The sequence below is a fragment of the Bombus vancouverensis genome, chromosome 18, assembly GCF_051014615.1.
Source record: "Bombus vancouverensis nearcticus chromosome 18, iyBomVanc1_principal, whole genome shotgun sequence".
Classification (NCBI taxonomy): domain Eukaryota; kingdom Metazoa; phylum Arthropoda; class Insecta; order Hymenoptera; family Apidae; genus Bombus; species Bombus vancouverensis.
Window position 1 is genome coordinate 3,403,422 of NC_134928.1, and position 1,081,579 is coordinate 4,485,000.

Here is a 1,081,579-nt window from a genome sequence, read left to right on the forward strand (position 1 = left end):
AGCAACAATTTTTGTTTTATATTTGTTGAGAGTTTTGGATCTTAATAGCCGAAATAATGGTATAGGAACACTAAATTTACACTTAGAATTCATATTAGAATAATTATGTATTTATTTGATAAGCGATTTCAAAGATACTCATCGATACACACTTGCACGCGTCTCAGTACTTTCTTCCATATCCGACTGTTAACCGACTGAACAGTTTACATTACAATATTTATGGAAAAATGTCTATGAACAATTGTCTGTGAGTTTTGACAAGCCTAAAACATATACTTACAAACATTAATTAACAGACACGTAAATACACATATACACATAAGATCTACAAATATGTAGTTCTACAACATGTACAGTGCTCAAAATAATTATTCGCTGGGATGAACAGTCTTATTGTAAACACAAGTGAAAGAGGCGTATAGAGGACGATCCTTATGGACTTGATAGATTGACATGCTATTCACAAGATACTGCTATAAAAGTTATCTCTAAGGCAATCGTTAAAGACGATGAACAAACACAATGAACAAACATAAAAATCAAATTGACATGGAAAGCGATCTTCCAATTGTTTCTACCGTAGAAACACGATATGCACGATACGACTATACAACAATCTGCACATCAATCTACCATTTATCAACAATATCTACAACCATACGCATATTATTTACATATTATTTACGTGTTTTATAATTCACCTATTCAACTGTTCTCTCGAAAAATATACACAAACATGATCCTCTGGCAATTCCTCTTGGAATTCAACGAAAACAACGATGCAGTTAAAGCAAGCTGAGCTTCGAGATCCCGTTTGAAGCAAATCGGGCTGATAGTTGTGCGTACGCTTCTCCACTCGAGCGAGGTTCAGTTTCGCGGGAAATCAGAGCTGGAGGAAGCCGGTTGACGATGCGAGAGGGAAGGAGAGGATCTCTCGAATCGAGAGAGTCCCGTATGCGCGTTCGTAGACCGGACGAACGGCTGTGTCAGTGAAGAGACTGACAATGATGGATGACTGCGCGTGATGCGTGTGAGTCAAGCCCATACGATGCCAGCGAGCTCATATGTGGCCTCCTGTCCGAACGAGCCGACCGAACTGTTGCTATCGTTGCATCTGTGCAGAACACCCCAGCGAAACGCAACCCCCGATCAACGATCACCCTTGGCTCTCCCCTTGCTCCCTCCCCCCCACTCTCTGCCGCTGAAACCATGGATCCTCTACGGTTCACCTCTCCCCTGCTCCCTGCCACCTCTCTCTGTCGGGCTAATTTCTCCACGCTATTAACTTTTTCTCAGCGATGGAAACGCCGCCCTTCCGCCGGCTGGCCGGCCCTAGAAAAAACTGGAAAACCGGGGAATCGCACTTTCGACGAATCCTTAGATATCACGGTTTTTGCCAGCATACTGGCCTTCCTGCTCTTTCCATGCTTCTTCCTTTGCTTTTTGTGTTTCTTTGCTTTTGTTTTTGTTTTTTTTTTTTTGGAGAGATCTTGCATGAGATGGGAAAAAGTTCGCGAGGCAATTGTTTCGGTGGAGCTTGAAATTGAGCGAGGAACTGTTGTAGATGGCGATACTGAGCAAGTGTTAGTTAATGGAATTTCACAGTTGAAGTTCTCCAATTGGAATTTTTATGTTTGTAGACGATTATTTTAAAGATCGGAGTCACACGAAGATCGTATAACACGATGCAGTAGCTTGTCCGGAAAGTTGCTTTCGTTTCATAAAGTGGTAATAGACGAACAACAATTTCTCTTTTGCATTGTTTGTTTCTTGTTGGCATTGTTATTTCTATTATTATGTTCGTGCATAATTAGAATGGTTTATGGAACTTTTTAAAATTAGAAAAAATTGATAAATTTTATAAATTAAAAAAAACATTTTATAAATTTAAAAACATAAAAAGTTCTATTATATACATATAATTATTAATTATTAATGTATATATTTATAAATTTAAACAATAAAAAAATATATCGTTTGCAAAAAAATATGGACAAATAAAAAATACCATGTAAACGATGCAGGTACAAACACAGTTTATCTTCTAGAAAATGATTATAGCTCATACAAGCAGTCAATGTCTCCTTCAACTACATTAAAAGTAAAGCTTCGTGGTAAGAAAATATCTTATCGTACAAAGTAGTCATATTTTTATCACGAGTCATACGACTACTATCACAACCGCATGGAATCGCAGGGGGTGGACCACGAGAAGTCAAGGGTTACTAGCCCCAAGTCGAGCAATGTTTGGCCTCCCTGTCCAACCGTCGCGACCATAAATCTTACGATCGTCAAGGGACGACTCATTCACGCCACTTTGCTTTCCGACCGATATAGCTGAACACCGGAAAACTCCTGAATTCCAGCGACTTTTGCTTCGAACAAGCTGTCAACCGACTTACTTTTTCATCAATTTTTCTTTTCCCTATCTACAGTGCAGAATTTTTCAATCGAAAAAATAAAAATATTATGCGTTTCTTACACTGAATTATATTCTATACAATTTCACTCGTTAATCCTTCGAGGTCATCGTGGATGAAAAAGTTCAACGCAGCAGGTGTTTTCTAAATTTAAAAAATAATAAAGTTATTATTCACACGGTTATTATTCAATAGCAGCTGAAGAGTAGACAAATTATTACTCGTAGTGGTTATGAATAATGACATTAAGATGATAATGATACAAATAATAATACATCACTAATAAAATAATAAACAAAATAAATAATAACTGTTGTTACGTCTTTATTCAGAGGTAGGATCACAATAGCTATTATTTTATTCTATGGATAAATCTATCACACCGTTCTCAGCCAAAATAACCTTTACTGCACTTTCTAACCTGGACTAGGAATAAAAACAAAAGAACATCTTAAACCTATCGATTAAATCTATCGATTGTATCTAGGACTATCTTCTAGTTACTTTTCTTGTAACTAACGGATCTGCACATGGATGGCGAGCACGAACTCACGTTGTCATTTTCAACGATAATAAAACATAATAATGATGATAAAACAAAAACACTCACGACAGTCTTCATGGATCAATCGAATCTTATGGTGAATTATAAAATATAAAGCAAGTAACCCTGAAAGTTGCTAAAAAAAATCTCTTGAAATTTTATTTCAAAAATGTTCTAGCTGAAATTTTTAGTACTTCGGAGAGTCTAAATCGGAGAGAAGCTAAGGTACGTTGAAGAGGAGAATGCGACGCGAACGAAGAAGCGAGATTGACGAAAAGCAAATGTCGGCCGGGAGAAAACGGCCGGCTCTCGGTTCGACGTTTAGTGTCGCGTAATTGTAGGCTGGCGCAAAAACGTAAATAACGAGGAACTCATTTCACAGAGAGGTGAAATCTCGCGGCGCAGTGGCGCGGTGATGAAACGCCGGGGATTTCATGTAATGTAGAAAGTTAAACTGCAAAAGACATAATGCGGCCCCTGCAAAAACTCGCTGCTCGCAAAAACCGCCTCGTGACCAATTCGATCGCGCGCTCCGTAGTCTCGATATTTCGATGATGAAGCATCGCGCGATTGCTATACTTGGAAAGCACAGATCATAAACCACCTTTAACGTCAAACTATCCGAAAACAGCGAAATAGTAATCAATAAAACGAAATCAATAAATCTATCGACAAAAATGACATAGGAAGACGATTTGGAAAATTGCCGCCCGATAATGTAGTTACCTTTATTATCTAACATGGCCTCCCTCCACTTCGACACGCTTCATTCTAACGTACAATGACACTCGAATGATGATGATGACAATGATACTCCATAAAGTGCTTTTATGTCATCCAGGAAATCAGTTTCTTCGAGTTCTATAAAATAACTGTTTATTGTATTTTAGCTGGCAGTTTGCAGTCTGATCAAAATTATCGATCGACAAGAAACTTTTTCAATTTTACGTAGTAGCAAATGGAAGTGTCAGAGCGCTGAATCTACAGAACACGTGGAATTAGAAAGCAAGTGGAACATCGAATGCAGCAACTTGAATATGCAGCCTTATTCCTTTTCACTGCTCGTGTAAATAGTACGATACTTCATTCAGATTAATTTCTGCAGCAAACTAATCAACGAATCAGCTTCGAACTTAGACCCTTTAACGGTACAGCCCTAAAGAGACTACTACGAATTTTATGATGCAATTATTGCTATTTATTTGCTGCAAAGGATTGAAAGTACGCATGTTCCACGTCTTTATATAAGAAATACAGAACATAGAAAAAGATGATGAATTCGACATTTTTCATTTAAACTGTTTATCAAATAGGAGGTTGGCAACTAAGTGATTGCGGGTTTTGTCAATACCACGTAATGGCAAAACCCGCAATCACTTAGTTGCCAACCTAACATCAAGTGTTTCCTGATCGAAGAAACTTGAAGTTGTAAAAATATCGAATTGCGCATGATGTGCAAAGAAACGTATAAAATATCTAAAGTGAATTTAGGTTAATTTAGGTTGCATTTGTTAAAATATGAGATTGCATAAAGATCAACAGTCCATTCATAATTCCGCGTTAATTTATTAATTAAAATACTTTACTGATATTACTTTAGTACTTCAAAGTACACGAAGTAGTATAAAAGGACAATTGCAAGATCTTTTTCCTACAATTATAATTAACGATACAAGATTTGAAACTATTGGGTTGGCAACTAAGTGATTTTGTCAATACCACGTAATGACAAAATCCGCAATCACGTAGTTGCCAAGTCAATATACATATCAGTAACATTTCAAACTGTACAGTTGCAGCATCTACATTTTATATACTTCATGAACTTTCGCGAATTACAGCGCGATCTCTAACCTCGTAAATTTTGAAACGGTGCCCCGAGAGAAAGAGAAGGTGCAGGTTAAATTAAAAGCCATTCGATTTATTTCCAAAGGCGGGAGATCGCCGCAGGCAAAAACATCGTGACAGAGTTGCTCAAAGACGAGTCGAATTTCGTGTTGGAGAAGCTGTCGCCCGAAACGAAAGGAATCTCGAATCCGGGTGAGGTGGCGGCTGGGGGCGAGCAGCCAGCAACGGACGGTTCCGGTTTCTTCGATGCCCCGTGAACGCCAGAGAAATGTCGTTAACGCTTAAATGTTAATAAATGTGGAGGGAGCAGGAGAGAAGAGCAGATCCCACGTAGCGGACAGGTAGAGAGTCTCAGCTGAGACTAAGCGTAGAAGGCAAGAAGTCGCTGCCACGCTGGCGGCTGCTTTTGAGCCTCGGTTTGTCATGGTTCGCATGATAGATGAAGGAAGCGGCAGCCTCCACGCTCTACACAACCTCTACACCCTATATATACGGTGTTAAGTTTTCACCGCGGGAACACCTTGCGCATTCGACTCTCCGCTTTCGAGGTTAGCTGTAGCTGGTTCTCGTTCCTTCGTTAATTCCCGCCGTGGTTACACCGCAAATAGAATCTTACACGCCACGCGACCGTGCACTGGCACATGGAAAATTATGGATCTCGCTTCTACTCCGTTTCTTTCACGAGGAACACGCGAACCACCATTGCAAGCAGACGACAGAACTGTGTCGAGTTTTCTATGGTGGGCGGTAGATCTTGGCTATTGGTTGCCACGGTCGTAAAGGTTGACATATAGTTACGGTAGCTGGCAAAAAGATTTGCACACTTACCATCAGACGCTTTTATATATATCATGCGTGTTACACATATCATACATTTCGACATTTCATTAGTACTGTTATGACACACGTCTGTCGCCATCATATTGCTTTCACGAAGATGTATATATTCGGTTGGTAACTAAGTGATTGGGGATTTTGTCATTAGCTGGTATTGACAAAATCCGCAATCACTTTACTGACAGATAGCGGTTCAACAGCATACGCACGTCCGACCGACAGCTCAGGTCCAGATTCTCCATGGCGCCGGCTCTGTTTCGATCTCGACTCTCCAATACCATTCTTTTCGTTCATCGCGAACGGTAAGTTTTTCAGATTGGTATAAAACTGTGGCAGCTTACAAAGCAACGCAACTGACGCAACTGAGCAAGATATCTTAGTACTAAATAACAAATTACTGCTCAAATAATGAGAAAGATTGTCGGCGACAAAAAGCCGATTAATAGGCTATCAGTCGATAAGCGTGGGCGACAAAAAGCCGATTAATAGGCTATCGGTCGGTAAGCGTGGGCGATAAATAAATAAATATCGGTCGGTAAAGTGTTAATATATGTAATGAATAATGATGTTAAATATATAAATAGGTGAGTAATTAGTGCTACAGATGCAGTCTCGCTAGATATCGTAGTTCACTGGTATACTGAATAATTGACCAATTCAAATACTTTGATGACTCCTATAAAGCAGAAGAAACGAACGATATTAGTACTAACCTGCATAGCTACTGTCGTTAACATGTCTTAAACGTTGAGAGAGACGACAAAGAGAAACTATTGAAATCGAGATCAACAGAAAAGACAATATATTAAATTTTCAAATTGCTCGAATGTAATAGGCGAGAAATACGATGTATCAAGTTTTAGTGGTACTTCGTAGCCTTTAACGGATACAATTTAAGGAAGGATGATGCAGCGTACACTTTTTTTCATCGAGGTAGTAGCAGTACATAATAGCAGTTGCAGTCGTTAACATTGTACTACGTGGTGTTGACGGAACAAAACAGCGTAAGTTGTAACGTTTTCTTCAACAGATACGTATAGAAAATGCGGTATCGATAAAATCTCTTTCATGAAATGTCAGTGTATAGAATCATTAACGTAGTACCAGGCTTACAGACCAGTGGAATACCATTAACGGCCGGTAACAGAAGTTGAAAGTCGACGTAGTACTACGTGCAAACACCTTTCATACATCTTATCTTGCGACACAAGGATCGTGCAGAGTCACTTAATGCACCGATCAAACCTCATTAACTCGACGATACCTGTGCTTGCAATGAAAATCACAGAATTCTATTACAACGAAATATTTTCTATTTATCCTTTCCGTTATCACAATTCACTGGCAACTGTTTCCTAGCAACTCGAGAAGTCCTTTTAAGTCTCGACTCGAACCATTTGTCGCAGTACAACGTCCACAGACTTAACTAAGAACTCAAGGGTTAGCCGTTCGATTTGACACGTTCCATAAATCTCGATAGGGTAGGCTGGAGAGCACTAAAGAACGAACGGGCCAGGCCAAGCTTCCCGGAGGGTGATAGATCCGAAAATCGAGCGGTAAGCGTGCAAAACCATTGGACGTTTGTTCGTGGAGAGGCAGCCGGGACCAGAGTCCACGATCCACGCACACCGCCCTCTAACAACACGTATACGTGCATACACGGCATCGTTATAATGATTAGTTGGGCCGTGTCACGCCAGAATTCGAATATTAGTCGGGCCGCATCTTCTACGCCTAGACACTCCCCGATACATTTTATTAATTGTTGCGCATCTGGTTTCATCTATAGGTCGGCCGCGGTAACGCTACATTGCGATTCATTGCTCAAGGATTTTTCTGTGTAACGTGAAACTTATGGTGGGGGGAGGGGGGGGGGAAGTTCGATCGATATGTGACGCATATGAGTTGCGTGGAATGGAAAATGATTTAAAACACGGAGAATCGGAAAATGAGAAACTGTGTAAAGTTAATGTGGAAAATTTGGCAATTTCGACATTTGAAGATTAAGCGTTATGATATTTTTAGATTTGAATAATTGAAGGTTCGTGTATTTGGATGTCTGAAAATTTGGAAACTTGAGTATTTCAAAATTTTTAATTGAAATATTTGAAGAGGTGGGCATTTAAATTTGAATATTTGAAAATTAAGTGAACAAATATTTTTAGGTTTGAATAATTGAAGGTTCGTATACTTGGCTGTCTGAAAATTTGGCAACTTGAGTATTTCAAAATTTTTAATTGAAATATTTGAAGAGGTGGGCATTTAAATTTGAATATTTGAAGATTAAGTGAACAAATATTTTTAGATTTGAATAATTGAAGGTTCGTGTATTTGGATATCCGAAAATTTGGAAACTTGAGTATTTCACAATTTTTAATTTAAATATTTGAAAAGGTGGGCATTTAAATTTGAATATTTGAAGATTAAGTGAACAAATATTTTTAGATTTGAATAATTGAAGGTTCGTGTATTTGGCTGTCTGAAAATTTGGAAACTTGAGTATTTGACAATTTTTAATTTAAATATTTGAAAAGGTGGGCATTTAAATTTGAATATTTGAAGATTGAGTGAACAAATATTTTTAGATTTGAATAATTGAAGGTTCGTGTATTTGGATGTCTGAAAATTTGAAAACTTGAGTATTTCACAATTTTTAATTGAAATATTTGAAAAGGTGGGCATTTAAATTTGAATATTTGAAGATTAACTGAACAAATATTTTTAGATTTGAATAATTGAAGATTCGTATACTTGGCTGTCTGAAAATTTGGAAACTTGAGTATTTGACAATTTTTAATTGAAATATTATACCTTTAAATATCAAACCTCCAGAAAAGTTTCGTTCCTACAGCCTAAAATTGTTGGAAAGCACAAACTGCGATGCAAATTGAGGTTAGGTTGGAGTTAGCTTAGAATAGAATATAAAAGAAAACTATCTTTGAGCGTCGCCATAAATTTTGCGAAAGAAATTATTTTCCTTCTTACATAACGATAATTGGTTACAACATATGTAAATAACCAGTTAAGAAACGCATAGGTATCGGAATTAAAAAATTGTAGAAAATCAAGAGAAAGAAGGGAAAAGCATGAGGTAGATAACAAAAGCGGTTGGTAGGTGAGTTTCTAATAAAGGAAAGGAAGAGGAGGGCGTACGAGGGGATTCCCCTGCGCATGTAAACAGGGCACACTGTATAACGGCCCTATAAAATGACTAATGATGTAAGGTGGGTGTAAAGTGAAGCGGCTATTGATTCGTAGACGCGTAAATGACACGTCTATCGGCTACCGAGGCCACCAGTCATGCTGAGGTTTTAACTCTTAGCACGGTGAACCCCCGAATCTCACTCAGCAACCTATAGAGATGATGATAAACGGTCGACGCCACCGGGAGGCTGCGGTTTACAATTACCCGGCAATATTTTTTCCACGGACCGCATTAAGAATGCTGACGGTCCGTTGATTTCGCTGTCGCAAGAAACTGCACGGACCCGTTCTATCCGCACTGCAAAACACTACGCTGTGATTCTGCAGAAAGAAACGATTTCTCCGTGGATAATGAGATCGCTACGATTTTTTTATTAAAAACGGAGCCCTAGAAATTTTGATTAAAAACGAAGATCATTCAAGGGAAGTTGAAATTAGCGAAATTTCAATTATTCCCAAGATAAATCTTGATTAATTTGAAATGAAAATTGAATTAGACGGCGTTTAAATCGTGGAACAAATTGAGAAGTAACGATGGTTCATTTAGATTAAGTTGAAATTAGTGAGTTATCGGGGGACGATAAAGAAGATTGTTTCTATTATTGGCTAAACGATGGTTTCGATAAAAGAAAAGAAGATACGATAGAACGCGAAAGAACGGAAAAGATGTTTACTTCTGGTCTGACGTGGAATCCAATCAACGTCTCCATTGCGACTTGACCTTACGAAAATTGGGTCGAGGATCCACGGGGATGATTAATGCTCGCGCTGATTAGTCTCGGGTCTTCGAGACGAACGAGTCTTCCACCATTAGCCGTCCTATGATCTTTGTCCATCGGTCGGGTAACATTAGATTGTTCATAAGACAGGCATAAAATCATTTTAGCTGGTACCTTTCCACCGACACCTTCGATTCCACGGAACTGATTGACATTTATTAATTATTCCTGCCAGCCCGTACAATTTTTCTTCGTCCAACATCGAACCAATACACACTTTATATTTCATATTCTTGTCCTCTTCTTTTTTTACCAAATACTCGATAGACCGAAAATTTTATTCAGGAAATTTATTTTTATACCTGAATCACTTTCGAGTACTTTTTAAATTAATACGTTTTTTTTTTATTTTACGTATACTATGGCGTCATTGAATATCGTAAAAAAAGTACACGATACTTAGTTCGCGTACGATCGCTTGTTGCACGTAGCTTTCGCCGTTTATCAGTTAGGGCGCGCGAGGTTTGTTTATGTATGTTAACATGGCGTCGGCCTGTCTCTCCCATGAGCTCGGTTGATTTATAGGCGGAGCATCTGACAGTAGATACCACCCCCAAACTCGACACAACAGCTGTTTCGTTCTGCGGCACAACGTGAAGGTAATCTTGTCAAACACCATCTACGTTATTCAGTTCTCACTAAACTTCGCGTACAATGAGTTAGGAACTTTGATTTCTCAGTCATTTTCCCTACTTTACCAACAGTAAATCAATTCGTCAAATATTCTATTTTACCAACTTCTAGTGAGAAAGTTCTACTTTATCCACAGAAATACAGATATCCTGTGTTGGTAAGAAGATTGCTTCTTTATCAACAGTTAGTAAGCATATACCTTTCCGTGGTAAAACATAGAAATAACATAGTTTCCGTCACAGAATAAAACAACTTTTACCTTCAAACATTGACTAATAGAAATTATGAAGTTTAAAACGATAATTGTTACACCAGATGGGCTTGTTTCACTATTGGAAGCTTGTAATACTTAATTGTTTCAAAAATTGATAAACTTTCTTTATTGCTAAATTCCGTTACTATACCGATCATTTTGTCATCAACGAATGTCCCTAATTAATACTTACATAGTTATATGTCAGATATCCATAATCTCGATAATTGTAAAATGTTGTCACCAACTAGAAACATTTGCCACTCAACGAAGCGGATCTCAAACGAGGAAATAAAACAAGTATCTAAATTTCACTTGTAGTCAATTAAAGTACAAGTTACACGAACTGACCTCAAATTCTTCTTTTTTTTTCTTCTTCTTCTTCTTTTCGTTTCAAGCTCGAAATCAAGGCGCCATTGTGCCATTGTGCCATTCTCCTCGCGTTAACGCCTGAACCCTGGACGCGTTTTCATTAAATGGAATTTCTTAATAGAAACTTTAGCCAGGATTGGCAGCATCTGCGAGAGAGTGACGTCGGATCCGACCTTAGTGGGATTGAACAGGGGAACCGACGATCCCGTGTGTTGACGCCCGAAATGCTGTCCGATCGATCTTCGTCAGACTTGATTTCGCAGCGGTACAATCATCCAACAAATAGAATTGTACGTTACCCTAGCCGTTCCCCGAAAAACTTCACAACTGCCGTTCCTTGTCAACAGCCCCTTTCCCGACTTACACCTAAATCCTTCGTCTTCTCTCACCCCTATCCACTCGTAACCCTTAAAAATTCTCTCAACTTCCTTCACCCTGAACAAACTATAATTTTTGTCGTCTTTATCTCTCAACGCTACAATTACCACTGTTGAAACTAACCTGTAGAAATCATATGAACGAAATGAAAAGTGGTAGGTGTAATGCAATGAAAAAGATAAGATGTTACACGTATATCTGTTTTACAAAGGAATCATTCAAATCCTCGCGAATACTACGTCCATTAGAATGCAGAAAATTTCAATGGATTGCAAATTATGTGATAAACTTATATGAAAAATTACGAATTTATTCATTTGTCGTTGGTTTGGTACTTGCAGTTTTTAGGTTGGCAACTAAGTGATTGCGGATTTTGTCATTAGGTAGTATTGCCAACCCAATAGTTAAACGTAGCAAAGATTTTGAAAGAAAATGAAGCTGTGCGAAATGAATACAAAATTAGGGAAAATAATTTCACCAATGTTTACTTTTGTTCTCCTTTTATAGCAAACTTGCCCAAGTTTAATCGCAATGGAGAAGTAGAGAAGAAATGAATAACTATATGTTAGATCAATGAGATAAATTTATAGGTTATACGTTTAATAAAAATGTGTTCGTGAAACGTATGGTAAACGTAATGGCCGAGAAAATTCCAACGCCAGTGAAGGAATAACGAGCAAGAGTTTTCGTTGCAGGCGCAACGTGCTGGTCGTAGCCACGCGTTTTATCGCCTGGCGATCAACCGACACGCGTAAGTGGCATGATTGATTCTCATTGTCGGACAGCAGTCGTTACCATATTTACTAACGACCGCGTTTGTCTTAATTAAAACATTACCGTACCAACCCTCGAGCAAAGAAACGCTACTGGCGTGCCGGTAGCTCGCGACCTTCCATCTTTTTTCCTCACGTGGTAGCCATTTTGGTCTTCGCTTGTTAACAAGATAAAAAAAGCAGCAGATAAGAATCTAAATAAAACGGTGTTGTAAAATAAGTGTTTGATAGAAACAGCATGCTACGAAGAAAATTTCAATATTTAAACGTTTATACGATAGCGAATTTGCGAATTTGAAACATTAATTACAGCAGAAACTCGGTTATCGAAACGTCAATTGACGAGGAAATTGAGTCTCTTGACTTTGAGAGACTGAAAAATAGGAATAGCAAGAGAAAATCTTTTTTTCATTTTTATCCCAAAGATTTTGTCCAACAAAGTCATTCGGTTAGCTGGACAATTCGATTACTCCGACAGTACGTGTTATGATTAATTTTGATAAGATAGTTTCCATTCTGTGGAAATCGTACGAAATTTATGCGACTAAAAATTTGTTATGGAGAAAGTTTTTTAACGAATCGTTTAAACTGTATTTATTTCTTCATAAAAGTGGAAGGAATCTAGTTTCGCTTATTAATTTAAAATAAAATAGAAATAAAAATTAAGAATTTTCTTAATGAAAATAAAATACAAATTTTTAAATAAAAATTAAGAATTCTCTTTGTGTGTAATTTTCCACAAACATTGCTCTCTGGCTGTCTTGTCAGAAAATTTCAATTAAATCTTTTGATCTTCCACTCCGAACAAGAATTTCAACATTCTCCTTTCTCCATCTCGCTTTCCAGAAGAAGGAAAAGCTTCGTGGTAGAATATCGGAGAAAAGCAAAAAAAAAAAAAAGAAAGGAAAAGAGGGAACGAACGGATAGACGTACAGAGTGGTAAAGGCAAAAGGAAGCAGTGGCAGCGCGAAGAATGTCATAGCTAGTTGTTTCTGACCGAGGGGGGAGGCTGACACCTTCGTGATGGATGATCGTCGACCGTCCGCTAAAGCTGCCGTTGCTGCTGCTGACGCGGCCGCCGTCGGAATGGCTGTTGCTGCTATTGCTTCTGTTGCTGTAAGTACGAAACACATGGCCACGGAACTCTTCGGTCGCCAATGCCGCGCTATTTCATCGTTATTTCTCGCTACGCTAAATAGGTCAACTAGATCTAACCTATAATGTGAACATTGTTGCTGATTATCCGATTATTCTTGCTTTTATTATTATTAAAAGTAATAAACATTGGTCCGAGTATTAAAATACATGACATTCGCGTGGCGATTGTTATTTAACTTTTGACAAATTATCTCGCTACGCTAAATAGGTTAACTAGGTCTAACCTATAATGTGAACATTGTTGCTGACTAACCGATTATTCTTGCTTTTGTTATTATTAAAAGTAGTAAACATTGGTCCGAGTATTAAAATACATGACATTCGCGTGGCTGATTGTTATTTAGCTTTTGACAAATTAACCTTAGTTATCTTTGGAAAATTAATTCGCTCGGACGTTGTTTCCAGTTTTATAAAGAAATAAATGTAGTTTAAACGATTGCTTAAGAAACTTTGTCCATAGAGAACTGTCTATACGAAAACGAAATTTTCCACTGGGAATTTTATTTCAATTTTTCTAATTTTTAGGCGTATGATATATCTTGAAACAATTTCCAGGATGCAATGCTGGTTTCACAAAAAAAGATGAGACTGAAAGAATGTCGACAGGGACTCGATAAAGGAGTGTAAAGGGTTAAATAATATCTGCAGTCGCTGGTCCGTGAGAAACCTGGTGGAAAATAGTTGAAATTCCAGAGAAAACAATTGAAACGAAGGTAATATTTCTATCGCAACAGACGCTACACAAGAAAATCTCCAGCCTCTGAGAAGTCGTCTTATATCTTGGAAAGCACCCCGGTTTCCTCCACAATTTCTCCATTATGGAGGATGGCTTTGGTACACCATCAGCTTGGTAACTTAATCCCGGAGAAGTTAGAAGAAAGATGACAGTACGATGGAGCTGAAGAGGAGAGAAATTGGCCCGAGGGTCTCCCGCTGAGAAACAAATTTTTCCGCGAGCAAGTAGGTGCAAAGTACAGTAAGCTCGGCAGCATTCAGCGGACCCGGGGATGTAGAGGCGGTAGCACTCGATGCTGTGCCGCTGGGAGCGTGCTAATGGCTACTGACACACAGTTTTGATGGATCGGCCACGGCTCTTCCTCCTATCCCGCACTCCGCCGCAACGAAATATGCGAGTCTAGCGATACGCCGACGTTTCACGATGAGAGGAAATGCACTGACAAACAGGAAGACGAGCTGGAAATGTTATTGCGTTTCGTACGAACCGCAATCCTGCTGATGATCAATATCTGGGTCAGCTAACGAAAAACATTCGTTGAGATACTATTTTCATGAAATCCTTTGCGTTACACTGTGTTTCTTCAGTTACATTTTTGGTGAAAGTTGTAGTCCAATATCCTGTGTGACAGACGTTGATCTCGTTTCACAAACTGTACAACGCTTGTTACGCTTGCATTTTGTACACAAATTTTCCTGAGAAACACATTGAGAATATATATATGTGAATTGAAATGTATGAATAGGTTAGGAGAAATATAAATGAACAAATATTATACAAACTACATTACCGCTAAGTGATTTTCTTCATTCCAACGATTGGTCACATTGCAATGATAGTAGAACTGCATTTATCTGAACTGATCGAAACAGTATATTTGTATACCTCACACATACAGTTCACATGTAAAATATAGCATTGGCTATGGTTGGCAGCTAAGTGATTGTCAATTCTGTCAATAGATGGTCTTAGCACAGTCTTTTGTTTTGTAAACGTGTTCAAAGCACCTAACCTATATTGTTTTCTTGATGTTTGGACTGCCACCTTTAATTTAGCAAAAAAATTGTATCGATTAGTTGTTTGGTTTCGTTTTTATCCCAATTTAAATATGCAAGAACAAGACGAGCATTTCAGACATATTTTATTGTATTATTTCCGAAAAAGTAAGAACGCATCGCAAGCACACAACGAGTTACGTGCCGTATATGGGAATGAAGCGTTGAAAGCGTTGGTTTGCCAAATTATCAGATATTCAGATTCAGATCGTCATAGCGCCACGCGTGAGATTGCAGTGAAGCTCAATGTATCGCGTACATGCATTAAAAAAAAAATTAAAACAGCTTGGCTATGTCAAGAAACTCGATTTATGGTTCCCTCATCAGCTTAAGGATATTCATTTGACGCAACGCATTAGCATCTGCGATTCGCTTTTGAAACGCAACGAAATTGATCCGTTTCTGAAACGACTGACCAAAGTGGATTGTTTATGACAACGCTAATCGGAAAAGATCGTGGCTGATGCAAGATGAACCAGCCCAGACGACACCAAAAGTTGAGATTCACGAAAAAAAGGTTATGCTGTTAGTTTGGTGGGGTTATAAAGGAATTCTGTACTTTGAACTTTTATCAAGAAACCAAACGATTAATTGAAACGTGTACGTTCAACGACTCGTCAAACTGAGCGACGCAGTTCGAGAAAAGCGGCCGGAATTGGCAAATCGTAAGGGTATTGTTTTCCATCATGATAATGCAACGTCTCACACGTCTTTGGTCACTCGCTAAAAATTATTGGAACTAGATTGGTATGTGTTGTCACATCCACATAATTCAGTTGTTTGCTGGCAAAAATCAAAAGTTTTATGGACATGGAATTACGACACTGCCTGAAAGATGGCAAAAGATGATCGACAAAAACGGACAATACCTAATTGAATAAAGTTATGTTTTTAAGCAGAAATTTGTAATTTTCCTTCTTATTTAAAATACGCAATCACTTAGTTGCCAACCATACATGCTAGGCACGTTCACATAAGTAGATTCAGTCAGTAGAAATCCATGTAATCAGATACTAACTAAAATTCCCTAGGTATAAATAGACTGCAGATAAACGAACTGTACATTATCATGAATAAACGTTTTATGGATCATTAGTCTTCTCGGAAATATCATTACGTTGCTAGAAAAACACCTGACGAGACAAGCATAGCAGATCACTTTTCTCAAACAAATTACTGAAAGAACGTCAATGGCCAACGAGTAGGTCCAGCGTATCAACGATCGTTTATAGTTTCCAACGAACGACACGAGCATCGGGACTGGCTATCGTGAGCTAGTGATGCATAAAAATAATAAGAAGAGAAGGAGCGTGACGATTTCTCGACGAGAAGAAGAAGGAGCGAAGCGACGGGTCTCGGAACCGCGATACGTAGATACGCGAGGAAACGGATAGATACTAATTGGGCAAAGGAAACGAGACGAAAGTACTCGAGAGGAACAGAGAGGGGGCGAGAAAAAGAAAATGAAAGAGGAGGAGACAGCGACGGCGGCAGACGCGACGGCGACACGGGCATCCGCTCGCGTTGTTCGCGGTGACGCATCTGTCCCCAAGGATACACCCCTGGTCCCGAGGCCTACAGACGTCCAACGTTCAGAAATTCCCATTGACAACCTGTTCACCTCCGCTCGACGACGTGTTCACCGCCACAAAGTATTCCATAGAACTGCCACGACACCGATACCTTCAGTCGAGGACTTCCTGGGACCATCTTCGGTGCTCACTTTGCCTTCGAGGTTAGAAAACGAGAGCAACAACTGTAGGACCTTGGTACGGTATACGAGAATAGGATAAAGATTTCTGAGAATTCTGCCGAGGCTTTTCTTGGCTTCTGTGCGATGCGTTAAATTCTGTAGAATTCTACCGAAGGCATCGATGCAGGAACACGTTTCTAATTTGCACAGTATTACGTGGACTTGTCTACTAGTTGATTTGGCGAGAGCATGTGCGATTGTGTTAGACTTTGAAGTATTTAAAAGAAAGTCATTGGAAGTTTGTTTGATTCCAAATAGGAAAGTTTTATAGTGTTTGCTGAAGTTTCAGTTACATTATATTTATCGAGACTAATTTTAAGAAAAGAATCAGATGAACAATCCCAATTTTTCTTTTTTTTTGCTGATATACAGAGTGGGTTACAAAGTATTATCAAATTACGATTTTAGTAAAATATTCCTCTTTTACGTTACTCGTCCCATTAAATTAGGTGTTTAGTAAGTCTCATACATATCAATTTGTCGATATTTACAATTTGAGGACTAAAATTAATTTTCAAACATTGTAATACTATCAGCATCGTGTTCTTCGCTTATTCTTCTTTCGTATCGTACTTTTAATACTTAGCCAACCGAACAAGGAAACCTCCACTCTGTGAAGAACATCCTGACCGAACGAGATCTCCCTTTTTCACTTTAGCAACGCGTTTTCTTTTTCCTTGTTGTTATTATTAGTTATTGTTTACCTGAAATTGTTGCCAATTAATCGCGTCACTTTTTCTACTTTCATAAAGTACAGTATATAACAAAATACACCAATTTAGTGATGTTAAAATTAATGAAAAAATTAAACTGTCAGTTATGACTAAATAAGGTTATAATCGAACGATACCACGCTGTAAGAAAATATTTAAATGCATTATGAATTTTTAATTTCACGTTCAAGTCGTGTTATTTATCTTCAGTCATCTTTAATTTTTTCTAATTTTATCTGTATTTTTTTATACTTTTAATTTGATGTTTTGCATGTATCTTACATTTTTCCAACATCCTCGTACAATCATGCATCCTCATGGAGTTCATACGAAAACTACATAACTTGAATTTACCATGACCAACATCTATACCGTGAATTTTTTTTCCTTTGCCCATTTTTACTCTCACAACACGTACAAATATTCCTAGCAAACTTTGGTCCCAAAGCATCAAACCACTGCAAGACGGTTGCATGTTTCGAGAGATTAAACGCGTGACTAGGAATACGAATCCTTAGGGACGTGACAAGAGGTCGCACAAAGTGTAGGATCATGTAGGTACGTCCGGCCGCATCTCTCCAGAGAGTTCCCGTGTACCTGGCCTAACATGCCCACAGACTGAAGAATTTTCGACAGGACTACAGCATTAAGAATCCGTATCTCAAAACCGTAGCTTTTTTAGCTACGAAACTTGCCTTCTGTCTTCCTCAAACTTTTCTGCGTAGATAATATAACATTTTTAACTCGTAACTGATATAGTAATGATTTTATCATATAGGCAGATATGTATAGCAATTAACGAAAGGTGACATTGTGAGTTTCACATACACTGGTAGTCGTCAAATTATAATTATATTGATTGACAATAAAATATCTTATGAATAATATTTTCCAAATTAATTGTGAAAATAAAAATTCCTAGGTCTGCATAGATTTTACCTTATCAATTGTGGGTGAATTTGAAAAAATTATGAAATCCGAATAATTAGACTGTGAATAAGCAGAGATTTTCTGCATCCACTAAATACCATAATGAATACTATACATATATTAGATATTTAATATACCATTTCATATTGTTTATATTTTTTGCATTTTTGCGGTTTTATATTGGGTTGGCAACTAAGTGATTGTCAATGCCACCTAATGACAAAATTCGTAATCACTTAGTTGCCAACCCAATAACACGGTCTTGACAGTGAATTCTCCTTTCATAATTGTTGTGACAAATGAAATTGTTTCAATAATTGTTGTGAAAAAAGTAATATTGATTTTGTCATTAGGTGGTAGTGACAAAATTCGCAATAATTAATTATTTGCCAATCCAATATTTCCCACAGACGCTTAAACATCCTGTTGATAATGTTGAATAAAAAATGACAGAAGCAATGAGCATCGTGTTGTTCGATAATAATTATCTAGATTTTCTATTAAACGAATTTCAAGCGATTCACGATCGATATTAGGACAAAGTAATTCGACCAACTTGGACGCTGATAAGATTCGAGGAACGCCAGGCACGCTAGAAAGCGAGTGTGTCGCGATCGTGACGATGACGGTGGAGAATCACCAGGTTAGAGCTTCGAAACCGGATCATTATCTTCCACTGATGGCATGCTCACTTTCTCATGCATCCTCGAGTGGGATTAATTAACATCTCAGATAAACATCTGAAAGAGAAACCGAGGTCAGTTCGAGCTGTCTTTCGATTTTCGAAACGTCTATTTCCAATATGATTCTCGTTCTATGCGTCAAATACACGCGTGATCGCCGCACATTGCGAAAATAAACTCTCGATATCGTGGAATCGTATCGTTGCTCGATCGATTATCCAATTCCACTCGATGTCGAAAACAACATACGATAGAATAATGTTCGAACAATACTCGCTGATCGAAATTTATCAGAATTCTGTCTATATCTATTCTTTGTGCTCGAGGAACAATGAAGTGGCGATAATGGACACCGATTACAGAGATTCCAAACTCATTGATAAAGGAATACTGGGACAAAGATGATAAAGAAGAGTTATAAGGTACCTGGCATCCCATATTCCATACAAATTTCATACGATTGATTCTATAATACTTTTCTATACGTTGTTTCAGATATAGTATGCTCTTAAAATTCATCGTACTTACGATATAACACGTCATGAAATTCCAAATTTAAAATATTCCTTCGGAAATGTCAGATTTAAACACAACCCTCTCCAATATCCGTACGATTAAAGATAACAAGTATATGTCGGTTAAAAAATATTTAGAAATATATGAATGGATTAATGTCTTCCAAGAAGACGATATTATACTCAGGGCCGAAGCAAAGCAGGTACAGCGCGTTCGCCGGAACCCGGCCCTGCGTTTTGAGAGGCCCCGCGGTCTACGAAAATTACCCAATTAAAAAACACTGATTTTGATTAACTTTTTACAGAATGACGATACCTTTAACAGATGCAAGACATTTTTGCAGTAGCGATGAAAATCATGAAAATTCAGTGTCGTCATATCCTGGAAACTACTTCAGATAAAAAAAAAAATTCAGGCGCTTTCAGAGAAGTGTACTTTTTAGAGAAATTAAGCTACATCAATAGTTTTTTGCAAAAAGCATACATGATTGCAGATTTTCTACTTTCATTGAATTTTTTCCCCCTTGAAAGCGAATTATGCATGCGAAAAAATATTACTTGGATTTGTTTAAAAATGCTGCTTTTAAAAAGTATATAATCTGTAGCATCATTTGTAAGTAAATAATTCCTCGTTGTAAAATTCAAGTGTAAAATTTGAATGTGTATTCAGGCCCCTCGAAAGGTCACGCCGGCCCTGATTATACCAACTTTCAAAATTCTAATTTTCATATACAGTATTTTTCCAATTTTTCCAATGAACTTAAATGCGCTTATTCTAGTTCCTCACTTCTTTCAAACTCCAATTTCCAAATTCAGAATCTGTGAAATATTCAACTTCCAGCAACTTGGATCAATTCATCCTGAATCAAGCCAGATATACCTATCATTCTTTGAAAAGAATGATCGCAAGATAATTCTATTATACTGTGCGATTGCCATGGAAAATGGATTGCCATTGTTTGAAGCCTAACATGAATACAACAATATGATTCATGTCATATTCGATGCAGACAAACAAAGGTTAACAACATGCTTCTGGAAAACATCAGATTTGGCATACAACAAGCTCGCACCAATGTCAGGTAAGCGCCATCAAACCAATTCCAAGTTGTCATTCAAATTTTCATTGTAGATCTTTGTAAGCATCAACGCATATCACGTCAGCCTGCGCTCCAAAGAAAGAATCAAAAACAAACAATGAGAAGACGGCTGTGATTCGATTCTTATAGCAGCGTGTATCATTGGCATATACAGTTGGACCGAGTTCAGGTATCTTCGCGTTATCTCGGATGCGGGTCTAGGCTGGGTATATCGGTGGAACGCGTCCCGGTATCGGCGATCCCGTTGCCGACTGCGCTGGCTAGTTAGAAGAAAGGGATCCGTGAAAAGGAAGAACGGACTGAATGACACGGTCACCGAAAATGACAGGTACACGACTTGGAAGAGCCGTGGACGTGGGACCGATATCGCAACCGCATCTGACACAAACCTTGGTCAGCCAACTCCGTCTCGTCTTCTTTCTCCGTCCTTTTCTTCTTCCTCTCGTTCTCTCTCGTGTCTGCCTGCCAATATGCCTACCTGTCAACACACGCTGCATTCAATTAACTCGGGGACCAGTTTCACGCCTGTGTAATGACGCGGAAATCAAACTTTGCCCACCCCCGTGCCCCTCACCGACCCTCAAGACGGACGCGATCCTGTAGGACGCCAGGGAACGACGACCTCGATCTCGTGAGCAGCTCTCGTTCTGACAGCCACGGGAACATCCTTGAATCGGGCCCGGTGCGTATCTAGCGGTTGAAAGGAAGAGAATTTGAGGAAAAGAGAGTTGGAAAGTAAGAGAATCTGAGAGGAATTAGGATGTTTGTGTTACATACAGTATATGTACAGTATAGCGTGGATTTAGTTTTAGGAATTATTTGTTTTCAGATTATTTGAAGAACAGAGAGGATTTAGTCGGAGGAAAACCCAATTTACATTGTGAAATTTCTAGCAAAAGAAGTTTAGGATTATTTGAAGAAGGAAAGAAGATTATTTGGAAAAAAAAACTAATCACCACATGTGATAAGTATATTGCAAATATTCTTGCAAAAACTCCTATTTTTGTGAATTCATGACACCTACAAGGAAATTGTTTTATCCGCTAGATATTGTACCTACGTAACGAGTTTTGTACTGTGGATATTCTACATACGTTTGTATACTACGTACATTCTGTACATTCTTGCACCTACAAATTTGCCTTAAATGCAGAACAATCGGCAGTCTGGTGATGGATCTGTAAACCAAGGTCACTGAAAGCTTACCAAAATTGTTTCGTCGTTGGTCTTGGCGTTTGTACATAAGAATTTCATATGATTAATAAACTTAATAGAATGAGACAGTGACAAGGCTGAAATAGAAAAGTAAACAACTCGAGGAAGTCTAATCTTGCAATCTATGCGGCAACCGCGAGCAACACGAAATCAGCAGATCAGCGACGATTACAAGAGGATAGAGATAGCGTTATCTCTTATCTACGAGCAGTCCGGGATCTCAGCATCCGCTATCTATCGATGGAATTAAGAAAGCTTAACCTGGCTAGATTAAATTAAAATCGGACTTTATCAGGGCCACTGCGCATTTCCTCTTATCTCGACGATGACCGATAATGCGTTTACACCTTATGAGAATCCGCGATCTCTAATAGGACACTGGTATCTTAGACCGATAGATCGATAGATCGATAAGCTTGTTGCTTTTATTTAGAAACTTTTTCATTTTTACATTCCCTGTATATTGTTTCATAATTTGGCAAACTGTTCTGAGTATATTAAGCATATTTGTGTAATTATAATTAGGTATATTATATATTGTATATTTAATTATTAGACTGTTGTATTAAATCGTTCGAAAAGCTTCTTTCGTTTTTTAACTTTAATTTAATTTTATATTATTTTATCGAATTACGTATGATCCATTTTGCTCTATCAGAGATTTAGGTTTCAGATTAGGTTTCATGTTTGTATAAAGATGCGTCGTTGTAAAAGACGTGTCTGTAAAGGAAACACACTTTTCGCACAACCTAATATTATAATTATTGAACCGTGCGCGTTTCTGCACTTACAGAAAATTTAAGTACGTACATAATAGACAAAATATAGAAAAACATGTTAAATATTCAAAAGTATTCGTTACGATACTTGGTAGATGAGACAAATCTCTGCTTATATTCCATTTCTTGAAATCATGTTGAAAAATTTCCATAAAACACGGTAATAAGTTCAATTAAGCACATTTGAAGAAATAAAATGAATTTCTATAAAATATGTTGTATAAAATAATTTCTAATAATTTCTGTAAAACTTGAAAGATTTACCAATTTTTTGTATACTTTGGAATATTTAAAAAATAAATTATGATCATCGTCAACACATCTTTAAAATAAACATGATAGAAAGAAAAAAGACATTGACACGAAAAATAGATTAAAATGTAAGTACAAACAACGGTACTGAAAATTGAACAGGAAGAGCGAGTTGCTGTGTTCGAGGCTTGTTTACGGGCGAATGAAAATTACACGACGGTACCAGCCACCCCTTGGTTCGACGCGTCCATTCATTAACACTTCATATCCCGTTGCGACGTGCTGGTAACGAGCCTGTCATAATTACCGCGCTAACTTTATTACTGCGGATACACGCTCTCCTTGCCCGGGCTATGATACTCGTGCGTCATAGGGCAAATCGAGCGCGCACCCTTCGTTCCACAAGGAAACACGAGCCCCCCGCGGCTCTGAATTTAGAACTCTCAACATATTAAGTGCTGTTTGTGTTTCCTATAAAAGTTCAGACATATAGCATTTTTTATGTACTTTGGAACATTTAAAAAATAAATCATAACCATATCTTGATGATAGCTTTAACACCAGAACTATCACACCAGTCAAATTGACTGGTTTTATAATTTCATTTTAAAATTCCTACTTCCTGTTATATTTTTTCCGCAATAATGTAATGACTTTCGCGTAACTAAAAGAATAATATAATGAATTTTATATTGTTTTTTATATATATTCAAACTGAAAATAATTTTGTACCAAGGCTACCTATATCAATACCAGTCGATATAATTGGTTCTTGTCAAAGTGTAAGAGGGTGCTGCAATCTGTTTATCGACCCCCAATTAACCAGTTTCCTCGTTTTGTACAACCTGCCACACGTTTTTACCATTTTTACTGCGTATCATTCGACATGACGATATCAATTATCAGGAAAATTCCGGATCGATCGCTAGATCGCTAGATGCTAAGACTAGCAATACCACAGCAGTCGAAATGACTGGTTCTACAATTTTATAAATGTGTCGACTCTCGTTTAGGGATGATGGCCCCGGATGGATTAATAATACGAAAGATATACTACATAACATGAAATTCCTTCTGTAAGAAAGTAATAAATCAATAAATATAAAAATATTCTATTATTAGCTTATTATTGCTTGATTTGTCAAACACGATAATTTTCTCCACGATACTTGTTTTGTTGCATGGATTCGTTTTACACATGTTTTACATCCTGTACATACAAATACAGAGAAAAAGTAAATTATCTGAAATTAGATGATCAGAAATTTCAATTCCCCGTGATACTTTCAAAGCACACGATCATTCTAAATAGATCGAGTGACATTTCCAACCTAACCCCATCGATTGTACATAGAAAAACGCACACTGGCGCACAAACGTATCCAGCAGCCATCAAAGTCGACACGCGAGAGCGTAACCCGCGCGAAGTCAGCTTTTGCCTGGAAAAAACTGCTTAAGCTGCTATCTTCGATCTGAAAAAGGGCAATTTACGAAACCGAAAGCATTGGACCGCGTAGAAATTTTAATCCGATCGGAATCGTGCCAGCTCGAACATTCGCCACCGTTTGCACGCACCATTCCGCCCACCGATGGCTAATTACATTTATTCAATATTTACGATGATACGATCTAGCGCGTAGTTCGAGCCTGCGAGTGAGTCAGGTCAAATGAAAGGGCAGATCGAGCCCAGTGCACAGTCATTCTACGATCGAAGCTTTCCTTAATGCCGACATGTCCATTTCGCCTTTCCTTTCTACGTCTGGCAACACTGCTTTATTACATTTCCCTATTTAATCATTTTTAGGACTTTTTATTGCAGGACTTTCATAGACTTTCTGGTATTAATTTATAAGAGATAACAAAGCGAACAATAGACAAAAATGAGTTATTTTATAGGTTTTCCTCGTTTCTGCCTCAGTTGCTTCTTTTGGAATTTTTCCTTTTAGAATTAGCAAAGAGATATTGAATTTTTCATGTTACATACAAAAGTTTGCTATGGTGAGATCCATATTGCAGAGAATTATAGGAACAGCGAAAATTAACTAATAATTCAATATGTTGTAATACGGTCCATGTTGTATCATTTACAGTAGCAATGGCTAATTCAGAATTAAAAATTAAATGTGTTTATGGTTCTTAATCATTCTAAATTTATCTATGCTACTCTATCTATACTACTATAGTACTATATACTACTATGTACTAATCTATACTAATCTACACTACTCTATACAATTAAGAACCATAAAAAACATTTAATTTTTAATTGCGAATTAGCCATTGCTACTGTAAATAATACAACATGGATCGTTCCAACATATTGAATTATTAATCAATTTTCGCTGTTTGTGTAATTTAGATGTCCATCCTAAATTTATCTACTTAGAAAGTGAAAGGTTAAAGTTCCATTGAAAATGCGCCCTTCTGTTTCATTCTCTTCCCTGAAAATTTTTATTCGACCAGATATTAACTAAATCCCATTTTGCCATTTTTCAATACCAAATACCCGAGTACAAGAGTAACACTGAATAATCAAAACGAATTAGATGCACTTAGCATCTGATTTTCAGCAAGAATCTTGGAAACTCAGTGTCGCGTTCCCAACAAGACCTTTCATTTCGAGCGTGACGCCTTTAGAGTCGATCCTCTTGTCAGTCAAACATCCAGTCACAACAATTCAGCGGGTGGTTGCCGATGGACAGACAGCTGTCTATTCAGACACGAAAAACGTTGCCATTCTGCGAGAAGTTTATCTTCATAAAAGCGAGATAACTGCCTATTATTCGGTCGATCGTCTCTATTCTAACCAGCACGAAGGCAAAAGTCAGGAAGCCACGTGAAATAAAAGGAGGAGAGCTTAGCTCTGGATGGGCGGAATTTTGACGAGAAAATAGTTCCCTCGAGGAACAAAAATCTCGCGCCTCTTCCTACTCCGCCTGGATTCTCCAACGAACAAATTTCCAGCTGAACCCATTTCTCCTTTCGTATTTTACACGCGAATTTCGTCAAAGCGACTATCAACGTTGTTTGTGGATTATTGAACAACATTTCTGAATCTGGAAGATTCAAACTGCGAATAAAATACAAATTATTTTGATTTTTGATGATTGAATAGTGCCACGTTAAGAGGGAACTTTTGCGCCTTGTGTTTTGGTGGAATTCTTATCAGTTGTTAGATAACAGATTTATTTAGTGATGTTAACAAAAGGGAGGTTCTAAGCATCGAGGAGAATAAATTTCAATTATTTAATTCTGAAGTTTCAAAATAGACAGAATATAATAATATTATATAATAATATAATAATAATAAGAGCAGATATATAATTCATAGTTTATTGATAACTGAAGCTTAAAACTTCCAATAAAATTTTTTCAAGGTTAGGTATCATTCGTAAATCTTGTGCCACTATTTTCATTGAACTAAATTAAAATTTCAATATACTTTTCAATAATATCACCTTTAAAAGTACGATAATAAGTGCGATAATAAACGTACCAATAACAGAACAAGACGTCCTTGTCAAAGTCCATTATTTTTCTTGAATCATTCGGTGCAAATTCGCATCGATCGTCGCATCTAAAGGACACTTTAGACGAAATACGATTCTCCACTTAGAACATTATCCTTTCTGTTCAGTTCTAGCACCATTTCGGTACTCAGCCTCTTCAACAAAATTCTCATTTTGAGTGCGTAAATCGGCAAACGTAACGGTTATCTCAAATCATCGCACTTTTCGAATTCATCGTACAACTTTTTCTATTGTCCAAATCTATAACATCTTCCTTTGACGTTTGAACGTGATGCAGATGTCGTTTTCCCGAAACGATCTCGAAAACTGTCATCGGAGCACAACTCGGCACGGAAATCGAAAATTCAACGCACAAATATCGGATTGCACGAGACACGGGGTGAAATCACGGGGTGCGAATGCCATCGGTCGATCGATCTTCCAGCTCGAATTTTCCATAATTCTGGCCATTTTCGGAATGGCGGCGGCTTTTTGTATGCCGCTCGCACGAAATCGTAGCAGGGACATGGGAAAGCCCGCACAATGGAGTCATCGATCATTCGGTATGAGAGTTGCTCGATTGCTGGTCTAACCGTGCGGCCTCTCGTCGGCCCACGAATGCGAGCGTAATCGAGTGTATTTACTGAATGTTTCGTCGAGTGCACGCGAATCCACGCGTTTCGTGCGCTTCTCTTCCGTTTGTTTCTATTGTTCCACGAAATTCCGAACAATAAGAGAAATCGCGAGTGCGAACATTTTTATCTGATTGTGGTTGCTTGTGTATTATTTTTCATATAAACTGAAAGTTTTAATTGCATACGATTTTGCTAATTGATGTGGGATTCGATTTTCTCCATATATTTCTCTGCCTCGTACAACACGTCTTAACACACAGAATACACTCGGTCAATTAACACGTGGTCGACTTCTAAGACAAAAGAGCGTCGTTAGAAGTCCTACCAACTTAGCTTGCAGTAACAAGCGATCATACCAACCTAACATTTCTCAACAGATTTGTTGTTTAATCTGCACAAAAATTAAATTGTCTGTGATAGGTTTAGGTGTCTTTCTTGTACAGGCTGCTCCATATTATTTTTAATTGTTATATATTATGGTTTAATTTTTAATTATGAATTAGGCCATTGTTACTGTAAATGGTACAACATGGATCGTTTAAACATATTGAAATTAATTTTAGTTGGTCGTATAATTTCCAAACAAAACGGACATTTTTTAAAAATGTTACGAATATTTAATAATCAAAGTGTGAAATTGTTAGGTTAGGTGTAGGTTAACATTTGAAAATTAAGAAGATGGTCGATCTTTATCGATATTCGAATAAGGAACTGATTACGTACGAAAAACAATCGATCATTTTCATAACCTCGAATCGAACAGACACAAAGTTATTCCAAACGAATATTCGAAACTTATTTTCCATTTTAAGGTATGTTTTATAGCAAATAAATTTATAGTACAGTAAATAAAGTATCATGCAAGAGGACTTTCGTAGATTTTGTAAGAATATGTAATAAAAAAAAAACAGATCTCTTATTGTCTTTCTTACAAAAATCTTCTTCCTCGTGAAATTCTGTTATCTAAACCATTTCCAATTGCAGGCAAATTCCACACAGTAAAAAATGCAGACTTCGAATCAGCAAGTTTGGCGCATCCTGCGAAAGTTCGGCACAGACCAAGTTCAGCATAGTAAGGCGAAGACGAAGCGAGGGAAGAGGACAAGATGTTGTTGGTCGCAGATAAAAGGGAACTGCAGCAAGGCGACTGCGGCTTAGCATGACAATGCAGGTGCCTCATCCCACGTCAAAACGCAGCGTGGCGCCACGACGAGATAGGTACCAGACCGATCGACTGGTTTGTAATTGTTTAAGAGGATTAGCCAGAGTAAAGTTTACGCGTGTCCAGGCCGCAGAGGGAGAATAAAGAAGCCCAGTTGCTGATATTTATCCGAACATTAGACTCGGCTAAACTCGAATTTACCAGCCTGATCCCGGAAAATAACATTAAAAGTGACTGGAATCGTTTGAACGTCGAATTACACGCCTCATCAACCAACAGTCGCCTCTTTCAGACGAATTCTTGTGGTTCGTCGCTTTGCAGATATCTGAAGAATTTCTATATCGATTCTAACTTCTGAACAGGTTAGCTGTTTTCTTTCCTTTTTTTTCTTTTTGGAGATCATAGTGTACCGGTTTGATTTTAGTAAGAATTCTTTAGGTAATTAGGAAGCAAGACTCAAGTTCGAGAAGCAGCTTGGTTTAATTTCAGTAACAGCCGCTTAAATTACGAAGGGCAAAGTTGCAGAGTCGAATCTCGACGCAAGATTAGCAAACGCTGCCAAGAAATTTGCAGAGTTTTATTATGAGAAGCCATTTTCTTATGAAGATTTGTTTAAATCAATAGGATAAAGGTTAAATCAATTTTACGCTATAATATACTTTAATTTCTAAAAAATGAAACTCTAACCTCGAAATAACAAACTCTGTGTAGCCTAACCTTAACAATTTACAAAAACGCGACGTAAGAGATAACGCAAACACACAAACATACGTAAACCCAAAGTGAAAGATACCAAAAAGGACAGCGACAGCTAACATACTGGACCCAATTCGCAGGCAACATTATCATCAAACCCGAATTAACGAATATCGACGTACGAGGAGAGCGAGAGGACCGATGCACGAGGGCGTTCAGGTGAAAAAGATCGGCCGACAGTGAGAATCAGAACTATGAGACGTGAGGGAAGTTCGATCAAGATGAAGATTTCCTGATCTGATGCACGGCACAGAACGGATGTCGCGGGTGGCCGCAGGTGGCGCCCTCGATATAAGCTCTTCTGACTGAACCGCTGATACAGGACCGCTCTCCTAAAACTTTCACGGCGGAATGTGTCATCCTGTCACTGAACCCACATGGGGTAAGAGACGTCCCATGGGCCCGTCAACCGCGTCCCTCCAACTCCTATACCTTTCTCCGTCTTTTTCTCTCGCTTCCTCCGAATTTACTTCATCCAAGTTAAACGCTGTTTCGTACACTGTTATTACGTAACTGTGTGGGAACTTCATTGACAACGATCACATTTATATCTGCTATTTGTAGCTATTAATCCACTGAAATGCACAGTCGTCTAGCAGGCAAGTCGTCTAACATGCAAGGAATGTTCAAGATATAAGTGTAGAACCGAATCTTAGCACTTTGACTGCCACTTGGGTCATATGTGACCCACCACGGTTTCTCCTGTGACGCCACTGTGGTCATTGGTGACCGGAGCGCTTCAACTTCTTACAATTGTAAAAATTGTATGAAAATTCACAGTTAGGGCACTGTGAATATAACCGATAAATAGAAGATACTTTGAAATAAAAAGTGCCCATTGAACAATTAAACATCTTTATTAGAACATCAATAAAAAAAAATGAGGACAAATGTTGCATCTAACGGTGCACTGTGTTTGCATTCATATCTTTAAGGGGAAATCTACGAATAATATTATAAACACACCATAGAAAATAATCGTAACTGCTGCTTTATAGTCATATAATTGAGGTTAGAAGTGTAAACATACCTTACTGTTATATATAGAATGAGCAAATACTGTTTACTAATATCTCTACACGTTCAACAATATATTCTGCACGTTTTGCCTGCGACGAAATAACGAAAGCGAATGGTTTGTTGAAATAAACGAAGCCTTCTTATAATATGTTGCTATCAACTGTAAGCAAGGCGCCACGGTGATCCCCCGTGACCACCAATAAGATAAACGGTCCATTGGGGAAGAATGTTGTCTTACATCATCAATTTATTATTATTTTGCCATTATGTGCTTTGAGTAATAAAATACTACCGTGGCGCCCTCTACGAAACATGTGATTTCAGCGTGGCAGTCAAAGTGTTAGAAGAAAGTCTGTTCTAAAATGAAAATTTATAAAATTTCTGAACATATCAGAGAATTCTATGTAGCATTTTCCATATACGTAGACGAGAAAGAAAGCTGAATTTGTGATGGGAATATTTAGACATTTGATATGGAACAATTAGTATAACAATGAGTTAAGGGTTGAAACACAAGAAAATGCGAAGCAGAGTGCAAAGTTATTTTGTAATAAACATTCGTCAAATCTGTGAATACACATACATTCATATACACAAAGAGAAAACTTAAATGCGTTGTAGGATGACTAGGATGATTTCGCGTGAAGAAATTAGTGGCCCACTGGATTGAGGTCACTCGCTTAAAATAAATTCATATTTGAACAGTATCTTTGTTTTGGTAAGAACTCCCTCAACAACAAAGCGATTGAAAAGTTGCTATAGCGCCTACGCAAAGATTAATTAATTAAATAGATGTTGCAAAACGTAGAGAATACTAACCCGATTCCGCTTGGAAATCGGAGCAAGCTCGGTGGAACCCGGTTAGGATGGTTCTCCGTGTAGCTTTCACGACGTAGATCTAGCGGTTCCTAATTAACCCATCAGGAAGTCAGGCGTTAATGAAAGCGCAGGAGACAGTGTGCCCTGTCAGGGACAGGTGAGACACGCGTGTGTACACAGAAGAGCGACCAGTCGCGTTAAAGCAAAAAAAAAGGCGCAAAGGGGCGGGGGGGGGGAAGAGAAACGAAAAGAACTCGCGGAAGAAGGGAAAAAAGAAGGAGCGATGCTGGGTCGGAGCGTGGAAGGGAACACCGACTAGGAGGCGAGACCCCGGCTATCCTGGAAGGTGGGCACCGAGATATAATACTCGACTACCTCTACCAGCCGCGATAAGTGTCAACTGCAGCGTGCCAGATAAAAAGAACGTAGGAAAAATAAAATTTAGCTCGGTGATCCATCATGAGGCTACGGACGCCGGACGCGCAGGCTCGTTCAGGATTGGCTGACTCCTCCCAAAGACGGTCACGTGACCGGCGTCGTGAACACGCCCAGTTTTGAAAAGGCAGCACCCTGACTATACCTTGATGTACGTACCGCGACTCGTTTGCCGGAGAACCAAAGGGGAGGGAGGAAGAGAGAGACAGGAAGGGAGAGAGAGACAGAGAGAGCAAGAGAGAGAGAAAGAGAAAAGGAGCCTAGGGTGAAAGAGAGAGGCGAGAACTGGACACACCAGACCCTTGTGGCTCGCAATCTCACCTGCGTGCAGCGTTCGACCGTGCCGCCTTCCGCCAGACCAGTCCACCTAGCCAGTCCACTTCAGCGACTCTCGCCGACCGGATCGACGTCTACGCGTTCGCTGTTTCTCCGCTTACTTGCGCCAGCGACGACGCAATACCGCGTGCTCTGGCGGATTCCGGCAATCTGCCTCGGGATTTCTCGCGTATTCGCGATTTTCTAGATATTTTTGTCTACTACGACCAACTTGTTGACGTTGATCAGGATTTGAACCACGCCGAGGATGTTAAAGTAAGGGAAGGAAGCTATGATGAAGTTGACTAACGTCTGAAAGCAAGTGAAACACTGTCGGAAGGAATATCGTACGCCTGGACTGTTAGTAAAAAAAAGTGTGTCAACCAGTGATATTTCTGTGTTATAATCACAGCAAGCTCTTGAGTTAAAGCTTTCCATTGATCATTACACAATTATCAAGCATCGTGGATACAGAAAAGTGTAGATGGAAGTCAACGTGTTAGCCGTTGGTCGAAATGTAAGCTAATCGCTGGAACGCTCCTTTCTCCGCAAATTGCTCTCTCCCTTCCTCAGTGAAAGAGTGCGCGCACCGAAGGACACGCTGGTAGCCCGGCAGCAGGTGGCCAATTGATGTATTCGCCTCCACGCCACGAGGATGATGATGATGGACATGGGCATGTACGGAACTTACGGCAAGCCTGACTCATACCCCAACTACGTGTGCACGGGTCAAGGAAATCATCATCATCATCAACCCGTGTCCGTCGGGGGACACGTGCCTGTGCCAGCTTCGCCGGAACTCGCTCCAGCACACTACTTCCCTCAGACTGCGGTCTCACCTTACTCGTCCTCTTCCTCGGAGAGCTTCCTGGCGTCAGAGTCAGCCACATCTTCCGGTACGCCTCCACAGGGCTTCTACTCGCCGTCGGCGGGTGTTCTGCACGAGGATGGTTCCACGACCGCGATAATCTCCTCGGAGAACGGTCTGAGTTATACTAATTTGGACTACGCTTCCTCGTCGTCATCGTACGGTCAGCAGCACCAGCACGCGAACGGCTCCCATGGATCGGTAGATCCTCACCAGAGTTACCACGTTCAGCAAGCGGCGTACAGAGACGACCATCATCATCATCACCATCCCGCTTCTTCCTCGGGCAACGGTCTTCATCAAGGTCCCATGATGACCGCTGGCCACTCGAGAACGGAGCACGACCAACAGTTGCACCATCAGTCTTCTAGTCATCACCATCATCACCACCATCATCATCACGAGCCCGACTATCAGCTCGCTGGTACCACCAACTATCTACATCAGCTGCCCACCACTGAAGACTCGCTTCACTATCATTCGCAAATCCGACAAAACGACTACAGTGCACATTCCGCTGGCCACTACAAAGAGGAAAATCCGGATCCATCGTGTTATCACGTGTTGCAACAGTCGGGCCATCCTCAACACCCGCACCAACATAGTCACGGACATCATCATCAACAGCATCCCCATAGTCACCATCCTCCGCAGCAGCAACAGCCGCAACAGCCACACGTACCCACTTACAAATGGATGCAAGTGAAGAGGAACGTGCCCAAACCAGCTGGTACGTATTTTGATATTCGATGATTTGGGAGGAGGTTTGACTGGCGTGAAATTACTGGTCCGTGGGGCGATCCGGAGGCAGCTCGTTATTCAGCTTCTGTTTATCCAACGAGATGACTATTTTAAGTGTCACTAGTGGGAGAATCGTGCCTGTCCACTCTATTGATTCCTATCTCATGGAAAATTAATGGTCAATCGAGAAGACGGTCCGATAGAGTTACTTTTGAATCTTGTATCTTCCACGATGGTTTCATTCGGGTTATCGTTGATTAATGCGGATGAAAAGTAGGTTCAGGTACCTTTTCGATATTTGATGCGTTTGATCTACGTACTTCGTCGACTTTAGTCATAAAGTCGTATATGGTTTGCAAATGGAGGTTATTTTCACTTCTTTCAATTTGTAAAATCCAGGAAGAAGAATTGTCGTATTTAAATTTTTGAGTGATATGGACACAATTTACGAAATCTTAAAAAGTAGACAAAATTGTTTGTAATTTTAGAAAATATAGTGTCTAGAAAAAATGGCATTGTACGTACCAAGTACTTAAGTCCACATATATCAAAAATATGAGTACAAAAATGTACCGTAAAAGTGAAATATATAGAACGCTTCGTTGAAAAATCAGGATATTTGGCTGCACTTTTTGTAGCCTCTGTATGTTCCTATCGTTCACATCCGACGTGTTAAAAACACGCAGCATTGGGGTTAGGTGTTAAAAAGAAAAAACAGGGAAATAGGTATTTTCCTTTCAACAGACTTCTCCATCGCTGCTTTCCACGTTACTCACCCCGAGTTCTTGGAACAACAATTTGTAACGTTTAAGTGTCGCGACACGACCCAATTGTCGCTCGTTGACGACACTTTACACAAGTTCGTGCATCTCGAATGGCCGCCGCTGGTGAAATCGTGACGCGGTCCATTCGAAGCATCGAAGTCGAGAGGTTTTTCGCCTGGGTGGTGAATTCAATTAAGATTGACGGACAACTAAAATGTGACGTACTTGTTGGCCGACGACCTAGTGCCTTTCAAACGCAAACTACACGTAACGAGATTAATAAAACGTGACACGTAATTCCGGTTCGACAGACATCATTAATCTTGCACATGCTTCTCAGCCGATCGCGATTAGCCACATTCCTGTCTTCGCGGAGCTAGCTATCATTATTATTCTACAATTTATCATTACGATTAATTAAAAGTGAATGATTGGGTACACAGAATTTACCAAAGATCGGGTTGTTCGAAAAACGTCTTTATTAAAAATTTCCATTATGAAACTGCAATAAATTATTACCTTCGTTGAATATTAAAGCAAATTGCCGAGAAACATAAAAAAGTCATTGATACGAGAGGTAGAAGTTCGTAGAGAAAGAGAAGAATTTTTTCAGTCAGCTGGAATATTCGCTTCTATATTTCTCATTGGTTAAATGTATTGGCAACTAAGTGATTACGGATTTCGTCATTAGGTGGTAATGGCAAAATCCGTAATCACTTAGTTGCCAACCTAAAAGTAAAATCTCATTATTATTTGTTGTGGTTTCTATAAAACTTATTCGAAAGACATAGATGAAATGCTTTAAAAGTTTGTAAAAGCTATTCGGAGAAATTCATTGTCAAAAGGGACGAAAGATTTTTCAAGAGAGGATTCGTAAAATTGCAGATGGCAGGAAATCTGATTCTAATTAGACGTTTCATAACTCTCGCTACAAACTTCCCGAACAAGCTAATATTTTTCAACTCGGAATTGTTCTTATTTCACGCAATCAAATGAATCAAATACCAGACGCTTCAACGATGATTTGCAACATCGTAAAATCAAGATGTAGATATCGATTTCTACGTGACAAATTAAGAAGCACCGCTGATAATTACCGAGCCATGGTAACTAACTGTAATTATCTCGCGTGAAAATTACAAAGATACCGAAAGGAAGCGAAGAATGTTAGGTTAGACGAAACGTCGAAGTATAACAAACACGTATATGTTTAACGTTTCTGTAGAAAGAAGACATCCACGCGGTTATTCGTGAGCCAGGTAGAAATCAAAATTCGATACAGCAAATGATAAGAGGGCTTACTGAGATAGAACGAAAATTTATCGGTATTTATACTGTCTTCGGCTGAGTTATTTAGCCGCTGTTTACGCCCGTGCGACAGTCGTAAACGAGCTTGATAAGATTATGCACACGAATGCAACGCGTAACAGAAGATACCCCAAGCTTTTACGAGAATACCGTAGCTCCACAACCATAAATCTACCACTTGCGAATCGCTCGTCGGCTATCTTTCTTCCCTACAAACTACTCTCCATTACTTCGCCACGATAGATCTCTGATGCTTTGATTCGTGGCGTCAAGCATTTGAACAAGTTATCATCGGAGTTATGACGTTAAAACTATGTTCTAATATTGGGTTGGCAACTAAGTGATTGCGGAATTTTTCATTAGATGGTATTGGCAAAATCTGCAATCACTTAATTACCAACCCAATAGTTGGTCAGTTTTCTGATAATTGGACCTTTTGAATTTCAACATTTTCCGATATTTCTTGGCATTTAGAGGATTTTGTATCTCAATAGCGGGAATTTTTACAGCATCTGAAGAATCTTCAAGATCATTGACGCGCTATGTAGAAACGTTGGCATTTCGAAAATGTAAATTTAGAACACTTGGACGATTTGCAAAATGATCGTCGTGCTACGTGCGACAGTGATATCTGAAAAATCTGAAATCGAATATTCGGAATGATTGTCATATTACGTAACATACGATACTTGGAAGGTGTAAATTTCTTACTGAAAACTAATAAATTGTTACTTGTTTCTTGTTTGAAAATTGATTGCTACTTTGTCTTATTCCTTTACATAGAACTGTAGATAGAAAATTGTAATGGCTATTTATCATTTCCTGAATCTTTTCTCTTTTTCCTTTTACAACATAAACGATCCTACTACAGCGTGTTTATACACGGAAAAAGATATTTCGTGCATACCAAACGCGATTTATCACGCACGTTGGGTTCGATAGTGATCACGATAGATATCGAAAAGCCCTGATAAGATTCGCGCTTAAGAACGAAATTCTTGCACTCGAGTTATCTGATCATTTCGAAAGAAACGCCGCGGCGATAACAGGTATCGCGCCTGTAAAGCTTTAATTAAAAAGCGATATATTTTCGTAGCGCGTACGATCGTTTTGAGGCAAAAAGAAAAAAAAATAATGCTAACAACCCATTGAAATGACCAAACGCTTAAAAAAAGGCAAAAAGAAAGGAAGGAAGGAAGAAAAAAAAATGAAAAATCATATAAAATGCTAATAATACAGAACTGAACGCGATAACCTAAAGATTGCACGAAAGACACGGTAATCACATTACGCAAAACGGCAATTGAATGTGACGGACGAACAATTTATCTCAGATAGATCGAGTGAAAAGTACCGAGTGGTTAAACGCCTAACGATTTGCATAAGTGCGTGTAATTATAAACGTGGAAACGAAAATAGGGGAGAAAAAAAAACACCAGGCGATTTCATCGAGCGCAGGACTCAGGTCGTGGCTAGTTCAGTTGTCAAACTGTTAAAAACTTCATGAATAAGCAACGCGCAACAACGCCTGTTATCGAGCAAAGATCAGTCGAATTCCGGCGATTTAAAGTCGATTTCCCCGCCCCATTCAACCAGCCGTATACGCAGAAAGGTATTTTCCATCAGACATTGCACCAGTTTCGTTATTACATAAACGAGAATATATAGAAGAAGGAATTTCAATTTTAACGACTAGCAGCTAATCGACCAATGAATAGGTACCAGGGAATAATCTAACGTGACTAGTTCGATTACTTGTTTTTTTTTTTAGAAAACCAAGGCATAAAAGTGATTAATAACAGGTAGTTAGAGGCATTGGAATGGAATTCGAAGGAGAATTACATTATGTAGTTTTCAGATGTTAAATCGATATTCGATGATAATATCGTTCTTGTTTTCAATAATTAACGTACTGCTTTTTCATTCACTCGGAGATTTAAGTCAGCTGATTTGACTCTTTGTAACAATACTTAATCGCCTAATTGTTTCTTCTATCTTATTATATACTAAGTTAACCTATCAACAATTCTTATTTTGTTTTAAATAAAGGAAAGGAATAATGCAATATCTTAGAAAGAAAATTGTAACAAATAAAACCTTCAAATAGGATATTTCTTCTTCTTGTTATCTCTTTATTCAGAGGTAGGATCACAATAGCTATTATTTTATTCTATGGATAAATCTATCATACCGTTCTGAGCCAGGAAAACCTTTATTGCACATTCTTACATGGACTAGGGATAAAAAACAAAGAACATCTTAACTATCGATTAAATCTATCGATTGTAACTAGTACTATTTTCTAGTTACTATTTCTTGTAATTAACGCATCTGCATATGAATGACGAGTACGAACTCACGTTATCATTTTCAACACATCTCATAGAAAGAAAACATCCCACTGACCTCACTAAAGAAATAAAATAGTCAATTCTGCACGTTTTGTTTACGACGAAACAACGAATGCTAATAGTTTGTTGAAAGAAACGAAGCATTGTTATTATATGTCGCTATCAACTGTTAGCAAGGCGCCACGGTGCTCACCCGTGACCACCAATAAGATAAACGGTCCATTGGGGAAGAATGTTGTCTTACATCATCAATTTATTATTATTTTGCCATTATATGCTTTGAATAATAAAAATATACCCGTGGTATCCTCAGCGAAACATGCGATTTCGGCGTGGCAGTCAAAGTGTTAAACTACACATTTACTCAGCATCAATTTTCCCCGCTATATACATTAATATAATATTTTCTGTATCGTACCAATAATAAATACCAATGCCTAGTAACGAAATACTTTATACTCTTATAATTGAGAAATTATCTGAGAAAAAGTCCTACCTATATAAATTACTATAAATAACTACATAGATATATAAATTTTCTAATGGAATAGTTGAACTATTATACAAATTTGTATTCATTTTATAAATATGAAAAGAACATCTTTAAGGGCCATTACACTTATCAGTTGAAAGGTATCTAATATTAAAAACCCAGTTTAATTAATATTTCAAACGCAACCTAGATATATACATTTTCTAATGGAATAGTTGAATTATTATACAAATTTGTATTCATTTTATAAATATGAAAAGAACATCTTTAAGGGCCATTACACTTATCAATTGAAAGGTATCTAATATTAAAAAGCCAGATTAATTAATATTTCAAACGCAACCTAGATATATACATTTTCTAATGGAATAGTTGAATTATTATACAAATTTGTATTCATTTTATAAATATGAAAAGAACATCTTTAAGAGTCATTACACTTATCAATTGAAAGGTATCTAATATTAAAAACGTGAATTAATTAATATTTCAAACGCAATTTACTCAGTTCACGAAAAAAGTCTTTCAATTATTTATTAAGCAGAAAAACGATCCTGTCAGCCATCCTTAACATCCTAAATCCGTCGTCGAGGAATTACTTTACCCTGAACGGAGACATTGTGGAAACGATTTAAAAATTGAAATCAAGGTGTCGTAAAAATACGATAAGAAGGCAGTAGGAGGCTCGAAGCGTTCCCCTCTCTGATAATTTGCTTAACAGCGAACAGGGTTGCAAGCAATCGCCGGGTTCGAGCAGCTAAGCCTAGCCCGTTGAATGGAGCTTGTCAGGATTACCAGCGTTTCGCTTAATAGCTCATTATAATCGAATTAATAACGCCGGCCGAGAAGTCACCGGGGGTGACGCTTATTACACCGGGACATGCAAACGAAACGTTGAGCCGCCCTCGCCGCGCTCACCCCTTTACCCTTCGCCGCCACGAGCTTCCGGTCCCGCGTTCCTTATCCGCGATTTCCACGCGGCAATAGAATCTAACGATCTCCGGCCGAAGGTTTTAGATTAAGGAACCGTGACTGCCATCGACGTTATCGATACGACGTTATCCCACCTGATACCATTCGAAAAACATTGCGTATCTTTTTATCTTTTTACTTATTTTACTGAATTCTCTCCAGCGACAGGTATCTTCAAGTACATTGTGTTTTTATGTAAAGTAGCTCAGAACCTTTGTTCAGTTCCTCTTGACATTCTTTCAGTCCCAGCTTTTTTTGTGAAACGTGTGAAAGAAAAGCAGGATCCTGAAAATTGTTTCAAGATATATCATACACTTAAAAATTAGTAAATACAACGATAGTGTGAATGGTACTTAAGTGAATTTACTTCCTTTGTTTATTTAAATTGTCTTATCTTTTAGTTAAAGTAAATTTCAAACAAACCTCTTGAAAGTGTTGGCAGCTGCTGGTAACGAAACTGAAATAAAATTCCGAGTGCAAAGGGTTAATACGCTCGATGTTGTGTATGTTCAACGTTATATTTTGACAAATTATTGTATATTATATATATTATAGTCTCACCTTGCAAGAATATTCGATATGTTACTTGACATACTGTACAATTAATTCAACGACAAATGGATTTGTTTTTAGTGAATCCCTTTCTGGTGTATATCTGCATTACGTTGTCTTGTCTCACAATCCTGAAACATTACATAACAACCATAAGAAAAACAACAGAAGATGAAGCTTCTGAAGCTCATTGGTTTTATAACATTTTATACTTTGAATAAAAGAATTACCTACAAATGATACACGTTATTATCTAAATAAAATCTACATTAATAGAAGATCTTAAAAGGTCTTTTATGCAAATAAAAAACGATACAGAAAATTAGAAAATTATTTAATAAAACTTACTATCAATCTACGTTCGTCGAATAAAACTTTCGTCCAACGGATGTAACGCAATTCCAGAGGAGAGGCAGCTTCTTAACCGAAATAACGAGATGGGCGGAGCAAAATGGAGGGGGATTTCGAGAGATTTTGGTTGGTGAAGTTTTTTGGTTGGCCAGCAGAGCACAATAGCTGTGCTTTTTCCCTCGATGCTTCCATAATGCGTTCCGGGGGTCCATGGAATCTCTATGGGGACGCCCGGTGTGGACCACCACCCTTCTTCATGAGAAAAGCAGGAGAAAAAGGCCAACAGAAAAGGGAGAAAGAGAGAAGAAACAAGCGTCACGGGGCTGTCAGCTCTCCCGATTTATCATACACCACTCGATTTCTTCTCTCTTGTAATCAATAGCAGGATTGGCCAACACGCTCGAGGAAAAAACGACGCAACAAATAAGCAAGCCCCTGCACGAGACAGTAGTAATTCCCTGTATTCGTGCTGGTTTTAGAAACTAACACGTTACCTCGTCATGTATGTATATGTACTCACTTTTTCCCTCTTCTAATAACAGAGAATGCTTGAATAGGTAGAATTATTCGAATTTTTCTGCAATCACTGCCTTTTATTAAAAGGAACTTGTTTGGTAACAGAATATAATTTTCTAGATAGCCACAGGTTATAAAAGCGACATAGATTCAATGGTAAAAATTTCTTTACAACTTATTTCATAGAAAGTAAGAATAGATGGAACTATTGGAGTTTCTCTAGAATTACTATTTTATACTACAGGAATCTTCTTTAACAACAGAATACATATGTATATATGATCTTTTGATAATTGCCTCATCTCACAGAATTGTTCTATTCTATAGAATGGGTTCTATTGGGTTGGCGGATTTTGTCATTAGGTGGTAATGCTTCACTTAGCAATCACTTAGTTGCCAATCCAATATATTTATTGAACATGTTGTTATTTCTGTATTTAGAGGTAGGATCGCAATAGCTATTATTTTATTCTTTGGATAATCACACCGTTCTGAGTCGAAAAACCTTTATTACACTTTCTTACATGGGCTAGGGATAAAAACAAAAGAATATCTTAAACCTATCGATTAAATCCATCGATTATATCTAGAAGTATCTTCTAGTTACTAATTATTGTAATTAGCGCATCTGCATATGGATGGCGGGCGCGAACTCGCGTTGTCATTTTCAATAGAAAATTTCGTTACGATTTAAGTCATAAAAAAGTAATGAAACTTTAGATATCAAAAAATCTTGGAACTATTGGAACTTCTCTCGAATCACTATTTTATACTACAAAATCTTCTCTAACAACAGAATACATATATATATATGATCTTTTAACAATTGCCTTATCTCACAGAATTGTCATGGCTTCTGTACCTATTGAAAATTTCATTACGATTTAAGTTATAGAAAAGTAATAAAACCATAGATATGAACAAATCTTGAAAAATCGAGAAAATGAGGACAAATAACTAAAGAAGAAAATTGAGATCATCTGATGTTGGAACTTTTAAAAATTAGACACAGTGATGAAATAGTATTATAAATAAGAAATCGGACGTACCACAAAGTCTGTTACAATAAAATGAAGTCTGAATAATGCCCCGAAATATTACAAATTAGGTAATTTAGCATAAATCAGGGCTAATGCAAAAAAGTGCAGAAGCAATTGCAAGGAATCGCTGCTAGTCGAATTGGTTGCCGTGTTTTCGCCATTTCGCCAGTTTTACGGCACATTTCGCGTTACTTACGAAGAGAGTAGGCGGCCAGTTTCATTGCACGCTTTCGTTCGTCCACGAACGTCGGCCCTTTACGTTCCACCGTGTATACACACCAGCTTTCTTGTGCTGCTGCTTTACGACGTCACGTCACGTATCGAGCTAACCTTCAAATCGACTTCATCAATCGCAATGCTGCTGACGAGAGCGTGCCAGTAAAAACCTTATCTCAAGAATCGTGTCGTTTATCGAGTAAATTGAACACGTTTTGAATATATTCTAAGACAGATAAAGGAAAGACTGAATTTTTATTTTTTTCCAAAATTTGGATTGTTTTAAAATGCAGATAAATCTATCTGTGATTAGTTAAAAGACTTTGTGACTATGAAATTACAATATTAGACATTTTGATTATTAATTCATTGTTATGTTTTAATTCGCCATTATGTTATTTTGTTAAACAATAATGAAGTGGAAATTTACTGACATGGTAAAATAGCCAGACTTAACAAATATATGTTAAAATTCTTCATTGTTTGGAGAATCAGAATAAAATACAATACTAATAACTGGACAATGGTTTTTTATACTTGTCTATTGATTGTTATCTGCACTATGTTCAAGGATAATTCCAAAACATTGAACACGAAGCAGTTCTTCCTGAATTTCCTGCTGCTACGTTTTCCTCGTGGACTTCGTAACACACAGCTACAGTTACCATAACACTTCAAACAAGAAAACGAAAAACCTGTGATCGAGCTAGAGAAATCAGCGTCGAGCGATTTTGAAAAAGGAAAAGCTCATAGAAACAATAACAAATTCTGTAAAAAGTGGGAAGCAAAGAGAATTGCAAAAATACAAATAACACGATCGACGAACGTTTAACGTCAGCGAAATCGTCTAACTTGATAAGAAGCAGGAGAAACAAAAGTGGAAAAAGGATGTGAACGAAATAACACGGCACGGATGCAACTGACGTGTTCCTCATGCGCAAAAAGACCAAATTATCGCAAACCTAAACCGTCCGTGATCATAAGCCAGCGATTAGATTGAACAGGAAGAGGATAAGAAAAATGGAAAACGCGAGCGATATAAGTGGAGTGCAAAATAGAAAGAATGAGACGTCGTGAAGTAATGGTAAAAGGAAAATTCTTAAAGAAGAACGAGGTGTACCATTAAAACGTGTGTGAAAGTCAACTAAAACAACGAGAGCAAGATATTAAAAGATCTGAAAATTGCAACAATAGAAAGCAGTTTGTAAAAGTAGAAAACACGTAATTCCCAAATACTTACAATAAGGAACACATAAACAATGTTATTTGTTGCAAACTATTCTTATCACACACTGTGTATCTCACATCCTGTTTCACCCACGCTACCTTCTCCTTAACTTAATTTTCAGCGAGCAATAAATACCCAAATACTAAACTCACCATAGAAAATTCAACTCTGGATAAAATCAAGAAATCAAACCAATGAAACTGAATTGCAGTAAAAAGCTGCGTAAACCATTTCCAAATACTACAATTATTCTACAAAATTCCTTCCACGAAAATATAAAATAAAACCAACTGAAGCCAAATGGAACTATTGGGTTGGCAACTAAGTGACTGCGGCTTTTGTCGATACCACCTAATGACAAAATCCGCAATCACTTAGTTGCTAACCTAATAAACTGTCTAAAAAGTTGAATAAACTATTTCTCCTCTTGTTTCACCAAACAAAAAGACTTTTAACATTTCCAGCAAAAATTTACAGCATCGTTCTTTCATTGCCAATGTTAAGAAATATTTGAACAATAGAAAAACACGATTAGATGAAAAATAAGCGCAAGAACGTGGCAGAATTAAAGAACAGCTTCTCTCTTTCTCTGTGGCCGGAAAGGCTCAAGTACTTGGTACACGAAGAGCGGAAGAAAACAGAACGAAGAAGCAAGAGGTAGGTCGGTCAGTTTGCGAGCGAAGGTAGAGTGGAGCGGCTGACCAAGCAAGCAAGGAAGCAAGCAAGCAAGCAGTCAAGCAGGCAGGGCAGCGTGTTGCGGCGCGGCTGGGGCCGTCGGCGGACGCGTGAGTGAGTGGCCGATATCTCGCGAGGGGATCAGAGGATCGTTCGCGTGTTTCCACCCGGGCTGCCACCCGCCGAACCTGGCAACCCCGGATCCCGCAAGTCCCGCAACAACCCTGGCCGGCTGCCTAAGTAACTGACTCCCCTTTGCTCCCTCGTCACTCGCCCCTTCTCTCTCTCTCCTTCTGTTTCTCTCTTGCTAGCTCGCTCGCGCCCGCGTTGCAACGCGCTGACAATCAACGACCACCCTGTCCACGTGTCTCGCGCAACGGTGATTTTCATTTCCGCGGCACTTCACCGACGATATATCGCGACGACGCGAGCGTGGCTCGAGTGCTGAAAAAACCTCGAGTTCAATGCTGCGACCATGTCGGAGTTTGGGGTTGCGAAAAGGTGTTGCTTTGAGAAGATCGAACGTGTGTGTGTGTGTATGTGTGTGTGTGTGTATGAGGGATGGAAGTGGAGGTGGTTGATGTTAGAGTTGGAAGAAAGGAAAGAAGGTGAATGGAAGGCGAACGTGTTGGGGCTTGTAAAATTAAACTCGGTGTATAGTAGGTGTTTCTCTTTCAAAAATAATTACATTGCTTTGGATTTATGAGTTTGGTTTACGAATCACGTTGGTGATAAGAAAAAAGGAAATTAATAAGATTCAAAGGCTACTACCATGCTATTATATTTTAATGACTTCCTACATTTAAATGGTTGAGGTTAACTACAGAGAGATTATATCGGATAAGTAGCAAAATCTTGTAGTAATTCGTTGTAATGATACGTCTTTCTACACTGCGTTATCTGTTAATGAATTTTTAGTTGCAAGAAGAACAGATCACAACTCCTATAATCTCGTTTTATTCTTCCAAATTAAAAATCGTCTGGAAATTTATCAGTTCCATGGCAAAGCCCTCCATTAAAGTTCTTCAAAGAACGAAGACTTCTTTATGCCTTAAATATCTCCATTAATTTTGATAACGATCATTTTGGTTTTTAGAAATTGAAAATAACCCTTATAGAAATCAGTATATCTTTAAATCAGACTTTGTACATCGAACTTTTAACATTTTACCGACCGCTAGTGATTCAACAGCATACGCACGTCCGACCGGCATCTCAGGCGCAGATTCTCCCTAGCACCGGCTCTGTTTCGGTTTGAACTCTCCAATACCATTCTTTTTGTTCATCGCGAACGGTACGTTTTTCAAATTGATATAAAACTGTGGCAGCTTACAAAGCAACGCAACTGACGCAACTAAGCAAGGTACCTTAGTCCTAAATAACAAATTACTGCTCAAATAATGAGAAAGATTGTCGGCGATAAAAAGCCGATTAATAGATTATCGGTCGGTGAGCGTCGGAGACAAAAACCCGATTAATAGGCTATCGGTCGGTAGACATCGGTGACAAGAACCGATTAATCGACTATCGGTCGGTAAAGTGTTAAAAGAATCAGATGTGATGTAATTTAGATCAAAGAAAGTTTAAAGACCTAACCTTACATGTTAAATACAGATATTTGTAATCAATTAATTTATCCTTAAATACATAGAAGTGATTTCACGAGGATTAAATTTAAGAATCAAATGGAACTTTTATTTAGCTAGGATTGCGGTTAGATTAAAGTTATCTTAAAACGATCGGATAAGTGAAACTTATATTTCACCGTGCGACGATAAGCAGCATCATAAATCGATTGGAGAGGAGCAAGAAAGTCTAGGCAACAAGGCCAATAAAAATGTTAATCTTAATACGCGAAATCGACTGACCTCGAGGCCATAAATAAAGCTGACTGCACGCAATCGTTCGGCACTATGGATCATGCCAAGAAATTCAGATTTCGGCCTTAACTAAAAAGCAAACACTTCTTACCAAAAAAGAGAAAGGCAAAAACGGAATTCATTACCATGCTCAGACTTTGCTCGTTGAGTACGTACATATACTATTAACCTTATTCCAATGGTTTAGCTAGATTTTTTATTTTTACAAAGTAAGGTAATTGTTTATTCAGATCATTGATAGTACACAGTCGATTTTATATAATTGGCCAAGTAGTTTCGATCGAAATCTCGTTTGCAAAAGCCCACCGTTTATAGTGACTCAGGACATTGGTTATCGCGATGCTGAAATCAAAGTAGCCATCGTGACACCCGATGACAAGGGGTCGAACAGAAGGAAATTGTGTCAGTAAAATTGTTTTGTTGCTTCTTATATACATCGACAAGATCCAATTGATACATATTCTGTATAACAATTTTCGAAAAAACGATTTATCTATTAGCTAATTACAGATCAGAAATTAGTTTCTATACCGTACAAGTTCATGTAACGATGCTTAGAAAGCTCGTAGAAAACCTTTGTTCCTACCGAATCTTAAGAATTCTCTAAATTCTAAACGATCTTATATTTAATCCTAATTGTGTTATTAAGTATTCAATGAAAAAGACATGACTGCCTTCGCTATGGGAGTCATCAAAAATTGAAGAAAACAGAAAGTTAATATACCAACCATCTGTTATCTATGATCTAGAGTAACGTGCGTTATCGTTCAGTCGGTACAATCGTGAGAAAATATTTGCTCGGACAGATGCAAAGAGAGTACGCGTGCAATAGTTACATTCGTTTGTACGTACGTATGTAAGTAGATCCATTCTTTTGCAAGCTCTCATAACAGCACGTGATACAGATAAATGGCGAGATCGGATTTCCCCTTCATTCGTATTCTTTATTTAAATGGTCGGTTTATTAGAAGGATGATACAATTAAAAAGTAATATAATAATATTTAATAATAGTAATAAATAATATAAATTTTGAGATACCTGCGAACAATATGTTGTTAAAGATCCTCGGTATTCAAAGAATATTAACCCTTTACACTGCTATGTCGAGTGTGACTCGACATCAGTTTTTATCTCAGCAGCTCCCTTGTCGATCCAAATTAATAGATTCTAACCTGGAAATTGTTTCAAGATATATCATACACTTAAAAATTACAAAATACAACAATAGTGTGAATAAAACTATATTTAAGTGAATTTCTTTCTTCCTTTATTTATTTAAATTGTCTTATTCATTAGTTAAAGTAAATTTCAAATAAAACACTTAAAAGCGTTGGCAGCTGCTGGTAACGAAACTGAAATAAAATTCCGAGTGCAAAGGGTTAAGGAAATTCACTGATTGTTAAATTCACTGTTTGTGAAATTCCGGAAGCGAGTGATTCCTTTCTTTATTTAATCAATATCCCGAATGTGGATAGAATCCATAACGTGCCATGTTATGGCTATCAAATACGAAGAACAATATATTATAAATACATTCAATCGCACGCGCATAAATTTTTATCCGCCGCAAATATGTGAGATCGTATTTCCCCTTTCAATTCAGTGTACAATAGAACTCCATTTATTGGAACGATTACGCGATTAATTGAGAAATATTTGGTCAATTAAAAAATAATATTGGATTAGCAACTAACCTAACATTACCACCTAATGACAAACTCCGCAATCACTTAGTTGCCAACCCAATAAGATGTTGTATTCTTCGATTACTTTCATCCTACGAAATAGACGATTCGCTAGAAACAAAAAGCAGCTGTTGTCGAATTTTCTGATCTTCACTAACGCGTAATAACGCAACATAGTGGAATCAATAAAAAATCATCTGTGTCATGACTTATTATATTATTGAGTAAGAATTATCTATTGGGTTGGCAGCTAGTTAGTTTAGTTAGTTATTTGCCAGCCCAATAGATAGCGGAGAAAGCTGGTAAACTCCTATTACATGAATATATATGCATATATATTCATATGCATTGTCATTGTTATATCCATTGTCTCTCGACGAGTTCAGGTGTTCAGATACGCTCGCCATAATAAGTATTTACGCGCCGTTATATCTATTACAGCATTTTGGTACTAATTCTATACATATATAGTCAATTTTGCATCATTTACTAATATTATAGTACACTACAAAAATTTGATACCATAAAAATGAAACGTAGAACTTGATGAAAAATACACTTCGCTGAAGAGGAAGACATACGAATATGTTTTTTAAACTAACAGGAATTTGATGTTTTGGCCAGTGAAATAAAATGTTGCCGTAGAAATGCATATGGAATCGTGACGCGACAAAACTCGTGCACATCAAATCCTGGAGCGATTCTTGAGGAACGTTTGGCGAACGAGCGTTGTAACAAAGCACGCGCACAAACGTAAAACACGATCGCGCTATTGACGTCGTTCAAGCAACAATAACGACTTTACGAGGCTCGTTAAACGTCTCGATATCCCTTATTGCCGTTCAACGAGCTTCGTTACAACCGACGAACGAACAATTCGCGTTTCGCGAAAGGCTTCTGCGTAGCAGACTCGATATTTATTGGTAAAACGCGACATAACTCCGCAAATTGCTTTTGAAACTTGGGAAAAAATGAACGATGACATTTTACAACGTCCATTATGGACCGAGATAAGGCGGTGAGTATAAACGCGGAATATTTAAAGGTAATAAATTAAACAAGTTATTACGGAATGTCAAACAGCAACAAGATGTTCCGAGGATGTATACCGGTTGATGGCTACTATATGCTACTTGTTCCATAATAACACGTTCTAATGGCTTTATTTTTGTTATAAATATTGAAAGAGATTGTTTCCTAAGTTTATGTTTAACGACCAACCTTGGAAAATTACTCGAGGTCCGTGCAGGCTTCAAGCTTGGTCTTTGTAAAGAAACATTCAATTATACGGGGATATGAGTGGAATGTTTGCTTAAAAGAAGTTAGGATGGCGTTGTAGCATGTAATCGGATGTGGAAATCAGATAGTTTCAAATACAGCTGGATCCTGACGAGTGGATCCTTTTTTTTTTTTTTTTTGACCTACGGCCTACCCTGTTCGGATTTCTAGAAACGCAAGCAATACTATCGTAATAAGAAAATGATTAAAATACTCGAATTAATGACTGCGAAATGACTAGACCAATTTTAATGTTATCGGTACAGTTGGAATATTGAAACACGCTATTACAGCAAAACAGTCAAATTAATCTTCTAAGAATTCTAATAATTTATTTCAATGATTATCAACTTTTACTATGGTCAGGTGCAAATTTATTTAATTTCCAATAAGCAATATAATTTCCAAATAAATAATACTCTTAACAGATAATATATAATGGAAACTAAAAATCGATATGAAGTTAATGAATCGCCGATCACCAAGCACAGCCGATCAAAATTTTATCCTCGATTTACAGTGAAATTTTCTCGAAAACAGAAGAAAACCATTGCTCGACAACGAAGAAAATCCGAAGAGGAAGGAAACTGGTGCCCTTATCCAGGTCCATCTTTCCGGTAACATAATACCCTATGGCTGCTCGCACGCACACATTTCATCCCCTCTAGTTCCTTTCTACGTCATCTGCGCCCTGCCCCCCTAGCTTTTAGCCTTTGAATAATATTTGAATTGCGTAATGCTCGTCTAACAGGGGCACGTTCCCTACCACAAGGCCAAATGATCCCGTATAATCAACGGATTAACGTCTTACGATTTTATCGGCACCATTAAAGAAGCTTGTTCGGTGTACCAAATCGTCGTACATATTATCCTGGAATTTATTAAATTTAATTAGGAGAATAGCACGATTTAGAAACAATCAGAATGCAGTGAAAATAGATAAAAATTGATTGCCATTAATCGACTTTCTTTTTAGTAACCACAACAAGAAATAATATTTTCTAACCTCCTTTCATCCTTTCCCTCGATTGTATATTTATTGTACATAATTTAATATTAGAAGGTTACATAATTTAATATTAGGTTAGAAGAAAATTTTCTTGAATTTTGTATCTGAAGAATCGAAGACTATCGTGACTAGAGTTCCTGCGTTAAATTTATTGTGTAGGTATCACAGAATACGATACTTTATGCTATTATAGGTGGCATAATTATTTAACAATTGATAAATTATAACGATGAAAACCGAATGGCTACATATTACATAGCTATATTTTCCCTATCGACACGCAGGATCGCAATTCTGCGATTAATAAACGCATCCTCGAAGAACCGGATCGAGAGTAGGAACTCTAAACCAGATTGATCTTAATGTTTTCGCAGAGACTCGATCTCAATTCGTTTTACCTCTCCTGTTTTATTTTCGATTCGATCTTCTCCTTTTTCCCCTGCTTTCAGAACGAATTATCAACGTACATATAATGAAACGAACCGATTAAAGCTTGTAATTAACACATTCACTACACATGACCAGTCGACACGTACTTTCAAGATATGTGTATGATACCAACTTAGATGCGTGATACAAACCGAGTGTCCATTTCTATCAGATATACAATAACGCACATATTTTCGTAGCACTTGAATAATCGATGAATATTTAACTTTAAGACATGTACAATTTACCAACAATATTTGAACACTCGCCGTAAAAAACTAAACCTTTTGTGCAACCAATACAATCATAATAGTCATATCTTTACTCGTGATATTTCAAAATGTCTCGTGTAACATGTATAATATAATACATTATGTATATATAATAATACTTCCACGTAAACCACTGTATACATAGTGTGATAGATGTAATAGATATAATGGACGTAATAGATGTTCGAATGATTACAATTTATGTACATATAAAGATTAACTGCATAGATACAGGTGTGGCGCAGAACTATTTGTTAACAAGGCAATTTATATGTAACAAAAATCTGATTCACAATGAACGGGTAAAAACCATGCAACATCTCGATTCTGTAAAAGCTTCATTTAATTCCTACCTCCTTACTCTATACATTCCTCCACCGACCTCAAAAAAATCAAATATTGGATTGGCAACTAAGTGGTTGCGGATTTTGTCATTAGATGACATTGACAAAATCCGCAATTACTTAGTTGCGAACCCAATAAATTGCAAACAACAATCGAACGACTCCTTAATGACGAAAGCATCTTTTTGAACAGTTCTTGGATAGTTTTGAGTAGTAATAGACCTGGAAACACCTAGTCAGAACAATGTTTCTACTCACGAATAACCGGCGAGGTCGGAGGAGAGGCTAAATAACTGGAATTACGGTTGCATAGACGGTACAAAGATCGTTCACGTGAACGATATTCGGCCAGTGTTTCCTGCACTGTTCCATTTGCTTTTATCCACTGGCATTATCCAACCTTCCCTGCCCGCCCCTCGCACTCTCTCTAATTTCCTCGCCCTCTCGTCGGGTCGCTCGTTTTCACTCGCAGGCGCCACGTAAAATAATAATATTAAGCCAGGTGAGATTTAATCGGGGGCCTTTGAACGAAGCCTGACTGGCATGCATGCTTCGAAACCGCGGCCACGCTGCTGTTTCCCTGTGTTTTACCTCGTGTATACGTGTTTCGCATGTGTGACGATAGGCTCGCGCGAGCGTGCGAGAATTACATTCATGTTCGAGCTTAAGTGCACTTGGTCGACTGACGTTGCGCCACTCGAGGGATATAATAATTCGTCGTTCTTCTACTAGCAACTTTCGCTGGGAACCATGACCACGCCGAACATTATTGACGAGAGAAATTTTAATCTGAAAGAAATTTTATCATGAGGAAATTTTACGCGAAACGTATTTCATTTAAAGTAAACTCTATGGAAGTGAGATTTGGGGGAACTCTATCGAAGCAGAGATGGATAATTGTAAGGCATTTTGTGATCGAGGAGTATGGACTGAAATCTCTGAAGAATTTTCTGCGATCTCACTGAAACATACATGATATATACATACGAGTAGAATAGGTAATCTTATGATTTTTCTAGTAATTTATATTTAATAATACTTTACCTGAAAAATAGAAACTAAAGCCAAGATTTGTAACAGATATAGAATTTTGCTTTATTCAATTGGACACGTGATCTATGTTATGAATGTGACTATAAGAGAGTTAACAGAAAGTTAAGAAGTGAAGAAAACTCCTGAAAATAATTTATGGTTCCCTTGGGCTATGGCCAATTGTAATCCTTAACCCATGCCAATTTGTCTATTCTTTAACCTGTGCTGTCCCTTGTGCCTTGTTCTCTTCTCATTTGCACCTCAGCAATATAATTTTAAGTTAATCTTAGCATTATTTAAAAACTACCTGAGAGTCTAATTAACTCGAGCGATCATTACAAAACATCCTCTCGTACATCGCATAAATTACACCAATGTATACTAATATCGACAATAGTCCAATTCCTTACACACAATGTTTGGAATTTCTTTGCAAGAGCAAACCTGCATTCCCGATCTTCCAACCGTAATAACTATTTCGCCCGTCTGAAAATTAACAAAAGCATTCCTTCGTTAAAATAATGTTATCGGATGAAAACGCGGCAAAGAAGTATTATGAATATTACTTGAGGAGGTAACGCGATCTAATAATTGTACTACTAAACAATTTTAATCGATACTAATATTAATGTTCGTCGCAGAGTAAGTAGCAGTTGCCAGGATATCACGCTAACGCTTAATCGAAAGTGATTCCTTCATTCCACCTGAGCGAGCGTTTCTCGGGGATTTGCCTTTTTGAGAAATGAAATCAGACGTGGCTACCGACTGCCATTGCAAAGCCGCCTGGTACACGATACACTGTAAGCAAGAATTTTATCGATTGAACGATGGTCAAACAGTAATACGGATTACCAAGAATTCTTGCATCTAGTTGACAAAGTAACTCCTTGCTGGAAGATCCACCTTTTCTGTTAAAAGTGACGCGAAGAGACTTCTGTTTTATACAGGGTGTTTCTACAATCTTAGATGCGATTAGAAAAGTGGTGATTCCTCATTCAAAAAGTTAACATTAGTAAACGTATACGTGATGAATTTTCAAAGTTATCTTCCTCGAAAAGGAAGCTTCGTATGTAAAAATTTTATTTCATACTCTTCATTCATACCTTCGCGAAGAATTACACTGTTCTCTGTTGTACTACGATTGCAGAGATGCCTCGTATTTTGTATGACTATGTACATTTTATTTTATTGGTTCGAAATGTGTTCATACCAGTGTGTACAATGAAAACGAAGCTTTATATATAAAAGTCTTTTCAATTTATAATTTCACAAAGAAGTAACCTCTTCTCTGGTGTACGACGAGTAGAGAAAACTATCAACAAGTGCCCGAACTGTCTACAAAAGTAAGAGATACTACAATTGAAGGGACACGTATTTTCTATAAATATATCATCTTTTTCTACTGATTCAAAAAGTATGTGAACTGCAATGTTTACGATACGATTGTCAGCTAGTCTGTTACCTTTACGTCTCTATCTACACCATTCTGTATCCACATTCTTATGAGATAGTAATATACAAACCCCAGGCAACGAAAGAAACGCATAATTCCATTGCCACGAACATTTCATGTTCTATAAAAATATAATTTTAAAAGATCCAAGAAAAACTTGGATGCAGCACTAATGATCACTGATGTATAGAGACGTTCGCCGGCCTGGCTAGGAGAAAATCAGCGGCAGCGCACGCTCTGTCCTTCCGTTAAGGTGCTAAATTGATGAATGAGTGGCGAAAACGGAAAACATTCCATTGTTCCACGCCGGCTCGTGGACTAATAGAACTTGTCCAACTCGATTATTCAGCTTGAAGATGCGTGAGCTTAATGGCCGCCGGCTAAGTTCCGAGCGCGATGTTTAAGTGACTGATGTTATCAGATTATTTGAAAAATCTGTGAAATAAAATCCGTACAAAATAAGTTGATTTTCGTTTGAGTTAGATTTAATATACGTTTGAGTCTCAATTAAATACTTCTAATATTCGGTAAAATACAAAAAGGTGATAAGGGGAATGGAGCAATACAGGCAAACACGGGTGAAAAAGAAGATGTGACTCTAAGGCGGTGGCTTGACAGTTTCGTCCGCCCTCTGCCATTAAGTAAATTGACTTCCACATACCGGTAGGCTAAATAACAATCTAATTTCCATAATGCGTAAGTGACGCCACCTTTTTTCATCAGAACGCATTTCTCCCTAGTTAGAATAAGTTTAGTTGCATTGCTTTATATCCAAAAATTCCCTGCTAATGAACACGCGTGTAAACAATTTGCAACTTCGTATCGAGTTTCCGAGTGAGCTTCATTGACGGTGTGTTACGATTCGATTGATATAAAAAATTGTACTCCGTAAAATTATTATCGAAATTGTTAGACGAAATTATGTGAAACATGGTTCGTGTGGCTATATTATGTTTGTTTCGTTTGCCTGTCAGTCCAACACGACAGCTGACTATAGGCACTCGTCAACATAACTTGACTCGAGATCGTAATTACGAAACTTAATTTCTGTCTGTGGTCATATACATATTGTCAGACAGCTCGATACGATTATTATTTTTGAAGTAAAATATTTGAACGATCTCGTGATTACATACACGTATAGGGAAAGGTGGTTAACATGATCCAAGTCGAGTATGCTTTTAGAGTGACCACCAATCGGTTGATAAATACGGGCTAAATAAAATGACGTAACAACTTACCCTTGACATTCGACAACAGCTGATGCAATTTGATCCAGATTTAGGGCTTAACCCTATCGGTCTTCGGTAAAGGGTGGACAGGTTCGCTCCTTAGAACACTGACCAGCTGTGTTGGGCAACAAACGGCTGTCGCTCGATGGACCAGAGTTAAGCTTAATTCGGTATATATTACTTTTAACCTCTTCCGTTAACGCATCGGTCACGTACGAAGGGCATTGACATCTATAATTAAGATGGAAAGGAATTTGAGTCACAACATGTGCCCTTCTGAATCACACAAATATTGATAATAAATCTTAATGACTAGAATCTCGTAATTGTAATTGATATATAAAATTACACAGATGTTTTACTTTTCTAAAGCTTTACGTCAAAATAGTTCTTTCGCATTGTTACTGCTAGTGCTAACATTTTTATGAATAGTAAATATAAAGCAAAGAATTTCAATATATATAAACGCGCTTGTAAATTTTATATAAAAAGTTCCTAAATAAAAAGAAAGATCAAAATTTGTTGCAGCAGCAAAGACAAATCTAAATGTGGGAGAATATGGCGGTAGCACAGTTGGAGGTGGAAACGGATCCCCGTACGCAACTACGACGAGCGGTCCTGTGAACTGTCTTACCGGCGGACCTATGGCCGGTATTGCAGGTAGCTTCAACAATACCGGCCGAACCAACTTCACGAACAAACAACTAACAGAGCTCGAAAAAGAATTTCACTTCAACAAGTACCTGACCAGAGCAAGGCGTATTGAAATCGCATCAGCGTTGCAGTTAAACGAAACGCAAGTAAAAATTTGGTTCCAAAACAGAAGAATGAAGCAGAAGAAGAGAATGAAAGAAGGTTTAATACCGGTTGATAATACAACTGTGACACCACTCAGTGGCGCCAGGAGTTCGAGTAATTCACCAACTAGTTCCTCGAGTCATGAAACTAGTGGTCTCGGATTATCTAGTTTTACGAACGATAATAGTCGGGAATCCCCACCCTCGTCTTCGAAAGATTGACGCGTTCCTTACTGCAGCAACGAACGTATCTATGGCCTACGACTTAACGATGATTGGTGAAAATTGAAAAAAAAGCGTTATTTTAAATCATGTGATTTGAATTTACATGAATTTCCTTGCTGCAGCAGCAACAATATCTATAATAGTATTTCCAATTTTAATAGAACGGAATTATTGTAACGATATATGATACACTCTTTCGACGATTTTGAAAATTATCAAAATTAACCGAATATAGTATAGAAATTGAACGATGTATGTACCAATTAAGCGAACTATTTATTTTCGTTTGAGTTATATATGCCGTAAAGGCAATACGAACAGAATTCCTGAAAAGTTACCATATACCTCAGTTTGTGTAAATGGTATAATGATATTTATATATAATTATAAATACCAATGATTGATCACAGCATATTATGTAAAAACAATTGTGAAAATATTCTCAGATGCTAATTGATTACATCTAGAGACCAACTTTCTTTTTGGTGAGGACAATTATTGTTTGATGTTATCATCTTTACTATATGGTAATATTTTAATTACTTTTTTACTCGTCTTTTCTCATTTTGTTTATTGCGAGACATTCCAACATTGATAAATTTACATACCAATGAATATTGTTAACTATTCAATACTTACGAATTATTGTAAAATTTTACAGTTGTATAAATTTTACATTCTCAAAGAAATTATTAGATACTGATAAAGATAATAAAAATGATCTTCATAAATGTAACAGTGTACTAGTAGATTATAAACATTCTATAATGATAGCATGATAACAGTAGTTGTGCTCCCAATTTGAATATCTTCTGTATGTATATGTACATATAATCTAATGCAAATCTTGTGTGAGCAGCAATGTACGTCATTATACAGTAAAACATTACCAGAGTATTAAAAAAATACAAGAAGATCATTGCACAGACGCTATAGCTAATAATTGAAATGTATAAATAAGAAATTACACTGTATGATGAATTTATTTTAAAATGATTGCAAGATTTGCATTGATTCTATTTAACTTAATTTGATCACTTAAAAGTTAACAAATTAATGTAATCGTATAGTTATATAGATTATATTGTGATCTAATAAGAAATTCTGTACCTAAATGAATTTGGATATAATAAATTGTGATTATTCTGTAGTATTACTTAGAATTCTGTAGAGAGAATAAAATATTAATACACTACGAAAGAAAACTTATAAAATCCACTGAAACTCCGAAATAAAATGATTTACCTAATTATAACTTCGTATTTTACGACTTATTCTCTGTCAGGAACCAAATTAAAGTTTTTAGCACGCACTATATTTTCTTAACAATTCCTCCATGCATGGTTACCTTTTTTCCATATTTTCAACAAATTTAAAACATTATCTGACCAATTTTATGAACGCATATACTGAATTCAAAATACTCACAGACAGTATACAATAGCCAGCATTTACTCACACGTCAAGTTGGTAACATTGAAGCCCATTCTGAAAACCTTCATACATTTATACATTCATACATTCATACATAACCTTCAAACATTAAGTTACAGGTTATTAGTTACATAGAATGAATTTTTAAAATTATGTGAACTTGATACTTTAGCGTATCTTGTTACTATAAAGTTTGCATTTTATTATTGATTTCGTTAAAAATAAAAATAATTAAATAACACTACCAAAAATGGCGACTATCGATGATTTTAGCAATATAAAAATAAGTACCAGCGATTTACTCGTTTTTCAAAGAGAATTAATACAAGAAAAAGAACTTCTTCAAAATATATTAACAAAAATTGATGATCAAATAAGTAGACTGCAGGTAAATATAATATTTACAATCCCTTTTTTATCTGTTTTAATATTGAAAAACATTTCATATGACAAGATGTTTAGGTGGAGCAACTTCATTTATTGGGATTAGTGAACAAATCATTAAAAGGTACAAAAACCAAGTCTCCTTCACAAAGTATCAAGTATCAGTCAACAAATGATAATCAACAAGATTTTACAAGCAAATCGTTAGACTTGGCTGTGCCCTCAACTTCCAGGTATTACGAGGAAGAAATGGAAGATGAAGATGATTAGAATAAGATTTTAACTTAAGAAGACTATGTTACATTAAACTATAATGATAATTTAATCTAAAAATAAATTCAAATAATGAAAATAAATAGTAATTCAATTTATTTTATAAATATGTTTCTCATTAATAAATTTCTACTATATTTATGTGAAGTGCTTTATCTTATTAACAATTCAATAAAAGTACAAAATCAGAATTAAATACAAACCAAACTATTATTATATTTCTTAAATCAAAAGACTGAATTGTCTATACAAATTTGATGTACTGGCAATATGATAGCTGTCAACTACTATTGTTTCAAAGAATATGAAACATTTGTACTTAATTAGTTGAGTGTAATTTAAAATATATCTAGATATTTATACGTTTTACGATGGATGACTTTGTCTCAGATGGCTTGGATCTTCAGTGAATGATGGAGGTTTGAATTGTTCCGCAGATAAACGGGTAATAAATATTCCTACACCTTCTATTAAAGCCAATAACACTCCTCCAATAATTGCACTACCAGCCATGGCTGGTAAACCATTTCTTGCTGCTAATATTCCACCAGTAGCTGCTCCACTGATAATAGAGTTCCATGGGTCTTCTTTCTTCCTAAGATGAACCAAAGTACAATCTATTGTAGAAAACATACCACCCCATAACGCAAAATTTCCAGCAATAATAGGAGACTTTTGCTTAATAGCTATAAGGCTTCCTAGGACTCTTTTGTTTATTCCACTGGGTGCATTACGAAATCCTTTAATACTTTGAAATACTGCACCACCAATAGCACCCATGGTAAATGCACCACCACAGTCATCTATTATACGCCATGGGCATGGTTCTCTTGCGTATTCTTCCATTCCTTAGTTGATATTCTGTAAGAAGATTTATTTATTTATTTAATACACATATTTTTTTTGTACTAACAGTTGCAAATAATGATAATAACTATCATATTATTATGGTTTTACCACATTTTATACATTATTAAATAAATGATGCATGTATGTATGATCATTGTTATCAAGGAAAAAAAGAAAAAAAGGCAAGTACTTAATACATCGTAACAATCATGTATAAATGTTTAATGTGTTTTTGATTTCATGTAAAATGTATGAAAAAGACTCACTAAAAGTAACCTTTACTGCTAATTCTTTTGAATTTTATACTGACAGTAATGTTTCTGGAGCATTCTTCTTACATTCAATTTTCCTATAGAAACATGTTACGTAAAAGCAATATATCTATATGTATTTAAATAGGAGAGATGAAAAAACGTGAGAAAAGTAATATATGATATAAGTGAGGTTATGGGACTAGATCTCGTGCACACCCAATTAACATGTACATAACAATACGAAAGATTGCAGTTCATTTATAAAAAATCTTAGTCTTATCATAAAAATAAAATCTTTTTACATATTTACCATAAAATTTGTTTCAAATAATTAGAATGCCGAGGAAGAAGATGCCTCGAGCGCGACACTGTGGTGAATGTAACTATGTTAATGAACCTTCATACAAATAAAAGCTTTTTTTTTTGATTATGTAAGAATAACGAGATGTCTATCAATTTAGTGTAATAAATGACTTTTCGAAAACAATTGAGATATATTTTATCATTTCGTTAAATTATTTTTCGTTTACACTTTTCATAATTACGTTCGAATTCATTTGTACAAATAATGCATTAATTCTGCCTCACAGTGCATGATATTTCGTAATGAAACTACTATAGCAATATCTTCTTGTATAGATATATTTTGTTCCCATAAATAATCGTACAATCCAGAACATCCTTATAATTCGAACGAATAATCAATGACAAGTTTTATGTCATGTACTTGCTTTAAATACAATACGATTAGCAGTTTGTTGAATGCTAGACTGGCACACGTTTACGATAGTTTAAAATAGAACTAGCAGACAATGTCCAAAAATACATCATACTTTTCATTAGTCCTGGATATCCAGTCGCTTTTGTGTGACAAGAAGTTTCGTATTTAAAGGGAAAACATCATTTTTTAACACGTATTCCATTGTATTTTAAGTTCCCGGTAATTAATAAAATCGATCTTATAACATAACTGACGATCCAAAGCTACGACTCATATACTAGAACTAAATTTAAGTAAAACAGATTATACGTAACATTTTAGAATTTCGATCGTCACCCAAACAGTCAATAGACTATAATACTATAAGAATAAGAAATTATTTCGTGCCTAACGATAAAAATTATTTGACCAGTTAGATAATAACGAACACAGTGAAAATACATCAGAAACAAATTCGTTTTTCCTCTGTTTCGTATGCTTCGTGTACAACATATAAAAGTGACGTTTCTTGCAGATAAAAATGTCAGACAACGAGACTCTTAAATCAACCACTGATCCAGACTCTTGTCTGTCTGAAATGGCAAAGTCAGGTCAACAAGACAATGTAGAAGATACATCAGTCGCCACGGTAGAAAATCAAAATGCACCCATGCAAGATATTGACTGTAAGATTTCGTATGGCATAGAAAATCAAACAATAGAGATGTCCGCAAAGGAAGTAAACGCGACTAGCATTGAAGATATGAAAATTATCTGTGAAACTGTGAATAAGTCTCTAGAAAAAAAAGTGGAGGACAGCACAACATCTGAAGCAAAGCAAAATGTGTCATCTGTGAGTTAAATATATTTACATACGGATAATAATGGAACTTAAAATAATCGAGTGTTAGTTTCGTAAAATTGTGAATTCTTTTGTAGCCAAATATTCCGGAAATTCAGCAAGAAACGGCCATAGGCGCCGGAGATATTTTTTCCGTGACAAAACAAGACGGAAATGCTGATGTTGAGAAACCAGAAGAGCAAATTGCACTTACTGGCATGGTCGATCCGATTAAACCGGAAAACGATAAATCAGTGATAGGAGACGATAACAATGTAACTGAACACGAACATTTAATATCGAAATTAAAAGAAGAAGTGCAGGTAAAATTTGATATACAAACACAGAAAAGATTAATAATAGGTAATAAGTTTTATGAAATCTTAATTTCTATGAACGATAATAAAGCTATGATAAATTCTTTTCTATGTACAGAAAGCGGCTAACGAACGAGACTCTTATCAAAAGAAGTTGGAAAGCGCAGAAAAAAAACTGACGGAGTTGCAGACGACGTACGATGCCCTGCTGAAGGGTGAAGGTAACGAGGTCATGCTTCGTCGAATGGTGGATCAGTTAAAGGGCAAACTTATTCAGACTTCGCTGCAATTGGAAGATCGAATTCGTACCGTGTCTAATCAGGAGAAGCAAATTAGCGCATTGAATAATCAGGTGGCTTCACTGAAGGAAGTAGAGTCTCTCACCAGAAGTCTGTTGCAAATTCGTAATATGGAAGTAAAGCATTTGCAGGTAAAATATAATAAGTAGTATGTAATCAGTAAAATATGATCAGTATCATCATAAGGTCTGTCAATCGAATGATTACAGACCTTACAGGGGGGGGGGGGTTAAGGTTAATTCGTACAAAATAAGGCATGTTTTCGTGAATTATTTGTGACGACACAGTTAAAATCTCTTTATTAAAACCAATAGTACATTAAAGTATGACATTCGAAGAATATTGTATAAAATTTTCACGGAGAAATATTAAAAAATACGGCAATGGCAGCAATTATTCGGACGTGTCTCGGAAAAAAAGGTAGAATCGCGGTGCCCCTGATAACTTGGTGCTGGATCATCCGAAATCAAAAAATCAAAGTTCATTCGTTAGGTAACAGTTTTCCCCAGGTAACGCTGGGAGGGTTTTTCGAAATTTCAATTTTTCACTTTTTTGGAACACTTTGAAGAGAAAATTAGCCGATTTTGCGAAAATTTGCGGCTAGGTAGAATTGCGGTGCCCCTGATAACTTGGTGCTCAATCATCTGAAATAAAAAAATTGAAGTTCATTCGTTAGGTAACAGTTTTCCCCAGGTAACGCTGGGAGGGTTTTTCGAAATTTCAATTTTTCACTTTTTTGGAACACTTTGAAGGGAAAATTAATCAATTTTGCGAAAATTTGCGGCTAATTTTCCATTCAAAATGTTCCAAAAAAGTGAAAAATTGAAATTTCGAAAAACCCTCCCAGCTTTACCTGGGAAAAACTGTTACCTAATGAATGAACTTTAATTTTTTGATTTCAGATGATCCAGCACCAAGTTATGAGCAATTCTACTTTTTTCCGAGACACGTCCGAATAATTGCTGCCATTGCCGTATTTTTTAATATTTCTCCGTGAAAATTTTATACAATATTCTTCGAATGTCATACTTTAATGTACTATTGGTTTTAATAAAGAGATTTTAACTGTGTTGTCACAAATAATTCACAAAAACATGCTTTATTTTTGTACGAATTAACCTTACCCCCCCCCCTTAACCTACGATTTACGTTCGAGAATTTTGGGCCGATTTACGTTTGGTCCGATCATCTACTACGGGCTATGCCCGTAGTTATAGGTTAAAGGGTTAAAACAATTTGGTTAAATTATTTAAAGAATTATATTTTTAGAAACGACAAAGAAAATGAAGTGAATATTTATTGCCATTGTTATAGGCAGAGGTTGATGACATGGAAGTCCGAATTTCTGAGGAACGTGAACGATATAATACGATGATTAACAAAATGGATGCCGCGGTCAAATTAAATGCAGATTTGAAAAAGGAATACGAGACGCAGCTTTGTCTTTTCCGAGATTTACGAGAAAAATATGAAGAAAAGGTTTCATTATTATCAGAAGAGAAACGAGCCCTTGAGGCTAACGTACAGTCTCCTAAATAAGGAAGTACCTTAAACTCGCTGAATTGTTTTGTAATTATTATAATTTGTATAAAATAGAAACTTTGTTCGGAAATAATTTACGGCTACATATTTTTATACCTCTTAACCTACTCCTTTGCTGAGAATGAGTGAAATTATAGATATAGATATATTTGATATGTGTTTTAGTAGAGAATGTTTAATATATACATGCATAAAGATTAATTAAAAAATACGTTGTAAAAATTATCAATAAATTAAAATTATAAAAAACACCTTCCATCTGTTTCCGTGGTGTAGTGGTTATCACATCCGCCTAACACGCGGAAGGTCCCCGGTTCGATCCCGGGCGGAAACATTTTTTTTGCAGAAAAGCAAGAGGGAATTAAACAATTCACAAGATCAGTAGAGATTCCTGTCACATAAATTTGACTTATCAAAATATTATTTTGGTTGTAATTTATAAAAATGTTTAAGCCCTGAGGAAATTTAAAACTTAAAATACTAGAAAATCCCAGAACGAATAACATAAATAATTATAACAGATTAGAAAAAATAAATCATTTGTAAAAGTAAAATGGATTTTCCAAGAACACAAGGAAAAGAAACTTATATTTATTCTTATTATCATTCGCGGTAATTCCCTCTTGCACTAGGCTGTATGTATACATGTGTACTTTCACAAATGAATAAGAATATATTTGGTGCGCCTTAACCAAACAGTGCACTTCGACTTATGATATGATACAATGATTTAAACAATTTTATGTAGTAAAGACTTTCTTTTCAAAAAATGCTAAATAATCTGTGATAATATGTTGTAATAGCCAATATAAATACCTAAAATGTAGTAAATATAAATATGTGCTACTGTTTTAATCTAATGGAGAAACATGATTGGACTATAAACTTGACTTATATAGTGACAGTAAATAGGTTGTGAAAGAATAAGAAAGAATGGAAAAAAAATTCATAACTTTGTTGAAACAACAACATGACTAAAGGAAAACTAGAATAAAAAGAGATTTTCGTTATCATGCGTGTGTTGTGCGCAGTCGGTGATTCCCAAAGTACTATGAACTTTCACACAGACAAAGACTGATACGTCTAACAGTTTGTATAAATACGGTGCAACTCAGGACATTCGATATCAGTGACTTCTCATTCAGAGGTCTGACCACCGGTTAATCAGGTAAGATACACACCATATATATACCAGTAATTATTTTATTAAAAAATATTTCTAAAAATATTCAAAGATGTACACGCAACTAAATTACATTATTTTCATATAGAAAATCATGAAGAACTTTATCTTCGCCATTCTGGCTATTACCTTTGTGGTAGCCGCATCTACCACCACAATCCCAAATACACGTAAAACTGAGGTAACATTAGAGAATATGTGCATAGTTAATTAGAGCAGATATACTTAAGCTAAAAATTATATGATAAAAAAATAATTGAGTCAAGTATGAGAACCAATATTAAATCGTTTTTGTTACCACAGCTCCGTCGTCGTCGGGAAGCTGGACCGGAACCAGAACCAAGTAATCGACCACCCCGACCTATAAGTCTCCCACCAATTAATCCTGTAAGTATTTATATATCAATATTTAAATATTGATGCACAATGACAGTGTTCTATACTAAATTTTTTGGTAATTTTTATCTAGCGCCTTTCTCGTGAAGCTGATCCAGAACCGGAACCAGGCAACCGACCAGTGTACATTCCACCACCACGTCCACCACATCCGGTAAATATTAATTAGATATCAATCGTTTATATGATAACTGTCGATAGTAAGGTTGTTTGATTAAACTTGATTTTAACTCTCCTCAGCGCCTTCGTCGCGAAGCTGATCCAGAACCGGAACCAGGCAACCGACCAGTGTACATTCCACCACCACGTCCACCACATCCGGTAAATATTAATTAGATATCAATCGTTTATATGATAACTGTCGATAGTAGGGTTGTTTAATTAAACTTGATTTTAACTCTCCTCAGCGCCTTCGTCGCGAAGCTGATCCAGAACCGGAACCAGGCAACCGACCAGTGTACATTCCACCACCACGTCCACCACATCCGGTAAATATTAATTAGATATCAATCGTTTATATGATAACTGTCGATAGTAAGGTTGTTTGATTAAACTTGATTTTAACTCTCCTCAGCGCCTTCGTCGTGAAGCTGATGCAGATCCGGAACCAAATAACTGACCAGTGCGAATACATCACCCAAACATCATATCCGGTACATATTAATTAAATATCAATCGGTTATGTCATAACTGGCAATATATTTCCTACTGAAAGTTTTTATATATAGTATTATATAATATAATATAATGATATCAAACGCGATGTAATGTCTTCAATTTACTTTTCAGCCAGGCTGAATATTCATTAAATACTTGAAGAAGTATTCATTATTTCCTTAATATACCCGAGGCGAATTGAAATATTTTAACCTAATACTCTGTAAGATGTACTTAACTTCACAATAAAATTGGTTGTTATTTTAAAATATAGGAAAATTTGTATTTATCAATCCTTATTTATATATATAAACATTACCTATATATACAAGAAGTAAGAATATACATTTTATATTATACATTTTACAACTATTCTAACGAAACAACAACCGGCGCTTCATCTTCAGTTCCTTCCTGCAAATTAGAAAAATCCCACAAAAATTTTATGGATAATCGTTCGCTAAATCTCGTTGTATAAGATTTTAAACGTCCATCTAATTCAGAATTCATTTCAATATTTGCGAACAATTTGCGTAAATTATGATAAACAAAATTATTATTGGCTACAATGTCACAAAGTATGTCTTCAGGTACGTGCATCAGTTGAACTTCTAATGCTTTCATAAATTCAATGTAAATTGCGCGACGTTGTGATATCGCACAATCGGCTCCACAAATAAGAGATACAAGTTTCTTCCAATGTTCAAAGGCATCGAAACTTTGTCCAACAAGAAAACAGACAAATGTCAACTCCATTTCACCAATTATTTCTATGGGACTGTAAAGATATTAATTGTAGGTTATAAAATTCTGGAACAAATATTTAACTAATTACTTACAGTGTCAATTTCTTAAGAACAGTATCCAATGCATAACTCGTATCCAAAGAGTACTTTGTAATCTCAGTTGGTGATGCTCCATCTGGATATTGCTTACAAGGTATTTTTGAAAGTCGAAGTTCTGTTCCAGGCTTAGGTTTCATATCAGGAAGAAGCTCATCTTCCTTCTCTTCTATGGTAATTCCACTCCTCCTTCTTCTTTTCGAACTTGATTCTCCACCTCTTGGTCTTGCAGCATCAGTGCAATATTCTAATTCTAATGCTGACCTTACAAAACTGAAATACAGAAATTTGTTAATAAAAGAATAAATATAGCAAAGACAATTAATAATTTATAAAATTTATTAACATACCCACATATGGGTGAACAACGTTCAACAAGAGGAGGGGTAATATGATTTGTTAATTCCTTCCATTGTTTCCATATATCATAAGGGTAACATCCTAGAAATCTATCTAAATCTTTCAAATTGCTCTTGTACCTTTCAACTGTTTCTTCTTCTATAGCTTTGTATGAAAAATTAGATTTTATTAATAATGAAGTTTTTTAACAATTTTTTAGTACATTAAGTGCTATCGTACTTTCTGAACTTAAATCTTCTTCTTTTGCGTCCCAACGTTTCACTAGAAATTCAGACTTTTTAAATATATGAAAAAAGCCAACTTTAGGTGTTGCTTCTCCAAATTCATCTACAGCACTTAAAGAATATAAATATATAAATATTATGTTATAAATAAGGAAAACATAACTACAACAAATTTACCTATAATGTACATAATGAAATCCTGGTGGGATCATTTTAATCCCTTTAAAACTATCTAATGTATTCCAGGATTTTAAATCAATGCCAAACTCTGTGCCAACAGGTACATCCAGCATAACTAATGTAGCACCTTCAACGAGAAGCCTCTGGGCTAGAATTTGATCCATTTCTATTCCTTTGCTTCCCATGATTAATTAATAAAACTGTAAAATCTGAGTAATAAATGGTTTTCTTCATATATAAATCGTATGGAAATTCATATATTTGTATAAATCGTTTACATTTGTCTATTACTACTTTAGCACCAAGCATTTACCTAAACAATTGGAAAATAAGTTTATATTTATTTACTGGAGTAACAAGATATAATATATATGAACGTTGTTGAATAAAAGGTGCTAGAAAGATATTTTATGTCCATCTTTAAATTAATAGTTTACAACACTGTTACTTTCAAATTAATACAAAAATTTTGCAGTTTACCCAAAATATTCTTGTAAACGTTTAGTATACACAAACGGTCAGTCTGTCATCCTATTTTCTATCACGCATGAACAATGTATTATAGAGTAGGGAACCACTCTATACGTATACATACAATGTACAACGTAGATTATTCCCTTGTTAATTGGCCATCGCTGCCCCCACCATTTCTAGGAAATACATATGTACATACTTTTATTTCGCTTGTACCGAGCTCCAAACCTGTTTTATATAAAAACTATAAACTTTAGATTAGTTTAATTCTATTTCTTTATCAATTCTATATCGAAGTAGAATTTTTGACATAAAGCTTTCCTTACTAAGGGAAATTGAACTAGGAATGCTACATGTATACAGGACCATCAATAATGTTTATTAATTTCAATAACAAATCACACTGACTCAATTCGGCAGTTACCATACGAATTGATTAATTCTATGTAGTGTACTAATTAGTAGAATATGGAAGGAGAGAAAAGAACGGCATCGTAAATGAACGGAGTGAGGCAATGCGCAGAATTTAACAAGAAAGCGCGCGGCATATTTCGAGTGTATTGAAAAATCATAATTGTCATATTGTATCTTGAAAAAGGAAATATGTATGTATCTATATTAAAATGTATGCCTGATATAATGTAATACTATTAAAAGTTTACTATTATAAAAACATACAAAACTGCGGTGCATACAAAAACAGTTAAAGGTAATACTTTTAAAAGAATACTTATTAATATTATTAATTTATATATATATTATATTTATATATATATATATAACGTACGTATAAAAATCTTTTACGCACCTGTATATAATGTCGTTATATAGAAATTTTAACATAATTTTTATCATAAATATTAGGGTCGCTAGCCGGAATTGTAAACATCAAACTGAACGCCGCATAAACGTGTTTCTTGATCGGCATTCAAAAATACAAATAATTTTAAAACAAATAGTACTAATTGTCATTTTAATTACCATGGACGATAATCTTTCGGATTTGAAAACAGATGAAACCGCTCAAGTGAGTATTTTATTATCAGAAGTTTTTACTTTAAATCGAATTTAATAGTATCGACTATTTAGGTTAGTTTGAGGTTATAATACCGTTTAATTCTATGTTATTAGTTAATAAAAATTTAATCTGAATTCTAATCAACCTTAATCTAAGACTCTAGTCAAATGAAATGCATCACTTTAATACGAGTTTAATATGAAATATTTACTAATAAAATTTATAGTTATTGTTATGCCATTTTAAAATTCTGATTCTTAATAATTTTAATTGTCGATTGTTATTTATTTCATTTAAGGAGGATATTTCCAATCTAGACAAATTAACGCAGTCCTATTTATTGTTAAAAAAGAAAATTGCTGGAACTCAGTAAGCAAATTAACATATTAATCATGTATTTTTATATTTGCATCTGTCATAATTTTTAATTAATATTAACGAAATGCTTATTTTTAGTGAATTAATTAAAAAATATAATGATAAAACAAAAAAATGTGAACGATTAAAGCAAGAGCTAGATACAGCAAGTAAAGCTATAAAGGAAACAACATGTAATTATAATTCTACTTTAGCAAAAATTATTAAATTGGAACTTGTAAGTAAAAGAATATATGTAAATTATCCTGCAAAATATTACCTTTCTTCCTCTTAGTCATGTATTATTAATATATAATTCTTAGCAAAATACAGAATATAAAAAGAGCATTGAAACTCTGACTACACAAGTTAATGAAGCTAATATCAAGGCAGCAGCTGATCAGCAGCATATACAACAATTAATATGTAAAATAAAGGACACAGAAGAAGATCAAAATCACAAGATAATACAATATGATTTAGAAAAATCCTCACTTCAAGGTAATTTTATAAAGTGGATTAAAATTTTCTATGTAGCTTAGTAATTTGATTATCTCTTGCAGTAAGAATCAAGGAATTGGAACAGGAGTTAAAAAATGTAAAAAAATCCTATGATACAAAAATTAAAAAGATGGAAAAGAAAATTTCTGTAAAAAATGAAGATAGTAAGTTAATTTAATTGAAGAATTAATATAATTGATTTAAAAGTATTTTTTAATAATAATTCAATATTTTATATCTAATTTATTTTATAGAAGCAAAGTTACAGGATGTTGGAACTAATACATCGACTAGAAAGACAATAATGCAAAATCCGGAAGTCACAGATAAAAGCGTATTAACGGATGATTTTTATAATGTCAAGGATGTCTTATATCCTATATTTTGTGACAACTGCGATGTTCTATTAGATCCACCTCCCCTTGAGAAAATATGCACAATTATGATCAATTCATGTCCAAAACTTATTGAAAAGATTCAATCTCCACCAAAAAGATTTCCATCTCCACCAAAAAGATTTCCATCTCCACCAAAAAGATCTCCATCTCCACCAAAAAGATCTCCATCTCCACCAAAAAGATCTCCATCTCCACCAAAAAGATCTCCATCTCCACCAAAAAGATCTCCATCTCCACCAAAAAGATCTCCATCTCCACCAAAAAGATCTCCATCTCCACCAAAAAGATCTCCATCTCCATTACAATCATCAATAGGTACACATTGAAATATTTACAGTATTCGTTTATATGAAATATATTTTAATAATTTCATATATTTTTAGATATAAGGGATGGACAACGGTGTAAGACTGAAACTTTGTTAACATTATCAGACACTTCTTCGCAGCATTTACCGAATCAGAACAATCGTGTAGAGTTTATTCCAACAAGTCTGTTAACGCCCCATACGATTTCGTTAGGTCGCTCGGATTATTGTAATACTTTTCCTCCGACATCGAATTTAATAGATCCAAGTACATACTATATCGGATCGACGCCACTTAATCCGTTATCAAGGACAGATTCGAATACAACTAATCAGAATAATCATTGTGAGAATATGGTAACGCCTACGTTATCGATTATTTTGTCGTTACAAAAAAGAATCGATGTGTTGGAAATGAAAATGAAAATGAAGGAGAAATTAAATAAAAAGGGCTTAAATCAAAACAATAGCTGTTGTCAGCATCATCATCTAAATGCTTGTAGTATGTACGATATAAATAACTCTATGCGATTTAATTTCAATGAATTGAGAAAACTGATGGACGCTTACAGAAGAAAAGAAACAAAAAAATTTAATGGGCATAAAACGTTGAGGAAATTATCTCGATTAAAATGCAAAAGACTACAAAATGTGTATACTGGTTTTTGGAAAGTTGAATCAATTGTTAACAAAACTGAACGAACTTCTCTTAAGAAAAAGCTTAAGAAGAGCAAGTATCGAAATTCGTTTCTCAGAAAATCTGATAATTTGTTACATAGTACAGAAGACATAGAAGAGTTAACTGGTGACAGTAAAACAAATATTAATGTAGAATCTAAAAGCGTATTACGTATAAGAAGATCTAGCTTGTCTTCGAATTCTGATCATACAAATAGAAATGAAGCTGAAGCAAAAATAGTACGAAATTTGGTTGAATGTAGTAAGTCAGTAGGAGGTGAAACCGATTCAGGAATATTATCGGATTCTATTGAATCTGGTAAACTGATCCGATCTGAAGCAAATACGGACATATATTCGGCACTAACAGAGCATAAAAGCGCGATAGAAATAAAATCTTCTATGGAAAATGAATCATGTTCTATTGAGCATATTAAACAGGTAAACGAATCCCCGATAAAAGTAGTACACGTATCACATTTAGTAAAATTGGATAAATCAATTGAAAAAACTAATACTTTAAATACAGACATGTCAGAAACGCCACAATCTGATAGGAAAAGGAAGATAAGTGAAAGCGAAATTAAAAAATCCGTTATTCGACCAAAGTTGCTGGAAAAAATAAAAAATTTAAAGAAGAATAGTAAAATCATGAAAACATGTCAAAATGTGTTGGAACATCAAGATATGCAGAATTATGAGCATGAAAATGGTAATATATCTAAAAAACAAGAAGGTTTAGACAATAATTCTCAAGTAGTCAAAAAGGATGATTATATACCTAAAAAGAAATCTCGTATTGCACACGTACCTAAGAACACAATGATTAAACAAAAGAAATTAAACAATGTTCCAGAGTTCAAGAAACAATTAATAAAAGATTTAGAAAATGCCAACTGTACTGATTTAAATGAATTGAAAGGAGATAATAATGAGTTGCAAAAACTTTGTGGTAATAATATACAAGAAACTCAATTAATTTCTTCAAAGGTACATTCTAGCAGTACTGAAAATATTGTAGGAGATGCTGTTCACGAAATACCAATTACCGATATTAAAAATTTATCAAGTAATGTAAGAAACAAGACATGCGGACAAGATACAAACATAACATTCAAAACAAATAGTAGGTATAGTCTATTTGATACTACACTCAATACTAATTCTTTGGAAGGGCTAATCAAATTGAATGAGAAAAAGACTGATTCGAATAAGAATGACGAGCATTTGAAACATGTATGTGAAATTAATTCTCTAGATGTAAGAGAAATCAAAAAAACAAATAGTACGAGCAAACAAGAATTACTAAATTTCAATGACAAGTCTTCCACTGATACTTCAGAGATAAATGATATAAGTGAAAGGAATTTATGTACTAAAGAAATAACACGCACGAATGTTTGTATTACACAGGAAGATTCTGCTATAGAACACGAACTAAAATCATACTGTCTACTTAAAATATTGCAAAAACATATTAATAATAATCCATCTAAGAAGAATAAGAAAATGTGTAATAAAAAATTTTTACATATCGGTCTAATGGCAGGTAAGATAATTTCTGCTAACAGATTTTTTAAAACATGGGATTATCTAAAATATGCTTTATTTATTTTAGATGAATTCGTGAGTAAACAATTGCAAAGGCTGATAGATAATGATTGGCAGAATTCCATACATTGGGATGTGATTGAAAAACTGAAATTTACCTGTAGTTCTCGTATTATAGCAAAGTTAGTATCACATCATATTTGTAATTAATTTTTAACATGACTAATTACTAACATATACCATATGATTTTAGAGGAATTATAGAATTCTTAAGCACAGAACAGGAACATAACAGAAATTTAGATAATAGTTATACACCGCCTGCACCATTAATGACGAAAGCACAACAAAGAATATCAGCATTATTAATTGACCTAGAAAAATCAATGCCCACTGTATTTCAATTTGTTCAAGTTGGCATAGAGTACAAACTTTTTAGACTTAATCAAGGAATAGAGGTTTGACTTCTCCCTACTATTTTTTTACGTAATGCAAAACTAACGAATGCAATTAACGATTAATTAATTTTATGTTTAGAGATATGCAATAGAATCTCTTGCTAGAATGTATACGGTTTTAGCACGAATTAAGAAGGATCGAGAAAAAGTGAGGATATTTTGTTGCGATGCTTTGTATTGTTTGGGAGTTCATGCAATACTTATTTTATATACAGTACTCACTTCTTGGCCAGAAGTATTTCCAAATAACGAAACAAGTACTAATAGTATGTGTAATTTTTTAAATCATTTCAAAATCAAATTTTTATTTCGTTATTGTAAATATTTATTATATATACAGGGTTATTGCCAAAATGTATGGCACATTTAATTATGGCGCAGCAAGCTACGGACTATCCCAAACTTTATGCCTTAAAAAATTTAGTGTCAATGTTCTACAAATATCCAATGGGAACATTATCGAAAGATTTGCTCAAAGAACTTTTGACTGCACTTCAAGGTAAGAAACAATTATAATACTTTTGGTTTATTGCCTAAATATAATTTGATCAATTTGTAGAAAGAAATGATAGTGAAGCAGAAATCGCTATTATACTTCTTGCAAAAAGAGAAGGAACTAAATGGACGCACACGAACATTATTAAGGGTGCACTGTTATCTATGATAATTAACGAGAAATTTCCGAGCACATATCGAGCGTTTTCTTTATTAGGTAAATTTAAAATTTAATAAACTCCATTTAAATATTTAAATTATAACTTCCACTACATACTCGTAAATGCAGGTAATTTGATGCGTGTATTCCCAATAGAAGATAAAGATAATTTAGTTGGTCAAATTGTAGAACAACTGTGCGATTTAATCAATTCCGATAAAGGTATACTGTTGTTATTTATTTTATTCGTGTTTTAAATGTAATAGGAAATTTAGTTATTAACAAACAATTAATATTTTTAACTAGGATCAGATGAGCAAAAAGAAGGAGTTTTCTCGGCATTGTTGAGTTTATCGAGGCATAAATTTGATGAAGTGATACAGAATACGTTAAAGTGGACTCCATCTGTGCCATTGCATGATCGAACCATGGAACAGATCAGTGGATTATTTAATACGCGTGACCCAGATTTTTGGAGGGCTTATTTAAGAAAAAACAGACAACTGTTCGTTACTTTGGAAGAAAATAAAACGTAATGCATAGTTTTTTTAACCTCTTAACCTACGATTTACGTTCGAGAATTTTATTATATATTATTATTATACATATACAATAGTATATATTATTATATATACTATTATATATTATATTTGGCCCGATCATCGTACTACGGACTATGCCCGTAATTGTAGGTTACGGGGTTAATATGAACAAATTGGGAAATTATGTGATATTTATTGTAAGATAATTTAAATTATTCAAAACTCTGAATTTTTCCATTATTCTTAAACATATTTAGGTTTTTCCATTAAGGTTACGTTAATCTCGAATTTATTTAATTTTTCTTTTAATCAAAGATCGTGTTATTCTATTAATCACGGCAATTATTATCAGTTCTTTTTATGACATTTTATTACATGATCCTATAAAACAGAAATAATGTTTCCTTTGTTATTTCTGCATGCATAGTTTAAAATTGTAACAAATTACTGACTCTTTTAACTAATTCTGAAATTCCCTTTTTTTATTTGTCAAATTGTATGATACTTTAAGTGACAATTTTTTTAAGTATTGTAATATGTATGTATATATTATATGTAACATATAGAAGACTATGTGAAAGAGAACTCCAACTGATAACATAATTTTGATAAGCCAAAGAAGCCATTTCGTACGTGAAATAAACATGCTTCCATAAACTGATTAATGAAGCTTTGTTTGCACTTAACGTTTCATGTAAATGTCTTTACTTTCTATTTCCTTTTATTTTACCTACAGGTAGAATCAGAGAATAAAAAAAAAATCATTTTGTTATGACATAATGAAATAAAAAATTGATTTTCTACATTTTGTCGTTCGAATGATAGTTCCCTTAAAATATTTTAATTAAAATTCAGATAAAGGATTTAAGCTGTTTCATATCGAGTAAATTTCAATTATTATTAAATTTTTATTATGTCATATTTTTCAAACACAGGAGATACTAGCAAAGATGTAATAAGATGAAATATTAATTAGATCAAATGAATATTTATAAATAAATTATAATTAGAAGGTGTATGTATTTATGTAGGTCGATGGTTCTTGGTCTGCATAGCCTTAATGTTTCTTTGAAATTCCATCTTGCCAGTCATGTATGGATGTTACAAATTCAGCTTTTAATAACTCCAACTGTTATCATTATTGTTCCACTATTTCACTAACATTTACAGTAGTATCACTATAGCATATCTGACACCACACAAACGCATTGCATTGAAGATAAGAATGCCATTAAAGTGAGATAGATGCTGAAACATCAGACCAGTTTCCACAAAAAATTTGTAGGTTCGCGAATTGCTTAATGTTATTCCAAATTTAATGATTCTTTGAACAATTTGTCATTGAATTAATATACACAGACACTAATTCAAACACGAAATATTTTAAATATAACACTTTTCGATGCGTAGATTACACGTATCACGGTGATCAAATCTACGCTGCAACTACTGCGTGATCAAATTCGAAAAATAAGGTTTAAATATTGTGCTCTCTTTGGTGAAACTTAGTACGTCATGTTTATATATATTATTTATATATATTATATTATATATATATGTCATTCTTCAATTCTTTTCCTTCTTTTAAATACAAGGATAAACGTTCTAGAATTTTTTAAACAACTATAATCACGTATTTGCCTGACGTATTATCATCTAATTGTAAGGGAAGGGACGCGAAGGACAGTGGCGCAGCCTATGGAACAATCAGTGAAGAATGGCGGGAAAGTGTTTAAAGTTTAAAGGATGATTGCAGCAACATGTACGATCTCGCTTATTTATACTACTTAACCATTTCGGGAAACAAGAGTACAAGTTTTTATTCCTTTCAATATAATAATAATCGTAATAATAATAGATAATAATAAAAATAGATAATAATAGCAATAATAATAATAATAATAATAGAAATAATAATAGAAATAATAATAGCAATAATAATAATAATAATAGTAATAATAATCAACATATCGTAAGCTTCCATACGCAGAGCACGCTAAGTTAATACATGTACATAGTTTCTTTACAAAAATAATAACAATGTTTCGATGCAACATTGCGAATCCAATGATCAATCTCTTCTAGCTAAATGACACTTTAGCAGCATTTTTCCTTTGGATAGATAACTCTTGTTAACTATATTATCCTCGTTATATTCGTTCATTGTTCTTACCGTCCGATTTTTTCGAAGCAGATCATACACGCGTTATCCGCGTGCACACCGCTCCTTTCTCTCTATCATTTTCTTTCTTTCTTTTTTTTTTTTCATTCTTCTTCAAACATTTTTATAAATAAACTACCTTTATTTTGTCAGTTAATCGACATTGTCTTTGGTACATTTACAACGAACAGCATATATCGCGACAGAAAGTACGGATTTGGTATGTCGGACGGGGTACCTACCATCCGCCGTCATAAAGCGCACGCAATTCACGAAAAAAAGAAACAAATTTCACTTGGAGACCTTTCGCGTGTCGTCTGAGCGCGAAGATTTCCGTCCGGAAATTAAAAATTAAAACAAATAAAGGAAAACAGAAAGAAAAAAGAAAGGAAAACAGAATATTAAGAAGAAACGGAAACGGAAAAGCAAGAAGCAAACAAGAGAAAACAAAGGAAAGAAGAGGATACGAACGGGCTGAGCGACGGTCGCCGACGGTAGAGTTGACCAGTTATCGATCGGAATGATCGCACTCCACTAAGAATTTCGTGATTCCAGTGTCCTCGAGTCGATTCCGATCGACCGGTCAGTGGAACAAACCATTCCCCGTCGGGTCTCTCTCCTAGGATAAGACCTCTCTGACCACGCTGACCCAAAAGAAAAATTCACCGAAATTTCTTCGCGTCGTTTAGCTGTTTCTCTTTCTCTGTTTCTTTCCCTTTCTTCCGACCGAATGCAACGTAACCTTCTCGTGTCTGTTTTTTTCCTATTCTTTCCCTCCCTTCGGTTCTCTTCTTCGTCTTGATCTTCGCGATACACGGCTACGGCGCTGTCTGATGTACTAAAATGCTACCACTGTCTACGCTTAAACGATCGCTAAGTCACAAGCCCAAGTCATTGCTCCCGACGATGATTCTCTCTCTGGTTTATTTATCTTTTCTCTCGACAAAAATTAAAGTTATGTTTTCCCTCGATGACTGATAGGGTGTAAATTAAAAAGAAAAAAAGAGAAAGATCGTGGTCAAGCAATCACTCGGTCGTGACGATATTTTAACGTTTAGAAGCTGACAATCGAAGTCTACCTACGAATCTTTTCTCTTGCGATCGTTCCCGTATGAAACGTTTCAAAGGTCCTACGTGTTCAACAATCTGCCATTCGTTGCTCAATTTTTCGGTATCGACGGGTTCGAGTAATCGCTCTCACGATGCACGTTGATGCGTTTCGAAACGCGATACGATCAGTTAGAAGAATTACGAGGAACCGGCCATGATCGTTAGAAGCGATTACTCGAACATTCGGTGGAACAGTGTTTAGAAGTTGATTCAACGATTGCTGGTTCTATTTACTACGTTGCATTTATGGAAAGAAACCTGTGTGCTGGCTGACTGAATTGTAGGAAAATGGCGTTCTCGATTGAAGAACAACGCAGATACTACGATATTCAACGAATGCCTGTGCGATGTCGGAACGCAAACTTTTTATCGAGTCTTATGCGGTTTTCACAGGCGCACTTGCGTCGGAAATTGCGTGCTTTTTCACTTCGTTCTTTTCCTTTTTTTACATAACTTTTTTCTCTCTCTCTCTCCCCCTCTCTCTCGTTCGTTCGTTTATAAATAATAAGTGCGTGTCCTTAAAAAATATCGTGTTAACCAAATAATACGCGGTAGTATTAGGAATAAATTGATTAATCGTGGTTCGGTAATAATAATAAAAGGAGAATAATTAAATGATCGCAACTAATGATTGTAAATTAGTAAGTTAATAATAATAATCGTGGTAATTAATAATTAGAGGAAAGAAAATAATATAAGAATAAATTAGGAACCAAGTACAAAGTTACGAGAGAAGTAAGATTGGGGAATAATTAAATTAGAGTTTTTCCATATTCACGCTACGATTTCTTCACGATAATTACGACTATTTATAATAAATTACAGCGTACGGTTACGATTCGAATTCGTGCCCGTAACAGAAAATAAAAAAAAGAAAAGAAATACACATTAGGCCACCTAGCTTCACGCGTTTCTCGTCTCGGAACCTATCTCGTTTTCTAATTCTACGTACGTATGCGTATTCTTCGGTTTTCTCCTTCGTTTCTTTCTTTCGACTCTTCTTCCCGATTTTCGTTGTCCAGGAAGATTACCAGCTCTTACTGCATCTCTACGACGTTTTGTAAGTCATTCAAGCTTTGAAACTTCATAACGAAAGAGAAAACACGAGGCTCGTGGCCGAGCAAAGAAACGAAAGCGTCGTCGGGTCATGATCGCGCGACACATTATTTATACACGTTACACAAAAGTATACTAGACGTTTCATTTTCTGTTTCTTCAAAGCGTTTGGAAGCTTCTTCACTCCACGGCACAGTATCTACAAATGTACAAATCATCATCGAATACAGGATTGATCCTTGCAGGGTGTTAGGTTATGATCGACCAAACAAATAACATATCGTGCTTCTTCGTGAACTTTATAAGATGGCGTCGCGGTAGCGTTCGACAACGATCGTTTTAAACGAATCCTCGACTCCTTTCAAAATTCAAAAGAAGAATGGAGATAGTTCTATTGGTTATATTGAGAGGAGCACGCCGCGCGAACAATCGACTCTGTCATCCGGCCGACTCGTTGCCCGATAAATTTATTTGTCAATAGTCACCGTAAAGAAATGGGAACTCGCTGTCGACCAGCGTCGTCATAATTGTAGTTTGTCCGCTACAACGGCCCAATCTTTCTTGGGATAAATTTAACGGAAAACGAATCGGCTGGCCCTATGTGGATAATTTACTATTTACAAGAAGAGAGGCGAGAAACAGAGATTTGCTCTGCAGCGCGCTCGATTCCGATCTTAATCGATAGATGGACACGATCGCTATCGACGCCACCGCGACTCGTGCATTCGTCTTCGAGAATTCAATCGATTTTTATCGACGATCTAACGAATATTACAACGAGGCTTACTTTCCTTTCGCTAGGTTTTAACACCGCACAGAGACACCATCCTCGAGTTCGTTTTCTTTTCTTTTCTCACCATGTTAAGGCGTTCACAATCGCCAACGCCTACCACCCGAATTTAAATTATATTACGAATTTAAATGAAGTTACACGTACGGCATTGTGCGGACAAAAAATACATATACTTAACGAAAACTTTCCAATAAATAATTACGTCTGTATTGAACGAACATTTTACAGTGAAACACACTTATAGGATCGAGTTTTGGCCCGTCACGCAAATCAACGTTGTATTATCGCTGTGACGCATAACTTTCGTGACGATTCGGCACATTGAAAGAAAGAAAACTGAACGACAGAAACGGTTAGAATTTTCGAATTTCTTGCCTTCTGGATCAGCCAGTGTAGAAGAAGAGAAATTGTCTGACATTCAACGATTTAGAACTTCGAATGCTTTGCATCTGCTAACGCTTCTGATACGTAATTCGTTCTATTTTCCGCGTTTCAGTGGTATTGATTTATAAGAAACTTGTGCTGAACATGGAACTTGCATCGAAGGATCGATTTCTGCGTGAGGATACGGAAAAAAGAAGCGAACGAAATCGGACATACAGGAAACAGGAGTTTGTGGAGAAGGAGAATAAAATAAAACAGTGAAATCTGAGGGAGGGGACTTATTTCTGCGCGTTTTCTCGATTAAAATCGAGCAAATATATTCTACGACGAGCAACGTTTCTACTTAGCAGAGGATTATTCGTCGAAACTTAACTGGTACATTTATCTTAACCGATACTAATAACGTTATGTAATTATTCTCCGGTTATTATTGTCTGCTCTAAACTATCTCGTATCTCCGATAGGAACAAATTACTTATGCTTCTTCTCCGTTACGTTCGCGCTAAATGCTTCTTTTCTCTTCTCCTCTCTCTCTCTCTCTCTCTTCCCTACTTTTTCTTTCTATTAAGAGAGTCACCTATTCAGCAGAGGCTTTATTTTTAAGCTTGCCTTCTTGTCTACTTTCTTGTCCTTTGTTCTTCCAGCTGTTCAGGTCCAGCTATTTAAAGTTACCGGCTACGTATTTCCTTTTTAATCCTACGCTTTTCTAGATCTCGCGCGAATCATCGATCCCGAGGATCCCGGTCCGCGTATCGATTTTTTCAGCTGCCAACGAGGAGATCGTCTCTTGCTGTCTTGCCAACGAGATCTTCCATTGTGAAGAAACGCACCGCTCGAACTCGAGCTAAACGATCTTCCTCTTCAAACGATCCTTAACGATGCAAGAAACTCGTCGACCGGATAATTCAGGCACAAATAAACATTGAATTACGACGAAGCTAGGCTCTTCAAAGTTGCACACGATCGTCGAGCAATACGTTCACAATGGATTTTTTTTTTCTCTCTTCCTTCCTCTCTGATACGTCACCGCGAGAACGTAGTCCATGGACGGAGACAGAAAGCAGCTGGGTGAAAGTGATTCCCTTCCGTCGACGTGGTGTCGGTGATTTCTACGCTGGACGCCTTGGTTCGTGTAGTGGAATTAGGCACCGGACTGACTCTATCATTGATTGGAACGCTTGCCTTCGTTGATGGACGCCATTCTCATTGACTCCGCTTCCGGGCAGTTCCATCCGGGCATTCTCGTCTGCTCTATCGCCGCCTGAGAACACCACGAACGAAAGGTTCTTAGCGAACAAGTTTTTACTTTCTCTGATCAATCATTCTCTCTATGTAATATTATATATTTATATATATTAATTAATTAATTGCAACATTGATTATGATTATTATATTGGTTATTTAATTTTATAAAATTTTATGAATAATTTATTAATTTTTATAGTCTTTAAAATTTTAATAATTTGATAAATTTTTTTTTTTAAATTTGATAAAATTGGCAAATTTTTATAAAGAGTGAAAAAACTGGGAGATTTAGTTCAAAAATTGGGAAAAATAGATCTTATTATATATACGTATATATATATATTAATTAATTAATTACAAAATTGATTATGATTATTATATTGATAATTTCCATCTTTTTTAAATAAAAATATAATGGAAATTACTATTTAATTTTACAAAATTTTATGAATAATTTCCATTTTTTTTAATAAAAAATGGAAATTACTATTTAATTTTATAAAATTTTATGAATAGTTTATTAATTTTTATAGTTTCTAAAATTTAAATAATTTGATAAATTTTGTCAAAAAATTAGATAAAATTGGCAAATTTTTATAAAGATTGAAAAACCTGGGAAATTTAGTTAAAAAATTGGGAAAAATAGATCTTATTATATAGGTATATATATATTAATTAATTATTTTATTATAATATTGATTATGATTATTATATTGGTAATTTCAATTTTTTTAAAATAAAAATATAATGGAAATTACTATTTAATTTTATATAACTTTATTAATCATTTATTAATTTTTATAGTTTTTAAAGATTTAAATAATTTGATAAATTTTTTTAAAAAATTTGATAAAATTGGCAAATTTTTATAAAGATTGAAAAAAACTAGGAAATTTAGTTAAAAAATTGGGAAAAATAGAACTTATTATATATAGGTATATATATATTAATTAATTATTTTATTATAATATTGATTATGATTATTATATTGGTAATTTCCATTTTTTTAAATAAAAATATAATGGAAATTACTATTTAATTTTATATAACTTTATTAATCATTTATTAATTTTTATAGTTTTTAAAAATTTAAATAATTTGATAAATTTTTTTAAGAAATTGGATAAAATTGGCAAATTTTTATAAAGATTGAAAATCCATTTTTTTTAAATAAAAATATAATGGAAATTACTATTTAATTTTATATACTTTTATTAATGATTTATTAATTTTTATGGTTTTTAAAAATTTAAATAATTTGATAAATGTTTTTAAAAAATTTGATAAATTTGGGAAATTTTCATAAAGACTGGAAAAATTGAGAAAAAGTGATTTTATTATATTTAAGTATATATATATAAATTTATATGTTTATAAATCTAAATATATGTATTTAAATAATAAATTGAAGAAAGTAATTAAAATATAACTAATTATACATATACAATAATTTATATAAAATATTATTATTTTTAAATCTTCAGACATATATTTATATATAAATATATCCTGTGAAATATTTATATATATATATTTATCTGTTAATTAAATACATAGATAATTATATTATATAAAACATAATATAGTATAATATATATATATATATATAATTTATTTTTATAGATGGAAATATTATTAAACGACCCAAGCATCAGATCTTTGGTACTTTGTACGACACGGCAATTGTAAAGAAATCGTGTCCAAAGTATAGCTGATACAGATTCGCAAATAATAATATGCGAGCTATGGAAAATGGGTATAGACAAATTTCACTGAGGAAAAGTTCATGCCAGGAGATATCCTCAGGCCATGTGAAGCGTGAAAAGATACGAAATCATAGGAGTATCGATACAGGTGCACGCGTGCTTCACTTACCGAGCTATTAGGATTCTTGGTCATGAAGATCATGAGGGAGCGGCTGCGGTTGCTAAACGGCCTTAACTCCGGATCTCGGCCAGGACCATCCACCGTGTCGACGCAATTACTGTTGGCACAGAAATAACGTCGAATGTGAAATTTGCGCATTCATCAACCACCATGCAAGATTTATGAAATGAACGAGAATTAGCTTTTTTATAATTCATCTAAATATCAACCATGTCTAAGTCATCAATCTGCTTTAATTATCACTTTCATCATTCCAGGCGAGAGGAAGATAAGAAAGGAAGGCTATAAATAAATAGACGAAGAAAAATTCATAATGATAAAAGAGGAAACTACATACCTCGACCGTAATTCCTTTTGCTTTCGCTTACAGTGGATGTAAGCCGCTATGCAAATGATAACGACCAGGAATACTGCTATCGTGGCACCACCGGCGATGCTGGCTGTCTCCAACATTACACGTTGCCGGGAAGCTGTAACAAAAACGTCACTTTCCTAGTCACCGGACACAGCTTCTTGTCCCTTTGGACTGCCTGTAACACGCGTTGCAGATTGAACAAGCCAGTTCGTTGAATTTACATTGTACCCAGTGCATTATAGTCGGCTCTTGCTATGTAGCATGACTCTAGAATGGAATAAAACTATCTGGTCGCGGCGACCAGGAATACAACAGGAGAATCGAGAACGGCAGATACTTACGTAAATAGGAACCATCTAAATCCTTAAACTCGCATCTCTGCCCGATATAACCGTTGGCGCATCTGCAAGAAAAGAAAGCGAACCTGGTTAGATACGGTGTTGTACATCGGCCGGATAAAAGAGCGGTAGAACGCACGTCGGTACTTTATTGTTCGTACGCGGCACTTCCGTAAAACGCGGCAAGAAATCCAGGAAGCTATAAAACGTACTCTTTAGGCACGAACCGCTTTTAGTATCGGGCATTAATCAGATAGGTAGGCGATGGCTCGAACCACCCAATTAGTACACTTAATTATTAACAGAAAAGCGCGAAAGGAGATAGGAGAACTGTGTGGAAAGAGGAGAGGGGAGCAAAATCAAGACGGATAGAAAAAATAAAGAAAGAAGATCAAGGAAAATAAGAGAAAAGAACATAAGGAACAGGTAAAAACTGTAGAGAGGAACGATTGTTTCTAGAACGTATCGATACGCAAGGCTCGTAATAACCCGGTAATTAAAAGGATTCTCACGGTCGATTTCATGGAACGGTACCGCCGAATCATGATTCGCCCTTGGAGCGGAATAATTAGCCGAATGCTGGCTCGTTTCATCCAGATTAACCCGAACAACATTTACAATTAATTGAGACCTGTGATCGTTGAATTAACGTCAGATCCTGGTCACGCACAATAGTCTTTCAGACACACTCGCTGATAACGATGCACGATAAACGCAGATCATACGCCAGCTACCATAGTTTTCGTTTCATCAAAGCGTTCGCTTCTTTTGCTTCCCGGTACCGACCACTTAACTGTTGGCAACTAAGTGGTTGCAGATTTCTTCATTACCACCAAATGAGAAAGTCCGCGATCACTTAGTTACCAAGCCAATAGCTCGTCGCCGGTCATATCAGAGTCATAATTGCTTTTCTTTTTTCGAATAATCGTAAGCTGCCTGCATAAACGAAAATAAAAGAGCAGCGTGATCGCGTCGATCGGCATTTCTCGCGAATAAATGAACGGAGTGCTATCCCGCTGCATGGCACAATCCGACACGGATTCTTAAAAACCGCTGCCACTAAAACGGTTAAGCAACGCTTCCGTTACTCCCACGCAACGAAACATTACATGGTCGCTTCTACCGAGAGACACAGATCCCGCCCTTCCCTCTTTTACCATAGTTTCGGCTGGAAACGCGGCTAATTCGCTGTGCGAGGTGTCTATCATCGATAACGTAACACGTCGATACTCGCCGTGCAAGTTGAAGCGTATCAAGGCCTCGATACTTCCTCATGCGAGCAAGCGCAATAAATAATTACTCGTTCTCAGAGCAGGGCCGGCGTGACCTTTTGCGGGCCCTGAGTGCACATTGAAATCCTACACTTAAATTTTACAACGAGCAATTACAAATTTATTTACAAATGCTGTTACGTATTGTATATTGTTTATAAGCAGTTTTTTAAACAAATCCAAGCAATGTTTCTTCGCATGCATAATTCGCTTTCAAGGGGCAAATGATTCAATGAAAGTAGAAAATCTGTAATCATTGTATGACTTTTGCAAAAAACTATTGATGTAGTTTAACTTGTCTGAAAAGTACATTTCTCTGAAAGCGTCTGGATTTGTTTTTTTCTAAAGTAGTTTGCAGGATATGACGACACTGACTTTTCATGATTTTCATCGCTACTACAAAAATGTCTTGCATCTGTTAATGGTATCGTCATTCTGTAAAAAGTTAATCAAAATCGGTGTTTTTTTAATTGAGTAATTTCCGTAGACCGCGGGGCCGGGTTCCGGCGAACCCGCTCAACAACCTGCCTTGCGCCGGCCCTGAAATATGAAATTTGTAATGATCGAGCAATATCGAATATTCCAATGTTTACAAAGTAAAAAGATAGTCAGAGTAATATTACTGTAACATTAGTAATTATTAATAATTATTGTAACTTTAGACACAAGACTAACTGAATTGCCCTATTATCAATGGCAACGGTTTACGAGTCTTACATCTTGTAGTTACATCGATATTACGCTTATTATTAAACACCTTACACAACGAAAATAAGTGCACACAAATGCAATTAAACCGCTATATGCAGCAGCAAGATCGCGTATACGCGATTACATGGCGTAATAATTTACACTGTGGCTTACTTTCAGAGCACCGCTTATCGATTTAATCAATGGCCTTCCAGTAGATTTCTCAAGTGTGCGCTTAATTATAACCGGTGTCGACGATGAAAAGAGATTTGCGCGCGTCCGGATCACGTAAATCTAGTAGTTTCCTCCGCGTTTCTCGTATTTGACGTCATAGTGGGCGCTGGAACGCGCCAACACGTGACCGCCTGAACGTGAACAAATCTCTAACACACGTTACAAATGGCGCAGAAAATTGCGCAGAATTATATTTTTCATAGCTGTCAGGTAGGTTGGTCGATCCACAGATCAACGTAGATCGAGAGACAAGAGCGAATAGTGGAACGTCGAGTGCCGGGTCACTGGTCTCGTTAGCAAATGTCCTCTTCGTCTTCGTAACGCGCGCGCACATGCCGGCAAGAAAGTGGAAACGTTTATTATCCAGCACTTTCCACCGCAGGAATTTTCTCCGTCCGTTTCACGGAATCCTGTTGTTCGTTCCGCGGAAATTATGGGAGCGCGAACGAGGAAAAAGTAGCACGTACGATGCTCGCGAGAGCAATCGGCCTCCGACGCGATTATTTATTCGTTTCGCCATGTATTCGGTCGTTTGCATGGAAACTGATGAATTGGAGTTATTCGCGGTGTAAAAAGTTCGCCAGTTAGCCAAGTGCATGGACGGTGAAACGCTGATTGAGATACTGTCCACGATTTCATGGCGCGCGTGTATGAATAATGTTTATTCTTGTATTAGAAACTTCGTCATTAAAGCCTGATATTATCAGAAGATTCTTCGATCATGGTTAGGAATAACTTTTTATTGCAAGCAATTTGCATTTAGCATGTTTTCTGTAGAATGACACCGATATTCCAGGGCTGATAAAATACACTGCAAAAGTGAGGTTATTTGACACGGTAGAATCTTCATTATCGGAATATCGATTAACCTTTTGCACTGGAAATTTTATTTCAATTTCTTTTTAACTTTTAAGTGTTTTATTTAAAATTTACTTTAACTAGAAAATAAGAGAAGAAAGACCTTAAATACCAGTTTTCTTCACACTATTGTTGTATTTTCTAATTTGTAAGTGTATGATATATCTTGAAACAATTTCCAGCATGCAATCCTGCTTTCCTTTCGCACGTTTCTTAAAAGAAGGTGGACACGAAAGAATGTCGAGTGGGACTCGACAAAGGAGCTGCTGAGTTAAAAACTGATATCGAGCCACGCTCGACATAGCAGTGCAAAGGGTTAAATATGAAAATGGCCCTTTATTAGGAAGATTGTAAAGCATGGACAGAAAATTATAAGAGATGGAAATGTGTAAAATGAAATCAATATTAACACTTTACCGACCGCTAGCGGTTCAATAGCATACGCACGTCCGACCGGCAGCTCAGACGCAGATTCTCCCTGGCGCTGGCTTCGTTTCGGTTTAGATTCGCCAATACCATTTTTTTCGTTCATCGCGAACGATAAGTTTTTCAAATTGGTATAAAACTGTGCGAGCTTACAAAGCAACGCAACTGACGCAACTGAGCAAGGTACTTTAGTACCAAATAATAAATACTACTCAAATAATGAGAAAGATTGTTGGCGACAAAAAGCCGATTAATAGGCAATCGGTCGGTAAGTATCGGCGGAAAAACCGATTAATCGGCTATCGGTCAGTAAGCATCGACGACAAAAAGCCGATTAATAGACTATCGGTCGGTAAACGTCGGTGACAAAAAGACCTATTAGTAGGCTATCGGTCGGTAAGCGTCGGCGGCAAAAAACCGATTAATCAGCTATCGGTCGATAAAATGTCAATATATATTTATAAAATAATTCTAGATAAATGATGTTCTTTCGTAGGAAAACAAAGTAATTCGATCATCTTTGTATTTGTCGTTTAACAAACAAATCCTCTAATAGATTCTATGCCAAACTATTGCAGGTGCAAGCTTAACTTGTCTAAAAACAGGCTATTACCCGATGGACTATTTTGCTAGCTTTCACAGGAATCGGTCGGCAACGAAACTTTCAAATTGAGCAAGTTTTCTATAGAATGACACTGACATTCCAAGGCTGATAAAGTACAGTGCAAAAGTGAGGTTATTTGACACGGTCGAATCTTCATTATCGGAATATCGATTAAATATGAAAATGATCTTTTATTAGGAAGATTGTAAGGCAAGGACAGGAAAATTATAAGAACTGGACATATGTAAAATGAAATCAATATTTTATATATTTAAAAAATAATTCAGGATAAATGATGTTCTTTCATACGTATCTCTGTGCTTGTCGTTTAGCAAATACATCTTCTAAAAGATTCTATGCCAAACTATCGCTCGTGTAACCTTAACTTGTCTAAAAAAAAAACAGGCCATTAACCGATGGACTATTTTGCTAGTTTTCACAGGAATCGGTCGGCAACAAAACTTTCAAGCCGGGCGGTCTATTCGAAGGCCAAGAGAAAAGAGATCTGTTAAAGAACGTGTCGGTTTATGACCATCGCAATGGCCACAAAGAAAGGAGTCGATTCGTACGATTGATGGCATTCCATAGGATTTCCACAGGAATTCCTCGGTACGTGTCATCGGCACGTAACCAGGGATTAACGTCGACGATGGCGAAAGAAGAACGCGGTGATCCTTTTTTCCACCTTTTCCCATTTCAGTTCCGTTGCAATTGTTCCAGCCATGCTGATGTCAATGCGATTCTCAAACCTGGAGGGTGTGCGTGAGCGAGAAAAAAGTCGGTTGCCGTGTAATGTTCACGGGGATCCGATGATTCCTTTCATTCGAAAGTATACGCGTGGTCGGGCATTCGTCCAGAACATTTCGAGATTCTGGGAATTGGTGCTAGTCGCCTCAGGGAATCTCGTTGCAAAGAATTTTTGAAATTGCTGTGAAATAAGTTGCGCATCTATTGTCAGTGGCGCCACAGGTGTAAACCAAGGTAATGCAGATGTAATCGTGTCGAGTCGGTAATCAAATTGGAACTTTTAACACATTGTCACCGGCTATTATTTCGTAATTCGTGCAAGTAAAGTAATATAAATAAACTTTAATAAATTTGATTTATTATTCAACTTTGAATATTTCTTTCTTCTATGATAAACAGTGTAACAATCTCCTACGTGTAATGGTACACAACAGCTTTTGCAAATATATCTAGTTTCGCTGTGTTCTCCTTTTGAACAGCGCACTCTACACGCTCTAGTCGGATTTGTTTTTCTGCCAGTGACTATTTTATCTAACACGTGGTCTCTTAGTTGTCCGGAAAGCCTGAAGGGTGCATCATTATAACAAGGAGCTGTTTTAGAAATTCGAGAAGTGTCAGGTGCAATGCTGCGTTCTTTGGAATCCATAGTTTTCCATTCTCTAGCTACTTGCAGTAGAAATTTGTTGTATCTTGTTTTATTTTCTGGCAGATAGGTACAGTACATTTTATATGCATCGAGCAAGGTGCAGTTTATCGGAAAAAGTGCTAATTTTTTGGACCACTTTAAAGTTTTTCCTAAAATACTGCTGTTCGCAAAATACTGATCTGCATCTTTCATGTGCTTATTGCATTGTAATATGCACGTAGGTTTAATGATATTTTGGTGACCTAATATCAGATTCGCTATCTTCTGATGCAGTATCATTTTCCAAGTCACCACAATCTGATTCACAATCACTCAGACAAACATCCGCGTATAATTCATTGAAAGATTCTTCATTGGTAGGTTCCGCCATCGTTGACATTTTTTTTTTTACAACAAAGGACTCAACTTGACTGGTCTTATAAACGAGAGACACAGCTTGAGATATGCTGACCAATAATTGCGCTGCATCATCTCCAACAGCGCACTGATACGGAAGTAAAGCGCATCACGAGTTTACTCGTGGTCGGCAACAATGTTTAAGATTTACATCGCGGAATTAGGAATCAACGTTGAATTTTTTTTGTTTCTTTCGCAGCAGATTCTCTTTCGATAATCGATAGATCTAATGGCGAGGAACCATGGCGTTCGACCGTATTTTCGACGATCATTCCAAGTGGCTGCTATTTACCAAGGGTGTGCCTGATTACGTAATATTCCAAAGCGTCTTCGCGGCTGAAATTCCACGCGTGATACGGCCGTGTCGCAATCATTCCACCGTGAGATAGTTCTGCTTCCTCTTGGAAAGCGATCGTTCCACGAGACCCTCCGGTAAATGGGACGTCGGTTTCCAACTCGGCTACACAAGGCGGATTGTTTGCAAACCGATCGATAAGTCGAAGAAATCTTGATCGAGCGTTGGCAAAGTGAATTTCTATGTCGTTTATAGAAAGCTTCGAAAGGATATACTGGGAACAGGCTAATCGGGGAAAAGTAGACGCAAATGGTCACTGTGTTACACAGTCGTAAATCATCCCGAGTAGTTACTTTAAACGTAAGCAATCTCGGGACAGGCACGCAGAAATACCTGAAACTAGGTAACGTTGATTACAGGAATGGACGATCGATGGTTATCAGCGAAAACGACGCTAAACGGTGCTGCAAACGAAACGCTATGTGTTTTCTTTATATTCTATGAAGTAACGTTTTCCCAGGCGGACTACGATCGCGTTAAACAAAGTATAAATTAAGGCTCGATGGGATAGACGGCGTTCGAATCTGCAACGTAACCTGCCATTGTCATAGTTTACGGTAGATTTGTAAAATGAACGGTAACCACGGCGCTATAGTCGATAGATACGATACGTAATAATCGGTTAACGGCTGTTCTATCGGATACGAAAAGCATGCGAATCGAATGAAACGGTGATTCGAATATCTGCCATTAAACTAAGTCTCGTTCGCAGAATGCTGCGGCTGCATTCTCATGCGCGTGTGGTCTTTCATCACGATTACATTTCGAGGTGAAGATCGTGTGTGGTTCCTTCGGAAAGGTCTTGTAGAATGTTGTACAGAAGGTTAATAGCGGATTCGATTGTGAAAGGTCTGTTGGTATGGTATTGGCTTGGCAACTAAATGATTGCGCATTTTATCGTTAGGTGGTATTGACAAAATCCGCAATCACTTAATTGCCAAGCCGAACAAAAGCGTGCGATAATTTGTATCGTTAATTGCAATTGTAGGAAAAAGATCTTGCAATTGTTCTTTTATACTACTTCGTGTTCTTTGAAGCACTATTGTAATATCGACACAGTATCTCAATTAGTAAATTAACGCGGAATTATGAATGGACTGTTGACCTTTATGCAATCTCATATTTTAACAAATGAAACCTAAATTACATTTCACTATTTTATATGTTTTTTTACATATTACGTGCAATCCTATATTTTTACAACCTCGAATTTTTTCAGCATTTTGTCAATATTTACACCAATAAATAGCAATAGTCGCTTAAGCACAGTAGAACTCCTAACCTCAATTTATTAGGAGGAGAATTAAGCGATTCATATATTAGGTTGGCAACTAAGTGATTGCGGGTTTTGTCATTACTACCTAACGACAAAACCCGCAATCACTTAGTTTGCTAATCCAATACTTTGAACTCCTACCGTCTTGCAGAACAAGTGCAAAAGTTTTTCTCTTTTTTATTATTTAATATGCACTTTACAATTTGGTAAATATTTCTCTAACTTAATTGCTAAATAACATGTGGATAGCTAACCCCAGAAGGATATCATCCTCGAATTTGACTATTTTATTTTTTTTTAGTGAAATGCAAAATTGTTCTCTGATAAAAATGAAAGAAGAGAAATGAACCAGCGGCGTACTTACAGACAATTGTAAAGGAGGGAATCGACGATTTTGACAGTGAAACATGTGGCACCGTTCAAGCAGTACCATTCCGCATAATCCGGTGGACACGTGTACATGTGGAATGTGATGTTCGGTCGAGGCGTCGGCGTCGGTGGCCGTGGTTTCGGCGTCGACCGCGATGAACAGGCGTCTGTCAACAGAAATCATTCAAAATTAATCATCCATAGAATCACCAGCGCATACTTTCTCAAGTTTCTTGTTTCAGTCACTTCAAACGTCTCTGCTAAATTACTTTCACTAAAAATATTTCCACGTCGATTCCATCGAAATATACTGTGAAATTTACTGTAAAAAAGGTCGCCTTTTCAAAGCAGCCATTGTCCATTGAGGAAATCACGATGGCGGACGAATGAAAGCACAGCCAGAAAGCTGAGAACATGTTGGCGGCAAATTTGCACGATTAAGTTGTGTAACGACCAAAAGCCAACCATCGTTTATCCCATTATTGGGCACAAGGGAGAGACGAATTGTCGAATAGCCGCTTTAGAAATTCCTTCGGCTTCCAGGTTTGGCAAACACAAAGGGTGGTCCGGTATTTTAGAGCCGGTCTAAGTGATCGTCTCCTCCCTCCTTGTGCCTCGTAAAAGCTAAACTGGAAAACCTTCTTCCCATTCTGTTATCCTCCATCGGCATCTTCTTTTGTCACGTTACCGATTCCTATCAGTATCATTAAATCGCAATTAGCACTTTGACTGCCACTTGGGTCATATATGACCCACCACGGTTTCTCCTGCGACGCCGCCACTGTGTGGTCGTCGGTTCGACTTTTTACAATTGCAAAAATTGAATGAAAATTTACAGTTGGGGCATTTTCAATATAACCGGTAAATAGAAGATACTTTGAAATAAAAAGTGCCCATTGAACGATTAAACATTTTTATTGGGACATCAATAGAAAAAAAAAAATGAGAACAAATCTACGAATATTATTATAAACACACCTTAGAAAATAATTGTAAATGATGATAATTGTAAATAAATAATTGTAATTGTAAATAATTGTAAAATTATTTACAAAATATTTGTAAATTATATGATTAAATAATCATATAATTGAAATTAGAAGTGTGCACATACTTTACTATTATATACAGAATGAGCAAATACTGTTTACTAATATCTTCTGCACGTTTTAACAATATATTCTGCACGTTTTACTTACGACGAAACAACGAAAGCAAATGGTTTGTTGAAATAAACGAAGCCTTGTTATAATATGTCGCTATTAACTATTACCAAGGCGCCACCTGTGACCACCAATAAGATAAACGGTCCATTGGGGAAGAACGTTGTCTTGCGTCATCAATTTACTATTATTGCGCCATTATATGCTTTGAATAATAAAATACTCCCGTGGCGCCCTCTGCGAAACGTGTGATTTCGGCGTGGCAGTCAAAGTGTTAGGGTAACCTGATTATCGCGATATTTAGTCGAAAGTTTCGCCTCAACCATCGTAAATATTTCGCAAGTTTTTCATTTCGATTAATCTAGCAGAAAGATTGCTCGCCCTCTGAGGTTTAAAAATTTGAAATATTCCATTTTGTCGCATTTTCCATAGCTAATGGATCGTATATGCTTTTTACAGGAGACACGATGCCACCTTACGGACAAGGAGGATCGAATGGAACGTCAGGCACTCGATACTCGGCGCATTAATCTGCCATACCATCGAACAATTCGAAAGTTAGAAAATATTCGCGCACGCCACGTGAAACTTGGCCGCCGGGTAATAAGAGAGACGCGCCAGGAGCCACGAGCTTCGCAGCAACATCGACGTTCTTACGCAGAACCGCAGCGCACGTTGCATCCGGCCATGCGAGCCTCGCTCTATCTGTCACCTGTTATAATTTTGCAATACGTCGAACACGGTCGATGCCACACGATTCTGCGCGTGTTTCTACTTTAAAAACGCGTACATCGAATTTACAGTGGAATTTACCGTCTGTTATTTGTATAAACATCACATAGAATATCAAGGTTCGTTGAAACACGTTCAATAGATTTAAAATAGGTTCAAATTTCTAGATTATCTGGTCAAGTACACCGCACCTGGTAGCTGTCGAGATTTCCATCTTTTGAAACGAGGATATTTGGTAATCGTTTAGGCGAAAACTATTTTCCGGGCAATTTCGGAAATTGTTTGAAATGGACAAAAAAGAATGAAATTTTTGGAAGCTTGTAAAGAACATAATAAACGACAAAATCGTTTTACTAAATTACTTGATTACATTTTAGTGTTCATATACGGTAAATTGCTAAATTACTTGCCACTTGACTAAACTACTACCACGTTTTACTAAACTAACCGACTAAATTTTGGCACACGCCAAGTTGCTAAAATTAGTTGCCACTTGACTAAACGTGTCTGAATGATCTTTTATTCGCGACAAGAACAATACATAATCGTAAATTTTATATGGGTACTATGGTTTCAAAAAGGAACCATTTATTGGACACAGTTAGTTGAAGATTGCAAAGTTTAACAGAGAGAAATGCCCGGTTATTTGGGGAAATATTTGGTTTCTTGCAAACTTCCACTTTCTGTTGCAATTTCCTTCAATTACTTCCATTTTTTGTCCAGTTTCCTTTTATGCGCTTCAGAAAGATTAGAGGGCCATTTACAGGGCCATATGTGTACAAATTCGCCGGAATAATTCACGCGGTATGTACGTAATTGTTACGAGCGATTAGGGTCTCGGGAAGCATCGCACGTGTCGCGTTCTCGCAATCTGTCGCTGCCACGCGTCCACTCGAGTTCGCCTTCTCTAAATACGGACAATGGGATCGCTTTGTATACGCTAACTTATCGACTGTGTACGTCGTAATTTGTTGACCTTATAATTCAGCGTTATCGAATTATATCAACACACGGTAATACCTTCCTTTGCAATTTTACGTGACACGCGTTTCAAACTTGTATATTTCCATGGCAACTAAGTGATTGCGGACCTTGTCAATACCATCTAACGACAAAATCCGCAATCGCTTAGTTGTCAACCCAATAGATTGCGATCTGACAGTATCTTAGTCGGCCGAATTTGAATAAAATTTGCAAAAACGTTCAAACTTTCCAAAAGTTTCTTAGATCGATGTTGCGAACGAACAGAGTTGATCTACACGATTACAATCTTATCGTTTTCACAGATACAATTCTCGACAACACTGGCTCATTCTCGAGATCATTTCATCACTTCACTGGTCCACCACTGTGTTTCACGTTATCGTCTCGCGATAACGATCAACCGGACGTAAAAATGGACAAACTTAAGAGAAAAAAGGCTCGTGCACTAACCTGCTATACCGAAGAGGGTATAAGAGAGGATGAGTAGAGTAGCGAGGTAGGGCGGGATCCTGCATCCTCTCGTCATGGCAGTGACGGTGGCAGGGTTGTCGGTGGCGGTGGTACCATCCGCGTGGCGATTGCTGGTGGTCCGGACGATGCGATCGGCGTTTTCGTCCCGATCGCAAGGCGGTCTGTCGTCCCGCAGTCGCTGATGGATATGATGCAGATGATGATGATGGTGATGGTGAGGGTGGTGATGGTGGTGATGGTGATGATGCAGATGATGATGATGTTGTAGGTGGTGGAGTTCGTGACGGATGTCCCGATGAGGAGGAGCAGCGGTAGCCTGGTCCTGATACGTAGCCTCATCGTCGGCTTCCTCGTCGACGACCAGCTCGTTGCTAGCCACGCTGTCCCTTCGTTGGTGACATCGTTGACGCTGTAGTTGTTGTTGTTGCTGATGACGATGACTATAGCGACGATGTATATGATGCAGGTGATGACGACGGTGGCTGTAGTTGGTGGTGGTACTGCTGTCGCCGCAGCAGACCTCGCCATCGGCCACCGGTGAGCAACTAACCTCCTCGAGCACGCTCGCTCCTACCGCATCGCATCCTCCCCTTCCTTCGTCCAGGCCGTCCACGTAGCCTCCCACCCCCGCTGCTGCTGCCTCTTCTGTTTCTTCAACGGCACGAGCTCCACCACCTGGCCCGGAGCTGCGGCGCACGTGCCGCCGCCTCCCTGTAACCAAATATCCGACCGGCCGGCCGTTTACAGTGTGTTTTATCTCGGCCCGGCTCCGCTTCATCTAGCCGGCTGATCCACGCACACCCGGGGGTAGTTAAACACGCCGTGCCAACCGAACACAAGCAACCGAATAATATATCCTTACTTGGAGAGGATCGACGCGTGTATGTGCGGGTGGTTTCTCGTCTGGCCACATGCAGGGGCCTCTATATCGTGGTAAGTGCATATCGAGGGAGGGAGGGAGGGGATTTCACCGGAGAAATTTAGGCGATTTAGTTTAGCGGAAGGGATCGAGGAATACTGAATTTTTGGGTAAAAATAGCGGCTGGATTTTTTATTTTAGACTCTTCTAAATATTCGGCTGGCGACTAAGTGATTGCGGATTTTGTCAATAGATGGTATTGTCGGATTTTGTCAATAGATGGTATTGTCTGATTTTGTCAATCCGCAATCACTTAGTTACCGAAGAGAAGCGTGCGATAGCTTGTATCGATGGTTAATTGCAATTGTAGGAAAACGATCTTGCAATTGTACTTTTATACTATAAAAGTGTACTAGTTCAATTAGTAAATTAACGCGGAATTATGAATGGACTGTCGATCTTTATGCAGTATCACATTTTAACAAATGCAACCTAAATAACATTTCACTTTGGATATTTTATGTGTTTCTTTGCACATTACGTGCCATTCGATATCTTCATAATCTCGAATTGCTTCGATCATGAAACACTTGATATTTACATCGACAGAAATTAATATCACGGATTTATACAGAAAAGTGATTGTATTCGTGTGAGATTAATTTAAATGTAGCTTCAGTTCGAAATAGCAGCAGTCGCTTAAGCACAGTAGAATTTCTAACCTCAATCTATTCGAAGGAGGATTACGCGATTCATATATTAGGTTGGCAACTAAGTAATTGCGGATTTTGTCATTACTATCTAATGACAAAACCCGCAATCACTTGATTGCCGATTTAATAGGTTAGAAAATGTTGCGATAGGTGGCTGTGTAGTTTATCGAAGTTAAAGTGGTCGTTGTTAGTAGTTATAAATGAAATTTAGGTTGCATCTAGAGAATCTAGTTGCGTGATTCATGCAGTCTTTTGCTCTACGTTCCTTTTATCATGGAAATAGCTGCAATTAACCCTTGCTGACGTCCGACGGTCCTAATTTGAAGCAGTGATCTACTAGAAGCCCAATACATATGTATACACTGAAAATTGTACGACAATGTAACGTTCACATCGCACGCGACTAACCTCTTCAATTTTCGCCGACCTCGATTTACTATCTTTAACCCTTTGCACTGGGAATTTTATTTAAACTTTATTTAAATTTACTTTAACTAAAAAATAAGAGAATTTAAATAAACAAAGGAGGAAAGAAATTCATTTAAATATCAGTTTTATTCACACTATTGTTGTACTTTCTAATTTTTAAATGTATGATATATGTTGAAACAATTTCCAGGATGCAATCTATTGATTTGGACGTGAAACAATGTCGACTGGGACTCGACAAAGGAGCTGCTGAGATAAAAGCTGATGTCCACTGGTCACACTCGACATAGCAGTACAAAGGGTTGAAGAATATCTGGCAATTCGATATTTCAGAATGTGATCAAAAAACACGAGATTTTCATCGATATATGTCACACGTCTCCTTGAGAAAAGTTTTTCGAAAATGGAAAATCGTCGAGGAACGTGGTATATAAATGTCCATGGGTAAATATTTTTCGATGGATAGCACGCGGTTTCGAGGGTTGGCGCCTCTTGAAAAAATCGAGGTGGTGTGTAAACCAGAGAACACGGCCACGTGAACGGGATACTTTTGTGAAAAGGCCACTTCCACAAAATGCAAGGCTTTTCCTTGTTAAACCCACGAAACCATTGTGTCGCTATTCGACCATAGGCTGTCATTGTGCTCTGTTTGGAAGTAAAATATTTGCCACGAAAAGAAATTGTTTTCCGCGTTTGGGTCCCTTAAAACCATCTGCCGCCCTCGCGTCGATTATTCCCAACGATTGGATCAGGTTGCACCCTATCCATCGTTCGTATCCGTTTTTCGCGACAGTGAGATTTCCATCGTCTGAATTCTATGAAACCATCTATTTTCTTACGAGATTGCGGTATTTGTAAATTATCGATGTAAGTGGTTCTCTCTGTGTATTGAAATCGAAGGTCTTATCAACAGAAAATCACAAGTCTTAATTGTGCTTTTCCAGGAAAACAAAGGAATGCAATAACATTCTTAATTGCTGCTCAATACATTGTTTTCGAGACATTCAACGATATATTCCTCCCAATCTTTCGAAACAAAATATTTATCATCTTACACGATCACTATGCGCGTATTTATATCGTACAATTATTTCTAATTACATCGCAAACTTGTAACTCTCGCGACAGATTGTTTTTATAGAAGTAATAGGTTGGCAACTAAGTGGTTGCGGATTTTGTCATTAGGTAGTATTGACAAAACCCGCAATCACTTAGTTGCCAACTCAATAGATAATTCTCACTCAATAATATAATAAGTCATGACACAAATGATTTTTTATACCATTGATTCCACTGTTGTGTTGTTACGTGTTAGTGAAAATCAGAAAACTCGACAATAGCTGCTTTTTGTTTCTAGCGAATCGTCTATTTCGTAGGATGAAAGTAATCGAAGAATACAACATCTTATTGGGTTGGCAACTAAGTGATTGCGGCTTTTGTCATTACCATCTAATGACAAACTCCGCAATCACTTAGTTGCCAACCTAATATTCAAGAAATGGCATTGCTCCAGAAAAACGCTACATCAGTGTTCCTATTTCTTCCTATCGCTTCATTAACACTTTACCGACTGCTAGCGGATCAACAGCATATGATGCATGTCCGACCAACAGCTCAGGCGCAGATTCTCCCTGGCGCTGGCTCTGTTTCGGTTTAGACTCTCCAATACCATTCTTTTCGTTCATCGCGAACGGTATGTTTTTCAAATTGGTATAAAACTGTGGAAGCTTATAAAGCAACGCAACTGACGCAACTGAGCAAGGTACTTTAATAATAAATAACAAATTACTGTTCAAATAATGGGAAAAATTGTCGGCGACAAAAAGCCGGTCGGTAAATGTCAACGACGAAAAACCGATTAATCTGCTATCGGTCGGTAAAATGTTAATTAATCAACGTGATGAATCCTCGTTTATCCATCGATTGTACATACAGTACACGAACGCGATCTATTGAGCACGAACTCGATCGTAGCCGATCCGATCTTAACCGGAATCGTTTTTCAGAGGACATTGCAGATTTCACGACGACCTTGTCCCAGTAATAGACGTGTCGTAAGTTATACGCGATATTGCTCGCGATAATGAACGGTTTAACTCTAGTCTATGTATTAGGTTAGCAACTAAGTGATTGCTGATTTTCTCGTTAGACGGTATTGACAAAACCCGCAACCACTTAGTTGCCAATCCAATATATTTCCTGCCAGTGTTTCTGTAAAAACCGCGACCTCGTAATAGCGCTGCTAACTATAATAGCATCGTGAATTTATTAAGAGTTGGTGGATGGCGGAGTCGAAGGTGATTTGCCACAAGTCACGTAGAAAGATAGCAACCGGTTAACATGTAATCGTCGTTGCCATGATTCATTCGATAGATACGTGCCGGGGAAATTAGGCGTGTTAACACTAGAACTACCACACCAGTCGAATTGACTGGTTTTACAATTTCATTTTAAAATTCCTACTTCGCGTTATATCTTTTTCCGCAATGACGTAACGACTTTCGCAACGATAGCTAAAAGAATAATATAATGAATTCTATTTTGTTTTTTATGTATTCAAACTAAAAATAATTTTGTATCAAGGCTACTTATATTAATACCAGTCGATATAACTGGTTCTTGTCAAAGTGTAAGAGGGTGCTGCAATCTGTTTATCGACCCCCAATTAACCAGTTTCCTCGTTTTGTACAACTTGCCACACGTTTTCAAAATTTTTACCGCGTGTCATTCGATATGACGATATCAGTTATCAAGAAAATTCCGGATCGATCGCTAAATCGCTAGATGCTAACACTAGAAATACCACAGCAGTCAAAATGACTGGTTCTACAATTTTATAAATGTGTCAATCCTCGTTTAGAGACGATGGTCCCAGATGGATTAATAATACGAAAAGTCTACTACATAACATGGAATTGCTTCTGTAAGAAAGTAATAAATCAACAAATATAAAAATATTCTATTATTAGGTATTTCTAAAAGACCAGTTATTTTGACTGGTTTTCGTAGAAATGGCTTCGTGTAGCTATCGCCTAAGGCGTATAGCTAAATAGCTATCGATAGTTCTAGTGTTACAGTATCGCAACGATTTCACGGAACTCGAACGTTGTCGATTCCGTTCGATTTAACACGCTAGATGTGACACACAAAACTGCCACCTTGCGTCGAGTTGCGTGACGTCAATCGTTATTGGAACGTTCGCACTTGCCTATGGCGATCTACGGAACTGTTCGATGATAAAAAAGGAAAAAAAAGGATGGTGAAAAACATGGAGATGTCGTTTGACTATCGAAGCTGAAAGAGACGTTGCTGAAAGGAATCGTGTTCCATTTGCATGATAAGAAACTTTGATTCGCCTTTCAAACGATATTCTATGAAAGATAAAAACGAGTTCCTCCATAGGTGTGTCGTGTGAATCGTGCTTTGTCTTTGAATACAGATCGGAAACTTCGATTTTATTGTTATAGCTGCCTTTACAATGGGAACTGTCACGGAGAATGAATTTTTCGATAGAATAATGTAATTCTACTTTCAACAAAAAGACTTCGAAGAAACTCGGAGACAAAGCAGTTGGTCGTTGATCAAATATTTTTCGAACAATTCGTTAGAAACGATTACCTCGTTTTAAACAGCTTCTATCAAGAAGGAAATAACAGATAAACATAGAGAACGAGATTATCTTGGCGGTGAATCTTGTCAAAAAATGGTAAAAAACGCAGTGAACGTGCAGAGGAGCGTGATGCACGGCACCGCGAGACCGGAAGTTACGGTAAAGTGCGTGCAATTAGAAAATAACCTAAATTCAAGACGGTTCGCGATTCGTGTTGAGAACGATCTCGCCGGGCAGAAGCGTTTAACGGCGCGTCGACGAGGGAAATGATCAATTATCAAGAGCAGACCACGTGGGCCGTACTTTAACTTACGATGCAGCTCCTCTCTTGTGTCACCTAGTTAGATCCACGAATTCCTCTATCTTTCTACCAAAAGCTTCTTAAAATCTTGCAATTTTTTTCTCTACGTTATTCCATGGAAAAAGTGTGGAACAAAATCGAACTATAGATCGCAAACACGTGAGAGAAGGCGCGCTGACAATTAGAGACTTGAACGCCCGCAAAGGACGCAAACCAGTAGCAACGTTTCCATAGGCGACACTCTTAACACTTTACTGACCGCTAGCGGTTCAACAGTATACGCACGTCTGACCGGCAGCTCAGGCGCAGATTCTACTTGGCGCCGGCTCTGTTTCTGTTTAGACTCTCCAATACCATTCTTTTCGTTCATCGCGAACGGTATGTTTTTCAAATTGGAATAAAACTGTGGGAGCTTAGAAAGCAACGCAACTGACACAACCGAGCAAGGTACCTTAGTAGTAAATAACAAATTACTGCTCAAATAATGAGAAAGATTGTCGGCGATAAAAAGGCGATTAATAAGCTATTGGTCGGTAAGCGTCGGCGACAATAAGCCAATTAATAGGGTATCGGTCGGTAAGCATCGGCGATAAAAATTCGATTAATCTGCTATCGGTCGGTAAAGTGTTAAAATCTGTTGGCAGAGAAATGAGATCGAACATTTATCTTAACACGATGAAAGTTGCGAATAGTCCGCACGATGTCGTTCCACAGATTTTTCTGTAAATATGGTTCCTTACGCTCCAATGTAGTAATTGTTTCATAATGCTGTTGATTTAGCGTCTAATTTATGTCATAGACTGGTAATCTTATCAGAACAAACGATAATATCTACGCATTGTGTAATCTTCGTTGTGAATTTGTAGTAACACGAATAAGTCGATGGTCTTGTAATCTCGTGCTGAGAGTAGAGAATTTTTATTTGAAGATTCTATTAGGTTGGCAACTAAGTGATTGCGGGTTTTGTTATTACCACCCAATGATAAAATCCGCAATCACTTAGTTGCCAAGCCAATATTTCAGAGAAGAGGTAGCTATTAGGTCGTCCAAAAAGTTTCTTTCGTTTTATAAAGAAATAATAGACACACAGTGTTTTTTATTTTATATTACTTTATTGAATTATGCACTAACATGGATCATACCTGATTCAATAAAATAATATAAAACAGAAATTGTCGTTCATCTATTATCACCTTATGAAACGAAAGGAACTTTTCGGAAGACCTAATATCGTTGGTAGTCTGGAAAGAAAGCAAACAACGATTCGAATGATCCACTCGGAAAATCCATTTATTTGGGCTGCCAAGAAGCAGCGATGTGTCAATAAACGCGACAACTTCGTGCTGTCAGAGGTCTGCAATTCGTTAACGTCTGCGACGAGTCGAGGACAGGTCCGAGTACACGCGCACTCGCAACCACACGAAACCATCTCGTCGCGAGTTCTAACGTCTTCCCTGCGAGTCTCGCGAAGTTTAACACTGTGATTGCCGCGTGGATCATATATGACCCACCACGGTTTCTCCTGTGACGCCGCCATTGATTTTGCAACTTTTTACAATTGCAAAAATTGAATGAAAATCGACAGTTCGATCCTAATTTTTTAATATAACCGATAAATAGAAGATACTTTGAAATAAAAAGTGCCCATTGAACGATTAAACATTTTTATTGGAACCTCAATTAAAAAAAAAATGAGAACAAATGTTGCATCTAACGGTGCACTGTGTTTGCATCCATATCTTTGAGGGGTGATCTACGAATATTATTATAAACACACCTTAGAAAATAATCGCATATGCTGCTTTATAATCATATAATTGAGGTTAGAAGTGTGAACATACCTTACTATTATATATAGAACGAGCAAATACTGTTTACTAATATCTTCTACACGTTTCAACAATATATTCTGCACGTTTTGCTTGCGACGAAACAACGAAAGCGAATGGTTTGTTGAAATAAGCGAAGCCTTGTTATAATATGTCGCTATCAGCTGTTACCACGGCGCCATTGTCGTCACCCGTGACCACCAATAAGACAAACGGCCCATTGGGGAAGAATGTTGTCTTACATCATCGATTTATTATTACTTTGCCATTATATGCTTTGAATAGTAAAAATACTCCCGTGGCGTCCTCAGCGGAACATGTGATTTCGGCGTGGCAGTCAAAGTGTTAAGCGAGTATAAATAGCATAATATCGGTGGAATATTGATTGGTCCATACCGCGGACGTTACATAAGAACATCTATGCACCGGGTAATTAAGATTCTTTCTACAAGTGTGCTCGCGTCACAGTAAGTCCGATCGACGAATATTTACATAAGCAAAAACGAAAAATTAGCGTGATGCATTGTTTGTGGAGCACGGCAGCCGTTGCGTAAAGGCATATCCGCTTTCGTTGATGGAAAGGAAAGGTGGACGCGTGTTACGCGTAGTAGAAAAATTGAAACGCGATCTAGAAAATGTAAATGGCCGGCAAACGAACGTGGAAAATCTGAAACGCATGGAAGATCGTTGTTTGCCTTGATCCAAATGCGAACACACTCCCCGAACCGGATAGACGTTATTGACCGATTCTACTGAACAGCATCATCTTGAACCTTGGCATGAGAAGAGGAGAAGAAAAAGAAAGAAAGGGGAGAGCAGATTCTTGTATGCTTTTCGACTCGACTGTCAATTTGTTAAGCGATTCACAGTAACAGAGGCGCGGTCTTCCCTCAGAGAAAAGACATCAATCGAAAGGACAGGCCAACCCCTCGTACGACCGGGATGAACGTATCCAGACAGGCACCGACAGCGATTCTCGAATTATACGAGAAATTTTGGGCGTGTCTCTGGTCACGTGTCTCTTAAAAGCTGCTGCAGCCTCTACGAGAGATGGAGAGAAACAGGGCGCGAGAATAGGGGAAGAGGGGGGTGATTTTCCAATGTGACCAAAGAAAGAGAGAGAGGGAAGAGCCCCCTGCTGGTCCTTCCGGGACCGGTCTGGTATCAGCTGCGCCTCGTTTAAACACGGAAATTCATAAGTCCTAAGATATGTTATGCTCAGCTTGGAAAGAAATCTCCTGTCTGCGAAAGAGAAGCGAGGGGAGAGATATAGGTGCGGGCCAGTCTCGGACTCCTCCGGCTCCGTAATCTCCACCCCCGATAGCTACCAACCAGCTGAACTGGAGCCAAGATCGACGAGTTGAAGCTGCTCCTTTGACCGATCCCCTGATTTTTTTCTCTTTATCTGATCGAAAGAGATTAACCGGTGCGAAAGGTTAATTCGGTTTGCGGTACGTTTCATCGATATAGACGCCGAGGATTGGTTGGTTTCTTATGCCATCGCAATCGGAAAAGGAATCAAATGGTACCGAAAACTTGGCGTTCGAGTCCTTCTGCGAATTTCTGTTGTAAACGCTTTGACGGTTTGCAAAATTGCAACAAGAAAGAATGTAATTATTAGAAGATTTACAATACAAAAAATCCTTGTCTTCGACGGAGTCAGCGCAATATCGCCGTTCGGAAAAATGATTCCGGAAGAAGCATAAGACACGCGCAAACTATGTTATGCGGATAAAAAACGTCGAACGGGCCGATCAAAGATACGGTAGAATTTAAAGAAAACAACAACTTATTGTCCAAATTGTCCGGACCAAACTCAGCTTTGTATAGAACGCTTTAAAGTTTCACATTCTAAACAATTTTCTTAATAAACCATTTTCGTATTGCTTTTATAACGATTCAATAGTTTTATTACTTCCTGTGGAAAATACTTTTCAAATACCTTCGCAAGTAGTCAAAGAAGTGCCACCCGTATTCGGGTGACGCGGCCCGGCCGGAAACATTGCTGTCACCCAAATGTGGGTGACACTGTTCGATCGGAGACTACTGTCGCCCGAACACGGCGATGCGACCTGACCAGAAACTTTGCTGTCACCCAAATGTGGGTGACACTGTTCGATCGGAGACTACTGTCGCCCGAACACGGCGATGCGACCTGACCAAAAATTTCGCTGTCACCCGAATATGGGTGACGCCGCTCGACCGGAGACTACCGTCGCCCGAACACGGCGATGCGACCTGACCAAAAATTTCGCTGTCACCCGAATATGGGTGACGCCGCTCGGCCGGAGACTACCGTCGCCCGAACACGGCGATGCGACCTGACCAAAAATTTCGCTGTCACCCGAATATGGGTGACGCCGCTCGACCGGAGACTACCGTCGCTCGAACACGGCGATGCGACCTGACCAAAAATTTCGCTGTCACCCGAATATGGGTGACGCGACTGTCAACACGTTGAAGATCGTAAGAATGTATACGAGTATATACGTCAAGGCGATTCGTCGTTAGGTGAAAATCGACGAACTCGCTCCGTTATTACGTTCGATATGGAGCAATGGAAATGGAATGGTTTTCTGCTATGGAGTGGAATTATTTCGTTCACCACGGGACACACGGCGCAGTAGTCATCCCCGACAGATCCCAATTTCGATTGCTTTATATCCACTTTAGGAGCAGAGGCAGACGTTAAAACCATATACAGGAACGAGATGCAACCCGAAGATCTCGGAAACTCCAAGCCTCGCCACCCCCGTCTGTGGCTATCAGCTGCCCCGAACAGTTAGGCGCTAAGCCAGCGTATAACAGTCAGGACAGAGTCTAGGGAAGGCAGCGTAGTAATAGTAGAAACGCCAACGACCAAAAGCCGAAGAAGGGGAATAAGACGGTGAAAAGGTGGAAGAACAGTGGGAGGTGCAGATTTCATAACGTGCTAGAGCTCCAGATACGACAATATGTGAAGTGTAGATATAAAATGTGCACTGAAACCCCGGGTACATTGAAAGAGAGGGTGGAGCAGACAGAAGAGAGTTTCTAAGGAGAAAGAGCAGAGAAAGAGGGGTATATGAATCGTGTATATTTTCATAATCTTTCGTAGACGATTTGGCAGTGGTGGCTCGAGCCAGCGGTTCACGAACCGTACACGCATATGCCTCCGTCGAAAAGCGTGGATCGCACATGCTCGGGGCACTTCCCATTCAGACGAGCGCAGCTGCCGAACTCGTGGGACACGTCGGCAGGCACGCGCCTCTTGCCTCCATAACCTGTTTTCAAAATTCCGCTCCCCTCGGAACCAAGGCTCAAGGAGAGACCCATTTCTTCCTTCTCTCCTCCCCACCTACTATACGCACGCTGCTCTCCCCGTATTCCTCCTCTTTCTTTCTGCTCTCTTTTCTTTATTTCAACCACCTCTATAGCATGCATACACTCCTATTCACAAGTATTATGACATTTATAGAAACTCAGATAAAGCTTAGAATGTTAATACAAATTTGAAGAGTTGTTATTATTCGGTTTGAAACTATATGAAGATAAGCGGGAATTCAAGAATCTTATAGCAATAAATAAAATTAAATAACGAAAGGAAACGTGGGCAATCCTCGTCACGTCGTGCTAAGCCCTCGGCTTACTTGGGACGTCACCACATTAGCCAAAAGGATTTGCTTCCTGATAAGAAAAAATCCTGAACTCAACTTCCCTCGATATAACTTCAATTAGTTCAACAATTTTTCAATGAGACTGGAAGATCAGCATATGATTGTTAATTTTCTAACTCTTATAAAATATATATTTTGCAAGTTCTTGAATTTTTATTTTGTACGAATGCAATGATTTGGTACTCTAATATTTATAAACAAACGTGTATATGTATCTAGTCGTTTCTTGCCGCGTCCATCTGTCGTCGCTTCATCGGCTTGCAAATTGCTCGAAATTTCGACGTTGGCGGCAATTAAGCCCAACCCGTGTCTCAACTACGGCCGATGATGCGGTACACCGCGCGAAGAGCGTTTCAAGTGGCACAAGAGCACCTCTTGCCGAAGACGCCCTCAGCTGCGGAGTCCCGTCGACGCTTAAATACCTTCGAGTGCTGCTTTTTAATTGCTTTCCCTACCCAAGAGACGTGTTCGTCTCTTAATCGTTGCATTATACGTATTCACGGACGCGCAAGGACGAATGCAGCTCCCCGAGGGGAATACTTGGATGATTTGCATACGTCGTCGGGGGTGACCGCCCTGGCAGACGGCAGCTGCCGCCTGTGTCGCTGCCTCCGAAATCTCATCGACCATCGTCGTCACCCTCCAGATTCTATGTCTTCGATTTCCAGCATTTGTCTTTCACGGTTTCAAACCAACAGTTTTCATAGAATTTTGTAAAACAGCAAATCAATTTTTCTCTTTGAAGCCAGACTCACCTCTTAAAAACGATCAACTATACTTCTATACATTTTTATACGAACATTTCTCAGTTTCATTAAATAGCTGCACAATAAAGAAATGGATTACTAATTTCCATAAAAGCATTTACCACAAGGAGATAACACAGGTAACGATAAATTGAAAAAGATGTTTGCAATGTATCAAACTGAAATCAAATTTCATTACATAGCTGCACAATCAAGAAACGGATTACTAATTTCCATAAAAGCATTTACCACAAGGAGATACACAGGTAACGATAAATTGAAAAAGATGTTTACAATGTATCATATCTTTCTTTATTCTCCCATTATGATTAGAAAAGTATGGATTTGCGTAAACATCCGCAATCTAATTGTTTTTTAGTAGGCGATTATTATACTATAACTTTTAGTAGGCGAAACAAATTTTTGTGTTCATAAAAATATGAATTTGCTTGAACATTTGCAATCTATTTATTAGGTTGGCAACTAAGTGATTGCGGATCTTGTCAATACCACCTAATGGCAAAATCTGCAACCACTTAGTTGCCAACCTAATACGACTCTCGATCATGTTTTCATTTTTCTAGTTTGTCAAATAAATTTCGCAGATATTAACATCTCACTATCCTCTAAATTGAGAGATTTCGTTGCCTTCAAATTTGCCACCCTAGCGCCACATATTTTTAAGAAAGGATAGTAACGAAATTATCAGGATGAAAGGGAAATTGACCGCTGCCAACTGCGCATCGCGATTCCTCGTACACGAAAACGGAGAGAACAGCCGGTTCGACCAGATGGCGGGCGGATCGATGGCACGACGATACGATCGATAGAAATCGATGACTGGTTAATCAGCATCGCCGGTTATGTTGCCGCGTTTCACGCGGCGGTGTAACCTGTCGACACGTCTGCTCGTAACTCTCGTTTAAAACGATTCGGATCATCGAGGTCGTTCAGAAACGATAAAATGAAATATAAGCCGACTCTAAAGATCGATTTCCATCGTTTCATTGTCTGTGTTTCGCTCTGAACTTCCTGACCAAATCTTAACAAAATATTGTTGTAACAATAAGAATAATTAAGCCTTTGATAAATGACGTAATGTAAAATAATAAAGAATTTAAAATGACCGATTTAAGAAATGAAATATTTATTCTATTTCTGGTATTAAAATTATAAAAAATACCTTGGACTTTTTGTAAGCAATAAATATTAATAATTATGTTACTTATAATAATTTAAAACATGGAATTTCTAGTACTATACTTATTGTTCAAGTTTTCCCTATGTTACACTATCAACAATAAAAAAACAATAAAAAAGTTGCGAAACATTGTGTGGATTTTATTGTAACGAAACTACTACAATAATTTAACAAATAAGAAATTAAACTGTCACCGTAATAATAAACGTTGGAAGAATATTGAAAATGCTGCGACCACCAACGAACATAGTAGATAGCCTCATCCTCAAGGACTTCGATGAGGTGGCCTGCTAGGCTCAAGGTAGGTGCGTATCGAATGAAGAAAAGAAGAACGAAGTGTCTCACAGAGTTAAATACGCAATAAAAAATTTGTCAAATTATTCGCAATTAAAACTTGATCGTGTATTTAATTATAATGGAAGATCGACACGTATTACGTAGTTAGTGTCATATTATATGGAGTAGTGTCTTAATAATAGGATAATCTCGATACATCGTTCAGATTATCCTCAAGAGAGATACTTTACACGCCTCTTCACCGGAGGAAGATCAACGAGGTGGCCCACTACACAGATATAAAGAAGAAAAAGGGACGCGTCGAGAGAGGGTTGAAGAAGGGTTCGTGCCACGACGATATAAAAAACCAACGCGGCCAACGAACCGACAGGGGTATTTATCCTCCTATTAAGATCTGTTTCTGTTTCCCTCGCGTAACACCATGTTCTACCCCAACGCCCACCACGTGCAATATAACACGTTAGAAAAAAGAAATATTCCCCTCAAAACGGTGTAACAAATAAAGCACCAACTCCACTGTTATACATCCTCAATAATATACATTAGAACTCTATTTATTGGAATAAAATTTCACTTAACGTCCAATTAATGATCCGATTAACGTCGATTAATGAGCTTCTGCTGATTAGATTTACTTATCTAAACGTGATCTGCTATTACTGGCTTGGCAACTATACCAACCTTGTTAATATCACGTACTGACAAAATCCGCGATCACTTAGTTGCCAACACAATATATAAACTCTAATTATTAAACGGATTGTCCCTCGATAAACTCAGATACTCGCAATGCCGCCATATTTTTCTCTGCGTCTACGCCTACAGAGAAGCGAGATGCATCGGGACGGGCGAACGAACGCCACGTAATTGAAGCGTGTCCGCGAATGGAATTAAACGAGAAACCGAACGGTGGCGCTCATATTCGAAAGTTTGCATGCGCGTGTTCCGCACGAAAGCAGGAAACATTATACGGCTCTTGAACAGACGAAGATGCAGCTCGCCAGCAAGGATGAAGGGTCGCAAGCGCGCGACCAGCCAGCGAGCGAGATAGAAACAACACGCGTCTGTAAACAAGGAAGGCTCTCGGCTAGCTTGTAGAAGAGAAAGAGATAGGTAGAGACGTGTGTCGAACGTAGGTCGATCGGTGAAGAAGATAAAAAAACGTGCAGCTCTCGATAGCGTATAATACTTTGGGGCCGGATAGACGAGCAGGACGTATCTTTTCCACTTGATAGGGCTCGAGGAGACCTACGAGCGCGCAACCATCATCGTCGGCTATCGTGAGCCATAGTGTGTGCGGGCCATGGGTCCAAAAGAAGACATGGGCTCGCACATGTTCTTCACCTCGTGCAGGGTATTCATGCCCGGTATTCATAGCGTGCAGCTGCCGAATGCACTTCAACGCCATTACCTGTTTTTCGCAACGTTCGCTCGTTTGCGCCTGGGCACGCGCCCGCCGCTACGAAACGTACCCCGAAATCGAGGCGGGTCTAATATTTCTTTCTTTTTTTCTCTTTATCGTCTTGTTCTTGGTGGAAGCAAGAGCCGTGGTCTTCGTCTTTCTCGTCAATGGAATAATAAGGCTTCCGGGTGTTCGTGCCTTTGGCCACCTTTGCCCACGGACCTAATTTCTGATTTACACGATTTCGTTGTAGCCATCGACCGGTTTACGCGGACTGACAATGTTAGATGAGACAAGTTCGGATACGAACCACTTTCTCAGCAGTTTCGACTGCTTGTATACGTGTGACCGAGAATGTATACGTAGGATATGGTTTCATTTGGAGTTTAGATAAGAAGATTTGGAGTTCTGTGTTTATAGATTTCGAGGTTAGGTTGCAATGTAATGGTAGTATAATTTTAGAGATAAATAACACGGATGATAAACGACAAAGGATACCAACGGTGTGTCGTGAAATAGAAACGAGACTAATGCGCGCATCGCCCTTCTCGAGTTTTAAGGGAGAAAATAAGGCTTCCAGACGTAGGTACAGTATCGTAGCGGTGGCTCGAATGAGACGAAAAAAGGGACTCGTTATGACAGGACAATTGTGCTGTTGCGCGAAAGAAAACAGGTGGCAAAAACTTTTCCGTCTTCAAAGTGTTTGGTTTCTAAATATTTGAATTGCAATGCGTAATATTTGTTAACTATTCAAAAATACAAGAGCGTACGTTTGATCTCAAAATCGAATGAAAAGATAATTTCGATTGGAAAGTGATCGACGGTACATTGAACGTAAACATTGCCCTTTCTATTGGTTGGTAACTACGTCAGTACCACCTAGTGACAAAATCCGCAATCACTTAGTTGCCAACCTATAAAACACGTGAAATGTATATAAAACATGTGACTCATCACGTCCTTCTCCTGTGATCTTGAGACGAATTCAGCAACACAGGTTCATTCGATAGAGCACGAAGAAAATAAATGGGGTCTGTATAAACGTCGTGCTACCGTAATTATTCCCAACGAGTATGACGCAACCGAAACCGATGACACATAAAAACGCTTCTTTCTCTAGGAATACCGCGTCAGTGCACAAAAATAGTTGCGCAGGCGGTTACAAAACTTCGTCGATCGTCTTCCGGGAAAGTAGGGCGACGAAACGCGTTCCACGTATTGTTGCTGACTTTTAAACGATCGCTGTTGACACGGAACCGCAAGTGCTTGTTAAATTCTCTTAACAAGCTGTGTACGGCACGACCACCAGTCGTTAAATACGCAAAAACCATGAAAAGGAAAAAAAATCTGCGGTTATTGTCCGAGTACAGATGGAAACGTAATGAATAGCCAGTTCGGATTCCTTGTCGACAATGAGTTTCTAAAAAAGCGAAAGAATCCTCGCGCGCCCACGGAAACAATGGCGGCGATGCTGATTGTACGCGATCTCCTTTCACCCCCTTTTACGCCGTATTAATTTCTCTGGCCTCTTTCAAATTGCGACATAATAAACGGCTACGAACAGAACAACAATCGGCACTTTTATCTCCGAAAAGAAGTTTGCTTCGATCTAAGATATACGTTCGGTATGCAGCGTCGCGAGAAACAGGCGAACAGGTGGCAACTTGTACGTCTCGCCTCGCCGAGATCCCGTCGAATATTATGTAACACGTAATACTTCGTCATCCGTCTCGAGCATCGACGCGCGTTTGATGAAGTTGCACCGTTCGAATCTACCTTGGTATTTCGAGTCTCACAGGTTTTAAGTATCGTAATAGAACACAGAGTATTTCTAAAAAAAAAAAAGCAATTCGATAAGAAAACATATTTCAAAGATAACATGGTTTAAAGTTTCACGTTATCGCAGAGATCTCACGTAACCGTAAAGGTCTAAAGCCAGAGTTCTAAAGTTTAGATTTAACAGTTTCACTAATACGATAATAGAGAAAATTAGTTGCCTAAATCGGGGTTAGGTTAGAAACGATTTCGTGTTCAGATCGGATCTTTTTACGTTCCATTCCACGGATTCCCTGAATGCCCTACAAATCCTTGACCAAACAGGTCGGAAACAAGCGACCACTCTCTGACGATAGCTATGTAGCATTGATCCCGGCGGCAACAAAACTTTCATCGTCGACTTCGAAGCGGACGGAAAGAAACCTCGTAAAAAGTCGCAGCTTATCGTGGCGACGAGGCCGGTTTCGTGCCGCGTTTTGCCTCCAATTGACTCGTAATTAAGGGTATCACCGAGCCGACCCGTGTTCCTGCCTAAAATGTGTACACAGTGTCGCACGCTAAATTGCCCAGTGACATGCAGAACCGAGCCGAGAATATCGCACTCGCCGCGCCTCTCTAAATTAATGAAAAAGGACGCAGATCGGTTAATTAGCAGGGATTACACGCTAAGCGATATCGAACGGCGGGGAGAGGCGAGAAGAAGGTAGCGCCAGGCGTTTTAGAGCGGCGATTTGGAATCGGGTGCCGAGCTACTTGCGTTATCCGCGCCATCTACCTTATCTTGTTTGCCGTTTCTACGCTGTATTCGCAGCGTGAAATCTCGCAGATACGGTTATCGGCTTATCTGCACGAGCTCAAGGATATAGAAAAGCGCCGCCACCTGTCGCACACACAGCCGCTATTGAAGCCGATCTGGGACAACGGGAACGTTGTCCTGACAAGAATTATGGCCGAAGGACTCTGTAAATCTCGTGCAAGTGGATTTCCGCATGAACCGTACGCAACCTGGACAATAGCGTTTGTAGAATGGTTGACTATGGCAAGCACTATTTACCGAGGATTTTCTGTTGTAGTTTAATAGGGATCAATTGTTGGGAATTATTTAACATTTTGGCTGCCACGAGGGTCATATATGACCACGGTTTCTCCTGTGACGCTACGGTGTGGTCATTTGTGCGCTTCAACTTCTTACAATTGTAAAAATTGAATGAAAATTGACAGTTAGGGCATTTTCAATACAACCGATAAATAGAAGATACTTTGAGATAAAAAGTGCCCCATTGAACAATTAAACATTTTTATTGGAACATCAATAAAACAAAATGAGAACAAATCTACGAATATTATTATAAACACACCTTAGAAAATAATTGTAAATGCTGCTTTATAATTATATCATTGAAATTAGAAGTGTGCACATACTTTACTATTATATACAGAATGAGCAAATACTGTTTACTAATATCTTCTACGCGTTTCAACAATATATTCTGCATGTTTTGTTTACGACGAAATAACGAATGCGAATGGTTTGTTGAAATAAACGAAGCCTTGTTATAATATGTCGCTATTAACTATTACCACGGCGCCACCTGTGACCACCAATAAGATAAACGGTCCATTAGCGAAGAATGTTGTCTTACATCATCAATTTATTATTATTTTGCCATTATATGCTTTGAATAATAAAAATACTCCCGTTGTGTCCTGAGAGAAACATGTGATTTCGGTGTGACAAACAAAGTGTGAACTAGAAATACGTAGGTCATGTAACTAGAGAAGAATTTCATTAGAACTTACAGCGGCTACAAAGAATATTTTTCAATCAATCGTATTTTTATCAGATTCAATATTTCATTTTTATAGTACTAAATTTTTCATATACTTGGATTCAAATGTGTAAATGTTATAATAAATACAACGGTGTGTAAATATTGCTTGCAGCCACTGCAATTGGTTAAAAGATCCTTTGTAATATGCCTTATATGTTACAATTGATTTGAAACATAGAACAACACCAACTTTTTCATCTTCGATTCAGGATATTGTTGAGTATATCATAAACGTATCATATACATCCCTCAGGGTATTGTTGAGATACACACGAACATAACGCATCATTTTATTTAACCTTCAATACTTAATATGACGAACGTCATTAATAATCAACATCAGCTAACTCGTGGAATACAAAACAGGATGGAATATTCCAAAATGAAGTAATTTACCCAACTGCGGTCGATTCTAACCCAACGACACCAGCTGCGACTTAATCCTGTAAGTCGAAGCTAAGCTCACAGATTGCCAACTAAGTGATTGCAGATTTTGTCGTTAGATGGTATTGACAAAATCCGCAATCACTTAGTTGCCAAGCCAATATATATTCGAAGTAAACATCGCGGCTCTTACACGCGAACCATAGCTCTCGCCATCGTTGTAACCCGATACTACAAAACATAGAGCATAAACGGACGAACGGACGAATGAACAAAAAAAGAAACGAAATAGGATTATCGGCAATTTCTCGTCGCGGTTTCGAACGCGCTAAACTGATCCATTCTGCTGACGCGGGCAAACACGTACACACAGGAGAACATAGGTGCGCGCGTTTTACGGTGTGTCGAATATACAGCAGAGAAAGAGGGGGAGATGAGAGAGAGAGAAAGAGGAGGTAAGTTACGGAGGAGCCCTTGCGTTGCAAGGGTATCGTTGGCAGGCGGCACATGGTCCGCATCATGATTTTCGAAGCCGCAGATGGTTCCTCCTGCGGCACACGATTATGGTTTTTTGTCAAGCATGCTGGGAGCAGGCGGTAGGGCACACCGCCGCTTGTATTTCTCGATCAATTTTCGCCGCAAAATTGACTGGCCAAGCCGATCGAACGATGCCAGCGCATACACTCTAGGAATTATTCTCGATAGCTGGATATCTTATTGAGGAATTAACCGCCCGCTTTATACAAAGATCGATATCGATACTCGTGATGGAACTGAAGGGTGAACTCGTTATAAATTGATTCGACGAAGCTAGAAGTGCACTTGCAACAGAATTTAGATGAATTATTGAGACTGAGAAGCGAGCCTCTTAGAAGCCTAAATTAATCCACAACTCTACTTTCTATTAATTTCGTCGTTCAAGAAACGAATGATTTAGTAGCCATTGGGTTGGCAACAAAGTGACTGCGGATCTTGCCATTAAGTAGTATTGACAAAACCCGCAATCATTTAGTTGCCAACCAATAGAATGATCCATAAATTGATCCGTCGTAAGGTAACATAAATAATAGTAAAATTCTATAGTACAAAGACTTGCCTGATACCAGACATATTGATCAAATATAAGAGAAAATTCGAACGGTTTCTCGTACTGCGAACAAGTACTGGGTTGGCAACTAAGTAATTGCGGACTTTGTCATTACAACCTATGACAAAGTCCGCAATGACTTAGTTGCCAAGTCAATAAAACACGAATTGAAATCGTAAAATAACCGAACCTGATTCTTTTCAAACAAGTTTATACAGCACACAATCGCAAACAATAAATGGTGCCCTCGACGATCCAATTACCCGAAATGCCCCATCCCTTCTCCAATATTACCGGATTTACCATCCCTCTGTAAAGAAAGATGAGCGTTGACTGGAATGAAAAGGCGAGAGGAGCGCGTCGCGACGCGTAGAAAGCCTCGTAAATCACGGCAAGTGGGTTAAGGGTGACGAGGCCGGTTCCGAACGGCGCGCTGCGCCGGTTCAAAGCGTCGATAATAATTGGCGCTGCGGAGGCCGGGGCGGCGTTGTTTGTGCGCATTTCAATGGTCGCTCTGGAAGGCACGGCTAATCACGTGGCCAAGAGAGCCGGACAAACGGAGCGAACTGACAAACGACGGCATTATGTCCGCCATTCTGGTCGTCGCTGGTGGTGGGCCGGCGACAATGCCACAGCCAGCAGGACACACAGCTCGAGGAAAAAGAGAGTAGAGACGAGGAGGGGAAAAAGAGCGAGAGAGAGAGGAAATGGAAGAGAGAAGGAGAAATATAAAACGAGGAGAGGAGAAAAAGGGAAGCAATCTTCCTTATTTCTTCCCATCTCATCTCGTTTCGGCGGCTACCCTCGTGTCCCCACCGCCACCCCCTACGGTCCGGCCAATCTCGTTCAGGATGACTGCCGACCAGCCAATCCTCTTATTCCGTTTCATTTGTCGATCGCAAATGTGCGCAGTGTGCCTGCGTGTACGCTTCATTATTATTTCGTATTGTGCGTGTAACCCAATTCAATAGCCTAATCTACTTTCCCTGCTTTTCTCTTGCTAATCGTGGGCACCCAGCCGATCACGATCCACCGATCGACTCTCATGGCTCTTTCTTTCGTTCCTTTCTCCCCGTTTCTTCCTTTTTTTTTTTTCACTTAAGCTCGTTTTCCTTACCAGTTTTATCCATCGAGAAACTCGCCGGTATAATGTACGCGCATGGGAAAATTCGACGACAATCGGTTGCTATTTTTTGAAGCAAAGAATTCGCTCGGAGGGTGGAAACTTTGGGAAAGTAGGTTTCCACGATTCTCGTCGAAACGATCAGGTGCACTACGGTAATAACGTAATCTGGCTTATGGTGCTGCGATTAATTGAAAAATGCTGGCAGAGAAACAACGCACGCCAGTGTATACTTAGGTGCATAGATTCATCTTGATTTAAGCGTAGAAAAAGGAGCACACCGGCGGGATAGGGGAGGAGTCGTTAAAACGTTCGATCAGTCGCTGTGTATGTCCGTCGATGGATATTACCACGAGGCAGCCATGCCAAGATAATTGGACGGCGGGAAAATTAAAGGGAGCCACCGCGACTCTTGACTCTTCGCAGCGAGCGGAACGAGGCGGAATAATCTGCCTTGTCTTTAAGAGATTAGGTCCTTAAGGAAGCACTGCCTTCCTTCTCCCCGTCTCTCATCCCTCTCCCCTTTATATACCGCTCCTTCCCACCCCAAAAAAACACTTTTCATACCTTTCAGTCGAAACCTACCGCGATCATGCGGCTTCGACCAACCGCCAGATCCAACGTCAAACGAGAGCAAACTCGAGGTTCTCCTCCCTTCGAACAGAACGGAACAAGACCAAAGTAAATTACCGTGGACCGAGAAGCTTGGCCTGCAAGCCCAACCGTTTCTCGGAAGTCCAATTAAAAGTACTGTCTACGATGAGAGAGCAATTAGCGCGCGACTCAGGACGAAATAATTTTCTGGAATCCTACGCTTGTTTGTTGATCTTCTCTTCTTAGTTTCATTGAGCGAGTTTGATAGGGCGTCTGGAGGGGAATTGGCACGCTTACGTGCAAATCTAGGGATTTTGTTGTTCCAGTTTTTTTTAAGAATCATAGCTATGATTTGTTGGTTGTACTATGTGGTATTTTTTGAGTATTTATTGATTATCTAAATGTGTCGGTAAATTTGAAATTACAACATTTAACCTTATACAGAACATTTTTAGTGTGGAGACATCTATTGGTTGGCAACTAAGTGATTGCGGATTTTGCTAGTACAATCTAATGACAAAATCCGCAATCACTTAGTTGCCAAGTCGAACAAAAGCGTGCGATAATTAGTATCGTTAATTGCAATTGTAGGAAAAAGATCTTGCAATTGTCCTTTTGTACTGTATCGTATTCTTTGAAGCACTATAGTAGTATCAATACAGTATAATACTAGTTCAATTAGTAAATTAACGCGGAATTATGAATGGACTGTTGATTTTTATGTAATCTCATATTTCAACAAATGCAACATAAATTGCATTTCACTGTGGATATTTTATATGTTTTTTTGCATATTACGTGCAATTCAATATTTTTACAACTACGAATTTCTTCGATCATGAAATACTTGATACTCGGTTGGCAACTATTAGGTAACCAATTAACTTAGGTTAGGGATATTAGGTTCCGCCATTAGGTGGCACTGACAAAACCCGCAATCACTTAGTTGCCAATGTAATATTATAGGACATGAGATTACACTTTTGTGATACAGCTTTCAGAAAATATAAAATTGTTCAAGGAAACGCTAAAATGAATATTTAGGTAGCTGATTGCCACGCTAGGACTAAGTCAAATACCAGTTCCACTGAAAGATACTCAGGAGTATCTTGTCAAAGCTTTCCTGAATTTTCACTTGCATGAAGATAGCTTAACGTTATCACAGACAGACCTGTACCTTCAAAAGATTAAAAACCTTGCCAAATAATTCACCAGAAATCTTGTGAAGACTTTCCTGAATTTTTACTTGGAAAAAGATAGCGCTAACGTTATCAGAAACAGGCGTGTACTGTCGCAAAGTGTAATTAGATGAAACCTGGGATTCTCATACGAAGAAAATTCTTTTCCACATGGATTAATACTAATCGGTGGCACACGTACCAAAGAAGACGTTTTAACAAGCCCATCCTCAGTGAGTCATTGTTAGTTACAGCATACAAAGTATCCCTTGGTCACGTCGAGCAAAGAAGGGTCCTCTTTCTCTCTATGAATCGACCGGTTTATCATCGATCGGGCAAAGATTAAGCTCCATACGGAGGTGGAACCTGGCCTCATGAATATTAACCCGAGAAAGCATAAGCCGAGGAATCCTTATCGATGTAGATCTTATAATTCGTCGGCAATGACCGTCCCGACGGACGATGATGTTAATCACACGGCCGACCAAATTATGGTTTCACCTCTTGTTTTTCGGTTGTCGCAAACGAGAAAAATTGCGTTCCGTAGTCCAACGATCATGCGAATATGTATACGATATACACATAGGTCTTGCATTAATTTAGCATAAATTACGGAATACGCACGGTGCCGTTAAACGACAGAAAAGACTGGCGGCGAGGTGAGCTGGTTTTTTCGAGTTTTACCTCGCCGATGATTACGTAGCTGTGGAAACATGCGACACATCCGTCACGTTTTTGTGCCAATGACGTGTCTACTTGGACAATCCGACGAGATAAGTTGAAACGTTGCTCCCACGAGCTTTCAGAACGAAACATTCCGAGCATACGATAACAAATTCTGTAATTCACTTACATGTAGATTTTATCTAACCTCAAAGAGATGTTACGCTCCAGTGGACACCAGTTCTTATAACTAAGATTCTATGGAACATTGTAATCTGCTAAGATGTACAGTACGTTCACAAAAATACATAAAATATTCGTTAGAGAATTGAAACAGCGAAACAAATGTTTACCCAAATTCCATGTTTCCTTCCGTTGTGTTCATAAAAATATAAGTTTGCAGAAAAATGCAGAGTTTAGTTGCATCGAAACATTTTCTAATACTTGCATGAACAAGAAAATGGAAATTTATATTATGTTAATAATTACGTACAAAATTCTAATGCGAAGATCAAAATATCTTTCTGCACGAGAAAAAAAGTAATTAAAATTGGTCTATTCTTCTGAAATTATTAGGTTGGCAACTAAGTGATTGCGGGTTTTGTCGGTACCACCTAATGGCAAAATCCGCAATCACTTAGTTGCCAACCTAATATTCAAGAAATAACATTGCTGCAGAAAACGTTTCTATTGAATTCTAATGAATAAATATATGAACATATTGAGATATATATAATTTTGTATGCTAGGCTAGGTTAGAAGCGTAATAGAAATACTTGTATGTGAGTATCAGTATGTGGAGGTATGTGTGTGCGTAGCGTCTCGAAAACAGATGAATGCAAACAGTTCAGTTGGTTAACAGTCGGATATGGAAGAAAGTGGTGAGACGCGTGCAAGTGGGCATCGATGAATATCTTAGAAATCGCTCATCAAATAAATATATAATTATTCTAATATTAATTCCAAGTGTATATTTAGTGTTCCTATACCATTATTTCTGCTATCAAGATCCACAATTCTCAACAGGACTAACTATGATCTCGTCAAATATATTATTCACTTTTCCTCATTTCAAAACGAACGTTCTTCCAATCGTCTGCGCTAAAAATTCCGCGGAATATTGGCTTGGCAACTAAGTGATTGCGGGTTTTGTCAGTACCACCTAATGGCAAAATCCGCAATCACTTAGTTGCCAACCTAGTATTCAAGAAATGGCATTGCTGCAGAAAACGTTACGTTTATATTGAATTCTAATGAATAAATATATGAACATATTGAGATATGTATAATTTTGTATGCTAGGCTAGGTTAGATGCGTAGTAGAAATACTTGTATGTGAGTATCAGTATGTGGAGGTATGTGTGTGCGTAGGGTCTCGAAAACAGATGAATGCAAACAGTTCAGTCGGTTAACAGTCGGATATGGAAGAAAGTGGTGAGACGCGTGCAAGTGGGTATCGATGAATATCTTAGAAATCGCTCATCAAATAAATATATAATTATTCTAATATTAATTCCAAGTGTATATTTAGTGTTCCTATACCATTATTTCGGCTATCAAGATCCACAATTCTCAACAGGACTAACTATGATCTCGTCAAATATATTATTCACTTTTCCTCATTTTAAAACGAACGTTCTTCCAATCGTCTGCGCTAAAAATTCCGCGGAATATTGGCTTGGCAACTAAGTGATTGCGGGTTTTGTCAGTACCACCTAATGGCAAAATCCGCAATCACTTAGTTGCCAACCTAAAAGAAAAATATTGCTGTATAGTCTGTAGAACCTAATCGTTGACAAAGCAACGTGACCGTATGAAAAACCTATCACCCTCGCGCTGCAGCTGGGTGGTCAGCTCCGGTGTGTCCCCGATCGGAAGGCGGAGGATCATAAATCAGAACGTGGCAGAACACCGCCATTGACCTAGTTGCGTGGCAGAGGCGCGTGCAATAGGCGCTCGTCTACCTGTCGCGAAATGCCACCGGTTTCCTTAGCATCGACGTTATCCATCTAATCGCTTTATTTCCTCGTCACTGGATTCCTCGTATTTTTGTGTTTCGTCGACTGTGCTGCACTCGCGGAGATACCGAGTCGTTTCGTTAATCGGAAATATGGATGACTAATATGAGAGCCGCGTGGCGAACGCGAGCGAGACACGTCTCGAGTCGCTCGTGTCTCGAAGTCTTCTCTGTAAGTCTATAAATGTAACGAGATGAAGGAGCGGCCGCAGTCTGCCTCGTAGAATGTACAGTGCACACGATCGATGCTGGTCGAAATCCGAGCATTTTTACCGCCAGACGCCAAAACAAACAGCAAGGAACCGTTGGACGCCGCCTACCCGATGCAAAACTGTCCCCGCGTGCCTGCATCTGTACCTGAATTTTCAAAAGAAAGATCGAAAGGCGCGTCGACATCTTTTATTCATTCTTTCGGAGAAATGGCTGGGAAAAGTTTGACAAATCTTCAGAAAATATGACCAATTTGCTGCAGACAAGAATGGTGAAGAATTTTCCTCCTACCGTTAGGGTTGTCCAGGATTTCGTGAATTTGGATGTTGTAGGTGGGAGGTAAATATAGAAGGTAAATATAGATGGTGGGAAAACGAAGTAAAGATTGGATTAAAGAGAACAGACGACTGAAGACACGTCTGCAGTAAGGTAGCAACTGACAGGATTAAGGAGATTCTACTTGTCTGTACAGATACCTTTAATATTATGCTTGTCTAAGCTTTTCTACTGAATATCTCACGGATCTTGTAATACACTGATATTAGTTAAATATAGAATCCCCGTGGTGATTTTCATTCTTTACCTGAAAATAAATATGGTTTCTTGATAAAACTCAGACACTGAGTTTTAACTAAATTGAAATACAGCAAAACTCTATTAACATGATGAAGTATCCACTAGAAGAAAATCCTAGTTAGCGGGAGATTAAACAAACTGCAGAATCTATTTATTCGGGTCAGGAAGGTTATCTATTTTCAAGTTTCTAATATATGAACTTCAGCTATATGAATCGCTTAATCCCCCCTCCCTAATTCACATAAACGGAATTCTACTGTGCTTAAGCGACTATTGCCATTTATTGCTGTAACACCGTATCATATGGAAATATTATAATAATCTAACATCGAGGAATTGGAATTACATTTTAACCTAATCAATTTTCTATATAAATCTGTGCCTCGAGTTGCACTCGATAACGTAAAACAAACGATTAAAAGTCGCGAGTTCCACGAAAATATTAGGTTGGCAACTGAGTGATTGCGGATCTTGTCAATACCACCTAACGACAAAACCCGCAATCACTTAGTTGCCAACCGAACCTAACCTTAAACTAACCTCAATAGAATGGTTTATCACCTGTCAGTTATTTCTTCCACGACAAAACTGCAGTTCTGCTTGATAGCAGAAGGACCTGCATAAAAAGTAGCGTTTCAATTTTAAATAAAAACATAGTCACGAAAGTAGATTCGCGGAAAACGTGGAAGGGGCAAATGTTTTATTGCCCGATGAAAAATTTAATTCGACGACGCCCCCCCGAGGTTGAAGAAACAATCGCCGGATCTGATCTAGGAGCTCATAAATCCGGCGCATTCTCATGCTCTGAACGGACGCCACTGTATCGCTTGCCTCTTTTAAATTTCGAAATTATCGATCGCCAAAATCTATGAGCGCCGTTCCTTCCAGCCTCGACGTTCACGCAAGCACAGTAAAAGCGCCGCTGCGTCAACGTTGCTCACTGTGCATAATAATAAAAAAGAGAGAAAGAAAAAGGAATGTCTACATTAGCCATCGGCACGACAGATCTTCGCCCGGAGATAAGAGAAATTTACGATCCAGCTAAGCTATCGTTACACGCACACTCTTATCGATTTGTAACGGAAATGAAAGCGAATCGTTGTCGAAAACGATCGTTTTGCCCTTAAAAATTGTTTACACAACAATCTGATAAATATTTCTGTGTTTTTACACCTTGCGAAGAACCTCTGTTACTTGTGACGATTATATGACATTCTGACAGCTGAACTATGAAAACAAATTCTAGAATAGGACTAAAGCATAGGACTTTCAAAAAAACATAGCGCTACAGGCATTGCACGGTTTTTAGAAAGCAAACAGGACTATGAATCTTCTAACACAAAGATGATATCTAGTGTATAATATGTAAGTATATTATATGACATATAGGTTAGGAAAATAATGTTCCGTTAATGAATATTTTTCGACCACTGAAATATCGTACGATTGGATTCTACGAGTGAAACACGAGCGCCCACTTCAATGGGAAAGCGACGTTATATAATTCAACGAATCCTTGTCCAACAGAAGTTTAAGCATTGTTATCATGATCGTTCAATATCTATTTTGTAGTGATAGAATGAAGAGTGGACGTGATAACTAAATTTACTTAAAACATACGATCGTATAATGTTTCATAGAATAATAATAAATAAAAGTAAATGTAAGTTTAATAATAAATATTAATAATCAGTTATTACCGACATTTATACAAATTCATATTTTTATCATACAATGGAAAAAAGGGAAATCTATAGAGAATTTTTTTATATAATATTTTTCATATTTTGTGAGTTACGTGCATTTAAATTTAAGTCTAATAGTCTGATAGTTACGCACGACGCCAAACGGTAACAAGGTATCCGCTACATCGTACATCGTAACATCGTATTGGAAGAAAGAAAAACCACAGAGTATGGCAACGCGGGTGTAACCTCATGCGTACCTACACCCGGACCGGACCACGAAGGCCACGCCAAATATCGATTCTCGCTAAACTCGAAATGGATATGGAAGCCCGAAGAATGTTGGAATTTTCTAGCGGGTTGCGAAGAGTTGGCATCGATAGTTCCCTACGTACCTCGCCTCTTATCTTTCCCGATCTGTCCAACCATCGTAACTTTCTTCTCCTCCAAGAGATCTCGGCCAATCGAACACTTTGAATCGCATCCCCGCGAGACAGACGAAAGAATTCGAAGTGTGGAAATGAGCGTTGCCACAATTGCAGTTTGCGTTTAACAGGAATAGCACCGGCTGATATTTATACTCGCTAGGAACGTTTCTCTGTGTTTCCTGCGAGCTCTAAAGAGAACACTGCGAGCCCCAGCCTGGAATTCGTAGGTTCCACGGAAAGTAGAATTATTGCACATCGGAGACCGACTAGTACGAAACAAGTACGAAACGACTGGCGATAACGACTGGTTTCCTCGATCGGTAAAAAACCACGTGATAAAGAAGGAATGAAGCAGAGAGGTCGCTGCAAAATGGGGCATCGCGATCGACAGCGTTCACGCGATAACGAAACGTCCTCCATTAAACGACGAACATAGCACGCGCACGTAATCGCAAAATAAGTTGCCACACGTTTTAACGACTTGGTTCGCTCTACTTCGCGTTTGTTTACAACTTTTCGTTGATCTAACGATTAAGTATTCGAGAACAGGGATTCGAGGACGTTCGATACGAGATAACGTTTATCCTGAGCTGTGAATGGCAAAGAAGAAACTAAGAGAGGGGGCAAGCTACGTTTGATGGCAAAGGCGTCAACTCGAAAGCACGTGAATGGCTTCTTCGCGTGATGCAATAAAACCTTATCATTCGCACCAGGAAACGTTCGATCGGTGGAACTTCGATCGAGATTATAAGTGGAAAGAAGGCGCGATTTCTTTTAATCGATTTCATTTGATACCACACAGATGGGTGCCGATTGAACGACGAAAGATCCATGCAAGACTGAAGGAACAACGCGAATTTAATCCGCTTACTCGTGTAAGCGATGAACGTGCTTGATAATTACGTTAAACGGTGGACGGAGGCGCGAATCGTCGCGGGGAGACATCAACGCCCGATAATTGTACACGCTGGCCCCGAAGAACGCCGGGTCAAGAAGAAAGCCTATCGTATTTTGCTGAGCGAAGTAGGTGCCAATTGTAGCGGCTTTAATAAACTCTGTAAGAGACAATGACGGCTTTACGAGGTGCAATAGGTCGATTGTGCCTGCGATCTAAGTGATGAGATCATCGGCGATCGCACGCTCGCCGTTACTCTCGCAATGCCAATTTCATAAATAATCTATTTGGTATTTTGGTGTTTCCTTTACTAGGGAAAAATATTTTTTCGGCCGTCGGACACCTTACGAAGTTAATTCAAATGCGATATATCTGTATACTAATCGACAATAGAAATAACATTATCTAATTAACTTACGTGTAATATAATTTAGTATCTACATTTGGAAGAAATAATTGCTCAGTGTTTGAGGACGTACAGTTGGTCACAAAATGTCCGGTCATGTTCGATATGTGGTATATTTTGTATGAAATTATAGGATTATTGGGAAGACCCAATTAAATATAAAACAATATACAGTGAATAATTATATTTTCAAAATGAAATACTAAATAACCAGACAAACATTTGTATAAGCAACTATAGGGTTGGCAACCAAGTGATTGCGGCTTGTGTCATTAGGTGGTAACGACAACCTAACCTAACCTAATATATATCGTAACACAAAAGAATTAATCTTATCTTTTCCTTTATCTATTTACGAGCATTGTCACCTATAGCGCAATAAAAACAAAAGGGTAACAATAATATTGACTATAATCATATCAACAATATTCTCTATCATATACATTAATCAATTAATTAAATAAAATTTCGAAAACTACAGTCTCGAACCAAAGCAGAAAACCAACATGGAGCGGACGATCAAAGAGAAACGACACACCGTCGGCTCGAGTCATTATTCAGATTCAAAGAAGAATCGACGAGGCGAGAGACGAAGCTGGACGACGACAGACCGCGACGAAGACGAGGCACGACGCGACCAAGTCAACGTCCATGACGACGACGACTACTACGACTACTACGACGACGATGACGACGATGACGTCGAGAAAGAGGCACGACAACACGGGTGGCGTCTCTCACGCACGCAGAAACGCAAACCTGAGTACATGAGAGTTCGCCGGTATAATATTACAGGCCTCGAGGCACTAGGACTCTACTCCTGGGTGTTCGTTACCCGTTTCTATACCGGGTGGCTTGGATCGATCGCGCGAGCCAACGCCGCAGCGAATATCGATTTCTCGCCCTCTTTCCAGCCGTTCGAGCGCAATGTTCCGCAGCTTCGATCGCGTTCGAGCTATCCGCTGGTCAATAAACAAGCAGCCAGTGCTGCACAACTTCGTGATATGCTATATACTATGATACTTTTTTCCCTCGACTCATAGCGTACGTACGGCTCATAACGACTCTTCGTTGTAAACCTCTAAAAGAATATTAAATGGTCGTTAAGGAGTTCCATTATTCCCCTTTTCTTTCCATCGAGATTTCTCGTAGAGGTTAATTTAGGTTAACCCAAGTCGGAATTGCGAAAAATTAGACGACAGAGGGACTCGCATATCTCGACATACCGATGGTCTCAGGTTGGGTTAAGTCGGACGACTTTCACGACAAAAGTCACAATTTTTAGGATTTCTCCAGCTTCTCGGAAGGTACCCACCCACCAGCAGCAAATTCACGGTTCCCATGAAACCGCACGAACGTTCTAGCCCACCAATGAACTCGCCAAAGAGTCTGGACTAAAAACTCGACCACCTAGATCGAAGGTGAACAACGACAACGTGCGCGACGAAACGGTCGGCAAACAATATAATCCTATCTTGTTTACCGCTTGGAATGCCCCGATTCGCCACGCGACACCCGGTATAACGAGGAGACCAGTCGAAACTAGAGAGTAAAAGAAGGAAGGGTGGAAGGTTGTGGTAGGACTGAGCGAAAGAGAGAGAAAGAGGGAAATACAGATGGTGAAAGGAGAAGGAAGACGGAAGAGGGAGAAGGAAGGGAAAAGGGTGCGTCGAGGAAGCAGACGTAGGAGTTAGAGGGAAACGTGTGGTCTCTCTCCGCAAGGAGGGAACGTTGGTAGGGGGTGGTTCGGTTCTATGGTACCCCATGAAACACCTGGCTCCCCTCTCTCTCTCTCTCTCTGTCTCCAGCTTTCCGACTGTTCCATACATTGCCGCCTGCCTCATGCTACCGATCTTCGTCATATTATCCTAAACTGCATTGGCATCCCTTGGACCTTAGAGTTAAGGGCCATCTTTGCACGTCAAGCGGCTTGTTATGTGCTGGACAAAATATCTATATCCGACAACGGGAGATGGATTGGACGTACTCGGTTCATCCAGGTGTTGCTAAATATCGTTCCAACACTCTTATCGCTCGTCCAATCGATTCAGACGCGGGAAAGTTCAACAACAGAGGGCTTAATGGCCGTGAAGATTCAATCGACTACTCTGATATACACATACACGCTCGTCCATAAGTATTAGGAAATGAGATGAAATAAAAGAATCATTAGGGACTAATTGAAACATATGTGTGGCATATGGTCCGTGAACAATCTATATGTTTACCTATTCTATGGCGTAATAAAAATCCTGTAAATAATAAGAATAATTTTACCATTGGTATTGTATTATACAATTTTTAGATGCACAACATTTTTTGTTTGAATGCAAACGAAACGTGTCCTACGGCAGCTAGAGGACGATAGAAGATAAAGACCACAACATTAGACAGATTAGGTTTCATGTTTGTATCAACATAGCCAGATAAAGCAGCTGCGTGCAGATAGCGAAATGCATTTTTGGGACAACCTAATATATTTGTTATTCTTTGACTCTATGCATTCTGTACACGATTCCACAGAGTCAGCTTCAAAGTTTTGCAAACTTGTAGCTCGTGACTTGTAAGACGTACCGATGATACGAGTTCAATTTTCAATTCTACAAGAGGCAGACCCGACGCTTGCAAGAAAATCCAATATTTACTTGATACAATAGAACCATTCATTGTGACAGTCCCGCAACTCCTTATGCGTAATACATGCGTGCGTTACGTATATAACATACTTTACATTTCACCATTGATCAACGACGCCATTTCAATTCAGGAAGTTTCTTCCACTCTGAACGTCTAACCTTTGGATTCGATTACACCATTCCTGTTTTTGGAAGACGGTATAAAATCTGCGTAGATGTCGAATGGATGTAGGTGTCCAAGAAATAGATCGCAATAGACTCTATGAATGGATTGCCAGGGTTCACTGGACGTAGGTGTCCAACGTTCTGTTCTAGTCGAATCGCAGGGATTCGATGAACGTAGGTGTCCAACGAGCAGATCGTTCTGATCTCCGATTAGGATCTAAAAAGGCCTCGTCTAGGCGTCCAACGTTCCGATTTTCGAGCCGGAAGGTTCGTCGATACGCCACAGGATCGCTAATTACGCTCGGGCCACAGTTTCTCGTGCCTGGCGTAAGCGCTCGAAGGCGTAGGCGTGACTCGCGAACGACAACCTCTGGCGCGGCGAGAACAATAAATTCACCAACGATATTCTCCTTTAATCCAGGGAGCAGTGAATTTTGGCTAATTTTTCGACGAGTTTTGCGTTTTACCAAATTGCAAATTATCTTTGTATCGGAGATAATTTTCAGATTCGGAGATGATCGCGCTACAGAGGAACGAGACGAGGAGTCGGTGTGTTCCGGTAGTAGTGACGGTCCTAAAATAGCGACAGCAACAGGATGATCGCGAGACGCCGTCAAGTTTAAGGTATTGTTCATTGGAACGCTACGTGGGTGAGGACAGTCATCGAACGTCGAAGCACTCGGTCCTCGACCGGTCATTTGCGATGCAAAATCTTTTCTTGGAAGCTGCTCGGCCTGATTCTATCGATGTAGGTTATTCTAACGGGAATCTTAGACAATGCAACAGTTTTTCCAGCTGCTTTCGACACCATACTCCCCGTGTGTCTCTTCTAAAACGAGCCTGTCATTCAGCATCAAGAAATTATGTAATCAATGGTTGAAAAATAACGGAATAAAAGATGGCGGCGAGAGTTGGAGAGATAGAGAAGTGAGCGCCACAGGCGAATACAATCGTCGGATCTATCGACACGCTGAGACAAGAACCGCACAAAGCATTTAGTAGCGTATGAACACTTTTTGCCGTGTGTAGGCGGTATTAGGATTGCGCAACTGCGCGCAGGATTAGGATCTGTGCGCGAGACCGGGAGAAAGGGGTAGGTGGGAGGCTTGATTTCCGCAAATTAATTCATAAGAACGTCGTCGGCTGACGTCACTTCCTGGATACGCGCCGGCAAGGCGGGATACGCTCGTAGACGCGAGACGATCGTTGCAAGAGAGCTCCTCTTTCTTATTCTCTGTCTTTCTTACGTTCTCTTCCGCGCAGCGTGTCGCGCATCTCCGTCCTTCTTTCTCGGCCATCGTTCCTTCGAGCCTCCTCGTTCATCCTTCTGTTTCACGCGGCTCACCTATAGAGGGATACACGTGCCAACTAAAAACCGCCTGGCTGGGCGTAAATAGAATGCTGCTACTTCAAAACCGCGAAAATAAGGGCACTGACATTCACCGGGTTCATCGCGATCGTCTTCAAAAAAAGAAATAACGCATCGATCGCCCATCTTAATCTCTGTATTCACGATCTATAGATCAAAGAGATAGCGTTTTCTTCGAACAAAGTTAAGAACACGTTACGTGTACAGGTTAATTACTAATGGGATGAATCGACTGCTCCAGCAACGTACGAGGAAGAAGGTCGATTATCTTCGTTTCTGTGCGTGATCGTCAGATTAAACAAAGTTTCTTTGGCAGTTGAAATTACGACTTAATTACTAGCACGGTAACTTAATTGCCCGACGAATGTATCGTCGATCGAAGATGCAACGCCGAATCTAATTTTACCTCTAACTTCGTCACTCTTTTACAATAGACACTTCTCGATATAAACTACATCCTAAATATGTAGTTGGCCGTTTGGAAAGTCAACAAAGGAGCCGCCACGGGGCAATTATCCCGTCCCCGAGGATATCCCAACCTGTTTCCTTCGAAATCCTTCCGATCGCGATCATCTTTCGATCTTTGCTCGGCTACGCGGTAATCTCATTAAACCGGGGAAACGTATCGATGCCAGAGCTGATTAATTTCCGCACGAAACGAACAGGCCGGCCGGTTAGCGGCTCATTAAATCCACCTCTGTGAACCGTGCAGCGTTATTACGCCTTTGTCTTTATCATTTTGCCCGATAATTGCTGCTCCCTGGCCATCCTGTACGTACATTTCGATTCTTCCACGGTTTGTCCGGTTTCGACGTCTTATATTCGCTTGGCAACTAAGTGACTGCGGATTTTGTCATTACCACCCAATGGCAAAATCCGCAGTCACTTAGTTGCCAACTAATACTTCTCTCGATCGAAGTACGTACGTTTAGAGAGAGACTCGTTCGGCGACGAAACCAAGGAAAATCATCGTCTCGGTTTCTGAACGAGGTTAAAAGCAGAAATCGAATCCTTTTTTGAGATGGTTATTTGAGGGGATTTGCGGTTTTATGAGACTATTGTGATCGTCTTAACGCTCTTCTTAGGTACTTTGCTACCGGTTAACCGTTCACACCGATTTGGATTTATATTTTCAGAAAAAAGGTCGCCGCAAGTGTCAGGAAACCCTTTTGAGAAAAGGAACAGTTTCTAGTAAACTATGGGCTTGTATCGCAAAGCTGTATCAAGAAGAATGAGCAAATATTGTTTGGAAAAAAATTACTTGCATCTAGACTTTTCCTAATATCTGCTAGGGAATGCTTGTATCTACAATAATTAAGCTTTACTATTTGGTTATTACCTTTTATTATAGTTTTCAGAAACTACAATTTATTGCTCAGCTAACTTTCTTAACTTACGAGCTATTCAATTGTTTGGTGAGTTTGGATTATTTAATCGCTCTATCAGTAGGTAAATAGAACACTAAACCTCGTTTAAAAATGTACAAAAATAGTCCAGTCCGGATTTACAGTTTTTAATAGTTTCATTAGCTGAAATGTTATCCCCAGAAAAATATCTACTATATCATAACATCTAATTTTTGCCAAATATTATATTATTTTTAGTCTATTATATTTTAATTATTATTTACTTACTACTAATTACTATTTAGTCTTTTGGTTTATGAAGTTTACCTTGCTTTAATTAGTCTACAAAATTTAGTAACGTGGGACACTGATGACCACCGTGGCAGTCGACGTGTTAATCTACAAACAATCATAGTTTCCTACACAAACAACAGCAACAAACAAGAACAAATAAATCAATCGCGTTTTGCCCGTTACTCCGGTTCCCGGTCCCACGAGAATCAGCCCATCGGCAACGGTTGAAATTCACCGGCCGTGTAACAGATCTCAGTAACAGAGGGGAATCGGCTAATTGGCCGGTGAAAATCGGCCCACGTTGTTTGCCGACTTTTCAGACCAAAATTTCGCCGCCAGGTAAACCACCGACTCATTAGCCGGCTACGGTGCAATTAGACGTGCCGGCAACAGCTTAATTAGCATACTTTCGTTGCCACGAACGCACCCTCAATGGCGGACGTGTATCCGCGATACATGGCAAATCCAACGATGCGCATGCGCAAACCTTTTCACACAAGATAATTCAGTTGGGACCAGGAAACAGAGAAACGTTACTCGCTGGATAATTTCACTTTAATTAGTGTGAACGTGATGGTTTAACTCGAGTAGTGAGTTGCACGTGAAACTGGTTAATTAGTAAGCTATTGATTTCAACGGAAAAGTATGAAACTACTTGGTAGAAATAGTTTAGTCAGATTATTTAACAATTGTTTGTTTGTTGTCACAGGGGTTAACCTCTAACGCTCCGACTTTTAACTGTGAATATCGACCGGCAACTTCAACTTATTCTCATCGCACTTCAACTTGCAAGTTTTTAAGTGTCAGATTTGAAATGAATATTAAAGTCATTCAAAACAATCTTTATTCATCTGAGAAGTAATACAATTTTGATTCCAATATTTATATTAATTATAATCGAGTAATGTGTGCAATTTTTTAAAACATTCATTAGGATGCAAACCGGGTTTGTGTTCACAGGTCTAACGGTACTCGCTGTCGAGTATTATTTTTTATTTGTAAACAATTACCGATAATGACCGAAAAATACATTTGGAGTAAAGCGCCGCACATCGGTGGTGCTTGAGAAGCACACTTGGAACGTTAAGTGTTAATCCTTGAATGATGGCGGCTGAGTGAATTCTAACGCGGTTATCTCAGGTTTATTATTTTCTAAGCTACTCTTTATATTCACCATGTTCTGCATACTTCTATATATTTAATAAAAATCAACTTATCAGTATAAAATAAAACATTCCACTGAACCAATAATAACCTACTCTCCGCTAGACGAGGACTAAATCAACTAGAGTATCGCTACTATGAATCAACGAAAACCGCTACTGCCGCGCCGCGATTAGCGCCGTCTAAATATTTTTCAAGTCAACCGCTGTCGTTCGAACGTAACGCGCGCGATATATAAATGCAATTTTATGTCTCCCTTTTTTCGTGCCACATGCATTCGTGCACGGTAGCAAAAGCGGTTATTCCAGCGTTAAATTTAATTTATTCCCAATGCTGACGTATCACGAGGTATTCGCGTGATCGCCTCTCGACAGCACAGCGAAAAAGCTTTCTCATTCGAGGAGAGTAGATCTGCGGATAAAAAGGGGTACACATTTTTTCGTGGAATTCCTTCGACACCTTTTTTCTCCCTTAAATCTCCGGTCTTTCAGCATTTTTTCGTTCACATAAACGGGAGAGAAAACGGTTTTCGAGCAGAGAACAGTTTAGATGCATTGAAAAGATCGGCACACGAATTTGAAATTCGCCGCAGTGGCGCAGTTCGGCCGGTAAATTACGCCAAATTTTCACGTGCTCAGAGGCATAATTTTCTGAACGATTTATCACCTTGGTAATGACGGCCGGGACCCACCTCGCAGTCAAAGAGATCGTATGTAAGCCGGAGAACGTTCGATAATGGCGTGGCCGGTCGGACACACCAGCCTTTCGTGATCGCGAGATGTAATTTGATATTAGCGGACCGTTTCGGTGGAAAAAAGTGGCGCGTTCCTACCTAGCCTTTACTTTCTTTCTCTACCTCTTTAGCGTTCTTCACCGCGTAGCATGGCCTGATCTAATGGACAATGGAAGGTCCACTCTGGCATCGAACCAAAGACACACCGACGTGAACACTGACGCGACGCCACGAATTTGCATAACTTCACGCTGCAGGTGTTCGTATTGCAGCTTCGTATGTGTAATGGTACGTGCATTCGTGTGCAAAATGACACGAAAGTAACGTAAACCATGGCTTTCGACGGTTGATGAGCAACGGTAATATGGGTTAGTAACTAAGTGATCGCGGATTTTGTCAATACCACCTAGCGACAAAATCTGCAATCACTTAATTGCCAACCTCCAATAGATGGTGTTAAAAGAACATATTTTTCGTGTATATAATTACATACAATTATATACAATTTCAGACAATTTTTTATATACAGTATAAATTATTAACCGTAAGTTCGTATATGAGTACATTATTGTCAACGAGTCTTGCTAATTTTTCTATCTCGCTAATTTAATATAAAATCTTCAAAAGATGGTACAATTGTACCGTTTGTATTTTAGAAGATTATCTAAATGATATTTCTCGAACGATAAAAGAAATATTGGATTGGCAACATTGGGTGGTGTTACAAAGGAGTTTATTGAGTCCAGAAAATACAGATTTTAAATGCATTATTCACAATAAACATGAATTTTTGTAATGGTATGTTGGGCAAAGGTACCGATACGCGGCGGTACGACGTAGCCATGCTGTATTATGTGTCGGTGCTTTACATTTTTTGTTGTATGATGCAGTTTTTGGGTTTAAGCCTCTGGGCTTTTTTTTTTATTTCTTTTTTTCTGTCCTGAAAAACTTGGTCGCAAAATAGGAGCAACATTGGGTGGTCATTGGGTGGTAATGACAAAATCCGCAATCATTTAGTTGCCAACCCAATATATTAAAGTTTTCAAAATCTCAGTAATTTCGTTAAATAGATACAATCGAGATTTAGTTTGTATTTTAAGAATTTGAAATAGTGGTTAAAATGGCAGTGGAAGGCAGTTCTATTTACGGTAGATTAGCAGGTGTAACGATGATCGATCACCCGGTTGAAAGCAAGCTGCTGCTAATGATTATCAATTAGGTATCGATAATTTATGGTTGACTCGTAGAGATAATAGCTTCGAGATATGTATGTAGGTCCCTACAAGCGTTGCAACAAATTTCATTTTCTAAATAAAAATATTTTCGCTGTACTTTAAAGGAATAGACTTTTGCAATTGTTTAAATTGTTTAATCCTACTTTGTAGAATTGGCACGAGTGATAGACATTACGATTGAATATACATTTGACAAATAACATTACGGTTGAATGATATACGATTGGAGATCGATTAAATATTTATGGTTAGAGTATCGGCAGCGAGTGAAGAGCGATTCGTAGAATGCACGTGAAGAAATGGGCATACGTGGTGACATCTGAAGAATGAATTGCACGTGGCAAAAATCACCTATGCTTTACTTATTCGGTTAAATATTTTACTTATTTACTAGTATAACTTGCCTACTACTTAATTACTTTACCAACCTAACCCCAATCTATTAATTTTACACGTCTCTTTAACCTTTTTCACTCCAATGTCGAGTGTAACTCGATATCAGTTTTTATCTCAACAGCTCCTTTGTCGAGTCCCATTCGACATTCTTTCAGTCCCACCTTTTTTTCTGATTGCATACTGGACATTGTTTCAAGATATATCATACACTTAAAAATTAGAAAATACAACAATAGTGTGAATAAAACTAGTATTTAAGTGAATTTCTTTCTTCCTTTATTTGCTTAAATTGTCTTATTTTTTAGTTAAAGTAAATTTCAAATAAAACATTTAAAAGTGTTGGGAGCTGCTGCTAACAAAATTGAAACAAAATTCCCAGTGCAGTTCCCAGTACATACATACAATCCTTTTTCCATTTTCCTCTTACGAATTCATCCGTAGCTTTTATTATACATTTTCAAGTATTTACCAGCAATCGTTAAATTCTCCACAATTGCCCTGTTTTCTGTTTTAATTCCATGTTGCAGCTAAATATCCAACCTAACCTCAATCCGAAAGCTGTTGAACCAAAAGAAATTCGCTTACAAGAAGAAATTATCTGCAAAATTGCTTTCGATGCTAAATAACCGCATTTATTTCGATGAAATTTCGTAATATCGTTATCGCTTCCATATTTATAGCCTATCGTCTCTTTCTTTTGCCCAAAAGAAGGAAGTCGTCGATGCTGATCGATACGACGTTAACATCTACAGAACAATCGGTGAGCCTGCAGCTCTCCAAGCAGTTTTGGTGCATCAGGAGCAGTGGGCCGCTGCACTGCGACCAACTGCAGCACTCCCCGAGGGTATAAAAGCGGCGGGTGGTTGCGGAAGTCGTGGCTCGATGGAAATAAAGTTTCGTGCAGCAGGGCATCGCGAGGTTAAGAGCGGCGATATATCGCTGCGGCCTGATTTCAGTCCGGCACGAAAACCACCGTTTCCTAAGTCAGTCTTTGTACGCGGTCCCGTTTCTTACGTTTCTTCTGTCACCCTTTCTAACGTATCCCTATGTATTGTGTTTAGGTTATGTGTCATTAGGTGGTAATGACAAAACCCGCAATCACTTAGTTGCCAACCCAATAGTACTGTACAGTAATCGTTAATAACTAACAAACAATTAAAAATTAATAAGGAATAATCGTTTTCGATAAAATTCAATGACTATGGGGGAAAATAAAGAAGAAATAAAAGTGACGTGATTGGTCGACTTTGTTCCGATCGAGGACCGACGCAGAGTGGCGCGTAATGCACCGAATAACATTTGTGTCGCGCGCCCGAATAATTGATCGTCCTTTCACGTGCCACACCGGACGTAAATCGAAGAGCCGTGGTAAAATCGTTCGTCGAAGAGGATACGTTAATATTCATGATCGAGATTGTCCGAGCTTGTCGTGTCGACGTGAAGGATTATTTTCTCTTTTGGTCCAACGAATTGCTTTTTTTAATTTCAGCTATTGGCTTGGCAACTAAGTGATTGCGGATTTCGCCGTTAGGTGGTATTGACGAAACCCGCAATCACTTAGTTGCCAACCATCCAAATTGTAAACCATTGTGGAACAAAGAAAATTATACCGAAATATTTATTGTAAAATCTAACAGCATAAAGAATCTCTAAAGAACTAATGCTTCAAGGAATTCTAACATCGATAAAAAAGAAAGATAAACGAGTAAATTAATAAACGTAACGATACAGATTTAAATAATCTCTATAAAAAAATCATAAATCAATCATGTTGACAAAAGTGTCGGTTCTTCAGTTAACATTGTTTTGCTAAATCCTATCAACCCACGAACTTACTTCAATAGAAACTTGGTAAGCAGTTGTTCAATAGGATTACAAGTCCTAAAACAACACGTGAGAAAACATTCCACCCAGCATTATACAAAGACGTTCGTGAAATTCATCCGGACAAACTTTTCACGGCAAACTGAGCACGTTTTCCACTAGATTTTACGACCTGGTATTTAGCAAGCAGGTAGAGACAGTCGCGTATCCGACGCAGTCCACCGTTAACACCGACGATTTTCACCATCCGAGATCGGACACGATACGAAACGTGCACCGCTCGCATAGTCATACGAGCATCCTCCTCGTTAGCCGAAATCGCCCTTTCACCTAGTCGATTCCGGAATAATGGGAAACTGGCAGAAAACTCTGGAAAAATGCAGAACAATAGGATTTGCCTAATGAAATAAACAAAAGTTCCATTTCCCTCCGAGATCCATTATTACGATAACATAGTTTAGAATACCGTAACGTCGTTCCATTCACCTAAACGCTACGAAACCCCATTCAATGCAATTCTAAAAATCTAATTCATTCGATTCACTCGCCAATTTTCGCCAGATATTGTTATATTCTTATAATATAAAATATTACTGTAATATTAATATTTGTAATAAGATAATCGTCGTAATAATTCGACCGAAAAATATACAGTGGCTGACGAAGGTATTCGAACGCTTACATATGCAAACTTGAATGATAGAAATAATGTACATTAAAGTAATGGTGCTTAGACAAGCAGATGTCAGTAGGAAGATGGAAGTTTTGAGGTTATGTCGGTAGAATTTGAAAAGGATTCGACAACGTACGTAGGAGTTGATACATTTATTAAAAACACGCATTGTAAGTGACTGACAAAAGTATTTGAACGCTACGTATGTTATTAAATTATTTAATATTAATATTTTGTTGGACTACCTTTAGCAGCGATACTGTGTCTCAATCGACGTTCCATACAGTAAACCAATGATTTTGTAAAAGTACACTTAACGGAGTTCCATATTTCTATAATTTTATCTTTCAATACTTACTTTGGGGTTATCTGAAATTTATTTCATCTTTTTCCGATTTCAGCCCATAAATTTTCAATCGGATTTATGTCTGAACTTTGCGGTGGAGTAATTGACGTGTGTGGTGTGTTTATACGATCCATTCTTTCACAATTCTAGCAGTATGCTTAGGATCATTATCTTCTTGGAAGTGGAAATCTTTCAATAATCCTAATTTACGGACACTTTCTTTAAGATTACTTTTTGAAATATTTGGACACTTATATCTATCAAGTATTCCATCAATAAGTATCAAATTTCCGGTGCCACTGGCGGCCATGCGCCTCCCCACCATGACCGATCCAACTCCGTGTTTCACTGTTTCATGTAAACGTCGATTCCAATTCCGTATTTAGTTTTCTCCGCACATAATTTTGACCACCCGGCCATAAATGTTAAACTTTGACTCGTCCGAAAAGATGACTTTGTCCCAAAAACAATTATCTTTATTAATATAGGTTTTTGCAAATGTCAATCTTTTTTTATGATTTACCGCACTAATATATGGCTTGTTTCGCGGTACTCTGCCATGAAAATCATCGTTTCGTAAGATTCGTCGACATAATTCCGGGTGAACTTCTTTATGAAACATATCAGCTACCATACTTGCGAGTCGAGGAGCGGATGCAGTAGGATTTTTTTTAACTCGCGAATAACAACTTTCTCCTCTCTTCCAGTCAATTTCCTTGGTCGACCTGATCGACCTTTGTTTACAAGTGTTCCCTCGTTCTTTGACTTTTTTATCATATAATGTATCTTGGACTTCTGTTCACGATTCTGGCAATCTCGTTATATGATCTGCGGTCCTCGTGTAATCGGATATTATTTCTCTTTCACAATTTTTTGTTTCACACTTTTTGGTATTCGTGTAAGTGTTAGTATGCACACTTTTACGTTACTGTTACCGAAACGATATCCTAACGTCAAGTGAACGTAGCAATATTTTCATTTAGCAATGATGTTTACATTCGCTGCAAAGGAAGATGAAAAACTATCAACAGTGTTACAGCGTTCGAATAATTTTCTGAGACACTCATCATGAATGTTTCTAATAAAATTATCACAACTCCTCTCTATATTATTGAATGGTTTTCAAATTTTACTGATGTAATCTTGACACTTTCCCGTCGCTACACATACCAAATTGTTTTAACAAATTAATTTAGTACACCTTATTTTATTAATTGAATTTTATAAGTGTAAGTGTTCATACACCCAATATCCAGATGGTATTTTTGCACAGTTGCTATTTTTGTAAATATTTTCCAAGAGAATCCCATGACAAATTTGATAAAAAGGCAGTTTCTTTTTAACTCTGGAATTTGCCGATCTTCCGTGTCGTTTCTACAGTGAATGAACGACTCCGAAATAAAAAAGAAAAACGCCGAGATAGACGAAACGGTAATCCTTTGACGAAAACAGCAAAATCGAATATGATTTACACGGACGTTTGGATGTTTGTCCAGGCAGCCTAATAATAACGGTGTTCATTGTTGTATCGTCAATCCCACGGCTGGACTCTTTCGTCTATTTAGAAATAGGCGTTACACGGGCATTGTGCGCGGGCTTCCAGGAGAGAAGCAGAAAACATCATTGTCCGAGAAATGGTCGAGTCCGAGTCGCCCTTGGATGCTCTCCTCCGCGTACGATACCCTCGTTGTTGCGATCAGAAACGAGGCCGAGCCGTTCGTGCGGAATACAAGTACCGAACACACGTACGCCATCTGAATAGTGCAGCATTACCGGATACCGCTCGTACACACAGGATGACTTTTATTATTAAACGATGAAATTCCACGATCTGGCTGCTTTGTAATCGTTTCAGATTTTTGTCAATAGAGTGGAGATTTTAAGCGCGATATAATCGAGCATTCTTTCCAGATGAATTTTTTCGGTGACGTCGGTGACGTCGGTAAAATTCTATTAGATTTACCTTCTAATTAATCTTTCTAATAAAAAAAAATTTTTTCTAAAAATCTTGCAAATAGAATATTTCATTGCTATTTATAATAGAATCCTATATTCCAATGGATTTTCGAATTATATCAAAAGAATTACAACAATCTAGCAGTGTTTCTAAAAATTATCTTGTATTATCCTATTATGGTAAAAGTGGCATGATATGGTTCTAGTAATAATTACGAAACGCTAGAATTAAAGAAAACAGATACGATACCGCTTTTTTGTAGACAGTTTCACAACTTCTAATAATCCGAGAGTACTGTAATATGTATAAATATAGTTGAATAAAAATATTATACGTACCGATATTAGAACCCGTTTCATGATCGTTTTATTTCTACCATTCGTTCAACACCTGCGTTTAATTACGACTTGCGTTAAGCAAGTTGTAGGTAAAAGGACGTTTCCAGGACCACGTGATAAATTCGACACCGACAATCCTCTCTATCCACGAACACGTATCCAACCGTTTAATTTTCCAACTCGATAAGCCCGACACATAACACATCGCCGTTAATTAACAGACAGCCATGTATAATTCATGTGCTATTTGCTAATGGGGACAGAAATAGTTACTCTCGAATGGTTGGCACCGCGAAATTTCATACACCATACGCGACTCTGGGGAAATAAGAGCTCGGTGTATTAGATGTTTTATCGACGGAGTCGATTAACCGGAACCGTGAATCATATCGAAACGAATGGGCAAACCTTTTCGAGATTTCACGGTAATCGACCATTGATTCAACGCGCCGACTCTCGATTACATCTATCGATATACGCGTTCCTCATTGCAACAGGAGACATGGCGATATTTTTCACTTTATATTAGATTGTCCAAAAAGGTGATAATAGATGAACAACAATTTTTGTTTTATATTATTTTATCGAATTAGATATGATTCATTTCGTTCTATTTCTATTATTATGTTCGCGCATAATTCAATAAAGTAATATAAAACAAAAAATATTGTGCGTCTTACGTTACACTTTATTTGTCCTCTTTTCAATATTATTCTTGACAACTAAGTGATTGCGGTTTTTGTCATTAGATGGTATTGACAAAAGCCACAATCACTTAATTGCCAATTCAATATTTCTCATTATATGCTTATATGTATTTATTCATGTTCTACTTATAGGAGAAAATATTTTCAGATATCATTATCTCTTATCTATATACTTTGTTATCTTCTAATGGATAAAACCACGAACGAAGAAAGAAAGATATCTCGCTCGATGGAAAGTGTGGAGTTCTAAAGAGAAGCTGTTAGGCGAATCGTGAAAGTAAACAACTTCTTTTTTGGAAGTATATACATGTAGTTACTTACCGGCGAACCGGCACCAAAGTGAAATTATGAAACTGTTTGGCAGTCTGCTGAGACTTATCTGATCTTTATTATCCTAAATTAGAATACTTTTCTTGCGATAGAGAAACTCCAGGTTTGATGAATACGTCTTTTGCAAAGAATAAATTTCCATTTCACTTTGCAAAGAAGAAGAGTCATAGAGTGTATAGCTAATAGATTATCTCAGACATTATTTTCTATTCTTTTCATAATATTTTAACACTCGAACTACCGATAGTTAACAATTTGACTGTCACGTGGGTCATATATGACCCGCCACGGTTTCTCCTGTGACGCCACTGTGTGGTCATTGGTGATCGGAGCGCTTCAACTTCTTACAATTGTAAAAATTGTATGAAAATTGACAGCTAGGGCATTTTCAACATAACCAATGAATAGAAGATACTTTGAAATAAAAAGTGCCCCATTGAACAATTAAACATTTTTATTGAAACATCAATGAAAAAAAAAATGAGAACAAATGTTGCATCTAACGGTGCACTGTGTTTGCATCCATATCGTTGAGAGGTAATCTACGAATATTATTATAAACACACCTTAGAAAATAATCGTAAATACTGCTTTATAATCATATAATTGAGGTTAGAATTGTGAACATACCTTACTATTATATATAGAATGAGCAAATACTGTTTACTAATATCTTCTACACGTTTCAACAATATATTCTGCACGCTTTGCTTACGACGAAACAACGAATGCGAATGGTTTGTCGAAATAAACGAAGCCATGTTATAATATGTCGCTGTCAACTGTTACCACGGCGCCACGGTGGTCACCCGTGGCCACCAATAAGATAAACGGTCCATTGGGGAAGAATGTTGTCTTACATCATCAATTTATTATTATTTTGCCATTGTATGCTTTGAATAATAAAAATACTCCCGTGGCTTTCAGCGTGGCAGTCAAAGTGTTAACGCGAAGCTATTTCTACGAAAACCAGTGAAAATGGCTGGTCTTTAAAAAATAGAATATTTTTATATTTATTGATTTATTGCATTTTTACGGAAGGAATTCCACGTTATGTAGTACATTTTTGGTATTATTAATCCATCATCCCTAAACGAGGGTTGACACATTTTGTAAAATTGTAGAACTAGTCATTTTGACTGCTATTGGTATAAGTAGCTTTGATAGAAAATTATTTTCAGTTTGAATATATAAAAAAACAAAATAAAATTCATTAAATTATTCTTTCAGTTATTGTTGCGAAAGTTACAACATTACGGAAAAAATATATCACGAAGTAGAAATTTTCAAATAATATTGTAAAATCAATCAATTTGACTGGTAATGGTCCACCTGCGAAGATCAGCGTTTTTTCATTGTTATATCTTTCGAATGGCGGACCGGTGTTGTGGAAGCATTAGAAACCATATTGGACGCGACAGACGCGCCACACCAGACGACGGAATGTCTATTCGACGATTCGAACGGCATCGAAATTTAGCGAATTTTCCGGTTTCTTGCCCCCTTTGATGATCCCCCGGCCGATATTCCGACCAGACGGCGGATACGTAAACCTACACGTCGAAAATAAATTTTGCCGAGTATTGCCGGTTCATTCTAAGGCGTATAGAATGATAGCTATTTCCGTTAAGGAGAAAAAAACCGGTGCCACTGTCTGTCCGTGGCTTCTAAAGATAAAGCGTCTGCAAGCGATTTAACAAGAAAATCACTCTGCTCCTGTCTGCATCCTGCCCTATCGAATTCGTTTCCCCTTTTTCACAACCCTTTTCCTCATTCCAAAAAAACGACCACCAAAAGACAACCCCTGGAAAAGGAAAAAGTAGGAGAGAAACGAAGAAACTAGCGATGAAATGGAAAATAAAAATATCAGTACGAAAGCGAACTATTCGCCTTTCGAAATTTATCGATGGCTAGAAAACAGCAGACGCGGATGTTGACTCATTGCCACTCTCACTTTTCCTGCGATTTGCATCGAATCTCTTCCACATATTTATGCGCTCGATGCGAGCGCACAAAATCCGACCACTCGTTTCCAATATTACCGATACGACACCGCCTCTCTATTATATTCTTTCTCTATGACTGTTTCACACTTTCGTTTCCTTTACATCAGAACGTTCCCTCCTTATGGATCAGACCTCACTGTAGGTAAATTCTCGAATAGTACTGACTCGGTACCCGAGGCCGACACACACAGCAGCGGTCCTCAGACACGTTTCTATTTATATTTTGATGTATTCGCGGCCGATTTTTGCCTAGAGGTTACTCATTCACTCGTCGATGAATTAATGTATAACGGATAGTAGCAGGAGGGGGCAGAGGTTTGCAAATGTATCGTATGCTCGTCTATTCGATCGAATAAATACCAATCTGTTTGGTTTGGAAATTTGATGAACGTACTCTCTTAACGACGATGAAACGGTGTTTATTTCATGATCGATAGATTGGGCGATGACGAGTCAGATATGAGATAAACAAACCTATCGAAACGAGACACGCTACGGTCTCCTTCTGAGCAACGATAACACGTACTGATCGAAATGATTCTGATTTATTTTGCTTCTGCGAAAAGATTCTTTACGCTGAGTTTTGATCAAAACCTTGCTGATACAAGTAATGAAATTTTTAATTTGAGAAAATTAAAAGTCGATAAAGTTGAACATCAATAGAATCATTTATATGATACCGGATATTAAAGTATTGCTATAGTATTTACAAAATGTGTATAGTAATATAATATCATAATATATATGAAAGTTTAAACGTTTAATAAAATTCTTTAATAAATACTGATCTTATCTATCTTTCCTATATAAGATTCCAAAGAAAAATGCACTTTTATCATTTTTCCATTGAATTGGTCGATTATTAAGGCTGGATAGTATTGCCGACGTCTTGAAATTATCACAACGCTCGTATCAGTTGAAATACTTTAGGACCTTACGTTAACAGTTAATCCATGCGTTTAAATTTATCAGAGGACTGAAGAAATATGCAAGGTTGTTTACGTACATATGTACTACTTTCGGTTATCTACTATTATTACACACGACAAAGTGCTTCGATGACTGTAAGACCAAGGTTTTTCAGTTCCTCGACTTTTAAAGCTACAGAAAAGATTTATACTTTTCCTTTCAAAAACTACATATAATTTCGCGACAGTCTGAAAATAGATTTCGTTTCGACGTTAGGTTTCGCGTGCACGTAAAAAGATTTACAAAAAAAAATGGTTGTTGTATAAAAAAAAAATAGTTACAGCAAGTTTGAAAAATTCTTTTGGAACAAGAGAAAATATTTTTTTGTTTGCATACAAGGAGAGGCAACTTTAGAAATAAAAGTTAGTTGGTTTATTCACTCATTAGACAAGAGTTGGTTTCGCGACGCTGATCGTTGCGACACTGGCGACAATAGCGATCATTTGGCCGCTAATTAACACCGATATGAGAAGAATCGGTGTTGCCGTGTCGCTGCGGCGTGTCAAGAGGACACAGATTCTCACAACGCGGCCACGGATTGCCGTAATCCAAATAATTACCACCGCCATTCTCTTTCTCTCCGTGACAAAATTCTTTATTTACCACAGAATTCCTATATTATCATCATTCGGCTCTTACTCCCGGTCTAATTCAACGATAAATCGCTTGAACGATGCTCGATCAATCGAACAGTGAATTGCAGAGTGCAATTTGCTATTTAAGAGCAAATTACGAACGTAGAATAATTCGGGTAAAACGGACCACGATAAAGAAACGCATGAATTCATGGGTTTTCACGCGTGTAGTCTATGACTGATCTTTTTCATTGAACAGTATGCGTAATCGATACAAATAACCGATTGATCAGGTAAAGCAGAACTACGAAATGCTTCCTTCCTGTTTACATAAGCATTTTATAGATAAGATTTAATAAAATATCAAAAGTGTGATCAATGAGCAATATAGACGAATTAAAAATAATTTCGACTATTATTTCCACTATTTTTGTCTTTCTTATTTCCTTATTTATTTCTACCGTGTTCCGGAAGTGTATACGTCGACGAGAGACGCTTGAAGGGAGCCCTAATGCTACGAAAGAAAGTCATAGAAATTGGTAGCGGGGGAATAGTTAATGAAATTCAAGGTAGGAAGAGAAACACGTTGACACGTATTAAACCGATGACAGCGATCGACGATTTGGATTTGAGAGGAAAAGGGGTTGGTAGTGAGAAGCGGGGAAGGTTAATTTTACGCGACGCTATGGAAATCCGAGTCGATACGTCAAATCCTCTCTGCACGGAATACACGCGAACTCGTATAATACCGCGGTTACACGGGGCCGTCTCTCGTTTTTGTTCCTCTTATTCTGTCTACGTCGTCCGCTGTACGCTTCCATTTAACAGCTAGCAGTAGCGGTGCACTGACTCGAAAGTCTGGGAATCGAAACCGCACGGATTCCCCGGCGGCGAGCCGCCTACCCGACTAGACAAGGACCGAGAAAATAGCGAAATTTTTACCGAGATGCAGAGAGAGTGTGACTAAAGCACGCGTCGTCGATGCTGGAAAAGAGACATGGGCATGCACACGCGCAGGGGAAAAGACGAAATACGAATACATACGTACATACGTAATAATACGCTATACACTATAATATTTATAGCGTGAAACAGCCGAGAAACGAGAACGACATTTTCTCGATTCGAGATGCGTCAAAAGTTCGCAACGATTGATTTAACATTATGTATACAACTTATAAACGCGAGAATTCTTATTGGTAATTGTTATCGATGATTCTTATTGGCGAATGCCAATGATTCGTAGGCAACGATACCACGACGACGATCGTCGTTAGTTTTTCTCTGTCGCGATTCCCCTGGCGTGCGCGGCGTGACTTTTTCCTTGTTGAAACGAGAAATAATCGACAAGGCGGCCGTCAAACGTTTCCGACGTTCCGTCCAGCGGATAGAAGAGATGGATTGCGTGCTAACCTGAGAGTCTAGCGAGGAATCGAAGCATGCCAGCGGCGGAAGACCAGCAATGAGCCGCGGTTCCAGCGACTAGAATTCCACCAGCGATCGGCATTTGTGTTTTCCTCCTCTTTCCCCAATTGTCCTGGCTATGTGTGAATGTGTGTACGTAGTCGGTTTGGCCTCTCGTGTCTGCGCGTTCCTCTTCGGCCGTATGCCAGAAAAAGAGAGGTAGGAGAATCGCACGAAAGAGCGAGAAGGACGGAGTGTGGCCAAGGGTGACGCGGAGTCCTAGCCTAACCTAACCTCTCTTCCTCCTTTGGTGTAAAGGGATACACAAGCACGCACCGGATGAAATGCAAGATCCTCTTTCGACGGGGCCAAGCACGAGACAACCGGTCGCGCACTGTTTTTTCAGTTCATGGCACACACTGTTCCCATAGCCCGTGATTTTTCCTCGGATGTTTGACACTCCCGTTTCGGCTGGACAGCAGCCGGTTTCGTTTCGTTTTTCGTTTACGTGTCGGTAGCGTGTGTGCGCGCGTGCCGTGCCGTGCCGTGTCGTGTCGCGCCAGTGAAAACTCTGCCAGCGCACAGACAGGAATGGTATAGACTCAGACAGAGACGGGATAGATAAATTGGCCTTCAGCGAGAGAGAGGGAGAAAGAAACAGTCCATTACGGGGAGAGGGGAGAAGCGCGTACGACGGCGTAAAGTCCGACCACGGCCTCTATGGGATGTGAGAGAAAGAGAGACGGTTTCTATCTCGTTCTCTCTAAGGATACTCCTCTCCGTACACTTCGACACGATGTTGTCACGATTCACGCACTCATTCGTTTCTCGACATTCGAGTGGCAGACGCGTAAAACCCCGCGCGCGCACTTCAGGAACTTCTATAAAGGTTCGGAACCAAAACCTGCTGCTGCTGCTGCTGCTGCTGCTCGTTGCTGCGACTCGACCAACGAAACTTGTATGTACGACGAAAAAGCGCGTTACGCCGTGATCGTACGCTTCGAAACACTGTTACTTAAAGCACGAGTCACGGAAACTCTCTCCTCTTTCATCGGCTGTTTTTCAACGACGATAACCAACAAACGCGAACATGCGCTATCGTAGCAATGTTAGATGTATCTGTACGATTGTCCCGTCGATGATGGTGGTGTTACTACTGGTTGCTGCTCCTGTTAGATATGTCATCGTGACCGCGGTGAGAATCGCGGTGATATTCGCGGTGTTCGTGGGCCCTGACGGGCCCTCGCGGTTCTATTGGTAACGACACTGCACTGTCATACACAGACTACGATAGAACAGCCGAACGACGACTGACTCCTCCACTCGCAAGCCACCAGCAACGTTGCCACATCACTCCCGAGTTTCAATCGGACAAGTCTTCGGCCACCGACGTACAGGTACGACGATCACTGCGTTCTTGGTGCTGGCGCGCGACCGACTGTTCCATTCGATTTGTTCTCTCCTCTTCTTTCTACCTCGCGATTCTTCCTCGATACACAGTTGTCGTTGCTCTCGTTGTTGTTTGTTCTGTTCTCTCCTGTCCTGTCCTGTCTTGCTCGTCTTGTTCCGTTCCTTTCTATCCTCTGTACACGTCGAAATCGTATCCGCTGAATCAAGTCGTTTTTCGCCTTGCCACGACTTGTCACCGATTCTCCAAGCCTTTTACAGTGCCTTCACTCTTACATGGTTCTCTCGAACACGGCGTGTTGTGTCGCGACGACGAGGGTCACACTCGGCAACTGATCGCTGGCTATTGTCGCTACTATCGACTGCGGATTCGGTCGGTGCATCGAAATCCACAGAAACACTGTGATCCGAACGAGCACACAGCACCGAACTAACTGACCACATCTGCTGCCGATTTGCTGGCAGCTCTGTTAACTACAGCGCACGGCCGGCCAGTCTGCCTCTGCCTCTGCCAGCCAGTATGCTCCCTCGCTTTCTTACTCTCACCTACCAGCAGCCTGCCAGCCTTCTCGAATCAGCCGAGCCTACCTCTCTCGTGTATTCTCCTTCCCTTCCCTATCCCCTGCTCAACCGCTTTCCTTCTCCTTTCCTCTTGCCCTCCTCACTACTCGCCTCTCATTCACTCGCTCGCTTGCTTTCTCCATCCTTCTTCCACCGTCGATTCTCGCTTCCACCTACCACCTTCCTATCCCCTTCTTCGTTCAATTCTTCGTCTCTCGCTCTCCATCGAATGAATGGTTTTAGTTCGGGAGGGCGTCCGTACCGGAAACAACCGATTGCATCCGGAAATCACCGAGCCTGTACTTCCCGCATTAGAGCGCTTCTTGAATAAAATTCTATTCTTTCCTCCTTTCTTTCCTCACCGTTTGATATCTTCACCGCGTAACTTCCTTCCGAATTCGTCATTCTCACACGTACGTATCCGGGGAAAAACAGTTGATAATATAACTCGTTTATCGACCGTTTCCCTTACAGCGAAATCGTCTATGACACTACCGCGACTCACCTTTCTCCGTATGGGATGTAATCCGTTGTACAGGATCGCGTTCCACGAACCTTTTCGTGTAACTTTTCGTGCGTAAAATTGTAATACGTTTTGACGCGTGCGTTTCGTTTCTAATGCACGCGCTTCTGCGCGTGTTTTCCTTCGTCGCTTCCTCTCTTTTCCACATTCCCTTCCTTCGTTCGATCGACACCGCTTCTCTTCACGGAGTGTCCCGTAACGGTAGTTAAATTGTGTATCAGTCGCTCGTATGAACGCATTTGCATCATTGTACTATTTATGCAAATACTCTTTCTATTACAATGGAGTCACACATTTTAACTTATCGTGTCCCAATTTTCTCGTAAAGTCTACAACCATAGTTCTACTTTCTACGAAAGTCCTATTCGAATTTCAATTTTATAAAATTTTAACTTTTTGAGCGGCTAAAAAAAATAATCTTTATGGACAATAATAATATGCATTTATTACAAAATGGTTATCGCGTGATTTTTTCGTATAGAAATTTTGCGTCTGCAGAGCACGCGTGCAGAAGTACAAAAATCGTGAACGGATTACATGTTCCATATTTCGTGTAACTGGAGCAGTATTTTAGGCCGAAAATTGGCGCCGATTAAAAGAACTGCAGCGTCTGGTGAACTAAATTATGCAAGAAAAATATACCGAACCTCTTCGGCAAGATACGTCAGTGAAGGAAATGCTGCCGCTACGATTGCCATTCTGTTCGCATTTTTTAAACATTTCTTTAAGATCCGCTCGAGCATGGAATGTTGAAAGCAGGCGTAATTCGTGGATACAGTTATGATGGTTCAAATTAAACATCTTGATCTAACTTCTTTCCTGTTTGGTCGTACAACTTTCTGCGAAGAAAGTTTCTTTTGCAATTAAGTATATTTTATAGTACAACGAAGAAATAATAAAGAAAATAGTAATAATACAATTTGTTAGTAACGAATGATGATCATCATGAAATATGTACAACTTTCTATGTTTGACGACAAACTAACGTTTATTTACATAGAAGGATGATATCGTTTCCTGTTTTATCTGCCCTTCTCATCAGATTTCTCAGTTGGTTGTATTAATTTTAATGTAGCTATACAAATCTCGCATTCCATTGTGCAAGCTAGTATATAAGATAATAAAATACGCCAATTCATAAAGTTCAAAGGGACACATTGAACGATAATCGGAATTATGTTTTAATATATGTATTGTGTGTATATGAAGCGACATCTAACAACGATATGTGCACAACTGCGACAAGAGAGTTCAGCCATTAGACGCGATGTGGCGCTTTCTTCTTCTTTTAATCCATAATACGTAATAAACAAATTTTCAGGGAAAAGAATTAATGTATGTATATAATGTACTCTTAATTACAAAAAACATTCTTCTATAGCTTCGAATATGCCTAATTGCTTATTGTATTCTAACAATAAAAAATGATTATTAAAACTCTTAGTTGCTTGAAATTCAACAGCCTTGTCTTATAATTTCTATGACATCATTTTGTAAAATTTAATTGAATAATAAATTTGTAAGGAAGTAGATTGTCGGTTTTATTTCTATTTCAGAGTTTTTAAACAAATCTTTATACCATAAGATTAAACCTCCACTTTTCAAACGTTATGGAGAGAAAAATGGAAACGATGAGAAACAATAGGCCGCAGGGGCAGGTTCTTTGAGATTGCGTTCGTATAAACGACATCTGAAATATATTTAAAAATAGTGCGAGACTATTGAAGCATTTCGCCCCAGCTGGCCTCTCGCCTCAGTCAGGGAACATCTGCGGAGCAATCTCGATCCTTGCGTCATTATTCTTTGTGACCGCGCACCATCGATTCACAGGTTTCCTCAACCATGGAAATTAATCAACCTTAGACCATGATCAGAGCTGATAGATAATGGGAAAACGTGACGTTCGTCGTGGCAAGATTCACCGATCGAGAAACTCGATTCTATCATCTGCTCTGTTTTCTTTTTTTTCTTCATTCTCATCTTCCTTCTCTTCTTCATTTCTTTCTTTCTTTCTTTTTTCCTTCTTTTGGATCGGCGATTCAATCGAAGAATTGTTCGATGAAGCGATTTGTCGGCACGCGGTTAAAGGGAACTTTATCGTTCAGCGGTCGCGAAAATAGCGAGACGGGAATGTTCGCCGATCGAATTTCGCTAGTCCAGGTGCTGAGGAACGGGGTAGTGTATGCACGCGATACAATCAATTATCGATTAGGAAACTGCAGTTTTTAGCGTAAACGATTCCTGATTGCGAGCTTTTCCTACATAAATGTTACTGGACGAAGCAACTGTTACGTGTACGTTGAATCAATAATATGCGTATCGATCATTTATTCTCTATTCTCCTATTCTAAAAACGGTTCACGCGCACGGAAACCAAACCAACGAATGTACTCGGTGCTTTTAATGCACCGTTGATTCTATCATTTCGTAATTATAAGCTGTTTTATACATAAAATAACTTTGTACATTTGCCTTGAATTTATTGGGTTGGCAACTAAGTGATTGCGGATTTTGTCAATACCACCTAATGACAGAAACCGCAATCACTTAGTTGCTAACCTAACATTTATCCTTTCAATGCATTCTTTGACGTAGACTATTGTACACTAAGACGTTCTATAATTTTATTTACTTATTTAAGTACCATTTATTCAATTATAGTTTTTGAATTTCCATCGGTAGGTTTATTCGACATTCCTCAGAATCATTTTTGAAGAAATATTTGGTCCTAAATATCTCAAAAATCACCTAATTCCTACATCTTCTAATTCATCATTTTCCCCGTCTATTAAGTAGCAATAAGTTTCAAAATCGGATTTCTCCAATAATCGTACCGAAAGAAATATTAGGTTGGCAACTAAGTGATTGCGGATTTTGTCATTACCACCTAATGATAAAATCCGTAATCACTTAGTTGCCAACCTAATACATCTCCCAAATATTCTCCAGGAAATTAAGTAAAAAAGAGAATATTGTTAAATAACCCAATTGTCGAGTAGCATTCAACGTCATGCATCGATCGCCAATGTTCAGGTTAGTAATCCTTGGCAGTCGTCAACTTGAGCGATAAATCGATGACTAAGGTGGAAGAAACGAGTGTCAGGATATGACATCGTGCTTCCACGTAACGAAAGTGAATTTACGGAAAACAAGGACCACAGTTTGATAGTCGACGGTGTAATATTCATAAGCGGGTGTCGTAGAGAGCGAGCGCAGGCGTCGTTGTCGTCTTCCACGGTATCCTCCTGTTTGCCTACGCGGAAGACAACGGTTGTTCGTTCATCCGGCACCAAGTCGGTTCTCCTGAGCCATGTCGACCACTGTGGTAGCAGCGAGTGTGTTCCTGCTTGCCTCGTTCCTCGGTCCTGCCATCTCTCTAACACCTATGAACATGTGTAAGTTTTGTCTACGATGGCTTTGGAAAATTTTCTTTGCAATTTTCAAACGGATTGAAACGTTCGAACGACGTATGGGTTTCGTGGAGTTATTTTGGAAAAAGATTCACAAGTTGATTCGAGATGTCATTTTTTGAAAGGAATATCAGATGAAACTCTTTTACTTTTGTTTTACAGAGCTTTAGAAATTGGTAGTAGATGATTTGAAACTGTTTTGACTTTTTTTATTATGACTATTCTTTAGTCGTTTTCATTTCCTTAAAACAATATTCTCAAATGCTATAGTTCGTTACTTCTTAGTGAAATGCCGGTCCTGCACAGTGTTAGTCATAATTATTCTGCTAGAGTTAATTATTGTCAAATGCAATGTTATGAAATATTAACGAAAATTAGATACATCGGTTGCACTGGTTAAACATTGATTGGGTCGCATGAAACTTTGCTTCGTTCTCGATACATCGATAGTAGTTGTACCATTGTTGAATTATTCACGCGATAAACGTTTGACTAATACCTTCCGTATCTTCTGTGCCAACTCGAACGGTTGGTCCCTGGTCCTTGACATAGAAAGAAGTTCGACGAAAGCTATTACCGATGATTGAGACCGAAAAAGTAACAAAACGACACAGATGGCGATATCGTCGCACGATCATTGCTTCAGATGACACAAACGCGGTGTAACTTTTCGCTCCTTTTTCCAAACAACGAGGGAAGAAATTATATTAGCTTAATGAAACTTTTCCTACATGAAGAATAGCAACTTACAGCATAATAGATGATTATTGCACGATTAGATTCTATCTACTGAAACGAAACCATATGAAGCAATACAATAATGAATATCAATAGCGAGGTAAATATGTCACGTGAAACGATGACATTATATATGTACTCTTTTAAAAACAGCTCCTTTCCTTGTATATGTAAAAATATATGTAGGATATCTTACTACGAATTAATGTAGCTAACTTAATTAAAAAAAAAAAATAGCGAATGTGAAAAGTCTTTGAGAGATTTCTTGTTTAAATTAATTTACACTGTAGTGATCTTCTTATTGTTTTGTACAGTGATAGTAATAGAGGAACCAGATAAGGCGATACTAAGCATCCTGAACGATGCTGTACCTCAAGCAGAAAAGAATTTTGGTGAAAACATCATCGCCGTCCATATTTCCACAGTGCAAGTGGATCGTGCCAACGTAGACAGCAGTTACGAGAGAGGTTAAGAAGCAAAATGTGTCGTGCAGTTTTCACAGCTTTCACGACCACAGTTCCAATCGATAGCGATCTCTGCAAGTTGTAATGAGCGATTTCAAAGCTTAATTGCTAATTTTATCGCAAATATTCATATAAGGAATTTAACGAAAATTCCAATTTGCTTAAAAATAGATTTATCCCTCAATATTGCAAAACTTAATTGTTCCAGACATACTGTATTTCGCTATAAAAATTTATTATTGTTAATTTAATTTCCGGCTAATTTTCAAGCAATTTACAAATAGCTTACAAATTTCTTCACTCTTCAATGCTTTAAAATTAACGATATTAGACATGTAATACTCCACGATGAAAATTGTTGTCTTGAAAGAAAATAAGAAACAATGGAAGATAATTTTATTCGTGACTAATTCTCATACGCTTTGCACCCTTTTGATCGATCTATCGATGATAGCTGTGCAACATCGACGAGCTTCTCCGACATGATCGCGCTTCATTCTTATTTTCGTTTCGTTAAAATCAACTTGCAGTATGTGCTGCCTTATTTAAGGGAATCAGTATCATACTCGACATGACCTGGACTGGTTGGGATCGCCTACGAAACTTGGCCGACGAGAACGGAATAATATACAAACGGGGCGATAGCAATATAAACCCGTACATCCAAGCAATCGACGATCTTTTGATGTTGAAAAACGCCACGGACGTGAGCCTGATCTTCGAAGATGAAAGGGGTACCTTCATATCAACCTTCGATCGTTTTCCATTTCGTGTCAGATGTTTGAAAACTGATTCATACCCCTTTGCAGAATTGAATCAGAGTCTCTACTATTTAATTGGGAATTCGATCATAAGACTGGTGGTGATCGACGAGTTCACGGAGAAGACAGTGTCAAAGATTAGGAGCATGAGACCATCGCCATCTTATTACGCGATCTACGCGAGCACAGCCAAGATGGAGGATTTCTTCAGAACGGTGATTCCTAGAAAATCTTTTAACCTGTTAATCGGAGAAAACACGCTAACCTGTCTATTGAATCTTTAGTAGTTTTAATTCAATTTACTAATTCTATTTAAAGATCGCTCAGTTTCCTTTAGTTGTTGTTTTATTTTTCGTATACTTGTAAGGATTAAAATCGAATTAAGATTTTAAAGATTGATTGGACAAGGAATGAGCAGGTTAACAGGTTGAACGATTCAGTATAAAAACTTAGCTTGTAAATTTACTTTGCTTATGAAATTTAGGCCATGCAAGGAGGACTGGTCACGAGAAATGGAGTATGGAACCTGGTGTTCACTGACAATAATTACGAGACCTTTAAATATATCAACGGAGAACACCAGTTGGATGTTTCAATTACTATTCTATCGATGAAGAAGGATATTTGCTGCAGACTAATCGGTGAACCGGCTTGCACTTGTCCCTCTGATGTTCAAGTATCTAGACATTTTTTATCGTGTATAGTATTTCTCGATTCAAACGATTCACGTGCTCTTTTCGTACCTTCCCATGTTTCTAGATGTTTTCACATTACTTTAAAAGATTAGTAGGCCTGATAGTGAGTTTAATGAGCGACCTGCAGGCGTCTGGCATCAGCGTGGAACCAAAAACTGGCCGATGCCCTTCGCCAAACACGAGTCAAGCTTCGAATCTCACGTCTGAGGCATTTAACAATAATATACTAGCGGTAAGTTGAATTTCAGTTGTTCGATGATTCTCAGAAGGAACTGAAGGTTGACGGAAAAATGTTGTGACAGAAATTAGGAGGTAACGACACGTTCGAGTACTGGTCAGAGAAAGGAATGATCACTTACAAAGCCGAAATTGAGTTGGAGGAGTTTAATGGGATTTTGGAGCCGCTGGCCACTTGGACGAGGCATGGTAAAATCAAAGAAGCTGAGAAAAACAAGATAAAGCCCGCTAGAAGATTCTTCCGAATCGGAACTGCTCCTGTAATTGACACTCATTACGATGTTTGCATCACCATAATTTTGACAACTTTAATTAATGCAAATATTACAATTGCATTAGTCAGTGCCTTGGACCGTTCCCAGATTGGATCCAGTAACTGGAAAGATCATGAAGGATGAGAACGGAAATGATATGTGGGACGGCTATTGCGTGGATTTTGTAAAGAAATTATCCGAAGAGATGGAATTCGATTATGATCTCGTTGTACCGCAGGATCATCAATTTGGGAAGAAATTATCTAATGGACAATGGGATGGCTTGATTGGTGACCTTGCTAAAGGGGTAAGAAGTATGCAAGAAGGATGTTAAACTCTGTTGAAGTACTTGTATACTAAACTTGATAGTGCCTGTAATTATGCAACCATTTAATCTTGCTTGTAGAAAATTTTATCTGTTTAGACCTTTCTAATGATACAAACTGTGTGATTCCTCTTGGTGACATTTGATTTTACTTTTTATTATTCAACAAACTTATTGCTAGAAACTTGTTCTTATTACAGACATTTATTTTGTTTTCCAGGAAACAGACATGGTAGTTGCATCATTGACAATGACTTCAGAACGTGAGGAAGTGATCGATTTCGTCGCCCCATACTTTGAACAATCTGGCATATTAATTGGTAAAAAGTTTCTATTTAAAATATTTAAAAAAAGTTTTATATTTTACACTCATGTTATTATGTTACACTATACTATTTTGTGTTATGTATAGACACGATGTGCTATACTATTACGTTCACTATTATTATACTTCAACTCACATTATGTTTTTAATCTACGTAAATACATATTATGTAATAATTTTTCATTCCAAGTGATGAGGAAACCTGTGCGCAAGCCGTCTCTCTTCAAATTCATGACAGTACTGAAAGTCGAGGTATGGTTAAGCATCGTCGGGGCACTAACGTTAACTGGCATCATGATTTGGATACTCGACAAGTATTCTCCGTACAGTGCCAGAAATAATAAACAACTCTATCCATATCCTTGTCGGTAAGAACTGTACTGCAAGCCTAGTTTCGAAGACTCATTAAGGGACATTTAGATTTAGATTTCGGGAAATTGCCCTTAACGATTCTTATATTGTATGCTGTTATAATACGTCAATACGTCTCGGGAAGGTAAAGAAATTATGTCGTCAAAAATAGTGCTTCAATAGGATCAATGTCCTGTATTTAGGGAATTCACGTTGAAAGAAAGTTTCTGGTTCGCTTTGACGTCTTTTACACCCCAGGGTGGCGGCGAAGCTCCTAAAGCATTATCGAGCAGAACATTAGTGGCCGCTTACTGGCTGTTTGTTGTCCTAATGCTCGCCACGTTCACCGCTAATCTGGCTGCTTTCCTTACTGTGGAAAGAATGCAGGTGCATAAGTTTTGTAAATGGATTTAGAAAATTTCGCACATACTTTAGAAGATGATAGTTAAATACGCATTTTGTTCCAGTCTCCTGTGCAATCTTTGGAGCAATTAGCGAGGCAGTCAAGAATCAATTACACCGTGGTGGCTAATTCTGCGGTACATCAGTACTTCATGAATATGAAAAATGCAGAGGATAAGCTGTACACGTGAGTCTGAACTTTGGATCCCTGTGTTGCGAATTCTCAACTAAATGGCGATCGGTTGATATAGGTAACCTTGGACGAGATTATCGTTCAAGGTGGAGGTAAATTAAATATATCGAGTATTAGTATGGTTTACTTGTTTATTTGCACTTATTAGTATACAGTCAGCAGAAGCTTTGTCTCGTCCTTATGTATTGACTTTCCGCCCCCGGGTTTACCACTGTTTATTGTGGACTCTCGTAGCCGTATATCATCTGGTATTGTCAGCTGTTTACCCTAGACCTGACCCCATCGGGCACTGAAGGTGTTTTTAGCCTCTTAATGAGGTCCGCATCCGTAAGATTTACAGCTCAGGTAGGTAGGCAATTCGGACTTTTCCAAACAAGGTAGGTGTATTGTCGAGTCATAAACAGACGGCCACTCGAAATCCCAAACATACCGCCTCCTTTAAACGGGCACGTTCAAAAGTTGTCTGTAATGATGAAGTGTGTAATTACACACATTCGGAAAAGATGTAGATTTAGCAGAATGCAATTGTGTACAAACTATCTTATTTTCTAATTGCTCTGTGTATTCTACTGGTATGTTCTGGTTTGTTGTATTTCTAAAGGTTCTGATTTCCTCGAGTAGACCGTCTCGTGCATATTTACACTTATCAATTTCAATGTTGACCTTCTTTAAAATCCAATCCAATATTGCAAGTTGTTTCAAATGCTAGTTAGATTTTATTGCTTTCCCTTGAGATAAAGTACTAATGATAAGTGCTAAATTTTGTAGATCCCATGTGCAGTCGCTTTAAATCAACGTTCAATTCAATGATTTTCTGTATGTATTTTAAGCAATCCGGATAGCAGTCATTCTCTTCGTTGCTAATAAATTCACCGCTGGAGTCCACTGCCCAGGAAGTGTCGTTGGGCACCTTGGTTCTGAGCTGTGGTAATTGTACTGGCTTGGCATGTGTCCCTTGGCGCCAGATTATCCACGGAAGACGAGACCTGAGCCGTCTTTCTGTTTCTTCCTATTCTTCCCAGTCGATTGGACGCAGTTCATTGGAATTTATACCTACTGACGTTTGTAGCCATCCTGGTTCACTGTATCGATATTTATTCGTTGTTGGATTGTTCCTACTAATTAAGAAAACGGACTACCCTGCTTTAACTCGGGTGTCAGGGGATTGTTGCTCTCTGATTTGACCAGCATTAATTTTATTTTGTTCCCGTGAAGTGTCACCGTGCTGGAACTGTTCAAGGAGCATGCTGCCCCATCATTCTTGTCGAGTTTGTCGTTGGGAGACAAGGAATGATTCTACTGATCGGTAGTCTTCAAAATATCTTCGTAATCCGATCTTCAGGCGAACTTCGATCGTACGCCTCTAAAATGTCCTTGATAGTGTTGCGAGTTCTTTCGAGCTTCTAGGACTCGTTCTAGTTTCCAATTGCTCATGCAGGATGACGTAGTTTGTGAAAGGACGTTGAGCGTTGAGTCTAACAAGACTCTGCACTGTTGCATTTTTCCGGTTTGATCACTGATGTTTATAAGGTCCGTAGACAAAACGACGTTTGGAAATATCTTAGATGCGTGACCTGTTATATTAATTTAAGTTGGCCGCCATGATTTATCTATATCCGAATGTAGGAGAGTGTGGTGCCATTTACGGCATAACTTGCAACTACCAGATGTACATTCTGTCACGGAATGTGTGCTACGTAAACAACAAACAGAGATTTTTCTACTGACATAGACAACAATTTTTTGCGATTTCGTGTTGTGTGAGATCCGTTAAAAAATTTCACGTGATCGGAGATTTTGGCATCCGTTTGCACATACCGCTTTGGCTCATGATACGTAAACTATACGGACGGGTAGTAGGGCGTGATGGTGTTTGATATGTTGAGCCTATAGCTTCTAACAGGTTGCAGCGACTGTGTAAAAAGTCGAACAGTTGTCCGACGTTTGGAAAGGTTGTGTGGTCTGTCCGTGTGATGTGTTCCTTCCATCGTAACTGTGTGTCGTGATCTAGCTTCGATGTAAACAAATATAGTAACACGGTATCCACGGTTGGCTGATTGAGTGATTGCAATGCTTTATAATTTGTTTAAATAGAATTGTATACCTTGGTAAGATGGCCGCTGTAAAGAAGAGACGTCGAACAATGCTTTCAAATGGTTGGCCACGATTTTTCCAAGTTGATTGTATTGTTTCTCCAAAATTTCCCATACTATAGGATAATTCATGGCTGTATTTTCCAACGACGCTATGGCAATAGCCGCTTCCTGTGTTAAGCAAAAGCGGAGATATATTAATCTTTTACAGTCGTCAATACGCGAATTCTCGTGTACTATGATCCCGAAAAAGAAGGTAGTTGAATTTTAGGCAACTTTATTGAATTTAATGCAACTTCATTGTCGATCCGCCGTTTAGCGATCTCAATTATATCAGTAGCGCGTGTTTTACTTTCCAGGAATTTATATTTTAGGGCAAGGCGTTCATCTTGTGTTTGGTCCTCGTCTATCTCGTTTAATTCGCTTTGATTTTTCCTAAACGTAGCATATTCTGCCTCTAAATACCTGGTATTGAATGACGGTTACTGATCCTCCTTCCTCATATTTATCAAGTACCTCTTGAAATGCTTCTAATTCTTCCTTGTATAATTTTCGTTCCATTTACAATTTTCTTATGCGTCCTTCTTGATTGGAGGCCATGGTGTACGCGCGTGAGTTTCGATATCATAACTTTAAGCAGTTTGCAAGGGAGAGGTGACTCAACAAACATATGACTTATGTTTATGTTTCGAACGAATTGATACTTCGTCTGCTGTGCAGCGAGATATTGACGGTATATTTCGCGATAAAGGTATAATATTTCCTTCCCGAAGGTGACTCTTGTATTGACTGTGATCGGTGTATTCCGATGGAGAGCTGTCCCTGTTTGTTTGTGTAGTGATAAATAGAGTGTGGCGATAAATAGACGCCGAGGAAAGCACCTGTAACCAAAGATTGACAATACTTGTCCCGACTGTTTGTTGACGTAGGTTATCTTGCATGGGGATGTTGTGTGCGGTGTATTTTGCGATGAAGCTAGTTCTTTCCCCAAGATGACACTCACGTTGATGTTATTTGTCTAACGATCTTGTTTTCCTCCGAACTGTTGCTTCCTCCAACGACACAGATATCCGGCTCGAAGTTAAATGGCGGTCGGTTGATATCACCTTCAACGAGATTAACGCTCAAGGTGGAGGTAAATTAACTATATCGAGTATTAGAATGGTTTGCTTGTTTACTTGTACTTTTTAGTATGCACGAAGAGGTTAACGTTCTCATGGCGATGGATGCCAGCAGAAGTTTCGTCTCGTCCTTATATACTAATTTTCCCCCAGTTTTCCATGGTTCATTGTGGATTTTCGTGGCTGTATATGGTGTTGTCAGCTGTTTACTTTTGACCTGACCTACCCAACCTACATCATCGAGGACTATTATTCACTATTTGAAAAAGAAGCCTAAAAATGATTTAAGTGGTTAATTATATTTGCGGTAATGACTTTATTTAACGATTTTACATATTGTTTTTACAAAACATCAAATTAAAAGTATAAAAAATATAGGTAAAATTAAAAACATTAAAGATGACTAAAGATAAGTAACACGACTTGAACGTTTTAAATTAATGATGCATTTTAATATTTTTTTATAGTGTGGTATCGTTCGATTATAACTTTATTTAGTCACAATTGATAGTGTAACTTTTTCATTCATTTTAACACCACTAAATTCGTGTATTTTATTACATACTGTACTTTATAAAAACAAAAAAAGTGATTATTTGTCCTTCATAAAATCTCCCTATTCAGTTGGCTAAATGTTAAGGTGTTCTTAACCTCTTAATGAGGTCCGCATTGTAAGGTTCACAGCTTGGCAAACAGGTGGGCAATTTGGACTTTTCCAAACAAGGTGGATTAGACAATCAGTAGATTAGTAAATTGACAATACGTACGATTATGCTGAAACAGTATTATTGTCTGCAATGGCCGAGTGGACTCTGTTATTGAAGGTTATGTTACATGTATTATATTCCAGGACAGGGCTACAATACTACAATACTTATTATTTATGTTATTCATTTTTTAGTTGATTTTACAATCAACGACCATTTCATGCTTTAGACACTTTGTTCTGAATAGATTCCATTCCGATGACTTCTTTAGTCACAAATCGGTGAATCGACTGACGACATAAATTTTTACAAACGATACAGACGGTGAGTTCTCGGCCATTGGAAACAATCCTATGACAAAGAATGTTACAAGAAAGATTCTATTAATCTTTCGTGATTTAATGTTTGGATCACTGGTGTCGAACGAATTAATAACATTTCAAATATTGAAATTTACAAATTAATCATATTTATTCCTCCCATAAATCTGCTCTAATTTTTCCCAATTTTATTTCACAATTAGGGTATGGAAAGAAATCACGTTAAACAGTACCAGCGACCAAGTAGAGTATCGAGTTTGGGACTATCCAATCAAGGAACAATACGGCCACATATTGCAAGCTATTACGCAGGTCGGCCCTGTTGTAAATTCCAGAGAGGGTTTTCAAAAGGTATGCGTTGACGATCAGTTGCTCGTGCCAGGCAAATCGGTGAACAAAGCCATCGTCTTTTGCGCCGTTTCAGGTGATAGAAAGCGAAAATGCAGAATTCGCTTTCATCCACGATTCATCGGAGATAAAGTATGAGGTAACGAGGAATTGCAACCTGACTGAGGTTGGGGAAGTGTTTGCGGAACAGCCTTATGCAATTGCTGTTCAACAGGGAAGCCATTTGCAGGAAGAAATAAGCAGAAAGTATGTTTTTGTATCAATGAGTTTGTAATAACCCATCCTGATGAGTTTGTACTAATCTATGCTGATGAGTTTGTACTAACCTTACCTATCCTAACTAATTTTATAATTTATTATATGTTTCTATCCTATTTATATCAATTGACTTGTTGTAGAATTCTAGATTTGCAAAAGGACAGATACTTTGAAATGTTGGCATCTAAGTATTGGAATCAATCGTTGAAGGCTCAGTGTCAGAATTCTGATGACAACGAGGGAATAACATTGGAGAGTTTGGGTGAGTTGTTATGAACTAAAATATTTTAATAATTCAAAATGTTGAATACTTGAAATGTGAAGATAGCTTAATATTTACTAAATAGCAATTTTCTGAATAAATAAAACAGAAAGGTTGAATATTTTATATCCAAACTTCAAAGAATTTTATCTAAAAAATATAATAATAGTAATGTATAATATAATTAAATGTACATGATAATTTAATCAAACAATTCCACGTGTTTTCAGGTGGAGTGTTCATCGCAACTCTTTTTGGTCTCGCTCTAGCGATGATCACGTTAGCAGGAGAAGTGTTTTACTATCGAAAACGAAACACACAAGACAAACAAAAAGATAAAAAGAAAGTGAAAACCATCGACAACGAGAAGCTGATTATGCAGAAGTTGGCCTCGAAATTGCAAATGAAACCTGCGCCGACCAATGCGTTTTTCGAGAAAACGATGAATCCTCCCCGCGTGTCTCACATTTCCGTGTACCCTCGCAATTTCACTTTCAAAGAATGAAAAACTTCATAGAGTAAATTAACATGATTTAGAATAGAGCTTATAATGTACGGAAATCTTCTTGTACACACGGTCAAATCGTTCTGTACTCGAATGACAATTTAGATTCGATAATAATTTGAATAAGAAACGATGGCAACGTAAAACGAGAGTGAAAATAAAGTTTCTAGCTAGAAAACGTAGTTTTACAAGAACCAGTATCCTTCACTGTTTTGCAATATTTGTCGATTCTTTACGCCTCTCGCGAGCCCCGGAAACAATCGTAAATCGATCGATTGTATTAAAAGATATTTCACTTTCGTTTTAATTAACTCTGTACTAGCAGCTTGTAGTCACGTGAATAAACAATTAAGAATATTTTTTATATGTTTTGAAAATTTTTCATTTTCCAAATTCTCCTTCATGCACCAAGTGCATCAATTACGAGAGAAAGAATCGGCGATTTCCCGGTAAAAATATACCAATACCTGAGGATGTTTTTCCCAACGATGCCTCTTAAATCGATACCACTTGCAGGTTATTGTCCATCGCGACATTTTTTACCAACTGCGGTAACGGAATTGCATAAATGAAAGTGAGCAGTTAGCGATCGGTCGGCTGTGTCGCTTCGATTCGTAACATTCTACCGCTGTGACAGATATATTCCTTGAATTGGTCTACGAGATAAATCTAAACATATCCAATTTATGAATGCATTCAGCAGATAAACCGCGACAATTAAAATAATATTTAGTTATATGATAAACGATATTATCTATGATTATAAACATGGTGTATGTATATTACTGTCCTTGTTAATTAAAATGGTATCGTATTTGGTATATTTCATTTTCCAAATATATTGAAATATTTGAAGCTTTTCTAACCTTTTAAGTTAAGTTATAAATTTATAATAAAATATCTATAAAACATCTTAATAAATATTTAATATCATTCTACTGTAAGAATAATACTAAGATATTATTAAACGTAGAATAGTTTAAGAACAATAGTTTAACAAAAAATACAACAGAAAAACAGCAAAAAATATTAATAGCCTTTGTAAAACTTAATCGTCGACACAATTTCGAGCATCTTCCTGGTGAGAAATAAAAACTAACGCATTCGTGTGCCTCGCTACGATTTTTCTTGCTTTTAACGAGACAAAAATGATCAACCAGTGGCCACGGACGAGCAAACAGCGTCCGCCACTGCTTTACGCTCGCTGATTCAAATCATTCTGGTCGACAAGCAACGTTCACCGAGTCCGGAGATAGTTTGTGTTTCGCGAAATCAAAAGGTGGGGTGCTGATCTTTTGGATCAGCAAGTCGATATAAAGGCTTTCCACGCGCAGGCGAGATCATTTCATGGGAAAGTGATGTGGCTCGCCGAACCGGAACCGGAAACGCAATAAGTGTCCACGATCGGCGATATCTCGCACCATGCCCTTCTACAAGTTCAATTCTCCACGCCTTGGTGGAATGTTTCTGGTAACATCGCCTTTATAGTTATTTATTCGCAATGGAGTAGTCGCATCTTATTATTGTTCAAGATTATCTGAATGAGTCGTACATTGAAATTTTGTTAGTCAATATTTAATTGTTTACTTCATTGTTTCAGATTTCGAAGCCTTTTAATATCTCTTAATAAATACATTCTCTGTTCTTTACATTTTTTATTGGATTTTTTATTAATAGCATAAATAGTCAAATTCTATTATTGGGTTACCAACCAAATAATATTATCATTAGGTGGTAATGACAAAATCCGCAATCACCGAGTTGCCAACCCAATAGACATGATTTTTCGAATAACTTTGTTTCAATGTTTCATAGAATTGACCGCTGTTAATCGGTATTTAGTCAAACTTTGAAATTTTTAAATATCTTTTAATAAAAAAAATTCCGGTTACCTATACTTTTTATTGTATGTTTCGTTAACATTTTTACTAGTAATATTTATCGTGGTTTCTATCATTTTTCGGAAAATGAATATGATTTATTAAAGAAAAAAACAAACACATGCTTTTATATAAGAAGATTGAAATAGATTGAAATTAATCTTTTCTGATGCAGATGTATCTTACGCTGACGATCTTCTGCGTGTTAGCAAATGCCGAATTCTACAAAGCCTTATACGTCGACGATTACCCATGGATTCGCGCAAATCGCGAGATTCCTAGCGAATCCGCCTCTTCAGACCACTCGTCATCTTACAGTCGTTTCTTAGAGTCCAGAAAAAAGCACCGTTCGTTGGATTCTGCCGAGTCCTTCGACAAGCCTAGAGAATGGTACTCGAGTTCCGCCACTAAGAAAGTCCCCACGGAGAACAAGAACTTCAAGAAAGTGATATCACCGTTTTACACCATAACGAACAAAGATTCGCAAAAGTACAAGGACATGGTGATGAAATCCGGTGTTCCGTATTGTCAAGAGATCAGGAAGAAACGAGTTAATAAGAACAGCGACGCGAAGAATAGCATGGTCTGTTACAAATGTAAGAATCCGAAAAGTGGCGCCACTTACGAGCAATGCTCCTATCATTCTCAACCATTGACCGATTCTAGCAACGTGGAAAAGATAGCAGTGCCACCTTCAGTGTTCAGAAGTAGGAGATCCAACTCTGAAGAAGCTTTTTCTGGTTTTAAAAATTCCGGTGATTACGGAAGACACGATAATCCGTACAGATTTAACGAGAAGATTTTCTCCGACGCCACGGATGATGTTCCGGCAGAGTATAAAAATAAAGATGAAAAATGCGAGAAAGTGGTGAAGGATTCCATGGTGTGCATGGTGTGTAAGGATACCAAGAGCAATGCAAAGTACGAACAATGTTCGTATGTTCGACAGCCTAATGAGAAGAGATACGCTTATAGTAAATCTAGCTCACATAAGAATCCCGAGACATTTAAGAACACTGAAGCTGAGAAGAATGATAATAAGGACGGAAAGAGATATGACAAAGAATATTCGGCAAATAAACCGGTTAAGGAACGTTTCGGTTACGTCGATAAGGAAGAACCAGAGGGAAAATCTCTCGAAGAAGCCAAGGACTCGTCTGATAATTGCAAGAAGGTGCAAAAGGGCACGAAGACTTGTACTATCTGTAAAGATCCCAAAACAGGTGGAAATTACGAGAGATGCTCGTATACTTATGAGCCAGATGACAAGGTCTATAAATATAGTAAATCAAGAAGCTTTGGATACCCTGACAGTTCTTCCGGAAATAACGATAAGAGAGATGCTAGTGACAAAGAAGACAAGTCGTCTGAGGAATCACGAAGTGAACCTGAGGAATCACGAAGCGAACCTGAGGATTACAGCAAAGACTATACTATTCCTGAAAGTTACTACGAGAAAAGTCATTCCGCTCCATCGAGTTCTTACTTCAAAGGCGACGAATCCAAGTCGAATTATAGCCAGGGTGGTTCTCAGGAAGCTAAGTCCGCCTCTGACGAGGATGAATCTTTATCTGGCTATGAAAGATCTAAATCAGAGTCAGAAAGAGTGGCTGAAAGCATCGAACCAAGTCATTGCAAAGAGGTTCAAAAGGATTCTATGACTTGCAAGGTCTGTAAAGACCCAAAGACCGGAAGTAACTCTGAACAATGTTCGTACAAGTATCTACCAAATGACAAGAGTTATTCGTATTCGAAATCTAAATCATTTGGTAGCCCAACTGAATCGAAAGACAAATCTTACGACGAATCCGAGAAGAAAGAATCGAAGGAGCCTTACGAAAGTCCAGGCTATGATTATTCTTCTAAGAAGATGCCCTACGTTACCGACAGCGATATCAAAGACGAATTTTCGGTTTCTGATCAGACAAGGCAATCGGAAGCAAAAGAGGAATCAGCGAAATCTGCTTTAAAGAAAAGCGACGTAGGCTTCTACGATGCGTTCAAGAAGAAGGCAGAGATTCAGAAGGTTCTTCAGGAGTTCCAGAAGGAAGATCGTTCCAACTGTAAGAAGTTGATGCGTAACAAAATGACTTGCTACCAATGTGTCGACGAAAAAGGTTTCCAAAAGGAAGAGTGCGCTTTTGTAACTTCTGAAGAACCATCTGTCGATAAATCGGATTATCGAGAAGGGAAAGAATACCATGTAGAGCCTACCAAAAAGGTTCCCAGGTCAATCATCGCCCAACATCTTCTGCATGATCTTCCTATCGAACCAGAAGCTGCCGCAAGTGAAGGAGCATACGTAAAACGAGAACAAGCAGACAAGGAGAAGGATTCTGGAGAGGTTGAAAGATCCAAGGAGGTTGAACCTTACGAATTCGCAGCAGAGACTAAACCTGTGTTTGATAAGGTTCTTGGATTCACACTTCCGGCGTACATGCTGAGTACTTCCGAACACGAAGAAGAGTTTGATAAGATCGTAGCGAGTAAGGGGATTTAAAGATGTTTTTGTATCTTCTTGATAGATTTGACGATGCTTAATCGCTTGTAGAACTCTTCGATTAAAAATAGAATTAATGTTCATATACGAAACTCGGATCTAAAGGTCGCTAGGGGTATTTTAATTGATAAAAATATAATATATTTTAATCGTTTATATTTTACTTCCATCGTAAAGTTATTTAGTATATAAGTGGTACTGAATTGTTATATGGTTTGTAATTAAATTTCTTCTTGTTTAAGCGCTGGTGAAATTAATGTTTGCCCGATTACGTGGAATTGCGTTACGGTTACGCTCGATCGGACAAGAAATTAGAAACTTCGCTTGCTGCATTTATTGCCACCGACTTTTTATTAAACGCTATTTCGTTTTTTTTATTTTTTATTCTGTATATGTAGGGGAAAGAGAATAGAAGATTTCTTCTATTCATATTTCGTGAGAAGAAAGTGAGAATACGAGAGTGATATCTACTGTCGTTCTATTTCGTCATGGATGACTGGCTGTGGATAAAGAAACCACCTCGACAAAATCTAACAGATTACGAAATATCGTTTTTCATTATAGCTTTATTCGTCAACCGAGAAACCTTTCGTCGTTTTAATACAACTCATTATTCCCTTGGACTATCCATCTAGAAAACCATTTCTTTTTTCATATACAATTTTATCATTTAATAGTTCAATCTCCAATTCAGAGAGACATAAATTTTTCTCAAAAATAATTTTAGTTTCCAATTAACTTTCAATGCATTTCACTTTTACATTCCCATCAACATTCGCTTATTTCTTATTCATTGCACAAGATCCTCCGTGCTTTTCTTCAAATTTCAATTTCCCAAATTTTCTAACCTATATCTCTTACACCTTATAGTACCTGAATTCTATCTTTTTCAAACTTAATCCATTTCTCCTTCGCACCTAAGTAAAATTCACAAAGTTAGTTGCAACAGATCCTTCTAATCATTATTTTCCAGCCTGCAACGTCAAAAATCTTTTCAAACAAAATCTACTTTTTTCTGCGAAACTCCCGAAGCTTCATCATTTCCCATCTGACAATAACGAAAGCCATCCGTTGGTCGTCGATTGAAAAATACAAAATCCACCAAATTCAACGCAGCAGATCCTCAAATCCTTCGTCTTTATTATTTACATTCGGAATATTAAAAATTAGCCCCTTTCGATCTCAAGCCGCCCCTGTTCACCTGCAACCGATCTTTCACGTCGACTATGCGTGAATATCTCGGTTTGTCCGATCGCGCCACAGCGTGTAGCGTATCGCGGCGACAAAGAGGAATGGCGGCGGAATCCGAGCGTGGTCCACGATCCGGGTGATCGTGGTCAGCCAGCAGTAGCAGCGGGCGCGTGCTAGTGTCGACATCGGTGCTGCTCGTCCCTTTCCAGATCCGTTACCTTCCACCTCCTCGTACGCTCACGGACCTCCGTGGAACAGGTACGGCCAGCCAGAAAGAGAACCGGTTCCTGTCGGCTGGTGGAAAGCGGCACGAGGCGGCGCGAGCTTAACCCGGCACACCGGATTTCGTATCGTCTGCGGCGGATATCGAACCCTATCCGAGTATGAGCACCTCGACGTTCGTGGGGTAAGCGTGGATTTTCCTTTTCCTCCTATCTCGTAAAACAGACAAAGAAAAATAGGCAGATGAAGTAGATAAAGCGTCGAAGGGTTCTCGATCGTTGATATTTCATTTCGCTGACACGAGGCTCTAGGGAGTTTTTTCTTTGATTGTGGCTGTTCCGCTAATCCTCGGATACCTAACATAGATCTTTTTGTCCTGAAACAGCAAATTGCTATAGTTAAACGATAGATATCTTGAATCTACCGCTTGTTGCTTTCATGTAAACTTTGCTATAGTCTAGCGTGTTGTTCGAAGATCCTGAAAAAATAATTAAACAGCTTTCTGGAAAGGGAACTCGTAAGACATAACGGTGAATTAGAAAATTGTATCGCAAGCCTTGGTTCTTGTTTTCCAATATTAGCTACTGCTTTAAATAAACGCGTGATCGTCGAGCTAACGAGGATCTTAGAAAGATGCCACGAATGCTATCGTGATAATCGTAATAAAAATTCTTAAACCGTCTTGTTCCTTTTGCGTTTACAAATTTCATAATAATCCGACTCTTTCATCATAAAATACATTAACTGGCCATGTATTTATCGTAGATGTGTATCCCATTTTTTTCTGAAAACTACTCAATTATGTAAGTATAATAAAATCTAAAAACGTATATCCTGGTTGATTTTCGTGTTTCCGTTCTAGAGATACCAGTTCTCGAGGATTTTGTGATTTGTATATAAAAAGGAAAGTTTCTGGTGACCAGAAATGGTAGGATAGGTGAAACTGGTTTCTAGTTTGGCGTTCGGAAGGACTCGTCCGGTGAGAAGGACCTGCTTGCTCTTTTTGCTGTTTCGATTCGGCTTCCTCAGCTTCGTTGTTGGGGTTGCTTGAGGATACTTCTGTGGACAGAGTAGCTTTGTTACAAGCGACTGAAGAGGTTTAAAAGCTATCGGAGTGCGCAATGGTTGTGCGCAATTTGTTTAAATATGTTTGCGAAGATTCTGAGGTAGATTCGTGTAAGAGGATGGCTATCACGATTTTGCTAATCTGCGCAGTTGATTCTCACTTCCAGCTTGTACAGAAATAGCGGCGACGTTTTGGAACGCGTTAGGGGATTGAGAAAGGTCGGGATCTTCCCGGTTTCACGTTCATGGGGTCCGAGTTTCACGTTTGAGAAAATTCACATAACCTCTTACGAAATTCCTACTCTAAGTTGCAACTTGATTTTGTTACGTTCGATAGAATTCATCAAGCAATATATTATTATAACATTATTACGTGTTAAATTTTTGAAATTTCATAGAAATGTAGAATTCTTTTTTACCGCGGCAATTGCTAAAAAGCAGAATTTGATAACGTAAATTGTTTGAAAAACATGGCGGATGAAATGTATTAACGCAACGTTGGTTTATGTGACAAACTTTCTACCGTAGAAAATTCTTAATTTATTTCTCTTTTTTCGTATAATTTGCAGCATTAACAAATGCTAAATTTTAAAATCATCATTCATGGTATTTTTTCTAGCACCACGATCGTGCGTTTATTTAAAGCAGTTCAAAATTGCAGAAATAGTAAATCGGTAAACAAAATCGTCTGCCAAGAACAATTATTAGAAGCAATAAATCCGACACATCGGTCTGAGCTTTGTATCTTTCCAAAATATTACAATTTCGAGTATTTCAATTCCGTTACTGGATACCTTTTCGTTCTTAAATAATATGGCGGCAAAAGCGACAAAGAATAGTAAATCTCGAGCAACTAGTTCGTTGAAGATGGCAGTTCGAACGACGGGCTTTGCGACGATTCTAAGAAAGAGCTGTTCGACCTATATTTCGTCGTTGAAAAGGAAAACACCGAGGAGCATTCATCGAAAGATTCTCTGTTCAGTGATTCGTGACTGTTCGATATTGCTTTTGATTAATTGCTTCCTTCGCATGGGTTTCTCTCGCACGATCGATCAACCATTTCTCGATCCTAACCTTGCTTCGCCATTCCAATAAAAATCTACACGCGTGAAAGTATGTACAGTGGCTAGAAAGAATATTTCTACGTACCCTTAGTCTGCAAAGAAGCGTTTTGTAATTTTATTTTAAGGTTCTACGTTTTATTTTCATAGTATCAGATTTTCGTAATGAAAGTATATATTTCCAAATGACTATACTACAAATGGAATAATAAATACAATGGCATACAAATACTTGTTATAGCCACCGTGTATGAAATAGAATTGGAAGAAACAAAGAAACGTATCGAAAGTCTAAAATTCTTCTCTGAGATTGAAATTTGTATTAGATCAGGTTAGGTTACGTAAGGCGTTTGGAACGTGCATATTTCGGAAAAGAGGAACTTTGGCCTATTTATAACGAGTACAATTACACAAAGTGAAAATCATTATGCACCTGAGCACAACAATTTCCAATTTGGCAACACCAAACTAAGTCGAGCAGAATAAGTTATAAATAAATGGAAAATTGCATGAAACCATCCGAGATTCGAAGTGGTGTATTTACTTCAGATCGTATGAACGAATTCGAATTAAATAGAAAAATGACATTTTATAAAATAGAAAAGGAGAAATTTTGAAATAAGAAGAAAATCAGACGTTTTAAAGGAAATAAGAAGCTAAGACGATGCATCGAACGAAGGGAAGCTCGCGGAACGTGTTTATAGTTACCACCCACGACGAGATTCTATATCTACGTGGATGAGTAATCTCAGCAGGCAGCTCGATGAAATAATCGATGCATCGGGACCGTTCGATTACCCCTAGTCTTTTATTTCTTCACGAAAATTCAATTCTCACGAGATACAGGTTCATGTTACAAATTCAAATTTCCCGCCATTCTTCATTCGTTACGTTACACATCTCATATTGCAGATTTACATCGTTGGCGTAGCGCACAATGCACGATAAACAAAGCTTGCTTTGTAGCTTCAGATGACGTCCATTTTTCCGCAAAAACATAAACCTCGTGTTGGCTACGTTCATCTAGAGTCAGACGCACGCCAACGCTTCATCCAGTGTTGCACATGCCGCTTGCAACCGATTCTTGCCACTGTCGCAAAAAATATTGCTTGGACGTCAGTCAACGGCGAAATTTTCGTTCGCATGAGTGTTCGTCTTTAGACGTTTTGTTAGACACAGAGTAGTCTTCAATACGCGTCCGGTATCCCAAGGCTAAACATCGATGAGATATGAACTTTGAAAAAACTCCACTGTACATAGAATATTACAAAGACCAATTATGACATAACCTAGAGCCTTTGAAATATGCAAACTTTCTTTCTCCCAAGCAATGAATATCTCATGGAAACTCCTGCAATGTAGCTCGATATAAATTTGCTCCCCGGTATATGATTTTGTGATAGCAACTCTAACCTATTTGCACAGTGAAACTTTTCCTAAAAAGAAAGAAGGTCATAAATTCGTGTAAAGCTTACGTAGACGCCATCTTTTTCTCGTTCTTCATCGGTGAAAAGAAAATAAGTAACAAACCTTGTATTATTTAATATCGTTATAACGGAACCAGAGCTTTACCAGCAGAATTCCAAATTTTAATTACATTCCTATTCACAAAGATGTACCCTAATTTACCTGATCACCCTGATCTACTTAAGCTATGGTTTAAACAGTAGATGTTTGTTCTAGCCAACTGTCGTTGGAATAAAACATTTCAAGAACGATATAGCTACTCTCAGAAGGATCTATATATCTGTTCGAACGAATCCATAACCGTAGCCTTAACCACTCGACCCACGAGACCCACTCGACATTCTTTCATGTCCACCATTTTTCGTGAAATGTGAGAAAGAAAAGCAGGATTGCATGCTGGAAATTGTTTCAAGATATATCATACACTTAAAAATCACAAAATACTACAATAGTGTGAATAAAACTGGTATTTAAGTGAATTTCTTTCTTCCTTTATTTATTTAAATTCTCTTATTTTTTAGTTAAAGTAAATTTCAAACAAAACACTTAAAAGCGTTGGCAGCTGCTGCTAACGAAATTGAAATAAAATTCCCAGTGTAAAGTGGTTAACCTGACAATGATATTTCATCTTGACAAAGGTGATCGCGTTCGATGGTCTCCATTGGGACAGGGTGGATCGACGAACGTTTGTCGCGATGGAAATACACCGACGGGTTTCTAGGTCCACGCCTACGAATCATCCAATTTTGAACGTCTCGGAACCTTGCTCGAGCCCCGCAGTTTAAGCTCCAACCGATTCCATTCTTGTCTGATCAGCTACGTGACTAGGCGCGCCGCATTCTCTCTCCCTCTATTGGTCTTAGCCGATCCGCCTCGTCATCAGGAAAATTCGCAGGTGTGAACGACCCTTCGATCAAGAGGGTACGGGAAAATTGTTCATTGCCACGTGCCGTGCCCGACTGGCCGCCACGGTGTATTTTTAAACGCATCGTGTTTTCGACGTCGATCACTCCGCTCTTCATCGCGAGAGCTATTCTTCGTCTTCTCGCCATACTTCCCATGTGTATAAAGTTTCGTCGATCGACAATCGATCCGTTCACCGATGTACACTGAGCCAACGCGCCGCTAGACTGTGTGCGTCTCGTTTTTGCCGGACCATTGCTTTCTCCTTCCAGGATAATCGCCTCGTGCCTTTTTTTCTCAGACCATCGAGCGAGGATCGTATTTCGTTTCTTTTTTCACGGATGAACGAACGATTTGTGGTCGATGAAATATTTTGCAGTCATTCTTTCTGTTTGGCTACTGCTCTTTGTTTTCTCTGTTTTTTTTTTTTTTGGTTAATCGTCGTCGTTGAGGCGATTTAGTTATAATTTTGTATCAAACTGGAATAATTGAGTAGAAAAACTTGGATCGGATACCTTTTAGTTTGTTCGGTTTCTGGCGCAAGGCAAACAGCGTTTGACAAATTAATTCGCCGATCGGCTCGGTATCGGACACCTGACGTGTGCTCGCCTTGCTCGCGGAGGAGCCACGACGCGTCGAAGCCCTAAAAATAAAATAATCGGAAGCATTTTGTGCGGCGCGGTAACGCGCAGGTCGAACCGCGCTAAATTTAACTACGCCTCGCGTATCTACCTAAATACATTGGTACAAGCCACGGCCTGTTGTTGGCTGGGTTCCGAGCATCGCGACACCGCGCCACCACCGCTCGCCCTCACCGAGCTTTTCCGAGAAAGTTCGTCTTTTGCGAGAACCTGCATCCTTTAATCGGAATAATCGCAGAAAACACATTTCCGTGTTTTCATTTTATACTTTGATATTATATTTACAACGAGGTTTTTTGTCACGGAGAACCATCAAATTTGTAGAACGTAGGTTAACTCTTAACGACCGACGACAACTGCTGAACCGCAAATGAGTGCCAATTGGGTTCTAAAGATTTATGTAAATCACGAATTCCACGGATGAATCATAAACAAAAGATTAGATGAGTGAAATACGAGAAACTCATCTTCGTTTAACAAGTAAGAGAATTTTCATTTGTTTCGAGGGAAACTTCGGTGTAAAATTGAAAACCATGAGCCATAAACCATATTTATGGGACATTTCAATGGAACAGTCTGCAGAATGCACGTAACGTGGAAACATATATAAAACATCTAAGGAAAAGTACAAGTTATGATATCTAATAGACGAAACGAATTTAGTTTAATTTGTTTGATTATTCGCATAAACATTCGCATAATTGAGAAAGTACAGCAGAAATAACAATCGATTTTACGCCACCTAGAATCGACTAAAAGCTGAGGCAAACTATTCGATCGCCCTCGGTGTTTATTATTTTTTTCAGTTGGTTCGTCGTTCCAGTCTCGTTTCTCCTGCAAAATTTTGCAGCGTGGAAACGATCAACGCGTTTTCCGAGAAAGTCGACCGCGTGAATTACGATTCCAGTCATGATAACAATGACGTCATCTGTCTGATTCAATGTTAAAATTAGTCAAGGGCGGGTTCACGGTTGATGATTTTGATAGCGTTTTTCTTGCAAATATTACGATCTCGTTTTAGGGTTAGGTTGGAATGGGTTAATCGAACAATTTTTTTGAATTTTCTACCGGTTCGATTGTTTTGGTAGTGGCAATATATGTAATTGAATCGAGAACAAGAAGACACGTGGCACCGATTAGCATGCCAAAAAAGCGACGTCGTGTCGAAGCCATATCTCCAAAATTCTATTATTAAAAGAGACTTTCGCACGCCATCGAGAGTTTGCCATGGGTCGAACATTGTTTTGCGAAACACGTTTCTGTATCTTGAGACTAGACTGTTCTTAGATGCTTGTAAATGTGCCACAAAATTAGTATTTGTTTTTATACATAATATAGAAAGAGAACGATGATACTTGGACGGTTAGTTGGAAACCTAACCCCAAATAATCGGAGGTTATGAAATGGTAAAGTTTCTCAATGAGATGCTATAATTTTGAATTACATTCAAACATTATCTGGAAAGAAATTTACCTTATTTCGCGAATTTTAGAAATCGTAAATCTTCCTTGATAAACGACTAGACAGATCTTTTGTTATTGATCAACGAGCTTTCGCAACTGCTAAAACGAATTTTTATAAAAAGTTCAATCACCTTGTTGAAAGAAAATGGACAATATAGTGGATCAAGTACACTGACAACGGGACCAGCAAAAATAGAGAACTATCAATATCGAGCAGATAGTTGGTCGATCGCTGCTTGAAACTGTACTGTAAAAATAACGACTCTTTAAATAGCGGATCATCATAAGCTACACGCAATTTCGTCAGTGAAATGACTGCTGGCCATTTTTCGTGCCACGAACGTTTCGCGCGTCGTCAAAACTAACCATTAATAGCTCCTATTATCTAAAGATTATTTCACGTCCAGTTATACTGATTTTCGAGTAGAATGTCTTGTGGTAAAATAAATGTAGATGTAATATTACATTCATATGAATATACATGTATTAGGTTGTCCGAAAAGTTCCTTTCGTTTTATAAGGAAATAATAAATGCACAATGTTTTTTGTTTTGTATTAGTTTATTGAATTATGCACAAACGTAATAATAGAAATAGAACGAAATGAATCATACCTAATTCAATAAAATAATATAAAACAGAAATTCTTGTTCGTCTATTATGACCTTGTGAAACGAAAGAAGCTGTTCGGACAACCTAATATATATCGACTATGATTCTCTGCAGCAAAAAATGTAACGTGTTAGAGTGAAATATTGCATTTAGACGTGGATAGTTTGAACCAGGGCTGGCGTGACTTTTTGAGGGCCCGGGTCCAAAAATTTGGGGGTCCTGAATACACATTGAAATCCTACATTTAAATTTTACAACGAGGAATTATTAATTTACAAATGCTGTTACGTATTATACAGGGTGGTTGGTAACTGGTGGTACAAGCGGAAAGGGGGTGATTCTACGCGAAAAAAAGAAGTCGAAATATAGAATAAAAATTTTTTTTTATTTTTCCATCGAGACAACGATCTACAGTGAGGTCCGTTATAACGAGACGTGATAAAGTGCACGCGTACCGAGAGACAATTCAAAGTCGATTTTCTCGAAAACAAAGCCTCGAACGAAAAATTTTTATTCTATATTTTCGACTTCTTTTTTCGCGTAGAATCACCCCCTTCCCGCTTGTACCATCAGTTACCAACCACCCTGTATATCGACTATGATTCTCTGCAGCAAAAAATGTAACGTGTTAGGGTGAAATATTGCATTTAGACGTGGATAGTTTGAACCAGGGCTGGCGTGACTTTTTGAGGGCCCGGGTCCAAAAATTTGGGGGTCCTGAATACACATTGAAATCCTACATTTAAATTTTACAACGAGGAATTATTAATTTACAAATGCTGTTACGTATTATATATTGTTTATAAGCAGTTTTTTAAACAAATTCAAGTAATATTTTTTCGCATGCATAATTCGCTTTCAAGGGGCAAAAAGTTCAATGAAAGTAGAAAATTTGTAATCATTGTATGACTTTTGCGAAAAAAGTGTTGATGTAGTTTAATTTCTCTAAAAAGTGCATTTCTCTGAAAGCGCCTGGATTTTTTTTTATCTAAAGTAGTTTCCAGGATTTACGGAATTACACTGAACTTTCATGATTTTTTCACTCCTTTAAACTAAATCATCGCTACTAAAAATATGTCTTGCATCTGGTAATGGTATCGTCATTCTGTAAAAAGTTAATCAAAATTTGTACTTTTTAATTGGGTAATTTTCGTAGACCGCGGAGCCTCTCAAAACGCGTGGCCGGGTTCCGGCGAACGCGCTGAACCTGTTGCGCCGGCCCTGGTTCAAACCTACCATAAATTGATTATAAAGCATCAGAGTATTCTGAAAATTATAAGCTTATTTATCGACCTGCATCGATACCATTTTATTTCTATTTTAAGTTACATTTGTCAATTTTAACGAAAGATCAATATAGTACCACGATAATACATTCAAAACAGGCCATATTCCCCCAGAAACGTTCTTATACCTAGATGAAAAAAATTACCTCCAAGATGAAAACAATATACCCAATATGGCTCATACAATATGGGGATACAATATGGCTCTAACGCAGAATGACACAAAAGGCAAACACAGAAAAAACATAAAAAAGTATTGGTGGATATTGAAATCATAAAAAAAAAGAAAAAAAAGAGAGAGGACCAGTAGCGTCCAATCTCTCTGCCTGTACGATAAATGTAAATATTGTAAATAAATCTAAATGACATCCCCTACCCACTCCACTCCTCCTTCCCCCACCCTTCCCGCAGTCACTTAACCTCGCAGGAACTAAAAGTAGGCTACCGATCTGTCCTATTTTGCGACCTAGTTTTCAGGACAGGAGAAGAAAGAAAAGATAATATCGTATAAAAATACCGCTTTTGAGCAGCTTAAATTAAATTATAAATGTTAAAAATGTAAACCCAACACAAAATATGGTATGGCTACGTCGTACCGTCGCGTAATGGTACTTTTGCCAAAACCAATTTCAAATAGAAATGTTTATTGTGAATGCACATGTAATTTATATCTTTCTTAAGCAATACACGTTATATAATATATACAGGGTGGTTGGTAACTGGTGGTACAAGCGGAAAGGGGGTGATTCTAGGCGAAAAAAGAAGTCGAAAATATAGAATAAAAATTTTTCGTTTGGGGCTTTGTTTTCGAGAAAATCGACTTTGAATTTTCGCTCGGTACGCGTGCGGTACGTTATAACGGATCTTACTGTAGATCGTTGTCCCGATGGAAAAAATTAAAAAAAATTTTTTAAAATTTTATTCTATATTTTCGACTTCTTTTTTCGCGTAGAATCATCCCCTTTCCGCTTGTACCACCAGTTGCCAACCACCCTGTATATATATATACATATAAATTATGTTTATTGCATAATAACATTATATATGTATATATGTAACTTGAGCCACAAAGTGTTCAGAGTAACATTTAACAAGATTTTAAAGAAAATATTAAAATGCAATAATTTTTAGGACATTTGTGTGATTTATAACAGACAGATTTATTAAAGAGAATGGTCGCGGGTTTCTCAAACTAATTAAACGAAGCAACCTTCCTACGCGCGATGACTTCCTTAAAAGGATTAGGCGATGAAACATAGTCGAGTCATCGAAAGATAAGTTGCGGTCGCGACGATACATATTTAGGTTACCGTTTCTCATTCTTTCCTTGATAATTCCAAAAGCAATTCAGTTGAACCGACGGCAAACACACGACAGCAGCGGCTACCGTGTCGCCCAGGAAATAAATCTTCTTGCTCTCGACTACTTTGCACACTTGAAAATAGAAAGATGCTTCGATTCGAGTATTTTAGAACTTCTTGCTTTACCAGGTCACCTAGTGCTTTCGCTAAATCAGTTAAACGGCAATTGTCTTGCTCGATAAAATATATTCTTCAAGAAATGTATCCTCCTTCGTGTCTTAAACAATAAAATCGCATCTTAAAATAAGAATTCTGCTAAACTTTACATAATGAAAATATTGATAAAGACTTAAGTCGTTAAACATAGTCGTGATGACTGGAAGTCTCGTCTACTGGAAGAAGTCGTTTTAAAGTAGTTTCTTAAAACAAGAACCCGAAATTTGAAATTGGATTGGAAAGTATATACTGGAGATAAATAAAATGGTAATTTTATTAAAGTTGAGAAGAAGAATAAAATTATATGTTGTTATTTGTTTATTTAGAGGTAGAATCACAATAGTTATTAGTTTATTCTCCGTTCTGAGCTGAACAACCTTTATTGCACTTTCTTACATGGACTGACTAAACAGTAAAACAAACACCTATCGATTAAACCTATCGATTATATCTAGAACTATTTTCTAGTTACTATTTCTTGTAACTAGCGCATCTGCATATAGATGGCGAGCGCGAACTCACGTTGTCATTTTCAACATTATACATTGAACAAAACTAACGACAATTTTACCAAGGAAAAATACAAACTTCTTTTTTTATTTTCTAGATATTGAAATGGGAAAAATGAAATGGAAATGAATAAAATTAATGAAATTGATAATTCTATGAAAAAGTTGATGAAAGTCACTTTCCAACCAGACGATGATTCAAGTAAAAAATTTCCAAGCTTCCATCGGCAACCATAACCTCTTTCATTCAATGTTACTTTGAACTGCGCCCTCGAAACGGTAATTGGAACGCGACCACCGACGCAATCCTAAAGCTATCGAAACAAGTCGTTTTGACAGCAGCTCTCGGTGTGCGCGAATGTCATGTAGTGCACGTAGGTGAACCAAAATACCGATACCACGCGATATGACTCAACGTTTCGAATAACTGCGTTCCACAGATAACGCAGGAATGTATCCAACTAACATTAAAGAAAATCCTCCATATACGTATCTCTACACGTATTATCGCGATGATCGTTACTGATGATCATTTGCTTAATAGTTTCCCGAGAATTCAACCTTTTGATATCTTCAATGGCATATTGGAATATAAACACTTTTAGTGACTTTTGACGTAGACAAATTGAATCGATCACCTAAATGAAATTTTACCATGGAAATATTTCGAAAGAAATATTTTATTGCCAGAAAGGGAAGAATTCGAATGTTTAACATCGTGAACGATTTTGTAACTAATTGTTAGTAGAAAGTTTGATAAGCGTGTTAGAATTTTTCTAAATCTTTTTAAAGTCTGGAATAAGAATTAATTAATTCGCTTGAATATAAACAGTGCAATTTTCCTATGTAGTATGAAAAAAATATGCGTCTGCCTATGGATGATTGAAATTATTCAACATGAACATTTTTTACTTCAATACATTCTTTAACCTTCTCATTCCTAACATTGACTTTAATTGCGATCCGCGAATTAATTTGTGAGTGTCAATGTCAAATGAAATCGTCTTTGAAAACAACTTCTAAATATGTAGCACTGTCGTCTTAATTGCGTATATAAACATATCTCTGATACTCATCATCTAAATTAAGTCATTACACGTACAATGAACATATATACATATATCTAATCATTACTTTATCAACACGCATGTCATACCTATTTATTTCTATATGTTATCACAATTCTATTGCTCAGACACGTGACGTTAGTGATTTTACAATAAACTGAACAGCCGTTTTCTCTAAGCGTTAACTTCATTGCCTTCGCTAGAATAAAATTGCCTTCGATGTCTTGATATGGTGGTCAGGTTTATGGCCTGTCATTGCTGTACATGTTGACGAATCGATGAATAGATGTTTCTGTCAGCTTTAGAAATTTCATGAAATTTCAGTATTATTAGGTTGGCAACTAAGCGATTGCGAATTTTGTCAATATCGCCTAATGACAAAATCACTTAGTTGCCAACCTAATATTATTATCGGTTTGCATAACCTCATATACCTAACACAATGATTTTGTTTCAAAGAATAAAATTATGTTTACGTAGATGGATATCGAGTGATTCCTGGACAAATGGACATATTTTTTTAAATAACTAGAAAATTTGTAGTATTTATAATCGTTAAGAAATAATTCAATACCGTACGTTAATTTAAGAGTAAATAGGAAAAAGTGTTGCAATTTTAAAATATCTATGTTATCCATAACATTTTTAATCTCGTTAATCCTTTGCAATTATACACGAATATTTTATTAAAGAATTTATATAAAATACGTATATAGATTTTGTTTCATAAAATAAATTGTTTATATGAGATAAAATATTATCAGTTGCAAAGGGTTAATACTTCGACGACTGTATCCTCCTAAGTGATCAAATGTTTCTCGTTTCAGGAATTCAGACGGCCTAGTGACAGGTACGTGTATCCACGTTCAAGCAAAATAATTCGCGGGCTTGGTTGCTCGTAAAACGTAGCAACGAAGATATGCGACGTATGCAAATAATAACTGCTGCCTCGTGATAACCAGCAAACGGAAAGTTCGAGCTATGCAGTTAGTTAGATTCGTCGTTTCAACGTTTACAAACATTTCTGGCAGTCCATCGATAAAACAATATTACAGATTCCTTACCCAATATGAATTCCTATAAAAACCAGTTAAAAAACATACATATACAATTTTTTCCAAATATCGTCAATATTTTCGATTTTTTAAATATCTAAAAAAGTATTTCCTCCGAAAAAAATTCTTATGCAACATAGAAACAGTGTTTACTTTGGCATCACGCAAGCTACACGAGATTTCCGTATCTCTGGAAACAAGAGAAACAGCCGGCAGCTTCGCTCCGTGTGTACACAAAACGTCTCTAAATACACAAATTCCAAATGAACCCACAATATCTTCGAGATCCACATCGAGCCCACTTGCACAGGAGGGCCGAGTACGAATCAAAAGTTCAACAAAAGATCGAATTTACCGTTTACTGACGATCATCGTATTACGATTTTACGATTCACGCATTGGTCACGGCGAAACTTAATCCCATATAAGGTTACATTCCAAACTTCCCGCTGTAAATAGACTTTCGTTCGTTCACACTTGCAGATTTAACTGTAAAATATAGAAAAATAACTTCTCGCGAATGGTAACTGTTTTCTTAAGTAACATTAATTTTTCTTAACTTTTATCGTATAAACAATTTTATCAATACTGTGTATCTACCGTTTTAATACCACTGTAAACTGTAAACTCGTCGAATTCCTGAGAGATGAGTTCAAAGAGGAGGTTACAACGATAATAAATCTGTCCAATATCTAACACGTCGACCGCTACGCGAATTTTATATATTTTGCCGCTGGAGTCGCCACAGATTGAAATACGCTACACTATAACATTTTATTCTTGCGAAATATTACATTACATTTGTGCACTTTTTATACGGATTTTGGAAAGGAGAGAAGAAGGAAGGTATCTCAATTCGACGAGTATATTTTTCCCTGTGACAATATTATCTGTCATTCGCATCGTTGAAAATTTGTTAATTTATGAAATTCATCTTACTTCGATCGTTCTATTAGGTTGGCAACTAAGTGATTGCGGATGTTGTTATTACCACCTAATGACAAAATCCCCAATTAGTTGCCAACCCAATAAAAAATTTCACAACCTGTGTCACTGATGGCCACCGTCACGGTCAACCTGTCAACTTCCATGATGGTAAACAATAACCATGTTTTATATCACTCCAAACCATAAACGTTAGCTGGTAAATCTGCCTAATTTCGTTTTTTAGCTTCTATCATATAAACAATTTTGTCAATACTTTTACGAATTACCTTTAATACCGCTATAAACTGTAAACTGCTGGAATTCTTGGCAGACGAAGCAGAGGTTACGACGGCGGTAAATCTGACGAGTAGAGTCGGCCACGGGGTTTCTGGTGAGGCATATAGAGAACGTGTGAAAGTGCAGCGAAAACGATGCGCACACATCCCGCATAGCTGGCCACTCGTTAGCATTCCACTAAATCGCTAATCGTTTCAGGACTTTGTCCCGTGCCTCCTCCACCGCCACCACCACCTCCAGTGCCTGGTCAGGTGCCGGCCATGAGGATCAACACCATCGAGGTAAGTGGAAGATCGTATTCAGTCGGCGTTTATCGCTCGTTGCGAGCGATCCTCGCGGGTTTTAGTGGCATGACGTAGGAAGCTTTAACTGACCCAAACGAAAGGAAGGACAAAAAGGAAAATATTATGTGCGTTGATTGGACCAATTGTTCAACTTCAAGTGTAATATTTTATTTGTGAATCGTTCGTAATATTGTTTGAAAAAGAATTCTTCTTAGTGTCAGAGTGTTTCTCCTTCTGCTTGTGTTTCAGTTTATTCAGTTGGGTAACTAAGAATGGTGAGTGTTCAGATGAAAGGATTTCTTGGGTCAAGTTGAAGCGTATAGCCTGAAGAAAACGAGGGCATATACATATACATATATATATGAGGATTTATGGAAAGAATGCGAGGTCGCGATGAAAGGGTAGATTTAAGATAAAAGATGTTTCACGAGGAATTATAGTTGGTCCAAAATTAAAGAGATCTCAAGGCTGTTGTATCTTCTCTTTGTTCCACGTGTATTCTATTTCAGTGTTTGTTTTCCACATGTACAGTTCTTTGTTCCAGTATATTTAAAAATAATTTAAACGCGTAACAAAAGGAAAAGACGAAGAAGAATAGCCTTGTATGAAGTATAACATCTTCGACTGTGCAATTGACAAATTTGATATCTTCAAAATCAACTTAATATACTATTCTCACTATATTCGTATTTTTGAAGGTGAAAAATTGGAAAAATTTGCCAAACGCGAGGCTTCTATTTTAATATCACGTAATGCGACTGTGTAATTAACATTTAACGATCACAAAGATGCTAAGGGAGACGTTGAATCGTAGGCACCGGTGACAAGAAGGCCGCAGATGGCTAACAACGATGTTTACGAACCACCAGCGGCTATTCAGAACGCAATGCTGACCAAGGATAAGAAACCATTCACGTATACACCGGGAATGGGTGGAAAATTGGACCTTTCTCAAATTCGAAGCCCACGAATGGCACGCAGAGTGGCGAAGAATGCGAACGACGAGGGAATCGAGGGTCCGCCAAAATCGGCGCTTGAACCGAAGCCGACACCAGCACAAAACACCGGGGCTAATCTGTTTGTTCAGCCTCAAGTGGCGATCCCTGTCTTTCCGACCAATGTTCCGGTTCAACCGTCTGTCAATAGAACGCCATCTACACCTCCTGCCAATAAGATTCAACCTGCTAGTAAGTATACTTGATGGTAAAAATGTGAGAGCGTAGTTGAGAAAATGATGAAGAAAAAGTAGAACTTTTAGAAAACAAGTTAAATACTTTCAGATATAATAATAATTATAATGATAGTCGCTAAACACTTGACCTCGAACAGAATACTGATGATGTTGTCTCTACTCAGTCATGTAGATTGGATGAAAGCAATTTATTAAAAAAAAATCTCTCCAAATCCACTTATGTCCACCTGGTAAACATTTCTTAATAGATTTTCTAGAGACTGTGCATATGAATTGTGAAGTCTAAATTTCCTCAGAATTTTAAATCTATTTGCAAGAAGTCAAGTCTTCTTCTATGATGTTTCTGCACCACTACAGAACTTTCTAATAATTAAAACTCACAAATACAGTGGCTCACGAAAGTATTCGAACGCTTACATATACGAACTTGAATGGCCGAAATAATGTACATTAAAGCAATTTGCTTAGACAAGCAGATGTCAATAGGAAGAAGGAAGTCTTATGATTATGTCAGTAAAATTTGAGAAGGATTCAACAACATAGGTAGAAATTGATATATTTATTAGAAACACGCATGGCATAGAAACATGACTGGCTAATAAAAGTATTTGAACGCTACGTATGTTATTAAATTATTTAATATTAATATTTTGTTGGACTACCTTTTGCAGCAGTAGTGTGTCTCAATCGACGTTCTATACTGTAAACCAATGATTTTGTAAAACTACACTCAACGGAGTTCCATATTTCTATAATTTTATCTTTCAATACTTGCTTTGAGATTATTTGTAGTATATAGGATTTTTTTTAATTCGCGAATGATAACTTTCTCCTCTCTTCCAGTCAATTTCTTTAGTCGACCTGGTCGAGCTTTGTTTTCAAGTGTTTTCAAGTGCACCAATATTTTCATTTAGCAATGATGTTTACATTCGTTGCAAAAGAAGATGAACAGTTATCAACAGTGTTACAGCGTTCGAATAATTTTCTGAGACACTCATCATGAATGTTTCTAATAAAAATATCATAATTCCTGTCTGTATTATTGAATCGTTTTCAAATTTTACTGATGTAATTTTGACACTTTCCCGTCGCTATAGATACCAAATTGTCTTAACAAATTAGTTTAGTACAGCTCGTTTTATTAATTGAAATTTGTAAGTGTAAGCGTTCGAATACTTCCGTAAGCCACTGCATGACTCGCTATACTAACTGTCCTAGAGAGCACGTTCGTCTACATGTATCGACCGATGGTAAAAAGTTCGAACTGCGGTTTATGTTTACAAATAATGGCGGTAATGTTTTGTCCGGAGTTCGTTTACCTTTGAACCTAGCAATCCAAAACAACGTTGGTATTCCAAGGCACAGCAATATGTGTCTCCCTCGATTCAAATCTTCCGTTGATTTTTGTACCGCTATACCATTATCATCGAGCAAAAATCTAAAGTAACCGGACAACGGAAAAAATTGAATGCCATAATTTTGTCATTTCAGCTCCAGAGAAGCAACCAGAATCACCGAAACACGTGACCAAAGCAGAGACCAAAGTAACGCCCACGATCGCAGTTCAGCCGAACACACCCGAGAGTCCGAGCACTCCGACTCAAGTGACTTTGACAAAGGCGCCAACTCCGTGGCTGCAGAATAAGAACAAGCCACAGGAAGAATTACCAGAGTGGGCGAAACGTTCGAGCGTGAACAAACAGCAGAGCACGTCATCGTCTTCGCCGGATAGTCCAACGTCACCACCGGTTTACGCGCCTTCGATTCAGCAAACACAGCAACAATCACCACAATGGCAACAAACCCAACAAAGACAGCAATCGATTCAACAGAGGCCGCAGTCTCAGCCGCTTCAACCAACACAACAGAGACCATCGCAAATTCAGCAACCGCAACAATACCAATACCAGCAGCCTCAGCAATTCAATCAACAACAGAAACGTCCGTTCTCTAGTCCTTCTGCAACGCAACAGATTCATCCAACGCAGACGCAAGAACGCATGATACCAATTCGCGTAAGTGTTTATTATCATGCGAGGCAGATGTTCGAAAGTAGTTTCACGATCTTGCTGACTACTGTAACTCACGTCAATCCATTTGTTTGATAAATTCAACGATCAGTGGATCAGATCTTTAGTTGGACTGTGCTATTTCTTGGTGGTTAAAGATTTAACGTTTCAGTTACCTACAAAACTATTTCTGTTATTTTATTTAAGAAATGCAAGTAAAAGAGTTGTTAGAATAGAAAAATAGAATAGAAGAACACGCAGTAACAAAAAGGCAGCTCCAATATTTAAGTCCAGTTTATTGGAAGAAAAAGAGAGGCGTAGGTTTCATATTCGAAAATACAAAAATTTATTATTATGAATATTAGTTGAATATTTATTTCACACATTTTCAAGATGATTCGATTTTCAATTGGTTTTTGTTGGTTTATTCGAATTATCAGAAAGTGGAGCTGCATTCTTGCTGCAACAGACCTTTCAACCCTCGAATTGCTTAAAACTTTGAGTTTAAAGAATAATTAGAGAAGAAAGAATTGTAAAATGAAGTATGGAAATCATAGTATATTAACATACAATAATCATTTGTGTCCAGATTGAGGATAGGCCGTCTGTGTTCGATGTAAAACCAGAGCCTGGTCACCATCAATTCAAGCAAGCGAGTCCACATCATCAGCAGCGCTGGGGACAACCAACTCAGAATCAGGTTCAGAATCAGGTTCAGAACCAGGTGCAGAATCAAGTTCAGAGTCAAGTTCAGAATCAGATGCAGAATCAAGTTCAGAATCAGATCCAGAATCAGGTGCCTCAACAATCGACAGGTGGCGCGTACATTATACCAATTATGATCGAGGGAAGTGATAAGAAGCCTGCTGGTGTAGCTACTTCGAATACCTCGTACTCGCAACCGATTCTTAGGAATAACGCGTCTAATGCTGAGAATCAGAACCAGAAAGTGTAAGCTTATTTTCAGAAATGTGACAATTATCTTATAAGTAGACTTGTAAGTAGAAGAAATATTATAAAGATTGAATAATATTGTAAGAATTTATAAAAATTCATAATCTAGTAAGAAGCTAATATAAATTTATATCTTAGTCAAAATATAAATTTGAATTAATTGTTGTGTTATTGCTATTAGGATGGCGCAACGTATTATACCTGTGCAAGTTCAGCAATCAGATTCTGGTCCAGTTCAATCTCGATCGTTCAGAGTTCTTCAGAAGATCACAGACACGGATTCAACGAACGACGTGGACACTGAACAGATGCGTAAACTTCAATTGTCAGAGGACGATAGGATTCTGATGAATAAATTCAAGGAACAAAGTAAAGATCGTATTTTACCAGAATGATCTGTTTTTTTTATCGTTTGATTATTCTGTTATTACTACGTGTTCTTCTTTCTATAGTCGACAATGAATCTTCTCTTCATCACGAGGAAGATCCGAGATATCGTGGTGGTGCTATACCCTCTCGAGCTTTCCGCTTCCTACAGACTATGACGGAGTCCGGTGATGCTCCTGCTGTGAACACGAGTAAGTTTTTTACGTTTCAATCGATTGACAGGCTCAGAGAGAAAGTGGTACAAATAGTTAAAACAAAACATGACTTTGAAAATTGTAGATAAAATGAAATGTCAGTAGAAAATTCTGTATCTTTCTAAACATTAAATTTATTACTATAACGTTATGGAAGCTTGGAAATTTGTAACAAAATTCTATAGATAAATATCAATTTTATATATATATATCGTTTCATATGTGTCCATCTTGTTTTTAAAAAACGTATACTTTTACCACTTTTCCATGGAATCCATCGACCATAAAGGTACAACTCTGTATTATTAGTATTTGTAAAAAACATATCGTGTGCACGTAACGAATGTACTGATAGTACAACAAAATTTTACTTATAAAAGAATCTACTTATAAAATTATAAAATAAAATCGTACGTTGCAGCGTCACGGCCACCATCCGCCATAAACAAGAAGCAGAACAGGAATTCAAAGACGTTTGGTAAGTAAACTTGTTAGTCATTTTTCTCTGATTAGCTCTCCATTACATTGAAGCAAGATTAGCTTCTCATTAATCCTAAAAGATGTATATGATAAATATAATATTTGCAGAAGAAACGCAAGCGAACTTACCACCAAGCGAGCAACAGGTTCCAGAGCCAAAGAAATACATGGGCAGCGCGATTCCCTCCAGATCGTTCAGGATATTACAAGCGATGACAGCGCCGGAGAGCGTCGGTGAGTGTCGATCGGCGAACATTTATCGTCGAGACCAACAAGCGTAAAAAATCTGTCATCCTTCTGAATGAAAAGAAGAAGAAAGGAAACGCGTACAACATGTTCATAATTCATGCAGGAACACGCTACTCGTCCATGATGAATTAATAATCGCAACAAGCTTCTATTGACCCTTGTACATTAATGTTCAATGACAAGCGTCTTTACTATTCTAATGGATGATTAAAACTTGAAGTAACGATTGCGTGCCGTCGCTGGAACATTCCCGAATCCTGTGTTCACAGGAATAACGAAAATTCCTTGGTATCGTTCAGCTCGATTAAGCCCTCACCCCGTTCCACTCAAATTTCGTTCAAATAATTTCTTTTCTCTCCCGACAAACTCGTTGCAACAGAAGTTACATTAGAAAAATTGTCACGCAATGCCCATTCTGGACGTTCCTGTGTATTTTAACGATTGACACACCGATCATCGAGCAACGATCAATATAACGAACTTTTCTTTCGCCGAATAAAAACTTATGATTGCTGTTGAGATGGTCTTTTAAAACACCAGTCACTCGATATGTCGTACATATACAAGTGCATGGTAGGTGAATTATTCGTCTATTTCCATCGATCGAGTAGTATCGTGGTAAACTATGTTGCTTGTAAAATCGTTCGATCATCGTCGTAACAAACGTGTCGATTCGTCAACGGTGACATAGCCGTTCCTCGTTTAGAAATGAATACACGAGAAAGTATGGCAAGCTACGATATATGGATTTTGGGTAATTTAACCGGGAATGTTGCATGTTCTTATTAATTGATTTCACACGTGTTTAATCATCGCTGGGATTTTAATACGATTGCAAGTGATCGATTTGCATGTAAAACCGTACTACGATTATTTTGGACACTTACGATCCATCTGTCCAGAATATCGTACGAGCATGTTCTTCCTACTCGAACGTAATGATCGCTTGTGTCCCGTCGAAGATCATCGACGAGCTGGTTTTGCGTTCACAATTTTCGATCGTTTCCTTTGAACACAGGATCACACGTCTCGTTTTTTTTCTCTCTCTCTCTCTTTCTCTCTCTCTCTCATTCTTTCGTAGTCGTCCGCGACTATACTCGTTGCTTATCCTCGTGGCATCTCGCTTGTCCATCGATTTTTCACAGCCAACGGAGGATCGTTCATGGTAGACATTTATTTCGTTTTCTGTAATATTGGCTTGGCAACTAAGTGATTGCGGATTTTGTCATTAGACGCTATTGGCAAGGTCTGCAACCACTTAGTTGCCAAGTCAATATTTCAACATAATAGAGTGGAACATTTTTGCCTAGAAGAAATAAAAATTCCTGAATATCCCATGAATACTGACGTTAGTGAAATTTAAATACACACAGATGTTCTTTAAAAACAGTTGTTCTGCTAGTAAAAGATAATCTTCTTATATTCTATGTATATTCTTTTTGGTAAATAATAGTACAAGTTGTGTACATACTGTGCGCAAGACACTGCTTCTTTGATAATTAGTTCACCAAACATGTTGTGTATTCAAAGAACTGTATTTCTTATCTAATCTTTTATCTTTTGGAATTTTCCTGTAGCCTTTAGTTGGGTAAGGTTTTTTCAGCCACCAAGTCATTTCTTATCAGAATTAACAATATTCCATGATATCTATAATAACGAGATTGTGAATTTGAAATGAGCCTCAAGCTTAAACAGAACATGAAATGAATGTCTATCGCTCGTTCTTCCATCGCCTAATATGAAAAAGAAAGAATATCGCGTGTAATATAAGAGAAAGGGAAGTGTGCGGGTGAAAAGAAGGGGATAAAAGCAGAGAAGCAAAAATAGAAAAGGGAGAAACGCAAGACCACATCACACCCCAATAGGAACAGTTGAACTTCTTGTCTGAATGCATTGTGCTGTTTGTTGTAGCCACGCAAGAAAATCGTCAAGCAGATTACCACTGCCAAACAGAGAATAACGTGCCGGGCAATCAGCAGGGTGTCTTCCTCTCTCCCTGTCCTCCTCCATTTTGGACCCCCGACAGTGGTTGGTGGGGTTACTACCCTCTTCCATATCCTGGTGTCGCGAACGAATCTTACCCTTATCATCCTGATAACACTGCCTACGTATACTTTCCTATTTACAATCAAAATTACCCACTTTATTCACCTTATCCACAGTATGATCCGATGAATAATAAAAACGCATATTCTGGTGTTTACCCACCTTACATCGTCCCAGTTGCTCCACAGAACAATAACAATTGCAATAACAATTGTGAACAAGTCTGTGGTGATGTGATAGTAGCAAAAATTCACTCAACGAATATTACAGATATTGCAGATATTGCAGAGAATATTCAGGAAAATAATGGAGGAAATAATGCACTGGAAAGTAAAATTGCCAGGGAGAACGATGATAGTACAAATGGTGTTCTGCAATGGGAGAAGGTGAACAGCGTGTCACGAACTGCCAGCAACAATAGCAAAGACAGTGACTGTACTACTGCGATGAATATCACCGATGAAGAGGAGATTCCTGGTGAGATAATCGTGTCAGAAGTAGACGAGGATAACAAGAATTCTAACAGACCAGAGACGAAATCTTGCCCCAATGGAAGTCTCAATGTCAACGTTCCAAACTATACCTACATCGACACGAGTGACTCCAGCGACTCCACCGACACGGAATCGCAATCTGACAACGAGTCCATCATCGAATCGTCTAAAGGTAGCAGTGATTCTGATGATTCTTCTTCCGATAGCGACGACTCTGATTCTTATTTAGCGTACTCTACGGGACTGAATGCTCATGGCAGGTTAGAAAATGACGATGAGAGGAATCCGACTAAAAATAGCTCGAGCAAGGAATCTTGCAACGAGGACGAAAATTCTGAATCATCCTGTAAGAACAATGTCGATTCTGGAGCAGATGTTGAGCAACAAGTGGAGGACAACGTGGAGAAAACGCAGACCAGCACGTTTCCTCATCAACTGAGCGTGATTTACGAGGACGTCGAGCGTCCAGATTCCGAGAGTCCTAGAGCCCGAGGGCCTAGAAGTGTGAAAGACTGGAACGAGACGCCTCTCGAAGCCATTGACGACCCTCCTGATGATACTGACGCGCCAACAGTCAGCGTGAGTCTGCCATTGAGATTTAAATTTTCTGTATCTGAAAATAACGAAGATGTGACCACAGTGATCGTTGGAGACAGCACCATCAAGCCTGAGAGAGGTTATAGCAAGGAAGAAAGCAGAAAGTCGAAGGTCCAAAACAGTAGAAGTCAGATGGAGAAGGCTAATGAGGTTTCCGCGGATTTTGTAGTGAAGAATGACACTACTGTGGATTTTGTAGTTAAAAAGAAGAGCTTCGACAGCAAACAAAAGGACAGGGATCATTCTAATGAAAGGACGAAGGAGGAAACGACGGAAAGTAAGGTGAAAGAGGACGAAGATCCTGTAGTACCCCATGTGAATTTTACTTTGAGGAAGATTCCTACTAGGTTTGGTAAAATCAATTGCGAAGAGACTGTGGAGACAGAGTTCACGATTAGGCGAAAGACGAGCGTGAAAAAGGAAGAGGATAGGACGAACAAGGGTCAAGAAGAACGCGCTAATATGAAGAGTAACGATGATTCTGTGACCAGAGAGAATAAAGAAAATAATCGCACTCACGTTGCGACAGCGAAGGACATTGGTTCAGAGACGCGCGACTTCAACAGAAACATCCTGAAACCTGAAGTGATCGTCTCTGAGTTTAACTTGGCAGAGGAATCTTCGCAACACAACAAGGAGTCTTCTGACAAGTTACAAAGTACAGACTCGAAGATGAAACGAGTGGATAAGTCTGAAGGAAACAGTGACCTGTTAAAAAAAGGCAAAGACGAGGTAGGTATTGAAGAGAAAAGAAGCAAAGAGTCGAAGCACCTGTTGAGCGTGCAGAATTCCCGAGAAGAGACGGACGACGAAGACAGTGGCGTCACTTCGGACATGAGTCGCATGATCTCCGAAGTGGATACAGATTCGGAATGCACCTCGTCGAAAAACATGAGAAAGTATCAGAGGACTCAGACTCACTCGAGATTGTTCAGGCTTCTAAACGACGACTCGATCCTTCTAGAAGATACAGAGAAAACCAATGAATCTTCTTCAACTGAAGAATACCTTAATCTACCTCTGAAGAGCAACGCCTTCAATTACGACGAGAATTATTGTTCCAATTACTCTAGCGGCGTGACATCTCCAGAATATTCGCCAATTTGCGAACAATCGTGGAAGAGACTTCACGACGCGGACAATTCCAGGTTACCGGACCAAAATAGCGACGTGTTTCGTCAAGGTCGACAAGATCGAATTTCCTGCAAGGAAGACCCGTACTATCAAGCTTGGAAAACTCCTAAACCTCCGGCACCATCGGTGGATCACGACGTGGTACCATCGTTGGCTTTCAAGGTCCTGGAAAGTAGAAGGCCATTATGGTCGTACAAGGTGAACGTGCTTTGTCCACGGATTAAAAGTACGAAAAGCGTGCCACAGACGTTGCGAACGAACAAACAGACCAACTCGATGGTGTCATCCTGTCCAAATTCCTCGCCCTTCCAAGCTAACCTAAAAAGTGACCATTGCTGATGGCCCGGGGCAGAATGAGGCCGCGTTTGGCCGCGAGCAACCGGTCCACGGACGAGCCTCGCGCAACTTTTCTCTAGATTCGCAAGACTGGGCTGACTATGCCCGGGGGGCTACAGGCTACGTGGTTTTTTTTTCTATCGGTACATATCGTTTGCATATATTTATCTATTCGCATTTTCTTCCTGATTTTTTTTTGTATATTTTGTTTATTTTATTTTATTATTTTTTTTTTGTTTATATTCTCTTCTATCGTTCTAGTGTTTTTTTCTACTTTTTTTTTTTGTCTTTGTTTCTTCTTCTTTTTCTATTCTACTCATGTGTTTCGTTTGTTATCGAACGGGCACCGATCTTCTACACGGGTGTAATTGTTTTTATTCATTAATTTTTTTATTTGTTTATTTCCTTGTCAATTTTCTTCACTTCGCGAACGAATCGATCCTGTCAGCCGTGATTCGGAGTTTTCTTTTTATTTATTTTTCTCTTTGTTTGCTCTTTGCTGAGATTTGTCACTAACCAGCCGCCTCTGGTCCAAACGATGCGATTCTAGTTTGTCTTCTCTCCTGGATCAATATTAACGCTTTGTATGTCTTGTTTTTATCGTATTTCTGTTATCCTTTTGCAAGCCAGTTGGCAGCACCTTCGCACTGCTCCGTCTTCTTCGTTCTTTTTTACCATCGGTGGGTATCAATGATCTATAAAGAACGAGACCAGCGATAAATCATTATCTACAAAGATGTTCTCGCGGTATTTTTGCATAGCGAAAACGTTAAGATAAACAAACAAAATTCATTGTCAGTGTTTCATTTCAGAGTGCAAAAGAACGATTGCCAAAAGGAAGATGATGTGATTTATTATGTTCGTAATCTTTGCAGAGTGTGATTTCACGCAGGATTGCCTCTTGATTCGACCCACAACTGCATTATGTTGCGAATAAAAATATTTCATGCATGCTTGATTGTGTAATCGACCGTATCCTGTGAATAACGCGAATCGTTTTCCTGTTTTAATAATCCTGAACGGGGTGTCCTGAAGTAGAATGTTCTAAAACAGCGTTTTTTGTGATTTTTTTTAGAAGGGAATGAAAGAAATGAAATTATTGAATTTTGAGGTATGTTTTTTATATATATTTAACGAATACAAAATAATTTTTTTTTAAGTAAAAAGATAAATTGTAACAGATTTCTAAGCCTATTTCAGGGGCTGCATTTTTCAATCGGCGTGAAAGATCCACTTCGTAATTCTTGACTGAAACGAAAAACCAAAAAAGGATTAAATTATTATACATTTTTCTTCTAGGTGAACTAAATGAACGCAGAAAAAAGCTTATTTAAATAATTGTTATAGCACCTTAAAGTTTATATCTCTTTTTTAAAAACACATTTTTTTTTAAATCCACCAAAATTTTTAATTTCACATTTTTTTCTGTCGTCGTTTAGTTCACCCAGAAGAAAAATATATAATAATTTAATCCTTTTTTGGTTTTTTGTTTCAATCAAGAATTACGAGGCAGATCTTTCACGGCGATTGAAAACTGCAGCCCCTGAAACAGGCTTAGAAATCTGTTACAATTTATTTTTTTTACTTAAAAAAAATTATTTTGTATTCGTTAAATATATATAAAACCATACCTCAAAATTCAATAACTTCATTTCTTTCTTTCCCTTCTAAAAAAAATCACAAAAAACGCTGCTGTAGAACATTCTAATTCAGGACAGCCCCTGAATACGCACGCCATGCATGCACGATGCATTTGTTCTGTTGTATATTGTGCCATGAGTTCGAAGCGCGACGATTATATCGCGATTTATCGGATCGATACGATTGTTTGGATTTATCAAATCCAGAGGCAGAACGAGTCGTAAGTAAATTAACGCCTCGATGATCGATAATAATCGATCGATCGTTAATAGAGCTACTTACTGAAATAATCCATGCTTTGAACAAATAATAATTAGTGTCATTCGTTGCTTTTGATTAGCATTTTACCGTAATCACAACTATTGATATTGTCATTTTACTATATTGCTCAAATTGTAACTATTACAGTCTGTTAAATCGTAACTGGTTACTCAACATTTTCCCAATTTTCCCCATTTTATGGTTAATAGTTTCTAGTAAACCAATAGTAGACGACTATTTTTCAATCGTATCTTGAGTAGCCAACAAATTTTGAACGAATTATAAACTATAATAAGAATCAATTATTTCATGGAATTCAACGACGCTGAATCCTTTCTACATAAAAAATAATTAGAATAATTATTAGAAAAAAATAATTATTCTCTATAAAAATCGTAGCGCGGCAGAGTTCCAAGTTCTTTTATTATTTTTTTCTTTTCTTTTTTAACCAAAGCATAGGATAATTATAGGACGTTAATAATCTAGTCTGTCTGAATTTTTAGGTCCCGATGCAACGGATTACTGAGCAAGGACGAGTGCCTCCATCAGAAACATGGCATTGCTAGTGTGTTTTCTTTTCTTTCTTTTTTTTATTTTTTATTTTGTTTACGACGACTCGTCGCGGTTCGTTTTAACACGACAACCATCGATACCACAGGACTGCTGCTGAGATCTTCCCAAGTCACCTCACTGTATTTGTTGCCCCGTATAGGTTTCGTCTTGTCCCTTCCGCCATTCTCTTTATTTTACTCCTTCTTCTCCCTTAATCCCACGGTGTGCGCATATTGTTAGAAGACGAAGAACTTTCGAGAGATCGATCGGTCGTTCGAACGATCGACAACTAACGACATTCACTGAAACGAATCACGTGACTGGTTTTTCGATTTCAAAATTGAAAATAATCGTCACCTGGTCGCGGTGATTTCCTGTTTCGCCATCTTCGATAAAAAGGAATCAACGCGAAGTGTATTCGTGTCGAATACCATCACGTTACCTCGATCAATCATTGTGCTATATTTATGTAAGTTGTGTAAAATAAATTATTTGTAAAGTTCACTTTAAACCTTATTTCGAGTCAGTCTATCCCTTTATGCCTTTTCTAACAACTTTCTATCACCTTTCATTCAATAGAAGTAAATAAATGGGATAGCAACCTTTGATCTTCTTTTTTAGTATTGTGTACAAAATTTCTGCTATATATGTAGAAGGTTGCTGTTAGTATATTAGCATAGGCTGATGTAATTATGTTTGCAATAATTGCTCATAACTCAGTGCTCCAAATGGCTTGCCATAAACGCAGTGCTAACTCACATGTTACCTGTAGTACAGTGGAAAGGGAAATTCTAATAGCACATGTAGATGTGACAACGACCTAACCAAATCCACGTCATTCCATACCATCTACTTACTTATAAATTATACTTATCTATAATAAGTATTAACTTATTATAAATAATCAGCCATGTCACTGCGCCACGCCAGAAAAATTACTGAAAATTCTCAACGCGAGAATTGATTGTAATTTTAATAAATAAAATAAAAAAAAAAATTCCATACCATCTTACAGCGAACCGTTAGGTTTTGACTTGACCTTTAGGATTCGCCCCTTGCTCCTCAACACCTACAAACGCAACATACTACAACTGCAAGTATTCGGCCAAGAAAAGTCTTTTTAGGCTTGAGTCTAGTCTTGTGTACAGTTTGGCCGTGAGTTGAACTTCATTGTAATGTTATACTTAATCATTTTCGTGAATAAAAGCCTACAAAATTATAAAAACACGGTCAACTTGTTACTCCTTTTTTATCATAAATTTTACGTGACATAGACAAGGTAGAGCAGTAAATGATTCATACTTACGGATTAGAAAGGATATAACCTAACAAACACGAAGATGGTACCCCGCTGGGGGGAGCCACCCACATGTTATATTATTGTACCACTAAGCTATAATATTGTACCAAATGTCCTACTGGACAACTTGTAAAATTTAAATAAATAAATATAAAAAAAAACTTACGGATAGTCGAATATAATTGGTCTTACATTTATCGCAAAAGAGTGTTGAAACAGTAAAAAGGTTGCGCGTCAACCTGATTTTTCTTAATGATACCTTTAACAATCGAATAAAACAATCATTGCCGCTGTTAAATTTATATGTTGGAGATGAAAGGACATCGGCGCCTTTCTTTTAGAATTTTTGGGAAGATCTAGTCTACCTGTACTTAAATAATAAAACTTTTTTTTTTGGTAGACTTTTTACAATCAATTCTCATTGAGAATTATAAGTAAATTATTGTTGCGTGGTACTGTAATTTGGATTATAAGAGTTTATAATGCTTGATTCAAAAAATCAAAGTTCATTCGTTAGGTAACAGTTTCCCCAGGTAACGCTGGGAGGGTTTTTCGAAATTTCAATTTTTCACTTTTTTGGAACACTTTGAAGGGAAAATTAGCCGATTTTGCGAAAATTTGCGGCTAGGTAGAATTGCGGTGCCCCTGATAACTTGGTGCTGGATCATCTGAAATCAAAAGATCAAAGTTCATTCGTTAGGTAACAGTTTTTCCTAGGTAACGCTGGAGGGTTTTTCGAAATTTTTCGGAACTTTTTTGGAAAACTTTGAAGGGAAAATTAGCCGATTTTGAGAAAATTTACGGAGTATTTTTTAATATTTCTCCGTGAAAATTTTATACAATATTCTTCGAATGTCATACTTTAATGTACTATTGGTTTTAATAAAGAGATTTTAACTGTTTCGTCACAAATAATTCACAAAAACATGCCTTATTTTTGTACGAATTAACCTTAGCCCCCCTCCCCCCCCCCCCACCCCCTTAAATCTAAAAGGTATTATCTCTTCAGTCTGCAGATTTGAACTGTCATGTCAAGTAATAGGGAAACTAATGAGTTTTGGTGGTTGTTGACTCGCATTATATCTGTAAATAATAAAACTTAGAAGTAGCTGTTTCTGATTATGTCTGCCCGAGATTTATGACAATGAACTTAGGCTCAAAGTGATACTTTCACCAGTGAGACTGGTCACTAAACGTAGCCGCGGTCACGGGACAATCGGTTTTACCTAGCAGAGGTATGGAGTAATTGCATAGCTCTCCTTAAAAGAAATATTTGTGGAGGCGCGCGACAATAAACATTCCAACGGTTTCTCCCTTTAGCTAGCTTAAGGACCTGCTATAAATCTTAGGATTTCTCTAGCTAAGGTTCTTCAAACGAACAAATAGTCTTTACCTTAACAGTCCCTAAATCTATTATTTAGTATGGGAAGATACTACTAGCTTTCTCTTAATCGCGGATACCACCCTTCTTCAACCACCACCGTAGAAAGTAACCAATTAACAGCAACGTCCATTTCCCTCACTTTTCGAACGAAGGCTTTCCTCGACGAATCCGATGATCTCGTATCCTTAGACACACCCCTTCATAGTTTCCTCTGGAGCGTCTTTATGGCGGAAAGTCAGTCGTTAGACAGCAGTCAGAGCCGGTAGTTGGTAGTTAGCAGTAATAGTTGATCCAAGTTTCTTGACATCTTAAGCGATCATCAGCAACTATCATCTACTAAAAAATGGATAGTCCAAGTGAAAGTTCGCCCAGCACCCCTGAGCCCAATGTTAACTCGACAATACATGGGAAATTAACAGTGCAAGATTCTTTAATTATCATACAAGAGTTAATTCAGTCGTACACGCAAAACTCGAATGCAGAACCTAAAAATGTGTGGCTACCGCGTTTTAATCCAGAAGTCGCGGGCTCCGATCCAGCTGTATGGTGCGCAGCTGCCAATCGGATCATGGAGAAAAATCCTTTAGAAAACGGCGCGTTGTACTCTGTTTTAATTAATGCTCTAGAGGGTTCTGCAATGCTATGGCTTAAGAAAGTAATGGTCAATGAATTGGATATTACCTGGCCAAAATTTAAAGAACTTTTCATTAAACGTTTTGGTGGAAACGAGTCAACAACTTGGGTACTTATGAAGATAATGAAGGAACAACCAACGAAGGACGAACACTTGGGAGCGTTCGGCCTCCGTCTCCATTGCTTCTTGAAGACGAGATGGGAAAATTTGACTCCTGCTGAAATAATCAACGCCTGTGTTCTTGCTCGACTGAGTTCAGAAGATGAGCGTATTAAAGACATTGCACTTGCAGGGAATGTAACGAATGAGGAAGAATTTCGAAGTCTAATGAGAGATTTCTCTTACCCGTGGTCGGTGCCTCTTTCAAATAATTTATCAGCAAGCCCTGAAGTTAAACGACGCAAGTTATCTCGCTCCCGGATTAAGTGCTTCTACTGTGGTGTCCTTGGACATAAAATGGCAGTGTGCCGTAAGAGAATAAGGTTTGCGAAACTGAAGAATATACAAACTCGAAAAGAAAATCAACCAAGCACGTCAAAGGCGTCGTATTTCAAGTGTCATGAGGAGGACCATGCCGCGGCTGATCGTCCGTTGTTGTGGAAAAGAACCTACAATTCCGGCAGCGAACACCGAGTCGACGCCTGCGTGGTGGAACCTGCCACAGTCAGTTATATAGGTAAGTCGTTTCCATTTTACTTCGATTCTGGAGCCGAGTGTTCCCTAATTAAAGAATCCGTAGCCTTGAAATTTTCTGGTAAAAGAATGACTGATATAGTAGTAATAGGAAATACCTGTATTAAATGTACATCACAAATTTTGTCAGTTGTACGTATTAATGATTTTACATTGGAGATAACTTTCCATGTCCTTGTTGATAATTATTTAAAATACAGGGTGGTTTTATTTTTATTCTATATTTTCGACTTCTTTTTTCGCTTAGAATCGCCCCCTTTCCACTTGTACCACCAGTTACCAACCACCCTGTATATCATGATTGGTCGTGAAATTTTAAGCCAAAGTTTTGACGTAAATATTACACAAAATAGTCTCGCTATCTGTAAAATAAAAATAATTAATGTGTAATAAAACCGCTGAAAACCCGTACTCGTGTAAATACGGGCTTTACCTCTTATTGCGGATCAAATCGCAGGATTGCAAAAAAGCGAGATACTTTATTAGCCTAGACATAGCCAGCGGGTTTCACATAATCCCTATTCATCCTAATTGTACTGAGTATACAGCATTTGTTACCCTCGATGGATAATAAGAGTATATAAGAATGCCGTTTGGGTTGAAAAATGCACCATCCGTTCTTCAAAGGGTCATTCTCAAGGCCTTAGGTGACCTCACTCAGTCGTACGTTGTTGTTTATTTGGACGATGTTTTAATTATTGCTGACTCGGTAGACCAAGCTCTAAAAAGATTATACATTGTATTAAATACTCTCATAAAAGTTGAATTTTCTTTCAATTTCTCTAAATGTTCTTTTCTAAAAATATCGATACTTTATTTTGGGTATGTAATTCATAATGGAGAAGTTCGCCCCAACCCGGGTAAAACACAAGCTTTGAGCTTACCTGCAGTGACAATTAGGACCGCACGATGATAGCGCAGTGATTAGCGCCTTTGGTTACAAACGGCCAGGACTCAGGTTCAAATCCCAGCATGCGTAGTCCGATTTTTCCTTTCCACAACGTGCTTTACAAAATGCAGAAAAAACAAAAGAAGGAAATAATTCAATTCGTCCAAGTTTCCGAATGCAAAAAGAAAGAAAATAAACATACCTCCTAGCGACATCTTACACCAGCAGCAGCACTATCAACATGGTGGCATATCCACCTCAGGCAGTTCATAGGTCTAGCTTCTTACTTCCGAAAATTCACAATTTTCACAAGTAATGGAACCTCTGTATAATACCTACTTTAGGTAACAAAAACATAACTTGGACAGATAAACATGAAAAGATAATTTCTGTCCTAACTGATGCTCTTGGCTTTGAATTGCACCACCAATCGTGTGACTAAATCGAGTCCATTAGAGAATTATTAATCGGTAGGACAGCAGCAAGACCTTATGGCTTGTTGCTACCCGATAATATTGAAGAAAGAGAAGTAGATATCTCCGATGTACGACAGCAGGCAATAAATAATATTGAAATTAGTGCTAAATATGATAAAGATAGATTTGACAAAAGTACAGCTAAAGTAGTTAGATTTAATCTTGATGATTTTGTATTACGTAAAAATGAGAAAAGAAATAATCAAACTAAATTAGATCCAAAATTTAATGGTCCATTTGTAATAGCAGAGATTTTGGAAGGAGATAGGTATGTTTTAAAAACATTAGATAGTAAACAATCATATAAATACAATCATGATAAATTGAGAAAAATGCCAGAGAATTGCATTTCTGTTGGGTTGGATGTCTGCAGTGATGACAATGGCAGTGACAATGACGATATCAGTACACCGATCCCTGAGGATCATTAGCACTATTGCCATAACATCTAGCATAGTGTTTTCACATACGCCCAGTGTGGTAATGTGATCTAGAAAAAGTGAGATTTATTGAGGTACGAGATCGAGAATGGTCTGTCATGTCATTACAGTCTGACTGGTAATTCACAGGATGCAACTAGCACTTTAAATACTAATCATAATGTTATTGATTTTTGTTTTTTTATTTTTGTTATTGAACATTCGATCAAAATTTTTGTTGTTGAACTGGACCCTTGGCTTATTTGGACATTTAGTTAAATTGTAAATAATGTCAGTTGTATTGAGTTTAATGTCGAAAAAATTCAATATTTTAGATATATCCGAGGATTCTGATTGACAGGATGGCCAAAACCATTGTCAAAACCAGTGACGAGAGCATACTCTACTCGTGCCAATTTCACCGGTGATTTTTCAAATCAGATTTCCAGAAACAAGTTGGTCACACGAAAGCGCGTCTACCCGACCAGAGACTGTGCCAACCTGCCCGGCCCTACCTACTTGTAATTAACAGACACACCAGAAAATATGCTATGGAAAGTACGTCGTGCATGATACGCTAATTCATCGTCAGTCGCTTGCAAATTATTATAAAATCAATGATCATCGTACTCATTGCCTTTCTCTCACCCAAGTAATATCTTGAGCACGTGAGTGAGATCCTGGCATTAAATAGGGAAGGGGTTAAACCTTAAAATCCTAACTAAAAAACGTATCAGTGCATCTAATTTGTATTTAACGGACTAATCTTTCTTCACTTTGCATTTTCGAACTTTATCTCTATTACTATCACTGTATAATCTAGGTTATTAAATTTATAATTTACCGAAATGCTAATATTGAACTTATTTAAAGAAAACAGCATAAATAAGATCAATACAATATAATGATTCATTCAAATAATTGACTCTATGAACTATTGAAATTCCATTACAAAAGAAACAAATAGACAATGAATAAGAAATTATTTAACAATTGATTCAAAGTTAGACATTATTGCAAACAACCTCAGGCAATCCCTTCGTCAAAGCACATTTTCGAAAATACAAAAAGCAGTGTTCAAAACTTGTTGCTTTGATTCCAAAATTTATCTGTCGCGAAGTTTCTCCTTGCACATAAGATTCTATGCATATTTGTACGGCAGGACTGAATTCTACTATCACTATATGTATATTTTAAATTAATACTCAAATTCAAAAATGAATGGCAAACAATTAACTTCATCGTAATAGTGCCATGAGAGAATAGAAGGTGAAATAAAAAATTATTTATTATCGTTATTATTAAATATGTAATCGCAATTTTTAATGCAACAAAGTCGGCGGGCGTCCGACTTTGTCACTGCGAAATATTTAATTAAATCATTGCAACTCTCTGTACATATACGTTTTTAATACATTCCAATTTTAAAAGTGATTATTATAGTGAAGATACATGTATATTTTCAATCACAAATATTCAAATTAATTGTTAATATAATGTCGTTTTTATCAGTTAGTAGAATTATTAATATTGTTAATATAAAATTTCTCAGTATCATGTAATTAACATAAACAAAAACGCGATGTGCAAGAAGACCTATCCTAAAAAAGAAAATGTTAGTACTCACGGGTATAATAAATACCCGCGGTCACTGTGCTCGTAAAAAATTCTACGTAGTACAACCAGTCACCCGTATCCATTCGGACCTTTCGTCCTACGACATCATTGAGTGACCAGAGAGACAAAAATGCATACGATTCACGATAAGATGCGAGGAACATAGTCATCGATGCTATGGTAGCCCAGGAAAGTCGTCGTGAAGACCGTCATCAAAGACGAGTCATGCAATCCCATCATAGAAAAAACTGTTAACAATACATGGAATATTATAATTTTCTCTTAAATATGACGTTAATTAATTGGAAAATTTAAAGCAGTGGAAGATTAATGTCTATTAATATCTATTAAAATTATACTGACAATATTCAAATTAGGAGTAGCAAATTGATATATAAGCAATAGAATTAGATAATTTACATATTACTTACATTCTTGGCTTGTGAAGCACCACTAGGTCCTTTTCAGGAAGCAGGAGGAAGAGGAAGGAGTGATAAACCTTTAACAAAGCATGTCTTCGTATAGATATATAAATAATACATGCGTGAATAATTTATTTTGGAAATTAAGTAATGATACAGCAAAAAATTTTAAATTGTTAGTGTACTCTAATTACTATAACAACTGAAACTCTGATATTAAAGTATAAAATTAGACCTTTTTTATTTTGAATAATTAAAGCAAAACACAAGGAATAAAATTAATTGGAGTGCGATATGCAAAGATTCTTACATGCTTAGGTTTGAAGCATCACTGCGTCCTCCTCGAAGCACAAGAAAAGGTAGAAATTATGAAAAACTGAAACAAAACAAATGAAATATTATAATTTGTTCTTAAAAATATATCGTTCATTGTTAAAGAAGTCTAAGGTAATGAAAAATAAAACTCTATTCAAATTTGAAATATTAATAATAACAAAATTGTGTTAAAATCTAATTACTATAAAAATTTTTCTCGTTATATTATATTATATTAATATTTTCTCATTTCAATATACAAAAATATAATAATTTCGTACTAGATTGTTTTCTAATAACAATTAAATGATTTGCATAATTTGCTATATATTAAGATAAAAACATTAATTAATTACTTAATAGTATATCCGATTATTAACGATAATCTATATACCCGAAATATTTTTATATGTGAACAATTTCAAATGTGATTTCTTTAATCTATTTTTCTTTCATCTTAATATTTTCAACAAATTATGCAATTATTTATAAAATGATGTTACTATATACCAATTGTAAGCTGTATAGCAATTATGTAGCAAATATCGATTACTATTGATCCAATAAAAAGAGAAAATAGTCGAGCACGTACCTCTGTTTTGTTATAATACCTCAATCGTTACCAAATTTACATGAGAAATCAACGACTAGATTTATTAATAATCATCTATGACATCCATCTTGTTTTAGTTCGAATTATCGATCGTTAATCGCTTGTGGCGTTTGTGATGTGAACGCCTTTTCTATTTCAGTCATGTGACCAGCCAATAATCTATACAAAAGAAAACCAATAATTTGCAATAACAGATCAGATTATGGTAAAGGTCGGTGTAATGTGAATTATCGATAATTTTAACCATCACAATTACAGTCAATAATAAATGTATAATAAACCAATAATTTACAACAGTGTAAGCAATTATAGTGAAATAAAGTAATAATAGAATCCAAATTCTACCTCAAAGATCTTCAATATGAACGATCAATAACTATAACTTGTCAAATACGCAGTCAACGATAAAGGTAAAAGAAAATTTCGGGATACTATTTAATTTTACTAATATTATAATCAATAACTGATTAAATACGAACGTACTATGTGCATGAACCAGATAGAAGTGTAGAATCGTTGATAAGGTCGAAATGAAGGTACTAACAACAGGATAACGTTCGACGAGGCGAATTTTCGCTCCACGACTTTCAGGAGTATGTCACCTCTCGGCCCGGTTTAAACTACGATTTTCCAATATTCTGAACCAATAGGAGCGCTTGATATGACGTCACAATATAATGCGCCAATAGGAACACTCAATTTCATTTGACAATATTCTGCGCCAATAGGCACGCTAAATTTGACTTCACAATATATTCCGCCAATAGGAACACTCGATTTTCGTATACACGAGCGCGCGCAAATTTATTGTATTCAAACAGTCAAATTGATGAGATTGAGAAATAGAAAACGTATTTAAGACAATGTTCAGTAACAATTACGAATAAGATTATGTTCTTAATGAAAAGCTTTTACATTACATGAGTGTAGCTGCTACTATTAAACAAAATATTGTATTAGTAAGAATATCATTACGGTATATTACTTAATTATTCATACAATTGTTAATAAATATATTTCAATGATTCAAACATTGTAATAAATAGAAAAACGTGACAAAAATGTTAGCAATTTACAATGGTCTTTGAGAATTAATAGCGGAACTATCATGGAAAGAGAAATTTCTTTAACTGAATATAATTTATTATCATTATTTACTTTGCTATTAATTGATGTATAAATTCCAAAATTTTTATTACTATAGCATGATCTTACATTTGAAAGCAAAACAAACTTGTGCGTGTAAGAACATATTAGATTTATATATTTAATAATTAATTATTAAATAATAGTATATGCTTATAATTAAGTTATGAAAATTGATAAATTGTTGAAGCAGAGAAACAGAGGGCGTTATCGTGCTGCACTATCCCAGCGAATATCATCAGGGAGACTAACATTAGGCAGGAACCGTTGAAAGGCCAATGGTAGAAACGGAGGCTGCAAAAAATCTGTTACAGAACAAAACATGATGCGCGATTGCTACTTCAAAAGTTAGAGATAATGAAAAATGTAGGTGAACAGTGTCCCATGGTGTCCCACGGTGCAGTCCAGTCTAGATCATCCAAAATTCTCTTAGTAGCTCTTGGTGATCCAAATTGGACTGTAGCGTAGTTCTTGGCTTGGTATCGTTTTCCAAAGATTAATCAACTGATTAATTTTTGATCGCGAACCGATAAATCGCGAGAACAATTTTTTCTGTGTGGTAAGCGAGGGAATGAAGAGAGAAGAGATTTTTATTTTTCGTTTCAAGACGGATAAGTATCATTGTACAGAATGGGATCGCAATGCACTTAACATATGTATTTACCTCATGAATAATTAAGGCGAAGCGCACGCATCCCACGGTGGCCCATGACGTTTTACGGTGCCCCCTATGGAGGTATTAGTCCAGTCCAGATCAACAAAACTGTTTTGGATGATCTAGACTAGACTATATTAAAACAGTTTTTAGCATGATATCGTTGTTCAAATGTTATAAATTAGTGGTTTAAATATTATAAATTAATGCTTCAATTGCTACTAAGTAATGGTTTAAAAGTTGTTAATTAATGGTTTGATTTTTACAAATTAATGATATAATTGCTGTTGCGTCGCATGGAGCAGCGGAACCCCAGCCAACGCTACCTGGCGGCCAGCGGCCCACCTACCTGCTTCCAGACCCCCAATAAACTCAATGACCGGCCATAAAACGTCACCTTCTAGCTAAATTGTTTCCAGATGTGTGTCGAGCAATCTAGTTGTCTAGAAGCATTTCGGTTTATGTCCGGATTAGCAAAATCCTTGAGTTTGTTATGCTATTAAAAAGGCTCGGAAAAGGCAGGTAGTCACCGAACGAGAAAACCCAACACATAAACATAGGATAGAAACGACTGGTTTTCCCCAGCAATAAAATCACCCCGGACACTGGTGAGAAATTCCTCATGTCCTACTTCTTTAGCGGGGTCACGACCAATCGGCATCAAGCTTTCCTTCGGGGAAAACTAAGAGTGAGTCAGTCAGGGAGTCAGTCAGCAGTCAGTCAGCAACCTCGGGAAGTCTCAGTTCGCAGCAACGATTCGCGCTTACGCTCTCGCCCTCTCATCCCCTGATCTTACGTTCTAACCGAGTCCAACCGTACCCCGGTTTCGGTTAATTCACCACTCAGTGTATACACAGTATCTCAATAAAACACAACTGAAAACCCGTTACAGCAGTGTGCACTTCAATTAACCACCTCTATTAGCCTAAACGCAATAGGGGATCGATCATCTCGCGGCGTCGATTGAACAATCGTAACAGGAATTTACGACTCCTGTTGATGCGCTTCTACACGATCGTGTCTCCCCGCGAGTGAAAGAACAATTGCTATTAAGTAATGGCTTAAATATTACAAATTAATGCTTCAATTCTTCTTAAGTAATGTTTAAAATGTCGTTAATTAATGGTTTGATTGTTATTAATTAATAGGTTAAATGTTATAAATTTATAGGTTAAATGTTATAAATTAATGTTTTGAACGTTGTTAATTAATAGTTTAGATGTTATAAATATATCTTTTGAATGTTGTTACTTAATTGTTTCATTGTCGTAAATTAATGTTTTAAATGTATTAAATTAATAGCTTAAATTTTATAAATTAATAGTTTGACTGTTACAAATGAATGGTTTAAATGTATAAAGTAATAGTTTAAATGTTATAAATTAATGGTCTGAATGTTATAAACTAATAGCTTAAATGTTATAAATTAATGACTTAAATGTTATAAATGAATAACTTAAGTGTTGTAAATTAATGGCTTAGATGTCATAAATTACTAGTTTCAATGTTATTATTTGATATTTTTTTTTTATTTACCTCATATTGCAATTCTTCTTCGATGTTCACTCTCCGGCAGTTCAGGCACAAAAGAGCTCGTGCGCGACTTGTGTGTTCCTTATATAACCTGACAAGGTGTCGAGATATCAATCAAACGGTAACGGTTTTCTGACATAGCAAACGACGGTTTTTCCATTATAACAAAATCAAATTGAACGATTTCTTAATTTTTATCGTAAATTGGCATCTTTAACGATTCAATACGATATCTATTTTTATTATTTTGATAGTTTCTACAAACTAAGACTAAATTCACACTTGTTTGATACTAGTTTTCGACTATCAATTAGTTTGGACAAAAAGAGAAAAAAGCCTAACGGTAGTTGATGACGTTACTGTGGAATAAGTTAAGGTATTAAATAATTAGACAGATAAAATTCATATTAAGCATTATATTATGTTATCGATATTCGTTCATTTACTCGTGCTAATTATAAAATAAAATGTTCTTTTTTCTTGAATAATACCTACATCACTGTTCGCGATATTTAAAATTCTTATTTAATGCTTACTTAAAAGTCAGGTGCCTTTTTAATTCTTTTCAAGTTAAACGAGTAAATTTACTCGTTATAGTTGTAACATAAAATGGCTTTTTTTCTTCAATACCGCCTGCATCGCTGTACGTGATACAGATATTAATTACGTAGCGAATAGTATGAACTAATTGACTGTAAAATTAACTAAATGATTCTATTCGATTAGTATTCGACAATGTCTATCATATTCATCAACCTTCTTTTATAATAAATTCTGTTCGGATCAATTATTTTATAATAAATTGCAGATTATGTCACTGCATATTGTAAGATATTTGCCTATAGCCCTTTTTTTTTAATTCATTGATTTTATTATTTTAGATGTATTATTTACTGTTGTACGTACATCCCATGCGCAGAGCCACGTGGATATTTGTCTGCGCGTGGCGAGAATGCGCAACGAGAGCTCTCAGCATTTCGTGCAGCAAGCTATTTTTTGAAACGTATTATACGTGTCCGTTTGAAGTTTGTTCGACAAGACGGAAGGGAGCTTCCTAGGAAAAAAGCGTTAGATTGTTCATTTTGCGTGTAATAATAATTGTTTGTCATATGAAATTATACCAAGTTTACGATATGAACAGCGCATTAGCTATTTTTTAGAAGTTAGAGTCTTTCCACGTTGCACGTTATAAAGTTTGCAATTCGAACCACGTGGACAACTTAATTGGCATTTTAGGCGTTCGACAAAGTGAACAAAAATTGTCGAAACTTTACAGCAAATCGCTCAACTATTCGTTAGTATGTCAATGCTATCGTTTCGTGTCGATTATGCAAACGTTTGACAAATAGAAAATATGACGTGGAATTTTAGGTTCTAATGGCTTGTTGCCAACTCCGAATATCGGCGGAAAACCTGCCGAGAAGGATGCTTCCTGCCTTTTCTGCCGATTACAGCGAAAGTAATAGAAGAGAAGAGCAGACGCGGCGTGTTTCGTGTGTGAAATGTGAATACGTTATGAATGTGTTGTAAGACACAGAATCGATATTTAGCATGATTGTTCCTATGCTGCGATTTTTTCTGCCTGACTAAATCGTACGAGGAAATAATTTTATCTACATGTTCTTTAATCTTATACAACGAAGATAGATTGGAATACCGCGAATTATCTGTAGCGGCATTCGACGACGAAACTTTCCGACGGCTTCGCGACACAAAACGCTATACCATCAAAACATGGCGGACGTCTAACAAACGCGTGCGTAGTGGAGATATCGATGGGCAACAAAGAAAAGAATCCGTTTGATTTTGAACAAAAGATTCATTCCGTTTCGAACAGCGAAGTGCGAAGGCTCACTTCGCGTAACCACGAAGCAAACACATTCGAGAAGCGTGATTGTTGATTGTTGACTGTTAATTGTTTAATAAACCATTTTGTTTGAATATCGAGAGTATTACTTGGGCACTTACATCTAACACCATCTCATTTCAAATCACCTGCATCGTAACAAAATTGTTACTTTATGCCATTTTTCAATTAAACCAAAGTTTCAGGTGCTTGTCATATTTCACTATTACCGAAAGTTTGAAATATAAAAATTTATTAGTTTCTCTGTCGGTATAAATTTTAGAAATGTTAAGTTCGATAATATCAGCGAAGGAATTTCTAAGAAAACGCAATAAATAAAGACAGTGAATGGACAGATGTTTGCAAAATGACAGACAGAAAATCTTCGTGTGAAAGTTTCCTATATTAAAATCAACGTCGATTATGCAAGTTTTGGAAGCTCGCAGCCACAACTTGTAGAATTAAAAATCACCCGAAACAAGCTTGAAATCGATTAACCGGCGACAAATTTATCCGAAAAATTCAGCCAGAAATTCAGAAAAATTGTTGAAATTTCAAACACCGCGGAAGAACTGTCCAACACCGCGAGAAATTTTCATGGAATTTAGTTTGAAATTTTGACGAGTGTCCGCGCGTAGTGGAGATCGAACAAAGCAACGGTGAACAATCAAATTGATAAAGACTTGTTTAGCAGCCACGAATTCGATCCTTGCGCGACGAACGAGATATTTGGATAGTTGCGGTTGCCAGCGAGGACTTTGTTTACTTAAAATGGCAACAGCGCGAGACGCGGCGTGATTATCGCTGTGTGCCTTCGTTCCAAGTATTTCAGAAACCTGTAGGTTGAAATTAAATACTGCGTGAACGATGGTTATGCGAACTGGCGACGCAAGTGTATGGCTAATTGTGTGGTCAAAAAATCATAGAATATCGAGGTAAGTGGTGAAACAGGGATGGTGGTTGTGCTAAAAAATTACGAGGAAAGTTACGAACGAACAAAACTATTTAAAGCGCATTTTTGTTTGTTGTTACTTGAAAATGACAATTACTTTCCTGCGCGACCTTCTTTCGATACCTTTCGCGAGTATATTTTGTGCGTTGTACGTTGGAACGTTTTAAAATTTCTACAGCAAATGGATTATAAAATACGAATTTACCGTTTAAGATATTCGTTCTAAAAGAGAATTTATAGAGAGAAGGCGCAGTTTCTTCTTCGCAGGATTCTCTGCCGAAAAAGCCGAAATTTTTATTACTTACGTGGCACAGAGGCCGCGAAAGGGGGCAAATAGAACAATTTAACGAACCGCTGTTGATTCTATGATCCTTTGCCGGCAATAAGGTCCCTTCCCGAATGAATTAGCAGCAGTAAGATAGTAAAGTCTTCGTTGTCCGTCGCATGATACAATCCGCACGCCATCCCTCGTTATCCTAAACCTAAGGACTAAACCTAAGGACTCGCCATAAAATTAATTTTTTAACTTGAAAGTATCTCTAATCCTGTAAGTGTTTTGTTTTATGGATGGTCCTTAGAATAATCCTTAGATTTATTGCGCGCTCTTACAAATTATGGAGAAGGCAGATATTTATCTAACGGGAAAAGCGGATTTTTCCCACGGTCAGTGTCACCCTCGAGCCACGTTGCTAGGAGGCTTGCTACATTCATTAACGTTGGCTCTAACCAATGGGCATCGCGAATCGTTACCCCCACTTCCCTAACGAAAAGTGTGAGCACAACGAATCCGCTTTCTTCATACAACAAACGCACCCACACCGAGCTTTTCTCCGTAATGACATGAGAGCGGACAAGCTAGTAAACAATTAAATCTCAGCTAGGCAACATCTCAGCTCGAAAATAGTGAACAGTCTAAATCTCAGTTACACAACCATCAAATCACAAACGGTAACACGAAATCAGTCTCACTCGTAATTTGACAGTCGACATACACATATTACGTTGTGTTGGAAGTGTACGTAGTTGTTGGAAGTATATATACTATAACCTGTTCAAATTAGCTATATACTTCGTTTATACTACTTATATTCGTGGCGTCGATTATTCAAATCGTAACTCCCGTTGACGCGCTTCTTCGAGGTTGCGTCTCCCCGTGAGTGGTCGAAACAATGTTTCATTGAATTTGTTAACATCATAGAGAACTATCCTAAATGTGGAAGTATATAGGTCTTACCTCTATAGAGGTATAGAGATCTAACCTCTATAGAGGTTTATAAACCTCTGTCGTACGTTATACTATCAAGCTTTCTTTCCTACGTGGTTTCTGTTTTTTCTAAAGATGCCCCTTTCGTTCAAAACATCTAGACTGTCGGAACAAAAGTTGTATCTTTACACGTGTCTCGTTACATGGCTGCTAATTACTATAACCGCCTCTCTGCATTGCTCGATAGGTGTTCGCCTAAATCCTAACATCTAAATGCAAACACTGTGAACGATGGCTGACTACTACAATGTACTAGGCGTGCAACAAACCGCCACGAGCGAGGACATCAAAAAGGCGTAAGTAATGGCTCAATAAGAGCAGAGCAGCCCGTTATCAACGGAGAAGAATGTACAAGAATACTCGAACGTTTAACTTGCATTTAATATTCTATGATATGATTGAATTAGTATTTAAAAAAAAATTATAAAGAAAAAGCCAAGTTCAACGAGGATATGTGTTATAAAGATATATATACAGGGTGGTTGGTAACTGGTGGTACAAGCGGAAGGGGGATGATTCTACGCGAAAAAAGAAGTCGAAAATATAGAATAAAAATTTTTCGTTCGAGGCTTTGTTTTCGAGAAAATCCACTTTGGATTTTCGTTGGGTACGAGTGCACTTTATCGCGTCTCGTTAGAACGGATCTCATTGTAGAAATTTTTTTTTAATTTTTTTATTCTATATTTTCGCCCCCCCCTTTCCGTTTGTACCACCAGTTACCAACCACCCTGTATATACAGTCGAAAATATAGAATAAAAATTTTTTTAAATTTTTTTTTTAATTTTTTTAAAAATCTACAGTGAGATCCGTTATAACGAGACGCGATAAAGTGCACGCGTACCGAGCGACAATTCAAAGTCGATTTTCTCGAAAACAAAGCCTCAAACGAAAAATTTTTATTCTATATTTTCGACTTCTTTTTTCGCGTAGAATCATCCCCTTTCCGCTTGTACCACCAGTTACCAACCACCCTGTATATATATGTTCAAATGAATTACCTTATCATAAATGTGATTACTTGTCTGTCATTGGTGCTATTTTATTAGACGAATGGTAAATACGATGGATGAGAAAAGACTGAATGGCTTTTTATTTCAACTCCGTTGAGGCAGCTGGCTCTGATCTAGAAGTCGATCAGCAATCTTGGTTAGAGGGAGTCAAGAGACTTCTTAACTTCTACTATAAAGAAGCATCGCTGGTCGGTTGATTAAACAAAGCATTGCCTTACAGATATAGAAAATTGGCATTGAGATGGCATCCAGACAAAAACCCTGAAAACCTGGAAGAAGCGAACAAGAGATTCAAAGAAATATCCGAGGCGTATGAAGTCTTAATTGACGGTAAGTTTCTGTATTTATTCGTCACTGTATTTGATCTCTTAAAGTTTTCACAAATTCTTCGAGGGCTGTCTACGACTTCGACGATTCCCGAGATCGTTTTCTCTTTAATGATGTTGCTCTTGCGGTGGACGACCTCAGATTGATGTTATCAATCATTCAGCGTATTCTACTAACCTGACAAGCCTTAGAATTTGGAACAAATAAAACTAAGCAATCTGCCTTCAACTTTTATTTTACAATTAGTAATGATCGCTTATTGTTTTATATGCTTTTCAGAAAGGAAAAGAAGCATCTACGATCAATATGGAAAGGGAGGACTTCAAACGCGAAATGTTGAGAGGCAATGCAGGAACGACATTAATGCACACTTCAATATTCCACCTTTCATGTTTAGATCCCCTGAGGAAGTATTTAGAGAATTCTTTGATGCTCCTCTCGAGAACCTGATCTCTAGTAAGTAAACCCATTCTGCTAGTCTTTAATCGGTGATTCTGTGTAGCACCAACTACCTGTTACCCTGAGACACATAGAATGAAATATTGGAGCACGCAAATAAATATGCAGTTACCTTATCCACTTAAAAAAACGTATTCAAGTAATTAACCGAATAATAGATGTGTGGCGGATGAAAAGAGAGGTTGCGTTTCCGTGCCCGGTAGTCCCTGCCTTAGACGTAGAGGGAGTCTCGCTAGGTGCGGTATTTGTATCGTTCGCCAGTATATTCGACCGCTAGCGAGATAGACAGACTCATTGTCGTCGTAGCCCTCTGGTGTTGGCGGTTGGTATCCGCGGATTGCCCGGGAGGTGTTGCGCCGCGTTGATGCCTCGACCTGTCGGCGTCCTGTTGGTACCGATCCGCCACAGATGTTTAAATAGTAGTAAGAACCATGTGATTAATTAGTGTTTTAATTGTTCCAAAGACCTTATTAGAGTCAGTGTACCCAGCGGACTCAACAGACATAGTCATTCATGCAGAAGCAGGACGCCGGGATTATTTGGCCCGTTAGGAGCTGCTTCTCGCTTTGCTTTCCCATCATCATTGCGGCCACATACCCACAACTTGTTTCGACGTCTGCCAGGAAACTTGACCTGGTGCAATGCGAATTTGAGTAGAGGCCGCGTTCCTTATTGTATGAGACAGATAAGTGTTTCAACTAAATTTGTCAACGGCAAAAAGATCACCATCAAAAGGTAAGAACAATGAACAAAGAATTTATCATAGATAATAAATCGTATGTAGGTGATCCTATAAGACATGAGACGTCACTTATATTTGTAAAACATGAGATCTTCGATAGAATTTTCATGTACTATCTGCAAGATGTACAGAAACGATAACGATTTGTATCTGTGATTGTTTCAGGATTCGCGACAGTAAAAGGGAAACAATATTGACGTACGAGAATGATGTGCTAAAGTCGAGTACGGTGAACAGCGTGCAACACCCAACAAGATAAAATTAAATCACTTCTCTATCAAGAACGTTCGCCTGATCAGCTTGGATTCAGCTTGGAAATTGAGAAATTCCTGTCATCGTGTCACGTTTGCGAGTAATATTTCTGCACTCTACCTGCTGTGTTTCTCCTACCTATCTACCTGATATTAATATAAAAAAAAGGAAAGAAAAGAGAGTGTAATCGTCACCGCGGCTAATTTAACAATTCAAAATATCCTTTGTATGACAAAATATCCTTTGTTTGACAAAATATGTCTCTTATTTATATCGTCTTTTCATCAATTTACTTCGTTTTATCTATTTTACTTATTTTATCGTTGAAATATTATGTTAGAAAATTTAAAAATTTAAATGTAATAGTGTCGCTGATCGACGCACTTCTCCACACATTGTACAAGAGAACAATAAAATACATGTCGGATTAGAATTGGAATTTTGGGGCGTTCGATGACCCTTAACTCAATTTATATAGCTAATGTTTATTGGTATGTCACGTCCCGCGCTGCGCACGCGCCGTAACGTAGACTAAAACTACCAATAGCGCGAGTGAGCGTTCCAATTTGAAATTTAAATAAATTTTAACAATTTGTATAGAAACCAAATTCGAGCCTCACAACCCCTGACAAATAACAGACAACACTACAATTTAATCTGAATTCAAAAATTAACGCCAGCACAACCAAAACGAGCCAAACAAAACGTAACTGTACAAATATGCACGCTACAAGAGGCTATGAGTAATAGCGGCGATAGGATGGTCGAGATGATGGTAACAACGAATTCAGGCTCGATAACGAATCCACGGTCCACGGGATGACGAGTGCCAACGTAATACACGATTCGGATAACTCTCTCGATAACTCAATCAGCAATTCGCCCAACGACTAACCAACTAACTCGTAATCCAAATGAAACTGCCCTGTTATATGAATATACAAATATTCTATAAATATGAATATATAAATAATACTATTATAATAATATATACTATTATAATAATATATAAATATTCCTGTGCCCACTTCTCGGGTCAGTCTTTGTTTTTAAGGAGAGCCATATAATCATTCCATACTTGTGTCAGGTACACGTCCCTCCCGTGACCGTGGCTACGTCCAGTGACGCGCTATGTCACTTCGAACCCGAACCCATCGTCATAAAGCCAGGTTGGAACATTAAAACTATTTCTTATTTTTATTACTTAAGTGTAGCTATAAGCCTGGACTAAGTGTAGTAAAAGTCTGGACTAAGATATTGGGGTTTTCCCAACATTCCAGATGGGAAATCCCGATGTTCTTCCATCTCCGGCATATATATTTATTTATCACTTTAAAAGAGAAAAAGAAAGCAGTGAGATTTTGAGAAACAGCGATTACTCGACGAAATTCGATGACAGTGATTGGATCTCTAAGCTCGAGCGATAGAGCCCGTTTAAAACGAAGAAAGCAGGAAAACTTGCATAATTTGGAAAAACTAACACAAACAAAACACAGCCGCGACAAATGCTACTTGAGCTTTTGTTCCCGTTACTAAGATTAGTCGCCAGCTGACCGAATAAAGACGCATCATCATCCACTTCTCACTAAGAAGTATCTTTCTCATTTTAGTCTCTTCGTTTTATTCTTTTTTTCGAATTAAACGCATACATACATAAACATACATTATATACGTACGCACGTGTATCATTAAAAAAATGAAGAAAAACTCTTCATGAATTAGCACTGATCACAAATGTTCGATTTGATCAATACATAAAAAAAACACCGAGCTTTCTGTTGAGAAATGTTAGGTTGGCATGATCGCTAATTACTACAAGCCAAGTTGGTACGACTTCTAACGACGCTCTTTTGCTTAGAAGTCGACCACGTGTTAATTGACCGAGTATATTCTGTGTGTTAAGACGTGTTGTACGAGGCGATAAAATATATTGGAGAAAATCGAATCTGCGTGAATCGATTAATTAATAAACCCAAACCTATATCCTTTTAACACTTTCGTCCGTAATAAAACGAGAACGAACTTCACTTGATCTCTGGACTTGAGCTACAACTACAGAACAGTCACCACATCTCTAGACTTGTTTCTCGCGATCACGTCTCCCCGCCACTGGTCGATCAAACAGTCTCCTTACAGTGAATTCGGGCTGGCAATTTAGCGGAGAATAAATCCCCTTCCATAGGATAACTTTCAGTCCGTCCCTTATAACATTTTATAGGATACTTTTGTAAGATAAGTTTAACGAGCTAAATCGTGGCGCTTCTATCATAACGCTAATTTCGAACTAATAACAAAGCTACTAAAACATTCAATATAACTGTAACGGCATACGAGTCATAGGACGATTTGAATGGAGGATGACTCATGTTGTTGTTTTGCCTCGGAGTATTAACACCGTTACAACTCTGTACAAAACAATATGGCCGCTACGCGCAACCGTCAACCGAAGTCGAATTTAAGATCGTTAGAAGAGTATTGCCGATAGTTTTAAACACATTTTACTATACCAAATATCAACTCGTCTCATCACTATATACACCAACACGTTTAATCAACTTCCACATAACCGAGAAGTGATTTCAAATTTGACCCACAATTCCATTTACTTCGCTATCTTTTTTATTTTGGAAGAAATGCACTTTCACTATTTATCAGCTAAGCGAACGAAAATTCAAAACGAATGAAAATTCCCAACCACCACGTAGACCAAAGCCTATCAGCTTTTTCGAACCTGTAGGTTACAACGAGATTCTCATCTCGACCCGAAGCTCATAGTTAGAACTCGAACTGGGGTATAAAGTGACACGAGAAGAAGCAGCACGTAAAAACAGTCCGTAAAAATAGAGAACAGGAACAAGCGGTGCATCGGTATCGTTTATACGTACAATATTTCGTGGCACGTACGTCACGAGCGCGAGCTCGAGCTCGCGGACTCGTTCGTTACGTAACAGCTACAGTCTGACAATGAATGTGAAATATAGGCGAACAGAGTTACGAGCCGTTATTGCAGGGCCCGCAAAACGTCAGCCGAACTTTGAGTCTGTTCAACGAAGCGCTTCACGCGAGAAACATCGAGACGACTGAAAATAATGTATAGGCAAACCATAAAATGTAATGTGATCGATATAGTATATCGATGCCGAGGAGGGAAACATAGCTTCGTTATTTATTTGAACGCCAATTTCCAAGCGCGCGAAGATCAAATTTCAGAATCGCAGAATTTGAAGACAACGGGAAGAACGTAATTTAATCTTCGCCTATCCAAACGTACGACACGGGACATTCCGACTCACGCGCCAAGTAACGTCCAAAATGCAACAAAATGAACTTGTTATGTTCCCTTGTGATCTTCGAATTCTATTCTTCTTGAGTGGATCGTTGGATATAAAGAAACCATCGATGCTCGAGGAAATAACGAGCCGCGTTCGTTTTGTCGAATTTATTAAATTACCAATTACGAGAAGTTTAAATTATTGCGTTTAACGCATTTATACAACGGTCTTCTCATTTATTTTTCAAGTATTTAAATCGAGCATTTTTATTACTAAGAATAATTACACAAAGACATCAAAGAATAATTGTGCAAAACACAAAACGTGTGAGTCAGAGAGGAAACCTGGGACTGTCGGTGCAGGCGGTACCCGTAGAAATAGGTGCCGAGACGGTACAGGGATAATCGGCTGGAGAGCCAACCAGCTGAGACCGAGCTATGTGCTGGTAGCTCCGCCTCCTTGTGGCCCCCGCTGGTAACGACGCGGCGCGATGCACGCATCGTGTGGCATCGCCTAAGCGAGCTGCCGCCCGAAAGGCTAGGCGCAACTTGTCCAATGAGCCGCTAGGTGAGGGCAGGGGTTTTTCAAATCGCGCACCGCCTATGTATGCGCGGTGTTGCTAGGACAGAGGGCGCTAGAGAGTAGACGAGAATGAAAACGAACACCTAGATGCGAAGCTAGTATGAGTTCTTACTCGGGATATAGCACGGTCGATGAAAAGGTCGGGCACTCGATAATTGCAATAACCCCTAATAAATAATCTCTGATTTTCTCGTTTTCGTATGAGCGGGTTTGAAAAGGCGATTTATGAGGAAAATGCTAACCAGGCTTTTGTTACTCCTGCATTGTTCCTGCTGACCGTTAAGACAGGTAGTCAGGTTCGTCATAAGGCTAAAACGTGCCTGCGATTCTTTTAATTAACGCTACCGCCTTCTAATTCTCTCGCGCGACTCCCTTAATTAACTCGCGTGCCCACTTTTCGAGAGGCCGAGTACTTTGCACGGAATAAAACTCGAAAATATAATCCACTGACGAATTTATTTACGTCGCGTGTCGTTGCCACGAGCATCAGCCTTTTAGGAAACAAACCCCTGACAGAGTTATTACGCTATTTCACAGCTTTACAATATGAGAAATTTTAATTAATTAACCTCCCTGTTCTTCTTTACGTTAATGTTAATGTTAATGTTAATGTTAATGATGAATTAATGCGAGTATTACTCCCGAAACTCGTGTCGAATTCAGAATGACAATTCCATTGTTTTCATAAATTGAAACAGTTGTAACGATATTATCGTGATTATTGAATTCCTCAAAACGTCGAGTTCAATTTTTCTCAAATTATTATAAAAGGCAGTTAACGTAACGCGATTGCCTGATTGCGTCGTAAAGCAACTCGAGAAATTTTCCAAATAATTTCAAGATTTCATTAAATTATCGTAATCATTAGAACCAATCTCGATTGCAAGGATAATCAATATTGACTGTATCCCTAATTTTAATATGAAAAATGACTACAGATTCTACCCGATAAATATCTCTCTTCAATAACTGGAGAAACGCGTCAAAGAAAATTCCCAACTTTGACGCTTGTTTCTAAAAAGGAGGTTGCAACTGACATTGGTCGAATCGCGTCGCGAAAATAGCAGCAAGCTGTGAGACGGTGAGAAAGAGGTTATGGCTATGGTTATAAGGTATATTAATTCAAACCTATTTTTACAAGTGCTAGAAATTAATATACACATCATTGGTATTAATATATGTACCCGATTTTCATTAAAATTTCCTAAACGCTACTGCTTGAATTAATATAATGCTAGTCCTTGTATAAGTATAGAAGAAACTTGTTTATGTAATTCGTTTCGTACAGAGTCTGAGAATAAAGAATTTTTCCTGACCTTAGTTTTGTTACGACCTTTGTTAAAACCACATCATAGGAATAAGATAATAATACAGATCGCAATCATTATACAGGGTGGTTGGTAACTGGTGGTACAAGCGAAAAGGGGGTGATTCTACGCGAAAAAAGAAGTCGAAAATATAGAATACAAATTTTTCGTTCGAGGCTTTGTTTTCGAGAAAATCGACTTTGAATTTTCGCTCGGTACGCGTACACTTTATCACGTCTCGTTATAACGGATCTCACTGTAGATTTTTTAAAAAATTTAAAAAAAAAAATTAAAAAAAGATTTTTATTCTATATTTCCGACTTCTTTTTTCGTGTAGAATCACCCCGTTTCCGCTTGTACCACCAGTTACCAACCACCCTCTATATCGTCATATACTATCAATTTGATTGCGCAATTAAATAACATAATATCAAAAGTAACCAAATGTTGGGATACTTTTGAGCGATAGTGTATATGTATAAAACAATATGGTTGTATAAATTCATTAACAATAAATCAAAAACAGTGTTGTGTTATTTATTCTAATAAATAATCCAACCATTTAACTGTAAGATATTTGGAAAGTTCATGTAACAAGCATACAATATGGCGCCCGGAAGGTACCAACTACGTTCCTCTATGAGATTAGTGCAAATGTTTCAAGACATATACGATTAACATTTCGCGCAACGCTTTTATAAGACACGTTAATCCGTAAAAACGACCCGTCGCGGTAAATTTATACATAGAATAGAGTTAGAAAATACAAAAGAACGATATTTTCTCTGAGTATACGAAGTTAAAATGGTGTTAAACGCAAATTAATTGGTTGGAAAGAGGCGCCTTGAAGCGTACTAAAAGAGTTAGCTTACCCCGTTGAGATACCATGAAACAAAACCCTGTTGGACAATGGGCATTCTGCTGCAGCCTGGAATTCCTTCTGCTCCCATATTCTTCTTCTGTTTTGCGTGGTTTTTGTTGCAACACTCGCGACATTTTCATTCAAACGAACACACAACGCATAAACAGAGAAAAAAAAAACAAGCGCTGAAAGTTACGTCGCGTCACGCGAATCACTGCCGCTACACTCATACGTCGGAAACAGGAACGAAACCAACGCGGGTGCAACACGGGGCCCGTGAAATGTAATCTATTGAACTACGTATAATAGCACATGAAAGTATTTCTATTGTATTGCATATATATGTGTGTATATTCATATGTATATATATGTGTGTATATATATTCATATGTATATATATGTGTGTATATATATATTTATATGTATGTATATATAATATATGATTTATAAAATAAATACTTGGTAAAATGTCTGTATTTTGATAAATAATTCCAATTAAAATAGAAACATTTTTAATTGCATTGCTTCGACCATACATATACATATACTTAATGTGACTTACTTTATATGAGAAAAATTCTGTTTGTCAATTCGATACCGAGAGCCGATAATGCTAATACACGATGAAACGAAAACCGAAGAATCCGAATATTCAGAACTTTTCACGATATATAATAAATAACATTATGAAATAAGTTAAATAATTGCCTTGCATTGCTTCCGACGTACGTTTGCGATTCTCGGCGAGACTAAATATGGCAGCAGGAAATTAACCAATCACAGCTCCGGAAAGGTGTAAAGCGCAGGAAAAAATCGTGGCATCTAGCTTCCTGCGAATCTATTCTCGATCTCGATATAAGCAGTAATCTTGTGATAATCGTTTTGCAAAATGGCGTACCTTAAACGAGGTGTATAGTAAAATTCGCATTTGAGAGACGCATAAATAAACGATATCGAGGTATTTCCCGCGAGAAATTCACGTTCGGTTGCAACATAACATGTCACGTATGTATTATCGTCGTAAACTGATTTCGAGGGACGTATATATGTACGTATCAAGTTACTTGGCGAAAGTTCGACGACAGACTGTGACTTTAAAACAGTGAGTGTGTAAGCCTGTGTTTGTTGTCCGAAGAATATTTGAAGAATATTCTATCTATTTATTTTATGAAGTTTCGTATTACATATACTATATTTTTTAATATATTCTGTATATCTCATTTTATGACAACAGACAAGCAAACTATGTTCCCATTATAAGCTTCGCTCTAATTTCGCATCGTTTCACCTGAATTTATCGTGAAGTTTCATTCTGTCAAAATTTTACGTCAATCTTTTTTATCTTAAAGGATTAACGACAGTTGCAGAACGCCATGTTGTTTCGGGTTTTGTTTAAATTTCCGCCAAACGAAATTCGTTTTGGAAACGAAACGCTATTCGTTCGCAGAATCTCGGTCAAAAGGTGTCTCGTTATCGTTTCGTGATTACGGCAATAATGCCGAAATTTCGCTCTGCGGCATGGAATTTGTACGGCAAAATTACAGGCCCGATTTGCGGTTTAATTCCAGAGAAAGTGAGAGTCTAACGAGGCCTTTGACTATCACCGGGGAAGGGCTGCGTCGATTCGGGATCGTCGTTAGGTCGCGTCTTAATTAAAGCGTTATCGTAACAAGATTTGAAAGAACGGACGCCATGTTAATTGCCTCGCGCCCCTTGAATCCTGGTCAGATTTTCCAAAATGCAAAAGACAAAGCTCCTCCTCATTGTGATATCGCTATTGACCTCTTAACGGGTTATAGTCTCTCACGAAAGTATTTCGACATTATGGAAAATTCTAACGTAAATAGTAACGAAAAATAGTGTGTCGCGTTATTAACATAAGTATGTGGCGGATCGGTATCGACAGGACGCCGACAGGTCGAGGCATCAACGCGGCGCAACACCTCCCGGGCGATCCGCTGGTACCAACCGCCAACACTAGAGGGCTACGACGACAACGAGTCTGTCTAACTCGCTAGCGGTCGAATATACGAGCGATTGATACAAATACCGCACCCAGCGAGGCTCCCTCTACGTCTAAGGCAGGGACTACCGGGCATAGCCTTACTGACGAGTCCACCGGTAGTGCCGGGACGAAACGCACAACTCTCTTTTCATCCGCCACAAGTATTTTTTGAATACAATATACTTTCTATCTATAATAGTTCTTAAAATTAGGTCATTAGTGTCTCTAGAATTCGAAGATGGTATCCCACTGGGGGGTAGCCATCCACATGTTATATTATTATACCACTAAGCTATAATATTTTACCAAATGTCCTACTGGACAAATTGTAAGATGTAAATAAATAAATAAAAAAAAAAAAATTAGTGTCTCTAGTGATGCGATGCAATATGTTTGGTTTCCTGATCCCTCGATTTCCTTGTTGGAACGGAAAAATTTGCCAGAACTGGTCGTTAATGTTAGGAACGAAACGGTGAAACGGTGAAACAAGAAGCGAGCGCGCAGGGGGGACACTGAAGTTGGCGAAAAATGGTAGTTCTCGAGTGACTACTAACGGCACGTCTGGTTACAACTTTCGTTTGTAATACTTTTTGCGAGTAATTATGACGTACTGGGTCGAGCATAGTCGATCGTCCCTGAAATTTGAACCGTCGAGAAGGAGGCAATAACAGGACAACTGGTTCGTTGCTGTGTGTATACGTTTCTGAATAGTTTTCTACTTTAAATGAAATTAACTGCTACCCGACGGAGTTTCGACGTAGCGAATGCGAATGGAAAATACGTAAAGGTTTTTTTGACAAAATAAAAAATCATTTTGTCAGATTTCAAGAAGAGTTTGGGTAAATTCAATTTATGCTATTTGCTACTTGACTTATGTTTATGATACTAAAAGTTATTTTTACAAGCAGCGAAGTGATTCAGTTTTATTCGTAGTTCGGTTGCTTCCAATTTTTTCATTTTCACATTGCGTATTACAATATTGATGTTAAAATACTATTATAGAAGAACATGTTAGCAGTTTAATTTTCTGTTTGCCCTTTTCTCTCTTTTCCTTATTCTATTTTTAAATTTGTGGTGGATGATTTAAATAATGACGAGACGAGTTGATACTTAATATTGTCAAATGTATTTAAAATTATTCTAAGTACAGAATTAATCGCGCAGGAGTCAAGGATTTTGTAACAAATCCTAGCGGTTGCCATTTGTCATTCACGCGCTGTTGCCGATACTGGATGCGGCAACATCGTGGCGTTAGAGAGGACGCGTTTCGACTCGCGAAAGGCGTTTTCGGTTTGCTCCGGCCACTCGATTGGCCGCGAACAGCTTGTACGCATCTTTGTTCGCGAGTCTGCGTAGTTTGTTGCGCGGATATACGCTTATATCGACACCAGTGTTCACGAGGAAAGAGATCCTCGATGCCTTGTCCGTCACGAAAATGCGGCGGGATACCAAAGCCATCACCGCATGCCGCGTTTACGGACGGCTGATCCCGTTTCGCTGGGTTCAGTTGCAAGGGGCCCGGCACTCCCTTGCGCGGTCTCGGAAGGCCTCGTGATAATAACAGACGATCTGTCTTTCGAACTCGATTTGCGATGTTTCAAACTTGATCGCCGACAATGACGAATGTCGAGCCTCAGCGCGTTGATTTGTGCCTCTATTCGGCACAACCTGTCATTCATCGTGTCCGAAGTGCGGCGTTGCCGTTTGTCTTCCGTTCTTTCTGTTTCGATGGCGACAATTCGTCCTTTCTCTGGACATGATTCCTTTATCCGGTCGGCTATTCGTATTAAATTTTCCACTTCCAGGTATCTTTCAAAACCTCCAGGACGTACTGGACGTGAGCTGGTAGTCGATTTCTCGAAAGCGTGAGGATAGAATCATCTGGCGTGGAGGGGCTGGCGAGTTTTTTTAAATCTCGATAAAATTGGGACGGCTTTCTGTCACCCATTTCTTCACATTCCGGTAACTTTCACACTCTCGTACTGTCTAAATCTGCCTGTTTGCGGATAAGTTTCTTTAATTTCTTATATCGTCCCGTGACCGGGAGACTTATCACTATGTCCTCGACTTGGTTCAAGTGCCGAACCTCGAGACATCTGGCGTGGTTCACGAATTTTATTTTGTTACACGTAATATCCGCTGCCTCGAATTGCGCCTCCAATAATGCAAATCATAGCGTCATACTCTGGGGCTGCAGTGGACGCATGCTGACCAACTGATTGGCTGTGCTTCTGCTGTTCGCAGCCTCGTTAGTATTTACCATCTTAAATACCTCCCTTCGCTTTCTCTCGTGTCGGGATCACCAGTTTGTGGTGAATGACTTGAGGTGGTTTTAAGTGTAAGTGCCCAAGAAATACTCTCAATGTTCAACGATTAACAATCAATAATCAACAATCCACGCTTCTCGACTATGTTTGCTTCGTGTTACGCTTGACCTCTCGCACTTCGGTGTTTAAAACTGAATGAATCTTTTGTTCAAAACTGATTTTCTTTTGTTGCCCCTCGATATCCTCACTACGCACGCGTTCGTTAGACTTTCGCGACGGGAGGACATTAGGCATGTCGGCCTTACGCTTTGATGCTGTTACGCTTTGTGTCGCAAAGCCGTCGGAAAGTTCTGTCGTCGAGTGCCGCCACAGACTAAACGTGTTGTTTTATATAATAACGAGACAAGTTATTATATAATCGAGAATACTCGATACTACTCGCTATAAGAATGATCGATACTCACTTTCTGGAGAGCATGATCGTTTATTTATACTGGTCGGAGAAGTACCGGAAAATTTGAATTTGATTCCGGTTGACGATTGCACGTAGCGGCGATATTGTTTTGTACGGAGTTTTTGTACATCACATACTACAGTGTACACACTTACAGCACACATACACTTGTGATTATATGTTTCACCATTCCAACAATAAACAACGAAACTACTCAATGGCTAAAGACATCTCTTGGCTAGTGTCTAGTAAACTGGCTCTTATTTTCACCACTGCCACTTTCAGGAATGGTTCCAATTAATAAAAAAATTCTGTGAAGTTTGGATTCCATTGGATAAAGGAAAATGGCCCTTCAACGTTAAAATAATTATTTAAACGAGCATAAAGCCGATTTTATTCGGTTATATTCTAAATTATTAATTACATCAAAAACTGGACTGGAGAAAAACAACATTTTCAAAATGTTTCAACTTCGCATTCTCAATTTTACATGAATAATTGGCAATAGAAAATAGTGCGATTTCGGGCCGTTTTTATTAATGTTGAGAATTGTGGATCTTTGAAGCCGAAATAATGTTATAGGAACACTAAATTTATACTGAGGATTAATATTACAATAGCAATATATTTATTTCATGGACGATTTCAAAGATATTCATCGATACACACTCGCACGCGTCTCAGCACTTTCTTCTATACCCGACTGTTAACCGACTGAACAGTTTACATTCCTTTGTTTTCGAGACGCTGCGCACACACATACCTCCACACACTGATATTCACATACAAGTATCTCTACTACGCATTTAACTCAGTCCAGCACAGAAAATTATACATATCTCAACAATTAATTTACGGCTTAACGAACTAACACATTTTAACAATTTTTATTTGAAACTTTTTGTAATCCGATTATTAGAGTTGTTGTTATATGCAAAAAAACCTGTTTTTTACAACTTTGGAGATTTTTTGCAAAGTCTGTGCAAGAAATTTTGAGTGGCAAACATATAGGATTCATTCCCGAGAATAATTTGCATAAGTTCGCGCAAGAAAATTTAATACTGAATTTGTCCTCTTCTTAGGCTAATTTGACTGGACTATATCGTGTCATCCTGCTCTTCGGCCGTGAACCTGCAGAAGAACGACTCACTTGTTTTGTTTCTCTACCACTTTGTTACATTGTCCTTCTGTATGTCCACGAGCTTTTGTAACAACAAAAAACAAACACATGGCCGATCAGTTCGTTCTGTATCTGTGGACCATGTTTTGATATGTACGCAACGATGCTTTTGCCCATCCAAATTGATGTGCAACGCCGACACGCAACGGATTCGAACGCTCATTTGTAGACTTTTTTGTGCCGTCACATCAAAAAAATGATACGCATGTATGCAGCGGTGATTCGCAACAATGATACACAACGGGTTCGATGATATGATAGGTTACTATTAGAAATATACATATTTAGGATTAAGGTATAAAAAAATGGAGGTATGAAGGGACAAAAGACAGGATCACAAAGACAGGTATGACAATGAGAAATATGTGGAGCATTGAGAAAAGAATTGGTTTGAAAGGAAGATTTGACTAGTTTGCGTGATTGAAAACGAAATGAAACGAAGAATTGGTTTCAAGAGAGGGATTTGACTAGTTAACGTAATTAAAAACGAAACGAAACAAAACGACTGTCAACGAGTAGTGTACCATTGCGTGCTACCTATTCCATTGCTAAGTTTTAGATTTTTGAACACGTAATGGTCTAAACTATCGAGATAATCGATTATCTCGCGAAGCGCCGAAATTTGCCGAAGTTGGCCGATGTGCAGCCGACAGCTCGAGGTCGTTAGATAAACAGATGCGTTGCATCTTAAGTAATGTTTACGTCTAAGTATGTAACTAGACGTTGAGTTACATTGTATTCGAGGAGCTGAGGAAAGAGAAAAAAGAGTAAATGCGGGGTAAAGGACAGAGAAATACGAGGAGAAAATCAGGAAAATGCAACGAGGTGAGATTAGTGAAAAAATACCTGAGAGAAAAGTATTTAAAAGAGGAAGAATAGAGTTTCGGTAAAGAAAGATTAGAGTATATACAAAAAATACCATAGTAAAACAATGATGGAAAATATATGCAATAAAAAAGTGCAGGTTAGTATCATATTGAAAACAAGACATTATTATAATCAAAGATAAAGGCAATTTAATAAAATATAAGGCTCAAGGTATAATAGTAGGTATGAAGATATATAGTTTTATAGGTTACTAGAGTATTTGTAGCAAGGACAAGCGAAAGTAGCCAAAAGCTAATTATTAGAGCAAGATGAGGCAATCCAGAAAGCAATAATATACAGGTTAGAGGAGCTCATTAATTATTAATACAGCTAATTGACTAACCTGTACGAATTTAAATTATTATATTCGTCCTCAATATATCTTGTTTGTTTGTTTCATATGTACGTTTTTCTCCCTTTAGGCGAAGTTTTTGTAACCAGTGTCAAGAACTCTTTCGATAAAACGCTTTGATTCTAGTAGACTACAATTTTTCAACAATTCTATTTTCATTGCAACGGCTTCTTTTACAGTTATGTTGTAATATGTGTTCTATCTGACGGAACAAAAACGTGAGGATTTTCGTGAATAATTTATGACATACGAAGACAAAAGACTATTTTTGAATGAGGGCAGCAAAACATCAATAATTTGCATGATCTCCATCTAACACAAGTAACATATCGACGTATTCATGAAATTATGGCATTTTGAACGTTTCCTCATTTTAAGGTACTAGACTTTAAAATAACGCTTCAGAATTGTTATATTAGTGAAAGAAATTGAATAATAATATTATTAACAACAAATTAGCAGATAACTGAGGAAAAGAAATGAAGCAGTGCTTTCCAGACTGGTAATTGCTACCTTCAGCATTAACGTATGTGTATATATCTACCAAAGATTAATTTGCGACTTAAATATAATAAGGCAACATATATTTTGATTTATGTCGTTGTTATATTTTTAGCTGCTGCTACTTTCATCCAGTTAAAATAATTAGAAAACAAAATCTGTTTCTATAGTCGCTATCCGAAATAATAATTAAATAATTATAAATAATTATAAATAATCTATACGTCACATGAAAGTAGAAAGAAATTTCTAAGTTACAGTGCTATTTAATATCTATTTATTTGCTCAATTTTGTTCAAACATTGTAGTTGTTAAACAGTTTGAGATGGATAGGTCGTGATAGGTGCTGAAGAAATATATATAAATACTCGGATATATTTAACCAATATATTTATTAACAATTCTCGTTATGGACACTGTACGTAGAGCTTGCGATTACACTTGGCGGTACAACTCGACTTCTAGACGATGAGCTAATGAGTTAAGATAAGGTCTGCTCAAGAGGAACTCTCTTTCTGTCACGATGATGCTGCAGAGGAGGAAAACTATGATGTCTAAGGGCACGAGATCATCCTCTATATACGAGATTATATACGAGATTAGTCCTATAGAAATTAAAAATTTTTTATTACTGATTTCATTACGTTTTGATGATAGTACAGGACAAGAATTTTGGAATCTGGAATCTTCTTTGTTGGTTTCATACATCTGGTTTCCTACTGTTGGTGAGTGATTTTTGGACTTTTCAGACTTTTCGATTTTCATCACTTGCTCTGAATCCTTTAATAACTCATCATAAACCGGAAATTTCAAGGAATTAGTTAATAACAATCTACCAACCGGACAGTATACCTTGGGGGACTTCCCTGTTGGAGACTGTCCTCCTCCACCTTTTCCTAGATGAAAACATACAGGCAGGAAGATGATGATCAGTACAAAACACGCTGATTGTTAACTCAAACTGGTAAAAACTTAACCATGACGTGTCAAATGAGAACTCGGTGAGCAAAAAGAAACAAATAGAGGGGAATGTTTCTGAGGATTGCTACAACGGTCGCTCAACCGGTCAGCCTACAACGGAGGCTCAACAACATCGGTCGACTAAAGCTGGACAACTCGACTGCGAAATTTTGCTTTCACTGAACAATTGTCCGGGCTTTTCGGGATCGAGTTGACTTGGTAATGGACGAGCCTCTTGACGTCTGGACCCAAGATGCCCGTTTGCGCCTGGATGGACCTTGATGACTCGGTCCAAAGGCCATTGCATTGGGGGCACATTATCCTCCTTGATGCTGAAGATCGTGCCTTCCTTGATGCCGTGGTCGGCCTTGCTCAATTTATTGTGACTGGTCAACTCATTCAGGTATTCCCGATGCCAGCGATTCTAGAAATGCTGTTTCAGTTGGTAAATGTGTTATCGTCTGAAGAGCCGGTTGAGTGGACTGTCCCTGAAATCTCGCTCTCGCAGGTTCATTAATGAATCGCCAATGAGGAAGTGGCTGAGAATGAGGATCAGGAGGTCACTTGGACCAGAGGATTTTGGAGTCAGCGGTTTTGAATGCAGAATGGCTACAATTTCAACGATGAGTACTTTATTTTGCCAGTTTTCCTGTTATGAAGTTCATGCTAGAGCACTGCTCCACGATATAGCGCTGTATAATGAGTTGGATGCTAATGGCTTAATTGGTTCAGTTGTCATTGGAATCGTCGATCGTCGACATCACTATTTACGCGTTCGTCGATGGCTGGAGGATGGTCCTGTAGACAAGCCCCTTCGTGACGTCTTCGACCTGTGTTTCGTTGTAGATTTCCGATGACCAGTCGGTGATGAGGATGTCGAAGAGGGTCTCGAGGATCGACTGTTCGACGAAGAGAAGGTTTGGCTGGATGTAACGGAACGAGACTTTGAGTGGCGTTTGTCCTTATGCAGCATCGTGTTATGCCATTGTCCACACGTACGACATGGTCCTGCGTAACAATCTACCATAGAGTGCCCCTCTCTCAGGCAATTGGTGCATAAGGATGCCGCTTTGACGTCTTTAAGGCGCTCGCTAACGGATTTCGCCTTGAAAGTATCACATCCCCAAATCTTGTGCGGTCCTCGGCAGATGGGGCATGTCTGTCTTGTCACTCTGTATGTAGAGACCAATTTCAAGTTGTATACCCGTTTCCGAAGGAAGTTCAGTAGATGAGCATAGTGAGGCACTTCCTTGTCAGGTAACGTGAGTTGCCACTTTTGCACGGTCTTTGCTGGTAATTTTGAACTGATCAGACTGATAATTATCGTATTTAAATTGATTGGCTCTCCTAAATTGTTCAATGAGTGGAGATTTTGTTCGACCGTGTCAACTAACTGCCTCAAGGCCGTTGGAGATGGTTCAGTTATTTTTGGAAAATTAACGATTGCGAGGCTGTAGCGAAAAGCGATGTGTTGTGGACACTCGAACCTCTTCTTGCAAGGGTCAGTAACGTCGCTGTTATTTGCGTTGACAAGATGGTCACTGTTATCTGCTATCGAGGAGAGAGTGTTATTGGACGAACATTTCGCAGGAAATCCGCTGCCTGTGGGTGTCGATGGGGTTGATGGTTTCCTGCTTTCTATGAGATTCCTTATTCGAGCAGCCAGGGATATGTAATAGCCAAACGCTTCGCGCTCCTCAGTATTATCTTCTTCGTCGAGGTCGTATAATTCCTCCTGGACGAGTCGGAATTGTTTCCACTCGTACTCGAGTTGGGCTTTATATCTTTTTAAAGCACCAACGTTATAATTGTTGGACTGTTGGTAATCGTCAATGTCTTTCGTTATGAACTTGATGTTGTCGAGATGCTGATTGCGTTTTTGTTGCAGGCAGTCGATGTTTGATGCGGTCGCCATGCTTTTGACGGATGTTGTGCAAGGAACAGGAATTGGCGAAACACTTTAAAGAGCTTAGCTTGCTGCGAGATTTCGTCGTTCTTGAAACTTGCTATCTTGAAGACTGTGCACGTGTATCTGAAGGACCAAAAATGTTCGATCGATCGCGAAGAAGCTCGCCAACGAAACACGTCAAAGATGTGGTTGTACCGACGATAACACTTGGTTAACAAATTAAAATATGCACTTTAGTCCAACAATCTCTTCTCGTAGAACATAAGTTTTAGTGATAATAGTTAAAACGTCGACTGATGGTCAACAAATTGAGATGCTGATTGGTCAAGAAACCTGAAGCAACTAAATTCCTGTGACGACGGTCACGACTAGTTATGGATGTGTCTAAGACCACCGGATAAGCGGATTTGTCAATGGCAATTTTCAGGAGGAAAGCGAGGGCAACGGTTATCCTTGCTAATTGGCTAGGAAAAAAAGGTAAGTTGGTAAGGAAGGGTGCTACATGCCTCACAAAGAAGGTCGCTAATGGAAGGCATCATACGTGAGAGAAACCAAATTTCCCGTACTTTACATTTGTACTTTACAATTTGTCCAGCTGGACATTTGGTAAATTTTTCTAACTTAATTGCTAGATAACATGTGGATGATGGCTACCCCCAGCGGGATATCATTTTCGAGTTTGGCTATTTTATTTCTTTAGTGGGATCAGTGGGGTAGGGTTTTCTTTTTAGTCTTCTTTCTATGGGAGACTTTCCTTGAGACATGCTTTGTATCTTAGATTTTTAAAATAGTGGAAAAGAAATCTGAGAAAATGATCAATTCAGAGTGAAAGGAACTACCAATATAATTTTTTTTTTATTATTTAATTTGTACTTTACAATTTGTCCAGCTGGACATTTGGTAAATTTTTCTAGCTTTATTGCTAAATAATAAAAAGTGAATGTCTACCCCTAGTGGAATACCATCTTCGAATTTGTCTATTTTATTTCTTTAGTGAGGTCAGTGAGGTGTTTTATTTTTAATCTTCTTTCTATGAGAGTTTCTATGCGATGTATTTTTCTGCGTAGTTGCCAATTTCTTCTTTAACCGTTGACTATTGTTCTTAGTATCTTCGATTGTAGCGAGTCTAGTTTATTTATGTGCCTCATTGCTGCTGTCCCCCATAATGGTATTCCGTACGTCCAAATTTGTTTTATTATCGTTTTGTATATTTGTAATTTATTTCCTATGCTAAGTTTAGTATTTCGACTAGTTAGCCAGTACATCTGTCTTCTTGTTATCCATATTTTGTCTATAATTGATTTACTATGTTGTTCCCATGTAAGTTGTATGTTAAGTGAAGTACTCGGTATTTAACTTGCCTTGTTTGTGTTATGTGAGTACCGCTCAATTGGATATTTTCAATTTTCTTTCCCTATTGTTGGTTTTAGACGGTCGTATATTATTTTCTCTAGAATTTTGGAAAACGCAGGAAGTAATGGCATTGGCCTGTAAGATGCTATAGTATAATATACAGATCTACAGTACTATATTGGAGTACCTGAGAAGTGAGAACAAAAGCAGTCAGAAGTTAATTGCTAGGACCAGATGTAGGAATTTAAGAAACTTTAACAGGTATTGACTAGGAAATTGCTAGCAGAGGTACGTATTATCTGAGAACAGTAAGATTATAAATAGAAAGAGGAAAGAGAAGTGTAATATAGAAAACGTATTATGTGACAGGAATGACGAGAAGATAGTTGACTGGATAGTTGACTGGACATTCCGTGACCTTGACACTGTAACTAATAAATACATACATATATATGTCGGAGATGAAAGGAAAACCGGAGCCTTCCCTATGCAATTTTGAAGAAGCCTTCTAATGCTTTAGCCTAGATTTTATCATAACTGTAATTAAGCAATTGTTATCTGTAATTGTTTGACATTTGTGAAAAGCAAAAATGGGTTCGAGGTGACAACTGGTCGCTGAACGTAGCCACGGTCGCGGGATAAACGTTTTGCCTGATGAAGGTGTGGATCGGTTGTATTGTTCTCCCTAGAAATCACATAGAATTGTACTTTAGAGATGCTGATATAATGGGACACGTTGTATTTGGAATCAATCTCCAGACAGAAATTGCCTAGTATCGGCGTTTGGATCTTTCTCGATGTTTCCAAAGAGTATACAACAAACTTTTGACAGATATTGCCTAGCAACAACGATTGGAACCTTCTCGATGTTTCCAGCGAGAATATAACAAACAAATGCAGTCGTATAGCGAAAAAGATTTTCATCAGATTCGTGCGATCGCCTTGGAAAGTGATACATCAAGTAATTTACCGAGTGATTCAGCAAACGTATTTTTGTGTTATAAAATTATTTAAAGTTATCCCGTTGACCGTGGATTCGTTTGAACCCCGGAACATTGTTAATAGCGTAAATTAAATTCATTATTTGTAAAATCTATCAATCGTTAATTTCATTATTCGTTAAATTTATTACTCGTAAGATATATTATTCGTTTCTCTTATTGTTCGATAAAACTTATTATTCTTTAATCTAATTATTAATTTAACTTATCATTTGTTAATCAATCATATCATTTATAAAATTCATTATTCATAATATTTTGTAAAATCTTGTTTATTCGTGTAAATATATTCTCTGTTTTGTAAAACAATGGCTAATTCAAATGAAGAAACATTACGCGACTTAAATCCTAATGATAACCCGACATATATATACATATATAAAAGATTCACGTCTGAGATGGCACATTGTGCACTTCTACATTATTATAACAATAATAAACGTTCTGCAACACTATATTTTGTTATTATTAAACACAACATGCCTAGTCTATGGAAACGTTAATATTACTCGACGTAAATGAAATTTTGTAAAATGTGAATGTGAATAACTTTAAGCGAATCTTTTATTGAACTATTACGTTTTAAATTCTGGAATATAGAATTATATATTGTGTCAATTTATTATTCATAATATTATAGCATCATTTTATAGTTATTCACCCAACAGATCTCACAAAGGACATAACCTAACAAACACGATGATGGTACCCCGCTGGGGGTAGCCACCCACATGATATATTAGTATACCGCTATAATACTTTACCAAATGTCCTACTAGACAAATTGTAAAATTTAAATAAATAAATAATAAAAAAAAAATTTTATAGTTATTCGCCCAACAGATCTCACAAAGGACATAACCTAACAAACACGATGATGGTACCCCGCTGGGGGTAGCCACCCACATGATATATTAGTATACCGCTATAATACTTTACCAAATGTCTGGACAAATTGTAAAATTTAAATAAATAAATAAAAAAAAAATTTATAGCTATTGTATAGTTAATGTCGATTCACAGTTTGTAGTATTCAAAATCGTGAAGAACTCGGTATTTGGCTATCACGTTTAATTGGTGAATCTGTCAATGTAACGCCCTTTACAATTTTAATGTTAAATATGTAGTATCTTGTAAGTCTCAACATTTTGAACAATTTTTTCCTGAGCATATAACCGGCGGTCGGTCTTAGTTTACGAGTTATATGAAAAACTATCTCGCGACTTAGTTTTTAAGCTGAGTTGAAGCGATTAAGCAAACAAATGCTGACCTTGCGAGGTGACGTGTTAAGGCTACTTCGTAATTGCTGTGCTAAGCCGTGTCTTGTTTTGCTCTGTGTATTCTACTGTTACCAACCTAGTTTTCTCGGACTGTTTTATATTCTTGTGAATAAGTGTCCTATTGAACTCTATTACACCTATAACGATTGCTGTATTAGATTGTGGATTAGTGATAGTGACAAACCTGTGACTTGTGTATCTTGTGGAATTAGTTTCTATCCAGGCTCTTTATGCTTGATGAGATCTGGTCACTCTTAGTCCACCGACACACTCATAAACTGCTCTGATTCAACCTCAACATCCTCAGATTTGCACGGATCGGATGACAATTCTTTATCATCATTATTCGATCGTCTACAGGCCTCTCCTCATGCTGCTTTATCCGAGATTAATACTAAACTTGATCTCTTCACCATAAGAATGAATCAAGGAAATCAAAGACTCAGCAGTCGCAAAATTAGATAATATTTCTATTTACTGAACTGTTCTGAGAGTTCCGATACTGGAATTTAAACTATTGTCGGCTTCGTCCTTTGTGGAGACATGTAAATACGAAAAACTGTATATGAAAATTCAGAAGAGAAAAAGGTTCAACAAGTTCAACCTTCTTCTATTTAACATTAACGAACCTGTTTTGCCTATGCCAGATGCGAATCTGAAGGTGGTGGAAGTTTTCAAAGTGGAATTGGTAAGTTCTTCTTTCATGGCTTCACATGGCCAATTCTGTTAATATTACCAAGTACGTATGTTTGTTATAATTATCTATTATTATTGTTTTTATCATTCTATATGTACGTATAGTGGTAATGGAATTAACATGAAAGAAAGACATTTAAAATGTCCTCTTTCTATATTAATAACAATCATAGCTACTTGTTTGTAGGTTTGTAGTCCATCTAGCTGAAAGTAAACTACCATGATTAAATTAACTGAGAAAAATAACGATATAAGAAATTAGGGAAAGATTGCCAAATTTTCTTCTATGACAAAATTATAAACAAATATATTTCCATAAAAAAAATCTACCTGATTTTGTAAAACTACATATTTATATATCCAAACATTATTACGATTTAAGATAAAAATAAAATCACTATAATGCAACATGAAAACATGTGTAACAATTACAGAAATCTTCTTTATCGATATATGCCTCATGTGAATTATTAAACTCTGATTTTTTTGTAAACAGCGAGATGCAACGCAAGTTATAAACATGTGGTCGATAAACTTACTTTGTTGAAATACATATATGCATGGTGTATCTGTAAAAGAAACTTTTAAAGATATTTTATGATTTTGAAATTATTTAGTTTACTAGTAAAAACCGCTGTAGCTTTGTTCACTCGTCTATTTCTTTATTTGTATGTGTCTTACCTCTTAAGCCTCCGAGAAATATTTGCGCGATACATATCGTGACTCCATCTAGCACGCAATTGCCTATCAAACGTCTCCCCTCTCTATCGGCACACATGCATTTACACATGACTGTTGTTTAGTTCTCACTAATACTTCTTTCATAAATACTTTATCAAATGGCCGCCGTTTGTGAATAAAAGACGCTAAAATTAGTATCAAATTCCTAAGTTGGTATGACATTCGCGTTGGGCTACGAAGGTCCATAAGGTAATTTGTCTATTCTCATATTTCGTCTGTCGATAATATAGTAGTATTATAGGTTGCAGATTCAAGATCATACTGCGTTACAAATCCTAATAAATAGATCAAAGTGGTATGGTAACAACCGATTTATAAAACACAACTTCCGACATTAACCTCTTAGGCATTATGCGCCATCTTATATTACGACGCGCTACTATAATAACTCACTCTATTGACTTATATGCTCACCGTTTTTTAAACTAAATGATCATTTTCATTTGTTTTGCTTCATACTTCTTTTGCCCTCACATCGTTCTATAACAGTGTTAACAATATACAGACAGAATATATAATCTTCGTTTTTGATACACCAACGTCAGGTATCAATCGTTGCTTTTCGTTAATATAAATATACCATTACTAGATGCGCTTTCTAACATGCCGATCCGTATCTTTATGATTTTTTAGAATCTTCAACCTCAAATTGTCGCTTCAAAATAGGAAACGAAGAGCAATTTGAAAAACTATCGCGCTATGAGTGTAAAAATTGTGACGTGGGTCCATGTGTTCATGATAAGTAAGGTACGTTGCAATTAAAATAAATTTTAACGAAAATCATGCTTGAGGTCAATTTTACACGAACTTTCTTTACAAATCTCCATCGATCCAGAGGTGTAAAATCGCCATACAGTGGTTTTGTACTTACTTCTTACAAGCCTTGTAAATATTTAATTTGGAAATTGTGATTTTGTTAAATTCTTTTGTTTGAAATAGTAATACATATTTAATAATACTTCATAATTAATATTCTTTCTTTAGTCACTGAGTAATAATAATGGTTTAGATCATATTCTTTACCACAGACGAATATATCCCATTCTTAATGCATGTTCTTTAGCTTCAATGCTTTCACCGAAGGATAGCATTAAATACAAAATCTTAACTTATCGGTCGCAGCGTTCTATGGTCGTCACTTTGTAAACCTCAACTCCCGACATTAAGGGTCTTACCCGCTTCAGGAAGGAGATTTCCTCTTTGACTTACCAGTGATACAAAATTTTACAAATAGATAGTTGTTCCCAGACTAGTGCTGCGCCATGCGGCTAAGTGGTGAGCTTAACAAACATTAGCATATACAAGAACCTACAAAATTAGGGATCTGCTCTGTAATGATAACAATATAATACAATATTATAAGGTAAGATAAGAATATAATATTAATAAGTTTCTCCCCGCTGTAATTCTAATCTAATCCTTCGCTTTTATACATCATTCGAATTTTGTATTGAACATAATTTTAAATAATTATGCATAATATTTGCTATATTTCATAAAATGTTTAGAAAAATATTGTAAAGGGGAGTGTTAAATTTCTTAATTTTTAATTTTTATTATTATGCAAAATTCTCGTTAAGCTTTGTGTGATGGAATAGGTTCTTTTCTAATAATCTGACGTTGATCGATAAAAATAGCGGTTTATTGTGTACTATCATTTTGAACAGCATTCATCAGTACAGTTAAAATGTTATTCATTATTGTACGTACACTGAATAGTATATAAATATCGATTTATACCAATAATTTTAAAAGACTAATTTATATGAGTCAATCTTTATAAACATTTAATATCGTTAACATAAGATTTGGCACATTGAACATTTACCTAATATGATTTTTCTAAACAAATAGTGAGACCTTTCACGCTTGTGTAAGTATAATTATCTATTTTGCTCCATATTTCGTAATACTTTATATTTCATACTTTATAATAATGTGCTATTAATAATTTAAATATATTTGATTCCTCGAATCTAGATTTTAATAATATAAACAAAATAGAAAGAATAATTATTGCATTATATAACACAAAAGTTTTGAGCTAATATATCACATATCAAAATCCATATATAAATTATTTTCTCTCTATCCATTCTCTTTTTCTTCCACGCACGCTCACGCACGCACGCAAAACACGCACACACACACGCATTTTTTTCATTGAGATGATCGAGTCACATATTCTTGATTAATAATTTTAATATTTCATGACAATTAATGTTATTAAGAATATAAAAATATGTTAATATAATATTGTTATAATTTCATAGTATTGTTGTACTATCAAGTAATACCTGTTATTACTTACAAAACCTTGGTTATGAAAATTATTTAATTCAAGAAAACTTAACATTTTTGCAAAAGCTTGCAAAGAATTTTTTTTAAATAAAATACTAAATAATAAGTAACAAAATTTACCAGTCTCTTATTTCATAAGTAGTTTGTTACATTGTTATATGACACTTACATAAGCGTAAAATGGCCTCCTATTCTAGACACGATTGTATATCACATGTAGGATCACAACACTGTTACGATTTGCATTTGCAGATAGATTGATTATATATCAGTTACAAAGAGTTTTTGTTAAACATTCAATAGTAGGGCACTTTAAACTTGAATTGTTATTACTATTAATTATCAATTGGTGCAATAGATGTAGAATAAAATCTTCTTATTTATGAGTAATTTGTCTACTAATACAATATTTTTTTATATACAGATATCAGGTATTTCTTTTAGGAAGCAGTAGCTCTTTTCTAGAGATTCATTATTCCATTAAATTGTAAAATATTTTGCTTACGATTAAAATAAAAGGAACTGAAACATTATCAAAATAGTGTGTTTAAAAACTAATCTAATCTGAAAAATAGAAACATTTTTCAATCAAGATATATTCTTTAGAAGAATATTTCCTGTGTAAAATTTCTCTTTAGAAATGTAGTATATGTACTTTTATATATAAGTTATTAGAACACACATTCATGTTTGAGACAACATACTGATCTATTGCTATATTCATTTAAAGAATATTTTAACTGTCTTTTATCTCTTTTTGCTTTTGCTATCAATTACATTTAAATTTATATTATATTTTTGTGATTATTTGTTCTTTTCTTCTTCATTATAATATTATGAACAAATAAGATTTCCTTATTTGAATTTTGAATAATTGTAAAACTGTAAATATATTTCTATAAGATTTAGAATATAAACTCAAATAAAATATAATGTTTTAAAAATATTCATTTTGGCATTTCAATTCATAATTCTCAACTTAACAGTATATTGCTTTATATATAAGGATTATTACCTCTTTTCACATGTATGTTATAATTAGGATAACTGCCTAGATATTGATGTCGTGGGCTTACTGATGGTTGTTTTGTAATACTCGCCATTGCCCAACCCATGATTAGTTCCAAACCTCTGCACAAAGTTTGATATATAAACCACGGCCATGGTCTGGGATATTGTGTGACGATTAGTTGCATACCATGTTTTGTAGTCTCGGCTAAGAGACCTATATTAAAAAAAAGATTTGTAGTTTTTTACAAAAATTTTCCTTTTCTCAAAAATCAAATTTGTTATTTAGCATTTAATACATTTATGCTAGTAATCTTGTATTTTATATTAAATTACCGTATGGCCCAAAAATACGTGCTACATCTGTAATGCATAAAATGATTCCTAAAACCGCAGTTACATATGTTACATTTAATACTTTTCGAATTTGCGATCTCCTAACTGCCGCTGTATTTTCTTCCAACATATGTAAAGGCGTATCGGATTTAGTCCTATTGACATACGCAATATGATTTAATATTGAATGAAGCGTAAAATCGCTATTCTGAAAAAAAAGTATTCAACCTTGTAAAATGATATAACAAAAGTTAATTTTTGAGGCAAACATTAAAGTGAAATAAAAATACCCCAACTTTTCCGTCGACTTTAGTATTTTCGGGAAGCAAATTAGTTTCGACCGTTATATCTTCAACATCTTCTTTCTCCTTTTCATTTTTCCAAGATAAATTTTTCTTCCGTAATTTTCCATCATCATCTTTATCTTTACTTTTTTCTGTCATTAGAGCTGCTTTTTCACTACAATCTGGTTGATCCGAATCAGATTCAGATTTTTCTTGTATCTCTATTTTTTCAGGAACTATGCTACGGCCGTGAGTTGGACTTCTGCTCAAGCTTCTAATACTAATATCACTACTTCGGCGATTTAAATCCAGTGGTTTGACTTGAACAAATTCCGAATTACGTCGAAAGGAAATATCTGAATTTCTACGTATCTCAGTTCGGGGAGTAAAACCGCTAACATCAGAATTACGTCTTGAACCTAAAATATAAATGAAATATAATTGAAATAAAAGAGTATTTATACTAGGATTGATAACCAATGTGTGTACGTGTGTTATTGTTAGGTTTTATTTACCTGTAGGACTTAGGTCCACGACTTTTGGCAATTTATGAAGATCGGTCGGAGGTAACATTCGCCTAGGTGTTCTATTCCCAAAATCGCTATTCCTTTTTAATTTAGCAGCAAATTGAGAACTTCTATTCTTTTCATGTGAAAAATCAGAACATCGTCTTAAATCTCTAATATTTCCTAAAGGTGTCACATTTTCAGAATATCTTCGAGACATCTTGTCCGGAGATCGTCTTCTATCAATCTCGGGTGAATGTTTAGGACTAAAGTCAGAATTGCGTCGACATTCCGATGTGAAACCATCCTCTTCATTTATAAATCTAACACTACACTCTGAATTTCTACGAGAGGATCTAGACGCGTCACTGTTTCGTCTACTAGCTACTGAACTTCTACGGCTTGGACTAGATACTGTTATTATAGGTAAATTTGTCGCTGATGGCGTAGGTGTCGGGGGTCTAACATATACTTCTGGTACAGTCGACTTGGGAATTGTTTTGTCATCTTGGGATGGCATACTTTTACAAGGTGATTTGTCACATTCTTTTTGAACCTGTTCCTCTTTTTCTGTTATTTTCATAGGTTGATCTATGATATTAAAATAAAAGAAGTTTAAATATTAAATATTAAATATTAAAAATATATTGCTTCTATACCTATACTTTTTCATTTCTCTTTTACCTTTAGGATTTTTGTCCAAATCATTTGTAAGGGTTGCAGGTTCTGTTATTTCAGCATCTTTAATTTTGGGATTGAGCAAAGTAGGTACTAAGGCAGTGGCAACAGATGATGCCAAGTTATTATAAGGAGCTAACATTGCCAGTTGCATAATACCTAAAACAACACTTAATATGAAATATTTAAATAGTTGTTTAATACCTATATTATCAATATAAGGTACTAAAAAAAGTTCGTGCGAATTCCTAGAACAAAATACAAATATTCTGTGTCTTTTGTAACATAATTTTATTTAACAATATAATCACCATTTATCACTTTTGTGCATTTCTTCGTTGTAAAAGCTTCGATTTCTATTTGCAAAAAATGAACTAATTACTGATTTGACCACGGCATCATTTTTAAAATTACTATTTGCAAATTTAACATTGATCAAAATAGATGATACAGGAGACAGATCTGGCTTGTAAGGAGGATGCGGTAGAAACTTCTATCCATTCCTTATTTTTTGGTGAGTTGAAAGAAGAACGAGGTCATGCGTTATTGTGTACATCTTCCCTGTTTCCGAATGTCGGATGAATTTTTTTTAATTGTATACCAACTACATAGATCAAACTTTTTGCTGATACGAACTTTATGCATTATATTATACAAATTACTGACCGAAATTTAATATCAATTCATTGGTAACCGAAAAAACTACACGAACCTTTTCGGGTATCTAATAATAACATTACATCTTATAATATAATATAATATCTACTGTAATATATATATTACAATAGATACATATTATTAATACTTATTAATTAATTATATAAAGTCTTATTTTTTACGATAATTTTAAATAAACTGAAGTTAGCTTATAGAAACAAACCTTTTTGATGTGTATTAGAATTGTCTCTCATTAACATACTACTTGGCACAGATTGCAGTAAATGAATTATCTTATATCCTGCATGTAGAAATGTTAAGTACAATAAAATACTCCAGATAAGGAACACTGTTTGGACCACATATTTTGCTATATAACAATTATGGGAGGTAAGAGCAACGTCACTAGCAATTACAAAAAAAAAGTGTCCTGTTATGATTAAACTGAGACAAGATTCTTTTTGAATCTTCTCTGGTCCAAATTTAAGCTGGAAATATATTTTACTATATATTAAATCAGTTTTGTTTAATGTTCAATTTTTTCTAGAACACTAAAATTACCTGAGTTAATTGCAGAAAAGCCAGTTGTATGAGACTAAAGGCAGATGTTACACATGGAAATCCAACATCCCAAATAATGGAACCAATTATTTTGGGCATAATATTTTTAAAATTATATGGATCTATGAAGAGGCATGCTGCTCTTGATGCTCCAAGTATACATAAAAACATATTAATTGTGGACATAAAAGGCCGACTTGATATAAGAGACCTAAAAGAAAATACAATATTTTTCAATACATTTGTAGTTCTGTATATCTGGAATAAGATATAATTTCATACCTTAAGTGTAGAATAGATAAAAATGTGTAAAATGCAAGTACAAAGAAGAGGCAGGCAAAACCATATGTATGTAAAAGAAAAATCCATTTTAGCTCTTGATGTATTGATGTGATTGATGGAGTAATGATTAGTAATTTGTCTAAAATTGAAGGTGTTGACAAATTTGAAACACAATTTTGCCCAGGTATTGGTGTTGATAATGATATATTTATACCTATAGGTAAAGTAAAAGTGATTAAACAATTATAAGATATAAGTTGAGGGATAATTATAAAATTGATCCTTTTTTTCTTATTATGTCCCAGTGTTTAATTACATCTGTTATGGAGAATTACTTTCACATATACGTATTTTTTATCATAATGTGAAACAATTAATAACAGTAATAAAAAAAACAAAGGGAAAAAATATCAAAATATAAGAAGCAACTGACCACGGGTCCAATTAGTCAGCTTATCCATAATCTTTGGATTGAAATTCACAGCACATCACTAACTTTTTTCTAATACTTAAATCCTGTTAACACACAATCGAATTTTTTTTTATTTGAACGAGCAACTTATCGCAACAACGGATTTTGAAATGTGACTGCAGCAACAGGCTTTGCTTATAGTGTAGTCCGATTAGCACCCCTTCTCCAATTCGCGGATACCTACAGTCCCATCCGTTTCTCTCACCCTCTTGCTAGAAATATTGATTTTGCACAAAGGATGATTGGAGGGAGAATTCAGACTATCCTGAGCTTTACGCTTGTCCATTGTTCTTTAGAATATAAATAGAACATTACTAAATTTATCAAATTAATTCTGTTTTATTATTTATTATTATCTCTTGTTGCAATCATGCATATAGCATTTCGATACCTAAAAACTTCGCATTTTTCAATTATAAATTGTCCTAAAACGTAAAATTGTCCTTTTCCTTCTTAAAAATTTTTTTGACTTAAGTTGATCGGAAATTCTATAAAATAAAAATTTGGTCCTTGCTTTTAGGATATCTTAAAACTTTCACAATTGTTTATTATTAACAATTGTAATTATGATATCAATTTTTGATTTTTATATACATATTCCTATATTACACATATCTAATATAACGATACATCGTTAATGAAAATTTATTTGAATCTAATATTACAAATTATCCATAGTAGAATCTATACTATTGTACATAATGGACAATGATGCAAGCTAACTGTATATGTATTTAGATTCAAATGTCCTACACTTGATTAAACGAATCTTTCCGATTATTGCTATTATAAAATGCTTATGAAACACATTAACAAACGCGTGACAAACAGGTAATCGTAAATTTATTATTTTGTACACATATAAATACATACATTGAAATATTGTAATATCTGATGCGGACCATTCATTAATGTTTAGAAGTATTGATTTAAAACAAATTTACCAAAGGTATTAACTATTATGAAAGAATTTTAGCTTAAATTTTTCTAGTAGTATAAAAAAACTTAGTAATATAAAGTTAATGATTAAATTAAAAAATAGCATTAAGCATTAAACAATTCTTTATTAGAATATTACATTTACATTGTATTTTCTTCAACTGAATTTATTTCTTAGATATTTTATTACACATTATAAGCTTATTTACTTTAATAATAAACTTTTAGATATAGTAAAACGGTAAATACATTTTCTGCCTGTGTACATATGGTAATGGATTATGATGAAAAGTATGTTATGACCTTATGTATGTAATAATATGTTATAGAAGTTAATGAAGTTGACATGCTCTAACTGCAATTAATTGCAAAAGAATAAATAGGGGGCTCAAAACTTCTGAATATTCTAAAGGACTTTGTCCTGATAGCTTTCTACACAGGAGATATTTAAAAACAAATATTAAGATCAACAATATGAGACTCCATAATCCTCTTAAAACAGCAGCTTTGACCATTCCTTCCATATGCATTCTTATGAAAATAATTGCACAAAAATAAGCATTCAGACCATCAGCAACAAAAAGTGGTGAGAATACTATCCACCATCCTGTATTGCCCAGGAAATAATTTTCGTCCAATCTGAGAGCTAGTAACACTGAGAAAATTGTTAATGAAACTAAATTTATCCACATTTCAAAAATGGTCAGTCCCAACCAATGTTCTAATTCATTTAAAGTAAATATCATTTTAAAGCAATGAAAAATATCTAATTATAGTATCTAAAAATTATGAAATATCTAATTATCAATTTGATCTTATGTTTTCATTTATTATATTATCAGTTGTCTTTTGTTACTTATTGTAAATTGTTTTTACTAAAGAATCTTGAGTATTTTTTAGAAAGTTATATTTTATTCTTTATATTTAAGGGTACGTAGTGAAAATTTTCGAAACACTCGAATATGTACTGCTGAGTTTTTTCGATTAATTATTTCATAACCTGCGTTATCATTAACAGGTTCAAAATCATCTGGAATAAATAAAAAATTATTTTAATATAATGTGTAATATTATAAATATGGTTTATATCTTTTATATGTAATATTTATATACCAATAATAGATATCGTAGAAGTCTTGACTTCTAATTCTATGCTATCATAATGATTCTTCTTTAATTGTAGAGCCAAGCTACATGCTCTTTGTACAGCAGCACCAAGACCATGAATAATCACTTCGGAGGTACCATTATTTAAGTGTTTTTCACATCTTTTTAATTGAGCCTTATATTATGGAAATATAAAAAAACAATTAAAATTAAAGAAAATGATTGTCTTACAATTATTATTTCACTGATGATTTACATAACTGTATAAGGAACTATATGCACTTGTATTTAATATAAAACTTCAGATGTATAAATTCAACAAATGGAATAAATTCTATAATTGCATATTTATGTTTTGGTCAGTAGATAACATAATAAGAAATTTCGTGATAAAATCTGTAGGAATGAGACTTTATTCTTGTACTTATTAACAATTAACAATTAACAGTGTTAAAAGTAAAGGTTATACGTTCATGCTAAAAATTACCTTAAAGTTTGTGCTATTAGTAATATATATATCGTTATTCCTCCGTTTCTTCTTTGTATCAAAAGGTTGTCTCTTCTTAATAATATAATCAGAAGATAATAATTTTTTACGTTTCACTGTAGGATTATTTCTCTTTCTTGGAAAGTTCACTTTTAACTTGGAACATTCGTGTATATCGGCCATTCTGATAAATACTACACGCGACTTTCTGTTGATTTTTTATTTGTAAAAGAAGAATTCAATTAATAAAAATCTTTTTTTGATTAAATAAGAAAAGACTATTAAACTGACTATGTAGACATTCAGGAGTAATTTTACTTATTAGATCAGTTATGAAAAAGAATTATAACCTTGAAAAGCAACGGCATCGATTGATGGGCGTTTTGAGTGCGATTTAGTGCATCGTACCGGAAAGAAGTGACAGTCTTTAACCTAACGTGAAATACGAGATTTATACACTATGAAAGAACCAGAAGTGGACCCGAAAAATATTATAAAAAGCAGAGAACTCCTTTACAGGCTTATGATCAGGTTACGTATTTCTGCTTTTGCACATATATAAATTATTTTTTAGTCATCTGAAGTAGTGAAAGTAATAGTTTTCTAAAATTACTTTATTAAACTTATTTGCGATTTGCAAGTACTTCAATATAATTCTTTTTAAATAAATTGAAATTTATTAATAATGTATAATAAATATTTTAGCCAACTGTTCTATGATGGACACCAGACATTGGCGGTACAGCTGTCAAATATAATTCAAGCAGAACCTCCATGCCCTCCATCCGATCGTTTACTTCATTTAATGTTGATTGGTCTAGCTCATGAACCTGATCGTTCTAAAAAGGACACGAGTAACTTATCTTCTTTCACATCGACTTTTGATAACACTTTGGGACCTGGTCTAGATTTAGAATTTGAAACAGAAGCTCAAACTCAAGCACCAGAACCTGCACAATATGAGACTGCCTATGTAACTTCCCACAAAGGAAACTGCAGAGCTGGAGCATTTTCTGCAGATGGTCAGTTGATAGCAACTGGATCAGTCGATGCATCAATTAAAATTTTAGATGTGGATAGAATGCTAGCTAAATCTGCACCAGATGAAATGGCACCTGGTGATCAAACAGGTGGTCATCCAGTTATAAGGACATTGTATGATCATTTAGAAGAAGTGACATGTCTGGAATTTCACCCAAGAGAGCCTATTCTTGTATCTGGGAGCAGAGACTTTTCTATTAAGCTGTTTGATTTCAGCAAAGCCAGTGTTAAAAAGGCATTCAGAACTATTACAGATGCAGATCAGATACGATGTTTATCTTTTCATCCTACTGGCGATTTTTTAGTTGTTGGAACCAATCATCCAGTAGTCAGGTTATACGATGTTAATACAGCACAGTGCTTTGTCTGTAGCATACCAAGTCATCAACATACTGCTGGAATAACTAGTATTAAGTATTCTCCCGATGCAAAAACTTATGCATCAGCTGGTAAAGATGGAAGTATCAAATTATGGGATGGTGTATCAAACCGATGTATAAATACTTTTGTGAAAGCACATGATGGCTATGAAGTATGTTCAGTGACTTTTACGAGAAATGGAAAGGTTCGTATTAAAAATGTATACTTGTTATGTAATAAATTTGTGCATTAATACATAATCTTATAATTCTGAATTTCAGTATTTACTGTCATCAGGGAAAGATTCTTTGATAAAATTATGGGAACTGTCTACTAGCAGATGTCTAATAGCATATACAGGTGCTGGAACTACAGGTAAAATACCAAAACATTAAGTGCATCCAAAGTATATACAAAAAAGTTAAATTAATTCTTTCTTTGTTGTGTAAAATTATATTGTATATGTATTGTGATTAATTGATGGTTTTTAATAGGCAAACAAGAACATAAAGCTCAAGCTATTTTTAATCACACTGAAGACTATGTAATGTTTCCCGATGAAGCGACAACATCATTATGTGCATGGAATTCTCGAAATGCATCTAGGAAACAGTTACTATCATTAGGACATAATGGTCCAGTAAGACTGATTGTCCATTCTCCAACCGCTCCAGCATTCTTAACATGCAGTGATGATTTTAGAGCAAGATTTTGGTTTAGAAGAATGCCCACTCATTAGATTGGAATTTAAAGAATCAATACCCATCTTGAACATAACAAATTTAAGTTTGGTAACATTTACTGTAGCTTTTGATATGATTAGCAGAATAATAATCGTTGAAACGTTGAGAAAGAAGTATCGGATTGCGAATGATATCCAAAAAATTTTGTACAAACAATCTTAAATGATCAAATGATTACTTGCTGCGCCCTGAAGCGACAAACGTTTATTCATTTAGCGTATGTTATACCTAATTTTATATCAAATGTACTTATTCATTTCATTTTGCTCTTTTGAAGTAAAAAAGACGACAATTTTCACCGATGTCAGTGTTACGAATAGACGAATTCACATAAATGACGCAATAGTTTATGCGTCTATTAAATTATCGATTATAAAAATTGAAAATTCTTTATTTTTCATGTTTACAGATAAGTAGTGCATCAAAAAGAAATGTATTACGTTATACGAGCAAATGTATTCCGGTAAAATATTCGGAAGTATGCATATGGAATGCATGCTAGCAGTGCATTTTGTATTACCTTTCGCTTTTCGATAATAACGCCGGAAATTCAGTAACCAAGTATTTTCGTCGTGTTAAAAAAAAAAGTTATATAATGGATTTTATCGATAAGATCGAAAAGAATATCAGCAGATAAATTAACAGTTACGGATGATGAAGAATAACAAAGTAAAAGTTACATGAATGAATTTAAAATGTTCCATGCGTTATGCGTCGCTACGTGTCAAATTACTCGGTTAATCGCAAGGCGGCGCTCTGAACTCCCGCTCTGCGTTTGACGATGTATCACGTGACCCACGCTAACCGCCATCTTTGCTTATCGTATAAACAGTGCGACCGGGTCCAGCACGAATTCTTGTTGAGAAATTGTGGTTTTTCCAGTGTTTTTGAGTGATTCAGTTGCGAAGAAATGTCGGAGATCAAGGCGGAGAGCAAGAACGATAACAATATCGAGGATGTGTCAAAGGTAAGCAGAGGGAAGCACGAGAAATATCTTCATCAAGCCGAGTTTTCATGCTAAGGCGGCGTGTTGCGCCCCTGAAATACGAAGAGACGCTCGTTCTCTCGAAAATTCGATAGAATAGCTTGTGCTACGATAAAGAAATGTCGTTTGAAAAGTGATTACGTGAGACACGAAGCTATACAGCTAAAATGCACGGACGCTTTATACCGCGTAGCTACAGGCTCAGTGATTTTTCAAAGCTGCGCCGTTTGTCCTTCATTAGCAAAGATGGTGGATGTTTTTTATTTGTAACTCTCGTGACGAAGGGAGTCGCTGGTTAATGGCAATAAGCCTGTACAAAAAAAGGCGGGAAATAGATTTTGATTCTAAGACTGTCTGTCATACAGCTTTCTACGAAAACTCGCTCTCATTTAGGAACATTGTTCGAGACTACGACACTAGAAATACATATCGACTTGGCAAAATGGCGGGAAACTTAAATAAACCTGCTATGTATTCTCATATAGTTCAACGGTTCTTGATAATCTTATCACGGGTGTAATTATCATCACGTTTATGCGTTTTTCTGTTAGTTCGACATAATCCTTAAATCGTTTACCATTTAATTTGTTTTCACTATTTTATGTTAAGTTATGATTACAATTATGAGACGATGAATTTTTATATATTTCATCGAATCTTCTTAAAATGCAGCAATTATTTATTTTCAGGATCATTCAGCAGAGGAGAAACCCAGCCCAACGAAAAATAAACGAGGAGGCACGAAAAGACTCTCTACACTAGAAAGATTGGCTCAAGAAGGAGAGCGAGTCACAAAGGTGCGTTCTGTCTTTTTTTCTTCGTTTATACCTTCCTTTCTTTATTCTTTTCTATTTATGTATTTTCCTTATTTTCTTAAAATTAGATTACACGATGAGAATTAGGTTTGACCAAAAATTTGTAAATGTTCCCAAAATTCAAAGAATCAAGATTTCATCCCTTTATTACTTCCCTCTATTTAGTCTGCCCGTAAATATTGTTTGCCTACGTGAGGAAAAGGGTGTTAAGAGTGGGGATACAAAGGGCTGGAGTAGGGGCAAGGGGAATTCTCTCAGGTGGGGGAGGGAGACAGAATTTCCCGCTAATACACGTCGTAACCGCCAATTATGAAGTCATTCATATTTTTCAGATTGAATAGTTGATTCTTTGTTGTTACTTTAATTATTGATATACAGGGTGGTTGGTAACTGGTGGTACAAGCGGAAAGGGGGTGATTGATTTCTAAAAAGAAGTCGAAAATATAGAATAAAAATTTTTCGTTTGAGGCTTTGTTTTCGAGAAAATCGCCTTTGAATTTTCGCTCGGTACGTGTGCACTTTATCACGTCTCGTTATAACGAATCTCACTGTAGATCGTTGTCTTGATTTACGTTATGTTGATAAACATTTCCAATGTGACCGAAGTGTTTTCCTACCTATTAACTTACTATCCGACTTTTATCACTATCCACTATCAGTACCTATTAGTCTACCATCATGTCTACATACAGCAATCAGGAATATACGGACATGATACTTTCGTTAGGTGCGTGTGGTGTTAACGCATCAGCCGCAGCTGATCATTACAGACACCGGTATCCCAATCGTCGACATCCTGACAGACGTGTTATTCAAAGAGCAGAACAAACCCTCAGCGAATATGGTTCTTTTGAAAAACTTAGACGACATGTATATGTAGTATTATGTCTTTTCACATTTCTGTGTTTGATCTCACTTTTACGTTATAGTTGTAGTAAGGATATGTACAAATAACATGAATTTTTATATTATTTCGCTAGAGTAAAAATTAATAGGTATAGACTAAATTACAAAAAGAAATCATGTTATTGTTTAATTGTGCGGGTAGTAGAGTACGCTGTGCATTTTACTCATATTTTAAAATTTTCGTTATTGTTGTAAGAAGCAGATTTGTTGTAAGATACTATTTGGACTATGCTGCATTCAGAGTTATGATTAATAGTGGGTGATCTCCTATTGCAGGATTTGAATGCATCTGTTGGAGAAGTTGAAGGGAGGAGACGCACACGTAGTTCAGCACGAGGCCTAACCTCATCAACACCTGTGCCATCTCCACCTAAAAAAGAGAAGAGGGATACATCAACAAAAGGTACTGGTCGTGGGCGCGGGCGTCCTAAACGGCAAGAGAAAAATAATGACAATAATACAGATGAAGAAGCAGCTAACAATAAAAGCGAAAAGCATTCTGAGGAAGAATCTATGAAAATGGACGTGGATGAACACAAAGAGGAAACAGAAAAATTGGCGGACAGCGAGGATAAGAGTGTTGCGAAAACTGAAAGTAAAGAGGCTTCTGAAAAGACGCTTGACTCTAATTTCAAGGAGGAAAAAGTTACAGAAGAATCGGAAAGCTTCGCAGAAGAAAGCAAGAGTTCTAGTGTCAGTGAAGAGAAAAAGGAGGAAGACATAAAGGATAGCTCGGATTCGAGTCAAGATGCAACAGACACAACAACAGAGGCACCACCTTCATCTTCATCAGAGTCTCAAAATCCTTCTAATGCTACTACTACAGAAGAAAATAAGGAATAACCTCCTTTCGTCTGTTTACCAACTTCATGTAAGCACTTTTTTTTACAATTGATTCTTTGACTCGTCATTAGAATTGGTTAGACTTTGGTTGAATAAAGTGGAAAGGAATGAGAATGTATGAGTGTTACAAGAAAAATATATAACTATTTTCATGTATTTACACTCCTGAACTTTTATGGATGTGCAAATAACTGTAATTATTGCTAACGAATATAAAAATGTGCATTAATTATAAGTATATAATTTCATAAGTATATGTGTTATCGTTAATCATGACATATGAGACAGGAGATATATTGTTTTTCCATGCATTCTCAGTCTTTTCGATTAGTATAAGAGTACATAGTATAAAATTATTTAACAACACGAAGTATGAATGGTATAAAACTTGTATAGATTTTTATAAATTTTAATAATGTCAGTACATGATTAGAAAGCAAATTGAATCATAGAGAGCATTGTCAAAACGTAATTATAGCTTGTTTAAAAGCAAAGAATTTGTTATAAAATATTGCTTTTACTGTAGCAGGTACCAGGGCGGCGCACACATTGGGGTTACAAAGCCAGTCCCCTCGTCTATTTTAACAAATTGACACCTTCTTGCCGATCGTTATTCTAATCAGCGTACACGAGTATTATTTTCCTTTTTAATTCGCAGACGAAATATTGAGATATGTTTTTGCTATACATTCATTGCCAGGATAAATATATGTTTAATTAATGTATTAAATGGTATTGAGTGTACCATAGAGTAGTTGTTCTAATGTACTTTTACTTCGGTAAAGAGTAAAATTACTCGTGCACTGATTAGTTTACGATGCAAAAACAAGGTGTAGAGCGTACGTTGTTCATGTACAATGATAATATTATTGTAAAATATATTTAATATGGACTTACATAGACAAGTTGTTTTCAAATCAGAGCTGAGGCCGGAGTCTTTAAACACCAGTCTTCAATTCAGATCTGATATGGAAGTAGCTAAAATTAATTCGTACATAGTAAATTACTGTAATACCTTATCTTATATAAATAATGACTGAATGAAATGGAATATATGAGAATTATGGTGAAACGATTTCTCTTTTTTCATGGTATGCAGAAATAAATTTTCTGAGAAACGCGTCGTGACGTGATATCAATTCTCCTTCCTCGTACATTGTTACTAATAACAACCGGTTTTTCGATTTTTCATATTTTCAGTTTCCTTTGTATTTGGCAACTAACACTTTAATAGGATATGCTTTCTTTCTATCGTTCAAATTGAAAAAGGAAGAAAATGAAAAGCAACAAAAATATTGTATAATAAATTTATGCATATGTATTTTTTATAGTAGAATTTCTGTAATGAATGTAAATCTTTTTATTAAGCACCGTTTTCTTTTCATTTAATGGTCCAATATTAAATATGTTGATATTATTGTGTATTTGAACGGTTGTGAATGTACAGATAGATTATATAATTCATTGAACTATATATAATTAAAAGGTCTACAGGTTTTAACGAAATACAGAAATGGAATGATAAATCTAATCGTTAAACGCTCGAACGTTCGAACATGTGTGCAATTAAAGAAGCAGTTTGTTTTGATCGCGCTTACATATCTTTTAGATCACGCGAATGTAAAATAAGTTTATCCTTCTCCTTTTCCTTGATATTTGTTGCAAAATTTTCGGATAAATTCTGAAATAGTTTATCGAGTTTATTTCTAACTCAAGCGTTATTCAGATAATTGACAGAGTTTGTAAACAAAGAAAGAAAAAGAAAAAAGGTAGAAAAGAAAATGGTTTTAGCTAAGTTGCTTGCTTCTGATAATTGTATTGTAAGGGAAAATAGGATTTGCCATTCCATGTATTTTTTCTTTTTCTTGTAAGTAGCACGACGAGACAAAGCGTCGCTTTTCGCGAGAGATTAAAATCAAATGCGATACGCGTGTATATAGTTAAGGTTAAGCTTCGTGTGTGGCAATTGATCTTATCTTCGACGTGGTAGCGTGAAGGATTGGAACGACATGTGTCAGCGTGAACATCTGTTATAGAAAATATAGAAAGTCTAGCTGAAACATATTTTTTACTAATTCAGTTAAACACTAATCTTTATGATACATATTACGTTATAAATTAGAACATTTAGTCCTTTTTACGAGAGAGAGAGAGTAAACGGTACATTTATTTTATCTATACATAAGTATGTAAATGATTAGCATTTATGAGAAAAAGTGTCTACGAGGTTCGATATTAGAATTTTTACGATACGTATGTGTATATATACATAAACATATACATACGCATATATATATTATATATATTTACTATTTTAGCTGTGTATTATTCTTGTTATAAATTAGAGAATTCTTATCAGCCTGAACCTTATACTTCAACTCTTATAAAGAATAGCTAAAGGAAGTTCTTTTTCGGTTTGAGAAATTCAAGAGAATCATATTTTTACATGAATAACTCGCGGTGAACGATAATCAGTTGAGAAAAATAGATTATTGAAAACTTAAGTTTAATATTTGTCATTCTCGGTAGTCGACACCAATAGACGTTTTCATATTACTGTACATTTATTGTGCTTTGATCATATTTGGGTAGTTCAATTCGAAACGATGTGCGCGAGTATGTGTAAAATTTAATCGTTTGATACAATCTGTACTACAATTTGACGAACACTTAACAAATTTGCAATTCGAAAAGAAAGAAAAACCATCAAAAATATATCCATCGAAATGTGATGTGTCAGATCTTGCAGATATCTTAGAGAAGCTAAGAGAAGAAGAGAAATAATTAAAAAAGTCGTTATCGATAAATCTATTTGTGAACAGATATAAGATGAGATATAAAAACGGAATATGCTTTGCTTAATAGACGTGGTATACAAGTTAGACGAACAATATGTTCGTCTTCGTCGTGGAGAAGTTTATAGCGTCTCTATAAATGGAATTTAGAGATTTTCGTAGATAAATTATATTTAAATTGAACAATCGTTTCAAAGCTGGATCTGTAAATATTAATAGAAATCAGGATGGAAAGACAATGATTTTGTACAATCAGTATATTAGTTTTGATAAAATTCGATATCTTTTTTAAAAGTATTTTACGAGTGTATAAATATTTCTCACAAACGTTAAATATTGCCTATAAAAACGGAGAAAAGATTATCATGACAAATAAACAAATTTTAAGCATACTCACGTTATCGTATCGTTCGATGTTGAATACAGTTCTTGCTACCGTAATTATCAACAGTCAACAATGTCGATTTCGCTATTTAATCGATTGCGTTTAGTCAGCAGATGGCGAGATCGCAGCGCTTTACAAATACCGCGAATTTAAAAGCGAAAGAAAGAAAAATGCGTGCAGAACCAATAATTCGGATTATTCACAGAATTTGTTTAAAAAGAATAAACTCTAAAACAGATTGTAATAACGGAAAAGAAAAATTGAATATATCTTAAAAGGAAACGAAGCAAAAAAAGAAAGAGGAAAGAGTTATCATGCTTGTTTTCGTTTAATAGTAAAAATTCTATTTATATCCAAACAAGAACTACAAAAACATGATTGTTATCATCAGTTACTATAGAGAAATTTACACGAACAACAATTTTTTAACCATTGTTATTTTTTTAATTAAGTTGCAAAATCATTTAAAAAGTTCTACAAGAAGAGAATTGGTATCGGGTGTTCATGGCAAGTAATCTACGATTCGACGAAACGAAGGAAATCTTTTGTTGTTTTGTTATCTCTTTATTCGTTGTGCTTATTCCCAAGTGTAATACGAATTTCGTGTTTAACCGGATTATTCATCGTTCGTACTCCATTTTTTTGGTACATACATACATACAGTATTGGCACAGCCTTTAAACAGAATTACTTTTTAAAGATTAGACTTAAACGACTTGAATCTTTTTAAGAAGTTAAAAGGATTAGTTTATTAGAAGATGCGTAAATTTTTTTTTTCTAAATTGCAGTTGATTGGAAGTGCGAAGAAAATAATAGAGATCACTTTTTACTAACATTCTTATTTGGGCCTGTAATGAAAATTTAAGTGACATATTATGAAAGGTTACGCCATCTATACATACACATGTTGAAAATTTCATCGAAATCGGTTAATATAGAAATAAGCAATAGGCATCAAAAAATGAACAACAATGTAGATTTATTTCAGATATAGGCTTAAAGTCGCAGTTTTAACCGTTTGCAGGTTATAGCAACGTTAACCGATTTCGATGACATTTTTAGCACATATATAATTAACATAAATCTATAAAGTATACTTTTTAAATTTTCATTACAGACTCAGATAAACAAGTTGCAAAAAGTGACCTTTACTATTTTTTTCAAAAATTTTTTATGCATCATCTAGTAAACTAGTCCTTTTACTTCTAAAAAAGATTCAAATGGTTTGGCCTAATTTTTAGAAAGTTATTTTGTTTTAAACAGTGTTTCGATGTTTTCGTTCGTGACCGTATGTATACATGTATAGGTGTTTCAGATTAATGCGCTCGCCGTCTTTCTAATGAAAATCCACTTCTTTCTTGTTCGACGTCTACGTTGTCTTTGCATCAAAATCAATTAACCTTTAGTTCGTGCAACATTGTTGATCTGCGCGTTTTTCGATGATCCATAGACCTAACTATATATATAACAGATATCTACTTAGGTTGGCCTTGACTTCGATGGACGAGCGCATGATTGTTAGGCCTCGTTTTCACTGAAGCAACAACGATCAACTTTCTGCTGTCTCTCGTCGCTACATTCCAATACATTTCCAAAAAACAGCAACTTATAGAAACATTCTATCCACACTGAAGCATTATGCGACAACTTTTTCAAGAAACATGGAATATTAATAAAAAGTTGTTCGAAGTTGTTTCAGTGGAAACGAAGCCTCCCGCTCGCTATTACGAACAATCGTTGACCGATATTTTAATGTCTTTTCATTTCTTCTATATTTCCTCTACTATGAGTCATCTTTGCTTCTTATCTGTATGAATTCTGTTTCAGCTTTTTGCAAGAAATGTGTTTTTCATTTCGTCCTTTTACTACATTTGCCATCGTTATTCGAAATACAAAAAAAAACCGATAGAAAGACGTGTCGATAAACTAGAAAGATAGTTGCAAAATCGTTCCGACATTCAAATACTTTGAAGTAGTAAAAAAATTATTCTATAGCAGATATGTACTTGTACGTATCTTGGAACAGGTGTACGGAATGGCAACGTTTGTACAATGAATCGAATAGGAGCGTTTGACACGAGTCGCATCGTGTCGCGTTGACGACAAGATAAAAAGAAACTGTTTACGAGCGAACGAGCGAAAAGGGGTGCGGCTCGCTGCATCGGCCATCGCGCTGCTTCTCGATAATTAAATGTCAGATAGCTAGGCGAGACAGCGAGACATGACACGTTGTTTTCATCGGTCGGTCGTGGCACGTTTACATCGGTTATATAGTTTCCTTTTCTAATCATAAAGATATGTCCTTAGAGAGGCTTTTAAAATATTTTACGCTTTTGGTTTAAACTTCTGAACGCACGAATCCTATGAAATCGCATAGTTGAGTCAAACGCGAGTGGTTATCGACATGGCGATCAACGCGACGGAGTTCTTTCGCGAGTTTGACATTTTCTCGTTGAATATTTTGTGTGAAATTGAGAAAATTAAGAGCAAAGGAAGTGACACAAATTTGGACCCAATAACACGACTTTCGTTAACGATAAGAGCGCGTAGTTAATGAAAGTTACAACGTTTGATTTAATCGATAACGCCAACGCGAATGAGAAGAATGATGCCATCCTCTGCGAACTTTTCACATAAAGTTGTTAATATTTGAGCGAAAGTTGAGTCGTTGTTCGTTGGTTGGCAGAAGCACAAGATACAAGCGTACCAAGTATGTATATGTGTAATTAGAATCTTTGGTATTACTATTTCACTGGTGACAGTGTTCGTGTTTATTCACTGATCGGTACAGATCGGTACAGATCGGATGCGTTCGTTGTAGATAGAATTTGGCTTTTCAGTGTTTACAGTTTACAAACAGTTACGTATTAGATGCTTACCATCTCCGAGAATTTCCTGTTCTGTGTAATTCATGCAATTATCGAGATAACGATAACGGATTGCGGCGAGCTCACGTAAATTAATTGTCCCTGCAATTAGAGCGGTGACAGCATTGATTTCGAGATGGAATAGGGAGGAAACTGGACGAAGGGGGCCGTGGCGTGGTCGCAACGAAATCGGTAATTAGTTTAACAAACGGATCTTGTTTCTCGACTAGCCACGACTAGCAGACGAAGCGGTCGATTAAGTAGGGAAATAGTTCACGAATCGATGTGCCTCGGTATTCCACAGTTTCTATTGGATTTCAAAATATTTATTTCCTCATAACTACATGCGTTTACATTTACAGAGTGCTGGTGGTTAGGTGTACTAATGCGATCGCATAGGTGATTACCAAGTGTTAATTACATCGCAGGGAAATGACAGCCGCAAAACCGCCGGGAACGTGTTCCTGAACGCGCTTCCGAATGCACCGCGCCTCCGTTCCGTTCATATTGGATCAATCTTTTTTCATCTTTTGTTCCTCTTTCGTTCCGATTTTCTCCGTAACGAGCAAATACTCATATTACCGAAATGCATCGTCCGGAATGCCGCATGACTTACTCTCTGTTCGTTGGCGCTAGTTGGCGTTCGTTGCTGGTTCTATGCGATTTACTCTTTCTTACGAAGATCGAGAAAATAAAGTAGTTTCGTAAAATGGCTCGAAAAATAAGGCAAAAAAAGAGGCATTCGTGTATGCGACGAGAGACGACATCGCGGATATGTTAAAAGTTACTCGTACGTCTACTTCCAATTCGATCGAATGGTAAAATGGTAAAATTGTGCGGAGTAGTGCGGAGCGACGCCGTTTACAGCGTGGCATTCGACGTGCACGGAATGCAAGGCTTGTGAAATCAACAACGACGCGATACATTGACGCGCGACTATCTTCACATAATCTCTTTGCGTCCGGTGGTCGTCTTTATGGCCACTGACGCGATAGACTCGTGAAATTTGATCTTTCCAGTTCCGCTGGTTTGGAACGGCGCGCGATATTCACTACCGCTTCCTGCCACGAAAAGCCTCTATACTCAAGCGCGTTCAGCTCGCAGGCTTTGAACGCGGCCACCGGAAAGCGGAAAACGTAATTTAAAGTAAATTACGACTGTTCTCTCGCCGTTTCTTTTTCTTCACGTCCGAGGTTGTTTCTCCTGAACTCTCTCCTTGTCCGTGCTTTTTTTCTCCTATAATCGAATAAATCTTTGACCCAAGAAAACAGCACAGCAGAAAATCGTCAAAGTTCACGGTGATATTTAGCTTTAAACGTTTGATATCTTTGCAGTGTTTTCAACCGTTCTCGAGCAGCAAATGAAAATCGATTTTGTTCGAAATACGTCTCAGTTTCGTAAATGTAATAGAAGAAGAAGAATATCTCTCTATCACTAGAGAATCATTTCGGAGAGAGCGAGAGATACGTTTGGATGGAAAATGTAATGGAAATCCTTTGTTTCGATGGCCCTTTATTTTCATCTTCGTTGGTGGCTTCGTCCGCAAAAGTAGCCGAAAATTCGTGGATCTAGACCGGATCTGGCGCAGGTGCGAGCAGTTGCATGCTGCTGCTACTAGAATGCGCAATCTGTAAAAATAAACGGTGTTGCGATACGTTTGTTACATTTCCACGCTTAACACGATTCGTTCGCTGGATACGTTCGAATCGCGCGTGAAATCACTGTGAAAGATTAATATCGATTAACGACGATATAGCAGTGGCTGGATAAAATTCGTTTGATTCTGCGCGGCAATGTAATGTTACCAGCCAGATACCGAAACGAAATAAACACACGATGAAATCTATTTTTGAACATCGAATAATTCAAGTCAACCGAAAATCTCGCGTCGACAAGTTATGACGCCACAGTCCGAGGCTACTTGTTGGTAATTTCAGCTTGTTTAAATTGAAGTATTTTCCTTAACAATTATCGTATCGAAATAATTCGGAAGCCAGCGACAGAAATTTTAAACCGATTTTATTAACATTTTTTTTAACGTTATTCTATTATTTTGGTGCTATATATAAATAAAGAAAATGACAGTTTTCTAATACACGCGAAACAAAGCTCAACAGGAGCGTCTTAACTATGTGAAAAAGGATAGTGTCGTTGACTAAGATCATTAGCGACGCCGAAATAACTTTTCTCAACTATGAACATCATGAAATAAATGTTCAGATAAAGTCGCTCTACTACATTATCTACAAGACAAAGTCTATCAGCCACTTGAGGAGATGAGGCACGCCACAAGCCACGAAGGCTACGAAGAGCACGACAAACTTTTTCTAGACTAAAATCAGGAGTTACTTCAATGAATCAGCTCGAAATCGTTTTGTCACTCGCACGGCGGACGCCAACTAATAAAGCATATTCACTATGAAAAATATTTTTACAAAGTTAAGAAAGTAAGTCGGACAAATCTGTCGCTAGCTGTCGGACTATAACAAACTAAACACAGATCGGAACGAGCGGTTTTCAAAAATTAAACACCTTTTGGGGAATAGAGAAAAGAAAAACAGAGAGGATAGAGATTTACCTGTTGTTTTGGTTGCTTGTACGATTTCCTGGTGTAGATTTTCAAAACTTTGCAGTTGCACGCGACGGATAGCGCTACAACTAGTCCCTGCCGTATCGATCGGTCGATGGATCATCCATGCAAAGAAAAGAAAGCAGAAATGGCATACATGTGTGATATTTAACGTTACCGATAGATGTTGCGAATCCCAAGCGAACCGGAAAAAGTTTAGGTGCTGTGTTTGAACTTAGTCTATGGACAGACCGAACACGAAGACAAATCGATCCTACTAGCAATTAGTGGTGACGTATACTTACGTGTATCGCCCACGCTTTCCAGGAAAACGTTAAAACAGCTAAAAACCAAAAGTGGAATATCGTCCGGGAAGTTTGCTGAGAATTGAAGGACGAACGTTTCATTCGATATGCGTTTGAATCGTTCGTTTGAATAACTTTATTGTTCGTCTAAGCAGCATATAGCTGGAAAGATTTTAATTCCGTCGGATCGCTCGATAAAGTTTGCAAGAGTTTCATTCGATGAACGAACGTCCAATTCCAGTGGAATGTTAAATACACGTACAATTTTTTAATCTGCGTGATAATTACCTTTTATTGTCAAAACTAATTCAAAAATATTCGAGTTACCGTGCAATATCAAAAACAATTCGTAGAAATCTATTTTTTCAACGACGTATTTGCGTTTCGCTTTCATTCCCTTGCTGCTACTGTCACGCGATACTTGCAAATAAAAAATGTTGTTACCAGCCAGAGGCGATATTTGGTTCGCTATGAAAATTTTACGACTTTTCTTTCACGGGGTATCCTCTGACACCGAAAACGCTAACTCCAATTGCAACTACAACTACATATCTCTTTTGCGCATGAGATCAAGTAGAGGCATTCGCTTCGTTTCATATGAATAATTCGCTTTCGTATGGTACGGACGTTTCCGCGTTTACCGAGCGTTTGCCCTGAAGCTCACATAGCCCGATTTTCAACCATCCTTTGCTGATATTTCAAAGCATTCTCTCTGAGAAATTACCTTAAGTAAATGCGTTTCGAACTGTCTAATAATACACGCTTTCATTTTGTTGAAGCGCGTGAATCTTTGACGAAGGAATACCAACTATCGCACTTGCACAGAAATTATTAACAAACGTTCTCAAACTTTTTTTGATTGAAATTTATTCGACATACGTATACGTATGTATTAAATCGCTGAAGCTAATTGTAAAGCGGTCACTTACCGAATACCGATAAACGCGTCGTAATGCGGCGCGAGGGAATTTTTAGTTATAAGTCCATGCAAAAAGACAGTGGAAGGGCAAAAAGCGTAAGATAAAATGGCGGAACGTAGATAAGAAAAGAATAATCGAGGTGAAGGGAATTGAATATTCGATTAGAGAAAAGTATGTGCAAGGGAGGCAAGGGTCGTCTTCCATTGTTCGATCGTTCTTCCATATGGAAAAGTCTCTAAGTGGAAAACATTTGATACTCGGGCCGCATACGAAGAAAACGTCGTTGAATAACCGTTTAAGACCCGACTCGACTCGACTAGAGTCTCGAATGGCTATTGATGGAAACTTCCAACGTGACTTTTGTAGAGAGAACTTCCGCCTGCTGTTTATCGCACGGTTACGCGCTTTTTTACCTTCCAATCGTTCGGTCGGTTTTGTTTTATTCAAACCATATAAATCTCGATAATCGCGAAATCGGACTTGATCGTATAGAAAAGAAGAAACTTGGCAGCCAGAAACCGATAAGAAGATTGCTTTTCCAACAAAACTAATCGTAGGTCAAAGCCGCACGTTCTGTTTTATCGAATTCTAGTAGAAGACTGTAGCCAGAACTTTCCAGTTAGATATTCCAGTTAGATAGCAAGATCGTAAATATATCTTTCCACAAGTTGTAGTATTTATTAGACAATTATTATTTTACCTGCAAAGAATGTCCAGTACAGAATACAGCCCAGAGGAAAGGGACTTTCCACACCCTGGACGCGACTCCACACCCAGCTATGAGACCCACTATTATACACACTTTTAAAAACAGAATAATTTGCAACGCTCTCCTTCTCTTCATCTTCTCGCGTTGCTTAATTTCCAGTTGCATGCTGCACGTGTATCTGCACAAAAGAAATTCGCTAAAATATTCGGTAATCGTTTTATTCGAATAACAGATAATAAATAAATACAAGGAATAAAATTTTATTAATAAACAAATTATTTATTTTACTAATGAACAAATATCCAGTCGAATAAGTATTTGTCTAAATGAGAATTTATTCGAACAAGCGATTATTCGTATAAAAATTGAATTGGATAACATACTCAAATAAGAATTTATTCGAATGAAATTATATATTGTAATATAAATATTTATATATCATACGTATTTTATATGTATGGACAAAATACTGAAAGTGAAATATATTTTTCAGCTTCATTGTCCAATTGTTGTAGTATTGGCTCTTATAATTCATTTTTCTCAAATGTCATAATAGAATATTGTTTCACGGTTAACTAGTGATTTGGTAAATTAATAGTAAAAATTGTACTAGTATCTCCATCAAATTAAGTACACGCAAACAATTATTCGTATTATTATTCGAATAATTTTGTAATCATTATTCGAATATATATAGAAAACAATTACCCAGATAAAATATTCGATTAATATAGAATTTGTTTGGATAATTATCTTAGACAAATATCTATTCGAGACAATGCGAACGTCGCTCAACTCTGGTTCGATCAAAATGGCCGCGAGTGAGCGTTGTAAATTACGACGAGATTTCTCGTTGCTAAGGACAATACGTTTACACGTCACACACAGGTCTCTACGCTCTCTACGCTTGGAGAGGAGTGCCACATTTTTCGTGTCGATCCGTAGATCGATACGTATTGTACTAGTGCGAAGGATGCGCTGTTGACCGTTGAAAGATTAATAGTAAATAAACTTGAGAGAAGACTGGATTTGCTCCACTGAATTATACATGGCCGCTAAATGGAAATCAGCCCGAACAAGCACTCGGACACATCGTAACCAGTGAATACACCATACGTTTCTTTCTTACTGTCCACTTTTCAATACAATTTTTCCTAAACCGCAGATTTATTTCGAGACGACGCATACTTTTGGTGAAAAGCAGTTTACCTGGATACAATCGCAGCTTTGATTAGATAGTAGCCGGCGGAAAGAAGCAGAAGGGCCACTGGCAAGCCGTACGCATAAATCGTTGCCTTCGTTCCTAGAAACCTGTAACAGATTATATTGTGTTTGTAACGTCCAAATTATAATATGCAACGCGTCGAAGTATGAACGCTCAAAATATAATATTGTAAGGCATCTGGCATCCAAATTTTAGTATTGCAGCCTGTTTATTTGGAACCGTGTCACACTCAGTGGAGTACGTACGAAAATTCAATAGTTACGAGACGGAAAATCGAGTAAAATCACATTTCCATTGCTCTTTTCCAGTTGCCTTTCGGTAGCTGAAAATAGGAAACGATGGAACAATAGCAGAGAAGATACAATGAAAATACGATTGTTCAAACTGGAGAATTTCGTTCTTAAAATTTCGCGACGCTCTGCGACGGAAGAGGGAAATAGGAAAACGAGTTTTGAATATTTAGTCGAAAATCGGAACGAGATCAGGGACGAGATAAAACGATATCACGTCGTTCCTATATCGTGACGTTTTTAATTCGTTTCAAAACCATAGCTAACGCTTTATTGGGGAAATTAAATTTCAAAGAGTATTCGCGCAGGGTTCGACGTAGCACGACAAACCGATAATTAACATGATGGAAAGTTTTGTTAAATCTAAAAAAGTTTCTCTTGAACTTGTTAAAATAAAGCATGAATTTTTAAGATGGTAATAGCCATGAAGGCGTAAAATGTTTGCCACCGAAACGAGGTGTAAGATGGCCGACGTGAAGTTTCAGCGAGCAAACCATGCCAAATTTTAGTTGGCCTCGATGATCATTTTATTTCGAAAAATGCTATTCGCGTGCACGTTCGACCGCCATTTCGCTATCGTTTCTGTGTCGATTTCTCCTCGTAAAACGGTAAATCGTAATTCCAGTATGGGGACGTGTAATAACTTTTACAAGTTTTATTTTACAACTTTTACAAGTATCAGCAATCGTCGGGTCACGTCGCGCCAACTCGTCATATTTGAAACCCCGTAACGCAACTTCTTGGAATTACGTGCAAATAACTTCCGATAAATGTTCGAGGTTTCTGTTTTAGACGAAAACATGAAAGAAGGTAGGAAAAAGAGAAAGAGAAAAAAAGTAGGATGGGTAGAAGAAAATATACCAGCAATTGAAAGGTGTAAGATCCGCTATGTTCCAAATGACAGTCGCCTCACGTATCTGTAGGAAAGTGGCGATGGCCAGATCGAGCAATGGTGTACCCCAGGCGAACAGACTGTATTTCAGATAAGATGGTGGATCGTCGCGACGCGGGATCGAAGCAACGGTTGCGTAAAGATGATGACACATCGCAGCCAGCCAACAAACCACCGTCATCCGAAGGTACTGCAAGCTCAACTCCAGAGAAATGCATAGCTCCCAATCCTGCGAACACCGAGATCTTATTTTCTTCTATTTTCGTTATTCTTACAATTAATTTCGTGCAAAGAGCGACAAGAATTTTACAATCTATTAGGAAGAGGATCCAATTCGTTTAGCCGTCGGTTCGGAATGATCGCGAGAAACAGATTGCAAAGCTGTTGGTTTATAATCCAATAGGCAGTGAACGTTTCCTGCGTGACACTTTAGTAAACTTGATTTACTTCACTTTTATCCTTATTTTTATGTTTGAGAATGCTAAAATGGATGTTTGTTGCCAACCTACCGGGACAGAGGCCGACTGGAAACATTTTACATTGCCAAAAAGATTCGTGTCATAGCGACAAGGCTGATGTTCTGTTTGTTCGTAATTTATTATATAAAAAGTGATAAAATGACAATTTGCCAGTTTCTCATTGGGGCAACAGCTTGGCGGACGTAATAAAAGTGTCGATTGCTCGAGCGTGTAGGCCGTCGTCCAAGACGCCCACTTGCTAAGCCCGTATATTATTATTATACGTTTTATTATTACACGCATATTATTACAAGTTTGACTAATATTGTCCCAATAACACACTTGCAAATTGCCACTTTATCACTTTTTATATACCTAATTGCCCCAATAATACACTTGCAAATTGCCACTTTATCACTTTTTATATACCTAATACATTATAAACAAACGAAAAATCAGCTTTGCTGATATGACAAGAAGTTTCTTTCTTAACAAAATGTCAAACTCTCAAGCATCAAAATAATAACGAAGTCGATGAAACATGCTTACTGAAATTAGATGACAAAATGTTCACTACGTCGTGGATGTGAGGTGGTTTCTGTAGGACGTGAGGGCGCCAAAGAAATACTCGGCGTTTTGCTTCACAGTATATTATTAACACGTTTAATGACTTCGTTACAAGTCTCGACTCGCGACTTGTGCGGGCGACAATTTATTCACAATTCTTGTTTTCGACTGACCAGTCTTGCTTCCCGGTCACAACTGAACTGTTCCGTTGATCCGATTCGTTCCTTTTTTGTCACCTCTCAATATCCCCACACACACGCGTTCGTTCCAACTATTCGTGAAAGGACCGTAGAATTATTGATGGCTCATTAGGCCTGTCGACACTTACGCTTCGTCGTGACCTTACTTATGTTTCGTCGGTCTTTCGAAAACAGTCTGTCGACGATGGTATACTTTGACCGACGGAACCGTTGGAAAGTTCTTTGTTGTCGAGTGCCACTACAGATTATTAGAGCGCGGACGGAGAATCAGCCGAATATACGCGTATACTTTTCTGCAAAAATCCGACAAGACTAACTTCAATCAGAAACGTGACATTGTCGGAACGAGATTGCGTCTCCTCTTTCGGCGTGTCCGTTTTCGGTCTCGGGGATTCTCCTAACGATCAGTTTTCGAGCTTTCCGCTTCCAACAGATTGGCCCGCTTCTGATTCGCAATAAAGTACCAGTGGAATCTTATTTTTCGCGATCCTGCATTATCGATGGAGCGATCAACTGTCTTTCGAGAGACCGAATCGGTTCGACATTCTCGCGATGCGCCATTACATTGTCTACGTCCCTCGCGAAACATTCGTCGAAAGCATCTCGTAAAATTAACTGGATCACTGAATATTCTTCAGCCGGAGATCGGGACGATATTCTTTAGTAATTTTTATTGGAACGATCGGCACGATGTGACGTAGCTTGGCGCGGTGCGGCCTATCGATTGAAAGCAACCGCGCGGAGAGGATCGATCACGCGGAACCTCCGACATAGTACATAGTAGGTGGAAGCAAACAGGAATACCGAAGGAGACACGACTCACGGTATCGGTGGTTCATCTGTCTCAGATTAAACCAGCTGCTACGTTGCCGAGCTACCGTCGCTCGAATACCATTGGTTACAGTTATATACAACCTGTAATCGAATATATCGGAGATACCGAGATTGTCGTTGCTGTTAGTTCTATAAACAGCAGGCTAACATGTTTTCGCTTTCCCGCGATAAAGAAGAAGATTCGGTAATTTATGTTGAAGTTTTTACGTATTTCGGAATAGAAAGAGCAAATGCGTGGATGAATGTGTCATAGAAATTCTTTATTCAGGAACGTTAGAAATTAGGATTTCCAGTGGTTTCTATCCTATGTGATAATGTATTGATAGATGGATCTATTACAGTGGATTAAACAGAAAACGATGATTATTTAACGTGAATGCAGTAGTGTGATATCATAACCCTCGATTAACGACTATTCACTCTTGACTCTCCGACGGCTAACTGAACATCAACTGCTGCGGTGCCGAAATATATTGATGGCCGTTAGGCCTGTTGAAGTTTTCCGATCCTTTCGGCTTGTCGACATTTGCGCTTTATCGTCGACATTGTCTGTATGTCGGCGATCTTTTCGCGGTACTATAATACAGAGGAAAGAAGTCGCTGTAATGAGAATCGTTGTGCCAAAACATTAGAGTTTTCCTAGAAGTGAGATCCACAACAATTTATAAAAGAGCACGAACAGATAAAAGATAGCGAAGACAATGATGGCGGAGGGGAAAGTTGATGGAGTTAGGTAGTTGTCGGATAGTACGGAGGAAAGTGGAAACTAAATTGGGTATTACGCATAGCGGCTACGTTATCACGGAAGGCTGGCAGTCGGCCGGATATCGAGTGTCAATATCCAAAGGATGTTGGCGCAATATCGGATGAACGGTTCTGAAACACGGCCACCCTATCTCGGACATGCCACGGCATTAATATTCCGAGCAAGTTACGATGCAACCATCTTCTTGTTTTCATCGTTGATAGGAATACTCGCGCTACGCGACACGAACTTGCGCCATTTTCTCCACCAAAATCACGTTCTCAATTCAATTCCACATTGTTGAAGTTGACTGACAGAGGATGAACTTGTAATAGGAAAATATATTGAAGTAAGTATAAGTACAGGTATAGTGTATGAGGTTAAAATCAATTAAATTGTTATCATTATTTATTAATTTAATGTATGATATTGTTGAGGTTAACTGATAGAGGAACGAGTGGATAAATTTATTATTAGAAAAATATATTGAAATTAAAAAAGCTATACATGTAAGTACAGGTATAGTGTATGAGGTCAAAATCAAATAAATTGTTATCATTATTTATTAATTTAATGTATGATATTGTTGAGGTTAACTGATACAGGAACGAATGGATGAATTTATTATTAGAAAAATATATTGAAATTAAAAAAGCTATACGTGTAAGTACAGGTATAGTGTATGAGGTGAAAATCAAATAAATTGTTATCATTATTTATTAATTTAATGTATGATATTGTTGAGGTTAACTGATACAGGAACGAATGGATGAATTTATTATTAGAAAAATATATTGAAGTAAGTATAAGTACAGCTACAGTGTATGAGGTGAAAATCAAATAAATTGTTATCATTATTTATTAATTTAATATACGATATTGTTGAGGTTAACTGATAGAGGAACGAGTGGATGAATTTATTATTAGAAAAATATATTGAAATAAATAAAGCTATACGTGTAAGTACAAGTATAGTGTATGAGGTGAAAATCAAATAAATTGTTATTATTATTTATTAATTTAATGTATGATATTGTTGAGGTTAACTGATAGAGGAACGAGTGGATGAATTTGTAATAGAAAATATATTGAAATAAGTATAGTTATAAGTATAAGCATAGTGTATGCTGATCCATAACCTCACTCTTTCAGTGTTACAATACAGAATATGATAGGGAGCACGTTCATATATTTATAGCAAAGGACATTACCAAAAAGTTAACCTTGAAGCTCTGGCTGAAGGCTACAAGAAACAGCAATAGAAATCTGCTTATAGCTCTTTTGTTTCTAGACCTTATAACCTAAAACAAAATTCATATTCAAGGGCACAAATATATGCACCTCTCCTTATTTAGAATATCTTTTATTTCACTAAATTCTATTCTCTTTGTAACAGCGGTGTTCAGGTCTATACAAAAGGAAAGGTGTAGAGTTTTTCTGTAAGTAATTACTTTAACATAAATTAAATTCACGTTGTTATCAGCTTGCAAGTTGGTTAAGGAATATTTCATCGCCGATTTACAAACCATTTGCGCATTTATTTAAAGTATAACATCAAAAGGCAAAATGAGCATATTTCAAATTTGAAAGTTCGTCGAAGCTTACACCATTGGCTTATCTCGACTATTTATTCGGCGATAACGATGATATTCGCAAAATACCAATTGGCGATTGGCGAGTAATACTTGAAAGATCATAAGAAAAAAAAAACTGGACCTATAGGAAGACAACACGGGAGAAACAGGATCATGCAAAGCGATGGGTGCTGAAATCAACGATAAAAAATGCCAGGAAGTGGTGAGTAGGAAAGCTACTCTCCTCGGGTTCGCAAAATTCTACCAGAAAATACGCGTCAATTACAGTAATTAGTATTTTGTGTAGAGGAAACATTTTCGTTGCGCTCAGTCTGCCTGCATCGCGCAAATTCACCGCGAAAATCGTTTAAACAGATCCATTAAATTTTTTCGGCCACGTTGCTTTCACCGTCCGACTGTAAATGAAAATTTCACCAACGCGACGAGCTTGTAAACCAACCATGCGACATTTCGAATTCTGACTTTGTAATTACACTAGCCGATAAATCGCATCGTTTCATATTTATATACGTATTGGTTCACCGACTATCAGTGTTCTTTATCTAATCGAACGTTTATATATATATATATAATTGGTAGATTATTAATAAGCAATATATATATTATATATCAATATATTTAATTAACCTATATATATAACATATATAATTAACCAATGTATATAAAATCCAATGAATTATATATATATGTAATTGGTAGATAATAATATATATTGATTAACAATAGATATATTATATATCAATATATTTAATTAATCTATATACATATGTGATATATATAATTAATCAACGTATATGAATACTAATGAATTATATATAATATATATAGATAATAATAAGCAATATATATATGTATTGATTAACAATAGATATATTATATATCAATATATTTAATTAATCTATATACATATGTGATATATATAATTAATCAATGTATATGAATACTAATGAATTATATATAATATATATAGATAATAATAAGCAATATATATATGTATTGATTAACAATAGATATATTGTATATCAATATATTTAATTAATCAATGTATATGAATAGCAATGAATTAATCTCGAGATATGTATTTAACGTAAATTACGTTCGTAACAACGAGGATGTTCATTTATTATCGAGAGTAGATACACAGATGCAACTTAATAATTCATTGTAATTAATGCAGTCGGAACATGCAATTTTAGGTCGATTCCGTAATTTTCGTAATATTCATGTACGTTACATATAAATGCATTTTTAGCTGAAATTTTCATACCGTTCCTGTTTTCTCGGATCCTGTATAAATCTGTGCATAAAGGTTTATGCAAAAGAAAACGGTTTTTCAGGTATACCGGGACGAATATATCTTAAAGATGCAACAGTCGAGAATGGAAGCGTTCGAAAGAGTAGATTCTTTTGAAGCATCGAACGAAAGCGAAGTAGAATAGCGTAAAGCCGAGAGAACTCGAACCTCTCGATATGTACGGTCGAGGTCTAAGCTCGGGATTATCCCTTGACTACGAGTATTAAGGAACAGGATCGGAAATTTGAATCGACATCGTGAATTTGAGATTTCGAATGAACGAATTTGAAGCCAAGATGTTCTTGTATCGAGAAAGTTCAAAGATAATGTTCCTTCTCCAACCTTCGGTGAAAGATTTCACGTGATCTTTCGACACCAAATTACAGGAAAATCGAGAATTGTCAATTTGAAATACGAATCGATTAAAGCTAGTGAAAAAAAGATTCGATTGTTATATCGAAGCGATTACTAGTAATCGCCTTTGCCGTGGAGAAATATGATTGCCCTGAAGGTAGCTAATTTTCTTTCTCTCAATATTTTAGTACCTCTTTTACGTCTCTATCGATAATCTAATCGATAATGGTCTCGAATCGCAAACAATTTCAGACGAGAAGCTGAAATATCGAGCTTGTTAGTCTATCAAATTGTTTAATCGTTCTGTAAATTTGATGCGTCGCTATGAGGTAAATATAATCAAGTGTATCAAATGTGCACAAGTTAATTGCTTTGCTGCAGCTCCCATAATGTATAATATTTACTTGTATTAGTGTTTCGATCGATAACCGACGTTCAATCCAATTTTTAGTTTTTGTTACGTAATTACCATTTCAAGAGAGTAATAAAAGTAGTCTATAACGTAGTTTTACGATGCAAATCAATAATATCAGAATGTGAACGTGATATAGACTTGCGAAGATTTACATGACATACATAGTTATAACAAATTGGAAACACGATCTTAATTTGCGATTGCAATGAGTAATAAATTATAATTGTAAGCTATTATCATGGAACCATAAATTATAGGTTAAGATTGGATAAAGTATCAAAATCTATCGATTCTTATAATAAAACTCTTTATAGACACGATATATATTTCTATAAGCACTGAATTACTATTTTTGATTCATTGGACAGGTGAAATTTGGAATGCGAGATGTAATGCGAAAGAATTAGAAGCTTCTTCTTGTTCTTATCTTTGGCTAAAGGGATCGACTTTATCGAGTTTTCCATAGTACTCGATTAAGCTTGATTTTGATTGCGTTTTCTTTTCGTGCATTCTCGTCAATATTTCTTGGTTTCCTACCGACTACTTTTTCTTATTATTATCGATTTCTTGTCGTTTCAGTATCGTTCTACCTTCGCGAATAACTTGTTTTTCGATCGAGTTCGTTCTACGTTTGAATATTCGATGATCGTTCTTGTTTATCGATCGTCTGGTAAATTAAGCTACAATTAGATAACGTACAGTTGAGAGGACTTTGTTAACTGTACAAGTTCGGTCACGACGTGCTCACGGTTTCGACAAATAACGCAGTTCGTTGTAACCCTATCGACGCTATGGATCGTGACTGGAACTACTAACGGTTTACTCCGCTTAACGAGCACTGAATAACATCGTGAGACGATATGTCTCCTTTTATATTATTTTATTAAAACAAATAGTTAAAATTACGCTAGACTTGGACAATTTTACGTACTGGTCTGTGTACACGCAATGAGGAAATTGAGTCTAATGAGATAGCCTCTTTAGACTATGGATCTTCCAAAGAATAGAAATTAGAATGCATTTAAAAAAGAAATTTCTGATAAATGTTGGAAATGGGCTGCACACATTAATATTGAGAAAAACGAGGATTGTATCGGCAGAGCGCCATCTAAGGAGTTTGAAAGTTGACGGTGAAAATTTAACTGTACGGTTGCGACTACCGCGACACCTATATATTTGATGGATTACGATACAAATCTGTCGTTCGTTTGCTTCGATGCGCGACAAACTTGGAAAGCAACTACATATTTGTTTCTACTTCTTACTTGAACTTCTTGATTCTATAAAAATTTTCAATATCTTTGCTACACGTCGGAGATGGAAGTTTACCCGTTTCAAAACAAACGTGTTGAAAAGTTGCACGTAATATAAAACGTGTCTAGGAAAGATAAACGCAAGTTGTTCGATCCAACGTTAACCTAAAAGCAGTGTTATCGATATATGTAGGTTCTGTCGTTTCAGTCTTAAAAATTATATTCAGTCTTTCTAATTACATACCAATGAAAGCGTCGATTCAATTTTAGTAAAAACAGTGCTTCTCTTTTTATTTTCTTTCCTTTCACGTCCACATATCTACGATCTTACGTTTTTCGATATAAGAAAATTCGGGTTTCTACTAAACCCGGTGGATAGGAAATTGTTGTCGAAAAAGTTTAACAAACAGTATCATTAAATGTTAGAAAGCTATTAAAAACGCATAAAAGCTTCAGATATAAAAAAATGTTGTAATTTGATAAGAGTCAAAATTTGTTCATTCTTTGAGAAGCTTGGTTAGCTGCAATTTTTATCACATAATATATTTTGCAAATGGATGTCGTAGCTATGGTTAAAGATAAAATTCGGTTTACGCCAAGAGATTCTGAGAAATTATGTAATTTAAATTGCAGCTGGTAGATATTTGGAAAAATGAAAATCTTAGTTCTAACTTTTTAAAACTAAGCAACTGCGTATTTTGCAAACTTCTTATCCAGAACTAAATGGAGAATACAGCTATATATATTCAGGCAACTTTTAAGCAAATATCGTTGATAAAACAAGGCAAATTTCACCTCAGTTCTACGTAAATAATGCATGCTTCCTGGACAAAGTTTTCTCTGCTGAACTGAGAAAACTTTATAGATTTATATTCCCGTTACCACGACTGCAGTTTTTGAAACTTTCTCGCGCATACGCTTTGCGATTTTTTCTTTCCCTTTGCTCCTTTTAAACCGTGGAATCGAAAATGATTCGTATCGAACTACGTGAGTCTAATTTTTAAATTGATCACTCGTATATCGCACGTTTAGCGCATAATTTCTCTTACAACGACGACTAATCGATTATTAATCCCTAAGTGGGAAATACATTCGTCGTTGATTCTCCTCGTTGGACCGTGCACTTATTGCGATGCGTGTAATTGTGTGTGGTACACTTGATCAGCCGAGTAGTAGTGTCACACATATATGAGTATGAGTGTGTGTGGTAGTACGTGCGTGCGCAGCGTCTCGTAAAACAGAAGAATGCAACTGTTCCGTACGCACGGTGTTAAGGAAGATGGTGAGACAAGAAGAGTGCTGAGACGTGTGCAATCTGTATCTACGAATATCTCGTAAATCTCATATTAAATAAATCTGAAACTATTTTAAAACCATTTCTACATGTAATGTGAGTGTTCCTATACATTTATTTCGGCGACTAAGACCCACAATTCTCAACAGTACTAAAATTAAATCTCGCTAGATTACAAGTGAAAGATAAAGGCTTTTAAAATCTTTTCGAAAACCGAACAACTTACAAGGCAGAACATTCATGATTCAACGATGCACGAGTTCGATTTTCGCTACTTTCTTCAACTATGGGAAAACTTTGTAATTGAAAGAACCTCCACTGTAATTCTGAATCTCAAATGTTCTCCCACAGTTCGCTTCAAACAGCGACTTTTGTGGACTTTGAGAAGTATACTGCATTGCAGGTATTGGTATCCTCCTCGCGGTTTCATTTTCAATCTTTCTTTGCGAAAACAACGAGAATTTGATCGGCATTACTCTAACTTTACACATCCGCGTTTCTTCCTTTCGACATTTATTCCAGCTACATGGATTTTTATATAAATCACGAAAATCTTCTTACACGTTTCGAACGCATCGACGCGTAATCGATTGTAAGGACGTATCGTTTTTATCGCAAAGTATGTATTTTATAACAATGGCTTATTAGAATTTGGCTACATCGTTATCGTAACGTAACTGCAAAATGTTGAACCGAAAAGGTGATTTAAATCGTTTAGCTAATTTAACAGTATCATTTCGGTACGAAATGATTTACTAACGATGAATGAAAAGTAATGTAAAATGTGAGTGTCTAAAAGTTGTTAAGAAGAATAAGCTGCGCGAGAAAGAAAGTAGATAAATGCTAAAAGTCACTTACTGAAGTATGGACGTCAATGAACATGGTTAATATCATGGGGGTCGCGGCGAAAAATTACTGGGTACTGAACTTGTGACGTAGATTAACTAACATCCATCGATCGTCATAAATGCCTTATCTTTATGTCGATCCATACGTCGATTTTCAGACAATATATATCCATTGTAGGAGCTCATAAAACGCAATTTTCTTAATATGCGTTTCGATATATCATATTCCAACTAAGGTCCCATCCGGCTTTATACGGAAATTATGTGGGAATTGAGAACGCGCGCGTGAAACGAAGGATACGACAGACAATCGACACACTTCACACAGTTAGGAAAATCGTAGATTTCGATTGTTTACAGGTATGTAATTACTGCTTCGATATCCATCGATCTGCACTTTCTTTAAAGATCATCGACATCAAATTGAAATCGATGAGACGTAACGCCATCAGTCTGCTATATCTCTTACTACTCATATTATGGCTGCCACTATATACAGTGTTTTCCAATAGTTGGATGCATGCACACAGTAAGAAAATTTTCGGTGCTCGCGATAATACAATCAAAGAAAAGAGAAATGTTAGAAATCTTAGAAATCATATTGAAAGAATTGATAAATTCGTTTATTCAGCTGGTGATAATTGTTTCCTTCGAATGAAACGTAGTTAATCTCCTTTAACTATGGTTAAGTACCTTCGTTTGCGTTTTATACCGACCGAGTTTGTTATTCGAAGTAAGGATGAAAGAATAATTGAAGTTTTTATCTGCTCTCTTTGCAATTTAAGGGTCGAGCCCGAAAGGATTATGCTCTTTGCAACATCCATGAAAAAAGTACACGGAAAACCACGCGCGCAATTAAATTTTTATAATCAGTTTTCGTCGCGACCTTTATCTTTCCATAAGACAAAAAGTAGTTGATTCGCGTCATCCAGCTAACTTCATTCCGAACACTGCGCTAGTTTTCATCCACGTCGATTTGTACGTTCGGATAATTAAACGACATGACCCGAGCGAATTAGCTGGAAATATCTCTATGCGGGATCCTAGTTTATTTGCGAGATGATAGTTAATTAGAAACTTTAGATACAACCTTGTACTTTGACTTACTTAGTTAATCGTCGTCTCGATGCAGGAAAAAGAGCGCAAAAGTGGTAAATGTTGATATAATTTTGGTATTTTTTCATAGCCTAGAAAATTTGCAACATTTACGACAATACTTTCTAACAACTTTGTGTGAAACAGCAGCAACTCGATTTTAATGTTCGCTCCTTTTCGGCGAATAACTACGATATTGCTCGAAAGTTGTCGTTCGGAAATGTGATTCGAAACACAGGTAAATCCGCTTTGCTTGCTTCGGATTAAATTCAACGAATTTCGTTTGCATTAGCTTCGAGTTAGATTGGACTCAACTTTGACCTGAATCACGATTGGATCTGGGCTCGTTTCCCGTGTCCATATCCGAAAGAATGGACATTTTCCAGAGGCGTGACGTCGTGGAAATCTGAAGCGAAAGCTAACCTTTACGGACGGGGCCTCTCGATGAGCGAGCGTCGCTGTGAACGAGAGGTATCGGCGCGCGCAGTTGAGAAAGTATACACGTTGAACGATTGCGTTATTCATTGTTGAAGCTTGTATCATTTTCTTCAATATTTAGTTCATCATCACTGTCACTATCTGAAGCACTGTTGTCGTCTTCTATCTTGTCAGGTTCAAAATAACATTCGTCATCACTACTATCACTATCGAACATGTTCTTTCTGGAACTTTTAGGCAGCGTGTATAAAGTATTATAAAAAATATATAAAATATATAAAAAGCTGGCTGATTCGTCTGGTAGTGCCATTGAAAGATTGAAATTCGTTCTGAGTCGACCATCATCCTGCATCGCGATAAGATTTCTAAAGATCTGAAATTTTCTTTCACCAAAAACATAATACTGTTTAGTTCACTATACCCATGCATAAATACGCGTAAGATTATTGCTCAGAAAAATAGACATACAATAGACATTTTTATATATCTCGAAATAGAAAGAGCAAACGTGTGGACAAATGTGTTATAGAAATTCTTTATTCAAAAATGTTAAAAATTAGGATTTCCAATGGCTTCTATTCTATATGATAATGTATTGATGGATGGATTTATTACAGTGAATTAAACAGAAAACGATGATTATTTAACGTGAACTTAATGCAGTAGTGTGATATCACAACTCTCAATTAACGATTCTTCACTCTTGACGCACCGGTGACTAACTGAACACTGCTGCGGTGCCGGAATATACTGATGGCCGTTAGGCCTACTTACGCTTTATCGTCAACATTGTCTGTATGTCGGCGATCTTTTCGCGGTGCTATAACAGAGACGAAAGAAGCCGCTGTAAAGAGAATCGTTGTGCCAAAAACTAAACACTAGTGAAAATGTAGAATTTTCCTAGAAGTGAGACCCATTTCAACAGATAACACCCATCCGAGGGAGGAAAAGTTGCAAAACACTTGTTAACCTCTCACATTGTTGCATTACTCGTACGACCGTTTTTCATTTGAAGTCAGGTTTGCAAGACGAGGTCATTAAGTTTCTTATAGGTGCGCTAAGTGCTCTTCGACGATCGCGACACGTTGTATACACGGCCAATATAGCTCCTGGTGCACATTTGTAACATCACGCCTTGGAAATGTCATTCCCATTTTCTTCGACGTACAGATCTTCCGTCGCGTGTACGCTATCGATCGAATTTCACGCAATGAAACGCCCAAATGGCTCTCTATTCTAAAACGAGTCTAACCTACGGAAAATGAATCTTTAAAAATTTTCAATTCGTGCTAATTCGAAACTTCTTTCGTTCGGATAAAATTTTGGAAAAAGTTTTGTAGCGGCACATAAGTCAACGGAAGATTCGAATCGGAAGAGACTCGTATTATTGTGCCGTGGAATACCAACGTTGTTTTAGTTTGCTAGTTTCAAAGGTAAACGAACTCCGGACAAAATAATATCGCCGTTATTTGTAATCGTGAGGTAAATTGGGTGTAGGACGTGTAGAGTGCCAAAGAAATACTCGGCGGTGTTTAACAGTATGTATTTATTAACATTTCTTACTTTCGACTCTTTATGTACCACTCTCGATTTCGACTGACCTTTCTCGCTTCTCAGTCACCACTCAACTGTTTTCTTGATCCGATTCGTTTCTTTTTGTCGTCCCTCGATATCCCCACTACGCACGCGTTCGTTAGGCGTCCGCGACCGTTGCCGCGTACGCCTTCTTCCAAGTATTCGGCGGAAGGACCGTAGAAATATCGATGGCGCATTAGGCCTGTCGGCATTTCGGTGATATACTTGTACCGACGAAACTGTTGGAAAGTTTTGTTGTCGAGTGCTGCTACAATCGTCAACCGGAGTTACATATGAACTCTAACTAACTTTTTATAATAACACCGGTCGATACAAATAGACGAACGTGCCCTCTAGTTCGTTCAGTATAGCGAATGATATACAGTCGAATAGCGAGCGTAGAGATGAACAGTAGCATCGAGCGAGCAACGATTACGACCGGCATAAACTATCTCTGTACTTCTACTTGAAGTTATTTTAATACACACCGACTATTACAATTTTATTACTGGTTTCTTTTGTAAACAAACAAACACGTGTAACAGAGCACCTCAGTTTAAATAAAACAAACACTTGCAAGAATCGATCGGGATCTTTATCAGAAACAAATCGTGCTGTCACGGTTTGAACGAGAATTGTTCACTTAAAACGTTTGCAATGAACATGGTGAAAAGTACAGAGATTTTAATCCAAAATAAATATCTATACCTTTGCTCGAGCACTGATTGCAATGTGAAATCGTGCCGCTGAATAAGTACGTGCCGTTAAAAAACTCATTACGTAGAAAATTTATCGTATCGAATATCCCGAAACAGTTTGTTTCACATCTTCCTTCCATTTAACGGATCCAACACGTTGGATGCTACGCCAGCTTTACAAGGTTTGGCCGTGTCACCACGATGAATTTTTTTATTATGCGGTACATATCATGTTGAAATATTACCTACAAAAGATATGTTACGGTGTATAATCATTAATGAATTTATCTCACTGAGGTCACCGGTGTCCCCCGGGGCCATCGGTAGTGCAATTTCGCTCGATTCACTTATTTTTTGCGATTATCAATTATTTCATATTGTTTCTTCGCGTTGCTAAATAATTGTTCTATGTTGTTGCGTCCCTGGGCCTACCACAAATCATAATCCATCCCTCGGTCATACTTATTCGGACCCGCAACAATCCTAAAGAACCGTCACAAGATTTAGCATTTTTTATTTTACTGTCAAGGCCCTTAAACATCATCAAACATCTTTCAAGTCGAAACGTTCCATACGGTTATTGTCCGTTAAGGAAAAACACGGAAAAAGCGTGTTTTTCACATGTTCGACAGCCACTGGTGGGGGACGCACATAATAGATGTATATTCCATGTATAAATAAAACTATTTTTCTATGTTTTATACTGCATTAATTTTGTCACACCGTTGTAGTAACAATAATAATAATAACAAATTTATAACTATTGATATTTGTTCAAATTATGTATTTCTATTAATCTTGATGCGTCGGTCATCGGTGACCACCACGGCCAAGTTGAGTGCCGGTCACCGGTGACCTCCACGACGCCACGACCAAGTTGAGTGTCGGTCACCGGTGACCTCCACGACGCCACGACCAAGTTGAGTGTCGGTCACCGGTGACCTCCACGACGCCACGACCAAGTTGAGTGTCGGTCACCGGTGACCTCCACGGCGCCACGACCAAGTTGAGTGTCGGTCACCGGTGACCTCCACGGCGCCACGACCAAGTTGAGTGTCGGTCACCGGTGACCTCCACGGCGCCACGACCAAGTTGAGTGTCGGTCACCGGTGACCTCCACGGCGCCACGACCAAGTTGAGTGTCGGTCACCGGTGACCTCCACGGCGCCACGACCAAGTTGAGTGTCGGTCACCGGTGACCTCCACGGCGCCACGACCAAGTTGAGTGTCGGTCACCGGTGACCTCCACGGCGCCATGACCAAGTTGAGTGTCGGTCACCGGTGACTCCCATGGCATTCAACGTGTTATAACGTTGTGCTCTTAAGAAGTAGAAACAACATTCATGAGGTCTGGCGTACAGGCAGTGGCGTAATTACAAAAAGAAAGACGTTAATGGAGGCAGGTGGGAAGAGAAATACGCTCCCAACAGATATACACACTCTTAATGTCCTCCTCGACAGCACGTCGAGACGATATACGCCACTAACCCCTTTTATGCTACACGTACGAGCCCCCTAATGACTTGGGGATGTTTTTTCAGCCATGAGGGAGAAAACTTGTTAAAGAATGTGCGAATGAGCGAGAGAGAGAAAGAGAGAGAGAGAAAGAAACACGCAGCAGTTGTTTCTAGCAGAAACCGCTTATCTTTTGCTCTGGTGTTTCGAGCACGTCGCGGTATGCCGCGGCAGCTGAGTGCTAGCGCGTTGAACAAAATTCCCTGGCTTTTGTTCAGCTCTGGCGTATCGCCGTGATGATTCCGCCTACATGCACTCGTGAGATCGCCAAGGACAAAAGCGCGCTGGAAATGCTGGTTCTCGTCCGATCGCCAGAGTTAAGCAGCGCGTGTCGCGGAGAGTACTAAGATAGGTGATATCGCTCCTTGGGAATTCCGTGTTATCGTTGATTATAATCTTTTATTTACCGAATGTCCAGCTGGTACAAATTGTACAGTACAAATTAAATAATAAAAAAAAATCGTGAGATCTGCCAGCTATTCAAAATCCCCACTCCCGCAGCGACATTCTTCGTATGGCTAGTTCGATTTTCTGATTTCTATTCGATTTTCCTTCGATCGTGCAATGGGTACGAGCTTGTCAGACGTTACGTGTAAACGTCGTTTTTATTTTTCTTTCCTTTCAGAAAAAAGTTTCGTACTCTTGTTAATCTATTCCGTCGCTTCCAATCATTTTCGATTCTTCGATTTCTTTTTCGGGGAACGCTACGTCTCTGCTAAATAGCTTGCTACGTAATGAACCTCCACGATTTATACGAGCACAGTTTCAAATGATATTTAGATAAGGATCCGTAGAAACTTTTGACCGTTTTATCAGTTGAAATATCAATCGGATTACCCTACTCGGCGAGCTTACGATCTTGGAAAGGTAATTCCTTTATTAAATCGAGTAAAAGTCTTTCAAATGCTAGAGCAGCACGGTATCATGAAAATACACGTACACGTAAAGAAATTTCTTTCCAGTTCGTTGTTTATTTGATCGTATATTTTCGTCTACTAACGCAAGAAGCAAAAAGTTTGCAATAGGAAAAGGAAGGTTTCTCCTTCCGAAAAAACTGTCGAAACTTACCTGAACGCCACCTACTCCAACTATGAAGAGCAGTTGAACCATAAAAAGAGCTGCCAAGAGATTCATAAGGATCGTACCCGCCAGGCTTCTTAAGTCCGAGAATAGGCTGCAACATAACGAATGTTCTGACTTCCATCTCTTCTAGAAATCAGATAACTCCGTATAACTAACTTCGAAGTAGCGCTTTTCAGCAGCTTAAATGTAATTATACACTGTAATGTTAAAAATGTAAATCCAACAGAAAATATTTTCCTTGTTTATTCCTTGAAAATTCCTTCTTTATTCAGAATATACATATATAATATATATTTTCTTGGGCAATAAACGTTATATGTATATATATAAAAAAAAAACACTAATTTGGAAGAAAAATCGGTAGAGTTCCAGCACGAAGACGACAAATGGGTATGCAACGCGCGAAACCAAATAAAAGATACTCGAACCGAATAGTACGCGGTAGGATATCGTTGCATTCTCACGTACAGACAATTTGCATTGCTGTATGTTGAAGAGTAGCAGACAGAAGAATACAAAATAAAATTTACGTCGTGATTCGCGTCAAAGGAGAACTGCCTCCTTTTCTTCGTCTCTCTGTTTCAGTAATATTTTATTCGACTGCTAGATGAGAAAGGAAATATTCGCACGAAGGAAAAATTACAAATTGCTCGGAATGAAAATTCTGGGAATTATTTATGGCCTTGCGCGAACGATACGTGTTGAAAGGTATCGCGCGATACAGATGGCACAAGGAAACAGACAAAGGGTCCGCACGAGTGGCTTCGCGAGCAATCCGTCGGCTGTGAATAATTCATAAATCAAACAAGCTGGTCGAGGTTGGTCAAGGTGAAACTGGCCTCGCTGCTTATCTGTGTTTCGTCCCTTTTTTATTTTCTAGAACGACCAAACCGTCGGCGTGCGACGAAATGGAACACCGCGTTAATAGTTTCTGAAATATTATTATTTCTTTCTTAGTAGAAACGTAAGATGATACGTCCAAAGATGGCGAGTTAAAACATACACGTAATAGCGATGTTGCACGCTATTGGTCATTTTGAAAGAAACTCTCACGATTGCTTTCAAGCGTGCGGCTACTTGCGTTACCGTCGGAAAGCGCAGTAACGAAAATCTTAGAAATGGTCGTACTTTCTTCGAGTGGTACGTCTGAAAGACACACGGAATTAGATTTCTGCTAAACTGAAAAGTTTCGACGCAGATCTTGTTCCCGATATATCAACGGAGACTGCAGCAAATAAATAATACACGGTGTCATGCGTTGTATCGATTTCATACGTGCGCGAGAAATAAAGTAACGCGAGTGGTTTCCAAGATTTTAATATACGTTACGTGCAAAGTTTGGTGTTTGTGAATGTTCGTTCGTGAAAGAAAGGAAAAGTAACGAAATTGAATTCTAGAGGCAGAGGATGAAGTAAAAAGGAAACAACGGAGCTTATTTCAGAAGAAAGTTTATCGGAAACTAGAAATACGGTTTCCTTCTGCTTCACTCAAATTTGGAATCAAACCGATCCTATCGTAATCTGACCAAGATTTTTTTTATTGAATTTCCGATTCGAATCTTGAGAGCTTCCTGCTTTAAAAAATTTCCATCGTTTTCTTTAGTTACAGTTCGGAAGAATTTTTGTTCAAACGTTGTATTTAACGGTCACTGATCCAAAATTATTTGCATCTTCTGCGAGCTTTTGCTTTTCAACGCAAATACTGGCTTTGCTAGATGCTCGCGCAACCGCTAAAATGAAAGCTCTGTTTCATTTTCTATTTCGATGACCACGATACTCCGCTCAAAGGGTAAACTATGTAACTGCAATGAGAGCGAGAGCGAGAAAAGAGAGAGAGGGGGGGAGGGATACAAAGAGCGAAAACGAAGCAAAAGAAAAGGAGAGATAAAAGGAGAAAATAGAAATACGCGGTTTACCGTCTCTATGCGCCGATAAGCAACGAACCGCGCACTTTATTAAAATTCCTTCGATACGAAAGTCATGTATACCTGCAATTCGAATTGATATCGAGTTTCACGATATTTCTAGCGACCGCGACTAGTCGGATTTCGCAAACAGACCGCGTTTCGAAATAACGTACGGAAAGGAAAATATCCCACGAGCGAATTTTCGACAAATACACTGTACGTATACCGAGCTGATGCTCGGATCCTCGTCGCAACGAACAAAGTATGTATTCTGTCGCATCTCGTTTTCCATTTGCAAGATGTACTTAGCGAGAAATTACATATATATATATATTCGATATATATATATCGAATCGAGAATCGATTTTCTAAATTACCGTCCTTCTCTCGTGATCTAACCTATTCAGTAAAATGGCTGCCGGTGAAACAAAGCAAAAATGAATATGTCGATTAGCAGGTAGTTTGAATTCTATAGAATTTACACCTACCCTCCTTGTGTTGACAATTCCAGTGGAAAAATGTAATTCACTTCGTCTTCTGGTTTTATTATAAATTCTACACATTCTATTCTTTCACCTTTTGTGTTTTCGTTCATGGAGGATAACTTTCAACGGCATGGCGTAGAGAAAATCGATTTGTAATAACCTAAATCCTTGAGGTAATTAAGACGATCGATTCTGGAAAATCGAGTTTATTTTGGGAATAAATTGAATTATATACAACAACAATTCATATCAAATCTATTAGAAATTTGGTGTGTTCTACCAACCAAGAGATGGATACTCCTACGCGTGGCGAAGTGTCTGAAAGCAGTAAGAATCGGGTAAGGGTTTGCGACTGCAGAAATCTTTAAATTCTTGCTAGTCGAGGGGTTGGTCTTTCTAAAATCCTATCGACGACTTCTCATTCGACCCGTGAATAATTCATCCTGAGCCGAACTTCCAATGGTAACCCAGTGGGGAGAGGAATCATGGATGAAATCGAAGGAAAGGATTAACCTGCTGTTCTTTTGTTCGATTTTGCGAGAGAAATTCGTCTCTCGTCGTACAAAACGACTACGAGAACGAATATAAAGTAGTTGCCTGAATATCGTGCATTTTTAACTTACCGTTTGAAACATTAAATTCTCTTCGTTAATCGACAGCGATGCTACTCGTGCTTCAACTCGTTACTGCGAGGTAATTGTATCGAAGCTTTTGTTCGTTTACTACATCGTTAGGGTCGGTTTGAAAGATGGTGGAAGGAAAAGGAAAGGTGATTAAACTTCGAAGCTTTGTCAAGTTCGATCGATTTATCGATCGGTATGTCAGAAGTCGGCCAAGCAGAGCACTTCCATTAAATTTCGTTTCCTCTTTCTTTTCCAGCTATTCATCCGGATGATAAAGTTTTTAAGCGTTCCGAAAGCCTTGAAATACTAGCGGTGAAAAAAGGGATTGATCGTTCGAGATTTATGAATCGCGTCCCCCCGAGACTACTTTCAACTTCGATGAGACGAACAATCGTAATATAAGTCGTTAACAAGTCGAGCACAAGACCGAAGAAGATTGGTTGCAAGAGAAACGTTATCTTGTTTTTCCATTGCTTAAAGGTTTCGAAGAAAAGGAATAATTAGTTTTCGATCATTCTGTACAGAAGTATCGAGTATTGAAAGGGCAAAGAAAATTACATTGGCTGATTGCACGCGATTCGAGCGGTGTAGCAAAGTTTTTGCGGTCAGAGACTCGGTTGAAATTGATTTGAGGTCGAATCTCACTACTATATCTAAAGTTTGTCGCTCGAAAAGCACACAAGCTCGAAGTTCAGCGGCATCGACAGACCTCTGTTGCTCTATTTACATCTACAAAGTTTTAGAGTTGCCGGTTCAACAGTAGCCAACCGATTTATCAATATCCGATACAAATCGGAGATGCTGAATTGCGTTAAAGCCTCGACCAAATCGACTGGCCATTTCAGGAATCAAAATTTCGATCAACAAAAACAAACAAAAAATTTTGTCTAAAGCTTATGCAAATTGCTGAAATTTATTATCAAATTACCATTTAATAAAAGCTTCATTTCACCAAGAACAGACATCAAGTGACCAACAAGATTATGTGATTTAATATGTTATACTCATTTTTAGGAGGATTTTTGGAAAGTAAGTCAATAGCCCAGTGACGGTTGAAAAACAATCTAAGCCACTCTATTGATATAGAAAATGTAGAAAATTGAGTCAAACGAGACAGACGATAGAATGATATCACGTTGCATAATTAGTGTCATGAAGTAAATCTTATGTTAAAATAAACAAACCAGATAAATTTCAAGTAATTTATATTTTATTTCAATCCTTTATATCCTACTTATTCTTAAGAAATGTGTAAATAGAAATTTCAACTGTGGCAGCTTCAACGTTACATTTCACGTTTTCTTTTTCTTTCTTTCATTTCTTTTCGTTTCTTTTGTTCTCATTTTCTGTGAAATCTGATAGTTCTTTTTAATTGCCCAACTTTTTGTCTGCTCGGAATTGCACCGACAAAGGATGAAAAGAATTTATGAAAATCCGTAGAAATTCAGAGGACCTGCCCATCTTAATCCTCTGTCGCGTTTGAAACAGTCACCATCTTTGTTGTCTCGTTATCATAACCTCTCAGGGCTATACACAGCTCTTCAGCAAAACGGTTTGCCGTTAAACCGAAGAGAAGATATACAATGAAATATGCATAGCACTTTGCACGAGGAAAGAAAAAAGCAGGGAGAACGAGGTGCAATTACGATTTCTTAAAAATGTAGGGCAGGACTGTCCTTTATCAGGATAGAAGTTTGCTCGGACAATAGAGCCACGTTGAATTCTATCCTACCTTGGTCTCTGTACCCGTCTATTCACCGAGGATACCTACCGTGGTAATTAACAGTCACAAAAAACGTGGCGAACAGGACTAATTTATTTTTTAGAATGCAACGAATTTCAGCACTCCCCTTTCGACTAATCCAACTGTAGCGGCACTCGAGAACAAAACTTTCCAACGGTTTCGTCGGTACAAAGTATATCACCGAAGCGTACGGCTGGCAGTCCTAATGCGCCATCGATATTTCTACGGTCCTTCCGTCGAATATTTCGAAGAAGGCAACATGGCAACGGTCGCGGACGCCTAACGAACGCGTGCGTAGTGGGGATATTGGGCGATAAAAACAAACGAATCGGATTAAGAAAACAGTCGAGTTGTAATCGAGAAGCGAGAAATGTCAGTTGGAATCGAGAATTGTACGAAAACAGTCGAAAACGAGGATTGTTAATAAATATACTGTTGAACACTAAACGGAAAGAGGTGAACGTGTTTGTGCCACATAAAGACATCGTGTCCGTAAAATCAAGAGTGTTCGTAATGGCTAACCACACGAGAAAAGGCGCGCAACGAACGCCACAGACCGCGGAGACATAACCTTTTGTTGACAATTTCTACGAAAAATTCGATGCTCCATGGTACGAAGCTGTTTTATTGTCTCTCATATAATGATCGCGTAACGCGTAACTCTTTTCTTTCCGCTCGAAAGCTGGATGAATTGAAAGAATAAAAAATTTATTAAAATTCCAACGATTTGAATTGCAACAAAAGGCAAAAATACGTAACCTGCGTAGATCGTTTTCGATGCAAACGCAATTTCGATTCCAGCAATTTCCCAAGCTATCCAACCTGGATCATAGCCACTGGAAAAATATATTTACCATAAACTACACATCTGCAATGTAGATAAGGGGACAAGCATAGAAAATCCCTCGTTATTTTACAAAATAACCTTACCTTCCTTTATACGATATATGCTAACGATGAAGGATAAAAACTGACAAGTCGATTATGCGAGATGTTCAATTTAAAAAGAAATTTTTGGTATTAAAAAGTAACCGATTATTAAGGTTAATTTTTACTTGTACCTCTGTTCAAATTTTTCGATGAATGTGGCGTAGAACATGGTGATAGGACAAGTTAGGATTTTTTTCATTGATCACCTCTCGTTTTATCCGCTTACACGATATACGTATTTTCCAATTCCCCGGTCAATCGTTGCAAAGAGAGTTTTTTCGATTGGCAAAGTTGCAAAATGTTCGTCGCTGTATAAACTAATATCGTATCGAATTTCCTAATCGCTATAAACAACATTATCATCGTCAACATTCTTTTGCCATCTCGTATACCGTTTGATTTCAAATTCGTATAGTAAAGGATTTTCGTCTGCTTGCTTTTGCTCGACAACTACTACTATGCTACAAATACCATCTACTTTGAGAAACTTTGATTGTGCGCGAAAAAGGGGAGTAAACGAGAGAAGCACGAACTCAGTAAGCTGCGTAACGTTTGAAAAGAGCACGTTGGTGAAAAGCTGATTCACGGAAAAGAGCAATCGTAGGTTGCGGAATATCGGGTTTGAGGAAAAAGCCCGACGTTTTCCACTTATCGTACGTGACCGCGTTGATAAGCGGACAAAGAGTGCAATTAACCAGGCATAGTCGGAATAACGATAAGCCGTCGGAAGCGGTTCTCGAAAGAGCCGAAGAAGGTGCGAACGAGCGAACCACGCGAAAGGAACGGTCATAAAGTAACAACGTGACACGACAGCGAAACGCATAAAAAGGAGAGTAAAGTGACCGCGCTTGCTTGAATTTAGAACGAGTTTAGAACGAGTCGGAAAGCTTGCAGTTATTTATATTTCTCCACTTCTCGGTCCTTGCTGATTTCATCGGATGCATCACGATGCGAATCGTTTCTCTGGCTCGTCTTGTCTACCCTCCATTAAAATGATTATTATTATACGATATTATTTTTATATTATTTTATATATTATACGATATTATTATTTAACGAGTTACGACTTGTTTGAGATACAATTTATATATTTTGGTTCAATTTTTCAGTGTGATTCGGTAAACTAAAACAAAATAAATATGGAGAATTCCTATAAAAATATACACGCGTCGAGATACAAACTGAACAAAAATTTGTATATTGTACGAGACGTGAATTTAGGATGTCCAAAATGGCGGTGCACGAAAGTATTCCGTTTCTATTCCAACATATCCGATCGAAAGCGCGCCAACGCAGAAATTACAGAGCTAATCGTGTGAAACGTTGGCACATGGTGTCGTTCCGGAATCGTTACTAATCGTACCACCCAGAAAATTAGAACGGCTCCGCTAATTCACCAAGGAATTCCTCTTTTCAGCGTACCTATACCATCTTTCCCTTCTATAGACACTATAATACTTCGTTCAGTAATTGAATCGCGTGACACGCGTCGTTTACGTCTACGGCGAATAAAATTACGGAATACCCTCGATCGTATCAAATAATTGGGTACCGCGTCGGATTGCCAATTTCTCTCTCGGATAATGAATCCTCTTTTTCATCTGCTTTTCGACACTTTGTGCTTTCTCGTTCATAGCTATATCTTATGGGTACCAACGTGGCATCTTTTTATTCGAATTATCGATCGAAGCTATCTTTCTCGAGGGAATATTGTGACTAATCGGCTATTTTTCACATACGTTCTCAATTAGAGTTAAGCATTTTTCAAATTGTTTCGAACAAATATTTATCGAAAATAATTATCCGAATAAATTTATATTAGCCGAATATTTTATTTGAGTAATAATTATTTGTTATTCGAATAATGATTGCAGAAATATTTGAAAAATAATACGAATAATTGTTCGTCTCTGTTTAATTCTGTACAGGCACGTGCGAATACTAGTACATTTCTTACTATTAATTTGCCGGATGATTAATTAGTCAAGAAAAGATAAATTTTCTAACCTGACATTGAAACATATTAATTATAAAAGTAAATGCTACAACAGTTGGGCAATGAATCTTGAAAATATCCTTCATCTATGCATAATAATGATTTATACATAATATATTAAAGATTCCAAGGGATAAAAGCTAGATAGAAAGAATAATGGAAGAGAAAGATGAAGAAGAAATGGCGAAAGAAACAGCACAGATTAAATGGTGCACACGATTAGCAAAAGGAGTGGCTGGTGGAAATAATTTTAGAATAACACGAATTTCTAGCATAGACTCTTAGTACAGTGACAAGTAGTTAGTATAGCGTAAGAATAAAGTATGAAAAGATGCGTGCGAAGGTAGGATAAGAAAGTGTGGTTAGAAAAATTGTAACTATCATTTTTTTGCCGGGAGGTCAAAATAAAATAAATTGTTATCATTATTTATTAATTTAATGTATGATGTTGTTGAGGTTAACTGATAGAGGAACGAGCGGATGAATTTATTATTAGAAAAATATATTGAAATAAATAAAGTTATATGTGTAAGTACAGGTATAGTGTATGAGGTGAAAATCAAATAAACTGTTATCATTATTTATTAATTTAATGTATGATATTGTTGAGGTTAACTGATAGAGGAACGAGTGGATGAACTTGTAATAGAAAAATATATTGAAGTAAGTATAAGTACAGGTATTTGTGTATGAGGTGAAAATCAAATAAATTGTTATCATTATTTATTAATTTAATGTATGATATTGTAGAGGTTAACTGATAGAGGAACGAGTGGATGAATTTGTAATAGAAAAATATGTTGAAATAAATCAAGGTATAAATATAAGTATAATGTATGCTGATCCATAACCTCACTCTTTCAGTGTTACAATATAATAGAATATGATAGGGAGCACGTTCATATATTTCTAGCAAAGGACATTGCCAAAAAGTTAAACTTGTAGCTGTCGCTGAAGGCTACAAGAAACAGCAATAGAAATCTACTTATAGCTCTTTTGTTTATAGACTTTGTAACCCAAAACAAAATTAATATTCAAGGGTACAATAATATGCACCTCTCCTTCTTCAGTATATCTTTTGTTTCACTAAATTCTATCCTCTTTGTAACAGCGGTGTTCAGGTCACGGATATACAAAAGAAAAGGTGTAGAGTTTCTCTTGAAATAATTACTTCAACAAATATTATCTGAATAAATTCTCATCTGAATAAGTTATTCGATTTAATTTTCATACAGATAAATTCTTACACAAATAATTCCTCATTCAAATAAATATTTATTCAATTGGATATCTATACATTAGTGATGAACAAAATTTTATTTCTTATATTTATTCATTATAAATTATACGAATAAAATTTTGCATTGTTTTGAATAACGTTATCGAATTCGCACCAACTTCACTCATATCGGTTATATTAAAACGTATTTAGCATCTCGTTCTACAATATATATAGTTTATGTATGGCGACTAATTTGATCGTTTCGATGCTCAAGCGACACTCCCCACTTATAATTAAAGGCTTGAACCGAACGCTCAATAATAACGGCTGTGAAACCACTTGTAGCGCGTCGTTTTCGCAATATGGATTTATGCCGGAATAAAATAGAATTTACTTTTGCAACTCGTTATCACGCGAGAAAAAGGCGGATGGATAAAGAAACATGTATTTATACGGTTCGAGGTTTTGCACCATTGAAACATATTTTTCACTCTATTCATTGCGTTTCACACCCCATACTCGTTTATGTCGATCGAAGGTCTCGTGCACTCGTTTCAACTGTGTCACACTGAAACAATTTATTGCTTTTATGAAAATAATGAGCACTACCAAGGTACACTTTTAACGCGCGTTTCTTTAAAACCATAGCCCATGTAATTCATTTAGAGCAGTTACATGTTATTCGCACAAATTGTATTCTTAATCTGCCACAGTTTCGTGCTGCTCTGCTATAATGTCACCGTAGCTACGATGAAATTAAAAAAAAAAAAAAAAAGAAAGGATCTCCCGGAAAATAGTTTAATAATAAAATAATCATGTGACGAGGTCGATGTCTGGGGGAAAAAATCATTTCTACCCCGAATGAGAAATAAATAAATAATATCTTACGCAACAGAAATTCTGTAATTTTACTGAAGATAAAACGCGATAGTTGAAGAAATATTTTGAATAAAATTTTTAATCAAATTTGAATAATTCGCATGTAACCAATCGCAATTCGTCTCTCTCAATTTTTGAAGATTCTGTTTTACGATTTTATTTGTAACATTCTTCGAAAATTTTGCAATTATTTCCTTACGCCTCAAAGTTATCGTAGATTTATCGATGCGATTCCTAACCTAAAAAAGTATTTGATAATCCACGGTCTTTAAGAAAATTCGAGATTTCCTTGAAGCTGAGAGTGACGCCTACGATCGTGAATTTAATAAAATCGATCTACCCAAGATTGAAAGAACCAGAATAATCGTGGCATTCTGGAATTCTCCGGTTTTCTCTTATATTTTCTGCTGTCGATGCCGTCTTTGCCGGATATTGCGAGTCCACGGTTGGCCAGCCATTGAGGTTGAAGGACGTTCCACGTACATCGAAATGGACAGCTTTTCAAGCAACCAAAACTTAGAACCCTTCGCAAATTCCCGACCACCGAAAAGCATACAATTTTTTTTTATCGCTGTATTCGGTTCAATAAAATCCGTCACGAGTTTCTTCTTTCTGTTGGTTTCAAATGTACCTTGTACAAAATTGAACGAAACTAAGCATACATTATGGAGTAACGTGGAAAAAGGAAAAGATAACAAGAAACTAGAACTTGAGCATGAAGATATTAATATAAGAAAGGATCTCGTTGTTCGTGCCTGAAATGAATTAATAAAGCGAACGTGAAAAATAATATATAGAACTTCGAAACTTCAACTCTCCTCTGGCACAGATAACACAGTTAGGTTTCGAGTTCACTCACACATTTTAGGATTAGTGAAACAAGATATCTTTCTATTTTGAAGTTTCAAATTTCTTTCTCGCTACAGAACCTTCGTTAAAACAATATATTCTATAGTTTAGGAATCGATTTGCAATTGATACTGTGTGTAGTTATTTATTTATTTTACTCGAACGTTTAATTGTGATGTATTGGGTTGGCAATACCACCTATTGACAAAATTCGCAATCACTTAGTTGCCAACCCAATAGTTATCGATCAGATTCCTATAACTTGAGCTTAAAAGCTGCTCTGGAAATTGAAGTATGTCGACAATTCGATCTATGTATACACGTACGATATAAATCGAAAGACAGGGACGTGGTAAGTTGTTGGACCTGTTCACGACCGACCTGTATCATTCTCAGCCAATATGGCGAAACTTCTTGTATTAACGAGTTCTTCGGTTTCATTCCGCCCCACAAAATTGCCAATAATCGAAGTCGCTCGTTATATAACTATTTTCTCGTAACTATTTTCTAACGACGAAAAAATTCCTTCTACTTTGAAATTTTCTTTATTGCGCTGGTAGTTGGTGAAAAAAGAATAAAAAGAAAACGACTAAACCCAAATAATTTGACGTAAACGAGATCGAAGCAGTTTCAAGTTACTGACAACTTCAGAGGAACGAAATGCAATTATTGCTGCGAATCAGACGTAATTTTATCGAGTCACGATGTTTTTTTAACACTTTACAAATTCTTAATTGCTGTGGATGCTTCAACGCAAGATTCCGCTCTTTCGCAGATATTATGTTATTGGTTGGCAACTAAGTGATTGCGGGTTTTATCATTAGGTGGTATTGACAAAATCCGCAATCACTTAGTTGCCAACCTAACAGTTTTCTTAATTTCTTTCGTGCCTTCACGCCAGTTGACAGTCGTATTCTTAATAAATGTGAATAGAACGCTTGTGATAGCGGGAATTTAACAGAATAAATTTTAATTGAAAAGCAGCTAAACCGCATATTATCATCAATAGATCTTTCATGCAAGCTGCTACATTCGCCAGCTATTCTCGCTCGTTATCGCCGTATTTCTACGCTTCACAAATGAACGTGTAGCAGCAAAATGGATTTGGTGAAACGGCACTGAGAACGGCAGTTTGCATTCACATCGCGAAAAGTTTGTTTCGTAACATTCACGCGGGTGAAGGCGTGACAATGAGACGTTTCTCCTATAGCTGCGATTATGAACCATCCTACCAACTTTATTTTCAGCCAGGAGGATACTCTCGTTATCCGATCAATGTTTTCCAAAAATTTATATTCATCTCACAGATACCATACATATTTACGCAATTACCTTTGAATATTGAATGCTAAAACGCGAATCTATAATCTTCCCCAATTTTGTTAATAATATTAAAATAATTTTATTAATATTTATAAAAGTATCAATTTTTCTGACGCATGTAAGAGATGGTACTAATACATGAGTACATACATGTAGTATCGTGGACGAATAACCTAAAAGATATCAGGCGAACCATAAACGATGTCGCGAGAAAGCCGAAGTACCAACAGCCTATGTGTCGTCGGTCCTTCAATCGAATATTTACGCGGAAGAAAGACCTACGTGATTCTGGCCACGAACGGTTGCGGAATACGTGCGTGGTGGGGCTATGAGAAAAAACAGAGATGCTAAGGGAGAAAGACGAAATAACAGTCAGTGTGAGTTGAGAAGTCAGAGAGCGCGAATTGCGTTGTCGAGAGAGTGTTGCTAGTGTCACTTAAAATTCGTGATAAAAAAAATCGATTTGCAATTGCTACTGTGTGTAGTTATTTATTTATTTTACTCGAACATTTAATTGTGATGTATTGGGTTGGCAACTAAGTGACCAAGTTGACTGTCCTTTAATATTTTTATATACTTTTGTTCACCAAAGTGGTTAAGTTCAATATTACAATGAAGTAGCGAAGTTACAAAGTGTTAAAATAGTTGTTCAAATCACAGCCAAGACTGTACCCAAGACTAGTCTCGTGGTCGAATGCTCGCAGTTTTTATATGTTGAGTTTGTAGGAGTTGAGGGGCAAAGAGAGGATCCTGAGTGCCCTACGTAATAGGAAAAATTTAGTGTTGGGCCATATGCGAAAGTCAGGTCAAAATCAACGATTCATTGTCAAGTAGTGTGGAATGACGTAAACTTGGCTATGGTCGCTGTCACATACCCCCTTCCTTAGATTGTTTTTGGTTCTCCAAAGTTAACGTTTTTTTTGCTGTTGTTGATCCTCGTTCTCGTCTTGTTCCGATCTGGTTTACTCGTGGAGATGGTATGTTGACATTGCGGTGCAACGTGTGCCAATTTACCACAATTGAAACATTTTACTTGTTGTCGCTCAGCAAGTGGTACACGTTTCGTTTTAGAAAATGGTGAAATATTTTTGTTGATTGGATTATTACGTGTGGCAGGTAATGATCGGTTGCTTGTCTGCATCGGTCTGTTACTAAGTTGGTTATACGTTGCTGTTGGTCGAGTATCTGCCCTTCTCCATTCCTTCTGTTTTCGTAGGTATCTTTCAACGTCGACGGCTTTCTTCTCTGTTTCGCTCAATGAATATAGTTCGCTTGCTAACAGTGTGCGTTCTATATCGCGTCGAAGTCCTCTTAAATAAATTCGACTTACTTTTCTCATGGTGGCTTCAATCATTATTCGTCGTGTAATTGGTTGTGGATTTTCATTAGTTATTGCATACGTAAATTTATTTAATATACGGCGGAATCGAATATTGAAACTTTGAACAGATTCGTAGCGTCCCTGTTTCAAATCGCGTAATTGTTCTTCGTATTCGTCAGATGTCACTTCAACTGCTACGTTGGATCTCAAAGCGTCATGTAAATCTGCATAATTTTCAATAGGTATGTTTTGAATACTTTGCGCAGCTTTACCAACTATCTTATCGATTTTAATGGCTTTCAATAATAAATCTTTTTGTGAACAACGCATTCGCATAGCACGTACTTCTTTTATAAAATCTCCCACTCCGACATCGTCGTTACCGTTTAAAATTGGAATGTATTTTATTGCGTCTTTCGCTGATAACATAGTCAGGTGGCGTGGTTCACTGTAGTCTTGGAATTCGTCATCGTTGTCGCTTTCAGGGTCAAATATAGTTTCGGGTGCGCTCGCTACAAGTACACGATCCCTGTTTTTCGATTTCGCCGTTTTTTTTATAATGTTATTTACAGATTCAAAACCTTTGCTTATAATTGTTTCTTGACTTTCAATGCCTAGCTTCAATTCGGCAACTGTTTTTCTCAGCAGTTCGATTTCTTTAGTGAGGCGTTGATTCTTCTCGCTTGCTTGTTTGGTTATTATTTGAATTTGTTGTTGAATTTCGGCGGTAGTTCTCGCGTGAATTTCGTTCTGTTCCTGTATCGCGTCTAGTACTTGCTTTAAACTAATTTCACTGTCTTTACTTGTTGATATTTTAGACATTTCTTTTTCCCCGAAAATTGCTACTTCGTCTGAGTCTTGACTGTCAAAGCTAAAACGTCTAGTTTTATATTGAACAAAAGAATCAAGCTTTACCTTGATATCCGTAGAAATGGAACTTCCATAGAATGTCCGTTATCACGTTATAGGCTTCGGATTCGTGGATTGTGAGTTTGTTGTTGAGGATGACCCGTAGCCCAAGAGAGTTTCCTTTTCCATGTAGGTAGGATATCTTGTTTTCCCAACGAGCACTTTTCACGATCCTGGCCAATCATGGATCGCCAAAATGTCACGTAAAATTCGGGATAAAAACGGGAGAGCTGAGCAATAGCTGAGCTTAGATTGTCCTTTAATATTTTTATATGCTTTTATTCACCAAAATGATTAAGTTCGATATTACAATGAAGTAGCGAAGTTACAAAGTATTAAAATAATTGTTCAAATCACAGTTAAGACTGTACCCAAGACTAGTCTCGCGGTCGAATGCTCGCAGTTTTTATATGTTGAGTTTGTAGGAGTTGAGGGGCAAGGAGAGGATCCTGAGTGCCCTACGTAATGGGGAATATTTGGTGTTGGGCCATGTGCGAAGGTAAGGTCAAAGTCTAAAGGGTCATTGTCATGTAGGCTGGTTGGTAGCAAGTAGGTTATCGAATCAATGGCACCTGCATTTCCTATCTTACTAGTCGGATTGTATCTTTTTTTTTTTTTTTTTTTGGTTATTTGCATTGTTCGCTAAACCGAGTTGCTCGTAACGGCTTTAGACGTATCGTATAGCAAAGAAAACGACAGTTTTTACAAATCACTTTCGCTTAATTCGTTGCTCTATCAAATTCCAGAAACGGAAATTACACGAGAATTAGGTTTGCAAGTTGATGGCAGCGCTATAGATAGTAACGATAAAGGGAGTTTAATTTTAATAATGGAAGAAAAAGCGGTACGAAGTTGTCGTACGCAACAAATAACATTACACACTAACATAATAATGGATTTTATTATCAGCCAGATCTATTGGGTTGGCAACTAAGTGATTGCGAATTTTGTCAATAGGTGGCATTGACAAAATCTGCAATCACTTAGATGCCAACCTAATATATCTCGACGTTGTTACATACTCACGAAAGATGACGAATGTATTTCAGTTTTTTCACGAAATAAGTTACCGACAATACCAGAACACAGTCGCATAGTCGGAAAATTACGCGGCGGATTCGAGGATCTTGGGATTAATTAAGGTCAGGAGGCAGTCAGTTTAACGATTCGCTCGAATGGGGCCAGATATCGAGTGCTTTCAAGAGTATACCGGTAAAATCTTAGAGCAAGTTTCGATCGATCGAAGAGAGTTACTAGTAATCATATATGGCTGAGTACATTCTCGTGTTATCTTCTTTCACCATGAGCGTATTCTGACAGAACAGCCAACTAGCAAACTGTGTGAGTTTCAAACGGAACGAGAAGGGGGGGGGGGCAAAGAATGGAGGAAAATGTTTGTTCGGTGAATTTATCACGCGTGCATCTATATATTTACATATACGTATTACAAACAGAGATTATTCTTTCAATTTTCTAGGAATATCGATTTCATACGTAAACATCCATGTAAACAAGCATACCGATTGCTAGTATACATAGTGTTAAATTTTAGTCCGATAATAAATAACAACGAGCCATTTCGCAATATTTTTTTTAGAATCTCTAGAGGACAGGTATGAAAGATGTTTGACCATGAGATTAATTGGTTGGTTTATCGTTATCGTTTGTTGTCGTAACCGTCGAATATATTTAAAAACAATAAATTAATGTACAGCCTATAATCGCTGAGTCGTTAGTACAGAGTATAAATCGCAAAGTAAAATCGCGGTTGAATACTCGATAAATGCTCGTCGAATAACTCGGTAGATAACACTTAGATCGCTCGTAGATACAGAAAGATGCTCGTAGATACTCGGAGATACTAAACTCTCTTCGGTTGCGTCCGTTTATTTATACTGGTGGTGGTGGGGAGGGGAGGGGGAGTCAGAAGATTCAAATTCGTCTTTATTCGACGGTTATGCGTAGCGGCAACATTGTTTTGCCCGGAGTCTATTTGTTTTTATATTACTTGTATCCTAACGATCTTGATACTCCGAGGCAAAACAACAACACGATTTGAACTGTCCTCTGACTCATATGCCGCTACAAATCCTATTTTCTCGCAAACTAAGAAGATTATTTTCACCTTTTAATGTTAACCTCTTGACATAGGATAACGAAAATCGTGCGTCGATTCTGTTTTATTTAAAATGTTCTTTTATCTGCTTTACATAGCTATTTATAACGCTTATGTGCTGTATTCTAAGTTGCCTAATTCAACAAAACAACCGATTGTAAATTTTCAATTTGTTCAGGTTAACTGATAGAAAGAGAGAAAAAGAGTGGATGAACTTGTAAAAGAAAAATATATTGAAGTAAGTATAAGTACAGGTACAGTGTATGAGGTTAAAATGAAATAAATTGTTATCATTATTTATTAATTTAATGTATGATATTGTCGAGGTTAACTGATAGAGGAACGAGTGGATGAATTTATTATTAGAAAAATATATTGAAATAAATAAAGGTATAAATATAGGTATAATGTATGCTGATCCATAACCTCACTCTTTCAGTGTTACAATACAATAGAAGCTATGATAGGGAGCACGTTCATATATCATATATACAAAAGACATTAGCAAAAAGATAAACTTGTAGCTATAGTTGAAGGCTACAAGAAACAGCAATAGAAACCTACTTATAGCTCTTTTGTTTCTACACCTTGTAACCCAAAACACAATTTATATTCAAGGGCACAATAATATGCACCTCTCCTTATTTAGAGTATCTTTTGTTTCACTAAATTCTATTCTCTTCGTAACAGCGGTCTCCAGGTGACGGGTATACAAAAGGAAAATTGTAGAGTTTTTCTTGAAGTAATTACTACAACACTATTGAATATCGCAGGAGATATGCTACACAATTTGTCTCTTCCCAATTATTCGACACGCGGCAGACCGTCGCAAAGTGAGTGGCCAACTCGGCTACAGGCAAAACATTGGATACATTTTCCTGAACACGTACCTTCGACTAATAAAAAGGAACATCTTGCAAAGAGATGCCACGTGTGCGTAAAAAATAGTATAAGAAGCGAAACAACTTGGCAGTGTAAAAAATGTCTAGTTCCTCTACATATTCGAAAATGTTTTCAAACGTATCATACTTCACAGAATTATTCATTTATTATTTTATAATGTTACTTAACTACTGTCCATTAACGTTATATATCAACCTGATTAAATATTATACAACGATGTAAATTTCGAAATAAAATATCCTGTTTCTAAGCTTGCATTATAACTGTTCAGTTGAGCCAAATTAAATAGTATTCTTCGCACGTATCTAATTCTATTTTATTTGTACGTCAAGGGGTCAATATATTCGCATAACGTTTAACATATTTAACTCTACCGAACAACACCTGATAAAAGAAATAATCAACGTCTAAAGATCCTGTAGCGACACATGAGCCAACGGAAGATTAGAATCGACAGAGACTCATATTCTTGTGTTTTGGAACACCAACGTTGTTTTGGTTCGTTAGTTTCGAAAGTAAATAAACTCCGGGCAGAATATTATCGCCGTTATTTCTAACCGTCAACCGGAGTCACATTCAAACTTTTTATAACACCATCGGTCGATACAAATAGACGAACGTGCCCTCTAGGACGTTCACACAGTCACACAGTCGAATAGCGAGCGTAGAGTCGAACAGTAGCGTCGAGCGAGCGACGATTGCAACTGGTATACACTATCCTTGTACTTGTATTTAAAGTAATTTTAATATACACTGATTATTACAATTTGATCACTCGCGTCTCTTTAATAAAGCAACACGTATAATAATCCACCTCAATCCTAGCGATCATTAACGTTTGCAGACGCGAAGAAGAATTAGAAAAAGTGAAATAGCTTTGATACAAAGTGAGTAAGAACAGTTTGTAATGTTTCACGACGATACATACGATGCATACGTCGATATGAATTGGCATATGTTATTTTGCATGTAGTATACAAAATGCTCGATTATGCACGGTGTTTCCAGAACTTTTGCACGCTTGAAAATATGAAAATTTCAAGGTACGTATAACTATGAGCCGAGCGAAACTGTCGTAAATCTTGCAGCCAACCATTATTTTAGCCCAATTTCCATAAAAAATACTTATCTCGTGGCGACCTTCTGTCGCTGCCGCTTTAGTTCTGCCGCTCACGTACGTATGTATATATTATATATGCGAATAATCATTAAGGAAAGTAAAATATGCCAAGCTAAAAAGCGCTTAAACGCTGGCGTTGAGTTTTAATGAGAAAATCTCGTGAAAAATGAGAACTGTCTTTTGCAAGGATCGTGTCGTAAATATCCGCCCGGCGATGCTACGGTGTTCTTCCGCTCTCATTAATGTTGAAGAAATTCCGTGCAACTTGCGATTTTCAGTTGACATACAGAGACGCGAATAAATGTTTAAAGTGAAATCTTTGAGCAGCTTCGTTCGACGTTTGCATCGCCAACTGGATACACGCGATCGTAGGAATCTGGATGAGCGCTTCGATTTAACGAGGACCTGTTTCTCCAATTTCTGTCAACTACCTCAGGCTGGTCGCTTAACTTACCTCGATTAAAAGTTTTTCGAGGGAAAATTTCCGAATTACGTATTTTTTGGAAATAAAAAAAAGCATAATCAAAACGCGTGTTTTCTTTCGTCTTCGTTTCGGGAAATACATATTCGATGGTCAAATTGTCACGATGAAATAATTCTGCGACATTGTGTGCGTTGAAGCGGAGGAAAGGGAAAGTTGGAAATAAAATTATGCGAGAAGCGTGGGAAATTTTACGAGAATATTTCAAGTTATGGCCTGGATTCCCAAAACGTTTTCGATAAGATTTAGTGTGCTTTTCAAGCGAAATTTAACATCGAGGAGAAAAGCAAGCGTGTGTTTTTCTTCCACCGTGTTTATCATGACTATGGAAAATCGATAAAAAAGAAGAATAACCTATTATCCTTGACCCGTGATCGATCGCAGCTCGCATAGATGAAAATTAGACGAGTTCGATACGCAGTACATTATCACAGTGACATGTTGAAACAACGAAGAAGGCCGTTATCGATCTTTCCGCGAAAGGTCAGCGAATCCCTTCTTCGTCTACGAACAGACATCCAAATTTCCCCCAACGCAACATCTATTTGTCATCGGCGGAGCTTATACCAACCATATGCTTCGCCGTTTCAACATTAAATTCTCATTACGATCTAGTTGATTCACGTTCTGCAACTACACGAATAACGCACGATTGTTACTTTACCGACGGTGAACGATGATGGTTATTAAGCGCAAAAGGCAATATAGAAGACATCAACTATTCTTCCTCGTCCTTTTGTATTATTCATCTTGTACATAATTCAATGAAAATAGAGAACTTTCCTTCACGCGTCGTGGCCTTCGACGCACCTGAATTATTCAACATTTTTGCATGAATAAACAAACGCATTGTGAAAATATCTTCTAATTTACTGAACGTGGCGGATTAATTGTTGAATATATACAGCGAATGACGTGAAGTTAGAGACGCGAGATGTGCAATATTATGCAAATTAGGTTATGCGAGACAACCAATCCGTATCAATGTACGTAGATACAGGGTGGTTGGTAACTGGTGGTACAAACGGAAAGGGGGTGATTTTACGCGAAAAAAGAAGTCAAAAATATAAAATAAAAAAAATTTTTTTTTTTTTAATTTTTCCATCGAGACAACGATCTACAGTGGGATACGTTACAACGAGACGCGATAAAGTGACGCGTACCGAGCGGAAATTCAAAGTCGATTTTCTCGAAAACAAAGCCTCAAATGGAAAATTTTTATTCTATATTTTCGACTTCTTTTTTCGCGTAGAATCACCCCCTTTCCGCTTGTACCACCAGTTGCCAACTCAATAAATGCGTATTATTCGATGTAAATGGGAACGAGTATCGTTTAGTGATTCCGGTAATTTGTGTGCTGAGTTCGACGATCGCGCGTATCGTCTTTCGTGATTTCAAAGCACGGCATTGATAAGTCGATAATGCTCGATACATCGAACGGATCGTGTAACTTTTCAAAGTTTCGGAGAAACTTGAAACTGATCATCTCGAGCGCTTCTTACGGAAAAGGAAGGAACGAAAGAAGAAAGAAGAGCAGTGTCATACAAGAACAACTGCAACTGGAAAACGACGTCAAAGGGGAGGGAAGTTCTGCGAATTATTTTCTCTCTTTTTTTTTTTTATTTTTGTACGTCGGATCCACTCGCGAGGTGGTACAGGCTCGTTGACGCGTAACCTATACATTTCAGTAAGCTGGAAAATCGCGAGAAAATGGCCGGTTAAATTTAAAGGAAAACTCAACTTTTGTATGTTTTTGTTAGAACGGTAACGTTAAAAACAGCTGGTTTTGGGAAACGTTCGACGAAAGTGACGGAGAAGAATAATTGAAGCGGTGGTTGGAGAAGGTGCTCCAAATGTTTCGAATAAATATTGAACGAAAAAAGTATTTCATTTACACAGAACGTATCTTTCGATATACAATCGGTAGCGGATTTATCAAAGTTTAGCTATTGACACGGTTTTTTTAACGATCCACTGTACGCGAGAATAACCAGACAGGAAAAAGCATTGTAAACGGAAGTGAAATAAAACTATACAAATATGTGTACGTGTCTCGTCCGCGCAATATAAATCCGTCGCATGAAAACCGCGACACTTGGCCAAACGTTAGGCGATCAATCTCTACTATTACATTTGTATCGATAAGAAATAACGAGCGATCGTAATCTCTCAAATTCTTAGACTGTATATCTCGTAAATGAACGCGACTAGAAAGAAGAAACATTTTCTCTGAGAAAACTTTTTTTGGATCGCACTTGAAAGCAACCAATTCTAAACATTCGTATTATGGAAAGGATGCAATGCTTCCAGGTACTGAAGCTTTTATCGAAAAAATTGATCTATCATATTCTACATACGTCAGCCTACAAAAGACGTCTTTCAAGGATAAAACGTACGTGTTGAGAATTGTGGATCCTAATCGCCGAAATAATTGTATAGGAACACTTAGATTACACTTAGAATTAATATCAAAATAGTTTCAGACTTATTTGATGTGTGATTGACAAGATATTCGTCGATACACATTTGCACGCGTTTCACCGCTCTCTTTGTCTCGCCATCTTCTATACCACACTACCAATGAAATAGTTGCATTCATCTGTTTTACGAGACGCTGTGTATCATACTCATATATGTGTGTCACTACTACGGCTAATCTAGCGTAGCACACAAAATTACACATATCTCAATAATAACTTTAAAATTTGAGAGTTTTCATATAAACAAAGACGAACAAAATTTCTAACACGATAAAACGAAATATTGGGTTGGCAACTAATTGATTGCGGATTTTGCCAATACCACCTAATGACAAAATCCGTAAACATTTAGTTGCCAACCCAATAGCCGCAGCGACAGAAGGAACCAACTTTGCTCCAGCTATTCAAATATTTCTTTTTAAGATTCATAAATGTTGAGAATTGTGGATCTTAATCGCCGAAATAAATGTATAAGAACACTTGGATTACACTTAGAATTAATATCAAAATAGTTTCAGACTTATTTGATGTGTGATTGACAAGATATTCGTCGATACACATTTGCACGCATTTCACCGCTCTCTTTGTCTCGCCATCTTGTATACCACACTACCAACGGAACAGTTGCATTCATCTGTTTTACGAGACGCCGTGCACTCATACTCATATATGTGTGTCACTACTACGCGGCTGAGCTAGCGTAGCACACAAAATTACACATATCTCAATAGTATCTCAATAGTATAATAGTAATTGGAAGAACAAACAATTGCTCGGTTGTATAATTAATTACTTTTTAATTCGCAGGTATAACGTAGAGACGCGCCATTTGAAGAAATATTCGAAAAGTAAATGAAAGTAAATTTATCGTTCTCATGCAACGCAAATAGATACATATGTACGTGTATGTAAGCGAAACACGCGATTGCTTTGTATCAGAGATGCATATGTATATCGATGTATTGGGTTGGAAACTAAGTGATTGCGGATTTTATCATTAGGTGGTAATGACAAAATCTGCAATCACTTAGTTGTCAACCCAATATCTTAAGGAATTGAATAGATCTACGAGAAGGATGGCCTTGCGATTAAATTCACAATTGGAATGTTTATGAAGGGGCGCGAAGGATATAAAAGGACTTGAGAGAATGGAAAGAGAACGAGACACAGAAGCTAGTAAGATATTCCGTGGCATTTTGAATCATTTTATTAGAAGAAGCACAGCTAGGAAATAAGGTTGGCGAGAGTGCAATCTTATATGCTATTTCGAATATGCAATGCAACTCTCGTGCCGTACATTTTCCATCGTATGCAGTATGCAGAATGCAATATGCAGTATGCAGGCAATTTTCGCGGCGAAATTCCCAAGCTTATTGCTACAAAATACTTATCGTGCAAAAACTTATCGCGGTAGTTTCGTAAATTTTCACATCAAAAGAAACGGATAAAATGGATGTTAAAATACCGGCAACAACTTTCGACGTTGTGAGCCACTAGCTAACATCAATTTAAACCTAGCAACATAACAGCAAAGGAGAACTTAAAAAGGAAGAGTTTGCAAAGAGTTTAGAGTATAAAACGACGCATAGAGGTCATTGAGATGCGAGCACCTGCGAGTTTAAAATAAAAGCAGCCAGAGATTAGAAGCAACTCCTGTTTCTCAGGCGAAATTTTCTACGTTACTAGATACGTGTCAAAAGGCTGCTTAAAGCAAAACAACTTTTGCAACTGTATCAGTGTGTTCATGAAAAGCATTGAAAGGACTGTAAAAAGTCGCTTTGATACTTTACGTTGAAAAAAGAGATCAACAAAATATGTTGTCGCTCCACAAGGAGTAATTTGAAACCACGGAGTATAATAGTAGAAAAGGACACCCAATAGTGTATGCTCGTCAGCCTAGTCCTTCAAAGGGCGTTTTCGTCCAGATATCGATGCATACTAGCTAATTCAATCGTGAAACACTTTACGAGCTGTACAAAGTGTTCTCAGGACGCTACAACACCATCTATTATCTATCAGTGGTTCTTCCATTACAAATACAATACCTCCATTAAATAATTCTAACATTATGCGAAATATACTTTAGAAAATATATATATGTCCATATACACAAATAAGTTACTTTTCATAAATATTTGAATCGTGTATAATAAGTATGTTCTATGTATAAATGTTACATAACGAAATGTGTTTTATATGTGAAAGGAATTACAAGATATAACGGAACAATATAAAAGCAAATAAATAATACAAGGGACCATTAATTTGTTGTTTAATTCCGATAAATACCGCAAGCAATCGAATGCAATATCGTGCCAATGTCAATACGATTAAGAACCACTGGTCTACATAGGAGCTGCGTCGAACTGAACATAAAGAGGCAGACAGACAGAGACAGAGACAGAGAGAGAGAGAGAACGCGATCGATAAGAAGTCGATGGCAAGTACAGCTTTCCTTTGGGAAATCAAAGTCGAAATTTAGGGAAGCTCGATTTATTAGTTTTTTAAGGCACAACACAACGGTTTATGTTTCCTTGCCGATTTATTGGGCTGGAAACTAAGTGATTGCGGATTTTGTCAATGGGTGGTATTGACAAACCCGCAATCATTTAGTTGCCAACCTAATATTTGCACGAGTGTGAATTGTCACGAGCCGGTGAAAGTACACGATAGCCTTGTAAAAATCAAAATATGACGATTCTAAATTGAAATAGAATATTACAATGCTGATCAAAATAGTGGTTTGTTGTTTCTAGTGTTACAGAGCCATAAAATAGCGATAGAAAAACAAAGGGCGTCTAACGAACGTCCCGCAGGCCATCGAAACAACAACATAGAGAGAGTGTTCCAGTGTGAGAAAACAGTAACAGTGGCCATCTTTGATCTAGGCCCCGGCGACACCCCCTCCATAGGAGCCAAACCTATAGTATATAAACATTCCTAAAATCAGCTCTCGACATTCTCTGTTCTAATACTCTGAACGAAGACTAAAAAGAAAACACCTCACTGACTTCACTAAAGAAATAAAATAGTCAAACTCGAAGATGGCATCCCGCTGGAGGTAACCACCCAAATGTTATTTAGCAATTAGGTTAGAAAAATTTACCAAATGGACAAATTTAATAATAATAAAAAAAAAACACTGAGCCGTCACTCTGTTGGATTCGTACAATAAATTTTACTACTAAATATATTTAGTTCAATTCTTTACTTTATTTGTGAAACGTTCGAACTGCCACGCGAGGAGATCACCGGTGATCTGTCAATTTCGTGATTTCTTGTGTCTCCTACGTGACACTAGCGTAGACCTTCCGAAAGATTCTTCTCCGATATCAACTATTTCTGCGTGTAACGTATATCTCGGTTCAGTAGTGAAAGATAATTCACTATTCTACGAGCTTTCTTGGGCAATACTTTCCTCCTGTGGTGAAATTTCGAGACAGAAATAATGCTACGTTTGAAAAAGCATTTTACTACAAGGAGGGAGAAGAAAATTTGATCAACCAATGAGAATCTTAATGTACCCAAGAGAGGGAAAGTTGATAGTAATAAAAAAATGAGGCGAAGAAGCCAAAAAAGAATTACAGCAAGAAAATATAATATTAGGACAAAGATTGAAATATTTCCTTAGTAGGAGTATAAATATTGAGATATGTATACTTTTGTGTGCTAGACGAGATTGGCCGCGTAGTAGTGACACACGTATATGAATATGAGTGTGTGAAGTATGTGTGTGCGCGGCGTCTCGAAAAACAGCTGAATATAACTGTTACGTTGGCAGTGTGGTATGGAAGATGGTGAAACAAAGAGAGTGCTGAGACGCGTGCAAATGTTATCGACGAAGATCCTGGCAATCCTTTATTAAATAAATCTAGAACTATTTTAATATGAATTCTAAGTGTAACCCTAATGTTCTTTTACTTTTATTTCGGCAATTAAGATCCACAGTTCTTAACAATAAATATATACTATGAACAAATTCTAAGATATCCTCGAATGAAAGTCATCTTGAAATATATAACATGTCCTAAGCTAGGATTCTAAGAATGGTAATTTTAGAACAGATAAAGTAGAAATATAAGCTGCCCAACATACACATTTGTGACGTGAACCGTTGTATTGTATACATCATAGGTACATGTACGTATGCTTAGAGAGATCCAGAGGTGGTCTCAGTTTTATTTAGGGCCAACTGTCACCGCTCCTTCGAGATCTCTTTTTGAACGTCAACAGCGGTTACCCTGCTTTCAGCGTACTTGCTCGATCCATCAAAATCAATTCCTGACAGCTTATCGAACCGAATCGAAAAAATTCATCACTTGTCTCTGCCTTCTCGTTTTCTCTTTTTCAGCTTGCGTGGCACGGAGTTTCAACTCCTAAATCGAGTGTAAATGACATTTGCTTCCACTCAATGGAAAACCTTCCATAAGCTTTTCTGCGATTCCTTTAATTCAACAAAGAACAGCAATTCTTGTGATATTAGGTTGTCAATTAAGTGATTGCGGATTTTGTCAATACCGCCTAATGACAAAACCCGCAATCACTTAGTTGCCAAGCGAATAGAAAGTTCTTGCCAAGTAAAACATTGAGGAACATGTTAAACTCTGAAGATTTGCCAATCTAATTGATCCTTTATCTTGTAGGATACAGTAGATAGGATGGAAATCTAATAAACAAAGCAGAAAAAAGCAATGTAAGTTTTGTTGATGTTTGAAGTAATAATACGCAGAATGGTAAATGAGGAGGAATATTTCAGATAACCGTTTTCGCTATCAACGGAATTTCATTGCTAAATTAAGGATCTCTTAATTAGGGAAGAATGGAAGGCAACGGAGCATAAAGCTGTCGAGCAAGCACAATTTCTCTGGGCGATATTAAAACGACGCCTAATATCCTGGACGGCTTGATATTAAGAGGATGACGAAGGTGAATCCCAAAGGAAAGCTGAAATGGGGTGAAGAAAGGGATCGTAAGCCGCTTACGGTTTCACGATGTCACGAAACGAACGAGCCACCAACTGCTTGTCGTTTTAGTAGCACGCATAAACCGCACTCTACGTGGCTAGGATTTACAGACCTAGAAGGTTCCTGAAATTAGACCAACTCGCGTATATGCCTTCCATGATGCACGGATTAACTTGTTTTCCTACAAACATAAAGTCCCTTCAAATTGCCAAAGTTGGCAACTAAGTGATTGCGGATTTTGTCAATATCACCTAATGACAAAATCCGCAATTACTTAGTTGCCAACCCAATATATGCATATTACTCTGTTGCTTAAATAATTATCAGTTTCACTGTAATTTCAGTATGGTATATGGTTAATTGAATTACAATTCAATTGATCTAACTAAAACGCTAAAACGGCTTGATTATATAAAATAAATGCGATCTTTTTTTGCAAAACTTTGCACTTGTTCTACGGTAGATCTTTTTCAGATTTTTCATCAGCGATGTTTCAACGTTTGGCTGTTACGTAAACTTGTTGCTGTTGCTTCATCGTTCGTTGCAAATTCTCCAACTCGTTAACTTTGGCACAAAATTCTTGGCATTTTGTCGAAAAGTTTCCAACTAAATTTCACCTTACTACGAGCTAATTTACAAAGGATTTAACGAGGATATCTGAGTGCATATCCTTGTAAAAAGACAAGTGCCTTTCCATTAAATTGAAATGGTTAAATTTATATAATAAATCGTATAATGTGAACGTATATGTGTTATGGCATGTACATAAATATTAAATTCATTCAAAATTCACAGGTTCCAGTTCCAACTCAGATCTTAGAATCCCTTCAGTTGTTCTGCTTATGGGAATTTATTTGCACCCGCCCAGCCGTCTCGCTATGTAAGGATAACATGGGGCTTATTCTTTTAAACCTAACCTGTAAATCGGCTTACTTTAACGACTATCCTTTCACGATCTTATACATGGCGAAAGGAAGTTTTAACAAAATTGGAAGGGGAAAAGACAGACGATGAAGACGGTTTTCATTATACTCGTGGATATCCTTGATCCTTAATCCTTGTGGAAATTTCACGCGATCTGCTACCTTGTGCGCTACAACATGTCAAATGTAATCAGACACCACCTCCAACTAGTAGGGGGATTCCGACGCGACGAGAAGCATTAAGCTCAACAGTATGCGCATGGCTGACTAATAAAGATAGACTAATCGCGTTAAAATAGGTTATTATCTAGTAATCTAATCTATTATAAACTAATCGAAGCTTTTTCAATTTCAGCAATGAATTTATTCGTCGGACTCGATTTTGTTTATGTAAATAAAATAAAAACGTCCAGTAACAATCATTGTCTCGCCAATCTTTTTAGCATCTAATATTCAACACCACGTTAATTTAAACCATTTATTTATCGTATTTTTATAAATTTTCGATAGATTCTACAAGTATTGGGTTGACCTTGGGGCCAACCCAATGGACGTTTGCATGGATACAGGAAAATAAGGATGTGCAAAATTTTGTATCGGTGCGTGTCTTTTCTGGAATATTTTAGCTAAACCAAAAATGAGCCATTTTTCGCGAAAATGAACGGTTTTGAAAATTCTGCTTTATGGACATTTGACAGACCAAGGTCTGAACTGTAGAAATCTGCTTGAGACCGTGATCAGGTGATGGCATTGGCAATGCCAATTTTCCTGCTTACCGCTTACTGGTCTGTTGAGAATTTTGGATCTTAATGGCCGAAATAATGGTATAAGAATACTAAATTTACACTTGGAATTTATATTAGGATAATTATATACTTATTTGATGGACGATTTCAAAGATATTCATCGATACACACTTGCACGCGTCTCGGTACTTTCTTCCATATCCGACTGCTAACCGACTGAAGAGTTTACATTTCTTTGTTTTCGAGATGCGTATATATACTTCCACACACTGATATTCACATACAAGTATTACTACTACGCAGCTAACCTAGTCTAGCACATACAATTATACATATCTCAATAGCGGTACAATGTCTTCTGTTTGTAATATCAACTTTTAGAGAATGTTGAAATAAAGATTGGTATAAATTTCATTCTGTGTCTTGCATTTTACGATATTTTCACTTGTGTTATGTTATATTCATTGTTTCAATATTATTAAGTTATCCGAAAAGTTTCGTTCCTTTCATAAGGTGATAGATGAGCAACAATTTTTGTTTTATATTTGTTGAGAGTTTTGGATCTTAATAGCCGAAATAATGGTATAGGAACACTAAATTTACACTTAGAATTCATATTAGAATAGTTATGTATTTATTTGATAAGCGATTTCAAAGATATTCATCGATATACACTTGCACGCGTCTCAGTACTTTCCTCCATATCCGACTGCTAACCGACTGAAGAGTTTACATTTCTTTGTTTTGGAGATGCGTATATATACTTACACACACTGATATTCACATACAAGTATTACTACTACGCAGCTAACCTAGTCTAGCACATACAATTATACATATCTCAATATGGTTTTTGTATGATTACGGTGAGACGATCGGAAAAACAGAAAATAAGTAAAAGTTAATTCAGTAATCATGATTCAGATGCATATAAAACAAGCCACATAGTAAGTTAAGAGTAGCGTGTTTTGAAAAAGGTATCTTTCAAATTCATGAGGATGTCACACATCAACAGTTTTCACGTCCCATTTTCGTAAAACACGACCCTCATTTTTGGCTTCAGTGACCTGAAAAACGCCTAATAAGAGTCAAATATTTTGCAATCCGGATACTATACTGAGTCCGGAAATAATAATAGAACGAGATAATAGGTAGTTTCAAGGGAATAACCATAAAACATTTTATTCGCTAAAACAAGCAGCAAACGAAAAAAAAAATGCGAGCGATTAGTTGTATTAATTTTGAATAAAAGAAGATTTTCAATAATAATCGAGAACATTCTACTTGTACAAAATCATGTTCAAAAGCATTCTTACTCGGCAAAAATATCTATTTTCTTCCATCTGTGAAGCATAACTCAAAATATTATTAGGTTGGTAACTAAGTAATTGCTGATTTTGTCATTAGGTGGCATTAACAAAACCCGCAATCACTTAGTTACCAACCCAATATATCGGTCTGCTTTTCTTCCAGCATCCGTTACAAGTGAAAGTGAAAGTTGACGAATCTATGGCATTAAATTGTTAATAATATTTGTTAGACGATAAATAAAGACAATATAAACGTGCGAACGAGAGAGATTTTGTTCGAGGAAAATCGGAATTAATTGCAGGATTTGACATTACCATCGAGTTATTCGAAGGAAAAATGTTTCTTGTCGAAGGACTCTGCGTACCTACTAGATCATGTTACTTTGAATAATGCCTCTACTTTGTTTATAGTCTTATCAGCTTATCTTTAGCTTGCTTCATAAGCTCCTTTTCTTCTCCCATTTTTCAATAACAATTTCCTATCAGATAGATTCCAAGATACCTATATAACTATGTTTGTATAGAGGAACCGATTGAATTAATTAAATTAATATAATAATATATAATAATATATAACATAATATAATTAAACATTATATTATAAATAGACATTATATCGGATAGAATGGAGTGGAAACTTTTTGGCAAAACATCTTTTTCCATTGTTTGGCGCTACTTTTACTCCTCGTATAGGACTAACAAAGGTTACAGTTGGTGGTAGCTATATCCAGGGACGAATGCATGAAACAGATCCAGAGGGAATATGAAGTTCCTAAGATTCAATCTGCGAGGCTTCCAAGGGATCATTAAGATCCCACGCGTATGACAAAATGGAGCAAGGATTCTCGCTAGTAAGCCTCTTACTTTATTCGGGAATAAAAATCGCGGTGGCATTTCAAGGGAGAAGATAGCGAAGAAGCAGGATCTCTCCTTCTCGGGTTTTTAAAGCCATTACTCTGCCTTTATTCGTGGCGGTTTCGCGGGGAACTCGCTGCTACCAAAGGAAAGTGCTTCCTTCGACTAGCAGGGAATTAGGGCTTTCAAGAAGCAAAAAGAAAGCATATCCTAGATCAGAGAATGAAAGAGGAGTTTTTGTGATCGTGGTTACGCTTTTGTTGCCACTTTTCAAATACCACATCAGGAAATTGCCTCTTAACCTCCACTTCCAAGTAAGTTAAACTTAATTTAGCTAAAGCTTCAATGTTTCAGCATATGACTGTAGCTCGAACCGCACCTAATTCTCTTCGACAACTAGCACAGTTATTAACGTGTGGTGGATGGTTAAATGTGTTGCTTTAAATGACGACACGAGCGAATACTTGTAATGGTCAAATATATTTAAAATCGTTCTAAGTACAGAACTTCAGTCGGTTAAGAGTCGATTAACAGTCGGGTATAGAAAAAAGTGCTGAGACGCGTGCAAGTGTGTATCGATGAATATATAAGGAATCGTTCATGAAATAAATATTTCATTATTTTAATATTAACCGTCAGTATAAATTTTGTGTTTCTATAACATTATTTCGGCTTCAAAGATCCACAATTTTCAACAGAGTTAATCGTCGTTCGCTTACTGAATGTTCGATACCAACTGTCCTAGAGAGCGTGTTCGTTTGTTTATACTGCTCGGGGAGTAACGGAAAGTTTGAATTCGACACCGGTCGACGGTTGCACGTAACGGCGATACTGTTTTGTCTGTGTTTGTTTACTTTTAAATCTTGGACATGGGAACGGTGCTAATACTCCGAGGCAAAACAACATGAGTCACTCTCGATTCGAAGCGTTCTATGACTCATATGTGGCTATAAACGTATCAAGTTTTCAAGAGCGAGGAGCTGGTTAGCACGCGATACAAGATGACGAGGAATTTCATAATAAAATAAGGGAGGAATGGCATGACCGCATTACGAACTCGTTAAAATAATTTAAGTGCCTCGAGATCAGAAGATTTAACTGGCAATTCCTCGAAACTTCGATTATTAGCCTATATTCCTTGTGACATAAGTTGACTCGAAGCAAGAGAACAGCGGACTGCGTTTAATTAGAGCAATTAAATTGAAATAGGAATTTCCAGTAAATTATACTGCGACGCGTCTCTGTAGTCTCACTGACGCGCTATTATTATGCGAAAGCAGCCTGGCGACCCGTCTTCTGCCGGAATTGAATTATTGATTTCGGCCAACGAATCGCGAACAAAACATGATGAGAGAATAATACGAGCTGATAAATATTCATAGGTTACAAAGAGAAAAAAATGGAATATCATGAAATAAATTCGCGTATCAGTGAGAAATAGAAATTTAAACGAATGAGCTGGCAACCATTCGATTACAATTCTCTGGTTTTATCGAATTAATTCCCAGTTGCAACTGTTAATCCTTGCGTAGCAAAACACGTACAAAATATGTTGTGAAAATAAAGATTACAGAAATTAACTGAAACAAAATGATGGAAAAAGCAGGACGAATAAATGTATTGGGTTGGCAACTAAGTGATTGCGGATTTTGTCATCAGATGGTAATGACAAAATCCGCAATCACTTAGTTGCCAACCCAATATATCAAAGAAGAATCATATAATTGTTATTAACAAAAAAACAAAAAAAAAAAAGATAAAAACGAGCATACTTTTTGAAAAAGATGCAATTAAATGCTTTGTAACAGATGTTTTTTAATGGGAAAAAGGAAAGGGTAGATGATCGATGGTTGATGTCGCACTTGACTCAAGGTAATTCGGAAAAGCAAAGTAATCGCTGAATGCCGTGCTCAAACGAAGTTATTTGCACTCTCTACAAACGTACCGGTGCTTATACCAGAGACCATTTCGAAAAGGTAGTTAATGCTAGTTTCATATTTCACAGGTACGACCATATGTTCATTTTCTGGTATACATTTTAAAATAAACATTAGCTTACCACAGTACAGGAAGTTTACTTGCTATTAATTATTTGCAATGCGGTTACGACATTCGTAAAATTATCACGACGCAGGTGTACTATGTAGGTTTATTCAAGTATTGGGTTGGCTACTAAATGATTGTGGATTTTGTCAATAGGTGGCCTTAGCACATTCTTTTGTTTTGTCAACGTGTTCAAAGCACCTAACCTATATTGTTTTCTTGTTGTTTGGACTTCCACCTTTAATTCAGTGGAAAAATTGTATCGATTAGTCATTTAGTTTCGTTTTTATCCCAATTTGAAAATGGAAGACCAAGACGCGGATTTCAGGCATATTTTATTGTATTATTTCCGAAAAGACAAGAACGCATCCCAAGCACACAACAAGTTATGTGCCAAAAATTATTAGGACTAGATTGGGATGTGTTGTCACAACCCAAGTAAAATTAGGTTAAGTAGATAAGTATAATTAATCGATGTGAAGAACGAATCGTTAGATGGGAGATTTACATAGATCAAAGAATCTCGATGAAAATTATTGCAATCTCGCATTATCATTCATATAATTACGATAAGAATTTAATTAACTCGTGAAGCATCCGCTCGTGAATGAGTAATATATTACGGAATAACGAAGCGGGATTAATCCGCGAACATGACAAGCATAATTATTCATTATTGGATAGCATAGCGTTGATCGATCGCTAGATTCTAATTTTTAATTCGAGTTATGCAAATGTTTGGTTAATTAACCGTGTCTATCGCGACACCTTCGTTCTTTCGTCAAACTAAAATAAAAACCTCTACAAAAACTACTTACAGAACGCGGATAGACTTTACGAATCCTCACCAACGTTTTCATAGTTTTAATATTTTTATATTGGGTTGGCAACTATATTAGGTTGGGTTTTATATTGGGTTAGGTTGGCAACGGATTTTATCATTAAGCGGTAATGACAAAATCCGCAATCACTTAGTTGCCAACCCAATATTTAAAACCGCGAATTATCATTTTCTCGGTTTCTTTTCTACAACTCATTCTTAGGCAAAGGCTGCAACAATAATTATTAAGCAATTCGAAGCTTAGTCAATTACTAAACTAAATTAAAACGCAAACGTATTATTCACGTTGATAGTTCTAAATAGTTCACAGTGTCCCTAAGACGATTGTCTATCGGAACTAGACGTACAACAGGTTGCAGGGTTATTTCCATTTCTGTTGTAGCTTGTATTTATTCGGCCTGTATTTCAACATAGACGTCCTCAGAGACATTATCGTTAAAACCGGAATTTATTTTCCATTGTATTTTGCGTTAAAAAATGATCGCTGTAATTCTAACTGTAATCCTTACCTTGCTATGCCATTTCACAATCGCCGATAATGATAAATGATAAATTGATGGATACTTCTTCAACGACCTACCCTATGAAAGAAGAAACTCGCATAGGCGTCAGCGTAAATGACCCCGCGCTTGACAAATGGCGAGAGCAGAACTGCCACGTGATTATCAAATTGCTTGCTCGCGTGCTGCCAACTATCGATCAATTTCTATATTGCCAGGTATCAAGATCAATTGTACGATGGATTGTGAACATGCTACCTCGATAGATCGGAATATATGTTCGGGCAGTCTCGCTTCGCCAAATTAATACAAAGTAGATAACGGAATTTCATTTCATTCTGGTTAACACATTGTTGACCGGTCATGAGTTAACTCGTGTTTTCATGGCTAAATGTTACCGACCGGCCACGAATAAACTCGTAATGCGATTTATTTCCGTATCAGCGTCGTTTTCTCAGTGCGCTGTTGGAGATGATACGGAGCAATTGTTGGTCAGCATACCTCAAGCTGTGTCTCTCGCTTACAAGACCAGTCAAGTTGCATCCTCTGTTGTAAAAAAAATGTCAACGATGACGGAACGTACCAATGAAGAATCTTTCAATGAATTATACGCCGATGCTTTATCAGATTGTCCGAGTGATTTGAATCAAATTGTAGTGACTTGGAAAATGATACCGTATCAGAAGATAGTGAATCTGATATTAGGCCACCAAAATATTATTAAACCTACGTGAATATTACAATACAATAAGCACATGAAAAGGGGTAGATCGTGCAAATCAGTATTTAGCGAACAGCAGTATTTTAAGAAAAACTTTAAAGTGGTCTAAAAAGTTAACATCTTTTCCGATAAACTGCGCCTTGCTCGATGCATATAAAATGTACTGCACCTATCTGCCAGAAAATAAAATAAGATACAACAAATTTCTACTGCAAGTAGCTTTTTTTTATGTTTACGTGGAGGAAATCTGCACGGACGCCAGGCCGCTTCTGGGGTAAGCGGCGTGGTAGTGTCGGACTCCAACCGACTAAAACCTCCACGATAACCGTCCCGGCTGCGATCGCGAGAGGTCCGGGAACCGGTGTGAGCGTCGCAACGGGACCTCCCCCGCGCACCTAATACCGCCGCTGATGGAGCGGTGTGTGACCATTGTCACACCGCGTCTCGTCGCCGGAGCCGCCATACCAGGCAGCCCGGTTCCCCTACCGGACTGCTTGGCGGCCCCGTGGCGCTGAGCCGCCAGCGCCCAAGCCCGAACCCCACGGGGGGGGGGGGGGGGCCAGCGCGCTTCACCAACGCCACACGGAGTTCACAGACGATACCCATCCAAATATTATCCGTGCCCGGCGCTGCTTAACTTTCGTGACCGATACGCGGCGGTACGACGTAGCTTTTTTTTTTTTTTTTTAAATGTTTATTTAAACCCAATATACAATTATAAATACATTATGGTGTTTACAATAAACGGTGAATTTATATAATGGTATCTTAGGCAAAGGTACCGATACGCAACGGTACGACATAGCCATGCTGTATTATGTGTCGGCGCCTTACATTTTTCGTTGTGTAATACAATTTTTGGGTTTAAGCCGTTGGGGAGCGGAGCTTTTTTATGAATTTTTTTTATTTTTTTCTGTCCTGAAAACTGACGGGAACGAGTGCACTCAGCGCGGCTAGGGCGTTGGTTGCAAAAAAAAATTTTTTTTTTTTTTTTGCGTGGGGAAATCTTCATAGACACCTTATCTCATCGCACGGGGCGGGGACAAGGGTGCCGGATTTTTACCGGCTAAAACCCCACGGGCGGGGCTGGGGTTAGTCAGCGCAAGTGACTCAAAACTGGGGGTACTTGCCAAGCACTCTAGGAAGTACTACTAACATGATAGGCAGGGGGGAACCCACTTGCCCGTTGTTGTATATTACTTCTAGAAGATATTTGGCTTTCCACCGTTGCGAATATGCCCAGGAATGGTTTCGAACTCGCGACACGCTACTACCGCATACGCCCTTTACGAGCGTAGCTAGCGAACCCGCCGTCTACTACAAGTCTCTAGAGAATATATAACTGTGGATTCCAAAGAACGCAGCATTGCACTGACACTTATCGAATTTCAAAAACAGCTCCTTATTATAATAATGCACCCCTCAGGCTTTCCAGACAACTAAGAGACCACGTGTTAGAAAAAATAATCACTGGCAGAGAAACAAATCCGACTAGAGCGTGTAGTGTATGCTGTTCAAAAGGAAAACGCAACGAAACTAGATATATTTGCAAAAGCTATTGTGTACCATTACATGTAGGTGATTGTTACACTGTATATCATAGGAAAAAGAAATATTAAAAGTTGAATAACAAATAAAATTTATTAAAGTTTATTTACATTGTTTTACTTGCACATCCAATTATGAAATAATATCTGTTGACATGAGATAAATTCTCAGTACAATTGCCGGTCAACAATGTGTTAAATATAGTTATATTGTACACAAATTGGCAAATTGAAAGGCAACATATGGCAACGCTGTAGTATCGTTACCGTAATATCGTATGATAGCTAGCTTTAATTATCCTACTTCCAGATAGATAATTGCATAAATGAAATTATATTTACACAACGCGACATAAACCAATACGTACGCCGATCGATCCCATTTTTCTAGTCTTCCATTTTTCATCTTCTATAGCCGATTTCATGGTTCCACCCTTGGAAAATATAACCTCCTTTTTTTTAGGATATAGGATACGCGTAATATGGGGTTGGCAACTAAATGATTGCGGATTTTGTCAATAGGTGGTATTTCTTATCGTTGCTCTATCAAATTGCAGAAATGGAAATTACACGAGAATTAGGTTTGCAAGTTGACGGCAGCACTATAGATAGTAACGATAAATGGAATTTAATTTTAATAATGGAAGAAAAAGCGGTACGAAGTTATCGTACGCAACAATTAACATTACATACTAACATAATAAAGGATTTTATTGTCAACCAGATCTATTGAGTTGACAACTAAGTGATTCCGGATTTTGTCAATAGGTGGCATTGACAAAATCCGCAATCACTTAGTTGTCGACCCAATACATCACAATTAAATGTACCAGCAAATTAAATAAATAACCACACCAGTAACTATTGTAAATCGATTCCTAAACGATAGAAAATATTGTCTTAACGAAGATACTGTAGCGAGAAAGAAATTTGAAACTTCAAAATAGAAACATATCATGTTTCACTAATCCTAAAATGTGTAAGTGAACTCGAAACCTAACTGTGTTATCTGAGCCAAACGAAAGTTGACGTTTCGACGCTCTGTATACTGTTTTTCACGTTGTTTTTATTAATTCATTTCAGGCACGAACAACGAGATCCTTTCTTATATTAATATCTTCATGCTCAAGTTCTAATTTCTTTTCCTTTCTCCACGTTACTCCATAATGTACGGATTTTGTAATACCACCTATTGACAAAATCCGCAAACACTTAGTTGCCAACCCAATAGTAAGAACCTGGCATTCGTGTAAAATTCCAATTGACATCCTTGGAACAAAGAAATGGAATTTTGCGCAGGTCAGACAACCGATTCTATCGCGTATAGGTAACGAGAGCGGACCATAGAACGTGAGAGCGACTTTAACTTCGTTAAGGATAACGCGAAAATCAAGTTAAACGATCCTCGCTATTTACCCCTTCTCACCCGCTGTCTCACACTACAGGATCCACTTAATTACAGGCCACTCTAGCAATTCACTCTAACGCCAATACTGTTTAACGTAATTTTTTGTTTAATGTAACCCAATTTTCGCGATATCAAGATTCTGTTGAAAAAAATGAAACTAATTATTATACTATTATATCGATATGTGTGTGCACACGCATACGAATGCAGTATTATACATATACATGGTGAGAAAGCAACTGCGCGAACAGTTAAGACCCAAATGAAAGAATGATCGAACGAATTAAAGAACAGAATGGTTGTAGAGAATGAAGGAAACCAAGGCTGTTGATTCCGAGGATGAAGAACCTAACCGACATTTCTTTTCACTCCGCTGCACTCTGCGACTGCGTTCCAGATTTTTATGACGTATGCAGCGTGATAAAGTACACTTAACCCGAGCTCTTTTTGTTCCCACGGGTATTTCAAGTAACACACCGGAACGCTTTTTCTTTGAATTTTAAAATAACCCAGCTAACACGACCCATATACGACACAGCTCATATGCATTGTGTTCACACTAATTGAAATGTAATGCAAAGATAATCCAAACTCGATCCACGCTTTTTATAAAAATCTAATCGAACTCCTTTACTGGTTCTCCCAGTGTGCTACTATTCTACACATTCCCAAGAAATCACGTGGCACTAATTATGAGGAAAATATTGGGTTGGCAACTGAGCGATTACGGATTTCGTCAGTACCACCTATGGACAAAATCCGAAATTACTTAGTTGTCAAGACAATACGATCGCCACGAAGGTAACAAGGCTGACGAAGAACTGAGATAAGTAATTTGAACGAGTCTTGGCTCGGTTCGACCAAATAGATGGAGACGTAAACGAAAATGGACGTTCTTTCGCATTGAACGTGGCAAATAAACGAACAATCGAGGGGATTGGGGGTAGCTGCGCGGAACAATGTCCTAGTATGAATTATATGGCCGCTCGTTTGGAAATTTGCCGGATTATCAACATCGTCTGGCGTTCAATCGCGATTATACGGAAGGGGAAGCGTGAATAATAGGCATCAAATGGCATCGGCTGTGCATTAACGTCGCAATACGACAAAGCTAGAAGCCATCATCTATCATAAATTACACGCAACAAGACTTTCGACTAGATATTGCCAATCGTCTACTCGCCGAATTGATCAATTTAAATACACGTGTTTTAGACTACTGTTACACATACTCGTCTCTTACGAACGATTTTTATTTTTATTTTCACATTTTTCATCCGTGCTCCTATTACTTACTTATTACGTTATTATATATATTATTTTTATTAAGCATTATATATATTATATATCACGTATTAAGAGACATCACGTACGTTAATTAACTGGAAAAATTTACAAGATATCGATTGGAAAAGCGATCGTTCCTAGTTTGCAAGTTACCTTGACACTTCCCCAGCGATAAGAAGTTTCTCCGGCTTCCCCAAATTTACGTAGCTCGCTTCATGGTGCCATTAGTCGATTATATTATTCATGATAGATTACTTTAGACACGAAGGGAGTACTGAGTATGTGTACTCGTTACTCAAGCTTGTCTGCATTTTCTTTACATTGAAGTCGGTAATACCATCTCGCAGTACATGATAGAGAAACTACAGCAGTCCTGTGCTTGTACACCCTCAACGCAAACTTACATGTGCGATTTTTTGCCTACATTCGTGTTTGTAAATTTGAAGGTTGTTATAAATGATCCTACTTAAAAAATTGCAGCAGACTTCTAATTAGAATTCTCGCACGAAAATCGCTACTCTTAGCGATTGTAGTAGCGTGGACAAATGGCCTAAGAAATATCGGGTGAAACAAACAATACAGCGGGAAAGGGCCTGGGAGTTGTTACCGGGTGATCGTTATCTGGCAGTCGTTATCTGGAGAATCGAGTTGTAAGGAGTTAAGTCGCAAGTGGGGAGTCATGTTGTCCGAGTCGTGAATGGAGAGTCAAATTGTGAGGAGTCAAGTTGTGAGTGGAGAGTCGAGTGGAATAGTCGTGAGTGGGGAGGCGAGTGGTGGAGAGTCGAGTTGTGAGAGTGGTGATTGGAGAGTCGAGTTGTGAGAGTGGTGATTGGAGAGTCGAGTTGTGAGGAGTCAAGTTGTAAGTGGAGAGTCGAGTGGAATAGTCGTGAATGGGGAGTCGAGTGGTGAGAAGTGGAGTTGCGAGATTGGAGTGGAATAGTCGTGAGTGGGGAGTCGAATGAGAGAAGTCGAGTTGAATAGTCGTATTATACACGTTGATAGTTCTACATAGCTCACAGTGTCCCTAAGACGATTGTCTATCGAAACTAGACGTACAACAGGTTGCAGGGTTATTTCCATTTCTGTTGTAGCTTGCATTTATTCGGACTGTATTTCAACATAGACGTCCTCAGAGACATTATCGTTAAAACCGGAATTTATTTTCCATTGTATTTTGCGTTAAAAAATGATCGCTGTAATTCTAACTGTAATCCTTACCTTGCTATGCCATCTCACAATCGCTGATAATGATAAATGATAAATTGATGGATACTTCTTCAACGACCTACCCTATGAAAGAAGAAACTCGCATAGGCGTCAGCGTAAATGACCCCGCGCTTGACAAATGGCGAGAGCAGAACTGCCACGTGATTATCAAATTGCTTGCTCGCGTGCTGCCAACTATCGATCAATTTCTATATTGCCAGGTATCAAGATCAATTGTACGATGGATTGTGAACATGCTACCTCGATAGATCGGAATATATGTTCGGGCAGTCTCGCTTCGCCAAATTAATACAAAGTAGATAACGGAATTTCATTTCATTCTGGTTAACACATTGTTGACCGGTCATGAGTTAACTCGTGTTTGCATGGCCAAATGTTACCGACCGGCCACGAATAAACTCGTAATGCGCTTTTTTTCCGTGTCAGCGTCGTTTTCTCAGTGCGCTGTTGGAGATGATACGGAGCAATTGTTGATCAGCATACCTCAAGCTGTGTCTCTCGCTTACAAGACCAGTCAAGTTGCATCCTCTGTTGTAAAAAAAATGTCAACGATGACGGAACGTACCAATGAAGAATCTTTCAATGAATTATACGCCGATGCTTTATCAGATTGTCCGAGTGATTTGAATCAAATTGTAGTGACTTGGAAAATGATACCGTATCAGAAGATAGTGAATCTGATATTAGGCCACCAAAATATTATTAAACCTACGTGAATATTACAATACAATAAGCACATGAAAAGGGGTAGATCGTGCAAATCAGTATTTAGCGAACAGCAGTATTTTAAGAAAAACTTTAAAGTGGTCTAAAAAGTTAACATCTTTTCCGATAAACTGCACCTTGCTCGATGCATATAAAATGTACTGCACCTATCTGCCAGAAAATAAAATAAGATACAACAAATTTCTACTGCAAGTAGCTTTTTTTTATGTTTACGTGGAGGAAATCTGCACGGACGCCAGGCCGCTTCTGGGGTAAGCGGCGTGGTAGTGTCGGACTCCAACCAACTAAAACCTCCACGATAACCGTCCCGGCTGCGATCGCGAGAGGTCCGGGAACCGGTGTGAGCGTCGCAACGGGACCTCCCCCGTGCACCTAATACCGCCGCTGATGGAGCGGTGTGTGACCATTGTCACACCGCGTCTCGTCGCCGGAGCCGCCATACCAGGCAGCCCGGTTCCCCTACCGGACTGCTTGGCGGCCCCGTGGCGCTGAGCCGCCAGCGCCCAAGCCCGAACCCCACGGGGGGGGGGGGCCCAGCGCGCTTCACCAACGCCACACGGAGTTCACAGACGATACCCATCCACATATTATCCGTGCCCGGCGCTGCTTAACTTTCGTGACCGATACGCGGCGGTACGACGTAGCTTTTTTTTTTTTTTTTTAAATGTTTATTTAAACCCAATATACAATTATAAATACATTATGGTGTTTACAATAAACGGTGAATTTATATAATGGTATCTTAGGCAAAGGTACCGATACGCAACGGTACGACATAGCCATGCTGTATTATGTGTCGGCGCCTTACATTTTTCGTTGTGTAATACAATTTTTGGGTTTAAGCCGTTGGGGAGCGGAGCTTTTTTATGAATTTTTTTTATTTTTTTCTGTCCTGAAAACTGACGGGAACGAGTGCACTCAGCGCGGCTAGGGCGTTGGTTGCAAAAAAAAATTTTTTTTTTTTTTTTGCGTGGGGAAATCTTCATAGACACCTTATCTCATCGCACGGGGCGGGGACAAGGGTGCCGGATTTTTACCGGCTAAAACCCCACGGGCGGGGCTGGGGTTAGTCAGCGCAAGTGACTCAAAACTGGGGGTACTTGCCAAGCACTCTAGGAAGTACTACTAACATGATAGGCAGGGGGGAACCCACTTGCCCGTTGTTGTATATTACTTCTAGAAGATATTTGGCTTTCCACCGTTGCGAATATGCCCAGGAATGGTTTCGAACTCGCGACACGCTACTACCGCATACGCCCTTTACGAGCGTAGCTAGCGAACCCGCCGTCTACTACAAGTCTCTAGAGAATATATAACTGTGGATTCCAAAGAACGCAGCATTGCACTGACACTTATCGAATTTCAAAAACAGCTCCTTATTATAATAATGCACCCCTCAGGCTTTCCAGACAACTAAGAGACCACGTGTTAGAAAAAATAATCACTGGCAGAGAAACAAATCCGACTAGAGCGTGTAGTGTATGCTGTTCAAAAGGAAAACGCAACGAAACTAGATATATTTGCAAAAGCTATTGTGTACCATTACACGTAGGTGATTGTTACACTGTATATCATAGGAAAAAGAAATATTAAAAGTTGAGTAATAAATAAGATTTATTAAAGTTTATTTACATTGTTTTACTTGAACATCCAATTATGAAATTTTCCACCTTTGCAAATATGCCCAGGAATGGTTTCGAACTCGCGACAGGTTACTACCGCATACGCCCTTTACCAGCGTAGCTAGCGAACCCGCCATCTACTGTAAGTAGAGAATAGATAACTGTGGATTCCAAAGAACGCAACATTGCACCTGACACTTCTCGAATTTCTAAAACAGCTCCTTATTATAGAGAGTCAAGTGGAATAGTCGTGAGTGGGGAGTCGAGTGGTGGGGAGTCGAGTGGTGGGGAGTCGAGTGGTGGGGAGTCGAGTGGTGAGGAGTGGAGTTGCGAGATTGGAGTGGAATAGTAGTGAGTTGAATTGCCGAGTTATTACGAGTTATAAACTATTAACTGTGAGTCGTGAATTAACTATTTAGTTGTTTTAGTTATAGCACATTACTGTACTTAGTTCACGTTAAATAACCACCGTTTCCTGTTTAATCCATTGTAAATAGATCTATCGATCAATAAACTTATCATATAGGATAGAAATCATTGGAAACCCTAATTTCCAATATTTCTAAATAAATAAAAAATTCCTATACTATCGATCTTTTTAATTGTTATAACCATTAACCCTTTACACTCGAAAGGCTATTTTCCTCAGATGAGAGCGCAGTATTGGTTCGTAAATAGATTCCTTAGCTCTTTATTTGGATTTGGAAATTTGTTTAATTAATTCATACACTCTGTAAAAAAGCAAAAGAACGAAAGGCCACTTAACCACCTGCGATTTATAAAAACTTCAGTAGACCAGTTGGGAGGAAATATTTGACAGCCACAAGCTCGCGCTTCCACATCGACTGCTAATTGTGTTGAAATTCGGTTAAATGGAAAGCTGCATGTAATTTTAACAGGAAGAAAAAAGTACTGTAAGGTGTTTTCTTACCGAAAAAAGCAGGAGAAAGACACGAAACAACTTATGTAGATGTTTTATAAATTATCATAAAAAAAATACAGAAAAAATATTAAAAAGTGATATGTTCAAAGATGCAAATATATATAGATTATTAAAATACAATGTTTCTTTAAATTAATTTTTGTATAAAATCATTTTATATTACCCACAAGACGCTCATCACATATCACATTGCAAATCACCTCGAGTTACACGCAACCGAAAGGGCTGTCGAGTGCAAACGGTTAATTCTTCCATGCAATTTACGATAAAATAAAAAATCAGGCGAAACAGTTATCAAATGTGTTGCGATTGTTCGAAAACAATCGAGCTGCTGCAGTTTGTTACAGTTCAACATATATGTAATTCAATGACAGGCAACAACGTACCCAACGAAACTTATTGAATCGCAATTGCTTCGCCAGAATGCAGTGCCTCGTTTTCCACGTTTAACACATCAATGGGTTTGCTTTCGTTGATTCTTTTTTCTCATTGTACGACCTTTGCATCGTATGCACGTTCTTGTTAAAGGTTACGCTCGAAACGCTTTGCTACTAATTGCGATTGATACTTCGGAGAAAATGTCTGAATCGATCCCCATACCGTCAGATGATTAAGCGTCGAAGTGACATTGCGGTTTGCCGCGAATTTCTCCGATATCTAACCAACTCTCGTTCCCTTGCGATTAATTACAAGTCAATTGCGTTATCATGCAATACTCAACGAAGATGAAATATTTCGCAACTTACGTGAAAATCTATCGCCCTAGCTGTCAATTTAGCTAAAATTTCTTTCACTCTACTTTCTTCGCGGGTAAAAACTCAGTTATTTTCGCTTATAGTATTGGTGTCAATCACCAATCACTTAGTTGCCACACCAATATACCACCTAATGACAAAATCCGCAATCACTTAGTTGACAAACTAGTATATTCTATGTAATTTACTTCAAGTTTCTAACGAAAATCTCAGGACAATCTCTTAAATGCCTCTTAACACGAACAGCGAAAAAACCGCTACTCACAAGAACAAACTTCTGTATTCTTCCAGATAATTCCCTTTCTTAACACACTGCGTACAGCGCTCTGCGCGCTCAACGCGTTCCCAGGGCCTGCAGATTTTTTAACGCATGCGCAGCAAGCAATAGGATGCATATATGCACGTTTTTAATTTGCGTTTGGTATTATATTTTTTATTCAGTCTTCTTCTACGTCTAATCACATCAATTAGTTCAGGAATATTGCTGCTATCAGTGAATTCATTTTCGTCGCAAGTGTTATTTGCTGCATCAGATAAATCATCAAACAATAATTCACTTTGACTTCCATTTTCTTTACACCTATGTGTCATTTTGCTACTTTTATAGAGTTACGGCCTATTTCATGAAATAATTTTTGTTATAAATTGTCAGTAACAGATTGAAAATGTAAATGATTTTTAAAAAGCATACTTCCATATAACAAAGCAATTTTGTGAAAACAATTTGCAAAAGAGAAATACAAAAAGAAAAAGTACTTTCGATCAGATTCATTATCGATCGCACATAGATTGTGTATTTCGTGTAACGTTTTCGTTAAACGTGCACTCGTTTTTAACTTAACCTATTGAATTGGCAACTAAGTGATTGCGGAATTTGTCATTACAACCTAATGACCAAATCCGCAATCACTTAGTTGCCAACTCAATATTTTCAATACATCGCAATGATCGTTTTATTTTAAACGCGCGATCAAAGTTGAAATGAAATTAATGATATACAGGGTGGTTGGTAACTGGTGGTACAAGCGGAGAGGGGGTGATTCTACGCGAAAAAAGAAGTCGAAAATATAGAATAAAATTTTTTTTTTTTTTCAAATTTTTCCTTCGAGACAACGATCTACAGTGAGATATGTTATAACGTATCGCGCGCGTACCGAACGAAAATTCAAAGTCGATTTTCTCGAAAACAAAGCCTCGAACGAAAAATTTTTATTCTATATTTTCGACTTCTTTTTTCGCGTAGAATCACCCCCTTTCCGCTTGCACCACCAGTTACCAACCACTTTGTATATTTGAAATAATCTTGTGCGAAATTGTTGGTTTTGAGCGTCGACAAAATTCTAATACAAAGAATAACAGACAAGACAAAATTCAACGTACAACGGTCCGAAAAATTTCGCAATACATAGCCTGAGGAATCGATGCCGATGGTTTTTGACTGCTGTGAGATAAATTCGCTGGATCGAAATAAATACGTGATATCGAGGGAGGGAAATATGGAAACTAACAGAGTTGAAACAAAACCGATGTTTTTGATACATTCGACAGGAGCGAACGATTTTTAGAAAGAAAGGCGATTGGTGTTATTTCGAAAGGGTTTTGAAATTTATCGGACTATCGAAACACAATGGAAAGTAGATTGAAAGAGGGAGTGAAATAGAACAAAGGCGGTTTTATATTACCGTAACTATCTGTAATTGGATTTCAAACCGACTGGACGCGCTTCTTCTTCGTTTTACGATCATTAAATAACTTTGTCTGTTTCTTCGTTCGCTACTGTAGGATCTTATTATTATTTGATTTAAACATGGATTAAACAGGTGTTGGTTAAACAGGAAACGATGGTTATTTAATGTGAACTAAATACAATAACGTGCCACAACTAAGACAACTAAATAGTTAATCTACAACTCTCGTTATTACGGTTCCAACGCTCTCTCTCGCGCAGACCGCACTCTCTCGACAACACTAGCAACACTCTCTTGACAACACTAGCAACACTCTCTCGATAACACAATGCACGCTCTCTGACTTCTCAACTCACACTGACTGTTAATTCGTCTTTTTCCCTTAGCATCTCTTCGTTTTTTCTCATAGCTCCACCACGCACGTGTTCCGCAACCGTTCGTGGCCAGAGTCACGTAGGCCTTTTTTCCGCGTAACTGTTAGATTGAAGAACCGACGATACATAGATGGCACTTCGGCTTTCTTGTGACATTGTTTATGGTTCACGCGATATCTCATAGGCTATTCGACCACGATACTAGACTACTTTATACGTAATGGCTAAACGAGTGATAAATTAGAGGGAATAAATAACGTGGAAAGATTTTCAAAAAGAACTTCGATTCTTTTCGTTTGTTAAATTTTATCTGTCTGATAATTGGAATTTCAGTGGCGCGGAAACAGCATTGCATTTAAATTGTTAAAGCATCCCGTGCAATTTAACAACACAGTACGATTCTTGAATAATAAGCATGTTCGCTTATAGGAAAAAAACTACTTTCTAATAAATAGTAATCTGGTTTTATTTTTCATGCGCTGTTATAGTGCAAACGTCGATTTATTAAAATCAAATCGATTACGATACTTCAACATGATCAACATTTTCTCAAGTTTTTATTTTATCTCATCGGGTTTCAGGATATCGATAACCAACATCGAAAAAGAAAGAAAGAAAGAAAGAAACTGCGCCTTTTCATTTCCATCCAATTTCCGATAGCGAATACCTGATTATAAAGTTTATATCAGCTTCCCTAATCTTATTGTTAACTGTTCACAAAGCCAAATACGCTTCAAGCATGTTAATCCGATTGGAAAATGATAATTTGGTATAACTTCTTGTATTATATTATTTATATTATATTATAATATATGTTATATTATTAATTATCTTGTATTATAGTGTAATTTATTAGTATAAGAAAATAATAACTTGGATTTGTCGAAATCTTCCTTTAACACTTAGCCAACCGCGCATTTTTCCAAGTATCGAGGACTAATATTCGCTACTTAAAAAATAAACAAGTGTAAAAATGATTTAAGTGGTTAATTATATTTGCGGTAATGATTTTATTTAACGATTTCACATATCGTTTATACAAAACATCAAATTAAAAGTATATATTAAAAGTATACAAAAATATAGGCAAAATTGAAAACATTAAAGATGACCAAAGATAAATAACGCGATTTGAACGTAAAAATTCATAATGCATTTTAATATTTTTTTACAGTGTCGTATCGTTCGATTATAACTTTATTTAGTCATAACTGATAGTGTAGCTTTTTAATTCATTTTAACACCACTAAAGTGGCGCAATTATTTGGGAACAATTCCAGGTAAACAATAACTAATAACAACAACAAAAAGAAAAGAAAACGCGTTGCTAAAGCCAAAAAGGGAGATCTCCCAGTTCGGTCACGCAGCGATGTTCTTCACAGAGGGCAGATTTCCCTATTCGGTTGGCTAAGTGTTAAGATATGAACAATGTACAGTATCCATTGTTACCAATCGACAACAATGACAATCAATTATTTGACTCTTTTTGAAAAATCTGTTATGTCGCTGACTATTTATTGGCAATAGCAATATCAATTGACTTACCTATAGGTAATGAAGGCAAAGACTAGAGCAACCAGAGACAAGCTTCCGCCCAAAACGACGATGAGACTCAACACGCCGTCTTGATCGAACGAGCTGGCAATTCCCGTAGATATTCCATTAGACAGTCCACCGTTCGATTGGGGAAACCCGTGGATTGCTCCCGTGTAAAGTGTCTCCATTTCTTCGTTACTCTCGCATCTATTCAAGAACACTATATATTTATTGATGCTATTTTTCACTTTCTTCAGAGTAACTTACGATACAAGTAACTAGTTATTCCAACTCTTTCTTAACACGTTGAATGCCATGGGGTCACCGGTGACCGGCATTCAACTTGTCCGTGGCGCCGTGGAGGTCACCGGTGACCGGCACTCAACTTGGTCGTGGCGCCGTGAAGATAACCGGTAACCGGCATTCAACTCGGTCGTGGTGCCGTCGAGGTCACCGGTGACCGGCACTCAACTTGGCCGTCGAGGTCACCGGTGACCGACACTCAACTTGGCCGTAGAAGTCGCCGGTGACCGGCACCCAACTTGGCCGTGGCGCCGTGGAGGTCACCGGTGACCGGCACTCAACTTGGCCGTGGCGCCGTGGTGGTCACCGGTGACCGGCGCATCAAGATTAGTAGAAATACATAATTTGAACAAATATCAATAGTTACAAATTTGTTATTGTTACCATTGTTACTACAATGGTGTGACGAAATTAATGCAATATAAAACTTATAAAAATAGTTTTATTTATACATGAAACATACATCTATTATGTGCGTCCCCTACCAGTGGCTGTCGAATATGGGAAAAACACGCTTTTTCCGTGTTTTACCTTAACGAACAATAACAGTAAGGAACGTTTCGACTTGAAAGATGTCTGATGGTAATTAAGGGCCTTGACAGTAAAGTAAAAAATGCTAAATCTTGTGACGGTTCTTTAGGATTGTTGCGGGTCCGAATAAGTATGACCGAGGGATGGATTATGATTTGTGGTAGGCCCCGGGACGCAACAACATAGAACAATTATTTAGCAACGCGAAGAAACAGTATGAGATATTTGATAATCGCAAAAAATAATTGAATCGAGCGAAATTGCACTACAGCGCCCTGGGGGTCACTGGTGACCTCAGTGAGATAAATTCATTAATGATGATTATACTCCGTAACATATTTCTTGTGGGTAATATTTCAACATCATATGTATCGCATAATAACGAAATTCATCGTGGCGCCACGTTCAAACCTTGTAAAACTGGTGTGACATTCAACGTGTTAAAGATACAGTACAATATATCTAGGTAGACAACCATGCATTAACATTTGGACACTTCCGCGTTATTGCAGATGTATAAAATACGCCTTGGATATTAATTAGTGATTTCAAGTGTATCTGTTCGATGTTAAGATTTTTAAATGGTTAGAATATCTACTTCCAAACACATTCTAAAAATTTTAATACAATTCAGCCCATTTATTCCAAGAAGTAAAGAATTAACAGTTAAGAAACATTCTTCTATCATAATGTTAGAAATACAGTGAAAATATCAATGTTTCGACTAGATTGCATCAAATGTCCAAATACTTACGCACAGCATTATTGTACATATAAGTTTAAGAACACTGAAACGTTGCCATACTACACAAAGGGCAACGATATAATTTTTATGCGTTTGAACATACAGTTTTTATTTGAAACATAACATAAAGTGTTTATTCGATTACTTAAATTCTGAATCTTTGAAGTAATCTACGTGTCATCTATTGGGTTGGCAACTAAGTTATTACTGATTTTGTCAATAGGTGGCCTTAGCACATTCTTTTATTCTGTCAACGTGTTCAAAGCACCTAACCTATATTGTTTTCTTGTTGTTTGGGCTTCCACCTTTAATTCAGTAGAAAAATTGTATCGATTAGTCATTTAGTTTCCTTTTTATCCCAATTTGAAAATGGAAGAGCAAGACGCGGATTTCAGGCATATTTTATTGTATTATTTCCGAAAAGACAAGAACGCATCCCAAGCACACAACAAGTTATGTGCCGTATATGGGAATGAAGTCTTGAAAGAAAGGCACTGTCAAAATTGGTTTGCCAAATTTCGTTCTGGTGATGTTTCAATGAAAAATGTTCAACGATCTGCTCGTCCAGTTGAAGTTGGCGAGACCCATATCAAGGTCATTATCGATTCAGATCGTCATAGCACAATGCGTGAGATTGCAATGAAGCTCAATGTATAGCATACATGCATTAAAAAAAAATTAAAACAGCTCGGCTATGTCAAGAAACTCGATTTGTGGCTCCCTCATCAACTTAAAGAAATTCATTTGACGCAACGCATTAGCATCTGCGGTTCGCTTCTGAAACGCAACGAAATTAATCCATTTCTGAAACGACTGATTACCGGCGACCAAAAGTGGATAGTTTATAACGACGTTAATGGGAAAAGATCGTGGGTGATGCAAGATGAGCCAGCCCAGACGACACCAAAAGCTGAGATTCACCAAAAAAAAATTATGCTGTCAGTTTGATGGAATTATGAAGGAATTCTGTACTTTGAAATTTGACCAAGAAACCAAATGATTAATTGAAACGTGTACTTTGGTCACTCATCAAAAATTATTGGAACTAGATTGGGATGTGTTGTCACCACCACCATATAGCCCTGACCTTGCGTCTTCAGATTACCGTTTATTACGTTCCATGCAGAACTCCTTAAATGGTAAAATTTTTAATGACGCTGATGATGTGATATCAAGGTCATCGACAAAAACGGACAATACCTAATTGAATAAAGTTATAAGCAAATATTAGTTAATATAAGTTTTAATTAGCAAATATAAGTTTTAAGCAAAAATGTTGAATTTTCCTTCTTATTTAAAATACGCAATCACTTAGTTGCCAACCCAATACATAATAACAGCATAAGAAGCTTTGATTTATGATTTCTATAGGAAGCGCGAGGGAGCGCGGAACGCCGATTGAGATTTATGACCCTCGATATCTTGTACACGCGTAAATTAGATATTAATCATATAACGTTTTATACCACGGATCTAAGGAATTACCATGGCTTTGATTACAACAAGTCTCGTATATTTGCATAAAAATAATGAAATAAAATGTTATACGAGTGGTTTTAGATCGAAGTAGAACCAGACTAATATTCTTTTCAACTGGTTCTGCTGAGGAAAATTGAATTTGTGATGGAGCCTCGCGTGTCGCGGGAGGGGTAAATTGAAACAGGCCTGGTAATTTCCTGTAAAGAGGTGAATCAAAATGGCGCTCGACACCACCAGCCACAAATTGCGGCCGTCCCTTACAAAAGTTGCCAGTAATAGCGAGCATTTATAACTACGCGTAACCGTTACTAATCAACCAAGCTAATCTATCAAGTATAACAGGCGAAAAGGCAACATTTTCGCCCGACTTCGATCTTTATCTTTAAAAACCAAAAATGAGAGAAAAAATTTCTCTCGAATGGTGTGAAGTTGTCAAAAGAACGTAAACAGATTCCATTCTCCATTCCTTGGAGAAGCATGCTGTTAAAGGCTCGCAGACAAAGTCGTTTGATGTTTGAAAAAACTGCTCGTTAATAACCGCAACGATAGCAAAACTGTGTCTCGCGTGTATTTTTCTATCCGGTTTCCGAGCGGATTCGATATTTAAATGTAGTGACCTTATCGTTTTGATTTGCAGTTCGATTCACAAGAACGCTTGTTACAGTTTACAAACAAGCCTGCAATATCACCAATGCACACTTTTTTCTGGTACTTAACGCATTCGCAAAAATTTATCTTTATATTTACTCTTCATTATTTCCGCTAATGTAATAATAAATAATATCGGATAATAAACTATTCGATTAGATAGTCGCTCTCGACGCAGTATCCGCTTGTGAGAAATTACTTGTGAGAAAGCAATTCACGGTAATTTTACACTCAAGTGAACGTGTTCCTTTAATTAGTATTATATAGAAAAGGCTAGATGTTACTTTCATTGATACGTATTAAGAATTACGTGATCAAAACAATTGAAGAACAAACACTCGGTGAGGAAACTTACCTTACGAGATGGAGAAATAGTTGGTTCGATGAAAAAGTATGGGCAAACGTTGCGCGATTCCATGGATCGTTTGACAGCCTCTCGAGCGAGCCACGTGTCAGTAAACACGTGCTACAAGAATGTAGATCGCGTGTTCCTTCGAATTAACGGGTGCTCTTGGAGGAAAGAAAGTTACTGGAGTAGGCCGCATTGTTCGACACTCGTCCGTTGCGCCGCGTGTGCAGCAGCATCCTCGAGAACGTGTTCGCGCTCAGACACCGGTCGATCAATCTCTTTTCGCTTGCGAGAGCTGGATGCACAGGATCGCCTTTCTTTACCCACCGAGCGACCCACCGAATGAGTAAATACACGCGATCGAAATATACACGCGAACGCAGCTACTCCGATGCTACCACCTGTCAACATCACCGTTTTATCGTCTTCCCTTTCTCCCTCTTTTCTTATCGACATCTTAGATTCTTAGTACAACGAAGAAAAATCCCGCGAAACACTAGATATTTACCTGTTATTAAAAAAGATGCGACTTCTGTTGCAAAATATCACGTTCGTTTTGTTTAGCTACCGACCGACATTCATGTGTCATAGTGGTCTTATCTATCATAGAGAAATATTAACAAATATAAGATTTCGTTTCTCAGTGTCATCGATTACTCTTCTTAATTATTTGCACATTAACGCGTCTAAAATAATACAATGTAAGTCGACAAATGATAATGCATTACTAAATCATTGCAATATATCACCTGTTATTTGAAATGAATGAAAATAAATAGTTATATTCGTTTGAAGTATGACCGAATTTGTATAAAGAAAACACATCTTTTTTGTTCTACAGAATAATTAACAAACGTATAAAAAATGACAGGTTCACTCGAAAAAACACGTTGCTGATTGACGCAACGTGATCATCGATACTAGTATTTAATGAAAAATTACGAAGCAACAAGATACGTACAAACTCCTCGAGCAACGGCGGAGAACTGCAACAAAATTTGTTCGCGCTCAACTCGTTCGCGCATCCTACGTTGCGCATACACTCGAAGAAATAGTGGGGAATAAAAGTATTTGGAAAAAAAGGGACTCGTAGCTCGATACGCGATTAATTGTAACTAAGATCAATTATCAAAAGTATGGAGAATGGAAGGTGGCAATGCAAGGATTATAATCAAAAAATAAAAATATAAAAAACAATTTTTTCTTTATTTTACGTTTCGTACATACGAAAAGTTAATATTTCGTCGTTAACTACAAAATACGCATTTATCCATTAAAATGCAACAGTTGATGTCAAACATAGAAACGAGTATGTAACGTAACATTTAAAAGTAAAGATTGAAATCCGTGCATATGTACATGTACAATGCATATGTACAATCAACGATCAACTAATGTACGATCAACAATAAGTAGTGCTGCTAAATAAAAAATCAATCAAATCCCAGATTTCAAATTTATGGTATTGTTTTACAAGTTCAGCAATTTATGTACTTTAAAATAAACTGAAATTCGTTATATCGATTTACAACCATATCGTAATAACAATTTCCGAAATTACTGTATATCGTAAATATACATTTCTTTCACCTACTAAATTGATTAATTAATGTACAATAATTTACATTCATATATGCACAAGAATTGTAGAATTTATACAGTATATCAGCCCACGAAGAAGCTATAAGTATAAAGGATCAAAAGAACATCAGTCTATGGGATTATAATCACTGCAAAACTCTATCTCGTTATACGTTTCAGCTATCCAACCAAGTAGATATTTTACTTTCTCTGTTGTTTCATCTGATGCTTTGAAATCTGTTATAACTTCCATTAAACATTTTGATAGATGCTTCAATATAGGCTATAAATAAAAATACAGAAACTGATAGCTTGATATAAATGATAATTGTCACAATCTATTTTAATAAGTAATAGAAAAATAAAATATTTACCACAGGCCAGTTCTGCCTAAATAAAGCTACACATTGATCGCTAAAACTGTTAATATCTAAAACATTTTTCTCTATTAATTTATTAATAAATTTTCCAAACACTGTCCAAACTTCTTCTTTTTCTGGTTGAGCTAAGAGCATAACGTTTCTAGAACTAAGTATTCTATGTATAGGCGAATCTGATTCCAAAGTTTTACAACGATTCATTGCCCATACTGTTATAAATTTTTCTTGAACTTTTGGAACAAACAGATCACTTCGATAAGCAACTGCAAATATAAAAGTTCAGGATTTTTTTCGTAGTATGACAATAATTAATAATGAATCATATATATTATTAATAACTTAATATTTACTTACCTAAAAATAACGCAAAATCTGTACTAAGAGAATATAAAACTTTCTCTGGCCCCACAACTAAATCAGCTCTTTCATTTAAAGTCTGATATAAATTATCTAATATAGTCGAAACAATCATTATTGTTAAAGAATCACCACCATTATCAAGTATAACCCATATAAGTTCCTATAAAAGTTATAATACAAAAACTAATAAGTTTTAATGTTACTCTATTAAACGAAATATCAAGCATGTAAATAATTACTCTCAAGTTATCAGTGATAGTTGTTGGGCTCATAACATTTGGATTATGTTTCTTTTCTTCAATAGGATGAAGTGGTGCATTATTCCTTAAAAATCTATTTAATTCAACTTCCATATCTTTTATAAATAATGAGCCACCCACTATGTGAGATTGTATCCATTGATATATACGTTCCATAGCTAATCTCGTAGCAATTTTAGCACACATTTCTTTCACAGGTGTCAACGAATCTTCCGCTAAAAGAGATTCTATACATTTAGTTACCCGTAATTCACAAATTCCTGGTATAGATATTTCGCACTGCTCTTTCAGTTCTTTAGACATATTCGTAGCCAATGTATTCATATCAGTTGTTACAATTGCCTAAATGGAATAATATATGAATTAGCTAGGTAATTTAAAAATATATTTAAACATCATAGTATTTCGTAGTATTACGATGAATATAAAAAATTCGAAAATCTACCTTAAAATCTGTAACGTTACGTTGTTCCCCGAATTTCTCAGGTTGTCTTTCGATTTGCTTTTTTTTCAGAATCTCCCTAAAAATATTCAGATTTGTTTCTCTAGAGGCCATTAACAAAGTGTTACATATATGTTTCACACAAGTTGACGCAACTCGCTCTGATACAAAATCAACAGTTTTTCGAGTAGATGCTGGTTGTCCGCCAAAAAATGCCTCTTCCAATTGCAACTATTGAAATTTATATATTAAAATTTTTCTTATGAAACAAGTCTAACCGATAAACTTACCTCTAAATGCTTTATATCTGCACTCTTAGCAGATTTGTGAAGTTGACTAGAAACTGGTGTAATGTGTTTATTTGAGTTATAATTATTTAGATTTGTATTAGAATTTGATACAGATACGTTTAATCCAACCAATGGACAACATATGCGCAACGTTCTTTCATTAATTATGTCCAATTTGTCTAAACTACATTTAGTTGATGTAACAGACACAGTCGGCTCTCCTAATAGCATATATTTTTGCTCATGATATTTATCAGGTTGTTTCAAACTTCGCAATTCTCTAACTTTATATATCTTTTGCCACATAGAATACAAATCCTTTGGAACATTTGGTAATTCAAATAACCAACTTAAAGTAGATTTAAGAAGAACTGCTGTTTGTTGAGAAATAAAACTGTCAGATGTTGAAAAATCAAAATGATTTACAGCTTTATAAATATAATATAAAAGTTCCAAAATTTGCTTATAATATGGTAAACGAAGACACACAGTATCCATCATAGCCAAGTATTTTGCAATCCAAGGTACAGTTAATGATAATTTTCCTAATGCTATTGCATTATGTAGACAAACATGTAAATTTATTGCTGGTACAACCTAAATAAAAATCTTAAGGTTAATTTCGTTTATTAATAATAAAAGAGTATATAAAGCAGGAAGTTTATTATTTACTTTGCTTCTAATTTCTACTTGAGTTGCTATCAACTCTTTAAAATTGTTTGATTCTGATCTATATGGTAATGATATAAGAAAACCTAAAACTTTTGCAAGGAGCCTTAAGCTGGATACACAAGTAATAAAATTTTGTTGTGTTTGCTCATCAACTATTGTTTCTGTTACAAAAGAAAATAATATAGTTATATCAATAATAAATGAAAATACATAACTTACATTAATGCTATATGTATATATTAATACCTGAATCTTCTATTTCACTATTGTTAAACTGAGTATCGTTCAATTCCATTATCTCGTGGATTAAACAATTTTCTAGATGAACATAAAAGATTGGATTAAAAGCAAATAATATAAAGTCTTTGAAAAATTCTTGTACTCCAGGGAAAGATGGTTCTGTAATTTGGTTTTTGGAAGGCTGTGGAGTTACTAATCTCTTTTGAAGCTGATCCAATTTTTTCGGATTTACATTTTTCAATGTCTTTAAAACACTTATACTTTCATCATCTTCTACCTCTGTCTGAAAATAATAAAAACAAACTAAAAACTAGTATCTAAGCAAAATAAAGAATATTTAAACATATAATTTTATTAATCTAGCTTACCTGTTGCCTATTTTGTATACATGAAATCAAAAGTTGCGACTTAAATAATCTTGCAAAATGATAATAATTTATAGCATCATTGTGTAATGTCAACATAGTTCTTATTTTACTTCCTAAAGCTATTTGAAATATCCATCCAGGCACCAAATGGTTTTTTTCCCATATCCTAAATATCTCATAAAAACTATCTCTTTGATTTTTAAATGTCTGAAAAGCAGCTGCAGATGGAAAATTTTCACGATTGTCTGTATCTATTTGAAAACATACATTTAATTCACCCATTATGTATAAGTAGCTGCAAAAAAGAAAATAATGTATATATTTAAAAAATTGAATTTTTACTTGTAAGAAATGATAATTGTTTACATATATCGTTTCTTAATTTTTTCAATTATATTCAAGAATTTATATTGAAATAAAAATATTTGCCTCAACATTAATTGATACATTTTAGAAACATATAACAATTAGAATAAATAAATGTTATATAACAACTAATGAAAAAACTATTAGATAAAGTATTTTATATATAAACTTCATAAATAATATAAAATTGTTAACATATTTTATTTATACAAGTATAAAATAATTTTCAAAAACAGTTCTTTAAGTAAACATACAATCGCATGTACAATTATAAATATCGTGTGAACAGTTTAAGAGAAAATATATTTATATTGTATTTAAAATACATATTTCTATACAAATCTTTTAAACGTACTCATTTATTTAAATCACCGAATATGTACATGGAATAAACGTCGACCAATTTTGAAATCTAATAGGTTATGTTTAAACTGTAAATATGCTTCAATATAATATACTAACACAACTAAAACTCGCACAATATCGATTCATGCATTCATAATTTGTTAGTTGATAAAAATTTTACAATTTTTACATAAGGCTATATTTTACAACATGCATATATTAATGCCGTAGCACTCCACATTGTGACCGCTGATGGTAACAGCTTATGCATACGCCTCGACAGTCTCGGCACAAACTAATTCAATGGCATCCATCTTGCGTTTAAAGATTCAACACATCAATTTAGTGTTCAAGACACTTCATAGATATACAGGATGGATGGTAACTGGTGGTACAAGCGGAAAGGGGGTGATTCTACGCGAAAAAAGAAGTCGAAAATATAGAATAAAAATTTCTCTTATTTTTTTTCCAAATTTTTCCATCGAGACAACGATCTACAGTGAGATCCGTTATAACGTACCGCACGCGTACCGAACGAAAATTCAAAGTCGATTTTCTCGAAAACAAAGCCTCAAACGAAAAATGTTTATTCTATATTTTCGACTTCTTTTCTCACGTAGGATCACCCCCTTTCCGCTTGTACCACCAGTTACCAACCACCCTGTATATGTATATGTATATATAAAAATTTTAAAAGGTAATATTAAAACAATGTAATATTAATAAACATTCCTTTTATTCAATTAATAAAAAAAATATATTTGCTTTTGTGATGTACAAACAGAAACTTAGATATGTTCAAATACTTATTATTAATTTTCGTTTTTTCACTTTTTGTTTGCATCTTAGAATTATTCATAAAATCCTTAACAAACTATCCTTGAGACCCAACAAGAGGATAACTAGCAGTGGAAGCAATACCACAATGGTTCAATTTATTCCTAGCCATTTTAATATATCCATTATCACCCCATGTTTCACCCCAACTATTTTTTACTAGCCAGTAATCCTGACCATTTTCATCAGTTCCATATCCTACTGCTAATACTCCGTGATCCAAGTTTTCTGAAGAACATTCTGGTTCATAATAGACTCCTATAATTTAGATATAACATTTATTTTATTAGAAACTAACAATTGGTTTAAATTCATAGTTTAGCATCAAATTATATAATGAACAAACAAACCTTCGGAATAAAATTGGAAAGACTGATGAGAAGCATCAATAGCAACAGAGACTGGGCCTATAGTAGCAACTGCTGCTTTAAGCTTTTTCTCATTACCTTGAGGAATGTCTACATAGCCAACATCACGGGCACCACTATTTGCTGCGTTATATCTACACATTATGAAATAATTAATCATAGTAACTAGGAAAAAATCTTTTCTTATAATACTTACCTGCATTTATCATTTTCAGCTTCATATGGATAAGTAACTTCTGTATCTAAACCTTTATTATCTTTAATATATTGAAAAGCTTGATCCATCAGTCCTCCATTGCACCCATTATTGCCATATTTTCCAGAGCAATCAATTAAATTTTGCTCACTTAAAGGGATTAAAATTCCTGTTCGTCGAAAATGTTGTCCTTCTAATGCGCCAGTCTATATAATGATTTTGATTGATTCATTTCATTAAAACTTAATTACAATATATTACAATCCTAATTATAATTTTTTAATAAATAATTCACTAAGTAAATTTATTAAAAACATTAAATATATCTTATAATTTAATTTTTTTATTTGAATTATTATTGATATCTAAACTATTGTATACTGTTAGTCACAAAACTTACTGCAGAAAATGACCAGCATGATCCACAATGTCCCTGATCCTTGACAGGAGTTACAGCACCATGTTCTCTCCAATCAACTGTCTTTGGTAACACTACATTCGCTGGTTCAATAAATGAAGCTCCTATAGGTAATCTCTCAGATCTCAACTGAGTATTTATGGATTTATTAAAACCATTTAACGTATTCACAAATTCATGATGAAGCTAAAAATCAAATTATACAATTTTCAATATATATACGTAATATGAAGCTATTTAAATTTTGCAATTTATTTACCATGTCACCATATTTATTCATCTTTAATTTATATGAAACCTTTTTCATTTCGTAATTCCCATTATGTTTAGCTATTTTATGTTTATTGTCCATAAATATCTTCATCCTGAATCTTTCCTCTATATCATTTTTATATACCTTATTATGTTCCATCTAAAAATGAATAATACAAGGTATATCTCTTTATTTTATTGTAATTTATAATCATTTATGTTATTGTTATTATAAAGGTTGTTCTATACTCTAAAATATTTTAGAATATTATATAAATATTATGCTATAAAAATAAACAAATGATCATATTTATTTCTAGGAAAATACTTTATCTGCACATAAAGATATATATACTGATAAAGGTCAACTGCAGGCCAGATACATTTCATATACAAGGGGACATTTCTTATTTAAACAATATAACTGATTCAATTTAAGACAAAATTTTTAATGTGTTACACAAGATATATCAAAATTATTACAGCATTATTAACCTTTTTCATAAAAGCAATATATTTAATTACCTTAAATGTTGTCCATTCTTGATTAACCAATTCAAAAAAAGAAATAGCTTGTGCCGTAGCAAGTATTGCTACAATTAAAAGTAGAAACAGCTTCATGATTTTGCAATTATATCTGAAAAAAATATATACAAATTAATTTTTTTATTAAAATATATTATCTTCTATACATTTTATTTCCTGATCGTTTTTAAATTTGTATCAAATGTTTTCTACCATTATATTGTTTATAAAAAGAAAGTCGAAATTTGAAAATCTAGATAGCGCCATATTTGTATCAATCACTAATTTCATTTTATAAAATGACGTCTTTGTACTGTCTGTTATCGAAAATATGTAAATATTAAAAGGAATATTTATACGGATAATAGTGCAAAGTGAAAATATAAATCAATTTTACGTAATGAAATTATTAATAAAAATTTAGATAATGACAATAAGAAAGGAAATTTTTAAATCATATAAAAATCCTACGCTTAAAATCCGTATTATTTATAAAAAAATATGTAATTACATATTTTGTTGACCTATGTATTTCCACGATATCTACCATTACTTGTATACAAAAATTTCTACTACGCATAAAATTGTACATTACATCTATCATTGTCATCATACGAACAAAGACATAATATGATAGTCATCAATTGGAATTCTGTGTAACAGGAGCATACATATCAAGTATTTTATCGATACATTTATATCGATATCACAAGTAAATGAGTATTGGTTAATCTTCTCAAATTAATCATATGACAAAGAACAAAAAGAAATAATTCTCTAACTCTTAATATATGCCGAACAAAGCACGATCTTTCTCCGACATATAAATGGATTTCCGCAATCAGTATAATTTTATAATACTCGGATTAAAATGAAATATTTAATTGTCCAAAAAAGGATAAGGTTACATATTAAAAAAAAAAAGAAAAAACTATCAATGAAAGAAAAGTCAAATATTATCGTAAAATATAATTCCTGAAAAGTATAACAATAATGTATAACTTATATACATTTATATTTATGTTTAATTACGATTCAATATTAATGACATAAACGATGAAACAAGTTTTAAATGCCTTACCAAGAATAATTTAATTGCTGAGAGGATTTGACGCAAAACAATTGATACACACAACGTAGGTATGACCCGTTATTTCAGACTGCCCACTAACCAATAGTAACCACGACCTTTCAGACTTCAGATTTTTAGCTAGACTACTGTCAAAGTGTAAAGCGCTCTCTCTTCTCTATATTCTATAGCTTCCCCTTCTACTACGTGATTCATCATTGGTTCTGTAGTGTGATAGCGTCTCCCAACTTCCAACTTCCGCATCCATCACGATATTATATGACTCATAAGAAAAATAAGAACATTATTAAACTATATGATAAATATGAATATATTGGATTTAAAATTTTATACATATACAAAAATATTTTTAAAAACTGCGATAATAAAATATAATGGAAACATAAAATGGTTTAAGATATAGAAACTACTCTTAACACTTATAGCTCTTGAATATGTTGTACACAGAGCTAAGAATATGAATTTTATCGTATACATACATTACACTTAGTTGAACTGTTTTTGAATTGTTTAAAATTATATTATCTTGTTAGAAATGTTTGAATCTCAATTAGCTATATGTACTGAGCAATTTTTCATAGAACTACAACTTTTTGTGTTTTAAACTAAAATCTTTTAACGTTTCAAATCTTTCGTCTTTTATTTATTGAGCTTTCCGAAATGCCAAATAACAATATTAACAAATATTTTTTATAATATTATACATATATTATGTAATAACTAAATTAATAACACAGTTTTAATAAAATTTCAATCCATTAGGAAATACAGGAATATAGAGTATCGGATAATCTTTATCTATTCACATGCGTCCGGATATTTTACGTAAATCGATTTGAATATCATCCTCCACAATACATTGCAGTTGTCATTTGTCATGTGATTCTGATAAGTGTGAGCAACCCACATTTCAAACATATGTGTCTATATGTGAGTGATGTATTTTATCGCAAACAATGTTTACGCATTCTTTTCATTCAAACTTTATAATCTGTCGACACTATTTAAGCTGTTTATTTAACTATTTAAACTATTCTAACAAACAATAGTAATGTAGATCTAACTAGTAATTCTAAGTAAATAATATGTCAATAAGCAATAATGTAAAACAGACATAAAGTATAATTATCGCTAAATGTATATTTAATTTTAAGATTATCATGGACGAAAGTCCAATACAATAAAAGAAACTACTAATGCTACTACTACTACTATTTATTGTTACTTTTTATTTCATACATATAACAATTAATAATTATTTTATTTATTTTCATTAATCATTCTTGTACAAATCAGATATATACGTAGTTTATCATAAATATTATGTAGTTATATATGTTTATGATGAACTTTCCATTTTTACTTACGTGTTATTACTTAAATTGAATTCTAGATATTAAATTTGACATAATCTCTAAATTTGATTAAAATAGTACGTATCAGAAAATTAAAAAGTATTATTATATATTATTATGTTTATATATCACATGTATGTATATATAATATTATATATATTATATATATTAACAACTAAATGTTCATCAAAGATTTCCTTAAACAAATTCTAGATATAGATTCTACGCATATATATGTATGCATATACATATTTATCAAAAGTATAGGTAGCCTATATCGCTATTCCAGGTTGCAGTTACAAAGAGTTCCATGCAGTTTTTGCGATTTGTCACGTATTCCTTCTGAACAGTGCAAATTTTCTGCTGGAAAAGATGTGTGCACAGAAAATAGAATCCTACGATGTATCACAAAAACAACGAGCAATACTAGAATGGAAATACACGAGAAGAGCTCAATTACGTCACAAATATTTAAAAGAAGTTCTCAACCCATCGATGCAAGTAATGCCCGTATGTAGTGATAATTTTTTAACCTTACTTATATAGATTTAATAATAATTTCCGTTGTATCTGAAAAAATGTAACTCATTTAGATTCATTTCTAATTATGTAATGTATGCTTAGTTATTTAAGGTAATTATTAATTTAATTATGGAACAGTCTCATAATTTTATGCAAAAAATGTAATTATGTAACAAGTATTTTTCTCATTGATATAAATTACACGAAAATATCGTTAAAAATTACTTTAATATTAATTTTGTTAATTGTTAAAAGACCTTATGATATTTGTATTAAATACGTAATTAATTAATATAGGTGGATGGTGCAGTTCAACGACTAGTTGCATTGAGACATAACCATGATTATGTTTCACATGTAAAGTTTGTACCACATTTACTATTTGGTTTGTTATGGTTTGGAGGCATATATCTTGGTTCAAGATTTCTCGAGAAAGTGAAGGTATATTATTAAATGTTTGTTTAATGAGTATACCATGAACATAAAATTTGTTTTATTTTATAGGATAATGAAGATTATTTGTATCGTACTGGTCAAGTAGCATATGTTGATAGAGAATTTAAATTTACAGAATAACATTTCTTTTTCCAATTGTATATTTGTAGATCTTAAACTTACAATATATATGTCAGCATCTGTACTCTAATACAATAAAATATAAAATAAATACTTCATTAGTAAATATAAAATGCTATAACTATACATGTCATTTTATTTACTGGCATTTCATTTTCGCACATATGATTCCATTTTCAATAAACAAAGGAAAATTATTATGAAATGCTGAAATGTTTATCTGTGAAAATAATTTAAATCGACCACAAACAAAACCAAGGAATTCTTTTTTTATATTTTTAATTCAAAGATATTCATTCCTTAATTGTATTGGAATATAAAATTTTATCTTATTACTTTTAATTTCTTTCCTATGTCTTTAATTATCGATCTTCGAGTTGTTTATCACGAGCAACAACTGCATCATCAAATTTAACCATATATGTTGTTCCTTTATGCCAATGTGCAGTGACTTTTGCTTGCTACAAATGCAAATATTTCCAATTAATTCATTACCTAAATAATTTTATAATTTAAATAGTGATATTGACAAAAATTTAATACTCACAAAACCACAATCACAAAGAATAGCTTCAACTATACCAGCAATAAAAGAAGCACAGTTTAGACTTCCTTTATCTTTTGGAACTGATATAAATTTATTTACTAGTGCTTCTTTTTCTATGATATAGTAAGTCCGTTCGTCATCATTTGCATGTTCTAATTTATCAGCTTCACGACCAAACAATGACTTCCATACCGTACTTTTAATAAATAATAAAATATTTAATAATTTTATCTCGCGCTTTCCACCTTTTTCCCGTACAACGAGTAAATCTGTTACTTTATGACCAACCTCTGTACCTATCTCTGCCAATCTAACCAATAAATAGAAAACATTTGTATATAAGAATTTTTAATGAACTTGATTATTTACATACTTATTTTGTAATTCTGGTACGGTGTAAACTCGATTTTGGCAGTATTGCACAAGTTCTGAAAACAGAAGTGCGAAACAACTCAAGCTAACCTCTCCCTTTCCCTTACTTAATGATTTATCAAGTATACTTGTTCGTGTTCGAACTGCTGATATTGTAATACTTGTCATTTCTATAAAATATTTAATATCTAAAGTAATATTTCACTTTCTTATAAACATTAACAAACTCAACACGACAATCGAATTAATAGCAACACTAAGTTTATCTGATAGGTTCGCCATCTGGTGATAGTAAACAGAATTGTTTATTATTCAAGCGAAAATGATAAAACTAAATAAATATATGTCGGAGATGAAAGGACATCGGAGCCTTCCCTTTGGAACTTCGGGAAAATCTCTTAACACCGTAATCTAGATTCTATCATAGGCGTAATTAAACAATTGTCGTCCTTCGACCCGATTGTATTTGTTCGAGATTTGTGATAATGAGCTTGGGCTCGAGGCGACAGCCAGTCGCCGAACGTAGCCGCGGTCGCGGGATGAACGCTTTGTCTAACAAAGGCATGGAGCAATTCTATAGCTCTCCTTAAAAGGGAAATAGTTGTAACACTCGACAATAAACATTCCAACGGTCTCTGTCCCGTAGCTCGCCACACGCAGACCCTATTCTTCGAGTAAGATGATTGCCAGATGTCGATGCGTCTCCGCAGTACATGTTCATATAACCGTTACAAATCTTAAGATTTAGCTAACTAAAGTCCTTCAAACAAACAGTCTTTGTCCCAGCTACGGGAAGATAGGAGAGACCTATTTTTCAACGAACGGCGTCTCCCACTAGCAACTTTCCCTCGAGGGCGACTAGCATCTTTTTTTAACCACCGATATGGAGATTGACCAATTAGCAGCAACGCCAATTTCCCTCACCTTCTGAACGAAGGCTATCCTCGACGAATCCGATGATCTCGTGTTCTCAGACACACCCCATCATAGTTTTCTTCTGCAGCATCATCACGACGGAAAGTCATCCCTCTCGTGAGGTCGTATTAGCGAGTTACTTAGTGTCTGTACGCTCGGTGGATATTCCATGTTTTAACAAAGAGTCCGACTTAGATATTGTGAGCATATTCATCTATCATCCCGTTGACCGCGGATTCGTTATTGAACCTAGGATCATTGTCATTAGTTTCTCGAGTATCTAATTACCACGGTTACTTGTCCAATTCTATAATAATCGTATTTGCACTAGTCAATGTCTTCTCTATTGCATAACGACAATGTGTAATCCAAACGAAGTTTCGTTTCACGCCCCTAACTCTAGTTCTAATGTAAACCCGACAATTGTTTAATTACGCCTATGATAGAATCTAGATTACGGTGTTAAGGGATTTAAGTTCCAAAGGGAAGGCTCCAATGTCCTTTCATCTCCGACATATATATATGCTATTTTATTAATAAATTTTCAAGAAACGATATTACCTGACATTATAGTTTTTTATAATATATATTTCACCTTAGACGGTTAATATCTCAAATCCTCTACCGTACACACATATGACTGATTCATCACTAAAACAATTAAATTTTAATGCCAATTTAGTCAAACATTAATCCGTTAAAACATAATAATGCAGATTATCATAATTAAATATCATAGAAGCAATAAACATACTTTGAATTATACCATGAAGTTAAGCCTTTTACATCCGTTACAAATGTAAAGATTTTCTTCAAAAATGTTACAGATAAAGTGCTATTGTTATAATCATAATGATACATATTTACTTGCTGATCCACTCCAACGCTAAAAATTGTATTTCTTTCGTGAAATATTACTCCTGGAAAATATCTTTTCAAATTAATTGAATACTTTTATCAATAAATTATTTATATTTCTAGCTTACTTTATTTTATTTTTATTCGTTTATATTTTCTAATTGTAATTTAACAAATACAGAATAAATATAAATAATGTTAAGCATTATTTAAAAATATATACTGACATAAAAATTGTAAACGTACCTGTAATTTGAGCAGCATGTGCAGTCGCAGTACTCCATTTTGATAACAATGAAATATGTAATTCTTCCTTCTTACCTTCTAACTGAACTTTAAAACAAATAACATTAAACAAATTATCATCACCACCAGTTGCTAACAAATATTCGCTTTTTTCAATCACTTTTATGTCATATGAGTTAATTCCAGATTGATGTAAATCAAACTTTGCAATGAATACATTTTTGCAGTTGTGAAATTCTTGTTCTTCAATTTGTGGACATATTATAATCTTTGAAATAATATCAGTGAAATCAATAAATCGACCGATTCCATCAGTGGACATTGTTAAGACAATTATTTTTTTATCATATGTCAAAACAGTTATTTTTGTTATACAACGATCCACACACTTTACATGTGCTTTGAGTGAAATATTTTTCACAGTAATATCATACAAAAATACTCTGCAAATAATATTTAAGTAAATATTTGAATAGAAAAATACCTTGATTTTCAAAAATTCATTTTAGATTACAAAAAATAAAGATTATACATATTTCTATGAATAATACAATAATTTCTATGAATATTAATTTAAAATTATATTTCTATGAATATAGAATATCCACAAGTATATTTGTATAAGATACTACATTGTAAATTCATAAATATCAAGCAAAAAATGTACCTTACAAATCCATCTGCACAAGCAACAAAGAGCAATATATAATGTAAATTTATAGAGCAACGATAAACTTCAATATCCATATATCGACTCTCAGGTTGCATATTATAAGAATATTTAGATTCTTGCCACTGCTTTTTATGATAACGATCAAATCCATACAACATGTGAGATGTAATGTCATGACAAGAAATATCTGTACTTTGTAAGGATGTTTTATTATCTTTTATATCAATTTCCCAAACTTTTAATTGTGCTCTTCCACCTCCCGAAAAAATGAGATATTTATTGTAAAAAAGATTAGTTTGTAAATTTAAACAATTTATAAATTTAACACTAGAGATGTGACCATCAAAAATACTCAATGTTTGAAAAGTGAGATTGTTTTTCATCAGTGTACTTGAGATGTAACTAATGCGAAGAGTACTATCTTCACCTCCAGATATGAAAATATTATACTGACCAATTTTAGATATTGGATTGATGCAGTATATTTCCTTTGTATGGAAACCATTCTAAAAATTTAAAAGAATATGCTTTTAATTCCTCTGGGAAAGTATAAAATTTTCAGTATGAAGAAATTACTCACCAATAAAACCGGCAACATGAAAGAAGTTAATGAAAAATTAGATACATATACTTGCTTATTACGAATATATACAAATGTAATAAGTTCATTTTGTAACATACAATCCCATGATCTATGCCCACCACCACAAGGAACTCTTATCAAAGTTCGATGGTGGAGCAGACTATATATTATAAATTCTACCTATAAATAATAACGATGAAAGATAAAAAATGTAAAAAAAAATATGTATATACATATATATGTATAACATCTGTTTAAATACATATGTATGTACCTCTTTAAATCCTAGTATAAGAACATCATCAGAGGATTTTAAATGGCTGCTAATCCAATCCATTGGCATCTTTTGTTTATGTAAAGCGCATAATAACTTTGCACTTTTATATTTATTTAATTCATAAAACTTTAACATTCCATCACGACCAGTTGATATTAATTTTGAATTCAAAACTATGAAATTTTGAATACCAATTTTTCCATGAACTTTAACAAAAGTTTGGATAGGTTTGTTTTTTGCTTCAGGTACATTTGCTCCATTATATGATACAGATTTTTCAAGCTCAAAAACATGCATATTTCCAGTTCTATCTCCACACACTAATAGTCCTTCATATAAAGCAGCCGCTGTTAACCAACGTTCTCGACTATATGGTAACAAACATATTGATTCTATATTAATTAATCCTGTATAAAATAAAAAATGTAAAAATTAAATGGAAATTTAAATTTTACTAAACAACAGATTATTCTATATTTTATAAAATATACCTCCTTCTGTAAAATTAAATATTTTTAAAATTCCATTTAGGCCACAAATTACTAATTTATTATCTCCTAGCCACTGTACAGAAAATATTTGTGATTCCATTATCTTTGTTTCTATAATCTGTTGTAATTCTCTATTAGCTGCAACTTCTAAAATCATTATGTACAATATTCTTAACAATTAATGCAATTTTATCAATCTTTATTATTACTTTACCTTTGTATATTGTTATATATCCATCTCTTGATGCAAAAGAAACATAGGTGTGGCATAAAGAAACCTCCATAACACAATATGTACTATATTTCTTTAAATACAATGACCCTAGCAGACTATTATAATAATTGTTAAATATAAATAAAGTAGCATTTTCATCAAAAATTAAAAGGTTACCACTTCTTAAGTAACAAACATATTTTGGCACAGTGCATGTATGTATTTTTGGTATTAATACAGCTTTTTGAACATAACCATTAACAAAAGGCCATGCATAAACTGCACCATCAGCACCACCAGTGAAAACACTTTTATTATCATTTGATATGTCAATACTCCATATAGCAGCACCATGGTGAGCACAAACTTTGTTAAGTAGTTTACCATCCAATGACCAGATGCATATAAGAGAATCCTTCGATTATGAACATGAAAATAAATTATTTTTATTATCAATTGTTTACTATGTATACATAATGATATATACCTCTCCTATTGTAAATAAAATTTCATTTTTAATGATAGATTTCCACACTCTAGCTGTATGACCAAACATTGTTCGCATTAGTTTTATATTAATTTCTTTCCAATTTGTGTTCACTGATTTTCTTTCCAATGTAAGCTTACAGTCTTTACTTTTGTTGTTACTTATTTTCCATAATCTGACTGTTCTGTCATCTGAGGTAGAACAAATAATTTGTGTAGCTATATCATATGTGATTGAAAAGATTACACCCTAGAATTGAGTTCATTTGCATTCTTAAACTTTAACATAATGCATAAAAAAGGACATTGCTTTAGGTAATATATTACGAACATTGTGCCCCTGTAAACGATGTAAAACTGGAGATATTCTAGAATGACAATTATAATTTATTTGCCATATCAATATTTCCTGATATACAGTTCCACTAAAAATAATTAGATCTCTATTACTGTTATTTAACATGGAGCCAGCGTATCTAATAATAAAGTTAAGATTAATGTTAAAATATTTTGTTTAAATATATAAATATAAGGATACAGAATACATCTTTCTTCGCAACATATGCTTTGATAGCATTCACTAGATACGTTATAAATACAAACATTATTGTGTGCTAAAAGAACACATAGATAATCGAATTCATCAAATATCACCCATTCTGCTGCCACAATCCAATCATTAAGTCTTTTTTTATTAGAATCTTCTTCAATCCTAAAATATATACTTTCTTATGAATATATAGATAAATAAAGTATAATACTTAATAAAACAAATATTATATGTATATTACTTAAACATACATCAATGTTTCTTGTTTATGGTAAATTTTATATGTAGAAAAATAGTTAGCACCAAATACAGTTAATTTGTTATTAGGGCCCTCAACAATTCCATGTATATTATATGGATAAAGACAATTTATTTTTTTTTCCAATTTGTATGTTTTGGCATTAAAAATATATAGTACACATCCCATACCTATGTATAATTTGAAAAGGAAATTATAAAAATTACAAAATATAAATATGTATTACTATTTAAATGGAGAAATGAAGATTTGGTTATAACTTTTATTTATTGTGAAAAAATTACATATATGATACTAACCTACAAAAATGAAATTATCAACACAGCGAATGGCAAGTACATCGGTACATAGAAATTTTGAAAACATTTTAAATATTAAGTTTTACTACCAAACACTTTTAATAACCGTATATCAAAATAAAATCATCTGATCGTCAATAGACATTAAAACTTACACATTTAAATCAATATGAAAATTCATTCTCTCTTCACACACGAAAATTTGAACATTCGCGTGATTATCTGACGTACTTTTCATTAAATATGTATATGCACTGTATACTATGTACATATGTGATGTTCATAATTTCTCTCAATATACATACTAATGTAAAATTATTTTGGACAAAAGATTAGGAAAAGGTATATTTTAAATAATAAAAATAGCGTAATGTCGAAGGAACAATAAATTTGTTCGAAATAATTATATTTCATAAACCATTATTCAAAATTTTAGTGTAAAGTATATTTTGATTGTTTTAAAACTTTTACTAAATAGTCTATGTATCTGTCGTCTTAATAATTTAATGTGAATTCAACATTAAATATGTTTTAGGAGAATAGGAAATACTGTCTTACTCGGAATTTATATATTTTTACAAAAAAATATAATTTTAAATGAAAAGTTCAAACAATCATTAAGGCAATTACTATTTAACAAGAAAAGTAATAATGTGGGTGTTTGGTTATGGTTCACTGATATGGAAAGCGGACTTTCCTTACGAAGAAATTCTCGTTGGATACATCAAAGGATATATCAGAAGATTTTACCAGAAAAGTATAGATCATAGAGGAATACCTAGTAGAGTACGTATTATAATTATTGTGTGTTAAACTTCTTTAAGTAATTTTTTTCACTTAAAACATCTTTTAACATTTGCGATTAAATTATGTACGTTTTTTAAATTTCAAATTTCAAATTAATTTGGGATTTTCTTTTTTTTGTGTTTTGCAAATAATGTTTTGCAATTAAAGGATTAATTAGTTTTCTTTAAGAAAAGTAAAAATCAATTTTTGTAATTATTTCTTCATTAATAGAATTTGATATGTGTATGGTTATGTTATGGTCTAAAAATTTAGATATTACATTAAGTGTAAATTATTTTATTACTTATTAACAATTCATATTATGTTGACTTTTATGTAATGTATAATACATAGTTTTTAAGTATACAAACAATGGTATTTTGTTATAGCCTGGTCGTGTTGTAACATTACTTAATTCTGATAATCCTAATGATGAAGTATGGGGTGTTGCTTATAGAATATCACCCCAAAATATAGATAAAGTAGTAAAACACTTGGATTACAGAGAAAAAGGAGGTTATGAAAGAAAAAGTGTTCTCTTTTATCCATCTTATTCCATTAAAAATACTGCACCATATTCTTTAACAGATAATACTTTTCCAAATGATCTTAAAAATAAAAAACTATTATCATCAGTTTCAGAAAATATGCGATTTTATATCACAATTTACATAGGTGGTGAAGATAATCCAAATTATGCAGGTGTAGAGGACATATATACAATAGCAAAACAGATACTAGTGTCTCATGGTCCTAGTGGAACAAATACAGAATATTTATATAATTTGGCATCTGCAATGCGAGTAATAGCACCAGGTATAAATGATGAACATTTATATACACTCGAGGCAACTGTGAAAATGTTAGAGCAAGAAAAAAATATGGAAATGAAATTGGATAAAAATTTATGTGATAGTGAGAATGGATAAGAAATGTGTTTCTTTAATAATATATTTCAGAGCTGAATAATGTAACCAAAAGTTTGTACTTAAAACATTGGAAAATAGGCAAATTATTTGTATTATCTGTGTAATTAGAAAAAATAAATAAAACCTTTGTATAGTATGAAATTTTATATCTTCACATAATATAAATAAAAGTAATTTATAATTGACAATAGAAATGTATAATAAGAAAGGGATGTTATTTTTATTATAATATATTACCATATAGTACTCTTATTTAAATATCTATCAATTTGTACATAATAAGAATGAATGAATGTAAAAAGCTTCAGTTTATAAAATGTAAAGATGTATTCAAAAATCATTCTTGTTTACTATTTATACATGTATAAATATATATTATGTTAACCAATGAAGTGGCATAACAAATGTAAAAATTAAAAGCTAGCTCATAAACTACATCTATGGAATACTAATAGTTCAAAAAATTTTTTCTATATTATATTAAATCATCTGATATTACAAAAGTGATCACATACTTATAACTTATGTATACTTAAGGTTCCTTCCTAACTGTAATATTGAGAAAGAAAATGTCAAGAATAAAATGATTATATCAGTAGATTTTAACAAAAATATTCCACATATTGCTGAAATACATATATGTGCATCATTTCAAATTTTTAGTATTGCAATAAAATTAAGATCATTAATCTACATTATTATTACTATTATTTATTTATTATTTATCTTGTTCATCCTTTCAGACTTTGTGGAGCTTTGGTCTTTACATCTAATCATCTATTTTTTTCTAATATTTAGCAGCACAATGATATTGATACAATAAGATAAGTAAAATACTAATAAATTTAACATATAAATTTAAGATCCAGTAGCAAGTTAATAGTGCTACAACAAAATAAAATAACATATACATAGATATAAATATTTGGGGGAAAAGGGTGAGTGATATTTGGACGAAACATGAGGCTTCCAGGTGATTAGATAAAGGTCACGGAAGTTCCTCAGAGTGATCTTTGACCAATCGGGTCATTACAATTAGCTAAATTACCCATCGGAAATAATTGCATTTATTGCACGCTCGACTATTGAGAACATGATGATCATAAAAAATTACAGGCATTGTTACCATTGCTGAACAAAATCATGCTAAGTGCTAGTGTCCCAACTTAAAAATAGCCTCTTGTCTTCGAAAGCGGGTGTCAAAAAGTTATCTACGGAAATCCTCACGTTTTTTGTTCCTATGCTACGTATCTGTGCTGTCTTCTGCTCCTATATCACGGCACAATCATTAACCTACATGTTAATACTATTTAATACCAATATAAAATTTAAAATTATGAAATAATGCTATATTCAAACTAGATTTATAAATAGAACATTCAATTCTAAAATTAATGAAAATTATTTGAAATAATATAACTGCAGTGAAGATAATAAATTATCTAAATATAGTGACATCATATTTAAAATTTTTCGCAGAGAGATTTACGCTTATGGAAGGACTATTACGCATGAGCGTATGGAAGCTCGTAATGATCAGCTGAACGTTCATGACTTCGCCATTTCTTATTGTTAAAACAACTGTCAAACGGAATAGTTCGTTCGTGAATCTGTTTCCTATCCGTATCGACAAATACGATAAAAAAGCCAAGATTGGGTGATATATCGACGTAACAGCGTTTCGGACGCATCCGGGTAAATCTTTGCTTTTTTTTGTAAATATCATTGTAGTGCATAAAGTGTTTATAAAATATATGTTCAAATGTCTAACTAAAACAAAATGGTGGTAATGAGAATAGAGAAAGAGTTCGACGAATATACATACTGTATATATGTACTTCTAATTATTTGATTATTTATGATATGTCTTTTATATGATATAATATAAATTAGTTAAGATAATAATGATAAAGCTTTTGACAATACTACAAAATTGGAACTTTATATATAATGAATAATCGCGATAAAAATCTAATTTTTCTTTCTACAAATTAAATGACAGGAGTAAATGAGATCTCTATAGTTCTTGGCATTTGAGAGTAAATAGCATAATATTTATTTACGATTAGATAAAGAAAATGTGGATCGCTATGAAATTTATTTAATAATGAAGTATGATAAATTGTATAAACTCGTGTCAAATATAACAAAAATAAGATGAGATACTCTCTCTCTCTCTCTCTCTGTGTGTGTGTGTGTGTGTGTGTGTGCGCGCGTGTGTGCGTGCGCGTGCGTGCGCGCGCGCGTGTATATATATAAATATAAAAGATAAGAACTATATTCCATAGACTCGCATTCAACATTTTAAAGTTTATGTTTTCATAAAGTTATTTTTTATTGCTCATTATTTACAATACATACATTTTTATTTTTGTTGAAATAATTTGTTAATTCTTATTTAAATGATCATTGAAATTCTATCATTTGCAAATAAATGATTAAATTCGTTTATTAACCAAAGATTTCATATATTATTTGATCTTAATACTACTTTACAGTTAACTTCGTCCAAATTCGTGCATATTCGTAGTAATTCGGATATTGCTCATCCGTGACGATTCGCATAGCAGATGCGAATTAACAGTATCATTCGAGTACGCGTTTATATAGAGTGTATACTTTGCTCTTCGTAGGAGCTCGTTGCTCTTACGTAAAGAAAAAAACAATATATACCTATAGATTTCGATGATTCTGTGATTTCATAATACCACATTGTCTAAAATAAATGATAAGTGTGTACATTAATTTGCTTTTATATATGGGAAAATATTATAGGTATGAATCTTGTTACTAACAACGAATTGATCGTTGATCAACATAAACATTTCTTTCGTTAAGTGATACATTAGTTCTTCATAAATTGCGAGGATCAATTTCTTTATAAACAATTTCCTTTGTTTTATATCTTTCATTACATCATTCATTATTGTTTTATATCTTGTCATTACCTATAATGTAATTCAAATTAAGCATCTCGTAGTAAGTTATAATATTATGAACTAAACCATTATTTCATATATTGTTTTATGATTTGTTTGCATATTTTCATTGCTATCACCAATACAGTAATTTTTAAACAGCTTTTCGGGTCAGTGAAATTTATAAACATATATATGTAAATATGTGATTTTAGTTTTTATACATATATCTTTCCAAAACTAATAGTTTTTATTAAATCTTTTTATTTTATCCATGTTTCAGGACAAATTTGCATTGAACTTTTAATTTCAGTTAAATACTCTTCCTTATATTTAACATATTTAATTGAAAATATTTTTATTTGGACATTTTTGGCTCGTTTTGAATTGACGTATGATACAAATAATGGAAGACTTAGACGCACTTAAGTTCTTTCAATTCTGACAGTACATTGCATCAGCTGGTTATATATCTTTTCGTTTTGTCGTTTTGATAATATATGACAATAATACGACTTAAGTATTACCAAATAAATAAATTACACATTTCTATTCGATATTTCGCATTAGAATATTCTCGAAAATCATTTTACAGTAGCCTATTATTACATTATAAACTATCGTTATATTATTTTGTCTTATTTTGCAAAATTTATTAACTATTTCCTTATTATATTGATGACTTATATTTTTACAATATTCGATTTTTTTTGTAATTCTATACCTTTATTACGTTATCATTTTATTTACATGATTTTGGAAGCGCTATTTATAAAATAGGACACTATTCTAAATTGAATTCTTTTAAATTAAACCAAAAATAATAAATTCAGCTCGTTTGTAATAATATATTTAAACATTTTATAATGACTGTAGTTCTACAAAAATATTATCACGGCAAAGAATTTTGACTCAATTTATTTTAAAAAAGGAATCATATAAAAGAAAAAGATACAAAATCGAAAGCGCTCGAAGTTATTTCGAATTATATATAGATGATTTTCTAGTACATTCCTGAAACTTTCAAGTATATAAATCTATTGATGGCGCGTGGATGCAAACTCGCACACCTTACACAATAGCAAAGAACAGAAGTAAAAATAAGAAGCTGGAATAAAATTGTTACAAGATTTAGTATTAAAATAACATAGGAACAATTGTCACGAAGAAAATATGGTCTTCTTATAGTGTATTAAAGAAAAAAATTATTCTGATATTTGTTATTTCTCTGTAATTTATTAAAATAGTTAAACAACTTATACAATTTTTCGACTATATTTATGTTATTAAAGAATAAGTTATTTATCACAAACTGTTATGTTAAATTAAACATTCTAGAAACAGATATATTTATTATCTTTAACATAATAATTTAGACAATAATAGATCTTTTAAATAATAATTTTAATATAAATATTTTCTGTTTATAGATACAAGGCTAGCCAGCTGCGCCATTCTTGTTGTGTGACATTCATATCATCAGCTACACTACGCATATTTTGCATTGCTTTATCTTTTAATTATTGCCGTAGTGAGCTGTCAGTCACACATTGCAGGAATGGACACATCGGGCTTGCCTGTACCGGATGCAATCCACCCGCTACTTGAACAACTGCAAGAAGCTTTGGTTCTTGAAGTAAAGTATCAACCTAACCTTCCGTTACCTAATATATCACAAGTATGTATATAAATCATATAGAATAATAGAACAATTGGGTATCTGTAAAATATCATAAGTAATTTTATTTTATATGAAATATTTTTTCTCCTTTCAGAATGATGACATAACAATTGGAGCTCGTGATGGATCAGCCCATGTTTTAAGGTGTTTGAAAGTATGGTATGATCTACCATCGGATGTATTTTTTGTTGCCATCAATTTAATGGACCGTTTTTTAACAAAAATGAAAGCAAGACCAAAATATATGGCATGTATCAGTGTATCTGCTTTTCACATAGCTACTGTTCAGTTAGCTCAGTCACTGGATGCTGACCACTTAGTCTCAATTTCTCAGTGCAAATGCACTGGAGGTGATCTTAAACGTATGTCAGAAGTAATACGGAATAAGTTAGAATGGGCACCTGGTACTCAACCTGTTACATCTTTAACTTTTCTTCGTTTATTCAATGCAATGTTTCTTGCAATTGCATCACAACTAGGGCTAGGAGACATGTATACCAGTATTGTAACGGTAATAATTTTTATTTATGTAAAAATAGAAGACTTGGTTATATTACTATAATGATATATCAATTTGATTGCTTTATTTTAGGAATCTGAGCTTCTACTTAGGTTAGAAATGGTTGCATGTGATGGTAACTGTGCAAGTTTGAAGTCGTCGGAAGTAGCACTTGTTCTACTCTGCACATACTTAGATGGTGCAGTGAACCGATTAGATACTAATACAGATATTCCCATATCTACTACTGCTATTCCTAGTTCCTCTACTATCAATACATCTGTAACATCAAGGCATCAAATGCTTAGACTTTTGGACTTTGCTATAGAACTTCAGAAAATATGTAAGGTAACGTTATAATAATTTAATGAATTTTAAATCTTGTAAATATAACAGGTAAAACAATAAATGATTGGTATATTACGTTTATAGATTTCAGACACAAGCTTCTTTTCCACACATGAAGCTGTGGGTGCTGTATTGAGCAAATACAATGCTCAGGAGCAAACCCCTCACAGGCAAAGACTGATATGGAGATTATCTTCTCGTACAGCACGTCTTTTACGTCCAACTGATAAATTTACTTCTGTATTACCTGTTATCGCCGAACATACTCCGGTTCCTTCGCCGAGTAAAATTAGGTATACTTTCTATGCTCGTATGTTTGCATAACATTAAGTTTAGGAATTAAATTGAATATAAATATTAAGCATTTTGACAATTTGAACAAATATTTTTTATATATATTAATAGATTTACAACTTCCTTTTTGTAGAAAAAATCGTAAGTTCGGTCGACGTCATGGGAATAAGAGACGTTAAATGGCAGTATTGAGGCCTTAAAGTGAGTTACTATATTATCATACCAACTATAACTATAAATATTAGTAAAGTACGCAGAATATATTACAACTATATGTGATGGTGGATTATTTTTAAGGTGCTGAATCAGATGTTTAATATTTATTCAACATACCGAACAAGAGAAGAAATTAGACTTTAGTTTAAAAATAAAAATAAATTTTGTTAAAAGTTAAATAGAAAGTACAAATATTAATGTATTTATGTCGAATAGGAACAATTTGAAGTACCTCTTTTTATATCAAAATTTGGTTTTCCATATATGAAATGTATTGAAAGACACACACACACACACACACACACACACACACACACACACACACACACACACACACACACACACACACATATTTTCTACTTGTATCATACATTTTATAAACGAACGAGGAATTTCGTTCTCAAATTTATCAGTTATTGCTATTATATGAAATACGTGAGAGAGAGTGCCGTAAAAAGAAAATGAACAAGTCATATGGTAGTAACATTAATGTGATATAATGTCCTTTATAATTCGTATATTATGAATAGAATATTATAAATATATGCATACACTTGCAAAACGTTAAAAACACAAAGAAATTAATTATATGTGAGTATAAATATAAAGTTAAAAAATTATTTTAAAAATGGTGAATTATAAAAGATGAATAAAATTATTTAGGATGATCAAAATGTTTAATAAATTTTAATGCTGAAAATTATGCAAAATTTAAATTACTATTTAATGTTTTGTCGCGAGATTGTATTTATGTATCTAAGAAGCATACGAATGAATGTAAATAAGAAATTTTTTATTAAATGAGTTTCGAATATCTTCGTTAAGAAAAAGAAACGTAACTGCATATTTACATTAAATGATTTAACCTTTTGTGATCAAATTGTGATCTTTACATCTCTTATCACACATTTTTTTCAGTGGATATATTATTTCAATGTTAATAATTAATTATTAATCTTGTTATATGTTAATTGGCTATCAATATTTAATAAATTGCAATTAAAAGAATCTTAAAAAGGAACAATTGCCTTTAATATATGTATGTAGGTCATACTTAATTTAAAAATTAGATAATGTTTTTGTACAAAATTCTTACACGGTATTTCAAGAATATTATGTATATATTACATGTTGTGAATAAATACAATGAAGAGCACAAAAGGTTAGTAACAATCTTGAAAGCTTTGAGCGAACATTTTTGAAAATCAACAGAAAAAATATTAGCTGTGAAAGTATAATTACATGTAAAATTAATTTAACATATATAGTATTATAAACTAAGAATAAGAATATTTCAAAGCCACAATTTGTGATAGGATTTTTTACTGACATAGATTTTAAATGTGGCAAATTACTGAAATCTAACCACAATAGTCTTAAGCATTTAATAATTAAATTTTTCGTCTATAATAATTCATTATCTTGTCTTTTACATTTTGTATCACTCTTATGGCATTACAATGAATACAGAAAACATAAAATAAACGAAACTTCAAATGAAGTATAAATGACTTATATATTAGTAATATTTCATTCAATTGTTAGATAATAAAACAAAAAATTAGTTCCAGGAAAATAAAACAATTATGTTTTCATTGCTTATAAACTGTTTTACTCCTTAATTGCATATATATAAATGTTATTTATAACGTATCTCACAATGTTAATATTACAAATTAATGTCATATTTAGAGACAAAAAGGATCAATTTTTACTTTAATTATTTATATTTTCAAGTAGTTTATGTTAGCCATAAGTAATATTTATATGCTCTCAAAACTTTCATTATTAAAGTATTTCATGGCAACAAATTATTAGATGTTAAATAGTTGAAATATGAGTCTTGCATTTTATTATTAATTGTCAGCCAATATCGTTAATACTAAAATTTGTCAAAAATAAAAATTCTGGTAAATATATCTTTCTATATTATGTTACCTAAATAAATGTATAATATAAAAAGTTTTTTATAAAATAATCTTCTATAAAATACAATTTTTTTCTTTCATATTGAAAGAATTATGTTTAAATATGAGGTTAATAAACATTTAAGAGAAATATGAAATATTTTATGAACTACTTATTTTTTATATATAATTATTGTATAATAATTATTATAAGAAACATAATACAAGATAAATAATGTCATAAATTTATTTGAATAATTTCATGATCCATAGATCACAACTTATTATATTTTTATTAATTATGTTGCTTCAAAATATTAAGAAGTTATTATTCCAGAAAAGACAAATATTTTTATTTTAATTTTAAAAAGTTCATTATAAAGAAACCTAAAATGTCATATATTATATACATAAAATTCAAATATATCTAAGATTAAAAGATCTTCCTCAAAGTATAATTAAGAAGATAAAATATAAAGTGCGCATGTTTACACTTTGTTTCTAAAGTAACTTTTACGCGATATACTATTTTGAAAATAAAAATATAATTGATAACATACAGGATGATTTTCTCACTAACTTAAAGGCAGTGCTGCCAATTACATTACGGTAACAATAATAACAATGTCGTAGATATGTGTGATTTGTTTTGTATCATTTTCATTAGTCATTAGTTCCTAGTCATTAGTTTCATTAGACCCATTAGACCGATATCATGTTTTTATATTAAGGGGCAGGCAGTTTGTGTGTGTATGTTGTATGTATCCATAATGAAAACGAGAGTGTGATCAAGTAATCAGCAGTAATAACGGTAAGTGGCGCATCTACCTTTGAATTAATTAGGGAATAGTATTACCAAAGAGGGAACGAATGCTACATTTATAAGGTTATTCTCAGATTAGTACTGCCCCAGTGACCAAGAACTGAAGGCGTTCCACGTTATCATACAAAAATCTATTTAGTTCCACCGCAAATGAAATATACTCGCTGTGATTCTATGCTGCAAGAGCTTATTTCATTGTACGGTTCTACGAAAATGTTCATACTTTTCTGTCCGAGCACAATAATTAATCTTAGTTGCCTTAGGAAGAAAAGTTAATTGTTTATTCTATTCTTTTTAGAAAAAAAGAAAAATTAATTAATATATTCTTTATATACAATAACTTTTTGCTTGTTTACTTTCTTCGCGATAATATTTTGTTATAATAAAACCTAAATTTCACTTTTATAGTAATTTCAGTAGTTGATAGGCTGCGAATAATATTTTTGGCGTAATATATCTGTTTTGCATGCGTATTCGTTTTTACAAAAACGTTAAAAATAGAAGTAGAAATTAACTACAAATAAGATTTCACGTTTCTATCCATTTTACTTTTGTTACTGAGTAAAAATATTAACAATCTAATTAAAATATACAGGGTGGTTGGTAACTGGTGGTACAAGCGGAAATATCGAGACAACGATCTACAGTAAGATCCGTTATAACGTACCGCACGCGTACCGAGCGAAAATTCAAAGTCGATTTTCTCGAAAATAAAGCCTCAAACGAAAAATTTTTATTCTATATTTTCGATTTCTTTTTTCGCATAGAATAACTCCCTTTCCGCTTGTACCACCAGTTTTTACCACCCTGTATATAACTCGATATAGAGAGAGCAAATTATAGAAATTCTTTATTCAGAAATGTTAGAAATTAGGATTTCCAATGGTTTCTATTCTATATGATAATGTCAGTTCTGCCTGACCAGCCGAGCTAGACAGACGTGAGAAACTGTGCTTCGATGAAAGTGCGACAATTTAGGTGAACGAAAAGACAACAAACATTGTCAAATGGTAAAGCACCAAAATGCAACAGCAAATACCACCAATCAAAATAACAAACAAAGGTGAAATATATTACATAAATAAAGCTACAAATACATTAAGTAGAAAACAACCAATAAACAAAGAACAGGAAAACTCATCTACAAAAGAAATGGGAACGATGAACACTGGAAGATGACAGCAGCGCACAAAAAGCGCAAAATAATACCAGGCACAAGCGCCATCAAAACTTCAGATGCAGAAAAGCAACAATGGCTACAAGACATCCCACTTCGAAATTCATTCGATTTACTAATAGAAGAAATAGATATGGACCCAAAAGGAAATGTTATAACTCATATCGTTAAATCACCACCGATCTACATAAATGCTCAAATAATAGATGCCCTAATCGAATTGTTCTATAAGAACAACATTGCTGGAAAAGAAAACAAAAGTAAAACCAAATATCAGTCCGACGAAGATGCGCAATATGCTAGTATCCTAACTAACAAGCACTACACCATACCTAATACAACAGCACAAGAAATTAGAATCATAGTCAAGAAAACAAAAGACAATAAAGCAACAGAAACGCTAATCAATGGTAAAATCTTGAAAAACTTTCCCCCAAAAGCACTACGTTTAATCACAATGATATTCAATGCAATTTTAAGAATCCAATACTTTCCTAATCTATGGAAGCTAGCACAGATCATAATGTTACCTAAGCCAGGTAAAGACCCACGCCAAACTGCATCTTACCTACCAATATCTACTTCCTGTGTTTTCCAAAGTACTAGAGAAAATAATATACGATCGCCTAAAACCAACAATAGAGAAAGAAAAATTAATACCAGATTACTAATTTGGATTCAGAAACAAACACATCCACATGTTAGTTAGCAATTAAGCTAAAAAAATTTACCGAATGCCCAGCTGGACAAATTGTAAAGTATAAATTAAATAATAAAAGAAAATATGATAATGCAGAGATAGATGGATTTATTACAGTGGAGTAAACAGAAAACGATGATTATTTAGCGTAAACTTAATGCAGTAATGTGATACGACAACTTTCGATTAACGACTCTTGACTCTAGACTCTCCGGCGGCTAACTGAACATCAACGGCTGTGGTGCCGAAGTATATTGATGACCGTTAGGCCTATTGAAGTTTTCCGACCCTTTCGGCTTGTCGGCCATTTGCACTTTATCGTCGACATTGTTTGTATGCCGGCGATATTTCCGCGGTACTATAATAGAGACGAAAGAAGTCGCTGTAAAGAGAATCGTTGTGTCAAAAACTAAACACTAGAGAAGATGTAGAGTTCCTAGAAGTGAGATCCATTTCAACGTGAACAAAAAGTCAAAAATAATAAAGCTTCATTGTTGCATTAATATTGTTAGATGACCAACTCCTTATTCGTACTGTAACAAATATCACAAACTCATTCTGCAACAAACACCTGTATGGTTGTCCTGGCCATATTATTCATCCTCGCCACTAGGCTATAAGAATCACTTCTCCATAATAGATGTTGAAGTAATTACTTCAAGAAAAACTCTACATCTTTACTTTTGTATATCCGTGACCTGGAGACCTCAATTACGCAGAGGATAGAATTTAGTGAAACAAAAACTATTCTAAATAAGGAGAGATCCATATTATTGTGCCCTTGAATATAAATTATGTTCCCTGTAGCCTCTAGCCAAAGCCATAAGCTTAACTTTTTTTGGTAATGTTCTTTTGCTATAAATATATGAACGTGCTCCCTATCATTCCATTGTCTAGTAACACTAAGAGAGTAAGGATCTGAATCAGCATAAACGTATACTTATACCTTTAATTATTTCAATATACTTGTCGGAGATGAAAGGAAAGCCGAAGCCCTTCCTTGGAAATTTTGGGAACATCCTCTAGTACCTTAGCCTAGATTTTATTATAGTTGTAATTGTTTAAGATTTGTAATAAGCGAGATTGGGTTCGAGGTGACAATCGGTCGCTGAACGTAGCCACGGTCACGGGATGGATGTTTTATCTAACGGAGGTCTGGAGTGGTTGTATGTGTTTTCCGAGAAATGTGGTTGTGGCGGCATGCGGCCTCGAGAGCGGGCCGAGCCACGTGTGATGTTGCCTCGGAGGTGCCGATGCAATGGGACATACATTGTATTTAGTAACCAAAACTCCAGGCAGAAACTGCCTAGCAACGGCGTTTGGAACTTTCTCGATGCTTCCAACGAGTGTGCCTAGCAACGGCGTTTGGAACCTTCTCGATGCTTCCAAACGGGTATAGAAAACAAAATGCAATCGTACAGGGAGAAAAATCTCCACGAGGCTGGCATTCTTGCGATTGCCTTGGAGAGTGATACATCGAGCTTTTTCGACGATCGCATTTGCGTCTAAGTTAGTTTCGCTTAGTAAGGAGTTATCCCGGTGACCGTGGATTCATTTGAACTCAAACATTGCTAATAGTATTATTTAATTTAATTATTCGTAGATCGTATTATTCATTAGGCTTAGTGTTTGTTAGACTTATTATTAGTTGTACTTATTATTTGTTAAGCTTAGTGATAGACCTGTATATACGTGTAAATAAAATCTCGGCTTTGTGAGACGATGGCTAGTCCACATGAAGAGTCGTCGCGCGCCCAAAATTCGAATCCTGATCCGACATCAGAAGTGGGATCAGAACCGTTTAAAGTGCTACAAGAGCAAATGGACCTTATGCGCGAGTTAATTCAGACGCTAGCGCACAAACCGGGGGAGCAACGACCGAGTACGGAATCTAAGGATGCAACGTTACCACGTTTTGACCCTGAAGGCGCGGGCGCCGATCCATCCGCGTGGTGCTCTCATGCTGATCTGATTTTGAAAGACCACCCGATGCAAGAGAGTGCGTTACTTTCCGCTCTAAATCGCGCCCTAAGGGGTTCTGCTGCGCATTATAGCGAAGAATAGTACGCGAGAGGATAGACGAATTAATTAAAGCACAAATTGTAAAACCTAGTAATTCGCCGTTCGCGAGCCCTATAATACTCGTGAAGAAGAAGGACGGCTCAGACAGATTGTGCGTAGACTTTCGAGCGCTGAATAAAAATACGGTCGCGGATCGGTATCCCTTACCCCTTATTGCTGACCAAATCGCGAGATTGCAGAGTGCGAGATACTTCATTAGCCTGGACATGGCTAGCGGATTTCACCAGATTCCCATTCACCCTAACTCGACGGAATATACTGCGTTCGTTACCCCCGACGGTCAATACGAATACGTGACGATGCCGTTTGGGTTGAAAAATGCACCAGCCGTTTTCCAGAGAGCCATTTTCAAGGCCTTAGGCGACCTCGCTTATTCGTATGTCGTTGTTTATTTGGACGACGTTCCAATAATCGCCGACTCAATAGATCAAGCTCTAGAAAGGTTGCACACTGTACTAAACACTCTCGTAAACGCCGGATTTTCTTTCAATTTCGCTAAATGTTCTTTTCTGAAGACGTCGGTACTTTATTTGGGATATGTAATTCGTAACGGAGAAGTTCGTCCAAACCCGGGAAAAATACAAGCTTTGAATTCTTTACCTGCACCGTCGACCGTCACACAGCTTAGGCAGTTTATAGGTTTGGCCTCTTACTTCCGAAAATTTATTCCTAAATTTTCGCAAGTGATGAAACCCTTGTACGCACTCACTTCTAGTAACAAGCACATAACTTGGACGGACAGGCACGAAAAGATAAGACAACAGATAATTTCCGTTCTGACCGACGCGCCGGTGTTAATGATATTTGATCCCAATCGGCCCATAGAGCTACATACCGACGCTAGTTCGGAGGGGTATGGAGCTATTTTAATGCATAGAGTCGAAAAGGAAAACAGAGTCATCGAATATTATAGTAAAAGGACCAGTCCCGCGGAATCTAGGTATCATTCGTACGAACTGGAGACACTAGCAGTAGTAAGCGCCGTTAAGCATTTCCGACACTACTTACATGGACGGAAATTCTTAGTAGTTACGGACTGTAATTCTTTGAAAGCCTCCAGCAACAAAGTAAACTTAAACGACCGGGTTTATAGGTGGTGGGCTTATTTGCAAACATTCGATTTTGACATCATGTATCGAGAGGGTAAACGAATGGCCCACGTAGATTTCTTTTCGCGAAACCCCGTAGACTTGAATCGCCGTATGATAGACAAGGTCGCAGAGAAAGAGATTAATCTGGCCGAGATCTCCGAAGACTGGCTATTAGCGGAACAACGTCGCGATCCGCAAATCTCCGAAATCGTTAATAAATTACAGAACGAAGAGCTCGCGGAAGATATCGCGAATACCTACGAACTGCGATCCGGTACACTTTACCGTAAAGTACAACGAAAGGGCAGAACCCTTTGCTTACCCATTGTTCCGAGAGGTTTTAGATGGTCCGTCATCAACCATGTGCATCAGTCAATTATGCACTTAGGATGGGATAAAACGCTCGAGAAGCTCTATGAGTATTATTGGTTCGAGGGAATGGCGAAGTATGTTCGCAAGTTTGTCGAGAACTGCCATGCTTGTAGAGTTTCGAAGGCTAGTTCAGGTAAAATACAGGCTGAACTGCATCCTATACCTAAGACCGGCATACCGTGGCATACGGTGCATATGGACATAACGGGCAAGCTGAGTGGCAAGAATGACTCGAAAGAGTATGTCGTCGTCTTGATCGATGCCTTTACGAAATTCGTGCACTTATATCACACACGCAAATTGGATTCGCTCAGCGTTATCAAGGCACTTAAGTCCGCCGTGTTTTTGTTCGGTAGTCCCTGTCGGATAATAGCAGATCAGGGTAGATGTTTCACGGGCCGGGAATTTCAAGAATTCTGTGCAAGCAAACAAATCAAAGTTCATTTGATCGCGACCGGTGCAAGTAGGGCCAATGGGCAAGTAGAACGTGTTATGAGCACGTTAAAAAATATGTTCACAACGGTAGAAACGACCGGGCGTTCATGGCAAGACGCGATCGGGGAGATGCAATTGGCTTTGAATTGCACCATCAACCGCGTAACCAAATCGAGTCCTTTAGAGTTATTGATTGGTAGAGCAGCAAGACCGTATGACTTATTACTACCTGATAACATCGAGGAAAAAGAAATAGATATCTCCAGTGTAAGACAACAGGCAATAAAAGAGATGGAAACTAGTGCTAGGTATGACAAAGAGAGATTCGATAAAACCAAAGCTAAAGTAGTTAGGTTTAATCCTGGTGATTTGGTACTACGCCAAAATGAAGAAAGGAACCAGACAAAATTGGATCCAAAATTCAGGGGTCCGTTTGTGATATCGGAGGTCCTGGAAGGAGACCGATATACCTTGAAAACACTGGATGGGAAAAGGTCATACAAGTACAGTCATGACAGGTTAAGGAAAATGCCGGATAGTCGCATTCCTGCGGAGTTGGATGTCTGTTGTGATGACGAGAACAGTGACCATGGCGATGTGAGTACCTCGATCCCAGAGGATCGTAGAATTATATGAGCCCAGGTGCGGCCATGGGACGGAGTTCAGTGCGGTCAGGCACTGGGAGTGACGATGTCACGAAGCTGGGAGCCGGTTTAGTACCGACAGCGACGATGTCACGAAGCTGGGAGCCGGTTTAGTACCGACAGCGACAATGTCACGAGGTTGGAGCTGGTTTAGTACCGATAGCGACAATGTCACGAGGTTGGAGCTGGTCTAGTACCGACAGCGACAATGTCACGGATTTGGAGCTGGTCTAGTACCGACAGCGACGATGTCACGAAGCTGGAGCTGGTCTAGTACCGACAGTGACAATGTCACGAGGCTGGAGGCGGTCTAGTGTTGACAGCGATCGTGTTACGAAGCTGGTTATGTAACGAACTTTGAGAGTATGTGCGATTCGAAGGATGAGACCCATTTGGGTGTGAAATCGAGAATGGTCCGTCATGTCATTACGACCCGACTGAAAGCACGCAGAATGCAACTGGCACTTTGAATGCTAATCACAATGACACTAATCTTGTTTCCTTTTGTTTTGTTAACGAAGGTACACCCGAGGACGTGTGATAGTCAGGATGGCCGTGTCGGAGATGAAAGGAAAGCCGAAGCCCTTCCTTGGAAATTTTGGGAACATCCTCTAGTACCTTAGCCTAGATTTTATTATAGTTGTAATTGTTTAAGATTTGTAATAAGCGAGATTGGGTTCGAGGTGACAATCGGTCGCTGAACGTAGCCACGGTCACGGGATGGATGTTTTATCTAACGGAGGTCTGGAGTGGTTGTATGTGTTTTCCGAGAAATGTGGTTGTGGCGGCATGCGGCCTCGAGAGCGGGCCGAGCCACGTGTGATGTTGCCTCGGAGGTGCCGATGCAATGGGACATACATTGTATTTAGTAACCAAAACTCCAGGCAGAAACTGCCTAGCAACGGCGTTTGGAACTTTCTCGATGCTTCCAACGAGTGTGCCTAGCAACGGCGTTTGGAACCTTCTCGATGCTTCCAAACGGGTATAGAAAACAAAATGCAATCGTACAGGGAGAAAAATCTCCACGAGGCTGGCATTCTTGCGATTGCCTTGGAGAGTGATACATCGAGCTTTTTCGACGATCGCATTTGCGTCTAAGTTAGTTTCGCTTAGTAAGGAGTTATCCCGGTGACCGTGGATTCGTTTGAACTCAAACATTGCTAATAGTATTATTTAATTTAATTATTCGTAGATCGTATTATTCATTAGGCTTAGTGTTTGTTAGACTTATTATTAGTTGTACTTATTATTTGTTAAGCTTAGTGATAGACCTGTATATACGTGTAAATAAAATCTCGGCTTTGTGAGACGATGGCTAGTCCACATGAAGAGTCGTCGCGCGCCCAAAATTCGAATCCTGATCCGACATCAGAAGTGGGATCAGAACCGTTTAAAGTGCTACAAGAGCAAATGGACCTTATGCGCGAGTTAATTCAGACGCTAGCGCACAAACCGGGGGAGCAACGACCGAGTACGGAATCTAAGGATGCAACGTTACCACGTTTTGACCCTGAAGGCGCGGGCGCCGATCCATCCGCGTGGTGCTCTCATGCTGATCTGATTTTGAAAGACCACCCGATGCAAGAGAGTGCGTTACTTTCCGCTCTAAATCGCGCCCTAAGGGGTTCTGCTGCGCATTGGCTTTCACAAATGGTGCGCGGTGGAAAGCTTACCTGGCCAACGTTTAAGGAACAATTTCTTTCGCGTTTTGGTGGCAGAGAGACAGCCGCTTCGGCGTTAATAAGGATATCCAGAGAACGACCGTCGGAGACTGAATCTCCGGGAGCGTACGGTAGTCGCCTCCGCTCCATGCTGCAGATGAAGTTGCAAGATCTAACGATGCCCGAAGTGATCAATGCCCTCGCCCTTTATATGCTGAGTTCACAAGATCGACGGTTTCGGCGACTAACGCTCGCGAATAATATCAGGACGGAGGACCAATTTCATGATGAAATGAGGATTCTCCCTTACAACGATCAGCCGACATTTTCGCCAAGAAATTCACTAACGGAACCTGAAGCTAAACGCAGCAGGCTATCAGTTCCTCGGATTAAGTGCTACCGCTGTGGTGCTCACGGACATAGGAGAACGGAGTGTCGCCTGCAAACACAAACGGGGAAGGAGCAGGATATACGAAACCCGAAGGAAAAACGACCAGCCGCATCGTCGAAGGTGACCTGCTTCAAATGCCACGAGGAGGGACATATCGCGCCTAATTGCCCATCATCGCGGAAAAGAAACTACGATTCCATTGACGAACGCCGGATCGACTCCTGTGTAGTAGAAGCTCCGGCTGGTAGATTAAGCCATCTGGGTGAGTCGTATCCATTTTACTTTGATTCTGGGGCCGAGTGTTCGTTAATCAAAGAGTCCCTAGCCTCGAAATTTTCGGGTAAAAGAATAACCGATGTGGTAGTGATGCGGGGGATCGGGAATACTTGTACTAAGAGTACACTTCAGATTTTGTCCACTGTTCGTATTAACGATCTTACATTGGAGATAGTTTTTCATGTCCTTGCTGACGATTACCTAAAATACGACATCATGATTGGTCGCGAGATTTTGAGCCAGGGATTCGACGTAAATATCGCGCAAGATAGCCTCGTTATTTGTAAAACAAAGGTCGTTAACGCTTGTGGTAAAGTCGCGGAAGATGCGGTCAACATTAACGAGGTTGACACTGATGTGATCGGTAACTATAAAGATCGATTAATCTCTGTTCTCGAAAAATTTAAAGAATCATTCATTACGGGTTTCCCGCGCACTCGCGTCAGTACGGGCCAGTTGGAAATACGGCTAATCGATCCCAACGTCACCGTGCAGAGAAGCCCTTACAGGCTTAGCGTGGAAGAGCGAAGAATAGTACGCGAGAGGATAGACGAATTAATTAAAGCACAAATTGTAAAACCTAGTAATTCGCCGTTCGCGAGCCCTATAATACTCGTGAAGAAGAAGGACGGCTCAGACAGATTGTGCGTAGACTTTCGAGCGCTGAATAAAAATACGGTCGCGGATCGGTATCCCTTACCCCTTATTGCTGACCAAATCGCGAGATTGCAGAGTGCGAGATACTTCATTAGCCTGGACATGGCTAGCGGATTTCACCAGATTCCCATTCACCCTAACTCGACGGAATATACTGCGTTCGTTACCCCCGACGGTCAATACGAATACGTGACGATGCCGTTTGGGTTGAAAAATGCACCAGCCGTTTTCCAGAGAGCCATTTTCAAGGCCTTAGGCGACCTCGCTTATTCGTATGTCGTTGTTTATTTGGACGACGTTCCAATAATCGCCGACTCAATAGATCAAGCTCTAGAAAGGTTGCACACTGTACTAAACACTCTCGTAAACGCCGGATTTTCTTTCAATTTCGCTAAATGTTCTTTTCTGAAGACGTCGGTACTTTATTTGGGATATGTAATTCGTAACGGAGAAGTTCGTCCAAACCCGGGAAAAATACAAGCTTTGAATTCTTTACCTGCACCGTCGACCGTCACACAGCTTAGGCAGTTTATAGGTTTGGCCTCTTACTTCCGAAAATTTATTCCTAAATTTTCGCAAGTGATGAAACCCTTGTACGCACTCACTTCTAGTAACAAGCACATAACTTGGACGGACAGGCACGAAAAGATAAGACAACAGATAATTTCCGTTCTGACCGACGCGCCGGTGTTAATGATATTTGATCCCAATCGGCCCATAGAGCTACATACCGACGCTAGTTCGGAGGGGTATGGAGCTATTTTAATGCATAGAGTCGAAAAGGAAAACAGAGTCATCGAATATTATAGTAAAAGGACCAGTCCCGCGGAATCTAGGTATCATTCGTACGAACTGGAGACACTAGCAGTAGTAAGCGCCGTTAAGCATTTCCGACACTACTTACATGGACGGAAATTCTTAGTAGTTACGGACTGTAATTCTTTGAAAGCCTCCAGCAACAAAGTAAACTTAAACGACCGGGTTTATAGGTGGTGGGCTTATTTGCAAACATTCGATTTTGACATCATGTATCGAGAGGGTAAACGAATGGCCCACGTAGATTTCTTTTCGCGAAACCCCGTAGACTTGAATCGCCGTATGATAGACAAGGTCGCAGAGAAAGAGATTAATCTGGCCGAGATCTCCGAAGACTGGCTATTAGCGGAACAACGTCGCGATCCGCAAATCTCCGAAATCGTTAATAAATTACAGAACGAAGAGCTCGCGGAAGATATCGCGAATACCTACGAACTGCGATCCGGTACACTTTACCGTAAAGTACAACGAAAGGGCAGAACCCTTTGCTTACCCATTGTTCCGAGAGGTTTTAGATGGTCCGTCATCAACCATGTGCATCAGTCAATTATGCACTTAGGATGGGATAAAACGCTCGAGAAGCTCTATGAGTATTATTGGTTCGAGGGAATGGCGAAGTATGTTCGCAAGTTTGTCGAGAACTGCCATGCTTGTAGAGTTTCGAAGGCTAGTTCAGGTAAAATACAGGCTGAACTGCATCCTATACCTAAGACCGGCATACCGTGGCATACGGTGCATATGGACATAACGGGCAAGCTGAGTGGCAAGAATGACTCGAAAGAGTATGTCGTCGTCTTGATCGATGCCTTTACGAAATTCGTGCACTTATATCACACACGCAAATTGGATTCGCTCAGCGTTATCAAGGCACTTAAGTCCGCCGTGTTTTTGTTCGGTAGTCCCTGTCGGATAATAGCAGATCAGGGTAGATGTTTCACGGGCCGGGAATTTCAAGAATTCTGTGCAAGCAAACAAATCAAAGTTCATTTGATCGCGACCGGTGCAAGTAGGGCCAATGGGCAAGTAGAACGTGTTATGAGCACGTTAAAAAATATGTTCACAACGGTAGAAACGACCGGGCGTTCATGGCAAGACGCGATCGGGGAGATGCAATTGGCTTTGAATTGCACCATCAACCGCGTAACCAAATCGAGTCCTTTAGAGTTATTGATTGGTAGAGCAGCAAGACCGTATGACTTATTACTACCTGATAACATCGAGGAAAAAGAAATAGATATCTCCAGTGTAAGACAACAGGCAATAAAAGAGATGGAAACTAGTGCTAGGTATGACAAAGAGAGATTCGATAAAACCAAAGCTAAAGTAGTTAGGTTTAATCCTGGTGATTTGGTACTACGCCAAAATGAAGAAAGGAACCAGACAAAATTGGATCCAAAATTCAGGGGTCCGTTTGTGATATCGGAGGTCCTGGAAGGAGACCGATATACCTTGAAAACACTGGATGGGAAAAGGTCATACAAGTACAGTCATGACAGGTTAAGGAAAATGCCGGATAGTCGCATTCCTGCGGAGTTGGATGTCTGTTGTGATGACGAGAACAGTGACCATGGCGATGTGAGTACCTCGATCCCAGAGGATCGTAGAATTATATGAGCCCAGGTGCGGCCATGGGACGGAGTTCAGTGCGGTCAGGCACTGGGAGTGACGATGTCACGAAGCTGGGAGCCGGTTTAGTACCGACAGCGACGATGTCACGAAGCTGGGAGCCGGTTTAGTACCGACAGCGACAATGTCACGAGGTTGGAGCTGGTTTAGTACCGATAGCGACAATGTCACGAGGTTGGAGCTGGTCTAGTACCGACAGCGACAATGTCACGGATTTGGAGCTGGTCTAGTACCGACAGCGACGATGTCACGAAGCTGGAGCTGGTCTAGTACCGACAGTGACAATGTCACGAGGCTGGAGGCGGTCTAGTGTTGACAGCGATCGTGTTACGAAGCTGGTTATGTAACGAACTTTGAGAGTATGTGCGATTCGAAGGATGAGACCCATTTGGGTGTGAAATCGAGAATGGTCCGTCATGTCATTACGACCCGACTGAAAGCACGCAGAATGCAACTGGCACTTTGAATGCTAATCACAATGACACTAATCTTGTTTCCTTTTGTTTTGTTAACGAAGGTACACCCGAGGACGTGTGATAGTCAGGATGGCCGTGTCGGAGATGAAAGGAAAGCCGAAGCCCTTCCTTGGAAATTTTGGGAACATCCTCTAGTACCTTAGCCTAGATTTTATTATAGTTGTAATTGTTTAAGATTTGTAATAAGCGAGATTGGGTTCGAGGTGACAATCGGTCGCTGAACGTAGCCACGGTCACGGGATGGATGTTTTATCTAACGGAGGTCTGGAGTGGTTGTATGTGTTTTCCGAGAAATGTGGTTGTGGCGGCATGCGGCCTCGAGAGCGGGCCGAGCCACGTGTGATGTTGCCTCGGAGGTGCCGATGCAATGGGACATACATTGTATTTAGTAACCAAAACTCCAGGCAGAAACTGCCTAGCAACGGCGTTTGGAACTTTCTCGATGCTTCCAACGAGTGTGCCTAGCAACGGCGTTTGGAACCTTCTCGATGCTTCCAAACGGGTATAGAAAACAAAATGCAATCGTACAGGGAGAAAAATCTCCACGAGGCTGGCATTCTTGCGATTGCCTTGGAGAGTGATACATCGAGCTTTTTCGACGATCGCATTTGCGTCTAAGTTAGTTTCGCTTAGTAAGGAGTTATCCCGGTGACCGTGGATTCGTTTGAACTCAAACATTGCTAATAGTATTATTTAATTTAATTATTCGTAGATCGTATTATTCATTAGGCTTAGTGTTTGTTAGACTTATTATTAGTTGTACTTATTATTTGTTAAGCTTAGTGATAGACCTGTATATACGTGTAAATAAAATCTCGGCTTTGTGAGACGATGGCTAGTCCACATGAAGAGTCGTCGCGCGCCCAAAATTCGAATCCTGATCCGACATACTTTTCTATTAGAAATTCATCCACTCGTTCTTCAATCAGTCAACCTTAACCTCAACATGAATGATACACGAATCTATAATATTTAAAGTCATTTCATTAAACATTGCTACACGCCCTGTTAACGTATTATCTTCACTATCTGCTGAATGAATTGTACCTAGGATTCTAGATTGAAGTTCTTCCAACTATTGATAAAATTATGAAATACTTTCGTTACGTATTTGTCTGATAGAATTTAATTCCTCCATTAATTGATCTAACGATTTTTTATCTTGATACAAATTTAATAATAAGTCGGAAATTTCCTCCCACGTCGTAAGGTTACAATGAATATCAATTTGGCCTCTAGCTTTTCCTACCATTTTATTTTTCACAAATGGTAACAATACTGGCTTTTGCCAATTCGAATACAGAATCTACTTGTTTGATAAACGATCGTAACTTCGTCCTATCTCAAAAGCAAAAGTTTAATTAAATGATCTAAAGATACCTCTACGGAGCTGCGTCCGTAAATAAATAAATAAAATTATAAGTAGTATCGTCGATAATTAATCGATAAATTTGCGATAGTATCGTCGTTTTCTGACATTTCGGAATAGGAATTTTTTGAAATTGAGTCAAGTATTATGAATGTTTCCTCTCCCAGAAGAAAAGCTACAAGTATTAAGCTGTCGCGTATTATTCTCGCACTTTGAACGACTCGAAACGTAATTATTCTACAACAAAGAAAGAGCTTCTAGCAATCGTCAACTCGGCAGAGCATAACCTTAACCTAATCTAACCTCAACCTAACCCCAATCTAGGTATACAAATCATCGAGCACTACAGTGGTTATTTAATTGCAAAAAACCCTCTTCGAAACTAGTGAGATGGCGATTGAGATTAGAAGAATACAGTTATGAAATTAAATATAAAGCTGGATGTATAAATTCAAACGCAGATGGACTTTCACGACTTTTTACGATAAATCAAAGCCAGTTCGCTGACGCATAACCTCAAACGTATCAAGATTTTATAATTCCATTACACATAATTAGAACCGATAGAATTTTCGAAAAAAGCTCGGTGTGTTGCAAAAATTAACGCACCAATTATTCTTATCTGGTCCTTAGATTTAGAGGAAAGAAACCGATATTCTGAATATATATAATCAAATCTTGGCATAACTGACTTACAGGCAATATTACATGGTTTTTTTTTTTATTTAGTTGTTTACATTCATAATTTGTCCGATTTGGACATTATATTACACGGTGTCAACAGTTTGAAGAACAACAAGCAAATAGTTTATCTGCTATTCCCATAGAATCTACACTTCGATAAGATAAAGTATAAACATTTGTTCAAGTGCTTCCAATCCTAAAATACACAGTGATAATTTTGTCTTTATTTATCCTCATAAAAATAATAATGTAAAACGTAACTTATTATACGAAATGCTAACGCAAATGATTTAAAGATATCTCATAACAATAAAATAACGCCAAAAACACAAGGCGAAATAAATAAAATTTTACAAGAAAATCACAACAATAAACTAGCGGGTTATTATAGATTTAATAAAACATATAATGAAATTAAGGAACATTATTATTGGCCCACAATTAAGATGGATATTCAGGATTATATAAAGTCGTGACATTCCTGCCACATTAAAAAACGAACTTCAAACCGACTAAGCAACCTATGGAAACTAGCTCAACATTTGATCTTCCATTTGATAGACTAGCCATGGACATAGTAGGCCCATTGTCTTTAACCGCACAGTAAGATCTACTGTTACCAGACCACGAACAGTAACTGTAAGTAAAACCCTAGTCGAACTATTTATGCGCTTTGGAATTCCCAAATCAATCCTTTCTGGTCAAGGACCTGAGTTTATGTCGGACTTAATACAAATTTTCTGTAATTTGTTTAAAATTAAACATATCACCACAACTCCATACCACCCACAAACCAATGGATCTCTTGAACGCTATCATTTAACACTCAAAGACTACCTAAAGCATTTATATTAAACCAAATCAAACAGACTGGGTTCTACTACAGTTCACTAATCGTACTCCTTACGAATTACTCTTTGGTCGTAACGCAGATTTAGTTGTTCCTCTCTCAATCCAAGTCTTATTATACCATCCTACCGGAATTGAAGAGCTGTAACGACTACTAGAAGTAAGTCTAGAAGGTGACTCTAGAAGGTAAGTTCATATGCACCGATATACACACGGCAAAGACCACCGAAGGTTCTTCACATGTGAAAAAGTGCAGTACTACTGTACTACACGATAAAGAACCACCTACCGCAGGAGTGCTCAGCGAAAACGATAAACGCCGACATTGAAACATGAAAATATGTCGGAAACAATCAATGGCTATACGTTTTGCAATATCCAACAACCCTGACGATCATCTGTGAGAAGACAAGGACCACATGAAGGAGATCTCGAAAACGTACAAGGCTCTCTTAACTATGTATTTTAATTATTAATAACTGTCCAACGAATAACAATACTCATAGATTACTTTAATTTCAATCATATATATATGTCGGAGATGAAAGAACACCGGAGCCTTTGAAATTTTGGATAATCCCGCAACATTGTAACCTAGAGTCTACTATAGCTGTAATTGAACAATTGTAGTTATTCAACCCGATTGTAATTATTCGAGAATTGTGATAATGAGCTTGGGCTCGAGGCGACAGCCAGTCGCCGAACGTAGCCGCGGTCGCGGGATGAACGCTTTGTCTAACAAAGGCATGGAGCAATTCTATAGCTCTCCTTAAAAGGGAAATAGTTGTAACACTCGACAATAAACATTCCAACGGTCTCTGTCCCGTAGCTCGCCACACGCAGACCCTATTCTTCGAGTAAGATGATTGCCAGATGTCGATGCGTCTCCGCAGTACATGTTCGGCTAGCCCGAGGGCCCGTTATAAATCTTAAGGTTTAGTTAACTAAAGTCCTTCAAACAGACAAACAGTCTTTGTCCCAACTACGAGAAGATAGGGGAGACATATTTTTCAACGAGCGACGTCTCCCACTAGCAACTTTCCCTCGAGGGCGGCTAGCATCCTTTTCTAACCACCGATATGGAGATTGACCAATTAGCAGCAACGTCAATTTCCCTTACTTTCTGAACGAAGGCTTTTCTCGACGAATCCGATGATCTCGTATCCTTAGACACACCCCGTTATAGTTTTCCTCTGTGGCATCATCGGGACGGGAAAGGCATTCTCGCTCGCGATCTCATCGATTAAGGAGTAACGCCTTCGCGAGGTGATTATTTTCAGACTTAGACTTTGTGAGTATGTTCTATTGTCATCCCGTTGGCCGCGGATTCGTTATCGAGCCCGAGAGCATCGTCACTAGTGTCGCGAGTGCTGAACCGCCGTGATCAATTGTCAAGACTGTAATAATTCTATCATTGCAATAAACTACGCCTGTGTGTACCGTATCAATGGCTAATCCTCGAGAAGATTCATTTGACGCCCACAACCCCATTCCCAGTGACGATCCGACATATATAACTGCGAATTATATGTAATTAATACTCATAGATTTAAGCCTATAAGACAACAGTGTCAAATCTTCTACCATAGGTTCTGTATAAGACAAACCTACATTGATAACAATAACTGTTAGATTAATGATAAGATAAATTTTAGAATGTATGCAGATTCAGAAACTATGATCACCAAAAAATGGGGGAAGTTGGATGACCAATTCCTTATTTATACTGCAACAAACATCATAGATTCGTCCTACAACAAACACCCTAATCTCTGTTTCTCTTCCTGAATCATCCCAAACTTCGACTCTTTTTTCTCATCATTCCTCCTTGGTCGTTGTTGTAGCCATATTGCTCATCCTCGCCACTAGGGTATAACCACTTCTCCATAATAGACAAGGAGAATTTTGCAGTCGCCACTAGCGTACAGTTACCCGTTACGAATAAAACCTCTAACTTTTCAGAGCCTATTGCCAAATTTCCATCATCCGGAATTCAACAACATTGTCTCGACGATACAAAGGCGATACAGATCTTGAAAGAAAAGTCGCTACCGTGTCACATTACCACATTGGTTTAGGGGGTATCATCCAAGTAGTTAAGGGGATAAAGCATGAACAGTCATTGAAGAGATCCAGCAGCATCCATGAACAGATAAAGTATAAACAGATCAATATTGGAAGATAGTTATAGGTAAAATATTATTTGCTGGTTGGTATTCAAAATGTTTTTGCCCATAGCATTTACATGCTAATTAGTTAAGTCCAAGTATATCAAATTTTGTATCATTTGATAGTACATACTTTCATACGACTGTGGACTCCCACAGTTGAGTCCCAACTGCAGTAAAAAAATATTTTCCGACTGAAATTATCTATGTATTTACAAGAAAACGTAAAGCTTTGAACGCTCGGAGTGGTCGCCTGGACTTCGGCATCTCTATCTTCCATACGGGTCGAACACTAGCCATAGAAACGCCAACGACGCCACAGAAATCAAGGAACTGCTCAAGCAATCCAGCCAAAACACTGAAATGCTAACAAAAGTGATAAATGAGCAAAATGCAGTACTCAGACAACAAACGCAACAAATTACAATGATGCTACAATGACTTACAAACACGTTAAGTAAAAAATAGAAATGGACACGCTGAAAATAGCAGCTTGGAACTCCGGTAGTCTACAACAACGGGCCCTCGAAACTAAAACATTTCTGTATAACAATAATATTGACATATTACTTGTTTCAGAAACACATTTCACACCGAGAAGCTACATGAAAATACCATATTACACTATCTATGGCTTAAAACCAATAATAGAGAAGGAAAAATTAATACCAGATCAGCAATTTGGTTTCAGAAACAAACACTCCACGATAGAGCAAATGCACAGACTTACAAATGAAATAATTCTAGCATTAGAAAACAAACAATACTGCAGAGTCCTCTTTATGGACATCGAGAAAGCATTTGACAAAATAAACCACGAAAGTCTACTTCAATCAATGAGAAAACAATTCCCGGATCAGATATACCATTTAATTAAATCTTACTTAAGCAGCAGAACCTTCGTAGTAAAAATTAAAGACACATACTCTGAAGTTAAAGACATCAAGGCAGGGGTTCCGCAAGGAAGCGTCTTAGGACCAATTCTATACACACTATACACGGCCAACATACCAACAACTACTAATAGCAAGATACTGACATTCGCGGACGACACAGCGGTACTAGTCAGGCACAGTGACCCTGCAACAGCAGTCACATCACTACAAGAACATATCACAAAAATAGAAAAGTGGCTTCAAGTTAAACAAATTAAAGCAAACCCCGATAAATGCAACCACATTACATTCACACTGCGAACACAGATACCTCCAAACATTACACTGAACGGCACGCACATAATACAAACAAGGCAAGTCAAATACCTAGGACTCCACTTAGATACACGATTCACATGGAAACAGCATATTAAATCTATAATAGACAAAATACAATTAGCAGGGAGACAAATGTATTGGTTAACAAGTCGAAAATCCAAACTAAGCATAGAAAACAAACTAAAAATATACAGAACGATCATAAAATCAATTTGGACGTACGGAATACCACTTTGGGGAACAGCAGCAATGAGCCATGTAAGCAAAATAGAGACAATCCAAGCTAAAATTCTTAGATCAATTGTAAACGCCCCATGGTACGTTAGAAACGAGGACATAAGGAAAGACCTCGGAATACCAACGGTCAAGGAAGAGATTAGCAGATTCGCAAGAAGCTACAGAGAAAGAATAGCAACGGACCCGAACTGGCTGGCAGCGGAAACGGTCGACACATCAAGCATAAAAAGAAGATTAAAAAGGAAACACCCAACAGATCTCACAAAGGACATAACCTAACAAACACGATGATGGTACCCCGCTGGAGGTAGCCACCCACATGATATATTAGTATACTGCTATAATACTTTACCAAATGTCCTACTGGACAAATTGTAAAATTTAAATAAATAAATAAATAAAAAACAAAAAAAAAAGATTGTAAACGCCCCATGGTACGTTAGAAACCATAGAAAGAAGACTAAAAAGGAAACACCCAGCAGATCTCACAAAAGATATATCTTAACAAACACGAAGATGGTACCCCATTGGGGGTAGCCACCCATGATAATCAAACAGATAAAAAATTCTACCAAATATTCAAATTGGACAAATTGTGAATGTGAAATTTTAAATAAAAAAAAAACTATCTATGATAGGAAACACCCCTCAGAAAAAGCATACAAAGAGGCCAATATTTTTCAATATTGAAAATAAATGAAAAATATACAGAACGATAATAAAATCAATTTAGACGTACGGAATAGCGCTATAAGGGACAGCAGCAATGAGCCACATAAATAAACTGCAGTGGTTACAAGTGAAAATACTCAGAACAATAATCAACGCCCCATGGTATATCAGGAACGAGGATAGACGTAAAGATTTAAAGATACCAGCGGTCAAAGAAGAAATCGGCAGGTATGCAGAAAAATACAAGGAAAGAAAGGCAACACATCCAAACCAGCTGGCTGCTGAAGCGAGCAAAACTCTATAGAAAGAGGACAAAAAAGAGAATACCCCACTGACCTGACTAAAAAAATAAGAAAGTCAGACTCGAAAGTGGTATCCCGCTGGGGGTAGCCATCCACATGTTATTTAGCAATTAAGCTAGAAAAATTTACCGAATGCCCAGCTGGACAAATTGTGAAGCACAAATTAAAAAAAAAAAAATTATCTTCCGCTATTAATTCCTGTAAGGAAGATTTCTACTCCGAGTCACCGTGATAGCCGCTCTGATCACTGTGTCCTTTTAGAATTTTCACGATGCATTGAGAATTGATATTTCGCACATTAAATAAATACTCACACTACTAGAACTTCGACGTTAGCATACGAGTCCGTTGATGCGTCAAATTTTTGTAAATACAAATAATCGTACTACGTGGTTACTCCTCGTCAAACTTTCCGTTACACGAGAATATTCATCCCCTCCAATAGGTCTCCGTTTTGGTCGACGTTCGGCAGCGATTTTCAAGTTTCTTCGCGTTTTGATTACAGATTCACATGAGCGAGCCTTTTTCTTGCACCCATTGTATGAACTATATTTGTGTCACACTAGATCATTGTTCATTTGTATATATGCTTCGTGCGTGTAAATATCACAATGTCATATATAATAAAATTACGCCACTTGACTGAATTAAGCACATTGTAATGAATTCTCCCGGAATCGGAAATCAGCTCCCCGTTCGCAATTAGTATTTAACGAAACAATTCCATCCGTCTTACGCATACAAACACACACGAAATGAAAAGAAATACCTTTCTCGATAATTGATATTTTTTTCAACCAGAAAAACACGTTGTTCTAATTCCACATCTGATATGTGGAATATTATGTGTAGAAATATAATTTATTATTTGTATAAACATATCCCGATTTATGGGATTTACTCAGAATGGTAGAAAACGCACAGAATAGTCGATTCCGTCCGCCCTTGTTGACGATTCTATGAAGAATACTCGAATATCTTCGGCGTTGTAGTCGCAAAACCCTTGAAGCCTGCGAACCCCTGAAACAGCAAGGCGCATAATTTACGGCACCCTCAAATGTCTCAGCTACCTCTTCCTGGAACCGGGGATGGCGAAAATCAAGACTACAAGTGTTCAAAGCCTCGTGCTTCTGAATAAACTGCTGGAATTATTATTAAAATAAAATTTAGGTTTTATTATGATAAAAACATTATCGCAAGGAAAGTAAATTTAATTTTATGTCTACAACGCTATTGCGCATGGAAAATATATTAAAATTATTGTATCACTCCACTGATCCATTATCGTTTAAAAGGGAAGATTTTCTTTTCATCTCTAAAAAGAATATAATAGACAGTTAGTTTCTCTTTCTAAGGCAACTAAATTTAATTAGTACAGAAAAGTATGAACATTTTCGTAGGACCACACAATGAAATGGACTGTTGTAGCGTGGAACCAAAGCGAATATACTTCATTTATAGTGGAACTAAATAGATTCTTTTATACGATAGCGTGGAACATCTTCAGCACTTGACCGCTGAGGGCAGCACTAATCTGAGAATAACCGGAACGATAAGAGTGAGCACTTTCATTTCTGGGATTACCCTGTAGAATTCATTCATAACGCACTACTTAACAGAACATTAAAGATTGCAAAGTTAACGTACATTAATTTTTATAAACAATATAATACTAAGTATGTACGTACTTACATATTTGAATTATATGATTCAATGATCCCTATATAATATCAGAGATTTCCTCTCTAGTAGTACTAGAGAGTAATATGTTTATTATATAGTTATATGCTCTTTGAAAATACATATGAAATGAATTTTTTGTACAGTTTATACATATTAGATTTTTTAATATTTAGGTAAACAACTTCAGTTTCGTTTATAAAGATTCCGAAAAAAGCAACATTTTAGTAAAAAATATATTTTCCTCAGTGTTGCGTACATTTCGTACACTTGATTGTATTATCCGTACTATGTCTTCGATACAAATTGATGGAAGCCTAGGCGAAGGTGTATGTATTTAAAAATTGTTTATTTTATAAATCATATAAGATTAGATAATTTAAGTGCTTTAATTAGAATTTATAGAAGTATATGTATGTAAAAATTATTGAATGCACAAATGAAATATGTTATTTTTAATATTCCTAACTAAAATTTAAAAAGTTATGCTTATGTTTAGGGTGGTCAGGTATTAAGAATTGCACTTTGCCTGAGTGCATTATATAAAATTCCAATAAAAATTAATAATATACGAGCAGGTCGTCCTAAGCCTGGCCTTGCTGCACAACATTTAAAAGGTATGTTCTTGTTAAAATATAACTTTTGATTATTGTTAATCTTGTTTTTTTTTTTAATTGAACATTATTACAGGAGTAGAACTGTTAAAAGATATGTGTAATGCAGAAGTTTATGGAGCTCATATAGGATCAACAACTTTAGAGTTTGAACCTGGTCAGTTAAACACGGATAAAAAACACACATTCTTTGTGGATACAGGAACTGCTGGCTGTATTTGTTTGTTAGCTCAAGTAGCTTTACCTTGTGCCCTTTTTCTTCCAAAAAAGGATACAGTTACATTGATTCTTAAAGGTGGCACAAACGTTCCTATGGGACCACATATAGAATATTTTACAGAAATATTCAGACCATTACTTAATAAATTTGGAGCTGATTTTGATTTTAGAGTTATAACAAGGTATACGTTGATGTGATGATACGAATTTAGCCATTTTGTTCTTAATATTTTGCTGTAAACTATAGATATTTATAGAATATTAATTTTTTAACAATTTATGTAGGGGTTATTATCCAAAGGGAGGTGGAGAGGTACATTTGTACATTAAACCTGTACATACTTTGAAAGCTATTACTTTAACTGATCCAGGAATTCCACATGAAATAGTAGGATGGTCATATGTTGCAGGTGTTGTTCACATTAGGGTATGTATCATATAGTTGTATAATTGTAATATTATATTTCTTTGATACATATCTTGTTTGTTTTAAAGGAAGCACATAGAATGGCAAATGATGTAAAATCAGTTTTAACAAAAGGTTTAAATAAATCTAATATTCCATTGCCACCTATAAATATCGAAGCTTATAAAGAGAATAGATCTGTAACTATTAGTAATGGGTCTGGCATCAAGTAAGATTTAGATACAGCCAAAAATTATGAATTTTATACATTATGTTTTTAATTAAATATGAACGATATCATCAGTGTAATGTGCGCTACGACTAGTGGATGTGTTTTTGGTGGATCAGGATTGGGTTCTGGACGTCAAGAGCTAGTAGCACCAGGTATACAGGCAGCTAATGAAATATTGGACACAATTTTAGCAAAATCCTGCGTTGACGAACACGCACAAGATCAAGTATGTATATTTTTATAAAATAATTAAAAATAATTTGTTATTTTTATCATAAATTATAATTACTTGTATATTTTAGTTAATCATTTTGATGGCTTTAGCTAAAGGTACTTCTAAAATTAATCTTGGAAGTAAAAAACTTACTTGTCATACTCAAACAGCTATAAAAGTGGCAGAATTGGTCTTACAACAGTTTAATCTTCAATTTAAGTTAGGCGAAAATAGAAATGATGGAAGTAATAATTCCTATACCTTAGAATGTGAAGGTTGTGGGTACGAAAATAAAGATATAAAATAAGTAACAGTTGTATATTCAGAATAAGTATAATGCAAAATGCATAGTACATGTATTAGTTGCTTTCTCTCATTGTTACCTTATTTATTTTATCAAGAATAATTATAACACATAAAACAAAGAACTTGTATAACATCTGTTCCTTTTCTTATTTGCAATATTCCTTTTCTATTTCTTTTTTGCAATATTTATGTACATAATTTTTTATTCAATCAGTAGATGAATAACTTTATGATGTTTTCTGTTTTATAGAAGAAGCAAAAATATGTTAAAAAAGTATACATCTAATCATAATAAATATTTTAATAAGAATTATCATTCCTGTTTTTGTCTAAAAAATGGTTCTATAGTTCGTAAGAATTCTCTTTCAAACATTTCGTCTGAAAACCGATCCACAGATGCTCTAAAAAAATAATTTATTTCTGATCATTTGTAAATTTATCTTTCATATTAATCAATATGATTTATTATTAAAAAATAATAACGCAAAAAGTAATAATACCTAGCAACTGTCCTAATGGCATTTCTATCTTCTGGATGCATGTTGATAATATGTGCCATAATCTTTGCATATTCTTCAGCTTCTGTAGCTAAAAATCCATTTTGAGACCCTGGTTGTGTTTCTATTATATCAGCCCTATAATTATTCATATATTACAATTATGTATTAATTTGTGTATTTTTATTTTTATAAAAGAATATTTTTAGCAATAAATTTTATTGACTATATCAATGGTTCTCAGCCAAGTAATATTTTTCTTCAATTCTTCTTTAACTTTAATTTTGCTGGTATATATTTCTGAAAAAGCTGAGGATCCTTTGACTATTACATTTCTATATTTTTGATTACACTTTACCTTGGTCCACCAGAACCATGAGCTACTACAATTAATCCAGCTGCCATACATTCAACAATGCTTATACCAAAATGTTCATTCCACATTGTATGTAAACCTATCATTGCTCGTTGAAGTTCCGATAGAAGTTCCGAGTATGGTATATTTAGTTTAAATTCTACATTTTCATCTAATGCAAAATGTTTTGATAAATCCTTCATATCTTTCATGCGTACTTCATCTTCAAAATTTCGACAAGAACCAATAAGAATTAAACGAATCTGGCAAGATCATGTAATATTGCAATAAAAGCTGCTAATATGAAACCTTTTATTATTTATATCATTATATTATATTAAACTTACTTTTTCCCAAATCTCTTCTTTAACGATTGATCTAAGTTCATACATGGCTCTCAACATTAATGGATGATTCTTTTCTGGTCTAAATTGTGCGACTGATATTATACGAATATTATTACATTTTTCATCATCATTGAGAAGTGGCAGTGATGTTAAGTGCTTTACATTGCAAGGTGGATAAATTTTATGAGTTTTCAATGGACATTTCCAAATTGTATTAATATGTTCTTCGGTCCATGAGGAATTAACCATTACAATTTCTGCCCTACTGCCAACCCAACCATATATCTGAAGTAATTGTTGTAAATTATATCATCAAAGCATAATCAATTAATAATCTTTATATACATACAAGTCCAAATAATTTATAATAAACAAGTTTAGCTGCCGATAAAAATGGATTTCTAGCTATAACTCTTTTATTAGTATGAGAGATAACTCTTCTATAAACATGTCTCAACATATCAGTTGAAATTGTGGGGTAGTGAGTATATGTTGCTACTCTACACCCACCAATATATTTAAATAATGGATATGTAAATGCATAACCCATGGTATCGATGTAAATGTCTAAAACAATATTTTATATGTCATGTAACATAATATATGGTATTTATAAAACAATTATTAAAACAGATATGAAATAAAATTTTACCTGGTACAAAACTATTTAAAGCTTCAATACCTAACCAAATTGATCCCAAACTCTGTCCTAAAAGTGTAAAATATGGATACATTGAAGGTTCCACCCATTTGCGCCTATGTAAGTATACAAATTCAATTTTATGCTCAATTTTATAATTAAATACTTTTTCTGCTTTATTTAAAATTTGTTCTGGATGTGCATCAAGATCCCCAGTATAAATAACTATGCATACATTAGGATATCTGATAAAAATAATAATTTAAACATATGATAATTAATTAAAGTTATCGTAAATAACATAATTATTATTTAATTTATTAATTTATTTAAAATAGTTATACCTGGTTTGTATAGCACTCACAGCAGCCCAAAGTACTCTTTCACCTCCTCCACCTGAATTACAATACGGATGAAAGAAACCTACAACTGTTTCCTTGTGTGATCTTTTCATTCGACTTTTGGAATATTGCTTTCTCCATGTTATTAATAAAATAGGTAAGATAATAAATATACATAATATTTTACATATGACTATTACAAGCAACATATTTAATGAGAATACCATACGCATCCTGAAAGAATACAAAATTGTTAGACATACACATAACATTTGCTAGAAAAGATTTTAAACTAAAATATAATATTCTCACAAGAAAGAGATACAAATCTTACATGAGAAAATAAAAATTCATTTTTTGGTTTTTAAAACACTATAAAATTTAACGAATTGATTTGCCACGTGCTTTTTTACAATGTTTTATATCAATTAATGTAACAAAATATTTTCAACCAAACCATCGCTTAATTTGATCACACACATCTTAATTTACTAACATTTTTTTTTCAGTGTAATTACTATTGTGCTTATTGTCTCGTATATTATTTAATATACACAAATATATATTGGCTTTCATATAATTAATGTGATAATTAATGCAATTCAATGCTCCTTTGAAGTAATGTATATCAATTATTTATTCGCAACATACGAATTTCTAATTTTATTTTTTAATTTATATCGATTTTGTCTCTACTTTTTAATTATAGGCTAGACTAACAGCTGTTAAGAGTAGACGACATTTAAATTCAATATTATTCACACGTGTTACGTTAAATTTAGTAAAATATCATCTAAAAGCGTAGGAGTTTTAATATTCATTCTGCATATATATTAAAGGTTCTTTACAATAATAAATAATTACACAAAAATTTAGTTTTTTAAATTAAACACAGACTTCATTTCGAATTTTTAATTATGCCGCTTAAATTCTATTTTACCACTTTTATTTTATAGCTTTATATACGAGAAAGAAATGAAATTAAAAAATAAAATAAATTGGATCTTTTCTTAATCAGAGAGGAAATTTCCTTTCTGTTTTAATCTTTAATCTAGGCGTCAATTTCAATTCATGTATCTCTGAGACTAACCAAACCCTTTTCAAATGTCATTAGTGGAAGTTTGCCATGGATATAGAAATATGTTATTGTATATTGTAGAGGAGTGCGTAAACGAGTTGAAAAGGCGAAAAATATAGGAATAGAAAAAGATCGCTGCAAAAAGCCTCCTGTATTCTTGCTTATAATAATGCAAGCACATTCGTACAGTATGTAACTATGTATGCAAGCGTAACACCGATCAACAAGCAGCGTCAGTGAGCTTGTCTAATTAGACAAAGAGAGAAGGGAGATAAATTCAAGGTTCTGTTTCTATTCCCATATCGCACTCATTTACGCGGTAACACATGTCCAGCTTGTATGTATGGACGTATATGTAAATATTCAAATGCATTTGATGAAACATCAAATGAAATGCGTAAAGCAACAACTATATATATATGTATTTAATTTATATCAGCTTGTATGTATATATATATACGTATTTTCACCACATTGCTAAAAGCAGAGGAAATCCGCCATATTTTCCTGTGTCTTCCAATATTTTCTGAGTGAAGCTACATTGGACAGGCAGTTTTTGTTTCATTGGTAGCAAAATTACGTGATTAGAATTTTTCAACGGTACATTAATAATCCATTTTAATATTATTTCTTTATGTAACTCGTGCATTATTCATGTCCTTTTTTCAGCTTAGAAATGCGTTGTTCACCGCGTAGTGCATTCTATGTGTTATGATTTGTTTATTGATTACGACGCATTCATAATGTTTACTTACTGAAAACGCCTTTCGATCTAAGTCATATTGTCATTTATTTGAAATCCAATTGATTTACTTAATTTGTGTATTAAAGAAACTATGAAATTCAATTGATCGCTGTACGATATTTCTTTCTGAAGAAAAAAGAGTTCCAATTTGTACCAAAATAGATTAGCTTGTAAATACATGGATTATTTTAGGAAACTGTACGAATCGAAATGTATGTTATTTAGAAAAATTCATTTTACGTTATAATTTTTGTATACTTTATAATGAAAATATTAATTTGTATATTTATTTTAATATCATTGTGTATTTAATTTCAGACATAATTTCACGTTATATTTGGTACATTATACATGGATCAAATTAAGCAAGAATTTGTAAAAGTATCATTTCTTGTGCGGATGTGAATAAGTTTGGGACAAGTTTAAGTTTTCCAAAATGATAGACACATCTATAAGTTCTTGTGCTAATTCAAATGCTTCGCTTGGAATAGATCAAGCATGTTTCAGTATTTTGAATTTATATATTAATCCTGTCATCTTTTATGCAATAGCATGGGAAGCTTACACAGTATGTATTCATATATACACAATTTTGAAATCAATTTATATATATCAAACACATGTGTAATATTTAAATTATATATAAATTATTGACTTGTAGGGTACTGGTGTCCCGTTGGCTACTTTAACACCAAAAAGTAATACAAGTTTGATAATAAGCACAAAATACCCATTACACATATATTATCAAACTGTTGAACCACATAAAAATTATGAATATTGTCAGTAAGTATCCTTTCTTCTTATAGGAACAGAAAAAGTGTTACAAGCCATTTTCTTAGAAACCATAGCTAATATTTACTAATTTTTTTTTTTAATTTCAATGGTACAAGGGGGCTGATTATTTTTGGAGCAAGAGATTTTTCTAAGATGACTGCTAGGGGGTCAATGGAAGTCCCCCTCATTTTTTTAAAATTGAATGCATATTAATTTCTGTTCATTTGGATAGCTGTTCTGAGACTGCAAAACATTTGCTTAAAGCATTTTTTATTATTCTGCGTAATTAAAGAGTTATAACGAGAAAAAGATCTAAAGGGAGACTATGCAGAGACATCAAAGGATAATTAAAATAGATATATCCTAAGGTGCAATTCATTTTATTAAATGTCCAAAGTGGAAACTGTTGACATCTAAACATTTATTTATTTTTTGTATGATATTATTTCGTACATTTGATAATATTGTTGCAGTTATAGATTTACAGGAATTTAGTATTCTTCTCTTTATATCTTCTTTTGTTATAAGTGTTGTACTCATAACTTATAGATGTTTAGAAGTGAACATCATCATTTTAAATACTTCTAGAAAATTTTGTTTCAGAAAAATCTTTTGTACCATAAATAAACAGTCCCCTTGTATCGTGATATTTAAAAAAAAATTAATATCTGCTATGGTTTTCAAGAAAACAGGTTGTAACACTTTATTTGTATATATCTGATATGCACTTCCATCCAACTATGTATTTATTTCCAACCATCTTTGTAGCACAACTTACACCTTCAAGGAATATGGTAGTTATGGATGGAATATATCAAGTGCTGATATATGTTCTAATATTTATGTAATACATGAACCAAGAAATAGCTACTTTCGTAAGTAATATTTAATAATACATTTTCATAATCGTGATTCATCATAAAATACTAACAACTCTAATACTAACAAATTTCTTTTACAGCAATTTTGACAGCATTTATGATATATATGTTATTAGCAGTCACATGGACAACATCTAAAGTTATTATACGAGTAATAAGAGGAAAATTGTCCCCCAATAATGTATATGATGTAGGCATAGTTTGATATATTATTGTACATTTCATTTCATTTCATTTCATTTAATTTAATATTATTCTAGGATTTGAATAGACTTCAAGAAGAGAATACAACACATCCAGTAATTAGAGTTACGAAATTCAGCAGTAGAATACAATCAGTAGACGCGTTTAGAGGGTATTTTTATATTTTTGCTTGTTTCTCGCGTATTTGCCAATTTAGATATCATATTACTTATATTATTACAGAATTGCAATATTACTGATGATATTTGTCAATAATGGAGGAGGAAAGTACGTTTTCTTCAATCATAGTGCATGGTTTGGACTTTCCGTAGCTGATTTAATACTTCCTTGGTAAGTAATTATTTATATTATGCTTAATCTTTCAAAAAGTACAATAAATAACTTGTAGGTTTGCATGGATTATGGGTATGTCGATAACAATCTCAAAACGGGCAGAACTTCGTTTAACAACATCACGTGTGAAAATAACTTTATGTTGCCTTCGACGATCAGCGATATTGATTCTTCTCGGATTAATGTTAAATTCAATTGATAGTAAATCTTTAAACGATCTTCGTTTTCCTGGTATTCTTCAGTTACTAGCTGTGTCGTATTTCATATGCGCCATATTGGAAACAATCTTCATGAAACCCCATTCTCAGGTTTGAATATAATCATTTTTGTTACGTATAGCTTTTACATTTATCTAATTGGTATCTACAAAAATTACTCATTAGGATATCTTACTCCAGTTTGGCCGTTTCGCTATATTCCGAGACATCTTAGATAGCTGGCCTCAATGGTTAATTATGGCAGGCATTATGACTACACACACATTAATTACATTTTTCCTTCATATACCGAATTGCCCGACGGGTTACTTTGGACCAGGTGGAAAATATCATTATCGTGGAAAATACATGAATTGCACCGCTGGCGCAGCTGGCTACATAGATAGATTGATCTTTGGAAATCACACGTATTCTAAAATAAAAGACTCTATTTATGGTCAAATCTTACGTTATGACCCTGAAGGTATATTGTTTATATATGTCTATAGAAAAATAGTTTGTATATAATTTAATATCCATGACGACAATTAAATTGCAGGATTGATGAACACTATATCGGCCATATTTATTGTTTATTTGGGAGTTCATGCTGGCAAAATTTTATTGCTGTATTATCAGGGTAATGCTAGGCTGATTAGGTGGTTCTTATGGGCAATATTTACAGTGAGTTGATAGAAATAAATTTTTTCGAAAGGCAATGTAATTCCTACTAACAAAAAATATTATTTTCTAGGGTATTATTGCTGGAATTTTATGCAATTTCGAAAGCGAAGGAGGAGTGATTCCAGTTAGCAAAAGGATGATGACATTATCGTACGTTCTGACTTGTTCTAGTTTTGCTTTTTTGTTGTATGCAATTTTATACTTTCTTATTGATTATAAACAATTCTGGAGTGGAGCTCCTTTCATTTATGCTGGTATGTATTAATGCAAAAAGAAACTGTTATATAAATAAATATTCTTTTTTATATGAAACTATATAATTATTGTTTTTCATAGGGATAAATCCAATTTTTCTGTACGTTGGTCACGTTTTGACAAAAGATTTATTCCCATGGGCGTGGAATATCGCTCATCCTTCCCATGCTTCTCTTCTGGCTATGAATTTATGGACAACAACTTTATGGGCAATAATTGCATATCTTCTTTATAGGAAAGATATTATCATAACTATTTAAAAGTATATCTATCAGCGTAATAATATCTACCATTGCCTTAACATGAATGAAACATTTCTTTTTTGTTCTATAAAACGTAAAGAAGACTTTCTATCTTTTAAATTAAAATTCATATTCAAATATTCTTTTATTAAAAAAGACTTTCTTTTTCTTTTACGTTTTATAGAACAAAAAAGAAATGTTAGATAACTGTATTATAGGCAAAGAAATACAATACTGTAAGAAAAGAATTAATGACACATTTACATTTGAGAACATTGTTAACATTGATTAATAAATATTAGGGAAAAAGGTAATTATTCTAGTTTTAAATAATTATTTTAAGTTTATTAAAGTTATATTAAATTTTTATAAATAAAGACAGTGAACGAATCCTTGTTTCATTATTTTAATAATTAAATTTTAATAATTTACTTGATAAATAATCAAAATATTATACAAATAACTAATATATTATAATTCTTCGTATACAATAAATATTACTTATGAATTTCGATCTTTTGGTTCTTTATATGGAAATTTGAGAATTCGAAAAATGTCTTCTTCACATGCGATTTTTTCTGCCTCCCCTGGAGTTCCTACATTATATATAATATAAATATGTAGATTTACTCATACTGAAAAAATTTTCGCTTTTAATTATATACCTTCAGGTGTTAGACGTTTTAGCGTATATTCATTTAAAGTATAGTTTTTCTCCAAAGCATGCGCCCTCATACTCTTATTAAAAAGATCGTTTCCGGTAAAATAAAGTACAGCGCAATAGTATTGATCATAAGGTGTAAGTCTGATATCAAGTCTCCTAAATGGTTTTTTATTATTACTGGGAATTTGACAGACACCCTAAAATTAAAGATGTTTTTAAACATAATTTCTTTGTCTAAATTGAATTAAATGATTAATGTACCATGAATTTTGTTTGCCCAAGAGATATTGTATTTACAATTAATTTTCTTTTTTCAAGACATTCCACAACATCTTTAAGTGAAGTCTTTTTCTTTGATTCTTTCTCTTTGGATGTATATGTAGGGTGTGTTAACAAAACATCAATATCCCCACTTTCTTCTTTTCCACGTCTGTAACTTCCACAAATAGTTATAATATATTCTTTGTTTAACTTTACAATAGAATCTTTTATAATTTTTTCAATCTGCTCAATCTCCTTTCTAGGAATTCCTTTTTCAAAATCTTCAAAATATCTAAAAAGAAACATGATTATTATGGGAAGAAATAATAAGTACTATGCATCTGATTATTCTATACTTGAGCCCAATTTTTTGGTGATGATTTAATTTTTCTTGATGCTTCTTCAAATCATCTAAAGTCTTAATGCCACTATCCACTAATTCTTTGGCTTTTGTAGGTCCAATGCCAGATACACGAGTCAATAAATTAATTGCAACATTGCTCTCATCTTTGTTAATCTGTAAAAATAACAACTTTAAGAATCAATACAAAAAGAAAAACTAAAGTATATTTTGTTATTAAAAAATAAATTAAAATAAATACATCTTCCAACTTTTGTAACTTTCCAGTATTAAGAAACTCGTCAATTTTTTTAGCAATTTTTTCTCCAATTCCTGGTAATTTTCTTGCTTCTTGTCCACTTTTTACTCTCTCTGATAATGTACTTAAGGTACTTGCAGCTTTACGATAGGCATTATACTTGTAAATATTGTTACTAACATTCCGCTCATAATTTGCTAACTCTGTAATTTCATTATGTAAATTTATACATCAATTACTAATTGTATGTGATAGTTATAAATATTTAAATAACAATTCTAAATTTTTTATGATACAAACTCTAAGATTACAAATAATGGCAAATAAAAGTATGCCTTTATTAAATGATTGAAACTCTGTAATTTCATTATGTAAATTTATACATCAATTACTAATTGTATGTGATAGTTATAAATATTTAAATAACAATTCTAAATTTTTTATGATACAAACTTTAAGGTTACAAATAATGGCAAATAAAAGTATGCCTTTATTAAATGATTGAAACTTTTACTTCTATTATTTTCTTTTATTTATATAAAATATATATATACAGAATATATAACAAATAATTTACCCATAAGAAAATCACATAAATCTTGATTCGGACTTCCTGCACTATCACTGGCCTTTCGTTTCCCCATCTTATTGAATAAAATTGTGTATACAAACAAGTTTAATTTATTAACTTTTTTATCAAGTAGCTTTTTTTTCAAAAGAACGTAAAAAGGAACTGACGTATGTAATGTTTCTCGTTTACGTATACATCTATATAAATACTACTTCACAATTGACATCTATATGGATGTTGACCAATGACTGAACGTTTATTTTATGTTTCTATTTCAAATGTTCTGGCTAAATTTTTCGAAAATCGATTAAAGATTCAAGAAATATAACAACATTAAATTAACCATTTCGCAATTAATAAATTCTTTTCCGAGTATTAAAACTTAATATTACGTTACTTTTATATAATCTACATAATTGTACGAATAAAATAATAGTTGGATATTATTAAAATGAAAAATAATAAGTCAAGTTTTAACATGTTATATTTATATATTTTGGACGAACGTATATACATTTTCACACACAAATATAAACCATCTCTTCTAAAAGAATTAACAATGTTCTGCTATATTAATACAGCAATCATAATCTCTTTTAATTTATTTAAACAGGAGAAATATAGATGACTTTCAATATAGATGACTTTCAATATAGATGACTTTCAATATAGATGATTTTTAATATATATAATTTTCAATATAGATGACACTTTATGTACTTACGTTTACATTTGATATTGTACTATAGATTATAATGGGTAAAAAAGGGATTTACACACTATACAGAAGATATATTACTTCAGCCTTGTAATTTACAACTACGAACTTATTTAAACGAAAAACAAATAAATATAGCATCGTGTTAAAATACTATTCCTAAATACTAAATTTAACAAATAGTTGGTTTATGTAAGCCATGAACATACCATGAATGAAGTTGTTCGTTTTTAAGTGTTAACCATATTTAGATGTTAGGAACATATTTTAAGAATTACGTTATTGATATTTGATAATAAGTAAATCTTCCTTGTTAAACATCAAATTACCATTCCATTCAAAACTTGACATGGATAGTAATAGAATCACTTACATTGGACGGATCTTTATACCCCATCTCTGATGTCAAGTTATCATATTTCAGATTTTCAATATTTAAGTATTTTTTATGTATTTTTGATTATATGCTGCTTTATATTGAAGACATACGACTATATGCTGCACGACTCTTTACACAATAACTAGAAATACACGTGCAAACGCTAAAAGCTAAAATAAATATTCCAACGAAAACGTAAATCCATAATTGAGGAAATCTTCCTGGGAGCCATAAAATTGTAAAATTTATCATTTTCTCTTGTGTATCTAAAAATGAAAAAGAAGAAATATAATTAAAAAGAAAAAAAAACTGTCAATTTCATAAATGAACACGATGTTATATTTTCTCTACCGATGTAAACAAGTCCGTAACCCGTATGAGGAGTACCCATTCTGTATGAACATGTGGGTATTTGCAACTCGTGAATATCACCTACGTCCATTCTTAATGAATGTACTAGAGTTTCATAAGGAGATAAAACCCAAATGTCACTTAATTGATCTGTTACTGGATCTAAACTGATATGCATGGCCTTATGTTCATGTGCAGTAAAAATAATTTGGGGAGACAATTCTTTCAGTACCTAATATCGTAATGCAATTATTAACAAGAACTAAAAATAACATCACTGTCTAATAAATGAACAAATATCACATACATTTTGGACGAAGGTACCAGGCATAAATAATAAAGGCATATGACTAAGTACTACGTTTGTTGTGTTTCTTTCTGCATAATCATTAAGGAAGGCATCTTTTGGTGCTTCTGGCATTGTATGGGTTAATCTATTCACCTAGAACAAGAAATATGCATATTACTACATATAATATAATCCAAAATATATTTACATATATATATATATATGTACATTCTCCTATAAACTAATATATGCTTGTCATTACCTTAAAAAATGTTACTGTCTTATAAACTAAAGTGTCAGGTTGACTATATGCAAAATTAAATCTGTTATAAATATTGGATGAAACTACATCCTCTTCACCTCCAATATCATTATCTCCTGGTAGATAAATTTTCTGGTAAAACAAAAAAATGTTTAAATATATCTTGGACAATGGTATTCACCTGATTACTTATATGTAATTATACCATTATATGATCAGGCATTTCAAAGATAGAATCTAATCTCCTTTTGTAATCCTTAAAACTTTCTGCATTGGCAATATGTCCTTCATCCATAAGATCCCCAAGAAATATAACAACATGAGGATTAGAGTGGTCTAAGGCTCTAGAAAATGTTTTCTTCAAGTACCTGCAAATAAAACACTGTGGAACAAAATTCAGGTCAATATTTACATTTGAAAAGAACCATCAAATTTGTATAAGGCTCATGATTCGATAAACAAATTAATCATTATTCGTACTTGTCACTATCCCATTGTGCTATCCATGAGCCAAAATAATTTTCATTCTTTTGACCTAATATCTGAGAATCAGCAACGAGCAGCACCTTGACACATTCTGAACACTCTCGTACTGACCATTTTAACTTTTGTATATCATACACTGAAAATTCATTGTAAATTACAACAGCCAGCACCAGAAGACCAATTGCAATCGCTTTATTCTTCAATCTATATAGTACAATTTGTTAAACAAACGTTTTATTAAAATTTTCAAAATAAACAAAAGAATATTAATAATATAAAAATAATAAAGCATCATTTTACGATTCTAATATTCTGTCAGAATGTTAGTTAAATATAATGTACATCGTTGATATCGACTACATCATAATGAACGCATTTTACCTGTTTCGTCGTAACATTTCTAAGATTTCTAATGTTTGATAGCATTGATAATCTTAAGACCAAAGCAAATTAGTACATTTTTTACTATATCCTTTGAAGTGCAGAAAATCTTTGACATGGTTTTGTTTTTCTACAAAATACGGTAATCTAATTAACTAAAGGGTTATACAATTATAGAAAATATATAAGTATATTTGTTACTGTTTCATGCGCATAACTACCTCGTTAAACAGTATGGATAACCACCCGATAGTCTACTATTCGATTGTAAAATTGATTTAACCGTACAAAAAATGGAACGATACACATTGATACCTTTTGAATCATGCTTGATTCAAATAAAAATCGATATTTACAAAACAGTATATAATTCACTATAGATGGAAATAGTCATATGATTATATGCATAGACGTAGAGATATAAAGATAGAGTACACTATACGAGTCATATACTTGTGCAAGTATGCGATAAAAAATAGAAAGAAAACACTGCATAGAGGCTCCTTATATTTTTGTCTAATCAGGCATATATGCTGACGTAGCTCATTCATCGGTGTTACATATTTACTGTACGAATATACATGTGTTATTCTATAAGGCCTTGTAGAACAACGCCCCTATGCAGCGTTTTCTTCCTATTTCTATATTGCTTTTTCAGCTCGCTTACGCACTCTATATGGTGTAGTCATGTAATAGCCATTATATTTTTTCTATACTCGTCATTCATAATTTCATAACAATCATGCGATTTTATTATGTTCGTTTTCAGTGGGAGTATCTTAATGGTTTAATATTAAATATTGTAAGTATTAAATATAATAAAAAATTAAATTATTAATAAAATTATATATTAATATTAAGTATACAATGTAGATAACATTAATAAAATAATAATAGGTATTATATCTTTAGTTTGTCATAATTAAATGTTTCTAATAAGAAAATAAATGAACAAGTAGGAAATTTTACACATGATAACACATGATACAAAATTAAGTATCTTTTACTCATTGTTTAAAATATTACTAATAATCTTATGGACATATTTTTTGATTCCCCTTTAGAAAAATCATAGACACAATAATTTTTTATCTTTAATATATAATTTACGCATATTAGATTTCTTGCTTCAATCGGAATATATTGCTTTTGTTATCCGACTCAGAAGAAAAAAGCTTCCGATAATGATCATCTACGATGGCTTTGTTTAACGAGAAACATAAACATAACATCGGTTACGTGGTATTTCAATTACTCGCTAGTAGTCTCTAGTAAATTACAAATAGAGATAACCCTATTATTGTAGAAAATATTTAGACAAAGTTGCCAAATGCGATATACTTTAGTAATCGACAAGTAATATGTCTTTTTAATCCAACTCGCTGAATGTATCTAGTTTTCCTATTTAAAAGGTTAATGTTTGAAACATAATATCGCAAGCACCATGATTACAAGATCGTGAATAACGAAAGTAAATACGAAATTTGAGAGTGACCACAGATTGATAAATAATTTTGACATTTAATCAATAAATTTGTTAAATAACTATTGTTCGTGACTTCGGCTACGTTATTGTACAGTTAAATACGCGGCGCTAGAATTTACCCTATTATCATACAAGATATTCTTTATGCTAGAGGGAGCCACAGGCCTACTTCAGTTCACAATACATACAGTTCACATAATATACATAATAAAGATATACGCTGCGAAGAATTTTATGACCATATTCGCGTTGCGTCAGCAAGTGCAATGTTCATCTATTTTCGGTTATTTCACAGCGACGTGTATCATTTCAACAATCAGTGATCTTTTAATTTGGAAAATGGCCGAATCGGAACAAAGAAATAAAGAGAACTGTATCGTAGGACCGAAGGAAACAATGGTGAAGCAAGAAAAGCGTGAGAACACGTTGACGAATGGCGGGAAGGGATCTGGCGATGACGCGGATAGTCTCGAAGAATTGCCTCTTGATATAGGCGAACACTACCTGGTTCGAAGATCCGACAACTCCTGGCGTAAATATATTATCAGACGATTATAATCTTTTTATCTATTATTACGTATGAAGAAACATCTAGTGTTAACGGATGATTATCTGCGCGCTTTCCTCGCCGCTTCGTATTTGTGTTTGTATTACCGGCTTCACCCGAATAAACTATACTTGTTTTGAAAACATTACGGACGATGTATGTATAGGAAGAGGACAAGAAAGAAATACGACAAATGTACTTTTGTTGAATTTTTGATTTTGATATCATTTTATGATTAAAAAGAAATGCTTTATTATAAAATAGCTAAAACTGAAATATTTTTAAAATTATGCATACAAAAATACATATTTAGCTTTAAAATCCTCCTGTAAAAAATGGAGTATGTAATTTATTGTATTATTTTCTTGTAGTCTTCATATGATACTTGAAATATTTGGCTTGTTATTTTGCAAGTTGTAAATTATTTAAGGTTAATGAGTTATGTGTATAATATCAAAGAAAAGATTTTTTAATTGTATTTAGATCCAGCAGAGATTATACAAACCAGATATAATGAGAGTGAAAGTCATTATGAATATTATGTACATTATGAAGGACACAATAGGAGATTGGATGAATGGGTGCCCAGAGACAGAATTATGTCAAGCAGGTTTGACATGAGTGATAGAACTTGGAAAAGTGGAGATAGAAACTCTAGTACCGACTTGCTAGCAGATTCTTCAGATCGTAAAATTACAAGAAATCAGAAAAGGAGACATGATGAAATTAATCATATTCAAAAGGCACATATTTATGAGTGTATCTATCAAATTTTGGATGTGTGTTTATAACAAATTTTGTTATTTTCAATTACAGACATATGCTGAAATGGATCCTACAACTGCCGCTTTAGAAAAGGAACACGAAGCAATAACAAAAGTCAAATACATTGACAAAATTCAAATCGGTAAGCATCAATACATATCTTACAGTATTATACCCAATATGTGAAAAAGGTTTCATTATTTTCAAAAGTTTACTTTTAGGAAAATATGAAATTGATACATGGTACTTTAGTCCATATCCAGAAGAGTATGGCAAGCAACCAAAGCTATGGATTTGTGAATACTGCCTTAAATACATGCGCCTTGAAAAGACTTATAGATACCATATGGTAAAAAATGTTAATACTAAGTTATTTAATTTTTTATGAAAATAAATAAATTAGAAGCTGAAATTTTTTATTTTCAGAGTGAATGTACACACAGGCAACCAGTTGGCAAAGAAATATATCGTAAAGGCACATTAAGCATTTGGGAAGTGGATGGTAGAGAGCATAAAATTTATTGTCAAAATTTATGTTTGCTCGCAAAACTTTTTTTGGATCACAAAACCCTTTACTTTGATGTAGAACCATTTCTTTTTTATATCCTGTGTGAAGTTGATAAACATGGAGCTCATTTAGTTGGTTATTTTTCAAAGGTATTTTCCTCTTTCTATATATGATTACATCTATAACCTGCAAATTATTTTTTTTTTTTACCATGTTTTATCTGCTTTCAGGAAAAAGAATCACCCGATGGTAATAATGTTGCTTGCATTTTAACTTTACCGCCTTTTCAAAGGCAAGGATATGGAAAACTTTTAATCGCTTTTAGCTACGAATTAAGCAGAATAGAACAAACAGTTGGTAGTCCCGAAAAGCCGTTGAGTGACTTAGGAAAATTATCATACAGGAGTTACTGGAGCTGGATTCTTTTGGAAATTCTGCGGGATTTCCGAGGTACTCTTAGTATTAAAGATCTGAGGTAACTTTCGATAAAATTGTATAGGAAAGTCGGTTAAATTACGTACATAACAAAGTTAAAAAATATACAATATAATATACAGTCAGATGACAAGTATATCGCAGACGGATATAATATCGACATTGCAAAGTATGAACATGGTCAAATATTGGAAGGGACAACATGTAATCTGCGTAACACCTAAATTAGTCGAGGAACATATTAAAAGCAGCCAGTACAAGAGACCTCGTTTAACAGTGGACAGCAGTGCACTTCGATGGGGAGCTCCACCACGAAAGAACGTGAAATCTGGCAAGAAATAGTAGAAAGAAAATGGGAATTCGACGGCTTTCATTACCGTGAGATTCACGATTTAATGTGTTTAGCAAACACTTGATAAAACAGCGACAAAACGATGTTTCCAAGTTTGTTAAACAACTTTTATACGATGCATTACAGTCTCCACTAATATGCATTGTACACGTGCAAGGTTTTTTGATGGGAAGATAACGCGAATGAACACACTTTATAGAGCTTCGCTATTCTTCAGAGCGTAGAAATGTTGATAGGTGGTTTAAGATAATGTTCTTTATATAGTTTTCTGCTTAGCAGTACACTATGAAAAGAGAAATGAAGATAATATACTGATAGTGACTCCAAATGTCATGTATTTATAATGGAAAGATTATTTATTTTTGTTCGAGATTTATCAGTTCGAAAATTAACATTGACGATACCACGCAGTATTAGATTGTATTAATGATTTTTTATGTAAATTCATTAATAATAAACTATGTATTCGTGAGTAATTATGGTAAAATTTCAACGAATATAATTACGAGAGATTAATGTCGTATCAATATTAACACGTTGATGCCGGCGCGACCCATCGGCGTGTCGCGCGTGTCTGTTCCGTGAGGCGGCGTGCCCCATCGGCGAGTCATACGTGTCTGTCCCGAGGGGCGGCGATGACACATGTATTTCACAAAATAGGTAGTGACCCAGCGCCGCCCCACGAAGCAGACAGTGAATTCGAGCGCCGCCCCACGGAGAAAACCATAAATATCGGCGCCGGCGTCAGCGTGTTGAGGTAAAGTAATATTCGTCGATCATAATTTTGCAGTAGAAGATTTATGCATTTCTTTTGCCAACTTAATGGCATACTTAGCAGTTCCAGGTGCAGTACATACTCCGTAACCTCCATGACCGTAATTATGCACTACCTATAATACAGGGCGTTTCATTAATGATAACGAAACGCAATTCATTGAAATAAACAATATTTCATTAAAACTAACAATAGCTTTAGAAAACCCATTTACGATGTGTTCAACTTCCACTCTGACGTTATTTGCTCTATATGGTCTCAAGCCAACTTCTTCTTTTATAACTTCTGCTTTCTTAAGGCCTGGAAGGAGGTTTTCGCATCTCTCGCGTATCGCTGCAGATTCATGCGGACAAAGTTTCACATTTTCGGAATCAAAATTTCGTGAACCACCTAGAGTAACTGTGCCATTAAAACCAGGTATAACGTAAGTGTCCAACTCGCCATAGAAGAACGTTTTTATCCATGGTGCCTTTACCTATTTTTTTTTAATTTGTAAATTGGACTTTGTTCTTTCATGAAATAAATTCTACATTAAAAAGAACATACTTTAAGTACTTGACCACGCATAGAAACGAGACGTCTATCGTTGCATAAAGATCGTGCGCCCAGACCTGTACAATTCATAATTAAATTCCAATCGGGAACAAGTTCCCTCAGAGAATTAAATTTTTTTACTGCTAAACTGATTCCATTTTCTTCTAATCTAGAAAATAAGTATTTCTTTAATAACAATCGTGAAAGATTATAATCAATACAGTAAATTTGTTACTTCTTGCGTGCCCATGGGAGATGTAATTTGCATTCGGTGAGAAGAGTACTAAAAAATGACCCATATTTCCAGTTACCCTCGACTAGCTGAAATTCTTCATCCGTGACTCTCCTATATATTGGTACTAAATTTTCCATCCACTGACTCTATTAAGAAAAAGAAAAAATTAACAAATACTAGTATATAATACAATACAAATACTATTTCTTTTCTAATAAAAACTATTTTTTATTTATTGTCATCATTTGTTTTAAAATGTAATCGTAATAAAAAGATACATTTTAAAGTATAGAATAAACCTTTACGGTTTCCGGAGAGGAATTTGCGAATAAGTAACCGGAAATAGCGGTTACACCGGCGAAAGAAGCTTCATGAGATTTTCGGATATCATCATAATATGCGTACGAGTCTCGCAGCCAGTTTCTAAAAGAAGCACTTAATTACACAATATAAAAACTTAGGTAGAAACAAGTACAAGATTTGTCTTTCATATGAACCTTGTTATTTCTTCAGTTGGTCCAGAATATGATGAACCAACTCTAAATATTCCAGCAGCCACATGACTGACAGTATTATTAAAATCAGAAGCGAAAACTGTGATTTCAGAGTTACGTAATTCACGAGTTAATTGTAAGGCTGTTGTCAAACCAATTATTCCGCCTCCAATTACGGCCACTTTCATTTTTTTTCTTTTATATAAATCACAATATAAATCACAAAGTTTTCTCCTTAAAAAATTTCAGTAGAACACCTCAGTAGTTGATCATCGAAAGACTTGAGAATAATCAATGTACTTTGACGCGATTCTAAAAATTGTACAACATTTATCTATTCTTCTTGTTTTGACATGTTTCAGTTCTACTGAATGTATCTATTGTAACCGCAGTCGATAACGTATGTATTTTGAAATGAACGCACAAGCCTTATTAAAAGAATTACGTTTATTTGTTACAAATCGATACTTTTCCAAAAGTTATTGTAGTAATTCAGATATTACGGGCAGTTAACATTTCCTTATTAAAGATGAGAAACATCATTTAATCCAAAAAGGGAAAGATTTGTTTACAGCATAAAAAGAAATTACGATCTTCGCACGCTAAACAATGATCTACCGAGATATGTACAATAAATGTTAGAAATTCAGAGAGAATAGTTAACCAAGTTCAGCTTAATTTTCTTGTTTATTTACCTTATTCGTCGGTTAATATGAAATTTGGTCTAATTACATCTATTTCCTCGCGTATATATGTACAAATTTCATTATCTCATTAATAAAATGAGCTCGAATAATTAAAAGTAATTAACTCAAAAAAGAAAGAAGAAACTGCACAAGACCCCTTTTTTTGTTAAAATTATGCCTAAATCAAAAATAACCGATACACTATAGAAATAAAATATACAATGATAAATTCATATCTTATGTTACCTTACATCTTCAATAATATAATTGTTGTTAACAATTGATCTTTAAAGTGTTTCGGATAAATTGTACTTGTCTCATGTGTTACAATTTTCCACTGTATCTCACTCTTCTTTTTTCCTCGACTATTTCTTTCTTCGTATCGAAAAATATATAAACGCAACGCGTTGCAGGGACGTGGACGCAATGGAACACTAGTCGTACGCGAATTCTTTTCATTTCGAGAGCGACTAATAATTGTGTCACGAAAAATGAAGCTATTTACAAAAAACAAACTGTTGATGAATTTGTTACTAATAATAATACATTATTTTTTGCGTCTAAGTCCTGTGCAAAATTTCAACGATCTCACAAAGCCTCTATATCAAGGCCACGCACATTCTTCTCTTTCTCATTCTTTGTGACTTCACTGAGAAGTAAGAGTTCATATAACGTTCACTTTACAAGTTTAACACCTACGATTGTTACACTTTAGCATAGAATAATGTTATCTAAAATACATAAAAGCCTTACGCCTTGCTGCAAGGTTGTATCGTGTAATTCAAAGGAGGAGGAGGAACTAAGAGAGGCAGCGGTGTAGGTGGTGGAGGAGCTTGAACATTGTTCGAAATTGCAGCAGCTGTTGTTTGAGCTTCACTAGTACGGTTGTTAGCGTTGTAAGCGGAAAGATAACTTGGCCAAAGATGTGGCGGTGGAGGAGACCCCGGAGGTGGCGGTGGCGGAGAACGATCATCTAATTCGTCCGAATCATTCATCATCATCGCCGTTAATGGAGTGACACGGGGCTTCTTCAGTTTTATGATTTTCACCTAATAAACACAATTAAAGAAACGTTGATTTGTTACATTAGAATGAAAAGCTCACGGTTTAATTCTTTCTTCGTCTCTTATAGATAACAAAGAAATTAAATTTATAAGCTAAGAAATGGCTAACCTTCACTTTTTTCTTTGCTTTTGGAGGTCGTGTTCTTTTCTCTTGTTTTCTACTCTTTCTAGAACTGGACCTTCGAACGTCACGAATTCCACCTCGAGTGACAGTAGTGGGTGGTGGAGGGGAAGGCATATCCCCTTCACCGCCACTAGGACTAGTACCTTCTCCAGGTTTGATTCCATCCGCGAATTGGACAGATTTTTTACTCCTCTGTTTCCGTTTTCCTAATTTCGCTAATTTAGTTTTCTTCATTTGATTTTTCAATTTGCTTAACTTGTTCTCACCAGCTTCGTCTTTGCTGGACTCATTTTTATCTATTTCTATATCCTCTTTGTCCGTGTTGTTTCCGTTATCATTTTCAGGAGTAGAAAGGTCATCCAAATTGCCATTAGGAACCGAGGTCCTTCTAAAATATATTTAGATTTATGTACATTTATACTTGAAAAATGAAGTAAACTGTGTTATTTACCTTGTCAAATAGAGATATGAACAACTGCATACCTGAAACCTGATGCGACTAAAATTCCTTTCAAAGGCGGCGGGGGTAACTCCGGCCATCCTTTAGATTCTGTTTCGATTTGGACCTTAGTTGTTTCATCTATCGCTGTTACCGTTGTAGTTTCATCGATTTCGCTTTTCAATTTATTTAACCGTGACTTTTCATCGTCCTCTTCTTCTTCCTCTTCGTCGTCATCCGCCTCTTCTTCTTCTTCTTCGTCATATTCCACCTCAGCCTCCTCCTCTTCCTCTTCTTCCTCGTCCTCCTCAACAGGTACCTCCTCTTCTTCTGTGGAAGCAGAAGATGCGACTACCGGCATTTCTTCCTCCTTCTCAAAAATAGTAGAGGAAGTTTGTTGTTCCTCTGCATCGCCTTGCTCTTCACTTTCCCGAAGAGCTTTTAAAACAGATGGATCCAGGTTTGAATTCTTCTGCTGATTTGCGTTTTCTGACTGACGCATGTTACTCTTCTCTAACAATTGAAGAGCGCGACGATTAATTCGTTCGATTCGCCTACGTTCTTTTTCCTTTCTCCTAATCTCACGCAGTCGCTTACGCTCCTCTTGTTCTTTTCTACGAGTCTCCAAGATAACTTCGTAATTATAAACCGGCAGAACAGGTACTTCTACAAATTTTGATCATTTAAATAATTATTTACATTATTTAATGACGTTTGTAATAAAAAATTTGAAAAAGTAAATTCTCATATATTTACTCTGCGGTGTCACTTCTGCTCTGGGGAACGTCGTTTGCGTCACAGGAAGTGGCACAGGAGCAGGGCCAGGGACAGGAACAGGAACGGGAACGGGAACGGAAAGAGGCAATGAAACTGGGGACAAAGTGGAAACTGGTGTCGATGAGTTCATAGCGGATGGAACAGCCGGTACAGGCATGGGGACAGGAACTGGAACAGGTACAGATATAGGTACTGAGGGAACCGGAGAAGATTGAGGGACTGTCGTGGAATACATCATCCCTCCTGATTGATCAACTGAAGAAGGCTGTCCACCGCTCCAATCCAAGGACGTCGGCACAACCTGAAGAACATTACCTACGCGAACTACTTGACTGGAACCTCGTACAATTGGTGCTGAGGAGGAGTTGGTCGGCTCTCTGTGTGTTGCTGGGACACCATTGAAATCTGCAGGTACTACTTGCAACACATTGCCCACCTGTTTGATACATTTACGTTAAAATACACTATTTATTCCTTTTTAACATCTTTACGATATCATTAAATAAAAGGAAAGATAAATGAGCCAAAAATATAAAGAAATGAAAATGAAGCAATATTATACCAATTATAATACTGAAGAAGACAAACATAACCTGTAAAACTTGTTAAGCTAAAGATTATCATTGTCATAGATTAATTTAAATGTCACATACTTGTAAAACAGTAGGTTGTTGACGGTATAACATTTGCTGCTGTTGTCCAGGTGGTGATGGATAACATACATTCGAATTAAAGTTTTCTCCGTAATCATTTGATATTCCTGCTCCATCCTGTTGCTTCTTAATTCCCAATTCAAGTTCTAGTCTAAAATTAACCAAAAGATCTAAATATGTACATAATATTACATAAAATATAAATATTTATAAATAGTGGGATCAGTCAATCTATAATGGTTCAGGAAACAGTGGAAAGGAAGGGTAGGTGGGGTTGGGATTCCGAACACGATTTCTATAGGTATTACCTATCGTCGAGGGATAGGCGTTTCGGAGAACTCGCCGTTGAGTCATCAATGCACGGTGGATAAGTCAAGTTATTCTCTGTATAGTAATATTCGTTTCCAACTTCGTTTTCAGCCGAATATTGGAAACTTGTTGCAACTGTCTCCATATTGTCACCGATGTGCATTTCCGAGTCTAACACAGTCGAGTCCCTAGGTAGTCCGGATACGGACTGCACGATCGTTTCTATTCGTCTACCTCTTTCGGTGCAGCTATCTAATAGTTTCATATTATCGTGTTCATCCTTCCTTTCCCTTGAACTTTCGCTCACTCTACCTCGTCCCACGGAAGGTGATCTGAATCGATAGTAAGATAAACTTACCAACAATCCGACAATAACTAATTACTATAAATTATTTTTAGAAATTCACCTGGAAGATCGTAATCGTTCCGTCATTCGTAAATGATCCGGACTTCTCATTCTGGACCCCGAGGTAGACCTAGTTCTTGATCGAGAAGCTGATCTAGATCTCGATCTTGAATGCATCATCGACCGGGACCTGGATGTTGATCGAGATCGCGATCTGGATCTAGATCTTGACCTAGATCGTGATCTTGATCTTGACCATGATTTCGATCGTGATCTAGATTCACGTCTAAAGCGGTCGTGTGATGATCTACGTGGTGATCTTCGCGACCGTAATGGAGAACGACCTCTAGGTGGAGGTAATTTATCCGTTCTTCGAACGTGTCCATGTCTATCTAGATCCAAAGGTTCTCTTTCCTTTTCCCATTGTCTGTCTCTTCTTGTACTGAGCCTACTTTTTCTTTTGAAATAATATAATTCGTTTAGTGCGCATTGTTAACGTCAATACTACTTTTATTAATAATGTTAATATTAATGCTACCTATGCTTGAATTTTGATGAAGGACGAAAAGGACCTTCCATGATATCCCTCTCAATACTGTCATCCCTGTAGTACGTTTTCTCTTCATAATCAAGATCTAAATCTTGACTATTGGGATAGGAATCTAAGGACTCATTTCCATCCCGAAGCATGTTCTCTGCTTCGTACGGCCATAGTGACCGATCTGCTTCATCTCCGCGAAATCTACTCTCTCTATGTCTATCAATATCCACGTTTCTCTCTCGTAGTACTTCCATTGATTCGTACGACCTACCTTCCTTTTCTCTTTCCATACAGTCGTACTTCTTTCTATTCCAGTCATCTCGATCTCCTTTAATAGGTCCATGTTTTTTAAAATGATCTGTAGACAATTACCAATAATACTAAATCATAAAAAATTGAAGGTAAAAAAAGGGAAAATATTAAAGAAAGAAAAAAACATTACCTTTATTATGTGGGGCAGTGTTAGATCTAGGAGAACCTCTTATAGATCTTTCTCTCCTATCATCTATTCTTGCTCTACTGGATCTATCCTCATCGATTCTATTTGATCGTTTTTCTTTACTAGAAAAGCCTGCAAACGACTCTTCCTTTCTCTTTGGACTTTTGCTTCTACTTCTACTCCAACTGCGGCTATGGCTTTCGCTACGACTTCCTTCCCGTTCCCAGGAAGTACGTTTTTTATTGCGACTAGTAGAAGGACTGAACCTCCTTCTACATTCATTGTACTCCTGTTTCGAACTCCTACTATCTCTCCTATCTACTCTTTCTCTATCATCAAATTTCTTATCTCTTCTTTCTTTGCTACGATCACTAATTCGTTTATCTTCCCTATTCCCCTTTCTACTAGGACTTTTCTTTTTCTGCTCTCTGCCCGGTGATCTTACTTGACATTCCGTGTCACTAATATCTTTACTATTACGTGGTCTAGACTTTTTAAGTTCTTCCAACTTAGTTCCTTTGTTCCCAGACCTGTACTCATTGAAATCGAGCTTCACCGCCCCTGGTGATTCCGATTTTGTGGTAATCGAGGTTTTCACTGTTATCGACAAGTCTTTTGAGTCCACCTTAACATCCGTAATAGTAGTCTGTTCCGTAGGAATAACTTCAGCAACAGGTGCATGTATATTGGATGTCTTTTCACACTCGATCCTAAATTCATTAGGTTCTTCGCAATATGTGTTTGTTATATCGTTTTTCACAGAGTGCGACTCTCGAAGTTTCTTCTGAATGGTCAATAGAGCCGCAGCGTGTTGCATGGGATCGTCTGAAATCATTTTTGTCTTCACGCGTTCATTGTTTCGTCGGACTAACAGTTGTTTAGGAATCAACTTGAGTGCTGCTTTTCCTTCATTAGTCTCCTCTGTTCCTTTTGCGCTAGCAGATGAAGATATTGCCTCAGAACTCTTGTTGCTTAATTTTCCATGTGATTCATCAGATTCATACCCTGCGAATATGTCCATTCGTAATGATTTATAGTTCGTGTCTGGGTATGGTTCGTTGATTGGAAATTCAGACGAACTTTCAGATACTTTCACATCGAATTTCTTTCGAAGAGTCTGATCCTCTATCTTCTGCACTCCTAAAATTTCTTCAAATTCTTCCTTCATCACTGCAGCTTTTGCATATTTACCATCGCGATACTTTATTTGAAGAGGTATATTGGGAACTGATTCATCATCAGACATAACCAGAATTTCATTCTTTAGTTTATCGTGTAGGAGACTCTCCTTTAGATTTACCTGATTATCCTTAAAAATTTCCATATCCTAAAAGAAGAAACAAATAATTAATATACTTAATTAATATAGACTTAAAAAATGTATCTTATATATAAACATACTTCAGACTTCTGGGATCCAGCTGGAGAACTGGGACTATACAATTCTGTATTTTTTTTCGTTAATTTCACATCTATCTCAAAGATATCCTTTAATTGTCCTGCAGTACATTGTTCTTTCGAAGGCGTCAATTCTTTGGTCTTATCAAAGAGCACATTTTCCTGTGAACTGTTGCCCAAACTTCTTATTCGCGACTTACATCTAGTATGTTCTTCCGGAGTCCAGGATGATTCTAACAAATCTATATCCTGACATTTTCTAGGAAACAAATCGATAATATCTGCACTTGTTGAATTCTTAGATGTAGACTTTCTCAACTGCTGTTCAACCATACAAACGTCCTCGTCTTTTATCTTCGTTTTAGCTAATATCGGGTCACAGCATTCCAAAGATACTCTCTCAATATCGTGGTCGAATTTATTCACTTTCGTCCATTCTGCACACTCTTCCTCCCACATAACAGGAGCTTTAAGCTTTATTTTTTCTTCAGACTGTGATTCCATATCCCAACGACTTTTCTTGCTCTTTTTGCTAGTAACAACATCATGCTTCATAGATGCATCCACATTTTTACTGACTGCATTTACCTCCTTATGGATGCTCTCGATTATAGTAATGCTGTCTTCTACGTTTTCTTTTCTGTCACTTTTTTCTCGTAAGAATGATTCTTCTTCAATGTCCCAATCATCTCTCTTCCTCTTACTCTTCTGTTCCAGGAGCATCAAAGCTTCTTTCTCTCCTTCTTCTTGTTCTTCTTCCCAAATTCTCATTGCAGACAATCTATCTTGCCTCTTTTTACATTCCTTTACAGTTTCCTTTTCTATAGCGATATATGTATCTGTTTTCTTATCATATCGAACCTCTTTTTCTAATTTCTTTGAAATACGAGAGGTTTTCTTTTTATTAATCATTAAATCAGACACAGCTTCTAAGCTGTCAACTTCCCATTCGTCCGCTAGTAATTGTCTCTTATTTACTTCCTTTTCAAGTTGTGTTAACGATGGGACATTCAGGGTATCAAATTCAGTCTCTCCCCATTTGTCTCTTTTTTGTTTGTCTAACTTTTTAGAAAGCTTTATTTCGTCTTGCATTATTTGCTGAGATATACGCTCACTCTCCTTCTTCCAGTCAGCTAAAAATTCACTGCTGTCCTTTTTCTCTTTATCTCTTTTCCTCTTTTTCTTTCCATCTACATCTTCTTCTATCTTTAAACTCCCTGGGATGATCTCCTTGCTTATGCTTGAACATTTTTCTTCCAAACGTTCGTCATTTTTATTCTTGTCATCTTTCTTGCATCGTTCCTCCTTTCTTTCTATTTTTCGAATGTTTTGTATATCAGTATTTTCTACTTTTTCAACATTACTCTTTGACAGTTTTTCTCCTTTCTGCGGCATGATCACGGAATCCATTTCCCACTCTTCCAAGTATCGCTCTTCGACTTTGTTTCTTTTTTCTTCATCTTTGTGGGTTTTATTGTGGATGTCGCTATCGGAAATCACCTTTCTGACCAATTCCTGATCCTTGTTCCAAACGTCGTGTTTATCTGAGGATCTTTTCCTATTTTCGACTTTTACTTCCTCTTTAATTTTCTTTAATGGAACTTGAGAACGTACCAATTTCGCATTTTCTAATGAAGAAGATTCCAAAGGCGACTTTTGTATCGTCTTTATTATATCTTCTCTGTTATCTTGTTTATCGTTATATTCTTTCTTCTGCTTAGACTTTCTAGTCGCTACCCTTTTTTTCCTCCTATCTTCAGACGAATCGCTACTACTTGAATCCGAACTGACTTTCCTTCTTCTCTTCTTCTTCGTCTTTGCAATTCGTTTCGCTTTTTTCTTTCTTTTTTCAGCTTTTCGTTTCTTCTTCTTTCTTTTCTTCCGTTTATCATCGGAACTAGAAGAATCACTGCTGCTACTACTACTATCGCTGCTATCTGAATCCGATAATGAGTCCGAATCGTTCGATATTTTTCGTTTTCTTTTCCTTCTTTTTACTTCTTCCTCAGAGTCGGAAGAACTCGACGAACTGGATGATTCACTACTGCTAGAAGTCACTTTCTTTCGTCTTTTTTTCTTTCTTGTTTCTTTAGAATCAGAATTTTCGTCGCTCATACGTTCTACTTTAATTCGAACGTTTTCCCAATCGCTGGGTATTGATTTAGAATCTTCCGATTCACTTTTATCATGTATATTTTTACTCTCTACTCTTACGCGTTTTTGAACCTGAATATGAGAACTGCTTGATGGTATCTGATCGTCCTCAATCTTCGAAATATTTTCCAAGTTCTGTCGGCTTTCATTGGATTTGAATTTTTCCTCAATTTTACTTGAATTACTTTTATCCGACTTTCCGGATATACTATGCTCTACAAACGAAAAATTATTGTCATTCGGCAAATTAGTTTCTATATTAAATTCATGATAGCTTAACGTCGAGGCAGAAGCTTTGTTCGGTTTTGGGGAGAATTCTTTCGACATTGGAATATCACTGCAAACCATCTTCATGAACTGTTCATACTCCGATGCTAATTTTTCGTTGCCTGCAGACTGTAACAAAGGAGATGTTGATTGTCTATTGTCGTCTATTTTTTTAACACTAGAAGCCTCATCTTCGTTGATCATTTTCTGGTCTTTATTAATGTCTTCTTCTATCGTACTTAATCGTGGAGAAAATTCCTCAGGTTCTAAAATAAATTTTATACAAACTTTTCTAATTTATAAATAAAGTAAACAAAATATTTACCTTGCTTCGAAGTCATGCCGCTCGATTTCACTACATTTCTTTGTTCCTTTTCAGTGTCGGATAATCTGTCTTCATCTTCACTATCCCATTTTGACCTAGGCAGTTGTACATTAATTGGTACATGCCACTTGTCATTTCCTTCAGATTTACATATGCCTGTCTTTGGATACCAGTTACGTGTACATTGAGATTTTTCCGCTGCTTCCGTATCGTTTCTAGAATTGTTAAGATCTGAATGGGTAAAGGAAAATTAGTGAGACAAAAGACATTTTAGTATACCGTATAAAGTCTGTCTCGCATATGTTCCGCATTTTATCACGATGATCGGCAGTAACTGCTTGAAGAATTTGCTGATGATTGATGAAAAGCGACATACGAGGATTTTCAGAATAAAATAATTGAGGCCTTCCTCGTTTAGTTGCTCTTACTGATTCAGGAGGGTACTCTTTAGGACCTTCCAGTCCTTCGGCAATAAAAGCGTAACGTTTCAAACGACAATCGTTTATCATTAACATTTGCTCAAAGTGACGTAAATAATCCTCGGCTGTTCTGTAATATATATATATATATATATATATATATGCCAAATATCTACATAATATATAAAAAAGATATAAAAAATAATGTAAATATTTTGAGTCACAAGCAAACCTGTTCTTTATTGATCGTTCCGAGTAATCACGTCTTTTAATCTCAATGATGTCGTCCATCATTATACCACACTTTTTTAACTCCACCCACGAAGAAAAATTCATTATGTCTTTCTCCTTTCCTTTGTCTTTATCTTTCTCCTTTTCTTTTCTATCTTTAATTTCAGGTTTCTCCTGTGAATCACTTCTTTTTTCTTTAAGACTCTCCTTCTTCTCTTTTATTCCTTTCTTTTCTCGTACATCTTCCCATTTATCATTATCCTTTTTATCTTTTTCTTCATCTTTCCTATCTCGGTTCTCTTCGTATTTATTACTACCCTCTCGCTTATCTTTATCATCTTTCTTATCTTTATCTTTTCTACGTTGTTCTTTATCACGCGGGACTTTATAATATCGTTCTTTGCTACCATTATAATCTTTTGACTCTTTACTCGCGCTATCTCTTCGTTCTTCTCTTCCATATCGCCTTCTTAAAATAGTTTTTGCACATTACTTATACATATAAAAATGCAAGAATTAACTGTTTATTATACAAAAACGATAAATATTTTTATACCTCTCTGAATATTTATTTTCTATTGCAGACTTTGAAGCACTTTTATAAGAGACATTAACATCATCTTGTCTACTTCTTTCTCTCAAAATCTTTACATTATCTAATAAATTTTGTCCATTCCTATTTGCATAATTTTCCTCTTCTAAACTAGCTGTAAGATAATATAGTTAGTGTAATATAGTTATAATTAAGTTTTATCTAAAATTTCATATTATAAGTACCTGCAGCCATAGCTTCGGCCAGTAACATTTTACTTTTAGATTCTTCTCGTCTAATCTCTTCAATAGCCAATATTTTTTCTTCTATATGATGGAAATGTTTCCATATTGAAATTAGTTACAAATTATACATTTTTTAAATATAAAAAGATCTATAAATTAAGCTTATTGAACATTACCTGTTTTCTTTTTTGATTTACCACCACTTGAATGACGATTATGAAATTGTACAGAGTCTGAGTCAACATTTACAATTGTGCTTGAATCATTTTTTGAAGATTTACTATTATCACTTGGCATAGTTTTAGATTTAGAAACTTTGGTAGAATGTGCTTGAAGTAGATTGGATTTATTTTGGAGTTTTGGTGGAACATTAAATTTGTTGGCAAATGCCATCAATCTCTTCTTAGCTTGTAATTTTCCTAGCACAGGCTTGAGCATCTTGGGACTCTCCAACCTAGGTGTGTCTCCATCGCTAGTTTGGCCTTTTGTACTATCTGGTGTTTCTGGCATTTGTATATCAAGTAAAGATATTGGAATGTCTGGTGTTGGTTCCTCTGGAGCATAAGCATCTTCTGATTGTGACATTGTGTTAACACTTTTATTTTCTGGTTCTTCTATATATAAAATTATATCACAATAAAAGAAAAGAATACAACATAATTAATTTATTGCAGAAAAAAACAAACAAGTATGAAAATTTACCTTCAAGGAGATCAGCTACATTGTTTTTGTCATTGACAATGCCTTACTTTATCATGCATATGATTATTCTTTAAATTAGTATTACAAGCATCAACAAAAACTTTATTTTTCATGCTTAATATATATATATCAGATTCTATAAAATAAAACATATATAATTCATATCTATGTACAAAAAATTATAATCTTCCTGCGTGAAACAATTATAACTTATTCTTTTATGTATTTTTGTTTTTTAAATAAGAATATTATTAACATTTTTTTAAATCTAATAAGCAAGGTATTATAAAAAAAAGATTATAACACTTTGTAACCTAGTATTCAGAAGACTAAAAAGATATGTGGTCAACATAAATGATCAAAAGATACAAAAATTATCTTAGGTCTCTTTTTTGTAACATTCCATATAATATGTTTCACAAAAAAAGAACACACTTTGATATAAAATATAATCAAAATTTTACAAAAATACAAGCATTTACACATATCCCCACAAGAACCTTATTAAATAGTACTACAAGTACAATTACGCCATATACATCATCATCGATAATAATTTTAAATTGATACTTCACAAAATAAAAAGCAATTACGAAACCGATTCGACAGATAGGTAAAACATTAAAACATTGACTGGTTTAAATCATTGATGTATGTTTTTATAGAGGAAATCGTAAGTAAAGTAAAATAGGTTCGACTATCCAATTTTTAAATATACTTTATAAGGTTATGATGAACACACTTATTTTCAGTAAAATTTTACAAAACTGTCACCATCCAGTCAAACAGATCGAAATTCGAAAAAAAATGTTAATAGAGGACTAAATATTACTGGATATAGTTTTGTTGGTTGTTACAAAAACTTACTCCATGCTGAGTGCTAAGTAACCGATGGGTACATGTTGCTGACGATAAAAATGATGAAATATTATCAATGTTACACGCCTGATTTTTTTGTTCTACCAATATTTTTAATTTCACTATCCTATGTTCGTCCAAATCAAACGGAGCCACTGCGAGAAAAGCGTCAGACATTTTAGTCAAACGGCAGGCCGGCAACTATAAACGCTCACCAATTCGGGAGAAACAAGGGATGCCAATGTTTGAGGAATAAACAAAGAACAACCACTAAATACAATAATGCCACGTTAACTGACCAGGAATTTGATTCATTGACCATTTCTACCCCCGCCAGTTCTTGGAAGTGAATTTTCAACGTTCTGGACTTTGAACATTTATGCATCTTTATGTATTAAGTAGAATTTAAATGCAAAAATCTATATAATGCACGTAATATATAAAAATATTCGAAATAAAATACTAGAAATATAATACTACTCGTTACAATATTTAAATGGTGAAACAAATTTATATTCAAATTCTATTTTTTTAGTTATAATCATAAAAATATAAACTTGTATAAATATCCACAGTTCACTGATATTACGCATACAAAATAAACAAATGTATCAAGTATCTATATCTCACTCACATTCATTGACAAAAAGAAATACTTGGAATGTCTTAAAATACTTCTCTTGATAATTGGCCAGATACAGTCCAGATCCGTGGTCAATTAGCGAAACATTACTGTATATATATTTCGATTTGATCGATGATTATTTGAATTAATTTAATTGTATCTATAATGAAATTATACAAAGTTTCAATGGAAATATTCATGTGTAAAAGAGAATCTTTTACAAACAATACTTTTAATCAAATCTTTTGATTTTATACTTATGTTTATTATAATTTAACATTGTTACGTTACATCTGATTTTTATTTAAACGACTTCAAATATTTCACAATTAACTATTGTAACGACCGTCATGTTCTCTCCTTAAAAATTAATATATCAAAAAGATGTCAAGATAAAGATACGCGTTCCTAATATGAATTTAAGTGCATTATACAATTAATACATATATTAATCTTCCATTTCTGATGGATCACCACCCATCGCTTTCCAAAAAGCAGTAACTAATTGTTCAGCGGCTATTCGTCTTTGATCAGTTGGCAGCAATGCTGCATGTTCTTTCATAGCTCTCAATTGACTAAACAATTCTCCAAAATCTACATTCTCTTCACCCATAATTCCATCTGAAAAAAATAGTATATAGGAGCTGCAAAAAAATCTCATAATGAATTATTCTTCAACTTACCTAGCATGTTTTCTATTGGTAATGTTTTTGTAGAATCTTGACTTAATTCAATGTTTTCAAACTGTTCTTCAACTTCAGCCATATCAGGATTTTGTTCTCCTACATCCAATGGTTTTCCTGTAAAGTTACAATAAGTTACAAATTTTAAACAATTAGTGAATAAGCATTTCCACTTATGAAGCAATATTTTTTAAACTTAGGCAATTTAGTTTAAGTGTATATATAGGTCTTTATTAGAAACCTTTAAGTATCATGTTTGGCCACATATGAGCATGTAAAGCTTCAATAATCCTCTCAATACCATATTTGTTATTTTCTGAATCAGCTTCTGAAGCACCTACATCCGGTCTATTTAATTCAATTAGCTCAAATCTGTTTTGCAGACACCATTTTATCACTGAAATACACTAATTACATGTCTAATGTTCCTCAAGTTAATATAACAATTGTTATTTGTATATACCTTCATTCCTAATTATGGTGTCTGTTATAAAATTACAAGAAAACAGTAGCACCTCAGCTTCTGCCAAAGAATCAATTAGAGATGACCATTTCTTTAAATTCTGATCTGCATCTTCCTAGGAAAATCAGTGCTGAAGATCATTCGTTCTGTCAAAGATTCTGTTTAGAAGTTAAATATCTTACTGCCTGTGGATTATGATGTACAATTAATGCTTCTACATTATCAATTGAAATATCTTCAGAAGGATTTTCTATTACACATATTAACACTTGTGTTTTGTAATATTTGTTTTGAATATCCCATAAATGATATTCAAAATGATCTTGTTTAGACAATTTTTCTCCACCTATATCTATAAAATAAAATAACATATAAAAATAAAAAATTATTGCAACAAATAATACTCATCCAAACATTTATATAAAAAAGATTAATTTACCAAATTTTTAATATCGAAATTAAAAAGATATTAAAGTTTCAACTTACACGCTGCAATTTCATTAGCTTTCCCTTTTTCGGTGCTTATTATTAATATTCGTGGTAGATTCATTTCGTAATAAAGTTTTATCGTACTATTAAAGTTCAATAATCTCAAGATATATTGAAAAATTTAAAAGATATTTTTTAAACTACTAACTACTAACTGACGGTTAGGTTAGGATTGCGATCTTTACGTTAATTGATATAAAAATGTAATATTAAATAAATAAAATTAATCACTTTCGTTCGATATACAACGATATTTTTGTTGTTATATACTTTGAACAATGAATTAGTTGAATTATTTTACATATCGATGTTGTATCATGTCATAACATTTCGTGATGGACGATCACAATGACGTTTGTCATCACTTGACCTTTAAAGAAACTAGAATAATTCTGACTTATTTCATATATTTTAGTATTTCGATAAATTTTGATAAAACGAAAGTATAAGTATTTTCTTTAATACATTTCATAAATTTAGTAATAATAATCAATATTAAAAAATGATTTGTTTCATAATTTTAAATAGATCAATTACACGCGATAAACTTCCTTACAATACCACTAGTGTTCATATATTTCTAAATAACTGAAAATTCGTGAACTGAGACAGATAACTAATAATGTGTGTAACTGATAAGGCAAAAATTGTATAAACGTATATTGATTATTGGATTTATAGCAATACATAAATTTGCAAATACATATGTGATCATAAAATGTAAATGGCGCATAGTATTACTATTAGGGTTTCTCCCTAATTATTTATAGAATTCGTGTTCAGATTCATCCTTTTTAATATTATTTTTATAGCCCTTCTCGAAATCTTTCGCCAAGACTATATATCGATTCTCACGAACTGCGTGCATTCCTGCTTCTTGGCAAATTGCGTTAATATCTGCACCAGAAATTCTATCTGGTCGTGCTACATAATCTTCAAGATCTACTTCTTCGCTCAGATTCATTTTCGCCGTAATTGTCGAAAAAATCAAACGTTTTTGACGACGATCAGGTAGAGGAAATTCGATTTTTCGATCTAACCTGCCAGGACGCAACAATGCAGGATCTAATGTATCAGCCCTAAAAAGAAGATGGATCATTGCATTTATATCAATTACTTTTTGTAAAGATCACAATAAAGATCAAAATCGTACCTATTTGTAGCCATAATAACTTTAACATTAGTAGTTTGATCAAAACCATCCATCTGATTAAGCAGTTCCAAAAGAATACGTTGAACTTCGCGGTCAGCACCAGTCTGTGCGTCGAACCTTTTTGTGGCTATAGCATCGATTTCATCAACGAAAATTATAGCTGGCGAATTTTCTTTGGCTAGACGGAAGACATCTCTGACCATCCTTGGTCCTTCACCTAAGTATTTCTGTACGAATTCTGATCCTACTACGCGAATAAATGCAGCTAAAAAATATTAATTGTACTAAGTTAGAAGAAGTTAAGTATACTGTTTGTTCAAATGTTCTTAAAATATATAACACTGAAAATGATACATACCAGTAGTATGTCTAGCTACAGCTTTTGCAAGCATAGTTTTACCACATCCAGGGGGACCATACATTAACACACCTCTTGGTGGATCGATTCCAATTTGTTTATACAATTCAAAATGAGTTAAAGGTAGTTCTACTGCTTCTCTAATCTCTTGTTTTTGCATGTCCATGCCTCCAATGTCACTATATTGAATATCAGGTTTCTCATCTATAAAATAAAATAATACATGAAACACTATTCTTTCTACAATTTTTTAAATTGCTAACAATAACAATAAAGTACCTGCTTGCAACATTGAAATACTTGAGTCAGCTTCTGGTGGTAGAACATCTACTAAAGCATTGCTATGTTTATGAAGAGCTACACTTGCAGAAGGCTTTAACAGTTCTCTATCAATTGTAGATAAAATCCGTACATAATAATTAGAACCTGTAGTAGAACCTACAATACCAGTGTTTTGGTCTACAGCTTCTAAGAATTGTCCAATAACCAAAGGCACACTTTGTATGCGCTTTACTTCTTCTTGAGCATGTAAATATTCTTTTTTCAAATTACGTTGTTCATCTTTAATATATTCTTCTTGAACCTCGAGAAATTCTAGCATTCTTTGTAGTTTCTATAAATATAAAATTATTATTATGTTCTTATATTAATTAAATATATATACATAAGCAAAGAAGTATATAGAGGAATAGAATATCAAATTTTCCTACCTTGTACTTTGTATAAAGATCTTCAACATCTAGTTCATCACCAGCACCAGTATAGTGTCCACTTACAGGTTTGCAATCCATCTCTCCAATATCCTAAAATTTAACAAAAGAAATATTACTTACGTCACAACAAAAGTACGAGGAATTTTTATTATAAATAACAATACATAACAATTAAATAGAATACAAATTGAGGTTACAGTGAATAATTTTAAGTTCAACAATAACTCTTGACCGTTCATTTCTCTGTTTTGTAATTTTGGAAGAAAATCTGAACAGAAATATATATACCTTATCAGGCAGAATAATACCCATTTCATCCATTGTTTTAAATAGAATTTCTTTAATTAATTGCACCCAACATACGAATCAACGAATGACTTGAGGTTCTTGAACAGTTCAGTTCAATGATTATACATATATGTCAGGAGTGGCTACCATTAACTACTTAATCGACTACAGAAAGGAAGTCAAATAAAGACATATGTCTAAAATATTATGAATTTTATTGGTACAGATAATAAAACATTCGTTGAATATTGTTTTTAAATCATATATGTTAATCTACTTTTTACAGCAATATATATTTTTGTTTAACTAAATAATTGTAATATCTGACGATTAATGTTTTAAAGGTCCCTAAAATGACAAAATAAAATCCCTATAAATTTGTGATTTTTAAACATTTTAGCATCTTTAAAATAATCCTATATAGTTCCTCAGATATTCTGACTGCAATTTGCGTGATTTCAGGCTTGGCTTTATGTTTACAAGGTTTCTCAACCGGTAAACGTTTACAATTTGGATTGTATGCGTAACAAATTTCATTTTTTTCAAGTGCTATATACGTATTGTAAGATATTGAATATTCTTAGCATCATTCTAGTTTTATAAGGTGTCTGAAATAAGTACGAAACATTTGCTTAAGTTTGAAATTTACATTTTCGTTATTTTTTACAGATACTTGGTAATAGGAGAAATTATACGTAGTTGTTCATCGTCAGTTATACAAATTTTTAGATAACAATGGTGATGGAAGAACAACAGTCTGATATGGAGTTAGATTCAGAGAGAGTTCCTGTACCGCAAGTGCAAAAATCAGTGGAAGACTCGCGTATAGAAACAGTTAATAAAGTTACAAGCATTTCTAGAGGGAAACCCAGACTTAGAAAAAAGGCACTGCACGCTGCGATACTAAAACAAATGGAATTTTACTTTAGTGATGCAAATCTAAGTAAAGATAGATTTTTAAGTAATTTAGTTAAAGAAGATCCATGTAAGAATTATAATGTTAACATTATGACATTATTAATTGTCATTTGACATTTTAAAATTTTATCTTTGAATATTTCAGATGTGGACCTCAGTGTTTTTCTAAAATTTAATAAAATAAGAGAATTGACTACTGATATAAACAGGATATCTAAAGGTGTACAAGCATCTACAATATTATCGTTATCTGAAGATGGTATGAAAGTACGACGTATAACACCAATAGCACAAAAAGAAAACACCGATGAATGTACAGTTTACGTACAAAATTTACCTCCAGATACAGATCATGAAACACTGAGTTCAATATTTTCTCAATATGGTCAAGTTGTATATGTTTCTATTCCACGATTTAAAAATAATAAAAAGATAAAAGGATTTGCATTTGTAGAGTTCGATACAATTGAAAGTGCTAAAAACTGTTTAAAGGTAAGTGGAACATATATAACAATGGAAAATTTTTAATTACTTTATACTATTGAATTAATATATTTTAGGCATTTGAAAAAAAAGGCTGTGTTTTACCATCATATACAGCTCCTGATAAACTTTTAAGCATTACTACATTTGATAATGCAGAAAAAGATGTGACATTAGGAAATGAGAAAAGTATCTGTTCTGAAAATACTGCTGCTAATGAAAAATTGGAAGACACTGAAACAGACAAAAGTAATGAGCAGCAGATGCACACAAACATCAATAATACTTCAGAAAATCATGATAATAACAATAAAAAGAAAGCAAAAAAAAGAAAACACTCAGATACAGAATCTGCAGAACCAGGAGAAACAGAAGAGCAAATGGACAGTGAACTGATAAAAAGTAAAAAGAAAAAGCTAAAAAATCCCAGTGATTTACACAGTGGGGAAATAGAATCAAGTAATGAAAAACAAAGTGATGTTTTTTTGGAAGGTACACAAAGAAAATTAAATAAATGTGAGAGGAATGTGCCTTTAAAGGAAGAACAAGTATCAGATAATTGTGATGAAAATGAACAAATGGTAATTGATGACAGTACTATTCTAAATAATAAAGAACAAGAAAATACAAATGAAAAAAAAAAGAAAAGGAAAAAGCGGAAGAAGCAAAGTAAACTGGAAGATTTTAGTTATAGTATAGGATTACAAGTTATGGCTAAGAAGGACTGGAAATGTCTTAGGAATAAATACTTAGAATTACAGAGAAGTAAGATGAAACAACTCAAACAACATTTAAGAAAAACAAGATGGACTCAGTGGTCGAATTATGAAAAAAATAAACCTGAAAGGGTAGAAAATGATGAGAAGGACAAAACGGGGAAACAAAATAGTATATCTGCATGTCGTTTCTCATTTACATCAGGAGTTATAGTTAAAATTGAAATGGATAAACCATGTACAGATCCAAAAAGTTTAAAGGTATATATATATATATGTCGAACATGAAGATATAATGCGAGTAAAAAATAAATAAATAAATATATATAATTTTGATATATTTTAATATTTTCAGATGGAATTAAAAAATAATAGTTCTGTAAAATATATAGATGTTGAAGATGGTTCTTGTTTTGCTTATGTAAGATGTGATACAAGTGAAGCTGCACAAGCATTTATACAAAAGTCTGATGAGGAAAGAAATATGAGAATATTAGAAGGTAAGAGAACGTTGTAAATATTTTAGTAGGAAGTAATTTCATTTATGTCCTCTTGTGTAGGTGAAGAGGAAAAAATGTATTGGGATAAAATCTTGCATGACAGAGAAGAAAAATTGAGTAAAAAAGTAAAAATCAAACAGAGAGGAAGGAATAAATTACTAAAAAAGGCAGAAAAAGAACTTGGGAAGCACATCAAATTCGATGAAGTGTAAACTTAGAGTACTCTTTCCTGTCAAATATACTTAACAATTATATATAAAACAGGTGGTTTTATATCATGAACTTATAAAAACAGAAATGATAAATAATATCCAACAGCATTGTTACAAATAAATCATATATTGTTTTCATTATGATTCTTTCAGCTATGTATTTTAAAAATTACCTATATTTAAGTCTCTTTAATGAAATTAAGAAATTTTTATCATTTAATATGTCTTTATATAAAAATCCATCTGCAGTTTTAATTTTCTACCATCTTCCCCTTCCACGACTTCTGCCAGAATCATTACGTCCAAATCCTCCTCCTCCACGTCCTTTAAAACCACCGCCACCACCTCCTCTTCCAAAACCTCCACCACGTCCAAATGATGGTCTGCCACCACCTCGTCCACCACCATGTCCTCCACCACCTCTTTTTGCTCCACGTCCACCTCCACCTCCTCTCTTTTGTACAGAACCAGGAGGTTTAGGCAAAAACCTTTGTAAAGGTAACAACTTAGCTGGATCTATGAATAGCTGTAATGGAATACAGTAGTAATAATTAATGGAAAGAAGTTGTCAAGTTTGATTCATATATATAAAACAAAATATACCTGTGCATCCTTTTGAAAACTGGATGCCTTTATATTTTCGGATAATTTTATAGACACATAGTAATCTCTAATGTTGCCAAATATTTCATCTATTTTTCCAATTTGTTGTTTGTTTTCTGTATAAATTGGAGCATTAAAGAAGGGTACTTGTTCTATATCTACTTTAGCAACTAAGTCATCTTGAACCGTCCATGTAAAATGTCCTAATGGAGTCACTTGTTCTGGTGGACCTTGATCATATCTATAATATATGAATCATTATTATATATCAAGTGAGAAAGTATGAAATGTAATAATTACCCTCTTCCACCTCTATCACCACCACGGCCTCCTCGGAATCCTCCTCCACCTCTTCCACCACGACCTCCTCCTTTACCAAATCCGCCGCCACCACCGCGACCTCGGAATGACATCTTTTTATTTTATAAATACTGAAAATAATTCATTCTATAGTTAACTTAAAAATACATATAAGGTTATGTACGAAAAATACATAACTTCACAAAAGTAAGAATGTAGAGTAAAACCACGTGTCTAACCTGTAAAAATTATGGTCAATAAAATGATAATATTTCTATCTCTATGCAGTTATACGATATTTTTTATGATTCAAGTTATTAACTGCACAACATATCAGAATTAACTTTGTCACTATGTTTATATAACTGTAACTACACTCTGTTATTACAAAATAGCGGCATTTCCTTCCGTGAGCTACAGTTTACACTTATGATTACAGTCTGCGCATGCGCGTTATGAGCATGTAGTGATCTAACACGGCATATAGTACTTGAATGAAATGATTTAAAAGAGTTTAAGGTATTAATTACATAAATAGAATAATATTGTGGACTATTTTGTTTATAAAATTAACGTAACTTTATCATATCTTGTATTTTTAAATTCAAGTTTGATATCAATTTTCATTACACTTAACTTTCTTGTATACTATTTTTTTTATGTATACTGTAATCTGCTATTTATATCGCCATTTTGTAAATAAGTATTAGTAAATACACAATATACATTCAAAATGTTTAGCTTTTTTTACTATAATATATGTATTTGTCATTTTTTTTTTATTTAATATTTCACATTCACAATTTTTCCAATTTGGACATTTGGTAGAATTTTTTAGCTATTTGATTATCATGTGGATGGCTACCCCCAGCGGGGTACCATCTTCGCGTTTGTTAGGTTATATCCTTTATGGTATTTGTAATTTGAAAACAAATACTAATGAATTAAACATAACCTGAAAAATAAAAATAGTTACGACGTAATAACTAACATTTTAATATTTGAATATTTAACATGTCAAATTTTTCTACTTAGTATTTCCGATTTATTACAGATACAGTTCAATAAAGATCAGCTCAGTATCCAACTATCTTTTAGCCGTAATTTTATAACACTCCTTTGAGTACATTAAATCAATACAAATAACATCACCTAAACGACATCAGGCATACATTTTTTCATTCGTTCCTGTGATGGTATGACCATTACTACCATTTATTTAATTTGCAAATATACTATGCCATCATTTATATTGGAAATTCGTATCATCTAATATCCTAACCTCTTACACATTGTAACTAGCAGTAAAAATGAACTATACGCCATCTTCACTTTTACTTCAAATAGTGCAATTATATGTAGTGCAGTTTAGCTGTTGTTTAGATAAGATAGGGAAGGGTTATTACAGATCATTTAAAAATATATCCCATTGTCATAATTCGTTACTTAATGAAAATATATAAAGTAACTAGGCGACAAAAATGTGCTCATACTCTATGTGACTTGGCGGCCAACATGATATGTTTTAATGCTTCTTGTCGACAGAAGGGTGCGTTTATCATTTGGCGTAAGCAGGTGCACGTGAGGTGACGGTAACCGTCTGCTAGACGGGTCAGTGTCAGTGGCTACGTGCATAATTTTCCTCGTGACCATCCCCGGGTAGTTTTGAAAAAGTTTGTTTCAACATTAAAATCACAACCAGTCTTGTGTGATTATGTTACATAGACTAGACGATCATCGGACGTTATAATGTTCACAGTATTTCGCATGTTACTAACACTAATCCACTTTTCATGTGACTTATTTGCCGGGTTTTATAATTGCTGTATGATCGTTCATCGCAAGTGTACCGAAATCTGGTACCGTGAGAACCTAAGGACAGAAACTGAAATGCTGACGCGTGTCGCGAACGAAATGAAAAAGCTACCAAGGCATTTAGTGATCATTTTCGGCGCGAAGGAGGACACTGTTTTTGACTGTATACGAATTATTGGATGGTGTATTACCCTTGGTATACCTTACATCAGTTTCTTTGACATCAGTGGTAATTTTCATTTTTGTTTATTGCTTTACAATGTCATCGTTCCTATCATTATATCTTTTTACTTTTTTAAATAAGAAGATACATGAATCTATATGAATCTCATCTTTTTATGCCAGTCATTCTATCTAAATTCCAAGAGATAAATATTCTGTTGATTATTTTAGATTTGTCAATGTCATATCTGGTTTCAGAAAAATTTAAATGCAAAGAAGATAGAAGCGGAACATGTAATTAAGGTACTCCTTTTTGATAAAAGAATGTAGAAACAATGGTTCTGTCAACTTAAATTTGGAGTACTTCATGACTTAAATCTTATCTTAAACTTAACTATTATTTAAATTTTTAGTAGAACTAATGTTTTCAGTTAGTTGATCTTATAAAGTTTTTCACGTAACTAATTGAGAATATCTTTGTATTGTTAATATTTCTCTGCATACATATTTATTTCATAGAGTATTTATTCTAACCTCAAAATCGAAACATATCTTGCCATTAACTTAAAGTTCCCTTCCTAGGATTAATTTTCTTTATTTTCTTTAATTTCGTATCAATTCTTTTTGATATGTGGGTTTAAAAAAAATCATAAAATGTTTATTGTAAAATGCTTTATTCTAATGTTAAATGTAGTAATAATGCAACTTTTTTGTAAACTTCTATCATGATTTACATATATCCTTAGTTTATTTAAATAATTTTTTACAAACATTATGTTTCCATACAAAAATTTTTTTTGAAAACATACTACAAATCTTATCATAAGCTGTTGATTATATTATCTACTAGCTAAAGTTCCATTATTACTACTATTATCTACTAATAGTTTGGACAAAAGTATATTTAAAAATTGTATAATTTTTTAACAAAAATTCAATAATAAAATAATAATAATGCATTAAATGGATTTGATTTTCTAGGATTTTTAGTAGAAATTATATAGCAAATATTCAATTGTAGCAATGTGAACTTATTTTATAAGTTAAAAATGTAATTATTTGAAAAAATGTAGTTATGTCAAATAATTTTCGCATCTTTAGAACTGAATACAAAGTTTACTTAGTCTTATCTAGTCTCAAGGATAAATCAAGTGTGCGTGCGATAGTATATTCGAATTCGATTAATCTTGCTATTAAAAAGATACATAATTATATGATATATTATTCAACTATTGCTTTGTTACTAAATCAATAAAAAGAACTTATAAAATGTTTTACAATTAGAAAATTATTAGAAAATGAATTTTATAATTAAATTTCATTGCTAATTACATCATGTTTATAATTAATAGTATACTTATAATGATTTTTGTTGTTATAGGTTACTTAGTCCGAAATGAGAATTTATTGAAATACGAACTCGCAAAGAGACGGCCCGATTTACTGGATCGCATCAGTTGGAGTAAACCAAATGCAGGATTCACACAAAATGGAATAACCGGTGCGTTTCCTATACAAATAATGTCTTATAATTAATAATATATTGAATAGGATCTAATTCTATAATGCTGGTGAACATGGTAATGTATATATGTATCGTTCTTCTAATTTATAGACTTCAAATTGAAAACGCGGATATCTTTGTTGTGCGCATCAGATGGAAAAAAAGAAATAGTATCGTTAACAAAAACATTAGCTGAAGCTGTCGTCACAGGGACGATTAAGCCGGAAGAAATAAATATCGATTTACTTAATGAGAAATTAAATTCACGGGGAATTCCGGACCCTGATATGGGACTAATATATGGTCGCCTTTGTTCCACGTACGGTGTCTTGCCATGGCAAACACGAATAACAGAATTCTAGTAAGTTTATTTCGATCATATATAGTTTTCGTATTCTTCAACATTTTTTACATTCAATTTGTAATAATATGTATTTTTTATTTCAGCACGTTACCTTTACACGTTAGTTTATCTGCAAAGGATTTCACGTGTCTGTTAGAAAAATATAGTAAATCCGAACAACGATTCGGAAAATAACTGGAATTGTTGTTCATTTGCGAAAAGTTTTTGTATCCAAAAACAAGAAGAAACAAACAAATGTGAAACAAAATATAGCTTCTAAGGACATTTTTTACAAAGACTGAATTTAAAATAATTTACAGATACTATTTTATAAGTGGTTGCGTGCTAAATAAACTTATAATGGCTACATGTGTGGCACAAGTGTCGTTTCATGAACCGATTTTAACGTTTGCCGATAAGAAGGAATTTAGGTAGCTTAACTTGAAGAGTTTCTCATAAATAAGAAAAGAAGATTCCACAAAATGCTGTAGAAGCGAAACATTTTAATTATGCAAAATAATTGTCCTGCCATAAGTTAATACCATAAAAAATGGAGAGAAACATAAGGAATGTGATATTTCGTTTTTCTCCTCAATTAATTAAAGATTTCGGTTTATTTAGTTTTAATATACTATATCAATAGTGTGTTAATGCTAAGTAAAATATAATTTAAAAAAATACAAAGAGGAGTGATAAGTAGACTATTAAAAAGTGATAACATTTTAAAGAGGAAAGTATATTGATTTAAACTCAAGTACAAATAAATTTAGGTAGTTAAGGTAAAATTTTAGTACATCACGTTGATCAATTTTTTAAAGTTTAACTAATATATCACTCTTCTTTCAACTTTATATTTTCTAAACAAAAACCAGGAGCACTCACGCTTTATGAATAAACATATTATGAAATTAAAATCTTGGCAGCTGTTGCATTTTATTTATTAAGACGGTAACATTCCACATATACATGTATAATTATTTATTTCTAAAATGGCCATGCACACAAATATTTTGATATTAAAATGATGACAAGATTTTTACTTTTGTCTGTGGTATTTATCTCGTAAAAAATCGCCTATTGTGGAATCAAATTCCTAAAATATAAAGATAATTCGTTTTTGTATAAGCCTTGTATTACTTATTTAACAATCCTTTCTATAACTTAATGGTTTTAGAAACTTTAATCGAATTATATGTGATTATAATCGGGTCATTTCTATCATTTAGGTACTCTTAAGTGAGCATTATTGTTTGTTTGTTATTATTTGCTTGTAAATTAAGAACATAAGATCAATAACCATGTAAATTCTATATGTATATTCTACTAAATGATCAATTTGCTGTTAGTTTTGATCATTTAATTGTTAACTTCTCTTTCATAGTTACTTCTCTAAATATTACATATTATATCTATGATAAGATCTTTTTTAAAGAACACTAATAATATTAGGATCAGGAATGGTATTCATCAATTTGCTTCTACATTAAACATATCATTAGAGATTTAGCAACTATCCGACTAACCGATTAACCGGTTCTCAAGAAGCTGACGTCTTTGCCGATGATTTTCAAAAGCCTTTACAAAACGCGTCAAATTTATGATTGTTTAATATTACAAACTCGAAAGTAAATTTTTTAACATTGTTATATTTATTGAAGTCTTTGCTCTGATAAAATTAAGATATAATTACCAAAGTTTATAGTTTATTAATAGGTATTTATAGTATATTAATTGGTGTTTATTTAGTTTATTTTATACTAACTTATTACTAATTAAATACTAATTATTATTTTTAATTTTTTATATAACAATTATGATACATACAAATATATACATATAAGTAAGTATACTATATTACTACATATTAAAAAATATTAAAATCATACTAAAGACAGTAAAGGAAGTACATTGTACTTCTATTTGTATATCTTATCGAGTTATTAATAATACTACAAATTTAAGGCTGATCAATCGGCTTTTTTTGCCTACTAGTTATTGACTACAAAAGTGGCCGGATAATCGGCTTAACTAGTCGTTCACTAGTCGGTACATTTCTACCAATTCATTATGTTTTACATTGGAAAACGAAAATAAAAATCAAATTAGTCGAATTACGGCCAAACGTAACTTTCTAACTTAACCTAACTTTCTAACTTAAAAGATTAAAATGACCAATTAAATAGTAAGTATCTAAACCATTTCTTTAATTGATCTGTATCTTCACCATCGATGTCATCCAAATATAAAATTCTCAGCAGACTGTCTAGGATACCTTCCACTGGTACGTAGGCTTAACATCGGATTATATACTTTTAAAGATGTCAGTCCGGCTTTTTCGTCCACACAGCAAGTATGTATATACAATGGTTGTTGGCGAGCAGGGAAACAACCATTTTTCAAGATAAACTGTGCTATATTGTACTTATATACGCTGTACATCTACGTGGGAGAGAAAGGAGAGGAGGGAAAGGAAGGAAGAGGAAGAGGACATAAGAAAGAACGACAGGAATAAAAGCCAGCTAACTTTTCTGGAGACGCAATCACGTCTTCAAGAATTGCGTCTGAATACTTTAAAGTTTATCCTCAAGTCAGATTGGGGAATACTTGCGCACTGCCGGAAGTTCCGATGTTGTTATGCTTGTGTCCTTAAAAAGTTAAAGCAGAAATCATTAATTCGATAATCCGTAAAGTTTATAATCCGTAAACTTCGTTCAATATCAACTGTTATTAATATAATTTGTAAGAATTCGATTTGTATTCCAAATAGGTCGTTATTTTTCTTCTACACCTTTCTCCTACTCTATGGAATTTGTGCGCACTCGTTTATTAGGTTCATTTTATCCGGAAGTAGATAAAGAAGGATTGATCTTGTAGAAGTTATACACATTTTGATGCACGCATAGGGCATATTGTTAGATTTATCTTTTTGTTTCAATGTTTTTATTCGAATTTAAAAGATACTTAGTAATTGTTTTAACAAAATTAAATATAGGTTAAATTGGAAAGATGACGAATGAATTTTTATTGTTACAGATTTATTGCACTTAAGATTTGCGCAAAGTTAAATGCCCCTTCCTTGTGCCACTCCCGCGACTAGTGGAAGACGATCCAAAACATTTAAGAAATACATATATCAAATAAGAAGGAAACATTCGCACCTGTGTCGCGATTGTTGTGTCATGATGGAAAACAAGTGACCCAGATTCGCCCCTAGAAAACAAGTGCCTCTACCTGTTGCACTTCATCCCCGATGCATGAAAGCCTTTATCTACTAAAGAAATATGTAGACATATTTCTGTAGAAATATTCTATAGAAATATTTCGCCTTTTATAATATTTCTTCCTTTGAATTTTTTTATATCTTTCTCGTCTACTTGATAATTATAATAAAGCATTTAAGAATATTAGAATTAGTGTTAGCATTAGAAAAGAATAAAAGAAAGAAAATGCTTTTTCGTAAAAAGAATAGGAATGAAAAAAATTAATAATTAATATTCCTTGCAATTTTACTAATTTGGCTTTCATCGCTTTTTATCGACGAGAATAATTCTCTGAATCATTTTTAGGTCGAGAAATCGGTAAAAAAAAAGAAATATTTAAAAATGAAAAATCGATCTAAATCAACAGGAAGTAAAATCAAAGCGTGTTTAGGAGAAGGAATCCTTCTTTCTAGGTGCTACACTAAAATATCACGGAAGTGATAGTAATCGGTGGAAAGGGTAGCACGAATGAAAAACAAATACAAAACAAACGATGAAAAATAAATACGTGAATATTCACTTAAATCTTTATGCAAACTTCCAGTAGCTTTTTGTATAACCATTTATTATAGAAGCACAAATCCCGAATATGAAATATTCTTCTATCCAAACTGAATATGGAATGAATAAAAAACAATTATATAAATTATTACAATATTTCAATAACATAGAAATTCCCGTAGAGTATAAATATTTATTCAAATTTCCGATATTTCTCCAAAGATCCACCCACCAAACAGAGCGAATGAAATCAAATACCACATAAATGGGAAACAATTCTAGAAGAAAATATTAGACATAAATTACAACCGTTCACCTTTAAATTAAACACAAATATTTACTCAAATATTCAAAAATTAATCTTTACCAAACAGAGTATGTATGTAATATATATGTATTATAATATCTATGTATATGTTACGCCATGCGGCTTGCCATAGGTCATATTCTTAACCGTCGATCGTGGCACTACAATGTCGCAGACGAATCGTCGCGTCTGCCCGGCAAATAAACATTGTAGTGGCAAGCGCATGGTTCATTAAGCAGGGCGACTTCCAGAAACGTCGACTCGCGGTCGTTATTTTACCTCGCGTAAAAGAATGTGGCGTGATCCGAACGTAGTGGGGTTAGGTTGGTCGTCTTCCAGAAAAGACGAAAAAGATCGAAGGGCGATCAGAACTTTTCGAGAAGTCGAACCGTCCACACATATCATACGTCGCGCATTATTTATCAACCAAAACGCAGTTATATTTTGATTTTGTTCCATTTATATCTCTCTAGTTAATAAGTTGTTGAAATAAACATTAATTTATTTGTGTTAATTCTGTGCAATTTCATTGAACTACCCTTATTATCATAATAGAAATAAGGGGATCGATCAGTTTGTGGCGTCGATTATTTAATCGTAACGGGAACTGACAACTCTCGTTGACGTGCTATCTCGCGATCGCGTCTCTCCGCGAACGGTCGAAACAGTATATTTTCAGATTTTTTTCAAATTTTACAATCAAAATAGTCACGTCTTATTATAGTGCTATTGTATAACCAGGCTTGAATTTACTTTCACGCTAATGATACTATAAGCGTGGGGCTGCAAAAATACTTATCAACAAAATTAGTGAACAATTATCACAGAAAATATGTCTGTTAGTATGCAAAGACTGGGATACAAATTTTAACTTTGCTAAAATGACGTCTGTTAAATCAAAACGTTATTGAATCCTTCAACGAGTCTCGCTTATCATGGCTGTTTTAAAAACACTTTTGTCCATTGCATCGTGCGTATTCTAATTAATAATAATGTATATATAATAGTAATAGTAATAATCCAAGTGAATTGTGACAGATTAACCAAAGAATCTTTAAATATTAATTTCCTATTGGTTTAACAAGCATCGATCTAGCCAGGTTAAACTTTTTTAAATTTGATTTACTTGTAGGGGCCCCAAAATGACTATTAGCTTCAAATCCCCTATATACGACTCAGCAAATCATTCCTATTCCACTAAACCTCTCGAACAGGAAACTTTAAACCGTTTGTACTATTATATGGAGCGATAGTCAGAGCAGTCGTGCAACCATGGAGAGAAACAGTTACAGATCGATCAGTGTAATCCATGTCAGCATTCTTACTTGGCCAAATCACTCAGATAGAAAATCTGAGACTATTATATTGAAAAATCGTGAAAATAATCGTGCCAGTGTGAAAAGAAGCAGTTACTGATAGATCAATCCGTGTTCCATCTCAGAAGTCTTGGTACAGGGATCATCGATTCTGTTCGGTGATGATTATTATTTGCCAAGACTCATAAATAATAAAGGAGATAGCCGGTGGTGTAATTGAATCAAAATAATGTAGAGGTATCGTGTTATACGCCTCGGGCAATCATAACTCAGGCTATCTCGTCTATGTGTCGGCCCATGTCGGCCCGAGGTGACTACGGGGGATGCGCCGAGGGTGTCTCTATATAAAGGGTGTCATCTCTAACCCCGGGCACTCATTCCACCGCAGCAACAGGCCGCAAACGTCGCGTATCCCTTCTGCGAACGCGATAGTTTCCTTTCTATTTCCCTACCTTTCTTCTTCTTCTTCATTTTGTGCAACAAATTCACCGCGATCCACCCACCAAGGGGAGGAACTTGACATATTCGGAGACCATCGAGAAAAATTTTCGATAGTCATAGCAACTACACTTGCGACATGGTGAGTGATTCAATCTTCTTGTGAATTTTTGGTGCACCGGTGGATCTCTCTGTTTGGACCTTTTTCTTGCTATTATACTTTCTCTTGGCTTTTCATTTATTTATGTTCCTTCTTTTTGCAATAGGTCTAGATTAGGTAAAAGGTGCTTTGTGTATTAAAATCACGGTGAAAATGTTACTGATCTTCAGCTTCTGCATTCTTATGTAATTTGAAGTTTTCTTTTTTTAATAGAATGTATTAACCTTTTGTGTTGTTGTGACTGTTTTGTGTCAAAGGAAATGGTACCACAATTAAAGGCATACTTTGATCTTGATTTTGTTAACAATTTTAGATAGTTTTGCGTCAGAAGTCTTATTGTTAGTAAGTGAAGTTTGTTGTCAATTCTATTAAAAATTGCTTGCATTGTCTTGTGAATTGATAATAGATTTGATAATAAATGAGACTTATTGCATTTGTGGCAAATATGCCTGATATAATATTATTTCGTTTGTAATTATTCTACAGCTTCCACTGTTGTTTTTCTGTTTCCATGTAATTCAATCAAAACAGCAGTTAATTTGAGTACTAATCGATCTTCTTCCATTGAATTGATTAATTAGATTAATTTTAAGTATTTTACAAATTATGAATGTTTGCAGTTATGGACAAATAGTTACAATTTCTTGTAGGCCATTGCAAATGAAACTATAAAAAAGTTTAAAAGTTACATGCAGCTTAACTTTCTTTTTCAATTTGGAATATTAAATAGATGCAAATATGATGTTTTGAAATGAACTTTATAATTTATATATTTCTATTAATGGAATGGAAAGACCATAGAATTACAGTAACTAGTTTGAAATTTCTTTTGAACTTGTTTTGAAAAAGCTTACTTTCTTCTATAGAATTGAAAATTATTTTAATTAATTTACAAAACAACATATAGTTATATTAAGGAAGATGAAGGTAACTTTGAAACGTTTAAAAAGTCTCCAACCTGAAACAGGCACTCGTACCGCGTAATGTACCATTTGAAATCATTTAAGCTCGACCATACGCGTACAAAATGAAATCCGAATGAAGTCCGAATTACACTAGAACTTTATTTCCATGGACAAATCGCAGATAGTGAAGAAAATTAATGAATTTTAGCCGCATAAACAGTTAGTTCTCTGAAAAGTTTAAATAAATAAGATAAATAAGAGTTCATTGATTATTTACATAATTATATTATGTATCTTCTTCGATTACCTATGATATCATCTCATTAATTAATGAAGGAAACAAAATGGAACAATGATAGGAACTTACTAATTTTCTCTATCTACAATTTTTCATCCAATTAATAATAGATTATATTCAGACAAGAGGATTTAAATATTAACCAACATTTCATTCCAATAAATGTGGTTCAAGAAAATGAGAATCTATTGTAATTCGTTTCAAACATTTGATAATTCTCCCACGTATTATACACACGAAATGATAATAATATAATAATTTATTTTCCACGCATTGCATATTTTAGTATTTTCTGTTTCTTCTGCTTTGCGTTTTTATTGCTTTTGCACAATATCCATTTTTTATCTCAACAATAACATCGAAAATAGCAGAATTGTTCTTGTACAAATTAGTATTTTGTTACACATACAGCTCATCAGATCATTTCCGGTCAAGTAATTCTAAATGTTCTCTATGTAGAATCACTTTGATTTTCATTCAATGTATCTATATTTAATACTTACAATTAGTTGCATAAAGCTAATTTGTAGGATTTCATTCTATAAATAATTAATTATATTTTTATTATATTTTATTATATTTACTAAAGTTTAGTACTCCTTTCGCATTTTGGACGAAGCAAATTCTTCCGTATATTTTTCTGACAGAAAAGAACATTATGAATAAAGTATTGATTTATTTAAGGATGTCATTATTTCTTTTGGAATTTTAATATACTCCAAACATAGCGAAAGGATTGTAATGTATTAAAATACATATCTCTCCTCCCCTGAAAACAGATCCATTCATTAACCACGATGCTAGAGTGAACAAATGTATGCTGTTACATTTCTCCTTCTATATATATAATTACGCTTAATCGAATTATAATCAAGTTATTACACGCTCGCTTCACGAACCAAAACCTCTTTAACTTTTCGTTGCGCAACTCACTGCTAGGACAAAAATTCCATATTATTTCAATTAGACACAATTTTCAAGCCAATTTGTTTATAATAAAGAGTAGATCTCGTTACCTTTTTCTGACACGTATCATAAGTTATCGATATCATTATACATATATTTTATTATAAAATTCCCTTCGTCAAACAAATCCCTTAAAAGCAAAGAGAAATGAGATATATTTATATATATGTAATGATTATATATATGTAATGGATATATGTATATGATTTTATAAATATATTTGTATTTGTATATAAATATATTTGTATATATATTGTATTTGTATATTTGATTTTATATATATATTTAACATTATATAATATATATATAATTCAACTGATAAATATTAAATTAATAAAAGAAATGTATTATAGTACGTGCAGACAGCATATAGGTTAGAGAGTCGTTCATTGCATTTCTCCTTCCGTTATTTTCGATAGCTCTGACGAGGTATTTCTTTTGCCAGTGACATATATTTAAAATTCCTCATGGTTACACCCATCTTGTTTCGCCACTTTTCTTACGACTTGCTCGTACAAATTGCTATCAAAAGAGCGGTAGGTGTATCGAGGACGATGGATAACATAATTTGCGAAGTCGATCTTCTTCCGTAGCGGACAACGAATACGATATCAGACGGAGAACGAATTTTAATTTCACATTCATCCAACTTCTTCGTCTTATTCTTTACCCTTCTTTGACGGTATTCTGGTAGTTTTTGAGGAAATGCTTTTGAAATTTATAAAGTAACAGTGATCATCATTGCTGGAGTCAAAGTTAAGGAGACTGGAAGAAATTTATGAATAATTCTCTGATTGTGGAACAACCTAACCTCAATCCATGATGGAGATGAAATTTGGAATATTTCTTCAGTGGTGTTATTTAACGATGATTTTATTTCAACGTGTTTCGAGAAGCTTTTTATTTCTATCGACTTATACGTCTACATGACGGATTGAAAATCATAGTGACGTAATCACGATATTGAAAATTTGCATTCACACGCAATTTTTTCTTATCTTCAATATTCCCCATCAAATTCAATTTTCCATTATAATCACAAACGTAATCAGGAGAAAGAAATTTCTTACAATTTCAGTCTTGATAAAAAAATCATTCTTATTCTCCCTTTCTTTTCCTCTGTTCTCCCACGAATCTTACTTTCGAATCACCATTGTAATTTTTCGGATCTTCATATTCTTTTCCTTTGTTGCCTGTGTAAACATTCCTCATTCGTCGTTAAAGAAGCCTTGAAGCTTTGGGCCAGGCCAAACGAAGAATAATAACATTGATAATGATCCAGTAGAGCATCGATATTATTCTTGGTCTTGGTTTATGTCGGTTATTCCTCTGGTTATTCTTCCTCGTAAATCCGTACGTTTTTAGTAGAAAACGTAGGCGACGTGGTCATTATGAAGGGCGACCGTGTACAGGGTTAATTAAAGTAACGTAAGACGTCGTATTAATCTGGCTCGGTATACCGCGTTATTACTAAACATCCTGTTAAGACATCTAATAACAAGCCGATATTATTTATCACCGGCTTCCGACGCGGTCACCAACAACGCATATCAAATAATCTGGAGGAATCTGTAACAGAATCTTTCGACCAATTCTCCGCTATCTCGTGGTAATTGTACCATGTGGTATTTCGTGGGCTGAAAATCATAGCAGTGGAAGTTAAGATTTTGAGAATTTAGACTTACTATGTACTAACATTACTGTACAAAAGTATTCGGATATTTACTTATTTTTGAAAATATCTATTTTAATTATAGAATTATGGATAAGTTCCGGAGTACAATGAGATATGTGATCGAAATACTGTGATTCGGTTATATTGGTTTCCAAAATTAAATATATTATAATAAAGCTGGTGTTTGTAATTGTCAAATAACCCTAACCTAACCCCAACTTAACCCTAAATCTTGTAGAATATATATTTCGTTAGTTGACAAACTTTTCATCTTTACCTTCTTTTTCTGTTGAAATCTAATTAACGAAATTATACATTTTATCTGCAAATTCCAGTTTTACATTAAAAAAAAAAATACGTTTGATATTTCTTTTCATTCCTATTTTCCTACATTCTGATATTTTAATAATTCTATGGAAAGTAGTTTGTGCAATTTTTAAGAGCTTTTAAGAGCTTCTTAAGAACTTTTAAACAATCATTATGCTCAGGAGAGTGTACACGCGAATAAAACGGAAAGAAATACAGGGAAAAGGAAATGTATGAAATTATACACGAAACATCGTTACGCGGCGATTCTTTGGATCTTCATAACTACTCCTTATTGTGTGTCTTGTTCAATAGGGATTTCAGCGTTCTCGAATGTTATGCAAATGATATTATCGTTCGTCCATCTTGTTACGTAAAGTAAATAATCAGTTCTTTCTATAAATATTCCTATGTATTCTCTATGTTACACTTTATTTTATCTTTTTTGTATGACTTGCTATTATTATTAATATACATATTTATAAATATCTGTGAATTCATAACATTGTATATCATTTTCTGTATTTTACTATATACTTTTTGAGAAAGAGTGCTCTCGGAGATAACTTAAAAGTACAGATTTAAATCTTTTATTGGTGTACTTGAGAGTTCACCAGCAAATTATTAGCACATTTCCATTTCATAGATCTTTCATACGCAACTAATGCCCAAAGGATTTTAATATTCTTTCAGAAGAGCTCGTTAACATCGTTGTATGTGCTGTCCTTCATCTGCAACTGGGCGCTGGTTTCTTCCTCCATATTAACCCCCATGAAGGCTGATGGAAGTTTGAGGATCTTCAAGGATGGGCCCAATGACTTCGAATACGTGCTGAAGAGGCATGACGTCGATAGGAACTCGGAAGATCCTGATTCAAAAGAACGACGAAGCAGCATGGGGTCCTCTTTCATTAGATACGGCCGCAGCGATCTGGACGGAAATATAGAGAGAGTTTCCAGCAGCGATGGCGATGGTAGCTCAAAGGTGAACAGGTATCCTCGTTTCAAGTCACCAGATATCATCATTAGGTTTGGCCGATCGGGCTTCAAGAACCTGAACGATGACACACATTACAGACACGGAAGAAATAACTTGAATTTTCTCAGGTAAGTGAAAGTGAATTAGATTTTCCAAGATTTTATTTAAATTAAAAATTTGTCAAATACCTATCGAAGTAAAGGAAATTACTGCTTATGCCTGCTAATTGTTAATTAGTAGCGAAAGTTAACTGTCTGAACTTTAAAATGTCTTCTGAAGCTTCTGTTGAGAAAACCGGTTACATTTAATTTCGTTCCTCTGGCCACAATTCATCCGTTGATCCATTGATCCACACAGTTATGTGCTTTAATTAGATCTAGAAATAGTACTAGTAGTAGTATTTTCATATGACTACAAAAATTTGGTACAATGAAAATGAAATGAAAACCTACTAAAAAAAAAGTTTTTTTGGAAAATAAGAATGTGTGCTAATACTTTTTGTAGTCACTATACCTGATAATAATAATGTTCATAACGTTCTTCGTAATATTCATTTTCCATACTAGATACGGCCGGAACGTGCAGGTTTATCCTCTAGAAATCGACATGACTGCGATGTGCTCCGATCTACTATCAAATGACGAGATTAACGATCTTCATCCGTACGAGGCGAGATTGCTTCGTCTGTGTAACATTTTGAACAACAGCGATATAGAACATAGAAACAGTCCGGACTTCTTAGAAGACCGGCTCGGTTCGAAACACAATTAAATATGCTCTTGTAATCGATCCATCGCGCCTATTCATCGGAATTCGTGCCAAGACCCGCCGTCAACAGCTCACTTTCGGGACACTGCACCGCAATCGATCTCGAAATTTCGATGGACAACGTTGTTACCGGCCGATCCATACTCAGTTATGACTTGACGAAGACCTGTTACACCTTTCTTCGAGCTTTTAGCCTTGCAAATGATTTTATGGAGCCGGTTGATGCTTTCGTCTTGGTCTTTCAGGTAAAACTGCGCTTAATAGTATTAGACAATTACAAATACATCGGCAACGAATTCTACGTCACATTATTCGTTTGTTAGAACACAATTTATGGATATTTATTACTTACTTTGCAAAATCTTATATTTTCAAGTCTGTAAGATTATTCTCTTCCTCAACTGTATCATATTAAAACATTTTTCTTCAGACATCAAGTGACATAATTGTCAGAAACAAAAAATGGATTTATCATATTTTTCAATTTTTCTCATGGATCGATTTTAACATTTTTACTGCGCTATTTGGTTTTCACGGAGATATTTCAGTAAGTTCCTTGAATTTTGTAAAGATTCGAGAAGATTTGTGGATCGTTGTGCGATCATATGTAAATAATGCTGTTTGATATTATTTCTGTTAACGCATTATTAAATTTTTTGATGGCCATAATATGGCCCCTTTTGCATAATTTATTAATTAGTAATAGTGAACTGACGAATGACAAGTTGTGAGTTATAGATTTCTTCTTTATAAATGTACAATTTTACATTAAATAGATTAATCGAATGATTTACATGTTATTTGTTATATATGTTTTTTATATAAATTCATTTGTAAAATTCCATTTGCTTTGCTATCAAACTTGGCCCAATTATGTAAGAAAGTCAATTGCTAACCTGTATTGATAATCTGTAACTTGTGAATTATAAAATTTCATTAATAATATTATTCAATTGCGCACAAGAGAGTTCAGATAGATGAATGGTCAATAATTCTAAAAAAAGAAGAACTGTTTGTATCGAGGTTATGTAACCACTTCAACAGTTTGTATTCACTTAAATCGATAATATTTAATTATGAATGATACGAAACATGATACATGGAAGCAGTGATTATTACAAGTAACAATTTTATAATTCATTTTTAATGAATAAATTTTGCCGTCTGAAGAGATAAGCGTGATAATAAACGGAAGGTAAACACAGTTATATGAATCACTATAGTAGAAACTTGGTGTATCAATTTATGCGATAATCTATAATGATCTACCTCACTAATTACTTTTCACAAATTAATTTCTATTTTATCAGTAGTAAAAAATACTTTCCTACGATCTTTTCAAAATTTTATGTCGTCGCTAATTAGTCTAATTATTGATTTATGCCTTCGTAGATAATTGTATAACCTTAAATGATTTCTGTTCATAAAGATGTATTTGTTCGATTAACAAAAAGGCCGACGAATAACGTTGTACCATAACGTTCCTTCTGGGTACTTTAATGTACATCCACCTGCGTATTCAGTGTAAATAAAGAAAATTTCATTGGCTTCGTATACGTGAATCGAGAGTCCACGAGATTAGTCCAAAGAGAAAAGAGATGAAATAAAACTTGAATGTTTCTGCGTTGCAACAATCGTCTTCATTGTCTATAACAAAACTAAATCGTCATTCCATTGTTAGATTGTCGAGTACCTGAAAAAATTTTGGCTAAGTCCTAACAACCTAGCAACAGAGATTTATTTTAAAATAATATATTCGTTTCTTGCACAGAGTAAAGTGCAACAAACCGAACTTTTTTAATATAGTTAAATTTAATTTTCTAAAATTATTTTAAATTGATTTAAATCATTATTTATAAATTTTCGAAAAACCAATCGAGTTTACTTATTGCTAGCAAACTTTTCATTTATTTTTTCAACATAAATACATAAAAAACGCATTACCTATGGGATGACCTAATAATATTTACAAATTAATTTCGTATTTGAGATGAAATGGAAAGTTGCCAAATTGAAATAGAGAATTCTTACCTTGTGAAACTAGAAATAATTGTGTCGCGACTGTAATAATTTTCCTTTTTCTTTTTTTATTAGCAGAACATATTTTGCTATCTCTTTTTAAAGTTTTATGGACCTAGTTATTATTTTCTGGAGTATTCCACAATTTGAATAGGAACTAGTATTATGTTACTGTACATTGTCTGTAACCTGAACGTTATTCTTAAAGTGAATGTAAATTTAATACACGCGTATAATTAAATAATTAAAGGGACAAAAAAAGTGACTGGAAATATGGTTTACGTTTCTGATTCATTCACCCCTCTCCATAATATGCGTTTCCTCTGACCCGAGAAAAATCAAGACTTATCACTACTATTTCCAGTGGAATCTTCAAATTTGTACGTATTGCTTCGAATTTACCTCACGTACAGTTCGACTCGCGATTACCATAGAAAATTTTTATTAACATATGATACATGCTATACAAATCTTTTTGAAACATCAACAGTTAATTATATTAATTTTGGATGACTAATACAATCGTAATTTCTTTTCGAAGGGCTTGATAAAATTGCACAGAATATTGTTCAGTCCTATTAAAAACGAGGAAAATATTATTAGAAAGAAGGAAACACCCTTATTGAAAAAATGAGAAGGTTCCACTTACACAAGCTAATTACCTGCACAATATGCTTCATATATGCAAAATAATGCTGATAAAGCTTGAACTCTTCCAACGATAGTATCTCCAATTCCCAAGCCGATTTTTCTCGAAGCTTCATTCAAGCAATCAGCATTCACCTTTTCGTACAAATAACAGTGGATAACATGGAAATAATAATGAGAATAGAATCGATTTACTCTTTCCATAAAGAACAACCATCATGAAAAAATCCATCTACCACTAAAACGGAAATAAGCCAAAATAACCAAGCGAAACTTCATAGGGAAAGAAAGAAGGAAACCATCCAAACTACTAACCCTCCTAAATGTCGCTATTTCTCCCAATCAACCCGGAGGAAATTCGTTGAAGCTGTTTACACGTACACCATACGATACAAACACATCCTCATAAATGACGACAAAAATTCTGCGGGTTTCATTGAGCTCCGGTAGTCCTCCTTTGCCATATTAACTCGTGTCCAGAAGCAAACGAAGAAGAACGACCGGGGCTGAACTGCCTCTGAACATCCCTTCGCTTCTTCCGTGCTTTTTCTTTGTCGTGGTCCATTAATCCGAAAAATTATGATAGACTCGAGAGATTCTTCGGATCTCGTGCACGTGGATACACAATGTGATCACTAGGCGTTCCTCTTTCGATGCGATCCACGCGTTTGTGCCTAATCCATGCCCCAGCTGACCGACGTCCTATGGCTTCGACCAACTATCCAGAGCTTTGGTGAACGCACGGCTTTATTCCGCTGTCACTTGTGACCAAGTTTCGAAACGATTGCAGCTATCGAGTGAGAGGCCAGTAGACCAGAGTAGAGTAGGAGTTCGTTGAGTCGATCGAAGATTGAGTTGACGAAGATCGCGATGGTCGACATCGGTTCACGTTGATCTAGAGAAACTACGAGGTACGACTCACTACGTGTGTGTATAGTGTGTAGATGTAGTGAGGATTCGTTTAGAATAGTTTAAAATGATCGATAAATCCGTGGTGTAAGTTGAGTCCAGTTAAACTTGTGAAAATTTGTTGTTATTTCTATATTTAGAGGTAGGATCACAATAGCTATTAGTTTATTCTTTGAATAAATCTATCACACCGTTCTGAGCTGAATAATCTTTATTGCACTTTCTTACATTAGCTAGGGATAAAAACAAAAGAATATCTTAAAATTATCGATTAAATCTATCGATTATATCTAGAACTATCTTCTAGTTACTATTTATTGTAACTAGCGCATCTGCATATGGATGGCGATTCTTGGATGACTGCATCTATGTTGATTGGTCAATGGAATTGTTTCACTGATGTGACCGTATTTCGTGTAATCGAACACACAATTTCAGAAGCTTCTCCACGAAAAAAAAACTCTAGTTGAAATTTGAATCTGCATTGAACGAATTACACGTCAGTAAAACTCAATGTTATCAGTAATTTATATTAACAAAACTTAAAGATAAACAAAAGAAAAAGTAATATACGTGATAATAGTACGAAAAAAAAGAAATATTTAGATTTACGATTATCTTGCATTTATTTAGCGATTCAATTTATCTTTTCGCTATTGAACATTTCATTGTTACTTTTACAATGTTCTTTCAATGCCTCTGATCTTCAGTATTGAACATTTTTCTTATCAAAATAATCTTGTAAAAGCCGTAATCTAAAAAAGCTTTCTAAAGAAGCTCGTGAAAGCTGTGTTACAAATTTTTCTAAGGTAACTTTTACGAAACATCTTGCTCTGAAATAATTTATCGATCAAGGTTTTTAACAGCAATGAAAGTTTCTTAGTATTTTTCATAATCTTCTTGATGAACCTAATACTGCGAAACTGCTCTACTATAGGAGAATATAGCTATATTACTTTCATATTGTTCACGCAGTTGCATATGCAGCGAAAAAGTCGCAAGACAAAGGGATCGTGACAAAAGGGAAAGTAGTTTCTCGGATTGAGCAGAGAATACAGGATTCCTTTGTAATGATCCGAAGATAATCTTATGAACGTGGATATACGTCATACCTATCGATTGCTCCGCATTTCCTCCGTGAAATCCATAATTCAATTTCGATATTTAATCTAAGGGAACTTAATCTGGATACCGCGATCCGTCAAGTTAATTTTCGATTCACTTTCCAGCTGCCTGTACATTTCAAATCTCAATGCTACACTTTTAGATGAATTTTCTTTATTACACTTTTTATTTAATTTGAGGTGCATGTTAGATGTAAGTGCCCAAGAAATACTCTCGATGTCCAACAATAAAGTTTATTTAATAATAAACAGTCAACAATCAACAATCACGCTTCTCGAATGCGTCTGTTTCGCTATTACACTAGACCCTTCGCACTTCGCTGTTCGAAACGAAATGAATCTTTTGTTCAAAACCAAACGGATTCTTTTCTCTGTTTCTCCTCGATATCCCCACTACGCTCGCATTTGTTAGACGTCCGCGACCGTTGCCGTGTATGCATTCTTCCGAATATTCGGCGAAAGTACCGTAGGGATATCGATGTAGCGCTTTGTGTCGCGAAGCCGTCGGAAAGTTCCGTCGCTAAGTGTCGCCACAAATTGCAAACGTTTCTTCGTCCATCATATTGTGTATGATATACTATATACAATTTTTTAAACATACTACGAAGGAAGTCGTATCACAAATCGAGATCGCATTCGCCCACGTACTGCTGTAACTTACGTACTTACTTGTAATCTATTGTAGCACCGAGATAGTATCCATATACTGTTTCAGCTTTTGAAACGTATAACGTCGTTTCCATGGCATTTTGTGAATAATGTTCTGCTGATTATGATTATGCTATCAGAGCTTAAGCTTAAGATTTAATTCATAATTACTAATCTGTTCAAACATTGTTCACCATACATCTTTTCAAACATACTCCAAAAGAAAGGCAATTCTAAATTGAGATTATACAATTGTAAATGAATCTTCAAGCTCTTTGTCTCAAATATGTCTCACATTTTATGAATAATATATATGATCTCATCTGTTCATCTAATCTTCCATACTGCTACACGATTCTCTGTCAATATCCTCCAGGAGGTCGGGCAAGGAATTTCAAAATCCATGCAACTTTCATTATACAATTTCTATCTGCCGTTATCTCTTCACCCGACCTGGAAACATCCACCCAAATAACAATAAACATTTGAAAATGTGAACCTTCCTGGATTTAACAAACATTCAACGTTCGTAGGTTGTTCCTGTGTGATCGATGAACCAGTGCACGTGAGTATCGCGGGAGACACGAGTCTTGCAAGATGAATCCATCAGAGTCGCAGCAGAATCTTCTCGCGAACGAGGCGAGAGCGCCATCGGTGCAATCTTTAAACCCGCCCTCGGACTATAGTCTTGGCCCAGTTGAGAAGCACTTCCTGCTCAGCGCGGAACGAGGTGATTGTGCCACTGTCAAAAGGTAATCCTTCGTGTCTGTCCGGAAGATAAATCGTCAGGGATGGCAACGAGAATGATGGAGGGGGGAAGGGTGCATCGATCTCGAAGCTGAGAGAATCGTAGTATCATAGAGCGAGGATCGTTGCTTGATTTCTTGTTTCGTTACTTCTGCTACTTAGCATTCGTTTCTCGAAGGATGGTATTCGAGACGACAAAGGGACAAAAGGATTATTCCTCCTACGCGACACAATGTGATTTCGTGCATACATGTCGGTAGTAATTATGCGGAATAGGGTATATTTCACCGATTTCGATAGCCTTGAAACATGTTATCAAGGTTTTATTAAATTTAGGATTTATTAAAAAAGTGTGACGAGTACGAGTTATTTGTTGAATTTTATATTTTTGCAAGCTTCGTTCTTCTTAGAGAATATTTCATGATTTTAAGTTTCTATTTGTTGAATTTGAAGTTTGTGCAGCCTTCAGGGGGACATCGTTAGAGAATATTTTATGTTTTCGAGATTTTTGCATATATAGGTGATAAATATATATTAATGTAGATTAAGTAGCTATAAGTAGAAAATAGAGCTGACGATCTAAAATTATAAGATTATGAAATAGTTGATAATGTGAAGCTAGAGATCCATAACCTATACTTAAACATTTAAAATTAAAACTTTATTATGATCGTCTCCAAAAGAAAGCAAAATTGGAAATGTAAAAATTCTATAGAAAAAATTAAACATTATGAATCAGACTATTGGAAGAGAACAAGGATCATCCAGAGATCCTCAACATCAACTGCGTGGATCCTCTTAACCGATCCGCTCTGATCGCCGCCATTGAGAACGAGAATGTTGAACTCATCAGACTACTTCTCGACTTAGGCATTCAAGTGAAGGTAACATTTTCCATTATAATTAACAATTAAACTTTACAACGAGTTTTCTTGCTCTTTTATTATGCTTGTTAATAAATCATCGATCTTTTCTCGGATACTTTTTTCTTTAAGTTACGTAATAGATAATATTACATTGTGTTGTAAATTGGCTATACAATACACGGATGATACAACAAAAATGGTGGCATATAACGCACAATATCGATAAAGTTTCTACCGGTGGGTCCATACGTTTAAAAGCATAGTACACGACCAACATAATTTCTGCTTCTTCCTTCAGGATGCACTCTTACACGCCATAAAAGAAGAGTACGTGGAAGCTGTGGAGATCCTTCTCGAATGGGAGGAAAAAATACACGAGCCTGGTCAACCTTACGTAAGATTAATTTTTTTAGATAAAATATTCTCTCTTTCGTCAATTAATCCGAGGAAGACAAGCTAACTCGTCTCACTTGATAAATTCGTAGTCTTCCTATGTAAAGGAGTTAAGAGTTGACTTTTTCTGTATCTCCTATGTTACAATGGACCAATTCATTTCTACTGAAAATAAATTCTATAATATTTATATTTTAAAAACTTGAGATCGATATATCAGAGATTGATTTGTCGTTATTAAATTTTAGTTCTAAGATTATATGTAGATATTTTTTATCTATAGATAAAGAGCTAATGGTCTTCGTCATTCCTTTCAATTATGTTTGTGAATCTCATTAGAGATTTATTTATACAAAATGGTACTAAAATTTTGAAATTCTTCGAAGACGAGTTTGCAGAGTTTTATGAAATTTTGTGAATTTCGTAATTTTCCTAATTTAATATTATAAATTTCAAGAAAACAGATATGAAAATTTCGCTATTATAAAGCACACAAATTCATTTATTTTTCTTACCATTTTATGGATTTTTCTGCAGAGTTGGGAAGCTGTAGACAGATCATCGTCGAACTTTACACCAGATATAACTCCACTGATTTTGGCAGCACATAAGAACAATTACGAAATTCTAAAAATCCTCCTAGATCGCGGTGCCACGCTTCCCACTCCTCATGATGCCAGGTATCGTTCTACAATGAAATAGATGCATTCACAAAGCATCGTCGTTATTAATTCGTTTCATTACATGCATACACTTAGACCAAGAGTTCTGAACTTTAAACGAAAATAAATTTCTTTAATTTTCAGATTTTGCTATCTATCTATGAACAATTGTCTAAAATCGGCCAAAACAGTGTTAATTTGAATATTTTAAATCGAACTAGACCAGTTATTCTATGTTTTTTGGCTTCATGCCAATACTCATCTGCCGCTTACGGTGCAGTTATTCGATTAAACGTGCTAATTATGTTATTGTAGAAGTGGCACGTGCTGATCTCAAAACGTGCCGAGCAGTAACGTGCTTGCATTAGATTCTATTAAAAAATATGACAGCCCGAATTTGAGGTTAGATTTTTGCCTTCACTGTAATACTAATAGTATTACGCTCGTTTTAGTTACCTTCAACCACCCTATAGACAAATTTATTCTAACTTTAAATTAATTTTCCTTTCATTCATCATTTAACTTTTATGAAAAATATCATGTTTTCAAAATTCTTTCAAAGTTTTCAAACATCTCACTCTTCTGTTTACTAACAATTTTCTACTATTTTTATTCAATTTTTAATACTCTTTATTCAATAATGTTTCGTTATCAACATCTTTCATTCGTTTCATTTTTCCCTAAGATGTGGTTGCGACGAGTGCGTGACATCCAGCGAACAGGATTCTTTGAGACATTCTCAGGCGCGAATAAACGCGTATCGCGCGCTTACATCGCCATCTTTAATCGCCTTATCATCGAGGGACCCTCTTCTGACCGCATTCGAACTCTCCTGGGAACTTCGTCGATTGAGTCATATGGAACAAGAGTTTCGTTTCGAGTATAATGTAATAATAAATTAATTTACGACCCCTTAGCATTGTTATTACAACAGCTTTGGATAAATAGTTGTATATTAAAGATCAGTTACCAATTAATTCGTATATTAATTTTCTATCATAGGAGATGCGGGAGCAAACACAAAATTTTGCTACAGCCCTGTTGGATCACGCTCGTACCTCTCTGGAATTGGAGGTAATGTTGAATTATAATCCGCATGGCGAAAACTGGGAACCTGGAGAAAGACAAACCCTGGATCGACTCAAGCTTGCTATTAAATACAAACAGAAACAGGTGAAATAAGTTATATTTTTATACAAAGTAAATCTACAAATTCGATTTACAACATTTTCTTATTATAATATTATTGTATTTGTTACAACTTTGATATCAAACAACTAATGCAATATCTGCAAGATTGACAAATGAGTAACTAACGATGAATTGATAGAATTTCAGTTTCCAAATGATTAATAGTAAGTATTTTTAACGATATCTTTAATTTTTTCTTAATTTTTTGACCAAAGTTCGTGGCTCACCCAAACGTTCAACAATTACTGGCTGCTATATGGTACGACGGTTTGCCTGGCTTTCGAAGAAAAAGTATGATCGGACAGTTCATAGAGATCGGGAAGCTTGGAGCGATGTTTCCAGTGTACAGCACAATCTACATGCTCTCGCCAACGTCACCAATGGGTCTGTTCATGAAGAAACCTTTCGTCAAATTCATCTGTCACTCCTCTTCCTATGCGTTCTTCTTAAGTAAGTCTCTCTATCTTATGATCAATTTTATCTACAAAAAAGTTATCAATTTGCCTTCATTACGATTTCAGAATATTTACAACTTGTTACAAAAGTTTTATATTAATTTTATATATAAAATCCTTTTCTATTATTTTTATACATAAAATCTATTAATCTTTATATATAAAATTCTGCAATTCTGAAATTTGTTACTGAATTTCCACAGACCTAAATCTTCCTCCTTTCCAAATTCTCTCAATGATTGCATAATTTGGTACTACTAAACACTATTAAATAATTCAATAAATAACAATAATGTAATAGTTAAAATAATAGCGAGATGAACAACCTTTATGAGACAACAAATTCTACAATTCAAACTCAATAGAATGGAAAACAAATTTATCGTTGTTCTAAAAATAAGAAATCAAATTAACATTCGACTTCTAATTACGCGTTGGAAAAGAACAAAGTTTTCGCTCAGCTTCTCCGCCAAACCTTTCAATGAAGGGATGGCGGTTAAAAGAATTAATTATTAGAAATTTAGTTATAATGAGCAACGAGGACTCGAGCTGATTGGAATTTGCGTTAGTGCTTCTCGGGATGGCGTCACAACGTATCGAGTACCTGGTAATCGAATTATTTGGGAACGCCTGGATGCACGAGATACTGGCCGGATGGAAGAGACGGGAACGTGGCTGCATTCCTGGTTTCGTCGAATCCGGTGTCATCATCTACGTAATCAGTAAACAGACCTTGATGAACGCTTGCTTAAAACAAGAGAAAGAATCAATATTTCCTCCCTTACGTTATTTTATTTTACTTTAAAAATTGTTTATGTGCAGTTTGGTTTATTGTCGTTTATTTTAGGGTAATTAACGAGTGAGATAACTAGCTTAAATTTTTTAGGTCTGGTAATAGGCGAAATGAGATCATTATGGTCGGATGGGCTGCTGGAGTACATATCAGACCTTTGGAACATAGTGGATTTCATTCAAAATATGTTTTACGTGATTTGGGTGATGTTACGAATAACCGCATGGATTGTAGTTCAGGTAATATATCTTTTTCTACTTTCTAATTGTTAATGTGTCCATGAAAAGAAAGTTACTCTTATTACGTACCTTATAGCGTCTTTTTTAATATCACGTTCTACAAACATGAACTAATAGTACCATTTAATTTAATCGAAGATATAATGATTATTCTATATCATTTGTGTAATAGAGGGAATACTGGAATGGCCTAGATCCTTGGTATCCCAGAGACCAATGGCACGCCTTCGACCCTATGCTTCTTTCTGAGGGAGCCTTCGCAGCTGGTATGATTTTCAGGTAACACAGTATTATCCAGATTTACTCATTTACGATAATTTACTAAAAAAATGAAATTCTGAAAAGAATGATTACCTGAAACGATTGACTTAAAGGACATTCTTTTCGGTTTTACTAGAAAAGATCATTTCTTCTTAATTTAGTGATTGCTGTGACACTGCAAACCAAATAATAAAATATTTGGTTGAACGAAAGTGAGGTTAATTTTGAAATGAAAACTATAGCCTGTTTTCAGTTTTTTGAAGCTAGTTCACATATTCAGCGTGAACCCTCACCTCGGGCCACTTCAAATTTCCCTGGGGAGGATGATAATAGACATTATCAAGTTCTTCTTCATTTATACTCTGGTGCTGTTCGCCTTTGGCTGCGGTAAGCTGCTTTCTCACGTTCATTTATTCACTGTCCTTGAAACTCATTAATCTATTTCCAAACTAAAGATATCACCTTGCTTTAAAAATTCTAAAGTTCAAATGTTTTTATCATTATTAATGATAAAAGGATTAAAAAATGGAAGGTCTTGCTTAATTTAGGAATGAATCAACTAATGTGGTATTATGCGGATTTGGAGAAACAGAAGTGTTATCATATGAAGGATTTTCCGGATCTACCTGATTTTGATAATCAGGAGAAGGCTTGTTCAATTTGGAGACGTTTCGCCAAGTATGTAACGACTATAACAACCACGTTAAAAAAGCAGAAAAGATTATCTGACAATTTTACTAAATTCCTTGTGGCTTTTGTAACTAATATAATCACAAATTTTTATTTTCTCAACAACTATTTTCAGTTTGTTCGAGACATCGCAGTCGCTGTTTTGGGCCAGTTTCGGTATGGTAGATCTGATGTCGTTTGATCTAACTGGAATAAAAAGCTTCACCAGATTCTGGGCGCTTCTTATGTTCGGTTCTTACTCCGTTATAAACGTCATCGTGTTACTGAACATGCTTATTGCCATGATGTCTAATTCCTATCAAATCATCTCGGTACAATATATTATAAGATATTTTTATTCAGAGTTTATTCTTATTAAATAATCAATGAATCATTCGGCTAATGTAATTCGTAGGAAAGAGCTGACACTGAATGGAAATTCGCCAGGAGTCACTTATGGATGAGTTACTTCGAAGACGGTGACACTGTGCCCCCTCCATTTAATATGGTTCCAACCGGCAAAACGTTCAGTAGGATCATCAAGTGCGGGAAGACCGGGCGGCAAACCAGATCTTTGATTGTGTGTACATACTTCAATTATTACTGTTCTAATTTAAATGATAAAATGAAAGATAATTATTATAATATTACGATTGTTAAATGTAACAAGAATATTACGGAAAGTGAAAGGAATAAGAAAAGTGGAATGTAGATACAAAAGAAACTTATATTTAGAAGTAAAGTAGTTTAATAAAGTAGTAACATGAAATAATGGAACTTTGGACTTAATAACAAAAGATGTAAGAATGAAGAGACTTAAAGGATAAAGAAAATTAAAAATGTGAAACGATTAGGAGCAAAGAAATTCGAAGAAGAAGAAGAGATATAAGGAAAACAGATGAAGAGTCATAAAAAGAGAAGAAACGGTTAAGATTTCAAGGACGAAATATTTAAGTATAAAGGAACTTAAGGATGGAAACTCTTGAATACAGTTGAATTTATTGTTAAAGACAGACAAGATTTTTTTTTTATTTGGAAGTAGTTTACAATCAATTCTCATTGAGTATTATAAGTAAATTATTCTGGCGTAGTACTATATCATGAATAATAAATGATTATCATTTGTTTGGTTCTAGCTGAATCTAATGTTTAAATCTGAAGGGTAATGTTTAACATAAGAATTTAGAATTGTAATATTAATGTAGTATCGTGAACGAAAGGCTTAAGAGATATCGGGCGAACTATAAACAATGTCGCGAGAAAGCCGAAGTGCCGACAGGCCCAACAATGTATCGTCGGTCCTTCAATGGAATAGTTTCGCGGAAAAGGCTTGCGTGACTCTTGTTGCGGTGAGCGGTTGTAAAGCACGTGCGTGGTGGGGCCAAAACAAAAGACATGAGACTAAGACAAAAGACAAGGGGTTACTAAGGAACAAAGACGAATTAACAGTCAGTGTGAGTTGAGAAGTCAGAGAGTGCAAACTGCATTGTCGAGAGAGAGCGTTTGATCCGTGGTGATCTAGTTGTCTTAATTATAATACGTTATTGTGATTAGTTCACGTTAAACAACCATCGTTTCCTGTTTAACCAACATCTGTTAATCCGTTTATTAAATAAACGTTTATTAGATAAACTGAATGTAGTAAAGATCATACAATTTTGGGGACTCGTCCGGGGTTGGACAAGACAGAAAACGAAACGTTTAACAGAACTATTCGTACTAGTTTTGGATTTGCCTGTAAGCGGTGCGATAGGAGACGATATCGTTGACCGTTGAAATTAGTGTAGTGTTGAAAAAATAAAAAATGGCAAACGTTGAAGACGAACAATTATCAAGTGAAGAAAGTTTGACGCTGGAAGAATTAAAGAGTGAACTCGCATACCAATATCCCGTGCAAAGTCAGCATTGATCAGCAGGCTGAATCGAGCGTGTAAGGCTGGACAATCGAATCTTAAGGGATCAACAAACGGTGAAGGGTCAACAAACCAGCGAGGCTCAGGAAACGTGCAGAAAGCTGAGCGCGATTGAGATGAAGACGAAAACCTCGAGAAGCTGAGGACGAAAGAGTTCAGAGCGCGTCTCGCTAGTTTTAGGTTAAAAACAACGGGCAGAAAAATTGAACTACGCGCACGGCTGCAAGCGGCCATGAATGAAAACGATACATCGTCGGAAGAAGAAAGTGACGACAAAGGTGAGAATGAAGGCAATAAAAAAGACGTAAGAGAATGCAGGATAGGCACGCGGGGGTGCACCAGAACTGTGACAAATGCTATCGAAAGGCATGTGTTGGTTCGACATTGAGCTTCAAAGACGACGAAGACGTATTAGAGTCGTTCAGTGGTGATAACAGTTGAGCGACAAATGTCGAGCGATGGTTCGAGTCGTTCGAGGAAACTGCAGACATGTGCATGTGGTCAGAAGAACAAAAGGCGATTTACGTGAGGAGACTGCTGAAAGGATCAGCAAAAACATTTGCGAGTTTCGAGTGCCATGCTAGAACTTCACAAAGGATATAACCTAACAAACGCAAATATGGTACCCCGCTGGGAGTAGCCACCAACATGTTATATTATTATACCACTAAGCTATAATATTTTACCAAATGTCCTACTGGACAAATTGTAAAATTTAAATAAATAAATAAATAAAAAAATGCTCGGCAAAAAAGTGACTTGGCATGAGCTGAAGAGAGGGCTGATTAAAAAATTTTCGAAAAATAATAGTCGACAAGTGCATCAGAGGCTCAGAGAAACGAAAAAGAAGTGATGAAGCATGTTTGGCTTATATGTACCGCATGCTTGAAATAGCCAGCCTTGTGGATATGGAAGAGGAAGCAAAAATGGAATACATTATAGACGGAATAGTAGACGAAGAAAGCAACAAGTGTACACTGTACGGTGCTATGTCAATCTGTGGCGGATCGGTATCAACAGGACGCCGACAGGTCGAGGCATCAACGCGGCGCAACACCTCCCGGGCGATCCGCGGGTACCAACCGCCAACACTAGAGGGCTACGACGACAACGAGTCTGTCTGTCTAACTCGCTAGCGGTCGAATATACGAGCGACTGATATAAATACCGCACCTAGCGAGACTCCCTCTACGTCTAAGGCAGGGACTACCGGGCACAGCTTTACTGACGAGTCCACCAGTAGTCCCGGGACGAAACATTCTCTCTCTCTTTTCATCCACCTCATTGGTGACCACCGACAACGAACACGCACCTTTGGAGAAGGAGTCAGGAAAGGAGCCAACCACCGACGACGACCAAGCCAGGAAGTGATGTAGCCATTGCAATAGTTCATGGGCATCACCTCCAGCAGCATGTCAGAGGAAGAGACAACCACCTCGTCCCCACGACGATCAGCCTTCCATCATCGACGACGAGCCATTCCCTCTAACTTGTATAGCGCTATATAGCTTTGGGGTCACGCTATAGCGCTAGGGGGAGGCTGTGTGGCGGATCGGTATCAACAGGACGCCGACAGGTCGAAGCATCAACGCGGCGCAACACCTCCCGGGCGATCCGCGGGTACCAACCGCCAACACTAGAGGGCTACGACGACAACGAGTCTGTCTGTCTAACTCGCTAGCGGTCGAATATACGAGCGATTGATATAAATACCGCACCTAGCGAGACTCCCTCTACGTCTAAGGCAGGGACTACCGGGCACAACCGTACTGACGAGTCCACCGGTAGTCCCGGGACGAAACACTCTCTCTCTCTTTTCATCCGCCTCAAATCAAAGCGTTAAGGAAAAGGTTAATTATGTTCGAGGAACAGAAGTGTTGCAGAGCAAAGTCGATCAAAATTGAAAACAAGAAGCCCAGTCAATCTGGAGATGCAGTGAAGAAGACAAGATGTTACAATTGCGGTGACAAAGAGCATATGAGTGTAAATTGTCCAAACAAGTCGAGAGGCCCTAAGTGCTTTAAGTGTATAGAGGGTACGGACACATCGCATCGAAGTGCGACAACCTAAGCGAGTCCCCTAAAGAGGTCTGTAGTGCATGGCGATTGTTACAGATGAAGTGTGGTAAAGGCATTAAGATCGCCTTCCTCGAAATTTCGAATTGACCGTGCTGATAGACACCGACAGCGAATTAATTTTAATATGAGCGAGTGGAGACGACACGGTCGGTTGCGATGAAGTTTTCGTAGAATGTACAGAGTATCGTGCGAATTGTACAGTCGAATAAATAAAGCCTAGCGCTAGTTTTAAGCGGCGAATGAAAAGCGAGCATGAGGCGGTTACGAGAAAATTTCAGGTAGTGCGAAGGCGAGCTATCAATTCGACCTCTTGTCGGTGAAGGGCGTTTAACAAGAGATGCAAGAAGGCGACAACATACAAGACGGGGGCGCAGTGAAAGTTTTGCGAAATGACTTCTACGGCGGTTGATCATATGAAATGGTGGGACATTGTTGAAATTAGTGGTGCGAGTGAAACTAGCGAAGATGAGAACATCTGAGGGCAGATGTAATTGTCAAAATGGTCGAGTGTAATATCGTAAACGAAAGGCTTAAGAGATATCGGGCGAACTATAAACAATGTCGCGAGAAAGCCGAAGTGTCGACAGGCTCAACAACGTATCGTCGATTCTTCGATCGAATAGTTTCGCGGAAAAGGTCTACGTGACCATAGCCACGAGTGGTTGCGGAACACGTGCGTGGTAAGGCTAAGACAAAAGACAAGGAGTTGCTAAGGGACAAAGGACAAAGACGAAAGGACAAAGTCAGTGTGGGTTGAGAAACCAGAGAGTGCGAATTGTGTTGTCGTGAGGGCGTTGGATCCGTGGTGGCGAGAGTTGCGAATTAACTATCTAGTTGTCTTAATTATAATACGTTATAATTAATTATAATATGTCTTAATTATAATTATAATACGTTATGATTAGTTCACGTTAAACAACCATCGTTTCCTGTTTAACCAACATCTGTTTAATCCCTTTCTTGTAAATAAACTAATTGTAGTAAAGATTCTACGTTAATGTTCGCGAAATCGCCACTGCTGAACTAAAAGAAATCTTTACAAATAACTTCCAGAAAAAGTCCAGAGAAAAAGCGTTGGCAAGACATGACACGGTGATGCGATTGCTCATCAGACGTTATGTTACTGCGGAACAAAGGAAACGGGACGAGTTCGGTATCACCGAAGACGACGTAATGGAGATCAGACAGGACATTTCCACGTTACGATACGAGCTTATTGATATACTTCGACAAAATGGAATGAGAACACCAACACTCGACAAACAGGATGCCGCACGTAAGATCCAAATTGCTTCCGCCATATTGTACCTTCAACCATTCCTGTTTCATTATTTTATTATGCAATCCATGAATATTATTTGATATCTATGATTCATATCTTAGATTACAGCGATAAAATATCGAAAAATTAGTTATACTCGGTTGTGCTTTTAAATTTACGATTGACAATAATAGAATGAGTTCATGTGATTATTGCTTGTTGTTGTTCGAGATATGATAGCTATTTACGTTATATCTCACAAAAAAAAAGTTCTGAAACATGAATGGTTTATCTTTAATTGAAAACGAACATTATGTTTGCAGTAGTTGATATTACATTATCCAGGTGTATGTATATACTATGAAGCTTTGATATGAGTAATTTCTTCAAAGAAATATAGAAATATGTACTCACTCATCTCCTCTTTCAAGATATAAAAGATATAGAAATATTCACGTTAATATTAACACTTTGTGGACTGCAGACGCGAATTCGCGTCTTACATACTTCATGCGGCATAAATATAAAATGTAGATGTTATATAAATGTTAATGCTATAAAAATGTTAAGTACCGTTAAATAAAACAGTAAAGAAAGCAATTTGTGCTATAAACAAAATGTTACTATAGTGTTTGTAATTCCTTGATTAACGTAAAAAGTCGTATTGAAAAGTTTTTCGCCAAAAAATCAGAGAGGTTCTGGAAGAATGGAATATTCAAGTTGCGTGAAAGATGGAGAAAGATTGTGAAACAAAATACCACGTATACATATTAAAATTCAATAAATGTATATCGAATCGAAATGTAAATCAGAACGAACTCTGCGACGGACCATTTGAATCTTTTTAACCACTTCGAAAATACACAGGAATTCAAACTGTATGCTTGTCAGAGCATAAGTGTAAAGAACTTGAGAAAGATTATAATTGTAATATCGAAAAATAAGGATAGAAATTTTTTTTTCGATTACTTACAATTTATTAATATTAAATTGAATATACAGATATAAATTGGACAGAGAACGATATTTATTTAACGGAACTAAATGCACTACTCGTATCTATATCAAATAACTTTACAGTTATTTGATCACTCTCGTCACAACGAATCTAACACACACACTCTCTCTCTCTAACAACTCTATCAATTCTCACGACTCTACTCTTCGACCACTCGAAACCTCTAACGACTCTACTCTTCGACAACTCGAAACCTCTAACGACTCTACTCTTCAACGACTCAATTAGCTCTGCTCTTCGCCAATACAATCCTGCCCGGTCGTGCTCGCTCTTGCTCTCGTCCTCTCACACACACACACTTTTCGGCTCACATACTTTGGCCTCTCGATTCCTTGAAATATGAAACCGTACCTCTGTTTTGACACTGCTTATCCTTTCTCGCGTCACTGTTACTAGGCGCTCTTGGATGTAAACAAACCACGAAAGACGACGTACACGGTGCTTTCTAATTTCAACCGATCTCTAATTCAAATCTATTCTACGATATTACATAATTTACCTAAAAGACAAATCTTTTCTGTCGCATAAGAAAGTAAATCAACTAAAATGATACAAGTAATATGGCTAATAAAGTGCGGATATTTATGCAAAATGATATTTTTTATAAACACGTCTAAAAATATCTAATGTAAACAGAAACACTGAATATTGTTGCAAACATATGTGCATTTTGTATTTGTAGATGTAAAAAATCCGCAACCTGCTATTAATAATAAATGACAATCAATAATAATTGTTTTCATTAGTATCTGGCAAGAAAGGTCGTGTGATGGAACGTCGATTGCAAAAGGACTTCCAGATCGGTATAGTGGAGGGTATCGTGAACGCCGTGATCCAGAGTGAGAAGGAACCTAAAGATGTGTTCAGTCAAATCGCGAAGGCTATTGGTCGTAAGAGTAGCGGAAGCAAGAAGAAAGACTGGAACGCCATGGTCCGGAAGAACACTTTCGTAAAGGATCCTATTGGTAGCACGACCGAGGCCACTATGAAACAAACGCGACGCAGTATACGTAGGCACTTACAAACTCAGAATTCGGACTTGGCCTCGTTAGATCCTAATCGTTTGGTTGATTACAATCCTAATCTATTGGAAGTATCACCGACCACGAGGATCGCCTACGCGAAATTCATGATAGGTCGGGCAAGACCTATTCCAGAGCAAAAGGAGGAGGGGGGTAAGTGTATCTCTTTTTCTATACTAATGTCCACCTTATTATTATTATTCATAGAAATAATATTTATAGTAATAAAGTTGAAGCTTCCTAAATTCTAAAGCTTAACTTGGACACAGCTCCTTCGTGCAGAGAAGCGATCCATGTCCTTTAGCTGACCTTGTAAAATCAGCTCACTACAGTTGACGCAAAATTAATTATTTAAAAAATTAGGTATGAAGGAAAATCATTCTTCTCTGACTGTCTCGGACATTTTTATATTTTTCTTATTCCTCCCTTTTTTTCTTTTTTTTTTTAATAAGATGTTAGCTTCTTCTTATATCTTGGGACTAAAACATAAAGCTTTTATCAAATAAGTGGAAATACAAAGATTCTTTACATAACATATTTGGAAAAAAATTATTCAAATGAACATTATTCAAGCATGCACCGTTGTAACCCTAAAATATTAATTAATTTGGATTTTAATTCGAATAGTTCTTAGTATTAATTGCATACAATAAAGTACATTTGTAATTTTATTTTTTGTTGACTGTAGAAAGTAAGAGTGATGTTGAAGGATCGCAAAAATCCGTTCGAATTGTAACCGAGCCTGTCCATGCAACGCCGATCTTGAAAAAGACTCTACTGAAATCTTTGAGCAGTGGTAGCTTGGAGAAAGGTGGAGAGAAAGCAGTTTCAATAGAAGTTAGGGCACCGTCGCCGATTCCCGAGGATCCGAAGGAAGGAGAGGTTGGAAATTCACCTCAGGGCAAAGCTGGTTTAGCGAAAAACTCAACAGATACAAAACCATTGCCGGAAAAAGAGAAAGGAGATAGGAAGAACACCGAAGACGAGGAGAAAAAGAAAAGGGAAGAAGAAGAAAAGAAGAAAAAGGAAATGGAAGAGGAGAAGAAGAAGAGAGAGGAAGAAAAGAAGAAGGATGAAGGAGAAAAGAAAAAGGAATCGAGCAGCGAGCCATCAAAACCTGCGGCGCCGGAGGATAATGTTCCGGTAGCTACGACAAAATTGAGGGGAAAATCGAAGGCAACTGGCCAGATAATGGGTGGATGGATTTAAATTTCCTTATTTAGCAGGAAATTTGTTTAACGAGTGAAGACATTGGTAATTTAATTGTCTTATAGTTATGAGTTCCAGTTATAATAATTTACAATGATCGAGAAAAGAGACACCGTTTTTATTCTCGTATCTATCTTTTTCTTCGTGTATTATTACTTTTTTCTGAGAAAACGACATATAAGTAATTGTCATTCAACGTCGACAAGACAATTAATTTAATTCTTTGACACTAATTAATTTATTAAGAAATTTAGATTTATCTCGATGATTAGATATTTATTTGTAGGCTATATGTGATTTTATCTTTTACATTTTTTCTTCTTTAGTATTGTCTGATTTGTTATAAGTTTTAGTTATTATCGAGAATTAATGTAGGCGTGAGATAAAATGAACGACAGACAGCAAAACGAACAATATTGTAGAACAGTTTTAGAAACAAATGAACATTCATTCACGAAATTCATTGATTGATTCATGTTTTTTATTCGTATACACTTAGCATGCTGCCAACGTATGTACTTTCGATTCTCTCGACTTTCGCATCGAATAGAAGCTTTAAGAGGCGATTTTTTTAAACAAACTTGTACGTGATAATTAAAAAAAATAATAATTCTTTCTCTACATAGCAATTTATAATTAGCTCTATATGTATATTGGTAGTATAAAAAGGAATAAAATAAATTAATGTAATTTAATCAGGAATGGATTTTTCCAGTTATTTCCTTGTGTCACGTTATACATTTGAAACATAATACTGATAAAAACCTGCAAATGAAAATTATTTTGTTGTTAATATTTATATGTAAAAAATACTTCCCTCTCTCTCTCTCTCTCTCTCTCTCTCTTTCTCATACCCTCTCCTGTTTCTCTGCGTTTCCATTTTAGTGGAGATCTTATTCCCTTTCCTTCTATTACTTATTTTATCTTCCTATAACGCAAAATAAATATTTCGACGATTGTAACTACTTATATAAAAGGTATAAAAAGATAATACGAAAATATAAATTATATATTTTTACCTCCACTAATTCACCCACAAGCAACGTCTTCAACATACGTTTTGCATCTAAAGAATGTCCAAATTCGTCGAATGCACATGTTGCATCTTGTCCTGCATACTCTTCCAATAACTCTTTACCGCCAGGATGCTGAAATCAATTTTAAAACTTTGATTAAGATTTCCAGCATGAAGAATTACTCCTAACGTGTTGAAAAATATTTTCAATTTTAATGCTACAAGTTTCTCAATGTCCCCTAAATACCATATTGCAAAAAAAATTATTCAAAGATATCTTCTCCTTTTCCCTACCTGATAATTTATAATTAAATAAATGTAATTACGATTTACTTTATTTTTCATTTATTTTGAAGATATTTTACAATCGCTTTTGCAATCTTTTATAATTCTCTTTATATCTTTGCTCGCTTACCTTATGTTTGTAATCGGTCACGTCATATACCATATCGTTAATGACGATCCAGAGGCTCCCTTCGTTTTTTCCATCGTGTTTCGCCACTTCTTTCAACGAATATCTTGGTAATTCGTTCATTTTTTATAAGAAATAAAGAAATAGGTTTCAAAGTTTTCTTGTCTAATGAATTTAATTAAACAATTTCAGAGAGATCCATCCTCTTCCAACCTCGACTGTTGAATGGAGGAATATCAGTTAGCGCGATTTATTTTGAATGAAACAAGGAAAAGGTACACAGACGTGATCAACTTCGCATATACGATAAACCAAGATAACACATGTCACGTCTGAGAGATTGGGAATTTCAAGAGGAAAACTATTATATTTTCAGCTTTATCTGTGTTGTGTGCTAGGAAATTCGATTAACTAATCTGACTCTTTCGATGATTTTGTAACATTTTTTTTTTATTAACTGGGGAATTCCTGTACTATTTTTTATACTTCTTTAATTTTTTGCTTATTTTATCCTCCTCTAATAATTTTGTTAACATTACGCCTTTAATATTTCGTTCTTCTTCTCATTAACACGATTAATAAATTAACCAAAATTTTAATTATTATTTATTTATTTTATTTATTAAACTTAGTCCCTGCCTTTCGGCTTTGGACGACTTCCGGTTTACATACTTTCTTACATTACTACTTAAGTCACCTTGCAGTACACTTATGCTACCTTGTAATACAACATATGTTACATTGCACTTTGTTATACTGCCCTAACCCTTCTGCCTGTCGTTCTTAACCAAAATTTTAATTAATCGCACAGTGAAAAGTTCTTTAATCAAAGAAAGGTAAAACGATATTCCGAATATCGATATTCAAATTTAATGTACGTTTATAAATAATAATACAGTATAAGATTTCGAAAATTGGAAAAAATTATTAAGAAATGAAAAAGATGTAAATTATGATACTCTGATGCAGCGATGATTGTATGTTCTATTTAAGTCGTGATAAAATAAGATTACATCTGGATTTTGTTATTGAAACAGCAAATATATATAATCGACGAATATACTTAATAGATAACAGAGGAATGTTACTGATGACTAAAATCAGTCGAATTTTATACGATCTATTCTTAAGTAATATTTCTTGTTGATAATTTACTCTTATATAACTACTATTGATGTGAAATAATTATTCTGAAGAATCGGAGGTCATTATGAAGATTTACGTCATACATATATGTATAATCGTTACAATAAGAAATACGACACGAAACACAGCGAAATATTTGCATTAAAAACCTGATAAAAGATCAGTTACTTCGTTTATAAATTTTTGGTTCTTCAAAAAAGTTAAATATTTGAGAAATAACATATTCATGATATTTTTTTCGTTGTAGGTTTATTCTTAAGGTAATTCAATATTTTAGAATTTCGAGTGATTCTTGAGAATTTAAAATATTCTATTTATCATAATTATATCATAAAAATATACAAGAGTAGAAGATCTAAATAGAATTATTTATTTATTATTGTTAAGGTATGGAGAGAATTTGAAGAGGTATTACAAAGAACTTTATTCGAATATTCACATAACGTTGCTCGCCACGTGAGTTACTCGCCGGAGGCCTAGAGCACAAGATTTCACACTGCGCATTGCTCTCTTTCCTCAACGGTGGCCTAGACTATTGTGCGACGCTCACGCACATACTAGGGAGAGGATACATACTTGTGTGTGTTTTCGCTCTACGTTCCCTCACTCTCACTACAATACAAATGTACTATATATTCAACAATTACAATTAAATTGTATTTTATAATGATAATTCAATTATTATTTAATAATTATGATTTATCGATAGTAATAATTATTTAAATAATAATAATTTTGTTTAGATATTCTACTCCTGTATCAGGTAACTTTTCATGGTAATTAATATTTGTAGATGAGCTACAATTTGCAAATATTCCTTTAAAAAGTCGGCTGATTTTCAAAGATGAATTTACTTCTGTTAATTAATGAAATTTTTTATTCAAAGAAAAATTCAATGTAAAGAAGTTGCAATAATATTTGATCAAGAAACTTATTGAACCCTATGCTATTTTAAAAGTAATGTCCCAAGAAATTTGCAAACTGAGTGCAAACTAAAAGATTGTGATAACGAATGTTATTAGTATCCTTATTCAATGATCTTGATCATTCTTACTGACTAAATTCCGAAAGAATTTACTATCAATAAGAAATACTATCAATTTACAATATGATTAAATGATATACAGATGTAAATTTCCAAGCCAAGATAATTGTGTTCATAATATAATATATTAAATAATTTTTGGATATAAATAATCAGTAATAAATAAAAACGATTTTTTATTTAAATAATCTTCAAATAATTAACATAAATATTCGTTTAAAAATATCGAAGCAGATGAAATTACGAATATACATATATCATACTACAACACAATTAAATAGTAAGAATAAAAAAGTTCTAAAAACTAAAGATGATAGTAGTAAGATAAGATAACAATAGTTGGAGATTAAATAGATAAAATATTAATTAATCATGTAAGACTGCCCTAATTGGGATATGGCTAACCTGTACCATATTACCCTTTTTTTTAGCTTTATCATTAATTTCTGTTAACGTACCCAGGGACGGACTGGAACTTAAATTTTTACTGGGAGATTATCGATATGATCGATTTTTACTGGTCCTGCACTTTTAGTTCATTAATTAAATTTTATGTACAGCGATTACCAATCCCTACCGACTGACCTGAAGTTTTCCAAGCTCTCCAATGGGCATCTCGGTCCTGATGTCTAGCATACATGTTTTCTTATTGTTTACGACAATTAGAAAGAATTTACTGCTATAACTTTATCCACATTGTTCTTGGTACAAAGATTAAATTCTACGTAAAACGGCCTCAAATCTCTACCAGCCCACCGAGAATTTGCCCTAACTCACGAAACTTCGCTTCTGATAGTGCCATATAATTTATTCTTTAAAAATTAATTTTTACATATTTTTCCACTGAAAATATCAAGATCATCTTAACTCAAAAAATTTAATTTGTTCCGAATCTTATTAAAATTCTTTTAATAAAACTCTATTTTTTTGCTAAGTTTAAGATAATATACATACATACATTTTATATGATTTATTAATCTCTAACATTTTTGCATTGATTGTGCTACTACTGCACTGAATCGATAATGTCACATGCGATACAAAAATGGTATGGAGGATCAGGTAAACGTGACACGAAAAAGCATTGGATATCACGATGTCATCACAGATGTCACGTCTATTCCGTACCTCATTGATGATCATATACGAATATGAATATATTCTATAATACCAACTATTCAGAGGATTTATTACCCCCTCTATAAATTATAACGTCGTATGAAGCGTAATGTGGAATAAATTATAACCATAAACAAGACATAAAATTTATGTCTTGTCTGTGATTCCAGCCATACCACTTACCTTTCATTTATATAAATACATCAAAGTTATGTGCATCCTTTGTGTCTATATACATATATTTTCTCCGCACGATGATTGCATGATAAAATGTATAGATTGTGATATTGGGTTAATTATAGGACGAATTGTAAAAGGAAGGATCGGAATGTAAACAAGCATACTAGAAGAAGAGAAAAAAAGAATAAAAAAACGGAAAGTTATAAACTAAAAAGAATATAAAAAACAAAAGTATTATTTCAGGAAAATTAATAAATACATATTTCAGATAAAGTATTACTAACAACGTTTTTAAAATATATGTTTAAAATGAACGATTTACACAACTTTCATTGCATATAAAAAGTTAGGAAACGGCGTAAGAACAAACAGAATACTTTCTGACTTTTGATCGCATACTATGTAAAATGCATAATTTTCATGTATGTGTATATATGGATATATATATATATATATATTCGTATATTATTTGATTATTTAGATACAAATGAATAACAAACAATAAATGTTCGTCATATCATAAATATTTATTATATTCATTTAATCAAATATTTTGATTTCATACAATTTATTTATTATATAGCTAATGAATGTTACATTTTACAATAATTATTCCGCTTTTTTTATCTATAATTATATAAATAAAATTATTATACAAATAAAATCGCGGTCCTATACACGACGTGTATATGACCATAGCCATGTACATATCTATGTATGTATACAACTGTGAGTAAAACTTTACAACGTAACCTAATCTTACTCGAATTTAATACACCTAACCTGTTTAATGTAAGATACTTTTCACGTGTACCACAATGTGGCGCTGTAATACGCTCTATTTAACATATTTGACTACTATTCAGTATCATTTCAAATAAAGTAATTAAAATGCGCTAAAAAAATTACAACTTTACATAAAAGGATACCTCTAACCACAAAAATACGTCCAAATTGACATTAAAAACTGCTTAGAACAATGATAAAATTGTATTAGGAATGGCGCCAAGGTGTCGCCATTTTCATAAAACTTTACCAAGACGGTAAATCGAGAAGGCTGAGGGGAGGAACAATTCCTCAAAGTGAGTGTGTGCGCTCGAAAATTGTTGGAAAAATTGCTAAAAAGCAAGAATAATGTACTGGTCGTAAGTATAACTTTCTTCAATGTTATTTACAATCGACTTGAATCGCTTTTGGGCACAAAACACGGGGCCTATGGCATGGGACTTCCGTTTAATGAACAGGAACAGGAAGTTCCTCACAATCTGAAATGGCAAAATAAAAACATCCTGTACTGAAGAAAATTTTGAAAAATATACATGCTACGTTTCCGAACAAGTAGGCAAAAATAAATAAATCGTGTTAATTTTATCGAATTGATCTTCAAATTTTAATTTGTCGACCTACTTTCGATCCCGGCACTTCAAGGTCGAACAACACTGACGAATTACTGAGTGAAAAATGGAATGGTCACAACTAGCCCTTTTTATATTAAAACAAGTCCCAATGATATCAATTATTATGGATCGTTTGATTTTAGCGTGCATCAGAAAGAAGGGGATTGAGTTAAATATACAAAAATGCAAGCAGAAAGTATTTGCACTAATGATATTGAGGGTCTGGACTCAGACACCCTTATTCCTGTATGTATAATTTCATATAAATCTGTTTCATATAATCATTCTTTAGGCATATTGTTTCATCTGTACATACTTCATAGGTTGAAATCCTTTCCTGTGATGTATCTCATCGAGCACGTTCTCAAGATGCCTTATCAATAGTGGAATTAGGAAAGCAGTTACTTTTTAGTGCAAAATATGGGGATACTGACAGTGTCCGTGATCTAATGTGCAGAGGTGCACCATTTACTACGGATTGGGTATATATTTTCATAATAAACTTCTACAGTTATATAGTAATTCATAATGAAATAATATTTTTTGACAGTTGGGTACAAGTGCATTACATTTTGCTGCACAAAATAATCATACAGAAACTGCTGAGGTTTTACTTAGAGCAGGAATTTCAAGAGATGCAAGAACAAAAGTGGATAGAACGCCTTTACATATGGCTGCATATGAAGGCCATCATCAGATGACACAGTTACTTCTTAATTATGGTGCAGATGTCGATAGCAGAGATATGGTAATTAACATAAAATCGTAAAAATAAACTTCGTGTATCATATATTTAATGCAAAAAACATTTGCAGTTAAAAATGACGCCTTTACATTGGGCGGTAGAAAGGGAACATGTAGAAGTAATGCATGTTTTATTAGAACATGGAGCAGATGCAAATGCAACTAGTAAATTTGACAAAACACCAATTAGTCTTGCATTAGAACATGATAGGCTAGACTTAGTAGACATATTGCAACAAGAAAGAGAAATTATAGGTATTAGAGCACATCAACAAAATCAAGCAAATTCAGCAGAACTTGAAGTAGCAACTCATAATTTAATACAGTTAGAATCTGAAAGAGAGGAAGAACAACAAAAGTTTGAACTTCCACAGCAAGATTCACAACAAAAAAAAAAGATTACACAAGGTATATCACTTGATATTTTAATCAGTAAGATTTTGAATGTCAAACTTGATTAATAGTACTACTACTTTTTATTAAATATCTAGTGCAAATGGGAAAAAAGCCACGAATGATCTTTCAACAAATTCATGTTGGACCAAATGTTGATGTTGATCGAGACAAAGAAATCGAAGGTGTGGATGAAATTACTGATACAAATAATATTAATAATAGCAAGAAACGCAAAGATATTACAACTATTGGGGGAATCAACAAAAAATTTAGGTTATTAGAAGCACATGGAATCACAATGATACCTGTAGATAATGATTCATCTATTGTTGAAAATGCAATGGAAAGTGGAAGAACAGTTGTTTTAACTGGTACAAAATACTTTAATGAGATATACATTTTGCTATACATATTTATATTTATCGACATCGATAATTTATTCTTACAGAAGCAGGTAAACTTGCTCTAAACTTAACAAGAAATTCTTCAATAGGAATGAAACGACTTCACGTAGCTGGAAAGAAAGGAACTCCTAGGAAAGTGATAGCAATTAGAGCAGATCAAATTTTAAGTCATAATACACCCACCCTTACATCCAGAGGACCCAATATATTGAAAAGATCTTCTGTGGATAATAAAGCTGGAAAATTGTTTATTTCTTCAATTTCTAATACTACGCCTGTATCAACACTTACACAATCGAAAAACTTAATATCTCCATCAGAGGTGTGAAATCAGATATTAAATGAAAACAATCAGATTAATGCATGTTTATAACTTTTATTATATTTATGTTTAATGATTTTAACAGAGTAAAATCATTAATTCGCCCGCAAAAATGACGGAACCAATAATTTTACAATTAGACGATGATATAGAAGAAATTGTCGAAGATGATCCAACGCATAATAATGAACCAGTTATGGATATTGCGTTACTGAATAGACAATTGGCAGAAGCACGAAGACAAGCAGCTGAGTATCGTAAACGGCTTCAAAAAAAAGAGGAAGAAGCTGAAATATATAAACAGCAACTTAAAACTATTACAGCGCAAAGGGCATCCAAGTGATTTTGTATAAGTAAATATTTTATCTTAAGTTTCATTTCTTGAGCCCTCTTTTATATACAAAAAATATCTTCCTTGGCTTTTCAGCTTGGTACAAGATTTCATTTGAAAACTATACTCTAATAGTTTAATATACAGAGTGGTTGGTAATAAAGCTTCTTTTTTTTTTTTAATTTTTCCATCGAGACAACGATCTACAGTGAGGTCCATTATAACGTACCATACGCGAATCGAGCGAAAATTCAAAGTCGATTTTCTCGAAAACAAAGCCTCAAACGAAAAATTTTTATTCTATATTTTCGACTTCTTTTTTCGCGTAGAATCACCTCCTTTCCACTTGTACCACCAGTTACCAACCACCCTGTATTTTCTCATTGTCTTATCTCAAAGCATTATAGTAGTATTTATACGAGCTTCTCGTTACTAACTACTTACTTTCGTATAGATTATTTTACGGATCTACAAGATTCCTTAAATCGGTATTATTAATACTCTTGATTTATATCAGAAAACTGAGTTGGTCGTATTACAGGGCATAATCATATATTATTTAATATATGCATACTTCCTAAAAGCTGCATATTATATGTGTGCGTACGGGCCTGTGTGTGCTTGCGCACGCATGTGTGTATGTGAATGCGTGATTAAGTCTGATTTATACAGTACACAAATGTTTTTTAAAAATAAATGTAAATATATACAAAGCATCAATTTGCTTTCCACATAATATCTTGCAATTGATTATAATCTCTTTCATAATATAATATTACTATCTTCAAAATATTTTTTTACATTAAATTATACATTCATGACACTAATAAAAGAAACACTTTATTTATTGTTTTAGCTACATTTATTACAAATTACTATCAGTAAACAGTATTTTCTTCATTCTCGAGATTACATCATTTTCCCACTAAACACACATTTCTAAGCAATATTAGGAAAATAGTATAAAAATAAATAATACTACAATAAAATACGTTTTTAAATTGTACATGATCTATTTTATATATAGTGAATTTTTATATATATTTTAAGGTTACATAATAATTATGAAATTATTCTATAATGTCGTTAAATAATTAGAACTATATGAAAAATAAAACAAATAGGAGATTTCTATCAAAATAAAAAGTTTTATGAACAAAATTTGATATAATGAATATTACCTGTCTCTTTATATTTTCTAAAACAAAAATGCTATAAATGTTTAGTAGACAAGAAACATCGTATATATCACTTACATATATATGTAAATCAGAGATACATAATGATTCAAAATTGTAGTATATTGTATTGATTAATTATAATTAATTTTCAATCAGAAAAAGCTATATTTTTTATGAACAGTTTATCGAAAGCATAAAATGTGGAAAGCAAATATAAATATAAAATAGAGTCTGATTAACAAATGTATTTACATATTATTTCGATAACTACTGTTATCGTTCTGTATATTTTCATACAAATAAGATTTCATTTCAAGTATTTTATCAGTAATTCCCAATTAAAACATAATTCAAAATTATAAATAGTTACTTTGTTTATTTAACAGTCTATATGGTGCTATGTATTCGAATGAAATCCTAAATAATTGAAACTTCTAGCTTAAGAATGGCAAATAGAAAAATGTACAGCAGACAAAAAGAAAGTAGTCCACTCAGGTACAAATGACGAAGTGTAGAATGTATGAAAGAGAATTAACAAGTGTCAAATATTATTGAATCCAACAAATTACATAATATTATGACTTTTTAATATATGTTGTAAATATAAACGTTTATATAATACAATAATGATAATAGAAGTTGTTGATGCAAAGTTGTAAACTTTCACTCGAAAATAAACATTTTATATTTCACGAATTATTCGTATTGTTATGCTATTCAATACCGAATAGATACAGTAAAAATAGTTTTATAAAACGTGATTCAATTTTTTTAACGATTCAATAAACATGGTGAATAAACATAGACGTATATATAATATACACCGAATAATTATTCAAGATATATTATACTATGCTTGTACGAATTTGATACAATTAAATTATATAAAATACGAAATGCACGTGATAACTTTGCAAAATTGTTAATCGAAGTTTATAATTTCACAAAACAAGCATATAATCGATAATCTTGTGAAAATGTCTCCCGCGCTATCGATTTGAAAGTACTCGTGGCAGCACCGTCTACCACAAAGTTTCATATTTTAAAAACTTTGTTTATCGATCTGTTCAATGGATTTCCGTTTCACCTCCTGTTGAAAGGAACAAAACTATTGCTCGGAAATATTCTTTCATCTACAATTGGAAAAATACAATTTAAAAATAGTCGTTACGACTAAAAGGACATTTTTACCATTTACTTGTAACATAATGGTGTCGACAAGGAGTCTTGTCTCTACGCTGCATATAGGTATACATCGCTCGTGTTTCTGACTCTCGCGATCGATCGCAGCAGTCGCACAATCTCAGCTTGCTATGAAACGTCGGCGTGTTTACTGTGTTTGATGTATAGCACTATAGAGTATAAGGCCATGTAAAAATTACAATAAACGGTGTGACAGAATCTAAATGGAGTAGAGTACACATGTTCGTGTGCAATTCATTAAGAATCGGGTTTGTTTTTATAATTCGTTAAATTCGCGAGTGTTCACGAGAGGAACGTAATAGATAAAAAACAAAAATTCCATTTCCTTTGGTTAGCCCTAATTAATCGAATCGTTACTCCCGCTGTTCGAAATTATACGAAACTACGCAGAACTACGTCATTGAGCGACAGCGTCGGTCGGGGAAACCTTGAAATGTGCGTTTGACGTTCTACCGTAAACTTTTCGCGCTCTTTCAATATAATCGAATTTCAATGGTACCACCGAACAAATGGACTGTATAAATAGACAACTTATGCTTATTGGAACGGTAATCCGATACTAGACGACACGACAAGCAAATCTAATGGAGATAGAATATAAAAAAGTTTAGTTAAAGGATATAATTCCGTAGAGATGGCTTAAAGCTTGGCAGGTACTCGAGTACCGCGCCATACGCAGGTTGAGAACCCTCCAAATGTTTCGTAGCCCGGACCTGAAGGCGATGTCCAGTGCGCCGTGGTGCAAGGAAGGGGGCTGTTTTCATTGTCATTGTGGTGGTTATTATTTCTGCGCTGCTAATATACCCTGTGATTCGACAGTAACAAGTCTCGCTGATAGAACAGCGAGGTACGAATAACGTTCGTCCAGGAAAGGCGATACCCCCACGATTACGTGCATCGTTATTATTGCGCCCGAAGGTGCGCGCGCGCGCGCGCGCGTGCACACATTACACATCTTGTATATACTCGGGAGACGCAACGATCTTCTTACTTGTATGTATGAGTGTGTTTGTGGTAAGCATCGTGATATGTGGAAAAGTGTAAAGTGAACGAAGAAGAGAAGGCGCGTGAGAAAGTATTCGTTTTCTTGAATGTCTGAACGATACGAAAATAGAGTGGGAGTTTAAGACAACAATACAAGTACGTGCGCGTGTGTTTTTTCTCGCTTCTGTCCTTTATCGTTTTCATTTGTCTCTGTTGGACGCGCGTGTTCGTTTGTGGTTTTGATGCGGGTGTGAGTAGAGCAGGTAGAGAACAATCAAGGTAACGAAAGCAACGAAGCGGGAAGCGGTGTTCGAACGTTCTAAAACATTGATTTTCTGTCGTTTTTCTTTTTTTTTAACTACGTTAACAGGTTTTTTTTCATAAACGTGCTGTGAAACAGCAGTGACGATCGAAAGTAATTTGACGAAAATGCGATACGAGTTGTTAGGTCGCCTAGCGTAGTATATCGCCTAGCGGCGACGGGCCCAGAGAGAAGCGGCGGAAAAATGGCGTCCGATAACGAAGCCTCTTGCGCGAGTGACCCAAATTTCGCGGTGATTTGTTCGTTTCTCGAGTGCTTCGGCAAGTCCTGTGGTATCGTTTATCCTGATATTGCGCGCCTTCAAGAGATGCTTGAAAACACACAGGAGGGTGAGTAACACCTGCATGCATACGTGTATGTGCAGAAAAGAGAGAGAGAATGATTGACCCGCCCCCGCGGGGCCAAAAGTCTCGCGTGTGCTATTAGTTATCTTTCGCGATTTCGCGTTTTCTTCTCAAATTTTATGCTATTCCGTATTTTTTTATAATTCTAATATTACTTTCAAATAATTATTTTATACTGAACAACCACGAGCACTAAATTTATAGTTGTTTTCATCCCCTTTTTTTCATCGGAATTCTACACATCATTCTTAAAGATCTTTGTCTTCCTATTTGTTTACTTTGTGTAGCAACAGTTAACAATAAGAGAATTTACTAATTAATTAGTAATATGCGATTGATAATTATTTACATCAAATTCATCATTTCATTTAAATAATGCTATTATTGACAGTTTAGTTCAATTTACTATCTACTGTTGTTATTTTCTCATGTGCTGCCACCTCCCCTGTTGTCAACCTCAGTTACACGTGATTACGAGTTATGAATCGTGTGTCAAATTAATGATTTAAAAATACACATTTTAATGACTCTAATACTATATAACAAAAATGATTTATGAATTACTGTTAGCCTCTTATTGGCTATGCATTTGTAAATAAAAATTTTAGGTTACTACATACAATTTTGTAATTTTATAATAATATATCTCTAATGAAAATATTTCAAAGATATTTCTTAATTTTATTTGTGCAAAAATATAAATATTTAATACTTTTTATACATGTTTTTATTTCTATTTACAATCAATTGTTTTTTTTTTTAGTACCACAACAATTGATAGATCTCCACATCAAATTATTACGAAAAACACGTAAAACAGTATCACCAGAAAAATGGGAACGTGCACTGGTTAAATTCTGTCATACATATTCTAATCAAGATGGATGGGAACTTGAACGTTTTGGTTACAAAAAAGCCCGTATTGCTGTTAAACTACGACTACTTAAAGTATAAATATAATTATTCTATTATATATTGTAAAATATTAGATAAAGAATGCTTATGTTCATGTTTCCAATGTTATATTTATATGATCATATATGCCAATTTTTTTTACATAAGTTTTTTTCATTGCAGGTTCTTTTAGAAACACAGTTTGACCTAAATCAAAAGTTTAAAAATGAAGTAAATAAATTAGCAGCTAAGGAATTACGGGTAGAACCTTTAGGAAGAGATAAATCTGGTTTAGCTTATTGGTGTCAACTTGATGAAGAGTGCAATATAAGGGTTTATAAAGAAGATATAGATGAAGAAAATTGGGAACTTGTAGCTAAGTATGTGTTCAATATAAATGTGAATTTCTTTTTATTTACATTTTAAATTCTTATTTTAAAATCTTTAAATATATTGTTAGGGATCGAGAAGGAGTAGTTAATCTTATAAATACCTTATCAAATGGAGAAATTGGAGCTATTCCAATTAATGAAGATAGTAATAGTTTAGAAATTTCTGAGAAACCTATTATTGATACGGGACAAATAACTACATCACCAAGTTTGGAGGATGAAGTTGTACAGGAAAATGGCATTCACATGGAAGGATCTGATGAAAAAGAATTAGATAAGAGCGGAGGTGAAGATTTTGAGGATGAAAGAGAACAAGATGACATTAATGAGGCTGGTAATGCTGAGGAAGATGTGGATGGTGAAGATGAATTAACAAATGATGAAAGTTTTAAACAAAATACAGAGGAAGATGATTCTCAGCAGACAATACAAAATGAAATGGTAGAATCAAATCCTGTTGAAACACCCCCTTTATTATCATCATGTCCCCTTAAAATTTTAAATGCTAAGGTTGATACATTATCAGAAAAAGAAACAGTTTCATCACAAGAGAAAGAATTAAGCACTATTCAGAAAACGATGGTTACTACTATTGTATCTAATGATACTAAACCTGTAGAAACATACAAATCTGAAGAGCATACAATAGTGAGTAATTCAAAAATTGATTCTGAAGAATCAGTGCCTCTTAAATCAATTGAAACACCTGTTATTACATCTCCTCTTAAGTTAGTAAATGTTTCCGAAATGAAACAATTACATGAAGAAAAAGTAATTACTGGAATAACACATACATTGAATATAACAAAGAAATATGAAGATTCAGCAGATCAAGTTATGAAATCACTAGACAAGTTATCTAATAAAAATAGTTTTCTTTTTACTTCTGCTGACATGCCAACAACTCATAATAAATTGTCTGTGAAGCCAATAGATCAACTGGCTGCGAACCTTGTGAGGATGCAATCTGAAAAACTTGAAAAGCCAAGTGGAGCAAAATCATTAGAGAAAATTGCTGAAAACCTAGCGCGATCGGGAAGTATTGTGGGAAATATAATAAATGGAGATGATGATAGAATACCACAAGATTTTTGTGCAAGAAAGATAGATAAAGTGAATTCGCTTAGAGAACATAGAGGTATGGATTTATCGACATCACCAAGAGGATGGGAGAACACAAATGAGCAAAACAGGCCAATGGATTTCTCCGGAATCGATTTATCTAGTCGAAAATTTAACAAAACTATCGATTTACCTTCTGCCGGATATAGGGCGCAAGATTTTCAACATAGAGAAATGGACCTCAGTACGAAGAAGATAAACAAACCGGAAGTTACAAATTTACCATATGATGCTCGGGCTGTGATGATGCGTAATCATAGCATGGTAACAGATTTAAGTAAACGACAAATGTCATTTCCTGGTTACGATATGCCTCCTGCTTCATATCATAATGCTTCGAGAATATCTAATAAAGAAGATCACAGATTACCAAATTATACCATACTTCCAGATCCGAGTAAAATTACGGCTCTAAGAATGAATCCAACACCGATAAAACGTCCATTAGAAGGAGATGATATGCAACAAGACATATTAAAGAGAATAAGAGCAGATGTAATACCAATTAGAAGTTCCATGGATAAGAGATCAATAATGAGTAGTAATTGGAGAGATGAAGTTGGTGAAACCATTGAGGAACCAATGATAATGATTCAAGGTGAAGGATCTGGTAGTGATTGTGATGCAGTTAATCCTGCTCTTGGAGAAGCTGTAGAAGAGCCCATAATTTTTTTTTATGGAGAAGGATCTGGTGAAGAGTGTCAGACAGGTAATCCTGGTGAGGATACATCAACTGACAATAAAGAAAGCAACGAATCAAAAAATGAAGCTGATTCTGCTACTTCTTCTCTATTGCCGAGTAAAAATTTAGGCGAAGATAGCCTTATACATGAAGTGTCTACCGGATCTTTAATAACAAGTAAAAATACCATAAAATTAAACAGAAATTATCCGCAATCAAGTATTAATGTAAGAAGTAATCGGCAAACTGTAGGCTCAACACAAGAAAAGTCCAAGTTCAAACCATCATTGGGCATTCAAATAATACCAAAAAATTCTAACAGTTCTGTAAAAAGGATATCGAGATGGGATGTTGGAAAACCAGAAGAAAAACCAGAATGTGACAGTAGTATCATATCAAATGAAGAAGACATATCACAGAAAAGAAATGAAATTGAATGTGAAAATTCCTCTAATAAAAATCAAAATGTTAAGATAGATGGAAATTCTGTAAGTAATGAAAATTCAACTTCACAAAAAAGAAATGTAGAAGCCGAAAATTCACAGGACACAGAAGGAAATTCCTTGAGGCAAAAACTAAGTCCTGTTTCTCAAGATTCCATGCAGTGTGATTCGTCTATTTCCTTATGTCAAGCAGATACGTCAGAAACGCTTGAATTTTATCCAGAAATTACACCCACAACTCAGTCAATAAGTAATAAAGATGCTGCTGAGAATGTTTGTGATTCCGACAGTATAACTTCACACGAGACAAATACTGCAGAAAAAGTAGATAATGAATGCAAACCAGCAGCTGCATCACCACCAAGATTTTTTTTTGGTCCTAATTGTATTTCATACACTTCCAGAGCAGAAGTATTTGAGTCATCATCTGATCATACAGTTTCAACAACTATAGAATCTAAATCTGATACACTGCAATATGAATGTGTTTCTTCTTCCAAACCAGCGGAAGATATTACTTCTTATACGTCAGACGATTTTGGCGTAACTCAAATGAATAATAACTCGTTAAAAATAAATTCGTATGCACCTACAAGTAATAGTCCACTTCATGAAGATGATAATAAGAATAAAATAGAAAAGGTTGGAGAATCAACTAATATATGGGAAGAAACAGTTCCTTTGAAATATTCTGTAGATGGAGGACGTTGTGCAATGCAAAAGACAGAAATAGATTTGTCTAGTTCTGAATCAAAAGAAGAAAATTTTAAATCTACTGTACAGGATTCTATTACTAGTAGTGAAAATACAAAAAACGAGTATACAAAATCTGAAGAAACAGAAATATCAGGCATAATTTCACAACCTCACAGTACGAATGATACAAATATGCAAGATGCAAATATAAAGCTTGAGAATGCAATTGTAACACCATCTACAGTACAGTTCGACTCAAATATTGAATCTATGCAACCTGAGATATCAACAGCAGAAAGTAATACATTAGAAGAACAAGTAAGAAGTCAAAATAAAATATCAGATTTACAAAATGACACTGATGAAACTGTAAAAACTCCAATTCTTTGTTCTAAAGATGAAGCTGATTGCAAATCATCTGATATATCAACACTTAAAAAAAGCGAGTTAGAAATAGATACAACATCTGTTAATAATTCATGTTCATCTTTTGCTCAAAATTCAGAATTAGGTTGTACAAGTAAGGAAGAATTTTCCACTTATCAAGAAGTAGATAGTTTAGCAGAAAAAGAAATGGAACATGTATCTGAGAAAGAATTTGACTTATCTGTTGAAAGTTCTAAACAAAATGACAAAAATGATAATATTCCAGAATTTCATAATCAAGAAAAGCAATTAATAAACCCTGATAATGAGAACATGAAAATTTTGACTGATTCTGATGTACATTTGGCACATAATTGCATTAAAAATAGTAAAAAAATAGAAATTTCAGAACAAAATGAAATTTCAGTTAATTCATTTATCAAAAATTCTGTGCCTGATGTTAATACCAAATTAGATTTAACAGACAATTTTACTGTTACTAGTTCGGAATTAATTGAACAATGTAAAGATTCACTAGTTCCTACAATAAGTAGCTCAGATGGTAATTGCACTCACAAGACTTCGATTCACGAAAGCGCTAAAGTGCATTCAGATGCTGAGAAATTTTCCTTTAAAGATGAATGTTCTATTTACAATGTATTAGCAGAGACAGTACCTGACACAAATAATTTTAAACCATCTAAATCTGATGCAATTGAAGCTGAAGGTGAAATGATTGTATCTAATATAATTGACATTGAAACATTAGAAAACCGAAGTTCCTGTGTTGATCAAGATTCAAATAAAGATATGTCTATTGATGATAAATTGTCAAAGTCTGATAACGAACCTTTTAAACTAAATGAAGAAAAAGAATGTTTTGATGACAACTTATCATATGGAGATACACGTAGTATTTCGTTGGAATTATGTTCATCTTCTGATGAAACAAATAAATTTGGTACTGTTGTTGAAAGGAAAAAAACAGAGGACGTCAATGATGTAGACATTCAGCAAAAATCTGATACCATGATAGAGCCTATAATTTCAGAAGATAAAAAGATGATTGAACAGGATGAAAAAAGTAATATAAATCAATGTGATTATATTATAAAACATATTGAAGACAGTAATGTAAAAAATGAAGAGTTAAATTCTACAAATAATACTGTAGAAAATGCAAATAATACTCAGCAAGAATATATTATTGAAAAATCAAAGACAGAGGAACCAAAATTGAATCAAATAGACATAAATCCTGTGAATTTGCAAGAACCAGACAAAATAAAACAGTCTTTAGTCGCAAATTATGAGAGCAGTGACTCCAATGATGACAGTAATGATGCTTTTGAGAGCCCTCAAAGAGAAACAATTGAAAATAAAAATAACTTGTTTACAGATTTAGAAGAAGAAACAATGATTAGTAACGAACAAAAAATAAAACAAACAATTCAAAAATTAATTACAAAGGATGAAGAATTGTCTGAAGAATTACAGAATGCAGTTACTAATAAAAAAGGAAGAGAATTAGTGTCAGAAAATAGTTTTAAGAAAATGGAAAACGAAGAAGCTGAATATAAAGAAGTGAAGATAACTAACAATGAAATAATTGAAGAAGAATATAACTGTATTGTTAGTCAATTTCATTTAAATGAAAAATTAATTATAAATGAGAAAAAAGATATTAATATTTCAGAAAGTAATAGTGCAGAAGTAATAAAAGCGGAGGTTTCATCAATCGTTTCTGAAACTGAGCCAGTGAATAAAGAAAATATAAATTCAGCATTAACTAAAACAAACAATGTAATAGGCGAAATAAGTGAAAATGATGGTTTAGTTCAAGTTTCAGACAAAATCACGAATACGATTTCTGAAGGAAGAAATGATTCTGAAACAATAAATTCTATAAACATAATTAAAACCCAAAAACAAACAAATGAAGACATTGAATTTAATGATGTTGAAAAAGAAATATCATGCGAGGGCTTGAAAGAGCAATGTGTAAAACCTATAGAAGAAAAATTAATAACGAGTTTTGATAATGATATCAAATTTATAAAAAATAAAGAAGTTGAACATGTTACAGAAGAATTTTCAATCATAGAATCATATAATAAATTGACAGAATTTTCAGGATTTAGTAATAAAGACAATAAATTTGCTGCACATTTACATGATGAAGGAGATTTTAATAAAGATATGTCTGAAAATGATATAACCATACATTCTGTACAAAATATTTTACCACTTGATAAATTTGACAATACATCCTCAGGTATAGATAAATCAGAAATATATGAAAATAATATTTCAACTATACCAGAAGATTTCAAATCTACAGATAACTTACAATTTGTAAATTTTATATCTGAAAAATCAGAGAATTTGAGTGCTACAGATAACCATGAGAAGCATAGCGAATCATTTCATGTTATAAATAAAAGTACAGAATCCCTTCTTGAAAATACTGTCTCTAGTTTAAATGATAAATCAGCAGTATTTAATATCCAAGAAACTACATCAGAATCAGCGACGATCATAAACGATGCTAAGAAGGCAACTAGTAAGAGATTGAGCGATGTTTCTAATATTCAAGATGTTCCTCCATTAAAATCTAAATCTCCATATATAGAATCCAGTGAACAAATATTAGAAGACTTAACAAATTCTAAAGTACAATTGGGTCAAAATTTGGATAATTTTAAACAAGTAGAAATTGATGAAAATAAAATAAGTGGGGATGTAGTATCTAATAGTACCACGAAACATTTAGCAAAACATGAATACAGCACAATATCTAATACAGCGGACATTGTGTTGAACAAAGTTGAGCAGGAACATAACGACGAAAATGACGAGAAAAAAGGAAGCTCAGAAATTCAAAGTATCGAAGTGAAAACAGTCTCTGTATCATCTGACGATTCAATGGAAGTAGACAATGAAAATTTATTCAGTACAGTTCCCGAGGAAATGGATCCTTTAGCATGTACTGACGATGATACATTTAAAAAATTAGACGATAACGAACAGAGTGATATCTCTGCTCCAAAAATAGGCTTACGGGTTAAACCCGTATCTGAACTCGTTTATGATGGATGGAAACTGGATTCCACTGAATTACCGAGAGTATCCCGTAAGCGACGTAATAGTTCCCATGAATCAAATTCTGAAGATATAATTGCAAAACAAAATGATGAAGAAATAATAGGAGGTAAAAGAATAAAATTACGTGCGGAACGAATACCTGATAAGCAATTGCGAAAGTCTGTGGAGGAAAATCGCGTTGTAACAATAAGTTCAGAAGACGAGGTTGTAAAATGTAGCCCTGAAAAGTCAGAAGATCAAGAAGTTAAGGATGTTAGCGATGACCAAAGTACTACTCATTCGGTTGCAATTGGAAGGAAAACAAGGGGACGTCCTAGAGGAAGACGAAGGCGTTATAGAGGAAGTGGACGTTCAGCTCGACCAAAACATTCTGAATTTCAGAATATTCAAACTTCTGAGGTATCATCTGAGATCCACCTTGATGAAACACCAAGCAATAATGATTCTTTAAATATGACACCAATTTCACAGAAAAAACGAAAGAAAAGTAAGTTTTTATTTCTCCTTTCATATGTTTATATATTTCGCAGATAACATACAATTTACTATCTAGAAAAATATTGTTCATAGGAAAAATGGTGTTGGGCCTAGAGGTAGGTAGAGATATTGTTCCTGAAACACAAACAGGATTAACTCAAGATGAAACACCTGTAAGGCAATCTAGAAGAATAGCACAATTAAAAATTAAAGAAGAAGCAGATAGACGAAGGATTGAGGAAGAGACTTCAAATGAAAGAAAAGACAAAAAAGATTCAGTGGAAAGAAAGAAGCGGAAGAAACCAAAGGTATATTTTTTTATTTTGCTCAATTGTACAGTTGATATTAACATATCATATAATTATCGTAATTTTAGCCTGAAAGCGAAGAGGAAATCGCAATAAAAGAAGTAGAGAAAGAAAAGAAATCTAAAAAGAAACGTAGAAAAAGGAAAAAGAAGAAAATGTCTGCTAAATTTAATGAAGCAAATCCATGGCAGAGTTCTTCAGGTTCTAGTAGTGATGATGAAAATGAGAATGATGAAGAAGAGGATGAAGAAGAAGAAATAGAAAGTGAAGGATCTCTGCTTTTTAAAAGCGATCATGAGTTTTCGCCTGAAAGTGATCTTGAAAAAGATCAAGAATCAGAGCCATTAAGAAGAGCAAGGACTGCACAAAAAGGTATTACATGATTATTTACAAACTTAAAAAAACACTAAATTGTACTCCAATATATCAACATTGTTTAATTATAGCTCAAAGTGATGTTGAAGAAGCAGATGATGAGTATGCTTGTCAAAAATGTGGTAAGGCAGATCATCCAGAATGGATACTTTTATGTGATTCTTGTGATAAAGGGTGGCACTGTTCTTGCTTGAGACCTGCTCTCATGTTAATACCAGAGGGTGATTGGTTCTGTCCTCCATGTCAGCACGTAAGCTTTTAATCTCAGCATACTTGTTGAATAAGCTATTTACTTAAAAAAAAATTGTGTCATAAATTAATACTTTATTTTAGAACTTGCTAGTGATTAAATTAAGAGAAAGCTTAAAAATGTACGATCAATTGACAAAAAGACATGAAAATGAAGTTTTAAGAAAGAAGAGACTAGCATTTGTTGGTATAAGTCTAGATAATGTTCTTCACAAAAATGAATCACAACGTCATCAGAAAGGATCAAAAGCCTCTAGCCAAGAATCTGATAATGGTAATCTTTTGCCTTTTTACTACTCATTTTTGTTATCTTGAATTAATATCTTGTATCTTTTATAGAATCTTCATCAGCATCATCTTCGACAAGTACAGAAACATCTAGTAGTGAAGAAAGTGAACCTGTATATCAGTTACGTGAAAGACGATCCGCTAACAAATATAAATTTAATGACTATGATGCCATGATCAATGCTGCAATTCAAGACGAAGTAGAAGCAGTTCAGGGAGCTGGAAATCAAGGAAGAGGAAAAGACATTGCAACTATAGTGAATGCGGAAAAAGAAGAAGCGCAAGTAAAAAAAAACTATTATTACATATTTTTGCTTAATTTTATGTTATGTTAAATTTTTCAATAAAAATTTTCTTCTAGCTGCATTTTAAGAATGAAGTATTAAACATTGAAGAAGCTCCAGAAGGTAAAGATGACATTGACAAAAAATCAGAAAAAGAGAGCGACGAAGAATATAAGATGGAATGTGAGGATGGTATTGACGAGGAAGAAGAAGAACAAGACAAAGGAGCAGTAAAGAAATTCTTGTCGCGTAAGAAACATCGTAAGCTGAATAGTCTTGATATAAGCAGCGAAGATGATCCTGAAAGTGACGAAGATTTTAAAGGTACGAGTTCTGAAGAGGAAGAAGATTTTGATGACCATATAACATCTTCTGATGAAAGCACTTTTGCTGACGTAAAACGACGTAGTAGAAAAGGAGATTCGCGGTCCGTACGACGAAGCACTAGAGCCAGAACTACGCGTTACGAAGACTTTAGTAAGTATACGAAATCAATTCTTTGACTAGTATTAGAATGGATATTATTATATGAGGTAAGAAAAAATTGTAATAATAAACCTTTTATAGTAAATGACGACAGTGAAGAAAGCGATAGACCAAAAAGAAAAAAATCTCGGTCTACATGGGATTCAGATAACGAAGATAGCGATAATTCATGGCGACAGAGGAAAAAAAGGTAAGATACTATTGTTCTATCCTATATTATTATTACTAAATAGTTAATTTATGATTAGTTCATTCTTTGTTCAATTCTTAAATTGTTTTACTTTTAAATTTTCTTTTAGAAGTAGGAACGTATCGACATCTAGGTATAAAACATTGCCGAAGACGAAAAATAGAAAGAAAAAGAAGAGAAAACGTATAATCGAATCTGACAACCAAAGCGAAACGGAAGAGTCAAATGACGAATCAAAAATTGAAATGTCGTGTGAGATACAACCACAATTAGAAAACAACGAATCTATAATGTCTGATGTATTAGATGTCAAACTTGATAACTTAAATGAAAATAATGAAGACAAACATATTAACCAGATAAAAGATATAAAACCACCAGAAATAAACTCGGAAATATCTGGTACACCTGCCACTCTACCACTCGAAGAAATAACGCAACAAAAAAAGAAGAAGGTAAGATTATAGATATAATCTGTTTGAAATAATTGTATTTCATCGTTTTTTTAATATACACGTTCTTCCTCGATTTATCACAGGATAATGTAATAAGAACAAAGAAGACGCCAACAATTCGGAGAAAAGTATGTTAAATTTATCTTATTCTACTTACTTTAATATATAATAACAAACTTTTGATTGAAACTTAATTATATTTTCAGATTATATACGGTGGTCTTCCGGATGAAAATAAACCAGAAGAAGAAGAAATATTAAGTAGGCGAACTCGCGGTAAAAAGATTAATTATCAAGAAGAAATTGCATCAGATAGCGAAGAGGTAATACATAATGTTATATAACATAGGAGTTTAGAAATAAAAGAATGTAATATTATAGGAGCTAAAAAAGGCATTAAGAAAAACGGGAGAAAGTGAAGATGAATTTGTTGTAAATGAGGGCGAAGATTTAAATGAAGATGCTGAGAAAGATTCAGATTCAGGTAAATTGAGAAAAAAGCATATTAATGTTAAGAATATAAACGTAGAAATATTATGAATTAACATATAATATCACCTTATAGGTGATATTTATAATCCAAAAAAAGATGGTCATAAATTTAAAACTAAATCGCCAAAAAATAGAAAACCTAGGAAAAGCAAGAGTCCCGGTGGTAAACGGAAAATGTTAAACGATGGAACACCAAAACAAAGAAAAAAGCCTGGTCCGAAACCTGGAAGTAAAAACAAGTCACGTAAACAAAACTTTTTGCTTAGTTCTGTTATCCAAAGAAGAGATGATCAAGATGGCGAGAAAGATATCATGGCGAATGTCATAGATAATCCTATGGGAGAGATAGATACGAAACTTGATGATAATCTTTCAGAGAATGTAGGTCTAACCAGTACGGCTATGTCGGTAGCAGGTTCTTTCACCGGAGATGTGCCAGAAGGTTCCTTAACGGGACTTGGAGCAGGTGAACTAGCTGACTTAGATGACGAACAATTAGAACAAATGATGATGGAGGATGAAGAATACGCCAGACGACAGTTAGAACTTGCAGCTATCGAAATAAAAAAGAAGAAGAAAGAAGAACGAGAAGCAAAAAAATTAGAAAAGGCGCGTTTAAAAGCATTAGAGATATTGGCAGCTGAGAGGCAACGAGACCCTAACGCGCCAGAGGGAACTGATGGAGATGTACCAAAGAAGAAAAAGAGAGGCCGTCGGAGTAAAGCCGAAATTCTTGCAGAACAAATGCGCAGAGATGGGGCTCCGAATTTAAACACCACTGTTTTATCTGCCAGCGTGCCACAAAACTTGGTAACTACCATACCATCTAATATCACTCCCAATATGTCAGCGATTATGACTCCTGATGCGGAAAGAACCGGCGAAGGACACATTCCTATGATGACGGGACCAGATGGACAACTTTTTAATCCCGATGGATCGCCTATGAAACCTAAAAGAAGGGGACGTGGTAAGGGTAAAAAGACTCTTGCCCTGGAAGCAGCTAGAGCTGCTGAAGCAGCGGCAAAAGCTGCTGCTGAGGCTGGTTTAATTGGAATGGGCACTGATTCTAATTCGGAGATGAAACCTGGTGAAATCCCGAATGTACTTCCTACACCAGGTAGTAGCACCTCTGGTTCCGCTCCGTCCACACCACCTGCTGGCGTTGTTACAACACAAGGACCACCTTCTTCGCAAACTCCGACTTCACAGTCTGTTTATCCGTCGTTACCACCTAATCAACAGTCTTCCGTTATCACCAGGATGCTTCAATCTCAACCTGTATCGAGTAGTCCACAATCGTTCTCCGCTGCAGCTGCAGCAATGGGACACAAATACTTCGGTGGACCAAACGCTGGAGGCCAAATAATGGGCGGACCTAGGACAGGCTACGAAATGCAACCACGTGGAAGAATACCTTCTCCATATAGACAAGCGGGACAATCTTCTATACCACCTCATTTTGCTGCTGTAAGATCAGGAACTCCGCCAATGAGAATGAGGGTACCTGGTCCACAAATATATCATACGCCGCATCATCCAATGGATCCTTCTCCATCAGGTGGTGGACCGATATCGATCAACAATCGAGATCGTAGTTCTCCACTTGGCCCTGGACCTGCAATGATTCCACCAGCTGCTGGAAGTCCTCTAGCAAAAGGTGGTCCTACACCTCCTCCACCTCCTCCTTATGTCAGAGGGGCACCTCCCATGTCCAGGTTTGCAGATAATCCAATGGGTCCTAGACATCAAATGCCTCCTTTCACCAATGCATCACCGGTTAATCATAATATGCAACAACCATCACCGCCTCCTAATCGACCACCTGGTAATTTTTCACCGTATCATCCTCCCCCTCCTCCTAATTATCATTATGGTGCCTATCCACCACCACCGCCGATGTCCACAGCAGATGATGCAGCCGCATATCAAGGATCTCCGTATCCCGCGGATCACTTTTCATCTCCTGCGGATAATCAACCACCCATTCAAGCCCCGCCTCCCCCTCAGCCTCCACCACAACAGCAAGCGCATGCAAACGATGCTGGTACTGGAAACAAACAGTACGATGAAGAAGGTTCTGGAGAATTTGGCGGTTTAGTATCATACTTCAGTAGCCAGAGAGAAGATGATCTTGATTCGTAGCATGAGTGAGATCTTGGCCAACCCTAAAACTTTATATAGGGTGCATTAAACAATGGTGTTTTAACGGTCAGGTAAGATTGCAACTTTTGCTCGAGAGGGACAAGTACAAGAGAAACATAAAAAAAGCTAGCAAGATGTAATGTAATCGTAAATACAAAAAAAAAGTAGATATACATTTATATCTACTTTATATATATTATACATATATGTGTTGGGGCATTGGAATGTTTGAAATAATGATGAAAGAAAGAGTATTTGCATAACATATGATGATGTACGTTCTAACATTATTTTATACACATATTGTACTGTTTTAAAACGTAAGGAAAAAGGCGTAGAATTAGAATTGTCTTCCTCTTTGACCTCTTAAGCAAACAGTTGTTCAAAACATTTATACTTTCGAAATAGAAAGAAAAAAAGAAAGCCACCAAAACCAAATCCGAGGTTGGCCAAGCGAGAATAAGGAAAAAAATATTAATCACTAACAATGGAGCCTATTTCCTAAAAGTTGTAAGCTTTTTGTAATTAGTTCAAGTTTGATTAAATTTATATGAAGCAAACGAGACCAGTCGCTAGTAGCAACGGAAGTTGCGTGTTGCTAGAGAAAGGATTATACAAAGATCTGACCAGAATTTTAACTAAACATCCATTAGTATTTACACATGAAATTTGTGCACAGTTACTTCCGAATCCATTGTAGATGTGTAGATGTCCTCTCCCAGATAAACGTTTGCTGTTGAAAAAGTCGATCTTAGTAGCAATCAGGAGAAAAATTAACAAATTCGGACTATGCGCCGTTGTTACATGTATATATGTAAATACAATAAGTCCTTTAGATTATATTATATGTATTATATATACACAGTCACGCAGAATACTATAAAATGAATTAGTGCAAAGGGCACAAATGTAATATTTAAATTAAAACGAAAGGAACGGCATCCGATTATAATAAATTAACAAATGGTGTGAAGACTACTACTATAATTATTTATAAAGAAAAATTAAGAATTTATGATAGGTAGTATGTATATTGTATTTTACAAATTTTACTTGATAATTATAATAAAAGAATAAAACATTTGGATATAGTTATATTAGAGAACAGGAGGCTGCTAAGTCCAACTCTAAGAAAGTCAGAGAAAAGAAATTTAACAAAACTGACGTTAAGCGTGTGTAGATAATCGGGGAAATAACTTAACGGAAGAAATTTTTATTTTATTATGGAGTGCAATTAAAAGTACATATAAATACGTTTATATGTAGCTATATATGTGTGAATATGACTTTTTTTTTTAATACGTTCAACATTGTCGACAAAGACTAAAATGGTTTTCTTGTTTCTTATTTTTTCTACATCCGCTCTTTTTCCCGAAAATCTTTTTAAGACATATTTCAAGCTTTTTAAAAAAAAGAAAATATATATATATATACATAAATAAAGATATATATATACACACAATAATAACAACATGTAAAGAACTAATAAAAAAAAAAGGAATGTTTCGTACTATTAGAAATCATTATGAACTAGACCCAAGTTCAAAGCTGTTCGTAGCTGCAGTGCAGCTTTGAGAAAACTACTCCTTGAATTCACTTCTTGGATAAATATTCGAAGAATATTGCTTTGATCACGAAATGAATACAAACGAAATTAATTGGATTAAGTGATTCACTGAACAGATACGATTACGTGCAAAAAAAAGATAATAAAAATAATAATCAGGATATAAAATAATTTTTAACATTCATTTTTCATTTTACATATAACAGCCTCCTGCTCTTTGATCGATACGCAAAGCTGATAGTGTCTTTGCGTCACAAAGAATCATCATGTATCTGTTTAGTTATCACAAGTACGTGCATACCTAATATAAATAGAAGTTATATAAATAAAAAAAGGAAATCATTATCTTAGGATTAGCTGCTTGGGATAGTTTCCTTTACTTCGTCGAACGTTTAACAACCGAATTTGAACGATTATATACACACATTACAACACGCCGTATATTGTAATAGAGAGTTTACTACCGATAATTTTATGATTTTTACATCTATACGATATATTTCAGTTGTATATTGTTTAATGTACAATCTACTGTCTTCTTTAAATATAACATGTGTCTTCGGACCATTCGTTCTTAGGGTGCGCTTCAAGGAAAATGCGAATATGTAATGTAAGTTCTTTCACAAATGCTCGAATGGTTATTGATACCATATAAAGCATTCATTGTATTGTAAAGTATTATTGGAGATTTAATTTTTCATAATACAATGATCATGCGAATTTATATTAAAGAAAAAGAAAAAAGTTTGAAACTTTTCAATATGTCCGAAGATTTGTTTTTTATCCTTTAAACAAAAAATTGAAACACAGGGAAAGTGAAATGAATTTTTTTAAAAGATATGTATATATATATTCATGTACATTTGTATTGCTTTTATGCATGGCATGTCCGCATTTAGAAAAATTCGTATAGCTCGTACAAGATATATTTATGATAACACAATGATTCGATCTCAAAACTGGATAAACGTATTAAACGTGGTTCTTATAACTTATAAAGAGATACTTCATTTTCATACATGTACCAAACTTTTTCGCATTTATAAATGTTTCCTTGAAACGTAAACGAACGAAGTGTCTTAGCAAGATAACAGTAAATGTGGTGCAGTTTAGCTTTTCTTTTTCGTAAGGGTCTAGACCAAACGCAATTATTATATTACATGTTGTAGCCTAAATACATTTTGTAATAAAATTCAATATATTGAATATCAGAAAATGTTTTTATTTTTTTTCCGTGCGCTAAATTTTAATGCATTTTATAGAAAAACAATTTATTTACTTGTTTCTAATCATATTGTTCTATAATAATACAAAATTTTAATATTATAAATATACACATATTACAAGTTAATTATTTATTTTAATACAAAAACCAAGATGTGTGTTATATACTAATTTAATATGTCAATAATTCCTTCATTTAAAATGGAAACAATAATATTACAACATTGCATATAATCTCTATTTCATACAATACCCTGAAATATATATATATATATATACACACAATTTATGTATATGATATATATACATATATTTTGTTCTTTTTATAATTATTTTAATTGAATAGAAATATAAGTGTAAAGTGCATGTGTGTAATTTTCGTACAGTTCTTAAAAAAAATAAAAGATTACTCGAAAAAAATCTTTTTGTCATGCATTTTATAACAAATACAATGAGTTTTTATTTTGTATACAATAGTCTTATTAGAAGTAAGAAAACTTAATGTAAAATTTGCAATCTAAATTGCTATTTGGTATATAACACTGAATATCATTTAACAATTTTAACTTTATTATAAAATACTTTCTTATTTGTAGGTTTCACTTCGCCAAATCTGACTTTTCTTTTCTCTATTCTGGCTTCTAATTCAGCCTGAAATATGCAAATATAAAAGAATTATAAAATATGTAATAGAATTAGTATTTACATTTAATATAGTAAACTTTTTATTAACATAATTAATTACCTTTTCCATTAAACTAGAAACAGACGTACCAAACCTTTCTGCTCGCTTCTTTAGAACTTCGTAAGTTGTATGCTGCAAATGCACACAATAGATAATATTAGAAAACAAACAAAGATATTACACTTGTAGTTGCGTAAATATATATACCACAGGTGTTTTTACAGATGCAGCTGACTTATTATTCTGATTATTAATACTGAATCTTGCAGATCTAGCTTCTTTCTTAGCAGCTTCTGATAATGGTAATCCAAATTTCTTAGCTCTCATTTCTAATCTCTATTAATACGATAAATTTATTAGCATTTTATATTTGATCTCTATAATTCTGCAAGATATAGTAAAAAGAAAATATTACCTCTTTGATACCAAGCTCTGATAATTTAATTATCTTTTTTTCTGGTGGTGCAGTCTCAATAGTTTTTGTATCAATTTCAATCTTTTCTGTTTGTTCATTCTTAATTTCTTCAATTACTGGTTTTCGATTTAGAACTATCTTTTTAGCACTTACATTACTTTCAGTAGACAATTTTCTTTTTTCATTACCTTCTTGTGAGTCAGGTTTATTTGATAGCTCTTCTATTTCTTCATCCTATTTAAACAGGTATATTGTCAATATCATATTAAAATCAAATAATATACAAAACATATTTTTTTAATTACGCCAAGAACTGCATCTTCATCTAAAATTTCCTCTGTAGTTTCATCTAAAGATAGTGCAGAATCTAGACATTCAATGAAAACATTATTTTATCAATAGGTAGCTCTCACAAAACAAAACAGTTCAAAAGTCATTCGAAAGCATATACCACCATGAATTGCTAATTGAAGTCTTTCAACCAATTCATTTTTATTGCCAGTAGTAGGTAGTCCTCTTTGTTTTAACTCAATTTTCAGATCTGCAACCTGTTCAATAATATTTATCTATAATTATATATAATTCCCTTTAATAATCTTAAGATGTATATAAATTTTTTATATTCAACAAATATAATTTTTAAATATTAATAAAGCGAAATTGTATCTGTCTAAAACAATTATACAAGCTAAACAGAAATTAATGTAAAAAAGATTGTTTTACATTACATAAAAAATTTCTTCTAATTTTAAGGTTAGCTTCCCGGGTGTAGACACATATCAGCAAGATACATTTGCATTACCTTCATTTTTGAAAGTTCTGTAAGTCCTTTCTCATAAGATGAATCAGCCATGGTACATCAGTATTATTTTCTTTCAATTGATATCCCTTTTCGAATCCTGATTAACATGACACAATTTATCACACAATACTTTCAACAGCCCAGGGAGCAAATCAAATTGAAATGCATGCAACACGAAAAATTTTAATGTCACTATCTTTGCGAATATGGATAGTATGTTGTGAACTGGTGTAGTTCTGTGGCCCCCTCTAGTGTGAATATCTTATATGATAATAGGGTAACTTCTAGCGCTGCGAATTTAACTGTACAGCAGCTTAGCCAAGCAAACAAGTTTATTAATTAAATGTCAAAATTATTTATTAGTAACAACTGCAATCACTCTCAAATTTTGTATTTACTTTTATTGCCATAAGAAGATATTGCCAAGACATAAATTGCTCGTTTTCTAATACTGTAAATTCCAATCAAATTAATGTTTATTAGCATTAATTAATAAAAATTTGTCTTACTAGATAACAAATAAATCGTAGATTGCTACGTAAATCTGAGCAGATACACCACTCTGCGATCTGAAAGAAAGGGAATCGTTAAAATCGTTGCACCTTTAGAGTTGTCACACAGCTCAGAGTCTAAATAAATTTCAGTAAAGCGCAAATCTTTGTTAAAGTAGCCAATCTATTATAAATATTTAGTTTTAAATATAAATTATTGTTCAAGTTAATCTTTCTCGTTGTATATTTCTTCATTTAAATGTCGAGTTAGTTTTCTGAATTGTTTGAAATTGTAACGCGAGTAGAGTACTTCAGCACGCCACTGGCTGCAACCGCGTGATTAGCGTTTACTGATCACTAATAGATATTATCTCTCAACTTATCGAGTTTACTTTCTAATGAATAAAAATGAATGTAATATGTAATGAAATTAAAATATTTACATTGAAAAAGATGTAACTTTTTAAACTTCCTCTAACCTATGTGTTTATTTATAACTAAATTTTTCAAATATCCCTATCTGTCTTTCTATATATGAATTTTTTCGATATATCGATTGCTCTTAATCGCACTGTTGCACTTTCTACGCGATGTAAAAGAGATGCAATACTTGAATTGTAACACATTTGTCATTTCTATATCTACATAGAAGTCATAGCCATAGACTTGTGTTGTTGTAATAATAATTAAGATGGTAGATGAGTCTACAAAGAAGACATTAAGTAATATTCCATTATTACAAACAAAAGCTGGACCTAGGGATAAAGAGTTATGGGTGCAGAGATTGAAAGAAGAATACCAAGCTTTAATTAAAGTATGTTCTATATTTAATATTTAGTTTACCATATGGTTATTTAAAATCCCAAAAAGAAGAACTTAGAATTGTTTTTATTATACTAATTGTACTTAAAGTATAATACATTTTCAATGTACTTAGTATTGATTTCAAGAAATTCTTATTTGTTTTTTAGTATGTGAGAAATAATAAAGAATCAGACAATGATTGGTTTCGTCTGGAATCAAATAAAGAGGGTACAAAATGGTTTGGTAAATGTTGGTATATACATAACTTTTCAAAATATGAATTTGAAATTGAGTTTGATGTAAGTAATTTTTCTTTTTTGTATATTTATTAAATGTATAGACTTCACTAAGCTTTTTCATTTTCTGATAAAATATAATTTTTTATTCAGATACCTGTTACATATCCTATAACAGCACCTGAAATTGCTTTACCAGAATTAGATGGTAAAACAGCAAAAATGTACAGAGGTGGAAAGATTTGTCTTACAGATCATTTTAAACCCTTATGGGCACGTAATGTACCAAAATTTGGAATTGCACATGCCATGGCACTAGGAGTAAGTTTGTTCTATTTATAAATAAGTCTTTACAAATCATCAATTTTGTTATTAGACATATTTAAAGATTTCTTATATTTTTAGCTTGGACCTTGGTTAGCAGTTGAAATTCCTGATCTTATAGAAAAAGGTGCTTTAGCTCATAAAGATAAAATTGATGAACATAAATCGTAACTTTAAAAGAAAATATTGTATAATATAAATGAAAATATGTTAATTATGAGATGAATTACTGATTAACCTATTTTAATAAGTTATAAAAAGATTTCTATAATAAATACATTGAATTTTGTATTTAATACAAATATTTACAGTTCTTCATATACTATGTACAACGATTATTTATCTTCGTCCATTTTAATATCTTTTGTTTCTTTTACAATTTCGTCTAATTTATATAAATTTTTAAGTGATACTTCCCCACTACCTCTTTCTAAGGGTTTTGGTTGTGATGGATCTGGCTTCCAACCTAATAGATAAATTACTTGAAATGTTGCAGGTACATATGGAGTACCATCTTCTTTAATTTTTCCATATAGTTCTTTATATATTGATGCAGCAGCAAGAACAGTATCTTTATTTAAACGTAATTTTCGGTTCTTTATTGCATTATTCTCTGCCATTCCTGCAAAATTATGTAAACAATTAAACAAACTTCAAGTAAGATACAAATAAGAATTATAAAGATTTTAAATATCACCTTTTAAATCCCACATTAATTCAAACATGCTTGGATATCCAATAACAATTTCATCCACATCAATGGTTAACATAGTAAAATTAGCTCTTGTCAATAAACCTCCAATATCTCTAATATCTGCAAATGGTGAAATATGTGCTGAAATTCCACCATCTCTTTCTAATTCTGCCAATTGTAAGGAACTCCTGTAAAAACAAAAACCTAAACTTGTAGATTTAACATATGCTTAATTTATCCTTAAAATTACCTTAATTCAAACAACGTTTCTCCTCCAAACAAAGCTCCTATAAAGACTCCATCATTTTTTAAACTTTTATTAATATTCCTAAAGCATCCTGGTAAATCATTTATCCAGTGCAGACTTAATGAACTTATTACTAAATCTAAACTATTTGGTTCAACTGAAAAATTTTCTTCATCCATAGTTATCCGTGATACTTTAACTCCTTCAGTGATTTCTGCTTGATGTACAAAGCTAGTTGACATGTCAACTAAGATTAATTCTTCCACACATTCTGCCAAAATGTGTTTTGATACATAACCACGACCACATCCTAAATCAAGTGCTTTTTTGAAATTTCTTTTTATGTCAAATATTCTATCTGCAAGTCTGTAGCCTACTTCATCTTTGATGTAATCATACAGTTTTACATCAACAGATTGTGCAGCACGTTCCCTCTGTAGCAGCTTTGTATTTCTATCAAAAATATACATTACATTATCTGTCGGTAACGCATATTTTATTGCACTATAACTTATGTTACGAATACATCGAATATTAGATGTAAATGGGGCCAAACACCGCTCGAGCAAAACATGCATTTTTCACCATTGAAAATTCTCGTATGAATTTTATCTGAATTATTTATTATTGAAATTATATTATTGAAATATTATTATCAGTAATAATACGTATATCATATATGTTTTCACAATATTTTATAAGCTTACTTTTTTGCTTTCGATGATTTTAATATGTGTTGTACAAGCCTGTACAATATAACCTACCTATTCTATGTAGTTCTAATTTTATTAAGTCTACTCTTAGTAAAATTTTTACTACATAATTTTAACTTACAAGTTTTATAAGATGTAAACAGATCGAAAATATTCTACATTTCTTTCCTGTATTAGATTATGTATTATATTAATAATGAAATAAAAAAGAAATTGTATTTAATTACAATTACCATTTTATTCCAATGTATATGAACATTAAAAAAGCTATAAAGATAGTTCGTAATATTTTTTGGAATTAATTAAAATCTATTTTTTTGGCAACATTTTATTCTTACATTACATTCTTATTATGAAAAAGCCTTTAAACTGCAATGAAACATGTTTCACAAAGAACAATTTTTTAAATGTAGTAGTTTCTTGTTTCTTCTTTTCTCACATTTAAGCATCATTTTATATACTTAATAGTAAGTTTATTATACGTTTATTTAACACTATACAATGTACATTTGTCTGTTATTATTCATAAGAACCCAAATTATTTACATTTAAACATAACTCTGATATTTATTGCATTGCAATTTAAACTATGCATAATTATTAGAATCTTTTTAATTCAATATTAATATAATATTTATATGATGCCCTACATACAGAATTTTATAACATAAATTCTTTAATGCCATAGTTAGTATCACATACAGTATGTCTTTGATAGCAATAAGATACAATAATATTTAGAAGTATAATATATAACATTTCTCCAAAACCAAGGTACATTAAATAAGATAAAAATTAATAAAAAATACAACTGTTTCCTTTTTGAAAACATACATACCAAAAAATTATAGAATTATTGTTATTTAAATAAGTATAAAAATGATTATATTTTATTGTTATATAAATATAAACAAATATAATACTTGCATTATGGCATACTAGATAAATAAAACTTTATTGTAAATAAACAAATCAATATTTAAATCTTGAAATTTTATAAAATATGTAAAAAGAATTTAGTACAGATCTCAGATTTTTTAAATATATATTTAAAGTAGTTATTATTGATTTGGTTTTGGAATAATGTAACAATATACTTTTAAGAATATCAAATTTGTGACTCAATTTGTAAGGCAGGACTCACTCAGATGCATACTTCACCAGCACTGCTCTAATGTAAACATATATATTTCAAGTATTAGAAACAAATACAAAAAATATATAAAATAGGCATTAATAATATTGAAGCACATATAATTTAATATATATGTTATGTACGTTTTTATAAAAATTTCAGGAGATACATACAAACTGTAAGCATTATAGTAACTTTTGCTATAACAAAACTTCTACTTACATACTTCTATAGTTCTACCTAATTTTCAGAGTGAAGATAATGAAATTCGTGTCAGAATGATAAAAATGATAAAATTTATGCGCAGATGATTAAAAAAAATTTTAACGAATATTTGTTAAAGTATAAAAATTTTAACTTTGATTTTCATATTTATCATCTCCATCTCTTTTAATATTAATATTTAATATAAAACTTTTTTACAATTTGATGAATAAAGTTCGATACTAATATTTATGATATAATTAAGTACAACCGAAATATTAAAAGTAACAAATGTGAATTGTAAGAAAAAAAGAATCGCCATATTATTTATTGTACATGAAACTGAATGTATCACATCTATGCGCGTTCTGCCTTGTAATATAATGAAATTTATAAAGAATAAAGGTTTCTTATTTGTGATCTTTGAAAAAATATTAAAAAGAAAATTCTATATAAAAAAGTCAGTCCTAAATATTACTAGATAATTTGTACAGTTATATAATCACAATAAAAACAATTATTAATGTGTTTTGAGGCACAATATATAATACTACACCTGAAACTTAGAAAAATGTTCAAATTTTCGTTGTTTATTCGAAGAAATATTGAAATTTTAAGAAAGGATTTGGTAATATATTTTATAGAAGATAAGTAGCATGAAAAATGATAACTATAACTAGATAAATCTGTTATCCAATTAATAGTTGATGAAATACAGATAGCGAAATAATATGAAAAGCAATTATATACTTTGATTACACTTAACATAATTACTATTGAGACTTTGTATTCTAAGTTTTTTTATAATTCAGTACTGCGATTAAGTTGCAAAAAATATTATTTTTCTCTAATGTAATGTTCTAATATATTGCCGATTACTTTTAAGTAATCAACAATTCAAGTGCAAAGTGGTGATATTATAATTTCTACATATCGTTTACGTTCATGTGCATACGCACTAATTAAATACATGTATTGTACGAAAATTCATTATGATGACACATATTTTGAAAAATATTTGGAATAATCAATTAATTTGAAAATTAAGCTTTTATAGAGTATGTTACGATAATATCGAAAGCTCAAAACCACATATGGTAAGAGTAACAAAGCCTCTTCTTTGCTTTTTAAAAATCTCGTTATTTGATGACATTAATGTTAATTACTTTGGCCTCAAACTATTAATAGGAGTGGGTAATGTAAAATGTGTTGACGTTGAAAGAGTTGTTGCAGTACATGTGGGGACCGGAATATCGCCTATAGTTGTAGTATTCGTTTCGCTTTTATATCGGATATTAGTATATTCTCGACCTAAATGAAGAGATTTCTGTAAAAACAATAATAGATACAACATAAATCGATATATAGAAGCTAAGAAAATATAATCAATTAGTTTCATAATTATTATAATTACTTGCTCTGCTTGCATCCGTTGAGATACAGTTTCAATATAGTGTAATACAGCCAGATAAACAAACTTATATTGCGCTTCTGTTTGAACCATTCCTGACCTTTGTGAACGTACTCTTTGAATAGTTCTCTGAATATCAATTTCACAATCCAATCCTACAAATATAATATATAGAAAATCTTGGACAATTAGTGAAATAAAAATTTTATTACCATGCCGCTTGATTTGATCAAGAATCATGTCGATAACAATAAATGTTCCGGTTCTACCAATTCCTGCGCTACAATGTACAAGAATTGGCCCTATACATGATGCAGTTTGACCGCTTGAAGCAAGAGAAGCAGCAATTGATTCTTGTCTCGCATTAACATCGTGAAGAAAGTTCAACACGCATCCGGGATCTGACGGAACACCATGATCAGGCCATGCCTAAAATGTTAATATAATGCAATCAATTTATTTTTTTTAAATATGTGTGAGCGTTTCATAAATAACAATAGCTATAATAGGTACTTGAAAATGATAATGGTAAATCCGTCTGGATTCTGTGAAACCGGATCTATTTCCATGTAATAAGAATTCTCGTAATGTATAATCTGCTGTTGAAGTACGAGATAAAGCACGCACTTTCCATTCACCTCCATATTCGGTAACTTCACCTTCCTCTGGCCAATATCGAGCACATTTATTCTAAAAAAATATACATATTTTTAAAATAAAATTTCAATTAAGAATGAATAGTTTTAAATAGCATACCTTTCCTCTTTCCATTTCTTTAGTCGTCATAACTATCACTCGTGTATTTTCTTGATATACCATATGCCAGAAATCTTGAATTGTATTTAGAAGGCAACCTTGTGTTGCAATATAACACTTATTAAATGAACCACCATCACCACACGTATTAATTCCACTAGCTTGTCCATCTCCTTCTTCATTCTATAAATATATATACATATGCACCCACATATACAAATAGATTTTAATATTTATATAAAATACTACAAATATTAAATAAATTTACCCTAATATAGTTAGCATTAATATAGTCAGATCCAGGAATATTTGGATCAACGTCCTTCAAACGTACTCTTGTATGATCAACTATAGAACAGTTATTAAAGTTTATGTACAAACACAATTAAATTAAAAAAATAAAGAAAGAAAAAGATCATACATGGTAAGATGTTTTTATATCGATTTTTCGCTCGATTTTCAGAACGTAATCCTTCTTTCCTGGAAAATAAGTGACGACATTCTAACTGTTGCAACGACTCAAATTCTTCCCAGAACCCGGCTTTTCCTTTACCACGCCCTGCTCCGCCTTCATTGCTACCTGTGGCACCATTCCACAACCATCCATTTGAACAACCATTTTCTTTATGTAACTGTCTTACTCTACTTTCAATACCACTGGCATTTATACGTGTAGCATTGAAAGGTTGTCTAGAAAATAATAAATATATTATGACAATATATATATTCTATCGCATATATATATAAATTAATAAGTTTTTATATTACCGTAAATGGACAACACTTCCACTTGTTTCAACCATTGGATTGCGTTTATAATGTTCTATCAGATCACTTAAGCTATCAAACTTATCACCTCCTCCAACATCATATTTATTATCCTGCAATATACATTATTACAGATAATGAAATGTCAAAGATTTGATATTTATAAAAATATTAAATATAATGAAGATATGCAGTAAAAAATACAAAATGTAATTAACCTGAGATCGTATTATAACGTGTGTAACACGATCATCTGTACGAACAGATAATACAAAGTCACCAGGTTTACTTTGGGATTCACGAACCAGAAAAGATCCATTTTTACCTCGCTCCAGCATTAAACGTTCTGCTTCTTTAGCTGATAAATGGCCATGGAACCACCTTTACCCATATTTTACTATTAACACATACCATGCTATATGCGTGCATTTGAAGTAACAATAACAAGAAAATATTCCAATACATAACAAACTTTGCTGTAATGTTTATTATGCAAGATATTATGTATATATTCTGTTTTTATTGTACAAATACCTTTCAGTTGTTGGATCTGCACAATTCAATGGATACTTCAATTCAATAATTTCTCCATTCTTTTCACGCAGTTGTCCTCCATTTTCCATATAAAATTGTACAAGTTCTGATAATGTTGCAAACTTTTCACCACCGTAAAGATCGTAAAAGTCCCCTGTATTTTGTATTTTAATATGAGTCACTTCACCATTCCGTCTAAGGATAATATAAAGATATCAAATGTCTTATAACTATATAAACAGATAATCTATGTGATATATTATGTACATACCTAACAGATAATGTAAAGTCACCAGGATTAGATGAACTTGGTCGTGCCAAAAATGAACTATCATAACCCCGTTCCATTAATAAACGTTCTGCTTCTAAACCCGATATATTCGGATGAAACCATCTGCAATAAAAATGTTTATATTTCCGTAGGATAAAAACATTTTTCCAAAAAATTATAATAAGCAGAATTTTTATTTCAAAACAATATATTGTAAGTTTAATTTAATTTTAAAAACCTATAATCTATTCAAATTACTTCTTTTTATATCTAATATTTTATAGATCTATTCTAATATATTCAACCTTTATTCGTTATTTATTATTAATAACGGTGACAAAAACGAATAATGATGCTACAATAATATGATTAAGCACGCTGTATGTAAATAATTGGAAAGTTTCATTTTATAATGACAAAATATAGGACATAAAATAACTATACAGAGTATAAATATGTGTAATCAATGTATACATAAAACGAAATTATTGTATCCATTTTTGGACATGAAGAATTCAACGATGTTAATTAATTTAAGTGCGCATAATTTACCTCTGAATCTATTTAGCTAATCTACGGTTAGCACCGAAAAATAAGTAGGCTTGTTCACAAATCGTTCGTGAATTATGATAATTATATATTTTTTATGCAAGTATAAAAACGTGCCTCACCTGCGAGATGCCATGTCGTGATTCCAACTATGACCAGCTGGTAATTAATAATTCATAACGCTTCATCGATGTTCGCACTTATAATATGTAATTATAATTAGTTTCAACTTAATCTTAATGCTAACTATACATCGCTACAATCTTTGACATATTCACTTCACATAAAAACAAAAAAATACCGAAATCACTAAAAGATTCTGCCATCGATCCGCAGTATTTAGAACGGACACTTGCAAAGCAAACCTAATGGTTGTACTTAATGCCGATTTCATAAAATTCCTTATATTATAAACAAATAACTTTATTTTTAATAACAATATATGCCGTTTAACTGTTTTTTAAAATTGTTTTAATAATTGCAAGTTAAGAAACTGAATCAATTTATAATTCCCTAAGTATGATAATATGCGAGTTATTAAATTAATTTTTTGATATTGTCGTGTGACTTGGGGAATTTCAGTTTGAATTGTTGCCTGTAAAGTGTTAAAGCACTCTGCACATATTTAGGTGTTTTGGATTAAATAAAGTTGATGATTAACGAGTGGTTTAGAAAAAACACAGAAGGAAACACAAACTTAAATGAGTTAAGCTTCAAATAGATAACTATATTTTGATCAACTAATTACAGATTGAGAAATTTTTAATCTGTTATGATTTTCACGTTTTTACTGTTTTCACTGTCTTTTCTATCATTGTTCAATCTATTTATGCTTGGAATTTTACCTAACGTAAACGTAATTTGTTTATGATCCAATAAGAAAAATTGTTATTGGCTAATATCAATAACAATTGTTCCCATTGGAATTTATCACATAATAGAGCGAGGATTTATGTCCTTGCAATGTTCTTTTCCATGATAACTTCTATGATAACTAACTAGGCAAATGTACAAATTGGAGAGTGATTATAATTACCACTGATAATTTGACAGTTAATCAATATTTACTTAGATAAATTCTTTCTGTTCGTTGCTCCGGCTGCGGTACCTTACAATTTGAATTTGGCGCGAGTTAGTTCACGCAGTGTTCAGTAGAGGGCATACACGATAATATAAATTCAATAACGATATTCTTAATTTTAAACATTATATTTAATATTTTTAATAAATACTTTCTATATTTATAAAAGGAATTCTGTACTACCACTATATGTTATATATTAATAATCTAATAGTATAAAAAATTTAATTTCATATACATTACATTATTTTTAGCATTTCATATACGAATTTTAACAGTTTTATATAAAAATGATTAATTATTTCAGACAATATTAATATAAAACATATGTTATTTAACAAATAACTATAATTTATTATAAGAATAAATTCACAGATAGATAGAATTGTACAGATATAACAATAGATATGATAGAAATATATAATTATACCTATCTCATTTAAAGATAATCATATGGTATAACTGTTATATAATTTAGAAAAGAAATACCAATATAAAATTATCTTCACAATGTAATAAAAAGAGCAAAGTAATTTAAAATACAATAAGAAAATTGGTTTTTAATCAAAATTAGAGACTATATAGTGCAATGAACAATCATTTATATTAAAGTATATGTTTTGTTGAGCGTTGAAAAATGTATTCTCTAATCTTATTATATGATGCCTCGTTCTTGCAGGTTATTGTGGTAACTGTAAAAATTTGTATACTCCATTGAATATAAATTTTTATTTCACTTGCATGTTTGGTTTTCTTACATTGATAGATTGCGCTGTAATCAGTACTTAAGTGATTAACTCAGTCGATTGTAGATAATGCCGGGTATGAAATATCCGTATGTTTTGTATTTATCTTAAAGCATACATTTAACGTTTGTCGTATGTTGTTTGATTGCAAATTACTAAATATTTAGTTAATAAAAATAGTTGAAAATTTTTTAAATGTAAAGATGGGTCAACACGTTTCGAGAACTGATTTTGAGTGGGTTTACACAGAAGAACCTCATGCATCACGACGAAAAATAATCTTAGGTATGAATGCAATGTATTATAAACGGTTAAAACTTTATCAGCTTTTTTAATTTACATTTGAAATAAAAGTTCGATTTGTTAATGTTTAACGAAATATAATAAATAAAATTAACAAATACCGAATGATATTAACGTTCCAAAATACAATTAATACGTAGTTATATTTTCATGCTCAGTGAATTAAATTTTATACATTGATAATTTTTTACAATACATGCTGTATATTTTTATTTATGAGATATTTTGAAATGTTTTTCTTGCTTTTCAGAAAAATATCCACAAATAAAAAAATTATTTGGATATGACCCAAAGTTTAAATGGGTGGTAACAGGGATGGTCTTAACTCAGTTTATCTCCATATATTTTGTAAAAAATTTAAGTTATCCAATGTTGTTCCTTCTAGCATATTGTTTTGGAGGTGTAATTAATCATTCTCTTATGTTAGGTAAGTAGAAAATGTTTTTTAATTAGTTTGTGTAAAATATTTAATATCTCTTGAAATATTGTGATTATTGCCAAATTTATATGAAACAAAAAGATTATCTAATTATATACATATTATAGTAAAAAAAAAAGAAATTTCCTATATATAAAGACACTCATTAAAGCTTTTATGACTGTAATTGAAGAGAATTATTTTTTAAGAGAAATGACTCATTAATTCTTATCTGATAGATCTATTATATTGTTATGATATAACTAAATCATCTAATTTCATTATTTTTGCTCAAACATATATCTATATGACTTTTTTATTCAATATTAAATATAAAATTTAATTATTATTTAATTAAATATAAAATTTAATTATTAATAAATAATTTAAGTATTTTGTCATTTTATTTGTAGCAATACATGAAATAGCACATAATCTTGCTTTTGGACATGCTAGACCCAGAGCTAATAGATTATTTGGATATTTTGCTAATTTACCTATAGGTATACCAGTATCAGTCAGCTTTAAAAAATATCATCTTATACACCACCGTGTAGGTAAAAATAAAATATATTTTATAAATATAAATATAAACGGAATAAAACAGTATTATAAATATTATAAATATATATAATACATATTAATAAATAAATTGCAGTATCAAGGTGATGAAAAATTAGATACAGATTTACCAACACTACTAGAAGCAAAATTATTTTGCACAACATTTGGAAAATTCTGTTGGTTGTATCTACAGCCATTTTTTTATGCATTTAGACCTCTTGTTGTTTATCCAATGGCACCTACATTAATGGAATATATAAATTTAGTAATACAACTTACTTTTGATAGTTTGATATGGTATTTTTTTGGTAAGAGTTTGGTAATAATAATAATATCACATTAGTATGTTATTACACAAATATTATATTATAGGTGGAAAAGCCTTACTCTATTTACTTTCTGGATCAGTAATGGCAATGGGATTACACCCTGTTGCTGGACATTTTATATCAGAACATTATATGTATAAAAAGGGTTTTGAAACTTATAGTTATTATGGTCCACTAAATTGGATTACATTTAATGTTGGATACCATAATGAACATCATGATTTTCCTGCTGTTCCTGGTTCGAGACTACCAGAAGTGAGTGCAATCCATTTTAACAAAAAAGAGCATTTATATTATTGGGTATCTATTTTTATGAAAAGTATGTGTTATAAAAATATTTTACTTTTTTCTAGGTAAAACGAATTGCTTCCGAGTTTTACGATAACTTACCACAGCATAACTCTTGGGTTTCTGTTTTATATGATTTCATTATGGATCCTGATATAGGTCCATATGCAAGAATGAAGCGAAAACATAAAGGACTTACTTCATAAAAAATTAAAAATTATTTAATTTTTTAATAAGTAATCTTGTGATTAGCATCTGAAGCTTAATATTGCACAAAGTAACAATTCTCTTTAATTTATTGTGTTATATACATATATTCAGTATTAATAAAAAGCATACTCATTCAATGCTATTAGTAATCCATTTTAAAGAGGCAAAGTTTTTTGCCTTTTTTGTATTTTTGAAATATTTATGAAATCATATAATTATGTAAGTAAAAGATGCTAAATCGTGAACGATTTTCTATATCCCAGTGTCTGTAAATAACTATAATAAAGTTGTAATAAAGAATACCGAATGTGTGACAAATGATTAAGAATATTACATATATTTTTTTAGGCAAATGTCTATATAAATAGAATTTCGTAATTTTGTAATCTAGCCATAATGAAGTAAATTCTTTGTTGTAGACAATAATATTTTAATTATATAAAATGTAATATAAATATATATATATTGTAAATTTATGTTCAAATAATTATAAATAGATAATTTATAATTATTGTGTGAAGCTGTTTGATTAATTATATCTTAAAATATAATTATAATCATATTTTAATCAATTTTTGAATTCCTTACAGTTACTCGCCAAAATGAAATTTTTAAATTGTGCGCAATTTCCAATTTGCCAACTTATATATCTTAAGATTCCTGTTTAGTATTAATGGTAGTTCATATCTACTTTTCTATCGCAAATTATATTCTCATACAATTAATATATTTCTTATATATTGATTATGCACATATGATTGTTGAACTTGAAAATTGGTAATTTTAGGAAACTTAATTTTACTGACCTTTATGTACAATAATGACAAGAGATAAAAGTATGGTATCAATCATATCATGTAATTAAATTTTGTTGAAAAAAATCGTCGACATTTACTGGCCACTTTTTCGAAACGCCATAGCTTGATGAAAAGCAGTGAAATTATATTTTGTATATCTTTAAATATAATTGTAAAGTATACATTTAATAACTAAAACCCAAAACAAACATGCCCTCATATATCTGTTTTATCTAAGGATGTTATGGAATAGACAACAAAAGTAAAATATCATTTCAGTTCGAAAAAATAACTCTTATTTTGTATAATTTAATACATATTGGTATACGTAATGTTGATGACAGAAGATAAATAATAAAAACAAAATAATATTTGACTATTTATCGTAATATGATTCCTTGTAATAAAGGAAGTGTCGGCCTCGTATGTACACTTTGTGTGCAAAGTGTCTGCAATGGTGCATCGGTTTGATAATGGTAAAAATAATGTTTACCTGAATGATATAATTGTGCACACATGTATAACTATAATACAGTGAATAGAATGGGAAAGCAAAACGGATCTTGTTGGTGGTTTGTAAAAGCCGCAAAATGGATACCAGTTATTTTTATTTTGACGATTGTCTTATGGTCGTATTATGCTTATGTGGTGCAGTTATGTTTTTGTAAGTGTTTTCATAGATTTTTTCTTCTTAATAGCAAACATTTTGTAACAAAAATAAAATTTCGTTATTATTTTCAATCTGTAATACACGTAAAAAATTTGTATGATATCATGTATACTAATTTTGTCTCCTTTTCCATTTTAGATACTGTAGATAATTATGTTCAAAAAGGTTTGTACAATTACTAATAGAGTATTGTTAATAAAAATATACTTCTATTAAAAATTTACTGACTTTATTGTCTTTATTTTCTTTTCCAACAGCTTTTTATTTGTTTTTTTACCACATCCTGTTTCTATTATTTTTATGGTCTTATTGGCAAACTGTATTTACGGACCTAATAGAAATACCATACAAGGTAAAATTTGATCTATATAACAATTACAATATAAAAGTAACATATGTATATAAAATATTAATAAAATGATGTTTTGTGCCAAATGATGTTTTAGTTTAAAATACCGGATGCGGAAATGGAAAAATTTCATCAAGCTGGAACGGAAGAAGCACAGAGGCAAATCTTAGAGAGATTTGCACAAGGTCTTCCAGTTACAAATCGCACTATAAAAGGAGGTATAATGTTTACTTTTTCATATTTGTATATTAAGGGAATGTATTGTATGTAAAATATATATTTTAGTCATACGTTTCTGTGAGAAATGTCAATTAATCAAGCCAGATCGAGCACACCATTGTAGTGTATGTAGTACATGTGTTTTAAAAATGGATCATCACTGTCCATGGGTGAACAATTGTGTAGGTTTCCACAATTATAAATTTTTCATGTTGTTCCTGGCATATGCCCTTCTTTATTGCATATTCATTACTGCTACATCTTTACAATATCTTATACGTTTTTGGAAAGTAAGTATACAATTTTTTTAGATATTTCTGCTAAATTACCTGTTTTAATAAATTATAAAAATTATAAGAATATAATTTAATTAAATTTTTTTAATGTTTTAATGTTTTATTGTTTCTTTTTTAATCTTTAAATATAATTGAAATGTATATAAAAAACTTTGTACATTGTTTTTTAATCTTATAATAATGCAAATATTTTCTTCATAGGGGGAATTGGATGGAATGGGTAGATTCCATCTATTGTTCTTATTCTTTGTCGCATTGATGTTTGCAGTTAGTTTAACTTCCCTTTTCTTTTATCATTGCTACCTTGTTTTACATAATAGATCTACATTAGGTAATTAAAAGCATGTTATACAAAAATTATTTAATGTTTTATAAAATACTTGTAATATGCACTAAATGTTATGAATTATTTGTAGAGGCATTTACACCACCTATGTTCCGCACAGGGAAGGATAAGGATGGTTTTAGTCTTGGAAAATACAATAACTTCCAAGAAGTTTTTGGTGATAATCGTAAACTATGGTTCCTTCCTATTTTTACTAGGTAAGTTTAACAAGTATTTAGCAATTCACATTTCAATATGGTATTCCTATCATAATAATATAATAAATATAAGTTTATCATAAGACTATGAACCATTTGCACAATATACAGATGTGATGAATTTAGTACACTTGTTGTATTTATGTAGTAATTACAATTTATACTTATGAATCATGTAAAAGAGCATGTGTATCCTAATATACATACATGAATATATATATAATATAATACTGCAAATTTATAAATGTTATTGTCTCATATGTATATTTCAGGAAATTTAATTCTTTCTATTATTAAATATAATGATAGTAAATAGTACTTAGATATACAGATGTTTTCACCTATAGCACTATCTGTTGTACTGTATGCTTTTTTGTTAAGTGGTAGTATAGTTTCATGGAAAAGTAATATTATCTTCTAGATAAAAGTGAAGAAAATGGTAAAAATGTAAATAATGGGGTGTTTCACACAACTGTCCCATGGAATAAGTCACAGCATTAAAACAGTAGAAGATAGAAGAAAATTTCATTAGGCAAAATTGAAAGGTTTTGAGTGATACGTTATGTGATGCATGCGTCTTCTCCAAAAGTAGTAATGTTCCAAAAATTTCAATATTACCTTTATTACCTTTACATTACCTTATATTTTTTTATACACCATTCAATGCATTTTTTAATTCTCTACAAGAAGATATTAACCTTTTTGAGTTGAAAAATCATTAGTTTAAAAATATTTTAACTTTAATCTTGTAAAATTTATCGTATAGAAGATAAGGAAAATATTAACAAAAAAAATACTGTGTTGTCTTTCCTTACAATGAGTTGAAATCTTTGAAATGTCACTACTTCCGGGAAAGATACATACACAACGTAATACATCTCTCAAAATCATTTAATTTTTCTAATAAATATTTTTTCTATCTCCTGGCGTTTTAATGCTATGACTTGTCCCGTAAGACAGTTGTGTAAAACACCTTGTATAATATAGATTATATAAACTGCCTTAAAAATCAAATTATATAAATTAATTTTGTACTGCATTCAACATTAAATATCAAAGAAAAGTCAAGAATGATTTTAATCTTTATTCATAATACATATTACATTTTAATAATACATATCATTTATTTTCTCAATAATTCTATATTAATTTATGTTTGTCATAAGTACATAAATACAATAGTAATTGCCGTTAAAACGCGATGGATACGTTGAATGTGTTTTAGTCTTGGAAATGGTGTCGCCTATCCAGTACGTGCGCAACATCAAGGCACATCCAATACTTATGACTCCATGGGCAGTACCCGAAACAGGTCAGCATTATAGAAATCTACAGTGCCAATATAATGATAGTTATATATAAACCTTACTATGGAACTCCTTAATATTGTTGATTAAAAGGCAGTTAATATTAAAATAAATAATATATATTGTTATACATTTGAAAAATGTTTAAATACTTTATAGGAGAAGAAGTGGGAAACATTTTCTTCATATCTTTTTGTTAAATTTATGCACTTCCTTTTTTACGGAACCATTTTTTTTCAGTTATTATTTATTTTATACAGAGTTCCAGAGTAACAAAGTTACATATATATATTTGCTTCACAAATGCATGCAAGTACTTATTTTATTTATGCTTTTATTCAACTCTATTTTAAAGGCCAATGTTATATTTAAAAAATTTATTGAATTATTATTAACATTGAGAGTAACATAAAATTGATAAAATTACAATTTTGATGTTATAGCTATATGTATCTAATGCTCTTATTAATTGTTGATTAATGAGGTGCGTGTTCTGTTATTTGTTGAAATGTGTTCTGCAATAATGAATTTTAGTCAATACAATATTAATTTTCTATGTTGAAAAATGGAATTTTTACAATATTAGCGAATAATATTACATTTATACTACAATGATAAAGTATGTTAAAATTTATTTATATATTTATAATAAGATTAAGGTTTTATTTTATATATAATCCACAGACAATTATTGTGATGGATTGTAAAATAGGTGCTATGTTTATTTTTATGCAAAAATGTATATTTTTTGTAGATGCATTATATTGTGTGTTAATAGAGATTATCAGTATAATTATTTTACTATCATCAAAAATATTGTGCATCTGGTTCTTGCAAATTGATATTTATTTGATTCTTAGAAGTGGCGTAACTATATTTAACATTATTTTTTCTGTATGTATACAGTCTTTATTTATGAATAATAAATCACAAATAAACACGAAGAAAAGCAGAAATATATTGAAAATATTAGAAGCTATATAAAATTCTAAAATCAAAATATTGCATAATTTTTACATGTTTATCAGAGATAAATAGATACGCTACCTCTAAAAATAGATGGGATTACATGAAGTAGAAGGTAGGGTGTGGGTTACAGTTTTGGCGATGGGGTAAACTTTCCTGAACGGCTGTGCAATGAAGACACACATACTCTGTTGGGACATACTACCCAACAGTGGGGTGATGAGACTGAACTTGACTCTCCACCTCCCTATGGGTCACAATCAGGTATTGTGTAGTCTGGAATCCCTATTTTGAGGCAGCGCATTAATTTATATGCATTATCCAAGTATATGATACTTTTAGTACAAAACTCATATTAGCCACAAGAGTTCTGCAATCATCTAAGTAATAGTACATACTAATGTCAGCTTACATATTTAATCTTTTTGTTTATCACAAATAAGTTACTATCATTGCCTCATAGAAGGAAAGATATAACATTTATTCTGAAATATTTTAAATATAAAATATAGGGATTAACTCTAGAAAATTATCGTATTACATTCTTTTTATTTTTATCAATAAAAATAAAATAAACAGTACTATAAAGATAAATTGGCTTAAAAAATTATAAAAATTATGAAAACTTACAGTTTAACTCTTCTTCTCTTATCAAAATCAAACCATTATAGTATCAACTAATAAAGAGTTTATATGAGCTCATATTTTATGTATGTACATTATATATTGTGTAATTTTTTCTAAAGGAAACTTAGATAATAATTTAATTTAGTAGTCAATATGACTACATACTTAAAAAATAAGAAAGTGTGTAGTAAATATGTAATATATACATTTTTTATAATAATTAATGTAAACATAATAAGTAAAACAAAGAGGTATGCCTAAAAAATATATAAAGGTATGAATTATATATTAATTTTATGTTATTACATTCGTTATTTACGAATTTATTAATTTGTAGGATATGTGTAAAATACTATTTATGAGATAAATATGTAGATAAACTTTATTGTCCATTACTGATTTAAAAATGCTGTAATAAAAAGGAGATAAATAAATTGATAAATTTGAAACATTCAACGTATTTATACATAAAAGATTTTATATTTAATTAACTTTCTTCTTATATATAATTAATTTTGATTTAATACAATCTATCATTTTTGTTCCACTAAAGTTGGTTACTGTGCATGAACGTAGAATTATATCTATAGACATGCATGTTATAATACATAACTTTAGGACTTATATATATATAAAATACTATATATTATTGTATAATATGTGTATACATATAATACTATATTAATATATAATATAATATAAATATATCATAATATTTAAAAAGTATATATATATATGTATATTAATATATTGCATAAAAGTTCACTTTTGTCATTATGTAATTGTACTATGTATTTTCATTGTAAGCTATACTAACACTGCTTACTTATTGTGTACTTAGAAGAGATGTACGTCACGTTAACATATATAAAGTTTGTGTACTATTTTAAAAAATACATTTACATTTTCTTGCTGTAATTAAAATATAACACACTTATTTTTATTAATACTATAGAAATTCTCTTTAATTGATTCATATTACTAAAATTTACATAGTTATGCAAATATATCTCCATATCAATGTGTGTGTATTTAATATAGTAATTAGATTGAGTTTTTGACCACAGGCCTACCATTGATCAAATGACATTGCTAGAAGAAGCTACACTTTTGGCACTTGGCACTGGGTAATATCAAATTGTTTGGTCCAAAGTGTATTCATTTTTTAAAATGTTGTAATTGATAAATATTGTTTTTTAACGTAATATGTATATGTTTGAAAACATATTGTTTGACATATGAAACAATATGTTTATTGTAACTATACAAATATCAACTATTGTTTTTGTGAATAATAATTACTGGAAACATTTTTTAATTATCTTAATAAGTGTATTTTATGATGTGAACTATATTTGTAACATAAATTGTCATAAATAACACAGAAAGTTAGCTTTTTATATAATAAAATTTATTGTAAAATATGTTGAGCAGAGAATTTATATATATATATATACATATATATTTACTTCATTTTAAATTCATCTATGGCAAAATTGAGTTTTGTATTATTGCATGTTTTTTGTTTACAAACACTAACATTTAATGCTTTTTTTGAAAGTGTAATTTGAAACATTATCTTGTATAGTAATTTTTATATATAATTATGTGTCACAGCTTTCTTTATATTTGATATTGTACTTTTAGTAAACTCTTTTAATATAACTGCTAATATAAATTTATTTGCATAACAAATATTTTTAGTCAATCTGTATATGTGATAAGTAAATTTATTGAATATTCTTTAAAATATTTTACAGCTCTGCTATGATAACTCGTGCAACAGATGCCAATCAACCATTGGTGGACGCAACTGAAGTTGTTTGAAGCAGCATTTAAAATTTATTATTCATCTTTTTATTATTAACAAATATTTCTTGTTAACACAACCTAATTTTAAAGTCTTTATATAAATCCTTTGCACTTGCTATCTTTTTTAATTAGTCCTTCTGTTAAATGTGATTCTATTGATCTTAGTAAAGCCTCCTTAGTCTTAAGTTTGAAGTTAAATATTTTTCAGTAAATTTTTTTTCTGTAGGTATTTTTATGGACTATTTTTTATTTTGCTAATTTGATAATTTTCTTGCAGTATTTTGATATACAAATGCAAAGGATTAATAGCTAGATTATATTTATTACTATAGATTAGAACATTTATAGTTCTGTATACATTAACACATATTATAAAAATTATTGACAGAAATTAGAACATAAAATCTGCAGAAAATTTTTAAGATTTTAGGTATGTATAAGTAACATTCTCATTATTTACAGATATTATTGCATATAGCAATATATGTAATTCTGATCATAATTTACAATGTTTTATAGATATTAAATTGCTGTTAATAATTGATGCCATTGAAATGTGAAGAATATAAAAATGATTTGGTGATATATATAAATAGTTATGACTAAACAAAAGAAATGTTGCCATTGAATTTAATGATTTTATAAAGAAATTATGAATTAAAGTTACTATAAGGTAATAAATCTGTTATCATTTTCAAATTAAAAATATTTAATAATCATTAAAATGAAATATCAAAATGAATTTTATTTATATTGTACAAAATATGTTTTAATCACATTTGATGTAAATTCTATAACATTCTCTATTTATATTTGTTAGAGATAGTTATGTTACATAACTAAAAAACTAATACAATTACATACTTTTAAAAATATTATTTAATATTAAAAAGAATAAAAACAATTTTAAGGATATTTCTTCGTTTTCTCATATTCGAAAATATTTCGTTATAATAATGATTTTTTCATGTATTTTATTTAATGCAACTAATTATAAAATTAATTAATTAAAAATTAACGAATATATAATTATTAATAAATTAATAAATATAAATATATAATTAAAGATTAATAAAAAAAATTAACTGAGTTTTGAATAAATTTATTTTTTACTTACAACAATAATATTTTTATTAAAATAAGATTAACAATAAAGTTGGTATCTTTTAATATAACATATACTTTATAATTGACAAATAATACATTTACATTACTAGAACAAATTTATGGTTTATAATTTATATTCTTTATATTGTTTACAGATTTTATTGAAATATAATGTATCATGTAACATCAGTAAGATATATAAAAGTACTGGATAACAGTACTAAATAAAAAAGTATTATTAGCGAATCTTATCTTGTATACAAAAGCAGTGATAGCACTGATGACACAATTGTGTAAATTTAGTAGATGGTAATTAAACACTAAAAATTTACATTTATATTAGTAATAATGGTTATGTTCAACTTAATCATAAGTGAAAAAAATAAGACTAATGTGCAAAGAAGTAACTTTAGTAGGAAGTATTAACATAAGTTTGACTTATTCATCAATCTTGTTGTGTGTATATAAAGTACATAATAAAGTTATATTGTAATAGAAACGTGACAAGTATATTGTAACACAAAATGTATTTGACTGTTATAAGAAGAGGTACTTAAGATTTCTTTAAACAATGATAAGAAATAAATGATTGTTATATTATAAATGAAGATTTTCAATATATAATTACAAAATGAATCTTATAATTCATAACCATATTTTTGTATCCAACTTAATCCATCTACTGATGACGATTTTGGACAATATTCTAAACCTACATACCCATCATATCCTTCTTTTTCTAAGATCGAAAGAACATATTTATAATCTATTTCCCCAGAAGTATCAGGTTCATGTCTATCTGGTACTTGAGCAATTTGTACATGACCTATAATGACAAGAAAATATATAAATTTCACATGTATATAAATATATGTATATATGTATATGTAATTTAGATAAATCACATACCAACGTATGGTAGAAGTTCCTTGATGTTTTTTGTAATATTGCCACAAATATGTTGTAAGTGAAAGATATCAAGTTGTAATTTTAAATTTGGCTTATTTATCTTCTTCACTACATCTAAACCTATAAAAAATGTCATATTAATGACTTATTCAAGTCTTTCATTAAATCTTTTGTATTAAAAGGTTACCTTTCTGGAAACTATTCATATAATAATTTGGTACGGTGATATTATTAATAGGTTCTATAAGGCCTAGTATTCCCTCTTTTTCAAATTTTTGCAATGCATATAAAAGATTTTTTACATACACATCATCATTGACAGTTGTTACTTTATTTACTTTGCCTGACATAATATGAATTCTAAAAAGAGATTGTATAAAAAATAAAACGAAAAATTCTTTATTAGAAAAAACAATCATTAATGATATCAATCAATTTAAACAATTTCTTTTACCGTTTACAATTTAATGCTTTTGCATATTCTATTGTTAAATCAATGCTTTTTTTAAAGTTTTCTTCTTCTCCAGGTATCGCTGCAAATCCTAACTCTCCTTTTGAAACATCACCTACATATATATAATAAAACGAAAGTTATACCTTAATATAAGACTATTTTTCTTGCCATTATTTGTATAATGCTTCACATTAGTTGTAATTGTCAAATACATACCTGTAAACACGTTTATAAGAATTTGTTCAACATGTGCATTTTTTTGGGCTTCTGATACATCTTTAATGGAAAAACCAAAAGGAAATCCACTTTCTACTGCTCTAAAACCAGCTTCTTTTGCCAATTTATATCTTTCAATGATAGATGGTGCCTCTGTGAACATAAAGGATAAGTTGGAAGCAAATTTAAGGCTCATATTGCTTATTTTTCTTTTGTAAAGGTTCTGGAGTATCTAACTATAATTACTGATAGAATGACTACTGTTTATTGCTTAATATTTGAGACATTATATAACTTCTTATCTTTTTATCAAAAAACTAATATCCTAACAATGTGTAGAGTCAAGAAATATTTTTTATACATATGTATATATGGTATATATGGTTCAAATTTTGATTAAACAGACCTATTTATATCCGATAAAAATCTATTTTTCTGTTTTGTATTATTTCACCAGAAAATTTGTTGTTTTTTATTGGTTAGTCATAATTAATCACTATACTAACTACACACTAACCTTAATAACACATCATTTAATAAACAATTAAATTTAAAAAGATTTATATTTAACTAAATATAATAAATTAAAAAATAATAAATAATATAAAAATATTTAATCCTAATTAACATTCATTTAGCCTTTTATACATATTACACAATAATTCGAATTTTAAGTGCTATATTCATAACATTTAAAGGAAATTATAAAATACTATTTTATTATAAATCATGTTTTCATTAGAAAAAGCAGCGTAATATTACATACAGATGTATTAACAAGTATGTAGTGTGTAAATAAATAGTCAATATTCTTTTATAAATATTTTTCTTGTTTGACATGAAGTTTAATGAAAAAGCAATGTAATATAACACTATAAGCTAACAACATAAGAATTAATGAATAATTAAATGTTATATGTATGTATATGATGCTTTATGTATTATCACTCGTCATCGTCGCGAATACCACCGCCTGGTACTTTTGGTCCTCCTGCACGTTTTGCCATTATAATCTGATTGACTTTAAGTACAGTACACGCAACGCCAACAGCATATTTTAAACCCCATTGTTTTGTTAAGAACAAATCCAAGATTCCAGCTTCCAGTGTATCTATAAGACCTGCTTTTTGCTATAAACAAATATATTTTTCTTTAATATTCACTATTTACATGAAATTATTGAAATTTTACAAAAATTTTAAGCAGATACATAGCAGAATACGTACATCAATGTCAAAACCATAATTCTTTTTGTCTTCCTTATGTGCAGCATAAAGCTTAGATAGAAGTTCAGATGCATGACTTCCACTATTTTCCGCTAAGGTTTTTGGGAAAATTTCCAAAGCTGTTGCAAATTTACGTACTGCGTACTGTTCTAAACCTGGTAAAGTATCTGCATATGTACTGAGTTGTGCGGCAAGTTCAATTTCTGTAGCACCTGCTCCTGGAACAAATCTCCCATCTCTTGTTATTCCTTTAAATGTATTGACTCCATCATCAATAGCCCGTTCAATATCATCCATATAATTTTCCGTAGATCCCCGAATAAGTATAGTACTAACTCTACTATCTTTGCCATTTATTGCAAACTTTACTACTATAGTGTCTCCAACTTCGTCGATATATACTGAATCTGCATACCCTAACTCTTCTTTCGATGGTGGAATCTTAAAGCAGAAATGATTAGTTAATTCTTTGTGATATGTTTAAAAAATAACCATTATAAGAAAATTATTTACCAATTTTGGAAGTGCAGTAGCACCAACAGTTTTACATAATCTCCTAACATCAAATTTGCTAGGTATACGAACAGCCATTATGTTATATTTGTTCATGTAGTGTAAAGCCATATCTCCAAACTTTCCTCCTGAAACAATCACAGTAGCTCCACTATCAGCAATTGCTTTTATTTGAGATTCTAATAAGGATTCCTCTCCTCTAGAGAATTTCATCAGTTCATCTGCTGTTTTTATCAATACTGTTCCTTTCGTTTCAGTTTGTATAACGTCTATAGCACAAGTATAGACAGCAATTTTGGCATTATCTTTTCTTGTAACGTCTCCTTCAACTTGCCTCTTAAATACCATTCCCTGTACAACCTCAGAACTAGATATGCCACTTCCCAGTATTTTACAAACACGTACATTATCCACATTAAAAGTATATTTTTTTGGTAAAATAGAAACACAAGCTTGTGCAACAAGAGAAGTAAGAGATTCTTCATTTCCATATTGCTTACTCATAATAGCTGTCTTAATTCCCAGTTTTATTTGTTTTTCATCTTGATAATCTTTTACTTCATAGCAGACTAATGTTGGTAATATTTGCAAAGCTTTTTCCAAGGAAGCTTCATATCCTTCAACTATTTCAGATGTAGTAATTCCCTAGTATACAAAATGTTTATACCCTTTTAGTATGTTTGTGATTTGTAAAATTAGCAAATAATATCAGCATTTATAATTTTGAAATTTTACCAAACGAAGTAGTTCTTCTGCAGCTTCAAGAAGTGCTCCAGCAAAAATGATTACAAAATTGGTACCATCGCCAACTTCTGCTTCTTGCATTTTTGATGCTAGAACTAACAATTTAGCAGCTGGATGTTCAACTTCCAATTCATTAATAATTGTTGCAGCATCATTTGTGATAAACAATTTCTCTATATGATTAATTATCATTTTATTCATGCCATTTGGACCATAAGCAGTCCTTACAGTTTGTGCAAACTGCTTACATGCTGTTATATTTCCATATACTGCTTCTTCCAAACCTGAGAAATACTGATTAAAGAGAAAATGCATATCAATTATGGTTATGAATATTATATTTAATTACTTAGCTGTACTTTAATATTAACCAAAATAAATTAAAAATAAAAACTTTTGGTTCTACTTGGTCTTTGGTATTGCTTAAAATTATTACTTAGAAATTATTAATCACATTTAAAACATAAAAACATTTAGAAGTTTATCATGTAATGATTCCAAACTTATTCATAAATTTATTATTGAAGTTCACATACAATTATATTAACAATCTATAGGCTATAAACCGACTATAAATAATATAAAAAATAAATTTAAAAATATCGAAATTTTTTAATTTTTTGAGAATATTACATTTTTAAGCATATTATAGAAATATGTACGTCAAACGAATATAATATGTCTATAAAAGGTAATGTTTGATGAAACATTGTGTCATATTCCAAAGAAGACATCTTCTGAGATAATTTCATATTAGCTTAATAATATACACGTAATTTTTAAAAAGTATTTTATACTTACGCGGGCACCTTCTTTAAGCATTTGGGCCATGCCCGGTGCTTTTGGTACATGCAAAGCCATGATTATTTTTATAAAAATTAGAATTAAATCTAATATAATAACTTCACGTGCAATTCACAATTAATACCCTAATTTAACTTTCCGTCATAAATGATGAAGAATCCAGATCTTTCCTTCGAGGTTTCTACTATAACGACATCTCTCAGTGCTAATTCTAATTTTATAACTAGACAAATTTTAGATGTTAGATAAATTATTTTTTAAATAAATAGTTACGATTTATTTAAATTTAAAGAAATATTTGTGTAAAAATTGGGATTATATATGTCATATAGGTTCTAAAGCTCCTATCAATCCAAATATACATCTTTACGAAAACTAGCCTTAAGGGATAGGCTTAAAGTTGGAAACTGATAAAATTTATTAAGACGTAGGAAAAGTATAATAATTTATTTGAAGTATTACTAAGCGTATCGCACTGACGGAGGTTATTATCAAAAATTGGTAATTTGATTTCATAGCTTTAATACTTTTAAATATTGCTATTAAATAATAGAAGAAAGAAATGTTGTGCATTTTAGTATTTTATTTTAGTATTCCATACAAAATTCTGTTGCCTTCGTCTGTTATGGATATGGTGACCACCAATTTACAACAACAACGGCAAATTACGGAGCAGCTACGACGTGAAGCTGCTTTAAAACGAATTACAGTTAGCAAAGCTGTTGAAGATATCATGAAATATATTACAGAACACGAGCAAGAAGATTATCTTTTGGTTGGTTTTTCATCACAGAAATCGAATCCCTTTCGTGAAAGAAGTTACTGTACCATTTTTTAAACTTGCATGTTTAAAGTAAAAAGCGAATCATTTCAATTTTTTTCCTCTAAGTATTTGTATTTTGATATGTTTAATTTATTATATGATTAGAATGAAATATCGAGTCTATTTGTATCATCAATATTCAAACATTCATTTAATTACCTTAAGTTGATTAATTTGGGCCATCATTATTATTGTTTCTATGCATATTTTGATATTTATTTCATGTAAACGTTAAACTTTAGAATTATGCATTAATAGTTTATATTTGAAGAATTTCTAATATAATTTGCTAATGCTTTATTATAATTCTATTGGCCTATAAATTACCATGAAATACATACGCACAAAATATTTCTAATATGTATCAATATTATCTGCATATGGATAAGTATATACGCGATACAAAAGTGAAATGTTATTTTGTATAATGTTGATCTTATGAAATGTAATATCTTTTAAATATGAGAACCTGTTACTCTACAAAGTATATTATAGTCTATTTTTCATTCAGTCTACATAATCAAAGTTGAAATTAAATACTTCAAATGCCTAATGTATGTTTAATGTACTTTTGTACAATTTATTTTGCTAATTACATATGCTTATATAACAATGAACTTGTAAAATTTAAATTGTAATACAAAATAAAAACATGTTATAAAAAATATAAATTCTAATTTTTATTATATTATTATTATATACCTATTTTAGTGTTATTTAATGAAATTAACAGTTACTTACTTTTTTAGTTAAAAGTATACCTGATGTTGTGACTTTTGCATCATATTAGCAGAAACATCAGTTGTGTGGCTATGTAAAAATTAATTGGAATTTCTAAAAACAATATTAATAGTTTAATATATGTATAAAAATGATAGTAAAATAACATTTACAAAACATCTTTACTTCAAGAAACATTGTGAGCATAATAACTTTGAGATTTAATATCAGTGGACGAACAAATATAAGCATAACCTGTAATTCCATATTTCTCACTTTACATGAATTATTAGTATCAATAATTGTGTAAAAAGAAAATTTTTCTAACCTGCAATTCTTCAGGTAAGTACTTAAAAAACGGATTTATTTATTTAAGTAAGTAATATAAAAGATACAATGCTTTATTTATAGATAAGAAATATGTTTTCAATCAATTTGGTAACTTTAGATAGTTATCAGTCAATTCCACTATTAGGAGTAGATGTAACATTTTCAGACTTTCGAGGAAATGAAATTAGGCAAGTCCCAGTTATCAGGATATTTGGATCTACTCCTTCTGGTATATCGTAGTTTATTAATATGTAATATTTACTAATAAATACTTAAATAATAATTATTTATCTTTTATTTTTAATTGTATTAAGGAACAAAAACATGTTTACATATACATGGAGTATTTCCATATATGTACATACCATGTACAATAAATGATAATGTTAATAGTTACATGTACAAATTGGCAGCAGCAATAGATTCTGCAATAAATGTATCTTTGGGATCTGCAATATCTAATACTCAGCATGTTTATAAAATTCAACAAGTTTCTGGAATGTAAGAATATTAAATATATTGCATATTATTAGTATATATATATGAATTTGATTACATAAAATCTTTTTTCTAGTCCTTTTTACGGATATCATGAAAAGGAACATTTGTTTCTAAAAATTTACTTTTACAATCCAGCTATGATCAAACGAGCAGCTGATTTATTACAAGTATATAGTATCTGTGCTTGTAATTATCTTTTTATATTTATTAAAGAATGCAGAAATAATAGCAAATATTCTTTTTTAGAATGGAGTAATATTTGGTCAAAGTTTACAACCACATGAAGCACATATACCTTTTATTTTGCAATTTATGATTGATTATAATCTATATGGTATGAGTTTAATAAACTTAAAAGATGTTAAATTTAGACAATGCATACATACAAAATTAGAAGAAAACTCAGAAAATGAGAGTCCATTAAATTTATTTGATTCACAAAAATACCTCCCAGCATTTATTGTTAAACAAAGCACCTGCAAATTAGAAGTAGATGCACAAGCATGTGAAATACTCAATAGACAAGAAATTCAGAATGATTTGGATTTAAATCCTGGTATTGCAGCCATTTGGAATGAAGAAAGACATAGAAGAGAAGCAAAAGATTTAGAGAATGTTGAATCACAATTTTTGTATTCTAATACTAGTAACAGAATTTATGATTTAACAGAGAATGATATTTATCAAGAAGAAAGATTAAGGAAAAAATTGCAGTCTATATCACAGGTATAGTATTAACTTATTTTTAAAATTTTCACATTGAAAAATATAAGTCTAATTCATTTGTACTCTTAGATTAGTGAAGATATAACTTCAAAAACATCAAAAATACACAGTTATCCTTTAGAAGTGGATGATGAAAATAACTCATTTAGTGCTTCATATGTTCCAAATCATTTTAAATCACTAATGCTAAATAAAGAAACTAAAGATGAAACGTTTTTAAATAATAGTTTATTAGAATTTGATAACTTTGAGATAAACGAAAATTTACCTCAAGATAAAACAATAGAAAATACTATTTGTAAGTAATTATACAATAAGTAGGATTTTTTACTAAACATTTTCTTGTTAAAATTATATATTGGAGTTTTTATTTGTAAATATATGTCGGAGAGGGAAGAACACCGGAACACCTAGAACTTGGGATAGTCCAGCAACAGGGTACTCCAGGGTCTACTATAGCTGTAGGCAAACAATGACAGTTAGCTAATCCGATCGTAATCGTTCGAGACTGGTGATGGTGAGCTTTGGCTCGGGGCGACGGCCCGTCGCCCAACGTAGCCGCGGTCGATGGGATGGGCGCTTTGTCTAGCAAAGGTATAGAGCGATAGTATGACCTCCAGTACAGGAAGTACCGGGCAGTAAAACATTCCAACGGGCCCCTCAGACAATGAATACCCAAAGTTGAGGCACTTGCGCGACACGAGTACCGTTAGCCCGAGGACCCGCCATAAAACCTAGGTCACGTCCGGCAATTAAGAGTTTCCTAATGGACAGGCAGGTTGGTCCCAAAAGCGACCGATGGAGACACGAGGGTCGGGCATCCTCGGGACGGGCACTGGGGCATTCTTGCTAGAGATCTGAGCGAGGAAGCACGGAGCGTCTTACGATCAGGAGCAGTGCACGTTTGAGTTCTACTAAGCATATCTATCACCCCGTCGGCCGCGTATTCGTAACCGAACCTGAGACCATCGTCGCCAGTACCGCGAGCATCTAATCCCCGGGTTGATCGCCGGTTCTGTACTCTCGATATTTGTGTTAATAAACGGTGTTTGCGTGATATCGCAACGATGGCTGCCCCTCAGGGCAACTCGCCGAACGCCCCCAACCTGATCCTCAATGCAACCCCGACATATATATACTTGTACGTACATGTACATATATACTTATTTGTTTTAGTGGACTCTGAAGATATGTATTTGGTTGAAATATTGGCTGATTTAAGAGAAGAAAATGAAGAAGAGAAAATTATAGATAACGATAGCATGTTAGGTTCTCAATTTTCTATGTTGAATAATGAAATTAAAGTGGATAATGAAGATGATGAAATTGAAGATTTGAACATTACAAGTTTGGATTTGAGCCTTAGTTCGTGGAACTCAGTTATCACTGAAATTGAAAGTAAGATGACAGAATATAACAAACAAACAAATGATATAACTGAACATAATACTGAAAGTACTTCTTCAAGAGATGTTCCTCAGTATGATGGTTCAAGCGATTTAGTTTTAAAAAATGAAGAGCAATTAATATGGCAGCTTACTAGAAATAAAATAAAGGAGGAAAAAAAAGCATGTACAAAATTGGATAAATTTGCACTACATTTCAATAGTAATATGATATTAAATGAATTAAAATTTATAAATATTCCAATAAATCTTAATCTTTTACAAAATCAGTTAATGATTCCGCAAGGAACTATATTTGATATTAAATTATCTAAACATTTTACATTTTATCAGGAACAAAATCAAGAATTTGAAAGTAAACGTAGAAAAACGTCACAAACTACTGAAAAAAAGTTGTCGTATTATAAAGATACAAATATTTATAAATTAGATCACAAAGATTTAGATGTTTATGATATAGATGAGATCGAATATACATTACATAAGTGTAAACATTTAAAAAATTCAATAGATTTTGAAAACAATCCTAATGAATTGTATATCAGGAATAGTGTTTCAAATAAATTAAACATACCTGCACTTGATGGTAATGCTGATAATAGCTCCAGTGATTCTGAGGTAGATCAGGATACTACCATTAACAAGGAAGAAAAGCGCATTTGTGTTTATAAGCCAAATACAAAATTTAAAAGTGACAAGGGTGTGGTTAATATTTCACTGATAAAACGAAGGATTGAATTGGAAGATTCTAATTTGCAATCTCCTTATAAGCGACGTAATACCATTGGAAATTATTTACCAAATGAACCATATCCTATCCCAACTAAAGCAAAATTGGTACATAGTCCATGTTCTGTCTCAAAAAAATATTCTTCGCTTGATATAAGAATAGTGTCTCCAAAAATAGATAAAAATATTAGAAATAATGAATCTTGTAGTTCAGAATCTAGTTATGATACTTTGAAACGAAATAATCAACATTTATTTCGTGATAAAATAGATAATTTAGCTTTAGAGGAAAATCAAAGTAAGTAGTATATTATTGTTATATATCATTTCAAATATATCAAACTATGTTTTAGATAAATTATTTTATATTTTTTTCAGCATTCTTTACACATAATGAAACTTCAAATATTAGCAAAACAGGCTCAGTTATTCTTAAACACAAAGACAGGTAAATGTTACAAATATGACTATATTTTTATTTTACAAGAATGTTTTATATAAAATTTGATTTTTAATGTTAGTAGTTCAAATGTACATGAAGAGTCAATTAATTTTGATAAAGAAGATAATGTATCAAAAACAAATTTTGAAACACAAATTATTCTTAAAAATAACAAACAGATTTGTAAAAAATTAAGTTTTATGAATATTAATAATAAAGAAATTAGTTCTGTAAAGGATAATATATATTTCGAAAACTTATCTCTAACAAAAGAAATCATAGAGAATATACATAAAAGCAATAATTCCATTAGCATTTCCACAATGAATTCTAAATGTCATGGAAATTCTATAAAACTACACACAAGAGAGAATGAGAAAGTCAATTATGAATATAATTTACCAAGTACATCCAGAGATAATGTCAATTTGTACTTAGACAATACTTCAGACCAAATGTCATTAATACATAAAAATATAGATGAAGATGAAGATGAAGAAGACGTTTGTAATATGACATATACACAATACCTTAATGGAAAATTAGAATCAGAATCAAATACCCCAAATATCATGGCACTAAAAGATATAAGTGGTATAGAAACTAAGTTGATTACTATTACAAGTAAATTTAATTCACCAAGCAGAGAAAGAATCATAAACTCTATGAAGATGTATAATATTTTAGAATCAAAATTCAATTCATTATTTTTCAGCAACAAAATTGATTTGATAAAATTTAAGCAAAGAAAAAATTTAAGTAATAATGGTATTTACAAAGTAATTCCATTTAAATGTAGTTTAGATAGAGTTACGGGTATTAAACTCTGGCGTCGAGTGCGAATAAATGAGTTTTATCCTTCTGGATCAAGTATAAAATCTTGCAATATAAAGAGAGTTCTTGCAGGGTACAATACGTTAATAATTCATCCTCTTATTCAGCCACCAACATCGAAAAATGTTAAAACTTGGTTACAAGCTAAAAAGTATTTATCAAAGAAGAACAATAATAATGAAGTAAAAGATAATATTGATGTTCCAAGAGATATAAAAGAAAGCAATATTCTCAACAAAATACTTGCTAATAATCTATATATGAAATCACAATGTTCTAGCAGTTCAGAGCATTCAAGCAAATCTAATAATAGTTTTAATTCTTCTTTACAAAAAATGCTTGAAAATCCATTATTATACAAGAATAATGATACACCACAATATCTAGGTATTTCATATGGACAAATTGAATATACTCTAAAAGGCCATAGTAATAATATTGAAAATGAAAATCGTCAAAATGCCAAAGGCCTAACTGTGGTAATACTATCATATCAAATGCAATTATAAGATAATATCATCATATCAGATGTTATTAAAATTTTCTTTAACTATTGTAGCATCAATATCTGACAATATTAGCAGTAGAAATACACGTTATTACACGTGATAAATTTCTCCCTGATCCAAATCATGATCCAATTGGAGCAATATTCTATGCTATTCATAATGATGTTCCATTATCTTCAAAAATTGAACAAATAGAGCATGGTATATATTAGAATTAGTGTATTTCTTTTTTAATTATTTTTTATAATCATGAATAAAACTAACTATAATACTATTTTAGGTGCTATTCTTGTAAGTTCATTAACCCAAAATACAAAAGTAAAAAATATACATTCAGCTAATACATGTACTACATCATATGTATCTACTGAAGAGGATTTACTAAATAGTCTTATAATATTAGTTAGGCACTGTGATCCAGATATTTTAATTGGTTGGGAGGTTGAGTCTCTTTCATGGGGATATATCTTTCATAGAGCTTCTCATATTGGTCTAAAAGATTTTATGTGGCAAATTTCAAGAATTCCAACTGCCCCTCCAATATCTAAAGGACAAGCATCTGATAAAGATAATTTCAGTGATGCAAAAATCTCAGGTCGAATTATCCTTGATGTTTGGAGAATAATAAGACATGAAATAGCATTATTAAATTATACATTTGAGAACGTTATGTATCATGTAATGCGTGAAAGAGTGTCATGTCCTACTTTTCAGATTTTAACTAATTGGTGGAACCATAAAAGTGTAACAATACGATGGAGAGTTATTACTCATTATGTCATACGAATTGTGGGTACATTGAGAATATTAATCCATCTTGATATTATTGGTTTGTATCAGCCATTACTGTTTCATTCTATTTTATAATGTAATGTTCTGTTTCTTATATAATATCTCAACAATATCTTAGGTCGAACTTGTGAACATGCACGACTTTTCGGAATACAATTTTATGAAGTTTTTTCAAGAGGTTCTCAGTTTCGAGTTGAATCAATGATGTTGAGGCTTGCAAAACCTTTGAATTATATTTCAGTTTCACCCTCTATACAACAAAGAGCCCGAATGCGCGCACCTGAATCTCTACCACTTATTATGGAACCACAGTCCACATTATACACTGATCCGTTAATTGTCCTGGATTTTCAAAGTTTATATCCAAGCATTATTATTGCTTATAACTATTGCTTCTCTACATGTTTAGGTCGTGTAGAGCACATTGGCCAGTAAGTATAATATCAATATTCCTATATGTTTATGATAAAAAGAGTAGTATAAAAATATAATACCATTTTTATTTCTTCTAGTTATGAACCATATGAGTTTGGTGCAACTACATTAAAAATAAAAAAAGATACTGCTAAGAAACTATTTGGAAAAATAAATTTTGCACCCTGTGGTGTAGCTTTTGTAAAACCAGAAATAAGAATGGGAATATTACCGCGTATGCTTACAGAAATTTTAAATACTCGATTAATGGTAAAAAAGTCTATGAAACTTCATGGGAATGAAAATCACGCATTACAACGTATTCTTCATTCACAACAATTAGGGCTTAAGTTAATTGCAAATGTTACTTATGGTTATACAGCTGCTAATTTTAGTGGCAGAATGCCTTGTATTGAAGTATGTCAGACATATGTTACATAATATTTTTATGAATTTTTTGCAAAGTTAATTATAATTATTATTAACTAAGATAGGGGACAGTGTGGTTAGTAAAGGAAGGGAAACATTAGAACGAGCGATTAAAATAGTAGAATCTACACCTAAATGGGGAGCTGAAGTTGTTTATGGTGATACAGATTCGTTATTTATTCTTTTACGTAGAAAATCAAAAGAAGAGGCGTTTTCAATAGGAGCTGAAATTGCTGATACTGTTACTGCAGCTAATCCTCCTCCTGTAAAACTTAAATTTGAGAAAGTTTTGCAACCATCAATATTACAAGTAAAGTTTTATTAATATTATTAATAAATAATATATTAATAACAAAAATAAATTAATAATAATAAATAAATTAATTAATTAATACGTATAACATTCTACAATATTTTTTCATATTCAGACTAAAAAAAGATACTGTGGTTATATGTATGAGTCTCCAGGACAGAAAGAACCTGAATATTTAGCAAAAGGTATTGAAACTGTTCGTAGAGATGGTTGTCCAGCTGTAACTAAGGTAAGTAAATGAAATAAAATAAGATAAATAAATGAAGAAATGATAATATGAAAATATCAATATTAAATTTTGATTAATTAAATTATTATTTTATTATTAATTATTAAACATTTTAGAATTAAAATAAATTTTTAATTTCAGATACTTGAAAAAACATTGAAAATCCTATTTGATACAAAGGATCTCTCTTTAGTAAAACAATATGTTACTAGACAATTTGATAAAATTTTACGTAAAAGAATATCAATTCAAGATTTAACATTTGCAAAGGAATTTCGTGGTTTGAATGGTTACAAAATCAGTGCTTGTGTACCTGCATTGGAGTTAACACGAAGATTGATGCGCAAAGATCCACGGGCGATACCTCGTACTGGTGAAAGAGTACGATATATTATAGTAGCTGGAGCCCCAAATCAGCCACTAATTCAGTGTGTACGAACTCCAACAGAAGTAATTTTAGATGAAAGTTTAAGTCCAAATTCGATATACTACATAACAAAAGTTATTATACCACCACTTAATCGGTGTTTAAATTTAGTCAGCGTTGATGCTAATACATGGTACAATGAATATTATATAATATGCTTTTATGCTATGTTTATTTGTAATATTTGTTCTGAAATATTACCTTTTAACTTTCCTCTATCATTAGGTATACAGAAATGATCCATCGCCAAACACCTGATAAAATAGTTAATTTATGTGCGAACAATCAAAAGCTAACTATTCGACAATTTTTTAATACTGTTATATGTGCTGTTTGTGAAAATCAAACGCAAAAAGATATTTGTATGAATTGCATGTCAAAGCCAAGTCAAACAATTACTATTCTACATGAAAAGTTAAGGTGGTTAGAACGTACTCATCACGAACTTACTATGGTACATATAATTTTTATATTTTATTTTTTTGTATGAATATAAAGGGCATTGATATAAAAATCTTTATTTTTTTTAGATATGTCAGTCTTGTACTGGCTACTTGGATGACCCGAAATGTGAATCTTTAGATTGCCCGGTTTTATATCGATTGATGCAAGCTCGAAGAGATCTCGTCCAAATACCTTATTTAAATAATATTATTCGCAATATGTAATGGTATTTTCTATATAAAAAGAAAAATCATGAAATAGTGATTTTTATCCAATACATTATATCTTCATATTTTTATAAAAGAGATTATAAATTAAATACCATTTTTTTAATATTATAATCACATTGTATGTTATAATTGTTATAATATATTAAAAAATAATAAGAGTAAAAATATGTAATCTGTACCCAAATATTTGTAAAAAATTAACTTGAGTATTTGAATAGTTTACCTATTGCGTCACCAGAGAGCGCAGCATCTGGATAAATATCGTTACACGTGCAACTGGGGCTATATCGTGCATGTGTGTATATATATTCAATGGTTTGTAATTTCTTCTAAAAGAAAGTGTGTGTAGTGCATATTTTGTTGATAATAAATAATAATTAGTAATTTGAATTAAATAAAGCTTCATTTATCAATTTTTTGACATATATACGAATATAGAATTTATACAGTTATTGGCATGTGAATCTTTATTAAAAGTTTGGTGTAGTATCACATTAATTATATGGAGTTTCCCCGCGTAGTATTATTTTGAAAATAAGCTGCTTGTGATCGAGCAATAACCTGTCGAAGTTTAAAAATTTGTTATTTCTTTATGTACTCTTGTCTGTATTGTGCGGAGAAAGATATTAATCGGGTTATTGAAATGGAATGTTTCATTTATATTATCATGCATTAATATCACGATTTCACATTCTGTCGATCGTTTTCATTGTAAGAATGACTTATATGTACATTGTACATACATAATACAAGTGTTTTCCAAATATGTATTTATAAAGAAAGTTCATATGATACTTTTAATTTTGATGTATATTTTATCTGCATATATGCATCTGAAGTTATGTCTTTAGAAAAGAAATTAATTTATACGTATTGCACTGGTTTTATTTTACATACCACTTATTTGCTATAACAATGACAATGACAATTAAAAATTTGTCGTTTTTGACTTATTAATGTAAGAAGAATGATTCCTACTTATATAAAATATTCAAACTTTTTTTTTTAAGCACATCATTTTATAGTAAATAAACAATATATTTATTATATTTGTTTAATAGATATTTATTGTGTTAAATATATAGTAATTATATATATTTTTTGTATTAGTTATATAAAAAATATCATATATTAATCTCTTATGTGTTATACATTCTAAATCTGTTTATTAAATTTTATAGCAAATACCATGTCAAAGCGCAATAAACCATCTAAACATAGAATTTGCTGCTTCTGTAGATTATCAGAGAATAATGAATTGGAATTTGGAAAATTTTATGAAGATGGTGAAATTGTTACACATTATTATTGTTTGGTACATGATTTTATAAGTATCATATTTTAAGCAGTTTTAATATCATAATATATATTTAACATTTCAACACAATATCCTCTTTAGCTTTTATCATCAAACATGCAACAGAGAGGAAAGGATGATGAAGGTATTTTAGGATTTTTGAAAACAGATATAAAGAAGGAAATTAGCAGGGGCAAAAGATTGGTAAGTATACATATATAAACAAAAAAAAGAAATATATATTTGAAAATTATAATATGATTTTAATTTAAAGGTATGTTCATACTGCAAAAAAGCTGGTGCCACTTTGGGATGTTGTAATGTAAAATGTAAAAAAATATTTCATTATCCTTGTGGGCTAAGGGCTGGAACCCTAAATCAATTTTTTGATGAATTTAGGTACATTATGTTTATATTGACTTTATAATTTTGGCCTTTTTATAAAAATAAATATATTATATTTTAGATCATATTGTATAAAGCATAGACCAAAACAGAAAATAGATGCTCGAGTCAAAATTGAGTTGTCAAAAACCAATAAAGTAGTATGTTGCATATGTTATGATGAAGTAGATCCTTATGATACAGTTGGTACAATGTGGGCTCCATGTTGCAAAAAAAATGCATGGTTTCATAGAAAATGTGTTCAGGTAAAATAACAGTTTATTTAAAAATATTTGAATTTTTAAGTATATCAAAATATATATTAGTTTCCGAAAAAATTGTTTTAGCAACTGGCTATGAGTGCTGGATATTTTTTTAAGTGTCCTTTATGCAATAATAAAAATTTATTTCAAAAGGCAATGTCAGAATTTGGTATTTTTATTCCAAGTCAGTAAGTAAAAAATAAAGTTTGTGTATTTTGTAATAAAATGCCAAATCAGAAGAATTTTTCATTTTAATGGTTTTGCTGTAGAGATGCTTCTTGGGAACTCGTACCCAATGCATTTGAAGAACTTTTATATAGACATGATCAATGTAATGCTCCAATATGCTTATGTCCCAAAGGTAGAAAATATACAAGTTGTAACGCGTAAGTAAAGAAAAATTTTAGTTATTACATATTAATGTGACTGAAGATTTTAATTTCTCATTTTTTATATGTTGTAATTGTGATTTTGCAGGAAATGGGAATTAGCTCTTTGTCGAACTTGTGGTTCACAAGGAACTCACATGGCTTGTGGACAGCTTAAATGGGCTAATCCTGTTTGGGAATGTAGAGAGTGTATTTCTATTCTAGGTAAACAATTAAGAACTTTTTAACTAAAGTTTTTGAAGAAATAATCTTTTACCTAATCTTGATTTATTCTTTTATATAGGCAAATCTAAGGTGACTGCTAGTTCAAGCACAACAAAAGATACATTACAGTATGTATTAGTCCGTTTCTAGGAATTAAATAAGTATTACTACTTAATAAATATATGAATTATTAGTATATTATTTATAAATTTAAATTATTACGTATATTATATTTAGTATATATATAATATATATTATTATGTACATAATTATTTCTCCAGGAATGTTTCTGATTTCAAAGATTCTGACAGTGATATTTCTGTTGGTAAAGACTCGCCTATACCATTTACATCAAGTTCACCACTTATAAGTTCTGCATCACAATCACCAATAGTTAAACAACGCCCTGGCCCTCGGAGTTTTAAATTAAGACAGCTTAAACTAATTGAAGAAATGCAAAAGTTAGTATTAAAATAATATAAGGTATTAAGAGCATAAATTTCTAAGTACGTTAAACTTAATATTAAAAGCTATTTTAATATTCAATAGCAATAATAAGTATCAAACTAATGAAAATATAAATACCATGTTGGATCCAACGAATGTGGAAAAGCACAGCCTGCAGTCTACAAGTACTAAGGAAAGTTTTATGAGTGTGTCAAATTCAGTAACAGCTTCAATGTTTCATAATTATGAAGATAGTTCCAATTCTTCAATTTGGCATTCCAAATCACAACTGGACAAACAAGTTGATATTGTTACACTCGATAGTGATGATGACATTATAGAGGCAAATATTAAAACTTATAAACACGAATTAACTGAAAATATAAATTATTTCAATATTAAAAATATAAATTAAATAATCATTTATAAAATACAATTTACACAGATGTTTGTATATATTTTACAGGCCAGTAATTTTATTTCATTAAATAACGTGTTTACTGAAGCTAATGAAAGTGAAAATTGTTTATCTTCATTTAAAAGAAATAAAGTCGAATCTAATAAAAGTGATACTATATACGATTCTAGTCTATTAAAAATAGAAAAATTGTTACAAGAAAACAATCAAAATCAAACAGATACTAATAATTCCTTGATAAGTAATTTAAATGTAACTGAATTTGATAATTTAAAGAAATTCAGTCCACAGAATAAAACAAATTTTAACATTTTGGATAATGTAGAACAATTAAACGATGAAAATGAACACAATTGTACTGATTTTACTTCAAATATCAAAATTACAAATGTAGTTTCATTGGCACCCAAAGAATTTGAGAATCTATCATCTATTGAAGTAGAACAAAAGATCAATAATCCAACAACACAAAATAGGGATGGATCGATAAGTAATAATTCACTGCTACAACCTTCATGTTATCACAGTAATATTTTAAAATTAAATTTAAAAAGAAAACGTGATAAAAGTATATCGTTCCCAATAGCTTCATGCATAAGTGAACCTAAAAAGTTGCGGGAAACTAATAGTGTAATGGAAGAAACATCACGAGCATCACACATACCTTTACATGCTTTTACATATGCTGCATCCAATAAAAATAATCTAAAAATTAGTAATCATAATGAGGATAGCACTTCGATAGATGAATTTCATTTGCAAAACAAAAAACAACATATTCAAATTAAACAAAATTGTAATAAGAATCAAGATATTCCACATACGTCTAGTGCAAAATGTTCATTAAAAATGAATGTATCAAATAATATATTCACTAGTAATACTGATACAAACAAAGAAAAATTTCACATGTCTGTAGATACTGTAAATGAAATGAATAAAATATCTAAAAATATTAAAGTTAATAATAACATAAAAGATGTAAGTAAAATATCTTTTAAATTGTATATTTTCTACAAAAGAGATGTATAATAAAATAACTGTGTCTATATATTGTACAATATATTTCATGTTAACATTATTTATTAAAGAATATTTTTATTTAAAAATAGTTTGAAAGAGAAAATATATAAATTCTTTAAATTGTTTTATTGAATGTATCGTTTGTAATATTAACAGTGTGATGAGGATGGAGGTATCAGCCCTGTTGTTGAATCAAGTAACAGAAGTTTCACAAATGATACAAGAATTAATTGCATTGACAAATCTATTACATTAGACCATTCAAAATCAAAAAGATCACAAATAGCCGAACAATGGAAACCTCAGAACGATGTTGAAATGTAAGCATTATATATCTCCATTAATATTTTTACATTATAACAATTTACCGAAATTAAATTTTACATATTTATACTTCCAAATGGATAAAATGTTTGGTAAGTAATATCACTGCACTTGTATATAAAATATTATGATATTTCATGAATTATAGGCTTATGCTAAAACAACACAGGACATCAAATAATAAATTTCACAATATGTATTGGCAAGGGAAAAGTGAATCCACAGACAGTAATTATTCTCAATTAATACCAGAATATGTGTGTTTACGTGATCTTAAGTTTCGTGTATCTAATATAAATAATCTGCAGGTGAATATATTTTAATTAGTATCTGTCTATTATATCATTAAAAATATGTATGAACTTTATGGATTACCTACGTGATTATAATTCTTTTTGCATAGATGATCTTATATGATAAATATTCTGTAAATATTAATATGGAATGTGTAACTACTACAAGGAAGAACACTACATTTGATGTACCAATAAAGAAGGTTGCTCCACAATGTATTTTTAAAACACAAAATGATACTTTACTAAATTTTAGATCTGGAAATATTTATAGCAATAAAGACAAAAACACAAACATATTTGTTAATGAATACTCTGAACATGATCAAGATGATATAAAGGAAAATCTGGATCCAGTAATAACAATTCCTTGCAAAAATACAAAAGATGATTTACTAATTAATGCAACATTAGTTACAAATAATCCAAATATTTTTACAAATAACAATAATCAAAGTGAGAATAAAACAGTTGAGCATAACGATGGAGGACGAAATCATGAAACTATTAAATTAAGTGACGACATTAAAAATAACTTCGATGCCATTACAAGTTGTAACCATAATTATGCTAAAAGTATTATTGATGTAGAACAAAATATTCAAAATTTAAACTTTGATGATATTATAGACAAAACATATGAAATACACCATATGAAAAAAGGTTTGAAAACAGATTTTAAAGTAAGTATTGATTTAAAAAAGATTAAATGTTTTGTCGATGATAATCCAAACTTGTTCTCAAGATATAAAAAAGAGGATAGTAAAAGGTGCATTCAACAAGCAAATTTTTTAAAAGAACAAAATAATATACAAACAAATTTTAACTCATCAGAACATGTAAAAAATTCAAGCATAGATGAATCAAAACACGATGAAAATTTTACATTATCTACATCTAAATATGTAATAAAAGAATTGACAAGTCACAACACTGAAACTGAAAAAGATTGAAGATTTCATTACTGAAATGAAATCGTTGCAATAAACAATACATATTGGTATTTTGTACAATAGTTAGAAGTGTGATTTAAGAAGTAGTAGTAAGAAATTGTTTGAAATAATATATTTTCGATGTTATAATATAAATATGTACATAGAAAACTCGTATTTTAAAACTTAAGAAGGTATTTATTTACAAAATGTTAAAAGCACGTTCATACATGATACATTCATTAATAATATAATTTCATAAAATAAATATATCACTTTTGTATGCAACATTTAAAAATTTAAAGATAATACAAGAATAATTTGTAAATTTTGTAAAATTACATATGTACGTACATATAAATACTCTTACATAAAAAATGTATCAGGGTAGGTAATATATGTAACTGGACAGAAGATGAGTTTATAAACAAAGGCAAATTGAAAAAAAGGATAACATCTTTTCATTTCAGATTCTTTTCAACAAAAAGTCGAGTTTGAAAATTTACACTACTCAGCTCATTCCCGATCGAATTGATTGTATCTGTCAATGACTATTATTTCAAATTTGAAGTACCGAAAAAGAAGTTTCAAACGAAAAGTTTTATTTTACACTTTTGATTTACCTTTATTTGTAGAATAACTTCTTACCTGCTTGTACCATCCTTATTATAAAATTATCTACGTGCATACGTAATAGAAAAATTTTCAAATATGATTTTTTTCAAAATAAAATCTCAACCAAGAATCTTCATCTTACTCGACTTACTTTTGTATATAAAATAACTTCTTGCCTGATTACCATCTCTCCTGATATATTCTACAAGATGTTAAAAATATACATATTTGAAAGAATACTATTGTTTTGTTTCAATTATGAATTAAAAGTACTGTACATATATGCTGGTAAATACATTTCAATTCTGTATACAATACATTATTTTAGCTTCTAATGTATTTGCAATAAGTATTATTTATACTTATAAAATTTATAATATTTAAGTATCTTTTATAATTAAATTTTATAGTTTATGAAATGCTTTCAAAACCTAAATGGCATATGTCTTCTCCTTTATTATTCCTTTATTATTATTATGTGTCTTACTATATTTAAAATCATTTTAAAATTTGTTATAGTTTATTTTGTTTTAAGTAATATAACAGACAATTTTTTCCAACAGTTTGCTTATAATTTAACTATAAATAAGAATACATAAAATTAAGTAAAATTTAGTTAAATAGAGGTTTAAGCAATATAATAAATTTTAGATACAATTAAAACAATTGTAAGTAAATACAATGATAAATAAAATAATGATAAAATGAAGTTGATTATTTCTTTCGTTTTTTTCGAAGTTTCTTTCGTTTTATAAGGAAATAATGGATGCACAACATTTTCCGTTTTATATTATTTTATCGAATTACGTACGATCCATTTTGTTCTATCAAAATAAAGATCACAACGTTCGACAGATTAGGTTTCATGTTTGTATAAAGATGCGTCGTTGTTAAAGATGTGTCTGTAAAAGAAAGACACTTTTAGGACAATCTAATACAAATACCAATTCATATGGATTATAATACTAATATTAAAGTTATATGTAGAAAAACTGTTGTTTAAAGAAATTTTTATTGTAATAATTGTCTCATTTTTGTATACATATTACATTACTTTAATAGCTACGGCCGAAAAGTGTATAAAATTGCGGTTTGTTCTGACAATCGGGGTGGATACATGTTTGTTTATCAAAAGATGCTGATGAAGGTGGTTGTTCAAATGGTATGCATAGACTTTTTGCACCCATTGATAATGTTCCAATTTCTCCTCCCGTATCCTCTCTATGAAAAGAAATAAAATGTATCTACTTTATATTCTACAGACAAGTGTCAATCATAGAAAAGATTTTAACCATATTTACCGTGCACTGTCGCGTTTAATTTTATCTTCACAAGATGATTCTCCACAAAATGGTGATAATAATATGTTTTTTTCGTTGAGATAAGAACAAAATTCATTCCAATTATCTGCACGCTTAATATGCTCATTTAAGTTTTTTTTTGCTCTGTGAGGGAAAAAGTCCATTTATAAAATAATAGTATTTACAATATTATACAAAGATCTTATTTTTTAATAGCTTACTTGGAAAGCATATCTGCTTGTATATTAGTCAGTAATGTATGCAAAGCTGTGACTACATCAGGTCTTTTTGCAAATACTCTTTCAGAATTATCTCTACGTACAAAAGTGACCTGATTTTTGTTTAAGTCTTTAGGACCTACTTCAATTCTTACAGGTACACCTTTTAATTCCCAATGATTAAATTTCCAACCTGGTGTGCGATTACTCCTATAATCTGCTTTAACTCTAAGCGAATCTTTCGAAAGTTCATCCAATAATTTATTACATTCAGAGAACAATAATTCTCTTTGTTGAGGCGTTGTACTTGCTGTAATACCGCAAGGAACTATAATGGCTTGAATACAAGCTACATTTGGTGGTAATACTAAACCTTTATCATCTCCATGGACCTACAAATGAAGTATGAAATTATTTCCCTAAAAAGTATCCTTCTACTAAAGCAAAGGTATATATACCATTATCATAACTCCAATCGTGCGAGTCGTTAGGCCCCATGAATTCTGATAGACAAATGTTTTTTCATTCCCTTCTACGGCATTCTCTACTTGAATATTAAACATTTTAGAAAAATTTTGTCCGAGATGGTGACTTGTCGCTCCTTGTATTGCACGGCCACTTGTTGAAATAAAAGCTTCAACGGTGGTAGTGTAGTCACCACCAGCAAATTTCTCTTTTTCCGTTTTACGGCCTTTAACAACAGGTATTGCTAACAAGTCTTCATACACTCTTGCATATAGATCTAAAATGATCATGACTTCTTCATCAGCCTCAGCTTTAGTAGCAAAAGCAGAATGACCTTCTTGCCACAAAAATTCTCTTGTACGTAAGAAAGGTTTAGGATCTTTAAATTCCCATCTCTGTGATAAAGAAACATTTGATTACAATAACATTTTAAATAAAAAAGTAATTATTTTATTCGTAATAGCTAATAATTTACATATGTATTTGATACTTACTACAACATTATTCCATTGATTAAGTTTTAAAGGAAGTTCAGTATCAGATTTTAACCATTTGGCATAAGCAGGATACATTACAGTCTCTGATGTTGGTCTTATAGCAATAGGTTCTGCTAAGTCTGATTCTCCACATTTTGTTACCCATGCAACTTCAGGAGCAAAATCTGCTATGTGCTTTTTTTCTTTTTCTAATACTGTTCGTGTAACGAACATAGGAAAATAACATTCTTGTACGCCCATTTGTGTTATTTCTTTGTCAATATATTCTTTTATCATTTTCCACACAGCAAAACTCCACGGGCGGTAAACATAACAACCGGATACATCGTAATATTCAATCATACCACTTTTAGTAATAATTTGAGAATACCACTCAAAGAAATTTTCTTCTTTTCTTGCTTCTAATCCCAATCTTGTTTTACCTATATCTACATCTTTCATGCTTTCATTTTTATTTATTTCTTTATTAGATGTATTCTGTTTTTCGCGTTTAGAAATATCTTCTTTTTTCTTCTTAGACATATCAGGTATTGACTTCCATTCTTGTCCTGTTAATGCCTTATAATTATTTTTCAAATCTAATAGAATTTTTATTTCTTGGTCAATAATACTTTTATCTGTTTTAATTTCCTTTAATTTTTTTACTTTATCTCCTTGTTTTTGTATACTTTCTGATATTTTGTCAGCAGAATTTTCGTCTTTATTCGTTACATCAGTTGTTGGAATAATAGATGGTTTCCAATCTTGACCAGTAACAGATTTGTAATCTGACTTCAAAGACAAAAGTTTTTTTACCTCTTCATCGATAACACTTTTCTCTGCTTTCGAACTTTTTAATTGTCTTACGTTATCTCCTTGTTTTTGTATACTTTCTGATATTTTGTCAGCAGAATTTTCTTCTTTATTCGTTATATCAATTGTTGGAATAGTAGATGGTTTCCAATCTTGACCAGTAACAGATTTGTAATCCGACTTCAAAGCCAAAAGTTTTTTTACCTCTTCATCAATAACACCTTTTTCTGCTTTCGAACTTTTTAATTGCCTTACTTTATCTCCCTGTTTTTGTATACTTTCTGATATTTTGTCAGCAGAATTTTCTTCTTTATTCGTTACATCAGTTGTTGGAATAATAGATGGTTTCCAATCTTGACCAGTAACAGATTTGTAATCTGACTTCAAAGACAAAAGTTTTTTTACCTCTTCATCGATAACACCTTTTTCTGCTTTCGAACTTTTTAATTGCCTTACTTTATCTCCCTGTTTTTGTATACTTTCTGATATTTTGTCAGCAGAATTTTCTTCTTTATTCGTTACATCAGTTGTTGGAATAATAGATGGTTTCCAATCTTGACCAGTAACAGATTTGTAATCTGACTTCAAAGACAAAAGTTTTTTTACCTCTTCATCGATAATACTTTTCTCTGCTTTCGAACTTTTTAATTGTCTTACGTTATCTCCTTGTTTTTGTATACTTTCTGATATTTTGTCAGCAGAATTTTCTTCTTTATTCGTTATATCAGTTGTTGGAATAGTAGATGGTTTCCAATCTTGACCAGTAACAGATTTGTAATCCGACTTCAAAGCCAAAAGTTTTTTTACCTCTTCATCGATAACACCTTTTTCTGCTTTCAAACTTTTTAATTGTCTTACTTTATCTCCTTGTTTTTGAATTTCATTATATAATCTTACAGCATGCGATTCTGTTAATATATCTTTTGTTATATTTTGATTTTTGACTCCAGTCCACTCATTACCAGTTTTATTTTTATATTCTGTTTTTAAATTCAAAAGTTGTTGCATTTCTTGATTTATCTTCAATTGTAATTTTTTAATTCTGCTTTCTTGTTGTATAATATTTTCAGACAATGTATTTTCAGACAATTTATTTTCATCAGATATTATTTGCGATTTATTTAAAGTTGTACCTGGTGTCCCAATTTCTTCTAATTGTACAACAATTTTTTCGTTAATTAAGTTCGCATCTAGTGTTTGTTTCTAAAATAATAACAATAACAAAAGAATTTACATAAATGTAAATCGTATTACATGTACATTATTAACATATAATTGTAGAAAAAATGATACATACATTTTTTTGAGAAATTTCTTTAACAGATGCTAGTGTACTACCAGTAGGTATGGATTTTGTTATATTTGTAGTATGGCCATCTGGAATTTGAAATAATATTAAAGGCTGTTCTCTAGAAGAAAATGGGCTAACAGGAGCATAAGATACATCGCATCTAAAAAATCCTTTTCTTTGTAATTGAATTATTTCTCCTTTTTCCACATGTTTTAATGCTACTTCTCCAAGCATTTGTATCTCTGTCTGAAATATTTACTACATATATTTTTGTTCTGTTTCTTAAATTTATAATTAGTAAAAACGATAAAACTCACTCTTGTATTTTTTGCAATGAAATCTTTGTAATCATCATCCTTTCCCAATATTGATTTACTTATAATATGATCAAAATAAACAGCGTAGCATGGAATTAGATTAACTTTACTAACATCATGATTTTTATCAGACGGTATCGATAACCATGTAATTTTTAATGTATTTTTATAATCTTTGTTTTCTAAATTTAATTGTGCTACAACTCGTTTAATAACATCATTCTCTCTTTCAATTTTTTTTATTAAAATGTTACCCCAATTAATGAAGGTAGCATTTTGACCTTCAGTTAGCAAATTTGCATCATCTCTTTCTATATATACCTGTGATCCTACTAATACTTGTTTAGTGCCTTTTGATATATCTTTTGGATGATTTTGAACGGTTAACCATTCTTCCTTCGCATCATCTATATGCACTGGTACAATTTTATTATATTCCAAAGCAGTATATCTAAAAATCGATATTATGTGAATTAGCTTTATGAATATTTTTTATAAAAACGTTTTTTGTGTAGTATACCTAGTAGCAACTGGATCAATAACTTTTTTGTTAAATGCCCATATTTTATCCCACTCCATGAAAACGACAGATTTTGAACTACCTTGAGCAATAATAAACTGTTTCAATCCTTCAACTGTCATCCCTCTTCTCAGAATACCCCTTACTGTTGGAAAGCGTGGATCATCCCAACCATCAACTAAACCTTGATCAACGAACCAAGTTAATTTTCTTTTTGATAAAACTGTGTGCGTCATATTCAAACGTGAATATTCCCATATATAAGGACGTCTCAATCCCAGGGCATCAATTATCCAATAAAATTGAACGTCTCTGTCATGATATTCTGTTGTACGTAAAGTATGAGTAACGTTTTCGACAGCATCAACAATAGGACAAGCAAAATCATATATTGGGTAAACCCTATATGAAAAATTGTTACTGAATTAAATATACAAAAAATGAAGCATTTGTTAAGTCCTTTAGATTTTTAATATTCATACATACTTATATTTTGTTCCAGTACGAGGATGTGGTTCTGGTTTGCATCTATAAATTGTTGGATCTCGTAAACATCCATTCGTAGATTGATAATCAATCTTTGCTCTAACACAACATTCCTGACCTTTAACTGTACCCTGCTGCATCTCATTCCATAATTCAAGATTCTGTTCAATAGCTAAGAATATGAATATAATGATGTTCTTAATAATTTTTTTTCCTTTAGATTATTTTGAAAACATTGTACTATTTTTATTTTAATTTTTAATGTTTTATACTTACAATTATTTCTGTTTGATGACATTAATTTCTGATCACGCTGTTCTTTCATTATATCAGCTGGTGTATTATCTACATATGCCTTACCATCTTTTATCAGTTTAGTACAGTACTCCAACATTAAGTCAAAGTAATCAGAAGAATGAGTAAATCGATCTGGTTTAATTTGCAGTAACTCTAAATCTTCTAGAATAGCTTTTTCAAACTCTACATTCTCTTTTGCAGGATTTGTATCGTCGAATCTCATAATGAATTGTCCTTGAAATGTTTGTGCATAATATTGATTTAACAAGGCAGCCTTAGCATGACCAATATGTAAATAGCCACTTGCTTCTGGTGGGAAACGTACTATGACCTATTATAGGAATAAATAAATTTATACAGATTTATGTACCTTATAAAATAAACAGTTTGTTATAAATATAAATTACTTACTCTACCCATTTCTGCTCCAGGCAAATCAATAAATTTACCTTCTTGCTTTCTTTGCCCTGTTTGTTTATTAATAGTTTTCTCAGATTGTACATTATTATGAAGAGATAATTTAGCATTCTTTTTAACTAAAAGTAATGCTTTTGTCACAGCTGATAATGAAAGCACCTGTTTATACCATCTGGTTATATTAATAAATTTTTTTTCGAATTGTGTCAAGAATTTCTTATCTACAAGAGTACAAAATACATGGATGTCAGCAATTGTTAATTTTTTGGAGACCAACCAAGTGTTTGTCAACAATATGTTATCTAAATAAGAGAGTGCATCTTCCTTTAATGGATAAAATTCAAGAGGTCCGATTGCAAATGATAACCAATGATCAACTTCAGTCTTTTCACGAGGATTGACACCACCTAAATTAAACATATAACAAAAGTAAGTAAAAAAATAAAATCTATTTATATATTATAAAAGAAATAATACATATATGATATACACTTACCATAAAGATCTGTACATGTAGTTCTAGCAAAATAGCGACTAACATCACTGCTTCTTTTTCCCAATACTTTGTTTTGACTATCAGTTAGTCGTATATTTCCATCATCCTTCCAATCATTGCACCAAATTATTTCAATTTTTTCCTTATTTTGGGAATTGATTACCTCTAATACTATCAATGCATCTATATACATTACAAAACATCAATTGTCAAATTAACACAATTTTATTTTTAAAAAATACATAATAGTATTACTTTATTAAACACTACACTAGGAAGATATTTTCTAACATTAAGTTATATATTATCAAATAAAACACATTTTTTCACTAATATTATTTAAAAATAAAGAAAAAATAAGGGTTCATTTAGCGAACATTTTTGACATCTGTTTTCTACATTATTTTTTATGTATGTACTTGAACTTACTATATTTAACAAAATTGTGTTGTACAACATACCTGTTGGAGGATTTTTAGAATCAACTATAACTTTATAAGTCATTTTTATATGTGGAAATTATGCTTAAATAGAAATTACATTCATAAATATATCCGCTTAGGTTAGAACCTCTCCACGTGTGCAATGGTGCTCACTTATGGTTAATTTACACGATCTGTGTCTATACTACTTTCTCTAAATTTATACATATACATATACACACAACCATAGTGTTCTCAGAAGTACATACTACAAATCAGATATAAATCTAACGCGATAAATTGATCTCTTATGATGCAGTTAAAATTTGAATTTCATCCGAAAATTATTTTACATATAAGTCATTTATCAATATAGATAGTATTAAGGTATAGAACTAAAATGTGTAATCTCAAATATGCGTTTATACTATTCTAAACAATAGATGGTAGTAAGGATTATTTCTTATTCGAAAATTATAACATCTTTTATACATAAATTATTTATCAATGTAAATAGTACTAAGCTATAGAACTAAAATGTGTAATTTCAAATATGCGCTCATATTATTCTAAACAATAGATAGAAATAAGGATTATTTTTTATTCGAAGATATTATAAAGAAAATTAACGAAAGTAAATTGTATTTTTTCCTTAAAAATGTGTTAGATGTTTAAATTTCTATTTTTTCTTTGTCATTTTACTCCAACTTCTTCTAAACAGCTATCTTCCTTCGTCTTTAATCGGATTAATAGCAACAGAATGTTGATCCTGTTCTTAATAATCTTTGGTAACAACTATATGGCACTAGATTTTTACGTATGTATAATGCGTAAATATGTATATAAAAGAATAGATTCATTGATTCGTTCAAAATTTCTCTACAATATTATCGTAGCTTTTAATCAATTTTCAGCAATATTTTCGATATTCTGATAGTTTTTAAGTTGCTTATTAACTTGAATTTACGTAAGTACCCGATCCAACGTACAACAATATATAACAGGTAGAGGCATACGCGAAGGTGGGTCGGTCACCTGGAGATAACTGTAAAATGTCATCAACGAATGTGTGTCAGGCATGGATTTGATGCTGTTTGGTGACACTCATGGGATCTGTTGTCACAATAATTATGTTTCATCGATGTTAATTTGATCGGGGAATAAATAGCTACCTTGGTACAGAATCTTCCGTTGATTAATTTAAACGTGTACGTAAGATAATTCTTGTTTAAATAAAACATTTATATACTTCATTATTCAGAGTAGATATTTCACCTTTTTTTCATATGTTGTAAATTCATATGGTCGGAACATATTTTAAATTTAAAAACTACTTGTTAAAAATAATTCAATGATATCAAATATTAATTAATGATTTCCTAAATGCCTTAATTCAATATGTGTTATTTGATGTCTGTTATGTGATAATTTTTTAATCGTTTAAAATAAAAGAAAGATATATTTTACACATATATTTGATTTTTAGTAGATATCATGAAAATATTTACAAATATTATACAAAAATATGAAGATTAATATTAAGTATTGATTTGTATATTCTTATCTTAATTTATAATAGTTTATATGCATTTAATATTATATGGTCCAAATGCATTCAGATATTAAAGATTAAGCAATTCACCTTTTTCTTACAGATAAAACAGTTAATATGGAGGGACCAGAAGTAACATTTTTATTCCAGTTTGGTTTAACTCGCGATACTGTTACAGTTGAAAGCAGCACATTGACTCTCAAGACACTTAAAGAATTTGCTTGTGACTTTATAAATACAAAGTGTCCGGAACATGGATTAAATCATTTATTTGAGCGATTGCTTTTATTTAAACATGATTATAATTCCACTAATATTTTACAACTTATTACAAATGCCACTGAAGTTGTAGATGAAACATTAGTGGAAATTGTTCTGACTGGTAAATTTTGAATTTATATATTTCATCGTGTATATGATGACAAATAAAATATAGAAATAGAAGAATTAAACAAAAATAATCATTTAATCTTTTCTAGCACAAGTGCCAAATGAAGAAATTCCCATTCGTCCCCATGCTTTAACTGTTCATTCATATAAAGTTCCAACATTTTGTGATTTTTGCGGAGAAATGTTATTTGGCCTTGTTCGACAAGGATTAAAATGTGAAGGTAAATGTCATATTTTGTTATTATTATTTTATTTATTTGAAGTAATGCAATCAATTATCATATTTTGTAGGTTGTGGAATGAATTATCATAAAAGATGTGTTATAAAAGTACCTAATAATTGCTCACATGATGCCAGTCAAAGACGGCGTAGTTCTGCAATGTTAAATGTACCAAGGTCTCCAAGTCAAGGATCTACTAGTAGTTTGACCAGCATTAGTGATGATAATCATAGTACAAATAATACACCGAATGCAAGTCAAAATAATAGTACTTTGGTAAGATTCTATCGATAATGCGATTTATAGCTTATATAATCAATTTATTGTTTATATTATTGTGTTTTATTGTATTATAAATTTAGACAATACCGAGTATAATGGCACCAAAACAGTCTCGCTCTCCTTCATTGGGAGGAAGACCAGTATGGGTTGAACGAGAACTTGCAACACGTATAAAAATTCCACATACATTTGTGGTACATACTTATACCAGACCAACTGTATGTGGATATTGTAAAAAATTATTACGAGGTTTATTTAAGCAAGGCCTACAGTGCAAAGATTGTCAATATAATGCACACAAGAAATGTATAGAAAAAATACCTAAAGACTGTACTGGAGAAAATCCACGTGACAATACAGGTTCCTTTTATTTGTATTTTATTGCTTAATTTTTTCATGAACGTTATTTCAATAAAAATGTTTATTTAGGTAACGAATATCCCGATAGTGGTGTCGGTAGTGAGCCGGAAGGAAAATGTGACGGTAGAAACGAAGAAGGCGATGGTGATAGTGATGCTGAATCTCCTTCACCTCCTCAACATTCGTCTTTTGTAGTAGATGAAACAAAAGGATCTGACGAATACACTGTAAACATACTTTTATAATAGAAAATATGTAACAGAAATATTTTTTTAAATGTTGTAACTAATATTATTACTTCGTAAAATATTCAATAATAAATATAATATTTATTTAGATTATTTTTATAGGACCAAGTCCCAAGCAATGATGACATTATTTACGATGAATTTCAAAAATCTAGACCATCAAGGTAAAGTATATTTTTTGTTTAGTTACTATCTATGTATATATATGTAAACTTATGTTTTATTATGTAACTTACTAGTTGCAGTTCTACACCAAGCAATAATATTCCTTTAATGCGCATAGTGCAAAGTGTTAAACATACAAAACGGCGTGGTTCGAAAGTTTTAAAAGAGGGCTGGATGGTACACTTTACAAATCGTGATCCATTGGTAAATAATTAGCATATATAAATGTTCTTATATGTATACACATGTAAGAAAGAATGTATACACATGTAAACACATGTAAAGTTATATTTGGAAATATTCACAGCGGAAGAAACATTATTGGCGTCTTGATACAAAAGCTATAACGTTATTTCAAAATGAAAATAGCTCCAAATATTATAAAGAAATTCCATTAGTTGAAATATTGTCTATTGAAACTGCTGAGACATCCCGTTCACGTATGTATTTAATACTATATCAACTTTGTTTTATTAAAATCGTATTTATCATATTAGTGATATAAAGAACATGAATTGTATTTTAGATACAATGCATTGCTTTGAGTTAAAAACTGCCAATATTGATTATTATGTTGGAGAAGATCCTTCATATGGAGATAACTGTAGCCAAGTTCCTCCACCAGAAAGTGGTATTGGAGCACATATAGCTAGGTCATGGGAAACTGGTATTAGACAAGCACTGATGCCTGTAACTATATCAGCCAGTACGTAATTTTTCCTTTTATTATATTTTATATTAAAAAGTGCTTCTTTTATTTAATAGATGTAGTTTCAATGTTTAGAAAAAGTATATCTATGTAAGATATTCTGATTTTAGGTCAAGAAGAATCTACAGAACCTGAAGAAAATATCACTGATATGTCTCAATTATATGAAATTTTTCCAGATGAAGTTCTAGGTTCTGGACAATTTGGTACAGTGTATGGAGGTGTTCATCGTAAAAGTGGTCGAGCAGTTGCCATCAAAGTTATTGATAAATTACGTTTTCCTACAAAGCAAGAAGCACAACTTAAAAATGAGGTTGCTATTTTGCAGAATCTTTCGCATAGCGGAGTTGTTAATCTAGAACGGATGTTCGAAACTCCTGAACGAATATTTGTAGTGATGGAAAAATTAAAAGGCGATATGCTAGAAATGATACTAAGTTCAGAACGTGGCCGTCTTAGCGAAAGAGTAACTAAATTCCTAATTACACAGATATTAATAGCATTAAAACATCTACATAGCAAGAATATAGTACATTGTGATTTAAAACCTGAAAACGTATTGTTAAGCAGCGATAGCGAATTTACACAAGTAAAACTATGTGACTTTGGTTTTGCAAGAATCATAGGAGAAAAAAGTTTCAGAAGAAGTGTTGTTGGTACCCCAGCATATCTAGCACCAGAAGTTTTAAGAAACAAAGGTTATAATCGTTCTTTAGATATGTGGAGTGTTGGTGTAATTATTTACGTATCTTTAAGTGGCACATTTCCATTCAATGAAGAAGAAGATATTAATGAACAAATTCAAAATGCTGCTTTTATGTATCCACCTATTCCTTGGCAGGAAATTTCATCTGATGGTATGCAAATCACTGAAATAAAATAATAGTCATCTAACAATAAAAATTAATAAAACTTATCGTCTTTTTTAGCAATTGATTTAATTAATAATTTGTTACAAGTGAAACAAAGAAAACGTTATACAGTAGATAAGAGTTTACAACACGTATGGCTGCAGGTAAGCATTTTTATAATCTTAGATACTTGTTTTTAATGTTATAAAATACAAGCTTATTATAAATTATATTTTTCTTAAGGATTATCAAACATGGTGTGATTTACGAGAATTAGAAACAAAAGTAGGGTATCGCTATTTAACTCATGAAAGTGATGATGCCCGGTGGTCAGCATACAGTAATCAGCGTACATGACAGAACTCTCTGCCTACGTTAAACATCGAAACATTGCCAAATAACTTGTCTATACACAAAGGCTGGGCTCGTAGTGCTCGAGCTACGTTACGACGTTTCATTCGTGCCTGACTTGGATACATTCATGAAAGGGAGTACAACTATATTTCTTTTTAAATATCAGTATACTGATATTAAATATAACTTTATTATATATCTTCCAAAACATTTTACGTAAAAGCTAAGGATAATTACATAGAAAATGACTTAGACTGCATCGTGTAAGATAAAACATTCAAACATAGAGAAAACAACAGCAATGTTTTTATGAGAATTCTAGAGGAATTTTAATAATAAATTTGAACGTGTTTCAATATTGTAAAGTACTGGATATGAAAATTTTCCATAGCTAGTAAAATATAAAAGATTCTCTAAAAAATAATATATATAATGTTATCATAATATCTTAAACAATTATTTATCTTATGATACGGTAAATAATTGTCTCATACAGTTTTATTAATGTAACACACTCAATACATAATACCATTTTACAAGTAATATATAAGTGCTAACTTCATAATATAAATATATTTTCCAGCTTAAAATAGAATGTTTTATAACTGCACACAAAAAATGCTTAAAATAGAGTAATTAGATATGAAATAATACATAGCAGTATATATAAATTATAGAACACATGTATATTTCATATACATAAATCCTTTGACATTCTTTGAAGTATGATGGAGAGGAAGGAGAGAAAAAAAGAAAGATAGATAGATAGATAGATAGATAGATAGATAGATAGATAGAGAGAGAGAGAGAGAGAGAGAATGAGTTAAGAATATTATTATATTACTTCTTAAGAACTCACAGAATTTTTTATGGATTAAATTAATATACACGCGACGTTGTGCTACATGTAATAAATTTACTAATTCGTATTTTTGCTTCAAAGCATCTAAATTTAGACATTAGAAGCTTTAACGTTTATAATTTGTATCAAACCTTTCGAGAACTAATATAAAAAAAACTAAAAATGATCAAGACACGCATAAAGTGATAAAAAGTAAGATTATTGCAAATGTAGTCTCCACTTTTAATCTTCTTCTCTATTAATCATAAAGACAAGAAAAAATTTATAATTAAATAAGTACATTCCAAATAATTACATATTCTGAAACATTTTCTATATAATATTATAACTATAATTATTATTGTGATAAATTTCATACTAGAAAGTAGTGAACAAAATTTTTTAGAACCAGTCGATAATTAACATATACATAATAGAGAAAATTGTAAATTCCAAGTTTTTAATATATTTATTATTTTATTTTATTAATATACAAAGTTGTTTTATATTCTTCTTTGTTTCATTGAAAGTAAAGTACATTCCAAATAGAAAGAGATCTAAATTATATACATACATCTTTTTCGTTTTCAAGCACTGTGTTCATTCCGTTTTTGTTTCATACATGATCAACATAAAAAATGTATAATTTTTAAAAAGTAATTAATTCAAATAGATATAGATTTATTATAAATTTTAAATATTCATTTTGTAGTGGCATATTATTCATTACATTACTAATACAACAACTTTCTTTTTTATTATTTTTTATCATAATATTTCTGCAATTTTTCTAATTATTAATAACAATATAGTAATAAAACAAGCATGATGAAGAATTAGATAAGAAATCATTAAAAGAAATCACGAAAGAAATAATTTTCTTTAACTCTAGAAATCAAATGTGAAGAAATGTAATCTCTTATTTCTTAGTCAAATATTTTGTGAAGACTGAGTTGCTTTTGGATAAAAATATTTGAAATTTGTCTAAAAATGTTGTTTTTACTCGATGTTGCAGTAATATCTTAAATGAAATGTTATTATATATAAAATATTATATTTAAGCGAACCATTTTTTACAGTACTTTTATATTACATTTTATTATGATATAATATATAAATATTACTTTAATCATATGTTAGTTAATTAACAGAATCTCATATGTATAATTTATTTGCAAAATACTTAATTATTTTATATTTCAAGTTATATTTTTCTATATTAATATGACATTAAATGCATTATTGTACATGATATATGGCCTATATTTCTGAAAATTTATTTAAAAATCACTTTAATTACATAATGAGTGGAATATGTTTATTGCTATGTCCATCTTTTTATTATAAAACATTTATTATAATTTTAATAAAATTCTACATTAAATTAATCAATATTGAAATAATGAGTCTAAATCTAGATATAAACACAGCAGTTATTATAATCTTAATTACATACAAAGATTTGTGCAATATCAGTAGATGTTGCTATACCTAAAACAATCTGTATATGATTTGTTAGATTGGTAATTGTTTCATATATAATATCATGTATTTATAACACGTTTCTAAATTAATTGTTTGTACATATTAAATCTATTTGAATTTTTTTATTACTTAAAGTTTTATAAAAACATTAAATTTTATAATAACTAACAACTTGTATTTTGTTCAAGCTATGTTTATAATATTATTTACAATTACATAATTAACAAACAAAAGTACTTAAAAGACAGCAACATTATAATAAATAGATTTTAAGAAAAATTAACAAATTTTCATAAAAAAGTATAAAATGTTGTCATTATTGTACTTACCATGATAATGAGAATAAATAAATTATTAATGGTAACAGATTTTTAATGTTTTGTATATATTTTCATTAAACAATTTTTTCAAACAAAAACTTTATATATGAGAATTTGTAAGAATACTTTAAATAATTGATGTCATTACGTCGTAAATCTAATCTTTGTCCTCGTTAAATCTAACAGAACTCCTAGCTGAAATAATAACATCCTGATTCCTGTCACACCATGTATGCAAGTATATCTTCAGTTAGTTCTTGTATCACTTGAAGAAACAACATGATATCTGTTTATTCATTTTATTTAGTGAATATGAATATGTGCGATAAATTAATTATTATTGTGTGATATTGTTAAACATATATATGTATAAATATTATTGTAAAGGTTGCATACTTTAATCAATTACAATGTTCGTAACTAGTATATTAATACTGAAAATATTATTATTGAACAGTAGTTTGGCAGAATGGATAGATATGCCTCAATTTTCTAGTGAAAAAAAGATATATAGGTATGTATAACATCATATTAAATAGCATCAATTTTACTTTATCAGATATTTTTACATTTCTTATTCATAGAACACCTACAATAAAACAAGATTATTTTTATAAATTTGCTCAAAAAAATGTGGAAAATCAGTTCCATTATACATATGAAGATATTACTTATAAGGATGCAAAAACAAAACAAACAGCAGTTAATGAAAGTGGAAAATACAATTTCCATAATATGGAAAATAATATCAAAAAAGAATCAACTGTTTTTGATCAAGAAAATGTGTTTGTATCTAATCCAAAAAAATACAATGATACAGCAGTTCCTTCAATGACCAAGGTAATTACACTATTACATTTGAAGCTTTCTGTATAATGTTTGATTTTGAGAAACAATTAGTAATCGAAAGTTTTATTTTTACGATATAGGAACGGGAAAGAAATAAGCAGTACCTAAATGAATCTTTTACTTTTAATGATGCAGGACTATTGAACTACCTTCCAGTAGATATACTTAGAAGTGTTCATTATACTTTAAAATCTCAACCAACATCAATTGATGGAAAAATTCAATTTTTAAGAACATTCGAAAATACATTAATGGTTGAAATAGGTAACAATAAATAACGATAACAATGACACAATAACTGAGATCAAAAAATTAATTGATGTATATGACATGTCAATGAGTAATTTTTAAAATATTTTCCAAAAAAGTATATTTAATAATGTTTTCAGAATCCCAACTTGCAGGAAGTATAACGGTTGCTCGCAAAAGAAGGGGTACTGAACATTATGATCACAGTTATGATCATGAGCATGCAGCTGGATTTCCCTCCATAGAAGGTGCACTTATGGCTATTTCATTTCTCACGTTTGCTGTGTATCTGGTTAGATTAGTCATGGTAATTAGTTATTTGTAATATCTATTATGTTATATACATATAACTAATGATTCATATAATAATTTTTTTCAGCTTTTATTCAGAAATATGAATAATTCTGCATCAACTACTACAGCTACCTTACTTCTTGGCAGAAGAAAAAAATCGATAGACAAATTTGACGATGATGCGATAATTATTCTTAAAAATTTATATAACTTTTCTTCTAAATTTTAATATAAAAAGAAAGTTACATACTAATTAAACAAATATCTTTAGCATTAACTATATTAAAATCTTCATAATCAAATCTCTATGTAACGTAAGCTGCTTTAATACATACCTTCTCAACTTTCTTCTGTATACTCTGTTTTACAATTTAGCAGAAACAGGTGGTGGTAATATAGGCAGTAATACTGCATTAAGATATGAACCTAATGGTCGTTTTAATGAAAGATTTTGCAACTGTGCAAGAATTTGTGTTATTTTGACTTTATCTACTTGGTATGCATTTCGTTTCTCATGAGGTACTAAAATATCTTGTGTTATGAGATTAGATATTGTACTATTAATTAAGTCGATTGATAAAGAATAGGGATGTTGTCCCCATTGCCGCTCTTCAAGAAATGCTTTTTCTATTTCTTTCTGTGCTTCAGTCAAAACTGCTTGTATCGTTATACAATTTGATTTTGATTCATCCCACTGTAAATGAAAACAGATTTTCTTCGTATATATATTAAAAAGATAACAAATGTAAAATAGTACGCAAATATTATTGAATTTTACCTCAAATAGGACAAGACATGTAACATATATTGTATCTATAAATGGTAGTATTACATTATAAAGGAGAGAGCATACTTTGGTATCTTCTCTTTGTATATATGTATTGTTCTGAATACTTATATAATTTTGTTTTAATAGCGAATTTAATGTTTCCTCCCATTCAGATTTTATTATAGATTCATCTTCTATTAAAGGCATTACAAATTCCGTAGTCAGTAGCCTTCTTAATAATACGTATCGTTTAAATGCATTTCCTACAAATAATGCAATAACATACCAATTTTGTTTGGTTTTTATATGTAACATGCTGTATGTATAAAATAATATTACCAAGTTCACTTCCTTCTATTCCCATTGCAACAGTAATAATAGCTGGTTTTATTAGAAAAGATAAAGCTGGATTTAGATAAATTGAAATATTAATGACAGGCACAGCTATTCTCATAGTTCTTTCTAATAAGGTATGGCTTTTAACACGAATATTACTTCCCAGTTTTGCTGTTCTGTGTCTCTCTTTGAGTCTCAAAATTTGTGATGCATCAAATATAAGTAATTCTTCATGGCACTTTAAACTATTTAATATTTCTTGCTCCACGTTGCTTACATTTTGATTATTTGTATCAAATGATCTGTACGAACTTTTTTCTATAATACTAATATCTACATACTATATTAAGTCCTATTAGTATTTTTTGAAACTTACCTTCCTATATATATTGTAGCATTGAATACTTGTAAAAGCTTTTTACACCATAGATAATCACTGATTAAATAATTTAATGTATATGGATTATCTGGATGTACTTGACTTCTTTCATTAAATAATAAAGTAATTAAATTAAAAGGCATGAGTATTGTATTTTTTTTATGTGAATCTATTATACAATAGGCTAAGTTTTTAACAACAGATATCGGTAATTTTGCATAAGGTGATAATACTTTTGCTTTGCGGTGTTCCATAGTTAAAAATTGGCATGCAGAAATAGGTTCACCAACATTAAAAACAACAGATCCATAAGCATATGATTTTTGTAAAATAAATAGAGATTGAAATAAACCAGCAGTAGATTCTTTTGGTTTTGGCACTCCCAAAAGCTCATATGCAAATAACAATTCTTCTAGTGGTCGTTCATAGTTAATACTAATAGGTATAAAATATATATCAGGTACACTGCCTTCTAATAAACTCTCCAAAATAGTTGACAAAAGACCTTGAAATGAAACCATCTTTATATTATGTTTTCATTAAATATTAATTATATCAAAAAGTCATATTAGAATTAGTCATATTAATTTTAACACACCGAACTTTGGTACGATGCTTTTTAAACTTCTACTTCGAGTGCCTTCAATGAAAAATTCAATTGCTCTGTCACTATGTTTTACTAGGGACATTACATACGCATTAAATATTCTTTTATATAATAAATCATTAGAAAAACTGCGCCGCATATAAAAAGCTCCCGATTTTCTTAATAATTCTCCTATTATGTACATGTGATAAAAATCCATTCCACTTGCAATGTTTGGAAGGGCCATATCGTAGGAGAATAAAATATATGATAATAATACAAAATCTAAGTAACTTCTATGAGAAGGTGCATAAACATATTGTACTTGAGAAATTTGCATTTCTTTTTTCATCTTATATATTGATTTCTCATTAATATAAATGCTCATAAAAATTCTTTTAAGAACTTTTGTAATAATTAAACCTGAAATTGAAGCATTACTTATAATTCCAGAAAATAAAGATATTATAATTTAAAATAAAAGACTTTAATTTTACCCATGAAACGAACACTGGGCAAATGTGCTTTATTAGCCATTTCATTTATTATTTTATAAGCTTCTTGGTTAACTTTTTTGATATCTGTTTCGAGTATTGCAGCCAAAGAAATAATTGCTAGCTTAACTTTTTCATCATTTAAAACTGCCTGTATTATTTCATTTCTGGAGTATTTAGATTCTAATGGAAGTTTGTGTGGTGATAATGGATCCATTGACCGAGAAACCCACAAAATATCATAATCTTTTCGTCTTGCAAGCAATAAATCCACAAATTCTGGATATTGTTCCATTTTGAACATGAAATATCTGCAACAAATTTATTCTTTTTTAAATTCGTTTACCACGTTAGGAATATTTTATCAGGAGGATGACCAGTATTTAATTCAATAATGAATAATTAATATGCATTGATTCTCAATTTAAGTGACATTTAATTATTTAAATTTTATTCGTACGTACATGCACTATGTACTATCGATCGTATTATGATTTGTTCGATTAATTACACCTCTTCTTCAAACATTCTACTTCTTTCTCTTAAACTTTCATGATAAAATTCTGCATTTTTTAATTAATATTTTTATTTACAATTATGGTGTACTAAAAGCTATTATTCGAAATACAAGTTTAATTGTTATTTGTATTATTTCACCGGTCGTAACTGAACTAATAACTTTATTTTATATACTTTTTAAAAGGTCCTAATTATTCCTTGTTGCTCAAAAAGATAACGTATTTTTTATTTTTTTTTCTTTTAATAAGTAAAATAGTTCAAAATCAACATGACAAAAATGATTAAAACTTTTATATTTCTCATATTATTATTTTAAGTATTTTATACATTCAATAATTATATTATATTTTAACACTGCAAGTAAATATTATGAAATGTAACATTTTATATATTCTAAATTTAATATTTAAAAATTAATGTACATAATATAAGAGAGATAATATAAAATCGACAAGCCGAGGAAATCTATGTTCCACGTTAATTCGAAGTATTTCCACTTGGCGTTGCTTCCGCTCTCTTGGCATTTTTACTTTTACCGACTAGTAGTCTATGTATATTCTTGATTTTAAATGAGCTATTGCCTTTTTTGAAGTGTCCCTCGCGTGGTTTACGTGTTAATAAAGGTGATTCAGTGATTATGGGTGGTGAAGAAGGTTTAGGAGTGACTACAGGTCAACCAAATCTTTATAAACAAGATCTCTCGAAGCTTGTGAGTAATAAATATATAATTATATCTTCATAATCTAACAAGCTTTCATTATGTTATATATAACCTTAATTCATATATTGTTAGCATACTATAATAATCTCTTTTTCCGTTGCATTAAATAAAAATGTTCACTGACAAAAATGTTGAGAAATACAATATTAATTTTTAAAAACTACATATTATTTGAAAAATTTCTTTTATTATTGAAATATTTTGTTTTATCAATCGTTGATGACATCTAGGATTTATATACATCATATTATCACATAACAATTTATAAATATATTGTTTTTTGCTGAATTATATGCTTTTATATTTATATTAACAATGTCAACATATGATTTTGTTACTAATAAGAATTTATCATCAGTTTTTGTTTTGCATTTTCATAAAAATTAATGTTTGTAATATAAGTTTTATAGACTACAAAAACATAGTACGTTTACAATTTTGTAAAAGTACATTTTTATAAATTTATTTCATAGAAATAAAATGTAACATACATTTTTTTGTTCTAATTTGTTGCCTTCTTTATAAGTAAGTTCTTACATTGGCAATATTTTACTATCTTAATATCAAAGTGTATAAAATTCTTGTTATTTAGGATGTCAGCAAATTAACTGCACTATCTCGCGAGGTTATTAGTAGACAAGCAACAATTAATATTGGTAAATATAATCTTTCTATGGCTATAAAGATACATATAAAACATACTGCACAAAAACAATTTTTTAGACATATATAAATTTGAAATCTTATGTGTAGGTACCATTGGTCATGTAGCACATGGAAAGTCTACAATTGTAAAAGCTATATCGGGAGTGCAGACTGTTCGTTTTAAAAATGAATTAGAAAGGAACATTACTATTAAACTTGGTAAGTAGATGCAAGTCTTATATAAAATTGACACATTGTTGTGAGATATGTATGTCCTCCACTAGCTAAGTTATTATAATATTTTTTACATAAAACCAACATTAATTCAGATCAATACTGAAACAGAATTGTTTTTAACAATATATTTCTTATTTATGTTTAAAAAATATTATATATTGCTTTTAATATAACAATGAAAAGTGTAATACATATGTACAAAGTAAAAGAAAATAATTTTTTTTATAAATATAAAAGACATTAATTTTAAGAAAATTAAAATATCATATACTATATTATTTATTTATTTATTATTACTTAGTCTGTGCCTTTCAGCTTTGGACAAGCTTTCGGTTTTACATCTCGTTTACCTATTTCGCTTCTTATATATCTACCTCCCTTCTTATCCACTCTATTATATTGCACTCCCTTAATTATTCTGTCTCTAAAACTGCAGCAACTTTTGGGCTTTTGCCTCCTTGCTGTGCTTCCTTATTGTCGTTCCTCCCCATCTTGTATTGCCCTTCTCTTCTCCATTATTGTTTTTAGTTCTGTTAGTCCTTCTCCAGTCTCATTTAGTATTTTTTCTGTGTCCTTTGGTCCTCCCATTATTTCACATTCTTCTATTACATGTCTCAGGTCTTCTTCTTTTCTTCTACATAGCCTGCATCTCTTTTCTCCCTCTTCTTTCCAGTCCCCTGCTTTGGTCTCATTTCCATATTTGAATCTTGCCAATATTTTTCTGTCCTTCCACTTCATCCTCCCTTCTAAGTACTTTGGTAATTCTTCTTTGGCGATATTTCTGTAATGTATATTATATTTGATTCCCTTATCCTTTTCTCCCTCTCTTCTGCTTCTCTCTTTCTTCTTTCTTCTATAATTTGGTCTACTGTCATCCTTCCTTGCTCTTCTCTTGCTTCCATCTGTGTCCCTTCATTTTTCACATCTTCTAGTCTCTTCTTTCTCCTTCTTGCTCTTTTCCCTTCTTGACCATTTCCCCAGTTTCTCTCTCTTTCCTTTATGCACTCCTTTACTAGTTCCTTTTTTGATTCTATGGCTTTCCCTTCATACCTTGCTGCTCTTCTTAATGCTTTTTCTTTGATTTCTGTTAGCTTCCATTCTTCTACCAATATATAATTTGGTGTTGTCATATCTAAACCTAAGATCAATTTCACATATCTTCTTTGTATTCTATCCAGTCTTTCTTCCATGTTCCAGCCCCATACCTCTGTTCCAAACAGTGCCACGCTCTCTACCAGTGCTCTAACCATCTTCATTCTCCTCTTGTAGTCCTGTTTGAAAATCCGTTCTCCCACGCTCCATGTTTTCTTCGTTGCTATTGTTGCTCTCTTTTTCCTGTCTTGTATGTGTTTCTCATGACTGCCGTTTTTCTGTAGTATGTACCCTAAGTATCTTAACTCGTCCACTTTTTCTAATTCTCGCTCTCCCCATTTCCATTTTCTTTGTCTTCTCTTGTTCTTTCTTTTTTCAAAAACTACTATGTCTACTTGGTCTTTTCCGTGCTCAGTTCCAATTCGGTTTCCTTTAAAATTTTTTTGAATCTCTTTAGCATTTCCTTTAGCTCCTCTTCTTTATCCGCCATCAGCACAATATTGTCTGCATATGTCAATGACCATACCTTTCTTTCTCCTTCCACTATTCCCCTGGCTTGTCCTTTCCTTATCTCTTCTTCCAGTCCTGTCACATAGATTTTGAATAATGTTGGGCTCAACGGGCACCCTTGTTTGACTCCCCTCACTGTCCAAAATTCTTTTCTCACCACATTCTTTGTTTCTGCGTACAGCTCTTTTATCCTTCAAATTAGTTTTTCACTAATCCCCATTTTTCTCATTTTCTCCTCCAATTTCTCTCTATTTAGCCTTGAATGCTGCTTTTAAGTCCGCAAAGCAGGTATATAGTTTCCCTTTTTCTCTACTCAACTGTAAAATATCATACACATTACTAACTATATAATTGATTTTTAAATGATTAATACAAGAAAAAGATAGATTATTACTAATGCCAAAAATATTCAAAATTATCAATATTTACATTTCAATATATATATTGGAGATGTAGGAATAATGGGCCTTTCTTTTGGAATTTTGGGAAGATTCCCAATACTTTGGTCTAAACTGTTTGTTATAGCTGTTCATTATAGAATTATGACAGTGGGCTTGTGGTTGAGGTGACACAACTAGTCACTGAACGTAGCCACGGTCACGGGATGAACGTTTTACTTAACAGTAGAAGTACCAATATTGAGGGACACACGTTGTATTAACAAACAAGTCCCGAGGCAGGAGCAATGACGACTCTACGCGAGTCTGCCTAGTAACGGCGCCTGGAATTTTGTTGATAACCCTGATCAATACGCAATTGACAAGTGTGATCGTGTCAGTCTTTTATTCTTATGATCATCTTGGAGAATTTACACACGTCAGTCTGTCAGCCTGAAAGATACCGTATGTCACAGCTAACATCATTTTGAGTATCAACACATATCCAATTGTATAAAGAGTTATCCCATTGACCGTGGATTCGTTTAAACCTAAGAACATTATCTTTACTTTAAGAGTGTCTTATAATCACGTTTAATTGTTAAACCCTGTTAAATCAACTCTTGTACATATCACTGTAAATATAAACCTCTTTGAACAATTACAATGACTCGTCCTAATGAAGATACGCAACGTGCCCCAAGAACCAATGCCAACCCGACAAACCCGACATATATAATAAAAACTGTGTAAAGTCAAAACATAGATTTAATACAGTGACTCCCAAAAATATTTGGATGATTACTATGATAATATTACAATATGACTAACTTCATGGCTTGATATTTAAGTTATTTATAAGGCAATCGCCCTGGTTAGTTTTTTAATAACAGATCATTTATTATTATTAATAAGAATTATTTTTATCATTTATTTAATATAATTCACTATCACAAAATAATTTTAATACCTCATGATGAGAAACCACTTTATTTTAGAACACGTTTTAATCTGTTTGACATATTATTTACACTTTTTTTTAAATATTCTACAGTTACATATGACCATTCATTTTCGAGTCATTGTTCTAATTCGACTATTGAAAAAATTGGAGTTTTCCAAATTATTCTATGTAATTCACCTTATGAATGTACTATATATGCATGCTTTAGTCATTGTCCTGATAAAACTTAAAGCTATTATGAATTCCTATTTATTTTCTCTGTCTTTTTTTTTTTTGACATTTTGAACTAAATTGTTTTTACATATGCTTAAGTAAAGATTTTTATCCATAATGTTGTCATCAAGTTTTCAACTTCGTATGATGAAATACAGCCCTGGACTATTACACTAGCTTCCCTATGTTTCACTGTACCTCTTGTATTTTTAAAGTAGAATTTTTTAATCAGTTTTTGCCATACCAAAGTTCTTCCATCAGAATTATAAAGGTTGAATTTGCTTTTGTTAATAAATACTACATCTTTCCACCATGAATCATTCTTAGAAATTAGCTCTTTTATAAAATTGACTTGTTTCTCCCTATTCTCATTCATAAAAAATTGTTTTCTGGCTACTGTTCCATTGTTTCCAGCTTGTCTGATAATTCTTTGAACTGTTCCAATCGAAACGTTTTCGTAGCTTGCTTCTAATACCTCACTAACTATTTTTGGGGCATTTATTTGCGGATTTTCTTTCCCTTTTGAATAATTCTGTTTTTCTCCTTTGTACTTAAGAGACTTAGTCTTCCAGTTTGTGGAATATATTCAATGCGATCCTCGAAATAAAATCGTTGAATGATATCTGCAACAATATTTTTGCTTATATGGAGCATAGCATCAGTTTCACGATAGGTTCTTCCCTTTTTCTGGTGGAAAATTATAAATTGCAGCATGTTGAATGCTGTATTATTTCTTTTGCGACTCATTTTGGACGAGGTCATTTTTACTATTGAGAAATAGAGATTTTTCTGCTTTCTTGGAATATTGGGTTGCCAGAAGGAGATAAACAGATAAATATAAAATATGTCCGAATATTTTTGTGAACTGAAAGTACGGCGTTATTTTCTTCGGCAACTTTTACTATGCAATGTATGTGAATTTACCAAATAAATTATGTTTTCATATTATTAAAAAAATAACCAGGGCGATTGCTTTATAAACAACATAGAACCATAAAATTAGTCATTCTGTAGTGTGTAGTGTACGAATGTTTTTGTGAGTCACTGTATATTATATACATTACTTACTTTAACAATTAGAATAGATAAATTATTAATAAAGGCATATCAATTACAGTTTGTATGAGTGATAGGTTTGAGTTTTTTTTGAGGGAAAAATAAAGTTTAAACAAAATTGTTAACTAGAAAAATATTAATATATTTATACTTAATAATTTTGTAAAAGAACGAATTCTATCTAAAATTATTTTAGGCGTTATTTCCGCTATATTTAAAGAAAATGTTTATATTTAGAAAGAATTACTTCTTGTTCTTCATTGTATTATATTCTTTATCATTATATTATATTCTTTATCATTTCCTACATAGATGGCGCTAATCGTCAAAAAATGTCGCCATTTCATTAAATGTACTTCCGAGTAGCTGAATCAAAAATGTTTTACAACTGATATATTTGAAAATTTAATTCTATTTCTAGTATTATGTAATTATTTAAAATATTATATATTATAATTTGTTTAATTATACGTAATAATAGTAATACTATTTCTTTTATTTCTTCCAAGTTATGTCATTTTTCGTATTTATATTTTATTTAAATTGCTTAGTAAACATATTAAATGAAATATAATTAATTTATTCTCGTAATGATTTTAAAATGCACAATTATCTACATATATTAGCATATAAATGAATTATTTTATTAATAAAGTAAGGTTAAATTTAAGTACAAATACAAAGGATAATAGAACATACTAAAATATTGATATAGCAACATAATTATAATATTCAGTTTGCAATAAAAATTTCACATATAATTTAATACACAAGTAAGTTTTTAATGCACTCTTCATGCATGATTATTTTTAATTGTAATAAATTAAATGTGTGCACTAGTTAGTATATTTCATGCATTACAAAATAAATGATCATATACAATTGAAAGATTTAAATAATTATCGATTAAAGCATACCTTAATAAATTGACTTAAAGTGCCAAAAATTTGTTGATAAAACCAAATTATTTCTGTGATTCAATTTGATATAATAGACAATGTGTGAGTGTGAACATATCTTTGTAATATAATGTATAACTTTAAGGTAAGTATAATTACATTTATTAATCAAATTTTTTATATAAATTTTTAAATTTATACATATATAATTATTATAATATACAATGTACAAATTTATTTATAGTGTAAAGAAATATAATAAAGAGCTAATAATTTCTGTTATATGAAGTTAGTGTTTTATTTATGAAAATCTTAGAAATTGGCTTAAGGTGTTTTAAAACATATTATTATTGTTTTATAATAATTACACCTTACAGTGTAATTGTAAATATAAATACAAAATTAATATTAAGGTGTGCTTTAGTCATTAAGTATATATATTATCTCAGAAAATCAGCTGATTTACCATATTCATATTATAAGATTTAAACATGAATCTTTTTATGTAACCAAGTAATTTAATGGAAACTTGAAGTAATAATTTATAACATTCAAAAATGCTACTATATAATGTGTACATTCTTTTGCATAAACATTGTATAAGTTATATTAATTTTCTTATAATGGCACCAAACATTTTCCTCAATAAATGACAGAGAAGAGCGAAGAGGATTCAAGGGATTCTTGATGTTCAAGGTGATAACGTTAATACTAAGAGAAAGGGGAGAAACAATTATACAAGTTAAACACAAAATATGGGAAAGTGTGACTGGAGAGAATGACATCCTTTAAATGTTTGGCATTACAGACGCTCATGCAGAGGGCAATACCAGAGGGGAACAAGAAGAAAGTCTTGGTTACGCAAGCGAAATGTCTTCTACACCAGAAAAAAGACCAGCTTCTCCAGGATTAGTTCAACCATTGGCCAAACATCGAAAGCTTGATCAAAGATTTGTTTCTTCTGAAAAAAATAATTACAATGATAACTCTTACCATGATGATAAATCAAAGAGCAACAACTTAAACAGTAATAATGTCCATTTAAAAAAAAACCAAGAAGAGAAACAAGTAATCAACGATAGAAGAGATCTGAATTTTTCTGATAATCAAGAAATTAGTACAGAAAATATAAGACTAAGCAAATTAAATGCCAATACCAATATTGAAATGTATCAAATAGACTACAAAAAAAATTTACAAAATATTAGACTGAAGGAGCTCAGAGTTATATTGGAAGATGTAAGATATATGGATATAAAACATGAAAATAAGAAGAGAATGAAAAAGTTACTAATGGAGACTACCCTTTGGGAAGTAGAAAAGATTCTTGCAAAGAAAGAATTAAAAGGAGTGCCAACTTATTTAATCAAATGGAAGAATTGGAATTCACAGTATAACACATGGGAACCGGCGTCGAATTTAGTAAACTGCCCAGATGTTCTAGAAGAGTTTGAAAAGAGTAGATTACAATTGATCGATCGTTTCAAGAAGAAAACAAATTTTTATCCGAACGATAGGGATATTGGAGAATTTTTAAATTATCTTAAGTGTAGAGGAGAGATGATAACATCAATTTCGGTAGAACCAAATACAGTATATATTAATATAACCAAATATTTACATCTAAAGTATGTCAAAAATAGTAAATTGGAGAAAGTTATAAAACATGATATTCTCTGTATGTTAGTCATTGATTTAAGGAAAAAACAGTTAGAATCTTTAGAAGAGTGGGAAAATGAAATGAATACTATCACTAAAGGTAAACCATTAATACGGGTGGAGAATGTAATAGACTTGGAAACAGCACCTCGAGACTTCTATTATATAGAAGATTATCTACCTGGTAATGGAGTCATAATACCTGATGATCCACCTATTGGTTGCGAATGCAAGTCTTGTAATTCTAAGACAAACTGTTGCTTTGCCCAGGATAACGGACTATGTCCGTACACCCCGTCATGTAAGATTCGAGTTCCACCTGGAACACCGATATACGAATGTAACAAACGATGCAACTGCGACATGAACTGCTTCAATCGAGTAGTGCAACGTGGCAGCAAGATGAAGTTTTGCATTTTTAGAACTGCCAATGGACGGGGTTGGGGTGTGAAAACATTACAAGCGATTAAAAAAGGTTGTTTTGTCACACAATATGTGGGCGAAGTCATAACAAATGAGGAGGCCGAAAAGCGTGGCAAAGAATACGATGCCGCTGGTAGAACATACTTATTTGATCTTGACTATAATGAGTCTGAAGAAGAATGTCCATATACTGTAGATGCTGCCGTATATGGCAACGTTTCGCATTTCATCAATCATTCCTGCGATCCAAATCTCGCTGTCTATGGTGTTTGGATCAATTGTCTTGATCCGAATCTTCCTAAGCTTGCATTGTTTGCATTGAGAGATATTAAACAAAACGAAGAAATTACCTTCGATTACATGTGTCAATCATCAAAGAATAGTGAAAATTCTATAAAGCAAAATATGTCGATGAAAGAGAATTTAAATATATATATGAACACAGAATTTCAAGAGGAGTTAGAACTACGTCCAGAGACACCAGAATCAGACTTGTCGAACATTAGAACCTTATGCAAATGTGGCGCTCAAAGTTGTAGACGATACTTGTTTTGAATAACTGTTCACAAATTTATTATACTAACAGCATTATAAACATGTAGTTTTTATCAGTTTGATAATCGTGCGAGAAACTAAATAGATTAAATACTATGTTACTAGAATCGAATTGAATTTCAGCTATTTCTCTATTCATTTAATTATTAAACAATAGATTATATACTTACTTACAAAATAGTTAAAATACTTAGGAAACGTTTGATAAAGTTTTTACAATTTTATATAATTTGTTAGAAATAATTATAGTTGAATTGTATTACATGTTACAGTTAATATCTTTCTCTTTACTGTCACAAATTATTCAAAATGACAAAACGGGAGTGACAAATTTTACTGTTTTCGATTATTTATATGAATGTTATCATAAACTTAATATCACAATATGTAATGCATTATATCACATAATATAAAATGTTTATGATTAAATGCTCGTAATTTTAATATAAATAATCATTAGAAACCTCTATATATAATAATATTCACATAAAAAGAATCGTTTCATGTTAAGAATGTTATGTAGTATAGTTTAAAAATAAGAAGTTATTTTTGGTAAACAAATGAAATATTACCAGTAAAAGTAACTTGAAGTGGTATAATAATAAAATAAATTACTTTAGACACATAGACACTTAGTCATAGGATTGCAAATCATGAATATCAAAAACTTAACATTTATTTTTCATATATGATCTATTGTATGTGTATAGAATACATACAATATATTTTCATTTGATGTTTCTATGAAACTATAATATTATATTAAAATCATTTTGCTAAAAGTGCACCATTTAAGTTGAAATTATAAAAAATATTTGTAGTAAAAATAAACTTTCAATGTGTAAATTATTGTAATACAATTTCATGTATGTCAAATTCTTACAATAATTTTAAATTCTAATTAATAGTAATATAATAACATTCCCACGTATACAAACATTGATTGTTAAATATATTAACAATTAAAATAATTTATATAACTCAAAAAAATGAAATAAAGAATTAAATAAAAACTTATATTTCGTTATAAAAAAATAATTTTATTGAATTTTGAAATTATTATAAGACTATTGGCTTTTGTTTAATTGTCGTATTAATATTTTGAATTCATATAAAATAAATATTCTCGCAACAATTTTAAAATTATTTAAAAGTATATATAAAAAAATGTTTCGTTGAATGTAAACAAATAAATTCATATTATTATATTAGTAATTTATCTATTTTTATATCCTATAATTAATTTTGATTTTACCTATTCATTAATCAGGACAAAATTTATAGGAATATAGAATTAGAGCAAATCTATTTAAATAAAATAATATCACGAATATTTTTAATTGGCTCATTTCAGGATACGCGAATGCAAAGATTTATAAGTGTGATAATGAAAAATGTCCAAGACCAGGATGTTACATATCCGGAGGTTCAAGCAAAGACGATTCATTCCCTTGTTTACGTCCAGTTTGTTCTGGACGATTTCAACTTGTACGTCATGTATCCTTCGTTGACTGTCCAGGACACGATATCCTTATGGCAACTATGCTGAACGGTGCTGCTGTCATGGATGCAGCTTTGCTCTTAATTGGTACATAGTTAAATTCTTTTATATTATTGTATCTGGAATGATAGTTATTTGAAATATTGAAATTAATAAATATTTATTTTGTAGCCGGTAATGAGTCGTGTCCCCAGCCTCAAACATCAGAACATTTGGCTGCCATTGAAATTATGAAATTGAAACATATTGTAATTCTGCAAAATAAGATAGATTTAGTAAAGGAAGCACAAGCAAAGGAACAGTATGAGCAAATTTTGAAATTCGTACAGGGTATTTTAATCTTGATAACAATTCTATAATGAATTTACACGAATTGTTATTGATATGCATATATAATATTAAAAACATGATCTTTTCTCTAAATTAGGTACAGTAGCTGAAGGAGCGCCCGTAATACCAATTTCTGCACAACTCAAGTATAATATTGAAGTCTTGTGCGAATATATTACGAAAAAAATTCCAGTACCTTTAAGAGATTTCACTTCGGAACCGAGATTAATTGTAATTCGGTCGTTTGACGTAAATAAACCTGGTTGTGAAGTAGATGATCTGAAAGGCGGCGTTGCTGGTGGAAGTATTTTAAGAGGAGTATTAAAAGTACGCTAAAAATACACTTTTGTTATTATGCTTATGTGAATGTAATTTTACGTATTTATTGTTTCCCAGGTGGGTATGGAAATTGAAGTTCGTCCTGGACTGGTTTCTAAAGACAGTGAAGGAAAACTGACCTGTCGACCCATATTTTCGCGGATAGTATCATTATTTGCTGAGCAGAATGAACTTCAATTTGCTGTTCCAGGTGGTCTCATAGGTAAGTAAGAGCAAATACCATAAAAGAAAAAAAAACAAATTGGACAAAATATAAATCATAAAAGAAATTTGGTAATATTTGAAAAATAAATTTTAAGGTGTCGGAACAAAAATCGAACCAACATTATGCCGTGCTGATCGTTTAGTGGGGCAAATTTTAGGAGCTGTAGGAGCTCTACCTAAAATATTTATCGAACTCGAAATATCATATTATCTTCTTAAGCGATTGTTAGGTGTGAGAACTGAGGGTGATAAGAAAGGTGCAAGGGTAAATATATTATGTGGAGATGTTATAATCAGATTTTTTTTAGTATATTTCTATTGTAATTATAAAGTATTTTTTTATAATAGGTACCAAAATTATCGAGAAATGAGGTGCTATTAGTAAATATTGGGTCATTAAGCACTGGAGGTCGTGTATTAGCCACTCGTGCTGATTTAGCTAAAATCAGCTTAACAAATCCTGTATGTACAGAAATTGACGAAAAAATTGCGTTGTCGCGTCGTGTTGAAAAACATTGGCGTTTGATTGGTTGGGGTCAAATTTGTGGCGGACAAACAATAGAACCAGTTATAGACCGAAAATAATTCCACGAATATCACAAGATAACAAAAATTTAATATAAAAAACAAATTGAAAATAATTTCTACAACATAGTGTTGTTCGAAATGTTTATAATAAAGTACGAAGTACATATAATTTGTGTGTTATTTAATGCATTTTGCTTACTATTCTTATCCTGAACATAAGTAATATATAAAATCGATAGAAATGTTTTATAAAGCTTTTATAAAGCTTAAATAAATGTTTTATAAAGTTTTTATAAAGCATTTTCTTTATCACAAATTTTATTTGTTTATTTTGTTCATTTGTTTATTTGTTTATTTGTTTATTTATATTTATCTTTCAACCAATTTTTGGATGTCATAAATAGATACTTGATAGTTAATTGAGTTTTTTTGTGTTCAACTATTCTTTATTGTACATAAAAATAAATAGAAAAGAATTAAATATTGCGTATGAAATATTGTATTTGAATTATGTTAGATTAGGTATAGATATAAATCCTGGTTGAATATATGAAATTGACATTGAAACACAGGCTAATAGTATTGGTGAAGTGCCTGCATCTTGCATTAAACGGTGCAATTCAATTGGTTGTATAAATGAATCATCTTGTCTGAAATAAAAAAAAAACATTATTGTATAAGTTCTACAAAATAAATATAACTAATAAAAATAAATTACTTTATCACAACTACTCTGTAGAATGGAAGACCAGGATCTGCTTTTCTATAGTTTTGTGTATTGGAATAAACATTGTATGATATTTTGTACTTATTCTTTTTTCTTCTTACAATTTTCTCGGATGCAGACTTAATTATTTTAAGTTTACTGAAGACTTCTTCAAGACTATTTGCATTCTTTGATCCAACAAGAGGAGTGCGTAATTGTCCAACTACTTGTACTTCATTACAATCTTCAATTCCCGTATCTTCATCATCGATAGTGATCGTTTTTACTTCGCGCCATTTAGTCTTTAATTCCGACCATGATGACGCTCCTGGCAGTATTTTAAATGAACACTGATAAACTTCATCGTTATGATTTGATGTCATATTTGTGTTTTTATGATAATTTCGTGGCCAATATCTCTGACGAGGTTCTGTAGGTAATACACTTCCAGCTATGCTACAATGTATTGATGTATTTTCCACGATTCTTTGATGACATAATTTTCTTAATGGAAAGAAATTTTGATGAAAATTATGATAAAGCTGGTTTCGAGTAAAAGAATGCCTAGTCACATTGTTACTTATATTTGGCATTGTCAAATTGTTCATTGGCAAAGATGTGAATCTGTTTTGATGAACAGTAGCACTATGATTATCAAGAGCAACAAATACATTTTGAAATGTAGTATTTCTATGATGCCAATATAGATTTTGGCTGTATGTATAAGGTGGTTTATTACTATATACATAGTTGGGACTAAAGTTCCCATGTTGTCTATGTTGCATGGAAAAATAATCTTGCATGAAAACATTGTGCGCATTTGTTGCTAAATTTTGATTAAATGGAGCAATGTTTGTATTTTTTCTAACGTTATTGTTACTTATAGAGATATTATTGCACTGATACATATTTTGACTTTCATTACTTTTTGCATGTTCTAGATTTTGACTAGATCGCAATCTTTTATCTGTTTGCTGTAATTTTTTTAATTTTGCACTTTCATAATGATAGATCGTTTTAACAGGTTTTATACTATGTGGTATGTATGCTCTTGAAACTTTTATTGTAATTGTGGATTGAAATGCAATGTTTGGAATTGAATCTAATAAATCTATTCGTGTTACTGGTTTTGGTATCTCTTGAATTTCATCATCAGAAAGTTCTATCACCTAATTGAAGGAAGAATATAAAAGAGGGAGAAACATTAATATTTTAACACTGTGAATATAACTATTATAAATATCATTATACAATACCTCATGTTTTGATTTCTTTAATTGTGAATTCTTTCTAGGTGGCGAAGATAATGTAGGTTTTCTTGAATTGCACTCAGAATTTTTATAATTAGAATCTAAAATATCAGTAGCTGATAATAGTTTATCTGTTCTTCTAGGTACTAATTTAACGTTGCGTTGTATGCGAGATGCTCGCCAATTTGCTGGTATATTACTTCCTTTGGTACAATCATTCATATTATCTTTGACAACTTTAATACTTCCTAATAAAGTCTCATCTGATATAATTTGCACCTTAGAATTCCGTCTTTTTTTATTTTCATCTATATTTACAGTTTGCAAAGTAATATCCGATCTTTTCCCGTTTTTCATATCCTTTTCGCATTCAACATTTGTAGATTGAGCTTCGATATTTTCTACTGCACAAAGAAGATCATTTATGATTTCAAAGACATTATTTGATATATCTTCATCTTCTGCTAGATCTTGAAAAATCCCTGTAGGAAAATTATTAATATTTGCATCAGTTCTTTTTGGACAACTAGCAGATTTTCCATTCTGTACATCTATATAATCTTTATCTTGTTGTTGAGTATCAGTTCTCCAAAGGCCATTTTCTGGCTCAACAATAACTTTACGTTTTATATTAGAATTTTTATCACTTTTTGTCTTTCTTTCTGAATCATAAACAAAACGTTGTATGCGATAACCATATCGTACTAACTGACTATAAACTCTATATTCCTCTAATGAGCATTCAACATTATCAATTAGAAGTTCATAAGCTTGTTGGATGGACAATGCTACATCATTCCATGTAAGTTCTAAACAATTCTAAAACAGAAAATGTTTTATATTTTCTCTACCATATCAGGAAATAATTTCTGTAAATACATTAGTATTGTATTATAACATACAGCTTCTAGAAGAAACAATGCTTCTTCTGGTATTAAATACAAGGTGCCACTTTTCTCCAAACCAAAACTACTCCAATCTTGACCAGAGTATTTTGTTACTTTAGCTCTTTTCTGTTCAGGCAACCATTCTGCACTAGCTAACTGTGAAATACGATCTACTCTTTCTATAGCTATTAAATTTTTTCTAGTTATAATACCTTTTTCAATTTGCATATTTTGGAGCCAGGAATCATTTGGTTCAAATTGTTTCATTCCAGTTTTTGGAAGAGTTTTAACTGACTTCTCGTATTCATTCCATGCATTAAACTTCAAACCTTTATTTTCTATCAGTTCTTCTGCCCTGAAAAATATTAATGTTTTAAATATATGATATTAATTTCACACGAAAGAAATAAATAAGAGACATTGAAATATTTGTTATAAGATACTCACGTTAACATATTAACAGGTATCTCTGTTATTTCATTTGCCATGATTTTCTGCAACTTCAAAAGAATACTTATATTCAATCAGTCAGTCATATTCTTGGTAAAATTCATTATAATTTATTGCCCGTACATAGAATTATCAAATCTTTAAGTTATCCATGGAACTTCAAAATGGGAAGCTCCGTAAGCAATTCATTATTTAATATTTAAATTTAGAGACATATATATATAAATACTGTTACATATCAATTGTTATTATTCATTCTATTCATGTTTTTGAGTTAAAGCTTAGAAAGCGCATAACAAAACTTAAAATATGCCGGTAAGTTACATTTAATAAAATAAATAAACCATTGGCATATAATGAATTAAGTGCATTTACGTAGTAACGAATAACAAGAGATATATATATCTATATATATATATATACAGACTACGTAAATGCACAATATATGTATATATGTATATATTGCTAGAATAGTTTTCTAGTCAAATTTTATTCTGTGACGATTAAACGAATAAACGATTTATGTAAGGTTACAAAAAATAGGTATTTATATAGGTACTTACGTGTCACACATATGTAACTCTAAGTAGAAAGCAGTCTTTCCTATTGAGGAAGATATTACATTATCTCGTTACTATTGTAAAATTATTTCAGTTTCAATTGTATTACGTTTCATTTTCTAATGTACTTATTTTCACTTTTTCTTAAATACGAAATTAGATTTGAATTACATAGCTGTATAGTTACATCGATTACGCTGTTAAGCATAGTTATCTTTACTTTTAATCCTTTCTTACTATTGGATAACAGTAAATGAATCAACGGAACTGTCCAATTAACGTAGAGTACCTGATAGTTCCATTTCGAGATAAAAATCTCCGCTACATTTTGTTGTAATATATCAATTAATTTAAATTCATATATTTATTATAATTGACGCGTGTGATAAAAGCAAAATATCGATACTCTAAAGCAATGCATAGTATATTCTTTTGGAATTTCATAAATCAGATTTTTGCGGATCATCGATGGTAAGTCTAATGTTAATTCACACGGTGTGCCCACTCATTGTTAATGTGATAATGTGAAAGTAAATAATGTGTGAATATGTATATAGTAACGCGCTTATGTTAGTTATCAAGCTGAGACAAGATACTTTGACACGTACAAATGATTGTAATTCGTTGCACGAACTTTTTGGGCGTTACAAAACAGTGCCTTATCGTGCGATATATGAAGTATTGATATCTTAAATTATGATCTTGTTATCATATTATTTATTCGAAATTTATTGGCATGTATCTGTCAACTGTCAATTATAAAACGCGTTCAGATATTCTCTTCTTTATTCCGTTTTAATGTTGTAAGTGAAACAAATTTGTAATCATAAAGTGCGCCGATTAACGTTTATTTTGTGTAAAAATGTTGTCAATGCAATCGAGATAGATATAAAATACAGAGTTTATAAAACGTCAGAATACTTGGTAACATGTTCATATTAAATTTGAAAATTGTTAGATCCTTCGTATGATTATTTTTTATTGTTATTTATTATTTTTAGAACTAAAATTTATATTGATATTAGTAAAAATATTTAAACGATGTCCAATATAATAAACAAAACTTTTTTGATCAAAATATTATTTTTCCAAGGAAGTAGTACAGTATATATATATATATATATATATATATATATAATAATTTTATATTTTATTCTAGACAATTAGAAAAATGCTATGGCGTCCTCAGGATCATATAATGGGGATGCAGAGACAGAGAGTGATAAGTTTGAAGGTTCTAAAATTGATCGACATGGTTTCCTTCAAGATTCCAATTGTAGCTCTGACAGGTAATATAATAATTATATATTAATGTAACAGTTATGATGGTAAAATATACATTTTTATATTAATATTTATGTGTAAAATACTAGCCTTGTTAAACAAGGATTACCACCAGAGGTAATGCTTAGAAGGGAACGAAAATGGATACAGATGTTGAACAATTGGAGTTATTTCATGAATACAAATTACCGTAAAGTTAGAGAAAGATGTAGAAAGGGTATTCCACCTTCAGTAAGACTTCGTGCATGGCTAAATCTTTGCGGAGGTCAATTGCTAATGGATACAAACCCAAATTTATTTGAAGAGTTGGTGGAGCGATCTGGTGATCCAAAGTATATAGATGATATCAAAAAAGATCTTCATCGTCAATTTCCACATCATATAATGTTTATTGGAGAAGCTCCTGGACAGGAGGAACTGTTCAAAGTATTGAAAGCTTATTCTATTTTAAATAGTAAAGTTGGTTATTGTCAAGCTCAAGCACCTATTGCTGCATTTTTACTGATGCATATGCCAGCAGTACAAGCATTTTGGTGCCTTGTTGCAATATGTGACAAGTATTTAATTGGATATTATAGTCAAGGAATGGAAACATTATTACGCGATGGAGATATTTTATTTGCTCTTTTGAAAAGAGTGTCTCCCATTGCTTACAAACATTTGGTTAGTATTAATTAATTAAAATCCGCATGTAAATGAGAATTAATTATTGCCATTAATTTCTCAGAAAAAACAAAAGATGGAACCAATCTTATATATGACCGAATGGTTCTTATGTGTTTATACGCGAACACTGCCATGGGAAAGTATTCTACGAGTGTGGGATATGTTCCTTTGTGAAGGTGTTAAAATTATTTTTAAAGTTGGACTAGTTTTGTTAAAAGGCAGCTTAGGACGCACATCTCTTACTAAGCGCTGTCCGACAGTTTATGAAACGCTTCAAGTATTAAGAAATCCTCCTCAGGATATTATGGAAGAAGAAGCTTTAGTTTATCAGGTAGGATACTTGATTTTCGTGTCTCGTTTCTTGCAAACAAGTACATTTTGTTAAATAAATGCAATATCGCAGATTCGAAAATTAAATCTAACCGAAGAAGATTTCGAATACGAACATCAACGTCAAGTATTAAAACGGAAAGCTGCAGAGCAAGCATCTCTTTCCACTGCCAATCGGACAGACTGATTACAAAAGAATAGATAGCATGTAAAGTGAATAATGAGCTTACAGGTATTATTCCAAAGTGTGCCTTCCTTTATATACGTCATATTGTACAGGTCGTAAAATATAAGCAAGTATAGTTTTACAAGACATAGAAGTACATATAGAAAAGTTTGAAAAGTACCTAACTTCTTTATTATAAATTTAGATAGTTCTTGAATGTAATCACAGATACATATACATTCCCCAAATAGATCACAGAAAATAATTTATCCCTATTTTCTCTACCATAACTATGATTATAAAAATACACAATGCACAATACTTGTAGATGTTTCTAGTATCGTTTAATGTTGTATTATTTGGAGCATATCTCTAGTTGTACAATTTCATACAATTTTATTAATACATATTTATGTACAAAAAAGGAATTGTAAAACATTACATTTTTTAAGGAACAAAATTTAGAAATACTATATACTGTTATCAAATAAGAATTGTTTTGTTTAGCTCACTGTTGTTTTTGTTAAAATTTATCTAACTATAGTGACAAATGATGTAATTAAATAGATGTTATGAATATATTTTGACAAATTATCTAATTTTATTTCGGCCTTACATCAGCCTTATACATTTTAATCCAAGTTATAATCTATAAAATCGCTTACATTTCTTTTCCCTATGTTAATTATTCACCTAGGTATATACATTATTTATCTCGTTATATTATAAACTACCTGATAGTATTTACATGATGATCTCTAAATTTCTCCAACAAATTATAACGTTCAATAGCGTTCGTAACTATATTCGTTAGATAAAAGAAATCATCTTGAATACTTCGCGCTGGAAATATCTCGAGTTGAGTAATCTTTGGCAAGAATAAAACACTCATCATGAATACAATTGCCATAGTGACAAAAGTACTTATGGCTACAAAAATAGGATTTGATAACTGCGTTTGAGTAGTTTGTGCAGCTTCCGTCTTGTCATATGCATGGGCAGGCTACAAAGAATGACAGGAACGTAATAATGAGAAGATTAAACTAATAATTTTCATTTCTTTTTTTTCTAAATTAGACGAATTTTCTTCAATTTCAAATTAGAATATGTACTTACAATCGTTTTATAACCGCGATCTTTTTTAAATTCTGACATAAAAGTTTTTAGTGGAAAGAAGTAATATTGATAGAGAGGCTGCTTAATCGGAAATTCCACGTGAGTTTGTGTAATCTGAGGTACTTCGCCGGAAGAGAGTGCATTGGTTAATGAAGACAAACTGATCGTCGATCCCTTTTCTAATGCGCTTTTATACATGGCCGCCAATTCTGCCCTGGTAAATCCAAGTACTTCTGGATTTTTTACTTTGGTAACGATCGGAATGTGAGGCTGAAAAATCAAAGGTAATTTCTTAATAGCTCTTTTTGGAACTCTTTAGATATATAACAAATTATATGAAACAAAAATAATAAAATATTTATTTAAAATGTATGAATAAAAATGTCATTTATTTACCTCGTGATATTGTGAAAAACTTAAATCAGTTGGATGTAAATCAACCTTTTCATTAAGTATAGTATTATGATGTTGGAAGCTGTGGTTTTGGTATTTTTGTGTATTTCGTTGCGTATTCATATTAATCTTTTGAACCTGATAATTTTGTCGATCTTTGTTCATATAGATTACATTTTTATAGCCGTTATTTGACAACCTCCTATCATAAATGTTAGTAGGGGAGGGAACATTGAATTCTTGAAGTTGGAACATCACCTTTTGAAGATATTCTCCGCTCGATTCACCGTTCATTCTAACGTTCCTAACAGAGTTTAAAACTACTAAAACAAGATAAATTAATTTCATCCTTTTCGATGTATTCATTTCACGTATAAATATATAACTTTTTTTTATTCTATATGAAACATATCTGTTGATTAACTATAGAAGTGTTTTTCTTTGTTAATCATTTTTCCATATTTTTATAGCGGGATGTTTTCAATTATCCATAAGATTTAATTAAAACGAAATAACATACATTTTTACCGGTATCACATTGGTTCTATAATAATTAACGATCTTCACGTTATTGCTGTAATATTAATTTTCTGCTTAGCGAGCTATGTCGCGTATCGTTGTACCTTATTATCGTAACTTCACTAGCAATTAATCGCCAGCGATTCGTTACTCTCTTGTGTTCATTGAATTTCCGATTACACAATGATTTTTCCTTTTTTAGGTTCACGCTCGTAATGGAAATACCATGTTACGGATGTGCGTAACAAACACTCGCGGTCAGTATGTTCGCAATTGTACTAGCAGGGATGGACTGCACGAATATCCTCGGCCAACTCGTTCCCCACCAGGTATTCGAGGAATTCATGATTGTACGTATTAGAACATCCATTAAGAGATGTACAAACTTGCTGTATGTTAAATGCATGTTTAAAGTTAACATTTTTTTTAATGGGTTTCTGGTTATTGGGTTATGATCAGTTCTGCGATTACTGACGTAGTTTTAAGCAATGATTATATTTATAATCTTATTTCTAAGAAATATTAAAATATTTATAATTAACAATTTATATTACTTTTTATCTACTTTTTTAAAATATATACTTAGAAATATAATAGATAAAAGTTAATGAGATATCATTTTTACTAAATAATTCTTTTTAATTAATAAACTCATAGGTACAATTATCCAATTACCTACTACTACTACTATGCAAGGTAATAGAAAATCTTATCGGTGTAGAAATATAAAGATGATGTTTGAAATATGTTCATTTCTATTATACTGTTACGAAATTTTATTCTTTTAAGATTGCTGATTCCATAGACATGCGATAGAATATAGCGGATGTGCTCGAAACCACATACGTATTTGACGAATACCCCATGATCAAGTTTCCGAATACACATGTACGTAATACTTTGGAGATTTCAACGTGTGTTTGACAATATCATCTCATCGCTCGTTTCGTATTCTTATCGGTTTATCCATGTCTTGTGCAGAAATTGGGCAACACGAATGATTATTAAATGACTCGTAAGAAAAATGGGAACAGTACAGTAAACCAGTTCAGAGGAAACAAGCGACAAGATTAAGTGCAATTGTGATCTGGTCTTTTGCTTTTTGACGCAAATCGTAGGATGGCATCAAGGTAAATGAAGTTAGATTATAATCGAAATGTTGTGCCAGAAAACTGGTTTTCTTTTGTTCTGCTAACTACATAAGATTGTTTCACTCCGTAGTTCGTTAAAAGGAAACTTGCATGGATGCCTGAACACAGGCAAAAGCGAGAATCGTATACATAATAGATATATATTTCCTCAGTGTGGTAATACTTTTTGTTTTAAGCGAGAGGCAATTGGTATATCAGTATTAGTATTTTAATTGAGAAAGTTGTTTTAATATTTGATTTATTCTAAAAATGCCATATGAGATGGTAATAATGTATATGGAACAATATAATAATGGGATAGTAATTTTCTAGAAAATATAGTTTATAACATCCTGCTCGTATAAAATCTATGTCGTGATTATAATTGTCATTAGTTTATTATGCAAATCATAGTGTAAGTTCTCGATGTAGACCGTGTACAATAAACGATGAAGGAATTGCGGTTCACTGAGTGGACCCGCGAGGAGCCGTTAGATGGTAACCAATGATTTTCTTTAATTATATTCGTCCACCGTAATTACTCGTCTAGATTACAATACTGATATTTCCCACTTTCTACATTATATACTTTTTGTTACAAAATTAAATTGCTCTAATTTCTTATAATGATAAATATTGATAATATTACAATAAAAACGATTAAATAGTTATGTATACCAATACTAATGATGTTTGTAGCTTAAAATTTACATAGCGGTACATTAACTCGTGGAATTGAAAATTACTAGATCCGCGAATAGATAGAAAATAATAATCAAATATTATATATGCATACATTCGGAATGGAATTTTGTGAATCTATAAATTACACGAAGGAATTTATATAAAAGTAGTTTTAGATTTTCGTTGGACGAATGTTAAAAGAATGTACCGTAATGTTTCGTGTCCTGTTATGTTAGTAAAAGAAGGGGGAGGAAAGGAAAACGAAAATTGCTCGTATAGTTCGTTATTGTGTCATGTATTTCCTTTCACATCGAGTGCACCGTTACCGATATCGCTTTACAATTTTTTTTTCTTTTCATACAAAAAGATGATTCGATAATCAGCGCCGCTACATCGTTTTTGTGGTTCGTCTATTATCGGCGAACGATCAATTGTCGTTACACATATTTCATAGATATAATATATATAATATATATATATATCTTTATCTTTAGCATAACCTCCCTCTTATAAAGTGAATATCATACAAAATCTAAGGCTATACGTAATTTAACTTTTAATCCTCCATTACATACGAACATAATGCTCTAATACAATTGAATTTCAATTTTATTTCTCTTACACGGTTTCATTTACAAAAAAAAAAGATTCTACTTATTATGGGTTAACGAACCGGATTGGAGACGACGGTGGTAGGCCCTCTTTTTAGAGCGTTTACATTTTTCTTTACGAAATATACGAAGCACAGAAACTGTTCTTTTCTTGTGAATTAGACCTGGTGCAGACGAGCCATTGCGATGTTATTGCGATTACGCAGTAGTGTACAAAGTTATTGTTGCGATTCAATTATGTATATATATTTTCAATAATGCAATGCACATAAGTGTGCGTTCCCGCTATTAATTTTTTCATTTCTAACGTTGGCTGTAGTCAGCATCCATGCGAGGAACTGTGGATACGAATGCCGTCCATAGTCGGCACGTATGTAATGAACCATACTAACGCCGATTATAGTAATGATTTATTCGGTAACAATTGTGTTACGTTCTGTAGTTATTGTTTTGATTCTGTTCGGAAGAATTCGGAAGCAATCCGTTAATGGTATATATATGTTAATTTCTTCAATGTTGAAAGTTACAGTTTTATTTAACTCTTTTTTTCTATGCAAATATTAATGCAAATGAATATTCGCGGCGCACGTTCCTCTACTATAGAAGAACAATATTCGCAGTTATATGGATTGTAAAGACAGGGTTAAAAATATAATGTTACTGAGAATCGCACATAGAGTTACCGCTACGAAATCTCAACAATATTGAGTAGCTTATTTGCACGTGGTCTTACACCCGTCAATTATAGACGGAATGTCGATTGCCGCTAAATCGACTTGAACTTTGTCACGTAGTTTGTTCACGTGCGCGCGCACTTACGGTTACTACGCGCATCAGTTCCGGCTGTTCAGCACCGTTCGATATTGAACACGAAAATTTAAAGAGCCGTTCGTGTATTATAATTTCTGATATTTGACGGTGAACTTAACGTGGTTAGTTAAAAATATGCCTTAAAAGGATACGTTATATACAGAACGAAAGAATACCGTTACAAAAGATTAGTGCCCAAGTTGATTGAAAGTGATACTCGATAAAGATTTACGTTTTTTTTCAGAATCACGATATACGATCCTATGATGAAAGACTATTCTTTGAAAAGATCTGGTTTCGGCTCGTTCGCACATTGAATTCAGATCACGAATTGAGTAATTAATAATTTGCATTCATTTTTGAGAATTGTTTGTGCGATTATTATAAACAACGATGGAGATTATATCGCTAGTAATTTCGCTAAAAATAGGCCGAGATAGGCTTTTTCTCTTTCTTTTCTTGCTTCTATCCTTATCGTTTAAATTGAGTATCGGTATACAAAAAGTTGTAAATGTAATTTTATAGTAAGCTTCGATTAACATAAAGAAATACGTACATATTGAATGTACATTACAGATCGCTCTTAGAATTAATTGCTAGTCGTGTAAGTAGATGAACATAAATGTACGCTATACTGTATACTAAAAATGAAACAACGACGATTCATAGCACATCTTTACGTACACAATTCGAGCGGAAACTTATATATATGTATTTGTACATGGCAGCACGATATTTTTAAACGAACGTCGCAAGTATACTTATCCTTAATTATCAGAATCCTCTACTTGACAGTACAGTCATTGAATAAATAAAAATTACAGAGTTCGATATAAGCTACGCATCGGAGAAAATCAAATTTAACAATATATTTATACATGTCGCTAATCAATTAAATCGTGTAAAATATTTTATTGCTATGTTTACAGAATAAGCAGTACCTCGTTAAAATCTCGACGCAAAGGTTGTAACGATAATACCTAATTATAAAGAATACTTTTGATAATACTTTTTTGTATTATCTGTCTACGATATTTCCTCCGCCATTAAGATTTTATAACGAGAGAAAATAATCGGAAATATAAAACGAAGTATACATATATAGGGTAATGTATCTTGATCCATTAATGAATACGTATTGGACAAAATCATTAATTCGACATATGTATATTTTTTAAATACCCTATATATATAAGCTTAATACTCAGATGTAACGTCTTTTTGCTTCGAGTATTACATAGTTTCGAAAAAATCACTACGCAGTTTTTGTAATTTCAGCAGCTATTTACAATGAAAGATTATTCCATACACATCGTGTCGGACCATTGGCTGTAAGATACCGATATTTTTACATCATGCCAATATTTGAGCACAAGTTGAACCGATGCTACATCGAATGATTGTATAAAAAAAAAGAAAAAAGATCAGTAACATTTTAATTGTCAGATTACTTTCATCTTAACAGCGAGTATTAAAAAAATTTCAAATATGTATATCCGTATCAAATGTAAAATGTCGTCGGAAGTTCATTGAAGAATTAGATAAAAGTAACTCGAAATTACAAGTTATAAAAGTACAAGATTGATGCTATAGAAACTAATTTCTATTGCCAGTTATACAAAAAGGATTGTGATTCATCACATCTTAAACTCATCAGTCGCATAGAATATCACAGGAACGTTAGTAGGTGCCATTGGATTTATGTATATCAAATAGATAGTACATTGCTCGTGCACGTATTAAGAAAGTATAAAGATGTATAGAAAAAGAACAAATCTTAAAGTTATCCTGTTTCAATTTAAAATCCAAAGTCTGTTAGTATACCCTTGTTACTAAGGCAATAATTCGCCGCTACATTGCATATTTAAGAAGCTTTCTCAATGTACTTTAGTGAATCGTCAAACACAAGCAATGAATAAATCACAATGAAGAAATGAAGTATAAGCATAGAAAATGCCCTTGACAATTATCTTACTTGGTATCATTGCAAATTTCAATTTATGTATCAAAATCGTAAAAAAGCTTTTGCTTCAAGCACTTTGATCTCCAAGCAAAATAGTTTTTCTTATTGTGCTTTGTAAAAGTCTTCTCCCTTCCTTTTAATTGTAATAAGCTTGTGCTGCCACAACTGACATCTGTGCTGTAATAGCAACAGAAAAATTTCAAATTTGTTTGCATCGAATCAAAGGTATTTCCTTCAAAGAAGTAAACTCCTTTGGTAAACGATTTTATTTTAATTCCAATATTTTAAAGATATTTGTCAAATGCAGCACAATCATATTCACAATATACCATACTTCACTGCTATGGCAATAGCACAATGTACAAAGATCTACGCTAGCTGATTCGAGTACTATTACTTAACACAGTTATTTCATTCGGATAATAGAGTGAATTCATCATGAATGGCATCTTTAACGCGTAAGTTGACACATAGTTGGTCAATCACCTTTGTCTGGACACAGGAGAATATTTAATATATATCCTACATGAATTATATATTATCCACAAAAAAGACCGCCGTCTCCTCTTTTTCTTACACGTACTGCCTAATCATACCAACAAACCTCACGCACACGTTCCTATAGGGCACGGTGTATCATTAATCGCGTTACATGTTCCTAGCCAATTACATAGAGCCATTTACTTCGAGATGAATTAAAGTTAATATCAGATCGATAACCAATTTAACTCCAATCGACCGCATCTAGTTTGATTTAAATAAAGAACTAATGTATCAACACACAGCCTGATGTAATTAATAATGCGCGTCATTATCAAGATATACCTTTTGAGAGAAAATGGCAAGCTGTGCAGCTGCCGTTAACTTTAACTTATATCTAAGGTATATCTGTATTATAATACATTGCATTTTTCTTATGCGCATTTTACAAAATAAGAAGTTAAAAGATTGTAATACACTTGCTATTTGGCCAAAACATATCCTTTTTTTTTCTTATTGGACTGTATCAGTATCTTTGTTATGATAAAAATAAAAAATTGTATACATTAATTTACAACAATGCTTTTAATGCTTCTAATTCATACACTGGCTGTAAAAATGTCGATGTTTTTTTTTTACACATGAGGTGAAAATATGTAATAAGAACATACATGTAACTAATTACGAAATTGTCATTACAATTTTGCAATTACATATTGTATCAAATATTAACAATGTTATTACTGTTATTACTGTCCTAAATTACGCATTTTCGCGTGCACGTAAAGTGCGTTTCAGTTTTATGCAATAAAAGTTGAAAACAACCGCTAATTCTGCACAAAATTCTTATTAAATAATAGAAACGCAATTAATCATTATATATATATTATATATATGTATAATATATATAATATAATATAATATATATATATATATATATATTGCATATCTTATAAATATCCTATAAATAAATGAACATTACTTATTTTCTCACTGATATTAACGTAATATAAATTAAAAGAGATATATTCATTACAAGTGAGATGCTGTGCTTGTAAATTTTACATTAAAAAATATCAAAAGTCCATGAGATTATATTTTTACATGCATATTGTGCGTGTCGATTTGCCTTTAAAAAAAATCTTTCCATTATATTTCAATATAAAAATCATTCTAGACTACAGCTACTATACAAAATGTTTAAGAATTTCCACCATACAATATTCCTTTGCACTGACCAAAAAAGGCATACATAAAATCTATGCAAATTAAGGAGTATTGAGTTGTCAAACAAAATAAAAGTTCTCATAAAATTATAATGAAGGTTAGAAAAGTGTAAATATTCAGGTAGTGTAAAAATCCCATCATTTATAAAGTATATACAAACTATTGATGTAAACATGTATATAAATAATACATACAAAATAGTACAGAATATCTTTAAATATTTTATATCTTAGAAATGTCCAATACGATGCCTAATCAAATGATTTGTAATCAATTAATTACACAAAACTCACGTGAAAAAGACAAATATCATTAACGATGTTACATTGTGTAAAAAATGGGACTAGGTGGAAATTCGTAGGCACTTTGCACCTTCGTAAATACTCCTATGCATTAGTCTGTCTGAGTATAAAAACAAATACGTCACACTGTTTGTCAATGCAATAAAGCAACAGTAGTGATAGTAGCGATTCTAATTCCAGGCTGAACATAATCGTCTCTTAGATCTCTATCAATTACAACATAATCGAAGCGCAAACTAGCAACTAATTGCTTCTCAGTTAATGAGTAGGTTATACACACATATACATCGATTAGGGACGTGCATTGTATGCACGCGAATGGAATGAAACTGACACGAAGGAAAGGAAAGAAAAATAAATCCTGCCGATCGATGCGATGTAAATCAAGAATTTAAAATGTGATTGTCCCCTGCCATAAATGAATGGCTTAGCAGCGCACGTGTCGGAGTTAAAAACTTGACTAGAAAAGAACGAGCGTGCGAAGAAATAACATATATAGTGCATAATTCCGCAATTTTTTCACTTCAATGATTCCATTTTTTTTCTTTCCTTATTTATAGTAATCTCATCGACCTGTTTTCATATTTCGCATTATCCACTGTGAGGTAGAACACTAGCGGCTATAGGTAGTTCCTGTTATTAATATAAAAATTCAATTTTATTCTGGTATAATGTCTTTCCGATGATTTTATTTTTTAATTAATTATGAATTAAGAGGACCCTCCTAGATTAGGTTCGTTTCACAGTCATTCAAGTAATTTAATTAGTAAATTTTCTTTTAAAAACTACCTATGTCTTTAGTATTCTCAAGTAAAAACCTAACTCCTATTGTGCCGCGTAAGCCCTCCAATTATGCGTAACACTTCGTCGGTGACTTACAAAGCACATTTGCGGACATGCCACACACATAGATATATTCCTAATTATTTCATGTATGAAAAAGTAAAAAATGATTCTTCTCCTCGTGTTACAATTCACAGCAATTTTGCATGCCGTTCTTCGCGAATTTCGAACTGAATAAGAAGATCAGTCTTTATTTAGAAGAAAAATTAGCGTACGCACGTTTTATATTGTATATGACTCCTATGTTACAAATAATCCTGCACTAATAAACACACAGTGCGTGCGTAGTATCATTAATAATCGTAAATCGTAAGGAAGATCAAATTAGTGTTTGATCTTTCCTTGTCATCGAACGGTAGATTAACAATGCATGCCAGCAAAAACGTTTGGAAGAATACAACCCAGTTCTTAATTCAGCTTTAATCCATATAAACTATGCCATCTATATGTGATCGTGTATGAAAAGGAATATACACATATCTATAATATAACGCGCTAAAAATACATAAAAGTTATGTTTAAGATATACATAGAAGTTTTTTATTTTTCGTGAAACATAATTTTAATGTTGCAATGTATTTTACATTTCACATTGAGCTTGAACATTCTAACGGTATAAACGCACGATCAAATATTAGATTGGTAAGTTATATGGTCCACTTGTCAGAATATTCGTACGTCTTATAAATATGCTTAGTTCTTTCATAAGTCCACCAAATAGTCGTATTTATTAATAAAAACGCACTTACTTTGTTGCATCAATGCTTTCCTCGTATCCCATTTTCAATCACAAAAGTGTTAACTGTTACACTATTTCAGGTTTTTCTTTCTAGATTCCATCAATAAAAATAAATTATTGAGATTGATTCACAACGTTGTCAAGAACGTGATACCACGAGCGTTTTCACTGTATTACACTTTTTAACGATTAACCAATAATTGGTTAATTTTATTTCTGTATCGTATCAAACGAATCGTATGTTTAGTTTAATCCTATGAATTTTTCAATGTGAAATGTTTACTGCTTACTTCTTGTAGTACGAATAAATGTCTAATACACATAATTCGATAGTCTGTGCATAAAATATGAAAATTGTCAAAGATCGATAGTTGCTTATGCTTATGCATATTTCAGTCTAACTTCATGATGTATTTGTTTCACCAATATATTAGTAATTTCTTTGGTTGGCCCAATATACGTTTCTTTGAGCATTCGTACATTTTCAAACATTTTTTGTACGTGAATTGTCTTTATGCACATATTCACCGAACATTACCGAGATGTTCCATTGTTACATTCCATGGTATTAAGAAGCTGGTTCGTCGTCGGCCAAATTATGAAGATCTGAATAATTCACGATAGCACGATGTAGAAATTCGTATTGTGCCTGAAAATGTCAATATATGCATTAATATAAAATATTTCTTATATATTAAAACAAATAATTCTTTAATATTAAATTCAAATTACGTACAAAAGTGCTAATCATGCCGTGTCTTTGCGATCGTAACTTCTTCGTCGTTGTAAATATATCTACGCGTTTTTCAGTCCTTAGTTGTTGAACCAATATACTAAGAGCGACGAACATAGAACTCCTATCGGATCCATAACTGCAGTGTACGACTAGCGAGCCGCTTGATTCTGTGTCATTCGTAAGTGTTTGGTTTACGAGTTCAATGAGACCACGAGTTACTTCAGGTACTTCTCCCTCTACCGTTGGCCACCCATGATATTGGTATTGTGTTACAACAACGCTTTCGTCAGTTTTAGTGTTAGAAACACAGAATTCACGGCGAGTGTAATATGGACAGCTCTCGCTTTGAATATATCTAACTCTTATGTGATCGTATGCTGCATCGTCATCAGGCCAATAACGTGGACATTTTCGTGGACCCTCATTTAACTGAAATAAATGTTTATATTATAATCTGTATAATATTCTAAAAGGGCATATCTGGCATATGACTTTATGCAATATAATATATGTACTTATGAAAGAAGTTGGAGACACAACAATATTTTTCGTCCAACTGTATTTATTATGTATAAAATATGAGTTGCGTACCACGTACGATATTTACGCAAGGACTTTAAAGCTTTTAAACATTTATAAAAACTTACAACAATTAGAAAAAAGAAAAAAGAGTGCTTACATCGGATAACATTACTATCGTAGAGATGCATTGTTCTGAAATCATTCGCCAGAAGTCTGCTATCGTAGTGTCCAACGGATCTTGGGTGATAACAAACGACTCGGAATTGTCATAGCCTTCAATAAATGATGCATTTATATACGTTGAATGTTCTCTACCTGGAACGGGCGTAAGAATTACTCGATTTCTGTCATATGGTATTATTAATTCACTTCTATTCTTGCTCTTATTTTCTTCTCCTCCACCAACAGAAAATGATTTTCTGTCTTCTAATACAGAATTGATTTTCTACAAGTAACAAAAGCAAAATAAATAACTTTTATCAACTAATATAATTTTGTCATGTAAATCCAAGTTTTTTTACTTACATCATACTCTTCCTCCATTCTACATTTTTCTTTACCGTTATCTCGTTGTCTTAATCTTGTAACTGTAGTTTTAAGCTGAGATGCTGGAATTTCCGTATCCCCGTATTGTGCCATTTCCATTAACGCACGATAAGTGAAAATATACTGTTTTAACGATTGCACTAAAAAGTTTCTTTGATGTCTTAGATCACATACTGTATTGAAAATCGAAACTTGACCTTCTTCTGCAAGTTGTTGCAGCAAAGAATCTAATGCGACCAATGTTCCTGTTCGTCCGACACCTGCACTGCAATGTACCAATATCGGCCCCTTTTCCAGCGAATAAGCTTCATTCACTCTTTTGATAAACCTCAGTATCGCATGAGGATGTTCTGGTGCCATAAAGTCTTTCCAAACTAAGAAATGATACTGAACGATGGTGCGTGAATCTCGTTCTCCTAATCGTGTCATTTTTAATTCACGAACAACGTAATCTGAGTAAGCTCTTTCTCGAACATGTTCAACAGTAATGTCGCCAAAATTTTTAGTTTCACCTTTGTCTGGCCAGTATTTTGCGCATTTCGTTTTTGAGTATTCTTCGAGATTTGTTAACATAAGTATCAGCTCAAGATGTTGTTCCCAAATCATTCTCCAATAATCGCAAACGGTATTTTCCATTGGACCTTGAGCGCATATAAATTTTTTACGTTCTTTGTATCCTAACACAAAGTTCGCATTTATGTAATCAGATCCGCAAATTCCATCCATTTGTGCAAGTCTTACTCTAGTCTGATCGTAACACTTTATATCTGGATAACGATTTTTGTATAGATTTTCACGTGCCTCCGAAGCTCTTGTTGTACGATCTGTGAACCTATCTGGTAGCAATTCGAATTCGTGTTGAAAACCATAATCAGAATCCCGATGCCGTTCGAGATATGCCTGGAGCAGTTCACCTTTAGGAATGGGAGGCATGTCTGGAGGGCTTGCTGCTACCAATTGATGTCTACCTCTAAGACTCCTGCATAAATGCCTATCAAGATAAAAATATTTATTAAATTTTAAGCTCATATTTTTTTCTAGCAAAAATATATAATGGCTATAATTATAAAATATTCTTTTACCTGAAACTATTTCTCAAAGTTATTATTTCTTCTCCTCTCTGTTGAGCACGCTTTGTATATCTGTGCAATACACAAAGTGCAATGAGAAGAATGATGATGATCAGTATAAGAGCAATAGAAATTTGCAGAATTACGCTGAGTGTAGTCACTTCCACTGACACTACGGCTACGGGATCTAACCCTCCATAAAGAGGATTAAAGTAATTACTATAGGCTGGTAAAAGCTGGTCTTGATTTCCAAATACTATAAGAAAGTATATTATTATAAATCATTTTAAGTGTAAATTACATAAGCTTATTTATACATATATTAGTCATACCAATAACTTCGATAAAACCCGTGTAGTTTGAGTTTTCATCTAAGAAACCATCTTGTGCGGTAAATGATGGTAGTTCAGAAGATCCATCATTACCCTTTGTTTTCTGGGTAGCCATATTTTCTCTTTTTCTTCTTTCCACAGTCTCTGTATGATTATTGTCTATTAGATTTGCAATGGTTGTTTCGATCTTTTGAGTAGTAGGTGACGATGTTGTTGGAGCGGGAGTTGTAGTCCACGTTACTGACGTTGTAGTAGTGGCAGGTGTTGTATTAAGTGCTGAGATGGTTGTTGAAACTTCGGGAACAAAATGTAATACTGGTGGAGCGGCTTTTGGCCTAAGTCCAATACATTTGTTGCACATACTACTACTGTTGAATGATTCGCCATCGCCAAGAAAGATCTCGGGTATCAATCGATCACTATCGAATGTTTCGGCAACGTAAGCACCACCGGAAGGTGAATTATGGGCATATTGATAGGAATACACATTAATTTCTTCAGGTGGTGGTAAATCAGTGACGCTCTTTCGTGGTGCTAATTTTACTAAATAAACTCTATAACAACATATAGGACCATTTCTTTCTGTGATACGCGGAAGATATAACTTAAACAATTGTTTACCCTGATTCTCGATTTTTCGCCACGATCGCATGTTTAAGCTATCTCTATCTGGTATGGTAATTGGTGTGGTACAGTTACCGACAGCATCCTTTCCTGGTGTACGAGATCTAGTTACACCGTTCACACGAACCGTGTAATTCGTATTAGCCGGTATTTGATTAAAATGCGTGCTATTTTTTTTAACACTCCAATTCTGTGGTCCCCAAGTATCGATATCTAAACGACCCATACCATTTTTAAATCTGGCGATGCCGATTAATTGTATATTATAACGAGTAATAACGCCGTTAGATTTCTCTGGATGATCCCATGTAATAGAGATAAAACTGGAGCTACTTATATTATCGAATCGACAATTAACAGATAAATTCTGAGGAGGACTGGCCACTAAAATTAAGATTATATGATTAATTTTAAATTTCTAAAGTTTAGAAAATACAGAGTTTGCAAATTCAATAATATCTTACCTCCATCTAAAGTAGTACCATTCACTTCAATGCTCCAGTTTCCACATTCCTTTGTATATTCACTACACGCGGCAATTTTAAACTTATACGTTGTATCGGGATCAAGATCGACAAATGCGTAGACGGTAAATGGTTGCGCTGGATATACTGCTTCTCTTTTCTGATCTCCATGTGTAACCATTAAATTATAATAATGAACGTGTTCTTTTAAATCTGGTGGCGGTACTGTCCATCCTATTGTAATAGAATTTTCAGTGACTCCGTTAACGGAAACTTTTGGCACAAATATAGGATCTGTAATAAATTGAATTGATCTATTATTTCGTAATTCGGGAAACGAAGATACACGATCAGGATTATTCCTTATTTCAATACCTTTTTCAAGCGTAGTAATCCAACGTGGATCAAGTCGTACGTGTGATGTACCCACGGTATTTGTAGCGCTAATTCCAATCTGATACGCCGTACCACTTTCAAAACCTCTTAAAACATAACTCGAATTACCACCTCCAATTTGTTTAGAATAATATTGATATTGATTAGTTCCGTTTTTCATATGTTGGATAACATATTCTTTAATCGGTTCGTTGCCATCATTTACAGTCCAGTTTAAGAATATACTTCCAGCACCAACAGCTTTCATAAAGTCGATGCTCACTTTCGGTACATCAATCACAAAGAGATGTCTATAAGCGCTAATTTCGCCGCTGTAATCGCGTGCTTTGCAAATATACGTTCCGTTATCTTTCCGAGTTAAGCTCTCAAATTCTAAAGTCAGTAGAGTGAGAGTTTCGTTTATTTGCGTGATAGTGGTGAAATCCTTCCAGTGGTCGGTACTTTCTGAATCATTCCCTTTTAACCAAGTAAATTGAGATAATGGATAACCATGCATGAGGCATGTCAAGTTAGCTGATTCCATCACTTTTGCCCTAATATCTTCCCCAGCTGTTATTCTACCTGGTTCTAGAATGAAAATAATTTGTGATTACGAATATGAACGATAGTATATAAACATAAATTTTGCAAATTATATTTCATATTAATAAATAAATTATAGCTAATTAATAATTGATATTTACCAATAACTCTAATATGAACATCCTTTTTTAACAATTCTCCATCTACAGTTTGCGCCATACACTTATAATCTCCTGTATCATTTCTACTAGCCTGTTTAATATCCAAACGTCCTCCAGAATCAAAATCTTTAATAGTGGTGAGATTCTTTCCATTGCTGGTCCACCATATTTGACCAGGTACATTGAGTTTACATATAAGTGATGGAGTACTACCAGCCTCAATACCTTCTAAGTCTTGAGATGCTGTAATTTCTAACACTGCTGGATTCTCATTTTTTGACTCAGTGGTTTCTATTTTTTCAACAGCTGCACAGGGATATATAAAGATATAAGTATGTTTCTATTGTATATCTAATATTAATCTAATACATCAATATAGTCAAATGAAAATATGTGAAATTAACATGATATTTTTGCTAACTTAAACATAATAGTAATAAACAAAGGTAAATTGACATGCTAACTAATAACATTCATATTATTTGAAAAACTGCAATTGTGTCTAATTAAAGAACTTTTAGTAAAGTAGTATATGAACGAACCAAGTAATTGGCTAATTAATTCATTAAAATCATAATAGCGGAGTCATACAAACAGACCAAGTTTTGCCTTAATAGCTCAAATTATCAAAGATCCGAAGTATATCTTACTAAAACTTTTGTTACGATGTTTTATGAGCCTTGAGATTAAATAATATATTCTACTAAACCTTCTGATATACACAAACATAGAAAATGTAAATATTGAGCGTAAAATTTTAATAAAATAAGAATAAGTTATCAATTGATCAAAACTATTCCTGATTTATGTTTGTTGTTTTGTAAATAAGCAATTAGGATGTTTTTATTTTGTACATGATAATGACTATGATTATGTAAACTGTTCATTTTATAATCTGGAATAACATGAATTTCAAATAATGTTATCTTATATTGCGTTCTAATCTTTTTTGTGCTAAGTGTAAGACTGTGTAAGTGTATGTGCATATATATATGTCGCGCATGTTCTTCATTTTATGAATTCAACGGTTATTATCGATATGGCATCAGTAACTCAATAATGGCGTTTTCTCATGTTAAGTGTCTTTAGATTATATTCCATATTACGCGATTAGATTACGTATATTATGCGACGAAATATAATCGTTGTATTGAAAACAAACAAATAAAACAAAATGTTTTTAATTTTTATTTAAATCAAAGTTAAATGTTAGTTAAATGTAAGGTTAAACTATAGTTAAATGTTCAAAGTGTTTAACCTATAATTACCCTTCCGATTATGTATGAAATAACACCTTACATGGTTTTTGATTTTTTGCAGCTTCACTTGTTTCGATTTTTATAAAATCGTTTTCATACCAAATCGAAGTTATTCTCCGCGAAAAATGTAACTTGATATTATAAGAGGATGTTATGTATAAACTATAAACACAACAGTATCATTTAGGTATTTAATATACCACATTGAAACGGCTTGACAATTAGGAAATAATTGCAGAAAAGAATTTCCACAGCATATATTTTAACAAGATGGAAGGTTTGATAGCTATTTTGTAAGTAATATTTCTTTTATTACTTAATAAGCGAATTGTTTATTACTAGAATTATTGATGATTAAAATATAAAGCTTGTACCAAAGAAATCAAAATGAGAATTATATGAAGAAATATATAATGCAAGAGAAGGAACAAGTCTCTATCCAAATATTTTTCAAAAAATCACTAAAATCTCAAAAGATAAATTGTCATAAATTTATCAAATTTCTATGAAAAATTACGTACAATGTTGGTCGTTTTGATCATTCTGGTAATTCCATTAATAAATAAATTATCATATTCAAGAGTAAATGTAAGATCTATAATCACGATTGCGGTTTGCGCATATGTAATCATTTTACGACTTCAATTCCGTGCTATTGAAATATTTTTATTTACTCCAATAGTATATATGTAACATGTAACAAGGTGGTTAAATGAAATAGGAATCGATCGAGCGATAACATACCGCTGATTATACCGTAAGTAAATTTCAATTGTAGCATAAACATTTTAATATACAAATTAAATAAATAAATTAATATCCTTTAATTTTAATTCTAATTTATAAAAAAAAGAATAGAATGCAAATAAATTATATGTCTCTATTAATAAATTCATATCTTTTAATGTATAAATCTTTCAAAGCTGAACACATTCGATTCTACAATTTCGAAGTATGCGTGTACACAATATTTTATGTATTTTCACGAGTATTATGCATCTTTCAGTAATCAATGTATCACGAGAATTGAATCTTCCAGCATAAACACGGCTCACATAACAGAAAAGATAAAAGGCAAGAGTGTATCGAATGATAAATAATTGAAACGATCAAGATACGCCAATGACATTCGATATCTTTTTATGTTGTTAATCAATCGTGCATGACGGTATGCAATTTTATGCACGCCTGTACAACCAACAATTCATTTAACATGGCTTAAAATCATTGCCATGATATTTGTTCAGGATACAAATATTAAAAACTATTTGTTACGAAGGATAACAATCGTGAGGATTACGATGACAGCGGTGCATCATGCATCCGCTAAATAGTAGATACACTGCTCATAAATGTTCGTCATTGTATCCTCTCGTGGACGATCGACGAGAATAGCGGAAGAAGCTGTCGTCGCGTTGAAATCGTTCGCGAGTCAGTTTGTTAAATAATTTCTACAACTTACCAGATTCGTCAAGGCCGGCAACGGTAAGTACGAAAAAGCAGAGTATCATCAAAGGGATACTCGACATCGGTAGGCCACTTCGGGGAAACATGGCGTCGTGACAACCGGGCGTGAGCGTTGTATCCCTGGCCCTTTTCCCACTTCCTGCCACCTTCTTATACGTTCTCGATTCCTTTCACAATCCCATGACGCGAGGTTAGTATCGCCTGTCCATTTGAATCACAATCCAATTCACTATTTCATATCACGCTTCGCACTTACGTGCGACGCACTTTTCGAGAGAGAGATGTTCAGACACACTTTGCAAATCTCACCCCGTAATAGCGCTGGCGAAACTGAATCACATTATACGAATGTAATGTAGGTGTCCCGACGAACATCACGCCGCCAAATGCGAGCGATTGACACTGCCCTCCGTCGGGATTCTGCTCCACGTTCCTGGCTTACACGTCGATAACGAAGTTGATTCTTCCAAGAGCGGGAAATTGCATCGAATATAACTTATTATACTAAGTACTTACATATTGTTCTGCTCTTCTTTTATTGTTATCAGCGAAATATAGTTTTGTATTATTAATTACAAAAGTGAGAATTGAGTTTTTAATGTACTATTCAGAGATAAAATTTTAGAATATCAGTAAAATGCATACATAAATACAAATACGCGAGTGGATAATAAGCACTTTTATATGTTACAAGTATTTATATATGTAGAATTAATGTATTCTAACTTTTTCATGGACATTAAAAATTTATTTCTTATATGTGCATAATGTATACGTAATCCTGAAGGAATTTTATTTAATTTAGTTGCTTTATATGCTGCAAAAAATACATTAAATACACTTTATTATCGGTGAGGTATGAATCATTATTTCTATATCGTGTCGTCTAGGGGGCTCCTGCTATGTATAACTGGCAACTGGTATTAACATGCACATATTCTTGCCTTTGTAAAATGTTCTTCAATCTATTTAGTTTTCTTACTTTTCTTCTTTCTTCCGCGTAAATTTCGGTGTAGCGACAAGTGGTATGGCTGAGTTGATTTTAGATCCAAACATTCGAGGATGGGTGTTCTTACCTATCGTTGTGATTACGTTTCTCGTAGGTATTATTCGACATTATGTTTCGATATTACTTGCCTCACAGAAAAAGGTTGAGCTTCATCAAGTACAAGACAGGTGATTACGTGAATCTATAAATTGTATATGTGAATATATAAATATAGTGTATTTCCAACCTGTCGAAACATTTCATTATTATATACTTTGATGTTTTCTAGTCAAGTGATGATACGCTCTAGGCTGCTAAGAGAAAATGGTCAATATATTCCAAAAATGGCATTTATTAGCAGAAGGCATTTCTTTAATAATGAAGAGACAGGATATTTTAAAACACAAAAACGTGCCCCAGTATCGCAGAACCCAATGACAGATCCTAATATGATGACAGATATGTTAAAGGGAAATGTAACTAATGTTTTACCAATGGTATTAATAGGTGGCTGGATTAACTGGATGTTTTCTGGCTTTGTAACAAGTACGTTCAAAGGGTTATATGTATGATCTAGAGCATAAATTCAGTCTTTTCAAATTAACAGTAATAATTATATTTTAGCTAAAGTACCATTTCCTTTGACATTACGTTTCAAACCAATGTTGCAACGTGGTATAGAATTAGCTACACTTGATGCTGCATGGGTTTCATCTGCATCTTGGTATTTCCTTAATGTGTTTGGATTACGTTCCATTTATACACTTGTCCTTGGAGAAAGCAATGCTGCTGATACCTCCAGACTTTTACAGGATCAAGTATCAGGTGCTGCAATGTCTATGCCACCAGATCCAAAAGCTGCTTTCAAATCAGAATGGGAAGCATTGGAAATATATGAACATAATTGGGCGCTGCAAGGAGTTGAAGCAGATCTTATAGGATCCCAAAGAATAGATACAAGTGAAGGTATGTGGATATGACTAATGATAAATTTTATATTAGCCTCTTATTTTAATAATACTTTGTATCTTATAGGTAGCAAATAATAAATATTACATCTATATCCATAGATATAGCATGTGCCATTTTTGGATAAATAATTGAAGTTTTAATAAAATTACTAAATGAATTAATAACTTGAATTATCATAATAAATGATGTATAATTTATTGCATTCTTTATAACATTCTACAAAATATTATTTTACATTTTATTAGAATATCTGCATTACAATTTCTTAGTAGTTTGTTATACTTTCAGTTTCATATGTACAAAAATTGTCCACAATTACAATTGTAGCAATATATTTTCACCTACTTTACATCTTTACGGTACAAATATTTATAAGTTAATATTTATAAGTTATATTAGACAGTATGTACAATACAATTCATCATAATAAATGTTTGTTTTATATATGTATATTAAGAAAATATAATGTTTATTACATTTCAATCCCTAGTTACTTTACATAAAATATCGGGCTTAGCACGAGCATTTGCTCCTTTCCTTTCTTTTTGCTAATTATGTAGATATATACGCATATATACATCATTTAAATTAAAGATTACAGGGTTCTATTTTAGGATATACATCTGTTCGACGATGATTTTCGCACGGCATATTTTGCCGAATTTGTTTTAATAAGTTTAAATCAATTTCTGCTAAAACCATATCAGTTTTTTCACTACACTGCGCTACTATAGTTCCCCATGGATCAATAATCTGACAAAATTTTATACATATAGCATCATATTTAATGTAATAAAACTAGCATAAACTATAAAATTATTTACCATTGCATGACCCCAGCTCACTCTCTTTTTGTTATGTGTACCAGTTTGAGCTGCAGCTATAACATAACATTGTGTTTCTATAGCCCTTGCACGCAATAATACCTCCCAATGAGCAGCACCTGTTTGATATGTAAATGCTGATGGATATGTGAGAATTTCTGCTCCCATATTTCTTAATGAAAGAGATAATTCGGGAAAACGCATATCATAACACTAATATTACTGTTAAGTAAATACAATTTCTTAGACTTGAAGAACAAGATTATAAAATTTAGAAAGGATACAATACTGAGGCCTAATTTACCAGCTGGTGTTGATATAGGTGGTTCAATCTTTTGCCCTGCTAAGACATAATCTGATTCCATCAATCTCACGCCAGTAGTTTTATTGTCCATATCAAATAAATGGATTTTACGATAAATACTGGCTATTTCCCCTTCACTGTTTATTACAACATGTGTATTACTTATACGATTTTTATCGTCATTTAACTATAGATATGTAATTAGAATATATGGATTAATAAAAAACAATTGTAATATTTTTTTGTAAAGAAATAAAAAGAAATTTAAGCTTACTGCTTCATGTAATCCACCTAACGATAACCAAATTTTATTTGCTTTAGCAATTTCTTTGTAGCTTGATATTATTGATCCATTCAAAGGTTGAGCCATGGCTATTATATCTTTTTTATTATCGGCTAAATAATCACAGGCTTCAGGAAAGAAAGCAATCTATCAAAGTATTGTAAAAATTTATGTAAATATAAATAATATTAAAAAAATGAAATTAAAGTTTTATTATATGTGCTTACACAAGCTGTCCTAGATTTAGCCCTCTCAGCTAGTTCTCGTACAGTTTGTAAATTTTTTTCTTTATCATTTGTTGATGTCATTTGACATACTGCAACTAATGGGTGTGCCATAGTACTAAATTTAGCGATAAGATGTCCTAAAAACTGTTTTCTAAAAGATCAAGTTATAAGATGATTAAAAATAAGCGATAAGAAAGTTCTTTGTGTTTTATGTTTGGATCAATATAAAATTTTTTATAGACAAAGTTAAGTTACATTTACTACAAATAACTTACTAGATACTTATACATTTTCTTATTACATTTTCTTTCCAATTATTACCTGTGATATTTAATAATAGAAAAACTGCTTAGAAAATGCATGCTCATCGCTTATTTACGTTACACGACATAGGAACATTTAATAATACAGAAATGTCGATGCTGAAATGGGATACATTAATAGATATATACTAATAATTATATATTTTATAATGACGTTTTGTTTAAAGAAGAAAATAATTTCTATAAATCGTAAAATATGCTTATATAAGAATTATACATATATAACAAGTTTTTACAAATTTATAAAATAAATTATCAAAATTTTATAGGTTAACGAAAAGTAAGTATTGAATGTCGCGCACTCGAATTGTGCTCGCGTAGTCATGAGCCATCTACCGGTTACTGCAGACCCTCTGAAACAAAGTTTCAATCAGTTTGAATTCTGTGACTGCTGTGTTATGTTTAATTTGTAATCGTGTTAATACTTAAAAAAAAGTTTTGGTGCATGTTTATAACGTTGGTGTTTGATATTTATGCTTCATGCCAATATAGTGCGGTATAAAAGTAACAATAATAGTGGTAAAGTACTTTTATGAATATGATAAAAATCGTCCTCGAAATCAATGGATTGTGGAATGTGTAGTAAACGTGAATTTGTAATGAAATAAACTTCTATCGGTGAGTCAACTTTATTTTTTTATGTCATCGTTCATATAATTTTTAGAATTACTAGCTCCATATATATACTGATAAGATCCTTTATCAACAAAGAGGTATTAATAGTGCAATTGAGTTTTTGAAGGTTACGGATTATTGTATATTCAACAAATGTCTAATATTCTAATTTCCCTAATGATGTATCATAAACTTAAATTCACGTGACTACAATTGCAATTTTAGTGAAGATTGTGTTGATTATTAAGGTAACTTATTTTTGTTAAACTCTTTTTATATTATGCCGATTTTTATGTTAAATTTCTTTCGAATGGCTGGATGTTCTGCTTTTTATGGAGGATGGTGCTTGTATTTTGTCACTCACCTTTATATGTTGCTGAATTGTTTAAAATTCCCGCTTCGTGATGTGCTCCTACATGCATATATTCACCCATACTATCATTAAGCACGCCAATTCTAATTACAATTATGTTTTTCGAACATATTGAAGCGTAATATAACGTATCCTCGCGAAGAATATTTATTCTCATATGTAGGGATTTTTCATACATGCTATATAATCTACACCTACATGATACCTTTGGTAAAGATACAAATTCTCGTGCAGACGTTTAGAACTTCACGTGATCCTTCCTGTGGCGCATGTTACTTCCGGTAAAGTACTTCACGATGGACGGGAGTTGCCCAAAAAGACAGCCTATGAAATTTTCGACCTCAATTAGACAATAATATCTTTGAACAACATAAATATTTAACTGTTACGGCTTGAGCACGACGCGAATTAACACTATTGTGCAATATTCTGAATTATCAATACGACTTTTGCAGTCGCGTGAACAGACATTGACAGACGCTTGATATAATTCAAACAATTAAAACGAAATTTTTCTCTAATGTACATATATGTATACAGTATCTCTTGCTAAAATATCCTGATAATTATGAATTAAAGAATATAAGAGTTTTTTTTAAAGGGCTTTTTACTCTAAGATTAAAAGTATAAAGTTCTATATTTGAACTTTCGACCGTTCGTGGGGAGACGCGATCTCGAAGAAGCGCGCCAACGGGGGTCGTAAATTCTCGTTACAATTTGAATAATTGGCGCCACGAATCGTTCCATCCCTTATTTCGGTTAAGATAATAAGGGTGGTTGAATAAATATACCGCTGATATTAACAGGTCAATATATATTTCCAAAGATCCAACAATTTCAAAGTGGTACAATGTTGCATATGTGGAATGCCAAACTACGAATGAATACGACCTGAGACTCGTTTTATGTTGGCGACTGTGATGATGTATCTTCTGTCGATTGACTGTCTTCGACTTGGAAATTCTGCTGACTGACTTCAGACTCCTTCTATTCCTCAAACTGTGTTTTATCTCCAGCTGGTTTTAACTGACTTTTCGCTCTTATGTTATTATGGAGGAAAGCTCGGTAAGCGTGTGCTCTTTGAACGAAGAACGCGGATTCGTTGTTTACACTTTTCGTCAGGAAAGTGAGGATAACGATCCGCAATGTCCATTGGTTATGACCCACGTTAATGAATGCAGATAGAAGGAGGAAGCTTCCTACCAACGTGGATCGTGAGTGATCTTGTTCATGGGAAACACCAGCTTTTCCGTTAGACAATATTCGTTTTTCGCGTTAGGTAACTACCCGCTTCCTCCGTGATTTTTACCTAAACCTAACAAATAACACCTAACCTAACAACAAACCTAATAACAAACCTAAGGACTGTTCTAAGGACCAGCCATACGCAGAAAATACAGCATTGAAGATTCAGTTAAAAAGATTCTGTTTATGGTGGTTCCTTAGGTTTATTGAGGGTCTGAATTACTGTGCGTGGGCCTTTGACGATCAGACCATGAAGGACGGCGCACGGACTGCCCCACGCGACGTAACAATATTCTTAAAGTTGCATGCTCTAAAATAATCTACTTTCATTTAAATTTGTATTATTAAGATATCGTCAAGCTAAGCAGAGCTCGCTCTATGAAAGATACAATAACAATTGGTGAAAATGCGTCTGTTAGGCGAGTAATATTGTTATTAATGATTCTAAATCTACAAATAATACCGGTAATACAACAGGACATGTTATTTTTCTTTATTCTATTTTATTAAATTGTCATAGTATATAATACACAAGTGAGACATTCATTTATTAAATTCACTTATCAAGCAGAAATAATGTTCTCATTCGTGGAGTTATGTTTAGTGTTCTCGTTAAAAAGTCGATAACAAAAGGACAGTACACGTTTCTACGGCAAAATCACAACTTACTAATATATCCTGTTCGAAGGACAATCAATAAATACTACTGTTCTATTTGTAAATGCATTCGTATCGTTGCGTGGAACAGATACTCTGAAACTCATGATGGACAAGGCAGGGGGTTGGAGAGTTGAAGATTAGGATAGATTGAAAAAACCTGATATATCCGAGAAACACATAATAATATCACGCACTCGGATCGTTTTCGTTCGACGAGAAAAAACAACATCTAAAATGTCTATAGTAAAGAGGAAATTTTTGAAAGTTGATTTAGATCATAGAAGGAAAGAGAAAGAAAAGAGAGAGAAAGACAGAGAAGGGGAGCGAAGGGTACGAGGGTAAAGGGTCGCGATGCTGCAGGGTCAAATAATGTCGTATTAATATTGTTCTTCTTCTTTCTTTTTTTTTTGTTCGCTTTTCTCGTTTCTTTTCTGTTGTTTTGTAAGCTGCGTTAATACAATCGTTGAAATCGACACACATACTTTCGGGACACACACACAACTTTTATTTGCCTTTAGTGGCTCGTATCGCCTTGCAAATTTCAATCCACGGGTGTCCGTAGGAACTGCAAATGTCACAGACGTTCGACGAGCTTGATGATGGTTGACTAGGTTGGTGGCCGGGTGTACTTGGTGAGGATGACCCTTCTTTCTTTAATTTACACGTGGATGACGAGAGATGTAGAAAATCAACCGAGGGTGGTAGAGTGGCGGGTGCACGTGTTTTACGTGATGACGGTAATGTTGCTGAGTTGTACGACGATGACGAGTTAGACGATGGTAGTATTGAGGGCGATCGCTCGAGCGATGGAGATTTTGCCGCCTGTATTGACCGGCTCGAAGGCGACGATAGGCGCATACACCGTAGAAGGTTGAGTCAATCATTGAGCAGACCTTGAGACACACTGATTAGCTGCTCCTTCAGTACGCGGAAGGAGGGTCGTACTTCCGGGCAATGGGCCCAGCATTTTCGCATTACCTAAAACACAAATAATCAATTAATATACAAATAGAGTTCCTGTTAAAGTCTTGGGGTTGTTGTAGGATGATCTTATTAGAAGAATTCCTTGAAAATAATCATGTTTATTTCTTTACATATTATGTATACTGAGTGATTCAGGTAACTGTTTCATGTTATAATTCCGTTAGCAGTGCAGTTACAGAAAAATGTCAAAGGAGGAACATGAATGATCCAAAAAGTACTATATCCGTAGGACCATGTCTTTTTTGGAAGTACAGTGGTGTATGTGCAATCAATAATTGCATTATCTTTTTAAAATGGAAATGCATACTTTTTATTACATAGATAGATTTCTCTCGTCATTCTATGTAAAAGAGCCATCCATCATCATCCATCTTTCTCCTTCGACATTTTTCTCTAACTGTACTGGTAACAGAGTTATAACATGAAGCAGTTGTGTGGACCACCTTGTACATCATAGCGTAAATAATTTGGAATACGATATGGCTATGGCAAACCTCGTAGACTTCTTTGAAGCAGGCTTTAGGTCTTTCCAATATGATTCCGCGTTGCACTCTTTCCACAACTTCGGTGTTTTTTAGGCGACCATAAGGCATCTTTCCGCATGTGAATACTTCCCACATAAGCACTCCATAGGCCCAGACGTCTGATTTTGAGCTGAAGCGAGTGTAGTTCAGCACTTCTGGGGGCGCCCATTTGATTGGAAATTTGGTGCCTCCGCTACTAGTATACTGGTCATCCAGTACATACCTACAACGAAATTAAAAGATTTCTAATTAGTAACTATGAACAAGGAGTACAAGAAGCTGCATAATGTAGAAAAGGTTTTCACCTTGCTAATCCAAAATCTGCAACTTTTACCACATTTTCTGAGCCCACTAAACAATTGCGTGCAGCAAGATCTCTATGAATGTAGTTATGCCTTTCTAAATAAGCCATGCCTTTGCAAACCTGTAATTCAGAGTATTTCAATTAGCATTAATAATTAAAATGATTAAGAAATGAAGGAATGACATTTAGCAATTTTGAATTTACCTGTATGCACATGTCTAAAAGGAGACCAACATTTACTCCTAGAGTTGCTTCATGACGACGGAGGTAGTTGAGCAGAGATCCATGTCGCATGTATTCAGTGACAATATATATTGGTCTGTCCTTACTGCAAACGCCATATAGTTGGACCAAATTCTGATGTTGAAGTTTCCTATACCCAATAATTTAACATTTGTCATTCTCTAAATTTATTTCTTAACACTACAATTATTAACACGTTGACTGCCACGACACCCGTATTCGGGTGTCAGCAAAGTTTCTGGTCAGGCCGCGTAATCCATATTCGGGTGTCGCTTATTTGACTACTTGCGAAGGATCGTCGTAGGTATTTGAAAAGATATTCCATAATAATAAAACTGTCCAATTGTTATACAAGTAATACGAAAATGGTTTATTAAAAAAATTATTTAGGATGTAAAACTTATTTCTAAGTTTTTAATTTTTCTTTTCGACGTTGTAACGAATTAGGGCAGAGATTTTAAGTTATACCGTTCCTTGCTCGGCCAAGATTCAAACTGAATTTGCAGAAACTGAAGAGATGCAAAGAGAAACAAATGCGAAGGAATGGAAACAAAAAAAACGAGAGATCATTCTTGAGACCATTCTTGAGACCATCACTTGAGCGACTCGCATTACTAAAATATTGATGGGAGTACCTAGCAGAGAACGCTCGGTACTGCTGCACGCGTGGCCTGACGGAGATTTCTTTGAAAACACGCGTGGCAATCAACGTGTTAAAAGATTGATTTAATTATCGGCTTACGTCATCACTTTAGCTTCCTCTATAAAATCATCTTCAGACATCGTGCCTTCCTTCATCATTTTTACTGCAACATCTATAGAACCGCGCCATTTTCCTCTTCGCACTACGCCAAATTGTCCAGAGCCAAGTTCTTCCAACAAGTGCAATTCTGCTGGATCAATCTCCCACTTATCTGTAAATCAAAGACTTGCTACAGTATTCTGCAGAAAATGGTTTACTTCTTAACGCCTTTGTAATTCCCTTTTTTCTTTTGGAAATTACTAGACTATGGATATTTATGCAGATTCATATTTTCATGAGCAGAATTAAAGAAATAAGATTTAGATTTTTGAAAGCAGAAGATTTGTTTTGCCTCCTGAATATTATAACGTGTATTCTATCTTAGATATTTTATACATTTTTACGTATTATGTGACCAGCATACATTTTTGCTTTATAATTCCCATAAATATATAAGAATCTACAGTCTCGAAATTACAAACCATGACTGAGGCCAGCAGTTGGTGGCACAGGGCGATCACAAGGACTGGTTTTTAGTCTGCTGGCTAGTCCACCGCTATTGTGCCTGTGATAGTTAACCAAGTCTGGTATTGAGCCACAGCAATGTTTTTCGGACAGATAAAACTCTCCTCTAGTGTTTTGTTTGATGTGATAGTGCTTTACGTGAGGATGTGGGCTATAATGATATGAATATCTTCTTATTAATTTTTTCTACAATTGTTATCGTATAAAGTAGTGTCGTATGTGAAAACACTTACACTTTAGTGTAGAGAGAAAGCGTGTACAGCCCTTTGGTAGACGAATTACGTACGACGAAGCAACCTTCCTTATCCTCCTGTTTGAGCAATGATTCTGCACGTTGTCTGGACATATCACCCACGTACCACCTACAATTCCAATCATTATATTTCAATCATCATTACATATAGCGTTCGTTCATTATTTAGTTCCTTATTTATTATAATCTATAGTTTCCGGCTTACATGATATTTACATTTACATTCTGAAATCTTATCTTACTAATTACTCAATTCAATACATTTTATCACTACCTCACAACATTACATAACATTAAAAAAGCATAAATTATGTATGAACTCCCTGCAGGTACGTACTCATATTTCTGAAGACCCAGGAGTTCCTTTTCCTTCACGTAGTTGCTAGGAATATAACCGATGGATCTGAAAGGAGAATCAGAGGTTACAATTAATTGTTCTACGTTATTCTCTGCCCAAACTATTCTATAAATATTGTACAAACATTGTGCAATTATTAACAAACCGATGTCACGGAAATTTGATGAAACTTCGCAAACGAACATTATGCTTAAGTTTTGATAAAATCCAATTACGAATTTATAGCAGACAAAGTAACATCATATCGTGTAATGGACGTCATTTTATCATTATCCTGCTTCGTTTCCACGCACATATTCGGTGTTCAAATATGCAAAACGAATAGGCAATTTTGATTGTGTCAATATCATTTGTGTGTACGTCGATTGCTCTACATATTTCAAAATTTCAAAAGTGACGTAACTCAAACAAGTATGCTTTTGGGAAGAGCAAAGAACTATTTCTGAGCTTGAACAGTAGATAATTGTTTACCAAACCGGCAAAATGTTGGTCAAATTGGTAACATAGTTCATAACGGTTAAGAGTATCATCCCCTTAATCTCATTATCAATAAAATTAGGTTTAAATTGTAACATTATTGTTAATGAAAAATGTAAGCTATTTTTTATAGCAATAAATGCAGAATAATATTTTATAAAAGCTAGTTAGTGGACTGACTTACATCACTACGTTTATCAGTCCTTTACACATGCAGCACGCTAATATACATATTTTACATGCCAAGTACAGTTTCCCTTGGCTCGTGTTTACTTGCTACACGTCTTATTATAACGTTCGCCAGTCGAATCGTCTAGCAATGAATGCATAGCCCTAATCTGCTTTTGGTTGCGTTAAGTAGTCATCAGGGAGTACGAAGAGAGGAACCTAAGCCATTAAAAGCACTCGATTGCCGAGCATGCAAATTGCTACGAAGATATGGGTATCGAGCGAAACGTCGTTAATCCTAATTACCGCTTGCAGCAAGGGTTTGCATAATTGGCTGAATCTAATTAAATTGAAGCTTGATCTCGATCGAAATCTTTCGATCGATGTGTGGTTTTACTCGCTTGAATTAATGTTTGCTAAAATGGTAATAAGTTTTCAAGGAAATTTTAGAGAAAGTTTTAGGACAAAAGACGTAAATAAATAAATTAGAAGCGAGGCAACATATTAAAAATAAATGTAGCAAAAATGATTCTACGTAGAATTAAAATTACGCTTCTTTTGCTTTGCTCTTCTTTTGTTGAATATGATGCAGCCTTTACATACCCGTGTTCATCTTTGACTTTCCACCAATGTTCCTGAGAGTCATCCAGCACCTCGTACTCTGCACCCTGCAATACGAAACAATTTATTATTATTCTTTCATCATACTTGAATAATTTAAATTCCGTATACGATACGACGTTGACAAGTATCAATCAATGACTTTTAATTCTAACCGCGAATAATACAACCTTCGATGTGACTCTCGATGACAATGTATCTCCAAATAATCTTAAACTTGAACGAAACAACTTCGACTAATGTTAAAAACCAACCATAACTTCGACAACCATCCATGATTTTCACCTTGATTGAAAATGCTATGACTTTGAGAATCGTCGATCATTTCCAAGTAATTCTGAGCGTCGATTATTCGACCTCGATCATTACGCGTCATGATTGTCAAATAACCTCAACCGGAAGTTACACTGAATCGTATGACTAGTGAATCGTATTTAGTGAATTGTTGAACACCACAAAATATAATACGTTAAATTTCGCGAGTAACAAACGTGTCTATCGTCGATCTATTTATTGTATGTATTAAGCTCGTTAATTCAATTTTTTTCTTTTTTTTATTTTATTTAGTTGTTTACATTCACAATTTGTCCGATTTAGACATTTGGTAGAATTTTTTGGCTATTTGATTATCATGTGGGTGGCTACTCCCAGCGGGATACCATCTTCGTGTTTGTTAGGTTATATCCTTTGTGTTAATTCAATTTATTCACATATTTTGGTCCTTATTGGTACAGCGAGGATTTAGAAAACTATTCTGGAACGTCTAGTAAATTTTCGAAAGCCATAAAATATCTCTTTGTTAATTTAATGTCTGATGGAACGTGGTGCGCCGTACGTGTTCAAGTGTTAATGGGACCCAAGGTTTCTCTGCATATTAGAGGATAACCAGAGAGCCCGTGGAATGCCAGAGATGCTGCTGTTTACGTCGACAATAACATGATCGACGCAGGACATTACGCGGACCGTTATTTAACCGCAGGATCCAGTTGTATCCAGATTATAACTTGGAAATGTAACGCTGGTTTCGAATCTTCCCATAACGCCATGTGTTTTGAATTAAAACGGTCGCACGATCGACCAATAGTTTTAGAAAGGAAATTGCTGACGATGATCCTTGATCGAACTTTGTTTCCTCGTTAGAAGCATGTGGTGGTTTTAGGTGCGCCATCTATTGTCGAAAAGTTCCCAAACAGTTATATCTTTTGGTGAACTAAATATTGCTTGGTTGTTAGGTTAAAAGTAACCGTAATATTTTAACCAGACAGATTCTGTAGAAAGAAAAATTACATTTCTAACGACATATACATTTTTCAAAAATTCCTTATTTTCTCCGATTTTGCTTGCAACCTGTACTTTTATATTCTTTCTTTTGTAATATAATATATTAACACGCTGAATGTCACGACAGTTTTACAAGGTTTGGCCGTGGCGCCACGGTGAACTTTTTATTATGACATACATATAATATTGAAATATTACCTACAACAGATATGCTACGGTGTATAATCATCGCTAATGAATTTATCTCACTGAGGTCACCGGTAACCTCCGCTGCGCTATAGTGCAATTTCACCCGATTCACTTACTTTTTGCGATTATCAATTATCTCATATTGTTTCTTCGCGTTGCTAAATAATTGTTCTACGTTATTGGATTCCGGGACCTATCATAAACCATAATCCATCCCTCGGTCATATTTATTCGGACCAGCAATAATCCTAAAGAATCGTCACAAGATGTGGCAGTTTTTACTTTATTGTCAATACCCTTAATTGCCATCAAACATCTTTCAAGTCGAAACGTTTTTTAGGGTTACTGTTCATTAAGGTAAAACACGGACATAGCGGGTTTTCCCATGTTCGACAGCTACTGGTGGAGGACGCACATAATATATTTCATGTATAAATAAAACTATTTTTATATGTTTTACACTGTCACCGATGACCGGCTCTCAACTTGGCCGTGGGGCACCGTGGAGGTTAAGTTAACCTAACCCATGGCATTGAACGTGTTAAGTAATGTAATATAATAAGAATATAATAAGAAAAAGCTCGTCAGTAAATAGGGTTCTATGGAACATTGTATCCGTATTTGTTACCGTTCTATTGCTTGTTTTCAAGTACTTACAAATTAGAATAGCTAGAATTAGACAAAAAATCGCGCGCAAATCATTTTTAATGATTCTTGCATATTTTCTTAAAATCGAAGAAGCTTTTCTGCAACAGAAAACATGATCACGCGAAATGTGACCTATCGAAGCTAACAGAATTATTTAATCCATTTATCCACCTAAACTAGACGGTCTACTGTGTCCAGCCAGAACCAGGTCATTTTGGAACAAAAAATACTATCTGTATTTTCCGCAAGGAATGATCGAAAAAATTCAAGATTTTACTTAACTCCTTCGAAAGCTTTGGACAGCGGTGTAAAGTTTCTATATCCTCGTAATTCAATTTGCCTGTTCGATTCTGTATGATATAGCGCATGAATCAAATCGATTTATAGTGGCGCGGTTATTAACGTAATATGTACGCGTGTTTGGATTCGATAGGACGAACAAGTGTTCGACGCGATTAAATCGTGGTTGGTCAAGTTCCATTTGAACCGATACAAACGGCGTAATTTACGTAGTTCAGTTTGCTACCATACCTTTTAGTTTGCATCGCGGTATAACACAGATTCTTAGGATAACATTTACCCTCATATGATATGATACGCTTTACTTTATCGACGTATGATTTTCATCTCTACGACGCGATCTGATTTGATTTCGTTTGGTACAGTTTGACATAACTGGCTACGATACGTACCATGTAATGCTAGTTTGCTTTTTTCCTTCTTTCACGTTGTACATAACACGATTCCAATCGATTCAGCTCGAGTGCACGCGCTACGATTTAATTCGATTTGATAGGAAACAATGCAGTTTCCTACCATAGACCGCGGTAACGTTCGGTTTAACGTCGGATCGTAAACTATATTCGCTACGTAGCTACTCTAGCTGAATGCGATTTCGTACCATTCGAACGCATAATTATTGGAATCTTCGCAAAGCACGAAAAGATATGGAAGGCCCATTCACAATCGAATATCGACTGTCGTTTGCTTTTATGTGATTCGGATTTCCGTTTCAATGGGCAATTATTGTGGCTTCGGGTTCTCCCCGATGTAATTAAAACTGCATTACAGAACCGTCCGTTAAACGATCCCGTGCATCGATCCTTTCTATCGCCATTTAATCGCGTATTACATATTTTATAACCTATCGATACTCGTGAACGTCGTACCACGCGGATAAGTCGACTCATGATACGGTTTATTGTGAGTGTTGTTTTTTTTCATTCTTTCAATAAAAAAGCGAAAAACCGAATTTCCCTTACCTTTTCGAGGGACAAATCGCCACCCTCGATCGCTCGAAAAGGGTACAGAGCTACCACGACCTTCGTTCTCATCATTATCTTGTCCTGCAACATGTATTGATTGTTACTCAATTTATCATTTTTACGTTGTTCAATTAAATCAAAAAATTAGGTTACTTAATTATTTAATTACGGAGAATGTTTTCTTTTTTGAGAAGTATATTATTACAATGTGGTAAATAATGTTTTATGGAAAATAGTGATATTTATCTGTCACCTTGTTTTCTTGTGGCGGAAGGATATGTAGCTCGTTGAAATATGAAAGGAGGATTTGTTACTTTACCTTGGTTTTAGAAGATGGCGTCCCAGGTGTGCCCCCTGGCATTATTGGAGTCGAGGGGGTCCCTGTAACATAAACATTACAAGTTTTCCTTAGCGATTGATTTGTTAAAATAAAAGATAAGTTTATTTTAAAATCGATGTATTTCATATACAGTCGTTTACGATCAAGAGTATTAAATATATTTCCGTATTGGACATATTGTACCAAGTTAAAACTGCAAAATGTAGACGCTTTATGTGGGGCAGTAACTTAAAAAAAAAACGGAAATGTATTCTTATATTTTCTGACTTGAGTTTGTAGAAAAACTAATTTCCATCGTTCATGGAAGAGTTAATTTTAGTTACAAGTATATAATATAAAAAAAGGATATAATGAAGAAACACTTGTACGGTCTGTTGAAGTAATTACTTCAAGAAAAACTCTACATCTTTGCTTTTGTATATCCGTAAACTGCAAACCGCTGTTACAAAGAGAATAGGATTTAGTGAAAAAAATTCCAAACACGGAGAGGTGCATATTATTGTGCCCTTGAATATAAATTTTGTGTTAGATTACAAGGTCTAGAGACAAAAGAGCTATGAGTAGATTTCTATCGCTGTTTCTTGTAGCTTTCAGCTACAGCTACACACCAAGGTTAACTTTTTGATAATGTCCTTTGCTGTAAATATATGAACATGCTCTCTATCCTTTTTCTTCCTAGTGTATTGTATCACTGTAAGAGTGAGCATCTGGATCAGCATACACTATACTTATACTTGTTTCAATATATTTTTCTATTACAAATTCATCCACTCGTTCCTCTATCAGTCAACCTGAACAATATCGTGTATTAAATTAATAAATAATGATAACAATTTACTTGATTTGATCTCATACACTATACCTGTACTTATAGTTGTTTCAATATATTTTTCTGTTACAAATTCATCCAGTCGTTTCTCTATCACTTAACCTCAATAATATCACACATTAAATTAATAAATAACGATAACAATTTACTTGATTTTGATCTCACTATACCCGTACTTATATTTCTATATATTTTTCTATTACAAATTCATCCACTCGTTTCTCTATCACTTAACCTCAACAATACTACACATTAAATTAATAAATAACGATAACAATTTACTTGATTTTGATCTCAATATACCTGTACTTATATTTCTATATATTCTTCTATTACAAATTCATCCAGTCGTTTCTCTATCACTTAACCTCAACAATATCATATATTAAATCAGTAAATAATGATAAATAAATTGTTAATTTTTACCTCATACATTGTACTTGTATTTATACTTGTTTCAATATATTTTTCTATTACAAATTCATCCAGTCGTTCCTCTATCAGTCAACCTGAACAATATCATACATTAAATTAATAAATAATGATAACAATTTATTTGATCTTGACCTCATACACTATAACTACACTTATTGTTGTGGTTATTAAATGTATGAACAGAGGAACGCGTGGATGAATTGTAACATAGAAAATATATTTTAATACAGAAGTGTAAGTACAAGTAGGAATATAATTTGAGCTGGTCCTGATCCGCACGCTAGCAGTGTTACCCTATATCTGAAACCCCCAAAGCCGTCGTCGCCATTTTACTGTCTATGGTCTGCCTTCGTCCCAGTCTATTGTCTGTACGTTGTCGATGGTTTCAGTGCTTGAGAAGACCAGATGTAGAGTTTTCTTAGAAGTGGTGACCACTTCGACCACTCTCCCTAAAAACTCTACATCCCTACAAACAATTACCTCTTAATATCTTTTTTATTTCTCAAACCTAAATATTCATTTGTCTTAAATATTCAAATCTTGGTTTTGGCAACGCTTTTGTACATATATCTGCCAGTTGCTTTTCGCTTGTTACATACATTACATCAATTTCGCCCCTATTGTATAAATCTCGCAAGAAATGATATCTTACATCAATAATCAAAAATTACAAAATAATAATGATATCTTACATCTTCTTTGATGGAATTCTGCATTCTCAATTAATTCCACGGCAATAGTATTGTCTACACATAGCATATGCTTAAAGATCTCTATCTTCACCGTGTTGTCGAATGTTTCGAGGACGTCGAACCATTCTTGTTGTACTGTCATATGATCCGTAGCTCCTGAGTCGAATGTCCAAACATCATGGTTTGCCGCTTGTATCGTTGAGGTGCTTTCTAATAGACCAATTCCGCTGTGATCTCGATTTTGATTTCTGGTTTCTTGGTTGTCTCTACTGTCGTTTCCTTTATTATTTTTAAAGCAATTTTTACTGGTGTGGCCTTTCCTTTTGCATATAAAGCATCTAAAGCAATCCTTCTTTAGATGGCCAACTTTTCCACAGTTAAAGCAACTTGGTCCTTGTTTCTCGTATTCACGTTTACTTGACTGCTTCTGCTGTTCCCTTTTATAATTATTACCTTTTGTTACCAGTGCCACCGATGTTTCCTGGTCGTCTTTCTTCCATCTAATTTCTTCCGTCATCAGCCTGGTACTAAGCCTGTCTAAGGTCTTCTTTTCTTCTTCCACGGAATCCCACGCACTGTGAAAATGATCGAATTTGTTTGGTAACACCGATAAAATGCGTGTTATCAGCATTTCCTCGCCAATTTCACTCCCAAGGGCTTTCATCTTCGCCGCTATGAGTTCCAACTTTGATAGGTTGTAAGAGACATTTTCAGATTCTTCCCATTTAAAATCGAAGAATTGCTTCTGGACCATATTTAAATTCTCATCCGACTTCATGTCATATATTGTATTCAGCTTTTTCCACATTTCATGTGCTGTCGTGCAACATAAAAGAAGATCCAACGGTTTCTTTCCTACTGAGGTCACGATTAATTTTCTCGCTAATCGATCTGCTTTCAAAAATCTTCCACGAGCGATTTCTTTCTCCGCGCTGTTACCTGGATGACACAAATTCCCTTCACACACGTTGATCAGGTCGTCATCTTCCTCCAAAAGTGTACGCATAACAAAACGCCACTGGAGCCAATTTTCTTCGCCACGTAACATCCCGATCTTCGCACTTGCTAATTCCATTTTAACACTACCACTTACTTTACTAAGCACAACACTAACAATTTATTCACTTCGCGTTGCTACCTTACAATTTACAGCTCTGGGCCCATAACCTGTTGAGGTTATTAGATGTACGAACAGAGGAACGCGTGGATAAATTGTAAAGCATAAAATATATTTTAATACAGATGTGTAAGTATAAGTAGGAATATAATCTGAGCTAGTCCAAATCCGCACGCTAGCAGTGTTGTCCTATAACTGAAAACCCCGAAGCCATTGTCACGAAAACTTGAGGGTTGGATGATAAAATAAAATAGCTGAGTCGTAACACAACTATTAATTTTGTTTTAATTAAACTTTATTATGAATTCAGCAATCACAATGGAATACACACTGAATTAACACACATAAATCACAATTCAGTCCAACCAGGTTATGTAAAACCCAGTTACACCGATACGTTAAGTACGCGACTGTTATAAGGGTAGACACCGGTAAAGATACGTTGACTATTCTAAGGATACCGAATAAGTGAGTTTTACTGACGATACTGTGTCTGAGCAAAGCTAGGAGCTACGGAACTATCGGATTTGTTGATGACAATTTTGGTTAGGGAAGTGAGGGCAGTAGACACCGTTTCCGATTGGATAATAAGAAGGTTGGTGGTCCAGGAAGGGTTTTAACCGCCCTCGCGAGAAAGTTGCTAACGGAACGTACCAGACGCGAGGAAAATTAACTTTCCGTGTTAACCCGTAGTAAACAATAAACGTAAAAGGAAACCTAAGACAAGAGATACTCGCTTGGTCTGAAGGACCGTAACTAAGAAAATTCCAAGACCCCTGGTGGGTACTTAAGACTATTGAGGGTACGCTCCAAGGATGTGCAAACATCTGGGAGGGCACCACCCTGCCTGCGGTGCGTGGCCTGATCTCTGATGTGTCTACTGTCTATGGCCTGCTTTCCTCTCAGTCTATTGTCTATACGCTATCGATGGCTTCAGTGTTTGGGAAAACTAAAAAGACCAGATGTAGAGTTTTCTTAGAAATGGTGACCACTTCAACGTAAATAATAATAACAATTTATCTGATTTTAACCTCATACACTATATCTGTACTTATACTTATACCTATACTTATGCTTGTTTCAATATATTTTTCTATTACAAATTCATCCACTCGTTCCTCTATCAGTCAACCTGAACAATATCATGTATTAAATTAATAAATAATGATAACAATTTACTTGATTTGATCTCATACAATATACCTGTACTTATAGTTGTTTCAATATATTTTTCTGTTACAAATTCATCCACTCGTTTCTCTATCAGTCAACCTGAACAATATCATGTATTAAATTAATAAATAACGATAACAATTTTCTTGATTTTGGATCTCACTATACCTGTACTTATATTTCTATATATTTTTCTATTACAAATTCATCCACTCGTTTCTCTATCAGTCAACCTGAACAATATCGTGTATTAAATTAATAAATAATGATAACAATTTACTTGATTTGATCTCATACACTATACCTGTACTTATAGTTGTTTCAATATATTTTTCTGTTACAAATTCATCCAGTCGTTTCTCTATCACTTAACCTCAATAATATCACACATTAAATTAATAAATAACGATAACAATTTACTTGATTTTGATCTCACTATACCTATACTTATATTTCTATATATTTTTCTATTAAAAATTCATCCAGTCGTTTCTCTATCACTTAACCTCAACAATATCACACATTAAATTAATAAATAACGATAACAATTTACTTGCTTTTGATCTCACTATACCTATACTTATATTTCTATATATTTTTCTATTAAAAATTCATCCAGTCGTTTCTCTATCACTTAACCTCAATAATATCACACATTAAATTAATAAATAACGATAACAATTTACTTGCTTTTGATCTCACTATACCTATACTTATATTTCTATATATTTTTCTATGAAAAATTCATCCAGTCGTTTCTCTATCACTTAACCTCAACAATATCACACATTAAATTAATAAATAACGATAACAATTTACTTGCTTTTGATCTCACTATACCTATACTTATATTTCTATATATTTTTCTATGAAAAATTCATCCAGTCGTTTCTCTATCACTTAACCTCAACAATATCACACATTAAATTAATAAATAACGATAACAATTTACTTGCTTTTGATCTCACTATACCTATACTTATATTTCTATATATTTTTTTATTGAAAATTCATCCAGTCGTTTCTCTATCACTTAACCTCAACAATATCACACATTAAATTAACAAATAACGATAACAATTTACTTGCTTTTGATCTCACTATACCTATACTTATATTTCTGTATATTTTTCTATTGAAAATTCATCCAGTCGTTTCTCTATCACTTAACCTCAACAATATCACACATTAAATTAATAAACAACGATAACAATTTACTTGTTTTTGATCTCACTATACCTATACTTATATTTCTATATATTTTTTTATTGAAAATTCATCCAGTCGTTTCTCTATCACTTAACCTCAACAATATCACACATTAAATTAATAAATAACGATAACAATTTACTTGCATTTGATCTCACTATACCTATACTTATATTTCTATATATTTTTCTATTAAAAATTCATCCAGTCGTTTTTCTATCACTTAACCTCAACAATATCACACATTAAATTAATAAATAACGATAACAATTTACTTGCTTTTGATCTCACTATACCTATACTTATATTTCTATATATTTTTCTATTACAAATTCATCCAGTCGTTCTTCTATCAGTCAACCTAAACAGGGTCTGCAATTTAGAACTAGATTTCATTTTTCGAAACATTCGCCATTAGTCTGAGTTTTTCACGGCAGCGAAGCTGCTTGGTTCGTTTCCTGGGATAATTATCGAATGTAGCATGGAGAAGACTTTGGAGAAGAGATCTCATAACTTACATCTAATGAGCTTACGTTGCTTGCGATGTTTTTAATGAATACTAATGAACTCTAAAATTTCGTTCTCCTTTCCTCCAAAGGAAAAGTCCGGTCTGCGAAGCGAGCTTTTTTAACCGAGAATAATTGCACTCATTCTCGTAGGAACGGTCTATGAATGAGAAAGAAAAGGACAACTTTTTTTTCTTTAATCTAACAAACAAATTCTACGATGTTCGCTTCTTTTCTCATCGTCTTAAATCGCCTTAATTAACAACGAATTATGAAATGGAAAGATTGCAACTTTTTGACGAAATATTTATTGGCAGAATAACCGATGCTGTTACGTAGGTAAGTTGTAAAGTAGAATTCAACTGGAATTATAGTGGATTTTATTATTGAGCCAATTAATCAACTCTTTCTCTCTCTCTCTTCTCGTTGGTAATTAAGCAGAGATTAAAAGTTTTCGTTCTATTTATTTCTCCGTTACGAGTTCAGACAATAATCGTAACGAACGTCCACAGAATATTATTCATTTATGAAACAGGATGTTGAAAAATTCGTTTAATTCGGTCGACTAATAATGACATCTTTGTTTGCATCAGACGTTTGAGAAATGTTGCAGTTAAACTTTGAACAGCGATTTGTCGATCTATAATATAATAATTTATGGTACAGAGAACTATAGTTAAAGTACAGTTCTCGAGAAGACTACAGAAAATGCTTTCGTTCAACGAATATCTGTAAAAATATCATTATATCAGATATTCGAACGTCTACGTTTCTAAATATCCAAATTTATTTTAAATAAAATGCAAATCATTTTGAGAAATAAAAAAAAATTCAAATTACATAAACGATGAAATACAAATATTGACGAGATGAAATTCCTTTTTTTTTGTACCTGACCGAAGCGTCGAGCGTTAAAACAGCTACTCGTTTCGTAGAATCTCGCTCGAAGGTTTCAAACATTCGTCGCAAGCAAAGCAGACGAGCCACTCTATCGGGTGTTCTAATAACGCACGCGAACATCCAGTGAACACGCTAATAGACAACAATATATCCATTCGTGTTTTATGATACATCCTCTGTATCTCGTAATATTCGTTCCAAGCTAGGAAAGAATCATAACGAATCGTAAAAAAAAAGAAAATAAAAAAAAACGGATATGAGAGGAAAAAGAAATGACGAGAACAAACGATGGGTAGGTCATCGGCTAAACATTTTCGTTTGCTGTGAATCGACCGATTTACTTCGATGTCAGCGGTATCGAGCCTGATGTTTCGTTAATATTTTGCGAACAGCACGTCGGGCATCGTTTCGATATTCGCACAGCTTTTCCTCTTTTATAGTTTTCATTTCTATCTAGATATGTCGCAACAATAGAGTTGCAGCTTCGTTCTGCATATTTCCTTTCCTATCTTTTTTTCGTCTGTATATCTTTTTTTACCTCGAAGCGAACTCAGCTTCAAACGTAACCTTTATACGAGAATATGGCTGTGTTGCCAATTGTTCACTTGCCTGGCAACGAGACGGATGAATGAACATTTACAAAATTAAACGGATCAAGTTATCTTATCGAGAAATTCAATCCTCCGCGGCATCTCGTCGAATTTTATTTACTTTTAACGTCTCGTCGCCGATCTACGTTTCATATTTCTCCACGAGGAACGCTCGTCCAGTCGATCTATCCGACTTTCTTTCCAAATTACTGTTTTCTGTCTTCGTTATTCAATATGTACAGTACATCCTTCCATGGAACGCTAGAAGGAAACTGTTAGCTCAGTTTAACAAAATTGTTGCTAGTACTTCACACTCTGACAGTCGTAGCAAAAAAATTCTTTTTATTATTTAATTTGTACTTTACAATTTGTCCAGCTGGACATTCGGTAAATTCGGGGAGTTCTCTGGAAGAAAGATTCTCTATAGGTCTATTAGAGATATATACGGACTTTCTTTCATTTCATAAATATAAAGAAGAGAAAATTTCTTTAAGACCAATTGTAATCATAAGACTGCGAATTTGTATATTACATTTGTGGAAAATTTGAAGATGCAAAAATGCACTTAATGTATATGAAAATATAGAAATTTATCCAACGTATAATCCTCTCTATAACGTTCGGTAGGTAAAGTAATTCTCTATTTGGGTTTCAGTTTTTTAATTGTATTTATGGAAGTATCGTTTTGTATAAATATTCACGGTTTGATAATTATCAATTCGAATGTACCTAATATTAAAAGACTACAACTAATACTTTCGACGCAGTCTTATGAGTCTCCTTTCTCAGAAGTATAGTATACAATAAGTATAGGCAGCAATAACGAGATATAATAACATTAAAAATATGAGCTATATAGTATATCATATCATAAGTCTCGTGTTATACTATTTGCAATAGGTTTGAAGGTATTACGTATTGTTCGAGAACATTGAGTTTGAGGATGTTTTCGAAACGAGCAATTTGCATCGATACCCAGCTTTCTCTACGGATCATATTTCTGTTTTCTCTTGGTTTCAGGCAGCGACTCTTTGTTGGTCTCAATTAGCGTGACGCGTAACGAGCTGCAGCTCGTTAGCTGACCGATTCGTTGATAAAATACACGATTCCATGATCCCTGTACAACCAACTGGATTTTTCGTTTTAATTACTCTTTCCTCTTAAAACTTTCAAACCTTTAGATCAACCGGATTCTAGTTGCCTGAATGATAACCATAATAGCACTTTCTTAACTGGCAAAGATTTTGCTTCGTTCACTGTTACGATCCCCACCAGTTCTAGTAACTGATTGATGGTGCTTCAAAAGCTTCTTGCACGATCGAGTTAACCCTTTGCACGTCTATATCGAGTGTGATTCGACATCAATTTTTATCTCAGGAGTTCCTTTGTCGAGTCCCACTCGACATTCTTTCATGTCCAAATCAATAGATGTCGCGCACAGGTTATCGATGCTCTTACCGAACTGGCTTACTTACCTAACTTATATCAATCTGCTCAGAGTTTGAAAATTGTATACCTGTCACCCTCTAAATATTTACAACGAGTGAAAGGCGCGAAATAAATAAGGACTTTGACAGTAGTGGTAGTGATGACTATATGCGAGAAGTAGATCTTGAGTACAATATAGTCGCTAAGCGTTAGGAGCTGCTGGTAACGAAATTGAAATAAAATTCCGAGTGCAAATGGTTAATACTATGGAGGAAATTTTGGCGAAATTAGCAATGTTAATCAATTCCCTCGTATGACAGTAACAGGCTTGACAATAAGACGAAGATTTACAAGTGAATTGTACGAATTACAATTCGATCGATGGTATTTACGATACAAAATTGTAAGAATATGAAAACTGTTTGTGTAATAAATGTTTATAACCTATGCTTTGTCACTTGGTAATTTACTATCGTGTAAAAAGGTTTCAGTTTTACGTTCGTTAAATAAATAATTATGCCAGATGTTCGTGTCTCGTTCGTATTCGACGAAGAAAAGAGAAATATACTTTCTTCGATAATTGATCAATAAAGAGGTAAGATCGCGACTAGTGGCCAATTAGCAAACTAATCGTAGCAATCGGCTACTCTAGCACGCAACTTCGTGCTATCCTTCTGGTCGTCAGCTTTTATTTTATTTTTTTATTTTTTCTATTATTTAATTTGTACTTTACAATTTGTCCAGCTGGACATTCGGTAAATTTTTCTAGTGCTTTTATTTGAAAACATACCACGACGCCAGAAATTGCAACGGATCCATGATCCAGCCAAAGCGAGCCATCGAGCCTCTCCTATGCCTCCTTCCACACCACTTTTCTGAAGATGCTATCGTCGAACGTTTAAGTGAAAGCTCTAGAACCACACAGACTACGCGTGAACGCGCGTTTTACACAGGTATTTTTACCTCACCAACTACCCTCGAATTTCGTATGTTTTCACGCCGAATAAACAGAGAAAATAAATAAACAGAGAAAATAAATAAATAAATAATATAGAAAAACGGAGAAATACGGAGCAACTACGCGCGACGAAGAGACGTGGATTTTAAAGGGAATAATAGATATATATATAGTTAGGTTATCACTCGCGAACTGTAACCGAACTTCACGTGTTCCCGACGCGTCCCAAGAAACAGCCGAAGAAGAAAGATTTAATCGAGAGAAGAAATATTTTATTGCAAAGAAATATGAAAACTTGTAGGAACCACGTACAACGAAGAGACGTGAATTCTACAGGTAATGATACCTAGATGGTTAAGCTTTCACTCGCGAACTGTGATCTAACTTCACGTGTTTTTCAGATAAGTCGAGATCGAGAGGAATAACACACGCCGTACGAGAAAAAGATACGGAGATATAGAGAATGAAAACACCACACGATGAAGAAACGTGGCTTTTAAGGAGAATATGGTATATGGTTAGTACGATGACTAAGAGAAACGCGGTTGCAAGCAAGAGTGCAGGTGCGTGCACCGGCAGCACTGAATGCCGGAATATCAACGGTGAGCGAAGGACGATACCACAGCTAGTCTCCACCCTGTCTAGACAAAATCAATGCGACCTCAACCTCCTGCATCCCCTCCAGCATCCCTTAGACCGTTCAACGTCCCCACGTGCGTGCGTGCCTGCCTGCCTGCCTGCCCTGCGTCCCTCTCTCTTTCGAACTTCCTCTTCATGTCTAGTTTCATTACCGGAAGCAGTCTGCCGCTGCTCCACTCTATGGAGTGTGTACTACGTTCACCGACTACGGATACAAGTTGCTACTTCTTCCTTTCTCTTGCTCCTCTTCTACCTTCGCCATTTCTTTTTCTCTTCCTTGTCTATCTCTTTTGTTCTTTCCTTGGTCTTATCTCTTTTCTATTTTTGTAGGGAACATGCTGTTTCATTCGACCGGCACGATGGTCCTCGTCACACGTAGCGACGTGGATATTTGTGAGTGCTACACACGCACGAAGAGACAAGAGCGAACGGATCGAGGGAAAATGGAACGAGGGAATGCAATTTGAGACTGTTAAAATGTCAGCGATTTTTGCGACCGGACAGGAAATGTTTATTAACGGCCGTTGCCGGCACCAGGTTTTACACAGCCGGATTTCGTTTCGCTGAAATACGGCTGTTTGGAAAACCGATAATGCGTGTAAAAATGTTCGTGTCACCGAGAGGCGGTGCGAAAGAAGCTGCCGGGATTCGATACGGGCGTAGTGTGCGACACGCCAGCTCCGGACTTACGAATAGCAAGTCCCCGTTGAGTCTCACTAACGAACAGTTAATTTCGCGTAGTATCACGCTCTTTCCTTTATTCATCGTGACAGCGTCAGTTCGTAATAGCGTGAGCAATTTTATAATACGTTTTTGTGCTACTTGATCGAAACGATGCCCAATCAATACTCCAGTCAAAGGGCAGAGTAGCTCCTGACAATTTTCACAAGTGGCGATACTATAGGAAAGTAAACTTGACAATGAAAAACGTAATATTAGATCGTCTAAGCAATGCATTCGACAGATGAAACTAAGTGAAAATTGTTTAAAAGCAATAGGATATTATAGAAAACCAGCATGATCGCATGAAGTCCTACTATTCTGCTCTATAGTTAAATCTATTCTGATACTTTTATTAGTGTGAAACGTAGTTTTGCAGAACATATCAAAACATTTTCACGGAAGAGCAGAATATTGTAAAAGTCGTACACGATCATAAAAAACGTCTGTCGTGATAAATGCGTAAATATTGAATAATACAGCAGACATACGTACTACTTTTTTTTTATTTATTTATTAAAATTACAATCAATTCTCGCGTTGAGAATTTTCAGTAATTTTTCTGGCATGGCGCAGTGACATGGCTGATTATTTATAATAAATTAATACTTATTATAGATAAGTATAATTTATATGTAAGTATTATAAATAAGTGAATATTACTTAATTTAGATAACTAATTGAATCTAGCGTTTAGGTCTAGCGGGTAGTGCCCCCATACGTATTACATGAAAACTAAACCAAATCACAAAGACTACACTACCACATAGTCAGTCCGGCTATGTTACCATCGATATACCATCGTGCAGCTCTTTCCGTATCATCGGACAGTAAAAACGTATCGGCACGCTCTATTTGTTTGTTCGTTTCAGTCAAGTATTTGCACCCATATCTCGCCTTGAGACGAGAGTAGACGTTCTTAAAGCATTCGAGGGCGAGACACGATCGCGATGCATTAATCTAAAAAATTGATGAACCGCGATACAACAGTCTGTCTTTCTCCTCTCATTTCACCTCCTGTGAACTGTGCGATGGAAACAAAAGAATTAACCTCGACCGATAGAATCGTCCGCGGTAATTGCTCGTTGGGGCGACAAAATGTTCGCTAGAAACACGAATACTTCTATCGATGGAGAAGAGAACGCTGGAACAGTTGACCTGTTTCGAGTAGTTGCTCTGTATACGATACACGACACACGCGTCGCCCATTGTACGGTTAGCGAGCGCGAATACGTTATTACTTGCTATTATCGCCGCTACCGAATGTTTCATATTGTTTTCCATTCTTCAACGATTTCTCAACATCGTTCGAATGCAGTCGAGGTGGAAAAATATTCAGCCGAGAACGTTTTACGGTTTCTACAAATTTATTACCGCGGCTTTATTATCTTTCGTTTGACAAATTGCGTTGATAAGTGTACTTCGCAGCGTGGCTCGAACAATTCTCTTGATTCTTTGAAAGGTTTACGATACTTCCATCGCGCCTTGATTTTCTCGAACGTGTATAGATTTTTATATTTTACGTCCAGTAGTTTACGATCTGCGTTCTGCTGTTCTTATCATCTGAGTTATTCAGCAACCAATGTTTCTGGTAACAATGAAATGCTTCTTACGAGATTTTGTATATTATTGTTATTTGATAACTATCGTATTATTTCTCTCTTTTTTCGGTTATCTTTATGATATAGATTAAAAAGGAAACACCCAACAGATCTCACAAAGGACATAACCTAACAAACAAACACTCACCAAACTAAAGAAATAAATCAATCAAATTCGAAGATGATATCCCACTGGGGGTAGCCATCCACATGTTATATTATTATACCACTAAGCTATAATATTTTACCAAATGCCCTACTGGACAAATTGTAAAATGTAAATAAATAAATAAAAAAAAAAATCTTTATGATATATAAACTTCGTGAAACTGTCCTGAAACAGCCAAGATTTTTATCACCAGGTTTACATCAATTAATTTATATATAGTATAATTTATATATATAGATCTGGCTCTCGTAATTGTATAAATATTGTATAGCAATGTTCAAATTATATATATATATATAGATCCAGATAGTTTTTAATTTGAAAATTGCTGTTTACCCTGATCTAATTTAAATTTGTATAATTGCAAGGGGAAACATATCATTTCAGTTAATCATCAACGAAGGTTCGATTAACGATCTTCATTTCAAAATGTTATTTATTTCGAAATAACATTTATTAAGTAATAATCTAATGGTAAAGCGGGTTATATCTGAAATTCTGCAAAGGTTTTAATTAAAAAGATTATTGAATTCCTGTCGAGTAAGATCTGTCTCATTACGAGAGTATTTAATCTACCGAAATTTCAGATTCCTCAATGAGAGAGAGAGAAATTTCGATAGACATGTTCCACGAGTAGAAAGTTCTTGGAAAAAAAGGAGAAACATGTTCGTTTCGATTGAAACCGAGACTGTTCGTCCTCGGAACTAGGACACGATTCTTCTGCTAATTTGAAAGCAGTTTATTAATTTATCAGCGGCTGAATTTTTTCGAAAAACCGGGCGATACTTCGTTCAAGCGAATTTTTTTTAGAATTTTTCATTTTAATTACAGAGACGCAGGCGATTTCGGATAAAATGTTTTTGTTTAAAAGTTTCCCTTTGCCCACTTAACCCCGTTCACCACGTTCGTGAAATTCTGTTTCGCATTGTAAATTGCTTGCAGATAATTATCTTAGAATATTCGCGCGGTCGAACGTGTCCTGTAAATTAACGAGAAGAGAGACAGCGATGGAAAAGAAAGAGAAATTTGAAGTGTATAGGCCGTGATAGTTGTAGTTGCGGATGTAGATGTCACTGCTGGAGTACTGCTGCTTTTCTACTAATTTAGATGCGTGGAAAGAAAAATGGGACCATGGGATTTGAACCTGGGTCCCGAACGTTCATAACCTAAGGCGCTAACCACTGCGCTGCCGTCGTCCGACACTAGTTGGCGTCGTCCGGTGGTATTTGCTATCGAGTGTCGCCACAAATTAAATGATTTTTCATTAACCACCATTTTAAACCTTCAAATGATCAACATTTGTTTGGGCGAAATGTTTTAATGGAAATGCTTCCAAAATGTGGGATATTTTGAATGTACAGAAATTCTTGACAAATGTTATTACCAAAGCGAGTTATATATTGAGTTGGCAACTAAGTGATTGCGAATTTTGGATTGGAACAAAGGAATCTACAGGAATTCTACGATATTTTCAAATCACCACCTTATTCCATTTCTCATAATCCCAAAATACCAAAATTGCAAAAAAGTCTCGCCTCTAGAAATTATGCAAAATTTTCTTTACATCTAATATATTTCAATCTTCTCTCACTTTGAAAATTCCCAAACTTCTATTAACGGAGTTATGCTAATGGGAATTGCACAAAAACTTTTCACTGTCTCTCATTTTGCTTCTTTGGTATCTTGGGAAATTTTGAAATTTTCGCTATTGAATGGAAAGTATATTTAACAGTATATCTGCAGCTGATTTAGATTTACAAATTGTTGATTGCATTAAAAGGTAGCAAGTGTTGCTTTGTATATATGTAAGATCGTTAATCACGTGGTAATTCAGGTGATCGATTCTGAAGTCTGAAAATCGAGTTTATTGTGAAAATACTTAAATGAAATACAGGACTAAATAACAACAATTAATAACAGCAATAATTAAATAACAACCAATTAATAACAGTAAACAATAAATAACAAGTTTTGTGCAGTGTCTACCTGAAAATCGAGAATCGATTTTCAACGTCCTGAGCTATCGATCTTTCTCCGTCAATCTTCAATGTTTTAAATAATTACTCTTTCTTCTATGGTCTTGTCTATCTCTGATGTTGCTCTCTGTCCGTCCGTTTGGGAAATGAGCGTCTCTCAAGATGGCTGTCCGTAAACAAAGAAAGTCGTTCTGTTCGTGAAACAAAGAAAGTCCCTAGCACCCTTGATCTCTAGGGAGTTTACATATATGTATATACTTAATATAATAATTTTATTAATATCAATTTTTATTTCATGAAAGAAATTATATTATAAACAACACTTATATAAATATAATATTCATAAATTAAAAAATTAAACTTTTTTATATATATACATATATAAATAAATATAAAAAAGTTAATTAAATAATTCTACAATTTAAATATTAAAAATAATTAATTATTAATATTAATTTTTATTTAGTTAACTAATTCGTTAATTCCTACACTGTGGTACAATTTACCGAATGTCCAGCTGGACAAATTGTAAAGCACAAATTAAATAAGAAAAAAAAAAGAAAAACTTTGGTACAATTCATGCAGATATACTGTTGCTATAAATAGACCTAAGAGTACTCATGAGCTGCAGCGCACGTAAGATCGTCTACAGGAAGGAAATTCCCTGTTATCGGTTCCAGTTTACCCTGGATCTATCTTTTCCACCATAGAGATATCCCTTCTCTTCCCCCATGAATCGCTTCGATCTATTGTGGATCTGCGCAACCAGAAATACCTCAATCTCCCAAAAGTTCGCGGAAATGGAAGAGGAAGATTAGGGAAGACGGAAGGTTCTCTCTCGATCAAAATTCAGAATCCGGCTGCGATCGTTGATAGAGGAGGAAACTCTGGTTCCTGTGCACCGACGATGATCAATATTCGTCACATGGAGAGATGGGTAGGGGTCGACATTGTCAGGGTTGGTTGGACGATTCTTCATACCATATCGTGCAACTGTTGCCTCCACGAGAAATGATCTTTCACGCATTGAGAGCTAAGCGCTGGAACGTCATCAGGGAAATCTTTCCACGCTCGTTTTCGTTTCCGTGTTGAAAGCTTTATTGCCGCGTGATTCTCGATATTATTATTGCACAGCCAGGTCCCTCGAGCTTCTCTATCTTCCCCTGTTTTATACTGTGTATTTACAATGGAACCTACTAGACGCTCGCATCATTATTTTTATTTCATTGTTCCTTTTTTAAATTCGTCCAGTGGAAAAATATTAAAGTTAATGCATTTGTATATGTATACATCCAGGTAGTTTTTAATTTGAAAATTGCTGTTTACACTGATCTAATTTAAATTTGTATAATTGCAAGGGGAAAAATATTAGAGTTAATGCATTTTTATGTGTACAGATCCAGACAGTTTTTAATTTGAAAATTGCTGTTTACACTGATCTAATTTAAATTTGTATAATTGCAAGGGGAAAAATATTAGAGTTAATGCATTTTTATGTGTACAGATCCAGACAGTTTTTAATTTGAAAATTGCTGTTTACACTGATCTAATTTAAATTTGTATAATTGCAAGAGGAAATAGAATATCTATGTAGAAATCATGGGTTTCAGGGGTATATTATTTTTTAGAAAATTAGTCAAATATGTTATTGCTACCTGTAATTCGCAGATTTATCAAACCATTATTTTGGTAAATATTGGATTGACAACTAGGTGATTGCGGGTTTTATTATGAGGTGGTATTGACAAAATCCGCAATCACTTAGTTGCCAACCCAATACATTTAAATATTTAGATACGCGTATAACAATAATTGTACGGATTAAAATACGAAAACGTTAATTACCGTTAATTAATACGACAGCCGTATATTAATGTTAAGGTTTTATCTCGTAACAGAGAGAGAGAGAGGAAATGCGTGGATGAATGTATAATAGAAAAATATATTTAAGCAGGTTTAATTATAATGTAATTAAGTACAATGTGTATGTTAGTTCAGATTCGCACACTGGCAACGTTACTTTATGAAAGAGCTTCGAAGCCATGAGTCTATGAGTATTTATACAATTATGGAAAACTGGTCTGTCTGTACACCATTGCATTATCTATGCATGTTCCTAGAAAACTATGAGGCTGAGAGGCCCTTTAAATTGATTTAGTGCTAAACAATGCTCAATGGCTTCGAGGGCAAAGAAAACTAAACTTTAGAAAAGATATGGAGTTTTCCTTGAAGTTTTTTTTTTTATTATTATTTAATTTGTACTTTGTAATTTATCCAGCTGAACATTCGCTAAATTTCCTTGAAGTGGGGCCTACTTCAATAATGAAAAATCACATGGATTGAATATACGTGCATTTCAAACAGATTCGAATCTGTTACTGGTCTTCATATTTTTGTACTGTAGAGCCCTCTTCATGGACATTGAGAAAGCATTTGACAAAGCGAACCTTGGAAGATGCCCCAGAAATATTCGGAGTGTTCAACGATATCATTTGTTTAACAATCAACAATCAACAATCCTCGCCTTCAACTGGTTTCGTACAATTCTCCATTACCACTGACTTTCTCGCTTCTCCACTCGACTTGCTTCGACGTTGAAACTTGATCCTTCGCACTTCGCTGTTCAAACTCGAATACCTCTGTTTACAGATTTGTTTCTTTTGTTGCCCTTCGATATCCCCACCACGCGCGCGTTCGTTAGACGCCCGCGACCGTTGCCACGTACGCTTTCTTCCAAATATTCGGCGAAAAGACCGTAGGGATATCGATGGCTCATTAGGCATATCAGCCTTACGCTTCGATGATGTGTTTTGTGTCGCGAAGCCGTCGGAAAGTTCCGTCGTCGAGTGCCGCCACAAATATTTTCACAGCGCAGCGGGAGACTTCAATGCAAAGCACTAAGCCAGGCAAAACACAGACACGGCTGTACTAGTCAGGCGCACTAATGCAGAAACAGCAGCCACATTACTGCAAGAGCACATCAGAAAATAGAAAAATGGCTACCAGATAAACAAATAAAAGCAAACCCCAGTAAATGTAACGATATTACATTTACATTAAGAAAACGGTAATCACCAAATATCCAATTAAATGGCACGCGTATAACACAAACAAGGCAAGTTAAATACCTGGAACTTCACTTAGACACACAACTTACATGGAAGCATACTAAATCAATTATAGACAAAATACGGATAAAAAGAAGACAAATGTACTGGTTAACTAGTCGAAGTTCTAAACTCAGCATAGAAAATAAACTAAAAATCTACAAAACGATAGTAAAACCAATTTGGACGTACGGAATACCACTACGGGGGACAGCAGCAATGCGCCACATAAATAAACTAGAGTCGCTACAATCGAAGATACTGAGAACAATAGCGAACGCCCTCTGGTATGTCAGAAACGAGGATATACGTAAAGACTTGAAAATACCAACGGTGAAAGAAGAAATCGGCAGGTACGCAAAAATATACAAGGAAAGAACGGCAACACAGCCAAACCAGCTGGCTGCCGAAGCGAGCAGAACTCTGATAGAAAAAAGACTAAAAAGAGAACAGCCCACTGACCTCGCTAAGGAAATAAAATGGTCAAAATCGAAGATGATATCCCGCTGGGGGTAGCCATCCACATGTTATTTAGTAATTAAGTTAGAAAAATTTACCAAATGTCCAGTTGGACAAATTGTAAAGTACAAATTAAATAATAAAAAAAAATATTTTTGTAATGTCTAAATATTACCACGAGTCGTGTAAATTCTAAAAAGCAATTTCAGAAAGATTGCATGGGTATTATCGTGTCTCTTATAGTTCAATGTACGTAAAATAAGGATTCTTGAGAGGATTCTAAGAAAATCTTTCGTTAATAGAGTTGGTGAGAGTGAAATTGATCGGGTATATACTGGAAATGAAAAGAAAACTTGAAAAGAGTTTCGTTCGCGAATCTGGCAATGGTTCCATTATGATCTATCCTGTTGGAACCGTGGCGTGTTTATAGAGCGATAAAGAGCCGCTCGCTTTTGCACATCTGGGGCGTACAAATCAAGCCATAATGATCCGCGAGGTTTGACTTGAACGCGAAAGGCACAGGGCTTCTGTAGGAGAATCGTTATTTTCCTCAAGGAACAGTATGGTCGTATTCACCTTACCTTTTACAAAGATTTGTTGCATAATATATTTATATATATTGATATATAGATAATATAGAGAGAAACACAACAATAGAAATATACAGTAGGAAGATAGCAACGTTGTTTTTGTAGTTTATAAAAGAAATTCTTACAGTCTGTGAGAAATCATCTCTGATGAATTTTTATCAGCCGTAGAGAATCACAGGTAAGACTAGCAAATTATACCATTGGGTTGGCAACTAAGTAATTGCGGATTTTGCCATTAGGTGGCCATTGGTAAAATCCACAATCACTTAGTTACCAACCCAATAGAAGAGAAATTTAATTTTTATAGTATACGTTTCACTGTTACCATCACCGTTACTATACTGCGCAGTTTTACACATTTATGCGAGCTTGACAGATGCAAAAATATAACAGAATGCATATAACAAATAGAAATATACAAAATATTCAATGTAGAATATTTGTTATAATTTTTAATGGATAAAACGAATCTCCATCTAAGTTCCATTCTTTTAGTTGTGCACATAAAAATATTGCATAAAAATTCACAGTTTAAGTGGATAAACGAATAATTTTATTTCAGCCTGCCGGGCTTACCAATAACTATTTAAAATTGTATAAAAATAGTATGTGAATGAGAGATACGAAGGTATTAGTATTCGACAAGAGTATTAGGGAACATCAATTTTGGAGGCGAAATTTGCGCGAGCGAAGTTTAAATCAGGACACCTATTTCCTCCTCATGAAATACCTCCATTCCGTCTCATTCTCTCATAATTACGCTTAAATACTGTCGGGATAGTTATGTCCTTGCCGTGGAAAATTGGATTTCAAAGGATGCTGATTGCGTTCTGTCCCTAGAAACTGCTACAAACTTGGACAATTCACATTCTGCCGGACACGTGCAAAAATATAATTATCCCCTGTCGCTCATGTGTCATCGCGTGGGCGCATAATTTTCTATAACATAAATATTGTATTATTTTAATCAGGATAACCATACGGCTATGATTAAACCGGTTGAGATAATTAAACCAATATCGCTGACTGATATCGATCTTCCTTCAATTTGATTAGGACGATGCCACGAGAAATTAAAGGCTCGTTCAAATTATTCGACATCTGAATTCTAGTACTTTCACTTCAAATTACTTGAGAAATTTGTCTTTAGATTACTCGAAAGTTGACTTCATATTTTCTTCTCATTTTGCATTTTCAAGTATATCTCCATAGCTTGAAAAGCTTTTGAGGTGGATAATATATATCGTGATAGATACTGCTGCTTTCTCTCAGTTAGGGGATCGTGGAGAAAAAACCGGACTATGAGTGCCGGGATTCGAACCTGGGTCTGGAGCGTTCGTAACCAATTACGCTAACCACAGCGCTGCCGTCGTCCGGCAGCTATAAAGTCTTTGTGTAGCAAGCCACGGGACAGAAACCGTTGGAAAGTTTTGCTGTCGAGTGCAACAGATGTCTTTTGTTTTCATGTGTTCTATGTTTTTGCCATTTTGCTTTCGTTTTCTTTTTTTCTTTGATTTTGTCAAGGATGGCTGTTGGAATTATATTGAATGAATCGACATTACATTTACATCGTCTGAGGTACTAGGATTCTAGCAGAATACTGCGATATCTACGGAGTAAAACAAAATCTCTTTAACCATCTTGACAAAAATAAGAAATTTCACGAACATTCTCAGTCTATCCGTTATCGTTTCATTCCTAGTTCTTATCATTCGGCAATTGCAAGTTATCTACGCTGTCTGTATTTCCTCTGGGATACTACAAAAATATGATTGTGTGCGCGAAGCGTTCGTTTCGTAATCAGCAAAAATAATGAAAATTTCAACAATTAGCGAGGACACGATACGATTGCATAATAGATACCGACGCGCCAGCAGCCGGGAAGTCTAGTTGCTTTGTGTAATAACCGGTAAATAATTAGCCGGTGCGGCGTCCCGATGTCTTCCGTGACCAATGCGCTGAGATAGCTGTCTCGTCTTATGGCCAACCGCTGTTCATGTACGGTCCGCGCTCGTGATTACCAGTACAAAGCAATAATTAAAAGCAATGATTAACTCTTTGATTGCAACTTATTATTTTTATTATTCAAGTATTTTTATTATTCAAAGCATATAATGGCAAAATAATAATAAATTGATGATGTAAGACAACATTCTTCTCTAATGGACCGTTTATCTTATTGGTGGTCACTGGTGACACCGTGGCGCCTTGGTAACAGTTGATAGCGACATATTATAACAACGCTTCGTTTATTTCAACGAACCATTCGCATTCGTTATTTCGTCGTAGGCAAAACGTGCAGAATATATTGTTGAAACGTGTAGAAGATATTAGTGAACAATATTATGATTATTTTTATGATTTCGACGAAACATTCGGCTGAAATGGTAGAGGTCCGGAAAAAAATTATGTTTGTGATAAAGCAATGGTAGTGGTAGATTACAAGAGAGGAAAATGTGCTGTAGATTTATCAGATCAAATGATAGTATATTCTACACCACATAGAAGAACCCTCAAGTGGTATATAAAATTAGCTTCAGAGTTATTGTTAAATGCACCAATTTCAAACGCCATGATACTCTATAAACAAGCAAGAAAAACAAAAATTAAGGTATCAGATTTTAGAATGGCACTCGCGATGCACCTTACACAGTGCCATTCACCAGAGCCGTGAAATATACTTATTCGACAAAGATTGCGACACGAAATGCAGAAGAAAGAAGGGCAAGCGTATCTGGCACGAAAATTTTGCAAAGAGTGGTATAAAAAAAATGTTAAACAGTTAGGATCAAAAATTGGTAAGAATCGGACCAAAAAGGTGGCCACCTATTGTCCAGATTGTATCGATGAGCCACATTTATGTTTAAAGTGTTCCAACACAGTGCACCGTTAGATGCAACATTTGTTCTCTTTTTTTTTTATTGATGTTCTAATAAAAATGCTTAATTGTTCAATGGGGCACCTTTTATTTCAAAGTATCTTTTATTCATTGGTTATATTCAAAATCCCCTAACTGTCAATTTCGTTCAATTTTTACCGATAGCCGATTAATCGGTTTTTTGTCGCTGACGCTTACCGACCGATAGCCTATTGAAATAGTCAAACTCGAAGATGGTATCCCACTAGGGGTAGCCAACTACATGTTACTTAGCAACTAAGTTAGAAAAATTTGCCAAATGTCCAGCTGGACAAATTATAAAGTACAAATTAAATAATAATAATAAAAAAAATCATCTACGCGTATCCATCGACTTACACACACGACCTTATTTTAACCAGTTTTACTATTACACATTTGTATTATTCATTTATCCAGCGTTTACTATCGGCGGTTTAGAAATGAATAAATAAATAAAAAAAGTAAATACAAATGTTGGTTAGCGATGATAAAATTCGAATAGTAGAAGCGTAGAGTAGAAAAATATTCCGTTACGTAAATTATTGTACAATGCAAATTTACTCTATGCTGTCCTATAGTTGTATAGCCAGAACAGCCACAATATCGCATGGTTGCACGTCGTCTTTCGTATCCAGGGCCCTCGGTTCGCCGTTTAATTTAACCAAAAATAATTTCTCCCGTTCACCTGCCACCCATCGCGCATCTGACTACCTAAGTTCTTAATTAGTGCACGGATAGACGTGTTGGCCGTAGATCGGGCCGGTGCTACCTCGGTTACGAGTAATTACTGTCGGAATATTTGGAGCGGCGCGGAGGTGGTTCCACCGTAGAATTTACTAGGATAGCCGAAATTGTCGGCGTATTTCATGAGATCGTAATATAATCGGTTGCTCGCAGCCTGCATGAAATTTGAATCTCGGCCCGACCTATTATTACGTCGCTTTTACCTTTTAACACTTTTAAAAGTAGCTCAATTTTACATATTTGAATATTCACTATAGAATATTTTTATGTGTATTATATCATCGTACGTATTATATAAAACATTTTGAAATTTCATTAGCACTGTAATGAAACACGACTGTCATGATTATTTTGGTAAAGTAACAAACCGATTTGAAAATGTATGTACATAGAAATTACAAGATATTTATTGCAAATTATATATATGTTACATTTAGTAGAAAATTCCCATTGAATATTCTAAACAATTTTTATAATTGTAATTTAGTAAAATAGTTTCATTAAAAATTACAGTTTATCAATATGACATATATAATTAACTGCTTAAATATCTTGCAGTTCCTATTCGGTTGGTAACTAAGTGATTGCAGATTTAGTCATTAGGTGGTATTGAGGGAATCCGCAATCACTTAGTTACCAACCCAATAGTACACGTTTATTCCAAACAAAAGCCTCTGTCCACGCACTATGCACGAAGATATTAGACCCTATTAGACGTGACGATACTAATACCCTGGTGTTCAATCTACGAAGCATATAGTACGATACAACATGTTGTCTGATTATTAAAATGTCGAGCGACGAGGAAAGACGTCTTCATCTTACGATCACTACGTTCTATATTTATAGAATGCCTGGCTACTGTCAATGTTAACGCCAGTCGTGACGACGAAAACGGTTGTTTCATGGACAGGTGCGCATTACTTTAGAATGACCGCTGCATGAAAGCGTACTGTTACCATCAACGTGTCTAATACGCTCCTATGGAACGACGCTTCGTGGTCAGTGGATCAATATAATTATGATAATCGAGTCTCGATGCAAAGTTAATGAAATTGCAAATTATAATACACACAATATATTTATAATAGTCAAACTGGAAGATGGTATCCCGCTGAGGTAGCCATCCACATGTTATTTAGCAATTAAATTAGAAAAATTTACCGAATGTCCAGCTGGATAAATTGTAAAGTACAAATTAAATAATAAAAAAATATATATATTTGTGGCGGCACTCGACGACGGAACTTTCCGACGGCTTCGCGACACAAAGCGCAAGGCTGACATGCCTAACGTACCATCAATATCCCTACGGTTCTTTCGCTGAATTTTCGGAAGAATGCGTACGTGACAACCGTCGCGGACGTCTAACGAACGCGTGTGTAGTGGGGATATCGAGGGGCAACAAAGGAAAGAATCCGTTTGGTTTCGAACAGAAGATTCATTCGGTTTCGAACAGCGAAGTGCGAAGGGTCCAGCGTAACAACGAAGCAAACATATTCGAGAAGCGTGATTGTTGATTGTTAATTGTTAAGTAAACTTTATTGTTGTACATCGAGAGTATTTCTTGGGCACTTACACCTTAAATCACCTCATATTTATGAAAGGTATATATGTACGAGTGTGTGAATACTTTCACGAGCTGCCAATGAAAAGAGGATTTTTCTTCGCTGCATTTACGAAGGAGTGATCGTGTAATTGGGTCATTTCTTCTGTTAAATTCAGTCATAATTTCCCGGATTGCCGCTAATTATTATCGACGTTGGTGCTTGGCCCCTTAGGCTCTTTGTTATTAATTATCTGGTAACGACGTTCTTTCATGCGATGCTCCTCGTTGTTAACCGGTTACTTCCGTTCCACTGCATTTTCATTCGTGCGGTAAGAAAATAATTATTACGCTTAAGAATACTTCGCGGCCTTTAGTTGCATGTTCTTTTCAAGCAACGAAATTTTTTTTTTATTATTTAATTTGTACTTTACAATTTGTCCAGCTAGACATTTTTCTAGTTTAATTTCTAAATAACATTGGTAACCAAAATAATGAAGATTTGACTTTCGTTTTGTTATATTAAGAAGCTTTGTATTTTGTACGCGAATTTGTGATTGTGATATTTTATAAACGTTTATAAACGAACAGAACAGAGGAACGATTGATAAATTTAACAAAAATATTCTTCTCTTGTTATTTCTTAAAAATTATTTCATTCGAGAAACAGCGACTCATTTCAACTAATTAACATTTCGCATATTCTACTTTTTTCTTCGTAAATTCTGTCCAACAATTGTTTAATAACCATGTTTTCTACTAACATATTCAGAGTTTGTGTACCACTCGACGAAGCAACTGTTACGGTTGGAATACACACATGCAAGTATGAAATAAATACATAGTGAATTACAGAGGTATTTATCTTCTAGTAATTATTGACTTCCACGATTTATTTAAATTTCCATTTGTATATAATCAATCGATATTTTCCAATGAACAGCTTGAGGTGGTTTATTATACGTGTTGGTTTATTAAACAGACGAGCGATAAAATTGTAATATAAAAGTGTATATTAAAATCACTTTAAAATACCATTACAAAGATAATGCCGGTCGTATCGTCGCTCGCTATACGACTGCGTGACTCGCTATACTGAACGTCCTAGAGGGCACGTTCGTCTATTTGTATCGACTGGTGGTGTTACAAGAAGTTCTATAACTCCATGTAACTCCAGTTGACGATTAGAAATAACAGCGATAATGTTCCTCCTCAATTCTTCTGATTCTATCCAATAATTCTTTCTTTTCTCTTTCCCTCTCTCCTTTCTCTCTGTCTGTCTCTCTTTCCCATCTTTTCTATCTTTCCCTTTCCTCTTTCATTTCTCTCTTCATCTCCTCCATTTGCTTTTCGGATTTGCCTCGAAACCACTTTCCAATTTCTTTTCCTCTATTTTTTCCATCACTGCCTCCATTCCTTTCTCCCTGGCTGCTGTCTCTTTTTCTGTCGAGCTGTATTTGTCCAGTGTATTTTTGAAGATTTCTCACTTTACCAGTGCTCCTTGGTCTTCCCTTGTTTGTCGCCATCTGCCGTTTCCCTACTTTACTTTGTTTTGCCGCGCTTCTGGCTTCCTAACCTCTTCTTTTCTAGTTTTTCTTATTTGTAGCTATTTCTCGTTCTTGTTTTCTTTTTCGCTTTTCTTTTGCTTTCTCCTCGTATGCTCACTCTTTATTTTCCCTTCTTCGTGCCTCTTTATGCTTCCTTTTCCCTTTTCCCTCCACACTTCACTTTTTCCACAGAGCTCTCCGTTCGCGCGTTATTCTCGCCCCGAACCGAAAAGACCTTTTCGGTATTCGTTTTAAATACTATTGTGCACACTTTTACGTTACTGTTTGTTACGCCCCGAGGTTTACTATAGGTCGTGTTCCTAACCGTCTCCCTTGGTACTACAGTGTCGCAGATAGATCGTCTTACATGACGAGATATATACAATGTAGCGATAAGCGCATAGTTGTCGTCAAGCAGCGAGTTCTAAAAACATCGATTCGCCTTCGGTCTGTTATTTTACCTACGCAAAAAAGATGGCATACGTGATCATAGGCGCGAACGGTTGCGAGACCCGAACGTGGTGGGGGTCGTCTTCAAGAGAAGACAAAGGAAAAAGTCGAAGGGCAGTCAGTGGTATACGAGGATTCAAACCGAATGCATCGAAAGGTTTAGAGAAATAAAATCAAGGTCGCTTAGTCAAGCGAATACGTCAAGAAATATTATAAAGTCGAGTCGAATTGTAATAATAAACTAGTTGTATCATTGTTAAATCATTTGTAACGTGTTAATTATAATTTTAAATATTGTTGAAAATAGAAGCTTATATTAACCCTGTTAATTCTGTGTTACAGTCATTTGAACTACCTCTGTTATCCTAATCGAAACAGGGGAACGACTGGTTGGCGGCGTCGACTATCAAAATCGTAGCGAGAATTTACGCCCCTCGCGATCGCGTCTCTCCGCGAACGGTCGTAACACTGTTACTGAAACGACATCCTAACACCAAGTGAACGTACCAATATTTTTATTTAGTAATGATGTTTACATTGGGTGCAAACGAAGATGAAAAACTATCAACAGTGTTACAGCGTTCGAATACTTTTGTGTGAAGATACCAAATTGTTTTAACAAATTAGTTTAGTGCACCTCATTTTATTAATTGAAATTTGTAAGTGTAAGCGTCCGAATACTTTCGTCAGTCACTGTAGATAATTCAAAGGCATTTTTCAATGAAGATAATAAACTCGTCCTTGTACCGTATATTGAAATTCATTGCCGAAGACAAATAAAAGAGAAGAATATTTTTTTATGACTCAATACTTTTCATGTAATCGAGAAGCATTTTGTTACACGGTTTAATAAATCCTAACACGACACCGACATCACGTTTTCTTCGCGATAGCCTTCTCTATCGTGCGAAATATAATGAAACGAAGAATAATGTAGCAAAGAATAATCCATTTTGCTACGTGTACTTCTCTCCCTGTGGACGTTGCAAAATACCGTGTAATGAATACTTTCTTATAGCAGCTGTTCCATTCGGCCGTATCGAGCCGACAGAAATTGTTTAATAACGATCGACTAAAATGAACACGCCATGAATTTAAATAAAGCTGCTGTTAAATCATATTTTTCATAATTCCATGAATTTACGTTCGACAGAAAATGTTCAAATTACGAGTATCGTGAATTCATTTGATACAACGGTATGTTCGTAGCAACCCATTAAATGTTCAGTATTTTCGATTTTAATAATTTTCGTATTTATTGCGGATCGCGGAGATGAGAAAGAATCATCGTAAAAACGGAATGGTGAAATTATCAATATCATTTCTGTTATTTCAAAATTATGAATATACATGTAAACTCCCTAGAGTTCAAGGGTGATAGGGACTTTCTCTGTTTCACAGACAGCACGACTTTCTTTGTTTCACGGATAGAACGACTTTCTTTGTTTTACGGACAGCCATTTTGAGAGACGCTCATTTCCCAAACGGACGGCAGAGAGCAACATCAGAGATAGACTAGACCATAGAAGAAAGAGTAATTATTTAAAACATTGAAGATTGACGGAGAAAGATCGATAGCTCAGGACGTTGAAAATCGATTCTCGATTTTTAGGTGGACACTGCACAAAAGTTGTTATTTATTGTTTACTGTTATTAATTGGTTGATGTTTATTTAATTATTACTGTTATTAATTGTTGTTAATTATTAATTGTTATTTACTCCTGTATTTCATTTAAGTATTTTCACAATAAACTCGATTTTCAGACTTCAAAACCGATCACCTGAATTACCACGTGATTAACGATCTTACATACATATTTTGAAATTTTGCCGTCAGAAAGTGCACTGTCAATGTCTTTTTTCTTTGTCTTTAATTGGACGTAGAAATTGGAACGGCGAATGTGGCATAACAAACTTGGTATAATTTTCCACTCGTGTCGTATGGGTTGGCAACTAAGCAACTGGGTTGCAAATGTTCTCATTAGATGGTAATGACAAAATCTGCAATCACTTAGTTGTCAATCCAGTAATTTCTATAATTCATCAAACCAATGTTAGTTAAAAATGGATTTTCATGAACGAAACAAGTTACATTGGAAGTCAGTGTAGGTCTTACAATACGTAATGCTTATCCCAAGGTTTAATTAAATTCAATAAATAATTATATTAAATTCGATAAATTATCTTAACCAGATTACCGACATTACATTGAATCATTGATAACATGATTGACGAGTAAATTTTGCTTGTTTATGCATCTATAGACAATGTAAAATTGCAAAAATGTACAGAACATACATAACGTGTATATTCAATCATCGAAACATTCAAAATATAGTATTTGTCATAATATTCACTGGATGAAATTTTCTGCTTAGATTCCATTTCTCCAATCAGATCTATAAAAACACGCGTTCGTATGAACATCCCCAACCGACACGAACAACAGCAAAAAGGTTATAAATTCGCACTTGAATATTGTCGACTTCCGAATTCGACTTTAGAATAGTCACAACTGATGGGACAATGACCACAGTGAAGTTAGAGAAACGATCAAGGGTTAAGCCATGCCCGATGCGCTTCACGTATCCCGAAGAAGAGATGAAGAAGGTTAAAATGTGGCGTGAATGCATCGCTATTATGCGCCAACCAGATATTATGCCAGTTGGATCGATCTTACAGACTCCAATTTCATTCGCAGACAATACACCATCAAGTCACGCTCTTTCTCTTTTTCTTTTCACTCTCCCCACTTATTTTCCTTGTCCCTCCAATAGAAAGAAAGATCAGCCCTCGTCTTCCACACGGCTGCAGGCACCAACTCGTCGCAACGACGACGAACGCTGTAATTTAACCCGCGTATTTGATGAAACCGCTTAAAACCTTTTAAACGAGGTTTAAATCATTTGAGGTTGAAATGCAGAATTTCGCACGCGACTGCCCCTCCCTCTCGGCGGCGTTATCAGTAGTCAGCTTAATCGGCGACCACTTTTTCCTTCTCCGTGCGCCATTGTCTTGCTGTGGCATTCACAGAACGAGTCCGCTCCCGCATTCGTTTCGTATTTTATTAATTTCTTTCGCCGAGCCGAGCTTCTCCGGCCTAATTTCTTCCTTTTCACCTCCTTTCCTCTCGTCTTTCTTATTTCTTCGTTCTTCATATTTTACTTTTATCTGTTCTCGTCAATTAATTCGAAGCGAATGAAGAAATATCAATGGACTTCATTGAAGGAGTATCGGTATTGTACATTATTATTTAGTTATTAATGTATATATTATTATATTATCGCGGAGGACATAATTTAGATTTTATTCTTTTAGCTAAACAATACTCGTGACTCTATGTATTTTCTTATTAAAACTGACCTAGATGCAATAAATTCATTTTTATTAATATTTTATTTTCTAATTACAGCAGTTTCTAGCTGAATTGGGGCAACTTGGTCCTAAATGCGAGTAAGTTAGGAGCATTAATATTTATTTTGCATTATATTCGAACGAATACAAAAGTATCAAAAGATATTTAGAAACAGAATAAAAAATAAATATACGAAACACTACGGTTAGCCTGCGTATAACGGAATATTTTATTTTAGAGCGATAAGCGAAACGAAATAATTTGTACTACCACGTGATAGTAAAGTTCAGATAGTAAAAATTCAAATTGTTTACGTAGACTTATAAAGCGACGATAAAACCACCAGCAAAGCTCACAGGACGCGATAAACACTCCGTACAAAGCGTTAGATAACACTCTGATTTAACATTATAACACTTTGCAACTTTTTGTTTTAAAAGATATCATTACACACGCGAGGAACATATCCCCAATATTACACAAGGAGGCACTGTATTCACGCGTGTCAGAATTAATCCAATACTCGCCATTCTATGATTTATACCTATTCTTTCACAATGAAACTTTTCAGTTGTCATTGCATTCTTAAGGGATGCTCGTATATTATCAACGAAGTATCATGTTTCTCACAACACAGGTTATCTCGACGACCAAATTACCAGCACGCGTTACTCATGTTTTATTAGGCTGGCAACTAAGTGATTGCGGATTTTGTCGATACCACCTAATGACAAACTCCGCAATCAGTTAGTTGCCAATCCAATACAATTTGTTTCTGTCTAAACCTTTTGATATCTGCACCAAGGATCACGTAGCTGGTGTTCATTTTATCAGAGACGTTTATTCAAACTCGACGCGATAATAACTTAGCTAAATAAGTTGCTAAACGAGGGTACATTTGTCTCGGAGGAAGCGCTTTCATTTGCAGATGGCGCTAGACTCTCTCGAGTGTCGATATCGGCAGGTACTTCGCCGATACGTAACTTCTGACCGAACAAAAACTTGTCTTTTTCTCCGCGAGCACGAATAGCTCCAAGTCTTTCGATTATTTACCGATAAAAACGCGACTTTCTGTATCGATTGAAAATTGTTTACAATGGTAGTTATCAGCTTAAGTGGATACGAATAATAATAACGAAAAACTGGAAGAGCGACTGCAGCAATTAATTAATTCGCAAACTAAGTTTTCATTCATTAATTCTTTCATCGATCGATCTTTTCTACGCTGGTAAATTTCTAGCGTGGAAAGATCATATTTCTGCATTATTTTAATCGATTGATGGAATCGATGGGAAATTTCTTCGTAAGACATTTATTATTATTATTATTTAATTATTTTATTCGAATTCGCATCGATTACTTCGGTCATCAGCGACTATTTTTATATTCAACGGCTTATTGAATTTTGTTCAACATCTTAAACTTTGACTGCCACGCCAAAATCACATGTTTCGCTGAGGGCGCCATAGTGTTTTAACACAGTGTACCGTTAGATGCAAGATTTGTTCTAATAAAAATGTTTAATTGTTCAATGTGGCACTTTTTATTTCGAAGTATCTTCTATTTATCGGTTATATCCAAAATGCCCTAACTGTCAATTTTCATTCAATTTTTACAATTGTAAGAAGTTGAGGCGCTCCGGTCACCAATGGCCAACGTGGTAGTCAAAGTGTTAATTTCTTTACAGAAGTTGATGATCTTTTGTTAGAACGGGGTCGATGTTAGGGTGTTCTTAAGATTATTGTATTGTATTTCATAAAATCATTTGAAGAATACCATTAAATTCTCAACTTATTGAAACCATTGTTACAAGATTTAATGCTATTGGGTTGGCAACTAAGTAATTGCGGGTTTTGTCAATAGGTGGTATTGCTCGTCCTATTGACAAAATCCGCAATCACTTAGTTGCCAACCCAATAGTTTACTTGTGTGCGCGTATGCGGCTACGCTCGTACATGCACATGTTGCATTATTTTAATTCGACTGAAATCAAACGTTTCCTCTTCCGTATAAGTATATTCTTAAAGTATTAATTCATTATTTAGATACATATAGTTAGAAATCATAATTATGGCATTAAAAGTACCACCAACAAAAATCATACCTACGTGGACCTAACTAATTAATATATTAATACTGCAACAAATACAATGGTGTGAAAATACTTCTTATAGTCGCTGTTTCTATTTTGAAAGTGATTTTATTCTCTGTGATTCTATTATTAGTATTTTCTTCAAAAAGTAAGAGGTCTAACTAACTACATTAAATTTTGTAACGAAGGTTTCAATAAGTCGAGAATTTAATGGTATTCTTCAACTGATTTTATGAAATAAATGTAAATGAATCGTAATTTCTGCGTTCAGATAGCAAACGTTGTTACGTCGAGTTTTATACCAGCATTTGCAATTCTATTTCTATTGGCAACTAAGTGATTGCAGAGTTTGTCGTTAGGTGGCATTGACAAACTCCGCAATCACTTCGTTGCCAACTTAATATTTTCATCGCCAATAACAAAATCGAAAATTACTTTCAAGCGTCCTTCAGTTTTAAAAGAAGAATTCTGCAAAAACTTTACTCGACAAACCTTTCTCGTTAAAACCATTGTTTACATTGCGGCTATTCACGCACACAAACCAGCTTCCCGAAATTTGATACTCGAATAACCTCCGCGAGCAAACGTTCCTCTTACCGCGCGCATTCCTGATAAGTCGAGCTCGCGTGAGATTTGTTGCGAAATTCAAGCTGAAGAAGAAGAAGAATTGCACGCCGGTAGATTGTCGGATATTGGCGAAAGAAAAACAGACGAAAGGATCTGGAACAAGGAGGACACGCTCGGCATCGTGCCCACCAAGGAAATTGCAGTGTCACGTTTTGCAAAAATGTCACGCGGAATCCAGTCCCCTGGATTAGTTCCAGATTCGTTGAATATTAAATTGGCGCTGCGAGAGCTGGTCGATCGTCCCTGAAAACTATTGTACTTCGCTTTTGTAGTCCGTATGGATTCGAGTGGACACTTGACGACAGAAGAGAAAAGAATGAAAGAGTGGCGAATCTCTTTTACTTTTCTCCGAAGGAAGAAAAGAAACTGCGGAATTATTAGTAGGATTTATTGAATGGAATTAACATGAATTAACATAACGTCGAGCGGATGTTAAAAGATATTCCATTCGTGTGTCTGTTTGAATGGCAAAGGTAGCAGACGGGACAGAGCAGAGAGAAAATTACACAGCGCCACGTTTAATAATAATAATTCCAGCAGGCGCCTTTAATCTGGATTGGTTCCAACTTCTTCGAATATTAAGCCGTGCGAATGAAACACGAGATCACTTTTCACTCGCGCCAACTTCTCGCCATACTCCTCTGAGCTTCCTTCTCTCCTGCTGTCTTTTTCTTTCCTTCAGTTTGTGTGAACTCACGTGAGACTGCGCGTTAAGAGAGATTAAAATTTCTTGCCTTTCTTTCCTCGTGGATGCCTCTTCACCTGCACAGTTCCACGATTCCCATTCACTTTCGTTTAATTTTAATGCTCGCGTCGTTAATTTGGAAAATTTTACAAATATTAGGTTAGGTCCGAAAAGTTTCTTTCGTTTCATAAGGCGATAACAGATGAATAACAACTTCTGTTTTATATTATTTTATTGAATTAGGTACGATCCATTTCGTTCTATTTCTATTATTATGTTCGTGGATAATTCAATAAACTAATATAAAACGAGAAACATTGTGCGTCTATTATTTCCTTATAAAACGAAAAAGACTTTTCGGATAACCTAATATTTCTTTTCCAATCCATTTTTTTCTTATCTCGTTTTCTTGCTGTTGAGCAATCTGAGCCGAGGAAATGTTTTTTAATGAGAGAGGAGTTAATCAAACTCTATTTTCTATCCTGTCTTTTTCCATCGAAAGTTTAGCCGAGAACATTGAACTTGCAACGAAGGATAGCTCGGAGCTGCTGTTTAATTGGGTCTCGAGAAACCTGTTTTCTCCTTTAGTCCACTCCACGCCCGAAGAATTCGAGTGCTACTCTTGAAAGTGGCGTGCCAGTCGTTCGTTCGAAGAATGCTGTTCATTGAATTTCGTATGGAACATAAATTCCGCGCGATATCGCGCATTACTTTTCCTCCTTCGCGCGATTGAAATTTCAATCGCGAATGAAGATTAGCTTTATTACTAGACAAAGCATTATATTATATTAATGCAAATTCATATTTTTATGAACATAATTGGAAAAGTAGATGTTGGATAAAAATCGTTTTATTTGTTAAATACTGTAAAAAAATAAGATACTATGCTATGGATATTTTCCAGATTTTTACAAACGCGTAAGTAAGTACGTAAGTAGCGTTGATGATTTCAAAATGAAAAAAAGAAGATTCACAAGTGGTACACGATTGTTTGGGTTAATTGAACAAATTAATTGAGCCGGATAATTCAGATCAGCTTAATGTTGAAATTTCAAGATGGAGAAATTGAACTCAAATAGGTAGGTTATTCGAGTAAGGTTAGTTCACTTTGCATGTATTTAATTTCCACAAAAATCTAATTGTGATCGATACTCAACTTTATACACGATTTTTTCGGTTGATTGAACAAATTAATTCAGCTCGATAATTCAGCTCGATAATTCAGATCAGCTTAATATTGAAATTAAACACAAGTAGGTAGTAGGTTATACGAGTTAGGTTAGTTCACTTTGCATGTGTTTAATTTCCACAAAAATCTAATTATCTTCGATACTCAATTTTATACGATTGTTTGGATTAATTGAACAAATTAATTGAGCTGGATAATTCAGATCAGCTTAATGTTGAAATTTCAAGGTGGAGAAACTGAACTCAAGTAGGTAGGTTATACGAGTAAGGTTAGTTCACTTTGTATGTGTTTAATTTCCACAAAAATCTAATTGTGATCGATACTCAACTTTATACACGATTTTTTCGGTTGATTGAACAAATTAATTCAGCTCGATAATTCAGCTCGATAATTCAGATCAGCTTAATATTGAAATTAAACACAAGTAGGTAGTAGGTTATACGAGTTAGGTTAGTTCACTTTGCATGTGTTTAATTTCCACAAAAATCTAATTATCTTCGATACTCAATTTTATACGATTGTTTGGATTAATTGAACAAATTAATTGAGCTGGATAATTCAGATCAGCTTAATGTTGAAATTTCAAGGTGGAGAAACTGAACTCAAGTAGGTAGGTTATACGAGTAAGGTTAGTTCACTTTGTATGTGTTTAATTTCCACAAAAATCTAATTGTGATCGATACTCAACTTTATACACGATTTTTTCGGTTGATTGAACAAATTAATTCAGCTCGATAATTCAGCTCGATAATTCAGATCAGCTTAATATTGAAATTAAACACAAGTAGGTAGTAGGTTATACGAGTTAGGTTAGTTCACTTTGCATGTGTTTAATTTCCACAAAAATCTAATACTTCGATACTCAATTTTATACGATTGTTTGGATTAATTGAACAAATTAATTGAGCTGGATAATTCAGATCAGCTTAATGTTGAAATTTCAAGGCGGAGAAACTGAACTCAAGTAGGTAGGTTATACGAGTAAGGTTAGTTCACTTTGTATGTGTTTAATTTCCACAAAAATCTAATTGTGATCGATACTCAACTTTCTACACGATTTTTTGGGTTAATTAAACAAATTAATTGAGCTAGATAATTCAGATCAGTTTAATATTGAAATTAAACACAAGTAGGTACGTTATTCCAGTAAGGTTGGTTCACTTTGCATGTATTTAATTTCCACAAAAATCTAATTGTGATCGATACTCAACTTTATACACGATTTTTTGGGTTACTTAAACAAATTAATTGAGCTGGATAATTCAGATCAGCTTAATGTTGAAATTTCAAGATGGAGGAATTGAACACAAATAGGTAGCTCATTCGAATAAGGTTAGTTCACTTTGTATGTGTTTAATTTCCACAAAAATTTAATTGTGATCGATAGTCAACTTTCTACACAATTTTTTGGGTTAATTAAACAAATTAATTGAGCTAGATAATTCAGATCAGTTTAATATTGAAATTAAACACAAGTAGGTAGGTTATTCGAGTAAGGTTAGTTCACTTTGCATGTGTTTAATTTCCACAAAATTTTAATAGTCTTCGATACTCAAGTTCAACTTGAGTTGATTTTTAGGACGATTTAATCATTTTTGGGTCACTTTGGTTAAAGGAACACCTTTGTGGAACATTAATGTCGCCCGCGGTAATTAGATGCAACTAATTAATTATCGTAATTAACGACGCTGGGAGAATAGCAGGAAAAATTGCCATTCTACTAATTGATTCATTTCCGATATTCGACTCTTTAATGTCTCGTGATTAAAGACGCGAGCGTCATAAATTACGATCTGTAGTATCTTAAATTTACACATCTTTTGTTAATTAGCTTTTTACTCACTTCCATGCGTTATTAACATTATTTGTCGTTAAAATTTGGGAACCATATTTTTTTGATGTGTCTTACTTAAAATAATTAGAGAAAACTGTTTTCTATGTCCTTTGATTCTTATTTTTATTTTTTTTACATTTTTTCATTATCATTATTTTAATGTCAATCTTTACAAAAACAAATAAAATATCAGTTTAGCTTACAGAATTTCCATTTGTTTGGTTGTTGCAATGAAATCGTTCACAGTAATTTTAAAAAATTTTATATTTCAATAAATTCATCCCCATGGAGAGATTTCAAATATACCCAAAAAAAAAGTTTAATTCATTTAACCAGTTAGCTGCATTCGACGCGTATACACGTCGATGGAAAACCCCTTATTTCGATGCAGTTGACGTGTATACTCGTCGTGTGAAATAAAAAATTACCATTTACCGTAAAAACTCGAAATTTTAGTAAAAAGTAATATAAATGATATTTAGCGATATGTTTCGCTTATATTTCCAGCAAACCTATTATGTTTTTTATAAAAAAAAGATTGATTATTTAAAAATTTTGATGTGTTTTAAAAAGCAAATATCCACTTCAAAGATATGCTGTCCGCTGAAAAATGAAATGCGTAACAAAAAGGCAGGACCTGCGAAATGCCATTTTGTTTTTAAAAATACCACACTGAGATCACTTGAATTTTTTCAATTTTTTTTCCTTTAATTTTTCTACTTTATGAATTTTATTATTTTTGGTAATTTATTTTATTATTTATTATTTCCAATTTTTCAATAACAACGCCATCTTCAACAACGAATCGTTAATTTCTTATCGAATAAAAACGTAATACCTTTTCATTTCATAAACTCCGCAGTTAACAGATTGAAACACCGTTTGTATAATTGGCAACTAAGTGATTGCGGATTTTGTCAAGACCACCTAACGACAAAACCCGCACTCACTTAGTTGCCAACCCAATAATTCCCACCAAAGGATCGACGAAATAGCGCGCTCTCGTGTCTGACCATCGAATTACCAGAACCACTTGATCTCTGATCTCTGGCGAGACGGTTGCATCGAGCAGAAAGTACGAGGCGTTAAAGCCTCGATTAGCGATCTTGTAGTGTACAAATTAGTACTATAAGAGTCTACAGTCACGTGGAAATGCAGAAACGGTCTAGTGGATAGGTTAGTTGGAGAGCAGGCCAGAAGCTTCGTAAATATTAGCACTGCTCTTCACATCGAGTGTCTAATAATATGTACGTATATAGTATGAAATTCCGGGTCTCCGATAACTCTAATTTCTCAAAGCGTTTGCGCATCCACTTCAAAAGCTTATTTAGGTTACAGTCGTACGGTCCGATGGTAATAACGAAACAGCGATTTTTTATTTACGCGATCAGCCACGGAAACGGCATCATTAGTTTTCATTAATTAGTCGTCTTTTCGACGATTAACCTTTTCACTGTGCACTTCTGTACGGAAAAGCAGTTACACGACGATGCTGTATGAAAATCCAGCTTTATACCGATTCAGTGGTTTTCGTGGCTTGTATAGGTACTTATATACATTGGTTTACAGGATACAATGATAGTAAATCCGGAATACGGGGAATTGGTCGACAAAATTCCTTAATCTTGTTGTAATATTCCAATCTTTATTCGAGTCGATAACGTAAAGTGGATATATCGAGTATCAGTTTTGTAGAAAAAGCGAAGATAACATTTATTACTATATATTTTAGTTCTCCTATATTTATTCAGTTTTCTGTATTTTTATTCCAATATAAAATATCGTTTCTTACGGTTATATTATCAGTTATATTCAAAATGCCCTAACCGCCAATTTTCATTCAATGTTTGCAATTGTAAAAAGTTCAAATGCTCTGGTCACCAATGGCCAACATGGCGTCACAGGACAAACCGTGGCCGGTCATATAGGACCAACGTGGCAGTAAAGATGTTTTAACCGTTTTAGTACCAGGGGTTTTTAACACTTTACCGACCGATATAGCCAATTAATCGGTTTTTGTCGCCGACGCTTACCGACAGATAGCCAATTAATCGGTTTTTGTCGCCGACGCTTACCGACCTATAGCCTACCTATATTTAATCGGTTGCCATGGTGACAAACAATCTTTCTCATTATATGAGCAATAATTTGTTATTTAGTATTAAGGTACCTTGCTCAGTTGCGTCAGTTGCGTTGCTTTGTAAGCTCCCACAGTTTTACACCAATTTGAAGAACTTACCGTTCGCGATGAACGAAAAGAATGGTATTGCAAAGTCTAAACCGAAACAGAGCCGGCGCCAGGGAGAATCTGCGTCTGAGCTGCCGGTCGGACGTGCGTATGTTGTCGAACCACTAGCGGTCAGTAAAGTGTTAAAAATCCGTGTCGGATCGTGCCATGCAGCGCGATAGCGTTTCGTTCATTTATTTGCGATCGCACTGATCTTTTTTTTCGTTTATGCAGATGGTTTACGATTATTTGAAAAAAAAGTAATTACGAGAGGAAACTCTGATATGACTCGCGACGTGCTACATTCGGAACCGAGCGCGTTGCGAATTGACGATCGTGACGAAACATCGCGACACAGTTCACCACAATACGCAAACAGTGCGATGGCGCTGCGTGGCGCTAAAACGGTTAAAAGCCTCTCTTCTCTTCTGAAATGCAATTAGCAGCATCGAGTTTGCCAGTATGCTGTACTTCGCGTCGGACAAACTGTTAACACTCATCGCCGCAATCTTAACGCAGTATCTACCAATTACCCTTCTCGTTCTTGTTTTCCCCGGCCCCATCAGGTCGTTTTATTATCGCGAAACGACGCAAGATTCGGTCGAGTGTTGGGAGACAAACGGCGCGCCAGAAACCAAGAGAGAAACAGCGGAAAAGAAAAAGATTGAGGGCGAGATGGGAATGGCGAAGCACAGCGGAATTGCGGCCGGCGAAAACATTTAATTGCGGGGAAACAGAGTAGCTGGAGTGTGCTAAAAGGCTTGTGAAGTGCGCGTAACTACGCTAAACAAGCGCCAACCCCGCCATCTTCCTTTTATTTCCGTCATAAACCGGCTCCGGCTATAAAAAGCTTTGTGCTCCGCTCGAGACAATGGCCGACCGGAAACGAACGACCGGTCGAGATTGACCAGCTCCGGTTCGTTGTGCGATGCGTCGGTCAGCTACCGATCTATTGGGCTGGCAACTAAGTGATTGCGGATTTTGTCATTACCACCGAATGATAAAATCCGCAATTATTTAATTGCCAACGTAATAATCCCCTCAACGACGATGTATAGTTTCTACGAAGGTGTAGATTGGGTTATTGTTGATAATTAAATTGCGGATTTTTGTGCAGAAACTTAGATTATTTAAAAATGTATGAAATATCCAAAGTATAGTAGAATATGATATTTAATAAAGGAAACAATTTCTTATAGCTACGTTACATTTTTCAAGTTATACATATTTATATGAATATGAATTTTTGCATAAATATTCGCAGTCTATTGATAACAAATTGCTTCCAATATCATTGATTTTTATGGAAATTTTTGCAGCAATAAATATATACCGTGGATGGTTATACAAATTCGGATTACGAATCGAAGTAGAGGTTCCATTCACACAGATATTGTACACAGAAATTTCATTTTCAGTATCTCGTATATTTTTCTATATTCTATACATTTTGTTTAATTTTCCATCAAATAAAAATGGTTCGTAAATGCACGAACATTCGTAGTATAATAATAAGTATTTGAATAATCGGTCGTTGATTTACTTCAATTTTTCGGAGGGTTCTTTTTTTTTTTTAGGAAATCAAAATGAAACAATACATTCGGGTTTCTTATAAAAAAATTATATACTTTGCTTCTGACTATATTGTAAATGAAAATAAAATTCTTTGGCCATAATATTGCGGTATAAACGACGTCCACATAAAACAGATGACTCAGAAGCGGGAATTGAAAATGTATGAACAAGGTAATGGCGAATGCAAATAATTATATAAACAATTCACGTTTTTTCACAGCTAAAGAATTTATAAGACTTATAGATTTGTTTGATAACGTAGACAATGGCGGAATGAAATTAATGTTCATGACGTTAATTGGCGGATTTATGAAATATTGTTTTCTATTCTTAACAGAGACTTCTTTAAGACTCTGCTTCTTTTATCAAAAATACTCAAGTTACGTCGTTTACGTATTCTACGATATACGACGTTACTTTTAACCGTTTGAGCACTATGGTCGCATATATGCGTTCTCAGATAACAATTCAATTTAGGTTATGTACGCATATATGCTTTCTCACATAACGCATAAATTCAGGTTAAAAGTAGCGTTAAAGTGGCGTGATTGAAAAAACGTATGGATGTTATCCACCTGACATTCTGATAATTTCGTTGAAACAAAGAAAGTTAATTATCAAACTGGCAGAGCAAAGCGAAAACAAAGTGTGTAACAGACTACAATGCCTTGATGGGCGCAGTCGATAAAATCGATATGAGCTCACTTCGCTGCGTTCGAAAAGCACAAAATGGTATAAACAATTTTTTCCACCTCTTAGACCTCGCTATATATAACGCATATATTCTTCACAATAGTGCTAATAATAAAACTAGAACATTTGAAAATTTTTATCTGCTTCTCATAAAAGATATTTTGCAAAAATACCCGCCACGCAGAGTAGAGGCTAAAGGAGGAAGAGTTCGTTCGAACGACAGTTCATTTCGGTTAACGGAGAGACATCTCTCTACATCCTGCGTAACTAAAGAAAATAATAAACAGTCTCCGCGACGAAGATGCGCTGTTTGCACTGAACATAATCGCAGGACTGACTCGCGTTAAGAATGCAAAAGATGTAACATTGGCTTACGTATAGAACCCTGCTTTCAGATCTACCATACAATACAAAATTATTAAATTTTCAATTTAAAAGATATAATTCCAAACTTTGATATTGCTCATGTTATTATTGCTTAATGAAATAAATGGTTATTAAGGCTTTTCATGCCATTACATAATTTATTTTAGTTACAATTGATATATTTTGCAATGAAAATTCAGTCTGCTCAACTTGCGCTCTTTCTTCCAAAGTACGCAGCCCACGGTGTGCTTCTTCGTAAAGAGTGGGCCGTCCATGACGCACGCCTAACGTCGGACAACGCAGCGCTCAAAAGGTTAAGTATTAAACTTGTCGCAAAATCAGTAGCAACGAATTAAAAGAAATATCCATCCGCGATTAAATTAGCAGCTCATGTAATTGAAGCGTTTTAGGTGATTTGGACAGCTCTAATTCCAGAAACTAAATGCTACCATTAATTATTATACCGTGGCAACGAGGCGCCACTTGTTCACTTAGGAATTTCTAGAGAGTCTCAATTTCCACTCTGTCAGCAGATGAACAGGTTTCACTCGATTATATCTGAATTTTCAGGCGTCAATCGTCCAAATCTTCTGAGAAATCATTCTTTTAAAATTAAAAGAAAAAAAAAAAGAAAATCGAGAAAGTAGAGAAAAGAAGAATAAATCTACCAACGACACGAAATTCCATCTTAGAGGACCCATAGATCTTCTATCAACGAGATTAAAGTAAAATTCCCATTTCGATATCTGCATTTATATTGGGTTGGCAACTAAGTGATTGCGGATTTTGTCATTAGGTGGTAATGGTAAAATCCGCAATCACTTAGTTGCCGACCCAGTAGTACCTAAAGCAAACTGAGAATCGTGTCTCCAGCCAGGGACTCAGTCGAGGAGAGCGAAATTCGAATGCCATTTAGAGGATATGATTTTAAGACTTTGGCAAATTTGGCGACAGGAGCCTTCTCTTTGCTTCACAAACATTTGATCTTCGTTCGAAAGGGATTTACACGAGCCACGAAATTCACGAACGTTCTGCACCCTCTTACAAACTGAAGAACCACGATGAACACCAATTCAACGATGTTTCTTCCACTTTGTCCAATCTATTTTCTCAATCTCATCGAATAGAATTCTCAAGAACGTGGTTGCACGTAGAACCGTTAGCTTTCCTGATATTGTCCAATTAAATGGTAGCGTGAAATCGACAGGGAATTCAGTCCAAGTTCCAGCGATGTTCCAACCAGTCAGTGACAGAAGCCTACTGGTAAATTCTTAGTTCAGCCGACATCCACACTCTTGATGATCGTTTAGCCATCCAAGTGACGTAAGATAACTGAAAGTGCACTGGATTTGCCAAACTTGGAACCTGCAGGCCTTCCATTCGGTCGCTTCTGTAATGTGGTTAACTGCAAGGTCGATCCTGATCTTTCGAATGTCAACTTGCTGCTTCACTTGTTTATGCTTTTCTAGGAACGTTTAGAACGGTTATCATCGCCTGAATTTCCATTCGAGTTCGTCTGGATCACGTTCCACTGAATTAAACGACCCGCACACATTTATTGATTTGTTTATAGTGTCAGGTTTATGAGTATATTATGGTGGAAGAAGACAATCCAACGACGTTTTCGTTGATGTCACTGAGATTGTTATGAATGAAATGGAACGACTCTATATTGCCACTGCTGAAAGCTGCAGGATCCACGATGTCAATGAAATTGTAAGACAAATCTAGATCGTACAATTTCGCCAGTTTGTCAAAGATTCCGACGGTAATATGAGTCAGTTTGTTCCTCCTCAAGTTCAATTTTCTCAAGCTAGACAGATTGTCGAAGGACCCAGGTTCTATATCAGCAATCTCGTTAAACTGAAGGTTCAGCATCTGCAACGAGTCAAGGTCGTCGAAATCTCCTTTGAAAATGTTCGTCAGTGAATTGTAATCGAGAAACAGAGCGGTCAATGCTTTCAGTCCACGAAACGTGCCAGGTAGGATCTTGCTTATAAGGTTATATTCCAAATGCAAATGAGTGAGTTCGTGTAGCTTCTCGAAGCTGCCGGGCACAATCTTGCCGATCCTGTTGTTATCCAACCTAAGAAACTGCAACAGATCGGTCAGGTCAACGAAAGTGTCTTGCTCGATGGATGTTAAGCGATTGTATCTGAGGAACAACCACTTCAGATAGGGCAATCCATCAAATGCATGTTTTGGTAGGTGATCGATCCGATTGAAGCTCAGATAGAGAGCCTTCAGCTTCTTCAGCTCGGAGAACAGATAAGGTTTCAGGCTGACTCGGTTGTTGTCCAGGTGCAGCTCCTCCAAATCCGCCAATCCACGAAACGACAGCTTCGTTAGTGTGGAAATTCGGTTGCCGTGACCCAGGCTCAAGCTGGTTGCCGTCAAGTTCTCGAACGCGTCCTCACGCACCTCGATTAGACTTAGATCGTGGATGCTCAAGCTGTTCGCTTCCCCGTGTTGGCTGACGTTCACGAGAACGTCATCCTCACGGCAGATCGTGTAGTCGTTGCTCTGCCTACACGTCACTACGTCTGGCGACGACGACAAGGATGTTGGTATGACCAGCGAGAGAACAAGCAGCCACGACATCACGATGCAAACCTTCTGACCAGACACCGGGTTAAGCCACTGTCTGCCATCGTATCGCTCTGTTATATGCATTATGCATTGACGAGTGCGCGCGCACATGTGCCATGTACACGGTGTCTAGGGCTATTACTTGTCGGCCGACGATAAGCAGGAAGCGGTAGCTTCGATGCTGTAATTGGGATCGTTGACTTGGGGTGTCTTGATTGCTACGGATGGCATTTCGGTAATTCGTTTGATAGTCTTAGCTTTTATTGCCGAAATATAAATAGTTTGATTGGTATATTGCAGAGGGAACGATGAACTGATTCTCGTTTTGTCAAGGGAGCTCATAAAGGCTTTTACTTTCTATTGGGTTGGAAACTAAGTGATTGCGGACTTTGCCATAGATGGTATTGAGAGAATCCGCAATCACTTAGTTGCCAACCTAATAGAAAGTAAAAGCCACGCTTTATGAGCGCCCTTGACAAAGCAAGAATCAGTTCAATGCTCCCTCAGGAATATGCCAACCCAATATTGAGCTGTCTTGGTTCCTATGGATGGCATTTCGGTAATTCATTTGATATTCTTAGCTTTTATTGCTGAAATATACATAGTTTGATTGGTATATTGCTGAGGGAACGATGAACTGATTCTTGTTTTGTCAAGGGTGCTCATAAAGCCTGGATTTTATTTTCTATTGGGACTTTCCATGGCAACTAAGTGATTGCGGACTTTGCTATTAGGTGGTATTGAGAGAATCCACAATCAATTAGTTGTCAACCCAATATTTCGCTTTCTGATGCTGGGTATATGTATATGTATATGTGGACGTTGCAAGCGTGTTTTACTTTTTATTGGGCAGTTATATCATTTGATTAGTGCACGATTGGAGGAAGAATGAATTGGCTGTTCTTTTTCGTCGAAAACGTTTCATGCTTCGATTCGTGAAATTGGATTCAATTGATTCATGGAAGCCATCTTTCAAGAGAAGTCACTCTGTAGATGAATCTGGCAGATAAAGTCAGCTTGTTTTCCACCTTAAACAATTGGTCTGCAAAGCAGCAAGTGCTTCGATATCTGTGTTCTGAGAAAGATCTTCAGCGAATCAGATCATTCGACGGATATAAAGGATAGATGAACCTTTGTACATTTTGTCTATTGATTACTTCTATCCTCATATGTGACAAACAAGTTTAGGTTCCAACTGTGGCAATTTACAAGAAAAGTTCTCTGTTGCTTCTTTTTCATTGGCAACTAAGTGGTTGCGGCTTTTGTCATTTGGTGGTATTGACAAATCCGCAATCACTTAGTTGCCAACCCAATAATTAGATTCAGAAGCAATTGCGACCAATTTACTCGTAACGTGTACCATTTTTTAGACTAACGTGGGGTCCTTAACCCTTTGCACTGCGAATTTTATTTCAATTTCGTTAGCAGCATCTCCCAACGCTTTTAAGTGTTTTACATGAAATTTACTTTAACTAAAAAGTAAGACAATTTAAATAAATAAAATGAAGAAACAAATTCACTTAAATACCAGTTTTATTCACACTATTGTTGTATTTTGTAATTTTTAAAGTATGATATATCTTGAAACAATTTCTGGGATGCAATGCAGCTTTTCTTTTGCAGGTTTCACAAAAAAGGCTGGGACTCGACAAAGGAGCTGCTGAGATAAAAACTGACGTCGAGTCACACTCGACATAGAAGTGCAAAGGTTATTAATCGTAACGTGTACCATTTTTTAGACTAACGAGGGGTTCAGAGTATTCGAATCGCCTAATCAGCCGACGATTAATGCGGCCGTGTTAAATCAGATCATTTGTATCGTTCTGTGTGTAGTTAGTTTCACTAAAAGCATCACGTGTCCACGCTGCAAATGCCTTTCAAACTCGGTGTTGTCCAGCCATCCGGTCGGCACCGCAAACGATATGAAACTCTTCCATCGATTTGTTTATAAATTCGAGACACGCGCTCGCGATTGCATGAAATTAGAACGTAATTAAACCTATTGAGAGCGTAATTATGCTCGATGGAAGGTATTTTCAAATATATTGGGCTGGGAACTAAGTGATTGCGGGTTTTGTCAATACCACCTACTGATAAAATCCGCAATCACTTAGTTACCAAGCCAATAAACACAACGACAGAAGAAACCAACTTTGCCCCAACTTTTGAAATATTTCTTTTTAAGATTCATAATAAATAAATGTATAGCAACACTTATATTACACTTAGAATTGATATCAAAATAGTTTCAGATTCATTTGATATGTGATTGAGAAGATATCCGTGGATACACATTTGCACGCGTCTTAGCACCCTCTTTGTCTCGCCATCTTCTATTGAGTTGGCTACTAAGTAATTGCGGATTTTGTCTGTAGGTGGTATCGACAAAATCCGCAATCACTTACTTGCCAACCCAATAGATGAAAAGTGTAGAATACGATTTTCTCATGTAAAGCTTAATTTTGAAGAAAACTGTTTCTGAAAAATTGTTCACTTACATAGATAAGATACTTAATTGATAACCTTTTTCCTCCTGTTTTCTTCAATTCAATTATTTCTTTTAAAATTATATACACACTTTCGAAATTAATTTCCCTGAAAACTAAATCGTAGATTACAAACATTTAAATGAACTATGAATTTTAATATGATTTCCTTTCGCTTAAGAAATCAATCCTTGTTCGCCCTATGATATCCCAATATTAAGATAACATCAGTTTGAAATTGCACCATAACCTTACTTTTAAAACTGCTTTATCGACTTTCCCTTACGACTTTGGAAATCGATGGTCATTTTATCAGAACTTTGGCGATTATTTCGACCGATATACGATGAAAAATCGACGTGATTCGCTGATAGGACTTTTTATGAAAGTTGGTGTTGGCGAATGGAAAATTAATTATCTGAAAGTCGAAGTTATCGCGTCGTGTCGACAGAATATACACTTCGCGCTCTATCGAAGCTTCTCTGAAACTAATTATTTTGCAGCCACGTCGAGTTTTCGTGCTGCGCTCCGGCAATGTTTGGCATTCATATTTGCGTATCGTAGCTGTACGTTGCTTTCATTTTCCTTTATTTATACTCGACGCTTTGGTTTTTGCGCATGGCCACCCATTTTCAAGCGCGATTCTCACTGCATCGATGCTCTCGATCTTCCACCTGCTATTGGTTTTCGCTTGATCGTGGAAAATTGTTACTATGATATCGATAACGACAAACCACCAAAATTTCACACGAAACACTTGATGTATTTTTTTTATCGAAATTTTACCGATATTAAAAGATCGCACTATTTTGTTTGGTCTGCAGACAAAATAACAAATTGGAGGTTTACGCGGAACGGTCTTAACCTCTTCCTGTGCTTTAACACTACAATTACCGATAGTTAACACGAAGCTATTTCTACCAAAACCAGTGAAAATGACTGGTCTTTAAAAAATACGTAATAATAGAATATTTTTATATTTATTGATTTATTACTTTCTAACAGACGGAATTCCATGTTATGTTGTTGAGAATTGCGAACTTTAATTGCCGAAATAAATGTAGAGGAATACTGAGGTTACACTTAGAATTCAAATTAAAATAGTTGTAGATTTATTTAATAAACGATTTCCAGGATTTTCGTCGATATACATTTGCACGCGTCTCGGCACTTTCTTTGTCTCGCCATCTTCCGTACCACACTACCAACGGAACAGTTGCATTCATCTGTTTTTCGAGACGCCGCGACACACATACTTCCACACACTCATTCGCATACGTGTGTCACTACTACGCGGCCAATCTAGTCTAGCACACAAAATTATACGTATCTCAATATATGTGGTACATTTTTGGTATTATTAATCCATCTGGGACCATCATCCCTAAACGAGAGTTAACACATTTATAAAATTGTAGAGCCAGTCATTTTGATTGGTATTGGTACAAGTAGCCTCGATACAAAATTATTTTAAGTTTGAATAAATAAAAAACAAAATAAAATTCATTATATTATTCTTTTAGTTATCGTTGCGAAAGTCATTACATCATTGGGGGAAAAAATATATCATGAAGTAGGAATTTTAAAATAAAATTGTAAAATCAATCAATTGGATTGGTGTGGTAGTTCCAGTGTTAACAAGTTTGACTCGTGATGAAAATCTTGGCCCAAACACGAATATCACGAGCCAGGCTCGTGAACAGATGGTTTTACATCTGCCAGAGTGTTTTAGGAAGCATCATGGAGGTTTTTTAGAGTTGTAAATATTTTCTTATTAGATATTGATATAAGGTGAACATTCCTTATTGTAGTATCATAAAGTAATTTGAATTAGAGATCGGTTAGAATTAGAAAAAACCATGTACGTCGTCTTTCTGTGGTTCGTTTACATTTAAGAGCGCCTATGTGACTAAAGTCACCTTGTTCTTACAGAGATATGAGAAAAACAACAAACAGCGTTAGAGCAGAAGGATGGTTTCGTGTTTCAAGGGGGGATGACCGAGAGGTCCGAGTATGCGAGTCGAAAAGTGTATGTGTGTTGCGAGAGTCAGAGTTGATCGAGACATCGAAGAGTAGAGTCGAGAGAATTGATCGAGTTGCTAGTCGAGAGAGAGAGAGAGATAGAGAGAGTGTGTTAGATTCGTTGTGACGAGAGTTGCCAAATAACTGTAAAGTTATTTGATATAGATACGAGTATCGCATTTAGTTTCAGTTAAACAAACATTGTTTTCTGTCCAATTTATACTTGTATATTTAATTCACTATTAATAAATTGTAAGTAATCAGGAAAAAATTTATATCTTAATTTTCACAATACTACATTATAATTGAATTTTAGTATGATGAAAGATGAAAGATGAAAGATGGTTGAAGTAAAAGAAATAGAATAAAAGAGGTGAAACAATATACAGTGACTGACGAAAATATTCAAAAGCTTACACTTATACAAATTTCAATTAATAAAATAAGGTGTACTAAACTAATTTGTTAAAACAATTTGGTATCCATAGTGATGGAAAAGTGTCAAGATTACATCAGTAAAATTTGAAAACGATTCAATAATATGGATAGGAGTTATGATACATTTATTAGAAACATTCATGATAAATGTCTCACAGAAGAATTCGAACGCTGTAACACTGCTGATAGTTTCTCATCTTGCTTTGCACCGAATGTAAACATTATTGCTAAATGAAAATATTGGTACGTTCACTTGATGTTATGATGTCGCTTCAGTAACAGTAACGTAAAAGTGTGCACAATAGTATTTAAAAAGAATACCAAAAAGTCTGAAACAAAAAAGTGTGAAAGAGAAATAATATCCGATTACAGGAGGACGGCAGATCATATAACGAGATTGTCAGAATTGTGAACAGAAGTATGTCCACGATATATTATATCATAAAAAAGTGAAAGAATGAGAAAACACTTGCAAACAAAGCTCGATCAGGTCGACCAAAGAAATTGTCTGGAACAGAGGAGAAAGTTATCATTCGCGAATTAAAAAAATCCTACTGCATCCGCTCCTCGACTCGCAATTATGGTAGCTGATATGTTTCATAAAGAACTTCACCCGGAATTATGTCGACGAATCTGACGAAACAATGATTTCCAAGGCAGAGTACTGCGAAACAAGCCATACATTAATGCGGTAAATCATAAAAAAGATTGATTTTTAAATATTTTTAAATATTTTAAAAAATAACCTTAAAGAAAGTGTCCGTAAATTAGGATTATTGGAAGATTTCCACTTCCAACAAGATAATGATCCTAAGCATACTGCTAGAATTGCGAAAGAATGAATCGTATATAACACACCACGCATGCTAATTACTCCACCGCAAAGTCCAGACATAAATCCGATTGAAAATTTATGGGCTGAAATCGGAAAAAGATTAAATAAATTTCAGATAACCTCAAAGCAAGTATTGAAAGATAAAATTATAGAAATATGGAACTCCGTTGAGTGTAGTTTTACAAAATCATTGGTTTACAATATGGAACGTCGATTGAGACACACTATCGCTGCTAAAGGTGGTCCAACAAAACATTAATATTAAATAATTTAATAATATATGTAGCGTTCAAATACTTCTGTCAGTCACTTACAATGTGTGTTTCTAATAAATGTATCAACTCCTACCTACGTTGTTGAATCCTTTTCAAATTTTACTGACATAACCTCAAAACTTCCATCTTCCTACTGACATCTGCTTGTCTAAGCAAATTACTTTAATGTACATTATTTCGGTCATTCAAGTTTGCATATGTAAGCGTTCGAATACTTTCGTGTGCCACTGTATATCGAGAATATAGTTGAAACTTGATCGTTTTGCTCGTAAAAATAACACTCGACCGCTATCAGTCATTGCACCCTTACCATACTGCAATCAATTAAATTGTAATTTACTAAATCTACTGAATGATAAACAATTATCGTTACGATGAATTACAGTACGGAGCACCTATCTATCAGTGGGAATAAAAATTCAGTAAAATCGAAATTCCGTTGCAGAGAAACCTTATATAATTTCCCTTCTTTTTTCTTACGGTGATTTATCGTTACCGAACACCAGACACGTCCCCCCCCCCCTCTGTTTTACATTTTCCATTCTTTCCTTAAAAAAGATATTTCACGCGCGTGCTCTGACGCGCTAAGGGAACAAATGTCAGCAGAGAAAAATGCGGCACGAAATTTGACGCGACACCCATCGTGAAACAAGAGAAAGGACAAAAAGCCATTTCAGCTGTGAAACATTTGTGTAATTCCATAGGAATTTCGTTTTGTTCGTCCAATTATAAGGACTATGGGGGGGTTTGTCTAACTTGGCGTTGCTCTCCATCTACGGACAAGTTTCCACGATTTTCCACCGTTTGAACTTGACTATTTTACGCGTGTCGTAACGTCGCGTCGTCTGATCGATTCCTTGCTGCAGCAATGGCATAGTCCTTTACGACATTTGTCCAATTCGACCTGTTTGCTCCACTGCAAATGGAAACCCATAATTTACCAATATTATGTTCAATGGATTTCATAATAGCGCTTTGCTTGCTTCCGCGCCTATGTGTATTTACGTGTGTGCGTGTGTTTGCCTATTTACCCTTCGGCCTTTCTGTGTCTATACATGTGTGTTCGCGCACGTATTTATCGTCCTGCTTTCTGCACACGCACACACGTCAATGTATTCCATTCGTTTTCTATAGTTTTTTGTACATGTGTATGTCAGTGTAACCGGATATCTTTTATATTCGTGTCTCGTATACATACGTTTTTCCTTTCTTTGAATATTGTCTGTTCACCTGATTATATCTAATTTAGTATAACGGCGGCCCCTAAGCATCGGACTACTTGATATGACATTTTTTTTTAACATTAAATATCAGGTTCCATGGATTTCCATTTATCTTCAACTTTCTATTGGAAAAATTAAAATTCTTCTTTCCCATTATCTTCCTATCCTTTCGCCTTTTGCTTCGTTTTCAGCTGGAACACCTTCACGAGTGGGAATTTCAATGAAACGCAGTGGAACGAAGCAACATGGCCGACTTTCGCGATGTAGTACACATATCGTATGAAAATGTAACCCGATACGCGGACTTGTTTCACTTTTTTACCAAGCGAACAGTGAACTTTCTAGTCGAGTGATCGTAGTGTATTATTGGGTTGGCAAGTAAGTGATTGCGGTTTATGTCATTAGGTGGTAATGACAAATTCCGCAATCACTTAGTTGCCAACTCAATAATAACCAGATAACTAACCTCGAATCGATACCGGTTTTGTTACCTTCCTGTTAATCCAGATCGGGCAACTGGTTTATTTCCTGGTTTACTAATTTAGTTAATCAAACATTCATAGATACAAAATACTGTACGACCTCAAGATAGTAAATTTTAGAATTTTTGTAATATCTTTCTTTCTTCTTTCTTCCTTTAACAGATTTCACACTTTATAGTACTATGTTCTACTTCGTTAAAATCACTGTAACCTTCATTTCTCGTTTCTTTGATAGATACACATTTCATACTTTAGCTTTCAGTGGTTCTGCTATTCATTCTTTGCGATTCCAGTTACATTTAACATTTGCTTATGACCGATTCATACTTTGCCATTATAGTTTTATACTTGACTAATTTTCAACCAGATTCAGAATCTCTACAGACTTATTTGAACTTTCTATGCGTCTCATTAAAAATTTCCTCAGTGAGGTTTCAAAACCGAAACTCAAAGGAGATAGTAGATATCACTAATACAATTATATATAAATATTATTTAATATAATAGCGATATTATAATATAATTAATAATATAATATAATATTAAGTATTATGTCTGTGTAATATTACGAACCTTTTTGCGTATTTTAAATCGTAATCTTTCATGGAAATATAATTCCAACCAATTCAACGTTTCCTTCATAATCTGTATGAAACGATCATGTATTACACTTTATATGAGATCAGCAAATGTTCCAATATTTACAAACAGGAATGTATGCTCTTGACGACGTCAACGTTATCGGCTAAGTCAATTAAATCAAACCCGTGCTTCACCGGCCAATCCCGTGGATATCGTGAACGATACTTTTTAGCCGGCTTAGAGGACCTGAATCGACCGATAAAATCAATCGATTGACGTTTCAAGTCGCATCCCCTGTTCGTTAGAGAAATCCTTCAATCAATTTAAGTTTCCCCGAGAGCTGCTTCATTTCAATCCAGTGTCTAATAAAAATAACCAAGGAAAAATAATACACACGGCGACAGAAGGATCCAACTTTACCCAACCTAACCCTCACTTTCCAAATATTTCTTTCTAAGATTTATAACTGTTGAGAACTGTGGGTATTGATCACCGAAATAAATGTATAGCTACACTTACATTACACTTAGAATTGATATCAAAGTAATTTCAGATTCATTTGATATGTGATTGACAAGATATTCGTCGATACACATTTACACGCGTCTCACCACTCTCTCTGTCTTAAACTGAGCGAGATCAGCTATTCTTTGTGTACACGAAATCCCAATTCTCTGTTCACTATATACATGTCATAGTTAATGCAATGAGACTATATTTAATACAACTAAAAACAGACATTCGTTCCATCCGATAAATATTTACAATATATATACTACCTTTCTTTAGGTACTTCGTATGTATATGTAATGGGTTGATAAGAAAATTCGTAGTGTTTTTCACAATTGACATGTTCCGTGGTAGATTTTGAAAAGATTGCAAAAGGACTTCCCTTTGCACAAATTTTATCCATATTTAAAAGAAATACTACGTATATTTCGGTCGATAAAATGTGTATGCGATAAAAATACATTTGCTTCAAATTGTGCTCAAAGTTCGTTACTAACTTTTTGAATAATCTCATATCTTGTACTTGGATTCTGTAGCTTCACTACATAACGCTAAACTAGTAAGTAATAATTTCTCCGTCGATAATGACGAATCTGAATTTTATTTGCCAGAAGCTAATACAAACTCTCTTCTTTACGTGAAGCTATTAAAATCCTTCGCTAGAACAGAACCATCGATACGATAGCTTGCCGATATTCGTCCTGAAATACTATAACGTTTTCTCAGGAGTACAGCGATATGACAGGACAATAAAACCTGAAAAATTGCGGTGTAATCTCTGCAACGGAATGAATACACATATAGGTAGATACACGCAGGTTTTTATGGATGTACCGTTGGTAGGTAAGAATGGTCGCAAATTAGAAAATGAAGAAGATTTGGGAAAAAACGTAGAAGCGGGATTTCTATCTCCTATGATCTCTCCCTGTTAAACCTTCTTTCATCTAAAATTCATCTGGACGAGCCCAGGAGTAATATAAAAGGGAGATTCTTAAGCAGCCTCGTTAAATACACAGCGACGGTATCGTCACTTTTATGTCACAAAATGTAAACGTACACTTTATACGAACATCGATAGTCTATGTCGTTTGAACAGATATTAGGCGACTTGTTAACATTCTAATATAACTTCTAACTTTTCCTGATTAAAGAAGCTTAAAACGGAAGTAGGGGGTGAGATTGTAAGAGGCTAAAAACAGAAATTGTTATAAAAAAGAACGAGAGTCAGATTTGACTAGCTGAAGCGAGTTAAGCTGTGCAGGAGTTGAACTACCTTAGCATTTAATGACTTATCGTTTGCGATAGTACTATATATAATATTTCTGCCATGCTTGAGCGGAGGTTGAAGGCTTTCGAGCCTGGAAGTTCAGCCAGCTCATTTCTAAGAACTATAAAAAGAACTTCTAACTACCCGATGTAAACTTCTTATGGCCTGAGCAATCGCATCATTATATAGCTTTTTTACGCTCGACGTATTTATACGTCACATTTCTTTATTGCACCAATTTCTACATTCTACAAAGTCTATACATAACACATGATACCAAAAATTATTTTAGCTGCACATCCACATAATGGTCAAATTCGAAGACCTTTGTATCCATGCCAGTTAATATATTGTTCGCAAGGTTTAAGATTTTCAATGCTGGAATTCCTCCAAATCCATTATGTTTCATTACAGTGATCATTGTTATGAGAGAGATCAAGATGGATAGTCCATTGAACTTCCATTTTCTTTCCTCAGAATGAAATATTTTGCAGACTTTTCTGAATATTCTATACAATTCATCAAAGTTTTTCTCAATAAGCTTCGAAAAACAAAACTCAAAACAGGTAATAGATATCAATAACAAAACTAATTTCAATTTCAATATCATGTTTCTATAACATTATGAACATCGTTGTATATTCCACAATAAATCGTTACCTTTCGTAAATGTATTCAACTGATTAATCGTTTTCTTATAAATCTCTACAAATATCACAATTTGTATAAGATCAGCAAGGCTACTACGAGCAGGAATGTATGCTTCTTGCTGCCTGTTGATCACAGACAATTCCTTGTCTCGACGACGACAACTTTATTCCCATGCTAGTGCTTCGTAAATTACGACGCCAAAAAGAAATATCCGACGGTGCTGCTCGGTGTCCAAGCTCACTATTAGGATGTCGATAGTAATGATCGATCGCCGGTAAAAGAGAAACAAATCGACTATGTTTTTTATCTTTCTCGGCCACGAATTCATCGCCAGCTTGTCTTTTCGTGCGTCAACATCGAAAACCAACGATATCTTCTCTGTGCAATTGTTCGTTTGCCTGGCAAATTCTTGTGACTGTCCTGTCTCGCGCGTACAATCGTGTTTACCGAAACCATTCGTTCGAACGATCAGGAGGCTGAATAGTTTTGCGTTTAGTCGTTCGATTAATTGAACGCGTTAATTGGACTATTTGGCCGCGTTTTGTTCCGCGATTAATTGGACGCGATCGCTGCACAGGATGGTGAAGAGAGATGACCATGTAGTTGTCTGTTAACGTGGCTTGTCCGGCTACCGATTACTTGTACCATGTGTAATTCCATCGATGTTTCAAATTTTTTATTGGCAATGATATATGGAAGCTCCCCTTCTATTTATAATTTTTAGAACGAACTAATCTTTTGCGATGTAGTTTAAAGATTAGACTCAAATTTTTTGTTAGTTATGAGTCTTAGGATGCATTAATATTTTATAACATTATGGAATGCAATAACTTGAAGATTCGATATCCATGCGTTCATATTTTATTTTAACTGTTTATACTCGAAACTATTTTATTTCATTGATACATTTCAACATCGATGTCAAATGGTTTATTTATAACAATTACTATCTTTCTTTCTATTGAATATACAAAATTCTGGGTTATAGAGGATTAAACTAAATTTTCCAGGTTTGCAAGTGTGATATATATTAGGACATTGCAGGTATAACAATGCTGATGAATGTTGCAAGGATATTCAGTGGATAGTTTAGTATCCTAGTGAGGTTAATCCTTAATCTTCGTTTAAGAATCGAAGCAAAAAGTGAAAGATACAATAACGATACTAGAAGAATCAGCTTGAAATTATTACTTCAATATATACAGGGTGGTTGGTAACTGGTGGTACAAGCGGAAAGGGGGTGATTCTACGCGAAAAAAGAAGTCGAAAATATAGAATAAAAATTTTTCGTTCGAGGCTTTGTTTTCGAGAAAATCGACTTTGAATTTTCGCTCGGAACGCGTGCGGTACGTTATAACCGATCTCACTGTAGATCGTCGTTTCGATGAAAAAATTTCAAAAAAAAAAAACAAATTTAAAAAAAAATTTTTATTGTATATAATTGAATTGTTACTTTACATTTTACGGCTGCAGTATATCTTTCACAATAGATTTTTATTTTTCTCCCGTAAATATAATACATAACTATTATTCGCGAATGTAATGTATTTAAGGAATACATTTTCGAAAGCCTTTCGGCGCGTAGAAAATATTTACAAATTAGGAGAATATTTCGTAAGCGAATAATATTTCGAAAAAGAAATTTCTCAAATTCAATAGCTTATTTTATCCGTCACGTTTATATCACGAACATATTGCGATCGTATAGAACATAATACTTCCGTTTAACGTATATCGTATTAACACTCTCGCGCGATCCCCTCTAAATCCTGACGCTTTTTTTCCTCGAGGTCGCTTCAACCTGAATTTTACATGTTTCAAGGGATTAACGACCAAACGAAAGTTTCGGCTTGGCACAGAGGTTGCACGCCTCAATATCTTCAGCGTCGTGAATTTTTCTGGAGAATTACGGAAGAACTTTAATTATAAAGAAGATAACGACAAGTGCCCGTGATATCGGTGCTTTTATAGAAAACTCTTAATAGAAGAGGGGAAAAGAAAAAGGGGAAGCAGGAAACCTGATATTCTGCTCGATGGAACAACACTTCAAGCCTTACAACAGAGTAAAAATGAGACGAACTTCCCAATCGTCCATAGTTACGTAAGAAATGCTTAACTGCGTGTATGCACACAAATAGACATATATATTAGCGTTAAATATGGATGTGTATCGCGCCAATATGTTCCAAGTGCTAAATTCAAAGCACAAAGTCATTTGCTTGGAGAAATTGTAATGGCCAAATATCGGTGAATCTGAATCTACCATAAAATGCATATAATACGCGATGCTTCTTTAACAACTGGCATCTTAATATCTTCGTACATATGCATATGAACGTATGAAAGACGACGAAGGGAAAAAGTTGCATGGGAAGATTCTCTTTGTACATTTCTCTGAAGGGATTCGATAAAACGGAACGTCGTCTTTAACTCTTTAGATGGAACGATACGTCAAGCTGAGATGTATTCTTCGTTAGAATATTGCAACATTTTCTCGTGAAATTGTATTCAAAGCTTCCGAGAAATGTTAATTCGACGAGACGTCGAGTTTCGATTGGCACGGCGAGGTGTTTGACGAATACTCGACGAACGTGCTTGAGGAAGTCTCGTAATTTAGTTAAGAATTAATTTGGTTCGCTTTAGATTATCAGTCTTGTCCAATTTTGTTTCTTTTTCATATAATAGAAAATTGTAAGTAGAGTACAGTAATTTACTTGTATGTAGTATGGCAACACAGTCACATTACTAAAAATTTCTGACTAAATATAACTGCGTGGACTCTCGAGGAAGCATTGCTATCTCTAAGGAAGATTAGATGTAAGAGAAAACGATGGAGGACAAGGTGCTAAGAACTAAGAAGTAAATTCGTAGCCAATTCTCTTTCACAATATAATGGAACGTTAAAAACGGAATTTCATAATATCATGTATATTAATTGAAACAAAGATTGCAAATAAATTGTCGTATTAACACAAACGTAGCCTTTAAAAAATTAAATTCAAAATACAACTTATTTGGATGACACATTGTCTTTCTCAATTGCACGATTTGCTGTATATATCGACGCTATAGGTCCGATGTGTGGGACTGGAAACAGTAAACTGTGCCGCGAAGGGGCTACGTTTCGAGTCGAAGTTTTGGACGTATTATCGTCGAGATTGAATCTGTGCAGATTACTCGGGCATCTTCGGACGAAATGTGGCAACGGTGTCGCAGCGTGTGCTCGATCGAAAAGCGCTCGGTACCATCGACCGCAAAGAAGGAAAGGGAATTGTTCGGATTTCTGCCCAGAGCTGTGTGTCTTCGCGTGTTTCATAATACAATTCGTGCCATGAGACAGGCACAGGAAATGATACGAAGAGAAAGAGACATATATATTTGAAACGACGAATGAAGACGCTCTCGAGCATCGCGACACCTCCTTCGCGAGATTACTACTACGCTTTATTATAGTTTTGTGAGAAATTGAACGCACGAAATGTTCGAGATATTACTTGGACTGGCAGCACTGATTCTTGAGAGGAATTCTTACTTTGGTGCATTATATTGATTAAAGTTTCGAGTATCGATATCGACGAGATTGTGTATAGTATCATAGTATACTTTCCAGTTATTTTTAGCAGTTTCTTATTGTTATTTTTTTGTTTTTTTTTTATTAATGTCCTAAGATATGCCAAGATTTAAGATTATTGGTGTAGAATATATTGTAGTATTTTTTACTTTATTTTTATCCGCTTCTTGGGATTAAATTGTAATCATTTCGTTCGTTAGCGAAAATCGGCCATTTGATTTAAGACCAAGGTCTAATATCAGCAAATTCATACGTATCAATTAAAGAATATGACAAAGATAGAAACAAGATACATACGATCTTCTACCAACGACAGCAACTAATTACGGGAATAAGAAAAAACGGAATGAACAGGATTTTTAAAAAAATATAGAGATTAAAATAACGCCATTGCGTCTGGTCGAGGCAACTGTTTAACTCGGCTAGTCAATACGAGCGGATGAAGCAATTGTCGTACGAGAGAGTGTCAAAGTGAAAGGACCGTGCGTTATTATTATGATATCATTGCAAGCGATCCAATCTACTTAATATTGTAATGGCGGTGTAAGCTTGATTAAATCAGAGTTAGGACAAGCGAGAAGAACCGGTTACAAGGTCGTCGAGCTTTTCACTAATTTCCCACGCTGAAGAAAGTACGTACTTATCTGAAAATAGTACTGGAGCTCGATAATTGGAAATTTTTTTACAGCACCTGAGATGCTTATGGAGTACGTAAAAATTGTTAAAATTACGTCTTTGTGTACATTTTCGAGATATCGATGGAAATTTTGTTTTCTTGGCAATTTTTGTTAGAAGCCATTCGAATTCTATGTGTAGGGCATTTATGCTATTTCTTCTCAGCGTTTTTCTCGTAAACGATAAGCGTAAGGAAAAAAATGAAACAGGAAGACGATGAATGGTCCAAGATGAACTACATATCCACGATAATATTCTTGCATGGGGCAAGTAGAATAGAACAGCTGCAAATTACAGAACGAAGGAGACAAAAGAAAAGAGGGTGATTTTTATTTCCTGTGTGAAACTCCCTTTTTATCCAACATTCATCTCGACAAGCAGAGGAATAATATGAAAGAGAGTTTCTTAAGTAGCGTCGTTAAATATAAGACTCTATCGCCATTTTTATGTCACAAAATGTAAATCACATTTTACACGGCATTCACAGCCTGTATAGCTTCAACAGATATTAAACGACATATTAAAAAACGAAAATATTTAATCGAAACAAGAACTATTAGAGTAACTGTATACATTACCTTCCCCAATTCCACAAATTTGTTGATTAGAATTTTGTAACAACATGATACCCTCGTTGCTTCTAGGTAGAACAATTTTACATGCATAAAAAGAAATATCTCGACAGCTATAATTCTGCACATTGCACATTGGAAGGAGTAGAATATGATTGTTTTGCTAATATCATCAAGCTGCTGAAGAGAGTTAGATAAACTGTAGTATCTTCAACGACATGAGCGAACGTTTTCCAATTTAAAAATATCAGAATGAGATGTTACTAGATATCGAGAGATGTTGATATTCTAGTATGACTTGTAACTTTTCTTGCTCAATGAGGGTTAAAACGAAGGTATGAAATGAGATTGTCAGATCCTAAAAACAGAGATTGTTGTAAAAAGGTACGAGGGTCAGATTTGTCTAGCTGAAGCGAATTAAGCTGTGTGAAAATTCAACTAGCTTAGCATGTAGATCTAACGATTCATCATCTGCGATAGCACCATGTGCCTCTGCGATGCTTTTGCGGAAGCCTAAGACTTGCGAGCCTGAAAGCTCCGCTCTGGCTCACTAGTAAGAAGCGTAAAAAGAACCTCTAACTCCGCTATCTTAGGTACTCGATGTAGACTTGTCACACTTTGGCCAAACTCATTGATTTTTGCGCTCGACATGTTTATGCGTCACATTTTTTTATTTCACCAATTTGTACATTCTGCAATCTTCGCATAACACATTATACCAAGAATTATTTTAGCTGTATATTTATAAATATAATGGTAAAATGGAAACTCATTTACTTTTATGCCAGTTAATTTATTGTTTGTAAGGTTTACGAATGCCAGCACTGGAAGGTCTTCAAACACACCAGGTTGCATTGTAACGATTTTATTATTAGCGAGATCCAACACGTTTAAATCCGTTAGTCCATGAAACATTGCAAAGATAATTGCAATTAGTTGATTCGTGCTCAGGTGCAGCTGCTTCAAGTAATTCATGTCTGGAAACGATGCTACCTCGATATTTGCTATTTGATTGTAGTCTAAGTTCAAATCATATAAACCAATTAGTTGTTTGTAATCGATGTAAGACACTCTGCTTAACTGATTTCCTTCCAATATGAGATAGCCTAACCTAACCCCAATCCTTGTAGGATTCCTGGCTGGATGATGGTTAATTTATCGTTTCCCAATTCCAGAAGGTTCCATCCTACAATATATCTACAAACTGCAGGCTCTACGCTAATAACCTTATTATCGTTTAACCGGAGGCGAATATACTGCTGTAACCGAGCTCCTGTCGATCGGTTCGATGTCGTTCAATCCGAAATTCAGCCCCAACAAATGCGGCACGTCCGCGAATGAGGTCTGGGGATATCTCGTTAATCTTATTGTACATCAAATACAGGAAACTCAATTGCTTTGGTTCTGAGAATAGATTTGGCAACACTGGTATGACATTGTACGTTAGGTTTAGCTAGAATACATTTTCCAATCCTTTAAACGATTCCTTCTTCATTTCTCAGGTTTTCTTACCTTGACGAAAGTTCAGTCTCGCAGGTGTTAAATTTTTGAAACCGTTTCCCCCGATGGCCCACACGTTCAAGTGGAGGATCTTTGATCCTAAGTCAGATTCTTGTACGATGACGTCCGCCATGTTTTCCATTTTGTCACGCACCTCGTACTTTCCTATCTGTCTGTACGTCTGTTCTTGCACCGATCGACCGATAGGCGAAATCAGTAAGACGAGCATCGAAGAAAGTCAGACGGCCAGGAAAGATATTAAGAAGAATAAAATGGATAAAATTAAACATCTTGAGATCGAGTTTTCGCGCCCCAGGCTAAGCGATTGACGATCGGACCGTGACTGACGTGTCACTCTGAATATTTGTTGGTTTAGCAGCTCTGTTAGATGGAAGCAACGACCTCTATACCGTTTAGGTTGAATGGGAATTCGCTAGGTGCCACTTACGTGCTAAAATGATGTTCAAGCGGTGATATAATGGACATAAACGAGGTGGAATTTTTATAATGAAATTTTTGTTGAAATATCGAATATATCAATTTTTTATCCATTTTAAAATTCTATGGTATACATTTACCTTTGCATAAGTTTTGAAGCAAATAGTAGTTGCTAAAGGATTTAAGAAGTTAGGGTTTAAATATATTGTGAATTAATCGTTTTTCGAGCACTTTAGCTGAATATTTTGTTCGTAGGATGACGAGAAGATTTGATGTGTGAAAAAAAGGGGAAGGTTTCCATTAAAAAAAGAAAATAGATGTGCTTTTTGCACTTGGGAAAAAAATATCATCGTCAATACGTAGTTCACTTTGAACAATACACCTTTTTAGCTTTATCACTACGTTTGCAGGAATAACGCTGGAAATTAGTAGCATGAGCAGTCTGCATATACAGTTAGATTCTTCAAATAATTTAAAAATCTTGTGAACTTTAAAAGAGAGGTTACGTGGAAATATTTTCGATGAACTTCAGGTATTGTTAGATTTCTTTTTCTAATGATATTTTACGAAATAGTGTTACGTCAAATGTTTATGTTACAGTTTGTTATTAATTTGTTACACTAGTTCGTCCTACAACACCAAAAGCCCTATAACACAATATAGAAATTATCTTGCAATTATGATATCAATTCTTTTGCAAAGATGATAGTAGTATCAACGTGGTTTGATCGTAACAAAGTTCACGTGATGCATATAAATCGTACGAATAATAATAAATAATAAAGTACGAATTAATTTATAGGAAATGTTCAATTATACTTTTCGCTTATGTTCAAACCTCGGGATGAAAAATGTTGAAAGTGGCGGATTTCCCCATTGAAATCATGCTAAAGTGCTTTCGATCGCCGTAAAGGAACGAATCTTCTGGCAGATTCTTGTAAAACTATTCAAACATTTTTTGCGTGGATAACGGAATAGGAGCGACGGCGATCTAAAATGGATAAAAATCGAACAAAGCGTCTGAAATCAGTTAGGATAGACTCTAACGATGCAAGAACGCCATCGTCTCATTTTCCGTGACACTTTAAGCACTTAAGTAACAGCAATTATTTCCAGATGTCAGCAGTACATGCACCACCGCGACATAAAATGACATTACAAAAATGAAAACAATGAGCTGGTGTTTGGTGTAAGATGCCCAAGAAATACTCGACGGTGTTCAACAATATAATTTGTTTAACAATCAACAATTAACAATCCTCGCCTTCAAGTGGTTTCGTATAATTCTCCATTACCACTGATTTTCTCGCTTCTCCACGAGACTTGCTTCGACGTTGAAACTTGATCCTTCGCACTTGGCTATTCAAACTCGAATGCCTCTGTTTACAGATTCGTTTCTTTTGTTGCCCTTCGATATCCCCACTACGCGCGCGTTCGTTAGACGTACACGACCGTTGCCAAGTACGCTTTCTTCCAAATATTCGGCGAAAGGACCGTAGGGATATCGATGGCTCGTTATGCATATCGGCCTTACGCTTCGATGATGTGTTTTGTGTCGCGAAGCCGTCGGAAAGTTTTATCGTCGAATGCCGTCGGAAAGTTTCGCCGTCGAGTGCCGCCACAAATATTTTCAATCCTTAGGTGACATCGCAGCGGGAGACTTCAATGCAAAGCACTAAGCCAGGCAAAGCACAGACACGGCTGTACTAGTCAGGCGCACTAATGCAGAAACATCTACCACATTACTGCAAGAGCACATCAGAAAATAGAAAAATGGCTACCAGACAAACAAATAAAAGCAAACCCCAGTAAATGCAACGATATTATATTTACACTAAGAAAACGGGAATCACCAAATATCCAATTAAATGGCACGCGTATAACACAAACAAGGCAAGTTAAATACCTGGAACTTCACTTAGACACACAACTTACATGGAAGCATACTAAATCAATTATAGACAAAATACAGATAAAAAGAAGACAAATGTACTGGTTAACTAATCGAAGTTCTAAACTCAGCATAGAAAATAAACTAAAAATCTACAAAACGATAGTAAAACCAATTTGGACGTACGGAATACCACTACGGGGGGCAGCAGCAATGAGTCACATAGATAAACTAGAGTCGCTGCAATCGAAGATATTGAGAACAATAGCGAACGCCCTCTGGTATGTCAGAAACGAGGATATACGTAAAGACTTGAAAATACCAACGGTGAAAGAAGAAATCGGCAGGTACGCAAAAATATACAAGGAAAGAACGGCAACACAGCCAAACCAGCTGGCTGCCGAAGCGAGCAGAACTCTGATAGAAAAAAGACTAAAAAGGGAACAGCCCACTGACCTCGCTAAGGAAATAAAATGGTCAAAATCGAAGATGATATCCCGTTGGGGGTAGCCATCCACCTTTTATTATTTAGCAATAAAGTTAGAAAAATTTACCAAATGTCCAGTTAAACAAATTGTAAAGTACAAATTAAATAACAAAAAAAAAAAGAAAAAATAAAAAACTAAGCACTTGGCACGTCGAATCGGATCCCTTGCGATTTCACCTTTTTCCTTAGCTTTGTTTCACACGCTATAGTGTGAAACGCACACATGGAAGGTGTGGAAAATTGTTGAATTTATCGTCGCTTAAATCGAATATTATCAGTTCAGTAAGCTAAAAGGCTCTAAGACGATTTATTTCTTGTTGTATAATGGTCGACGAGTAGAGGGGAGAAAGTCGTGGAAAAATAGTTGCCGAACGAATTAATCGTTCTTTTGTCCTGTGTTAGTGAATGCACGATCGAGATTCGTGAAAATTGTTACCACTTTTGGAGGGGAAAGAGAGATTTTTCACACGGATTACCGACAATAAGCGAATTCCTCGGTTCAACGAGCAAACCACTGGCTGATCGATTATTACACCGTTTTACTTCTTTGTTGCTATCCTTGTCGAACGTGTGTTAAAAACCGAAAGTGAAACTGTCTATTAATAACGTTCAAACTGGGATACGTTGGTACAGATTTTTTAAAAAATTGCTTCAAAAAGATTGTAACTTTCTTGATAGTTTTTACAACAGTATCATTAGAGAATGAAAATGGACGAATACGGAAAGACTTTATAGGATGAAATAATAAGATTACGACGAAGAAAGTAGAAGTAAATTAGGAAGATCTTCTTAAACTTGCCAGGATTGAACACTGTAAAGTAGATTAATGAATTTTATTATGCCCTTACCGTAGTCAACCCTTGCGTATTGCTTTAGGTATATAGAAAAAGAGATAAAAATGCTAAATGATTATGCTTGAAATCCAAAGAATACAAATTCTCTAAAATTTTCTCGAATTTGTCAAGAGCGAAAAGTTGAACATTTTGTGGCCTTGAGAGTCTCCAAGTCTTGTGGCATTATAGACAAACGCGCGAATCTCGTGACAAATATGAGCATAAAAGGCGATGAAAGGTGATGCTAACGTTTAGTTTCCAAAGATCTGTAGCGGCACTTGGCAACAATGTATATCGCCGAAGCGAAGTGCCATCAATATCCCAACAGTCCTTCCACCAATTGTTCGAGAAGAAGGAGTGCGTGGCAACGGTCGCGGACACCAAACAAACGCGTGGATAGTGGGGATGGATATTGAGGGGCGACAAAAAGAAAAGAAACGAATCCGATCGACAGTTAAGTTTGAACCGGCAAGCAATAAAGTTGAGTTGTAACCGCGCAGCGAGATTGACTAGCGAAACCGAGAACGATACGCGACGCGTACAAAAGAAGACACTTGTTAATAAACATATTGTTGACCTAAACACCGAGTGATTATTTAACGCACTACACCCAATGTTACTTCACATTAAACCAAAGTTGAGAAAACACTGTGTTAAAAACACGTGTCAACCGTGAAAAGGCAAATCAATTTCGCAAATTCTTAGCATTCCGTTGATGTTATACATTCAGTTCCATATTCAGCGTTATTCAGTTAGTGCGACATTCGGGTCTTGAATAACCTGAAACTCGTTTCAAATCTCGTCCAGCAACTTCTATGTACTATGGATAATAAAACAAAGTAAAAAGAAAAACGACTAGAAAATAAAACGCCTCTATTAGAGCCATTAGAAATGACTCATTGCAGATTGCAGGACACGCTTCACCAACCATACGACAAATAGTATATGTATAATGATTGAACACGGTCAGGACCACGAACCTTATATTTTATAGGATGGAACACGCGTTTTAATTCGGGAAAAAATTTTTTTATCGCTACAGAGTGGACTGTGCATCGCTCCGAAGTTCTGGCTATCGTTGTTCGTTCGACTGTTACTTTCTACGATTTATTACAGGTCATCTGGCTGGCCAAGCCAATTAAATCGAATCCCTGCTCCATCGGTGAATCCCGTCGATACCGTGGAAGATACTTTTTAGCCGGTTCACAGGATTCTGGATCGGCGATTTCCAGAGAATAGACCGATAAAATCAGTTGACTGACATTCCACGCCGCATCCTTTGTTTGTTAGAGAATTTCTCGGATCAATTATTCCTCGCAGAATTGATAGGTTTGCTTCGTTTCTGTGCAGTTTTTAAAAAAATAATAGCGAAAAGCAAAAATAAAAAACATAGCGACAAAAGGAAACAGAAATATTTCCTCAATATTTGTAATATTCCTTTTCAAGATTTGTAACTGTAAAATTTCACATTTTCTCATATAAACAGCTCAAGAACTCTCATCACCTGTTTTTCTATGCACAAAATCCCAATTCTCTGTTCACTATATACATGTCATAGTTAATGCAATGAGACTATATTTAATACAACTAAAAACAGACATTCGTTCCATCCGATAAATATTTACAATATATATACTACCTTTCTTTAGGTACTTCGTATGTATATGTAATGGGTTGATAAGAAAATTCGTAGTGTTTTTCACAATTGACATGTTCCGTGGTAGATTTTGAAAAGATTGCAAAAGGACTTCCCTTTGCACAAATTTTATCCATATTTAAAAGAAATACTACGTATATTTCGGTCGATAAAATGTGTATGCGATAAAAATACATTTGCTTCAAATTGTGCTCAAAGTTCGTTACTAACTTTTTGAATAATCTCATATCTTGTACTTGGATTCTGTAGCTTCACTACATAACGCTAAACTAGTAAGTAATAATTTCTCCGTCGATAATGACGAATCTGAATTTTATTTGCCAGAAGCTAATACAAACTCTCTTCTTTACGTGAAGCTATTAAAATCCTTCGCTAGAACAGAACCATCGATACGATAGCTTGCCGATATTCGTCCTGAAATACTATAACGTTTTCTCAGGAGTACAGCGATATGACAGGACAATAAAACCTGAAAAATTGCGGTGTAATCTCTGCAACGGAATGAATACACATATAGGTAGATACACGCAGGTTTTTATGGATGTACCGTTGGTAGGTAAGAATGGTCGCAAATTAGAAAATGAAGAAGATTTGGGAAGAAACGTAGAAGCGGGTAATCCTGGAAACGATCCTGTTGATCGATTCGATATCGTCGAATGCCAAACCAAACCACAACAAATGTGACACGACAGCGGACGAGTCTTGGGATATCTCGTTGATCTTATTGGAGGTCAGACATGGCGAAATGCAATTGCTTCAGCTCTCAGAACAGATTCGGTGACAGAGGTATAACGTTACTGTCTAGGTCTAGCCGTTCCAATCTTTCCAGTCCATTAAACGATTATTTTACTTCACAAACTTCTTTCCCACGGAGATCATGTTACCCAGACCAACGATCAGCCCCATGGCCGATATATTTTTGAAAGTGTTTTCTCGAATAGCCAGCAGGTTGAAACCGCAAAACTCTTATTCTGGGACAAATTCTTTTTGGATAACGTCTACCAGAGTTCCCCTTTTTATCACATACTTTGAGCGTATCTGTTTGTCTGCACGTCGATCGTCCACCGATCGAACGATCGGCGAAAACAGTAACACGATCGATAAAACGGATAGAAGGAATTGAAACATCGTAAGACCGAGTTTTTGTGCGACAGACGAAGCGATTGACGATTGAATCGTGACTGACATTTCTCCCTGTCACATCATATTTTTATATTGTTCACGATCACGAGGAATCCGTTAGGAAAATATATTTTCTAGCCGCGTAAATTAAGATGGCGCGTAAATTAAGATGGCGCGTAAATTAGGATGGCGCGTAAATTAGGATGGCGCGTAAATTAGGATGGCGCGTAAATTAAGATGACGCGTAAGTTGAGGCACGATTGTTCGTATTAAAATGATATTCATGCGATGAGAATTTTGCAGTAACGTTGAATATATGAATTCTTCACGTTCGCATAAATTTTCAACCAGATTCAGATATTTAGCCGACATTTCTTAATTTTCTATACAATTTGTCTAAAATTTTCTCAATCACCTTACAAAAACAAAACTCAAAACAGCTGTTGGAGATCAATAATACAACTTTAATAATTTAATATCATGTTTCTGTAACATTACAAACGTTTCTGTGTATTCTAAATAGTAATCTCTCATAAATTATATCATTCCAACTAATTAATTTATCTGTATAACCTGATCATGTATCAAATTTTAAACGAGATCAGCAAGGATACTACAAACAGAGATGTATGCTCCATGCTGTTAGTTGACCATAGACGAATCTTCATCTTGATGATGTCAATCTTATCCCTATCCGCTTGGTTCGTAAATTACAACGCCAAAAAGAATGTCGTTCGGTGTCTGGCTTAGTATGACGATGTCGATCATAATGATTGATCGCTGATGAAAAAGCAGCAGAAAAGTTGACTGTGTTTTATTTTACTCGGCCTCGACATCGTCGCTCGTTTGTCTCTCCGTGCATTAGCATGGAAAACTGACGACGACCCCTTCTGTGCAACTGTTTGTTTGCCTGGCAAATTCTGTCGTCGACAGGTGCTGCTACGTAGTACCCACGCGACTGCCGCAATAGACAGTCCAGTCCCGTCCTGTCTCGCGCGTGCGGCCATATTTACACAAGCGATTCGTTCATAACATCAGGACAACGAATAATTTTGCGCTATGTCGGTCGATTATTTGAACGCGTTAATTGGTCTACTTGGGCGCGTTCTGTTCGACGATTAATTGGGTGCGATTGTTGCACAGGGAGGTCAAATGGAGTGACTGTGTTGTTGTTTGTTAACGTGGCTTGTCCGGCTACCGATTACTTGTACCATGTGTAATTCCATCGATGTTTCAAATCTTTTATTGGCAATGATATATGGAAGCTTCTCTTCTATTTATAATTTTTAGAACGAACTAATCTTTTGCGATGTAGTTTAAAGATTAGACTCAAATTTTTTGTTAGTTATGAGTCTTAGGATGCATTAATATTTTATAACATTATGGAATACAATAACTTGAAGATTCGATATCCATGCGTTCATATTTTATTTTAACTGTTTATACTCGAAACTATTTTATTTCATTGATATAGTTCAACATCGATGTCAAATGGTTTATTTATAACAATTACTATCTTTCTTTCCATTGAATATACAAAATTCTGGGTTATAGAAGATTAAACTAAATTTTCCAGGTTTGCAAGTGTGATATATTAGGGCATTGCAGGTATAACAATGCTGATGAATGTTGCAAGGATATTCAGTGGACAGTGTAGTATCCTAGTGAGTTTAATCTATAATCTTCGTTTACGAATCGAAGCAAAAAGCGGAAGATACAATAACGATACTAGAAGAATCAGCTTGAAATTATTACTTCAATATATACAAGGTGGTTGGTAACTGGTGGTACAAGCGAAAAGGAGGTGATTCTACGCGAAAAAAGAAGTCGAAAATATAGAATAAAAATTTTTCGTTCGAGGCTTTGTTTTCGAGAAAATCGACTTTGAATTTTCGCTCGGTACGCGTGCGGTACGTTATAACCGATCTCACTGTAGATCGTTGTCTCGATGAAAAAATTTCAAAAAAAAAAAAAATTTTTATTGTATATAATTGAATTGTTACTTTACATTTTACGGCTGCAGTATATCTTTCACAATGGATTTTTATTTTTCTCCCGTAAATATAATACATAACTATTATTCGCGAATGTAATGTATTTAAGGAATACATTTTCGAAAGCCTTTCGGCGCGTAGAAAATATTTACAAATTAGGAGAATATTTCGTAAGCGAATAATATTTCGAAAAAGAAATTTCTCAAATTCAATAGCTTATTTTATCCGTCACGTTTATATCACGAACATATTGCGATCGTATAGAACATAATACTTCCGTTTAACGTATATCGTATTACCACTCTCGCGCGATCCCCTCTAAATCCTGGCGCTTTTTTTCCTCGAGGTCGCTTCAACCTGAATTTTACATGTTTCAAGGGATTAACGACCAAACGAAAGTTTCGGCTTGGCACAGAGGTTGCACGCCTCAATATCTTCAGCGTCGTGAATTTTTCTGGAGAATTACGGAAGAACTTTAATTATAAAGAAGATAACGACAAGTGCCCGTGATATCGGTGCTTTTATAGAAAACTCTTAATAGAAGAGGGGAAAAGAAAAAGGGGAAGCAGGAAACCTGATATTCTGCTCGATGGAACAACACTTCAAGCCTTACAACAGAGTAAAAATGAGACGAACTTCCCAATCGTCCATAGTTACGTAAGAAATGCTTAACTGCGTGTATGCACACAAATAGACATATATATTAGCGTTAAATATGGATGTGTATCGCGCCAATATGTTCCAAGTGCTAAATTCAAAGCACAAAGTCATTTGCTTGGAGAAATTGTAATGGCCAAATATCGGTGAATCTGAATCTACCATAAAATGCATATAATACGCGATGCTTCTTTAACAACTGGCATCTTAATATCTTCGTACATATGCATATGAACGTATGAAAGACGACGAAGGGAAAAAGTTGCATGGGAAGATTCTCTTTGTACATTTCTCTGAAGGGATTCGATAAAACGGAACGTCGTCTTTAACTCTTTAGATGGAACGATACGTCAAGCTGAGATGTATTCTTCGTTAGAATATTGCAACATTTTCTCGTGAAATTGTATTCAAAGCTTCCGAGAAATGTTAATTCGACGAGACGTCGAGTTTCGATTGGCACGGCGAGGTGTTTGACGAATACTCGACGAACGTGCTTGAGGAAGTCTCGTAATTTAGTTAAGAATTAATTTGGTTCGCTTTAGATTATCAGTCTTGTCCAATTTTGTTTCTTTTTCATATAATAGAAAATTGTAAGTAGAGTACAGTAATTTACTTGTATGTAGTATGGCAACACAGTCACATTACTAAAAATTTCTGACTAAATATAACTGCGTGGACTCTCGAGGAAGCATTGCTATCTCTAAGGAAGATTAGATGTAAGAGAAAACGATGGAGGACAAGGTGCTAAGAACTAAGAAGTAAATTCGTAGCCAATTCTCTTTCACAATATAATGGAACGTTAAAAACGGAATTTCATAATATCATGTATATTAATTGAAACAAAGATTGCAAATAAATTGTCGTATTAACACAAACGTAGCCTTTAAAAAATTAAATTCAAAATACAACTTATTTGGATGACACATTGTCTTTCTCAATTGCACGATTTGCTGTATATATCGACGCTATAGGTCCGATGTGTGGGACTGGAAACAGTAAACTGTGCCGCGAAGGGGCTACGTTTCGAGTCGAAGTTTTGGACGTATTATCGTCGAGATTGAATCTGTGCAGATTACTCGGGCATCTTCGGACGAAATGTGGCAACGGTGTCGCAGCGTGTGCTCGATCGAAAAGCGCTCGGTACCATCGACCGCAAAGAAGGAAAGGGAATTGTTCGGATTTCTGCCCAGAGCTGTGTGTCTTCGCGTGTTTCATAATACAATTCGTGCCATGAGACAGGCACAGGAAATGATACGAAGAGAAAGAGACATATATATTTGAAACGACGAATGAAGACGCTCTCGAGCATCGCGACACCTCCTTCGCGAGATTACTACTACGCTTTATTATAGTTTTGTGAGAAATTGAACGCACGAAATGTTCGAGATATTACTTGGACTGGCAGCACTGATTCTTGAGAGGAATTCTTACTTTGGTGCATTATATTGATTAAAGTTTCGAGTATCGATATCGACGAGATTGTGTATAGTATCATAGTATACTTTCCAGTTATTTTTAGCAGTTTCTTATTGTTATTTTTTTGTTTTTTTTTTATTAATGTCCTAAGATATGCCAAGATTTAAGATTATTGGTGTAGAATATATTGTAGTATTTTTTACTTTATTTTTATCCGCTTCTTGGGATTAAATTGTAATCATTTCGTTCGTTAGCGAAAATCGGCCATTTGATTTAAGACCAAGGTCTAATATCAGCAAATTCATACGTATCAATTAAAGAATATGACAAAGATAGAAACAAGATACATACGATCTTCTACCAACGACAGCAACTAATTACGGGAATAAGAAAAAACGGAATGAACAGGATTTTTAAAAAAATATAGAGATTAAAATAACGCCATTGCGTCTGGTCGAGGCAACTGTTTAACTCGGCTAGTCAATACGAGCGGATGAAGCAATTGTCGTACGAGAGAGTGTCAAAGTGAAAGGACCGTGCGTTATTATTATGATATCATTGCAAGCGATCCAATCTACTTAATATTGTAATGGCGGTGTAAGCTTGATTAAATCAGAGTTAGGACAAGCGAGATGAACCGGTTACAAGGTCGTCGAGCTTTTCACTAATTTCCCACGCTGAAGAAAGTACGTACTTATCTGAAAATAGTACTGGAGCTCGATAATTGGAAATTTTTTTACAGCACCTGAGATGCTTATGGAGTACGTAAAAATTGTTAAAATTACGTCTTTGTGTACATTTTCGAGATATCGATGGAAATTTTGGTTTCTTGGCAATTTTTGTTAAAAGCCATTCGAATTCTATGTGTAGGGCATTTATGCTATTTCTTCCCAACGTTTTTCTCGTAAACGATAAGCGTAAGGAAAAAAAGGAAACAGGAAAACGATGAATGGTCCAAGATGAACTACATATCCACGATAATATTCTTGCATGGGGCAAGTAGAATAGAACAGCTGCAAATTACAGAACGAAGGAGACTTGGAACAAAAGAAAAGAGGGTGATTTTTATTTCCTGTGTGAAACTCCCTTTTTATCCAACATTCATCTCGACAAGCAGAGGAATAATATGAAAGAGAGTTTCTTAAGTAGCGTCGTTAAATATAAGACTCTATCGCCATTTTTATGTCACAAAATGTAAATCACATTTTGCACGACATTCACAGCCTGTATAGTTTCAACAGATATTAAACGACGTATTAAAAAACGTAGTTATCAAAATCTAAGTGTTTATCAACATTCTAGCGATAATGATCGAAGATAAGACAAAACTGAATTCATAGTATCGGCCCGCCAAATTCAAGCGTCGTAGAAATGGCATCTCGTATGCAGCAACCTAATAATTTCACGCTTTTCAAACGGTCTAACGTACGACCACGCTCGGTGTTCCTGTCACGTTCCATAGCTGTTCTCAGATGCGTCGTGAGTGCGTTTTTGCCGCCACTGAATGGCCGTTGTAAATCAAACCCGAGGTGTCTCTGCCGCTCCTCCTGTCGTTCTAGGTATACCGTATACCCAGATAGAGACGGGACTCGCACAAGTATCTGTTTCTTGAAACGATACACACGAGTGTAATGTCACACGACCGCTCAAAAACCGCACTTTTACCGACGCCATTTGTATCGATTCAATGGCCGCTGCTAACCGCTACGATTCTAACGCGAGTCCCTGTGATGAATATCGCGTCTCGTGCTAAAGATGACATGTCGTTCGAGCAGTTGACAAGTACAAACGCGGCTCATACTAACTTTTGTGCTGATACGAATGGATTTCTCAATCGTAATCGAGCAGCTTTCTGAAAAAGATAAGACGATAAGTAAATCTACCTAACCTAAAATTAGCTACGTTTCGATCGTTTCTAACAGGATCCTAAAGAACCTTTACAAAACAAATTAAAATTTTATAATAATTCAACCAGTTGAGTGGAAAATGTATGTAGTACACGTATGTATGTACGTATTGTACGTTTATTTCTAGAGAAAACTTTTCAAATAACGACGAGAAGAATTAATATCAAAATTAATGTAACACAATTGGAAGTGAAACTTGTATGAAAAAAATCAGATTAGAAGCAATGGAGAAAGCAAGCCTCTAACCACATCTGAACAATTTCTACAAAATTTCTGTAAGACTTCATGAATTTAAATTAGTCGTTTTGACTAGTGGATAATTTCTAATGTAACCTTTCTGCATAGTTGAGATTATTTGCATTATTTGGGTAATCTTAAGAATGATTGAACAAAGGATTGAATATTGAATTAGTAAGCAGAGTTAGGATATTGAGATGATTTCGTTAATCATTGTTGTTTAATTTAAGGAATTTTGCTTTTAGAATCTACAAACAATGCTTCATTGTTCATTGTTCTGACGCTTTATAAATTTCCGGTATGTGTATTATTTTAGTTGAAAATTGTGGATCTTTGAAGCCGAAATAATGTTATAGGAACACTAAATTTATACTGAGGATTAATATTAAAATAATGATATATTTATTTCATGGACGATTCCTTATATATTCATCGATACACACTTGCACGCGTCTCAGCACTTTCTTCCAGTTAACCGACTGAACAGTTTACATTCCTTTGTTTTCGAGACGCTGCGCACACACATACTTCCACACACTGATATTCACATACAAGTATCTCTACTACGCATTTAACCCAGCCCAGCACAGAAAATTACACATATCTCAACAATTTCTAAAGAATCATGTGTCTATCGTCCAAGAAACGTTCAGTGAAATGTCAACCTTCGACGCGTACGTACTACGAGTTTAGCCTGCTGAATGATTGATTCCATTGCGCCAGGATCGATCAGAGTTTATGTGCGAAGGTCGCAATCTTGACAAATTGCCTGTCCTTGATACGAAGGTAGCTACTGAAGCGAACTTTCTTCCAGATTTTTACGATAAGCACTCGCCAAAATTTTTTTACGCATCACGTAAAGCAGTGAAGATCCAGATTGACGTTGGTATCATTTGAAAATTTCCCTGTTATGTATCTCGATTGTTTCTTTCTATTGCAGCTAAGTGATTGCGGATTTTGTCACTAGGTGGTATTGCCAACCCAACATTTCAATATTCTCACGTATTTTTCCTTTTGTTTCTTTAAATATCTTTATCCAATTCAAGTTCTAGCCAATTTTAGTGTTTCCCATACACACTTACATTTTAATACTTTTATACAAACTTTTATTTGCAGCATTGCTTTTAGTTCAACATTTTCCAAACTACTTCTCTTTCCAAATAAACCTATCTTACACTTTTTTCTCTATGGAGGATTGCAAATATTTTTCTGTAGAATTATTCTATTCCCTTAACTACCGATACTGTATTTTTTTAAACATGTACATTCTATTGGGTTGGCAACTAAGTGATTGTGGATTTTGTCAATTTAACTCCAACCTAACCTCAACCTAACGCCACCTAATGACAAAATCCGCAATCACTTAGTTGCCAATCCAATATCAGAAGATGTAAATCCTATGTCTTCAAATCCTGCACGAATGTTTTACGTACTAAAATATTCAAGGAAAAGTGGATGAAGGCTGAGAATACGAAGTTGGATCAATTTGGTAGAAAGTCGTTCTCGTCCAGCCATTAACTCTTTTCGACAGCCTTTTCCATTTCCACCTACTTTCCCAGCTTCGATTTGGAATTCCTACAAGGGAGCGCTTCCACAGCTACTTCGCTATTCTGATTCCAATATTTTTCTCGAAAGCTTCCACCCATCTCATTATCTCTTGCTTTTCCTAACAAGAGTACAATTTTTTCTTAATCTGCAATGCACGTAACACAAACGTAACACAAAGCTCGGATCTTTAGATTTTAGTGTAACGAACAGCAATCGCCTTCCAGTTTGTAATTTCGTATTTTTCTATGATTCTAAGCATTAACAAAAATAATTAAAAAAAAATTCATTATTTTTGGAATACGGAAGAAATTTCGAAATTTGCAGGAAATGGAAGTTGTTTGAAAAGTGTGGCGTGCATTTCGGCTAACAAAATGGCGACGCTATTTCTCGCGCTCATTTCACGTTGAACAACGTGCGCGTTTAAAACGCAACACTTGACTCGCGCGTGCCGCACTCTCTTGTTGCACGCTGATAACGCCAGAAAGAACAACGACCGACAGAAGTTTCCACTTATCTAATGTCGGCCAGCGAGATTAACGAGAATCGCGTACATCTGACACCACATAACACGAATTCCCCTTAAAAACCGAGTAAATAAAAATAAGATTTCTTTGAACTGAAATGAATCTGGATTAGATAACTGAAAAAAAATCTGCAATCGCTTTTAACTTTGTTCAGATCATGTTGCTACTAGATCAGAATACTACGAATACGTGATTTGATAGGTTTTAAAAATACACCATTGAATTTGAAATAATTGTAAGAATTGAAAATAATTCTGCAAACAATATCCTGAATTAAGTTTAGTTTAATTTTTTTCTGGCAGTGAGAAAATTTTGCCTATTATTGCTTGGCAACTAAGTGATTGCGGATTTTGTCATTACCACCTAATGACAAAATCCGCAATCACTTAGTTTCCAACCTAATAGTTCCAGAACTCTCATTAGGTTAGGTTTTACAAACATAATTTAATTGCAAGCTAAATCAGTGTAGACTTGAATTTTTCTTTCAGCTGACTGAGAAGTTTTGAGGCCTAAAACTCTATGGAAAAATCAATGCAATGTACGTATTGGCATTTTACTATAACAGTAATAATTGAAGAAATAGAGCCAGGACAAAGACAAGTTGGTCATTGATTTAACATGTACAACGTCACACTCCTTTATTACACCGATCTCTACATTCTGCAAACTGTGTATAACACTCCGTATAGCAGAGAATAGCCTCGCCTTACGTATACAGAATAGTCAAACTGGTCAGTCCAAAGTCCTTTCTATCTACGTCAGTTAATTTATTGTTCGCCAGGATTAAGGTTTTCAGCGCTGAAAGGCCTGCAAACGCACCAGATTGCACTACAGCGATCTTGTTATCAGAGAGATCCAACCTTTTCAAGTTGGACAGTCCATTGAACACTCCGGAGTCAACTCGGGTCAGTTGGTTCTTCCTCAGGTCCAATTGTTCCAACTGACTGAGATCTGAGAATGCTCCTGACTCGATACTTGCTATCTGATTGTGATGCAGGTTCAAAATCCTTAAACCAATCAGTCCTTTGAAATCGTTCTTGGACACGCTGGTCAATTCATTCTCTTCGAGAAAGAGACCGTCCAACTTGTGCAATCCTCGCAGCACCCCTGGCTGAATTGAGGTTAGTTTATTGTTCTCCAAGTGAAGACGGGTCAATTCTGGCATCTGACTGAACGCTCCAGTCTCTATGCTGGTGATTTTATTGTCGTTTAACCAGAGGAACGTCAGCGACGAAGATAATCCTGAGAACGAGTCCTTGTTCACCGATTCGATGTCGTTGTGTCCCAAGTACAGCCACATCAAGTTGGACAGATCAGCGAAAGTGTCTTTGGGTATCTCGCTGATCTTATTGAAGATCAGAGATAGCGAATGCAATTGCTTCAGTTCTGAGAACAGATTCGGTGACAGAGATATAACGTTGCTGTCTAGGTCCAGCCGTTCCAGTTTCTCCAATCCTTTGAACGACTTCTTTTTCACCGCGGAGATTTTGTTACCCAGACCGAAGCTCAGCTTCGTGGTCGTTAGATTCTTGAAGGTGTTTTCTCGAATAGCCAGCAGGTTCAAGTCGTGAATCTCTAACGTTTCCTCGAATTCTTGTTGGCTGACGTCCACCAGGGTTCCCTTTTTGTCGCACACCTTGTACCCTTTTATCTGCCTGCAGGTCTGTTGTTCCTGCGATCGAACGATCGTGGAAAACAGTAAAACGATCGATAGAACGGACAGATACGATTTCAGCATTTTCAGATCGAGTTTTCACGCACCAGGTTAAGTTATTAACGATCGGATCGTGACTGACCATCCGTTCTCAGCTCTCGTATACGTTGTTCGGTGCATAACGTTTGCAGAGCCTCGATTAGATAGGGGCCACGACCTCTGACACGCTTCTCGCGAAAATCTGACTTTCAACCTTATTTACGCATCCAATACCTTATCAACATTACGATTTCGTCCCACTTCCGCGCATCTTGCCACCACGCATCGTTTCTTCCACGCTACGTTATCGCTTGTTTTCCAATGAAATTCTTTTCCACACTGCAGTTGACGAATTGTTGAGAATCGCGCGTAATATCGTGACCGTTTGATTTTTCTGCCATCCACGACTGCCTCAGAAGTTGTATGAGAATATGAACGGGGAGCGTACGGTTGAATAATCTGGATAGCAAGCGATAAGCACTGTTGCAGGCTGATTGTGTAGCAAGATACTGTAAATAGGTGTCAAGCGGTGGAAGACTGATTGCACGAGGGAAAATGGTGTAAATATTAGAAGACGAGGTGAAATCCTATATCATCCTCAGAAACAGAGACAAATCCTCTTGAATCCTTAACGGTCGACGATCAATTGCTGAATTGCAAGCGAATACAGATCAGATTCTAAAGATTAACTTCTTAGTAGTGAAAGTAACACCTAATTTGATGTAGTATCGTGGACAGATTGCCTAAGGAATATCTGCTGAACCATAAACAATGTTGCGAGAAAGTCTAAGTGCCGACAGCATAGACCTAACCTCAACCTAACCTCAACCTAACCCCAAAAGAGTCTGGAAACTTCAATGGGCCGAGTGGCCCATCAATGTGTCGTTGGTCCTTCAGTCGAATAGTTACGCGGTGGAAGGTCTACGTGACTGTTAGGTTGAAGACACGGGCAGTGGTGCAATTAAGAAAATCACTGGTCGTCCGAATGGTTTCGCGTAAATTGAAACGTTCCACGAGCAAGGTAAGTCAAAATTCAGACTTTAGATGTACTGACAGAATTTGTTACGTGAATCCAACAGAGTGACAGTTAAGAATGTTAGAACAGAGTGTCTGGAGAGCTGATTTTGGGAAGGTTTATATATACTATGGGTTTGGCTCTTATGGAGAGGGCGTTGCCGGGGCCCAAGGTCACAGGTGGCCATACTGTTACTGTTTTCTCACACTGCAACACCCTCTACGTTGTTGTTTCGATGGCCAGCAAGATGTTCGTTAGATATTCTTGGTTTTTCTATTGCTAATTTATGGCTCTGTGACATGACCATGATCGCGGCGGTTACGGAACACGTATGTGGTGAGGCTGTGAGAAAAGACAAAGGGATGCTTAAGGGAGAAAGACGAATTACCAGGCAGTCGTTAACTAAGAGTGGAGTTGTGAGGAGTGGAGAGTGGACTTGCCAAGTTGTTATGAGTTGTAAACTACTAATTGTGAGTTGCGAATTATCCATTTAGTTATCTTAATTATACAGTACTACTGTATTCAGTTCATGTTAAATGACCGTTTCCTGTTTAACACATTGTAAATAGATGCATCTATCAATAAACTTATGATTTAGGATATAAATCATTGGGAACCCTAATTTCTAATATTTCTGAATAAATAAATCCTATGGCGGTAACATGAAATTCTCTGCTCGTGCCATCGATCAGATCGCCATCGTAAAATTCAATATATCGTCTACCGTTACACGCCAGCTAATTCTTTAACGTTCTGATCATAATTCTTAAACCTCTGAATAATTTTTTAGCTTTACCCCACCTTCTGTAAGTGTCCTGTTCTTTACGAACAGTTAACGTGCGTAAGCAATTGATGATGACCTTATGTGCACGTGTCAGAAAATTCGATAAAGTGCAAGTATTCGGTGCATGGATTTCAGCGTACCCCAGTTGCGTGCAGGTGCACTGAAACAAGCCGGGGAGCTACGAGAGGAAAAAAGAGGAAAAGCCAGTTTCACGGGAAGTCGAGACACGACCGTGAACTTGCGTCGGTTTTTCCAACTACTGTCGACAAGAGGCCGGCCTTTTTTCCACGACCTACTTCCCCCTCCACAAGGCCATTCTTTAAAACGCGCCTTCTGCTTTTCCAGGCTAATTAAGCGATTCGAAACGGGTCTAATTATTCCAGCGACCGATCCGCGTGATCTCGAGCGTTCGGATTGTTGGACGAGGAGTGGCAAGGTGGCAGGAATAAATCGTTTTTCGAGGAGCGATGGGAAGATGGGGCGAAAGAGAGCGAAGGAGTAGGGATAGAGAGTGGTGGGGGAAAAGAGGAGAATGGCACGGCAGGAAGGGGATGAGGCTCGCGCGGAACAACGTTGCTCGTTGGATGGAAACGAGGGTCGATACTTCTGGCCGAGAAATATCGTCGATAAATTTCCGCTTGTCGCCGATACGTAGATGCCTCGCTCGTGATATTTTGTTGCCGTGACGGTTTCTAATAAAGCCGCGGCACCGAACTTTCCTCTGGGGAAGAACCAGGCTATCGATCCTGCGACTCGCGGAACGATCTTCCAAGATACTAAGGCGCTGTTGCAATTCGGCACGAGAAAGTCCGAGTCTGACGAATTAAGACGAATGTCGCGGTGGCCATCGATGACTCATCGATCTTCGGTCGGCTAGCTGTTCGTGACGCGTCCAGCGTCCAGATTTGTTTGTATTTGCTGACAGAGAGGTCGGTGGAGAAGTAGAGTTTCTGATTGTTAGCTGATAACGAGTAGGATCATTCTATTTTGGAAAACCAGACGAGTTTTCTTTTTATTATTTAATTCGTATCTTACAATTTGTCCAGCTGGACATTTGGTAAATTTTTCTAGCTTAACTGCTAAATAAAAAAAGTGGATGGCTAACCCCAGCGGGATACCATCTTCGAATTTGACTAGTTTATTTCTTTAGTGAGGTTAGTGGGGTATTTACTTTTTAGTCTTCTTTCTATGAGAATTTAGCCGATATTTTCGCTGTTCGGTGGAAATGTCAGGTGAGTTTGTAAATTTGTGGGTGTTTTTAAAGTAACAGAAGAAAAAGACGAAATTTCATTCTTGAAGAAGCAAATTTTTACTTTTTCCCGGAGAATAAGAATTGCAGTATTTTGAAAGATTCTTTTCTCACTGAAGTATGTGCCATCTGATGGTAACTTTTTCTCAATATGATTTTGAGAAATAAAATAATCAAACAGGAAGATGGTATCCCACCAGGGGTAGAGCCATCCACTTTTTATCATTTAGCAATAAAGCTAGAAAAATGTAAAGTACAAATTAAATAATAATAATAATAAAAAAAAAACATGATCTTGAACTTAGGAATCACGTGTGTTTTAACAGAACAGTGGTAAAGTAGGAAATCGTAGACCGACTGGATAATTGCGAGAACTTTCTGCTTCAATTGCTTTTTCGTATTGGGTAATTGGCTGTCTCACGATGGACATTATTCTATCGCTTCTTTCTATTCAGTTTCATACCTCTGTTTTCTGCAGTTTGATTTATAATCAGAAAAGAGGAAATGAACGTTCTATTTCATTACAGAAAGTCCACAGTTGCGGTTAGCGTTTTATCTCGGTTCCTTTGGAAGATGGGAAAAGAACGACGACGAAAAAGAACGGTCGAGTCTGTTGACATATGTTACACGTCAGATTTCTGTCAGACCTGTAATTTTTCGCGATCGCGTTCCTTTGTGCCCGAACGATTAACCCATTTCCGCTGAAGATCGTTCTTTGTAAGAGGAGGTGTATGAGGGTAATCGTTCAACGTTTCTACATGACGTCACGGGAAACTTGGAAAATGTAGAAGAAAATCTACGGGAACGATGTTCTGAGAACTGCGAATTCCATAAAATTGTCTACGTCCTTTTGCAAAATATTACATTTGACAATTATCATTCCGAACAAAGCTCGCACAATACTCAGTTCAGTCTGAATAAAACGAAACTTTTTCGATCTATTCCGAAAGATAACAAGAGTTTCGTCGAACTGGAAAATTCCACGAATCTGTGAAAATGTGGTCGTAAGATTTACGAAAGCGATTAAAGTTGTTCAGTTTTATGAAACAGAATAGCTAAAAAAGGAAGAGGAAAAGGAATACATTTTTACAAGCTTTGCTTTTTCGTCAAATGTTACGTAAAATGTTAGCGGTACAGCCAATTACCTTTGAAATTCTAAATTCGCCACTTATCACGTCCGTGACACCTTTTTTGGCATCGAGTCGATCACCTGAACGGTGGCAGCGGCGATTTTCAAGGCTGGCGCGCCTCCTATCGACAAACTTTCTACAAGGAATCGGTGAAAAGCCGAGAAGAACGATCCTCCTTCCTCTCGCCTGCGAGGTCGTTGAACGACGCGACGACACGACACCAGCGCCCCATTCGCTCGCCTGCTGCACACAAACGCGCGAAAGAGGAAGTGGCACTATGAAACGTATTATGAGCCGCGTTTCACACCTGTTTTATATATAGAAATACGTGCAACTATTTCTGCTGCTAGCTGTCTTACGTAATAACATAGGCCGTGAATGTTAATGCAGCTGTGGGAAATTTAAAGGTACGTAATATGTAAAAATATATGAAACATCGAAAGCGTAGCGCTCGTTGCAAAATTTCATGCGCGAGACGAATTTATGCTTAGGTTCTACATTTTCACTTGCATTTAGAAAAATATAAATTTCCATAAACATTTGTTCTTCAAACATCGTTACACGTGGCAACGAGTATAAAATGTAATTTAAAGGATCACGATACGCTACGTCCTGCCACTAACATCATGTCGACAAATTTACTTCTGATTCCGTGGAAAGAATTCTTTTTTCTTTTTAGTTAACAAAACATTACAACCTTAAGCGAATAAAAAGGAAAAACAATAGAGGAACAAAACGGTGATACGAATTCTGTGACAGCGATTGGGGTTAGGTTGAGGTTAGGTTAGGCATAAAGAATACGCGTAGATGGCTGGTCGGTGTGGAAGGTTTCGCGCGAATGTACAGTTCGTTCAATTTGACAAAACGTTCTGTTCTAAACTATTGTTGGTTGGCAACTAAGTAATTGCGGACTTTTCATTAGCTGGTATTGTCGAAATCTGCAATTGCTTAGTTGCCAACCTAATATTTTAGAGTAACTAACGAACTTACACAGATGCAGGAACGAGACGCTGTGACCCGAACACGCGTAAGTCATAAAGGAACAATAAACTGTTTGTCAGGCGTGGAACACCTGACGCGTTTTGCAGGTAGATAACGAGGCAATCGCGCGGCCTTGCGTTGCAAACGACATTCGCAAGGCCACGCATGCTCATTATGTGCCCTTCGCGTACGAAAATCCACGAATCGAACACGGCAATATATCGGAGGTCGGACGAGCTTCCGCTTGTCCATGCGTCGTCGACCATCCGACGAATTTCAATGAATCGCGGACAGAAATGTAAAAAATAACAATCATTTTCTCTGACAGTACAACCCATTGATCCTTTTTTTTTTTCTTCTTTTTCGCGAATGGAGATGTGTTTTTCTTTTCTTGTATCTTTTAGCCAAATTTGATTTATCTTTTATTTAAGACTTTTGCAAATGATTTTCTGGCTAATTTATTTTATCAATTACTCACAGTAGCAACGTATTTGTATATGAAACAGGATGCTGTACAGTTTAAATGTATTTATTGTTTGATTAATTAACAACTTGTTAAAGTACAACGTTCTGGAAGCTATATGCCATTGCTAAAAACTTTAACGACAGTCGTCTTAGTTGCAAGCCCCTCGATTTTAAAAAATGCATTTTGCACAGCAAAGAATATTTTTTTTTCTTTACTACGCATGCCTTTTTTCTCTCTATCATACAGCAGACATTTTGATTGGGGTTAGGTTGAGGTTAGGTTAATTCACAACTTCTTAGAGTACAACGTTCTGGAAGCTATATCCCATTGCTAAAAAATTTAACAACAGTCGTCTTAGTTGCAAGCCCCCCGATTTTAAAAAATGCATTTTGCACAGCAAGGAATATTTTTTTTTCTTTACTACGCATGCCCTTTTTCTCTCTATCATACAGCAGACATTTTGATTGGGGTTAGGTTGAGGTTAGGTTAATTCACAACTTCTTAGAGTACAACGTTCTGGAAGCTATATCCCATTGCTAAAAAATTTAACAACAGTCGTCTTAGTTGCAAGCCCCCCGATTTTAAAAAATGCATTTTGCACAGCAAGGAATATTTTTTTTTCTTTACTACGCATGCCCTTTTTCTCTCTATCATACAGCAGACATTTTGATTGGGGTTAGGTTGAGGTTAGGTTAATTCATAACTTCTCAAAGTACAACGTTCTGGAAGCTATATGCCATTGCTAAAAAATTTAACAACAGTCGTCTTAGTTGCAAGCCCCTCGATCTTAAAAAATGCATTTTGCACAGCAAAGAATATTTTATTTTCTTTACTACGCATGCCTTTTTTCTCGCTTCCAGACCGCAGACATTTTGATTATCCTGTTAGAAATAAGTGTGCTTACATAATAGTCGACAGTTGTATCGCTGATGATGGAAACAAATTGGCGGCGCAACAATTATACCGTGACAGACAATTATTGACTGTGGCATTCACTACACGCCTTCCATCGTTTTCTAAGCGTTTAATGTCGTGTTTCTATAAATCGTGTCTGGTTTCGGTGATTTTGTAATCGTCTACGCGGAAACGTTCATCGCAATTGGTAACGAACGATATATCTCGGGTGTTTGGTTCGAAACGAGTGGCTCTTCTTCTCGCAGCACGACTTTCACTTTTTTTACTCGCTTTTCTTCGCTCTAGACTTGTCCTTCTACCACTTTCATATCTTACACGGTTAAAAACCTGGAAAGTTTAATCATTTCGATCTACGGAATTTTAGAAAGTTAGCTTCTTTTCGTTGCCTATGTCGATACGCAGATATTGTTCTTAAATGTTCGCTATGTGGAACATTGGCGGAAAATGGAGACGAGATCAAGTACATTTTGAAATCTAACATTTGTATGGAAGCTTTTAAAAAGTATTGATTTGGTAACTGATACCACCTAACGACAAAACCCGCAATCACTTATTTGCAGATCACCTAACCTCAACCTAACCTCAATACGTAGAAAGTAGCAGAAAGGAAGAAACTTAAAAACTTTGTCGATAACGAACCAGAATCTAACTTGTAGGTGTTTGAAAGCTCTCAATTATATGATATTTACCACACGACTAATTATGTCTTAAATACATTCCAAAGTTGGTACTCTATCAACATCACTAAGCGAATAAAACTTCTAACCTCAAAAACTATCTACCAGCGTTTATCATACGATACATATCAGCCTTAATTTAATTAAAACACCTTCTCTTTCGCACAATTATATTATTAACTGTTTCCTTGTTATTTCACTCTTCACTGTTTACACGTATTTCATTTCTTCTTTTTATTTCAGTTAAACATCCTGTGATTATCCCATTAAACATAGAAGCTCACTCAGCTTGTCTATCATTTTCCACGATTAAACAGGATTATCATTTGATAGCCGATCCACGATATTACACGTGTCCGTAGACAGAAATACCGTATGCACTTTGCGTACAAAGAAACCGCCGACGTTCCTCCACTTCCGGTTGCATTCATCCGCCTCGAGCACACGGTATACGGATCGTATAAAACGCATAAACAGAGGGAACGGAAATTGGTAATGATGAAAACGCGTAGCAGAACGATGCTTCGTGTTTTTATTACGGCGAGCCAGTCGGTTGGAAGCGTTTAAAAGAATATTCCGACTGACGGCAAGATAAATCTCGCCGCGTCGTTTCTACGATCGTTTCTATGAGAGCGGTTCTCTCTATAAAACGGATGGAACCATGAAGAATCATTTCTATGAGCGAACGTTTTTATATGAAAGAGGTGGCTTCACATAGCATCGTTTCAGCGAAACAGCGTTCCTTTTACAAAAAAAAAAAAAAAAAAAAAAAAAAAGAGGAGAAGAAGAAGTGGCAGACCCATGCAAGATCTCTTAACGCTATTTTTCTGTACAAAAGATAAATCTCAGTGCAGGAAAATACATGGTAAAGAATGGAATGGGCCTTAGCGGAAAGGTAAATGGGGCTTTCGTTGAAGAGAAGCCTGTTCGGATTTTGAAATCCAGTTGAAAAGGATAACGTACCGAGTGTGTCGTTTTAACTTCGTTGCCTGGCTTTCAAGTTACTGATATTTTTTATTAATAAGAAGCTCCGTATTAAAATTCGTCCAGTGAAATCGACGAAATTTACGATGTTCGTTACTTTGTTAAATACTAACATTAAATGACCTTCGTCATTTAATAAACGAGGAAGAGGATATATTTGTAGATTTGAACGAATTATTCGCGGCTGATTTGCGAACAAAAGTGGAAGCAGAAATTCGAAGGCTTGTCCTTGAATGTTGATGCAGCTCGGAGATATTCTAGTCGCTTGGTGAAATTTGACTTTCAAATAATTATAAATTGCCTTGCCTCGTACGATTCGTCGTTTCGCATAAGCTACAGTGCTACAGATAAACAAACCGAAGTGTACAATTTCACCGAGAAAAAAGCGAAAAGAAATATAAATAAAAAACTGTTACTTATACGCTTGATATTTGAAAGTATATTCTATGATGTATCGTTTTCCAAGATGATATGTAAATATGTTGAAGACTTTCTTGATTATTTCAAAAGTAATATCTTAAAACGATATTTAATATTTCGTAGCGTTTCGTACATTCGGAATTTTGACAATAGCAACATGCAAAAAGCAGTCTGAAAGCGGAAAGAAAGTTTCGAAATGAGACGTACTCTGTCGTTTCCATAACCTACACGCGGCTCTGACATCTACTTTGAATATTACACGTGTCGAACGAGACTCGTCGAAATGCCAAGTAACCTTCGCTATTCCAATCAACTTGTATACGAGCACGTTTCCGGCCTGCCGCTCAATTTCGCCTGAAATTGCACGCGCCATGAAAAAGTAAATTCTTTGTCAGCCATAAAAATATCCCGTCTGTCACCTATAGGTCCAGCCACCATCTTTTCACCAGCTATAATCTATGGCGAATAGAAACGAAAATGGCCGACCGACACGCGAAGTCTAATAGTAGGTCAACGCACTATTGCGTTATCCTATTGGTGTGTTAATCAACAATAGAACAAATAGAACAAATTCCGGAAACTTTTTGTTTTTAGTATATCTAAAAATTGGCAAGCGCTGCTTTTAGGAAAATCAATTTTAACGAAAATGTAAACATGATTGGCACAGTGAGTAGTAGAAAAATATTAATACAGGTTAGGTTTTCCTGTGAAACATACAATTTTTTTCGTAACACATATACTTTTGTGTAAAAAATTTCAACGTTTCGTAATTTATTAGCTTGAAGCAGCTGTATAGTGACACGTACACAGTCGATCGCGTTTTCAACGAAATTTCACATTTCGATTACAGTTTCTCTTCGAACCGCTTATCATCGTAAATCGTAATTAGCTCGTAATAATTAGTTGTTTGAAATTAAACGAGTTCGAAGCTCGTTACGGGTTTGAGTAACCGTTTGACTCGTTCCTTTGGAAGTAACTACACGTTAGTACGTTAGATATGGGGAATGGCGGATGAATTGGAACGAAGAGTACGGGACAGAATGGCGCTCTTGACATTAGGCGTGGCAAGAAAGTTGCGATTCCGTTCTCGTAAGAGCGCACGATATCGTGACGGTAATGTGTTCGGTTGTGGTTGCTTCGTGCCGTGGAAATTATCGTAGCGGTCGCATAAACAGTTTGTTTTAGTCGTAATGGCGTTTGTATGCATCGCAGCTAGCTTTCAAGACTTTAGTTTCAACGAACGATAGATTATTATTAACAACAACACGAAGCAGGACCGTTAACGTCTCTGACGAATCGAAAAGAAAAATCATACAGACGATTAATTTGTAATATTCTCGTCAAGTTTGAGAAATTTTCGAAAGATTGAGGAACGCGATTAAACTGAAATGATCCGTAGCAGCATCGAATTGCGAAATCACACACGAAATCAAATCTGCCATCTGAAAAAAATTGCGTCGAACAATGTAGAAAATTACCGAAGAATCCACGTTTTCTACCAATTGCACAATCTACCGTGTTTTGACCTTTCCATACGATCCCTCTCTCCGCTTATTTCTCGGCTACAATCGCTCGTGCGCGTTACATAAAATTCAATAATTACCCAATGATTGGCATCGAATTCGAATTCGATATACGTATCTGTATTCGATCGTTTCTATCAATCGCGATATCACGTGTCCGTTCTGCAGGCGTCGAAAACAAGAAAGTTGTGTGCTCTCATGCGCGTCTCATGGTGTCTGTGTGACCTTTCGTGTTTTGCGTAACCGATATTCCAATATGAATACAATCGAGCGAGGCGCGTGGATGCTTTCGACCGAGATAAACCGAAGAATGGCGAAAAAACGCGACGAAGAAACCAATCGAGCATCTGGTCGATCTTTCTTACAACCCTCGATCGATTCTCCGTGTATTACGTAAAATCAATTTTACGTAACCTACAGAAATTTTTGAAGATTACGATTCGTATCGATTTTAGGCGCGGTTCGCCGAAGATAAATTTCACGCTTGTATACAACACTGTTGTGTGTCTAAAAGTAATTTCTTTCTGACGTTTTGCCAGCTTTGTAGTTAGAATTTAAAAACGCAGTGAAACGATGCCTCGAACAGTGTAGCGTACAACAGCGTTAAGCGTGAAAATTCGAGCCGGCAAACCTTCGAGTCTTTTACTCGAAGATAGATTTGTTATTAGAATGATTTGTTGCTTGGATTTGTTATTACAGTGATTTAACGATTATATGGTTATTAAGTCATCATGCAACGTTTATATGCAAATTTCTCCACCAGCGATGCAAACGTGATTGTAATTTAACAAATAACACTTGCAAGGCCGCATATAAACGAGCAACGTAACGTGGCTTTCAATTTGGCAAGTATATATTTTTAAGGCTCGTTAAAGGCGAGCAACGCGAAATCGTTGGAATTTCGTAATTGTGACGCCACGCAATTTCGTAGCTTTATATTATAGCAGGATTACAAGCTTGTGTGCGTTGAACCATTATGTCCGTTACAGACCACGTGTTGTGTCGTGATTTCGCGTGTTATAGCGATATCGCGTGGCACTTTGACGAACTAATATCTTTAACAATAATCTTAGTATTTTGAATACAATTTTAATAATAATATCAACGCGTAAATGCCGTGTTATTTTGTCGTGATTATTAACTCACTATCACTTATTTACACCGATATTCAATTCTACATGTTCTAGGAAATTATTAAAATTACTGTCCTGGCAATGCTCATTCCACTGCAAAGCGGAATATTTCTGATGTTGAGAAGCGAAAATGAGATTTATAAGGAAAAAACGTTTAGAATTATAAAAATCGGTCGCCTGATTTACACGGCTAATTAAACGACGTTGTCACGATTAATAAACCGAAGGAAATTAAATCGATTTCCTGGCACTCGTGATACACGCGTTTGGCTTTTCCCGAACGTTTGAGATAAGCGATTATCGTGGCTCGCTATCGTATTTGGTGCCAAATCGATACTGTAAGATTTGATAAAAATCTTAAGCGTTTAATTGTACAGTCGATACGCCTAATTTCCGAAAAGCTGCTTTCTTACAGTTACGACATTTATCTTGCGTAAAATCAAATAAAATCGAAAGTAATTTTCCACATCGAAACTGAATGTCTTCATTTCTTATTCGATGAACAAGTTCCCTTAAAATTAATGATTCAGAATTTGAACATTAGCAATATACTTAATAATTATGAATTTGCTATTCTTAAAAAAAGAAGAAAAAATATTGTTGAAATTAAACACTTTGAGGTTAAAAGTTGTCCATAAAATATCTAATTATGAATTTATTATCCGGTAAAAAGAATAATTAATCTTGAAATAAACACCACAGAATTGAAAAATTGACAATGTCATTTATAATGATATTCACAGTTTAGAGTCTTAAATCAAAATTCTTAAAATTAAGCTCGCCTATGTATTAGGTTATCCGAAAAGTTTCTTTCGTTTCATAAAATGACAATAGATGAACAACAATTTCTGTTTCATATTATTTTATTGAATTAGGTGTGATCCATTTCGTTCTATTCCTATTATTATGTTCGTGCATAATTCAATAAATTAATATGCAACAAAAAACCTTGTGCGTCTATTATTTCCTTATCAAACGGAAGAAACTTTTCGGATAACCTAACATAAAGTACGAAGGTTGGACAAAATAATTTAGACACCTCGTATGTGTCATATATGTATGTATACATGTATATACATACATTTTGACCGATCCCTGTTTCCCTCTTTATTGCTAAAACTTTTAACTTTTCAACGTAGAAGACACTTTCTGAATTTATAAAGAAAAATTGTTTAAATATAATACTAGAACACAGTGGAGATACGTAGGATGAAATACGAGTAGATTAAATATAATTAAAACGTACCAGAATTGGTGTGGCCGTGTCCAGCGCTGGTGCTATTCGTCGCCGAGTGAACAGCGTTGGTCGCCGCGTTCGCGACATGCTTCAACGCGCTTATCACCATCATATCTTTTATCACACTCGAATCTCCGGCTATCCCATGCAGGATATCCAGGAACACGATATCCAAACAACTATCCTCGACCGACGTAAAACCAACCGAATTACCTTGAAACTTCCAACAATCGGAAAATCAACATTCTCACCATCTTAAAATTTCTCCATTGCGATTTTCACAGCCGTGTATTGTTCGAAATATCGTTCAAAAAATCGGTTTTAACGAGATATTACAAACATCTATATTAAACTATAACTTTGCTATTATTATTAAATGTCCTAATGTTTATAGCATTTACTAGAATATTAAGTACTTTCCTGTGAATATATTTATGCGTTAAATTAACCTTTAGATCTAAGAACGGATTACAAACACGAATTCGTTGAACTTCGTACTTAAAATCTCGTTGGATCGTTCGCAAGTTTTATGCAACCGATCTGCACAGAAAGGTGGAAGAACGCATGAAAGACGTGGGCCAAGTATAACGTAAAACGAAACAGCCGATCGTGACTGTCGTCTAGGCTCGACTAAATCGTTCCAGCACGTAGAGAACGCGAAAGCCAGCGCTGCCATCACGCACACACACACACACGCACACGGGAGCAAGGTGCCGCCCCTCTTCTTCTTTCGGCCTTCTTCATCGCAGTTTCACCTTCACGGAAGTCTTGCGAACCAGGCTGACGCGTGTAGGTGTTGGACAACACCGGTGGATCCACTCTATTTCGCCAGCTGGAGGCGGATGACCTGCGAACGTTACACGCCGCAGGCTTTGCGATAATCGAATTGTTAGGCTCGACGATTCCGCGTTTTCGACCTAGTTCATCTGACCTAGTCCAGACATCCCTGTGATATCCTCTTCCTGGACCAACGAGCGTGTACACTTTCAGAGAGATATGTAGTGAGGTTATAAAGTAAAGCATTGTGTACTATAATATAAGACAGCAATACGGTAGAATAACACGTTGGGTGTCAGGGTTATACAGTGGCTACGAAAAGTATTATTTTGCAACGAAGCGTCTTTTTATTTGCTTCTACGTTTAATTTTCATAATATCAAAGCTTTGTTGTCGCATGAAAGCACTGCCGGATGGTACGACGTTTAATGTACTTGGGTTTAATTAATTAGCGTGAACGACGCGATAAGTAGAATGATGTGCAAACATATTTTTACATCTTCATGCTTCTTTAGTTTCGATAGAGATGCATCGTGGTGTCTCATGCACGCGTTTAGAGATTTATTTCTGCAGTGATATATACTTCCGATAAATCGTTGTGAAATTTACATATAAACGTTAGATGATGGTTTCACTCGTAACTGGTAAAGTGGGACTTATCAGATTTCAGTCATTCTTATTTTTATATGTGGAAAAAATGTGAAATTTCTGTATGATGAAAACTTCCACCATTTAAATTTCAATAATTTAAAGTTCTCTATAAAGAATACCAAATGATCACGTATTTTTAGAGCGTAGGAAATTTTGTTCAATATATTACGAACAAAAGAACAGTTCCTGGAATGAGTACAGATGCTTATTAACATTAACATCTGAACAATTTTCTAACCTTATTTTATTTCTTCCACTGACTATACATCGAGCCTTGACTCGATAAATGGCGGACAATATCGAGGCTGACAGACTTGTTTGGGGACTTCTCGTAAGAACGATTCATCTTTCTTATGGTTTCTGTGCTAGCGTGTGGTAAAGTTTTTTTAAAGATAACAAGGAGTTTACCGACTACCAGATATCGAATTACGCTGTGCCACGTTTTACAAGAAATACGAGTAGCACTGAATTTGTAAATTCTATGTTTTTGGGCTTATTTCTTATTTCTTAATAGATCTGTGGCGGCACTCGACAGCACAGATACCGCCACTCGACACAACAACTAACGGTAGCGCAGTGGTTAGCGCATTAGATTACGAACGTTCGGAACGCGGGATCGAATCCCGGCGACGAAGTCCGATTTTTCTTCCACGATTCTAAAACAGGAAGAAAATAATATAGCAGTACCCCCAGCAGTGACATCTACAGCCACCAGCCACGATCATTACGAACACGACATATTCACCTCAGATCTAAGTTGTGTTGTCGCTGGTTCTTCTACGTTCCTGTTTTTATTTGAAAATTATTTTCTCACACGAATCCGATCGTTTCCGAGTTTCATCAAACGTCAGGCTCAGACTCGTTGACGCAAGCGATCCGCTAAGACCGAGGTTAATAAAATTGCATTTGCGTGGATAAGTATCGGCTGCGTGAATTCCTCGACGCGAGAACCTTAACGGGGTTAATTGGTTTCCACGCGATTACACGAGTGAAGCGTCTGGGAAAAAGATACTCACAAAAACGATATTTCCTTTTTCGAGTGTCTGGAAGCCAGACGAAAATCGTGGTTCACGGGGGAATTTCGAGTTAATTAGCCGTTGCGATACGTATAAGGCACGCAACCGCGATTCGTTTGATTTTCGTAATCGGCATGGGTCACCGGTTTCGATTTGTGGAACACCCGTCCTTTTTCTCGATCGAACCGTTTGACACTGATTTGTTCGTAGATATTTTTCGCGGCTTGGTGTACTATTTAATTTTATCTGAATTTCGTTAATAACTTTGCTGTAGAATTTTGTTCATTGGTTTTCTGAAAGTCAGCGAGTCATATGTACACACGTTAAGTATAATGTCAGGAATTTTGTATTTGATTAGACAGTTAACTGCGTTCGACTTGTGTGTACGTCAATGCAAAACTATATTTCGGCGCTGTTAACGCGTGTACTCGTCGTGTAAAACAAAAAGTTACCATTTACTATAAAATCTCAAAATTTTAGTAAAAAATAATATGAATGACATTTAGTGGCATGTTTCTTGTATACTTTTAGTAAAATTGTGTATTTTATAAAAAAGAAAATGTAGAAAGAAAAAGTTTGATTATTTGATTACTGTTTTTTATAAATTGAGTATAAATAAAAGATTATTTTCCTCAATGCATTGGCTGTTACCCGAATTCCTTTGTGTACTTTATTATTTTGGGGCAATTTTTAAGCTTTTAATAACAATACCTTTTTTTCAACAATGAATCGTTAATTTTTTGTCGAATAAAAATTTTTTGTCGACGTGTATATTCGTTATTACTTGATTTATGTATTTATGTTAACTAGATATTCATATTATCATGGATTTCTTCTTTATCGAATTGTCTGATTTTATAAAAAGTAATATAATTTCACAATCTCAGGAAAAGTCATGATTTATACAATTCTACTCAAAAAATGAATCGTGGGATAGACGGTATATCCTTTATCCTGCAACCCCTATTTTCCAATTTTCTTTTCAAATTTAATTTCCAGTAAAATCTATCTGTTCTCTACCTAACCCTGCGATGTAAACAAATACTCTTACGCATACACAAATATAACCAGTGAATAAAGCACTAATAAAAAACTGCATATATCATTCGATAACACGCTAATCGCTAAAACTACCTTTACCTTCCAGTAAATACAAAAAGCAGAGAAAACAGAGTGCATCGTCTTATCGATCGGATTTTGAAAACTAAACGAATAAAGTTTGACACAAAAGCCATCAACCGCCGTTGCAGCGGAGCGTTTGTCGTCCCCAGGCGATACGCGATAATCCGTCGGGCGATCGGTGGTCTGTTTACTTCGGTAACGTTACTCGATACTCTGGTGGTAACCCAAGAGCAAACCGAGTGCCGACGGGCTGCGTGCCCCCACGATCCTTCATTCGAATTAATACGGCACCAGACGCTGGGCATCGTGCGCGGTTGGTGAACGGAGGCAGGAGTCGGGTTTCATTTGCACAGGTAAAGCTCCCGTGAGCCAGGCAGGTGAACAAATCGAGGAACAAGAAAAATATTACGCGACCACCTACCTTACCGCTTGTTGCACAGCCATATCCTTCTTTCTCGCCACGCCGCTGACATGATTTTACTTTTCAACGTTACGCCGCGCTACGGAGCGGTACAAAAGTAGTGCGCGATCCAACGTTTCCATATATCTTGTTTATTTGAAGAGAAAAATCGCCGGGAAAAAATTCCACGAGCATTCCATGGTAATGGCAGTGTGGGAACCAAGTGTCGGATTTAATTGTTTATCAAGGAACAGTCCTGTTTCGTAATCGCTGAAACGCGCTAGTAAATGGAAACTGCACAACGCTTAATGTTACGTCGTACAGTGTACAGGGCTTGAAATTAAAGTGACATTTATATGGAAGTGATGTAATATACGTAATATATAGACACTATACGTATTAGCATGTAGTGATTGATTTTGATGATAGTGATCAACCACGCTGCTCCAGGGTCAAGATTAGTTGGGATGAGATCGCACATCACAGAATTTGTATTTCAAATTCCTTTTTATCGTCTTATAGATAGCTAGAAAATAAAATTCTTATAGTAGGAACGAAATACAAAAGTCCATATGAAAAACCAATTTACTGTCGTTCAAAATTCAGATCATATTTTACGTTAATTTTCAACTGCAACTTTGTCATAATTTCTCCAATTCTTTTTCTTCGGTTACATCGAGCCTCGCAATTGAAATTGTAATTATAACTCGCAAAGCGGTCCGTAATTCATATTCAGATTGAAATTTTTCATTGAAGTATCTCAGTCACGAAGAATTCAATATATTTCTATTTCGTCATTCGAGAATCATTTCTCCATTGTAGCGGCACTCGACAACAAAGCTTTCCAACGGTTTTGTCGGTATAAAGTATATCACCGAAGCGTAAATGCCGACAGGCCTAATGAGCCATCGATATCCCTACGGTCCTTTCGTCGAATATTTCGAAGAAGGCGTACGTGGCAACGATCGCGAATGCCTAAAGAAAGCGTGGGTAGTGGGGATATTGAGGGGCGACAAAAAGAAACAGTTGAGTTGTAACCGAGAAGCGAGAATAGTCAGTTAGAATCGAGAGTTGTACGTAAAGAGTGGGAAGCGAGAATTGTTAATAAATATACTGTTAAACACCGCCGAGTATTTCTTTGGCACCACTCTACACGTCCTACACTAAAATCACCTCACCATGTTCAGTATCGCATATTATTAATAAAAGTTATATGAAAAGGATATCGAATGTTGTTTTCCCACGCGAGCTTTCAATTTTTCATCGCGTCACTTTTGCATTCACCTATCGAACTCAGGCTGCGTGCGAAATAAATAATATGCAACTGGAATCCTGTTCCAGTGTATCTCCTCATGCATATTCCAATACTTCCAGTTAGAGACAGATGCGGAAGATTCCCGGCGTTTCCTCACGGGGCACCGTACATTTTTACGATTACATTCTATTCCAGGCATGCTTCACGCCCGGTGATAGCAATGTAGCGATACATGAGTCAACGGAAGATGCGAATCGGCAGAGACTCGTATTGTTGTGCCTTGCAGTGCCAACGTTGTTTTAGTTTGCTAGGTCTAAAAGTAAACAAACTCCGAACAAAACATTATCGCTGTTATTTCTAATCGTCAACAGGAGTTATAGAACTTTTTGTAATACCACCGGTCGATACAAATGGACAAACGTGCTCTCTAGGACAGTCATTATAGCGAGACACACAGTCAAATAGCACAAAGGATATAACCTAACAAACACGAAGATGGTACCCCGCTGGGGGTAGCCACCCACATGTTATATTATTATACCACTAAGCTATAATATTTTACCAAATGTCCTACTGGACAAATTGTAAAATTTAAATAAATAAATAAATAAATGAAAAAAAACAGTCAAATAGCGAGCGACGATTGCGACCGCCAGACACTATCCCTGTACTTGTATTTAAAATGATTTTAATATACGCTGACTATTACAATTTTATCACTCGTCTGTTTAATAAACCAACACGTACTATTGAGATATGTGTAACTTCGTGTGCTACACGATATTAACCGCATAGTAGTGACATACATATATGAATATGAGTGTGTGTGGGAGTACGTGCGTGCGCAGCGTGTGGTAAAACAGAAGAATGCAACTGTTGCGTACGCATGGTGATGAAAAAGATGGCGAGAGAAAAAGAGTGATGAGATACGTGCAATGTGTATCTACGAACATCTTGTAAATCACATACTAGATAAATCTGAAACTATTTTAATATCATTTCTACATGTAATGTAAGTGTTCCTATACATTTATTTCGGCGACTAAGATCCACAATTCTCAACAGGTATAACAATTCACCTCAACAATAATGTTCTCTTCTTTATCGTTCGCTTCGCTTATCGTGAATTTCTCGTAGATTGGCCGGCTTTTGCCAAACCGCGACGCAAGATTTGCGGTTATAGTAATAAACGAGCCGTATTTAATAAAACTGAGAAGATCGGAGGACGAAGAGTATATTGGAACAGTAGCAAAGCACTATCCTCCTCTTTCCTCGGTTCTCCTGCCTCTCGAAATCGAATCCCATCAGCGTCACCGCGCAAGTGGCTTCACTTCAAAATTCAATGATCTTCTCCAGCTTTCCGAGCACGAGCCACCGCGGACAGAATCACCGTCCAGATATATCAACCCCGGGTCGCTCCTTTCTCCGTTCCTCCATTCTATTATCGGCAGAGAATGTACGCGTTGTTCGGGAGGAATGATAACTCGCGCCGGAACAACCGACGAGAATTCTTTCTCAAGAGTCCTTGCTCTTCTCCGGCAGTTTGATATCGAAATTAGAATTTTTTCCATTTTCTTCGGGATTAAATTTGAAATTTATAAATTTGAATTTTAAAATAGAATTTGCTCGATTGTATCTTTCGCTTTTAATCGATTCTTCAAGTACCAGCAGTATTTTTATAAATCGTCCCCTCCAAACGGAAGAAAGCAGCAAAATTAAATACGACAGCGTTAGTAATAGAGTAATAAAATATATATTGGTTAAGTAAAAATAGTTAATGAATAAGAATATTAGACGAATGGATATTATAATTTTCGAATGAAATTTGATGAGCGATTTGCCTGTCTCGAACTTGGTTCAAATCTGGTTAATCTCTTCGACTGAATATTCATAACAAAATTGATGAATATTGATTGATGTGATAAAATATAGGAACAGTAATATTTCCGGAAGCGTATAAATTGGTATAAAACTAAGGTAGCAAAAAAGTATACAAAATTATCAGAAAGATGCAAAACTACGTTTCATAGAAAAAAAATATGGGGAAACTACGTTCCATAGGACAAATGCATAAAACTACATGTTAGTGGCAGAAATAGCAGAAAAGATATTATTAAAAAATATTAATAATTATTGTTGCATATTATGTTCTCTAACTCATGATTATTGTAAAATATGTAATATATATTAGAATATTTTCCTACTGTATGAAGCACATGTTATACATTTGTAATTATTAAAAACTTACTAATTACTCGGTGGTATTTTCAGTGAAATCTATAATGAGTCTACGAACCACATTTCTTACCTAATTTCTACAGACATACTAACACGTATTACATTGTCGTTATCATTATATAACTATAAAATGTCTCATTGTAAGATACCCTGTGTCTTTGTCTCTCACAACGTCACCAAGGTTAAATACGTGCAGCAATATCATCAATCAATGTCACAAAATACGTACTGGTACGTGCCCTCGTATCTCGTTTCTTTCCTACAAAACTTTAATCACATGCTGGTTTCTTCATTTGTTTTTTTCTCGGCATCTTTAAAATTCCACAATTCCAAGAAACACGTTACTACAAAAAACGCTACACTATTATATATATATTTACAATATCAATATATTACAATAGTATATATATATATATTTCTATCAAACTACAAGAACCATTATACACTTCATAACTATAAAACCACTCAGTAGCATTCAATTTTGGTATGTTGTATTGCATATTTTTGTACGTTAAACAATTTGTTCTTTCTTCTTCCCCAAGAGGAACAGATTGTATTGCTTCGAAAAACGAAAAAGGTTGGAAGGTTAGTTCGTTCTTCCTTCACAACTATATTTAGTTGGCAACTAAGTAACCTAACCACAACCTAACCCTAACTAACTTAGTTGCCAACCTAATACAGCGTAACAGAATATTTTATTACACAAAAACGAAAATTGCAATCGGATGTAATCAGATTTTGTTGCATCGTATCTCGTACTTAAGAACTAATTTTAGTATAGTTTAATAGTTACGAGTAGACTGTGGATTTTCATGCATCTGCAGGAAATCTGAAAGTGGAAAATTGCACAGGATATGAGACAATATATCAAATATTCAAAATATAGTGCCTTCTATAATACTCGACAGCTAAAACAATTTTTCTACCGAGATTCTACTTTTCTAATTATACTCACAATAAATATGAATATGCATAAAAATTCTCATTTAGAGACGCAACGCTATCACAGACGACCCGTATCGTCTTAATGACTATCGTGTGAGAAAATAACTTGTAATAAGAAATCGTGGACTGTTTTATCAACCGTGTATCTGCACTATATTTCATCATCTCTATTCTTCTCGAACCGTGACAGAGTCTATTACGTTTCATTATTTATGGCGGAATCGAGGCGATTCGTTACGGCAGAGGCGACATCTCGATTCTTGACTGCGAACGGCCATGAAAAATTAGCAAACGGACAGTAGGAGCGTAATTTTCCGGCCGTCTGATTTTCCAAGCCAAGAATTCACCGGCAACGTAATGCGATACGAAGTTGAGGCGTTGCAGGCGCAAATGAAATTACGAGTTGCCGGCCCCCAGGTATCGAACTTCCGGCTGTAAAGGGGCCGAGAAAACTTGCCCTGGCCGATTAGTTCGGCGAAGTTAGCTCGTTGCATATTACGCGTGATAAAAACTTGCTTTAACGAACCTCGAATATACGATGCTCGGTTATTACGTATTTCTGGCTGTTCTGATGATAGTTGCAAACTGGCCGAATATAATTCCTTTGTTCCTTCGTGATTACGTGGTTTATGAAACTATTAATTTAATATCCAGCTGGTACACTGATGAATTCCTTTTAGTAGCTTGCGTTTTGTTTCGAAGTTCAAAAACGTGGAAAGTTAAAATTGAATTCGAAGACTTGAATTTGACAATTCGAAGAAAGTATGAAAAAATTTCGATTTCAATTTTATTCGGATAGAAATTTGTTACGAAGATTATATTTAAATTCGAAGATCCAAATTCGCACGTGAAAACTGGAATTTGTATCTAATAATGACAAATCTCAATTTCAAGACTTGGGTTTGCAGATCAATTTATTATATGAATTCACATTTAAATTTGAGAACTTGAATTTGAGTCTGAACATTTGAATTTGTATTTAGAAATTTAAACTTATATTTGGAAACTTGAATTTCAGCCAGAGTTTGAATTTGGTGTCTGATAACCTCGTGTTCATCAAGCATTCTGGCATATGTGTACAGTTTGCAGGACTTGATTAGTTCAACAGTGTGTTACAGAAGGCTCGTGTAATTCTCGTCACAAATTCCTCCAGACGATTCAGCCTTTCAACTTGCCCCTAACAAGGAGCCAAACGATATTTTATGACCATCCACTTTTCCTCTATCTTCATATTTACCTATAAAATATGATTTTAAACTTCTTCCTACGTTTATCCACTTACCTATCCTATCTATCTTTCTCACCTAACCTCATTAACCTATTTTTTAAACAAACAAACATCAACATCAACAGTATACCATCCCATTTGAAAAATTAGAATACGAAAACAAATTTCATGCGAGAGCTAGCAACGCGTCGTGCATCCGGCAGCTCAAGTTTCCCATTTCCAAGAGAAACATTCGAGAACTGTATCGATAAGCAGAAAACAAAGGATAAGAGGTTCAGTGAAAAGAAAGCAAAAGAAGCAAGGGCTGGCGTTTTTGAGGAACCTACTTTTCCCGTGCCAAGACAAAGATTCACGGCTGTAGTGGGAGAAGAGGAGAGGCAATTTCTTCTAAAAGGCTGTTATCCGGCGGCTTCGATTCCTTTCGAGGCTAGACACGGCCCGGATACAAGTTTCAACGGCGCAAAATGGCTGGCGACGGTCTCGCGAGCGGAACACGAGTCTTAGCTCGCGAACTCAGCACTTTGCCACAAGAACCTATCTCCACCAACCGCTCTCACCAACGTCCAATTAAATGTACGAAGATTACCGCAGCCGCTAACTTTGAGTGCTCCACGAATCGTTTCTCTTCCTTTCGATCCAGAGTTCGGTTCTGTTTTCAGCGAACAAATATATTGGGTTGGACAGACAGATCTTTGCGTTTCAGGTTATGTGATAACAGACAGTTTTCGTTGGTGTTAAATTTTGTTAAACTTCGAAAGAGATACGTCGCACTTCTTCAAAGATTCCGTTGACTTGTATATAGCTATGTGCTTGATAATATATATATTGTATATTGTAGTTAAAGGTATAGTGGGAGCAAAAGTATTAACACACTGTTGTATTTATTATAGCATTTACATACTAATTGCTTAGATCGTAAGAGATTGTATTTACCTTGAGGTGTGCTATTATTTATGGCACCTTCTTGCGACAAATGAAAATTGGTCGTTTGTCCTTTTCTTTCCTTCTTCTTTTCTTCTTTTGGGGAGGGGGGGGGTCGAACGTTAATGATACAACCAGTTAATAAAAACCAATTTTCATTTGTCGCAAGAAGGTGACATAAATAATAGCAAACCTCGAGGTAAATTCAATCTCTTACGATCTAATCAATTAGTATGCAAAATGCTACAATAAATATGTGGCGGCACTCGGCAACAATGTACATCGCCGAAGCGAAATGCCTAATGAGCCATCAAATTCCAACGGTCTTCTGCCGAATATTCGAGAAGGCGCGCGTGCCAATGGTCGCGGACGCCCAACAAACGCGTGAATAGTGGGGATATTGAGGGGCGACAAAAAGAAAAGGATCGATTCCGATCGACAGTTGTAGCTCGAACGAGGAAGCGATAAGGCCGAAGTCTAACCGCGCAGCGAGATTGACCGGCGAAACCGAGAGCGATACGCGATGCGATCAATAGAAGACACTTGTTAATAAATATATTGTTGACCTAAACACCGAGTGATTATTTAACGCACTACACCCAATATCACCTCAAATACAACAATGTGTTAATACTTTTGCTGCCACTATGAGAAACTGAAAAGTTGAAAAAAGTGAAGCTGGCCAATTCGTTTCAGAGAATCTGTTTGCAATCATTTCGACTAATGAACCACTATGTTTTCGTCTATTTCAGCAAAACTAGAGGAGAAAAAACGAGTTGAGGAAATAGGTACAGGTGAAACAATTAATTCGTCGCTAGAGTAATCAACGAATGACCAGCGGGTTAGCATTCAATTTAATTGAAACTAGAAGTTAGGGGAGGAAAATTTCTATGCAACGACCACGGAATAATACATCGTCAACGTTCAATTAAATTCGCTGGCTGTTTCTTCGCAATTCGTGGCTCGCCTTTATAATTCACTTGGCGAATTCTCCATGCCGTGGGATATGAATCGCAGCAAATAGTCCGTACAATTTTCGGTGCATAGTTCCCTGGAGGCGGCGAATAAATTTCCCCGCGTTTCCCAGACGTTTCGCGTTTCGTGTATCGTATGTATATCCTTCCGTTGCGTGATGTACATATCGCGAATGTTTGCTCGAAACGTCATAGAAGTTGACGCATGTCGTACAGTTCGACGTTGTCGTGAAGGAAAGGGTTGGCAACTGCAAGAGGGTAGAAATTTTATTTCTTACCTATCTCTCGTACGATGGAAAACTACACTCTGCAGAAAGGTTCGTAAATGAATAAACATATGCGTGAATATGTCAAAAAGTAGATAATAAATATATATAACTGGTTATTACGGGAAACTTATTTTTACTTTTAATTTAAATCGTCTATCTTCTAGAATTTTATTTATTGTAACGAAATTTGAATTAGTGCTAGATTAAGTGAACTCAAGGAACGATGGAATGCAATGGAACAAAATCTTGAACTATTATTAGTACAATTTGAATTATATTGGGTTGGCAACTAAACGATTGCGGATTTTGCCATTGCCACATAATGGCAAAATCCGCAATCACTTAGTTGCCAACACAATAGTTTGTTGAAAAATTATCAAATTCTAAGAGGTCTATGACTCGTAACTTGTTTGAATCTGCCATGATGGTTGCGTGAATATCTCATCGTAGTTTATGAAACATCGGCTTACAAAGCAATATATAACACAATTGATAACTCGAAGGTCAACTACGATGAACTTGTAACTTGTAAATTTATTAATTTTATTAATTGATTAAACACACGATGAAAAAATTGCTGACGAATCTATTCATCTGAACGTAAATTCCTACTGCATAAAATCATACCTAACTATTAGCTCCCAAAAATGTCTTTCGTTATCTGTAGGCAACTGCTTTATCTGGCTATGTTGATACAAACATGAAACCTAATCTGTCAAATGTTGTGGTCTTTATCTTCGATCGTCTTCTAGCTGTCGTAGGACACGTTTCGTTCGCATCAAAACAAAAAACGTTGTGCATCTATTATTTTCTTCTAAAACGAAAGAAACTTTTAGGTTAACCTATAATAGAAAGAATCAGCGAACTCTTATTACGTGAACTGTTCGTTCCGCGAGAAGTTGAGATAAATTACTGTCTACTTTCTACATTACGTACAATGTATGAGGATGAGTGATGAAAGATGAGTGGAGAAAAGAAAGAGTAAAATTTGTTCGTTTATGAGGCTTTATTCTGGAGAAAATCGAGTTTGGAAATTTATCGAGTACACGTGCACTCTGCACTCACCTAACTGCCGGCTGAACGTGTTCGTCGAGCTCGTGGATGGAGCGTCAACGACTCCAATTTCAGACATTATTTTAGGAAAAACGAGGCGTACGATGAAAAAATATTATTCTACATTTTTTACTTATCTCGCCTTATTACCACAGTATCGGCCTTTATTCGACTATAAGCTAGTCAAGTGCACGTATACTCGACATATTTTTAAACCTAATTCTCTCTGAAATGAAGTTTCAAAAGAAAATACCCTAGTTTATATTTTCCACTTATTTTCGCTTCTAAAACAATGTTCTGTTTAACTATCGTCTGTGAGACGACAACCTTTCGTCTGAAATTGCGAACAAAATGGCTACTGCGCTCAGTGGCTTCTTATTTACGTTCGAGAAATACGCACTGCGTTCGTTGTTTGACAAGCTATCGTGTTGCACAGTCTGTGTGACTAATTTACAGGTTATGTGATAATAAAATATAGTAAATGATATGAAAGTAAAGTCAAAGACAAGTAATAAGTAAGGATTGGGTTGGCAACTAAGTGATTGCAGATTTTGTCATTAGATGGTATTGACAAAACCCGCAATCACTTAGTTGTCAATTCAATAATTTTATATTATGCGTGCTTTTTTCTTCTTGTTACTTATTGTTTTATTATTTATTATTAAATGACTGGTGTATTCATAACTCGTTTGTACAATATATTGCAATATGCCAATTTTTATTTTATCCATCAAAACGATGTAAGATGACTAAACACTTCTGAAAATACTGCGATAAAGCTGTTTGTAGCGAGCAGACTGTTGCAGTTCGTAGCAACAGAATTGACAGGATGTGAGATCATTTGAATGCCTAAAATACACGTACAAAGTTAAGAAAAATAACAGATAAGTAAAATATATGAAACACGTTAAATTGAATTGTTCTAAAAACAAGGCTATAAAAGAAGAATCTTTATTCGACATTTCTCACTTACGTATAAACATAGAGCAACTTTTTCTCTGCAAACACCAATTTTTTCACTTGCGTTGTATATTTTTTTATATTACTATTATTCGCAATTCTTTCCTGCAAGTTTCATAATTTAATCGTCCCTAGATATAAAAATTTGTAAAAGGTTATGATTGTCACGTGCATATAACAGAAATTGGCAAACGCTTTCGGACGATACGATTTTAAGAGGAAAAAGAAAATTTATAGCCTAGGTTTGCCTGCAATTGGTTAAGTGTTTTACTTGAGATATCTCGAGAGAGAGGATTCCTAGAAATTGGCCGGCTCGACTAAATATTGAAATAGGTTTCGTAAGCGGTTCTCTTCTGTTCGTTTAAAGGAAACGTGGTGTTGCGACACCTACAACTTTCTAGCTGATCCCAGGCGAATTAGTCCTTGCATGTAACGCAACTAGTTTACAGTGACTGTAAGCGTTACAGTAAATCGGTATCAGGATAAGTTTTTCAAACACCTGCACACAGGAAACGGACAAAAGATGAAAATCGATTTTCAACGATAGATTCAGTCTATAAGAACCAACTATCTTTTCAACACAGGACACTATTCTTATATTGGGTTGGCAAGTGATCGCGGATTGTGTCATTACCACCTAGTGTTACTTAATTGCCTATAAAATCGCTGTATCTGCAAACTTTGTGACAAATGAGCCATTTAAAATTGTTTCTTAACACGATGAAAACCCAATTTTTCGCCAATTCGATAAATTATCTGGAATAGAACTATTGAGATATGTGTAATTTTGTGTGCTACACTGGATTAGCCGCGTGGTAGTTACACACATATATAAGTATGAGTGTGTGAAGTATGTGCGTGCGCAGCATATGGTAAAACAGAAGAATGCAACTGTTGTGTACGCATGGTGATGAAAAGATGGCGGGACAAAGAGAATGCTGAGACGCGTGCAATGTTTACATACGAATATTTTGTAAATCACATATTAAATAAATCTGAAACTATTTTGATATCAATTCTAAGTGTAATGTAAGTATTGCCATACATTTATTTCGGCGATTAAGAACCACAATTCTCAACAAGAGCTTCCAATTTTACAGTACAATAAAACCAGTGCACTCATATTCGGACTATTTGACGTTTCGACGTACTCGATAAAAACGTCAATATATTCAGATACAGTGGCTGCAGAAATTATCGATGCGTAGCCTTATCTTGCAGCGAAACGTCCCTTTATCAGAGACTTTTATAGCGGTAAATTAATCGTATGAAAGTATTACACCGAATCGTGCGAGATATATTTCGCTCTAATTAATTAGCATGTGTTATAATAAATGCAGATGGTATATAAATATTTTTTTTACTTTAATGGTATTAATCTCTACGAAGGTATAGCATAGACGTTGCAGTTGTCACGTAGGAGACAAGAAATCCAGTGGTTCCAGGATTTTGGAGATAGTCCAAACTTCCGGGTGGAGCCTGTAGAATTTTAATTACGCCGGTGGCCAGGTCCAGACAACAAAAGGCAGCCGCGTATTCGGTACACAAGGTTTGCCCTTTTTCTCGCCATTCTACTCGCGTCTCTCCACCCCCCTTCGGCTATTCTATTCGGCCGCCAAATAGGTCAGCCATCTTGCTATTCTGTTTTCTTCCCCATTCACGTTGTCGCGGCTTCGAGAATTAGCCGAATTTCCTATTCGCTCGGACGATTCGTTCGTGAATCAGCCACTTACACGAAAATCTTCCAAACTTTCATTTGCTTCTTGAGTTTGCAAATTTAAATGGAAGGTAATTGCAAAGTTAAATGGAAGAAAGAAATATTAAACGAAGGTACTTTACCCGTAAAGTATTGGGTTGGCAATTAAGTGATTGCGGATTTTGTCAGAACCACCTAACGACAAAATCCGCAATCACTTAGTTGCCAACTCAGTAATAAATCAAATGGTGCAAACTATATGTATACTGTATTTTTACTTTTTATTTCAGCAAGCTTGATCAATTTATTCAAACAAGATTTCATTAATGGAAATATATGCTGTTGAAACTGTAACGTTTCCTAATAACACAGTCATGGGTTCACTTCTACTAGAACTTGCGGATCTTCGTTACTCGTGTTTCTTCAACAGTCTATTAACATTACGTATGATTTTTTATATTCACTTGAGTTGACAAACCTCTGACCAGTGAATCTAATTATCTGAACCTATACTTGTATTACGTGAATTGTAAGTAGTGGGGAAGGTAGAGCAGCATTCCTATTGTATCAATTCTAATTACGTGAATTCTTTGATAAGTTCGCACACAGTGAGAGCCAACGAGCGAGTATACACTTCACAAACATTTTTTATATTCCTATTTTATGTCTTTTCAATTAATTTTTAATTTATGTAGCATACATATGCAGAGTAGGACCTACTCTACGGATAACGTTCCACTATTCGGACACTTTTCACGTGGAAAAAGCTTAATCCTCTACAAGAATGTTTGTTAACAATCAACGAAGCTACCAGCGAAAAGACGATACAGCTTCACGAACAATTATAAGGATTAGCTGTTGTACTGCTGTTATATGTGTTAAATGTGATACTAGGAAGATCGAGGACACCATATTTATTATATTACGACAGATTTAGAAGAAACTGCTTTTCCATACAATATCAGAATTCGATGATCTTGATAATGTCGACGCGATAGAACGCTTTTAATGTGATGAATCTTCTTCTTCAGTGGACGTCTTCTTCACATGATGTTAATGTCACGTATGCTTCGAATAATAGATTGAAACATGAATATAAATAATAGCAATGATGATATGCCTGAATATTTCAAAGTACTTAATAGCTTAAAAAAATAAAGATGGTAGGAGGTCCAAAAGGAATGTAATTTTATGGGATTAAATCTACTAAAACGTGATTTAGTAGGTAAGAAAATTTAGAATCCATAAATCTTGAATCCACTCATATTTAATTTCATTATTTGTATTGCTGTTATTAATATTTATGTTCCCTTTTGAATTACAAGAAGATGAACACCAGGAAAGTAACTGTTCCATTATTCGAAAATTTCCTTTAATTTCATTATTTGTATTGCTGTTATTGTTTCTGTATGCATATTCGAGGTGTTATGTACTCGTTTTCGATTCTCACTGTAAACAGAGTTCTATTGTACATATTTTTTCTTTAAAACAAGTGTTCACGCTTCTATTGTTCTATTCCCAAACATTCTTCATTCGCTCGATAAAATTCCATTATTCTCATATTCCTTTGTTTTCTTCTGCTGTTTTGTTTTTTGATACCATTGCTCGTGCGTTAACAGGTCGTTTGGTGGAGAAACGCGACGGAAGGGAATTGGCGTAGCTGCTGATCGCACAGTTTCTCGGTTACATTGGTGTAACCGGTTCTCCACGACTTCTCGTCGAGTGTCTTTGTGTCGTCGAGGAATCCGTGCCGTTCGAGCGATTTTTATTAAACGACGCGGCTCACAGAGTACATTGTTTGTCGCGAGCAACGCCACTTCATCGCCTCTTGTGGGAACAGCCAACCCCGAGCCACCGTAGAATCTCGCAATTGCTGACTGGTGAGTTGCTTGCAAGACAAATTTCTCGAGTTTTGCATGACACGTAATCGAAATGAGACGTTTAATCGAATGCACATTTTTTTAGACGATTTAGAGCCCGACTGATTAAAACGGACTGAGAAAAGGAAATTTATTTGGTAAGAAAGAAGGTTTTTTCGTTTTTGTGTTTGGAAGAATGGCGCTTTTTTGGCAACTGTGTGCTACAGAGGCGGGCAGATCTCTCCACGGGTGGCGTATATATTGGCTTCCTTTAGTTTAGGATTTCCTAAACTGCACCTTGTTCGATGCATATAAAATATACTGTACCTATCTGCCAGGAAATAAAACAAGATACAACAAATTTCTACTGGAAGTAGCTAGAGAATGGACAACTGTGGATTCTAAAGAATGCAGCATTGCACCTGACACTTCTCAAATTTCTAAAACAGCTCCTTATTATAATGATGCATCCTTCACTGATTCCTTCACTAAAAAATAGTCACTGGTAGAAAAACAAATCCAACTAGAGCGTGTAGACTATGCTGTTCAAAAGGAAAACGCAGAAACTAAATATATTTGCAAAAGTTGTTGTGTACCATTACACGTAGGTGATTGTTACTGTTTATCACGGGAGAAAGAAATATTAGAAGTCGAATAACAAATAGAATTTATTAAAGTTTATTTATACTGTTTTACTTGCACGTCCAATTACCAAATAATAGCCGGTGACATGAGATAAATTCTCAGTAAAATTGTCAGTCAACAATGTGTTAACAGCGCTTTTTTAAAGTTTCTAACTCTGCAAGTATTTTGAATAGATTACACGCGTTTAATGATATTATATAATGTTTCTAAATATTATTATAGCGTGGAAATGCGATGAAAAGAAATTGCTTGAGGCTGTACAGGTAAATTTTATCGACTGCAAACTAAAGTACCGTCTGATATTATTAATATTGACAACCTATTTATCGATATATACTATATACATATAATATTAATTATATGCAATATCCGATGGAATACCCGTGAAAGTTTATTTACGCTATGTCATATTAAAAAGGGAATTTTCAAACGGTATTTATTTTCATATCGTCTATGCTTTATAGGAATTATTATGAAAATTCTTTTTCATATTTCCTGCTTTTTAATTCGCCTTTCATATTCCACTTGATATCGCTTGGATATTGTAAAACACACGTACAAAATGTGTATAACCGAAGAACGAATTTTGTATTATGTTTGTCCGTGAACTCTTCCCACTCCTTTATGTCATAAATTACATGTTATATATTCTAATCATATGTGTAGTTTGAACAACGCATATATATTGAGTGTAACTGTATCCATTGACCATGAATATATTCATTCAAATATAAACGCACATACATTAGAATTCCACAGAAATTGTTGAGTAATTAGAATAATATATGCATATTCGTAACAACATTTTGATAAAAGTATTGGGTTGACAACCAAGTGATTGCGGATTTTGTCAATACCACCTAATGACAAAATCCGCAATCATTTAGTTGCTCAATAATAATCCATATGAATGGAATGAATTCCATGGTATAAATTCCATTTGAAAATTGCCTTTTTAATATGAAATAGCGTAAATAAGCTTTCACAGGTATTCCATCAATATTACATATAATTAATATTATATATATATTATATATCAATAAATATCCAATAGTACTCTAAAGTACGTTCAGGACGCGAAGGATTAAATGAAGCTTACGCAGCTTGCAAATGACTTTAACGGAAATATTCAAAAGCTTAGCAACTTCCAAATCAAATACTCGTAAAAACCCTAACCTCGTTTCATCCTCTTTTAAACGTCAAATTAAACCGAAAACGAGACGTTTTCCTTACCCTGCAATCTGTTTCTCACCATCAAACCTCATAGTTCCCCCTCAAACGCATTTTAAAATCGCTCGTTCAGCACCCTTATCTTCCTTCCCAATCTCTTTCTCCTTTTATTCGTCTGCAGGAAGAAAGAGAGAGTGAGAGAGGGAGGGAGAGAGAGAGGAAGGGAAGGAGGGAGGGAGGGAGGGAGGGAGGGAGGGAGGGAAGGAGGGAGGGAGAGGGAGGGAGGGAGAGAGAGAGAGAGAGAACGATTCCCTAATTTTACCCAATTTTCTCCAATTTTTCCCAAGGTAACTCTGGAATCAGCCGAAGCAGAAAAGCGTGGCGTGCATCAACCCGAGCCAGCTTTTATATTTCCTCCACGTTAGATTGCGTTCCTCGACGTACGTATGTAGGTCGTCTTCCTGGCGTTCCAGCTTCAGAAATTTGCGTTTAAGTCCCGTGGAATCGACTTTCGACAGCCGCTCCCAGCCGTGATTCGTCGTTCATTTGTTTATATTTATTCAATCGTTTGCGTTTTGCAATGTTGTTGCGCCTGGCGATGATGAAAGGTTTCGCGATATTTATTTTGTTCATTGCAGATTGATTCAACTGGCTGAATCTTTCTTTTGTTTAATCTTTCAAACATCACATGATTAGTATAGGCGATGTTGTTTACCGACTTGACTTCTGTGTAACTTGATCATCTACGCTATGCCTTTCTTATTCCACGAGTTTATCTTTCGATGTTGAACGATGTCGAATAAGCGATGCTGGATTAAACGAAGCTTCTGTTTAGTTTCATTTAATGTTTCCATTATTCTCGATTATTATTGTTGTTGATAATCTTCTCACTGCTTTCTTATCCCGTGGTTCTGTATACTTATAAATTGACAGTTTACGATATTAAGAATTGGGAGGACTTTCATATGTTTAATATAATTACAATACAATTTCGATGTAGTAGGTGCATGATCTAATCAGGTTCAATAGGACTATTGGGTTGGCAACTAAGTGTCACTTATCACGCAATTACTTATTCGCAGATCACTTAACCTCAACCTAACCTCAATACGTAGAACGTAGCAGAAAGGAAGAAACTTGTAGATGTTTAAAATCTCTCAATTATATGATATTTGCCACACGGCTATTTATGCCTTAAATACAGCCCAAAGTCGGTACTCTATCAACATCATCAAGCGAGTGAAACTTCTAACCCTAATTCACTTCCAACCTTCATTACCACCTAGTGACAAACTCCGCAATCACATAGTTGCCAACCTAATACTTTTATGTACTTTTACTTTTACTACACTAATATAAGAATAAAAAGATCTATGTACTCTCTTTCACTAAGAATACATCAATCATTCAATGCAATTGAACCTGCATACTGAATCGATCATTTATGACAGTCGGCAAAATTCTCAAGTAATTCTATAAATTTTGTCCATCTGGTATCATGGTTAAAAGCAAACGATACCAAATTTCTGATTGCTGTCTGATGAAGCAAAGCCGTGCGCTTGAAGTCACTTCGATGTTAGGGAAATATCAGATGAAAGAGGCGCGAACCGTAATATGGTGAAAGTTGGCATAACTGATGGAAGGAAGCGGACGAGAGCGGAAGTTAGTGGAAAAACCAATGAATGGAAGGATTTAATCGCGCGATCTAGTTTCGTAGGCGAAGTGAAGTTGTTCGTGTTTCGATGCCAGGTACAGCTGACGCTGACAATTTATCGAGCCGGTAAACTTTCCAGCTTCGTTCGCGCGAAATACGATGAAAAAGTTGATCCCTGTGAAGGAACCGCTTGGAACATCGCGATTTCAATAGCTTTCCTACAACTTTCCACGCAAATGTCCACTTCTCTCTATTTATTTCTTCTTGCAGGTAGCACCGATTCGAATACGCTCTCGGGTTATTTCGTCTGCAAGTGTAATAAAAATGGAGAAAGAAGAAGGAAGTGAAGAGAGGCGACAGAGACCTACCGATACCGATTCCTCTCCATTTAGTCTTATTTCTTCTCCATTTTCGACTCGGTGCTCACTTTAAAGCGCTGTCTCCGCGCGCCAATTGCCAACACCTTTCTGCAGACTGCGCTCCGGGTTCTTTCGTTTGCAAGTCTAATAAAAAACGAGAAAGAAGGAGAAGAAGAAGGAGTAGAACAAGAAGAAAAGATACGGAGAGAAAGAAAGGACGACAAGGGGAGGAGACTTACGGTCCTCGTGGAATACAGAGGAAACGCGGCGCGTAAATAGAGCGAATAAAAGAGGTCGAGTTGAAATGGGGCTGAAAATTTGTAAAGATGAGGAAAAGGGTTTTTTTCGAGTTAATGAAGGTAAGCTTGGACAAAGAGCTTGAAAGTTAATTAAGAAAAGCCCGGAAGAAGCGATTTTCTTTCTCTCTTTTTCTTTTTCTTTTTTCAACGTGAGCTTCACGATCGTGCTTCGCTTTTTACACCAAAGTTTTTTTCGCTACTTGTTCCTCTTTTCCACTCTGGACAGAACATATGTACGCCATTGAAACGTAAGGATGTTTCTGTCTCGCTGTTTATTATAGAAACATTTATTCTCCTCGGTTGAATTCGTCCGAATTCGTTTTTTAACAAATACCTTTTTTTTTTGTTACTTGTTTCCCTTTTCCACTATGAACAGAACATATGTACGTTATTGAAACGTAAGGATGTTTCTGTCCCGTTATTTATTATATTAGGTTAGCAACTAAGTGATTGAGGATTCTGTCATTACCATCTAATGGTAAAATCCGCAATCACTTAGTTGCCTACCAAATAGAAACATTTATTCTTCTCAATTGAATTCGTCTGAATTCGTTTTTTAACAAATATGTTTTAAATACAACTCTATAGGAATTTTACAGTGGAATTCATGTCATTTTAACGAACGACCAATTTCAAGAGGAACCGATTATTTCTTCGTTAGTCATTAAACTATACATTGTGCTCATTTTCACCAGCCAGCTGCTTGCTACTCCACTGCATCGATAAAATAGAAATTTTCTACCGGACAAAAGGTAACAGTAATATTAATAATGGCGTTCAATAATAACCGCTACTTGCCGTATTTCCTTCGTTTCCTTGTTTTTAATGTACGTACGATTCACATCGAACTTCCTCTTAATCCTTTGTTTTCTATTCATTTGCACGAGTATACACGTCCCTCGCGTTAATTACTGGGTTGGCAATTAAGTGATTGCGGATTTTGTTATTAGGTGGTAATGACAAAGCCCGCAATCACTTAGTTGCCAACGCAATACACGAGTACTGTAATTTGTCACTGTTCCGGGAAATGTTTCGCGTGGTTTTCAACAATGTTTCAGAGCTCAGGTTATTGGTAATCGCCTGGTAAATAAAAAATCGTTGATTCACACCGCCTCGTCATAGAATACCTTGGCTATCGCGTGAGAGGACGATTTTGCAATCGCAGGAATATTATTTGGCGAGCCCGTGCTATCATTAGCGAGCAATTCATCGTGTCGTGACAGGAAAATTGACCGTCCAAACACGGAGAATCGATATTCCATTACGGAGGATCGGTGGTTGGCCAGAGAGAGGCTGCGATAAGAGTTCAACTATGGCGAGCGGGCGACGCTTTGAAGATAGAAGATGATAAAAACGTCTGGAAAATGTATCTATCTTAATGTTCCGTGGGCTAATTCTGTTCTTTCTGTTTCTGTGTATATCTTCTTACAGTTACATTTGAACTTTTTGTAATACACCGGTCCATACAAATAGACGAACTCTGGGACAGTCAGACACATAATGGAATTGTTAGAAGAATAGCGAACAGTTAGAGAGTCGAATAGTAACATTGGGCGAGCCACGATTACAATATGCACTATCTCTGTACTTGTACTTAACAAAACTATGCCTGTAATCGACGAGCAAAGCAAATTTTCCTGGCCGCGTGACGTACTTATTTCTCGTACTTTCGTTGACTTGTTCTACGCTCATGTGGCGCTACAAATTTATCCAAATTTCGATACTATTTTAGTTTTCAAAAGTAAATGTATCTCTTGATGGTATGGTTAAATTTCTTAAAAATAAAATAAATCGGTGAGCACGATTGATACCATTTCGATATTTTCGTTTATTTTTATTCAATTCCACGAAATTAATCGCATCGTTTAACATATATAAATTAAATTGTTAAATTATTTGATTAACTTACTAAAATATACGCAGTCGATATAGCTGAGCTCGCTTGTATCTTCACTCGATTCTCTGACTCATTTACATTTGATCTTCCAAAATGAACAATATCATTTGACATACGCAACATATCTTGATAAATTGTTAACTTAGTAAATATATACGTAGAAGATCTCACGTATACTTTTACTTTATTCTTAGATCTATTCACTTGTTAGTTCACTTTCCAAAATCACTTATACTTCTTCGTAAGCTTATTAACTGTTTGAAGTATAGAAACTAAGTAACGTATATGTAGCATCATGGACAAATGGCCTGAGAAATATCTGGCGTATCATAAACAATATTGCGGGAAGCCCTAAGTGCCGTTAGGCCAAAAAGGGCCTGGCAGTTCTACCGGAGAGTCGAGTGGGGAGGAGTCGAGTAGAAGAGTCGTGAGTTGACAGTCGAGTGGGGGGAGTCGAGTTGGGGGAGTCGAGTTGTGAGGAGTGGGGAGTTGAGTTGCCGAGTTGTTATGAGTAGTAAACTATTACAATAGTTGTGAGTTGTGAATTAACTATTTAGTTGTCTTAGTTATAGCACATTACTGTATTTAGTTCACGTTAAGTAACCATCGTTTCTTGTCTAATCCATTGCAAATAGATCTATCGATCAATAAACTTATTATATAGGATAAATAAAAAATTCCTATATATAGCTTGTATTCAGTCTTTACTTTCATTGTTGCATTTATTTTCATATATTTTTCCTCGAACAAAGTTCTGCTTTGTTATTAGATTTCTTTTTCCTAGCTTTACGTATCTAGAAAGGAATTTTTCAAATTATCGTAACATGTTCTGCAGGTAAGAGAGAGCGTTCGAGATCGCATTACTATGGTTTGATGACCGATGGATATCGGTTTTCTTAACATACATAGAGTTGCAGCACAAAGGGAATGTTACTGGCGATACCAGAGGAATAATAAACGGGATACGATTTAGCGATAACGTTGCCTAGCACCAAAGCTGCTCGCCTCTAAACATTTTTGAAACATTAGACGTTTTAATTTCTCTTTCCTCCTCTTTTTTCGCCTCTTCTCTATACCATGTTAATAAGTAAACGTATGAATAATAAAAAAAGAATGTTAATAAGTAAACGTATGAATAATAAAAAAAGAACTACCATCTCTTAAAAATAAAGCAAAAATAAATGGAGAATTCAGTATCTATCACACTATAGTATCCCAGAATTCGTAGCAATGATTTACAACATTTCAAACAATTTCTACCATTATTTAATAATTGTTTACACGCAAACGTGCAGTTAATTACTTGTATCTTAATTATATTACTTATAACTGTATTAAAATGTTCATTGGATTTTTCAGATTTCTACTACTAAAATATCACAACAGACAGAAAGAAAACATACCTGTAAATCGGTGTGCAATCTAGTGATCTAATTACAAACTTGAAGCAATTACTTATCAATTACCGACTGTTCATAAAAAGGCTAATTTTCAGGAAGCTGGTTCCATCATTCCCCGGGCAGCTTTTTCAACTTCGTTTTCGAGTCAGCTTTTATCGCGTTTCAACAAGAAACAACGCTACAATTAGCAGTCGCTAATTACCAACCGATTAATGACAATACGAGGAAATATACAAGCGAATATTCGCGTTCACCAATCGATCCACGGATTTATCTAACAGAGATCTCGATATCCAGAAATTTCGTTCTCACGTTCTTTTGCCTTTTCTGCTTGTCCCTTGCACCTGGCTTCGTCTTCAACGGAAAACAACCGCGGAGTAATTAATCGTTAACGAGCAATAATTAATGACAATAGGAAGTATTGGTTCACAAGTGTCGTCCTCGAGTAACGAACGATTGCTAATTAATGTTCAGCGTGGAGGAGTATTGCCATCAAGTTTCAAGAAGGCTTGTCAGTCTCGTGTGGCATTTTCGCGGTAAGAGGGTAATACTGGCGAACAGTTGTTGGAATTTAGACGATGAAACGAGCGATAATTATAAACGAAGCAAGTTTCTTCGTATGAATATCGAATGGATGTGTTGTAATCTGTTTTACATTTGTAGTTTAACACTTTACCGACCAATAGCCGATTAATCGGTAATCAATCGCTTACCGACCGATATTAATGCTCATTATTTCAGCAGTAATTTGTTATTTAGTATTATGGTATCTTGCTCAGTTGCGTCAGTTGCGTTGCTTTGTAGGCTCTCACAGTTTTATACCACTTTGAAAAACGTATCGTTCGCGAAGAGCAAAAAGAATGGTATTGGAAAATCTAAACCGAAACAGAGCCGGCGCCAGGGAGAATCTGCGCCTGAGATGCCGGTTGGACGTGCGTATGTTGTTGAATCGCCAGCGGTCGGTAAATTGTTAAGATTAACTTCGATTTAAGATAATTGATTGTATCCAAAAGATACAATTTATGGATGGAAAAATGTATATACAAATAATGTCACAAGGAGGCGGTAAAGTAGCTTTTTTAAGTCGTACGTTAAAAGTATTATAATACTGACTTCTAGGGAGAACAATTTTCTGAATACATAGAATGTAATTTGCTAGATTTCTGGCGCAAACATAATTCTGTGAACTAACAGGCTTAGAATTAATCCAGCGGGATTGAAGAAATGAAGGGTAATGAACTCGAAGTGAACTGAGTCTATTTGAACATTATAACATGTTGTTTCTACTTTTCTAACAAACTTCTACTTGACAAAGAATTTCAAGGAAATTAGTAACGACGATTCTAAAAAACAAACTAAAAATTGTAATCGAAGGTGTTTCAAACAAAGATTGCTAGGTGTAAAGAAATATTATCAAATAGTATCAAAAAGTATAAAAAATTTATCAAATTATAATCTATAATCAGAGATGAAATGAGCAATTCTAAAGCAAGGGGTTAAAAATGACTATGGATTCTTTTTAATTATTATTCTCTTTAATTATTATACTCTTAATTGTTGAGAAATGTTAAGTTGGTATGATCGCTGCTTACTACAAACTAAGTTGGTACGACTTCTAACGACGCTCTTTTGTCTTAGAAGTCGACCACGTTGTTCTATTGACTTGGAGATTCCTGTGTGGTAAGACGTGTTATAAGACTGAAATATATTGGAGAAAACGAATCTAAGTGAATCGTTATTTTATAAACCCAAAACCTTATTAATTAACATTAATTATTGTTGTGCTGATTTATTAAAAACAATAGAACTCGCTTGGTATGTAAGATCTATCTGCGACAACATTTGTAAAACAAACAAAACAGAAAAAAACGTTATCACTGTTAAATGAGTGATGTAGCTGCACATGAGAGTAGAAAAGTCAACGGAAAATTGGAATCTGCGAGAGACCCACATTATTGTATCTTTGATGTATGATACTGTTGAGGTTAAGTGATAGAGGAACGAGTGGATGAAGTGGAACAGTAAAGTATATTGAAACAAGTATAGGTATAAGTATAGTGTATGCTGATGAAGATCTGCACTCTTATAGCGTTACAATACAATAAAAAGAAGAATAAGGAGCACGTTCATATATTTATAGCAAAGGACATTACCAAAAAGTTAACCTCTGTGTGTAGCTGTAGCTGAAGGCTACAAGAAACAGCGATAGAAACCTACTTATAGCTCTTTTGTTTCCAGACCTTGTAATCCAAAGCAAAATTTATATTCAAGAGCACAATAATATGTATCTCTCGTTATTTGGAATTTTTTCACTAAATTCTATTCTCTTCTCCAGGTCACGGATATACAAAAGCAAAGATGTAGAGTTTTTCTTGAAGTAATTACTTCAACAGAATACTAACGACTGTTTTGGTTTGCAAGTTCTAGAGGCAAACGAACTCCCAACAGATTGTTATTGCCGTTTCTTATAATCTTCAGCCGGAGTTACATAAGAATATTAACTTTTTGTACTACCGTCTGTCGATACAAATGGATGAACGTGCCCCCTAGGAGATTATTGTTATCCTTTATTCGATCGGTATAGTAGCATTGAGCGAGTGACGATTATAACTGGCGTACACTATCTCTCGTGCTTATACTTATTTTTATACCATTGACTATTACGAATTCGTCCACTCGTTACGTTATTAATTAAATACACCTACACGTTTAATCCACCTCAAACGAATTGCAACATAAATACATATTTTTTTATATAGAGCTAAGCTGAGTAGTTTTAAAACATAGATAAGCAAATAGAAAGTAAGGAAAACGAAAAGGCAAAGCGTTCGACTGTGCAGCATACGTGCAACTGCCGAATTGTAATATGGGAGATATCGTAAATTACGAAGATGAATGGTGAAGAGTACATCTACACGTATTTAGTATTGAAATTTCAAAGTGGAGAACATCGAAGAGTACAAACATCTTTCTAAGCGATTTAAGTTAAATGTTGATTTATTCTACGACCGTGGAAAGTCTATTTCGCATTTCCAAGAAGCATCGTGTCTCAGTAGCTCTATTTCGCGTTGTTCTCTTCTGTGACCCGCCTTCTAAATACTCGTTCGGAGAGAAGGTAAATTCATTGTGTCCACTGACTTGAAAATCCACGCATTCTCCGCTTTAAATCTCACGGGAGGATACGGTAGAACTTCGGTCAGGGTCTCGGTTTACATAACGCAGGTAATACGCTACCATTTCGTTAAATAATTTCTTTTCTCAGCGAATAAGATCTCGGTAGAAATACAAGTTGACCTTACGAGTATTTTTCGAAAATATACACCAACATGCGTTCATTGTCGTAAGGTAATGTTCATAATTGTGTTAAAAGCTGTAAGATATTTATCTTCAAACGTTTCTGGTTTATTTTAAGATTAAAATAATAAAATAAATATTTAAAATTTATTAATTAAATAGATTAAATAGAACAATTAATTCAATTAATTTAATTAATTTAATAGAAACTAATTAAATAGAACAGATTAAAATAAATATTTCCAGATAGTATTTTAAAAAGATAACGAGAAAAATTATAATCATAACAACTACTCGTTATCAAATATAATTTTAAACAGTCATCGATATATTATACAAAGATGTGAATTAATAATTATCGCTGTTCATCAACATTCACAATCATTTGCACTGCTCTATGTCGAGTATGATTCGACATCAGTTTTTATCTCAGGAGCTCCTTTGTCGAGGCTCATCTTTCTTTGAAAAACATGCGAAGGTAAAGCAGGATTGCATCCTGGAAATTGTTTCAAGATATATTATACTCTTAACAATTACAAAATACAACAATAGTGTAAATAAAACTGGTAATGAATTTGTTTCTTCATTTTATTTATTTAAATTGTCTTATTTTTTAGTTAAAGTAAATTTCAAATAAATCACTTAAAAGCGTTGGCAGCTGCTGGTAACGAAATTGAAATAAAATTTGCAGTGCAAAGGATTAAAGCTTGCAAGCTCTTCTTGTGAAAATCTTGTAAAGATCGATAAATAACATTTTAGTACCAGAATTACACAACGATCTACGGTAATACGATATAATAAAACTACATAGACGATTAAAACAGCATAGTAAGAATAAACGTTAGTTTATTAAGAATAAAAGTTACCATTAATTCTACCAACGAGACCCACATAATTCTTAACAATTATTACCAGACTCTTGTTAAAAAGATAACAAAAGAAGCTGCAATCGTAAGCACCATGGCACTCATCCCCACTTTACCATCGCCCCCACCTCCTCAAACTATCATATTTCTAATCACTTTCGTCAAAGTCCCCAATGACTCATCGTCCTGCCAACAAAGAAGAGGAAAAAAACTGCTAGAAAACATTGTTAAAGGAGAACGAATGATAGGGACGAACCGAGATCACTAGAAGAGAAGCAATGGAAGCAAAGGAGGATTGGAACTATTAAGTTGGCAACAAAGTGATTGCAGATTTTGTCAATACCACCAAATGATAAAATCCGCAATCGGTTAGTTGTCAACCTGATATTTACAGCGAACATTTCACGTTCCGTAAACATACGCCAATTTCGCTGGTGATTCTCTTGCGAATATTTCTGTTTATTCGTATATGAAAAATATGTCCACTAACACGTAAGTACGTGTATATGTAGTAGCTTTCCTCGCGTACAAATTATTTCGCTTCTTAAGGCGCTGCTAAATATTCACTGTAAACGAATAGTTGTTGCTACGACTCACTGGAACGTGAAGTATTCGCAGTAAAAATTGTGGCACAGTTCGTCTTTACCATATTGGGTTGGCAACTAAGTGATTGCGGATTTTGACGTTAGGTGGTACTGACAAATCCGCAGTCACTTAGTTGCCACTACGAGATAGTTGCAAAGAAACGTGGTGCTGCCACGACCGGCATTACACTTGCTAATGGCCAGAGAGTGGAATGCCTGGTCCGGGCCAAGTTGTCGAGTGCTGCTTCGCGTACAAGTACGAGAGCACGAGCGTACACACGATCATTAACCCGAATTACGTTGTGCGCACGACGGGTGCAAGTGCAGGCTGCAGTCATAATGAGCTATTTGTGTACTCGTGCAGAGGTGCGTCGATGACACCGTGACACGCGCGCGCCGCCAACTTTTCATCCCTCCACTTAGCGTGATAATGTTGCGCTTGGCTTCTGTGTTTAGCTGGTGCACAGACGATAATTTCGGTTCTCAAGGCAAACGAATAGGCTTCTGGGCTTCTTCGTAGAAGCCGGCAACAAGATTATTAGTGGGGCGGCACAGGGACAAGGGGAAAAAAGATAGTTCTCTCTTTGCGAATTTTTATCTTTTTGCAAAGGGAATTTTTACTTTTTTTTCTTTTTTTTATTATTATGATGGTTTTCATGGAGCTTTCTAGAGCATTGTCGGTCATATCCTTCATATTCGTCATTGATCCGTTCCTGAGGAACGTACGAACATTGAATTGGACGGATAAAGAATCAACTTTTTCTACGAGGATCAACCGCAGAGGAAATAATTGGTTCTGAGCCTCGAATCGACTCGATAAATGAATTTAATCGTTACGTTGATCGTTGTACGTGTTCGTATGCTGTTTCCGCTGCTGCCCTCTGCATTTAATGCAAGCTTAACCCCTTTTGTTACTTCAGTTATTTTAATCTAATTGCGTTTTGTGATAATAAACTCGACCGTTTTCTTTGTTTCTCGTCTTTTCTTCCTGTCTATTTTCCTTTCATTCTTATTATGGGTTTATTGTTGAATTAAATACATTCCGAATACCCCTCCTCCTTGCGAATATTGCAACTTGAGAAGAGTTGGCAACAGCAGAATGAGAAACAAGCGACTACTTGAACAACATACACATTTATAAATGAAATAGATTTAAGAGTTATCAGCTCAAGAAATATGTACGCACAAGGCCAAAGAATATAGAAAAAAGAATATATTGAGTTTGAAATTAAGTGATTGCGGATTTTGTCATTACCATCTAATGACAACAGCAATCGCTTAGTTGCCAACTGTACGACATTTTATTCTAACGAATAAATTGCATCGGAATATATGCTTTAAATTGTTAAAAACGCGATTGGCAGCGTTTATTCGTTTCAGAAATATAAAGATGCATGGAAGATTCCTAACATGGATATCTTCTACGAGAGATGGTGATAGTAAGGAGAACTGGAACGTTAAGCGAGGATGCAATGGAAAATTGATATGTAGGAATTTTTATTGGAATATATTTGGAGAGATTGGAATTGTGCATCGATAAAAATGTCAGTAAATATAGATATTTTTCTTTTCCTTGTTTATCATACGAAAATAAAAAAATCCGTAATAAAAATAATATGCATATTATAACAATTTAATTGCTGCCTGAAATTACTATGATCTTGTTTCTTCAAAATTGTTCACTCACGAGGAACATTAGGCAACTCGGAAATGCAAAAAATTATGAAACTTTGCGCACAAGTACGTCGTCCGTACAATACAACCCTATTTTTCTTTGGTGCCACAATTCGGTTTTAAGGAATGGAATTATTTCCTTCGGGAAAAATTTAGAATTTTCTTATTCGTGAAATATCTGAAGAGCCATGAAAGATATCTAAAATGAGGTTTTAAACTTGTATTGTTCTATTGTGTTTACTAACCAAAATATGTAAATAAAATTTTGGTAACTCCCGTTTTTACATCTGTAAGTGACTTTTGTGTTAGAATTACGGATAAGATACTTTACTTTACTCGCACGCAAAGTTTTATCATTCTTTGAATTTGTCTTGTCGGTAAAATAGAATAACATTGCTTCACATTCGACTCAGTCGGAAACTTTTCGGCAAATTGAACGCAAGCGATAATTCGTCTAATAGCAGATGATTAGCATTTGACAAAGTGAACCATGAAAGCCTCCTACCAACAATCAAAAAACACTTCCCGGAACAAATCCACCACTTGCTCAAATCATGCCTAAGCAGCAGAACCTTTGTAGTAAAAATAAAGGATGTATATTCTGAAGTAAAAGACATCAAGGCAGGGCTACCGCAAGGAGGCGTCTTAGGACCAATATTATATACACTACACATAGCCAACATACCAACAACTACCAACAGCAAAATACTGACATTCGCGAACGACATGGCTGTATTAGCCACATGGCACACTAGGCACACTAATGCAGAAACAGCAGTCACATTACCACAAGAGCACATCAGAAGAATAGAAAAATGGCTACAAGATAAACAAATAAAAGCAAACCCCAGCAAATGCAACCATATTACCTTTACACTAAGAAAATGGAAACCACCACATATCCAATTGAATGGCACGCACATAACACAAACGAGGCAAGTTAAATATCTAGCACACCACTTAGACACACAACTAACATGGAAGCAACATACTAAATCAATTATAGACAAAATACGGATAAAAAGAAGACAAATGTACTGGTTAACTAGTCGAAATTCTAAACTCAGCATAGAAAATAAACTAAAAATATACAAAATATATAAAACCAATTTGGACGTACGGAATGCCACTATGGGGGACAGCAGCCATGAGCCACATAAATAAACTAGAGTCGCTACAATCGAAGATACTGAGAACAACAGTGAACGCCCTCTGGTATGTCAGAAACGAGGATATACGTAAAAGACTTGAAAATACCAACGGTGAAAGAAGAAATCGGCAGGTACGCAGAAAAATACAAGGAAAGAACGGCAACACATCCAAACCAGCTGGCTGCTGAAGCGAGCAAAACTCTGATAGAAAGAAGACTAAAAAGAAAACAGCCCACTGACCTCACTGAAGAAATAAAATAGTCAAACTCGAAGATGGTACCCCGCTGAGGGTAGCCATCCACCTTTTATTATTTAGCAATAAAGCTAGAAAAATTTACCAAATGTCCAGTTGAACAAATTGTAAAGTACAAATTAAATAATTGAAAAAAGCACGGATCTCTATATTCTGGATTCTCCGAACAACCCTCGACATCTTTAGATTTAAGAAGATAAGATTTAAGTCTAAAGTGATTTTGAAGAATAAAAATAAGCGAGTACGCAGAAAGTAGAAGATCTCATTGTACATTTGAGAATATTGCAACAGACTTTAGACGAAATCTCGATTGCTACATTCCAACGAAACATCTCGCAGTTTACTTTGAAAAAGAAACGAAAACCTTCACTCTACTCCCACATCTCGTACGTCGTGTCGTGATTTCGCGTCCTTCCATTCTCCCACTCGACAAATCCTTATCTTTCTCGTTTTTCCACTTTCACGGCTTTCTGGATCAGAACCTTAGCCACGATCCTTCCACCTTCGCGAATAAACAATTTAATACGCTTTATCGCGTTAATAAAGGTCGAGTAAATCGCCATAAGCCCATCAAGGACAAGCGGACATTTTACTGATCCGCTTTGACAAATTGAACAAAGAAAACACACGCTCAAATATTACGTGCGTTGTAAAATACGTTTGCCATTGAAATGACCAGGTTTGAAAAATTATTATACAGGGTGTCTTGTAACCAATTGGGGGCGCGACCAAAAAGAAAGTTATTCTACGTGGAAAAATAAAAAATCAGAAAAATAAAAAATGTAGAATAACATCTTCTGGTTTTTGGGAAAATTTACTTTAAACAATTGTTTGCTAGACAATGAACGAATTGTACTCTGAAGAAATTACAAGTTTTGAACAATTGAAAGGAAAGATTGCTCGAGTATTTCATAAAGTAAATGACCAGAAAACTGAAATATTCTCTAACGTGTGTTCTCTAACAAGATAAACACAAACTGAAATAAAACAAGCGGAAGTAAGTACAGATATTAATTAACATCAAGTTCTCCGCTAAGCCGAGACACAGTTAAGTACAGACAAATATTTCAAGTTAATATTCTCCATGGTAATTCTAACCTAAAAAAAATTCTAACCTACATTTTCAATTTATTTTCTCATGTAGAATCACCTTAATTGTATCGCCCTATATCTGTCTTTCTTAAAAACAAAGTAGATACCAGAGGATTGCTAAATAAGCAAATGCTTAACTTAAGCTCTTTAAAAAAGTATCCTCTTTGTTCTTTAGAGAAATGTCCATTTTATGGGCCGCAAAATAGTGAAAAAGGACCTGATCTACAACAGCTTCAAAGTTTGTTCCAACCGCTACAGAGCTTCCAGTCTCCTTGCAATACGGAACACCTTGTACAGAAGCAATAGGACGTTGTTGATCCTCGAGCGTCTTAAGCCTTGGACACGAAACGATCCTCAGGTTCAATACATTGTGTGGCGAATGGACGTGTTTCTCGGAGCTTAACAAGAACGCACGAGCGAGGACAACCGATCGAGGCAATGTCTTTATCGATAATGTCTTGATCGGGGCGGAGCGAGGGACATTCGCGCGAGAGACCGGTTTCTTTGCCAAGGTTCCAGCCAGTCTTCGAGATTATCGGTTAACTGTACTTGTCCCGTTAGCTGATAACGGCAGATTGCAAAAGTGATCGACTTTAGTAAGGCGAGGATAGAACTTACTTAAACCTTAATGGATCGACGCTACCTTCACGAGCAATGGATTCACTCACCTGAAACAAGAAACAGATATTCTATGTAAGATGGATGGTTTGATGGTTCTAATGGATACAAATAAATATGTCGAGAGATACAATGAATAAATTAAAATATATTAGATACATTAGCATGTAGTAACAGTATATTAATATTAATGTAGGACACGCATCGATCTAGCGGTTATTAATTTTCTCTTTCTACTAAAAAGTGGAATTTTGAGGTTAAGAAATGTTGTTTCATTCGCAGAGACTTGAAATTCTAAGCTATGTTCGTCATAGACTTTTAGGACCACATGAGGTAAGAGTTGCTCGCTCGTACGATTACTTTGTTACACCTATGAACGAAATGTATTAAATTTGAATTATTCAAGAGATATATAATGGCTGACGAAAGTATTCGAACGCTTACATATGCGAACTTGAATGGCCGAAATAATGTACATTAAAGTAATTTGCTTAGACAAGCAAATGTCAGTAGGACGATGGAAGTTTTGAGGTTATGTCAGCAAAATTTGAAAAGGATTCAACAACGTAGGTAGGCACTGATACATTTATTAGAAACACGCATTGTAAGTGACTGACAGAAGTATTTGAACGCTACATATATTATTAAATTATTTAATATTAATATTTTGTTGGACCACCTTTAGCAGCGATAGTGTGTCTCAATCGACGTTCCATACTGTAAACCAATGATTTTGTAAAATTACACTCAACGGAGTTCCATATTTCTATAATTTTATCTTTCAATACTTGCTTTGTGGTTATCTCAAATTTATTTAATCTTTTTCCGATTCCAGCCCATAAATTTTCAATCGGATTTATGTCTGGACTTTGCGGTGGAATAATTAGCATGCGTGGTGTGTTATATACGATTCATTCTTTCGCAATTCTAGCAGTATGCTTAGGATCATTATCTTGTTGGAAGTGGAAATCTTCCAATAATCCTAATCTACGGGCACTTTCTTTAAGGTTATTTTTTAAAATATTTAAAAATATTTAAAAGTCAATCTTTTTTTATGATTTATCGCATTAATGTATGGCTTGTTTCGCAGTACTCTGCCTTGGAAATCATTGTTTCGTCAGATTCGTCGACATAATTCCGGGTGAACTTCTTCATGAAACATATCAGCTACCATACTTGCGAGTCGAGGAGCGGATGCAGTAGGATTCTTTTTAATTCGCGAATGATAACTTTCTCCTCTGTTCCAGACAATTTCTTTGGTCGATCTGATCGAGCTTTGCTTGCAGGTGTTCCTTCATTCTTTCACTTTTTATGATATAATATATTGTGGACTTACTTCTGTTCACAATTCCGGCAATCTCGTTATATGATTTGCCGTCCTCATGTAATTGGAATATTATTTCTCTTTCACACCTTTCTGTTTCACACTTTTTGGTATTTTACTTTTACGCTTTACTTTTACGTTACCGTCTGTTACTCCCCGAGGCTTACTATAAGCCGTGTTCCTAACCGTCTCCCTTGGTACTACAGTGTCGCAGACAGATCGTCTTACATGACCGGCGAGGTATACACAATGTAGCGATAAGCGCATAGTTGTCGTCCAGCAGCGAGTTCTAAAAAACATCGTTCGCCTTCGGTCTGTTATTTTACCTACACAAAAAAAGGTGGCATACGTGATCATAGGCGCGAACGGTTGCGGGACCCGAGCGTGGTGGGAGTCGTCTCCAAGAGGAGACAAAGGAAAAAATCGAAGGGCAATCAGTATTATACGAGGATTCAAACCGAATGCATCGAAAGGTTCAGAGAAATAAAATCAAGTTCGCTTAGTCAAACTAATATGTCGAGAAATATTATAAAGTCGAGTCGAATTATAATAATAAACTAATTGTATCATCGTTAAATCATTTGTAACGTGTTAATTATAATTTTAAATATTGTTGAAAATAGAAACTTATATTAACCCTGTTAATTCTGTGTTACAATCATTTGAACTACCTCTGTTATCCTAATCGAAACAGGGGAACGACTGGTTCGCGGCGTCGACTATCAAAATCGTAGCGAGAATTGACGCCCCTCGCGATCGCGTCTCTCCGCGAACGGTAGTAACACTGTTACTGAAACGACATCTTAACATCAAGTGAACGTACCAATATTTTTATTTAGCAATGATGTTTACATTCGGTGCAAACGAAGATGAAAAACTATCAACAGTGTTACAGCGTTCGAATACTTTTGTGTGAAGATACCAAATTGTTTTAACAAATTAGTTTATTACACCTCATTTTACTAATTGAAATTTGTAAGTGTAAGCGTTCGTATACTTTCCTCAGCCGCTGTACATATCATTCGAATAATCACGAGTGCTATTAACATTATAAAATACAGAAAAGTAACGAGTCTTAAGCGACGAAGAAAAGAAGGAAAATTACGAAGAAACTTCTCCAGCCTGGTATAATGATCACATGTGATATACTGTGTCCGAATACATGCTGCGTGCTCACATATGAGACTCGAGATTTAAAGAACTTTAAAGAGCATACAGCGAGAAATTGAAAAAGCATCCGCGATGCATGCAGATAGACGAGACGACAGTTGTCAACGTTTTACGCGATCAAAAGGGAAAGTTGAATGGGTGGATGGGCAAAGGGAAAAGTCGACGGTTGGCGCACAGAAGACGCGGCTAGTCTACGAATCGAAATTGAAACCGTTGTGTTGGAGACCGTAAACTGGGAATAGCTGGCTGCGGCATGTCGTGAAATCTTATCGCGAACAACGCTTTGCATTTGCAAAGTGATAAATCGTGAGTTGTAACCGGAATCATTGAAGCGTAGGATTATACACGTGCACTTTCAAATTTGTATAAATCTCGCTGAGTAACAGTTCGTAATGTGATATGTTATTTAAAATATGTGATAAACAACCAAATACTTTTGCGTAACTACAAACGATGATTAGGTTATGTTAGTTTTGCATAAAACGATCACAAATCATCATCGACATATTTCCATGTTGCTATTAGGACGTGCGTTAAAAGCCAGTACACCAATTTCTACTGTGTGGCGAATTACAAGCAGCAGGCGTGGTAATACGTGATTAATGTACGCGTTAAACGCGAGTCAGATTTCCAATATCGACAGAAGGGGCGATATTTTGCAAAATCTCCAGACCCAACAAAATGATTTTCCACAGAGTGCGGTTACGATGTCTGCACACAAATACTGGACTACGCAAAAGCAACGTGTAGCAAAGCAGAGTTTACATTTCGACAAAAATATTTGATAAAAAGATATAGTACAATGTAACCATATTTCTATTTTTCTGATGTGCTTTTGTAGCAATGTGACTGCTGTTTCTGCATTGGTGTGCCTGACTAGTACAGCTGTGTCGTCCGCGAATGTCAGTATTTTGCTGTTGGTAGCCCTGCCTTAATGTCTTTTACTTCAGAATATACATCCTTTATTTTTACTGCAGAGGTTCTGCCGTTTAGGTATGATTTGAACAAGTGGTGGATTTGTTCCGGGAAGTATTTTTTGATTGTTCGTAAGTGGCTTTCATGGTTTAGCATGCAATAAATTAATACAGTGCACTTTGTAATCAACTGTCTGGTTTGCAACTGTTTTCCTCCGTCAACCGGCTGATAAACCGCGTGTTTTTGCACGCGTACGTTGGCAATATTTTACATACAAACGAAAAATGCGGTAGCGATAGTTTATTTATAAATGGTGGCGATCAATTTCGTTTTCCGATATAGCAATTTTTCTATGGTCGGACAATGAATGTATTCGGAAACTTACTATTGCCAAGTGAAATTTTATATTTTGTCTTATCGTCGTTTGAACGAAAATCCCATATTGACGATGTTACGCAAAACCTACAATTTTCGAAGCAACTGCAGTTATTCGTAATTAGACTACGAAAGTTTGTTAAGTCTCGCCGTTTATGGGAAATTTAAAAGCGCAAACGTGCACAGGTCGCATGTAATGAATTCGCGCAGAAATGTGTAAAATATTCCAAGTATGGTCCCCGTGATAATATTTAACGCGTGAAATAAATCTCTCGACATAACCATTTTCAAGCAAAAAGCAAATGTTCTATTTACAATGGAGCACGTGCTACTTGCTGGCTGATCCGTGTCGTTCAATTAACCAGTAAACGAATGATAAAAGGCTTATCTAGGATTATGAATTAAATCAGATTAACCTCCGCCTCCGCGGGGGATATTGCGATCAATCCGCAGTTAGATCAAATCGGCTAGACATCCATTACCGCCGTGGCGTGGCGCGGCGTGGCGCGGCGCGGCGTGGCGCAACCCATCGTCAGGAAAGGACTGAGACAAATCGAGCAAAAACGGGTGGAAGGGGAAGAGCCAGTCCGGTTCAGTAGCTTTAAGCAAATAGGAAGTTCGAAGAGCGGAGAATCTAGTCGGATAAAAATATACCGGGATTCCGACGATATTAAAATTATTTCTGTCCTGCAAGTGTAGTCTTTCGCAGCTCCTGGCAAATGAGGCACATTGATCTGCTTCTTTTTGACACCGTTTTTACTACAGAATTAATAAACTAAACTTTCGTGAAGACTTTTGTGACTCGTTTAAAAGAATTCTTCGATGGATTAACGTATTGGTTGAAAATTTCGAATAGCTTCTCGATTATGGTTATACTGAATTTTGTTATTAATTAAGTTTGTTATTAATTTGAAATTAAATTGTGGATGAAGAAAGTGTAGGATATATCTGGAATAGCGAAGTATGCAAAAGCTACTATCGTTGTCTAATTTGTGACATAAATAAATAAAAAAAATCCTATACTATGTATACGTGTCTTTGCACATACTCGATTGAAACATCGGTAAAACGAACCAACGATAAGCCACAAAATATTATCTCTTTGTTATTGAAACTTTTATAAAACCTAAACACCTACAATGTAGAAAGTTGCGTTTAACATTGTTACATTCTCTAGGCTTATGATCAAAGAGTTTCTATAATTTAAAAAAATATTACAATTAGAATCTCGGTAGATAATCGTTTTATATATCCGCCAAGTATTATAGGAACCATTACACTCTGAATATTTTGATATATTTTTTCATATTATGTGCAGCTTGCGTAATGTTGAACTTTCGAAATTCTGTGAAATTTGTGAATTCTCATAAAAAATTTACAACGATTTTGTAGCACGACAACGTCGCTCAAAAGTAAAACACGTTAAAACTCGAAAGTCAATATTTTTCACGCGTGTCTCAGATTCTCCTGCCGTGAAGAAATTTCTTCGCTGTTTGTACTTTTTACGCGCGTACGCTAACAAACAACTGGGAAATAAACAAAATTGCAACTTCACATTGTAATGTATACGACAAGTTGGACAATTACCAACATTAGGTAATTCGCGTTACTTTTATTCAAAAGCAGCCAGGTCTCAGCTGAAATGTTTTTTTTAAGAGATTCTTTTAACCCGTTTACATGACACGTTAGTTTTTCAACAACCGTGTGAAAACGGTTTTTCCGTAATTAATCAAAAAATCATTTTTCCAACTGCTTACTATTGGGTTGGCAACTATGTGATTGCGGGTTTTGTCATTAGGTGGTATTGCCAACGTATAGGTAGTTGCCAACCCAACATTACACGTTAAAATCTCAATCTCGAAGATGAATATCTGCATCTCGGCAAGGTGAGGTTTTCTGAAAATTCAACCGCATATAGATAACATACCAAATGACGTATCGTTTGAGTTCCAAAGAAATGATAAGAAAATCAATGCATCAAGAATTTTAGCACATTAGCAAAAACACGACGATGCACAACACGCGTGATGTTTCGTGTCACATGTGAACGCGAGAAGAAAGATAGCAGGCGACAAATGGCCGCACGATGGATGTGCGAGAGGGCGCGATTAATCGATGCGATGCGATGTTAAGTGCGTTATAATGACGATCGCCGGCAGGGAAATTCGAATCTCGCAAAATAGCCTGTCGAAGAACCGGGGATTCTCTTGGCGTATTATACCGAGGCCTCGGCCAATAATTCAATGACGATTGATCCGTGCGCGCCATCGATGCCGACAGAAAACTTAATGACGTTCGTAATCTGCCAGTCAATCTTTTTCGTCTTGGACAAATCGACGATTGATAAACGAAAATTCAAGGTAAATCCGACTGCAATCAATTTTATGATCGTTATCAATGTGAATCTGCAAGTGTAATTAAGATATTTCTATAATGAAGACATGTTGAGGTTAGGATAGAATTTTAAGCTAATTACGAGCCCGCTAACTTATAACAAAATTTCAATCTCGTCTTCTGTATTTCATCGACACGTAGTAGTGTAGTTGCAAGTAACATAGTTCGGAATAGTCAAATAAAAAGTGAAAAGTGAAAACTCGATAGAATAGGAAAAAGGTAGAACGAAACGCAGATTTCAGGTTTGACTGAATGTGTGGTTAATATATTCGTTGCTATTGGTACGTATTTTTTTATTGTTAGAGAAATTGGGTTTCTCTTTCGCATCATCGCTCAGTATTTTATTCTGCAAACTATTAGGTTGGCAACTAAATGATTGCGGGTTTTGTCAATACCACCTAATGACAAAATCCGCAATCACTTAGTTGCCAACCTAATTATTTCAATTATTTCAATTTCTTTATTTCAATTTATTTTATTTCAATTACTTTGTTCCCATAGTCTATTTTTGTTCGTATGCACATTTGATAAAGAGATTTATTATTATGTAGATTAAAAGCGATTTTGAAAAAGTCTTAAGCGTCACGAATCCAATTTCTCTCCAACTATCAAGTTTCTCTCTATAATTCGATAGATTAGTATGTACATATTTCGAAGTAAGCATTTTTTTCAATTTGATAACGTAAATAACAATGAAGAAATTTCAAAAGGGAAATGAAATTAAAGGATATAAAATGGTGGATACGTGGTGCGCACAATCGAATCGCATTACGATAATTTACCGAAGCCCCTTCCATCATTATGATAATCAGACAGGAGGGAACATGTCCCACTAATTAAATTGCCAACACGCGTAAGATGCACTCGGACATCGGCCATCGATTATCTGCGTAGCACGCAATTAATCTCGACCCATTATTAATTCCTTCGTAGCCAATGATCGCGTTAACCACCCCATCTACGATAACTCGCATAACCTACTGTCGTTGCTAACTATATTCGCCTGGTCGACTATTGCTCGATTGAATAAGCTTTAAGGAATATTCTTTAGCATTTTTTAGACAGAAAACTGTTTTTGACCTATTTAAAAAAAAATAAACCGTAGGATACAGTCCAGAATTAAACCATTTGTAACAAACTAAACGAGATAATAAAATTGTTTAGTGTAGAAAAATCGCGAAAAATTAATTGATAATTCGTTTTGTTGAATGTTTTTAGTTACACTGTGCAAAACAGTTTATCTGTACGATTCTTTTATTTAATAGATTTTAATAGATATTTAATAGATTTTAATAGATTTAATAGATTTAATAGATTTATTTAATGGATTTTTTTTAGAGTTTATAGTAGTAACTTTTTAATTATCTTCCCCCGCACTGTATAAGCAACTTCTTCAACGACATACATATGCAAATTCTATAGAATTCAAACTACCCGCCAATAGACATATTTACTTTTGCTTTGTTTTACCGACAGTCATTTTACTAAATAGGTTAGATCACGAGAGAAGAACGGTAATTTAGGACTTAGGAAATCGATTCTCGATTCGATAGGTAAAATTTCTAGTAGATTTGTTATTAATGGTTATTGTATATAATTCAATTTATTTCCAAAATAAACTCGATTTTCCAGAATCCATCGACTTAATTGTCCCAAAGATTTACGTTATTATAAATCGATTTTCTCTACGCCATGCCGTTGTACGTTATCCTCCGTACCTCCATGAACAAAAACACAAAAGATGAAAGAATAGAATGTGTAGAATTTATAATAAAATCCGAAGATGAAGTGGATTACATTTTTCCACTGGAATTGTCAACACAAGGAGGGTAGGTGTAAATTTTATAGAATTCAAACTACCTGCTAATGGACATATTTACTTATGCTTTGTTTTACCGACAGTCATTTTACTAAATAGGTTAGATCACGAGAGAAGAACGGTAATTTAGGACTTAGGAAATCGATTCTCGATTCGACAGGTAAAATTCCTAGTAGATTTGTTATTAATGGTTATTGTATATAATTCAATTTATTTCCAAAATAAACTCGATTTTACAGAATCGATCGTTTTAATTGCCCCAAGGATTTACGTTATTACAAATCGATTTTCTCTACGCCATGCCGTTGTACGTTATCCTCCGTACCTCCATGAACAAAAACACAAAAGATGAAAGAATAGAATGTGTAGAATTTATAATAAAATCAGAAGATGAAGTGGATTACATTTTTCCACTGGAATTGTCAACACAAGGAAGGTAAGTGTAAATTTTATAGAATTCAAACTACCTGCTAATCGACATATTTACTTATGCTTTGTTTTACCGACAGTCATTTTACTAAATAGGTTAGATCACGAGAGAAGAACGGTAATTTAGGACTTAGGAAATCGATTCTCGATTCGACGGGTAAAATTTCTAGTAGATTTGTTATTAATGGTTATTGTATGTAATTTAATTTATTTCCTAAATAAACTCCATTTTCCAGAATCCATACACATATAATGAAGCAGTAGAAGAAACAGTAACTGACAACTACTCCAAGAATATCCTGAAATAATTGATTTTATCAGAGAGCAGATTTAATATGTATGCAGCTCTTCAGAACTCGCGTTATCCAAGTAGACCAATACGACCATCCCGCTGAATCACCCAGATACACCTGCTGGGATAACATTGCCGTCACTATCGTGCCTCTTTCACGCAGCACGCGCGAAAGCTCGCGTGCACCTTCTTCATTCTGTCCGTTTGACTGCGAAGCTTCTCCATCCTTTACCTTTGCCTTCGCTGTTAGTCGCGCGCGTCTCTTGCCATTCTTCGCGTATCGTATTTACGTTATATAAGCTTGGCTTGTGCTGACAATGCACGGAGAACCGTAGTGTCTGTTCGTTATCTCGCGCGTTGAAAAAGCCAGATGCACCGGCGACAATGCTTAAGATCCGACAAAGAATTTCGCCCTGGCTTCTAACTTTTGTGACTGGTCTCCTGTTTCATCCTCTGTCTTTCTTTCTCTGTATTCTCTGTCTGTCTGTCTGTCTGTCTCTCTAGGTTCTTCAATCTGTTTGTGCCTGCTCTCATCTTTTTCTTCCCTCGTTTCTTTCTCTTCTCTCAAGCCTCTTCCTGTGCCTGCGCTCTCTGTCCATTTCTTTCTTTCATTTCTTGGTTTCTTCTTGCTTTCTCCTCGTTGTTTGATGCAAGAAACGTGACACGGGCCGCTGCAGCACGAGTCAAAGCGTCTCACGCGTAATTTAACTTCAGCTTCGGTAAACGCAACTCGACGACACACAGTCGTGTTTCTACCCCTTTGTGCCATGGTCACGAGCCTGCTTCGGCCGTCCACACGACTTTCACTCGACCGCCGCGGACACGTAGACAGCCCTTATCCATTGGCGGGACACCGAAAGCCTGGCATTCCTAGGACTTTGCCCGGGATATGTATTTGCGACTCTGATGGCTACAGAGTCACGTGTCTCGAATAAAATACAGCTCCGTCCAGACGATATCCAAGCAGCCGCATATGAGCTCCACGTTCCGCGTTATATCGCGCTACGATGTTTTATTTATCAAATTTGAACGGGCCTTTCTCATATTCCCAGCACTGGCGAGACGTTGAACCACTCTTGAGCCCGGTATATCGGTAATGTTAACGCTAAAGCAACACACAGTGGATAGAACACACGTGGCACACCGTTTATTGTAGCATTTATATTTTAGTTAATCGAGCCTGATTATGTTAAATTACGTGCCATTCAAGGCACTGATTTAAAAAACGCTTCATTGAAAGATAAGAGGTTGTGCGTGTAATTTCTAGAGCCACTGTGAGATTGAAGGTACTTCGTGATTAATTCTTGTTTTTTTTCTAATTACGCACTTCTTACGTATAGCTCGTCGTCGATTATAAATTAAAAATGTTGAGGTTTTTTTATATTTTGGAATAGAGAGAGCTAGCGCGTGGATGAATGTATTATAGAAATTCTTTATTCAGAAATGTTAGAAATTAGGATTTCCAGTGATTTCTATCCTATGTGATAATGTATTGATAGATGAATTTATTACAGTGAATTAAACAGAAAACGATGATTATTTAACTTGAACTTAATGCAGTAGTGTGACATCACAGCTCTCGATTAACGACTCTTCACTCTTGGCTCCCCGCTGGCTAACTGAACATCAACAGCTGCGGTGTCGAAATATATTGATGACCGTTAGGCCTTTTGAAGTTTCCCGACCCTTTCGGCTTGTCGGCATTTGCGCTTTATCGTCCACATTGTCTGTATGTCAGAGATCTTTCCGTGGTATTATAATAGAGACGAAAGAAGCCGCTGAAAGGGGATCGTTATACCAAAAACTAAACGCTAGAGGAGATGTACAGCTTTCCTTGAAGTGAGATCCACTTGAACAAAAAACAGAAGAAGACGTAGAGGATTGAAGCATGAAAAGGGACAATCGATTGTATGAATGGCCGATGGGATAAGAGATGTGGCTGCTATTTTCCTCTCTCGTGTACTTCTACGCTTTATATATGAGGTACGTTACGCGTGGCACGTAGAAGATTCACCAAGCACTCGAAAAGTCTCTGCTGACCGTTTTGCAATTCCCTAAGACCGGATATTTTATAAGAAGCACATATTAAGATATTTTAAAGGAAGAAAAGTAGTTTCTACCAAAACAACGAATATTTAGAACAATCGAAATCATTATTGAGTATTAATATTGTAGTATCGTGGCTTAAGAAATACCGGGTGAACCATAAACAATATTGCGAGAAGATCTAAGTGCCGTTAGGCTGTTTTTATCGGGTGGTCGTCACCCGAAGAGTCGAGTGGGAGTTGTGAGTTGAGAGTCGAGTTGAGCAGTTGGCAGTTGACAGTCGAGTGGGGAGCACGAGGCGGGTATGGGTTCTCGGGGTGTAGGACCACGCCCTGGGAAACCCCGATGTATCTGATATTCCCCTATAGTCGGGTGGCGGCTGGTCGGTGCCTTTGGTACCCGTCAGCTCGCCGATCCGGTGCGGAGAATTTCAGAGAAGTTGGTGGGCCCATACCTGTCAAGACCACTCACCTCACCTTCTCGTGGGGCTTCCCGTCACCCTGCACCGGCCTTGACCGGGGTAGGGTGCGAAAGAGTGAGTGGCACCAGGATGGGAATCTCAAGGACGACCAGGCACAAATAAAAAGAGAAAAATGGATAGACGAACAAAAGAGAAATACGTTTACGCAGGGGAGGGAGACCCCAGTACCGGCGCAGTTGCGGGTTGTCAAGTGGGCCCCGCTGCGTCGTTGTCTCGCGGCCGCGGCCGTTCGAGGGTGGACCGCCAGGCCCTCGAACGTGTTTCTACGCCTGGCGAGGCGCGGGACGACGCGATGGAGATTGCGGAGGAGCCTCCAAACAGGACGAAGCGAGGTTCGTCGAACAGGTTGAAGAGCGAGTTTCTCGCCTCGGCCGCGGTGGACGACGACTTCGCAGGAATGCGGGCGCTGCCGAGGTCCGACGACGAGGAATCGGTCGCCTCGGTCGCCACGATGGCGTCGCGTTCGTCGACGACGTCGAGGAGCAAGAAGAGGAGAATCGCCGTGACCAACCCGGACGTGTCCGAGGAGCTGGCGTTACTGATCAGGACGAGCTCCCCAGCGGACGTCAGTGCAGGGTTTACCATGCACGTCTCCCAGATAATGAGGGTTGCGACGATATCGTCGAACCTAAAGGGGACGTACATCAAGGCCCTGAAGGAGGCGGCCAGCTTCATCATGGCCGCATGGAAGCACGAGTCGTCCGTGAGGACGAGACCGACGCGCGACAGTGACACCGCAATAGCGAGGCTCTCGGCGCTGGAGGATGAGAACGCCGCCCTTCGACGAGAGGCTGCTCGGACCGGCGAGTGCCCGCGGTGTTCCGGCCATGCTTGCGAGACCGGCCGGGAGGACACGATTGACAGAGCGCGCTTCGTTGCCCTGGAACGGATGGTGAAGGAGATGAAACCATCCATCATCAGGGCCATCGAGGAACGGCTCGGGGGAGAACAACAATGACGATGACATACCCCAGATGCCCGGCGCAGCACCGAGGGCTCTGCCATTCCTCAACCCACCCAACCGACATCGCTCCAGAGGGAGCAAGAGGGTGGAGAGTGGAGGGTGGTGGAGAAGAAGAGAGGGAAGCGGAAGAAGACCGTGGCACCGCCGCCGCCGCCGCCGCCGTCGGCGAGATCGGCGCGACCAGAGGCGGACTCGGGTCCGCGTGGATAAGATGTCCGGTGGCGGGGGCCCGGAAACTAGCCCAGGCAGGGAAGATAGCGCTGGGCTGGTCGACCGCGAGGGTGACGGCTATACCTAAGCGGCTGCTGCAGTGCTTCAGGTGTCTGGAGCTCGGATACGTGCGAGCGACCTGCGTGTCCACGGTCAATCGCGGGCACCTGTGCTACAGGTGCGGCGGGAGCGGGCACCGCGCCAGAGGCTGTCCCGCCTCGGCGCCTAAATGCGCGGCGTGCGACGCCTCGATGCCGCGCTCCGTTCCGGGCGGTGGACGCGATCGCGGCGTCTATTGGTGGATGCCGGAGACCGCGGAGATGCGCGAGACGTGCGTTCGGGCCCGCCGAAGATACCTGAGGGCCCGACGTCGTAGGCTGACGCGCGACGAGGAAGAGATCTCCGTCCGCTACGAGGCGTACCGAGAGACCAGACGAGCCTTGCAGAGGGAGATCAAGTCGGCGAAGGCTCGGTGCTGGAACGAGCTGATCGACGCGGTCGACTCCGACCCGTGGGGGCGGCCTTACAAGGTGGCCACGAAGAAGCTGCGACCGTCATGGATCCGGAGCTGCTGGCCCGAGTCACGGGGACCCTGTTCCCACCGGAAGACAGAGACGCGAGAAGAAGAACAGCGCCATCCTCCTCCGACGAGGACGAGGACGAGGACGACGACGACGACGATGCGACGACGTCGGGATGGAGCGAAGAGCTGAGCGTGACGGAAGAGGAGCTCTCGCGAGCCACGAAGAGGATGGTATCGCGGGACGTGGCACTGGGTCCGGACGGTATTCCAGGCCGAGTCTGGGCGAAGTGTATGAACATCGTGGCTCCTCGCCTGCGACACGTCTACGACAGATGCCTGAGGGAGGGCGTCTATCCCCGGACGTGGCGGACGGCGAGACTCGTGCTGCTGCGGAAAGAGGGTCGTCCGCCGGACTCGCCGTCCGCGTACAGACCGATCTGCCTGTTGGACGAGGCCGACAAGCTGTTCGAAAGGATCGTAGCTGCCCGCCTGGAGGCCTACATGGAGGGAAGGATGCCCGGATGGCACGACAGCCAATTTGGATTCCGCCGGGGTCGCTCGACGGTGGACGCGGTCAGGCGAGTGAGACGCATGGCCGAAGAGGCGGTGTCCCGGGAGGGAGCGGCGATCGCGGTCTCCCTGGACGTGACGAACGCCTTCAATACCATCCCTTGGTCCAGGATCGTGGAGGCCCTTCGACGCTTCCGGGTACCGCCGTACCTGGTCGCGGTCATCCGGGCGTACCTGTGCGATAGATGGGTGACCTACACCGAGCAGAACGGCGAAGAGAGGAGACCGGTGGAGCGCGGCGTTCCGCAGGGTTCGGTGCTAGGGCCGATACTGTGGATAACGGCCTACGACTCCGTCCTTCGGTGTCCCATGCCGCCGGGCACGGGGATGGTCTGTTACGCCGACGACACCCTGGTGCTGGCCGGGGGACGGTGGTGGAGCGACACCGCGAACCTTGCGGAGGACGCCGTGGCATGCGCGGTACGCGCCATCAAGAGACTGGGCCTGACGGTGTCGCCGGACAAGTCCGAGGTCTTGTGGTTCTTCGATCACCGACGCAGAGGAACCCCTCCGCCCGGACTGTCGTCGCTGACTGTCGACGGAGAGGAGGTCCCGGTGAGACGCCACATGAACTACCTGGGTCTCACCATCGACAGCCAATGGACCTTCGAGCCCCATTTCGAACTCCTGGTTCCGAGGGTGACGGCCGCGGCGAACGCTCTGTGCGGCCTCCTGCCGAACATCGGCGGAGCAGGAGCAGGAGTCCGTCGACTCTACGAGGGGGTGATCCGGTCCCGAGTACTGTACGGGGCCCCGGTGTGGGCGGAAGACCTGGCGGCGAGCCGGCGCAGCCTGATGAGACTGCACAGGATGACGGCCATTCGCATCGCCAGGGGGTACAGGACGACGTCGTACGCGTCGGTGACCGTGCTGGCGGCGTCGCCCCCGTTCGAGCTGCAGGCCCTGGCGCTCCGACGGGTGTACGAACACCTGAGGGGTTCGAGCTCGGACGGGCCGCTATCCCCGAACACCCGGGAGGAGGCCAAGCTGGAGATCTGGGAGTGATGGCGCTCTCGACTGCTGGAAGAGGAGTTCGCGCCGTGCTTCCCAACTGGGACGCCTGGAGAGAGCGAGGCGGGGTACCACTGATATTCCGGGTGACGCAATTGCTCACCGGGCACGGAGTGTTCGGCGAGTACCTGCTGAGGATCCGCAGAGAGGTGACGTCCACCTGTCACCATTGCGAGGAAGAGGAGGACACGGCGCAACACACGCTGGAGTTTTGCCCGGCGTGGGCGGAACAGCGACGCGTCCTGCAGCTCGAGATCGGCGAGAGGTTGGCCCCGGAAGCGTTGGTGGAGGCTATGCTCAGAGGGCGTCGAGAGTTCGCCGAGAGATGCTTGCGAAGGAGCGGGCGGAAAGAAACAGGTTGAGAACGCGGCATCCTTCGAGGACGACGCAACAATAACATCGGAGGAACACCACGCGCCAGAGAGGCGCGACGCCGCCACCGGCGCCGCCACCGGCGCCGCCACGGCCACCGTAGGAGCGTGATGAACCAGGAAGAGGCGTTAGGGGGTGTGGTCCCCCCCTAACGGCCCAAGGAAGCCTCCCTTCAATAACGACAGGGAGATAGACGCCCGGGGGTAACCGGTAGTAATTCGGGAGAGATCCCGGGTACATCTCGACTCAGGCGTCAGGACAGACCACCGTGGAGTTTTAGTCGGTAAGAGTCCGACACTACCCGCTAGCGGATGTCCATGAGGATTTCTCCACGTTAAAAAAAAAAAAAAGTTGACAGTCGAGTTGAGCAGTTGGCAGTTGACAGTCGAGTGGTGAGGAGTCCAGTAGTGAGGAGTGGAGAGTTGTTATGAGTTGTAAACTATTACAATAGTTGTGAGTTGTGAATTAACAATTTAGTTGTCTTAGTTATGGCACATTATTGTATTTAGTTCACGTTAAATAACCGTCGTTTCCTGTTTAATCCATTGTAAATAGATCTATCGATCAATAAACTTATCATATAGTTTAAAAATCATTGGAAACCATAATTTCTAATATTTCTAAATAAATAAAAAAAATCCTATAATATTTAATCAGCCGTACAACTGTCGTTGTATAAGTTAGAATATTCCTGAATATCTGATATTCGAATATGTGGCGCGTGGTTTGAATAATTTATCTTCCTCCTGTAACAGGTTAATGCTCCTTTATCCCTGTGATCCTGCAAAGAATCCAAAGCAGATGTTCGTCATCAATCAAGATGTATGTAATGATTAATCCATCACGTATATCATCGCACTGCGAGAGTCGTCACGAACATCGTAAAAGCTTCTAGAATTCTAGAACACGACAAACAGCAATAAAGATCCGAGCTATATTCTTTTGTACAGCTTCCACAGTCTGATTCTCAGACCTTTGACGATATCGAGGAAAGTTTACGAGACCTGAATGATCTTGAAAATAGTCCAATAACACGAAATGGAATTACATCGTAATCATGGCAAATTCGACATTTTAAAAAGTGTTACAGTCATTCGTGCTTTATTTTTATGATCGCTCTTTGATTTCCTAAAATTCTCTACGTAGCTTTTTTTATATCTAGTACTGCGTTTCGTATAACCTTTCCAAAACTTATTTTCCCTAACCCCAATCTAACGCCAACCTAACCTCAAAACTTACTTTCTCTTTTTCAGCAAACTTCTCACCTTTTGTCAATCAGATGTAAATTTGCGAACTACGTTAATCTATTTTTCCTATCTTTATCCTCCAATTATTATTTAAACCCACGTAGCTCGTGAAAATCCAAAGATTCCTTCAGTCTTTTGCATTCTCCTTTAAACAAACTCATTTCCTCCTCAATAAAACTTCTCCCCTTTCATCAGTTAGATGTAACTTTATAACCTACGTTAACTGTTTCACTATTTTCATTCTATCCAAAGATATTTCATTAAATCTAATCCAAAAATTCCATTAATCCGCGTTTAGAATATCTTGAATCGAGTGTCTGTTACAGACGTGTAATCGCAATTTATCTGAAAAAGGAAAAGGAAAAACGTTTAATCACAGTGAGACTTTTCTCTTTTCCCGGTGCAATTAATTGCGTTTTTCGAAACATGGAACCTTCGGACTCGAAAAGGCAGGCCAGCAGGCTTTTGCAAACTCGTTTCATCGTCCGGCTCGGCTTTGTCTCATAATTTTCTGAAAACAACATTATGGCGCGTCGTGACATAGCATAATTTGTAACATCGCAAGGAGAATTTCATTATTAACGTGACTTCCGACTTGTCGGTCATGCAAGATACGAAAAGTCGGCGCAAACGAGCCGTTTACTCGCCACGAAGTTTATTGCCGGACGTTTTCACTGTTCCCCACAGGAAACTTCCTCTTCCGCTGTGCAAACGGCGCGCGAAACAGGTTACTTCTCCGAAAGTGACGACACAAAATAGGTCAAGGAAACTTTCAATGCAGCTTATTCCTGCGAACGTTCTCTTTCAAATAAACGACCGTCGTTAAAGTAATCTGGGTTTTTTGGTGATCGCGTTAAAAAAAATGACAAATGATAAATACAAATATAAACAGTCTTAATACTCCAACACTATTGTTTTTCAAAGGACGAAAATCTGAGATTTCAACACTGTGCATCAGATTGTCATTTCCTGCAATACTAAAAACTCGACGTACTCGACAAGAAATCGTGAAATTTGATATACAGTTGCATCAATATTGAGAAGACACAGTTACATTAACATCTTTGTATTTGTCGTTGTGTACAAGAGGAGATGGTTGAAATATTAGGTTGCTCGTTGCGAGAGGTTAGGAAGCATTTATTGCAGTTTGAAAATACGCAAAGAATTTCTTCCTAACGTCCAATTACACAATAAATTTTGAAGAGAAAGCAATTTAAACGGAAGATAGGAAGTTGCATGTTTGCTGGAAGACTGACAGCGAATACTTATTGCAAATACTTCTCGTTCACTATACATTCACTATGAATTCACTCATACATTCATGAGATTTATTTGAAGACAAAAACAAAGCCCAACTTTCCCACACATTGGTAGGGAATCGCGTTAGGAATTCTTTTCATTAGCATTACGTTCTTGCAAAGGGAATAGTTGAAAAGCCGCGGGAACTTTCAGTGACTAGTGTCGAAACAGGAGTTGCAGAAAACATTGCGAGCGTAACTGAGCAAAATTCCTGAAACTTTTTGACAAACGATCGGAAATAAATCAACGTAACGTTGGTGTTTCTCTGTGGCGAACAACCGAGTCGATTTCTCAGAATAAAATTCACGTTGCAGCTAGCGGAAAGCCGGTACGACGAATCAAAGAGGAAGTATAGGTTAGGTTGGCTTGGCTTGGCGAGAGGAAACAGGTCGCAAGTTTGATCGCGTCGCGTTCGCTTAGAGCTTAATTAAAATCAAGATCGTGTTGCCAGTGAAAGGAGTGCGGATCCTTTCGGAATACTTTGCCACGAGTTTCAAACTTCTTGCAATCCCGTCGCAGGAAAATGAAACGATGCAAAGTTTTATATCGGGCGCACGCGTAAACTTACTTAACCTTCGCGACAAACAACTGGAAAGATTGGCCGCCTGTGAAAGGAATTTAAAACGTATTCCAGGTTTTCTTTGCTCAGCGATACTTCCTATTTCTTTTTTCCTTTAACTTTTCTACTTCCATCTTTTTCTTTGTCACTTCTTATAGTCTTTGGAATTCTAATTGGAAATAATTCATTTATTATAGTCTTTGGAATTCTGGTTGGAAATAATTCAGCCAGAAAGCATATGGTAAGTTATTGTTCGTAGAAACGCCAATTTCGTCCATCACAGAGCATAATTATACACCTTCCTTTTTAAATGTCACGAGCTTCAGATTGAAGAATTTTAACTTTGAATCGGTATCACTGGCTAATTTTCAACGAGCTATTTCATTTTAAAGCACTTCATAATATACTACTTAAGGATTAAATGAATATTTAGCGTCTAAAATTAAATGACAGGTTCACGTTGATAAAACAGTTTCCATTTGTTTGGGCGCATATAACTTGTTTAATCTGAACAAGACTTATAAGGACAAATATAGAATTTTGAATGGATATCTCGAATGAACTAAGCACGTTCACATCGATAAAACAGTTGCAAATCGTTCGAACGTAGGTAATTTGTCTAATCTGAACAGCGCTCTGTCTCATTCGATATTAACAGGAATGCTATGGGGGTCACCGGTGACCGGCGCACCAACATTAGTAGAAATACGTTATTTGAACAAATGTCAATAATTATAAATTTGTTATTATTACCATTATTACTACAATGGTATGACGAAATTAATGCAGTATAAAACATATAAAAATAGTTTTATTTATACATGAAATATACGTCTATTATGTGCGCCCCCCATCATTGGCTGTCGCACATGGGAAAAACCCGCTTTTTCCGTGTTTTATCTTAACGAACAGTAACCCTATGGAACGTTTCAACTTGAAACATGTTTAATGGAAATTAAGGACGTTGACAGTAAAGTAAAAGATGCTAAATCTTGTGACGGTTCTTTAGGATTATTGCTGGTCCGAATAAGTATGAACGAGGGATACGTTATGGTTTATGGTACATCCTGGGACCTAACAACATAGAACAATTATTTAGCAACGCGAAGAAACAATATGAGATAATTGACAATCGCAAAGTAAGTGAATCGAGCGAAATTGCACTACAGCGCTGTGGGGGTCACCGGTGACCTCAGTGAGATAAATTCATTAATGATAATTATACACCGTAGCATATCAGTTGTAGGTAATATTTCAACATTATATGTATCGCATAATAACGAAATTCATCGTGGCGCCACGGCCAAACCTTGTAAAACTGGCGTATCATTCAACATCTTAACACTTTACCGATCGATAGCCGATTAATCGGTTTTTTGTCACCAACGATTACCGACCGATAGCCTATTAATCGGCTTTTTGTCGCCGACAATCTTTCTCATTATTTGAGCAGTAATTTGTTATTTAGTACTAAGGTACCTTACTCAGTCGCGTCAGTTGCGTTGCTTTGTAAGCTTCCACCGTTTTATACCAATTTGAAAAACGTACCGTTCGCGATGAACAAAAAGAATGGTATCGGAGACTCTAAACCGAAACAGAGCCAGCGCCAGGGGAGAATCTGCGCCTGAGATGCCGGTCGGATGTGCGTATGCTGTTGAATCGTGAACGGTCGGTAAAATGTTAAGAATACGTACTGGGTTGGCAACTAAGTCATCAGGTAGTATTGACAAAATCCGCAATCACGTAGTTGCCAACTTTACCTTAGTTTGTCTCGGTTTGAACAAAACGCGTGCGAACTAATGTGCATTTATTTGAAGAGTTTGTAAATTCCCGTTGAAAAGGGAATTCTCTCTTCACCAAGTATCGTTCTGGCGTACTCTATCGTACGGATGTTGGCAAATTGAAATCGATCGATCGCGCGGGAACCACCCTTTCCTTCGTTTTATCCGGCATTCCTTTTTTGCAGCGTGGCCTGATTCAATTTCAAGAACAGACGCAATCACTTAGAACAGAGGAAAAACCCGGCGCAAAGAAGGAAAGCAAGAAGCAGAAAGTATTTTTCCGGATGAGCAAGGAGAATGCTGGTTGGACGCTTCCGGCGTCGCCCATTAACGCCCGATTAGAAACATATCTTTCGTAAAATTACCGTTTCCAGCTTTGACTCGAGACCACCGTCCCGGATGCTCGTTCTTTGCCCAACTGTGGGGCGGTTCTGACCCATTCTTTCTCGCTTTTCGTTTCTTTCCAACGTCCGTTTGAGCACACGAGACTTGATAAGAATCTTAGGACGATGGAAGTTTGAAATAAATTTATTTGCACGATAAGTGAAAACGCGGAAAATTTGTATATTTTAGTAGCATAAGGTTTTAATTCGTACAACCTCATGGATCAGGATATTGATTAGATGGTAATTTGATTACCATTAGATGGTAATGACAAAATCCGCAATCACTTAGTTACCAATCCAATAAACCTTGAGACAAAAGCTCGGTCTCTGTCATTGTGAAATCGTATCGATATAATGTCTCACGACACTCGTATCTGAAGATGTTTCACAAATTGTAGAACCTTGTTTTCACAACAGCACAGGTAGAAAGATGTATCCGTAAATCGGATACTTTGCGAACAGACGTTCTATTCAATTTCACGATATCAATTTTCTGCGTCTTAAAGATCAAGTTTAAACGCAAAACGTTTATTCGTGAAGAAATAATTGATAACCTAATCTTCTTCTTAATCTGTCTTAATATTTTGTAAGCGTCGATTATGTTGCCATAATTTATCACTATATGAAATTCCTCATCTAAGAACGAGCGGATGTTATCGGATTAACCTTTAGAAACTCGATGAATCTTCGATGGCGGGGAACGTGGCGAGATAACGAAAGACACGATCGATTTACTGTGCGTATCGTCGATACATGTAGGTACATGTGATAAGCAGAACAGGAATCTAGGGATTTTCGGGATTAGCCGTAACGCTGACAGAGGCGAAACTTACGCGCACTAACTCGACCCGGTTCAGATCGAACGGTGTCGATCGGAATTGCGGCGCGTTAGGTTTGACATGAGGTAAGCCGTGGATTCGCCTTGTGATTATGAATTTACCGATATCGGTTTATCCAACCTCGCAGGAATTTCAAACTAATTTGTCGTTCGTGTAGGGAATTCAAAGCTGTCTCTTAGGTCTTTCTCGTTTCATGATAACTCGTTAAATGTATTTTGACAAGTACTTAAGTAGGGAAATTAATTAACATTGATTAGTCTGTGAAATGAATTTATTCTTCACAAATGGCCGTAAAAAGCTGAAAAAAATTGAAATCGTATCATCACGATAGATACGATCGAAAAACATACGTAATCGACGTAATTAGACTCGAGCATTGCGATCAATAATATGCTACAACCGAGAACACGTGTGAAATCGAGGCGATATTAATCTATTGCGACTAATACTAATCAAACAAACGTCATCGTCTTCTTTCAAATTCTACACAACGTACAAGTTTTTCAAATTACAAACTATCCACTTGATATTTTCGTCGCAATTCCATTAGCCTTCGCTATGCAGAGAAAACGACTAGTTTCGTTAATAATACGTTACGACCGAAAAAGCGTGAGAGATCAAGGCGACCCTAATCTATTACATCACGACCAATCGGATGAACGTTCGTCTTCTTTCAAGCTCCACGCGGTACAAGGTTTCCAAGCTACAAAATCATTTACTAAAGTAATCTATACTAATATTCTCGTCAGAAAACCATTCTTTACTATGTAGAAATAGCAGGGCATCGCTCATCGAGCGGCCAATTGGATGCTCGACGACGCAATTAGACGTGACCACTTCCAGCGATATTACAGTTGAAAATTATGGATCTTAGTCGCCGAAATAAATGTATAGCGACACTCACATTACACGTGGAAATGATATTAAAATAATTTCATATTTATTTAATACGTGATTAACAAGATATTCGTGGATACACATTGCACGCGTCTCAGCACTCTCTTGTCTCACCATCTTTCTACCACTATGCGTACGGAACGGTTGCGTTGAGATAGAGGAACGATTGGATGAATTTGTAATAGAAAAATATATTGAAATAAGCATAAATACACGTATAGTGTATAAGGCCAAATTCAAACAAATTGTTATCACTAGTTATTAATTTAATGTGTGATATTGTTGAGGTTAAGTGATAGAAGAAACGACTGGATGAATTTGAAACAGAAAAATATATAGAAATATAAGTACAGGTATAGTGAGATCAAATTAAGTAAATTGTTATCATTATTTATTAATTTAATACACGATATTGTTCAGGTTGACTGATAGAGAAACGAGTGGATGAATTTGTAATAGAAAAATATATAGAAATATAAGTATAGGTATATTGAGATCAAAATCAAGTAAATTGTTATCGCTATTTATTAATTTAATGTGTGATATTATTGAGGTTAAGTGATAGAGAAACGACTGGATGAATTTGAAACAGAAAAATATATAGAAATATAAGTACAGGTATAGTGAGATCAAATTAAGTAAATTGTTATCATTATTTATTAATTTAATACACGATATTGTTCAGGTTGACTGATAGAGGAACGAGTGGATGAATTTCTAATAGAAAAATATATTGAAATAAGCATAAATACACGTATAGTGTATAAGGTCAAATTTAAATAAATTGTTATCGTTATTTATTAATTTAATGTGTGATATTGTTGAGGTTAAGTGATAGAGAAACGACTGGATAAATTTGTAACAGAAAAATATATTGAAATAAGTATAAGTACAAGTATAGTGTATGAGATCAAATTAAGTAAATTGTTATCATTATCTAATAATTTAATACATGATATTGTTCAGGTTGACTGATAGGTGAACGACTGGATGAATTTGTAACAGAAAAATATATTGAAATAAGTATAAGTACAGATATAGTGTATGAGGTCAAAATCAAATAAATTGTTATCATTATTTATTAATTTAATACATGATATTGTTCAGGTTGACTGATAGGTGAACGACTGGATGAATTTGTAACAGAAAAATATATTGAAATAAGTATAAGTACAAGTATAGTGTATGAAGTCAAAATCAAATACATTGTTGCCATTATTTATTAATTTAATGTGTGATATTGTTGAGGTTAAATAATAGAGAAACGACTGGATGAATTCGTAATAGAAAAATATATAGAAATATAAGTACAGGTATAGCGAGATCAAAATCAAGTAAATTGTTATCGTTATTTATTAATTTAATGTGTGATATTGTTGAGGTTAAGTGATAGAGAAACTACTGGATAAATTTGTAACAGAAAAATATATTGAAATAAGTATAAGTACAAGTATAGTGTATGAGATCAAATTAAATAAATTGTTATCATTATTTATTAATTTAATACATGATATTGTTCAGGTTGACTGATAGATGAACGACTGGATGAATTTGTAACAGAAAAATATATTGAAATAAGTATAAGTACAGATATAGTGTATGAGGTCAAAATCAAATAAATTGTTATCATTATTTATTAATTTAATATATCATATTGTTGAGGTTGACTGATTGAAGAACGAGTGGATGAATTTATAATAGAAAAATATATCGAAACAAGTATAGGTATAAGTATAGTGTACGCTGATGAAGATCTGCACTCTTATAGCGTTACAATACAATAAAATTGTAACCCACATTTTGTAACCCAAAACAACATTTATATTCAAGGGCACAATAATATGCACCTCTTCTTATTTCGAATTTTTTCACGAAATTCTATTTTCTTCTCAGCGGCGGACTTCAGCTCATGGATATACAAAAACAAAGATGTAGAGTTTTTCTTAAAGTAATTACTTCAACAAGTTGCATTCTTCTGTTCTACGAGACACTGCGCACGCACATACTTCACACACAGTCATACTCATATATGTGTGTCACTAATACGCGGCTAATCCAGTGTAGCACACAAAATTAGACATATCTGAATAATTGCAGCCAAAAGTACAGGCGAGATCGAGATAATCCATTACGACCCAGCACACTTCCCTTGCTTCCAATACTGCTACAAGCTTCCCAAACTAGGAAACCACCGAAACCAATAACCAAACGCACTTTTCCATCAAGGCTGGCCACGCGTCTGTCCACCAATCACATCGAACCCGCCCATTCAACTAGGTTTCCAGGGCAAACGTAATACCAGCCCGGTATAATGAGAGTGGCCGTAATTTCGGAGGGTAAGCCGGCTTTCCATTTGCCAGCAACCCACTCTCTGCCCTTTCTTCGTTCCGCTTCTTCGGTCACAGAGGATCTCGCTGCTGTCCATTGTAATTGGGCGCGAAGGAAAAGGCACAAATGGTTGATCGAACCAGGACTATCAAAATGGCTGTAATCCAATTTCGATCACGGCGAACAAGGGACTTTCGAGCTAAGATCCGCGGAGCAGGTTCTTCTCCGCGAATAAATAGGTTAAGCAGCCCTGTCGTCTAGAAAAGGAAAGGAACGACGTCGTACACACGAAACGATGGATCATGTCAATCGTGACACGTACGGGACACGGGGTTTATATGCGGGAACACGACCGGTCTCGGCCCACTTTACATTGGAAACGCGCCACCGAGCTACTCTTCCTTTATCAATATCTTACTCTGCTCAGCCTGCAGGGACCACGTTCCCTCGATTTACGTCTCGCGCGATTTTCTTTCGCTGGAGAGGCGCACTTCCATGGCGAGGATACGTTGACACGAAGACACAGAAAGCTGAGATGACGCGCATGGAGAGTGTTTTAGGACGCGGAAATGAGATATCGAACAATATTCTTTTCTTATTATTTAATTTTTACTTTACAATTTATCCAGCTGCACGTTTGGTAAATTTTTCTAGCTTTATTGCTAAATAAAAAAAGTGGATGGCTAACCCCAGCGGGATACCATCTTCGAATTTGACTATTTTATTTCTTTAGTGAGGTTAGTGGGGTATTTACTTTTTAGTCTTCTTTCTATCAGAGTTTTGTTCACATCATTAGCCAGCTGGTTTGGCTGTGTTGCCGTTCTTTCCTTGTATTTTTCTGCTTACCTGCCGATTTCTTCTTTCACCGTTGGTATTTTCAAGTCTTTACGTATATCCTCGTTTCTGACATACCAGAGGGCGTTCACTGTTGTTCTCAGTATCTTCGATTGTAGCGACTCTAGTTTATTTATGTGGCTCATGGCTGCTGTCCCCCATAGTGGCATTCCGTACGTCCAAATTGGTTTTATTATCGTTTTGTATATTTTTAGTTGATTTTCTATGCTGAGTTTAGAACTTCGACTAGTTAACCAGTACATTTGTCCTCTTTTTATCCGTATTTTGTCTATAATTGATTTAGTATGCTTCCATGTAAGTTGTGTGTCTAAGTGAAGTTCCAGGTATTTAACTTGCCTTGTTTGTGTTATACGCGTGCCATTTAATTGGATATTTGGTGATTCCCGTTTTCTTAGTGTAAATGTAATATGCTTGCATTTGCTGGGGTTTGCTTTTATTTGTTTATCTTGTAGCCATTTTTCTATTTTTCTGATGTGCTCTTGTGCTAATGTGACTGCTGTTTCTTGATTAGTGTGCCTGACTAGTCGTGTCGTCTGCGAATGTTAGTATTTTGCTGTTGATAGTTGTTGATATGTTGGCCGTGTATGAGTGAACAACGTGCGCTCTTGATGGAAGGGATATAGTTAGCTGTTAAAATTCGAACGGAGATGGGTTTTGATCGTCGAGATGAAAGTTCGAGAAAATTTAAGGGAAAATGAGACACTTGAGCTTCTAGAGGGATTAAAAGTGGAATTTATAACAAACCTAGAAGACGCGACTGGAATCTTGGCACAGACGCAATCGTAACTCTACGAAGTAATTAGCCGAAACAAAAGAGAAAATGTTGGAAGTGGAATAAACTTTCAAAGTTTGTTGCCCAAAGTCTACTTTGTCTTTAATATTTCGCAAGCTTGTTATTTAAAGACGCATAAAAAATGCTTATTATTTCCACGAATTTTTATTCGAGATGATAAACGTTACTGAAAATTTACCGATTGAACACGCGACAAATTTGTCTCGTTTAAAGCTTTTGGAAATTGTTCGATTCGATTCGAAAGCGGATAGCTCGATAATCGTAGGAAGATTAATCGCCGATCGATCTTTCTCGGTGGATAAGTTTGTCCGGATGATTAACAGGACTGTTTGAACAGTCGATAAACTTAGCTAGATAAAACCAGTTAGATGTACACGCGGCCATCTTTGCCAGCAGCGCTAAATGAAGCGATACCATTTAACGGCGTGTTGCCGCAGCAACGGGACAATTTCGGGCTAAAATGATGGCCCGATGTGGCCGTTCTAAATGCCTGCTACAATTTCTCCCAATATCGTACCGCTTGCAGCGCTTGTAATGCGTTCAGCAGGTTTCACCAAGGAATGCCATCGAGAAATCAAACGAAATAAATAAACGAATAGAAACCTCGAACAACGATCTAAAGCGCATTTAGCACAATTTGGGCAAAAGTGGTTTGGTTGCACTGACCTATAAGCTTCAAACACATTCCAGCTTTCGTGTTTCACGTTATATCGTCTTCCAACGAGATATCTGCAACCTGTAAAACGATCGACGCAGACTGCGAAACTTTGGGCAGAATGCGCTGTGAACCCTTCGAGATTTCCATACAAATGTCCTTGGAACTATGGTCAAGATGAATTATTTGTTAAAATTATATCGCGTAGCCAACCTTCTGTGAATAATCGCTTTTAGTTTTATAATTTTATAACAGGGTTTTATGAGAGAACCATTTAAATTTAGAAAATCGACTTGTTCGTTGTTACCATAGATAATGATAATTAATCATCGACGAAAGACAAAGAGATAAATTATTTGTTTAATTGAATACTCAAAGTAGACGCGTATGTGAAAAATCTGGAATAATAGTCGATAGTCGAAAATGTTTTTTTTAGACCGTGTGTTAGTGTTAGTTTATGAAACAGTCTCATAATTTAATCGTTCTATCTGTATGGAAATACATTCATTAGCTTAGTTAACTATAGTATGCTACTGCATACATACTGCTACATACTGCAGCGCCACGTATACTGCGACGTATGGTAACAATGAAAATGAGTAAAAATAGAATTCGGATGGTTGAATAATATAATTAACATAATAATTACTTTAAACAAGTTCTGTTTCGTTAGTCAGACTGAAATAACCTCGTTTTCTTTTTCATCACGCAAGAGAGTATAATAAACAGCAAAGAGCTTTCAACTTTTTCGAATAGCTAGAATAAAAATATACGCGGAATGCAGTATTTCCACTATGGCGTTTCAAGTTTGAAGCGAAATCATGTTGTCGTTTCAAAACTCGCCAATTCTCAAAACATTCGACTGAATAATTCCATCTCACAAAAATGCGAATCTTTCGCAAGAAGAATATCACAACAACTACGATTTCAACTATTCCTTCTCGCTGTTCCTGTAAAAAATCAGAAACACGATAAAAGAGAAATGTTGTCGAAGAATTCTCATAACTTGAAATTCAATTAACTCCTTCCGTAAACTAACAAAAAAGGAAAAAGAGAGGAACGCGATAGAAGAATTTTCATAACTTCAAGCCCAGTTAACCGATGCCACGAAATAATAAGAAAAGAACGGAAGGAATTAGCACAGAAGAGTATTCGTATCTGTTACGCCACGAGACTTAACCACAGGTTATATTTCTAACCGTCGCTCGCGGTCCTACAGTGTCGCAGGCAGGTCGTCTTATCTGCCCGACGGAACATATACAATGTATCGACGAACGCATAGTTGTCGCCAAGCAGCGAGTTCGAGAAACGTCGATTTTTGTCCGTTACGTTTACGACACAAGAAGGCGGCATACGTGATCATAGACGCGAACGGTGGCGTGCCCCGAGCATAGTGGGGGTCGTCTTCCAGAGAAGACAAACAAATGATCGAAAGGCAATCAGTCCCTTCTGACGAGTCGAACGTTACACATCGAGTGGTCTGAAGAGTAAAATCAAAATCGCATAGTCTAACGAATTCGTTGAGAGATATTGTAAAGTCGAGTCAACTTTCTGTAATATATTCATCATATTATTGTCAAATATATTATTTTATGTTAACCCGTTAATACAGTGTTAAAGTCATTGAACCACCTCTGTTATCTTAAGGGGGAACGACTATTTCGCGGCGTGGGTTAACAGAATCGTAGCGAGAATTTACGCATCTCGCTGACGCATTTTCCTAGCGATCGCGTCTCTCCGCGAACGGTCGTAACAGTATCTTTAACTTCTCCTATGAAACAATTGAAAAAACGAAAAGAGATACGATAGAAGAAATTTCATTTCAAATTCAATAAACTATTCCTGCGCAACAATAAAAGAAGAAGAAAGAAACAGAATGTTGAAAATGACAACGTGAGTTCGTGCTCGTCATCCACATGCAGATGCGCTAGTTACAATAAATAGTAACTAGAAGATAGTTCTAGGTACAATCGATAAATTTAATCGATAGGTTTAAGGTGTTCTTTCGTTTTTTATCCCTAGTCCATGTAAGATGTAAGATGTAAGGTTTTGCGGCTCAGAACGGTGTGATAGATTTAAATAAAATAATAAATAATAAAATAATATCTATTCTACCTCTAAATACAGAAATAACAGCACAGAAAGAAATACGATAGAAGAATTTTCACAATTACACTCTCTATTTTCCTCCACGTCTATCACGCGACACGAATCAAATAAAGATAGAATGCTTGAACTGTCCATCTTTCACAAGCGTCTTTCTACCCCTTGACATTGTCCCCTGTCTCTCCTTTGCGGCCGCGTAACAGATTTTAATTGAAAAATATCCGTGTCCCTTTGACGCGATCTCCTACACCGAACATGGCCACAGAAGCGGTTCCCCAAGAAAATGCAAATATAATACATAATATTGCGGATATAATATTAGGTTGTCCGAAAAGTTTCTTTCGTTTTAAGAGGAAATAATAGACGCACAATGTTTTTGTTTTATATTATTTTGTCGAATTACGTACGATTCACCCTTTGTTCTGTCGAGATAAACACCGCGACATTTCACAGACTTGGTTTCACGTTTGTGTGAAAGTGCACTGTTGTAAAAAACACGTTTGCGAAAGAAAGATATCTTTCGGACAACCTAATACATCCGCCACTCAGGATAAGGATAGGCAAGCGAGCAGATGCGCGAACCGAAGGAGAAGGGCAAAGAAAACAGGCTCGTAAACTTGCAACGGCGTTGCTTGGCCTAATTAGGAACCGTTGCATGCCTCAAAGCGACGATAGAAGGCGCACAAAGCCGCCTAGTATGCTCCCGGTACAATGTCCCTAGGAGAAATTTCTTATTACGGCTGTGAAACAGGCCGAGCCGCCTCCCGATGCACGCTCGTTATCCAACACATCGCGCCGTTCCCTTCCTATAAGTTCGAAAGCCAGAGAGTTGATTAAAATGGTGGCCAACTGGCGATATCGAGATATAGTTACTTTTTTTAGAAGATCCAAATGTAACAGAAGTGGAACTAGGGAAGTTTTTAGTGACTTTTGGAGTACATGGATATTTTAGAATGTAGAATTTTATGTTAATTAAATGGCGAATTTGTGAATTATATACAGTGGCAATAAATACAGTGGTTTAATTTATTTATTAAGTATGTGCCTGGTTGTATGAAATAGATTTTTAGAAAAGAAGAGAAAGTGATTTTGTGAAGATGTGGTGTTTCCTAGGGATTTACTTATGTAGTTTGTGGTCAGTTGGTCGAAAAAGTATGGGAAGATTCGTTTAGTGTGTTAAAAAGGGGTGTTTAAAAGACACAAACAAAACAAAGAAACAAAGGTGTTTAAAAGATAGTGTGTGGAGCAGTTGGCAAACAATACCAGACTTTTGTATGAAACGTGGACAATTCGTGTAATATGTGGTTCTTCGATATTAACAATCAGGAGTTTGTTTTCAATGTTAATCACCTCAGCTTTGAGTAATAACACCAGAAGCCTGTCGAATGTAATAAAGTTGATCTCTGCTGAGAAACGATGGTAATTTAATTAAGTTTCATGCAACTAAGACATAGTTTTCTCGATGACACTGAAATTTGTTAACTTTGATTCAAAATGCAAGCAGAAAATACTTCTCTGTGGATTTATTATGAGTCTTTCGGTGTTAGGAAGATGTATTATAAGCAGCTATATTTTTACGTTCTCAGAACCTATACAAACCATGTCCAGTAAGAATCGTATTCTAAGATTCCAATAATGCTAGCATTGCAAATGGTAGGAAATGAAATGTCCAGTGAACTCAGCTTACATGCAGAAGCCTCAATGACAATAACAGTATAGGTATATTTCCGGCAACTTCTTCTCTGATTTCTTACCCATAATATCTTATGGACGATACAAATCATAGAATGTTCCAATATTAGGTTCGTGTATGATGTTTGCATGGAAGATATTAAAGCAGCGGTGCTCAACTATCGGCATCCTCAGCTATCTCACTTACATAATTCTTATATACATTTTTCACAATGTAATATCCTCGATTTTAGGACAAGCAACTTGACCAACGTTCCAACAATCAACAAAATATAGACAAAAAGAAAAAAGAAGGAAGGAATACTAAAGTAATTAAAATACTGATTCGCAGTCTCAATACACCAAGTCTCTTCTGTTCTCAACACCAAGACATCAGTTTCCGGACGTATGTTTATTACGAGAAAGTAAACAGGATTGGAAATTAAATAAACTTTAAAAATTAAAATAATTGAAAAATCGATGTCTACAAGAACATATGCACAGCGTGTTGTTTTCAACGCAAAAGGAACGAGTCTTATTACGAGAAAGTATTGGCAACTAAGTGATTGCGGACTTTGTCATTAGGTGGTATCGACAAAATCCGCAATCACTTAGTTGCCAACCCAATAGAACAAGAACAAAGACTCCATGATACACATAGAAATTTCGAGAAACTTGATCGATATTTCTAACAAAGACAAAAATAACTATAATAATAAAAATAATGTAAATAAAATGAAATAGACAAATCTATATAAATGGGCAGGAGAAACTAAAATAATCAAAATATTTCTGAGAACTGATGCACAGCTTCTTGTCTTCAATGCGAAAGGAATGAACCCTCCGAACGTATCTTTATTGGAAGAAAGTAGACGAGAATGGAGACATTATCCAGAGCCGCCATAAACTCTGTAATATCCTCATCTTCTTACCGAGCGAGCCAGAGATTTCCGACTTTATCGCCAATATACATATATTCAGCTTGGCATTGGTAAATTAAAGCCGTAGCAATTTAAGAAGTTGGACGGCGCAGAAACGCCAGAGATTCAGAAGAACGATAAGCCGTTGCCGTGGTTGCAAAGGCGAATGCTCTAAGGAAAAGTAACTGAATTACCCGATACCAATTGAGACGGTAGCGGCTGCTCGACGAGGATAAATCACGCCGGTCGCCTTATCAGAAACCACTGAATCCCCGCAACTTCCACGGCCGCACAGTCTCGCGCTATTTTCTCAATCGGTTTATGCGCCGAGAATAGCGACACCAGAATAAAGCATTCGCCGAACCTAGCTAACTAACGCGCAGTCGATTATTTTCAAGTTTCTCTTGAATTATTCTACGGATTGCCGCCTCAGCGGGTCATCGAGAAGCTATTCCGGTTCGTTCGATTACCGGTAGATGGAGAAGTAAATTTCGATCCTTCGTCCCAGGGTTCGTAGAAATTTAAAAGAATGGATAAATGGAGCGATGGTGAAAAATGGGCGAATTATTTTTATGCATTCTATTTGGTACAGTTAAATGAAACCGTGTCAAGTAGTAAAAGGAAGAAGAACGCTCGTAAATGATTGGACGAGTCTACAAAAACACTCAGATACAGTAAACTCGGCGTTTTAATTGATCTCTGGTCAGATAAACGATTGGTTTACGATATCGGTTAACGGTTGTTAATTGGAAACGCATATACAATACATTGTATTCAAAGGTATAGATACGTACTATATATATTTCTTTAGCTATTATAACACGAAGAGAAGTTCTGAAAACTCAGTCACACCATTCTAAGCATGTATACTTATATCTGTAATGATTCTTATTTATGTATACGGGGTGTCTCAGTTAAATCAGATCACCTAAACATCGGCCTTGGGTATTGTTGCATGGGGAGACTTCTCAAGACAAACTTACACATAGTTACACATACTTAAGGTTCAAATATCTTTTAAACTATTGTAGTATCGTGGACAAATGGTCTAAGGGGCCTGGCAGTTTTACCGGGTGGTCGTCACCTGAGGAGTCGAATGGAGCAGTTGTGAGTTGACAGTCGAGTTGAGTAGTGGGAGTTGAGAGTCGAGTGGAGTAGTTGTGAGTGGAGAGTCGAGTGGAGTAGTTGTGAGTGGAGAGTCGAGTTGAGTAGTGGGAGTTGAGAATCGAGTTGAGTAGTTGGGAGTGGAAAGTCGAGTGGAGAAGTCGTGAGTGGACAGTCGAGTGGAGTAGTCGTGAGTGGGGAGTCGAGTTACGAGGAGTGAAGTTGTGAATTGACAGTCGAGTGATGAGGAGTCGAGTTATGAGGAGTGGAGAGTTGAGTTGCTGAGTTGTTATGAGTTGTAAACTATTAGTTGTCTTAATTATAGCACATTACTGTATTTAGTTCACGTTAGATAACCATTGTTTTCTGTTTAATCCATTGAAAATAAATCTATAGATCAATAAATTTATCATATAGGATAGAAATCATTGGAAACCCTAATTTCTAATATTTCTAAATAAATAAAAAAATCCTATACTATGTAGTTTGAAACGCTACTTCGATGCTTTTGTACAGAGATTTAAAAAACACATCAATCGATGGACAAAAACATACATACGGTTCCATTTAAAAATATACCAATAATCTTGGAAACTCGTGAAAGAATTCTTCCCACTGTTACATATGTAACCTTGAGATAGTATAACTTTGCTTGGCCAAGTTTTTCATACAATCATAAATTTTTATTTAGTAATATATACTGTATCTACAATAAATATACATAACAATATCATACTGTATAATGTACCAACAATAAATATAATAAAATCTATTCAGTGCTCATATAAGCATATGATAAAAAATGAATTTTTATAGAAGCTGTTGAGGTTGAGGTTGACTGATTGAAGAACCAGTGGATGAATTTGTAATAGAAAAGTATACTGAAATAATTAAAGGTATAAGTAGAAGTAGAAGTGTAATGTATAAGTTTATGTTGATTCAAATCCTTACTCTCTTAATGTTACTAGACAATGGAATGATAGGGAGCATGTTCAAATATTTATAGCAAAAGGACATTACCAAAAAAAGTTAAGCTTATAGCTTGGGCCAGAGGCTACAGGAACATAAATAGAAATCTGTTTATTAGTTCCATTGCTCCTAGACCTTGCAACCCAAAACATGATGTATACTCAAGGGTACAATAATATGCATCGCTCCTTATTTAGAATATTTCTGCGTAACAGCAGTCTCCAGGTCACAGATATTCATAAATAAAGATGTAGAGTTTTTCTTGAAGTAGTTACTTCAACAGAAGCTATATAGACTATGTATTTTTATACTGTTGTACTTATCGCGTCATTTATATATTAATTAATTAAGCCCAAGCGTGTTTATATCCTAAGGACTGCGCTAGATTGTGCCAAATGTGTATTGGATTGGCAACTAACTGACTGCGGATTTTCTCAATACCACTTAATGGCAAAATCCGCAATCACTTAGTTGTCAACCCAATATATACATTTTTATCTGATGCATTTAAAAATTCTATTAGACAAGTCAGAGACTTAAATTTTCTCATTAAACTTCAAATGTAGAAACCGGGCAACTGCAAGGAACGATAGGAGCAATTTTATCGAGGAATCTTGAGTAAAAATTCCAGACTTTGAAATGGCGTTAAGATAAGGCATCGCTGTGCCTCGAAACTCTGCACATTAGCCGAACGATCCAGTTTAATGAAAACCGTGGACGGGCAGTTCGACATCTGGTAGATGCTAATCTCACGAAAAACGGAAATTGCCCGGTACCATTTTCCTAACCGTCCCACTTTATTCGAATTAAACTCCGGCTGGTATCCTCAGGCGCACCTTCCGCGTCTTCGAATAACCTCGTCGACTTTGAAATACCCTAAGAGCACAAACTCCATATCTACCATTCTCCATTTCTTTAGAAAATGAAATTTAATTAACAGTAAATGGTCTGGTAACAGTTATTTGATAAAAAAAAAAATAACTATACATTGAGGTTAGGAATTAACAAAGAAGGATAAATCACTTTCACATACGTTTTACTGTTGATTTTTCTAAACGTAAACGAAGGCCACAGGCGAGGTGCGTGATAAATAACATTTGTTATCCATTTATAGAAAAATATTTGAAAATTCAATTTCCGATTAACCAATTCTATATCGCAACTATCCTTGCGCTTCATTTTATTAGGTTGACAACTAAGTGATTGCGGAGTTTGCCATTAGGTGGTATTGACGAAATCTGCAATCACTTAGTTACCAGTAACCTAATAGAACTAAATAAATATTACTCTCTTAAACATTTATAAAGTATACACGATGTTAATTAACTTGAAGTAACACAATATTATTCGTTTCTCACAGAACATTATTATTGATCATCAAAACTGCTTGCATCGTCTTATCCTTTTTCCCAAATGGACACCAAATGTAAAATTCACTTGGAAACAGAAATGAACGAATATATTAAAATATAGCAGATGAAAATAGAGAAATTACGATGAATTAAGAGGTTATAAGAGATTATGAATCCGAGTCAGATAACTCGTGTTCTCTAATTAACAGATTAATTCGTCGTTGAAATTTGTGCAATTTCCGTTTAAAGCGGGATTTTCGTATAAAAAGGAGGGGGTTAATGCAGATAGAGAACGATAGGGCAAGGAAGAAAAATGGATTTACAGCTGGGAATAGTCGCGCGACTGATAGGGCAAAGCGGGTTACGCTACTTTTTACGGGGATTTTCCATTTGCGGTCGTCGCGGTTGCGGATCAGCCCCGTTGGCAACGGGACGTATCGTCCGATTAACTTCCCCTGGGCCAATTGGATATTCCGATACGTCTGCGTATTTACGCGCGATTCACGAAAGTCGCACCAGCGCGATATCGTTCCTGGCCTCGAGCTTTCTCACGTGAAATCGTATTTCATGCTATTTACAACTATCTGTGTCATTGTGCGCAATTGTGGCAATCATGACATTTGTATTATGACAAGTATTTTCAATTAATTTCTAGCTATTTTAAACAAAGTTCCAACATTTCCAATATATTCAAGCTGGAAATTTCGAGCGCATTATATCGTGTACCATGACCGTGTACCATGAATCGCATCTCGTTTAAACATAAACGATGATAATCGAGTAAAAATTTAACTGCACGTGAAAAAACAGTAAATTGTGTATATACAGTGGCTCAGGAAAATATTCAAATGCTTAGACTTACAAATTTCAATTATTATTCAATTATTATTAAATATTCAATATCAATATTAAATTTCAATTATTAATTAAAATAAGGTGTACTAAACTAATTTGTTAAAACAATTTTGTATCTTCACACAAAAGTATTCGAACGCTGTAACACTGTCGATAGTTTTTCATTTTCCTTTGCATCGAATGTAAACGTCATTGCCAAATGAAAATAATCGCACGTTCACTTGATGTTAGGATGTCGCTTCAGGAACAGTAACGTAAAAGTGAGCACAATAGTATTTAAAATGAATACCAAAAAGTGTGAGACTTACGGTCTACAGTGCTATATATTAGGTTGGCAACTAAGTGATTGCGGATTTTGTCAATGCCATCTAATGGCAAACTCCACAATCACTTAGTTGCCAACCCAATACAATCTGTACATTTATCATTCTTATTTTTGTAGACAAATAAAATACAACAATCTCTAGAAGTGAGGGAGTCGTTAGGAGAATTGCTGTTTGAGACAGTCGTTAAAAAACCATTAAAATCAATGAGTAAGTAGCGATATATAATATTTGCATTTAATACTTTCGCGATGTACTATCATTTTATTAATACATTTGTTTTATTATTATTATTATTATTGTAATAACTGTACACCTATTGGGTTAACATATTATTAACGGCAATTCATGCTACACAATTTGTTTATTAATACATATTGTTGGTAGAATTTAACATAATCGTCAATACGTAAATACGACGTGAAACCGTAAAATTGGGAAAATTGGTTAACCAACGATCAAACGAAATTCCGTGAAGAGAATTCCTGAAGTGCCTGGTGGAAACTGTAATTGGGATAAAGAGTTCGGTACAGCGCGTCCGAAATCAATTGACCGTTCAACGTCACTTCGCCTATTCCAAGAACGACTTATAGTTAAGACGAAGTGGGGGAAACTCCTTAACCTGCAAAGCTTAGTTTCGAACCACCGAATGATATGGTAGCATTTGTTCTTTTATGGCTTCGAACGGACACCTGATACTACATGTAACGCAACTAAAAAGATTTCAGTTGGTTGAAGCTACGTAAAGGGAATTTCACAACGATGAATCGTGTCAACTGTGAATCGATTAAATCGAGGAAAGTTCAAGTATTTGAAAAGAAAGGAAAAATGAAAATAGAAATAAGGGGGCGGAGTTGACAAAAAATTTCAAATGAAAAATTGGTGTAAAATTTTGCAAGGGGAAAGTTTGAAGTTGACCGATCCTTCAAAGTAAAAGGTGACGTTCGTTGCTTAAGAAAAGGAATTACTCCCGGAATATGAAACGTTTTGGCTGGGAACACGGTTTAAAATGGAACGATGCGGATTGTTGACAATCGAAGAAAAAAAAAGACAGGAAGAAGCAAGCAACTTTGACGCAAACAACTTTTTACTGAAATATCAAGGCGAAGAAGTAGTTCAAGATGAAAGCAAATGGAACACCGCGGCCCCGTGGTTTCATATGAAACTTCTCAAGCGTCCAACTTTCATCTGATCGATGCAAAAAAAAAAAAAGAAAGAAGAAATATATCGTTTGAACGACCCGAATCATTAACTTGAAACGAGATCTCCTATCGTTTGTGTAAATAGGAGCACGTTTACGAGAATATTGCAAGCTAAGATAGTCGATCTGACGGCTACATGTTCTTCGAAAAGTACATTCGATGCCTACAAAAAACATTTGTACACCATTTTATTTATTGCGGCATTTTATATGCTGATTAATTAGCTCCAAACATATTACATTTACACGAAATGTAGGATCTGTTAACACATTGTTGGCCGTCAATTTTACTGAGAATTTATCACACGTCATCGGCTATTATTTCGTAATTGAACGTGCAAGTAAAACAATATAAATAAACTTTAATAAATTCTATTTGTTATTCAACTTTTAATATTTCTTTTTCCTATGATAAACAGTGTAAAAAATCACCTACGTGTAATGGTACACAACAACTTTTGCAAATATATTTAGTTTCTGAGTTTTCCTTTTGAACAGCATACTCTACACGCTCTAGTCTGATTTGTTTTTCTGCCAGTGACTATTTTTTAGTAAAGGAATCAGTGAAGGATGCATCATTATAATAAGGAGCTGTTTTAGAAATTCGAGAAATGTCAGGTGCAATGCTGCATTCTTTGGAATCCACAGTTGTCCATTTTCTAACTACTTCCAGTAGAAATTTGTTGTATCTTGTTTTATTTTCTGGCAGATAGATACAGTACATTTTACATGCATCGAACAAGGTGCAGTTTATCAGAAAAAATGCTAATTTTCTGGACCACTTTAAAGTTTTTCGTAAAATACTACAGGTCTAAAGTGTTTAGTAAAATACTGATACTACAGTATCATTTTCCAAGTCACCACAATTTGATTCACAATCACTCGGACAATCAGATAAAACATCCGCGTATAATTCATTGAAATATTCTTCATTGGTATGTCCCGTCATCGTTGACATTTTTTTTACAACAAAGAACGCAACTTGACGGGTCTTACAAGCGAGAGACACAGTTTGAGGTATGCTGACCAACAATTGCACCGTATCGTCTCCAACAGCGCGCTGAGAAAACGACGCCGATGCGAAAAAGAAACGCATTACGAGTTTACTCGTGGCAGGTCGGTAACGTTTGGCCATGAAAACACGAATTAACTCGTGACCAGTCAACAATGTGTTAAAAAAGAAATCTTACACTGTAAAATCAGAGTATTCTTCGACATAAAGATATTCCACTTTTCCAACGAAATAACTGGTTTATAGAAGCAAAAATATTCCATAGAACAGAATAGAATGGTTTAACGATCTGAGGTGATACTGGGTGTAGTGCGTTAAATAATCACTCGGTGTTTAGGTCAACAATATATATTTATTAACAACTGTCTTCGTTAGATCGCGTCGCGTATCGCTCCCGGTTTCGCCGCCCGGTTACAACTCGACTTTATCGCTTTCTAGTTCGAACCTAACTGTCGATCGGATTCGATTCTTTTCTTTTCGTCGCCCCTCAATATCCCCACTATTCACGCGTTTTTTAGGCGTTAGCGACCGTTGCCATGCACGCTTCCTTCTCGAACATTCGGCGGAAGGACCGTTGGGATATTGATGACTCATTAGGCACTTCGCTTCGGCGATACACATTGTTGCCGAGTACCGCCACAGATCATTAAATTGCCAAATTTTCGATTGTCATTTCTGCCAGACCAAAAATACGTGGAATTTCGATGGAAATTGAGGCGAAGTGCAAGCGAAAGCTCTGGGTCGACAGAAATTCCCACGTTTTTGTCTCGAAAGCGTGATCAGCAAGGCATAGAGGTCTGCACACATAGGTTGAATCAAGGGAACATGAAAAAGCTCGCTCCTCTTAAGGGGCAATCCGGTTCGAATGCCGGTTGCCGATTGACAAAGGCAGTTTCCGCGGGAAACGCTGAACTCGGCGAAATTCCGACGTTGGGTCAAAACGACACCACCTGCAAACATGCAAACGTTGCCTACGAACGTTGCCTTTTTTCTTCCTTTTTTTCAAATCCTCCATGCAATCCTCGCATTTTCTCCGCCCTGAAGAAACTACTTCATTAGCGCTCTCCACAACGTCCTTGAATTGACACCTGAATACTGTGAAACCAGTGTTGGTCAACATAACCATAATTAGAATAAGTAGAACTGCGCTTATGCAAACTTATGTCACCGCAATGTCCGATTTACCAGATACGTTTTTCGACTCGTATTACTCGACTTCAGGTCACGTGACGGTCACGCTTATGCGGATAAAAGTCTTTGTCTTAGTATTTACGAACTTCAGCTCAGCGAAATCCAGTTATATGAGAATTAACTGCAATTATACGAATGATAAATACGAATGATAAGCGAAAGAAGGAAGAATTGGCGAGCTCGTATTATCCGACTGATTCAGTTGTCCAACGTTTCTTATTTCGCAACTGCGTCGGATAGGTGCAGCTTCGCACTAATAACAACGATAACAATAATCGTATTGTCTTGGGTAGTATATTTTATTTTATTAAAGATATTTCTATTATTAACAAAGGATCGACAGCGACCAGGTTTACGCCTCACTGCAAACCGAGCTGCTCTGACGATGTTTTTCGAAGAAGAACAATTTCCTCGAAACAGAGTATTTATTTTTTGCTGAGAAAAATCAGAAGTTTTATGAACATGGAATTATGACACCGCCTGAAAGATAGCAAAAGGTGATGGACGAAAACGGATAATACTATTGAAAATTGTGGATCTTTGAGGCCGAAATAATGTTATAGGAACACTAAATTTATACCGAGGATTAATATTAAAACAATGATATATTTATTTCATGGACAAAACGATACACACATGCACGCGTCTCAGCACTTTCTTCTATACCCGATTGTAAACCGTCTCCTTCGACGACTCTTAACCGACTGAAGAGTTCACATTCATTTGTTTTCGAGACGCTTCGGACACACATACTTCCACATACTGATATTCACATACAAGTATCTCTATTACGCCTTTAACCTAGTCCAGTACAGAAAATTATACATATCTCAACAAATACCTAATTGAATAAAGTTATATTTTTAAGCAAAAATTTTGAATCTTCCTTGTTATTTAAAATACGCAATCACTTAGTTGCCAAGCTAATAATTACAATTTGCAAACAAATAACATTACAGAATATAAATAATATGATATGATATAATATAATTGTATATAATTTATATTTTTTTATATTTTATAAATTATTTAATTATACATTATATACATTATAAATTATATAATTAAATAGCTTTAATAATGGTATTGCGTGTGGTATTTTTCGAAACATGGTGTTACACATAGGCCAACATCGGAAATCCCGCGCTGGTATCGCGATTCGTTCCACAGTTCCCATCAGTCGATTATAATCGATAACATACTTCGGTTTTTTAATCATTTTTCACGTGCGATAATGACGTTTTGTGTGAACAAATTGTTCATTGTGGGAAAGGCATTACGTTTGCAATATAATGCATTATTAATTATGTTAAATTGTATTTTAGATTTTTATTTCATATGAATAACAAGGTGAGGTGTATATTTATATTTAATTATATTTATATAAATAAATAGCTCCGTTGAGTAAGTTAAATTAAAAAAAAAATATGAATATTATATGAGCAATAATGTTGTAGATAATGTAATTTTGTCATATAAAGATAAACCAAAATTAAAAAATTTAAAGTTCATAAATAAATTTTCATATACATATATATAAATGAAATTATTTATAAGTAGAATATATTTGTGTTATATTGTATTTATTAGAGGTTTGTATTGTATAATACAATAGTATTTATTTTTAAAGGTTTTGAACAGATTTATTTATATTGTATATATATAGGTAAAAATATGTATTTAATAATAATGCATTACTAATTATATTAAATTGTATTTGAAATTCTTAAACGTTCTGCGAACGTGGCGAGCGAATTTTGATTTTCGTCCCGTGTCCTCGTTCAAATGCCGCGCTATGCGACGCTGCTATTTTTCCGGATCGCGCGTCGCGTTGGTCGAAGTCACCTCCCAGTGGAGAACGAAAGGATCGCAGGTCCAGACCCCCGGTAAATTGGCAGCTACCTACGTATCTCCATATATTATGTGTACACTTCAAAAATTGAACCGCGCTATTGACTGTGCGGACCGTGTGAAGCCGCTTCCGCCTCCGGGAACACAGGATCGAACCGAAATGGACCGGAAAAAAGAGAGGAAAAATACGTCGTTGGAAATTTCCCTCCTGGCTAGACTGCGAGATATTGTGACATTTTTTATCACTCTGACATTTTGACATTTTCACGTTGACGATCCGTGGGTTGGCAACTAAGTGATTGCGGATTTTGTCAATACCACCTAATGACAAAACCCGCAATCACTTAGTTGGCAACACAATGAATAGCGTCAATTATGGTAATACAGTTGAAGATGTTTTTTGAGGGAAGAGCGCGTCGGTAAGGAAGAAAAGTCGTTTGACAAAAAATATGGCCGAACAAATAATATTGCATTTGTGATTAAGTAGGGGAAGGCCGTTTATCTCACTTTTTCAGGCTGCTTACGTGGTGATACATTTATCTCTGGTAGTTACAACATGTTACGTGTTTTTATTAGAAGACTGAGAGATTGATAGAAGTAATTATCGTGGAGGAAGTCTAAGATTGCTGTCATAGTTCATCGCTGAAATTCATTTCGACTGAATGTCATAACAACGCATTCGTCTATGACTAACGTGGCACACTACTAAACCACGGATATCACCAATGATAAACATTTATAACCATCAAGGTGTATAGCGTATTATTTGTTATTTTCGCGAAAAACGTAAATAAACTGTGACATACGTTTACACAGTTCCACTATAAAGTTTCAATATACCGCGGCTCGCGAAAATATTCCACCATTTATGCAAGCTCTGCGTTGCATGAAACATTTAGAAAAATTTCATCGTTGCTATAACGATACAGCACTGTCACGATTATATTGGTGAAGCTTGAAACGAATTTGAGAAGTGGAGTTGATTGATTTATTAGATTAGAAATTAAGTGATTGCGGATTTTGTCAATAGGTGGTGTTGGCAAAATCCGCAATCGCTTAGTTGCCAACTCAACAGCTTCTGAGAGGCTCGTATCTCCTTCTCTTCGCAACGATTAATTATTTTTTATATCCAAAGTATCGAAAGCTTCTTGATTTACAAGCATCTGATCTGACTAAAACAATGAGCGCCCGAAACAATCAACGTCCGTTACCAGCCGTTTCATATGGCGCGTCATTCGATTGCTACGTCAGTAGGAAGTTAGTGCAGCGAATATGGCAGCCGTCGATATTCGACCAGCATACATGCGATTAATTATCATCAAGATCGCGCCAGTTACCAAAATCGTTCCGTGTGCTTGCATTACACGCAGTCCCTTTTATTCGGACTGCGTAAAAATTGAAAGAAACTAGGAACGAGGAAGGTCGTTTACACGATGAAACAATTTTCACCGGCCACGTTCCATTTACCGTGCCTTTGCACAGAATATTTCTGTGAAACATGATCCTCAGATAAGTGGAACGAGTCGTACCTCTTTTCTGATTTGCAATTAGAAGAAGAAAGATAGTATTAGAGGAACAAGATTAGATGTGTTTCTTTTTTTTACGTTTCGACGATGCTTGTACATTTTATATTTTTTTAATTCATGGATTTGGAATTGCACGATCCAATTTTTGTTAGTTCTAGTAGTTAGTTCTAGTCTAGTAGTAGACCATATTGTTGAGAGGTTATTATTGAGATATGTGTAATTTTGTGTGCTACACTAGGTTAACGTAGTAGTGACACACATATATGAGTATGAGTGTGTGCAGTATGTGCGTGCACAGCGTCTCGTAAAAGAAATGAATACAACGGTTCCGTTGGTAGTGTGGTATAGAAGATGGCGAGATAAATAGAGTGCTGAGACGCGTGCAAATGTGTATCCACGAATATCTTGTAAATCACATATTAAATAAATCTGAAACTATTTTGATATCAATTCTAAAGGTAATTGTAAGTGTTGCTATACATTTATTTCGCCGATTAAGACAATTCTCAACATTTATATTGCTTCCATGGTATTTCATTATATTTTGTAATGCGTGTTACGTGTGATACGAATGATTGTAAAATTAAATATTTCAAAATTTCATCATATCTCTCCTTTTTATCCAATGCTTCGTATTATACGAATTAAAACGAGATATTTCGAAATTAAGCAGCCAAAATCTTACAGAATACGTAAGAACATTTGAACAAGAAAACAGCGTAATAAACACAAATTGACTTATTAACAAATTTATTCAGCAGCATTTTTCTTTCAGAATTATCGTTAAAAAGAAAGTTGACAAAAATTAATTGTTGCAAAGAAATCGATATATTTCTTCAAATAATTGCCAATTCTCAAACTAAATAATAATATTAATAATAAAGTATTATCAAATATTCTTAAATTCATTTGTGAAACGAAACAATTTTATTCAGTAGCTGGTAAAACTTTTGCATGCTACTGTATTAGATAGATATCCCTGTCCAGGAAGTTCTTGAAGCGAATAAGGAACGCCTATCACGCGACATCAGCGTCGTCGAACTCGGATATTGAATAAGGAAGCTGGCGTGATTCGTAATGCCGCTCCCCGTTGAACGTGTCGCGAATAACGCACACATGAAATAGCAACACACGCTCGTATACGGCGTTGTAAATACGAGCGAAGGCGGATGTAACGGTGGATATCTTTGCCAGACATCTGAAAAACTGAGAACGGAGCGAACAGACTTGCGGAATATTCAGAACTTCATCTCGTTCGTCGTTCATGAAATATCAAATCGAAAGGAATCCTTTTTATTTCATAAAGCTCTAGAGAAGCTCTAAATTTTGATAATCGTGAAGAAAAAAAGGGGTATATTCTAATTGAAATCGAAACATTCCTCTGAAATTCTTTATTTCTTTAAATAATTCTTTAATTTAAATAATTAATTAATCTAAATAATTCTTCAATTAATTAAAAAATTCTTTAATTTTTATTTCTAAAATGGGTAAAAAGATTGCACGATTAATTACTAGGATTTTCACTAGTATTTGTTTAAATATACCAGAGAAACGAAACGTTTGCAATTCGACGAAACACAGTGCAATTCTAGGGACAAGCTTCCTTCGAGCTTGCAATTTACATTTTACGTTATTAAACGTTTTTCATTAACATCATTCGATTATTCAGCAGAAGAGAACGTTCGATGAAAACGACAAATGCATACCTCGAACAACGTACTTTTCTACGTTCACGTTTTGTAATATCGTAATTTTACGAAACGCGTAAAATCCATATCTGTGCCACTTGTGCCAGCTAATTATAACTATAGACAGAAACATATACATTTACATTTTCTGACAGGTTTCACACGTTACATAATTCCGCGTAACATGCTCGATAACTAGCCAATAGCAATTGTTCATTTCTTTTCGATTTAAATCGCACCAGAGAGAATACGAGAACTACGCCAATGTATTTAACAACTATGGAATCGCGCACGAAAGCAAAAGACCGGCTCATAATTGTAGATCGTGCAGCCAGCAGTAATGAAATTATCCACGTTAATGGGTGGTGGGTTACGACTGACCCAGGGACAGGTTCGTAATTGTTCTCGTGAATTAGCTAGTATTTACGTTCGAATAAAAATGCCAGCCCTCCTAATTTCACTATTATTTCGCTTTCACAGATCCACTAAAATACCTACGACGTATTCTTGTCACCTGTTCCAGCATTTTAAATAAACAATTTTTCAACATTTTTTCTCAGCATTAAAAAACTATAATATACTGAGATGATAGCTGTTGAGAAGCTACAGCGATCAATCGCATACATTGAAAAGCAGAGAAAGATAATAGCGTGGCAAACAGTATCTTTTAAATTTAATTTGCTGTATTTACAGAATTCCTTGGAAAGCGTAATAGAACTGTCTGAAAAACCGTATCTTTTTACAATATTCTTCCTTTAACCCTTTGCACTGCGAATTTTATTTCTATTTCATTACCAGCAGCTGTTAACGATTTTATGTGTTCTATTTGAAATCTACTTTAACCGAAGAGTAAGACAATTTAAATAAATAAAAGAAGAAAGAAATTCGCTTAAATACCAATTTTATTCACACTATTGTTGTATTTTCTAGTTTTTAAGTTATGATATATTTTGAAACAATCACAAAAAAAAGTGGAACATGAAAGAATGTCGAGTGGGACTCGACAAAGGAGCTGCTGAGATAAAAACTGATGTCAAGTCACACTCCACATAGCAGTGTAAAAGGTTAAACAGCTTTCAAAGATCTAAAACTAAAAATCCATGAACTCTAGACATTTCACAAACACACAACGCTACGCGAACAGGCACAGTACTACTCTTTCCCTTCAAACATCTGCGAAAAAACCATAAATCACTTTTCAATTTCAAATTCAATCGAAACAACCTAACCTAACCACAAGCATAGTCTACTAACGCGCACGCACGCGTTACAAAAGTAACATTTCACCGAAGCACATCCTCGAACCACACGAGAACACATTCTCTCGCTTCCTATTTGCTTGGATGCGAAAGAGGAAGTTGGAAAGGAGATATGACACCAGGCGAAGAGCCTTCATCCGTTCGGTTAATAAATAAACAGACGGCGGGGCAAAAAGAATGCGCGATCAAAGGGGATCGAACGTCTGCACCGGAAGCAGAGATACTGGCGGAGCTTCCGTGCTGATTCCTCAAACGGATATTACCTCGGTCTCTCTCGATCAATGGCACGTTGACGACGAGACGATCGGTTGGAATGAGAAAAGGATAGGGAGAAACGAGATAAAAGAGACAGAAGGGAGGAGAAGCAGAGTGAAAGGAGAACGCGACTGGCTGTTGGCTTGAAATCACATCCGACCAGAGAAGGAAACAAAGGGAATAAATTTGGTTATGTTCGGGATAAATGTTACCGAAACGCGCACGGCCAAGATAAAATTCTGTAAACGAGTTCATTTAACTTTCGAATGAATCTGGCTGGGTGATGATACGCGTGCAGGGTTAAAGTGGAACAGATTAGAGGAAATTAGAGGATCGAGAAGGAAAGAGGGAAATTATACGAGTAGAATGAAGGATCACGTGATCAATGTACAAAGGACGCCCTCTTCCGGGGATATTAAATTTCAACATGAGAAGGTGAATACGTGAATTTTTAGTAGCTTTCCTGAAAACTGCATTAGATTAAAATATGTTACGCCATAACGTTTAACTCTTAATACTATATTTATTAATACTAATAGAAACGTTAATTCTCGAGGAAACTTTGGGTTGACAAATATTGTCGTGTCATCCGACTTTGACAAGTTTTGCTAATATTGGGTTGGCAACTAAGTGATTGCGTATTTTGTCACTAGGTGGCATTGACAAAAACCGCAATCACTTACTTGCCAACCAAATACTTCACAAATTGGTCGGTGACTTTGATTTTTCCGAACTTCAATATGTTGGAAAAGGCTAGTTAAAAAGATATAACGTCATTGAAGGGATGTTGTAAACAATTCTAAGTACTTTTAATTTCATACTTAATCTAAAATTCACGTAGAATGTTGTTATATTTATACAGAAATTCGTACAAAGCATTAGCCAAATTTACAGTGTCGCCATTGTTTGTGCGCGTGTGTTATAAACGAAAATTTTACAATGAAATTATACGCCAGAAAAGATTCTTTGTTATTTTTGAAAATTATTTCGAGATCGTATAATTTTGCATCTTAATGTCAGCTGCAGCACGCAAGGAAAAGACATCAACGACCTTCGAAGAGACTCAGGAAAATGATATAAGAAAAATATTCTTTGAGAGCTACTCGTCCTTCGATATCACTCAAATTACACACAAAATACTATACTTTCTATAATCAACCGAAGAAGACATATTGGGTTGGTAACTAAGTGGTTGTTGATTTTGACATTAGGTGGCACTGACAAATTCCACAATCACTTAGTTGCCAACCCAATATAACCTATACACAAGAAATAGAAATAATTTGCGCGAAATCGAAGAAAATCGAGATGGAAATCGCCGCAGGATAACTAGCAGCGATGAAGTGCGTCTGAACAGATGACAAGCACGTTCCATCATCAAGAACAATGATGCAACTGAGCCAATTTGCGGTAACGTTGTTGCCCAACTACGATGAAGCAAACGTTCGTACACAATAGTCGCAAGATCAATGAATTCACTTAGCAGCTGATGATTACTGATAGTACGGATAACCTTCAAATCATGACGGGCTGTTACTTCATCGCAGAGCAATCGAAAAACAAGCAACTATAGCACCTACAGATGCTATACGTAAACCTGATGACCGAATGTTATAAAAATCGCAAAAAGTGAGATCCGCAATTCACCACTTCAAATAATTCAGCAAACGGTTATTATTGCGCTTCACGGTTGGATATCTACACCAGCGACAATTTTCGAGTTGCCAACCAAATAGTTTTTGGTTTGTCGTCAAAGGAGCGCAATATCACTTACTCTGGCGATTAATTTTAAACACAACATCCATTCTGAATCTGACACGTATATCAGATTACATCTCAGTTACATCTCAGTTACATCTCAGATTATAGTAATTTCTTCGTTTCAATTTCTACCAAAATCTCCCTAGCCCAGACGAATCGCCATGAGAAGCTAGAAAATTTCTAGGGGAAACTAGGTCAAATCAACAATGGCCTCGTTTCGTTCGTCGATTCCTTCCATATCGATACGAAAACTCCATTCAACGTTTCCTAACACCCAGTGAAGACGTTTCACGGTCGAATTTACAATCAGCAGATTGCTACGTAGAACAGCGCGTGTCCAATTTTGGCGAAATCTTTGCTCGTTGGTAAAAGAAGGTAGCCAGATGACCGGCTATGTAATTTGCTATCTACAAGGATCATGAGCGATTTAAATTTAAAGAGTTCTGACAATGAGAATGTTTCTGTGGAGACTTGAGAATGCGGGTCCCGCAGTGGTTTCGTAATTTTCATCTGATTTCCACTATCTTCTCGCTGTTTCAGCATTAGTCTATGATCAGTCGTCGTGGATTCTGGTTCACGTTCACTGAGATAGAGGTTCCACATTTCTCGATTTAATAAACCTATCGTAGCTACAGCTATAGGTGCACTATTATATTTACTATAACATTTACGTATCTACTAATTAATTAGATGCAAGTGCATTAAATTTCGCATCATCTGACGATACACAATTTGATACTACAAAGGTGAAACGGAGGAAAATGCTTCATTGCGGAATAAAGACAAAGAAGACACAAGTACGAAGGATCAATATTATGCACAATCGAAATACCAGCTATTTTTAAATGAAACAATTCCATCTAAGAGCGGGAATCAACGATAACGTAACGATAACTTCAACACTGAAAGAGCAACACGGAATTTCCCAATCGCTGCGCATCTACGAAACATCATCTGAAACTGAAACCAGGCAAACGATCGACAATTAGCTCCGCGTCATCTCCATCGACTTGGTCTTGTTATTCTACAAAAGCATCCTCCCATTCACCACACACCTCCAAGTATATCTTGTACATCTTACACAGCCATAGCTCCGTTTACCAAGAAACTAGCCATTTCAAAGTTAAATTTAGAAAGTTCTGACAATAAAAATGTTTCTACGGAGACTTGAGAATGCGGGTCCCGCAGTGGTTTCGTAATTCTTATCCGATTTCCCCTGTCTTCTCGTTGTTTCAGCATTAGTCGATGATCAGATGATCAGGGAAGAAAACGCGCGAGGGCAAATAAGAGACAGAGACAGAGTCAGAGAGAGAGAGAGAAAGAGAGACGAATAGTATCTGCTGTGTGACGTTCGTTTGTTCAATAATATCCGGATGACGAACCTGCGAGATTAGTCGCGAAATTCCAAAAGGACCATCGGCAGCCAAAGAGTTTCATCTCGCGCTCCTTCATGCCTGAGGTGTTCTCAAACGAGGATGATGCGAGGATCCGGGGCTGCCTGGCGCTGATTCCCGAAATCAGGCATCGGTTGGACGCTCTTGAGTAATCCAAACGGCATTCACAGAACCACAATTTCCTGTGAAAAGACCAGCCCAACCCCTTTCTTGGTTGCTGCGCGTTCCACCTCCTTCTACGACGTAATCCAAACGGGATTCTGGCCAGATGCGTGAGAAATGTGGTGCAGCACGAAACACCGCGTTTATGTTCACTTGCACAGCCTCGCCATTTCCGTTGCTCACCTCGTGTAAACACTCGGCATCATTCTAAAGCGAGCGGAAACACCGATCGACGTTTTCGAGGTGAATTCATCTGACTAACTGAGATTCGTTTGAGAAAGATTTTCTAACACGTTCACTGCCGCGATGGCTCAGTGACCCACGTTACCAGGACCTTTGACATGATTCAAGCAAGATAAACCTCATGGATTAAATTTTAACAACGTCAGTTGCTCTACATTTCTAGTAGTCAGTACTCCTGTACAGTCTATTGTATTGGCAATTAAGTGATTGCGGATTTTGTCATTAGGTGGTACTGGCAAAATCCGCAGTCACTTAGTTGCCAACCCAATACAACGGACTGCACAGGAGTAGGCAGGCTAAACACAAGCGTAGGGAAGTATTTTAAGAGATAGAAGATCGGAACTGGTGAAGGAATCGTTAAGGAAGATGTGATTAAAAAGATAAAGAAAAGAGAAGATACCAGAGATTAAAAGGTGCAACAAGCAGACAATTAGCGACAGGGTCGTTGGCGGATATAATAGTCTTTGAGTAGCAGCGGCTTGTAACGTAGACAATTAGTGTGCAGTAACCAGATTAAGAGTAGCATAAAGAGTATAGCACGGAAGGATGAGTGATAAGATCGGACCAGGAAGGACGTGATTAGAAAAATTGCAAACCGAGTGGTATTTCTTGGCCGCGAGTGTCTTTAAAACGAGACAAATTGCATGAATTAAATTTTTTACAATATGCGTGAATCAGATAACACTCCCAGAGAAATAGCGCTCAAATATATATATACACAATATTTTGCAAAAATAAAATGTTATTATGTAGTATATTTTAACCCATTACGACAAAATATTGGGTTGGCAATACCACTTATTGACAAAATCCGCAATCACTTAGTTGCCAATACAACAGACTGTACAGGAGTGGGAATTTTATATATATTGGGTTGGCAACTAACTGATTGCGGATTCCGTCAATACCACCTATCGACAAAGTTGCCAACCCAATATATAAAATTCCCGTGAAAGTCAACGCCTTAAATGTGACATGGCTAATTTGAGCGTTGGAAGATACGAGCTTTGAGGCCCTCAGATAAAATGACTGTTTTCAGGGGATAAGAAAGCAGGTGAGACGAGTTACTATGGAACACTGGTGACAGATACTGAAAATTCCTAAATAAATAAACGATCACATGCAAAATATTAACAATTTAATTGACAGTGACAAATTAATTCATACTCTGTAGACACCAATTTTAGAAATCTTCTGTAAACCAATAACCTTGCTATATCTTTTCTGAAAGAGGGGAATCTTTGGAAAATTTCACGTCTCATAGACGAACTTAAATTTAACTCCACTAAGTTCTCCATCGTAGACCAAATGCGCAAACCGAGAAAGATTCTGAGCGAGATAACCAGAGACCGGAAACGTAAAACGTTAAAGATCGCGAGTCGCATTTGAAATAGGCGATTGGCAGATCGTAATAATCACAATCGGCATTAGGATTCGACAAGCTAATGGCTCTAGCGGCGAGATACGAGCTGCAATACAGTTTATTGGCACAAGGGCGAGCGGCACCGTTCATATCGAGTTTCTGCAACACCAGCCACGATATTTGTAGTCAAGTCAGCTGCGCCCCTCGAATAACTTCTGTCTCCATATGTTTCCTCCGTGACCACGAACGCTCATCGTGCACAATGACGAACGTACAATTATTTTAATAGCACCGTGTAGTTAGAGTGGCTAGAAAAATTGTTTCTGAACTTCTGTATTTATTATTGCAATTATATAATTCATTGAATTCGACTATAATAAATTTTTTATCATTTGGTAATACTTTTATACGATTAGAAAAATTTGATATCATTGAAATAAAATTCAGAAGTCGATAAAATGAATATTATTAGTGAAATTAGTTAACAACGATATCAGATAACAAGAAAGTCTGGTTATATTAAAATTGGCCGATTGAAAATTGAAAATTAACTTTTTAGCTTTAGTTTGTTCTAGAAACTTCGCTCTGTTAATAAAAATACATTCAGCTGTATAATAAGGAATGACAATAATAAAAATTGAAGATAAAAGGTTCCCGTTGATTACAGCTATTTTTCATTTAGATATATCGTGTACGTTATTTGAAAAACTTGTCGAGGCAATGATTTTTCGAAGTTTTAAGCCACTATTGATAAGTATTGCATATAAACGACTTAGTATACGTAACTGATGAATGTTATTCTACAACTTATTCCAGGTAATAATTTGTTAGTTTTTTCAACGTTTGATACACGACAAACAAGCATTTTGCTGAGCTTGTAACTCATAGTCATTTTGCAAATTTTTCCAAGTTGTAAGTTTCTGCTTTTTCTCCAATGTTAAGGCAACAGCTGATGAATTTTGTGCATAATACAGACTCCGGTAGAATGTAAATTGTACCTAAACTTGTACTCAAACCTTGTAAATTGTAAATTGATTATAGAAATTTTTTAAACAAAGGTATTTTTTTTTCTATTTTTCCCCCTTATTTTATAGAAAACTTTGGTAGCCACAATTTGACAGACGAAATTCGAGTTTCGTATCGAGACATCTAATTTCAACAAATTTCACGTGATGCTACGCAAATGATGGAAACAGAACGGATTATCAGAATGAAATTAATAATCACGAATCACGAAGACCTTAATAACCATGAAAAAAGGTAATTAATTAAACACATCTCATCAGCACGTTTCTATTATTACTATCAAATTCACATGAGACAGGAAACTGCAAAATTGAAAACGAGCTTCGACTGGAAATATGATCCAACTTTCCAAATCAAATACCAATTCCACTTCAACTTCCACTTCACTGTATAATCAACCACTGCACAATCATTTCCGAATTTCTTTGCTTTTGCTAGCACAATTGGCATTGATCCATAATCAAGTCATGCTACGCAAGGTTAGGAGCAGTCGTGGCAACTTCCTGTCGAATAAACACCGAATCTATCGAGCTTGTCCGCGACTGAAAATCCTTAATGTTGGCCAGCGTGCCGGCTAAGTGAACGGAAACTAACGTCTCCCATTATCAACAGACATATTATTAACCACACTTGTCTGGCTGCAACGTTCCTCCGTACGTTTGCATAATACGAAGACACGAAGAAAACGCGAACGCTGTACTTGGCAACTAAGTGATTGCGGATTTTGTCATTAGATGGTATTGACAAAACCCGCAATCACTTAGTTGCCAATCCAATAGAAAATAGAATTTTGACAGGTTTAGCGGAAAAAACTTGTTTGGAGGTACAAGGCAAGAGTTAAAGATGGCGCTTGATGGCGATTACTAATTTAATTTAGTAACTAATAGTAATATAAGTAAATATAAAAAAAGGCAATAACTAGTAATTACTGTGATGGAATTGGAAAATGGTTGGATTATTTTGGGAAAAATTGGAGAACATGAGTATGTGTGTGAACATTTTGTATGTGTTGGTTTTATCCAATTTATACCGTAACATTACACAATTTGGTTATGGATAGTGAATTGTAGATTTAATAGTAATGAAAAATAGTTGGTTTGTTTTTGGAGAAAATGCGAATTGGTTTAGTAGAATTTTGCATGAGTTATTTGAGTAGAATTAATGTGTGGTGCATGGTGCTCGTTTCAACTATATACTGTGGTATTACATAGTTTGGTTATGAATAATAAATTCTAAATGTGATGGAAAATGAGAAGAAAGAGGATTGTAATACAATTGAAATAATTTATTTTTACGATTAGAATATTTAATTAACGATCCTAGCAATGTTCTTTCTACCACTTTTATGCGATACGTTGACCTATGAGTTCAGATTTTCATCCTCAATTTGAAGGTATATTACTTCTTTCAGCTCTATAATCGTAAAATTTGATTATCCTTGCATGACAATCTACTCTACTGGGCTACTTTGTCGAGTGGAAAATCCTCGTTTCATAGTTTCATTGTATTCACACATCCACCAAGATGGAATAATAAAATCTCTTTATATTGCTCCTGTAAAAAGGATTTTTTTTAAAATACTCTCTAGTCCAAATGCAAAGAAACATTGTAGAAATATTCTAGACTTATGGGGAAAAATATCTGCTCATTTTTCACTGATTTAAATCTTGATCTCAATGATTTACATTCTGAAGAATCATTTCGAAAATATCTTCTTATTTCCCATTGATCCATGTCTCAAAAAATAATATGATAGAAATATTGCCAACCAACGAGGAAAATTCTCGATGATCTACATTTTGGAGAGCCATCTTGGAAATATTTCCATCCCATTTCTCACTGTCCCAAGTCTCGAATAATCGTAGAAATATCCTAAACCACCGAGAGAAATGCTCAATGATTGATATTCCGAAGAATCATTTTGGAAAGATTTTAAACGAACGAGAGTCAACGACGATCTTCCAGACAGAATATTTTAGGAAATATTGCGGACGAAGTAAATAAGAAACTACTCAGGACACGTCAAGTAAGAGCATCCCGGTGGAACGATATAAAATTTCCAGTGCAGCCAGGATTGATGATCCGGCAATATGTTCCGTTTCTCCATGAAACACGAGGCCACTGTGTCCCACGAGCTACGTTTCCGGAGTAAGCGGTCGCCAGGATGAAACCTGGCCAGTAACGGCGGAGGCGTCAGGTGCGACGAACCGTTTTCAATAAGTTGCTCTCGACGTGCACTAGCCATCGATCCTCCGGATCACCGCTTCAGCGAACAGGATTGCTCTGTTTTCGGATTTTTATGACGATCACGGAAGAATTTTAAACGAAATCAAACAGCGATGTTTGATACCAAATCGATTCAAGATTTCTGTCAGATCTTCATTACGAATGCACTAAGGATCCACGAGAAATTTTCGCAAATTTTCCATGCGACACTTCAAGTTTGGATTAAATTTTTCAGTAACCCTCCACGTTGAATTATGATTTTAGATTTATGAGAATTTGCTTAATACTTCAAAAATTGGAATTTGGTGGTCAGATCGACTGGAAATTTCGAGGAATCTTTTCTAATAATTCTAGAAGTTTATAATTTATGATTTATTAGGTTGGCGACAAAGTAATTGCAGATTTCGTCAATACCACAGCTAATGACGAAACCTGCAATCACTTAGTTGCCAACCTAATAGGTTAGGTTTGTTGTCTCCTGTACCAAATCGATAGATTTCTGACAATATTTTAATCGTTTCTAAGGTGTGAATTTATTTTATTTTTACAATTTTTTAAAGTTTGATCTTGAAATTATTTATTGATCCTAATCAATTGATAAACCTGTGGAAATCAAGTGTTATGATAACAAGCGAATACGACGTTCTTCGTTGCTATAATATCAGTGGAATAAATCAAAAGCAGACGCGTAATTGTATTCGCGAATATTTCTCAGCCAATTTCATATTTATTTCTGAAACGATAGATACACTTTTATCGCGATCATCTTATCAAAGCTGTCAAAAATTCATGACTATCCATGTACGATTTATCGTCATAAACAAAGGTCGTAAATATAAAAGGTTCTGCAAGAGAAGCCGATTGTACGTGGAAAGCGATAAACCATATTTCATATCGATAGTCGTTACGATACTTTGTGGATAGCTTTGCTGTAAAATTCGAAGGAAATTTAATACCAATTAAAACAAATGAGGAATTCACGATCGAATAATTTAACGAGTAATGAAATATTTTTTTATCTGCCACTTATCGATCGCTGTTAATACATACCAATATATTGTCGAGCGTAATTTGATACAGAAACATTAATCGAACAATATATCGTAGAATTTCTCCTGTTTCATATACATTCAACTCGTAAGCATCGTAACGAGAAACCTTGACAGGCAAAGTTGTTTTTCAATAAACAATAATATTATTTCATATTGCTCGTAAAATTCAACACGTGACTAAATGTACACACTAACATCGTAACACAAAATACGAGCAGGAATGGACGATAAATAAGTAGACATTGTGACATTCTTTGCAACATTTCATTAACAATGTTCACTAGACTGTCAACTTCCTATTGCTGACCTCGTCATCGTTGTTTAAATTAGAATGTACACATGAATTAAAATGTCCATATATTTATAACGTTTAAATCTTATCGCGTTCACTATTACTGTTATTTTCCTTTATTACTATAGTATGTTGTATTGATAGCAAACAATTTATTAACAATGATTTATTACGTACGATCGTTTTACAAAACAAACTGATCAATTGCGTATTTTGTATACTTTCAGGTTTCATTATCCTGGCACACTATTCATCTTCAATACCGAAAAAAAACAAATGACTCATTGCCACATCACGTAACATCATCATCTTTCTCTACGTTTCAATCTATGTAACTTGTCTACTAGTCATACACCAAATGATATAATACAGTTGGCAACTATGCGATTACGGATTTTGTCAATACCACTTAATGATACCGCAATCACTTAGTTGCCAATATATGCAAGAGTATTAATATTAATATTGCTGGGATAAAAACGTATCGTCGTAACAAATCATAATTATTTTTCTCACAAGCAAACAGTTTACGGAAGATCAAGGATAAAGTGAGATTTCACGATAAGAGATACGTATGAGCGAAGCGAATGCGAAACAATATGTTCCCGTTTCCACGAGAATCTTCCATCGAGTATGAACACAGCCAGCTAAATTTCGCGATGGCTAACTTCAACAAACAGTATCATATATTAGTTTGCGAAACACAAAACAAGATGAAATGCAAGTACGATCCTGAAGCAGGACGCGAGCAGAAACTGCTACACCGCAAACTACAATCTTCCCAAAGACCTATCAACTACAAGCTTAGGTTTACGTTTACTGTCAAGGATGCAGCAGCGACAGTTGGCGAAATCGCAAAGCTTTAGAAGGGCACGCGGGAAACTAGGATTTAAGAAACGAAACACATTAAACATACTGAGTTGGCAACTAGGTGGTTGCGGATGTTGCCATTAGGTGGCATTGACAAAATCCACTTAGTTGCCAACCCAATAAGATTACAATAGCCATCAGCTTTTGCCATCAGCCAAACTATTGCTCAAAAGTTTCGTATCGATACTCGATATTGAAATATTTTAAAGATTCCTTTTCTAAAAGATTGTAACTTAAAAATCGTTCAATTGTTTCTTCATTTTAATTAAATTATCAAATACTTTGATAAATTTGAACACTTTACATTAATATTCGGTTGGCAACTAAGTGATTGCGGATTTTGTCATTAGATGGCATTCACAAAATCTGCAATCACTTAGCTGCCAATACAATAATCCTCGGTACATTTTATGGCTTAAAGTGGTAAAACTTTTCAATGCTACTCGCATGCGTAAGTTTAATTCTGACGATCCTTGATATTTCTCACATTTTTCTCTGTCGTTTTCTTGCTAACGAAAATCCTTTGAAAATAATAGGCAAGCGAAATATTTGAACAACGCTGTATATTCTTGGACTGTTAAAGGTCTGAGCAGATTGGAATGCAGTCGCTGGGTGCACTGTATGTTGTCGGCAGACTGGTTGTAAGGAGAATAGTATTCCGATGTTAGGTAATGTGAAGTGACTGCAAACTGTACAGATCGATTGTTAAATTAAATTAAAATTTGTTGTTTATTTTTTTATTAATGTTAAATTAATTAATTTTGCATTATGATTGTTAGATTAATTAAAAGAGAATATATAAGACATTTGCGTGAATTAAGATACAATTGCTCTGCAATCAATTCCGAAATGTAATATTCTTGTGACCCACAACCGACCACATTTATCAAATTCAAATGCTCATACCGACGATCAAAAACTCGAAAATTTCATCCACATCGAGAACTATTATTGCTAATATCGCTTCCACTATCCAAAGTTGCTGAATGATATATTTACAAACCTAAGTAAAATTGAACTAATTTTGGTCTAGTTATTTTTGGTTGGTAACTAAGTGATTGCGGATTTTGTCAATACCAACTAATAACAAAATGCGCAATCACTTAGTTGCCAATACAATAGATACGTTCAATTCAAGATATTCATATTCGTGAGAAATGTTTACAATTCCAGTTTAAATACAACCAGACGAAAATCCCTAAACAACAAATTTCTAAACTGAATAATTTGCCAGGCATACATTCGCGCTAAGAATAATGTGAAAATACTATCTTGCCGAAGTTCATGTCCCAAACGAAAATCTCTAGACAATAAACTCACGGAAATTCTGAAACAAACCGAAAACTTCCACTCAAGCTTAAAACTTCCACTCTGTACACCAAAATTCAAACTCTCCTTCTTGCGATTAAAATCCTTCGCAATGCTATTCGCACCAAGAGTCACTTTAAAGTATCTTGCTGCATCGGCCACGCGGCGTAGGAAAGTCCCTAAACGAGAAATTCCACGAATCTTTGGAAATAGTAAATGCAACGAACAGAACCACTACACTATCCAAGCTGAGTGTCTCCTTTCGCATTCTTAAAGAAAGTGTCGGTTAGCACTTTTGACCCACGTTTTATTAGAAGTAGAATTCGAATTTAAATTCTTAAGGATGATTAAAGTAAGATCAATGTCATCGACTAAACAATTTCCAATAACACGAATAACCCAGATTATCTGTAAAAAAGTGCGCAAACGCGACATGCATATTCCCCAGAAACGAAACGTTATGATTAGACTAAGGATATTCGTGCAAGTTCATAATTTTTCGAATATGACTAAAAAAAAAAAAAAAGAATGGAATCTAGATAGAGAATTGTTTCACTTATTAATAGATTTTTAGGAAGTTTAAAAGTTGAAAATTACATAGAACGAGGAAGATATGATAAAATATATAGAATGTCGGAAGTATAGAGCTCTTTATAATACTCGACAGATAAAAGAATTTTCTACCGAGATTCTAATTTTTAATTTATCTACTCTGCAAGATATAAATTTACGTAAAATTTGTTAAATGTTACTAATAGCAACTATACTTCCAATGTTTTATATATTTTTCTCTATTATATGCATTTTTCTATCTTCGAATTGTTCTACAAATGCATAAAAATCAACAGTTTGGTTATAAATATTACGGTATATTGTAGGAAAAAGATATATCACATTCGCGTGTCAACGTGTTAATAGGGAAACTGCACCTCGAAAACGCGATTTTGCTTCGATTGTTCACCGTTTTACCGGTCACTGACGAACGCAACACACGGAACACGCGCAACATTCGCGTTCACGCGTCGATGACCAGGTGTGCCGTGGCTCGCGGAGCTTCTCTGACTGAGAAGTCTACGAAGTTCCCTTCCCTGGCCAACGTGAATCGCCTGCTTCTTGGCCCCTTCTTCCATGCCTTTCTACTACGCCTTCTCTCGCTCATTTTCCACCGTGCCTTTTCTTCGCGCTCTCTGACAGCTTGTATTTTAACTGTAGCGGTTCTCAAGGTCCGCACTCTTAGAAATCCGTGAATTGTAACGGGCCGAAGGTCTTGGTCAGCTACTTATTGGTTTCGAAAAGAATCTTACGCAGAGTGTACAGGTTAGATATATTGAATATTTGGTGCTCCTTTGCTCAATGTTCCTTCAATTAGAATTAATATTGTAATAAAAATTCTTACAATTGGCAAATTAATTAAATTACCATTTAACATGACATATTTTGTAAAAATGAAATAAACGAATTATTAGTGTTGCGTGAAAGAATCGTTTATATATTTTTAAATATATAATTAAACACTATAGATTTGGTAGCAAGGGCGAAAGTTGAATTTCACACGGGAAATTCGTTCCTATATATTTAAAAATTAAATTTACAAATAATATAATTATAATATTATCATGTGAAATTTATTTTTTTCATATAATAATAAAAATATGAATTTTAATTTATATTTTAATAACTAAATTTGTAAATAATATAATTGTAATATTATCAGAAGAAATTTATTTTTTTCATATAATAATAAAAATATGAATTTTAATTTATATTTTAATAACTAAATTTGTAAATAATATAATTATAATATTATCATATGAAATTTATTTTTTTCATATAATAATAAAAATATGAATTTTAATTTATATTTTAATAACTAAATTTGTAAATAATATAATTATAATATTATCATATGAAATTTATTTTTTTCATATAATAATAAAAATATGAATTTTAATTTATATTTTAATAACTAAATTTGTAAATAATATAATTGTAATATTATCAGAAGAAATTTATTTTTTTCATATAATAATAAAAATATGAATTTTAATTTATATTTTAATAACTAAATTTATAAATAATATAATTGTAATATTTTCAGAAGAAATTTATTTTTTTCATATAATAATAAAAATATAACTTTTATTTATATTTTAATAACAATCACTTAATTGCCAACCAAAACTTTGAGGATTAAGAATAAAATGGCTACGTATGCTATCTTTTCGCAACTCTAACGTTTCACCTGGAGCAGAGAATTGAAATATACAAAATTACGCTTATTAAACTATTTATAGAATAGAACTATTTGAGTTAGAATTCTAGGTTAGAAATCTCTCTTAGTAAATGTACAATACAAGTAAAGGAAAAGGATACTTCTTTTAATACGAATCGTTGTAAGAATAGTTTCAACAAAAGGTAGAACATTTTGCGAATATTTAAAACGATTAAAACACAAATGTTCTCGATATATGCACGCTTGTTGCAAATTCAATCCGTTTACGTTTTTCGATTCTCGTTTCCTCGTAACCACATCAACGCGTTAAACCGCATTCGCCCGATTACCATACGTACCAAACTTAATTACGGTTAACAATTAATAACTGAAAACGCAAATACATTAATCATCAATAACGCGACTGCATATAATAACGAATGCCAACCGTTGCTGCCATTGTTATTACTTCTGCATTATGGCAATTAACTTGTAAAGCAATTAGGTAATTATTCGTAAATTGCTTTCGTTTTGTCTTTTTCCTCGAAATTTTCCCTCTCGCTCGACCACGATATTTCGCAATAAATGTTACGCATTTCAGAATTTCTAGCCGTGTGTTCGAAACCAGTTAACACGGTTCATTTTGCCTGGTCTTACTGCTAACCTGTTCCATCCGTTTAATATTTTGATTATACAAATAGAAAGAAAATATTGTAAAATATATTTCCGGTGTCTTTTGCACAAAATACTGTCAACTAATAATAACAATGAATTTGTAAATTTTTAGAAACTGAGTATTCTAGAATTCTATTACAGAGATAATTTTTACAAATTCTTTGTGACTGAAAGGTTTCTACTGCTTTGGTCGTATGTCTACTTTTAGCTGCTACCTACGTAAACACGCTTCGAAAACATATAGAATTCTAAATAAGACTTTACAAATTAGTTACTATATACAAAATTATATTATATTATATTATATTGTAGGATCTTTACTACAATTAGTTTATTTACAACAAATGGATTAAACAGATGGTTAAACGGGAAACGATGGTTGTTTAACGTGAACCAATCACAATAACGTATTATAATTAAGACAACTAGATAGTTAATTTACAACTCTCGTCACCACCGATCCAACGCTCTCTCTCACGCGAACCACACTCTCTCGACAACGCTAGCGACACTATCTCCCTGACTTCTCGATTTACACTCTCTGGCTTCTCAACTCACACTGACTGTTAATTCGTCGTTGTCCTTAGCAACCCCTTGTTTTTGTCTCAGCCCCACCACGCTCGCGTTCCGCAACCGCTCGTGGCCAGGGTCACGTAGGCCTTTTCCACGAAACTATTCGATCGAAGGACCGACGATACATTGTTGGGCCAATCGGCACTTCGGCTTTCTCGCGACATTGTTTATAGTTCGGCCGATATCTCTTGGGTCTTTTGTCCACGATACTACGATATTATATTACGTTATACTGTCCGATCAATAGAAATTAATTCCGAATAGCGCAGCTATCATATCCAACTCAATATGACCACAAAGCGTTAATAGAATTAGACAATTTCATAGATTAATTAATTGTATTAAATTAATATTACAAGACATTTTCTACAAATGCCTATAGCAAGATGTTTACCATATAATACAAATTAATTAATCGAATAATATTTCATGAATGTTTATCATCCATCGATACGCAATAATAATATATACTACTTCTTCTTTATGCTAATTCTTGTCATTTTCTAACCATTATCGAGCACAATTGATAACGAATAGAGAACGTGGGTCACTGTAACGACAAATTGTGAGTATGAACGATAAATCACATAATATTGGTACGCTATAGAATGCGTTAACCTGGTTAAAGAAGCGGAGGACGATCGTAAATATGGAACAATATTCGACGTATTTACGTTCATTTGAGAGATAGTTTAGATGCAACGACAACGAACGAGCGATTTCAGCGTGCAGGTTATTCACGCTGGTGTAGCTGCGGCCAGGCTAGCGGTAAGCTAAGAAATAACAGCGGTGGAGTTTACGGCCGATGCCGGATTCGTGGTAAATCTTTGATGACTTTGCGGCAAACGCTGCCACGGCCAACCAATATTCCCGCTTCGTAATTCACGGCAGCGCGTAATATCTTCCATTATCGCGTTAATTAATCAGTCTTCAACGCGATACATAGAGCAGCTAACCATCTTCCGGTAAAAAAGAAATCTTTGTTTTGCAGATATAACGTACAACAAAACATCCTATAACACGGATGGATAAACCTTGCAATATTTAAAAGATTGCAAAGATTGCAACTATGGTAAGTGATTGCGTATTTTAAATAAGAAGGAAAATTCAACATTTTTGCTTAAAAATATAACTTTATTCAATTAGGTATTGTCCGTTTTTGTCGATCACTTTTTGCCATCTTTCAGGCAGTGTCATAATTCCATGTTCATAAAATTTCTGATTTTTGGCAGCAAAAAACTCAATTAAATGTGACTTTACATCATCAGCGTCATTAAAAATTTTACCATTTAAGGAATTCTGCACAGAACGAAATAAATGGTGATCTGAAGGCACAAGGTCAGGGCTATATGGCGGATGTGACAACACATCCTAACCTAGTTCCAATAATTTTTGGCGAGTGAACAAAGATCTGTGGGGCTTTGCATTATCATGCTGGAAAACAACACTCTTACGTTTCACCAATTCTGGTCGCTTTTCTTGAACTGCATCGCTCAGTTTGGCGAGTCGTTGAACGTGCACGTTTGAATTAATCGTTTGGTTTCTTGGTAAAAGTTCAAAGTACAGAATTCCTTTATAATCCCACCAAACTGACAGCATAATCCTTTTTTGGCGAATCTCAGATTTTGGTGTCGTCTGGGCTGGTTCATCTTGCATCACCCATGATCTTTTCCGATTAACGTTGTTATAAACTATCCATTTTTGGTCGCCAGTAATCAGTCGTTTCAGAAATGGATCAATTTCGTTGCGTTTCAGAAGCGAATCGCAGATGCTAATGCGTTACGTCAAATGAATTTCCTTCAGCTGATGAGGGAGCCATAAATCGAGTTTCTTGACAAAGCCAAGCTGTTTTAATTTTTTTTTTATGCATGTACGCGATACATTGAGCTTCTTTGCAATCACACGCGTTGTGCTATGAGGATCTGAATCGATAATGACCTTGATATGGGTCTCGTCAACTTCCATTGGACGGCCAGATCTTCCAGCATTTTTCAGTGAAAGATCAGCAGAACGAAATTTGGCAAACCAATTTTGACACTGCCTTTGTTTCAAGGCTTCATTCCCATATACGGCACATAGCTTGTTGTGTTCTTATCTTTTTGGAAATAATACAATAAAATATGTCTGAAATAGGCGTCTAATTCTCCCATTTTTAAATTGGGATAAAAACGAAACTAAATAAATAATCGATACAATTTTTTTACTAAATTAAAAGTGGAGGTCCAAGCAACAAGAAAAAATATAGGTTAGGTGCTTTGGACATGTTGACAAAACAAAAGAATGTGCTAAGCATAATGAATAGCATATGGACTCAAAAAGCATACTTAAAAAAACAGACAATAGATCTTTTGTCTTTCCCTGACAAGTCTCCTGGCATTAAAACGATTACAAAGCAGGGAATGACTCTAATAAATAAATATAACTGTAGCCTCGCTGATCGCAAACAGTCTCTGCATAGATTTGTAAGAAAAAAATACCCAAGAACTCGTGTTTCATTTTAAGAAACGTTCGAAAATTGTTGAATAACTGGAAAATGGAAACTAGCTCGAAATTTCGAAAAAAGATGAAAAAGTACCAAGTCGTGCCCTTTCATGAAGCTTCCCAACATTCTTACGATCATCTGCCCACTAAATCACGCACGGTATAGGTTGCAATGCAAAATACAAAAGAGCTGGTGTCTCCTACCACGCAGATGTATTCAAATATTCCCAACGAATCTTCCGTGATTTACGTCAGGGTCCATAGATCCGGCAGATAGGTCGTTACGTAGGCAAAACGGCGACAAAAATTATTTTCGAAGCTGTTCCATATACGAGCGAGTCAGTGACTTAGCCTTTTGATACGTCGATCGCGTGACCTTCTTCTCGGTCGGTGTCGGATTCCCCTTAAAAATGGAAGCAACGAAAATGCATTTTCCACAGGGACGGGAGAGCGCGCACGTCTTGTCGAGGATGGCGCATCGGAAACGAAGATACGGTTTCCCTTTATTTCTGCTCCGTAGTCATATGTCACGATAGAAATATCCCTAGTCGAGAAACACGGGCTGAATCTACGCGGCATACGTGCCGAGTATCGAGATCTCTTCCTTTGCTCGGTGACGCGGTCTGCGAGTCTCTCTTTTATTGCGACAGCTTAGGTTTCGTTTAAGAAGAAATATGGGCTGCCGTGAATGGCTGAAACGAAACGATGTTACGCGCACGTCCCTTCGGTAAATCGTACGTTTGTATCCGATGGAGTGTTGCACAGTCACTGCTAAACATTTTAAATCCACGGTTAATTACATTAACGCATTGCGTACGGCGCTCTGCTCTCCAGAAGCATCTTGTTGGTAAACAATAGGATGCATATATGGTGTTAAGAAATGTTAGGTTGGCATGATCGCTAGTTACTGCAAGCTAAGTTGGTACGACTTCTAACGACGCTCTTTTGTCTTAGAAGTCGACCATGTGTTAATTGACCGAGTGTATTCTGTGTGTTAAGACGTGTTGTACGAGGCGGAAAAATATATTGGAGAAAATCGAATCTGCGTGGATCGATTAATTAATAACTTCAAACCCATATCAACTAACATATGCACATTTTTAATTTGCATTTGGTATTATATTTTTTACTCAGTCTTCTTCTATGTCTAATCGCATCGCTTAATTCAAGAATGTTGCTGCTATCACTGAATTCATTTTCGTAGTAAGTGAAGTATCCTGTATCAGATAAATCATCAAATAAGAATTCACTTTGACTTTCATTTTCTTTACATCTATGTGTCATTTTGCTACTTTTATAGAATTAGGGCCTGTTTCATAAAATAATTTTTGTTATAAATTGTCAATAACAGAGTGAAAATGTAAATGATTTTTAAAAAGCTGTTTCCTTACAAATTAAAATACAAACTTTGAAATAATGAAATGTACAACAATAAAATACATTATAAGGTACGATAGACGATCGACACAGATCTTCCGATGTACTGGCTATAAAAGACTCATTGTTTTTATATGCTGGAAATGTCAACATTCATTTGTTTTCTTAATTATTAGTCGGAAAAATGCGCAAGGCTTCATTAGCCTGTTAACGTAACAAAAACATTTGTCTCTGATTACTTAAGTCATCGATTCAGTCGAAAAAACATGAAAACGAGATATCTCGTGACCCGTACGCAATGTGTTAATATGTATTGAGATATGTGTAATTTTAATGGTGACACACATATATAAGTATGAGTGTGTGGCAGTATGTGCGTGCGCAGCGTCTCGTAAAACAGATGAATGCAACTGTTCCGTTGGTAGTGTGGTAAAGAAGATGGCGAGACAAAGAGAATGCTGAGAAGCGTGCAAATGTGTATCCACGAATATCTTGTAAATCACATATTAAATAAATTTGAAACTATTTTGACATCAATTCTAAGTATATTATAAATGTTGCTATATATTTATTTCGGTGATCAATACCCACAATTCTCAACAATATGTAATATATGTGTCCAAATATGCTGTATGCAGAGTATTTGCCTAACTCTTTGAGCGCTATGGACGAGTATATGCGTTCTCATATAACCACTCAATTTAGACTAAAAATGGCGTTAAAGTGGCGTGATAAAAAAGACGTATGGGTATTATCCATCTGACACTCTGCTGATTTCGTTGAAACAGAAAAAAGTTAATTATCAAATTGACAAAGCAAAGCGAAAACCAAAGTGTGTAGCAAACTACAATGCCTTGATGGGCGCAGTTGGTAAAATCGATATGATTTTGAGTTCACTTCGCTGCGTACGAAAAAACACAAAATGGTATAAAAAATATTTTTTCCACCTCTTAGACCTCGCAATATATAATACATATATTCTTGACAAAAGTGCTAATAATAAAACTGGAACATTTAAAAATTTTCATCTGCTTCTCATAAAAGATATTTTGCAAAAATACCCACCATGCTAAGGGAGGAAGAGTTCGTTCGGACGATTTCCCATTTCGGTTAACGGAGAGACATTTCCCTACATCTTGCGTAACTAAAGAAAATAATAAACATTCTTCACGACGAAGATGCGCCGTTTGCACTAAACATAATCGCAGGACTGACTCGCGTTACGAATGCAAAGAATGTAACATTGACTTATACAGAGTGGTTGGTAACTGGTGGTACAAGTGGAAAGGGGTGATTCTTCGCGAAAAAAGAAGTCGAAAATGTAGAATAAAAAAATTTTTTTTTTTTAATTTTTCCATCGAGACAACGATCTACAGTAAGGTACGTTATAACGTACCGCACGCGTACCGAGCGAAAATTCAAAGTCGATTTTCTCGAAACCAAAGCCTCAAACGAAAAATTTTTATTCTATATTTTCGACTTCTTTTTTCGCGTAGAATCACCCCCTTACCGCTTGTACCACTAGTTACCAACCACCCTGCTTTCAGATTTACAATACAATACAAAATTATTAAATTTCATTATTATCATTATTATCATATTAAAAGATATAATTTCAAACTTTGATATTGTTCACGTTATTATTGTTTAATGAAATAAATGGTTATTAAGGCTTTTCAGGTCACTACATAATTTATTTTAGCTACAATCAATATATTTTGCAATGAAAATTCAATCTGCTCAACTTGCGCTCTTTCGTAAAAAATACGCAGCCCACGGTGTGCTTTTCTGTAAAGAGTGGGCCGTCCATGGCCCACGCTTAACGTCGGACAACGCAGCGCTCAAAAGGCTACAAATTTGGGTTAGTACGTGGCTCTGTTTCACTTTCAATTATGTTATTAATGGAATTTACTTTCTGTAAAATCTTTTAGAATGTCATATTTAATCGGATGAAGTGAATATTGTATTTTTTCTTTCTTTCGTTCAAGCAGTTTCAATATCTCCGTGAAGGTTATTTTGCGTTACATTGCACAATGTATCAGAGAATAGATTACAAATCGCAAATACGTTCTATTGGTATTTTATATATCAATGATCTTTTGTACGCTAAAGCTATCCGAGCAAATGAATAAACAACAAAATTTCATCGATTCTTTCACCCCTTTCGCCATTTATTATTTCCACGTGAAACTAGTCGAAAGATTTATACAACCCGACGATACATTCGTCCCATTCTGACATTTACTGATATTTCATGTGCTAATAATGTGTTGTACGCCAAAGGCAGACGAACAAATGAATAAAAAAGAAAAATCAATCAGTCGTCGGCCTTTCATCCCTCTGGTCGTTTATTCAAAAATGAAACTCGATGAAAAATTCAAACTATCCATCGATACTCATACATTCGCTACTCTGAGAACATACACTGTGCTTCTCTAATAAATCATCTGCATTTTCAAAACTACCTCGTCAAACACGCATCTCCACCTATCGGCCGAAATTTCCATATATATACTCGTCGATCCATAATTCGCCAGACTATTCCATATTCGTCGCTTCGAGGCGTAGAAATAGAACGAGCCACGGAACAAGCAGAAACGCTTCATCGAGGGGATTGAATTTTTATGTCGCTTCGCGAATATCTGTCACCGCGTTTCTCCGCTAAAACTGCACCATTTTTTCCTCGTTGGCCGGCGATGTTCGTCGATTATCTGCTAATGCACTCTACGATAGACTGAACGACCAGAAACTGGCATTCGTATCATCCGCGTTTCATCCAAGTTTTCGACTAAACGCGTATCTTCTATGAAATCGTCCGACTGATTTTTTATTCACCAGCTTCGTCGTCCAAGTACTTTAGATGCGGCTGGCGGACCGTTGAGGAAAAATAGCGGAAACTTTTCCATTTTAGATGGGCCGCCGATAAAGGAAAGAGAGCTACGTTTGTATAATGGGACGTGTCTAGCCAACGATGGCTCGGGGAAGAGACGCGTCTTCCTTCTCTGGATACCATCTTTGTCGTTCAAAATTATTCCATTATCTCTTCCATTCTGGTCTTTTTTTTTCTTTCCTCGGGTTTTTAAATTTACATATATACATATTGGAGACATATTTTTGATTGACACAGTCCATCGAAGCAGGATACGAATTTTGTGAAATTACACGGAATTTTCAGAAGTGAAACGTTCATATCGAAATTCTAAGTAACACGTTCTTTCGTATATGTCGGTCCCACAGCGTCATTTTACCTAAATTCAACTTTCTAATCGTACACTAGATACTTAGACGATTATACACAAATATTACCAACTTTAGAAGACAAAAAGAACTGCGATGAAGAAACGGATGATGGAAAAATGTTGGGTTGGCAACTAAGTGATTGCGGACTTCGTCACTAGGTGGTATTGACAAAAGTCGCAATCACTTAGTTGCCAACCCAATATATATGCAGATGCGAACGTTGATACATTTTCAAAAAGGTTTTGTTTATTTGTTCGAAGCACAGAGGTGACTGTCTTCGTATATACAATTTACAGACTGAGAAATAACGTTTTAAGAAACTACTGAAAACAATCTACGAGAGACAACAAGAGAAATGGGCTTTCAAACGAAGCTAACCTATTCTACCATTCATTTCCTTCAAATTGCAAACGTAAAGGAAATGGTTAAATGGATTTCCTCCGAGTTACCGATGCTACGAAGGCTTGAGCGAATGAAGACAGCTACCTTTGTGTTTTCAAAGAAATAAGCAAAACCCCTTTTGAAAACATACCAGGGTTGTTCGAGTCGACGAGCAGTGGATCTCGTCAGAAGAAGCTGTGACCGTGGTGATACTTGTTCGTCGTTCGACAACTACCTGAAATTTCAACTCTAAAATACTCAACAGCAATTATTATTTAGAAAAGTTGATCTAAAAATCGTCAAAAATTTCCACGATTCCCGTGGAAAATCTCAGGAAACGTTCCGCTCGAGCGATCGGTTACAACGACACCCTCTTTCCGCTAATCTCACGATGGACAGCCTTCCGCGAAACAGTGCTATTGTTTCGACCAGGAAACGTCATCTATCGGCACGCCTTCGACTTCTGTTTCGTATCGCGTCCGATGTTTATTGTCCGCTCGAACGATCAGCGCGCTCTCCGGTCGCACCCTCGTAAACAATTGCTCGGGCAGTCCCAGTCGTTTAAACATGGCCGCTAGCTGAACTTGGGACGTTTTACGCGAAAACACATCTACAGCCAGAGAGAATATAACTGGTCGCGACAGAGAAATCGGTACGGATATTCAGCTGAGAGCTTGTAAATATACCAAGTGGCTGACGAAAGTATTCGCTTACATATGCAAACTCGAATGGGCGAAATAATGTACATTGAATAATTTGCTTAGACAAGCAGATGTCAATAGGAAGATGGAAGTTTTGAGGTTACGTCAGTAAAATTTGAAAAGGATTCAACAACGTAGGTAGGAGTTATGATACATTTATTAGAAACACGCATTGTAAGTGACTGACAAAAGTATTTGAACGCTACATATATTATTAAATTATTTAATATTAATATTTTGTTGCACCACCTTTAGCAGCGATAGTGTGTCTCAATCGACGTTCCATACTGTAAACCAATGATTTTGTAAAACTACACTCAACGGAGTTCCATATTTCTATATTTTATCTTTCAACACTTGCTTCGAGATTATCTGAAATTTATTTCATCTTTTCCCGATTTCAGCCCATAAATTTTCAATCGGATTTATGTTTGGACTTTGCGGTGGAGTAATTAGCATGCGTGGTGTGTTATATACGATTCATTCTTTCGCAATTCTAGCAGTATGCTTAGGATCATTATCTTGTTGGAAGTGGAAATCTTCCAATAATCCTAATCTACGGGCACTTTCTTTAAGGTTATTTTTTAAAATATTTAAAAATATTTAAAAGTCAATCTTTTTTTATGATTTACCGCATTAATGTATGGCTTGTTTCGCAGTACTCTGCCTTGGAAATCATTGTTTCGTCAGATTCGTCGACATAATTCCGGGTGAACTTCTTCATGAAACATATCAGCTACCATACTTGCGAGTCGCGGAGCGGATGCAGTAGGATTTTTTTTTAATTCGCGAACGATAACTTTCTCCTCTCTTCCAGTCAATTTCTTTGGTCGACCTGATCGAGCTTTGTTTGCAAGTGTTTCCTCACTCTCTCACTTGTTTATGATATAATATATCGTGAACTTCTGTTCACAATTCCGACAATCTCGTTATATGATATGCCGTCCTCGTGTAATCGGATATTATTTCTCTTTCACACTTTTTTGTTTCACACTTTTTGGTATTCATTTTAAATACTGTTATGCACACTTTTACGTTACTGTTACCGAAGCGATATCCTAACATCAAGTGAACGTACCAATATTTTCATCTAGCAATGATGTTTGCATTCGCTGCAAAGGAAAATAGAAAATTATAAACAGTGTTACAGCGTTCGAATACTTTTGTGAGACACTTATCATGAATGTTTCTAACAAATGTATCGTAACTCCTGTCTATATTATTGAATCATTTTCAAATTTTACTGATGTAATCTTGACACTTTCCTGTCACTATGAATACCAAATTGTTTTAACAAATTAGTTTAGTACACCTCATTCTATTAATTGAAATTTGTAAGCGTCTTTAATTCTCTTCGTGTGATATTTTCAGGTTTAATCTCTTAGAGGCGTCGATTTAGATTTATATTTTTGTGATACTTTTAAAATTACAATAAAAAAATGTCTATTGATTTAATTGTTTACTTGTTGCCACGACTGAGATTAAATATTCTACTAGATTCAAATTAAAAGAAAGAATATGTGGCAGCATCGTAAACTTTATTTATAAATGTTATTGTTCATTTATCTGCAGTCATTAATATCGACTATTTATTTTCTGAATCTTCATTGATTGTATGTGGTTGTTTCACGTACAATGACATTAAATTAAAGACTTTCATTTATGCAAGGCTAGTGTGTAAAACTACGTACACTTTGTATAATTACTTAAATAAGTTAAATAAGTTACTTAAATAATCGACCAGAAAACACCCCACTGAAGAAATAAAATAGACAAACTGGAAGATGGTATCCCGCTGGGGGTAGCCATCCACCTTTTATTATTTAGCAATAAACGTCTTCTATAAATCAACAATTTAAAAGGCCTGCTTAGAATTGCGCGAAAAAATGAGAAAATTCTTTAATCAAAAATCAATCCAATTATTAAATTTTGCATGAACAAGAAGATTGCCAAACTATTTCAAATCTTCTCATCACCACATTGAAGCATGATGATAATGAAACGCGTTAAAGCAATAAACGGCCTCTTAAAACGTCTGCAAGGTAGCTCGATTTATCGCTTGTTTGTGCGCGAATATTTAAAGAGCTGAGTTTTAATTACCTTGCACGAAAGTGGTCGGAAACATTTTCTCTTGCAGGAATTTTTCGCCTATGACAAATGCACCCATTTGTCTACCGAAATACCATATTACACTTAAAATCCCGTTTTCACGGTGTTTAACTTCAGAAACCTTATTATTGGACGTGTTAAAACGTAACACGTTCACAGGAAAAACTGGTGTGTGCCGTTGAAGTTTTGAATATCAGCTGCTCATTTTCAAGCAGAAGTTTCACGCGATCGTGAAACGAAAGTAAATATCGTGCCGAACGTACGAGAGTTAGATACGCCGAATAGATTGCTATATTGATATTCCGGTACAGTAATCAAGTGAACGAGACGACAGCTGATTGCTGATTCCTTCCCGCGCTTTTTTTCTAAGCTGTTCACCTTGTGAAAATAGAATTGAATGTATTCGCGCTAGTATATTGATTTGAAGTAGTATGTTGATATAAAACAATTTGAGGTTGGATAGGTCCTGATAGTGTGCTGCTACTGTATAAGAAGGATCTTTTTGTCTTTCATCCGAGTTGCCTTTTTCTCGTTTAGAAATCGTGGAGAAAAAACCGAATTACGAGTGTCGGGATTCGAACCTGGTCTGATAGGTTCGCAACCAAAGACGCTAACCACACCTCTACCGTCGTCCGGTCGAGTATAAAGTCTTTGTGTACAAGACACGGTACAGAAATCGTCGGAAAGTTTTGCTGTCGAGTGCCGCTACAAATTCATTATTAAATAAATAAAATTATAATTATCCGCTTGAGTCGTTGGAATGTTTGAAAAAGCAAGATCGGAAAATGCCAAATCATATTTGTTATTTGTATGAAATACGTTTATATTATTATATATGCGTACCATTAGTTTATAAATATTTCAAGTTTTCTTCAATAAAAATTATTGACAAGGTAACAATGAAATAGAAAATACAGTCGTTCGTATCGTTCAAATGTACTGGCACTTCTCCACAGAAAATGTAAACAGCGCCATCGCGCTGCTTGCGACTCAAACGGTTATACAATTCGATCAGAATCCCTCGATCAGTGTCCCTTTGACGCGATCTCGTAGCCACGGAAACGGCTCCCAAAGAAAATGCAAACACAATACGTAATATTGTGTTGGCAACTAAGTGATTGCGGACTTTGTCATTAGGTGATAATGACAAAACCCGCAATCACTTAGTTGCTAACCTATAATACATAATATTAGGTTGTCCGAAAAGTTTTTTTCGTTTTATGAGGAAATAATAGAAGCACAACGTTCTTTGTTTTATATTCATTTGTCAAATTACGTACGATCGATTTTGTTTTGTTGAGATAAACATCGTAACATTTCACAAACATGGTTTCTCGTGTGTATGAAGGTGCACTGTCGTGAAAAACACGTTTGCGAAAGAAAGACACTTTCCGGACAACCTAATAATAAATTATTACAATGAAGAAGGCATATACGTATTTCTGTGTCAGTAAAAATGAGCGTTAATTTTGAGAAAAACTGCTGCGCATATCCGACAATTTTCAAGAGCAAAAGAAAATCCGGAACCTATCACTCTGACAGCTGAAAATTAATGCAATTCGATCAAGCAGTTTCACCGAAAAAACATCTTCAATCCTGACTTTTTCAAACGCCTATAAATCTTCCAAAGCAGCTCGTTAAATGTTGGAAAAAATCGGTAATTAAAAACAGGTTGGAGGAAACGCTTGAAAACGAGGAAATTTGCGAAAGAAGTTGATTGTGAGGCTGAGGAATCGATGGGGTGACGGGACTTGGACTAATTCACGGGGCAGCGTTTTTGATTTCAGTCGGTGAGAAGCCGACACGAGGAATAAATTACGCCGCGTTTCCAACCATATCTTTCCTCGTCAAATTGCCACGATCATTTCGGATTACGGCGATTAATCGGCGTTCGCGGGCTTGCGGCTTGATGCACCAGTCGCAGACCGAGCGAGTCGTCGCTGCTTGAAAACGCCACCTAACGCCCACAATTAATCACAACTAGTCTAGCGAACCAACTAATTGCTCGCTGTTCTATCTCTCTTTTTTTCTTTGTTTCTGTCGTTCTCTCGTCTCTTTTTGTTCCTTTGCGTTCGATCGTTAGGTACACAGAGAGAAAGAGGGTGAAAAAAATTAGTCGAATTCGCTGGACGTGACTGCACCACGTCGATAAGTCTGCTATTGAAACCGTGTTCATTACTTTTCCTGATAACTCGATCGTCTACCGGTACTCGTTTCTCCATTCTTGTTTCTCGCTACGAACATATTGCATCATGAACAGAGCGTTTCATCATCGGATAAGGATTTTCTCGTCGATGATATACAAGCTACGTTTAGCTATAGACATCGCTTGATTGGTCGAAGAATCGAACTGTCGAATGTCGATACCGAATTTTTCTCAGGCAAGCTTGGATGAAAGTTAAGATCAGTATTATTGATAAGGAAGTACGTTTTTTAATTATATAGAATTATAAAACAATTAAATCGATGATTGATAGCGGTGACATGCGTTCAACTTTACATTTACATCGTGTCGGGGTTATTTTGTATGGAACGAAACTCCATGTACCATGTACCATATATCATGTACAATATACCGTGTACCATGTATCGTGTACCATGTACTGTGTACCATGTATTGTGTACCATGTACTGTGTACCATGTACCGTGTACAGTGTACCGTGTACAGTGTACCGTGTACCATGCACCGTGTAGAGTGTACCGTGTACCATGTACCATGTACCATGCATCATGTATCATGTACTATGTAGCATGTACCATGTACCATGTACCGTATACCAAGTACCATGTACCGTATACCATGTACCATGTACCATGTATCATGTACAGTGTACCATGTACCATGTACCATGTACCATGTACCGTGTACCATGTATCGTGTACCATGTACCATGTGCCATGTATCATGTACAGTGTACCGTGTACCATGTAGCATGTATCATGTACAGTGTACCGTGTACCATGTAGCATGTAGCATGTAGCATATAGCATGTAGCATGTAGCATGTAGCATGTGGAATGTACTATGTGGCATGTACCATGTACCAGGTACGATATGTATCATGTACAATATTATATGGGTTGGCAACTAAGTGATTGCGGACTTTGTCATTATATGTATTGTCAAAATCCGCAATCACTTAGTTGCCGATATATAATAGGATTACACGTGAACGCATGGATGGCTCGCGCCACCTAAAATGGAAATTACGAAAATGCTTGGGTATTCAGCGGTTTTAATGAAGTCGTATCAGGTGTTGGCAAATGTGCACTCGAAAGATTTCCACGTAAATTCCAGCTGTTTCTATAATTCAATATCAACAAGAGATTAAAGCTGCTGCTACGTGTATGGAGTAATGAAAGCGAAAAGCAATAACTACGTGTTTCGTCGCACAAATTTCCTCGTAACTAACTTGGGGGTGATGCTTCAACTCATTAACATAGTATTACGTCGAAAATTATTAACCGAGAGGCTTTCTCGTCACGCGAACACAGGGCATTCTGCATATTTAACAGCGTGAGTTCGATCTTGCTTTAATTAGCAATTAACAATTTCGTTAAGCACAGCTGCACGGTTAATCGCAACAGGGTAGCAACATCATTGCGTGTCCCTTAATTGTCGCCATTCATCCTTCGAATGGCGAATTGCCAAGCGACGCTGTTCCAGTAACAACATCTCGCTTGCCGATCTTCCGATCCTTGTTGATGGCTAACCTTATTTTCACAATTACGTTCGTGCAACAACGAGAAAAATCCAACGAAATTGCAGGATTGTATGATAGGAACTTTCGCGAAACGATCGAGCAGATTCGATGGAATCGTCGTGTCGAGGAAATAATTGACGTAGTCTACTAATTAAAAGCCTACTAATTGGAAACTTCGATCAAATATTTGTGATCATCGTCGTCGTGGAACAGAGACATCTAATATTGGGTTGGCAACTAAGTGATTGCGGATTTTGTCAATACCACCTAATGACAAAATCCGCAATCACTTAGTTGCCTACCCAATAGAAACATTTCATTCTTCTCAGTTGAATTTATCTGAATTCGTTTTCTAAACAAATACGTTTTAAATACAACTCTATATGAATCCTACAGTGTAATTCATTTCGGTTTAACGAACGATCAAAATCAAGAGCATTCGATTATTTCTTCGTTAGCCATTAGACTACACATTTTCACCAACTAGCTGCTTGCTACTTCATTGCATCGATAAAATAGAAATTTTCTACGGGACAAAAGGCAGCAGTAATATTAACAATGCTGTTTAACAATAGCCACTACTTGCCGTATTTCCTTCGTTTCCCTGTTTTTAACGTACGAACGATTCACATCGAACTTCCTCTTAATCGCTCGTTTTGTACTCGTTTGCACGAGTATACACGTCCCCCACGTTAACACTTTACCGACCGATAGCTAATTCATCGGCTTTTTGTCGCCTACGCTTACCGACCGATAGCCTATTAATAGGCTTTTTATCACCGACAATCTTTCTTCTAATTTGAACAGTAATTTGTTATTTAGTACTAAGGTATCTCGTTCAGTTGCGTCAGTTGCGTTGCTTTGTAAGCTGCCACAGTTTTATACCAACTTGAAAAACTTACCGTTCGCGATGAACGAAAAGAATGATATTGGAGAGTCTAAACCGAAACAGAGCTGCCGGTCGGACGTGCGTATGCTACTGAACCGCTAGCGGTCAGTAAAGTGTTAATTATTGGGTTGGCAACTAGATGATTGCGGATTTTGTCATCAGGTGGTATTGACAAAATCTGTAATCACTTAATTGCCAACCCAATACATCGCTCATCGTCACGCAATAAGATTTTGTTTGGCAACGTGATACTTCTCGCAATATGGCAGATAATGACAAAATCCTTAGGTGGTATTGACAAAACCTGCGATCACTTAGTTGCCAACCCAATAACTAGAATTCTCTTTACGCACAATTTTAACCATGCAAGTGTACGCTTCGAGTAGCTGGTAATATGCAGAAACAAAAGCTTCAGGTTCAATTTAATAAGAAACAAATTACTTCTATAAATTTACTTATGCCAAGAAGATAAGAAAATAGTAGAAAATTTTGAGGTAAATTTAAGAAACAATGTTTTCAATATTATCACTTTTCTATAGCTTTTTAATTCACTGAGTTGATCTATGACACTTCCAAACTTCAAAGCACTTTTTAATTCCTCTCTCTCTCTCTCTCTCTCTCGTTAGAATTGTTAGAATTTCAACGCGAAATATTTGCTTGCTGCTTTAAATTTTTCCATCGTATGCAAACTTATACTTTCTATAATATCTCGCATTAATCAAAACCAAATACAAATCTGATGGTAATAAGTCTATGAAAATAAGACGAACGGCGTAGTAATTTCCATAAAAATTTTATGTTAACAATTATCGTCACGATAAGCAAATAATTTCCTTCTGATTCGTTAGTCTCAATCATTTCTGCATGAATGTTATTTATTTATGGTTTGCACGATATAATTATACATTTCATTAATTATGGCCTACTTTTGCCGTGCAAACATTTTCAAACAACTTGACAAATACTCACCAAATTACAGGTCAATTAAATCGGTATCGTAGTGTACTCACCTGGAACAAAAAAGAAAGACAAATATAAACCACTGGAATAGAAAAGGCTCATAGAATACGAAATTATTATTTCATTTGTACTGTCGCGGCACTTGGCAACAATGCATATCGCCAAAGCGAAGTGCCTAATGAACTATCAATATCCCAACGGTTCTTCCGCTGAATATTCGAGAAGGTCCACCACCGTTGCCACGCACGCCTAACAAACGCGTGGATAGTGGGGATATGGAGGGGCGACAAACAGAAAAGAATCGAATCCGATCGACAGTTAACTTTGAACCAGGGAGCGATGAAGTCGAGTTGTAACCGCGCAGCGAGATTGACTAGCGAAACCGACAGCGATATGCGACGCGATCAAAAGAAGACACTTGTTAATAAATATATTGTTGACCTAAACACCGAGTGATTATTTAACGCACGACACCCGATATCATCTTAGTACTTTACAATTTGTCCAGTCTGGACATTTGGTAATTTTTTCTAACTTAATTGCTAAATAACACGTGAATGGCTACCCCCAGCGGGATACCATCTTCGAGTTTGACTATTTTATTTCTTCAGTGAGGTCAGTGGGGTGTTTTCTTTTTAGCCTTCTTTCTATCAGTTTTGCTCGCTTCATTAGCCAGCTGGTTTGGCTGTGTTGCCGTTCTTTCCTTGTATTTTTTTTACGTACCTGCCGATTTCTTCTTTCACCGTTGGTATTTTCAAGTCTTTACGTATATCCTCGTTTCTGACATACCAGAGGGCGTTCACTATTGTTCTCAGTATCTTCGATTGTAGCGACTCTAGTTTATTTATGTGGCTCATGGCTGCTGTCCCCCATAGTGGCATTCCGTACGTCCAAATTGGTTTTATATATTTTGTATATTTTTAGTTTATTTTCTATGCTGAGTTTAGAATTTCGACTAGTTCTTTGTCTTCTTTTTATCCGTATTTTGTCTATAATTGATTTAGTATGTTGCTTCCATGTTAGTTGTGTGTCTAAGTGGTGTGCTAGATATTTAACTTGCCTCGTTTGTGTTATGTGCGTGCCATTCAATTGGATATGTGGTGGTTTCCATTTTCTTAATGTAAATGTAGTATGGTTGCATTTACTGGGGTTTGCTTTTATTTGTTTATCTTGTAGCCATTTTTCTATTCTTCTGATGTGCTCTTGTAGTAATGTGGCTGCTGTTTCTGCATTAGTGTGCCTGACTAGTACAGCCGTGTCGTCCGCGAATGTCAGTATTTTGCTGTTGGTAGATGTAGGTATGTCGGCCATGTATAATGTGTATAATATTGGTCCTAAGACACTTCCTTGCGGTATCCCTACCTTGATGTCTCTTACTTCAGAATATACATCCTAAAGGATGTAAAATAAATTTTTACTACAAAAATTCTGTTGCTTAGGTATGATTTGAGTAAGTGGTAGATTTGTTCCGGGAAGTGCTTTTTGATCATTTGTAAGAGGCTTTCATGTTTCACTTTGAGATGTCAACTAAGAAAAGATTAATTTCATATAGGAAACTCGGTTTGAAACTGGCAGAGATTAGGGAGAGCGATAAACGGTGGATGGAAACGGTGAAACATTGACAATGTGGCTGATCGCCGGCTACAATTCCGCTCTCCATAACGCTTATTATTATAAATTTAGTGGCCGCGCACACGATTGATATTTACGACGTTCGATAATGCAGTATAACGTTAGTAACATATCGTATCTACAGTTGGCAGTTAGAGTGGGAAAAAATTGAATAAAATCGAGGAATCTGCATGTCTCGTGTATCGTGCGAAGGAAAATACTGGAATGTTAAAAATACAAAATTCTTCGCTTCTCTCGTACAACAGTTTATGGATTTAACGGCTTCCCTTTATTTATACTTTCGTCTCGATGTTGTTGTTTGCGCAGCTGAAAAACAGCCTCTTCAACCTCGTGTATTAAAAAGAAGAAAAGAAAAAGTAGAAGACAAAGGTCAAATATTGGCAACATGTTTATCTTTTGGCAAGAAAAAACGTTGATGAATGCGCGTTCGTGAAGGAAGATTAAACAGCGAATTCCGTGTCGTAATTCCAAGATGGACGCGAATAGTATCGACTACGTGGTCAAAGGAAAAACTGATTGCAAATTATATCGACGAAAACTATGTTATTTATGAACATAAAGTTTGGCAATTAAATGATTGCGGATTTTGTCATTAGATGGTATTAGCAATAGTTTGCATTAAATCAACAAACACTACATTAGCTTGCGATCTTGATTTTTGGTTAATTGTAATAATGGGCCATTAATTAATCTGATTAATTAAACAATTAGTCATTATCCTGGTCATTAATAATCGTAATAAGAGTCGCTAACAAATTCGAATAAGAGAAAGAGCAGTTTATATTGAATTATATTTTACATGGCGATATTCGATTAGGATCACAGATCACTGTACGTTCATTGATTTGAAGGTTATGTACCATGTCGTTTGAATTTATTCTCTTTCATATTATAAATTTCGATTTTCTGTAAATTTCTCGATTCCATTGCTAGAACTCGCAATTAGCAGACTTCGAATGTTTACGCACTTATGGGAAATTTAAATGTGCAGAAAAATACGAAGTAGTCAAAGTAGCATAAAATAGTCGTTACGATCTCTTTCTACAGCAGTGTTCGTAAAATATGAGTTTATTTACCAAATGTCCAGCTGGACAAATTGCAAAGTACAAATTGAATAATAAAAAAAAAATATGAATTTTTCGAAATCTCCGCAATCGAATGGATTAGGGAAAGCAACTGATTAGTTCCGACTAATCGACTTTCCATACATGCTAATTACACGGAGATATCATAAACCGTCGACGATTAAAATAATTTTCCTTTCTCCTAAAATTGACATATTTTCGAACATGGCTAGAAAAATTAATGACGCAGCATAAAAGTGAAGACGTGATGCGAGAGCACGTGCCGCGATAAAAAATATAAAATTCAACATCGGCCTTGTTTATTCTGCAATTAAATGTCTTAACAAACGCGATATTTCAAATTAATTGTAAAAACGCTGCAGCTCCATCGAAACTCTTAATTTGCCTGCGTGCGTTCACGGTTAACAAACATCGACAAATTACTCAAATAAGGCGGACACAGACACTTTTCAACAGCGCGCTCGAATCAACATACCCGTGGGCAAATATTGCGCCTCGTGCAAACTGCATGACAAGCTGATTCATAATCGAACCGCGGTGGAGAACCGCGAGTGAATCGAGAGAAAAAAAGCAAAAAAAAAAATGTCGGAGAAAAAAGATAGGATTCCACTGTTGGCAGTGTTTGCTAATGGAATTTCCGTTCTGAATAAATTTCGTGTAACGAACGAGTCGGAATAGGAACGATACAGTTTGACGGGCTAACAGCGCCACCATTTCGTCTGCGCGCAACGCATTAAAAAATATTCTCTCTGTTCTGGTTGCCCCGTTAAAATAAAGAGCAATATTTCATATAACGGTGGTTTTCTTTCTTTTTTTTTTTTTTTTCAACGTTCTCGTACATTTTACCCCGTAATTCTTTTTCGAACGTGTAGCTTTAATGGATTTTTTCCAAGGACATCCGGTATTAAATGAATGTCGTTAATGTCTTCCTGCTGCTGGCTTTCCGTGGCATGAACTTGCGGAAACGTTTAATATCGTGTGTTACACGCCATGCTTTACAGATTTGATAAATTGGTAGGTAGCGGAGATGTTACGTTCGTTCTTTCGATGGATGAAATTGAACCTTTTTTTTTTTGAAATGGACGAATGAAAGGAAAGAGCCTAATGGAGACAGGAAGAAAAAAAGAAATGCAATTTGCTACACGTGTTTATTACAGGTATTCAATGTGTACTGTTATTAGGTTGCAACACACACTGGCTATAAAAATTATTTGCAGATACGTTCATGAATAATAAGAAAATGTTTAATCTACATTTCATTTTCGCGATGTCAAATTTTTATATTCACGTTAAAGTAATACTAATAAATGAAACTTAATTAATTAGTACGTAAATGCTGCGGTAAATATAGCAATATTTTTTCTAGCCACTGTAATACCTGCTTTAAGTTATATTTGTATTTTATTTATTCTATTACGCTTATATTATTATATTATACTTCTTATATTTACCAATGGAAATTTATTTTAGTATTCTTGTTACCAAAGATTTTGATACTAAATATTTTTCATTATTGTACTTATTGTTATTATTATAGTTGTTATTATATAGTTTTTATGATCTCAGAACATGGAGTTCCTTTTGTAAGATAATAATAAATCAATAAATATAAAAATATTCTACTACTATGTATTTTTTAAAGACCAGTCATTTTGGCTGGTTTTGGTAGAGATAGCTACGTCTCAAATGCCGGTAGTTTTAGTGTTAATATCTAAAAAAAAAAACTCTGCAAGAAATTCTCAAGCAAGAAGGACCTTGTATGACCTTACATGTCTAATATAAAACATTCATATTCTACTGGCATTACTCGCCACGATAACCATAGTTATAACTAAATCAAAGGGAATTTTCAATAATAAAAGAGCTGCAGGTTGTTCGATCTTTTTAAACATTTCAGCCTTTCTATTCTAAAAGAACAAAAGATTCCAAATGGACCATTTCATTTTCTTTGGCGCGCGTATGTATGTGTTGGAAAGGGGTGGAAATCCATCGGGAGAACGTGGCATTTGTTAATGCCACTAGTCGGTGAAAGGTTGGAAAACGCGAGTTCGTTCTCTCTCGTAATTTATTTATCGGTCGCGTCTGCATCGTGCAAGCTGAAAGCGCTATTCACCGAAGGCCTTGGGGAATTTTTAATGAAAGCGGTGGCGGAGTCCTATGACGAGGCACGAGCCCGCGCAAGACGCGCTCCCAAGACATGATTGCATAATTATTGAAATACGGGTCATTCGATTCGCGCCTCTATCGCAATCTGGCGAAAATAAACGAAAAATAAATGAATACCGGTGGTGATTTTTCTGAAAACAACAGAGACGTGTTGGAATTTCACTGAAATTTTGAATCCTCTTCAGTATCTGTATACGCCTTTATCTAATTTCGTGAAGAGTATGTACTTACATCGATACGGTTGTGGCAGCACTTGCCAACAATGTATATCGCCGTAGCGACGTGCCTAATGAGCCATCAATACCCCAACGATCCTTTCGCCGAATGTTCGAGAAGGAGGCGTGCGTGGCAACGGTCGCGGACCCCTAACAAACGCGTGGATGGTGGGGATAGTGGGGCGACAAACAGAAAAGAATCGAATCCGATCGACAGTTAAGTTTGAACCAGGGAGCAATAAAGTCGAGAACCGGGCAGCGAGATTGACTAGCGAAAACGAGAGCGATACGCGACGCGATCAAAAGAAGACACTCGTTAATAAATATATTGTTGACCTAAACACCGAGTGATTATTTAACGCACTACACCCAATATCACCTCACTGTATTATTTGTTTTGTCTTTAACTGTGGTTCAAATAAAATACTATTCTTTTCCAGGTGCTAAGACATTTCTAATTACGCGTGTGTAAATGTAGTGTTTATCAATTATGGAACGTTGATATATTGGTTGGCAACTAAGTGATTGCGTATTTTAAATAAAAAGGAAAATTCAAAACTTTTAATTAGAAATATAACTTTATACAATTAGGTATTGTCCGTTTTTGTCGATCACCTTTTGCCATCTTTCAGGCAGTGTCACAATTCCATGTTCATAAAACTTCTGATTTTTGCCAGCAAACAACTGAATTAAATGTGACTTTACATCATCAGTGTCATTAAAAATTTTACCATTTAAGGAGTTCTGCATGGAACGAAATAAATGGTAATCTGAAGGCATAGGGTCAGGGCTATATGGCGGATGTGACAACACATCCTAACCTAGTTCCAATAATTTTTGGCGAGTGAACAAAGATGTGTGGGGCTTTACATTATCATGCTGGAAAACAACACTCTTACGTTTCACCAATTCTGGCCGCTTTTCTTGAACTGCATCGCTCAGTTTGGCGAGTCGTTGAACGTGCACGTTTGAATTAATCGTTTGGTTTCTTGGTAAAAGTTCAAAGTACAGAATTCCTTTATAATCCCATCAAACTGACAGCATAATCCTTTTTTGGCGAATCTCAGATTTTGGTGTCGTCTGGGCTGGTTCATCTTGCATCACCCACGATCTTTTCCGATTAACGTTGCTATAAACTATCCACTTTTGGTCGCCGGTAATCAGTCGTTTCAGAAATGGGTCAATTTCGTTGCGTTTCAGAAGCGAATCGCAGATGCTAATGCGTTGCGTCAAATGAATTTCCTTAAGCTGATGAGGGAGCCATAAATCGAGTTTCTTGACAAAGCCAAGCTGTTTTAATTTTTTTTTAATGCATGTACGCGATACATTGAGCTTCTTTGCAATCTCACGCGTTGTGCTATGACGATCTGAATCGATAATGGCCTTGGTATGGGTCTCGTCAACTTCAACTGGACGGCCAGATCGTTGAGCATTTTTCAATGAAAGATTAGCAGAACGAAATTTGGCCAAGCAATTTTGACAGTGCCTTTCTTTCAAGGCTTCATCCCCATATACTGCACATAACCTGTGTGCTTGCGATGCGTTCTTGCCTTTTCGGAAATAATACAATAAAATATGTCTGAAATGTGCGTGTTGTTCTTCCATTTTTAAATTGGAATAAAAATGAGCTAAATAACTAATCGATACAATTTTTTTACTAAATTAAAGGTGGAAGTCCAAGCAACAAGAAAACAATATAGGTTAGGTTAGGCTTTGAACACGTTGACAAATCAAAAGAATGTGACTGACAAAATCCGCAATCATTTAATTGCCAACCCAATAATAGAATAATAGAATGTAAGTTAAATATTGGCGTAAGATTGTCCAATCAAAAGCAGACGATAACAAATCAAGAATAAAACCTACAGCCAATTGTTGAAAAATTTCAACTAGAGAAATTATATTATTTTGCATTGAAACGCCCTTCCAAATTTAATGAAAAGATTTTATTTTAAACAAGCCAATATCGAACTATATCGCCACTGATCATTGTCATATGCCAAGTTGTACAATGCGACTATTGAAAAAGAAAGGTAAATATTTAAAAGAGATGAAGGAAAGAAGAAAACTGTTGAAATAACGACAGAAGGCCAAGGAAGTCTTTGAGAGAAGCATCGAAACGTCTGTATAGAAATACGTTGACGGTGAAGGGAAGCGAGCAGGATGAAAGAAGTGCAGCTTGCGAGAAGAAAAGTCGCGTAGTGTAGTCCGGAGAGGTTCGGGAAACGCCTGTTCATCTATCCTCTAGTGGTCTGTGGCCGCAAAAGGTTTCTTTTATCGGTAGGCACGAGCGGCAGTCGTGACATCAGGGGCACAAGGTGGAAAAGCATAGAACCGAGAGTGAGACGGAGGAAAAAGGAGGAGGCCAACTAAAGAGCCCGTGTTATCAAGTTTTAACGAGGTGTCCAGTGTTCGGATCTTACGAATGCGGGGCTGCATCGCAGACACAAAGAGGACCCGTGCACCTCGCTGAAAGCTCATTTTTCCGTGCCACTGAGGAAAATTGGTAAAGAGAGGCGCAGGAGGAAAGCCTAGGTCCCAAGAAATGAGCGTGTAAATCAATGGGACAGTTCAGTTACCGACTGAATAGGCTAATGAGTAAGCAAATAAACGAGAAAGCCAATATGAAAGTACGTTAAGGGACGCGTAAATCGCAGTTGGGAAATTAAATGAATAAATCAACGAATGATTTAAGGTAGTCTTGGCATGTTCGAAGCTTGTAATATCGAGACAGAGTTAGTACAGTTGGCTAGTGAACTGATACGCGAGTAGACGAATTAATAAATTGATTAATATTGAACATATTGAGAAACAAATTTATTTGGCTTAGAAAAAGGTGGCTATATATTTTATTCTTCCGGCAAAAACGACATACACGCGAGTGAGTGATTAAACAATAAATTCAAACATTGATTGAAAGATACATAATAATCGTTATGTCTTTTACAATTATGCTCCGGCTAAACGCAAACTATATATAACTAAATGTATCATCGGTTTACAGTAAAATATTAATATTAAATAATTTAATAATATATATAGCGTTCAAATACTTTTATCAGTTACTTACAATACGTGTTTCTAATAAATGTATCAACTTTACCTACGTTGTTGAATCCTTTTCAAATTTTACTGACATAACCTCAAAACTTCCATCTTCCTACTGACATCTGCTTGTCGAAGCAAATTACTGTAATGTACATCACTTCGGCCATTCGAGTTTGCATATGTAAGCGTTCGAATACTTTCGTGAGCCACTTTATGTACCAATACCTCTAAAGAAATTCAACTAATGAATTGAGTAAGTGAACGACTTAGTAAATGCATGGGTGTTATACTCAATCGATAAATTCTGTCAGCAAATTAAGGAACAAGTTGTCGATACTCGGTTATATCGACGAATTAATCTCTGTGAAACGTATCAAGGAACAACAGAGTAATATTTATAAGCGAGAGGAGAAACAGGTGTAAGAGAAACGCGAAGGAGGGAAAAATAACGTCGTTGAAACACCACCATCCATTCTCACTGCTCTTCGACGAATGAAAAGGAACGAAACTGTTGCGGTCGATCGGGAGCGGAACAGTTCGCTTCGATTGGCATCGTTGTTGCAGTAACAAAATAATTGCGGGATTCCGTGAGAGGATGCCGCGCCTTTCGCCTTCTCCAAAACACTTCTGCAAAATCGCAGCACTGCTCGTTCCACTCACGGCTGTTGAGTACCGCAACGCGATCATGATAGAAACGGATGGAAAGATAAAACGAAACGTGATGTTTAACTATCGGTTGCACCCGGAGGATTCAATCTTTCACACTTCTTTCCTCTTTTTCTGTTTCCTATTCTTTTTCTTTTTTGCACTGTTCCTGCTTCTCTCGGAATTTTCTTCGAATAATTTCCTTCCACTGTCGGACTAATTAGCGTAACGAACGGCCAGATAATCCACGCTTTATGTGTATTGCGATAATTATAGATCGTAAATTGTGATCTGCACGCCGGATGTCTCGGTAAACAGATTTGTAAATAACAGTGATAAATAATATCTTTAAAAACCGCGATTCTACGGTTGGAAATGAATGCGAGCAAATAACGTAAATCTTCGTTGTCCTGAATTTAAATTTGTATAAGCTTTTGTTAGCTGCGAGCGCTACGCTTAATAAAGTCGTCTGATGGTCGATAAAAGAATCTTAATGGCCAGATGATGAAGGAATTAAAAAGAATGAATTTCAGTAATTGGAATAATGACGTGTAATATGTAGCTGTATAAATGTATTCTATATGTATGAGATTACAGTTAAAATAACGCAATGAATACAAATGGTTATGTGCAATTCACTTCTTTGTTTAAATAAAAGTCGACGTTGATTACACCAGCAAAATCTGAAGTTTGTTAAAATAACGGTTTTAATGTAAAGCAGAATTACAGCACATCGAGTGTCTAAAATGGAAAATAAAAAATTGAAAATACACGTAACATTAGATACGAAGGTAAATGTTAACTAAGATAAACTAACGTATCAAGTAAATCAATATCATTCGTTTCACACAAAACGTTGTCAATTTATCGTCTAATTTACCAAATGTCCAGCTGGACAAATCGTAAAGTACAAATTTGAGGTGGAAATAGATGTAAGTGCCCCAAGAAATACTCTAAACAACAAAGTTTATTAGACAATTAACAGTCAACGATCACCAATTAACAATCACGCTTCTCAAATATGTTTGCTTCTCTGTTACGCTAGACCCTTCGCACTTCGTTGTTCGAAACGGAATGAATCTTTTCTTTCTTTTGTCGCCCCTCAATATCCCCACTATCCGCGCGTTTGTTGTCCGCCACCGTTGCCACGCACGTCTTCTCGAACATTCGGCGAAGGACCGTTGAGATACTGATGGCTCATTAGGCACTTCGCTTCGGCGATATACATTGTTGCCAAGTGTCGCCACAAATTAAATAATAAAAAAAAATTTCTCGTCTATCAAATTGTTGCCTTCTTCAATTATCTGTTTGATATTAACACTAGAACTTCATATTATATTTTTTCTTCCGCAATGATGTAATGACTTTCGCAACGATAACTAAAAGAATAATATAATGGATTTTATTTTGTTTTTTATGTATTCAAACTGAAAATAATTTTGTATCAAAGTTACTTATACCAATACCAGTCAAAATGTCTGGTACTTGTCAAAGTGTAAAAGGGTCTAGCAATCTGTTTATCGAACCCCAATTAACCAGTTTCCTCGCTTCGTACAACTTGCCACACGTTTTTAAAATTTTTACAGCGTATCATTCGATATGACGATATCAGTTATGAGGAAAATTCCGGATCGATCGCTAGATCGCTAGATGCTTACGTTAGAGATACCACACTAGTCAAAACGACTGGTTCTACAATTTTATAAATGTATCAACCCTCGTTTAGGGATGATGGTCCCAGATGGATTAATAATACCAAAAATGTACTACATATATTGAGATATGAATAATTTTGTGTGCTAGACTAGATTGGCCGCGTAGTAGTGACACACGTATGCGAATATGAGTGTGCGGAAGTATGTGTGCGCGCGGCGTCTCGAAAAACAGATGAATGCAACTGTTCCGTTGGCAGTGTGGTACGGAAGATGGCGAGACAAAGAAAGTGCCGAGACGCGTGCAAATGTATATCGACGAACATCCTAGAAATCGTTTATTAAATAAATCTATAACTATGTTAATTTGAATTCTAAGTGTATCCTTAGTGTTCCTTTACATTTATTTCGGTAATTAAAGTTCACAATTCTCAACAACATAACATGGAGTTCCTTCCGTAAGAAAGTAATAAATCAATAAATATAGAAATGTTCTATTGTTACGTATTTTTTAAAGACCAGTTACTTTCACTGGTTTTGGTAGAAATAGCTTCGTGTTAACTATCGATAATTCTAGTGTTAAAATATGTCCTTTCTACACGATCAAACGACATAAAAATCCATGGTAATGTTATTATCCTATTTCTAGCGTGTAGTCTTCATTTTAAGTCCACTGTACAAGACACCAGCGTATTTGCGAACAATATGCAAATGCCGAACAGACGAACCGTTGGTGAAATGTTGGCGAACAGCAATGAGGACGCACTTCAACGTAGCTATCACCGAGTCAGACGACTATACAAATCGTCATCCAGCGACAGCCAACGCCACATCTACATAATAACGTTTGCACTCCCATTTGAGAGTAATTCGTCGAATAGCCATGTGTATTTACGAAGCGATTAAAAAGCATTGCGCGCGATCGTTTCGACGAAATTAATAGTAATAATTGGCGGATGTAAAACCAGCGACACGAAGTGGACGCGGATGAATAAAAGATGAAATTTAAAGCGAATGAACAGGCACGGCCAAGTTTTCGGCTGAAAAATCTAGCCAGCAAGGATTTCACTCCTCATCTCTCTCTCTCTCTCTCTCTCTCTCTCTCTCTCTCTCTCTCTATTTATTAGAGCACGGTTCAACGATATCTTCGAGTGGCCATAAATCTCGAGTAGTTGCCCGTTAACGAGATAATGAAGAAAATGAGAGGAATTTTCAGCGAACGAGAAACGATATACCGCGGAGCTTGTTTGCATTTTTCGTGGAAAACCATCTATTAAGAGAGAGGAAAAAGAAATATGAAAAACCGCGATAGGCATCGGAACGCAATTATCGCTGATATCGATGCGCGCAGTGGAATTTTCTACAGAATTTAGTCGACGATACTTCTTCAAGGATTTTCTGAAATAAATCTTTTTACAAAATGCAACATCAACCCTTTGCACTGGGAATTTTATTTCAATTTCGTTAGCAGCAGCTGCCAACGCGTTTAAGTGTTTTATCTGAAATTTACTTTAACTAAAAAATAAGACAATTTAAATAAATAAAGGAAGACAGAAATTCATTTAAATACCAGTTTTTTCACACTATTGTTGTATTTTCTAATTTTTACGTGTATGATATATCTTGAAACAATTTCCGGGACGCAATCCTGCTTTTCTTTTGCACGTTTTATAAAAAAAGGTGAGACTCGATAAAGGAGTGCAAAGGGTTAAATGTTGTTAAAATTTCGAACAACGTTAACCGAGCAATGGCTCGTCATAATATTATTAAACATCAATTTTACAGTTTTATGAAACTTGCCATTTTCTCCATGCAAAGTTTACATAATAACGAAGAAATATAGCCATCTCTTTAAAATTCCCTGTCATAGCTATAAAATAAAAAAAAAGTAGAATTAGATACCATAGGATGATTATAAGAAAATTTGCAAATGAAACGTTGCGTTAATACTGGTGTTAATTAATGGGTGAACCAATCAGTTTTTCGCTAATTTGTTTCGCACGAACACGGTTCCACGAGCAATTGGATTGGCAACTAAGTGATTGCGGATTTTGTCATTAGATGGCAATACGTGGCTTGTCTACTACTCATACACCAAATAATATAATATATGAAAGAATATATTAATATTGCTGGGATTAAAACGTATCGTTATAGCAAATCATAATTGTTTTTCTCACAAGCAAACAGTTTACGGAAGATCAAGGATAAAATGAGATTTCACGATAAAATATACGTATGAGCGAAGCGAATGCGAAACAATATGTTCCGGTTTCCAAGAGAATCTTCCATCGAGTATGAACAGCCAGCTAAATTTCGCGATGGCTAACCAACAAACAGTATCATATATTAGTTTGCGAGACACAAAACAAGATGAAGTACTACACCGCAAACTACGATCTTCCGAAAGACCTATCAACCACAGCTTAGGTTTACATTTACTGTGAAGAATCCAGTGACAGTTGGCGAAATCGCGAATTCTTAGGGCACGCGGGAAACTAGGATTTAAGAAACGAATCACATGAAACATACTGGGTTGACAACTAAGTGGTTACGGAATTTGCCATTAGATGGCATTGACAAAATCTACTTAGTTGCCAACCTAATAAGATTACAATAGCCACCAGCTTCTTTCTATTCTTTAATAATTATTTATACTAAACTATTTCTCAAAAGTTTCGTATCAGTACTCAATATTGAAATATTTTAAAGATTCCCCTTGTAAAAAATTGTAACTTAAAGATCGTTCGATTGTTTCTTCATTTGCATTTTAATGAAATTATCAAATACTTTGATAAATTTGAACACTTTACAGTAATATTAGGTTGGCAACTAAGTGATTGCGGATTTTGTCAATATTATCTAATGACAATTAGCCCAATATAAAGAGATCATCGATCCGCAATTCCGAATTTCTCGAACTTTGCAGAAAATCTCTCGGGATAAGGAAGAGAAGAATTTCCCAAGCGAATTTTCTTTCTAGAAGTATCGTAATATTTCATGATGCAACTTCTCTAATTCGAAGATAACGCGAATATCTGCAAGTAACCCAGCGAGGGACAAAGTTCGCCGGGAAAAATATTATTACGAGATAATTCAGCGGGAAATGAAGCAGGTACTTCGAAGGGAAGCAGCCTCTACTTTCTAACGTCTCACGGCCGGCATTTTCCCTTTGCGAGGCTGGACGAACGCGCCAGATTAAGCTCCGCTTGAAAATAGTTACTAGCGCCAAGCACCGTCATCCTCGCGAGGAGCAAGCTGTTTTACATTTAAATCAAACCGGCTGTCTCGAAATCAATTCGAGCCTGGGACAGTGGTGTTTTACAATTTAAATAGCCCGCCCGAGGAAATAAAATGGCCGCTTATTAAGCGGCGCGTCTACGAGTTATAGACCAAAGTCCCTTTCGATCGTCGAGATCGCGATAAGCGCTTATCGTGATTATGTTCTCGAAGAAAGTCGCTCTCTTGTCGTGTAAATTAAGTAGAAGAGTAGTTTGTTTGAGACAATCGTATTGTTCGAGTCCCCCTTAAGAATTTGGATTTTGATTGAAGTTAGGAAATTTTTACAAGTTTTCGATAGAACATTTTCATATTGCACGGATCAATCTGTGCCATTTTATCAGGAAATTTTATTGCATCAGGAAAAATTATTGGTAGGTGTTTTTGATGAAATTTGAATACGTAGAACGTATAGATTGCATAAAAGTGTATAAAATATTGGGTTGGAATTTTATATTACATATATATTAGATTATAATTATTTCTTTGTATTTATATAGATTAAATATTTATTATATTATATTTTAAAGTATAGTGTACTATAATGTATTTACTGATATTTACATATAATCTACTATATTGAATTAATATATTTTGAGTATTTTTTTAATTTATATAATAATTAGATTCAAGTTAGTTGTAATATACAATTATTGTACTGTATTTTTGTGGGGTTGTACAGTACAGTATATTGTGATATAGTTTTGTATTAATTTGGAAGTATTTATATTTTACATATATATATTACAATGAAATTATACGCCAGAGAAGATTCTTTGTTATTTTTGAAAATTATTTCGAGATCGTATAATTTTGCATCTGAATATCGGCTGCAAGACGCAAGGGAAAAACATCAACGACGTTCGAAGAAACTCAGAAAAATGATATAAGAAAAATATTCTTTGAGAGCTACTCGTCCTACGATATCACTCAAATTACATGCAAAATACTATACTTACTGTAATCAACCGAAGAAGATATATTGGGTTGGCAACTAAGTGATTGCGGATGTTGCCATTAGGTTGTATTGACAAAATCCGCAATCACTTAGTTGCCAACTCAATATAACCGAGATGCCCTATACACAAAAAATAGAGACAATTTGCGCAAAATCGAAGGAAATCCCTAGCAGCGATGAGGCGCATCTGAGCAGAAGACAAACACGTTCCATCATCAAGAGCAATGTTCGAACGTTCGTACACAATAGATCGATGAATTCACTTAGCAGCTGATTACCGATACTATGGATAACCTCTAAATCGTGACGGGCTGTTACTTCATCGCAGATCAATCGAAAAACAAGCAACTATAGTACCTACAGATGCTATGCGCAAACCTGATGATCGAATGTTATAAAAATCGCAAAAAGAGATTCGCAATTTGTCACTTCAAATAATTAACTGTTTACCGACCGCTAGCGATCCAGCAGCGTACGCACGTGCTACCGCCATCTTAGGCGCAGATTCTCCCTGGCGCCGTCTCTGTTTCGGTTTAGACTCTCCGATACCATTCTTTTCGTTCATCGCGAACGGTAAGTTTTTCAAATTGGTATAAAACTGTGGGAGCTTACAAAGTAACGCAACTGACGCAACTGAGCAAGATACCTTAGTACCAAATAACAAATTACTGTTCAAATAATGAGAAAGATTGTCGGCGACAAAAAGCCGATTAGTAGGCTATCGGCCGGTAAGCGTCGGTGACAGAAACCGATTAATCGGCCATCGGTCGGTAAAGTGTTAAGCAAACAATTGAGTAAATGAAGGTTTTTATTGCGCTTCCCAGTTAGATGTCTACAACAACGACAATTCCCGAGTTGCCGAATTTGTTCATCTATTAGGTTGGCAACTAAATGATTGCGCATCTTGTCAATACAACCTAATGGCAAAATCCGCAATCACCTATCATAGTTGCCAACCCGATAGATGACCAAATTTGGCAACTCGAAAATTCGAAAATATCCAAAATGAAATATTAATACAACGAATTTGTATTTAGCTGCTGTTTGTTTGATTGTATTGATGAGAATGTCTGCAGTAGAAATTATTATTTTACTGCAAGCTATACTTATTTAAAAACTTTTAATTTGCGCGCCAAGATAAATGTTTCTCTATGTTTTATTTAAGATAATAATAAATCTTTTTAGTTAATAAGAGACAACAGCAGATATGTGGAAAAATATTAAAGCAGCTTCTTCAGGTACATATTTCAGACAAAAAATAATCTACCATCTGCTGATAATTGGTTAGCTGTGTATCGTCTACGACTCTTTGCCATCTATTTCTATAAAGCTCTTATCGTAACGAGTTTTATTGTTGGAAACTGGGTTCCTGCAATCAGGAAAACCGCATTACTCATAGAACTAGCCTAATATAATAAGACAAGTCTAATTGAAGTAGAATAAGAAACTGTTCCACAGACAGCTTCAGGCGTCTCATGCTGCTATTTCATTTTCTTTTTAACATAATTAGTGGAAAGTTTTACGAAGTTAATATACCAGATGAAAGATATAACGTGTTCTTTTTAAACTTGGTAAACTTTATCTCACCACGCCAACCCTCAAAAACCTGAAATCTGATCCGAAACTTATCGACGGGATCTCAATATCTTAATTAAATCGAACTTAACCTAAAAGCGCCTGTTATACTTTTCAAAAGGATGATTGCAATCTATATACCTAATTTTATTCTTTCTTCGACATTCTTTTAGAATAATTAACATCTTTTTAACAGTAGCCAATGATAAAATAAAAACATACGTTTAATTTAAATCTGAAAAATTGTTGCAAAAGATATCGCGATGAAATATGAGCATTTTTAAAATACCTCTTTCCGCACTAGTTCTAACAAAACCAGCTAACATTGGTGAAAAGTTTCATTAGCGTTTCATAGATAAAAAAACATCACCGTGAAAAATATCGTTGAAAAAGTTTAATATTTTCAAGTTAATTAATTCCACTCAGATTTTAGCAAAACTGGGCATTTACCAATCGTTGTAAAAAATATTCCGAAAAGCTTGAAGCATTGTCGAAGAAACTAGTCCCATCGAAATTGCATGAAATGGAGAAAAGAACGAGAACAAAAGAATCGAATGAGGAAGGAAAAAGGAATCCGAAACTCTACCACTTTTTCCCGATTCTTCGAATCGCGTGGAAAACATCTGAAGAAAGTTGCATGGAAATCCATCCCACGGAATATTCGAGCGACCAATCGATTTAGAAAGCGTATCCGATGCTAAAAATTGAAAAGTTTCGTCTGTGCGGATAGAACGTCGACGCTGTGCCACCGGAAATATCCGAACGAGAGCTTCGAAATATACATTCGTCGCTTTGAGCATAGCCGAAAAATCACGAGGGAACACGAACTGGCTAAGCTTCGGGAACTTCCGGCGAACGGAAGCCAAACTCAGCCAAACTTTTCATTCGAGATTAGGTATTTGCTTGGAACTGAGCTTGCTCGTGTTTCGTCCGGAAACTGTCTGCCTGTATTTACTGCCGATCAAATTTTAGAGTGCAACTGTTAGATATTGAGAGAAAAAATTAATTTCGATGAATAGAAATCTTGGGAAAAAAAAAAGAAATAGTTTTGGTTGAGGTTGTAACGCGAGAACTGTTGCAAATAAATCAAAATTAATGATATCAGATTTGTTGTGTATTCAAGTGTAATTTTCATGATGTTAACGTTTATTTTTATTGCGATAAAAATATGATTCTAGTAGATTCTCGTATAAATCGCGCCAAATACGTTATAATAAAGCAAGATAACAGATTGGTTGACGAGCTGATGAAAATAAATATTTATTTTCACGGAAAACGAAGACATTGGACAGTGACTAATAACTAAGATCGTAAAAGTATTTTTCAGTTTAAAAAATCTGGAAGAACGTAATAGGTAAATTTATATAATTGCATTTTTATTAAATTTCAATGAAATGAGAGATTTGTTACATGCATTAATAATATGCTTTTTTTTTAGTCAATTTTGTATATGTACCATTTATTGTTAAAATATTGTCCTATTTACTATTTAAAGTATTGCACTATTTAATAGGTAAAATTATATAATTATATTGTTATTAAATTTCAATGAAACAAAAGATTTGTTACGTATGAGGTATAGTGTTAGGCCGTCGTCCGACGGCAGCTGCTGTCGAGTGCCGCTACACGTACATTAATAATATGTCTTTTTTAATCAACTTTGTATATGTGCCATTTATTTTTAAAGTATTGTCCTATTTAATGGGTAAATTTATATAATTACATTCTTATTAAATTTCAAGGAAATAAAAGATTTGTTACATACATTAATAATATGTTCTTTTTAATCAACTTCGTATATGTGCCATTTATTTTTAAAGTATTGTCCTATTTATTATTTGAATTATAGTCCTATTTGCTATTTAAAGTATTGTACTATTTACTATTACAAGTATTGTACTATTTACTGTTTAAAGTATTGTACTATTTACTATTTAAAGTAGTGTCCTATTTAATAGGTAAATTTATATAATTACATTCTTATTAAATTTCAAGGAAATAAAAGATTTGTCACATACATTAATAATATGTTTTTTTAATCAACTTCGTATATGTGCCATTTATTTTTAAAGTATTGTCCTATTTACTATTTGAATTATAGTCCTATTTGCTATTTAAAGTATTGTACTGTTTACTATTTAAAGTATTGTACTATTTACTACTTAAAGTATTGTACTATTTACTATTTAGAGTATTGTCTTATTTACTATTTGAATTATAATCCTATTTACTATTTAAAGTATTGTTCTATTTGATAGAACATAGAAAATAAAAGTTGGCACAGCAATAATCATTTCAAACACGTTATTTTAGGTTATGCGCGATATACGAGAAGAATTCCTGTGCACCATATCATTTCCTATAACGCGAATTCCTATGTCGCATAATCGTGTTATGCGACAGTCTACTGTACATATATATCTATTTATTTATTTGTTTATTTATTTTTATCATATTGCTTTTCTTCCAAATTTCTTATTTATAACATATTTAGGTATACGTTAAAGATCCTTTGTTTGCATATTTTACTGAAAATTTACTAAAAATATGCTAGTGTTTTTGGCACCTAATATTGATGTTTACTTTTACTAAGCCAAAACATATAATTACAATACATAGGAAGGGAAAATAAGGAAATGTAAATTTTTACAAATTTTCAGACTAACGTTTTTTTCATATATTTCTGGTATATGTCTTCTTTTAAAATTTTTTGCACTTTATAAGAATTATAAAAAATTGAGGTGTGCGAAATGATTTTCATTTTTTAGGATTTAACGTGTTATATATTACTCAGAATTACAATAAAAATTGAAATGATACAGAATAAAGTGAAGAATAAAATGATGTTTTACTTTAATATATGAGAGAATATGAAGTTTTATACGAAAAATAAATTTTCTTTTCCTGCGAAATTTCGAAACTTGACGTTCCCCCTTTTCCCCATGAATTTTTCATATATTTAATTATATCCGCCGTATTGTTTTAGTTTCAATTACATTAAATGTAAAACATACAGTACAAGCAAAAGCAGAAAAAGAGGTTTAAAGAAAAAACAACATTCCGCCTTCTTCATGTATTTACTTATTTTTCTCGTATTGTTTTAATTCCAATTAACCAGTGCGTAACATATTCAGTACGTGTTAAAGCAAGAAAAACGTTTAAAGAAACAGCAATTAAAAAATGTTTTTAATAGAAACGTCATGTTTTTTCCATGAAAATAACACACGTGGCAAGTGAATAAACAATTTGTTTGCATTTACCAGCGTTTTATTTCTATTTATTTCGCTGAATTTCTCGTTCGAATCAAAGTTAGTCTCAGTTTGGACACGATTTAGTCTATTTATTGTAATAGCTGTTTATATATTTACATTAAGCGAAACCCCACTACGAACAAATGTTTCGCAGTTTCTACCTAAATAGAACTACATCCGATGCAGTGAAGTAGAATTTCAGATCAAACTGCTGTTTTTTTAAAAAATAATATATTTTCTTTATTATTATAAAAATGATCGTTACTCTTATCACTATATCTCATTATTATACAAATTTCATTGCATAAATGTATAAATGAATTTCCTATAAGAAGAAATTGTTTAACCCTGGAAAGGCACATAGTTGAAAAAAACACAGTTGATTAACTTTAACACAGCAGAAAGAAAAACGAAAAAAGGAAAGGGAATAGGCGCTGTGGTTGTCGTAAACACTTTGAATGCCGACGGGTATTTCGGTTCTTCGGTTAAATTACATCCGTCCAGGCAACGATATTCGAAAAAAAAAAAGGAAGGAAAGGGCCCACGGGTACTGAAAGGCTGTACAACCGCGCTAAAAACAAAGCCGCGCATTATACACAGGCGGTACACAACGAATATTCGTTACGAAGTAATGAAAGCCGTTGTTCGAATGCCAGCTGCCGGCAAATCGCTGCTCTGAAACGCGAAAAATGCCGACCGACCGAGAAAATGCGAAAAACAGGGAACGCGCGACCTGTCGAATTTCGACGAATTTCACGTTGACGATACCTTTTTTTCTCTCCAACGAGCTCCGCGAGCAGCTTTATCATTGCATACGCGAATATTCGTTCACCTGCACCTACGTTACTTACGACATCTTTTTTTTTTTCACGAGTCACTGAGAGTAACGTTGCTCCATGGCCAACGAGAAGTTGTTTAAACTGCTGGAAGATAAATTGAAACGTAGATGGAAGTTCGAAATGAAAAGTAAACATTGGCGAAACAAGATTCCAAAGAATATTCTAGGACCCAGAGCTTTAATTAGCAGATTTCATCATTAATTCACGGGCATGTGATTTATTAATACGATTTAGTAAATATTTATTAAAAATATTGTTATAAGAAATTAAATACGATTGGTATAAATAAAAGAAAATATTTTCTTGCACGATTATGTTACGATCTGAATATTTTCTTAGCAAAAATCCATGTAAATAAATAAAAATTATCGTTTGATAATCGATATACGTTGCGTAAATATTGTTACCAAGCTATGGAATAAAAGTCACATAAATAAGAGAAAATATACTTAAACGATTGAATTGTATCATTGAAAAAACTGAAATCTGTAATTCTTTGAAAATAATACAATTATCAATGATCACAAAGTAGCAATGAACGTGAGGATCGTAAGAAACGTTCGCGGTACCATTTCACCGGAAGTTCAATCCGAGAGAAAATCGTAAAGCGGTGGAAATTTCAAATTCTTACAGCCGTTAAACGAGCTATCGCGAATGCAGCGACATAACCGACGCGGACCACTTTAGCCGGAACGCCACCATAAACCATCTCGCTTCCATCTTCCACGATTATCTCCGATAGACCCGTGCAGCTGTACACGAAATTTTGCTTGTTATTTAAGATCGAAACTTTTTCTCGAATATTCCTTGCAATTTATTTCTCCTTCCCTATAGCTTGTGTTGTATTTCTTAGGAATTTTATTTCTTCGCCAAATTACGATCCAAACGTTGTAAATTTAGGTAATCGTGTGAGTTATGCGGCAGTGGTTGATAAATCGTCGAAAATGTGTTCCAGAGAGAGATACATGCTGCTTTATTTAATGGAAAATCATAGAATTTCAATGTGAAGAATGTTTCTCATTTGATGATAAATTGTCCAGCAACTGTCCCGAACATCCGTCCACTTTTTCTTTATTAAGTAGAGATCATTGAATTTTCATGCTAAATTGTTTAGAAATGCTCTTTAGAGCTGATCTTTAGTTAACACTTTGACTGCCACGTTCGTCATTGGTGACCGGAACGCTTCAACTTCTTGCAATTGTAAAAATTGAATGAAAATTGACAGTTGGGGCACTTTGAATATAATCGATAAATAGAGGATACTTTGAAATAAAAAGAGCCCCATTGAACGATTAAACATTTCTATTAGAACATCAATAAAAAAAATGAGAACAAATGTTCCATTTAATGGTGCACTGTGTTAAAACACTTGGGAAAGAATGTTGTCTTACATCATTAATTTATTATTATTTTGCCATTATATGTTTTGAATAATAAAAAAAACTCCCGTGGCGTCCTCAGCGAAACATGTGATTTCGGCGTGGCACTCAAACAGAAATTGATGGAATTTCGACGCTAATTGTCAACGTTGCGGTGGATATATTGCCCAGAAAGTGAAGCAAAAAATGGAATTCTATATTTAATAAAAATTCTTGAACTTCGATATCAATCGTCATTGAGTTGCAGTGGATGAACTGTCAGGGAAGTGTCTCAAAAGTGGACCTTCTTTCACTTAACAGAGAGTTCGCCGAAAGACGCGATCGCGAGGAAACGCGTCACCAGAGGCGTAAATTCTCCCTACGATCCTGATAATCGACACCACGAACCAGTCGTTCCCCTGTTTCGATTAGGATAACAGAGGTAGTTCAAATGAATGTAACACTGAATTAACAGGATTAATATAACCTTCTATTTTTAACAATATTTAAAATCATAATGAACACGTTACAAATGATTTAACGATGATACAACTAGTTTATTATTATAATTCGACTCGACTTTATAATATTTCTCCACGTATTCGTTTGACTAAGCGATCTTGATTTTATTTCTCTGGACCTCTCGATGCATTCGGTTTGAATCCTCGTATGCCACTGACTGCCCTTCGACTTTTTTCTTTGCTTCTCTTGGAAACAACCCCCACCACGCTCGGGTCTAGCAACCGTTCGTGCCTATGATCACGTACGCCACTTTTTTTGCGTAGGTAAAATAACGGACCGAAGGCGAATCGATGTTTTCTAGAACTCGCTGCTCGACGACAACTACGCGCTTATCGCTACTTTGTGTATGCCTCGCCGGTCATGTAAGACGATCTGTTTGCTACACTGTAGTACCAAGGGCGACGGTTAGAAACAGCCAATAGTAAGCCTCGGGGCGTAACATCAATAATTATCGAATTTGGATACGGTTGCAACGCCAGAAAGTTTCAACGTAGAGTAAAATAAACGCGCCGCGATTGGATTCGTTAAATCCGAGAGCCTTGCTAATTATCTTCATCGGCGGAGTGGCAGTTAATGACTTCGCGTTTACTGCAACGTTACGTTCGGCAATCTCATTACAAACTAAATTAACTCGACGATATCTTACAAGCTTATTTCTCCGTAATTTCCTCGTCTCGCGCGTGTTCTCGTTCGATGCCGAGCGGCACAGTAAAAACGTGTTTAACGTATTTCCAAACTAACTACGTCTACTAAAGATATAGTACAACAATATGAATCAGTGGCCGATTAAACTTCATTACACGGCGGAACACGTGCATAAATAAATATTAATAAACATATAATTAAAATAAAAAGAATATATATATATAAACAGCAGATCCAGTAATTTAACGAGCTGATAAATCGCTAGAACAGGAGAACGGAAGATGAGGAAAGAAAAGGACGCGGTGAAAGGAAAATCGAATAAATAAGATAACAAGAAGAGAATAATTCTACGTGCAGTATCGACGATTCTTTCGACGATTTCGCGCTCGAGTATCGCGGTAACCGACGTCGAGCTTATTTCCGTAATTGATGTTGCATAAAGTCGAGACCCAAGTTATATAACTTTCCAACAGACTCTCGTACTAACGATCTCGTAATCGGGAAACGAGAGCAACGAATATTTCTCCCGTTTCCATTTAAGAAGCCGTATTTCGCCCTGCCGGATCATATGGCGAACAAACTGCAGCGAACTGCATTACGATTGTTAGAATGGACTCGAGGATGTTCCGTGTATCGAGAAAGTTAGCTTTTCACTGCTACAACTACAGCACAGCATGGGCTAAGGGTAGAAGGCGAGGAGAGATTATGACAAAGAGAGAGAGAGAGAGACGAAATGAAAATTGGCAACAATAAGCCGGCCAATTGAAAGCCATCGAATATGAAACAGCCACCGAAACAGTCATACTCTTTCCAACAAATGCCATTCCCCCTTCCTTTTTGCCCGATGCCACCATTTTCCACTACTCCACTTGTGCTTTTCTGCGTTCACGCTTCCTCCACCTACCATAGTCTCTTTTCACATTTTCTGCTTATACATCCAAATTCACTATAATATTTTACCAAATGTCTTACTGGACAAATTGTAAAATGTAAATAAATAAATAAAAAAACTGACTTCACTGAAGAAATAAATTAGTCAAACTCGAAGATGTATCCTGTTGGGGGTAGCCATCCACCTTTTATTATTTAGTAATTAAGTTAGAAAAATTTGTTGAAGTAACTACTTCAAGAAAAACTCTACATCTTTATTTATGTATATCCGTGACCTTGAGACTGCTATTACACAGAAATATTCTAAATAAAGAGCGGTGCATATTATTGTACCCTTGAGTATACATTATGTTTTTGATTGCAAGGTCTAGGAACAAAGGAACTAATAAACAGATTTCTATTTATGTTCCCAGTAGCCTCTAGCCAAGGCTATAAGCTTAACTTTTTTGGTAATATCCTTTTGCTATAAATATATGAACGTACTCCCCATCATTCCATTGTCTAGTAACACTAAGAGAGTAAGGATCTGAATCAGCATAAACTTATACATTATACTTATATTTTTAATTATTTTAATATACTTTTCTATTACAAATTCATCCACTCGTTCTTCAATCAGTCAACCATAACCTCAACATTATTAATCGATCTGGGACCATGATCCCTAAACGACGGTTGACATATTTACATAATTGTAGAGCTAGTTATTTTGACTGGTATTGGTATAAGTAGCCTTGATACAAAATTATTTTCAGTTTGAATATATAAAAAACGAAATAAAATTTATTATACTATTCTTTTAGTTATCGTTGCGAAAGTCATTACATCACTGCGGAAAGAAATATAACATGAAGTGGGAATTTTTTTTTATTTGGTAGATTATTTACAATCAATTCTCATTGAGAATTATAAGTAAATTGTTTTGGCGTGGTACCGTAACTTGGATTATAAGAATTTATAATATGTTTGATTCTAGTTGAATCTAATGCTTAAATCTAAAGGGTGTATTGTCTTTTTAGTCTGCGGATCTGATCCGTCGTGTCAAGTAATTGGGTAATTAATGGTTTTGGTGGTTGTTAACTCTTATATTATACCTGTTACTGAATTTTGATATTTTTTTTATAACTGTGGGTAAAGCAGGAATTTTAAAATAAAATTGTAAAACCAGTCAATTTGACTGGTGTGCTACTTCTAGTGTTAAGCTAGAAAAATTTACCAAATGTCCAGCTGGACAAATTATAAAGTACAAATAATAATGAAAAAAAAACATTCAGATTCTCTATTCCACTATCATATATATACAGTATTGTTGAGAAACGTTAAGTTGGTATGATCTCTAGTTCCTACAAGCTAAGTTGGTACGACTCCTAACGACGCTTTTTTGTCTTAGGAGTCGACCACGTGTTAATTATCTAAGTGTATCCGGTGTGTTCAGACGTTTTGTACGAGATGGTGAAATATAGAAAGTAAAATTCAATCTGTGTGAATCTATTAAATATCAATCCCAAACTTATATTTAATAACAAGTATAATATGTAGAACGAATGTTTTTCATGATATCAGAGCGTCTTCCAATTGATACCAAATGGATATCAAACGTGATTTTTCAAGGTAATCTGGAATAAAACATTGAAGAGTTTAGGACAAAACTTATCTTTGCTAGTTTACTCTCCTCGTTCTGTCGTCGACTGCCGAAGCGTATAGACGTGCGTCTAGTGCTCAGTGAAGTTTACAATACAATAAGTGACGACCTTCCGTTGAAAGTGAATCGAAACAGAAATAAAGCAAGCGTTTACTAAACTTACTCGTCGAAAATCCGACACTTTTAATCTTTAATTCAAATCATAGCCTCTCGACTAATCATTTCAATTTGAATTAACTAGCTCGAAGATGGCCCAAGTAATTCGATCAGGCTCTCATAAGCAAAACTATAATCGCACTTTTCTACCTCCTCTGTGGCAGAAGGGTAATCTGCCCCATCTCTCAAATTACACGAACAACAATAAAAAACGTAAGCTAGATATAGTTGATAAAAACGTAAACACTAGTCGGAACGAATCGACAACAAGCCATGTTGCCACTTCTAAAAGACTCGCAATATTAGAATCTACAGACGATTCTATGGACGTAGTTGAAACATTAAGAAGTCAACATACGCAAAGAGATCCTTCTCCCCCACCAATCTTCCTTAATGATGTCATCGACATTCAAATAATGATAAAGTCTATCGAGAAAGATGTTAAAAAAGGGGATTATAAACTTAATAAAAAGTATGGTACAATGTGTTTTTAATATTTTTATCTTGTATATCCTATATATAATATCCTATATTTAATTAACTCGAACAAGAAGAGCGTCATCCATATTTAGGTTATGGGGCCCCACACAAGCATATCCGTCATATAGATATGGGTGACATGGCGACCAACGATTTAATAAAGTTACTGTTAATTATACTCGAGTGTTTCTTCAGCACCTATCTCGACCTATCCACCTCATTTCTATTATAAACTCGAATTTTTCGACGAATTTATAAATTTCATCGATATTTCCAATTGCCCACTGAACGATCGAACTACTGGATCGGAAAACATTAACCTACTACATGTCTCCATTAATCCATAGATCGGTAGCGATAGCGACCAACAGGATAATTAAATAATCAGCCAAGCAGGATAATAGTTTCACGCAAACAGCTATCGCAATGCTACAATTAATCCAACATTTGGCGTTATCGTTTGCGGCTAGCGTGCATACGCCATTCCACGCATACTCCTACACAGACACACAATCCTCGCCACTAAATGCTAATATTATATTACTAGGCGAAATTCTACACGGCCGAGCGGTTTGCATCTCGTACTCCGATTCGCCATTGTCGGTTCATCCACTTTTCCACGAAATGCGCCTATCGACCCTCCTTGTTATCGCGTTTCCTCATCGCACACCGTGTTGTTCTCCGGAAAACAACGCGATTTCACCCGGCGTAAAGTCTCGAAGCAGTGGAGCCGAAGTTTCTCAGACAGAGAATCGACTGCTTTGAAAGGAAGAGAACCGCCCCAGTCGCCCTCTGCCTTTGCGCGCTGCTCTCTTATTGCAGCCACGAGAGAAATTTCTGCCTTTCGTTGGCCGAAAATCACCGATGAGAACCGAGTCTGCCGATGAAACTCGACGCTTGACCCGATTCGTCGACTCGCGAACACTCGAACCGCGCCACGCGATACGTGAATTTTTCAACTCTGTACGCGTCTTTGATGTATAAAAGAAAGAAGAAAGAAAGGGTGTTAGTGTTATAATTACGCAGCACCTGTTTGTGTACGTAATAGTATAATAAAGTGGAAATAAAGCAAGTAGAAAATTTTTCTCTTTTTATCTTGCCACGGTTCTGCAATCGCTTAGTTACCAACCCAATATTACGTTTAAACCTCGCTCTCGGTTTAACAAAGAACTTTCACGTTTTCACAAAATTCCTAGCGAAAGATGAAAAGAGAAAATCATGCGTATCGATATGCGATTCTTTCCTATTCTCCTGCAACTTGTAAAATTTGTCAATGATAAAAAGATAGAATTGGCTGAGAAATAATTGAAAGAATGCAGCAGATCGTATTCATAGCGCGAGTGCTGTGCTTTATTCGCTTTATTTTGAAAGGTACAGCGCATTTGATGACGCGTTTAACTTCTCCAAGTGGCATATCTCGCAGCTACAAAAGCGAGGAAGGGAAATTAAATCGGTCGGACAAGGCAGCGGCGCGTAATTATGGAAAATAATGCGACGATCCATAGTTGGGTGCGTCAAAGCAACGAAATTATCGTGGAAATTAATTACGCGTCTCGCATAAACCCGCGTCGTACACGCGCGCTGAAACGTCCGTTCGTGCAAACGGTTTTAATTAAATGAAAGGCAAAGCATTAGACGGCGAACGATTCGGCCAAATGTTCAGGGAAGAACGCGTGCGCGCCAGACTTTTCGTTCTACGTATCACTTCTTTCTGTTCCACGTACACGGCGACGCAGGAGGTGGAGAAAGTAGGGAAGGAGGCTCGGTTCCGGCAAATAGTAGTACAGCTGGATAAAACGTTCCAGAAAAAGTTGTTGAGAAAGATGTCAAGGTGTTTGTGAACGCGGAAAACTCTGGCGAAATGTCACGCCAAAAACTGGGTCACGGTGCACGCACAAAAGCCAGCGAAAACCTCCTAATAACGCGTTTACAGCGTCTGAAAAAACGATCGACACAATGCAAACGTGCTTCCCTCTCTCGGGATCAGCCTCGAAACGAGGGATACGCCGGCGATCGATCCGTCAAGAAAACGATATCGGCCGTCCTTCGACTCGCGAGTCGAGCTATCCCCATTGTACCGAATCGAATCAGCCTCTGGTTTTTAACTTCAAGCTGAACTTCCATATTTCTATATAGCGACCTGTCGAGATCACCGATTGTTAAACTGCAGTCACCGTACGGACTCCTGCTCGATTCAACTGTAGTCGTTGAATATTCACTTGGATGCAGAATATGCTTTCGATATTTTTTACGTTTTGGTAAAATTGATAGGAGTGGACGAATTCTAATAGCAAATTTACTAATTAACATTTTGACTGCCACGTTGGTCACATATGACCCACCACAGTTTCTCCTGTGACGCCATGTTGGTCATTGGCGACCGGAGAGCTTCAACTTCTTACAATTGTAAAAATTGAATGAAAATTGACAGTTAGGGCATTTTGAATATAATCGATAAATAGAAGATACTTTGAAATAGAAAATGCCCCATTGAACAATTAAACATTTTTATTAGAACATCAATAAAAAAAATGAGAACAAATGTTGCATGTAACGGTGCACTGTGTTGAAACACTTTAAACATAAATGTGGCTTATCAATACAATCTGGACAATAGATGGCCACTTTTTTGGTCCGATTCTTAGCGATTTTTGATCCTAACTGTTTAACATTTTTTTATACCACTCTCTGCAAATTTTCGTGCCAGATACGCTTGCCCTTCTTTCTTCTGCATTTCGTGTCGCAATCTTTGTCGAATAAGTATATTTCACGGCTCTGGTGAATGGCACTGTGTAAGGTGCGTTGCAAGTGCCATTCTAAAATCTGTTACCTTGATTTCTGTTTTTCTTGTTTGTTTATAGAGTATTATTGCGTTTGAAATTGATGTATTTAACAGTAACTCTAAAGCTAAGTTTATATACCACTTGAGGGTTTCTCTATGTGGTGTAGAATATGCTATCATTTGATCTGATAAATCTACAGCACATTTTCCTCTCTTGTAATCTACCACTACCATTGCTTTATCACAAACATAATTTTTTTCCGGACCTCTACCATCTCAGCCGAATGTTTCGTCTAAATCATAAAAATAATCATAATATTGTTCACTAATATCATCTACACGTTTCAACAATATATTCTGCACGTTTTGTTTACGACAAAATAACGAATGCGAATGGTTGGTTGAAATAAACGAAGCCTTGTTATAATATGTCGCTATCAACTGTTACCATGGCGCCACGGTAGTCACCAGTGACCACCAATAAGATAAACGGTCCATTGGGAAAGAATGTTGTCGTACATCAGCAATTTATTGTTATTTTGCCATTATATGCTTCGAATAATAAAAATACTTCCATCGCAACCTGAGCGAAACATGTGATTTCGGCTGTGGCAGTCAAAGTATAGTGTATACTAGGTTGGCAACTAAGTAATTGCGGATTTTGTCACTATTGGTATTATGGACATACGTATGTGAATATGAGTCTGTGGAGTGTATGCGTGCGCAGCGTATGGTAAAACAGAAGAATGCAACTGTTGCATACGCATGGTGATGAAAAAGATGGCGAGACAAAGAGAGTGCTGAGACGCGTGCAATGTGTATCTACGAATATCTTGTCAATCACATATTAAATAAATTTGAAACTATTTTGATATCAATTCTAAATGTAATGTAAGTGTTCCTATACATTTATTTCGGTGATTAAGATCCACAATTCTCAACAGTTATGAATCTTGAAAAGAAATATTTGAAAAGTTGGGGGAGAAGTTGGTTCCTTCTGCCGTTGTGTCTATTGGGTTGGCAACTAAGAGATTGCGGATTTTGTCAATACCACCTAATGACAAAATCTGCAATCACTTATTTGCCAACTTAATAGAAGATGGTGGACAAAGAGGATGCTGAGACGCGTGCAAATGTGTATCCACGAATATCTTGTCAATCACATATTAAATAAATTTGAAACTATTTTGATATACATTCTAAATGTAATGTAAGTGTTCCTATACATTTATTTCGGCGATTAAGATCCACAATTCTCAACAGTTATGATGAATCTTAAAAAGAAATATTTGAAAAGTTGGGGGAGAAGTTGGTTCCTTCTGTCGTGTCTATTGGGTTGGCAACTAAGAGATTGCGGATTTTGTCAATACCACCTAATGACAAAATCTGCAATCATTTAGTTGCCAACTCAATAGAAGATGGTGGGACAAAGAGAATACTGAGACGCGTGCAAATGCGTATCCACGAATATCTTGTCAATCACATATTAAATAAATTTGAAACTATTTTGACATCAATTCTAAGTATATTATAAATATTGCTATACATTTATTTCGGTGATCAATACCCGCAATTCTCAACAATATGTTATATGTGTCCAAATATGCTGTATGCAGAGTGGTTGACTAACTCGTCGAGTGCTATGAACGAGTATATGCGTTCTCACATAACCACTCAATTTAGACTAAAAATGGCGTTAAAGTGGCGTGATAAAAAAGACGTATGGGTGTTATCCATCTGACACTCTGATGATTTCGTTGAAACAAAAAAAAGTTAATTATCAAATTGACAAAGCAAAGCGAAAACTAAAGTGTGTAGCAGACTACAATGCCTTGATGGGTGCAGTTGGTAAAATCGACATGATTTTAAGTTCACTTCGTCGCGTTCGAAAAAGCACAAAATGGCATAAAAAATATTTTTTCCATTCCTTAGACCTCGCTATATATAATGCATATATTCTTGACAAAAGTGTTAATAATAATACTGGAACATTTAAAAATTTTCATCTGCTTCTCATAAAAGATATTTTGCAAAAATACCCACCATGCTAAGGGAGGAAGATTCGGTCGACCTTCCATTTCGGTTAACGGAGAGGCATTTCCCTACATCCTGCGTAACTAAAGAAAATAATAAACATTCTTCGCGACGAAGATGCGCCGTTTGCACTAAACATAATCGCAAGACTGAATCGCGTTACGAATGCAAAAAATGTAACATTGGCTTATGTATCGAACCTTGCTTTCAGTTCTACCACACTGTAGTATCGTAGACGAAAGGCCTAACAGATATCGGGTGAACTATAAACAATGTCGCGAAAAAGCCGAAGTACCGACAGGCTCAACAATATATCGTCTGTCCTTCGATCGAATAGTTTCGTGGAAAGGTCTGCGTTACCCAGGCCACGAGCGGTTCTGGAACACGTGCGTGGTGGGGCTAAGCAAAACATAAGGAGTTGCTAAGGGACAAAGACGAATTAACAGTCAGTGTGAGTTAAGAAGCCAGAGAGTGTGAGTTGAGAAGCCAGAGAGTGTGAATCGAGAAGCCGGGGAGATAATGTTGCTAGCGTTGTCGAGAGAGTGTGGTCCGAGTGAGAGAGAGCGTTGGATCGGTGGTGACGAGAGTTGCAAATTAACTATCTAGTTATCTTAATTATAATACGTTTTGTGATTAATTGTGATTAGTTCACGTTAAACAACCATCGTTTCCTGTTTAATCATCACCTGTTTAATCCATCTATTGTAAATAAACTAATTGTAATATAAGATCGTACAATACAGTACAAAATTATTAAATTTTCAATTTAAAAGATATAATTTAAAACTTTCATATTGTTCATGTTATTATTGCTTAATGAAATAAATGGTTATTAAGGTTTCCGAGGCCACTACATAATTTATTTTAGTTACAATCGATATATTTTGTAATGAAAATTCAGTCTGCTCAACTTGCGCTATTTCGTCAAAAATACAGCAGTGCACCGCGCGCGCTTAACGTCGGACAACGCAGCGCTCAAATGTTAACCAATATCATTGAGTCATTGGGAACCAGAGCAGTTTCAGCTCAGATTACTTAGTTTTACGATTTTTCATGAAATTTCATTTTTCTGCTACTTCTGACACGAAAAATGTAAAATAAATTTAAATACGCGAAATTGCAGTAAAAATAGTAATAAAGTAAGAACACAAAGTAACGTTAAATAACTCCAATAATCTAACATAAATTATCATAGTCGTTTATAGCTGCACGACGCTGTGAGGGTTAACGAGTCAAGGATTAAGCAGAAGTTTCGGTCTGGTGATTTGCTCGTGGCTGAATACCGTTGTTCGTAGAAATTGCTATCGTCTATAGCTATGATCCTACTCTGTCTCTGATCCTGGAATAATAAAGAGAACGAGACTGGCCGCGTGCGCGACGTAATTCCACGGATTTGTACTCGTTGGTCGCCCGCGTTGGAACGCGGTCGAGAAACGTGGAAATTTCGCAGGCTTCGCTTCATCGTCGAGTCTGCGAACTGTCGCGATTCGTTAGCCAGTTCACGAGCGCCTGTTATACGCGACAGTTATCTTAATCGCGTCTTCCTCGCGGATCTTCGTCGCGGAGGCTGGCGTAAGCGGCTTTAACTTATTTGCCGGAGACCTGGAGAAACGGGATGTGTCTTAATGGCCGTTAGTCGCCTACGAATTTCGCGGCAAGTGAACGTGAGAACGTTTCAGAAATCGGAAGCGAGAGCACAAGCCGCGTTTTGCTTTATTTTAACGCCACTGACGTGGATTATGGTACTTGTCGGTATTAGGCTACTTCGATGGATTTCGCGGTGTCGAAAGCGTTCTTCGATGGCAGTTTGATCCTCCGACCTGTCAGTGAACGAGCAACGTGATAAAAACATCGATTTCGTCAAATTTCCCAAATAAATTTCTCGATTCGTTTAAGCTAAGCAAATCTTTCGCGTCTTTTTCACAGTTACTGTGATAGAAAATACAATTTGATGACGTAATCAAATTTTCTTCTGACCGTAATCGTTTGTATTATATCTATTTTTGCAATTTCTTCTTATAGCATACATATAACATTTAATAACATTTAATTTAAAATTCCTTTTTTTTTTATGTCCTTGTACTTCTTTTTCTACTCTTGCGACTCCTCTCCTTTTTTAGCGTCCTTGCTCTGCTTTTTTTGTTGCTGGAATTTCTTTTCTTCTGCTGCTCCACAGAATTTACTCTATTGTCGCAACTCTTCCTTTCGCGATGTTTGACGCATTTTCTTTTTTCTATCGCCAGAAAACTCTACTGTTTGTGTCTTTACATTGCCCGTTTTCTTACTCTCGATCCTGTTTCTTTTTTTACTTCTAATTTTCCACGTCTATTTTTTAGGTTATCCGAAAAGTTTCTTTCGTTTTATAAGGAAATAATAGACGCGCAATGTTCTTTGTTTTATATTAGTTTCGTTGAATTATGCACGAATATAATAATAGAAATATAACGAAATGGATCATACCTAATTCAATAAAATAATATAAAACAGAAATTATTGTTCATGTATTATCATCTTATGAAACGAAAGAAACTTTTCGGACAACCTAATACGATTCTTTTCTCGAATTCGTTTCTTAGTTCTTATCTCATTATGGCGAAGATTTCATTTCTGGTATTTTTTTTTCTATCACTGCAATTTCCTCTTTGGGACCTTTACACATATACACAACATACTGTTTTTTTTAAATGTAAACATTTCTTTTTTCATACTTTTAGATTTTTATCATCAGAATTCTATTTCCTAACTTGCAACTCGCAACTTTTCTATATTATAACCTTTCTTCGTTAGTGAATTTCCAATTAAAATACAAAACTTGAGCAGATCGTAAGTTTCTGCTTTGAAGAATTGAAACAAATATCATGACAGTCTTGTCATACACGCCAAAAGAGATTTAGTATCTACGTGAAATTCTTGTTACATTTCTTCCTTCTTTTTGCCATTGTACCAATTTTGAGGACAGTTTATCCGAAGACGGTTAGGCTTTTCTTTAGCTAAGAGGAAACTTTCTTCGGTGATTGGAACAATTAAGAGTTGGAAACGAGTTAGCTTCGATGGCTAGCCCTTTGATCGATCGAGCATAGTTTTACACATCGTAACCGATCTTATCTCGTTACCAGTTACTTTATCAGAATTTACTCGACCACGTACCACTTCCACTACCACAGTCCATATTTTCCACAATTAAAACTTGTTCGATTCACGTCACGAACCGTTTAGGAAAGTTACTATTGGCTTGGCAACTGAGTGATTGCGGATTTTGACATTACCATCTAATGATAAAATCCGCAACCACTTAGTAGCAACCCAATATTAATGTAAAGTGTTCAAATTTATCAAAGTATTTGATTTGATATTTGATAAAAAGTTGTGAAGACGTGTTCGACAGAGAACAAAATTACAAATCTAATTATTAATTAAAATCCGCAATCTCTTAGTTGCCAACCCAATAGACACAACGGCAGAAGGAACCAACTTCTTCCCCAACTTTTCAAATATTTCTTTTTAAGATTCATAACTGTTGAGAATTGTGGATCTTAATCGCCGAAATAAATGAATAGGAACACTTACATTACATTTAGAATTGATATCAAAATAGTTTCAAATTTATTTAATATGTGATTGACAAGATATTCGTAGATACACATTGCACGCGTCTCAGCACTCTCTTTGTCTCGCCATCTTTTTCATCACCATGCGTACGCAACAGTTGCATTCTTCTGTTTTACCATACGCTGCGCACGCACATACTCCACAGACTCATATTCACATACGTATGTCCATAATACCAATAGTTGCCAACCAATAGAAAATTAAAGAAAACAACAACTTTCTTGCTTAGATATCTCATAAAATAGAATAGTAAATTAACACGCAAAATAGATCCCACAGATTATGTATGTTGTGTGTATAAGGTAACCACGAAAATCACTTTTTTATAGAAGAAAACAGAGGTATGTTTAAAATTGTTCTTCTATATTCTTCCGTTATTCTTTCCAGACATACAACTTTCTTCGTTATCTAATAATAATGAAACTTTTATGATACTTGATAGAATGAAATTCTCTAAATCTCCACCTACACCACTATGATTTGCAACGTATCGTATGATGTGCATTAAAAAGTTTTAGTATATTTTATAAAGTAAATGGTGAATTTAGAAGTAGTTTGCTAATAATAACCTTGAATCACAAAGAAATAAAGAATAGTCGCACATCATATTGGGTTGGCAACTAAGTGATTGCGGATTTTGTCACTAGATGGTAAGGACAAAATCCGCAATCACTTAGTTGTCAACCCAATAAGATCACAATAGCCACCAGCATTTTTCTATTCTTTAACAATTATTTCTACTAAACTATTGCTCAAAAGTATGAGTACCCAATATGTCCAAAGTACAAATCATCCTACCAGAGCTAATTAAATCGAGCAATTGTAAATTATAAATTTTCTTTTCAGAAACTTTCTATAGCGTCAGTCACCTGTACATTTCTTCCACACAAATTCTGTATTCCATCTGACATCTTTTTTTTTTCCCCCACAAAAGAAGATCACGATATATGCGAAAATGTGAGGCCACGTGATCGTAAATTTTAATTTGCTATAATTTCGATCAAAAAGAAACAGAGCAGCACGAGATAACTCATCATCGAACTGTAGAATTTTTAGGCAATCGCGAGGTTCCATGGTTAACGAACGTGCGCGAGGGAAGATCGGCAGCAATGGGTCGGCGTTTCGCAAGTAAATAAGCAGACACACGAAGGCAAACGGTTCCGCTTGTATGGCCTGACAGCCTATTAAGCTGACCTTCTTCTTGGTACAGTGAACACGACTCACAGCTCCGCCGGTAGGACCTCTTCAACACGGTTTTCAGACTACGAGCAAGCAAAACTACTCAAAGACGTCTGAAATGAGACGGTACTCTGAAAATGATAGGAGCAAACACGGTGCAGCGCGCGATTTAAGTGGAAACACCTTGCCTAGCAAGAACCAAACCCAGTGTGTGTGTGTGTGTGTGTGTGTGTGTGTTGCCGATGAAAATTTCAAAATCCTTCGTTGCACGCCGACCTAAAGACCCTGCCCCTTATACTTTCTCCGCTCTTCCCATTTCCTTGCAACCAAGTGAAATCGTCAAGACGGTTGAAGGCGTCCTAAATAATATCTGCAAGATATTTGCGGACGTTTCAGGCCAAAGAGAATTTCGTTTGCTTGTCTTTTGATACCGGCAACGAGAGCCCCTTTGTCATTCTGTTTCGCGTTCCTGTCGGATGAAACTTATTGAGATATGTGTAATTTTGTGTGCTAGACTAGATTAGCCGGGTAGTATAGTGACATACGTATGTGAATATGAGTCTGTGGAGTATGTGCGTGCGCAGCGTATGGTAAAACAGAAGAATGCAACTGTTGCGTACGCATGGTGATGAAAAAGATGGCGAGACAAAGAGAGTGCTGAGACGCGTGCAAATGTGTATCCACGAATATCTTGTCAATCACATATTAAATAAATTTGAAACTATTTTGATATCAATTCTAAATGTAATGTAAGTGTTCTTATACATTTATTTCGGCGATTAAGATCCACAATTCCCAACAGTTATGAATCTTAAAAAGAAATATTTGGAAAGTTGGGGGAGAAGTTGGTTCCTTCTGTCGTGTCTATTGGGTTGGCAACTAAGAGATTGCGGATTTTGTCAATACCACCTAATGACAAAATCTGCAATCACTTAGTTGCCAACTCAATAGAAGATGGTGGACAAAGAGAGTGCTGAGACGCGTGCAAATGTGTATCCACGAATATCTTGTCAATCACATATTAAATAAATCTGAAATTATTTTGATATCAATTCTAAATGTAATGTAAGTATTCCTATACATTTATTTCGGCGATCAAGACCCACAATTCTCAACAAAACTTTAACGTGATTTCAAAGCATCTGTGGTGAGAAATAATTTCCTTGCAATTCGCGAATATCTCTACAGTTAATATACCAGCAGAGGCATGCGCACTAAGTGACAATTGTCGAAAAATCTCGTCTAGCCAACCCGTTTGTATAAGAACACGTGTATGAACGTGAGGTTACAGACAGGTGTTTTAAACAAAAAACCTTCCTGTGAATTGTGTACTCTTCTGATTATTTCTGACTACTCGCTGAGTGTAAATCACAGTTTCACTTTCATCCTCGTGTTTCTATACAGGGTGGTTGGTAACTGGTGGTACAAGCGGAAAGGAAGTGATTCTACGCGAAAAAAGAAGTCAAAAATATACAATAAAAATTTTTCGTTCGAGGCTTTGTTTTCGAGAAAATCGACTTTGAATTTTCGCTCGGTACGCGTGCGGCACGTTATAACGGATCTCACTGTAGATCGTTGTCTCGATGGAAAAATTAAAAAAAAAATTAAGAAAAAAAATTTTTTATTTATTTTATTTAATAAAAATTTTTTTTAATTTTTTCTTTCTTTTTTTTTAAACTTTTCTATCGAGACAACGATGTACAGTGAGATCCGTTATAACCGTTATATAATAAAGTGCACGCGTACCGAGCCTAAATTCAAAGTCGATTTTCTCGAAAACGAAGCCTCAAACGAAAAATTTTTATTCTATATTTTCGACTTCTTTTTTCACGTAGAATCACCCCCTTTCCGCTTGTACCACCAGTTACCAACCACCCTGTATATAGTTGCACAGTGTATAATGTACATATATGTATACACAACATTATACATTAACCCTTTGCACTGTTACGTGGAGTGTGAATCGACATCAGTTTTTATCTCAGCAGCTCCTTTATCGAGTCTCAGCTTTTTTTGCGAAACGTGCGAATCGTCTGGATGTTTGAAATATATTGCGTGAAACGTTTTGATGTTGTTCCAACAATGAGTAACTTCAATTAACTCGAACAAGAAGAGCGTTACCCATATTTGAATTACGGGGTTCCACGGAAGCACACCCGTCACATAGATACGGGTGACGTGGTGACCAACGTGTTAAAAAGTGATTAATCCAATATGTCAATAAAATCAACAGAAAATGTTCTGCCAATAACGAACAAATATATTATTGTCTACAAATAGCACTTGTGTATGCATCATTTTGAATGCCGGACTCGGGAGTCGTCGACAGAAAAAACACAAAAAAATACTGGCGGATACAGAACCCATAGCAAAATAAGAGAAAACATCAAACCAACAGAACACAACTCTGACACCGCATAACACAGGTGTAAAATTGTAAATATTGTAAATATTGTAAACACTTGTAAATATTTGACAACCCCCCCCCTCCCCGCCCCATCCCTCTCACACCCCCCCAACCTAACCTCAAAGTCACACAGCACCCAAAAAGCAAGCTACCGAAGCGTCCTGTTTTGCAACCAAGTTTTCAGGACAGAAAAAACAAAGACAAAATCACACAGAAGCTCCGCTCCCCCAGCGGCTTAAACCTAATAATCATATTAAACACGAAAAATGTAATGCGCCGACACATATCATAGCATGGCTACGTCGTACCGTCGCGTATCGGTACTTTGCCAAAAACATCACTACAAAAATTCACCGTTTATTGTGAACACCGAAAGGTATTTAAAAAACTTGTATCTTGGGCTTAATAAACATAAAAATCTTGTCAATCACATATTAAATAAATTTGAAACTATTTTGATATCAATTCTAAATGTAATGTAAGTGTTCCTATACATTTATTTCGGCGATTAAGATCCACAATTCTCAACAGTTATGATGAATCTTAAAAAGAAATATTTGAAAAGTTGGGGGAGAAGTTGGTTCCTTCTGTCGTGTCTATTGGGTTGGCAACTAAGAGATTGCGGATTTTGTCAATACCACCTAATGACAAAATCTGCAATCATTTAGTTGCCAACTGAATAGAAGATGGTGGGACAAAGAGGATGCTGAGACGCGTGCAAATGTGTATCCACGAATATCTTGTCAATCACATATTAAATAAATTTGAAACTATTTTGATATAAATTCTAAATGTAATGTAAGTGTTCCTATGCATTTATTTCGGCGATTAAGATCCACAATTCTCAACAATATGTAATATGTGTGTCCAAATATGTTGTATTTGCCTAACTCGTCGAGCGCTTTGAACGTTCTCACACAACCATTAAATTTGGGCTAAAAGCGGCGTTTGTTTATTGTGAACACCAAAAGGTATTTAAAAAACTTGTATCTTGGGCTTAATAAACATAAAAAAAAAAAACTCAGAAGTCGTCACATGATCGCCACCTATATGCGACGCTTGTACCCACAGGTCACCTCGTGGGTGCCGCCTATGAGCGGCACTCGTAACGAGAGGGCTAAAATTCTCTACTTATTATCCCATCTAGAAGATCGTCAACAATCTTCTTCATGTTATTCGTTCGTCTATCAGATAACGGCTGTAAACGAATTGGTGGATCTCGGTCATAATCCAGCGAAGACTATCGTTGGAATTGCCATTAGCGTGGCGTTTAACGATACGAATGGAGGAGCAGCGGCAACGCCGCGATTCATTTGGCAAAGGACGAGATCGGGAGAAAAGGTGAGGATGCCGCGAGCAAGAGTCGAGAGTCGTTATAATTTCGTTGGTGTGTGCACGCGCTGCTTTTGCCGGCTGTCGCGCCCCGTCGCGTCGCTCAAACCAACTCGTTAATTGCATCCTTCGCGTTAATATAACGGAACTGTGTCAGCGGCTGATACAGTGACGCGCGAATTAAAAGAGCGAGATAGAAAAGCAGAGGGAAAAAAGAAAAAGGAGAAGAATCCGCGGAATCTGACTTCTGCTCGATGGTAGAAGATCGTCTCTTCTCGCGATGAAGTAATCAACGTTTCAGATCAAAAGTTTCGAACGACATATTTCATAGACATTTCTCTTCGACTAGTGGAAAAGAAGGGCAGAAATGAAGAGGATCGAGAGAGAAAGAGAGAGAGGCGAAGATCTTTAAATCCTCGTTATGGGAGTTTGATACATGCGTTGCTTGAAGATCGCTTATCCTCGTTGAATGGATCGAGGCATTCGATAGCTCTGCCTATCCACTGCGATTCGAATTCAAATTTTTCCAACGGTTGTAAAGCTGTTTTACGCGACTGCGACAACCGGACGACTGAAGCATGTAATCCGTTTCCAATTTGATGAAAGCAAATTTGCTGCGACAAACGAGTCGAAACGGGGCTTCGTTTAAGTTGAGATTTTATTACGGCAACTAAACACGTATACGTTCTTTGTCATGTTATTTGTCTGATTGCTCGATATTGACTGTCATTTCTAAAGGCTTTGATAGAAAGAAGACTAAAAAGAAAACACCCCACTGATTTCACTGAAGAAGTAAAATAGTCAAACTCGAAGATGTATCCTGTTGGGGGTAGCCATCCACCTTTTATTATTTAGTAATTAAGTTAGAAAAATTTGTTGAAGTAACTACTCCAAGAAAAACTCGACATCTTTAGTTATGTACATCTGTGACCTTGAGACTGTTATTACGCAGAAATATTCTAAATAAGGAGCGGTGCATATTATTGCATTCTCGAGTATACATTATGTTTTTGATTGCAAGGTCGAGGAACAAAGGAACTAATAAACAGATTTCTATTTATGTTCCCTGTAGCCCCTAGCCAAGGCTATAAGCTTAACTTTTTTGGTAATATCGTTTTGCTATAAATATATGAACGTACTCCCCATCATTCCATTGTCTAGTAACACTAAGAGAATAAGGATCTGAATCAGCATAAACTTATACTTATACATGATACTTGTACTTATACCTTTAATTATTTCAATATACTTTTCTGTTACAAATTCATCCACTCGTTCTTCAATCAGTCAACCTTAACCTCAACATTATGGAGCACGTTTGCCAATGGAGACAAAGCACGTTTGATTTTAGTCGAATTAAAATAATGTAACATATGCATGTTCAAGCGTAGCCGCATACACGCACACAAGTAAACTATCGGGTTGGCAGCTAAGCGATTGCGGACTTTGTCAATAAGTCGAGTAATACCACCTATTGACAAAATCCGCAATCACTTAGTTGTTAAGCCGATAGCATTAAATTTTGTAACAAAGGTTTCGATAAGTTGAGAATTTAATGGTATCTTTCAACTGATTTTATGAAATAAATATAAATGAATCATAATAATAATCATAAATATACCAGCACTCGAAATTCCACTTCTAGTGGTTTGGCAACTAAGTGATTGCGGATTTTGTTAATACCACCTAATGACAAAATCCGCAATCACTTAGTTGCCAAACTAATAGATAGATGTGTATATATCTCAGTATTTCTTATTGTGTGTGGAGCACTCCGTGGCGGCACTTGGCAACAATGTATATCGCCGAAGCGAAGTGCCTAATGAGCCATCAATATCCCAACGGTCCTTCCGTCGAATGTACGAGAAAAAAGGCGTGCGTGGCAACGTTCGCGGACGCCAAACAAACGCGTGAATAGTGGGGATATTGAGGGGCGACGAAAAGAAAAGAATCGAATCCGATCGACAGTTAGGTTCGAACCAAGAAGCGATAAAGTCGAGTTGTAACGGGGCAGCGAGATTGACTGGCGAAACCGAAGCAGATACGCGACGCGATCAAAAGAAGACGCTTGTTAATAAATATATTGTTGACCTAAACACCGAATGATTATTTAACACATTACACCCTATAACACCTCGACTCTATAATTACGTGGGTGAGCGATAGTGTCACATTGCAGGTGTCATGTTTAACAGCAGGGCCATTATCAGCTATGTAAACGTGTGTCAGTCTAGTATCGTAAAATAGTGTTGGTTATCAATGTTGTAAAATGTGAGAATTGTTTGTTTGTAAGCTGTACACGCGTGCTTGTCTTCGATTTATGAACTTAACAACCACCGTGGCGGGTCATATATGACCAACGTGGCAGTCAAAATAATAAGATAGTTTTGTAACAAGCTGAGTAAGCGATAATCTGAATATGCAAGGTCGGAATATGGTAGAACACCCTATTCTAGTTGTATCAATTTTTGTCGTGTGACACACATGGTCGTGCGTTGCTTGGCGAACTATGTTTTTTAATTTGTTCCAAACTAACAAAAAACAAATATATACTTCCAAAAATATTTGTTTTACATTGCACAATTGAGCGGTAACTGTTAAACAATATTAGACCAATAATTATTTCTATTCAACCTAATAATTTGTGATATTAGTTGCATCAGATGACGCTGTTTCGCTAACCGTTATCATCCTTAATCTACGGAAGACATATTGTTGCATGAAAAATTTCCACTAATTAGCTGCCACTAATTAATATTATATTTCATTTGCAGGAAAGATAGAACGCGTTACGTTGCGAAATCCTCAACAACTTTTCTCAAAACCTATTCAGAATGTCCATTTCCCAAACCACACACAATGTGAATCTTCGTTTGGATGTATTACAGCTTGATACGAACAGTTATATTCTAAATGACGAAGAATCCGGAAACCACGCGAGCCTTAACGAGCCTCGATGCATCGAAAGACAACGCGTTTCGAATTACAGCTCGACGAATCGCATTTAACCACTGGTTCTCGCAAGTCTGTGGCCACTAGTCGTGAATTACGAACGAGCTACAAGCACGGGCAACCGGTTGCATAGATTCAGGGGCCATCGACGCAGTACAGGCACGTGTGAGCGCTAATGGTAACGAGATACGATTCAACAGAGAGAAAATAAAATGAATAGAAGCTCGTCGGGAGCAGAAGCAAGAGTACCGAAGCGTAAAAGCTTCGCAGATCGTTTCGCTACGTCTTTGAAGCCGATTCTCGCAATTAACAGGAATGTTATATTATAAATATTTGACCACGGACGCCATTAATTGAAGAAGGTGGTTGGAGACGCGAAGAGGGTCAGGTTAAACCCTTCAATTTCCTCTTCTTTGGAGCCTCTTCGCTTCTCTGCCTGTCGTCTTCTTCCATTTTATCGTTTCCTTTTTTCTCAAATTGTACAAGGTCCAGAACGATTCCTGCGTCTGAGGGTCGTCAAGGAACTAGTTGGAAAGAAAAGAGGGTCAATAGTAAAACATGATATCCGATTGCCACGACGAAGATTAACCTGGCCACGCCGCACCGTACCACTCGCCTCGATGGTTCTTCCTTTGAGCGTTTCGAGCGGCCCTTAAACGCTCGGCCCTTTGTGTGTCCGGGAACCAATCATACTTCCGATTTATCGTTGGTCCGTGAGCGAGAATGACTATTATCGAAATCTATTTAGTTAAAGGATTATGTGATGTCACGTATCTGATGATATGAAATGAATTTGTACTTGGTGCAAGTGATATACAGTGCCGTAAATAATTCGAAAATTAATCAGAATATCAAAAGAAAAATTGACAGAGTCCTTTATGTAACTTTATATTATAACATGAAAGAAAATTGAAGATACAACGGAGAAAAATGTTGTTCTTTTACATTTTCTTTTAGAATTATGTTTTTGGCTGTGAAGGAATGTAGACTCAGTGTCAATCTCGTTAACTTTTCATTCAACATTTAGTGGATTTTACTTTATTTTTTATCGCTTCTGTTAACCTGTCAAGCGCACTATCCACTAACTTTTGCTTTCAATATCAGCTAAGGCGGATTTTATTTTCTTTTTAAATTCCGCCATACTTTCTATAGCTGGCTTCTCCTGATCATAAACTTTTCTTGTTGGAATCATAGATTCTCGGTCGGGTTTAGACGAGACTCAAAGCTGGCTATGATAATAATTCTATTGTGAAACCTTGAAAATACCTTTTTGTAATAGGAGTAGTATAATGGCAGCATGGTCTTCTTGATAAATTGTCTTTCTGTCTACCATTTTAAAAAACAATATTTCGCTATGTAACACCTCGTGCTATTTTATAGCGTTCAAATTTCCCTTAGGAAAAATAATTTCGGAAATATCGAAGAACTAATAGAGAAACGGTGTTTGAGTTTATAATTATTCACAGTACTGCAGTCGGTAAATTGAAATATTAAGCAGACTCGTTTAACCATTAAGAGCTGTCGTCAATAGAAATCACGTTGATTCTATCAGAGGCAAAATTTCACCTTAACAGATTTATATTTTGTGCTTAAAATAAAAAAAAAAAAAAATAGATGTATTTAATATCAAATAAAGAATGGAAAAGTTATTATTTGCTGTAGCTACAAATGACACTCCAATCATATTATAATTTTAATATTGGGTTGGTAACTAAGTGATTGCGGATTTTGTCACTAGGTGGCATTGACAAAATCCACAATCACTTAGTTGCCAACCCAATATATAACGTAATAACAATCGAAATATAAAAAGGTAAACCACTTTTCAGAGTCTAATGTATTCTTACTCTTGAGCAAAGTATATTCTTATTTATTAACTGTCTATTGAACCTTGGAGTATTAATTTCGTTCAGTAACAATACAAAAACTGGATTTTGTAGATCTCGGAATTTTCTTTTGTATCACGACTATATCTCAAAATATTAAATTCACCATTTTGGCAAAATGAATATATTGGGTTGGCAACTAAGTGATTGCCGATTTTGTCAATGCCACCTAGTGACAAAATCCGCAATCACTTAGTTACCAATCCAATATTAAAACAAAACTTGTATAGAGTGGAAGTGGACGACCAAGGAGTGCAATGTTTATACTTTTACAAAGTTTATAACTTTCAGGTACCTACAATTTTAATAAGCTGCCTTACAGAGAGTATCAGTAATCGATTAAGACTTCGTATAAAATATAAGCTCTGCGTCTTTTATCTATTGGGTTGGCAACTAAGTAATTGCGGATTTTGTCATTAGCACCTAGTGACAAAATCCGCAATCACTTAGTTGCCAACCTAATATATGTTTCAAATTGTTTGAGCACATAAATTTCAACGTCCGACCTGTATTTTACCACCTGGTTATATATTTTTTGCACTAATTACGGTGGAAATAAGAACGAGACGATGTTTACAGAAGAAATTATTCATTTCACCCTGTGACTTACAAAACGTATCTTTCGTATTTCTTTTTTAATTGTATTAAATTGTAATTGTAATTAAGTTGTATTTAATTGTAATTTCGAAAATTATTTCACTTTTCATGGTGCACGAAGCAGGAACCAGCATAATACGAAGCCAGACCCGGCCCATTGTCCTTCAGCAGGGCAGACATGCATTTATGTATGCAATACTCGAGTTTCTGAGGCTTTCTAGTGCCTGCACGCCCTAATACGCCGTTATAATTTATAGCAGGCTGCTCTACGGTTTCGGATACATCATCACTCTGCTCGGCTTGCGATATTGATCAGCTGCAGAATGAATAATCATGGCCGAATCGATCATCGTCTGCTTGTTCCTTACCGCGCCGTAAAAACTTGACGAGCATTAATACTAGGACTACCACACTAGTCAAATTAACTGGTTTTACAATTTTATTTTCAAATTCCTACTTCATGTTATACCTTTTTCCGCAATAATGTAATGACTTTCGCAATGATAATTAAAAAAATAATATAATGAATTTTATTTTGCTTTTTATGTATTCAAACTGAAAATAATTTTGTATCAAGGTTACTTATACCAATACCAGTCAAAATGGCTGGTACTTGTCAAAGTGTAAAAGGGTCCTGCAATTTGTTTATTGAATCCTAATTAACCAGTTTCCTCGTTTCGTACAACTTGCCACACGTTTTTAAAATTTTTACTGCGTATAATTCGATATGACGATATCAGTTATGAGGAAAATTCCGGATCGATCGCTAGATCGCTAGATGCTTACGCTAGAGATACCACACTAGTCAAAACGACTGGTTCTACAATTTTATAAATGTGTCAACCCTTGTTTAGGGATTATGGTCCCAGATGGATTAATAATACCAAAAATGTACTACATATATTGAGATATGTATAATTTTGTGTGCTAGAGTAGATTGGCCGCGTAGTAGTGACACACGTATGCGAATATGAGTGTGTGGAAGTATGTGTATGCGCGACGTCTCGAAAAACAGATGAATGCAACTGTTCCGTGGGCAGTGTGATACGGAAGATGGCGAGCCAAAGAAAGTGCCGAGACGCGTGCGAATGTATATCGACAAAAATCCTGGAAATCGTTTATTAAATAAATCTATAACTATTTTAATTTGAATTCTAAGTGTATCCTTAGTGTTCCTTTACATTTATTTCGGTAATTAGAGTTTACAATTCTCAACAACATAACATGGAATTCCTTCCGTAAGAAAGTAATAAATCAATAAATATAGAAATGTTCTATTATTACGTATTTTTTAAAGACCAGTTACTTTCATTGGTTTTGGTAGAAATAGCTTCGTGTTAACTATCGGCAACCAAGTAATTGCGGATTTTGCCATTAGGTGACATTGATAATACCCGCAATCACTTAGTTGCCAAGTCAATAGTGAATTGTGAATTTTTCTAGATCGATGATGAATTCTGCACGTAACACACAGAATTTAACAAACATAGAAAATACGAAGAGAAAATACGATACGAAAAGATTAATTTTTAAGAAGATTACGAGAGACATTGAAACATTTGATGAATACAGAGGAAAAAAGGAGAAATTCTTAAGCGCACTAGTGGAAAAAAAATGATTAGAATTAATAGATATAAAGGAGCTTATATAGACGAACGAAACGAAGCTTAATTTCCCCGCGAGATCTACTCATTGGCGTATCCGATATTCGACAGAAACCCGAATTATCCCAAGCATTATTCCCGTAATCCGTTAATCCGTAAATCGAAACACTCGCTCCTCTGATCTGAATTTCAATAGCTGGCTGGCTATCGGTGGAAAACAAAAACACGAATAAAACACGAAACTCTCGTATAAATACGACGATAATTCATCGAAATAAAATTCAAGGATTTACAATAGCCTATCCCCGCTCCCTTGCCATACCACGGTAAAATAACCATGGTGGATGCGATGTGTTCAAAAAGATTACAATTTCCCCAATGGATTTTACCGATCGTGAATTTAATTCTCCGCATATATGTGGTGGACTATTCGAGAATATTCGATGATTCATTATTACGTTACAACGTTGGCATTATAGTAATGCTCATTTGCATTAATTATAATAGATGCTGAAGCGAGAGAACAAAGGTAATTACAATATAATTATTTATATTTAGCAATTTACTGGGTATAAATATATCTTGTTGAATATATTGCGGAAAACTAGAAAAAATAAAACGTGATGTGTGACGAACATCGTATTAACGAATGTATTAATCCAGTAGTATTGAGGCAGCATTGTCTACTTTTAATAAATAATAATAATATATAATAAAAAAAATATAATATATAATATGAAAAATATAATACATAATAAAAAAAATAATAAATAAAAAAAATAATATATTGATAAATTTACACTGTGCATATAATTATATATACATATAGTATTATAATATAATATAATATATAATAATATATAATATACAGGGTGGTTGGTAACTGATGGTACAAGCGGAAAGGGGCTGATTCTACGCGAAAAAAGAAGTCGAAAATATAGAATAAAAATTTCTCGTTTAAGGCTTTGTTTTCGAGAAAATCGACTTTGAATTTTCGCTCGGTACGCGTGCGGCACGTTATAACGGATCTCACTGTAGATCGTTGTCTCGATGGAAAAATTAAAAAAAAATTAAGAAAAAAATTTTTTATTTATTTTATTTATTAAAAATTTTTTTTAATTTTTTCTTTCTTTTTTTTAAACTTTTCTATCAAGACAACGATGTACAGTGAGATCCGTTATAACGAGAAGAGATAAAGTGCATGCGTACCGAGCCTAAATTCAAAGTCGATTTTCTCGAACACGAAGCCTCAAACGAAAAATTTTTATTCTATATTTTCGACTTCTTTTTTCGCGTAGAATCACCCCCTTTCCGCTTGTACCACCAGTTACCAACCACCCTGTATATTATAATATAATATTATAATATAATAATATATGTAATATTGTGTATGTTTCTACATCCATTTATTGTAATTTTCTGATACAGTCAATTGTCTTGGAACTAAGTTACTCTTAAACAATACACGTAAAACCTAGGACCTTTATCAATTTATTAAAAAATTGACGGTGGATAATGTTCTTTTAACACTTAGCCAACCGAATAGGGAGATCTACCCTCTATGATGAACATCGCTGCGTGACCCAACTGGGAGATCTCTCTTTTTTACTTTAGCAACGTGTTTTCTTTTTTTTATTATTATTGTCAGTTATTGTTTAGCTGAAATTGTTCCGAATTAATCGCGCCACTCGTTCTGCTTTTATAAAGCACAGTATATAATAAAACACAAAATTTAGTAGTATTAAAATTAATTAAAAATCTACACTATCAGTTATGACTAAATAAAGTTACAATCGAACGATACTACAATATAAAAAAATATTAAAATGCATTATGAATTTTTCATTTCACGTTCAAGTCCTGTTATTTAACTTTAGTCGCCTTTAACGTTTTCAATTTTACCTATATCTTTTTATACTTTTAATATATACTTTTAATTCGGTGTTTTGTATAAACAATACGTGAAATCGTTAAAGAAAATCATTACCGTAAAATATAGTTAACCGCTTAAATAACTTTTAGACTTCTTTGTTTTTTAAATAGTGAACATTCGATAATTGGAAAAATGCACGGTGGACAGCGTATGGGTTGACTTGTCCATTGCGGTGAGAAACGTACAGCCCGTTGTGGCGCGCGCGGTTGGCAAAGCAGTGGATTAATGCATTCGCTATTATGATGTTCACCACATCATGCTTTGTTTCTTGTAGTTTTCTGCAATGTATTCAACGATAGAATAAACCTACTTTTATTATAAGCAGCAGCTTCTACCTTTTCAGAAGTAAGCACGTTAATTATGTATTCATTTATAAAAGTGTTGCAAAAATTACAATGTGCTCCATCATTAATTACACTTTACCGAGCGATAACCGATTAATCGGTTTTTGTCGCCGACGCTTACCGACCGATAGCGTAATGATCGGTTTTTTGTCGCCGACGATCTTTCTCATTATTTGAACAGTAATTTGTTATTTTGTACTAAGGTACCTTGCGCAGTTGCGTCAGTTGCGTTGCTTTTTAAGCTCCCACATTTTATACCAATCTGAAAAACTTACTGTTCGTGATGAACGAAAAGAATGGTACCGGAGAGTCTAAACCGAAACAAAGCCGACGTCAGGGAGAATCTGCGTCTGAATTACCGGTCGGACGTGCGTATGCTGTTGAATCGCTAGCGGTCGGTAAAGTGTTAATCTGATTGACACTCAACTGAATTTGTCGAATTTTCACACAGAAACTTCTTATTTGTTAATTTTATTTTTACTTACTATTATTATCATTATTTTTTATCACTCGATCTCGTACTACAGATATCTCAGAGGAGAGACGTAAGGAGATTGCTGAAGCGACACTCGAATGAGAATTCTAAAAAAGATGCATCTGTTCGTTGAAACTATGCAATACATCAGATGCTTTAGATGATCGGGGAACGTACCGCTCCTCCATTAATCCTCGCGAATGCAAAAGAGACGCGATTCTACATCAAATGTACCGTGGATCTGGATAGAACGCAGACCGGATAGATTCTTCGTGGAGAGAAGATAGGACGCGGCGAATACGAGGAGCATAGGCCTACCACGCTGCCTGATCTAGGCCATCTCTGTTCGCTAATGGATTACCAAGACGCTCGATAGCAATTAGGATGATATCGACGGAGCGCGAGAAACGGAGTATTTTCTGCGCAATTGATGGAAAATCGAGACTACTCGGCGATGAATTATCGTCTAGAGGGCTCGATTGTATGTAACAGATAGGACCTGCGATTTTAATTTTTAAGAAGATTATGAGAGACGTTGAACAATTTGATGAATACAGAGAAACTCTTAAACGCACTAGTGGAAAAAAATGACTAAAATTAATAAATATAAAGGAGCTATATAGACGAACGGAACGAAACTTAATTTCCAAATTTGGAAAAAAAAACAGCGCGGGTGACAGAGAAAAAAGTGCGAGAACCTGCTTAATGGGAAGAAACGTATATCAGTCAGACAATGTTAACCCTTTGCACTGGGAATTTTATATTTTAATTTGGTTAGCAGCAGCTGCCAACGTTTTTAAGTGTTTTATTTGAAATTTACTTTAACTAAAAAATAATACAATTGAAATAAATAAAGGAAGAAAGAAGTTCACTTAAATACCAGTTTTTTTCACACTATTGTAATATCGTAGAATAGTTTTGATTGGAGATCGGCTGAAATTAGAAAACACCGTGTACGCCGTCTTTTTGTGGTTTGTTTACATCCAAGAGCGCCTAGTAACAGTGACGCGAGAAAAGATAAGCAGCGTCAAAACAGAAGTACGGTTTCATATTTCAAGGAGTGGCAATCGAGAGGCCAGAGTATGTGAGCCGAAAAGTGTGTGTGTGTGTGTGTGTGTGTGTGTGTGTGTGCAGGACCGAGCAGGAATGCATTGGCGAGGGTCAGAGTTGATCGAGACGTCGAAGCATAGAGTCGTTAGAATTGAGTTGCGAGTGTTGTCGAGTGTTAGAGTTGCTAGTGAGAGAGAGAGAGAGTTACCAAATAGTTGTCAAGTTATTTGTTGTAAATACGAGCGTTGCATTTAGTTTTCCTGTTAATCAAACATCGTTTCTCTGTCTAACTAATATCTGTATTTTCAATCCATTATTAATAAATTATAATTAATCGGACAAAATTACACCTTTAATATATTCCGATATTACACTATTGTTGTATTTTCTAATTTTTAAGTGTATGATATATCTTGAAACAATTTCCAGAACGCAATCCTGCTTTGCTTTGGCTCGTTTTACAACAAAAGCTGGCACTCGACAAAGGAGCTGCTGAGACAAAAACTGACGTCAGTGCAAAGGGTTAATGCAGCAACGTAACTTCCTTACCATCGATCTTTATAGAATAAAACTTTCCCTAATGTGAGAAAATATAGTGCTGGTAGTAGGTTTGGCAACGGTGTGATTTGTTTCAATATCGTTCACGCCAACACGAAGTCAAGTATTAGGTTATCCGAAAAGTTTCTTTCGTTTTAGAAGGAAATAATAGACTCACAATGTTTTTTGTTTTACATTAGTTTATTGAATTACGTAGAACAACATGGATCATACCTAAGTCGATAAAATAATATAAAACAAAAATTGTTGTTCGTCTATTATCACCTTATGAAACGAAAAAGACTTTTCGGATAACCTAATACGATGCTCCATCAATCTATATGCGCGCAGTCATCATTCGTCACTCACTCGTTTCGCCACAGCGGCTCTTTTTCACGCTGGCCACACTCCTTGACAACGCTGACAACATTCTCCCAATAACTCACTAACAGCTACCTTTTATACCATGGCTCTGGTATACCTGGCACGTCCATGTTTCACAGATGTGGATGACCCATGGTCAAGTAGACCTTCTAATTTACCTTCTAATTTACCAAATGTCCAGTGGGACAAATTGTAAAGTACAATTTAAATAATAAAAAAGAAAATAAAAAGTAGAACTTAATTATCCAGAGTTTTTCCCCGATACTGTACTGTATACTCGGCACACAAATGTTCCACGGACGTGGATGATCTATGGTCAAGTAGACCTTGTTAATTCCTAGGGATTTTTCCTGATACTACACTAGCGTAGTTGTGAGGTTATTGTGATTGGAACTAGATCAAACACGATATAAATTAGAGCGTATTTTCTTATTTACAGACACTAACTTATCTTCTTTTGTCTATTTTATTTTGTCTATATACAATACATGTGAATATAATTGAAAGTTTATCGTGTTTGATGCTATTTTAAATCAGAGAAATCTAACAAATACATAAATAAAGGTTTGGCACTAAAAAGATGAAAGTAGAAAGGTTACATCGTTGTGTCATGGATAATTAGTATTTTTCCATGAAACTGAACTGGGATCAGGAACGTAACCTGAGTAGCGCCCAACCGGCAAACTTCACGGTGTTTCAAATGGACCAGCAATGGGGATGACGGCTGATTAATTATGAGAAACACAGTGGCGATCAATTATAGAGAAAATACTGTAATTGGCACACGCGTATTACTTTACCTTTCATCTAACCTTCCACATAAATTAATTCGCCGGACTTCGAACAATTTGTGCGGACGCAGGTATTAGACATCAACTTCGTACAGTTTTAACACTAAAGCAATATCATAGAAAAATAATAATAATTAAAATTGTAGAATGAGAACGAAATATGTTTGAGCATAATCGTGTTTCAATCACGATAAAAGTCAACATTAATTTTATTAAAAACTCCTACCGAGAACATTGAAATTTATCATTTTAGTATCAATTCTTTGATGGGCGCGAAACTAATTATTGGATTGCTTTAATTTTTCTAGTGGAACATAAGAAGATACGACTGCATTATTTAAATAAGAAGGAAAATTCAAAGTTTTTCCTTAAAACTATAACTTTATACAATTAGGTACTGTCCGTTTTTGTCGATCACCTTTTGCCATCTTTCAGGTAGTGTCACAATTCCATGTTCATAAAACTTCTGATTTTTGCCAGCAAAAAGCTGAATTAAATGTGACTTTACATCATCAGCGTCATTAAAAATTTTACCATTTAAGGAATTCTGCACAGAACGAAATAAATGGTGATCTGAAGGCACAAGGTCAGGGCTATATGGCGGATGTGACAACACATCCTAACCTAGTTCCAATAATTTTTGGCGAGTGAACAAAGATGTGTGGGGCTTTGCATTATCATGCTGGAAAACAACACTCTTACGTTTCGCCAATTCTGGCCGCTTTTCTTGAACTGCATCGCTCAGTTTGGCGAGTCGTTGAACGTGCACGTTTGAATTAATCGTTTGATTTCTTGGTAAAAGTTCAAAGTACAGAATTCCTTTATAATCCCACCAAACTGACAGCATAATCCTTTTTTGGCGAATCTCAGATTTTGGTGTCGTCTGGGCTGCTTCATCTTGCATCACCCACGATCTTTTCCGATTAACGTTGCTATAAACTATCCACTTTTGGTCGCCGGTAATCAGTCGTTTCAGAAATGGATCAATTTCGTTGCGTTTTAGAAGCGAATCGCAGATGCTAATGCGTTGCGTCAAATGAATTTCCTTAAGCTGATGAGGGGGCCATAAATCGAATTTCTTGACAAAGCCAAGCTGTTTTAATTTTTTTTTTAATGCATGTACGCGATACATTGAGCTTCTTTGCAATCTCACGCGTTGTGCTATGACGATCTGAATCGATGATGGCCTTGGTATGAGTCTCGTCAACTTCAACTGGACGGCCAGATCGTTGAGCATTTTTCAATGAAAGATTAGCAGAACGAAATTTGGCCACGCAATTTTGACAATGCCTTTCTTTCAAGGCTTCATTCCCTTATACTGCACATAACCTATATGCTTGCGATGCGTTCTTGCCTTTTCGGAAATAATACAATAAAATATGTCTGAAATGTGCGTGTTGTTCTTCCATTTTTAAATTGGGATAAAAATGAAATTAAATAACTAATCGATACAATTTTTTTACTAAATTAAAGATGGAAGTCCAAACAAAAAGAAAACAATATAGGTTAGGCGCTTTTAACACGTTGACAAGACAAAAGAATGTGCTAAGGCCACCTATTGACAAAACCTGCAATCACTTAATTGCCAACCCAATAATATATTACTCGGTTTATTATTAAAAGAAAAATGTGTTTCGGAAGAGTTAGATAATTAGGAAAAATATTTAATATACCACAGAATTCAACACATATTTAATGTATGCAACATACGTTTATTTTAACGAAAACGATATATTTTCATGTATCACACCTTGCGGATAGCGAATGTGCTAATATTTTATCTACAAATTTTATGAAACTAACGCTTATGATTTATTCGAGATGGAATAAATTTCACTTGTTGTTTCGATTGATTTTTAGTGTGAAACTAAAATGAAATATCGCGATGGTTCAGAAAATGAATAATTCGCCTGAGTGTCAGGATTCGCACGACGTTACCCTTTTATAGGAAGTAAAAACGTCGCAGGCACGAACGTTTGACGAATTTCAGCATTAATATTAAAAAGTGACTGTTTCGCATTGGATTATCCAATTATCCGGTCCATCAAGCTGCCGCTGAATTGCCACGTTTCTCGCATAATTCGCAACTTCAACGTTCGCCCGCAATTTTTCCCCACGTTTTTTCAATCGTCCGTGAAATCTGAATATCGTATTTCGTCCTCCTTCCCCTCATCGGTGGAAATGAAACATCGTTCGGTTTATTCGAATGGTCGTGCACAATCCATTAATTTTACATATTTCTACCGTGACTATATCGTATAGAGGGAAAAAAGGGAGAAAAAGAGGATGGAAAAAAGGCGAGCGAAGGAAAAACGTTTAAAACATTTTTTTCCATACGATTATTCGTATAAATTCTCATCCAACTACAGATGTCTGTCTCACGTTGAAACGAACATTTGACCGACAGTTTTGCACTTTATATACGTCGGTTCATTCGTTACACTTTTCACACAAGCTATTTTTAATTCGCCTAATAAATCAACAGATATTGTCGTTGTCGTTGGTGTTGTTGTTATTGTCGTTATTGTTGTTGTTATTGTTGTATTGTTGTTATTGTTATTATCGCTATTGTCGTCATTGTCGTCATTGTTGTCATTGTTGTTATTGTTGTTGTCGTCGTTGTCGTCGTCGTTGTTGTTATTGTTGTTATTGTCGTTATTGCTGTTATTGTCGTTATTCCTGTTATTGTCGTTATTGCTGTTATTGTCGTTATTGCTGTTATTGTCGTTATTGCTGTTATTGTCGTTATTGCTGTTATTGTCGTTATTGCTGTTATTGTCGTTATTGCTGTTATTGTCGTTATTGTTGTTGTCGTCATTGTCGTCGTCGTCGTCGTCGTTATTGCTGTTATTGTCGTTATTGCTGTTATTGTCGTTATTGTTGTTATTGTTGTTGTCGTCATTGTCGTCATTGTCGTCGTCGTCGTCGTCGTTATTGCTGTTATTGTCGTTATTGCTGTTATTGTCGTTATTGCTGTTATTGTCGTTATTGCTGTTATTGTCGTTATTGCTGTTATTGTCGTTATTGCTGTTATTGTCGTTATTGTCGTTATTGTTGTTATTGTTGTTATTGTTGTTGTCGTCATTGTCGTCGTTGTTGTTGTTGTTGTCGTTGTTGCTGTTGTTATTGTTATTGTTGTTGTTAATATTATTATATCAGTTAAAGCTTAACCAATTAGGCGAACGTCTGTACATCGACAAACGCTGATCTGGTTACTCGCTTACGGTTCTCGTGTTTGATGTGGATTGTATTCAACTCGTGTGAACTGTGCAGCTTCCGTTACTATTGGGTTGGCAACTAAGTGATTGCGGATTTTGTCAATACAATCTAATGACAAAATCCGCAATCACTTAGTTGCCAACCCAATATACAGGGTGGTTGGTAACTGGTGGTAAAAGCGGAAAGGGGTGATTCTACGCGAAAAAAGGAGTCGAAAATATAGAATAAAAAATTTTCGTTTGAGGCTTTGTTTTCGAGAAAATCGACTTTGAATTTTCGCTCGGTACGCGTGCACTTTATCACGCCTCGTTATAACGGATCTCACTGTAGATCGTTGTCTCGATAAAAAAGATTAAAAAAAAAATTTTTTAAAATTTTATTCTATATTTTCGACTTCTTTTTTCGCGTAGAATCACCCCCTTTCCGCTTGTACCACCAGTTACGAATCACCCTGTATATTAAAACTACTCTTCTTTACAGAACTTTAGCCTAAAACAGTGAAACATGTATTCTATATTTCTTAAAAGGTTAGTTCAAATTTGATGATACGGATGAACAATTACTATCGATTTCCAGAAGTTAAAATCTTTCTCGTTAATAATATTTCATCTCTGTGATCAGTAAAGAAGAGTTAAAGATTGTAAAAGATATTACAAATTTAAAATACCAAAAGTTCTTGTCTTCGTTTAAATTCCAGCTTATTACGAGCAATTCTTCCATCTTTTCTCTTACCACTTTCTCCCAGTAATTTTCAATTTCTCACAGAGGAATTTGTATATTAAGTGCGTTGCTTATAATTTATCACAGAAACGGCACCTTTGTCACAGAAATAAGGATCACAGACACTTTTCTATCCAAGAACCATTTGCACTAGAAAATTGAGCTTCGATTATCAAAGGTTACAACGGCCAATAGAATCGCCAAGTCGTTAAATTCAATCGCGTAAATAAAAAGAATCGTTTTCCAAGGCGATATTCGCGACAGTCTCTCGTTTTATGGTGATCGCGCGAAATCTATATCGCCAGACTCTTTAAAACTTTATTATCCTGCATAAAATCTTATCGAGCTTTCATAGCACGGTTAAAGATTTAATGTCGAATATCGATTCGTCGTTACCTACGTCGGGTAAAAAAGATACGACGGGAAGGGAACTTAGCTGACAGTGTTTCGCCAATGAAATTTCATCCACCTTACATATGGTGTATAAGAAAACACGGTTTACATGGGAAATCCGCAGCCTGCACCAAGATGACATTTTATTCAATCCTCTGTCACGATGATTAATTTCGGCCGATATTGCCATTCGAAATAGCCGATGAAATTGCGAAAGTGTTGGAGAATCGTTTCGCGAAAATTGGATACCTCCACGTACACGATAACTGCGATCCCTTTTTTAACGCAATTTTTAAACGCTTTGTGAGTTTACTATTTCAAAAGTTACATATTTCTGAAGTTATAATTATTTGCATCTCCTACAAATTTCAATAAATTCATGCGACTATTTTTTTACAATATTGTTTTATTAGTGTTGGATAATTGTTTTGCGGAAATTGGATACCTCCACGTACACGATAACTGCGATCCTTTTTTTAACGCAATTTTTAAACGCTTTGTGAGTTTACTATTTCAAAAGTTACATATTTCCGAAGCTATGATTATTTGTATTTCCTACAAATTGCTATAAATTCATGCGACTATTTTTTTACGATATTATCCTTACATCGTAGCGACATATCTATTGTAGATAATTCACTGAATATTTTAGTTTCAAGTTAAAGTTAAAATTCGCGATTCCGTTCTTACCAATTGTTACAAAAAATATATTATCTTCAGAATTGAAAGAAAATTCTAATTAACATATTGTTGACAGGCCACAAGGTAACTCGTGTTTTAATGGCCAACCAAAATCAAGAGTATTTCTTGTGGGCAACTTCACAACACTTACACCTCAAATCAAATTGTGGTAACTTGGAAAATGATACTGTATCAGGATATAGTGAATCTGATATTAGACCTCCAAAATACCATTAAACCTACGTGTATATTACAATACAATAAGCACATGTGTACGACCGCTCGCGACAAGACGCGATCGCGAGGAAACGCGTCAGCAGAGGCGTAAATTCTCGCTACGATCCTGATAATCGACACCGCGAACCAGTCGTTCCCCTGTTTCGATTAGGATAACGGAGGTAGTTCAAATGAATGTAACACTGAATTAACAGGATTAATATAAGCTTCTATTTTTAACAATATTTAAAATCATAATGAACACGTTACAAATGATTTAACGATGATACAACTAGTTTATTATTATAATTCGACTCGACTTTATAATATTTCTCCACGTACTCGTTTGACTAAGCGAACTTGATTTTATTTCTCTGAACCTCTCGATGCATTCGGTTTGAATCCTCGTATGCCACTGACTGCCCTTCGACTTTTTCCTTTGTCTTCTCTTGGAAACAACCCCCACCACATTCGAGTCTCGCAACCGTTCGCGCCTATGATCACGTATGCCACTTTTTTGTGTAGGTAAAATAACGGACCGAAGGCGAATCGATGTTTTCTAGAACTCGCTGCTCGACGACAACTATGCGCCTATCGCTACTTTGTGTATATTCGCCGGTCATATAAGACGATCTATCTGCGACACTGTAGTACCAAGGGAGACGGCCTATAGTAAGCCTCGGGGCGTAACAACGTGAAAGGCGTAGATCGTGCAGATCAGTATTTGGTGAACAGCAGTATTTTACGAAAAACTTTAAAGTGGTCCAGAAAATTAGCATTTTTTCTGATAAACTGCACCTTGTTCGATGCATATAAAATGTACTGTACCTATCTGCCAGAAAATAAAACAAGATACAACAAATTTCTACTGGAAGTAGCTAGAGAATGGATAACTGTGGATTCCAAAGAATGCAGCATCGCACCTGGCACTTCTCGAATTTCTAAAACATCTTCTTATTATAGTGATGCATCCTTCAGATATATTTGCAAAAGCTGTTGTGTACCATTAACGTAGGTGATTGTTACACTGTTTATCATAGGAGAAAGAAATATTAAAAGTTGAATAATAAGTCAAATTTATTAAAGTTTATTTATATTGTTTTATTTGTACATCCAATTACGAAACATTCAGTAAAATGTCCGGTAAACAATGTGTTAACTACGAAGAGATTTAACCAAAAGAAAGGTATTTGTCCCACAGCTGAAAGAAAATTCTCTCTTCAAATGATTAAATATGCAAAATTGCCTGACAATTGTATCCAAGCTAAAGGAAAACCTGAACGTTTCACTGCATTATTATTCCATTGAGATGGCGGCTGAGTGGACAGAAATTGAGCGAAGCTGTTCGACGGAAAAGCGAGAAAAACAGCGGTGTCCACGCGAAATCTCTAAATCGTCGTTACACATCGAGCATCGTCCCTCGTCGTTCCAAGAGAATCGATTACCATTTAAATGGAGTGTGACTGAGCCCTAACTACATTGTGACCGGTGCCATGTCAGTGTAAATCGAGTCTTAAATTCCGACAGAAAATGTAGCCGTGGGCCGCGTACGCGAAACGCATGCAAATCAACTGCACCGAGTTTCTAGCCGAGTTGCCGACCATTCGTCTGCGGTGTTCCTATTCGAAAAACGAAAGTTTTAACCGGCAAAGCCGGAGGATAGGCGAAACCAGAGAGGGAGATCGTTTATCAAATACTCGAGTACCGGTACCGTGAATGGCAGTCCAAACTTTTTCCATCGGATCCTCTTCAAGCCGACCAACTTCCTCGAAACTTGCCTGTCCAAACACTGTTCACCGATTATTTCGCATCAACCTATGCTAATATCGTGAAAAGCTTGAATTCCAGATGTCGCTAGTATCGTAGTCGTGATATTTCGCGAGATACATTTTGTAGATCGTTTCGGAACATGAAACTCGTAATTATTAGGTGGCTCAATTACATTTTACTATTAAATCAATCAACACGCTCTTTATACGCTTTGTTTACCCTTCCAAGGTCGAATACTTCCAACCTATGAGAAAAATTGTATTTTACTGAATACGAACAATAGAAATATTTTTCGGAGCAATTTCGTGTGTATAACACACTGAAATATAGCGGACCAATTTCATCAAAATTGAATATATTTAATGCTTCGTTAATCGATGTCGTATCGAGTTTTAAAAAATTGCCTACGAAGAAACTAAATATTCTATGGAATTCCTGCTATCGAATCAAACACTTTGCGTGAGGATATTTCTCGTATTTTAAATGTGGTTATAGAAATGTATTGCAACAGCATAAATTAACCTAAACCAAATGTACGTGTACAATATAATGAGGTTATTGCAGGTACACGATAGGTGGAGATGATGATAGCAGTTGTAAAATATTTAAATTTAATAATAATAGGATTTTTCATTGGGCTTATATAGAATGCTAGATTGAATTTAACACTTTGACTACCGCGTGAGTCATATATCACCCGCCACGGTTTCTCCTGTGACGCCATATTGGTCATTGGTGACCGGAGCGCCGCAACTTCTTACAATTGTAAAAATGGAATGAAAATTGACAGTTAGGGCAGTTTGAATATAACCGATAAATAGAAGATACTTTAAAATAGAAAGTGCCCCATTGAACAATTAAACATTTTTATTAGAACATTAATAAAAAAATGAGAACAAATGTTTCATATAACGATGCACTGTGTTGAAACACTTTAAACATAAATGTGGCTCATCAATACAATCTGGACGATAGGTGGTCACCTTTTTGGTCCGATTCTTAGCAATTTTTGATCCTAACTGTTTAACATTTTTTTTATACCACTCTCTGCAAAATTTTCGTGCCAGGTACGCTTGCCCTTCTTTCTTCTGCGTTTCGTGTCGCAATCTTTGTCGAATAAGTATATTTCACGGCTCTGGTGAATGGCACAGTGTAAGGTGCATCGCGAGTGCCATTCTAAAATCCGATACCTTGATTTTTGTTTTTCTTGCTTGTTTATAGAGTATCATCGCGTTTGAAATTGATGTATTTAATAGTAACTCTGAAGCTAATTTTATATATCACTTGGGGCTTCTTCTATGTGGTAGAATATGTTATGACCCGAGGTTTACTATAGGCCGTGTTCCTAACCATCTCCCTTGGTACTACAGTGTTGCAGACAGATCGTCTTACATGACCAGCAAGATATACACAATGTAGCGATAAGCGCGTAGTTGTCGTCGTAATACAGAAAGAAGTCGAAAATATAGAATAAAAATTTTTGTTTAATTTTTTTTTTTTATTTTTCCATCGAGACAACGATCTACAGTGAGATCCGTTATAACGTACCGCACGCGTACCGAGCGAAAATTCAAAGTCGATTTTCTCGAAAACAAAGCCTCAAACGAAAAATTTTTATTCTATATTTTCAACTTCTTTTTTCGCGTAGAATCACCCCCTTTCCGCTTGTACCACCAGTTACCAACCACCCTGTATATCTGTAAACAAATTTAATGAAAAGACAATTTTGAAACTACGCTATTGAATTGCGAAATTGTTTCCATGAACAAGCATTTCCCTATGCTTTATTTAATACTAAAATGAAATAAAAGGAGAGAAATTGGTAATATAAAATTCATTCACAACATATTAAATCTGAAATATTGTTATTTTAAAATATGAGCTTAAATTAAACTTGTTACATTTTCCTATTGTAATCTTCCATTAGTGTCGCAAGCACAGGCCAACTTCTCCCATTGCTAGTTATTTTCTCTCACTCGCTATTTTAATTTACATTCACCGGCTGTTTACTTAGTAAACAAAACGAATTGCGGTAGATTTTGAAAGAAAATATACGCTTCCATATCTGGACGAGTAAAAAAAAAGAAACGAATTTTGAGGAAACCTTTTATTACTTTTTGTTTAATGAAATTCGATTTTACCATGAAGAATGTAGCAGTATGATGGAAAAACAACGACAATATAGAACTGTCGCCACTTATCATTCTTCGACGCGTCACTACTTGAAGCTATCCATCGAGGGAGAATGTGGAACGTGGCTTCTTATTTTCTCGGTTCTTCCAACTTCTGCATTCCAGCAAGATACTTCTCGGTATTGCATAACGGGATGCTTTGGAGGCGCGAGATTACGTGGAACTATGAGGCAAAGAAGGAGAACGTCGAGCAAATAAGACTTTGCTTTGCTTCGCTTCACTTTTTTCAACGGTAAAGTCGCTGCTTCGTCATTGGAAAAAAGTATACGAACCGAGGATTCTAACACTGTTGCCACATAACCTAAAACGTATCATCGACCATTATACATTTAATCACCTCCGTTCCATTGCCTTCGAGAAGAACAGATTGCTGTATTTTATTTTCTTTTATCTTCAATTGCAAGAAAGATCGTTCGAAAACTAAGTATTTCAAGAAAAAGATGATTAAGAATTTTCGAATGCACTGCTCGAGTATTTAAAATTCTTGGTGTACCAAACAGCATGCTGATCTAATTGCTATGGTCACAAATGGCTTAAAATTGAGACGATTTACAATAGAAGAATTTAAAGAGAATTTAAAGTTATTGAAGGGTCTAAGATGATTAAGAATTTTCGAATGGAATGCTGAAGTATTTAAAATTCTTTGGTGTACCAGACACCATGCTGATCTAACTGTTATCGTTACAAATGGCTTAGAATTAAGGGGATTTACAATAGAAGAATTTCGCTAATTTCATTACAGATTTTAACACTTAGAATCTGAGTACATTGGGCTAAGAATTGAGCTTCTTATTTTAATCCTAGAACTTTCTGCAGAGACATAATTACGTATAGTTGAAAGTGTATCGATTGTTAAAATTGTCTTGAAATCACGTTGACTGTCGCGTGTGTTTTCAATGAAATCTTCATCAGGCCACGAGTACCGCTGTACCAAGCGTACTCTGCTAGATACTCCCACCGATATTTTAGATAACTTAAAATCTCTGTCCTAATTCGTTATAATGTAGAAAAGAAAAATGGAGAACTTATTTCTTAGTGAGTCAAATAACAGTGAAAAAGAAAGCTTTTACGAGGTTAAACACAAATTCGGATGGTAGCGATGAGGAAGAAATCAGATTTCCTAGAAATAGAAATATAAATAGAATTACATCGTCTGATCCTGATTCGGATATTGATAAGTGCAATCGTGGTGATACTGAACGTGATTTTACAAGAATTTGTCATTGAGGAAGAAAGAAGAACCGACGATACCGAGGAAAGTACAATTCTATTTGGCGAATGGGATGAATTTAATGGTCGGCAGAAGTCATTTTCTTTTCCCGAAACAGACGGCTTCATTAAGCAATTACCTGACGATGTCAATCCATATCATGTGTTTCAGCTGTTCGTCGATGACGAAATAATAAACTTACTTGTATCAGAAAATTGAGACAAGGAAGAATGTAAATATTAGAAGATTTAGAGAATTATTAGCTGCAAAATTATTAGGGCTGTCTGAAAATACAAAAAATCCTTGTCTTCCACGGAGTCAGTATAATATCGCCGTTCGAAAAAATGATTCCGGAAGAAGCATTAGACGCGCATACAAACTATGTTATGCGGATAAAAGACGTCGAACGGACCGATCAAAGACACGGAAGAATTTAAAGAAAACAGCAACTTATTGTCCAAATTGTCCCGACCAAACTCAGCTTTGTATAGAATGCTTCAAAATTTTACATTCTAAATAATTTTCTTAATAAACCATTTTCGTATTACTTGTATAACAATTCAATAGTTTTATTACTTTTTGTGGAATATCTTTTCAAATACCTACGACGATCCTTCGCAAGTAGTCAAATAAGAGTCACCCGAATACGGGTGACGCAGCAGCATCAGAAACTTTGCTGTCACCCGTATATGGGTGACACGCCTGTCAAAAGCTTTGCTGTCATCCAAATGCGGGTGACGCGGTCTCACTTTCGCGGAACTTTCGCTGTCACCCAAATGTGGGTGACACCCGCTGCCAGGGGCTTTGCTGTCGTCCGAATGCGGATGGGGCGGCCCTATCAGGAACTTTGCTGTCACCCGAATATGGGTGACACGCCCCTGTCAAAAACTTTGCTGTCATCCAAATGCGGGTGACGCGGTCTCGCCAGCTTCCGCTGTCACCCAAATGTGGGTGACACCCGCTGCCAGGGGCTTTGCTGTCGTCCGAATGCGGATGGGGCGGCCCTATCAGGAACTTTGCTGTCACCCGAATATGGGTGACACGCCAGTCAACGTGTTATAAAAGACAGAAGCGTGATTTACTATGTTTAGAAAAATAGAATTTCCATTTTTTAACGACTGACTCGGTAAAGTGCCGAGTTGCGTGTTTCTGAGTGGATGAAATTTGAACACTTTGATGATTCAACACTAATAATCAGTTGGTTATCTACCGTAGCTGGTCATCATCGTCCTATTGGGTTGGCAACTAAATGATTGCGGATTTTGTCATTACATGGTATAGACAAAATCTGCAATCACTTAGTTGCCAACCCAATGTAATACGTTTAGAACACGTGAACGAAGCACGTGGCTGGATGCACGAATATTCGAAAACGAAGATACACATGGACGTTCCCAGCGCATTTGCAAGCTAATACCCGTGCTAATTTCATTAGACCGATCCAGCAAGTGTTAATGTTACAAACTGGCCAACTTCTAAGGCACGAACGCAGTTGCAAGCAAGGAACTTGTTCGAGGAAGCAACTCGGGGAAAATAATCGGATGAGCAATTCCTTGGAAACGGAACAGCTGTATACCGCGAGAAGTGGAAGATGTTTGTACGCTGGAGCACACTGAAAAATGGTAGCAGGATCAAATGTAAAACGATAACGCGGATCGTAGCCAGAAATTATTAAATTATTAGGTTATTGTAGCCATTTCATCATCGTTAATCTTATATTTTCTTTTCCTTATTTACTGTGACAGATTCACAAATTTCTTTCTTGATGAATTAACACTAGACCTACCACACCAGTCAAATTGACTGGTTTTACAATTTTATTTTCAAATTCCTACTTCATGTTGTACCTTTTTCCGCAATAATGTAATGACTTTTGCAACGATAACTAAAAGAATAATATAATGAATTTTATTTTGTTTTTTATGTATTCAAACTGAAAATAATTTTGTATCGAGGCTACTTATACCAATACCAGTCAAAATGACTGGTGCTTGTCAAAGTGTAAAAGGGTCCTGCAATTTGTTTGTCGAACTCCAATTAACCAGTTTCCTCGTTTTGTACAACTTGCCATACGTTTTTAAAATTTTTATCGCGTATCACTCGATATGATGATATCAGTTATCAGGAAAATTCCGGATCGATCGCTAGATCGCTGGATGCTAACGCTAGAAATGCCACACCAGTCAAAACGACTGCTTCTACTATTTTGTAAATGTGTCAACCCTCGTTTAGGGATTATGGTCCCAGATGGATTAATAATACCAAAAATGTACTACATATATTGAGATATGTATAATTTTGTGTGCTAGAGTAGATTGGCCGCGTAGTAGTGACACACGTATGCGAATATGAGTGTGTGGAAGTATGTGTATGCGCGACGTCTCGAAAAACAGATGAATGCAACTGTTACGTGAGCAGTGTGATACGGAAGATGGCGAGCCAAAGAAAGTGCCGAGATGCGTGCGAATGTATATCGACGAAAATCCTGGAAATCGTTTATTAAATAAATCTATAACTATTTTAATTTGAATTCTAAGTGTATCCTTAGTGTTCCTTTACATTTATTTCGGCAATTAAAGTTCACAATCCTCAACAACATAACATGGAATTCCTTCTGTAAGAAAGTAATAAATCAATAAATGTAAAAATATTCTATCATTACGTATTTTTTAAAGGCCAGTCATTTTCAATGGTTTTGGTAGAAATAGTTTCGTGTTAACTATCGGTAGTTCTAGTGTTAAGAGTATTTCAGCTAAAGTTGTGAGTATACAATTTTTTATCAAATTCTACGTGTAACTTTTATAGTATGAAATATTTGTAGTTATATGAAAATACTGTTAATTAACACGAAATTTAATATACCTATGTGTCCCGATTAATTAATATGTGCATAAGTGGTAAATAAATTCAATGAAGCAGAGGTGCTTCCAGCAATTTAATTGAAATTATTTCACAGAAGGATGATATTAATTTAGAAATAAATTAGTTTACGTTTCGTTCAAGTTGAGACAACAAAATTTTACGTATTAATTTCTATCTATGACGCAAAATTCTTATGTTTGGAAAACGGTCACCGTATACTTGTCACAGGTTCTGCAACGCTGTGTACACCTGATCGACATTCGCGTCAAAAATTTCAATAGAACGTACCGACACTATCGTTCTATTCATCCCACAACGAACCATCGATAGCCGGTCAATGTCGAATTTTTCTTTCCTCCAAAGCGAGAGAGCAATCTGGTCATCGAATTTTCCACTTTTCACCGAACAAGCCATTGAGCATCTCGCGTTGTTGCAAAAATAATCATTGAACAAATAAACCCATGGTACAGAAAACGTTAAATGTTGTATTTGCGGTTCATCCAGGAGAAGAATATTTTTAGAATATTTATTTTTGTTGAGAATTATGGATCTTAATAACCGAAATAATGGTATAGGAACACTAAATTTACATTTGGAATTAATATTAGAATAATTATATATTTATTTGATGGACGATTTTTAAGATATTCATGGATACACACTTGCACGCGTCTCAGCACTTTCCTCCATAGCCGACTGTTAACCGACTGAACAGTTTACATTCATCTGTTTTAGAAACGCCGCGACACACATACTTCCACACACTGATATTCGCATACAAGTATCTCTACTATGCATCTAACCCAGTGCAGCACACAAAATTATACATATCTCAATAATTTTAAAATACTTTAGAATATTTAGAATATTTTTAGAATATGTAGCGGCACATGAGTCAGAGAACGATGCGAATCGAAAGCTCATATTGTTGTTTTGCCTCGAGACATTGACACCGCCTTGACGCACGAAACGTAACGCTAAATAAACACCGGACAAAACAATGTTGCCGCTACGTGCAACCGTTGAACAAAGACGAATCTGAATTTTTCGACTATCCCGCGACCAGTATAAATAAACGGACGCGATTGTCACATCAACCACATCTCAATCCACATCAGAGGTCAGGCCGCGCTTCGGAACCGATGGGCTGATGATGGAAATAAAGATGTGGCGGCACTCGGCAACAATGTATATCGCCGAAACGAAGTGCCTAATGAGCCATCAATATCCCAACGGTCCTTTCGCCGAATGTTCGAGAGGAGGCGTGCGTGGCAACGGTGGCGGACGTCTAACAAACGCGTGGATGGTGGGGATATTGAGGGGCGACAGAGAAAAAGAATCGGGTTCCTCCGAAAGTCAAATTGTAAGGGCTTCAGTCTTGGAAAGGCACGGCTGGAGTTCGGAAGTAGATTGATCAGTGTGTTAAGAAATAAATTCTCTTTTTTTTTATTATTATTTTTCATCTTCAATTTCCTTTTCTTTATTTTACGTGACACGATCGCGAGTATATACCCAGTATCTACGAATTATCGATCAATATCTACGAGATATCAGCGATCTAATCAACGAGTCATTAGCGATCTTACTTCGCAATTTATATGGTATACTGTACGAGCGTATCAACGAATATAGTTTGTATACTAATTATTTTTTTTTAAATATATTTGACGGGTTGCAACAGCAAGTTCTCGTTGTTCTATATTACAATTATCTACAAGTCCTGCGCAAATACATATAGAATATTTTGGGCTTGCCCTGAAGAAGACAAAAATGTTCAAGTTTATCCCGAAGATGCGTGTTGGAATGTTGACGGAACCTCGCGATAGATCGCAACTAATAAAAATATGATGGAAGCTCGAAGAACTATGAGAAATGTCATCTAATCATCGTAAAAGTTTCAAAATGTAAAATTCATGAAATGTACGTCTAGCTGTTCGAACAGACAGATGGGAGAAGAGAAAAATAAAAGAAAGGAGAGAGGAAGAATGCGAGACGCGGAGAGGATCTGTTCGATGCGCCGAGTGGGTCGATGCACGGTGACGGAAGAGGAAAAATAAAATATAAAAAGCCGCGTCAAATGGGTCGGTGCACAATGACAGCATAAAGAGCAAGGCACAACGAATACTATGGCTGTGCATTGACCCGTTTAACTACGCCTGTCGAATTTCATCCCTTATTTTGTATTTGCAGCCCTGTTTATGGTCCTCTGCTTCATGTTCCGTGCTTCAAGAAGAAGAAGAACGTCGAGATGTTACTGTTGATCGTCGACGTAAGATACGACGTCGTCGAAGACACCTCGTATGGACAGTTTTCCAAAGAAATAAAGAAGCGAAATATTGTGAAAATGAAAATTTCTTGCATGTTAAAAATTATGCGAATGATATCGTTTCAAATAACTGTTTGATACTTATTAATCCTCTGTATTCTGAATTTTATTTCAATTTCGTTAACAGCAGCTGTCAAGTGCTTTTAAGTGTTTTATTTGAAATTTACTTTAACTAAAATATAAGAGAATTTAAATAAATAAAGGAAGACAGAAATTCAGTTAGATTCAGTTAAACAGTTTTATTCACACTATTATTGTATTTTGTAATTTTTAAGTGTGTGATATATCTTGGAACAATTTCCAGGATGCAATCACAAAAAGAGGTGGCAAAGAATGTCGAGTGGGGCTCGACAAAGCAGCTCCTGAGATAAAAACTGACGTCGAGTCACACTCGACAGAGAAGTGCAAAGAGTTAATGTAAAGTGTTCCAATTTATCAAAGTATTTGACAATTTAATTAAAATGCAAATGAAGTAACAATTGAATGATCTTTAATTTACTTAATCTTTAAAATATTTCAATATTGAGTACTCATACTTTTGAGCAATAGTTTAGTAGAAATAATTGTTGAAGAATTGAAAAAGCTGGTGGCTGTTGTAATCCTATTGGGTCGTTCTTATTGGGTGTACAAATGTATCAAGGTATTTGACAATTTAATTAAAATGCAAATGAAGTAACAATTGAATGATCGTTAAGTTAGTTAATCTTCAAATATTTCAATATTGAGTACTCACTCATACTTTTGAGCAATAGTTTAGTAGAAATAATTGTTAAAAAATAGAAAAAGGCTGGTGACTATTGTAATATTAATACTAAAACTATCAACGATCAAAGTATAAAAGTTGCACCAATGAAATCAAAATGAAAGGTATATGGAAAAATATATAATGCAAGGGAAAGACATTTATACCCATACTTGCAAAAAAAAAAAATCATTAAAATCACAAATTGTAGCGTGGCAAATTTATAAAATTCCTACGAAAACCTACGAATTGACCATTTCGAATATCTCGGTGTTTTCAATATAGTTAATTAAATATATCTCCATAAAAAATAAAAACAATGTTACATTTCGATGCAGTCTTTAAAAAAAAAAAAAAAAAAAAAAAAAAAAAAAAAAAAAAAAAAAAAAAAAAAAAAATAGGAAACAGGATAAATCCAACAAACAGGAGAATTTAAATGGAAATTTAATACAAGACTGATCGTTAGACCAATGAAATAACGCAATTTCCTACTTATTCCATGCAACGTGAGCTCAACAACTGTCAATTCTACTGAAACTGATTGGAATTTCAAAGCCACTAAGGGGTCCTAATGGAATCCAGTATTAACTGACCGGACATTTATGACTAGGGGAGAGTTTGTCTTGGAATTACCGCGACGCTCGCTAATATTTAACTGGAAGGGGGCTGGTGAGTTTCGGTAAGCCCGAAATACGGCGCGAAGTCGAACCGGAAGGAAGCAGGCCGCAGATTAAACGGAAAACTAGCGTTGAATTTAACATTGGCCAACTCATGGGATTAATTAAGCTATTAGTCGATTGGTCGAATCTATTTTAAAGCTGGTGAAAAGTAGAATAAAAAAAAGAAAAAAAAAGAAGCAAAGAAGAGAAAAAAAGAAGAAAGTTCATGGAAACAGATTATTATGGAAGAAGAATAGCTTCGTTAACGTCGCGAAGATATCTCGGTGAAACTGTAAGAAAAACTTGAGAGTTGCACTGAAAGATCTTGAAACACGAAATTCATGTCACACGTTCGTCGTCTTTAAAAAAGGTAAAACGCTCGACGTATCAAAGAAATGTGGTGGTTTGCAGGTTTTATCCTCTCTTTGCCACAGTCAGCAGATAATTTTCTACTGGTTTCTTTGAAACGTAGACCTTGGCAAGCGTGGCGCGAAAGAGTCGCCAGAGTATCAAGTTACAGCATGTATATCTCTAACCTTTGAACTTCTCACTTTAGTTTTCACAATCGTCAGTTCGCTAATTCCTCTATCGATCATCCTATAGCATTCCACGTGCGCCATCATACTTTCATCTTGTTTTACCACGTCCAGGTTACCAACAAAACAAGAAAAATCTATTCTTCATACTTTAACCTTTTAAAGATGGATCGCCTGCAGCCTGTCGTCAACTTAATCCTATGTTACACAACATTGGCAAATACAATTTAGAAATCTTTGAAAAATCCGATTTTGAAACATTCGCGATTCTATCGCATTCAAAGTGCGCGCGTTTCTTTTCTAAGCGTCGCGCCTGCCCTCTGCTGTTCACGGTCGGAACTACCGATGTAGAAGCTTTGGAAATTATTTTTAAAATCTTGCTAAGCAAACAGAACAGGAGAAATAAGAACGTAGATCGTAGAAAAGAAGGAGATACAATAAGGAGAAAAATGAAAGTTGGTACGAACCGATAGTTGAACGGGCCTGCGAGTGAACGATGGGATTGTTGTTCGCCTCTGAGTTGGTCGTCTGTGGTCGATCGGTTATGGCGGCAGTGGTGGCGATGGTGCTTCCGGTGGCCGAGGTGAAGCTCAAAGTGGACGTGGAGGACGGGTTCGTTGCGTTTAACGGCTTAGAGGACCAGGAGCTGCAAGTGTCGCAGCCCTCCGCGGAACGTGTGGACAAGCGGCAGCAGGACCAACGCTTTCCACTCCACAGTCCGGCGTGGTAACGACCGCTTAGGCCAGGATTCTCGCTGCACACTGTGAACAGACCAACGAACCGTCGAATTAGATATTTTATTAACAAATTAGAATATTAGTTTTATTAACAAATTGATTATAAATCGTTAGTTATAAAGCTTACTTTATGACTAGGTATGTTCTATTCTTATGTTTCTTTTAATAATTTAATCAATGAAAAGCCTTTAACATTTTAAATGCCGCGCCGAAATCACATGTTTCGCTGAGGGCGCCACAGTGTTTTAAGACAGTGCACCGTTAGATGGAACATCTGTCCTCATTTTTTTTTTATTGGTGTTTTAATAAAAATGTTTAATTGTTTAATGTGGCACTTTTTATTTTAAAGTATCTTCTATTTATCGGTTGTATTCGAAATGTCATAACTGTCAATTTTCATTAAATTTTTACGATTGTAAGAAGTTGAAGCGCTCTGGTCCCAACGTGGCAGTCAAAATGTTAATAATTAAAGGAAGAATATTTTCATAATTTCTATGAATAATATATTTGCACCAGAAATTTCTTGCTACATCTGTATATTTTTTAAAGTCTCTTTCATAATTTATCAATATCATCATGACGGTCCAGTCTTGTTACAGTTCTAATGAAATTTCAGAATGTTTCATGTAATACACGTAATTTATTCATAAAAGGTTTCTACGAGTTTCTGGTGAACCAATGTATGTTAAACGTGTGATGTGTGTTTATAATTAATTTGGTTATCCTTCTAATTATTTTTATCCGGTCTGAGGTGGTGGTTGGTTGCAGATGTAAGTGCCCAAGAAATACTTTCGATGTTCAACAACAAAGTTTATTTAACAATCAACAGTTAACAAACAACAGTCAACAATCAACAGCCAGCAATCAACACTCAACAGCGGAAAGTCAACAGTCAACAGTAAATAGTAAACAGTTGTGGCGGATGAAAAGAGAGTTGTGTGTGCGTTTCGTCCCGGGACTACCGGTGGACTCGTCAGTAAGGCTATGCCCGGTAGTCCCTGCCTTAGACGTAGAGGGAATCTCGCTAGGTGCGGTATTTGTATCAATCGTTCGTGTATTCGACCGCTAGCGAGTTAGACAGACTCGTTGTCGTCGTAGCCCCCTAGTGTTGGCGGTTGCTACCAGCGGATCGCCCGGGAGGTGTTGCGCCGCGTTGATGCCTCGACCTGTCGGCGTCCTATTGATACCGATCCGCCACACAGTCAACAGTAAACAGTCAACAGCCAATAGTAAACAGTAAACAGTAAACAGTCAATAGTAAACAGTCAATAGTAAACAGTAAACAGTGAACAGTAAACAGTAAACAGTCAATAGTAAACAGTCAATAGTAAACAGTAAACAGTCAACAGTCAATAGTAAACAGTAAACAGTAAACAGTCAATAGTAAACAGTAAACAGTAAACAGGGAATAGTAAACAGTAAACAGTAAACAGTCAACAGTCAATAGTAAACAGTAAGCAGTCAGTGGTCAACAGTAAACAGTAAACAGTCAATAGTCAACAGTATACAGTCAACAGTCAATAGTAAACAGTAAACAGTAAACAGTCAACAGTCAACAGTCAATAGTAAACAGTAAACAGTAAACAGTCAATAGTCAACAGTAAACTATAAACAATAAACACTAAACAATAAACAGTAAACAGCAAACAGTCAACAGTAAACAGTCAATAGTAAACAGTAAACAATAAACAGTAAACAGTAAACAGTAAACAGTAAACAGTCAATAGTAAACAGTAAACAGTAAACAGTCAATAGTCAACAGTAAACAGTAAACAGTCAACAGTCAATAGTAAACAGTAAACAGTAAACAGTCAATAGTCAACAGTAAACTATAAACAATAAACACTAAACAATAAACAGTAAACAGCAAACAGTCAACAGTAAACAGTCAATAGTAAACAGTAAACAATAAACAGTAAACAGTAAACAGTAAACAGTAAACAGTCAACAGTAAACTATAAACAATAAACACTAAACAATAAACAGTCAATAGTCAACAGTAAACAGTAAACTATAAACAATAAACACCAAACAATAAACAGTAAACAGTAAACAGTAAACAGTAAACAGTGAACAGTGAACAGTAAACAGTAAACAGTCAACAGTAAACTATAAACAATAAACACTAAACAATAAACAGTAAACAGCAAACAGTCAACAGTAAACAGTCAATAGTAAACAGTAAACAATAAACAGTAAACAGTAAACAGTCAATAGTAAACAGTAAACAGTAAACAGTCAATAGTCAACAGTAAACAGTAAACAGTCAACAGTCAATAGTAAACAGTCAATAGTAAACAGTAAACAGTAAACAGTGAACAGTAAACAGTAAACAGACAACAGTAAACTATAAACAATAAACACTAAACAATAAACAGTAAACAGCAAACAGTCAACAGTAAACAGTCAATAGTAAACAGTAAACAGTAAACAGGGAATAGTAAACAGTAAACAGTAAACAGTAAACAGTCAACAGTCAATAGTAAACTATAAACAATAAACACTAAACAATAAACAGTCGATAGTCAACAGTAAACAGTAAACAGTCAACAGTAAACTATAAACAATAAACACTAAACAATAAACAGTCAATAGTAAACAGTAAACAGTAAACAGTAAACAGTCAATAGTCAACAGTAAACAGTAAACAATAAACAGTCAACAGTAAACAATAAACAATAAACAGTAAACAGTAAACAGGAAACAGTAAACAGTAAACAGTAAACAGTAAACAGTAAACAATAAACAGTAAACAGTAAACAGTAAACAGTAAACAGTAAACAGTAAACAGTAAACAGTCAACAGTAAACAATAAACTATAAACAATAAACAATAAACAGTAAACTGTAAACAATAAACAATAATCAACAAACAATAAACAAACACGCTTGTCGAATATGTTTGCTTCGCTGTTGCGCTAGACCCTTCTCATTTCGCTATTTGAAACGGAATGAATCTTTTGTTCAAAACCAAACGGATTCTTTTCTCTGTTGCCCCTCGCTATCCCCACTACGCACGCGTTTGTTAGACGTCCACGACGGTTGCTACGTATGATTTCTTCCGAATATTCGGCGAAAGGACCATAGGGATATCGATGGTACATTGTGCATGTCAGCCTTACGCTTAGATGACATAGCTCTTTGTGTGGCGAAGCCGTCGGAAAGTTCCGTCGTCGAGTGTCACTACAGATCTTCCGATCGTAACGAGAATATCTTAAATTTCAGCAAAATATAGATCGTTGTTAATACACGTGATTTCCCGTTTCCATTTAATCCTCGAGTTTCCCCCCGAAATATCGCGAATCGTTTTGTTCATCGAAATAGATAACAAAGGGAAACGCGATATAAAAATTTAGAGACTGCCAACGAGATTAATTGTGGAGATCGTGGATCTGATTGGCAATGAGCATTAAATGAACGCATGCTGCTAGAGATCTATAGTTCGATTTCCATTTTTAACGAAACAACAACCGAGAGTTTTCAATTTTTCAAATTATTCCTTCGAACGAGAAATGAAAATATACGTCATGATTCTGTCAGAGGAAAAGGGAAACAGAATCCAGCTCGAACCAATGATCATTAGCCTCTAACGAGAGAAGACAAAAAAAACCAAATATCGAAACGCCATTGGTTCACGAGACAACGTTCGATTTATTCGAGGCGAGCTTTCGCGTCGTGTTGTATTTATTTGGCAAATTATCTATCGCATTCCTTCCCCTATTGTTCCCCGCGGAATATCACCGATGAATTTGATAAAAATCATGCTTGCGCTGTTTTATCTACGAATTTGATCAGCGCACACTGCCCATTCCTCACTTTCCACCACATCGACAAACAACAGCGCCATCAAAGTACCTAGCAACTTCCCATTCGCGGAACTACGTTCCTGGCGAAACTTTTCCTCGCTAGAGAGAAAAAAAAGGATCGACAGAAAAATTTTTCCCCGTTGTCTCACCGTGAAGCTTTCTCGCATTTTGTTGGGGTCGCCAGAGGGAGACACCGCGAACTACAGAAATGCATTCGAGAAGTACAGAGGCGAGCAACATGGCGATAATTAACAGGAATTGGTCTAACCTCTTCCAGTACGAAAACTGTTCCTTTAGACTTTGAAAATTCCTTCTTATACTTTTGCCACTTGGACTTATACTTTTTGTAGGATAGCCATTGTAAGAGTTAGAAAAAATTGTACTACAATTGGGATTTGTAACATCTTAGAAATTTTTTTCTTTCTTTTTTATCATTTATTTATTTACATTTTGCAATTTGTCCAGTAGGACATTTGGTAAAATATTATAGCTTAGTGATATAGCAATATAGTGTTACGTTTTGTCTGGCTCGTTTTGGTTGCGTTGCCGTTAATTTTTGAATTTAGATTAAATTGTAGTATTGTCTGTTATTTAATGCGATTTGAAATTAAATTCCACGTTTCGGCTAACCTGCTATGCGCAGGAGTACTGGCACGGGAGAGGATTAAAGTTGGTGAAAATAAATGTTCGCTTAATCCTGCTATATTATTAGACAAATATTCTTCACAAAAAAAAAATGTTTATTCGTATTCTAATTGGATATTGACAGAACAGTCGTTGAAATTTCGAATGCTCGGAGTTACAATCGTTCGCAATACGTTTCGCTCTTATTAATTACAAGATTTTAATTTCGATAGATTTCCGATAGTTTACAAATTGACAAATACAAACACGTCGATTAACAAGACTAAGAAGAATTGGAAACTAATAAAACAAAGAACTAAAAGCTAAAGAACTAAAGGACTAAAGAACCTAAAAGCTGAGAGCAAAACTAAGAGCTAAAGGAATTAAGAGCTGAAAACTAAGGAACTGAAGAATTAAAAAACAAAGGAATTGAGAAATTAAGAGCTAGAGGAATTAAGAATTAATCGCTATGAACAAGAAATTACTTGCCAGGAAATGGGAACTGATCGCCAAGAACCAAGGAGTTAATCACCAAGAACTGAGAAAACTAATCAGCCAAAACTGAGGAATTAACTACTCTAAAACTAAGGAATTATTACCGCTTCTTCTATGCCGCTACGCTTATTTATATTTAGGTCTACCGTGGAGGGGTTGTCATGTGACGGGTTATTCCGTGGGGGTTGACTTTCGAATTTGGTTTATATACAAATTGTTAAAATTTATTTAAATTTCAAATAGGAACGCTCACTCGCGCTATTGGTAGTTTTAGCCTACGTTGTGGATGGCTACCCCCAGTGGGATACCATCTTCGAATTTGATTGATTTATTTCTTTAGTGTGGTGAGTGTTTGTATGTTAGGTTACGTCCTTTGTGAGATCTGTTGGGTGTTTCCTTTTTAATCTTCTCTTAGAAATTGCTAAATAATAATAACACGAGTGTAAATAGTGGACTGAAAATTATAGTGTTATGAGGTTATGGGGACATAACCTAACAAATACGATGATGGTACCCCGCTGGGGGTAGCCACCCACATGTTATATTAGTATGCCGCTATAATTACCAAATGTCCTACTGGACAAATTGTAAAATGTAAATAAATAAAAAAAAAAATGAGGTTATGGTTACAGTGGACGCTTATTCGTTCAAAAACATCTGAAGACAGTAAACACATACAGAGGTGTTGGACAGAATTCTTATATGTCATATATGTATCTGTATGTATATATTTGTATAATACGTATATGACATAAAGAGGCATTTCCATTATTTTGTCCAACCTCTGTATATAAATATATTTCATAAAAAATATTATAAAAATAAAAAAGGGAAATTTCTGTGTACATAGAATGTTACCGTCTACCTAGACCAGGCCTAGACGTACCCTCAATAGTCTTAAGGACCCATCATAAATCCCAGTAATTTACTAGCTAAGGTCCTTCAGACCCAACAAATATCTTTTTTCGGAATCATTTCTAAAGACTATGATCTACTACGGCTTGACAAGAGAAAGTAAGTTTTTCTCACGTACGATGCTTCCTACTAGCAACTTTCTATCGAGGGAGGCTAAGACCTTCCTAGTTATCCAATCAGACCAACCTTCGTTTATCCAATCAGAAGCAATGTATACTGCCCTCACTTCCTGACCTACAATGTTATGAACAAATCCGATGGTCCCGTGCGCTAGACACACCCATCGCTAGCTTTCCTCCGACACAGCATCGTCACCCAACCTCACTGCTCCTACGACCTCAGGAGGGTCAAGTCAACCACTTCTCCTACGACATCAGGAGGGTCAAGTCAGCTACTTCTTCTACAGACGCGTCTAAGTCTAAGCATAACGCTAGAGGAGTATAGTTCACATCAACTATCCAAGTCAGTTCTCGGGATCACCGAACATTCACTTCCTCCATTAAGCATCCTCTAGTGCTACGTCCACTAACGTACTAAGTTCAATTATAAGAGCCTTGCTCTAGCGTGCATATCTATCTTACCTTCGGGCGACAAATTGTCATCTGGGAATTATATCTACTCAGTGTAACTTAAGTGTTGGAAATAAAACCTTATAATTCTGTGAATCACAGTGTTATACTAACTCAATCACCCCTATTATCTTAACGGAAATCGGGGGATCGATCAACCCGTGATGACGATTGCTATAATCGTAACGGGAATTTACGACTCCCATTGACGTCTCTCCTCGCGATTGGTCGAAAATACATAGAATATTTGATTATGTTTGGTATTGAGTTTATGAGAACGTATTCAAAAATCGGGATTTTGAGAATTTCAATTTAATTATACAGGGTGATTGGTAACTGGTGGTACAAGCGGAAAGGGGGTGATTCTACGCGAAAAAAGGAGTCGAAAATATAGAATAAAAAATTTCCGTTTGAGGCTTTGTTTTCGAGAAAATCGACTTTGAATTTTCGCTCGGTACGTCTGCACTTTATCACGTCTCGTTATAACGGATCTCACTGTAGATCGTTGTCTTGATAGAAAAGTTTAAAAAAAAAGAAAGAAAAAATTAAAAAAAATTTTTAATAAATAAAATAAATAAAAAATTTTTTCTTAATTTTTTTTAATTTTTCCATCGAGACAACGATCTACAGTGAGATCCGTTATAACGTGCCGCACGCGTACCGAGCGAAAATTCAAAGTCGATTTTCTCGAAAATAAAGCCTCAAACGAGAAATTTTTATTCTATATTTTCGACTTCTTTTTTCGCGTAGAATCACCCCCTTTCCGCTTATTCCACCAGTTACCAACCACCCTGTATATTTCAATGCTTGCAAGTATGTTCCTCGGAACCTAACCAAATCTAACCCGGATGTTTCGAGTTTTGCGTACATGTTGTCAGTTGTACAGTGGGTTGTATCGTGTTCGAAGACAAGAAAATCCACAGACGAATCTCATGCGGGGAAAATAAGAGGTCAAGAGGAACGATAGAGCGTGTAACAAGGGGGGCGGGCTAAGAATTAATTAATCCAAGTAGCTCGTTAAAATGCGATCCGCGGGAAGAAATAGTAATAATTCCGAGGATTACAATTAGATCCCTTGACCTTGTTTCAGATGGGCGAGCAAGTTGTTGCGTGGAAAGCAACGAATATTAAAATCGAACGTTACCACGGTGGATGGTGTTTTGTATTATCGCGGTAGGAAAATCTCATTTTTAGAGATTAAACTGGCGAAACTAATTATTAAGATTGACACAGAATATGCTGCAAACGTGTTATTTGTAATTAAATAATTGTCTGGAAATGATGCATCAAGTAAATCCAATGCATCAATTAAATCCTCTACTAAAGTAGATAACTGTCATTGTAATAATTTTTACTTTATTTTTTTAAGATAAAAATCAGAATAATGGTAGATGTTTCATATTTTGTTGAGATTAGCTGATAGAGAAACGAGTGGATGAATTTGTAATAGAAAAATATATTGAAACAACGATAAGTACAGGTATAGTGTATGAGGTCAAAATCAAATACATTGTTGCCATTATTTATTAATTTAATGTGTGATATTGTTGAGGTTAAATGATAGAGAAACGACTGGATGAATTTTTAATAGAAAAATATATAGAAATATAAATATAGGTATAGTGAGATCAAAATCAAGTAAATTGTTATCGTTATTTATTAATTTAATGTGTGATATTGTTGAGGTTAAGTCATAGAGAAACTACTGGATGAATTTGTAACAGAAAAATATATTGAAACAACGATAAGTACAGGTATAGTGTATGAGGTCAAAATCAAATACATTGTTGCCATTATTTATTAATTTAATGTGTGATATTGTTGAGGTTAAATGATAGAGAAACGACTGGATGAATTTTTAATAGAAAAATATATAGAAATATAAGTACAGGTATAGTGAGATCAAAATCAAGGAAATTGTTATCGTTATTTATTAATTTAATGTGTGATATTGTTGAGGTTAAGTGATAGAGAAACGACTGGATGAATTTGTAACAGAAAAATATATTGAAATAAGTATAAGTACAGGTATAGTGTATGAGATCAAAATTAAATAAATTGTTGTCATTATTTATTAATTTAATGTGTGATATTGTTGAGCTTAAGTCATAGAAAAACGACTGGATGAATTTGTAACAGAGAAATATATTGAAATAAGTATAAGTACAGGTATAGTGTATGAGATCAAAATCAAGTAAATTGTTACCATTATCTATTAATTTAATGTGTGATATTGTTGAGGTTAAGTGATAGAGAAACGACTGGATGAATTTGTAACAGAGAAATATATTGAAATAAGTATAAGTACAGGTATAGTGTATGAGATCAAAATTAAATAAATTGTTGTCATTATTTATTAACTTAATATATGATATTGAAGAGGTTAACTGATAGAGGAACAAGTGGATGAATTTTTAATAGAAAAATATATAGAAATATAAGTATAGGTATAGTGAGATCAAAATAAAGTAAATTGTTACCATTATCTATTAATTTAATGTGTGATATTGTTGAGGTTAAGTCATAGAGAAACGACTTTTTAGATAGAGCTTTTCTTGAAGTAATTACTTCAACACATTTAATAGTGAAATGTCAATATACTTCAAATAATTAGATTTCGCTGGCTGAATATCATAATGATGCGAAACTGTAATGTCATACAAAATTCGTCATATATTGTTCAAAAATTTAAAACTATGTAAGGGAAACATGGAAGAATTGAGATATGTGACAAAATTCAAGTTCTCAAAATTCTAACCTATACCATTATGATCTTGAGTCTTAACCTAAAAACCAATTACTTGAAAACCCTAAAGACTAAGGAAAAAATTCCCTCTAACTTGAGTCATACTGTGCACTCATACCACAATTTTTGTATTCTACGTAAAACAATCGAGTTTCGAGCAATTCAACTAAAAGAAAGGAAAAAATACGAGTGCCGAAGAACAAGTAGAATGTGCACGCAACGCTATGAAAGCACTGACCCGCGGACATCTTACAGAGGCCGGAAAAACGTTTCGCATCCGCCCTCGAGAGCACGAAACAAGTGGCCGCTCCTCGGAACACGTGAAAGGCTATTCACGGGCTTTTTGCATGCGGCAACGATCGTCTTTCAGAAGATGCAACGTCTCAAACGCACGAGCTCGCGTAAATCGACGCCCTCTATGAAATTGATGTTGCTGGGGTAGAAGAGCCATTCTCATGAATATGATTTACGTAGGTCATTTCGATAATTGAAACTCCTCAAGCGAACTTCCTTTACCTTGAAAATCATTGTGAACACGTAAAATCGTGAGAAGTCTGGTAAAAATAATTCTTATCCTATTGTCCATGAATATTTGAATATACGTTATTATAACACGTTGACTGCCGTGCGTGTTTTCAATGAAATCTCCTTCAGGCCACGAGTGCCGCAGAACCAAGCGTACTCTGCTAGATACTCCCACCGATATTTTACATAACTTAAAATCTCTGCCCTAACTCGTTACAATGTGGAAAAGAAAAATGGAAAACTTATTTCTTAGTGAGTCAAATAACAGTGAAAAAGAAAGCTTTTACGAGGTTAAACACAAATTCGGATGGTAGCGATGAGGAAGAAATCAGATTTCCTAGAAATAGAAATATAAATAGAATTACATCGTCTGATCCTGATTCGGATATTGATAAGTGCAATCGTGGTGATACTGAACGTGATTTTACAAGAATTTGTCATTGAGGAAGAAAGAAGAACCGACGATACCGAGGAAAGTACAATTCAATTTGGCGAATGGGATGAATTTAATGGTCGGCAGAAGTCATTTTCTTTTCCCGAAACAGACGGCTTCATTAGGCAATTATCTGACGATGTCAATCCATATCATGTGTTTCAGCTGTTCGTCGATGACGAAATAATAAACTTACTTGTATCAGAAAATTGAAACAAGGAAGAATGTAAATATTAGAAGATTTAGAGAATTATTAGCTGCAAAGTTATTAGGGTTGTCTGAAAATACAAAAAATCCTTGTCTTCCACGGAGTCAGCATAATATCGCCGTTCGGAAAAATGATTCCGGAAGAAGCATTAGACGCGCATGCAAACTATGTTATGCGGATAAAAGACGTCGAACGGACCGATCAAAGACACGGAAGAATTTAAAGAAAACAACAACTTATTGTCCAAACTGTCCCGATCAAACTCAGCTTTGTATAGAATGCTTCAAAATTTTACATTCTAAATAATTTTCTTAATAAACCATTTTCGTATTACTTGTATAACAATTCAATAGTTTTATTACTTCTTGTGGAATATCTTTTCAAATACCTACGGCGATCCTTCGCAAGTAGTCAAATAAGAGTCACCCGAATACGGGTGACGCAGCAGCATCAGAAACGTTGCTGTCACCCGTATATGGGTGACGCGCCCCTGTCAAAAACTTTGCTGTCATCCGAATGCGGGTGACGCGGTCTCGCCAGCTTCCGCTGTCACCCAAATGTGGGTGACACACCCGCTGCCAGGGGCTTTGCTGTCACCCGAATGCGGGTGACGCTGTCTCGCCAGCTTCCGCTGTCACCCAAATGTGGGTGACACCCGCTGCCAGGGGCTTTGCTGTCGTCTGAACGTGGGTGAGGCGACCCTATCAGGAACTTTGCTGTCACCCGAATACAGGTGACACGGCTTTGTAAAAACTTTGCTGTCACCAGAACACGGGTGACGCGGCCCTATCAGAAACTTTGCTATCACCCGAATATGGGTGACGTGGCAGTCAACCTGATAATACATGCAATTGTTCACCAAAGTATTTCAACACTTACAGAAACTTTTTATTACAGAAAGTGATAAAAATTATAAAAGCTGATGAACTTTTCGTAAATCCACCTTTTTTTTAAAAGTCTCAATTTCATTCAATCACTGTTCAATTGTTCACACAAATGATCTAATTCTATAAGTTGATTTAGTCGAATAAATGAAACACAAAATAAATTTGTAAAAATAATAAGTGTAACACCTTCGCTTTTCCTTGCTTTTCAATTTTATGGATTTGATCAGTGCAACTTGTTATCGCATTTAAGGGAGGGGGGGGGCGCTAAGGTTAATTCGTACAAAAAAGGCATGTTTTTGTGAATTTTTTATGACGACACAGTTAAAATCTCTTTATTAAAACCAATAGTACATTAAAGTATGACATTCGAAGAATGTTGTATAAAATTTTCACGGAGAAATATTAAAAAATACGGCAATGGCAGCAATTATTCGGACGTCTCTCGGAAAAAAGTAGAATTGCTCATAACTTGATGCTGGATCATTTAAAATCAAAAAATCAAAGTTCATTCGTTAGGTAACAGTTTTCCCCAGGTAACGCTGGCAGGGTTTTGCGAAATTTCAATTTTTCACTTTTTTGGAACACTTTGAATGGAAAAACGCGGTTTTTTGCGAAAAAATCGGCTAATTTGTTATTGTAAAATAAAAATAATTAACAAATTTGAAAAAACTCTCCAGCGTTACCTCGTAAATTATGTACAGAAATAGTGTTCAAAATTTCAAAAGGCTCGGTGCAGTAGTTTTGAAGTTATGAGGGGCACCGACTTTGAAAACGTGAGTTGTGGTGAAAACGCTTTGAGGTTTTGAACACTAAAAAATCTGGTATAAAGCGTTCATAAGCGAATTTTATCAGCTTACCTCACACTAAATCATCAATGCCAGGTCCATAAAGGATGTTGCTATCATCCATGATGTCTAAAGCATCTCTTTTTGCTCCTGTCTACGACCAATCCTACCCTTCTTTAGTTTGTCTTTCAGCTTCCTGCTCTGCTCGGCTTACACGTATGGAGTCAGTTGATCGCGCCCAGTCATGAGCGCTTGATCCACTACTGATTCCCATGTCTTGCATGAAGGTTAGTAAAGCAAAAGAACCTTCGTTGAAAACACTGGCTGCCACATAAGCTGCAATTTCAACGATGACAGAGGTTTCACTCAAGTGCTTCGGTGAGATTTTCCAAATAAGTTGGTTCAAACTCTCATTGTTGCTCTGCGTGAAGCTTCCGACACATCGCTCCAGGAGAGCATCTTTGCTCAGATCTTCATAGATAGGCTTGATGGCATTCAAAACATCCTCCGGAAGAGCACTGTACGTGTGTTTGAACGAATCCAATGCATCAGCAGCTGCAGCTTTTTGCCATTCGCACCAGGAGTCCGCGCCGCTCGGGCATTTTTTATGCTGCGGATTCTCGTCCGTCGAACTGTAGTGAAAGAACGTTGCCCAGATAGCATTCTTCATACTTTCCACGGAATCAGAGTAACGTCTAATAGCCAAACCGTAGTGTACCGTCAGTTTATCGATCATTTTAGCCGTAAGCTTCCCTTTAGCAGACAGACTCTTTTTTTCAATCTTCTTTCCAGCAAGTCGATCTTCAGTATCGACAACGGTATTGTTGACTATTTCACGTAGACGAGTGCCCATTCTTTTTTGAACATGTTCTACACATTCTTTTTTCACTATTGAAAAATCATCGCCATAAGGTTTAGAATTCACCAACTCGGAGTAAGCTTTAGAGTCACCGTCGCCGATATAGTTGCGATATCGTACACCATTCTTTACCGAGCGTTGAAACATGGTTTTTATCGCTTCGACCTCCATACTTCCAGTTGCACCGGTATGATTTGCCCGACACTTTCCAGCACTTACATGGGCTTCATGCCACTCTTCGTATTCGGCAGAGTTTAATTTATGTTCCCAAGTTTTACATTCATGGCAGTATGAACTTTTGACGAAAATGTCAAGAACTTTACCTGTAAAGTAACCGATTAACGAGATGGCGCCGAATAAAGATGAGAAGCCTCTTTTCTTCCATGTTCCGTCGGCCGATACGGTGAGTTCGTCGGCATCTTCAGTCTTTTTCTCTTCGGCTGTTGCTGCTTTTTCTTCTTTTATAGCAGATAAAAAAAATCGATTCGCTACTTCTTTTACGGTCGAGCACATTTTTTTCATGTAATCATTGTACGTCGGTGTCGATAGAAACCTACTGGACAAATCCATCAAGCCGCAGAACTTTTCACAGCCATCTAATCCAAGGCCTAATATCCTCATCACGAAAACAAACCGATAATTAACTTCGAAAATACCAGAGTTTATTCTTGCACTAGACGGAACATTTGTAATCTGTTTACAGCATTCGCACGACACTTTGATGTTAAATCCAAGGCCTTCTTTCCTAGTCGAATGAAAATTTACTTTTCCATCACATTTCACACACTTCACTAGCGTAGCAATTGTTGAAAAGACTAATAAAAAATCAATTATCCTATAATGTTTTTCAAGGTCCTCCGCAACTTGATCTTCAACGGTCACTTTTATTTTTTTAGCCGACGCGCTACTCGTTGAAATGCCTTCGTTTTTACGTTTGTGCGGAGGTACAATTTTTCTAGGTCGATATAATCTCGAACCAGTTGCTTTCCTATCAGCTCTTGTAATTTTTTTAGGCATTTTAGTAATAATTTAATACAAAACTTAATGAAAACAGAGCCAAAATGATGCGAAAATAGGAACGCACGTGTACGTCTGCTCGATAGAATATTTACCGCTACACTAAATTTTATACTCTACACTGACAAAATATACAGTACAGGTATAAGGAGATTTGTACTTCAGTGAAAATTTCTATAGATAGATCTGGAGGGTAAGATTAGGTATTATATAGAGAGCGAAACGTCTGCCAAGTAAGAATAGCACGCACGGGTCGGGTAGGTATTAAAATCCGACATGTATAAAAATACTCGTAACTTGGTCAATTTTACTCCAATCAACTTGAAATTTTTACACGATATTCTTAAGATATTATGCATTCAACTAAAAAAATAAAAAAAATACAAAAAAAATTTTTAATACCTCACCCCCCTCCCTTAAATAAACGTATTATGTTTGTTACGTAAAAAATTTAAGGTGACATTTGGTGTAGCGCGTTAAATAATCACTCGGTGTTTAGGTCACCAATATATTTATTTACAAATGTCTTTTTTTGATCGCGTCGCGTATCGCTCTCAATCTCGCTACACGGTTACAACTCGACTTCGTCGCTTGCCGGTTCAAACTTAACTGTCGATAGGATTCGATTCTTTTCTTTTTGTCACCCCTCAATATCCCCACTATCCACGCGTTTGTTAGGCGTTGCCACGCACGCTTTCTTCTCGAATACTCGACGAAAGGACCGTTGGGATATTGATGGCTCATTAGGCACGTCGCTTCGGCAATATACATTGTTGCCGAGTGCCACCATACATTTAAAAATTTGATTAGTTCCGCAACGAGACCCAACTATCGTGGTTATTGTCGTGAAAGCTTTTTAATCCAAATATTTTCACTGACCTTTATACGTACAAATAATATTGTAAATTTGTATGCCTCCGTTACACGTTGACGAAAATCAGGGAAATCTTTTTCACTGAATTCTTTTCTGCTAATGAACCATGGATTTCTTCTCTAAGTAGATCCACGAGAAGTTGGCATAAATGGAAGCAGATTTTGTTACGGTAACTCGTATTCATTAAATACTCGCACAACTGCTAAGCAGCTTAAGCTTCGCCGTATATTTTTAACGCGAGAAAGAAAAATTGAACTTACGAGAAACATCGATTCGCTGGCCAAAGGTATTTCCAACAATGGGAATCAGCTTAATACTCAATAGCTTAACAAAGTAGCGTAATCTGGTCTGAGCATCGAATAAACCAATTGTGTAAACCACTGTCAATTTTTCGCCTGTATGAATCTTGCAAAACGTGGAAAACGAATCGAAATCGACGAAAACTTTTCTAACGATAATAAAACTAATTTAACCATCGATCATTCGATCCGTGCGCCGCGAACAATCGCTTCGACTGTAGAAAAAATCCCGATATTTTCCACTAAATCTGGATGAGAAAAAATAGAGCGCTGAGTTTTACATTGTTACATCGGTTTCATCGAAAGAGAAAAGAACGATGACACCAGAGTGAGCCAAGGGATAATGTTCGTAGTTGATTCGACATGTGGAAGAAAGATGGGAAAAAAGATTGATGGGTCGATCGTTTTTCAAAATGCCATCAACAAAGATGTGTGATTTCGTGACGTTAATGTGCTCTGACAATTAACACGCAGAACTTATTGTTTAACAAAACGTCGATAATGATCCATTCACACGTACTTCCCCATCCAATCGTCTTTAATACTTGATGGCTGTTATATCGGCAAATGATCGAATTGAAAGCAGATTATGCGCGAGCGTATTCCACGCGTAATGAACTTCCACGTGAATACTTTCGAAAGCAATGACGCATAGTAGGGAATCAACAGATATTGGGTTGGCAACTAAGTAATTGTGGATTTGGGCAACACCATCTAATTGATAAAATCTGCAACCACTTAGCTACCAACCCAATATTAATGTAAAGTATTCAAATGTATCAAAGTAGTGGATAATTTAATTAAAATGCAAACGAAGAAACAATTGAAGGATCTTTAAGTTACAATCTTTAACTTTTGAGCAATAGTTTAGTAGAAATAATTGTTAAAAAATAGAAAGAAGCTGGTGGCTATAGTAAACTTATTGGGTTGGCAACTAAGTGATCGCGGATTTTGTCACTAGGTGGCATTGACAAAATCCGCAATCACTTAGTTGCCAACCAAATATAACGTAATAACAATCGAAATATAAAAAGGTAAACCACTTTTCAGAGTCTAATGTATTTTTAACAGAAATTCTAAATTACCTCAAACTACTTTCATAATCTTCTTTGACACTCTCACTCTTGCGCAAAGTATATTCTTATTTACTAACTGTTTATTGAACCTTGGAGTATTAATTTCGTTCAGTAACAATACAAAAACTGGATTTTGTAGATCTCAGAATGTTCTTTTGTATCACGACTATATCTCAAAATATTAAATTCACTATTTTGGCAAAATGAATATATTGGGTTGGCAACTAAGTGATCGCGGATTTTGTCACTAGGTGGCATTGACAAAATCCGCAATCACGTAGTTGCCAACCCAATATAACGTAATAACAATCGAAATATAAAAAGGTAAACCACTTTTCAGAGTCTAATGTATTTTTAACGGAAATTTTAAATTACCTCAAACTACTTTCATAACCTTCTTTGACACTCTTACTCTTGCGCAAAGTATATTCTTATTTACTAACTGTTTATTGAACCTTGGAGTATTAATTTCGTTCAGTAACAATACAAAAACTGGATTTTGTAGATCTCAGAATTTTCTTTTGTATCACGACTATACCTCAAAATATTAAATTCACTATTTTGGCAAAATGAATATATTGGGTTGGCAACTAAGTGATTGCGGTTTTTGTCACTAGGTGGCATTGACAAAATCGGCAATCACTTAAACCCAATAGACTCTCAGCGAGACAAAAACACGATTATTCAAATTTATTTCTTTCCAACTTACAATTTATTATTATCATGAAGAATTGGTAATTGTGGTGTTCGCTGGAAATTACGTTCCAAGTTTACCGACACGAGGCCCTACACAACCTGACACAGGTGTCTAACTTCCGTCAGTCAGATGCGGTCCGGAAATCGCGTGTTTACGAGGAATGCGGCCTAGACACGATTAATCTTTATTAACATGGACCTCGCTCAGCGGAAATTCTCTCCAACGACTGCATGCATATGCATTCGTTCGCAAAAAGACAAAGTGAAAGAGGGGGAGACAGAAGAAGAAAAGACAGAAAGAGAGAAGAGAGAAAAAAGAGGGAATTGCAGTAGTTTAAAGGCGTCGATCGATATCAAAGCCCGGAGCAATTTGTCGGCGGAGACAATATCGATGAGGAACTATTGTACACGACAGCCCCGGAGCCTACGAAAGTGCAAAGTAGTCTAGTTCTGCTTATTCGTCTTTTATCCTGTCCTCCCTCTCTAATTATCCTCGTTTCCGTCTACCTCTGACTTTTTTCTTCTCTCATTCTCTCTCTCTCTCTCTCTCTCTCTCTCTAGCTCGCTCTTTTTCTCTTTCTCTTTCGTTCTTCAACCTCCATCCGCTGTCTGGCGGAACGACGGCCGAAATTTCAACGGAAATCTCGTAATTAATCGCCTCATTAGCATGTACGAGTCAGCGAATTTGATTTATATTCTATCGTATAGCGTACGCGTTATGGAAAATGTAGCTTTCAGTCAAATAAAACGATCAAATCTTATATTTCTCGCCTCACTGATATTTTACATTTTTCTTTTCTCCACTGTTTGAGAAAAATATTTTCAAACGCGTTTGAACGTTTCTACTGGTTTTTCTGGAGTGAGAAGGCCTCCGTGATTCTATTTGGAAAAAAGCTTCGAGTGCATCTTACCGGCTGCTTCGTTGCACTCGAGGTACAAGCGGATGGTTGTAAGTTGTAGGTTAGATGTTCTTAATGCATGCAGCTTCTTCCTTTAGATTTTATCTCTACGTGTTAAGTAATGGTCGACTTGGTTTCCTGGTGAAATTCATGTTTTTAAATACTCAGAAAGGTATGTTTGAACGATAAGGTAAATGTAACGCTATCGTCTTTTTGGCTTCTTGCGCTGAAAATTAATGTTGCAATATTTCTCGATATTTTATAATATGTCGTATAATTCATCGCTGATGTTTTTTCACTTTAACCATAACTTTGGTACGTAGAAAAATAATTCTAAATATATCGTCAGATCTTTTCTGTTCAAAATTACAGCACTCGACGTGTCTCGAAGTGTTGACTTTTTTTATTATAGCCGTACCAATATAATCGAATGACATATGAACCCGATAGTTGGCCAAAAGCTAATACAATTTTTTCCATTAAAGATTTCTTCTTTAATGGAAAGAAAGGAAGCCAATCGAATGTATCCAGACAAATTGACAAATATATTGGCTGGTCCACACGGTCGACGGTAAGGAAGAAATTCGAAACGAAAAAACCTATGAAATGGCAAGGTGATATTGCATTCCTCTTTCTCATTGGCCTTTTTTTAAAGGAGAGCCATTCGTTCAAGCGTTCAACTTCCACCAGGAAATATCGCAAATCTTTACTTCACTTTTATTATTTTTACTAATACGTCCGATTTCTACGCTTTACGAAACACACGATGCAGAAAATAGGAAACGAGGAAAGTTGTGGATGGTCAAACGAAGTAACAAATTAAACACTACCGTGATCAACGAAAAACTTGCACGTTGAGAAGATTCCCAGATTTTCTAACCTCCAAAAAATGACCGATCAATGGTAAAAGCAAAAACGACACAAGATAGGAATATTCCTGTTGAGATTAAGGTTGACTGATTGAAGAACGAATGGATGAATTTGTAATAGAAAAGTACATTGGAATAATTAAAGGCATAAGTATAAGCATAAGTTTATGCTGATTCAGATCCTTACTCTGTTAGTGTTACTAGACAATGGAATGATGTGGAGCACGTTCATATATGTAATATCGTGATGGAATATATTTACAATGAATGGATGATACAGGTGTTAATCAGACAGAAAAACGACAGTTGTTCAACATGAACTAATCGCAGCAAACGTTTAATAAACAGCACAACTAAATAATTAATCGACTCGACTTTCATAAACGCAATCAACACTCTCTCGGCAACGCAACTCGCAATCACTGTTGATTCGTCTCTCGTTCCTTAGCAACCACTCGTGGCCAAGATCACGTAGGCCTCCTCTTTCTAAAACTACGCGATCGAAACGAACGCCTCGGCTCTCGCGACATTCCACGCGGTTCACCCGCCAACTCCCGGGCCCCTCGCTCGCGATACTATTTATTTTGAAGAAAACTTCGATAGTTATGATATGAAATTATACATCTTAAATTACATGTATTTCTTAATAAAATTTTCATTAATATTTTCATTATTATTGTACATTACTTTATCTTATATATTCTTTTTTATTTCTTTATTGTACTATAGTTTATTCTATTTTGTATTTATTTCATCCATTTTACTTATTATATACGTTACTGTTACTTTCTTCGTTCGCACTTCAATTTAGGAAACGGCTTCCTCGAAAATATTCGGTTGGCAACTAAGTGATTGCGGATTATGTCATTACCACCTAATGACAAAATCCGCAATCACTTAGTTGCCCAATGTTGAGGTTGAGGTTAACTGATTGAAGAACGCGTGGATGAATTTGTAATAGAAAAGTATACTGAAATAATTAAAGGTATAAGTACAAGTATAATTTATAAGTATAAGTTTATGCTGATTGACATCCTTACTCTCTTAGTGTTACTAGACAATGGAATAATAGGGAGCACGTTTGTATATTTAAAGGAAAAGGATATTACCAAGAAAGTTAACCTTATAGCCTTGGCTAGAGACTACAGGGAACATAACTAGAAACCTGTTTATTAGTTCCTTTGTTCCTAGACCTTGCAACCCAAAACATAATGCATACTCAAGGGTACAATAATATGCACCGCTCCTTATTTAGAATATTTCTGCGTAATAGCAGTCCTCAGGTCACGAATATACATAAATAAAGATGTAGAGTTTTTCTTGAAGTAGTTACTTCAACAATTCCTATATATGATATTGACGTGAACGTTATGTAAAAAGTTAGGGAAGATTATTCTTTGCCGAGATATAGAAATAAGCAATTCTTTAAAAATTGATATCACAACAGGAACGTTTTTGAGGCAAACATACAGGGAGCATACATACTTTATACTGAAGACGAAAAACAGGTTCGCGAAAATCTACTCGAATATGAAAAGAAGAGCAGAGAGGAAGAGAGAAACGCAAAGGTAGGAATTTCTGTTTCCCGCAGTCGAATGGGAAGAGTCACTGTCAGAAATTTCATACAGCAAAGCGAATTTTAATGGCGAAATATCCGCATAAAACGAAAATTTGCGGTGACCAAGCCCTCGAAGTTGATGCATCACTGCGAAAGACGAAATAAGTTTCACGAATATGGAAAAAAATGCCGGAGTCGATTTCCCGTGGCGTCCTCGTGAATAATAACGAGCTCTCCGTGCGACGAGATTCTTCGAAAACTCGTTAAAAGTTCGGCCATCCTGGTGACAAATCAATCAACTCTGGAATCCAGATACGCTGCCGATATCCTGCATCGATTCTTATGATTTCTGGCCCGGTTTTCGCCTATGAATCACTTTCCATCGACGAAAAACCGATACCTGGCTAAGTTTCTCGTTGGGTTTCGCGTCGATGGTCATATTTTCGCCGGGGAAATTGCACGAAATCGACGGGGCGAAGCTTGCGCAGCGAAGTTTCAAGCTAAATCAAAGATGAACGAGGGAGTAAGAGACGCTTTGATGCGAATCCAAACGATATTTGATGTAAATTGGTGTAAACTGCGCGAGAGAGATTCTTTGATCTTCGCAATTGCGAAACAATTAAGAGCTAGCATGCCGCGAGCAATTCGAGTAGTTTCTTGCGAGCCTCTGATGCAAAGTGAACCAGGCTTTTCTTTGCTATTAGATTTAAGCCACATTTAACCGACGTTTCAGTTCGAAATCACATTCTCACACAAGAATATTATTAACCACATGTATTATATCTACGAATTATATTATACAAATGAGGTAACATTGGGTGTAGCGCGTTAAATAATCACTCGGTGTTTAGGTCAAAAATATGTTTATTAACAAGCGTCTTCTTTTGATCGCGTCGCGTATCGCTCTCGGTTTCGCTAGTCAATCTCACTGCCCGGTTACGACTCGACCTTATCGCTTCCTAGTTCGAACCTAACTGTCGATCGGAATCGATTCTTTTCTTTTCGTCGCCCCTCAATATCCCCACTATCCACCCGTTTGTTTGGCGTCCGCGAACGTTGCCACGCACGCCTTTTTTCTCGAACGCTCGACGGAAGGACTGTTGGGATATTGATGGCTCATTAGGCACTTCGCTTCGGCGGTATACATTGTTGCCGAGTGTCGCTACACAAATATTGCCTATTTATATCTGTGTTTATATATCTGTATTATGCAAAGATTGGAAACTTCGTGGTAATTTCAACGAGCCGCGAAATTTTCTACAGATATTAACGTGCATTAAACATAGAAAACTTCGTTTAAATGAACGTAACTATTGGGTTAGCAACTAAGTAATTGCGGATTTTGTCAGTAGGTGGCCTTAGCACATTCTTTTGTTTTGTTAACGTGTTCAAAGCACCTAACCCATATTGTTTTCATGTTGCTTGGACTTTCACCTTTAATTTAGTAAAACAATTGTATCGATTAGTTATTTAGCTCATTTTTATTCCAATTTAAAAATGGAAGAACAACATGCACATTTCAGACATATTTTATTGTATTATTTCCGAAAAGGCAAGAACGCATCGCAAGCACACAGGTTATGTGCAGTATATGGAAATGAAGCCTTTAAAGAGAGGCAGTGTGAAAATTGGTTGGCAAATTTCATTCTGCTGATTTTTCACTGAAAAATGCTCAACGATCTGGCTGTCCAGTTGAAGTTGACGAGACCCATACCAAGGCCATTATCGATTCAGATCGTCATAGCACAACGAGTGAGATTGCAGAGAAGCTCAATGTATCGCGTAAATGCATTAAAAAAAAATTAAAACAGCTTGACTTTGTCAAGAAACTCGATTTATGGCCCCCTCATCAGCTTAAGGAAATTCATTGGACGCAACGCATTAGCATCTGCGATTCGCTTCTGAAACGCAACGAAATTGATCCATTTCTGAAACGACTGATTACCGGCCACCAAAAATGGATAGTTTATAACAACGTTAATCGGAAAAGATCGTGGGTGATGCAAGATGAAGCAGCCCAGACGACACCAAAATCTGAGATTCGCCAAAAAAGGATTATGCTGTCAGTTTGGTGGGATTATAAAGGAATTCTGTACTTTGAACTTTTACCAAGAAACCAAACGATTAATTCAAACGTGTACGTTCAACGATTCGTCAAACTGAGCGATGCAGTTCAAGAAAAGCGGCCAGAATTGGCGAAACGTAAGAGTGTTGTTTTCCAGCATGATAATGCAAAGCCCCACACATCTTTGTTCACTCGCCAAAAATTATTGGAACTAGGTTAGGATGTGTTGTCACATCCGCCATATAGCCCTGACCTTGTGCCTTCAGATCACCATTTATTTCGTTCTATGCAGAATTCCTTAAATGGTAAAATTTTTAATGACGCTGATGATGTAAAGTCACATTTAATTCAGTTTTTTGCTGGCAAAAATCAGAAGTTTTATGAACATGGAATTGTGACACTGCCTGAAAGATGGCAAAAGGTGATCGACAAAAACGGACAATATTTAATTGTATAAAGTTATATATCTAAGCAAAAATTTTGAATTTTCCTTTTTATTTAAAATACGCAATCACTTTCCACGAACAAAAAGGCTTTTGTTTTGGTATTAGATTTACAAGATTCTCGGCCATACACAGAAACTATTGCAGATATCTTTCCATTAATGTATATGAAATCTTCTTGCTGAAATGAACGCTTTAAATTTTAGATAAAAGTTTTAAGCGAAGAATGAACACTAAAAGTTCTTACTGACAATTTACTGATCGTTAAAGAAAATGAAGCTTTAATTCCCTAAAGAATATAAATATAAAAGATTCCAGTCATTTTCGATCGCAACTTTTCTATCGTTAAAAGACTTCTCGAGTTCGGGCAAGATATAAAAGAATCGTTAACGACACGCTTCATTTCCCATTTCAATATTATACTAAAAATTTGAAAACTATTATAACTCCTGTTTGTTGAAACGCGAACGAAATTGAGATATGAAAATTTGAGAAACGCAGCATGGTTAACCAGAGACAGTTCAAACAAAGAATAATCATTAACTTTAGAATAGCTTCATCGGTTCTACATCTTCTTATCTCAGCTGAACTAAGGAAAGTCACTTCTATGTACATTCCACAAAGAGAGAGTATCTTATTCTCAAGATTTGATTTCCTTGGGGATGTTACGTTAAGCAGACAGTTTTCAGTCGTTCCAACGAATATTACACAAAGGTGCCGTTTCCATTTTCGTTAAGGAAATCATTTATTGGCTTAAAGAATAGCTGAATTCCGAGCTGAAGATAATTAAATCGCAAACCGAATACGTCTTCGAAGCTGATGAATGTGTGGCGGCATCCGACGGCTTCGCGACACAAAGCGCTATGCCCAATGTACCATAGATATCTCTATGGTCCTTTCGCCGAATATTCGGAAGAATGCATACGCGGCAATCGTCGTGGACATCTAACAAACGCGTGCGTAGTGGGGATATCGAGGGGCAACAAAGAGAAGAATCCGTTTGGTTTGGAACAAAAGATTCATTCCGTTCCAAATAGCGAAATGAGAAGGGTCTAGCGTAACGGCGAAGTGCGAAGGGTCTAGCGTAACGGCGAAGTGCGAAGGGTCTAGCGTAACGGCAAAGTGCGAAGGGTCTAGCGTAACAGCAAAGCAAACACATTCGGGAAGCTTGATTGTTGATCGTTGATTGTTGACTGTTAATTGTTAAATAAACTTTTTGTTGAATACCGAGAGTACTTCTTGGGCACTTACAACCAACACCACCTCAAATGGAGCATCGAGTGTCATGTATCATGAACACATGCTGAGAACTTATCGTGCTTTGTATTATTTGTGCTTTGTAGCGTAATTTTGGCGGAAACTTTAAACGAAATCATCTTTACAGGGGATAAAATGTATCATATTTTATATAAACCTTTTTTGTTCAAACGAATACTACAAAATGATTTGAAGAATTAGAAGAGAATTGCCTTTATTTGGATTGTTTGATAAAAATTAAAAAGAGATAAATTGGGTTGATTAATTGATATTCACATTAACAAATTATTAAATGACAAACGAATTGTCAGGCGATCAATTTTCTGAGCCACTGTAAGTCTTCTGAAAAGCATGTGATGGGTCGAGTCAGGTAATATTCAATTTAATTAATTAGCCTGCCTAACTGATGTTATTAATATTTTTCTATATGCAAGACTGCAAAAGGGCCAAAATAGTTTTCACGTGGGACTAATTAATCACATTATTGAACTTTAAAATTACTTTTTTATAAAAGATAGGAAACGCTATTCATATATCATACACAATTTATTTCAAAAAATTAGTATGTATCGAATATTCTGCCAAACATTACTTTGTGTATATACTCTGGAAGAAAAATATAATGATCGTTTTTGCTACAAGCCCTGCAATTTTCTCTCATCTATGGAAGAGTTTATATACTGTACGTAACTCGATATTAAAGTAAAATAGGTTTCGTTGCGAGAATAAAAAATACGTGTCGCGTATTGGACACAGGTGTCATTATCATTGTTTTTTGTTATTTTTTTCAGCAAGTTATACGGGACTTTGTAGATCACTGCGACCAACTCGTTTCAACGCTGGTGCGCGATGCTATGAAAAAATAGAGGAGCAAGAAACTACCTGAAGCCCCAGAGCTCACAAAGGGTACGTATGAAGTGGTATGCATCGATTTTGATGAAACTCCATAGGCTAGTGAAGAAGTGAGAAATATTTGCTCACGTGCAGTCGTCTCTGAAACTTCACCATTTATTTTATCCGGAATATTTTAAGCCGTGATATTCTACTATCAAAGTAACTTTTTTTTTATCAGTCCTATCTTTCCAGAATCTTGTTAAACTATACTGAGAAGTATGATGTTGGTCTGTCTACTGCTATTTCTTATAGAATAATCTTCTGTATATTTATTGCTATACAAATTTCATTAGATATATTTGTTTAGGTTGTGAAGACGTATCTGACAGAGAATAAAATTACAAATCTAATTAGATAATCAAAGAAAAGGACAACCGTGATATTTTATTATAAAAGAAACATTTTTTTATCAGTCTTATTTTTCCAAAATCATGTTAAACTATATAGAGAAGTATGATGTAACTCTGTCTAATGCTGTTTCTTATAAAATAATCATCTGTATATTTATTGCTATACAAATTTCATTAGATATATTTGTTTAGGTTGTGAAGACGTATCTGACAGAGAATAAAATTACAAATCTAATTAGATAATCAAAGAAAACGACAACCGTGATATTTTATTATAAAAGAAACATTTTTTTATCAGTCCTATCTTTCCAAAATCATGTTAAACTATATAGAGAAGTATGATGTAAGTCTGTCTAATGCTGTTTCTTATAGAATAATCTTCTGTATATTTATTGCTATACAAATTTCATTAGATATATTTGTTTAGGTTGTGAAGACGTACTTGACAGAGAATAAAATTACAAATCTAATTAGATAATCAAAGAAAACGACAACCGTGATATTTTATTATAAAAGAAACGTTTTTTTATTAGTCCTATCTTTCCAAAATCATGTTAAACTATATAGAGAAGTATGATGTAAGTCTGTCTACTGCTGTTTCTTATAGAATAATCTTCTGTATATTTATTGCTATACAAATTTCATTAGATATATTTGTTTAGGTTGTGAAGACGTACCTGACAGAGAATAAAATTATACATCTAATTAGATAATTGAAGAAAATGACAACTTTCTTGCTTAGGTATCTCATAAAATATTGGGTAGCAACTAAATGATTGTGGATTTTGTCAATACCACCCAATGAATATCAAACAAAATTTTGACATTAGGTGGTATTGACAAAATCCGCAATCACGTAGTTTCCAACCCAATACAATGATGTTGTGCTTCCTAAAAACTTTTTACGTTATACTTGCAAGATGATATCAGCATTGCGATGGCTGCAACACGATAAGTTGTAACGATAGCTCGTCGCTGCAATTGCAGATTATTCCACTTAGAAGTGACGCAATTTAGAAATTCTACTAAAGTACTTTGGAATCAATTTCGTCCAAGTCATCGCTTCTCCTCCTATGGATACCAATTTCTGTCTGAGTCGTACGGTAGAACTTGTGGCCACACAATGAAAATCTGTTGCAAACTATTATACGAACAACTGTGCTGGACACTCAGAGTCACATGCAAGATCATCTGATATTATCTCGATGGAACTTAGGTAGATCTTATTGCTAGTGGTTGCACATCTTCGTGGGTATAATGGAGAATTCAATCCATCACTGTCATACCGCTACCCTGAGAAATTACCCCACAGATATAACCAAGCCTTTCTCTACTCTGAGATACTGTGATTTATTTAAAAAGAAATTCCATTAAATCACAAAAAATGCACGAGAATTAAAAGTTGATGTTTCTATCAAGTTCTATCAAGTTTGTTGGAAATATTGGAAATTAAAATTAATCGTAAAATCGTAGAAAAATTAATCTTTCATGAGAATGAAAATCGCTTAATGAAAATTGACTTTTCCTCATCTCTCGATATTCTGTTCAGACAAAACATAAATTTATTCGCTTAGAGAAGACATTTTTCTTCTACGGTAATCCGAAGATGTTTATTATCTCTACTTGAAAGAGTTGCAAACACTTGTTGAAACGTATAGAAATTAGACGATGTTCTAATTTTTCCTTTGAACGTGATTTTTACTATTATGTGAAATTCGAAAATGATAAAACAGCTTTTAAGGATAATTAAATTCACTATTTCAGTGAGATAATAAATTATTTCTCTACGAATGTTATTTAATTATTGAAGCGTTTCTGTGAATTTTCCATCAGAGGAGAGCATGTCAAAATAACATGAAAAAATTAACGCTCTGCAAACATCGTTCGTATGTCCCTCGTCTGCATTATTTACTACCAACCACTTGACCGACATATCACTGCTCATTTTTCCCAGCTATGGTACGCCAAGTGACTAATTGGGACGTTTATTATTTTTTTTTTTTTATTTTATTTTATCGTCAGTTAGCTGTTACCGACCGCATTGTACTGATCCGCAAAAACTTTATTCCGTACTGCTTCTACACACGCGAAACGGCCAATTTTCACATACGATTTTCATAGTACGATGATGCTTGCCAAAGACGTGCACGAAATATAGGGGAAATATGGGGTATTGGCAACTAAGTGATTGCTGATTTTGTCACTAGGTGGCAATGACAATCCAATATTAAACGTTCGTCGAGATGTCACGTAAAATAAAAAAAAGGAAATCTCAGATGAAAAGAAAAATAAAATAAAAGTAAAAAGAGAATTTATTTTTGAACACTTGGTTTACACTAATTACGATTTGGTTCTGAACTCCAGCCGTGACTTTCCAAGACTGAAGCTCTTACAATTTGACTTTCGATTGGACTTCAACTAAATTAAACGCAACGAATACGATTTTCCTTATCATTAAAGTTGACTTCTATTACCATCCTCTACATATGTAAATTAATTCGATGAGAGCCACGTTAATGATTGCATCGCTGTTGCAAAATGATCCATAATCAATGCGTAATTGGAGAAGCAGCGATCGTAGCCGCATTTATTGTACTTCACCGAAACAAGCCGGACGTCGAGTTATCGACAGTATCTCGATATAGTACAAATGCACGTTAAATCTGTGTGAAGAGGTCCGATAATGATGTCATTTATACAAAACTTATCGACGTATCCGCTACTGCAATTGATGATTCTAAAATTACGTTTTATACTGTACACAGTCGCATCCGGTTACGAAATACAACTGAAATATTACGAAGCATTGATTATGAATTTATTGCAATATTTCTGCAACTTCAAACAACATTATTATTTGTAACAAATCGGACGCACAAAACACTCTGCGCGCAGACACGTTCTCCAACAGATGCCTAATCGTTTCCACGAGTTAAAAAACCGAAAGGACCAATTTAATGCAAACAAAACGGCACATACTACCGAATTAATTTTATCATGCGAAAAACGATTAACACTTTGACTGCCACGCCGAAATCACATGTTTCGTTCAAAACGCCACGAGTATTTTTATCATCCAAAGCATATAATGACAAAATAATAATAAAGTGATGAACCTGTCGATGTATTCGGTTTGAATCCTCGTATGAAACTGACTGCCCTTCGATTTTTTCCTTCGTCTTCTCTTGGAGACGACCCCCACCACGCACGGGTCTCGCAACCGTTCTCGCCTATGATCACGTACGCCACTTTTTTGCGTAGGTAAAATAACGAACCGAAGGCGAATCGATGTTTGTTAAAACTCGCTGCTTGACGACAACTATGCGATTATCGCTATATTGTGTATATCTCGCCGGTCATGTAAGACGATCTGTCTGCGTCACCGTAGTACCAAGGGAGACGGTTAGAAACACGGCCTATAGTAAACCTCGGGGCGTAGCACAAATTATAGCATATTCTACATCACATAGAAGAACCCTCAAGTGATATATAAAATTAGCTTCAGAGTTACTGTTAAATATATCAATTTCAAACGCGATGACACTCTATAAACAAGCAAGAAGAACAAAAATCAAGGTATCAGATTTTAGAATGGCACTCGCGATGCACCTTACACAGTGCCATTCACCAGAGCCGTGAAATATACTTATTCGACAAAGATTGCGACGCGAAACGCAGAAGAAAGAAGGGCAAGCGTACCTGGCACGAAAATTTTGCAGAGAGTGGTATAAAAAAAATGTTAAACAGTTAGGATCAAAAATTGCTAAGAATCGGACCAAAAAGGTGACCACCTATCGTCCAGATTGTATCGATGAGCCACATTTAGGTTTAAAGTGTTTCAACACAGTGCACTGTTAGATGCAACATTTGTTTTCATTTTTTTTTTATTGATGCTCTTGTGTTAAACGTACAAAATGGCGTGGATGACTTTCACGACTATAGGCAATTTAAATCAAACCTTATCTGCTAAAGAATGAAATTGAAACGATAATTACCAGGTTATCGCGATGAAGTATACAGGTGTCAACAGTTGGGAGCGTAAAATCGAAAGGTGAAAAGAGGCACAGGCCAGAAAGAGAAGAAAATTTTTCCCTTGGTGATGTATCTATTTCACGAAGAAGAGCAGCGGCAGCAATTTAAAGGCGCCTTTAATGAACGCTCGCTTAAAGAACAGTGGCCTGGAGGAACGAGCGTAAGCCCCACTGAACGAAACTGCTTCAGATTTACGGCTGCAAATGAATTACAATGCTTAACGACGTCCCTCCGCAGGGCAGACCTATTAAGAAAAACCGAGCATCCTGAGAGTAGTATCTGGGACACGCGCTTATTATCGCCAGACAACAAGCGTAAAGAAAACTCGCCGACTTACGACTTCAATTTCCAGTTTCCCTAAATATATTTTAAATGATGGCCCGTTATTGTATCCCGCGAATCGTGACTCGTATAGAAACACGACGCTCTAACGAGGTACGCGAAGCCAAAGCTAATTGCAGTAACCGGGGCCGATTAAAATATACTAACGACGATTGAAGTAGCCTGGTGAAAAACGTACGAGTTGTTATCGCGAGAATAAAGAACGGTATTGCGCGAGAAACGGACAAAGCATATGGAGGAGCGCGTGGGATTTCTACATTATCGAGGTGGCAGTAACGAGCTTCATAATTCACCAGCTGCAATGGTAAATGATGACAAACGAAAATATTTTTTTCATAGAGAAAAGCGTAACGTTAATTAATTTTACCACGTATTTATTACTGTATTTTTATCGTTTATTCTTAACATTCAATGGTTACCATTTTGATCAATATAAAAGCAAAAGAAATTATAAAATGCTAGAAGTTATTTGTGCAATTTGTAGGTTATATATTTTCTACACTTTTATCGTGTGCCATTTTGCAATTCTACAATTGGTTAACTCTCACGGAGCTGACGAAGTAAAAACTTGCAATTTATTCGTCGCAACTTTAATTTCACCATCTATGACACAAACCAAAATCTTCGTGCAACTTACAACTATTGGATTGACAACTAAGTGATTGCGGATTTTGTCAATAGATGGTACTGACACCACAGAGAGCAACATCTTACGTGTTTGATCGCGTTTGAAAGATAGGAAGCAAAAAGAAATTTGAAAAAGACCGGGCAAGAAGGTAAGAAGAGATAAGAAGAGAAGATGCAAGGAGGAAAATAAAGAGCGAACTCACCAGCACGGATGGCACGGATCCACTCGGCGCGGTCCTGCTCGCGGGCTGCGAGAAGGTACAGCGTGTACTCTTGGCCGGCTTCCCGATAGCCCACCTGGAAGGGTAGCCCAGGTGGTATTCCACCCCCGCCGCCGCCTGTTCCTGCCTCGCTGCCTGCCACGTCGCTGCCGACACCGCCGACGCCGCCGGCGTTGCTCCCGAGGCTAGCCGTTTCAACCACGTGGACGCTCTCGACCGCGATTCTACCTCGCTCCTTGCGCCGCTACGGACAGAGAACAACTCTGTAGTTGTCTCGTTATCGTTTCGAGAAGGAAAAAAAGAAGAAAGATAGGAGAGACATGGCCCACGGCAGGAAACACGCGAACAACCCTCTTCCTTTTCCTCTGCAAACGTTTACCTTTTCCTTTTTCTTTTTCACTCTGTCTATCTGCGCGGCACTTTGTCCCTAAGGAACTTTGCATTTTTGTATCACGTTCACGTTTATGTTCGGAGTTACGACGAGTAGTTGCGATGGACGTGTTTTACGGGGTTGGTGTTGTTACGCCCCGAGGTTTACTATAGGCCGTGTTCCTAACCGTCTCCCTTGGTACTACAGTGTCGCAGACAGATCGTCTTACATGACCGGCGAGATATACACAATATAGCGATAAGCGCTTAGTTGTCGTCAAGCAGCGAGTTCTAAAAAACATCGATTCGCCTTCGGTCTGTTATTTTACCTCCGCAAAAAAGGTGGCGTACGTGATCATAGGCGCGAACGGTTGCGAGACCCGAGCGTGGTGGGGGTCGTCTCCAAGAGAAGACGAAGGAAACAATCGAAGGGCAGTCAGTATTATACGAGAATTCAAACCGAATGCATCGAGAGGTCCAGAGAAATAAAATCAAAGTCGCTTAGTCAAACGAATACGTGGAGAAATATTATAAAGTCGAGTCGAATTATAATAATAAACTAGTTGTATCATCGTTAAATCATTTGTAACGTGTTAGTTATCATTTTAAATATTGTTAAAAATAGAAGCTTATATTAACCCTGTTAATTCAGTGTTACAATCATTTGAACTACCTCTGTTATCCTAATCGAAACAGGGGAACTGGGGGACTGGTTCGCGACGTCGACCATCAGAATCGTAACGAGAATTTACGCCTCTCGCTGACGCGTCTCTTCGCGAACGGTCGTAACAGGTGTATTTTTTTTATTATTTTTATTCGAATAGGATTATAACTCGAGTGGCAGAGACCGTAACTTTTTTGAAGATTTTGAGATACTTGTTTCGCTGTACTCTCTTTTTTCTATGCGCCAGACTTTGTCTTCAACTTTTTATTTTTCTATCGTGTTCTGTTTCACGCTGAGATTTGAAGTTAAGGAGTTTAGTTAGAATGGACGTGTTTTATGGTGCTGCATTTTTTATTCGGACGTGGTTATAATGCGAGTGAAAGACTAACTTTCTGAGAATTTTTAGACACTTTTCTTAGTGTACTCTCTTTTTTTTCCTGTGCGCGCCACTTTCTTCTTAACTTTTGCTTTTTGTATCGCGTTTTATATCAAGTTGAAATTTCTCTTTGGAGTTGCGAGACATAGTTAAGACTATTTTTTCCTTTTTTTTTTCATTGTTTCTTATTTGAGTAGAATTATGACTAGAATGAAAGATTGTACCTATTTGAGGATTTTCAGAGAATTTATTTTACCGTAATCTCTTTAGTTTGTTCAATGGTTTCGGTTTAGAGAACGTTTCGATTACCAACTTGAAGTAGTTTAGGCAACGTTCGGATTTGTAACTTGTCGCAGTTGTGGTTGCGATGTGACAGAAGAAGTCTCGCATGGATTAACTCCCCCTTCTACCTTCAAGTTCTAAGTAAATTACAATTGAGGTCGACTAGGTCCTATCGAATTCGACATCGATAGCCTGTTTTCCTCCAGTTTGTTCTACCAAATGAATTGACACACTAAATCAAAGATTATTATAATACGAACATTAACGAAGAAGATGGCTTTTAAAGATCGAAATCTCTGGTTCTAAGTATACGTATACTCGGATCAAGTTCTATGCACATATTTGTCGGACAGATATTAAAACTTCGATTTCCATTCTTTTTCTCTATTTTCTAACATTTTCCTTAGAGCTATATCAATTTTTCTTAAATCAAACACGATAAACAATCTTGAGGACCACTGCTATGTCGAATGTGACTCGACGTCAGTTTTTATTATCACCTTTTTTTGTGAAACGCGCGAAAGAAAAGCAGAATTGCATGCTGGAAATTGTTTCAAGATATGTCACACACTTAAAAATTCGAAAATACAACGATAGCGTGAATACCAGATATGTAAATATGAAACCGGAATTTTTAATAGAAAATAACATTTATTGCATGAAAATGATTAAAAATATTTTATTCGAAGTATTGCCCATCGCTAGCTATACATTTTTCCCGGCTGTCTGGCAATTGGTGGATGCCAGGCCAAAAAAACTGTCGCTCTTTTGAGGCAAACCAGTCATCGAGCCATTTTCGTACATTTTCGTAAGAAGCGAAGTGCTGGTCAGAAAGTGCGTGTCCCATCGATGCAAATAAATACTAATCGGACGGAGCCAAGTATAGTGAGTAAGCCGCGTGCGAAAGTATTTCCCAACTGAACGCTTCGATCGTTTTCCTTGACCGGTTTTGCTGTATGCCGATGGTGCATTGTCACGAAGCAAAATTACTTTGTGTTGCCTTTTTTGATATCCTGGTTGTTTTTCGCGCAAAGCTTGATTCAAATCGATCGTTTGTTGTCGGTAGCGCTCAGTATTAACGGTTTCGCCAGGTTTTAACAGCTCATAATAGATCACACACTTCTGATCCCACCAAACACCGAGCATCGTCTTCCGTCCATAGCGATTTGGTGTTGTAGTCGATGTCGGTGGTTCGCCTGGAGCTACCCATGATCTTTTACGCCTAGGATTCTCAAAATATATCCACTTTTCATCGCCAGTCACAATTCGGTGGAGAAACGACTTTCTTTTGTATCTGGCGAGCAGCATTTCGCAAGTGGTTTTTCGGTTTTCCTGCTGTCTTTCATTCGGTTCATGTGGAACCCACTTTCCCACCTTCTGGATCTTTCCCGTGGCTTTCAAACATATGGAGACGGCTTCTCGTGTCACGTTTAATCGATCAGCGAGTTGTTGTTGCGTTTGAGCGTCATCCTCGTCCGACGATGCTTGCAATTCGCTGTCTCGAAACTTTTTCGGTGGTGTTCCACGTTCTTCGTTCCTCGCGTCAAAATTGTCACTTCTGAATTTTTTAAGCCACTCAAAGCACTGTGATTTACCAAGAGCATGCTCGCCGTAAGCTTCGGCAAGCATTCGATGCGATTCTGCAGCAGTTTTCCTCAAATGGTAACAGAAAATCAATGCTGTCCGCAAATCGTGGTTTCCAGGCACAAAATTTGACATGTTCAACGCTATCACAAACTACGCTGTTGTATGAAAGTTGTATTGTTCCGAGTCGAAAATGTTTGTGAGACGTCAATAAGGACTTTTGGCATCAATGACGCAGTTTAGTGATAACCACATTATCAATTAGGGCCATCTATAAGCCAATTCCGGTTTCATGCTTACATGCCTGACATTACAAACTATGCTGTTGTATGAAAGTTGTATTGTTCCGAGTCGAAAATGTTTATGAGACGTCAACAAGGACTTTTGGCATCAATGACGCAGTTTAGTGATAACTACATTATCAGCTAGGGCCATCTATAAGCCAATTCCGGTTTCATACTTATAGACCTGACATTACAAACTATGCTGTTGTATGAAAGTTGTATTGTTCCGAGTCGAAAATGTTTGTGAGACGTCAACAAGGACTTTTGGCATCAATGACGCAGTTTAGTGATAACTACATTATCAGCTAGGGCCATCTGTAAGCAAATTCCGGTTTCATACTTATAGACCTGACATTGCAAACTATGCTGTTGTATGAAAGTTGTATTGTTCCGAGTCGAAAATGTTTGTGAGACGTCAACAAGGACTTTTGGCATCAATGACGCAGTTTAGTGATAACTACATTATCAGCTAGGGCCATCTATAAGCAAATTCCGGTTTCATGCTTACATGCCTGATAAGTGAATTTCTTTCTTCCTTTATTTATTTCAATTGTCTTATTTTTTTTAGTTAAAATAAATTTCAAATAAAACACTTAAAAGCGTTGGCAGCTGCTGCTAACGAAATTGAAATAAAATTCGCAGTGCAAAGGGTTGATATGGCAACTGACACTTTACAAAAATTTCTGTTTTCCATTTCCTTTTGCCTGATACGAAATTATTATGATTAGATTCTTGCAAAGAATCACATTGCAATTGATAAATTGATTAATAAATGTATCATTTACTAAAGATTAAGCAGGGCTGTGTGTATTAACGCTACTTTTTAACTGCATCAAATCAACGTCACAGGCCATTCATCTCTCTGATTACAGGATCAAATGCTCGGACAACAGATTTGAAAATTTATTTTAACAGCACAGAAGGTAGTTTTCTCGCGATTACTCATAAAATCATCAAATGCCATCCATATCAATGTCCATCAATCGTATCTCTAGCAATACTATCTCAACCAACACTCTGGGGCATATTTACGTTTTTATTCAAGCGCAGCGGTCGGTTTCCATTGCAAGCCGAGCGTCGCGAATCGTTTGATTGACAATGTCAATCCATTTCTTCCTTTTTTCCCTTTTTGTCCTTTTTTTTTTTTCTCTCACGTTTCGTATGAACGAAACGCGTACAGAAACGAAGACCGACAGCTATCCGCGTACTGTCCACGTTTATCGGGACAGAGAATCTTGATTACACGGGCATCCTATCTGCCGAAACGTCGAAAACATCGCTATTTGGATAACGAGAATATAAATGCTACTTAGGGACCAGGCAATACCGTTTCCACTAATATTTCGGCTAAAGCTTTGCTGCATACACGTTTTAACTGTTAGATTGCCAGCGAGCAGCGAATCCGATTTCCCTATGGTACACGTGTGTTCATGGATCGACATTTGAAACGGTATTCGAAAGGAATATCGAAATAGACCGTCCAAATCGTTTGGACTTTCGGTTGCCCCGATGATACCATCTTCCATGCCAATTTCGACCATTTCCAGAATGCTAAATCGCCAGAGATAGCAAGAACACATTTTACAACGGTTAGAACGGATTTCATGGTCTGGCTAAATTAAGAGTAGATTTTATTCGATGTAAAATATCCTGAAAGTTAGATGCAACAATGTTTTCTGTATAAATATACAATGGCCGACGAAAGTATTCGAATGCTTATACTTACAAATTTCAAGTAATAACATGAGGTGTACTAAACTAATTTGTAAATCAATTTGGTATCCACAGTGACGAAAAAGTGTCAAGATTATTGTTGAAAATTGTGGATCTTTGAAGCCGAAATAATGTTATAGGAACACTAAATTTATACTGAGGATTAATATTAAAATAGTAATATATTTATTCCATGGACGATTCCTTATATATTCATCGATACAATCTTGCACGCGTCTCAGCACTTTCTTCTATATCCGACTGTTGACCGACTGAACAGTTTACGAGACGCTGCGCACACACATACTTCCACACACTGATATTCACATACAAGTATCTCTACTATGCATTGAACCCAGTCCAGCACAGAAAATTATACGTATCTCAACAATTATATCAGTAAAATTTGAAAATGAGTCAATAATATAGACAGGGGTTATGTTACATTTATTAGAAACATTCATGATAAGTGTCTCACAAAAGTATTCGAACGCTGTAGCACTGTTGATAATTTTCTATTTTCCTTTGCAGCGAATGCAAACATTATTGCTAGATGAAAATATTGGTACGTTCACTTGATGTTAGGATATCGTTTCGGTAACAGTAACGTAAAAGTGTGCATAACAGTATTTAAAATGAATACCAAAAAGTGTGAAAGTAAAAAGTGTGAAGGTGAAATAATATCCGATTACACGAGGACGGCAGATCATATAACGAGATTGCCGGAATTGTGAACAGAAGTAAGTCCACGACACATTATATCATAAACAAGTGAGAGAATGAGGAAACACTTGCAAACAAAGCTCGATCAGGTCGACCAAAGAAATTGACTGGAAGAGAGGAGAAAGTTATCGTTCACGAATTAAAAAAAATCCTACTGCATCCGCTCCTCGACTCGCAAGTATGGTAGCTGATATGTTTCATGAAGAAGTTCACCCGGAATTATGTCGACGAATCTGACGAAACAATGATTTCCAAGGCAGAGTACTGCGAAACAAGTCATACATTAATGCGGTAAATCATAAAAAAAGATTGACTTTTAAATATTTTTAAATATTTTAAAAAATAACCTTAAAGAAAGTGCCTGTAGATTAGGATTATTGGAAGATTTCCACTTCCAACAAGATAATGATCCTAAGCATACTGCTAGAATTGCGAAAGAATGAATCGTATATAACACACCACGCATGCTAATTACTCCACCGCAAAGTCCAGACATAAATCCGATTGAAAATTTATGGGCTGAAATCGGGAAAAGATGAAATAAATTTCAGATAACCTCGAAGCAAGTATTGAAAGATAAAATTATAGAAATATGGAACTCCGTTGAGTGCAGTTTTACAAAATCATTGGTTTACAGTATGGAACGTCGATTGAGACACACTATCGCTGCTAAAGGTGGTCCAACAAAATATTAATATTAAATAATTTAATAACATATGTAGCGCTCAAATACTTTTGTCAGTCACTTACAATGCCTGTTTCTAATAAATGTATCAAACTCCTAACCTACGTCGTTGAATCCTTTTCAAATTTTACTGACATAACCTCAAAACTTCCATCTTCCTATTGACATCTGCTTGCCTAACCAAATTACTCTAACCGTACATTATTTCGCCCATTCAAGTTTGCATATGTAAGTGTTCGAATACTTTTGTGAGGTACTGTACGTAATGATAGTGCTTCTCATTTAGAAATCGTGGAGAAAAAATCGTGGAGAAAAAATGGGACCTACAAGTGCCGGGATTTGAACCTGGTACGGAAACGTTCGTAACCAACGGCGTTAACCACTGCCCTACCGTCGTCCGGTCGTAATTTGCTGTCGAGTGCCCCTACAATAGTATCGAAGTAATGTTGGATAAATTTCTCGTTGCAGTTTTCATGTAGGAAGAGAAACAATAAAATAAAGAACACTTTTTCTATTCAAAGAAAACTTCAAATAACCAACCACATCATAGGCCAATGAACTTGTCTCGAAGTATATTACGCGGCCAACTATCACAAAAATACTGTTCTATTTAACACAATGAAAATCAGCTTGAAATGTCAAGAAACTTGCACCTAGTTGGGTCATCTTCCTTGAAACAAAGTAACTTCTATCCAAAAAATCAGTTACACGACAAATAGTTTGAACGATAATTGTATAAAGAAGCTCACAATGAGTCAACGTGTGTAAATGACAAATATTTAAGAAGTTATTTTAGCAGGCACGTTTGTTTGAAAGAGCTGTGTATCTTGAATCTATCGAGAAACGGGATTCAAAAGGGAATTGCGAATTTCGAAATTAGTTGTGAAGAAACGAAAGGCGCAATCGCGTTTCCTAGTTCGAGGTTCCTTCAGTCTGGTTATCAAGACTGTCTTATCTTTTACTTGGTTCCCGATTCGAATTTCTTTCCGCTATGAGCGATGAAATCGCACAACTTCTCGTCCAACTTCTCCACTCTTTCATTTCACGCTTTCTCTATTAATTCCCCTCGTCCTTTCTAAGTGCTTTCCTCCGTTCGCTATCTTTTTCCCCCTTTACCATCTCCTCCTGCATTCGCCATTCTCGCCGAGTTGGCGAAAGAGCGAGAGAGATGCCAAGGGAGTCGAATCCTTTGACCTCGTTGCGTTTCTTCTCTTCCCTCTATTTGCTTACAACTCTGTACACGCGTTCCAATCTTCTCTGTTATTCACCGAGAAAACGTCTCGCTTGTCATTAATCAATGAGAAACCAGCTTTCTGGTATCGTGCGTCGTATAAAGCGTGCAGAATAAAAGAAGAGGATCCAGCTTTCTTCGTTGACTAACGGATCGGTTTAAGAACGACGCGATAGTCTGTTTTGTCACCGTTACAACGAAATTGGATATGCGAACGATACCCAAGAAAATGTATACACTGACTCGCGAATGTATCTGAACTCTTATCGTAGAATGCTACTATGTCCATATTATGTGTGCTATATAAAACATTTTGAAACTTCAGTAGCTCTGTAATGAGATACGTTATACGTTGTTACGAATACAAATGAACAATACAAACGTGAATATACAAAGGAATATAGAAATTGCGAAGTATTTACTACAAACATGCGTACATCGGGCAAAAAGGTAGTGTTGAGATATGTATAATTTTCTGGGCTGGACTGGGTTAAATGCGTAGTAGAGATACTTGTATGTGAATATCAGTGTGTGGAGGTATGTGTGTGCGCAGCGTCTCGAAAACAAAGAAATGTAAACTGTTCAGTCGGTTAACAGTCGGGTATGGAAGAAAGTGCTGAGACGCGTGCAAGTGTGTATCGATGAATATATAAGGAATCGTCCATGAAATAAATATATCATTATTTTAATATTAATCCTCAGTATAAATTTAGTGTTCCTATAACATTATTTCGGCTTCAAAGATCCACAATTTTCAACAGTTAGTATATCTTACACATACAATAAGCGTTAAAGATGATCCCGTCTTATTTATTGCAATTAATATAATGGATAATTATAAATACTTTGTAACGCAATTGCTTAGCTGTAAATACTGTGTAATTATTTTTCTGATCTCTGCAGGATATTTAGAATTATACGTTAAATTATATAGAGTGTATCTTTTAAAATTAGCCAGCATTTTTCTTTTATGCCGCCATGAACCGGTGGAAGAGTAATAAATTCGAATATCGACTGTGGCGGTCTCAACTTTAGTTTTACGAGCGAACTTCACTGTTCAAGTTAACAGTCAAACATTGAAGTAAGTAAACGCGTAGGTAGATAATGCAGGTTTGTATAGTTTATGGCGGCTAGTGCAAACAGTATCGCAGACTTGTGAGATAGTGGAAGTGCTGTAAATATCGTTATTGGCACTGGTAGCAGATTCTTGAATCCAGCTAGAGGATCTAAATCTGTCGGATTCTGTAACATTAGGATTGATTTTCGAAAGGCACAGAATTTCCTGAACCAGATAACACGGATTTAAGTTTATGGATGCAACTTCCCTCGGGACTGGCTGTTATATCTGACACAACTGGAACTGTCAGTATCAAAGCCCATAGGTCTTCACTCTTACGACTGAGATTCTGAAGATACAAGATTCATGATCTTAGATGTTAGGATAACGTGTAATTTTTCTACCTTATTGATTTTTCTGCGAACTACCTGAACTTTTGCAATATACAAGAAAAATATTCGACTGAAACGTAGAACCAGATTCTGTTAAGAACTTAATATTACATATAATTATTTTGTTTCTTTATGTAAATAAAGTACATTTTCTTTCCTAAATTCTACGTTTGGTGATTCTTGTTCAGGAATCTTACTGCAATGAATTTTGGAAGCAGTCGTTTGAAAGAATTCAAAGATCCAAAGTAACAGTTATTTCTAATATTTTTTGGAAAGACGTCATTGAATAAAAATTAAATAATATTTAAATTAAATTAAATATTTAAATTAAATTAAAAATTAATTAATATTTCAATGAAAGTCAGTCATGAATAAAACTGTAAGAAATTTCTCAAAAAGTAAAACTATTAAGAAATATTAATTTTTAATTGTTCCTATTAGGAATAGCCATTACGAATGATTAACATTTTTTGCACTACCAGTCACCATTATCGATGACGGAAATTTCATTCACATTGCCAGTAACTAAAACAAATGATCGGAATTTTTTTCGTTACCAGGGACCATTATCGTTGGCCAGAGTTTTATTTTCGTTACCGATAACCATTATCGATAACGAAAAATTTTTTGGTTTCCGCTAACCAATATGGGTAACAAAATCTTTTTTCTGGCCACATTTGACTGTTGTCAATTGTTAACATTATGGTTTAGTATTCATTGATAACATGAAAAAAACTAATTTTAAGTCAGGTATATATCTTATTAAGCAGAAAAAATGGTTAACAGTTGAAGATTGAGAATAACTGAAAATAATCAGAAACAATTTTTCGATGATGATTATATGTAACCCAAACAGAATTTCTGTCACTGACAATGATTACCGATAAACAAAAAAATGTTTATCATTTATAATGGTTACTCGTAAACGACATTTTTAACCAAAGATAACTCTATATTTTAACACTTTACCGACCGATTAGCCGATTAATCGGTTTTTTGTCGCCGACGCTTACCGACCGATTTTATTGCCGACAATCTTTCTCATTATTTGAGCAGTAATTTATTATTGAGTACTAAGGTACCTTGCTCAGTTGCGTTGCTTTGTAAGCTCCCACAGTTTTATACCAATTTGAAAAACTTACCGTTCGCGATGTACGAAAAGAATGGTATTGGAGAGTCTAAACCGAAACAGAACCGGCGCCAGGCAGAATCTGCGCCTGAACTGCCGATCGGACGTGCGTATGCTGTTGAACTGCTAGCGGTCGGTAAAGTGTTAAACTAGATTAACTCTGTATGTATTGTTATAGATATTAACTGTTACAACATGACCAGTTAACTGCGTTCGACATGTATACACGTCAATCTAAAACTTCATTTCAGTGCGGTTGACGTGTATATTCGTCATTGTTTGATTTTACCTGCGCATCCCGTATGGAACTTTTGAAATTAAACTCCGCAGTTAACAGGTTAATTAATTTTCGCTAAAAGAACATGTATCGTAACTAGATAACGGAAAGTACTTGAGGAAATTGAAGTTACGAACATGCGCTTAACAAATGAAACTGAAAATCTTTTCTCGAAACTGCAACCAGTTAACCCACGCCATATGAACTCGCAACTAAAAATACAACAAATTGCAGCGCGATATCATATCACTTGAACGTGTCACCATGGCTGGCTGCTGGAATCCGCGCAAGAATCATAAATCACTGGGCGAGGTCGGCAAAAAGGCCGGTTTTTCCAGCAGATAGCGAAAAAGCGCGGTTTTTATTGCTCGACGTCGCGAAGAAATAACGAAGCTTCCACGTCAAAATACCGGCGCATAACTCGGTGTCACGTAAAAATCGACGTGGTCCTCTTTCAATCCTGCAACCAGCGCTTCATGGAACATTAAATCGTGGAACAGCCGTGGTTTCTTGATCGAAAAATTTTGATAGCGATTTCTGGCAGCCAGCGTTGCAACAATTTTCGCATGTCTTCCTTATTATTTTTTCATGCAACGTTATCTTTCCATCTTCGTTTGCTCTTTTGAAAGAAGCACTGTTAAATAAAGTAGCATGTTCGTACCAGTGAAGTCAACGAAAGTTGAGAAACAGGATTGCTTGCGATTGTATGCCACTCCAAATCGAAATTGAAATTCTAGTTAACATAGTTTATGGAGTATGATACGATATAGTTTAGGGAAACATATGAAGAGAGTAACAGACATATTTCAAGAAAATTAAGAAGCAGAGAATTTAGGAAAAAGCGATCCATGTATTTAATGAAAGAACAGTCAAGAATATGTGGCGGCATTTGGCAACAATGTATATCGCCGAAGCGAAGTGCCTAATGAGCCATCAATATCCCAACGGTCCTTCCGTCGAATGTTCGAGAAAAAAGGCGTGCGTGGCAACGTTCGCGGACGCCAAACAAACGTGTGGATAGTGGGGATATTGAGGGGCGACGAAAAGAAAAGAATCGAATCCGATCGACAGTTCGGTTCGAACTAGGAAGCGATGAAGTCGTGCTGTAACCGGGTAGCGAGATACGCGACGCGGTCAAAAGAAGTCATTTGTTAATAAATATATTGTTGACCTAAATACCGAGTGATTGTTTAACGCACTACACCCAATATCACTGCAAATACAATTCGAGGATTAGAAACGCAATTATTAACAATATCCTAAACAGATGTTTATACTATACACTACTTTGTACTGTACAGTGAAAGTATCAGCAAAAATATGTTTTTACAATTGGGTAATTGCTTGAAACCGTTTGAAACTGTATTAATGAACGAATTTATGGACTCGCATTTAAACAGCAATCAATTACAAAAAATGAACATTGGAATATTGCATAGCGGGGGAAACAAGTTCACAAAATTCGTTTTTCGAATACTACAAATTTTATATTTTGTGCTCATGGTCGTTTCTTTCCTGCGGTGTTTAATTATTATCGGCAGAAAACAGAATTTGCGAATGAAGAATTTTAAACGAAAATTGTTTTACGTATACAAGTAAAGAGAAGAGCATTTGTAATGTGGTTTTCCTATTATCGAAAAAAAAAACCTGTTTTAATATCGGAAATATGCCAAAGTTGATGCGATATTTCAATTAGCGGAGAAAATCGGCAAGCCACGTAGACGATGTCATGTTTATTTTTTTTTATCTCACCAATAAACGATCCATTGTCTTCCTGCAGTAAAAGATGGACTTTCAATGGAAAATCAGTTACCGTGTTCGACGAAATTGGACATTTCATAAAAGACAGTAGGATTTGTGATACAACGAACTAAAAAATTCTCTGTTACTTCTCGGGCTTCCAAAGGAAACCAAATACCTACATAATGGATTAGGGTTACATATCATGTTAGGTAAATGTATGTATCATTAAATATACAGACCCTGAGAAAATATTTCGGGATTTTTATATGGCCTATTGGTGATATGAAAACGACGAAAAAATTTGTATAGAAAGATTTGTATAGAATTTGTTCGAGGCTTATTTTCATATTAGAAGCAATTTCATTTTGCGCTAAAAATACACCCTATAAAGTCTACAAATATCCCTCACATATTTTGTGACACCTTGTGTATTGGAAATTTCTATATGCAAATTGCCTGGAATTGATGAGAAAATAAACGAACCAAAATTCTAAATCGAACATCGTTTGTCAATCAAACAGGGGGCATCGAGTGCATCCACCGGCCATGGACGCACTCGACAAATGCGCATCGAATTTGATGACATGGGAATATGGTCGACATCGACCAGATTCTCACTCTTTCGTAAGTTATATGATACATTTCCGATTCTCCATGGCAGTGTCTCTCCGAGTCATTGTCATTTTAATGTATTTAAGGTATAACGTTAAAACACGACAAGATTCTGTTTTTAGAAGAAAGTTCCTTCGTTGTCTGTGCTTCCTACGCGCTAACGAACAATTTAGAAATAGACATAATGGCAGTTTCACATTATGCTACCTATATACGATATACGACATTTTGGACGTGCAAATTGCGAGCGTTACATACTTTCATTGACGCGAGGCCTAAGTTTTTCTTTAAAAAGATACTCTTCCAACCGTTTTACATGACAAATTAACTTTTTCACAACTTTGTAAGGACGGTTCTTCTGTAACAAATTGAAAAGCCATTTTTGCAGCTGCTTGCTATAGGGATTACTTATACTTTCAACCTTGAAGATAGATATTTTCCATTCCATTCGCGCCAATAACGCTAAAAATTGAATTATGTATAGGCGATATACTGGGTAACGTATGGTAAAAAATTTGAAAGAAATTGTAATAAAATCAATCTACGCTACAAATACCTGAAGGAAAGATTCTGTATCTTCCTCCCCTTCCCTTTTCTTATTTTCTGACTATAATTCTTACTCTATTCTATCTTCTGCCTCATTTCCTCGCTGTCATTTTTTCCTCCTTCCTTTCTCCTACCCTTTTCTTCTCGCAGTTCTGCGTAACAGCAAAAACAGAGGAATTGGAAAATGAACGTGCTGAAAGCAAAACACGAGTGACACTGTACGCAAGAAAGCCACGTAACAAACGCAATGAAGCAATTCCCTATGAAACCATATGCTTATTACAAACAGTAACAAGTTGTTCCCGTTGAAGAGGAGGACCCTAACACAAACGATAACACCACGAGCTGGCTCTTTTGCAACTGTGGAATCCAGCGAGGCAAATCTAGTTTCCTGTTACTGTAAAAGGATATTGGTTGCGTGTATAGATATACACGCGCACACACACAGCACAGCTTTATACAATAATGGAACGCGTTCGTTGGACAGCACGCGCATACAGCGAATCTCGCTAGCCTTCGAATCTTGTGTTACGCTACAATAATTTTCTCAACAGGTTATTCGGTATTGCTCCCTTCCCTAAATCGCGTTACGCTTAATACTACCCACACAGTCTCCCCCACTGGTCATCCTTCGTTTATCCCTTAATGCAATTACGTGGATTAAAAACGACGAAACGTATTAGTTGCAAAACGGCGATGGGAACAGCTGATGGGAATTATTTCGCGTGCACGCATGCGGCATTAAGAGGAATCGCTGTATGGAAACTGACGACGGACGTTCCTGCTAAGCGAGAAAATTCAAATTTTGAGCAACTCCTTTCGAATTTATAGCCGGTCGATTCCTCGAACGAAAGAAATATTTGGCGTGCAGACGGCTAGCACGGTTTATTACAAACAGAATAGTAAAGCTATTGGGTGTTGAAGTTCAAGAAAAACTCTATATCTTTATTTATGTATATCCGTGACCTTGAGACTGCTATTACGCAGAAATATTCTAAATAAGGAGCGGTGCATATTATTGTACCCTTAAGTATGCATTATGTTTTGGGTTGCAAGGTCTAGGAACAAAGGAACTAATAAACAGGTTTCTATTTATCTACCCTGTAGCCTCTAGCCAAAGCTATAAGCTTAACTCTTTTGGTAATGTCCTTTTGCTAGAAATAGATAAACGTGCTCCACATCATTCCATTGTCTAGTAACACTAAGAGAGTAAGGATGTCAATCAGCATAAACTTATAAATTATAAATTATACTTGTACTTATACCTTTAATTATTTCAATATACTTTTCTATTACAAATTCATCCACGCGTTCTTCAATCAGTTAACCTCAATCTCAACATTGGGCAACTAAGTGATTGCGGATTTTGTCATTAGGTGGTAATGACAAAATCCGCAATTACTTAGTTGCCAACCGAATATTTTCGAGGAAGCCGTTTCCTAAATTGAAGTGCGAACGAAGAAAGTAACAGTAACGTATATAATAAGTAAAATGGATGAAATAAATACAAAATAGAATAAACTATAGTACAATAAAGAAATAAAAAAGAATATATAAGATAAAGTAATGTATAATAATAATGAAAATATTAATGAAAATTTTATTAAGAAATACATATAATTTAAGATGTACAATTTCTATCATAGCTATCGAAGTTTTCTTCAAAATAAATCGTATCCTAGTACTTCTGGTCGACAGTATTTCTAGTAAATTAAATTTTGATACACAAAAGCTTAGTCTACATGCTAAAGGCAAACGCCAGTGATATAGTTCAACTTAAGAACGCAAAGAATTAAACCTGACTGACTTTTTCAATTCACCACTCGTGCACTTTTCAAAGGATTCTTTTGTCCAATAAAGCGTCCTTTTTAACAGTACTCGAAACCCGGTTCTATTGTTTAACACTCATCTAACCCTTTCTAGAATATTCCTTTTAACTACGTTCTTAATATGCACGTAGCCCATCTTCGGCTAAAACAAGAATTCTCGAAACTCGATGTACTGCGACAAAAGGAAGCAGATTTAAAAATGGAGCTAAAAACGACAAAAAGAAAGCAAAGAATAAAAAAAACCACCGATAATTCCACAAACACCTACACGCTTCCGCCTTCGCGGCCGCTGCACAAAACACCTCTGGCACGAGCAAAAACGTCCGACACACGACGTACAACGTCCATGCCCTAATAAACATTAATAAAGCTCGGCAAGCCAGAAAACAGACCTCCCTTTGGTTGCTAGCCTCGGTTGCATCCTCGTTCAGGAGGCGGCTGACGCGAAAAGAAAGCGGTGGCCGTTGGAAAATTTCATTTAGGCTTTTCGAGTGGGTCCCGTGCCACGACGTCTTTATTAGATTCGCCGGTTTCCGGTGACCTTCGTTAACGTCGATGTTCTACGAGCGCAACCACGCTCTTCTATCCCCACCCCACCCGTTTTAACCCCTCTCCTTACGTTTCACCACTCTGCTCTGTCTCGTCAGGCACACTCCGTCGGAACGACGTCCGTTGGTCCATTTGTTCGTTCATCAAGACAAGAAGTCGAATAATCGAGGAAATAGAGGCACAGACCGAACGTTCTTCTCGCGAAGCGTAGACGGAACGACGCGTTTAGGTTGCAGAAGTAAAAGAAAAAAGCAGGGAAAAGCTGGAAAACGGGAGAATCCGAGTTTTGTGAAAAAAAATCCGTGTTGAATTACTCGGTCCATTCGCGTGCAGCTACTTCCAACTTCTGCATCTTCTTTCTTTTTTCTTCGCTCTTCCCCCCTTTCTACTGGCATTCTGTTTCTCTTTTTCTTGTAAGGGAGAACAACGAGCAACGATGCCAGTTTTAATTAACACTTTGACTGCAACGGTGGTCATCGGTGACCGGAGCGCTTCAACTTTTTACAATTGTAAAAATTGAATGAAAATTGAGGGTTAAGGCATTTTGAATATAACCGATAAAAAGAAGATACTTTGAAATAAAAAGTTCCCCATTGAACAATTAAACATTTTTATTAGAACATTAACAAAAAAAAATGAGAACAAATGTTGCATCTAACGGTGCACTGTGTTAAAACACTTTAAACATAAATGTGGCTCATCAATACAATTTGGACGATAGGTGGCCACCTCTTTGATCCGATTTTTAGCAATTTTTGATCCTAACTGTTTAACATTTTTTTTATACTACTCTCTGCAAAATTTTCGTGCCAGGTACGCTTGCCCCTCTTTCTTCTGCGTTTCGCGTCGCAATCTTTGTCGAATAGGTATATTTCACGGCTTTGATGAATGGCACTGTGTAAGGTGCATCGCGAGTGCCATTCTAAAATCTGATACCTTGATTTTTGTTTTTCTTGCTTGTTTATAGAGTATCATCGCGTTTGAAATTGATGTATTTAACAGTAACTCTGAAGCTAATTTTATATATCACTTGGGGGTTCTTCTATGTGGTAGAATATGCTATGATTTGTGTTACGCCCTGAGGTTTACTATAGGCCGTGTTTCTAACCGTCTCCCTTGGTACTACAGTGTCGCAGACAGATCGTCTTACATGACCGGCGAAATATACACAATATAGCGATAATCGCATAGTTGTCAAGCAGCGAGTTCTTAAAAACATCTATTCGTCTTCGGTTCGTTATTTTACCTACGCAAAAAAGGTGGCGTACGTGATCATAGGCGCGAACGGTCGCGAGACCCGAGCGTGGTGGGGGTCGTCTCCGAGAGAAGACGACGGAAAAAATTGAAGGGCAGTCAGTATCGTATGAGGGTTCAAACGGAATGCATCGAGAGATTCATCAATTTATTCCTATTTTGCCATTATACGCTTTAAATAATAAAAATACACCCGTGACGTCCTCAGCAAACCATGTGATTTCGGCGTGGCAATCAAAATGTTAAATAACTCGCTTTTCAGCAAAAATCACGCGAGAAACCATATTTGTATGTGTAAAGGGGGACATTAGTGATTTGCAGGATGAATTACAGGTATGATTCGTTGAATCGATGCATTGTTCCATCTTAGAAGGATAAGAATAGAAAAAAGATAAGATAAGGAAAGAAAGAAGATAATAGGAAGAATCGTGAAGAAGAATGTTTCTGGAAGAAAAATCCAAGAGGAACACGTTCTTCCAGCAAGTTAACTCTCGTTTCGTTTGGATATGTGTTTCGTCGAACGCGCGACAGCTCGTTAAATTTACGTAATGCACCGTTGCGAAATTAATTATAACTGCACGGAGCAATTAATTTACCTTGTTTCACGCTGACCGTTCCTCTAATACACAGTTTTGTTCGTATTTTTGTTCTCACTTGACAGAACGGTGAGTATAATTTAGCAAACTAAAAGATTCGATATTTCGACGGAGTACAGTCGTTCGTATGTAAAAAGAAGAAGTGAATTTCGTTGAACGCTATGTTCAGAATTGCAAAACTCCTCTGCAGACGTACAGTTGAAGGTCGACTGATCGTTTCTTAGACTTGCATTATTCTACCTTAACACTAGAACTACCGATAGCTAACACGAAGCTATTTCTACCGAAACCAGTGAAAATGACTGGACTTTAAAAAATACGTAATAATAGAACATTTTTGTATTTATTGAGTTATTACTTTCTTACGGAAGGAATTCCATGTTATGTAATACATTTTTGGCATATTAATCCATCTGGGGCCATAATCCCCAAAACGAGGGTTGACACATTTATAAAATTTTATAGAACCAGTCATTTTGACTGATGTGGTATTTCTAGCGTTAGCATCTAGCGATCTAGTGATCGATCCGGAATTTTCCTGATAACTGATATCATCATATCGAGTGATACGCGATAAAAATTTTAAAAACGTGTGGCAAGTTGTACGAAACGAGGAAACTGGTTAAATTGGGGTTCGACAAACAGATTGCAGGACCCTTTTTACACTTTGACAAGCACCAGTCAAAATGACTGGTATCGGTATAAGTAGCCTTGATACAAAATTATTTTCAGTTTGAATATATAAAAAGCAAAATAAAATTCATTATATTATTCTTTCAGTTATTGCGGAAAAAAATATAACATGAAGTAGGAATTTTAAAATAAAATTGTAAAACCAGTCAATTTGACTGGTATAGTAGTTCTACTGTTAAGCTCACGTTATCCGTCTCTATCATCCATTCACTGTCATCCCCTTTAATGCTCAAAATTCTCACCTTAATCCCCAAAGAAATTTCAGGCATCACGAAAATACAAATTGCCCCAAAATGTATCGATCGAACCCACTCTCTTCGTATTTTCCTTCGAACGTTCAAACAATCAAAACTTCTTCGCTGGATTTCTACCAGGTCGATTTACCAAAAAAAGAAAAAAAAAACGCAAGACCAGCGAATAGGAACCATCCGTTCGTTCAACGTTCCCAATGACAGCCCCTTAAAGAAATGATTCACGATCCGACTAAAGCGGCGAGAGAACTTGACCGATGGTAAAAAAGGAGCGAGTGTTCCCGACGCGATCAAGAATAAACGATATCTGGCGGAGATCTCGGATAAGCTAAAAGTAATGCTTCCCTGGAAAGATCCAGTCGATCTTACCTCCACGTTGCAGCAGTCTCGAAGGGTTCTGGAAGTTCGATCACGTCGAGGAGACACGATTGGCGTCGCTTCTGCCACGTGGAGAAAAGTGTTCGTCTCGGGGCAAAAACGAAAGAATCCTGTTGGCGCGTGGAACTCGATGAGGCCGTGTGATCTATCGTAGCTTCTGGATTGATCGAGCGCGACCTCTCAACGTCTTAACGACCCAACTTTCCAGAAAGATGCGAAAGTCTTCCGTGGTGTCGAAGATATTCCGGATGAATAACGATTGCTTGCCTACGAGCTGGCAAGTGGATCGAAGAAACCGAGGATTAATTAGAAAAACTTCTCTACGATGGATTAATTCCCGCGACTCGCTGAATAGTCTGTCGGAAAAGCTCTTCGGATCTTGAATATCTCGGATGAGAAAACTTCCGTGGAGTAATACTCTACTTCTCGAGGGTACAGCGGATCGTTGATCGATAGTCTTCGAATAGTCTCTCAGCAGACGGTGTTGCACGATTGCTTCTCTCCAAGTATCCAATTACTTCGGTTGGTATCTTGCCCCGACTTAAAGCTGCAGCTTTTTCCTTCCGAGAACCACCCAACTCGAGGGGAATAGGAAATATACGATACTCTTCGCTCTTGGAAATCCTCGTAACCTCGGTTGTACTATTCGTGAAAACGCTGTTCAACGTTCGATTCAACACCTAGCATCGATCGATGAAATAGCGGCGAATATCCTGGCAAATATATCGACTAACAGACGATGTATACGAGTATCGATGTATATTTCGAAATACGGAAATTACACGGATTAATTGCTCTTGGAAACAGAGCTTCTTGCTTGAAAGCAGCTGAACACCAAAATGAAAGAATGCAATTGACTGACGTTGCTATGTTTCTATGTATGTTCAGATATATCGTAGATGCTGAGGAGCAGCAAAGAGCGATCCCGATGACGACCACTGACTGAGCCGCGGAGCAGCATCAGGAACTCACGGCGGAAGAAAGGATGAAGAGAAGGTGGCGGTGGCGGCCCTGGGGCGCCTGCGCTGCCAATTTTACACATGGTCTACGAGCACGTTATATCCACCCCTAAGCAGCCCCTGCCATCGAAACAGGCTGGCTTGCCTACCAGAGCTAACAGGCTGCGTACCTCTACGCAGCTAACTGCTACTGTTAACACTTTGACTACTGCGATGGGTCATATATGACCCACCACGGTTTTCTCCTATGACCAATGCTGACCGGAGTGTTTCAACTTCTTACAATTGTAAAAATTGAATGAAAATTGACAGTTGGGGCATTTTGAATATAACCGATAAATAGAAGATACTTTGAAATAGAAAATGCCCCATTGAACGATTAAACATTTTTATTAGAACATCAATAAAAAAAAAAAAGAGAACAAATGTTGCATCTAACGGTGCACTGTGTTGAAACACTTTAAACATAAATGTGGCTCATCGATACAATCTGGACGATAGGTGGTCACCTTTTTGGTCCGATTCTTAGCAATTTTTGATCCTAACTGTTTAACATTTTTTTATACCACTCTCTGCAAAATTTCGTGCCAGGTACGCTTGCCCCTTTTTCTTCTGCGTTTCGCGTCGCTATCTTTGTCGAATAAGTATATTTCACGGCTCTGGTGAATGGCACTGTGTAAGGTGCATCGCGAGTGCCATTCTAAAATCTGATACCTTCATTTTTTTTCTTCTTGCTTGTTTATAGAGTATCATCGCGTTTGAAATTGATGTATTTAATAGTAACTCTGAAGCTAATTTTATATATCACTTGGGGGTTCTTCTATGTGGTAGAATATGCCATTATTTGTGTTACGCCCCGAGGTTTACTATAGGCCGTGTTTCTAACCGTCTCCCTTGGTACTACGGTGTCGCAGACAGATCGTCTTACATGACCGGCGAAATATACACAATGTAGCGATAAGCGCGTAGTTGTCGTCCAGCAGCGAGTTTTAACAAACATCGATTCGCCTTCGGTTCGTTATTTTACCTACGCAAAAAAGTGGCGTACGTGATCATAGGCGAGAACGGTTGCGAGACCCGTGCGTGGTGGGGGTCGTCTCCAAGAGAAGACGAAGGAAAAAATCGAAGGGCAGTCAGTTTCATACGAGGATTCAAACCGAATGCATCGAGAGGTGCAGAGAAATAAAATCAAGGTCGCTTAGTCAAACGAATGCGTGGAGAAATATTATAAAGTCGAATCGAATTATAATAATAAACTAGTTGTATCATCGTTAAATCATTTGTAACGTGTTAGTTATCATTTTAAAAATTGTTAAAAATAGAAGTTTATATTAACCCTGATAATTCAGTGTTACAATCATTTGAACTACGTCTGTTAACCTAATCGAAACGGGGGAACGATTGGTTCGCGGCGTGGACTATCAGAATCGTAGGAACGCTCTTCGCGAACGGTCGTAACAATTTGATCTGGCAAATCTACAGCACATTTTCCTCTGTTGCAATCTACCACTACCATTGGTTTATCACAAACAAAATTTTTTTGCGGACCTCTATCATTTCATCGAAATCATAAAAATAATCATAATACCGTTTACTAATATCTTCTACACCTTTCAACAATATATTCTGCACGGTTTGCTTACGACGAAATAACGAATGCGAATGGTTTGTTGAAATAAACGAAGCGTTGTTATAATATGTCGCTGTCAACTGTTACCAAGGCGCCACGGTGATCACCGGTGACGACCAATAAGATAAACGGTCCATTGAGGAAGAATGTAGTCTTACATCATCAATTTATTATTATTTTTCCACTATATGCTTCGAATAATAAAAATACTCTCGTGGCGTCTTCAGTGAAGCATGTGATTTCGGCGTGGCAGTCAAAGTGTTTTGAAGAAAGCTGCGTGACAGGATAAGATGGTGGAGACAGGAGAAGGATACAGAGGGTTGCTGTTTCCGGTGGTTATATCTGAGCAACGTAGTAATAGCTGACTCGATTTAAGCGACGGAACTGAATGGTCATCATATCGCGATTAAATTTCACGTTTAGCGCGAAATAATTTTGTGAGCGGTATCGAGAGGAGAAGAGGGATGATTTGGTTTAAGAAATACGGAGTATAGATGGTTAAATATCGCAATTAGCTTCGATGTTTGATGGGAAATGATTTTGTAAATTGAGGAAGAAGGATAAAAGTTCATAATAAAGAAGGGTAATCTGATTTGAGACATAAGAACGGATGATTAACTTATTGCGACTAGATTTCACGGAAGTGATTTTGTGAATTGCTAGAGAAAAGTAAAGATCGACGATAAGAAAGAAAATTTTCGTTAAATCGTTTGTTAAAAACAATATAATGAAAGATAATGAGATAATGAATTTATTTTAAGAGGTAAGAACCAGTGGTTAAATACTGCGATGATGTTTCATGAGAAATAATATCGCGAGTGGTATCGAGAGAAAGGCAAAGATTTATGAGAAGAAAGGAGATCTGTTTTTTTGAAATTGTGTTTCAAATGATAATATGGCGGATGATTTCTGAGATAATAATGGATGGTTAAAATATTGAAATGCTACTGAAATGCTATTGTACGAGGATATAAAGGGAATGAAAAAAACTCTGCTTTATTTTATATTCTTTGTATACTAAAAAAGGAATTTCAATTAATAACGTAAAACATTCTCATTCAATTGTTCTACTTGCACTTTGGCTGCGAAAGATAAATTTTTAGCCAAATACACCGAGCGTTCGAGCTTTGATGGTAAATAAAGAAAACTTCCGATACGAGAAAAAGGGAGAGCGGCTAAAAAATCCATTTAGAAAAAACCAGACAGATCGAATAAGGATTATAGAGGAGTTGTCTAGACTATGATCGCGATGTTAATTGATATGGGTTTGGGATTGTTAATTAATCGATGCACGCAGATTCGATTTTCTCCAATATATTTTTTCGCCTCGTACAACACGTCTTAACACGCAGAATACACTTGGTCAATTAACGCGTGGTCGACTTCTAAGACAAAAGAGCGTCGTTAGAAGTCGTACCAACTTAGCTGGTAGTAACTAGCAATCATGCCAACCTAACATTTCTCAACGCGCGATAGTGGGAGAAGCCTGCTTTTGCCGGTTATATCTGTAAATGGCTACACCACGGTATTCGTTCAGGTCGAGTGTCCAGTGGCCGATTGCGCTGATCTTTCGGTTTGTAATTTATTGCGGAGAATTGGAAGAGGTGCCTGTTTCCTGGATGTTTGCGTTTCTACCTACTTTCCGGGTTACGTAAGCGCATTTATTCGAACATTTCGAGGCTCGAACGATCTTCACGTTTTCTAGAATTGATAGTTCATAAAGGTTGAGAAAGTGAAAGATTCTAATTGAGAAATGTATAACAAGACAGGAAAGTTAAATTTGCGATTTAAATTTGGAATTATAGGAAGAGGAATATACGAGCTTAATATGCAAAAATTGATTACTACTAATATCAATGGAGTATAAATGTATAGTTCGTTTAGAAGAAATGATTTGATTTTAAATTAGTTTTTGTTAACTTGTCCAAATTAATGGAAAGTAAAACTATCTTCTTATTTTGCGCAATCTCTTCAATTACAATTCTACGTTCTAAGACTGAAGAGAGGTTTTAATCGAACGTATGTATTTTTATTGGTCACAGCCTATATATACCAGCTAATGAGATTTCTTTTAACAAAGTATAATGATGATATATCGTGTGCTTTCTCGTTTCACGCCGAGAACTTTCTTTGTAGCTCGTTAGACGATCGACCATTAAAAACTAAAAAAATAAAAATGTGAACCAATAAAAAACTAATACCAAGCTACTCTTTTCCACGCCACAAGTGATTTATTTATGTTATCGACGTTTAAAAAAAAGATACTCAAGAGCAAAAGATCTTAGGTAGAACGAATAAAACACAAGCGAATAAGAAAACTCGCTGCTTTAATACATTTTTAGAAGCACTTTCGCACAATTAATCGCACCTTGACACTAAAAATCCCTCCACATCTTTATGCGTATACGTATACGTACATATGCTTTCTGCTCCTCGTGAAAGCTTCCTGCTACCGTTTCTCCTGATCATGAACAAAGCATCTAAAGTAACCAGAGAAAACAAGGAATAATAGGTGGCTTTTTATCGGCCGGGCAGAGATAATATGGTGAGTTTAGCGTCCGGAACGCTAGTGGCGCTTGTCAAGCGCAAGGTAATGTGTATAAAGCAATTGGCCCTGATTCGAGGCGTACCGCTAGCAAACTCAGCGTTATTATTCCCGTCATTTGCATTCTCATACGCGTCCCTTTTCAAAATTCTTCCGAAATATCGGACTCGACGCGAGTATCGTTCTTTTCATTCTTTGTCTCTTCTATTGGCTTGGCAACTAAGTGATTGCGGCTTTTGTCATTAGGTGGTAATGACAAAAGCCGCAATCACTTAGTTGCCAAGCCAATATATAACAATAAGCGACAAGACGAGGAAACTCTACAAACTTCCTTACAAAACGCAAACTACACTATTCGTCAAACTACATTATATTTTTATAATAACGAAAATTTTCTACACGACGCAGAAATGTATGTTTTTATCTATTTCTTTCTTTTGAAAAAAGAGTAAAGGCTAGATATTATTATACAATAAAATAAGGAGAATTAAAAATTGTAAGATACAGAAAATTTGAGGAGAAAATAGTTGAAGAAGTTTATGTACGAAAGATTCCTGCCTATTTTGGACGCATCAGCCACAATTATGGTAATCGCTCGATTGAAAACGTAATAATGTTCAAGTGGGAGATTCAGCGCAACTGATTTTCACCCACTATCAATTCTCCCGTGAATTGTAGTCTCGCGCAACTGATGATGTTCCAGGATCGTTAATTATCGATTCCGACGGCCTCTTAGTGCGTTGCACGTCGCGTGAATTTTACGCTGCAGTAAAATGCTGTCAGTAGGAACCGCGAACGGGGCGAAACGAAAGGAACAGAACCAAATCGATCTCGGCTCGTGCCGTTACATGATCAGACGCTCAGGCTCAGATCAGAGAACTGTTTAATCTACTTTTTAATACCACTTTCTAACTCTTTTATCCGTTTTCCAATTCTCCTTTTCATCCAATTAGACCTCGTTTTCGTGAAACCTGCTACTTTTAGCGTAACATCGAAAAGTTAAAGACGCCCTCGTCCCTGCTCAAATTGAAAACATTTTTTTACGAGGATTAAAACGCCAGAGCTGAGTCAATCGCAAGTGTTAAAGAGCGATATTGAAGGAAACTAGCGGCACGTAAAAACGAAGGGCAAAGAAATTGCCACGTAAAAAAACCTCCGCCAAATAATAGAAAGAAGACGTATCGAAGAAAAGTCGAGAAGCACTTTCTCTCGAGCTAAATCAAAACACCAAGATGGTTCGTCCTTTTTTCCCTAAAACGAACGCCATCCAATCTAAGTCACATTTAGTTTTTTCCGGTCTAAAGGCTTTTGCCCGCCGTCTCGCTCAATTCGCCGCCCCTCAAGGCCGTTCTCTGTCACCCTAAAGCTTCGAAACCATCGTTTTCGTGTTTTCAACGAGTTAAACAGGTGAACACACGCTGCACTCTCGTCTCGTCTCATTTCTCTGAATCGCCGCCGACGAATTCCACGGAAATTCATTGAAGATCGCTGGAAATCGCTGGAGACCCCGTGTATCCGGGCTATTTCGAAGCAATTATCGAATGAGAAATCGCATCGTCGAGTACGTTTCTTCGACTTCGCAATTACATCGATACGGTCCGTACGAGTTTTATTTTCTTTCTCCGATTCCTTTTTTTTTCCTCTCCTTTCATTCCGAGGAAAGACACGTCGACCTGGTTTCGACGAACACAATCCTCGATGATCGGTACCACGACGAAAACCAGGCCAAAAGGCGAGGCTACAAACACGGTTAGGTATTTATAACGAATTGAAAGGCAAATTAGTGGAACCTGGCGAACCAGTCTCGAAAACCTTGGAACCTACTTTGTTCAATGAAAGTCTTGGTTTGTCCGTTCCATGAAAATTCGTGTCTGTTTAGAACGAAGGGGAGGAAAGGGAATAACAATGGCTGCCGTCGTTCCAAGTATTAATCAGCCCCCGAAGTCGTAAATTAAAGTTACAAGGGTGTCTGGCAAGTTTTAAGTGAAACGCCAAAAGAGGGGTTGCATCGAAATATCGTTTGAACGTTTTTCATCGCTTAATTTCTGTCTGCTCGATTTATCAAGCTATATTTGCAGTCTATTTACACGGTGAAACTTTTTGCTTGTCTATTTCATTTGTCGATCTGGTTACCGGCTTATTTACAAAGAGAAAACCCTCTTCTTCGATCGCTAATGGAGCAGAAGTTTTTTTCGGGGCAACAGAGAAAGGCCGTTAATGGGACAGCTATGGGGGGGGGGGGGGAATACAGAGCAAAAAACAAGTGGACGGAGTGTGACGATGTTGAAATTGCAAAAAAAGCTCGGTTACGTACCTCTCCATCGCCGTCGTAGTAGACGAGGTAGCGCCTCGTCAAGACGAACCAACGTTGCTTGTAGTTGACTGGTGTGAAGCGTTTCTTGTTCTGCGAACGCTTCACCATGAACCCCTGCCGCACCACGTCCCCGCTTTTTGGCTCCGCCTTCCCATCTTTCCCCGCCATTCCCAATGGAGGGCCACCCTGCACACAGAAAACAGTATTAAATTGTTATCGATGTTTCTGTTTCAAATGATACAATGAACCAAGTAAATGGAGAATTACTTAAGGGGGTGTTCTGAATTACAATGTTCTAAAACAGCGGTTTTTTGTGATTTTTTTTAGAAGGGAAAGAAAGAAATGGTTATTGAATTTGGAGGTGTGGTTTTATATACAGGGTTATTTGTAACTAAAAAAAATTTTTTTTTTAATTTTTTAAAAATCTACAGTGAGATCCGTTATAACGAGACGTGCTAAAGTGCACGCGTACCGAGCGAAAATTCAAAGTCGATTTTCTCGAAAACAAAGCCTCGAACGAAAAATTTTTATTCTACGTTTTCGACTTATTTTTTCGCGTAGAATCACCCCCTTTCTGTTTGTACCACCAGTTGCCAACCACCCTGTATATTTAACGAATACAAAAAAATTTTTTTTAAAGTAAAAAAAAATATTGTAACAGATTTCTAAGCCTATTTTCATGGGCTGCAGTTTTCAATCGGTGGAAAAGACCCGCCTCGTAATTCTTGACTGAAACAAAAAACCAAAAAAGGATTAAGTTGTTATATATTTTTCCTCTGGGTGAACTAAACAAAGGCAGAAAAATGTGAAATTACAAATTTTGGTGGATTTAAAAAAATGTTAAAAAAAATAAACTAAGGTGCTATAACAATTATCTAAATAAACTTTTTTTCTGCCTTTGTTTAGTTCACCCAGGAGAAAAATATACAGGGTGGTTGGTAACTGATGGAATAAGCGGAAACGGGGTGATTCTACGCGAAAAAAGAAGTCGAAAATATAGAATAAAAAATTTTCGTTTGAGGCTTTGTTTTCGAAAAAATCGACTTTGAATTTTCGCTCGGTACGCGTGCACTTTAGCACGTCTCGTTATAACGGATCTCACTGTAGATCGTTAAAAAAAAAAAAAATTAAAAAAAATTTTTATTCTATATTTTCGACTTCTTTTTTCGCGTAGAATCAACCCCTTTCCGCTTGTACTACCAGTTACCAACCACCCTGTATAATAATTTAATCCTTTTTGGTTTTTTGTTTCAGTCAAGAATTACGAGGTGGATCTTTCCCGCCGATTAAAAACTGCAGCCCATGAAATGGGCTTAGAAATCTGTTACAATTTTTTTTTACTTTACAAAAATTTTTTTGTATTCATTAAATATATATAAAACCATACCTCAAAATTCAATAACTTAATTTCTTTCTTTGCCTTCTAAAAAAAATCACAGAAAAACGCTGTTTTAGAACATTCTGATTCAGGACACCCCCTTAATAGCACTGGTTTCTGAATCAACGTGGTTCAGTAGAATGATGGAAATTTGACAAAAAATTAATGAATAAACCGTGGAAATTTAAAGATGCAAAATTCTGTAGAGTACATGTTATATGCAAAAATATATAAAGTATTTGAAATACATATATCAGATCATAATATTGGCTTGGCAACTAAGTGATTGCGGGTTTTGTCAATACCACATAATGACAAAACCCGCAATCACTTAGTTGCCAACCCAATATTTACCGGGTGGAAGAAATTTCTGCGTGAATTGTATTCCTTTGAATTGTTTCACGAAAACAGAATGGAATATATGGTGAAGTAAATAGCGATTAATGAATGAATCGAAATGATCAATTAGGCAATTTTCATAAGCAAGTGGCGAACATTTTTGAATATTATTTTACACAAAGTGTGATTTCGTGCAATAAAGTGGTATAGACTCGTCGTGGGTAACTGCATCGTTAATGCCACTTACGAGTTACTTTAGTCTGATAGAAACACTTAATTCTTCGTTTCTATGAAACAACGTTGCAACGTTCCGTAGAAACTTCAAGTTTCTCGCAGTTAACTTGGTCGAAGATCAATTAGGCGAGTCGCGCGATGAACTTTCAATTATCCGAATAGTTTGCAGCCTGAATACTTTTTATTCCCAAAGAATTCCATCGAACATAGCTTAAACATAATTCAAGGTAAATACGAAGAAATAACATTAACTAGGTTGGCAACTAATTGATTGCGGATTTTGTCAATACCACCTAATGGCAAAATCCGCAATTACTTAGTTGCCAATGCAATACAAAACCAAGTGGTTGTATTTGGAGTACAACAAGTTAAAAAAAAGAAGATAAGATTACCATATCAGAGAGTAAAAATAGGATTATGATATCAATTGCATGAAGAAAAGATTATATTACACACGTGATAATAAGTTTTATATTTATCAGAGATGAGTCAGTGATATGTTTAAAACACAAAAATAACGTAAAACTGAGAAAGAATGTTCAAACCCTGGTGAGCCAAATATAAAGGTTTTAGGGATCCTGAACCTCCATTAAAGCCAGGGTGACTCGACCACGAAGAATTTCCATTCAAAATAGAGAGCCAGAGAGACAGGCTGAAACCTTCGGCCGCGTTCTCACGAGACAAGCCTAGACCATTTTCGGTGCTGTAAAAGAACTAAAGAACCAAACAACTTCCCACAGGTTGAATCATTTTAATCCCGCGAAAAGTTATACAGAGCAACCCATTTCGATGTATAAAGTAAACGAATAAATTTATTCTTATTCTTCTTTGAAATATTTGTTCCATGTTCCTTGCTTAAAATACAACAATAATAAAACAATGCCGTTAAATTCATTCGTACCATTTGATCTACGAGATGAAACAATAAAAAGGCCTTTGTCTGTATATCATCGATTCACTTTTTCAAAACGTATCCATTTACAAATGAAAATATACGAAGGTACATTTGTGTCGCGTTTATACCGACAATCACGATTGATTTCCACTGGAAGTTCACAGAGAAAACGCGAAATCTGTTTGGCGTAAAACTACGAGGCAGTCTAAATAAATAGCGTAAACAGTGGCTAACGCGCGCCATCGACAATTCGAAGCGAGAACGCGTGTCAACTAACACGCATTCGTCGATCGCCAGCGCGCACGCGCACAAGTACGATTCACGTGTTTTACGTCTGCGTCAAACTTTTTGTCCCGAACTTCTGCAAAAGACTAAGATTTATCTAGAATTTTCCTAGTAACTTAATAGTCTGTCTTTAATTTTAGATAGATATTTTAAAGAGGCTCAAAATGAGGTTGAATGTATCTTAATATTTATCTTCATAAAAATTATCTTATCAAGCTAATTAGAAAAAAAAAACATATATTATATATATTACAACATTGCTTATTCTCAACTTTATTTAAGACGAAACCTTCTATATCACTGTTGACAATTAATTGAAATTTATAAAAGGAAGTAAAATCGATAGAGAAAGAATACAATGTTGTATACATGAGAATATACATATTATCACATATTATAGAATTGGTTACGATTCGACAAAGTACCAACATGAACCGAACGCTTGACACGAAGCACTCGAGCGAACCTCGGTGACCGCCTACTTCCACTGAAGTTCTTTTGTAACTCGTGTCTCTGAAATTTTAAGGCGCCGCCTAAACCGCGACGTCCTTTGAATTTCCGTTTCGTGCTTTCCGCGCTTCTTGGAAATGGGAAGGGAATGAGACACCGCGATACGTTGGACAAAACCACAGAATAACTGTCTCTTTCGTTAAGCGAAGGAAATCGAATTACTAAAAGTTTATTTTGGTACAATTAACTGTTACAATTACTTATTAAATACCTCTGGAGGATTTTTTTACATGGAAAAATTATAATTTTCTTATTATATAAAGTGGAAGAGAATTTTAAATTATGTTACTATACAAGGATGTTAAATAAAATTATTCGAAGAATTATTTACAAAAACATCTACGTATTAATTAATAACAAATTTACAAAATAAAAATATTCTAATAGATAAAATTATAAAGAAACAAATATAATGAGAAGTAAAAGAATTGCATTGACAATATTGACAAAAAGAAACAAAAAGAAATAAAATAGATTAGATGAAAAAGTATAACCTAATACTGTACATAACAACATTACCTGTATATGCGCATATATGTATATATAAATATGCAAGCAATAAAATATATCTATTTATAAAATTGTTTATAAATACAATCAGTTTCGGCCATCTTGGCTTTCGCTCTTACTTCGTTTTACAATAAACTGCAAATGCTTTTGAAACAATAATTTAAAGCGAGTAATTTAAACAAAAAGCGTGTATTTTTTAAGTAAATTATTCGTCATGCTAACTTTTTATTAAAAATTTTTAAGTCAACACTCGCATCACTTTCTGTAGAAAATCAATGAGAATGAACTCTAACATATATGTAAAGAACTTTAGAATGTATAAAATTTGAAGCCTGGTTGATCAAAATCCATCACAATTTTTAAATATCGAACTGATGCTAGTTTTATGGGCCACCCTGTATACAAACCATGCACGAATTCTGAATCAAATTCTATTCTTTGTTTTGACCGTGGTTTAGGATTTTTCGAAAAAATTATACCACCTTACAAGCATTTAATTACACGAAGGCAATCACAGAGGCATTCCTTTCGAAATTGCCAAAAATAACAGAACAGTGAGATCAACGACAACGCGATAGTTTGTGGTTATCCTGACACTCGGCTATATGGATATTTCTATGTGAAAGTTCAATCGAAATAGTATTGATACGCACGAAATTCATATGAGAAAATCAACTTACCATGCACTAGGGTACTGCTACCACCTCGCAATTTCAATGCTTGTCAGAAACATGACCGGTGCCTAAACAAAGAATTCACGTGGAACGAACGCATACACACACCGACAATCTGTCAAACGAAGACGTTGGAAATTCACGAGATAGCAGGAAATACCTCACTACGTTAGTAAAGCATTTATCCGAAATATCGCGCCGCCGCGAGAATGATTTACCAAATGGAAAACAAACAATATCTACAGATCGGCTCTTTCGTTTTGCTAGTTAAACAACGAAAATCCCCAATCTGGGTTCGACGTCCTGCTAGCATTAACGTATTAACTGGCCAACAGAGAATACCTGTTGACTCATTTTAAAAAAACAAGATGGCGGATCGAAGGCTACGTTACATGTTGTTTTGTTTTAGTTGCACGATATTTAGCTCTTGTTAATTCGTAGTGAAAAGTCCGTGTAGCGTGCATAGAAATATTCTAATTGATCGTATGTTTACAAAAAAAAAAGGATCGATCAAGAAATTCGTTGAAAATATTGTGAAATGATATTAATGTAACCTAACGTATAGTATCACTATATCAAGTGTGAAGCTAGAATCTGTCGTTCGACTTTGTAATATATAAACATTGATTTTGCAATATTACTATAAACTATTATTTTTTATTATTATGAATATTAAATAAGCAGAATATGAATTGTGTGAAAAAAAAGTGATAACTACGCGCGAAATTACGGACCTGCGCACTAACTTGGACGTTCCGATCAGTTTGACAACAGTGTTTCTTTTAGTTAAACCTAACCTATTGTGCATTTTTTGAAAGACTCTCATCTTAAGTGCAATTGCTTTTTATTTTTTTCATTAAGAATACCAATATCAAACGTGAAAAATGGCAGCACCAGAAGCGATACAAGTTAGTTCGCTACCCCTACCTCCAGTGCAATATATTAATTTGTACACAGACGAAAATGTTCGTCGAGGCAGAGCACCACGACCACCACCGCCGATACACGATTCTTATTCAATGTTTGGAAATGTATTTAACGCAGACGATACAATCATTAGGCCACTCGAAGCTCAAGGAATTAAAAGGTTATATCCTCAGCATTTCGATCGGCGACGAGAGTTGAAAAAATTGAATCACTCATTGCTTGTTAACTTCTTGGATTTGATAGATCTGCTCGTACAATGTCCTGACAGCCCAAGACGTGCTGAAAAGGTAAATACTTAATGTAATGACCTGGCATATAATGCAAATATTCACTGTTTCTTTTATTGTTTTTAGGTGGAAGATCTCAGTTTATTATTTATTCACATTCATCACTTGTTAAATGAATTCAGACCGCATCAAGCAAGAGAAACGCTAAGAGTAATGATGGAATTGCAACGCAGACAACGTATAGAAACAGCACTTAGGTTTCAGAAACATTTAGAAAAAGTATGGTTCTCAAATTTTAATCTTTTGTACATTTGACAATACAATATTTAGTTAAAATTCCCATATTTTTTCAGGTACAAGAAATTTTACAACATGCATTGCAAATGTTACCAGATACTTCAGAATTGGATTCTAAATTAGCAATAAATACAGATGCTATGGAATCTGTTGATAATTTAGGTTCTGAACAACAAACTCCAGATCCATGTAGTCCAAGTGATCGCATTATGTGCAAAACAATAGATGATATGATTTCAACAAATGGACTGTATTAAATGAATTTCTTTTCTTATAAGATGCTGTAAAAAGTATTGTAATTATATTTGTAAGATACATTGTAATAATAACTATTCTACAAATACAATTTATTTGTTAAACGACAAGAAACAATATTATATATACATTGCATATACTAAAAAAAACACATTGCAGGTTAAATATCTTTTATTTCTTTAATAATGTAATAAATGTATTGAAGTGAAATTTACATATTTAAAATTATAATAAACAGAAATAATAGTTTTAGAATATTACAATATACTAATACATGAGCAAATTTGATATAATTACATAATTAACAAGTCACAAAACATTTGTATTAAATATTAATTCAAACATGTATGAATATTCACTAACTGTAAATTTTTTACAATCTTTTTAATTAGCCATATATAGTGACATTCGATATTGGGCATAAAAAATACAACATATATTATGCAATAGTATTGTTTATTAAATTAAATGATAATATATTCATGAATTATTATTATTAGTATTACACAAGTTTTATTCAATGGTGGATAGGAAAAGGATACAATATGTTTTAAAACTCACCTTACAAAACAGCTACCATCAATATATAGATAAAAGACAATATACAACCGTACCTTGGTTTCTGAAAAAAGTACATTATAATCATTTCTTATGAGCCTCCACCTTGGACTTACTGGACAACCTGTAATCAAAACATGATTATTTTTGTTCTGCTTTCCCATCCTCAGTCAGCAATCACCACACAGCATCTGCAAGATAAAATGTATACAATAAATTACACCTTCATTCATGTAATCAAAGAAACTTTTTGACTTGAAAAATCACTTGTTCATATTGTTTGTTTATTTATATTATATAGTAAACGATTTTATAATTTTATGCTGATCTTTATATCATTTTAATATGTCTTTTTGTACTCAAATTAGACATTTTAATAGAAGATTCATCCATTCAGTTAAAAAAATATGTAAACACTTAATAATAATACAAACATAGAATTAGTAAATGTAGCATATAAATCAATAAATATAACTAATTTCGAATCTAAGAAAACAACAGCTGTTTTTAAGTTTCTTTGATTTCATTATTCTCTCAGAATTAGATACTCTGTCATTATCCCTCTGCTTACTCTCGTCTGCACTTCCTGTTGACAAAAGAAATGAGATATGATCAAGAGAGAAAGGACTAGGAAGAACTAGGAGATAGGGGAATACATTTTGATACTATTTTAATTACTATCTTTTGATGCCAAAATTGTTATGGCAGAGAAATATTGTCTCTCTTTTGCAAATACGTGTAACACAAGTGTCCTAGCACAAGCCAATCATTATACAGTATGAATTTGTAAATATTTTGTATCAAATAGATGTAATTTTTTTGTTTGTGACATCTGATGTTTCTTCAAATACTTCAAATGACTCATGTGTTGTGTTGCCACACCATTTTTTCTTCGGTATTTCGTGTATATTGTATTGCCTGTTAAGGTACCTGGTTTAGAATTTTTGTAATAAACACTTCTTCAAGTTCATGATATCAAGTTTCTCCACTTCTTTCTCCATAGCTGTTCACTTTTGTAAACTCAGGTTTCTTCAAATTGTATTTTCCAGTTATTTAACAATGAATATAAAAAAAGGTTCTGATAACACCATTAGTACAGTATTACACAGCAATGTTCTCTTCTTTAAATGTCAATATTTCATTACTGACATTATCACTATGTTTAGTAAACAATCAATTCTTACAATTTTGTATTTGAAACTTGTATATGTACTTAAAGCTTTCACAAAAAACACTTTCTTTACACTAAGATTTATAGGATAAAAAATTGTATTTCTCTCTTTGTCACTTCTCTTAAACTCACTTTCAGTAAATAATCACTTTTAAGTCCTTCATCTTAATATGTACATTTTACAGAACTGGTTTAGTCTTTTATATTATTGGAGCTTTTACTATATCATTTTTCAACAATTTCAGTCATTAATTAATAAAAATTTTTTCTCCATGTTCCACGACCTCTTGGTCTATAACCACCTCGACCACCTGATCTATTTCCTCTAAATCTACCTCGACCTGTAACAAAAGATATAAAGATAGATTTTTATTTTATTTCTACATATTATTTTATGAAATAAAAATGCTTCTTCAATTACCATAATTTGATGATATGTTTGAGCTATATTTTCCACTAGGAGGAGTATACAATTCTCTTTTACTTTTATCTTCTTTACTTCGTTTATTTGAATTACTGTCATTTCCAAACGTAATGGGTGTATGTCTTTTTTGAGCAGACGAATGCTTTTCATTCTAGAATAAGATACAAAAAATGTATTACAGTATTCAAAATACCACATTTCTAAAAAAATTGTAACTATTTTAATACGTACCTTCTTATCATTAGCTGTTGTTTTCCATGAAAGATGTATAATACTTTTAAAACTAGGTGGTGAATGAAACAGATCTTTGATTAAACTATTGATATTATTTGTCGTTTTTAAAGCAACAACTTTTAACTGATTTTCCTCTGACTTCAACTCCTCTTCCGATTTGCCGCTAATTGCCTCCCGTAATTTTTTTATATAACCTTGAATGCCACGTGCAAAATACTGTAATCTTAATCTAAATTCCTTAAGCTGTTCTGGATCTTTCATTAAAAATTCCGGAGTTTGTTTACACAGTTTATGAAAAGTATACATAAGGCACTCAACATGACTGAATTGTAATTTTGGTACTTCAGTTATTTCTGTGACTGGCGGTAGAGGCATATATGTCTATAAATATTGGAACAGTATTAATATTTTCGATATAAAATAAATTTTTGCTCCTAAATAATGTTATTACTTACAATAAGAGTATTATAAAGTTGCTGTACTTTTTCTTCTGGTTTATCAATTGTTCCACAAAATACAGCTAATTCAGCAAGAAGCTTTAATAATTCCAATTGTACATCTCTTCCATTGGGTGAAGTAATTAAAGAAAGATGTGGTAAAACTTGTACACAAATGTAAGAAACGAATCGTGATGAATCTATTTGAGACTAAGGAATAAATTACATTACATAAATTTTCATTAATAATCATAAAATGATATATAAATATAGTTAAAGTATGCTTACACTAAAGAATGGAAGTGCGTGTTTAATACATTGTACAAGTCTGTTCCATTGTTCAACATTAGTATGCTTGAATGGTTCAGACAATTCAGCTTGTTCAACTGTAATATCTACTAATTCTTGTTGTCCACTAATTGTTGAACCTAATCTAGTCCACGCAAGTACTTCCATAATGCTATGAAATTCATCAGCAGTAACATCCTATGGAGAAGGAAGTGTTATATAAACAGTAATTAAAGAAAAAATTCTATTATTATGGTAAAAAGATTATACCTGTAACACTTTCTTGCATTCTGAAATTAAAAGATCTTCTGGTTCTTTAGTAATAATGTCATGACCTATTGCTTTTAATTTTGTCGCTAGAAACTTAATGCAACGTTCCCGCGTTCCATCATCCCCATTGATAATTTGACTAAAAAACCCACTTATTGTTCCTTAAGAACAGAATATATTAAATATAATTAATACCTCATTACAATATCATTACATTGTGATGTATCTATAACAAACAATGATATACTCCATACCTCTTGGGTCAGTTTTCATAAGGGACATAACACTGTTATGAACAACAGCTAATTCAGATGGATCTTGAGCTTGAAGTAATTGAGCTAAAATATCTGCAATTCTAGCTGTATGTTCTTTATTATCCTTACATAATGCAGGTAAATCTTTAATTGCTTGTTTTCTTATCTGAAAATATCAATATATCAAATCATCAAATTTCCATTGTATGGAGACTTTAATACAAATGTGTATGTATTCGCATATGTGGTCAAGTGATATAAATACTACATACAGCCATATCTTCATCTTCACATAGATCTAAATGAGCATCTATTGCCTGATCAGCTAATTTTGGAAAATATTTAAAAAACCTTGCAATGAATTGCGATGCTAATCGTTTTTCTTTCGGTGATCCTTTCACTGCTGTCAGAATTTCTAAATACTCTTTCTCATGCTGAAACATACAAATAAAACGTTTAGACTCATATTTGCCGCTTTCTTCGCTTAATTATTTATGTACAATATTGACTCATTTCTATTATAAAAACATCGTTAAATTAACTTGAAGCTTACGAAATTAATATACATATTTGCATGTTTTAAATGGAATAGAAAGTTTTATTTATGCTTGCAAATACATAAAATTGTAAATGTTAGAATTAAGTAAACGTGGTTATTAAATATAACCAAGCTCGTCAATTACCTCAGCCAATTTATCTTTGGCATCAGCCAAAATGCCAAAATTTTTGTACAATTTTTCGATACTGTCCATACTCATGATAAACTTATTATCGAATTTCCACATCTATAGACACAAAACACATAAATACGATTATATACTTAAAAATCGGTAATCTAGCCGGCCATACACGCCAATGCACCACGCCAAGAAATGACAAAGATGGCAGCGATTCCACACATATACATATGTACGCACGTATAACAGAAGTAAATACGAAATAGCAGAGAGGAAATGAGAATGTTCACGCCCGCAGTTCTAGTTGTTTTACAGTACAGATGCTGCACCATGCGGCCAAGTTCTGAAGCTGGTACACGCTAGCATAGACAAGAACCTATTGAGTTCCACGCTACAAGAACCTATTTAATTGTACGGTCCTACGAAAAGTCGTAAGGCTTAAAAAAAATATCTACTTTTCTATCCCAAACCAACCTGAATAAATGGGGCGTCAGAAATAAATAAATCAGAATGCGTTTATATAAATAACAGATTATATTCCCTTGAAATTCGCTTACAGTGTCGTGTTTCGTGACATTTTAAATAGAAAAATATCACATATTGATGAAAGTGTCATAAAAAGGGCTAAAGTTTTATTATTGCATTGTGAATAATATTGCTTGCCGCTACCTGCGTAGTTGGTAGTAGATGTTTAATAAAAAAAACTATGTAATTGTTTTATTATAAATCCTAAGATATTATCAGAATGCTAAAATGTCCCTACCACAAGTATATTTTAATTGAAAAAATGGCAGCATTTCGTCCCCAAATACAATTCCTTCTCAGCTATTATTGTTGTATATATAAATTTTTTATAATACAAGAAATATTTGATAATTGCACAAAAATCGGAGCGCAAATGTTGCAATACTGGAGATGTAGAAACGATTCTATTTTTCGAAACTAAGATTTTACACGTGTCGAATGTAGGGAAGGGCAATGTGAATGAAAGAGAAAGAGGAACTGAGAATCGAAGCGATCAATAAATATTAAAAGGCTGCGATAAGCTGAGACCTCGAATTTAAAAATCAAACTTTCTTATGTTTTATTTGTGACCAATGAAACTTTTACCAACATGTTTCTTACATTTTTCGGATTAAAATGACACCAAACACGATGTATTTTGGCGCATATTTCTATACTCGTTTTAATCGGAAACATCTCACAAACACGTTTGTAAAAGTTTAATTTTAAAAAAGTCAAAAATGAAAGAAGTTTCACTTTTAAATTAATACCTAGATACATTGCCTCGTGGATATCTGACATTGGATCATGTTACACTACTCGAGGGTCAACAGGCTGTCGAGCCTTTCAGTGCGTCAAGGGAACCTTCTCTCCGTCGTGGAGATGACGAGTGTGCAACGAAGACTACTTTTTAGTTGTTAAATAGCTTTTTGGAAAAACTAATAAACATTTGAATATAAAATTTTGCATACTCTTATTTTGCATATTATTTATTTACGGCTCAACGAATTAAGTGATCCATTATCGTTTGAAAGAAAATATTCTCTTTTCTTGTCTGAAAAAAATATAATAAACAATTAATCTCTTTTCTAGGCAACTTACAACTAGTTCAATTATTGCACGATTTGGTACTCTCATACTTGTTTATCCCGGATAGAAAAATAGATATGAATTTTCCCACAGAACCGTACAATTAAATAGGTTCTTGTAGCATGGAACTTGTCTATGCTTGCGTGCCACCAGACTCCTAATTTTATAGGATCTTGTATATGCTAGCATGGCTACCTTTAGCACTTGGTGCATGGTGCAGCACTAGCTGGGGAACAACCAGAACCATCATAGCGTATACACTATCATTTCCTCACTGAGAAGCTTATTATGGCGCTAAAGTCGAAAACTCAATAATAAATATTATCGAAATTATTGCTTTAATTACATATTTCTCCATAAACTTGGAGAAATTTCATCTTTTCATGTATGCTCTGAATACATAATAGTTTGTCATAAAATCCATAAAAATACTTTATAGTATCATATGTTATGCTTCAAATAGGAGAGCCTAAAATGTTGTTGATTTATATAAATGAAAAAATAATACAATTTTAATCTTAGATTATTAATATACAGTTGAAATAAATAGTTATAAATTTAATATTTATAAAAAAAATTATATTTTTAATAAATGTTTTGCATAAATATATTTTGTATATATATATATATGTGTGTGTATAAAAAATGTCCTTATAAAATATTGTTAAAATTTACAATTTTTCTGTAAGTTCAGGAACAGCCTTGAATAAATCAGCAACTAAGCCATAATCAGCTACTTGGAAGATTGGTGCTTCTGGATCTTTGTTAATTGCCACAATCGTTTTTGAATCTTTCATACCAGCTAGATGCTGAATTGCTCCAGAGATACCAACAGCAATATATAGATTCTGAAAGATATGAATTGAAATGTAAATAATTTTTTAGCGGTTATAATAGACTATAACTAGAAGCCAAGCTTACTGGAGCAACAATTTTTCCTGTCTGCCCCACTTGCAAATCATTAGGCACATAACCAGCATCAACAGCAGCACGGGAAGCGCCAACTGCAGCATTAAGTTTATCTGCTAAACTATATAATAATTTGAAGTTATCGCCAGACTTCATTCCTCTTCCTCCAGATATAACGATTTTTGCAGATGTCAATTCTGGTCTATCAGATTTAGATAACTCCTGTTTAATGAATTCTGCCAATTGTGATTTGTAGTCACCAGCTAGTGCAGGTTCACACTTGGCACTGCCTCCATCTAAAGGTATTGCTTCGAATGCAGTGCCTCTCACTGAAACTATCTTTATATTGTCTTTGCACTTTAAAGTTTGAATTGCATTTCCTGCATAAATTGTACGGATGAATGTATCTGCTGCTTTAATACCAATAATATCACTTATTGGAGACACATCTAATTTAGCTGCAACCTTAAAAAATGAAAGTTATATACAAACTATGAAATATACTTTTTATCTATAATAATATATATTTAAAGGTAGAGAAAACAGACTTTCTAATTAGATGCTTACTCTTGGCAATAGTGCTTTACCAAATGCAGTAGCACCAGCTAAAATATGGGTAAATTTATGCTCATTTTGAGTAGCAAGGATAAGAGGCGTTAGTGCTTCTGGAAGAAATCCTTTAAAAGCGTCGCTCTCTGCCACCAAAACTTTGGATACACCATTAGCTTTACTGACACTTTGTGCAACTGCATCACATTTGGTACCAGCAACTAAGACTGTTATATCACCACCAATTTTTTTTGCTGCACTTAATGTATTACAAGTGATAGGGGCTAGAGATTCATTATTATGTTCTGCAATAACTAACGTGGATTCATAACGTGCCAATAATCCATACTAAAATAATAAATAAGTTCCTTAAATATTAATCCTTTTTGAAACAAGTAATTTATAATATCGTTTTAAATACCTCATTTGTTTTTATTTTTAAATTAATATAATTTTATTTTACAAAAATATGCGATTTCATATAAAATTAATACATTTTTATTTAATATTATTATTCTTTATAAGTAAAAATGTTTCATACAATAGAAGAAACATACAATATTATAAGTATAATAAAAATTAGTTCTGTTTCCTATTAATCCAAATCACTTATAAGTATCGATCAATTGGTTGGTCATTGAAACAATCGAACATCAAGGAAATATAAGTTTCTAATACTCACTTTGTTCCCAGTTCGAAACGTTCTAAAACAAGTGGTGAACATATTTGACAAGTATAATTTTTAAACAATTTCTTTTAACAATATGTTAACTAAATCGTGAAAACTAATTTGTATCAATAAAGTCCAAAGTTCCAGGGAGGAATAACAATAAAACACATAGTGATAAAAAAGATATACAAACTGTGACGTAATAATGTTTTGAAATAACTCGATTAGATATTTAAACTAAATTGAATAAGTTAAATTTGATACTCCTTTTATTAAAATTAAAATTGTTATATAGAAATATATGTTATTAAATATACTTTATAAATATATCATGAAAAAATGTAAATATATTTTAAGTTAATATCTATATTAAATTTTATAGATAAAATGGCAAATATGTCTTTTTCAAGCGTCAAAACGAACATTGCTAATTTGAAAACTCTCAAATTTTTTAACTATAAGGAAATAATATTATATTCTAAAACATCTATTAGATTCTGTATTTTTTTATGTAATATTTGCTCTTTTTAATATTAGATATTTATTCTTCATATTATATTATTTTTATTTTTTATCTGTTTTTAATGTACCATAAAGATTCTATATCTAGTATTTATTTTATTATTCTTGGTAACTTTTATATAGTGACATTTGTCTGGTAGAAAACCTGTTCAGAAAGACGCAGGAAAATTCTCGACCATTTCACTGATTGTGTTTGAGCAAGATGGTAAGGTTTAGGTTATCTAACAATTCTTTTCACATCTTATTAATTATATGTAAATAATTGTTAGAAAATTTTATTTAAGACATACATAAACTACATGTTCTGTTTCAGTCTGCTCACAAAACATTCATTATCAAGCGGAAGCTTGCCAAAAAGTTAAAGCAAAACAGGCCGATTCCACAATGGGTCAGAATGCGTACTGGCAACACTATTCGGTAAGAATTATTAAAATATATGTATTTTAGTATTTTCCTTTTTAATCATTGCACTATTTATTATTATTATAATTCATTTTATAGGTACAACGCCAAACGGCGTCACTGGAGAAGAACTAAGTTGAAGTTGTAAAATGAATTTGATATGTATTTGCCTTTTTGATTGCTATTATACATTAATCGTTTATTCTTAAATAAACTCTAACTTTAACATGTAAATTTGTATTTGGAAATAATAAACCCTAACCTAAACTTCGATCAAAGTACATAATCTCAGAAAAAAGTATGATGTATAATTATTTATTTACATATAACTATATATGTGTATATTATAACGAATTATATATTTTGCGGGTACGCATTTGTTCCATCCATTCTTCCAACCATTCGTCGCCTGTTTTAGGTGCTGGTTGATAATAATGTTTTGGTGGTTTCCCTTCTTCTAAACGTACAAAGTAATTACAATATCTGTAATGTACTATTCCTATCCTTCCTCTAGCATGACGTCGTATGCCTTTTATTGTAATACTCTTTGTTGCAAAAGATTCAGCTGAAAAATACAATGAAAATCTATAATACTGTAGTACTAAAAATATTGAAAACATTTTATTTCTTTTTCAATATACTTACCAACCCATAAGTTACTTTTGAATTCAATATTATGTTCCTCTACAGCCATACGTTGTGCCTCTAAGATAACTTCTTTTGCTATGGCTGCACCTTTCTTCTTCAAAAAGCTCAATTGTTTAATAGCTTCATCTACGCTCATACCTCTTACAAAACAAGCAATATACCACATATTTAATGGACTATATTTAATGAATTTTTTTACGTGACAGACATACTATAAGATATAAAAATATAGTGAATAATTATATTTTAATTAATAAAATGGTATTATTTTACAATATAAAATAAACTTACACCTGGTCTTTTCTCTTCACCTGGTTTTTGCGGAGGAAAAACAGCTTTATTATATTTAAGGAATCCTTTATTTGATTCTTCTTCTTCTTCATTTTTATACCAATTGTATGATCTTTGTTGTATACTAGATAAACAATTGGAGTTATCTGCATTAAATATTTTGTTTGATATAAATCGTTGTACACATTGCCTTATACCTAGCATTTTCTGTAAATGTGAAAATGTATATAAAATTAAGAACTAATAATTAAAGAATATTCATTTATTTCTAATATAAATTCACATTTTGAAGAATTCAAAATATATTAAAAAATAACCTTGCAGTTGAAATGCGTCATAAATAAATATCATTTAATAAATAAAAGATATGATTACCTGAAATAATTTATAAACGTTTGACAATTATACGAATAATAATGTTAAATTAATGCTTGACTATATAACATTAGTTTATAATATACAAATAGTTTCAAACTATTGACATAGAAAATACATTGATTCTAAAGAAACTAGAGATGCCACTTTGGCAGTAATATTTTAATCTAACATATACGATCAGGGTATATTTTTTGACAAATTCTTATTGTAAATAAAAGAAATTATTTATGATAAAATAAAGTTTTTGAATTATATAAAAACAATTACTTCGTATAATTTGCAAGAAGTAATATTATGTCTTAGAAAATTATTCAATACGCGTTTATTTACTTCTTTATGTAGGTCGCTTTATGTTATTGTTAACAGAACTTTTTTGAATTATACAAATTTCAGTTAATCGATGGCAAACATTTTGATTGGTTGATTTTAGAGTTAAATTATTCAGGTCCGTGAATAAAAACAATAATTATTATATTATAAGTAGCGCCTGTGAAATGTGTCGTCACTTATACTAGTATATGTAGGGATGGTAGTGGAATGCTCTACTTCATAGCGTGTTCATGACGCAACTTATTAAATTGCTATGGCGGAGAATTAGTGTATGATTAAATTTATTTACTGTTCTGCTCCGTCATTGTGTTTAAGGTAAAGTTTAATTTGGCCTTTAAGAAAAGTCATGGATAGCAATAAAGATGAGGCTGAGCGATGTATGGAACTCGCTGAACGATATCTACGGGAGAAAAGATACGAAGAGGCGGAAAAATTTGTACGTAAAGCACAGAAACTTTACCCAACAAAAAAAGCAGAAGGTAAGGTGGGAAAAACCCACGTCAGCTTCTATAAAATAACTTAATCAATTCTTAGTTGTCCTTTACTTTATTTACATCTAACCACTAAATTATTGACACTATTGACATTATTTGACATTTTGGAAGAGATCCCTGTTGTATTTTTGGTTTCAAAGATTGTCATTTTTTTTAAAAGATTATTTTAATGTTTATATTGAATTCTTTAAGAAATATGGTTTCATGGTAATCGTGTGTGTCTGAATATTGATCAAGAGAGAAATGTAGTATGAGTAAGCAGAAAATTAAGAGTTTAAGTGAAATTTGTGTAACTATATACTATTTTCTTGTAATTAATGATACATTCACAGATGTATTGGCAAAAGTGACAATGATGTCAAAACAAAATCAACAAAAGTCTGAATCTGAACCTACAATTAAGAAACGTCAAACTGCACCTAAGGAAACTACACATACTCAAGCTTCTAATGATTATACAAAGGAACAGCTTGAACATATTAAAAGGTACTTGTGTCGAATAAAGTTCTAAAATCATCTTAATAAAAATTTTGAGATATAATAATAAGATTTGTTATTTTATCATTAATATTGGTGTAATTCATTTATTTGTAGAATCAAGAAATGCAAAGATTATTATGAAATTTTGGGTGTAAGCAAAGATGCAACTGATAGTGATATTAAGAAGGCATATAAAAAGTTGGCACTTCAATTACATCCAGACAAAAATAAAGCACCAGGTGCTGCTGAAGCATTTAAAGGTAAATTAAAAAGGATAATAAAAGTATATTTGAGGCAGATTTATTATGACATATAGTATTATTTATTGATATATAGTATTTATTGTGACATATGTATAATTTATATTGTGTTTAGCCATTGGAAATGCTGTCGCTATACTCACTGATGTGGAAAAAAGAAAGCAGTATGACATGTATGGCCCTGAGGATGAAAGAATGCAAAGTGCTCAAGCTCACCAAAATCATTCACATTACAATTATACAAGGGGATTTGAAGGTACATATTATAATATCTTTTGTCCAATATTTATTTTTTATCATAATTATTTATCATAAATTTATTAGATACATTTATCACCATTTATTATTAAAATTATTATTAATAGGTTTGTAACAGAGATTGTAATAAGCTTTAAGCCTCACTATGATAAACAAAGAACAATGATAATAATAATAGTAATAATTTATCAATATTTATTAAAACATATATACTGATTAAATAATTTTTCCTAGCTGACATAACAGCAGAAGAATTGTTCAGTATGTTCTTTGGAGGTGGGTTCCCACAGCAAGAATTTTATATGAGACGCTCTGGAAGGTGGGCGAGACAACAAGAAGCACAAGCTCAACATGTTCATTCTCAGGTATGAAGGAAAAATATAGTAATTTAATATATTTAAAATATAGTAATTACAATTTCTTTTTCAATCAAATCATGCTTTTTTAAATAAATATTATGATTTTTAGCAAGCAAATGGATATACCACATTCCTTCAAATGTTGCCTGTGCTGTTATTAATATTGTTAACTATGATGAGCAGTTTCTTTATATCAGATCCTGTATATAGCTTACATTCTAGCGCGTAAGTGTATTCATAATTCGCGACAAATACATTTATGACAAATAATGACGAATAAATTAGTTTAAATTGATAATTTTATGGAATGTTTCAATTTTATTATTTACGCTTTATTTTTTGGCTTCTATCTCTGGTATATTTTAAAGAGAACGATTGACTCGTATGAATGCGATTATATGCAAATTTTAAATTTGTACACAGAAAATATTCTGTATTGAGAACAACTCAAGGATTAAGGGCGCCCTACTATGTGAAAGAAAACTTTCATACTGAATATCAAGGCAGTTTACGTAGGCTAGAAATTTCTGTTGAAGAAGAATACCTGCATAATTTGAGACATGCCTGTTTTAGAGAGAAAAATTATAGTAAGTATTTTATTCAATTGATTACTAAATGTCCCAGAGTAGCAAACTACGTGTAGTTCTTAGAAATAATAGTCTGTCACACAAGAGTATGCCGACGATATCTCTACAAATATTAATTCGTTTGTGATAAATTTAGTATGGATTAAAAGTACAACTATTTTGCTTTTATTTAATAATGGATCCAATTTCCTCCATTATCGATTATAGTCTGACATCGTTTCGGTATGCTTTCTATCAATTTTTTGGCGTACAGGACTAGTAGGAACTCCATGTTCTTCGAACGCGAGCCATTGAGATTCTAATCTTTAATATGCGTTCTCCCTTTAGTTTATTTTTCATAGAGGACTACATATTTTCTATCGGACCTGCATTAAATGACTGTGGTGGCCAGCTCAGCATAATGGAAACAAAAAGATCGTTTCAAAACGTATCGCGTAGGCAGTATTCATTTTTCGGATATATATGTTGTATTTCTATTCATTGTCACAAAAGGTACTAAGACCAAGACATTATAAATCACTGCGTATTCCAGAAGACTATATAAGTTTAGAGTATTACACTTTTCCCCACATTAATTATCAAATTTCGTAGATATCATTGGTATACTTTTGTGTGACAGATTGTAAAAAGGGACTTAACATAATAGTCAAAGGATATGTCTTTATACTTTGGATATATCGTTTCTTTAATCCTTAGGGGAAACGATGATGTGGAAAGCAAGAAACTTTGGAGATCAAGAATTATTTTCCAAAGCTAGAAATATCGAAATGCCCTCATGTAAGAGGGTACAAGATTTGCAAGGCATATAGCGGCGATACTTTTTTGAATAGAATTTTGTTGTAGATAGGTGTATATTGTATTTACACGTGTGTAGTTACTATTTGATGAAATGAAGAATATCAAGTATAATGCTTATGCGTAATATATTCTATATATTCGCGTAAAAATTTATAAATGATATTCTTCTCGATCCGTCATGAAATTTTACATAGACCATGTAAGCTGTTTGTTCCAACTTAAATTGTAAATTGATTTTAATAGCACGTATGAGGAATTCCAACATACAATATTAATATCATATTTAATTTAGTTAATCTAACATAATTTTTAAATTCTTTAGACTGAACAGTGCAATTTTATAATATAATCTAATATATCCAATATGTTGATTAATTTATATGCACTGTTATTCAGAATTATCTATGTATCGTCGCTACGACACGCAGAGGAACATCTGGGTGGCATAGTTAGTGGCAAACATTAATTTTGAAGATTTAGAAGTGTTTCCAATATCTATAAACATCGATTAATATTTGGCTGTTAATAATTTATTTAAAATCGTGCTGTACTATTTATTGGGTACAGTAATAGATCATCACTTTTGGCTGTTAATCATTTATTTAAAATCTTGCTGTACTATTTATTGGGTATAATAATAGATGTTAGCATGTGATGATTTTGACGCTTTTGATAAATATATTATTGCAATATTAAAATTGCTTGTACACGAAAAGGATCTAGATAATAAAGGTAGAAAACTCGTTAAATTATATGAAAACGAAAGAATATAAATTATATAATGTACACTAAGGTCATTAACGTTAGGAAGATATGAATAAAATTATTGCATGCATTTGTTTTAGGCAAGGAAAAATTGGGGAAAAAAAAAAACAAAAATTAAGAAATGCACACCCACTTTATAAGGCCTAAGTTATATTTCTGGTAATAGCGAAATTTGTGCGAACCACCTTTTTCTTTTGTATAAAATCCAATCCTATTCACAGTATTACATAATGTCGACGTATTTCATAATATAAAGTATTTCATAATATAAAGAATTATTAATGTTAAAAATTCCACAGACACAATATTATACTAGTTACATTCCTTCTGTTACTATGAAAAATACACAACACATTGCAAGCTAGCAAAAAACCTAGTGTTTGTGACGTATATCTATTCGTATATTATCTTTCTCTTGTAAAATGAATATAGTTCAAGCTAAAGAGAGGAAAGCATTAGCTATGCATGAATTTATTGTCACATATGGCGAATTGTAATAAATAATCTTGATGGAGTCGCAGTCATCGACCCATACACATCATCGCGTCGTAAATATTTATATGGATGTAAATCTGAAGAAAAAGGAATTTCGAACAAGCTAAACAAGTGGCCACATATGTCTGCTGTTGTTTATAAATTGTAATGTACATGGATAACATGAGATGGATGACCAATATACTCATCTTAAGGAAAAGGTTTGTTTGTCTAACATTGAAAGTTTTTCGATATTAATTATTATCTTTGTAATTGATTAAAAAATGACTACATTTATGAAGTTATGGATTTCGAAACGTCTATGCTAGTCAGTCTACCGAACTGCACATATCAAATTTGTTTTATAATTTGCTCAGCTCGTACGTATTTAATGGCACTTATTTATTTGAATCATTATATGATATATATATGTCAAAGTATTTTAATTAGCTTCAAAATAAAGGAACTTGAAAATTACGATCTTTCCCATTTATGCACGTCATGCTTTCCATTAGTTCGGGAGTACCAACCTTTTTAAATTAGACGATCATTGGAATAATCTACAAAAATTCGTTATGCATCGAATATTAGGTTCATGTTCCATGTCATATCTCATCCGCGATTGTATTATTATCGACATATCTATCAATTAATCAATTAAATTTATCAGCAATTGTGATAACACGAATAAATACTTTTACCTATACTTCAAATAATATTCCTGATAATAGTATAGGAATCAAGTGACCTCAATGATTTCATTCAATATAAGTTCATCGCATGCTAAGGCTTTATCGATTTTCATACATTTAAAGCCCCTTTTATCGAGTTCTCCAATTCAGGTCAATGTGTGTGTCGATTTTCACCTGTTCAAGGTTATCTATCTCCGATTGTATGATTCCAGAATGATGTTGCCTCACGTTTCGATATACAGTTTTTCATTCGATCCCCTTAAACTCAGCTGACAAAAGCAGAAGCCAGGAAGAGAAAATCTTTGCGTATAAATCGATTTTTCGTATTGTGTCTTCTCGCATAGCGTCAAATTATTTCAATCGAACCGTATTAGAAAGTACTAAAAACCGCTACTCAATTGCACCGATCATAGAATTTCATAAAATATCCTACAAGAAGTTCCGTTACATGGAACATCTGTTACGAACGAGAATTACATCAATCTCGCACACCATAAGGCGCTGAACGATGATCGGTAAACACGTTCCAAAGCCCGTCGGATAAAAAGTCTGGTTCAAGGCGGCCGATACTGTATGCAGGAGATCGCGATGGCTCGGTTAGTGGCCAGGTAAAATTCCTGTTGAATGCCAGGTGAAATGTCAGTCGATGCACCCACGTGATTCGTGACGACTCGAGCCGGCTGTCTGTTCGCCAGCACACGGCGCGATATTAAAAAGCTGTCGCACCACTCTCGTTCCAACTCGCGCCGATTAAACCACGGCCGCGCAATATTTGATCGTGGAAACATTTGCTGACCGAACGTCGATATACATACGCATATGTGGTAATATACCGTTAGAGCCGATCATTATTGCGAATTATCCAGCTAGCTTGTTATATACCTTGTATTAACTATTTTGCACTGAGAAGCACCGATTGTTCTTTGCTTTTTGTCCCGTGACAACTGTTCGACATTTTTCCTTTCTGAGGTCCAAGCATTTATAATGCGCATCTACTTGTGAGTCTGAAGAACAATACCAGGTATTTTCTATATTAATTTTTTATTTTTCTCTCTTTCTTTAAACGGAGTATATTTGTGAATGTATTTAAACGTACTCTAAAAATTACTTGATAGCGTGTCGGTTATTGGTAACAATGCAATATTAGGCGAAAGACAGTGGTGAACTTCATCCACTAAAAGCTCTTTATCCATAGAATATCGATTCTTCTTAGATTAAATTTCTGCGATATCGACGATTTTAAAGTAACAATCTTATGTACATAAATATCAGATTATAGTTCAGAAATAATTTTTTGACTCGTCAAGAAATTAATCAAGAAATTCAAATTTCATGGATTCGAGCGAAAATTAAAATATTCTCCTTCTTGTGCCGCGTAAAAACATTTTTATTTCATCTAGATACTTCATTATCATACCATAAAAGGCAGAAGAACTCATGGTAAAAATTCGGTTTTTAGCGTTCCACTTTCCCGGTCACCGTATATGGAACGTGTTGTAAACATTTCTCTCAAATTAAGGATGCGTGTTAAATCTAGTCATCAGCCGTGATTCCTCGCGCGACTTTCGAAGCGTGCACCGCGAGTTCTTCCTTACCCAGCATTTATTCTCGGTTCAGCGTGACATGGAGACAATGGATGAGTGGATCTGTGACCAGGACACCCTTGGATACGACGAGGCTTGTATCAACTTACGCACAGAAGATTCGAACGCCTGGCTCTACCTGCTTTCCGCGGATTGCGCGCTGGTGAGTCACGCAAGGACACGCTCTTTTTATGTTTTTTCGTGCTTTGCATACTTTTGCCTGCTTCTGTGCAATACCGTTTCCTATGAATATTCCAAGAACGGCTTCAAATGTTGATTGGAGTCTCAGGTAACCATGATTATTGGTTAAATTTGAAGTTAAAGAGCTTTTTTTAAAACAATTAGACTGCACATGTTTATACATTTATAAATTTAAATACGCGAACACATGGAAAATCTATAGTAAATTAATCGTCATAATATTTACAGAATGAAAAAAGTCGGTATTGGGGTTCCATTTTTCTAATTGCGCTCAGCAAAATATGAATTTGCATAAAAATCCACCGTTCAGTAATATATTTTTTACGATACAGACGAAGAAGTTAACCCTTAACGCTTCGACTTTCAATTGTAAATATCAACCGGCAACTCCAACTTATTTTCATCATACTTCGACTTGCAAGTTTTTAACACTTTATCGACCGATACCTATTAATCTGCTTTTTGTCGCCGACGCTTACCGACTGATAGCCTACTAATCGGCTTTTTGTCGTCGACAATCTTTCTCATTATTTGAGCAGTAATTTGTTATTTAGTACTAAGATACCTTGATCAGTTGCGTCAGTTGCGTTGCTTTGTAAGCTTCCACAGTTTTATACCAATTTGAAAAACTTACCGTTCGCGATAAACGAAAAGAATGGTATTGGAGAGACTAAACCGAAACAGAGCCGGCGCCAGGGAGAATCTGCGCCTGAGTTGCCAGTCGGACGTGCGTATATTGTTGAACCGCTAGCGGTCAGTAAAGTATTAACTGTCAGATTTTAAAGAGTTAGAGCGCCGCATATCGGTGATGCTTGGGATGCACATTTGAGCATTTAGGGTTAGATTTCTTTTTCTTTCATTCTTCGAATCCTTTTCCATTTTCGATTTATTACATCGTAACGTTACACGAGTGAAATAATTTATTGGTGTGATACTTGCGGTATACAGGATGAATTAACGTAGTTAGTTCGATAACCTTTTAATGTTCGAATTTTGAAACTAATCAACTTCTTTAATCGAGATCTATTCATCGAATCCTTTTTCATTTTCGATTTATTACATCGTAACGTTACACGAGTGAAATAATTTATTGGTGTGATACTTGCGGTATACAGGATGAATTAATAAACGCAGTTAGTTCGATAACCTTTTAATGTTCGAATTTTGAAATTAATCAACTTCTTTAATCGAGACCTATATTTTCCTCTATAAAAATGTAGTCATACCACAGAGAATAATCTCGTTACAGTGCCCATATACTAGGATCAAGCAGATCGTAGTAAACTGGACTTCCAGCGTGACAATCGATACTATTCGATCCACGAGCTTGAGAGTGTTGGATGCCGAGGATCCCAACGAATTTATATCCGCTAAAAATACCAGGTACATTTGGTTGACCGAAAGAAGTGTCACGATACAACGTGTCTTAAAGTTAACGCCGTCCAGTTTTATACGATTTACATCTTTTTCGCATTTCAGCGACGTGATCTGTGAGCTGACGCCGAACCTGGGACAGTTCGGTGTGTACGAACTTTCTATAGTAAATCGAAGCTGCGATATAAAGGTTCTGAATGCGCCAACGTATCCTTATACAGGCAAGGCTCCCTGCATCAAATAGAATTTCTAATAAAAGTTGAAAAATAACCAGTAATTGTTATACGTATAAATCTGTGTTTAGACCTTATCCAGATCTTATTTATTTGTATCGAAATATCAGATCCGTTTGATGGTTATAAATATTTACCGGATGGTTGTAGATAGCAGCCATGTTACATCTGATTTAATTTATTAAGATGTACGATAGCACCTTGATTGTAGAAGAGATTACAGCAAAATAAAGTTCAACGGTCGTGTTGATAAAAGTGTAATTTTTTTCAGAGCTTCTTGTTATTTTTGGAGTATTGTTACTCGTTCTATTTGGTCTGTCTGGCTTGAAATCACTGTGGCACGTATGCAGGAAGAAATATATGAAAAGTCAGGTGGATGATGGCGCTATGAAGCAACCCGCGAAACGTCGAGTGAAGGCGATTGACACGGTGCGGGGGTAAATGTTTCTATTCTATTTATTTCTCTTTTAATAAAATCGCTTCGTATAAAATATTACAGTATTTAAGAAAAGTTTAATGTTACAGGGCCAGTACGTTGTTGATGATATTCGTGAACGATGGATCGGGTGGTTATAGGACTCTTGGTCATGCGACTTGGAATGGATTGCTTCCAGGAGATTTGTTGTTCCCTTGCTTCATATGGATCATGGGCGTGTGTATCCCCATAGCGATGTCCAGTCAGATGAAGCGCATGACACCGAAACGCCAGATATTATATGGAATCGTCAAAGTAATTGATAACAATTTCACAGATAAATATAAAATTTAATTTGCATTGAAACAATTGCAAAGAAAAACTGGTAGAATGTAATTTGCATTCAAACAGTTGTAATAGGAAATATAGAATTTATGCAAATTAGAATTTTTACTTTGTATTTCAATCTTAATTTATTTATATTTATTTATATTTTATTTTTTTATATGGCAGAGGAGCATACTTTTATTTCTAATCGGGTTGTCCCTGAATACGGTGAGCACAGGTGGCCAGCTTGAAACCATCCGCATATTCGGTGTTCTGCAACGATTCGGTATAACTTATTTCGTTGTTGCTCTGTTATATTTCCTTTTAATGTCAAGAAGACCAAGCAAGATACAAGTAAGTGTATACATACTTATAAATGAACATTTTCTGTATGTATTTCCCCGTAAAAGTATCAAATATTTTTATATATTTTCTCGGAAACATCGATTTACAAAATATTTCATTTTCATTCATAGTCTCCAATGTTACGAGAAGTGCAAGATTTTCTTCTGCTTCTTCCTCAATGGTGCGTGATGCTCGTGATTGTGGTCGTTCATTGCGTCATAACATTCTGCTTAAACGTTCCAGGATGTCCCACGTATGTACGTATGATTTAATGAATGACAATTGTGTTTTTACGAAAGCATCAAAAGCGATTATTCTTAGTGGATATCTTGGTCCCGGTGGTCTTCACGACGACGCGAAATACTTTGATTGCGTGGGCGGTGCAGCAGGCTACATTGATAGAGTGATACTTAAAGAAGCTCATTTGCACCATTCAGCTACGGTTTATAAATCTGGACCGTACGATCCTGAAGGAATTCTGGGTACACTGTCTTCCATTAAAGTACTGTGAAAATTTATTCGGCGGACTTTCAATTGTTATCTTAACTTTTCTTTTCCAAAATCTCATACTGCACAAATTTATTTAAATTTATTAGGAAGAATTTTTAACTTTTTTCCAATTTTACTTTTCAGAGAAATAAAATTCACAGTTCCATAATAACCTACTTCACGTGCAAATGAATATTATTCATCCGACATTTTTCTTTTTGATGTTTCTAAATAATTATTTCCAAAATCAAGGTACCCTTACAACGGCGTTTCAAGTCTTTCTTGGCCTACACGCTGGCATAATCATGATGACTTACAAAGACTGGAAAGAACGTGTAATCAGATGGTTAGCATGGGCTGCGTTCTTCGGTTGCGTAGGATGCGTTCTTCATTTTACCAACGTAATTCCCGTCAACAAGAAATTATGGTACGTTTCCAAAAAAGGACAACGTCGTATCGATTACATTATAAAACCGTATTTATTTGCTATTATATATGCAGGTCACTGTCATTCGTATTCGTAACCACGTCTTTTTCCTTGGCTTTCCTTTCTGCTTGCTACTTGCTCGTAGATGTCGTCAAGGTGTGGAACGGTGGACCTTTTCGTATTCCTGGTATGACTTTCACGAGATTACACAACCACTAAACAGGTTTTGCGCCAAATCGATTTAAGACTTGTTTGAAGAATTAATGCTACTGAAAAAACGTAGTTTTTTAAACCATTATCGTCTTCGATACACTTTTCAATGCAGTTAGTGTCTTACTAGCCAGCAGATATCAAATAGCTATTTTTCTAATTAACGATTCAAATATACTATAACTTATATATAAATTTGTAATAAACGTTTTATTAGATTGTTAAAAGATAGCATTAAGAAAAATTCAGGTTGGCGCGCAACCTGTTCACTGTTTCAACACTCTTTTGCAACAAATGTAAAAACGATTATATTCGATTATCCGTAGGTATGAATGGTTTACTGCTGTACGTTGGCCACATGGTGTGCTATCAAAATTTCCCTTTCCACTGGAGCATCGGTAGCATGGAAAGTCGAGCACTGCGTTTATGCGAGGCCATTTGGGGCACTGGATTATGGTCAATTATTGCATACGTTATGCATGCAAAACGCAATTACATCAGCCTATGATAATATACGTTCAGCAATCTTCTACATGTATAACAGAAATTTTGTACACGATGCTTAAAAAAAAAATCAAAGGTTGCTGTCTCATTTATTCATTTTTATTGAATGAAAGATGATCGAAAGTTGTTACAAAAGGCAGCGAGGAGTAGATTGACTCGAAACGAGGTTTAAAGTAAATTTTACAGATGATTTATTTTGCATAACTTACATAAATATAGCACAATGATTGATCGAGGTAACATGATGGTATTCGACTCGAATACACTTCGCGTTGGTTCCTTTTTATTTTGAACGAAGATGGCGAAACAGGGAATCATCGCGACCAGGTGACAATTATTTTCAATTTTGAAACCGAAAAACCAGTCGTGTGATTCCATTCTCTCAAAAGATCTTCGTCTTCTCACAATATGCGCACACCGTGGGATTAAGAGGGAAGAATAAGGGGAATGGCAGAAGAGATAAAACGAAACCTATACGGGGCAACAAATACAATGAGGTGACGTGGGAAGATCTCAGGAACAGTCCTGTGGTATCGATGGTTGTCGTGTTAAAACGAATCGCGACGAATCGTCGTAAACAAAATAAAAAAAGAAAGAAAAGAAAACACACTAGCAATGCCATGTTTCTGATGGAGGCACCCGTCTTTGTTCAGTAATCCGCTGTAACAGGACCCAAAAATTCAGACAGACTAGATTATTAACGTCCTATAATTATCCTATGCTTTGGTTAAAAAAAAAGAAGAAATATAATAAAAGAAAAAAACTGCTCCTATCAATGGTGAATTGAATAATGGCGAGTGTGTCATAACTTGGAATTCTCTCGTGCTACGACTTTGTAGAGGGACATTACTTTTTTATGTAGAAAGGATTCAGCGTCGTTCAATTGCGTGATATAATTGATTCTCATTATAGTCTATAATTCGTACAAATATTGCTGGCTCCAGATACAATTGAAAAATAATCGCCTACTTTTTTTTCATTAGAAACTATTAACGATAGAGTGAGAAAAATTGGGAAAATTTTGAATAACCAGTTAAGATTTAACAGACTGTAATAGTTATAATTAGAGCAATATAAAATGACGTTAGTAATATTTTATAATGTATTTCGTTACATCATATTACATTATATTATATTACGTTACATTATACAATATAACGTTATATTATATTACGTTAAAATATATTGCGTTATATGGTACTACTTTATAATGTATGACGTTATATAGTATTTCGTTATAATGTATTATGTTACAATTTATTACCTTATAATCTATTACGTTACATAGTATTACTTTATATAGTATTACGTAGTATTATATTACGTTATGATGTATTACGTTATGATGTATTACGTTATAATATATTACGTTATAATATATTATGTTATAATGTATTATGTTATAATGTATTATGTTATAATGTAGTATGTTATATAATATTACGTTCTTCACACATGCACGAGTCGGAATTGTTGGGAGAAGTCGAAGCTTATCCGGGGTCGGGCTTTAGCGCTCCTGATCGCCCGCTTTAAGAAGTATTGCGTTCCCTTGTATGTCTCGTAGCAGAGGGAGATCTCTTCCTCGTCATGATGCCGCCGACGGCGGGCTTTCTGGAGCCGCCTGCGGGCCCGAATGCACGTCGCCCGTAGATCTGCAATGTCCTGGGTCCACCAGTACGCATGTCGGTCCTGTCTAGCACCAGTCGAGGAGCGCAGCATCGACGCATCATATGCCGCGTCCTCGTCCACGCTTTTCTCCTTGACCACGCTTTTTTCCTTGTCCACGCTTTCCTCCTTGTCCACGCTTTTCTCCTTGTCCACGCTTTTCTCCTTGTCCACGCTTTTCTCCTTGTCCACGCTTTTCTCCTTGTCCACGCTTTTCTCCTTGTCCACGCTTTTCTTCTTGTCCACGCTTTTCTTCTTGTTCACGCTTTTCTTCTTTGTACGGGCGTCGCGATTCCAGGCCGCGACGATGGCAAATGCCTGGAGCATGTCGTCGTCTTCGATCGCTGTCGCTCTATCCTTGATGCGTCTCGATCTTGATGGCGGGCGGGAGGGTTCCATTCCCCGGATGCCGTGGGCCTCTCCCGCGGGCTTTGTCTCCGGCTTGACCTCCATGAATATATAGAGGTGGTGTGAGAGCTTATCAATCCTCTCAGCTACTCTCCAGCCTGACACCCGTCGGAACGGATTGGGGGTGCCCCATGTAATATTAACGACGGAACACCTTCCCCACGCCACGCATGTGCTGGTCGAGCCTCTGTTAAGTAAGAGGAGATGTAAATTATTACCTTATAATGTATTATGTTATATTATATCACGTTATAATGTATTACGTTTTATAGGTTTACGTCATATTACACTACGGAATATTATATTACGTTACAATGTATTACGTTATAATATATTCCGTTACATTGCATTACGTCATATAGTATTACGTTATATTATATTCTGTTATGTGTTACGTTTTATATACAGGGTGGTTGGTAACTGGTGGTACAAGCGGAAAGGGGGTGATTCTACGCGAAAAAAGAAGTCGAAAATATAGTGTAGCGGCACTCGACAACACAAATACCGCTACTCGACATAAACAATTAACGGACGACGGTAACGCAGTGGTTAGCGCATTAGGCTACGAAGCTCCCCCCCCTAGCTAGCAGTACCCCCAGCAGCGACATCTACAGCCACCAGCCACAATCATCACGGACTAGACTCATCCTCTACAATAGAATAAATCTCCTCTCCAATCTTCCCGTAGCTGGGACAAAGACTGTTTGTTTGAAGGACCTTTTAGTCAACTAAATTCTAAGATTTATGACGGGCCCTCAGGCTAGCTGAACATGTACTGCGGAGACGCATCGAAGCTGCCTGTCCGTTTGCAAAACATCTTAATTGCCGAAAAACCCAGGTTTTATAGCGGGTCCTCGGGCTGTTGGGACTTGTGCTGTGTACGTGCCTCAACCTCAGGTATTACTTGTCCTAAGGAACCGTTAGCATGTTTTACTGTCCGATACCTCTATGGGTAGTTCCTTTAATGAGGGTCATAACACCGCTCCGCACCTTTGTTAGACGGAGCGCCCGTCCCGTTAACCGCGGCTACGTTGGGCGACAGGCTATCGCCCCGAGTCACTAATCCCGGACGGTTACCATCGGCTTGGATAACTGCGATTGTTTCATTACGGCTATAGTAGACTCTAGATTACAATGTTAGGAGATTATCCTGAAGTTCCAGAGAGGCCCCGGCGTCCTTTCGTCTCAGACATATATTATATATGATTGTCATATAAATGCGTTAATCAGCCATGTCACTGCGCCACGTCAGAAAAATTACTGAAAATTCTCAACGCGAGAATTGATTGTAATTTTAATAAATAAATAAAAGAAAAAAATATAAATGCGTATATCATAAATCAAACGTTACTAAACGTTACTGTATGAAAAAGCATGAAATAGAATGTTAATTATTGCATTATGCATTTCTGCAATTAATCAATGAATTGAACTGAACATTTTCAAACCAGATAACTGTAAGAATTTGAACACTAAGGTGCACACGTATATATGCGTACATCAACAAACATAATTTCCTTAAGAAAATCTAGTATTTTAACAAATATTTTCAGCATGAACATATTGTTCATTATTATTTTAAAATGCGAATTTTAAGTATTATGTGAAGACAGATAATTACCGAATTACAAATTGCTGTTACATGCGAAATATAAAAAATTGTATGCTTATTCGTACTATGTAACAGTGCATATACGTAATCTTTCTACTTACTATTTTGTTAATAGTAATATAAAGTAAAATTAAAATATAGTCCATCAAATCTAATATATCCACAATGAAATAAGATTATGGTCATATAGATAATTTCTAAAATTGTCTGACAGAGAGAGGTTATTGTATGATGCATTAAATCCATATACTAAGATTAATCTTTGGAAGGTAATATAACCTAAGAACTATGCATTAAATTTGAAACGAATGCGATGTATTGAAAGTTGTAAAAGTACCTTTCAAGTTTCAGATATTTAATATAAATTAAAGATATATTAGTAAAACATGAAATGAAATACATGTATTTACGATATAATTTTTAAACATATTTGTATTTTTAAACATCATTAAGCAAATTTCTAAATAACTAAAAATATACTGCTTCTTATTAAATAATTACGAATACATATATTTACATGTATAAACATGTATACATGTATTTACGATATAATTTTTAAACATATTTGTATTTTTAAACATCATTAAGCAAATTTCTAAATAACTAAGAATATACTGCTTCTTATTAAATAATTACGAATTGTTTTTATTAGCGAGAAGCTATTAAAAGTGATGGTTGACAAGTTGTATCGATATACCACAAGTTGACGAAGTATACCAATAATAATTTAACAAAGCAAATTCTTCACCGCGATCTTCGAGAGAAATTCCTTGGAATGGCAATTGTTGTAACGAACGCAGCTGCATTTATAACATGCGACATAAGTTCACTCTCTTATATACGAAGCTATTTGATTAATTCTAAGTATGTGAGGAATTTAAAAAGCTTTTAAAATCATATTAATCTCTAGGTTATGTCCTACTGGACAAATTGTAAAATCCAAATAAAAAAAAAGAAAAAAAATCTCTAGGTTGGTGGAGACAAATAACGAGAAATTGCTGTTGCAACCCGTCAAATATATTTAGAATAAATTAAATAAATATGAATAAATATAAATACCATCGAGAGACGCTCCTATAAATGTATTCGCAAAGAGAAAGTATGATCGCTCGCGGATAACTCGATAACTCGTATATTCTATTAAACGTAGATAATAACTCAGACAAATAACTCGTGTGTTAACTCGAACTGTAACTCGGATAATGACTCGGATAATAACTGACTCGTTCGCGATCGCGTTCATTTATTTACACGCGTCGGGAGCAGGGGGAGTAGAAAAATTTGAATTCGTCTTAGATCGACGGTTGCCTATAACGGTGACTTTGTTTTGTCCGGAGTTTATCTATCGTTATGTTTCGTGCGTCAAGGCGGTGTCCGTGTTCCGAGGCACAACACAACACGAGTCGCTCTCGATCCGCATCGTCCTATGACTCATGTGCCGCTGCAGTTTTATATGTCGGAGATGAAAGGACACCGGAGCCTCCCCTTTGGAACTTCGGTAAAATCCGTAAAATTGTGATCTAAAGTCTACCATAACCATAATTACACAATTGTCGTCATTCTATCTAATTGTATTTGTTTGAGATTTGTAATATTGAGCTTGGGAGTGACGGGATGAACGCTTTGTCTAACAAAGGTATGGAGTAATTCTATAGCTCTCCGTAAAAGAAATATTTGTGGCGGCACGCGACAGTAAACATTCCAACGGTTTCTGTCACGTGGCTCGCCATACGCAGACTCTATTCTTCGACTAAGATGATTGCCAGATGTCGATGCGTTTCCGCAGTACATGTTTAGCTAGCCTAAGGGCCCGTTACAAATCTTAAGATTTAGTTAACTAACGTCCTTCAATTACTGAAAATTGATTGTATGAGACTGAGATTGTATGTACTGAGAATTGATTGTAAATTTAACAAACAAAAAAAAAAAAAGAAACATGTCCTTCAAACAGACAAATAGTCTTTGTCCCAACTACGGGAAGATAGGGGAAATCTATTTTTCTCACGAACGACGCTTCAAGGGCGGCTAGCATCTTTTTCTAACCACCGACATGGAAATTGACCAATTAACACTAGGTTTACGGGCGATTCGTATATACCTATCTCTACGAGCACCCGTCAAATTGACGGATAAACGACGATACGCATTTTTCTTTAAAAAATCGATTTATTCAAATTAAGTCTGAAAGGAACAATATTAGGCTTCACGTTTAAATAAATTATTAATAAGTAAAAAGTCTTTTTTTTTCAATTTTCAATTATCACTAAAAAAATAACAATAACATTAACACTAGGTTTACTGGACATCAATTTGACGGATTTCGAACTTCGAAATGAAATATCTCAAGAACCATGGTATTAATTTTAACTATTTTGCATTTTCCGAAATATGGAACAGGTTTATAAGTAATAGCCAGGCTTGTCATAAGCCATATGAAAATATTTCGATAGATGAGCAATTATTTCCAACGAAAGCCCGTTGCAGATTTACACAATATATGCCGAATAACCTAACGTCATAAATTTGGCATTAAATTGGATCGGACGGACCAGATCCGCAGGCTGAAGAGACACTACCCGCTAGACCTAAACGATAGATTCAACTAGTTATTTAAATTAAGTAACATCTACTTATTTACAATACTTACGTACAAATTATACTTATCTATAACAAGTATTAACTTATTATAAATAATTAGCCATGTTACTGCGCCACGCCAGAAAAATTACTGAAAATTCTCAACGCGAGAATTGATTGTAATTTTAATAAATAATAATAAAAAAAAAAATTTTTGTTAGCAGTTGACGTCCAAACAAAGTAGATTTTGAATGATTTCCCTTATATGGGGAAAGATGAAACTCGATGCTCAATACCGAGATTTAAGCGAGTTTGTAACACTAAAATTAGCCGAACCATATTTACAACGAGGCAAACATATAAGGACAGACAATTTCTTTACAAGCATCCCGCTAGCTAAAAAATTGCTAGCACAAAAAACAACTTTGGTTGGGACCATCCGGTCAAATAAAAGAGGACTGGCAAAACCAGCGAAGGAAAAAAAGGACAAGATGACTTTGTTTTCCTCAGATTTATATAAATCAGAAAACTGTACACTTGCTGTGTATAAAAGTAAACCTAAAGTAGAAATCCTCCTTCTAAGCACCAAACATACAGGTGTACGAAGAGAAGATAATTATAATCGTGTTCCAGAAACCATTGCTTTTTACAATAAAACAAAGTTTGGTGTGGACGTCGTTGACCAAATCACCACGAATCCGATGATTTCGTACCATTAGACACACCCCATCATAGTTTTCCCCGACAGTGTCACGTAAAATAACACAAAAAACAGAAAAAAATGAAAAAAAGAAACTTTACTTTTTTTCTAACACAGTTCACAATTTTTACTTCCGAGCTCTAGACGCGACTTTTCAAGACTAACTCTTACGACTCGACTTCCGATCGGATTCGGTTATTTGTTTTTTGTCACCCCTTGATATCCCCACTATCCTTGAGTTTGTTAGGAGTCCACGATCGCCGCCACGCACGCCATCTCCTCGAATATTCGGCGGAAGGACTGTTGGGATATTGATGGCTCATTAGGCACTTCACCGATATACATTGTTGCCGAATGCCAATACATCTTTATCTCCGATTTTAAAGTGAGCCGGTCGTGACAGCGGCCTGGTCTCTCATGTGGATTGACGTTACAACAGCGTCACCGTGACGGAGAGACACTCTCTCTCGTCGTCCTGTTTTGCGATCAAGTTTTCAGGACAGAAAAAGCAACTAAAAACAAAATCACATAAAAGCTCCCCTCCCCAGCGGCTTAAAGCCAAAGATTATATTAAAACATAACATAGCCATACATAACATAGTATGGCTACGTCGTAGCGTCGCGTATCGGTATTTTTGCCTAACACATCTTATCAAAATTCATAGTTTATTGTGAATACCCAAATGTATTAAAATGTATCTTGGTTTAAACAAACGTTATTTAAAAAAAAAAAAAACACTCTCTCTCGTGTACGAGTTTATTGACGAATTAACTAATGCCTTACTATCTGTGATTACTCCACGTTTGATATAAATTCCAACTTAGACTTTGACGAAAAATTAAACCTACTATCCCGTTGACCGTGGGGTCGTTATCGTGTCTTAGATCAGTGTCACTAGTGCCTAATCATCGCGATTCTTTGTCAACTCTGTAGTATCCGTATTTGTATCAATAGATGTCACTTCAACTGTGTAAGAAGATGGATAGTTCGAGTGAAGGTTCACGAGTGAAGGTTCATTACATACCCCAAACCGACGGTATTATGACGACGATACGACATATATATATTTAACGAATACAAAAAAATTTTTTTAAAGTAAACAAAAAAATTATAACAGATTTCTAAGCCTATTTCATGGGCTGCAGTTTTCAATCGGCGTGAAAGATGCATCTCGTAATTCTTGACTGAAACGAAAAACCAAAAAAGGATTAAATTATATATTTTTCTTCTCGATGAACTAAAAAAGTTCGTCAGAAAGTTTTTTTAAATAATTGTTATAGCACCTTAAAGTTTATTTTTTCTTTTTAAAAAACATATTTTTTCTTTAAATCCGCCAAAATTTTTAATTTCACACTATTTTCTGCCTTTTCTTTAGTTCATCGAGAAGAAAAAAAGACATTACCCTTTAGATTTAAGCATTAGATTCAACTAGAATCAAACATATGATAAACACATATTATTCAAGTTAAAGTACCACGCCAGAATAATTTACTTATAATTCTCAATGAGAATTGATTGTACAATTCTTCCAAATAAAAAGAAAAGAAAAAATATCTTCGTTCTTAAATAATGGAGCAACTAGCGAAAAAAATGAAGAAAAGGCGAAGAAACGATGCAAAATATTCATGACGTTCGCGTGATTTACCTACATGTTTCAGTTCTATTGAATATTTCACAATCGAACATTTTCTTTCTTCTTCTATCGTACTCTTGTACCTTGTGACGTGACTGTTTCTCGTGGGAGATAAGAGCAGGACGAAATGCGGTCTCTAGCATTTCGCAAACAAAAAAGGACAAAACTGTTCGCTTTTCTTCTGTTTTCTTCATTTTAATTAATGTAGAGATTACAATCTCTTTAGTGGTGGAATATATAAACCGTCCATATTTTGGCAACAAAGGACAACCACTTTCATTCTGATTTGAAAATGTTATCAGTATCTTATCTTATAAGAAATTGTAAGTAATGACGTATTTAAGTATTATGGCAACATTGGTATTATAAACATAAAAAGAAGATTAAAAAGGAAACACCCAACAGATCTCACAAAGGACATAACAAACAAACACTCACCACACTAAAGAAATAAATCAATCAAATTCGAAGATGGTATCCCACTGGGGGTAGCCATCCACATGTTATATTACTATATCACTAAGCTATAATATTTTACCAAATCTCCTACTGGACAAATTGTAAAATGTAAATAAATAAAAAAAAAAGAAAAAAAACATTGGTATTACCTGAAAGAATATTCTCAAAAGCGGAAAACATTCTGAATAAAAAGTTTTCTTTTTTTTTTATTTAGTTGTTTACATTCACAATTTGTCCGATTTAGACATTTGGTAGAATTTTTTGGCTGTTTGATTATCATGTGGGTGGCTACCCCCAGCGGGGTATCGTCTTCGTGTTTCTTAGGTTATATGTGAGATCTGTTGGGTGTTTCCTCTGAATAAAAAGTGAAACAGATTGAAGAAGACTGTTGCGAATTCTCAACTAAATTGTTTTTTCTTTTTTTTATTTAATTTGTATTTTATGACTTGTCCAGCTGGACATTCGGTAAATTTTTCTAGTTTAGTTGCTGTTGTAGATTTCCTTATTGTTCGGCTTTTGTTTAATGTCTAGGAAGAATAAGGATAACGGGTCTTTCGAGACTCTATGCCTTATATTACTTACGATTATAGCGCTACTAATTCGAGCCCTCTTTCATTTCCTTGCATGTCAAACCTCCGAACAAAACCACGTTGTTGAAATGGACCCTTGACTTTCTTGGACACTTAGTTAAATTGTAAATAATTTCAGTTGCATCGAAGCTAATGTAAGAAAACACAATATTTTAGCCACACACGAGGACGTGTGATAGTCAGGATGGCCGTGTCGGAGATGAAAGGACACCGAAACCTTCGGATAGCCCCGCAACCTTGCAATCTAAAGTCTACTATAACTGTAACTAAACTATTGTAGTTATTCAATCCGATTGTAATTGTTCGAGATTAGTGACGGTGAGCTTTGGCTCGAGGCGACAGTCTGTCGCCCAACCACAGCCTGTGGTAAGCATCGTGGCGTAACACCTACTTTCATGTCGATTATTGATAAAGATTATTCGCCACTGATACAATTTATATGTGTTCCCCCTTGTCTACGGGAATGTTAAACGTCTCTCCTTTCATACTACAAAAAAATTTTTTTTTTTTTTACGTGGAGGAAATCTTCATAGACACCTTACCACCCTGTGGGGACGGGCAGAAGGTAGTGCCGGATTCTTACCGGCTAAAACCTCCACGGGCGGGACGACGGTAGACTAGTGCGCGAGTGTGGCCCTCGGGCCCCCGGGTGCTTAACACCAAACACCTTTACCAAGCGCACTCCCAGAAAGTACGCCCACACCACAAGCAAGGGAGGGGCTGGCCGCTTGCCTGTGTAAGCAGAAATTTTGGTTTTCCGTCTCTTTATAATCTCGGTCTTCATATACCGAGGATTCGAACTCGCGACGCGTCACCTTCAAATCTCGGCCTTAACGACCGTAGCCATCTGCCCCGCCGAGCTTCTAGCTCATTGGAAAGTATTTGATTCTTATTGTGGTAATGTACATCATAGGAAGTATTCTAATTAGCCTCTTGAAGGAGATGTACATTTTTCATAGCCCTCTCTAAATATAAGGGGTAAAGGTAAATAATTCCCTCAATTAAATCATTATTATTAAATCTATTATGAAGCTCTTAATAATATATTTTTGCTGCTATTATAATTCTTGTAGTAAGAGATGGCCGTTCTAAAATAATTGCTGCATCTTCTAATGCACTTATTTTCAAGATGCCTAGCCTTGCGTTTACCACCGCACTGGCAGAAATTTTATAACATATGGGATTAGCATAAGTTATAAATAGGTCTAATTAATAATTTGTAACAGAAAATTTTAACCTCAAGATTTAGGTCAGATGCAAACGATCGAATTTGCAACAAATGACCGCAACGGCAATGGGTTGGAAGAGCAAGAAAATACATATGTATGTATCCCGTACTTTCGTTGCGTCGATGGTAAACGCGCACGAGATCGATTTTGGAAAAAATCCGACATATAGACGGGCCAGTCTTCGTAATTCTATAAATAGACTCATGGCTTCGAAACTCTGTTGTAATGTTACGCTGCCAGAGTGTGGATCTGGATTAGTATATCCTTATATTTATACTTACAGTTACACTTATACTCAAATATATTTCTGTTACGCATTCATCATACGTGCCCCGAACAGATAACTTCAACAAAGATTTTTTTTTCTTTTTTTTTTCTTCGAAGATACACTTTTTTTTAATTTTTATTTAAAATTTCACATTCACAATTTGTCTAATTTGGACATTTGGTAGAATTTTTTATCTGTTTGATTATCATGTGGGTGGCTACCCCCAGCGGGGTACCATCATCGTGTTTGTTAGGTTATGTTCTTTGTGAGATCTAGAAAAAATATACATGGACGACATTTTCTCTACCGACTACTCTAAGAAGTCGGCCCTACTAAAACAATAACAAGCGATTTGTGCAAGGTCGGCGGTTCCAATTTATGCAAATGGCTTTCAAATGAGCTGAGGCGGATGTCAAACGTGTTGATTTATTTAATGACGAGACGAGTGAATACTCGTGATAGTCAGATATATTAAAAATCGCTCTAAGTACAGAATACCATTAGATCCAACTAGAATCAAACATATTATAAATTATTATAATCCAAGTTACAGTACCACGCCAAAAGAATTTACTTATAATTCTCAACGAGAATTGATTGTAAATAGTCTACCAAATAAAAAAAAAGTACAAAATACAGAGTTAGTATATTACGCATTATACTTATCTATAATAAGTAATAACTATTTATAAATAATTAGCCATGTTACTGCGCCACGCCAGAAAAACTACTGAAAATTCTCAACGCGAGAAGTGATTGTAATTTTAATAAATATTTAAAAAAAAAGTATATTACGTTGTAATCGTCGTTTGCTCAATGCTACTCGCTATAATGATACTGGTTAATGAATGTTCTAGAGCGCATTCTCGCCTATTTATATTGATCAGAGAAGTTTGAATTCGATTCCGGTTGATGGTTGCAAGTAGCGGTCATGTTGTTTTGTCCGGAGTTTGTTTACTTTTAAATCTCATACATCGAAACGGTGTTAAAACTCCGAGGCAAACCAATAACACAAGTCACTCTCGATTCGAATCGTCCTGTGACTCATGTGCCGCTACATACATATACAACAAATATTTCTTACAATCTAGTGTATGTAGTTGTGAATGAGGCCTTAAGTTCACTGTTTATAGATATTGTTAGGAATTGATCGAACGAATTCAAAGCAGTCTTGTATATTATCGGAAATGCAGAATTTGCATGGTTTTGCTTTCGCTCGTCCACGTTGACAATTGTTCAAAGAACAACCGAATGCCCATGTGACATGGACTATACATAAATCCATACCATTCTATGCTACTGACAATGAACCGTTAGATTTTAACCTGGCCTTTGGACACATGGCCCAAACCAAACTTTCCCCATCACGTAGGTCACTCAGGGTCCACTCCTCCCCCCTCTCTCACCCCGTCAAGCTCCGCTCATATAAAAACTACGAGCATTCGACGACGAGACTAGTCTTGGGTAGATCCTTGTGCGTGACTTGAAATGTTCTGATACTTTGTAACTTCGCTACTTCGTTGTAATATTGCATTTAATCATTTTTGTGAGTAAAAGCATATCAAAATATAAAAGTGAAATTAAATATCAAGTTAAGCAATAGTGATAAGTGCTCGTTAGGAAAACAAGACATCCTACCTACGTGAAACGGACTTAACTTGGATTACGGGTCATCATCAACGATAAACTCGCAATCTGAAGTTAACGGACATTCTACGGAAGTTCCATTTCTACGGATATCAAGGTAAAGCTTGATTCTTTTGCCAACCAAAACTCGGACTAAGTAGCAATTTTCGAGAAAAGAAAATAAGAAAAGAAAAAAAATGTGTGACTTACCATCTAAAGATATCAACTCTGATCTACGGCAAGTACCACAAGGGATACAGAAACACACCGTAATTCAAGAACAGATCCGACTATTAACACAACAAGCAAGAGAAAAGAACGAACGCCTCGCTAAAGAAATCAAACTGCAAAAACAAGCAGTTGGCGAAACAAATCCAGTTCTTACAAGTAAAAAAATAATTAAGACCAAAAATTCTAAATCTGTCACGAAGACCACAAAGAAAACCGTGAAATCGGGAGAAAAGGATTGTATACCTGTAGCGAGCACATCCCAAACGACATTTGATCCTAAAAACGATAGCAATGGCGGAGACCAATGCCACAACGAACAACAACACCAGATTATGTTATCAGCGGAAGATGCAATAAGATATATACTAACTTTATTCGGTGACGATGAAGTTGGAGTGGAAGAGTTCATAACAAAAGTACATGCTTTGCGAATGTGTTGTTCACAAAAGAATTTGTTATTGAAAACCATAAAAATCGATAAAATAGTTGCATCCTTGAACACCCTCTTCGACACATCCTTCGACACCCTCTTCGACACATCCTTGGACACCCTCTTCGACACATTCTTGGACGCCTTCTTCGACATCTTCCTCAACACATTCTTGGACACCCTCTCCGACACATCCTTGGGCTCCCTCGCCGACACATTCTTGGACACCACCAACCTCTCCTTCGACACCTCCAACACCTCCTCCGACGCCTCCTTCGGCACCTCCTTCGCCTCCCTCTTCGACTCCCTCATCAACTCCCTTATCGACTCCTTCCTCGACTCCTCCTTCGACAACCTCGCCGACGCTCTCTTTGACACACACTTCGAGCCCCTCTTCGACTGCCTCCTCGACTCCCTCATCGAGTCCCTCTTCGACCCCTCTTCGACACCACCTTTGAAAACTTCTTCGACATCCTCTTCGACATCCTCTTCGACACCCCCTCCAACAACCCCTCCAACACCCCCTTTAACGGCAACCACATCGTCATTATCTGAGCATAACCTTATCCAACGCCACTAAACATCTTCAATCTGTTACAAAGCGTCACAAAGCGTTCCAGATCAAGAATATCGTATCGGAGAATCATTATCCGGAACAGAATGTGAAACACCACCTCCGCCGCCTCCGAGATGGATCATATCTGCAATTGGCCCGAATCAGAATCTCCGCGTTAAGCCGAAACAAAGATGAGACCGAGAACGAATTCGCAAGGTCCTGATATCTTGGAGTCGCATTATCGAAGGCCTGCTGGAGGGCTATGAACAAGCTATGGGACTACGGAGATATTTGGAACACTACAGAGCAGTCGAGCCATTCCACCTGACCCTCCCAACGGCGAACTCGCCACGAAGGATGAAGCAGCACATTCCTTGTACAGTGCCAGCATGGTGACACCTCCAAGGAACAAACTAAGCCTAATGCTGGTCAATTCAGAGCGCAACTGCTCTCCTGAAACCAGAGTCCAAGCAGGACAGTCCGTTTGATGCGGAACCAGCGGTTGCTGAAGCACATAACGCAGCGATAATATCAAGAAAACAACTTAAGAACAGTCCAGCACCAAATAAACATCGACACAGTGAACCACGATGACTACAAACGCCAGGAGCTGTAAATTTTAATCAGCTGGATCCAAACGTGGGTGTCACTATATAGCGGCCCCTTCTCCTAAGAAGGGAAGTTTGTTTATCTTTAAACTTAACAAACCAAAACAAGGTTGGCACTCCAAGGAACAATGATATGAGTCTCTCCTGATTCCAGTTGATCCCGAGATCGATCTTCGACGTCAACTGTTAATTGCGACGAAATTCAGTTAAATGGAAAGCTCCATGTAGTTGTAACAGGAACAAAAAAGTATTGTAAGGTGTGTTCTTTCCGAAATAAAGCAGGAGAAAGACATGAAACAACTTATTATTGCGATACTTATTTCCTTACATCTTAGCAGATGTTTTATAAATTATCATAAAAAATACAGAAAAAATATTTAAAAATATGTTTAAAAATGTAAGATATACATACAGATTATTAAAATATAATGTTTTTTAAGTTAATTTTTGTATAAAATCATTTTATATTACCTACAAGACACTCGTCACATACGCGCAAAATTCGAAAAGGCTGTTAATCAAATTTAGTTTATCGACCAACTTCCAATAATCTCTATCATAAGATGTCTGTATGTAAAGCGCGAATTTTTAAAACTACATATGTTTCCACCAAGTTTCTGCAGGCTGGGTCAGACACGGCCAGTACAGCAGGTAAGTAACAAAGAATTTAAGAAGTTGCCGTGTGTGAACATCGAAATCTAGTCCAGTATATAAGAGTATGTTCCAGTAGTAGAGACAAGTGGCAAATAATGTAGTTCGTAATGTAGTTTGTCAAACGAAAAGGTTTGCTGGAGTAGATCCAAATTTGTTGATTTTCTGCTCAAGTAGAAAAACAGAATTAGCTTTTCCCTTTTTCTTTCAATCACTATTATTGTAATAAAGTAAATCTACCTGGTCTAGACATAGATAAGCCGGCTTATAGACGCTCAGGTCTAGTCCACCGATTCGTCCAGTCAACGAAGCGATTCAACCATTTGAATAGCTCTTTTAGACAAGTCGGTTAGCGACACATGCAAGCCGGCCGTGATACTTAGTGCTTGTTCCTATTGTAAGTGGCGCGCTAGGTTAGGTGGTCGCCTACCTCGTTTGGTTCGAGTTTGTACGCAGCCCCTAAAATGCAATTAACTAAATAACAAGACTTTTATGGAATATTCTTTTTTTTTAGACTTCACCTTAATAATATATTTAATAAAATATAAATTTACTTACGTTTCATTACCCTCAAAGTAGGCTCCTGCTACGAACGAGATTTCTTTGCTATCTTTCCGTTTATTATCAGATGATAGGATAAATAATAATAATAGGATAGGTAACAATTCCACTTTTTTACACAACTTTGTTATTACACAAAGAATAGAATAATAATAAAAATGTATGAGCTTGTCTCAGTTCATCCTCCGTGCTTGTACGCCATCTGGAGAACCTATATTTTGACATGCAAATGTAACAAAATTTTTTTTGCGTAACACGCAGTAATTTTCACACTTTACATCCAACCGTAATGAAACTTGTTTCTATCGATTTGAGGAATACTTCCACGTAATTTAAAACAGAACGTTGTCCTAGAATTAATTGGTTCTAAGATAAATTCGTTTTTTTACATCGCCAACGCTAAGTTACTAAACATTAAGAAATACGAGAAGCGTCGTTTTACAATTTATTATTTATATTATATGTGGATTTGATTAAATGTCCATAAAGGATACGAAATCGTTCGCAAAGTTGTTTGCAAAAATACGACTCGGTATAAGCGAAACAGTAGTAGTTCTCGATACAGGAAATGCAATATCATTCTTGATTAATGATTTTGCAACTAAAATTAATAGCGTACATTATAGTGATACCGCGCGTTACGAAGCAGTTAACAAACGCGTAATGATTATATTAGGTAATTTATGCTAGAAAGTACAAGCACAGGATTACAAGATATTTGTTAATATTTCGAATTATACTATGAATAATATTTGTCTATTATGTATAAATTTTATTGCCAACGATAGTATTTGAATAAGTTTTAATATAACTGATGTAGTTTGGTAAGCCTGTCGATAGAAGCGGCCATAAGAATCAATGATCTCGAAATATTGAAAATTAACCTCTTAGGTGCCACTATAGTGGCTTTCGTGGATGTCATCTTATATCACGACATTTCACTATAGTGACTCTCTACTAACTCATTCGCTCACCGTTTGAAGTAAATGATCTTCATTTGTCTTGTTTCACACTTCTTTTGCCCCCACAACGTTCTTATCTTCGTTTTTGATACGCCAGTGTCAAGTATCAATTGTTGCTTTTCGTTAATATAAACATACCATTACTAGATGCTCTTTTTAACATGCCGATCCGTTTCCCTATAATCTTTTAGAATCTTCAACCTCAAAATGTCGCTACAAAATAGAAAACGAAGAGCAATTTGAAAAACACTATCGTGCTATGAGTGTGAAAATTGTGACGTGGATTTATGTGCCGTACCGTGCTTTAAAATATATTGTATATATTATATATAGCCCAGGCCATACTGCGTACCCTCAATAGTCTCAAGTACCTTCCATAAATCTCAGGAATTTCCTAGTCAAGGTCCTTCAAACCAAACAAACGTCTGTTTCCGAAGCATTTCTAAAGACTATTGTCTACTACAGCTTGACAAGGGAAAATTAGTTTTTCTCCCGTATTTTTTTTTTTTTTATTTATTTGTTGAAATTACAATCAATTCTCGCGTTGAGAATTTCTCACGTATGATGCAACTTTCCTCCCACGAACCACTTTCTCTCGAGGACGGTTAAGACCCTTCGTTTAACCAATTAACAACGAAGCCTGTTTCCCTCACTCTCTTAACTAAAATCGTCACCAACAAATCCGATGGTCCCGTGCGCTAGACACACCCATCCTTAGCTTTCTTTCGCCACAGCATCGTCTCCGAACATCACTGATTTTACATCCTTCGAACGGTCAACATCCTTCAACCAGGTATACACATCCGTAGATCAGTCACTCACTCATCTCGTACATACGCACCAGCGTAACTGCCTTCGCCATAAGTTGTTAGAATAAACGGTGAAATATAACTTACTATACTGTGTCATATTCATTTAACCACCTCTGTTATCTTAACCGAAACAGGGGAACGACTATTTCGCGGCGTCGATTAACCGAATCGTAGCGAGAATTTACGCCTCTCGCTGACGCGTTTTCCTCGCGACCGCGTCTCTCCGCGAACGGTCGTAACATATATCACACTGAATTATATTATTAATTATTAAAGTAAATTGTTAAAGTTAAAGTATATGCATCATATCTTCAAGAAAAATTATAATTTAATTATTAAAAACTTCATTTCAATGTGTTTGCGTAGAGAACAGCATCGAGGTGGAGAACATGTTAGGTGTTAGTACTCCGATGTTTAACTTTAAAAATGTTTACTTCTATATCGTCGTCGTAACGTGATGCACGTCGAATTCAAGCGATCATGATACAGATCTGATGCTTACTGAACTAAACTGCTACCGTTTCGATACAGCCTCGATACTGAGTCGATACAGAGTCGATACAGACTCGATACGAATTAACCGTGGCTATCTGTCTGACTAACTAATCGACTATTACCGACGGCCGTCAACTACGATCGACTACCATCCCGAGCTTTTCCTTGTTTCCCTTTTTATAGAGTGCCAAAGTTAATGATGCTTCAACATCGAAGGTCATTATCAATTTCTAAAATTATATCTTTGGTACAGCTTTTGTTATGTACGCATAATTTCAGCCGAATAATGTTTATGAAATGTCGTGTGTTCTCGTACCTTACAGTATGAAAAGATCATGCGTTAATGAAATTGTAACAAATGATAGCAGTGTAACAGAATACTATATCTATAAAATAATATTAGAGTTTAGAGATGTTAACTATATTGGCTAGAATTTCTTTTACGAAGTGGATGTGCATTGGAGGAGAAAATAAACTATTTCTAATTGATAGAAAGTACAGTGTAATGCAAGTGTATATATAATTCTGATTGGTTTCAGCTATTTGGGCGCATGATAGAGGGAGGAATATTTGCTGATGGTGATAGAGAGAGGATTCGGCTTTGTGTCTTCAATTACCTGCGAAATAGCGCTACCACGGTCGTCGTAGTAAACAGTGATAGGTATCTTGACATATCTGGTTACCGACTAACCGAAAGTTTTGGCGATGTATAATTACCCGTAATAAAACGTTTAAAAGGATTTGCTAAATCTTTAAAAATATTTAATTTTACTAGAAATTGAATGAGACTTGTTACATTTTCGTTCGTGTTTGATAAATTAATTGTTCTTCTCCTAGAATAATGGTTTTCACGTGCTTACTTGACGGTAATTGACACATTACACTTTTCACATATTGGAGGTTCGTGTGTAAGTATTTGCAGGTAAAAGTCGCACTACAATTATAATTTGTATAAAATTGTATTCTATAAATAAATAAACACAAAAGCTTTTAGAAAAAAAGCTTTTAAATTCTCTAAATAATTTCTTGTTGTCTGTGTACTGTTCTGTATGTTACTTATGGAAATTATGGCATATAAAGTATTGTAACAGTCCCAATATCCAGATTTCAATGAATAGGTTTCTTATTGTTCCCACAAATGAACATTATCAAAGTTAAAATTTTGTATTATCATAGAACAAAGGATATTCTTTCCTGGAACAATATTTCGTACAATTTCTATTCAGTATCAACGATGAACAGTGATGATGTTAACAACGATGAAAATTTATGGGTCTTTAGAATTACCGAAGATTTAGTAAAGATATAGGATTGCGCAGCCCATAGAAACTAAAGTACGTATATGTATACTGCTATATGTACGTATACTATAAATGATACGTGACTGCCTTAGGCAATCTTTAAGTGAATTGTCGGAACTATTGCAGCCCTACATAATTTTGAACGAAATTTTATTTTCTATGTCGGAGATAAAAGGACACCGGAGCCGTCCCTCTGGAACTTCGGGAAAATCCGTAAAATTGCAATTAAAGTTTACAGTTGTAATTAAACAATTTGCCGTCATCCTGCCCAATTGTACTTGTTTTCGATTTGTGATAATAAACTTGGGCTTAAGGCGACCACCAGTCGCCGAACGTAGCCGCGGTCAACGGGACGGGCGTTCCGTCCAACAAAGGCGTAGAGTTACAGTATGACCCTCATTAAAAGAAACACCCATAGAGGTCCCTTCGGACAATGAATACCAGATGTGGAGGCACGTACACAGCACAAGCCCAGCCAGCCCGGAGACCCGCTATAAAACCTGGGTTTTCGGCAATTAAGATTTTTGCAAACAGACAGGCAGCTTCTGTCCCAAATCGACCAATCAACGTCGCTAACATCGCAAGTGCCCAATCACCGCTGTTGATTGTCGAATCAGTAGTGTCCCTACTCGTAGCATCAGGCCGCGTCTTCGTTATCACACAACGATGGCCAACTCCAAGGGAGGTCTATCAAACGCCCACAACCCTGTTCCTGACTCTTCTCCGACATATATATAGATCGCGAATTTTCAGGTATTTATATATGTATAAAAGAAAAATTCTAAAATTTCTGAGGAAATTGACAGACATATAGGACAATGTACATTGTTGAACAGAATATCCTTTATTTATTTTATAATTTTTCATTAAACAGAATAAAAGAAACGAAGTATTGAGATATATGTAATTCTGTGTGCTACACCGAATTAGCCGCGTGTGTGTGCCAGTATGTGCATGCGCAGCGTCTCGTAAAACACAAGGGTGCAATTGTTCTGTACGCACGATGGTTGAAAAGATTGCGACACAAAAGGAGTGCTGAGACGCGTGCAATGTGCATCTACGAATATCTTGTACATCACATATTTAAAAAATATGAAACTATTTTAATATCATTTCTACGTGTAGTGTGAATGTTCCTATATATTTATTTCGGGGACTAAGATCCATAATTCTCAACGTGAAGCACAAATTGTAAATTGCGCTTAATCCTGTAACGTATGTTTAGTAAGAAAGGTAGTGGGTTAATACTACGCTACAGAAGAAAGGACTTTCTTTGAGCGACCTATCGAATGCTATGTACGGTATTCAATTTTACCATGCTTATTTGGCTATATACAAAAAACATATGTAATATATGCAAAAATATATAAAATATATAACATAAGATGCTTTTTTAATCGATGACTTACAGCCGTAACTATCAATAGGTTATACACGACACGATTGAAATCACAAGTTCAGTTTTATAATTGTTACAATATGCAGGGTGGTTGGTAACTGGCGCTACAAGAGGAAAGGGGGTGATTCTATGCGAAAAAAGAAGTCGAAAATATAGAATAACAATTTTTCGTTTGAGGCTTTGTTTTCGAGAAAATCGACTTTGAATTTTCACTCGGTACGCGTGCTCTTTGTCACGTCTCGTTATAAAGGATCTCACTGTAGATCGTTGTCTCGATGGAAAAATTAAAAAAAAAATTAAAAAAAAAATTTTCCGTTTGTACCGCCAGTTACCAACCACCCTATATAAAAAATGATATATACAGTTACACATAAAAGTGAACGGTATACCTATGTTTGTAATGAAAATTGGTCCGGATACGCAACTGGAAAAGGTAGGTTAGGATTGAGTAAATAAAGCCTCTCCTCTGGCTTGTGCTGGGTTAGCCCCTGAGTAGCGGATTATGAAGTAATTTTGGCCCGGATCGTGTCACGTAAAGTTGGTACTTGGATTGTAGTAAGAAGGCTGAGTCGTAACCCAACTACTAATTTTCCTTTATAAAACTTTATTATAAATGTTGACACTTACAAAATAATACCGAACCAGGGAAAAGGGGTTGTATGAGTACAGCAACTAGAAGAAGAACAAGAACTGCCCGAGCTGCGTGAAGTCTCGGTTTATATACGTTTTGGTTTTAGGATGTTGAGGGGCTAGGTGTAGGAGATTTTTTTTTTTTTTTATTTATTTGTTAAAATTACAATCAATTTTCGCGTTGAGAAAGGTGTAGGTTATGATGTGGAAAAGTGTCCGAAGGTCGGGGGTCGATATTCTATCTCTGATGTGGACTAAGGTGCGTCACAGCCTTGATGTATGCTATGATGATAAGGTGGTGATGTGTCCAAAAGTATGCGAAGGTCAGCGGTCGATGTCTTATCACTGATGTAGGTTGAGATGTGATTGGTGTCACAATCGCCCGAACTTCTGAGTCTCTTCTTATTGTGCTGCAACTTACCATCCTCCCTTTTCGTTTGAAAGGATTTTCCCTCGTCCAATTCTCTGGTCGCCCCTAACGCACATCTGCTCTTTTCTCTCAAAAAAGGGAGATCATCCTCTTTCTTTCTTTTATGTGTGGAAGTCCGAAGACATTTTAAAAAGGAAAAATTAGTTGAAATGGTTTGACACTAAGGCCAACTGAGAGGGAGATCACCCCTTTGTGAAGAACCGTGACCGAATGAGGAAATTTCCCTTTTTGACTTTAGCAATGCGTTTTCTTTTTGTTGTTGTTGTTGTTATTATCAATTATCGTTTAGCTGAAATTGTTCCCAATTAATTGCACCACTCTTTTTGCTTTTATAAAGTACAGTATATAATAAAGTATACCAATCTAGCGATGTTAAAATTAATTAAAAATTTACATTATCAGTTATGACTAAATAAAGTTATAATCGGACGATACCACACTGTAAAAAAATATTAAAATGCATTATGAATTTTTAATTTCACACTCAAGTCGCGTTATTTATCTTTAGTCATCTTTAATGTTTTTAATTTTATCTATATTTTTTTATACTTTTAATTTGATATTTCGTATAAACAACATGTGAAATCATTAAATGAAATCATTACTGCAAAACATAATTAACCACTTAAATAATTTTTGGACTTGTTTGTTTTTTATGTAGTAAATATTAGTCGTCGATACTTGGAAAAATGCGCGGTGGAAAGCGTATAGGTTAGCTTGCCCCAGTGCGTTGGAAATGTACAACTCGCTGTGGCGCACGTAGTTGGCTAAGTGTTAAGATGCTATAAAAGTACAAATTGAGAATCTGAATAAGCATTGGAAAAGCTTCATCGAAGCTTATGATGGATCCTGGATAACGAGAATGCCGATGGCAAAAGAATTTTTACTACATCGCGAAGAACATTTATCTAGAGAACTCTTTTGATTTCTGGAAAAGTTTCTGAATTTGTAGCTTTCAGGGAAAATAAATTAAAAAGATGCACTTCTGGTCCTTTATTTATGTTGGCAGCTGTCAAACGTCCAAGCAAACATTTGGGCCGATTTTCCTGGTAGCCAGAAAGCTCGATCCGCAAACTCTCAAGGAACGGATACTTTCTTGAATACTAAGCTTAAGGCTGAAAACTCGGGAATGCTAGTAAATTTTAAATCTCTACCTCTTATTCTGTGTAAGAAGATAATTCGCAGAGAGCTCAATATCGCAATAATTCTTGTAACAAATCTTTGCTTGCTTCAAAGGTTCTTCAAACGTACATAGAAGTTTGCGTTTACGTTTCTTATACATTCTTATAAATTCTTATACACGGTCGTCGTTAATTCTTTCTGATTCTCATTAACCTCTAGGAGATTTCACGTCTCGGAGCTAATTCGAATTTATAAGCTGCGTACAGGATTTTTATACTATATATACATATACATATATAATTACATATACGATTAATAGTAGTTCATTTTTAGTCAATAAAGTAATGAAAGAGTTAACTGCAGACGAAAACAATGTTTCCTCTAAGAGCAGCAATTCTAGAGAAATAAATATACATTTTTTTTTTGTTATTTATTATTCAAATTTTACAATTTGTCCAGTAGGACATTTGGTAAAATATTATAGCGGTATACTAATATAACATGTGGGTGGCTACCCCCAGCGGGGTACCATCATCGTGTTTGTTAGGTTATGTTCTTTGTGAGATCTAGAAAAAATATACATGGACGACATTTTCTCTACCGACTACTCTAAGAAGTCGGCCCTACTAAAACAATAACAAGCGATTTGTGCAAGGTCGGCGGTTCCAATTTATGCAAATGGCTTTCAAATGAGCTGAGGCGGATGTCAAACGTGTTGATTTATTTAATGACGAGACGAGTGAATACTCGTGATAGTCAGATATATTAAAAATCGCTCTAAGTACAGAATACCATTAGATCCAACTAGAATCAAACATATTATAAATTATTATAATCCAAGTTACAGTACCACGCCAAAAGAATTTACTTATAATTCTCAACGAGAATTGATTGTAAATAGTCTACCAAATAAAAAAAAAGTACAAAATACAGAGTTAGTATATTACGCATTATACTTATCTATAATAAGTAATAACTATTTATAAATAATTAGCCATGTTACTGCGCCACGCCAGAAAAACTACTGAAAATTCTCAACGCGAGAAGTGATTGTAATTTTAATAAATATTTAAAAAAAAAGTATATTACGTTGTAATCGTCGTTTGCTCAATGCTACTCGCTATAATGATACTGGTTAATGAATGTTCTAGAGCGCATTCTCGCCTATTTATATTGATCAGAGAAGTTTGAATTCGATTCCGGTTGATGGTTGCAAGTAGCGGTCATGTTGTTTTGTCCGGAGTTTGTTTACTTTTAAATCTCATACATCGAAACGGTGTTAAAACTCCGAGGCAAACCAATAACACAAGTCACTCTCGATTCGAATCGTCCTGTGACTCATGTGCCGCTACATACATATACAACAAATATTTCTTACAATCTAGTGTATGTAGTTGTGAATGAGGCCTTAAGTTCACTGTTTATAGATATTGTTAGGAATTGATCGAACGAATTCAAAGCAGTCTTGTATATTATCGGAAATGCAGAATTTGCATGGTTTTGCTTTCGCTCGTCCACGTTGACAATTGTTCAAAGAACAACCGAATGCCCATGTGACATGGACTATACATAAATCCATACCATTCTATGCTACTGACAATGAACCGTTAGATTTTAACCTGGCCTTTGGACACATGGCCCAAACCAAACTTTCCCCATCACGTAGGTCACTCAGGGTCCTCTCCTCACCTCTCACCCCCCTCAAGCTCCACTCATATAAAAACTACGAGCATTCGACGACGAGACTAGTCTTGGGTAGATCCTTGTGCGTGACTTGAACTGTTCTGATACTTTGTAACTTCGCTACTTCGTTGTAATATTGCATTTAATCATTTTTGTGAGTAAAAGCATATCAAAATATAAAAGTGAAATTAAATATCAAGTTAAGCAATAGTGATAAGTGCTCGTTAGGAAAACAAGACATCCTACCTACGTGAAACGGACTTAACTTGGATTACGGGTCATCATCAACGATAAACTCGCAATCTGAAGTTAACGGACATTCTACGGAAGTTCCATTTCTACGGATATCAAGGTAAAGCTTGATTCTTTTGCCAACCAAAACTCGGACTAAGTAGCAATTTTCGAGAAAAGAAAATAAGAAAAGAAAAAAAATGTGTGACTTACCATCTAAAGATATCAACTCTGATCTACGGCAAGTACCACAAGGGATACAGAAACACACCGTAATTCAAGAACAGATCCGACTATTAACACAACAAGCAAGAGAAAAGAACGAACGCCTCGCTAAAGAAATCAAACTGCAAAAACAAGCAGTTGGCGAAACAAATCCAGTTCTTACAAGTAAAAAAATAATTAAGTCCAAAAATTCTAAATCTGTGACGAAGACCACAAAGAAAACCGTGAAATCAAGAAAGAAGGATCGTATACCTGCAGCGAGCATACCCGAAACGACATTTGATCCCAAAAGCGATAACAATGGCGGAGACCAATACCACAACGAACAACAACACCAGATTATGTTATCAGCGGAAGATGCAATAAGATTTATACCAACTTTAAACGGTGACGATGATGTTGGAGTGGAAGAGTTCATAAAAGAAGTACATGCTATGCGAATGTGTTGTTCACAAAAGGATTTGTTGTTGAAAGCCATAAAAATCGATAAAATAGTCGGTAAAGCCGCGCGCAGTATTCGACACATACCGATTGGAAATTATGAAGATTTATATAACACTTTGAGATCCAACGTAGTAGTTGATTTAACATCTGACGAATACGAAGAACAATTACGCGATTTGAAACAGGGACGCCACGAATCTGTTCAAAGTTTCAATATCCGATTCCGCTGCATATTGAATAGACTTACATATGCAATAATTAGTGAAAATCTACAACCAATTACAAGACGAATAATGATTGAAGCCACCATGAGGAAAGTAAGTCGAATTTATTTAAAAGGACTTCGACGCGACATAGGACGCATACTGTTAGCTGGCAAACTAGATTCCTTGTACAAAACAGAAAAAAAAGCCGTAGACGTTGAAAGATACCTGCAAGAAGAAGAAAAGGGATGGAGGACAGGTTCTCGACCAACAGCAAGTGACCGACCATTACCTACCACACGTAACAATAATCCAGTCAACAAACGCGTTTCACCGGTTTCTAAAACGGAACGTGTATCATCTGCTAAGCGACAAGTAAGATGTCCCAAATGTGATGAATTGGGACATGTTGAGAAAAATGTGCGTTGACCACGAGACTAGTCTTGGCCGCGATTTAAACAAATATTTTAATACTTTGTAACTTCGCTGCTTCATTCTAATATTGTGCTTTACCACTTTTGTGACTAAAAATATAAAAGGACAATCAGGTTAAGCTATTGGTCAGCTCTTCCTTTTTTTATCACGAATTTTACGTGACATTTTTTTTTATTTATTTGTTAAAATTACAATCAATTTTAACAAATAAATAAAAAAAAAAACAAGTGCTTGGCGTCGCAGCTGTGAAAGACATCGAAGTCCGCCACACCCTTGAGCATCGCTATCTTTTCCTAGAATAAAGGATGACGTAACCCAGGCAATCGCTATGAGCGTTCGAACTTCGTATTTTCTTACCATACTATCGACAAAAAATAAAAGCTAGATTTCAATGAGTCATTGTATAATTATATGATATGTATTTTTTAAACAGAATTTATTCTACTGATATAGATAGATTTCTTAGACTGTTAAAGAAGAAAGTTGTTCGCAATCATGCACTTTTTTTTATTTATTTATTTAAATTTTACAATTTGTTCAGTAGGACAATCATGCTATCTCAGTTAAATTTAAAAATAATTATTGCATTTTTAAAAATAGCGAACATTCATTCCTTACATAAGCGATCTAATGATCAATCTTGCGTTCTTTATTGTAAATTAAAATAAATAAATTATACACTTCATAACTTTACCGAAACAGTGTAAAGCATTTTTTAAGCATGAATATTTTTTTTTTTTTTATTTATTTGTTGAAATTACAATCAATTCTCGCGTTGAGAATTTTTCATCATCATTGACTAGTTCGATGATGGCCCAGCAATCGCGACCAGGCGCTCCGGAGCAAACTCGCAAGCATGAATATAACATAAATATTATATTACACTCTTATCAGGCTGCTTCAGGTTGCTACTTCTTTTACAACTTTATCATATTATTTAACAGTGGATTGAGAATTTCACGTGTAAAAGGGTAATTTTTGGATATAATTAAATTAAATTGACAGTTCTTCGTAATTTGCTTATGAAATTACATTTATTATCCTTCTATGACGTGCAATTATAATACAATTTAACATTTTTAAAAGTATTGAAATATAAGGACCGCAAGAAATTCCCACTTCTGTAGAACCATCCATATCCGAATTTTTCTATTCATAAACATAACCTTGTTACAGTGAAATACACACAAATTCTGTTTTTAATGAAAATATATTGATCCGCTATAATTATGTAATATTCTCTGTATTATATTGTTTTTAAACCTTTGAGTCCTGATTAAATTTAGAAAATAATGTAAAAAATTTGGATAGGATACAAATATTCTTCAAGAATTATAAAAAGTAAAATATGCAAGATAAATTGTTACATATCTGTTGTCATTTATATAGTTATAATTTCTTTTTTTTTTTTTTTTTGGTTGAAGTTAATTGGAAATGGATATGATCACGCTTTAGATTGCAACTGTAGTCTGCTCAACTGTTAAAACTCTATACAATTCAAATCACTAGTTAACAATATTGTATATATTTGTCGGAGATGAAAGGAAAACCGGAGCCTTCCCTTTGCAATTTTGAGGAAGTCTTCTAATGCTTTAGCCTAGATTTTATCATAGCTGTAATTAAGCAATTGTCATTTGTAATTGTTTGATATTTGTGAAAGCGAAAGTGGGTTCGAGGTGACAACTGGTCGCCGAACGTAGCCATGGTCACGGGATAAACGTTTTGCCTGACGAAGGTGTGGATCGGTTGTATTGTTCTCCCTAGAAATCACATAGAATTGTACTTTGGAGATGTCGATATAATGGGACACACGTTGTATTAGGAATCAAACTCCAGACAGAAACTGCCTAGTAACGGCGTTTGGATCTTTCTCGATGCTTCCAAAGAGTATACAACAAACTTTTGACAGAAACTGCCTAGCAACGACGATTGGAACCTTCTCGATGCCTCCAGCGAGCGTATAACAAACAAATGCAGTCGTACAGCGAAAAAGATTTTCATCAGATATTCATTCGTGTGATCGCCTTGAAAAGTGATACATCGAGCAGTTTACCGAGTGTCTCAGCAATCGTATTTTTTTTGTGTTTAAAATTATTCTACGCATAGTAAAGAGTTATCCCGTTGACCGTGGATTCGTTTGAACCTAGGAACATTGTTAATAGCGTTAATTAAATTCATTATTCGTAAAACCTATCAATCGTTAATCTCATTATTCGTTAAATTTATTATTCGTAAGACATATTATTCGTTACTCTTATTATTCGTTAAACTTATTATTCTTTAATCTAATTATTAGTTAAACTTACCGTCTGTTAATCTTATCATTCATTAAACTCAATATTCATAATATTTTGTAAAATCTTGTATATTCGCGTAAATATAATCTCTGTCTCGTAAAACGATGGCTAACTCAAACGAAGAATCGTTACGCGTCTTAAATTCTAATGTTAACTCGACATATTAGTATTTAGCTCACGTTAAATAACCATCGTTTCCTGTTTAACTCATTCGAAATAAATAAAAAAATCCTACATAATATTTATTAAATATTTCATTCAACGTGTCAGCGAATGTATTGTTACATAAATTGTTCTCCATATTAATTCCTTAATTATCATCAGAGAATGTCTGACCGATTTTAATGAACTTGAAATATGTAGGTAAGGGCATTCTTCTGTATAACTTTCCCTTATACATGTTATCGCCGTTCGATCTCAGTTCCCCCTAGGTATCCACAAGAATCTTAGAAGAAGAAAAAGAAAAGAAGTAGTTGGTTGGGTTAGTGTGGTATCCGGTTGCCTAATGGCCGGAAATATTTTTCGTTGAATCCATTAATATATGGAATGTTGCACTTTATTTTCTTCTTCAATTGGTTAAAATAATGTATACAAAATGTGCCCAAAATGCAAACTAATGATAACCGCGCACGATCTCAACTTTTAAATAATTTTCACATTTGCTACATTTTTCTATTCATTTTTCTATTTATTTGGCTAATAAATTATTTTCTGAAAAAATAATTTTCAAGTCGTTTTTGAAGTAGTTCATTCAAATTTAATTCTAACGAGTTATTTAAACGGTTAATTTTTTATACCTCGGGAAACACGTTCGAAGTATGACATATTTCATCGTGTTATGAATTATTATATTATATTTCATCGTTATTTATTAATTGTACGAAACAGAAGTTTCATAATTAAACACAATGCACAAATATAAGTATTTATAATATAAATATAAAACATATTTATGTAGAGACACGTAAAATAAACTGTATGTGCTGACGTACGGTTAAAATCCTCTTAAATTCATTTGCATTTATAAAAATTTATAAAAGCGCCATTTATAAAAGAGCTTCCTGCAGCAGTTATGTATAGATTGGTATAGATATAAATGTATAAAGTATGCATTTACAAAGTTGACTGTAAACAAAGTGTGAAAATATTTTTTTTTTAAAGATGTTTGTTGGAATACAACGATATCAGTCGCATGCGGATAGAGTGTTTGATCGTACAGATTCTTCCATTCGTTGCCCAGCGCCATCCCCACTAGCGTACGTTCGTTAGATGTACCGCGGCGGCTGGCGCGTGCATGCTCTTCCGAGAACTCGGCGGAAGAAACCTAAGGATATGGATGGAACATTGGGCACGTCGGTGTCGCGCCTTGACAGAGTAGCGCTCTGTATCGAGAAGCTGCTAGAAAGTTCCGTGGCACGTGACGTCACACAGAGACATCTACTCAGGTCACACTCATTATAGAGAGTGGGGGTTCAAAATCTTTACAAGCGCCACAGGTCACTAAGGCAGTTAGTCTGTGAATAACTAGCCAACTGTCTACATTCCAGAACGCACATTTATAACTCTCGAAATAATTGTTTAATAAATATCACATTATATTATTTCAACATAAACATTGTGTCTTCCACAGAATATTAATCCTAATTCCAAGATTAAATTCTAACAATGTTTATTTTTTTTTCTTTTTTTTTTTATTTGTTGAAATTAAAATCAATTCTGGCGTTGAGAATTTTCAGTAATTTTTCTGGCGTGGCGCAGTGACATGGCTGTTTATTTACAATAAGTTAATACTTATTATAGATAGGTATAATTTATAAGTATTATAAGTAAGTGCAAATGCTTAATTTGGATAATTAAATGAATCTAACGTTTAGGTCTAGCGGGTAGTGCCTCTTCAGCCTGCGAATCTGGTCCGTCGTATCGAGTAGTCCAGTGATTAGGGGGTTTCGGTGTTTGTTGATTCTTTTGCTATATCTGTCGCTATATTTTGCTATTTCCTCTTTGACAGTGGGTATCTTGAGGTCGCGGTGTATTGTTTCATTGGTTACATACCAAGGTGCGTCAATTAGGGATCTTAGCGTTTTCGATTGAAAGCGTTGGAGTATTTCAATGTTGGAGTTACTTGCTGTTCCCCATAGTTGGATTCCGTAGGTCCAGACAGGTTTTATTACGGTCTTGTAGAGGGTAATTTTATTCTGTATGTTTAGTTTGGAGCGTCGGCCCGTGAGCCAATAGAGTCTTTTTAGTTTGTCCTTTAGTTGCTTCGTTTTATCTGAGATGTGTGTCTTCCACGTTAGTCTCCTATCCAGGGGCATGTCCATGTCGCTATTGTTATCTCGTTTGATATAGGTAAGTCGGCAGTGTAGATGGAGTACAGTAGGGGTCCGAGGACACTACCTTGGGGTATGCCGGATTCTATTGGGAATGTTGCGGAAGTGGCGTCTAGGCATTTAACCATGAATTGTCTATTGGTTAGGTAGGATTTTAGGATGGAGTAGTAGGGGTGAGGTAGGATCTTTTTAAGCTTGTATAGTAGCCCTTCCTGCCATACTTTGTCGAAAGCCTGTTGGATGTCTAGGAAAACCGCTGAGCAATATTTTTTCTTTTCGAGTGTTTGGTTGATCGTATGAGTTAGGCGGTGGATTTGCTCTACTGTTGAATGATGTTTTCGGAAGCCGAATTGGTGATCTGGGAGTGTTTTCAAGTTCTCTAGGATTGGAAGGAGTCGGTTCGTGAGCATCTTCTCGAATAGTTTGGACAGGGTAGGTAAAAGACTGATTGGGCGATAGGAGCTGGTTTCGTATATCGGTTTACCGGGTTTAGGGATGAGGGTAATCAATGAGATTTTCCAGGCCCTAGGATAGTGTTCAAGGCGAAGGATAGCATTAAAAATCCATGTGATGAGTGCGATCCCTTTTATGGGAAGTTCCTTGATTGCTTTATCGTCTATTAGGTCGTGCCTTGCTGCTTTCTTGGGATTTAGGGGACTGACCCGAACCGGCTGACAGCGGAAACGATCAACACAACCATAAAAAGAAGACTAAAAGGGAAACGCCCAGCAGATCTCACAAAGGATATATCTTAACAAACACGAAGACGGTACCCCATTGGGGGTAGCCACCCACATGATAATCAAACAGATAAAAAATTCTACCAAATGTCCAAATTGGACAAATTGTAAATGTGAAATTTTAAATAAAAATAAAAAAAAATGCATCTTCGTAGAAAAAAAAAAGAAAAAAAAATCATTGTTGAAGTTATCTGTTCGAGGCACGTGTGATAAATGCGTAACAGAAATATATTTGAGTATAAGTGTAACTGTAAGTATAAGTATAAATATAAGGGTATACTAATCCAGATCCACATTCTGGCAGCGTTACACTACAACAGAGTTTCGAAGCCATGAGTCTATTTATAGAACTACGAAGACTGGCCCGTCTATATGTCGGATTTTTTCCAAAATCGATCTCGTGCGCGCTTACCATCGAATTCCCATCGCGCCGGAGGACGTACCGAAAACTGCGATTACTACCCCTTTCGGCCTTTTCGAAGCGACTAGTATGATGATTGGGCTCCGAAACGCCGCCCAAACGTGCTAAAGATTCGTGGACGAAATCACGGGAGGCCTCGATTTCGTCTACGCGTATATCGATGATTTTTTAATCGCGTCCGACACCGAGGAACAACACCGCGAACACTTGCGGATTTTGTTCAATCGCCTCGATGAATACGGGGTCGTTATAAACCTCGCAAAATGCGAATTTGGCGTGCGCGAAATTCAATTTCTTGGCTATACCGTTACCGCGGAGGGGACAAAACCTCTGGCTGAACGCGCTGACGCGACAATCAAAGCACCGCGACCTGGTACTGTTAAGGAACTGCAAAGATACTTCGGTGTGATCAACTTTTATCGACGTTTCATACCGGGGGTAGCGCAAATTCTACAACCGCTCAAGGACTTGTTAAAAGGCACAACAATGTGCAATGCGACTATTGAGTGGTCCGATCAAATTGAAAAGAACTTCCGCGAGTCGAAGCGCGCCTTAGCTAACGCAACAATGTTAGCGCATCCGATTCCAGGCGCGTCCGTTAGCTTCGTAGTCGATGCTTCCGATTACGCAATAGGAGCGGTACTCCAACAACGCGTCAATGATACTTGGCAGCCTCTGGGTTTCATCACGAAATTCCTATCCCTCCCGCAACGAAAGTACGGGATACATACATATGTATTTTCTTGCTCTTCCAACCCATTGCCGTTGCGGTCATTTGTTGCAAATTCGATCGTTTGCATCTGACCTAAATCTTGAGGTTAAAATTTTCTGTTACAAATTATTAATTAGACCTATTTATAACTTATGCTAATCCCATATGTTATAAAATTTCTGCCAGTGCGGTGGTAAACGCAAGGCTAGGCATCTTGAAAATAAGTGCATTAGAAGAAGCAGGAATTATTTTAGAACGGCCATCTCTTACTACAAGAATTATAATAGCAGCAAAAATATATTATTAAGAGCTTCATAATAGATTTAATAATAATGATTTAATTAAGGGAATTATTTACCTTTACCCTTTGTATTTAGAGAGGGCTATGAAAAATGTACATCTCCTTCAAGAGGCTAATTAGAATACTTCCTATGATGTACATTACCACATTAAGAATCAAATTCTTTCCAATGAGCTAGAAGCTCGGCGGGGCAGCTGGCTATGGTCGTTAAGGTCGAGAATTGAAGGTGACGCGTCGCGAGTTCGAATCCTCGGTATGGAAAGATTAAATAAGAAGGGACGGAAAAACCAAAATTTCTCTTAGAACATACAAACAGGCAAGTGGCCAGCCCCTCCCTTGCGTGTGTTCTGGATGTACTTTCTGAGAGTACTTGGTTTTTAAACGTGCTTGGTGTTAAGCACACAGGGGCCCGACGATAAAAACTCGCACTGGTACACTGTCCCGTTCGTGGAGGTTTTAGCCGGTAAGAATCCGGCACTACCTTCTGCCCGTCCCCACAGGGTTGTAAGGTGTCTATGAAGATTTCCTCCACGTAAAAAAAAAAAAAAATTTTTTGTAGTATGAAAGGAGAGACGTTTAACATTCCCGTAGACAAGGGGGAACACATATAAATTGTATCAGTGGCGAATAATCTTTATCAATAATCGACATGAAAGTAGGTGTTACGCCACGATGCTTACCACAGGCTGTATTGTCTAACCGTCGCTCGCGGTCCTACAGTGTCGCAGGCAGACCGTCTCATCTGCCCGCCGGATCATATACAATGTATCGACGGGAGCATAGTTGTCGCCAAGCAGCGAGCCCTAGAAACGTCGATTTTTGTCCGTAACGTTTTCGACACAAGAAGAGCCATACGTGATCATAGGCGCGAGCGGTGGCGTGAAGCGAGCATAATGGGGGTCGTCTTCCAAACAAGACAAAGAAATGATCGAAAGGGAATCAGTCCCTTCTGACGAGTCAAGCGTTAGACATCGAGAGCTCTGACGAGCAAAATCAAAATCATATAGTTTAACGAATTCATTGAGAGATATCGTAAGGTCGAGTCAACTTTGTGTAATTTATTCATCATATTATTGTCAAATATATTATTTTATGTTCACCTGTCAATACAGTGTTACTTCATTGAACCACCTCTGTTATCTTAATCGAAACAGGAGAACGACTATTTCGCGGCGTCGAATAACAGAATCGTAGCGAGAATTTACGCCTCTCGCTGACGCGTTTTCCTAGCGGTCGCGTCTCTCCGCGAAAGGTCGTAACAGTATAAAAAAGAACATAGTCGGACTACATGCCGTTGAATAGGGATGGGGGGGCAGAATTATAAAAAAACCAGGAAAAGCTAGAAGAAGAGAAGGAGAAAAGGGAATGAACAAGCGAAAGTGTGGAAAAATACCTGGAGGAATGTAAAGACTGGACCTGCAGTCCAAGGGAAGAACAGTAGAGGAAACGTGGACTGAAATCAAAAAGAAGATAAACGAAGCAATGCCAAAGAAGAAAGTGAAGATGAGGAAATGGGGTATGGGAGAGAAAGCGTGGTACAACAAGGAGTGGAAAGAAAGGAAAAGAGTGATGAGAAGGGAGATGACAAAGTTTATGAAAGGAAAATGCAGCAGAGAAGCGCTCATAGAGGGAAAAAAGAAAAGGAAAGAGAAGAAGCAAAAGAAAGCAACGGGGAAAACGGGTTAGAAAATGAGGTACGAAAGTATGCACCGAAGGAAGTGGGGGTGGCGTTATGGGAGTTAAGGGGGGGCTAAGGTTAATTCGTACAAAAAAGGCATGTTTCTGTGAATTTTTTGTGACGACACAGTTAGAATCTCTTTATTAAAACCAATAATACACTAAAGTATGACATTCGAAGTATATTGTATAAAATTTTCACGGACGTGTCTCGGAAAAAAGTAGAATTGCGGTGCCTCTCGTAACTTGGTGCTGTATCATCTGAAATCAAAAAATTAAAGTTCATTCGTTAGGAAACAGTTTTCTCCAGGTAACGCTGGGAGGATTTTTCGAAATTTCAATTTTTCACTTTTTTGGAACACTTTGAAGGGAAAAATGCGATTTTTTGCGAAAAGATCGGATAATTTGTTATTGTAAAATAAAAATAATTAACAAATTGGAAAAAACTCTCCAGCGTTACCTCGTAAATTATGTACAGAAATAGTGTTCAAAGGGGCACCGGGATCTGGGGGGTAAGATTAGGTATTATATAGAGAGCGAAACATCTGCCAGGTATCAATAGCACGTTCGGGTCGGGTAGGTATTAAAATCCGACATGTATGAAAATACTCGTAACTTTGTCAATTTTGCTCCAATCGACTTGAAATTTTGATACAATATTCTTAAGATATTATGCATTCAATTAAAAAAATACAAAAAAATTTTAATACCTTACCCCCCCCCTAAGGAGAATATGGAAATAGGGAGGGGATACCAGAAGATTGGAAAAAAGGAGTAATACGTCGGATATGTAAGAAGGGGGACAAGAGAGTAGCCAAGAGCTACAGAGGAGTAACGCTAATGGATACAGCATACAAGATCTATGCAGAGATACTGGACGAACGACTGAAGGCAGAGATTGAAAACAAACTGGAAGATTCGGATTCAGAAAAGGAAGAGGAGTGACTGATGCGGTTTTTCTGATAAACCACATCATATACAAGCAGCTAGGTAAAGAAAGATGGAAATTAAATGCCTGCTTTGCGGACTTAAGAGCGGCGTTCAACAGACTAAACAGAGAGAAACTGGAGGAGAAAAAGAGGAAAATGGGGATTAGCGAAAAACTAAACCGAAGGATTAAAGCGATATACGAAAAAACAAGGAGTGTAGTCAGAGTCAAGAACCGCGACACAAGGGAATTTTGGACTGCGAGGGGAGTCAAACAAGACTGGAAGAAAAACTAAGGCAAGGACAAGCTGGGGGCATAGTGGTAGGAAAAAGAAAGGTATGGTCACTAACATATGCAGACGATATTGTGTCGATGGCAGATAGAGAAGAGGAGCTAAAAGATATGCTAAAGAGATTCAAACAATTTTTAAAGAAAGCCGAATTAGAACCGAGCACGGAAAAGACCAAGATAGTAGTTTTCGAAAAAAGAAGGATAAAAGGAGACAAAGAAAATGGAAATGGGGAAAGCAAGAATTAGAAGAAGTGGACGAGATAAGATACCTAGTGTACATGCTAGAGAAAAACCGCAGTGATGAGAAACACATGCAAGACAGGAAAAAGAGAGTAATAATAGCAACGAAGAAAACATGGAGCCTGGGAGAAAGAATATTCAAACAGGACTACGAGAGGAGAATGAAGATGTTTGGAGCAGAGGTATGGGGCTGGGATATGGAAGAAAGACTGAATAGAATACAAAGAAGATATATAAAACGGATATTAGGTATGACAGCACCAAATTATATATCGATAGAAGAATGCAAGCTAATAGAAATCAAAGAAAAAACATTAAAAAGAGCAGCAAGGTATGAAGATAAAGCCCTAGAATGAAAAAGGAACTAAAAAGGAGTAAAGGAGTGTATAAAGGAAAGAGAGAGAAATTGGGGAAATGGCCAAGAAGGGAAAGGAGCAAGAAAGAGAAAGGAGGGACTAGAAGAGGTGAGATATGGAGGGACGCAGATAGAAGCAAGAGAGGAGCAAACAAGGATGACAGTAGACCAAATTATAGAAGAAAGAAGTAAGAGTGAAGCAGAAGAGAGGGGGGAAAGGATAAGGGAAACCAAATATAATATACATTACAGAAATATCGCCAAAGAAGAATTACCAAAGTACTTAGAAGGGTGGATGAAGTGGAAGTATAGAAGGCAAGATTCACATGTGGGAACGAGACCAAAGCAGGGGAATACTGGAAAGAAAAGGGAAAAAAAAGATACAGACTATGTAGAAGGAAAGAAGACCTGAGACATGTAATAGAAGAATGTGAAATAATGGGAGGATCAAAGGACATAGGAAAAACACTAAACGAGACTGGAAAAGGTTTAACAGAACTGAAAGCAATAATAGAGAATGAAAGGGCAAACGACAGGAAGGAAGCACAGCAAGGAGGCTAAAGACCAAAGCTGCAATATTTATTAGTCATTAGTTATTAATTTGTAGTTTCTAATATTTAGTTCGTAGAGATAGAAAAATTAAGAGAGTGCAATATAATAGAATGGATAAGAGGGGAGGTGGACATATATGTCGGAGATGAAAGAACACCGGAGCCTTTGGAATTTTGGATAATCCCGCAACATTGTAACCTAGAGCCTACTATAGCTGTAATTGAACAATTGTAGTTATTCAATCCGATTGTAATTGTTCGAGAGTTGTGATAATGAGCTTAGGCTCAAGGCGACAGTCAGTCGCCGAACGTAGCCGCGGTCACGGGATGAACGCTTTGTCTAACAAAGGCATGGAATAATTCTATAGCTCTCCTTAAAAAGGAAATAGTTGTAACACTCGACAGTAAACATTCCAACGGTCTCTGTCCCGTAGCTCGCCACACGCAGACCCTATTCTTCGAGTAAGATGATTGCTAGATGTCGATGCGTCTCCGCAGTACATGTTCAGCTAGCTCGAGGGCCCGTTATAAATCTTAAGATTTAGCCAACTAAAGTCCTTCAATCAGACAAACAGTCTTCGTCCCAACTATGGGAAAATAGGGGAGACCTATTTTTCAACGAGCGGCGTTCCCACTAGCAACTTTCCCTCGAGGGCGGCTAGCATCTTTTTCTAACCACCGATATGGAGATTGACCAATTAGCAGCAACGCCAATTTCCTTTACTTTCTGAACGAAGGCTTTTCTCGACGATCTCGTGTCCTAAGACACACCCCATCATAGCTTTTCCTCTGTGGCATCGTTGGGACGGAATGTCATTCTTTCTTGCCATCTCATCGACGAAAAGAGTAACCCCTTACGACCAGTCAATTTTGTGAGCACGTTCATCTCTCATCCCGTCGACCGCGGATTCGTTATTGAACCTAGGATCATTGTCATTAGTTTCTCGAGTACCTAACTACCACGGTTACTTGTCCGGTTCTATAAGAATCGTATTTGCACTAGTCAATGTCTTCTCTATTGCATAACGACAACGTGTAACCCAAACGAAGATTCGTTTCGCGCCCCTAACCCTAATTCTAATGTAAACCCGACATATATGTACGCGGCTGTACCATCTGTGCATGGCATATTCCTAGAAAAGGCTGGGAGGCCCATCAAATTTATTTTGCGCGAGAATTGATTGTAATTTTAACAAATAAATAAAAAAAAAAATTGAGCTAAACAGTACTCGATGGCTTTGAGGACTAAAAAAAACTAAACACTAAAGAAGATATTACTGAAAATTCTCAGCGCGAGAATTGATTGTAATTTTAATAAATAAGTAAAAAAAAAAAAAAAAAAACTAAAGCAGATGTAGAGTTTTCCTAGAAGTGAGCATCGCTTCAGCAAAAGCAAGTAATAAAACCATTTATTTCAGCCAACGCTGAAATCGAGTTGAGTGCACTCGTTCTTGTCTGTCCTGTTTTTGCGACCAGGTTTTCAGGACAGAGATAGAAAGAAAAAAACAATATCGTATATAAGCACCGTTCTACAGCGACTTAAATCCAATTTATATATTGTAAAGCTAAAAAAATGTAATTCCGACGCACAAAATATTGTATGGCTATGTCGTACCGTCATGTACCGGTACTTTTGCCTAAACCGCCCCACAACCAACGTTCATTGTTTATTGTGAACAACATACCAATGTAACATTCAGCTACTGGTCAATATACATTATAAAAAAAATCAGTTGACTGTAGACCGCCGAGCAGGATGGACCTCTCAGTGCGCGCGTCAAAGTAGACTAACATTCACTAAAGTAGAAGGAACAAGTGACAAAAAGTGACAAAAAGTGAAAAATACTGCATTGACATCATCTCTATAAATACAAATAAGAATAAAAAGAAAATAAAATAAAACAAGACAAAATAAAATTGTATAAAAAGATAGAAGCTACCGATAATGAAGCCAAAAGCAACGAAACGGAACCCACCGTAGACCCAATAAAAAAAGCCATCAAGAGAAAAATAATCACACAAAAAACAGCCAAGGAAACCAACAATAGTTTAAGACTTCCCGCTCAAAAGACGCGGAAACTCAACCCACAACCTAACCTGGTTGCCAGGACGAAAAGACTAGTAAACATCCTAGGAAACACAGTTGTAGATTATCACCCCAGCCAAGAAGAAAAGGCTAACGAAATCAAAAACATGAAGTCTACAAGAGCTACCTCGCCTCCAGCGATCATAACAAAAAACAGATTCAGTATATTACAATCTGAACCAGAGCCTCATCCACAACCGGGACCATCAAACTACCCCACTTCGAGCTTAACGCTAGAACAAATAAGAAAGAAAAACCAAACATTACGAGGCAAAATGGGAAAACACAGTCCCACCATACCATCAAAACAATCAACACCGCAGGGGCGACAGACCCCATCGTACAACCCAGGAGCCACCAGCATTGCCAAGGGGGAACCGAGCACTTGACGGACGCCCCACCGGATGCTCCGCGGAGGAGCGTACGAGCACCCCATCCACTACAAGGGATAACAAACCGCCGCCTATCAACATAACGCTACAAGACCCAAAGGACACGGTAACGCTCATAGAGAAAGTAGCGGGCATCAATCAGTTCCATATTAAAAGAATACACTCAGATAAACATGCACTCTACCTGCGAAACCTACCCAACTTCCATAAAGCAAAACAAACACTCCTCTCAGCGAACACAATCTTCTACACGTACACACCCAAAACAGAGAAACACCATACATACTTGTTAAAAGGTTTAGACAATAGCTACACCGAAACAGAAATACTTACAGACCTACAAGCCTTGCAAATAGAAGACGTAAAATTCACAAAAGTCACACGATTCACGACAAAAAGATCAAGGAAGAACAATATACTGCTCCCAATTTATATAATACAGGTATCCCCCGACAGTAATATAAATAACTTGTTAAAAGTTAACCATTTTAACTACTTCAGAATAAAATGGGGAAAAATAGTAAAAAAAAAAGGATGACATAACTCAATGCCACAAATGCCAGCGATTAGGTCACACAGCACAAAACTGCAACCTAAACTACCGCTGTGTTAAATGCAGTGAGCCCCATGGTCCAGGCGACTGCAAAATAAAAAGGGAAAACGCAGTAACCAAAGACAAAATATTCTGCGTCAATTGCAAAAACTATGGACACCCCGCGTCATACAAAGGTTGCCCCAAACTCGTAGAGCTTCGTAAAAAGCTAGCCGATAAAATCAAAAAAGACAAAGAAACAAAGATAAAACGAATTGCCCAAATAAGCCGCAAATACGTCCCAGAACTAAAGTTCTCTGACGTAGTGAAACAACGAACAAAATTAAATCAAACAATCGAAAACACATCACAATTAACAAACTTAGATCCGCGCTCAAGCCAAAGCTCAACCACAATCGATGACTCCCCCCATCTAAACATTATAAACGTTATCGAAGACTTTAAAAAAGGTATTCTCCAAGCGTTAAAAGAACAACAAATGCAATTAAATGAAATAAAAAATACACTATCAACGCACGAAGAAAGGTTCGACGCCATCTTCTGCACTTTGAATAGTACAGATGACGAATAACCAAAACACGCCAAACCAACAATTACAGCAAAAAACACATAAATTTAACCTAAAGCACCTGAAAATAATTGCAATAAACGCTAACTCTTTAATTTCAAACCAAAAAAGATACAGTATGCTAACCCTAATAAATAAAGAAGCCCCCGATATGGTACTCATCCCAGAAACAAAACTAAACAAAAGACACAATGTATACTTCAAAAACTACTCCATGATAAGACACGACAGACCGAACGCCAGTCAAGGAGGAGGAACAGCGATCCTCATAAAAAACCCTATAAAATACAAAACAATTCTAATTGATAAAATAACAAGTTTCAAAACCTTAGAAACAACGATCATAAAAATAAAAATAAGCAATAAGGAAAATTTATTCATCACTGCAGCGTACGCAACCTACGGAAACCAGAAAGAATTTAACTACGAATTCAATAATCTTTTCGAACTCTTGCAGCTCAACAAACCGAAAAACTACTATATAATAGCAGGATACCTTAACGCAAAACATACAAGCTGGAAAAACGAAATAAACAACACGAGAGGCAACTTCATTAGAAACTGGCTAGACAATAAAAGCATCCACTACAAAACAAACTTACACAGCTCCGAGCTACCCTCTTACTCAAAAGGAGGCTCATACCTGGACATATGCCTAGCAGATGCGCGACTAAAATTCCAAAACCTACGTCCAAATAACAACCTCAAAACCTCAGCCTATGACAGTGACCATAACGCCCTAGTATTTCACGTAAACAAAAATACATCTGACTCCCTAACACTCGAAACTCAGACCGAGACACCCAGGTACAATTACAAAAAGACAGACTTGAACAAAACTGCGACCTAGAGATCTACAACAACGTCAACCTAACAAATAGTTAAATCGACTCATTCATAGATGAAATAGAAAACATACACAAATCGCCCTCCAAAAATCCGTGCCAAACATAAAAGAAAAAAATTCATGCGAGCCCTATATAAACAATAAAATAAAAGATCTACATCGAGATAAAAGCTACATACTCTCCAAAATAAACAATATAAAATTTACTAATTCTTACGACAAAAGAGAAGAATTAGAATTCCTAAAGTACCTACTATACAGAATAAAAGCGCAACTGAAACAAGAATTCGCAAATTCTATAAACCATTACTGGACAAACAAAATAAAAAACATCTCCAAAAACGACTCAGCCATCATGTTCCCACAAATAAATCAAATCTTTAGACCAAAAGAACAAAACCCCATCCCACCTCTCAAATTGCCCCCAGAAAATGCCTCCCTCATCCAAGAAGCAGGTATAACGATACACAACACCATCAAAGACACCGAGGGTAACTTCATAATACCTAAAACAATAGAAAAATTAGACATCATCGGCACCCACTTTTCCAAAATACATACGCAAGACGAACACATGGGCCGAGAACAACTAAACAGAATTATCATCGCCGAAACAAACAAACTAAAAAATGAAATGGAACAAGGCAAAACGCTAAACAAAACAGTCTGCACATTCTCAAACGAAAACACCGCAGACAACCCCAAACAACCAGATCCAGAAATAAACTACTTCACAAATTACAATCAACTAAACACAATCTTCTCCAAACTAAACAACAAAAAATCCTCCGGCTTCGACGGTGTAACGTCAATTCATATCAGAGACCAGGCCATACACCACGGACAGGATTTTTTTTTTTTTTTTTTTATTTATTTGTTGAAATTACAATCAATTCTCGCGTTGAGAATTTTCAGCAATTTTTCTGGCGTGGCGCAGTGACATGGCTGTTTATTTACAATAAGTTAATACTTATTATAGATAGGTATAATTTATAAGTATTATAAGTAAGTGCAAATGCTTATTTTGGATAATTAAATGAATCTAACGTTTAGGTCTAGCGGGTAGTGCCTCTCCAGCCTGCGAATCTGGTCCGTCGTATCGAGTAGTCCAGTGATTAGGGGGTTTCGGTGTTTGTTGATTCTTTTGCTATATCTGTCGCTATATTTTGCTATTTCCTCTTTGACGGTGGGTATCTTGAGGTCGCGGTGTATTGTTTCATTGGTTACATACCAAGGTGCGTCAATTAGGGATCTTAGCGTTTTCGATTGAAAGCGTTGGAGTATTTCGATGTTGGAGTTACTTGCTGTTCCCTATAGTTGGATTCCGTAGGTCCAGACAGGTTTTATTACGGTCTTGTAGAGGGTAATTTTATTCTGTATGTTTAGTTTGGAGCGTCGGCCCGTGAGCCAATAGAGTTTTTTTTAGTTTGTCCTTTAGTTGCTTCGTTTTATCTGAGATGTGTGTCTTCCACGTTAGTCTCCTGTCCAGGGTCATGCCCAGGTATCGGACTGAGTCCTTGCTAGGAACTGTTGCATCGTTGATGGTGATCTGGGGGCAGGTTTGTTTTCGGAGCGTGAAGGTTACATGTGAGGATTTCTTTTCGTTGACTTTGAAGCCCCATTTGTGAAACCACTTTTCCATGGAGTCGAGACTTCGCTGGAGAGTGGATGAGGCTATTACCGGGTCTGCGTGGGTAGCTAATAGCGCTGTGTCGTTTGCAAATGTCGCTATTGTTATATCGTTTGATATAGGTAGGTCGGCAGCGTAGATGGAGTACAGTGTCCTGCTGCTTTCTTGGGGTTTAGGCGACTGATTGTTTCTATAGTCTCTGCAGAGGAGAAGGGTTCGATAGGAGGGGACATTTGGAAGGGGGTGTGTAGGTATTCAGTAACGTCCGCGGCGGCTTTGGGGGAATGGGGTTTGAATACTTTTGACAAGTGTTTAGCAAACAGGTCGGCTTTTTCTATAGGGCTTCGCGCCCATCCACCTTGCGGACGGCGGATAGGTGGGATTATTTGTGGGGGGCGTGTGAGTTGCCTGGAGGCCTTCCATAGTGAGTAGTTGGAGTCGGCTGTGGGGGATAAGCTGGCGAGGTATTTATGGAAACAGTCGTTTTTATAGTTTTTTAAGTTTCTGGATAGCTTTCTAGTTGCGTTGTTTAGTTTGCGTTTGTCATCCGGTGTTCTATGGGTCTGCCATACTCTTCTTAGTCTACGTTTTTCTGCTATTTTTTTTAGTATGTATTGGGGATATTCTTGTTTGCTGTTGGATGGCTTTGTCGGTGTGGAGAGGCGGATTGCGTTTATTATGCTCGTGTTTAAGTATTCCGTGGCTGCTTCGATATCTTCCTTTGTTTTTAGTGGGGTGAAGGCTGAGGTTGAGTTTGTAAAGACTTCTCTGAAGAGCTGCCAGTTGGTGTGTTGGTTGTGAATGGAGCCATTAGGTGTATTCTCGATGATTGTTGAACTGACTGTTGCTATCACGGGAGAATGATCAGAGGAGAGATCAGCCGAGGAGTTGATCTGGACGTGTCTTGATGGGATATTTTTAGTTATGAAGAAGTCGAGAAGGTCGGGTATTTTGTTGGTGTCAGTGGGCCAGTATGTGGGTTCGTATGTGGTGAGGTAGTTGTTGTTTATTATGCTGTTTAAGAGGTTTTTGCCTCTTGCTGTAACCAGTCTGCTGCCCCATTGGATGTGCTTGGTGTTATAGTCTCCTCCAACTATGAATCTATTGCCCAGGGTGTCCAGAAAGTTATCAAAGTCTTCTTTGGCGATGGAGTGTCTGGGAGGGCAGTATACTGCTGAGGTGGTGATTGAGCCATGACAGTCTTCTATTGCTACGTTTGTTGCTTGGAGGTAGTCTTTCTGGAATGATGGAAGTTCGTAGTGCTTAATACTTGCTTTGATTATTATTCCGGTGCCACCGTGGGCCTTTCCGCTGGGGTGTTGGGTATGGTAGAATTTGTAACCATTTATTTTCAGGTAGCTCTTGTCGGTGAAGTGGGTTTCCGATACGAGCATTACGTCGATTTGCTGGTGTTTTAAGAAGAGTTCTAGTTCAAGTTTGTGTTGCGCTAGACCGTTGGCGTTCCAGAGTGCTATGCGCCTTGGTTTTATTTTGAGTCGGGGCGTGCTAATTTTTCCACGATGAGTGTTAGTAGCGATAGCAAGTGATTTATTTGCTCTGATTGTTTCTCTATTAGCTTTTCAAGCCTTGAGGAGTTGTCTGTGTTAGGTGGGTTGGGGACACTGTTTTGGGGAAGGTACCTTTGGCTGTTCGGGTTATTTTGGATGCCTTGTACTGCTTGGGCATAGGAGGTTGAGGTGGAGATGAATTTGGTAGGACTGGGTGTTTGGTTGGTTGAGGGGGTTGGGGTAGTCGTGAATTTCGGTGGGCTGGGTGTTTGGTTGGATACCTCTTTTGCTCTGAGCTTAGGGTACCTGTTCGTGTATAGTGTTTTATATGCTGGGCAGTCTTTGTAGTTGGTAGGGTGGTCCCCTTGGCAGTGGATGCATTTCGCTGGGGTTTCCGGTGATTTGGCGCACTGGTCAGTGGAGTGAGTGCCTGCGCATTTAACGCAGCGGAAAGTATGGTTGCAGTATTTCTGCGTATGACCGTACCTTTGGCACCTTTTGCATTGCACTATTTCTTTTTTTACAAGCGGTGGTTCGATCTTTACTATCGCGTTCATTAGGCGACTGATGTTGTAGATTTCTTTATTGTTCGGCTTTTGTTTAATGTCTAGGAAGAATAAGGATAACGGGTCTTTCGAGACTCTATGCCTTATATTACTTACGTTTATGACTTCGTGGCCGAGTTTTGAGAGTTCGTATTTGAGTTCGTCTATGTCTGCTGAGTGGTGTATGTTTCGTAGGACCACCCGGAAAGGCCTTTCCTGTTTGAGTTGGTAGGTGTGGAAGTTGGCGTTCAGGGTCCTGAGTGTCTTGGTGAGTATTCTGTAAGCTTCTGGGTTTGTCGGCAGTATTTTTACTTTATTGTTACTTATCTTAAGGATATATTCCTCCTTGCAGATATCTCTCTCTCTAGGGACTTGATCATTGTCTGTATGTCGATGACGTTGTCGTGTAAAATTAAGGTAAAAATAAGGAACTTGTTAATTTCCGAAAAGGAGATTAAGTTCTTTTTATTTTTTTACTCAATTTATACAATTTTTTCGGTTCGCGATGATACACTTTCGATACTTGGATTAGTTAAGAATTTTTTTATTAGACTGACTGGATGATTTTGAAGGGAGCATTTATATTCTTCCATTCGTTGGAGTGGGAGAAGGTTTTGTTTATACTTAGTGTAAAATTCGGAGAACGGCTGGAGTGATCGAATGCCACTCAGGCGGCTGAGAACGGGTGCTGACCGGACGGTCACACGCGATAAGGCGTTCGGAATTTCGGTTTGTTATATACAGTTGCTCGAATTTCGTCTGTGACATGCCCCCCTTCTTAGATTGAACTTGATCCCTCAAGTTTTCTTCAGAAGACTTTTGTGGAATCGGACTTGACGTGGCTTGAAAATTACAGCTGATTCCTCCTCTCCATCTGAGTGGTATGTGTTGGTTGGAATATAGATGTTGGGTGTTGAGCCCAGGGTGAGTGGTACTGGTGGGGCTGTCGCATTGTGGCTGTTGATTACAGTTTCATTTCGGCAGCAAAATAAATTGATACATAATTTGTTCGGTATACATTTCCTGATGCATTTGAATACCCCTATTTTGTTTAATCCATATATACCTAGTATGCCTAATGCTATGTACCCTAATATCTGGAGCGTGGTTAGTCCCCAATACTGTATATTTTTAATTCTGTGTTCGAAATTAAGAGTTTCTATCTCGTCGCCTATTTTATCGATCGTTGTTTTATAGCCTTGTAAATTATCTATTATTTTCGGTGCTCGCTCGAGTTTATCTAATAGATGAGTGAAGCTATCGTTTGTTTTGAGCGCTAGGGTTTTTGTTTTTTTTTTTTTTTTTTTTAAACTGTTTATTAAAACCCAATATACAATTATAAATACATTATAGTGTTCACAATAAACGGTGAATTTATATAATGGTATCTTAGGCAAAGGTACCGATACGCAACGGTACTACGTAGCCATGCTGTAATATGTGTCGACGCTTTACATTTTTCGTGTTGAATATATCTTTTGGTTTAAGCCGCTGGAGGAGCGGAGCTTCTATGTGATTTTGTTTTTACTTGTTTTTATTGTCCTGGAAACTGGGTCGCAAAAACAGGACGCTTCGGTAGTATGTTTTTGGGTGATGTGGAATTTGGCGGGGGGGGGGGGATGAGGGGGCGGGGGAGGGGGATGTTAAATAAATAAGTTTCTTTTAAAAGAAGGAGGATTGCGAAGATTACAATGTTTGCACCTGTGTTGTGCGGGGGCAGAATTGATTTTTATCGGTTTAATAGATTTTCTTTCTTATTTTATTATGGGTTCAGTATCCACCAATATTTTTTTGAATTTTTTCTATGTTTGTCTTTGGTGTCTTTCAGGGGGAGGGCCATGTTGTATCTCCATCTAGTGTCTGCGGTCTGACCGTCTAGGTTTTCCTCGTAAAGTATAGTTTGGGTCCCAATTTTTCTCTTTATATGATAAATTATCGGGATGTTATTTTGGTCTTGTAGGTAGTTTTTTCCGTCAAGGTATGGGAAAGCTTCCGGCGGGATGTAGCCTGTTGTCAGAGTGTTTTTGTAATATGTGTCATTTGGAAATAAGCAGCTGAAGATTAAACTATTTTCTTTTATCTTTGCCGCTTGCGCGAAGTGGTTTCGTATTAGCTTTAGGATGTGACAGTCTATGCGGTGAACGTTGGCTAGGTCGTATATTATTTTGTTTTTTACGTATTTTTTGAATCCGCTGTGTTCGGATCTGTAAGTGCTCAAGCAAGCCCTGATGCATTTTCTTTCGAATATGCGAATTTTTTCCATTTGGGAGGCTGATATGTTGTACCAGATTGGGCAGCCGTAGGTTATGATCGGTCTGATTAGTGCTTGATAGCATAGGATTTTTACTTTGCTGTCGAGATGTTTGGAGTGGAATAGTTTTTTCATTTTCCAGAATGCTTTATTTGCCTTGGTAAGTTGAATTTCGGTGTGCTGCTTGTAGTTTAATTTGTAATCTATGTTTACCCCTAAGTATTTTACGCAATTTTTGTGTGGTATGAGGGCCCCTTTGTCTGTTTTTTCTCTTATCTGAAATTTTTTGCAGTGTTCTCTTTCTATTGGGCCGATTTCACTTGACTTGGGTCTAAACAGTATGGTTTCGCATTTACTTATGTTGATTTTTAGTTTCCATGCGTGGTAATAGTCGTTTATTTTCTCAAAGAGTTCTTGGAGTTCCGTTTTTATAGTTTTGGTTTTGCGGCCTGTTACGTATACGATTAGGTCGTCTGCGAAGGCTATGGAGCGTTTATGGGTGGATGTATTGAGCTCAAAGAGGTTTAGTAAGTCGCTGTTGTAAATACTGAAAAGTAACGGGGAATTCACTGTACCTTGTTGTAGACCGTTTTTTATGGAGAATTCTTTGCTTGATGAGTGTGAACCTTCAGTCATTACGAATGTTCTGTTTGTGATCATGTCCCAGGCTATTTTAATCAGGTGTTTAGGGAACTTTTTTTTGATCAGTTTGTATATGAGACCTGGGATCCAGACTGTGTCGAAGGCTTTTTCGAGGTCTATTAAGCAGGCGGCAACTCGTTCTTTTGCGTTTAGAGCCCAGCAGATGTCCGACGTGAGTTTGTTTATTGCGTGAATTGTGGAGTGTTTGTGTCGGAAGCCGAATTGATTCTCTGGGATTATGTTATTTTTTGTGCAGAAGGAGGTTAGGGGGTTGTTTATGATTATTTCGAATACTTTGCTTATGTTGGGGAGGAGACTTATGGGTCGTAGGTTTGCGGGCGATGAGCCGTCTTTATCCTTTTTTGTTATAGCTATCAGTTTGGCTTTTTTCCATTTTCTGGGGAAGTATGTGTTGTTTAGAGCATTGTTGAAGAGTACTGTGTAGTACCATTTTATTTTGTTCGGTAGGCGCTTGAGTAAGATGTTTGGGATGCCGTCGAAGCCGGAGGATTTTTTGTTGTTTAGTTTGGAGAGGGTTGTGTTTAGTTGATTGTAATTTGTGAAGTAGTTTATTTCTGGATCTGGTTGTTTGGGGTTGTCTGCGGTGTTTTCGTTTGAGAATGTGCAGACTGTTTTGTTTAGCGTTTTATCTAGTTCCATTTCATTTTTGAGTTTGTTTGTTTCGGCGATGATAATTCTGTTTAGTTGTTCTCGGCCCATGTGTTCGTTTTGCGTATGTATTTTGGAAAAGTGGGTGCCGATAATGTCTAGTTTTTCTGTTGTTTTAGTTATTATGAAGTTACCCTCGGTGTCTTTGATGGTGTTGTGTATCGTTATACCTGCTTCTTGGATGAGGGAGGCATTTTCTGGGGGCAATTTGAGAGGTGGGATGGGGTTTTGTTCTTTTGGTCTAAAGATTTGATTTATTTGTGGGAACATGATGGCTGAGTCGTTTTTGGAGATGTTTTTTATTTTGTTTGTCCAGTAATGGTTTATAGAAATTGCGAATTCTTGTTTCAGTTGCGCTTTTATTCTGTGTAGTAGGAACTTTAGGAATTCTAATTCTTCTCTTTTGTCGTAAGAATAGTTAAATTTTATATTGTTTATTTTGGACAGTATGTAGCTTTTATCTCGCTGTAGATCTTTTATTTTATTGTTTATATAGGGCTCGCATGAATTTTTTTGTTTTATGATTGGCACGGATTTTTGGAGGGCGATTTGTGTGTGTTTTTCTATTTCGTCTAGGAATGAGTCGATTTGTCTGTTTGTTAGGTTAACGTTGTTGTAGATCTCTAGGTCGCAGTTTTGTTCGAGTATGTTTTGGAACTTTTTCCAGTCTGTCTTTTTGTAGTTGTACCTGGGTGTCTCGATCTGGGTTTCGAGAGTTAGGAAGTCAGATGTGTTTTTGTTAATTTGAAATACTAGGGCGTTATGGTCACTGTCATAGGCTAAGGTTTTTAGGGTATTGTTTGGACGTAGGTTTTGGAATTTTAGTCGCGCATCTGCTAGGCATATGTCCAGGTATGAGCCTCCTTTTGGGTAAGAGGGTAGCTCGGAGCTGTATAAGTTTGTTTTGTAGTGGATGCTTTTATTGTCTAGCCAGTTTCTAATGAAGTTGCCTCTCGTGTTGTTTATTTCGTTTTTCCAGCTTGTGTGTTTTGCGTTAAGGTCTCCTGCTATTATATAGTAGTTTTCCGGTTTGTTGAGCTGCAAGAGTTCGAAAAGGTTATTGAATTCGTAGTTAAATTCTTTCTGGTTTCCGTAGGTTGCGTAGGCTGCAGTGAAGAATAAATTTTCCTTATTGCTTATTTTTATTTTTATGATCGTTGTTTCTAAGGTTCTGAAACGTGTTATTTTATCAATTAGGATCGTTTTGTATTTTGTAGGGTTTTTTATGAGGATCGCTGTTCCTCCTCCTTGACTGGCGTTCGGTCTGTCGTGTCTTATCATGGAGTAGTTTTTGAAGTGTACATTGTGTCTTTTGTTTAGCTTTGTTTCTGAGATGAGTACTATATCGGGGGCTTCTTTATTTAATAGGGTTAGCATACTGTATCTTTTTTGGTTTGAAATTAAAGAGTTAGCATTTATTGCGATTATTTTCAGATGTTTTAGGTTAAATTTATTTGTCTTTTGCTGTGATGGTTGGTTTGGCGTGTTTTGGTTATTCGTCGTCTGTACTAATGAAAGTGCTGAAGATGGCGTCGATCCTTTCTTCGTGTGTTAATAGAGTGTTTTTTATTTCGTTTAGTTGCATTTGTTGTTCTTTTAACGCTTGGAGGATACCTTTTTTAAAGTCTTCGATAACGTTTATAATGTTTAGATGGGGGGAGTTATCGATTGTGATTGGGCTTTGGCTTGAGCGCGGATCTAAGTTTGCTGATTGTGGGGAGATTTTGGTTGTTTGATTTAGTGTTGTTTGCTGCTTTACTACGTCAGAGAACTTTAGTTCTGGGACGTATTTGCGGCTTATTTGGGCAATTCGTTGTGTCTTTGCTTCTTTGTCTTTTTTTATTTTATCTGCTACCTTTTTACGGAGCTCTACGAGTTTGGGGCAACCTTTGTATGACGCGGGGTGTCCATAGTTTTTGCAGTTGACGCAGAATATTTTGTCTTTGGTTACTGCGTTTTCCTTTTTTATTGTGCAGTCGCCTGGGCTATGGGGCTCACTGCATTTAACACAGCGGTAGTTTAGGTTGCAGTTTTGCGCTGTGTGGCCTATTCGCTGGCATTTGTGGCACTGAGTTATGTCATCCTTTTTTTTTATTATTTTTTCCCATTTTATCTTGTAGTAGTTAAAGTAGTTTATTTTTAGTAGGTTGCTTGTATTGCTGTTGGGGGATAGCTGTATTATGTAGATTGGGAGCAATATATTGTTCTCCCTTGATCTTTTTGTCGTGAATCGTGTGACTTTTGTGAATTTTACGTCGTCTATTTGCAAGGCTTGTAGGTCTGTGAGTATTTCTGTTTCGGTGTAACTATTGTCTAAACCTTTTAACAGGTATGTATGGTGTTTCTCTGTTTTGGGTGTGTACGTGTAAAAGGTTGTGTTAGCTGAGAGGAGTATTTGCTTTGCTTTCTGGAAATCGGGTAGGTTTCGGAGGTAGAGTGCATGTTTACCTGAGTGTATTCTTTTAATATGGAACTGATTGATGCCCGCTACTTTCTCTATGAGCGTTACCGTGTCCTTGGGGTCTTGTAGGAGTATGTTTATGGGTGGTGGCCTGTTGTCTTTTGTGGTGGGTGGGGTGCTCGTGCGTTCCTCCGCGGAGCATCCGGTGGGGCGTCCGTCCGGTGCTCGGTCCCCCCTTGGCGATGCTGGTGGCGCTGGGCCTCCTGGGTTGTACGATGGGGTCTGTCGCCCCTGCAGTGTTGATTGTTTTGGTGGTATGGTGGGACTGTGTTTTCCTATTTTGCCTCGTAATGTTTCGTTTTTCTTTTTTATTTGTTCTAGCGTTGAGCTCGAAGTAGAGTAGTTTGATGGTCCCGGTTGTGGATGAGGCTCTGGTTCAGATTGTAGTATACTGAATCTGTTTTTTGTTATGATTGCTGGAGGCGAGGTTGCTCTTACGGGCTTCATGTTTTTCATTTCTTTAGCCTTTTCTTCTTGGCTGGAGTGATAATCTACAACTGTGTTTCCTAGGATGTTTACTAGTCTTTTCGTCCTGGCAACCAGGTTTGGTTGTGGGTTGAGTTTCCGCGTCTTTTGAGCGGAAAGTCTTAAATTATTCTTGATTTTGTTGGCCGTTTTTTGTGTGATTATTTTTCTCTTGATGGCTTTTTTTATTGGGTCCACGGTGGGTTCCGTTTCGTTGCTTTTGGCTTCATTATCGGTAACTTCTATCTTTTTATACAATTTTATTTTGTCTTATCTTATTTTATTTTCTTTTTGTTCTTATTTGTATTTATGGAGATGATGACGATGCAGTATTTTTCACTATTTTGTCACTATTTTGTCACTTGATCCTTCTACTTTAGTGGATGTTAGTCTACTCCGACGCGCGCTCCGAGGGGTCCGTCCCGCTCGGTGGTCAACAGTCGACTGCTAGGGTTTTTGTTTTGATTTCGTATATGACTTCGTTTTTTGTTTCGCCTATACGCATGTGTTCGTCTTTGTACAATATATCGCAAGAAGTGTTAGCTCTTATGATGGAAGGCTTGTCAAGTTTTTGTAAGGTATGTTTCGTTTGGCAAATTGTGTCTATTTCTATCGGATTTGCTGGTATCGCAATGTAACAGTTGCTAGTTTTGAGCGGTATAAAGCTAATGTCTTCAATCTTAAGTACAGTTATTTGACAATGTTCAATGTGTGGTTTGAAATTTATTATTTCGCTGCGACAATCGGTTTTTGAATTTCTGTCATGGATTGGTAGTGTTTGTTTGCATATAGTGGTTCCGGCTCGATTCTTACAAAGTTTGTTGAAATACTCGATATCAGCGTTTATAAATGAAAGACCTGAAGTTAAATATATCTGATGTTCGACTACTGGAGCCAAAAATACTCCATTTCTTTTACTCGGGATAGGATATACTTGTAATATGTTCCATTCTGTGTTAGAGACTAAAGGTACTATGATTTTGAAAAATATTTTGTCATCTATTGTGAAGATTTTAAGATCACTGATGTCGAGTATGAATTGAAAATGTTCGGTTTTGGCAGAAATCGCGGTGTTGTACATCTGGCTACCTATTGCCTTGGCGTAATTTTCTATGAATTCATTGGGGTCAAGTATTTGTGGACTAATTATTCCTTGTTTGCCTAATATCATGACGTTAAGTATTTCATCTAATTGGAAGTGTAAAGTTTGCATCGCGGTGTCGACTTTCATGATCATCTTAAGCATAGATCTATCGATATTTGCCTGCTGTTGTAATTTTAATATATCACTATATGATCTCTCTAAGTGGTTTAGGTTTTCTGAGTTTACAATTTTTCTAATAAGTGCTGTTTGATTAGCTATTATGGTCTTGATTTTATTATTATCATCGAATAGTTTGTCCATATTTTTGTTTATGAGCGTAAGATCATCATCGTGGAGAGTCCCGAACAGACTTTTCGATACGGAACCTATGATGTTAAGCAAACCTCGTGTGCTCCGGGTATGTGTTAACGCTTTCAAGTGTTTTGCGAGTTGTTTTAGGTTATTGATGCGATTTTGTAATCCGCCTAACTCTTCGACGTATTGTTTGCTGATTGCACGTGAGTCTATTGTTAATTTATATGATTCTATTGCGCTTATCTGTTCGTATATGTCGCTAGTGTCTAATCCTACTATTACATTGGCAGTGTTGCTGTATAAATATCCTTTTCCTATGTTTTCTACGAATACAGAGTTTCCTTCTAATGGTGTAATATTTATTTGCGCGGATACTATTCCGGCAAAGAGGAGCGTCGACCTGGAAAGTAAGGTTTTAAACGATTACCGTGTATCTTTTTGTCTTGAATCAGATAGTATGGAGTACATACTTTATCAATCGTGTACGGTCCTAACCATTCCACATCAAGTTTATGCCTTTTATGATCGTTATGTATTAAAACAGAGTCTCCTTCTTTGAAAACTGATTGAGGTTTTATAATTTTACGTTTTTGATCGCGCTGATATCGCTGTTTACTTTTGATCAATGTTTCGCGAGCGTGTCGGAGTCTAGAGTCCCATTCCTTTTTGCGGAACGTGACTTCGTCTGCGTATGTGCGTTGGGGATTCTTGGATATTGTGGAGGGAAGATTGGCTTGGTGTCCGAATGTGAGTTCGAATGGCGTGTAACCAGTAGAGTCGTGTATCATTGTGTTATATGCAAGGCATACAAAGTTAAGTTGATCGTCCCATTCTTCATCCGAATTTCGCTGTATCGATTTTAACATGTCTGTTATTACTGCGTGTGTCCGTTCTAACGATCCGTTACTTTGTGGGTGGAAGGATGTCGTTTTGATATGTTTGATTTTGAACGCGTCTTCGTACTGTTGCATTAAACTAGATATAAAATTCTGTCCGCGGTCAGTTAATATCTTTTTTGGAGCGGAAAAGATGTAAATGTAATGATTCAAGAGTGCGTTCCAAATTGTTTCCGTTTGCTGAGTTTTTAGTGGTACGAGTATTAAGTATTTTGTCAATTCGTCATGTATGGATAGAATGTACTGATTGCCTTTTTTTCGTCTTTTTCAGTGGGCCTAATAAGTCCATAGCAATTTTATCGTTTGGTTCGAGGGGTGTGTTGGTGATACAAGGTTCTTCGCGCGGTCTGATACGTGTAGTTTTAGATGTTTGACAGGTGTCGCATGATTCTATATGTTGTTGTATACGTTTCATCAAATCTGGTACTCTGTGCCGTTCACGAATGCGATCGTATGTCTTTTGTATACCGGGGTGTCCTACTAAATCGTGATTTTCTTTCAATAATTCGTCTATTTCTTCGTCGCTATATGTTTGAATTGGTTCCCATGCAAAATTTAATTCTTTTACGGTGTCGTTCAGGAATAGTAAAATTTGTTTGATCGCGTTCTTTTCGGTCTCTGTGAAACTGTCGTCGCCTATACCTATCTTTTCGTTTATATGAATAATTTCGTTTAATTTAGTTAACCATTCGATTCTGTCGTAATTTCCTAGCTCTGTTTTGGATAATTGATAGAAAGATTTACGGTTCGGAGTCATTTTGAGAATTTTGGGTAACGCGTCGGTAGATTTTTCCCAATCGTGATATTTTTTATCGAGTTCTATGTTCAAATTTTCGCGTCGTCTGGTCAGAACATGTATTCTAGATAGTGCGTCGGCTGCAGTATTATCTTTTCCCTTCGTGTATTCTATGTCGTATTCGTATTCTTCTAGTTTTAATCGCCATCTCATCAAGCGTGATGAGGGGTCTTTGCAATTCTGTAACCATTTTAGTGCTTGGTGATCGGTTCGGATGAGGAATTTCCGTTCTAACAGATATTGTCGGAGGCGTTTCACGGCCCATACTATTGCTAAAAGTTCTTTTTCTGTAGTGGAATAATTTCGTTCCGGTGGGTTTAGAGTTCGCGAGATATAACAACACGGATGTCCGTCCTGTGATAAGATTGCACCTATACCTTCGTTACTGGCGTCAGTCGTTAATGTGAATGGTTTCGCAAAGTCTGGGAATTTTAGTACGGGTGATGAACAGAGTTTGTCTTTTAATGTCTGGAATGCTTCCTGGGTTTTATCTGTCCAATGAAATGGTGTCTCCTTTTTTGTAAGTTCGGTCAATGGTTTCGCGATCTTAGAAAAGTTTCTGATGAACTTACGGTAATAACCTGCTAGTCCTAAGAACGATTTGATGTCTGTGGGATTACGTGGCTGTTTGAAATTGCTAACGGCTTCTAATTTTTTGGGATTTGGCTTTACACCTTCGGCGGTTACTATATGTCCAAGATATTCTAATTCTGGTTTGAGAAATTCGCATTTGTCCGGCTGTATTTTGAGTTCGAGTTCGCGTAGGCGTTGCAATACTATCGCGAGGTTGCTATTGTGCTCTTCAATCGACTGTCCGAATATTATAATGTCGTCTAAATATACGAAGCAATGTTTATTTATGAGTCCTCTTAGCGCGGTATCCATCATGCGTTGAAATGTTGCAGGTGCATTCTTTAAACCGAATGGCATCCTATTGTAATGATAGTGTCCTTGTGGTGTGGAGAATGCTGTGTACTTTTTAGAGTCTATGTCCATTGGGATTTGGTGGAATCCGGAGGATAAATCGAGGGCTGAGAAGAATTTTGCGTTGCCTAGTTGGGATAGTATGTCGTCTATGTCAGGTAATGGATATGCGTCCTGGTCAGTTAGTTCGTTTATTTTTCTGAAGTCTATTACAATTCGCCATTTCTGTTTCCCTGAGGCGTCTGCCTTTTTTGGTACTACCCAGACTGGTGAATTGTAAGGAGAATCAGATGGTTCTATAATGTTCTTTTGTAGCATTTCGTCCATTTGTCGTTTGATTTCTTCTTTATGGCATTCAGGCGGTCGGTAAGATTTTGTGTTAATGATTTTATTTTCTTTTAACGTTATTGTGTGTTTAGCAAGATTAGTGCATGGTAATAAGTCGGTCTCTAGATTGAATACGTCAAGGTAAAACAGCAATATCTTTTCGATTGGTTCACGGAGGGTTTTCTCTATATGCGAAAGTCTAACTAAATCTTTAAACGTGGAGACTTGATCATACGTATTTGAATTTTCGATAAAATTAGTCATTTTGGCTGGGCACTCACCACCATTGATAAAGCATATCGTTGTCGGTTTTCCTTCCAGGTAGACTGTTTTTGACACTGCTTGTTTTGGAGGTACGTCGTTTTCCTGTTGCAATAAAAATATATTATTGTCAAGTTTTAATTGTTGATTCGAGAGTTCAAATTTGAATTTAGATAGGGCTGGCAAACCGAGTATGCCGTCTTCTATAATTGGAAAGTTGTCTTCTACCACAAAAAATTCTAGAATTTTGCCAAATAGTTTTATCAAAGCGTGTTCGTTGGTTTTAAATTTAGAGTGTCCCATCGAGAATTTCCGTTCTTTTGTTATTCTTGGTCGTAATACGCATCTTCGCTTGAGTATATTAATTCCTGCTCCGCTGTCAATGAGGAATTTATGTCGCTGTCCGTCGGATCGTAAAAGTACTGTGGGTAGTCTTCCTGTTGTGGCGTTAATTCGTAGGTCTGGTCTATTGGTTCCTCTATTTCTTCCTTGTGTGTCTCGAGATTGTGGACTGCTGGTGGTCTCGGAAATTGGCTGGGTGTTCGAAAATTTTTACATTGACTGGAGACATGTCCGATTTGGTTGCATTTGAAGCATTTTAATTGTGTCCTTTGGGCAAGTGGTATTTGTTCGGTTTGTCGGAAGCTTCTTGGCATTGGATTGGGTGTTGGAGTTGGTTTTTTAGTGATCGGATTAGGATTATTGGTTGTTAGTCGTTGCTGCTCAGGAAGTCGTAATCGTTCTATTGGTTTTAGTCGTCGATTTCGATCTTCCCTGAAGAATCGCTCGATGTCGGTGGCTTTCTTTTCGGCTTCAAGGATATTGTATGGTGGATTGGCGAGTAGTAATTGTCCTATTTCGCCTTTCAGGCCTCGGATAAAATCGATCACGGAGTCTTTTAAAATCCTGTCGTTCATAGCTCGTCTAGTAATTTCGTCACGGTATTCGTTCGTTATACTGTATTGTAACTTATTGAGTGCTCTGCGGAACCTGATGATATAACTTTGCACACTTTCGTCGTGACGCTGTCTCGTTTCGCGTAGCTGGTCTTGATGTTCTCTAACAGAGTCTTGGGTGGCTACGTTTCGTCTTAGGGCATCGTACAGGTGTCCGTATTCGTATATCGATATATTGCAGATGGCCATTGCGGCTTTACCCGTGATTTTCCCGATTTTAATCATTTTTAATAGTAACGTGGGTTCGCTACACATGGCTCGTAATTCGCGTACTTCGCGTATGAATTCTTCTACTCCGATATTGTCTTCGCCGTTTAATTGCGGAATACATACTATCGCGTCTTTGGCCCGTAAGCTCGGAGAGGCGAATTGCGGTGGACGGTCTTCGTAAGAGGGATGGTTGTCTTCTTCTGTTCGAATTGGAACGCATGGTGGGGAAGTTCTATCTCTCGCGGCAACAGATTCGTCCATAGTAATAAGGGAGCCTAGTTCTGTAGTAGCGTCGCGTCCTATTTTTATTTTAGAGATATTTTTGCCTAATAGTTCTATTTCCGCTGCACGCTTCTTATTTTCACTGTCGGCCGTCCGTTGTGTCTCTTCTACACGTTGCGCAAGAATTTCAATTTGTTTTTGAATTACGTCGAGTATGGCACGAATCGAATTGTCCGTACCTCCGTTTGTAGAAACGGTTTCAATAGTTTCGACTTTGTCTTTTCGTGATGTGGGCATGATTCTAATTGAGCTTATTGAGTCTGAACTACTGTTGCTATTTGGACTCGAAGCGCTTGAGAAACTGGGTTTTCTCACACGGTATCGTGAAAATGAATCCAGATTTTTCAGCTTACCGTAGTAGCTATGACCGTTGAGGAGTCTCAGGGATGTTTCCTCTCTGGTTGGTTCTAGATTCCGAATCTTATTCGTAGGCTTGCTCTGCGCTGACCGTAGTCCTCTCGTCTAGTTTCACCGTAATGGAACGTTGAAAGTTGCTGCAGGGCTTCGTAGTAGCAAAGATTCGCACTGGGTCCGTTGATCCTTCGATCTTCAATGATGCGCGTACGCCGAAATCGTAATTTCGTTTGCACTGAAGTGAATAGATCCTGGCACGGATCGCCAAAAATGTCGTGTAAAATTAAGGTAAAAATAAGGAACTTGTTAATTTCCGAAAAGGAGATTAAGTTCTTTTTATTTTTTTACTCAATTTATACAATTTTTTCGGTTCGCGATGATACACTTTCGATACTTGGATTAGTTAAGAATTTTTTTATTAGACTGACTGGATGATTTTGAAGGGAGCATTTATATTCTTCCATTCGTTGGAGTGGGAGAAGGTTTTGTTTATACTTAGTGTAAAATTCGGAGAACGGCTGGAGTGATCGAATGCCACTCAGGCGGCTGAGAACGGGTGCTGACCGGACGGTCACACGCGATAAGGCGTTCGGAATTTCGGTTTGTTATATACAGTTGCTCGAATTTCGTCTGTGACAACGTCGTCCACAAATATTGGAGGGGGATTCTCTGTGAGTGTTGGTTTGGTGGCGGTTCTACGATTTCCATGGCGTCATTTGGGGATTCCAATACGGCGAACCTGTTGTGAGTGTTTATTTGCGTTGTTGTTTCTATTTTCCTTTTCTTTGTAGTATTAGCGTCGTTGGTGCGGAGAGTTCTGCTACACTTCTGCCACGGGGGAGGTAGCGCGGGGTAGCTGCGTGTCTGCTCCGGAGAGCCTGGTCGCGATTGCTGGGCCATCATCGAGCTAGTTAATTCGGAATGAACAACTAGTCGTGAGGCTATGAGGCTAGTATTCGGGTTGGGGTTAGGTGCGTGGGATTTTCTTCTCCCTAAAGGGTAAGGGACACTTGGCTGTGTTCTCTTTCGACGGTTGGGCGACACGTGTTGTTTTCGGACTACGCTGGGCACTAGAGACACGTCTACACGCTTCGGCACTTCACAGCGAACTGGGGGTCAGAGTTGATCGAGACGTCGAAGCATAGAGTCGTTAGAATTGAGTTGCGAGTGTTGTCGAGTGTAGAGTTGCTAGTGAGAGAGAGAGAGAGAGAGAGAGAGAGAGAGAGAGAGAGAGAGAGTTACCAAATAGTTGTCAAGTTATTTGTTGTAAATACGAGCGTTGCATTTAGTTTTCCTGTTAATCAAACATCGTTTCTCTGTCTAACTAATATCTGTATTTTCAATCCATTATTAATAAATTATAATTAATCGGACAAAATTACACCTTTAATATATTCCGATATTACACAACGATATTAATCGCATACAGATAAAGTGATTGATCGAACGGATTCTTCCCTCCGTTGCCCAGCGACATCCCCACTAGCGTGCGTTCGTGAGATGTACCGCGGAGGCTAGCGCGTGCATGCTCTCCTTTTTAATGTGGGTAGCTTCCGTTGTACATTGATAACTTTTTCATTTCCGTTTGGCACCTAAAAAAGAATTGAACGTGTGTTGCAAAACGTGTTTTTTCCTAAAAAATGTCAAAGTTATTGAAGTTTTTCTAAATAACATTTCTGAATTTGATAAATTTACAAATTTATATCTCCTCTTAACACTTAACGCTCCAAGTGTGCCTCCCAAGCACCACCAATGTGCGATGCGGTGCGGTACTCTTTTTAAAATCTGACATTTAAGAAGTCTTTTTCTTTCTTTTTTATTTGGAAGAATTTTATAATTAATTCTCACTGAGAATTATAAGTAATAGCTTTTAATTATAATAATAGTCTGTTAGTTCGACCAATCGCGGGGAGACGCAGTCGCGAGGAGAGACGTCAACGGGAGTCTTAAATTCCCGTTACGATTATAACAATCGACACCACGAATTGATCGATTCTCTGATTTCCGTTGAGATAATAGGGGTGATTGAGGTTGTATAACACTGTGATTCACAGAATTATAAATAATATATTTCCAACACTTAGATTACACTGTTGAGCATAGATAACTAGATAATCACTTATCGCACGAAGTTAAGATAGATATGTACGTTAGAGCAGGGCTCTTATAATGGGATTTAATGTATTAGTGGACGTAGCACTTGTGACATCAATCACATCTCAACCTACATCAGTGATAATACAGCGACCGCCGACCTTCGGACACTTTTCTACATCATAACCTACACCTAGCCCCTCAACATCCTAAAACCAAAACGTATATAAATCGAGACTTCACCCAGCTCGGGCAGTACTTGTTCTCCATCTAGTTGTTGCCTATTAGGTCGTGCCCTGCTGCTTTCTTGGGATTTAGGCGACTGACCCGAACCGGCTGGCAGCGAAAACGATCAACACAACCATAAAAAGAAGACTAAAAAGGAAACACCCAGCAGATCTCACAAAGGATATATCTTAACAAACACGAAGATGGTACCCCATTGGGGGTAGCCACCCACATGATAATCAAACACATAAAAAATTCTACCAAATATCCAAATTGGACAAATTGTGAATGTGAAATTTTAAATAAAAATAAAAAAAAATGTATCTTCGAAGAAAAAAAAAGAAAAAAAATCTTTGTTGAAGGTATCTGTTCGGGGCACGTATGATGAATGCCTAACAGAAATATATTTGAGTATAAGTGTAACTGTAAGTATAAGTATAAATATAAGGGTATACTAATCCAGATCCACACTCTGGCAGCGTTACACTACAACAGAGTTTCGAAGCCATGAGTCTATTTATAGAACTACGAAGACTGGCCCGTCTATATGTCGGATTTTTTCCAAAATCGATCTCGTGCGCGCTTACCATCGAATTCCCATCGCGCCGGAGGACGTACCGAAAACTGCGATTACTACTCCTTTCGGCCTTTTCGAAGCGACTAGTATGATGATTGGGCTCCGAAACGCCGCCCAAACGTGCCAAAGATTCGTGGACGAAATCACGGGAGGCCTCGATTTCGTCTACGCGTATATCGATGATTTTTTTATCGCGTCCGATACCGAGGAACAACACCGCGAACACTTGCGGATTTTGTTCAATCGCCTCGACGAATACGGGGTTGTTATAAACCTCGCAAAATGCGAATTCGGCGTGCGCGAAATTCAATTTCTTGGCTATACCGTTACCGCGGAGGGGACAAAACCTCTGGCTGAACGCGTTGACGCGATAATCAAAGCACCGCGACCTGGTACTGTTAAGGAACTGCAAAGATACTTCGGTATGATCAACTTTTATCGACGTTTCCTACCGGGGGTAGCGCAAATTCTACAACCGCTCAAGGACTTGTTAAAAGGCACAACAATGTGCAATGCGACTATTGAGTGGTCCGATCAAATTGAAAAGAACTTCCGCGAGTCGAAACGCGCCTTAGCTAACGCAACAATGTTAGCGCATCCGATTCCAGGCGCGTCCGTTAGCTTCGTAGTCGATGCTTCCGATTACGCAATAGGAGCGGTACTCCAACAACGCGTCAATGATACTTGGCAGCCTCTGGGTTTCATCACGAAATTCCTATTCCTCCCGCAACGAAAGTACGGGATACATACATATGTATTTTCTTGCTCTTCCAATCCATTGCCGTTGCGGTCATTTGTTGCAAATTCGATCGTTTGCATCTGACCTAAATCTTGAGGTTAAAATTTTCTGTTACAAATTATTAATTAGACCTATTTATAACTTATGCTAATCCCATATGTTATTAAATTTCTGACAGTGCGATGGAAAACGCAAGGCTAGGCATCTTGAAAATAAGTGCATTAGAAGAAGCAGGAATTATTTTAGAACGGCCATCTCTTACTACAAGAATTATAATAGCAGCAAAAATATATTATTAAGAGCTTCATAATAGATTTAACAATAATGATTTAATTAAGGGAATTATTTACCTTTACCCTTTGTATTTAGAGAGGGCTATGAAAAATGTACATCTCCTTCAAGAGGCTAATTAGAATACTTCCTATGATGTACATTACCACATTAAGAATCAAATTCTTTCCAATGAGCTAGAAGCTCGGCGGGGCAGCTGGCTATGGTCTTTAAGGTCGAGAATTGAAGGTGACGCGTCGCGAGTTCGAATCCTCGGTATGTAAGGCTCCGAGATTAAAGGGACGGAAAACCAAAATTTCTGCTTACAACAGGCAAGCGGCCAGCCCCTCCCTTGCTTGTGGTGAGGGCGTACTTTCGGGGAGTGCGCTTGGTAAAGGTGTTTGGTGTTAAGCACCCGGGGGCCCGAGGGCCACACTCGCGCACTAGTCTACCGTCGTCCCGCCCGTGGAGGTTTTAGCCGGTAAGAATCCGGCACTACCTTCTGCCCGTCCCCACAGGGTTGTAAGGTGTCTATGAAGATTTCCTCCACGTAAAAAAAAAAAAAAAATTTTTTTTGTAGTACGGAAGGAGACATGCTTAACACTCCCGTAGACAAGGATGGAACACATATATAAATGGTTAGGTGAGATTATTTTCATAAAAAATGAATTTTTGATCAATATCCAAACGTGTTATATTGTATATCAATTGTATAAATAAGAAGAAAGGATTAATATATCCTTTTAAACTTTGCATGCTGCACAAAAATACAGAACACATTTATTCGCAATATATTCTAATAGAGTTTCATTCGTTTGAAAAGACACAAAAGAGTTTGTCGACATTTCTTAAACATGATCGAAATTGATTGCAATATACTTGCGTCTACAGTTTGCTACTGGAACAGACGATTGTCAGAGATGTACTTACATACGTTTAAGGCGGATCGTATTGTTGTGCCTTGGAGTGACAACGTTGTTTTGCTCTGCTAGGTCTAAAGGTAAACAAATTCCGAACAAAACATTATCGTCGTTCTTTCTAATCGTCATCCGGAGTGACATTTGAAATTTTTATAATGCCATCGTTCGATACGAATAGACGAACGTCCTTTCTAGGACGATCATTATAACAGGTCATACAGTGGAATAGCAAGCGTAGAGTTGAAGGTGCGACTATTACAACTGGCATACACTATCTTTGTACTTGTATTTAAAGTGATTTTAATATACACTGACTGTTACATTTTTATCACTCCTCTCTTTAATAAACCAACTAACACGTAGAATGTACCACATCAGCTCGTAATTTTTGGAATAAGATACGAGATGTTCCACATAATCCATATATTCCTTGTCTTTGTTTTCAAACTGAACAGTATCTAGAAGTTATCTGCAAATCCGGATATATTCCATCTAAAGCATTTATTTTCTGAGATTCCTTAGATTTATAGATTAGCATAAGAAATATTTACCGATCATGCGTATTACTGTACGACAAATGTTTGATATATACTTTTAACAATTATTGTGCCGATTTAAAATATTCATAACCAAGGTTATATATGTCGGAGATGAAAGAACACCGGAGCCTTTCGAATTTTGGATAATTCCCTAACATTGTAACCTAGAGTCTACTGTAGCTGTAATTAAACAATTGTAGTTATTCAATCCGATTGTAATTGTTTGAGAGTTGTGATAATGAGCTTGGGCTCGAGGCGACAGCCAGTCGCCGAACGTAGCCGCGGTCACGGGATGAACGCTTTGTCTAACAAAGGCATGGAATAATTCTATAGCTCTCCTTGAAAAGGAAATAGTTGTAACACTCAACAGTAAACATTCCAACTGCCTCTGTCCGGTAGCTCGCCACACGCAGACCCTATTCTTCGAGTAAGATGATTGCCAGATGTCGATGCGTCTCCGCAGTACATGTTCAGCTAGCTCGAGGGCCCGTTATAAATCTAAACAGAAATAAACTAAACATAGCACCCAGCCTCGAGCTTACCTTCGACCATACGCCCATAATAATTACATACAGAAACAAACCAATACTTTACAGCAGCACAGAGAAGCTATGCAATAAAACCACCAAATGGCAAAGAAATAATAGAGAGCAAAGAAATAATAGAGAGCAAAATCAACTGCAACATCCCACTGAAAACACCCGAACACATCGATCAAGCAGTAACAACGCTCACAGAAACTATCCAAGAAGTGGTGTTGGTTTCATATTTTTCCAATCTTTTTTACTTAACAATATACTTTCAATAATCTATAATTGAAGCATCGAAAAACATTAATGTTTTAGTATTACACTATTACCATACATTACATCATTCTTATTTTTACACACATTTATATTTTTCTAAATATTCGTTTTCTGTACATCAAAAGCTGTTGAGATTTATCTCGGAATAGAGAGTAAAAATGCATGGATGAATGTAATAAGATAACAAGATAACAACAATAACAGAGATAAAAAAAGGGCAGAAAATAGCGTGCAATTAAAAATTTTAGCGGGTTTAAAGAAAAAAATGTGTCTTATAAAAAGAAAAAATAAACATTAAGGTGCTATAACAATTATTTAAATAAACTGTTTGATGAACTTTTTTAGTTCATCGAGAAGGAGAATATATAATAATTTTAATCCTTTTTTGGTTTTTCGTTTCAGTCAAGAATTACGAGGTGGATCTTTCACGCCGATTGAAAACTGCAGCTCATGAAATAGGATTAGAAATCTGTTATAATTTTTCTTTTTACTTAAAAAAAGATTTGTGTTCGTTAAATATATATAAAATCATATCTCAAAATTCAACAAATTCGTTTCTTTCTTACCCTTCTAAAAAAAATCACAAAAAGACGCTGTTTTAGAACATTCTAATTCAGGGCATTCCCTTAATACATCTGCAGAATCTACGAAAGAAGCAAAAATATTTAGTTAATTCCGACAGATTTCAAAATATATTAATTCATAGGAAATCATGAAAAATTTTGCACAGATATTTATAGTGTACGTTTTGAAAAATAATTAATCTACATACATGTTATGTTTTCTAGAATTAAGCATTAGATTCAACCAGAATCAAACATACGATAAACATTTATTATTCAAGTTATACCACACCAGAATAATTTACTTATAATTCTCAAAGAGAATTGATTGTAAAATTCTTCCAAATAAAAAAAAAAGAAAAATGTTATCTTTTCGATACATATTCATACAATCTAACATGACATGATGACAAATTTTAAACAAAATTTTCTATTTCGTCGTGTATACTATTATCTTCATTGTATATAATTTTCACAAATAGTTTGATATGATAACTTCATTGCAATAAACAAAAATGATAGAAATAAAAAATAAATGAAAATAAAAAATATAGATGAAAAATAGAATTTAAATTATTACTATTTAAAATACAGCTGAAATAATTTTTCTGCAGAGATGGCAATGTTTTCCTACCTGTATCGAAGTGTAAGAAATTATGCAAATATGATATTTCAATCTTTGACACTAACAGTGAAATGTATTTTATAACTAGAAATGAAGACAGAAACTATAAGTAGTATTATTGTCATTATAAGCATCGTAATTGATATTATATGTATACGTGTGTATACTTACATACGTATATATGTATATGTCGGAGGTAAAAGGAAAGCCGAAGCCTTTCCTTGGAAATTTTGGGAACATCCTCTAGTACTTTAGCCTATATTTTATTATAGCTGTAATTGTTTAAAATTTGTGATAGCGAGATTGGGTTCGAGGTGACAATTGGTCGCCGAACGTAGCCACGGTCACGAGATAAACGTTTTGCCTAAGGGAGGTCTGGAGTGGTTGTATGGGTTTTCCGAGAAGTGTGATCGTGGCGGCATGCGCCCTCTAGAGCGGGCCTAGCCACGTGTGAGGTTACCTCGAAGGTGCCGAGACAATGGGACATACATTGTATCAATAAACAAACTCCAGGCAGAAACTACCTAGCAACGGCGTTCCGAACTTTTCGATGCTTCTAACGAGTGCGTATCGAATTGCAGACGAGGCTGGCATTCGTGCGATTGCCTTGGAGAGTGACGCATCGAGTATTTTCGTCAATCGTATTTTGCGCCTAAGATTATTTTTTACGCTTAGTAAAGAGTTATCTCGTTGGCCGTGGATTCGTTTGAACCCAACAAAAACATTGTTAATAGTGTACATTAAATTCATTATTCGTAAATCATATTATTCATTAACTTCATTGTTTATCAAATTTATTATTCATTAGACTTAATTATTTGTTAAGCTTAGTGATAGTCTTGTATATACGTGTACATATAATCTCGGCTTTGTGAAACGATGGCTAGTCCACGCGAAGAGTTATCACGCGCCCAAAATTCCGATCTTAACCCGACATATATATATAAAGAATATATAAAGAATAAGTTGATTAAAATTTTGAACACAAATAGAAATTTAACGTTAATTATTCTCATTTTTAACCTTTAACGCTCCCACTTTTAATTGTGAATATCGACCGACAACTCCAACTTATTCTCATTATACTTCGATTTGCAAGTTTTTAACACTTTACCGACCGATAGCCGAATAATCGCTTTTTTGTCGTCGACACTTACCGACTGATAGACTATTAATCGGCTATTACTATAATTAAAAGCTATTACTTATAATTCTCCATGAGAATTGGTTGTAAAATTCTTTCAATTAAAAAAAAAAAGGAAAAAAGTTTTTAAGTACCAGATTTTAAAAAAGGTACCGCACCGCACCGCACATAGGTGGTGCTTGAGAGGCACACTTGGAGCGTTAAATGTTAAGAGGAGATATAAATTTGTAAATTTATCAAATACAAAAATATTATTCAGAAATACTTGAAAAACTTTGACATTTTTTAGGAAAAAACTTGTTTTGCAACAACAAAAAGTTATCAATGTACAATGGAAGCTTCCCACACTAAAAAGGAAAAGAGGAACAAAAGTAGATTTGGAGAATTCACGTACGAAAATAAGACTAATTAACGTGAAAACCAATATTAAGTGGTTAGAAGATTCGTAAACGTCAAATAGATGTATAACATTACAAAACATCAGTTTTTTTTTTTTTTTATTTGTTGAAATTACAATCAATTCTCGCGTTGAGAATTTTCAGTAATTTTTCTGGCGTGGCGCAGTGACATGGCTGTTTATTTACAATAAGTTAATACTTATTATAGATAGGTATAATTTATAAGTATTATAAGTAAGTGCAAATGCTTAATTTGGATAATTAAATGAATCTAACGTTTAGGTCTAGCGGGTAGTGCCTCTTCAGCCTGCGAATCTGGTCCGTCGTATCGAGTAGTCCAGTGATTAGGGGGTGTTTGTTGATTCTTTTGCTATATCTGTCGCTATATTTTGCTATTTCCTCTTTGACGGTGGGTATCTTGAGGTCGCGGTGTATTGTTTCATTGGTTACATACCAAGGTGCGTCAATTAGGGATCTTAGCGTTTTCGATTGAAAGCGTTGGAGTATTTCGATGTTGGAGTTACTTGCTGTTCCCCATAGTTGAATTCCGTAGGTCCAGACAGGTTTTATTGCGGTCTTGTAGAGGGTAATTTTATTCTGTATGTTTAGTTTGGAGCGTCGGCCCGTGAGCCAATAGAGTTTTTTTAGTTTGTCCTTTAGTTGCTTCGTTTTATCTGAGATGTGTGTCTTCCACGTTAGTCTCCTGTCCAGGGTCATGCCCAGGTATCGGACTGTGTCCCTGCTAGGAACTGTTGCATTGTTGATGGTGACCTGGGGGCAGGATTGTTTTCGGAGCGTGAAGGTTACATGTGAGGATTTCTTTTCGTTGACTTTGAAGCCCCATTTGTGAAACCACTTTTCCATGCAGTCGAGACTTCGCTGGAGAGTGGATGAGGCTATTACCGGGTCTGCGTGGGTAGCTAATAGCGCTGTGTCGTCTGCAAATGTCGCTATTGTTATATCGTTTGATATAGGTAGGTCGGCAGTGTAGATGGAGTACAGTAGGGGTCCGAGGACACTACCTTGGGGTATGCCGGCTTCTATTGGGAATGTTGCGGAAGTGGCGTCTAGGCATTTAACCATGAATTGTCTATTGGTTAGGTAAGATTTTAGGATGGAGTAGTAGGGGTGAGGTAGGATCTTTTTAATCTTGTATAGTAGCCCTTCATGCCATACTTTGTCGAATGCCTGTTGGATGTCTAGGAAAACCGCTGAGCAATATTTTTTCTTTTCGAGTGTTTGGCTGATCGTATGAGTTAAGCGGTGGATTTGCTCTACTGTAGAATGATGTTTTCGGAAGCCGAATTGGTGATCTGGGAGTGTTTTCAAGTTCTCTAGGATTGGAAGGAGTCGGTTCGTGAGCATCTTCTCGAATAGTTTGGACAGGGTAGGTAAAAGACTGATTGGGCGATAGGAGCTGGTTTCGTATATCGGTTTACCGGGTTTAGGGATGAGGGTAATCAATGAGATTTTCCAGGCCTTAGGATAGTGTTCCAGGCGAAGGATAGCATTAAAAATCCATGTGATGAGTGCTATCCCTTTTGTGGGAAGTTCCTTGATTGCTTTATTGCCTGTTAGGTCGTGTCCTGCTGCTTTCTTGGGGTTTAGGCGACTGATTGTTTCTATAGTCTCTGCAGAGGAGAAGGGTTCGATAGGAGGGGACATTTGGAAGGGGGTGTGCAGGTATTCGGTAACGTCCGCGGCGGCTTTGGGGGAATGGGGTTTGAATATTTCTGACAAGTGTTTAGCAAACAGATCGGCTTTTTCTGTAGGGCTTCGCGCCCATCTACCTTGCGGACGGCGGATAGGTGGGATTATTTGTGGGGGGCGTGTGAGTTTCCTGGAGGCCTTCCATAGTGAGTAGTTGGCGTCGGCTGTGGGGGATAAGCTGGCGAGGTATTTATGGAAGCAGTCGTTTTTATAGTTCTTTAAGGTTCTGGATAGCTTTCTAGTTGCGTTGTTAAGTTTGCGTTTGTCCTCCGGTGTTCTATGGGTCTGCCATACTCTTCTTAGTCTACGTTTTTCTGCTATTTTTTTTAGTATGTATTGGGGATATTCTTGTTTGCTGTTGGATGGCTTTGTCGGTGTGGAGAGGCGGATTGCGTTTATTATGCTCGTGTTTAAGTATTCCGTGGCTGCTTCGATATCTTCCTTTGTTTTTAGTGGGGTGAAGGCTGAGGTTGAGTGTGTAAAGACTTCTCTGAAGAGCTGCCAGTTGGTGTGTTGGTTGTGAATGGAGCCATTAGGTGTATTCTCGATGATTGTTGAACTGACTGTTGCTATCACGGGAGAATGATCAGAGGAGAGATCAGCCGAGGAGTTGATCTGGACGTGTCTTGATGGGATATTTTTAGTTATGAAGAAGTCGAGAAGGTCGGGTATTTTGTTGGTGTCAGTGGGCCAGTATGTGGGTTCGTATGTGGTGAGGTAGTTGTTGTTTATTATGCTGTTTAAGAGGTTTTTGCCTCTTGCTGTAACCAGTCTGCTGCCCCATTGGATGTGCTTGGTGTTATAGTCTCCTCCAACTATGAATCTATTGCCCAGGGTGTCCAGAAAGTTATCAAAGTCTTCGTTGGCGATGGAGTGTCTGGGAGGGCAGTATACTGCTGAGGTGGTGATTGAGCCATGACAGTCTTCTATTGCTACGTTTGTTGCTTGGAGGTAGTCTTTCTGGAATGATGGAAGTTCGTAGTGCTTAATACTTGCTTTGATTATTATTCCGGTGCCACCGTGGGCCTTTCCGCTGGGGTGTTGGGTATGGTAGAATTTGTAACCATTTATTTTCAGGTAGCTCTTGTCGGTGAAGTGGGTTTCCGATACGAGCATTACGTCGATTTGCTGGTGTTTTAAGAAGAGTTCTAGTTCAAGTTTGTGTTGCGCTAGACCGTTGGCGTTCCAGAGTGCTATGCGCCTTGGTTTTATTTTGAGTCGGGGCGTGCTAATTTTTCCACGATGAGTGTTAGTAGCGATAGCAAGTGATTTATTTGCTCTGATTGTTTCTCTATTAGCTTTTCAAGCCTTGAGGAGTTGTCTGTGTTAGGTGGGTTGGGGACACTGTTTTGGGGAAGGTACCTTTGGCTGTTCGGGTTATTTTGGATGCCTTGTACTGCTTGGGCATAGGAGGTTGAGGTGGAGATGAATTTGGTAGGACTGGGTGTTTGGTTGGTTGAGGGGGTTGGGGTAGTCGTGAATTTCGGTGGGCTGGGTGTTTGGTTGGATACCTCTTTTGCTCTGAGCTTAGGGTACCTGTTCGTGTATAGTGTTTTATATGCTGGGCAGTCTTTGTAGTTGGCAGGGTGGTCCCCTTGGCAGTGGATGCATTTCGCTGGGGTTTCCGGTGATTTGGCGCACTGGTCAGTGGAGTGAGTGCCTGCGCATTTAACGCAGCGGAAAGTATGGTTGCAGTATTTCTGCGTATGACCGTACCTTTGGCACCTTTTGCATTGCACCATTTCTTTTTTCACGAGCGGTGGTTCGATCTTTACTATCGCGTTCATTAGGCGACTGATGTTGTAGATTTCCTTATTGTTCGGCTTTTGTTTAATGTCTAGGAAGAATAAGGATAACGGGTCTTTCGAGACTCTATGCCTTATATTACTTACGTTGATGACTTCGTGGCCGAGTTTTGAGAGTTCGTATTTGAGTACGTCTATGTCTGCTGAGTGGTGTACGTTTCGTAGGACCACCCGGAAAGGCCTTTCCTGTTTGAGTTGGTAGGTGTGGAAGTTGGCGTTCAGGGTCCTGAGTGTCTTGGTGAGTTTTCTGTAAGCTTCTGGGTTCGTCGGCAGTATTTTTACTTTATTGTTGCTTATCTTAAGGTTATATTCCTCCTTGCTGATATCTCTCTCTAGGGACTTGATCATTGTCTGTATGTCAATGATGTCGTTCACAAATATTGGTGGGGGAGGGGGGATTCTCTGTGAGTGTTGGTTTGGTGGCAGTTCTACGATTTCCATGGCGTCGTTTGAGGATTCCAATACGGCGAACCTGTTGTGTGTGTTTATTTGCGTTGCTGTTTCTATTTTCCTTTTCTTTGTAGTATTAGCGTCGTTAGTGCGGAGAGTTCTGCTACACTTCTGCCACGGGGGGGTAGCACGGGGTATCATCGAGCTAGTTAATTCGGAATGAACAACTAGTCGTGAGGCTGTGAGGCTAGTATTCGGGTTGGGGTTAGGTGCGTGGGATTTCTTCTCCCTAAAGGGTAAGGAACACCTAGCTGTGTTCTCTTTCGACGGTTGGGCGACACGTGTTGTTTTCGGACTACGCTGGGCACTGGAGACACGTCTGCACGCTTCGGCACTCCACAACGAACTACAAAACATCAGTGATGAGAATTTATAAAATCATTCTACTTTTATATCACACACTATACATTAAATGTAATGTAAATTAAATAAGACAAGGAAACGTTAAAACTACATATAAGAACCAAAAAACATATAACGAAACAATTGGAAGAACAAATGAAATTACAAGAGCTCGATTCAGACGCATACAGGATAGTAAGAAATATTCCAAAAAATAAAAATGTAAATTATTATACCTACTAAGCAAAGATATTAAAAGGTTTCAGGTTACAATAAAAGAATTATACCCAAAACTTTTTTCTTATTTGGTAGACTTTTCACAATCAATTCTCATTGAGAATTATAAGTAAATTAAACACCCAAAACTTGACATAAAATATATCAAAACAGATCTATTGGAAAGGAGACACACGCTACACAACGTAATTTACTTAAGCGAAAGTGTCGCTTTAACACCATTGTCAATGTTTCTCTCTGAACGTGAATAAGACGGTATGTGATACGTTCATAAAAGTATAAACGCCAAGAGCTAATAATAATATTCCACAGTGTGTGTTACGACCGTTCGCGGAGAGACGCGGTCGCTAGGAGAACGCGTCAGCGAGATCATGTTAATCGACGCCGCGAAATAGTCGTTCCCCTGTTTCGTTTAGGATAACAGAGGTGGTTTAATGAATGTAACACTGTATTAACAGGTTAACATAGAACAATATATTTTACAATAATATGATGAAGATGTTACAGAATTTTGGCTCGACTTTGATCTCTAGATAAATTCGTTTGCTCGTCAGATTGTCGAAGTATCACGTTTGACTCGTCAGAAGGAACTGCCCGCCCTTCGATTATTTTCGTCTTTTCAGGAAGGCGACCCCCACTACGTTCGGATCACACCACATTCTTTTACGCGAGGTAAAATAACGGTCACGAGTCCACGTTGCTGGAGGTCGCCCTGCTTAATGAACCATGCGCTTGCCACTACAATGTTTGTTGGCGGGGAGCCGCGACGATCCGTCTGCGACGTTGTAGGACCGCGAGCGACGGTTAGAAAATACAGCCGGTGGTAAGCTTCGTGGCGTAACAGTGTGTGAACGACATGGACGCACGAAAAATTATTGTAATAAATTACCGACTCGTGTCAAATGTTCAGGTATGTGTCTCTCGATTAATTGCTCATATGTAAAAAAATAAAAAAGGTAATCTGTGCAAATTGCAGAAACAATCATCCGGCAAGCTACAAATATTGGATTGTAAGGAAGGAGCTGCAAAAAAATTATTTCTTTCAATTATCACCAGCCATTTAGTATCCATTTATATTATTATTCGGTTTATAGTCAAATGGCTAACAATGTTTAAACATACAAGAACCAAATATCGACTGCATTAACGAGTAACAAATTTTAAGCAGAAATGATAAAAGAAAGCAATAATCAAAAACTTAAAGAAACAACGGAAAAGACCTGAATACGATATAATAACAGCAAAGATATTAAAAGAAATTCCGGACAAAGGAGTAAGATTTTTATTTTCAGGCTAGGGAATTTTCCACAGATATGGAAACGTGCACAGATAGTGTTAGAAAAAGCAAATAAGTATTTAATACCACCATCCGCTTATAACCAGTAACTTTCCTTCCAATTATATCTATATTGTATTCTGGCTTTTCTTTGAATCTGTTAATCGTATGTTGTGTCGTGTCTTACCTTGTTATGTAGTATTTAACCAGGATCATTTTTTCCACCAACGTTTAAGAACGGATGGCTTTAAGCCGAACGTAAATGTTGAATCATACGAGGATCAGAGACACCACCAGCAGCGTCAGGCTTTTAACCTTTCTTATATTTTCCCACACAGGAATTTTACAAAAACTCTTCCAACCATTCCATAACCAGCTATCGACGAGACAAGCCAACTTTCTTTTTCCAGAAATTCTCTGCAAGCCATGGATAGGATAGAAACAAGAGGAATCGTGTACTATTGGATTGGCAACTAAGTGATAGCGGATTTTGCCATTAAGTGGTAATGACAAGATCCGCAATCATTTAGTTGCCAACCTAATGTATTATAGTTTGAATGTATATGTTGATATTAAAACTATTCGATTCTTCGATCCATACTATGGAATCCAACATCCAAAATAGTAGAGAAGACAATTGACAAAAGATGAATGGATGAAATAATAGCTAAATCCCTTTCTTTTTTGTACGTGGAGAAATGCTCATGGACGCTTTGTTGGTGCTGCAGCAGCATAGCAGTGTTTGACTCTTACCGACTAAAATGGAATGCCACAGAACCTCTTGCAACTTACGGCTGGTGCACTCTCCTAAAAGTTTCCTAACTGATTAATTTGGCGCTAGCGGACGCCATTGCCGCTAGCGCCACCTCCCTGAAAGTCGCGACCCACGGCTGGCGGGGCGGAGCGGTCCAGGGCCACCAGACCACCATCTCCCTCGGCCGCATTAAAAAACAATTTTTTTTTCTTTTCTTTTGTTTTTTCTTTTCTTTCTTTTTTGTTATTTTTATGTTTTTCTTTCTTTTTGTCCTTTCGTTTCAGTTGTTAGTGATTGCCTGTGTTTTTTATTTTTTCTTTTTTTTTCGTGGAGGAAGTCTCATAGACAACTTCTTATCTCACCATCGTGTTGGCCGGGCGTTACAGGGCGGCGGCAGAAGGTAGTGTGTCGGCCGGACTCTTACCGACTAAGATCTCCACAGTCAAAATGGTAGAAACATGGTCGGAAGTGTGAGTGGTCGTCGGCCCTGGGGTGCTTACCAAGCAACTCTACCAAGCACTCGCGGAAAGTACGAACACAACGCGCATGGGAGCGCTCCGGCTTACCTCTGTCGTATATTAGCTTTTGAGAGAGATTTTGGGTTTTCCATCCTTTGGAAATATATCCAGGGCGAGGATTCGAATTCACGATGCGACGTCTTCAATCCCGGGCCATAACGAGTGTAGCTTTTTTTTTTATAATGTTTATTGACCAGTAGATGAATGTGTCAGGTAGATGATACATTTACACTGTACATGTGAATGTGTGCGTAAGCGTCAGAGGACGTGCAGGGCTCAGTTGAGACAAAAGACGATTGGTAGCTGTTAGAAGAATCTATTAGAATAGTCTGTTGACAAGAATCGTGCGCGTAAGAAGGTTATCGAGGTCTTCAGAGTGTAATATATGTCGGACATGAAAGGACATCGAAGCCTCCCCTTTGGAACTTCGGGATAATCCCCTAACACCGTAATCTAAATTCTATCATAGGCGTAATTAAACAATCGTCGTCTTTCGATCCGATTGTATTTGTTCGAGATTTGTGATAATGAGCTTGGGCTCGAGGCGACAGCCAGTCGCGGAACGTGGCTAGCATCTTTTTCTAACTATCGATATGGAGATTGACCAATTAGCAGCAACGTCAATTTCCCTTACTTTCCGAACGAAGACTATCCCCGATGAATCCCATGATCTCGTGTCCTTGGACACACCCCATCGTAGTTTTTCCTCTGTGGCATCGTTGGGACGGAAAGTCATTCTTTCTTGCGATCTCATCGACGAAAAGAGTAACACCTTACGATCAGTGAATATTACGCGTCCGACTTAGATTTTGTGACCACGTTCATCTATCATCCCGTCGACCGCGGATTCGTTATTGAACCTAGGAACATTGTCATTAGTTTCTCGAGTATGTAATTACCACGGTTACTTGTCCGGTTCTATAATAATCATATTTGCACTAGTCAATGTCTTCTCTATTGCATAACGACAATGTATAATCCGAACGAAGTTTCGTTTCACGCTCCGAACTCCATAAACAATGAACTTTGGTTGTGGGCCTGTTTAGGCAAAAGTACCGATACATGACGGTACGACATAGGCATACAATATTTTGTATGTCGGAATTACATTTTTTTAGCTTTACAATATATAAATTGGATTTAAGTCGCTATAGAGCGGAGCTTATATACCATGTAGTTTTTTCTTTCTATCTCTGTCCTGAAAACCTGGTCGCAAAAACAGGACAGTTCGTTAGTCTATTCGGTTTCGGAGGGGCTGTGGGATTTTGGAAAGGGGTCGGTGAGGGTGGACGGGGCGGGAAGGGAGGGGTGTCCTGTAGAATTATTTGCAATATTTACAAAGCTTACAATATTCACACTATTTTATACGGAGGGAGATTTGAGCGTTGCCGTTTTGTGGCTCTTTCTCTTGTTATTCTCTTTTTTATTATGGTTTCGGTATCCACCAATTTTTTTATGTTTTTTCTGTGATTGTCTTCTGTGTCTTTTTGGGGATGGGCCATGTTGTATCTCCACCTAGTGTCTACGGTTTGTCCATTTAAGTTCTTCTCGTAGAGTATTGTTTTAATCCCTATCTTTCTTTTTATATGGTATATTATTGGGATATTATTTTGGTCTTGGAGATAGTTTCTTTCGTCTAGGTATAAAAACGCTTCGGGCGGGGGGGGGGGGGGACCTAACCTGTTGTCAGTGTATTTTTGTAATACGAATCGTTTGGAAATAAGCAACCGAAGATTAAATTATTTTGTTTTATCTTTGCAGCTTGCGCGAAGTGGCTCCTTGTTAGTTTTAAGATGCTTTTCTTTTTATTTATTTATTTACATTTTACAATTTGTCCAGTAGGACATTTGGTAAAATATTATAGCTTAGTGGTATATTAATATAACATGTGTATGGTTACCCCCAGTGGGATACCATCTTCGAATTTGATTGATTTATTTCTTTAGTGTGGTGTGTGTTTGTTTGTTAGGTTATGTCCTTGTTTTAAGATGTGGCAGTCGATGCGGTGGTTGTTGGCTAAGTCGTAGATTCTTTTATTTTTGACGTATTTCTTGAATCTGCTGTGTTCGAATCTGTAAGTACTCAGGCAAGCCCTGATGCATTTTCCTTCGAATATGCGAATTTTTTCCATCAGGGAAGCTGATATGTTGTACCAGATTAGGCAGCTATAGGTTATGATCCGTCTGATTAGTGCTTGGTAGCACAGGATTTTTACTTTGCTGTTGCGACGCTTGGTGTAGAATAATCTTTTTGTTTTCTAGAATGCTTTGCTGACTTTGGAGAGTTGAATTTCGAGGTGCTGCTTGCAGTTTAATTTGTCGTCTATATTTACGCCTAGATATTTTACGTAATTTTTGTGTGGTATGAGCTCCCCTTCGTTTGCTTTTTCTCTTAATTGGAATTTTTTTAGAGTGTTCTCTTTCTATTGGGCCTTTTTCACTTGACTTGGGTCTAAACAGTATGGTTTCGCATTTGGATGCATTAATTTTTAGTTTCCATGTGTAGTAGTAATCGTTAATTTTGTCAAAAAGTTCTTGAAGTTCTGTTCTTATTGTTTAGGTGTAAAAGTGTTGTTCGTGATAATTGTTGCGCTGGCTGTAGATGTCGCTGATGGGGTAACTGCTGTTTTTCTTCTAATTGCGTTGAATTGATTTTCTGGGATTACGTTATTTATTGCGCAGAAGGAGGCTAGGGGGTTGTTTATGACTATTTCCAATACTTTGCTTATGTTGGGGAGGAGGCTTATAAGTCGTAGGTTTGCAGGTGATGAACCGTCTTTATTTTTTTGTAATGGCTATTAATTTGGCCTTTTTCCATTTTCCGGGGAAATACGTGTTATTTAGCGCAGTGTTGAAGAGTTCCGTGTAGTACCATTTTATTTTGTTAGGTAAGCGTTTGAGCAAAATGTTTGGCATGCCATCGAAGCCGTAGGATTTTTTCTTGTTTAGTTTGGAGAATATTATATTTAGTTGGCTGTAATTTGTAAAGTAGTTTATTTCTGGTTCTGGTTGTTTGGGGTTGTCCGAGGTGTTTTCGTTTGAGAATGTGCAAACTGTTTTATTTTGCGCTATGCCTTGTTCTATTTTATTTTTGAGTTTGTTTGTTTCGGCGATGATAATGCTGTTCAGTCGTTCTCGACCCATGTGGTCGTTTTGTGTGTGTGTTTTGGAAAAGTGGGTGCCGATAACGTTTAGTTTTTCCGTTGTTTTTTAACGAGCGTAGCTGGCTATCCGACCAAAAGCTAAATACGTAATCCTAGGCCAACAATTTAGATTCAGGAAGAATCAGAATACAGTAAAGTAAATACACAGAATGACCAGCGACGTAATTAGATCAACGGAAGGTGGAAAATACTGCACCGCGTTGCTTCTCAATGTGGAAAAAGCCTCCGCTAAAGATTGAATGATTTTATGTATTATGTGATAAAATGAAGGATTTTAAGGAAGTTAGAAACAATTCTGCTGAATAGCACATATAGAATTATTTTCTCCCACATTACGAATAGGTATTTGTATGTTAAAATTAGAAGTGTATGTGTCCTCTCTGAAAGAAATTAACTGTTCCACAAGAAAATGTCCTCGAACCCATTTTCTATTTTGTTTATTGCTAACAACGCTGAAAACGGAAACTTGTTCCTTCGCTACGTTCACATCTGAAAATAAGCTAGAAAAATTTGCGGAATGTGGGCAAATTGTAAAGTACAAATTAAATAATAAAAAAAAAAAAGAAAAAGAACATCTGAAAATATGCCATCCAAACATGGAAACATTAAAATAGCAAGAAGAAACGTAAAACGCACGTATATAATATAGAACGCTAAGCGAGAGATAACAAAATGCAATTAAACTCAAACAAGTTTTCGCACATTGTCTTCATTTTTAAGGAGAAAGAATCTTCTGAGATTAAATTGTTAAATCAGGAAATCCAACAAACAACTTCGGTTAAATACCTTGTACTGTATTTGGATCATAAGTTGGACTGGAAAACATTAAACACATAATGATAATGAGAAAGTCGTTGCACTATCTTACAGCAAGAACATTGAGCATGAGCAACAAATTACTAGTTTATAAAACCATAACAATAACTGTAGCAGCTAACTATAGAAACAAAGAAGAAATCATCCTGCCAACGGCTAGTCTCACGTATAGTTGAGGGTTGGATGATAAAATAAAATAGCTGAGTCGTAACACAACTATCAATTTTGCTTTTATTAAACTTTATTATGAATTCAGCAATCACAATGGAATATACACTGAATTAACACACATAAATCATTCCAATAACTTTATGCAAAACCTAGTTACACTTATACGTTAAGTATGCGATCGTTCTAAGGGTAGAAACTCGGTAAAAGGTGTTGCCTATTCTAAAGATGGAGACTGAGTCGTTTAGTGACGATGTTGTGGTGGAAGAAAGCTAGGGGTGGGTGTGTCTGAGGTCACGAGATGATCTGATTCGTTAAGGACAATTTTGGTTAGGAAAGCGAGAACGATAGACATTGCTTTTGATTGGAGAATCAACGTCGTTCCGGTGCCGTTGGAAAAGCAGAGGAACAAATAAAGTTCTTCTGTTTCACAAAAGAAGGATACATACATATGTATTTTCTTGTCCTTCTAACCCATTGCCGTTGCGGTCATTTGTTGCAAATTCGATCGTTTGCATCGGACGTAAATTTTGAGGTTAAAATCTTCTGTTACAAATTATTAATTAGACCTATTTATAACTTATGCTAATCCCATATGTTATAAAATCTCTGCCAGTGCGATGGAAAACGCAAGGCTAGGCATCTTGAAAATAAGTGCATTAGAAGAAGCAGCAATTATTTTAGAACGGCCATCTCTTACTACAAGAAGTATAATAGCAGCAAAAATATATTATTAAGAGCTTCATAATAGATTTAATAATAATGACTTAATTGAGGGAATTATTTACCTTTACTCCTTGTATTTAGAGAGGGCTATGAAAAATGTACATCTCCTTCAAGAGGCTAATTAGAATACTTCCTATGATGTACATTACCACATTAAGAATCAAATACTTTCCAATGAGCTAGAAGCTCGGCGGGACAGCTGGCTACGGTCGTTAAGGCCGAGAGATGAATGTGACGCGTCGCGAGTTCGAATCCTCGGTATGTAAGACTCCGACATTAAAGGGACGGAAAACCAAAATTTCTGCTTACAACAGGCAAGCGGCCAGCCCCTCCCTTGCTTGTGGTGTGGGCGTACTTTCTGGGAGTGCGCTTGGTAAAGGTGTTTGGTGTTAAGCACCCGGGGGCCCGAGGGCCACACTCGCACACTAGTCTACCGTCGTCCCGCCCGTGGAGGTTTTAGCCGGTAAGAATCCGGCACTACCTTCTACCCGTCTGCACAAGGGTGGTAAGAGGTGTCTATGAAGATTTCCTCCACGTAAAAAAAAAAAAAAAAAATTTTTTTTGTAGTACGGAAGGAGACATGTTTAACACTACCGTAGACAAGGATGGATCACATATATAAATGGTAAGGCACGGTCGCCTTTCGGCGGGACTTATCAGATCTTTTTGGAGGGACCGCGAAGGCTTCCGCCATCCCTCCGGATAACACAGATTATCTGTTAACCTTTTCTTGTGGCAAATGATCTTTACAGCTACATCCTTTCGAGCATTGCATTTCGAACAATATATTAGACGCGAATCTAGATGTTTGATCCATTGACATCGTGTAATCAAAAACGAAATAAGAAAGATAAAAAAATTTGATATACAACACAGTATTACCGAGTGAATTTACACTATTAATTACCAAATTCCAGACTTGAACAACATAATCATAGGCAAAACTTGGATACATACCGGTGATTAGAAGGTGGCGCCTACTGACATTCTGGATCAACTTCAGTAAACATATTTCTTTGAATGATGAAATTAAAGATGTTATACGAGTAGCAATAATATCGTAAACTGTTTATATTTTAATTAGACATAATGTTACTTATAAGCTTGTAAAAAGTTTCTATTTGTAAATTGGTTAGTTAATTATTTTGTTTTATTTTATTTATATGATCATATATTACTTTATATTCTTTTATTTTATTTGATGTTTCTTTATCTCCTTTATTTATTTTATTTCATCAGTATAATTTTCTTTAATCTGTTCTATCTTTTCTAATAATCTGTGTGTTCTGTAATTTTAAAGCCATTGGTTTGGATTCATTATATCTAATGTTTTATTGATCTGCGGCATTTCAGTCAATATCACACCATAATGTTATTATTATTATTATATTATATTACTATATGGTTATTATTATATTAAAACTGTTTTGAGAATAAACGCTAAAAAAGGTACACATTACACAGTTGTTCATCGAAATGACATTTGTTCATCGAAAAAAAAAGAAAAGTAAAGTAAGTTAAATAAAAAGGGGCACTCCATGCGTTAGGTGAGATTATTTTCAATCAAAAATGAATTTTTGATCAATATCCAAATGTGTTATGTTGTATATCAATTGTATAAATAACAAAAAAGGATTAATATATCCTTTCAAACTTTGCACGCTGCACCAAAATACAGAACACATTTACTCGCAATATATTTTAATACAGTTTCATTCGCTTGAAAAGATACAAAAGATTTTGATTGCAATATGCTTGCGTCTGCAGTTTGTTATTACCATCTTGCCGTCGGTGTACGGCCTGATCTCTGATGTGGATTAATGTTACACGCTCGTCGGCCCTGACACAACGATTCCCTTTTCAGCAGCTTTTTCGTTTCTATTATAGTACCGGGGAGAGATTACCGACATATAGACAATGTCGACGACAAAGGGCAAATGCCGACAAGCCGAAAAGGTGGGAAACTTCAATAGGCCTAACGGCCATCAATATATTTCGGCACCGCAGCCGTTGATGTTCGGTTAGCCACCGGAGTATCAAGAGTCAAGAGTCGTTCTTCGACAGTTGTCACATCACACTACTGCATTAAGTTCACGTTAAATAATCATTCTTCATATTATTGTAGTATCATGGACGAGAGGCCTGGGGTTGTTGTGCGGATTGCAAACAAGCGATTGCCGTGCATGTGCGTAGTGGGGCTAAGACAAACGGCAAGGGGCTGCTAGGGGACGATAAACGAATTAACAGCAGTATGAGTTGAGAAGTCAGAGAGTGCGAATTATGTTGTCGAAATAACGTTGTTAGCGTTGTTAAGAGAGAGTTGAATTTGCGTTGACGAACTTTGTTAATTAATTATCTAGTTGTTTTAATTATTATACGTTTGTTGCAATTAGTTCATACTTAATAACCATTGTTTTCTCTTTAATTGACATCTGTTTAATTCATTTATCATTAATAAACTAATCATAATTATTTACAATACTACATTATGATAAATAAATAATCATCGATTTTCTATTTAATCAATTGTAATAAATCCATCTATCAATAAATTATTACATAGAATGGATACCATTGGAAATCCCAATTTCTAACATTTCTGAATAAAGAAATTCTATAATATTCGGTTGCCAACCCAATACATTCATCCACACGTTTGCTCTCTCTATTCCGAGATAAAACCTCAACAATATGAAAAGCCAAATTAACGAAGGTAATACAGGGAACAGAGAATATTAACCAGAAGCAGAAGAGTTTCAAGAAAACATAAAACGCGGACCCAAACGAGGATGGCTGAATAAAGTCACACGAGAAAAGCATGACAGGTTGCTAATGGCAAGAGAAATGCGCTTAAGAGAAGAAGACGTTTCGAAAGATTAGAAAAGCGAAATGAATAAACGAATGTTATTACTACCAAACAACTATGTGGCAGCGATAGAATCAGAGATCGTGTCTCAACACGATGAGACAGAGCACGATATGGAGATTAGTGCAGCACGAAAAAGAGATAGAAACGATAGAAAGCAAATAGATGTACAGTCAGAAACATTCGCAGGAAGGAAATATAAAGTACAAAGCACGATTACTCGCAGTAGGAAATAACTAGAAATCGGAATAAGTTACGGGGAATCATTCGCTCCTGTCAACGATTGGACACAGCAAGGGCTATGCTGGCTCTAACAGCGATTAATCGAATGAAAATCAAGCAATCCAACGTCAAATCGTCATACTTATACAGAAATACAAAGGACATAGCATATATGGAACAACCACTAGGATTTATAACCGACGGTAACAAAGTATGCGAGCTAGAAAAACGCACATATGGATTGCCTTTATCTGGATACCGTTGAATATTATATAACACACTTTGAAGGAGAATCGTGTGCATATAAATTAAGGGACAGAAGCAACCGATCGTTGAAATATACGTAGCTGACTTTTTATAGCAACAAATGATAAGATAGTTGAAGAACTCGCATCAAAATTGAGATAGCACTTTGAGTTAACCGAATCGGAAAAAAATAATTCCTTAAATATAAAAGTTATAAAAAAGAAGGATGTGATATAATTATCGGAAACATCATACAAAGAACAAATTTTAAGGAAACACCGCCTAGAAAGTTGCGATCCAGTAAAATAGCCAGTAAGAAAATTTAAATGCATTTAAAACAAGATTTAGATGCATATAAGGTTCGCCGAAGCCGGTATCACGTAAAGTGAAAAAAGAAATGGAAGATGAAAATAAAAAAAGAGAGAATTTATTTGCTAACATCTTGTTTACACTAATGACAGTTTACTTCCGAACTCCAGCCGTGACTTTCAAAGACTGGAGCTCTTACAACTCGGCCGCATCCCTACACAAGTGGTTATCTTACGAAGTAGTGAGGACCCCCGGGTGTTGGGTCTGGGCCCCGACCCCCTGCTGCCGCGTGCACTCCCGTGCCGTCTGGTGGGTGTCCGTCATTAGCTCGTCGGTTTAGAAGTGTACCGGTCCTGACACCGGATAAGACCGAATACCAACAGTTACTGAGACCACTGATCTACTGCATTGGCAACTAAATGATTGCTGATTTTGTCAATACCACCTAATGACAAAATCTGCAATGACTTAATTGCCAACCCAATGTATAGCTATCGGAACGAGACCTGATATTTCTTCACGGTAAGTAAACTGTCACAATATAATCGGAACTCAAAAGCAATACATTTGACCGCTGTAAAAAAGGAATGTAGATACCTGAATCAGTAGACCCAAGTTGGATGGAACAAATATTTAATTTGTAGAAAGAAAGAGTGAAAAAGAGATTAGAGAAGATCAAGTCGTGCTTTATTCGCATCACAATTGAATATGTCTGCAGAACAGCAATGAATATTTTAGTAATAGCATTTTGCAATTAATTTAAAGATGTCTAATACAAAAATTGAAATGTACCATAACGAAATAGTAAAATAATTAAGAAATATGATAAATACAGATATGTATGTATGAGTAACATTTTGTATGTAAATTAATTTTTAAGAAATGGACAAGTGCTATATTTTAATCTTTCAGTTCCGACAAAGAAGATAATTCCTTTGACCAATTTTGTAGAAATTCAAATCAGAAAATAAAATAAGAAAGTATACAACTTTTTATTAACTTTCGAAATCAGTTTAAAAACAATTACAAATAACATATGAGTTGTACGAATGAAAATAGTTACATGAGAATCATATCCACTCTAAAACCTCATTTATTTAGTATCAATTCAAATTTTTCAGATAGAAAGGAGATGTCACGTGAAAGTATTTAATGCAAAGAGTTTAATTAAAAATCTTCATGCTATTGACCATTCATTTGCGTACACGTTCGAACGTCCCTGGTGATAGGCTCTTCTTATTATTTTATTTACATCGTTCTTAACAATATGAGTAAAACTAACGTAGAAAAAATTAGTTATTGGTATACTACTTGTAGCAGACTGCAGAACTAAAAAGAAGGTAGTAAATAGTGTGAAATTAAAAATTTTGGCGCGTTTACAAAAATGTGTTTTTTAAAAAGAAAAAATAGACTTTAAGGTGCTATAATAAACTATTTGACGAACTTTCAGGGCACCCAGGATCCTCTCCTTGCCTCTCAACACTACTCTTACTACAAGAAATATAATAGCAGCAAAAATATATTGAGGGCTTTATAATAGATTTAATAATAATACTTTTAATTAAGGGAATTATTTACCTTTGCCCCTTGTATTTTGAGAGGGCTATGAAAAAAGTACATTTCCTTCATGAGGCTAATTAGAATACTTCGTATGATGTACGTTACCACATTAAGAATCAAATACTTTCCAATGAGCTAGAAGCTCGGCAGGACAGGTGGCTATGGTCGTTAAGGCCGAGAGATGGAGGTGACGCGTCCCGAGTTCGAATCATCGGTATGTAAGGATGCGAAATAAAAAGGGACGGAAAACCAAAATTTCTGTTTACAACAGGCAAGCGGCCAGCCCCTCCCTTGCTTGTGGTGTGGGCGTACTTTCTGGGAGTGCGCTTGGTAAAGGTGTTTGGTGTTAAGCACCCGGGGGCCCGAGGGCCACACTCGCGCACTAGTCTACCGTCGTCCCGCCCGTGGAGGTTTTAGCCGGTAAGAATCCGGCACTACCTTCTACCCGTCTGCACAAGGGTGGTAAGAGGTGTCTATGAAGATTTCCTCCACGTAAAAAAAAAAAAAATTTTTTTGTAGTATGAAAGGAGAGACGTTTAACATTCCCATAGACAAGGGTGGAACACATATAAATGGTATCACTGGCGAATAATCTTTATCAATAATCGACATGAAAGTAGGTGTTACGCCACGATGCTTACCACAGGCTGTATTTTCTAACCGTCGCTCGCGGTCCTACAGTGTCGCAGGCAGACCGTCTCATCTGCCCGCCGTATCATATACAATGTATCGACGGGCGCATAGTTGTCGCCAAGCAGCGAGCCCTAGAAACGTCGATTTTTGTCCGTAACGTTTTCGACACAAGAAGAACCATACGTGATCATAGGCGCGAGCGGTGGCGTGAAGCGAGCATAATGGGGGGTCGTCTTCCAAACAAGACAAAGAAATGATCGAAAGGCAATCAGTCCCTTCTGACGAGCCAAGCGTTAGACATCGAGAGCTCTGACGAGCAAAATCAAAATCATATAGTTTAACGAATTCATTGAGAGATATCGTAAGGTCGAGTCAACTTTGTGTAATTTATTCATCATATTATTGTCAAATATATTATTTTATGTTCACCTGTTAAAACAGTGTTACTTCATTGAACCACCTCTGTTATCTTAATCGAAACAGGGGACGACTATTTTGCGGCGTCGAATAACAGAATCGTAGCGAGAATTTACGCCTCTCGCTGACGCGTTTTCCTAGCGGTCGCGTCTCTCCGCGAAAGGTCGTAACAGTATAAAAAAGAACATAGTCGGACTACATGCCGTTGAATAGGGGCGGGGGGGGGGGGCAGAATTACGAAAATACGAGGAAAAGATAGAAGAAGAGAAGGAGAAAAGGGAATGAACAAGCGAAAGTGTGGAAAAATACCTGGAGGAATGTAGACTGGACCTGCAAGGGAAGAACAGTAGAGGAAACGTGGACTGAAATCAAAAAGAAGATAAACGAAGCAATGCCAAAGAAGAAAGTGAAGATGAGGAAATAGGGTATGGGAGAGAAAGCGTGGTACAACAAGGAGTGGAAAGAAAGGAAAAGAGTGATGAGAAGGGAGATGACAAAGTTTATGAAAGGAAAATGCAGCAGAGAAGCGCTCATAGAGGGAAAAAAGAAAAAGAAAGAGAAGAAGCAAAAGAAAGCAACGGGGGAAAACGGGTTAGAAAATGAGGTAGGAAAGTATGCACCGAAGGTAGTGGGGGCGGCGTTATGGGCGTTAAGGGGGGCTAAGGTTAATTCGTACAAAAAAGGCATGTTTCTGTGAATTTTTTGTGACGACACAGTTAGAATCTCTTTATTAAAACCAATAATACACTAAAGTATGACATTCGAAGTATATTGTATAAAATTTTCACGGACGTGTCTCGGAAAAAAGTAGAATTGCGGTGCCTCTCGTAACTTGGTGCTGTATCATCTGAAATCAAACAATTAAAGTTCATTCGTTAGGAAGCAGTTTTCTCCAGGTAACGCTGGGAGGATTTTTTGAAATTTCAATTTTTCACTTTTTTGGAACACTTTGAAGGGAAAAATGCGATTTTTTGCGAAAAGATCGGATAATTTGTTATTGTAAAATAAAAATAATTAACAAATTGGAAAAAACTCTCCAGCGTTACCTCGTAAATTATGTACAGAAATAGTGTTCAAAGGGGCACCGGGATCTGGGGGGTTAGATTAGGTAATATATAGAGAGCGAAACATCTGCCAGGTATCAATAGCACGTTCGGGTCGGGTAGGTATCAAAATCCGACATGTATGAAAATACTCGTAACTTTGTCAATTTTGCTCCAATCGACTTGAAATTTTGATACAATATTCTTAAGATATTATGCATTCAATTAAAAAAATACAAAAAAATTTTAATACCTTACCCCCCCCCCCCTTAAGGAGAATATGGAAATAGGGAGGGGATACCAGAAGATTGGAAAAAAGGAGTAATACGTCGGATATGTAAGAAGGGGGACAAGAGAGTAGCGAAGAGCTACAGAGGAGTAACGCTAATGGATACAGCATACAAGATCTATGCAGAGATACTGGACGAACGACTGAAGGCAGAGATTGAAAACAAACTGGAAGATTCGGATTCAGAAAAGGAAGAGGAGTGACCGATGCGGTTTTTGTGATAAACCACGTCATATACAAGCAGCTAGGTAAAGAAAGAGGGAAATTACATGCCTGCTTTGCGGACTTAAGAGCGGCGTTCAACAGACTAAACAGAGAGAAACTGGAGGAGAAAATGAGGAAAATGGGGATTAGCGAAAAACTAAACCGAAGGATTAAAGCGATATACGAAAAAACAAGGAGTGTAGTGAGAGTCAAGAACCGCGACACCGGAGGACAAACGCAAACTTAACAACGCAACTAGAAAGCTATCCAGAACCTTAAAAAACTATAAAAACGACTGCTTCCATAAATACCTCGCCTGCTTATCCCCCACAGCCGACGCGAACTACTCACTATGGAAGGCCTCCAGGAAACTCACACGCCCCCCACAAATAATCCCACCTATCCGCCGTCCGCAAGGTGGATGGGGTTAGGTTGGGGTTAGGTTGGGGTTAGGTAGTTAGCCCTACAGAAAAAGCCGACCTGTTTGCTAAACACTTGTCAAAAGTATTCAAACCCCATTCCCCCAAAGCCGCCGCGGACGTTACTGAATACCTGCACACCCCCTTCCAAATGTCCCCTCCTATCGAACCCTTCTCCTCTGCAGAGACTATAGAAACAATCAGTCGCATAAACCCCAAGAAAGCAGCAGGACATGACCTAATAAGCAATAAAGCAATCAAGGAACTTCCCACAAAAGGGATAGCACTCATCACATTGATTTTTAATGCTATCCTTCGCCTGGAACACTATCCTAAGGCCTGGAAAATCTCATTGATTACCCTCATCCCTAAACCCGGTAAACCGATATACGAAACCTGCTCCTATCGCCCAATCAGTCTTTTACCTACCCTGTCCAAACTATTCGAGAAGATGCTCACGAACCGACTCCTTCCAATTCTAGAGAACTTGAAAACACTCCCAGATCACCAATTCGGCTTCCGAAAACATCATTCTACAGTAGAGCAAATCCACCGCTTAACACATACGATCAGCCAAACACTAGAAAAGAAAAAATATTGCTCAGCGGTTTTCCTAGACATCCAACAGGCATTCGACAAAGTATGGCATGAAGGGCTACTATACAAGATTAAAAAGATCCTATCTCACCCCTACTACTCCATCCTAAAATCTTACCTAACCAATAGACAATTCATGGTTAAATGCCTAGACGCCCCTTCCGCAACATTCCAATTAGAAGCCGGCATACTCCAAGGTAGTGTCCTCGGACCCCTACTGTACTCCATCTACACTGCCGACCTACCTATATCAAACGATATAACAATAGCGACATTTGCAGACGACACAGCGCTATTAGCTACCCACGCAGACCCGGTAATAGCTTCATCCACTCTCCAGCGAAGTCTCGACTCCATGGAAAAGTGGTTTCACAAATGGGGCTTCAAAGTCAACGAAAAGAAATCCTCACATGTAACCTTCACGCTCCGAAAACAAACCTGCCCCCAGGTCACCATCAACGATGCAACAGTTCCTAGCAGGGACACAGTCCGATACCTGGGCATGACCCTGGACAGGAGACTAACGTGGAAGACACACATCTCAGATAAAACGAAGCAACTAAAGGACAAACTAAAAAAACTCTATTGGCTCACGGGCCGACGCTCCAAACTAAACATACAGAATAAAATTACCCTCTACAAGACCGCAATAAAACCTGTCTGGACCTACGGAATCCAACTATGGGGAGCAGCAAGTAACTCCAACATTGAAATACTCCAACGCTTTCAATCGAAAGCGCTAAGATCCCTAATTGACGCACCTTGGTATGTAACCAATGAAACAATACACCGCGACCTCAAGATACCCACCGTCAAAGAGGAAATAGCAAAATATAGCGACAGATATAGCAAAAGAATCAACAAACACCGAAACCCCCTAATCACTGGACTACTCGATACGACGGACCAGATTCGCAGGCTGAAGAGGCACTACCCGCTAGACCTAAACGTTAGATTCATTTAATTATCCAAATTAAGCATATGCACTTACTTATAATACTTATAAATTATACCTATCTATAATAAGTATTAACTTATTGTAAATAAACAGCCATGTCACTGCGCCACGCCAGAAAAATTACTGAAAATTCTCAACGCGAGAATTGATTGTAATTTCAACAAATAAAAAAAAAAAAGACATATATATGTGTTCCATCCTTGTCTACGGTAGTGTTAAACATGTCCCCTTCCGTACTACAAAAAAATTTTTTTTTTTTTTTTTACGTGGAGGAAATCTTCATAGACACCTCTTACCACCCTTGTGCAGACGGGTAGAAGGTAGTGCCGGATTCTTACCGGCTAAAACCTCCACGGGCGGGACGACGGTAGACTAGTGCGCGAGTGTGGCCCTCGGGCCCCCGGGTGCTTAACACCAAACACCTTTACCAAGCGCACTCCCAGAAAGTACGCCCACACCACAAGCAAGGGAGGGGCTGGCCGCTTGCCTGTTGTAAGCAGAAATTTTGGTTTTCCGTCTCTTTATCTCGCTCGTCATATACCGAGGATTCGAACTCCCGACGCGTCACCTTTAAATCTCGGCCTTAACGACCGTAGCCATCTGCCCCGCCGAGCTTCTAGCTCATTGGAAAGTATTTGATTCTTATTGTGGTAATGTACATCATAGGAAGTATTCTAATTAGCCTCTTGAAGGAGATGTACATTTTTCATAGCCCTCTCTAAATACAAGGGGTAAAGGTAAATAATTCCCTGAATTAAATCATTATTATTAAATCTATTATGAAGCTCTTAATAATATATTTTTGCTGCTATTTAATTCTTGTAGTAAGAGATGGCCGTTCTAAAATAATTGCTGCTTCTTCTAATGCACTTATTTTCAAGATGCCTAGCCTTGCGTTTTCCATCGCACTGTCAGAAATTTTATAACATATGGGATTGGCATAAGTTATAAATAGGTCTTTTAATAATTTGTAACAGAAAATTTTAACCTCAAGATTTAGGTCAGATGCAAACGATCGAATTTGCAACAAATGACCGCAACGGCAATGGGTTGGAAGAGCAAGAAAATACATATGTATGTATCCCGTACTTTCGTTGCGGGAGGGATAGGAATTTCGTGATGAAACGCAGAGGCTGCCAAGTATCATTGACGCGTTGTTGGAGTACCGCTCCTATTGCGTAATCGGAAACATCGACTACGAAGCTACCGGACGCGCCTGGAATCGGATGCGCTAACATTGTTGCGTTAGCTAAGGCGCGCTTCGACTCGCGGAAGTTCTTTTCAGTTTGATCGGACCACTCAATAGTCGTATTGCACTTTGTTGTGCCTTTTAACAAGTCCTTGAGCGGTTGTAGAATTTGCGCTACCCCCGGTATGAAACGTCGATAAAAGTTGATCATACCGAAGTATCTTCGCAGTTCCTTAACAGTACCAGGTCGCGGTGCTTTGATTATCGCGTCAACGCGTTCAGCCAGAGGTTTTGTCCCCTCCGCGGTAACGGTATAGCCAAGAAATTGAATTTCGCGCACCCCGAATTCGCATTTTGCGAGGTTTATAACGACCCCGTATTCGTCGAGGCGATTGAACAAAATCCGCAAGTGTTGGCGGTGTTGTTCCTCGGTGTCGGACGCGATTAAAAAATCATCGATATACGCGTAGACGAAATCGAGGCCTCTCGTGATTTCGTCCACGAATCTTTGGCACGTTTGGGCGGCGTTTCGGAGTCCAAACATCATACTAGTCGCTTCGAAAAGGCCGAAAGGGGTAGTAATCGCAGTTTTCGGTACGTCCTCCGGCGCGATGGGAATTCGATGGTAAGCGCGCACGAGATCGATTTTGGAAAAAATCCGACATATAGACGGGCCAGTCTTCGTAATTCTATAAATAGACTCATGGCTTCGAAACTCTGTTGTAATGTTACGCTGCCAGAGTGTGGATCTGGATTAGTATATCCTTATATTTATACTTACAGTTACACTTATACTCAAATATATTTCTGTTACGCATTCATCATACGGGCCCCGAACAGATAACTTCAACAAAGATTTTTTTTTCTTTTTTTTTTCTTCGAAGATACACTTTTTTTTAATTTTTATTTAAAATTTCACATTCACAATTTGTCTAATTTGGACATTTGGTAGGATTTTTTATCTGTTTGATTATCATGTGGGTGGCTACCCCCAATGGGGTACCATCATCGTGTTTGTTAGGTTATGTTCTTTGTGAGATCTAGAAAAAATATACATGGACGACATTTTCTCTACCGACTACTCTAAGAAGTCGGCCCTACTAAAACAATAACAAGCGATTTGTGCAAGGTCGGCGGTTCCAATTTATGCAAATGGCTTTCAAATGAGCTGAGGCGGATGTCAAACGTGTTGATTTATTTAATGACGAGACGAGTGAATACTCGTGATAGTCAGATATATTAAAAATCGCTCTAAGTACAGAATACCATTAGATCCAACTAGAATCAAACATATTATAAATTATTATAATCCAAGTTACAGTACCACGCCAAAAGAATTTACCTATAATTCTCAACGAGAATTGATTGTAAATAGTCTACCAAATAAAAAAAAAGTACAAAATACAGAGTTAGTATATTACGCATTATACTTATCTATAATAAGTAATAACTATTTATAAATAATTAGCCATGTTACTGCGCCACGCCAGAAAAACTACTGAAAATTCTCAACGCGAGAAGTGATTGTAATTTTAATAAATATTTAAAAAAAAAGTATATTACGTTGTAATCGTCGTTTGCTCAATGCTACTCGCTATAATGATACTGGTTAATGAATGTTCTAGAGCGCATTCTCGCCTATTTATATTGATCAGAGAAGTTTGAATTCGATTCCGGTTGATGGTTGCAAGTAGCGGTCATGTTGTTTTGTCCGGAGTTTGTTTACTTTTAAATCTCATACATCGAAACGGTGTTAAAACTCCGAGGCAAACCAATAACACAAGTCACTCTCGATTCGAATCGTCCTGTGACTCATGTGCCGCTACATACATATACAACAAATATTTCTTACAATCTAGTGTATGTAGTTGTGAATGAGGCCTTAAGTTCACTGTTTATAGATATTGTTAGGAATTGATCGAACGAATTCAAAGCAGTCTTGTATATTATCGGAAATGCAGAATTTGCATGGTTTTGCTTTCGCTCGTCCACGTTGACAATTGTTCAAAGAACAACCGAATGCCCATGTGACATGGACTATACATAAATCCATACCATTCTATGCTACTGACAATGAACCGTTAGATTTTAACCTGGCCTTTGGACACATGGCCCAAACCAAACTTTCCCCATCACGTAGGTCACTCAGGGTCCTCTCCTCACCTCTCACCCCCGTCAAGCTCCATTCATATAAAAACTACGAGCATTCGAAGACGAGACTAGTCTTGGGTAGATCCTTGTGCGTGACTTGAACTGTTCTGATACTTTGTAACTTCGCTACTTCATTGTAATATTGCATTTAATCATTTTTGTGAGTAAAAGCATATCAAAATATAAAAGTGAAATTAAATATCAAGTTAAGCAATAGTGATAAGTGCTCGTTAGGAAAACAAGACATCCTATCTACGTGAAAAGGACTCAACTTGGATTACGGGTCATCATCAACGATAAACTCACAATCTGAAGTTAACGGACATTCTACGGAAGTTCCATTTCTACGGATATCAAGGTGTAAAGCTTGATTCTTTTGCCAACCAAAACTCGGACTAAGTAGCAATTTTCGAGAAAAAGAAAATAAGAAAAGAAAAAAAATGTATGACTTATCATATAAAGATATCAACATTAGTCTACGGCAAGTACTACAAGTGATACAGAAACACACCGAAATTCAAGAACAGATCCAAATATTAGCACAACAAGCAAGGGAAGAGAATGAACGCCGCGCTAAAGAAATCAAACTGCTAAAACAAGCAGTTGCCGAAATAAAGCTAGTTCTTACAAATAAAAAAATAATTAAGTCCAAAAATTCTAAATCTGTGAGGAAGACCACAAAGAAAACCGTGAAATCAAGAAAGAAGGATCGTATACCTGCAGCGAGCATACCCGAAACGACATTTGATCCCAAAAGCGATAACAATGGCGGAGACCAATACCACAACGAACAACAACACCAGATTATGTTATCAGCGGAAGATGCAATAAGATTTATACCAACTTTAAACGGTGACGATGATGTTGGAGTGGAAGAGTTCATAAAAGAAGTACATGCTATGCGAATGTGTTGTTCACAAAAGGATTTGTTGTTGAAAGCCATAAAAATCGATAAAATAGTCGGTAAAGCCGCGCGCAGTATTCGACACATACCGATTGGAAATTATGAAGATTTATATAACACTTTGAGATCCAACGTAGTAGTTGATTTAACATCTGACGAATACGAAGAACAATTACGCGATTTGAAACAGGGACGCCACGAATCTGTTCAAAGTTTCAATATCCGATTCCGCTGCATATTGAATAGACTTACATATGCAATAATTAGTGAAAATCTACAACCAATTACAAGACGAATAATGATTGAAGCCACCATGAGGAAAGTAAGTCGAATTTATTTAAAAGGACTTCGACGCGACATAGGACGCATACTGTTAGCTGGCAAACTAGATTCCTTGTACAAAACAGAAAAAAAAGCCGTAGACGTTGAAAGATACCTGCAAGAAGAAGAAAAGGGATGGAGGACAGGTTCTCGACCAACAGCAAGTGACCGACCATTACCTACCACACGTAACAATAATCCAGTCAACAAACGCGTTTCACCGGTTTCTAAAACGGAACGTGTATCATCTGCTAAGCGACAAGTAAGATGTCCCAAATGTGATGAATTGGGACATGTTGAGAAAAATGTGCGTTGACCACGAGACTAGTCTTGGCCGCGATTTAAACAAATATTTTAATACTTTGTAACTTCGCTGCTTCATTCTAATATTGTGCTTTACCACTTTTGTGACTAAAAATATAAAAGGACAATCAGGTTAAGCTATTGGTCAGCTCTTCCTTTTTTTATCACGAATTTTACGTGACATTTTTTTTTATTTATTTGTTAAAATTACAATCAATTTTAACAAATAAATAAAAAAAAAAACAAGTGCTTGGCGTCGCAGCTGTGAAAGACATCGAAGTCCGCCACACCCTTGAGCATCGCTATCTTTTCCTAGAATAAAGGATGACGTAACCCAGGCAATCGCTATGAGCGTTCGAACTTCGTATTTTCTTACCATACTATCGACAAAAAATAAAAGCTAGATTTCAATGAGTCATTGTATAATTATATGATATGTATTTTTTAAACAGAATTTATTCTACTGATATAGATAGATTTCTTAGACTGTTAAAGAAGAAAGTTGTTCGCAATCATGCACTTTTTTTTATTTATTTATTTAAATTTTACAATTTGTTCAGTAGGACAATCATGCTATCTCAGTTAAATTTAAAAATAATTATTGCATTTTTAAAAATAGCGAACATTCATTCCTTACATAAGCGATCTAATGATCAATCTTGCGTTCTTTATTGTAAATTAAAATAAATAAATTATACACTTCATAACTTTACCGAAACAGTGTAAAGCATTTTTTAAGCATGAATATTTTTTTTTTTTTTATTTATTTGTTGAAATTACAATCAATTCTCGCGTTGAGAATTTTTCATCATCATTGACTAGTTCGATGATGGCCCAGCAATCGCGACCAGGCGCTCCGGAGCAAACTCGCAAGCATGAATATAACATAAATATTATATTACACTCTTATCAGGCTGCTTCAGGTTGCTACTTCTTTTACAACTTTATCATATTATTTAACAGTGGATTGAGAATTTCACGTGTAAAAGGGTAATTTTTGGATATAATTAAATTAAATTGACAGTTCTTCGTAATTTGCTTATGAAATTACATTTATTATCCTTCTATGACGTGCAATTATAATACAATTTAACATTTTTAAAAGTATTGAAATATAAGGACCGCAAGAAATTCCCACTTCTGTAGAACCATCCATATCCGAATTTTTCTATTCATAAACATAACCTTGTTACAGTGAAATACACACAAATTCTGTTTTTAATGAAAATATATTGATCCGCTATAATTATGTAATATTCTCTGTATTATATTGTTTTTAAACCTTTGAGTCCTGATTAAATTTAGAAAATAATGTAAAAAATTTGGATAGGATACAAATATTCTTCAAGAATTATAAAAAGTAAAATATGCAAGATAAATTGTTACATATCTGTTGTCATTTATATAGTTATAATTTCTTTTTTTTTTTTTTTTTGGTTGAAGTTAATTGGAAATGGATATGATCACGCTTTAGATTGCAACTGTAGTCTGCTCAACTGTTAAAACTCTATACAATTCAAATCACTAGTTAACAATATTGTATATATTTGTCGGAGATGAAAGGAAAACCGGAGCCTTCCCTTTGCAATTTTGAGGAAGTCTTCTAATGCTTTAGCCTAGATTTTATCATAGCTGTAATTAAGCAATTGTCATTTGTAATTGTTTGATATTTGTGAAAGCGAAAGTGGGTTCGAGGTGATAACTGGTCGCCGAACGTAGCCATGGTCACGGGATAAACGCTTTGCCTGACGAAGGTGTGGATCGGTTGTATTGTTCTCCCTAGAAATCACATAGAATTGTACTTTGGAGATGTCGATATAATGGGACACACGTTGTATTAGGAATTAAACTCCAGACAGAAACTGCCTAGTAACGGCGTTTGGATCTTTCTCGATGCTTCCAAAGAGTATACAACAAACTTTTGACAGAAACTGCCTAGCAACGACGATTGGAACCTTCTCGATGCCTCCAGCGAGCGTATAACAAACAAATGCAGTCGTACAGCGAAAAAGATTTTCATCAGATATTCATTCGTGTGATCGCCTTGAAAAGTGATACATCGAGCAGTTTACCGAGTGTCTCAGCAATCGTATTTTTTTTGTGTTTAAAATTATTCTACGCATAGTAAAGAGTTATCCCGTTGACCGTGGATTCGTTTGAACCTAGGAACATTGTTAATAGCGTTAATTAAATTCATTATTCGTAAAACCTATCAATCGTTAATCTCATTATTCGTTAAATTTATTATTCGTAAGACATATTATTCGTTACTCTTATTATTCGTTAAACTTATTATTCTTTAATCTAATTATTAGTTAAACTTACCGTCTGTTAATCTTATCATTCATTAAACTCAATATTCATAATATTTTGTAAAATCTTGTATATTCGCGTAAATATAATCTCTGTCTCGTAAAACGATGGCTAACTCAAACGAAGAATCGTTACGCGTCTTAAATTCTAATGTTAACTCGACATATTAGTATTTAGCTCACGTTAAATAACCATCGTTTCCTGTTTAACTCATTCGAAATAAATAAAAAAATCCTACATAATATTTATTAAATATTTCATTCAACGTGTCAGCGAATGTATTGTTACATAAATTGTTCTCCATATTAATTCCTTAATTATCATCAGAGAATGTCTGACCGATTTTAATGAACTTGAAATATGTAGGTAAGGGCATTCTTCTGTATAACTTTCCCTTATACATGTTATCGCCGTTCGATCTCAGTTCCCCCTAGGTATCCACAAGAATCTTAGAAGAAGAAAAAGAAAAGAAGTAGTTGGTTGGGTTAGTGTGGTATCCGGTTGCCTAATGGCCGGAAATATTTTTCGTTGAATCCATTAATATATGGAATGTTGCACTTTATTTTCTTCTTCAATTGGTTAAAATAATGTATACAAAATGTGCCCAAAATGCAAACTAATGATAACCGCGCACGATCTCAACTTTTAAATAATTTTCACATTTGCTACATTTTTCTATTCATTTTTCTATTTATTTGGCTAATAAATTATTTTCTGAAAAAATAATTTTCAAGTCGTTTTTGAAGTAGTTCATTCAAATTTAATTCTAACGAGTTATTTAAACGGTTAATTTTTTATACCTCGGGAAACACGTTCGAAGTATGACATATTTCATCGTGTTATGAATTATTATATTATATTTCATCGTTATTTATTAATTGTACGAAACAGAAGTTTCATAATTAAACACAATGCACAAATATAAGTATTTATAATATAAATATAAAACATATTTATGTAGAGACACGTAAAATAAACTGTATGTGCTGACGTACGGTTAAAATCCTCTTAAATTCATTTGCATTTATAAAAATTTATAAAAGCGCCATTTATAAAAGAGCTTCCTGCAGCAGTTATGTATAGATTGGTATAGATATAAATGTATAAAGTATGCATTTACAAAGTTGACTGTAAACAAAGTGTGAAAATATTTTTTTTTTAAAGATGTTTGTTGGAATACAACGATATCAGTCGCATGCGGATAGAGTGTTTGATCGTACAGATTCTTCCATTCGTTGCCCAGCGCCATCCCCACTAGCGTACGTTCGTTAGATGTACCGCGGCGGCTGGCGCGTGCATGCTCTTCCGAGAACTCGGCGGAAGAAACCTAAGGATATGGATGGAACATTGGGCACGTCGGTGTCGCGCCTTGACAGAGTAGCGCTCTGTATCGAGAAGCTGCTAGAAAGTTCCGTGGCACGTGACGTCACACAGAGACATCTACTCAGGTCACACTCATTATAGAGAGTGGGGGTTCAAAATCTTTACAAGCGCCACAGGTCACTAAGGCAGTTAGTCTGTGAATAACTAGCCAACTGTCTACATTCCAGAACGCACATTTATAACTCTCGAAATAATTGTTTAATAAATATCACATTATATTATTTCAACATAAACATTGTGTCTTCCACAGAATATTAATCCTAATTCCAAGATTAAATTCTAACAATGTTTATTTTTTTTTCTTTTTTTTTTTATTTGTTGAAATTAAAATCAATTCTGGCGTTGAGAATTTTCAGTAATTTTTCTGGCGTGGCGCAGTGACATGGCTGTTTATTTACAATAAGTTAATACTTATTATAGATAGGTATAATTTATAAGTATTATAAGTAAGTGCAAATGCTTAATTTGGATAATTAAATGAATCTAACGTTTAGGTCTAGCGGGTAGTGCCTCTTCAGCCTGCGAATCTGGTCCGTCGTATCGAGTAGTCCAGTGATTAGGGGGTTTCGGTGTTTGTTGATTCTTTTGCTATATCTGTCGCTATATTTTGCTATTTCCTCTTTGACAGTGGGTATCTTGAGGTCGCGGTGTATTGTTTCATTGGTTACATACCAAGGTGCGTCAATTAGGGATCTTAGCGTTTTCGATTGAAAGCGTTGGAGTATTTCAATGTTGGAGTTACTTGCTGTTCCCCATAGTTGGATTCCGTAGGTCCAGACAGGTTTTATTACGGTCTTGTAGAGGGTAATTTTATTCTGTATGTTTAGTTTGGAGCGTCCGCCCGTGAGCCAATAGAGTCTTTTTAGTTTGTCCTTTAGTTGCTTCGTTTTATCTGAGATGTGTGTCTTCCACGTTAGTCTCCTATCCAGGGGCATGTCCATGTCGCTATTGTTATCTCGTTTGATATAGGTAAGTCGGCAGTGTAGATGGAGTACAGTAGGGGTCCGAGGACACTACCTTGGGGTATGCCGGATTCTATTGGGAATGTTGCGGAAGTGGCGTCTAGGCATTTAACCATGAATTGTCTATTGGTTAGGTAGGATTTTAGGATGGAGTAGTAGGGGTGAGGTAGGATCTTTTTAAGCTTGTATAGTAGCCCTTCCTGCCATACTTTGTCGAAAGCCTGTTGGATGTCTAGGAAAACCGCTGAGCAATATTTTTTCTTTTCGAGTGTTTGGTTGATCGTATGAGTTAGGCGGTGGATTTGCTCTACTGTTGAATGATGTTTTCGGAAGCCGAATTGGTGATCTGGGAGTGTTTTCAAGTTCTCTAGGATTGGAAGGAGTCGGTTCGTGAGCATCTTCTCGAATAGTTTGGACAGGGTAGGTAAAAGACTGATTGGGCGATAGGAGCTGGTTTCGTATATCGGTTTACCGGGTTTAGGGATGAGGGTAATCAATGAGATTTTCCAGGCCCTAGGATAGTGTTCAAGGCGAAGGATAGCATTAAAAATCCATGTGATGAGTGCGATCCCTTTTATGGGAAGTTCCTTGATTGCTTTATCGTCTATTAGGTCGTGCCTTGCTGCTTTCTTGGGATTTAGGGGACTGACCCGAACCGGCTGACAGCGGAAACGATCAACACAACCATAAAAAGAAGACTAAAAGGGAAACGCCCAGCAGATCTCACAAAGGATATATCTTAACAAACACGAAGACGGTACCCCATTGGGGGTAGCCACCCACATGATAATCAAACAGATAAAAAATTCTACCAAATGTCCAAATTGGACAAATTGTAAATGTGAAATTTTAAATAAAAATAAAAAAAAATGCATCTTCGTAGAAAAAAAAAAGAAAAAAAAATCATTGTTGAAGTTATCTGTTCGAGGCACGTGTGATAAATGCGTAACAGAAATATATTTGAGTATAAGTGTAACTGTAAGTATAAGTATAAATATAAGGGTATACTAATCCAGATCCACATTCTGGCAGCGTTACACTACAACAGAGTTTCGAAGCCATGAGTCTATTTATAGAACTACGAAGACTGGCCCGTCTATATGTCGGATTTTTTCCAAAATCGATCTCGTGCGCGCTTACCATCGAATTCCCATCGCGCCGGAGGACGTACCGAAAACTGCGATTACTACCCCTTTCGGCCTTTTCGAAGCGACTAGTATGATGATTGGGCTCCGAAACGCCGCCCAAACGTGCCAAAGATTCGTGGACGAAATCACGGGAGGCCTCGATTTCGTCTACGCGTATATCGATGATTTTTTAATCGCGTCCGACACCGAGGAACAACACCGCGAACACTTGCGGATTTTGTTCAATCGCCTCGACGAATACGGGGTCGTTATAAACCTCGCAAAATGCGAATTTGGCGTGCGCGAAATTCAATTTCTTGGCTATACCGTTACCGCGGAGGGGACAAAACCTCTGGCTGAACGCGCTGACGCGACAATCAAAGCACCGCGACCTGGTACTGTTAAGGAACTGCGAAGATACTTCGGTATGATCAACTTTTATCGACGTTTCATACCGGTCAATGATACTTGGCAGCCTCTGCGTTTCATCACGAAATTCCTATCCCTCCCGCAACGAAAGTACGGGATACATACATATGTATTTTCTTGCTCTTCCAACCCATTGCCGTTGCGGTCATTTGTTGCAAATTCGATCGTTTGCATCTGACCTAAATCTTGAGGTTAAAATTTTCTGTTACAAATTATTAATTAGACCTATTTATAACTTATGCTAATCCCATATGTTATAAAATTTCTGCCAGTGCGGTGGTAAACGCAAGGCTAGGCATCTTGAAAATAAGTGCATTAGAAGAAGCAGGAATTATTTTAGAACGACCATCTCTTACTACAAGAATTATAATAGCAGCAAAAATATATTATTAAGAGCTTCATAATAGATTTAATAATAATGATTTAATTAAGGGAATTATTTACCTTTACCCTTTGTATTTAGAGAGGGCTATGAAAAATGTACATCTCCTTCAAGAGGCTAATTAGAATACTTCCTATGATGTACATTACCACATTAAGAATCAAATTCTTTCCAATGAGCTAGAAGCTCGGCGGGGCAGTTGGCTATGGTCTTTAAGGTCGAGAATTGAAGGTGACGCGTCGCGAGTTCGAATCCTCGGTATGTAAAGATCCGAGATTAAAGGGACGGAAAACCAAAATTTCTGCTTACAACAGGCAAGCGGCCAGCCCCTCCCTTGCTTGTGGTGTGGGCGTACTTTCGGGGAGTGCGCTTGGTAAAGGTGTGTTTGGTGTTAAGCACCCGGGGGCCCGAGGGCCACACTCGCGCACTAGTCTACCGTCGTCCCGCCCGTGGAGGTTTTAGCCGGTAAGAATCCGGCACTACCTTCTGCCCGTCCCCACAGGGTTGTAAGGTGTCTATGAAGATTTCCTCCACGTAAAAAAAAAAAAAAAATTTTTTTTTGTAGTACGGAAGGAGACATGCTTAACACTCCCGTAGACAAGGATGGAACACATATATAAATGGTTAGGTGAGATTATTTTCATAAAAAATGAATTTTTGATCAATATCCAAACGTGTTATATTGTATATCAATTGTATAAATAAGAAGAAAGGATTAATATATCCTTTTAAACTTTGCATGCTGCACAAAAATACAGAACACATTTATTCGCAATATATTCTAATAGAGTTTCATTCGTTTGAAAAGACACAAAAGAGTTTGTCGACATTTCTTAAACATGATCGAAATTGATTGCAATATACTTGCGTCTACAGTTTGCTACTGGAACAGACGATTGTCAGAGATGTACTTACATACGTTTAAGGCGGATCGTATTGTTGTGCCTTGGAGTGACAACGTTGTTTTGCTCTGCTAGGTCTAAAGGTAAACAAATTCCGAACAAAACATTATCGTCGTTCTTTCTAATCGTCATCCGGAGTGACATTTGAAATTTTTATAATGCCATCGTTCGATACGAATAGACGAACGTCCTTTCTAGGACGATCATTATAACAGGTCATACAGTGGAATAGCAAGCGTAGAGTTGAAGGTGCGACTATTACAACTGGCATACACTATCTTTGTACTTGTATTTAAAGTGATTTTAATATACACTGACTGTTACATTTTTATCACTCCTCTCTTTAATAAACCAACTAACACGTAGAATGTACCACATCAGCTCGTAATTTTTGGAATAAGATACGAGATGTTCCACATAATCCATATATTCCTTGTCTTTGTTTTCAAACTGAACAGTATCTAGAAGTTATCTGCAAATCCGGATATATTCCATCTAAAGCATTTATTTTCTGAGATTCCTTAGATTTATAGATTAGCATAAGAAATATTTACCGATCATGCGTATTACTGTACGACAAATGTTTGATATATACTTTTAACAATTATTGTGCCGATTTAAAATATTCATAACCAAGGTTATATATGTCGGAGATGAAAGAACACCGGAGCCTTTCGAATTTTGGATAATTCCCTAACATTGTAACCTAGAGTCTACTGTAGCTGTAATTAAACAATTGTAGTTATTCAATCCGATTGTAATTGTTTGAGAGTTGTGATAATGAGCTTGGGCTCGAGGCGACAGCCAGTCGCCGAACGTAGCCGCGGTCACGGGATGAACGCTTTGTCTAACAAAGGCATGGAATAATTCTATAGCTCTCCTTGAAAAGGAAATAGTTGTAACACTCAACAGTAAACATTCCAACTGCCTCTGTCCGGTAGCTCGCCACACGCAGACCCTATTCTTCGAGTAAGATGATTGCCAGATGTCGATGCGTCTCCGCAGTACATGTTCAGCTAGCTCGAGGGCCCGTTATAAATCTAAACAGAAATAAACTAAACATAGCACCCAGCCTCGAGCTTACCTTCGACCATACGCCCATAATAATTACATACAGAAACAAACCAATACTTTACAGCAGCACAGAGAAGCTATGCAATAAAACCACCAAATGGCAAAGAAATAATAGAGAGCAAAGAAATAATAGAGAGCAAAATCAACTGCAACATCCCACTGAAAACACCCGAACACATCGATCAAGCAGTAACAACGCTCACAGAAACTATCCAAGAAGTGGTGTTGGTTTCATATTTTTCCAATCTTTTTTACTTAACAATATACTTTCAATAATCTATAATTGAAGCATCGAAAAACATTAATGTTTTAGTATTACACTATTACCATACATTACATCATTCTTATTTTTACACACATTTATATTTTTCTAAATATTCGTTTTCTGTACATCAAAAGCTGTTGAGATTTATCTCGGAATAGAGAGTAAAAATGCATGGATGAATGTAATAAGATAACAAGATAACAACAATAACAGAGATAAAAAAAGGGCAGAAAATAGCGTGCAATTAAAAATTTTAGCGGGTTTAAAGAAAAAAATGTGTCTTATAAAAAGAAAAAATAAACATTAAGGTGCTATAACAATTATTTAAATAAACTGTTTGATGAACTTTTTTAGTTCATCGAGAAGGAGAATATATAATAATTTTAATCCTTTTTTGGTTTTTCGTTTCAGTCAAGAATTACGAGGTGGATCTTTCACGCCGATTGAAAACTGCAGCTCATGAAATAGGATTAGAAATCTGTTATAATTTTTCTTTTTACTTAAAAAAAGATTTGTGTTCGTTAAATATATATAAAATCATATCTCAAAATTCAACAAATTCGTTTCTTTCTTACCCTTCTAAAAAAAATCACAAAAAGACGCTGTTTTAGAACATTCTAATTCAGGGCATTCCCTTAATACATCTGCAGAATCTACGAAAGAAGCAAAAATATTTAGTTAATTCCGACAGATTTCAAAATATATTAATTCATAGGAAATCATGAAAAATTTTGCACAGATATTTATAGTGTACGTTTTGAAAAATAATTAATCTACATACATGTTATGTTTTCTAGAATTAAGCATTAGATTCAACCAGAATCAAACATACGATAAACATTTATTATTCAAGTTATACCACACCAGAATAATTTACTTATAATTCTCAAAGAGAATTGATTGTAAAATTCTTCCAAATAAAAAAAAAAGAAAAATGTTATCTTTTCGATACATATTCATACAATCTAACATGACATGATGACAAATTTTAAACAAAATTTTCTATTTCGTCGTGTATACTATTATCTTCATTGTATATAATTTTCACAAATAGTTTGATATGATAACTTCATTGCAATAAACAAAAATGATAGAAATAAAAAATAAATGAAAATAAAAAATATAGATGAAAAATAGAATTTAAATTATTACTATTTAAAATACAGCTGAAATAATTTTTCTGCAGAGATGGCAATGTTTTCCTACCTGTATCGAAGTGTAAGAAATTATGCAAATATGATATTTCAATCTTTGACACTAACAGTGAAATGTATTTTATAACTAGAAATGAAGACAGAAACTATAAGTAGTATTATTGTCATTATAAGCATCGTAATTGATATTATATGTATACGTGTGTATACTTACATACGTATATATGTATATGTCGGAGGTAAAAGGAAAGCCGAAGCCTTTCCTTGGAAATTTTGGGAACATCCTCTAGTACTTTAGCCTATATTTTATTATAGCTGTAATTGTTTAAAATTTGTGATAGCGAGATTGGGTTCGAGGTGACAATTGGTCGCCGAACGTAGCCACGGTCACGAGATAAACGTTTTGCCTAAGGGAGGTCTGGAGTGGTTGTATGGGTTTTCCGAGAAGTGTGATCGTGGCGGCATGCGCCCTCTAGAGCGGGCCTAGCCACGTGTGAGGTTACCTCGAAGGTGCCGAGACAATGGGACATACATTGTATCAATAAACAAACTCCAGGCAGAAACTACCTAGCAACGGCGTTCCGAACTTTTCGATGCTTCTAACGAGTGCGTATCGAATTGCAGGCGAGGCTGGCATTCGTGCGATTGCCTTGGAGAGTGACGCATCGAGTATTTTCGTCAATCGTATTTTGCGCCTAAGATTATTTTTTACGCTTAGTAAAGAGTTATCTCGTTGGCCGTGGATTCGTTTGAACCCAACAAAAACATTGTTAATAGTGTACATTAAATTCATTATTCGTAAATCATATTATTCATTAACTTCATTGTTTATCAAATTTATTATTCATTAGACTTAATTATTTGTTAAGCTTAGTGATAGTCTTGTATATACGTGTACATATAATCTCGGCTTTGTGAAACGATGGCTAGTCCACGCGAAGAGTTATCACGCGCCCAAAATTCCGATCTTAACCCGACATATATATATAAAGAATATATAAAGAATAAGTTGATTAAAATTTTGAACACAAATAGAAATTTAACGTTAATTATTCTCATTTTTAACCTTTAACGCTCCCACTTTTAATTGTGAATATCGACCGACAACTCCAACTTATTCTCATTATACTTCGATTTGCAAGTTTTTAACACTTTACCGACCGATAGCCGAATAATCGCTTTTTTGTCGTCGACACTTACCGACTGATAGACTATTAATCGGCTATTACTATAATTAAAAGCTATTACTTATAATTCTCCATGAGAATTGGTTGTAAAATTCTTTCAATTAAAAAAAAAAAGGAAAAAAGTTTTTAAGTACCAGATTTTAAAAAAGGTACCGCACCGCACCGCACATAGGTGGTGCTTGAGAGGCACACTTGGAGCGTTAAATGTTAAGAGGAGATATAAATTTGTAAATTTATCAAATACAAAAATATTATTCAGAAATACTTGAAAAACTTTGACATTTTTTAGGAAAAAACTTGTTTTGCAACAACAAAAAGTTATCAATGTACAATGGAAGCTTCCCACACTAAAAAGGAAAAGAGGAACAAAAGTAGATTTGGAGAATTCACGTACGAAAATAAGACTAATTAACGTGAAAACCAATATTAAGTGGTTAGAAGATTCGTAAACGTCAAATAGATGTATAACATTACAAAACATCAGTTTTTTTTTTTTTTTTTTTATTTGTTGAAATTACAATCAATTCTCGCGTTGAGAATTTTCAGTAATTTTTCTGGCGTGGCGCAGTGACATGGCTGTTTATTTACAATAAGTTAATACTTATTATAGATAGGTATAATTTATAAGTATTATAAGTAAGTGCAAATGCTTAATTTGGATAATTAAATGAATCTAACGTTTAGGTCTAGCGGGTAGTGCCTCTTCAGCCTGCGAATCTGGTCCGTCGTATCGAGTAGTCCAGTGATTAGGGGGTTTCGGTGTTTGTTGATTCTTTTGCTATATCTGTCGCTATATTTTGCTATTTCCTCTTTGACGGTGGGTATCTTGAGGTCGCGGTGTATTGTTTCATTGGTTACATACCAAGGTGCGTCAATTAGGGATCTTAGCGTTTTCGATTGAAAGCGTTGGAGTATTTCGATGTTGGAGTTACTTGCTGTTCCCCATAGTTGGATTCCGTAGGTCCAGACAGGTTTTATTACGGTCTTGTAGAGGGTAATTTTATTCTGTATGTTTAGTTTGGAGCGTCCGCCCGTGAGCCAATAGAGTCTTTTTAGTTTGTCCTTTAGTTGCTTCGTTTTATCTGAGATGTGTGTCTTCCACGTTAGTCTCCTGTCCAGGGTCATGCCCAGGTATCGGACTGTGTCCCTGCTAGGAACTGTTGCATTGTTGATGGTGACCTGGGGGCAGGATTGTTTTCGGAGCGTGAAGGTTACATGTGAGGATTTCTTTTCGTTGACTTTGAAGCCCCATTTGTGAAACCACTTTTCCATGCAGTCGAGACTTCGCTGGAGAGTGGATGAGGCTATTACCGGGTCTGCGTGGGTAGCTAATAGCGCTGTGTCGTCTGCAAATGTCGCTATTGTTATATCGTTTGATATAGGTAGGTCGGCAGTGTAGATGGAGTACAGTAGGGGTCCGAGGACACTACCTTGGGGTATGCCGGCTTCTATTGGGAATGTTGCGGAAGTGGCGTCTAGGCATTTAACCATGAATTGTCTATTGGTTAGGTAAGATTTTAGGATGGAGTAGTAGGGGTGAGGTAGGATCTTTTTAATCTTGTATAGTAGCCCTTCATGCCATACTTTGTCGAATGCCTGTTGGATGTCTAGGAAAACCGCTGAGCAATATTTTTTCTTTTCGAGTGTTTGGCTGATCGTATGAGTTAAGCGGTGGATTTGCTCTACTGTAGAATGATGTTTTCGGAAGCCGAATTGGTGATCTGGGAGTGTTTTCAAGTTCTCTAGGATTGGAAGGAGTCGGTTCGTGAGCATCTTCTCGAATAGTTTGGACAGGGTAGGTAAAAGACTGATTGGGCGATAGGAGCTGGTTTCGTATATCGGTTTACCGGGTTTAGGGATGAGGGTAATCAATGAGATTTTCCAGGCCTTAGGATAGTGTTCCAGGCGAAGGATAGCATTAAAAATCCATGTGATGAGTGCTATCCCTTTTGTGGGAAGTTCCTTGATTGCTTTATTGCCTGTTAGGTCGTGTCCTGCTGCTTTCTTGGGGTTTAGGCGACTGATTGTTTCTATAGTCTCTGCAGAGGAGAAGGGTTCGATAGGAGGGGACATTTGGAAGGGGGTGTGTAGGTATTCAGTAACGTCCGCGGCGGCTTTGGGGGAATGGGGTTTGAATACTTTTGACAAGTGTTTAGCAAACAGGTCGGCTTTTTCTATAGGGCTTCGCGCCCATCCACCTTGCGGACGGCGGATAGGTGGGATTATTTGTGGGGGGCGTGTGAGTTGCCTGGAGGCCTTCCATAGTGAGTAGTTGGAGTCGGCTGTGGGGGATAAGCTGGCGAGGTATTTATGGAAACAGTCGTTTTTATAGTTTTTTAAGTTTCTGGATAGCTTTCTAGTTGCGTTGTTTAGTTTGCGTTTGTCATCCGGTGTTCTATGGGTCTGCCATACTCTTCTTAGTCTACGTTTTTCTGCTATTTTTTTTAGTATGTATTGGGGATATTCTTGTTTGCTGTTGGATGGCTTTGTCGGTGTGGAGAGGCGGATTGCGTTTATTATGCTCGTGTTTAAGTATTCCGTGGCTGCTTCGATATCTTCCTTTGTTTTTAGTGGGGTGAAGGCTGAGGTTGAGTTTGTAAAGACTTCTCTGAAGAGCTGCCAGTTGGTGTGTTGGTTGTGAATGGAGCCATTAGGTGTATTCTCGATGATTGTTGAACTGACTGTTGCTATCACGGGAGAATGATCAGAGGAGAGATCAGCCGAGGAGTTGATCTGGACGTGTCTTGATGGGATATTTTTAGTTATGAAGAAGTCGAGAAGGTCGGGTATTTTGTTGGTGTCAGTGGGCCAGTATGTGGGTTCGTATGTGGTGAGGTAGTTGTTGTTTATTATGCTGTTTAAGAGGTTTTTGCCTCTTGCTGTAACCAGTCTGCTGCCCCATTGGATGTGCTTGGTGTTATAGTCTCCTCCAACTATGAATCTATTGCCCAGGGTGTCCAGAAAGTTATCAAAGTCTTCTTTGGCGATGGAGTGTCTGGGAGGGCAGTATACTGCTGAGGTGGTGATTGAGCCATGACAGTCTTCTATTGCTACGTTTGTTGCTTGGAGGTAGTCTTTCTGGAATGATGGAAGTTCGTAGTGCTTAATACTTGCTTTGATTATTATTCCGGTGCCACCGTGGGCCTTTTCGCTGGGGTGTTGGGTATGGTAGAATTTGTAACCATTTATTTTCAGGTAGCTCTTGTCGGTGAAGTGGGTTTCCGATACGAGCATTACGTCGATTTGCTGGTGTTTTAAGAAGAGTTCTAGTTCAAGTTTGTGTTGCGCTAGACCGTTGGCGTTCCAGAGTGCTATGCGCCTTGGTTTTATTTTGAGTCGGGGCGTGCTAATTTTTCCACGATGAGTGTTAGTAGCGATAGCAAGTGATTTATTTGCTCTGATTGTTTCTCTATTAGCTTTTCAAGCCTTGAGGAGTTGTCTGTGTTAGGTGGGTTGGGGACACTGTTTTGGGGAAGGTACCTTTGGCTGTTCGGGTTATTTTGGATGCCTTGTACTGCTTGGGCATAGGAGGTTGAGGTGGAGATGAATTTGGTAGGACTGGGTGTTTGGTTGGTTGAGGGGGTTGGGGTAGTCGTGAATTTCGGTGGGCTGGGTGTTTGGTTGGATACCTCTTTTGCTCTGAGCTTAGGGTACCTGTTCGTGTATAGTGTTTTATATGCTGGGCAGTCTTTGTAGTTGGCAGGGTGGTCCCCTTGGCAGTGGATGCATTTCGCTGGGGTTTCCGGTGATTTGGCGCACTGGTCAGTGGAGTGAGTGCCTGCGCATTTAACGCAGCGGAAAGTATGGTTGCAGTATTTCTGCGTATGACCGTACCTTTGGCACCTTTTGCATTGCACTATTTCTTTTTTTACAAGCGGTGGTTCGATCTTTACTATCGCGTTCATTAGGCGACTGATGTTGTAGATTTCTTTATTGTTCGGCTTTTGTTTAATGTCTAGGAAGAATAAGGATAACGGGTCTTTCGAGACTCTATGCCTTATATTACTTACGTTTATGACTTCGTGGCCGAGTTTTGAGAGTTCGTATTTGAGTTCGTCTATGTCTGCTGAGTGGTGTATGTTTCGTAGGACCACCCGGAAAGGCCTTTCCTGTTTGAGTTGGTAGGTGTGGAAGTTGGCGTTCAGGGTCCTGAGTGTCTTGGTGAGTATTCTGTAAGCTTCTGGGTTCGTCGGCAGTATTTTTACTTTATTGTTACTTATCTTAAGGATATATTCCTCCTTGCAGATATCTCTCTCTCTAGGGACTTGATCATTGTCTGTATGTCGATGACGTTGTCGTGTAAAATTAAGGTAAAAATAAGGAACTTGTTAATTTCCGAAAAGGAGATTAAGTTCTTTTTATTTTTTTACTCAATTTATACAATTTTTTCGGTTCGCGATGATACACTTTCGATACTTGGATTAGTTAAGAATTTTTTTATTAGACTGACTGGATGATTTTGAAGGGAGCATTTATATTCTTCCATTCGTTGGAGTGGGAGAAGGTTTTGTTTATACTTAGTGTAAAATTCGGAGAACGGCTGGAGTGATCGAATGCCACTCAGGCGGCTGAGAACGGGTGCTGACCGGACGGTCACACGCGATAAGGCGTTCGGAATTTCGGTTTGTTATATACAGTTGCTCGAATTTCGTCTGTGACATTCCCCCCTTCTTAGATTGAACTTGATCCCTCAAGTTTTCTTCAGAAGACTTTTGTGGAATCGGACTTGACGTGGCTTGAAAATTACAGCTGATTCCTCCTCTCCATCTGAGTGGTATGTGTTGGTTGGAATATAGATGTTGGGTGTTGAGCCCAGGGTGAGTGGTACTGGTGGGGCTGTCGCATTGTGGCTGTTGATTACAGTTTCATTTCGGCAGCAAAATAAATTGATACATAATTTGTTCGGTATACATTTCCTGATGCATTTGAATACCCCTATTTTGTTTAATCCATATATACCTAGTATGCCTAATGCTATGTACCCTAATATCTGGAGCGTGGTTAGTCCCCAATACTGTATATTTTTAATTCTGTGTTCGAAATTAAGAGTTTCTATCTCGTCGCCTATTTTATCGATCGTTGTTTTATAGCCTTGTAAATTATCTATTATTTTCGGTGCTCGCTCGAGTTTATCTAATAGATGAGTGAAGCTATCGTTTGTTTTGAGCGCTAGGGTTTTTGTTTTGATTTCGTATATGACTTCGTTTTTTGTTTCGCCTATACGCATGTGTTCGTCTTTGTACAATATATCGCAAGAAGTGTTAGCTCTTATGATGGAAGGCTTGTCAAGTTTTTGTAAGGTATGTTTCGTTTGGCAAATTGTGTCTATTTCTATCGGATTTGCTGGTATCGCAATGTAACAGTTGCTAGTTTTGAGCGGTATAAAGCTAATGTCTTCAATCTTAAGTACAGTTATTTGACAATGTTCAATGTGTGGTTTGAAATTTATTATTTCGCTGCGACAATCGGTTTTTGAATTTCTGTCATGGATTGGTAGTGTTTGTTTGCATATAGTGGTTCCGGCTCGATTCTTACAAAGTTTGTTGAAATACTCGATATCAGCGTTTATAAATGAAAGACCTGAAGTTAAATATATCTGATGTTCGACTACTCGAGCCAAAAATACTCCATTTCTTTTACTCGGGATAGGATATACTTGTAATATGTTCCATTCTGTGTTAGAGACTAAAGGTACTATGATTTTGAAAAATATTTTGTCATCTATTGTGAAGATTTTAAGATCACTGATGTCGAGTATGAATTGAAAATGTTCGGTTTTGGCAGAAATCGCGGTGTTGTACATCTGGCTACCTATTGCCTTGGCGTAATTTTCTATGAATTCATTGGGGTCAAGTATTTGTGGACTAATTATTCCTTGTTTGCCTAATATCATGACGTTAAGTATTTCATCTAATTGGAAGTGTAAAGTTTGCATCGCGGTGTCGACTTTCATGATCATCTTAAGCATAGATCTATCGATATTTGCCTGCTGTTGTAATTTTAATATATCACTATATGATCTCTCTAAGTGGTTTAGGTTTTCTGAGTTTACAATTTTTCTAATAAGTGCTGTTTGATTAGCTATTATGGTCTTGATTTTATTATTATCATCGAATAGTTTGTCCATATTTTTGTTTATGAGCGTAAGATCATCATCGTGGAGAGTCCCGAACAGACTTTTCGATACGGAACCTATGATGTTAAGCAAACCTCGTGTGCTCCGGGTATGTGTTAACGCTTTCAAGTGTTTTGCGAGTTGTTTTAGGTTATTGATGCGATTTTGTAATCCGCCTAACTCTTCGACGTATTGTTTGCTGATTGCACGTGAGTCTATTGTTAATTTATATGATTCTATTGCGCTTATCTGTTCGTATATGTCGCTAGTGTCTAATCCTACTATTACATTGGCAGTGTTGCTGTATAAATATCCTTTTCCTATGTTTTCTACGAATACAGAGTTTCCTTCTAATGGTGTAATATTTATTTGCGCGGATACTATTCCGGCAAAGAGGAGCGTCGACCTGGAAAGTAAGGTTTTAAACGATTACCGTGTATCTTTTTGTCTTGAATCAGATAGTATGGAGTACATACTTTATCAATCGTGTACGGTCCTAACCATTCCACATCAAGTTTATGCCTTTTATGATCGTTATGTATTAAAACAGAGTCTCCTTCTTTGAAAACTGATTGAGGTTTTATAATTTTACGTTTTTGATCGCGCTGATATCGCTGTTTACTTTTGATCAATGTTTCGCGAGCGTGTCGGAGTCTAGAGTCCCATTCCTTTTTGCGGAACGTGACTTCGTCTGCGTATGTGCGTTGGGGATTCTTGGATATTGTGGAGGGAAGATTGGCTTGGTGTCCGAATGTGAGTTCGAATGGCGTGTAACCAGTAGAGTCGTGTATCATTGTGTTATATGCAAGGCATACAAAGTTAAGTTGATCGTCCCATTCTTCATCCGAATTTCGCTGTATCGATTTTAACATGTCTGTTATTACTGCGTGTGTCCGTTCTAACGATCCGTTACTTTGTGGGTGGAAGGATGTCGTTTTGATATGTTTGATTTTGAACGCGTCTTCGTACTGTTGCATTAAACTAGATATAAAATTCTGTCCGCGGTCAGTTAATATCTTTTTTGGAGCGGAAAAGATGTAAATGTAATGATTCAAGAGTGCGTTCCAAATTGTTTCCGTTTGCTGAGTTTTTAGTGGTACGAGTATTAAGTATTTTGTCAATTCGTCATGTATGGATAGAATGTACTGATTGCCTTTTTTTCGTCTTTTTCAGTGGGCCTAATAAGTCCATAGCAATTTTATCGTTTGGTTCGAGGGGTGTGTTGGTGATACAAGGTTCTTCGCGCGGTCTGATACGTGTAGTTTTAGATGTTTGACAGGTGTCGCATGATTCTATATGTTGTTGTATACGTTTCATCAAATCTGGTACTCTGTGCCGTTCACGAATGCGATCGTATGTCTTTTGTATACCGGGGTGTCCTACTAAATCGTGATTTTCTTTCAATAATTCGTCTATTTCTTCGTCGCTATATGTTTGAATTGGTTCCCATGCAAAATTTAATTCTTTTACGGTGTCGTTCAGGAATAGTAAAATTTGTTTGATCGCGTTCTTTTCGGTCTCTGTGAAACTGTCGTCGCCTATACCTATCTTTTCGTTTATATGAATAATTTCGTTTAATTTAGTTAACCATTCGATTCTGTCGTAATTTCCTAGCTCTGTTTTGGATAATTGATAGAAAGATTTACGGTTCGGAGTCATTTTGAGAATTTTGGGTAACGCGTCGGTAGATTTTTCCCAATCGTGATATTTTTTATCGAGTTCTATGTTCAAATTTTCGCGTCGTCTGGTCAGAACATGTATTCTAGATAGTGCGTCGGCTGCAGTATTATCTTTTCCCTTCGTGTATTCTATGTCGTATTCGTATTCTTCTAGTTTTAATCGCCATCTCATCAAGCGTGATGAGGGGTCTTTGCAATTCTGTAACCATTTTAGTGCTTGGTGATCGGTTCGGATGAGGAATTTCCGTTCTAACAGATATTGTCGGAGGCGTTTCACGGCCCATACTATTGCTAAAAGTTCTTTTTCTGTAGTGGAATAATTTCGTTCCGGTGGGTTTAGAGTTCGCGAGATATAACAACACGGATGTCCGTCCTGTGATAAGATTGCACCTATACCTTCGTTACTGGCGTCAGTCGTTAATGTGAATGGTTTCGCAAAGTCTGGGAATTTTAGTACGGGTGATGAACAGAGTTTGTCTTTTAATGTCTGGAATGCTTCCTGGGTTTTATCTGTCCAATGAAATGGTGTCTCCTTTTTTGTAAGTTCGGTCAATGGTTTCGCGATCTTAGAAAAGTTTCTGATGAACTTACGGTAATAACCTGCTAGTCCTAAGAACGATTTGATGTCTGTGGGATTACGTGGCTGTTTGAAATTGCTAACGGCTTCTAATTTTTTGGGATTTGGCTTTACACCTTCGGCGGTTACTATATGTCCAAGATATTCTAATTCTGGTTTGAGAAATTCGCATTTGTCCGGCTGTATTTTGAGTTCGAGTTCGCGTAGGCGTTGCAATACTATCGCGAGGTTGCTATTGTGCTCTTCAATCGACTGTCCGAATATTATAATGTCGTCTAAATATACGAAGCAATGTTTATTTATGAGTCCTCTTAGCGCGGTATCCATCATGCGTTGAAATGTTGCAGGTGCATTCTTTAAACCGAATGGCATCCTATTGTAATGATAGTGTCCTTGTGGTGTGGAGAATGCTGTGTACTTTTTAGAGTCTATGTCCATTGGGATTTGGTGGAATCCGGAGGATAAATCGAGGGCTGAGAAGAATTTTGCGTTGCCTAGTTGGGATAGTATGTCGTCTATGTCAGGTAATGGATATGCGTCCTGGTCAGTTAGTTCGTTTATTTTTCTGAAGTCTATTACAATTCGCCATTTCTGTTTCCCTGAGGCGTCTGCCTTTTTTGGTACTACCCAGACTGGTGAATTGTAAGGAGAATCAGATGGTTCTATAATGTTCTTTTGTAGCATTTCGTCCATTTGTCGTTTGATTTCTTCTTTATGGCATTCAGGCGGTCGGTAAGATTTTGTGTTAATGATTTTATTTTCTTTTAACGTTATTGTGTGTTTAGCAAGATTAGTGCATGGTAATAAGTCGGTCTCTAGATTGAATACGTCAAGGTAGAACAGCAATATCTTTTCGATTGGTTCACGGAGGGTTTTCTCTATATGCGAAAGTCTAACTAAATCTTTAAACGTGGAGACTTGATCATACGTATTTGAATTTTCGATAAAATTAGTCATTTTGGCTGGGCACTCACCACCATTGATAAAGCATATCGTTGTCGGTTTTCCTTCCAGGTAGACTGTTTTTGACACTGCTTGTTTTGGAGGTACGTCGTTTTCCTGTTGCAATAAAAATATATTATTGTCAAGTTTTAATTGTTGATTCGAGAGTTCAAATTTGAATTTAGATAGGGCTGGCAAACCGAGTATGCCGTCTTCTATAATTGGAAAGTTGTCTTCTACCACAAAAAATTCTAGAATTTTGCCAAATAGTTTTATCAAAGCGTGTTCGTTGGTTTTAAATTTAGAGTGTCCCATCGAGAATTTCCGTTCTTTTGTTATTCTTGGTCGTAATACGCATCTTCGCTTGAGTATATTAATTCCTGCTCCGCTGTCAATGAGGAATTTATGTCGCTGTCCGTCGGATCGTAAAAGTACTGTGGGTAGTCTTCCTGTTGTGGCGTTAATTCGTAGGTCTGGTCTATTGGTTCCTCTATTTCTTCCTTGTGTGTCTCGAGATTGTGGACTGCTGGTGGTCTCGGAAATTGGCTGGGTGTTCGAAAATTTTTACATTGACTGGAGACATGTCCGATTTGGTTGCATTTGAAGCATTTTAATTGTGTCCTTTGGGCAAGTGGTATTTGTTCGGTTTGTCGGAAGCTTCTTGGCATTGGATTGGGTGTTGGAGTTGGTTTTTTAGTGATCGGATTAGGATTATTGGTTGTTAGTCGTTGCTGCTCAGGAAGTCGTAATCGTTCTATTGGTTTTAGTCGTCGATTTCGATCTTCCCTGAAGAATCGCTCGATGTCGGTGGCTTTCTTTTCGGCTTCAAGGATATTGTATGGTGGATTGGCGAGTAGTAATTGTCCTATTTCGCCTTTCAGGCCTCGGATAAAATCGATCACGGAGTCTTTTAAAATCCTGTCGTTCATAGCTCGTCTAGTAATTTCGTCACGGTATTCGTTCGTTATACTGTATTGTAACTTATTGAGTGCTCTGCGGAACCTGATGATATAACTTTGCACACTTTCGTCGTGACGCTGTCTCGTTTCGCGTAGCTGGTCTTGATGTTCTCTAACAGAGTCTTGGGTGGCTACGTTTCGTCTTAGGGCATCGTACAGGTGTCCGTATTCGTATATCGATATATTGCAGATGGCCATTGCGGCTTTACCCGTGATTTTCCCGATTTTAATCATTTTTAATAGTAACGTGGGTTCGCTACACATGGCTCGTAATTCGCGTACTTCGCGTATGAATTCTTCTACTCCGATATTGTCTTCGCCGTTTAATTGCGGAATACATACTATCGCGTCTTTGGCCCGTAAGCTCGGAGAGGCGAATTGCGGTGGACGGTCTTCGTAAGAGGGATGGTTGTCTTCTTCTGTTCGAATTGGAACGCATGGTGGGGAAGTTCTATCTCTCGCGGCAACAGATTCGTCCATAGTAATAAGGGAGCCTAGTTCTGTAGTAGCGTCGCGTCCTATTTTTATTTTAGAGATATTTTTGCCTAATAGTTCTATTTCCGCTGCACGCTTCTTATTTTCACTGTCGGCCGTCCGTTGTGTCTCTTCTACACGTTGCGCAAGAATTTCAATTTGTTTTTGAATTACGTCGAGTATGGCACGAATCGAATTGTCCGTACCTCCGTTTGTAGAAACGGTTTCAATAGTTTCGACTTTGTCTTTTCGTGATGTGGGCATGATTCTAATTGAGCTTATTGAGTCTGAACTACTGTTGCTATTTGGACTCGAAGCGCTTGAGAAACTGGGTTTTCTCACACGGTATCGTGAAAATGAATCCAGATTTTTCAGCTTACCGTAGTAGCTATGACCGTTGAGGAGTCTCAGGGATGTTTCCTCTCTGGTTGGTTCTAGATTCCGAATCTTATTCGTAGGCTTGCTCTGCGCTGACCGTAGTCCTCTCGTCTAGTTTCACCGTAATGGAACGTTGAAAGTTGCTGCAGGGCTTCGTAGTAGCAAAGATTCGCACTGGGTCCGTTGATCCTTCGATCTTCAATGATGCGCGTACGCCGAAATCGTAATTTCGTTTGCACTGAAGTGAATAGATCCTGGCACGGATCGCCAAAAATGTCGTGTAAAATTAAGGTAAAAATAAGGAACTTGTTAATTTCCGAAAAGGAGATTAAGTTCTTTTTATTTTTTTACTCAATTTATACAATTTTTTCGGTTCGCGATGATACACTTTCGATACTTGGATTAGTTAAGAATTTTTTTATTAGACTGACTGGATGATTTTGAAGGGAGCATTTATATTCTTCCATTCGTTGGAGTGGGAGAAGGTTTTGTTTATACTTAGTGTAAAATTCGGAGAACGGCTGGAGTGATCGAATGCCACTCAGGCGGCTGAGAACGGGTGCTGACCGGACGGTCACACGCGATAAGGCGTTCGGAATTTCGGTTTGTTATATACAGTTGCTCGAATTTCGTCTGTGACAACGTCGTCCACAAATATTGGAGGGGGATTCTCTGTGAGTGTTGGTTTGGTGGCGGTTCTACGATTTCCATGGCGTCATTTGGGGATTCCAATACGGCGAACCTGTTGTGAGTGTTTATTTGCGTTGTTGTTTCTATTTTCCTTTTCTTTGTAGTATTAGCGTCGTTGGTGCGGAGAGTTCTGCTACACTTCTGCCACGGGGGAGGTAGCGCGGGGTAGCTGCGTGTCTGCTCCGGAGAGCCTGGTCGCGATTGCTGGGCCATCATCGAGCTAGTTAATTCGGAATGAACAACTAGTCGTGAGGCTATGAGGCTAGTATTCGGGTTGGGGTTAGGTGCGTGGGATTTTCTTCTCCCTAAAGGGTAAGGGACACTTGGCTGTGTTCTCTTTCGACGGTTGGGCGACACGTGTTGTTTTCGGACTACGCTGGGCACTAGAGACACGTCTACACGCTTCGGCACTTCACAGCGAACTGGGGGTCAGAGTTGATCGAGACGTCGAAGCATAGAGTCGTTAGAATTGAGTTGCGAGTGTTGTCGAGTGTAGAGTTGCTAGTGAGAGAGAGAGAGAGAGAGAGAGAGAGAGAGAGAGAGAGTTACCAAATAGTTGTCAAGTTATTTGTTGTAAATACGAGCGTTGCATTTAGTTTTCCTGTTAATCAAACATCGTTTCTCTGTCTAACTAATATCTGTATTTTCAATCCATTATTAATAAATTATAATTAATCGGACAAAATTACACCTTTAATATATTCCGATATTACACAACGATATTAATCGCATACAGATAAAGTGATTGATCGAACGGATTCTTCCCTCCGTTGCCCAGCGACATCCCCACTAGCGTGCGTTCGTGAGATGTACCGCGGAGGCTAGCGCGTGCATGCTCTCCTTTTTAATGTGGGTAGCTTCCGTTGTACATTGATAACTTTTTCATTTCCGTTTGGCACCTAAAAAAGAATTGAACGTGTGTTGCAAAACGTGTTTTTTCCTAAAAAATGTCAAAGTTATTGAAGTTTTTCTAAATAACATTTCTGAATTTGATAAATTTACAAATTTATATCTCCTCTTAACACTTAACGCTCCAAGTGTGCCTCCCAAGCACCACCAATGTGCGATGCGGTGCGGTACTCTTTTTAAAATCTGACATTTAAGAAGTCTTTTTCTTTCTTTTTTATTTGGAAGAATTTTATAATTAATTCTCACTGAGAATTATAAGTAATAGCTTTTAATTATAATAATAGTCTGTTAGTTCGACCAATCGCGGGGAGACGCAGTCGCGAGGAGAGACGTCAACGGGAGTCTTAAATTCCCGTTACGATTATAACAATCGACACCACGAATTGATCGATTCTCTGATTTCCGTTGAGATAATAGGGGTGATTGAGGTTGTATAACACTGTGATTCACAGAATTATAAATAATATATTTCCAACACTTAGATTACACTGTTGAGCATAGATAACTAGATAATCACTTATCGCACGAAGTTAAGATAGATATGTACGTTAGAGCAGGGCTCTTATAATGGGATTTAATGTATTAGTGGACGTAGCACTTGTGACATCAATCACATCTCAACCTACATCAGTGATAATACAGCGACCGCCGACCTTCGGACACTTTTCTACATCATAACCTACACCTAGCCCCTCAACATCCTAAAACCAAAACGTATATAAATCGAGACTTCACCCAGCTCGGGCAGTACTTGTTCTCCATCTAGTTGTTGCCTATTAGGTCGTGCCCTGCTGCTTTCTTGGGATTTAGGCGACTGACCCGAACCGGCTGGCAGCGAAAACGATCAACACAACCATAAAAAGAAGACTAAAAAGGAAACACCCAGCAGATCTCACAAAGGATATATCTTAACAAACACGAAGATGGTACCCCATTGGGGGTAGCCACCCACATGATAATCAAACACATAAAAAATTCTACCAAATATCCAAATTGGACAAATTGTGAATGTGAAATTTTAAATAAAAATAAAAAAAAATGTATCTTCGAAGAAAAAAAAAGAAAAAAAATCTTTGTTGAAGGTATCTGTTCGGGGCACGTATGATGAATGCGTAACAGAAATATATTTGAGTATAAGTGTAACTGTAAGTATAAGTATAAATATAAGGGTATACTAATCCAGATCCACACTCTGGCAGCGTTACACTACAACAGAGTTTCGAAGCCATGAGTCTATTTATAGAACTACGAAGACTGGCCCGTCTATATGTCGGATTTTTTCCAAAATCGATCTCGTGCGCGCTTACCATCGAATTCCCATCGCGCCGGAGGACGTACCGAAAACTGCGATTACTACTCCTTTCGGCCTTTTCGAAGCGACTAGTATGATGATTGGGCTCCGAAACGCCGCCCAAACGTGCCAAAGATTCGTGGACGAAATCACGGGAGGCCTCGATTTCGTCTACGCGTATATCGATGATTTTTTTATCGCGTCCGATACCGAGGAACAACACCGCGAACACTTGCGGATTTTGTTCAATCGCCTCGACGAATACGGGGTTGTTATAAACCTCGCAAAATGCGAATTCGGCGTGCGCGAAATTCAATTTCTTGGCTATACCGTTACCGCGGAGGGGACAAAACCTCTGGCTGAACGCGTTGACGCGATAATCAAAGCACCGCGACCTGGTACTGTTAAGGAACTGCAAAGATACTTCGGTATGATCAACTTTTATCGACGTTTCCTACCGGGGGTAGCGCAAATTCTACAACCGCTCAAGGACTTGTTAAAAGGCACAACAATGTGCAATGCGACTATTGAGTGGTCCGATCAAATTGAAAAGAACTTCCGCGAGTCGAAACGCGCCTTAGCTAACGCAACAATGTTAGCGCATCCGATTCCAGGCGCGTCCGTTAGCTTCGTAGTCGATGCTTCCGATTACGCAATAGGAGCGGTACTCCAACAACGCGTCAATGATACTTGGCAGCCTCTGGGTTTCATCACGAAATTCCTATTCCTCCCGCAACGAAAGTACGGGATACATACATATGTATTTTCTTGCTCTTCCAATCCATTGCCGTTGCGGTCATTTGTTGCAAATTCGATCGTTTGCATCTGACCTAAATCTTGAGGTTAAAATTTTCTGTTACAAATTATTAATTAGACCTATTTATAACTTATGCTAATCCCATATGTTATTAAATTTCTGACAGTGCGATGGAAAACGCAAGGCTAGGCATCTTGAAAATAAGTGCATTAGAAGAAGCAGGAATTATTTTAGAACGGCCATCTCTTACTACAAGAATTATAATAGCAGCAAAAATATATTATTAAGAGCTTCATAATAGATTTAACAATAATGATTTAATTAAGGGAATTATTTACCTTTACCCTTTGTATTTAGAGAGGGCTATGAAAAATGTACATCTCCTTCAAGAGGCTAATTAGAATACTTCCTATGATGTACATTACCACATTAAGAATCAAATTCTTTCCAATGAGCTAGAAGCTCGGCGGGGCAGCTGGCTATGGTCTTTAAGGTCGAGAATTGAAGGTGACGCGTCGCGAGTTCGAATCCTCGGTATGTAAGGCTCCGAGATTAAAGGGACGGAAAACCAAAATTTCTGCTTACAACAGGCAAGCGGCCAGCCCCTCCCTTGCTTGTGGTGAGGGCGTACTTTCGGGGAGTGCGCTTGGTAAAGGTGTTTGGTGTTAAGCACCCGGGGGCCCGAGGGCCACACTCGCGCACTAGTCTACCGTCGTCCCGCCCGTGGAGGTTTTAGCCGGTAAGAATCCGGCACTACCTTCTGCCCGTCCCCACAGGGTTGTAAGGTGTCTATGAAGATTTCCTCCACGTAAAAAAAAAAAAAAAATTTTTTTTGTAGTACGGAAGGAGACATGCTTAACACTCCCGTAGACAAGGATGGAACACATATATAAATGGTTAGGTGAGATTATTTTCATAAAAAATGAATTTTTGATCAATATCCAAACGTGTTATATTGTATATCAATTGTATAAATAAGAAGAAAGGATTAATATATCCTTTTAAACTTTGCATGCTGCACAAAAATACAGAACACATTTATTCGCAATATATTCTAATAGAGTTTCATTCGTTTGAAAAGACACAAAAGAGTTTGTCGACATTTCTTAAACATGATCGAAATTGATTGCAATATACTTGCGTCTACAGTTTGCTACTGGAACAGACGATTGTCAGAGATGTACTTACATACGTTTAAGGCGGATCGTATTGTTGTGCCTTGGAGTGACAACGTTGTTTTGCTCTGCTAGGTCTAAAGGTAAACAAATTCCGAACAAAACATTATCGTCGTTCTTTCTAATCGTCATCCGGAGTGACATTTGAAATTTTTATAATGCCATCGTTCGATACGAATAGACGAACGTCCTTTCTAGGACGATCATTATAACAGGTCATACAGTGGAATAGCAAGCGTAGAGTTGAAGGTGCGACTATTACAACTGGCATACACTATCTTTGTACTTGTATTTAAAGTGATTTTAATATACACTGACTGTTACATTTTTATCACTCCTCTCTTTAATAAACCAACTAACACGTAGAATGTACCACATCAGCTCGTAATTTTTGGAATAAGATACGAGATGTTCCACATAATCCATATATTCCTTGTCTTTGTTTTCAAACTGAACAGTATCTAGAAGTTATCTGCAAATCCGGATATATTCCATCTAAAGCATTTATTTTCTGAGATTCCTTAGATTTATAGATTAGCATAAGAAATATTTACCGATCATGCGTATTACTGTACGACAAATGTTTGATATATACTTTTAACAATTATTGTGCCGATTTAAAATATTCATAACCAAGGTTATATATGTCGGAGATGAAAGAACACCGGAGCCTTTCGAATTTTGGATAATT

The 1,081,579-nt window shown here is 35.7% G+C and overlaps 82 protein-coding genes, 20 long non-coding RNA genes, 2 other non-coding genes and 7 pseudogenes across 208 annotated transcripts; 59 read left to right on the forward strand and 52 right to left on the reverse strand.

The window, feature by feature from the left end:
• Positions 1-13,059: 13,059 nt before the first annotated feature.
• Positions 13,060-14,557, forward strand: LOC143304034 (uncharacterized). The gene is made up of 2 exons (XR_013060732.1): positions 13,060-13,160; positions 13,758-14,557. It is a non-coding gene; the product is annotated as an uncharacterized LOC143304034 (long non-coding RNA).
• Positions 14,558-18,672: 4,115 nt separating this feature from the next.
• Positions 18,673-20,194, forward strand: LOC143304032 (uncharacterized). The gene is made up of 3 exons (XR_013060730.1): positions 18,673-19,494; positions 19,568-19,790; positions 19,893-20,194. It is a non-coding gene; the product is annotated as an uncharacterized LOC143304032 (long non-coding RNA).
• Positions 20,195-20,453: 259 nt separating this feature from the next.
• Positions 20,454-22,836, forward strand: LOC143304029 (uncharacterized). The gene is made up of 3 exons (XR_013060721.1): positions 20,454-21,422; positions 21,517-21,655; positions 21,735-22,836. It is a non-coding gene; the product is annotated as an uncharacterized LOC143304029 (long non-coding RNA).
• An 8,813-nt stretch (positions 22,837-31,649) lies between these two features.
• LOC117160336 (uncharacterized) lies at positions 31,650-56,417 on the forward strand. Of its 2 annotated transcripts, none has more exons than XM_033341027.2 (2): positions 31,650-33,182; positions 54,804-56,417. In XM_033341027.2, exons 1-2 carry the CDS (start codon positions 32,240-32,242, stop codon positions 55,292-55,294), a joined length of 1,434 nt encoding a protein of 477 aa, XP_033196918.1. In that variant the 5' UTR covers positions 31,650-32,239; the 3' UTR covers positions 55,295-56,417. The 2 variants fall into 2 exon arrangements, with proteins under 2 accessions (XP_033196918.1, XP_033196919.1); XM_033341028.2 differs by having other exon boundaries at positions 54,807-56,417.
• LOC143304002 (uncharacterized) lies at positions 38,445-41,152 on the reverse strand. Its single transcript, XR_013060681.1, has 4 exons — positions 39,982-41,152; positions 39,643-39,764; positions 39,505-39,538; positions 38,445-39,366 (listed from the first exon to the last, which is right to left on the reverse strand). It is a non-coding gene; the product is annotated as an uncharacterized LOC143304002 (long non-coding RNA).
• A 361-nt stretch (positions 56,418-56,778) lies between the features above and the next one.
• LOC117160339 (uncharacterized) lies at positions 56,779-58,250 on the forward strand. The gene is made up of 2 exons (XM_033341034.2): positions 56,779-57,119; positions 57,194-58,250. Exons 1-2 carry the CDS (start codon positions 56,982-56,984, stop codon positions 57,383-57,385), a joined length of 330 nt encoding a protein of 109 aa, XP_033196925.1. The 5' UTR covers positions 56,779-56,981; the 3' UTR covers positions 57,386-58,250.
• On the reverse strand, positions 57,462-58,234 carry LOC117160338 (mitochondrial import inner membrane translocase subunit Tim17-B). Its single transcript, XM_033341033.2, has one exon. It carries the CDS (start codon positions 58,232-58,234, stop codon positions 57,755-57,757), a length of 480 nt encoding a protein of 159 aa, XP_033196924.1. The 3' UTR covers positions 57,462-57,754.
• Positions 58,251-59,289: 1,039 nt separating the features above from the next.
• LOC117160337 (uncharacterized) lies at positions 59,290-62,263 on the forward strand. Its single transcript, XM_033341029.2, has 5 exons — positions 59,290-59,431; positions 59,727-60,044; positions 60,131-60,355; positions 60,468-60,779; positions 61,963-62,263. The coding sequence occupies exons 2-5, from the start codon at positions 59,733-59,735 to the stop codon at positions 62,185-62,187; spliced, it is 1,074 nt and encodes a 357-aa protein (XP_033196920.2). The 5' UTR covers positions 59,290-59,431; positions 59,727-59,732; the 3' UTR covers positions 62,188-62,263.
• A 188-nt stretch (positions 62,264-62,451) lies between these two features.
• Positions 62,452-62,524, forward strand: TRNAV-AAC (transfer RNA valine (anticodon AAC)). The gene has a single exon. It is a non-coding gene; the product is annotated as a tRNA-Val (tRNA).
• Positions 62,525-63,310: 786 nt separating this feature from the next.
• Apid1 (apidaecin 1) lies at positions 63,311-64,705 on the forward strand. 3 transcript variants are annotated; one of them, XM_033341060.2, is made up of 8 exons: positions 63,311-63,358; positions 63,462-63,554; positions 63,677-63,760; positions 63,843-63,923; positions 64,010-64,090; positions 64,177-64,257; positions 64,344-64,422; positions 64,559-64,705. In XM_033341060.2, the coding sequence occupies exons 2-7, from the start codon at positions 63,468-63,470 to the stop codon at positions 64,386-64,388; spliced, it is 459 nt and encodes a 152-aa protein (XP_033196951.1). In that variant the 5' UTR covers positions 63,311-63,358; positions 63,462-63,467; the 3' UTR covers positions 64,389-64,422; positions 64,559-64,705. The 3 variants fall into 3 exon arrangements, with proteins under 3 accessions (XP_033196951.1, XP_033196952.1, XP_076482456.1); XM_033341061.2 differs by having other exon boundaries at positions 64,563-64,705; XM_076626341.1 differs by lacking the exon at positions 64,010-64,090.
• A 56-nt stretch (positions 64,706-64,761) lies between these two features.
• Positions 64,762-66,806, reverse strand: LOC117160364 (protein AAR2 homolog). Of its 7 annotated transcripts, XM_033341057.2 has the most exons (7): positions 66,513-66,793; positions 66,346-66,427; positions 66,030-66,241; positions 65,848-65,963; positions 65,619-65,772; positions 65,266-65,541; positions 64,762-65,204 (listed from the first exon to the last, which is right to left on the reverse strand). In XM_033341057.2, exons 3-7 carry the CDS (start codon positions 66,215-66,217, stop codon positions 64,796-64,798), a joined length of 1,143 nt encoding a protein of 380 aa, XP_033196948.2. In that variant the 5' UTR covers positions 66,218-66,241; positions 66,346-66,427; positions 66,513-66,793; the 3' UTR covers positions 64,762-64,795. The 7 variants fall into 7 exon arrangements, with proteins under 7 accessions (XP_033196948.2, XP_076482454.1, XP_076482453.1 ...); XM_076626339.1 differs by lacking the exon at positions 66,346-66,427 and having other exon boundaries at positions 65,619-65,766; positions 66,030-66,345; positions 66,513-66,806; XM_076626338.1 differs by lacking the exon at positions 66,346-66,427 and having other exon boundaries at positions 66,030-66,232.
• A 91-nt stretch (positions 66,807-66,897) lies between these two features.
• LOC117160363 (uncharacterized) lies at positions 66,898-73,646 on the forward strand. Of its 3 annotated transcripts, none has more exons than XM_076626333.1 (14): positions 66,898-67,215; positions 67,371-67,533; positions 67,823-67,893; positions 67,981-68,119; positions 68,205-68,382; positions 68,445-68,546; positions 68,637-69,095; positions 69,164-71,498; positions 71,570-71,774; positions 71,854-72,040; positions 72,115-72,273; positions 72,334-72,486; positions 72,559-72,651; positions 72,736-73,646. In XM_076626333.1, exons 2-14 carry the CDS (start codon positions 67,489-67,491, stop codon positions 72,963-72,965), a joined length of 4,356 nt encoding a protein of 1,451 aa, XP_076482448.1. In that variant the 5' UTR covers positions 66,898-67,215; positions 67,371-67,488; the 3' UTR covers positions 72,966-73,646. The 3 variants fall into 3 exon arrangements, with proteins under 3 accessions (XP_076482448.1, XP_033196947.2, XP_076482447.1); XM_033341056.2 differs by lacking the exon at positions 66,898-67,215 and having other exon boundaries at positions 67,306-67,533; positions 69,164-71,314; positions 71,384-71,498; positions 72,736-73,642; XM_076626332.1 differs by lacking the exon at positions 66,898-67,215 and having other exon boundaries at positions 67,306-67,533.
• A 4,629-nt stretch (positions 73,647-78,275) lies between these two features.
• On the reverse strand, positions 78,276-145,873 carry LOC117160296 (uncharacterized). 2 transcript variants are annotated; one of them, XM_033340962.2, is made up of 7 exons: positions 143,896-145,873; positions 93,502-94,233; positions 90,168-90,339; positions 82,304-82,365; positions 81,945-82,077; positions 81,596-81,704; positions 78,276-79,736 (listed from the first exon to the last, which is right to left on the reverse strand). In XM_033340962.2, exons 1-7 carry the CDS (start codon positions 143,987-143,989, stop codon positions 79,638-79,640), a joined length of 1,401 nt encoding a protein of 466 aa, XP_033196853.1. In that variant the 5' UTR covers positions 143,990-145,873; the 3' UTR covers positions 78,276-79,637. The 2 variants fall into 2 exon arrangements, with proteins under 2 accessions (XP_033196853.1, XP_033196855.1); XM_033340964.2 differs by lacking the exon at positions 143,896-145,873 and adding an exon at positions 122,086-122,397.
• On the forward strand, positions 91,292-96,522 carry LOC143304037 (uncharacterized). 2 transcript variants are annotated; one of them, XR_013060736.1, is made up of 4 exons: positions 91,292-91,724; positions 91,795-92,186; positions 93,354-94,455; positions 95,714-96,522. It is a non-coding gene; the product is annotated as an uncharacterized LOC143304037 (long non-coding RNA). The 2 variants fall into 2 exon arrangements; XR_013060735.1 differs by having other exon boundaries at positions 91,292-92,186.
• A 3,653-nt stretch (positions 145,874-149,526) lies between the features above and the next one.
• Ir8a (Ionotropic receptor 8a) lies at positions 149,527-160,486 on the forward strand. Its single transcript, XM_033340965.2, has 16 exons — positions 149,527-149,772; positions 150,840-150,992; positions 151,520-151,723; positions 151,799-151,965; positions 152,235-152,426; positions 152,510-152,677; positions 152,748-152,942; positions 153,022-153,243; positions 153,482-153,581; positions 153,777-153,954; positions 154,141-154,324; positions 154,405-154,526; positions 158,977-159,124; positions 159,198-159,367; positions 159,520-159,641; positions 159,872-160,486. The coding sequence occupies exons 1-16, from the start codon at positions 149,688-149,690 to the stop codon at positions 160,144-160,146; spliced, it is 2,685 nt and encodes an 894-aa protein (XP_033196856.1). The 5' UTR covers positions 149,527-149,687; the 3' UTR covers positions 160,147-160,486.
• Positions 154,661-158,204, reverse strand: LOC143304036 (uncharacterized). 2 transcript variants are annotated; one of them, XM_076626340.1, is made up of 4 exons: positions 157,810-158,204; positions 157,091-157,731; positions 156,637-156,796; positions 154,661-156,539 (listed from the first exon to the last, which is right to left on the reverse strand). In XM_076626340.1, the coding sequence occupies exons 2-4, from the start codon at positions 157,184-157,186 to the stop codon at positions 156,313-156,315; spliced, it is 483 nt and encodes a 160-aa protein (XP_076482455.1). In that variant the 5' UTR covers positions 157,187-157,731; positions 157,810-158,204; the 3' UTR covers positions 154,661-156,312. The 2 variants fall into 2 exon arrangements, 1 of the variants encoding a protein (XP_076482455.1); XR_013060734.1 differs by having other exon boundaries at positions 154,661-156,796; positions 157,804-158,204.
• Positions 160,487-161,370: 884 nt separating the features above from the next.
• LOC117160313 (uncharacterized) lies at positions 161,371-164,767 on the forward strand. The gene is made up of 2 exons (XM_033340996.2): positions 161,371-161,616; positions 162,202-164,767. The coding sequence occupies exons 1-2, from the start codon at positions 161,569-161,571 to the stop codon at positions 164,524-164,526; spliced, it is 2,373 nt and encodes a 790-aa protein (XP_033196887.2). The 5' UTR covers positions 161,371-161,568; the 3' UTR covers positions 164,527-164,767.
• Positions 164,768-165,983: 1,216 nt separating this feature from the next.
• LOC117160312 (uncharacterized) lies at positions 165,984-193,129 on the forward strand. 3 transcript variants are annotated; one of them, XM_033340990.2, is made up of 13 exons: positions 165,984-166,123; positions 178,357-178,379; positions 179,843-179,902; positions 180,007-180,089; positions 180,907-181,279; positions 182,776-183,299; positions 183,883-184,244; positions 184,429-184,616; positions 184,700-184,825; positions 185,250-185,306; positions 185,417-185,542; positions 187,469-190,026; positions 192,570-193,129. In XM_033340990.2, the coding sequence occupies exons 1-13, from the start codon at positions 166,101-166,103 to the stop codon at positions 192,630-192,632; spliced, it is 4,566 nt and encodes a 1,521-aa protein (XP_033196881.2). In that variant the 5' UTR covers positions 165,984-166,100; the 3' UTR covers positions 192,633-193,129. The 3 variants fall into 3 exon arrangements, with proteins under 3 accessions (XP_033196881.2, XP_033196882.2, XP_076482504.1); XM_033340991.2 differs by lacking the exon at positions 179,843-179,902; XM_076626389.1 differs by lacking the exons at positions 165,984-166,123; positions 178,357-178,379; positions 179,843-179,902; positions 180,007-180,089 and adding an exon at positions 180,123-180,367.
• Positions 176,254-179,799, reverse strand: LOC143304058 (uncharacterized). The gene is made up of 4 exons (XR_013060755.1): positions 179,185-179,799; positions 178,940-179,073; positions 178,738-178,828; positions 176,254-178,606 (listed from the first exon to the last, which is right to left on the reverse strand). It is a non-coding gene; the product is annotated as an uncharacterized LOC143304058 (long non-coding RNA).
• Positions 184,629-187,900, reverse strand: LOC117160314 (uncharacterized). Of its 3 annotated transcripts, XR_013060757.1 has the most exons (5): positions 187,766-187,900; positions 187,415-187,675; positions 187,029-187,204; positions 186,445-186,863; positions 184,629-185,605 (listed from the first exon to the last, which is right to left on the reverse strand). It is a non-coding gene; the product is annotated as an uncharacterized LOC117160314 (long non-coding RNA). The 3 variants fall into 3 exon arrangements; XR_013060758.1 differs by having other exon boundaries at positions 184,629-186,863; positions 187,498-187,675; XR_013060756.1 differs by having other exon boundaries at positions 184,629-186,863.
• A 2,340-nt stretch (positions 193,130-195,469) lies between the features above and the next one.
• LOC143304054 (uncharacterized) lies at positions 195,470-198,425 on the forward strand. Its single transcript, XM_076626386.1, has 3 exons — positions 195,470-196,612; positions 197,728-197,791; positions 197,993-198,425. The coding sequence occupies exons 1-3, from the start codon at positions 195,646-195,648 to the stop codon at positions 198,423-198,425; spliced, it is 1,464 nt and encodes a 487-aa protein (XP_076482501.1). The 5' UTR covers positions 195,470-195,645.
• A 1,740-nt stretch (positions 198,426-200,165) lies between these two features.
• LOC143304056 (uncharacterized) lies at positions 200,166-200,830 on the reverse strand. Its single transcript, XR_013060744.1, has 3 exons — positions 200,763-200,830; positions 200,462-200,529; positions 200,166-200,278 (listed from the first exon to the last, which is right to left on the reverse strand). It is a non-coding gene; the product is annotated as an uncharacterized LOC143304056 (long non-coding RNA).
• Positions 200,831-207,402: 6,572 nt separating this feature from the next.
• On the forward strand, positions 207,403-211,987 carry LOC117160343 (dnaJ homolog subfamily B member 6-like). The gene is made up of 6 exons (XM_033341038.2): positions 207,403-207,495; positions 208,964-209,072; positions 210,008-210,117; positions 210,394-210,570; positions 211,038-211,308; positions 211,481-211,987. The coding sequence occupies exons 2-6, from the start codon at positions 209,008-209,010 to the stop codon at positions 211,572-211,574; spliced, it is 717 nt and encodes a 238-aa protein (XP_033196929.1). The 5' UTR covers positions 207,403-207,495; positions 208,964-209,007; the 3' UTR covers positions 211,575-211,987.
• Positions 211,988-224,203: 12,216 nt separating this feature from the next.
• Positions 224,204-225,186, forward strand: LOC143304045 (uncharacterized). Its single transcript, XR_013060741.1, has 3 exons — positions 224,204-224,460; positions 224,571-224,663; positions 224,786-225,186. It is a non-coding gene; the product is annotated as an uncharacterized LOC143304045 (long non-coding RNA).
• An 8,059-nt stretch (positions 225,187-233,245) lies between these two features.
• On the forward strand, positions 233,246-237,565 carry LOC143304044 (uncharacterized). 2 transcript variants are annotated; one of them, XR_013060740.1, is made up of 5 exons: positions 233,275-233,345; positions 233,398-233,701; positions 233,790-233,903; positions 234,279-234,519; positions 237,319-237,565. It is a non-coding gene; the product is annotated as an uncharacterized LOC143304044 (long non-coding RNA). The 2 variants fall into 2 exon arrangements; XR_013060739.1 differs by lacking the exon at positions 233,398-233,701 and having other exon boundaries at positions 233,246-233,345.
• On the reverse strand, positions 234,777-240,716 carry LOC117160390 (uncharacterized). 2 transcript variants are annotated; one of them, XM_076626364.1, is made up of 10 exons: positions 240,203-240,716; positions 239,770-239,983; positions 239,488-239,698; positions 239,150-239,414; positions 238,276-238,428; positions 237,601-238,182; positions 237,092-237,504; positions 236,802-237,009; positions 236,473-236,682; positions 234,777-236,339 (listed from the first exon to the last, which is right to left on the reverse strand). In XM_076626364.1, the coding sequence occupies exons 1-10, from the start codon at positions 240,228-240,230 to the stop codon at positions 236,284-236,286; spliced, it is 2,340 nt and encodes a 779-aa protein (XP_076482479.1). In that variant the 5' UTR covers positions 240,231-240,716; the 3' UTR covers positions 234,777-236,283. The 2 variants fall into 2 exon arrangements, with proteins under 2 accessions (XP_076482479.1, XP_033197014.1); XM_033341123.2 differs by having other exon boundaries at positions 234,777-236,682.
• Positions 240,717-241,285: 569 nt separating this feature from the next.
• LOC143302371 (transmembrane protein 203) lies at positions 241,286-241,936 on the reverse strand. Its single transcript, XM_076626380.1, has one exon. The coding sequence runs from the start codon at positions 241,924-241,926 to the stop codon at positions 241,513-241,515; it is 414 nt and encodes a 137-aa protein (XP_076482495.1). The 5' UTR covers positions 241,927-241,936; the 3' UTR covers positions 241,286-241,512.
• Positions 241,937-242,071: 135 nt separating this feature from the next.
• Rpp20 (ribonuclease P protein subunit p20) lies at positions 242,072-242,957 on the reverse strand. Its single transcript, XM_033341131.2, has 3 exons — positions 242,775-242,957; positions 242,294-242,462; positions 242,072-242,210 (listed from the first exon to the last, which is right to left on the reverse strand). Exons 1-3 carry the CDS (start codon positions 242,955-242,957, stop codon positions 242,092-242,094), a joined length of 471 nt encoding a protein of 156 aa, XP_033197022.1. The 3' UTR covers positions 242,072-242,091.
• Positions 242,958-243,164: 207 nt separating this feature from the next.
• On the forward strand, positions 243,165-245,220 carry CstF50 (cleavage stimulation factor subunit 1 Cst50). Its single transcript, XM_033341124.2, has 4 exons — positions 243,165-243,305; positions 243,480-244,380; positions 244,457-244,550; positions 244,670-245,220. Exons 1-4 carry the CDS (start codon positions 243,235-243,237, stop codon positions 244,912-244,914), a joined length of 1,311 nt encoding a protein of 436 aa, XP_033197015.1. The 5' UTR covers positions 243,165-243,234; the 3' UTR covers positions 244,915-245,220.
• Positions 245,221-245,669: 449 nt separating this feature from the next.
• LOC117160394 (uncharacterized) lies at positions 245,670-250,527 on the forward strand. 2 transcript variants are annotated; one of them, XM_076626378.1, is made up of 4 exons: positions 245,670-245,885; positions 246,593-246,700; positions 247,901-248,495; positions 248,997-250,527. In XM_076626378.1, exons 1-3 carry the CDS (start codon positions 245,829-245,831, stop codon positions 248,465-248,467), a joined length of 732 nt encoding a protein of 243 aa, XP_076482493.1. In that variant the 5' UTR covers positions 245,670-245,828; the 3' UTR covers positions 248,468-248,495; positions 248,997-250,527. The 2 variants fall into 2 exon arrangements, with proteins under 2 accessions (XP_076482493.1, XP_033197021.1); XM_033341130.2 differs by having other exon boundaries at positions 245,695-245,885; positions 248,994-250,527.
• Positions 247,592-251,925, reverse strand: LOC143304043 (uncharacterized). The gene is made up of 3 exons (XR_013060738.1): positions 251,660-251,925; positions 249,365-249,445; positions 247,592-247,994 (listed from the first exon to the last, which is right to left on the reverse strand). It is a non-coding gene; the product is annotated as an uncharacterized LOC143304043 (long non-coding RNA).
• A 2,893-nt stretch (positions 251,926-254,818) lies between these two features.
• Positions 254,819-330,024, reverse strand: LOC117160393 (adhesion G protein-coupled receptor E3). Of its 7 annotated transcripts, none has more exons than XM_033341126.2 (10): positions 330,005-330,024; positions 329,552-329,643; positions 329,050-329,444; positions 324,998-325,195; positions 277,671-277,776; positions 261,394-261,653; positions 260,227-260,328; positions 259,009-259,195; positions 257,093-257,179; positions 254,819-256,142 (listed from the first exon to the last, which is right to left on the reverse strand). In XM_033341126.2, the coding sequence occupies exons 4-10, from the start codon at positions 325,174-325,176 to the stop codon at positions 256,083-256,085; spliced, it is 981 nt and encodes a 326-aa protein (XP_033197017.1). In that variant the 5' UTR covers positions 325,177-325,195; positions 329,050-329,444; positions 329,552-329,643; positions 330,005-330,024; the 3' UTR covers positions 254,819-256,082. The 7 variants fall into 7 exon arrangements, with proteins under 7 accessions (XP_033197017.1, XP_033197019.1, XP_076482490.1 ...); XM_033341128.2 differs by lacking the exon at positions 330,005-330,024 and adding an exon at positions 329,793-329,994 and having other exon boundaries at positions 324,998-325,208; positions 329,552-329,729; XM_076626375.1 differs by lacking the exon at positions 330,005-330,024 and adding an exon at positions 329,793-329,992.
• Positions 286,625-291,864, reverse strand: LOC117160392 (uncharacterized). The gene is made up of 2 exons (XM_076626370.1): positions 290,518-291,864; positions 286,625-290,401 (listed from the first exon to the last, which is right to left on the reverse strand). The coding sequence occupies exon 1, from the start codon at positions 291,783-291,785 to the stop codon at positions 290,526-290,528; it is 1,260 nt and encodes a 419-aa protein (XP_076482485.1). The 5' UTR covers positions 291,786-291,864; the 3' UTR covers positions 286,625-290,401; positions 290,518-290,525.
• A 204-nt stretch (positions 330,025-330,228) lies between the features above and the next one.
• Positions 330,229-334,872, reverse strand: dlt (codanin-1 like protein dlt). Of its 3 annotated transcripts, none has more exons than XM_033341118.2 (10): positions 334,465-334,870; positions 333,637-333,931; positions 333,275-333,551; positions 333,029-333,189; positions 332,357-332,953; positions 332,070-332,297; positions 331,604-331,966; positions 331,359-331,524; positions 330,999-331,267; positions 330,229-330,907 (listed from the first exon to the last, which is right to left on the reverse strand). In XM_033341118.2, exons 2-10 carry the CDS (start codon positions 333,916-333,918, stop codon positions 330,752-330,754), a joined length of 2,499 nt encoding a protein of 832 aa, XP_033197009.1. In that variant the 5' UTR covers positions 333,919-333,931; positions 334,465-334,870; the 3' UTR covers positions 330,229-330,751. The 3 variants fall into 3 exon arrangements, with proteins under 3 accessions (XP_033197009.1, XP_033197012.1, XP_033197013.1); XM_033341121.2 differs by having other exon boundaries at positions 334,358-334,870; XM_033341122.2 differs by having other exon boundaries at positions 330,788-330,928; positions 334,465-334,872.
• A 192-nt stretch (positions 334,873-335,064) lies between these two features.
• On the reverse strand, positions 335,065-338,183 carry CtsL1 (cathepsin L). Its single transcript, XM_033341155.2, has 7 exons — positions 338,025-338,183; positions 336,944-337,055; positions 336,426-336,578; positions 336,149-336,352; positions 335,749-335,954; positions 335,535-335,686; positions 335,065-335,442 (listed from the first exon to the last, which is right to left on the reverse strand). The coding sequence occupies exons 2-7, from the start codon at positions 337,037-337,039 to the stop codon at positions 335,222-335,224; spliced, it is 1,032 nt and encodes a 343-aa protein (XP_033197046.1). The 5' UTR covers positions 337,040-337,055; positions 338,025-338,183; the 3' UTR covers positions 335,065-335,221.
• Positions 338,184-339,760: 1,577 nt separating this feature from the next.
• On the forward strand, positions 339,761-340,599 carry ND-B15 (NADH dehydrogenase (ubiquinone) B15 subunit). The gene is made up of 3 exons (XM_033341161.2): positions 339,761-339,898; positions 340,208-340,351; positions 340,415-340,599. Exons 1-3 carry the CDS (start codon positions 339,761-339,763, stop codon positions 340,484-340,486), a joined length of 354 nt encoding a protein of 117 aa, XP_033197052.1. The 3' UTR covers positions 340,487-340,599.
• Trs31 (trafficking protein particle complex subunit 31) lies at positions 340,489-350,414 on the reverse strand. 13 transcript variants are annotated; one of them, XM_076626355.1, is made up of 15 exons: positions 350,098-350,414; positions 346,950-347,127; positions 346,687-346,860; positions 346,480-346,624; positions 346,150-346,398; positions 345,663-346,077; positions 345,449-345,595; positions 344,955-345,364; positions 344,678-344,860; positions 344,092-344,603; positions 343,425-343,867; positions 343,075-343,240; positions 342,882-342,971; positions 341,407-341,461; positions 341,261-341,343 (listed from the first exon to the last, which is right to left on the reverse strand). In XM_076626355.1, exons 1-13 carry the CDS (start codon positions 350,114-350,116, stop codon positions 342,917-342,919), a joined length of 3,096 nt encoding a protein of 1,031 aa, XP_076482470.1. In that variant the 5' UTR covers positions 350,117-350,414; the 3' UTR covers positions 341,261-341,343; positions 341,407-341,461; positions 342,882-342,916. The 13 variants fall into 13 exon arrangements, with proteins under 13 accessions (XP_076482476.1, XP_033197051.1, XP_076482469.1 ...); XM_076626356.1 differs by lacking the exon at positions 350,098-350,414 and adding an exon at positions 347,412-347,527; XM_076626353.1 differs by lacking the exon at positions 350,098-350,414 and adding an exon at positions 347,257-347,395.
• LOC117160412 (putative glutathione-specific gamma-glutamylcyclotransferase 2) lies at positions 347,681-349,112 on the forward strand. The gene is made up of 3 exons (XM_076626379.1): positions 347,681-347,698; positions 347,792-348,042; positions 348,432-349,112. Exons 2-3 carry the CDS (start codon positions 347,908-347,910, stop codon positions 348,969-348,971), a joined length of 675 nt encoding a protein of 224 aa, XP_076482494.1. The 5' UTR covers positions 347,681-347,698; positions 347,792-347,907; the 3' UTR covers positions 348,972-349,112.
• A 100-nt stretch (positions 350,415-350,514) lies between the features above and the next one.
• On the forward strand, positions 350,515-356,511 carry CycG (cyclin G). Of its 2 annotated transcripts, none has more exons than XM_033341153.2 (7): positions 350,515-350,666; positions 353,320-353,567; positions 353,665-354,081; positions 354,163-354,417; positions 354,502-354,710; positions 354,845-354,912; positions 355,009-356,511. In XM_033341153.2, exons 2-6 carry the CDS (start codon positions 353,448-353,450, stop codon positions 354,888-354,890), a joined length of 1,047 nt encoding a protein of 348 aa, XP_033197044.1. In that variant the 5' UTR covers positions 350,515-350,666; positions 353,320-353,447; the 3' UTR covers positions 354,891-354,912; positions 355,009-356,511. The 2 variants fall into 2 exon arrangements, with proteins under 2 accessions (XP_033197044.1, XP_033197045.1); XM_033341154.2 differs by lacking the exon at positions 350,515-350,666 and adding an exon at positions 351,556-351,746.
• A 22,573-nt stretch (positions 356,512-379,084) lies between these two features.
• On the forward strand, positions 379,085-381,538 carry Rtca (RNA 3'-terminal phosphate cyclase). 3 transcript variants are annotated; one of them, XM_033340986.2, is made up of 8 exons: positions 379,085-379,236; positions 379,413-379,565; positions 379,736-379,853; positions 379,927-380,251; positions 380,355-380,496; positions 380,565-380,704; positions 380,780-380,933; positions 381,010-381,538. In XM_033340986.2, the coding sequence occupies exons 2-8, from the start codon at positions 379,527-379,529 to the stop codon at positions 381,226-381,228; spliced, it is 1,137 nt and encodes a 378-aa protein (XP_033196877.2). In that variant the 5' UTR covers positions 379,085-379,236; positions 379,413-379,526; the 3' UTR covers positions 381,229-381,538. The 3 variants fall into 3 exon arrangements, with proteins under 3 accessions (XP_033196877.2, XP_033196878.2, XP_076482486.1); XM_033340987.2 differs by having other exon boundaries at positions 379,085-379,232; XM_076626371.1 differs by lacking the exon at positions 379,085-379,236 and adding an exon at positions 379,394-379,412 and having other exon boundaries at positions 379,486-379,565.
• Alg11 (ALG11 alpha-1,2-mannosyltransferase) lies at positions 381,226-384,783 on the reverse strand. Of its 2 annotated transcripts, none has more exons than XM_076626369.1 (8): positions 384,498-384,783; positions 383,411-383,641; positions 383,079-383,311; positions 382,776-382,993; positions 382,427-382,711; positions 382,083-382,342; positions 381,728-381,862; positions 381,226-381,628 (listed from the first exon to the last, which is right to left on the reverse strand). In XM_076626369.1, the coding sequence occupies exons 2-8, from the start codon at positions 383,638-383,640 to the stop codon at positions 381,541-381,543; spliced, it is 1,449 nt and encodes a 482-aa protein (XP_076482484.1). In that variant the 5' UTR covers position 383,641; positions 384,498-384,783; the 3' UTR covers positions 381,226-381,540. The 2 variants fall into 2 exon arrangements, with proteins under 2 accessions (XP_076482484.1, XP_033196875.1); XM_033340984.2 differs by having other exon boundaries at positions 383,742-384,783.
• Positions 384,784-384,945: 162 nt separating this feature from the next.
• Positions 384,946-389,193, forward strand: LOC117160307 (heparan-alpha-glucosaminide N-acetyltransferase). 3 transcript variants are annotated; one of them, XM_076626365.1, is made up of 13 exons: positions 384,948-385,085; positions 385,155-385,442; positions 385,549-385,798; positions 385,892-386,016; positions 386,776-386,882; positions 386,969-387,078; positions 387,149-387,243; positions 387,315-387,422; positions 387,481-387,733; positions 387,809-388,106; positions 388,182-388,306; positions 388,377-388,560; positions 388,643-389,193. In XM_076626365.1, the coding sequence occupies exons 3-13, from the start codon at positions 385,667-385,669 to the stop codon at positions 388,819-388,821; spliced, it is 1,716 nt and encodes a 571-aa protein (XP_076482480.1). In that variant the 5' UTR covers positions 384,948-385,085; positions 385,155-385,442; positions 385,549-385,666; the 3' UTR covers positions 388,822-389,193. The 3 variants fall into 3 exon arrangements, with proteins under 3 accessions (XP_033196872.1, XP_076482481.1, XP_076482480.1); XM_033340981.2 differs by lacking the exon at positions 385,155-385,442 and having other exon boundaries at positions 384,946-385,085; XM_076626366.1 differs by lacking the exon at positions 385,155-385,442 and having other exon boundaries at positions 384,946-385,085; positions 387,824-388,106.
• A 2-nt stretch (positions 389,194-389,195) lies between these two features.
• LOC117160311 (DNA polymerase beta) lies at positions 389,196-391,079 on the reverse strand. 2 transcript variants are annotated; one of them, XM_076626372.1, is made up of 6 exons: positions 390,905-391,079; positions 390,331-390,530; positions 390,085-390,245; positions 389,765-390,020; positions 389,469-389,664; positions 389,196-389,399 (listed from the first exon to the last, which is right to left on the reverse strand). In XM_076626372.1, exons 1-6 carry the CDS (start codon positions 390,969-390,971, stop codon positions 389,305-389,307), a joined length of 975 nt encoding a protein of 324 aa, XP_076482487.1. In that variant the 5' UTR covers positions 390,972-391,079; the 3' UTR covers positions 389,196-389,304. The 2 variants fall into 2 exon arrangements, with proteins under 2 accessions (XP_076482487.1, XP_033196880.1); XM_033340989.2 differs by having other exon boundaries at positions 389,729-390,020; positions 390,905-391,075.
• A 285-nt stretch (positions 391,080-391,364) lies between these two features.
• Positions 391,365-394,401, reverse strand: Mppe (Metallophosphoesterase). Of its 2 annotated transcripts, none has more exons than XM_033341144.2 (8): positions 393,986-394,401; positions 393,765-393,911; positions 393,378-393,587; positions 393,103-393,265; positions 392,898-393,029; positions 392,654-392,788; positions 392,347-392,578; positions 391,365-392,261 (listed from the first exon to the last, which is right to left on the reverse strand). In XM_033341144.2, the coding sequence occupies exons 2-8, from the start codon at positions 393,779-393,781 to the stop codon at positions 392,089-392,091; spliced, it is 1,062 nt and encodes a 353-aa protein (XP_033197035.1). In that variant the 5' UTR covers positions 393,782-393,911; positions 393,986-394,401; the 3' UTR covers positions 391,365-392,088. The 2 variants fall into 2 exon arrangements, with proteins under 2 accessions (XP_033197035.1, XP_033197034.1); XM_033341143.2 differs by having other exon boundaries at positions 393,765-393,894; positions 393,986-394,400.
• Positions 394,402-395,445: 1,044 nt separating this feature from the next.
• On the forward strand, positions 395,446-398,333 carry mof (males absent on the first). 2 transcript variants are annotated; one of them, XM_033341141.2, is made up of 7 exons: positions 395,446-395,782; positions 396,281-396,540; positions 396,614-396,704; positions 396,784-396,911; positions 396,989-397,219; positions 397,301-397,545; positions 397,628-398,333. In XM_033341141.2, exons 1-7 carry the CDS (start codon positions 395,485-395,487, stop codon positions 397,845-397,847), a joined length of 1,473 nt encoding a protein of 490 aa, XP_033197032.1. In that variant the 5' UTR covers positions 395,446-395,484; the 3' UTR covers positions 397,848-398,333. The 2 variants fall into 2 exon arrangements, with proteins under 2 accessions (XP_033197032.1, XP_076482483.1); XM_076626368.1 differs by having other exon boundaries at positions 395,640-395,953.
• Positions 398,173-400,233, reverse strand: Daao1 (D-amino acid oxidase 1). Its single transcript, XM_033341145.2, has 6 exons — positions 399,899-400,233; positions 399,701-399,824; positions 399,402-399,547; positions 399,179-399,335; positions 398,823-399,107; positions 398,173-398,747 (listed from the first exon to the last, which is right to left on the reverse strand). The coding sequence occupies exons 1-6, from the start codon at positions 400,081-400,083 to the stop codon at positions 398,634-398,636; spliced, it is 1,011 nt and encodes a 336-aa protein (XP_033197036.1). The 5' UTR covers positions 400,084-400,233; the 3' UTR covers positions 398,173-398,633.
• Positions 400,234-400,563: 330 nt separating this feature from the next.
• On the reverse strand, positions 400,564-412,791 carry LOC117160400 (uncharacterized). Of its 4 annotated transcripts, none has more exons than XM_076626352.1 (18): positions 412,414-412,791; positions 411,547-411,682; positions 411,021-411,458; positions 410,845-410,925; positions 410,624-410,774; positions 410,069-410,533; positions 409,697-409,966; positions 409,418-409,632; positions 406,675-409,358; positions 405,277-406,600; positions 404,832-405,192; positions 404,355-404,750; positions 403,947-404,279; positions 403,639-403,789; positions 402,965-403,421; positions 402,253-402,874; positions 401,755-402,157; positions 400,564-401,630 (listed from the first exon to the last, which is right to left on the reverse strand). In XM_076626352.1, the coding sequence occupies exons 3-18, from the start codon at positions 411,427-411,429 to the stop codon at positions 401,331-401,333; spliced, it is 8,622 nt and encodes a 2,873-aa protein (XP_076482467.1). In that variant the 5' UTR covers positions 411,430-411,458; positions 411,547-411,682; positions 412,414-412,791; the 3' UTR covers positions 400,564-401,330. The 4 variants fall into 4 exon arrangements, with proteins under 4 accessions (XP_076482467.1, XP_033197027.2, XP_033197026.2 ...); XM_033341136.2 differs by having other exon boundaries at positions 410,069-410,536; positions 411,021-411,455; positions 412,414-412,790; XM_033341135.2 differs by having other exon boundaries at positions 410,069-410,536; positions 412,414-412,790.
• A 356-nt stretch (positions 412,792-413,147) lies between these two features.
• Positions 413,148-415,038, reverse strand: LOC117160406 (alpha- and gamma-adaptin-binding protein p34). Its single transcript, XM_033341148.2, has 6 exons — positions 414,662-415,038; positions 414,358-414,527; positions 414,176-414,290; positions 413,954-414,109; positions 413,713-413,829; positions 413,148-413,650 (listed from the first exon to the last, which is right to left on the reverse strand). The coding sequence occupies exons 1-6, from the start codon at positions 414,723-414,725 to the stop codon at positions 413,478-413,480; spliced, it is 795 nt and encodes a 264-aa protein (XP_033197039.1). The 5' UTR covers positions 414,726-415,038; the 3' UTR covers positions 413,148-413,477.
• Positions 415,039-415,311: 273 nt separating this feature from the next.
• Positions 415,312-417,335, reverse strand: Rpt3 (26S proteasome regulatory subunit Rpt3). The gene is made up of 6 exons (XM_033341142.2): positions 417,177-417,335; positions 416,886-416,978; positions 416,455-416,788; positions 416,176-416,379; positions 415,818-416,082; positions 415,312-415,743 (listed from the first exon to the last, which is right to left on the reverse strand). The coding sequence occupies exons 1-6, from the start codon at positions 417,207-417,209 to the stop codon at positions 415,425-415,427; spliced, it is 1,248 nt and encodes a 415-aa protein (XP_033197033.1). The 5' UTR covers positions 417,210-417,335; the 3' UTR covers positions 415,312-415,424.
• A 251-nt stretch (positions 417,336-417,586) lies between these two features.
• On the forward strand, positions 417,587-420,152 carry Larp7 (La related protein 7). Of its 2 annotated transcripts, none has more exons than XM_033340951.2 (6): positions 417,587-417,738; positions 417,846-418,161; positions 418,240-418,586; positions 418,655-419,554; positions 419,649-419,793; positions 419,854-420,152. In XM_033340951.2, the coding sequence occupies exons 2-6, from the start codon at positions 417,912-417,914 to the stop codon at positions 420,003-420,005; spliced, it is 1,794 nt and encodes a 597-aa protein (XP_033196842.2). In that variant the 5' UTR covers positions 417,587-417,738; positions 417,846-417,911; the 3' UTR covers positions 420,006-420,152. The 2 variants fall into 2 exon arrangements, with proteins under 2 accessions (XP_033196842.2, XP_033196841.2); XM_033340950.2 differs by having other exon boundaries at positions 417,610-417,780.
• On the reverse strand, positions 420,113-421,436 carry Gar1 (Gar1 ribonucleoprotein). The gene is made up of 4 exons (XM_033340959.2): positions 421,148-421,436; positions 420,909-421,039; positions 420,609-420,849; positions 420,113-420,531 (listed from the first exon to the last, which is right to left on the reverse strand). Exons 2-4 carry the CDS (start codon positions 421,019-421,021, stop codon positions 420,265-420,267), a joined length of 621 nt encoding a protein of 206 aa, XP_033196850.1. The 5' UTR covers positions 421,022-421,039; positions 421,148-421,436; the 3' UTR covers positions 420,113-420,264.
• A 526-nt stretch (positions 421,437-421,962) lies between these two features.
• On the forward strand, positions 421,963-425,646 carry Tango14 (transport and golgi organization 14). The gene is made up of 5 exons (XM_033340958.2): positions 421,963-422,104; positions 422,454-422,952; positions 424,267-424,386; positions 424,501-424,750; positions 424,837-425,646. Exons 2-5 carry the CDS (start codon positions 422,658-422,660, stop codon positions 424,925-424,927), a joined length of 756 nt encoding a protein of 251 aa, XP_033196849.1. The 5' UTR covers positions 421,963-422,104; positions 422,454-422,657; the 3' UTR covers positions 424,928-425,646.
• Positions 425,647-430,505: 4,859 nt separating this feature from the next.
• On the forward strand, positions 430,506-436,613 carry LOC117160293 (FMRFamide-related peptides). Of its 2 annotated transcripts, none has more exons than XM_033340960.2 (3): positions 430,506-430,696; positions 435,558-435,970; positions 436,409-436,613. In XM_033340960.2, exons 1-3 carry the CDS (start codon positions 430,694-430,696, stop codon positions 436,611-436,613), a joined length of 621 nt encoding a protein of 206 aa, XP_033196851.1. In that variant the 5' UTR covers positions 430,506-430,693. The 2 variants fall into 2 exon arrangements, with proteins under 2 accessions (XP_033196851.1, XP_076482397.1); XM_076626282.1 differs by having other exon boundaries at positions 435,561-435,970.
• LOC143304006 (uncharacterized) lies at positions 435,809-436,481 on the reverse strand. Its single transcript, XR_013060687.1, has 3 exons — positions 436,356-436,481; positions 436,031-436,218; positions 435,809-435,917 (listed from the first exon to the last, which is right to left on the reverse strand). It is a non-coding gene; the product is annotated as an uncharacterized LOC143304006 (long non-coding RNA).
• Positions 436,614-438,883: 2,270 nt separating the features above from the next.
• Positions 438,884-440,053, reverse strand: LOC143304007 (uncharacterized). Its single transcript, XR_013060688.1, has 3 exons — positions 439,593-440,053; positions 439,292-439,515; positions 438,884-439,204 (listed from the first exon to the last, which is right to left on the reverse strand). It is a non-coding gene; the product is annotated as an uncharacterized LOC143304007 (long non-coding RNA).
• Positions 440,008-457,430, forward strand: trp (transient receptor potential). Its single transcript, XM_033340949.2, has 18 exons — positions 440,008-440,188; positions 442,492-442,710; positions 443,445-443,589; positions 443,870-443,965; positions 444,502-444,644; positions 445,312-445,513; positions 445,629-445,799; positions 446,033-446,267; positions 446,842-446,994; positions 447,159-447,304; positions 447,477-447,583; positions 447,819-447,952; positions 448,114-448,243; positions 448,371-448,566; positions 448,650-448,814; positions 453,279-453,501; positions 455,251-455,679; positions 456,215-457,430. The coding sequence occupies exons 2-18, from the start codon at positions 442,556-442,558 to the stop codon at positions 456,733-456,735; spliced, it is 3,351 nt and encodes a 1,116-aa protein (XP_033196840.1). The 5' UTR covers positions 440,008-440,188; positions 442,492-442,555; the 3' UTR covers positions 456,736-457,430.
• Positions 457,346-458,403, reverse strand: LOC117160295 (cytochrome b5). The gene is made up of 4 exons (XM_033340961.2): positions 458,166-458,403; positions 457,755-457,883; positions 457,590-457,663; positions 457,346-457,500 (listed from the first exon to the last, which is right to left on the reverse strand). The coding sequence occupies exons 1-4, from the start codon at positions 458,283-458,285 to the stop codon at positions 457,464-457,466; spliced, it is 360 nt and encodes a 119-aa protein (XP_033196852.1). The 5' UTR covers positions 458,286-458,403; the 3' UTR covers positions 457,346-457,463.
• Positions 458,404-462,477: 4,074 nt separating this feature from the next.
• Positions 462,478-467,123, forward strand: Atac3 (Ada2a-containing complex component 3). Of its 3 annotated transcripts, none has more exons than XM_033340957.2 (8): positions 462,478-462,797; positions 463,193-463,295; positions 463,373-463,531; positions 463,600-463,797; positions 463,865-464,201; positions 464,285-464,560; positions 464,683-464,915; positions 465,001-467,123. In XM_033340957.2, exons 2-8 carry the CDS (start codon positions 463,233-463,235, stop codon positions 465,256-465,258), a joined length of 1,524 nt encoding a protein of 507 aa, XP_033196848.1. In that variant the 5' UTR covers positions 462,478-462,797; positions 463,193-463,232; the 3' UTR covers positions 465,259-467,123. The 3 variants fall into 3 exon arrangements, with proteins under 3 accessions (XP_033196848.1, XP_033196846.1, XP_076482443.1); XM_033340955.2 differs by having other exon boundaries at positions 462,481-462,797; positions 464,638-464,915; XM_076626328.1 differs by lacking the exon at positions 462,478-462,797 and adding an exon at positions 462,818-462,990 and having other exon boundaries at positions 464,638-464,915.
• A 1,255-nt stretch (positions 467,124-468,378) lies between these two features.
• LOC117160381 (uncharacterized) lies at positions 468,379-485,512 on the forward strand. Its single transcript, XM_033341101.2, has 17 exons — positions 468,379-468,893; positions 468,985-469,265; positions 470,044-470,228; positions 470,358-470,554; positions 470,635-477,467; positions 477,551-477,765; positions 477,834-478,137; positions 478,212-478,390; positions 478,474-478,663; positions 478,729-478,961; positions 479,039-479,438; positions 479,529-479,637; positions 479,747-480,092; positions 480,176-480,220; positions 480,299-480,415; positions 480,474-480,576; positions 480,658-485,512. Exons 2-17 carry the CDS (start codon positions 469,121-469,123, stop codon positions 482,727-482,729), a joined length of 11,673 nt encoding a protein of 3,890 aa, XP_033196992.1. The 5' UTR covers positions 468,379-468,893; positions 468,985-469,120; the 3' UTR covers positions 482,730-485,512.
• A 428-nt stretch (positions 485,513-485,940) lies between these two features.
• LOC117160385 (SAP domain-containing ribonucleoprotein) lies at positions 485,941-487,804 on the reverse strand. 2 transcript variants are annotated; one of them, XM_033341115.2, is made up of 7 exons: positions 487,423-487,804; positions 487,075-487,168; positions 486,926-486,987; positions 486,621-486,854; positions 486,413-486,541; positions 486,266-486,337; positions 485,941-486,171 (listed from the first exon to the last, which is right to left on the reverse strand). In XM_033341115.2, exons 1-7 carry the CDS (start codon positions 487,471-487,473, stop codon positions 486,070-486,072), a joined length of 744 nt encoding a protein of 247 aa, XP_033197006.2. In that variant the 5' UTR covers positions 487,474-487,804; the 3' UTR covers positions 485,941-486,069. The 2 variants fall into 2 exon arrangements, with proteins under 2 accessions (XP_033197006.2, XP_033197004.2); XM_033341113.2 differs by having other exon boundaries at positions 487,072-487,168; positions 487,423-487,803.
• Positions 487,805-488,477: 673 nt separating this feature from the next.
• On the forward strand, positions 488,478-489,581 carry Ufc1 (Ubiquitin-fold modifier conjugating enzyme 1). The gene is made up of 4 exons (XM_033341116.2): positions 488,478-488,727; positions 488,885-489,016; positions 489,107-489,274; positions 489,359-489,581. Exons 1-4 carry the CDS (start codon positions 488,605-488,607, stop codon positions 489,446-489,448), a joined length of 513 nt encoding a protein of 170 aa, XP_033197007.2. The 5' UTR covers positions 488,478-488,604; the 3' UTR covers positions 489,449-489,581.
• Positions 489,540-490,917, reverse strand: LOC117160383 (arginine-hydroxylase NDUFAF5, mitochondrial). Its single transcript, XM_033341109.2, has 3 exons — positions 490,222-490,917; positions 489,975-490,159; positions 489,540-489,899 (listed from the first exon to the last, which is right to left on the reverse strand). The coding sequence occupies exons 1-3, from the start codon at positions 490,794-490,796 to the stop codon at positions 489,613-489,615; spliced, it is 1,047 nt and encodes a 348-aa protein (XP_033197000.1). The 5' UTR covers positions 490,797-490,917; the 3' UTR covers positions 489,540-489,612.
• Positions 490,918-491,399: 482 nt separating this feature from the next.
• On the reverse strand, positions 491,400-497,007 carry LOC117160382 (tyrosine-protein phosphatase non-receptor type 11). 4 transcript variants are annotated; one of them, XM_033341102.2, is made up of 12 exons: positions 496,682-497,007; positions 496,011-496,133; positions 495,740-495,934; positions 495,424-495,586; positions 495,206-495,318; positions 494,859-495,127; positions 494,706-494,785; positions 494,438-494,620; positions 494,195-494,371; positions 493,894-494,110; positions 493,685-493,836; positions 491,400-493,597 (listed from the first exon to the last, which is right to left on the reverse strand). In XM_033341102.2, the coding sequence occupies exons 1-12, from the start codon at positions 496,693-496,695 to the stop codon at positions 493,433-493,435; spliced, it is 1,851 nt and encodes a 616-aa protein (XP_033196993.1). In that variant the 5' UTR covers positions 496,696-497,007; the 3' UTR covers positions 491,400-493,432. The 4 variants fall into 4 exon arrangements, with proteins under 4 accessions (XP_033196993.1, XP_033196994.1, XP_033196995.1 ...); XM_033341103.2 differs by having other exon boundaries at positions 496,563-496,686; XM_033341104.2 differs by lacking the exon at positions 496,682-497,007 and adding an exon at positions 496,316-496,409.
• On the forward strand, positions 496,572-500,816 carry ifc (delta4-sphingolipid-FADS-like protein ifc). Of its 3 annotated transcripts, none has more exons than XM_076626329.1 (7): positions 496,572-496,721; positions 498,590-498,671; positions 498,940-499,116; positions 499,521-499,660; positions 499,766-499,979; positions 500,044-500,255; positions 500,354-500,816. In XM_076626329.1, exons 1-7 carry the CDS (start codon positions 496,689-496,691, stop codon positions 500,492-500,494), a joined length of 999 nt encoding a protein of 332 aa, XP_076482444.1. In that variant the 5' UTR covers positions 496,572-496,688; the 3' UTR covers positions 500,495-500,816. The 3 variants fall into 3 exon arrangements, with proteins under 3 accessions (XP_076482444.1, XP_033197001.2, XP_033197002.2); XM_033341110.2 differs by lacking the exon at positions 496,572-496,721 and adding an exon at positions 498,176-498,328; XM_033341111.2 differs by lacking the exon at positions 496,572-496,721 and adding an exon at positions 498,178-498,319.
• A 563-nt stretch (positions 500,817-501,379) lies between these two features.
• Positions 501,380-508,202, forward strand: LOC117160368 (palmitoyltransferase ZDHHC15B). Of its 3 annotated transcripts, none has more exons than XM_033341070.2 (10): positions 501,385-501,959; positions 502,104-502,130; positions 502,223-502,317; positions 502,412-502,532; positions 502,600-502,823; positions 503,031-503,160; positions 503,246-503,372; positions 504,598-504,684; positions 505,779-505,909; positions 508,033-508,202. In XM_033341070.2, exons 1-10 carry the CDS (start codon positions 501,812-501,814, stop codon positions 508,041-508,043), a joined length of 1,101 nt encoding a protein of 366 aa, XP_033196961.1. In that variant the 5' UTR covers positions 501,385-501,811; the 3' UTR covers positions 508,044-508,202. The 3 variants fall into 3 exon arrangements, with proteins under 3 accessions (XP_076482360.1, XP_033196961.1, XP_033196962.1); XM_033341071.2 differs by lacking the exon at positions 505,779-505,909 and adding an exon at positions 507,340-507,399 and having other exon boundaries at positions 501,387-501,959; XM_076626245.1 differs by lacking the exon at positions 504,598-504,684 and having other exon boundaries at positions 501,380-501,959.
• A 1,105-nt stretch (positions 508,203-509,307) lies between these two features.
• On the reverse strand, positions 509,308-511,064 carry Gip (hydroxypyruvate isomerase-like protein Gip). The gene is made up of 5 exons (XM_033340975.2): positions 510,771-511,064; positions 510,555-510,666; positions 510,288-510,460; positions 510,101-510,220; positions 509,308-510,017 (listed from the first exon to the last, which is right to left on the reverse strand). Exons 1-5 carry the CDS (start codon positions 510,964-510,966, stop codon positions 509,830-509,832), a joined length of 789 nt encoding a protein of 262 aa, XP_033196866.1. The 5' UTR covers positions 510,967-511,064; the 3' UTR covers positions 509,308-509,829.
• A 515-nt stretch (positions 511,065-511,579) lies between these two features.
• Positions 511,580-514,213, reverse strand: CCT8 (chaperonin containing TCP1 subunit 8). Its single transcript, XM_033340973.2, has 5 exons — positions 514,055-514,213; positions 513,245-513,547; positions 512,510-513,154; positions 511,997-512,437; positions 511,580-511,900 (listed from the first exon to the last, which is right to left on the reverse strand). Exons 1-5 carry the CDS (start codon positions 514,112-514,114, stop codon positions 511,715-511,717), a joined length of 1,635 nt encoding a protein of 544 aa, XP_033196864.2. The 5' UTR covers positions 514,115-514,213; the 3' UTR covers positions 511,580-511,714.
• Positions 514,214-514,406: 193 nt separating this feature from the next.
• Ggamma1 (guanine nucleotide-binding protein subunit gamma-1) lies at positions 514,407-515,551 on the forward strand. 2 transcript variants are annotated; one of them, XM_076626249.1, is made up of 2 exons: positions 514,407-514,558; positions 514,649-515,551. In XM_076626249.1, the coding sequence occupies exon 2, from the start codon at positions 514,683-514,685 to the stop codon at positions 514,893-514,895; it is 213 nt and encodes a 70-aa protein (XP_076482364.1). In that variant the 5' UTR covers positions 514,407-514,558; positions 514,649-514,682; the 3' UTR covers positions 514,896-515,551. The 2 variants fall into 2 exon arrangements, with proteins under 2 accessions (XP_076482364.1, XP_033196867.1); XM_033340976.2 differs by having other exon boundaries at positions 514,408-514,558; positions 514,636-515,551.
• Positions 515,552-515,682: 131 nt separating this feature from the next.
• On the forward strand, positions 515,683-524,444 carry DNApol-zeta (DNA polymerase zeta catalytic subunit). 5 transcript variants are annotated; one of them, XM_033340966.2, is made up of 18 exons: positions 515,683-515,942; positions 516,012-516,159; positions 516,245-516,431; positions 516,505-516,598; positions 516,678-517,157; positions 517,227-517,455; positions 518,334-519,590; positions 519,671-519,740; positions 519,814-521,047; positions 521,128-521,278; positions 521,358-521,906; positions 521,988-522,300; positions 522,382-522,700; positions 522,774-523,022; positions 523,141-523,254; positions 523,396-523,814; positions 523,907-524,135; positions 524,212-524,444. In XM_033340966.2, exons 2-18 carry the CDS (start codon positions 516,021-516,023, stop codon positions 524,347-524,349), a joined length of 6,171 nt encoding a protein of 2,056 aa, XP_033196857.2. In that variant the 5' UTR covers positions 515,683-515,942; positions 516,012-516,020; the 3' UTR covers positions 524,350-524,444. The 5 variants fall into 5 exon arrangements, with proteins under 5 accessions (XP_033196857.2, XP_033196858.2, XP_033196859.2 ...); XM_033340967.2 differs by having other exon boundaries at positions 519,817-521,047; XM_033340968.2 differs by having other exon boundaries at positions 516,097-516,159.
• Positions 524,445-524,532: 88 nt separating this feature from the next.
• LOC117160367 (uncharacterized) lies at positions 524,533-531,181 on the forward strand. Of its 5 annotated transcripts, XR_013060650.1 has the most exons (16): positions 524,533-525,313; positions 525,537-525,670; positions 525,755-525,856; positions 525,927-526,051; positions 526,119-526,302; positions 526,384-526,487; positions 526,569-526,685; positions 526,777-526,892; positions 526,972-527,020; positions 527,174-527,353; positions 527,442-527,682; positions 527,806-528,738; positions 528,937-529,100; positions 529,253-529,412; positions 529,508-530,716; positions 530,800-531,181. XR_013060650.1 is itself a non-coding variant. In XM_076626233.1 (15 exons), the coding sequence occupies exons 2-15, from the start codon at positions 525,545-525,547 to the stop codon at positions 530,348-530,350; spliced, it is 3,444 nt and encodes a 1,147-aa protein (XP_076482348.1). In that variant the 5' UTR covers positions 524,533-525,313; positions 525,537-525,544; the 3' UTR covers positions 530,351-531,181. The 5 variants fall into 5 exon arrangements, 4 of the variants coding, with proteins under 4 accessions (XP_076482348.1, XP_076482349.1, XP_076482350.1 ...); XM_076626233.1 differs by having other exon boundaries at positions 529,508-531,181; XM_076626234.1 differs by having other exon boundaries at positions 524,533-525,066; positions 529,508-531,181.
• Positions 531,182-531,583: 402 nt separating this feature from the next.
• Positions 531,584-538,791, reverse strand: GluProRS (Glutamyl-prolyl-tRNA synthetase). Of its 2 annotated transcripts, XM_076626231.1 has the most exons (14): positions 538,503-538,791; positions 538,042-538,224; positions 537,540-537,952; positions 537,108-537,459; positions 536,832-537,003; positions 536,346-536,747; positions 535,826-536,276; positions 535,515-535,754; positions 533,423-535,420; positions 532,922-533,323; positions 532,467-532,855; positions 532,246-532,389; positions 531,999-532,165; positions 531,584-531,846 (listed from the first exon to the last, which is right to left on the reverse strand). In XM_076626231.1, the coding sequence occupies exons 1-13, from the start codon at positions 538,543-538,545 to the stop codon at positions 532,000-532,002; spliced, it is 5,355 nt and encodes a 1,784-aa protein (XP_076482346.1). In that variant the 5' UTR covers positions 538,546-538,791; the 3' UTR covers positions 531,584-531,846; position 531,999. The 2 variants fall into 2 exon arrangements, with proteins under 2 accessions (XP_076482346.1, XP_076482347.1); XM_076626232.1 differs by lacking the exon at positions 531,584-531,846 and having other exon boundaries at positions 531,938-532,165.
• Positions 538,792-539,190: 399 nt separating this feature from the next.
• PKD (serine/threonine-protein kinase D3) lies at positions 539,191-543,986 on the forward strand. Of its 2 annotated transcripts, XM_076626240.1 has the most exons (14): positions 539,191-539,280; positions 539,468-539,671; positions 540,119-540,397; positions 540,495-540,626; positions 540,697-540,902; positions 540,989-541,268; positions 541,338-541,495; positions 541,619-541,680; positions 541,756-541,885; positions 541,989-542,121; positions 542,208-542,387; positions 542,501-543,247; positions 543,320-543,405; positions 543,485-543,984. In XM_076626240.1, exons 3-14 carry the CDS (start codon positions 540,133-540,135, stop codon positions 543,596-543,598), a joined length of 2,493 nt encoding a protein of 830 aa, XP_076482355.1. In that variant the 5' UTR covers positions 539,191-539,280; positions 539,468-539,671; positions 540,119-540,132; the 3' UTR covers positions 543,599-543,984. The 2 variants fall into 2 exon arrangements, with proteins under 2 accessions (XP_076482355.1, XP_033196975.1); XM_033341084.2 differs by lacking the exon at positions 539,191-539,280 and having other exon boundaries at positions 539,310-539,671; positions 541,762-541,885; positions 543,485-543,986.
• Positions 543,987-545,674: 1,688 nt separating this feature from the next.
• On the forward strand, positions 545,675-548,546 carry LOC117160378 (uncharacterized). The gene is made up of 5 exons (XM_033341097.2): positions 545,675-546,755; positions 546,826-547,081; positions 547,171-547,354; positions 547,480-547,646; positions 547,719-548,546. The coding sequence occupies exons 1-5, from the start codon at positions 546,652-546,654 to the stop codon at positions 547,860-547,862; spliced, it is 855 nt and encodes a 284-aa protein (XP_033196988.1). The 5' UTR covers positions 545,675-546,651; the 3' UTR covers positions 547,863-548,546.
• Dhap-at (dihydroxyacetone phosphate acyltransferase) lies at positions 547,196-551,007 on the reverse strand. 2 transcript variants are annotated; one of them, XM_033341088.2, is made up of 8 exons: positions 550,662-551,007; positions 550,201-550,508; positions 549,716-550,126; positions 549,115-549,622; positions 548,742-549,040; positions 548,412-548,665; positions 547,969-548,327; positions 547,196-547,628 (listed from the first exon to the last, which is right to left on the reverse strand). In XM_033341088.2, the coding sequence occupies exons 2-7, from the start codon at positions 550,499-550,501 to the stop codon at positions 547,998-548,000; spliced, it is 2,103 nt and encodes a 700-aa protein (XP_033196979.1). In that variant the 5' UTR covers positions 550,502-550,508; positions 550,662-551,007; the 3' UTR covers positions 547,196-547,628; positions 547,969-547,997. The 2 variants fall into 2 exon arrangements, with proteins under 2 accessions (XP_033196979.1, XP_033196980.1); XM_033341089.2 differs by lacking the exon at positions 550,662-551,007 and having other exon boundaries at positions 550,201-550,617.
• A 232-nt stretch (positions 551,008-551,239) lies between these two features.
• Positions 551,240-563,138, forward strand: Su(var)3-9 (suppressor of variegation 3-9). Of its 5 annotated transcripts, XM_033341093.2 has the most exons (9): positions 551,267-551,425; positions 552,030-552,093; positions 552,191-552,301; positions 561,422-561,655; positions 561,740-561,898; positions 561,996-562,225; positions 562,295-562,439; positions 562,537-562,706; positions 562,790-563,138. In XM_033341093.2, the coding sequence occupies exons 1-9, from the start codon at positions 551,354-551,356 to the stop codon at positions 563,024-563,026; spliced, it is 1,422 nt and encodes a 473-aa protein (XP_033196984.1). In that variant the 5' UTR covers positions 551,267-551,353; the 3' UTR covers positions 563,027-563,138. The 5 variants fall into 5 exon arrangements, with proteins under 5 accessions (XP_033196981.1, XP_033196984.1, XP_076482357.1 ...); XM_033341090.2 differs by lacking the exons at positions 561,422-561,655; positions 561,740-561,898; positions 561,996-562,225; ... (1 more) ...; positions 562,537-562,706; positions 562,790-563,138 and adding an exon at positions 558,239-560,864 and having other exon boundaries at positions 551,240-551,425; XM_076626242.1 differs by lacking the exons at positions 551,267-551,425; positions 552,030-552,093; positions 552,191-552,301; ... (4 more) ...; positions 562,537-562,706; positions 562,790-563,138 and adding exons at positions 556,874-557,304; positions 558,087-558,126; positions 558,239-560,985.
• On the reverse strand, positions 552,617-554,813 carry LOC143303987 (uncharacterized). The gene is made up of 4 exons (XM_076626247.1): positions 554,351-554,813; positions 554,079-554,238; positions 553,938-553,996; positions 552,617-553,841 (listed from the first exon to the last, which is right to left on the reverse strand). The coding sequence occupies exons 2-4, from the start codon at positions 554,081-554,083 to the stop codon at positions 553,066-553,068; spliced, it is 840 nt and encodes a 279-aa protein (XP_076482362.1). The 5' UTR covers positions 554,084-554,238; positions 554,351-554,813; the 3' UTR covers positions 552,617-553,065.
• Positions 562,017-567,042, reverse strand: Tsen54 (tRNA splicing endonuclease subunit 54). Of its 5 annotated transcripts, none has more exons than XM_076626237.1 (6): positions 566,826-567,042; positions 566,260-566,306; positions 565,828-566,167; positions 564,932-565,744; positions 563,688-564,844; positions 562,017-563,619 (listed from the first exon to the last, which is right to left on the reverse strand). In XM_076626237.1, the coding sequence occupies exons 2-6, from the start codon at positions 566,298-566,300 to the stop codon at positions 563,478-563,480; spliced, it is 2,493 nt and encodes an 830-aa protein (XP_076482352.1). In that variant the 5' UTR covers positions 566,301-566,306; positions 566,826-567,042; the 3' UTR covers positions 562,017-563,477. The 5 variants fall into 5 exon arrangements, with proteins under 5 accessions (XP_076482352.1, XP_033196976.1, XP_076482351.1 ...); XM_033341085.2 differs by having other exon boundaries at positions 566,260-566,312; XM_076626236.1 differs by having other exon boundaries at positions 566,260-566,325.
• A 92-nt stretch (positions 567,043-567,134) lies between these two features.
• wkd (TBC1 domain family member whacked) lies at positions 567,135-569,847 on the forward strand. 2 transcript variants are annotated; one of them, XM_033341095.2, is made up of 5 exons: positions 567,135-567,293; positions 567,982-568,111; positions 568,196-568,769; positions 568,834-569,103; positions 569,176-569,847. In XM_033341095.2, the coding sequence occupies exons 2-5, from the start codon at positions 567,999-568,001 to the stop codon at positions 569,287-569,289; spliced, it is 1,071 nt and encodes a 356-aa protein (XP_033196986.1). In that variant the 5' UTR covers positions 567,135-567,293; positions 567,982-567,998; the 3' UTR covers positions 569,290-569,847. The 2 variants fall into 2 exon arrangements, with proteins under 2 accessions (XP_033196986.1, XP_033196985.1); XM_033341094.2 differs by lacking the exon at positions 567,135-567,293 and adding an exon at positions 567,381-567,625.
• On the reverse strand, positions 569,848-571,573 carry LOC117160377 (uncharacterized). The gene is made up of 3 exons (XM_033341096.2): positions 570,781-571,573; positions 570,385-570,654; positions 569,848-570,271 (listed from the first exon to the last, which is right to left on the reverse strand). The coding sequence occupies exons 1-3, from the start codon at positions 571,141-571,143 to the stop codon at positions 569,999-570,001; spliced, it is 906 nt and encodes a 301-aa protein (XP_033196987.1). The 5' UTR covers positions 571,144-571,573; the 3' UTR covers positions 569,848-569,998.
• A 1,813-nt stretch (positions 571,574-573,386) lies between these two features.
• Positions 573,387-588,557, reverse strand: Ptp69D (Protein tyrosine phosphatase 69D). Its single transcript, XM_033340977.2, has 10 exons — positions 588,180-588,557; positions 585,459-585,764; positions 584,755-585,342; positions 584,380-584,673; positions 583,292-584,299; positions 582,972-583,215; positions 581,869-582,880; positions 581,501-581,788; positions 580,822-581,250; positions 573,387-580,734 (listed from the first exon to the last, which is right to left on the reverse strand). Exons 1-10 carry the CDS (start codon positions 588,268-588,270, stop codon positions 580,654-580,656), a joined length of 4,341 nt encoding a protein of 1,446 aa, XP_033196868.1. The 5' UTR covers positions 588,271-588,557; the 3' UTR covers positions 573,387-580,653.
• Positions 588,558-588,990: 433 nt separating this feature from the next.
• On the forward strand, positions 588,991-590,341 carry EMC3 (ER membrane protein complex subunit 3). Its single transcript, XM_033340979.2, has 4 exons — positions 588,991-589,360; positions 589,462-589,718; positions 589,797-590,138; positions 590,208-590,341. The coding sequence occupies exons 1-4, from the start codon at positions 589,212-589,214 to the stop codon at positions 590,216-590,218; spliced, it is 759 nt and encodes a 252-aa protein (XP_033196870.1). The 5' UTR covers positions 588,991-589,211; the 3' UTR covers positions 590,219-590,341.
• A 26-nt stretch (positions 590,342-590,367) lies between these two features.
• On the reverse strand, positions 590,368-592,440 carry NitFhit (ntrilase and fragile histidine triad fusion protein NitFhit). Of its 2 annotated transcripts, none has more exons than XM_033340978.2 (6): positions 592,104-592,440; positions 591,783-591,933; positions 591,547-591,702; positions 591,253-591,459; positions 590,969-591,181; positions 590,368-590,897 (listed from the first exon to the last, which is right to left on the reverse strand). In XM_033340978.2, exons 1-6 carry the CDS (start codon positions 592,148-592,150, stop codon positions 590,733-590,735), a joined length of 939 nt encoding a protein of 312 aa, XP_033196869.1. In that variant the 5' UTR covers positions 592,151-592,440; the 3' UTR covers positions 590,368-590,732. The 2 variants fall into 2 exon arrangements, with proteins under 2 accessions (XP_033196869.1, XP_076482361.1); XM_076626246.1 differs by having other exon boundaries at positions 592,058-592,439.
• Positions 592,441-594,830: 2,390 nt separating this feature from the next.
• Btk29A (tyrosine-protein kinase Btk29A) lies at positions 594,831-936,801 on the reverse strand. Of its 10 annotated transcripts, none has more exons than XM_033340998.2 (15): positions 936,644-936,801; positions 931,813-931,998; positions 905,130-905,391; positions 874,508-874,801; positions 603,900-603,961; positions 603,578-603,661; positions 600,180-600,244; positions 598,911-598,976; positions 598,554-598,682; positions 598,278-598,471; positions 597,796-597,967; positions 597,015-597,183; positions 596,812-596,930; positions 596,477-596,729; positions 594,831-595,976 (listed from the first exon to the last, which is right to left on the reverse strand). In XM_033340998.2, exons 1-15 carry the CDS (start codon positions 936,644-936,646, stop codon positions 595,875-595,877), a joined length of 2,160 nt encoding a protein of 719 aa, XP_033196889.1. In that variant the 5' UTR covers positions 936,647-936,801; the 3' UTR covers positions 594,831-595,874. The 10 variants fall into 10 exon arrangements, with proteins under 10 accessions (XP_033196889.1, XP_033196888.1, XP_033196893.1 ...); XM_033340997.2 differs by lacking the exon at positions 936,644-936,801 and adding an exon at positions 934,665-934,682; XM_033341002.2 differs by lacking the exons at positions 905,130-905,391; positions 936,644-936,801 and having other exon boundaries at positions 594,833-595,976; positions 931,813-931,986.
• On the forward strand, positions 612,191-616,973 carry LOC143304019 (uncharacterized). Of its 2 annotated transcripts, XR_013060713.1 has the most exons (4): positions 612,191-613,752; positions 613,931-614,093; positions 614,159-614,359; positions 614,727-616,973. It is a non-coding gene; the product is annotated as an uncharacterized LOC143304019 (long non-coding RNA). The 2 variants fall into 2 exon arrangements; XR_013060712.1 differs by having other exon boundaries at positions 612,191-614,093.
• LOC117160319 (uncharacterized) lies at positions 643,600-649,799 on the reverse strand. Its single transcript, XM_033341009.2, has one exon. The coding sequence runs from the start codon at positions 647,546-647,548 to the stop codon at positions 646,430-646,432; it is 1,119 nt and encodes a 372-aa protein (XP_033196900.1). The 5' UTR covers positions 647,549-649,799; the 3' UTR covers positions 643,600-646,429.
• LOC117160323 (uncharacterized) lies at positions 679,850-681,073 on the reverse strand. Its single transcript, XM_033341015.2, has one exon. It carries the CDS (start codon positions 680,973-680,975, stop codon positions 679,944-679,946), a length of 1,032 nt encoding a protein of 343 aa, XP_033196906.1. The 5' UTR covers positions 680,976-681,073; the 3' UTR covers positions 679,850-679,943.
• LOC117160332 (uncharacterized) lies at positions 707,681-711,168 on the forward strand. Its single transcript, XR_013060709.1, has 6 exons — positions 707,681-708,281; positions 708,353-708,506; positions 708,642-708,801; positions 709,239-710,173; positions 710,568-710,828; positions 710,914-711,168. It is a non-coding gene; the product is annotated as an uncharacterized LOC117160332 (long non-coding RNA).
• Positions 722,355-728,485, reverse strand: LOC143304023 (uncharacterized). The gene is made up of 2 exons (XR_013060718.1): positions 728,443-728,485; positions 722,355-722,577 (listed from the first exon to the last, which is right to left on the reverse strand). It is a non-coding gene; the product is annotated as an uncharacterized LOC143304023 (long non-coding RNA).
• LOC143304020 (uncharacterized) lies at positions 728,025-731,802 on the forward strand. The gene is made up of 4 exons (XR_013060714.1): positions 728,025-728,096; positions 728,170-728,333; positions 728,599-728,770; positions 728,854-731,802. It is a non-coding gene; the product is annotated as an uncharacterized LOC143304020 (long non-coding RNA).
• On the forward strand, positions 849,000-849,924 carry LOC143304018 (uncharacterized). Of its 2 annotated transcripts, none has more exons than XR_013060711.1 (2): positions 849,000-849,090; positions 849,518-849,924. It is a non-coding gene; the product is annotated as an uncharacterized LOC143304018 (long non-coding RNA). The 2 variants fall into 2 exon arrangements; XR_013060710.1 differs by having other exon boundaries at positions 849,001-849,090; positions 849,521-849,924.
• Positions 886,377-889,435, reverse strand: LOC117160329 (uncharacterized). Its single transcript, XM_076626299.1, has 2 exons — positions 886,842-889,435; positions 886,377-886,459 (listed from the first exon to the last, which is right to left on the reverse strand). The coding sequence occupies exon 1, from the start codon at positions 888,643-888,645 to the stop codon at positions 886,936-886,938; it is 1,710 nt and encodes a 569-aa protein (XP_076482414.1). The 5' UTR covers positions 888,646-889,435; the 3' UTR covers positions 886,377-886,459; positions 886,842-886,935.
• A 211-nt stretch (positions 936,802-937,012) lies between the features above and the next one.
• Positions 937,013-938,473, forward strand: MED7 (mediator complex subunit 7). Its single transcript, XM_033341018.2, has 3 exons — positions 937,013-937,851; positions 937,918-938,070; positions 938,145-938,473. The coding sequence occupies exons 1-3, from the start codon at positions 937,522-937,524 to the stop codon at positions 938,343-938,345; spliced, it is 684 nt and encodes a 227-aa protein (XP_033196909.1). The 5' UTR covers positions 937,013-937,521; the 3' UTR covers positions 938,346-938,473.
• Positions 938,474-938,782: 309 nt separating this feature from the next.
• Positions 938,783-942,894, reverse strand: cass (apoptosis inhibitor cassowary). The gene is made up of 9 exons (XM_033341008.2): positions 942,663-942,894; positions 942,252-942,413; positions 941,980-942,145; positions 941,726-941,886; positions 941,456-941,653; positions 941,186-941,377; positions 940,728-941,111; positions 940,494-940,647; positions 938,783-940,413 (listed from the first exon to the last, which is right to left on the reverse strand). The coding sequence occupies exons 1-9, from the start codon at positions 942,762-942,764 to the stop codon at positions 940,325-940,327; spliced, it is 1,608 nt and encodes a 535-aa protein (XP_033196899.1). The 5' UTR covers positions 942,765-942,894; the 3' UTR covers positions 938,783-940,324.
• Positions 942,895-943,013: 119 nt separating this feature from the next.
• On the forward strand, positions 943,014-944,136 carry LOC143304022 (uncharacterized). Of its 2 annotated transcripts, none has more exons than XR_013060716.1 (2): positions 943,014-943,087; positions 943,935-944,136. It is a non-coding gene; the product is annotated as an uncharacterized LOC143304022 (long non-coding RNA). The 2 variants fall into 2 exon arrangements; XR_013060717.1 differs by lacking the exon at positions 943,014-943,087 and adding an exon at positions 943,107-943,867.
• A 670-nt stretch (positions 944,137-944,806) lies between these two features.
• Positions 944,807-946,557, reverse strand: wal (electron transfer flavoprotein subunit alpha wal). Its single transcript, XM_033341016.2, has 4 exons — positions 946,390-946,557; positions 945,726-946,055; positions 945,171-945,623; positions 944,807-945,097 (listed from the first exon to the last, which is right to left on the reverse strand). The coding sequence occupies exons 1-4, from the start codon at positions 946,429-946,431 to the stop codon at positions 944,921-944,923; spliced, it is 1,002 nt and encodes a 333-aa protein (XP_033196907.1). The 5' UTR covers positions 946,432-946,557; the 3' UTR covers positions 944,807-944,920.
• A 465-nt stretch (positions 946,558-947,022) lies between these two features.
• Positions 947,023-947,535, forward strand: RpL39 (ribosomal protein L39). The gene is made up of 3 exons (XM_033341025.2): positions 947,023-947,104; positions 947,213-947,316; positions 947,401-947,535. Exons 1-3 carry the CDS (start codon positions 947,102-947,104, stop codon positions 947,447-947,449), a joined length of 156 nt encoding a protein of 51 aa, XP_033196916.1. The 5' UTR covers positions 947,023-947,101; the 3' UTR covers positions 947,450-947,535.
• A 54-nt stretch (positions 947,536-947,589) lies between these two features.
• Positions 947,590-949,090, reverse strand: mRpL22 (mitochondrial ribosomal protein L22). 4 transcript variants are annotated; one of them, XM_033341022.2, is made up of 4 exons: positions 948,949-949,090; positions 948,241-948,447; positions 947,947-948,160; positions 947,590-947,866 (listed from the first exon to the last, which is right to left on the reverse strand). In XM_033341022.2, the coding sequence occupies exons 2-4, from the start codon at positions 948,442-948,444 to the stop codon at positions 947,646-947,648; spliced, it is 639 nt and encodes a 212-aa protein (XP_033196913.1). In that variant the 5' UTR covers positions 948,445-948,447; positions 948,949-949,090; the 3' UTR covers positions 947,590-947,645. The 4 variants fall into 4 exon arrangements, with proteins under 4 accessions (XP_033196913.1, XP_033196912.1, XP_033196911.1 ...); XM_033341021.2 differs by having other exon boundaries at positions 948,886-949,027; XM_033341020.2 differs by lacking the exon at positions 948,949-949,090 and adding an exon at positions 948,616-948,771.
• Positions 949,091-949,151: 61 nt separating this feature from the next.
• Positions 949,152-953,900, forward strand: LOC117160322 (dnaJ homolog subfamily B member 12). Of its 2 annotated transcripts, none has more exons than XM_033341013.2 (8): positions 949,152-949,427; positions 949,775-949,928; positions 950,037-950,182; positions 950,298-950,438; positions 950,675-950,805; positions 950,909-951,024; positions 951,223-951,386; positions 952,083-953,900. In XM_033341013.2, the coding sequence occupies exons 1-8, from the start codon at positions 949,295-949,297 to the stop codon at positions 952,193-952,195; spliced, it is 1,098 nt and encodes a 365-aa protein (XP_033196904.1). In that variant the 5' UTR covers positions 949,152-949,294; the 3' UTR covers positions 952,196-953,900. The 2 variants fall into 2 exon arrangements, with proteins under 2 accessions (XP_033196904.1, XP_076482421.1); XM_076626306.1 differs by lacking the exon at positions 949,152-949,427 and adding an exon at positions 949,544-949,696.
• Positions 953,053-954,657, reverse strand: LOC143304021 (uncharacterized). The gene is made up of 2 exons (XR_013060715.1): positions 954,125-954,657; positions 953,053-953,983 (listed from the first exon to the last, which is right to left on the reverse strand). It is a non-coding gene; the product is annotated as an uncharacterized LOC143304021 (long non-coding RNA).
• A 207-nt stretch (positions 954,658-954,864) lies between these two features.
• Positions 954,865-960,311, forward strand: LOC117160317 (heparan-alpha-glucosaminide N-acetyltransferase). Of its 2 annotated transcripts, XM_033341005.2 has the most exons (12): positions 954,865-955,136; positions 955,733-955,861; positions 957,149-957,282; positions 957,379-957,494; positions 957,778-957,943; positions 958,032-958,236; positions 958,435-958,602; positions 958,725-958,846; positions 958,915-959,075; positions 959,335-959,509; positions 959,584-959,696; positions 960,046-960,311. In XM_033341005.2, the coding sequence occupies exons 2-12, from the start codon at positions 955,739-955,741 to the stop codon at positions 960,225-960,227; spliced, it is 1,665 nt and encodes a 554-aa protein (XP_033196896.1). In that variant the 5' UTR covers positions 954,865-955,136; positions 955,733-955,738; the 3' UTR covers positions 960,228-960,311. The 2 variants fall into 2 exon arrangements, with proteins under 2 accessions (XP_033196896.1, XP_076482420.1); XM_076626305.1 differs by lacking the exons at positions 954,865-955,136; positions 955,733-955,861 and adding an exon at positions 956,540-956,626.
• Positions 960,312-961,592: 1,281 nt separating this feature from the next.
• LOC117160344 (uncharacterized) lies at positions 961,593-962,534 on the reverse strand. Its single transcript, XM_033341039.2, has one exon. It carries the CDS (start codon positions 962,339-962,341, stop codon positions 961,673-961,675), a length of 669 nt encoding a protein of 222 aa, XP_033196930.1. The 5' UTR covers positions 962,342-962,534; the 3' UTR covers positions 961,593-961,672.
• Positions 962,535-970,278: 7,744 nt separating this feature from the next.
• Positions 970,279-970,361, reverse strand: LOC117160432 (U6atac minor spliceosomal RNA; annotated as a pseudogene).
• Positions 970,362-984,946: 14,585 nt separating this feature from the next.
• Positions 984,947-986,928, forward strand: LOC117160321 (uncharacterized). The gene has a single exon (XM_033341012.2). The coding sequence runs from the start codon at positions 985,294-985,296 to the stop codon at positions 986,392-986,394; it is 1,101 nt and encodes a 366-aa protein (XP_033196903.2). The 5' UTR covers positions 984,947-985,293; the 3' UTR covers positions 986,395-986,928.
• Positions 986,929-993,754: 6,826 nt separating this feature from the next.
• On the forward strand, positions 993,755-993,837 carry LOC117160433 (U6atac minor spliceosomal RNA; annotated as a pseudogene).
• Positions 993,838-1,022,747: 28,910 nt separating this feature from the next.
• LOC143304066 (U6atac minor spliceosomal RNA) lies at positions 1,022,748-1,022,847 on the forward strand (annotated as a pseudogene).
• Positions 1,022,848-1,039,694: 16,847 nt separating this feature from the next.
• Positions 1,039,695-1,039,801, forward strand: LOC143304064 (U6atac minor spliceosomal RNA). The gene has a single exon (XR_013060765.1). It is a non-coding gene; the product is annotated as a U6atac minor spliceosomal RNA (small nuclear RNA).
• Positions 1,039,802-1,044,849: 5,048 nt separating this feature from the next.
• On the forward strand, positions 1,044,850-1,044,933 carry LOC143304065 (U6atac minor spliceosomal RNA; annotated as a pseudogene).
• A 4,129-nt stretch (positions 1,044,934-1,049,062) lies between these two features.
• On the reverse strand, positions 1,049,063-1,049,138 carry LOC143304069 (U6atac minor spliceosomal RNA; annotated as a pseudogene).
• Positions 1,049,139-1,052,676: 3,538 nt separating this feature from the next.
• On the forward strand, positions 1,052,677-1,054,315 carry LOC143304055 (uncharacterized). The gene has a single exon (XM_076626387.1). The coding sequence runs from the start codon at positions 1,052,677-1,052,679 to the stop codon at positions 1,053,775-1,053,777; it is 1,101 nt and encodes a 366-aa protein (XP_076482502.1). The 3' UTR covers positions 1,053,778-1,054,315.
• A 6,604-nt stretch (positions 1,054,316-1,060,919) lies between these two features.
• On the forward strand, positions 1,060,920-1,061,019 carry LOC143304067 (U6atac minor spliceosomal RNA; annotated as a pseudogene).
• A 19,526-nt stretch (positions 1,061,020-1,080,545) lies between these two features.
• Positions 1,080,546-1,080,645, forward strand: LOC143304068 (U6atac minor spliceosomal RNA; annotated as a pseudogene).
• The last annotated feature ends 934 nt before the right edge of the window (positions 1,080,646-1,081,579 follow it).

What these genes read in the sequence shown, in the direction of transcription:
- LOC117160336 (XM_033341027.2), top strand. Translation starts at nt 32,240, where the DNA reads ATGATGATGATGGACATGGGCATGTACGGAACTTACGGCAAGCCTGAC. An exon ending in GAACGTGCCCAAACCAGCTG is followed by an intron (nt 33,183 to 54,803) that starts GTACGTATTTTG and finishes AATTTGTTGCAG; the next exon opens with CAGCAAAGACAAATCTAAAT.
- LOC117160339 (XM_033341034.2), top strand. Translation starts at nt 56,982, where the DNA reads ATGGCGACTATCGATGATTTTAGCAATATAAAAATAAGTACCAGCGAT. An exon ending in ATCAAATAAGTAGACTGCAG is followed by an intron (nt 57,120 to 57,193) that starts GTAAATATAATA and finishes CAAGATGTTTAG; the next exon opens with GTGGAGCAACTTCATTTATT.
- LOC117160338 (XM_033341033.2), bottom strand. Translation starts at nt 58,234, where the DNA reads ATGGAAGAATACGCAAGAGAACCATGCCCATGGCGTATAATAGATGAC.
- LOC117160337 (XM_033341029.2), top strand. Translation starts at nt 59,733, where the DNA reads ATGTCAGACAACGAGACTCTTAAATCAACCACTGATCCAGACTCTTGT. An exon ending in CAAAGCAAAATGTGTCATCT is followed by an intron (nt 60,045 to 60,130) that starts GTGAGTTAAATA and finishes ATTCTTTTGTAG; the next exon opens with CCAAATATTCCGGAAATTCA. An exon ending in TGGAAGTAAAGCATTTGCAG is followed by an intron (nt 60,780 to 61,962) that starts GTAAAATATAAT and finishes CCATTGTTATAG; the next exon opens with GCAGAGGTTGATGACATGGA.
- Apid1 (XM_033341060.2), top strand. Translation starts at nt 63,468, where the DNA reads ATGAAGAACTTTATCTTCGCCATTCTGGCTATTACCTTTGTGGTAGCC. An exon ending in GTCTCCCACCAATTAATCCT is followed by an intron (nt 63,761 to 63,842) that starts GTAAGTATTTAT and finishes ATTTTTATCTAG; the next exon opens with CGCCTTTCTCGTGAAGCTGA. An exon ending in CACCACGTCCACCACATCCG is followed by an intron (nt 64,091 to 64,176) that starts GTAAATATTAAT and finishes AACTCTCCTCAG; the next exon opens with CGCCTTCGTCGCGAAGCTGA.
- LOC117160364 (XM_076626338.1), bottom strand. Translation starts at nt 66,217, where the DNA reads ATGGGAAGCAAAGGAATAGAAATGGATCAAATTCTAGCCCAGAGGCTT. An exon ending in TTTCATTATGTACATTATAG is followed by an intron (nt 65,964 to 66,029) that starts GTAAATTTGTTG and finishes ATATTCTTTAAG; the next exon opens with TGCTGTAGATGAATTTGGAG. An exon ending in GTTCTTAAGAAATTGACACT is followed by an intron (nt 65,205 to 65,265) that starts GTAAGTAATTAG and finishes ATATCTTTACAG; the next exon opens with TCCCATAGAAATAATTGGTG.
- LOC117160363 (XM_076626332.1), top strand. Translation starts at nt 67,324, where the DNA reads ATGTCGTTATATAGAAATTTTAACATAATTTTTATCATAAATATTAGG. An exon ending in AGAAAAATCCTCACTTCAAG is followed by an intron (nt 68,383 to 68,444) that starts GTAATTTTATAA and finishes TATCTCTTGCAG; the next exon opens with TAAGAATCAAGGAATTGGAA. An exon ending in TTTAATCAATTCCGATAAAG is followed by an intron (nt 72,652 to 72,735) that starts GTATACTGTTGT and finishes ATTTTTAACTAG; the next exon opens with GATCAGATGAGCAAAAAGAA.
- LOC117160296 (XM_033340962.2), bottom strand. Translation starts at nt 143,989, where the DNA reads ATGCCGATCGCTGGTGGAATTCTAGTCGCTGGAACCGCGGCTCATTGC. An exon ending in CAAAAGGAATTACGGTCGAG is followed by an intron (nt 81,705 to 81,944) that starts GTATGTAGTTTC and finishes CTGTGCCAACAG; the next exon opens with TAATTGCGTCGACACGGTGG. An exon ending in CCAAGAATCCTAATAGCTCG is followed by an intron (nt 79,737 to 81,595) that starts GTAAGTGAAGCA and finishes TGGTGTTCTCAG; the next exon opens with GCGGCGATAGAGCAGACGAG.
- Ir8a (XM_033340965.2), top strand. Translation starts at nt 149,688, where the DNA reads ATGTCGACCACTGTGGTAGCAGCGAGTGTGTTCCTGCTTGCCTCGTTC. An exon ending in TGGAGGATTTCTTCAGAACG is followed by an intron (nt 151,966 to 152,234) that starts GTGATTCCTAGA and finishes TATGAAATTTAG; the next exon opens with GCCATGCAAGGAGGACTGGT. An exon ending in TTAACAATAATATACTAGCG is followed by an intron (nt 152,678 to 152,747) that starts GTAAGTTGAATT and finishes ATGTTGTGACAG; the next exon opens with AAATTAGGAGGTAACGACAC.
- LOC143304036 (XM_076626340.1), bottom strand. Translation starts at nt 157,186, where the DNA reads ATGGAACGAAAATTATACAAGGAAGAATTAGAAGCATTTCAAGAGGTA. An exon ending in TAACCGTCATTCAATACCAG is followed by an intron (nt 156,797 to 157,090) that starts GTATTTAGAGGC and finishes TGCTTAACACAG; the next exon opens with GAAGCGGCTATTGCCATAGC. An exon ending in ACAGCGGCCATCTTACCAAG is followed by an intron (nt 156,540 to 156,636) that starts GTATACAATTCT and finishes CATCGAAGCTAG; the next exon opens with ATCACGACACACAGTTACGA.
- LOC117160313 (XM_033340996.2), top strand. Translation starts at nt 161,569, where the DNA reads ATGCCCTTCTACAAGTTCAATTCTCCACGCCTTGGTGGAATGTTTCTG. An exon ending in GCCTTGGTGGAATGTTTCTG is followed by an intron (nt 161,617 to 162,201) that starts GTAACATCGCCT and finishes TTTCTGATGCAG; the next exon opens with ATGTATCTTACGCTGACGAT.
- LOC117160312 (XM_033340990.2), top strand. Translation starts at nt 166,101, where the DNA reads ATGAGCACCTCGACGTTCGTGGG. An exon ending in GAATAAATTCAAGGAACAAA is followed by an intron (nt 184,617 to 184,699) that starts GTAAAGATCGTA and finishes TTCTTTCTATAG; the next exon opens with TCGACAATGAATCTTCTCTT. An exon ending in GGCCATTATGGTCGTACAAG is followed by an intron (nt 190,027 to 192,569) that starts GTGAACGTGCTT and finishes CTGAATTTTTAG; the next exon opens with GTCCCGATGCAACGGATTAC.
- LOC143304054 (XM_076626386.1), top strand. Translation starts at nt 195,646, where the DNA reads ATGGATAGTCCAAGTGAAAGTTCGCCCAGCACCCCTGAGCCCAATGTT. An exon ending in TGCCACAGTCAGTTATATAG is followed by an intron (nt 196,613 to 197,727) that starts GTAAGTCGTTTC and finishes CATACCTCCTAG; the next exon opens with CGACATCTTACACCAGCAGC. An exon ending in CCACCTCAGGCAGTTCATAG is followed by an intron (nt 197,792 to 197,992) that starts GTCTAGCTTCTT and finishes ATTAATCGGTAG; the next exon opens with GACAGCAGCAAGACCTTATG.
- LOC117160343 (XM_033341038.2), top strand. Translation starts at nt 209,008, where the DNA reads ATGGCTGACTACTACAATGTACTAGGCGTGCAACAAACCGCCACGAGC. An exon ending in GTATGAAGTCTTAATTGACG is followed by an intron (nt 210,118 to 210,393) that starts GTAAGTTTCTGT and finishes TATGCTTTTCAG; the next exon opens with AAAGGAAAAGAAGCATCTAC. An exon ending in AAAAAGATCACCATCAAAAG is followed by an intron (nt 211,309 to 211,480) that starts GTAAGAACAATG and finishes TGATTGTTTCAG; the next exon opens with GATTCGCGACAGTAAAAGGG.
- LOC117160390 (XM_076626364.1), bottom strand. Translation starts at nt 240,230, where the DNA reads ATGGATAAGCTGACTAATTGGACCCGTG. An exon ending in GCTGACTAATTGGACCCGTG is followed by an intron (nt 239,984 to 240,202) that starts GTCAGTTGCTTC and finishes CTTTACCTATAG; the next exon opens with GTATAAATATATCATTATCA. An exon ending in AAGTCGACGGAAAAGTTGGG is followed by an intron (nt 237,010 to 237,091) that starts GTATTTTTATTT and finishes CTTTTTTTTCAG; the next exon opens with AATAGCGATTTTACGCTTCA.
- LOC143302371 (XM_076626380.1), bottom strand. Translation starts at nt 241,926, where the DNA reads ATGATATTTACTTTAAATGAATTAGAACATTGGTTGGGACTGACCATT.
- Rpp20 (XM_033341131.2), bottom strand. Translation starts at nt 242,957, where the DNA reads ATGGCCGATATACACGAATGTTCCAAGTTAAAAGTGAACTTTCCAAGA. An exon ending in CTAATAGCACAAACTTTAAG is followed by an intron (nt 242,463 to 242,774) that starts GTAATTTTTAGC and finishes CCATAATATAAG; the next exon opens with GCTCAATTAAAAAGATGTGA. An exon ending in TTCTACGATATCTATTATTG is followed by an intron (nt 242,211 to 242,293) that starts GTATATAAATAT and finishes TATTTATTCCAG; the next exon opens with ATGATTTTGAACCTGTTAAT.
- CstF50 (XM_033341124.2), top strand. Translation starts at nt 243,235, where the DNA reads ATGAAAGAACCAGAAGTGGACCCGAAAAATATTATAAAAAGCAGAGAA. An exon ending in CTTTACAGGCTTATGATCAG is followed by an intron (nt 243,306 to 243,479) that starts GTTACGTATTTC and finishes TAAATATTTTAG; the next exon opens with CCAACTGTTCTATGATGGAC. An exon ending in CTTTTACGAGAAATGGAAAG is followed by an intron (nt 244,381 to 244,456) that starts GTTCGTATTAAA and finishes TCTGAATTTCAG; the next exon opens with TATTTACTGTCATCAGGGAA.
- LOC117160394 (XM_076626378.1), top strand. Translation starts at nt 245,829, where the DNA reads ATGTCGGAGATCAAGGCGGAGAGCAAGAACGATAACAATATCGAGGAT. An exon ending in ATATCGAGGATGTGTCAAAG is followed by an intron (nt 245,886 to 246,592) that starts GTAAGCAGAGGG and finishes ATTTATTTTCAG; the next exon opens with GATCATTCAGCAGAGGAGAA. An exon ending in AAGGAGAGCGAGTCACAAAG is followed by an intron (nt 246,701 to 247,900) that starts GTGCGTTCTGTC and finishes CTCCTATTGCAG; the next exon opens with GATTTGAATGCATCTGTTGG.
- LOC117160392 (XM_076626370.1), bottom strand. Translation starts at nt 291,785, where the DNA reads ATGTCTAAAATATCAACAAGTAAAGACAGTGAAATTAGTTTAAAGCAA.
- LOC117160393 (XM_033341126.2), bottom strand. Translation starts at nt 325,176, where the DNA reads ATGGAGACACTTTACACGGGAGCAATCCACGGGTTTCCCCAATCGAAC. An exon ending in TTGGAGTAGGTGGCGTTCAG is followed by an intron (nt 261,654 to 277,670) that starts GTAAGTTTCGAC and finishes CGGTGTTCGCAG; the next exon opens with GATTGGGAGCTATGCATTTC. An exon ending in GTACTGGACATTCTTTGCAG is followed by an intron (nt 257,180 to 259,008) that starts GTAAAATAATAA and finishes TCGATACGGCAG; the next exon opens with GGACTAGTTGTAGCGCTATC.
- dlt (XM_033341118.2), bottom strand. Translation starts at nt 333,918, where the DNA reads ATGGGTGAATTAAATGTATGTTTTCAAATAGATACAGACAATCGTGAA. An exon ending in TAGTGAAATAGAAGATTCAG is followed by an intron (nt 333,190 to 333,274) that starts GTATTAATATAT and finishes CTTTTGTAACAG; the next exon opens with AAACAATAGTTGATGAGCAA. An exon ending in GTAACGTTACAGATTTTAAG is followed by an intron (nt 331,967 to 332,069) that starts GTAGATTTTCGA and finishes TATTCCATTTAG; the next exon opens with GCAATTGTAACAACTGATAT.
- CtsL1 (XM_033341155.2), bottom strand. Translation starts at nt 337,039, where the DNA reads ATGAAGCTGTTTCTACTTTTAATTGTAGCAATACTTGCTACGGCACAA. An exon ending in CATGCTGGTCATTTTCTGCA is followed by an intron (nt 335,955 to 336,148) that starts GTAAGTTTTGTG and finishes ATCATTATATAG; the next exon opens with ACTGGCGCATTAGAAGGACA. An exon ending in GCTGAAAATGATAAATGCAG is followed by an intron (nt 335,687 to 335,748) that starts GTAAGTATTATA and finishes CATAATGTGTAG; the next exon opens with ATATAACGCAGCAAATAGTG.
- ND-B15 (XM_033341161.2), top strand. Translation starts at nt 339,761, where the DNA reads ATGTGTGCACAGAAAATAGAATCCTACGATGTATCACAAAAACAACGA. An exon ending in CATCGATGCAAGTAATGCCC is followed by an intron (nt 339,899 to 340,207) that starts GTATGTAGTGAT and finishes TAATTAATATAG; the next exon opens with GTGGATGGTGCAGTTCAACG. An exon ending in GATTTCTCGAGAAAGTGAAG is followed by an intron (nt 340,352 to 340,414) that starts GTATATTATTAA and finishes TTTATTTTATAG; the next exon opens with GATAATGAAGATTATTTGTA.
- Trs31 (XM_076626354.1), bottom strand. Translation starts at nt 347,323, where the DNA reads ATGTTTTCAAAATTTCTATGTACCGATGTACTTGCCATTCGCTGTGTT. An exon ending in TCATGTTGCCGGTTTTATTG is followed by an intron (nt 344,604 to 344,677) that starts GTGAGTAATTTC and finishes TTAAATTTTTAG; the next exon opens with AATGGTTTCCATACAAAGGA. An exon ending in TGTGCAGATGGATTTGTAAG is followed by an intron (nt 343,868 to 344,091) that starts GTACATTTTTTG and finishes TATTATTTGCAG; the next exon opens with AGTATTTTTGTATGATATTA.
- LOC117160412 (XM_076626379.1), top strand. Translation starts at nt 347,908, where the DNA reads ATGTGGGTGTTTGGTTATGGTTCACTGATATGGAAAGCGGACTTTCCT. An exon ending in ATAGAGGAATACCTAGTAGA is followed by an intron (nt 348,043 to 348,431) that starts GTACGTATTATA and finishes ATTTTGTTATAG; the next exon opens with CCTGGTCGTGTTGTAACATT.
- CycG (XM_033341153.2), top strand. Translation starts at nt 353,448, where the DNA reads ATGGACACATCGGGCTTGCCTGTACCGGATGCAATCCACCCGCTACTT. An exon ending in TGTATACCAGTATTGTAACG is followed by an intron (nt 354,082 to 354,162) that starts GTAATAATTTTT and finishes GCTTTATTTTAG; the next exon opens with GAATCTGAGCTTCTACTTAG. An exon ending in CCTTCGCCGAGTAAAATTAG is followed by an intron (nt 354,711 to 354,844) that starts GTATACTTTCTA and finishes TCCTTTTTGTAG; the next exon opens with AAAAAATCGTAAGTTCGGTC.
- Rtca (XM_033340986.2), top strand. Translation starts at nt 379,527, where the DNA reads ATGTCTTCGATACAAATTGATGGAAGCCTAGGCGAAGGT. An exon ending in TGCTGCACAACATTTAAAAG is followed by an intron (nt 379,854 to 379,926) that starts GTATGTTCTTGT and finishes ACATTATTACAG; the next exon opens with GAGTAGAACTGTTAAAAGAT. An exon ending in CAGGTGTTGTTCACATTAGG is followed by an intron (nt 380,497 to 380,564) that starts GTATGTATCATA and finishes TTTGTTTTAAAG; the next exon opens with GAAGCACATAGAATGGCAAA.
- Alg11 (XM_033340984.2), bottom strand. Translation starts at nt 383,761, where the DNA reads ATGAATTTTTATTTTCTCAT. An exon ending in ATTATAAATTATTTGGACTT is followed by an intron (nt 382,712 to 382,775) that starts GTATGTATATAA and finishes CAATTACTTCAG; the next exon opens with ATATATGGTTGGGTTGGCAG. An exon ending in AAGAAGAGATTTGGGAAAAA is followed by an intron (nt 382,343 to 382,426) that starts GTAAGTTTAATA and finishes TGATCTTGCCAG; the next exon opens with ATTCGTTTAATTCTTATTGG.
- LOC117160307 (XM_033340981.2), top strand. Translation starts at nt 385,667, where the DNA reads ATGATAGACACATCTATAAGTTCTTGTGCTAATTCAAATGCTTCGCTT. An exon ending in TAGCATGGGAAGCTTACACA is followed by an intron (nt 385,799 to 385,891) that starts GTATGTATTCAT and finishes ATTGACTTGTAG; the next exon opens with GGTACTGGTGTCCCGTTGGC. An exon ending in AAAAATTATGAATATTGTCA is followed by an intron (nt 386,017 to 386,775) that starts GTAAGTATCCTT and finishes CCATCTTTGTAG; the next exon opens with CACAACTTACACCTTCAAGG.
- LOC117160311 (XM_033340989.2), bottom strand. Translation starts at nt 390,971, where the DNA reads ATGGGGAAACGAAAGGCCAGTGATAGTGCAGGAAGTCCGAATCAAGAT. An exon ending in TTTATGTGATTTTCTTATGG is followed by an intron (nt 390,531 to 390,904) that starts GTAAATTATTTG and finishes ATGAAATTACAG; the next exon opens with AGTTAGCAAATTATGAGCGG. An exon ending in AGTTACAAAAGTTGGAAGAT is followed by an intron (nt 390,246 to 390,330) that starts GTATTTATTTTA and finishes TTATTTTTACAG; the next exon opens with ATTAACAAAGATGAGAGCAA.
- Mppe (XM_033341144.2), bottom strand. An exon ending in GCACAATGGGATAGTGACAA is followed by an intron (nt 393,266 to 393,377) that starts GTACGAATAATG and finishes TTTTATTTGCAG; the next exon opens with GTACTTGAAGAAAACATTTT. An exon ending in TTACGGACTTGTTTACATCG is followed by an intron (nt 392,262 to 392,346) that starts GTAGAGAAAATA and finishes TTTCATTTTTAG; the next exon opens with ATACACAAGAGAAAATGATA.
- mof (XM_033341141.2), top strand. Translation starts at nt 395,485, where the DNA reads ATGACCATATTCGCGTTGCGTCAGCAAGTGCAATGTTCATCTATTTTC. An exon ending in AGACTTATAGATACCATATG is followed by an intron (nt 396,912 to 396,988) that starts GTAAAAAATGTT and finishes TTTTATTTTCAG; the next exon opens with AGTGAATGTACACACAGGCA. An exon ending in CTTAGTATTAAAGATCTGAG is followed by an intron (nt 397,546 to 397,627) that starts GTAACTTTCGAT and finishes TATAATATACAG; the next exon opens with TCAGATGACAAGTATATCGC.
- Daao1 (XM_033341145.2), bottom strand. Translation starts at nt 400,083, where the DNA reads ATGAAAGTGGCCGTAATTGGAGGCGGAATAATTGGTTTGACAACAGCC. An exon ending in CCAACTGAAGAAATAACAAG is followed by an intron (nt 399,825 to 399,898) that starts GTTCATATGAAA and finishes TGCTTCTTTTAG; the next exon opens with AAACTGGCTGCGAGACTCGT. An exon ending in CTCCCATGGGCACGCAAGAA is followed by an intron (nt 399,336 to 399,401) that starts GTAACAAATTTA and finishes CTTATTTTCTAG; the next exon opens with ATTAGAAGAAAATGGAATCA.
- LOC117160400 (XM_033341133.2), bottom strand. Translation starts at nt 411,429, where the DNA reads ATGTCACAATCAGAAGATGCTTATGCTCCAGAGGAACCAACACCAGAC. An exon ending in TAAATCAAAAAAGAAAACAG is followed by an intron (nt 410,926 to 411,020) that starts GTAATGTTCAAT and finishes TCCATCATATAG; the next exon opens with AAGAAAAAATATTGGCTATT. An exon ending in TTAGTCGCATCAGGTTTCAG is followed by an intron (nt 402,158 to 402,252) that starts GTATGCAGTTGT and finishes AATATATTTTAG; the next exon opens with AAGGACCTCGGTTCCTAATG.
- LOC117160406 (XM_033341148.2), bottom strand. Translation starts at nt 414,725, where the DNA reads ATGAATCTACCACGAATATTAATAATAAGCACCGAAAAAGGGAAAGCT. An exon ending in TACATCATAATCCACAGGCA is followed by an intron (nt 414,291 to 414,357) that starts GTAAGATATTTA and finishes TGATTTTCCTAG; the next exon opens with GAAGATGCAGATCAGAATTT. An exon ending in ACCAATAGAAAACATGCTAG is followed by an intron (nt 413,651 to 413,712) that starts GTAAGTTGAAGA and finishes TATTTTTTTCAG; the next exon opens with ATGGAATTATGGGTGAAGAG.
- Rpt3 (XM_033341142.2), bottom strand. Translation starts at nt 417,209, where the DNA reads ATGGATGAAATGGGTATTATTCTGCCTGATAAG. An exon ending in TATTTCAATGTTGCAAGCAG is followed by an intron (nt 416,380 to 416,454) that starts GTACTTTATTGT and finishes TTTATTTTATAG; the next exon opens with ATGAGAAACCTGATATTCAA. An exon ending in GTTATTATGGCTACAAATAG is followed by an intron (nt 415,744 to 415,817) that starts GTACGATTTTGA and finishes TCTTCTTTTTAG; the next exon opens with GGCTGATACATTAGATCCTG.
- Larp7 (XM_033340951.2), top strand. Translation starts at nt 417,912, where the DNA reads ATGGTGATGGAAGAACAACAGTCTGATATGGAGTTAGATTCAGAGAGA. An exon ending in TTTAGTTAAAGAAGATCCAT is followed by an intron (nt 418,162 to 418,239) that starts GTAAGAATTATA and finishes TGAATATTTCAG; the next exon opens with ATGTGGACCTCAGTGTTTTT. An exon ending in AAATATGAGAATATTAGAAG is followed by an intron (nt 419,794 to 419,853) that starts GTAAGAGAACGT and finishes CCTCTTGTGTAG; the next exon opens with GTGAAGAGGAAAAAATGTAT.
- Gar1 (XM_033340959.2), bottom strand. Translation starts at nt 421,021, where the DNA reads ATGTCATTCCGAGGTCGCGGTGGTGGCGGCGGATTTGGTAAAGGAGGA. An exon ending in GGTGATAGAGGTGGAAGAGG is followed by an intron (nt 420,850 to 420,908) that starts GTAATTATTACA and finishes CATATATTATAG; the next exon opens with ATATGATCAAGGTCCACCAG. An exon ending in GTTTTCAAAAGGATGCACAG is followed by an intron (nt 420,532 to 420,608) that starts GTATATTTTGTT and finishes ATTCCATTACAG; the next exon opens with CTATTCATAGATCCAGCTAA.
- Tango14 (XM_033340958.2), top strand. Translation starts at nt 422,658, where the DNA reads ATGTTCACAGTATTTCGCATGTTACTAACACTAATCCACTTTTCATGT. An exon ending in CAGTTTCTTTGACATCAGTG is followed by an intron (nt 422,953 to 424,266) that starts GTAATTTTCATT and finishes TTGTTGTTATAG; the next exon opens with GTTACTTAGTCCGAAATGAG. An exon ending in ACACGAATAACAGAATTCTA is followed by an intron (nt 424,751 to 424,836) that starts GTAAGTTTATTT and finishes TTTTTATTTCAG; the next exon opens with CACGTTACCTTTACACGTTA.
- LOC117160293 (XM_033340960.2), top strand. An exon ending in AATAACTTGAATTTTCTCAG is followed by an intron (nt 435,971 to 436,408) that starts GTAAGTGAAAGT and finishes TTTCCATACTAG; the next exon opens with ATACGGCCGGAACGTGCAGG.
- trp (XM_033340949.2), top strand. Translation starts at nt 442,556, where the DNA reads ATGAATCCATCAGAGTCGCAGCAGAATCTTCTCGCGAACGAGGCGAGA. An exon ending in ACGAGCCTGGTCAACCTTAC is followed by an intron (nt 443,966 to 444,501) that starts GTAAGATTAATT and finishes ATTTTTCTGCAG; the next exon opens with AGTTGGGAAGCTGTAGACAG. An exon ending in GCAGCTGGTATGATTTTCAG is followed by an intron (nt 447,584 to 447,818) that starts GTAACACAGTAT and finishes GCCTGTTTTCAG; the next exon opens with TTTTTTGAAGCTAGTTCACA.
- LOC117160295 (XM_033340961.2), bottom strand. Translation starts at nt 458,285, where the DNA reads ATGAACGAATTACCAAGATATTCGTTGAAAGAAGTGGCGAAACACGAT. An exon ending in TTGTGGGTGAATTAGTGGAG is followed by an intron (nt 457,664 to 457,754) that starts GTAAAAATATAT and finishes TTTGCGTTATAG; the next exon opens with GAAGATAAAATAAGTAATAG. An exon ending in ACGCAGAGAAACAGGAGAGG is followed by an intron (nt 457,501 to 457,589) that starts GTATGAGAAAGA and finishes TTTCATTTGCAG; the next exon opens with GTTTTTATCAGTATTATGTT.
- Atac3 (XM_033340955.2), top strand. Translation starts at nt 463,233, where the DNA reads ATGCAAGCAGAAAGTATTTGCACTAATGATATTGAGGGTCTGGACTCA. An exon ending in CACCATTTACTACGGATTGG is followed by an intron (nt 463,532 to 463,599) that starts GTATATATTTTC and finishes ATTTTTTGACAG; the next exon opens with TTGGGTACAAGTGCATTACA. An exon ending in AAGAACAGTTGTTTTAACTG is followed by an intron (nt 464,561 to 464,637) that starts GTACAAAATACT and finishes TTATTCTTACAG; the next exon opens with AAGCAGGTAAACTTGCTCTA.
- LOC117160381 (XM_033341101.2), top strand. Translation starts at nt 469,121, where the DNA reads ATGGCGTCCGATAACGAAGCCTCTTGCGCGAGTGACCCAAATTTCGCG. An exon ending in AATTGGGAACTTGTAGCTAA is followed by an intron (nt 470,555 to 470,634) that starts GTATGTGTTCAA and finishes ATATATTGTTAG; the next exon opens with GGATCGAGAAGGAGTAGTTA. An exon ending in AGCAAGGACTGCACAAAAAG is followed by an intron (nt 478,138 to 478,211) that starts GTATTACATGAT and finishes GTTTAATTATAG; the next exon opens with CTCAAAGTGATGTTGAAGAA.
- LOC117160385 (XM_033341113.2), bottom strand. Translation starts at nt 487,473, where the DNA reads ATGGCTGATTCATCTTATGAGAAAGGACTTACAGAACTTTCAAAAATG. An exon ending in CAGAGCTTGGTATCAAAGAG is followed by an intron (nt 486,542 to 486,620) that starts GTAATATTTTCT and finishes TCGTATTAATAG; the next exon opens with AGATTAGAAATGAGAGCTAA. An exon ending in TTTCTAGTTTAATGGAAAAG is followed by an intron (nt 486,172 to 486,265) that starts GTAATTAATTAT and finishes TGCATATTTCAG; the next exon opens with GCTGAATTAGAAGCCAGAAT.
- Ufc1 (XM_033341116.2), top strand. Translation starts at nt 488,605, where the DNA reads ATGGTAGATGAGTCTACAAAGAAGACATTAAGTAATATTCCATTATTA. An exon ending in AATACCAAGCTTTAATTAAA is followed by an intron (nt 488,728 to 488,884) that starts GTATGTTCTATA and finishes TTTGTTTTTTAG; the next exon opens with TATGTGAGAAATAATAAAGA. An exon ending in CACATGCCATGGCACTAGGA is followed by an intron (nt 489,275 to 489,358) that starts GTAAGTTTGTTC and finishes TTATATTTTTAG; the next exon opens with CTTGGACCTTGGTTAGCAGT.
- LOC117160383 (XM_033341109.2), bottom strand. Translation starts at nt 490,796, where the DNA reads ATGCATGTTTTGCTCGAGCGGTGTTTGGCCCCATTTACATCTAATATT. An exon ending in GAAACGTTGTTTGAATTAAG is followed by an intron (nt 490,160 to 490,221) that starts GTAATTTTAAGG and finishes TTGTTTTTACAG; the next exon opens with GAGTTCCTTACAATTGGCAG. An exon ending in ATTAATGTGGGATTTAAAAG is followed by an intron (nt 489,900 to 489,974) that starts GTGATATTTAAA and finishes ATAATTTTGCAG; the next exon opens with GAATGGCAGAGAATAATGCA.
- LOC117160382 (XM_033341102.2), bottom strand. An exon ending in ACGTTATAATACGATCTCAG is followed by an intron (nt 495,319 to 495,423) that starts GTTAATTACATT and finishes TGTATATTGCAG; the next exon opens with GATAATAAATATGATGTTGG. An exon ending in TTAATGCTAACTATATTAGG is followed by an intron (nt 494,621 to 494,705) that starts GTAAATTTATTT and finishes ATATATTTATAG; the next exon opens with AATGAAGAAGGAGATGGACA.
- ifc (XM_033341110.2), top strand. Translation starts at nt 498,278, where the DNA reads ATGTATTCTCTAATCTTATTATATGATGCCTCGTTCTTGCAGGTTATT. An exon ending in ACGACGAAAAATAATCTTAG is followed by an intron (nt 498,672 to 498,939) that starts GTATGAATGCAA and finishes CTTGCTTTTCAG; the next exon opens with AAAAATATCCACAAATAAAA. An exon ending in CTGGTTCGAGACTACCAGAA is followed by an intron (nt 500,256 to 500,353) that starts GTGAGTGCAATC and finishes ACTTTTTTCTAG; the next exon opens with GTAAAACGAATTGCTTCCGA.
- LOC117160368 (XM_033341070.2), top strand. Translation starts at nt 501,812, where the DNA reads ATGTATAACTATAATACAGTGAATAGAATGGGAAAGCAAAACGGATCT. An exon ending in ACATAATAGATCTACATTAG is followed by an intron (nt 503,161 to 503,245) that starts GTAATTAAAAGC and finishes AATTATTTGTAG; the next exon opens with AGGCATTTACACCACCTATG. An exon ending in ATGGGCAGTACCCGAAACAG is followed by an intron (nt 504,685 to 505,778) that starts GTCAGCATTATA and finishes TGTGGGTTACAG; the next exon opens with TTTTGGCGATGGGGTAAACT.
- Gip (XM_033340975.2), bottom strand. Translation starts at nt 510,966, where the DNA reads ATGAGCCTTAAATTTGCTTCCAACTTATCCTTTATGTTCACAGAGGCA. An exon ending in TCTTATAAACGTGTTTACAG is followed by an intron (nt 510,667 to 510,770) that starts GTATGTATTTGA and finishes ATATATATGTAG; the next exon opens with GTGATGTTTCAAAAGGAGAG. An exon ending in TATGAATAGTTTCCAGAAAG is followed by an intron (nt 510,221 to 510,287) that starts GTAACCTTTTAA and finishes CATTTTTTATAG; the next exon opens with GTTTAGATGTAGTGAAGAAG.
- CCT8 (XM_033340973.2), bottom strand. Translation starts at nt 514,114, where the DNA reads ATGGCTTTGCATGTACCAAAAGCACCGGGCATGGCCCAAATGCTTAAA. An exon ending in CAGAAGAACTACTTCGTTTG is followed by an intron (nt 513,155 to 513,244) that starts GTAAAATTTCAA and finishes TTTGTATACTAG; the next exon opens with GGAATTACTACATCTGAAAT. An exon ending in CTACTGCACTTCCAAAATTG is followed by an intron (nt 512,438 to 512,509) that starts GTAAATAATTTT and finishes TTCTGCTTTAAG; the next exon opens with ATTCCACCATCGAAAGAAGA.
- Ggamma1 (XM_076626249.1), top strand. Translation starts at nt 514,683, where the DNA reads ATGGATATGGTGACCACCAATTTACAACAACAACGGCAAATTACGGAG.
- DNApol-zeta (XM_033340966.2), top strand. Translation starts at nt 516,021, where the DNA reads ATGTTTTCAATCAATTTGGTAACTTTAGATAGTTATCAGTCAATTCCA. An exon ending in AATCCATCTTGATATTATTG is followed by an intron (nt 521,907 to 521,987) that starts GTTTGTATCAGC and finishes ACAATATCTTAG; the next exon opens with GTCGAACTTGTGAACATGCA. An exon ending in GCAGAATGCCTTGTATTGAA is followed by an intron (nt 522,701 to 522,773) that starts GTATGTCAGACA and finishes TTATTAACTAAG; the next exon opens with ATAGGGGACAGTGTGGTTAG.
- LOC117160367 (XM_076626233.1), top strand. Translation starts at nt 525,545, where the DNA reads ATGTCAAAGCGCAATAAACCATCTAAACATAGAATTTGCTGCTTCTGT. An exon ending in GTGATGATGACATTATAGAG is followed by an intron (nt 527,683 to 527,805) that starts GCAAATATTAAA and finishes TATATTTTACAG; the next exon opens with GCCAGTAATTTTATTTCATT. An exon ending in TTAATAATAACATAAAAGAT is followed by an intron (nt 528,739 to 528,936) that starts GTAAGTAAAATA and finishes TAATATTAACAG; the next exon opens with TGTGATGAGGATGGAGGTAT.
- GluProRS (XM_076626231.1), bottom strand. Translation starts at nt 538,545, where the DNA reads ATGACTTATAAAGTTATAGTTGATTCTAAAAATCCTCCAACAG. An exon ending in ATCAATGGAATAATGTTGTA is followed by an intron (nt 533,324 to 533,422) that starts GTAAGTATCAAA and finishes TCTTTATCACAG; the next exon opens with AGATGGGAATTTAAAGATCC. An exon ending in CAAGCAGATATGCTTTCCAA is followed by an intron (nt 532,390 to 532,466) that starts GTAAGCTATTAA and finishes TTTCCCTCACAG; the next exon opens with AGCAAAAAAAAACTTAAATG.
- PKD (XM_076626240.1), top strand. Translation starts at nt 540,133, where the DNA reads ATGGAGGGACCAGAAGTAACATTTTTATTCCAGTTTGGTTTAACTCGC. An exon ending in AAGGATCTGACGAATACACT is followed by an intron (nt 541,496 to 541,618) that starts GTAAACATACTT and finishes TTATTTTTATAG; the next exon opens with GACCAAGTCCCAAGCAATGA. An exon ending in TGCTGAGACATCCCGTTCAC is followed by an intron (nt 542,122 to 542,207) that starts GTATGTATTTAA and finishes ATTGTATTTTAG; the next exon opens with ATACAATGCATTGCTTTGAG.
- LOC117160378 (XM_033341097.2), top strand. Translation starts at nt 546,652, where the DNA reads ATGTTCGTAACTAGTATATTAATACTGAAAATATTATTATTGAACAGT. An exon ending in AGTGAAAAAAAGATATATAG is followed by an intron (nt 546,756 to 546,825) that starts GTATGTATAACA and finishes TCTTATTCATAG; the next exon opens with AACACCTACAATAAAACAAG. An exon ending in TACATTAATGGTTGAAATAG is followed by an intron (nt 547,355 to 547,479) that starts GTAACAATAAAT and finishes TAATGTTTTCAG; the next exon opens with AATCCCAACTTGCAGGAAGT.
- Dhap-at (XM_033341088.2), bottom strand. Translation starts at nt 550,501, where the DNA reads ATGTTCAAAATGGAACAATATCCAGAATTTGTGGATTTATTGCTTGCA. An exon ending in AATAGAAGGAAGTGAACTTG is followed by an intron (nt 548,666 to 548,741) that starts GTAATATTATTT and finishes CATTATTTGTAG; the next exon opens with GAAATGCATTTAAACGATAC. An exon ending in CATGTCTTGTCCTATTTGAG is followed by an intron (nt 548,328 to 548,411) that starts GTAAAATTCAAT and finishes TTTCATTTACAG; the next exon opens with TGGGATGAATCAAAATCAAA.
- LOC143303987 (XM_076626247.1), bottom strand. An exon ending in TAGTGGAAGGAGAAAGAAAG is followed by an intron (nt 553,842 to 553,937) that starts GTATGGTCATTG and finishes AAAATTTTAAAG; the next exon opens with GAAACCGAATTGGAACTGAG.
- Tsen54 (XM_076626236.1), bottom strand. An exon ending in ATACCTGTTAATATGTTAAC is followed by an intron (nt 566,168 to 566,259) that starts GTGAGTATCTTA and finishes AATATTTTTCAG; the next exon opens with GGCAGAAGAACTGATAGAAA. An exon ending in TACAGAGTAGTTGTGATAAA is followed by an intron (nt 563,620 to 563,687) that starts GTAATTTATTTT and finishes TTTTTATTTCAG; the next exon opens with ACAAGATGATTCATTTATAC.
- wkd (XM_033341095.2), top strand. Translation starts at nt 567,999, where the DNA reads ATGGCGTCCTCAGGATCATATAATGGGGATGCAGAGACAGAGAGTGAT. An exon ending in CCATTGCTTACAAACATTTG is followed by an intron (nt 568,770 to 568,833) that starts GTTAGTATTAAT and finishes TTAATTTCTCAG; the next exon opens with AAAAAACAAAAGATGGAACC. An exon ending in AAGAAGCTTTAGTTTATCAG is followed by an intron (nt 569,104 to 569,175) that starts GTAGGATACTTG and finishes GCAATATCGCAG; the next exon opens with ATTCGAAAATTAAATCTAAC.
- LOC117160377 (XM_033341096.2), bottom strand. Translation starts at nt 571,143, where the DNA reads ATGAATACATCGAAAAGGATGAAATTAATTTATCTTGTTTTAGTAGTT. An exon ending in GTTTTTCACAATATCACGAG is followed by an intron (nt 570,655 to 570,780) that starts GTAAATAAATGA and finishes TTGATTTTTCAG; the next exon opens with CCTCACATTCCGATCGTTAC. An exon ending in ATCGCGGTTATAAAACGATT is followed by an intron (nt 570,272 to 570,384) that starts GTAAGTACATAT and finishes CATTCTTTGTAG; the next exon opens with CCTGCCCATGCATATGACAA.
- Ptp69D (XM_033340977.2), bottom strand. Translation starts at nt 588,270, where the DNA reads ATGTTTCCCCGAAGTGGCCTACCGATGTCGAGTATCCCTTTGATGATA. An exon ending in TGTTCATATTAGAGTTATTG is followed by an intron (nt 585,343 to 585,458) that starts GTAAATATCAAT and finishes TTTTCATTCTAG; the next exon opens with AACCAGGTAGAATAACAGCT. An exon ending in ACTTTGAGAAATAGTTTCAG is followed by an intron (nt 582,881 to 582,971) that starts GTAAAAGAATAT and finishes TTATCTTGATAG; the next exon opens with GCATTTATGCAGGAGTCTTA.
- EMC3 (XM_033340979.2), top strand. Translation starts at nt 589,212, where the DNA reads ATGGCTGAGTTGATTTTAGATCCAAACATTCGAGGATGGGTGTTCTTA. An exon ending in CTTCATCAAGTACAAGACAG is followed by an intron (nt 589,361 to 589,461) that starts GTGATTACGTGA and finishes GATGTTTTCTAG; the next exon opens with TCAAGTGATGATACGCTCTA. An exon ending in GTTTTCTGGCTTTGTAACAA is followed by an intron (nt 589,719 to 589,796) that starts GTACGTTCAAAG and finishes ATTATATTTTAG; the next exon opens with CTAAAGTACCATTTCCTTTG.
- NitFhit (XM_033340978.2), bottom strand. Translation starts at nt 592,150, where the DNA reads ATGAGCATGCATTTTCTAAGCAGTTTTTCTATTATTAAATATCACAG. An exon ending in TCTATTATTAAATATCACAG is followed by an intron (nt 591,934 to 592,103) that starts GTAATAATTGGA and finishes TTGATCTTTTAG; the next exon opens with AAAACAGTTTTTAGGACATC. An exon ending in TGAGCTGGGGTCATGCAATG is followed by an intron (nt 590,898 to 590,968) that starts GTAAATAATTTT and finishes AAATTTTGTCAG; the next exon opens with ATTATTGATCCATGGGGAAC.
- LOC117160319 (XM_033341009.2), bottom strand. Translation starts at nt 647,548, where the DNA reads ATGTGCGCGCGCACTCGTCAATGCATAATGCATATAACAGAGCGATAC.
- LOC117160323 (XM_033341015.2), bottom strand. Translation starts at nt 680,975, where the DNA reads ATGCTGAAATCGTATCTGTCCGTTCTATCGATCGTTTTACTGTTTTCC.
- LOC117160329 (XM_076626299.1), bottom strand. Translation starts at nt 888,645, where the DNA reads ATGCCTAAAAAAATTACAAGAGCTGATAGGAAAGCAACTGGTTCGAGA.
- Btk29A (XM_033340998.2), bottom strand. An exon ending in AACTGCTGGCCTCAGTCATG is followed by an intron (nt 597,968 to 598,277) that starts GTTTGTAATTTC and finishes TTTGATTTACAG; the next exon opens with ATAAGTGGGAGATTGATCCA. An exon ending in TTTTAGACATGTGCATACAG is followed by an intron (nt 596,931 to 597,014) that starts GTAAATTCAAAA and finishes TCTGAATTACAG; the next exon opens with GTTTGCAAAGGCATGGCTTA.
- MED7 (XM_033341018.2), top strand. Translation starts at nt 937,522, where the DNA reads ATGGCAGCACCAGAAGCGATACAAGTTAGTTCGCTACCCCTACCTCCA. An exon ending in GCCCAAGACGTGCTGAAAAG is followed by an intron (nt 937,852 to 937,917) that starts GTAAATACTTAA and finishes TATTGTTTTTAG; the next exon opens with GTGGAAGATCTCAGTTTATT. An exon ending in TTCAGAAACATTTAGAAAAA is followed by an intron (nt 938,071 to 938,144) that starts GTATGGTTCTCA and finishes ATATTTTTTCAG; the next exon opens with GTACAAGAAATTTTACAACA.
- cass (XM_033341008.2), bottom strand. Translation starts at nt 942,764, where the DNA reads ATGTGGAAATTCGATAATAAGTTTATCATGAGTATGGACAGTATCGAA. An exon ending in AATGCAAGAAAGTGTTACAG is followed by an intron (nt 941,654 to 941,725) that starts GTATAATCTTTT and finishes CCTTCTCCATAG; the next exon opens with GATGTTACTGCTGATGAATT. An exon ending in ACGCACTTCCATTCTTTAGT is followed by an intron (nt 941,378 to 941,455) that starts GTAAGCATACTT and finishes TTTATTCCTTAG; the next exon opens with TCTCAAATAGATTCATCACG.
- wal (XM_033341016.2), bottom strand. Translation starts at nt 946,431, where the DNA reads ATGTTCACCACTTGTTTTAGAACGTTTCGAACTGGGAACAAA. An exon ending in CGTTTCGAACTGGGAACAAA is followed by an intron (nt 946,056 to 946,389) that starts GTGAGTATTAGA and finishes TTATTATTTTAG; the next exon opens with TATGGATTATTGGCACGTTA. An exon ending in CAGGAAAAATTGTTGCTCCA is followed by an intron (nt 945,098 to 945,170) that starts GTAAGCTTGGCT and finishes CATATCTTTCAG; the next exon opens with AATCTATATATTGCTGTTGG.
- RpL39 (XM_033341025.2), top strand. An exon ending in CGTACTGGCAACACTATTCG is followed by an intron (nt 947,317 to 947,400) that starts GTAAGAATTATT and finishes TTCATTTTATAG; the next exon opens with GTACAACGCCAAACGGCGTC.
- mRpL22 (XM_076626307.1), bottom strand. Translation starts at nt 948,578, where the DNA reads ATGACGCATTTCAACTGCAAG. An exon ending in TGACGCATTTCAACTGCAAG is followed by an intron (nt 948,448 to 948,557) that starts GTTATTTTTTAA and finishes TCACATTTACAG; the next exon opens with AAAATGCTAGGTATAAGGCA. An exon ending in CAAAAGTAACTTATGGGTTG is followed by an intron (nt 947,867 to 947,946) that starts GTAAGTATATTG and finishes TGTATTTTTCAG; the next exon opens with CTGAATCTTTTGCAACAAAG.
- LOC117160322 (XM_033341013.2), top strand. Translation starts at nt 949,295, where the DNA reads ATGGATAGCAATAAAGATGAGGCTGAGCGATGTATGGAACTCGCTGAA. An exon ending in CCCAACAAAAAAAGCAGAAG is followed by an intron (nt 949,428 to 949,774) that starts GTAAGGTGGGAA and finishes ATACATTCACAG; the next exon opens with ATGTATTGGCAAAAGTGACA. An exon ending in TATAGCTTACATTCTAGCGC is followed by an intron (nt 951,025 to 951,222) that starts GTAAGTGTATTC and finishes ATTTGTACACAG; the next exon opens with AAAATATTCTGTATTGAGAA.
- LOC117160317 (XM_033341005.2), top strand. Translation starts at nt 955,739, where the DNA reads ATGGAGACAATGGATGAGTGGATCTGTGACCAGGACACCCTTGGATAC. An exon ending in ATATCCGCTAAAAATACCAG is followed by an intron (nt 957,283 to 957,378) that starts GTACATTTGGTT and finishes TTCGCATTTCAG; the next exon opens with CGACGTGATCTGTGAGCTGA. An exon ending in AACGTTCCAGGATGTCCCAC is followed by an intron (nt 958,847 to 958,914) that starts GTATGTACGTAT and finishes GATTATTCTTAG; the next exon opens with TGGATATCTTGGTCCCGGTG.
- LOC117160344 (XM_033341039.2), bottom strand. Translation starts at nt 962,341, where the DNA reads ATGGAGGTCAAGCCGGAGACAAAGCCCGCGGGAGAGGCCCACGGCATC.
- LOC117160321 (XM_033341012.2), top strand. Translation starts at nt 985,294, where the DNA reads ATGTGTGACTTACCATCTAAAGATATCAACTCTGATCTACGGCAAGTA.
- LOC143304055 (XM_076626387.1), top strand. Translation starts at nt 1,052,677, where the DNA reads ATGTATGACTTATCATATAAAGATATCAACATTAGTCTACGGCAAGTA.